The following is a 1,153,433-nucleotide window of genomic DNA, read 5'->3' as shown; positions in this document are numbered from 1 at the left end:
CTTTGTCCTTTCTGGTTCCAAGAAGAAATTTGAAACCTGAACAAACCTCTAATCATTAAAGAATTTAAAATGGTAATTAAATTTCTCCTTTTATAAAAGAAAACAAGAGGTTTTCACTTGGTAATTAAATCTCTTCTTTTAAAATGGGAAATAATATGAAATATATTCATTTTTTACCAAACCTACAAGAAAGACAATTTCTATCCCAAATGATTTCAGAGACTAGAAGAAGGGAAAGCACAGATGGAAACTTTTGTGGTGCTTATCTTTGATATTGTGTGTTTATATCATAATCAGAGTTTAAGAAACTAGACTCTTTTTTCTTATGAGAATACATGGGAAAATCCAAAATGTTGGGATTTTTTGTCAGTGTTGAATTTTTTGAAGTTGATAACTGTACTGTGGTTATATAAAGGTGTCCTTATTCATAGGGAATACACACTGAAGTATTCATGGACAGAGGAGCATAATGTATACAACTTATTCTCAATGGTTGGAATAAAACATTCTATTCTCTCACATGCACAAAAGAGAAAGAATGATAAAACAAATGTGGCAAAATGTTAACATTTAGTGAATCTGGGTGAAGGGAATATGGTAGTTTTTTGTACTGTTCTTCCCATTTTTTTCCATACATTTGAAATATTTCAAAGTGACAAGTATAATACATGCTAGGATATTTATTATAATAGTAGGGTATCCCTATAATAAATATAATAAATAAATAAATAAATAGATATGCAAAGATAGTTCAAGAACAGAAAATCTATCAAAGGGATTAAGCAAATTAAAAGTTTAAAGATGACCCAAATGAGTCTCTAAATAGTTTCATAAAAATCATTCTATATTGTATTCTACATTCATGTGTAATAAAAATAGAAACACCCTAGACCAGGAACAAAAGTGAACATAACTAATCTGGTAAAAGGTATTTACCAACAGTCGCAGCAAATATACTCAGTGATGACACTTTAGAAATGGCATCCTTAAAGACAGGTACAAGGGCAGAATTTCTCCCATCTCCATTTTCAGTCAATCTCATATTAGTGATCTTAGGCCAATGCAATAAAATTGGACATAAAAATAAAGAGGTATAAGGATTGAAAGGGAGAGATAAAATTGTGAGTGTTTACAAATGATATGATTGTCTCAGGATGAAATCCAAGAGAATCAATGGGTAAACTATTCACAACAGCCATAAAATTTATGATTACCTGGAAATGAACCAAGGAAAAACTTGCAAAAATTATATGATGAAAATAAAATTTTATTAAAAGACTTGAAGAGGCCTTGAATAAATAGAGTGAGACTTATTTTTTTATACTTGGGAAGACTTACTATGGTAAATATTTTGGCTCTTCCAGGTAATTTATAGCATGGATGCAATCATAATAAAAATTCAACAGAGTTTTTAAGGAGCTTGTCAAACTGACCCTAAAGTTTACATGGTAGAGTAAAAGCACAGGGATAGCCAAAACAATTCCAAACAAGTAAAACAGAAAAGACTTCTGCTGCGAAGCACCAGGTTATAAAAAATATAGATGCAAATTAAAGGAGTATGGTATTGGTCTGGGAGTGAACAAATTGAGTAAGAAAACCTAGTAGAGTGCATCCATCCACATATGAAAACTGGTACAAAATTAATACAGTTTTATGATCAATAGGGGGATCAATGATACAGGGAACAATTGGCATTCCATATTGGAAAAAAAATCAAACAAAGTCTCTACTTAAACCTTTCACAAAAATAAATTCCAGATGGATTAACGACTTAAATGTGGAAAATACAACTTTAAAAATGTGTTTATAAAATTGGAGATTGTCCTATTTTTAATCAAGATGACACCAGAGACAGTTTATGCTAACTGATGCTTCTATCTGGAGCTCACGCACCATCTGTACAGCAGGCACATCAATTGCATGAACTGAAGAGTTGACCCTCAGTGGTTCTCTCTCCTTACCCCAGCTTTGGGCACAGGGAATCATGGCTGCTCTTCAGGCCTGGGTAAGAAGCATTATTCCTTAGACAGCCCCTATCAGATTCACCCAAAGCATTCCTTCCTCCTGTCACCTTGTATAGGAGGCCGACTCTGAGCCTTATTTTTCCTGTTTGTAAAATTGGATACTGTAGTACCTGCTTTATTCGTTGTTATAGGTTTAAATGTGAAAAAGCATGCAAAGCTTTTAGAACAGTGCCCAGCATAAAAAAGATGCTCAGTAATTATTAGCCGTAAGTATCAGAATTATCAAAGGGAACATATTTATTAAGTGGGAAAGACAGGATTTAAAAGCTGGTCAGTCTGATTCCAAAGTCTGTGATCTTTTAATGAATGTCACCGAGATCAAGCGAAAGGATATAGGATAATTTGGGAGATGTTTGTCCAGGCTGTGGAATTTGGGGTCTGCATCCTCCTTGTTCTAGAGTTTGATAGGTCATTTTTCTTTCTCCTCTTGGCCTCCCCTGTAGGTTCCAGCATTGCTGACAATTGCCTAATTTCCAATACTCATTCTTTCTCCCAACACTTTAAAATTGTAAAACAAAACATGCATTAGGAAAAGCACATAAAATAAGAGTAAGATTTAATGAACAATTACAAAGCAAACACATGTTCAACCGCCACAGAGGCCATGTTCTTTTTTTAATATGTCTTATCAAGGCCCACACCACTTCCTTAGTGACAAGTCATGGCTTCTTTTTTGTTGGTCCTTGAGTAAACGGATGTCTCCCTTTGGGGAGATATGCCAGCCCGTGAGGGAAAAATGTGAGAAACATCTTGGTCTTCAATCTGACACTGTCACAAATCATTTCTTGGGAGGGGAGGTTTCGAATGCTCCTGCCGCCATTGAATTTTCTTGGGGTCTACTTCTGGTTCAGACATTTGCTGCTGTTGCCCCAGATCCCAGCTCTCCCCATCCATGAGTTCTCTAACTTTTCTTTGTACTGTTTTTTTCTGAGGGCAACCACCTTTCTCAGTCTCTCCAGAATTGCTAAGAAGAATCCAACCTGCACAAATGGCAAAATTCGAGCCAAGGGAATTCAAGCCTTCTGGTAAAAGAAGGAGGTGGACACCCAGCCTCTCCCTTGAAGTGCATTGCTGCTCTTAGACCAACAGGGATGACTGGACATGCTGCCCCTCCCATGTTTTTATTCCTTTCTCAGCTTCTCCTTGCCCTGTCTCCACAAGTGATTTTTTTTCTTTTAAATTTTTATTTTTTTCTTTTATTTTTCTTTAGAGATGGGGTCTCGCTATTTTGCCCAGGCTGGTCTTGAAATCCTGGGCTCAAACGATCCTCCCGCCTTGGCCTCCCAAAGTGCTAGGATTACAGACACCAGAATAGAGATATAATTGCCTCCATTTTCTATGGGAAAATCTTAAGGCACACTCTAGGTTTGCAAATCATGCTAATTTCTTTCCTTTCCAGCATGCACCAATTTATAACTTGTATGTCTTATTTTGTAGGGGATGACCTTGGTTAGCTGTCTAATTGAGGAAGACCTTAAACATAAATGCACATAGAGGCATCACTGATTGATAATTTGATTTATGTTCATGGGAGGAAAAACAACATCAAACAAGAGAGCTATGGTTAGGTGCTTATTGTTTATTGATGCTAAGTCTCTTTCTATGTCTTTTAAAACAAGCAATGAGGCTGAATTTTCAGAGAATGCAGATACCTAACAATTGGCCTAAGGGTTGTCCTGCCTAATTTGGTAAAAAAGTGGCAGACAACTGTACATTATTTAGATTTACCAGATGAACATATAAAAAAAAACAAGTAGAAATACTGGAAATAAATGATTATCGAAATAAAAATTCATTACTTACTAGATAGAACTAGCATTCGACCCAGCAATCTCATTACTGGGTATATACCCAAAGGAATAGAAATTGTTCTACCACGAAGACACATGCGTGCATATATTCATTGCAGCAGTATTCAAAATAGCAAAGACATGGAATTAATCTAGATGCCCATCAATGGTGGACTGGATAAAGAAACTGTGATACATAAACACCATGGAATACTATGCAGGCATAAGAAAGAATGAAATAATGTTCTTTGTAGCAACATGGATGGAGCTGGAGGCCATTATCCTAAGTGAATTAAAGCAGCAACAGAAAAACCAAAAACAGAGTATCACATCATCTCACTTATAAGTGTGAGCTAAACACTGAATACATGTGGACACAAAGAAGAGAACAATAGGCATTGGGGCTTACTTGAGAGTGAAGGGTTGGAGGAGGGTTAGGACTGAAAGAGTAACTATTGGGTATTATGCTGATTACCTGGGTGACAAAGTTATCTGTACACCAAATATTAACATGCAATTTACCCATGTTAACAAGCTGCACATGTACCCTTGAACCTAAAATAAAAGTTGGAAAAACATTAGATAAAATAGAGTTTGGACTGGATGCAGCTGAAAGAAAACTTGGTGAATTTTTAGCCAGTACTGAGAAATTCACCCAGAGCCCAGCACAGAAAGATGAAGAGAAAAATATAAGAGAAAGGCAAAACAACGATAATAAAAATAGAAGGTCTAGTAAATACCCAGTGGAAGTTCCAGAAAGAGAGTGGAGAGAATGGCACAGAAGTAATATTCAAAGAGATAAAGGAAGGACTTTTTCTTTTAGAATTAAATTAAGACATGCATCTTCAGACTAAAAGTGCATATTTGGAGTAAAGCAGAATAAATAAAAGGCAAACATGACTCGGCAAGATTTCTGACAATAGTTACTAGTTCATGCTTTTATATGAAGCAAATGGACCAGGAGCCAACTAAACATGAAAACCAAGCCTCATAATGGCCACTGATTGCTCATGTCGATCCCCACGTCCTGCTGCACCTATATAAAGTGAATTCTTGAAAAGGTGCAGATGCCCTTCCTTCCCCAACAAAAGGGCATCCTCTGCAATACTCCTCTGAGTTGTAGCCATGGAAGGTGACAGGCAAAGGAGAGGCTCCCAGACAGCAGAACTGGATTCTTCAGATTTATTGAGTAAGGAAATCACTCCAACATTAGGTAGGAAGTCCTCACATCCCTGTCTTACAGGATATACAATCCGTATTACGGGCCAGTGACAATTTGTATATATCTTCCTATGTTTCCCTTTTGCAAATAGGACTTTTTATTGCAGTCATTCCGCCCTCAATCTACCATTCTATATTGGGTGCATTTGAAGTGGTTAAATTTACTTAAGCTTATTAAACTTAATCTGTGAAGACTATAAATTTAACTGACAGAACTGCTTTCACCCACATTGCAGAACTGGAGATGAATATAGTACCCAGAGAGACATTTTGTTGTCTTTCTTTGGGAGAGAGGTTGAGTGCATTTTATGTAGATGTTGGTTTAGAAAGTATTTGAAAAAATTTACAGTTATGTAGATTTCAGTAACCAAAAGGGGTATACTTTAGAGAACACTCACTGCTGTTTTTACCACTGAGCATCCTTTCACCCTTCTGCTGGTAGCTATATCCTAATTTACCCCAGGAGAATCATTCCCTCTCCCACTCTGAAAATTCCACTGGATTTGGGGAGTTCACATGGTGATGAGTATTGTGGCCTTGGCTTAAACCAATCGGTACATCCCAGTTCCCTAGTCCCAATCATTGGTTTAAAGATTTAATTCTAGCCACTCCTAGTTAGTTGAGTTGCCCAGAAAAAGCCCTTACTAGACATGAATTTGGGAAGATGGGAGGAGATGCCACAGCCATATTATAAATGCTAAGAGGGAGCCTGACTAAGAATGAAGCCAACATGAAGAGAAGTGTCTTGGAGAGAATCTTGTGGGAGCTATATTTTGAGCCCTTGCTCAAATTGCACCTGAAAACAGCACCTATTCTCCTTGGTTTATTCAGCACTCTCACTTCTTGCATCTTTAAGATCATTTTTTAACTTTCCGCCGAAGGATTATCTGGACAGTGCTACTATCCCAGGCATCTCCAACTCTGGGTTTAGGACTAAAGAAGTCTTGGAGGGACCATAATGAAGCAGTATGTGGCTGAATTCTGAAGACTTGGGTTTGAATTTTACTATACCTCTGACTTGCTGTGTCATCTTGGGCAAATGGGCTTACCCTCTGAGGTTCCATTTCCTTTTCTTTAAAATGGGATATAAAAGTGCTTGGTCCACTGTGAAGTTCGGGGTCATGCATGGTGTCTATTCCTAGGCTTTTTCTTCAGGAAGGTTGGCTCTCTGGGTCCTGAGAGTCCTCTATAAGGTAAAAACCCAGCTAGAATCTAAGACTTGGGGCCTCTAAAGAGCATCTGTTCCAATGCACTGATCTTACAAATAGGGAAACTGAGGCCCAGAGAAAGGAAGGTTCTACATCAAATTGGACAGAGCTGGGATTCCAGCCCAGTGTCCTGAGTCCAGTATCATCGTCATGCCTCTCTAGCTGACCACAGTGCCCCGGAGGCCAGAAGTGATGCTATCAAGTGTGAGTCTTTCACGGTCTTTCTGGCACTCTGCTCTGTTTGGGCCACAGAGGTGTCCTCATAGTGGTTCTCTCCACTGACCCCAGGCTTGGACACCAAACTCTCCCATAGTAATGATCAACCAGGCATCGTCTGCCATGTCCATCCAAGACCCTACCATCTCCTGATCTGCAACAGGAACGTTTCTCTGAGACTCACTTTTTCTCATCTGTAAACTGACTTGACGTTAGTATCTACCAAGTTTTGTGTGACGCTTAAATGTAATAAAACATGCTAAACCAAAGGAGATGGATTCTAGTGATTTGGGGACATCTTTTCCCAAGCTGCTTATAGCTCTGTTCCACAGTTTAATAATCCAGTTTTTCTTTTCCCGGTTTTCTTCCATGGGTAGTCATGATGGCAGTTTCTTAATGCCAAGCACTGTTTTTCTTTTTGTTTTACCAGGTCCCTAAAGCATTTCCTCATGACATACCACAGACTTTGCTTCTTTAACCTTAGGTTAACTGGATCCCTTCCTCTAGAGAGACAGACATACAGTTTTTGAAGGAATAAAGTGCAGAGCCCTGATCTGTACACCAACCATCTCTTGCAAGCTAATAAGTAGGAAGACACCTGAGATCCACCGTTGTTGGTTAATTTCTCCTGCTAATTCTTTGATGGTGGTTGTTTTTCACCCTTGCCCAGATTCTGCTTTACTGCCCTTCACCCATTCACTTGTGGGCCTAAAAGGACTATGATGAGCAGTAGGGGAGGAAGTACAAACATTGCAGAATTCAAACTTTCTTGGGTGGGAAAATGATAAGGAGTGGCTAAGCCATCTGTTTCTCTGAAAGGTCTAGGGAGATCCAGTTGCCACGTACACCACCTGTGGATGACACCTCCAGAGGTGATTTAAATGACCCCACCTCCCTTGCAGTCATCTCTTTCTCATCTACTCTTCCTGTCTCAGCTCAGGGTTTTTTTTTTCCCCAATACTCTCCCCACCACACCTACTACGTCTCCATACTCCCTGGCTCTGCGTCTCCATTTCCATTTGGTCATTATTGAACGTTTTATGTATTTTGTTTAAGACAATATTTTAAGCTAAGTTATAAAGGCAACTATGAAAGTCAGAAAATTGGCTGAGGCTCTTGGGGTGAGCTCATGGCCTCACAGGAAGCAGGATGAAGCTGTTTCTTAGAGTCACAGTTACCGTCTTGGGACAGGGAGAGGAACTGAGGCCCAGGGAAAGGTAGTTGCTGCCTTATTCACACAGGAATGAGCTGTGAAAACCTGGTTGTCTGCCAGATTCTGAAAGAGTTTTTTGTTCTGTGTTGTTTTTTGGTTTTGAGACTTGGAAACATAGTGAATTTTAGGTAAGAACACAGTGACTTTTAGTTAAGGGTGAAGCTGGCATCTGCTATCAGAATGGGGCGACCTGAAACACATTCTCCCTTAGACCTGAGCAACGGGGCTCCTTCCCTGCACCTCACACTTCAGGGCGCTCTGTGCCTTGGGGCGTCTTCCTCAAAATTGTCTATGTTCCCCTGGAGTGCCTGAAGCCAGCCAGGATCAATGGTGCCATGGGGCAGAGAATCCCAGCTTGGACTGAGAACTGCATGGGTTCTAGTCCAAGGGGGTGCTTCTCACTCTGTACTCCTTCCCCCATTGCTAGAATCTAGGGCAGTCATCCTGCCGCCTTGGATGGCTCCTGGCAGGAGCCTGTGGCTGCTCCTGTCTCTTCCTCAGGGCTTTCCAGGCCATCTCTGTGCAACTCCAAAGGGGCTTTTCAGTTGATGTCTCTTTTTTTTTTTTTTTTGCCTCTGATTGACCTATGCTCTCTCGGGTCAGTGTTGAGCCATAATGGATTAGGCAGAGACATTTCTTGTGCAAATGAGATGCTCCTCTCACTTCAACCCTGAGCCCCTCCAGGGCTGGCTACATAATTTACAAAACTCAATACAAAGTGAAAATGTGGAGCTGCTTGTTCAAAAGCAGGAAAAAAAGTGTTAACGGTACTAAAATTAATTTTTTAACTTTCTTTGGCAGTTTCTCTCTAGATCTGCCATGGTGTTAAAAAAATTATTTACTGTTGCTCCTCCACAAGTATGTGGATACTCACAGGGGGAGTGCAGACTCCCAGAGGTGCGCAGGGTCCCTGTCCCGCTACTTGGTGCGTGCAGGACCCACCAGCTGCCAGGGTCCCCCTGTCACCAGCACCCTGGTAGTCAGGGACAAGCAGCCACACTAACAACATTTGAGACAGTAATTGGAAGCCAGTATTCAGAGAAGGCATAAAGGATGATGCAGCCTCACAAGTAATGATGTAACCAACTTTAATAAATGGCACTGGGAAGTGCAGAGGCAAGCAGGTTCCATCAGCCAGGGTTTTCCAGAGAAACAGAACCAATAGTTGATTATCTGGCTATCTATCTATCTATCTATCTATCTATCTATCTATATCTATCTGTCAGTTAAGATCTGTCTATCTATCTACCTACCTACCAATAGGCCCAATCAGGTCTATTTTGTCAAGAAATAAGACCATGTTTTGTCAAACATTTAATGGGACAGAGCCAGATGGGTCCAGACCCAAGGACTAAGCTATTTAGTTAAAGACTGACAGCTCCCTGTGTGCTTAATGTGTGCAGGGACACGCCGGTAATAAAAACAATGTGTAATGTACTGAGGGGACCAGACAGTTTGCTGAGTGCTTTCCAAATACTCCTCACAACAACTGTACGACTCCAGAGGCAGCAACACTCTCATTTTTCAGTGGAGGTAGCTGAAGTTCAAAGAGGTTCAGTGATTTGCTTCCAACCTGTAAGTCTGACTTTGAAGTTCAGGTTCTTAACAACCATGTGGTGTCGACTCCGTGTGCGTGCTCTTTTCTGTAGCCCTAGGCCTAGTGCAATACCTGACATGTGGTAAGAAATGTTAAACAACTTTTGTGTGAATGGATTGTATAAATGAATGAAGGAATCTATAGGATTTAGGTAGAAGGCAATAAAGGGTGTGTGAAATAGATTTTTTTTTTTTGAGACAGAGTGTCACTCTTGTAGCCCAGTGGCATGATCTCGGCTAACTGCAACTCTGCCTCCCAGGTTGAAGTGATTCTCCTGCTTCAGCCTCCTGAGTATTACAGGCACACACTACCATGCCCGGCTAATTTTTGTATTTTTAGTAGAGATGGGATTTCACCATGTTGGCCAGGCTGGTCTCAAACTCCTGACCTCAAGTGATCCACCCACCTCAGTCTCCCAAAGTTCTGGGATCACAGGAGTGAGCCACCACTCCCAGCCTTGAGATAGATTGAATGAGTCAATCTCAGGTTAAGATTTGGTTAGGAGTGGAAGTGTCCTCCACCAGACAGGTTCTGGGGATCAGCATGTGAGTAACCTGTTTTAGAAAAGCTGGATCTTGTGTGTGTCATTAATCCGCTATGCAGCTTTGGGCCTGGATCTTCTTCTAAGGGATTCAGTCTCTTTTATGCAAGCTGTGGGTTTGGTCTAGGGGTTAGCATTTTCTGTAAAGGACCAGACGATAAGTATTTTAGGCTGTGCAGTAAATATTTTAGGTCCCTGTTGCCATTGTAGTGGAAAGATAGCCTTAGACAATACATAAATTAATGGATGTGTGGCTATGTGCCAATAAAACTTTATGAAAACAGGTAACTAGGTGGATTTGGTCCAAGGACTGTAGTTTGCTGATCTAGAAAACCCTTGAAGTCCTCTTTTTAGTCTTAACATTCTATGATGTAAAGATTTAGAACCAATTATGTCAAAGATAATAATGATTATATACTATTATCTTCTTATGACACCCATGGAAGACATTGCTAATTGGGCACAGGGCTCTTTTCTGATGAGAAAGGAGCTGGCTCTAATCAGTCAATCACAGATTGAGCAATCAGTCAATCACAGATTTAAAAAAAATCTTAAGCTGTAGCATTTTCCTTTTATTTATTTTTTTTTTTTTGAGACAGAGTCTCACTTTGTTGCCTAGGCTAGAATGCAATGGTACAATCTCAGCTCACTGCAACCTCTACCTCCAGGGTTCAAGTGATTCTCCTGCCTCAGCCTCCTGAGTAGCTGGGATTACAGGTGTGTGCCACCATGCCTGGCTAATTTTTGTATTTTTAGTGGAGATAGGGTTTCACCATGTTGGCCAGGCTGCTCTTGAACTCCTGACCTCAAGTGATCCGCCCACCTTGGTTTCCCAAAGTGCTAGGATTACAGGCATAAGCCACCGTGCCCAGCCCCTTTTCATTCTTTAAGAAATAAATATTTAGAAAACTCCAGATAATTTCTTGAGTGTGGCACTGAGGAAAATAGGAACAAACAGAGAGAGAGAGAGAGAGAGAGAGAACAGGAACTCTGTGAGAGAAATCAAATTATCCCCTGGGTGGTGGAAGTGAGAACAAAAATCTTGACCTGAGAGTGTCATTACCCATTGGTGGAAATCATATCCTCCATTTCTTTCTTACCTACCCTACTAAGTACTCCAACTAGGAGTGAATGCACCTGGCTCATATTAGTTACCTTGTGCATATTAATTTTCTTCCTTTTCTTTTTCCACCAAAATTTGACTGATGATTGATTGATTATCTCCAAGTCTTCTGATCCACCAAAATTTAAACCATGGAGTGACTTTTGTATAAAGGGATCTGCTGCCAGTTGCCTGTTTGGTTGTGGAATACTTAAATACTTCATGTGGGGCCATCGCTACTTGATAATGAGTGGGTCTTTCATGTCTGTGGAAAGTTCCACAAACCTTCACCTTAGGAATGAATGGGAGAATTCCAAGCATGAAGATAATGAGTCAAGAGCTTGGAGTTTGTAGCCAGATGCGCTTTGGTTGAATTTTATTTTATTTTATTTTTTTAAGACAGGGTATCGCTCTGTCCCCCAAGCTGGAATGCAGTGGCACAATCATGGCTCACTGCAGCCTCAAACTCCTGGGCTAAAGTGATCCTCCTGGCTCAGCCTCCCAAGTAGCTGGGACTACAGGCATATGTACGTCATCATGCCTGGCTAATTTTTTACATTTTTTTGTAGAGATGGGGTCTCAATGTGTGGCCAGGGCTGGTCTCAAACTCCTACTCTCAAGGAATCCATGCACCTCAGCCTCCTGGGCAGCTGAGACAGCAAGTGTGCGACCCTACACTCAGCTATGGGTTGAATTTTAGAGATAATGATCACTCTCTTTATAATTAGAAGCAATCTATGCGGACTGGGTAGCATATAGAATGGGTTTAATTTTTTGCTGTCATGTGAGATCTGTAAGGGATTTTGGGGAATTTTAGGAAGCAATCCTCTAAGATCTCAAATTATCTCACAGCTAAATGTCGATTACAGTGACTGATGAGCTGCTTTCCCCCTTTATCTCAGATTCATTTCAATTCTCTTTAGTGGGAAGGGATACTATTCATTTGTTCTTTTCATTGAGTCCCTTCATGCCCTTAATTTCATAACCCTCTGAGAAGGGCTGACTTGTTAGTATCATTTCATTTCACAGCTGAGACAACTGAGCTCCGAAGAGATTTGCTGAGAGCAGAGCTCTTCTTCAGCTTTCATTTGTGAGTGCTTTTCCTGTGTCAGGCACAGAACAGGCACTGGGGATATAACGGTGTAAATATTTCAGGGAACTAAGTATCAGTTGGTTGAACGAGCTGAACTTTTGAGAAAGAAACTGCATTGAGTAATCAGCAGAGTTTCACAATGCCTGAGAGTCCAGTAACATGAGAATCAGAATTAGTAATGTGAGAATAGGATGTATTGCACAAAGTCTCAGCGGGGAGTCTGTGTCTGGTTTTAGTTCCAGGTCCGGGTAGCACCTTTGCAATTGACCACTTCTTCCCTCTCTCCACCTATAAGGCTAATGGCCTGGGATCTTGTGATGTTTAGGGCTCAGATGGACAGTGAGATGGCCTCTTTAATCAACCAACCTGCCAGGCCAATCTCTTCCCTTTCTTTTCTGATAGTTGCTGTGTTGGCCTCATAGCCTTACCTGGCATAGGAAAGATAAACAATCTCCTTGGTGTCAGGATTTCTGGTCTCTGGCTATGCTTCCTGCTTATGCAATAGTAGCTGGGAGAGGCCGAAAGAATTCTGGTGGGGCCACACCCACTGGTGAAAGAATAAATAGTGAGGTTTGGCATTGGCCATCAGAGTCACTCCTGCCTTCACCATGAAGTCCAGCGGCCTCTTCCCCTTCCTGGTGCTGTTTGCCCTGGGAACTCTGGCACCTTGGGCTGTGGAAGGCTCTGGAAAGTGTAAGTTGGAGTCACTCTGGTCTAATCTGGGCTGCAGGGTCAGAGGTGGGGTCTCCTTGTGGTGTGGGTGTGTCCCCTTCTGTAGGCTCTGATCCCTCAGCTTAGTTTCAGGAGACCTCCCTGAGGGTGGAATACATGTCTGACTGAGCTCCAAGGTTTGTGTGACAGTTTGAGCTTCTGGAAATGCTTCCTCTATGCAGCCATGCTGTCAGCCCAGGTCCCACTCTCTCTCTCTCTCTCTCTCTCTCTCTCTCTATCTCTCATACTCTGCCTTCTTCTTCACCTGTCTGCGACTCTCAAATCATTAGTTTCTGACTCTGCTTCCTTGTGTCTTTGCTTCTGCTATTTTGTCTCTGTGCTTCTGCCTTGGGCTTTAGCTCTCAACTTCTCTCACACTGGTTCTATTTATCTTTGTTTATCTCTCTCCATCTCCATCACTCCCAGCCTTCCTCTCTGCCTTTGTGTAGCCTTGTTTTGCTCTTGGGTGGGAGGTCTTGACTAGAAGCCTGCTGCCCTTTTCTTGGGTGTGAAACGTCCCCTGTCCATTTGTCTAATTTAATCAAGCCCATCAATCCACCTGGAGATCAGGCAGGCATGACCCTTTGGGCTTTGTGGACAGCTACTGAGGTAAGGGTCTCTCCCCCTCAAAAGTGGTGCTTTGTTCAGGAGGCATGATGGGTCCTCAGTGCCCAGCCTCCTCCTGACCTCTTGACTTTCTCTTCAAAAGCCTTCAAAGCTGGAGTCTGTCCTCCTAAGAAATCTGCCCAGTGCCTTAGATACAAGAAACCTGAGTGCCAGAGTGACTGGCAGTGTCCAGGGAAGAAGAGATGTTGTCCTGACACTTGTGGCATCAAATGCCTGGATCCTGTTGACACCCCAAACCCGAGTAAGCAGGTCGGGGAACTGGGTAGAGAGGAGTGAGCCTGGGGACACAGCATTAGGGGGATGGGACTGGGTGATGGGTCCTGCCAGGCCTCCTTGTCAATCAGTCAGTGAGTCACACTGCCCTAAGCAGGAAGGTAGCCAGCAGCTGGTGAAGCAGCGGGCATTTAGATAGCCAGGTAGTTGGAAGCCTCCCACCTAGTCAGCACTGGGCGGCTGGCCACCTGCATCAATGGGGGGCCTGAAGTTCTAGGAGAGCCAGGTGCTATGTTTGGGGGGTGCCTTAGGGAGAAGGTGGTGGTGATAGAGGTGGGGAGGGGATGATCCCCCCTACTGAAGCTGGAGCAGGGGCTCACTGTAAAAAGTGGGGATGGGAGGGGTTGTGTAAAGTACAAGGCCTCTGACCAGTAGCCTCACTCTCACCCAGCAAGGAGGAAGCCTGGGAAGTGCCCAGTGACTTATGGCCAATGTTTGATGCTTAACCCCCCCAATTTCTGTGAGATGGATGGCCAGTGCAAGCGTGACTTGAAGTGTTGCATGGGCATGTGTGGGAAATCCTGTGTTTCCCCTGTGAAAGGTAAGCAGGGGGTGAGCGCACACTGAGCTCCCTCCAGCCCTCTCAGCCTCAACCCTCTGGAGGCCCAGGCATATGGGCAGGGGGACTCCTGAACCCTACTCCAAGCACAGCCTCTGTCTGACTCCCTTGTCCTTCAAGAGAACTGTTCTCCAGGTCTCAGGGCCAGGATTTCCATAGGATCGCCTGTGGCTTTGATTCTATTCTAGTGTCTCTGGGTGGGGGTCCTGGGCAAGTGTCTTTCTGAGTCTCAGTTTCTTTATCGGTAAAATGTACATAATGAGATTGAAAGTGCTCTGCAAAGCACTATGTGCACTAAGAATTTATTATTCAGGTTGTTTCCATCATGTTTTCTGAGGTGAAATCACAAAGGATCAGTGGAGTTTGAGGATTATCTAGTTCAATGCTTTGAGTTTAGAGTTTTACGGTGAAAACGAGACTTGTCTCCTGACACTAAGTCTCTCTCAACTATAGCGCTATCTTGCTATTTTCTCTATCTCAGAAGGATCCTTGGGCAGGAGGAAGGATGTGGATATGATTTGGCTGGTTTCTATGCTGAAGCTCTTATCTGATTTTCTCTCACAGCTTGATTCCTGCCATATGGAGGAGGCTCTGGAGTCCTGCTCTGTGTGGTCCAGGTCCTTTCCACCCCCAGACTTGGCTCCACCACTGATATCCTCCTTTGGGGAAAGGCTTGGCACACGGCAGGCTTTCAAGAAGTGCCAGTTGATCAATGAATAAATAAACGAGCCTATTTCTCTTTGTACATCCTGCTTCTGTGATTCGTTGGGGGTATGAGTGGGGTGGGAAGCTATGAGGGAAGATCTAGATATGAGGCCTCCTTCCTATGGATACGTAGTGGGAGGAAGAGGCTTAGGGACTGGGGGGACTTGAATTTATATCATGAGTCTGAAAGTGCTGACTCTGTGATTTGGGACAAGTGATTTTATCTCCTAAATTTCAATGGGATTAGGGATGTACAATAACATGAAGAATCAGAAACCTCAATTTTACTGCCTCTGGCAGGATTGTCAACTGCAGGTGAAAAACTTTCCTGAGACGAGTTTATGCATAAGAGATCCTGCCAACAGTTAAGCTATTTTAATCCAGGGGGTTTTCATCTAAAGCCATACAGAACTACTGGGGCAGAATCCTGTGTTCACCTCTGTATGTGTTACGATATATATATTGGTTTTCACACTTGATGTGTTGTAGGTCTGTCTGTTGTCTAATCCAACCAACACTCTCTGGACACTTAGAAAAATTAAGATTATCTGCAACTCACAGCAAATGGAGTCCTCAAAAAGACTAACCATGTTACGTCAGTGCCCACTCTCGATTATTTTGAAAGACTTGGAATGCCCCAAACCTCACTGGACCATTCTGCTACATACTTTTCTCACCTCCAGCAAGGGTTATTCCAGACTGAGGAACCTAGGCTCAGGGAAATATGCTACTAGGAGTGTGCCCCAAGTAACACCTTGCAGGGGGAGGAGACCTAGCCTTGAAATGAGATAAACTCCTGGGTTACATACAGAACACATGCTGAAAAAGTGACAGTACTATTTTGTTTCTACTCTTCTTCTCCAATTTTTGGATAATGATAAACTTTTATAATCTTCCTTAGGTCAGGTTTTCTGGAAAACAGTCCCAGAGGCAAGTGTTTGTGCACAGGGGGTTTGCTGGGGAGTGTCCTGGGGAGTGACACCTGTGACAGGGAAAAGAAAGCAGGGCTGACAGGCAAAAAAAAGCAAAAATAGACAAGTGGGACTACCTCAAACTAAAAAGCTTGCAAAGCTAAAGACACAGCCACCACTATCAGTCTCTGCATCTTGATGGTAGTGGTCCCCTGGGCCCAGCTGCTTTCCCTTTATCTCTTGGTCTTGTGTCTTTATTACAATCTCTTGTCTCTGCACACAGGGAGAACACCCACTAAGCCCAGTAGGGCTGTATAGAAATGCTACTGATTTTTGTATGTTGATACTGTATCCTGCATATTTACTGAGTTCATTGATTTGTTCTAAGAGTTTATTTGCGGAGTCTAAAGGTTCTTCTGTAGATATAATTATGTTATCTGCAAAGAAGGATAATTAGACTTCTTCTTTTCCAATTTGAAAGGCTTTTATTTCTTTCTCTTTCCTAATTGCTCTATGACTTCTAATATTAAGTTGAATAAGAGCAGTGAAAGTTGGCATGCTTTTCTTGTTCCAGTTCAGTATGATGTTAGCTGTGGGTTTGTCTATATGGCCTTTATTGGGTTGAGATACTTTTCTTCTATACCTACTTTATTGAGAGTCCTTATCATGAAGGGATATTGAATTTTACCAAATTATTTTCTGCATCTATTGAGATAATCATATGGATTTTTTGTCCTTCATTCTGTTGATGTGATGTATCACGTTTATTTGAAACATTCATAAATGATTTATATATGTTGAAACACATTCTTCATCCCTGGAATAAATCCTACTTGATTATAGTGTATTATCTTTTTAATGTCTTGTTGGGTTCAGTTTGCTAGTATTTTACTGAGGATTTTTGTATCTATGTTCATCAGGAATATTGGCCTGTAGTTTTTTGGTGTGTGTGTGCATGTGTGTGTCCACGTGCCCTTATTTAGTTTTGGTATCAGGGTAATGTTGGACTCATAGAATGAGTTTGGGAGAATTTTCTCCTTTCTCCTCCTTAATTTTTTGGAATAGTTTAAAGAAGAACTGATGTTAACTCTTCTTTAAAAGTTTGGTAGAACTCAGCAGTAAAGTCTTCCATTCCTGGGATTTTGTTGTTGTTGTTGTTAGGAAGCTTTTTATTACTGATTCAATCTCATTACTCATTATTGATCTGCTCATGGTTTCTAAATTTTTTTCTGGTTCAATCTTTATAGGTTATATATTTCTAAGAATTTATCAGTTTCCTCTAGGTTTTCCAATTTGTTAGCTTATAGTTGCTCATAATAGTCTCTAAGAATCCTTTGTATTTCTGTGTCATCAGTGGTAATGCCTGCTTTTTCATTTCTGATTTTATTTGAGTCTTCTCTCTTTTTTTCCCTAGGTGGTCTAGTTTATGGTTTGCCAGTTTTGTGTATCTTTTCAGAAATCCAACTTTTTGTTTTGTTGATCTTTTGTAATTTTTAGTCTCTCTCTTGTGTATTTCTGCTCTGATCTTTATTATTTCTTTCCTTCTACTAATTTTGGGTTTGGCTTGTTTGTGCTTTTCCAGTTCCTTGAGATGCATCATTAGGTTGTTTATTTGAAACCTTTCTAGTTTTTTAATGTAGACATTTATTGCTATAAACTCGCCTCTTAATACTGCTTTTGCTGGGTCTCATAGGTTTTGGTATGTTGTGTTTATATTTTTGATTATTTCAAGGAATTTTGAAATTGTATTCTTAATTTCTTTCTTCACCCATTATCATTCAGGTGCATGTTGTTTAATTTCCATGTATTTGTATACTTTTAAATGTTCCTATTGTTATTGCTTTCTAGTTTTATTCCATTATGGTCAGATAAAATACTTGGTATGATTTTGATTTGTTAAAATTCTTGAGACTTGTTTTGTACCCTATGGCTAACTTTTGACATTGTTACTTGTGCTGATGGAATATGTATTCTGCAGTTATTTGGTGAAATGTGCTGTAAATGTCTGTTAGGTCTGCTTAGTCTATGATGCAGTTTATATCTGATATTTCTTTGTTGATTTTCTGTTAAAATAATCTTTCCAATGCTGACAGTAGGGTGTTGAAGTCCCTAACTATTATTGTATTGGGGTCTATATATTCCTTAATATCTAATAATATTTACTTTATATATCTGGACGCTCCACTGTTGAGTGCATACATATTTACAATTGTTATATTCTTTTACTAAATTAGTCCCTTTATAATTATATAATGTTATTCCTTGTCTCTTTTTTCCAGTTTCTAATTTGAAGTCTGTTTTGTCTGATATAAATATAGCTACTCCTGCTTGCTTTTGATTTGTTTTCATGGAATATTTTTCCTTCTCTTTACTTTCACCCTATGTATGTCTTTACAGGTGAGGTTAGTTTCCACTATATAGTTGGGTCTTGCTTTTTAATCCTTTTAGCCAGTCTATATTTTTAAAATGGGGAATTTAATCTGTTTATATTCAGGGTTATTACTGACAGGTGAGTACTTACTCCTATCATTTGATTGATTGTTTCCTGGTTGTTTTTGTATATCCTTTGCTCTTTACTTCCCTTCTTATTGTTTATTTTTGTGGTTGGGTGGTTTTCTGTAATAATAAGGTTTGATTCCTTTCTCTTTCTTCCTTGTGTTTTGGTTCTATCAGTGAGTTTTATAGTTTCAAATGCTTTCATGATGGTGTCAATTCATGGTGCACCATGGGACTGAAATTTAAGTTTTATAATGAATGCTTTTTTCCTTAATTCCTGCTTTTATGTCTTCATGACTGTGTAAAAACTTCATTAGTTGATGGAGTCAAAAGACTAACTTGAAGTCATTTTGGAATGTGAATCTGGGCCAGATAAACCTTCATGTCCTCTCTACACTATTCTAAAAATGGATGTTCCTCCTGCTTGCTTGGTAGCTAAAAACATATCTGACTTCAGCAATAGTAAGAAGTAGATTTATTAATGCACACAGAAGAATTGGGACCTGATGTGGGAGGCAGAGAGATGATGAGGGAAAGCTCTCTGGAGTAGCTGCTCTATTTACCAACACCGACCTTTCTTTCTAGCACAAACTTGGGGCTACCTCCACACGTTGAGTGTTTTCCCTGTGTAAATCTGCTGTTTTCTTCTAACTCTGAATTGGCATGTCCTCACTGAGTTTCAGTCCAAATTTACAAAAACAAAATCCCTCCCAACTGATTTAATATGCCTACACTCATATTTTCAAGTGCCTGCACTCATATTTAAAGTGTCTGTACTTTAAATATTTAAAGTGTCTGCACTCATATTTTCAAGATGTTTGTTTGCAGCCCCACACACTGACCGTTCTGTTTCCAAACTAATTTGATATGCACTGCAATTCTGTGATACCGAAACATGAGAAGGATATTACATGAAAGGAAAACAATTTTCCAGTCTTGCTATAAACATAAAGGCAAAAATCCTAAACAAAACTTTACACAGGGAATTTGGTCATATATAAAAATGATGATACATCATACACAAGTAAGGTTTTATGTCAACAATTTATGATTGGTGTAACATTTAAAAGTAAATCAATGGGATACTTCTCATTAATGGAGTACAGGGGAAAATGTTATGATTATCTTCGTATTGGCTATAGAATGTGTGAAAGAGTCACTTATCTCTTCATGATAAATGAGAAAATAATGACAGAACATTAGAAGTTCACTTATTTGATAGCAAGCCTATACAAAAACCATACAGCAGAGGGAACTACTTTCACAACGGTGGAGTAAAATCTGCTCCTTCATAAAAGCAGGGAGAATAAGTTTAAGAATCCATTATTCAAAATTCTTAGGGCCAGAAATTTTTCAAATTTTGGATATTTTCACATTTTGTAATCTTTGCATATAAATAATGAGATATCTTAGGGATGAGAGGCAAGTGTAAACATTAAATTTATCTGTGTTTCACATATACCTTATACACATAGACTGAAGGTAATTTTATGCAATATTTTTACCGGTTTCCTGCATGAAACAAAGTTTGTATACATTGAAACATCAGAAAGAAAGTTGTCCCTATCTCAGCCGCCCATGTGGACAATCTGTGATTGTTTAGTATCACCATTGTATCTGACTTGAATTTATATGCTACCAATAAGCAATCATTTTATTAGACTTATTCACCCATAAATATTTAACAATAAGAATACGACATACCATTAATACTGTGAAAATAATGTGTTCAGGGTAACTAAGCAGCACAGTAGCATCACCAAAATACCTGCCCCAGCTGTTAAACAACAGCAAGAAGCAACAGCAGCAGGATTTCAGTCTCCATCTACGATGCTGTGTTTTGATTAAAAGATTATTGGTCACTGTATTTTATTTTTGTAGGTGAAAAGAGACATCACAAGCAATTGAGGGACCAGGAAGTGGATCCTCTAGAGATGAGGAGGCATTCTGCTGGATGACTTTTAAAAATGTTTTCTCCAGAGTCATCTCTCTCATTAACAATGTTTTTTGTCTTAGAAATTTCTTGTTGATTTTTAAACTTATATGATTTCTTGTTTTGGTATGAATACAGGCTGCTTCAGTCCTTCAATAAGCCCATCACACTTTTTCACCATGTCATCTATCAGCACTTTTTCTGCAGTGTTACGAACATCAGCTTCATCACTGTCAGCCTGCGTTTTGCCTGCAACCCATCAAATGAGGTCAGGAGTGGAGTTTTCCACTTTTGGCTTCATGTTGGTGCTCAAAACTTTTAGGATGTTGGAGCATTTCAGATTTCAGATTTCTGGGTAGAGATGCTCAACCTGTACTCACATATATTTTCAATATCACCTTTTTTTCCCCAGAATTTTGGAATTCAGCCAAAGGTTTGTCACAATCCAAGGAGTGGCATCATTAAGAATCATCAAGAAAAACAAGAAAACTTTAGCAAGAACAGAAAGTTTAGTGGCAGTATAACTTTTCCATTCCCATCTTTGTGCCCAGCTGTGTGGTAGCCTGAAAGCCACCAGGTTTGCTCCACAGTGGCTGTGAAAACCAGCAGCCCAGCAGCCCCTGCACGGGAGGATTTCCTTTCTGCTTTCGAAAGCTCTGTCTCCGGAAAACTGTCACTATTTCACTTGTATGTCAGCTCTCTAAAAAGGCACCCTTTTCATAGCATGTATTTACCTCGTCTAACTCAGAGTGCGCTCTATGTGGACAGTGCTATTTCTGGGGCAATTTTTTGTCATCACAGCTACTTCCGACGGTGAGGTCAATTGGAGCTAACAAGAGGCTGACCAAAAAACAAAAAAGGAAAAGGTAGGAAAGATTTCCAGGTGCTTAAAGAAAATCTCTGTCACATCTGTGGGACTTTAGAATACCACACACCTGCACAGAATTGTGTGTTTGCCCCAGGGCTGTGTACATGCTAAGGAAAGACCTCGGATGACCCTAATTGTTCACCTCTGGCTGAATTAAAGTCTCTATGTGAACAGGAGGTGAAATACAACATAAAGTTGCAAGTTTCCCAGTGGAATGTTGACAGTGTATCTCAATGGATACACATGCAGCCCCTTGGAAAAGTCCAGGTGATTTATTGGTTTAGTATTTAAGATCATTTCTGTCCAATCATGAGCTGACCTCTAAGCTAATGGAACAGCGTCTTTAGTGGCTACACATGACACACGATACAGACTTTAGCAAATTAGTCCAGGAAAGTTACTAAGGAAGTAATCAACAGCAAAGACTGTGCAAACAAACCCTGGGGAGAGAATCTGATTTCCAAACTGGCCACATTATATTATGTAAAAAGTCCAATTTCATTAAAGAATTACGAGACATGCAAAGAAACAAAAAATATTGCCCATACAGAGAAGGGAAGGGAAACAATGAACAGAGATGATCCTTTAGGAGCTCAGATGATGGATTAGTAGACAAAGACATCAGCTATTATAAATACACTGAAATAACTAACGGAAACTTTGGACGAAAGACTAAAGGAATGTATGAGAATAATGTCTTACAACATAGAAAGAATTAAAGATAAGTAATGAAGTTGTAAAGTACAACCAATGAAATAGAAATTCAAAACAGGGGTTCACCAGAAGACAGAAACAGAAGAAAGGATCGGCTAACTTAATTACAGGTCATTTGAGATTATACACTCTAAGGAACAATAAAGAAAATAATTAAGAAAAATGAATAGAGCCTCAGAGACCTGAAGAACACAATCTAGTGTAAAAACATATGCATAATGGGAATCTCAGGAGAGAGAAGAAAGAGAAAGGCGCAGAAAGAATATATGAAGATAGAATGACGAAGAAAATTTTTATTTTGATTAAAAACATTAATCTCTACATCTAAGAAGCTCAAAGAACACTAAGTAGGAAAATCTCTAAGAGATCCACACCTAGATCGAAATATTAGTGACAAAGGCAAGGAGAAAATTTTGAAAGCAAGGTACAAGCCACTTATCATGAGCAGTTAATAAACTAAACAGTAATTTTTCATTAAAATCATGAAAGCCAGAAGGTAGTGAGATAACACATTAACAATGGCAGAAGAAAAACCTATCAACCAAGGATTCTGTATCTTAGTATGTCTATTCTTCAGAAGTCAGGGAAAAATTAAGGCATTCCTGGATATACAAAAACTGGAAGAGTTCATCACCATCAACCTGCCTGCAAGAAATACTGACATGATGATATATGTATATACACGCATATATATACATGTATATATATATATACACACATACATACACAGAAAATCCTTAAGAATCCCTCAAAATATTATTAGAGCTAATAAATGACCTCAGCAAGGTCCAGGACATAATGTCAAAATACAACACTCTATGGTTTTAAGAATAAAATTTCATTTACAATAGCATAAAAAGAATAGGATAATTAGGGATTCATTTAACCAAAAAATGGAGAAACTTTTATATTGAAAATGGAAAATTATTTTTCAAGGAAATAAAAGAAGACCCCCAAAATAGAAAGCTATACTGTGTTCATGGATTGGAAAACTCGATGTTGCCAAGCTGGTAATTCTTCACAAATTGATCTATAAATTCGGTGCAATCCCTAGAAAATTTCAGGTGAATTTTTGTTGAAATAGATCAGTGAATCCCAAAATTTGTACACAAATGCAAGGGACCCAGAATAGCCAAAACAGTCTTAAAAAAAAGGGCAGAATTGGAGGACTCACATTTTTTTATTTCAACGTGTACTACAAATCTACAATTTCAAGATGTTGTGTTACTAGCATAAGGATAAACACAATATATCAAAGGAATAGAATTGAGAATCCATAAATAAGCCATTACATTTTAAACTGTCTTATTTTCAACAAAGATACAAAAACTATCCAGTGGGGATAGAGTAGTCTTTTCAACAAATAATGGGGAAAAACTGGATATGCACCTGCAAAAAATATACATGGACTCTTACATCACACCAAGTACAAAAATGGGCTCCAAATAAAACAAGACCTAAATATATGAACTAAAATTACAAAACTCTTTGAGGAAAACATAAATGTATATCTTCGTGATCTGGTAATCAGCATCAATTTCTTAGATATGCTACCAAAAGCACAAGCAACAAAAGGAATAATAGATCCAAAAATAGATTAAAGTTAAAAACTTTGGTGAGTCAAAGGGCACTAATAAGAAATGAAAAGATAACCCACAGACATGGGAGAAAATATTTGCAAATTTTATATCTGATAAGGGCCTAGTATTCAAAATACAAAAAGAACTCCTAAAATCAACCATAAAAGACAAAAACCATGATTAAAAACTGGGCATCAGATTTTAACTGACATTTCTCCAAAAGAAAATGTACAAATGGCCAATAAGCATGTAAAATGATGGTGATATCATCAGACCTCAGGAAAATGCAAATCAGAACCACAACGAGAAGCCACTTCACATGTACTATGATAGCTATAATCTTAAAAAAAAAACCTAAAATAACAAGTGTTAGTGAGGATGTGGAGAATCTGGAACATTCATACATTGCTGGTGGGAACATAAAATGGTACATCCTCTGTGGAAAACAGTCTGGCAGTTCCTTGAAGAGTTAAACATAGAGTTATCATGTGACTCATCAGTTCCACTTTAAGAATTATACTCAAGGTAATTGAAAACATTTTAACACAAAATTTGCACATAAATGTTCATAGTAGGATTAATAATAGTACATACAAACTAGAAACATCCAAGTGTTCACCAATGGATAAATGGATAAACAAAATGTGATGTATCCATTCAGTGAAATATTATTCATAAATAAAAAGTAAAAAAAAAAGATCCACCCTACAACATGGATGAGCTTTGAAAACATAATTCTGCATGAAAGAAGTTAGATGCAATGAGCCACATATTATATACTTTAATTAATATAAAGTGTCCAGAATAGGTCAATTCATAAAAAGCAGGTTAGTGGTTGCCAAGGGAGAAGTAAAGGTGGGAAGAAGGATTGAATGCCATCAGGTATAGGGGTTCTTCATGGGAGTAATGAAGTTGTTCCGGAATTAACAAGTGGTGAGGGTTGCACAAGCTTATCAAAATACTGAAAACCACTATATTGTACACCTTAAAAGGTGCATGTCATGGTTTGTAAATTGTATCTCAATAAGAAAGTAGCACAAATAATTAACTGAATAACTAAACAAATATAAGTTAAACACACTTGCTTTGATTCCTGGACTGGGAGACTAGATTACCACTTCTGATTCTGTAAGTGAAGTTTGTTGGCATACAACCACATCCATTGGTAAGAATGATCTTTGACTGCCTTTGTCCTATAGTGGTACAGACAAGGAGTTGCAATAAAGATCTTAAGGCATATAAAACCTACAATATTCATTTCCTGGCTCTTTGCTGAAGTTTGTTGACTCCTATGTTAAAGCAATAAAATTTTTAATGAAAAACCTTTCCAAAAAGTACACTGCTGGTCCAGGTGGCTTCACAGGTAAATGCTATTAAACATCTACAAATTATACATTCTACAAAAATGTTTTAAGACAAGAGAAGCAGAGAAAACACTTCCCAACTTCTTTTATGAGCCTAAGATAACTGTGATACTAAAACCTGGGAAGAACATTATAAAAAAGTTTACTTACAGTCTAACATCCTTCATAGACATAGGCATAAATATCTCTAACCAAGTAGTCATAAATTCAGTCCAAAAATATGTTAAATAGATTATACATTAAGATCAAATGAGACACACATTCAGGATATGTTTTGTATTAAAATTAGTCAGTGTAATTCACTATATGATCATCTCAACAGAGAAAGTATTTGACAAATCCAACACCCATTTATTATAAAACTTCTCCACCTGCAAGGAAGAGAAGCTCTCCCTCTCAATATGATAAAGGGCACTATATTCAACTTAAAGCATATCTTAGTGGTGTACCGAAGTGGAAGGAGGTTATTGGAAGGAGTTCACCCCAGTTGTAAGCAATAAATAGGTCCCCCGATTGTAGAGAATTTAAGAATAATAATAAAAGTGGCTTAAAAAGCTGTACTGTATATTATCACTATGTGCTGGCAATTTTAAACAGAGTCAGAGATAAACACTCCCTCCTCCTCAGATGAACCACTCCCACTGCCACAATCCTTGGTATGCCACTGATAAACATAATCTCTAATGGTAAAATATTGGATGTTTTCTCCTTAAGGTTAGGAGAAAGCAAGGATGTCTGTCTTCACCATTTCTACTTAACATTGAGAGCTTGGCCAGTGTTTTTATTTATTTTTATTTTTTTTCTTGAGATGGAATTTCACTCTTGTCACCCAGGCTGGAGTGCAATGATGCAATCCCAGCTCACTGCAACCTCCACCTCCCAGGTACAAGTGATTCTCTTGCCTCGGCCTCCCGAGTAGCTGGGATTACGGGTGCCCTCCACCATGCCCAGCTAATTTTTGTATTTTTAGTAGAGACAGGGTTTCACTATGTTGGTCAGGCTAGTCTTGAACTCCTGATCTCAGGGTGATCCACCCTCCTCAGCCTCCCAAAGTTCTGGAATTACAGGCGTGAGCCACTGTGCCTGGCAAAAAAAAAAAAGTATTATAGTCTTTACATTCTTTTGTAAGAATTAAACCTTGGGATTCAAAATAGAAACATTGCTGGTTAGAAGGAATTCACTGTGGTAAAGTCTAAAGCAAAGACCAGAAAATGCTGACATGTAGAGCCAAAAATTAAGGTCAATGTGTTCAGAGAATGAATCAGGAGCACTAAGGAAAAAGCAGTCACCATCTAATCATGTTGCTTGTACCTGTTGCCACATGAGGAGTATATGCTTATCATTCTGTATGCTACTAATAGTGAGTCATTCTTGCAAATAAAATTAATTTTAATAGACGTACAAGTGAATATATATATAAATCCTATGAGTGGTGTTTCAGGAAATAACAAGTTTGGAAGCAAATAAGTTCTGAAATTGGCAATTTTGGTTTACAGTTCTGTATAGAACTGTTAACTTTGCTAAGGAGATCCGAAATTTTAATTGTTCACCTGCTAATAACTAGCATATTTCTGAGAGTATGAATATTCACAACCTACAGTTCTTTGTAAATGTGATAAACTCAATGTTTCTTAACCATCAAACCATGTCTATAATAATGAGTAAGCAGTGTGAAGAATGTTGGATAAACTTTAAGAACAACTTTAATTTAAAGAATTCCTGGGAATTCTGAAATCTTTTTCTTAAATCTTGAATATAAATATCTGTTGGTAACTTGAAAGCACTAGAAGAAAATATCTACAATGGCAATAAAAAATTATGAGTATCATAACTACACTACCATGTAGCACATATAATATTAATTCACTTCTACTGTCACTTCTTTCTATTTGAACTAGGTCACTTTAATTATATAGTGAACTTTATTGGGGCTTTTAAAAGCGGCTTGTTTATAGAATTTGTGCCAATGCTCATGTTAAGTTGAGATTTTAACCAAGAATGGTAATTTTAAATTGTTATCATCACTGATAATTTGTGGGATTGAACTTCAGTCCAGAATATTATATACATTGTTAAAAAGAAATGATCTTATTAGGAAGGGGGTTAAGAAGCATTGTATATCAAGAGTGGGCATGGTGGCTCATGCCTGCAGTACCAGCACTTTGGGAGGCTAAGATGGGCGAATCACTTGAGGTCAGGGGTTCGAGACCAGCCTGGCCAACATGGTGAAACCCCGTCTCTACTAAAAATACAAAAAGTAGCTGGGTATGGTGGCACACACCTGTAATCTCACCTAATTGGGAGGCTGAGGCAGAAGAATCACTTGAGCCTGGGAGGTGGAGGTTGCAGGCGCTTCAGCCTGGGTGACACAGTGAGGGAGATTCCATCTCAAAAAAAAAAAAGCATTGCATATCAAAATAATACATACTTAAGAGAAAATCAATGAACTTAGAAGCAGCAACACTGTAGAATACATGTTTGTAAGAACAAAAGAAGAAATAAAGGGAAGACAAACCTTGTGGGAATATATTACAGACCACCCAACTGGTATGGTAATGAATGATACCTTCTGAAGGCAGTTTATAAAAATAATATAAAGGCAGGATAAAATAATAAGCAGTTGCTTTTATCTGAAAATTATTTCATTTATGTTATGTCTTACAGTGCCTGAGTGCATTTATAACAATAAATGCTTCTTAATTGAGAAAAAACAGGCAAGTCTTAAATTGGTAGATGTCAGCATAATGATTGCCCCTGAAGGGTTGGAATTAAATTTGAATGCGTCATAGACAACTTTCAAGGTTGATGAGAATGTTCTATATCTCCATATGATTTTGTGTAACTACACATATGTATTTGCCAAATCTCATTCAAATAAATACATTAGATCTGTGCTTTTCTTTGTATATATTTTACCTCAATATTAAGATATAATAAAAGATTGTTTTATTATTATTATTACCAAATTTGTTGTCATGCTGGAACTTTTTATTGAGCACTGGGGCTGAGATAATCTCACTCAATATCTCTGAAAATCTATATGACATGGTTATTATTATTCCCACATTAAGACGCAGGAGCTCTGGCCAGGCGTGAGGGCTCATGCCTGTAATCCCAGCACTCTGGGAGGCCGAGACAGGCGGATTCCTTGAGTTCAGGAGTTCAAGACCATCCTGGGCAGCATAGTGAAACCCCATCTCTACTACAAATACAAAAAATTAGCTGGCCGTGGTGGCATGCACCTGTAATCCCAGCTACTCAGGGGGCTGAGGTGGGAAAATCAGTTCAATGCTGCAGTGAGCCAAGATCACACCACTGCACTCCAGCCTGGGTGACAGAGTGAGAAAAAAGAAAAAAGAAAAGGAAAGAAAAAGATGCAGAAGTTCAGCATCAGAGACCTTGCTGCTCAAGACTATGTAAGTGGTGAAAACCAAGGTTCATGCTAATTGTACATTTATGTATAGTACTGTTAACTTTGCTAGGAGATCCAAAATTTTAATTGTTCACCTGCTAATAACCAGCATATTCTTGAGTGTATTCTCCCAGAGCATTTATGGCTCTGGCTCTTTTGCTTGTTGGCATGTCAATTTAGATACCCTTCCTGACTCCATACCATTACCAGTGTGTCAAGAACACTGTTGAATGTATCTCTGGCCACACATAAAAGTGAGGATCTTGTCACCAGACTCTAGCAGGGAATTATAGCTTCCCTGATGCTAAGGCCCCTAAGCCCACCATGGTCTCTCCTCTTCAATTGCTGGGCTGGAAAAATAAGGCAGGTGGCTGAGCACAGGGCATCCGTGCTCTAGGGAACAGTGCAGTGGAGACAGGTTCTCATGCCACTGTGATGATGTCTGTTACCACACACCTACAGGCAAAATTTAGATCTGATAGAGAAGATCCTTCCTTCCTTCCTTCCTTCCTTCTTCTTTCTTTCTCTCTCACTCTTTCCTTCCTCCTCTCTTCCTTTCTTCTTTGTTTCCTTCCTTCTTCCTTTCTTCCTTCTTTCTTCCTTTTTTCTTTCTTCTTTCTTTCTTCCTTCCTTTCTCTCCTTTCTTGATTTTATCTTTCCTTCTTTCTTCTTTTTAAATGAACTCCCAGAATGTTGGGCTAGCACGCATGATCAGAATTACTACACCAAATTTTCTATGTGCAGATGAGGAACTTAAGCTTGGAGAGAAAACAGATTTAATTGAAGATGCACAGGTTCTTATGGCAGAGCTGGAATTAAAATCCAGATCTCCTATCCCCAGTCCAAAGGTTTTCTATTCTCCCATTCTGGCTTCTTCTCCTAGAGGTTTATCCTTCCCTGGAAACTTTCTTAGGAGAGGGGAAGAAGACAGTATAGGCAGCAGAGCTTCCATTTTAAGACTTCCCAACCCCCAAAACTCTTTTAGACCATCCTCTGGTATGTCTATTCACAGATTGTTTTACCCAGTCATGCTTACTGAAATTGTAGAGAGTTGCCACATCAATCGCTGGTACAAGATCTTAAGATCTTAATGGATACTGTAGGAGGAGCACAGTCCTTGAACCAAGTGACGGGGTGGGCTGCTGTGGATTTGTGGAATTGATGGCACCAGTAGATTAGGGACTAACAATCTCTCAGAAATACCAGAGAAATGTATTGCAACAGGCCCTAGGAAACCCCCTGATATATCAAGGTACAGAAAGGTCAAAGGTCACCAATCAGATTCAGTCCAAAAAATACCAGACATACATATAATAGTCAAACTATAAAAGATCAAAGACAAAGAAAGGATCCTGAAAGCAGCAAGAGAAAAGAAGCAAATAACATATAAGGGAGTTCCAATATACCTACATACAAACTTCTCAACAGGAACCTTAAAGGCCAGAAGGAGAGTGGCATGAGATATTCAAAGTGATGGAGAAAAAAAAAAAACCTGTTATCCATGGATACTGTACCCAGAAAAGTTGTCTTTCAGAAATGAAGGAGAAATACTTTCCTAGACAATCAAAAGCTGAAGAACTTCATCACTAACAGGCGTATCTTACAACAGTGATCCTAAACCTTTTGGCACCAGGGACTGATTTCGTGGAAGACAATTTTTCCATGGATAGGGGCAGGGAGGGAGGGGGTGGTGGGGCGGGGCAGTGGGGGCCATAGGGAGCATGCAACCTAGATCCCTTGCATGCACAGTTCACAATAAGGTTCCTGCTCCTATGAGAAACTAATGCCACCCCTGATCTGACAGGAGGCAGAGCTCAGGTGGTAACGCTCACTCACTCTCTGCTCACCTCCTGCTATGTGGGCTGAGTGGGGGTGGGGGGGCGGGGCGGATGGGGAACCCTCTCTTACAAGAAAAGCTAAAGAAAGTTCTAAGATGAAAGAAAGAGTACTCATGTGTAACAATAAAAAAATTAAAAGTATAGAACTCATTAGTGGAAGTAATTACATAAATTCAGAATGCTCTAATACTATAATGGTGGTATGCAAATCATATCTTTAGTATGAAGGTTAAGAATAAAAATTATTTTAAAAAAGACTCCAATAATTCAGGATGGGATATGCAGTATAAAGAAATTTAGCTCAGTGATGTCACCAAGACGACTGACTATAGAAGACAGGCACTCATTCTCCCCACAAGAAAGTACCAAAGCAATGAATAAACTGATGAAACTCGATTAGAGAGTCCAAGGAAGAGTATTCGAATATAGCAGGGGAGTGGAGATGCACCTGTGGGGATTGGAAGTCTAGGAGGGCAGCATGGATGCATCCAGCATCTGCCGCCCTGTCTTCCACACCTGGATCCGATCTATCTGGAGTCAGGAGGACATCCTATTGTGGGGAAAAGGTAAGCAAAAGAACCGCACTAGTCTCCACTACCACCACAAACACCTAAAATCCTTACTACGGAGAATCCTGCAGTACTCACACACAAGCCCTGAGCCGTTTGAAACGCTGCTAGGAATTCATGCAGGTGCATTGCTTTGAACTGAAAGCACAAGGGGTGCACTCCTCACAGTCCACCTACCCACTGTCAGCCAAGATGCTGCAGCAGGGTGCCATCTTGAGACCAGAGCCACCTGTGGAGTGCGCCCTCCTGTGGAGCCCAGTAGCCACTGCACTTTTCCCTCAACGGGGCTTGGTCTTCATTCCACCAGGCGCACACCAGTGGCTGAATGCCATAATCCCAGCAGCATCAAGTGTGGATACAGGACTGGCTGTGACTCTGGTCCTGTAGAACAAACAACCCCCGCTGCCCTCACTTCCGCCTGGAGGAATGGCATGACAGTCCCGCACAGGGTAAACCTGCCCTTGAACCAGTCAAACTGCTGCACACCCTCCTCTGAGTGAAAGTGGTGCTCAGGCCTCTGAGAAGTTGACACATTCCAAGGCCTGAGAAGCAGGTACACATCCATGTCTAGGGATTAGAAACATTTCCATGGTGCCCCACCCACTCAGACAAGCCCCTGGCCTACCCAATGGCCCTGCACCCACAATCAGGGCCTGAGATACAGACCTGTGGGCTGCCCCTGGCAGACATGCCCTAGGCTGCATGAGCAGCTGTGCAGCCATGCCCTGGGACTGAGAAACAACACCACAGGCTTCCTCACCAGGGGAAGCCTTCAGGCGGGCTGAGCAGCCATTAATTCACATCCTGGGGCTGAGAAACAGAAAGCCCCAGCAGACATGCACTGAGTCCAGCCAAGCAGCCTTGCACCTGTAATCCAGGCTTGAGAAGCAGCCCTGTGGTCAACCCCTGGCAGAAATGCCCCCAGGAGGGTCAATCAGCTGTGTGCCCTGCATCCTAGACCTGAGAAGCAGCCCTGTGGGGCCACCTCCAGCAGACAGACCCCCAAGTCCAGCTGGGCAGCCTTGTGCTTGCATTCCAGGACAGAGAAGCAGTCTTTCAGGTTGCCCCCAGCCGACATACACCCAGGTCAGCCAAGCAGCTGTGTGACCACATCCTGGGCCTGAGAAACAGCCTCATGGGCTACCCCTGGCAGGAACACTCCCAGGCTGGCCACGCAGCCATGTACCAAACAAAAATTCTAGAGTTGAAGAATTCAATGAATAAAATAAAAAAATACAACTGTGAACTTTAACAACAGAGTAGAAATAATTTCTACACTAGAGGACAGGATACTTGAAATAATATCAGCAGACAAAAAGATAAAAAAGAATAAAAATAAATGAAGAAAGCCTACAGGATTCTGGGGACACCATTTGTTCAAAATTAAGTGAACCAGTATTCACATTACGGGCATTCCAGAAGAAAAGAGAATGGAAAATGTATAAATAACATGTTAAAAATAGCTGAAAACTTCCCAAGTATTGGCAGTGAGATGGACATACAGGTCCAGGAAGCTCAAAACACCCCATTTAGGTTCAACCCAAACAGGTCCTTTCTGAGGCACGCTATTGTCAAATTGTCAAAAGTCACAGACAAAGAAAGAATTCTTAAAACAAGAAGAGAAAAGCATCATGTCACATATAATGAAATCCTCATCAGACTAACAGAGGATTTCTTAGCAAAAACCTTATAGTCCAGAAGAGAATGGAATAATATATTCAAATTACTAAAAGAAAAAAAAAAAACTAGTGGACAAGAATACCCAGCAAAATTATCTTTCAGAAATGAAAGAGAAATAAAATTCTTCATAGATAAGCAATAACTAAGGGGATTCATCACCACTAGACTGGCTTTACAAAATATTTTCAAGAGAGTCATGTCTGGAAGTGAGAAGACAACTGCCACCATCATGAAAGTTTAAGAAACTCTAAAACTCACTGGCAGAGCCGATACACAAAGGAGGAAGAGAAAAGAATCAAGAATTGTCACCACAGAAAACAACCCAGCCCAAAACTTACAATAAGATAGGAAGTAAGGAACAAAAGATATATGAAACAATCAGAAAACAATCAATAAAATAACAGGTTTAAGCCCTCACCTTTCAACAACAGCCCCGAATATAAATGGATTAAATTCACCATTTAAAATATGTAGACTGGCTGAATGGGTAAAACACCTAAACTCAACTGTGTCCTGCCCACGAGAACTCACATCACCTGTAAAGACATATATGGGGTTGAATTGAAGGTATGGAAAAGATATTCCATGCAAACAGAAACCAAAAGCAAGAAGGAGTAGCTATACTAATATCAGACAAAATAGACTTCAAGTCAAAATCTGGAAAAAGGGACAAATAAGAACATTATGTAATAGTAAAGGGACTAATTCAGCAAGAGAACATAATAATTATAAATATATATGCACCCAACACTGGAGCATCTGGATATATAAGGTGAACATTATTAGAGCTGAAGGGAGAGATAGACTCTAATGCAATAATACGTGGGGATTTTAACACCCTACTCTCAGTATTGGAAAGATAATCAAGATGGAAAATTAACCCAGAAGCATCAAGTTTAAACTGTACTATAGATCAAATGAACTTAACAGACATTTGCAAAACATTTTACCCAGCAGCTATGGAATGCACTTTTGTTGTATCTGCACATGAAACATTCTCCAGGATTGACCAAGTGCTAAAATACAAAAGAAGTCTCAAAAAATTTTAAAAAATCAAAATCATATCAAGTATCTTATATGACCACAAGGAAATAAAACTAGACATCAATAACAACAGGAACATTCAAAACTATACAAAATATATGGAAATTAAACGACATGCTTCTGAATGACCAGTGGATGAAAAAAGAAATTAAGAATAAAATTAAAAATTCCTTGAAACAATCAAAAGTAGAAATACAAAAAAACGAAACTTATGGAGCATGGCAAAAATAGTATTAAGAGGCAAGTTAATAGCAATAAGCCCCTACATAAAAAAACTGGAAAGATATCAAATAAGTAACCTAACAATGCATCTCAAAAAACTAGAAAAGCAAGAACAAGCCAAACCCAAATTAGTAGAAGTGTTACATGATCTTTGGGGTGTTCATTTTCTTCCCAGAAACCTCTGTGGCTGGTGGCACCTTTGCCTGAGTTCCTGTTTTGCATCCAGAAAGAATAAGGTACACAGACAAGTGAAGGGTGAAGACGATGAAGAAGAGCTTTATTTAGTGTTAGAAGAGCTCAGAGGAGACCTGTAGTGGGTAGTTACTCTCTGTAGGCAGATCATCCCTTGAGTATTCAGCTCTCAACAGAGAGGGGGCCCTGGAGAGGGTGGCTCCTCTCTGCAGGCAGGGTGTTCGGATGTCTGCTGGTCTTTGAAGCTCTCGCAGAGGGTAGCTTCTCTCTTCGAAGCTCTTGCAGAGAGGGTAGCTCCTCTCTGATGTGAAAGATAGAGAGATGATGAGGAAAAAGGACATGTTTTTTTTCTTCCCTAATAGATGTTACTAACAAATGAACATTGTAGTTAGATTCTATTAGAAACCTCATAGAGTAAGATACCCATTTGATTTAAATGACAACATTTATCATATACCTAAATTTTTATCTCTTGAAACTATGCAATGATGATAAAATTATTAGATGTCAGTTTAAAACATGCTTGGGAAAAAGTAGTTTTTCAAAATTGTTAAGATACTTGTTAGAGATAAATAAAATTTTGGAAAATTACTTTCCCAGACCTCTGCAACATTTGTGGGAGTTAAGGAAGAATGAAGCACAGAGTTATAAATTTGGAAAATTCATGGCTAATTACACTTCATTATTAGGTAGACCTAGGGCCCAACCCTCAAGCAAAGACTCAAGGGATGTAGGCTGAACCACAAGGATTTTGTTCTCCTAATTTAGGGTGGCTCAATTTTTAGGAATGAAAGTACCTAGAACTAAAGTACATCTTGCTCAGTTTCCGACCCTAAGTTCCAAATCCAATCGCAGATCATATTACTTCAACACTTGGAAAGGCCACCAGCAGTAGTACCAGAAAAACTGAAGCAAAAATGGCTTGCTCTTCCATTACAGGATTAATCGGCATGCCATTCATAGGATGCAAACCCAGAGAATTTAACTCCAAAATGCACCTGGAATCTGACCAACAGAGAATCTGAGCGTCAGGAGATATTGAAAGAGACAAATATATCAGAAAAACACAAGTGCAGGAATTGATGAAACTAAATGTGAAACAGTAACTCTGTCCATTTTACAGTTCCTAAGGGATTATGCAACATGGCTGAGTAGAGAGGGAGAGCAAGAGATCAATCCAGCAGACTTAGATTTTCATAGAGTTTTAAATATACAACGCTTTATTTCTTCGTCTTGTTATCATAGTAAGAAGCATTTGACTCTTGCTAAAAGGAAGTCCTGGGCCTGAGCGATCATGGACAACATTGGAGACCAGTTATCCCAGACTGAGCCTGTAGCACTTGTGTCTCCTCAGTCCTGGTTAAGAAGGGCTTTCCACCTTGGGAGAGAACAGGAAACCAGAGATATAGGAAGATGCAAAATGTACAGGGCACATGGTTTTGTGTCCCGGGGGCATTGAGGCGTGATTCCTGTTAGGTATTCTCCTCACAAGAACACTGGCAGGTGCTGCCAAAGAGTCAGGGACTGGGGATCAGGGACTCTAGGCAAGCCATCCTAAGGAATTGTGAAATTATAAACTTACTTCACGATGTAAATGTAAAGAGGAAAATGTTTCATGATTGTAAACTGTAAGTAAAAGGATTTGAAAATAAATAATAAAATCCAGTAACTATTGAGTACCTTAGAGATAATCTTGTTGAAATGTCGACATTATAGAGAGTTATAGAGAGGAGAAGAGTGATGCCCATTATGTGAAGTGGAAGGTGCATATCTGAGCAAAGAGGTCTGTTGAGCCTCCTCCTTCACTTTAGAGAGGCAAATGCGTGGACCGACCCAATTTAAAAGCCCTGCTCACAACGGTTGCTAAACGCATGGGCAGTTCTCAGCTCTCTCTAAGACAAATGCTTCTGAGGGAAGGAGTTAGGGGCAGCAAGGAGAACAGCAGATCTGGGGCTCCTCACCTCAATCCAAAGTCCACCAGGGCTCCATACACTGATGCCGACAGTTGTAGTAGCAACACTTCTTGACCCCCTGCAACTCTTATTGCGCCAGCGCATAGGTAAGAGAGTGAAAGGGCAGTCAAGATCAAACTCTGGGCAATATCCATGTTTCCGTGCAGCTGGAAAAAACGCCATAGGTCAGGAGGCTGAGGCAGGAGAATCGCTTAAATCCAGGAGGCGGAGGATGCAGTGAGCCGAGATCGCGTCACTGCACTCCAGCCTGGGTGACAGAACGAGACTCCAAAAAAAAAAAAAAAAAAAAAAGCCATAGGAAGAGTGGGCACCAATGTGTGATTTCCAGGCCAGGTCACCCCATGGACTCCTCAGAGGAAACGTTCCCAACCCCAGCCACACCCAGGGTCGCCAGGCCCTACCTGCACTCCTCAAGACTCCAGGCTGGGTCATGCAGAGGCAAAGGAGGATGATCACAGAGAGTAGAAAGAAGCCGCTCAGCTTCATAATGCAAGAAAACGGTGTGGGGGCACCTGGAGGCTGGACCTGTCTATGTCAGCTTTGGCGGGGCCCCATCAACAGATGGCGTTTTGACTCCCGGGGCTGGAGGTCAGAGGTGCCTCCGCTTAACCCGGAAGCACCATCTGTTTCCTTTCACCTCCAGGAAGAGACAACGTGAAACAACTGGAATGTAACTTCTGAGAGCCCTCATGGACTGCCTCCTTTCAGGGTGTTACAGAACTCTTCATCATTTTTACTTCATCCAGCAGATTTTGAGGCAATAGGACGCCATTGTCTGGATCCTCTTATGTATTCTCCAAAGAACACTGGCATGTGCTATCCAGGAATCAAGGACGGGGATCAGGGATTCTAGGCAAGCCATCCTAAGGAAGTGTGAAATTATATAAACACTCACAATGTAAATATGAAGAGGAAAGTGTTTCATTATTATAAGCTGTAGAAAATAGGAATAAAAAATAATAAAAACCCGGTAACTGTTGAGGATCTTAATGAATCTTGCTGAAATATCCTCTTTACAGAGAGGAGAAGGGTGAAGTCCGTTGTGTGAAATGGAAGGTGCATAATCTAAGCAAGGAGGTCTTGCTTCATTGTCCAGAGGCAGATCTATGGGTCGACCCAATTTAAAACCTCTGATCACAACGATTTTCTAGGGGAACAGGCAGTTCTCAACTCCTTCTAAGACAATGCTTCTGCAGGAAGGTTTCACGGGCAGCAGATCTGGGGCTCCTAACCTCAATCCAAAATCCAGCAGGACTCCATACACTAATGCCGACGTTCGTAGTAGCAACACCATTTGACCCCTTTGCAAATTTTATCCTGCCAGCACATGGGTAACAGGATGAAAGGGCAGGCAACAGAAAACTCTGGGCAACATCCAGGTTTCTGTGCAGCTGGAGAAAAATGCCACAGGGTGAGTCGGGGACACCAAGTGACTTCCAGGCATGAGGGCCAGGTCGTCGCATGGACTCCTCAGAGGAAATGCTCTCCAACTCCAGCCACACTACGCGTCGCCACGCCCTACCCGCCACTTTTCAGGGCTCCAGGCTGGGCCATGTGGAGGAGGCAAAGGGGGACGGTCACAGTGAGTTGAGAGAGGCTGCTTAGCTTCATAATGCAAGAAAAGGGATTGGGCGCACCTGGAGGCTGGACCTGTCTATGTCAGCTCTAGCGGGGCCCCACCAGCAGGTGGTGCTGTGGCTCCGGGGGCTGGAGATCAGAGGTGCCTCAACTTGACCCGGAAGCACCAGCTGTTTTCTTTCACTTCCAGGAAGCAACCACGTGAAACAAGTTCTGGGGTGTAATTTTTCAGAGCCCCCATGGATTTTCCTTTTTTCGGGGTGTTGCAGAACTCTCCTGGCTCTTCCTAATTCTTACTTTATACTGTGGAATTTTTAGGTAATAGGAGGGCATTGTTTTTCCCAGGGACTGCATCAGGACTGACCAATTTCCCTCTTCCCACTGTGTATCCAGAACATTTGAAACCAACTCCTCACAGCCATGTTCAGATAAGGGTGCATTTGAAGTGTTTACTTTTACTACATTAACATTGAAACACACACAGACAGAAAGTAAGAGCCAGATATTGATCTATTAGCAAGATAATTTCTAGATTTATGAAAAATCTAGTTCCTTGTGCACCACAGGCTTTAAGTTTAATTCGTGAAAAAATTTTCTCATTTAATTCATGTCTTAATGTCTTCATGACTGTGTAAAAACTTCACTAGTTGATAAAGTCAAAAGGCCAACTTATGGCTTACAAGACTTAAGATCATTGGTGTCCATTCATTATCTGACTAGTAAGCAAACGAAACAGGGAATTTAGTGGCTGCACACGATGCGTAACACAGACTTTACAAAATTAGTCCAGGAACGTTACTAAGCAAGTATTCAGCAATAAAAACCACACAAACAAATGCTAAAGATAGATTCTGATTTCCAAAGCTGCCAAATTATATTATGTGGAAAGTACAATTTTATTTAAAAATTATGAGATGTTTAAAGAAACATGAAATACTGCCCATACACAGAAAAGAGGAGAAACAATAAATAGAAATGATCCTTTAGGAATCCCAGACAATAGCCTAGTGGACAAAGATATCAGTTATTATACTCGAAGAACTAAAGGAAATCATGGGCAAAAAGATTAACAGAAAGTATAAAAATCAGTTTCACATCATAAAAAAAATTCATGATGAATGATGAGGTTGTAAAGTAAAATCGCTGATATAGAAAGTCACAAGAGGGTCTTACCAGCAGATAGGAATAGACAGAAGAGAGGAACAACTACTATAATTATAGGTCAATTGAGATTATACACTCTGAGGAACGATAAAGAAAGAGACCTGTGTAATACAATCTAATGGAAAAACATGTGCATAATGGAAATCTCAGAAGAAAGGAGAGAGAAAGAAAGAGGCAGACAGATATTTGAAGATGTAATGGCTGAAAACATTTGATTTTGCTTTAAAACACAAATCTCCATGTATAAAAATCTCAATGAACACTAAGAAAAAACTCTAAGAGATCCACACCTAGACAATTTATAATGGAAATATCAATGACAAAGACAAAAATAAATTCTTTTTTCTTTGAAACAGTCTCATCCTGTCGCTCAGGCTGGAGTGCAATGGCACAATCTTGGCTCACTGCAACCTCCGCCTCCTGGGTTCAAGCGATTCTCCTGTCCCAGCTTCTCGAGTAGCTGGGATTACAGGTGCACACCACCACGCCCAGCTAATTTTTTGTATCTTTAATAGAGATGGGGTTTCACCATGTTGGCCAGGCTGGTCTCGAACTCCTGACCTCATGATCTGCCCACCTCAGCCTCCCAAAGTGCTGGGATTATAGCCATGAGCCACCGCGCTTGGCCGAGAAATTCTTGAAAGCAGCAAGAGATAAATAACTCAAAATGACTAATAAATAAGCTTAACAGCTGATTTATCATTAGAACCATGCAAGCCAGAAGATAGTGAGAGAACATATTAAAAGTGGTGAAAGAAATATCGGTCTACCAAGAATTCTATATCTTGGCAAAGCTATCCTTCACAAGTTAGGGAAAAATTAAGGTACTCCCAGATATATGAATACTTCATGTTTTTCACCATTAGATTTCCCATACATGAAATACTGACATGATGGCATATGTAGAAAACTTTTAAGAATCCACATAACTCCAAAATATTATTAGAGCTAATAAACAACTCATCAAGGTGCAGGACAAAATATCAACCTATACCTTTCAATTGCATCATGAAAAAAATCCATTTACAATAGCATTGAAAAGAATGAAATACACAGGAATTTATTTAAGAAAATAATGGCAAGACATGTACATTTGTTGAAAACAACAAATCATGATGAAAGAAATTAAAGAAGACATAAAAATAGAGAGCCATTCCATGTTTGTGGATTGAAGACTCAATATTCTTAGGCAGGCAATTTTCCATATTTTATCTAAAAACTAAATGGAATTCCTATAAAGTTACAGATGACTTTTTGTAGAAATTGACATGTTAATCCTAAAGTTCATGTGTAAATGCATAGGACCCAGAATAGCAACCACAATCTTGAAAAAGTGCAAATATAGAAGACTCACACTTCCATATTTCAACACTTACGGCAAAGCTACAGTGTCAAGACAGTGTGGTACTAGCATAAGCATAGACATATATATCAAAGGAATAGAATTGGGAGTCCAAAAATCAACCATTACATTGTCAATTCACTTATCTTCGACAAGGGTAGAAAAACTATTCAGTAGAAAAAGTCATCTTTTCAGCAAATCATACTGGGAAAACTGGATATCCACATGCAAAATAATATAGTTAGAACCTTATAGCACACCAGAATCAAAAATTCCACTTCCATAATTATACCGAAGAGAACTGAAAATGTATTCACGCAAATATTTGCCCATGAATGCCCATAGCAGCATTATTAATAACTAATAAAAACGAGCATCTGCGAAAAAGGAATCTGGATCTGCACCTTGAGTGGAATGCGAATATTAATCAAGTTGGACCATAAACCTTAGTATAGATGCTAAACCTATGCAGCTTCTAGGGAAGGACATCACAGACAGAACATTTCTGCAGCCTTGGAGAAGGCAAAAGTTCTTAGATACAATAATATTCATATGAAAAGGAAAATGAATATGTTTGATTTCATCACATGTTAAAACTTTAGCTCTTCCAAATACATCATCATTAAGAAACAAAACAAAACAAAACAAGCCACACCCTGGGAGAAAATTCTACTTCTAGGTATTTACCACAGATATTTAAAAATATATATTACTGTGCCTTGTACAAGAACTTATGTGATATCCTAATTCACAATGACCCAAACTGGGAACACCAAATGTTTATCAGCAGATAAATAGAAGAACAAATGTGGAGACTCAAACAATGGAATACTATTCAGCAATAAAATGAATGAACTGCTGATACATACAAAACAGAATGAATCTCAAAAACACTGAATAACAGCGATACACAAAAGGTAATGTTATTCCATAAATTCATTATATAAGGATTAAAAACAGGTGAGTTATGAGTTTCTAGAAGTCAATATATTATTTGCCCCTGAAGAACTGGGACTGAATTTGAAAGGAGCATAAAGCAAGATGAATGTTCCATATGTTCATCTAGGCGTTGTGCAATCATATGTATGTGTTTGTCAAATCTCATTCAAGCAAATGCATAAGATCTGTGCTTTTCTTTATATGTATTTTACCCCCCTTTCAAAGAAGGCATAATAAAAAATTATTTTATTATTATTACTTCCAAATTTGTTGTCCTGGCACTTTTTTTTTTTGAGCACTGGGGTTGAGATCATCCCACTCAATATCTCTAAGCACGTCTATGAGATGGTTATTATTATCCCTACATTAAGGTGAAGGAACTCTGCATCAGAGACCCCACTTTCCAAGACTATGCAAGCGGTGGGATACACATTTCAAGCTAATTATACCACAGCACACAGCATTTATGACTCTGGCTGTCTCGGTTATTTGCATGTTAATTTAGGTTTCCTTCCCTGCACAATCAGCAACATGTCAGGGAAACTGTTGAATGTATGTCTCTCCACATATAGAGAAGAGAGTCTGTTCAGCAGACTGTAGCAGGTAATTCTAGCTTCCCTGATGCTAAGGCCCCTAAGCCCATCACAGCCTCTCCTCTTTAACTGCTGGGCTGGTAAAATAAGGCAGGTGGCTGATCACAGGGCCTCTGTGTTCTTGGGAAGGATGCAGTGAAGAGAGACAGGATTCTCATAACACTATGACCAAGTCTTTTATCACACACCTACAAGCAATATCAGACCTCATAGAGAAGATTCTTTCTTTCTTTCTTTCTTTTTCTTTCTTTCTTTCATTCATTCTTTCTTTCTTTCTCTTTCTTTTTCTTTCTTTTCTTTCTTTCTTCTTTCTCTCTCTCTCTTTTCTTTCTTTCTTTCCTTCCTTTCTTTTTCCTTCATTCCTTTTTCCTTCCTTCCATCTCTTTCTCTTTCTTTTCTTTTCTTTCTTTCTTTTTCTTTCTTTCTTTCTCTTTCTTTGCTTTCTTTCTCTCTCTTTGTCTTCTCTCTTTCTCTCTTCTCCCTCTCCCTCCCTCCCTCTCTCTTTCTTTCTTTTTAAGGAAGCTCTACAATATTTAGTCAGCATGTACTATGAAGTTAACTGTGTCAAAGTTTTTCATGGGCAGATGTGGGACTTAAGCTTGCAGGAAAGAAAAGATTTAATTAAAGATATACTAGTTCTTAAAAAAGAGCTAGAATGGAATCCAGATCTCTTATTCCTAGACTAGTGATTTTTCTTACTCCTCTATGTTGGCTTCTTCTCCTGGATGTTTGGCTTTCCCTGGAATCATCCTTAGAATAGAGGGTGAAAGGGCATAAAAGGAGTAGAATTTCTATTATTAACACACCACCTGCCCCAAGACTCTGGCCTGGTCGTCTGGTCTTTCCATCCACAGATAACATTTTTAAATCCACTCACTCTTGCTGAAGTGGTGGAGACTTGACATATCACTCTTCGGTGTAATTGCATCTAAATGTATGCTGTAGGAGTAGGACAGTTCTTAAGCTAAGTGAAGAGATATGCTGCTGTGGACTTGGGGAATACTCATGGCACTAGTAGATCAGGGACTTTCCTAGGGCTTGCTGCAATACATTTTCTCTGTTCTTTCTGGGGGACTGTTAGATCCTGGGGTCCTATTAGTACAGAGGTCACGAGAGACTTTAGGGTTGGCATCAGGAAGTAGATGTGTGCCTGGCAGAGTAATAGCATCTTGTTTTTAGTGTTGGATTTCTATCAATACATCTAGAAATGTGGCTTTGATTGCTATTCTCCCTAATGCTTCAAAAATGTCCCATTCTTTTCTTCCAAAACCATTTTTATCAGAAATGCCCTCAGCCCCTTGAGCCACTAGGAATTCAGAGATCACTGGAGCCAAAAGCAGATAAAGCAGAAAATGATCCCTTTATTGGAAGTTTGAAGGGGCTCCGGGTTTAGAAAGCCTAATGCAAGGAAGCATGGGAAGGTGATGTCATCCATGGACCAAGGATCTGGGACCACATGGGAGTCTGCAGCTCAGAAACATCAAAGACTTCACTGAGGTCGGGTGACACCTAGGGAGAAAAAAGACAACCAGATATGTGAGGATAGTGGAGAGTGGGGGTGAGGATGGGAGAGCTGGGACCCCTGTCCCCTTTAGCGTCAACTGCACCAGCCCCCTGATCATTAGGACACCAGGTCACTAGTTATAAGCTGGGACCATTGTTTCTGCTGCTTACCCTCTCTTCAGGTACAGTGTTACTTATTGCAAAGGGGCATGGAAGAACCATTTCCCCAATCCAGATTAAAAATTTCCTCTCCTGACATTGCAAGTGTGCAATTAGCACCTGAGATCTCTCAGCATCTCCTGCACCTCCCTTTCCACTTCCTTTTTCACAATCTGAACAGGAATCCTTCTATCTACTCATATCTTTCCTATATTCAGAGAGAGTGGACTGCTAGTCTTTGGGCTTGTGGTCTCTGAAGGAGCACAGATGAACTCTAACAGGGATGAAAGAACATTTATGTACGTGCAGAAAGAAAATATTAACTGCTGTAATATTTCATACTATATGAGAACGAATTTGAGGTTTACTAATCTAAAGTATAAGAATTGACAAGAGTATACCATAAACTCATAAATATGCATATATAGTCAGTGCATGTTCAAAAAAATCTTTAGCAGGTAGGCATGTATAAAAATATTATTGAAGAATACTCAATTAAGAATAGGAATTCTAGGACCCAGTGATAGTCCAAGCATCCTTCCCTGCCGCTACCAGGTCCTCTACTCGCCAGGAAATGGTGTTCATCTTCCCACCACTTGTAATATAGCACTTCTATTGATGTGAACAATGGTTATCCGTCCTACCATGTTCCTGGAGAGTCCCCAACTTTGGGACAGGTACCTCTCCTATTTGGTAAGAAAAGCAAACTTACCTTGCTATTGGTCCAGCTTTTCAAGTGGTTGCTAAGCAATAGGACTATGTAGATATTGGATTTCTGTCTTCATTATATTGTTGTGTCAAATGATCATCTTGGGCAACCTCGTGCTCAGTAATTACAATATTACGTGACTCACTGGATTCCTGTTTGTATCTGCCTTTTTGTTCATGACTGAGTAGGTCTTGTTCGCTATCTGCAGATTGACCAGACTTTCCTTTTGCATTTTGGCCAGACCATTGATCTTGATTAGGATTTGGTGTCTGGATTTGAGACTTGTCTTCTACTAGCTTTTCAGTTTGGAAAGAAATACTGCTTTGGGATACATCTTTCTGCGAGCTCTTTCCTCCATAGTTGAGTCGTCTTTCTTCTGTACTTGAAGATTGGTATGACATTTTATTTTCCTTACGGCCATGCTCTTGATCTTGACTAGGAATTGTTACCTGGTTTTGAGACTTGCCATGTATTTTCTCTTCAGTTTGGATAGAAATACTGCCTTTGGATACACCTTTCTGTACGTCCTTTTCTCCACTGTTGAGATGTCTTTCTTCTGTACTCGAAGATTGCTATGATATTTTATTTTCCTTACGGCCATATTCTTGAGCTTGACTAGGAATTCTTACCTGGTTTTGAGACTTGCCATGTATTTGCTCTTCAGTTTGGATCGAAATACTGCCTTTGGATACACCTTTCTGGATGCCCTTTTCTCCACAGTTGAGATGTCTTTCTTCTGTACTTGAAGATTGGTATGACATTTTATTTTCCTTATGGCCATGCTCTTGATCTTGACTATGAATTGTTACCTGGTTTTGAGACTTGCCATGTATTTTCTCTTCAGTTTGGATAGAAATGCTGCCTTTGGATACATCTTTCTGTACACTCTTTTCTCCATGGTTAAGTTGTCTTTCTTCTGTACGTGAAGACTGGTATGATATTTTATGTGCCTTCTGGCCATGCTCTTGATCTTGATTGAGATTTTTTGTCTGGTGTTGATTCTTGTTATATACTAGGAGCTCATCTTGGGTAGTAAAAATGTCTTTGGGTCCATGTTGGAGTCTGTCTTGATGTGCAGGATGGAGTGAAGTTTGTAGTTTACCTGAATGTTCCTCTCTCACGTCAACCACATTTTGGTAATGCCCTTTATTTTGATGAGAATTTTTAGTCTCAAGTTGTTGTTTGTTAACTACTAGTTCTTCAGTTTGGAGAACATAACTGCTTTGGGATCCACCTTGTGTTCTACCTTTTTGTGCACCAGAGGCTGAAGCTTGCTCTTTACTTAGTCCGTGAACCCATAGCCTTTTTTCTGTGTTTGAATATTGACTGGATAATCCCTTTCCAGATGGGCTATTCCCCTGATCTTGAGAAGGATTTTGTGTCCCACAATGAGCTTGGCCTCCTTTATGATGTATAACTATCATGTGAAAATGACCTTCTGATTTATCATGGTCTCTGCCTTCTTGTTTATAATTGAGCAGTTGTTGACTTCCATCTAGGTGTTGTTTTGATTTTGTCACCTTATGTAGGGCATTCAAATCATATTGTTGACTTTTTCGGGTCTGGTCATGATCATTGATGTCTACATGATATGTGTGTTGAATAGAAAAACTGCCTTTGGATTTAGTATGTTGTTGGTCTTTTTGTCCAAAGTAGTGCTGGCCCTTTTGTCCATGTGGAAATTGGGAAGATCCACTTGGTAATTGGCCTTTTGATCCATCTGGTAATTGATAATAGAAATGTATGCATTCATTATCTCCAAAGCTCTCTTGAAACTCTTACCTCCCACCTTTTCCCAACAAATTTCTGGTATTTCTGAAAGCCTACGGCGTTGGGTGGAGAAAAATCATTTCTCATCAAGGAGAAGAATCTGTGCCTGAACAGGTTACTGTTTGCACCCTGAATATCCTTAGAGGCCATTCTTTTTGAGTCGCTTTCCCCAAGGCTTACCCTCTCCACTCACCTTTTTGTCCCATCACAGCTGCTTGCTTCTCCAAGATAAGGAGCAGGGAAAGGACAAAGAGGATGATGGACTTCATCTTGCTTGAAAAATCTTGTCTGAGAGCTGAGCGGATCTCTTCATTTATATGTTCCTTGAGTGGGTGTGCTATGGGTGGAGCTGAAATGTCAAAAGGCACTGCCCTTTCATAGCTTATTAGTAAATGCCAACTTCCTCACCCCTGCTCAGTGGGGGATAATGTCAAAGTCCCCAGGGACTTAGCATGGGGACATAATGTCAAAGGCAATTTTTTTTACTTCCAGAATCCCCAGCAAAATTTTATCGGTCTTTGTATATCATCATGCCAGATCGCTTGCATTATACAGAAGAAATTCAGTCTGGAGTAGAAAGGAGACTAGCTTCAGGTTACAAAAGTAATTGGTGGCTGACAATGCCTTCATATTCTAAATGCGAGTTTCCTTTCTGATGCAATAACTTAAATATTAAATTTTAGGTATAACTCTATCCTTTGTCTTGGTTTAAAGTAATCCTGAGACACATTCTGTTTTACTTGAGAAGGAGCAGTCATAGACGTAGAATGATACAGAAGAGAAAGAAACTTTATGTAAGCCAAAGAAAAAAATTTCAACAAATAAATGAGGCATACCAATGTCAAATGTATCTGTGAAGTTCATCACAATAAAGACTAACGTGTCAAAAACTTTCTAATGTTACTCACTGCTAGTAATGTTAACGAGAGATGAATACAGTTGTGTTGGGTTGTCAGTTGAAGGATGGAGTCCAGCTGAAACCATCTCAAGAAGTCTGATTTCATGGTGGAATGAGAGGTGCGGCTGCATCTGGAGGGTGAGGTAAGCTCCAGAGATTTTTTGAAAGGATGAGAAAAATTTAACATATTTTTATGATGCTAGGAACAACTGTTGGAAAAAGAAGTAAGAATGTTGGTTTCCAAATTGGATTATTTGATGATATTTACCTAAACAAAAATGTATTTACCAAAATACATTTTTTAAATAAAAGCATTTCATACTTCTGTAATAAACTGCTGAACCCTCCAACAGGCTGTGAGAAATATTTGCCAACTTCAATTCATTAAATAATGTATTGAGAGTGGACCTAAAGCTAAAATTTTTACCTTGGGTGGAAGCATAGGGTTTTTTTGCTTTTGTTGTGTTGTGTTGTGTTGTTTTGTTTTGTTTTGTTGCAATTGTGAAAACTTCTTGAAAAATCCGAGGAAGGTTTTTTGTTTGTTTTGTTTTTTTGTTTTCTGTTGTTGTTTTTTTTTGAGACAGAGTCTCGCTCTGTCACCCAGGCTGGAGTGCAGTGGCACCATCTCAGCTCACTGCAAGCTCTGCCTCCCAGATTCATGCCGTTCTCCTGCCTCAGTCTCCCAAGTAGCTGGGACTACAGGTGCCCGCCACCACGCCCAGCTAATTTTTTGTATTTTTAGTAGAGACGGGGTTTCACCGTGTTAGCCAGGATGGTCTCGATCTCCTGACCTTGTGATCCGCCCGCCTCAGCCTCCCAAACTGCTGGGATTACAGGCATGAGCCACTGCACCCAGCCAGTTTCTTTACTTTGACTGAAAAAGTCCTTGTTATGAGCAGACAACAGGAGAAGCAGCAACATTTGAACAGTGACCCTGTATGCATTCAGAACACTGTGGAGGGTAGTTCTGGAGAAAGGAAGGCTTGGAAACTTATTTTCAATTATTCTCTCTTAAAATCCTAACCTTCCAGTAAGCAATGCTATATGGAAGGGGAGAGGGGAAAGGCCAACCATAGGAAAAAATGCTACTTATGCCATCAAACTTGAAGCATGTGAGCTATGTGGTTTCTCTATAAGCCATTCTGAGATCTTACCAGTTTTATCTGTTTGCCCTAAGGGCAGTAAGTATTTCCTTATGGCAGGGACCCCAAAATAAAAGAGTAAAGTTTTCCTGAACACAAATTTATTGCTGTACCTGCTAATCACTATAATCTTCCTTATACTTCCCTTAAGGAAATACCAGGAACTGTTCTGTTCCAAGATTACCGGAACAAACAAGAGTCTGAAATATTAATCTTACTTATGGATCAAGAACAAAACTTCCAACTAATCTAGTGTCCAAAAGATACAGATAAAACAAAGATGTACAAGATTTGCAAAAACAAAGCAGGAAAATGCAAACTAGGCACAACATGTGATTATGATACTCATATCATGATTGGATTTAATGAAATTTGAAAAAAAAGCATTTCAAAATTAAAAATAAATCTATTGATAAAGATGAAAGACGAAATTGGTAATTTGGAAAGCATAAACATGGTATAGTGCTGCATACATCTTAGATATGGTATCATGATTGGGAAAATATCAAATGATAAAAAATAAACAAGGAAAAAATAGTAGAATATTTTAAAGTTCACCAAGTAGGAGACAGGCCACTGAGCTTGACACAGCTTATATGCCCCTGTGGCAGCACAGTGGCTATGTGTCCACACTGAGTACCTGAGAAATAGCCCTGTAACACCCTCTCCCTCCAGAGACACATCCATGGCCTGCTCAGTGGCCCTATACTCCCAATAAGAGCTTGAGAAACAGACTCACAGGCTCCCCTGCTGGGCTTGACACCACGCTGGCCCAGCTGCCGAGAGCCCATTTCCCAAACCTGAGAAACAGCCCATGGGCCACCCCTGGTGGGCATACCCAAGCCAGCCAAGTAGCTATGTGGTCATGTCCCAGGTCTGAGAAACAGTCCCACAGATTGCCTCTGGTGGTCACACCTGAAGGACAACCAAGAAGCTCCATGCCTGCACCCTAGGCCTACAGAACATCTTCTTGGGCCACCCCTTACAGAAATGCTCAAAGCCTAGCCACTCAGCCATGCAGCTGTGTCAAGTGCCTGAGAAAAAGCCCTCTTTCCTCTCTCATTCCCTTCCTCTCGTAGGCCATCCAAGCAGCCTTACACCCACATCTTGGGCCTGAGAAAAAGCCCAGTAGACTGACCCTGGCAGACATGTCTTCAGACCAGTTGAGCAGCTGTACTTCCACGTCCTGAAACCAAGAAACAGCTTCACAGGCCACCCCTAGCCTGTAGTCACACTCACTGACTGAACAAACATGTGCCCATGCTTCCAGCCAGGATAACAGCACCCTGGCCCCAATACCATTGAGTCATACCTTAATTGAATTACCTACCACGTGGACGCACATACCCCTGACCTGAGAATGAGCGCTGGAACCACAGCACTGGCAAAGCCATGCCACTGTAGCAGCACACTCTCTCAACTAGGGCGCTGAGAAACTCTCAAGTGCCACAAGTGTGGATCATAGGTGAAGAAACTCTATGGAAACAATACTGCTACATACACCTACAGCAAAAACCAACAAACCCAAATGAACTAACACCTAAAGACCCATTCATAAAAATAAGTTTTCGCTTATGAAATCTACTCCATAAAATTGGAAGAGGCAACTTTTCCATCAGACACATAAAATAATAGCAGAAAACTTCTTGCATCTTGGGAGAGAGATAGAAATCCAGGTCCAGGAAGCTATAAGAACCCTAAATAAATTCTACCTAAACGGGTTCTCTCCAAGGCACATTTTAATTGCATTGCTAAAAGTCAAAGACAAAGAAAGATTTTTAAAAGCAGCAAGAGAAAAATGTCAAGTCACATATAAGGTAACCCCCATCTGACTAAGAGAATTTCTCAGGAGAAACCTTACAGGCCAGGAAAGAATGGCATAATATATTCAAATTACTAAAAGAGAAAACTGTCAGCTAAGAACATTACACTCAGCAAAGCTATCCTTCAGAAATGAAGGAGAAATAAAATCGTTCAGAGAGAATAAAAATTAAGAGAGGAGGGTGGCAGAACAAGATGGTGGAATAGAAGGCTCCAATGATCCCCCCTGCCCCCACCAAGGTCACCAATTTGACAAGTATCTGCAGAGAAAGATCACCTTTATAAGAACCAAAAAATCAGGTGAGCACTCACAGTAACTGATTTTAACTTTATATCACTGAAAGAGGCGCTGAAGGGGTAGGAAAAACACTTGTATCACTGATGCCACCCCTCCTTCATCTCGCGGTTGCAGGTGTGGGGCACAGAGCATTTCTGTGCACGGGGTGAGAGAAAGCACAGCAATTATCAGTTAAAAAGTGGCGGGAATGAAGTTAAAGTATAGAGTCTTTATTAGTTTTCTTTCTCTTGTTTGTTTACGGAAGCAGTGTTAAGTTGTTGTCAGTTTAAATAATGGGTTATAAGATAGTATTTGTGAAGTGTGAGTCTTCCAACTGTGTTCCTCTTAGTCAAGATTGTATGGCTATTTGGGATCCCTTGACATTCCAAATGGACGTTAGAACCCACTTTTCCATTTCTACAAGAAAGCCATAAAATTTTTGATAAGAATTGCATTGATTCGGGCTGGGCATGGTGGCTGTAATCCTAGCACTTTGGGAGGCCAAGACAGGTGGATTGCCTGAGCTCAGAAGTTCAAGACCAGCTTGGGCAACACGGTGAAACCCCGTCTCTAGTAAAATACAAAAAATTAGCCAGGTATGACAGCGTGCACCTGTAATCCCAGCTACTCAGGAGGCTGAGACAGGAGAATCGCTTGAGCCTGGGAGGCAGAGGTTGCAGCGAGCTGAGATCGTGCCACTGCACTCCAGCCTGGGCGACAGAGTGAGACTCCATCTCAAAAAAAAAAAAAAAAAGAAAGAGAGAATTGCAGTGATTTGATTATCACTTTGGGTAGTGTGCCATCTTAACAATATTAAGTCCTCCATTTCACAAATAAAGGATCTACATCCATTTATTTAGGTCTTTACTTTCTTGGGGAAGTGTTTTGTAGCCTTTAGTGTATAAGACTTACATGTCATGGGTAATTTATATTTCTAAGCATTTTGTTTTTTATGACATTCTAAACAGAATTGTTTACTGAATTTTAATTTTGAATTTTTCATCATCAATGTATAGAAATATGACCAATTGTTATCTTTTAATCATGTATTCAGCAACACTGGGGATTTCATTTATTAGGTCTCATGGTTTCTTAGTTGATGCTTTGGAATTTTTTGCATATGTATTGTCTGCTAATGAAGGTAGTTTTCCCTGTTCCTTTATTTTTTTAATTTAATTTTTTATAAGTTATTGGGGTACATGAGTAAGGTATTTGGTTACATGAGTAAGTTCTTTAGTGGAGATTTGTAAGAACCTGGTGCACCCATCACCTAAGCAGTATACACTGCACCATATTTGTTGTCTTTTATCTTTTATCCCCCGCCCCCCTCCCACTCTTCCCCCCAAGTCCCCAAAGTCCACTTTATCATTCTTATTCCTTTGCCTCCTCATAGGTTAGCTCCCACATATCAGTGAGAACATATGATGTTTAACTTTCCATTCCTGAGTTACTTCACTTGGAATAATCATCTCTAATCTCATCCAGGTCGTTGCAAATGCTGTTAATTCATTCCTTTTTATGACTGAGTAGTATTCCACCATATATACATATATGGGCATCATGGTGAGAGAGAGATGTATATACATATATATATATAACAGGTTCTCTCCAAGGCACATTTTAATTGCATTGCTGAAAGTCAAAGACAAAGAAAGATTATATATATATATATATATATATAAAACACTGATATATATATATAAAACATATATATATATAACTCATATATATATATATATCAGAGTTTCTTTATCTACTCATTGATTGATAGGCATTTGGATTGGTTCCAGGATTTTGCTATTGTGAATTGTGCTGCTATAAACATGCATGTGCAAGTATCTTTTTTGAATAATGACTTCTTTTCCTCCGGGTAGTTACCCAATAGTGGGATTGCTGGATCATACGGTACTTCTACTTTTAGTTCTTTAAGGAATCTCCACACCGTTTTCCATAGCAGCTGTACTAGTTTACATTCCCACCAGCAGTGTAGAAGTGTTCCCTGATTGCCGCATCCGCAGCAACATCTACGGTTTTTCGATTCTTTGAATATGGCCATTCTTATAGGAGTAAGGTGGTATTGCATTGTGGTTTTGATTTGCATTTCCCTGATCATTAGTGATGTTGAGCATTTTTTCGTATGTTTGTTGGCCATTTGTATATCTTTTTTTTTTTTTTTTTTTTTTTTTGAGACGGAGTCTTTGTCTTTCACCCAGGCTGGAGTGCAGTGGCGCGATCTCGGCTCACTTCAAGCTCCGCCTCCCGGGTTCACGCCATTCTCCTGCCTCAGCACTCCCCCCCGCCCCCCGACCAGCTGGGACTACAGGCGCCTGCCACAGCGCCCGGCTAATTTTTTGTATTTTTAGTAGAGACGGGGTTTCACCGTGTTAGTCAGGATGGTCTCGATCTCCTGACCTCGTGATGCGCCCCCCCTCGGCCTCCCAAAGTGCTGGGATTACAGGCATGAGCCACCGCGCCCAGCCTGTATATCTTCTTTTAAGGATTGTCTGTTCATATCCTTAGCCCACTTTTTGATGGGATTGATCGTTTTTTCTTACTGATTTGTTTGAGTTCGTTGTAAATTCTGGATATTAGTCCTTTGTCAGATGTATAGAATGTGAAGATTTTCTCCCACTCTGTGGGTTGTCCATTTACTCTACTGACTTCCTTTTGCTGTGCAAAAGCCCTTTAGTTTAATTAGGTCCCAGCTATTTATCTTTGTTTTAATTGCAATTGCTTTTTGCCTTTTGGTCATGAAATCCTTGCCTAAGCCAATGTCTAGAAGGATTTTTCCAATGTTATCTTCTAGAATTTTTATAGTTTCAGGTATTAGGTTTAAGTCTTTAATCTATCTTGAGTTGATTTTTGTGTAAAGTGTGAGATGAGGATCCAGTTTCATTCTCCCACATGTGGGTAGCCAATTATCCCAGCACCATTTGTTGAAAAGGGAATCCTTTTCCCCACTTTATGTTTTTGTTTGCTTTGCCAAAGATCTGTTGGCTATAAGTATTTGGGTTTATTTCTGGGTTCTCTATTCTGTTCCATTGGTCTATGTGCCTATTTTTATACCAGTGCCACGCTATTTTGGTGACTATGGCCTTAGAGTATAGTTTGAAATCAGGTAGTGTGATGCCTCCAGATTTGTTCTTTTTGCTTAGTCTTGCTTTGGCTATGTGGGCTCTTTTTTAGTTCCATATGAATTTTAGAATTGCTTTTCCTAAATCTGTGAAGAATGATGGTGGCATTTTGATGGGGATTGCTTTGAATTTGTAGATTGCTTTTGGCAGTATGGTCATTTTCACAATATTGATTCTACTCATCCATGAGCATGTATCATGACATCAGCTGGTATACTCCAAGAACTAAAGGAAATCATGGAGAAAAAGACTAAAGAAAAGTATGAAAATCATGTCTCACAATATTGAAATAATTCAAGATAAGCGATGAAGTTGTAAAGTACAATCGTGTCTCACAATATTGAAATAATTCAAGATAAGCGATGAAGTTGTAAAGTACAATTGCTGAAATAGAAATTCACCAGAGGGGCTCACCAGCAGGTAGGAATGGACAGAAGAAAAACCCAACATAATTATAGGTCAATCGAGATTATACACTCTGAGAAACAGTAAAAAAAAAAAAAAAAGAATGAAAAAAATGAATACAGCTTCAAAGACCTATGGAGCATAATCTAGTGTAAAAACATATGCATAATGGGAATTTCCGAAGACAGAATGAGGCAGAGGGTATTTGAAGATATAATGGCTAAAAACATTTTGATTTTGCTTAACAATATTAATCTCCACATCTAAGAACCTGTTGCTGGTGGGACTATAAAATGGTAGAGTCATTGTAAAAACAGTGTGTCAGTTTCTTCAAGAGTTAAACAGTGTTGCCATGTGACCCAAAAATTCCACTTCCATGATTATACCAAAGAGAATTGAAAATGTATTCACACAAAAATTTGCACATGAATGTCCATAGCAGCATTATTAATAATTAGTAAAAACAAGAGCATCTTGGAAGAAAGGAACCTTGATCTGTACCTTGCATGGAATGCACATATTAATCAATTTGAACCATAAACCTTAACATAGATGCTAAACTTATGCTGCTTCTAGGGAAAGATATCACAAACAGAACATTTTTGCAGCCTTGGAGAAGGCCAAAGTTCTTAGACACAATAATATTCAATTTAAAAGGGAAAATAGATATATTTGATTCTGTCACACTTTAAAACTTCTACTCTTCTGAATACACCATCATTAAGAAAATGAAAAAAAAAAAAACCCAAGCCACACACTGGGAGAAAATTTCACTCCTGGGTATTTACCACGGATAATTAAAAATATATGTTATTGTGCCTTGTACAGGGATTTATGTGATATCTTAATTCACAATCGCTCAGTTGGGAACACCAAATGTTCATCTATCAGCAGATAAATGGAAGAACAAATATGGAGACTCAAACAATGTAATATTATTCAACAATAAAATAACTGCTGATACATACAAAGACAATGAATCTCAAACATTGAATAACAGTCGGACACAAAAGGTAATGTTATTATATGATTTCATTATGTAAGGATTAAAAACAAGCAAGTTATTAGTTTCTATGTCAGTATAACATTTGCCCCTGAAGGGCTTGGAGTGAATTTGAAAGGGTCATAAGGCAAGATTAATGTTCTATATGCTCATCTAGGTGTTGTGCAACCACATGTATGTGTTTGTCAATCTCATTCAAACAGATATAAGATCTGTGCATTTCTTTGTATGAATTTTACCTCTATTTCAAAGAACATATAATAAAAGATTGTTTTATTATTATTATTTCCAAATTTGTTGTCATTCTGGCACTTTTCCCTGAGCACTTGGGCTGTGATCATCTCACTCAATACATCTAAGCATCTTTATGAGATCGTTATTATATCCCCTCATTAAGAGGCAGGAGGTCAGTATCAGAGATCCTGTGGCCCAAGACTATGCAAGTGGTGGGAACCAAAGTTCGTGCTAATTGTACCACAGCACACAGCATTTATGACTCTGGCTCTTTTGCTTGTTTGCATGTCAATTTATGTTTCCCTCTCCCATGCAATCAGCAACATGTCAGGGAAACTGTGTAATGTATTTCTGTCCATACATAGAGGAGAGAATCTGTTCAGCAGACTGTAGCAGGTAATTCTAGCTTCTCTGATGCTAAGGCTCCTAAGCCCATCATAACCTCTCCTTTCTAACTGCTGGGCTGGGAAAATAGAGCAGGTGGCTGAGCACAAGGTCTCTATTCTCTTGGGAAGGTAGCAGTGAAGAGAGACAGAGTTCTCATGCCACTATGACAAAGTCTCTAATCACACACCTACAGGCAACATGAAGACATTAAGACCTGATGGAGATTTCCCTTTCTTTCTTTCTCTTTCTTCCTTTTTCCCTCTTTCTTTCTTTCTCTTTCTTTCTTCTTCCTTCCTTCCCTCCCTCCATTCTTTCTTTCTTTCTCTCTCTCTCTCTTTCTTTCTTCTCTCTCCTTCCTTCCTTTGTTCCCTCCTTCCTTCCCTCCCTCCCTCCCTTCTTCTCTTTCTTCCTTTCTTTCTTTCTCTTTCTTTCCTTGCTTCTTTCTTTTCTTGCTTCTTTCTTTGCTTGCTTCTTTCTTTCTTCTTTCTTCCTTCCTTTCTTTCTTTCCTTCTTTCTTTCTTCTCTCTCCTTCCTTCCTTCCTTTGTTTCTTCCTTCCCTCCCTCCCTTCCTCTCTTTCTTCCTTCCTTCCTTTCTTTTCTTTCTTTCTTTCTTTTTCTTTCTTTGCTTGCTTCTTTATTTGCTTGCTTCTTTCTTTCTTTCTCTCTTTCTCTCTTTCTTTCTCTCTCCCCTTCCTTCCCTCCCTCCCTTCCTCTCTTTCTTTCTTCCTTCCTTTCTTTTCTTTCTTTCTTTCTTTCTTTTTCTTTCTTTGCTTGCTTCTTTATTTGCTTGCTTCTTTCTTTCTCTCTTTCTCTCTTTCTTTCTCTCTCCCCTTCCTTCCCTCCCTCCCTTCCTCCCCTCCTCCCTTCCCTCCCACTCTCTCTCCCTCTCTCCTTCTCTCTCTCTCTTTCACTCTTTTTCCCTTTTCCCCTTCCTTCCTTCCTTCCTTTCTTTCTTTCTTCCTTTCTTTTCTTTCTTTCTTTCTGTCTTTCTTTTTCTTTCTTTCTATTTCTTCCATCAGGAAACAATACTTTTATTGTACCTATGAGGCAAAGAAAACAACAACAAATGCTTTGCTGGAGTCATACAGCCAAAGAAATAGAACTAAAAGGAGAATTTATGGTAAGCAATTGCTAATTCTCTACAATTTCTTCCTCACCAAGCTATTGTAGCACAGGGGCCATTCAGCTGTGTATGCATGTGCTGCATGTGTGTGAGAAGTGGAGATGGGTACCTGTGGGCCCACAGCACAACCACATACATATTTATTGGCTGATCTATACTAATTCTTAGCAATGACATACTTGGTAGATTTTACGACTTCATAATACACACATAACCGGCTGCCTGGCTGTGGTGATGGACAAACATAACTACACCTACTCTTTTGGCTCTTTTGATGAAGCTGACCTACTGACTTTCAAGCTGTTGGCTAGCTTAGGGAATGATTTGCTTCTCCTGGAAGACGTCATGACTCTTAATAAACTTATGGCTCCTTGGTTGTTGGTATGTGGGGCCCAGGCTAACCCAACTCTGGGCCTATATGATCCATGGTTTTGAGGGTGGACAACAGTACCAATCTCTACTCCGAGTAGGCCTGTGTCATTCTGAAGCATTCATGTCCATCTGACCTATTCTGGCCCTACCAAATTTACTGCAGCATTAGACACCATCTTTAAGGTCTTATTGACCTCCTTTCTTTCTTTTTCCTTCCTTCCTTCCTTCCTTCCCTCCTTCCTTCCCTCCTTCCCTCCCTCTTTCCTTTCCTTTCCTTTCTGTCTCTCTCTCTCTCCTTTCTTTCTTTCTTCTCTTTCTCTCTCTCTCTCTTTCTTTCTTTCTTCTTTCTTTCTTTTGAATGTCTACAATTTTGAGTCAGTATGTACTAAGAAGATTGCTGTGTCAAACTTTTCCATGTTGCAGATGTGGGACTTAAGCTTGCAGGGAAGAACAGATTTAGGTAAAGATATACAGGTTATTATGGCAGAATTGGAACTACAATCCAAATCTCTTATTCTTAGGCTTGTGATTTTCTCACTCCCCTATGTTGGCCTCTTCTCCTGAAGGTTTAGCTTTCTCTGGAAACTTTTTTAAAATAGAGGGGGAAAAGGCAGTATAGGCAGCAGTATTTCCATTATGAAGACACCACCTGCCTCAAGATTCCTTTGACTGGTCCTCTGGTCTTTCCATCCACAGGTGACATTTTAACCCACTTGCTGTTACTGAAGTTGTGCAGATTTAACATATCACCTTTGGTGTAATTGCATCTCAATGGATACTGTAGGAGTAAGACATTCTTAAGCTAATTGAAGGGATGTGCTACTGTGGAATTGATCACCAGCAGATCAGGGACTTTCCCAGGGCCTGTTGCAATACATTTTCTCTTGTCTTTCTGGGATATTTTTAGTTCCTGGGGTCTTATTAGTACCAGGGTCATGAAAGCCTTTAGTGTTGGCCTCAGGTGGTAGACATGTGACTGGTAGACTAACAGCACCCTATTTTTAGTGTTGGTTTCTATCAATATATCTTGAAATGTGGCTTTGATTACTATTCTCCCTAGTGCTTCAAAAATATCCCTTTATTTTCTTTCAAAACCACTTATATTAGAAATGCCCTCAACCCCTTGAGCCACTAGGAATCCAGAGAAAACAGGAGTCAAAAGCAGATGAAGCAGAAAATGATCTCTTTATTGGAAGTTTGAAGGCGCTTCAGGTTAAGAAAGCCTAATTCAAGGAAGCATGGGCAGGTGGTGTCATCCATGGACCAAGAATCTGAAACTACACGGGAGTCTGCATCTCAGAAACATCACAGAATTCACTGAGGTCAACTGACACCTAGAGAGAAAGAAGAGAATCAGTGATGTGAGTATAGTAAAAAGTGAAGGGTGGGGATGGTAGCTGGGCCCCCTGTCCCCTTCAGCTCCAACTGTACCAGCCCTCTACTACTAGGATACCAGGCCACTAGTTGCCAGCTGGGGCCACTGTTTCTACTGCTTGCCCTCTCTTCAAGTGCAGTGTTACTTACTGCAAAGAGGCAGGGAAGCACCATTACCCCTCTCAGGGCTTCAGTTTTCTTCTCCTGATGTTGTAAACACCCAATTGGCCCATGAGATCCCTCACCATCTCTTGTGTCTCCCTTTCCATCTTCTCTTTCACAACATGAACAAGGATCTTTCTACATATCTCTTTCCTGTATTCTGAGAGGGAGGACTGATAGTCTTTGGGCTTGTGGTCTCTGAAGGAGCATAGATGAACCCTAACAGGGATGCAAGAACATTCACTGGTGTGCAGAAAGAAAACATTAACGGCTGTAATCCTTTATACTATATAGGAAAGAAATTGAGGTTTACTAATCTAAAGTATAAGAACTGACAAGAGTATACCATAAACTTATAAATATGCATATGTAGTCAGTACATGTTCAAAAAAACCTTTAGCAGGTAGGCATATACAAAAAAATATTGTTGAAGAATATTCAATTAAGGATAGGAATTCTAGGACCTCATGATAGGCCAAACATCCTTCTGTGCCACTACCAGACCCTCTCCTCACCAGGGAATGGGGAGGCTCATCTTCCTACCACTTGTTATACAGCACTTCTATTGGTGCGAACAATGGTTATCAATCCCATAAAAGTCCTGGAGAGTCCCCAACAATTCTAAACAATGAGAGAGATATCTCCCCTATTTGCTAAAAAAAAATTACCTTGATATTGGTCCATCCTTTCACATGGTTACTGAATGGTAGGTTTATGTAAATAATGGGTTTCGGTCGTTGCTAAGATGCTGTGCCAAATGATGATCACTGTCATCTTCCTCCTCTATAATTACAATATCCAATCCCCCATGAGATCCATGTTGGTGTCTGCCTTTTTGTTCACGACTGAGTAGGTCTTGTTCTCTATTTGTAGATTGGCCAGACTCTCCTTTTGCATTTTCACCATGCCATGGCTCTTGCTTAGGATTTGGTGCCTGGATTTGAGACTTGCCTGCTACTAGCTTTTCAGTTTGGCTATAAATACTGCTTTGGGATACATCTTTCTGCACACCATTTTCTCCATAGTGGAGTCGTCTTTCCTCTGTACTTGAAGATTGGTATGATGTTTTATTTGCCTTTTGGCTATGCTCTTGCTCTTGACTGGGAATTGTTATCTGTTTTTGAGACTTGCCATATGCTTTCTCTTCAGTTTGGCTATAAATACTGCTTTGGGATACAACTTTCTGCACACCATTTTCTCCATAGTGGAGTCGTCTTTCCTCTGTACTTGAAGATTGGTATGATGTTTTATTTGCCTTTTGGCTATGCTCTTGCTCTTGACTGGGAATTGTTATCTGTTTTTGAGACTTGCCATGTGCTTTCTCTTCAGTTTGGCTATAAATACTGCTTTGGGATACATCTTTCTGCACACCATTTTCTCCATAGTGGAGTCGTCTTTCCTCTGTACTTGAAGATTGGTATGATGTTTTATTTGCCTTTTGGCTATGCTCTTGCTCTTGACTGGGAGTTGTTATCTGTTTTTGAGACTTGCCATGTGCTTTCTCTTCAGTTTGGCTATAAATACTGCTTTGGGATACATCTTTCTGCACACCATTTTCTCCATAGTGGAGTCGTCTTTCCTCTGTACTTGAAGATTGGTATGATGTTTTATTTGCCTTTTGGCTATGCTCTTGCTCTTGACTGGGAATTGTTATCTGTTTTTGAGACTTGCCATGTGCTTTCTCTTCAGTTTGGCTATAAATACTGCTTTGGGATACATCTTTCTGCACACCATTTTCTCCATAGTGGAGTCGTCTTTCCTCTGTACTTGAAGATTGGTATGATGTTTTATTTGCCTTTTGGCTATGCTCTTGCTCTTGACTGGGAGTTGTTATCTGTTTTTGAGACTTGCCATGTGCTTTCTCTTCAGTTTGGCTATAAATACTGCTTTGGGATACATCTTTCTGCACACCATTTTCTCCATAGTGGAGTCGTCTTTCTTCTGTACTTGAAGATTGGTATGATGTTTTATTTGCCTTTCGGCCATGCTGTTGATCTTGATTGAGATTTTTTGTCTGGTGCTGATTCTTGTTATATACTAGGAGCTCATCTTGGGTAGAAAAAATGTCTTTGGATCCATGTTGGAGTTTGTCTTGGTGCGCAGGACAGAGTGAGGTTTGTACTTTACTTGAATGTTCCTCTCTCACTTCAACCACATTTTGGTAATGCCCTTTATTTTGATGAGAATTTTTAGTCTCACGTTGTTGTTTGTTAGCTACTAGCTCTTCAGTTTGGAGAACATAACTGCTTTGGGATCCGCCTTGTTTTCTACCTTTTTGTGCACCAGAGACGGAAGTTTGTTCTTTACTTAGTCCATGAACCCACAGCCTTTCTTCTGTGTTTGAATATTGACTGGATATTCCCTTTCCAGATGGGCTATTCCCCTGATCTTGAGAAGGATTTTGTGTCCAACGATGAGCTTTGCCTCCTTTATGGTGTATAACTACCCTGTGAAAATGACCTTTTGATTTATCATGGTCTCTGCCTTCTTGTTTATTATGGAGCAGTTGTTGACTTCCACCTAGATGTCGTTCTGATTTTGTCGTCTTATGTAGGGCATTCAAATCATATTGCTGACTTTTTCGGGTCTGGTCATGATCATTGGCATCTACATGATATGTGTATTGAATAGAAAAACTGCCTTTGGATTCAGTTTGTTGCTTGCCTTTTTGTCCAGAATAGTGCTGGCCCTTTTGTCCATGTGGAAATTGGGAAGATTCACTTGGTAATCGGCCTTTTGATCCACCTGGTAATTGATAATAAGAATGTATGAATTCATTATCTCCAAAGCTCCCTTACAACTCTTACCCCCCACTTTTCCCCCAACAAATTATTGATATTTCTAGAAAAGCTGAAGCTTTGGGTGGAGAAAATCAATTCTCTTCAAAGAGAAGAATCTGTGCCTAAACAGGTTACTGTTTGCACCCCAAATAATCTTAGATTATTAGCTGTCTGAGCAGCTTTCCCCAAGGCTTACCCTCTCCACTCACCTTTTTGTCCCATCACAGCTGCTTGCTTCTCCAAGATGAGGAGCAGGGAAAGTACAAAGATGATGTTGGGCTTCATCTTGCTTGGAAAACCTTGTCTGAGAGCTGAGCGGACCTTGTAATTTATATCTTCCTTGAGTAAGTGTGCCATGGGTGGAGCTTAAATTACAAAAGGCACTGACTTTTCTTAGCTTATCAGTAAATGCCAACTTCCTCACCCCTGCTGAGTGTGGGACAAAGTCAATGTCCCCAGCAACATAATGTCAAAGGCATTTTCTTTCTTCTGGCAGCCCCAGCAAATTTTTATCAGTCCTTTTAGATCATCATGCCAGATCACTTTAATTTTACAGAATTATAGACAAAAGTAGGAAAGAGACTGGCTTCGGGCTACAAAAGCAATTGGTTTCTGAGAATGCCTTTATATTCTAAATGTGAGTTTCCCTTCATGATGCAACAATTTAAATACTCTATTTTAGATAGAACTCCATACTTCCTTTTGTTTTAAAAATGATCTTGAGACACGTTCTATTTTACCTAAGAATGAGCAATCGTAGAAGTCCAATGATATAGAAGATAATGAAACATTATGGAATCCAAAGAAAGAAATTTTAAACAAGTAAATAGGGCACACCAATGTCAAATATGTCTGTCAAGTTCAACACAATAAAGACTGACATGTATCCAAAGTTTTTCTTAGTTGTTGCTAGTAACTTTAATGAGAGATGAATACAATTGTATTGGGTTGTCAGTTGAAGGATGGAGACCGGCTGCAACCTTCTCAGGAAGTCTGAATTCATGGTGGAGTGAGAGCTGAGGCTGTATCTGGAGGGTGAGGTAAGTTCCAGATGTGTTTTCAAAGGATGAAAGAATTTTAATATGTTTTCATGGTGATAGGAACAACTGTTGGGAAAAAAGTAAAAATGCTGGTTTCTAGATTGGGTTCTTTTCATGAAATCTACCTAAACAGCAGAATTTTCTTTTTAATTAAGAGAAGTCTCTACTTCAGTAGTAAACAGCTGAATCCCCAAACAGGCTGTGAGAAATATTTGCCACCATCAATGAATTGAATAATGTATTGTGAGTGGACATGAAGCTAAAATTCCCACCTTTGGTAGAAGCACAGATTTTTCCAATTGTGATGACATCCTGAAAAGTCTAAAGAAACTTTCTTTACTTTGAGTCATAAAGACTTCGTTATCAGCAGACCACAGGAGAAGAAGAAAGCATCCCAACAGTGTCCCTGTGTACATTCAGAACACCTTGGAGGGTAGTGCTGGGGAAAGGATAGCTTGAAAACTTATTTTCAATTATTCTGTCTTAGAATCTTAACCTTCCTGTAGGCAATGCTCTATGGAAGGGGAAAAGAGAAAGGCCAACCACAGAAAAAAAGTGCTAGGCTATCAAACATAAATCATGTGAGCTGCATGGTTTCTCTATGAGCCACTCTGAGATCTTACCAAATTTATCTGTTTGCCTCAAAGGCAGTAAGTAGTTCCTTATTGCAGAAACCCCAACAGAGTAAGGTGATATTGTTCTGAACTAAAATTGATTACTGTGTCTGCTAACCACTGTAATCTTCCTCACACTTCCCTTAAGAAAATACCAGAAACTGTTCTGTTCCAAACTTACTGATACAAAATAGAGTCTGAAATATTAATCTTACTTATGGATCAAGAACAAAACTTTCATCTCATCTAGTGTCCAAAAGATGCAGATAAAACAAAAGGGCACAATATTTGCAAAAACAAACCAGGAAAATGCAATCCAAGCAAAACATGTGATTACTATATTCATATTAGAATTGAATTCAATGAAATGTGGAAAAAAACATTTCCAAATGATAAAGGAATGTATTGATAAAGTTGAAATCAGAAATCAGTGATTTGGAAAGCATAAAAATGGTATGGTGATGCATACATCTTAGATATGGAATTATGATGGGGGAAAAGATTAAGTGATCAAATGATTTGTCCTGTTGGACAAATAAAAAATGCAAAAATATTAAAATGCACTAAATTGGCACAAAAATCTGAAAGTTTTATACTCATAGGAAAAGAAGAAAACAGGAGGACTTAAATGTATTTTGCTCAATTCTATGGGAAATCACTTTACAACTTAGAAAAGATTCAAATATAGTTATTTTTGGGGAATGGGCAGAAAAACCTGGCAGAGTAGGACTCCCCAGAGATTATACCCTCCAAAACGTTGAATTTAATAATTATCCACATATGATAATAGTTTCTCAAAAGCTAAACAGGCCAGATGAGATATTACAGAACCTGATTATAGTATAATAATTAAAAATACACATTGAAGAGGGCACGAAAGACAATTTTGTTTCCTGTATCACCCCTAACCCAATCAAAGGCAGCACAGTGCAGAGAGAGCTACTTTCTTTTGGGAGGAAGGGAATGAAGTAAGGCTTGGACTTTTTCACAGAACAAAATACTAGTCTATAATAGTAAAATTCAGCACTGGGAGGACACCCATAGTGACCCTGCTTGAATACCTGTGGCCTAAGCAGCAAGACCTGCCCCAGCAGCAGAGAGGAACACATAGTTTCTGTGAGATAGACTTGCGTTCTTACCTGTACCACTGGCAGCCAACTACAGCAGCCTTGGGTTATGAATAACCAACATACGTAGGCAGGTATCAGTGAGGAGGAGTTGGGAATGCATTCCATCATTGTGCCAGCCTCTGCAGCCATGGGTTACAGCCTGGTGCAGAACTGGCCATGGTGGTCCTGGGTTTATGACATCTCCTTGTGCTGCAATGACTGAAACAGTCACAGGCTTACAAACCCAGAACAGATGATCTGCCTAGAATTTCCAGACAGAGTTGAGGGACATTCTCAGACAAAGCCAAACTGGAGTAAGTACCTACCTTAAATTCAATATCTGCATTCAAGTACCTACCTGCAATTCAATAAGTACCTACTTCTTCAATGTGCAGACATCAATGCACAATCACAAGGATCAAGAACAATCGGGGAAAACTGATGACACCAAATTAACAAAATAAGGTACCAAATGAACAAAATAAGATACCATTGATTGGCCCCAAAGACATGGAGATGTATGACCTGCCTGAAAGAGAATTTAAAATGGCTGTTCTAAGGAAGCTCAAAGAACTTTAATAAAATACAGATAAATAATTAAATGAAATGATGAAAACAATAAGTGACCAGAAAGAGAGATGTAACAAAGGGTAAAAATGATAACAAAATATCTAATGTTAATATAGGAGCTGAAGAATGCAATGAATAAAATGAAAAGTGTGAAAAGTGCAATAGAGTGCATTAACACCAGAAATGATCAAGCAGAAGGAATAATCTGTGAGCTTGAATACAGGTTATTTGACAATATATACTCAGAAAAGGAAAAAAGAAAAAAGAATAGAATGAAGGAAACTTATGAGATGTATGGAATAGCATTAAGTGAGCAAAGGGACAATTTACTGGCATTTAAGAGAAGTTAGAGAAAGATAAATGGAAAAGTAAAGAAAGCTTATTAAATAAGTAATAACAGAAAACTTTCCAAATCTGAGGAGTTCATATATATGTGTATATATATATATATCTACACACACACACACACACATATATACACCCATATATATACATATACATATATACATATATATTATATATATATGTATGTGTGTATTATATATATATATATGTAGTCAAAGTGCAGGATGGTCAACAGTCACCAATCACATTCAATTCAAAAAAGACTAGACATATAATAATTAAACTGTGAAAGATCAAAGACAAATAAATGATACTGAAGCAGCAAAAGAAAAGAAGCAAATAAAATGCAAAACAGTTCCAATACACTTCACATCAGACCTTTTTTTTCTTTTTCAACTGTTATTTTACATTCAGGGGCCAAGTGTGCAAGTTTGTTACCTGGGTATATTGCATGATGCTGAAGCTCGGGGTATGAATTTTCCTGTCATTCTGATACTGAGTATAATACCCAACATTTAGTTTTTCAACCCTTGTCCCCTTCCCTCCCTCCTTCTCTCCTCTAGTAGTCTTCAGTGTGTATTATTTCCATCTTTATGTTCATGAGTATCTGACATTTAGCTCCCCTCTATAACTGAGAACATGTGGTATATAGTTTTCTCTTCCTGCATTAATCTACTTAGGATAATGGCCTCCCACTGCATCCATGTTGCTGCAAATGCATGATTTTATTTATTTTTTATGACTGTGTAGTATTCCATGGTGTATATACACCATATTTTCTTTATCCAATCCACCATTGATGGGCACCTAAGTCGGTTCCATGTTTTTGCTAGTATGAATAGTGCTGCAATCAAATCATATTTCTCAAAGGGAACATTAAAGATCAGAGGAGAGTGGAATAATATTATCAAAGTAATGAAAAAAAAGAAAACCATCCAAGCATACTATACTCAGCAAAACTGTTCTTCAGAAATGACAGAGAAGTGAAAACTTTCCTAGACATACAAAGGTGAGGAAGTATGTCACCATCAGACCTATTTTACAAGAAATGCTAAAGGAGTTCTTCAAGGTGAAAGAAAAGGATGCTAATGAGTAATACAAAATAATCAAGTGTAGAACTCACTAATAAAATTAATTACACAGTCAAAATTCAGAATACTGTGATACTATAATGGTGATGTATAAATCACTTCTATCTTTAGTATGAAGGCTAGAAGATAAAACTTGAAACTAATAATAACTACAATAAATTGTTAATGTATATGGCACATAAAAGCTGTTAATTGTGACATGAAAATATCAAAATGCGGGGAGGGAAGTGGTGGTAAGGTGTAGTTTTATGTTTTGTAATCAAACAAATTATTATCAGGTTAAAATCACTTGTGATAGCTACAGGATTTTTTTTAAAGGCCTCACGTTAGCCACAAAGACAACATTTTTAATAGACGCCCTAAAAATAAAAAATAAGTATCAAAATATACGACTAGAGAAACTAACTTAATCATAGTGGAAGGCAATAAGAAAGAAAGAAAGAAAGAAAGAATCACCAAAGCAACTAGAAAACAATGAAAAAGTGGCAGTAGTAAGTCCTTACCTATGAATAATTATCTTGAAGGTAAATAAATTCACTAATTAAATGCCTAGAGTGGATGAATGGGAAAAAAATAAGATACATCAATAGGCTTCCTAAAAGAGGCAACCATACTGGTAATTACACACATAGACTGAACGATAATGAATGGAAAAAACATTCCACACAAGTGGAAACCAAAAGAGAGCAGGAGTAGCAACACTTATATCAGATCAAATAGACTTTAAGTCAAAAATGTAAAAAGACATAAAGAAGATCATTATATAATGCTAAAGAGGTCAATTCAGCAAGATAATACAGAAATCGTAAGTACGTATGCACCCCAAATCCAAGCACCTAAAGATATAAAGCAAATATTCTGAAGAGAGATCACTGCATACAATAATAGTAGGTGTTTTAGGGCATTTAGCATTACTATAAAACAATACCTGAGACTAGAGAATGTATACAGAAAAGAGGTTTGTTTGGCTCAAAGTTCTGCAGGCTAAGATGCCTGGTGCCAGCATCTGCTCAGTTTCTGGTGATGCCACAGAAAGTATTTAATCGTGATGGAAGGGAATGGGAGCCAGTGTATCACATGGTGAGAGAGGGAGAAAGAAAGATGCCAGGGTCTTTTAAACAAGCAGTCTTCATGTGAACTAAGAGAGTGAAAACTCACTCATTACTGCGGGGATAGCACCAGGCCATTCATGAGGGATCTAGCCCTATAACCCAAACACCTCACACTAGGCTGCACTTCCAACACTGATGGTCACATTTTAACATGAGATTTGGAGGGGACGGATATCTAAACTATATCATTAGAGGATTTCAAAACCCTGTAATAGCAATGGACAGATCACCCAGACAGAAAATCTACAAAGACATATGAGATATAAGCTGCACTCTAGACTAAATAGACTTTAAGGGCGTATACAGAAAAGTTTATTAAACAACTCCAGAACACATGTTCTTCTCAACTGCACAAGAAATATTCTCCAAAATAGATTATTATATGTTAGGCCACAAAACAAGTCTTAACATTTTTATGAAGATTGAAACCATATCAAGTATCTTTTCTGACCACATTACTATCAAACTAGAAATTAATAAAAGAAGGAACTTCGGAAAATACACAAATACATGGAAATTAAACTACATGCTCCTGAACAACCAACTGGTCAAAGAAGAAATTAAAAAGGAAATAAAAATTTCTTCGAGACAAGCTAAAGTAGAAACACAATGTATCAAAAGCTATGAGATACAGTAAAAATAGTTCTAAGACAGAAAGTTACAGCAATAAATGCCTACACAAAAAAGAAAAAAAATCTCAAATAAACAACCTAATGTGGCACCACAAATAATAAGAAAAAGAAAAGAGAAAATTAATTGTAATAATACTAGAAGGAAAGAAATCATACGGATATAGTAGAAATAATAAAAATGGAGACTAGAAACACAATACAAAAGATCAATAAAACAAAGAGTTGGTTTTTGGAAATGACAAACAGAATCACCAAACTTTTAGCTAGACTAAGTAAAACAAAAAAAAGAAGACTCAATTAAATAAAATCAGAGATGAAAAAGGAGACATTACAACTGATACCACAGAAATGCAAAGATCGTTAGAGACTCATGAACAACTATATACTAACAATTAGATAACCTAGAAGAAACTGATAAATTCCTAGACCCCTGTAAGCTATCAAGATTTAACTATGAAGAAATAGAAAATTTGGCAGTCAGCAAGATGGATAACTAGAGACCCATGGTGCTCATCCCCACCAGAATAAAGGGTCAAGGTAACAAACAGCTAAGATTTGGTTGGAGTGTCAAAGGGAGAGTGCTGGAGTGCGTGGGGGAGTGGAGATTAACCGTGGTGATTAGAAGTTCAGGAGGGCAGTGCAGAGGCATCTGGTTTTTGCAGTCTTGTCTCCCTCCACTCGGATCAGATCTGTCTGAAGCCAAGAGGGTCTTCCTGTTGCAGGGAAAATGTAAGGAGAAGGTCCCCACCAGTCACCTTGTGACTGCAAACATGTACTGTCCTTACAAGAGGAGAATCCCACAGTCCTTTAAAGTCCTGAGCCCAGTTTGGAGAGCTGCTGGGAATTCACACAGCTGTATTGCCCTGCATTAGGGGCACAAGGTGTGCACTACCCACATCCCACTCACCCACTTGGGCCAAGCTGCCGCAGCACGGTCCCATCTTGACAACAGAGCCCCTTCTGGAGTGTAGCCTCCTCTGGAACTTCTGACAACCACACTTCTCCAGCATTTGGGCTCCATCTTCATTACACCAAGGCCACATAGTGGCTGAACTCCACAACCCCAGCTGTGCAGAGTTCGAGCCCAGGATTGGCTGTGACTCTATTCTGGCACAGCAGGGAAACCAACTCATGCCACTGCATTTCAGCTGGGGAATAATTGTCCAGTCATACCAAGTAAGCCTGTCCTTGAACTAGCCAAACTGCCACATACCCTCTACTAAGCAGGAGGGGCCCCTGAGCTCCAAGCAGCTGATATGGTCCTCCCTCAATACCTGAGAAACAGCCCTGCAGCACCCTTGCCCTCCACAGATACATCCAGGGCTTGCCCAGTGACCCGATCTTTTAAATAAGGGCCTGAGAAACAGTCCCACAAGCTACCCTTAGTGGGCATGACCCCAGACTGTCCAAGTAGCAAAGAGTCCATGTCCCAAACTTGAGAAACAGCCAATGGCCACCCCTGGTGGACATGCCCAGGCCAGCCAAGCAGCTATGGGCCTTTGTCTCACCACTGAGAAAGAACTCCACAGTCTGCCTTGGTGGGCATGCCCCAAGGCCTAACAAGAAGCCCCATGCTTGGACCTTGGGACAACAAAACCACTTCTTGTGTCACCCCTCACAGAAATGCCCAAAGACTAGCCAAGCAGCCATGCAGCTGTGTCAAAGGCCAAAGAGGCAGCCCTGTTCCCTTCTCCAGCAGACATGCCACTAGGCTACCCAAGTAGCCTTGTACCCATGTCTTAGGCCTGAGAAACAGCCCAGTGGGCTGCTCCTGACAGACGTGACCTCAGGCTATCTGAGCAGCTGTGCATCCATGTCCTGAGACTGAGAAACAGCTACATATGCCACTCCTGGCAGGCATGCCTCAGGCTGCCCCAGCAAACATATACCCATGTTCCCTGTCGGTATCATGGCACCCTGGTTCCAATGCCAGTGAGCCAGACCACAACTGGGTGATCCACCAACTGCATGCACACAACCCTGACCTGAGAAATAACCCTGCAAGCTCACCCCTAAAAATGTCATGCCACTATAGCAGCAAACTCTTTTAGAGTAGGGCACTGAGAATTCTCAAATGCTCCTCTGGATCTAGCTGCCCAGTGAAGTTGCCACACTCCAGGCCAGTACTGGGGAATGTCTGCAAGAGATCTGGTGATGTGGCCTGTCCTCAAGTCTCCCAGCAGTGGGTAGCCGCACCAGTCATGGGGGTAGCAGGGGAGTGATGCAGACTCTGTTAGATTCCTTGGTTATTGATAGCCTTAGTGTGTTGGTTTTCTTGAACACTGGTTATAGTAGCACTGAACTGGTCACTTGGACAGAATCAGTACCTCCTGGTTAGTCAGAGGGGTACAGGCAGTGGTGATAGCTGAGATTCCTCAGCCATTTTCTCCTTCCTAGGTGCAGTGTTATTCTACCGGGAGATGCTATGATGGACTGTGTTGGTTGGCCTCCAGCCCGGAGGTGGTGCTTGCAAAAAAGCACCAGCTATGGTAGTAGCAGTGGGATTTTTGCTTGCTTTAGATTGCCCTCTGGTTTCTCAGGCAATAGTTGGGGCCATAGAGCTTCCAAGAGTTTCTGTTTTTTGTGTTAAGCTACCAGGGCAGGTGGCAGAACAAAGCCAGGTGGGGGCTGGGTCAGGCAGGTTTGCACTCTGAGTCTTCCAATTCAGAGAAAGCAGCAGCCCCTGTGGGTGCTGGGGGACAGGAACAGTTCTCAGGCCACTGGGTTGATGTTCCAGAGGGGACTGTTGCAGAATGGCTGTAATTTCAGAGTCAAAAAACAACAGATGCTGTAGGCTGTGGAGAAAAGAGAATGCTTATATCTTCTTTCCCCTTTGGTTAGTTGGTATGTAAATTAATTCAGCCCCACTGTGGAGAGCACTTTGGAGATTTCTCAGAGAACTTAAAACAGAGCCACCATTTGACCCAGCAATTCCACTACTGGGTATATCCCAAAAGGAAAATAAATCACTCTACAAAAAGGACACCTGCACTCATGTTCATTGCTTTGCTATGCACAATAGCAAAGATATGGAATCAACCTAGGTGCCCATAAATGGTGGATTAGATAAAGAAAATATGACATGTATATACCATAGAATACTACATAGCCTTAAAAAGAATGAAATCCTGTCTTTTGCAGGAACATGGATGCAGCTGGAGGTCATTATCCTAAGCAAATTAATGCAGGAACAGAAAATCAAATACCACATGTTCTCACTTATAAGTGGGAGCTAAACATTGAACACACACTGACATAAACACGGGAACAACAGACACTGCAGACTACTAGAAGGAAGAGAGAGGGAAGTGGGCATGCGTTGAGAAACTATCTATTGGATACTACGCTCACTACCTGGGTGATGGGATCTATACCCCAAACCTTAGCATCACACAATATGCCCATGTAACAAACCTGAACATGTACCCCCTGTATCTAAAATAAAATTTGAAAAAAATTTAAAACTATACAAAAATGTTTAAATTGTGAGGCAAAACCAGCCATAGATAAAGAAAAAGTAATGAACAGAAAATGGAAAACATTAATAAACATATATCAGATAAAGGGTGAATTTCATAGCATATTGAAAAAATTTCTTCACTGTGATAAAGAACAGCACATCATCTAATAAAGAGTGTAAGATATGAGCTCCATCAGGTATTTAGAGAAATTATAATACAAACAGTTAATGCATGTATGAAAACAATTATAGCTTCATTCATAGTTCAAGGACTGCAAGTTAAATAAAGTATAATTTGTCTTTTCACTTATGAGGCTGATTACCCAGTAATGATTCTGGGCAAGTTCCTTCTATCTCCAGCCTCAGTTCTAGATATTGTAAGATGAGAAAATGGGACTATGTAGTCTCTTGAAATCTTTGCTGTGGCAAGGACTAGCAGATTAAGCAAAGCCCTCTGCCTGGTGAAGAGAGAATTTGCAAGAGCACAACACAAAGCACATGAGGTTGGGATCACTGTGCATAGAGACACCAAAGGAGTACAGAAAACCTCATGATAACCAATGACTTTCTTCACAGAATTGGAAAAAACTACTTTAAAGTTCATATGGAACCAAAAAAGAGCCTGCATCGCCAAGTCAATCCTAAGCCAAAAGAACAAAGCTGGAGGCATCATGCTACCTGACTTCAAACTATACTACAAGGCTACAGTAACCAAAACAGCATGGTACTGGTACCAAAACAGAGATATAGATCAATGGAACAGAACAGAGCCCTCAGAAATAACACCACATATCTACAACTATCTGATCTTTGACAAACCTGAGAAAAACAAGCAATGGGGAAAGGATTCCCTATTTAATAAATGGTGCTGGGAAAACTGGCTAGCCATATGTAGAAAGCTGAAACTGGATCTTTTCCTTACACCTTATACAAAAATTAATTCAAGATGGATTGAAGACTTAAACGTTAGACATAAAACCATAAAAACCCTAGAAGGAAACCTAGGCATTACCATTCAGGACATAGGCATGGGCAAGGACTTCATGTCTAAAACACCAAAAGCAATGGCAACAAAAGACAAAATTGACAAATGGGATCTAATTAAACTAAAGAGCTTCTGCACAGCAAAAGAAACTACCATCAGAGTGAACAGGCAACCTACAAAATGGGAGAAAATTTTCGCAACCTACTCATCTGACAAAGGGCTAATATCTAGAATCTACAATGAACTCAAACAAATTTACAAGAAAAAAAAACCCCATCAAAAAGTGGGTGAAGGACATGAACAGACACTTCTCAAAAGAAGACATTTATGCAGCCAAAAAACACATGAAAAAATGCTCACCATCACTGGCCATCAGAGAAATGCAAATCAAAACCACAACGAGATACCATCTCACACCGGTTAGAATGGCAATCATTAAAAAGTCAGGAAACAACAGGTTCTGGAGAGGATGTGGAGAAACAGGAACACTTTTACACTGTTGGTGGGACTGTAAACTAGTTCAACCATTGTGGAAGTCAGTGTGGCGATTCCTCAGGGATCTAGAACTGGAAATACCATTTGACCCAGCCATCCCATTACTGGATATATACCCAAAGGACTATAAATCATGCTGCTATAAAGACACATGCACATGTATGTTTATTGTGGCACTATTCACAGTAGCAAAGACTTGGAACCAACCCAAATGTCCAACAATGATAGACTGGATTAAGAAAATGTGGCACATATACACCATGGAATGCTATGCAGCCATAAAAAATGATGAGTTCATGTCCTTTGTAGGGACATGGATGAAATTGGAAATCATAATTCTCAGTAAATTATCACAAGAACAAAAAACCAAACACCGCATATTCTCACTCAGAGGTGGGAATTGAACAATGAGAACACATGGACACAGGAAGGGGAACATGACACTCTGGGGACTGTTGTGGGGTGGGGGGAGTGGGGAGGGATAGCATTAGGAGATATACCTAATGCTAAATGACGAGTTAATGGGTGCAGCACACCAGAATGGCACATGTATACATATGTAACTAACCTGCACATTGTGCACATGTACCCGAAAACTTAAAGTATAATAATAATAAAATAAAATAATTAAAAAAAGAAAACCTCATGATAATGGTTGATTTGATATTCTGTAATGAGTGTTTATTCATCTTCATTATGTTTTATAATGGTTTCGCAAATGGAAGTTTCTTTAATCTTCATGGTCCTCTCATATCTATGGTTTATTTGTTTGCTGGTTGGTTTGTCAAACAAATAGTTTGTATTTGATTACAAATTATCTCCCAATCCTATGGAGTTTATTCATTTATTTATTCATCCGAGTATGTGAAATTTTCACATGGCTCCCCAGTCAGATCTGTGCATAAAGGTACATTCAGAGAAGAATCAGATATCCATCTCCATTCTCTCTTTCCTTTCTACCAATTCCTGACCACACAGGTGACCACTCTCATTGGTCTCTGGGTTTTTCCTTTCTTTTTTCTTTTTTCCTGCAATGAGTAGGTAAATGGATATTTTCTTATTTTGTATTCATTGTTATAAGATACTTTAAATTTATCATTCCACAATGTATTTATAATTAACATACATCAGTTCATGGACATCTTCCATGTTCCTTTGAATAGCTACACAGTACTTCATTTTATAGTTGTACTATCATTTATACAACCACTCTTTTCTGTATGGGTATTTTGGTTGTTCCCAACATTTTGCGGTCATAAATAATGCTGAAATCAATATGTTTACTGTAATTCCACACTTTGACTTATATTGTTCTGTTGGTCTGGAATTTCTATTATAACCCTACCCCTCTCACCCAGCGTCAGGCCAAACTGATGGAACAATGGTTTTATGAGCAAGACGCTTGCATCTTCCTGTCTTAGTCTACATCCTATGGAAAGAAAAATGACTTGAAATCAGGACTGATTTTTTTCATTTTCAGCTTTACTCCTCAATCCTAAGCAATATTCCCCTTTGTTAGATGAGGGCAGTTTTCTATACGTCAGCAGGTATTTCGACTCCAAATTCAATGGAAGATTATGACTCAGGACATTTATTACAATCTGGAAAGAATTCAGGGCCTGGCTTGGCCTGACTCCTGGACACTCTGTGATCCTAGGGACAGACACAAATGGCTGGCTAGAACTGAGTCTGCAAGGCCCTGGAGAGCGGCTCCAATGTACCTGAGGTCATCTGTGACGTTCACTGCTCTATCCCTGGAGTGCATCCGGAGCCTGGAGAGATGCTATCTGGGCTCCTTGGTTCAGTAAAGCTGTGTTGCCAGAGGACTCCAGGTATTTGTTGGAGGGTGGTATCAGTTGAGTTGTGCCTAAAATAATACTTTCTGGCTTCTCTACTCACAAATCTCATAGGATACTGCAGCTGCTTTCTCTCGGTAATTTAAAACAGTTTTTGTGGTCCCAGAACCCTTCATCTTTCTTTCCCTTCTTCATCTGTCCTCAACAAAGAATCCATAGTTGCCTGAATGAGGCATAAGTGTCTGTATAATCAAGGAATATCATAGTCATGAATGCACAGAGGGCCCACTAACCTCAAAGCCCTTCTTATTTTTTTTTGTTTATTATTTTATTTTTTTTTCTAGCAGGTATTCTGAGCATCAGAAGCAGACAGTGATTGTCCAAGATCCTACAGAAAGTTGGTAGCACAGATGGGGCTACATAGAATATAATCTTCGAGAAGAAAATACAAAGTGTTCCTTGCTCCAGGACTCAAGATGTAATGAGTGTGGGTGTTGTAGACATTTCTTGGCTTCTAAGCATAAGAATGTCATTCCTATTTTGGGGGAATTAACCACATAAGCCCTGAAATCCAGAGGCTCTGCCACTTTTTATAACAGAATAGGAAAGTCTGGACACTTGTTTTCCCTGCCTCCACTGAGAGACAACCTTATGTGAGTACATGCCGTGTTCAGATCATCAGATGCACAAACTCTGGGCTGCACTTGGGAGCTAGTGATAGTAGGAGGTGAAGATTCATTTCTGGAGCAGTTACAGCAATGGCAGCTGTATTTGACTTCTCAGAAGAGAAATGGAAATGATGGCCCATGCATTGAAGAGCATCTGGCTTTGGCATATTGGCTGAGAGATGTGTAACCTCCATCTACTCTGAGGTAGCACCAATGAGCTCCACAAAGGCCAATATCTGACTAATTTTGACTGTGATTCTGCATTCAATGACTTCTTTGTTTTTGCCTTTTCTTTTAACTTGAATTTCTAGGTTTCTTAGTGGTTTTGTGAACCAGTCAGATACTTGTATTTTCACAGAGCCAAATAGACTTCTTTGAAATTAAGAAGAAAATAATTGGGCAAGTCTTGCTAGGGAATGGTGTGAAGAGTTCCTTGGATTACTCCAAACCAACAACCACAGCTGGTGAAAGTTATTTTTATTTTATTTCTTTTAGATTTTATTTTTATTGTACATATTTAAGGTATGCAACATGATGTTTTGATATACATATACATAGTTAAATGATTACTGCAGTCAAGCCAACTGCCATATCCATTGTGTGATATAGTTATCTTTCTGTTATTGTGAGAGAAGCACATAAATACTGTCTTAGCCAGTTTCCAGTAGATGATACTAAGAGTTGAGTGACCTGGTGGCTTCTCCTCTGGAATAGCAGTGTAAGGAGATCCATGGAAATACCCTCAAACCAAACAATCATACTTGATAAAAGTTATTTTTTAAAACAGCCACTTGAAGTCTTTGGGAATTGTCTTAAGTGCATACATTTATTTTTAAAACTCTACTAAACCTTGAAAGAACACAGAGTGTCTACAGCATTTGAGTCATAACCCACTCTATACTTTCTGTATCCTAGCTCAATATGAGGGAAGCTTCACTCAGGGCACATCTAGCCAAGAAATGGGAGAGTCTCTTTCCTCTCACTTCCCTTTAAAGGGTTATGATATCTCACCAGAGGCAAAAGGTTGCCAGCATCTCTCAAACCCATTCCAAGGTTGTATTGCAGAGATTCCAGGTGAGTGTGATGAAGAGGTACAGAGCTCCATTCTTCCACCCAACACTACTTGTAGTGGAGAGGTTCTATCCCAGGCATTGTAGGTCAAGAACGCTGAGACCCCCATAGCCCTCGGCACAGCTCATTTGCCAGGCAGAATTTTCATGCCAGTGAATGCCTGCCAACAACATCAGAGGATGTTCTGGCTCATGGTCAGAGCCCAGCTGGTAAAGCAGGGCTGTCACTCTGAGAAAAGTGAACCACTCTTTCCAAAACAGCTCCTTAGAAGGAACTCAGTGATTTTCCAAAAGTGAGAGGCAGGCTATAAGAATAGAGAGCTCCAAAGTCCTCCCTAAGGAACTGACAGTATTAGGAACAGAGTATAAGGAATATCCAGCCTAACGGCGCTCTTAAAAACTATGGAGACCGGGCGTGGTGGCTCACGCCTGTAATCCCAGCACTTTGGGAGGCCAAGGCAGGCGGATCACGAGGTCAAGAGATCAAGACCATCCTGGCTAACATGGTGAAACCCTGTCTCTATTAAAAATATAAAAATTAGCTGGGCATGGTGGCATGCAACTGTAGTCCCAGCTACTCAGGAGGCTGACGCAGAAGAATCACTTGAACCCAGGAGGCAGAGGTTGCAGTGAGCCAAGATTGCGCCACTGCACTCCAGCCTGGCGACAGAGCGAGATCCTGTCTCAAAAAAAAAAAAAAAAAAAATGGAGATTTTAGTGGGTTTTAGTGATAAACAATGAAGAGTAAGTTGGAAGCCCATGAGATAAAAATCCAATGATTAATGAAATTGAACATACCAACTGATAAAGTAAGCATTTGAGGTTTTCCAGGAAAATATTGATGATAAATTGTCATGGGAGAGTTACCCATGACACATTTTAACTCCACCAAAATTATCACAAAAATATGTCAACATAATTAGAACATACATTAATGGTGAGAAAATGCACACATCTCAATGGAATAAAAGATAAACTCAATGCCTTTGAGAATTTTACAAATGATAAGGGCAGAATTCCACATCACTTAAGAAATGTTAGTAATTCAGCAAATGATGTTTAGACTGATTACTGGCAATTCAAGGAGTAAATACTGGATTTCCACTCCACCCATTATTTCAAAGTACGTTTTAGGTGGTCAAGGATTTAAACATAAAGATCGAACTATAAAAGTATTCAAAGTAAACATGAGACAAGTTTTGTAGAATATTTACATGTGAATGATTTTCTGAAGTAAATTAATATCATTAACTACAAGCGAATAAAAAGTTTTACAGGGAAAATCATGCATACAGTAAGAAAACAGAAATTTTTAAAATGTATAAACACATATGGTGGGAATAGAGATATTCTATAATATATTGAAAGAATTTTTAAAACACAATAAGGAAAATAGATCTTCTCATAGAAAAATAAACATAGACCATGAACATGTGGTTTATTAAAAAGTAATGCAAGTAGCTACTACATATTTGAAAATAAATAAAACTACCCCCATAATTAAATAAAACCACACCAAGTTAAAACAAACACATGAGTCTTTTGTTGTCATTCCTATGAGATGGTCTTCCAAATTTGGGGCAAATTTCATTTGCCAGCGGTCTGTGTCTCAATTATTGTAAAAGGAGTAGCTCGGTCTCTTAGGACTCTTCCTGCTGTGAGAAAGATTCCAAGAATCTTACTAAAGTTTCTTCCAAGTGAGCTGTGAATGTGCAGTAGAATAGCAGAAAGCTCGTGCAGTGGGCACACCGCAAGTGAGAACACCAAGGTGATGCGGAAGACCTGGATGGTGGCAGAATTAGCATATTGTGGAGGGTTACTTTATAGTTGAGTTGCTGACTTCTTTGGGGTCTCCTCAAATCTATATTTTTCTTTGATTCCACACTTTGGCTTGGATTATTCTATTTTCCTGGAATTCCTATTGTCACTGTGCTTTTTGGGAAATTAACCCCTCAACTAATCTTTTTTGAAAGGCTAATGAATCCTCCTGCTTTTTCAACATTCTACCAAAGGGAATGACATCATATTAGAACAGATAGTTCCCAGCCCCAGCTCTGCCCCTGATTTCTAGATTAAACTTTGATGGATCCCTGGATTCCGGTTTTCCCATCCACAAGATGGGGGGTTTTGTCTGGATATTTCAAAGGGAGTTTCCAACTTCAAATTCAAGAAAAGTTGGAATCTGTTACAAGCTGAGAAGCACCTGGTACTTGTGCATGATGCTTATCACTCTGGACTCCAAAAGACAGACACACATGGCTAGCTAGAACAGAGTGTCCCCATCCCAGGAGGTACTGGACAAGGAAGGCCTAAGAAGGTTGTTCAAAAATTATCATTAGTGATCCCCGCTTTCAACCCCCATGGAGCACACACAGCCTGCAAATATGTTATCAGTGTTTCCAGTCTCAGCAAAAACTGTTTTGTTAGAGAACATTATGCCTCTAGGAGGAACATGGTAGCAGTGGAGCTATCCCAGAATAACCATATCTTTTCTGACTGCAATGCAAATTCTGAGCATTGATTTACCATTTTAGAGTCTCTGTGTAATTTCAGTAATATCATGCAGCCCCTGAACTTCTCATCTTTCTCATAATTCTTGATCTCCCCTCATGATTACAGAATTGTAAATGCCTTTTCAAGGAAGTAAGTGGATTAGAGAATCCAGGCAAGAGGCGGTGAAGTCCCTACTATTGCCAATCTCCATTTCCTTTTTACAGTTGATTAAAACTGTAGGTCATAAGCTGAGGCTAGAACACAGAGTGAAGGAAAGGAGGGGCATAGTAGGTGCTCCAGTGCTCACAATCGGATGAGAATGGTTGTGTGGGCAACTTTCCTGTCTTAGCCTCTAAGCCTACAAACACCATTCCCAGCAGAAGCTGCAAAGTCCACATGCCTGTTTCTCTGACTTCTTGGCAGCCTCCACATGTGCATATGCACCGGTTCACACAGTCAGAGGTATACACTGCAATGGACTGAGAATTGGTGATAGAAAAAAGCAGACATGGAGGTGGTAGGAAGTGAGAGTTTACTCCGGCAGCAGTGGCATAAATGGCTACAGCATCTATTTCCAGGGAGGAGAGTGGAAGTGGTGTCCAATTTGGCAATGTTGGTGGCCAGACATGGTGTTGCCATGCCTGGAGGCAGCAGTGGTATGCTCTGTTGTGATTGGAGAGAAAAAGACTGTGGGACCAGTATTGTTGAGGAATGAGCGTGCCCATAAAAACACTAAACAGTAGGCTGGGAGGATAAGGTATCATCTAGTGTGGAGAAGCTGAAGATGCAGCCTGTGATTAAAATATAGGCAGAAAAATGGGTCAGGCCCATTAAAGGTGACCTTGTGAAATAAATTACTGCCATTGAAGAAACTGATTAAAAAAAGATATCTGGCCTTCTGCCCAATAAGAAAAGGCACATTCTTAGGAATATTTCCATGGTGATTAGGGAGTGTCCCTTCCATTTCCAGAGGTGAACAATTATGCTGTTCACTTTATACCTGCCAATGTGTAAGTTTCAAGGGGAGTTTGGAACCCTAGGAAGATCCACGGTATGGGAGATGTGTCCATGCTTTTGACTGTCCACTATGTGGAACTCCCTTGTTATGTTGTGGGATCTCCCTATTTAAGGCCATCTTTGAGACTTGCTGAGTGACAGAGCTGGGTTCCTACTGCAAAAACAGAACAAAACAGGGGGCACTTTCCTTCACCCTTGAGGCCTAGGGCTGCACAAACATGCTCAGCAAATGTAATGCTCCCATATGTCACCTTGGATCTCCATTGAGTGACTCAAAGAAGCAAGGATGAAGGGGCATTCTTTCCCAGAACAAAGTAGTATTGTTGTCCACAGCAATACCCAATTCCAGAGTCATGGGTGGCAGTGATGAGTGTCCAGGACTGCAGCAGCTGTGTACACATCACACAATTGTTGAGAAGTGGTTCTGGCTGTTGTCATGCTACCTAGACACTCATATCTTACTATGGTCCTGATCCTGAATCTTCAGGCTTCTCAGAAATCTGTGAGCTGTGTTTTGCAGGTTGGGATATCCAACAAGCTCAGGGTTCTCAGGGGCTGAGACAGAGTTAAGAATGCAAGTTGCCTTGTGAGGTCACACCTGTGAAAGTAAAGGTGAGGAAGCAGGATTAGGCAAAGGATGCTATTGCCAAACTGTCCTGACGACATCTCTGTCAGCCCAACAGGAAGCTCTGGAGCAAGAGCAAGAATTTTTTATAAGAGAAGTTCAACATTGGGCATGAAGGGTAGAATCTCATACTACAGCCTTACTTTGCCTTTGGCTGGAGGGCCCTGGTTCTGTGTGATCTCAGCTCAAAAACTGAGGTTGTGCCTGAGGTCGAGCAGTGGCTGGCAGCAATTAGCTAACCACACTCCATGCAGCTGGGCAACAAGGTGCTCCTTGAAGGGGGATCCAAGCAGTACCTCTGTCAGCCACAGTGCACCCCTGGCACTGCTGGGATCCGGGCTCCACACACTTTGGGAAGCTTCTCCCAGGCTCTGATGGGCTCTCCCTCTGAGATAAACCATAAGAAGGTGGAAGGGAAGGGGGTACACAACAGCTGTGGCCTCTGCAGTTGTTGTGTGGGTGGCAGCTGGTTCTCATCATCACCCTCCTGTATTCTCATTTTAAAGTCTCCCACCTTCAGCTACGATCACTGCTGATGTCAGTGGCTTACCTGGTGGTAGGACTCACATTCTCGTTCCTGGGTGTAACTATGCCCTACTCAGGACAGGGTATCCTGCTAAAAATTTAGAATAAATCTCTTCTTTTGACTAAGCAGACATGCTACTTAGAGAGTCTGCCCTTTAATTATTATGATGTTTGTCTGGAGCCCTGCTTAGTAAAGCTAAAACATTATTCACCATGATCCTTGAAATCCACAGCCCCTGCTGTATGTTAGGGAAGATACAGAATAGGAGCCCTTACCCAATGCCCAGACAGATGACAACCAGTGGCCTTGTCCCTTGCTCAGCCTCCTCATCCTCAGGAACTTGGGGGTCAGCACAGCAGCCAGGAGGTGAGAAAGGAACCTGGTCTACAAAGGAGTCTCAGGGCTTTCTTTTTTCCCTCTTTTGGTGGTGATTCCCTCCATTATACTTGATTTTATTTAGCTGTTCTTCACTCCTTTTCATCTTGACTATAGCAGCAAATGGTTCACCTATTTTGTAATTTTTTCAAAAACAACATTTAAATCTATTAATTAGAGCTACTGTTTGTCTCTTCTTGACCTCAAAAATTTGCTTTTATCTTTATTATTGCTTTTTTTTGGCCTTATTCTCTCTTTTTCTTCTTTTGTTGAAAATTTGATTTATTTACACTTCTTATTTCATTTTTGTTGATATAAGTATTTAAGGCCTGGGTGTGTCCTCTGTATCCTTGTTTACTTTTTTGTCCACTTGGTTTGTCTTGTACCAATACAGTGTGTTCAATTCTCCTACTGTTACTGTGTTTTTATCTATATCTCCTTGGTGTATCTCATATTTTCTTCTTTATAAAGTGTTTTCTGTGCTATATAGTGCTTACATACTTATAACTAATATCTTTACTGAGAATTGTGGCTTTTAATGTTCAAAAGTGTCCTTGTTACTGTTTCAGCAACAAAACAAGTTATAACCAATGTATGTAATAAATATCTATGAATCCACACTGATATAAATAAACAATTGAGTAAGTAAATAAATGAGGGATAATAAACAATTATCTGACATCAATAATTATAATTATCTATCATTTTTATAGAATAATTCCAACCAATTTATTTAGATACTTCCCCTTTAAGGAATATCTTACATATGGTTGTGCAGTGACTTCCTTTCAAAGAGTATAGTATGCAAGGATAGGGGGAAAAGTTGACTTTTCAGTGTAGAAACTTGACGAACACTGCCTCAGACTGGTCATCTAGGTCAACATCATCAATAGTAAATCGTGTTGAAGTCAGTACCCTGGATATTACATGATAAGAAGGGCACTTTACCTCTGATGTTTTCCTCCAAAAAACCACAACCCCAGTATGAGAAAAACATCAGACAAATCTCAGTTGAGGGACATTCTATAAAATACTTGAGCAGTACTCCTCAAAACTGTCAAGGTCTTCAAAAACAAGGAAAATGTGTGCAACTGTCACAACCAAGAGGAGCCTAAGAAGACATGACCACTAATTATAATCCACATTGTCCTGGATGGGCTCCTGAAACAAAAAGAACCTTGGTAACAGCAAAGGCAATATGAACAAAGTCTGGACTTTAGTTAATAATGTATCAATACTGGTTCATTCCTTGTGACAAATGCACCCTAGTAAAGTGTTAACAGCAGCAAGGACTGCACACCAGCACACAGAAAGTCTAGCAAATGCTCTGAGCCTCCAGGACTCTTTCTCTGCATTTTCATATGTGGACATCCTCCTGGGAATGAGTTTGTTTCAATCATAGGCTCTCCTATTCTTTACACACATATTTCTGGACCCCACTGTTTCCTTTGAAAAGGGCAGAGGCAGAAGTTCAAGAGAGCTCTCCATTGAAAATCAGATGTTCTTTCTGTATAATTTGAAGTTTTTACTGTTCTCTGACTTCAGATTTTGTTGAAGAAATGATGTTTCTGAGGTTTTCTCATTCTTCTGTGTAATGATATGGCTTTATAAGAATACCTTGGGAGATTTACATTCACAAGGACACCATAACTCTAGCTACTCTCAAAGTCTGGCGAATTTTTATTTTTCTGGTAAAATACCCAACTGGAGAATATTTTTGTAAGAATATTTAAAATTTTTGACTTTATAGAAATTGAAAAACTTTGTAAGGTTAAAATACATAATCTAGCTAAAAAAATGGTTAACAACCAACCAGAAAAAAATTTTTAAATGTATGAGAGCAAGAGTTGGGTTTTCTTTGTATAAGAATCACTCTTACAAATCGCTTGAAATATTATGGACACCTAGTAGAAAAAAGAGCAAAGGGTATGAAAAGACAGTACACAGGGAAAAATAACGTTAACACATGAATCAATATGAAAAGTGTACCGCCTTGTTCATCACTAAACACAAGTTAAAAATTATCATGTTATCATTTCATTTCCTGTATCACAAATTTAGGCAAATTATTTCCCATCTCTAAACATGCTCAGTAGACACAATGCTCCCACCTGGAATTTTAGATCTCCCTGGAGTGACTCAAAGCAGCAACTATGATCGGATACTCTTCTCCAGCATGAGGCAATGTTTTAGTCAGCAACGAACCGCATATGTGATGGTGCTCTCATAAAACTATAATGGAGCTGAAAAATTCCTATCACTTAGTAATGTCATAGCTGTGGTAATGTCACAGTACAAGGCACTACTCACATGTTTGAGGTGATGCTGGAGTAAACAAGTGTACTCCACTGCCAGTCATATAAACATATAGCATGCAATCATGCACAGTACATAATACTTCAGAATGATAGTAAACGACTATGTTACTATAATTACTATACTATACTTTTTATCATTATTATAGTGTCCATCCTCTACTTATTAAAAAATAAGTCAACTGCAAAACAGTCCCAGGCAGTTTCTTCAGTCTGTATTCCAGAGGAAGTCATTGTTATAACCGGAGGTGACAACTCTATGTGTGTTATTGCTCCCGAAGACCTTCCAGTGTGGCAAGATGTAGAGGTGGAAGACAGTGATATTGATGATCCTGGCAAGATGTAGAGGTGGAAAACAGTGATATTGACGATTCTGGCAAGATGTAGAGGTGGAAGACAGTGATAGTGATGATCCTGACCCTGTACAGGCCTAGGCTATTATGTGTTTGTGTTTTAGTTTTTTTTGTATTTTTTTTTTTTTTTTGGAGGTGGAGTCTTGCTCTGTCGCCCAGGCTGGAGTGCAGTGGCAGGATCTGGGCTCACTGCAAGTTCCACCTCCCAGGTTCATGCCATTCTCCTGCCTCAGCCTCCTGAGTAGCTGGGACTACAGGCGCCCACCATCACGCCCGGCAAATTTTTTGTATTTTTTAGTAGAGACGGGGTTTCACCGTGTTAGCCAGGATGGTCTCGACCTCCTGAACTCGTGATCCACCTGCCTCACCCTCCCAAAGTGCTGGGATTACAGGCATAAGCCACCACGTCTGGCCAAAAAAAAAGTTTTAAAAGGAAAAAATAATAATTTAAAAGGAAGAAAGCCTATAGAATAAGGATATTTTAAAAAATATTTTTGGGTAGCTGTACAATGTTTGTGTTTTAAGCTAAATTTTACTACTAAAGAGTGAAAAAATTAAAAATAAAAAAGTGTATAAAGATTTTATACTAAGTTAAGGTTAACTTATTATTGCAGAAAGAAAACTTTTAAATAAATTTTGTGTAGTCTAAGTGTATAATGTTTACATCTACAGTAATGGACAGCAATGTCCTAGTTCTTGACATTCACTTACCATTCACTTAATGATTCACAAGACCAATCAACTTTCAGACCTTCAAGCTGCATTCATGGTAAGTCCTCTATACAGGTATGCTATTTTTAAATATTTTATACCATATTTTTACTGTACCTTTTCTACATTTAGATATGTTTAGATACACAAGTACTTACCATTGAGTTGCAATTGACTACACTGTTCAGTACAATAACATAGTGTACAGGTTTGTAGCCTAGGAACAATAGGCTATACCATATTGCCTAGCTGTGTAGTAAGCTATACATCTAGGTTCCTGTAAGTCCACCCTATGATGCTCTTGCAAGGTGCAAGATACAAGAACATCATAGAGTGGACCACCAAGACTCCAGTTGTCCTAAAAGTCTGGTGAGGTTTTTGTTTTTTTCTTTGGTTTTTTTTTTTTTTTTGTAAAATGCTGGTTTGAGGAATTCCTGAGAATGATAAAAATTTGACTTTATAAAAATTGATAATATTTGGAAGGGAAAATATGATACAAGCAAAGGAAAAGAATACAATCATGCATTGCATAACTAAGCCACAAAATCACCTAACAACCCATTTCTGAGACCATATCACTTGTCACTAAGTGACCCATGACTGTAGTTAACAACTCACCAGAAAAATATTTGTTAATGTATAAAAGCAAATAGTGAATCGTATTTAAATAATAAGCACTCCTACAAATAGATTGAAATAATCTGGACAATCCAATAAGAAAGGAAGCAAAGGGTATTAAAAAGCAGTCACTGGGGAAAGGTTAACATCTGAATCAATATGAAACCTCTACCGTCTCACTGAAAACTAAATACAAATTCAGAATTCATCATGTTTCCTTTGCATTTTTTTTTTTTTTCTTTTTGAGATGGAGTCTCGCTCTGTCACCAGGCTGGAATACGGTGGCGCGATCTCAGCTCACTGCAACCTCCGCCTCCCCGGTTCAAGCAATTCTCCTGCCTCAACCTCCTGAGTAGTTGGGATTACAGGCACCTGCAACCATGCCTGGCTAATTTTTCTATTTTTAGTAGAGACAGGGTTTCACCATGTTGGCCAGGATGGTCTCAAACTCCCGACCTCAAGTAATCCGTCCACCTTGGCCTCCCAAAGTGCTGGGATTACAGGCATGAGCCACCACGCCTGGCCTTCCATGGCTTTTTTTTTTTTTTTTTTTTTTTGGTATCACAGTGGATTTGCTAAAAACTAGGCGAATTCTTTCCTATCTCTGGAATTCAGTTCTAACAAACGTAAAAATGAATGAGGTAGAAAGATTGTCTCTAAAACTCCTACAGCCCTTTCCACAATGAAAGAGGCTAAAAGATACTATAAAGCTATTTTATTGAAACGTGTGAGATAAGAATAAAAAATACAGAAAGTTAAGATAATTAAAATGAGAGAATAAGGGGGCGCTGAAAATTCCACTGAGAATAGCTGACTTGTCACAGAGTTGTAGAAAATTATCTCAGCCAGATTGCTTCCATCTGCAGTGTCTTCTCTTTGTTTTTGCTTTCACACATTACCTTATGCTGTTCCATCACCCTAGGCTGTCAGGCTCAATCCAATGGACGACCTTTCATGGCCCAGATCAAGTGGATCCATCAAAGTGACCTTATTAGGAAGTTAGTGCTACATCTTAGTTCTAGGCCCAGCAAGGCTACGGAGCACTCTGTGACTGAAAGACCTTCATTCTCCTCTCTGGGACTCAGTTTTCTCCTCCTTAATGTGAGAAGGTGGTTCGTGATAATGTCAAGGGATACTTCCTGTTCTAAATTGGATGGAAGGCTGTGTAATCAGGGGACATGCTAAGAGCTGATAAACACTGGGTGCCTGTTTTTACCTCCTAGGGCTGACACCTGCTCACCCTTGAGATGGCTGACCCACATGACTGGTTGGAGGAGAGTCTCTCTGTCTCAGTTCTAGACAGGGCATGAGAAGTGGCTTGAGTTTTCCTGAAGCTGACCGGTGGCTGCTCTATCGTTCCGTCTTGGGAATCACCGTAAAGCCTCAGGGATGAGCAGAGGGCTGCTGGCCTCAGACAAGAAGCCAGAACCCTGCTGGGTTTTGGATTATTGGATCCAGATGGTGGAAACAAAGGGAGGAGAGCAGAGAATATATGTCTTCTCTTGTAATTGAAAACTTGATGTCTGCTAAGCTCATTAAGCCACTGTGACTCACTCAAATGGCATTTTAGAGGACTTAAATGTGCCAGGTGGACCCCAAATCCAGTCATTTTTCCCCTTCTTATGACTTCCTCCCAAAAGTTACCCACATAGTCAAATTTCTCCTTAGAAAGCTCTCAGTCAGGGGTGTCCAATCTTTTTTTTTTTTTTTTTTTTTTTTTTGAGCTGGAGTCTTGCTCTGTCGCCCAGGCAGGAGTGCAGTGGTGCAATCTTGGCTCACTGCAAACTCCGCCTCCTGGGTTCACGCCATTCTCCTGCCTCAGCCTCCCAAGCAGCTGGGACTACAGGCGCCCGCCACCACGCCCGGCTAATTTTTTGTATTTTTAGTAGAGACGGGGTTTCACTGTGTTAGCCAGGATGGTCTCGATCTCCTGACCTCATGATCGGCCAGCCTTGGCCTCCCAAAGTGCTGGGATTACAGGCGTGAGCCACTGCGCCTGGCCTGGGGTGTCCAATCTTTTGGCCTCCCTGGCCCACATTGGAAGAATTATCTTTGGCCACACATAAAATACACTAACACTAACGATAGCTGATGAGCTAAAAAAAATCACAAAGAAACTCATTTATGAATTTGTGTTGGGCCATATTCAAAGCCATCCTGGGCCACATGCAGCCTGCAGGCCACAAGTTGGACAAGCTTGCTCTAGGTAGTTTGGAGGCTCTGTTAGAGGGGCTCAAAAACTCCACGTGCTTAGGCCTTCTCTTTTCCAGATGGTGTTACTGAGGTTAGTGAGAACAGGGAACTTATCCAGGTCTGTTAGGAGTAAGACTTAGGTCTGGGAGGTGACACAGTACTACCTGTTCCTGAATTCCAGAAGGGAATCGGAGGACAGAGGGTACCTGGAAGGGACTTGAAGCTGGATAAGTTAACATGGGTAGAAAGACTCCTTTCTCTGCCCAGTTACACAGCCTCCTAGGTGGGCAGGACCAAGCTTAGATGTTGCAAAAAAAAAAAAAGATACTGGGTCCAAAGTCGCATCTCCCAAATTGGGCCCTCATCATGCTGTGAATTCCTTATTTCTATTAATTAATAATTTCCTTTGAAATTCTAAACAATTGGAAAACAATGAAAGACTCCAAGTATTAGGAGACAAATACTGAGGCATCAATTGGAATTATAGAAATTACATTTGAAACAATTTGATCAAGTCAGCTATTTTCAGACAATTGTACAACGAACCCATGTCTGGGAATCAGAGAACCAGTTCTTTTCTGGGTTTGACTTACTGAGTGAAATTAGGAAATGCATTTCTCCCTTCAGGGGTCTGTGCAATCGTGATAAAGTAAGGAGGGAAATGACATCTCCCCACAGTCATTTTGTTGTCCCTTATGCCATTCAAGATTTGTTAATCAGGTGTCAATATCTCTAGGGAGGCCATGCAGGGGCAGCAAAGTGAAACATGTTGGGGCCTTGTACCTCTCTTTGAGGTCTTGGGTCTCCAAGCCCTTGTCTGGTTCCGGCACTCCTTGGACAAGGCTGTCTTCCCTAGTAACAGCACCTCTCATTGCTTGGGAAGTTAGGAGAACTGGTATCCCATATCTGCTTTTGAAATCTGGTTTGAGTCTAGAGGACACATCCAATGCATGGATCACACCCAGAATTATTGCAGAGGGAAGCAATGAAATGGAAGCAAGAAAAATAGCTTCTTTCCAACTCACACAAAACATTACTCACACTTTCTTTTTTCTTGATCTCCTTCAAGTGCATTAATAATTTTTCTCCAACTTCTTTCAGAGAGTAGTTTCCAGGAGATTTTTTTGGGGTAGTTGAAGACAATAGAAGGCAGAAGAGGAAGAATAAGTAACTTCCACAATCTCCTCCCCAAGAGGTATAAAATAACACCACCACCAAGAAATTTCTAAACAAAACCACAGCCTCAACATAACTTGAAAACAAAGAATGCCAAAAATACAAAATACCTGTCAGTGAAAAGGGAGCAAACAACAAATCCCAGGGCTGGAACTCACACTCTCCTGCTGTTTCCAGCCCCACTGTAAAACTTAAAGCTTTGCAAAATCGACCAAAAAAACTGCTGAGGAAGGAATGACATAACCAAGATGGTGAAATAGAAGGCACCTGCTCATGTCCCACCAGAATGACAAGAATTCTACACTCATCCACAGTCCAAAGTCTCTCTGTGGGAGCCTCTGGATCTGGATTCAGGGGGAAGTTTGTGAAACTCTTGTGGAGCCCAAGACCTTGGAGGGTCATATTGAGAGTGCAGACCAACACCCACGTGGCGGATCCACTGAGCTGGCTCCAGAGTTCAATCCCAGAAATGGCCCATTCAGGGGTTTGGTTACATTTGGCCTTGACCCTGCAATCAAACCCATCTGCTGTGGGGTCCAGAATGAATCATACACACTAGGGCTTTGGCAGAAAGGCCCTTCTGCTCACTGACTGGGCAGTGAATCTGAAAGTTGCCTTGTGATTCAGCTCTAGCCTCCATCAGCTGAGGTCCCAGCTCAGAGCTGCTCACACAACAACCCAGAGAGAGACTCACACATATCTCATAGCCTAAGATCCTAAGCCTCCCTGACAGGCTTGCCAACCTCTGTTGCACAGCAGGTCGAGATGGGATCCAGTCTCAGCTCTGACACTTCCTGCTGTAATTGAACTATCCTTTCGGTGCTGAGACTTGCAGGGAGATATGTACTTGTCTTGGCCAACAAGATGGACTCTCCAGCCTCCATCCCACAGCAGATCCCAAGGGGGGGCCATTCCCAGCTTCAGCTCCTTCTGCTGGAATCAGGAAACTATTACGTCTCCGCAGGAACTTGCTGGAAGATGTGCACTCCTTCTAAGCCAATGAGATCGGGATCTCCAGCCACTGCGCCACAGCGGATCCTGAGGGGCCCAGTATCAGCTCCACCCTCTCCTACTGCAGTCAGAGGACTATTCCAAATGGCAGGGTCTTCCTGGGAGATGTGTCCCTGCCTGATTGAACATGAAAGGAATTACAGTCTCTGTTCCACAGCAAATCCTGGATGGAAGATACCACTGGTTTCTGTGAGATCTTGAGTTGCTCAGCTACCTTGCTAGGCATGGACTGTCATCCTGGCCTGCTTCCTGAGTGAAAAGAAAGTGTCTTTTTGGAACCTTTCAATTTTTCTCTCTCAGTGGCTTAATCTTTGCCTGAATTCAGACCAGAGTTAGTTCTTTTGTTTTTGTAAATAGTGAACCTACCGTCTGAATCTTGTTTCTTAAAAAATTCAAGTTTTCTTCATTGTTTTGGAACTTGACATTGATCTTTACCTGAATTAGATATAATGAGGCCTGATTCTGGGTTTTGTTTTGTTTTCTATTGATTTCTCAACCTGACTATTCTTCTAATAAAAACAACATATTGATTATTGTTACTTTGCAAAACTTTTTTTTAAGTCTAGGAGGTTCCAGAGCCCTAGGGTTAATCTTCATTTGTAAACATCTACGCCTATTCACAAGAATTTATGCTTCCCCATAAACTTAAGTATGGTTTCAAGTTCCCTTAACCTCCATAACCACACCATATTAAAAATGGATTTTGGGTATAATACACCTTAGGGATAAATTAAATAAATATTAAATATTGAGTAAATAGTGACATCTTCACCACATAGTCTTCATGTATTGTGATATGTGCATATTCATGTATTGTGAGTATGTGTATATTCAAGCATTTTTATATGCCTCTGAAAAGTTACATAGATTTCTTTTCTAAAGCTCTGCATCTCTCTTGTTTATTTATAGCAATGGTGTGATTTTGTTGATATTAATAATAGAAAGTGCAGCATGTCTAACTGATTGTTGCTAGCATATAATAAAAATATCATTTGCTATCACTTACTAACCTTGTGGCTTTTAATGGTTATTTAATCTCTCTTAGCTTCAATCTTTTTACAAAATTAGAAAATAAAATATGTGTAATGGCCATCTGAAAGGGACTTATGAAAAATAAGTGACAATACATGTAATCTACTAGGTATAGGAAATAGAGTAAATATTAAAAAACAGAAACCATTATTTCCTCCAATGATGTATTTTGTATTTGTCAAGTCAGAAGTTTGGGTACTGTTGTCACCTGTACTCCAAGACACCCTAGTGTCAAAGCCCTACAGTTGTTCGGACTAGCCCCTGAACAATAGGGAAAAATCATGGCTCAGATGCTCGTGGATGGGGCAAAGTGGTGCAGGGATCCACATTGTCTCACCCCAAGCCTCTGCTCCCCATGTCATCTCAGAGCAAGAACCCAATACACAAAGAAGAGCTGTTTCATATCCCAGAGTGGCAGGATTAGACCTTCCTTTGCAGAATAATTATACCTTACCCCCTCAACTGAAATAGACCTCTGAGGCCTGGAAGGGGGACATACATTTGCCAGAGGTCACCCAATACGTGGGGAGGCAAAGCCAGTGCTCAGATCACCTGACTGTCAAGCCTGTGCTTATTCCCCTTCACCCAGGCTGCTCCCCTCCTGGGGGTTGTGGCCTTCTCTGAGAGTTTCCTTGTGCAATTGCAGTGGGAAGAGTGGGTCAACAGGAGAGCCATGAGGTTGCTCATATTCCTGCCCCTTTCTCCACTACTCAAGTCTGCCCTGCCCCTAACATGTATGTCTCCAGAGAATGCTATTCACCCAAACCTCTGACACCATAGTATGAAGGACTTAGTGTATCTCGCCTCCTCATTCACATCTTAAAACAGAAATCTGGAAGAGAATATTGCTTAACCTAACGGAATGCTACATCATGGAGGAATCTCAGGCATAAACCAGTGAAATTCTAAAGAGCAGGAATTTCGCAGCATCTGTAACATCATCCTTTCTATGTGGTGTTGAAAAGATATAGATTCCTGGGAAACATTAATGAGAAGGAAGTGGGGAGCTGTAGTTGCAGCCATAAGGGTTGGCTGGTCACACTGGCAAGGCCGACAGTAGCCAGGTCAGGACTGATGGTGGATTGGAAAAAAAAGACCTGCTTATGGTTTATGTAATGTTTATTTATTTTTTGTGTTTTGTGTTTTTCCTGGTCCTTGGCCAAAGGCAAGATTTCCATGTTTCCATTTCCTGGTGAAAAGGAGCTGGCAGCACTGGGGCTGATTATTGGATTTGTAATATGAAGCCCTAGCAATGGGCCTCCTGTTTCCTCCCCCCGCCCTGCTCTCTTTCACCGTGGGACCCTTTCCCCTCTTCACTGGAGAGAAGAAGTCCCAATTCTGCATCCATTTCCCCAAAGCATCCAGGAGCCCAGAAGTCATAGGAACCAGAAACAAGTGGAGCAGAAGGAACTCTTTATTGGAAAGTGGATGAGAGAGGCAGCTCCAAGCTTGGGAATCCTGAATGGGAGGAAGAATGGACAGTGTGGGAAGGGGAAGGGCAGCAGGGACTTAGGACCAGATGGGGCCTGTAGCTCTGGGGATGGCACAGGTGCAGCAAGGACAGGCTCCATCTGTGGAAGAGAAGAGTATCAGAGGTGAGAGTCAGCACATCAAAGCACTCAGAGGCAGTGAGGAAGACAGATCATCCTTCTAGGCACTCTGGTTATAGCCTCTCAGACCCCTCAGTCTCCCAGTCTTTCTGTCACCTCCCACAACCTCCCTCCCACCAACCTGGGATGCTTCCCCACCGCTCAGCCTTCTTTTGTGTCTTCAGGGGTCTCCTCTTTCTCCAGCTAGTGCTCACCTCACTGGGGAACGAAACAGGCCATCCCGCAAGAGCCTTCACAGCACTTCTTGATTCCTGGGCAGTCAGTATCTTTCAAGCAGCGGTTAGGGGGATTCAACATGGCGCACCGGATCAAGATAATGGGGCAGGAGCCAGGCTTAGTGGAGACTGGACCTTTGACTGGCTCTTGCGCTTTGACTTTATCTTGACCTTTAACTGAAACTTGTCCTTTAACGGGATCTTGTCCATTGAATGGAACACGGCCTTTGACAGTGTCTTGACCTTTAACAGGAACTGTTAAAAGAAGAAACAAGCCCACATTTATACCCAGTAAGCCCCTGCTTCAGCTGCCATGTCTTTCCTCTGGGTCCATCCACTGCTTACTGCAGCATCCTCAAACCATGACCTGAGTAGGGAAGGTACACCTGGGGGAGCTACACTCTTGGAAGGCTCTTCCTTTTTTGGGGGGGTCTACAGGACCAGAGTTCCCTTGAGTATTTGTTTCTTCCCCCTTCCTCCACTCCAAGTCTCTCAGGAGCAGTGGTCAGACTGGGGTGACACCCAGCAGTGAAGAGGACACATTGTCATTTGTTAGGAAGCGCATTGGAGTAGGAAAGAACCCTGAGCCACATACTAGGAGACTTGAGCCCCATCCTGGCTCTGGGAATTACCTTGGCAATTGCTCACTCATTTCTACATTTTGGTTCCCTCCTTATAAAATGGGGGTCCTCAAACAACATGATTCCTGAAGGCTTGTTGTTTCTTAACCTCCTTTTAGAGTACTGATTACTCCAGTGCTTTTATGGGGCAGAGAAACAGGGGACTGTGTCCACACCCAAGGTTTAAAATCCTGGAGTTCATTATTTTATTGCACATTCTGCACAGGTATTGACATCTGAGGCCAAGGCCACATACCAACATTATTTCCACAAACAGTCCTGATATCTCAGTCACTGAGGTGGAAAGCACGTGGAGTCCACCAGCCAAAGTCCTATTTTTTCTGAATATGATGGCAAAGAACAGAAAGCTGAAATCTGGGCTCCAGTGCTGCCTACTGCTTCAGAAGTGCTCCCTGTCCTGGCCCAGGGTGTCCCAGAGGGTCTCCCCTTAGTCCAACCCAGCCCAGCAGGTCACCTGTTCACTCACCTCCCGTGACAGCTGCCTCTAGAACCAGCGTCCCAGCGATGAGGAACACCACCACGATCAAGAAGCTGCTGGCCCTCATGGTGTCAGGAAGGTGTTTGGCTAAGAGCTAAGGCCATACCAATCTTTATGCAGTCCAGCTTGGCCTGGCTCCAGGGGCGGGTCTGTGGTATTTACAAAGGATAATTCCTTAGCTGTATTGGGAAATATCCACCCCATTCTGGGAGGGACCTGGGGGCTTTCCCTCAGGATTATTCACAGGAAGAACTAATGGACATTACATCACATCATCTCTGATTGTCCCAAGAGTTTTCCTACTTTCTCACAGAGTAGAAGTGCTGGCTCACTTATTAGGTAACATTACAATGAAATTCTTCATGTTTTGAAATACAGTGAGACCCAAGAAGAGAAAGGAATCACCGAAGGTTATTCAGCAAGTCACTGGTAGATCCAGTCTTGATTACAAAACCAAGGTGTTTCCCCATTATGCTCTGGTGCTACAAACCCCACCCAGATCTACTTTATCATTTTACCACTCCCAGCATCAAACTGGGCGTTTCCTTCCTTCTTCCCTGGTCCTGCAAAAAACTCTGTAAGACAAATTTGCCTTGAATACGTAATGACTAATTGTTGCACTTTGCTGTTTCAGAGACGGCCTTTCAGATGCATCAAGAAAGTAACTGGAAGGTGGAATTCTAGGTCTGAAGAGGGATGATGCCCTTGAAATCACAGTGGTAGGGAGAAAATAATCAGAAAATAGTAGAAAACATGTATCATGTATACATTGGACATCTACAGTGTGTGTGTCCAGCATGCCTCCCCACTTCTTTGAACAGCACCCTGTTTCTTGTGAAGAATTGTTGTCTCTTTGAACCATCAACTTGTGAGTCTAATGGGGACTGCTAATCATGAAAGCCTGACCCCTGACCACAGGTAGGTGTGTGTGTGTGTGTGTGTGTGTGTGTGTTGTGTGTGAGACTTGGTCTGGTCTATTAACATATTTTATTTGAATGAGTAATGAAAGGGGAAAAAGGGGGTTCCTTCTTCTGGAAAAGGTGATATATATGAACCAGGGAATTCCAGAAGTGGTTACCTAAGTCTGGGGGTGGAGATCAATTGTCTGAGAAAAACGACCCTAATACACTGAGACAAGGAGAGAAGTGATGGTGAGAGAAGATTCAGATGACACAGCCAGGCTTCCCTCCTTTACCTTGAGAGCAGTTCTTCACACACCCTTCTCATGGTTGGGTTATGAGGCAATAAATCAGCCCTCTGCTTCAGCTAGTCTGACTTACTATTCTGTCATTGTTACCAAAAGTTCTGAGTAATAGAAATGAATATCCTGAAGTTGGGTATTGTCAGGGACAGAATCTGAGTTAAGAAAGTCACTGAGTTGAGGTGGAGTTAAGGCAGGGAAGGTAACAAACTAATTATTGGACAGTAATTCAGCTGGTGAAATCCCCACCCCTTGTCGATTTAGACTGACCACATGCCCACCAAGCCTGAAACTGAGGGAGACATAAACGAATGTCAGACTGTTGAAGCCTTTGGCTACCTTACACAAAAGCTCATTGTACAATAAGCCATACAAACAAATAAAAAGCTCACAGAAAATACCTATATTCTTTAAAGAATAGCATTAAAATGAGCTGCCAGGTAAAGGAGGAGAATATTTGCTATATCTATGCTCCATGCCTCTCCTCAATTGCTTCATTCTCCTTCCTCCCCAGAGATAACTGCTTCCTAAGATTTTATGGTAATTAGCCCTTGCTTTCCTTTATAGTTATGCCACTTCTGTCTGTATTCTGAAATATATATTCAGTTTAGTATACTTTTTCAATTTGTATGTAAATGAAATCTAAGGTATAGTGTTCATATGTCCTGCTTATGTTGCTCAACATTGTATTTTTGAGAGTCATCCATTTTGAAGCCTACACCTGTAGTTCATCATTTTCACTGCTGTACAGTATTCTATTATATGAAAAATACCAAAAATGTTATATATTCATTCTACTGTCAATATACATTGGATATTTCTAGGTTTTAGCTATTATAGTGTTGCTATGAATATTCTTGTACGTATCTCTTGCAGAACATAGGTATGCATTTATTTTGGATATATGGTTAGGAATGGAATTGCTGGATCACAGAGTACAGATCACAGAGTATAGATACATCCAGCTGTCATAAATACTGCAATCAATTTTCCAACATCATTGTACCAATTCACACTGCTATCAGCAATGTGTGAGCATTCCATTTGCTCCATAATCTCACCAATGCTTGATATGATTTGCCTTTTCATTAGCCATTCAGGTGGACATCTTGTGGGATTTCCTGTGATTTGAATTTACACTTTCCTAATAACTGGCGAAGCTGACCCATTTTTAATATTCCTTTTTTTTTTTTTTTGAGATGGAATTTCGCTCTTGTCGCCCAGGCTGGAGTTCAATGGCACAATCTCAGCTCACTGCAACCTCCACCTCCCAGGTTCAAGTGATTCTCTTGCCTCAGCCTCCCAAGTAGCTGGGATTACAGGCACATGCCACCATGCCCAGCTAATTTTTATATTTTGCAGTTTCACCATGTTGGTCAGGCTTGTCTCGAACTCCTGACCTCAGATGATCCACCTGCCTTGGCCTCCCAAAGTACTAGGATTACAGACATGAGCCACTGCACCCGGCCCATTTTTAATATTTCTATTATCCATTTGGCTATCCTGTTTATTGAATATTGATATTGATATTGAATATCCTGGATATTCAAGTATCTTACCTTTTATTTATTTATTTATTTAATTTCAACTTTTATTTTAGATTTGAATGGGTTGTTTATCTTTTCTTATTGCTTTGTAGTAGAAAAGAAACTTTTATGCATTACTAATAAGAGTCTATATTGGTGAAACTTATTTGAAAACAGTTTGACATCAGCTAGTAAAATTGAATGTGTACACAATCTATAATTCAGCAATTGCACTCCTAAAGATTTAATTAAGGAAAATATTTCCACATGTTTACCAAGAAACATGCACAATAATGTTCATAAAAGTACTGTTTTTAACAACAACATACTGGAAACAGTCCATATTACCAATACTAAAATACTGGATAAATACGTCATGACATATTAATGCATAAATACGTCATGACATATTAATGCAAAGAAGTATTATACAATTGTGAAAATAACTGAATTACAGCCATGCACAATATGACTATAATTAAAATAATGTTGAATAAACAACACAAGTCCACAGTGACAATATTTAGAATTACCTACTTGTCATAAAACTCAAAATGAAGGAAAACTTGGAAATATATTGCCTAGGCATATTTACATATGAAGCAAATCTCAAAAAGGGATACATAAAAAATGAAAAAACTATAAAAATGACATACAAGATAGTGGCTAACTCTGGAAATGAGAGAAGAAAACATTCTGGATGGGTGAGAAGGACACGGGTTGATTTAAGTTGTTGGTTATTAGTAATGTTCTAGTTCTTTGATTGCTTGGAGAGAGAGAGAGAGAAAGCTGCAGAGCGAATCATTTATAGACTACCTTAGCTTTCAATAAACCCACATTGCTACCCTCGTAAGTTGTTTCCAATATTTTGCCATTACAAACTATACCACATGTGGCCTTTCTTAGCTTTCTTTCTTGTGAACCAGATTCCCAGAAGTATATTTGCTTATACAAAGGTGAAATGCATTTGAAATTTTGATAATATTGCCATATTTCCCTTGATAGGGGTTGTACCATATTGTAATCCCACCAGTAGTGGATAAACTTGCCTGCTGTTTCCATCAAGCCTCATGAACAGACTGTGTGTCTAATTTTGGGGTTTTATTTTTAACTTTTATTTTAGTTTCAGGGGTACATGTGCAGGTTTGTTGTGTAGGTAAATTTCATGTCATGGGGGGGTTCATGTGCAGAAGTATTTCATCACCAGGTAATCAGCATAGTACTCGATTTGTTTTTTGATCCTCACCCTCCTCCCATTCTCTACCCTCAAGTAGGCCCTGATGTCCATTGTTCCCTTCTTTGTGTCCATATGTACTCAATGTTCAGTTTTCATTTATACGTGAGAAAATGTGGTATTTGCTCTTCTGTTCTTGTGTTAGTTTGCTTAGGATAATGGCCTCCAGCTCCATCCATGTTGCTGCAAAGGACATGATCTTGTTCTTTTTTATGACTCATACTATTCTATGGTGTTTACATACCACATTTTCTTTATCCAGTCTATCATTGATGAGCAATTAGGTTGATTCTATGTCTTTGATATTGTGAATAGTGCTGTGATGCACATACTACATGGATGTGTCTTTATGATAGAATGATTTATATTCCTTTGGGTATATAACCATTAATGGAATATCTTGGGTTGAATGGTAATTCTGTTTTAAGTTCTTTGAGAAATTGCCATACTGCTTTCCATGCTGGCTGAACTAATTTACATTCCTACCAGCAGTGTATAAATGTTCCCTTTTCTCTACAACCTTGACAGCATATGTTATGTTATAACGACTGGTGTGAGATGCTATCTCAATTGCTGTTTGGATTTTCATTTCTCTAATGATCTGTGATGTTGAGCATTTTTTCATTTGTTTGTTGGCCACACGTATGTTTTCTTTTGAGAAGTTTCTGTTCATTTCCTTTGCCCACTTTCTAATGGGGTTGTCTGTTTTTTGCTTGTTAACTGGTTTAAGTTCCTTATAGAGTCTGGATATTAGACCTTTATTGGACACATAGCTCACAAATATTTTCTTCTATTCTGTAGGTTGTTGGTTTACTGTGCTGATAGTTTCTTTTGCTGTGTGGAAGCTTTTTAGTTTAACTAGGTCCTATTTGTCAAGTTTTGTTTTTGTTGCTATTGCTTTTGGCATCTTCATCATGAAATATTTACCAAGTTCTACATCCAGAATCATATTTCCTAGGTTACCTTGCAGGGTTTTATAGTTTTATGTTTTACATTTAAGTCTTTAATACATCTTGAGTAGATTTTTGTATATGGTTTAAGGAAGGGGTACAATTTCAATCTTCTGCATATGGCTAGCCAGTTATTCCAGAATCATTTATTTAATAGGAAGTCCCTTCCCCCATTGTTTCTTTTTTTGTTGATTTTGTTGAAGATTAGATAGTTGTAGGTTTGCAGCATTAATTATTTCTGGGCTCTGTAATGTTCCATTGTTCTAGGTATCTGTTTTTGTACCAGTACCATGCAGTTTTGGTTACTGCAGCCTTGAAGTATAGTTTGCAGTCAAGCAATGTGTCGCCTCCCACTTTGTTCTTTTTGCTTAGGATTGACTCAGCTATTCAGGCTCTTTTTTGGTTCCATATAAATTTTAAAATAGTTTTTTCTACTTTTGTGAAGAATGTCATTGGTAGTTTCATAGGAATAGAATTGAATCTGTAAATTGTTTTGGGTAGTATGGCCATTTTAACAATATTGATTCTTCCTAACCATGAGCATAGGAATGTTTTTCCATTTATTTGTGTCATCTCTTATTTCTTTGAGTAGTGGTTTGTAATTCTTGTTGTAGAGATGTTTCACTTCCTGGGTTAGCTATATTCCTAGGAATTTTTTTCTTATTTGGCTATTGTTAATGAGATTGCATTTCTGATTTATTTCAGCTTAGATTTGTTGGTATATAGGAATGCTGCTGACTTTTGTGCATTAATTTTGTATCCTGAAACTTTTCTGAAGTGGTTTATCAGATCAAGAAGCTTTTAGACAGAAACTATGGGGTTTTCTAGGTATAGAATCATATTGCCTGCAAACAGGGATAGTTTAACTTCCTCTCTTCCTATTTGGAAACTTCTTATTTCTTTCTCTTTCCTGATTCCTCTAGCTAGGACTTCCAGTGCTATGTTGAATAGGAGAGGTGAGAGAGGGAATCCTTGTCTTGTTCTGTTATTCAAGGGAAATGCTTCCAGCTTTTGCCCATTTACTATTATCTTGGCTGTAGGATTTTCAGAAATGACTCATTACTTTCAAGTATGTTCCTTCAATGCCTAGTTTGTGGAGGGCTTTTAACATGAAGGAACACTGAACATTATCAAAACCTTTTTCTGCATCTGTTGTGATAATCACATTTTTGTTTTTAGTTCTGTGTATGTAGTGAATCACAATTATTAATTCACAAGTGTTGAACCAACCTTGCATCCCAAAGTTAAAGCCTACTTGATCATGGTGGATTCGCTTCTTGATGTGTTGTTGGATTTGATTTGCTAGTAATTTTTTAAGGAGTTTTGCATCAGTGTTTGCCAAGGACAATGGCCTGAAGTTTTTTTTGTTGTTGTGTCTCTGCCAGGTTTTGGTACCAGGATGATGCTTAATAGAATGAGTTGGGGAGGAGTCCCTCCTCTCCAGTTTTTTGGAATAGTTTCAGTAGGAGCAATATGAGCTTTTCTTTATACATGTTATAAATTTGACTGTGAATTGTTTGGTCCTGAGCTTTTTCTTGTTGGTAGGCTTTTTTTTTGAAGTTAATAGCCTTTTAATTTTTTTATGTATATATTTTTATTATACTTTAAGTTCTAGGGTACATGTACACAACATGCAGGTTTGTTACATATGTATACATGTGCCATGCTGGTGTGCTGCACCCATTAACTCGTCATTTACATTATGTATATCTCCTAATGCTATCCCTCCCCACTCCCCATGACAGGCCCTGGTGTGTGATGTTTCCCTTCCTGTGTCCAAGTGTTCTCATTGTTCAATTCCCACCTATGAGCGAGAACATGCGGTGTTTGGTTTTTTGTCCTTGTGATAGTTTGCTGAGAATTATGGTTTCCAGCTTCATCCTTGTCCCTACAAAGGACACGAACTCCTCCTTTTTTATGGCTGCATAGTATTCCATGATGTATATGTGCCACGTTTTCTTAATCCAGTCTATCATTGATGGAATTTTGGGTTGGTTCCAAGTCTTTGCTATTGTGAATAGTGCTGCAATAAACATACGTGTGCATGTGTCTTTATAGCCGCATGATTTATAATCCTTTGGGTATATACCCAGTAATGGGATGGCTGGGTCAAATAGTATTTCTAGTTCTAGATCCTTGAGGAATCGCCACACTGTCTTCCACAATGGTTGAACTAGTTTACAGTCCCACCAACAGTGTAAAAGTGTTCCTATTTCTCCACATCATCTCCAGTACCTGTTGTTTCCTGACTTTTTAATGATCACCATTCTAACCGGTGTGAGATGGTATCTCATTGAGGTTTTGATTTGCATTTCTCTGATGGCCAGTGATGATCAGCATTTTTTCATGTGTCTGTTGGCTGCATAAATGTCTTCTTTTTAGAAATGTCTGTTCATATCCTTTGCCCACTTTTTGATGGGGTTGTTTGTTTTTTTCTTGTAAATTTGTTTGAGTTCTTTGTAGATTCTGGATATTAGCCCTTTGTCAGATGAGTAGATTGCAAAAATTTTCTCCCATTTTGTAGGTTGCCTGTTCACTCTGTTCACTCTGTTGGTAGTTTCTCTTGCTGTGCAGCAGCTCTTTAGTTTAATTAGATCCCATTTGTCAATTTTGGCTTTTGTTGCCATTGCTTTTGGGATTCAATTTCTTTCTGATTGAATCTTGAGGTTGTATAATTCTAGAATATTATCCATTTCCTTTAGGTTTTCTAATTTGTCTGCAGAGTGTTCCAAGTAGTCTCTGAGAGTTGTTTGTATTTCTGTGGGATTAGTGATAACATCCCCTTTGTGATTTCTGGTTGTGTTTACCTGGATCTTCTCTCTTTTTTTCTTTATCCCCCTAGCTAATAATATATCAATCTTCTTTATTCTTTTAAGGAAACAGCTTCTGGATTCATTGATTTTTTGCGTGTTTTTTTGTGTCTCAATTTCCTTCAGTTCAGCTCTTACTTTTGTTACTTCTTGTCTTCTGCTAGATTTGGTGTTGGTTTACTCTGGTTTCTCTAGTTCCTCTAGTTGTAATCTTAAGTTGTTAATTTGAGATCTTTCTAACTTTTTAATGTGGGCATTTACTGTTATAAACTTTTCTCTTACTGCTTTGGCTATGTCCCACAGATTCTGGTATGCTGTATTTTTTTTTTCATTAGTTTCAAAGAATTTCTTGATTTCTGCCTTAATTTCATTATTTACTGAGACGTCATTAAGAAGCTGGTTGTTTAATTTCCGTGTAATTGCATGGCTTTGAGCAATTTTCTTTGCATTGATTTCTATTTTTATTGTGCTGTGGTCCAAGAGTGTGGTTGGTATGAATGTGGTGTTTTTGAATTTGCTGAGGATTATTTTATGTCAAATTGTGAGGTCAATTTTAGAGTATGTGGCACATGCAAATGAGAAGAGTGAATATTATGTTGGTTTTGGGTGGGGAGTTCTGTAGATATCTGTTAGGTCCATTTGGTTCAGTGTTGAGTTCAGGTCCCAAATATCTTTGTTATTTTCTGCCTCAAAGATCTGTCTAATTCTGTCAATGGGGTTTTAAAGTCTCCCACTATTATTGTGTGGTTATCTAAGTTTCTTCATAGGTCTTTAGGAGCTTGACTTAAGAATCTGGGTGCTCCTGTGCTAGATGCATATATATTTAAGATAGCTAGGTCTTCATGCTGAACTAAGCCTTTCACCATTCTCTAATGCCCTTCTTCGTGTGTGTGTGTGTGTTTAATCTCTATTGGTTTAAAGTCTGTTTTGCCTGAAATTAGAATAGGAACACCTGGCTTTTTCTGTGTTGTGTCTGTTTGGTAGATTTTTCTGCATCCCTTTACTTTGAGCCTATAGGTGTCATAGCATGTGAGATGGACTCTTGAAGACAGCATACAGTTGGGTCTTGACTCTCTATCCAACTTACCACTCTGTGCCTTTTAATTGGGACATTTAGCCTTTTTACATTCAAGGTTAATATAGATAGGTGTGGTTTTGATCCTGTCATTGTATTGTTACCTGGTTAATACAAAATTTGGTTGTGTGGTTGCTTTATAGTGTCAATGGTTTATGTACTTAAGTGTGTTTTTTTAGTGGCTGGTAATGGTCTTTCCTTTCCATATTTAGCACTCCCTTTAGGGCCTTTTGTAAGGCAGGTCTGGTGGTAATGAATTCTCTTTGCAATTCCTTCCTTGAAAAAGATTGTATTTCTCCTTGACTTATGAAGCTTAGTTTGGCTGGATATTAAATTCTCGGTTGGAATTTCTTTTCTTTAAAAATGCTGAATATAGGCCCCCAATTTCTCCTGGCTTGTATGGTTTCTGCTGACAGGTTTGTCATTAGCCTGATGGGCTTCCCTTTGTAGGTGACCTGCCTCTTCTTTCTAGCTGCCCTTAACATTTTTTGTTTTATTTTGACCTTGGAGAATCTGATGATTATGCATCTTGGGTTTGGTCATCTAGTATGATATTTTGCAGGGGTTCTCTGCATGTCCTGAATTTGAATCTTGGCCTCTCTAGTGAGGCTGGGCAAATTTTCCTGGGTAATATTCTCAAATATGTTTTCCAAGTTCCTCACTTTCTCTCCCTCCTTTCGGGAACACCAGTGAGTCACAGATTTGGTCTCTTTACATATTCCCATATTTCTTGGAGGTTTTCCTCATTCTTCATAATCGTTTTTGCTTTATTTTTGTCTGACTGAGTTATTTTGAAGAACCAAAATAGCTTTGAGGTCTTAAGCTCTGAGATTCTTTCCTCATCTTGGTTGATTCTGCTGTTAATACTTGCAATTGTATTCTGAAAACCTTGAAGTCAGATTTTCAGTTCTATCAGATCAGTTTTGTTCTTTCTTGAAATGGCCACTATATCTTTATTCCCGGTATCATTTTATTGTATTCCTAAGATTTCATGGAATGGGTTTTTACTTTCTCCTGAATCTCAATCATCTTCATTCCTATCCATATTCTGAATTCTATTTCTGCCATTTCAGCCATTTCAGCCTGGTTAAGAACCATTTCTGGAAAACTAATATGGTCATTTGGAGGTAAAAACACACTGCCACCTTTTGAGTTGCCAGAGTTCTTGCATTGGTTCTTTCTCATCTTTGCAGGCAATGTTCCTTCAACATTTGAAGTTGCTGTCCTTTGGATGAGTTGTTTTTTGTTTTGTTTGCTTTTATCTTCTTTGATGCCCTTGGGTGGTTGATTTTGCTATAAGTTGAGTTCAGTCAACTGGGTTCATTTCTGGAATGATTTTAAGGTCCAAGGCTCAGTTCAGGACCCCTGGACTGCATGCTCTAACTCTGGAGTGGGGGTGGTAACAGGCCCCTGGCTTTATTCTTGGGCCCCTCAAAGTTAGAGACCTGCTGCTCTGGATTGCTGAGGTGTTCCCAGTCCTCTGGCCATAACATTCCAATGTGTGGTACTGGCCAAAGCACTTCATTGAGCAGTGGCAGTGGGATTCATGCTCACTCACACATTAGTATAACCTTCTATATGTTTTTATTGTCACATCATGTACCCATTAATGAGCTTTATAATAATATTCTCATGCATTTGCCTTTAAATCTTATAGAAAAGTGGGAAGTTACAAGTAATTCATAATGTTGGCTTCTATATTTACCTATGTAGTTACTTTTACCAGTGTTCTTTCTTTCTTTGTATGACTTTGAATAGTGTCTAGTTTCTTTTCATTTCAGCCTGAAGAACTCCCTTTAGCATTTCTTATAGAGTAAATCTCCTAACTACAAACTCTCACTTTTTTATACTAGGAATGTCTTCATTTCTCCTTCATTTTTGAAGGATAATTATGCTACATACAGAATTCTTGGCTGATAGGTTTTTTTTTTCAGCACTTTGAAAATGTTTTCTCATTGCCTTCTGACAAACATGGTTTCTGGTAAGAAATCTGAAGCTAATATCTTAAGAATCTATTGTATGCAGTGAGTTACTTCTCTCTTGCTGCTTTATGGCTTCTCCCTTTGTCTTTGAGTTTCAACAATTGGATATAACATGCATAAATGTAGGTTTCTTTAAGTTTATCCTGCTTGGAGTTCTTTGAGATTCGTGGAAATATAGAGTCACATATATCATCAAGAATGTGGCTATTGCCATTATTACTTCAAATATTTTTTCTTCCCCTTTGTTTTTTTCTTGTTCTGGGACTTCCATTATGCCTATGTAGGTAAGCTTGATGATGTCCCACAGTATTCTCAGGCATGTTCTTTTTTCTTCCTTTTTCCTTTGTTCTACAGATGGGATCATTTCAAAAGACATATCTTGAAGTTTACTGATACTTTCTCTTGCCTTCCCAAATATTTTGAATCTCGTTAGTACATTTTTTCTTTCTCTTGTGCTTAGAGTTTCACAATGATTAGCCATTAAGCTTTTAAAACAAACTTCCTTACAAAGTTTTTCTCAAGACCAGAGAAGAAGGAAAGAAAAGCCCAGTTTGATACTGGGAGGAGTAAAATGATAGGGTAGATCTGGGTGGGGTTTGTAGGATGAGAGCATAATAGGGAAACACCCTGGCTTTATAATCAAGACTGGATTTCCCAGTGAGTAGCTGAATGACCTTGGGTAACTCTCTTCTATTCTTGGGTCTCGGAGTGTTTCAAAATATTAAGAATTTGATTGCAATGTTGCCTGAGAAGTGAGCCAGCACTTCTTCTCTGCAAGAAAGTAGAAAAGCTCTTGGGGGAATCAGTGGTGATGTGATGTAATGTAATGTCTGTCGCTTATCCCCGTGAATAATTTTTGGGTAAAGATTCCAGGGCCCTCCATAAAGGGGTGGATATTTCCTGATAGAGCTAAGGCTATGTCTTGTTCCTTGTAAATACCAGACCCACCCCTGGAGCCAGGCCAAGCTGGGACTGCATAAAGACAGATTTGGTCTCAGCTCTTTGTCAAGCACCTTACTGACAATATGAAAGCCAGCAGCTTCTTGGTCCCAATGGTGGTCCTCATCCTTAGGACACTGGCAGTAGAGGCAGCTGTAATGGGAGATGAGTGAACAGATGTCCTGATGGGACTGGGTTGGACAAACAATAGTCTCTCTGGAGTCTCCCGGGTCAAGACAGGTGGCACTTCTGGAGCAATAGGCAGCACTGGAGCCCACACCTTAGCTTTCTGGCCTTTGCCATCATATCCAGAAAAACATGAGATCTACTGGCCAATGTCCTGTTTTCAGAGGTACATTAAAAATGCTTGAATAAACACGTATGATGATCCTAAGTAGTAAGACTTTACACAGTCAAGATGTCAATAATTACACAGAAATTAAACAACTTGCTCCTGAATGAAAAAAGCTATAGTTTTATAGTTTCAGGTCTTACATTTAGGTTTGTAATACATTTAAAATTGATGCTTGTATAAGGGGTGAGATAAGAGTCCGTTTTCACTCTTCTCTATGTAGATATTCCATTTTCCCAACATTAAGTGAGAAATTTAAAAATTCTTTGAAATTGATGAAAATAGACAAAAACAACATTATTAAAATAATTTGGGATGCAGCTAAAGCAGTGTTAAGAGGAAAGTTTATAGCACTGAAGACCTAAACCAAAAGGATAGAAAGATCTCAAATTAACAATATAACATCACACTGAGAGAAACTTGGAAAACAAGAGCAAACCAAACCCAAAGCTAGCAGAAGAAAAGAAATAACTAAAATAAGTAGATCTGAATAAAATTAGGATGTAAAAAGTCATACAAAAGCCAACAAAGCCAAAAGTTGGTTCTTTGAAAGAATAAACTAGATTGATAGACCATTAGCTAGATTACAAAGACAAAAAGAGAATATCCAAATAAACACAATCAGAAATAATAAAGATGATATTAAAACTGATCCCACGAGAATAGAAAATATCCTCAAAGACTGTTATAAACATATGCAAATAAATTAGAGAATCTAGAGAAAATGGATACATTTCTGGAAACAAATGACCTCCCAAGATTGAATAAGGAAGAAAGTGAAAACTTAAATAGACCAAAGACTAGTTCTGAAATTGAATCAGTAATTTTTTTAAAAACCCTACCTACAAATGAAAGCCCTAGACCAGGTGGATTCACAGCCAAATTCTAACAAAAATACAAAGAAGAGGTCCTACCAATCCTAGTGAAACTATTCCAAAAAAATCTAGGACAACTCTTCCCTAACTCTTTCTATGAAGCCAGCATCATTCTGATCCCAAAATCTGGCAGAGACATGTAGAAAAAGAAAACTTCCAGCCAGTATTCCTGATGAACATATACCCAAAAATCCTCAATATAATTACTAGCAAACTGAATCCACCAGCCCATCAAAAAGTTAAGTCTTGACTTAGAGCAGTAGCTCATACCTGTAATTTCAGCCCTTTGGTAGGCCAAGGCAGTGGTCATTGGCCAGGTTGGGGGATGGGGTCTCACAGTTAGAGAGCAGCCTGGGCAACATATCAAGACCCTCTGTCTACTAATTTTTTTTTTTTTTTTTACTTAGCTAGACATTATCCCAGCTACTAGGGAGGCTGAGGCAGGAGAATCCCTCAGGCCCAGGGGTCAAGACTGCAGTGAGCTGTGAGCATGCCACTTCACTCCAGCATAGGCAATGGAGTGACAGAGTGAGAGCTTTTCTCTAAAAACAAACCCTTTGTGTATCTTTGTCTTCATTGTCTGTGTTTTTGGCATCATATTCAATACATCTCCATTCAGATCAATGTCATGGAGTTTTTCTTTTGCAGTATTTGTCCCTTCTCATAGTTTTATAGTTTCAGGTCTTACATTTAGGTTTGTAATACATTTAAAATTGATGCTTGTGTAAGGGGTGAGATAAGAGTCCATTTTCACTCTTCTGTATGTAGATATTCCATTTTCCCAACACCATTTATTGAAGAGACTCCCATTTCTTCATTGTGTCTTATTGGTACCTTTGTCAGAAATCAATTTACTGTAGATATGTGGGGTTATTCCTCATGCTATTTCATTAGCCAAAATGTCTGTTTTTAATGCTAATACTATGATGTTTTGATTACTATAGCTGTGCAATATATTTTGAAATCTGGCAGTGTGATGCCTCCTGCTTTGTTCTTCTTGTTCAGGATTCTTTTGGTTATTGGGGGGCTCCTTTAGTTCCATTCACACTTTAAGATCGTATTTTCTATTTTGGTAAAGAATGACATGAATTTTGATAGGGATAGCAGTGAATCTGTAGATCATTTTAAGTATGAACATTTTAACACTATTAATTATTTTGATTAATGAATATGGTATATGTTTCCATATACTTGTGTCATCTTCAGTTTTTTTAATCAATGTTTTCTAGTTTTCAATATACAGATATTTTATTTCTTGTTAAATTTACTCCTAAGTATTTATGCTATTATAAATGGGATTGTTTTTTAAATTTCTTTTTCAGACAATTTTAAACATTGAACTGTGTTTAGACACACTACTGAATTTTGTAAGTTGATTTTGTATCCTGCAACATTACTGGATTTATTTATCAGTTCCAACTGATTTTTGTAGTATTTTTGGATTTTTTATATATAAGATAATGACATCAGCAAACAGAGACTATTTCACTTCATCCTTTCCTATTTGGATGCCTTTTATTTTTTCTGGTCCCTAATTTCTCTGACTAGGACTTCCAATACTATGTTGACAAGTGGTGGGAGAGTGCATTCTTGTCTTGTTCCTGATCTTAGTGGAAAAGCCTTTCACCATCTTGATTTTAGTTCTGGCTTGTCATGTATGGCCTTTATTGCATTGAGGAACATTTCTTCTATACCTCATTTCTTGCAAGTTTTTATAATAAAAAGATGTTACCTTCAGTCTATAAGTCTTCCTTAAGGTAAAATAAGTCTTTTGTAGGCAACATAGAATTGAGTCTTTGTTTCATCTATTCATACACTCTATGACTTTTAATTGGATAATTTTATTCATTTACACTTAAAGTAATTATTGATAGGTAAAGGGTTACTATTGCCATTTTGTTAATTGTCTTCTGGTTCAATTGTAGATCCTTCGTTCCTTTCTTCCTCTTTTGTTTTCTTCCTTTGTGGTTTGATGACTTTCTCTAGTGGTATTCTTTGGATCTTTTCTTTTTTATTTATTTTACAGCTATTATAAGGTGTGGCTTGGGGTTGCCCTGATGTTTGCATAAGACATACTTATTACAGCCTATTTTAAATTGATAACAACTTTATTTTGATAACACATACAACCTCTAGTTTTTGCTCCCTCTCTTCCCATGTTTATATTTTTGAAGTCACAATTTATATCTTTTTATAATTTTGTATCCCTCAACAAATTATAGTACCTCTATTTGTTTTTAATATATTTTCTTTTTAATCTTTGTACTGGAGGTATAAATGATTTGCCCACCACCATTATAGTATTAAAGTGTTTACAATTTGACAGTGTGCTTACTTTTACCAATGAGTTTTATATTTTCATTTTATTTCATGAATCTTATCAGCATCCTTTTTGTTCAGCTTGAAAACTCTCTTCAGCATGTTTTGTAAGATAGGTCTTCTGGGTACTGTATTCTTGGTTGGCAATTTTGTCTTTCAGGACCTTGAATAAGTTATTCTACTTCTTTTGGCCTGCAAGTTTTCTGCTGAGAAATCTGCTGTTAGTCTATGAGGGTTCCCTTATACATGATGATTTGTATTTCTTTTGCTGCTTTAAACGTTCCATTTCTGTCTTAAACTTTTAACAATATGATTATAATGCTTCCTGGTTTGAGTCTCCTTGAATTCATCTTAGTTGGTGTCATTTAGGCTTACTACTAGGATCAGGCTTTTTTTTCCCTTTGGCTTATGAAGTTTTGCCATCATTTCTTCAGATATGTTTTCTGTTCCCTTTTCTCCTTCCTCTACTTCTGACATGCCAATAATGCATAGGCTTTTCCCTCTTGGTAGTGTCCTGGAAGTCACTTAGGCCACCTTCACCCTTTTTCACTCTTGCTTTTGTTTTCTTGTTTTTTGTTTTTTTCTCCTTAGATTGGATGATTTCCAGTGGCCTGTATTCTAATTCACCAGTTTTTCCTTCTCCTTGATTTAGTCTGCTATTGAACCTCTCTATTGAATATTTCAGTTCAGTTATAGTATTCTTCAGATCCATGATTTCTGTTTGCTACTTTTTTATACTATCTCTTTGTTGAAATTCTGAGTTTCTTCTTGCATTCCTCTTCTGACCTCACTGAGCATCTTTTATAATCATTATTTTTAATTCTCTTTTGGGTAAATAACATATCCCCATTTCATTTGGGCTGGCTTCCTGATTTTGTTCGGTTTATTTATTTGTTTTGTTTTGTTCTTATATATTCCCATGTTTCTTTGTCTTTCTTGACTCTTTATGTTGATTTCTGCATATTAGATAAGACAACTACAACTTCCAGTCCTGTCAAACTGTGATTTTGTAGGAAAAAAATTCCACCAATCCACCTGGTCAGAGATTTTAAGATGCTTCTCAAATATTTGTGTTTTTTCAGACTGCTGGCTCTGTTTTTGATGTCTCCATAGAGCTTAGGATGTGCCTCCTCCTATCTGTACCCAGAGACTGCTAAGGTAGAAGCCTGACTCTCTAAATGTAACTGAAAGGATTGGGATGATGAATGTGTGTTCCAGTTTCATCTATCTTCACGCTGAAGCTGAGCATGGGCATTATGGTCCAAAACTCTTTGCAGTAAGCCAGGGAGATAATCTGTGGCAAATGCTGTGCTCATGTTCAGGCTGCACCCTCTGATCGTGGGAAATGCTGTGCTCACACTGATGCTGCACCCTCTGATCATAACACCCTCTGCTATAGACAGATAGCTTCTGGAATGAAATTGTTGTAAAACCACTTCTTTGTTTCTGTAGTTTAGGGCAGCTCAGGAATACAAAGCCCCATTGACTCTCACAGCTAAGTTGTTAAAGAGATAGTCCATTTGGTGAGAGCTATAAAACTTGCAGTACTTGGTCCATAGCCAAACTCCTTCCAGGAAGAATGAGTAAGCCTAGATTTATCATTGGGCAAGCTGGATGGAAGTCTCAAGAAGTGCCAAACCCTTGCTCTGGCTGTCAGAGGGCTCTTCTTTTTTTACCCCATTAACTCCCAAATGCAAGTTCATTAATAGCTAGGCCATCACTTAGCCACTGGAAGAGTGTGCTGTAAGCCCTTTCTGGAGAGAAAATAAGAGCTGCACATTCTTGCTCCTTTTCTGTACTTCTTCAAGGGGGAGTAGCCCCTGGAATTTGTTGCACTCCCATTTAAAACCAACTTTTTTGTTCCATGATCTAGAAAGACTAGAATATGCTTGTCCCCCTGTTCACAGAGCTAAGAAGTTTAAGAAGGAGTCCTTCAGAAGGTAGCTGTCTGACTTGGGGCAACTGATACATGGCATAAACACTTTCTGGGGAAAAATGGGACAGGGTTTTTCTATACCTCTTCTCCTTACTCTTCCTGGGCGATGTAACCCCAGATGTGCTCACATGCCCATATAAAACTGTCACTTTTTTAAACTGTGGTTGGAAGAGACATGCATTCCAGTCTCCTCTACTCCCAGAACTAGGAGGGTTAGTTCCCTCAGGCGGAAATTGTAAAAGTTGGGGCACTTGATGTGTGAAATGTGTGAACAAATTCCTTCCAGGTGGAATTAATAGACTTAATTATCACTGCAGTGAGCTGGAGAAGAAAGCTTGAAAAGTGGCTATCTACTTCTCAGGTTAACACTTGTCTGCCTCTTTAACTCCCCAATGCAAGTTAGTTAGAAGCCAGGCCACTAAGTAGCCACTGGAAGAGTGTGTCATAAACCCCTTCCAAGGAAAAAAGAAAAAGAAGCTGCATTTTTATTGTTGTTATTGTTGTTTGCCTTTTTTCTTCCTTTCTTTCTTATTTGTTTTATTTGATCAATTCTGCCTTTGACATTCTTAATTGTATCTTTTTCATTTTATTCATTGCATTTTTCAGGTCTAATATTCTGTTTGATCTTCAAAAATTATATTCAATCTCTCTGTTAACATTTTCTCATACATTTCTGAATTGATTCTGTATTAGTCTGTTCTCACACTGCTATAAAGGACTGCCAATGACTGGGGAATTTATAAAGAAAGCGATTTAATTGACTCACCATTTTGCATGACTGGGGAGGCCTCAGGAAACTTACAATCATTGTGGAAGGGGAAGTAAACATGTCCTTCCCCTTCCACAGGAAGGGGAAGTGCCAAAAAAAGGATGGCACTTCTGTTGGCACGAAGGAGAAGTGCCAAACAAAAGGGGGAAAAGTCCCTTATGAAACCATCAGATCTCATGAGAAGTCACTCACTATCATGAGACCAGCCTGGAAGTAACCACCCCCGTGATCCAATTACCTCCCACTGGGTCCCTCCCTTGACACATGGAGATTATGGGAACTACAATTCAAGATGAGATTTGGGTGGGGACACAGCCAAACCATAGCATTCTGCCCCGGCCCCTCCCAAATCTCATGTCCTCACATTTCAAAACACAATTATGCCATTCCAGTAGTCCCCCAACATCTTGATTTATTCTAGCATTAACCCAAAAGTCCAAGTCCGAAGTTTCATCTGAGACAAATTAAGTCCTTTCCACCTATCAGCCTGTAAAATCAAAAGCAACTTAGTTACTTCCTAGATACAATGGGGGTACAGGTATTGGGTAAATACACCCATTGGAAATGGGATGAGTTGGCCAAAACAAAGGGGCTACAGGCTCCATGCAAGTCCAAGATCCAATGAGGCAGTAATTAAATCTTCAAATTCCAAAATAATCTCTTTTGACTCCATGTCTCACATCCAGGTCACGCTGATGCAAAAGGTGAGCTCCACAGCCTTGGGCAGCTCTGTCCCTGTGGCTTTGCAGGGTACAGCCCCCCTCCAGGCTTCTTTCATGGGCTGGCATTGTCTGTGGCTTTTCCAGGTGCACAGTGCAAGCTGTCAGTGGATCTACCATTCTGGGGTCTGCAGGATGGTGGCCCTCTTCTCACAGCTCCATTAGGCAGTGACCCAGTGGGGACTCTGTGTGGGGACTCTGATCCCATATTTCCCTTCCACACTGCCCTAGCAGAGGTTCTCCATGATGGCCCTGCTCCTGAAGCAAACTTCTGCCTGGACATCCAGACATTTCCATACATCCTCTGAAATCTAGGCAAGGGTTCCCAAATCTCAATTCTTGAGTTCTGTGCACCCACAGGCTCAACACCACAAGGAAGCTCCCCAGGCTTGGAGCTTGCACCCTCTGAAGCCATGGCCTGAGCTGTATCTTGGCCCCTTTTAGCCATGGCCAGGATGCAGGGCACCAAGTCCCAAGACTGCACAAAGCAGCAAGCCCTGGACCCAGCCTATAAAACCACTTTTTCCTCCTAGGCTTCCAGGCCTGTGATGGGAGGGGCTGCTGTGAAATCCTCTGACATGCCCTGGAGACATTTTCCCCAGTGTCTGGGCAATTAACATTTGGCTTCTCATTACTTACACAAATTTCTGCAGTAGCTTCAATTTCTCCACCAAAAATGGGTTTTTCTTTCCTAGCACATCGTCAGGGTGAAAATTTTCTGAACTTTTATTCTCTGCTTCCCTTTTAAATATAAGTTCCAATTCCAAGCCATATCTTTGTTAATACATAAAACTGAATGCTTTTAACAACACCAAGTCACATCTTGAATGCTTTGTGGTTAGAAATTTCTTCTGCCAGATACCCTAAATCATCCCTCTCAAGTTCAAAGTTCACACAGATCTCTAGGTCAGGGGCAAAATGTCAACAGTCTCTTTGCTAAAACATAGCAAGAGTCACCTTTCTTCCAGTTTCCAACAAGTTCTTCATCTCCATCTGAGACCACCTCAGCCTGGACTTCATCGTCCATATCACTGTCAGCATTTTGGTCAAAGCCATTCAACAAGTCTCTAGGAAGTTCCAAACTTTCCCACATCTTCCTGTCTTCTTCTGAGCCCTCCAAACTGTTCCAATCTCTGCCTGTTACCCCATTCCAAAGTCACTTCCATATTTTGGGGTATCTTTACAGCAGCATCTGACTACTTGGTAACAATGTACTGTATTAGGCCATTCTCATGCTGCTATAAGGGACTGCCTGAGACTGGGTAACTTATAAAGGAAAGAGATTTAAATGACTCACAGTTCCACATGGCTGGGGAGGCCTCAGGAAACTTACAATCATGGTGGAAGGGGAAGCAAACATGTCCTAATTCACATGATGGCAGGAAGGAGAAGTGCTGAGCAAAAGCAGGGAAAGCCCCTTATAAAACAATCAGATCTCATGAGAACTCACTCACTATCATGAGAACAGCATGGAGGTAACTGTCCCCATGATTCAATTACCTCCCGGTGGATCACTTCCACTACACATGGGGATTATGGGAACAACCATTCAAGATGAGATTTCAGTGGGGACACAGCCAAAGTATATCAGATACTCTGTAGGGTTTTTTTTTGAAATTTGTGGAGCTTCCTTAAAACAGCTATTTTGAATTCTTCGTTTGAGAAATCACACATCTCCATCACTTAAGGGTCAGTCTTTGGCATCTTATTTTGTCATATTCGGTCAGGTTATATTTCCCTGAATGCTCTTGATGCTTGTGGATGTGCAACAATGTCTACACATTTAAAGATTAGATATTCATTTTAATCTTCACAGTCTGGCTTTGTTTGCTCTTATTCTTATTCAGAGGGCCTTCCAGAGATTCCAGACAGACCGCTTAATGAGTTTCCTGTATCTGAGACCATTGCAATTGTCTCAACACTAGAGGACACTCTGAGCCCAGGCTTGCTGTAAGTCTTGCAAGGCTCTGAAGTTAACGCAGATTTCTAGTTTAAATGGACCTGCAGAAGACCCAAGGAGGGTACTGGGGACATGTGGGAATGCTAGTGAGAAATCATAGTCCAAAATTGTTGCTATGTCTCAGATGGATGAAATTTTTTGCAGGTCTCTACATAGGCAGATGGGTTCCCAACTGCAGTGAGAGTGGCTAGAGTTGAGACTGGGCTCACTTGGGATCTACTGTGGCAAGAAGTCCATTCATGGGACAGAGACTGGCATGCCTGTCATGTTGGCTCAGGCAGAAGCACATTTTCAGGGAGGACTCTGAACAAGTGGCATAGTTCCCCAATTGCAGCAGGGTTGGCTGGAACTGAAACTGGGCCCTCTCATGATCTGCTGTGGGGGAGAGAATGGAGTGTCCATCTCATTGGCTCAAATAGGCACACATCTTTCAGAAGATTTTAGCACATGTGGTAGTTCCTCAATTGCAGTCAGAAGGGGAGCTGAGACTGGGCCCCCTCACAATATGCTGTGGGGCAGAGGCTGAAAACCTGGTCTCATTGGTTTACAGGTAAGCACGTCTCCCAGCAAGTTCCTGCACAGACAAGAGAGTTCCAATTTCAGCAGGAAGGACAAAAGCTGCAACTGGAATCCCCTCAGGATCTGCTGTGGGATGGAAGCTGAAGAGCCAGTCTTTTGGGTCCAGGCCAGTACATGTCTTCCAGCAGATCTCAGCACTGACAGGATAGTTCCCCAACTATGGCAAGATGGGCTGGAGCTTAGAGCAGATCCCATCTAGACCTGCTGTGGGACAAAGGATGGCATGCCTATCCGGGAGGCTCAGACTACTGGCCTGTGAGATATGTATGGGTCTCCCTGTGAGTTGTGTAAGCAGCTCTAAGCTGGGACTTTAGTTGATGGGGGCTGGACAAAGCCACAGGGCAACTTTCAGGTTCACTATCCAGACAATGTCAGTGTGCAGAGCAGCCTTTCTGCCAAGTGTGTGTAATTCCTTCTGGACCCCTTGGCAGATGGTTTTGGTTGCAGGCTAAAGTCAACATGGTACAGTAGCCAAACCCTGGGAGGACTGGTCCATTTCCAGGATTGAACTCGCAAGCAGGTTCAGCAGATCAGCCACCTGGGTGTCTGTCTGCACTCTCAAAATAATCCTCTAAGGGCTTGAGCTCCACTGGCATTTCACAAATTCCTCCCTGGATCCAGAGGCTCCCTCAGAGAGACTTTAAACTGTGAATGGTGTAGAATTCTTATGGTTGTGGTGGGACATGACTGGGTGACCTTCTATTTCACCATCTTGGTGATGTCACTCCTTCCTCAGCAGTGGTGTGTGTGTGTGTGTGTGTGTGTGTGTGTGTGTGTGTGTTTTGGTCAATTTTGCAAAGCTTTAAGCTTTATGGTGGGGCTGGAAAGGGCAGGTAAGTGTGAGTCCCCAGCACTGGGATTTGTTGTTTGTTCCCTTTTCACTGACAGGTATTTTGTATTTTTGGCATTCTTTGTTTTCAAGTTATGTTGAGGGTGAGGTTTGCTTAGGAATTTCTTAATGATAGAGCTATTTTATACCACTTGAGGAGGAGATTGTGGAAGTTATTCATTCCTCCTCTTCTGCCTTCTATTGTCTTCAACTACACCAAAGATCCCCTAGACACTGCTCACTGAAAGAACTTGGAGAAAAATTATTAATGCACTTGATGGAGATCAACTCAGAAAAAAGAAACTGGGAGTCATGTGTTGGGCGAGTTGAAAGGATGCTAATTTTCTTGCTGCCATTTCTTTGCTTCCCTCTGCAATAATTCTGAATGTGATCCATGCATTGGATGTGTCCTCCAGACACAAATCAGGTTTCAAAGGCACATATGGGGTACCAGTTCTCCCAACTTCCCAAGCAATGAGAGGTGCTGTTACTAGGGAAGACAGCCTTGTCCAAGGAGTGCTGGAACCAGACAAGGGCTTGGAGACCCAGGACTTCAAAGAGAGGTATGAGGCCCCAACATGTTTCACTTTGCTGCCCCTGCATGGCCTCCCTAGAAATATTGACACTTGATTAACAAAACAATTCTTGAAGGGCAAAAGGAAGAAATAAAATCGCTGTAGAGAGATGTATTTTCCCTCTTTGCTTTATCTTGATTGCACGGACCCCTGAAGAAAGGAATGCCTTTCCTAATTTCACTCAGTAAGTCAAGCCCAGAATACAACTGGCTCCCTGATTCCCAGACATGGGTTCATTGTACCATTATATGAAAAGAGCTGACTTGATCAAATTGTTTCAAATGTAATTATGATTCCAACTTATGTCTGAAGATGTCTCCTGATATTTGGAGCTTGTCATTATTTCCAATTAATTTGAATTTCAAAGGAAATTATTAATTGAAAGGAAAAAATTCACAGCATGATCAGGGTCTATTTTGGAGAGATAAAATTTTGGAACACGTGTCCTTTGGTTTTAGGCCTATCAAGACGTGGTCCTCCCCACCTAGAAGACTGTGTAACTGGGTGGAGAAGAGAGTCTGTTTACCCACATTCACTTATCCAGCTTCATCCTCCTTCTAGGCACCATTTATTCTCTGATTCCTTTCTGGAATTCAGGAACTGACAAGTACTGTGCCATCTTCCAGACCTAAGTCCTACTCCTAACGGACATCAACAAATCCCTTGTTCTCACTAATCTCAGTAGCACCACCTGGAAAAGTAAAGGCCTGAGCATGTGGAGGTTTCTGAGTCCCTCTAACAGAGTCTCCAAACTACCTAGAGGTTTCTGAGGGCACATCTGAATATGTGGGTAGGAAGTTAGAAGAAGGGGGAAAATGACTGGATTTGGGGTCTGCCTTGCACATTTAGGTTACCTAAAACACCATTCAAACCACTCACAGTGGCTTCATGAGTACAGCAAATGTGAAGTTTTCAGTTATAGGAGGAGACACATATTCTCTATCCTACTCCTCTTGCTCCCACCACCTAGATCCAACAATGCAACATCCACCAGGACCCTGATTTCCTTCTGAGCCCAAGAGCCCGTGCTAATCCCTGAGGTTCCATGATCATCCTTGAGGAGTAATAATAGAGCAGCTACTGGACTCCTTAAGGAAAACTCAAGCCACTTCTTATGCCCTGTCTGGAACTGGGACAGAGAGACTCTCTTTCATCCAGTCATATGAGCCAACCTTCTCAGGGTAAGCAGGTGCCAGCACTAGGAGGTAAAAACGGGAACCCACTGTTTATCACTTCTTAGTATGTCCCTTAATCACACAGCCTTCCATCCAATTTAGAACAGGAAGTAACCCTCAGTGTTTGAGCTCAGATCACGTAGAACCAGGGGCCCCAGCTAAAGGTAGAATAAGGCTGTGGTACAAGGGTCTACCTTTCCTGCTCAATATTGGACTCCTCTAATGGAAAATTCTTGCTCCAGAGCTCCCTGATGGGTTGCCAGAGATGTTGTCAGGTCAGGTTGGCAATGGCATCCTCTGCCAGTCCTTTTTCCTTTCCTTTACTGTAACAGGTGTTACCCCACAAGGCAACTTGCCCTCTTAGCTCTGTCTCGGCTCCTGCTTTCTGGATAACCCAATCTGTAAACGCGGCTTACAGAATTTTGAGAAGACGGAAGATTCAGACTCAGAGGCAATGTAAGAAGTAAGAGTATCCAGGCAGCATGATCACAGCCAGAACCACCCCTCAACAACTGTGTGACATGGGTCCTACTGCTGCAATCCTGGACACTCATCACTGTCACCCATGACCCTGAAATCAGGTGTCACTGTGAACAACAAAACTACCTTGTGCTAAGAAAGAATGCCCCTTTATCGTTGCTGCTTTTAGTCTCTTAGTTCTCATTGCTCCAGGTAGAAGCATCATTTGCTGAGTATATCAGCACAGCCCTAGGTCTAATGGGTAAAGAAAAGTGACTCTCTGGTCTGTTTCATTCCTGCAACAAGAGGCCAATTCTGTCACTCACCAAGTCTCAAATATGGTGCGAATAGGGAGGTGCCACAATGTAACAAAGGACTGCCACATTTGGAGCAGTCAAAAGCATACAAATCGCTCTTACACTGGATTTTCATAGGGTTCCAAACTCCCCATCAAACTCCAGGCACTCCTTACGTTAGCAGGTGCAACAGAAACAGCAAAAATGTTGCCACTTCTGAAAGTAGAAGGCTACACTCTACAATCACCTTGAAAATATCCCTAAAATGTGTTTTCTCTTATTGAGCTAGACAGCAAGATACCCCTTTATGAGTTTCTCCGCCAGCAATAATTTATTTCACAAGATCACCTTTAATTGGCCTGACCTGTTTTTCTATCCATATTTTAATCACAGGCTGCATTCTCAGCTTCTCCACACTAGATAATACTTTGTCCTCTCAGCCTAGTGCTTAGTGATTTTATGGGCACACATACCTCAACAATACCAGTCCCACAGCCTTTTTCTCTCCAATCACAAGAGAGCACACCACTGCTGCCTCCAGGCATGGTGACACCACATCTGCCCACCAACATTGCCAAATTGGACACCTCTTCCACTTGTCTTCCTGGAAGTAGATACCCAGCCACTGATGCCACTGCTACCAGAGTAAACACTTCCTGCCATCTCCATATCCGCTTCTTTCTCTATCCCAGTCCTCAGTCCATCACAGAGTGTGTTCTTCTGACTGTATGAACCAGTGCACATGTGGAGGCTTCCAAGAAGGCAGGGAAGTAGGCATGTGGACTTTGCAACTTCTGGGAATGGTGCTCGTATGCTTAGAAACCAAGACATGAAGTTGTCCACACGACTGTTCTCATCTCATTGTGAGCACCAGAGCAGCTACTGTTCCCTGCTCTCCTCCACTCTGTGTTCTAGCCCCAGCTTGTGGCCTACATTTTACCCAGCTGTATAAGCGAAGTGGAGATTGGAGACAGTAGACTCTCTAGGGCTTTTTGGCTGGATTCTCTAAACTACCTACTGCCTTGTAGTATCTCTGAGTGTAATGGTGAGGTAAGATCAAAAATGATGGGAAAGATGAGAAGTTTGGGGCTGCATGATGATACTGAAGTTACCCAGAGGTGCTAGTATGGTAATTCACTACTTGGAATTTGCATTGCAGACAGAAAACACATGGTTATTCAGGGACAGCCTTCTGCAACCACGCTCCTCCTAGAAACAGTTTCGCTAGCAAAGGAGTTTTTGCTGAGACTAAAAACTCTGCTATCATATTTGCAGGCTCTGTGTGCTCCACAGGGGTTGAGTAGAGAGAATCACTGATGACAATTTTGGGACAGTCTTCTTAGGATCTCCTTGTCCAGTACATGCTGGGATGGAGAGACTCGGTTCTAGCCAGCCATGTATGTGTCTCCTGGAGTCCAGAATCACAAGGATCACGCACAAGCATCATGTGCTTCTTGGCTTATAATAGATCCCTGAGCCACAACCTTCTGTTGAATTTGAAGTTGGAAGTCCTCTTTGAAATAATCTAGATAAACACCCTCATCATGAAGATGGGAAAACTGGAGTCCAGGAGAGCCAACAAGCTTACTCTAGAAGTCAGGAGCAGAGTTGGGGCTGGGAACTACCTGTCTTAATATGTCATTTCTCTTTGCTAGGATGTTGACCAAGGAAGGAAGATTTGGTAGCCTTTCAAGAAAGATTTGTGATGAACTCATTTTGCCAAGACAGAAAGCAAAGTAATAGCAGGAATCAGAGTAATGGGATGACTGAGACAAGGTGTGCAATCAAAGAAAAACATAGATTTGGGGACACCATGAAGATGAAAGGAACGTGATTATAAAGTGACATGCTGGCCAGGCGCAGTGGCTCATGCCTGTAATCCCAGCACTTTGGGGGACCAAGGCAGGTGGATCACCTGAGGTCAGGAGTTTGAGACCAGCCTAACCAATATGGCAAAACCCCATCTCTACTAAAAATACAAAAATTAGCCAGGCATGGTGGCATGTGCCTGTAGTCCAAGCTACTTGGGATGCTGAGACAGGAGAATTGCTTGAACCCGGGAGGTGGAGGTTGCAGTGAGCTGAGATCGCACCACTGCACTCCAGCCTGAGCAACAGAGTGAGACTCTGTCTCAAAAAAAGTGAAAATAAAAATAAAAAATAAAGTGACATGCCACAAAATGTCAAGTCTGCCAGCATCGTCTTCTGCATCACCTTGGCATCCTCACTTACAGTGATTCCACTGCACACATTTTCTGCTCCTCTATGGCAAATTCACTCTTCCCCTGGCAGAGACCTTGGCTTAGATCCCTGAAATCTTTCTCATAGTAAGAAAGGTCTTAAGAGATCAAGTTATTCATTTCACAATAACTGAGACACAGACTACTGGCAAATGAAATTTGCCCAAAATAAGCAGTAAAAAGACCATCCCATAGGAACAAAAAAATGACTCGTGTGTTTGTTTTAAATAACATTTATTTAATTTTGGTTGAAGTTGTATTTATTTTCATACATCTGTTATCTACTTACATTGCTTTTTCCATAAATCATATATACGTGGTTCATGCTCATTTTTCTATTGGATCATCTGTTTTCTTTTATGTTATAAACGTTCTTTCAATGTAAGTAATATAGATTATATTTATTCCCATCACATGATTGTACTCATATTTTTGAATTTCTAATTGCTTATATTACAATATGTTAGATTTTTCCCAACAAAATTTTTTTATTTGCATATGGTTAACAATACCAATTTGCTCCAGAAAGTCATTCCCATATCAACATTTTACAAAACTCCACTCGTGTTCTTTGAATACTTTTATAGTTCAATCTTTATATTTAAATTCTTGACCATCTGAAACATACTTTGAGATAATGTGTAAGATACAAATCCAGTATTTCCCCTGAATTGCTGGTAATCTGTCTTAATATCATTTACTGACTTACCTAACATTTCTTGGATAATGCAGGATTCTGCCTTTATTGTCTGCTAGATTTTCGAAGGCATCAAGTTTCTTTTTTTTCCACTGATACGTGTGTGTACTTCCATCATTAATACCATATGTTCTAATTACATTGACATGTTATTATGACAAAATTGGTAGCATTAAAATGTGTCATGGGTAACTCCCTTTTTCATGACAATTTACCCTCAATATATTTCTGGAAATTCTCAAATGCTACTTTATCAGGTGGTATGTTCAGTTTCCTTAATCATTAGATTTTCTGCCGTGGAGCTGCCAACCTCCTCTTCATGGTTTACCACTAAAATTCCCATTGTTTTCAAGAACACCATTAGTCTAGACATTCCTCACACTCTGTTCCAAGATAATAGTCAGTTTCTTTGGGAGGACTTTGGAGCCCTCTGTTCTTATAGCTTAGGTTTCACCATTGGAGAATCAGTGAGCTTTTTCTATGGAGCTTTTTTTGGAAATAGTGGCCCACTTCCCTCAGGGTGGCAGCCTTGTTTTATCAACATGGTTCTGGGCATAAGCAGTAGCCTCTGATGTTGTTGGCATGCATTCCCTAACTTGAAAACTCTACCCTACTAATTAGCTATGCCAGGGGGTATGGGGTCACAATATTCTTTACCTCCAATGCCTGGGGTACACCCTCTACAATACAAGTGGTATTGGGTGGAAGAATGGAGCCTCATACCTCTTGGTCACACACACCTGCAATACAACCTCTACAACATCACCTGGGAGGGAGGTTAGGCGATGCCTGCAGCCTTTTCTTCTTAGAGAGACATCATAATCTTTGACAGGGAGGTGGGAGAAAAGGGATTTTCCCTGTTCTTGGCTATACATGCCCCAAGTGCAACTTCCCTCATGCTGAGCTGGGAGGTAGAAGGTACATAGTGGGTTATGGCTCAAATGGCATGGACACTCTGTATTCTTTCAAGGTTTAGTAGAGTTTTAAAAATAAATGTATGCATGTAGGACAATTCCCAGATGGTTGTTCGGTTAAAGAGTATCTCCACAGAGCTCCTCACACTGCTATTGCAGAGCAGAAGTCACTGGGTTACTTGATTATTGTCTACTGGAAATTCGGTAAGAGAGTAGATTTTATGTGGTCTTCCCAAAACAAGAAAACTATGTGGGATGATGAATATGTTAATTGGCTTGACTATAGTAATTAACTATGTATATGTATATCAAAACATCATGTTGTATACCTTAAATGTGTACAATAAAAATAAAATCTTAAAAAAATTTTTAAATAACTTTCACCAGCTGTGATTGTTGGTTTAGAGTAATTCATGGAGCTCTCCACACATCTATTCCCTAACAAGAGTCACCCAGTCATTCACTTCTTAATTACAAAGAAGTCAGTCTTGGCTCAGTTAAAATTAAATGGATCGCAAAACCATTAGGGAATCTATAAACCCAAGTTATAAGAAAAGGAAAAAGCAAGCAAGGCTATGAATGCAGAATCACAGTCAAAATCAGCCAGAAACTGGCCTTAGTGGAGCTCATTGGTGATACCTGAAAGCAGGTGGAGGTTACATGTCTCACAGCCAATGTCTCTACCATCATTTCCATTTCTCTTCTGAAAAGTCAAATACAGCTGCCATTGCTATAAATATCCCAGGAATAAATGTTCACATCCTATTATCATTAGCTCCCAAGTCCAGTTTAGAGTTTGTGCATCATATGACATTAACCCAGCATGTGCTCATATGAGGTTGTCTCTCGGTGGAGACAGAGAAAACAAGCATCCAGATTTTCCCGCTCTGTTATAAAAAGTGGCACAGCCTCTGGCTTCCAGGGCTTATATGGTAGTTAATTTCCCCAAAATAGGAATGAAATTATTACACTTAGAAGCCAAGAATGAAACTTGTTTACAATAGCCACCTTCATTACATCTTGGGTCCCAGGGAAAGAAAAACTTTGTGTTTTCCTTCCACAGATTTTGCTGTAGCCCTATCTGTGCTACCAACCTGATATAGGATTTTGGACAGTCTCTGTCCATTTCTAAAGCTGAAATTACCTTCTGGGGGGAAAAAAAAACAACAGAAAAATAAGGGATTTGAGATTCGTAGGGCCCTCTGAGCAATCCTGACTGTGTTACTTCTTGATTGTACGGAGAGGGATGGCCCCATTCGGGCAACCTTGGCTTCTTTGTTGGGGAGAAATGAAAAAAAGGAAACAAAGATAAAGGTTTCTATTTTTAAAAAAAATGTTAGAAATTACCCAGAAAAGGCAGCTGCGATGTTCAGTGTGACTTGTAAGTAGAGAAGTCAGAAAGTGTGGTTTTAGGCACAACTCAACTGACACCACCCTCCTCCACTGGAGACCTAGAGACCTCAGCACTACAAAGTTTTTCTGTGATAAGGAGCCCAGATAGCATCTCTCCAGGCTCTGGGTACATTTCAGGGGTAGAGCAGTGAACATCACTGATGACCTCAGGCACACTGGAGCCACTTGCAGACTCTGTTCTAGCCAGCCATGTGTGTCTGACCCCAGGAATGCAGAGTGCCTAGGGGCCAGATAGGCTCCAGGTTCTTTCCCGCTTGTAACAGATGCCCTGAGCCACAACCTCCCATTAAATTTAGAATGAAATCCCTGCTGACATATCCTAGAAAACCGCCCTCCTCATACAGATGGGAAAATTATTTTGGAGTCCAGAACAGAGCTTGGAATTGAAAAGATCTGTGATGATTTCAAATCATTTTTCTTTCCACAGGTTGTCAACCAAGACAGGAGAATACAGAGGTCTTTCACAAAAGATATTCATCGACCAGCTTAGGTTGTCCCTGGTTGAAAGAGTTACAGTAGGAATGCCAGACCAATAAGACAATCCAAGCCCCAATGGGGAAAATTAAAGTAAATGTATTAATTGCAGCATTGTTTGTAACTGCAAAGTATTGAAAACAGCCCACACGCCTATACAGTGGAGAGTCATTGAGTAAATGGTGTTAATAGTACACCTATGCAACAAAGTATTATGCAGCTGTTCAGAGGAATGGTGAAGATGGCTATAAACTGAGGTATGATTTCCAGATACATTATAAAGTGAAAGTGTCTTTAATAAATAAAGCAAAAGAAGAAAATATTCATTTTTCTACTCAATGCAGGAAAAAAGAAACACACAAAGGAAAAAACCAAGAGACCATGAGAGTGATCACCTACAGGGTGTTGTCAGGAATGGTGTAGAAAGGAGAGAGAGAATGGAGATGGATACCTGATTCTTCTCTGAATATACCTTTATGCTGACTCTGGAACCATGTTGGAAGTTTCACATACCCAAACAAATAATTAAGTGAATACATTCCATGGATCAGGGGAAAATTTATAATTGAGCACAAACTGTTTATATGTTTTTAAAAACGAAAACAAGCAGAAGGTTGGAGACAGAGAAAGGCGGCCAAATAGAAGCCTCCATGGATCATCCCCCCTATAGGAACACCGAATATAACAACTACTTACACAAAAAGAATACCTTCATAAAAAACAGAAAATCAGGTGAGTAATCTCAATACCTGGATCTAACTTCATATCGCTGAAAGAGACACTGTAGCGGATATGAAAGAGTCTTGAATTGCTGACACCAACCCCCTCCCCATCCCCCGGCAGAGGCTGCATGGCACAGAGAGAAAATACGTGCACTGGGAGAGGGAGAGCTCAGTGCTTGTGGGACTCTGCATTGGAACTCAGTGCTGTCAACACCAGAAATAACTCAGCCGATGCCCACGGAGGGCGCATTTAGATGACCCTTAGCCAGAGGACAATCACCCATTCCAGCAGTTGGAACTTGAGTTTTGGCAAGCCTCGCCACTGCAGGCTAAAGTGCTATGGGCTACTAAATAAACTTGAAAGGCCGTCTAGGCCACAAGGACTACAACTCCTGGACAAATTCTAGTGCTGTGCTGGGCTCAGAGGCCAGTGGACATGGGGTGCATGTGACCTAGTGAGGCACCAGCCTGGGCAGCTGAAGGAGTGCTTGCATCACCCTCCCTCAACCCCAGGCAGTGCAGCACACAGCTCTGAAAGAGATCCCTTTCTTCTGCTTGACAAGAGGAGAGGGACGAGTTAAGAGGACTTTGTCTTGCAACTTGGGTGCCAGCTCAGCCACAGTAGTATAGGGCACCAGGCAGAATTGTGAGGTCCCTGTGGCAGGCCCTAGCTCCTGTATGATATACAAAATCAATGTACAAAAGTTAGTAGCATTTCTGTATGCCAACAATGTCCAACCTGAGTGCCAAACTACGAATGCAATCCCATTCACAATTGCCACAAAAATAAAATAAAATACCTAGGAATACAACTAACCAGAAAGGTAAAACATCTCTACTACAATTATGACAAAACACTGCTGAACGAAATCAGAGTTTACACAAACAGATGGAAAAACATTTCATACTCATGGAAAGAAAGAATCAATATTGTTAAAATGGCCATAATGCCCAAAGCAATTTACAGATTCAATGCTATTTCTATGAAACTACTGTGATGGTTAATACATAGTGTCAACTTGATTGGATTGAAGGATGCAAAGTATTGATCCTGGGTGTGTCTTTGAGGGTGTTGCCAAAGGAGATTAACATTCGATTAACATTTGAGTCAGTGGGCTAGGAAAGGCAGACCCACCCTTAATCTGGGTGGGCACTAACTAATCAGCTGCCTGTGTGGCTGTAATATAAAGCAGGCAGAAAAATGTGAAAAGACTAGACTGGCCTAGTCTCCCAGCCTACATCTTTCTCCCATGCTGGATGCTTCCTGCCTTTGAACATCAGACTCCAAGTTCTTTAGTTTTGGGACTTGGACTGGCTCTCCTTGCTCCTTAGCTCGCAGATGGCCTATTGTGGGACCTTGCAATCATGTGAGTTACTCCATATATATATATATATACACATACATACCTCCTATTAGTTATGTCCCTCTAGAGAACCCTGACTAATACAGATTTTGGTACCAAGAGTGGTTCTAGAGGAACAGAATATTAAAAATGGAGTTCTTTCATTGGTTTGGGGTTTCTGGAGTTTGCTGCTTAATATGATTAGAACAAAAAATTCTAAGGACTCTAGTTCTAATAGTAGTATGGAGAACACTGATAGTCCTTGGCATTAACTGTTTAGAGAGTTATGCAAAATAAGCACATTCGACACTCCTGATTCACTGCTTGTGAGAGGCAAGGAGTTTAGTGACTCTATACATAATACCTTTGACCATATGTGGAGAACCAAGGAACATAATGAAGCTGGTTGGTTGAAGTTCAGTGGACGAAGTGATGAAAGAAAATGATGAACTCAGGGATTCTATCTCCCGGCTTCAGAAGCAGATACTGAGTCTCAAATCTGCTAAGATTGCCCTGACTGAGAGTCTTATCTCCTTTAGAGAAAGAGCTGAAATTGTGGAAAAACAGACACAAGCTCTTATCATGTGAGTGGCTGACCTGCAACAAAAGGTGCATGCACAGCCTCGCCAGGTGTCATTGATTGGAAAAGAATGGGACCCTGCAACTTGGAATGGGGACATGTGGGAGGACCCTGATGAAGCTGAGGACACTGAGTTTGTAAACTCTGATGAACCTTTTTTGCCAGAAGAAACAGCTTCCTCATCCCCAGTAGTGGCAACATCACCTCGCTGACCTGTGCTGCCATCAGCCTTTCCACCTTTGTCTGGGGAGATAAACCCTGTGCTGCCTGAGACAACAGTGATGGCCTCCCCTGAGGCAGTTGCCAGGCAAGATAATGTTGATTCTCCTCAGGAGCCACCTCCAACACCCCTGTTTGCTTCTAGAACTATAAGTAGACTAAAGTCCCAGCAGGCCCCTAGAGGTGAGGTTGAGAGTGTGACCCATGAGGAGATGCACTACACTTGAAAAGAATTGCTTGAGTTTTCTCATTTATATAAGCAGAAATCTGGAGAACAGGCATGGACATGGATATTAGGGGTGTGGGATAATGGTGGAAGGAACATAGAGTTGGATCAGGCTGAATTTCTTTATTTAGGCCCACTAAGTAGGGACTCTGCATTTAATGTTGCAACTCAGGGAGTTTTAAAAGGTTCTAATAGTTTATTTGCTTGTTTAGCTGAAATATGGATTAAAAGATGGCCCACTGTGAGTGAGCTGGAAATGCCTGATCTCCCTTGGCTTAATGTAGAGGAAGGGATCCAAAGGCTTAGGGAGATTGGGATGCTGGAGCGAATTAGTCACTTTAGACCTACTCATCCCAGCTGGGAGGGTCCAGAAGATACACCCTTGACCAATGCCTTGTGAAATCGATTTGTGAGGTCAGCACCCTCATCTTTAAAGAGCCCTGTAATTGCTCTTTTCTGTATGTCAGATCTAACAGTGGGAACCGCAGTCACTTAACTACAAAACTTAAATACAATGGGAATAACTGAAGCCCGAGGTGGCCCGAGCCAAGTGGCAGCACTCAACTGTCAAAGGCAAGGTGGGTGTAGCTACCATAATGGAAAGCAGAGGCAAAGCAGCAATCAGTCTGACTCATGTAGAGCTCTGGCACTGGCTAATTAATCGTAGTGTTCCTAAAAAGTGAAATTGATAGGAGGCCTACTGCATTCCTATTTAATTTATACAAGCATAAAACTTCTAGGTCGAATGGACAAAAGACTAATTTGAATTATAAAAGCAGAGAATCATGGCCCCTCAATCAATTTCCAGACTTGAACCAGTTTACAGACCCAGAACCCCTTGAATGAAGGGGAGGCCAGGGCCCCTTGAGGAAAGACCCCACTACCCTATGACCAATTTATGCAGTGAATCTTTTTCCCATCCTTTCCCAAGGAGACCTCCGGCTTTTTACCAGGGGAACTGTGTACTGGGGAAAGGGAAATGATCAGACATTTCAGGGACTACTGGACACTGGCTCTGAGCTGACGTTGATTCCAGGGGACCCAAAACATCATTGTGGTCCTCCAGGACCAAAAGTAAGGGCTTATGGAGATCAGGTAATTAACGGAGTTTTAGCTCAGGTCCAACTTATAGTGGGTCCAGTGGGCCCCTGGACTCATCCTGTGGTCATTTCCCCAGTGCCAGAATGCGTAATTAGCATAGCCATACTTAACAGCTGGCAGAACCCCCACATTGGCTCCCTGACTGGTAGGGTGAGGGCTATTATGGTGGGAAAGGCCAGTGGAAGCCATTAGAGCTACCTCTACCTAGGAAAATGGTAAATCAAAAACAATACCACATCCCTGGAGGGATTACCGAGATTAGCGCCACTTTCAAGGACTTGAAAGACCCAAGAGTGGTGATTCTCTCTACGTCCCCGATCAACTCTCCCACTTGGCCTGTGCAGAACACAGATGGATCTTAAAGACTGACAGTGGATTATCATAAGCTTAACCAAGTGGTGACTCCAATTGCAGCTGCTGTACCAGATGTGGTTTCATTGCTTGAGCAAATTAACACATTTCCTGGTACCTGGTGTACAGCCATTGACTTGGCAAATACCTTTTCCTCCATTCCTGTCCATAAGGCCCACCAGAAGCAATTTGCCTTCAGCTGGCAAGGCCAGCAATATACCTTTACTGTCCTACCTCAAAGATATATCAACTTTCCGGCTTTGTGTCATAAAACAGCAAAAAGATACACAGCTAGGAGGTAACCACAGATTGCACTAGAAATAGAGGAAAGGATGATGATGATGATGTTGATGATAGACAGATGATAGATAGATAGATAGATAGATAGATAGATAGATAGATAGAACACCTGCTTCAGAGAGCTTTTTCCTCAGTATTTCTCTACCTTCCACATCAGGTACCAATTTTCCTGTGTGCACTCATAACCCATTTATCACCATTACTGATAGCTATGTTCTCAGCCACCAAGTGAGTAGGTACATTACACACTTTTACAGGAGTGCAGAGAGGCAGAACGGTTATTTAGCCTAGGGGTCACATTACAAAATAACCTAGTTAGACTTTTAATTTTATCAACAAATAAAGTTTTTGCAGAGTCATGGCAACATAAAGACAGGAGTTAAAGGAGCAAACACTAATATCGCAACTGAAACTTATTTCTCTGTAGTTCATAATGCATTTATATTTTCTATGAATCTAGAAATTATCTTACTGATAGCACAATATCTAGCTTTGTGTGTGTTTCAACTTCGATGTGGTACCCCAAACGCACCCATATGTGAACACCGCTGGGAGGGGTGGGTTTCAATTGTTCTGGATACACACTGGGACGAGGGGAGTTGGTCAGACCTGATACAAGCCTGGGGAAAGACAATGCCCTCCTATTGCCTCAAAAGCTGCTGGATAAAGTCAGAATAAGGAAGAGCCAGGGCAGCCCAGCAACACCCTGAAGAAAGGCAGTCCACGAGGGCTCTCATAAATTATACCGCACAAATTGTTTCACGTTATCTCTTCCTGGAGGTGAAAGGAAACAGCTGATGGTTCCGGGTCAAGTTGAGGCACCTCTGACCTCCAGCCCCCAGAGCCACAGCGCCGCCTGCTGGTGGAGCCCCGCCAGAACTGACATAGACTCGTCCAGCCTCCAGGTGCACCCACGCCCTTTTCTTGCACCAAGAAGCTGAGCAGCCTCTCTCTACTCTCTGTGACCGTCCTCTTTGGCCTTCGCATGGTTCAGCCTGGAATCCTGAAGAGTGTGAATGAGTAAGGCGTGACAATCCTGGGTGTGGGTGGGGTTAGGGAACATTTCCTCTGAGGAATCCGTGGAACGAGCTGGCCCTGATACCTGGAAGTGACTTATGGTTGCCCTCGACTCACCCTGTGGCATCTTTCTCCAGCTGCACCGAAACCTGGATATTGCCCAGAGTTTACTCTATCCTGCCCTTTCACCCTCTTACCTGTGTGCTGGCACTATAAAGCCTGCCTGGGGATCGAGAAGTATTGCTTCTTCAACTGTCAACATCAGTGTACAGAGCCCTGGTGGACTTTGGATTGAGGTAAGGAGCCCCAGATCTGCCCTTCTCGGCTGCGCCTGAAACCTTCCTGCAGAAGCATTCATCTTAGAAGGAGTTGATAACTGCCCATGCCCCTGGAAATCATTGAGATCAGATCTTTCAAGTTGGGTTGGCCCACAGATCTGCCTCGGAACAGTGAAGGGTGTGGCTCAATAGACCTCCTTGCTCAGAATATGCACTGTCCATTTCACATAAGGGGCATCACCCTTCTCCTCTGTATGAAGGGGACATTTGGACAAGATAATCTCTAAGTTGCTCAAGGGTTATTGAATTTTTATTGTTATTATTTTAGTTTTTCACGATACCTTTCACAGCACCTTTCTCTTCATATTTAAATTGTAAGGTCAGGGATTATAAATTCATTATTCCTTAGGATGGCTTGCCTAGAGTCCCTGATCCCCAGTCCCTGATTCTGGGGCAGCATATCTCAGTTTTTTGTGAAGGAGAGTACTTAGCAGGATTTCTGCCACAGTGCCCCGGGACACAAATTCATGTCTCCTGCAATGCCATGTCACCTGGCATTGACAAAGTACCAGCCAAGCTGAACCTTCTCTGAACCTTTGCACCTTCCTACATCCCTGATTCTCTCTTCTCTCTCGAGGTGGAAACTCCTTAGCCAAGCCTGAGGAGACGCTGGTGCTACAGGCTCTGATTTGGATAACTGGTCTCCAATTTGTCCATGATCTTCCCAGGCCCAAGATGTCATTTCAGAGTTAAATGCTTGTTAATATGACAAGAAGACAAAGAGATAAAGCATTGTATATTTAAAACCACAGAAAAATCTGTAAGACTGCTGGATCTCCTCTCTCTCTCTGTCTCTCTCTCCATCCTTTATGGCTTTTCCCTTAGGATCTGAAAAAAGGATATGATTAATATTTCACATTTAGTTAAGGACCACAAAGGTAGTAGAAGTCTGGACAAGTCTTCCAAAATTTTATTTGTAACTATTATAAACAAATTTTGAAAAGCCAATTATTCCCTAGCATGCTTTAAGTTGACATCTAACATTTTTATCATAATTGCATAATAGTTACAAAGAATAAACTTTTAAGAATATGATGAATATTGTCATTTCATTTAAAAAGCAATCTTAATCTTTTTAATGTTTCTAAAGGAATTTAATCATCTTGACTTGATAGTAATAACTATTAAGGGAAAAAAAAGCATGTTCTTTTCTCCCATCTTCTTCCTCTTCTTCTCCCTTTTTTCAACATTTCCTGAACTATTCAAACCAAAACTATAGGTGAGTAGGTTTGTTCAGGACTCACTCTGAAAAGCAGATACCTAGACAGGATTAGATAATCAAGAGTGTGTGTCAGGGAAAATGCCTGTGAGGGGCAAAGGGAGGTAGCCAAAGTGGCAAGGAGAGCATGAGACCATGATGCAGGGCTGCCTGCTCTGAGGGAGGAGAGAAGGAAGGAGGAAGAGTCTCAGAATGAATTACAACATTGGTAAAGTGCCAGTCAGGCTGAAAGACAAGGCTTGAACTGAAGTCACCTATCAGAAGAGACCCAGGTCTCAGAATGAGCCTGCCTTAGTGTTTGGGCCTCACTCAGTCATTGGCTGGGAGTAACCTGATGGAAGCATCCATGACTTCTGCACAGACATAGTGGCAGATGCAGAGGACAGTAGCTGGGGGCATCCATCAGTTGCATACCCTGAAGCAGCAGGAGATCTAAGCAGTGCATTTCCATGCTCACCACTGTCCTCTACCTTGTGTTGCACAGTTACTTCTCCAGGTATGGTGATGAAGGCTAGTTATCCCAGCTACTTGGGAGGCTGACGTGGGAGGATGGCTTGAGCCTGGAAGGCAGAGGTTGCAGTAAGGGGAGACCGCACCTCTGCATTCCAGCCTGGGCGACAGAGCTAGACCCTGTCGCAAAAAAAAAAAAAAAAAAAAAAAAAAAAAAAAAAAAAAAGAAAAGAAAGAAAGAAAAAAAGAAAAAAGAAAGCTGGTTAATGTCAACTTGTTGAGTTTTTCATCTTGGCTGTCAGGGTCTAATCTATCATAGATGCTTCCCAGCAGGTGTTAATATGTAATACACAGGTCTTCACAGTAAATGTCCCCTCACATTTTGGTCCTCTTTCCCTACCACAGACATCCTTGCTACTGATTTTCTAGTCCTTTGCCTTCCAAGCTCCTTTTTAAAAAATTGGGTTTTAATATTATTTAGGTATTTAATATTATTTAGGTATGACAAAGCGAACATATCAGGAGATTACTGCCTTTTAAAAGAGAAAGAGTTTGTTATACTCACATATCTCAAAGGAGAGCCACACCTTGCCATGGGAAGGGTAGGGCAGGGGGGCACATAGAAAGCACCTTTTTCAGTCAAGAGATAGAGGGAGTGAGGAAGAAATGTGGGCAAACCTTTTCTGTGGTTCCTGCAAGAAGGAGCAGGTGAGGTAGGGTAAGTGTCTCAAGATTGGCCAGTTTGAATAATTTCAGTGATCTCTGAGGCAAAAGTACTGTCCCTAGCTGTCTCTGAGCCAGTACCATGATGTTCCCTATGGCCCCAAACCCTAGTAGACCCAGGGTCCAGCCTATCTCAGTAGACCGCAGCACTAGACTGGCCCCCAGAGACTCAGGCTCCAGGCTAGCCCCTATGGCCAGGACCCAGGACAACCCTTGTGAACCTAGCCTCCAGGCCAGCACCCACACACCCAGCCCCCAAGGTCAGCCCCAGTAAACTCAGGCTCCAGGCAGGTCCCCACAGACCCGGGCTCTAAGCCAGCACACATGTCTCCAGGAAACTGGCCAGCATCTGCAATGCCAGGATCCAGACAAGCCCCCGCAGACCCAGGAACTACAACTGCCACAACATGAGGCCAAACCCAGACTCTAGACCAGACTCTGTGTTCTCAGAGTCCAGAAGACAAAGGGTCCAGGATTGCTCTAACAGACCCAGGATCCAGGCCCATCCCAGTAGACCCAAATACCAGGCCAGTTCCCCATGCACTGAGGATCCAGTACCATCCCTGAAGACCCAGGCTCAAGGTCAGACACCATGGACCCGGACCCAGGCCCGACCCCTTGGACTAAGGCTACAGTCCTGCTCCAGTAGACCCACGTTTCAGGCTCATCTCAGTACTTGGCCAGCCCTTTCAGACTGAGGCTCAAGGGCCACCCCAAGAGCAAGCCAGCCCCCATGGACCCAGGCTTCAGGCTAGCTCCTGTGAATACAGATTCCAGGCCCAACCCCACCCAGGTAACACGTCCACCCACCTGCTGACCCAGGCACCAGGCTAGGTTGCCCAAGCACTCAAGCCTGCCCAAAGACCACACTCAATGGTCTCCCCAGAATCTCTGGACAGATTGACTGGGGAAGGGCTCTCCCAGACAAAGTCAGTCTGAAAAGCCTGGAATAAGTCCCTACTTCTTCAAATGCACAGATAGTAACATAAGGGAACAAGAAACATGAAAAATTAAAGAGATATAATGCCACCAACAGAACACAATAATCTCCTAATAACTGACCTCAAAGAAGTGGAGAAATATAATACTGTCTGACAAGGGATTCAAACTAATTATTCTTAGGAAGCTTGATTAACTTCAAAAAATAATACTAGTACAGAGAAATAATTCATGAAATCAGAAAAAGTAAATAAGAAATTTAATAGAGAGAGTAAAGCCATATTTTAAAAGATCGAACAGACATTCTGCAGCTGAAAAATGCAATGAATGAAATTAAAAATTCAATAAAGAGCATCAGCAGCAGAATTGATGAAGCAGAAGAAAGAACCTGTAAACTCAAAGAAAAGTTATTTTAGAATATACACTCAAATGAGAAAAAAGAAAAAAAATGAAGAGTAGTGAAGAAAGATTATGAAATATCTAGGACAGCATCAAAAGAGCAAATATTCGAGTTATGGGATTTTAAGAAGAAGAGACAAAAAGGGGTAGAAAGCTTATTTAAATAAATAATAGCAGAAAATTTTCCAAATCTGGGAAAGGACATAAATATATAGGTATAGGAAGGTCAAAGGCTTTCAATAAAATTTAAACCAAACAACACTACACCAAGATAGATTACAATCAGTCTGTCAAAAATCAAAAGCAGAGAGAGGATCCTAAAAGCAGCAAGCAAAAGCACTTCACATAAGGGAATTCCAATAAGGCTAACAGTGAACTTTGCAGCAGAAACTTTAAAGACCAGGAAACTGGAATGATATATTCACAGTGCTGAAGGAAAAAAAGTAACTGTCCTTCAGGAATGAAAGAGAAACTAAAGTTGTCCAGATAAACAAAAGCTGGAGGACTTTATTGTCAAGAGACTAGTATTACAAAAAATGCTAAAGGAAGTTCATCAAGCAGAAAGAAAAAGATTTTAATAAGTAAGATGAAAACATACGAAAGTATAAAACTCACTAATAAAAGTAAGTACATAGTCAAATTCAGAATACTCTAATACTATAACGGTGGCGTGTAAATCAAATATTTTTAGTATTAAGGGTAAAACACAAAACTATTAAAAATAATAAAAGCTACAATAACTTGTCAAAGAGCACACAATATAAAAAGATGTAAGTTGTAACATTAAAAATTTTTAATGTGGGAGCCAGGGACAGTAGCTCATGCCTATAATCCCAGCTACTCAGGAGACTGAAGCAGGAAAATCACTTGAGCCCAGGACTTTGAGACAAGCCTGGGCAATGTAGCAAGACCTCATCTCTTAAAAAGCTGGGACAGGGTGGAATCAAAGTGTAGAGTTTTCATATGATCAAAGTTAAGTTATCGGTTTGAAGAAGACACAGTAAATACAAATATTATTTTATGTTTATGGATTAAAGAATTTATATTGTTAAAATGTCCACACTACTCAAAGCAATCTACAGATTCAATGAAATGCCTATCAGAATTCCAAGGATATTTTCATAGAACTAGAAATAAAAGGCCCTAAAATTTACAGGGAACCACAAAAGACCCTTCGTTAAAGACTGCTTTAACAAAGCAATCTTGCGCAAAAGTGACAATTTTTTTTATCAGGAGGCATCACACTACCTGATTTCAAAATACACTACAAAGCCATAGTAATCAAAATAAGATGGTACTGGCATAAAAATAGACACATAGGCCAATAGAACAAAATAGACATCCCAGAAATAAATCCATGCATTTACAGTCAACTGAGTTTTGACAAAGATGCCAAAAATACACAATGGGGAAGAGACAGTCTCTTCAGTAATAGTGTTGGCAAAGCTGGATATCCATATGCAGAAGACTAAAATTGGACCCTTATCACACACCACATGTAAAAATCAACAAAGTGGGTTGAAGACTTAAAGACTTGAAACTGTAAAGCTACTAGAAAAAAATATAGTGGGAAAGGTCCATGGCATTGGTCTGGGCAATTATATTTTGGATATGGCCCCAAAAATATAGGCAATAAGAGCAAAAATAGACAAATGAAATTACATCAAACTAACAAGCTTCTGCACAAAAAAGGAAACAACAGATTGAAGAGACAACTTATGAAGTGGGAGAAATTATTTGCAAACCATGCATCTGATAGGGGATTAATATCTAAAATATATAAGAAACTCAGACAACTCAATAGAAAAAATATAACCCACTTAAGCAGTGAACAAAGAATCTGAATAGATATTTTCAATAGAATACATACAAATAACCCATAAGTATATTTGAAAACGATCAGCATCACTGATCATCAGAGAATGCAAACAAACCGCAATGATATTGTTTGATACCTGTTAGAATGGCTACTATATAAAAGACAAAAGATAAATGCTGGCAAGGATGTGGAGAAAAGGGGAGCCTTTGCACACTACTGGTGGGAATGTAAATTTGTACAGTCGTTATGGAAAATACTATGGAAGTTCTTCAAATAATTAAAAATAGAACTAAAATATAATCCAGCAATCCCACTACTAGTTACATATCCAAAGGAACTAAAATCAGTATTTTGAAGAGATATCTGCACTTCCATGTTCATTGCAGTATTTTTCACAATAGCTAAAATATGGAATCAACGTAAGCATGCAAAAATGGATGAATAGATCAAGAGAATGTGGATGAATAGATCAAGAGAATGTATATATACACAATGAAATACTCTTTAGCCTTAAAAAAAGAACAAAACTTTGTCATTTGTTACAAATGGATAAACCTGGATGGCATTATGTTAAATGAAATAAGCTAGGCACAGAAAGACACATTCTGCATGATCTCACTTATATGTGGAATCTAAAAAGTTGAACTCATAAAAGAAGAAAATAGATTGTGATTAGCAAGGGCTGGGGGCAAGGGGAGTGTGGGGAGATGTTGGTCAAAGAATACAAAATTTCAGTTAGATAGGAAGAATAAATTCAAGATATCAATTGTACAGCATGATGAATATGGTTAATAACAATATTGTGTACTTTTGAAAACTGCTAAGATAGTAGATTTTAAGTATTCTCATTATGATGGTAAAACTTGAGTTGGGGCTATTAGATGACAAGAATGTATCAGTGTTAATTTCCTGATGTTCATGGTTGTATTGTGGTCACAACAGAGGATATCTTTGAGGGAAATACACATTAAGGTATCAGGAGTGATGGAAAATAATTTTGACAATTTTCTCTCGACTAAAGAAAATCACAGATACATACGTCATTACAAACTGTGGCAAATTTGAGTACAAATATAAATAAACTATGCATAAAACTATCTGCTCTGAGAAAAATTAAAAGGGAGGGTGAAAAAGACTTCTTTGATGTAGCACCATGGAAGCTGAGACTTGAAGAATATGAAAAACTTAGCCAAGTTGTGGTCAAAGAGCAAGAGGTGAAGAAGAAGACATGTTCCAGCAAAGGGACCTGTATTTACAGAAGCCTTGAGATGGAATAGAATATGATAAAGTCAAACAGCAAACACTCAAGAACTAATATGTGTTTTATGTGATCATTCTGGAGAATGTGTGGTTTGTCAGTGGGAAGACGAGTTATCAAGTTATTTCTGTGACCCAGATAAGAAATACTGCAATAGCTTGGATTAGGACAGAGAGTCCCAACCTTGGCACTATTGACATTGGGGATGGACAATTTTTTTGTTGTGGGAGGCTGTCTGGTACGTTCTGGGATGTTTACCAACATCCTTGATCGCTCCCATGTTTACTGCAGTATTATTCACAATGGCCAGGAGGTGGAAACAAACTAAAAGTTTATTGACAGGTGAATGCGGTAAAGAAAATGTGGTATTTACATATCATGGAATTTGAATAGCCAAAAAAGAGGGAAATCTTTTCATTATGCTACAACGTGGATGAACCTTGAAGACACTATGCTAAGCAAAATAAGCCAGTCACAGAAGGACAACTATTTCACAGTTCCACTTTTATAATCTTACGTGAGTTGTCTAAAGTAGTCAAACTTATTTAAGCAAAAAGTATGATGGTGGTTTCCAAGGGTTTCAGGAAGGGGGAAATGGGGGGTTGCTGTTCAATGGGTAAAGTTTCAGTTATGCAAGATGAAAAAGTTCTAGAGATCTGCTGTACAACATAGTGCCTAGAGTTAATATGGTACTACACACTTAAAAAGGTGTTACGAGGGTAGATCTCATGCTAAGTGTTCTTACCACAAGAAAATAATTTTTTTAAATCCAAATTTAAATTTTCAGAAATTTAAGAAAATTATATAATACACAATTTAGAATACAAATGTAAGAACATTAATAATACATAAGAATGTTATTTAGAAACATGGAGATAAATATTAGAAACAGCTAGAAGAGCTAAAAGTGTTTACCTCTGGTATCAGGACCTCTGGGTATCAGGAATCAAGGTAAATAGGAGCAATGTAGGAGATTCCCATTGTAAACCTGGTTTTACACTTTACATTTTATACTGTGTACATGTATTATTGTGATAATACTTTAAATAGAATTTCATATCTTTAAAACTAGGGAAAAAGTAGCTAAAGAATAGGCATAACTTCTTCCTGGTTGATCTTCCTTTAAGGAAGCATTTGCACCTTTGTCTGGCTCAGTGGAAGGTGGAGAAGGGGTTCAGATGATCATTTCCTGATTTTTAGGCATTAAATATTTTGGGATCCCACAATTTCTAACAAGGGCATTAATTCAGCTTATACTATTCAGTCAGGCACACTGTCAGGGCAAAGATTACTGTGATGTCACCTCTCATTAATAGAAAGATATACACACACACAGACACACACACACACACACACACCCACGAGTCTCTCCTGCTGAAGCAAGTGCTTTAACAAGCAGAATATGTTCATACATGGTAGATAAATAAGGAATTAAATCACTAACATGTAAAATTGGGTTAATACAGTTTTTCATAAGGTGACTATGCCTTGTCCTGTCATATAAAACAAATCGAATGCAAAAATATTGAACATGGTATCTCTTGAGTGACACACAAAATAACAAACACTTCATCTTCTCCCTCTTATCTCAGTTTACCTATAGTCATTGCCCTACCAAGTGCGTGATGTGCTGTTATCCTGAGTTCTATCCTCTTCTTGATAGAAGTATTTAATACTGTGTTCAATGTCCTGGAAACAAGAATCTGAAACATGATTTTAAAAGAAATGCCTGAAGGCCAGGCATTATGGCTCATGCCTGTATTCCCAGCACTTTGGGAGGCTGACACGGGTGGATCACCTGAGATCAGGAGTTTGAGAGCAGACTAGCCAAGATGGTGAAACCCCATCTCTACTAAAAATACAAAAGTTAGCCAGCTTGTAGCCCCAGCTACTTGGGAGCTTGAGGCAGGAGAATCTCTTGAACCCAGGAAGCAGAGGTTGCAGTGAGCAGAGATTGCACCACTGCACTCCAGCCTGGGTGACAAAGGGAGACTCCATCTAAAAAAATAAATTAATAAAAATGTAAAAATAAATAAATAAAAGAAATGTCTTAAATACTGAGAAGTTTGAAATAATAAAATATTTTTGAATAAATGAGAGCATATGCTATTCACCACAGCAATAAGCTAAATGTTGCACTCCATCAGAGATGAGACCGCTAGTGAGCCTAACACATCAGTTACTATCAGCTTCAAGTGATATTGATAAACAATTATAGTGGATTAAAGGTCAAGTTTTTTTGTTTTGTTTTGTTTTTTGTTTTTTTGAGACAAAGTCTCGCTCTGTTGTCCAGGCTGGAGTGCAGTGGTGTGATCTTAGCTCGCTGCAACCTCTGCCTCCTGGATTCAAATGATTCTCATGCCTCAGCCTCCCGAGTAGCTGGGATTACAGGCATGTACTACCACACCCAGCTAATTTTTGTATTTTCAGTGGAGACAGTGTTTCACCATGTTGGCTGGCTTGTCTTGAACTCCTGACCTCAAGTGATCCGCCCGGCTTGGCCTCCCAAAGTTCTGGGAGTACAGGCGTGAGCCACCACGCCCAGCCAAAGATCAAGATTTTAATGTCAAGAGCATCAGGATAGAACTTTGCAGTTATCCAGTTTCATTTAGAGTTATACAGCTTCCTTACAAAAGGGAGGAACTGGCAAATCAACGAAGCGGATTGCTGTTTTAAGCCAGTACAGAAGTAAAAGATTGATGACAATGACCCTCCAGGATAACAACATTTAGTCCCAAGAATGATGATGTCCTTCATTCCACCTTTTGTACATACCTCAAAAGCCACAGTATTTCACCATACCCACTTACCAAGCAAACTCCCCATCTTTTGTCAAAGTAAAGTGCTACATTTACTACATAATTTCTTTATTAGGAACTGAAGATGTTTAACACTGTGGTCATGTTTTTATTGGGTGTGGGTTCTGTTTGTTTGATGTATTACTTATGAGACTGCACAAATATTGAATGTTCTACTTCAACTCTATTTTTTCCAGAAGCCCTATTATTTGTAGTGAGCAAAACTCTGTAACCTAATGATTTTCAGGAATATATATTCCACGTTTATGAGAAATATATCTTCCCTTTCATTCCCTGTCTGTTTTAGGCTCCGCCATTTTGGTTCAAGGCTTTCCACTTTCTTGAAGCACATAAATAAATGATGCCCAAAAAAGACAATGAATGTGAAATCTGTTTAATGTAATTCACAAAATAACAGATTGAAGAGACAATCCATATATTTATTTCAATTGATGAAGAAAAGGCATTTGATAAAAATTCAACATCCTTTCATGAGAAAAACTCTTAGCTAACTAGAATTAAAAGGGAACTTTATTAACCTGATTCAGCAGAACATGGGATGAATTCCACAAGGTCACATGGCATGGGCTAAGGAATGCCTTTATTGGGTGAAACCAGTGAGCCAAGGATCAGCACTCCTAAGCATGGGATACTCCCAGCAGACACTCCCATCATTACTCACTTCAGCCTACATTGAGGTGTTCTGAGGCCATGCACAGCTATTAGTCAGTGAGGCAGGACAGCAGCGTTTCTCAACATCAATACTATTGGCACTTGGAGACAGATCATTGTTTGTTGTGAAAAGCTGTCTTGTGCATTGTCAGATATTTAGCAGCAACCTCAGCCTCTAGACACTGGATGTCAGAAGCACATCTGCCCCAGTTGTGACAATCAAATATGTCTCCAGACATTGCCAAAGTCCCCTGGGGACAAAATAACCACCTTTTGAGAAGGTAGTTTACTACTACAAAACAGGAACATTGTCCCCTGCAATTTTACCTTCTTATAATATGAATATGAGAAGTTCCTTATGGGGCTTGCTTCCTAAACAGTCTAGGTTTCTAGGAAACCTAAATGTAAGCCTAAATGTATTTATATATATACATATATAAACATATTTTTGCTATGTATATATGTATATATATATGTAAACATATTTTTGCTATTGAGTTGCAGTTCTTTATATATTTTGAAAATTAACCCCTTATCTGATAGGTAGTTTGCAAATATTTTTCCCATCTCACAGGTTGCCTTTATTACTAAATATTTTACATGTTATTGCTTTTAACGTATTACATTTTTCTAACCAATATTTCTAGTGTATAGAAATGCAGTTGACTTTTAAATATTGATTTTTGTGTCAGCTAATCTTGAAAAATTGTAGTTTCTTTTGTGTTTTTATTAGACTATTGTATCATTTGCAAACAATGGCTTTTCTTTTCTCCCATTCTAATACATATTTCTTTTCTTTTTCATTATATATATGTGTGTGTACATATGCATATATATATATACACACATAAATATAAAGACCCAATTAAAAGTGAATAAGACTTAAACAGACATTTCTCCAAAGAAGATATACAAATGGCCAACAGGTATGTGAAAAGACGCTCAACATGTCTAATCATCAGGAAAATGAAAATCAAACCATAAGATCACCTCACACCTGTTAGGATGACCATTATTTTAAAAAGAAAAGAAAAAGAAAACAAGTACCGGTGAGAATGTGGAGAAATTGGAACCTTGTGCACTGTCAGTGAGAATTTAAAGGAGTATAGCCCCTACGGAAAACAGTATGGAAGTTCTTCAAAAAATTAAAAATAGAACTACCACATGATCCAGCAATCCCCCTTCTGGGTATTTATCCAAAAGAATTTAAATCAGGATCCCAAAGAGATATTCACACCTGCAAGCTCATTGCTGCAATATTCACAATAGCTAAGAAATGGAAACCTAAATGTGCATTGATCCATTGACAGATAAGTGGGGGAAGGAAAAAAGATTATATATATATACGTATATATATATATACATATATATATACACATATATATACATATATATATATACATATATATATATATACATATATATGCATACCATGGAATATTATTCAGCCATAAAAAAGAAGAAAATTCTATCTCATGCTACAGCATGGGTGAACCTCAAGGACATTATGCTAAGCAAAATAAGCTAGTCATAAAAGGACAAATATTGCATGATTCCACTTTTATGAGGTGTCTAAAGTAGTCACGTATAGAAGCAGAAAACAGAATGGTGGTTCCAAGAGTCTGGGGGAGGGAAAATGGGGAGTTGCTATTCAGTGGGTTTCAGTCACACAAGATGAAAAAGTTCTAGAGCCCTAATGTATGACATTGTGCCCACAATTAACAATAGTGTAGTATGCACTTAAAAATATGTTAAGAGGTCATGTCTCATAGTATATATTTCTTAACACAATTTTTAAAAAAAACACAGTGTTGAGCAAAGCATGCAAAATACAAAAGAATACTTAGGCCATAATTATGCTTACATGAAATGTCAACATGTATCACTAAGCAAGCCATAGCAAGAGAGCAAAACTTTAAAGGAAAACATGAGGATGATTAACAGAAAGTTCAAGATAGTGGTTACTTCTGAAGTAGGGATGGTAATGTCCTATTCTAAATTGACAGGTTCATAGGTGTTTATTATTCTTTTTCAAAAGGTATAGAAGGTTGATTACATTCTTTCATATGTAGGATTTATTTTACAATACTTTTTTTAAAGAAGTATCATCAACAGTCAATTACAAATGACATTTTGGGGAGAACTGGAGAAACAAATATGAACTGGCTATGAGATGACATGCAGAAACTATTAATTATCTTAGATATGATAATGGCTTTGTGATTATATTGAAGAATATCCTTATTCTTAGAATTTGCATGCTGATGTATTTAGGAAATAGGAACATAATGTATTCAATTTCATTTCAAATATTTCAACAAATGTAGCTATAGGTATTCTAAAATATCCCAAAATATTAATAATTGTTAAATCCAGTTGTAGGTATACAAGTATCATTGTTCTGTTATTTCAATTTTTCTGTATGTTTAAAAAGTTCATAATAAAAAGGTGGAGGAGGAAATAGCCAATACATTCCAACAATCTAGTATTTGTTTATGAACTTCCCAGACTCCATCCCTGGTATCCAAATGATCTGAGTCCAATGATATGACTGGTGAGATTGTAACCAAAGATTCACCATCTAATAAGGAGTTGGCTCACTTCCAGGAATGGAGGTATCCTCCCTGCCTCCACTTAACCCCAACTCAGTCCCTTCCACACTTCAGGATGTGGAACACCCCAAATCCAAATCTTTGCATTACTCAGGGGTCCTGTTAGTAAATGACAGAAATCCAATTCAGACCAGCTTAGGCAGAAAGGTGAATGTATTGGGTGGTAACATAACCCTGGGTATGAGTGGGGCTGATCTCAGGAAAAAGTTTAGTGAAGGACTAGATATCCTCTAAATTACTCCCTGTCCATCTCTCATCTCTTTTTATCAGCATCTTAGATTTATCTTCTCAGAATTTCTCTCTCACTAGGGCCAGGACCAAATTTCTGGAGTTTCTGGGCTTATATCTACAACTTTTCCAACAGGAAGGATTTTCCTCTCTTTAGTACTCATTCAAAGAAAGGACTCCAAAAGCCTGGTCTCAGACACACACACACACACACGCACACACACACACACACACAGACACGCACACACGTCCATGTCTTCTTCCAAATCCAGGAATTTGGGGGATGCAGGGGCAGAGGAGGGAAAACAAATCCTATGAAGATGATACAGTATAATTATTATGCTCATTGTATGAATGAGGAAACGGAGGCTTAGAAAGGTGAAGCTGCTTTCAAAGTCACACAGCTGGTGACAGGTCCAAAATCTGCTTTCCTCCAGGCCATATGAGATTGGCGGGGGGCAGGAGCACATGGTGCTGGAGCGCAAGGCTGAGAGTGAATGTTCAGGACAGACATTTTAAGCACTGCCATTCAGATTCTTCCTTGGGGTGAGGTGAGAACTGAGAACAAGTCCGGGGCAGCACAGGAAGGAGGGAAGATTTTGGTCCCAGGTGAATCAGGCATGAAGAGGGACTGATAGAGAACATGGTGGAGTTGAGGAAGTCTGGCCCTGCCACTGCCTCGTGTGTGAACTTGAGTAATTTCATGCCCTTTCTGTGCTTCTTTTCCTCCTTCCATAAGATAGTTTGGCCCTGGTGGCGCCTAATGGTCAATCAGGTGTCCATTTCTTCTCCTCGTGTGAAGAACGAGGGTCGCTCTTGGATTTCTTCATCTATTCCAGTGCAGAGCCTTAGGGAAAGCCCCAAGTCCCTCCTCAAAAGGGGCCATTTCCAAATAGAGCTGGGAAGTGCAGCCTCCCTTGCCATTTTGAGCCTTCAGCTCCACCCACTGGCATGCCCAGCAGGAACACTATAAAGCCAGGCTCAGCCCAGCTCCCAGCCAAGCACCTGCCTGGCAACATGGGGTCCAGCAGCTTCTTGGTCCTCATGGTGTCTCTCACTCTTGTGACCCTGGTGGCTGTGGAAGGAGTTAAAGAGGGTGAGCAGACATGGTGGAGCTGGGTGGGGCTGGGCTGGGGAGAGGTCCTGAGGGGCCCTCTGGGGCTGGAGTTCTCATATCACCTTGTGGCTTCCTCCACTAGATATAGAGAAAGCAGGGGTTTGCCCAGCTGACAACGTACGCTGCTTTAAGTCCGATCCTCCCCAGTGTCACACAGACCAGGACTGTCTGGGGGAAAGGAAGTGTTGTTACCTGCACTGTGGCTTCAAGTGTGTGATTCCTGTGAAGGAACTGGAAGAAGGTAAGGAGACCTGCCTCCCAGGGCTGGGGCTGTCCCTTCCCTGACTCCATCTGACCCATGAAAGTTCGGAGGAATTAGTCCCTTTAGCTGGTGTGGGGAGGGATGGCTAAAGCTGGCAGGGCCCTCAGAGACCACCTAGTCTGAACATCTCCATTGTCCAAAGGAGGAAACAAGGATGAAGACGTGTCAAGGCCATACCCAGAGCCAGGATGGGAGGCCAAGTGTCCAGGCTCCTCCTCTACCAGGTGTCCTCAGAAATGAAGCTGGGTCCTTTCTACCTCTGGGGGTCACTCTCACTTGGCACCTGCCCCTGAGGGTCCTGAGACTTGGAATATGGAAGAAGCAATACCCAACCCCACCAAAGAAAACCTGAGCTTGAAGTCCTTTTCCCCAAAAAGAGGGAAGAGTCACAAAAAGTCCAGACCCCAGGGACTGTACTTTCCCTCTCTACCTGGTGCTCCTCCCTAATGCTCATGAATGGACCCCTCATGAATGAAATCAGTGCCCTTATAAGAGACCCCAAAGAGCTGCCTTGCCCTTCTGCAATGTGTGATCACAGCTAGAAGGCGCTGTCAGAGATGAGAAACTGGTCCTTACCAGATGCTGAATTTGCTGGTGCCTTGATCTTGGACTTCCCAGCCTCTAGAACTGTAAGAAATAAATATTTGCTGTTTATAATCCACCCAGTCTATGGTAATTTGTTATAGCAGCGCAAACCAGCTAAGACAACCTAATAGTAAAAAAAAAAAAATCCTATTCAACATTATCAAAGTGAATAAAATATAAAATACCTACAAATAAATCTAGAGATGTACAGAAATTTTCTGAAAGAAAACCCTAAAACTTTATTAAATGACATTTTAAAAGATCTGGAAAAATAGACTAAACTTTTCTACAGAATAAATAAATAAATGTTTTTTAAAAGATATGCTCTTCCCCAAGCAGGAAGCCTCCTCAAAGTGTTCATCTTGGTCAGCATAATTTATACCTGAAATATAATTAAAATTAAAACCCACTGGGTTTTGCAAACCCTAATGAAATAATTGATTCTGGCGATGATCATCCATGGCTTCTGAATATTTACAGGGCGCCATTTCATCACCCTGTGGTATATTTACAGTTTGTAAGAGGGAAAACACAAGTTTACCGCTTGAGGATTCAGGTACACACCAAAAACACATTAATCTGTCTCCACAATGCTAAAAATGGGTAAAGCAGACCTCCGTTCCTCCTGAGGTGATGCAACACAAAACACACAGCATCATTCAAGAAGGGCTCCTGCCAAGATAGTTGAGCATGAACCTCACCAAGCCTCTACAGCTAGCGTTCATCTATGGGAAACGTGAAGGACAAAGAAGATGAAAGACATCACAGGGAAGCAACATAGGACATTCTAAAGAACAATTTGTCTGTTTTGTTCAACAAGTCAATAGCATGAAGAAGAAGAAGGAGGGAGGAAAGCAGAATAAAAAAGAGTTGGAGAGATGTTCTAGATTAAAAGAAACTTCAGATACATTACAGCCAATGCAATATGTGCACCAACAACCATACAGTCACTTTTGCGACAATAAGAAAAACAAGATGCAAATAGAATATTAGATGATGTTAAGAAACTGCAGTTAATTTTCTTAGGTGTGACAGTAGTATTGTCATTATGTGAGAAAGTGTCCTTAGTTTTTAGAGATGCACATTGAAGTATTTAAAGGTAAAGTATAAGATAGGTTGGATTTACTTTAAAATACTTCAGCTAAAAAAGGGGTGGGGATATGCATGAAGGAATTCTTGTAAAATGGTTCATTGTTGAATCTGGATGATGGGTATGTAGGCTCCATAAAAGTATTTGCTATTCTTTTGTGCATTTTTGAAAACTTTTTATGATAAAAACAAGAGTTTGTTTTTGCAGCTTAACAAAATGATCATTAGGTTCACATGGAACAATAAAATACTTGTAACCTGGAAAATTGAAAATGTAGACTAATGAAGGGTAATGGATACCACCAGTCACTAAAACATATCATGGAGCTACAACAATTACAGCCACAATACAAGCATACTTGTTTTATTGTGCTTTGCAGACATTGCATTTTTTACAAATTGGAGGTTTGTGGCAACCCTGCACCAAGCAAGTACATTGGCCACATGTTTCTAACAGCATGTGCTCGCTATGTGTCTTTGTATCACATTTTGGCAATATTCACAATATTTCAATTTTTTTCATTATTATTACATCTGTTATGTTGTTCTGTGATCAGCGATCTTTGATGATACTATTCTAATTGTCTCAGGGTGCCATAAACTGTGCCCACGTAAGACAGTGAATTTGATCGATAAATGTCGCATATGTTCTGATTTCTCCCCCAAACGGCCATTCTCTGTTTCTCTCCCTTGGAACACAACAATGCTGAAATGAGGCCAATTAATCATCTTACAGTGGCCTTTAAGTGTTCAAGTGAAAGGAAGAGTCATGTCTCTCACTTTAAATCAAAAAAAGCTAGAAATGATTAACCTTAATGAGGAAGGCATGTTTGAAAACCAAGAAAGGTCCAAAGCTAGGCCTCTTTTACCAGTTAGCCAAGTTGTGAATGCAAAGGAAAAGTTATTGAAGGCAATTAAAACAGCTACTCCAGCAAACACACAAATGGTGAGTGAAACAGACTTATTGTTAATATGGAGAAAATGTTAGTGGTTTGGATAAAAAAATCAAAACAGCCACAGCATCCCCTTAGCCAAAGCCTAATCCAGAGCAAGGCCCTAACATTTTTCAATTCTATGAAAGCTGAGAGGTGAGGAAGCTGCGTAAGAAAAGTTTGAAGTTAGCAGACGTCGGTTCACAAGATTTAAGGAAAGAAGCCATCTCCATAACATAAAAGTGTAAAGTAAAGCAGCAAGTGCTGATGGAGAAGCCTCAGCAAGTTCTCCAGAATATCTACGCAAGATAATTGATGAAGGTGGCTATGCTACACAACAGATTTTCAATGTAGATCAAACAGTCTTTTATCAGAAGAAGAGGCCATTTAGGATTTTCATAGCTAGAGAGAAGTCAATGCTTGGCTTCAAAGCTTCAAAGGACAGACTGACTCTCTTATTAGGGACTAGTGTAGTTGGTGACTTTAAGTTAAAGCCAATGCTCATTTACTATTCCAAAAATCCTAGAGCCTTTAGGAATTATGCTAAATCTATTCTGCCTGTGCTCTATAAGTGGAACAACACAGCCCGGATGACAGCACATCCATTTACGGCATAGTTTACTGAATATTTTAAGCCCACTGTTAAGACCTACTGCTCACACACAAAAAAAAAAATTTTCTACTTTCCTTTTGTAATATTTCTACTTACTGACAATGCATTTGATAGCCCAAGAGCTCTGACAGAGATGTACAAGACAATTAATATTTTCATGCCTGCTAACACAACATCTATTCTGCAAATCGAGTAGTTTTAACTTTCAAGTTTTATTATTTAAGAAATACATCTCATAAGGCTATAGCTGCCACAGATGGTGATTCTTCTGATGGATCTGGGCAAAGTAAACTGAAAACCTTCTGGAAAGGGCTCACAGTCTAACTGCTATTAAGAACATTCATGATTCATGGGAGTAGGTCAAAATATCAACATGAATAGGAGTATGGAAGAAGTTGATTTCAACCCTCATGAATGACTTTGAGGGGATCAAGACTTCAGTTGAGGAAGTCATCACTGCACATGTGGTGGAAATAGCAAAAGAACTAGAATTAGAAGTGGAGCCTGAAGATGTGACTGAATTGCTACAATCTTATGATAAAATTTGAATGGATGAGGTGTTGCCTCTTACGGATGGGCAAAGAAAGTAGTTTTGAGAGACAGAATCTACCCCTAGTAAAGATGCTGTGAACATTGCTGAAATGACAAAACCAAGAATTTAAAGTATTATGTAAACTTAGTCGATAACACAGCAGGGTTTGAGAGAATTGATTCCAACTATTTGTTGTTGTTGTTGTTTTCAGAGACAGGGTCTTGCTCTGTTGCCCAGACTGGAGTGCAGTGGCATGATCATAGCTTACTGTAACATTGAACTCTTGAGCTCAAACAATCCTCTTATCTCAGCCTTCCGAGGGGGTAGGACTATAGGCATGCACCACCATCCAGCTAATTTTTTAATTTTTTGTAAAGGTAGAGCCTCACTGTATTGCCCAGGCTGGTCTCAAACTCTTGGGCTCAAGTGATACTCCTGCCTTGGCTTCCCAAAGCTCTGGGATTATAGGCATGAGCCACTGCACCATGCCATGACTCTGATTTTGAAAGAGGATGTACAGTGTATAAAATATTATCAAACAGCATTGCATGTTTGATAGTATTTCACAATATGTGACAGAGAAATCTTTCACAATATACCTTTGTATCACACCTGCACATGTACCCCCTAATTCTAAAATGAAAGTTGAAAAAAAGGAAGAGTCCATGGATGCAGCAAACTTCATAGTTGTCTGATTTTTAAAAATTGCCACAGTCAACCTATCCTTCAGAAACCACTACCCTGATCATTCAGCAGCCTCAACATCAAGGTAAGACCCTCCACCAGCAGAAAGATGATGACTCACTGAAGGCTTACATGATTGTTAACATATTTTAGCAATAAAGTATTTTTAAATTAAGGTACATACTTATTTTAGACAAATGCTATTTTGCACTTAATAGACTACACTATAGTGCAAACATAACTTTTAGATACACTGGGAAACCAAAAAATCCACATGGCTCACTTTAATCCCAGCATTTTGGGAGGCCAAGGTGGGAGAATCACTTGAGTCCAGGAGTTAGAGACCAGCCTGGGCAACATAGGAAGACCTGCCCCCCGCCCCCCGCCCACATCTCTACAAAAAATAAAAACTAGCCAAATATTATTGCAATATTCTCTTTATTTCAGTGGTCAGGAACTGAACCCACAATACATGCTCGTCTGTGCTGGCATAAGAATAAACAGTCAAAAGAAAAGAACGGGCAAGGCACGGTGGCTCACGTCTGTAATCCCAGCACTTTGTGAGGCTGAAGCGGGCAGATCACAACGTCAGGAGATTGAGAGGAGCTTGACCAACATGGTGAAACCCTGTCTCTACTAAAAATACAAAAATTAGCTGGGTGTAGTGGCATGTGCCTGTAATCCTAGCTACTCAGGAGGCTGAGGCAGGAGAATTGCTTGAACCTGAGAGGTGGAGGTTGCAGTGAGTCAAGATCATGCCACTGCACTCCAACCTGGGTGACAGAGCAAGACTCCATCTCAAAAAAAAAAAAAAAAAAAAAAAAGAAAAGAAAAAAAATGAAAACCCATAAACAGCCCCTGTTACATATAAGACTTAAGTTATTGATAAAGTTTTAATTCTTAATCAATGGCAAAAGTTTAAATTATTCACTAAATGATCATAGGACAATTGCTTAATTACTTACAAAAAAAGATATTTCCTATTTCACGCTCTATACCAAGATAAACTTCAGCTAGATTAAAGAATTATCATGTCTTTCAAAAATCACAAAATAATAACAAGTAAATAGAGTGAATATTTATCTGACATCAGAGTCAAAAAGCCTTTTTAGCATAAAAATAAAAGGAGAAAATATGAATGAAAAGATTGAATTGATTACCCCAAAATTTAATCCTTTGGTACTAAGCAAAAATGAGGAAAGAAATATTTGCAATATAGCATTAAAGCATTTATCAAGCTTATCTCATTCAGTTCTCAGAACCATCCTATAAAACATATATGATTATCTCTATCTCTACTGGTGTACAAAAATAAACAGGGGTTTTACAAAATTAATGTCAAACAGATAGAGCCTATGGCACCAAGATTCAAAACTAGGTCTGCCTAACTCCAATATACATCTGTTCACTACTGCCCCTTGTGTATGACAGGTTAATAGATTCCTAATATATAAACAGCTCTTAAAACTCAAAAATAAAAGGACCCCCAATAAAAATGAGCAAAATACAAAAACAGGCAATTCACAGAGAAAGGATACAGTCAGTATGCGAATATGAAGAAATGCTCACCATCATGGGTATTAAGAGGAAGAGGAAGACAAATTAAAATGAAATATTGTTTTCCGTTAGCAAAGATTTTATTTACTTTTTTTTTTAATATCCTGTATGTAGTAAGAATATCCACTAAGGATCTTTGGCTGTGAGCAACAGCATCTGAGCTTTGGACTGTTCTGTTTAGAGAACTGGCTTATCTGTTCAAGACTCTAATGAAGGCGTGGGCAAGTTAGGGGTGGAGAAGAGTGCAGTGGGTGTAACCTGGATCGAGTGCCCTCAGCTTTGATAGGAGAAGTACCTGCTGATTGGCAACCAACCAGAATGACAGCAGTCAGGAGGCAATGGTTCCACCAAAGGAAGAGACGCTGGGCAGACAAAACAATAGAGGTCTATTGCAGGGCAGGTGGAGGCTCTTGTACACTCACTTACTTCCTTTCTGAAATTTAATTTGACCAGATATATCCAACGCCTGGAAACATGACCGTGCCTTTTGACCTAGCATTTCTAACTTTGACAAATTTACTTTAAGAAAACAGTCAGAGATGTGACTCCAAAATGTACACAAAAAAGATGGTTATCACAGCTTTATTTATGAAAGTGGAAAATTGGAAACCTCCATGTTTCATAATAGGATACTGATTATGTATGTTTTGGCATATCTTTTTTCCCTAAAAACTTTACTGAAGTGATGTTTTGACATATAGATCTAACAAAACAGCATGTAGCCATCAGAAAACATGATGTTTAGAGAACATTTCACAGCACAGGAAAATGTCTACAAAATAATTTTAATTTAAAAAGCATTGGCATGGTGGCTCACGCCTGTAATCCCAACACTTTGGGAGGCCGAGGCAGGTGGATCACCTGAGTTCAGGAGTTTAAGACCAGCCTGACCAACATGGTGAAACCCCGTCTCTACTAAAAATACAAAAAATTAGCCAGGCATGGTGGCGGGCGCCTGTGGTCCCAGCTACATGGGAGGCTGAGGCAGAGAATTGCTAGAACCCAGGAGACGGAGGTTGCAATGAGCAGAGATTGCCCCATTGCACTCCAGCCTGGATGACAGAGGAAGACTCCGTCTCAAAAAAAAAAAAAGAGCATTTCATGGCTGAGCACAGTGGCTCACCCCTGTAATCCCAGCACTTTGGGAGGCCAAGGTGGGAGAATCACTTGAGTCCTAGAGTTAGAGACCAGCCTAGGCAACATAGGAAGACCCCCCATCTCTACAAAAAATAAAAACTAGCCAAATATTGGGGCACATGCCTATAGTCCCAGGTACTCAGGAGGCTGAGGCAGGAGGACTACTTGGGTCCATGAGGTCAAGGGTTCAGTGAGCCATGATGGCACTGTGCACTCCAGCCTGGGTGACATAGCGACATTCTGTCAAAGACGGAGAGAGAAAGAGAAAGAGAGAGAGGAAAGAAGAAGGAGAAGGAGAGAAAGAAAGAAGAAAGAGAGAGAGAGAGAAAGAAAGAAAGAGAAAGGAAAGAAAAGAAAGAGAGGAAAGAAGGAAAAGAAAGAAGAAAGAAATAAAGAAAAAAGGAAAGAAAGAAGAAAGAAAGAAAGAAAAGAAAAGAAAAAAGAAAGAGGGAGGGGGGGCGGAGGGAGGGAGGAAGGAAGGGCTCATATATTTGTCCTCCAAAATAAAGCTTCCAAGGAGGTGCCAGCATTCCAAAAGTAACATCAGATCATAGAAGACAGAGCCTCTCCTATCTTGATAGCTTAGAAGACAGCACGAGAGATTCACATTAAACCCAAGGAAGAACTTCCTGCTGCCAGGGCTGTCCTGGATTGGAATGGGTAAGTGAGACAAGCCCTGTAATATCACCCTCCTTTCTCAGGATCAGATGAGGTATTGACCTGCTTTTAAAACCCAGGAACTGAATGAGGGTGATGGGGAGGCCACAGTGGGAAGTCCCAGCTTAGTCAGGAATTAGCTGCGTGTCCTTGGGCCAGTCCCCTCTCATCTCTATCTCACAGTTTCCTCGTCTTTCAAATGGGAAGGCTGAAAGAATGTACTTCGATGGAGTTTCTGTTTAGGATGTCCCTTAGGATGCCAAGTCTTAGCTCCATCTCTTCTACCAAATGCAGGAGGCAACATCAGAGATACGAAATCTAAGGTGGGGGTCCCTGGATGAGATGACATGTTTTTGCTCAGGATCGCTTAGGGCCAGAGAAGAGGTTCCAGTGGCCACGTATCTGCTGTGACCAGCAAACTTAGCCAAGCCAAAAGCCATGCTCCCCCACCCTCAACAGCCAAGCCAGCCCCAGGAAGAGGGCAGTTCTACCAGAAGCCACTGGTGATCTCACCAAAGGCGGGGTGGTCTTTCTCCCATCCACAGGACCCAAGAGGAGAGGCCAGGGCTGGCCTCACTCATTATGCCAACCTGGGCCAGCCTTCTTTGGCTGCAAGCTCTGGCCTAACCCTAATGCCTTCTCCCTTCCTAGGCATCCAGAACTCTGCAAACCCCCACTCCTTTGCTATTCAAAACTGACCTCTACCCGCTGCCTAGACATCGCTGGGGCTTCAACATATTTGAGAGCCAGGAAAGCAAGCATCTGACTCAACAACCTTCACCCTGTATACAGATGAAAAAACTGAAGCCCAGAGAGACAAGACTTGCCCAAGATCACAGCCCAAGTCACGGATACAGGCAAGACTGGATCTGAGTCCCCCACATGCAGGATGTGCCGCCACCCTATCTTCAGCTATTGTGACAGCATCCCTTGCACTGAGTCCTCGGGCCCTCAGGGGGTGGGGCCAAGATGAAGCAGGCACAGTGTCACTCCACACCCCCTCTCTTCCCTCTCCTCACTAAGGTTCTCTGGCTTCCCTGAGGCTGCAGGTGTTAATCTGGGGGGCCCTGGGCCCTAAGCCGGCAGCAGAAATATGAGGACCCAGAGCCTTCTCCTCCTGGGGGCCCTCCTGGCTGTGGGGAGTCAGCTGCCTGCTGTCTTTGGCAGGAAGAAGGGAGGTGAGTGCGGGAAATCCCTCTGCTCGGGGGACCAGATTGTCTCTACTTCTCTAGGGAGAGTAAGGGTTTGGGGGAAGGCAGGTAATGCCCTGTGGGGTGTGTGTGCGCGTGTGTGTGTGCGTGCGTGCGTGTGTGTATGTGTGGATGCCTGATTCTTAGTGCTTTCAGAAGCCTGTGTTTATATGTGTGTACATTTGTGCCTGTCCACCTGCCTGTGTTGGTATCTGTAAGTGTCTTTTCTGCCAGTTTCTCGGTGCTTGTCTGTGCCTGTCTATATGTCAGGGGGTGGCAGGGCGGGGAATGCATGTGCCTGTGTCTGTGTAGACACGTGTCTTTGCGTCTGCTTGTCTGTGCAAAGCTCTGTCTGCACACGTACACTTAGGAATGGCTGCATGCATGTGTCTGAGCTTGGTGCCTGTCCATGTGTGTCTCTGTGCCTTCAGGTGTGGGGAGGGACCCTGTCTGTGCCTGCTGGGCTGTGGTGTGACTGGGTCAGTGGGTCCACCACCCCATCTGTGGAAGGGACTTGGGAATTGAGGAGAGGGTGTGGCTTCCGGGATCTGGGTTTTGTGGGGAGGAAGCTCTGTCTCTAACTCTCATCGCCCCCAACCTCCTGTCCCCATTCCCACCCCTGACAAGGCTGGGGCTGGCCTGCTGACAGGTGAGGGAGGGCTGCTGAGTGACTAGACAGGTGACTCCTGATCTGGGTGAGGCCTCCACCTGCGTCCTTTTCTGGGGCTGGAACACTCCAACCTACATTCACCTGTGCAACCCTTGCCCTGCCTTAAAGAAAGGGGACAGTAATGGGGACAGGCTGAGGAAGGAAGTACACTGGTGAGCTCCAAGGCTGGACCCTGTGTTGGCTGTGATTCATGCACCATCATCACGTAACTCCTCGACATGGTGCTGTGAGGACAGGACTATTTGCATCCCCATTTTGCAGATGAGGAAAATTGAGGCTTAGTGGGGAACCACTTAACAAGGTCAAAGACTGACTCTGAGTTAGTGCCAAATGTGGCATTTGAATGCAAGTATTTGAAATCAGAAAGATTCACCTTACCAACTATTACAGCAAAAACCCAGGACTGTACAGGACAATGCACCCCCAACATAGGAAGGAGCTGAGAGAACAAAGAATGACTTAGACAAGGCCAGATTGGCAAGTGCATGAGTTTATTAGGACTTCCAGGCAGGACACTCCTGGAAGGCAACAGGACAGGTCTGGAGACTTACTCCTTGTAAAATGAGGTCCCATGCCTCTCTCTCAGGAGTAAATGGTGTCTCGAGGAATAAGGGCCTGGCACACAGTAAGCACAGCATAAGTGGGTGATTTGGGGGAGTCATTGTGTTCCCAGGGAGCACACCCCGATATTCAGCCCAGCTGCTCAGAGGCAAAGAGCTGGCACAGCAGAAACCGAGCCTGCGCAGGGCCACTCTGCATGGGCAGGTGTGACAAGCTTGTCTCTCCCCCAGTTCACCACACCTTGTCCCCCACTGGTTTCTCTCCTGTGAGACATTGCCGAGCTGTTGGTAGAATTTCAGACAATGGAGGAAGGTGACGAAGCCAAGGGAAAGGAAGTCTCAGTTTGTTGCCTGTGGAAGCCCAGCCGCCTCTGTTTATAAGAGCTCCCCATTCTGCCCCCTTCTCACTCAAACGTCTGGGTGTCTCTGATACAAAGAGCCTGGCATAGTCCCTGATAAACAGCAAGTGCCTAATTAAATGCTGTCAGTGGTTATGTGGTATTGGGAAGATATATGTGTCTGTGTAGCTCTGTGCATATGATTCTGTATATATGACTGTGTATGCTTATGTATGTCTCTCTGTTCACATACATATGCTATATATTTATATATTTATATACATAACTGTGTGTGTCTGAGTGTCTATCTGTGTGTATATATCTATGTGGGTAGGCATGTGTAAATGACAGTGATTATGTTCCAGCTCATATGTACATACATGACTGCCTGTTTATATATGTGTTTATAAATATATTGCATATATATAACTATCTGATATATGTCCATATGTATATATGTGTGTATTAAGTTGAACCATGTAAAATTGCTACTTTTGCAGATAAAACAGTTGACTATCTGCAGTTTCCTACTGTTAAGCCTGTAGCTAATTGTGTGTCTAGATCTAAATGTGCTTGTGTATTTGACTATGTGTGTATCGTCTGTGTGTACAAGTGTATATATTTAACCATGTTTGGATACGATTCTTTTGCTCTCTAAGTCTACACACCCATGGCACATGCATCCGGATGACCATCTGTGTGTGTGACTGTCTCGATGTACACATCTGTGAGTGGAGAACCTGGTTTGGAGGGACTGTTAGGAAAGGCAGGCAAACAGAGTGAGTGTGACCACCCAGAGCCTCTCACGCCGGCTCTGCACACGCCAGGCTTTTATCCCCACCTCCACATTGCAGCTATCGCAGTTCTTCCACTGGAAATGCCAGCTGTCATGCCCTATCCCTATCTGTCCATTCCCCAAGGCCAGCCCCAGGCCCCTCGCCACAGAAGCTCTCCCTGCCTGACCCACCCGGCTCCACCGGCTTTGAGTGCAGGCAGCTCCGTTTGGCCCACCCTTTGAGGCCTGCGCACCTTTGACTTGGACTTGTGAATTCAGGGCTAAACCTTGGACCTCAGACAGTTTCCCAGGAGCCCTCCCATCACCCCCACCACCCCAAACCCACACTTTTTCCCCCTCCCCACGCCAAGCCTCTCTTTCTCCAGCAGGGGGCAGCAATTTAGTTTAAACCAACCCGATGTGACAGCTGAAGTTGACTTAGCGCACGTAGGATGTGAGCAAGGTGCCTACTTATGTGTGCAGCCAGCACCCAGGCAGGGGGCTGAGGGGGAGGGGCGGACACAGAGGTAAAGTCACCGAACCAGATCCAGCTGCCCCTCGGAACTCTTGAACATTTTCTCTGATGCTGGATTGAATTGAAGACCTGGGACCTGCTCCATCCCTACGGCTCAAAGACAGCTCAGGGTGGAGACTCACAGAGGTCAGAGGGAGCCGGGCCCTGGGAGTCCTAAGCCCAGCCCATGTGGGTCTGGACAAGTCACTGCCCTTTTCAGGCCTTGATTTCCTCCTCTACATGGAGGAGGATACTGATTTCCAGCTTTGTGCATGAAATGTGAACATGGCCCAAAATCCCAGCAAGAAGAATGTTAGGTAAGCTCTGGGACAGAACACTCTATACCATTCAGAGGAATGCCTCAGAGACAGAGTTAACGCCTGATCCTCGAAACCATGCCATTTGCAACAGTGATGAACGCAACAGTGCAGAAGACGTGGCCAGCTGTGGCTGTGACAGTGCACCAGGCTGGCCACTGCTAACGCACGTGCAATGCTGGGCCTCACTTCAAAACCCTTTCTTTCCAAGTCACTGAGCCCTACTGCTGTGCGCCAAGGGCTGTGATATGGACCAACGGTGAGCAAAGCTGGCAGGGTGTCTACTCTCCTCACCTCCAGCCAAGTGAGAGACACAGACAAACAGATGCAGCGTCACAAACTCTGGAGGAAAGAAATGGGTGTGTGTGTGGGGGCGGGGGGGCGCTGACCTAGTTAATGTGGGGTCAGAGAAGTAGGGTCTTCTGAGGATGTGATGTTTCTGCTGAGTCCTAATGAGCTGACCAGGCGCATGGAGTACAGGAGAAGTGCACTAGGCAAAGGATGCGGCCCGAGCAAGAGCCCTGCAGAGAGAGCTGGCTTGGAGCAGATCAGGAGGCACTGAGTGGGAGGGCAGTAGAGGATGGGGCTAGAGAGATGGGCAGGGCCCAGACCAGGCATGGCCTTATTGGCCACAGTGGAGATGTTGGGCTTCATTTTCCCCTGTCATTTGTGCCATCTGAGTCTCAAACTAGCCCAGCTTCCCATTTCACAGCCAGAAAACTGAGGCTTGGAGTCATTATAAACAAACAAACAAACAAAAATAACAACTAGCCAAAAGACAGGCAAAAAGCAAGGGATGGAGAATTCAGTCTTGTCATTCCCAGGTCAGCGCTTATTACATAACCGTGAGCTTCCTCCAGCTGCAATATTAGGAGATTCTCTTACAGAGAAATCGGGGGGCTGCCCGCCAGATGATGGGCCCTGCCTCCTATCGGTGCCTGACCAGTGCGTGGAAGACAGCCAGTGTCCCTTGACCAGGAAGTGCTGCTACAGAGCTTGCTTCCGCCAGTGCGTCCCCAGGGTCTCTGGTAAATGCCTCCCCTCCACCTTGCTGACCATCCAAGCCCCAAGCTTCAGGGCCAGTGGGCAAGGACGGAGCTCACCCAGTTCCCTGTGTTGCAGTGAAGCTGGGCAGCTGCCCAGAGGACCAACTGCGCTGCCTCAGCCCCATGAACCACCTGTGTCACAAGGACTCAGACTGCTCGGGCAAAAAGCGATGCTGCCACAGTGCCTGCGGGCGGGATTGCAGGGATCCTGCCAGAGGTACGGCTCCTGGGTGCCCAGGGCAGGTGCCTTCCCTCTCCGAGCCCAGCTCTAATACTTTCTTCATTGCTACAAGCTTAACAGGATGCCTCCCCAGAAGTCAGGACCTCCCATGGCCAGGATTAGGAAACTGGATAGGGGTTGGAGGAGTCCTGCTAGGATGACAGAGAACCCGGGAGTCCTTGGTTCTCTTCTTGAGCTTGCTGTGGCACCTGGATGACAGCCCTAAACTGCTCCGGGCTTCTGTTTGCCCTTTTGAAGGGGGCGGAGGAATCCTGCCTTGGTGGCAACCAGAGCTGAGCTGGTGGGGCATGGATGGGAGACCAAGGCCAGAAACCAGAGCCCTATTATGGGAAGGAATTAACCCTTTCTTTCTCCCTCCTCAGGCTAATTCTGATTTAGGATCTGTGGCTCTGCACCTAGGCTGGGGACCAACGGAAAGAGTTCATGATGGGAGGCCTGGGGCCCTGCCCGCTGGACAGCACTACCTCTACCAGCGGTGGTTCCAGCCTTCTGATAATCACTGGCCTGCTGACACTTCCCTGCAACCCATCCACCCCTGATTTCTCCTCCTGGGAGTCAAAGTCCATAGCCTGAGCTCGGAGGAAGACCTCTGTATCACCCTAGTACCCTGCACCACTGCCATACGAGCTTCCCACCCTTCCTAACGCTTTCACACCAATCCATACATGCTGCTTCCTCCACCAAAAATGCCCAATTCAGGCAGACCCTGACCTCTCCCTCAGGCAGCCCAACCATCCAGAATGAATATTCTTGCAGAGTTTTCCAAACATCAGTCATTCAACTCTTTCATGATTTTCACCATACCTACAAAATAGCACCATGATAGGTTGCACGCTGCCTGTACCACCATTTACTTAATGTTTTCTTTAAATGGCTCACTTTTGTATATAAATAAATTCATTTCAAAAGAAAATTGATATCACTACTATAAATGAGATAAATGAGATCAATTGCCACAAATGGAATTATGAAAACAAATGCAATGGAAACAGCTCAGTTCCATTAAAGTAAATCATGTCAGATTAAATGATATTAAATAGTGTTATTAAACTCTAGCTAGCTACAGCCACCTGCCAAGACTGAGCCTGAAGCCTGTACTCACTCTATGTTTTTGGTTTTTTGTTTTTTGAGACAGAGTCTCATCCTGTTGCCCAGGCTGGAGTGCAGTGGCACGATCTTGGTTCACTGCAACCTCCGTCTCCCGGGTTCAAGCGATTCTTCTGCCTCAGCCTCCCAAGTAGTTGAGACTATAGGTGCCCACCACCATGCCTGGCTAATTTTTGTATTTTTAGTAGAGACAGGTTTTCACCATGTTGGCCAGGCTGGTCTCAAGCTACTGGCCTCAAGTGATCCACCTGCCTCAGCCTCCCAAAGTGCTGGGATTACATATGTGAGCCACCGTGCACGGCCAGTCTATGTTTTAATCAATGAAGATTTAAAGGGTTAAAGATGCAAACATCGGCCGGGCACGGTGGCTCACGCCTGTAATCCCAGCACTTTGGGAGGCCGAGGCAGGCGGATCACGAGGTCAGGAGATGGAGACCATCCTGGCTAACACGGTGAAACCCTGTCTCTACTAAAAATACAAAAAATTAATTGGGCGTGATGGCGGGCGCCTGTAGTCCCAGCTACTCGGGAGGCTAAGGCAGGAGAACGTCGTGAACCCGGGAGGTGGAGCTTGCAGTGAGCGGAGATTGCACCATTGCACCCCAGCCTGGGTGACACAGCGAGACTCCGTCTCAAAAAAAAAATAAAAATAAAAATAATAAATAAATAAATAAATAAATAAATAAAAGATGCAAATGTCTAAGCTGAGACTTTCTCCCTGAGGTAATCAGAAGAATTGAGAAGGGAATGACTTTCTCCCTCCAGGAGTCCATGTTATGTGACACTGCATCCAGGTACATACTAAGATCACTTCAAATTGCCCAAAATTTGGGGAAATGTTGCTCAAGTCATCGGGATGTCATTATTGTGATGGCTCTCTCTCCACCTCACTCACCTCAGTTTCTCCTGGGTCCAGTATGCAGTCAGGGTTTAACAAGTGTTTCTTGCGGGGAGAAGGGGTCAATGAGGGAATGACAGTCATCCCAAGGGACATCCCTGGACCCAGACAGCTGGATTCCTGACTCTCCCACTTTCCTCCCAGGAAGGAGGTGGCAAATTCCCTGCTCTAGCTGCTGGGCCTCTTGTGTCCAGCACAAGACTGAGGGACTGGGCGGTCCACTGTGGAGGTACACTTGGGAATCCTTGGTCTTCTTTCCCTGTTCTCTTGACCTTGCAGTATGATGACAGGTCATCCTTCTGCACTCTGGGCTTCTGTTTGCCCCATCGGAAGATGGAAGGGATTCTACTTCCTCACCCTCCTTGTTCTTACCATGGGATTCAAATGCTTGAACGGTTGACTCAAAAGTACCAAATGCTAACTACATGGATATAGACTGAGGTCTTGGAGAGGGGAAGGAGAACTATCTGGGAGTCACTGACTCTGAGCAACCTTGGATATTTCTGTTCCTCTTTCTGGGCCTCAGTTTCCCCATATACATATAGCTTCAGATAGTTAACACAGATAATATTGTAGATTGGATTATTTGCCTACGATTGTCCCTTTCCCCTCCCCACCCCATGCTTACAGTGGCTTCCCTCAGGGAGAGTGTACATCCTGCCCCAGTGACTTGGGCTGGGCGAGGAGACCTGTTTTAGCTAATGGGATGTGGGTGGCAGTGACAGTGTAGCCTGTTTAAAGACAAAACACCACCATTCTTTTTTTTTTTTTTTTTGAGATGGAGTTTCGCTCTTGTTGCCCAGGCTAGAGTGCAGTGGCACGATCTTGGCTCACTGCACCCTCCACCTCCCGAGTTCAAGTGATCCTCCTGCCTCAGCCTCCCAAGTAGCTGGGATTACAGGCACCTGCTACCACACCCTGCTAATTTTTATATTTTTAGTAGAGATGGGGTTTCACCACGTTGGCCAGACTGGTCTTGAACTCCTGACCTCAGGCAATCTGCCTGCCTCAGCCTCCCAAAGTGCTGGGATTACAGGTGTGAGCCACCTCACCTGACCTCCACCTTTCTTAGAGCTTCTGCCCTCTGCCATGAGAAGAGCTTGCCCGGAGCCACTTGTCTTGCTGGAGAGACACCTGGGGCAAGCCTGAAGCTGAGCCAGACCAGCCAAGCCTCAAACTTGCCAAAGAGAAATAAATATTTGTGGTAAGAAGTCACAGAGATTCAAGGGTTGTTTGTCACAGATTTATCACAGTAAGAGCTTGACTAATTCAGATTCTGGTTATTAGTCTGTAATGAATATCTACTGTGGATCTCCCACTTTTAAACATCATTTCATTCATCCAACCCATAACCCTGAGAAAGGCTATTCCCATTTGACAGTGAAGAAATAGTGGTTATGAGATAAGTGACTTGCCCAAGACCCCCAGCTGAGAAATGATGTAGCCAGGATTAAACCATACCATATTCCTCCCTTGAAAGTAATAAAGGCAGCAACAGCTAACAATTACAGATCATGTGCCATGGACGAGGTATCATTTTAATCACTTTACACGTATAATCTTGTATAATCTCATGAAATCCTCGTATCCTTATCTGGTAGGCTTCGTTACTTTTCCCCATTTCACACATGAGGAAACTGAAGCACAAAGAGGTTAATTTGGCCAAAGTTGTCCAACTTGTAAGTACTAGAGCTGGGATTCAACCCCAAGCAGTCTAACCATAAACTTTACATCCCTATTGACTACTCTGATTAATTACAATCGGTCTTTGAAGATTCCTCCCACTTAAGATTCCTCCCATCTGAAGATTCAGTGTCCACATCTGAAAAATGAAGATCACAAAGACCCAAGAAGGTTAAGTGACCAGACTTAATTCTAGACAACTGGAACCCAAGCCTGTTGATACACAGCTTATTGCCCTAGGTTTCTTTCCTCAAAGGCATCAGGAGGAAAATTAGGGGGTCACAGCAGGAAGCTCCCAGTTAAGCCAGTTAAGACTTGGCTGCCAAGAGCCCTATGACTATCCTGGAGCTCTGAGTTCTGAGCTAGGTCCTTGGAATGGCAAGAGGTGACAGGTCACAGACCATGGCTTCTCTGGCTATAGGTAGCAGCATCTACACAGCCCATTCTAGATTCCCTGCTCAGCTTCCTGGCTAACTCACTCCCTGTTCCAGCAGTTCTGTGAGCTGGTCTATGCAGTGCCATCTCTGAGTTTAGCTCCAACCCAGTCAGCTCTATCTGTACTGCCTGTCTCCTCTGCCTTTCTGGAAAGTCTCCTAGGAGGCTGGTTCCTTTTGCAGACTCTAACCTTGCTTTCCTCCCTCACTTATTCAATAAATGTTTGCTGAGCACTTAATATAGGCTCTAGGCTGTGCTTCGCAGAACTCATGCACTAGTGGATGAGACAAAGCCCTAGCTAGAGAGTTGCATGACATATACCAGACTAGAGAGGCCTGGGAGGCTATGGGAGGCCAGGAGAGACCTAACTCAGCCTAGAAACCAGGCAAGTCTTCCTGAAGATGATATCCAGGTCAAGACCTTGAGTTTTAGCAGGAGCTAGCCAAGTAGAACACTTCTAATTATCCATTCTCCCCTTCTTCCTTACCAATAGCAGTGTCCCTGGTTAGAAATATTTGCCCCACCCCACCCCCAGGCTCTTGGAGTGCCAGTGACATTCCATATTTTGTCCTGGGTGGTAGTTACAATGGATACATATATTTATTTTAAAAAAAATCATTCAGCTGTTGTGCACTTTACCATGGGAACAGTATATTTCAATTTTAAAGGTAAATTAAAATTTTAAAAATATGTTTCCTCTCCAGGCTCCCTTGCACCAAACAATGATCACGTGACCCAAGACTGGCCAATCAGAAGTAAGAAAAATCTACTAGGAGGGGCTACATGGCAAGCTATAGTTTTCCTAACTAAGGAGATAGACTTGGCCTTTTGTCTGTCATCCATTTACCCTGTGTCCTTCCTGGAACATGGCTGCTGCCACTAGAACAGCCATCTGGTGTCCTTGAGGATTGTCTTAGTTGGGTTCCCCCAGAATAAATCTTGAGATGAAGAATCATATGACAGTGATGCTTTGGAAATGTTTCCAGGAAAAATGGCTATAGGAGTACAGAAGTTCACCAGGAAGAGAAGAAGCCAGTGAGGATGTGAAATCCAGTGAAGTCCCACAGGGCAGTTCTAGAAACAAGAAATGTTTCTATAAATGGAGCACATACATTCTCAGGTACTTCAGGTTCTCCCTGTGTGGAGCCATAGCAGGCTCTGGCAGCCTCAGGAAAGCCCCAGATACCAGCTGTCAGGAGGAAAAACATACCAGGAGCCTGTGTGCACAAAAGCGGTAAAGGATCCCAGAGGAGCTGTGGGCACGAATGAGTCACATAAGAATGGTGGAGGAGGAAGTGACAAGGAGCCTGGGTCTTCAGGGCTATTCATGAGCAGCTGTACCTACCCTGGCCTGCCAAAAAAAAAAAAAGTAAACTCTTCTCTAGTGAAGTCACTGTAATTCTGTTTCTGTTCCCGCAGCTAAGTTAAATTCTAACTGATATGCAGGGTAAAGAAAGGGCAGGAGGAGTTGTTCATGGAGAGGGAACCGCATGTGCTGGTCCTCATCTCAATCCTGAAAGGTAGGTGTTGTTCCCATTTTACAGATGAGGAAGATAAGGATCCAAGAGAAGTGCTTGGCCCAAGGTCACACATCAGTTTAGTGGCAAAGGCAGGATTCGAACCCAGTGTATTCATTATCTATTGCTGTGTAACAAGGTTTCACAAATGCAGCAGCTTAAAGCAACACCCATGTATTATCTCACAGTTTCTATGGGTCAAGAACCCGGGCACAGTTTAACTGGGTCTTCTGCTTCAGTTTCTCTGCTTCACGAGACTGCACTCGAGGGGTCGGCCATGGTGGGAGTCTCATCTGAGCCTCAATTAGAGAAGGATCCACTTTCAAATTCACAGGGTTGTTGGCAGAATGTCAGTTCCTTGAGGACTAATGAACTGAATACCACAGCTCCTGGCTGGTTGTTGGCTGGAAGTCACCCTCATTTTCTTACCTTTCCCGCCTGGCAACTTGCTTCATCAAAGCCAGCTGGAAGTCACAACCTTAAGTAACCTAATCAGAGAAGTGACATCCCATCACTTTTGCCATATTCTGTTCATTAGAAGCAGCTCAGTAAGGCCTGTCCACACACAAGGGGAGGGGATTGCACAAGGGCATGAACACCAGGAGGCCGACATCACTGGGAGACATCTTAGAAGATGCCCGTCACATCCAGGTCTACTTAATTCCAAAATTTTCTGTATTTTCTGCAAAATCAAGCTTACTCTGAAGGTAAAACCCCATGGATTCCAATGACTAAACCTGGTCAGGGACTGAGGGAGAATTTGGGGGACAGACCATCCATGGTACATGAAGGACAGGGATGCCCCGTCCTTCCCACCCATAAGGCCCACCTTCCCACTCTTGTGGCTCACAGATTCCACCAAAACTTCATTTACCTCTCACTGTGTAATCTGGGGATGAAACCAGATCCTGGTTTCATTCTCTTCTGCCTTTGGGAAATAGGTCTGTCTTTTCTCTCAATTTTGGAAACCGTCTCTGCAGCTCCAGGGAAAACTCCTGAGTCCTGAGGGGTAGCGAAGGCTGCAGACAAACTCTTAGGCCAGGAAACAGAAGACCTGCTTCTCGGCAAATCTGCCTCAGTTTCCCTGTTGGTCAAATGAGGGAATTGGGCAAGATGCTCACTAAGCAGCTTCCTGCTCTAACTTCTTCTTTCAAGGGAAAAACTAAAGTGGCACAGCCTAGGGCTGTGCTGTCTAATATGGCAGCCACGAGCCATGTGTGGCTACTGAGCACATAAAATGTGACTAGTCCAAACTGAGATATGCTATAGATAAATCTCAAAAAATCTCTCTCAAAAAATAAAAAATAAAATAAATTAGTACACTAGATTTATATATGGGAGGCAGAATTCAGATGACCCCTCCTCAATGATCCTCATCCCTGTATAATCTCCTCCTCTTTAAGTGTAGGTGGAACCCGTGAATGTATATTATATGGCAGAAGGGAGAGTGCCCTGGGTGGGCCTGGACTAATCAGGTGAGAGTTTTAAAGTCAGAGATTTTTCTCTGGCTGGTTACAGGAGAGGAATTCAGCACTCTGATGTCCCTGAAAGAAAGCAAGCATTCATGCTATGAACTGCCTATGGGGCAGCTTCTAGAATCTGAGATTGATCCCTCGGAGACAGCTAACAGGAAAAGAGAGACCTCAGTCCTATAACCACAAGGAAGTGAATTCTGCCAACAATCTGTGAGCTTGGAAGAAAACTCTGAAGCTCACATGAGAACCTCAACCCTGGCCAACACCTTGGCTTCAACCTGGTGAGACCCTGAGGGTCCAGCCAGGCCATGCCCAGACTTCTGACCTACAGAAACCATGAGATCATAAATTTGTATTGTTTTAAGCTACTAAATTGTGGTAATTTGTTATGTAGCAATAAGAAAAATTAGTACTGGATTTTAGAGACTTAGTACAAAAAAAAGAAAATGTAAAATATCTCAATAATTTCTTTACTGATTCCAATGTTGAAATCATAATATTTTAGATTTAATAAAAGATATCACTAAAAATGCAGTTGATCCTGAAACAACACAAGTTTGAACTGCTAGTGTCCACTTACATGCAGATTTTTTTCCAATAAATACATTGGAAAATTTTGGGAGATTTGTGACAATTTGAAAAAACTTACAGATGAACCATGTAGACTAGAAATATCAAAAGCCTTAAGAATAAGTTAGATATGTCGTGAATGCCTAAGATATATGTAGATACTATTTATGTGTTAATCGACTGTTTATATTATTGGTAAGGTTTCTGGCGAACAGTAAGTTATTACTAGTTAAGTTTCAGGGGAGTCAAAAGTTATATTCTAATTTTCTAGGCATGGAGGAGTGGTTTCCCTAACCCCCACTGTTTAAGGGGTAACTGTAATTTCGCCTGTTTTTTACTTCTTTAAAATGTTGCAATCAGAAATGTAAAAGGACATATGTAGGCCGGACGCGGTGGCTCATGCCTGTAATCTCAGCATTTTGTGAGGCCAAGGCAGGTGGATCATTTGAGGCCAGGAGTTCAAGACCAGCCTGGCCAACATGGTGAAACCCCTTCTCTACTAAAAATACAAAAATTAACTGGGCATGGTGGTGCATGCCTGTAATCCCAGCTACTTGGGAGGCTGAGGCAGGAGAATCGCTTGAACCCAGGAGGCGGAGGTTGCAGTGAGCCAAGATTGTGCCACTGCACTCCAGCCTGCAACAGAGTGAGTGAGACTCTATCTCAAAAAATCAAAAATAAAATAAAATAAAATTATATATGTGGCTCACATTATAGGTGTTGGACTGTGCTGGCCTAGAGGACTCAGAAGTCAGCCATGGGACCTCCGGCAAGTCACCACACCTCTCAAAGCAGTTCTTATCTGTGAGATAGGAATAATAGTAGCACTTACCCCACAGATAAATTTGCAGTTTGAGTGAGATTGAGGTCTGTGCTTGACCCAAGGTAAGTACTCAATAAATGTTGGCAATTATCATTATTATTAATAACAATATGTGCAAAGGCTCATATCCAGGCCCTAGTCTCCAGTAGCCTCTCCCCAACCAGGCACACAGCAGCCACACAACAGGTACATGTGTGGGGATTTCACAACCTCTACAAAGCTCTTTGGCACATGTTCTTTGCCCTCACAACCCACTTGGCAGGTGGGAATCAGGAACCCGTGGGCAGGTAAGGACACTGCGCCTCAGGGGTAAAATGATCGTTTCAAGCTTCACAACTCACCTAGGAAGAACCTGGGGCTCCAAGGGAGATGAGGCCACCTTCTACAGCTCCCTAACTTAGATGCCCACGGTCTGAGAAAATGACTGGAGCTCACCCCTAAAATGGGGGACATAAGATCCTGGCCCTGTCAAGTGTGTGTGCCAGGAATAACTGAGATCAATCACTTGCAGCAGCTGAAGTACCCTGGCACATACTAAACACTCAATTAAGTAAATCATGATTACTGTTGTTCCTTTGCCAGAGAAGCTTCTGCTGAAATCCCTCTCTAGGGGGAATCCTCACGCCCTAAATGACCCCTCCTTCCCGGCCCCGTAACTCCGGAGGATGCCCCTGCAGGTAAGCCCAGTCTCCAGACACCACCACCCCCCAGCCGAGTCAGGAATAGAAACCGCCGCCTCCGGCCGCCAGCGGCCTCACTCCCTCCTCCGGCAGCGATCGATGCGGCCTTCAGCCGCGGGGGAATAGGCAAGGAAGAAGGAAGGAGAGGGCAGCGGGGCCGCCTGCAGCAGGAGGCTCGGCGGGGCCGGCGGGGCAGAGGCGAGACCGAGTATAGCCAGCGGCTCCCAGCCTCGGTGGCTTTGGGACAGACACGCGAGGCGCCCGGGAGGTGCCACCACAGGTAAGGGGCCTCCTTTGGGGAGGGACGTGGCTCCGGGACGGTCCCGGGCAGCCAGAGTGGGAGGCGGGGCGGCCTGGGGCTCCTGGTGCTCTTACCCCCTCTAAGAGACCCCCCCACCCCCCGCCAAGGAGGGAGCAGTGTGGGGTGGCCGCGCTTTGGAGACCCTGGCTGGTACAGTTTGCTCATCTGTAAAATGGGATTAGAAAACCTCCCTGGCAGGGTTGGTGTAGGGATTAAACCGAGTGAGGTGTGCATGGAGCCCAGAGGAGTGACTAGCAGATAGGAGGTGCTCAAAATAAGTGTGTGGAGAGAGAATGAAATAAAAAAACCTGGTCTCCAACCTTAACTGTGCCATGGACTAACTGGGTGATTTTGAACAAGTCACTTGGTCTTTCTTACTGATATTCAGGTTCTTGTCAGAAAATGTTTGTTGAATTAATTGTCCCGTTTCATAGAGCAGGAAAGTGAGTTCCTGATGGATGAAGGGATTTGCCCAATATTATGCTTCTAATGGGTGATGGAACTGGATTAGAAATTTCATTTTTTGATGCCAAATGCAGGTGGAGATCCAAGTGGAGGTGGGAGCGGAGCTACATCACACGTTTATTGTGCATTGATTATGTGCCAGGGACCATGCTGCCGATAAACACCTTGCATCATTTAATTCTCTGAGCCTCTCCTGGAAAGTATGATGCTACCCGGTTCCACAGACAGGGAAACAAGCCCAGAGAGGGCGACGAATGCACTCAAGGTCAGCAGCTAGTAAGTGGCAGACTCAGGTCTGACCACAGGGAAGTACACAGGATTAACATTTATTGAGCATCTACTGTTTTCCCAGGGCTTTGACATATACCACAATAATGATTCATCCAAAGCAACATTATCCCCATTCTAGAGGTAAAAGAGCTAAAGCCCAGAGTGGGAAGGAGACTGGCCTGAGGTCACACAAGTGATAGAGCTAAGGGTGGAACCCCAAATCCATTTAATGCCAAGCCCAGGTGCTTTACACACACTTAATCCCTAGTCTAGGCATTACTGAACCCACAGTGCAAATGAGATTGCCAGTGGTGAGGAGGTGTCACTAGCCCCCAATTCCAGCAGAGTCAGGAGTCAGTGGGTAGTGGAAAACCTAAATCCTTCCTGAGTATCCACTAAGGCTGAGCACTTTCTGTAATCTACCTTAATCCTCCAGCCATCCCTGGAGGTAGGTGCTATTATCTACGTTGTGCAGGAAATTGAGACCTGGAGGACAAATAGCTTCCTCAAGGCCCCAGGTGCGTCAGGGGTGGAGATAAACCCAGGTTTGCCTGACTCCAGAAGATAGTGACACCAGTGAATAATTTATTAAATTCCTTCTGTGAGCCAAGCCCAAGAAAGATACTAGGTCATTTAATCTTCATAACCACACTTTGAGGTGAATATTTTTATTTCCATTTCACAGAGGCTCAGAGAGGTGATGTTACTTGCCTAAGGTGACACAAGAGAGCCAAGGTTCAAGGTCAGGTCTGGCTGACTCTACAGATGCTTTACATAATCTAAAGCAGGAGCTCTCAAACTTGACTATGTATCCGAATCACTTTCCAATCTTGTTAGAACACAAAGTGCTAGACCCCACCCTTAGAGTTCCCGATTCAGTAAATCGATGGCCGGCTGAGAATTTGCATCTTTGACAAATTCCCAGGTGATGCTGATGCTGCTGGTCCGGGGAACACACTATGAGAACCTCCGGTCTAAAGTGGTGCTCCCAACACCCCTAGGAGGTAAGTGTTACTATCCTCATTTTGCAGAAGAAACAGGTTCAGAGGGCTGGCGGGCCCAAGATCCCACAGTAGACCTTTGGTGTAAATAAATCCAAGTTTGTCCTGGAAAAGGAGACATCCTATGTGAGCACCCACTAGGTGCCAGGACATCCTGCGATTCCATCGCTTTCATATCCTTCCAGGTAGATCTCACCATTTACTTTCCAAAGGAGAAAAATGAAATGGGGGTGGGGTGGGTCAGTGATTTGGCCAAAGTCAAATGATGGGGATGAAGGATAGTCAAAGCCAGGCCTGACTCTGAGTCCAGAGGGCACCTGACATCTACTGAGCGCCTCCTGCATACCAGATGCTTCACACAGAGCCTCCAACACCCCTTGGCTGGTTGGATGGAGGAGGGGATTTTAACCTGGTCTTCCAGGAAGGCAAGCCCGGGAACTCCTCAGCGCGCCCTTCTGGTGTCCGCAGGGAGGAGCACTGAAACCTTTGTGAGCGAGTTCCCGGGCCCCGACACCGGGATCCGCTGGCGGCGAAGCGACGAGGCGCTGCGCGTGAACGTGGGTGGCGTGCGGCGGCAGCTGAGCGCGCGCGCCCTGGCGCGCTTCCCGGGCACGCGGCTGGGCCGCCTGCAGGCCGCGGCGTCGGAGGAGCAGGCGCGGCGCCTGTGCGACGACTACGACGAGGCGGCGCGCGAATTCTACTTCGACCGGCACCCGGGCTTCTTCCTGAGCCTGCTGCACTTCTACCGCACTGGCCACCTGCACGTGCTCGACGAGCTGTGCGTCTTCGCCTTTGGCCAGGAGGCCGACTACTGGGGCCTAGGCGAGAACGCGCTTGCCGCGTGCTGCCGCGCGCGCTACCTGGAGAGGCGGCTGACCCAGCCGCACGCCTGGGACGAGGACAGCGACACGCCGAGCAGCGTGGACCCGTGCCCCGACGAGATCTCCGACGTGCAGCGAGAACTGGCGCGCTATGGCGCGGCGCGCTGTGGCCGCCTGCGCCGCCGCCTCTGGCTGACCATGGAGAACCCGGGCTACTCGCTGCCGAGCAAGCTCTTCAGCTGCGTCTCCATCAGCGTGGTGCTCGCCTCCATCGCCGCCATGTGCATCCACAGCCTGCCCGAGTACCAGGCCCGCGAGGCGGCGGCCGCCGTGGCTGCGGTGGCCGCGGGCCGCAGCCCGGAAGGCGTGCGCGACGACCCGGTGCTGCGACGCCTCGAGTACTTCTGCATCGCCTGGTTCAGCTTCGAGGTGTCGTCGCGCCTCCTGCTGGCGCCCAGTACGCGCAACTTCTTCTGCCACCCGCTCAACCTCATCGACATTGTGTCTGTGCTGCCCTTCTATCTCACGCTGCTGGCTGGTGTGGCACTGGGCGACCAGGGCGGCAAGGAGTTCGGCCACCTGGGCAAGGTGGTGCAGGTGTTCCGCCTCATGCGCATCTTCCGCGTACTCAAGTTGGCGCGCCATTCCACCGGGCTGCGCTCGCTGGGAGCCACGCTCAAGGTACGGCCTCTGAGGCCAGGTTGGAGCTGGGGTGGGCGGGTGTAGCCATCCGGCAGGTTAGCAGGTGAACTTACAAGCCTGCCGAGTCCAGGCTTAACGTTCAACTGAGATGCCGTCCTTTGTGCCAGGCACGGGGCTGCACACCAGGTGTACGTTTCACATGCAGTGTGACTATCCCAACAGCCCTGTGAAGAAGGGCTTACCGTTATCTCTTTTTCCTGGGGAGAAAACTGGGGCATAGCTTTGCTTGTCTTTCTTTTTCAAAATGAAGAAAAAAGACAAAGATCACTTTTGATATATCTATCAAACATCAAATTATATATATCACAAAGATGCGCAAAGCAGGATGCTAACTGGCTTTCTGCTAGAGCCTTTCTTCTGGCACTATCAGGGGCCTCTGATAATCATAGGTCACTCTTAATAGGTAAAGTCCAGGAATAGCCCCAGGAGCTAACACTTACTGAGCACTAAATCTGTGCCAATTTCACATCCATTATCAATTTAGTCCTTAGGAGAACTTCCTCAGGAAGATGCTATTATTTATTCTCTTCCCGTAGATGAAGAAGCTGAGGTTGGAGGGTTGGCTCTGTAAAGCCTGGTTGCAGTTTACTGAGCATCCTCCTTGTGCCAGGTGCTGCATTGTGGGTGAATCACTGCCCTGGCAAGCTTGCACTCAAGGGGGGTGAAATTAGCCTGGTTTGAAGAGGGAGGCAAGGCGAACGGCGTGTGCCGAGGCCTGGAGAGAGAACAGGATGAATGCTGGGAGGAGGACATGGAGGGAAGGAGATTCCCAGAGATGAAATTGAAGAGGCGAGCGGGGCAGGGCACCGAAGGGTCATGAAGTCTTGGCACATGATTTTGGACTTGGTCCCGAGGGTATAGGAGAGCTCGTGAGAGGTTTAAACAGAGGTAAGGGTTATTGTCACTGCTTTGCAGAGGTGGAAACTGAGGCTCCCAGAGGTGACAGTGCTTGTTGGAGGTTCCTCAATAAGCAGTAGAACCCAGAGAAGAACCCAGCTGTGCCTGGCTCCAGCACCTCATGTTCTTTCTCCTAAAGCTCCATGCGACCCTGCTGATAATCCCCAGACAATGCTAAAAGAAAGATCCCTTCCACCCATGGCTTAGTAAAGCCTCTTGTATGCCCTCAGGATACTGGGTGCTGGCAGATGACCTAGGCAGAATCCTAGGGCAGTGGGCAGGTATAAGGAATTACATTCACCAGACCCCCTGAGCTCAGCATCTCCCCAGGGAAGATCCCTGTGCCCCAGAACGCTGCCCTGTCCCCTCCATGCAGAGAGCCAGGGCCTGACACTACTAGCTTTGTCTTCAGTAGGGGAGAAGAGTATTACTAATCAGGGCTGCCAGGGTCTAAGATGCAGGTGTAATATACTCCAGAGGAGAGCCTTGCTACTCAAAGTGAGGCCCCTGACCACCAGCAGCTTTCTCATCACTTGGAAGCTTTCTAGACATGTAGATTCTCTGGCTCTACCCAAGACTATGCGATTGCATTCTGCCAAGACCCCTGCATGATTCCTGCACGCATTAAAGTTGGAGAGACTCTGCTCTAGACTAGGGGTTCTCAGCCTTGCATTACTGACATTTGGGACCAGGTAATTCTTTGATGTGGGAGCTGCCCTGTACATTTTAGGATGTTTAGCAGCATCCCTGGCCTTTACCCACTAGAGGACAGTAGCACACCTGTCCCAGTTGCAACAACCAAAAATGTCTCTAGACATTCCCAAATGTCCCTTGCGGGGTGGAGGCGGGGAGGTGGTGGGCAAAACCATCCTGTTTGAGAATCACTGCCCTAGAGCTTGGCCTCAGGGACAAAGCAAACATACACAGCCATAGGAAAGTGAATTCTGTGGGTGGTCCAGGGGACTTATGTCCTCTCAGCTTCCTGGAGGAGCAAAAAATATTTTTATACTTTTCAGACCAGTCAAAAGTACATGAAACCAACTCTTTGCATTGTGGAATATAAACTATGGTTCTCTTGGTTCTGCAACAGTGTAAAAATCACAAGCTCTTCATTCCCTGGCTGTGGTGCCACCAGTAACCCCGGAGTCAGAAAAAACAGCTGTAGCCTAGCAGATACCTTGGACAATAGAACTCAGGCCTGTGCTCAATACCAGGGGGTTTTGCTGCCAACTGTAGTTGAAAGGTCTTAGTTTAAAGTCAGGGGACCTGGGCCTTAGCACCAGCTCTATCTTGCTGACTTTGGACCTGTCCTTTAGACTCTCTGGGCCTCAGTTTCCCCATATGCCTAATACCAGGACTGTAAGCCCATCCACTCTGACTTGGCTTTCTACATTCTCTTTCAGCACAGCTACCGTGAGGTGGGCATCTTGCTGCTGTACCTGGCTGTGGGTGTGTCAGTGTTCTCTGGTGTGGCCTACACAGCTGAAAAGGAGGAGGACGTGGGCTTTAACACCATCCCAGCCTGCTGGTGGTGGGGCACAGTGAGCATGACCACCGTGGGCTATGGGGATGTGGTGCCAGTGACGGTGGCTGGCAAGCTGGCAGCCTCAGGCTGCATCCTAGGGGGCATCCTGGTGGTAGCACTCCCCATCACCATCATCTTCAACAAGTTCTCCCACTTCTACCGGCGCCAGAAGGCTCTGGAGGCAGCCGTGCGCAACAGCAACCACCGAGAGTTTGAGGACTTGCTGAGCAGCGTTGATGGGGTGTCGGAGGCATCTCTGGAGACATCCCGAGAAACCTCTCAGGAGGGACGGTCTGCAGATCTAGAGAGCCAGGCCCCCAGTGAGCCTCCACACCCTCAGATGTATTAAAACCAGGGATCCGTGACCCCCTGCCATGCCCCTACAGTCAGCTGAGACAGTAGAGATTCCTCACCTGCTAAAGTTCTTCATGGTAGTGAGCCTCCCAGGATCACTCATGCTGTCCTGAGAAATGAGATTCAAAAGCTGCAGTCCTTCCTCTAAAGGCCCAGGACAGGACAGTGCTACCCTAGATTCTGTGAGATTCTGCAAGCAACTCAGAAAGCTTTATAAACCTGCCTCCAAGCCATTCATGAAGCAGGCATGAGCCAGAGGGAGGAAGTTGAAAGGATGCTAATGATTCCTGAGCCCCTCCTGTACATGAGCCAGGTCATGTTTGGCCTTGTGTTGGAGAAAGAGAATTATCCCCACTTCACAGATGAGGAAACCAAGGCTGAGATGAGCGATGCCTCTCCCAGATGTCACAATTAGAAGTGGCAGAGTCAGGTTTGGAATCTGGGCTTGTTGGTGGGCCTGGAGCAATGCTCCATCAACTCCATCTTTCTTCTGCCCTCATGAAGTTTGCATGTGTTTTTGGGTGATTCATGGATCCCCAGAGTTGATCCACAAGATAAGAAATCCCTTTCAGAGCCAGGGAAGGGTTCAGACAGGAGATTTGGATATAGGAGCTCTGGATCTCAGCTGTGGTTCCTTTCTAGGAGCATCCAACAGGAGTCCTGGAGGGAAGGAGGATGAGTCCTGGGAGGAAGTACCATGGCATTGTACTTGCCTCTTTAGCTGGTATGCAAGATTTGCTAAGCAATAATCTTCTGACCTTCCTCCCAGGGCTGATGTGAGAGAAAGAAAATATGAAGGGCCCCTGACCTGAGATCTAGACAACCTAGCTGTGCCAAGACCTGCTGTGTAAAGTGGTTCAATCCCTGCCCCCAAGTCCAGATTCCAGCCCCTCTGTCAAATGGTCAGAATCTGTGACCCAGAGGGCAATGAAAGCCAAGGAGAGCAGAGGGGTCTCTAACTTAAAGCCAGCTCAGCTCTGAAATGTTCAGAGGGCTGACATATATGAATACTGGCTTCTAAGACCCTCCCCCAACAGTCTGACCTTGGCAGTTCCTTTCTGCCCATCACACAGACGTCCAGCCCTACCTTGTCCAGCCCTACCTAGAGTACCCATCCAGGCCCATGTGTGAGAGTCCTCTCCCTTCTGGCCAGCTCCAGCCCCCTCACTCTTGCTGGGGGCATATCTCTTATACCCACCTGCTGAATCTTCTCTTCACTTGCTGAGAAAAGCAGAGGAGGGGATCCAGTAGCCCTTTCCACATACTGTGGCTACAGCACCCAGCACTGTGCTGTTGTTGTCTGACTGTGGCTATCTCTGTCCCATCACCCTGAGCCTCAAGATGGAAGACATTGTCTGCTTGAACTCTGGGCTTGGTGTAGAGTAGGTGTTTGGTAAATGTTGAATAGATCAACCAATTCCTACAGCCCACTGGGTGCCAAGCTCAGAGGGGAAAAAAAGATAGCCAGAGGGAGACCTGGCCCTCAAAAAGGTGTGAACAAGACTGAAAAGGAGGTCCGTTCAGCTCCGCCTGCCCTGTCCCTGCTTGGTTCTTGAAGTTTTTACAATATATTCCTTGTAGGTTCTTCACTCACTCACTCAACAAATACCCATTGGAAGAGTCTTAAACTGGGGCTTCATGTGTGGCCTGCAGTCATGTTTCGGCTTAGTCCAACAGTGTTTTTATTATATTTTAAGAATCTGAATGCCTTTGCGTGAGGCATGCACTCTCAGGTTCCCCATAGTGTCTCCCCCGCTGCCACCCACAAACAGACACACATGCCGTTGTGTTATGCCCAGCCACTCTGATATACTGGCTTCTGACTTGTGGGCTGCTTACTAGTCTCAAGAGATACAGTGGTGGAAAAATATATCCCTATACTCATGAAGCTTACCGACTAGTAGGAAGATAGACTCTAATGCAATAATCACATAAATATAGCAAGCTCTACTAAGTACAGGTGTGTATAATGTATCAGGGACCATGGCCCGAGAAAGTGAGAAGGCTTTCCTGAGCAAGTGACAATCTAACCTGCCATCCAAAGGATAAATTGCTAATTAAGCAAATGAGGTTCCAGGGGGGAGTACTCCAAGCAGAGAGAATGGCATGTGTGAAGGTGTGTGTCATACACAGGGCCTAGTACATAGTGGGCCCCCTACATACGCATGGATTCTGGGTCTCCAGATTGGAACAGAGGATGGAGCTAAGCAGGAAAGGGCCTCCCTTGAATTCACCACACACATACCAGCCCTTCTGCACACTCTGCTCCTTACATCTAGGCCCAGCTGAACCCAGGTTAGGGGCAGATCAGAAGGGCTGCGTGTAGCACCCTTATGGTCTTGCAGAATACACCAAGAAACCCGATGGCTTCCGTATTTTCTGACCCTACAAACAGGTCCCTAATACTGGTGTGGAGAAAGCTCAAGAGAGAATCATCTGGCCTGAGCCTACCATGAGGCTGTTTGTGGTCCTGGCAGAAAAGCAACAACTCGCTCCCCTTCCCATGTATCAGTGAAAACCATTATGCAAATAAAGAGCTGGGCCCCAGGACGTGTTTCTGCTTGTATGGAGATGGCTCCCTGACATGCTGTCTGAGTGATTGGAGAGGGTGGGCAATATGTGGAATGACTTGGAATCCACATTCTCAGGCTCCAGTCCTGGATTTGGCACAAACTTTGTCTGTGGTTGTGCCAGCCAGAACAGGTTGCAAGTGACAGGAATTCAGTTGGAACAAACTTGGTCAAAAAGGGTAATTTATAAAATAATTAAAGTGATGAATGACTGTTAACAATTAGAGTTTGGGGGTATAAGCAACAGAAACTGACATCAAGCAAAAAATGAATTTATTGGAAGATATATTAGTTTCCAGCAGCTGCTGTAACAAATTCAGACAAACTTGATGGCTTAAAACAGTAGAAATGTATTCTCTGACAGTTCTGGAGGCCAGAAATCCAAAATCAAGATGTCAGCAGGGCCACCCTCCCTCTGGAGACTCCAGGGGGAAACCCTCTCCTTTTCTCTTCTAGTTTGTGGTGGCTGCCACCATTCTTGGCTTTCCTTGGCTGTGGCTGCATCACTCAAGTCTCTGCCTCTGATCTCACTTCAGTGTCTGTGTATGTCAAGTCTTCCAGTGCCTCTGTCTTACAAGGACACTTTTGATGACATTTAGGCCCACCAGGATAATCCAAGATGACCTCATCTCAGGATCCTTAACTTAACCACATTTGCAAAAAGACCCTTTCCCAAATAAGGTAACAGTTACGGGTTCCAGAGATTAAAATATGGACAGATGTTTGGGGCCACCATCTGGCCCACTACAGAAGGGTATCTGTGAAATTCACCCGACCAAAGGAAGAGCTGACTGATGAGGCCTCAGGAAATACAGGAATGAGGGGAGCTCTAGGGACCTCAGTAGCAAGACTCATGAACCTTCTGTTTAAGACACTGCCACCCACATGATCTGCCTCCAGTCAACTTCCTTCCCTGTATCATCCTGCTCACAGTTCCAATCCCAGGAGAGAGTCTGATTTCACTTGAGTCATATGCCTCTCTCTTGGGAGGGATGGAGGGCAAGGTACCGTATTAGTATTTGCGGCAGTTGGAGGAAAGGTACTTACCCAAATAAAAGACCACCTATTGTCACCAAAAGAAAGGCAAAAGTTATTGATAAGCAAAAATAGCATACCATACACTCCCATCCTTTTCCCATACACACGATTTATGCATGTTTCTAACATAAGGAAACTCTCTTATATATAACCAACATATACCGATCTCCCCAAAGGAAAGACACCCTATGGGGCATATCCTGTTCATGAATCCAGCTATAAGTTCATTCTTCCACTGGTACCACTAATTCTGTCTCAATATCCTGTAATATAAGGAATAAATGGTAAATGTAACTGCCACCAGCATACCCTATATGATACTAGAGGAAAGGAAAAGAAAAACACAGCAAGGAGGAAAAGAGGCCATTGCTATGTCTTCATTTCTGTAATGGTCATAAGGCTGCTGCTGGCATTTATAACATCCCTTCTCTGTGAGCCATGTCATGCCCCCTGCCTTTGGCCAGCACTTTAGTTGGTTGGGATTCTTTTTTTGATGGGGTAACCTAAACCTTTATTCCTAGCGAATCTGAGCACTTGTTAGTCCTGCTGGCATGTGAAGATTCCCCAAGGAATTCCATGGAGTTACTTGCATTCCTTTCTGCCTACTTTGTGTAGCAGTAACCATATTTCCCCTTGACAGGGTGGTTGATTACCCTAATCAAGACTGTAACTCCCTTTATACACACATAGGGAAAAGAAAAGCTCCGAAAGTCCAGGTGACAGGCTCAGTCTCCGATTCAGGGTATTCTTCCTTGAGTACCAAAGAAGTATTCTTCCCTTGGGTACCAAAATCTCTTAAGTCAGCAGAGCTCAGAGTCATAGGGATAGGAAGCAATAGATTTGCAAGTGGGTCATTGGGTTTAATCAGAAAACATGCAACTTGATTGAAAGCAAACTTCTCATGCAATCAACTTACATCATTAGGGTCTACGTGAGCCAAATCCCATGTACCCATGGATACACTTGATGATGGAGTCCTTACTAGGCATGCTTGACTTTCTATCTGGATGGATGATATCATAGTTTGTCACGTTGGGTCATAAGATTACCTGATATCCCATAGTTAGACCTTCATTCACCATCAAAGCCCAGTAGCAAGCCAGGATCTGATAGCAGTAGAACCAACAAAATCCAAATTAACACTGTACTTCTTTTGTGGTGATAGAAGTACTACACATATGTCCAGCGTACTGGACACTCTAAGAAACTTCACTGAGATGCACTGGATTTATCTCCCACCTTGTAAAAGGTGTGTCTTACCTACAGAGCTGAAGTGTCTGCTCCTTTGTGCTCTCCAGGCCCTGTTAATGTGATTTAGTCAACTGATTTAGTCAAAATTAGTTTGCTGTCTTTTAGAATACGGATATTCGGGGAATCAAGGCCTTCCTGTTACAGAGCTGGAGAACAGAGGTATGCCTGAGTTAGAACAGTAAATGAAAACTCTTATCCCTTCTAGGTAATAGCAAAATGCTTCCAGTGGCTTCTGTTCTTCAGAGTAGAGAGTGAAACTAGTAGATGCATGACTCCAGGGACTGCAATGATGAGCATATATCTAACACAACAGTTAAAAATGGAATTATCAGCTGACTAAAGTAATCCACTGTCATTTTCCAAGACCCATCTAATTTTGCACCTACCAGAGGAAATTAATGGTGTTTTGATTGGAGTCATCAGCCTGCAAGGTCTTTGGTAGAAACACTAATCTCTGCAGCCTCCCCTAAAGATATGTTACTATCGTTGACTTTTCTATTTTGAAACAGTTGTTCAGTTGTATTCTATTGGCCTTTTATATCACAATGGCCCTCACTTCATGGGTCAGAGAGCCAATATGGGGATCTTTTCCAACTATCTCTCCGAAACTGCTGATATAGAATAGTTTTGGAATTCCATTAGGCCTCCAGTGGCATGGACAAAAGCCAAAACACTTTTTCACATGATAGATGGACCTACAGTGGTACTCTTGAACCCAAGAAACTGGTATTAGCTCGAAGTCTTCATCAAGGTTCCCTGAATGGTGTATTTCCCTTTCCCCAGTATCCATTTACCTTGGGAAATGGCCACAGATCCTTTTGGAGAAGGCAAGAGAAATATTCACATTACACTCATGCAGTATAGCAGAGTCCTTCCTCAAAGGCGAGTAGCATATCCTTCAATCAAAGGGCTTTAGATCAATAAATGCAAGCCCAGTGTTACACAGTGGCTCAAGTCGTGACTTTTTTTTTTTTTTTTTTTGCCAGAACTAGAGGGTGTTTTTGGTTTTCATTTTGCTTTGTTTCTTATGTTTTGCTGGTTAAACAAATCAAGTAAGACTTTAGTGGGTTGCCTTTAACTTTTTAGGGCCCTACACTGTGGCAGTCTGCCACGGTTACTACTTGAGACCATCATTACGACAGCTTACTACTGTTACTGCCTGAGACCATCATTACAAGACTGAATGAAGGGACGAACATAGAAATGAAAACTTAAGACAAAAGAAACTATTTTAAAGGAAGGGGCCGGGGAAGAAGAAGAGAGCTCCCCGCTTCTAGTGAGCAAAGGCAGCCCCCGAGCTTCCACAGTCCTTCCTATTTATTGGGTAACAAGAGCAGGGAGGAGGAGGTAATGATTGGTCAGCTGCTTAACTGATCACAGGTTCATATTGTTACTAACAGGCTTCAGATGTACCTAATCACAAGAAACACTATGCTTGGGACGTGACTGCCCTCAGCATTCCTGCCGGGTGGCAGATGCAGTTCGTCGGTTTGCCAACATTCTGCATTTATGAGAAACAGTTTGCTGCTTACTCATATAGCCTCCAGTAGTATATGGAGTTGATCACGACCCTCATCATTTCGGCCTGTAACACTACACCATGAGTTCTTGCCTCATACAGAGCCTACTGAATATTCCAGTGATCACTCCCACTTCATTTCTGAGGATGAAGTGCCAACGCCTGGCCTCCCACATCTCTGCATTCTTCTTCCCCTCTGAATCAGGCAACCTATTTCAAATTGCAGCCCCTCCACCCAGCATTCTTGACTTTCCTCAAAGCAAGGGTAAAGTGTGAGGGCTACAGTTAGAGGTATTTGTGGAAAGGAGGCACAAAATAGATCCAATCCAGCCTCCTGTCTTTCAGAAATCTTTGAATCTCTTCCTCTACATGATGCCAAGGGATTTGGGGCCCTTAAGTTCCATTTCACGTGGGCCAGCATTTGTTTTAAGTTTGCATTAGCCAACTCATCGCATTGTTAGAGCCTTGCCAGCTCCTGGAGCTAGCACAGAGAATGCCAAATAATCCCTGGCAAGTGAAACCATATCAAGAAGATCAGCCTGAGCCAAGATTACATTCCCCCTTCCTTGAAAAAGCACCACAAAAATCCATTTCCACAGATACTTCCCCAAATTTTTGATGGTGTCAGTTAACAAGTTTCTTCAATTCTGTATGGGTCCAGGATTTTTACCTACTGTGTCTACTTGTCATGCTCTAGGCCAAACTGATCCCCACCTTCCAGCTAAGTAGCCTTGAGGGATGGGGCAAGCAGGAAATTGTGAGCTTTCTCCTGTAAGAAAAGGTGTGAATTGTTTGCACCCAGTGTTTTAGAGAGCTTTCAGTTTTCTCCCACATCCTCTCATATGATCATTCCACTTGTCATAATCCCACTGCCGATTAATGCCTAACTTCACAAAGTGCAGCAGGGCTGTGAATTCAGCAGCCTGCATCATCAATTGCCAACTTTGGTATTTGGAGAACTAGGCCCTACTGCAAGTCATAAGAGAGTCTTTTACCGTAGTCATAGAAATGCTGTCCGTTCATTCTGTTTATGAATTTTTTTTATGTTAAAAAAAAGGCATTGGGGCTTCCTTTGTTGACTCTCCCTTTATATTAATCTATGTGGTTAGAAACAAAATACTCTATCACACAGCCTGAACATACCTCACTTCCTTAAAATTAACTGTGACACATGTTATCCCTTCTCTGAGAGCCTCCTCAGTGGTCAGATGCTATGAAGTAATGTAAGACATAGGTCTTTACCATTGCAGACCATTGCTGGCTTCCCAGACTAGAGCATGAGCAACAACCTCATTGTATTTTGCCCCATCACAGTCTTAGGAAATATCCCACATTTCCTAGAGGATATGGTGTCTACAACTCAACTCTAGTTCCAATTTCTGTATCAGTTAGGAATTTTTGGTTGCAAACAACAGAATCCAACTCTGGAAAACTTAAGCCAAAAAAGGACTGCATTGGAAAGGTACTGGATAGGATCAAAGTCAAATTAAACAACAAGGCTTTGAGAAAGACAGCAATTCGAGCAACATAGGGATTGAGGTAGGTAAAACTCATAAATCACCTCTTTGGGGCACTACAATTAAAATAGCTTAGTGACAACTGCCTCCATTGTATAAATCACTCTGCTCAAGCTAAAAAATTCCCTGAAGATTGAGTCTAACTAGACTGGTTTGGGTCATATGCTCATCACATGATTTCGGGGTGAGATGGGAGGAACTATCACAGACAGTCCCACCAGGACATAGATGGCAGAGGGGTAGCTCCCTGAAGGAAGATGAGGGTCCTTTCATTAAAATGAGGGGAAAGGATCCAGGGGAGACAAAACCAACACATATCTTTTACAATACCACTGAGTGAGAATGGCAGCCAGGCAGCTTGGTTTCAGCAACGACGAAATCAAGAATGAGAGAGAGAGACAGAGAAACAGATAGACAGAGGGAGAGATTGGTTTCTGCATCACATGGTAGATAACAGGGTTACCAACATCTCCCAGTTTGGTATCTTGTAGCGCCTCCACTAGAGAACTTCCCATTTCCAGTTTGAAAAATCTGATTGGCCCAGAGATTGGTCACCTTGGGTGAGATGACTGGATCACTCAACTGTGGCGAAGGGGTTGGATCATGTGAACCTATGGCTGGGGTAGGAGTCAAGCAGTTCCCAGAAGAGGGAGTACAGGACGGATCTCACAGTAATCCCTTGCAGTCTTGCTCTCTTGGTCTTCAGTTTCAACTTCTGTAAAATGGAAGGATAATGTCCAGAGATGTTAGGGAGCAACTGGGGGCATGTGGGACAGCTCAGCACATCTGGGCTCTGAGATGTGATGTGCTTGTTGTTAATGATAAACAAACTGAGTTTCCCCCTCTTTGCAGTGACCTCAAGGTGGCGACTTCCCTTGTGAGTGAGACATAATATTCCTTAGGGATTATCAGATTGAAGATCTGCCCCCTCTCCAGCCCCATTTTACAGATCAGAAAAGAGAGACCCAGAAGTCCAAGGTCACACAAGAAGCAAATCCCATTCCTCAATCCCTTTGAGTGAGAAGAGCTGTTCAGCTCAAATAAGGGCCAAGCAGGGTGTTTACACTGGGACATCAGAGTGGAAGACTCCAGTTGACTTATACGGTACTCTTTGAAGCCCCCAAGAGTGAAGATAGCCTAGCAAATAATAGTCATCCTCCACATATCCTTGTCACTGTAATTTGCAAAGTGGTTTCACATACATTATCTCATATACTTCTCACAACAACCCCACAAGACAACAGCAACAACAATAAAATAGTAGTATCACCACTGAACAGATGAAAAAACCAAGATCCATGGTCAGACAGTTAAAAAGTAGCAGATCAGGGATTCAAACTCAGGCTTTTTAGTACCAGATTGTACTCACTCAGCACCACTTCCCACTATTATCACTTTGTCTGGTAAACTTAACTCCCCAGGCACCACTGAAGGAAGTGGCTTTGAAGTGTGCGTCCTATAATGAGTTTCTTCTATCTGAAGGCTCTGGAAACAGCCCTGAGGTGCTGGCTGGGATGGTCCTCAATACCAGACCTCATACTTCAGGCCAGTCCGGCCCTGCCAGTGTGGAAAGAATTCTCCAGGAAGTTAGTAAGTTGAGAAGATAATCTTCTAAGACAGGAGTCTTTGAGAAGGAAGGGGAGGGGGTGGCACAGGGAGTGTCTTTCAGAATCCTGTCTGCTAGAAAGGAAGAGAAGGACAAGGGCAGTTGTAGACTGGTATTTAACCTTGCTCAGAAGGGCAGAGTTCAGAACCCTCAAGAAATTCACTCATTCAAGAGGAAGAATTGCACACACCTTGGTTTTTGAAGTCACATCTGGGTTCAAATATTGGCCCTGCCACTCATCAGTGTGTGACCTTAGATTGGACCTGTTGACCTCTACGGCGTATTATTATCAGGACCAACCCCCAACTGGTATCCAACCCCCACCCCACCTCCCCGCCATCTTTTCCTACATACCTAGATCAATAAGGAATCTTTCAGGTACAAGTGAAAGAGACCCAACAAAGTGACTTAAGTACAGGTGGATCCAGAGGTTCCACTGAAGTCATCATGTCATTTTTCCCTGCTTCTCTCTCTGCTCTGTGTTTCTGTGTTGACTTCAGACAGTGAGTTATTTACAATATTTGAATAAAATGGGAGAATATGAGGGATGCCAGGCAGTGCAGAGGAAAGAATGTGGTTAAGTCCAGAAAGTTGGGCTTGAATCTGCTTCTTATGAGGTGTGTGATCTTGCTTGGGTTTCTTTGTCTCTCTGAGCCTGTTTCTTCACTTATCTTGGTTTAATAACACCTACACCTCAGAGTGTTCTGGTCAAGTTCAAGTAAGATAATATATATGAAAATGCCTGGCACAAGGTTAAATATTAAAGAAGCCCAAAAAATGCAAAGCAAGGAAATAGAGCTCAGCAGCCTCTACCAGGGCTCTTGTTTTCCTCTGGAGGGCAAAGCAACTCCAAGCAGAGGGCACTGGGAAAGGAAGGGGTTTGCTTATCTAGAGATCACAAACTGGACTCACACTTGAGGCAATAGTTGGGGTCCTGGAGTGAACACTGGAGTCAAGAAGCCTAAGTTTGAATCCAGACTTGACACTGCCAAGTCTTGGGCCTCTGTTGGATCATTCATCAGAACAAGATGCTGGCTAGGATAAATGCTCATGGGCTAAGAGTAACCACCCCTTACATCTGCAGAGGCCTAGGTAGTTTCCAAGGGGCCTTCCCATCCATGGTCTTGGAAGCTTCTAAAAGAGCCCAGTGGAGTAGAAGGCAAAAAGTCTTGTTTATTCAAGTATAAAATACATATGGGAAAAAAAAAAAAGCACAGATCCTAAGAGTTCACATTGATAAATTTTCTCATCATGAACACACTTGTGTAACAAGCACTCAAAGAATTAGAACCTGAGTAGCACTGTAGTCCCTCCTCATACTCACATCCAGTCACTACCCCACAACCAACAAAGGCAATCGTTGCCCTGACTTTTAACATCATAGAGTAGGTTTCCTTGGTTCTGAACTGTATATAAAAAGAATTGCACAGTATGTACTACTTTGTGTCTGGATTTTTTATTGTGGCAAAATACATATAGAATTTACCATTTCAACCATTTTTAAGTGTAAAGTTCTGTGGCATTAAGTACACTCACATTGTTGTGTAAGAACATCTGTCTCCAGAGCTTTTTCATCTTCCTCAACTGAAACTCTGTGCCCATTAAACACTAACTCCCCATCCCTCTCTCCCTCCCTCTGCCAACCACCATTCTACTTTGTCTCTATGAAGAGACCTTGCTACTCTAGGTACCTTATGTAAGTCCAATCATGTATTTGTCCTTTTGTGACTGGTTTATTTCACTTAGCATAATGTCCTCAAGGTTCATCCATGTTGCAGCATGTGTCAGAATTTCCTCCTCCTGAAGGCTGAATAATATTTCATTGTATGTGTAGGCCCTATTTTGTTTATTCATTCATCCATCGATGGATGTGTCTAGCTTCATTTAAATGTTTGAGAGATACAGCCATATTGTTGCATGTAGTGAGAGACTGAATGTACAAATGGACAATCCCAGAATATATATATAAATAGAACTTTGACCCACAACTTGCAGTAACTTGCCCGGGAAACCAACCCCATATCTACAATAAACAGCCCAGGTTGCCAGCCTGCTATAAGTCAGACTTGCAGGAAGACAGATTGCTATCTCCAGTGGCAATCCAGGAAGCTAAACAATAACTTCTGTAACAATCAAGCCAAAATGGTCAGGACTTGATTCATAACTGACAGCTTCCCCAATTTTTGTCCCCACTTCCAACTTAGGATCAAACAGAGAAACCAAATATGCACCCCTAAATCAATCACATAGGATGTCCTGCTTCAAGTTAGCCCACCTACAGCTTTCCCATGCCAACAGCTTCCAACAGGCCATCCCTGAAGCCTTCCTTTTTTTTCTACTGTAGAGCTTTCCCATTCCTTTGCCTGCCTTTGAGTCTCTGCCAAAATGCAAGTAACAGTGGCTGACTTCTTTGCTGTAGCAAGCTCACAATACCCTTTTGCTTATTTCCACAGTAGCTATAGGTAGCTCATTCTCATTGTTGTATAGTATTCCACTATGTGAATCTACGTAATTTATTTATGCTGCCACTGGGCATCCAGATGGTTTCCAGTTTGGCAAAATTATAAATAATGCCATTATGAATGTTCTAGTACATGTCTTGTGGTAAAAAAGCATACACACTTCTGTTGAGAAAATACCTAGGGAAGGAATGCCAAGTCATGGGTATATTCACCAGTACTCGAGTTCCAGTTGCTCCACATTGTCACCAATACCTAGCATTTCTATTTCTTCCATTTTAGTTATTATGGTGGGTACACGGTAGTAATGCATTAAGGTTTTAATCTGTGCAGTTGTCCCTTGGTATCTGTGGTGAATTGGTTCCAGGAACTCTGATGGATACCAAAATCTGCATGCAGATGCTCAAGTCCTTGATATGAAATGTCCTATTATTTGCATATAACCTATGCACATCCTCCTGTATAATTTAAATCATTTCTAGATTACTTATACCTAATATAATGCTACACAAAATGCCTAATGTAAATGCTATGCAAATTACTGTTATACTGTATTGTTTAAGGAAGAAAGACAGACACAATTTTTTTTTCTTTTCTGAGATGGAGTCTCGCTCTGTCACCCAGGCTGGAGTGCAGTGGCACAATCTCGGCTCACTGCAACCTCTGCTTCCTGGGTTCAAGCGATTCTCCTGCCTTGGCCTCCCGAGTAGCTGGGATTACAGGCCTGCCACCATGCCCGGCTAATTTTTGTATTTTTAGTAGAGACAGGGTCTCACCATGTTGGCCAAGCTGGCCTTGAACTCCTGACCTCAAGTGAGTTCTTGGCCTCCCAAAGTGAGATTACAGGCGTGAGCCACTGTGCTGGGCCATTTTTTTTTTCTAATATTTTTGATCCATGGTTGGTTGATGTAGAACCCATGGATACGGAGGGCTGACTGTATTTTCCTGATGACTAAAATTGAGCACTATTTCATGAAGGCATAGTTTCAAAATGCATAAATCTATCATGCCAGTTCCTTGCTTAAAACCCTTTGACGGCTCTCCATCTCATCAGGAATAACACCCAAACCCCTTCCCATGGACCACAAGGCCCTGAACATTCTTGCCTTCACCCACCTTGTACACACTGTTCCAGCCATGGAAGAATCCTTCCATTCTTCCAACAAGCCAAACTTTTGTTTTTATCTCAGGGTCTTTGTTCTTGCTGTCCCCTCAGCCTGGCTGGTTCCTTCTTGTCATGCAGGTCTCATTATAAACATCGTTTCTCCAGAAGCATCGTTTATCATTCTATATAAAGCCATCTCTCCCTACACATACACAGATGTGCATGCACACACATGCACATGTTACTCTCAATCCCATTACCCTGTTCTTTTCTTTTTGCTGTACTTCATCATTCTCTGAAATTACCATGTGTTTACATGTTACATAGACTTTCTGTGAAAACAACAGCTACAGATCTAAAGCAATCTTGAGTGAGTGACTCAAAAATCACAAGCATCGCTGTCATTGATGATGTGGTTTTCTGAAATGGAGAACAACTCTTAGTAAAGGTCCAAACAAAACAAACTACAAGTGTCTCTCCATTCTTCATAGTTCATTCTTAAAAAAAACAAAACAGTAAAACCATATAAAAAGTACTTTGTGTTTACATGTAAATGAACTTTGGTTTAGTATCACATGTTTATAAACAAAATTTTCACCAAAATTAATAACCAGTGGAACATCTGAATGTTGTGTTGGACACCGGACAGATGTTTGTTATGCAGGACTGTCCCAGAATGCACTGCAGAGCATCTAGCAAACCTGCCCCTGCCCATTAAATGCTGGTAAGGCTCCTCAATCACTATCACCACAAAAACACTCTCATACATTTCCAAAACACCCCCTGGTGGGCAGTACTGCACACTGTAAAAGTCCGTATGTCTATAGAAAGGGTACACTGTCATTTACCTAAGAGTGTGTGTGAGAAGACAAATGAAGTCATCTAAACGGCTCTGCATTGTGCCTGGCAGATAATAAGTGCTTAATAAATATACACTTACTTCATCCCTCCTTCTTTCCTTCATCTGGCCACAGGTTCTCAGTGTGATCAATAAGGATCTGTCATCAACCCTGGCTACAGGAAGGAAGGTACACTAAATATTTCAAGGAGTGAGGTGAGTAAGTTGGGGAACAATAAACACACTTATCACCCCACTCCAAGAAAGGCCCACAGAATAACATGACAGTTATATACACAGACTGTGGAACTATTCTATTAAATACTGTAGAGCAATTTCACTCAAGAGAACTACACTTACTTTTCAATGTAACTCTATTCCCTCTCTGCCGTGGGGTCAACTTTTAAGGCTGAAAAAAAAACCTAGGGTCAGGCTGGAGAACTATTCCTGGATAAGAATGGGCCACACCAGGGCAGGAACCTGCTGTTCCACCTCTGAATGCTGGGCCACGTCTGGCCTGGCTTCATGCAGCAGCAGATGAGGATGAAGGATTCCAAGGTGATCATCTCACACTAGAGGCTTTATACAGGCGGGCTCTTCTGTCCAGGATGTCTTCTCTCCCTCACTTCCTACTCTTTATCTCTTTATTAATCTAGCCATCTCTTCTTCATTTTTAAAGTTTCAAGGTATATTGTCTCCTTTAGAAGAGTTTCCTTGGACATCCCAGCAGAACCGTCACTCCCTCTTCTGTGTATCCACAGGCCCTGTACCTTCTTCTACCATGGTATGTTCAATGTTGTGTGTTTTTGTGCTTGGATAACTCCCCAAATGCCCTGCAAAAACTGTGTCTGGTTCATCTTTATTATATTCCTGATAACTAGCTCAGTACCCTGGCACATAATAGAAGCCCAATAAAAGTTTACCAACCTCTCCCCAGCTTTGGATCTTAGAATAAACACACCACTGAGTCAATGTCACAAAGATTGTTCACAACACCATTATCCAGGGTATATATGGAGGTTCTCGTTAATAAGGGTTTGTGGTCCAAAGGACAGTTTATTTAAAACAAACGTGATGAGGTATAGGAAGAAGAAAAGAAGGAGAACAATTCTAACATAAAAACACAGGAAGCATCTCAAACTTAAAAAAGCAAAAAGGAGTGGGGGCAATGGAGGAAGCTATGTCTCATACAAACTGCTGACCTCAATTGATTACTTACATCCAAACCTTACAAAATAGCATTTCAAGTCAGCACTTAAGCCAGTGTTATTAGATTTTCTTACAAAAAGTTAAAGCTACAAACTTCACATTTTTAAACTGTACATAGCAACAGCATTTAAGCTTTTTTTTTTTCCAAGTTGGTCCGAGTGCAAGCTGGTAAAAGAGATTTTTTTTCCAAACACAAACAAGAACATGTATTCCAAAGACAATGAATATAATACTGATAAAAACACAAACATAGTGCTTAAGAAAAGATGGGATGAGGTGGAGATGTAGATTGGGCAGGAACAATTTTCTAGTAAATAAGGAGCTGCAATCTTTAGAGGCAACATGGTATGCTAGAAAGGACACTGGAATAAGAATCAGAAGACCTGGATCTGAATCCTGGCTCTGCCATATTCTAGCCACATGACCTTGAATAATAGACTTTACTTCTCTGAGCCTCAATTTTCACATCTGTAAAATGAGGATAATAATACCTGTATCTCCCAGCACTATTAAGTTTCTATAGATATAGGGCTATTCAGATTATCTACTTCTTCTTTTTTTTTGAGACAGGGTCTCATTCTGTCACCCAGGCTAGAGTGCAGTGGTGAGACCATGGCTCACTGCAGCCTTGACCTCCCTGGGCTCAGGTGATCCTCCCACTTCAGCCTCCTGACAAGCTGGGATTACAGGTGTGCACCACCATGCCCGACTAATTTTTTTTTTTTTTTGATGTTTTGTAGAGATGGGATTTTGCCATGTTGCTCAGGCTGGTATCTATTTCTTCTTGAATGAATTTTGGTACTTTTTATTTTTCAAGGAATTTGTTTATGATGTTGAAGTTGTTAAATTTATTAGCATAAAATTATTCATAATATTCTATTGGCTTTTTAATACCCATAGGATGTATCACGATGTCGCTTCTCTCCTTCCTGATATTGAAAAGACTTACTAAGTTTTAAATGGTATAAATTTCTGGCATCTGGCAGGTGCTAAATAAATGTTTCCTGGATCGAAATCTACAGTCTCAAGGAGTCAAGGCTACAATTCTTAAGTTGCTTCAGATGACTGGTTCTATCTATTTATCAATACATCTATCGATCCACTCATCCACTCATCCATGCATCCTCCCACCCTTCCTCTTCCCCGTCAAACATTCATCCATCCAATTGGTGGCTTGGGGAAAGGGACAAAAAGGGGAAAAAAAAAAAAAGGAACGTGCTTCAAAATTACTGATGGAGCAATTAAAACAGTCTTAAAGAATTCTGAGATTTTTGGCCAGGCAAGGTGGCTCACACCTGTAATCCCAGCACTTTGGGAGGCCGAGGCGGGTGGATCACAAGGTCAGGAGTTCAAGACCCACCTGGCTAATATGGTGAAACCCTGTCTCTACTAAAAATACAAAAATTAGCCGGGCGTGGTGGCGCAGCGCCTGTAGTGGCAGCTACCTGGGAGGCTGAGGCAGGAGAATTGCTTGAACCTGGGAGGCGGAGGTTGCAGTGAGCCGAGATGGCGCCACTGCACTCCAGCCTGGGCGGCAGAGTGAGACTCCGTCTCAAAAAAAAAAAAAACAAACAAACAAAAAAAGAATTCTGAGATTTTTTTTTTTAAAGACAGAATCAGGTCATTGTTTCTTGAAGGCAGAGAACAAGCGAGGACGTCAAATTTCTCTGGAAGCTCGAGTTCCAAATGCTCAAGCAATGACGGAAGCCCAAGGCTCATTGAAAGCAAGCTGATATATCTTAAATTTAGTATTCAACAACAACAACAACAACAAAAACTAGGACTTGCTCCTTTGCCTTTCTGTCACTAGAAAACAAATATACCTTGTCAGGAAATTTCTCTGATCCAAAACAAATTGACTTCTGGCCAAAAGGCTCCATCAAGCTAGACTGGTAAGCAATAGACTTTGTTGGATCAGCAAGCTGGGTGCACATATGCCTGAAACAAAACAAACTCCAGATCAAAGTTCATGACCCAAGAATAGTTATGGGGGAAAACTGAACTTTCTTTTATTTGGATCTAGCTTAGGAAGGGAGAAAATGGGCTTTCTCCTCCTCTCTGGCCAAGTGCAAAGTTCTTTGTTTAAAAAAGAAAGAGAGGCCAGGAGCGGTGGCTCATGCCTGTAATCCCAGCAGTGTGGGAGGCTGAGGCGGGTGGATCACCTGAGGTCAGGAGTTCAAGACCAGCCTGACTGACATGGTGAAACCCCGTCTCTACTACAAATACAAAAAAATAATCTGGGCATGGTGGCATATGCTGTAATCCCAGCAGAAGAATCGCTTGAACCCAGGAGGCGGAGGTTGCAGTGAGCCAAGATCGTGCCATTGTACTCCAGCCTGGGCGACAAGAGCAAAAATCCATCTCAAAAAATAAAAAGAAAAAAGAAAGAGAGAGAGAGACAGAACTATTAATTCGCACAGCAAATGGTGCAGGGGTGTGCATCCTGGATGCTTTGGTTTTTAAAACTTACTTGGCTATCAGACTTAACTACTAATTCAGCTGTCTTTCCAACCTAAAAATGCCAGTTCGAGTTATTTAGTCTATGCAAGAAAAGGTGGTCACTTCATTTTAAACAGGCTTGTGACTTTCCTTTTTTGTGTAAATATTGAACCCCTATAGTGATGCTATGAATCCTGATTCTATCATTTACTAGCTGCATGACCTTGGGAAGGAATCTTTCTCTCTGAACTTATTTCTTCAACTACAAAATGGAGATAAAGTAGTTAAGTCACAGGGTTATTGTGAAGTTTAGAGCCTACCCAGCTCAGTGCCTGATATATAATAGGTGCTCAACAAATGGTAGCTGTCATTTATTATTCCAGCAAGATCCTCAAATTGTCCTCTGTTTTCTGTATCCGTCACATAGCTATTTCAGTGGCCAAGCCCTGAAGACTAACAACTGCCTCTTGCATTTTTTAAAAACTTGCTTTAATTGCAAATAACACAATCTGGCCACAGAAGAGGCACATTCCCTGCCTTTCCATTGATTCCCAGGTTTCAGGAGCAAAAGCAATTATGGAGTCAAATTACAGTATCCTGAGGTGCAACCCAGTCATGGCTCCCCATCTGAGGGAAAGAGGTAAAGTTGCAGGAAGATGGCTCTATGCTGTCTTTTGCAAAGCCCTCTGATCTGCTTCAGGCCCGAAACCTGCCTCCATGGGTGCTTGTCTGCTATATCTGGTAGATGTTGCGGAGCTCAAGGACTCACTGAAACTGAATGATCTGGCTCGTCCAGGGAATCTCTTTACAGCCAGGTCATCTACTGAAGAGCCAAGGCAAGAGCAAGTTTCTGTTAGCAAGGTTCCCTGGAACAATTAACCAAGACTGACACAGGTCTCTTCCCCCAAAGAAGGGGCTGCATGGTTCGGTGGCCTGGGAGTGAGGACCCTGAATTCTAGTCTCAGCTCTTAACGCTAACTTGCTTTGTGATTTTGGCCATTCCCCTCTCTACACCTCAGTTTTCCGATCATCCGTACAAGAGGGTCAGACCAGATGATCTCTATAGTCCCTTCCAGCTCTGACATTCTGTGTGTTCAGATTGAGCCTCCTGGAGAACAAATCTTAGTCTAATTTTCATTTATCCTTTCCAGGCTGCTTAGCAGTAAAAGAGAAAAGAAAACAGTCACATATTTGAATGTGGGTCACAAAAGCAATCCCCTCTACCCCTGTGTGTAAGGAATGTGGAGCAAAATGCCACGTGTATGATTTTTACATGAACAATGAGAGCTTCAAAAACGCTTTTCCTTTGTGGACTGAACACAGTCCCGTGTTTGCTGAGAGTTCCTGGTAGACCTATCCCCTCAGTGGATCATGTCTCCTCTTAAGGCACTGGGCAGTATCTGTGCTGTGACTTTAGGCAGTTGAGAGAGTGGAGATGGATGAAAGGCATTGAAAGAGCAAAGGCCAATTTGCAAAGAGGGTGCCAGGCTTCTCCTGGGACTCAAAGAGTAAACATAAACTCTCAAAGCTTTCCCTTGGACATCACCAATAGCTCCAGAAGCCAGTGATGACCACACAAGGCTGAAACCACGGTACAAGAACTGTCCCAAACCTAATTTTTAAATGCAGCCCTGCAAAGGGGGAGGTTGGCTCCTGGGATTCAGTGACCCCCTAACAGCCTCCCGGTGTCCTCTGCCCTCATGTTCCACAGTACCATAATCTTACAGAAAAGAGGCAAACCGTTTAAAACTGTACCTGTACAGAGATGCCACCACACTGCGTGGGGAATCTATTTATAATTTATATATATATATGCATATTTATATATTTTTAAAAGTCTTCCAGAAAGAACAATTGAAAGCTATTGGGAGAAGAAAAACAGACAATGTAAAACTTTCCCAGCTATCACTCAACTAGGAGTCTCTGTTCCTGGGGTTTAAAACTCTGAGTTAAAAGCGCCAATATAAATCCTTTGAGATAATATACCTGACCAATGTACATACACACATCAAGATGGCACACTGACTGTCAAGAGAGCCCTTCCCACTGGCGCACATTCCTGAGTTCACAAAGGTGCTGTGGAGAGACGACAGAGCAGAAGTGCTGGCTAACAAACATGAGGCAAGCCATCCAGAATTCACCCAAAGCCTGGGTGGAGCTGGGGCCCTCACAGCCTGGCCTTGCTCAGAAGTTTTGTTGCCGTCTCTTCTTAGCCTCAATGGCATCCAGGATGGGCTGCCGCTTGGACTGGTACTTCTGCCGGATCTCTTCAATCTCCTGCTCCATCATGGGGTCCAGGGCCAAGAGCCTCTTCTGAAGGTCCTCCACTGTCCAACTCTTAAGCTAGAAGAGAAGTGGAAGGTATAGTCACGACAAAGCTTAAGTCAGTGGCAGAACAGTGCAGAAGCCCAGCCTTCCCAGGCACCCAGAGGGAAGGGAGACAGGAGGAAGACACTGTGGTCAGATCACAGGTTGGGTGGTGGTGGTTGGAAAGTGACAATTCATTCCAAAGAATGGCATACCTTGAAGCTTGTCTGAGATAATTTATCCCTGGGAGAGATCTAAGTGCTAACCGCTTTGATTTAATGTGCCTTGACCAAGAACTTAGTGAATAATACTCACCTCCCCTATCTTTTAAGTTAATTAAATATAGATTCATTGTTAGGGCATTAAAATAACAGTAACTTGCTGTATGTGAAATAATGGTTGCCTCCCCGTTCTTGTTCTGTCCACAAGATAAGCATCTATCTGGACAGTGCCTTTCCCACTTTCAGGATACGACACCATGGAGGATAGATGCTGATGAGGCGCAGATGCCATCCCCTAACCCTGCCTTCCCACACCCCCAATGTCTTGGCACTGCCCTATTATCATCACCAGCATTTACTTGAGGCTACTATATACCAGGTAACAGTCTAAGCCCCTTGGGAATACAGACGCAACCCTTGGCAGGGGTTGGGGTAAGGGTGGGTAGTTAGAAAAACCTCAAACTTCTGAGATTAAGTTTCTATCATCCAGAGAAAAACAATGAGTTGATATATAAATTAATAATAATGGCTGGCATTTAGTGTTTTCTATGCACCAGACACTGAGTGCTTTACATATATGGATTCCTTTAATCCTCAGAGCAACCCATGCTACAAGGACATTATTATCCCTATGTTACAGATGAACAGCCCAAGGAGGAGGGTAGCTAAGTAACCTGCCCAATGTCTCCCAACTAGTAAGTGGCAGAGTCAAGACTCAAACCCAGGCAGCGTGGCTCTAGAGTCTATGCTCTTAACCAGTGTTGCAGAACAGAAGACTAGCAAAGCACAGGTTTTAGAAGTAACTCAACCTTTGTTTAAAATGTGGTTCTGCCTGTTGCAGATACCATGAGACTCTGTCAAGTTACCAATCTCTCCAGGCCTTCCCCATCTACAGAAGTCAGACAGCAGTGTCTCATCACGTGTATTATAAGAATTAAATAAGATCACGGCTGTAAAGTTCTCAGCACAGTACCTGCTGCGCTGTGTGTGTAAAGATGGCAATGGGTGTTATAAGCCTCTCTCTTCACAAAAGCCCAGGGGTGCACCAGTGTTCAACCTGTGTCTGCAGCTGTGGGGCAAGGGACTCTGCTGCCATGTGTGGAGTGTTCAGTGATTCCAAGCCTGGCCAATATTGGCTGTCAGGGGTGGGAATGAATGCTGACATTATCCACAGTGGGTGGTGGTACTTTATTCTGTGTGCTCACAACCAGTTTAATAGGTACAGTGTTTCAAGAACTCAAAGTCTTACAAGAGGTCTGTTGTGCCCACATTTAGAAAATCATGATCCTCGGCCCCTTCCTGAGGTCTCCACAGGAAAGTAGTATAGGAGCTGGGTGAAGGGCCCTCTGTCTGTCTACCCTTCCTTGAGTGGGTGGGGTGAGAGCAAGTGTGAAGTGCTACAGTGGCCTCCCTAGAAATGGCCTGTCACCACAGGAATTTTCCTTGGCCTGCTTCAGGGAGGGTGTCTGAGAAGTGAGAAAACCCTAATAGTTCAAGACGAAAGGTTCTTTGTAATGTGAGAATGGAAGACTTGAGAGTGTGGGTAAATGCTGGAAAGTCGGGCTGAAAAAAAAAATGCATCTTTCCAGCCTGTGGTTTTATACTACCTTAGAGGTTGGTGTTCTTGGCCCAAGGACACCCCTAATAGCAATGCCTGCCTAGTCTTTGGCATTTTCAATTCCTTCTGCAAAGAGAGAATTCCCCAAGCCTACTACTGAATGTAACTGGTAGTTAAGAATGTAATCTTTGGGATCACAGGTCCTAAATCTGTACTGGCTATGTAACCTTAAACAGTAATTTCACCTCTTGAGCCTCAGTTTCCTCCTTTGGAAAACAGACAATACTATTTCGTTCCTCCACCCTGGGGCGGTACTAAGACTTACATGAGATAATGGTCTGATGGTCTTAGCTCAGAACTTCATATAGTATGTGTTGGGCAGATAGTAAATATTCCACAAATGGATGTTATCACTGTTGTTATTGTTGCTATTGTTATTCTTATTATTATTGTACATATGATTGGTAAGTCTCTAATTAATCTTCCATAAATAAGCTGTTTCTGTAACCTCTAATTCAAGCTAGAATCAAACATGTGAAAAAGAAAATATTCTACTCTATTTCGTGCTAATGCCTAAGGGCTGGTACATAATACCTGTTAACTTATGTACAGTTTAACAAAATATTTTTCACCCATCCATTTATAAATACTCATTGAACACCTACTATGGGTCAGGTGCTATTCGAGGCACATAGGCTACTTTAATGAAAACAAACAAACAAACAAACAAAAATCAGTGCCCTTGTGAAGCTTACATTTTAATGAAGCAAGGAAAATAGCAATAAACAGTAAATTAGCAAATTATTTTTATATTAGAAGGTGCTCTGGAAAAAAGAAAATAAAAAATAGTGTGAAAGAAGGGGAGCTGGGAATTAGGAGGGTAGACTTGCTTTTCATCTAGCCACTAGGATGAAGAATAAATTGCAAAATGAAGACATATTAAGTTAGTGGAGCTGCACTGACTTTGCAACTTATTCTGCAACTTTGGGCAAGCCCGTTCTCCTCCTTAGACCTTAATTTCCCCATTTGTAAGAGAGGGCTGACTAGAGGATCTCAGAAGTCTTTCCAGACTCAATGTTTCTCAGTGTATGACCTATGGATCACCTGTATCAGAATCACTTGCTAAAAACACAGATTCCTGAGCCCCAATCCAAAGCTACTTAATAAGACTCCCTGGGAGGTGAGGTATAGGATTTTGCATTTTGAAGAAGGTATTCACGCTGGGCATGGTGGCTCATGCCTGAATCCCAGCACTCTGGGAGACCAAGGTGGGAGGATTGCTTGAGCCCAGGAACTCCAGACCAGCCTGGGCAAATAGTGAGATCCCATCTCTATGGGGGAAAAAAAATTAGCCAGGTGTGGTGGTGCACACCTATAGTCCCAGATACTTAGGATGCTGAGATGGGAGGATTGCTTGAGCCCACTCCAAGGCTGCAGTGAGCTGTGACTGAGCCACTGCACTCCAGCCTGGGCAACAGAGCAAGACCTTGTCTCAAAAATAAATAAATAATAATAAAAATAAACTAAAATAAGCTATACAGGTATTTCTTATAAATCCTCAAGTTTGATAAACATGATTCTGTATCTTCCTTATTTTTCTGTTAGTAAAATTCTCACAAAGTATTGCTGCCTGTCTCTAGCCTAAAGCTTCTCCTGGGTTTTCAATTTCTAGGCAGTTTTGTTGCCCTTGATTCTAATCTGGAGGCAACAAGCACCCTTGCCTTATCTCAGCCACCTTCAGACTAATTTATGGCTGTCCTAAGAACTTTGGGGCTTAAGTTACATCTGACCTATTACAACACAGTCAGCCAGGCACTGCTGATGACTCAGTCATATCATCCAGATATGGATTTTTCAGAAAAACAAGCTCAGACAATAGTTTCATGGCGCCAAGTGTAGCATTTCACCTTCCTGGTCCTTGGTGGCATAAATACATTTCAAATGAATATCTTGCAGTAAAATAACTGTGATTCTACAGTTTTGCTACAGCCAGAATCTTGAAGCAGCAAATTCTCAATCCAGCCATGTAAGTAGCTTGAGCTGTTTTCATGAGGTATGGGAAATATCACCCATTCAGTACCTCATCTATCCCATAGGATGGGAAATAGCACCCATTCAGTACCTCATCTATCCCATAGGATGTGAATATCCTCTCTATTCTGTGATACCCATACTCCATACTCGCACATCCAGATCAGCTCCCACTGGATATTTCAGTCCCTGATTATCTCGTGGAAAATCTGTGATATGGTTTGGCTGTGTCCCCACCCAAATCTCATCTTGAATGGTAGCTCCCACAATTCCAACATGTTATGGGAGGGATCCAGTGGGAAGTAATTAAATCTTGGTTAATTAAATAGCATGGTCAGGTCTTTCCCATGCTATTCTAATGATAGTAAGCCTGATGAGATCTGATTTTTTTTTTTTTTTTTTTTTTTGAGACGGAGTCTGGCTCTGTCCCCCAGGCAAGTGCAGCAGCAAGATCTCAGCTTACTGCAACCTCCGCCTCCTGGGTTCAAGCGATTCTCCTGCCTCAGCCTTCCAAGTAGCTGGGATTACAGGCGCCTGCCACCTGCGCTCGGCTAGATTTTTGTATTTTTAGTAGAGACAGGGTTTCGCCATGTTGGCCAGGCTGGTCTCAAACTCCTGACCTCAGGTGATCTGCCCACCTTGGCCTCCCAAAGTGCTGGGATTACAGGTGTGAGCCACCACGCTAATAGAATCTGCAGCTTAACACATCCAAAGCAAAACTCTTGAGTCACATCCCTTCCTCATCCCCAAATCTTGTCTCCTTACTCCCCAGTCTTCCCCATCTCAGGAATGGTATCATCATCCTTCCATTTGCTCAAAATCATCCCTGATCCTTCCTTTTCCCTCACCCCCGCCTCCTGCCAACATCCAATCCTTTAGCAGTCCTATCAATTTTGTCCCTGAAATATTGGCATAACTCAAACCCAACCACTTTTTTCCGTCTCCATCTACCTTGGTCCAGGCTACCATCATCTCACAGCAACAAACATAATTAAAAATACAGAAATGAATCCAATCACCTCACCCTTAGGTTTCTTTCCTATTGCACTGAGAATAAAATCCAACTCATCAGTGGCTACATGGGCCTCATATGGCTGGCCCCTGCCTCCCCTCCAACTTCATAATCTATTACTCTCTCTTTTGCTCAGGACCCTACAGCTACACTTTATTTCAGATCCTCAAACAGGCCATACTTTTTCCAGCCTCAGTGGCCTACAGAGTTAATGAATCTTCTGCCTGCATGGTTCATGCCCTGTTCTTCCTTATCCTACAGGTTTTAGTTTAGATGTCAACTCCTCAGAGGATGCAGGCAAGCCTTTTCTGACCATCTTATCTAGAAAGACTGCCTCCTCTCCATTATCCTCTATCTCAGCCTCTTGTTTTCTTCAAAACAATCATGTACCTTGTAATTATTTTTATTTATTTTCTTTTACTTGTCTCTCTTACTAGGATATAAGTTATGTAAGGGATTGACCTTGTCTTGTTTACTATGCTAAACGTAATACTGGTTGAAGAAATGAATAAATTATCCTTCATTTCTAGTCAACTAAGAACAAAAGCCACTGAAACCAATGAAGCAAGCTTACATGGGGCATCATCATATGCAACAAGGTTCTGGATGGGTGCTGAGAAGAGTCAGTGTAAAATAAGAAGTGAGTTCTGCCCTCAAGGAGCTTTTAAATTTAAAAGTAATTCCCCTCAACATTCTTTTGAAATCAAAGGAAATCTCTGTTCACTTAATGAGAATGTCTGTGTTTTGTACTGTCTGATAAGAAGCAGGGCTCCAGTCCTGGCTCAGTTATCTCTAAAGGCATGTCCATTTAAACTGTTTATTCAAACAAAAAAGAACTTCTGTTATAAGAAATACACTTTGGAAAGAATGAGATCATCAAAAGAATAAGAGACACCATCCTGCTGGACAAGACAAAATAAAGGCCAACCCTAGAGCCACAGGCTTGCTACTGAAGGTGGGTTTTGCTGAAGAGATCAGACCAAGTATAAGGATTTCTGAGTCTCTTTCTGGGAGAGATCACAGTGGAAGGAGAAACTAAAATAAGCCTCTTAATCATGGTTATTTAGAATTTCCTTGCCATAATAAGGCTAAGCAACACATCAGTCTTGGGTAAAGGAATAGGACGGGCTCCGAGCCTGACAGTACTAATGTCTTGTGGGAACTCACTCACTCACTATTGTCTAACACCTAGACTTCCCTCACCATCGCCTTTACCCAGTGTGATGAGGTCTGATGTCTGCCAAAGGATGTCTGAATAAGTAAAAGCTACAACATTTGTGCAGATGAGATTTCTCTTAAAAGATGTGATCTCTGGAAATGTGTTGTATCTTAAAGTAGACATATTTTTTTAGTTTAAAGTTCAGCCTCACTCTGTTAGCAGGATACAAATGCTGTCTTACTGTTGGATTCTACACATAGATATGGAAGAAGTATGTTAATTACTTCACCATTTCCATCTGTTAAATGCTGAACTGAACATTTTATCTGCACTATTTTATTTAATCCATCTGTAAGGTAGGTATCATCATTATCCTCCTTTTAGAGATGAGGTCACTGAGGATAAGAGTGGGAAAATAATTTAAGTGATACAATAAGGAATTAGAAGAGACAACAAGCAATTGGAAGAAACATGAAGGGTTTCTGGAAATGGGAGTGTGTTTGTGAAAAATGTGGAAGACTGGAAGAATTACGAACTTAGCTGATATTAGATACATCAGATGGCCCTCACATTCAGAAATGCCACTAGTGGTAACGGGTGACTTTAGGCAAGTTACTTGTCCTCTCTGAGATTCCGTTTTCTCATCTGTAAAATGGGTATGCTGTCTACTTTGCTGCTTCTGTTCACATAAAAATACCAAGTGCCTACTACACACATGGTGCTGCTGCTGATGTGCAGTGACTCCAGGGTGCTGAATATGATTCAAATCAAATCAACCAATTTTATTGGCAGCTACACTAGGCCAGGAACACTGCTGGGCAACATGAATATAAAGGGCAATACACCTGTCAGAGAAGCAGCTCAGGTTAGGGGCAAGAGCACTGGTGTTAAGTCAGATGGACCGGGTTCCATACGAGTTCTGCCCTTGGTAGTTGGATGCCTTTGCATAAATCATCTAATATGTGCCTCAATTTTCTCATTTTTCAATGGAGGACATTATTCGTTCTACAACAGCAGTTGTGAGGTTTGGAGGTATTGGTAAGGTATATAACATAATGTCATGCATCCACCAGAAAGAAAGTGGGTAAGTGAGGGCTACCACCTTATATCCTTTTTTGGGAAATGGAGGAAGTATGTAATGTAAATAATAGCTGCTGTTGCTCTAAGATGAGCTCACAACACGGTACAGGACACATACCACATACACAGAGGCACCTCTATTGAACTCTATGTGAGAAACCCTAAATCATGCCCACCTGGTTTATTTCCTCTGGGCCAGGTCACTGCAAAGTCCTGATTCCCAGCATCACTATGAATAACGAAGGCTGATGGGAACTGATTTCTTCGTAAATCACCTTAGCAACTCTGACATTCTGAATCATACCATTTTTCAAAGTCGGCTGCATAATTGGCCCAGAGTCCCACTGGGAAGCTCCAGCTAATACTTCATCACAGAGATAATTCAAAGGAATTACACTGACAATTAGCCCATCTTGAATCAGCAGAGTTAAGCTACACTAAACACATGAGAATGTATAGTAGAGCTTCCTCTTCCCTTGTCAACCAGCCCCATAGGGAACACATATGGGTCTGGCCCATATCCAAAGTACAGGGTTTAGGCCTATTTCAAAGTTCTGCTCCTCTGCCACTACAAACTCTCACCTCAAAAGTCTATTGTCCCTAAAAACCATCAAAGAGAGACCTGCCAGAGCTTTTAAGGACAAGTTTCAATTCCATATGTATCATATATGAACACTCACAATTCTTCCTCCAGTGTCACGAACAGGATTTCTCAAACACATCATCCCTTCTGGATGGGCGAGTCAGACTGATCCTGTCTCAGGTGATGTTTTATTGTGACCAAGAATGAGGAAAGAACACACCTTTGGAATTTAGCAAGATGACAGGGAAGCTCGATAGAAGCTAAAAAGTTGAATGAAGCCACCATCATACCATCCCATACCACAACACTGGCCACTAGAAAGTCCGGAAAAGTGCAACAAAAAAAATGTACAAAGGCATCTAGAGCACTAATTTAGTACCGAGGATACTTACTCTTTCTTGATGCGAGTATGTTACTATTTAGGAATGGATTCTAGTTTAGGTAGAGGTGACTCTAATAAGATGAGATTCTCAGGTAATGCAGTAATCTCTCATCAGATGACAGAAAGCCAAGCAGAAAAATCAAAGAAGATGACAATCAAATCATAACTTGTGTGGATTAAGTAAGTACCACACCATTAGTTTCAAAAGACCTTGCTCCTTAAATAAGCTTTGTGGAAATTTTAATAAGAGACTTTCTCTGACTCAAATTATGGTCATGCCAAATTATTTTTCCATCAGTCCCCTATAAAGTCTTCCTAATTCTTCTCCAATAAGGAGGGAAAGCAGCAAAACCATGACGAGTTAACAATTGCCTCAATCCCATTTTAGCTTTATAATTAATCAACACTTGCAGTTCTCATTATCAAAATTCCAAACAAAGAAAACTTGACCACATATATAAAAAATATTTACCAAGAAGACTGGAATGAAATGCAGATCATAAGCCTGGGTGAATCAAAGAAATCTGGCTTCAAGTAGGCATGGTGATGTAATGACAAGACCTCTGACACGGATCTCTTAGAAGACTGGGTTCAAATAACCCAAAGACTTTGTCCACAGAGCCTAGAGAGGAGACTCAATACATCGTGCGTGTACACACGTGTATGTATAAAGAATATGATTTAATAAATGGCAAACACAAAAAACAAGTTTTCTTCTTTAAATAACATTTTATAAAATATGAAGTACTTGCATACTGTTAGTTTTTTGTGATTACAGTAGTCCCCCCTATCCACAGGGGATACATTCCAGTGGATGTCCAAAACCACAGATGTATATATTTTGGTACTATCTAGCTAGATATCTGTATGTGTGTGTGTGTGTGTGTGTAGATATATAATGTGTATATATATATATGTACATAATGTGTATATATATATACACATACACAATTTTTTTCCTATACATATATACCTATGATAAAGTTTAATTTTTAAATTAGGCACGGTAAGAGATAAACAAGGAAGCATTTTACAGTTTCTCTTTGGCAAATCCAAATTGCCAGCATCACAACTCTTATGCTTTGGGGCCATTATTAAGTAAAATAAGGGTTACTCATATAAACTAAAGGAACTAGAGAAAGAAAAGCAAACCAACCCCAAAGCTAACAAAAATAAATAACCAAAATCAAAGCTGAACTGAAGGAAACTGAGATGTGAAAAAACATGCAAAAGACCAATGAATCCAGGAATTGGTTTTCTGAAAAAATAAATAAATAAATAAATAATAAGATAGATGGACCACTAGCTAGACTAATAAAAAAAAGAGAGAAGAGCCAAATAAACAAAATCAGAAATGACAAAGAGGACATTACCACTGACCTCACAGAAATACAAAAAATTCCCAGAACCTACTATGAACACCTCTATACTCACAAGCTACAAAATGTAGAACCAGGACCAGATGGATTCACAGCTGAATTCTATCAGATGTATAAGGAAGAGTTGGTACCAATCCTACTGAAACTATTCCAGAAAACTGAGGAGGAGGGGCTCCTCCCTAACCTATTCTATGAGGCGTCCATCTATGTCTATCATCCAGACACCAAAACCTGATAGAGATACAACAACAACCACCACCAAAAAACAAAAACAAAAAAACTTCAGGCCATTTTTCTCGAGGAACATGGATGTGAAAATCCTCAACAAAATACTAGCAAATTGAATCCAGCGGCACATAAAAAGGTTAATCCACCACTATCAAGTAGTCTTTATCCCTGAGATGCAAGATTGGTTCAACATACACAAATCAATAAATGTGATTCATCATATAAACAGAACTAAAAACAAAAACCACATGATTACCTCAGATGCAGAAAAGGCTTTTGATGCAATTCAACATCTCTTCATGTTAAAAAAAAAAAAAAAACCTCAACAAACTAGTAACTGAAGAAACATACTTCAAAATAGTAATACCCATTTACTAAAAACCCACAGCAAACATCATACTAAATGGGCAAAAGTTGGAAGCATTCCCTCTGAAAACCAGAACAAGTCAAGGATGCCCTTTCTCACCACTCCTATTCAACAGTACTGGAAGTCCTCCCAGAGCAATGAGACAAAAGAAAGAAATAAAGGACATCCAAACAGGAAGAAGGGAAGTCAAACTATCTGTTTGCAGACAATATAATTCTATACATAGAAAACCCTATAGACTCTGCCCAAAAGCTCCTTGATCTGATAAACCACTTCAGCAAAGTTTCAGTATATAAAATCAATGTACAAAAATATAATAAGTAGCATTGTTATATACCAATGTCCAAACTGAGAACCAAATCAATAACGCAGTCCCATTCACAATAGCCACAAAAAAATAAAATACCAGGGAAATAAAAGATATGTGAATAGAATACAGCTAACCAGGGAAGTGAAAGATCTCTACTTAAAGAATTATAAAACAGTGCTCAAAGAAATCAAAGATGACACCAACAAATGAAAAAACATTCCATGTTCATAGATGGGAAGAATCATTGTTAACATGGCTATACTGCCCAAAGCAATTTACAGATTCAATGCTATTCCTATCAAATTACTAATGACATTCTTCACAGAATTAGAAAAAAAGTTTAAAAATTCATACAGAATTTTTAAAAAGCCCAAAACACCAAGGCAACCCTAAGCAAAAAAAAAAAAAAAAAACAAAGCTGCAGGTTTGAAGTTGGTTTAACCAAATTCAAACTAGGCTACAAGGCTACAGTAACCAAACCAGCATGGCACTGGTACAAAAACAGACATACAGATCAGTGGGACAGAACAGAAAGCCTAGAAATAAGGCTGCATACCTACAACAAACTGATCGTCGACAAAGCTGACAAAAACAAGCAATGGGGAAAGGAATCCCTATTCAATAAATGGTCCTGGGATAATTGGCTAGCCATATGCAGAAGATTAAAACTGGACCCCCCCCTTGGCCGGGCGCGGTGGCTCACGCCTGTAATCCCAGCACTTTGGGAGGCTGAGGTGGGCAGATCACGAGGTCAAGAGATCGAGACCATCCTGGCTAACACAGTGAAATCCCGTCTCTACTAAAACATACAAAACATTAGCCGGGCATAGTGGCGGGCGCCTGTATTCCCAGCTACTCGGGAGGCTGAGGCAGAAGAATGGCGTGAACCCGGGAGGTGGAGCTTGCAGTGAGCCGAGATCACACCACTGCACTCCAGCCTGGGTGACAGAGCGAGACTCCGTCTCAAAAATAAATAAATAAATAAATAAAAACATTGGACCCCCCCCCTTCCTTATACCATACACAAAAATCAAGTTGAGATAAATTAAAGACTTAAAAGTAAAATCTAAAACTATAAAAACCATGGAAGATAACCTAGGAAATACCACTCTGGACATAGGACCTGGCAAAGATTTCATGATGAAGACACCAAAAGCAACTGCAACAAAAACAAAAATCAACAAATGAGACCAAATTAAACTAAAGAGCTTCTGCACAGCAAGAGGTAAACTATCAAGGGAGTAAACAGACAACTTACAGAATGGGAGGAAATATTTGCAAACTATGCATCCAACAAAGATCTAATATCCAGAATCCACAAGGAACTTAAACGAATTTATAAGCAAAAAACAAACCTTCCTGTTAAAAAGTGGGCAGAGGACATGAACAGACACTTTTCAAAAGAAGATGTACATGTGGCCAACAAGCATATTCAAAAGTGCTCAACATCATTAATCATTAGAAAAATGCAAATGAAAACCACAATGAGGCCAGGTGCAGTGGCTCACACCTGTAATCACAGTTTGGGAGGCTGAGGTGGGCGGATCACTTGAGCCTAGCAGTTTGAGACCAGCCTGGGAAACATGGTGAAACCCCATCTCTACAAAAAAATACAAAAACAATTAGCCAGGTGTAGTGGCACATTCCTGTAGTCCCAGCTACTCAGGAGGCTGAGATGGGTGGATCAACTGAGCCCAGGAGGTCGAGGCTGCAGTGAGCCATGATCACACCACTGCACTCCAGCCTGAGTGACACAGGCAAGACCCTGTGTCCAAAAAAAAAAAAAAAAAAAAAAAGGCCGGGTGCGGTGGCTCACACCTGTAATCCCAGCACTTTGGGAGGCCGAGGCGGGCAGATCACGAGGTCAGGAGATTGAGACCGTTCTGGCTAACATGGTGAAACCCCGTCTCTACTAAAAATACAAAAAAAAAAAAAAAAAAAAAAATTAGCCGGGCGTGGTGGTGGGCGCCTGTAGTCCCAGCTACTTGGGAGGCTGAGGCCGGGGAATCGCGTGAACCTGGGAGGCGGAGCTTGCAGTGAGCCAAGATCGCACCACTGCACTCCAGCCTGGGCGACAAAGCGAGACTCCGTCTCAAAACAAAATAAAAAAAACCCCACAGTAAGATTATCGTCTCACATCAGTCAGAATTTTTTGCTATTACTAAAAAGTCAAAAAATAACAGATGCTGGTGAGGTTGTGGAGAAAAGAGAATGCTTACACACTGCTGGTGGGAATGTAAATTAGTTCAGCTATTGCAGAAAGCAGTGTGGTGATTCCTCAAAGAACTTAAAACAGCATTACCATTTGGCCCAGCAATCCCATTGCTGGGTATATGCCTAAAGGAATATAAATCATGAAGACACATGCACAATTATGTTCATCACAGCACTATTGACAATAGCAAAGACATGGCATTAACCTAAATGCTCATCAACGGTAGACTGGATAAAGAAAATATGGTCCATATACACCATGGAATGCTGTGTAGCCATCAAAAAGAACAAGATCATGTCCTCTGCAGCAACATGGATGGAGTTGGAGGCCATTATCTTAAGCAAACTAACACAGGAACAGAAAAACAAATACTGAGGCCAGGCACAGTGGCTCACACCTGTAATCCCAGCACTTTGGGAAGCCAAGGTGGGAGGATCATTTGAGGTCAGGAATTTGAGACCAGGGTGGCCAACATGATGAAACCCTGTTTCTACTAAAAATACAAAAATTAGCTGGGTGTGGTGGCACAAGCCTGTAATCCCAGCTACTTAGGAGGCTGAAGCAGGAGAATTGCTTGAACTCAAGAGACGGGGGTTGCAGTGAGCTGAGATCGCCCCACTGCACTCCAGTGTGGACGACAGACAGAGCAAGACTCCAACTCAAAAAAAAAAAAGAAGAAGAAGAAGAAAAGAAAAGAAAAGAAAAACAAATACTGCGTGTTCTCACTTATCTAAACAACAAAAACATGAGTACATACAGGTGAACAATAGACATTGAGGATTACTGGAGGGTGGAGAGTGGGAGAAGGGAAAAGATCAATAAATCACCTATTGGGTACTATGCTAATTACTTGGTGATGAAATAATCTACATCAAACCTCAGAGACATGCAGTTTACCTATGTAAAAAACTGCACATGTACCCCTGAACCTAAAAGTAAAAAAAATAAATAAATTTCCATACTAAAATAAAACAAAAGGGTTAAACACAAGCACTGTAATACCAATACCACAACAGTTTTTATGATAACCATGATGCCTACTAAGTGACAAATGGGTGCAACCGAGTGGATATGCTGAACAGAGCGATGATTCATGTCCCAGGCAGGATGGAGCAGGATGGCACAAGGTTTCATCATACTACTCAGGATATGCATAATTTAAAATTCATGAGTTATTTCTGGAATTTTCTATTTAATATTCAGTGGTTGTGGGTAACTGAAGCCATGGAAAGCAAAACCATAGTTAAGGTTTGGGAGCTACTGTAATTAAAAAACATTCTTAAATTTACAGGACAAAATTCTTAAAGTAGTATTTTGCATGCTTAGAATTTATTCCAACTCTATTCTGGCATGAGCTTTTACAACTTGCTCTGGAATTCACAAGGCATCTGTTTTGTTTTTGTTCTGTGAGTTTTAGAACAGCCTTTGACCAAAGGTAATACAGTTTTGACCAAACACAGATTTTTTTCCCTATCATTTTGACCTTGACTCTCCACAGCAAGAACCCATCAGAAACTTTCCTATCCCCCAAGGTTTACTTGCTGATATCTAGCATTACATCTTTTTAAAAATGTAGCCAGTACCCACTCTGTGTCAGAACCCATGTAAGGATAGAGGAGTATGGGTGATTAAGAGTGGGTATGGGACAAAAAAAGTATATGGCATGCTCCCTTCACGCTAGTTGTGGAGAGAAAAGAGGTAGGGAAGTCATGAAAACAAGCTACAGTCTGGGGTATTAGTGAGGGCTAATGATCACTAACATTAATTAGAGATACTTTTAATTGAGTTCTATGTGCTGGACATTGTGCTCAGCACCTTACATGCATTATCTCGAGTAATCCTCACAACAGTCCAAGAAATAAGTACTCTTACCCCTCATCTTACAGACACAGACACTGGAGGCTTAGAGAGATATAGGCATTTGCCTCTGGTCCCAGAGGTTGTAAGTGGTTGAATTAGGATAGGAACCTTAGCGTGTCTGACTGTAAAGCCTGGCCAACTGTGTGTCAGGGCAACATGTGCTATAGGAATTGACAGATGGAAGAATCCCTGTGGTCAGAGTCTATGGGAAAAATAACTTTATCTCGTCACACATTTATAGTGCAGAGAAGAGGGGGTCATTCTAAATCAGGGAAAGGTCTGAATTTTAACTTTTAAAAATGAAATGCAAGTTTGGTTATATCAAGTAACACATTTGAGATACAGAGAACTAATCAAATTAGGTTAAATAAACAAAAAGACTTATGAGCTCATTAGTCAGAAATACTAACAACAACTCCCAATTCCTTCAGGTGCCATGCTTTTTTACACCTCCAAGCTTCTGCTGGATCTAATTCTGTCTTCTGCTTAGGGGGCTGCCCATTCAACCTTCCAGCTCAGCACAAGCTCCAACTCCTCTCTCAATCCTGTATCTTTTTCTTTTACTAAAGTAGGACCTATTTGAGATTAAAGACTATATCTAATATATTTTCAGAGAGCAGGCCAGCAAAAAATAATTCTTAATAAATATTTAATAAAGAAATAGATCCTTAATCTTTAAGCCTTTGTTTGAAAATGATACTGACTTTTTACTGGGTTCTCTCAAGCATTTCAGCTTTGAAAGTATGTAATCAATACATAAGCCTAAGAGGATAATTTAAGTTCATTAAATAAAGTTGTATCAATTACTCAAAATTGATCCATGCATACCAAAATCAAAATAAGCAACTAATTCAGTATCCTACTTGCAATAAAATTACAAGGAAAAAAATGAAAAAAATTCTCTAGTCCTGGTTGCTTATGATTGCTCTTTAAGAAAAATTCTATTTTAAGAGTATATTATATTCCCCCTTATCTGTAGTTTCAGTTACCCACAGTCAACCAAAGTCTGAAAATATTAAATGGAAACTTCCAGAAATAATCAATTCCTAAGTTTTAACTGTGTGCCATTCTGAGACGCATGATGAAATCCTGCGCTGTCCTGCTCTATCCCGCTTGGGATGTGAATCATCCCTTTGTCCAGCATAACCATGCTATACACACTATCCACCCCTCAGTCACTCAGTAGTCACCCTGGTTATCAAATGGACTGTTGTAGAACTGGTATCACAGTATTTGTGTTCAGGGAACCCTTATTTCACTTAATAATAGACCCAAAATGCAAGAGTAGTGATGCTGGCAATTCACATATGCCGAAGAGAAACCATGATGTGCTTCCTTTAAGTGAAAAGATGAACACTGTTGGCTAACAACAAAAAATCATACACTAAGGCTGCTAAGATTACAGTAAGAATGAATCTTCTACCCATGATACTGTGAAGAAGGAAAAAGAAATACATGCTAGTTTTGCTGTCATACCTCAAGAAGCAAAAGTTTCAACCACAGTTGTGTGATAAGCGCTTGGTTAAGATAGAAAAGGGATTAAATTTGTGGGTGAAAGACATGAACAGAAACGTTCTGACTGATGGCAATGGGGTTCAGTACTATCTACGGTTTCAGGTGTCCAGTGGGGGTCTTGGAACATATTCCCCCATTGACAAGGGGGACACTGTAGTTTTAAATTGGTGTATAAATTTCACACTTAAGGAAGCCAATCTGTGAGAGAAACACTTTCAGGAAGTTAGTAAACACCCATTACACCTCCTAGAATAACTGTAAATGTCTACAGAAGGTAGAGTACAAGAATGCGAGGCTCTTGATGTTTGAAAGCACTAAAGGGAGGCATCAAAAATAACCTCATTCTTGTAGGAATATTAATCTTTCAGAAGGTATGAAAACCTAAAACACCAACTGCACCGAGCTACTGTTTTAATGCAGCTTAATAATTCAGGAAAAGAGCTAGCTAATCACATAAGAAACCCTGCGAGCTATGTCTCTGTATGCTTTCTTGGGCTGGAAATTTCCGAGATAGCAAAAAGGCCAAGCTGCTTCTCTCTCTTCCTGCCAAATAAAAAAAGCCCAAAGAATCCCCAGCAAAATTTGAAAGTTAAATGCAAATTGATCTCACTTTATTTAATAGATGCAGTCTTAAAAGGCATCTTCAGACTAAATAGGATCCAATTTTAAACACATAAAAGAAAAAAGAATGCTTACAGAAAACTTGTCAAGAACACAAATAGAAATTCCCTAAGTAAGCTACTTTGCAGGTCGAAGTTTTAAAATTGGGGATTTCTTAGCGTGGAAAAGATTGCAAGTACATAGCACTCAGTTTCTGGAAAGTATATAACACTCTGTAAGCCTTACTGCTGGGTACTCCCATGTAATGAAGGGTGAGAGATTCACAACCTAAATACCCAAAAAAGAAATACCCTCTCAAGCAATCCTTTGAAAGAAAAAAAAAAAAATCTGCAACAAAAGCAGACAAGAATTCCACAAAGCATGTCAGAATCTTTTTATAATGGCCATAAAGTCTTAGGACTTGAACTCTCTACAGTGTCAAAAACATAAAATAGGTCTAGATAGGGGTAGGGGTGTGTGTGTGTGTGCGTGTGACCTTCAAACTGCTAAATATAAGTTTTTATCATTTGTTCATTTTTCTGGTTGAAGACTCTAAAAAAGATAGGTATGTTTAATCCTTATTCTGTAAAAGCATTAGTATGTATATAGCCTAAATATTTTAGGATAGTCCTTTATTCTTTTCGGCAACTGTTTAATTGGTATAATCAAATGTGAATTAATTTATGCCATGGTAATACTTCTCAAATGTGTATAAATTCCTAAACCAGAAAAAAATTTTGTAAAGACCATGTGTCCTAGTTTTTCATTTTGAAAGGTTTAAACACCATATTCCTAGCAGTAAGCTTGTCTAGGCTCAGAGTTAAAAACACAGCTTCTCTGGTATAAAACCATTCTTTAAAATGTGCTTCCTAAATGTTTTCTATAATGAGCAAACATCTTGAACAAAGAAAGTGCTTCCAATCTGGGGTCTGACTTACAACTTGGAATCTATGATTCCAATGACTGGGAGAGGGGAGAATAGTGACAATATCATGATTAGTATATAACACAGGTCCCATGGGAAGGTATAGTTCTATTTGTCTATAAACATATCTTTGTTACTTAAAACTAGGTAAGTTCTAATTTTCATAAACTCTTTTCCCCTCATGAAGGGTCTGATTGTTAATAACACAAGCATATAGTTATTACTGCTCTTGACTTGATAGCACTTCTTTTTAAAAGAATAGGGAGAGTGTGTTACCTCTAAGATCCAAGTGCACCCTTCTAGATGCACTCTGTGATAATCATTTCTCTGAAGAACGTGTGCTGTGAAGTTTTCTCAGTAGAGCACTGGGAGGAAGAGGCTGTCCTAAGTGTCCAGCATGGGAGTTGGCAATGTGGGTGTGAGGACCATCGACACTGTGGCCCAGCGACAGCCTAGAACGTGCTCTTTCTGTGACCTTGCAGACTTAGCCTATCCTAACGTTTTGGGAGCTCAGCAGACATGGCCACTAAAGCCTCCACATGGCTCTTGTGTTCTAAAGGCCTCCTGGCCCAGCCAGGGCCCACACCCTGCTACCCACTGGATGGCCAGTAACCCACTGGATGGCCTGCTCTCTGCCGGCACTCCAGAAGGTAAACGACGGCTTGCCCAGAGACTTTGGATCAGCTCCAGTCTTGTCAAACCAGCAAACTCCTCTGTGATTCCATGGGCTGAACCACATCTTCTCCAATGAGGTCTCAAGCCCTGGCAGTTTGTCCTTCCTTGGATATACGCCCTCAGCCTTAGGGAACCCTACAGAGTTTCTTCATATCTGATAGTTACTCTTTTATCATAGGTAATACTTATTATATTAAATTTCCCCTCTTTAATCTACTGTGTGGTTTCTATCTACTCTCTGAACCCAGACCGCTACAGGCAGGAAGGGTGCAAGTGAATACACATGAGCTCATGTTTGCCCACTAATGGAAGAACTTTCAAAATGATAAAACCTAAATAAATATTTGTATTTGAAAAATGCCAAGATACTTTCCAATCCAGAAGAGTCTGGATGATATTTACAGTCCAAATGCAGAATTAAAATACTCTCATTTTCTCCCACTGAAAATAAAGTAGTAGTGAACAGATAAATTCTGGTAATATCCATACAATGGAAACTACTCAGCAATAAAAAGGAACAAACTCCAGACATATGCAACAAATGAACAAATCTCAAAACAGTATGCTAAGTGAATGAGGCCAAACACAAAAGGCTATATACTGCACAATTCCATTCATCTGACATCCTAGAAAAGACAAAACTTTAGGGACAAAACACAGGGCATAAGGGAACTTGATGGGATATGAGAAATGTTCTATAGCTTGATTATGGTGGTATTTATACAACTGTATATTTCTATTAAAACTCATCCAACTGTACACTTAAAAGGAGCATGTTCTATAGCATATAAATTAAACCTCAACAAATCTGACTTTACAAAAATATTACATAGCAAAAAATTGTGGCAGGTAGTTGAAATAGTATTTAAAGGAAATTTTACAGCCTTAAATATATGTTAGAAAAGAAAGATAATTGGGCCCGGCGCGGTGGCTCACGCCTGTAATCCCAACACTTTAACAGGCCGAGGCAGGCAGATCATGAGGTCAGGAGTTCCAGACCAGCCTGGCCAACATGGTGAAACCCCATCTCTCCTAAAAATACAAAAATTAGCCAGGCATGGTGGTGTGCACCTCTAGTCCCAGCTACTCGGGAGGCTGAGACAGGAGAATTGCTTGAACCTGGGAGGCGAAGATTGCAGTGAGCCAAGATCATGCCATTGCACTCCAGCCTGGGCAACAGTGCAAGACTCCGTCTCGGGGAAAAAGAAAAGAAAAAAAAAAGAAAGAAAGAAAGAAAGAAAGAAAGAAAGAAAGAAAGAAAGAAAGAAAGAAAGAGAAAGAAAAGAAAGATAATTAAAAATTAGTAAGCTGAATTGTCCAAGTGAAGAAAAGAAAAATAAACCCATAGAAAGCAGAAAGAAGAAAATGATGTAAGAACATAAATTAATGAATTCAAAAGTTAATGTGCAGTAGCAAAGATCAACAAAACCAAAAGCTGGTTTAGGCTTAAAAAAAAAAATTACACTTCGATAAGACTGATCCCCACCCCCCGCAAAAAAAAGAAGAAACAAATAACAGGAATGAAAAGCAAGCTATAAATACAGATACTGCAAATTTTAAAATCTGAAACTTGATGCCAATAAATTTTTAAATGTGCATGAAATTAAGATGTCTTGGGAAGTGGCAGAGACCTACATCTGGAGTGAAACCAAACAAAACTGACCACTAAGAAATCTAGACCACAAGGACAAAGTGGAATGAGTAGATTGTTAAAAACACATACTCAAATGACAGAGCCACAGAGGATGAAACCATCTCTGAAAATAGAGACAACCATGATATTTCTGAATATACATGTTTTCCCTAAAGGCAGGAAAATGAGAAAAAAAAAGTTAACGCCCAACCTCCAGTTCTGACAACATGGCAGAGTAACAAGGTCACTCCTGAAACCTCCCCATGTAAGAGAAGCAGGGATATCCAGGGGCCAGAGAAATTGTGTACATGCCCATCCCCACCCCTTCTTTTGATGCTTATATTGCTATTCTTGGTAAATCAGGTGAAAATGAATACCAAGGGTAGTCCTATGGAGAGAAGAAATCACAAGGACAGGTGGGAGAGAAGGTTAAGCTCTGCCTGTATTGCCTTAATGAGAGGGCAGATTCAGGGACCTTGTTGTACAGTGATTACAGGAATAGTAACAATAGCAATAATAAAAGCCAGAATTTTTTAAGCATTAACTGTTCATTATTAGCAGCCATACATTAAGTATTTTATATGTATTAATCTCATTTGCTCTTCATTAAATCTTACAGCTATAATTATTAACCCAGTGCTACAGATGGGGAATTTGAGGTTTGAAGAATTATATAATCCATTGAGGTTAACACAGCCCGCAAGTGGTTGAAATCAAAATTGAATCAGGTTCTGTCTGACTCTGGGGTCTGTACTTTTTCCTTTTTTTAAAAAAAAGAAAAAAGAAAAAAAAAAAAAGATAGGGTGTCCCACTGTTGCCCAGGCTAGAGTGCAGTGGTGCAATCATAGCTTACTGCAGCCTCAAACTCCTGGGTTCAAGTGATCCTCCTGCCTCAGCCTCTTGAGTAGCAGGACTACAGGTGGGCACCATCATACCTGGCTAATTTTTTAATTTTTTGTAGAGACAAGGTCTAGCTATGTTGCTCAGGCTGGTCTCGAACTCCTGGGCTCGAGGGATCCTCCCGCTTTGGCCTCTCAAAGTGCTAGGATTACAGGTGTCAGCCCCACACCTGGCCAGGAGTCTGCACTTTTAATGAAATGTCACCCAACATCTACTACTATTGGCTAAGTGCTTTCACACTCATTTTCTCAGCTAAACAGAGAGAGAGAATGAAGCACGGACAGCAGTGAAGCCTATATGCTGGGCAGCATTAGCATACAGAGAAGCCATGATTTAGTCACTTGCCTTGGTAACAATGAACTGGCAAATTTTCCTGAACCCAAGTTACCATAGTACTAAGTAGTTAGGGGAAAGAGACGGTGGCTTTCTCTATCTGCAAAACGGAAAATCCAGACAATCCCAACTAACTTTTGCTAAAGTTCCTGTGAGAAGTAATCAAAATTTCATGGATAGAAGCTCCCTGGGGACAAATTTTGGCTGAATAAAAACCAAAAAAAAACTACTATCTTTATACACAGCTTTGAGCAATGATTTGAACTACTTCCAACTTGTGGAATTCCCTCTTCTCAGAAATGACTGCAGGTAGTCAAGCAAATGTGAGATGATGCCTCTTGTTGGAAATATAGCAAGAGCTGGAAAATATGTCCTTTAAGACCCTTTTCAATCCTGAAAGTTTATCATTCTCTGATACAGTGTTGGAACAGATGACTGAGAGAGACAATGGCTTCTAGGAATGCAAGACATGCCCATCTGTCACCTGTGCTTACAGTGAAGCCACACAGAAGTAACCATGGAACAGTCCTTCCTAGGGCCTAAGGTGCTAGGATACTTATTGCAGTTCTTAGGCTCCATTTCTGAGCCAGTCTGGACTCAGCTCTTTTTCTCACCATGTAGTTGAGATTAAAATCATCCTGTAGTTTAGTATCAGAGAATAAAAGGCCACAAGAATGAACGCTAAAGAAGAAGCCTGCCAAGCAGCCATAGATCAAGCAGTCTCCGAACCAAACAAAGGAAATGAAAAACAGTCTCAGGCTCACACAGGCTGATACTGTTTTAAGCAACCTCTTGAGGTCAAAAACCACAGGCATTTAAGTCCTGCTCTCAAAGCCATTTCAATAACTGAGTTAAAAACCCAGCTCAAATCAGCTAGCACGATCCACCAGCAGAACCAGGCTACTGTGGTTCTGAGACAAAGATGACATTCATTTACCATGTGGTTTCTCAGAAAGCGTATCTACACAGCAGGTTTCCCTGGCAATTTTGGATACATATGTCTTTTCCAGACTGCTGTTCTTGGCTAGTTTTCTGAAAGAAAAGAGCACAAAATCTCATTATATTCCAAAGCACAAATAAATTCAGTCTCAACATACTTTAAACCAAGCTTTACAGGAAAAATAAGAAGTTGAAACAAAAATAGTGTACCCTGTCAAGAACAATTTAGGATAGTCTTCTCACCAGAAACTGCTCGGCAGGACTACTTCAGTAAAAGGCCATTAACAGGCAGTGGTGTTGACCTTGGCTAGCTACTGGGCATTCACATGGCACTGCCGGGTCAGAAACCTAAACACCAATCATAGTCTCCATTCATCTTTCTTCTAGCACAGGAGAAAAGAAACTCATCAGAAAAAGTTTAAAAAGCAGAGCATGGAGATTGTCCAGAAAGGTGGTGGCAAGAGTCTGAGAGCGCAGGTGCTGATGGTTAAAACCCCAGTTTAATTCACACACTCAACAGGCAAAAAAACGCAACAACAAAAACAATCACAAAGACTCAATCCCCAAACCTCCCGTTGACAAGAAAAAAGCCTGGCTTAATATATTAGAACGACCTGAAAACAACCCAACTCCAACCAAAAAAGCCCCAAATGTTAAATGCCAAGTAAAAAGAGGATGATTAAATCAATCAAAAGAATATAATGTGATAGGCTACTATGTGACCCTTAAAAATGATTTCACAAGTGTTTTTAATGATATGAGAAAATGTTTAAGATATGTTAAGTGAAAGAAATCAAGATTTATTATGCATGCAGAATGATCTCAGCTGTGTAAAATAATATCTAAGTATTAAAAAACTGGAAGGAAATGTTAAAATGTAATTATTATTGCTGGGGGGGTGGAAGAGTTCTAAGAGACATTTTCTTGTTTAAGCTTTTCTTCAGTCTCTAAACTTTCTATAATGAGTGTGTTTTTACAACTAGAAGGTTAAAAAAATAGCATTGTAACATTATAGAAGAGCAAACCAACACCAAAAAAGAAGAAAATAATAACATTTATTAAGTGCTTATTGCAGGCCAGCAGTAAGGACCATTGTCCTAAAGGTACTTTACGTGCATTACAGGTTTAGTATCCCTTATCCAAGATGCCTGGGACCAGAAGTGTTTTGGATTTTGGATTTTCGGATTTGGGATTATGCAACCTGCATCTCATTTGATACTCACAACAGCCCTATGAAAGAGGTATGACTTTACCATGTTTGACAGATAAGACAATCAAGGGTTAGACAGGTGACATAATAGGTGGAGAAGATAGGCTATGAGCCCTAACAGAATAACTCCAGTGGTTTTAGCCACTATATGCCTCTCAACCACAATGGCATAATCTGTCTCCCTGCCTGCAAGCCTGACCTAAACATAAGCCTCAATGACAAAATCTACTTTAAAAGGCACTATAATAATTTAGGATAGTGTGACTGCCAAGGTACTAAGATACTCAGATAAATATTCAAAAGGGGAACTAAAACACCTCTAATGAAGCTATAAAAAGAATCTATGTGATAGAGCAATGCATCGCTGCAGTTGAAAACATACCAGCACAACAAATCAACCCACAGCTAAATCCCACTCTACAAGAGAAGCTAGTAATAACTGTCAAAGAAAGACCCCTGGTAACCACTTATTGAACTACCATGAAAAAAAGAACTCACTAAAAGATACAATAACAATGAGCTAGACAGTAAGGATTTGAATTTGTCTCCCAAAAAGCCCCCCAGCAACAAGAGGCCTGGACCATCAGAGGCTAGAGAAAAGAAAGAAACTAAAGAGAAAAATAAAAAGCATTGTACTTGATGCCAAATTATATAAAATACAACCAGCACAGAAGGACCCCCTTACTTTTCTTTCAGTCTAGCACTAAAGGCCTTTTGGTTAGAAACAATCAATTTTGCTTGGCAAAAAAAGGATCAAGACATAGAAGTACTTTGGATCAAATTCTGTAGAATCAGCCTATTTGAGATGCATTAAGGTTAATGCCAAAACCAATATGGTGTTCTGTTCACAGTTTCTTTCTAGAGGTTTTAAAAGCCGAAAAACATTAAAACTCAGAGTTTGAAGTGGAAACTTTCTATCTGTAAAAACAAGCCACTTTTAGGTACTATAAGCTATTAAGATTTGGTAATTCTAAATTAATTATGCATTTTTTAAATCCTTGGTTGTTAGAAAAATATAAAGCTCGATTGCTACCTTACTCTTAACACCAAGACAAATACATGATAGATTAAATATTGAGAAAGAAAAAATAATAAAACATTCTAAAACAAAGTAAGGGTTAATATTTTTGTAATCTTAGAATGTGAAAAACTTTTCCAAACATGACATAAAATTCCAGAAACCACAAGAAAAAGCTAATAAATCAAAATATATAAAAATTTAAATGTCTGAAGTTAGATACCATATACAAAGCTTTAAAAGATATTCTAGCAGAATATCTTTACCACATATGTTAAAAGGTTCATAACCTGACTTGATAGCTGAAGAAGTCTTTAAAATCAATAAAGAAAATAAGAATTCCATGGAAAATTCAGTAAATAATATAAAGTGACAATTCACATACCAAAAACGATAGGGAAATTTAACAATATGTATCAAAATTTCAAATTTATGAACAGTTTGACCCAATAATTCTACTGCAGGAATTAATTCTAAGGGCGTACCATGCAAAGATGTTATTAAAGCAATATTTATTAATATTAAAAAGCTGAAGGCTACCTAAATGACCATCAACTGGAGACTGGTTAAATCAGAGATCACAAACACAAATGTTTTGAGAGACTGGCAAAGACAACAGAAATAAACTCAACAGTCTGGTCATAAAACAAAAACAGGAAGTGGTGGGGTCTGTGAAGAGCTGGAGAACTCGGACCCATTTCAGTAGCTCAAAGTATAAAAATTACATGTGCCACAGGCCAAACTGGCTCCCCCTTCCCCAGTCCCCACACACCCCCAGAGTGAGACGTGTAATCTGTAGCCATGGGACGAGCACTGCTGACTGTTCTCTCTGCAGCCAGCCTAGGAAGATCCCCTTACTCTGAATGCTCGTCTGTTCTATCACATTTGAGTAGATACAAAAGAGCTCATTGATGTGGCCAAACGGATTCTCAGGATTAACAAAACCTTAAAGGTCATCTAGTCTAACTTGAAGCTTTCCTTGAGGCTGCAGTCATTCAGACGTTTAGGCCCAGGTGAACAGTGTAGAGAGGGGAGGGGAAGGAAGTGAAAAGTGATGGAGTACAAAGCCAGAAGTCAGGGAATGAGGACTACACTTGGCTTTCCTGTGGGATTTTCATTTTCCACAACAACAAAATTGAGATGGGAGGAGAAGTGGTGAGAATTCTTAAAAAGCTGAAATCCTGTGCATCACATATTTTCTGTATCACTGTACGTAAAACTCTATTAACCGAATACCAGGAACTCAAGCATTATTCTAATATGAAGTGCTGAATTCATAGTACCATTGTTAAACATCCGTTTAGCAATGAACTCTGGGCAGCTGTTACCCTCACTGACCAAGCTGGCATAGGGAAGAGTTCCACAGATAATGTGACAGATTGTATATGATATTTTTACTGCAAGATCTTAATTCATCCCAGGAACTGTTTTAAAAGAATAGTTGTAGTTTATAATTGCAGTCTCAGCAGCACTTCCAAAAGTGGAAAACCTCCACTTGAAATTGGAATGGAACATTTCTTCCCAATGTGTGAAAATAACTTTATGCTTGGTCCTGCATATCTAGGAATAAGAGCACTTGGGAGGGGGTAGAAAATTTCCTGACTTTACCTCATTTTTAATAGCACTACATTAAGATTTATTAAACTAGATGCATCCATGTCTAAAGAACAGTTTTTGCTGTGTATTTTCTCCTAAGTAAAGGGCAAATGGAAGTGACTAGTGGGTCTATAAAGTAGATTCAAGTTTGCTCTCCCTCCAGCTGCTGGCCACCCTCTGATCCAATGCTCTGCAATGTGAACTCTGCTAAATGAAAGGGTACACTCGGCAACTGATGGATCCCATACAGCTCTCTGTCTCTCTCTGTCTCTTTCATACATACGCACATACATTTACTTGAGCTATTTTACATTAACAAATGTACCATCAGGATAAAACTGTTTTGAAAAAAAAAAACATCAACGTGGGAACTGTCCAGGACCTATAGCCTCCAGGCAGGCACAGAAGGGAAGCAATCAGAGAAAACACAAAAGGTCTATCAGTGTTTTAGTGAGTATCCTTGATATTTAAACCCTAGGAACAAGAAAGTCATAACAGAATTAATCTCACCCTAGGAACAAGAAAGTCATAACAGAATTAAGCTCATCTTAGGTATAAAATAAATATCATGGCTGGGCACGGTGGCTCATGCCTGTAATTCCAGCACTTTGGGAGGCCGAGGCGGATGGATCACCTGAGGTCAGGAGTTCAAGGCCAGCCTGGCCAACATGGCGAAACCCCGTCTCTACTAAAAATACAAAAATTAGCCAGGCATGGTGGCGGGAGGCTGAGGCAAGAGAACCACTTGAACGCAGGAGGCAGAGGTTGCAGTGAGCCAAGACCATGCCACTGCACTCCAGACTGGGCAACAGAGCAAGACTCCGTCTCAAAAAAAAAAAATCACAAAGCAAACAATGTGTGAACTAGCAGGGCCTGCAACAAAAGTGTGAAATAAGTGTGGGTCTTCCTCTTACCTTCCTTTTTTAGGGCAGCCCACCTCGGTATCTTTCCCTTTTCCAGTAGTTCATCCATGTCTCCCACCCTAAGTGTTACACATGTAAATAAAATTTACTGAATGCCTACTCTGTGTCAGATACTCTGCTAAGCACTTTAAAAGCATTTTTAAATTAATCTTCTCAATAACTCAGAAGTAAATATGATTAGTATCTTCATTCTAGGTTGGGTGACAAGCCTAGAATTACTGGTCCCGTAAATAATGAAACCAGCAATGGATCCAAGTCTATCTGCTCTTGGTCGGTATATCAGACTGCCTTCTATGCTCATGTTGGCGTCCTGGGTGTCCTAAGCATTTCTCTGCTTTTAAAAGAACAGGAAAAGAACCTTATATATACTGAGCATCTTTTACACACTTTACACAAGCTCTTTATTTTAGGCTCACATGATCCCTATGAGAGAGACGCATTAGCTGCATTTTTTAAATTGGCAAACAAAGACCAAAAGAGTTTGAGGGCTCTTGAAGGCTTAATCTTACCTTTAGCAGACAAAGAAACAGAGTCCCAGAAAGGTTAGGTGGCTTACTTAAGGACACAAAGCTAGTTACAGTCAGAGCTGAGACCTGATTCCCAACCCACTGCTCTTCTTCACTATAAATAAGCCATCACTCTAAAAGGAACCCACATATTAATAATAGATTAGGAATGCCAGGCACTTTGCTAAATGCTTTATGCTTTATCCAACTCGATCAAGGGAATTCCCAACACTGTATTTCCAATCAATGTTTTTTACTACAGTTTTACCAAAGAAGCAGGGAAGAAATCTAAATTCCACATCTATGAAATTATAGTCCAATTAACATATTCCTATACACATAGATGAATGGATATTACAAAAAGAAAATCTGAAGAAATTTAAAAAGTCTTCCAAAGAGTGCACAATGGGCTCAAATAACATAATCAAATAACACATTCTGAGCACCTGCATGCTATGGCAATTCGCTAAGGGCTGCACACGTTAGAGAAAGAAAAGATGCAGCATCTGAATTAGATGAATGTTTACCATTGGCACATATATAACCATTCTCACACAAACAAACGTGTGTTATTCTGAGAAAAATAATGGTCTATCATTTATTAATCATGCACCAAGGGTGGGACAGGTCACCTAGCATCTCTTGTCACCTAGCGCCTCAAAGCCTCTCTGTCAAATAAGTGGGAATAAGATCTATAAGATCTACCACGTGAGGATATTATGAAAAGAAGATGGGATAAAACATTTACAGGGACCTAACACACAACAAGCATTCAATAATTGCTATTTTCATCATTTCCTTGTCAAATTCCACAATGTAGTTAGTCTTAAGAGACCAAGTGTCTCTGCCAATAAAATTTAAAAAGATAATGAGCAACCAATATGAAGATTACTAAAAATATTCATTATCTAACACTGGAGTAAGAAAAGCAAATTAGGCTGGGCGTGGTGGCTCACACCTGTAATCCCAGCACTTTGGGAGGCTGAGGCGGGCAGATCACGAGGTCAGGAGTTCAAGACCAGCCTGGCTAACATGGTGAAGCCCTGTCTCTACTAAAAATACAAAAATTAGCCAGATGTGGTGGCAGGTGCCTGTAATCCCAGCTACTCGGGAGGCTGAGGCAGGAGAATTGCTTGAATCCAGGAGGCGGAGGTTGCAGTGAGCCGAGATCATGCCACTGCACTCTAGCCTAGGAGACAGAGCAATGCTTCATCTCGGAAAATAAATAAATAAATAAATTTAAAAAAAAGAAAAGCAAATTAGCAGAAAAGCCCATACTGATTAGATAATAGATAACAAAGTAGAAGAGAAGAAAAATTCAGGAACAAGTGCCTGAATGAGACTGACAAGCACACTGTGACAGAGATATAATCAGAAAATATATCAAATATTTCCTGTATCCATTAAGATTCCTCCACAATAGATACCTTTGTTTTCAGAGGTTATATTTGCTTTTTTTTTTCCTTTTAGTTTTGAGATAGGGTCTCATTCTGTTACCCAGGCTACAGTGCAGTGCCAGTCATGGCTTGCTGCAGCCTCGACTTCCTGGGCTCAAACGATCCTTCTGCCTCAGCCTCCTGAGTAGCTGGGACTACAGGTATGCACCACCACACTTAGCCAATTTTTTTTTTTTTTTTTTTTTTTTGTAGATACAGGGTATTGCTATGTAGCCCAAGCTAGTCATGAACTCCTGACCTCAAGCAATCCTCCTGCCTTGGCCTCCCAAAGGGCTGGGATTGCACCCGGCGAAAACCAAAAATGTTCTTAAAATAATAATGCCTTTTTAGTTAGAATGACATTTTCTGGCTAGGTGCGGTGGCTCACGCCTATAATCCCAGCACTTTGGGAGGCTGAGGCAGGCGGATCACCTGAGGTCAGGAGTTTGTGACTGGCCTGGCCAACATGGTGAAACCCCATCTGTACTAAAAATACAAAAATTAGCCAGGCATGGTGGCATGCACCTGTAATCTCAGCTACTCAGGAGGCTGAGGCAGGAGAATCATTTGAACCCGGGAGGCAGAGGTTGCAGTGAGCCGAGATTGGGCCACTGCACTCCAGCCTGGGCGACAGAGCAAGACTCCTTCTCAAAAAAACAAACAAACAAACAAAAAGACATTTTCTGACAATAGCAAAATTACTGTACAACCCATAATTAGAAAGTAAATAAGAAAGAAGAGCAAAAGAAAGTACAAATTAAATTGCTCCAATAAGAATTGTTTGCATAAACAATTAATGAAATACAAAGCTTGTCAATCTGCATTGTGTTCTCAATAAGCATGAAAAAAACACTGTGAGTTAATAATAAATACTCCTCTAATGTCACAAAATTCCCAGGAAGATGCAATAAACCTGAAATCATTCTTCCTGGTTACTGTAGTCCCTATCACATGTTATTTGAAATAAAATTCTTTTTCCTGGTTTATAACATTGGGTATTTAATATGTAAGCATAGTTTTTGTTTTTGTTTTCATGTGACAAAACACACACACTTATGAATTAACGCAGACAGGAAGCCACTTAGGGGTTTGGGTTCCAGACCTGACTCTGGCACCAAGTAGGAAAGATGCCTTTGTAAAATGTCTCTGGGCTCCAGTTCCTCAAACTATAAGAGGATAAGAAACCCCACCCTGCTACCTCACAGAAACACTGTAAGCATTGCCTAACAAAAGAACAAACTATGAATGCATCTTTAACTATATTAAATGCTACCTAGATCTAAAGTGATAATGTTACTATCATCAGCAAACGGAGTCATACCAGAAATCCAGGCTTAACTGCTCCTTTGTCTTCCTCACTTCTGAATTATTTGTCATCATTCAAAGAGCTAATTTTTTATAATAGTAAAATAAAATGTGAAATAAAAATAAGTGATAATACTTAATACATATTGAACCAAAAATAAACATCAACGGCCTTATAATTCTTGGCTAATAAAATTCTACCAAAGTTTTGAAAGTAAACTTAGTTCAAATAACCCAATGTATATTTCATTTGATCCTTTCTCCAACTCTGTGGGAAAAGCAGGATAGGTACTATTATGTTTAATTTTTACAGACCACAAACTAAAATTCAAAGAGGAGGGTGGCTCACCCAAGGTCCCAGCTAAAGCCTGGGCCATTCACCCTTCTTCTTATGTAATGTAATGTTCATTCTAGTGGTCTGTGTTACAAGTTTTCCCTATTTTCAAAGAAACTCACTTCACACAATGTCAAATTTCTAAAGTGATTCAGTAACTTTTTTCTTTTTTTTTGAGACACGATCTTGCTCTGTTGCCCAGACTGGAGTGCAGTGGCACAATCACAGCTCACTGCAAACCATATACTCCCGGGTTCAAGCAAGCCTCCCACCTCAACCACCTGAGTAGCTGGGACCACAGGCACATGCCACCCTATTTGGCTAACTTTTTAAAATGTGCTTTTAATTTTTTGTAGAGATGGGGTCTCACTATGTTGCCCAGACTGGCCTTGAACTCCTGGGCTCAAGCGATCCTGCGACCTCAGCCTCCTAAAAAGCTGGGATTATAGGCATGAGCCACTGGTTCGGTAATTTTATCATTCACCCGGCCTGGTTCAATAATTTTATCATTCATTTTACATAGCCAGCAAGCTCTGCCTTAAGCAAATGCCACACAGGAGACTGTGCACTCAAGAAGTGAAAGGGCGGCATCTATTGGTAGAAGTGTGTTACTGTAAGGGAAGTAGTTTCAGAGCTTCAAGATTTGAAAATTTCCGTTAACCTCAACAGTTCATGATTTGAGAGGTGGGTAGAAAGAAACACTGTTATTATTGTATAGAGATGTAAGGAAAAGAAAGGAAGAAAGCATTAGGAAGTTCTAAAACTGATACCTATGATCACTTTGGTAATCAATTTCCAAGCAGTAATACTTTTAATTCCTTTGTTTTAGAGTAGTTTTAGATCAGTCCCTCTGGGAGCAAGTATTCTTTGGGAATGTATCTCTGGTTTTATAACAGAAGGCAATGGCAAATCACTGGGGGAAAAGTTTAGGTAATGAAATTTACTCCATGGACAATGTTTCAAGAAAGGAGGGGAAAGTGGAAGGAGGGAGGAGAAGCTGACATTTATGAAGTGACTACAGGTGAAGTATCCCTTAACCAAAATGTTTGGGACCAGAAGTGTTTTAAACTTTGGATTTTGGAGGATTTTGAAATATTTGCATTATACTTACCTGTTGACCATCTCTAATCCAAAAATGTGAAATTTGAAATGCTCCCATGAGCACTTTCTTTGACTGTTCAAAAGTTTCAAATTTTAGAGCATTTCAGGATTCCAGGTTTGGGATACTCAATCTGTATTATATTGCAGGCACCTGATGTGCATTACTCCATTTAACTCTCATATAGGTTCAAAATGTATCCTATGGGTTCTAGTATTACTTCATTTTACAAATGAGGACAATGAAGCTCAGAGAGGAGAGGTAAGTGGCCCACAGCTACTCAGCAAATGGTGAAGTCAGGATTTGAACCCTGAAATCCTGATTCCAATGATCTTAACTACCAAACCTACTGCTTCTTCACTAAAAGAACAGTCACTTTGGTACACTTGGTACACTTTGGTACACAACTGCAACTTTATCAAGCCTTCTAAACAAATGTAAAATCTTTGCTATTGTGAATAGTGCTGTAATAACCAACCTAAATGTTCATCAATGATAGACTGGATAAAGAACATGTGGTATATATACACCATGGAATACTATGCAGCCATAAAAAGGAACGAGATCATGTCCTTCGCAGGGATATGGATGGAGCTGGAGGTGATTATCCTTAGCAAACTAACACTGAACAGAAAACCAAATGCTGCATGTTCTCACTTATAAGTGGGAGCTGAATGATAAGAACACATGGACACATGGTGGGGAACAACACACAATGGGGCCTGTCAGAGGGTGGGGGCTTAGGAGGAGGGAGAGCAAGAGGAAGAATAGCTAATGGATGCTGGGCTTAATACCTAAGTGATGGCATGATCTGTGCCGTAAACCAACATGGCACACATTTACCTATGTAACAAACCTGCACATCCTGCACATGTGCCACTGAACTTAAAAGTTGGAAATTTTTAAAAAAGAAAAGTAAAATCTAACATTTTCAGTCAAAAAATCTGGATGTATAGAACAACCAATACCCTGAGTTGTGTTTTTTTCTCAGTAGCAGTACAATAAATTACCATCAATCAGCCTTCTCCTCCCTACACTGTCCATTAGAAATCTCAGTAATATCAGCATCAAACTCCAACAGAGAAATGAAGAAAGGAAATGAAACATGCTTTCCATTCCAGCATTACTGGTGCTTGGAGTAGGTGTGTTATCAAAGACAAAAGATGCTAATTGCATTGTATTTCATTTGAGTAGTGGAGGATCCAGATTTGTATTAGGTAAAAGTGGTCCTGTTGGGAGAGGGAAATGACACCAGCAACACACCTTAGATAATGAGAAAAGTTCTGCATCATGTTTTTTCTTTCAGAGGCACTGGGCTACATAAGCAAATATCACTTTCAAGAGCTCTAATAGAGACCCTTTCTTTGGATGGAGTGGGAAAACTTGCATAAATCTCCTTTGTCTTCTCAACATTTCATGTCCCAGGAATAAGGATTACTGAATTTGTCAAGAGTTCGCGTGAGAAAAAAAACAGGAGGTAAAGCTGAAAAGAAAGACTGAAGAAAATATCTTTAACAGCTCAAAAGAAGAAGAGTGAAAAATATATGTCTAAGTGAATGAGATCATAATTCAAAGGCGTGGCTATAGATCCAGGAATAAGAAAAATACATTCATCTCAGCTGAAAACTAAAAACTGTGCTTTCTAGAGTAATAGCTAATTTACATTTTAAATTTCAGCCACTGAAACCTTCTTGATGAATAATAAACAACACTGAAGTTACAGTTGTTTTTCTTTTTCTTTTCTGACTTCAAATTATAGAAAAATTAAAGTAACTGAACCAAATCTGGCTTTGGTTGTAATGAGATTCAAACTTTAAAAACTTCAGGTTCTGATTACAGCAATTAGCAATTCCAGGCCTCCAGGTTGTTAACACCTGGCAACACTTTAATACCTGCGGCAGGCTAACAAACAATGTTTGCCAGGAGATTGATTACTCACTCTTCCTGTGACATGTGATGTTATGACTAGAGTCTTAGGGGCTGCTTTATACAAACAGCACTAAAATGTGGCAGAGGGAGACCTCTGAATAAATCCACTCCTTGCTGTTTAAAAAAAAAAAAAAAGCTAAACACGCTTAAAACATGTAACTTGCTTCTCAAAACTGACAAAGCGTGAACCTAAAAAACCAAAACAATCATAAAAAATTGCATTCCCTATTTATGAATAGGTTTATGAAGCAATCAACTTAAAAACTGTTGCAAACAACCTAAATGTGTATCAACAGAGGACTGGCAGAATAAACTACAATACATCCTCACAATAGAATACTAAGCATAGGAAAAAAGAATGAGGACTATCTCTACGTACGGCTATCGAGTAATTTCTAGGATATATAATTAACAAAAAACAAACAGAGAAAAGTATGGATAGGACACTACTGTTATCTCAGAATGGTAGTACAAACATACATGTATTTGTCTGTGCGTGCAGGCATGCATGCATGCATGTGTCTTGTGTATATCTCCCAAACATTAAAAAAAGGAGGAAACAGAGGAGATAGGAATAGAAACTAAATCTGAACAACTTTGTTTTGTAGACTTGCCCCTTGGAACCATAGAGTTTATATAATTATAAAGCAAAACAATAAAAAGCAATACCTCAAACAAAAAACAAAATGAAACAAAAAAACCTATCGGCCAATTGAGTTTGTGGCATAACCACATAGAAATTATTCCCAGTAGCTTTAACATATAATAATTTGATTGTACATCTATATGGGATGTCCCTAAGGACAACAAGCTCCAACACAAATCTTTAACTGTTTTCAGTATTGTTGTCAGAAGTACTGGTATTATTATTCTGAGGCTGACATTTATTGTGAATTGAAAAACAAATGAGTAATTATATTAGAATTGCCGGGAAGATATTTGGCATGGGGGAAAGGATTACAGATGTGGGATGAAAGTGGTTAAGTAAAAAACTAGTAGTACTCAATCTACACTGGAAATAGCATAAGAATGCATGAGTTTGTAATAAACACATTTCCTGGATTCATACATTGAAAAGGCTTAGAAAAAAATGACCTAACTGCAATAAGCACAACTTGCACCCAGATTGTGGTCTCTAATTACCATTTCCCATTTTAAAAACCTGAGTTCCTTAAAAAAAAAATGTCTGTTTCCAGGTTTGGAGCAAGACATGGACAAGATGAGCCTGGAACATCTCACATCTCATCATACTAGAAAGCAAGGATGCTCTCACAAACTACCAGGGAGTATATAAAGCATACCTCAATAAAACATTTAAAAGTAACTACTGGGGTTATATCAAGATGGAACTATTTGAACATAAGAAATAGTTGAAAGGATTGAAACAGATCAAATATTTTTAAATCCACGAATTTATGACACAAAAAAAATCACTGGTTATATCTTTGGAGAGTGCTAGGGAACCAATACATTATTTTGAAAATTATAATAAAAATTAAAAAATCAAGTGCATATTCTGTCTTTTCTGTATACATTGTACCTGAGATTATCTAAATAATGAAATGCTTCTTTACTTCAATTGGTAAATGGAGAAGAAATGATCAAATGTCACCACTTTGTAACCTCTAATGAAATGGCATCCAGACAATGACCTTCACTGGTTTCTAACAACGGAAAAAGAGAGATAACCATATATCCAGATATTATGAACCTTCTGATGGAAGTATACATACCACCTATGAAATACCCTTGCCAAAAAAAAAAAAATCGAACCTGATTCTGATCAAGCTTCTAGATCAGCAATTCTCAAAGTCTGGCTTGCAGACCCCTGGAAGATCCCTGACACACTCTTAGGGGACTCTATAAGACCAAACTATTTTCATATTAATCTTAAGACACTATTTGACTTTTCTACTGTGTTGACATCTGTACTGATTACACAAAAGCAGTGGGGGCTAAAACTGTTAGCCTCAGTACAAATCAAAAAGTGGCACCAAATAGTGTCAGCAGTTATTGCATTCTTTACAGTCACTGGCTACAGTTTTTAAAAAACCCTTAAGAATGTCCTTGATGAAGTAGTAAAAAAGTTCGTGTCTTTTTAATAGTATCTATGATGAAATGGGAAGTCCGCATATAGCACTTCTGTTGTAACTGAAATACAATGGTCATTTTGAAGCAAAGCACTTGTGCAATTGAGCTGCAAGCTCAACCAGCTGCTTTTCCCACCATTTTACATGAAAAATGACAAACTGTGAGTATTCAGACTTGGGTATCTGGCAGACATTTTCTCAGAAATGAAAAAAGTGAGTCTGTCACTCAAAGGAAAACAACTAAGAGTGTTGTAGCTGATGATAAAATTCAAACCTTCAAATGAAAATTAGTATTCTGGAAAACTTGAATCTACCACTGTGAGCTTGACAACTTCCCTACACTTAGCTACTCTTCTGATGAGACTGGTCATAACTTCAAGGAATGTGGTTTTTTTTTATATTGTTTAATGAAATGTGCCAACATTTAGAAGATCCATGTAACTGAATGAACCAACATCTTCCAAATGCCCAGTGCGTGATGTTACAAAATCACGTGTGAGTAAAAGTTCCACTCAAAATTTTAAAACATCAATGAATTTTAATATACAGAGTAAGAAAATTTCATGAATTTAGTTTTATATTCTACATTGCAACTAACCTATAAGAAACCACTACTTGTTGAGTTTTGGTATAGGGTCAAAGAAGACTATCCACAGTTATCTTAAACAGCTATTACAATAGTTCTGTCTTTTTCAACTATACCTCTTTTTGCTAGGCTAGACTTTCTTCCTATACTTCAAACAAAACAATGTATTACAACAGACTGAATGCAAAACAGATAGGATCATCTATCTGTCTAAGCCAAAAAATTTGAAAAATGTAAACAATGCTATTTTTCTTACTCATTTGTTTTTGTTTTGGGAAAATGGTCATTTTTCATTGAAAAAACTACATTAATGTATAATTAGCTTTTTTTTTAAGTAAATAAATTCTTTAAAAATTTTTTGAGTTTTAATTTCTAATTCAGTAAATATTAGTATAAACGAAAGCCCTCTGGGGTCCTCAATAATGTTTATAAGTATGAAGCGGTCCTGAGGACCTCTGTTCTAGATAAAACTACCAATTTATAAGAAACTCAGGGAACATATTAAATAAGACCACTTAGATGCAATCAGCAATATCCCAAATGAAGGTTGAAACTATATGGGATAACAACTGGGTTTCTCTAACAGTATCTCAGAGTACATGAGTAGGGGTAGCAGAAAGGAAGGGCTTTAAGTTAAAAGTGGCTTAAGAGACATATCAACCAACTTCCTATAAATCGCATTTGGATCCTAATTCAAACAAGCTAAAAAATATATATAAATCCAGGAGACTAAACAGTAACAAGGCATTTTTTGGCATTAAGGAAATTTATTACTCCTGATTTGTAAAAGTATGATAAAGGTATTATAATTATATTTTTTAAAAGGTCAATAATATTTTATAAATACATATGAAATATTTAGAAATGAGATATGCCTGGGATTTGCTTCAAAACAATCAAGCAGTGTGGGTGAATAGTGGAGGTGAAGGATTAAATAAAACAAGAATAGTTGACTTGATGATTGTTGTAACTGAGTAATGGGACATTAAATTTTACCTTACCATTAAAGGCTGGTAAATTTAAGAATATGCACTAACTTTCAGACTCACTTTGAAATAAATGAACAATAATTTCACAAAATGTTTTGGGAGAGTTATTTTTGTCTCTGTGAAATGGCAGATAAAGTTTCAAACTGTAGATAACTGAGTTCCCAGGAAACATCAAGATGCATTCTTGACAGTATTGACTTAAGCGTAGGCAAATAAAGCATTTCTTCTACCATATCAATCATGATTTCTAATTATAAATAAGGTAGTAATAATTCTTGCCTCCCAGCAAGTGTCTGATTTCTAACATGTGCAGCCAAAAGCAAAAAGTACAACCTAATAATAAATGAGTAACTGACTATGTTCTGACAATTCAGTAAAGCTTCTTTGTAAAAACCCAAAGAAATCTCAACTTACAATCAGATTTGGAGCCCTGATCTAGGAGAGAATGGTTAAGATAAAGTTTCATGGAATCATAGGTTGTTATCGGCCTCCTGGGAAAAACTCAGGGCTAAAATTTATCCTTCCTTACCACAAAAAGCCAACTGAATGGCTTATAACTATCCAGGGAATTCAAACAAGGAATTCAAACAATCAATTTTGTTCAAGTTCTGTTACTTTTATCAAATTAATTTTGAATTAACAGTTTGGTGGTTTTATATCCTGATGGACCCATTATCACACAACTTCAGATGGATATTAGCTCTCTGCGCTGCATTAGGACTCTATTTTTAATTTCTCTGATATACCAAGGAAAAAATCTAAAAGAGTACTAAATATTTCCAGCAAAAAAGGGTACATTGGGCATTAATTTACTTCACCTGAAGTTCTCTCCTTCGCTCCCTTCCTCCCCTTTTGCACACATCCACACTGGTAATGCTCCAGCTCAATTACTCAGTACTTCCTGGACCCATGCCACACTCCTTAGTATCTCCACAGACACACTTCATCTTTCAAAACACACTTCCAATGACACTTATTGGTGCCTTCCTTGGGGTTCCTGCTCTCTCTTTTGGGCTCCTACAGCCCCTTCTTTATGTACTTTATGGATAGAACTTACCAGAATAGCCTAGAAAAATGCCACCCAGTACAGATAGTTAAGAGGATGGGCTCTGGAGCCAAACTGCTTTGGTTAAAATCCTCACCGTGCCACTAACTGTCTGTATAACTGTAGTCAACCACCTCCCTTTTAGTCTCAGGGTTTTCTTTTAATTGACAAATACAGTTTGTACATATTTATTGTATACAACATGATGTTTTGAAATACAGTAGTCCCTCCCTTATCCACAGGAGATACATTCTGAAAACCCCAGTGGATGCCTGAAACTGTGGATGTTAACGAACCCTATACATTCAGCTTTTTCCCATACGTAAATACCTATAATGAAGTTTAATTTATAAAGTTGTTACAGTTAAGAATTTATCAATAACTAATAATAAAATAGAACAATTACAACAACAATTCACGGATGGAAGATTCACATTTGTTCACAATTTCATGGATGGATGATTCGTTCTTACCATAGATCTTAGCAACCTCAGCATATGGTTTTTCCCCCCTTATTTTTGGTCAAGAACTTTCACCTCTTCTCTTAAAAGAAGCACTTTACATCTTCTCTTTGGCAAGCTGGAATTGCCAGCATCGCTACTCTCGCACGCTGGGGACATTATTAAGCAAAATAAGGGTTCCCTGAACACAAGCACTGTTATACCTCAAAAGGTGATCTGATAACCAAATTGGCTCCTAAGTGACTAGGAGTGGGTACCGTGTACTGCACAGATATGCTGGACAAAGGGATGATTCATGTCCCAGGCGGGATGATGCGCCATGGCACAAGATTGCATCATGTTACTCAGAATGGCATGCTACTTAAAACTTAGAAACTGTTTATTTCTAGAAGTTTCCATTTAATATTTTCAGACTGCAGTGGGTAACTGAAACCTCATAAAATGAACCTCATAAGGATATACTGTATGTACATACATTGTGAAATGGCTCAATCGAGCTAATTTACATGTGTGCTACCTCACATACTTACAATTTCTTTGTGGTGAGAACACTTAATTAAAATCTACTCTCTCAGTGATTTTCAAAATACAATACATTGTTTATTAACTAGTTACCATGTTGTACAATAGATCTCTTGAACTTATTCTTCCTATTAAGCCTCAGTTTTTTTACCCCTAAAATGGCAATAACAACATTCCTACCTCATGGGATGGTTCTGAGAGCGAGGTAACATATGTAATGCCTGGCACATAGTAAATTTTCAATAAATGTAAGCTATCATTAGTATAATGTATCAAAATCATTTGATTATTTTCTGCTACATCATAAACTCTCTAAGTGTAATGACTATATTTGAGTTTAATTCAACTAGTAGTTGAATAAAATAATGAATGAATTCAGACACTATGTCTGAGTTTAATTTGATATGGTGTGCTAACTCTAAGCTGGGCAATTGCTAGGTGTTAGGAATACAAAGACGGGTAAGATAAAGTGAAGGCTGTAAAAGATCTCGCAGTCTTATCTATTCACACATAGTACACACAGAGAACCTCAATAAATATAGATTGAATTAATATGTGAGGGCCAGTTACTATCAACTCTTTTTATAGAAGAAGTCATAAGAAATCTGAAAGCAACTTCATTTGAATAAATAGGAAATTTACTCTAAAACCTAAGGATACTGAAAGCTAATAATCAACAATACTTGCAAAGCTGATAACTGACTGAAAAGTATTGTGGTTCTCTTAATCTGTATATATATAACCTGGTTAACTTTATTTAGACTAAAACCAGGAAAAAATCTCAATTGAAAGTTTAAAAATGTATCTCGCTCTATTTATTTCTTTTAAGTTAAGCAAGTAATATATTGATATAGTAATATATTCTCTCTCTGTGTAAAGACAGCTAAAACTAAAGTTCCACAGGTAATGACTTTCAAGTTATTTTTAGATCCTGTCTTTTTTTATCTATGCAGCTGTATGTGTGCATATACATAGAAATGGTAGCATGATTTGTGTTTTATTAAATTTACACAAATTTTACAGTTTGCATTATTTTGTATTTTATCATTATGTAATACACTCATATATAATGTAAACTATGCATCCAACAAAGGTGTATATATTTTTAAAAATTTATCTATATTATATATACACACACACATATACATACATAGGTATGTTTCTTAATCCTACTCTTTAACATTGATCTTTTGTTGTTGTTGTTGTTTTAAGACATGGGGTCTCACTCTGTCACTCAGGGTAGTATACAGTGGTGCAATCCTAGCTCACTGCAGCTTCGAACTCCTGGGCTCAAGAGATCCTCCCACCTCAGCCTCTCAAGTAGCTGAGATTATAGGCATATACCACCAAGCCCAGCTAATTTTTTTTTCTTTTTTTTTTTGTAGAGATGGGGATCTCACTATGATACTTAGGCTGATCTCAAATTCCTGGGTTCAAGTGATCCTCCCGCCTTAGCCTCCCAAAGTGCTGGGATTACAGGGTGAACCACCACACCTGGCCTATGTTCTATTCTTATGCCAATATCACAGTGCTTTCATTATTGTGGTTTTGTGGTATGTTTTGGTCTCTGAAAGAATAAGATCAACCTTGTTCTTCTTGTTCAAAAGTATCTTGCATATTTTTATGCATTTACACTTCCACATGGGAAGTAAATATGGCATAATGTTTAAACATCTATTTATCTAAGTTTTCAAATTTAATAATATAAAGTTATAAATAATAATCTCTGATCACACTGCCATATTCTGTTTCTAGTAACTGTCTCTCGCCTTTCCCCTACTGCAGTTTATTGGTACACTCTTCCTTTTTAACTTGATCAAATCTACCAAATATCAGGTCCTTTCAAATATCTTGCTGTTGGTTTTTACCAATCAACTTTTTGGTTTGTTTTCTATTTTCATTAAATTCTGCTTTTATCTTTATCCTATTTTTAACTTATTTATAATTTTTCTGGTATTCTAAAAAGAAAATTCATTTAAGGCTATAAATCTTCTTCTAAGTGCCATTGTTTACTGCCTCCCACAAGTTCTGAATTACAGGGATTTGAATTTTGTATCATTCTTATTATTCATTTCTAAATTGTTTATAATTTATATTTTATTTTATCTTTAAAGTAAGATTTAGGAATATATTTTTACATCTCCAGGTGGGATAAAGTGGCTTTGACTACTTTCTTAATGTTAATTTCTAATTTTATTGCATTATAGTCAGGTAATGTGGCCTGATTTCTTTTTTAACCCTTTCAAACATTGGCTGGGCATGGTGGCTCACACCTGTAATCCCAGCACTTTGAAAGGCCGAGGTGGGTAGATCACCCAAAGTCAGGAGATCGAGACCAGCCTGGCCAACATGGTAAAACCCCATCTCTACTAAAAATACAAAAATTAGCCAGGTGTAGTAGCAGGTGCCTGTAATCTCAGCTATTCAGGAGGCTGAGGCAGGAGAATCACTTGAACCCAGGAGGCAGAGATTGCAGTGAGTTGAGATCACGCCACTGCATTACTCCAGCCTGGGCAACAGAGCAAGACTCTGTCTCAAAACAAAAAACAAAAAAACATAGTAACTCAAAGTTGACAAACACAAGCAATGGAGAAAGGACTCCTTATTCAATAAATGATCCTGAGATAACTGGCTAGCCATATGCAAAAGACTGAAACTGGACCCCCCTCCTTAAACCGTATACAAAAATCAACTCAAAATGAATTAAAGACTTAAATGTAAAACCTAAAACTATAAAAACCCTAGAAGATAACCTAGAAAACACCATTCTGGATATAGGACCTGGCAGAAGATTTCATGATGAAGGCAACAAAAGCAATTGTAACAGAAATTAAAATTGGCAAATAGGTTCTAATTAAACTAAAGAGCTTCTGAACAGCAAAATAAACTTTCAACAGAGTGAACAGACAACCTACAAAATGGGAGAAAATTTCTGCAAACTAGGCATCCAAGAAAGATCTAATATTCAGAATCTGTAAGGAACTTAAACAAATTAACAAGTAAAAAGCAAACGACCTCATTAAAAATGGGGAAAGGACATGAACACACACTTCTCAAAAGAAGACATACACATGGTCAATAAGCATGTGAAAAAAATACTCAACATCACTAACCATTAGAAAAATGCAAATCAAAACCACAATGAGATACTATCTCATATCAGTCAGAATGGCTATTATTAGAAAATCAAAAATAACAGATGCTGGCGAGGTTGCAGAGAAATGGGATTACTTATACACTGCTGGTGGGAATGTAAATTAGTTCAATCATGGTGGAAAGCTGTGTGTCGATTTCTCAAAGAACTTAAAAGAGAATTACCGTTCAACCTAGCAGTCCCATTATTGAGTATATACCCAAAGGCACAGAAATTGTTCTACCATAAAGACACATGCATGCGTTGTGTTTGCTGCAGTACTATTCACAATAGCAAAAACATGAAATTAACCTAAATGCCCATCAATGACAGAATGGATAAAGAAAATGTGGTACATGTTGACATGGTATACTACACAGCCACAGAAACGAGCAAGATCACATCCTTTGCAGCAACATGGATGAGCTGGAGGCCATTATCCCAAGCAAACTAACACAAGGACAGAAAACCAAATACAGCATGTTCTCACTTGTAAGTAGGAGCTCAACACTGAGTACACATGGACACAAAGAACAGAACAATAGAAATCAGGGCTTCCTTGAGGGCAGAGGGTGGGAGGCGGGTGAGGATCGAAAAACTACCTATGGGGTACTATGCTTATTACCTGGGTGATGAAATAATCTGTACACCAAACCCCCATGACACACAATTCACCTGTGTAACAAACCTGCACATGTACCCCTGAACCTGAAATAAAGGTAAAAAAAAGAATAAAATAGTTGTTTTATGAATATTCCATGTTTTTAAAGTTACATATATATTAGAAATTTTGTCTATATTCTGTTTTATCAATGTTGTTAATTGCGTTAGTTTTTTGTCTAACTGAAATGTCAATTTTGGAGAGAAGAATATTTAAGTCTTCTTGATTAACTTCTTGAAACTATAATTGCAGTATTCTCATTGCTCCTTCTATTTCTATCAGTTTGGGATAAATATGTATGTTTCATATAGGTGCATGACTTACATCTTCTAGATGAAGTATACCTTTTAACAGTATAAAACATATCCTTCCCAGGTAACATTCTTTTGTCTTAAATTCTATTTCATCTGATTTTTTTTTTTTTTTTGAGATGAAGTCTCGCTGTGTCACCCAGGCTGGAGTGCAGTGGCACGATCTCGGCTCACTGCAACCTCCGCCTCCTGGGTTCAAGCAATTCTTCTGCCTCAGCCCCCTGAGTAGCTGGGACTACAGGTGCATCTGCCACCATGCCCAACTAATTTTTTGTACTTTTAGTAGGGATGGGGTTTCACCATGTTGGCCAGGCTGGTCTCAAACTCCTGACCTCACGTGGTCCGCCTGCCTCGGCCTCCCAAAGTGCTGGGATTACAGGCATGAGCCACCATGCTTGGCCTCATTTGATATCAATATTGTTTCACCTACTTTCTTTTAGTGAGTATTTGCCTAGTGTATCTTTTTCCATTCCTCTGTTTTAAACTTTTCGGTTGTATTTTCTTTTCGTTACATCTCTTATAAACAGCATTTAGCCGGAATTTGACTGTTATTTTTATCCAGACTCTTTCTCTTCTAATAGGAGATTTTAGTGCACTCACATTTACTGTGATTACTGATGCATTTACATTTAAACTGCTATCCCATGTGTCACTCGGCTCCAGCCACAATGGACTCCTTTCCTTCCTTACACATAGTCTATGTCTTGTCTCACAGTCTCTGTACTTGTTTCCCCTACCTTCCTGTGACTTGCTTCCCCTCTTCACTGATGTCTCAGCTGAATGTCCTGTCTCTCCACAGGCCTTTTCTCACAATATCTCTTAACTGTGCTTTAAAAAAAAAAAAAAAATTCGCTATTATTACCTGAACTGATACCTACTAGGGTACTGGCTTAATGTCTATTTCCTTCACTGTAAACTCCATGAGAACATGGGCCTGGTCTGTTTTGTTCACCACTGTTGGCACTTGAGCCATCTTTTTTTTATTTTTGTAATAGAGATGGGGTCTCACTATGTGCCAAGCTGGTCTCGAACTCCTGAGCTCAAGCAAACCTTCCACCTCAGCCTCCCAAAGTGCTGGGATTACAGGTATGAGCCACTGCACCCAGCCTGGGTCATCTTAAACTAAAATATTACAGTGTGTTTTTGGAAGATTCATGAGCCAAATTGGATTTAAGTTTACAGCTGTTTGTGGCTTTATGAATGGCAAAATGGGAAGGTCTGAATTCTCACAAAATATTACATTTTTTTCCAAAAAAGTGATCTGCTAATAGAATATGAAATATCAATTTTAGAGACTATTGCATTTTTAAGCACCTTTTATATTTTAATCACTATGTATCTTAAACATTATTAGAAATTTTTGGAGGGGTTTCTCAACTTGGCAAACAGGCAATTCACTTTTAGAAATGAGACAAATATTCAGTTTCAGATGAAAATATGAAGTTTTTGTCAGTATAAAATTCGGCTACTCCTGATTAAATTACTTCCTATTTGCCATTTTGGGCAAAAAGGTCATTGGAAAGCAGCAATTCTCTTCATAGGAGGAAACAGAATTATCTTTTTTCATAATTAAATACTATCTGCCTAGAAATCAGAAAGTCTGTAAGAGATTGTGAAGGAGGCTGGGCCCGGTGGCTCACGCCTGTACTCCCAGCACTTTGGGAGGCCAAAGAGAGTGGATCACAAGGTCAGGTGTTCAAGATCAGCCTGGCCAAGATGGTGAAACCCTGTCTCTACTAAAAATACAAAAATTAGCTGGGTGTGGTGGCAGGCACCTATAATCCCAGATACTCAGGAGGCTGAGGCAGAGAAGTGCTTGAACCCGGGCGGCGGAGGTTGCAGTGAGCTGAGATCATGTCACCACTGCACTCCAGCCTGGGCAACAGAGTGAGACTCCATCTCGAAAAAAAAAAAAAGCAACTATGAGGGAAACATGTTAGCAAGTCTGACACATATCCTTCGTTAAGCTTTCAGGAGATTATTCAGAACTTTCTTCACTCAAAGGACTAGCTCTTTATTTGCCAGATGTCACTTACAAACATACATTTTCCATATTTTATGTGCTTCTTTGGTACCTCCAGTAAGAGTATAGGAGACTCAAAAGGGGAATAACAAGGAAATTTAAAAATCAGACAATGTTAATAAAATAGAAATACATCCTTATCTCTGAATTTCTATAGTATCTAATAGAAAAGAAAACAAGAAATGTATATGAAGATATACTACTCTAAAAACCTTTTAGAGCAACTTTAGTGGGTAAGAGTCACCAGGAGGACAGGTTAAAACACCAATCAATGGGTGCTGTCCCCAGATATTCCTATTCAGTCTGCCTGGGGTAAGGCCTGAATAACTGCCTTTCTAACAGTCTCTAGGTGATGCTAACACTGCTGGTCTGGGACCACTTTGAGAACCACTGTTCTAGACTATTATTTCAAATGCTTGCTTTAGGATCAAGGTAAAAGCTATGTAACAAGAATATCAACTATGAAGACAGTTTTCATTTGATCTTTGTTGGGAGAGCAGCTCATGTTATCTCTCATCTCAATTTTATTGCTTAGTTTGAAATTTTTTTGTAAGAGACTTTTATTAAGTAAATTATCTTAACATTCTGAAGGTACAAATAGAGTAGAATGTCATATATCAGAATAGGCTGGCTCAAGCATATATAAATCCAAACAATTTAGTGCAAGAGTCCCAATATCAAATGCCCCTAAGTGTCAGACAGGTCAGACAGTTAATACAAATGAGTGAAGTAGGTCAAATAGTGTGAAGAATTAGAGAGGTCATAGCTAAAGAGGGCAGCTGCCACTCAGCTCCAGACAACCATTAACCAATAATGTAGGTCTACTGTAGCCAGATCTTTCACATTTTCAAAATAAGCTGGAGATCCAACATTTTGTGTAAAATCTCATAAGTTTTTAACATAAGCAACTAATTTTAAAAAATTAAAAATTTAAACACCGTATAGGACACACAGAAAGGTCTGTGAGCTGGTTGCTGCCAGTTTATGACCTCAGATTTAGAAGAAAGTCTCAGGAGTAATACAAGTCATGCAATGTGCTAACCTGGTCACTGTGCACCATGGGCCCACTCCCCCTAGAAGTCATCTACTTCCAAAATAAAAAGTACTCTCTCTAAAGACCTCCTAAAGCTCCTCCGTATAAGTAGCTTGCCCACCAAAACAAGTTTCCTGCCAATGATCTTAGTATGAGAAAACTGTGGCAAAGAGAAATAAATTCTTTACACATTGAAACTACTGATCCAAGAATAATGATTAGAATGAAAGTTGGGCAAAAGGCCTGAATAGACATTTCTCAAAAGACATACAAATGGGCAACAGGCATATGAAAAAATCTCAATATCACTAATCATTAGGAAAATGCAAATTGAAACCACAAAGAGCCGGTACAGTGGCTCATATCTGTAATCCTAGCATTCTGGGAGGCCCGGGCAGGAGGATTATTTGAGGCCCGGTGTTCCAGATGAGCTGGGGCAACATTTCCAGACCTCATCTTTGGAAAAAATTTAAAAATTAGCCAGGCGTGGTGATCCATACCTGTAGTCCTAGGTACTCAGAAGGCTGAGGTGGGAGGATTACTACAGGCCAGGAGTTTGAAGCTGTAGTGAGCTATGATCGGACCACTGCACTCCAGCCTGGGAGAATAAGCAAGACCCTGTCTCTTAAAAAAAAAAAAAAAAAAAAAAAAAAAAAAAGAGAGAGAGATATCATCTCACCCTAGTTAGAATGGCTATTATCAATAAGACAGGAAATAACAAATGCTGGTGAAGATGTGGAGAAAGGGGAATGTTCATACACCATTGGTAGGAATTTAAAGTAATAAAACGATTATAAAAAACAGTATAGAGGTTCCTTAAAAAATTAAAATAGGTCTACTATATGATCCAGCAATCCCACTGCTGGGCATATATCCAAAAGAAAGGAAATCAATGTATCAACAAGATATCTAAACTCTCCTATTTATTGCAACACTATTCACAATAGCCAAGATATGGAATCAACCTAAGTGTCCATCAATGGATAAATGGATAAAGAAGATGTGGTATACACACAATGGAATATTATCCGCCAGAAAAGAGAAAGAAATGTTGTCGCTTCTTTTATTGCAACATGGATATTACTGGAGGTCATTATGTTAGCTACAATAAGACAGAGACAGAAAGACAAATATTACATGTTCTCACTCATGTGGGAGCTAAAAAAGTGGATCCTATGGAAACAGAGTGTAGAATGACGGTTAGCAGTGGCTGGGAAAGAGGTGAAAGAGGGATGAAGAGAAGTTGGTTAAGGGGTACAAAAATATGTCAGAGAGAAGGAATAAGTTCTCGTATTCGATAGTACAGTAGGAAAATTATAGTTAATAATTTATTGTATACTTCAAAACGGCTGAAGATTTATAATGTTCCCAACACAAAGAAAAACGTCTGAGGTAATAGATATCCCAATTACTCTGATTTGATCACTACACATTATGAACAGGTACTAAAATATTACATGTATCCTAAAAATATCATAAACAATATTTTTTAAAATTAAAAAGGATTAAAGTGACTGGGTTTTCAAAATTGCTAACTTCTTTTTTTTTTTTTTTTTTTTTTTTTTGAGACGGAGTTTCACTCTTGTTGCCCAGGCTGGAGTGCAATGGCATGATCTCGGCTCACCACAACCTCCACCTCCTGGGTTCAAGCGATTCTCCTGCCTCAGCCTCCCGAGTAGCTGGGATTACAGGCATGCACCACCATACTGGCTGATTTTTTTGTATTGTTAGTAGAGACGGGGTTTCTCTGTGTTGGTCAGGCTAGCCTCGAACTCCTGACCTAAGGTGATCGACCGGCCTTGGCCTCCCAAAGTGCTGGGATTACAGGCGTGAGCCACCACGCCTAGCCAAAATCGCTAACTTCTAAAACATTTAAAAACAAGGAAACTAAGCTTAGAAGTACTACAGATTTGAGGATTCTCAAGCATTCTATCACAATAATGATGTGATTTGGCACCCAGTAGTTAAACATCTTTGCCTGAAGACTGGCTAAACTGAGAAATCAGTCCTTATACACATGTTGAAGACAACTATATAGGCAACATGGAACAGACGCACAATAATTCAAATTTCGTAAGTCTACTATGATTAGCAGTGGCAGCTTCTGAAGCTGAACCCTGATTCAGTGGAACAGATGGGTGCCAAAGGCCTAGAAGAGGAGAATAGTAGCAGATGTGCCCCATAATTTGCCACCTTTGAATAGTAAATAAAAACACTGCACCTGTGTTCAGAAACGCTACAGTTCTCCTATAATGTATTAATATAGCAACTAGAATAATACCTTTTAAATATAAATAAGGTCAAGTCATCCCTTCCAATGGTCTTTCATTCCACTCAAGAGTAAAAGCTAAAGTCCTTTTTATTACACAAAAAGCCCTGCATTATCTCGCTCTCCATTATATCTCTGATATCATTTCCTGCTGCACATCCTATTGATGCCATTCCAAAACAGACTGTTTCTTCGTTGTTCTGTAAACACACCAGCCAAGTCCCTGCCTCAGGATCTTTGCATCTGCTATTCCTGCTGCCTAAAAATCTCTCCTCTAGATATTCACATAGTTCACATCCTCATCTTCTTACCAATGAGAACTTCCTTGACTACTCTTATTTTTAAAAAACTATGCACACACACACACACACACACACACACTCTTTCTGTCTCCTAACCTCCCTTTTGCTTTATATTTTTTACAATAGTTGCTACCATTTAACACACTAAATACTTATTTTCCTTCGCCTAGAATGAAAATTCCATCATCGCCTAGAATGAAAATTCCCTCATGGAGGGATGGGTTTTTGGCTGTTCTGTTAATGACCACATCCCTAGAATAGTGTCAAACGCATGACATTCAAAAAAAAAAAAAAAAACACTGGATAAGTAAGTAAATGAACAAACAGGTAATAAAACAAATGAACCTGGGTTCTATCATGGGTTCAGTGACTAATCAGTTAATTTACCTCAGATGAGTTATTCTGGTCCTTAAAGGATCTCTACCATTAGTTGTATAAACTGTGATATTCCTGCCATTTTATAAAAGTAGAAATTAAGTTATGGAAGAATGGTGTCATTTCCTCTAGCCCAGTGAGTAGTATAGTGGAAAGCCAGAACTAGACAGGCCTACCAGAATTCAAGCCCAATGCCCAATCTAAGTTCTTTTATAAACAACAGAATTATGACAGATGGAGAATCAAACTTCAGAATTTTAGAATGTAAAAATAAAAAGCTACTGAAGAGAAAAATCTTTTCTAGTAATAGTCAAGAAGAAAATGCAGACTCCTTAGCTTACTTTTTCCCAAAATTTTTATTGCTCTACTCCTTAAATGCCTATGAACATTAATAAGTGTCTATGGTTGAGGGAAAATGTTCCACAGTAGAGAAAGGAAAACACATCCAGTTTTTCATATGAAACTGGAATAATTATACATTCGTCCTCTGAAAAAAACTGAGAATAATCCTTTCAGCAGGGTTAAAATTAGGAGAATAGTTAGCAAAACAACAAGGACACCACAAAACAGTGTCAATTGCCCTCCAATCTAATTCTTAAATATAAAATCAAAACCCCAAATAAACTATTAAAGACAGTTGCAATTTCATTTGATGATTGAATACTTCTCTCACCATGAACAATTTCTAACTGGACAAAAATAAAAACTGAATATGGACTTCGAAAGCAAAAAAGATGCCACTAATCAGGGACCAGAGAACTGCTCAAACATCAGTCAAAATACTGTCCTTCAGCTCAGTAGACACTGTCAGGGATGGTTTAGGAGACTCAAAATGCACAAGAAAATGCTTGGGCACTAATATGTGATATTTCAAATAACTTCCCCTGAAGACATAACCATTTACTTCCAACACTACTTACAAACTCGTAGTCTCCGTCCTGTGGTATTTTCCAATCTGAAGAATTTTTCAGTGGACCAGGTACACTCTTGCCAAAGCTGTTGATCTGGGTTTCCTTTTCTTTTTGTTCAAAATATTCAAGAAAGGATGGTTTCGCAGGCTGCATGGTCTCATCCCTTCCTGAAAACAAAGAAAAATGAAAAATGAAAAGAAACATTCTAAATTTTAGGTAAGTTTAATAAATAGACATATCTCCAGATGGGCTACAATATCTGGATCAGTGGATATTTCTGTTAGATAAAGGACTCCTTCAAGAATCTAGTGAAACTACAAAAAATGCACAAATCTTTGCCCAAAAAATTCTCATGGAATTCCAGAGGAGTTAAGATTTCCCCTAAAATACATTCAGAAATTTCCCTGGGGTCCCTTTTTCTAAATGGAAAGATTTGGGTGATGCAATGATTCTGATAATCTGCAAATAATACATTTGGAGTCTCCTATAGCAAACAGCTCCTATAATATTTAGAATGAGACAGAAGCAAGCAAAAATATTTAGCATCTATCACATACAATATTCTCTATAGGCATTTAAGTAGGAAGAGGGGATGATACAGTAGGGTGACTTTCTTTGATAATCTCATAATCTAACTGGAATAATGAGAAAAACATACATGAAAAAGAAAACATAAATAAATCACAATTCATCCACTCTATGAAATATTATGTAACTTTAAAAATACTATCTACATATGGCTTACAATAAACTTACGGGAAAAAATAGGATACAGTATTATATATACAGTATGATTTTGACTCTATAAAATCATACATATAGGAAAAAAAAAAAAACTAGGGGAAAATACCCAAAATGTTAACAGGGTTTATCTCTGGTAGTAGGACTATTGGTGATTTTATTTACTTCTCATGAACATTTTTTAAAGAAGTTAGTACTGGGTCGGGCGCGGTGGCTCACGCCTGTAATCCCAGCACTTTGGGAGGCTGAGGTGGGCAGATCACGAGGCCAGGAGATCGAGACCATCCTGGCTAATACGATGAAACCCCATCTCTATTAAAAATACAAAAAATTAGCCGGGCGTGGTGGCGGGCGCCTGTAGTCCCAACTACTTGGGAGGCTGAGGCAGGAGAATGGTGTGAACCCGGGAGGCAGAGCTTGCAGTTAGCTGAGATCGCGCCACTGCACTCCAGCCTGGGTGACAGAGCGAGACTCTGTCTCAAAAAAAAAAAAAAAAAAAGAAGTTAGTATTGAACAGGTATAAAATAAATAGAATTGATTAAAAGAATTATATGTGCCCAGTTCTTGCATGCTGTGTGGTCAGGGAAGACTGGTAAAAGGGGACTTAGATGGGGCCTCAAACCATCCTGGAGAAAAGCATCAGCAGTTACATAGTAGCAGTAACCGTTAAGAGAGCAGAATACAGCAGCTATTAGTTATTAGTAACAAGAGCAGAAAGAATAATTTTACCTGGCATGATTTAAAAATCAAACTAGCTGAATGTACCTGTTTCAAAGGTTGAAGTACCTTTGTGCCTCTGATTAGTATTCTAATACAGGGAAATACAGGAAGTATTTTTCATTGCTTTCCATGAACATAGGGGTTTATACGGCCCTTTCCTACAGTAATCAGGAAAAACAACCAGAAGGTTCAGCACCTTAAGAAGTAGATGAGAAGGTATCTAGAAGATAAAGAACAGCAAGTGTTTCTCTCCAGGCACCCTTGGTCTATGCAATCTTACTTATTTCATGACACTTCCTAGTCCAGTTTCAGGCCAGCCGCCCTACCTCTCAGAACATTAGTCATTTTTCTCACTATCACCATTGCTAAGCTCAACAGCAGCCAATCCTGTATCTGCCCATATCCACACACTGCCAATGGTTTCCTACTACACTGTTTTCTCCTCACTAATTAAGAATTAAATACATTATTTGCTAGGACCAATCAGCAAGTATATGGTGCTTTGTTTTGTGTGCTCTAGGTATGATGTTAGAGCCGTGATCATGCAACTGCACTCCAGCCTGGGAGACAGAGTGAGACACGGTCTCAAGAAATAAAAAGGAAAAATCAGTCTTTGACCACTTTATTGTGGTAACAAAAAAGAGCAACTCCTTTGTAGGAAATACAAACAAAAGAGGGTATCTTCTTTCTTAGGAAATACACACTTAAAATTTGAGAGTAAGCTGCATATATCACGCACCAACCTCCCTTGTCTCATTATTTCTGTCATTCACGTCTGTTTATCCATCCATCCATTCATTTTTATATATGCACAGATAAATGACTAAATTGAGTTCATCAATAAAAATGGCGACTTCTGGACAGAAATAACAGGTAATTTAAAACTTTTTCTCCAATGGAATTTACAAAAACCATAAGGGTGTCATTCTTTTTTAAAATGTATTATATCCAACAATAAAACAATATATTTCTATGGTTCTTCATTAATTACTTTCAGTTGCAATACAGGTGGACTTAAGAAATTGAATCTTTAAACCAAGGATGATGAAACACTAAAGATAACATTTCTGTGGTCTAATTCTAAACCATGTCATAAAAATCAAAGAAATGTCTGTTAAGTGAGAATATAATTATTTGTCTAATTTCTGTCACTGTTCAGATGAAAAAGTGAGAACATCTGCTTGCCTCATATTTGAGTTCTTCTTTCTTACCAACCCACTTAAAAATTTCTAATTTTTGGAGTTAAAACACCAACTGTTCTTTGTCTCTTTCAACAATGAAAATCCACAAATAAGAAAGTCTATCTAAAATGTATTTGCTTTTATCTTCTGATATCAATACCAGGGACCTGATTATACCTGACATTTATTAGAATTCGAAGTTCCAAAAACTAAAGTGAAATAAAAAGAGAAGTTTTTTTTATCTAACCACATATTCAGATATAAGCTGTAAGTAAAATGCACACATGTATTAAAAATTTAATTATAGCAAAATGATTAGTTAAAATGTTACATTTATCAGATTGCCAAAAAGCTAAAGTTGATTTTGGAGACAGAAGAACGGAAAAATTCCTCTCCTCAAATTTTATGTTATGTATATTTTACCACAATAAAAAAAAATGGAAAGTAATCCCTATCCTGCAGTTCAAAGATTTAGATTCTGGTTCTGACTACATGATCTTGGTAAAACCACAGGTTCCCAATCTGCAAAAAGAAGACACAGGGCCAGATTATATCTAATGTTCCCTGCAGCTTTGAAAAATTCCGTGATTTTATGACTTGGCAGTAGCATATGAAAACATATTTATGCTCAGTTATTAATAACTATTCAAAAGAAGAAGTTCTTATCTCTAGTAGGATTATGATACTGGGTGCCTCTCATCTAAAACATGCTACAACTAGATGTGTACAGGCATAAAGCAAAGACCAAAGTGAAAAATAGTTAAGACTCAAGAAATATTTTAGTGACAAGAGTATCTCTGATTCTTTGGATTTTTTGTTGTTGGTGGTTTAACAGATGGAAGAGGTAACTCAAACTGTAATAAAGATATCGTCTAGAGATGCAGATGAAATATTTTATGGAACTAAAGTGAAAAACTGAATGAACTGACTGATAGGGGAAGCCACCTTAACTGGCAAGAAACAGCAGACATTCAAAAATAATTAGCTGATCCTTGTATTTAGTGATTCCAGAAAATAAATGCCTCCACCATAATGGTTCTTTCTTCATGTGTGAGAGTGCTTTACTGACATGTTAAGTTTATATGAAGAAGACAGCAGTATTCCTATTGTGAATAACACTGTCATTACATTGCAGCACCTGTACTAAGTCTGATTTTATAGACTGATAATAATTCTCAGTAAACAGATTTGCATTCCTATCACAATTAGTATCTAAGATAAATTGTTTTTAAAAATGGCCACAACAATTTCCTCTTGGTATCTTCATCCTTACCTTACTCCCTCTCACAATGACTCTGGGCCTGGCTATCTAACCTGCTTTGGGCATTGAGACAATAGCAAATGTACAGCAAGAAGAGACTTAAAAATTCTTGTGTAGGCTGGGCATGGTGGCTCATGCTTGTAATCCCACAACTTTGGAGGCCAAGGTGGGTAGACTGCTTGAGCCCAGGAGTTCGAGACCAGCCTGGGCAACATAGCAAGACACCTGGTCTCTACAAATAATAATTTTTTAAAAAAATTAGCTGGGTGTGGTGGCACGCACCTGTGGTCTCAAATATTTGGGAGGCTGAGGCAGGAGGATCACCTGAGCCCAGGAGGTCAAGGCTGAAGTGATATGATCACACAACTGTACTCCAGCCTGGGTAACAGAGCAAGACCCTGTCTCAAAAAAAAAAAAAAAAGTCTTGTATATTTTACTATAATATAAATAAACCTGATTGAGCCTGCTAGATGGTGAAATACTACGTGGAGAGGCCCAAGTCAACAAATGTCTCAACAAATAAATCAGCCATCCCCAGCTGTTATTGCACCAGCTGACCACAGAGCAGAGCTAACCAGCTCAGACCAGAATTGCCTGCCTACCTGAGTCCAACCTAACTGCCAACTTACAGAATCATGAATCAAGTTAAATAAAATGGCTATTTTAAACCACTAAATTTTAGGGTGGTTTACAATGCAGCAAAAGCTAACTGACACAGTTTCAGTATCTCTATCTCACATAAACATAAACATAAACATACACATACACACACACACACACACACACACACACACACGCTTAAACATACACCCCTAAATCTGGAAAAAAGAGTTCTATTCTTTGGAAACTTAGGTTCAAATTTAACTAACATTCACTAAATACCTTCTACATTTCAGGCTTTCTACTAGGTGCTTTCACATAATGGTCTCATCCAAACTGCACATCCAAACTGCATGACCACCATATAAAGTAGAGGGGGAAAAGCCTTACACTTAATAGGCATCTATCAAGTGCCAGAAAATGTACTATATCACTTAATCCTCAAAGAGTCTTTTGAGATATGTGTTATTTATTATGCCCCTTTTACAAGTGAGAAATTTGCAGATTTCTAAGCTAGTAACCAACAAGGATGGGACTTGAATGCCAAATGTCAGGTTTAAGTTTAGTGAGCTACATCTCATATTGTACAGTCTCTAAAATCAAAATGAAGATTCTTGACATGTTAGAACTGCCATTAAACTAAGTGCAGAAAGAGTGGGGAAATGTAATTTTCCCAGTAACCTTATCTTTGAACTTTTCTTTCAGCACCCGTTAGCTAGATAGATGATCAAGTGTGCTGGACAGCAGCTTGTCAGGTTGAAAAGCGTAAGAGAATCATTCCAAGCTGATTAAAGGCCATGCTGTCCCCCAGGGCTTCAGCTAGCTTGTGGGTTTTTTGCTTTAACTTGAGCTAGCATATTTTTTCAGATGTATCCCAAGAAATAAAGATGTTCAGCTGAATGATAATACAAGAAACCTAAAACCGTAGAAAGAATGGACTGAAGAGAGAAATCAAGCCTTGAAAATACCACATCTTGCTCTGATTCTTTTATCTGATGCCGGAAATGCATGAATTCCTATGCTAAGACTGGCCTATTTTTCTTTGTAAGCAGCATTTGTCAAGCTAAATGAACAATCTGTCTAAGCCTACAGACAAAGCAGTGAATTCATAAGCAACTGTATCTTCCATTTATTTTTCTTTGAAAAATGCTACGTAAAAGCAGAAGGAATCAACAACCCAAATGTCTATCAGCTGATGAACAGATAAACAAAATGCAGTGTATCCATACAGTGGAATATTATTCAGCAACAAAAAGAAATAGTGATACATGCTATAACATGGATAAACCTCAAAAACATTATGCAAAATGAAAGATGCCATTCTCAAAAGGCCACATGTTATATGATTCCATTTACATAAACTGTCCAAAATAGGCAAATCTATAGAGACAGAAAGTAGATTAATGGTTGCCTGGGGGTGAGAGGCAAATGAGAAGTGACTGCTAACAGGATTAGAGTTTTTTCAGGGGATGATAAAAATGTCTTGAATTCAATAGTGCTTAAAGTTGCAACACCTTGTTAATATCCTTAAAAAAACACTGAATTCTATGCTTTAAAATGGCAAATTTTATGACATATAAATTATATCTCAATTTAAAAATAGTGGCCAGGCATGGTGGCTCATGCCTGTAATTCCAGCACTTCAGGTGGCCAAGGCAGGAGGATGGCTTGAGGCCACGAGTTCGAGACTAGCCTGAGCAACATAGTGAGACCCTGTCTCTACAAAAAAAATTTTTTTTAAATTAGCTGGGCATAGTGGTGCACACCTGTAGTCCCAACTATTCAGGAGGCTAAGGCAGAAGGATCACTTGAGCCCAGTTCAAGACTGCAGTAAGCTATGATCATGCCACTGCACTTTAGCCTGGGCAACAGACCAAGATCCTGTCTCCAAATTAAAAAAAAAAAAAAAAGTAGAACTTTAAAAATTAGATTGTGGTGATGGTTGCACAACTCTGTGAATAAACTAAAAACCATTAAACTGTACACTTTAAATGAATAAATTGTATGGTGTGTAAATTATATGTCAGTAACTCAATTTTTTTTAAGCAGCAAGACACCTTTCCTTTACTATTTGCTCTTATTTCTGGATTCATATGAACTACAACATAATGTCTGGGTAGTCATAACTGGGAAGGACCTTGACCAAAGACTGAAGCCCACTGTTCCATTGGAATGACCATCTACTAGACCTTAAACTTCATGACCTTCAATTTCAAACCTTCATTTTCCAGACTGTCACTAAGTAAACCAATGTGGTCAACCTACTGTTTCCTTAATTCCTACAATGACTCTTTTCTACTTAAATCGTAATTAATTCTGTGCAAACCAGAGAACTGGGCAGAGCCTGATTTTTTTTCTCTGTTTCATGCATGAATGTTTGCAGGGAAAACAACAACAACAACAACTCTGGTAATCCAGCAAATGTTTTCCTCCGGCTTGGAATAATATGCCTTAATGTGCAATTCTTATCACAGGGTTTGTTTTTTTCTAACATTTGTTATGAGTGTGTGGTTTTGGGTTTTGTTTTTGTTACCAGGCACCTAAGTGCTTTACATGTATCAGCTCATTTAATTACACTGGTTACTATCCAAGTAGCTGTGTATGGCCATAAATATTCCTTTGAATGTCCTTTGAAACCACTAAGAATTGCTGGAATCATAAGTTATAAGGTTCCCTGAAGCCCAGAATAACTCTTCCAGTTAAGCAGTTTCAGTAACTGCCTCTATATGAATGGACTTAATTTCTGGGCAATGGTGCTCTAGCTGTTTTAATTCTGGTGAACTGAAATATATCAATTCAAAGAGAGCTAAATCCAAAATTCAAAGGGTTACTAACTAGAGCAATAGTGGCAGCACATCTAAAAAGATAAAAAATGTTCACAGGTGAGAATGGTCCACATCTTGGTTCTTGCAAGAATTTCCTAATTGGTCTCACCTTTTACAGTCTTTTGAAACTCCATTTTATCACTTTCCTAGTCAAAGTGTCTTCAGATACCCTATTAACAAGAGAATCAGGTTCAAACTCCTTACTTTCGAATTCAAAGTCTTCCAAAATCCAGTCAACACCCACATCTGCTTCAGCCAACCTGAATAATGAAAACACATTTCTACCTTTCTGACTTTGCACCTGCCTGTAACATCCTTCCCCAGCCTTCCTGCATATCCGAGTCATTGCCTTCCTTTTCACAAATCCTTTAACGCTTTCCTGTACCACTTACCTAGCATTTGTCTTAGTGTATCATTACCTTCATATGTAGAAGTCCTTTCTCCTACGTCGCATCATTATCAAATACTACTATTTGAAGTGCCTAGAGTAATGCTCTATACACATAAGGAATTAGAACAATTAGAACAGTACACATGCCATAAGTATTAGATAATGATAATGACAAATGTCATCTTCCCCTTTTAATATATAAGTTACTGAAAGCAGTGAATGCCTCATTTGGTTTTCATACTCTACATGTTAATGACACATAGTGACTATTTAATAAATTCTTCTTGGTTGGTATTATTCATTATAAACAAATACTGATTCCAAATTGATATTTATAGAGCATAAACATTTGAAAAGAATCATCTGCTTTTTCTTTATAGATACACTTAAATTGATATTTAAAAATGTATCTCCATTTTCTTGCTGAACAAAAGAAGGTCAGAACAGCAAGCTTAGAGCAACAGAGAAATAATATATTCCACTAACTGATGAAGAAAGATTTATCTGCCTCTTAGGCTTAAGGACCAAAGTATATTGTTTGTGATTCACTTTCCTATGTTCTTCATTACCATTATGCTACTGCCCTCTCTTGAAAAATGTATTTCCCTCATGGCTGTTCTTGGCTCTCCTTTTACCAATATAACTATACTGGAGTAGCTATCTTTCAAAATATATAGGCCTTGAGCCCTTCACCCAAGTTATACTGAGATCTGGTACTTTCATATCCTAAAATGTGGTCTGGCAGGGTGTTCTGAATGAATTTTCAGGCATCAGGAGTCTGTGCTTTTTGGCTCATTCCAAAAGAATCAAGAATGCTAATGGTTTCCAAAGATAAAAGGGGGCCCAACATCTGGATACAATAAGAAAAACTGCACAAACAATTAGGATTTAATCTCCACTCTGGCAGGACAACCTTGAATTATTTTTGAAAGTGTGAGGAAAACCTAAGTACCAAGATGTCTGCTCTTCTATTGTAAATCTCACCCACGAGGGAGCTACTGATAAAATGCACAGTGAACCACAGTGGTTATCTTTCGGGGGTGGAAAAAAAATCCAGTCGGTAATAAATTCCACTGTATTAAGATAAGAGGCTGAAACTTTACAAAAGAAGGCTCATGTGTATCTAAAGTCTGGCCCTCTTAAAAATCCGTCATCTTGTATTCTGGGCTATTTAATAGATTCTCAAAACATGTATCATCTTATTGCCAAGGAATTTAAAACACAGACACACACAGACACAAACCACACAGAGCCTCCCTTTCTCTTCTTGGCACAATGGTAAAATGTTACTGAAACTGACAAGTGACCTTCCCTTAGCTCAACCATGTTCATGCCAGCACTCAGGCATTCCTGGGGTGGCACCTACAAAACACCATCAATACCAAGAGTAAAAACTAAAAGTTAGTAAAAAGTTAGTATCAAGAGAAAAGGAATTAGGAAGAAGAAAATTAGCACTGTTGAAGAAATGTTTACGTCCAATGAAAAAAACACTCTCATACATTAAAAGACTTACTATAATACCTACCATTTTTGAGCATTTACACATTAAATATTTTACACATACAATCTCATATCATCTTGACAAAACTACAAAATAGGAACTTTGGTGCCCCATTTTTTCAGACAAGGAAACTGAGGATCAAAAAAGAAAGAACCTGACCAAGGTGACGTAGTCTGTAAGACCCTGAGCAAAGTTTCAAGCCAAAGACTGATGCTAAAAATCAATGTTCACTCCACTACAGCTTTGTCCTTCTCTTGCCCTTACTCAGAGATAGGGTTCCAACAAAATCAAATGTTTTCAGCTTTAGTTTTGGGGTGCATAACTGGACTAATGCTGTCTGAAACTCTCATGTGATGCTGACTGTGAGTGGCAAGCATACACCAACACAATACTCTGATGATAGATGTTTAAATCCTGAAGGGATCAGAAATTGGACAGTAAGGCTACTGTGGTAAAAGAAGTGTTAAAATACTTGCAGTACTTTATGTCCTAATTACTGTACTTGCAAATGCCATAATCTGAGTCAGAGAGAATAAGACAGATAACACACAAGGGAGACAATGTTCTAACAACCCCTTTCAAACTGCAGATGGAAAGAAAATAGGCTCTGAGTCAAGAATTCCTATCTTATGCAGCTCTGAAATCAGTATCTGATGGACGGTGTTGAAGTAAAATCATTTTGACAACAGCCTAGCCTTTCACTTGATTTCAACATGAGGAAACTCACAGCAACAATAGGTGCCTTCATGAAACTTAGGACTTTCTGAGGAACTATAAACACATAATGTTTTTACCACAAAATACTATCTCAGTAATTTAACTAAAACATGTCTCTTAGTTGCCCTAACTTAATTATGTCATTATGCTTTAAAATTCTGTTTCAAAGAGATTAATGTGGCTGTTGCTCTGGGAGAAAAATTAGAATCTTATGCACTAAGTACAAGTTTTAAAGAGGAATCATCTCACTCCCTTCAATTCACTGAATCTAATTTGAAGGCTTGGTCAGGGGAAACATTCTTTCAATTAGTAGTCCAAGTTCTGCCTCCCATTGACCTATTAAGCCTGGAGATGAGGAGGGGTGACCAGGGCTATGCATCTCCTGGGAATGTGGTAAGGACAAGAAAACCATGACATTATCGCCAATGAATCCTGAGAGGAAGAACCGCCGCATGTCAAATCTTTAGTGGATGAGTACATGTTACTGCAAGTGGCCATCCTTTGGCTTGTCATTTCCTCATGAGGGGCAAAAGCATTTAACTGCTAAACTACAAATCTGTGCAAATCAAGTTACTTCAGTTGCTCCAAAATGTTTTTGTTATCTTTGCCTCTAAAAAAAAAAATATTTTTTGCTTTCAAAGATATACTTTTTAAATATTTAATAATGTTGTGAAAGCTTGGATTCTTTCTACGTCAAGTATAAAATTAATCCTTTCCATTTTATTTTATTTTGAGACAGTCTTGCTCTGTCACCCAGGCTGGAGTGTAGTGGTACGATCTTGGCCCACTGCAATCTCCGCCTCCCGGGTTCAAGAGATTCTCCTTCCCCAGCTTCCTTAGTAGCTGGGATTACAGGCACGCCCCACTACGCCCAGCTGATTTTTTGTATTTTTACTAGAGATGGGGTTTCGCCATGCTGGTCAGGCTGGTCTCGAACTCCTGACCTCAAGTGATCCACCCACCTCGGCCTCCCAAAGTGCTGAGATTACAGGCATGAGCCACCACATCCTGGACCGTTTTCATTTTAGCTCTAAATATTAACACCCTATTTCATAATGATCAAATAAAACAGAAGAAATTCTTCTCCTTTAAAAAAATGGTTGCTTGAAAACGGATAATGGTGAAACTATTCTTCTGCATATTAAGATAAAAGAAAGAGAAAATATATAATTTAATATAAAACAGAGAAAATATGCAAAAAATTCCATCATTTTCACAGTACTACCAATTGTATTCAGTGCCACCAATATATTACTTTGGATGACATATGTGAGTAATACCAAAATTAACAAAACCCACAACCACACAGTGACAATTTTAACAATTTAACAATTTTAACAAATCTCCTTCAGAAGCTAAAAGATCAAGTATCAAAAATTGGTAAAGATAGACAAATGAAAGACAATTAGCAACTGATTGCTAATTACATAGATTCCTGCACCAAACAATTAGAAAATACATTATTTTTAAGACACACAAAGCACATTTAATGAAAATTAATAACATGTTAGGCCACAATGTCTCAAAAAATAACAAAGAATTGATAGAAGAGACCACACTCTTCAACCACAATTCTATAAATTAAAAATTTTAAATAAGCAGTTTTTAAAAATCATACATTTGCTATTAAAAAACACTTCCGAATAACTCATGGGTTAAAAAATAAATGTGTATAGCACAAGCACTACACACTGGAAAAAAATATTTACAATATACCACATATGAAAATGTATGGAATACAGCTAAAACAGAACTAAGAGAAAAAGTTACAATGTTGATTAAATGTATTAGTAAGCAAGAAAATTAAAAAGCTAACTATTCAAATTAAAAAAAGACAAAACAACATCAATTAAAGAACTTTTTTTTAAAATAAAACCTCTTAAACTAAAAATAGACCAAAACTTATTTAGCCTGTTAAGGGGTATCGACCAAATTCTGCTGCAAAATCAGACTCCATGGTAAAAAATCCCAAGAATTTTCTTTAAAGTGAGCAACAAGACAAGAATGTCCACTACCAGCTCTACTATGCAACACTGTATTGGAGGTCTTAATAAGAAAAAAAACCTTGGCCAGGCTTGGTGGTTCACACCTATAATCCCAGTACTTTGGGAGGTTGAGGAAGGAGGATTACCTGCACCGAGGAGTTCCAGACCAGCCTGGGCAACACAGGGAGATCCCATCTCTACAAAAAAAAAAAAAATCACAGGTGTGGTGGCACATGCCTGTGGTCCCAGCTACTCAGGTGGCTGAGGCAGGAGGATTGCTTGGCCCCAGGAATTCAAGGCTGCAGTGAGCTAGGATCGTGCCACTGCATTCCAGAGTGAGATAGTGCCTCAAAAAAAAAAAAAAAAAAGAAGAAGAAGAAGATTATATATAAAGATCAAAAGGAAAAACTATAATCATAATTCATAGACAATAAGACTGTCTCCATTTTTTTAAAAAGGCAATCTCCAGAAAACCTGTTACAATGAATAAAACAGTCTATAAATATCTACAGTAGTTGTCTATAGAAGAAAAATGTTAGAAACAAAAGTTTTTTAAACTATGCCATTTGTAATAGCAACAAATAAGTATCTAAAAATAGATTTAACAAAAAGCTCTAAAACATCTTTGTCGGTACAATTATAAAATTATCTAAGAATATAAAAGATAGACCAAACAGATTGAAAGATAAACCATGTTCATGCATAGAAAGAATTAACACAGAGATGGCAATTCTGCCTAATTAATCTGTGTATCCAATGCAATTAAGTCAAAATTCCAGTAGTATTTTATAAAATTTGATATACTGATCCTAAAATTTATATGGGAGAGGCCGGGTGCAGTGGCTCACGCCTGTAATCCCAGCACTTTGGGAGGCCGAGGCGGATGGATCACGAGGTCAGGAGATCGAGACCATCCTGGCCAACACGGTGAAACCCTATCTCTACTAAAATACAAAACATTAGCTGGGGGTGGTGGTGTGTGCCTGTAGTCCCAGTTACTTGGGAAGTTGAGACAGGGGAATTGCTTGAACCCAGGAGGCAGAGGTTGCAGTGAGCTGAGATCACGCCACTGCACTCTAGCCTGGTGACAGAGCAAGACTCCATCTCAAAAAAAAAAAAAAAAAATTTGTATCGGAGAAGAGTGATATAAATTTCAAGAAGTAATCTGTGATGAAAAGAAAAATAAGGGGATGGGAAATCTATTGCAGACAAATGGTCAAAGAAGGACTGAGAAGGTGACAGGATCAAAGACCTGGATAGAGGGAGGAAGCAAGTCTTTCAGATGGAAAAATAAAACAGACTACTAGAGCTCATATTGTAAACAAAAACAAATTCCTGATCTATATCAGGAATATATATATTTTTACTGTTATTTACTGTAACATAAGCCTTAGTCCTGGCTCCCAACAACTTGACTTAAAATATATATATATATATATATATATATATATATATGTGTGTGTGTGTGTGTGTGTGTGTGTGTGTGTGTGTGTGTTCTACACAAGAACTTTCAAGTCAGTTCTACACAAGAATTATTAGGTTTTTTAAAAAATTTATTCAGTTATTCACGTAAGGCCATTTTAGCTGATTACAGTTTAAAAACTATATGCATGGTACCATGCTACAGAAAAAGAACACCAATTGTGTCAAGTCCACTGAGAAATCTGGGAAGGGAGAGAAAAAGTGACTATTTTGAGATGTTTTGGCTGACTTCTTATTTGAACTTTGCCAAGTATGAGGTATCCAATCTCCCAACTAAATAAAATAAAGACATTGCCCTAGTGTCACTGCGGTTACTTAAAATACACTTAAGAATGAATAAATAATGGTCTTGTTCTAGCATAAAGCCTACCTTTATATAAAGGGGATTTGTGAACTCAAATGGGAACACGATTATAACCCATTAACTTAATACAGAGCTCCCTCTGCTGGCCCAGAGAATGCACAATGATCCTAACACTGACACAGACCCTCTCATGTCACTTCAATAATGTGTCCTGCTGTTTGGGGAGGTAAACAAGGTTATTCTAGAGCCCTTATTCAAAAACAAAAACAACAACAGAAACAAGAACATCTAGACAAATAGAAGAAGCCTTCCAAAATCCCCAATCTAATATTTTATCCAGACAGAGGTTTTCAAAGTAACGTGGACCATGGTTTGCCTCTTTCGTTCTCACATGTATGCTTGAGGCCACTTAAAGTCAATCAAATCCCACCTTAATCCCTTCCCTCCAACTGCAGTCTGACTCCTTCCTATAGATTCAGATACATACATCCAAAACAAATTCCCTCAGAGGTAACAATATCATTAGCTTATCAGAGGCATGCCCCCTTTGAAAACCATCTGTCCTTTCCTTCTGGAAATACTGAGGACATATGTAGAGTAACTGGTTATCAAAACAGCCAGCAAGGAGAAGTACATTACTACAAGCTGAGACTCACCAACACATGATCTGCAACATAAGCCTTAGTCCCAGCTCCCAACACTTGATAAAGGGGCTCTGCTAGAAGTAGTATAATCTAATGATTCAGAACATAACCACTGAAATCAAACATATCTGGGTTCAAATCTTGGCTTTTCTATTACTCATTATATAATCACAAGTACGTTACTTAATCTCTGCAATTGGGTTTCAATTGCTATTAAACAGGGAGTGGTTCTATTTACCACACAGCATGGTTGTAATGATCAAAATATGTGAAATGCTTAAAGGATAAATCACAGTGTGTGGTATATATTAAGTGCCTAATCACTAATAATTATTATTAGCAGTTATAACATCTATCCTATTGAGTATAACACATAAGTTACATATAATAAACAATTGGGAGGCCGGGCACGGTGGCTCACGCCTGTAATCCCAGCACTTTGGGAGGCAGAGGCAGGCGGATCACAAGGTCAGGAGTTGGAGACCAGCCTGCCCAATATGGTGAAACCCCATCTCTACTAAAAACATAAAAATTAGCTGGGTGTGGTGGCATGCACCTGTAATCCCAATCTCAGGAGGCTGAGACAGGAGAATTGCTTGAACCCAGGAGGCAGGGGTTGCAATAAGCCGAGATCGCACCACTGCACTCCAGCCTGGGCAACAGAGCAAGACTCCGTTTCAGAAAAAAATAAATAAACAAATAAATAATTGGGAAGTCCTAGCCAGAACAACCAGGCAAAAGAAAGAAAGAAAATGCACTCAAATAGGAAAAGAAGTCAAACTATCTCTCTTTACTGACAATATGATTCTATACCTAGAAAATCCTAAAGACTCTGTCAAAAGGCTACTAGAATTGATAAGCACATTTAGTAAAGTTTCAGGATAAAAAAATGTACAAAAATCAGTAGCATTTCTATACACAAACAATGGCGAGGCTGAGAGTGAAATCAAGAACACAATCCTACTTACAACGGCCACAAAGAAAATGAAATACCTAAGAATACAGGTAACCAAGGAAGTGAAGGATCTCTAGGAGAACTACAAAACACTGCTGAAAGAAATCAGAGACAACACAAATAAATGGAAAAACATTGTATGCTCATGGATAGGAAGAATCAATATAATTAAAATGCGTATACTGTCCGAAGCAATTTACAGATTCCATACTACTCCTATAAAATTGCCAATGACATTCTTCACGGAACTAGAAAAAACTATTCTAAAATTTATATGGAACCAAAAAGAGCCCAAATAGCCAAAGCAATCCTAAGCAAAAAGAACAAAGCCAGAGGCAGTGCACTACCTGACTTCAAACTATAAGACTATAGTAAACAGAATGCTGTTCTTGTACTGGTACAACAACAGACACATAGACCAATGGAACAGAATAGGAAACTCAGAAATAAAGCTGCACACCTACAACCATCTGATCTTCGACAAGGCCAACAAAAACAAGCAATGGGTAAAGGACACCCTATTTAATAAATGGTACTGGGATAACTGACTAGCCATATTAAGAAGATTGAAAGTGGATCCTTATCTTTCACCATATATAAAAATTAAGTGAAGATGGATTAACGATTTAAATGTAAGACCTCAAACTATAAAAATCCAAAAAGAAAACCTAGGTGATACCCTTCACAGCGTTGGCCTTGGCAAAAAGTTTTTGGCCAAGTCCTCAAAAGGAATGGCAACAAAAGCAAAAATTGACAAGTGGGACCTAATTAAACTAAAGAGCTTCTGCACAACAGCAAAAGAAACTGTCAACAGTGTAAACAACCTACAGAAAGGGAGAAAATATTCACAAACTATACATTCAACAAAGGTCTAATATCCAGAATCTATAAAAAAAAAAAAACTTACACAAATCAACAAGCAAAAAACAATTCCATTAAAAAATGGGCAAAGGACATGAACAGACACTTCTCAAAAGAAGACATACAAGTGGCCAACAAATACATGAAAAAATGTTCAGCAGCACTAATCATCAGAGAAATCCAAATCCAAACCACAATGAGATATCTCATACCAGTAAGAATGGCTATTACTAAAAAAAAAGGTCAGAAAACAACAGATGCTGGTGAGGCTATGGAGAAAAGGGAATGGTTATATACTGTTGGTAGGAATGTAAGTTAGTTCAGCCACTGTAAAAAGCAGTTTGCTAATTTCTCAAAGAACTTAAAACACCAATCCCATTACTGGCTATGTACCCAAAGGAAAATAAATCATTCTACCAAAAATGCACATGCATTCATACGATGAGTTTACCACCACACTATTCACAATAGCGAAGATACGGAATCAACCTAGGTGCCCATCAATAGTGGACTGGATAAAGAAAATATGATACATATACGCCATGGAATACTACGCAACCATCCGTGTAAGCAGACATAAAAAAAGAATGCAATTAGGCCAGGCACAGTGGCTAACGCCTATAATCCCAGCACTTTGGGAGGCCATGGCGGGTAGATCATTTGAGGTCAGGAGTTCGAGACCAGCCTGGACGACATGGTGAAACCCTGTCTCTACTAAAAATACAAAAATTAGCCTGGTGTGGTGGTACATGCCTGTAATCCCAGCTACTCAGGAGGCTGAGGCAGAAGAATTGCTTGAACCTGGGAGGCAGAGGTTGCAGTGAGTCGAGGTCGTGCCAACGCACTCCAGCCTGGGCAACAGAGCAAGACTCCGTTAAAAAAATGCAATTATGTCCTTTGCAGCAACATGGATGGAGCTGGAGGCCATAATTCTAAGCAAACTAACACAAAAACAGAAAACCAAATACTGCATGTGTTCACTTAGTGGGAGCTAAACACTGAGCACACATGGATATAAACATGAGAATAACAGACATTGCAGACTACTAGAGGTGAGAGGGAGAAAGGGGACCATGGGTCGAAAAACTAGCTACTGGGTACTATGCTCATTACCTGGGTATAATATATTTATGCATCAAACCTGCACAATGTACCCCCTGTATGTAAAATAAAAGTTGAAATTTTTTAAATAAATAAATGAATAAATAATTGTTTCGAACAAACAAAAGCCATCCCTGGATTCTCAGTGAAAGACAGCACCAGAATCACCATAACTATGATGAGTTTTCTATTATGGATCTAACGCCTATGAATATAATAGGCAACCAAAACAAATCAGAAGCTCTGTGGAATGAAGAGAGCATAGACTCTGAAGTGCTTTCTTTTTTTTGTTTGTTTGTTTTTTGAGATGGAGTCTTGCTCTGTCACCCGGGCTGGAGTGCAGTGGCGCGATTTCGGCTCACTGCAACCTCCACCTCCTGGGTTCAAGCTATTCTCCTGCCTCAGCCTTCCGAGTAGCTGGGACTACAGGCGCCCGCCACCATGCCCAGCTAATTTTTGTATTCTTAGTAGAGATGGGGTTTCACCATATTGGCCAGGCTGGTCTTGATCTTCTGACCTTGTGATCTGCCCGCCATGGCCTCCCAAAGTGCTGGGATTACAGGCGTGAGCTACTGCGTCCAGCCAACTCTGAAGTGCTTTCAATTTCCAGCTCCACCACTTACTAGCCATGTGACCATGAACAAGTAACAATCTCAATCTCTCTGAACCTGTTCCTTTATAGAGAAAGTGGAGAAACATCATCTCTGTAGACAGTTAAGATAACGGAATGAGCTGAAGTGCTAAGGCCTCCCCTCCTGTTATAAACAAACAGAAACTCAAGACTTAAAAAACAAACAAACAAACAAACAAAAAACAACCCATAGCGCTCAGAACCAGAAAACGAAAACTTCCAGATGCCAAAAGCGGGAAAGAAACCCACAGCACTGAGCCGAGTGGCCTAATGGGAAAACCAAATCACAAGGACTTTAGCTTTAAGGCAGATGTGCAAATAGCAATCAGGATAAGGCAGAAGGCAAGACATACCTGTAAAGGGGGAAGCCAGAACTCGATTCCCAGCATAAAGATAGGAGCCAGGACAATACTGCCCAGAAGCTTAAGAAGATGGCTTAGAAATGGCTTCTGCTTCGGTAGGTAAGAGGTGGAAAAAATCAACTTCTAGAAATACAATTCCCTTGGCTGTACCACAAGTACAATGTGGAACTGAGAAATATTCTAAAGACTGCTCTAGAAAGAAATACCCCATAGGGCCCTAGGGATGCCTGTACAACCCAAGGAATACAAAGGACCTCCAAGCAAGATAATTCTCACCAAACATAAGCTCAAAAACAAAATTTACAAAGTGTAAGAAGAAATGTAACAATATGAGAGATAACAAACACAATAAACAGAAAAATTAGACCCAAAAAACACAAAATAATAGCAGGATCTGAAAGTTTTTTTTTTAAAGGGAAATTGAAATGTTCAAAGAGATAAACAGAAAAAAATCTGTAAGACAAGCCCGGAGCAGTGGTATGCACCTGTAGTCCCAGCTGCTTGGGAGACTGAGGTAGGAGGATGACGAGCCCAGGAGTTCAAGACCTGCCTGGACAACATAGCAAGACCACATTTCTGGGAATAAATAAATAAATAAATAAATAAATAAATAAATCCAAAACAAAATGAAACAAAAATAAAATAAAAAAGGAGAAAAAGAAATCCTAGAAAAATTAATAATAATAGAGAAACCAAAGAGAATTTTCTAAAACTGAATAAAGTCCTGGGTCCTTAGATTGAAAAGTACAGAGCCAGAAGAAGCAGAATTAGAAGGAAAAAAAAAAATCCAACATAGAGACAATAAGTTAAAACAGAAAATATTCAGGAAAATGAAAAAAAGAGAAAAAAGTAAATCATCTACAAAAGAACAATATTGACAACAGAATTTCCATCACCATCAACAGATACCAGAAAATATCAAAATGATCTCTTCAAAGTACAAAGAGAAAATATAAGAGTCAACTTAGAAATCCATGCCTCAGTAAACTATCTTCAAAAAAGAGAAAAAAATTAAGACTTTTATTAACCATACAAATTATAAAAGTTTGCTACCCATTACACCCTACTAAAAGGAGAAGAAAAATGAGCCCATAAGATAAAGTATAAGCTTAAAGAAGCAAAGGTAAGCAAACATATTAGTAGCTCACTATGTTCATAAATTGTATTGACTCTAAATAATGATTATAGTAGCTAACTTTTTTTTTTTTTTTTTTTGAGACGGAGTCTCGCTCTGTTGCCCAGGCTGGAGTGCAGTGGCGCAATCTCGGTTCACTGCAACCTCCGCCTCCCAGGTTCACGCCATTCTCCTGCCTTAGCCTCCCGAGTAGCTGGGACTATAGGAGCCCGCCACCATGCCCGGCTAATATTTTGTATTTTGTTTAGTAGAGACGGGATTTCACCATGTTAGCCAGGATGGTCTCGATCTCCTGACCTCGTGATCCGCCTGCCTCGGCCTCCCAAAGTGCTGGGATTACAGGCGTGAGCCACAGCGCCCAGCTGCTAATGTTTTTTAAAAACCTGGTGAACCAAAGCAATAGACAACAATAACAAAATATGAGAGAGGCAGTTTGAAAAAAAGGCAAAGTGTCTTAAATCCTTTTTCTTATTCAGGAAGAGGAGAGAGATACTGATTAACTTTGAAATTTATTAGGAAAGTAGAAATTTAAGTAAGCATATACTTATGCATACACTTTGCCAGTTGGTAGAAGAGAGTGGGGAGAGGGGATTAAGGTAAGGGAAAGGAAGTGATGGCGGTGAGGACTCAATCAATCCAACAGAAGGAAAGAAAGGAGGCTGGGCGCGGTGGCTTATGCCTGTAATCCCAGCACTTTGGGAGGCCAAGGTGGGCGGATTACAAGGTCAAGAGTTTGAGACCAGCCTGACCAATATAGTGAAACCCCGTCTCTACTAAAAATACAAAAAAAAGTTAGCTGAGTATAGTGGCATGCACCTGTAATCCCAGCTACTTGGGAGGCTGGGGCAGGAGAATCGCTTGAACCCGGGAGGCGGAGGTTGCAGTGAGCCAAGATCGCACCACTGCATTCCAGCCTGGGCAACAGGGCAAGACTCCGTCTCAAAAAAAAAAAAGAAAAAAGAAAAAAAAGAAAGGAGAAAAAAAGGATTTCATGACAAAAATATCAAAAGCAATTGCAACAAAAGCAAAAATTGACAAATGGAATCTAATTAAACTAAAGAGTCTCTGCACAGCAAAAGAAACTATCATCAGAGTGAACGGACAACCTACAGAATGGGAGAAAACTTTTGCAATCTACCCATCTGACAAAGGTCTAATATCCAGAATCTACAGGGAACTTACACAAATTTACAAGAAAAAAAAAAAAACATGAAAAATTAGGCAAAGGACATGAACAGGCATTTCTTAAAAGATTATTTATTTTTATTTTTATTTTTAAGGCTAGTCAAGTGAAACAGTGGGAGTGGAGAAAAACAAAGAAAAAATTGGTTGTGGCCGGGCGCAGTGGCTCACGACTTTTAATCCCAGCACTCGGGGAGGCCAAGATGGGGAAATCACTTGAGGTCAAGAGTTCAAGACCAGCCTGGCCAACATGGTGAAACCCCATCTCTACTAAAAATACAAAAATTAGCCAGGCATGGTGGCACACGCCTGGGCGAAAGAGCAAGACTCCGTCTCAAAAAAAAAGAAAAAACTGGTTGTGATCAATTAGTTGTAAACACCACTGCACTCGGACTAACCAACAGTTATCATTTTTTTAAAGACATTTTTAGAGGCCGGGAACAGTTACTCAACCTGTAATCCCAACACTTTGGGAGGCTGAAGCGGGCAGATCATGTGAGATCAGGAGTTTGAGACCAGCCTGGCCAACATGGTGAAACCCCACCTGTATTAAAAATACAAAAAAGGTAGCCAGGTGTGGCAGCACACGCCTGTAGTCGCAGCTACTCGGGAGGCTGAGACAGGAGAATCACTTGAACCCGGGAGGTGGAGGTTGATGTGAGCCAAGATCGCACCACTGCACTCCAAGCCTGGGCGACAAAGTAAGACTCCGTCTCCAAAAAAAAAAAAAAAATTTAGAGACGTTTTAGGTTCACAGCAAAACTGACAGGAAGGAAAGGAGGGTTCCCATATCCCATATACTCCCTGCTATACATGCATAGTCTCCCTTAACATTTATAATTTTAATTTCCAAGGATAAACATTTCATAGAGGTTCAAATAAGGAACTAAATGAAAGTCTATCCATTTTCACAAATTTTAGCCTCTAGAAATTTCAGTTCTGCAAGTCATGAATTACACAATTTTTATAAATGTGTTGACTATTAGAGGAATAAGGGACAATGAAAATAAACAAATTTAGTAATAATTTAATTTTACTGATTAGGGCACTGAGACCCATAGGAGGAAAGTGAATTATCTAACACCACATAGATCAGTATCTGAGCCCAGGCTTGTACCTGGTCCAATATTAAATATTAAATCAGGCCAGGAGAGGTGGCTCACACCTCTAATTCCAGCACTTTGGGAGGCCAAGGCAGGATGATCACTTAAGACCAGGAGCCCAAAACCAGCCTGGGCATCATAGCAAGACCCTGTCTCTACAAAAAATTTAAAAATTAGCTGGGCACACCTATACATACTCCCAGCTACTTGGGAGACTGAGGTGGGAGGATAGCTTGAGCCCAGAAGATCAAGGTTACAGTGAGCTGATCATACCTACTGTACGCTAACCTGGGCAAGAACAAGACCCTATCTGTTAAAAAAAAATAACTTAAATAAATAAATACTTAAAATCAATTATAAAGAAATGGTATGATGACTCAGATTTACTTTGAATTAATTCATTTTACTATTTTCTAGAGTTATTATCAGAAAAAAAAAAAATCTTGCCCAAAATACCACTGATGTCATAGCATGTCCTATAAATCAGGACTTTGAAGCCTGCATTACCTTAAGAATCTTTTTTACCCCTTACTCCTCTCACTGCTTTTTATGGCCTTAAAAATGAATACTTTTACAAAGTATTTACTAATTGCTTTTTGGTGAGGTGGGGCTGAAATAAGACGGGCAGTGAGTTGATCATTGCTGAAGCTGAGCGATATAGGTCTATAGGGGTCATTATATTATTCTGTGTAATTGTATGTATGTTTTAATTTTCCATAATGATAAATTTAAGTAACTCCTAAAACAATAAGGAATTTTTAAAAATCTCAAAATAAGTGGCAAATCTGTCAAATCTGTAATCCAAAAGGGAGAATTACAAAATCTGCAACAGACTGTCTGTGAACAAATTGTATTTAATGTTACTCAGACTGTGACTGCTTAGGTTTTTAAACAGTTCTCTTCATGATTATAATAAAAGATGCATGTTTCTCATTAGACATGCTAAAACTATCCAAGTTCAGAAACTGAAAAGAATAAACAACTCATTGAATTAGCATTTGAATTATGAAAATCACATTTGGAAAAAAATTAATTCTTTAAATAAAAATGGGCACAATTTCCCTAACACGTGCATGTACAACACATACTAACAGGTTGGCCTAGTTGTATTACACAGCGATTATAATCATCTACATAATTAAACCCCTTAAGACAAGTAGACAATTTAGTACTCAGAGTCAATGAAAAGAACTAGAGGTCAGTAGCTCATTACTGCAAAATGAACATTACTAACAAATCATACTGGCTACTTTTAAAACAGGAGGGGAGGAGAAGGGCAATCTAGTACATGGCATTTAGTTGATAATTTGTACATCATCAAACATGGGATTTCTACAGTGCCTTAATCTTGAGTTTAGGGGATGAAACATAAAGCACCACGAGCACTGAATGACACAAGAATTTCACTCTAAGATAGGAGCTGAACACAAGATGTTAGGCCTAGTCACAGGCAAAAAAGGATCAGCCAGATACGGAGAGAAGCAGAGATGAGTTTAAACTAGAAGAAACTGGATAGAACTTTTCAACTTGTACAGTCATCTTTCATTGACTGACAGTATTGGTAAACTTGGGTTAGACCCAAACGGTCATGAAAATAAACTGAAGATGTATGTACAGTAAATAACTCAGAATGTCATTACACCTTCACAGGAATTATGCATCAAACAATGCATGTGCTTGCCTCCAAAGATCAAGGTAAGGAAGGAAAATAATGACAACATTCAATGAGAAAATGGCTGCTCTGGTTCAAAAGCAAAATTCTTTCTCACTGTTGATGCTTTCTTGACTTTGACTCCACAGGCCAGCTTTCCCCCTCACCAAACCTCCTGACCCATCGCAAACTTCCAGGTTTTCTACTCCTTTGGTTGTGACAAAAGAAAGAACCCAAGGCTAAGCCTGCATGAACCATGAGAATCTGTCTTCTCTGAAATATGTATGCTTGGTCTAAGAAGTCAGTGAATTTACTCAGAGCCTTACTTTTCATAGTTCCTTCCTCTTCCTCATCCTCTGCATTGATCACCATGGTGCCCAGTTGTGATGGCAACGTGTCATCGTGCTCAATCATAGTATTGGCTCCATCAGTCATGGTGCTGGCTACTCGGACAGTGCCCATCTCATCACCCACTGCTCGAACCATCGTGCCAGAATCCATTTCATCCTCTTCCTGTAAAAGGATACAATCTCAAATTGGGGCTAATTTGACAAAAGACTTTGAGTTTTCTGAATAACTACTACTTGTCTTAGTGAAAATATTTCGAGATTTAACACTTATTCAGGTCCTAAACTCACCTTCCAGAAATGAAAGCGCTGTTACTTAAGCAAAGAAGACAAATTTATCCATGTGATAATAAGCAGTGTATCTAACCCTAAAGGAATTCTTCCTCTACTCTTCTTAACAGAGTTTTGCGACATAGATCTAAGAAACTCATGTGAACATCTTTGGAATCTCAGGGTTGTGAGGAAGTCTATAAATGTAAAAGCTACATGTTAAGTATGGATCCCAGATTCCCCAAAAGGATATGAAAAGCCAAGTCCCAGACCTGAGCATTCTCTCTCTAAAATAAAAAGTTAAATTGAGTAAAAGATAGAGGGGCAAAGAGTAAAATTTAAAAGTGTTTTAGGAAGCACTGGGAGAAGAATAAGCACAGATACAACAACCCTCTAGCATGCGTTGATCCAGGTTAGGACATAGTTATGCTGGAAGCATCTCCAGCTCCAAGTTGATCCAATACCTCCTACTCATCTTACCTGGTTTGGCAATCATAAAATAACAAGCATCAATGTCTGAGGCCCACAGCAATGGCTGCCACTCACTGAGTTTTCTTCATCGTCCTGGTCCACTTCCCGCTGCTGGGATTCCTGGCGTTTCAGTTTCACATCCATGGCTTCATTAATTAAGTCTCGCAGTATTGACACTCCTTTGGCACTCCTGACAAATGGGTGCTAAAAGAACAAAGTAGAAAATACTGGAGACAGTTTATATGGTGACAGTGCCAAAACAGTACCTGGAACACAGTAGGTACTGGATAACATGTGTTGAATCAATCAATGAATCTGATCTTTCTCTTTGTGCTTCGGACAACAGCTAAACCACACACCCTTTATAACTCTGAGTAGAGCAAATTCAGTCTTTGCCTATCTTTTTCAGCCTGGCTGAAACGCCTATGCCATTTCTCTCTGTCAAATCTAGCGATTCTCAATAGGGAGTATCATCTCCTGGAGGAACTTGTGTAAACATGTTGGGAACATGTTATAGCTGCCACAATGTTTGGTGAGCACAAATGGCATGGGACATTAGCAATTTTGCAAAGTACAGAACTGTCCTGTACGACCATGAACTGTGGCAGATTCTGCACATTTTTCAAATGTCTCAGGGTGTGTATACACCTTAGTAGATAATACTAAAAAAATGTTTTCAAGAGATATGCAAAAAGGCCAGTGATTTGGGAGGTGATTTTAGAGAGGGGAACTTAATGGAATAAAGAAATTATTTAGAAATCACTGAAAAATCTACTCATCTGACTTGTTCTTTCTATGGTAGCATTTCCAACTACACATTTAGGTAAAAAGGATTTTAGTGCAAAAATGCAGTTGCTGCAGACATACTAAAACTGATCATATATATGTAACAGATTTTGACCCAAATATTATTCAATCACCAAAGATACTTGAAACAAAGGGGTATTGCTGAATTTCATTACTAAAATTTGCTTTATAAGTTTTTAATATTAATACCATCATATGTTTTTATTGTTTGTATTTGTAGCACGTGATAAGAAATCTATGCTGTGAAAGTTACATATGGAAATTCTTTTTGGGGAATTGCCTGTTGTCTTCCAAACTTACTCCAATATTGTCCCCATTGTTTCTTGGCAATCCATTCTCTGTTCTCCATCACCCATCAAAGGATACAAGTTCCAAGTAAGAACTCCAGAGATGGACAGTATACCTCAAAATGTGGTCAGAATGCAACACAGGAGATACATTTCCATAACATTTTGTCACTACCCCATCCAGGTAGAAAAAGAATTTGGCAATCCACTTAGAAATAAGACCCAGCTCATTTGCAATAATATCATATTGCCTTGTTCTTTCCACTTAGAAAATCTGTAATATCATATCCCACCTTCTGTAATAAGAGACAAATAAATCTGGCCTGTTATTATTTAACATCAGTTTCATGCTAGTGTCCACTCATTCTTTTTACTGTATTTCTTAAATGGCGTAGTTTCTGATTTTCTTTTCCTTTTCTTTTTCTTTGTTTTTTTTTTTGAGATGGAGTCTTGCTCTGTTGCCCAGGCTGGAGTGCAGTGGCACAATCTCAGCTCACTGTAACCTCTGCCTCCCGGATTCAAGTGCTTCTCCTGCCTCAGCCTCCTGCTGGGATTACAGGCATGCGCCACCACGCCCAGCTAATTTTTGTATTGTTTTAGTAGAGATGGGGATTCACCATGTTGGCCAGGCTGGTCTCGAACTCCCGACCTCAAGTGATCCGCCTGCCTCAGCCTCCCAAAGTGCTGGGATTACAGGCATGAGCCACTGCACCTGGCTAGTTTCTGATTTTCCTACAGCTCTTAAATCTAAACTCATTCATGATGCCAGGCACAGGTATCTATTTCATTATGTCTGCAAACTGGGTCAGGCTGAAGTAACTGCACGTTGAAAGCCATATTATTTCATTATAAATTATCTTTATTTTTCTCCATCACATCATAGACAATATTGATTCTTTTTAAATTATGGGCATAAAAAGGTTTTATTATATGTGAGTTTCATTGCAGAAAAGTAATGAGAGTTTTTAAATATATACATTGGTTATAAAAAGGGGGCACTGGGTCTGAAATGACTGCAAACGGTTGGCCTAGCCCAATTATAATAGCTAATATTTATCACGTTCATACCATACTGTCTTCAATACATGTGAACACTGTTCAAAGTAACACACATTATATCATTTAATCATCACAACACATGAGGCAGGTACTGTATCCCCATTTCACAGATCACAAAACTAAAAGAACAGAGAGATTAAGTTACTTGCCCAAGATCACAAAGCTAGTATATTGGGAGCCAGGATTCAAACCTGGGCAATCTGACCAGGATCCAAGCTCCTAACCACTAAGCATACTGCCTGCCACATGCCACCTGTCCTTCAAGGACCAGGCCTAGAAGCTACCTCCTCCAGGAAAACACTTTTTGCATCTCCAGTCCAAAGAGGCCTTCTCCCACCCTGAACTACAACAGTACCCACCACTGCTCTTAATTCTTTGTCAGACTCGGGTAGACTTGATGGTACCCCTGCTTTGGAATAAAAAAGGCTCAAGTTCTAATACTGACTGTGCTACTTACCAGCTGAGTGACCCGAAATGAGTAAACCTCCCTAAGTTTCCATTTTTTATCTATAAAACTGAAATAATACCCACCCTTCACAGGGTCTATGTGATGATTAAATGGCACATATGCAAAGTATGTGGCGGACAGCAGGTACTCACTAAATGTCAGTTCCCTTTCTCTAATCCCATACTGCCCTGTATTTTCTTACATTATTGTCTTGTTCGATGATTTAACATTCTTTTCTACTCAAATAGATTCAAACCTCCCTAGAGGTAGAGAATGTCTTAAACTTCTTTTACTTTGTTTTTCAAGATAGCGTCTCACTCTATTGCTCAGGCTGGAATGTAGCAGCACAATCATGCCTCACTGCGGCCTCAACCTCCTGGGATCAAGAGATTCTCCCACCTCCCACCTCAGCCTTCCAGGTAGCTGGAACTACAGGCATGCGCCACCACATCTGGCTAATTTTTTGCATTCTTTTTGTAGAGACATGGTTTCACCATGCTGGCTGGCCTCAAACTCCTGGGCTCAAGCAATATACCTGCCTCAGCCTCCCAAAGTGCTATGATTACAGGCGTGAGCCACTGCACCCAGCCTGCCTTATACTTCTTTACTATCTCCACGTAGGTGACCTCATGGCATCTTTTGGTCAGCATGTAAATGAAATGGAGCGAGATGGCATCACAGGGTGATTCATACCTGCAGGAGCTGAGTGGCTGTGGCCCTCTGCTCAGGGCTCTTTACAAGACACTGTTTCACAAAATCTGTAAAGTTATCTGACCATAGCTCTGGTTTTCGGAATGTGGGAGGAGGATTTGTAGGAATCATGAAGATTGCCTGGTTAGAACAAACAAACAAACAAAAAGATCTGGTAAAATAAAAGTAATGCTCCAATAAAAAATACATCTGGAATTACATTTGAAGCTTGGTAAATGATTTTTCACTTACCCACTGAGAAGCTCACCCAAATTCCAACAAAAGTCTAAGCATCTGATGGTTAAAGAACCTGACATATCTCCCTCTCTCCTTTTCCCTCTCTCATATATGGGTCTTGTTTCCTAAACCTCACAACATCAATCAAGCTTTTTTATTATTATTATTTTGGTAACCACAGTACATTGCCTTTCAAAGTAGAAAGGCGAGACCTAAGAGTATCTACATCCTAAAGATAACCTTGACCCCATAGTTGTCAAGTTTCCCTGCCTCTTAAAAGTTATTACCACCCCCAGATGTCAGCAGCAACTACACAATAAGGTCATCAACCAGAAGTCCCAAAAATCACAATGGGGTCATTAACTTCCAAAGTAAGCTAAATCAACGCATGTGTGAGGGGGAAAAATTAAAAATTGGCCCACTACGTTGCAGTTACATTCTACTATGTCCAAAAATAAGACTATTATTTATTAAATTTCCAATTTTAAAAAAGCCATGTTTTTTGAAAAGTAAAACACTATACAAATAAGCAGCTTAAATTATATTCTTTAAATCTAAAATTGTAACTAGTAAATCTCCTCACTCCTTCTCCCAAAAAAGAGGGAGGACTTACCTTGGGAACATGAATTTGTGTAAGTCTTTTAATAGGAGAATTAATTAATCAGAGAAGAGGAAGAGCTGTGGTAAGGAAGGATGGAGAGGACCACAGAGCCCCTGAGGAAGGCAGGGTTGGCGGGGGGGTGTATTACAACAGTGCTGTGATGAAGGGTTCTGGGACAGTTAAGCCTGGGAACTGCTTAGGGTGTGAGCACTGGAAGAGCTTCACTGGAGATGCATTCTATGGGCCCTTAACATTCTAGAAGGAGATAGGGGTTGGAGAGTACACAGCCTCCAGATGAAGAGGATCTGGGGATCTACAAACCAAAACTTACAAATTCAAACACCTATAGGGACCAGGCAGAAGAAAGACAAAAAATGAACAAGGCTGGGTTTCAGTGACATGAGTTCAAAAATACAGTTTGCTTTCTTCTTAACACTATTATAAGAAAAACATTAGAGAAATACTGTAATAAGTGGCAGCTAATACTTGGTGACACAACAGGGAATCATGGAGACTGATAAAGTAGAAAGTTCATACTCTGTATAAAGGAGACAACCACTACTCAGCTCTAGTGAATGTTGACATGTTAAAATGTGGTTGTCTAAACTATTCAAAATGAGTGAGTGACAGACAGAGAGAGAGAGTAGCACAAATCAAACCAAGCATTTCTATGGCCTATGTCCTGCCAGAGGGCTATCAATACACAACCTCTGGAATGGAGAGGGGTGGAACACACTTAAATTAATTAATGACTACAACTAGAGTCCGTAGAGGTGTATCATCTATAGCGACACTTACAAATTTACACATAATTCATTTATTGTTTGCAACTTAAACAAGTAAGCCATTGAACTTTTTTTTTTTTTTTTTGAGATGGAGTCTCACTCTCTCTCCCAGGCTAGAGTACAGTGTCACGATCTCAGCTCACTGCAACCTCTGCCTCCGGAGTTCAAGCGATTCTCATGCCTCAGTCTCCCAAGCAGCTGGGATTACAGGCGCACGCCACCACACCCAGCTAATTTTTGTATTTTTAGTAGAGACAAGGTTTCACCATGTTGGCCAGGTTGGTCTCGAACTCCTGACCTCTGGTGATCCATCCACCTCAGCCTCCCAAAGTGCTGGGATTACAGGTGTGAGCCACAACACCTGGCTTGAACTTCACTTTTTAATGATGATCAGTAACTAACCACCGCACTGGCTTTCTGTCCACTTTCTTACCCTCATTGGATGGATATCAGCATAAGGGGGCTTTCCTTCAGCCATTTCTATGGCAGTTATTCCCAGGGACCAGATGTCTGCTACACAGTTGTATCCAATTTCCTGAATCACTTCTGGAGCCATCCAAAATGGTGTTCCTATCACTGTATTCCTCTTGGCCATGGTATCCTAAAATAGAAAGGGAGAGAGACTGACACTAAGCTTAAAACTACTGAGATGTCCACAGAGGAAGTCTACAGAAAAAAAAAGAAGAAAAAAAAAAAAAAACTACTGAGAAAAAGAGGCTTTTCCAACAATAAAAAAATGCCTTGTACTTGAAATACATATAAAAACCATACTCTGAGCATGATCAAGCAGGCATAGAAGAAATTCAAATGACAAAGAAACACAAAAAGATTCTCAATCAATTATTAAAAAAACTAAAATGACTGACAAAAAATTTTAAATTAATAATTAATGCTGATAATAGCATAGAAAATCAGGCACCGAAATAAAATGTTACTGTAGTATAAATTGGTACATTTTAGTACATAAGTTGGCAATATTTATTCAACTTTTAAATATTCATATCCTTTGATCCAAATCTATTTCTTGAAATCTATCTTATGTTCAAGTATCTCAAACGATATGCACAAAGACTGTAGAAATGTCTGTAATGGGGGAGATGAGGAGGAAAAGGAAACAACTCAAATGATCATCAAAAGATAGTAAGTTAAATATAATAAATAACCATATACTGAAACACCATATTAAAAAGAAAAAAAATGAAGATATATACCTTTTCCTAGCATGAAAAAAATGCACAACATACATTACAAAGCAAAAAAAAGTTGTACAATTATATATAATATAGCCCTGTTTTTGTAAAAGGAAAATACATATAATAATGATGATCATAACAATAATAAAACAATAAACAATAATATGAAACGTTGTTATATCATAGCACAAAAAATCTGGAGTAATACACACCAAACCATTAATTATATCTAGTAGGCAGAATCACTAAAGATTTTTACTGTCTATCCTGTATACATCTGTAACATTCTGAAGGTTTATATGAGCATACATGTGCAATAAAAAAATTTTAAACTTGATATATAAAAAATAATATACAAAATATCTTAGTTTATGGGCTAAAGAAGAATATGTGGATATGGTACACATTACAGCAAATAACCACTTGCATACTTTCTCAGGATGGCATGGCCCTACTGAAAGAGAACCTCCCTACAGTTCCTATGCTTTAGCAAAAGAAGGATTTTTTTTTTTTTTTTTTTTTTTTGAGAAAGAGTTTTGATCTTCTGCCCAGGCTGGAGTGAAGAGGCACAATCTTGGCTCACTGCAACCTCCGGCCCTGGGGTTCAAGCGACTCTCCTGACTGAGTCTCCCAAGTAGCTTGGATTACAGGCGCCCACCATCATGCCCGACTAATTTTTGTATTTTTAGTAGAGACAAGGTCTCGCCACATTGGCCAGGCTGGTCTCGAACTCCTGACCTCAGGTGATCCACCTGCCTCGGCCTCCCGAAGTGCTGGGGTTACAGGCATGAGCCACAATGCCCAGCAAAAGAAGAATTTTTAAACAGAACTAAATACGAAAAAGGACTTCCGATCATCATCACTGATATTCCTTCTGAAATGCCTGTGATTTAGGCAATGCCAGTCAGAAGCAAATGACAGGTCATTTAAATCAATCTCATTGTCAGTCCCATGTAAAAAACTAACACAGGAACTAACTTACTGCTTAGTCATTTCCTTAGCTCTGAAACTTCAAATTTGCAAGGGTGTTTTCAAATGGTGCTAGTCAAAATTGTTTTCACTGGATTATTTCAATTAGAAATGGTTACTTGGATAGCTAGAAAGTTTTTGAAAATTAATAAGAGCAATGAGTGTACACTAACCCCACTTAGATTTGTATTATAAAGTTATATTAGTAAAATAGCATAGCAATAAAAAAATAAAGTCCAGAAGTTCACTATGGCATATGTGTATATGTATGTGTGTGTGTGTACATATATATCATATATATGTATATATAATAACCTGTTATATATACCACATATACATATGATTTATGATTAAAATGTCATTTAAAATCAGCAAGCAAAGAATAGATTATGAAAAAAAAAAGCACTGGGAATCTAGTCATTTGTAGAACTCTACACTTAAATGCCTACCTTATACTTTCACCAAAATAAGTTCAAATAAGTTGAAATTTTAAACATAAAAAACAAAGCCCAACGAATACTTTAAAGAAGTACATTAGACAGTCAGGCACGGTGGCTCATGCCTATAATCCCAGCACTTTGGGAGGCAGAGGTGGGCAGATTGCCTGAGCTCAGGAGTTCGAAACCAGCCTGGGAAACATAGCGAAATCCCGTCTCTACTAAAAGTACAAAAAATTAGCCGGGTGTGGTAGCAGGTACCTGTAATCCCAGCTACTCGGGAGGCTGAAGCACAAGAATCACTTGAACCTGGGAGGCGAAGGTTACAGTGAGCCAAGATTGCGCTACTGTCCTCTAGCCTAGGTGACAGAGCGAGACTGTCTCAAAAAAAAAAAACAAAAAAAAACAAAAAACAGTACATTAGCCAGGCATGGTGGCACATGCCTGTAGTCCTAGCTACTTGGGAGGCTAAGAGCCCAGAAGTTCAAGATTACAGTGAACTATGATCATGCCACTGCACTCCAGCCTGAGCAACAGAGCAGGTGTGCTGGCTTATACCTCTAATCCCAATACTTTGGGAGGCAGAGGCAGGAGTTCCGGACCAGCCTGGGTAAAATAGGGAGAGCCTATCTCTATAAAAAATGTTAAAATTTTAACTGGGCGAAGTGGCACACACCTGTAGTCCTAGCTACTTGGGAGCCTGAAGCAAGAGGATTGCTTGAGCCCAGGAGTTTGACACCACAATGAGCCATGATCATGCCACTATACTCCAGCCTGGGTGCCAGGGCAAGACCTTGTCTCAAATAAAATAAAATAAAATAAAATAATAAAAAATAAAAAAACATAGATTAACCATTCTATAATGTTAAGGAGAAAAGGATTTTTTAAGCATGACATCAAAGACAGAAACCATAAGATAAAAGGTAGATGGATTTTTCTATATAAAATTTGGAAACTTATGTAGTATTTTTTTAAAAAGCCATAATCAAAATTAAAAGACAACTAGTAAACTAGAAGATATTTCAGCATATACAAAATAGGAGTAACAATTTTAACATAAATTTTTTTAGTTTATCTTTTTTAATAAGATTTATTTAAAAGATGCAACACTCAGCCAGGCACAATGGCTCAAACCTGTAATCCCAGCACTTTGGCACGCCAAGTGGGGCAGATTGCTTGAGCTCAGGAGTTTGAGACCAGCCTGGTCAACATGGTGAAACTATGTCTCTACAAAAACTACTAAAAATTAGCTGGGGGTGGTGGTGTGCGTCTGTAGTCCCAGCTACCCAAGAGGCCAAAGTGGGGGGATCACCTAAGCCTGGTGGTTGAGGCTGCAGTGAGCCGTGATTGTGCCACTGCACTCCAGGCTGGGTGACAGAGCAAGACCCTGTCTCCCAAAAACAAAAAAAAAGTACAACATTCAATTAGGAAAACTGACACACACAAAAATGAACATTTACAAACGAATTTTTATAAATGGCCAATAATTAAATGCAAAAATATGTGAACTGCTTTGAGAAATAGCAGGGAAGATACAAGTTACTGCCCATTCAGCATTAGCAAATATGAGGGGAAAAGAGCACATTTATATACTGAAGTTGGAAACTGAAACTGTTCACTTCTAGAAGAAATTCAGCACTATGCATCAAAAGCACTTTGCCAATATACATTCACATATTTTCTGACCCAGATTCCAACGTAAATAAATTATCCTAAGATTTACTCAAGGAAATGCTGAAAAATTTAGTTGCAAGAATGTTAATCACAGAGTTTATGTTTATAGTGGTGGGAAAACTCTAAGCAACCTTAATGGGCACCCAACATCCAACTGTAGGGAAAGAGTTAAATAAATCATGCTATATCCATACAATGAAATACCCATGTTGCCACCAGAAATAATATTACAGAGTCTTGGGTAAAGATGGCAGCTTGAGCAAATACATTTTACTTTCACTATCTCTCAAAACTCACTCAAAAAGATACTAAAAGGATTGTTTTTTAAGAATAAATCTACAAGAATAAAAAAACAAAGGGGAAAATAACTACAGCCACAAAATTTTAAAAGCTGGAGAGCAGATGGCCCAATAGTAACTAACTGAACAGACTATCAGATGGAATCCTCAGTCAGTCGCCAGGAAAACTAGGAAACAACCTGATTTTAACACCAACCCCTCCAAAAGACTTAGAAATTGGTGGCATCAGGCAGAGAAAAGAGGGGTGAAAACGGACATCCAAATAGGAAGCCTGGGTTGAAAGAGTTAAGAAGCAGCTAAGCACCCTAAACCTTCCTCTCCCATCAAGCAACTAGTGGGCTTCCCTCGCCCCACCCTGGCATTAGACTGGAGGTGTACTCTCTGGGGAGTGAAACCAAGGATCTCTAGACTATAGAGAGTGTGGGTAGTGTTGTGAATCAGGAACATTAAATGAGCATTAACATGTTAACAATCCCCACTGCCACCACCACCACCACTTCCCAGAAAGCTGCCAACAAGGCCTACAGCCTCTAGACAAGAGACCGGAGAGGGGCTAAACTTAGTAGTACTGGAGGTGTCACAACCAAACAGCCAAGTCAGATCATCTTGTACTACAGTTTCAGTTTATTTTAGTGAAGGAAAAAAAATCTCATTTTTTTTAACAAAACAACATACATGTTCACAGTTAATTTAAAAAAAAAAAGTCCAGCAAGGTGCCAGGACACAAGATAATATACAAAAATCAATTGTATGTTACACTAGCAATGAACAATCTGAAAATAAGGCAAATCCATTTAAAATAGCATCAAAAAGTACAAACTACTTAGGAATGAATTTAACCAAATACATGCAAAACTTGTACACTGCAAATTATAAAACATTGCTAAAAGAATTAAAGAAAATCTAAATAAATGGAAAGACAGCTTATGTTCATAGATCGGAAGACAATATTGCCAAAATGGCAGTATTTTCAAGCTGATTTACGATTCAAAATAATGTCTACCAAAATCCCAACGGCCTTTTCTGCAGAAATTGACAAGCTGATCCTAAAATTTATGTGGAAATACAAGGGACCCAGAATAGCCAAAACAATCTTGAAATAGAAGGACAAAGTTGGAACACTCACACTTAACCAACTTCAAAAATTACTTCAAACTTACGGTAATCAAGACAGCATAGAACTGGTGCAAGGACAGACATATAGGTCAATGGAATAGAATTGAAGGCATAGAAATAAACTCATACATTTCAACAAAGAAAAAACAGTCTTTTCAACAAATGTTGGAACAACTACATATCAACATATAAAAGAATGAAATTGGATGCCTATCTCACACCATGAAAACTAACTCAAAACAGATTACAGATCTAAACATAAGAGCTAGAACCATTAAACACTTCAAAGAAATCATAGGAGTAAATCTCCATGACCCTGCATTAGCTAATGATTTCTTAGATGTGACACCAGAAGCACAAGCAACAAAAGAAAAAAGAAACTGGACATGACCAAAATTTAAAAATTTTGTATTTCAAAGGACACCTTCAAGACAACCCACAGAATGAGAGAAAATATTTGCAAATCATGTACATAAGAGACTTATATCTAAAATATATAAAGAACTCTTAATTCAACAATAACAAGGTAAATAACCCAATTAAAAATGGGCAAAAGATTTAAATAGACATTTTCCCAAAGATACACGAATGTCCAATAAGCAGAAAAAATGACAGACGACATCACTAGTCATTAGTAAAATGCAAATCAAGACCACAAAGAGATACTGCCTCATACTCACTAGGATGGTTATAATCAAAAACACAAAAAAGAAAATGTTGGCGAGGATGCAGAGAAGTTGGAATTCTCATACATCAGCAGGGAACACAAAATGGTGAGCCACTTTGGAAAACAGTTTGGCAGTTCCTTAAAAAATTAAACACAGAGTTACCATGTGACCCAGCAACTCTGTGTATCACATGAAAACAACGGTTCACATAAAAACCTGTACACAAATTTCACAGTAGCATTATTCCTAACAGCCAAAAAGCAGAAACAATCTAAATATTCAACTAATGAATAAGTAAACAAAATGTGTTACAGCCACAATGGAATATTACTGAGCAATAAAAAGGAATGAAGAATTGATGCATGTTACAACATGGATGAACTCAAAAACATTATGTTAAACAAAAGAAGCCAGAAACAAAAGGGCACATTATGTATGATTCTATTTATATGAAATATTCAGAATATGCAAATCTATAGTGACAGAAAGTAGATTAGTGGTTGTCAAGGGCTGGGAGGAGAATGGGGACTAACAGCTAAAGGGTACAGTTTATTTTGAGGATGATGAAAATGTTCCGGAATTAGACATTGGCAATAGTTGCACAATTTTGTGAATATACTAAACACTGAATTGTACATATTAAAGGGGAGAAAAATTCTGCCAAGGCAGGCATTATAGCAATAAGAACACTGTAAGTCATTATTGGGTAATCAATCAATTACTAAAATTACTAAATGGAATGGATACATATATATATATATATATATACACACACACACATATATATACACACACACATACATACATACACATTTTTTTTTTTGAGATGGGGTCTCACTCTGTTGCCCAGGCTGGAGTGCAGAGTGCAATGGCGCAATCTCCCAGGTTCAGCCTCCTAAGTAGCTGAGATTACAGGCGTGCGCTACCATGTCCGGCTAATGTTTGTATTTTTAGTGGAGACGGGGTTTCACCATGTTGGCCAGGCTGGTCTCGAACTCCTTACCTCAAGTGATCCTCCCACCTTAGCCTCCCAAAGTGCTGGGATTACAGGCATAAGCCACTGCACCCGACCAATATTATATTATTTTATAGACCATCAGAGGGTGTATTTTTTCAATTTGGTTTCCTGACTAAGACTGTGGTTTAGGTAATATTGTCTGGTACTGTTTACTTTTGTGTTAACAACAAAACCTTTTGGAGAGCCCACAAATCATGATACTGAATAAGGTTCTGATTTATTTTAAACATCAAAGCAATTTCTGTGCTGTTACAATACCTGAGGCTCCCTAACATGTCCCAGGCAGACTTATAATAAAAAAATAAAAATAATAAAAAAAAAACCGTACATAACACCAGTTCTAAACACACACTATATATATTCATTCTACCACCCAAGAAAACCACTTGATATGTAATATTTTTGCAAATTTTAGAGTATACCTGCCTAAAACTATTTCTATTTTTCTATATATACTTTCATATATACTTATGTAGAATCAAATAATTCTAGACTTCCTATTTTGAAAACAAGTTTTTTTTTTTTCTTTTTTCACTTCCATGCACTAGTTAGGCAGGAGAAGAATCAAGAGACTGTATCCTGGACTCAAACGAACAGAGTGTTTTCAGCACAGTAACTGCCAAGTACTACCTGGAAGTTGAATGAGATGATGTTATGTCTTAGTCAAGGAAAGCAGTTTGGACTTAATTTTTCTTCCTCTTAATTTTTCTTCCTTTTATAAATATGTTGATGTAGTGCACTAGAGTAATCTATCATTTCTTGCTTTACTTTTCATCTTTATAAAAGTTGAACAAAGTTAAGCTATGTGACCTGAACCCCAGGAAAAGATCTAAAATAACCCACTAACTAGCTCTTTTGTAACCTATTGGCAGATTCTGTGATTTTTTACTAATACAATTAAGTCAAGTATTATATTTTAAAAATAGGTAAATAAAAGGAACTGCTTCTCAGGACAGAAATGAAAATTATCAATACAAGTAATATTTTTACTTACTGTAAGTTGACCTGCTACCCCAAAATCTGCAAGTTTTGCATGTCCTTCTGTATTTAGCAAAATATTTCCTGCCTTGATATCTCGGTGTATTTTTCTCATAAAATGAAGGTATTCAAGTCCCTTAAGAGTTGACTGTAATATTGTAGCTATTTCATCTTCTGTTAACTGAAAAAAGAATAAGAAGTTCAAATTCTATCAGTTTATATCAGCGCATTAGAAAAAGGAGAAAAAATCAGATCCAAACCTTTCTTTAATATAAACAGATCTTATTCAACCTGTGAACAGCATTTGACTGCTTATACCATAGATACACTGACCACTCCCAAGGCTATATTTCCATACCAGATCTCCCCTCAATCAGATTTATGTATCTCCAACTAGAATACCTAGCCAGCATCATAAGCATAACATGTCAAAATCAAACTCTATGTCTATCACCTTACCCCTCTCCCTCTGATCCTTCCAACCTACTCCACTTCTCCCACAGTCCTCCCTCTCTCAGTAAAAGGAAACTTTATTCTTTCAGTTGCTCTGGTCAAAAACCTTGAAGTCATCCTTGACTTTTCTCTATCTTCAAAACACTGTATATCCAAATACACCCTCTGTAATCACCATGGTCCAAGTCACCATCGTGTCCTGACTGCACTATTCTCATAATCTCCTGACTGGCTTCTTTGCTTCTGCTCTTGACACTCTACAATGTATTTTCCACACAGAAGCTATAATTAAAATGTAAGCCAGAGTCAAAACCTACCAATGTCTTCCTAACCCACTTAAAATAAAAGTCAGTCCTTACCAAGGCTTTACATGATCTGCCTCTCAGCTACCTCTTTAACTTCATCTTTTACCACTTTCTACCTTGCTCAATCTGTTTCAACAAGGGCTTGCTTCCTTGCTGTTCCTCAAACACTCTAAGCACACTCCCCTTTCTGGGACTTTTCAACTGCCTATTCTCTTCATCCTGATGTCTATCCAGTATGCTTCCTCAGTTTGTAATCTGCCCAAATATCACCTCCTCAGAAAATGGAGAGGGCTTTCTTACTCCATTTCTAGCTCATACTCTATTCCCTTAAATTACCTTGTCACTGCAGTATACTACCATCTGACATATTACCCATTATTTATCTATGTATGTGATATCATCCCTGTTAGAAACACAAGCTCCTAAAAATGTCTGATTTGTTTACTTTTGTTTCCCTAATACCAATAAAGCCACCTGGCACACAGTAGGCACTGAAAAAAATATCTGTTGAACGATGATAAATAAATGAAAGTGAGAATGCTAGAAACTAGTATAGAATATCTGATCTGGCCAATATAGACTTTCTGCAGACCCGACACCAGTCCTAAACAAACTCAATCTATCAACAAACTGTTACATAGTTCCCCTTCTGACAAACACCTCAGATGTGAAATGGAGTGTGCTCTGGTGCAAAAACTGTAGGATTTGGGACTAGGAAGACGTAGCTTTTACTCTTGGCTCTACTTTCATGTGACTTAAGCAAGTTACTGACCTTCTCTTATTCTCTTAGCCTGTTTCCCAATCTATAAAATAGGAATATAACTTTTAAGAGTGTCATGAAAATCAATTAATATGTCATAATTTAACACCTTTGATATTATCAATCAATATTTAATAAGCACCAGGTCCTATGCTAATAATATGAAAAAAAGTCAAGCACAGTGGCACATGCCTGTAATCTCAGCACTTTGGGAGGCTGAGGCGGACAGATCACTTGAGGCCAGGAGTTCAAGACCAGCCTGGCCAACATGGCAAAACCCTGTCTCTACTAAAAATACAAAAATTAGCTGGGTGTGGTGGCAGGCACCTGTAATCCAGCTACTCAGGAGGCTGAAGCAGGAGAATCACTTGAACCCGGGAGGCGGAGGTTGCAGTGAGCTGAGATTGTGTGCACTCCAGCCTGAGTGACACAGCCAGACTCTGTCTCAAAAATAAATAAATAAATAAATAAAGGCTAACCGTTACTAAGTGTTTAATCCATGCTAAGCACTATGTAATCTCATTTCATCCTTATAACAACTAAATGAGGTAGAGGAACTATTATTATCATCATCATTTTATACATAATGAAGCTGAGGCACAGACAAGTTAAGTCATTTATGCCAAAGGTCAGAGAGAAATGATAAAGCTTTCACTAAAGTCCAGGCAAACACTACTGGCAAGGTAGTAGGCTAGAGTCTGGGGTACCTTCTATAGTGGAAGAGAACAAAGCTCATGACTTGACTTACCACCTCTTTATTCTAACCAGTTAAGTTAATCAGTTGAAGTAGCACTGCCTAATAGAAATATAATGGGAGCCACAAATATAATTTTTAATTTTCTAGTAGCCACATTGAAAAAGGAAACAAGCAGACGCAGTGGCTGGTGCTGTAATCCCAGCTACTCAGGAGGCTGAGGCAGGAGGATCACTTGAGCCCAGTAGTTCCAACATACAGTGACCTATGATCACACCACTGCACTCTAGCCTGGGCAACAGAGCAAGACTCTATCTTTGAAAAAAAAAAAAAAAAGAAAGAATTAATTTTGATAATCTGCTTTACTTAACCATATTTATCCAAAATATTATCACTCCACCATGTCATCAATATGAAAAAATCAAAGATTTTTGTTTACAATTTTTATGGCAATAATTCTTCAAACTCTGGTGTATAATTTATATTTACAGCATATCTCAGTTCAGACTAGCCACATTTTAAGTCCTTAATAACCACATGCGGCTAGTGGATATCATGGTGGACAGGGCAGAGTTATAACATTTGGCAAAATAACGTGTAGTAATTAAAAATCAGCACTTAGGCCGGGAACGGTGGCTCATGCCTGTAATCCCAGCACTTTGGGAGGCCGAGGCAGGCAGATCGCGAGGTCAGGAAATCGAGACCATCCTGGCTAACACGGTGAAACCACGTCTCTACTAAAAATACATAAAAAATTAGCCAGGCGTGGTGGTGGGCGCCTGTACTAGGGAGTACAGCTACCAGGGAGGCTAAGGCAGGAAAATGGCATGAACCTGGGAGGCGGAGCTTGCACTGAGCCGAGATCACACCACTGCACTCCAGCCTGGGCAACAGAGCGAGGAGACTCTGTCTCAAAAAAAAAAAAAAAAACCAACAACAACAACAAAAAACCAGCACTTAGTAATTAAGTTAAAATTTACTTAAATATATTAACCTACTATTACAATGGCAAAAAAAAAAAACCAAAAGTGCCATCAAAATTAATTTTGGACTAGTTTAAAATACCTGAAATAAATTGACTTAATGCTGCATATAAGAAGCCCTGAAATCCAATGTTTAATTCAATAAATTATTCCAGTTTTGGAACTTCTTTACATATATCTTATGTTAGGATACTATTCCTAAAGAACTTGCTATTTGATTAAGCAAACACACTAATTCTGAATAATGTAAATTAAGAAGATAGTATATGAATAATCCAAAAGTTATAACTCAGTTTTAAAATACCCTCACCTTATAATTTGTGTAGCACCTCACAATTTACAAAGTACTTTTACATATTTAAATTAATTTTCCCAACTTTGCAAATATGGAATACAGATATTATTATTCTTATTTTTCTTATTAAGACAAAAAAACCACAGGCTAAGATTTTCTCTGCTTCTCCACTTATCCACCCACAATCTACCCAGAAGTCAGTTATCTTTTTTATTTTTTGAAACAGAGTCTTGCTCTGCTGCCCAGGCTGCAGTGCAGTGGCGCAATCACAGCTTACAGCAGCCTTAACCTCCTGGACTCAAGCAATCCTCCCACTTCAACCCCCATCACACCCCAAAAGTTAGCTGGGACTACAGGCGCATGACACCACACTTGACTAATTTTGTTTTTCTTTTTTCTTTTGTAGAGACGAGGTCTCACTATGTTGCCCAGGCTGGCCCTGAACTCCTAGACTGAAGCAATCCTCCGCCTCAGCCTCCCCAAGTGCTGGGATTACAGGCATGAGGTACCACACCCAGCCCCAGAGTTATCTTTCTAAAACATACATCAGATGGCTCGCTCACTTGCTTAGAATCCAGCAATGGTTTCCTATAATACCTGGAATAAAATTCAAACTCATTCCCATGACCTGCAATATCTAATACAATCTAGCCCTGCCCACCTGCCAAACCTCATCTCCTACAGCTTCTCCTTTGCCTATTCCCTTCTAGTCATGGTAGCCCTTCTATCACTCAGACATGCCAAACTCATTCCAGCCTCAAGGTCTTTGCACTGGTTACTGCCCACCCACAATGTTCCTTCAGGACTCTTAGCTCTTTTTCGTCATTTGAGTCTTCCTGTAAACGTCACCACTTCTGAGTGACCTTCCTCAACTATCTACTCTAAAATAGCCCACCAGTCTCCACAACTTTACCATCACTTCATTCTCATTCATTTTCCTCATAGTATATATCATTATTATATCTTTTCTATTAATAGTTACCATTAATTTGCTTTTGTTGCCCTATTCCGAAGTACACTACCATGACAGCAGAGTTGTCATCTGTTTTATTTACTATTAGATCCTTCAGGCCTAAAACAGTGTTCAAGAAATATTTACTGAATGAATACATAAAGAGATTAAGTAACTGAACCAGAACTAGAACCCATGACTCCTAGGTCTTATACTGTAACCACAGTATCAGCAAATAATCTTTCATAAGGGGATTATTCTCTGATTAACAGGAAATACAGGAATTTAATTTGTGAACACAATAGGTAGAAGCAGAAACCCAAATCCAAATCCAAATTTAAACATTTAAAATTCATTCTATAACTAAGATCTAACAGTCATTTTCTTCCCAGTAAGAAATAACCAAAGCATGGTAAAAATCACTGGACTAAATTGGTGTCAAAACTGCCACATTGCCAGGCATGGGGGGGTCATACTTGTAATCCCAGCACTTTGGGAGGCTGAGGTGGGAAAATTGCTTGAGGCCAGGAGTTCAAAACCAGCCTGGGCAACATAGTGAGACCCCGTCTCCCCCCCCCCAAAAAAATTAAAAAACAGAACAAAACATTAGCTGGGCATGGTGGTACATGCCTGTAGTCCCAGCTACTCAGGAGCCTGAAGTGAGAGGATCACTGAAGCCCAGGAGGTAGAGCTATGACTGTAGTGAGCTATGACTGTGCCACTACACTCCAGCCTGGGTGACAGGGGACTCTGGTCTCTTGAAAAAAAAAAAAAAAAAAAAAGCTGTCACTCTTAGGAGACATAAAAGAATAAAGACGGAAAATAACCATGGAAAAGGGGAAATCTGACAGTCGTCTCTCTAGTAGGAGAATGCCCTGAAAAAGAGGCAGAGAAAAGAAGATGGCATAAGAAACTAGCTCAGTTGCATTGTTCTAGAAGGTAAACCTACCGTTTTATTTCGTAATCGAATGATATCAGATACAGAACCAGCCCCACAGTACTCCATAACGATCCATAAGTCTGTGTTCTTAAAATAACTGCCATAATATTTGACTACATGAGGGCTAGAGAGAGAGAGACAATACAAATTAATAAAATGGCCTTCAAATATCTCTTAATTCATGCTAGCAAGTATATACAAATTAATTCCTCATCTGGAAAGATCAATTATTCATAGTTAAGGATAAAATGGACAACCTCCTGATAAGAATGCAAAATGGTATAGCTTTTCTGGAGGGTAATAAATCACGAAAGTATAAAAAACTTGGTGGGTTCTTTAACCAGCATTTCTATGTCTACAATTTATCCTCAAAAAAGAATTATAAATGTTCAAAAAGTAACAGTTACCATCATAGCACTATTGACAAAAGTGGAAATTTAGATATCATCTAAATGTCCATCCAACATTAGGGAGTTTATTTAAGAAATAATGATACAGGGCCAGGTGCAGTGGCTCACACCTGTAATCCCAACACTTTGGGAGGCCGATGCGGGCGGATTGCCTGAGCTCAGGAGTTCGTGACCAGCCTGGACAAGATGGTGAAACCCTGTCTCTACTAAAATACAAAAAATTAGCCAGCCGTGGCAGTGTGCACCTGTAGTCCCTGCTACTCGGGAGGCTGAGGCAGGAAAATTGTTTGAACCCAGGAGGTGGAGGTTGCAGCGAGCCGAGATCATGCCACTGCACTCCAGCCTGGGCGACAGAGCAAGACTCCATCTCAAAAAAAACAAAGAATGCTATAGCCGTATAATAAAATATCATGAATCCATGAAAAATGTTATAGACTATGTGATAACATGAGAAGATATTGTGTTTACACAAACAAACAAACAAAAAAGCAGGCTACAAAACAGTAATTACTGTAAAACTCCAAAGTGATTTGGAAGAATATGTGTATCAAGCAGTATTTAAGAATGATGATTTCAGCCAGGCGCAGTGGCTCACATCTGTAATCCCAGCACTTTGGGAGGCCGAGGCGGGCGGATCCCGAGGTCAGGAGATCGAGACCATCCTGGCTAACATGGTGAAACCCCGTCTCTACTAAAAATACAAAAAAATTAGCCTGGCGTGGTGGCAGGCCCTGTAGTCCCAACTACTCAGGAGGCTGAGGCAGGAGAATGGCATGAACCCAGGAGCCGGAGCTTGCAGTGAGTCGAGATCGCGCCACTGCACTCCAGCCTGGGCAACAGAGTGAGGAGACTCCGTCTCAAAAAAAAGAAAAAATGATGATTTCTCCAAAGGGAAAAGTGATTTTCTTTTCTTTTCATTTGAATTTTTCTAAGAAGTCATATGTACTTTGTAATAAAAACATAGACACACTACAATCTATTATAAAGAAAAAATGTTCAGGATCAAACCTGGAATTTTAGGTCTCAAGCTGGAAGAGAGATACCAAACAAGAAATTTCAGAGAAAAATCAAATATCCTATTAAAATAAAATAATGTGCCCTCTGAGAGCTGCCAGCTTTAACTGGCTAGATTGTTATCATGGCCAAATGAAGTTTCCTAACAACTGATGTTAAAACCAAATTGGCTTCATTAACTCAGAACTCTTAGAATTTCCTCTTCAAACCTTGGGAAACATGCCAGTGACAAGGACAGCAAAACACACACACACATTAAATATTAATGAAAAAAGTGTCTAAGGTAAATATCAACACATTTACTCTCCTTGTAATACAGTACTGACAGGAGTTAAATACTGTAGGCCATTACTATCAAGTATTTACTACTGGAATATGTTCTCTATAGACTTGCACTGTTGGCTAGATTCTCCTCTACATATATATATACTTAGCCTGTCCAATTAGTCTATAAACTCCCAAAGCACAAGGACTCTGCTCTGTATTTCACTGTATTTCTTACAGTGCTTAGCACAGAGTAGACGCTTAAAAATATCTCTTCTTTAATTAAAGACATTTCCATACTCTGTTTGGAACACAGCTCCCGCACAGTCTATCGAAAGTGACAAAGTCCCAATTTGCCAAATGGAAAGAACTTCCAAAATGTATCTGAAAAAGGAGCAAATGGAAAACTGCCACCTTCATCTGGTCAATCCAATCAAGAAAAATGGGGATTTTATCTAGTAGACAGTAATCACAAAAATAGAAGGGAAAAAAAAAGGAGGGAGAGAAAAAAGAAAGGACTACATTCCCAAGTCTGTGAGACTGAAAGGCTTCTGGACTAATTTTTTGGTAGGTAGCCCCACCTAAACCCTAATGTAGAAGTTTTGCAAACAGCAGGTACTAAGTTGATCTGCTGACCAAAAAGCCTTCAGAAGAATGAATGCAGCTTCAACTGAGAGAATTTCTCACCCATCTTCAGCTCCCTAGAGCTGGCATTGCCCCTAACTTTGTGTTTGTCTCTAATCTAAATAGTGCTGGGGAAGCCTGCTCTATCAGTGACCAACCCATGTTGTCATGGAATTTCAGAGCAAACCACGTGGTTTTCTGTGGTTGTCTTTTGGTCTGACTTCCTGCTTACAACATTTGACAAATCTTAGTTCCTCAAAAATAAATACGTAGGTACTCTCAGCTAGAATAATTTTTTTAATGTGAAGGAACAAACAGTAGTATATACATAACTACTCTTTTTTTTATAGATTTACCTGATATTCTAAGGTTTCTAGAACTAAAAAACATTTGAATTATCTGTTCTTGGCTATCTCTGCAGAAATGTTTTCTCAATAGGAAGTAAAAAAGATCATTATCACACACACACAAAAAAGCAAGCACCACCTTCTGCCTCTTCTTCCTAGTTTCTAAAAGGGCTCACTGAAGAAAAGAAAAAAGCCAGGCATGGTGGCTCACTCCTGTAATCCCAGTACTTTGGGATTTGGCCGAGGCAGGCAGATCATTTATGGTCAGGAATTTGAGACCAGCCTGACGAATATGGTGAAATTCCATCTCTACTAAAAATACAAAAATATTAGCTGGGCGTAGTGGCACATGCCTGTAGTCCCAGCTACTCGGGAGGCTGAGGCACAAGAATCACTTGAACCTGGGAGGTGGAGGTTGCAATGAGCCGAGATTGCACCACTGCACCCCAGCCTGGGCGACAGAGCGAGACTTTGTCTCAGAAAAAAAAAAAAGAAAAATTGAAAAAAAAAAAAAAAACACCATGCATAAAAATTACGGAGGTTTAGCTACAAAAACAACCATTATCATCATATTTTTTTCTGAAAAGAAAATGCACAGTGATTCCATCGAATTCTCCCTTCTGCAAAATATCTAAGTAAATGTGTCTCTAGGTATCAAACTACACAATCATAGCTAATTCAAAACCACATTCTCCCCAAAGGAAGCCCACATGCCTTTACCTGTCACATTGCTGCATTATAGAGATTTCTTTGATTATCTCCTGGAGGTCTGATTCCACAGGAACTTGCTTAATAGCAACAATCTGGCCGGTCTCTTTATGAATAGCTTTGTATACGCTGCCATAGGACCTATACATTTGGGAGAAGAAGAACATTTATAAAGTCAAAGCAAGCCAAGATATAAGAAGTGGTAAAACACAAGCAACTGATAGTTCTAACATATATCCCTAAGTGCCTAATACATATACACTTGCAAAACTAAGATAGCTAAAATACTTTTGGGGAAAAAACTGCCATGAGAACTACAACAAAATGGCATCTTGAAAGCTTCACATTCAAAACTGTAATGAATGTATTCTTATGAGATGGTAATATAGTAGCTGCCATGCACTGCATGCCTGCTATCTGCTAGAGACTGTACACCATCTCAATTCATTCCTACAAAAAATGAAGATGAGACGATTATCCCTATTTTACAGGTAAATGTAAAAAGGTTCAAAGGGGTTAATGATTTGCCCAAGGTCACATAAGTTATCAGTCCAGGATTTGAAACCAGTTGTGTTATCAGTCCAGGATTTGAACCCGGGTGTGTCTGAAAACAAAGCTTACGTTGTCTCCCCATCTATACTGGGGTACAATATGGAAGTGGCAGTCTTTGTTTTATTGTATTCACTCTAGTACCACAAGATCTTTCTGTCCTTGCTCCTCTTACTTACAATAATACTTAAAATATTATGGAAACTAATTAAAATCTAAGCCTGTTTAATATTAGTATCAGGTAAACACAGCACACACACTCTTTGCTTCCTACTCCATCTTCCCTTAACAGCTTAATATCAAAATAAAGTTTGTGTATCTAGTCAATTTGGAGGCTACAGATCCACTAGATTTTGAAAGTAAAGAAGCTGGATTTGAGTCCTACCAACACTACATTTAGCTATCATTTACACCTTATTAACCTTGTTGTACCTGAATTTTCTCATCTGTAAAATGACAATAAACAAACTACCTTACAAGATGTGATGGTATCTCATTTGTGATGGTCAAATGAGATACCATCATCACTTTATACAGATAACATTTTCATTGGAATCCTGGGCAGCTGTCAGTGAAATAATACTGAGTAAACTGTCTTTCATATTTCCCAACACATCTGTATCTTCACACTGTCTTGGTGAAAAAAAAAATCAAAATAACAGTGCCACCTACTATGTCAAAGTAGAATACTCTAACTGCCAAATAGATGCTCATGAACTGTTTCAATGTGAAAGTAACATAAAACTTTTTAAGTCTATGCAGAGCACATAAAAATATTTCCATTCCATTAGAAGCTGTCATACTTGCAAAACTAGCATAATGATCCTTAAATATTACACCAAATACTTTTTGCCAGAGAGAGGCAACTGTTGAGCATGTGTCCCTTCTTCCTTGCTAAAATAACTTCCTAATTTGTTACAGTGGTGATGTGCTTCATCCCAGGAGATATACCATGGTAGTCCAAGCCACTCACAGAATTCCTATTCCCTTCTGCCAGTGACTGAACTAGTGGCAAACATGTCGCCCAGTTCTGGCCACTGAAATTTGAAGATAATTCTGCTGAAAGGTTTCTGGGAAAGACTTTCTTCCCTGGTAGGAGACAAGCACACAAGAAGGCCCATTTCCACCTGCCACTTCCCTTCTTTCTTTGGTTACTGCCATGTGAGGGATGATGCTTGAAACTAATGCAGCCATTTGAGACTATGAGAATTACCCAGATGTCAAACCATTGTCAAGCCAATTAATGGCTTCTCGAATCTCACACCCCCAGATGTATTATTTAGTTCTTAATGTCTTTATTGGTTAGCCACTGTTTGTTGGGTATTGTTACTTCCATCCAAAGGCATTCTTGATAAATTAGCTCCTGTATGTCTGAAACTGTCTTTATTTCACCTCCACTCTAGAATGATAGTTTGGTTGGATACCGGATTGACAACAGCTTTCCCTCAGCACTGTTGTTGCAGTGTTCCAACATCGACTGTGGCTGAGAAGTCAGCTTTCATCAGATTATCATTTTCCATGGGTAATCTCCCCATAGTTTTTAAGGTTTCCTTCGTCCTTAACAGTCTACTATTCTACTGTAATGTAACTAGGAGTTGATCTGGCACTTCATAAACTTCTTCAATCTGAGGGCTCGTGTCTTTCCTCAAGAATGAAAAACTCTCAGGATTATTATGTGATTATTTCCTCTATCACTTCTAGGATCTTCTTTTAGAATTCCTACCGAAACTGTATTAGACCTCCTCAATCTATGTTGTCTTCCTGGTTTCCAACACTGTATTTCTGCATGTTGTGATCAGTCTCATTTCTATCTTTCAATTCACAAATTCTCCTTTCAGTTTGTCTAGTTTACTGTTTATCCAATTTATTGGGCTTTTAAAACTTCAATTGTTGTAGTTTTCATTGTCAAGATTCCCAACTTTTTATCTGCCTTTGGGCAAATATGTTAATAATCATGTTAATAATCTGATGTCCTTTTTAAAATGTTATCTCCTCCTTGATCTTTTTGAAAATTGTAATTATATTAAATTGTTTTTGAGATTGCTCCATTATTTCTTTTTCCTTCAGTGTGAATTCTCCCATTCTGCTGATTATCTCATGGCAGTAGATTTCCTTGCATGGATTTCATTTTCTCTTGAATGATTTTCCTCTATACCACACTCACTGTCGATGATTTCATGGTTTTCTCAGTACAGTAGTCTGGGATACACAACTTAAACCAGGTCTTATATTCAGAGTTTGGGGTTTTTGCCCTTCAAGATACCATACTTAAATACAATCCAAGCTCAGTTCCTATTATCGAACCAGTATATCCATTTTTTCCCTAGGCCACAGGCAAATGACACTTTCTGGTTGTGGTCAGGCAAATTCATTTCAGCTTTAGTTCACAGATGGAGAGCCGAGTTCCAGCCCCCAACTTCATGCAGGAAGCTCAAATGCAATCTCCTGACAAGGGTAAGGCATGCTTTAGTCTCCGCTGATTATTTAGATTTCTTTCCTATCCCTTGTCCATAGCTGTCTATATATCCTTATATTTAAAATAATTTTCACTCATTATTCTTATATATTAGAAAGTTCTCTTCATACACTCACTCAGCAATCTTGACCAGAACACTCTTCATACCTCCCTATGCATCCTGATAGCAAGGAAAACTCCGATAGCTCACATGAAATTAAGATTCCTGATTCCATATACTGCATTTACAGTAATCTGAAGGCAGGGATAGGGGGTGGTTAGAAGATTTCAGCAATCATACTCACAAGCAAGTCCCTTAAAACTTGATTCCCTACAACAAAATGAGATTATTCAATGAATTACAACTGACAGCAGAGAATGGAGAAGTAGGTGTTTTACATAAGCCATGCAAGGCAAGGATCTATGTAGAAAAATGGAAATACCACAGTATCTGAGGCCAAATTAATCAGATACAAGTCTTAACAATAGCACTCATTTTTTATGAAACTATGGGCAAGATGCTTTTGTTATCATTCTATGATAAAAATTCAAATGAGTCAATGTGTACAACTTTAAGTAGAAGAAAAAAGGTGCTAGGCTCCACTTGAAAACACTTCCCAAGTGCTCTCCACTCATCCTGGTCTGGAGCTTTGGCTCTACTCTGCCACAGATCCATATGATCCTCATAACACAGAATGATTGCAGCCTCCAGAATCCAACAGTTTTTTTAGCCATAGCTCATTTCACAAGATACAAGTCAGTGAGAGTTCACAAACCATTCATCCTCCCGAACAATTTAAGAATAGCATTGGCCAGGTGTGGCGGCTCACATCTGTAATTCCAGCACTTTGGGAGGCTGAGGCAGGCAGATCACAAGATCACGAGATCAAGACCATCCTGGCCAATACGGTGAAACCCCATCTCTACTAAAATACAAAAAATAAGTCGGGCGTGGTGGTGTGTGCCTATAGTCCCAGCTACTCAGGAGGCTGAGGCAGGGGAATCGCTTGAACCTGGGAGGCGGAGGTTGCAGTGAGCCGAGATTGTGACATTGCACTCCAGCCTGGTGACAGAGCAAGACTTAATCTCAAAAAAAAAGAATAGCATTGTGTCACACGTTTGGAAAAGAAGTGCAGTGAAGGTCTTCCTTCAAAATATTCCTAGTTAAATGAGGCTTGCTTAGGTTCATTCAGTCAGAATAACAGAAATCCAAGAAATACCAGAAATCTGGTATTATTTAGAAGAACAATAAGGTGATAGTATGGGAAGAAAGATCTGAAGCTTTGTTTTCTCCCTGGTGATATCTTCATAGGGAAATTTCCACATTCCTTGCAGAAGACATCCATAGATCTAAAACGCAATTTGTCCAGGTGCAGTGGCTCACGTCTCTAATCCTAGCACTTTGGGAGGCTGAGGCAGGAGGATCACTTAAGGCCAAGAGTTCAAGACCAGCCTGGGCAACACAGTGAGACCTCGTCTCTACAAAAATAAATAAACAAATAAATAAAATACAATTTAAAAAATCATAATTAGCTTATTTTTTGTTTACATTATATTTCTGATATATTCTCTGTCTATAGTCTTCCTTTGACATTCCACAAACCCAATCAGCTCAAATAGAGCTACCTATAACAACACCTAAAAATACTTTAAGACTTGACATGATGAGGTCTTGAAAATGCTTCAGTTGATACATTTAAAATAGAATAGCAATAGTTGCCACTTACTGAACATTTATTATTGTGATAAGCACTATACTTTACCCCAATTACCTCAGGTAATAACACAACTCTATGAATTGATATATTATTATCCCAACTTTACAGATGAGGATTGTGAGCCTCCAAAATAGTAAGCAATTTGCTTAAGCCCACTTGTCTATTATGACCAGTAAACAGTAGAGCGAGGATTTTAACTCAGGTCAGCCTCACATTGTAGTAGTAAGAGCAAACTGTATTAGAAATGAGAGAAATAAGTTACATAGTCAATTATGCCTATCAGTCTTGACCTTATTCTAAGTACAACTTAAGAGCATTGTTAGATTAAAGGTCACAGCCTTGCTGCCTTAGGGAAAATAGCAAGGATGGCAAGCTAAAGCTGAAAATGGCAGGCAACAGATGTAGAGGGACTGTCATTTCCCCATACCTTTAATGATGCCAGTCAACTGGCAGTCTTCAGATTCATCTTGGACTTGTCTTTTCACAGCACAGCTGGTGTGTCATTTTTACTTCCCTTCTCTGCTTGATTTCTTGCTGGATTCCGAAGAGTATTTTTCCAACTTACAAAAAGACGATGACTAATGTTTTTTACAAGGAGGTAAATCATAAAAAAACCATTTCATGTAATCCAGGATTGGGTTTAACGTTGTAAATCTGTCTCCTAACATAAAAAATACTAAACCCAAAAAATAATCTAATGACATAAAGGAAATGATTTTAAAGAGCATATAGTCATCAGTCGGTAGTTGTTTTTACAAGTTAGTATGTCAGGTCTTCCCTTGATCCAGAAATACTCCCAAGGGATTAAAAATACAGACACACACACACACACAAACACGAGTGCGCGCTCGCACACACATAGGCTGTCTCTGAAAGACACACAAGAAGCCGCTACCCTTGGTGATTCTGGGTGGCTAAGAGACAGAGAGAGGTAGGAGGCAGTTGTTTTTTTTTTTTTTATTGTATGAGTCTTAATATTTTTTTAAATTTTGAATCATATGATTGTATCGCCTATTCAAAAATTAACAAGAAAAACTTAAGAAATGGTGTCATTAACATTTTAATTTCCTGGTCATTACAGAAGAAGGAATAAATACACAGGATTGAATTAAAATGATATATAAAAGTATAAAAATTATGTAAACTTAATTGTATCATGAAAGTCAATGATGGTCACTGCACATTACTAATATCATTTCATCAGTATTTTATAAACGCATTAACAAATCTGTGTTTCAGGAAATCCACTGGCTCCCAACCCAGGATTGGGGATCTCCTAAGTAGCTGTGAAGGTGGTGATAGTGCTTAATTTATTTACTATATTTCACAAAGGTGCAAATATTAAAATACTAAATTACATTGATTTTCATTGAAACAGTTATTGCATACCAATCAGAAATTATGAACAGCAAATTAAAAAGTTTCTTATAGAATTATAATCTAATTAGTGCTATCTGTTAAGTAGATAAAATCATACAGATCCTACAAAAGAGAAAACAATAGATATTCTTCGTGTTAAAAAGACCAGGAATCACTAAATCTGTCTATAATAGGGATTGGAGTAAAGCGAAGAAGGACATCACAAGCTGTAAATTTACCTTCCACCCCACCTAGAACAATGCTGAAAGGTTCATATCCTTCTGCTTCTTCTGGGGCAGGAAAAAGACTGGGACCCAATGACCTACCTATAGTTTCTTTACACTCACCCTTCTCCAAGTTTCTCTAAGACATCAAATACTTCTTCTGGTTGTTTGGTTAAACTATCTTCATCCAACTTTTTCAGCTGCCTGTGAATAAAGAAATATAAACACAAAATACATTTTATTTGCTAGCAACTAGAACATAAAATATATATTTTTTTTATAATTAGCATCTCAGGAACTTCTCTATACAGACTTCACTAGTTAAGACTGTTTTAAGAAACAGGGTTTCTTGGGAGGCCGATACAGGCAGATCACGAGATCAGGAGATCGAGACCATCCTGGCTAACATGGTGAAACCCCGTCTCTACTAAAAATACAAAAAAATTAGCTGGGCGTGGTAACGCACGCCTGTAATCCCAGCTACTCAGGACGCTGAAGCATAAGAATGGCGTGAACCCAGGAGGCAGAGTTTGCAGTGAACCGAAATTGCGCCACTACGCTCAAGCTTGGGTGACAGAGAGAGACTGTCTCAAAAAAAAAAAAAAAAAAAAAAGTCATGTGGCTGAAATGCTGTAGATTCAAGCATTCGATGTATCCTTCAAAATCTATTTAAATCTTGAGATTTCATGAATTAAAATGATGTAATTATCTCTTCAGAAAAGGTGTTTAATGTAAGGTAACTATGAATTGAAACATAACTATGAATTGGACTGCAGACTAAGGAAGACACGGGAAACCTTTGCTCTTCCATTAGCAAGTTTTTTGTAAGTTTGTCAAAACACATAAATTCTGTAGGTATCACAGAAACAGAAAGTGGAAAGTGTACATTTAGATATGATCAAAAGTGAAAAATCACTAGGCAGCTGTGAGTTTCAGATATTCTCACAAAGACCTTCCTATGAGTAGATACATACCTTTGACTAGTCCCAAAAATCAAAGGTACTTGGCTGCTCACAATTTCCAGATAATTCAGATTTCTGACTATGCTAGACAATCATAACAAACATGGGAGGTTATAAATTAACATTTTTTTAAAACTCTGAGATCTCTGAAAATTACTAATGAGCTTAAAGAAGGAACTTGCCAAGGAATGTGTGTGTGTGTGTGTGTGTGTGTGTGTGTGTGTGTGTGTGTGTAGTCTACACAATGGCTTCCTGAAACTACAAAGAACAACAAAGAATAGAGAGCTGAGGAAACGGTGAAATATGGAAGTAGTCACACTGGAGACTTCTTTGTAGAAAAAAAAAGGTTTAGACTAGCTGGATAATATCAATTATTACAACAAAAGACTTAAATACACACACATACACACACACACACACACACACACAAATGTGTACCTTCCTAAATACAACAGATTAAAATTAGAAGACAAAAATAAAACAAACCAACAAAAACCCTGACCACATCAAGTGTATCTACCAATAAACACTGATCTCAAAAGGACAATCTTATAGTTTATGAATATCAAGGACTATATACTAGAGAAATGGAGAACTGCTCCAAGTCAAAACTGCCTTAACTTGATATCAACAGAACAAAATGATCACAGTGACCTTTGAAAATCAAAAGGTCCTAAAAATTAAATACCAATGACATCATAAAAACTCCTACCTTCAAAATGAAAAGGGATGAAGCGAAACTCCTCTTAAACTTCAGAACTGAAACTTCTATAAACTCAGAAGTCAGAATGAACATCTCATATGCCAGGGTTTTTTTGGTAAAGTCCTGAATTGTAATTGTATAAACATTGGACAATACCTCACTTCTCAAGTATAATCAAAGTTGTATAAACAGCTTATACAAAGGAAGATCAAGTATGTTTCTTTGAAGTGTTGACTCTCTGTGGTTTACAAAATGCAAAAGTCACTATTTCAACTACTTCAGGGACCACAGCGTAACAAAGGAAATTGCCACTGCCTTGAGATAGACAGCTGCAAACCTCTGATAATACTTTGACAAACTTTTTTTTTCTTTTTTTTTAATTATTATTATACTTTAAGTTTTAGGGTACATGTGCACAATGTGCAGGTTAGTTACATATGTATACATGTGCCATGCTGGTGTGCTGCACCCATTAACTCGTCATTTAGCATATGACGGCTCGAATACATCTTTGAAACAATCTAAGTGCTTTTTTGTTTGTTTTTGATCCGGGGCTATTAAAAACAACTTGAACTTAAGGCGCTATTACATCTCTGGTGCCTGATAACCAAGAGGTGGTCAAAATATATTTGTGAAATGGATTCACAAATGTAATGATGGGAATCACGAATTTCATCAGCAATCTTTGAATTATCACAATAAAACAGAATTTCACCTAAGAAGTATTACTGAATTATCAACATTTCTATAAAAATATTTTGATAAGTCATTCATAATAATATTTTATACCATGACTCTTCACAGAAAAAACACTATTACCAAAACAGCCTGACTCTGATAATACAGTTCTCTTATCTGGGACTTCCCAGGTTCCAGACGGTTTCAGCACTTGCTCATAAATGAACAAGCCTGATCAACAGAGCATCCATGGACCAAATACTGGTGGATGCTCCTCTCCTAAGTCAGATGGCCATGTGGATGGCCAGCATCCCAGGAATGCACTCTACGCCTTCCACTATACCATTAATCTAATGGCAACTCATTTTTTAAAATTATTAACTCCTATATGAGACACCAATCTGTCATCATTCACTTAATCACATACACACACAAATGTCAAACTCACGAACACAAAGGGCATTTCCTGCACTGGGGTTATTGGAAACACATGCCATCTGAATTTCTGAAAAGACACCTGTATCTTTCCAAACACAAGTAATGGTGTCTATGAAGTAGTCACTTACAGGTCTGGCTAATTCTCAAAGCTTTCTCCCATTTCAGAACTCCCATAAAGTTCATTTTATGTGTAACTATTTCTTTTTCCACACAGAATTTGATATGGATTACAACAACTATACATGATAAATGGACAAAATCTTACATAATAAAACTGTGTCCCCAGCTTACTCCAATTCATATGCTGAAGTCCTAATACCCACCACCTAAGAATGTGACTGTATTTGGAGACAAGGCCTTTAAAGAGGTAATTAAGATAAAATGAGGTCATATGGGCATGCCCTAATCCAGTATGACTGGTGTCCTTATAAGAGGAGATTAGGACACTGACAGGTACAGAGGGAAGAACATGGAGACACAGGGAGATGGCCATCTACGAGTCAAGCAAAGGCGTCAAAAGAAACAACTCTGACAATGCCTTGATTTCAGATCTCTAGCCTTCAGAACAGTGAGAGAATAAATTTACGTTGCTTAAACCACCCACTCCATGACACTTTGTCTTGTCCTGATAAACTGATACACGTGATAATAAAATTGATCTGCTTCAAATTAGGCAATCTACTAGTTACAATGAGCAGGGAATCACCAGCCACTTCAGAACCCAGTCCTGCAATGCTCTTCTCTTGTGCTTTTAATACATTTTTTAAAATCCAAAAGGTACAGGAATGAGCATGCCAAGAAACTTTAGTCCTTTGCTCAAGATTATGTAAGACAAGGCAAAGGGGGAAACAAAACTCAGATTCCTAATCCTCTTTTCAATTAAACCAAGGCCTCAGAGAAAGAAACCAAGAAGAAAGAATGAACATAGTTCAGAAAGAAACATAACTAGTGTGCATTCATAATTGGATCACTATGGTACTATAGTAAATATCTGCTAACATACACAGAGACCTGTGAAACAGGGGTACTTTTAGAGAGGCATCAGAGTGAGGCAGTTAAGAGCATGGCCGGGCCCGGTGGCTCACGCCTGTAATCCCACCACTTTGAGAGGCCAAGGTGGGCGGATCACGAGGTCAGGAGATAGAGACCATCCTGGCTAACACGGTGAAACCCCGTCTCTACTAAAACTACAAAAAATTAGCCAGGCGTGGTGGCACGCACCTGTGGTCCCAGTTACACAGGAGGCTGAGGCAGGAGAATCGCTTGAACCCAGAAGGCGGAGGTAGCAGTGAGCCGAGATTGCGCCACTGCACTTCAGACTGGGCGACAGAGTGAGACTCCGTCTCAAAAAAAAAAAAAAAAAAAAAAAAAAAAAAAAAAAAGAACACGGACTTTGGACCAGACCCCATGGACATTAAAATCCTAGCTCTGTCTCTTACTTGCTATGACTTCTCCCAGCAAATCACTACCCTCTGTATCTCAGTTTTATCATCTGTAAAACAGACATATAGGGATATCTACCACACAGGATTGTTGTGAGGTTCAAATGAGTTCAAATGAGGTTTTTATGGTTCAAAGATGGTCAAATATCAGCAATTTCATATGCTTCAGCAGGAGACATGGAAAGCACTTAGAACAGTGCCTGGCACCCGGTAAGTGCAATATGAGTGTAATAATCATTACTATTACAGTCTCAGCACACTACGCTAGGGTGAATCCAAAGCCCATCCCAACCACCTATTTGCCTTCTGCAATGTTTGTGCACCTCAAACATCCCCAAGCTCAAACAACCCCTAAGAGTGCTGCCCAGGCAGTCAATCCCTTCTCTTCACCTCTTGGTTGCCCTGCACTTCCACACCCTGAACACTTCCTTCTTTAGAGCTCATTCTGCTGCAGGAAGTCAGACGTCTCTGTGAAATAGAAGTAACCACACTGAACCTCAGAGAAGCATGACTCCTTCGGTCTCTAGTCCCTACTTTTCTCCAGATGTGGCAGAGTGGCAAAAGACCCGGGATGTCCGCAAGGGAAATCCAGGAGTTGAGATTTTCTAGGATCAGCCACCATCCTGATCTTGAACTAAAGCAATTCCAGGTACCACTAGGATCTGGTGCTGATATTCACAAAACAACTGAGGCCTGAAAAGGGCACAGTCTGGCAGGGTTCAGTGACCCGGAGTAAAGAAGGAAACACGTTTCCCAACTACTCTGGACCTCAGTCTCCCCATCTCGAAAATATCCTCTTATTTCCTTACCTACCTCCCAATGTCAGGTTCTGAAGAGCTGAGGAGGATGTGAAGACCATTAGGAAGACACTGAACATCAGTAATAAAAGATGCCATCCTACAGTGGGGACACCACCAACAGCATCCTCTGAAATGCTACCCTCCACCATCCCCTCCCTTGCTAGACCCTCAACCTTTCCTCGCATGCTTTCAGCCTTAGGCGCAAAGCTTTTCCCCTCCACAGATCCCCCCACCGCACCCCTCAAGTGGGACTTCAGACCCTTAGAAAGTCCACCCGGCCTTCCTCTTGGCCAGTTCTCGATCCACCCCCTTAAAGAGATCCCTCACAGATTCTCACCCTGCTTCAGCATTCGCCCCCACCTCCGTGAGTCCCTGCTTGGATAGCGTTCCCCCGAGTGGCCCGGCCTCAGCAGGTACTCTCCCTAACTTGTCCCCACGTTCCTCAGCACAGTCTCACCACAGCGAGTGCTCCCTCTAACCGGTCCCAAGTCTAACCTCCTTAGCAGATGCTCCCCTCAGCCGGACCCTCACCCACCAGACGTCCCCCCCCTCACTCAGCAGGTGCCCCATCGGCTGGGTCGCTTCGCTCCGGGAACTCCCACACAGGTGTCTCCCCTCAACCAGTTCCCGCCTTTTCTTCCCCTGACCCCACGCCCGTCCTCTTAGCCAGTGGCCCCTCACCGGCGCGGCGGGTTCCTCAGCTGTACCGTCTCCATGGCGCTGCCGGCAGCCGCCCAGACCCGCTCACTGCTCCATCCTCCCGCGGACCTCCTGAGCCCGCCCCGCAGACCCTCCCACACTTCCGCTTTCCGCCCCTACCGGAAGCGGAGCGCGGCGCGGGAGCGGGGCGGAGCCACGGTCCTGATCACGTGGTTCGGGCGTGAGTCTTGTGGCGCGGTGGGGCGCGGACCCGGAACCGCCAAGTGGTGAAGGCGCCTCCAGGCGGTACCCGCTGGTCTCTAGAGTGTCAGCGGCGCTGTCTTTCTGCGATACCGGAGCGCACAAAATACTCGGTCCCCAGGCCGAGAACGCACCTCTACCTGGGTCCGGGGTCCCATTTCACACACTGAGATGCGTGAAGCGCCTCCTTTAGAAGAGCTGACAATTCTTAGCAAACCAAGTTTTGCGTGATTTTGGCGAGGCGGCGCTGCCCCAGGAACGCCTGGAGGTATTTGTGGTTTTCTGCCGCTTACCTGGTTGAACTCTGGTCCCAACGGGCCCCCTGCACATTTTCTCCTAGAATGCTACAGAGCATCAACGCGCAAATTGCCCCACTGTCTTTCTTAAAGGCCTCCCCTTTAAGTCAGTTTGCAGACATAAAAATAAGCAACATTAATTAAGCATTTGCCGTGTACTTGTCTTCATATATTATCTCATTTAATCCCCTGTGTCAAGCCGATAAGGTCATCCCTGTTTTTATTTAATGATTTAACACAGTCCCTAAACGTTTTCAGTGCTTTACCTCATTTAATACTCCTAACAACCTAGACGATATTATTATTATTCCTACTTCATAAGGCCAGAGAGGTGAAGTATCTAGCCCAAGTTCACATAGCTTAGAGTATAGGTTTGGGGATTTAAATCCAGGTTGGTCTGATTTCAGGGCCTGCACCACCAAACTGGACAGCCATGGGTGTGTAACCTCTTTTGGGGCCTGAGAAACAGACCTTTCTCTCCACTCAGAGCTCCGGCTTCAGCTATTGTGCTTCCGAATGCCACTACCATCAATGAGTATTAGGAAAATGGCAGATTCTACCCAATTGACCCATGGGGAAAGTTATAGGAGAAAACTTAACCAGAGCAACCTCTCACTGTTTTTAATTGCCTTGGTTTTCCCAAGGATATGCCATCTACAGAACTTAACACCTGAGCACCCACCCTTCAGGGCCACCCATGGGCCCAAAACGGGATAAAGGAGCCATTCCCTGACATGGGAGGAAAACATTTGCTGAGAAGCTACGGTGTGCCAGACACAATCTTGGACTTTCACTTAATCCTCAAAACAGCCCTAGGAAGAAGTACCTACCGTTAACAGATAAGAAAGCTGAGACCCACGGTTTACACAGCTAAGGAGAGCAAAGGTTTTAACCCAGGACTGTCCTGACTCCACAACATCAAAGTTGTTTTGTTTTTGGTGTTTTGTAGAAATAGGATCTCCCTATTATTACCCAGGCTGGTCTCAAACTCCTGGGCTGCAGCAGTCCTCCCACCTCAGCCTCCCAGAGTGCTGGGATTACAGGCAAGAGCCACCACACCTGGCTGATGAATAGGAATTGGGTAAACATTTTTGAAAATTAAATACCAAATTACCATTACACAATGCCAAACAGACCTCCTTTGTCCCCTTCCCAGGATTTTTCCAGAAGATGGACTCACATTATGATGGCCCCCTTTTTCCGCAGAATGTTCCCAATGAAAATTTCTGAAATGATGGGAATGTTCTAAATATGTGCCGTCCGAAATAGTAACCATTAGCCACATATGGCTATTGAGCACTTTAAATGTGGCTAGCATAACTGAAAGGCCACATTTTTATTTAAATTTAAATTTAAATAGCAAACCGTGGCTAATCATAATAATAGCTTAAGAGAGAAATGGTGAGCAGGGTTACTGGGAGAGGTATTCTCCTATAAGCTCTGGATATACAGTTGACCTGTGAACAACAAGGGTTTGAACTGCACGGGTCCACTAATGCAACCCTTGTTTTGTTTTGTTTTGTTTTCAATAAATACAGTCAGCCCTCCCTATCAGAGGGTTCCACATCCACAATGAAACATGGTTGCAAAATACAGTATGGGATGTGAAACCTGTGTATAGGGTGGGCTGACTTTTCGTTTCCATAGGTTCTTCAGGGTCAACTATAGTACATGAGTATACTCACATTTTAGTATCCTAATAGATCCTCGAACCAACACCTGGCGGAAAATGGGGAACAATTGCATAACAGTATTCAAGGGACTGGGTATGATGGCTTGCACCTGTAATCCCAGCACTTTTGGAGGCCAAGGCAGAACAGGAGTTCGAGACCAGCCTGGGCAATATGGTGAAACCCCTTTTCTACAAAAAACTTAGCCAAGCATGGCATATTTGTGTAATGCCATTTGCATGACCCACATGGTCACCCTGGACCCCGTGGATCAGGCCCTGCCTGGTGCCACCACCGCCACTTCTGTGCCAGGCCCCCAGTGTGATGCAAGTTGCATGATGCTCTTTGCTGTAGTGCCTTTTAATGGCATAGCTTTGGCAGGTTTGGAGATGTTCAGAATAGGCAAATCCTGTGGTGGATTTGTGGTTGTCTAAGGCCCTGGTGGAAGGGAGCATAGGTGAATTGGAGGGGATGATTAAAAGGTGTGAGATTTCATTTTGGGGTGATGAAAATGTTCTAAAATTGGTTGTGGTAATGGTTATACAACTCTGAATATACTAAAAGGCATTGAATTGTACACTTTCAATATGTGAGTTATATCTCAATAAAGCTATTTTACAAAAAAAAAGACACCTCTTCCCAGAAGACTTCTCTGTTCCCTTGTCCTTCCCCTGACCCTCTCATCTGTCCCTCCTTCAAATTATTTCAGTACTGTTTTTATCAGTCCTGGCATTTATAGGAAGCACTGCAGGAAGGGATTTCCAGGTATTGACTGCTGTGTAAGAAACCACCCCAAATTTATAGGCATAGAACAACAGTCTTTTTTTCTTCTCAGAAATCTACAATTTGAGCATGGCTCAGCAGGAAGGCTCATCTCTGCTTATGGTGTCAATCAGGATCAATCAGCCCTGTCCAAAAGGCATTTCACACAGCTGACAGGTTGGTGCTAGCTGTTGGCTGGAAGCTCACTTGGGTCTGAAGGCTAGGGGCGTCTCCATTTTTCTTGAGCTTCCTCACAAAATAAAGCCTGGGTTCTAAAGCGTGTTCCCGAGGGAGAGCCAAGTGGGATGCTGCAGTGCCTTTTAGTGGAAGATACTTAATGTCATTACCACTGTGGAGGGGGGCCACAAAGGCCCACCCAGTTTCAAGGAGAAGGGATGTAGACTCCACCTCCTTATAGGGCAGTGGCAAGGGTCTGGAAGAGCTTGGGGAACCAGAAATATTATTGGGGCCATTTTTGGAAAATAAAATTTGCCACAGCTACACTTATCCGATAAACCACTCAGGAAATATTCAGCTGCAAGCAAGTGAAAACATCTAAATGTTGGCTTAAAGCACCATGGCATTTACTGTTTGTTTTGAGACAGAGTCTCGCCGTATTGCCCAGGATGGACTGCAGCAGGATGGAACCCAGTGATCTGGGTTCACTGGATTCAAGCAATTCTCCTGCCTCAGCCTCCTGAGTAGCTGGGATTTACAGGCGCATGCCACCACGCCCAGCTACTGTTTGTATTTTTAGTAGAGATGGGGTTTCACCATGTTGGCCAGGTTGGTCTCGAACTCCTGACTTCAAGTGATCCGCCCACCTCGGCCTCCCAAAGAGCTGGGATTACAGCTGTGAGCCACCACACCTTGCCTTTATTGTTTATTAATAAGCTAATAAGTCAGCAGTTGATTCAATGACTCAGCAATATCTATTTCATTTTTTCCTCTCCCATCCTACTCAGCATGTTGGCTTTTCATACTTGTGTTTATTGCCTCACGGTTGCAAAATGACTGCCACACCTCCAGGTATCATATCCTTAACCCAGCACTACCCAAAGCAGAAAAAGAGCAAGAATGGCTACTTGACCCAGTACCTCTCTGTTATGGGGAGGGAAACCTTTCCCATAAACACCCAGCAGACTCTTTTTTTTTTTTTTTTTTTTTTTTTGAGACAGAGTGTTGCTCTGTCGCCCAGGCTGGAGTGCAGCAGTGCAATCTCAGCTCACTGCAACCTCCACCTCCCGGGTTCAAGCTATTCTCCTGCCTCAGCCTCCTGAGTAGCTGGGACTACAGGTGCGTGCCACCACCCCAGCTAATTTTTTGTATTATTAGTAGAGATGGGGTTTCACTGTGTTAGCCAGGATGGTCTCGATTTCCTGCCTTGTGATCCACCCGCCTCGGCCTCCCAAAGTGCTAGGACTACAGATGTGAGCCACCGCGACCAGCCTCAGACTCCCTTTTATCTCATTGCCCAGATCAGCATCACATGTGCATCCCTTGATGAATCACTGGCAAGAGAAAATGACATTTTTCTAACTGGCTTAGAGCAATCCTGATTCACTTCCCCAGGCTGGGAGAGTCTCAGGCAAAATTCAGGCTCCTGGAAGCAAAGATGGAAGTCACTGAGTAGCCAGCCAGCAGCATGGGCCTCATCTGGTTTTCCCACCACAGTCGGTGTTCATCCTTGGTGGGGGCAGAGGGCAAGGGGAAGCATTTCGGATGGAACAGCCATCCAGCCCTCAGAAAGCTTATAGTCTGGTGGAGTTAAGTGTATGCAGATCATTATAACTGAATTCCTGAAGGTAGAGACTAGATCTTTATCAATCAATGACTTTTATTGGATGCCAGACCCTATTAGGGTCTTGGATAAACAAAGATAAAAAGGACCCACTTCCTGCCATTAAAGACCTCGCAGTGTTTAAGGAAAACTACAAACTGGCAATCAAAGGGTGACTAATGCAAAGTTAGGGATAAAGCTAGAGACCAATAGGGAGCAAAGGGAGCATAGTCGGGGGTGGGGAGGGGGCTGGAAGCAGGAAAGGCTTTCAGAGAAGATGATGTTTGAATGGAATGTTATAAGTTAATTCAGGATTAGGCAGGAGAAAAAGTATTTAGAAAAAAAAATCCAGGAGAAGGAGATAACAAGCAAAGGCTAGGAAGCAAGAATTTAGTGTGTGTAGATAGCAATGCGTGGGACATAGAGTCGTCAGATGAGGCTGGAGATAAATTGAAGTCACACTCTGTGAAAGATCTTCATCCATTCTGAAAGCTGATCATACGAATTGGGTCACTCTTGTCATATCCAACTAAGACAGAATTGAAAAGCCAGGGGAACAAATACTCAGGGCATATAACATTGCTCCAAAAAAGTAATTTTTTGCAAGCCTGGCTGCTAAAACTGCCTGCTGTAACCTAAAACCAGTTTTATCTAATAGCTACTGAAACAGCCTGCTACAATTCTGAGTTTTATCCACCACTATCACTTACCAATCAAAGCTTGCCAGCCCCCCAAGAAGCTGATAAACCCCCACTTTACTAGTGCCTGTAAACTTCCTTGAAGAGCAATATGTAACATTTCTGTTTTATAAAAATCTCCAAACCTTCTCTTTGTTCTTCTGACATACCAAAGACAACCTGGTCTGTGTGTAAGCCCTGAATTGCAATTCTTGATTCCCAAATAAAATATTTAAACTTTAGAGATTCATCTCTATATGTTGACTTTGACACCATCAATCCACCTGTGCATTAATTTATTAAATAAATATCTATAGAGCACTAGGTACCAGGTACTTTCTAGCCTTGGAACCTTTGCACTTACCATCCCTCTGGCTGGAACAGCATTCCCTAAATCTTGTCTGGTCTCAGCTCAACTATTACCCCCTGAGAAAGGCCTTCCTTCATCCCTTTATTTAAAATAGCCCACACGTGGTCACTTTCCATTGCATTATCCTGTTTTGTTTTCCTTACACATGAAATTGTTTTCCTAATCACATGAAATTAGAGTCTTCGTTTGCTTATCAGTTAATTGCCTGTGGGGACCCCACTAGGACATAATCTCCCTGATAGCGGGGCCAGCCTCCTTCCCTGCGTCATCCACGGCGTTCTAGCAACTCAGGGAGCCCAGAGCATGCTGCCGCCCCGCGTGCAAGGGAGCCTAAGTTCCAAACCGAGCACGCGCAGAGGGCGGGACGCTCCGGGCCTCCAGGTCTCGCAGGCCCCGCCCCCGACCCGCCCCCTCGCCGCGGGTTCGCTGTTGGGCGGAGATATTCGCCGCCGGCGCTTGCGCCCGGACGGTGTGCCGCACCACACGGGGGAGGAAGGAAGGAGCTCCCAACTCGCCGGCCTGGCCACGGGATGGCCCCCAAATTCCCAGACTCTGTGGAGGAGCTCCGCGCCGCCGGCAATGAGAGTTTCCGCAACGGCCAGTACGCCGAGGCCTCCGCGCTCTACGGCCGCGCGCTGCGGGTGCTGCAGGCGCAAGGTACGACCCCGGCCCCCATCTCACCTCCGGGCCTGCTCCTCCAACCCCCGCAACCACCGCCCGGGCCTCGCGCGGCGGCCAGCAGTCCTGCTAGGCCCTCCCACCCTTCCAGCCCCTTCCGCCTCCGGCATCCTACCAGAAACTTCCTCTGCCCTTTCTTTCCACCTGCTTGTTAACCGCCCTGTCGGCCCCCATCCTAAGTTATTTAGGCCTCGTTCTGAGCCCTGAGAAGAAAACTAAACCCTCCTGCCCCGCAGCAATTCATTTTTCAGTTAGTATTTGTTGAGTAGCTGTTATATACCGCCTGTGTAACAAGACACAAAAAGTCCCTTCTCTCAAGGACAGCGCATTCTTGGGGCGGTGGGGAGGGCGTGAGTCTTAAGCGAGTCAGTAAGTAAACGAGACCTGTGGGATAATCAGGGTTAGGAAGAAGACAAATAGGGTGATGTGATAGAGTTGACTGGAGTGGGAGATCAAGGGCAACATCTGTAAAGAAGTGATATTTGAGGTGATGTCTAAATGATGAGAAGCCAAGCGCACAAGGTTTTCGGTCCTGAAGTGAACTGCAATGAGAAAGGCCCCCCCTCCAAGACGATATAAACATGGTGTGTTTCAGGGGTCAAAGCATAGTGAGCCAGGGCAGGGAATAGGAAGACATGAGGTCAGTTAGGAAGGCAGACCCTTATTTATTGTGGAGGTGTTGTAAACTCTGCTAAGGAGTTCGGATTTCATGCCAAACTGGAAGCTTGGCATGAAAGCTGCTGGATGGGAAGCTACTGGAGAGTTTGAAACAGAAGAATAGCATATTCTTACCAGTTCTCCCAGCGTCCAGCTTTCGTCAGCATACCGCAGACCTTTGCCCAAAGCCCCTTCTCCAGGGTGACTTAATCAGAAACCCTCATTGGTTAAAGCCTTGACTTTTGAAAGGAGCCTTGGATCCTGGTTTCTGTGAGTCACCGTTCAGTACCTATTTCCCTTTGCCGCCTTCCTTTTTTTCCTTTTCTTGGCTAGCATCTGTTGAGTGCTTTACCATGTGCTAGACATTTTAGACACGATCTCCTTTGATCTTTATTATGGCCCTGTGGATAAAATGCTTAGAAAGGAGGAGTCCAAGAGAGTTAAATTGGCTCCCTCGGGGTTACACAGTGAAGACATGGAAGAGCCACGATTTGAATATGGATCTGTTTGATTTTGATGCTAAGTCCAAATTTTTAATCATTTTGCTAGACCTCTCCTCACATCCTCTCCAGATTTCATTCTTTTTTTTTTTTTTTTGTCTGCACTTTTTGCAGTTTCAAGCCACTCCTTTGCCCCCTTCTTTGTTCTAGAAAACTCTCCTTTAGGCCCACTTCCTCATGGCAGCCTTACTTGATGAAGTTGCTGAGGAAGCTGAGGTATTGATGTTGCTGCCATTTTCATTCATCTCACCCCAGCTGGTCTGGAAAAGCTTGTACATTTGTATGGGTTAATTCTGGGTCCATAGAAAAGCTAGCCTGGTATCTAGATTTAGCAAGGAGCGGAGTTTGGTTCTGCTGCTGCTACAGATTTCCTAGGTAATTTTGGGCAAGTCTCTTGATTTATCTGATCAGTCTTCTTGATCACGAAGAGAGCTCAGGGAACAGGCTAACACAATGAACCCTTCCAGCAAGTCTATGAAGTGATATCCTCATGTGGTAGGTGGGCACGCATGATCAGAGGGATGGAGTGACTTGTCAGGATTGCAGGGTGAATGCCCTTTCCACCGCACCACTGCTGTTTCTGAGCAACCGTACTCTGGTGACTCAAGATGGATTACAGGTTTTGGGTACTTAGCTCCTTAAGGGCAAGGATGTATTTTACTAGTCTTTGTACTTTCCGTCTCTAGGCCTGGCAAAACAAGAGGGGAAAACGCTTGTTATTGTTGGTATTGAATGAAAGATATCAAATATCAACATGGCAACAGGATACTTAGTGAAAAAAATAAGTTGCAGAAGGATAGGCAATATGATGCCTCTTAGGAAATGTTTTAATAGACATAAAATGGTATCTTTCCTGTTCTCACACACACACACACACACACACACATATATAAATGTAGAACATGCTTGAAAATGTTACATACCAACTTCAGGATTGTACTGGCCTCTGTGAGTCTGGGGAGGGAGCACAGGGATAAGGATGGGGATGGCTGGAGTTTTAGCTTATCAAAAAAATTTTTAAGGGCTGGGTGCTATGGCTCATGCCTATAATCCCAACACTTTGGGAGGCCAAAGCAGGAGGATCACTTGAGGCTAGGCATTCAAGCCCAACCTGGGCAACACAGTGGGACTCTGTCTCTACAAAAACTTTAAAAATTAACTGGGCTTGGTGGTACACACCTGTAGTCCTATCTGCTTGGTAGGCTGAGCTGGGAAGATCACTTGAGCCCAAGAGTTTGAGGCTGCAGTGAGCTATGATTGTGCCACTACACTCCAGCCTGGGCAACAGAGGGAGACCCTGTCTCTAAAAATTAAAAAAGTTGGGAACTAATATAACATGTGCTAAATCTTGTGGTGGATTCTGAGATAATGGTTTTCTGTATGTTTCAAAATTTTCAAAAAGAGACCCTGTTTTCAATTCTTTTTAAAATTATGGCCCACACTAGTGGGTATGAAGTGGTTGAAAATTATCTTTAAAAATAAAGATCATTGTTGGTTGGGCACGGTGGCTCACGTCTGTAATCCCAGTACTTTGGGAGGCCGAGGCAGGCGGATTGCCTGAGGTCAGGAGTTCAAGACCAGCTTGGCCAACATGGTGAAACCCTGTCTCTACCAGGCGTGGTGGCGAGTGCCTGTAATCCCAGCTACTCAGGAGGCTGAGGCTGAGGCAGGAGAATTGCTTGAACCCAGGAGGTGAAGTTGCAGTGAGCGGAGATCGCTCCACTGCACTCCAGCCTGGGCAACAGAGCAGGACTCTGTCTCAAAAAAAAATACATAAATAAAGATCATTGTGGCCACAGTGAAGGACTTGAGCCTCTGCGATTCCTGAGGGTAAGGACTGCCTTAGAAGAATGTCTAATAATTCTCCCCATGGGGTAGCTTAAGGCTTTTTCCTGATTAAGTTCTCTGTACTCCCATCACACCCAGCTCAATTATCATTTCCCTGACAAAGTCCTTTCTGGCTTGACCAGGTAAAACTAGTCTCATGTCTTTCATGGGTGTTTTGTGCCCCTACAACTTTTGGTCAATCCATTTATCATGCGTTTATCATCTTGTTCCCTCCCTCCCTCCCTTTCTTTTTTCTTTTTTTCTTTCTTTCTTGGATTTAAATGCTTTTTGTAATAAAATACACACCTATCCATCCACTTACCCACCCAAACCCAAGTAGTTACAGCATGGATTTCTTTGAGGCAGAAGCTAGCTATTTCATGTTTATCTTTTGTCTGTTATCAAGTTCAGTGCTGGAATGAGTGAATGAGGAAATACTTGGTTCCCTTTGAATGGCAAAAAGCGCAGTGTCCTTCTGTCACATAAGAATGACAAACACACCAGCCCAGCGGACCAACAAGCCTGAACAGGTTATAGTTATCTCTACCGCCTTAACACAAAGCCCAAAGAGCTCTGAGTTTGAAATGTATCCTAATGCCCTGAGGCACCCATTTTCCAAACTGATCATCTTCCCACTCTACCTGGGCAGGTTCTTCAGACCCAGAAGAAGAAAGTGTTCTCTACTCCAACCGAGCAGCATGTCACTTGAAGGATGGAAACTGCAGAGACTGCATCAAAGATTGCACTTCGTAAGTGGCCAAGGGTAATTTTGGGATGCCTGAGGGTCTCAGAAGAGGAGGCTGGGTTAATCTGGCTTGTTTCTTCTTTGGAAGGATCCCATCAATTACATCTGGGACAGATATTAAGAAAGTGTCACTGAGTTTCACCAGGTCACTGAGAATGGGAGTCTCTATTTGGTCCTTATGGCCTGTGACTTGCATCTTTGGAGTCTTGGCTCTGCTGCCGAAAAAGGAGTGGGATGGGCAGTTAGAAGCAGGCCGTGAAGTCTTTGTGCAATTTGAAACCTGGGAATAAGGTGGAGTGGCAGACCAGTAACTGGCTTGCCCAGGTGCTTTTCTGGGATGGGAGTATGTGAGGGGAAGGGAGCGAAGGAAAGAAGGAGGAATAGAGGTTAATAGATTGTCTCAGAAGGAGAAAGGAAAAAAATGGTATTCATGAATGACCAGTTTTAGAGGACACTGAACAATGTTTCATATCTCTTTTTCTTCAAGCCAGTCTAATATTCTTTTATCATCATTAAACTCTCACATTTACCTGAAATGTGTTCTCAGATCTGATGTCCTCTGACATTGCTTTAGATTCATGCCCTGGTGATAGCCAGGAGAGCAGGAGGGGTGTGAGCATACTCACAGAGCCTGTGCTGAATTAATTTGTGCCATGCCTTGTGCCAGATTTCCCTCTTTGAGTGTTCACAGCCAATCTGTGGGGTACGGTTACCATGTGTCCCAGGCCAGAACTTGGTTGCTGAGGGTTGGGGCAGTAAAGTGATTTACCTGGGTCACATAGTTAGCAGCAGAGGTGGAATTCAGACACCACCCCATCTGACTCCAAAGCTTGTTTGTTATTCCCACTAGACCACAACTGTAAAAAAACATAATAGCATGAAAGCCATGAGGCTTTTGTTCTTGATTTTGGGGGAACTGAAACTATGAAAATTGATGCATGTGCACACACATTTAACAAAATTCATGTTTCTCTGCCTTCTTTCTCCTCCTCACTTCAGTCTACGTTGAAAAATCCCTGTTCTGAGGTTTGGCGTTTTTAGCCATGTCTCTCAGCCAGAAATTACTTCCTGTACGCTGAGTGCTCCAGATAACCCTGCCTGGAAGAAACTGTAGGGAAACCCTGGTGGCTCAGCAGCCAGCCAGTTGACATTTTTGCCTCCTATTCTAGAGCACTGGCCTTGGTTCCCTTCAGCATTAAGCCCCTGCTGCGGCGAGCATCTGCTTATGAGGCTCTGGAGAAGTACCCTATGGCCTATGTTGACTATAAGACTGTGCTGCAGATTGATGATAATGTGACGTCAGCCGTAGAAGGCATCAACAGGTGAGCTCCATTGCCAGCAGGTGGTCTCCACGGCAACTCCCTGTCCTTCTTGATTGGCTGCGGGCCATTGCCTTGTCTGTCTTCTGAGGGGATCCCTTTGGCTACACTTAGAAAACTCCCGATGGGCATGTAGGGGAAGCTGAGAAAGGAAAATCTGCTTTTTTATTTAGCAGGTTTTCAGGGAGTCAATTACTAAGATTGATTGATTGATATTTGCCTACATGTGCCTCACAGTATCTATGTACACAGTAATATTTATTGTACACTTTAAGGTGTTGTGCCCGGTTCAGTGGGGGATACCAAAATGAGAAAGAGATACAGACCCCACTTACCTTCAAAGCGCTAACGCTAATTGGAAGAATAAGACACAAGCCCAAGCAGCTATGACAAGCCTAAAAGGATATGGTTTGTGGACATGGTTCAGTATATTGCACTGTGCCAATCCAAGAGGTTCCCCAGGTGCAATTCCTTTCTGGTCTCTGAGCAGTTATTGGCTTTTATCTCATGGATATTGTCATTTGTATAACTGATCATGTTTCCCCTCTGCGTGTGCGGCTAGAAAGCCAAACACTGCACTAATAGCAAACCCTTAACAGGGACTTCATGGTATGTATTTAGTGCTTTATTTCTGGCTTGACTTGTCTGCCAGCATTCTTTGTTTTCTCTTTGCCTCCTTTTTAATTTATCTGATTCCACAAAATCTACCAATTATGTGACAGACTTTGCTCTAGGACCTGGGCTGATGACTGAGACATACCTCTTCCTGCCGTCATAGAGGTCCCGGTCTCAAGGAAGACACCAGTCAGTAATAGGCAAGCACAATACAACATGATAAGCGCCATGGTAGGAGGCAGCACAGGGGGCTCTGAGGCCAGAAAGGAGCCACCTAGCTAGCTGAGAGGGAGAGGGGGAGGCCAGAGAGAGCTTTTCAGAGGAGGTGAGCTAAGAATGAGAGATATGGGGTAGGGGGTTAGCCAGAAGACAGAGCAGCGTGTGCAAAGGTGAGCAAGTGTGACAGATCACAGGAATTGTAAGAAGTCGGTTTCACATGGTGCTGCAGGCAGGAGCTCAGCTTGGGACAGGTTGGTGAGGCCAAGTCACACAAGACCCAGGGTTCAGGGCTTGGACTTAATCCTGAGCAAGTCAGCCTTTATGAAAAGGTCTTTAGCAGTGGAGCAACATGAGCAGATTTGTATTTTAGAGAAAAGCTCTTTGCTGCCATGTTGAGGGATGATATGAAGGGCAACAGAATAGAAAGGAGTCATGCAGCAATCCAGGGGAGAGGGTGGAGAGAAAACAATGGGACCAGTCAGGGGACATGTAGGAAGTATATCAACAAGCTTTAGTGGTTGCGGGGTATCGAGAAGGGAGGAATAGAAGAAGACACTCAGATTATTGACATTCAGTCGGAGGTGACTGTGGGACATAAGACTAGAGATCTAAGTAAGACGGTTGGGTATTTACATGGAACAAAGGAAGAAAATACAGGCCAGACATAAGGATTTGAGGGTCATCAGCGCAGAGGTGGATTAGGGCTGTGAGAAAGAAAAAGAACATCACAGCTAGTGTGAAGAGGATGGAGCTTTGAGAAACTCCAGCATTTGAGGGACTTACAGAGGAACAGCAGCTGGAGAGGTGAGAGGAAACAGGGCATTGATGTCCCAAGGGAAGGAGTATTTCAAGAAAGATGGAGACATCATTAGTGTCAGGTGTTCCAAGGAGCTTACATTAAAGGTTTGGCAATGAAGTCACCGGTGGCTCTGATGGAAGCTGGTCAGTGGGATCAGGAGCCAGAGGGCAATGCTTTCAGAAAGTCAGGCTTGAAGAGAAGCTGGGGAGTATACCTGTGATGGCAAGGGGTGTCCAGTATGGTTTTATTAGGTGAGGAAAGAGTTAAAGGGACTTAAATGCTGACGGTTGGAGTTAGTAGAGAGGAAGGATGAAGATGTGGGAGAGGGAGGTGCTGCCTGGGTGTGGTCCCTGAAAGAGGCAAGAGGAGATGGGATCCAGAGCTTAGGTGGGTGGATTGGTCCCATTGTCTCTTCTGTTGTGACAGGAGAGAAATAGGAAGGATTGGGCACCCAGGCAGGTAGGTTTGTATTTGGGGTATGAGGAAGTTTGCTCTAAAAAAGGGGAAGGGCCAGGGAACAGGTTTGAGGAGAGCAGAGGTTTGAAATAGCTTGGCCGCCAGGAAAACAGCCTAGCCAGAGACATCTTGGAATTTGTAGTGATATAGTCTGTGGATTTTATTCTTGTAATATAGGAAACGTGGTTGTAGGAGCAGAAAAAGTACACAGTTAGCATTATTCACTCATTCAACACGTAACTGATTGGGCCTTGGTGGTTGCTAGGTGACATACCAGGTGCTGGAGATCAGTTGACAGAATGAACTTGGTCTCTGGGTGGCATTTTAAGCTGAAATCTAAAGAATAAGTTGGAGTTAGCCGGGCCTGGAAGGTGGCAATCTTTTTCCAAAATGAAAATGGTTGTTCTGGGTAGAGGAAAAAGCATGTGCAAAGTCTTGAACAGAAGGATCAGAAGAGAATGTGGCTCACAGTGAAGGGGGACAGGAAGGGGTGGGGACCAGATCTCACATGCCACATTAGCCTAGGGAATTGGGAACCCCTGAGGAGTTGTAAGATTTGAGAATGACATAAGCTTTGCATTTTTTAAAAAGCCTGAGCATTAAACAAATGTCAGGTGCTTGCATGGTTGTGTACGTGATTCATTGATAAAATATGAAACAAAATGTATGATTCTTTCTTGGAGAAACTATAGTCTTTTTGGATCATGGTTTAAGTATCCTTAACAAGCAACAGATCACCACTTTAAAGGTAACATAGTTTGACCAAGCTCAAGGAATGTCATGGGGACTGATCTGAGATGGTGTTTATGGGTTCCTGTATTGCACGTGTTGGAGGAGCTAAAGAGGTGGTTCCGACCAGGGGGAGGGTGGCAGCTCTGGCTCTTCTGAAAAGGCCTACCTCCCATGGGTGTGTGAAAGGAGAAATATCTTCTTGACCCAGCTGGAAACCTCTCTGCAATCCTGCCTTCTTTTCCAGAATGACCAGAGCTCTCATGGACTCGCTTGGGCCTGAGTGGCGCCTGAAGCTGCCCTCAATCCCCTTGGTGCCTGTTTCAGCTCAGAAGAGGTGGAATTCCTTGCCTTCGGAGAACCACAAAGAGATGGCTAAAAGCAAATCCAAAGAAACCACAGCTACAAAGAACAGAGGTGAGCTGTGACTCCCTGCCCAGAGTCTTGCAATCTCCCACTATCCATTTTCTTTAGAGTAGTCCTGCAAAAATTGGCATTGTTTAGCTGAGTTATAAAAATAATCTTAGGAACAAAGTATAAAACAAAATACAAGTCTTCACCTCTTAGAGATTGTTTTCTCAGCTGTATAGTGAGGGTGATGATAAAGTCTTCCTCACAACCATGAGGACTGAATGACATAAGACATGTAAAACTCCCAGCCTGGCACATAGGCATGCAGTGTGAGTTCCCTTCTCTTTCCTCTGGTAGCACTTGGGATGTAGTACTTAGGATGTTTTTGGTTGCAAAAACAGAAAGCTCAACATGGTAAACATAGTATAGGGAATTTATTGGCTCATAAAACTGAAAAATCCAGAGAGAATTCAGGCAAGGTTTGCTCCAGCAGCTCAGTATATTAACAGACTAACTCCATTTTTCTGTACTTATCACAGCTTTATTTTCTGTTGTGCGTCAGCTTTGTCTTTGGCAAGCTTCCCTCCTAGTAGCAAAATAGCTGTAGCAGTTCCCGGCCTCACATCCATACCCCATGCCTAATGACCCAGAGAAAGAAAGTCTTTCTCTGATAGCTCACTAGGAAAAGATAGGATTTTTTTCCCCCAAAAAACTCTAGCTCACATATTTTCTCAATCGTTTTCTCAATCTATTCTGGTCTTCATGGTCACAGGCCATTCCCTGAAGTACACACCATAACCGGCGGATGAGATTTTGTGATTAGGTCACCCTGAGGCACCTGCCCCACCTCCAGAACTAGAGGGTGATGCTTCCCAGGAGCATGTACACTGTGTGAATCCCTGGAGAAGCATGAAGAAGAGAAAGGAGATCCAAGCAGCCAAAAACAGGAGATTCCTCACCTCAACTGTATGAAATGAAGAGGCCATTTGTCAGGCACTAGGAAGCTCTTTTAATGCTCCAGGGGAATGGTCCCAGCCCAGCAAGCTAGGGATTCAGGCTAGAGGTGCAGAAGGGATCAGAGGTGGAGCCCTGCCATGTGTAAGTGACCTATAGGTTTTAGGGGAGGACAAGAGTTACTCACCTTCTACAGGAGAACGCCTCTCTGGTCATGGGTAGCATTCACTCTGGTTTGTGGGAGCCTGGTAAGTGTTCCCCACTCTTCTCTAGGATGAAAATGTGCGGTGCTAATGAACCTGATGGCATCAGTGCACCTACCATTGATTTCATTCTTTCAATGAGTGCACCTACCATTGATTTCATTCTTTCAATGAGTGCACCTACCATTGATTTCATTCTTTCAGGGTCACTGAGCCATGTGTTCCAAGCCATGTGTATGCTAAGCAGTGTGACACAGAGGACAGTCTTGGCCCTCAGGGAACTCTCCCTCAGTTGAGGGACTGAGACATGTAAACAGTGTCTTAAAACACAAGGAGGAGGAACATGTGCTTTAGAGTCTTAGTGTTTGAGGATTTCAGGATAGAAACTGACTTAAGTGCATGAGGGAGTCAGGGAAAGACTCAGAAGGGGTGGCAATGGAGGTGGAGCCTTGAGCTGGACCTTGAAGAAGGTCATCAGGTGGGAAGGAAGGAGAATCCTTGGCAGAGACAGTGGAGAGAGTTGGAGAATGAAAGCGCATGGGGGGAACAGTAGGAATAAGGATGACTGCAGAGTGGTGTGTTGCAGGGTGCCAGTGAAGCTGAAGCCCTACTTCGAGAGAAACCTGTGTGCATGTGCACAGGGAGATGTACCCACAAATGTTCGTAGAAGACTGTAATAGCAAAAAAACAACTGGAGATAACCCAGATCTCCATAAATGGGAGAATGGACAATTCAGCTTTGGTATTGCAGCAATGAAAATGAAGGAGCTGCAGGTCTGTGCATCTCAGGAATATAACATTAAGGGGAAAAAGAAAAACCAAGTCATAAAAGAATACACAGACTTATTCTTCTGTATGAAGTTCAAAAACAAAGTAAACAGCAAATGATCTGTGGGTACTGTTGTATATAGTTATACTGTTTAAAAAGGTGGGGAAGAAGCACAGAATTGGGGATAATAGTTTCCTCCAGCAGTGGATTGAATTGAGGAAGGTCCCCCAGGACTTCAAAGGTCCTAGTTATGTTCTTTTTCTTAAACCAGGCAATGAATTCAGGGTGTAAACCTATAATCTTACCCTGGTCATAAATATTTAGTATTTTATAAAGATAGTTTTAAAAAATTTTGAAAAGCAGATGATATGGAGCAGAGGCTGGAATAATTAATTGGGGCCAAGCAGTGAAGGGCCTGAACACCAAGTTGAGCAGCTTGGATTTCACCATGTTCCCTCTGCTTCCTCTCCTTGAAGGCTGGAGCAGAGCTGCATGTGTTAGATGAGGGAGGATACTCACAGGCTCAGCCCAAACCAGAAATGAGGAATAGCAGGCTCTTCTCCCCTTTTCTCATAGCCCAGAAGCTATACCTTTTCTTTACCAGATATTTGTTTATTAGTATTTATTTACTTATTGTCCTGCTTTAAGTTTATAGTGTGTTCCGTACTTTCTTACATACTCTCAGATTTGACCCTGAAAATAGCCATCTGTGGAATTAGTATTGCCCTATTTTATTGGTGAGGAAATTGAGGTCCAAAAGTTAGGTAGGTCACACAAGATCTTCCAGCTACCAAGAGGCAGTGCCAAGGCTAGAACCTGGGTTGCTTTTTATCATTTATATATTTTTATGTGCATGCAAAAATGTTTTTATATCAGGATTCCCCAACTTCTTGATGAAAAACTGTTGAATTGCCCAGAAGCTATTAATTGGGGGAAGTCATTAATCAGGAAGGATGATTTACAACAGGGGAGGAAATCTCTGGGAGAGAGGATTGTAGTCAGTTTGGAAGGGACGATGCTGAAGAGACCTCACTGATCTCAGTTGGGTGCTGCTCCATGGTTTTTTTCCTCTTCTGAATTTGTATCTAGTGCCTTCTGCTGGGGATGTGGAGAAAGCCAGAGTTCTGAAGGAAGAAGGCAATGAGCTTGTAAAGAAGGGAAACCATAAGAAAGCTATTGAGAAGTACAGTGAAAGCCTCTTGTGTAGTAACCTGGAATCTGCCACGTACAGCAACAGGTATCTCCTATACAGCTGCTGGCCTGGGGCATTTCAGGACATTTGTTCCATAGTCTTCTCTTGGACTGCAATGGGCCCTTCATCCCTAGCATTTAGTCAAGTATGTTATGGCTGAAAACATGCATCCACGTTGTGAGCTAGCCATGACCAGTGGCATTCATTCTCTCAAAAGGGTAGAAACTGAGGGATGCCAAATGGTAGCCTGGGCTTTGTTGGCCCCCGTCCCCAGAATTTTCATAAGCATGCAATGTAACTAAAAGCAGTGTGCCTGCTCTGCAAACACAACCCTAACACAAGTCTCTTAGCCTGTCCACCCCACCACGCTACGCTGCTCCCTACCCTTCTCCAAGACCCTCCTGTTAGAAATTCTGGCACCATTTCTGTCTGAGAGTACTGGCCCAGAAGCCAAAATGTGAAGTAACCATTGCCTGGCATGACAGCAGGAAGGATGGGTACAGTCTAGCCTGAAAGGTTAGACTTGTGGGCCTGTAGAAAGTCCTGCACCAGGAGCTGCCGTCAGTGACCACTGACTGAGAACCTGGGAGCCAGGGTGCGGTCCCTTCACTGTGTAGGAGTGACTGTTCTCCAACAATGCTCGTATAGGTGGTCTTTCTGTTTTAGTGTTTAGAAAATTGAGGCTCAGAGAAGGAAGGGTTTTGCCTTAAACTCAGCCAGCCAGTAAATGTTGGCACAAGAATTGGAATCTGACTTCAACAAGATCTTCCTGTTACTTTTACTCTCAGAAGCTTGAAACATTCAGCAAGAGACCATATCAAAACCAAATGCTTAGTATAAAACATTATAAAATGTTAGAAATCTGTTTATCCTTCCCTACCAGCATACACATATCACTCTCTAGTTCAAAAATCTTGGATCTAATATAGACACATTGTTCCTTATTCCAAACTCTTGAGATAAAATGTGTTTTCCAGCCACGGTGGCTCAATGCCTGTAATCCCAACACTTTGGGAGGCTGAGGCTCCGGGAGGATCACTTGAGGTCAGGAGTTTGAGACCAGCCTGGCCAACACGGCAAAACCCCATCTCTACTAAAAATACAAAAAATCAGCTGGGCGCTGTGGCACATGCCTGTGATCTCAGCTACTCAGGAGGCTGAGGCAGGAGAATCACTTGAACCCAGGAGGCAGAGGTTACAGTGAGCCAAGATTGTGCCACTGCACTCCAGCCTGGGTGACAGAGCGAGACTCTGTCACAAAAAAAAAAGTGTTTTCCATTTTAGTGAGGTAATATGGTCTGAATTATGTAACACCCCAGCAGTGTCTGGGGCAGCTTGCAGAAGTTAATTATTAGTATTTCTGCCAGTGAAACTTGAAAATTTCATGTTCACATGGGGTGGAATAGAGAAACTAAATAGCTTCATGTCAGTTCAGATCAGGTTTTGCTGCCCAATGAGTTGGAAAGATAACTTGTAGTTTTAAAGCTTATATTTTGGAATTTTGCACCTGTGGTTTTATGTGGTTTTATTGCTGATTGGACCAGAGGGGCCTCAATTTGCCAGGCTAATTTGAAAAAGAAGCCTGCAGCCTATTTGTTCCATATTTGTGTGGCATCTTCTAACTCCTCTATCTCTGGGCCCTCTTTCACACTGCTTACCTTATGCTGCTGGACACCTCCATTAACTCATTTTTCTGGATCATTACCGTATTTGGAGCTGTGTTTTGTCTTGTTTAGATACTGTTCTTCATGCAGGTGTCTGTGCCACACTGTTTTAATTACTTTTGCTTTATAATATCTTATAGGGCTGGTCTTTTCTTCATTCTTCTTAATCAGAGCATTCCTAGTATTTTCCCATGTTTGTTCTTCTAGCTAAAGCTTCGGATCATTTTGGCAAATTCCAAAAAATGTCTTGTTGGACAGCTTTTGGTTGTGATTGCATTGGATTTATAATTTAATCTAGAGGACTAATGACAAAACTGAATTTTCAGCCATTGTGGCTAACATTTTATCATGTCCTGGAACGTCTTGGACATAGTCTAATGCTCCACCTCATGTACGCCCATCTGAATGACACAATGCCCAGGCTTTGGCTTACTTTGGCTCCCTTTGTGCAGGTGACATCTGAGTGCATAGCACCTACAACTTGCCAGCCCTGAAACAGCTGTCATAAGAATCTCACTTGTACTCACAGCAGTTCTTCAGCTTAGATCATTGTCCTGTGTTACCTAATCAGGCTCAGAAAGATGAATTAATGACCACAAAGTTAAACAACTAGTACATGGTGGCTGAGATTTAAGCCAGATCTTTGTGACTCCAAAGCTTATTTCCCTTTCACTCACTTGTGTTATTTCCCAACCCCTTTGTAATTAAAACCCTTCTGACTGGATACAGTCACTTCATTTACCAAAAGTCAAGGGGGGTTATTTTATTGCCTGAAGTTATGCATTTTGTTCATCTTAAATATAGTCTTTAGAAGTCTCACATGACCCTATTAATCACCACATTTCTATTCTGAAGTCACGATACACTGTGGTTCCTCTGCTTCCCAGACACTTGGCTATTTCTTTAAATTGCCAAGCCCATTGGGAGGAAACTTTAGTTTCCTTAGAATTCCTCTGTGTTTAGAGGTGGCTCATGCCTGTAATCCCAGCACTTTGGGAGGCCGAGGTGGGCAGATTGCTTGAGGTCAGGAGTTTGAGACCAGGCTGGCCAACATGGTGAAACCCCATCTCTACCAAAAAATACAAAAGTTAGCTGGGCATGGTGGCATGCACCTGTAATCCCAGCTACTCGGGAGGCTGAAGTGGGAGAATTGCTTGAACCCAGGAGGCGGAGGTTGCAGTGAGCTGTTATCATGCCACTGCACTCCAGCCTGGGTGACAGAGTGAGACCCTGTCTCCAAAAAAAAAAGGAATTCTTCTGTGTTCAAAGTTTAAAACGGGCTACTATTCTAAAACTTGGTGATTTACAACAACCATTTTATTTTGCTTGTAATTTGTGGAGTCAGGAATTAGGGAAGGGCAGTTCTCATTTGGGGTCTCTCATGCAGGGTCAGCAAGATGGTAGCTGGGGCTGGAATCCTCTAAAGCCTTCTTCCTCGAATGTCTGGCAGCTGGGCTGCCTGACTTAAATGGCTGGGTGATGGAACTGCTAGAGCAAGCTGGCACCTCTTTCCACTTTCTTAGCAGCCTTTTCATGTGTGCTGGTGTGAGCTTCCTGAGAGCGTGGTGGCCTCAGAGTAGTTGGCTTCTTCCCTGTCAGTTCAAGGCTCCAAGAGCGAGTGTTTCCAGAGACCAAGGTGGAAGCTGCAAGGCCTATTATGACCTAACCTTGGAAGTCACATCGTGTCCCTTCCTCTGTTGGTCAGAGCAGTCACAGAGCCTGCCTGAATTCAAAGAGAGAGAGCAGATACACCTCCGCCTCTCAGTGGAGGATTGCCAAAGAATTTGTGCCTGTCTTTTAAGTTGTTACAAGGAGAAGATTTTTCTCTCCGTTAATTTATGAATTCCATGCAATCACAAAGGACTAGTAGAATTTTCTTTAAATTCATGATAAGTCAGAAAAAAATGAGAACAACGACATGAGAGAATCTGGTGTATAATAAAGTCTGGGGCAAAGAGAGATTATTTAATAAGAGGTGTTGGGTTGGCCAGGTTAGAGTTAAACTTGAATCCTACCTTACTTCTTATTTTAAAGTAAGTTCTGAGTGGATCACAGTTTGGAATGTAAAAAGCGAAACCATTAAGTTCTAGAAGAACACATGGATTAACTGTCTTGCAGTGGGGAAGATAGTGAAGGGAAAAAAATGTTACAGAAGTCGTTAAAGTTAGAGAAGTTTGATTTCAAAAGATTAAAAACCCTTATTAAAGATGTTCAGCTTTACCCACAACTAAGCAACTAAGGCAGTGAGATAGTGTTTTATTCCATATTGGCATACATTAAAATTTAAGACCCAAAGTTGGTACAGTTGTAGGAAAATAGGCTCTGTCAATAACTATTCAGCTTTTTTGGAAAGCATTTTGGCAGTAACAATCAGATTTTATTTCTTTTTTTGTTTTGTTTTGTTTAAGAGATGGGGTCTTCCTATGTTGCCCAGGCTGGTCTCAAACTCCTGGGCTCAAGTGACCTTCCCACCTTGGCCTCCCAAAGTGCTGGGATTATAAGCATGAGCCACTGCACCTGGCCAGTCAGGTTTTAAAATGCATGTATCTTTGGATACAGCAGTCCCTTGCACAAGGATGTTCATCATGGCATCACTTATTTACAAACTGGAAACAATGAAAAATACCTTTTGATAGGAAATTGGTAAGATAAATTATGCTACATCCAACTTAGTGAATACCCTGCACCCACTGAAAACAGTGAGGTGGAACAGATGAACTTATGTAATGAGCGCCCAGACATCTGACTGTTTTGTTTTTAGTGACTGTCTTTGGAGAGAAGGACTAGGTCTGAATGAGGAAGATATATACACACATGCACTTTTTTGAACCCACAGATGCAGAATATATTGTATGGATGCACATAACTTTTTTCCAACATTTTATTATGAAAATGTTCAAAATATAGGAAAGTTGAAAGATTTGTACATTGAACACCCATATACCTACCATCTAAATTCTACAATTAGTATTATTACATTGCCTTATCACTATTTAGCCATCTGTTGGTCTGTATTATTGTGTTTGATGCACTTAAAAGTAAATTGCAAACGTCTTTACATTTCACCCCATGTCAGCATTATATCATTAGAGTTCAGTAGTTGTTGGGTTTTTTTTTCCCCCTTAAAGTAGATAATTTTTTAATCTGTCAAGGGAAAAGTTTCAGGAAACCTTTTCTTTGCTTGAAAGAGCTCAGTATAGGAGAGTGCAGTACAGCATGATAGAACTAGATGAGATCAGGATCTGGAGTCCCATGAACGAACCCCCGCCTATTTGAATCCTGGATCTGCCCCTTAATACTGGCGGTACCTGGCCCAAGTTCCTTTACCCTTCTGAGCCAGCATGTTTCATCCATGAAAAGGGCTAGGATTGTTGTGAGGATTTAAGAAGACATAAAGTAACCAGCACAGAGTAGGTGTTCAGCAAATTGGAGATCACTTCTCAAACTACTGCGTGGCATGTGGGTGGCCCATAAGACGTGACTGAAACCTCTGAAATGGTCTTTCCCTTCAGAGCGCTCTGCTATTTGGTCCTGAAGCAGTACACAGAAGCAGTGAAGGACTGCACAGAAGCCCTCAAGCTGGATGGAAAGAACGTGAAGGCATTCTACAGACGGGCTCAAGCCCACAAAGCACTCAAGGTAAAAAAAAAATCCTGGCCAAAAGCTCCCAACATAGCTACAGAGATTTATGCCAGTGTCACCATTTACAGGGTGTAGCCAAGCTGAGACAATATCTGCAGCTTTTCCTTCTCATCCTGGGCCCAGGATAACTCAGAGCAGGCCTGTGGGCTGGGGTTTGAAAACACTTTGCTGCCTCAGCAGCTATCCCCACCCCAGTCCGGGAACCTTCCCCCACACTCCTGTCTTTTCTTCTATTAGGACTATAAATCCAGCTTTGCAGACATCAGCAACCTCCTACAGATTGAGCCTAGGAATGGTCCTGCACAGAAGTTGCGGCAGGAAGTGAAGCAGAACCTACACTAAAAACCCAACAGGGCAACTGGAACCCCTGCCTGACCTTACCCAGAGAAGCCATGGGCCACCTGCTCTGTGCCCGCTCCTGAAACCCAGCATGCCCCAAGTGAGCTCTGAAGCCCCCTCCTCAATCCCTTGATGGCCTCCAACCCTGTAAGAGGCTTTGCTTGTTCAAATTAAGCTCAGTGTAGTCAAACACAGACATGGTTGTTGCACCAGAAAGGTCCCCACTAGAGCTGAGCGTGAAGCTGAAGCTCTGTCCCTATTCCCCCGGCCCAGCTAGCTGATCACACCAACAGATCCTCATCAGCAAAGCATTTGGCTTTGTCCTGCCCAAGTGGGCTGCAGACTGAGTGCTGCCCTTGTAGCTTCCCCAGACCCCAACTCACTGCAGTTCATCTGAACAACCTGAGCTCCTGGGCCGGGGTGGAAGGAGGGGGATAAACCTAAGGCCCTGATCCAAAGCAGCCTGTTGAGCTGGTTCTCCAGGGCTGCAGTCTCTCCAGGTGTACAGCTGCTGTCCCTGCCCTGTCCTGTCCTTGCACAGTCTCCTGTGTCTGAGCCCCAGTGCCTTCTGTTCGGGCCCTCCTTTGGTGGGAAGGCAGAGCCCTGACCCTTGAATGGCTGTCCTTGACTCTGTGCTGCTGCCTTCTGCAGAGAGGCACCTAAGCTGTTTAAAGAGCCCAGTGATTGTAGCCGCTCCTCCTAGAGGTGGGAGGGGGCGAGAGGCCTCCTTGGTCAGTGTCCATGCTTTCTGGGCAGGGACTTGGCTTTTTGTTCCAACAGTGGCCTTCTCCGGGCTTCATAGTTCTTTGTAATATGTTGAAGTTAATTTGAATTGACTGATTTTGTTGAACTGTGTGTTTTAAGCTGTTGCATTAAAAAGCTTTCTTCTACATCAATATCTGCTGTGCTTTCATTTATGCCTTTTCAGCTTTGCACCTGGAACTCTGTAGTAATAATAAAAGTTATTGCTTATTGGGCATTCATTCATTTGTTGAACAAATTTATTGACATGTCTGCATGGGCCAGGCACTGTGAATAGTGCTAGGGAGATAGATAGATAGATAGCAGTGAATAGACACAGCCCCTGCTCTCGGAGGGCTGGTAGTCCAGTGGGAAGGCAAGAAGTTAATCAGACAACCACACACATGTAAAATTGCAGCTTGCCTGAGTGTTGTGAAGCAGTCGTCAGTGATTTCCCTGCCTAAAAGGGGAAATTTGATGCAGTGGAGGGAAGGGGGTCCCTGAGTAAGTAAAGCTTGAATTGAGTTCCAAACGGGGAGGTTAACTAGTGAAGAGGGGAGGGAAACACCGTGGACAGAACGGCATGTAAGGCCCTCATTGGGAGCACGGCCAGTGAGTACAGGGACCTAAAAGGGCTGATGAAATTCACAAAACATGGTATGGGGTGAGGCTGGAGAGTGCTCTAGGATCTAGCTAGAATCAAGGGCTGCCTCCCTTTCCTGGGCTGGTTTTCACCTAATGGAAGTAGAGTTTTAGGATTCCACAGAGCAGAGTAGACAAAGGGGTCTGATCATCCCTTGGCTCCCATCACATAGTGCTAGGCAGCACTCGGCGTTAAGCACACCACCTCTGAGCTCTCTTAAGGATGAGTCTGTTGTCTGAGCCATCACAGACATCCAGGCTGAAGCAGAGTTAGAGTCAGACAAACCCCATCGGCACAGTCAAGGGACAGTTTCAAAGTGGGGCACCGTACCCCTTTTATTGCCTCATAAGCAGGCAGGACTGATGTGAGGCAGGTTTCGTGACATCCAGTCACAACTGATTTACAGCATTCTGAGCTCTAGAAGGCAAGCAAGTTGATTTGCTAGTGAAGACACAGAGGGTGGGGCCGGCACAACCCGAAGAGACTACTCATTTTGTACTTCAAAAATGTCTGAAGAACACAACATAAGCTTCCTCATCCCCATCACTCATCTTTGAAATTTAACATCATTCAGTCTTTTCCAGAGATGCTTTGAGGAATAAAACTTCTGCTTCTCATAGGTTAATGTTTCTAGGAGAGGGACACACAGCTGTCAATGTGACTGTCTTAATGGTCGTGATGGAATTCTACCCCGACTCCCAGAGAAGGTAAAACACCGTTACGTGGGAATGACAGGGCAAAGAGCAGATCATGCAGGGTCTCCTAGGCTGTGTAAAGTAGTCCTTATTCTAATGATGGGAAGCTACTGCAGGATTTATGCAAGGATGAGACATCAGAGAGGCATTTTGAAAGAAGCCTTAGGACTGCACGGTGGAGGACAGACTGCGGGAGGGCCAGGGTAAATGCAGTTAACTGGCAGAAGGCAGTGAGCGCAGGGGTTGAGCTTAGCTCAAATTAGTGGATTTATTCCACTAGGTAGTGGTAGTGGATTTGGATCTGGTAGGAGGTCATGTTGGTGGATTTTCTCTGGAAGATGGGAGGAGAGAAAGTGGTGTGGCAGCAGGGCTGGGGAAACCCTCTGATTTTGGCTTTTGCAACAGAATGGTGGGGCCATTTATGGAGACAGAACACTGGAAGAGAGAATCAGAGAATAAGACTGGGCACGGTGGCTCATGCCTGTAAACCCCACCCGAGGCGGGTGGATCACCTGAGGTCAGGAGTTCGAGATCAGCCTGACCAATATGGTGAAACCTCATCTCTACTAAAAATACAAAAATTAGCTGGGTGTGGTGGAGTGCACCTGTAGTCCCAGCTACTCTGGAGGCTGAGGCAGAACTGCTTGAACCCAGGAGGTGGAGGTTGCAGTGAGCAGAGGTCACGTCACTGCACTCCAGCCTGGGTGACAGAGTGAGACTCCATCTCAAAAAAAAAAAAAAAAAAAAAAAAGAACCAAGGAATGAAAAAGAAAGAAACTTAGTTAAATCATAAGCTTGATTTTAGACATGAGTGTACCAAGATAACGAGGAGCTGATGGCAGGTAGGCGGTGGAATGTGAGAGAGGTGACTCAGGTGCTCTTAAGAATTGACTGGGCTGAAGAAAAAAACAGGGAGTCATCCTCGACTGGGTACAAATGGAAGATGCGCTTGTAAATTAGATAGCTCAGGAGAACATGGCATGAGAAACGGAGAGGGCCCAGGACTGAGAGTAAAGAAATGCCAGCAGTCAGGATTTGGGGAGAAGACGATGGAGCTGCACAGGGAACAGATTAAAAGCAGCCAAAGAAGTGGGCAGGACATGGCGAAGACAGGTTGGAGGTCTGTGGAGCGGAGAACAGGAAGAGTGAGTTGCTGAGAGTGGCAGAGCAGCCTTGAGGACTCGGTCAGATTTGTTGCTGGTGAATTTTTAGCAGAACCCAGTCTGCTTGGGCCATAGTAGCCACTTTCACTGGGTGGCTCCGGTACACGAGAGGGCAAAGACCTGGACTGTACGTCCCAGATGGGAGGTGAGCACTAACTGACACAAAGAAGCTTTTCGAGAGACTTCCCCATAAGGGGAGGAAAATCCTGACCTGGGAAGGTACCCTAAAACGTTCCTACAAGGGTTAATTATGTTACACAACCCCTTAGCCAGCCGAGAAGCAGCTGGGTGTTTGCCCTGCAGGGTGCCCAAGCCAGGGGCTGCATGCACATCAGATGGGGGCCCCTGTAGCTCTGGTCCATTGTGTGATATCCATGTCATCATCCACTGTACTGTTGATGGGTCAGTTCCTGACACTTCTCCTGCTCTTGTGTATATGCCCTCTGTGTACTTCAGCACTCCTTTAGGGTTTCTGTTTCTTAGAGCCTGAGCCCCACCCCAGTCATGTCTACCGTTTGCTCTGTCCCCACCTCCCTCAGACACAAAAGGGCCTCCTGGGAGGCAAGGCAGATTTTGCAGCACTTTTAATACACAAAGCAAAAGGTAATAGGCTGGATGGGTGACCAACCTTCATTCACATACAGAGCCCAAGTATAGATACAGACTAATTGGGAAATAAGTTAGAGTTTGCAGGGCCTTAGGGCTGAGAGCCAGAAACACTGTCCTTTTGGCAGCCATGGAAGCGAGGATTTCCTTTTCTGAGGATAAAAAGGTAAAAATAAGTGTTTTTAAAGTATGGCAGACACCCAGTCTTCAATAAAGAAGGTGGTTACATCCTGGCCAGGCCTTCAGGCAGGCAGAATGGAGCCAGGCAGGGCCCTGGGAAAGCCCAAACTATTCTGCATGAAGCCAGGCAGGGCAGCTGGCAAGAGGGCACCTCCTTCACCCTCCACCACCCCCCATTCCGATCACAGTTAATCATCTCCTCTGATTCTCACAACTTCCTCCAAACTCTTTGGTGCTTCAGAGAAAGCCAGGAACACGGCGCAATTCTCAGTGTTTGTGAAAGTCAGTCCCTGCCTATTTCCTTACAGCTTCTCCCGGGCTCAGCTGCTTCTGTCACCATTCCACCCACCTGGTTTCAGTGCATGTACGCCTTCGGCTGCTCCATAGCCTGGTGTGCCTGCAGCACGGCCACTGCCTCGTCTATCTGTGAGACATGAGTGGCGGGGGGGGCTTAGTTCAGCTATCTTAGCAGGTCACAGAAGAGCCTTGACCTCCCCCTCGCTCAGCATCCTGGATACAGGATCCTCCTCCATCCACAGGGTTTCTGTGGAACCCTCCCATCCACCACTGCTTGCAAGATCCCATGGCCCTGTCTGTCACCTTTGACACAGAGGTACATTGCTGGACAGCTGGAAAAATCTTAACCCTTACACTGAGTCACAACACACTTCCTTGTACCAAAAGACCTACCTACAGAACAACACAGAATTAGTCTATGGAAGGGCTGAAGTAGCAAACCCTTACCTAAGGCCCCTTCCACTCTTAAGATTCAGCAGGCCTTCAGGTATCAGCAAGAAGAAACACTTTATCTGGCCAAACAGCTATCCACTGGCTCCACTAGGAGAGCCCTTGTCGTTAGCTCTCCTCCTGCCCCCTCGGGCTCCCTGCTGCCCAGGCTCCTGCTTACCTTGGCATGGAGGGATTCTGGAGACTCCAGCATGAGCAACAGCTCCGAGTTGTCAATCTCCAGCAGCATGCCCGTGATCTTGCCAGCCAGCTGGGTGTGGACATCATGGATAAGGGGGTAGAGACGCTCCCCTGTGTGGAACACCTTCTAATGGCTTGTGCACGGCCTAGCTCACACCCCAGCATCCCAGGGCTCGTATGGAGTGGAGCACTGAGGACATCTGGGTTCTTCTCCCAGAACTGCTCCTTCTAGGCTATGACATTTAACACTTGATCTTCTAACATCAGGTACTTTTAATGACTGGGCCTGGTATTGGTGGTCAGCCCATCTCAGCAATGTGTCCAGGGCCCAGCCAGGACTGGGTGCCTTAAGTCGGGGCGGAAAGGGTCTTCCCATGAAGAAAGTGAAAATGTTTACAGAGAACTACTAACAAAGACTTCTACTTCCATTAAGCTCATTCAAAATGTTTCTGGGTGAGGCCAGGCATGGTGGCTCACACCTGTAATCACAGTACTTTGGGAGGCTGAGGTGGGTGGATCACCTGAGATCAGGAGTTTGAAACCAGCCTGGCCAACATGGTGAAACCCCATCTCTACTAAAAATACAAAACTTAGCTGTTCATGGTGGCATGTGCCTGTAAACCCAGCTACTCAGAAGGCTAAGGCAGGAGAATCACTTGAACACGGGAGGTGGAGGTTGCAGTGAGCCAAAATCGTGCCACTGCACTCCAGCCGGGGCAGCAGAGCAAGACTCCATCTCAGGGAAAAAAAAAAAATTTCGGGGTGAGGGGAAGGGGTAATGTGGCAAAACCCTAAGTAAGCTGAGGAAACAATGGGGCAGTGGTAATGGGGGCCTTCAGTAAAGGGTCTGGAGGTCTTGGGGGCCATGCAGTAAAGAACCTGCCAACCAGGAACAAGCTTGTGTTCACTTAGTGGCATTTTTATCAGGGCCTGCCATGGACACTAGGGGTGAAGATGAATTGCACAAGGAATCCAGAATCTATGGGAAACATCGTGTATTTACCAAACGCACAGATTCCCCACCTGCCTGCATTGAGCACTGGAAACTGGTGAACAGCAGCTTCCTCCCGTTCAGGAGAGGTGTGAGGAACTTTAACCCCCACCTACAAGCCATTTCTCAGCAGAAACCCAAGACCATACCCCTACTCCTCCCTTTGTCCCCTGATCTCCCCACATCTGGACTGTCTCCCAACCTCAAAGTCACAGGACAGCAGCAGTGGAAGAAAGCTCAGGACCATCCAGTCTGACCAGGGTTTTAAGACAAGATAACAGGTGCCTAGAGAATAGAGCCAGCTTGGCCACGGTCACCCAGTAGGGGGGTCGGTGACAAAGCTGGAATTTGACCTCACGTTGGACCACCACGTGAGGTGTTTCCCAGCAGGCTAGCCAGCTCGCAGCCCTCCTCTTCTTGCTCCAGAGTAGGAGAACCAGCCACTCACCAATCATCTGCTTTTGCTCATGCAGGGGCGCCGCAGCCAGCATGGACGCCGTCAGGGGCTCCTGTCCTGGGATGTGCACAGCCGGCTCCTGGACCTGCATGGTGCCGGGGACACATCCCTTAATCACCATGGACAGGCATGTCCTCAAAATACTTACCCTGGCAAGTGAGCAGAAGGCCAGGGAGGCACTGGAGGAGGGGAACAGAGGGCAAGGTCTGGATGATCAAGTGGGGTGGAGAGTCCCCAACAAGGGCAAAGTGGATTAGAAGACAAAGTCATGCCTCTAGCTTAGACGTTTCCTGTAGTGCTATGAACTTACAAAGGTCCCTGATGAACATTGATAAAGGAAAGCCCTGTGTTACCAATAACTTTGTGCCAAATAAAGCACTTTTTATCAAGTAGATTTATGGACATGTCCCCGGCACACCTCTCACCCTTTCACATCTTGGTAATTTTAAAACATTTTGGCCAGGTGTGGTGGCTCACACCTATAATCCTAGAACTTTGGAAGGCCAAAGTGGGAGGATCGCTTGAGGCCAGGAGTTTGAGATCAGCCTTGGCAACAGCAACATAATGAGACCCCTGTCTCTACAAAAAAATACACAAAATTAACCAGGCATGGTGTCACATGCCTGTACTTGGAGGCTGAGGTGGGAGGATCACTTGAGCCTAGGAGTTCAAGGCTGCAGTGAGCTATGATCACACCACTGCACTCTAACCTGGGTGCTGTCAAAAAAAAGACCCTGTCCAAAAAAAAAAAAATAGACATTTTTGCTGTTTAAAGACTGTTCTCATTCATTTTGCAGGAAATAGTTCAAAAGAGACACATTGAAATTCTACACAGGATATGATAATGCTGAATTTTAGGCCTTTTTTAGGGGAGGGAGATAAATACAGTCTTTGATTACAGTAAGTATTTTCTGTTTTGAAGATTAAGTACATCCCTTCAATAATCAGCATATTCTTAGAATACCTTTCCTTGGTGTTCATCACAAATACTAAGGATATCCAAATTAATTTTGGTAATAACCGAAGCAAAACAAATTGTAAATAAAACGTAATGCTGGCCCTCTTTCCCCTTCTCGCAGTAAGGGTGATCTCTTATTGATTGTACACATTAATAAATGAAACTTTACAAGCCAAGAAAAGAAAAAAAGCCAAGGCCCAACACCTTAGCTAAGGTTCTGAGCCAGGCGGCCAGGAGCCCAGGCTAAGAGCAGGCAGCTGGGCTGGCCTTACCCGATAGGTGCTATGTGCTGCTGAGGAACATTTGCACGGCAGGAGCGGCCGGCCTGGTGTACAGCATCCTACCCCACTGGGTCCTGTGGTCTGAGTACCAATGTTGGCTGCAAAACAAAACAAAACAAAACAAAAAAAGCAGAGTTCAAATAGCTGCTATCCAAAAACAAAACAAAACAAAACAAAACAAAACAAAACCAAAACAGAAAATAACAAGCGTTGACAAGAATGTAAAGAAATTAGAAGACTGTGCACTGTTGGTAGGAATGTAAAATGATGTAGCCACTACAGAAAAACAGTATAGGGCTTTCTCAAAAAGTTAAACAGAATTACCATATCATCCATCAATTTTACCTCTGGGTATATACCCAAAAGAATTGAAAGCAGGGTTTCAAAGAGCTATTTGTACAAACATTTTCTTTCTTTTTTTTTTTTTTTTCCTGAGACGGAGTCTTGCTCTGTCACCCAGGCAGTAGTGCAGTGGTGTTATCTCGGCTCACTGCAACCTCCCCCTCCTGGGTTCAATCAATTCTCTTGTCTCAGCCTACCAAGTAGCTGGGATTACAAGCACATGCCACCACGTCCGGCTAATTTTTGTATTTTTAGTAGAGACAGGGTTTCACCATGTTGGTCAGGCTGGTTTCGAACTCCTGACCTCATGACCCACCCGCCTCAGCCTCCCAAAGTGCTGGGATTACAGGCGTAAGCCATCACGCCCAGCCTGCACAACCATTTTCACAGCAGCATTATTCACAATACCCAAAGGGTAGAAAAGTGTCCATTGATAGATGAATGAATAAGTAAAAATGAGGTCTATACATACAATGGAATATTATTTAGCCTTAATAAGGAGATTCTGACACACGCTACAACATAGATACATCCTGAGACATGTAAAGTAAAAAAACTAGCCACAAAAAGACAAATACTCTACGATTCTACTTACATGAGGTACCAAGCAAGAACAGTCAAATTCACAGAGACAAAGTAGAATGGCAGTTGCCAAGGGCTAGCGGGAGGAGGAACGAGAAGTTATGGTTTGATGGGTACAGAATTTCGGCTCTACAAGCTGAACAGAGTTCTGGAGAGTGGATGGTGGTGACAGTGCACAACAGTGTGAATATACTTAATGCCATTGATCTGTACACTGAAAAATAGTTAAGTGGTAAATTTTGTTATGTGTATTTTAAGCAGGGGTGTCAGGGCCTGGCAGCAACCTAAGGCCAGAGACTGAGTATGCCTCGTTCACGCAGAACCTCCAGTGCTGAGCCTGGGGCCCCAGCACACTGTGGATGTGAGAACATTTGCAGAATGAAAGAACAGATGTGCTTGCTGTACAGCCAAAATCTACACCCTTGTTTATAGTCACTGCAATACTTACCAGGCTTTAGGCCTGTGCTAAGCCCTTTCATGCATGATCTCATTGATCCTCAACAACAAGCCGGGCATGGTGGCTCATGCCTGTAATCCCAGCGCTTTGGGAGGCCGAGGCTGGTGGATCACCTAAGGTCAGGAGTTCGAGACCAGCCTGGCCAACATGGTGAAACCCTGTCCCTACTAAAAATACAAAAATTAGCCAAGTATGGTGGCACATGCCTGTAATCCCAGCTACTCGGGAGGCTGAGGCAGGAGAATCGCTTAGAACCCCGGAGGCAGAGGTTGCAGTGAGCCGAGATCACACCATTACACTCCAGCCTGGGCGACAGAGCGAGACTCGATCTCAAAAAAAAAAAAAAAAAAAAAATTAAGGCTGGGCACAGTGGCTCATGCCTGTAATCTCACCACTTTGGGAGGCTGAGGTGGGCAGATCACCTGAGATCAGGAGTTCAAGACCAACCTGACCAACATGGAGAAACCCCGTCTCTACTAAAAACACAAAATTACCCAGGCATGGTGGTGCATGCCTACAATCCCAGCTACTTGGGAAGCTGAGGCAGGACAATCGCTTGAACCTGGGAGGCGGAGGTTGCAGTGAGCAGAGATCATGCCATTGCACTCCAGCCTGGGCAACAAGAATGAAACTGCCTCAAAAAGAAAAAACAAAACATTTAAATTCTCTACAATAAAATGGGGGTACTATTTTTGTCCCCATTTTAAAGATTAGATGACAGATATAGTAGTCAGCAAGGGCCTCAGAGTCAGTTGGTCCCAGGAACTGGAGGCCAAGCTAACCACCACGCTACAGTCTCCAAAGTCGGCTTTGCTCACCGAGAGGGCGTATGGCAAGGTCACCATGGAGGCTGGTCCTGACTCCTAGTGCCAACTTTGCCCCACCCCCATTCCCCTTGGCTCTACCCACACTCACCTACTCTCTGGGTATGAGGCACCGTGCGTGGCACCTGGGTGGAGGCCTGCCTGACACTGCTGATGTGGGCCGGGGGGCGCCGAGGCACAACTGGTGGCCGGACCATTGAGGCACCTGGAGGGTAGGCAGCTTGTGGTGCAGACACCACAGAGAGAGAAAAGTTGGATGGAGTGGTGGGAATAATCAGGGTGGCACACTGTGCCTAGAAGCTTCCAGGGCCACCAAGAGAATGGGAAGGGAAACTACAACATTCACAACAGAAATAGGAGTCAATTCACTTAGACCCAGAACTCCAGAAAGGGGGAGTGTAGGAATCTACAATTTCAAAGCCAGCTCGTGTCTACCTAGAGCCCCAAACTGCATAAGCACCAGGATTGTACACCTTAGTCCCTCAAGATAGTTTCAAGTGAGCGTGCAATTCACTCTTACAGAGGAGGGCCTTTGGTCAACAATATAGCCAGAGGAATTTCACCTTCTCAGCTTTGCAAGAATTTTCAGAGTCACAAATCAGAGGCATCTTTGGTGATGACTGCTGGTGGCTAGCTGCGTGTCTTCCATTGGCTCACCACTGTGCTTGGTACTTTACACACATCTCATTCAGGCCCATGCTCAGAAGAGGAAACTGAGGCTCAGAGAAGTGAAGTCACCCACCTTGGGAAGTGGCAGAGCCAGGTTTCATCCCTGTGTTATGACTGCCTCACGGGGCCCACACCAATAGGCCAGTCTGAGAGTGGAAGGGGCTGGGTCACTCACAGGAAGGTCTAGGTGGCTGGGACGTCCACCTGGGGGCAGGCTGGGTGGGTGTCACTGGGCCACAGCCATAGTATGCAGCCTGGGCTGGAGGCTGCATGGGAAAAGAAGACCCAGACTGAGGGGCTTGGCGGCAGGGTAGGTGAGAAGCTACACCTCCTCAGGGACACCATGGCAGGAACTCCACTGGCTCCTGCAGGGACTGGTGAGTCAAGACCCACAAGGCTGTAATGAAAGCTCCTTCCTCCCATCTCAGGATGTCCATTAGCCCTGAATCCTGCAGGGCAAAGATCTTAGATTTCAATCTTGGCTCCCTGTCAGCTAACCCAATGACCTGGATAAAAAGGGTGACATCTTACTCCAACTTGTGCAGCTTAAGCAACTGCTAAAAGGAGAGGAATGTTCTTACCGTGGTGGCCTTTAATGGGTGACATCTTTCTACTTCCTGTAAGTCCCACGAGGTCCTTTCCCAAACCATGCTCCTCAGAACATTAACATCCAGGGGAGATGTTAACAGGCATCCCACAAAAAAATGACCATCTAAGCTGGGGAAATGCTGGATAATCTGTGCCTGTTTTGGAGAATCTCAGTAGATATTGGCATCTTAGGGTAGAATAGTGTAGACAGTAAAGAAATTTAGGGCCGATCATGGTGGCTCACGCCTGTAATCCCAGCACTTTGGGAGGTCAAGGAGGGCACATCACTTGAGGTCAGGAGTTCAAGACCAGCCTGGCCAACATGGTGAAACCCCGTCTCTACTAAAAATACAAAAAATTAGCTGAGTGTGGTGGCACGCACCTGTAATCCCAGGTACCCGGGAGGCTGAGGCACAAGAATCACTTGAACCCAGGAGGAAGAGTTTGCAGTGAGCCAAGATGGTGTCACTGCACTCCATTCTGGGCAACAGAGCAAGACTCTGTCTCCAAAAAAAGAAAAATTTAATTTTTAAAAAAATGTAGGGCGGGGGACGGTGGCTTACTCCTGTAATGCCAGCACTTTGGGAGGCCAAGGCAGGAGAATTGCTTGAGCCCAGGAGTTTGAGACCAGCCTGGGCAACATGGCGAGACCCCTTCTTTAAAATAAACAAAAAAATTAGCTGGGCATGGTGGCACACACCTGTAGTCCCACCTACTCAGGAGGCTACAGTGGGAGGATCACTCAAGCCCAGGAATTCAAGGCTGCAGTGAGCCATGATCATGCCATTGCTCTCCAGCCTGGGTGACATGGAGACCCCGTGAAGGAAGGGAGGAAGGGAGGGAAGAAGGGAGGAAGGAAGGAAGGAGCCATGATCATGCCATTGTTCACCAGCCTGGGTGACATGGAGACCCCGTGAAGGAAGGGAGGAAGGGAGGAAGGGAGGGAAGAAGGGAGGAAAGAAGGAAGGAGCCATGATCACGCCATTGCTCACCAGCCTGGGTGACATGGAGACCCCACGAAAGAAGGAAGGAAGGAAGGAACGAAGGGAAGGAAGGGAAGGAAGGGAAGGAAGGGAAGGAAGGGAAGGGGAGGGAAGGGAGGGAAGGGAGGGAAGGGAGGGAAGGGTGGGAAGGGAGGGAAGGGAGGGAAGGGAGGGAAGGGAGGGAAGGGAGGGAAGGGAGGGAAGGGAAGGAAGGGAGGGAAGGGAGGGAAGGGAGGGAAGGGAGGGAAGGGAAGGAAGGGAAGGAAGGGAAGGAAGGGAAGGAAGGGAAGGAAGGGAAGGAAGGGAAGGAAGGGAAGGAAGGGAAGGAAGGGAAGGAAGGAAGGGAAGGAAGGGAAGGAAGGGAAGGAAGGGAGGAAGGAAGGAAGGAAAAATGTAGGTCTTGCTTAACACAGCATTTCCCAAACTTGCTGGATCATTAAGAGTCTTTTTCAGCACAAAATTCACGAGCTTCTCTCACTGGGAAATGCCATTTGACTAACACTATCTCTCCCTTTTATAGAAAGGGAAACAAAGACTTCCTAATGAGTCCTCGGCAGAAGCAAGTTAGAAACCTCCATTTCCCTAGAACTCTAGTCTTCATGCTCTGCCTTGCTGGGGCAGGGGGGAAGGCTGTGGTGGGAGTTGCGGGCAGGCGGTCACCTGGGGCATGGCAGGCAGGAAGTAGCTGGAGGGCTGCTGAAAGGAGCCCAGGAGGGGGTTGCTCAGGGTCCGCATGGTGGAGAGGCGCTGCATGTACTGGTTGGTCAAGATGGCCTTCCGCTCCTCTTTGCGCTGGGCCAGTGCCACGTAGAGTGGCTTGGTGCCCACGATGCGCCCGTTCATCTCTGTCACGGCCTTTGTCGCCTCTTCTGGGGAGGAAAAACACACAAAGCCAAACCCCTTGCTGTGGCCACCCTCTGTCATCACCTAAAAGCAAGACAAGACAAGAGCTGCTGGGGTGGGGAAGGAAGGCTCCTGGGGCTGCGCTGCCTCCCTCCTCCCCATGGGCTAAGCCCAGCACTGGGCAGGCCCACGAGAAAGCTGTGATGGAGGGATGTAGCGTGCACCCCTGTTTACTAAGCTGTGTTCGAGGGATGTAGTGTGCACCCCCGTTTAGTGAGCTGTGATGGAGGGATGTAGTGTGCACCCCCATTTACTGAGGAGTGATGGAGGGATGTAGCGTGCACCCTGTTTACTGAGCTGTTTGAGGGATGCAGCACGCACCCCCATCTATGAGGCCTGCTGCATGCCAGATACTTTACATGTCTTCACACCTCACATGTACAACCTCCCGATGCGGGAGGCATCGCGGCTCCCACTTTACAGCCGGGATAAGAGAGACTCGAAAGAGTGACTTGTCTGGGGTCACTCAGCCTGTGGTTCATATGTTAGCCAGGACTCAACCCAACACATTGTTCTGGTAAGCTTCTATTGCCTCTGCTAAGTACCAAGCCAAGTTCTTTAGGAATTTGGGGAAGAGGTTCTTAGCCTTTTTGTTAAAATAACCTTTTTACTTTGGAGTAACTTTAGATTTACAGAAAAAGTTACAAAAACAGTACAGAGGGTTGCTATATATCTTTTTTTTTTTTTTTTTTTTTTTTTGAGACGTAGTTTCACTCTATCACCCAGGCTGGAATGAAGTGGCACGATCTCGGCTAACTGCAACCTCAGCCTCCCGGGTTCAAGCAATTCTCCTGCCTTAGCCTCCTGGGTAGATGGGACTACAGGCGTGTGCCACCATACCTGGCTAATTTTTGTATTTTCAGTAGAGAGAGGGTTTCACCATGTTGGCCAGGCTGGTCTCAAACTCCTGACCTCAAGTGATCTGTCTGCCTCAGCCTCCCAAAGTGCTGGGATTACAGGCGTGAGCCACCATGCCTGGCCTGCTGTATATCTTTCACCCAGTTTCCCCCAATGTGAACATGGTACATTTTTCAAAACTACAAACTTAACACTGGTGCAATGCTATTAACTATTTTATACCATTAGCTCCTATTAACTACAATGCTATTAACTGAACTCCAGACTTCACTGGAATTTCACTCTTTTTTCCCCTAATATTCTTTTTCTCTTCCAGGATCCAACCCACATGGCATTTAGGGTTTGTCTTTTTGTTTATTTGTTTGTTTTTTAAAGAGATGGGGTCTCACTCTGTCATCCAGGCTGGAGTGCAGTGGTATGATCATAGCTCACTGCAGCCTCAAACTCCCGGGCTCCAGGGATCCTCCTGCCTCAGCCTCTCAAGTAGTTAGGGCTATAGGTACATGCCACCACACCCAGCTAATTTTTTTTTTTAAGTTTGTAGAGATCAGCAATCACTATGTTGCCCAGGCTGGTCTCAAGAGATCCTCCTGCCTAGGTCTCCCAAGGTGCAGGGATTACAGGCAGGAGCCACCACACCTGGCCCTGGGTTTTTAACCTTTTTTTAGGGTGAAGACACCGGCCTGGCTCATACAGCCCATAAGGACTAGAGTTATTTTTAAAATCTTCTTTTTTTCCTTTTCTTTCTTTTTTTTTTTTTTTTTTTTTTTTTGAGTCAGGATCTCACTCTGTCACTCAGGCTGGAGTGCAGTGGTGCAATCTCAGCTCAACTGCACCCTCAACCTCCCAGCCTCAAGTGATCCTCTCAACTCAGTCTCCCCAGTAGCTGGGACTGCAGACAAGCACCACCATGCCTAATTTTGTTCATTTTTTGTAAAGATGAGGTCTCATCCTGTTGCCCAGGCTGGGCTTGTACTCCTGGTGAGCCCATGCTCTTAATCAGTAATTTTGAAACTGTACTCTGCTACCCTTCAGTAGAGGGGTCTTAACCTGAGAGTCCATGGATCCCCCTCAGGTAGGTCATGGATACAATTTAGGGGGAAATTGCATGGATTGGGGAAAAAGTGACATCTTTATTTTCATATTAGCATTTCCTTCTATTATGAATATGGGCAACAACAAAAAAATCCTGGCAGTATTAGCCATGAATTTGTCATGAAGAAAAAGAAAATATTTTCATATCACATTAATTATTGCTAATCTCAGCCAAGCGCAATGGCTTATGCCTGTAATCCCAGCACTTTGGGAGGCCAAGGTGGGCAGATCACCTGAGGTCAGGAGTTCAAGACCAGCCTGGCCAACATGGTGAAACCCCATCTCTACTAAAAATATACAAAAATTAGCTGGTTATGGTGGCGGGTGCCTGTAATCTCAGCTTCCCAGGAGGTTGAGGCAGAACCCAGGTTCTTGAACCTGGGAGGCAGAGGTTGTAGTGAGCCAAGATCATGCCACTGCGCTCCAGTCTGGGCGACAGAGTGGGACTTCGTCTCAAAAAAATAAAAATAAAAATAATAAAAGAAGCACATACTGCTTTCGCTTTAGTATTTTGACCATTATATTTTTCAGTATAATTTCTTTGTACACCTAAGAATCTTATTTTACGCATTTAAAAATATTCTTAGGACCAGGTTTGGTGGCTCACGCCTATTTTTGGGAAGCTGAGGCAGAAGAATTGCTTGAGCCCAGGGGTTTGAGACCAGCCTGGGCAATATAAAAAATAATTAGCCAGGCATAGTGGTGCTCCTATAGTCTCAGCTACTTGGGAGGCTGAGACAGGAGATCACTTGAGGCCAGGAGTTGGAGGCTGCAGTGTGCTGTGATGGCACCACTGCATTCCAGCCTGGGCGATAGAGCGAGACTCTGTCTCAAAAAAGTTTTTAAAAAATATTCTTAGAAGGGTTCCACAGGCTTCATCAGATAGCCAAAGGGCCGGGCACAGTGGCTCACGCCTGTAATCCTAGCACTTTGGGAGGCTGAGGCAGGTGGATCACCTGAGGTCAGGAGTTCGAGACCAGCCTGGCCAAAATAGTGAAACCCCGTCTCTACTAAAAATACAAAAAATTAGCTGGGCATGGTGAGAGGCGCCTATAATCCCAGCTACTCAGGAGGCTGAAGCAGGAGAATCACTTGAACCCAGGAGGCAAAGGTTACAGTGAGCTAAGACTGCACCATTGCACTCCAGCCTGGGCAACAAGAGCAAAACTCCATCTCAAAAAATATATATATATATTGTTAAGAACTTCTGGCAATCGGTAGTTAATAATGATAAAATTTAGCAAAGCTAACACTTATGCAGAGCTTACCATGAACTTGATAGTGGTATAAGTATTTATATCCATTAATTCCTTTAATTTTCATAATTATTTTTATATAAAACAAAATATAGGCCAGATGCAGTGGCTCATGCCTATAATCCCAGCACTTTGGGAGGCTGAGGTAGGAGGACTGCTTGAGCCCAGGAGTTCAAGACAAGCCTGGACAACACAGCAAGACTCCCCATTTCTACCAAAAAAAAATTTTTTTTTAAATCAGCTGGGCATGGTGGCACATGCCTGTGGTCCCAGCTACTTAGGAGGCTCAGGTGGGAGGATCACTTGAGCCCAGGAGGTTGAGGTTGTGGCGTGCCATGATCACATCATGGCCCTCCAGCCTGGGCAACAGAATAAGAACCTGCCTCTAATAAAAAATAATAATAAACCAAAATATATAAAATTGCATAACATAGGCCAGGCGCAGTGGTTCACGCCTATAATCTCAGCACTTTGGGAGGCCAAGGCGGGCAGATCACCTGAGGTCAAGAGTTCAAGACCATCCTGGTTAACATGGTGAAACCTCGTCTTTACTAAAAATACAAACATTAGTAGGGCTTGGTGGCAGGCGCCTGTAATCCCAGCTACTCAGAAGGCTGAGGCAGGAGAATTGCTTGAACCTGGGAGGCAGAAGTTGTAGTGAGCCAAGATCGTGCCATTGCACTCCAGCCTGGGCGACAAGAAGGAAACTCTATCTCAAAATAAATAAATAATTGTATAATATATATATATGTAGGCTGGGCGTGGTGGCTCATGCTTGTAATTGCAGCACTTCGGGAGGCTGAGGTGGGCAGATCACTAGGTCAGGAGTTTGAGACCAGCCTGGCCAACACAGTGAAACCCCGTCTCTACTAAAAATACAAAAATTAGCTGGGCATGGTGGCAGGTGCCTGTAATCCCAGCTACTCAGCAGGCTGAGGGAGAAGAATCACTTGAACCCGGGAGGTGGAGGCTGTAGTGAGCCAAGATGGCGCCACTGCACTCTAGCCTGGGCAACAGAGCTAGACTCCATCACAAAAAAAAAATAGATATATTTATAATCCCCATTTTATACCGTTTGTCCTGTTAAAAAGATGGTCACCCCAGGTGTGCCTTAACTCTAAGCAATCCAAATTTACACATTTCCTTTGTTCGAGGAGTCCTCAAGAAGGTCCATCTCCTGAAGCTGTATGCAAGGTGTATGATGAATCATTACGACAATCACTATTTCACTACTTATCAAACGCAGACGCTGTACATGCAGCCTTTTTAGTAGTTCTCAGGACACCTGGAGAGGTGAGCAATGTTGCTCCCACTTTATAGGTTGAGTAAACAAGGTCCGAAAAGCAAAGCCACTTGCCTCAGATTCTACAGCTAGGTAATGGTAGGACTGGGGTTTACATTTAAACCTGATTAACTTTAAAATTCCAGCTTTCAACCATGTTTCTACATCAAATGTGTATGCATTTGCTTGGAAAGAGGACCTATAGCTTTTTATGATGTGTAATCAAATTTACTGATGCCTAATTTACATGTGCCACAGCCCTCTCTCGCATTTTTCAAAAGGATCTTAACCTAAAAGACAACCTTTTTTCCTCCAAACACAAGGCTCCCTGAGGGATGTTTACAACTGGACTCAACAGCCAAAAGAGAACTTCTAGACCACTTCCTCAGAACCCAACATCACATCATTCAGGCGGGTCCCCCCATCCTGTCACTCACACTGATCTCTTTGGAAAATTCCTCATTCCCACTCCAGCTCCCTACCTCCTCACAGCCAAGTCAAACACTGCTGCTACTGCCACTTCTTCCAGGCAGCCTTCCCTTCTGTTCCACTGAACTCCTGTAGCTTTGCCTCCCATACTGCCCCCCATCTTATAATCCATTTGAGTTAGTGACGGGCTGACTTCCTCACTAGACTATAAGCTACTTGAAAGCAAGGATCACATCTGATTTGCTCCTGTTTCCCACAGAGCCTGGTAAAACAGCAGGTATTTAAGTACAGAATGAAGAAACACTGGATCATCATCTTAAAAACCATCTGGGCGCTTTTTTTTTTTTTTTTTTTTGAGACGGAGTCTCTCTGTTGCTCAGGCTGGAGTGCAGTGGCACAATCTTGGCTCACTGCAAGCTCCGCCTCCTGGGTTCATGCCATTCTCCTGCCTCAGCCTCCGGAATAGCTGGGACTATAGGCACGTGCCATCATGCCCAGCTAATTTTTTGTATTTTTAGTAGAGATGGGGTTTCACCGTGTTAGCGAGGATGGTCTCGATCTCCTGACCTCATGATCTGCCCGCCTCAGCCTCCCAAAGTGCTGGCATTACAGGCATGAGCCATATTGCCCAGCCTCTGGGAGCTTTAAAAAAAAAATAAAAAGCCCAGGCCCTACCCCGGGGATCCACATTCTATGCCTGACTGAGGTGTGTGTATTTAAGAATTGCCCAGGGGGTTGTAATGAGAAGCCAGGGTCGGAAAGCCATCCAGTGAGCCCAGTGTCCTTATCTATAAGACAACATCTGCTAAAGCTCATAGAGCTGCTGATGGGCCAGTTGCCACATCTCAGGGGCCTAACAGGGTTGGGCACACAATTGGTGCTCCAGAAATAGGGAAGAACAAATGAAGAATGACGAAGTCCAGCCCTCTCACTTTCCAGATGGGAAAACGGAGGCCCAGGAGGGTAATGTCACTGGCAGAGGCCAGACAACAAAAGTCAATGGAAATACTAAGATATGAATTTCTGGAATCTGGCATACAGTAGGCAGTAAATAAATGCCAAGGTGACAGTGAGCCCCAAGTCCAGCTGTGTGACTGGGACTATATTTCTACCCTCTTCCCCTCCAGCCCAGACAAGGCTGCAGATGGCTACAAGCTCCAACGGGGTCAGCAGAGCCCCAGAAGGGGTAGCCGGCACCAACCCCCTGAAGGCTGCTGGGCGAGAGGGTGGAGGGGTGGGGTTGTGGGGGACGGTGGTGAGAGGATGGAGGGGAACGCTGTCCCCCGGAGGTGCCCCCAGTCCTCACCTTCGCACTGGTAATTACTCCATAGGGAGAGAACTCTTTCCTCAGTTTGTCGTCATCAATGGAGTCGTCCAGGTTCTTCACATACAAGTTCACACCCTGGGATGGAAGGGAAACTGCTGGATGTCCCCTTCTCCTCCAAGCCCCAACTGCCTTGGGGAGATCAGGGGACTGACGCAGGTACAAGGGGCATGGGGAGCCCCACCAGCCCAGCCTCCTGCTCCCCGTCTCCCTCAGCACCCAGGTACCCCCATCCCTCAGCGTGCCCATCACATGCAAGCTGTAGCCCCCACATCCCAAATTCCCCTGCAGTTCTCACACATCTGCACTGGTCCCAGCCTCACCACAGCTATTCCCCATTTCACAGATGGGGCCCACGAGGATGTCCCAGGTCCCGTGGCAGGCTGAGGTGCAGAGCATGCCCAAGCCAAGCTCTCCAGATGGTGGATGTCGGGCAGCAGGAGTCAGAGCTCCTCCCTGGCCGGCCCATGACCAGAACCCTAACACAGGCGAGCTGCCCCTCCATCCCCTGCCAGCCCAGGAACCTCGGGCACTTACTCATGTTGGTGCCAGGTGCCACTCTAAGTTTTCCTATACATTTTGATTTTTTTTTAAGACTTTTTTTTTTTTTTTTGAGATGGATTTTTGCTCTTGTTGCCTAGGCTGGAGTGCAATGGTGCAATCTTGGCTCAGTGCAACCTCTGCCTCGTGGGTTCAAGTGATTCTCCTGCCTCAGCCTCCCAAGTAGCTGGGATTACAGGCATGTGCAACCAGACCCAGCTAACTTTGTATTTTTTAGCAGAGACGGGTTTCTCCTTTCTCCATGTTGGTCAGGCCAGTCTTGAACTCCTGACCTCAGGTGATCTGCCCACCTTGGCCTCCCAAAGTGCTGGGATTACAGGCACGAGCCACCACGACAGGCCACGTTTTGATTTTTAATCCTCACAACAACCCTGCGTGAAGAAAACTTTTATCCTTGTTTTACAGACAAAACTGAAACACAGAGAGGCTAAATAAGTTGCCCCAGATCATACAGTAGCTAAGTGGCAAAGACAGGACAACCCAGGCAGACTAACTTCAGAGTCTGTGCATCTCACTGTTGAGTGACAGTTGCCTCTAGCACCTTGACTTTTCTCCTTCCAGACCTCCCAAACACAACAGTGTATGAATGTACAAGAGAACAGAGACCGCACAATTGTACAGCATAGCATCCTGCTCTTGCAGATTACGTGATGAGTATTTTGTTCTGCAGGTATGAAAGCCCCTGGACACGCTGTATGTACATAAGAGGATGTATGTGTTTCTCAGCCTCAGATCTAGTGACATTTTGTGCCAGACAGTTCCTTGCTGTGGCATTGTCCTGGGCACTGTAGGATGCCTGCCAGCATCCCTGGCCTCTACCCTGTGGATGACAGTAGCACCCCACCACCCACACGACAATGAAAATTCTAGACATTGCCAAATGTCCCCCAGGAGGCAAAACTGCTCCTCACTGAGAACTACTGAGTATGTGTGCGTGTTTTGTGTGGATATGTATATTTATATGCCCCTCTCCATGAAGGATCTAGAAATTTTATGAAAAATCTTAGAGGGGGCCAGGCGTGGTGGCTCATGCCTGTAATCCCAGAACTTTGGGAGGCCAAAGCGGGCAGATCAACTAAGGTCAGGAGTTCGAGACCAGCCTGACCAATATGATGAACTCCACCTCTATTAAAAATACAAAAATGAGGCCAGGCGCAGTGGCTCACACCTGTAATCCCAGCACTTTGGGAGGCTGAGGCGGGCGGATCACAAGGTCAGGAGTTCAAGACCAGCCTGGGCAACATGGTGAAACCCTGTCTCTACTAAAAATACAAAAATTTGCCGGGCATGGTGGCACGCACCTGTAATCCCAGCTACTTGGGAGGCTGAGACTTTCTTGAACCCAGGAGTGAGAGGTTGCAGTGAACCAAGATTGTGCCACTGCACTCCAGCCTGGGCGACAAGAGCAATACTCTGTCTCAAAAAATAAATAAATAAATAAAATCTTAGAGGGGTTCACTTCCCAATGAAGTTTTAAATTGCACTGATCCACAATATTCACTTTAATTATTAACTCCACATAATTCAAAGGCTGTCCAACATTCCAACTTTTGGATGTAACATATTTGGCCTGATTATTCTCAACCAGGAGTAGGATTTCCTATAGGGGCATCTGGCAATATGCGGGGTACTTTGGTTGTCTGAGACTAGAGGATGCAACTGGGATTGAGTGGGCTGGGTGGGATGCTAACCAGTCCCACGTGAAGGATTATTCTAACCAAAAGGTCCCCAGCACCCCTACTAACCCCTGTGATGGTTGGACAGTTGGGTTGTGCGCAGTTTCTCACTGTTATACATTAGGCAGTGGGGGCCATCCCATGCTCATTCAATTCCCGCCTTGAGCCAAGTGCCCAGAAGTAGGATCACTAGAAGAAACAGTCACCACTCAGGGCCCCCGACACACAGCTGCTCTCACACAGAAGTGGCTGCCACCAGGAAGCCTGACCTCACCTGGTAACGCCTCAGCCGGTCCTGCTTCATCTGCTCAAACCTGCGCTTCAGTTCATTCTGCCGCTCCACGCGCTTTTGGGCCCGGCCCGCGTACAGCAGCCGCCCGCTCACCTCCTTCCCGTTCATATGGACCACGGCCTGGGGAAAGGAGGAGGGAACATGCTTGGTAACCACTCAGATGTGGCCCTGGCCCAGGCTCATCTTCTGGATCTAGAGGGGCCACCTGCAAACCAGGCTGGCCACACTAGCTGAGAATAATCAGTACCAGGGCAAAGGCCATTTAAGTATACCCACTTTGGCTCATGCCTGTAATCCCAGCACTTTGGGAGGCCGAGGGGGACGGATCATCTGAGGTCAGGAGTTCGAGACCAGCCTGACCAACATGGAGAAACCCCGTCTCTACTAAAAATACAAAATTAGCCAGGCATGGAAGCACATGCCTGTAATCCCAGCTACTCGGGAGGCTGAGGCAGGAGAATCGCTTGAACCTGGGAGGTGGAGGTTGCGGTGAGCTGAGATCACGCCATTGCACTCCAGCCTGGGCAACAAGAGTGAAACTCCATCTCAAAAAAAAAAAAAAAAAAATCGGACTGGGGCTGTATTTTAAGAAACAAAATTGATGGCCAGGCGCAGTGGCTCACACCTGGTAATCACAGCACTTTGGGAGGCCAAGGCGGTTGGATCACTTGAGGTCAGGAGTTCGAAACCAGCCTGGCCAACTTGGTGAAACCCCATCTCTACTAAAAATACAAAAATTAGCCAGGCATGGTGGCAGGTGCCTGTAATCCCAGCTACTTAGGAGGCTGAGGTGGGAGAATCCCTTGAAACTGGGAGGTGGAGGTTGCAGTGAGCTGAGATCACGCCACTGCACTACAGCCTCGACGACAGAGAGACTCCATCTTAATAAAATAAAAATAAAAATAAAATTGAGATTTGCAAATTTTCCCATATTTAAAATGTAAATATGGCCGGGCATGGTGGCTCACGCCTGTAATCCTAGCACTTTGGGAGGCCAAGGCGGGTGGATCACTTGAGGTCACGAGTTCGATACCAGCCTGGCCAACATGGTGAAACCCCTTCTCTACTAAAAACACAAAAATTAGCCGGGCATGGTGGCGGGCGCCTGTAGTCCCAGCTACTCGGGAGGTTGAGGCAGGAGAATTACTTGAACCCAGGAGGCGGAGGTTGCAATGAGCCGAGATCACGTCACTGCATTCCATCCTGGGTGACAGAGTGAGACTCTGTCTCAAAAATAAATAAATAAAAATAAAATAAAATGTAAATATTTATATATTCCCATATTTTAAATGCGTATTACTAAGTGAAAGAAGCCAGTCTAGGTGACATAGTCTCTGTCCCAGAAAAGGCAAAACTATGGAGCCAGTAAAAAGATCATTGGTTGCCAGGGGTTAAGGGGCATGGAGGAATGAACACATGGAGCACAGGGGATGTTTAGGGCACTGAAAGTAGTCTGCATGATACCATAATAGTGGATACATGTCATTATGCATTTGTCCAAACCCCTAGACTCTACACCAAAAGTAAATCCTAATGTAAACTTGGGACTGTGTGTGTTAATGATGTGTCAAAGTAAGTGAATCACTTGTAACAGACGTAACCCTTGGGAGCAGGACATTGATAATGGCAGAGGCTGTTCCTGTGTGGGGGAATGGGGTATACAGAAAACCTCCATACCTTCCACTAAACGTTGCTCTGAACTTAAAACTACACTAAAAAAAGAACTTAAAGAACTTAAAAAAATTTAGGTTCTAACTGCAACTACACATGGATAATTTGAACAAAGTAGCAAGCATAATTCTCTCATAATGGCATGACAGCATCATCAACATCCTTACTTTGAGTTGGATTTCAAGGCACAAAATAATCCTCTTTGCTAACTGTGAGAGCCTTTTTGTGTGTGAAGATGGCATCTCGCCGTTTTGCCCAGCTGGTCTCGAACTGAACTCAAGCAGTCTTCCCACCCAGCCTCCCCAAGTGCTGGGATTACAAGCATGAGCCATCACATCTGGAGAGTTTTTAAAAAATTAGAGACAGGGTCTTGCTATGTTGCCCAGGCTGGACTCAAACCACTGGGCTCAAGGGGTCCTCCTGCCTCAGCCTCCCACGTAGGCTGAGACTACAGGTGCACACCACCACATCTGGTGGAAACTGATTTAAGTGGTCAGTTCATGAGTAAATATTTTTATATAATAATGACTTCTGCATCCCTACCTAAATATTCAGCTCTGCGGACATCAGGGCTTAGAAGTGACCAAAGAATGAAGCCCTTGGCCTTTGACCACAGAAGGAAGGGCTTTGCCTGCACACAGGACTCTCCCACCCTCTTGGCTTAGGCCGGGGAGGGACTTTCTTCCCCTCCACAGGCAGCTGGGACCCTCTTCTTAGTCCCAGCTCGGTCCCCCTGCTGCAGAACAGAGCCATGGGAAGGCTCCTACCTTCTGGGCTTCCTCATGCTTCTCAAAGTTGACAAAGCCAAAGCACCGCGAGTGGCCGCTGTTGTCCCTCATCACCTTCACACTCAGCATTTTCCCTGCAAAGGACCAACCTGGCTCAAAGGGGAGTCTGGGAAGTCCTCAGGAAACCCCAGGAGAGCCCCTCCTCCCTACCAGACTTTGGAAAGGAAGAGGAAAAACAGTGATCCCCCCGCTCCCTTGGGGACACACCCACCAAACTGGGAGAAGAGCTCCTGCAGGCCTTGCTCGTCCACATCCACCGGGAGGTTCTTCACGTAGATGTTGGTGAACTCCAGGGCCCGCGCCCCCAGCTCTGCCTCCCGCTCCCGTCGAGACTTGAAGTGGCCCACAAAGCTGTGGACATGACACACTGGCTCATGGCTGTGGACAGCTACCAGCCATCAGCCACCCACATGCCAACTCCCGCTCAACTGCTGCCCTTCTCCAGGCTTACATATCCCTCATCAGGAAACTGGGCAGGACAATACTCCTTAGAACATCCCCAAGGCCCGGCTACCTCCAACAGCCAAGATATTATATTATGTTCCAGAGCTTGTCCCCAGCAGAAGGTTAAGAAGATTTCATTCTTGTGACAAATGCACACATAACTACTATTATATACCAGGCAGCTGAGAGCATAGAAGAATGAGCCTGGGAGTCAGACAGACAAGGGCTTGAATCCTCGCTCTGCAGTTGCCTAGCTGTGTGACCCTGGGCAAGCTACTTAACCTCTCTGAGCCTCAGAGTTCATTGCTGTAAAATTGGGACTCAAATTCTCATCATGGGGCTTTGCTTATTAACATGTATTGGGTGCACTGGGGAAGCAGGGGTAAGTGAATTAGACGCAGTCAATGCTAGTGTTGCTATGGGGGGCATTGACTAAAATCACTTAAATACAAGATTAATTTTATTTTTATTTATTATGTTTTTGACACTGAGTTTCGCTCTATCGCCCAGGCTGGAGTACAGTGGTGCCATCTCAGCTCACTGCAAGCTCCACCTCCTGGGTTCAAGTGATTCTCCTGCTTCACTCAGCCTTCCAAGTAGCTGGGATTACAGGTATGTGCCACCACGCATGGCTAATTCTTGTATTTTTGGTAGAGATGGAGTTTCACCATGTTGGCCAGGCTAGTCTCAAACTCCTGACCTCAGATGATTGACCCACCTCTGCCTCCCAAAGTGCTGGGGTTACAGGTGTGAGCCACCACACCCAGTCACAAGATTAATTTTAAAAGTTCATTTCCAAGTTCATGTAAACACATCTAGGAAAGTATCCCAGATTAAAAAAATAATAATAAATTCTGATGGTATCTATAGCACGTTTAGCACAAACAAAGTTGTACCAGGCACCAAAATTTGAAGAAAACTGAGTGGCAAAGGTGAACTTGAGTAAATTGGAGCTAACAAAGAGCATTCTTCTGAGAACTGGGAAAAGCCCACCAAGATTTGTTTGACAGGTTGATTGGACCCTCCCCTGAGTAACCCTGGACAAAATGACTCTCAGTGCATCCCCCAGCTCAAAGCCACCTTCTCTCCATGGCCCTGACCATGGGGGCTGGCCCCTCAGATGAACAAAATCAAAATTCTGGGCAGGGAACAGCCAGAGGCAGATTCTCTCTATTATCTGCCTCTCAGTTTTCCCATCTGTGTAGTGGGGATGATATCGAAGTTAACAGTATGATGAGGGCAGTCTTAGCATATGCCTACTTTTCTTTCTGCCAATATCTCATGAAACACAAAAGGTTTAAAGAAAAAGTCAGGAGCAGTAGCTCATGCCTGTAATCCCAGCATTTTAACACTCTAGGAGGCTGAGGCAGGAGGATCACTTGAACCCAAGAGTTCAAGACCAGCCTGGGCAACAAAGTGAGACCCCATCTCTACAAAAAAAAAAAAAAAATCAAAAAATTAGCCAGGTATGGTGGCATGTGGTCACCTGTGGTCCCAGCTACAAAGGAGGTTGAGACAGGAGGATTACTTGAGCCAAGGAGGTCAAGGCTGCAGTGAGCTGTGTTCATGCCACTGCATTCCAGCCTGGGCTACATAGCAAGGCCCTGTCACACACACATACACCCCATACTGAGAAGGCTGGAAAACAGATGAAAACACTGAGTCCATTGATGATATGACCATTAGCCAGTCCCTCTAGAGTTTTAAAATCACCACTTCCTTTACCATACTCTAATGCAGATCATCAGCTCCATCTTTATGTGAGGAAAGAGTCCCTGAGAGGTTGAGCAGCTGCTCCGGGCTCACACTTCTAGGAGGGCTGCCTGCCGCTCAAGTGCCTGGTGCCCATTAGCAGCTTGAGGGTAGCATCGATTCCTAGTCGGTGGTGCCATGCTTCTGTCCCTGCAGCCTCCGCCCCTCCCTCGGGCCCAGCCACTCACACTTTGCGGTCATTCAGCAGCATCCCATTCATGGTGTTGATGGCCTGCTGTGCGGCCTCATGGGTCTCAAAATGGACAAAGCCGAAACCCCGGGAGCCATGCTCGTCACACGCCACCTGGGCCACAGGGAGGAAGGACAGGAAGAGTACTGACAGAGGGTTCAGGTAGAAAGGAATGGCAAAGGTGATCATGACCAGTCTCTGCATGCCTGCTGTGCAAGGAAAAGGCAATCCTGCATGTTAAGGATGGGGTATGGAAGCTCAAAGAGTGCCACCACTCAAGTTAACGGATTAAGGAAGGCTGGGTGCAGTGGCTCATGCCTGTAATCCCAGCACTTTGGGAGGCCGAGGTGGGCATGTCACTTGAGGTCAGGAGTTCGAGACCAGCCTGGACAACATGGTGCAACCCTGTCTCTATTAAAAATACAAAAAATTAGCCAGATGTGGTGGTGGGTGCCTGTAATCCCAGCTACTCAGGAGGCTGAGGCAGGGGAATTGCTTGAACCCAGGAGGCGGAGGTTGCGGTGAGCTGATATTGCACCACTGAACTCCATCCTGGGTGACAGAGTGAGACTCTGTGTCAAAAAAATAAAAACAGAAAAGAAAAAACAGATTTAAGAGGGAGAACGAAATGAACACAGGTTTCATCTATACTGCATACTGGCTTTTAATTGTCTTCCTAAGGCAATGGGCAAAAGGGTTAAATTCAAACCCCCATATCTGCATCCTTGTTTCTATCAGCAAACTAGAAACAACCGGGGTATTCATCAAGGGGGAGCCTCAATTGTACACCAGTCTACTGTATGTGCACAGTTGAAGAGAATGTGGTAGGTTACATGGCCTGACAGTCTTGTTAAGTGAAAAAAAAAATCCATTCAGGCTAAAGTAGGCATCTACACATTGGAAATTTTGAAAAAGACGCATAAAATGTATTCATATTACTTTTGGGGACTAGGGCTGAAAGAAATGGAGTCTTGTTTTTCACTTTCTTCCCTTCCACATTGTTTAAACTTTGCCAATACATGAATTACTGCAACAACAGACTCATTTCAATTTTTTTTTTTTTTTTTTTTTTTTTTGAGATAGAGTTTCACTCTTGTTGCCCAGGCTGGAGTGCAATGGCACAATCTTGGCTCCCTGCAACCCCCGCCTCCCAGGTTCAAGTGATTCTCCTGCCTCAGACTCCCGAGTAGCTGAGATTACAGGTGCATGCCACCATGCCTGGCTAGTTTTTTGTATTTTTAGTAGAGATGGAGTTTCACCATGTTGGCTAGGCTGGTCCTGGACTCCTGACCTCAGGTGATCCACCCACCTGGGCCTCCCAAAGTGCTGGGATTAGGAGCATGAGCCACTGCACCCCGCCTCAATTTTTTTAAAGATGCACAATATCCTATTCCCATTCTGTAATCCTCCTGACTCAGGCCAGCAGGACAGAACTTGAGAACAAGGAAAGACCTTCTAGTTCACATAGCCCCCATCCCTCTTGTTGAACTCGCAGAAAGACCACTAACCCCCCACTTCAAGGTGACTGTGGCTCCACTCATCCCTGTGGCTGCAGGCTCAGCTCAGCTAGTGGCATTTTCTGCCTGGATGACAAGCACTGCCTCCCAGCCTAGCTTGCACACTACCACTGTGATGCTCTTTCTAAAATGTAATTCTGACCACATCCCTTCAATCTCTAGTAGCTTCTATCCACAGAACTATATCAACTTGGCATTTGAGGCTCCCCAGTGGGTGCTGCACAACAGATCTTGCTTCCAAACCCATGCCTTGCACATACCCCTCCACCTCTCATCCTGAAACAGGGTCCTTCCACTTTCAACTCAAGCCTCAGCTTGGCCATTCGGATTTAACCACGTTGATTGGGTCCCCACTATGGGTCAAAAACCTGCTAAGGGCATTACATACTTCCCTTGTTATCTATGCCAGTCATAAGAGAATCCTTCCAGTCATTTCTTAACCTCTGAGCCCCAGAGGGAAAATGAGAATAAATGACTTGTCCAAGGTCAGCCAACAGAAGTAATTCTTTGATTGTTACAGTTATCACTTAGAAGCTTAACAGTATGCCAGGTACCCTTTTAAGGAGTATACATGTATGCAGAAAACCTAACACACAGAAAGTACATGATAAATCTGCCATTATTATTGTGAAGAACTTAATACACAGTTAAGAGTCTTTCTTCCTTTGATCCTCAAAGACAGGAAACAGCCCCGTCTCTCTGTCACAGATAACCCTTAGTGCATTACTACATCTCCTCAAGTCTACCTGCTCCTCTGAGCCACAGGGATAGCCTCTTATTGACTGGGAATTTGAGAGCCCTCGTTGAGAACTTAAGGATTATGCTTGGCACACAGTAGCACTTGATAAAAGTTCTGACATGCCAGGTGCAGTGGCTCACACCTGTAATCCCAGCACTTTGGGAGACTGAGGCGGGCGGATCACAAGGTCAGGAGATCGAGACCATCCTGGCTAACACGGTGAAACCCCGTCTCTACTAAAAATACAAAAAAAATTAGCTGGGCGTGGTGGCGGGCACCTGTAGTCCCAGCTACTCAGGAGGCTGAGGCAGGAGAATGGCGTGAACCTGGGAGGAGGAGGTTGCAGTGAGCTGAGATCGCGCCACTGCACTCCAGCCTGGGCAACAGAGTGAGACTCCATCTCAAAAAAAAAAAAAAAAAAAAAAGTTCTGACACATAGGCTACAAAAACTATCCCCATCCTCCCTAGAATAGCAGACACTCCAAAGGCTACAGGGTAACTGATCAACTATCCTTATAAAATCTAGAGACAGAACACCCAGGTTTAAGCCCTCTGTTCCAGACATATTGACCTGCTATATGGCTGCTGATCCTCAACATCCTCATATAAAAAGTCAGAAAAATAATCAGAATCCTTCTCAAATGACATACCTCCACTGGCTCAACATATATTTATTGAGCACCTAATATGTGTCACATCTTATTCTAAGTATTGGGATACAATAATGACTAAGAACAAGATCACTGATGGAACTTACATCTAATGTAAGACAATCTTAAAAACAAGATTTAATAACTTAATTGCCTTGATGGCCCCAATTAATGGCCTTGCTGTAGCCACACCCTTCATCCTATAATTTCTACTGCCCTCTCACTCTGAATGTGGGCTGGTCTTGTGACTTGCTTTGGTCAATAGAATGCAGTCAAAGAGGCCAGGTGCGGTGGCTCATGGCTCCCAGCACTTTGGGAGGTCAGGAGTTCGAGACCAGCCTGGCCAACATGGTGAAACCCACCCTGTCTCCACTAAAAATACAAAAATTATCCAGGCATGGTGGCTCGCACCTGTAATCCCAGCTACTCGGGAGGCTGAGGCAGGAGAATCGTTTGAACTCAGGAGGCTTGAACCCAGGAAGTTGCAGTAAGCTGAGATCATGCCACTGTACTCCAGCCTGGGCAACAGAGTGAGACTGCATCTCAATTAAAAAAAAAAACATAGTGGAAGTGATGGTTCCAGTTCTGCATTTAGTTCTCAAGAGGCCTGGTGTGCTTCCACTCTTGTCTTCTGAGCCCCTGCCATTGCCATGAGAATACCATGAGAATAGCCTGAACTAGCCTACTGGAGGACAAAAGGCCATAGGGAGGAAAGCCGAGATGTTCCAGCTGACAGCCAGTCGCTCCCTCATATACCCAGTGAGAGCTCCCACTCAGCTTTCAGTGGGCATAGGAGGGAACCCAGCCAAGACCAGAAGAACTGCCCAGCTGAACTTTGCCCATTGCCAACTGTGGAATTATTAGCTAAATAAATGATTGTTGTTGACGGTCACTAAATTTGAAGGTGGTTACACAGCGAGAGCTGACTGATACACAGGTAATGTCTGATCATTTACGGAAGATGAAACTGAAAGAACGGCTGTCATTCAGGTGCTTGCTGCACCTGAAACTTGACTGAAAGGACCTTGTAAACTGTAAAGTGAGGTGTTGCTTGTCACCCCTCTACCAGGCAGGTAGTTGACACCGATCTACCCAAAGACGTACACCCTTCATCCTCTACCTTGCAAGAGAGGATGTTCCCAAAGGTGGAGAAGGTATCATATAAAGCCTTGTTGTCAATGGAGTCCTCCAGGTTCTTGATGAAGATGTTGCCCACACCTGACTTGCGAAGTCCTGGGTCTCGCTGGGACCACATGATGCGAATAGGCTGGCCTTTGAGCATCTCAAAGTTCATTGTGTCCAGTGCCCGCTCCGCTGGACAGAAGGAAGAGGAGAGAAATTAGCAAGTTAAGGGAATTTTCTTACCTTGATCACCTACCCCTCGAGGTGCTTAACTGGGAGCCAATAAAGAGAAAGTCATTGTCTGGGTCCCAGACAATAAGCCAAGATAAGAGCCCAAATAACCGAGATAAGAGCCCAAAGGCTCAGGAAGGATAAGCTGAGAATTAGTGTGTATGGTGCTCCCCCAACCTTCCAGTTATGATCTCATTCAACCAACTCCCTGCAGCCACATGAGCATGGATTCCTGCCCCTCATTTTACAGATGGGAAAACTGAGAATAAGAAACATGAAAGGTCTGTGGCAGTGTCAGGTCTATTCTGGATTCTAAAGTACACTGAGTGGATAACAATGTCCATATGACAAGGGGTGGCAGCACTTTGAGGAAATTAAAACTCAGAGGTGCTGCAGGGCAGAGCTGAGGTTAGATCTCAAGCAGTCCGGCTCTGGGGAAAGTGGACATTACCTCTCTGAGCCTGTTCCTCACCTGTAAAGGGGGAATGATGATAATATTACCTACTTTTCCACACCTAACAAAGGGAGCTACTACCAACTACCAGGTTGTTGGAGGGACTGAAAAATAAAGAAGGTATGTAAAAGTGCCTTGTTTGTAACTTTGTGCCTGACACAAAATAATGTCTCAAAACAGCAGCCGATGCCCAGCCTCCGGCCACTGCTGCAGCCTGTGTCCCTCCTGGGTGATACACGTGACCTGTTTCAGGGAGTCTGCTAGTGCAGAGACATGGAAGGGGGCTGTGGGGAACACAGTGGAGCAAGTTTCAGGAAGCCCGGATTCTCCACCTAGTCTTATCATAAATACCTGGGGCAAAACCCTTCTCTCTGCAGCACGGTTTCCATCTGTGAGGTGGGACAAAAAGGCCGAGTCCCACTTCATTCACAGGGCTTGGAGGAAGATGGGAAGAGGCAGGAGGTGGAGCAAAGCAGAACAAAGAGAAAAGTGCCCAGGAATCCAGCTCAGTAAGGGGCGGGGAACAGGCCCGGCGGAACAACCCCTTCCCTAGCAAACCACCCACTCAGGCAACCACCCGGTCCACCCAGGCGACCTGGCGCAAGGGATCCCTCTAGTGGACTCCGGCCATTTTTTGGGTGAGTTTCTGGAGTCTTACGTCAGAATGTTAAAGCCACTATTTTCGTTGTTGTTTCTTTTTTGTTTGTTGTTTTGTTTTGTGTTGAGATGGAGTCTCGCTCTGTTGCCCGGGCTGGAGTGCAATGGCGCAGTCTCGGCTCACTGCAACCTCTGCCTCCCGGATTCAAGCGATTCTCGTGCCTCAGCCTCCCCAGCAGTTGGGATTACAGGCGTCCGCCATCATGCCCAGCTATTTTTTGTATTTTTAGTAGAGAAAGGGTTTCGCTATGTTGGCCAGGCTGGTCTCGAACTCCTGACCTCAAGTGATCTGCCCACCTCGGCCTCCTAAGGTGCTGGGATTACAGGCGTGAGCCACTGCGCCTGGCCTTATTTATTTATTTATTTATTTATTTTAGGTTACCACTTAAGAGCGTTTACGAGGTAACAAGCAGTGACCATACTTTATGCATAGACAGCAGTTCTCCATTCTTTATGTTATCGGAGAATACGCCTTAGCCCCATTTTGCGGATGAAAAGGTGCAGAAGGTGAAGGCTTGCCCAAGCTCACTCATCCTCTCCACTCTCAACAGAAGTGCAGGCAAACTCATCGGACAAGCTCTAATCAATGCTATCAGCTCTGAGAAAGCGGCCTTGCGGCCTGGAGGCAGCGGTTTTTCAGAGCCCGTGCAGGTAGAGGCGCCCAGTGTGGATCTCACGTTGCGCTGGGAAAGGCCTGAGCCCAAGGCTGGGTTCTCCTGCCTCCCGCGCTCACCAGCTGTGTTGCCTTGGGCATCATCCTCACCAGGTGCTTTGAATCTCTCATCCTCACAAGCACTCTATAAGGCAGCTAGGACCCCCATTTTCCAGACACGCAGCTGAAGCTCAGAATGGTCGAGTAACGTGCCCAGAGTCACACAGCTGCTGGGCTTCTATCCCTGGTCCGCCTGACCCCCCCCCCCCCCCCCACAAAGCCTGTATCTGTTTTCACTCGACCCTAATCTCTCTCCTCTGTAGAGGAATAGCAGTAAACCACACTAATTACCAATTCCCGTCTCAGGGGCCAGGCCTCTGCCAACGACCTGTTATCTTTGAGCCTCAGTTTCCCCGGCTGCAAAGTGTAAGATGAAAGCGCAAGCGGCCCAGTTCCGGCTTCTGTCTGTCCGCCTGCTTCTGTCTGTCCGTCGGTCCTTCCCCTCCCGCCCCATCCCCGGGGCTCACCGTCCGCAGGCTGCTGGAAGTTGATGTAGGCGTAGCCCAGCGAGCGCCGGGTGGCTACATCGCGGCACACGCGGATGGACAGGATGGGGCCGGCGGGAGAGAACTTCTCATAGAGCATGGCCTCGGTCACGTCGGGGTGCAGATCGCCCACGTAAAGCGAGGCAAGCGGGTAGCCAGAACCGCTGGCGTTCATGGTGGGCAGGGGGCCGGGGCTGCGGGGCAAGCAGGAGCCGGGTCACCCAGCGGCCCCGCGCTCCCCCGGGCGGAAGCCCTCCTTCCTGGGCGCGGGCCCGCCCCTTCCCTTTACCGCCCCCGCGTCCCTGCGCACCAATCGTGGGCGCGCTCGGACGCCCCTCCCCCGGGATCCCTCCTGGGCCCACACCCCACCTGCGAGCACTTGGGGATCTAAAAGCTACAGGTGGGGACACCTCTGATCCCGCCCTGGGAGGCGGAAAAAGCCTTCAACCTGGCCTTGAGCAGGGCTGCCGGGACTTGAGTGGAGCTCTCAAAACCCCCAGCTCTTTTGAAAGGGCCGAGGACTGGGACGGAAAGGACGCAGGGGATTGAGTTCTAACCCCGCAACAGATGATCACCTTTCTGAACCCGTTTCCCTTCTCTGTAAAATGGGAATGATTCCCTCCTGACAAGAATGAAAGGAGACCCAAACCGCGCTTTTTGCGTTTCACACACAAACGGAATTCCGAACAGGCCACTGTTTCAAAGCTTGTGTAGAGAATTTTACCCTGCTCCATTGAAGATGTCTTCCTCCAGAGAGCCTGATCCAGTCCCACCGTTTCACACCAAGGATGGAAATGGCTTTGAGACGTGAGAACTGGAGACCACTAAGGCCTTTCTTGGTACTGGCTCATATTACCAAGACCCCTTTTCCTGGGATATTCCCTGTCCCTCTGCTAAGCCATTACACATCCATTACACCAGGGAGGTTCACTGAGTTACTTGTGGCTCAGCCTAAATGCGGACAATTGGGAACTAATAGCAGAGCAAGACCTAAACAGAGCAAGACTGTGAATCTGAGCTTGCAGCGTCAATCTGTGGTATAGGGACATTAAAAACAACACAAAAACAAAACAACTACTCCACTGAGCACCAATACTTCACTTTTCCTCTGATAGGACTTTCCTGGTCTCACTGATCCAACAGAGCAGGTAGGCCCCCACTGACTTTTGGTTGAGTGTGGCTTCAACAGGTGGAACAGCTCCTAAACTAGGGACAGAAGGTGCCCATCTGGCTGTCCAGCCTCAGAGTAGCAAGGAAGCACTAATTGTAATCTTGGGCTAAAAAAGACCCCTCTATCCTGATTTTTTTCTCTCCTTGTGGTAATGTGGATGTTTTCAGAAGGGGCAAATCCTGTGAGGAACCAGCTCTGCAGGCCACCATACAGTGTGAGGACAGGTGAGACGCCAGCTTGGTGATGACCAAGCCTTATGCAACCATAGGTTACCTATTTCACTGGCTTGGTTGTATCTCAGGGTTAAAAAATGGGGAAGGGATGGTGGGCTTGAATACAATGCAAAATAACTGTCCATACCAAACCTTAGAAGTCACTAAAGAGGACCTAATACCTGCATGGTTTGTTGTGGAAGGTAGAGAGGTATCAAGTAACGGGTGGAAAGAGGCTGTTTAATTAATGGTAATTTCTTCCCCTGGATAACACCTTGATTTCTGGTCCTAAATAATGAAATAAAACTGCCTATTTTTAAAGAAAACAGTTAAAAATAAGTGTGATCAGAATAGTTAGCTAGGTCTGGTAGCAACAGAGATGGTGGTGACACATCAATTCACAGGCAACTAACTGATAAAATTTTTATTTCACTTTTGAATTTTTACACTTTTCCTGATTATTCTGTGTAAGGTGAAACTAGAACTGTTTAAAAGACATACACAAATCTAGTACATCAATAACCGGGGATTTTTCTTTTTTGCTATACTATTTTCACAACCACGGGTGTGCTTGCTAGGCAATATAACCATCACAGAAGCAAACGTTAGGCAGAATACTGGTAAGAAAAAACAAAGCAAGAAAAGAGCTACCAGATATACAGACAGGCTTGGTTCCACATTCACTACTGCATTTTCAAGCGCCAAGTATTAACTGCACATTTTTGTTCAGCTAGAAAGGAGGGATTTTTTTTTGTTTTTTTCTTTTTTTTTTTTTGGTTTGTTTTAAATCAGTGCATAAATTTTTCTTTTCTCATTTCAGCAGATGGACAAACAGATGGACTCTACAGCTAAGTGGAATATCAAAGGTAGAGGGGTGATTCTGTGAGACTGATAGGCCTGACTATTCTCAATTCTCCCCACTGCAGTGTTCACGCAACTTCCCTGAATATAGGGTCTCCTTAAACACATCTGAGCGCTGAGCTGGATGAGTGCACTTGGGAGACCTGGTGACAGGCACAAAAAGCATGATCAGGGCTAGCCTCAATACAGGGAGAAATCATGGATATTTAAAAATACTTTTTTGATTCAGATTCCGGTATGACTGAAGAGCAACACCGTGTTGAGAACTGGAGGAAGACAGGGTTCTGGTGCCAGAAGCTCTTCTCCAATCTTTAAAGCCAGGCTTGCTCACCAAGGTGCTCAGTAATGTCTCTCACCCCTGCCCATATATAGCATTAAAAAGTGAACAAAAGACAGATAAAGATAGAATTCAAAAAGGAAAAAAAGTAAGGAAGCAGAGGGACAGAAACTTAGAAGAGAAAACCAAGGTCAACAGTCAAAAAGGATGGTGGGAAAGAATGTTTAGATTTCAAAATTTAAAAGCCCCGAGCTAGGAAGAACCTGAAAACTGAGTACTCCTCAAGTGAAAGGCCATCTCTACAGAACATCATTCCTTTTTTTGTTTTTTGTTTTCTTTTTTGGAGATGAGGTCTCGCTATGTTGCCCAGGCTGGAGTGCAGTTATTCACAGGTGCAACCACAGGGCACTGCAGCCTTAAACTCCTGGGCTCAAGCGATCCTCCTGCCTCAGCCTCCCAAATAGTTGGGACTAGATGCACGCACCACCACGCCTGACTCAGGACATTATTCTTAAAGGTATTATCCAGGAAACAGATAAGGTCATTCATAAAACACACGGCTTTTTTTCTTTAGCTCAGTGTTAACAATGAAAATAGATTCCACTATTGAAGCACAAGTTGCAAATTGGTAACATAGTGAACATATTGCTGTAGGAAAGGGGGTTCAGTCTGGTGTGTTATATGAGCACTTGAACTTTTCAAGGTGTCATAAGCCAGTTATCTGCCACAAAGAATTTCCATTTCAGGATTCGAGTTTCCTCAGAGGAAGATACTGTGGACATTTGTGGTCATGAACTTTTAAGTGGCAACAGCCCAAACAGGTCAAGTGTCTTTAAGTCCCGAACAACGGCAGCATTACTGTGAATTACCATTCAACTCAAATGCCAAATGATGTGTGTCTCACTCCAAGTTCCAGCATCACAATATAATCTCTATAACTTTCTGTACAACTTTACAATGGAATTGTATTTCAATGATTATTTTGATATCAGATTAAACCTTCCAAAAAGTTACACATAATTCAGGTCTATTTTTTCTACCAGTAAGAGTTCTGCTAAATTACAAAACCCCATAATCACAGTGTTCAGTTTTTAAAAAATTAAACACACAGTAATCCTGTCAATGTTAATCAAAATCAAAACTTCGGAATGCCGTGGCATTTATGTGACCAATCTGAGTTTTAGATACAAATACCAGCTGTTTATCCCATGAACCATTTTTCCTAGGCTGAGGCTGTGAAAAATCGAAAGTCGACGTACGATTCTCTTTTTTTTTTTTTTTTTTTATCGCACAAGGGATATATGTTGAGGGTACAGAGTGACACTGAACAGATCACAAAGCACGAGAAACATTAGTTCTCTCCCTCCCCAGCGTCTCCTTCGTCTCCCTGGTTTTCCGATGTCCACAGCTGCAAGAGAAAGAAAGTATAATCAAAGCAGGGCGACTAAAAGTTCCCTAGGTAAGTGGCCCAGTATGTATAATCTTATCTCACTCAACAGTTTAAAATTATTCCTGTGTCACTGCAGACAGGGATGACTGCAAAGGTCAAAACTTCAGCAGTCATTTATAACAAATTTAACAACTTAAAACTGTAACTACATGTAACGGTACAAATCCCCTCTTGAAGATAACAGTGAATTATTAAGTAGGTGAATAGGAAAGAGACTATAAACCCTGTGGAAGTAGTACTTACAGTGAGATTGTCCCTAAGTAACTGCATGATCAGAGTGCTGTCTTTATAAGACTCTTCATTCAGTGTATCCAATTCAGCAATTGCTTCATCAAATGCCTAAAACAAAGAGCCTTTAGCAAAGAATTCACAAGTTCTCTGGAGCTAGTTTAGCCCACTTTTTTTCCCGCTAGGTGAATATAACTTATCTTCTTGTACAGTACTTTGGGGGAACCTAGGCTATTATTACCCTGTCTGTTAGCTGTTTCCAGCAGAAGTATAAGGCATATTTACAAAGCACCAACCAACAATGACAGAAACTCCAAGGTAAGAACTTTGCTGTACCTAATAACTAAGCAGTATTACTGCTAACCCTAGCACAGTCATTCTGGGCAAACGCGTGTGATTTTTTAATTACCAAAGACTTTTCTAGCAATCTTCTATTTAAAATTATTTATTTATTTAAACTAAAACTCAAAATGTCTGGATACAAGGGATAAAGTGAAACTCACATCACTAAATCTGATTTAAGTGACGGAACTTTAAGGCACCTTTCCCGAATAAAAATGTTTTTAAAAAGTTGTGTGCATGTTGAGGGACTACAAAAAATATGTAGAGAAGGCCAAAGGAAGAATATGGAAGGTAATCCAACACACAACAAGAATGTGCTATGTATTTCTTTTATACAACTATAACCTCAAATCTTGGCATGAGAATGACAATGTATAACCAAGGCCCAAAGCTTGGTAAGAAACAACTAACTACATTCACCTGGAACTTTCTACAACCACCCGCAAAAAACAGTAATCAAACAAAGTCAGCAGAAGGTATTGAGAATGAATTTAAAAAGTAACAGATCTGTATTTATCTCATAAAAGATACGCTCCCACCCCCAGAAAATCTTTCAAAAAAAGTCCAAGACAATGAGTATGTTCAGGAATAAAATGAAGTTAATAACACAAGCACTGTTTTGCTATGGTTAGATATCACAAAGGGTCTTTCTCACCGTTTTTGCCAGGCTACAGGCCTTTTCAGGAGAGTTTAGAATCTCATAGTAAAAGACTGAGAAATTTAGTGCCAGACCAAGACGAATTGGGTGTGTAGGCTGCATTTCTTTCTTACTAATTTCAAATGCTTCCTGGTAAGCCTGCTGGGAGTTCGACACAGTGGCTGTAACATAAAGATGAAAATATTAAAGGCTCGGTTCTTTCATAGGTATCACACATTGGACCAACTATCAAATTATTTTCTCAGTCCCAAATTGGGCAGGAGCAATGACCTATCAAATGAAGTGTCAGTGTCTCTGCCATTCAATTATACATTTGTTAGATATTTATTCTAAACCAAGCTGTATATTAAATGCTTTGGGGGAAAACAATTATGACAAAGTCTACTAAAGCAGTTAAATACAGCTATAACCTTTAACAATATAGAATGTGAAAAACCATACATTCTAGTGCAAAGATCACAGGCTTTAGAGTCGATAGATCCAAACTTTAATTCCCAACTCTTACTCCCTAGGTCTATGGCTTGGGGCAAGTAGAAACCTCCATAAACCTCAGTTTATATGAAAAATGGGCAGCCTGCCACCTAACTCGTAAGGCTGTGTGAAGAGTAAGTGAGACTCGGAAGTACTTGGCACAGAAGCACTTAATAAAGTGTGGTTAAGATTATCACCATCACGGTAATACATGTGATAAAAGCAATGCATCACTAGGGTAGTTTCGTACCACCAAGTATAAAAAGTTCACTGCTAAAAAGAGAGCTAACAAATAATACTCAAGATAAGATCTTTTTAAATACACTGCGCACCAGGTTTGTAATGCCCTCCATACTTCCCTGTCAGATAAATTTTTATTTGCCCGCCCATGACCCCGTTCGTCACAATGCTGTGGTCTTTTAAATTCTTAGTACTGTGACATTGGTGTCTATGGCGAACAGACAAAGCAATAATCGTTAAAAAGTCCCTGTGAAAGAAGACTGGCTCCATTACTGGTCGAATTTCTTTTTAAAGATATTACTTACTTTGTTTGTTGTCTCCAGATGCCACTTCAGAAAGATACCTAAAATAATCTCCTTTCATTTTCAAGTAGAACACCTTACTTTCTGGTTGTGTAGCATTGGGAATAAGATATTTGTCCAACAGCTCCTAAAAAATGAACATTGTTAAGAATTTAGAATTATTCACGAGATGTTAAAACTATGTTTGAGATTCAAGATATACACTACTGCTTCTAAATAATTTTTTGGAAGATTAAAAAAACACCAATTTTTCATCCAAGCTACTAAATGTTGTTTAGCCCAGGTCATAACAGCAGATGCCTGTATTCTTCTGTTAAAAATCACTTTGACCATCCATAGGGGATAATTAAAGTATAGCCATACAATGAAATGCTTTGTAGGCCTTTAAAATGATGCAGAGCTAAACAGATAATGGAAAGGCTCTCAAAAGAAATCTGAGTGAAAAAAAGCAGATTATAAATACCACAAGAATCCTATTTTAACATTAAGATGCATATGTGTACATGCTCACAAATATATAAGGGAAAAGCCTGGAAGGAGTATGTTAATAATGGTTCTCTGGGTGGTAAGATTAGAAGTGATTTTTACTTTCTTATTTATATTCTTCTGACTTGTTCCCCCCACCATTTTTAAACCCACAAACTGGTATTACTTCTATAATTAAAGGGGAAAAAATATCTTTCCTTAGGAGGAAAAAGGTGATAATAGAGCAAAACTGCCAAGAACTAAGTTTAAAGTCAATCTGACCTGGGTAGAAATCCCTCTTCTGCCACTTATCTGTATGACTCTGGACAAATTACCTAATCACCTTGAGCCTCACTTTCCTCAGCTATACGAAGGGTCATCTTCTAGGGTATAGCCATCTTCTAGGGTAGTTATAATGATAAATAAGTTGACATACATAAAGCGCTTAACACGTTGCCTGGCACGTAGTAAGCACTCAAAGAGTAGCTAATACTATTAATAATAAATTCCTTTAAACATTTATGCTTACAACAAAAGTAGTTCTGAAGGAGTCCAAGCTTCGTATACAGAGCAATATTTTCGAAGAGTTGTTTTAGAATGTGGCATCCTGAAAAACTGGTTAAGAGGCAGTAAGTACCAAGCTCTTCTTCACATTCTTTCAGATGCTCTTAAAAGTTGGTCTACATTTCATGAATTATGGAACTTTCTTGCCCTTGGAATGCATGACATACTTCATCTGAATACCAGATGTACCTAACATTCAGGAATTAGTGCACCATTAACAAACCCCCAAATTACCAACAGGCAACAAATTTAGTCATGACACTCTTACGCCATGAGTCTAATAAAAAGAGAAGCTCAATGCAAAGCTTAGTTATAAGGGGATTTAATCAACCAAAGTGAGAAGATGCAGGGGGCGGCAGTCGTTTTAATATTCTTTGTAGACAGACAGTGTGTAACTCCTAATAGGTTAGGGATAAGGGGTGCTGCCTGACGGCTGACAAGCTTTATACTGGTTTTCAAAAGAAAGGAGTCATGGGCAGTAATTTAGAAAGGCAGCCAGCAGGGAAGGTGGTAGGTCCCCAAGTGTGAATTCCTTTTCCCTTCAAAGCAGCCCTCGCTGAGTTCATTTTTACCTGATTTCACCTGGAAGAAAAAGAAAGTTCCCAATGGCTCAGGATGTGCGGGAAAGACAATATGATTATGATTTGTTTTGGAGTACGTACCCCTCCCATTCAATCCCAAGTGGCGGCCAGAGGGAATCAATCGTCTGACTAAGGGTTTATGTAAAATACAGGAGAGGAGAATGACCAAAACACTTTGAATTTGGCTCTGGAATGCATGCCGAACTTGATGGATGTGCCTAACTTTCAGACCAAAGCAGGACTTTACAGTGTGAAGGCATGACTGGGGAGAGGCTGAAAGGCAGCTCAGCTTTTTCATCTCCCTCCCCTACTGGCGATGACATCACTACTCTGACTAATATACACAATAGCCTATCTGTAGCTGTATCTATTAAAATCCTGTCTATCTGGCCTCAATTTTAAAAGATGGAGGGAGGCTGAAAAAATGTCCCTGTTTTTCACAGGTCTTTTTGATAGGAGAGGAAAGTATCTCAGAAGTGATGTACAACCTCTGATCAGGCAATAGGTGACACAAATTATATCATATGCTTAAAAATTAGTTGTAAATACCTGGCAGCTTTCCAGTATATTCAGACACCTCTCTCTCATAAGCTGTTTTGAGAGTCTGCATTTATACATTAAATTAATACTATTTAGAAACCACTGTTCAAAACAGAAGCACTGGCCTCTTACCAGAACATCATTGCAGATGTCCTGCAGTTCTGCCTCTATCTTCTCACGGTACTCTTTGCCCATCTGCTGCTTCTTCTCATTCCTCTCTGTTTTCTGCTCAATGCTGGAGATGACACGCCAGGAAGAGCGGCGGGCGCCTACCACATTCTTGTAGGCAACAGAGAGCAGATTTCTCTCTTCGTTGGAGAGTTCATGCCCCTGTTCTGTGACTGCCTTCATGGCTGCAGCCATATCATCATAGCGCTCAGCCTGCTCAGCGAGTTTGGCTTTCTGTACCAGCTCACTTTTATCCATTGTCATTCCCTAGAACAAGAGCAAGAGAAAAAGAAAGAGCAAATGTCAGGTTTCGGGGCCTAGGAAACATGTGTGAATCTTCTTCCAACCCATCTGGAAAGCAGCATACTAAATGTGAAACATCTCATTCCAAATGCCATCAACAATATTGATGATATATCAAACACCTCTAGGGTTAAGTACTTTGCTAAGGCCTTTATATTATTTTGGTCAAATAATCTTCCCAACAGTCCCAGAGTAGATATGTTCATAACTACTCTGTTCACAACTTTCCCCTTCTTATGGGTGAAGAAATGGAGGGTCAGGGAAGGCAAGTGATATGCCCAGAGCAACATGCAAATAGATGGTGGAGAGCCAGAACTCCAGCTCACATCTATCTGGCTCTAGAGCTTTTGTTTTCTTCCATTAGCCTAATTCACCTGCCTGGTACATACAGACTGCTTAATAACTATTTCTTTAGAAGTTTATGCTTACTAGCCGGGTGCAGTGGCTCACACCTGTAATCCCAGCACTCTGGGAGGCCGAGCAGGGCAATTCACGAGGTCAGGAGTTCGAGACCAGCCTGACCAACACGGTGAAACCCCATCTCTACCAAAAATACAAAAATTAGCCAGGCGTGGTGGCAGGCATTTGTAATCCCAGCTACTTGGGAGGCTGAGGCAGGAGGATCGCTTGAAACCAAAAGGCAGAGGTTGCACTGGGCCGAGATCACGCCACTGGACTCCAGCCTGGGCAACAGAGTGAGACTCCATCTCAAAAAAAAAGTTTATGCTTACTATATATATGTCCTTGACTTCTCTCAGTAATTGTCTTGTTTGTTTTAATGACCTTAATCCAACTGTATCCTATAATACAGGAAGTCCTCTCTTCACTGTCCTGTAAGCAACTCTGGTTTTGACTAAACCTGTTTTTTCCATAGTACAGGAAAGAGTAAGTATGATGTTTGTTTCAACCAATCCTGAAGCAAAAGATATGATTTTAAATGATCTATTTGGCTGCACCCATCAAGCAGTAGATAACTGAAGGATGGGAAAGATTATATCACATCTTCTGTAATCTGCTAACTTTGTTACTAGGACACACTGCACAGGAAGAACATAAACTAAGGGCAGTCAGACTTGGGCTCTCTCTGGCACTAGCTCTGCTACTTACTTACAAGTGGCATGACCTTGGTTAAATCACTTAACCTGAGAGCTTCGGTCTCTACTGGGCAATAAGAACACTACCCAGGGCTGGATGTGGTGACTCACGCCTAGGATCCCAAGAGTTCAAGATTATCCTGGCAAATCAGTCTCTAACGTAGTAAGACTTCATCTCTACAAAAGAAGAAAAAATTGGCTGGGTGTGGTGGTGTGCACCTGTAGTCCCAGCTACTCAGGAGGCTGAGGTGGGAGGATCACTTGAGCCCAGAGTTCCAGGATGCAGTGAGCCGTGACTGTGCCATTACATTCCAGCCTGGGCAACCAAGTGAGACCCCTGTCTCTAAAAAAAAAAGAAAGAACACTACCAACTCTTTTAGTGGGCCTGTTATGAGGAACAAAAGACCTGATACATGTGAAGGCACCTTAAAAAGTATAAAGCATTATATAAAAATATCAGGCACTAATTTTGTATATGGTATAGGTTGCAAGAGAAAGGGGTGTATAACAAGATGTACAGCAACATAACTTGAAACCATAACTGAATTCATCTGAACCATAACTGAGTTCATTTAAAGTTTTTCTGAAATAGACAAAAATCCTAGTGACTTCAGTTTATCAATTTATCAAATCCATATGCCAATCAGTGAATATCTCTTATCAACTCACCACAGTCAGTTCCCCACTGCAATAATCACCATTTACAGAGTGCGGTAATTTTAATAAGTAATTTTTGGATAAAATAATTGAAAAGTTATTTACTAAACAAGAAGTTAATTTTATGTACTGTTGGTTTAAATATTGATATATCAATCTGTGCCACACAGTATAAAAATACGCTAATATCCTGAGCTATAAAAACATGAAATGCTACTTTAAACAGTAGTAGTAATGTCAGGTTTTTTTGTGTGCTTTCTTTGTCTGTTTGAGACAGAGTCTCACTCTGTCACCCAGGCTGAAGTACAGTGGTGGGATCTCGGTTCACTGCAACCTCCACCTCCAGGGTTCAAGTGATTCTCCTGCCTTAGCCTCCCAGGTAGCTGGGATTACAGGCGCGTGCCACCATGCAAAGCTAACTTTTGTATTTTTAGTAGAGATGGGATTTTGCCATTTTTGGCCAGGCTGGTCTTGAACTCCTAACCTCAGGTGATCTGCCCGCCTTGGCCTCCCAAAGTGCTGGGACTTACAGGCGTGACCCACTGCGCCTAGCCAATGCCAGTATTTTTAAAACAAATTCTTTCATTACTACATACATGGTATCACAATTTAAGGCTCTGAAAATGATTATTTGTTTGGAGACGGAGTCTCATTCTGTCACCCAGGCTGGAGTGCAGTGACGCAACCTCGGCTCACTGCAACCTCTGCCTCCTGGGTTCAAGCGATTCTCCTCAGCCATCCGAGTAGCTGGGACTGCAGGCATGCACCACCACACTCGGCTGATTTTGTATTTTTAGTAGAGGTGGGGTTTCACTACATTGCTCAGGCTGGTCTTGAACACCTGACCTCAGGTGATCTGCCTGCCTCGGCCTCCCAAAGTGCTGGAATTACAGGTGTGAGCCACCACGCCTGGCCTCTTTGCTATTTTTAAATTAACCATTTTCTGCTGGGCGCAGTGGCTCATGCCTGTAATCCCAGCACTTTGGGAGGCCGAGGCAGGTGAATCACGAGGTCAGGAGATCGAGACCATCCTGGCTAACACGGTGAAACCCCGTCTCTACTAAAAAAACAAAAAATTAGCTGGGCACGGTGGCACGTGCCTATAGTCCCAGCTACTGGGGAGGCTGAGCAAGAGAATCGCTTGAACCCGGAAGACGGAGGTTGCAGTGAGCAGAGATCGCGCCACTGCACTCTGGCCTGGGCAACAGAGCAAGATTCCATCTCAAAAAAAAAAAAAGGAAAAAAAAACCCAAGAAAGTATGACCTCCACTCACAAAATGGTTTTGCCTCAAAAGTCATTTCTGTATTTTCAAGAGAGAAATTCTACACACAGGGCCTTATCACCTAAAAATGTTTTAGGGAGCACAATAAGATATACTCAAAATCTAGGTGATTCAGAAAGAATTGATTCTCCAGTTCATAACTATAATTTTTCTTCCTACTGCTCATTATCTAAATCACATGCAGAGCTGTGTCTTATATAAGGCTCACTAATTGTAAGCTTACACTCAGTGAGGCAAGTCTCACTTTGATCCATCTGACATCTTCACTCACAACACTAGAATAAAACTAAGGCAGAGAGAGTAATCCTCAAGAAACATTCCATTTGTTCCCTTCTATTTCCCAGAACCCCCACAGCAGTCAGAAGAGGCCACATGGTAGTTCTGTCCAATGAAAGATAAGTAGAAATGATGCTACTTCCAGGCTAACACTGTGAATATCCTACGTGTGCCTCCCCAGGCTCTCTTCCCTCACAGCAGCCACTGAGAAGGCCATGTATTCTAGGTGGTACAGTCATGCAACTGTAGAGTTTTTGTCAGCCTGAGTCCCCGGGTGACTGTATAGTGCAAGACTCCTGCAGACCTGCATTGGACACGCAGGGTGAAAACAAAAGAAACTTTTGCTGGGTTAAAACATTGAGATGCTGGAGCTGTTGGTTACCACAAGACAACCTGTTCTACTCTAATACAAGTACATCAAAAATACTCTACCATCTTAAAAGTATATATAGTTGGCCCTCCATATCTGCAGGTTCCAGATACACAGATTCAACCAACCATGGTGGAAAATAAAGAAGGAAAAAAACAAAATAAACAAGTATCTTCAGATTTTGGTATCCCCAGGTGTCCTGGAACCAACACCCCCTGGATACCAAAGGATGACCACTGTCTTCATATATCTAACTTTCTTGACCATAAGGTCTTTGAGATCAGGACAATAAATATCTTCATCATTAAATAACCCTACTTCATGGTTCCTAAAAGTGCCAGGTACACCAGAAAGAAGCCAACTTTCAATGACCCAACAACCTTTAGAAAAGTTCCAGTCTGTAGACTAATTCAAAGTTAGAAGTCACTTAGAGGCCCACTTCAAAGTTCATAGAACAGTACCTATGCAACTCTACCTGTGGATTACTCCAAATCATAAAGTACTGGCCAAAAGCCAATTCAGAGCTAAGCCATCCCATGTGGTATCATAATGGAGTAATAAAGGATTGCCGTTGCTAAATAATGCCATCAACCTCTTCAGCTCTACTAGGCCCCAAAATTAAGCTATCCCCCTTTTACTTCTCTCCTTCTCAAGGATTAAAAGTTAAATCATACTACTCCAAAGAATCTGGACTATTCAGTGGGACCTCCCAAATATGCCTTCCTATTTCCCAAAATAAAATGTACCCTTTCTGTTTGGGGTCAGCTATTTTAAGCTTCTCCGAGATTACTGCAAGATTTCTTAGAGATTGAGAACCATCATGGCAAGATAAGGACTGAATGCACACCTTTTTAAAATCTGTATCCATTTATCTGTTTCAAATATTTTTAATTATACACATACAGAAACAACTTACAACAAACAAAATCCATAGCTAAAGGTCCTGATGGCTACTGCTTACATAACTTTTGACTTATATAACATGGATTTTGAAGCAACTAGACCAATTTCAACAGGAAATGGGTTACACAACACCCAGCAGTTTGGAGGAAGGCAGCAAAGGAGAAATGAAATTGTTCCTATTTCTACATCTACAATAAATCTCCCATCCAAAATCTTGCCCTAGTGGCAATGCTTTCAGTCACTCATTATCTACAGCCCCCTCCATGCCTTTGCTGTAAGACCCATTTTCCTATAACCCTGCTCAAGTCACTTTCTGCTCAAAATTCTTTAAAGTTCCCTGATGCCAAAAGCAGAGTCAGATTTCCTCCCCTATCAGTGAAAGCTTGCCAACCTATCTTCCAGACCCCCACATCATGCCTTCCACATCATATGTGCTTCTGCCATAAAATGGTTTTCTTACATACAAAGTATGCTTTTCTATCTTTGCTCACCAAGCCACTCCCTCTACCTGGAATGGCTTTTCCCAAATTTACTCTGCATACAAGATTCTTCACAGTGTGGCTCAGATACCATCCCTTCCATGAAGCCTTTCTTAAGCTGTTTAAGCCATAGCCATAGCCACATGTGGCTATTCACTTAAAATGTGGCTAGTGCCACATATTGAAATCATATTTTGTTCATAATGGGTTAAGTAAAAACAAATAGAATCAATTTCACTTTAAAAAAAATTTTAAATGCAGCTACCAGAAAAATTTAAATTACATGTGGCTTATATTCTATTCCTACGGGACAGCATTGCTCTAATGAATATATTCTCACAAAGCATTTCGCTGATACCTGTCAATGTCTTACCACGTTTCTTCAGTACTAAAATTACTTACGTAGTGTCTCCTATTTCCCTTCCTACACCATAAGCTCCTTTGGACATATCTCCCACAGCATCCTGTACATAATTGGTAGGAACAAATATCTGCTGAATGAACAAACTGATCCTGAAATGTAAGCATAAAACTGCAGAGTTGGTAGAGTTCTCCCTTTTCTCAAATAATTCAAAGCACCTATTAGCCTCACAAGCATATTAAATCTTCATTACATTTGTACCTAGTTTCTTGAATTTCTGTGCCCTCTGAAATTCAAAGAGTAATTTACTCTTCCAGTCAGGCATGGCAGATCAATCTATAATCCCAGTGCTTTTGGAGGCCAAAGCTGGAGCATCGCTTGAGACCAGGAGTTCAAGACCAGCCTGGGAAACATAGTAAGACCTTGTCTCTACAAAAAATAAAATATTAGCCAGGTGTGGTGGCTCATGCCTGTGGTCCCAACTACTTGGGAGGCTGAGATGGGAGGATCGCTTGAGGCTAGGAGGCCAGGGATGCACTGAGCCATGACTGCATCACTGCACTCCAGCCTGGGTGACAGACACCCTGTCTCAAAACAAACAAAAAGTTACTCTTCCTAAATTACCTCTAGTCTTGCCTTTGTCCTTACTCAGTAACTTCCAATGACTCCCTTTTGGCTACTCCATCAAATTTAAGCTCTACCTGGCTTTCAAATTCCTGATAAATTGTCTCCTCTTTACTTGTTTGGCTTTCTCATCCACTGTTCTCCAACATGTACCTTGCTCTCAGGCTGGCCAGCACCACATGCCCTATAAACACAATGCTTAAACGTGTCTGAAACTTCTTTTGTAGTTCCCTTCATCTAGAGTGCTCTCCTATTTACTGCCTGCCTATCTGAACCCCATCCATTCTTCTAGGGCTACAAACCCTTCCCTGACTGCCCTAGCCCTCACTGATTTACCTTGCCTATGACTCTGAATATACTTATAGCCTATTACATGGTCTAGGACTTCTTTATGCCATTCTGTGATACAGATGAGTACTGTACCACTTGCAGCTTCACGTGTGTGCCCTCAAAGGAAAGCTTCATGTTTGTTTCACATTTAATGCTTATAACTGTGCTAAGCACAAAACTCATATGCAAATGAATATCAAGTTTTTCTACAAATCATTATTGGGAGAGCACAAGGAACACAGAGTACCTATATGTAGTATAGTCGGAAGGCAGCAGGACTGTGTGTCACAGCGCAATGTGCCACTATACAGCCATGTGAGCATGTTAAATTTCAGCCTTCCAATCCATAAAATGAAGATGGCATCTACCTCAGTAGAGTTGCTGTGAAGATGAGGCGCAGGAAATTAAAGAATACTAAATGTGGAAATCTTCCTTGAAAAATGCATAGTGCAAAATCAAACTGAAGTACTATTATTCTTCTCCACGACTATTACACTGTAGCAGCCCATAAAACCATAAGCTTGAATTTTCTTTTTAAATATACAATTTTGTGAGAAGGAAAAGCAAAAGTCTAGATTAATCTTGTACAGATAGTTAGTATGTTATGTTAAAATGGACATATATGTTAAATGTAACTGAAGTTTATCCATTAGTTTCTAATTGAATTTTCTAGTGATATGCCATGATGGTTTTTAATCAAGACCTACTGTTGTTCCAAGACTTTGAATGAGGTTCCCACTAAAAAAAAAGTCAGCAAGATACTCTTTATTTGTCTCCTAAAAAGTTTTTGAAAGACTATAGTCTCATCATCAGGCCTGGCACCACTGCAGAAGCATCAAGATACTGGCGCAGGCAAACTCATTAGAGGCCACAAAAGGCCCAACCCTGCAGTAAGCCAAGAGATTTTCCTTGTGCTGGGCATATTTCAGGAAGAGACTGACGTGCTTGAGAACAGGAGCTCTCCAGCACACCTATATGATGATGATGGCTGTCAATCTGTTCTAAGCCACTGGATGCAGCAAGTCAGGACTGGGAAGCATTTGTTGATAAACGCAGAGATTGCTTAGTGAAAAAATGGAAGCAAATCTAAATATCCAACAATATGGGAATGGTTTAAAAAATAAGGAGACTGGCCAGGTGCACTGGCTTACATGTGTAATCCCAGCACTTTGGGAGGCCAAGGCAGGCAGATCACCTGAAGTCAGGAGTTCGAGACCAGCCTGGCCAATGTGGTGAAACCTCGTTTCTACTAAAAATACAAAAAAATTAGCCGGGGTGGTGTATGACTGTAATCCCAGCTACTCGGGAGGCTGAGGCAGGAGAATCACTTGAACCCAGGAGGTGGAGGTTGCAGTGAGCCGAAACTGCGCCACTACACTCCAGCCTGGGCGACAAGAGCGAAACTCCGTCTCAAAAAAAAAAAAAAAAAAAAAAAAAGGCAGGGGAGGGAAGGAGATAGATGGTACAAGATTACGTGGCCATCAAAAGAAGAGATTTAATGTCATGAAAAGATTTATTTAAGAGCAATGGGGGCTGGAGGGACGAGGCTGCACAATATTTTATTTCTGTAAAATATCCCCTAAAGAACAAACAAACCCGAACAGAAAGGTTACACCAAATGGTTAACACTCGTTCTGTCTCTGGGTAATAACATTATTATATCCTCATTTTCCTATCTTTTTAAATTTTCTTCAAGTATGTATTACTTTTTTAAAAATTGGGTACTATTTCTTTTTTTAAGAAAAAAAGTGTTTTTCTGTTTAAAGAGAAACCACTAGTGCAGATAAACAGCTATGAAAAATAATTCTAAAGGTACTCACAAAATAGGATTTTCTTCAAAGAAACAAAATCCTAAATCAGATAATAAATGCTGAAAATAGAGGATCTAGGAAACAGCCTAGCCCCTCTATCTCAATTCCTTCCCCAAGGGACATCTTTCTAGTCAGGGTCAAAATACTGAGAAGTTATTTCCCAGTGGCTAGAGCAGATATCCTAGGAGAAGAATCAAAAAAGAAAGAAAGAAAAGAAAAAGAAGACTACCTATTGCTAATCCATTTTTTTTTAAATAAAGGCAGTGCAAAGACAGAAAGGGTTGAAAATGACAGCTGTGGCCTTTAGAAGCACTGGCTTTCAGCTATGTTTTGTTTTCAAGGCAAAGAACATGCTCGATGCGAAAATAATAAGCTTTGAATTTAATAATTTGTTAGAAATTTCAGATGAAGACTCCATTATTATATGTCAGGAATTACCCAAGCTCTATACATATAAAATATACGGTGGGGTCTGCTTTTAGCAAGCCTTACATATACATCTGAGCTTCTAAAGAGAAAGTAGGTGATTTTTCTACATTTCCACATTATAACTTATCTGAATCTGTTTTCTCAGTGTTAAAAAGAGACATTAATAGCTATCAAATAAGATAATGAACATAAAATGCCCATATAGTGCTGGTTAGAGTAAAGGCTCATAAGCCATTCTTATTTTTTATTCTTAAGCTACCTCACAAAAATGTAACACATATAATCCAATGTGTGTTGAAATAACTAACAAAATGAAAAACTACCAAATTTCTAAGAACTCTTTGGATTATTCATTGAGAGGAATTTAAAAGAAAGCAGTGTAGTCCTCCCCTCAGAGAGCTTAAACTCTAGTGGTAGAAACACAAGAAAAGAGCACATGTATATCTATTACACATCAATTAAAAAAAAAAACAGCACACGTTTAAGGGTTACAATGCCTCTCCTTAGAAAGCCAACCAGACAGAACTAGAGGAAACAGGTTTAAAGGTAGCTAGGTCGTGACTTAAAAAGAGATGTTATTAATAAAGTGCATGTATGTTTTTCTAGATGAGATAAAAATCAAAGGCCAAAGCAGATAAAGAAATGAGAATAAGGAAGAAAACTGACAAGAAAATCTGAAAAATCTAGGCTCGAATGTTTCAATGGGGTAAGGAACTGATCACATATTCTGAACAGCATTCACAGATATACCATTCCAGATAGAGCATCCACAGCACTGTAAAGCAGAAGTTTTAGTTCTGGAGTCTCTCTGCTGAAGAAAAATCAGATGCCAAGCTACTGCAGAAGGGACTGAGAAAGTCAGTGGGACCAGGTGGTTAGTGGGTGTTACCCAGAAAAAGTTAAACACTCCTGGCTCTCAGAGAAAACTACTCACTAAAAAACACCCACTATAAAACTGTCTGTGTGCCATTCTACATATAAAATTTAGAGTCCTGTAATAAATTTAATTCCATTCAAACATTTGCAGGTTCTTTGTTAGGAAACAAAACACAGCATATCTGTAATACAAAGTCATTAGCACTATGTCCAGTGAACACTGAATTTGGAGAGAAACTGCATTTCTATTATTTCAAAATCCCTTCCCTCTTTCACATCAGTTGTTGCATATCATTGCTAATTATGTCCAATTAGCCATGATTAAACTTACTGAGGGTGTTAAGTGACAGGCGCAAGGTTACACATGTGACTTAATGGTAGATATGACAATAAATTGACTTCTTGGCTTAAGTAATCAATCCAAAAGACACTATGTTAATTCTGATCCATAAAGACAGCCCAATTGGTTGACCTTATGAATAATTTCTACAGTTTGGGGCCCACTGACATAATGAAGCCTATCAGTCTGATTTACCAGTACCGCACACCAAGTCCACAGGCTATGTGACCTCTGTGAATTTGTTTTCTCATCCATAATACAGGCAAATCTGGGCTGGGCGTGGTGGCTCACGCCTGTAATCCCAGCACTCTGGGAGGCCGAGGAGGGTGATCACTTGAGGTCAGGAGTTCAAGACCAGCCTGGCCAACATGGTGAAACCCCGTCTCTACTAAATATATAAAAAAATTAGCCGGGTATAGTGGCAGGCGCCTGTAATCCCAGCTAATTGGGAGGCTGAGGCAGCCTGAAGGCAGAGGCTGCAGCGAGCTGAGATCACGCCACTGCACTCCAGCCTAGGCGACAGAGCAAGACTCTGTGAAGAAAAAAAAAAAAACATAGGCAAATCTACTTACTAGGGTTCCTGTAAGGAGTAAACCTGTTTATGATATAAAACAGTAAGCACTCAAATAAATGGCAACCACAGTACATTCCACACAAAACTTAAAAAACCAATGGTCAGCCAGTGAAGGGAAACTTACTATGTACCTCATTTATTTTACACGTACTCTGCTTTAAAGACTTTTAAAAGAAAGGCACATAACAATTTCCCTATGCTTATTTCTAAAATGGCCCTTATCACAGTTTACTGCAATGCAAGTGTCTCTGCTGGCTCCCACACCGGACTGTGAGCTTAAAGTAGGAATCCGGCCAGGCATGGTGGCTCACGCCTGTAATCCCAGCACTTTGGGAGGCCGAGGCAGGTGGATCACAAGGTCAGGAGTTCAAGACCAGCCTGGCCAAGATGGTGAAACCCTGTCTCTACTAAAAATACAAAAATTAGCTGGGCGCAGTGGCAGGCGCCTGTAATCCCAGCTACTCAGGAGGCTGAGGCAGGAGAATTGCTTGAACCCGGGCTTCAGAGGTTGCAGTGAGCCAAGATCGTGCCACTGCACTCCGGCCTGGGCGACAGAGTGAGACTCCATCTCACCAAAAAAAAAAAAAAGGTAGGAATCCAGACTTGTATCTTTGGACACCCAATGTGGAGCACAAGGCCTAGCACACTGAATGACTGCTTGATCAACTGATGCATTCTTAAAAAGTGAAAAAGCAATTATTTCCTACGTGGACAGAGGAAGGTAGCACACATCTGACCTATAAAATACAGACTGTTTTTATAGTCTTAGACTACTTTTTGAAAAAAGCCAGCCAGCTCTCATCAGGAGCAACACTATACATTTTGACTAATATTTTTCAGCTACCAATCATTGTATTTATAGATTCAAACTGACTTTCAACAAGCCTTTGGATTACTTTCTGTCCATCTCCTCCATTCAGAAGTCCAATCAGTTCGCTATACAAAAAGTTCACTATACAGAAACCCAAACCAGCTAACTCGTTTAGTAAATAACAAAAATATCCATCCATCATTTATGGCCTGCAAAGCACTCAGGGATTCCTAGAAACGCATTTGATCCTAAGTATCCTATGAGGCAGGTGACATTGTCCCATTTTATAAATGCAAAGAGTTAACTCATTCAGGGTCACACAGCTATATATGGCAGATCTGGGATCTAAACCAACATTAATTTTAAAATTAATGCTCTTTCCTTTATGTAACCCTATCTCCTAAAGATCAATTATGAACTCCAATGCTCACTTAAGGAAAAGAGAGAATTGTCAACTTTTAAAAGAACTATACAAGGTTGTTACAGTGAAATTTTAAAACTGGCCTATTAAGCTAATGTATCTAGCTTTAAAAATAAAAACAAAATCAAGGAGTTAAAAACAGCATAAAAACATGCCAAAGACTCACCAAAATGTCAAACAAATTTTAAAGGAAAGCTCTTAGCTGAGGGCAAATAATAATAATAGACAGGACTCATATCTACTTTATTGTAGCCTTCAATCTTCTTGTCCTGGTCAAGGCCATTCAGAAATAACTTCCTGTTGGTTCTCTTAGGGAAAACAATAAAATAAACTAACCAGTACGGGAAAAACTTACATAATAAAGAACTGGCCAGAATTAAAAAAAAAAAAAAGTTAACTAACCTACAATCTGCTAGGAATGACTTGAGGCCACTGATCATTTACATCTCATTACAAGTATCAGATACATATAACCACACCTCTATTAGAAAATCTTTTAGTAGAGAAAGCAGTAAGATGATTGGCCTTCAGCACACATATCATGAGACAGAAAGCACTTTTAGTCTGTTTCCTCAAGTATTCCCCTTAGAAAAATTCCCTCAGAATCCAGCTCCAACCGTTAGTTTCTCCATCATGCAATACAGATGACTGCTAAGATCATATTCACATAGAGATCAAAAGGATTCTAAAGCTTAAAGGTTGCTATTACGGTTAAATTTCTTGCCCCTTAACTAGTGAATTGTCATCTTTCCCTAGAAAAATGTAGAAACAAGGAACTTAAAAGTATCTCTACAAGGAAATTTTAGTTCATTCTCTAAGGTACCAGCATTTAAAGGAAAACTCAGTTTGTTGACACCGAAAGAGCAGGTAGCACAACAGGATGTTTTAATTTAGAAGTTTCTCTCTATTTACGTAGATATATTTCCTCATTTCCTCCCTGCCAACAAAATGAGAAAAATCTGAACATCTACTGATGAAGTCGTAAGATAAACAAAAATTAATGGTCACAATCAAATTCTATTAGATGAAGAACCTAAAATTCTATGACAAAGTAACTGATGACTTTCTCCCTAGTATGAAGCAAGTACTAGAAAAACTGGATTGTTCACAAGCTTGCTTCCTGATGCATGCTAGCAATTATCATCCCTACAGGCCAGAATGGGTATATGCTCCACAATAAATTGTCCTGTATCTATCCTCAAAAATAGCTAATATTCCCATTCAAACGTTTACTTTATTAGGATTGGTGTAAAGAAAAATTAAGGACTAAATGGTGTTCACATAAAACATATACATGTGCTGTCTCTACCACATGTAGAAATCTGTAATATCATTCCTCAGAACCAGATCACCTGGTTTCATTCCTGGTTCTGGCACTTACCTTGCACTGTGTGTGAGACCTCGGGAAAATTATCCTTCTCAGTGCCTTAGTTTCCCCATCTGTAAAATGGGGCTAACAGTCTTACTTTTCATTGGTTGTTATGAAGGCTGAGCTAATATGCTTAAAGTGCTTAAAAGAAAGCTTAGCACACAGTAAGTACTGTAAGTGGTAACTATTATTATAGACTAATTGTCTGATACCACCTCATCAGTTGGTGAATAAATCACAAATGGATGGATTCTATATAAATGTCCATGAATAGCATATATGCTATGTCTAATCTATACACGTGTATATTCATGCAGATGGTCAATAACATCTATTGAACCCCAACTATATCCCAGATGCTTATTTTCATTATTGAGCTTGTCGCAACAAAAATATATCAAAAGCTGCATTACCATTTGTGCTATATAGATGAGAAAATGATTCAGAAAGACTGGATTTGCCTACATGCAAAATAAAGTCCTATAATAATATACCATTTTTTGAAAGCAACATGTGTACAAAGCAGGGTTTAGTGTCATCAGATGTTAACTGGAGAGAAAAAGCCATTAATAGTGAACTCTGATTAAAAAACAAACCAAAAGCTTATATTTAACAATTTACAGTTTATAAAAAAGGCTTAATGATAACCCTGGAAATAAGAAAACCAAGAACCAGAGATTAACATGCTGAAGATTCAGAAAGCTAGAAAATATTGCAGGCAAGATTTCAACCAAATTTACCTGACTCCAAGTCCAGTGCTCTTCCTGCTTCTCTATCCACAGCCGAATGGGCAAAATGCACTTTTTGTAGCGGCCCAAATCTCTGGAGACTCTGCCTAGAGAACCAGCATCATGGGAATTTGCTCAGCCTGGTTTTACAGAGGCTGCCTCCCTGATCTATAGCGCTCCAATTCTAAAATGGCTTCAATATAACAAGCACTGCAAGATGTGAAACGTACAAAAGATTATACGGTAGGAGTCATACTCCAGGGGCTGGCAATCCATCAATATTTGCTACTGATGAATGAGGATATTCCGTTTGAAAAAAACTAGGTGTTATAGTCTAGGCCAAATCACCTCGTTTCTCATAAAGACTTCATCTGCAAGATAGGTGAATGGTTTCTTATCTCATTGGAAGGACAGGCCAGGAAAATAATTCTGCAGTTGCTACAGGATTATTAGCCTTCCATTTTGAAAGCCACACTTAAATTTCTAACTTAGGTCCAATAAGATTGACAGGTTTTACACTCACACACTGTGTGTTGCCAAGGACAGGGATCCAAGAAAAATGAGGGCTCAAACAAATGAGATATCCCTAAGTAAGAAATAGGGTACACTGGAAGCAGTCAAGAAGAAATTCACCAAGAACAAATACTTATACACATTTCCAAATGAAAATGCAAAAGCTGCAGTGTCCAGGTCTACAAACTGCATCTGTGTCTGGCTTCACATGAACTGACAGAATGAGAAATGCAGACAATTTTCATATTCTTGTAAGTGCTTCACCTTTCTCTTTTGGTTCCCGAGGCTGATTTTATGTTCATAGCATCGTCTTGCCAAATTTCATCTCCCACACAGGGCAAGCAAAATCAGGACCTGATGCTATCTAGCCTTACCAAAGAGAAATGCAATGAAGGCAACGACAAGAAACATGTATTTTACAGAAAGGTTGGCAAATTGCTTACCAAGGCTGCCACCTCTGAAAACCCCATTATATGGGAGTTCTCCATTTGCGGCAAAGATGCACTCACCTTCCCACCTCTTCTTCCCTCCGCTCCCCACCCCCCGACCAGGAAGCCACCGGGCAAATTTCAGACCGAAAAACGTGCTAACACACAATATGGGGGAATTTGGGGTAAAGACACAAAAGAATCTGGCATTAAATGACGGTAAATACTGTGGGAAAATACTCCGATTCTCACCCCCTGATATTTTTTCCTGGGGATCCGGCCTGACTCAGTAACCGGCTCCAACAAACAGATTTTCTTGATTCAAACCCAATTCCCTTCCTAGGGAATCTTGGGTCCTGCCAGGCTCCATAACCAGTGAAGGATGATGAAATGGTTTTACTGCAAAATGGGAGGGGGTTCCCCCACTGCTGTCTCCCAAGGTTAAACCCCTTACTCATCCAGGAGGAGCCAAACACGGGGACTGGGGCTAGAAAACTCATCTGCGTTTGATTAAATTTTAATTTCTGGAAACCAGAAAGCACGGAGCAGAGGTGACAGGGCTGAAGGGGACGTTCTTGCCGACCAAGACGCAGGGAGGGGTCGCGTGGGGACCGAAGCAGATAGTGAGGGAGGGTCCGGGATCCCCGGCTCCGCTGTCCCTTACGGCACAGTACGGAGTTGCACCCCGCCCGGCCGGCAGGACCTCAGGCGGCCCGAGCCTCTCCAAGAGGTAAAGGGCCCGGCCCCGGAAACAGGGAGGGGCCGCTGCGAGGTCTGGCCTCGCCGCCGGCGGCCGCGCGGAGCGAAAGAGGCAGCGCGCCGCCACCCCCCGGGGCCCACCCACTGGGCCGCCGTCGTCGCAGCAGCCAGAGAGGGGCTTCGAGTTTGGGCCCCCGGGGGCCCCGGTCGGACCCCGCGCCGCACTCACCGTGGGAAGGCTGCAGGGAACAAAGACCCTTCCGAGCGAAGCTCCGAGCGAGATGACCTCTTCCTTCCTAAGCCCACTACTCAGGCGGCGGCAGCGGTGCCTGCAGTGGCTGCAGCAGCGGCGGCGGCGGCGACTACCCCGGCTCCGGAATCGGCGGCGGCGGTGGCGGCAGCTCCACTTCCGCTCCGATCGGCACTTCCGCTCCGGTCCTGGCCGCGCCCCGCCCCAAACCGTGTTCTCATTGGGCAAGCGAGGCACGGGGTTGCCACGGCCCCACGGGAGGGGCGCAGACGGAAGGGAGGAGGAAGAAGAGCGAAGGGCAGGGTTGCAGGGGCCGGGGCAGGGCGGATGGCCGGGGGAGGGACCCAGGAGGAGGTGGGCGGAGAAGAAGGAAATGGGGCGGGGGAGCGGGAAAAGGAGGTGGGAGGAGAGAGGGCGGAGCTAGGGGTGGTCAAGATACGGGCTGTGTGGGAATAAGGAGGACTAGGAGTGTGGTCTGGATGGGGATTGCCCTTTCTGCTGGGACTGGAAACGCGCCAGGGCCAGGCCCGGAGATTCGAGGTTTAGCAGTTCCCCCTCCACCCCGAAAGTAATCCTCACTGGGTCGGAGGCCGATGTCAGTCCTCTTACTGTGTGCTTTGGTAATACTGGAGCCAGGGAAGAACAGAAATTGCTCATCCCTCAATGTTCATTTAATCCTTTCAATCCTTCAGGGTACTTACCTTTTACTTCTTTGGTAGACTGAAGAGGCCACGTGAAGTGCCAGGAATCCAACGCACAAACGTCTTTTTAAAAAACCTGTGTAGGGCCGAGCGCAGTGGTTCGCGCCTGTAATCTCAGCACTTTGGGAAGCTGAGGTGAGAGGATTGCTTGATGCCGGGAGTTGTAGGCTGCAGTGAGCTATGGTCATGCCACTGCACTCCAACCTGGGAGACAGAGTGAGACCCTGTCTCCAAAAAAAACCCACAAAAATCTGTGTACATGATTTCTTCTTTAAGATGCCCCCTCGTTGAGGAAGTTCAGGGAAGGAAACAGGCCTCCATGGCTCCCCTCCCCTCCATGACTGCTCTCACAATTACCAACATTCTACTCCTCTCAAGGTAGTTGATTTTGTTTTGTTTTGTTTTGTTTTCTGTTTTTGAGACAGAGTCTCTTTCTGTCGCCCAGGCAGTGTCACAATCTTGGCTCACTGCAATCTCTGCCTTCCAGGTTCAAGCAATTCTCCTGCCTCAGCCTCCTGAGTAGCTGGGATAACAGGTGCATGCCACCACTCTCGGCTAGTTTTTGTATTTTAAGTAGACACGGGGCTTCGCCATATTGGCCGGGCTGGTCTCAAACTCCTAACCTCAGGTGATCCACCCGCCACAGCCTCCCAAAGTGCTGGGATTACAGACATGAACCACCTCGCCCGGCTTCAAGGTAGTTGATTTTTAAACTCAGTCCTTCAAAATGCCTCTCGCCTTCCCTCTCTCCTGTTCATTTATTCTTTCAACAAATGTTGAACAGGCTTTTTGCTTAGTGCTGGAGACACAGCGATGAACAAGGCAGATGGGGCCCTGCTGTCTTGGAGTTTGCAGTCGGGTAGGAGAAAAAGCCAAGTAAATAGGCCTTTGCCGCCTTGCCTTTACCCTTACTTAGCTAAATGACAGACTTCTAATTCACCGTTTTGCTCTCAGCCTCGCCCGTCAACTGCCAAGTGATCTTTTAAAAATACCATTCTAATCGTGTCCTGTTCTTGCTTAAATTATTTAGTGTGCACTCAGACCTAGATGACAATATATAAGTTCCTTGAGTGTGACAATCAGGGTTCTCCAAAAGCTGCCCTTATCCTTTAGCTGCTATTTCTCCCCCATCGTAAATACCCCAATTCAATTGGATGATTCCTTACCCTCCCAATATGCCATCTCCAGTATTTCTAAGCAGTTTGACTTAGTTGCCAACACTTTTTTAAACTGAAAAGTTTCTGTGTGAACAGAAATCTGCCTCTCTGCCTTGTCTGGTAACACTGTGTCCACATTTCTGTGTGGCAACAATTGGCTGAAGCCAAGGAGTGGCTGCCTGTTCTAGACTGGGTATGGACTTTCCCAAATGCCAGGGACCCTTCTCGACCTGAGTCTGCTTTTGTCACTTATGTTATCTGTCATGTAGGCATGTGTGCCAGTGACCCCTGTACTGTGCCACCTTTTAAGTTGAACAAGATTGAGAACGTGTTGTGTAATGTAAACAGCATGGTTTTGGGTCAAAACCATTGGATTTGAATCCTGGAGAGGTTAGTGCAAAAACTTCCCCATGAGGATTGTCTTTGGCAGACCCTAGACCAGTAATCTAGAGACTACTCAGGCTAAGTAACCTTTAATGTCACAAGACTGTGCCTTATGCCATCATCCAGAAAATAGCCTAATGGACCAGAGGGCTAATAATGATTATACCACAAATGACATCAACAGTGCATTGAGGGAACAGAAGTGCCCTTTGTCAGGCATTCCTAGGTGCCTGTTAAAGGGTTGCATGGATTAGCTTATTTCACCATCTCTGCATTCTAGGCCAAGCGTCAGCAAACCACAGCTATGAACTGACAGCGATACAGATAAATGTTAAAATACAATGTGATAGGTGCAACCATAGAAATAAATATATGTGCAGGGTATTATGGGAGCTTGGGAGAAGAGCACCTAACCCATCTTGGGAATATGATGGGAGAGCAGGAAAGATTTCCTTAAAGAAGTGATACTTGAGCCTTATATATTGCAGTGGATCTTTTTTCAAATTATAGACTTAATTTTTAAAAATGTTTTTGTAGAGACAGGGTCTCATTATGTTGCCCAGGCTGGGCTCAAACTCCTGGCCTCAAGTGATCCTCCTGCCATGGCCTCCCAAAGTGCTGGGATTACAGGTGTGAGCCACTGTGCCTGGCCAATAGACTTAATTTTTTAGAACAGTTTTAGGTTTACAGAAAAATTGACCAGATATTACAGAGTTCCCACATTCCCTGTCCCTCCTCCACACAATTTCCCCTATTATTAACATCTTGTATTAGAGTGGTACATTTGTTGCAACTGATGAGCCAGTATTAATACATCATTATTAACTAAAGTCCGTAGTTTACATTGGGGTTCATTCTTTATGTTGTACATAGTTCTATAGGTTTTGACACATGCATAATGTCATGTATATAAATAAAAGTTTTAGTGTCCTAAAAATCTTTGCTTCAACTCTTCATCCCTCACTCCCTCCCCTCACCCCAACCTTTGGCAACCGCAGACCTTTTACACTATAGTTTTACCTTTTCTAGAACGTCATATAGTTGCATCATACAATATGTTGCTCGCTTTCTTTCTTTCTTTCTTTCCTTCTTCTTTTTTTTTTTTTTTTTTTGACAGGGTCTCACTCTGTCACCCAGGCTGGAGTGCAGTAGTGCAATCACAGCTCACTGCAGCCTCGACCTCCTGGGTTCAAGTGATTCTCCCACCTCAGCCTCCCTAGTAGCTGGGACTACAGGCGTGTGCCACCACACCCAGCTAATTTTTGTATTTTTTATAGAGATGGGGTTTTGCCATGTTGCCCAGGCTGGTCTTGAACACCCAGGCTCAAGCAATCCTCTTGCCTTGGCCTCCCAAAGTGCTGGGTAATAAAGTGTGAGCCATTGTACCCAGCACATATGTCGCCTTTTCTGACTGGATTGTTTTATTAAGTAATGTGATTTAAGTTTCCTTCATGTCTTTTTATGATTTAATAACTTATTTCTTTTGATTGCTTAAAAAATCCCCTTGTATGAATCTACCATATTGTGTTTATGCATGAACCTATTCTTTTTTTTTTTCCAGACAGAGTCTCACTCTGTTGCTCAGGCTGGAGTGCAGTGGCATGATCTCAGCTCACTGCAACCTCCGCCTCCCAGGTTCAAGTGAGTCTTGCCTCAGCCTGTCAAGTAGCTGAGATTATAGGTGTGTGCCACCATGCCTAGCTAATTTTTTATTTTTAATAGAGACAGGGTTTTGCCATGTTGGCCAGGCTGGTCTCGAACTCCTGACCTTAGGTGGTCTGCCTGTCTCGGCCTCCCAAAGTGCTGGGATTACGGGTGTGAGCCACCACACCTGGCCCATTAACCTATTCTTAAGGATTGACTTGTATCCTCCAGAAAGATATGCTGAAGCTTTCACTCTTGGAATCTGTGTATGTGACCTTATTTGGAAAAGGGCTTTTGCAGTATAATCAATTAAAATGAGGTCATTCGAGTGGGTCCTAATCCAACGTGGCTGGTGCCCTAAAGAAGGAGGAAAATGCCATCTGAAGACAGGACACACATGGGAAACAACACATGACAATGGAGGCCGAGACTGGAGTGATGAGCTGTGAGCCAGGGAACACTAAGGATTGCTGGGCAGCACCAGAAGCCAGGAAGAGGCATGGAAGGATTCTACCCAGAGTCTCAAAGGGAGCAAGACTCTGCTGTCACACTGATTTTAGACTTCTAGCCTCCAGAATGGTGAGAGAATATGTTTTTGTGGTTTTAAGCCACCCAGTTTGTGGCCCTTTGTTATGGCAGGCTTAGGGAACTAATAGACCTACTGAGAGCTATCTTGATCCAGCTGTTGACAATTATGAAGAAAACCATGATAAACATCTGTGTGCAGGTTTTTGTGTGGGCATAAGTTTTCAACTTGTTTGAGTAAATACCTAAGAGTGTGACTGTTAGATTATACGTTAAGACAATGTTTAGCTTTGTTAGAAACTAGTAAACTGGCCAGGTGTGGTGGCGCGTGCCTGTAGTCCCAGCTACTCAGGAGGCTGAGGCAGGAGGATCGCTTGAGGCCAGGAGTTCTGGGCTGCAGTGCACTATGTTGCCTGGGCGTCTGCGCTAAGTTCAGCATCAATATGATGACCTCCCGGGAGCAGGGAACCACCAGATTGCCTAAGAAGGGGTAAACTGGCCAAGGTTGGAAACAGAGCAGGTCAAAACTCCCATGCTGATCAGTAGTGGGATGGTGCCTGTGAATAGCCACTGTACTCCAGCCTGGGCAACACAGTAAGACCCCATCCCTAAAAAAACATTAAAAATAAAAATAGGCTGCCGGGCACGGTGGCTCACGCCTGTAATCCCAGCACTTTGGGAGGCCGAGGCAGGTGGATCACGAGGTCAAAAGATCGAGAACATCCTGGCCAACATGGTGAAACCCCATCTCTACTAAAAATACAAAAATTTGCTGGGTGTGGTGGCGCATGCCTGTAGTCCCAGCTACTTGGGAGGCTGAGGCAAGAGAATCACTCGAACCCGGGAGGCAGAGGTTGAAGTGAGCCAAGAATGTGCCACTGCACTCCAGCCTGGCGACAGAGTGAGACTCCATCTCAGGGGGAAAAACAAAAAAAAAAGCCAGGCACAGTGGTTCATGCCTGTAATCCCAGCACTTCAGGAGGCTGAGATCAGTGGATCACCTGAGATCAGGAGTTCAAGACAAGCCTGGCCAACATAGTAAATGAAACCCTGTCTCCACTAAAAAAAAAAAACAAACAAACAAAAAACAAAAAAAATACAAAAATTAGCCATGCTTGGTGGCGGGTGCCTGTAATCCCAGCTATTTGGCAGTCTGAGGCAGGAGAATTGCTTGAACCTGGGAGGCAAAGGTTACAGTGAGCCAAGATCGTGCCACTGCACTCCAGCCTGGACAACAAACAGAGTGAGACTCTATCTCATAAATAAATAAATAAATAAATAAATAAATAAATAAATTAAATTAAATAAATAAAAAAAAGAAAAATAAAGAAACTACCAAATTGTTTTCCAAAGGAGCTGTACTATTTTGTATTTCCACCAACAGTAACAGCTCCGGTTGCTCCATATTCATGCCAGCATCTGATATAGTGAGAGTTTTTTCTTGTTGTTTGTGTTTTTGTTTTTCTGAATTTAACCAGTTGAATAGGTGTATAATGGTATCTCATTGTTCTAGTTTGCAATTCCCTCATGACATACAATGTTGAGCATCTTTTCATGTGCTTATTTGCCACCTGTATATTTTCCTTGGTTAGGTGTATGTTCAGATTTTTTCACTCATTTTAATTGGATTATTTGCTTTTTTATCACTGAATTTTAAGAATTCTTTGTATATTTTGCATACTCGTCCTTTACGTGATATGTGCTTTGCAAAGATTTTTTTTTCTTGTCTGTAGCTTGTCTTTTATCCTCTCGACAGTGACTTTGCACTAATTTTGATGAAGTCTAACTTACCAATTTTTCTTTCATGGATCATGTTTTTTATGTTATACCTGTTGAGCTAAAGAAAGAAACTCAGGCCAAATTAATATAGAGTTTATTTGGACCAAAGTTGAGGACTGCAGCCAGGGAAGCAATAGGAAGTGCCCCACAGAACAAAAGAGAGGCTCAAGTTTTTAAAGAAAAAAGAACAAATTAGGAGACAGCGTGATGCAGCCAGGCACAGTGGCTCAGCCTGTAATCCCAGCACTTTGGGAGGCCAAGGAGGGCAGATCACCTGAGGTCAGGAGTTCGAGACCAGCCTGGTCAACATGGTGAAACCCTATCTCTACTAAAAATACAAAAACTAGATGGGTGTGGTGGCATGCACCTATAATCCCAGCTCCTTGGGAGGCTGAGGCAGGAGAATCACTTGAACCCAGGAGGTGGAGGTTGCAGTGAGCCAAGATCGCGCCATTGCACTCCAGCCTGGGCGACAGAGTAAGATTCCGTCTCCAAAAAAAAAAAAAAAAAAAGGGAGAGAGGGTGATTACAAAAGTTGTTTTTAATGAATTGTCATTGGTTTACAGAGATAACATTGATTAGTGATTGGCTATATACATTGTTGAACTATAGAGCTGTACTATAGAGCATGCATTATGGTGTTCAGCATGGGGTGTTTTAGGTTAATTCATAGCTCTTGGTGGCAATAGTCAGTCTATAATTCATTTAACAGGCATCTTCGAAATGATTACTTACCTCCAGGTGGGAGGAGACATGAGTGCTGTCACATTTCAATGCCTCTCTGGGCCTGATAAAGGAGCTCACATTCTTCAGATAAAAAGAGTCTTTTCTTTCTCATATCTAAACATTCATTGCCAAACCCAAGGTCCCCTAAATTTTCTTCTATGTTATCGTTTAGAAGTTTTGTAGTTTTGCCTTTTTGAGTTAAATTTTGTGAAAGTTATCAGTATCTACATTCATTTTTGTGTGTGCGGACGTCCTGTTGTTCCACCACCATTTGTTGAAAAGGCTATCCTTTCTCCATTGCATTGCTTTTGCTTCTTTTTAAAGATCAGTTCACTATTTGTGTGGGTCTATTTCTAAATTCTCTATTCTGTTCCATTGATTTATTTGTCTGTTCTTTTGCCAAGACCACACTGCCTTGATTACTATAGTTTTGTTGTAAGTCTTGAAGTGAGGTAGTGTCAGTCCTCCAACTTTGTTCTTCCTCAGCATTGTGTTGGTTGTTCTGGTTCTTTTGCATTTCTGTATACATTTTAGAATAAATGTGTCGACATCCACAAAATTGCTCATTGGGATTTTTATTGGGATCGTGTTGAATCTATAGATTAAATAGGGAAGAACTGATATATTAACAGTATTGAGTCTTTTATCCATGAACATGGAATATCTATCCATTTATTTAGGTTTTCTTTAGTTTCTTCCACCAGAGTTTGATAGTTTTGCTCACATAGACTTGTACATATTTTGTTAGATTTATACTTATTTTTGTGCTAATGTAAATGGCATTGTGTTTTAAATTTCAAATCCGGCAAGTTAATTGCTGGTATGTAGGAAAGCAATTCACTGTGTATAATAACCTTTTATCCTGAAACCTTGCTATTATTTCTTACTAGTTCCAGGAGTTTTTGCCAATTTTTGGGGATTTTTCATATAGATAATCATGTCTGTGAACAAAGATGGTTTTGTTTCTTCCTTCTGAATCTGTATACCTTTTATTTTATTTTCTTATCTTATTATATTAGCTAGGACTTTTGTACAGTATTGAACTGGAGTGGTGAAACGGGACAGGCTTGCCTTGTTCTAGATCTTAGGAGAAAGCATCTAATTTCTTACCATTGAGAATGCTGTTCATTGCAGTGTTTTTGTAGATATTCTTTATGAAGTTTAAAAAGTTATCTTTCTATTCCTAGTTTGTGGAGAGTTTTTATAATGAATGGGTGTTAGATTTTGTCAGATGCTTGTTCTGCATTTGTTGATGTGATCACATGATTTTTTTCCTTTGGTCTGTTGTTGTGATAGATTATACTCATTGATTTTGAAATATTAAACTAGCCTTTTTATACCTGGAACAAATCCCACTTCATCATGGTGCACAGTTTATTTTTTACATTCTTGGATTTGATTTGCCAATAATTTGTTGAGGATTTTTGTATCTGCGTTCATGACAGAATCTGGTCTCTAATTTTCCTTTCTTTAATGTCTTTGCGTAGATTTGGTATCAGGGTAATGCTGGTTTCCTGAAGTGGGATAGAAAACATTCACTCTGCTTTTATCTTCAGATAATTGGTATCATTTATTTCTTAAAAATTTTGTATAATTCGCCCAGTGAAACCATCTTTGTCTGGCATTTTCTAATGTGAAAGTTTATTGCATATTGATTCACTTTCTTTAATAGGTCTAGGCCTATTCAGATTATGTTTTTCTCCTCTTGTGAATTTTGGTAATTTGTATCTTTCAAGGAATTGATCCATTTTATCCATGGTGTTAAATTTGTGGCCACAGAATTATTTCTATTTCTTTTTTATCCTTTTAATGTTCATGAGATCAGTAGTGATGGCTTTTTTTTTTTTTTTTTAGATGGAGTCTCGCTCTGTCGCCAGGCTGGAGTGCAGTGGCACAATCTTGGCTCACTGCAACCTTCGCATCCCAGGTTCAAGCAATTCTCCTGCCTCAGCCTCCCAAGTAGCTGGGATTACAGGCATGTGCCACCACACCTGGCTAATTTGTGTATTTTTAGAGATGGGGTTTCACCATGTTGGCCAGGATGGTCTTGATCTCCTGATCTCATGATCCACCTGCCTCGGCCTCCCAAAGTCCTGGGATTACAGGCATGAGCTACTGCGCCCGGCCTTGGCCTTTCTTTTATTTATATTAATTAATTTATATCTTCTTTCCTTATTTCTTCATTAGCCTGGCCAAAGATTTATCAACTTCACTGATCTTTCAAAGAACCAGCTTGTGGTCTTCTCAATTTTTCCTATTATTTTCCAGTTTTTAGTTTCACTGATTTCTGTTTGAATTTTTATTTCTTTTTCTTTTCTTCTGCTTGCTTTAGGTTTATACTGCTCTCCTTTCTTGGGTTCCTAAGGTGGAAGTTTAGATTAATGATATCAGGTCTTTCTTCTTTTTTAATACATACATTCATTGCAATACATTTGCCTCTAAGAACTGCTTTCCTTACATCGCCCAAATTTTGATTTTCATTTAATTCAAAATGTTTTTTAACTTATCTTGAGACTTCTGTGGCCAATGTGTTATTTACTAGCATTTCATTTCCAAAATTTTAGGATTTTCCAGCTTTCTCTTATTTCTAGTTTAATTCTCTGGTGTTATACTTTGTATGATTGCTAGTCTTTTACATTTGTTAAGATATGTTTTATGGTCCAAAATGTAGTCTATCTTGGTTAATGTTTCATAGGAGCTTGAGAAGAATATGTATTCTGCTGTTTGGGGATAAAGTAGTCTATAAATGTCAATTAGATCCAGTTGATTCATGGTACTGCACATCTATATTCTCACTAATTTTTTCTGCCTACTGGATTTGTCAATTAGTGCTAGAGGTATGTTGAAGTCTTCAACTATAATAATGGATTTGCCTGGCTGGGTGCGGTGGCTCACGCCTCTAATCCTGGCACTCTGGGAGGCCGAGGTGGGCAGATCACAAGACCAGGAGATCGAGACCATCCTGGCTAACACGGTGAAACCCCATCTCTACTAAAAATACAAAAATTAGCCGGGCGTGGTGGCGGGCATCTGTAGTCCCAGCTGCTCTGGAGGCTGAGACAGGAGAATGGCATGAACCTGGGGAGGTGGAGCTTGCAGTGAGCCGAGTTCACGCCACTGCACTCCAGCCTGGGCGACAGAGCCGGACTCTGTCTCAAAGATAATAATAATAATAATAATAATAATAATAATAATGATAATAGTGGATTTTCCTATTTCTCCTTGCAGTTCTATATGTTTTGCCTGACATATTTTGATGGTCTGTTGTTGTAAGGCACATACACATTAAGGATTGTTGGGTCTTCATGGAGATCTCACCCTTAATCATTATGTAATGCTCATCTTTATCCCTGACATTTCCCTTATTCTGAAGTCCGCTTTGGCTAAAATTAATAGAGCTATGCCCGGCTAATTTTGTGTTTTTAGTAGAGATGGGGTTTCACCATGTAGGCCAGGCTGGTCTCAAACTCCTGACTTCAGGTGATCCACCCGCCTCAGCCTCCCAAAGTGCTGGGATTACAGGCATGAGCCACTGCACCCGGCCTGTTGTCTACTTTTTCCATTAGAGACCTTAGCACACTAATCACAGTAATTTTAAATTTCTGATCCAATAATTCCAAAATTTCTGCCACTGGCTTTGTCTCTTCATACTGTGTTTTTTCTTGCTGTTAATGTGTCATAAATTTTGTTGACAGTCAGGCATGATGTATCAGGTAATAGTAACGGAGGTAAATTGGGCTTTAGTGGTTTTTTGTCTGTCTAGGAGTTAGGTTGTGTTTACTGTTTGCTGTAGCTGTAAGTGTCAGAGACTTCAATTTCCTCAAATGTTCTTGTTTTTGTCTCCCTTGGTGTCTTGCAGTTTCTCTGGAAACTTAGTAATTCTGGTTTGTGTCTTGCAGCTCTTTCAGTTGTAATCCACTGTTTTTACATGGAGCTCTGTTGCTGTGGTGGTGAGGTATTGGTGAGGGGAAAGCTTAATCTTATAATTAAATCTCCATTTTTGGTTATTTATTTCTTTCTTTCTTTATTTTGAGACGGAGTCTCGCTCTGTTGCCAGGCTGGAGTGCAGTGGCACGATCTCAGCTCACTGCAACTTCCACCTCCCGGGTTCAAGTGATTCTCCTGCCTCAGCCTCCCGACTAGCTGGGACTATAGGCACATGCCACCATGTCCAGCTAATTTTTGTATTTTTAGTAGAGATGGGGTTTCACCATGTTGGCCAGGATGGTCTCGATCTCTTGACCTTGTGATCTGCCTGCCTTGTCCTCCCAAAGTGTTGGGATTACAGGCGTGAGCCACCACTGCCAGCTTTTGGTTTTTTTTTTAACGGGCCTGAGTCCCTGGGCTATAACCTCCAAAAGAATTTCTTTGCTTTTTTTTTTTCTCCCCCTACATGAGATGGGAAAGCTAAAGGAGGCTGTAGTTGTCTAATTGCCCTTCCTCTAGGCTAGTAAGATGCTGGTAAAGTAGTATCCATTGAGGGCAGGCCTTTGCTACAGAGAACAGAGCACTCTGGGCTTATTTCCACATGGTTTATTTACCCTACTCCTCTCCGAAGTGTGAGGGGATTTTGTTCAGATCTTCACTGTGAGAAACTGGTGGGACTCTGGGAGGCCAAACTCACAAAAATGTACCTCTGCCCCCTAGCCCCCCAAGAACGGGCACCTGCGTTTTTTAAACCCTCAAGCTAGTCCACAGTCAGCCTCCAGCAATTCATAATTACTGTTTAAATGTTCCCACCAGTTATTGTTTCCAGCTGCTTCTGCTCCTGGTAAACTGTGATTCTGTGTATTCCCCTGTCTGGTTTTCAGGCTGGCCGTGTACCCTATGACCTCAATTTTCTGAGGATCACTTGAGCCCAAGAGTTCGAGGTTGCAGTGGGCTATGGATCATGCCACTGCACTCTAGCCTGGGTGACAGACCAAGACCTTGCCTCAAAAAAATAAAAATCTATTTTAAAAAAGTACTGTATTTCACAGATTCAAAGATATACATATTCTCATATTTTAACATATCTGAAATCATGTGTTTTACCATCAGTGGCATGTCACAGTTTAATTGGCAGCATCCCTCCTCCCACCCACATCCTTAGAAATACATGAAACTATATATATATATATATACAAAACATCTTATAAAATCAAGAACATCTCAGAGCAATGCAATGTAAATTCTTATTTTTGTCTAGGTAACACTATGCATAATTGCAAAAGCCAGGTAATTTTGTTTTCATTATGAAAAAGGGCACTCCCCCACCCATCATCCTTTTGCTAACCTCTCCCAAGAGGTGGTGATTTCAACTCATTTAGCTGTTCCTTCTGCTATGTGCCTCCATATTTCTAAATAACATAAACAGCTGTTTCTTTGTTTATTTCTTAAAAAAAAAAAAATGACAATTGGGACCACAGGAGGCTGAGGCAGGAGAACCGCTTGAACCCAGGAGGCAGAGGTTGCTGTGAGCCAAGGTCATGCCATGGCACTCCAGCCTGGACCACAAGAGCAAAACTCTGTCTCAAAAAAAAAAAAGAAAAAAAAGCCCCACAATTCCTTCTTAAATTCTCAATTTTGGATAAGTTTCTATTGACTTCCTACTATGGACCAATCGATTTTGCTCTCTAAAATCACTTTACACATATACCACTGCAGTATTCTTTCAGTTTGTTTATATATTCCTTGGAATTTTTTTCCCCTGGAGTTAACAATTGCTTTAAAATTAGATTTTATTCTTACTTAAGACTAAACCTGCACATAGTTGAATAGTTGATAGAGGAAAATAGTTCTTCAAGACCTGCTATATGTGTGTGTTTTAAAAGTCTCTCTTTTTTTTTTTTCGTGATGGAGTTTTGCTCTTGTTACCCAGGCTGGAGTGCAATGGTGTGATCTCGGCTCACTGCAACCTCCGCCTCCCAGGTTCAAGTGATTCTTCTGCCTCAGCCTCCTGAGTAGCTGGGATTACAGGCACCCGCCATCATGCCTGGCTAATTTTGTATGTTTAGTAGAGACGGGGTTTCTCCATGTTGGTCAGGCTGGTCTCGAACTCCTGACCTCAGATGATCTGCCCACCTTGGCCTCCCAAAGTGCTGGGATTACAGGTGTGAGCCACCGCGCCCGGCCTTAAAAGTCTTTAACACCTTTCCCTATATCCTGCTTCTATGAGCAACCACCTTTTGCTACCAAAATTATGCACTTAATTTGTAATTCCCTAATTTTCTTACTTTTAGCAATATCTATTGGGTAATTTTTATGGAATATAAAGACTGTCTCTTTCTCATACACCCTATGCAGCATCTTCTCCAAATCCTCCAAATCCCACAGGTAAATGTCATGTTCTGTCCCTCCCTATGCATCCTTTTTTTCTTTCTTTTCCTTTTTTTTTTTTTTTTGTTTTTGTTTTTGTTTTTGAGACAGGGTCTCTGTCACCTATGCTGAAGTGCAGTGTGGCATGATCTCAGCTCATGCAGCCTCAACCTCCTGGTCTCAATCAATCCTCCCACCTCAGCCCCCCTGTAACTGGGACTACAGGTGTGCACCACTGTGTCCGGCTAATTTTTGTAGTAACGGGGTTTCACCATGTTGCCCAGGCTGGTCTTGAACTACTGGGCTCAAGTGATCCACCTGCCCAGCCTCCCAAAGTGCTGGGATTATAGGCGTGAGCCACTGCTCCAGGTCCCCATGCATCATGTCAAAATGATTATATCATAATTTTAGTTAAATTTGTATTCAGTGTTTACAGTTTTGTGACCATAAATACACTATTGTCAGCCTTGCCCAGCTGTATTCCATGATGGCTTTCCCTTTATTATACAACTTCTTGTTTTCCCTAATATTAACAAAGTTTTTGTTTCTTGTTTGTTTGCCAAGTTTTCTATATTCTGGTTGCTAATGATTGTTCTCTATTGCTGCTGTAACAAATTACTACAAATTTAGTAGCTTAAACAGAACCCACTTCTTATCTCACAATTCTGTAGGTAAGAAGACTGAGTATAGTGTGTGTCTGCTGGGATCCTCCACTTAGAGTCTCACAAAGCAAAAATTAAGTTGTCAGCTGGGCTGCATTCCTTTCTGAAGGTCATGGAGCTGAATCTACCTTCAAGCTCATGGAAGTTATTGCTCAGATTTCATTTCTTTCTTTCTTTTTTTTTTTTTTTTTTTGAGATGGAGTCTCGCTCTGTCGCCCAGGTTGGAGTGCAGTGCAGCGATCTCAGCTTACTGTAACCTCCGCCTCCTGGGCTCAAGTGATTCTCCTGCCTCAGCCTCCTGGGTAGATGGGACTACAGGCATGTGCCACCACACCAGGCTAATTTTTGTACTTTTAGTAGAGAAGGGGTTTTGCCACGTTGCCCAGGCTGGTCTCGAACTCCCGAGGTCAGATAATCTGCCTGCCTTGGCCTCCCAAAGTGCTAGGATTACAGACGTGAGCCACCGTGCACGGCCCTTCATGTTGTTTTAAAATGTGACACCATCCCTCCAATGTCCTGTAAACTGGTAGTTCAATCTAGAAGCCTGATTAGATTTCAGTTCAGTTTTTGGCAATCATATTTTATAGACAGGACTTGTATTTTCTATGGCGTCATCTCAGGAGGCACATAACGTCTAATTGTTCCTCAATGATCTCTCCCAATCTGAAAATATACTTTCTTCAGTTCTGGAATAATTTTCATGAATTATTTCTTTGAATATTTTCTTTCTTCCTCTCCCCATTTTCTATATCTTCACTTTCCAGAACTCTAATTTTTCAGGTGTTTGACCTCTTGAAATGGCTTTCTAATTTTACTGTTTTTTTTCTTTTTCTTTCCAATTTTTCATCTTTTTGTCTTTGTGTCTCTTTTCTGAATATTATCTTCCAACCTGTACTAAGTCATGCCTCTGTGCAGGAGATAGGAACAGAAACCACTCTAGGTATTGTAGGCAGAAAGGGATTGACTATAGGGAATTAGGTGGTTACAAATTCATGAGAAGAGCAGGAGTTGCAGAAGTCCAGGAGGCTTTTGTTTCAAAGTCACCATAGATGTGATTGAGACGCCAGAGGTGCTGCTGCTACTCTTGCTCTGGTCACTGTAACTATCTGACACACATGAAGCTGGGGACTAGGCAGTGGATCAGGGAGTCTAGCCACTTTGATTTTGCTCAAAAGTAAACTTCAAAGATAAAGAGGGCTGTTGTTTGGCTTGAATGAGAAGTTGAAATTGCAAGGCAGTCTATGATATTTCAAGGTCTTTGCTATACATGCAACCAATTTTGGCTTTTCATTTTAATGGAACAAGGGCTGAGATCCTAACTCAGAGAGGTCTATAGGTTTAATCAGAAATAGAGCTCCTCAGTGGCTCATGCCTGTAATCCCAGCGCTTTGGGAGGCCGAGGTGGGTGGATCATCTGAGGTCAGGAGTTTGAGATCAGCCTGGCCAACATGGTGAAACCCCGTCTCTACTAAAATACAAAAATTAGCTGGGCATGGTGGCCGGTGCCTGTAATCCCAGCTAGTCAGGAGGCTGAGGCAGGAGAATGGCTTGAACCCGGGAGGCGGAGGTTGCAGTGAGCCAAGATTATGCCATTGCACTCCAGCCTGGGCAACAGAGCGAGACTCGGTCTAAAAAAAAAAAGATATTTTTTGGCATTTAATTTTAAGTAGGGAAATACCTGCTGTATTCATTTTTAAATAATGTATATTTATTACATAGTAATGTGTGGATATATTTTTATTGTAAGAAAACTAAAATATTAAAGATTAAAAACTAAAATTCCCTATGATTGCCACCTCCCAATGCCATTTCTCCTCCCCAGAAGTAACCACATATCAGTTATATATAGCAACATGTATTATCAGTGATGGTAGGTTAGGTTATGCTACAATAACAACATCCTCAAAGTCTCAGTGTCTTATATTAATAAAAGTTTATGTCTTTTGTTTGTTTGTTTTTTTGTTGAGACAGGGTCTCACTCTGTCTCCCAGGCTGTAGTGCAGTGGCATGATCATGGCTCACCGTAGCCTCGACCTCCTGGGCTCAGGTGATCCTCTCATCTCAGCCTCCCAAGTAGCTGGGACTACAGATGTGTGCCACAAGGCCGAGCTAATTTTTTGTGGTTTTTGTGGAGATGGGGTTTTACCATGTTGCTCAGGCTGGTCTCGAACTCCCCAGCTCAAGCAATCCATCTGCCTCAGCCTCCCAGAGTGCTGGGGTTACAGGCGTGAGCCACTGCGCCCAGCCTAAAAATTTATATCTTAATTGCATGTTTGTGATGGGTTGAATTCAGCTGTATCTCTGGACACAGCTGGAAGAAGCAGCTGGAACATGCTGATCTCATGGAATAAGGAAAAGAGAGAATGGGGGAGCCTCTTAAAGCTTCTGCTTGGATGTCTCACATGTCACTTCCACTCAAATTCCCTTGGCCAAAGCAAATCATATGGCTATGCCTGACTTATGTGGGGTGGGGATGTAGAATCCTTCCATAGGGCGAGTCAGTAAAATTCCATCCTTTTATAGTGTATGTAAAACTCTAGAAATAGATATAATTTTTATATAGTTTATTAGGGTACTGAATCTTACTTTCTTCATGCAAAAATATGTCTTAGAGGTCTTTCCGTATTATACAAATAGATCCATCTCTTTTTAATTTAATTTTTTAATTTTTTTAACCCCAGGGCAGAAGGCACCATCTCCTTTTTATTTTATTTTTATTTTTATTTTTGAGATGGAGTCTCACTCTGTTGCCCAGGCTGGAGTGTAGTGGCACGATCTCGGCTCACTGCAACCTCCGACTCCCGGGTTCAAGTGATTCTCCTGCCTCAGCCTCCCAAGTAGCTGGGATTACAGGCGCCCACCACCACGCCTGGCTTTTTTTTTTTTTTTTTTTTGTATTTTTAGTAGATATGGGGTTTCATCATGTTGGCCAGGCTGGTTTCAAATGCCTGACCTCAAGTGATCCCCCTGCCTCGGACTCCCAAAGGGTTAGGATTACAGGCATGAGCCACTGTGCCTGGCCAATTCTTCCATTTCTTATTTGAGAATGTCAAAGAATGCATCTCCAATCAGCCAGTGGAATATTGCATTTTATTTATTTGTTAATGGCTTGCAACCCATAAAATAATCCATACATTATATCAACATGAATGACCCAAATGTATTGGTTATTGCAGCTGGATGGCATGCACAGCCTAGGTCACAGGTGGATGGAAAACAGACAAAACCATTTTTACTCTCTAAATTCCTCCTCCACTACCCCATCACTGATGTTGTCTCCCTCCCAGCCATCTCCCTTATTTGAGGAGCAATGCATGAGGAATAGGTAGTGGGCGCTGCAGTGCATACTGTGGTATGCCACCCAGACCCCCATCCCCAGGATGGGGCATTTATTCCCCCAGCTGCTGGGAGCATTGGCTGCTGGCAGCTCTCAGCTGAGTCCCTATGACTGTTCGAGGTGGACATTCCAAGGTCCTGTCCTCTTGCCATCCCAGCTCTATATTCCCCATGGCATTAGCCAAGGCCTCTGCTGAGGTTGCACTACAGTTTGACTTTTCCTTTCCACAGATGTAATCCCGACAGCACTCTGCAATAGACTTCCTGACTTCAAATCTCCATGTTGGAGTCTGATTCCTCGGGACCTGACTCACAACAGCCCAGCACAGGCTCTGAAGTCAGACAGAACTGGGTTTCAGTCTTATCCCAAACACCAACTAGATATGTAATCCTAGAGATGATAAGTCCACTATACACCTTGTATGCCTCGGGTTTTTAATATCAACTGAATGTTGATAGTTTCTTGGAAACTGCAACTTTAAGTGAAATGATGTATGATGAAATCATTTTTTCCCTCATAATCATAATGGAAGGACATTACTTGAGGACGTGCTGCACATCATTTTGCTTAAAGTCGCAGTTTCCAAGAACCCATCGAAGAAGTTAAGTGAGGACTTACTATATACACTTCTTGCAGTTACTGTGAGGATGAAATAACACATGTAAAACACTGAGCACAGTATCTGGTGCGTACTAGGTGCTCAAAACAAGTGCTAGCATGTTAGTAGTACTATTACATTAAAATGATAATCTTGGTAGAGTAATTAGATGATCCAGGACAGAGGAGATGGAGAGATTTTGCTAAAATTCATTCTCTCTTTTCCCCTCCTTGCCTGCATTTCCAGTGCCCTCACGCCCCGCTGAAACAGAAATAGACCTGTTGTGCTAACTTATTTCCGGAAGATGGCGCCAGCAGATAACGCTGCAGACGAGTCCCTTTGGTTTTCTTTTTCTTTTTCTTTTTCTTTTTTTTTTGAGATGGAGTCTCGCTCTGTCGCCCAGGCTGGAGTGCAATGGCACGATCTCGGCTCACTGCCACCTCCGTCTCCCAGGTTTGAGGGATTCTCCTGCCTCAGCCCCCCAAGTAGCTGGGATTACAGTCATGTGCCACCACGCCTGGCTCATTTTTGTATTTTTAATAGGGGGTGGGGGGGCGGTTTCACCATGTTGGCCAGGCTGGTCTTGAACTCCTGGCCTCAAGTGATCCGCCTACCTCGGCCTCCCAAAGTGCTGGGATTACAGGTGTGAGCCACTACGCCTGGCCAGGAACAATTTTCACTATTCACAGATTACATATCAATTTCACATGTGTTATCTCATTTGATTCTCCTTCACCAACCATTTACCAAATGCTGATTATTCCATCTTTACTGTTTTATCCCTTCGCCAACAAATGCTTACTGAGCACTTACTCTAACCAAAGAGCATCTTTAAATGCCTTCTCAAACGCAATGACTAAGAAACAAAAAAGGAAATAGAATTCTAAGCCTCTGCTGGAGAGCTGGACTTTCCAGAGATGAATAAGACAAGTTCCAGCCACTGATTGCTTTCTGGTTCTGGGTTGATGTCAACTTGTGCTCTGGAAGGAGGCTGCTTTCATAAAGCAGAAGAAGCTTAATTCAAGTGAAACTGAGTCAGAAAGAAAGCAATTCCTCTGCAGGAGCAGCTAGGGTGCATCTCAGAGACTGTCTGCAGTACTTCCCAAGGGCTATTGATCTGAGAGCAGAGCATTCGGTCCTTGGACTGGTGAAAATTGCTGAGCAGGCAAAAGAAGAATAAAACCCGTAAAGGGAATGGAGAAAAGATGTTGAAGGGCTTCCGGGTAGGGAAGGTTAGCTGGACTGCATTCAGGAGCTCCAGACAGAAGTGACTCTGCAGTTCCTTGAGCTTCGCAGGCAGGCCTGCAAGCAAACCTGGAAACCACGAGACCAGGGCCTGGCGATCCATTTCTTTGGTGGGGACAGAGGTGCTCACCCTCAGCCTTCTCATGCTCACTCCAGAACTGTGACGGGGTGAGCTCACCTGACAATCACCTCAGCAGTGCAATTTTAGGGGTGTCAAGAAGGGCTCCTTCTATGGCTGAAATCTCTTTCAACAGTTACTGGTTGCCCCAAATGCCACCACTGGTGTCCTTTATTTCTTTTCTTTTTTTTTTTTTTTTTTTTTTTTGAGGCAGGGTCCCACTCTGTCATCTAGACTGGAGTGCAGTGGCGCGATCTGGGCTCACTGCAACCTCTGCCTCCTGGGTTCAATCAATTCTCCAGCATCAGCCTCCTGAGTAGCTGGGACCACAGGTGCATGCCACCGTGCCAGGCTAAGTTTTATGTATTTTTGTAGAGATGAGACTTCACCATGTTGGCCAGACTGGTCTCGAACTCCTGACCTCAAATGATCCTCCCATCTCAGCCTCCCAAAGTGCTGAGATTACAGGCATGAGCCACTGTGCACGGCCCATTAGTGTCCTTTAATATGAATATTGCAAGAGTTAAAAACAGGACTTCTATAAAGAAATGTATAATTATATTGGCTTGGAGAAAATTCTGCAAGTGTACACATCAGTTGTTAACAGGGGTTATCGTGAGCCAGAAAGTGTGGAGTAAGTAAGGGAGATTAATGGAGGTCAGAAAAGGAAGAAGAAAAGGATAGATAAGAAAAAAAATCACACTTAAAAAGGGTGCTCTTGATTAAAAGAATGTGTATTATTTGTTATGATTTATGAAAAAGGTTACTTCTATTGCCCATACGCGTTAAGACAGGCATGAAAGATGCCCAGTAAAATGTTAACAGTAGTTATTATATGCTGATGAGATTTCAAAGAATGTTACTTTCTTCCTTATAACTTTATATATTTAAATTTTTATAGGGAGCATTTAAATCAGGAAAGTGGGAAAAAGCAAAATTAAGAACATTATTGCAAGCCAAATGAGAAAAGCAATAACAAAAAAATAACAAAAGTAAAACAAAATTTGAGCCATTCAAATTCTAACTTCTCTATTCCGTGGCTGTGGGACTCTAAAGAAATTACTTAACTTCTTTGATCCTCAGTTTCTTCCTCTTTAATTTTTAATTTATTTTATGAGATGGTGTATTAGGGTTCTCTAGAGGGACAGAACTAATAGGATAGATGTATATATGTAAGGGAGTTTATTATGGAATATTGACTCACACGAGTTTTGTTGAATGCATATGGAGTAGATTATAGAATCACAGGGGAACCAAACTCAGAGGTTGAGAAGCCAGGCATGGTGTCTCCATTCACATCAACAGAATTGGCCTGGGGACACTATTGGCCCTCTGGTTCCAGACAGCCAGTGCTGCCCGTAACCCCACTTGATTGTCATCTCTGGAACTGGATCTTACTCTCTCATCACACCTGCCAGAGAACAGTCTCTACATGAGTTTGAAAATCGAAGTCCATGGCAGATGCACCTGATGGGCAACGCCTAAGTCACAACACTGATGTCCTCCATGCAAGGAGGACATGGCATTTTCTGCTTCCTCTGTGGAATTGAACTCTGGGTTCCAAGGAGTTGAATGAAGTAGGTAATTCCCTTACACACAGAAAGTGGGTTCAGATGTAAAATTGTGAACTCTCAGTACTCAAGTTTCCCTGTCTGCAAAATGGAAATTATATTAGTACCTTTCTTAAAATATTATTCACAGGATTAAAAGAATTAATACATGTAAAATTCTTAGAATTATGTCATCCACATAATGATTTCATGAATACTAGATCTGATTTTTCAGTTATATGAACCTTTTGGCTTAAACCATTTGAGAGTTGGTTGTTACTTTTTTTCTACTTGCAACTTACAGTCCTGACTAATATGAAGACTAATGATACACAGGGTTGTAAAGCTGGAGTGAGGAAATCTATGTAAAGTTCTTGGTACATGGTGACATGGCTTGGCTGTGTCCCCACCCAAATCTCATCTTGAATTGTAGCTCCCGTAATTCCCACATGTTGTGGGAGGGACCCAGTGGGAAGTAATTGAATCATGGGGTTGGTTTTTTCCATGCTGTTCTCATGATAGTGAATAAGTCTCATGAGATCTGATGGTTTTATAAAGGGGAGTTCCCTGCACATGCCCTCTTGACTGCTACCATGTAAGACGTGACTTTGCTGCTCCTCATTTACCTTCTGCCATGATTGTGAGGCCTCCCTAGCCATGTGGAACTGTGAGTCAATTAAACCTCTTCCCTTTATAAATTATCCAGACTCTGGCATGTCTTTATTAGCATTGTGAGAACAAACTGATATACATGGGAAACTCTCAGTAAATAATATTAATATCTACTTATTACTGACATTAATACTGTCACTACTAATTAATGGTTTTTATGATCTCTTATGTAACTGCTAACATCAAAGTTTTGCAAGAGGTACCTAAAAGGGCAATCTAAGGAGGGGTTTTGAGTATTTAGGGTTTACAAGAGGTACCAGGACATCAAAGAGAAAGAACACTGAGGAAGGAAAATAGGCTTATAGGTGAACTCAGAAAATCGTTGTTGAATTGTTGTGGAATCAGAAGGACCAGAGGGAGACCTTGGAGTGTATGCAGGAGGATATCTTTATTGAGTGCACTCAGACCCAGCCGACTTAACATCCAAAGACTGGGCCAAGAACAAAGACAGCACTTGGCTTTTATGCACACTTAAAAAAGGGGTGGGCTAGCTTGAAGCAGGCTTACAGCGGTGTGAAAGCAGGGATACAGAGGCAGGACAAAGACCGTTAATCAAATTGTAACAGGTTCATAACTCAGGGTTACACATGACCGTTGCTATGCAACCCAGATGTCCATTATCTAGGTTTGCCTAGTGCCTAGCATGGCTTATTCCATGGCCCGCACTATGGCGCCCAGGTGGCCTGCTCAGACAGCTTGTGACCTTCACACCACTGCTTAGATAAAACAGAATACTTGAAGTCACCAGTTACAGAGAACAAGAATCTATAAACTCTTACCATAAAACAAAGGAAAATTTGTTTTTCTTCTCCCTGTGTTGAGGGAGTGCTGGGAGAGTCTCCAGAGCACATTCCTTTGTGTCCTGCCTTCTTAGATAGTATTATCAAGACTTTCCCTGGGTCTGGGCTATGCCCGTTGCTGCCTCTGGGACACGTCAGCCTAATACAGGAAAGCTTATTTCTCTTTTTAATTTTATTTTTCTTACTTTCTTTAATTTCCTGCCTTAGAATGGATGATGAAGAAGATGAAAGAATTTATAAAGAGGCTCTCTCTTCTTCTAGTAGCAAGAGTTATATTCATTACAAGAGACCTACTCTGAGCTATGCACTGTGCTGGCTGTTGGAGCTACAGAGATGTTACGAAGCTCTGTATCTTTTTTCTTTTTTTTTTTTTTTTTTTTGATACAGGGTCTGGCTGTATCACCCAGGCTGGATGCAGAGGAGCGATCATGACTCACTGCAACCTCAACCTCCCTTACTCAAGCAATCCTCCTACCTCACCCTCCCAGGTAGCTGGGACCACAGGTGGGTGCCATGCCCAGCTAATTTTTTTTATTTTGTTTTTATTTTTGGTAGAGATGAGGTCTCACTATGTTGCCCAGGGTGGTGTCGAACTCCTGGGCTCAAGTGATCTTCCACCTCAGTCTTTCTAAGTTCTGGGATTATAGGTGTGAGGCACTACACTTAGCCTGTATATGTTTTCAAGAAGTTTTCAGCCTGGTGCAAGGGTTGAAAGCCCAGGTACTTATGGGTTCCAGTCTGGTAACATAAACAAGGGAAGTGAGCCAGGTGTGAGGAAGGAACATGAGTAAAAGAAATACTTCACTTTCTTATAATCCACTGTAAGAAAGAAATATTTTGCAAGAATAATGACAAATGGTTCCTGACATAAGGCTTTAATGTCAGGGAGACAGTAGGGCGTGGTAGGGACTGTGAAGAAATGGAAAAGGCATGTGTATCCAAAAGGGACCGCTGCTGGGAGGGCTGGACCCATGTTGCTGGATTTCCAGTTTATTGAGAGAAGCCAAAAATCTGGATTTTAATGTGAAATCTCTTAATTTTTAGTTCCTGGAGATGAACGCAAACAGCTCAAAAACACCATGTGGCCCCAAATGGAGCAGGCTAAAAAAAGCAGGATTCTGTCTGAATGCCAGACCTGAGCCTGAGGGTCCAGTATATGTTCTGCAGTCCACTGGGAGGGACAGATGGGTGTAGGGGCAATTGAGATGCAGCTTGGTAAGTGCAAAGACAGAAAGATGTGGTGTGATGTACACAGAAGAAGAGCTGGAGGGTTTTTGAGGAGGAGGCCTAGAGGAGGACTCAGGTAGGTCAAGAACAGTGCCTGAGTTAGCACTGGGGTCGGGCAGTGTAGTCAGAGGAACAGCATAGGGGAGTGCAGTGGGTCAGGACCCAGTGGGCTGGCAAAGCTCAGATGGGGGTGAGGAACCGGATCTGAGCTGGGGAGGCGGGCAGGGCCGCATGGAGCACAGCCTTGACAGAATTGTCAGTCGTTTATAAACTGTGATTTTCCTAATTGTAATTTCTGCTCCTTTTGATGGAAAACTAGAGGTTGTTTCTGTGCCCCCAAACCAAACACTTCCTGTAATAAAAAGAAGCCCTTTCAGCTATTGAAGTTGGCAACAGCCCTCCCCCCTCCCTCCTTTCCTCCCCCTCACTCCCCCTCATCTGTATCACATTCTCACTCCCATGATATTCAAGAAAATAAATACTTTTGACCTTTGTCAGAACACCTTGGACTTGCCAGCACAAAAAGAAACAATTTGCACAGGAGGAAATGTTTTCATTCTTCCCAAATTGCTCCCTTTTCTCCATGTCCAAAGCCAAATGTAGTCGATGATTCAGAGGTGGCAGGGGTGTCCAGCAGGGCCCTGGGCTGGGTGTCAGGAGCCAGTTCTAGTCCTGGGTTTGCAGACTGATTCCTTGTGTTGCTGTGGATAAGACTGGGCCCCATGTGCTCGATGGCCGAGAAAGCAGTAGGTTGGATGGTCTCCAAGAATCTGAGGTCTCTGCTCTTCCATCGGGACTTGGATCTGGACCTAACGTCAGTTTGGGCCTTGTCCCTCTAGCCAGCACATCTAGCCATGTGCCAGCTGCTCTGCCAAACTCTAGCCATGCATAATTTCCCTTAATCCTCAGACAAGTCCAGGAAGTGGAGAGTGTCACCCTACCTTCCCACCTTATAGAAGAGGAGGCTGAAGTTCAGGGAAGTTAAGCAATGGCAATTTTTTTTTTGAGATGGAATCTTGCTCTGTCACCCAGTCTGGAGTGCAATGGCGTGGTCTTGGCCCACTGCAATCTTCGCCTCCTGGATTCAAGCAATTCTCCTGCCTCAGCCTTCCGAGTAGCTGGAATTACAGGCGCCTGCCACCACACCCAGCTAATTTTTGTATTTTTAATAAAGATGGGTTTCACCATGTTGGTTAGGCTGGTCTCGAACTCCTGACCTCAAGTGATCCGCCGGCCTTGGCCTCCCAAAGTGCTGGGATTACAGGTGTGAGCCAATGCGCCTGGCAATTTGCCCAATGTAAAAGCTTATATGTATGACCTCAGACTACACTATTTGAGGTCAGGCGCGGTAGCTCACTCCCATAATCCCAGCACTTTGGGAGGCCGAGGCAGAGGTCAGGAGTTTGAGACCAGCCTGACCAACATGTCGAAACCTCGTCTCTACTAAAAATACAAAATTAGCTGGGTGTGGTGGTGCATTCCTGTAAGCCCAGCTCCTGGGGAGGCTGAGGCAGGAAAATTGCTTGAGCCTGGGAGGTGGAGGTTGCAGTGAGCTGAGATCGTGCCACTGCACTCCAGCCTGGGCAAGAGAGTGAGACTGTCTCAAAAATAAATAAATAAATAAATAAATAAATAAATAGAGACCACATTATTTTCTAACTTCAGTACCACTCCCTGGAGATCACCTCTTTTAATCATTTTGATTTTCTCCCTAAATATAAACAACAGTGCCACGGTCTGAATGTTTGTGTCTCCTTAAAATCCATATGTTGAAATCCTAGCCTCCAAGGTGATGGTATTAGAAGGTGAGGCTTTTGGGAGGTGATAATGGGATCAGTGGCTTTATAAAAGAGGCCTGAGTGAGACCTCTTGACCTTTCACCATGTGAAGATGTAGTAAGAAGGTGCTGTCTACGAACCAGAAAGAGACCCTCACCACACACCGAATCGGCAAGCATCTTGATCTTGGACTTCTCAGCCTCCAGAACTGTGAGAAATAAATTTCTATTGTTTAGAAGCCACCCAGTTTATGATATTTTGTTATAGCAGCCTGTCTTAGTCTATCTGTGTTGCTATAAAAGAATACTCGGAGCTGGGTTTATTTTGGCTCATGGTTCTGCAGGCTGCCCAAGAAGCATGGCACCAGTAACTGTTTCTGGTGAGGTCTTCAGGCTGCTTCCACTCATGGCAGAGGGCAAAGGGGAGCTGGTGTGTGCAGAGATCATATGGAGAAAAATGAACCAAGAGAGGGGGAGGTTCACAGGCTGTTTTTAACAACCAGGGAACTAATAGAGCAAGAACGCCCTCATTATCAATCACTAGGACAACACCAAGCCATTCATGAGAGATCCTACCCATAACCCAAACAACTTCCATTAGCATCCCTCCAACACTGGGGATTACATTTCAGCCTGAGATTTGGAGGAGTCAAAGAAACCATGTCCAAACTATAGCACAGCGTGAACAGACTAGGATGAATGGCTGGGCAAATGGACCATTCCCTGCAGTCTACTTGCAATCTCTGCTTTCTCCACCTCCAGTTGTTTGACATTTATATGCTTATTTGCAGTTCTCTCATTTCTCCTCATAAATTCAATTAATATAACTCCTATTTTCTTATTTCGTCACATGGACAACACCTCTTAACATCCTGCTTTCTGGCCGCGCGTCTTGGCTCACCCCTGTAATCCCAGCACTTTGGGAGGCTGAGGCGGGTGGATCACTTGAGGTCAGGGGTTTGAGACCAGCCTGGCCAACATGGTGAAACCCTGTCTCTACTAAAAATACAAAAAATTAGCCAGGTGTGGTGGGGCAGGCCTATAGTCCCAGCTACTTGGGACGCTGAGGCAGGAGGATCGCCTGAACCCGGGAGGCAGAAGTTGCAGTGAGCCGAGATCGCGCCACTGCACTCCAGCCTGGGCGACAGAACGAGACCCTGTCTCAAAACAAACAAACAAACAAATAAATTAAAAAAATAAAATCCTGTTTTCTAAGATGGTTTACTTTTCTCTCCATCTTTCTTCTCTGCTTCCCGTTTCCATTTTTTTGTCAGCCTCACTTTTGTTTATAAATTGTCATTTTTTAATGGGGACGAGACCTCAAAGGTTTCTCCCTACCCAGTTCTCATTTCCTTTGGATATACTGAGAATTACATTTCTCCACCCTTTTTAGTTGAGTGTAACCATGTGACTAGTTATGGCCAATGAGTTGTGAGAGAAAGTGATCTTTGTTACTTCTGGGCTGGAGCATTTGATAGCTGGTGTGAGCACCACCACCACACACACACACATACACACACACACACATTTCCTTCTCCCCTGGTGTCATACCTTACAGCATTCCCTATGGTAGAGCCTCTGAGCCATCCTCAGGAGAACAGAGCCCCCTGCCACTGTATTGTCAATGTGTAGTATGTCAAAGATATAAATCTTTGTTGTCTTAAGCCTCTGACAGTTTGGATTTATTTACTACAATAGCATAATAAATAAAGTTTATGGAACTCAACCAAGCATTATCCAAGTATCTTCTGACTGATATAGTTAACATTATATTCTGTCCTACAACTATAACCAAGACTTTAGTGTTTTCTTCTTACTTTAAATAAACAGACTACAAAAACCCAAACTTCCTGTGTCCTGGCAAGTCTGAAAATGCCTTTATTTTGCCCTCACATTTGATTATGTTTGGCTGAGAATAGAATTCCAGCTTAAAAATCTCTTCCAAAACTTTCAAGATAATGCACTATTGATGTCTGGCTTTTGACTTCTGATGAGAAATCTGATACTGGTCTGATTCTCTTTCCTTCATAGATGAATATTTTTTAAACATCAGTGGAAAACTTTTAGAATCTTTATAATAGATTATGTTTGACAGAACCTCTTTTTCCTCATATTTTCTCTGTCTTTTCCATTTTTGTTTATTATTTAAGTATTTATTTTTTAGAGACAAGGTCTCACTTTGTTGCCCAGGCTGGAGTGCAGTGGTGCCATCATAGCTCACTGAAGCCTTGAACTCCTGGGTTTAACCGATCCTCCTGCCTCAGCCTCCCAAGTAGCTGGGATTACAGGCGTGCAGCGCCACACCCAGCTAATTTCATTTCTGTCTTTTTTTTTTTTTTTTTTTGAGATGGAGTTTCGCTCTTGTTGCCCAGGCCTGAGTGCAGTGGCGCGATCTCAGCTCACTGCAACCTCTGCCTCCCGGGTTCAAGCAATTCTCCTGCCTCAACCTCCCGAGTAGCTGGGATTACAGGCATGCACCACCACACCCAGCTAATTTTATATTTTTAGTAGAGACGGTGTTTCTCCATGTTGGTCAGGCTGGTCTCAAACTCCCTACCTCAGGTGATCTGCCCGTCTCAGCCTCCCAAAGTGCTGGGATTACAGGCATGAGCCACCGGCCTGGCTCATTTCTGTCTTTTTCTCATACACTCAGATAAACACCACCCATGTCCAGAAACACATTAATACCAACAACTGGTTGGCCCCCTGTGCTTCTTCCCAGTCACTACACATTCCTTCTCTCCAAAGATTACTGAGTCTTGTTTTAACACTGTCAATTAGTTTCACCTGTTTTTAAAACTTTATATAAATGGAATCATATAGCAAGTCATTTATCCTCTTGAGGCCCCAGTTTCAGCAGCTGTAAATTGGGAGCAAAAATATAGCTGAAAGTTCATGGCAGATTGTAGGTGCTTAGTACATGTTTATTAACTGTGTATAGCTCATAGTACCCTCAAATCACTTTCACGTATTTATTTTACTTCTGGCGGATTTGTGGCATAAAAATGGAGAATATAATAACTATCAGAGAACCTATAGTCATAGGATCTGATATGGGGCAGATTGGGAGATAGAGAAACATTTTCTCCAGACATTGTATTTGACAAGATCAATTCTGCCAATTCACAAGCAGCTCCCTAGGAATCTTATGGGGGTGGTGAACGTTGTGGAGCCATCCCCACCGTGAGCCTTACCCAGGAAACACTTGTGCACAGAATGATGGCTAAAGCCCGACTGCCTGGGTTCTAAACATGGCTCTGCCACCTTCTCTCTGTGGGACCTCAATGCAATTTACTTATTCACTCGAAGTCTCAGTTTTCATGTCTATGATAGGGGGACAATAACGTTACTGAAACAAACTAGGTTGGTTTGCCCCTGCACAACGGGAAGCCAAACTCTGAAGCACCGGGTTTTTGCAGTGAGAAAGGTTTATTGTGAGCCAAGTGACAAGGAGACAGGAGGAAATGCTCAAATCTGTCTCCCTGAGTTGGGAGCTGGATTGGGTTTTATAAGCATAGGGTAAAGAGAAGTGATCTGATTGGATCTTGCAATGAGGTGATGCAGTGAGGCCCAATCTGACTGGATCCTGTCGTGGGGTGATGCCAGAGCACAATCTGATTGGATCCTGCATTCTACCTCAGAGCTGCTTCCTCTTCCTCTTCCCATTCCCCCTCCCCCTCCCCTTCTCCTCCTCCTCCTCCTCTTCCTCCTCCTCCTTCTTCTTCTTCTTCTCCTTCCTCTTCTTCTTCTTCTTCCTCTTCTTCTCCTCTTCCTCTTCCTTCTTCTTCTTCTTCTTCCTCTTCTTCTTCTTCTTCTTCTTCCTCTTCTTCTCCTCCTCCTCCTCCTCCTCTTCCTCTTCCTTCTTCTTCTTCAAAATTTTTTTTGGTAGAGATGAAGTCTTATTCTATTGCCCAGGCTGGTCAAGAACTCCCGAGCTTCTTAATTCAGTCACTGTTCCTTGGTCCCAGGGCTTATGGTCCCCCTGTGGTTGCACGTTTGGTTCATCTGGGCATGCTCAGGTTATGTGACCTTCAACCTGGAAATCCATGGTAACAGAAAAACAATTCCCAACTTCGTTACATAAAAGTTAAACCACATTCCTCTAGTGCAGCTACAATAATATCTACCTTAGTGTTGTTAAAAGGATTAAGAGATAAGATGCAAATAAAGTGCTTAGAACAGTGCTGACATGTAAATATTCAATAAATATTAGCTAATATTCATTCCAAGCTGACGAGGAGGCTGGAAATAAAAAATTTCAGCAGGTATTAATGGGAACAGGGAATTTCTCCTAACAGCATATTTATTAATAATAATTGGAAGAGTAAAAATGCTAGATAGCTGATTCTTTTTCCTTGGTTTCTTTCACCAACTTTTCTATTTCCAAACAGTCCTTGTTTTTTAATGAAATTATGATGATGATAGTAAACGGTCTGTTTTTTTTCCCTGTCCTTATCTGACCATGTTGGGTCAACCTCATTCCACTTATTCCTTTCTCCTTCTTTTTTCTTCTTTTCTCCCCACTCCTTCCCATCTCCTCCTTCCATATTTTTTGGGTCAAGTTTCTTCAGGTATAATGTACATGAAGTAAATTCATCCTTTTAAATAAACAGTTTTATGAGTTTTGATTAACATATGCAGTTTTGATAAACACATCTGCTCCACAATGAAGATATAGAACAGCCCCTATCACTCCAAAAGATTCCCAACTCTTTTTTTCCCAAACGCTTTTAAGAATTTCTTTTTATTACTTGTTTTCAATGACTTTAATTATATATGCGTTGGCGTACTTTTCTTTATGCTTTTTTCCACTTGGAGTTCTTTCAGGTTCTTGGATTTGTGGGTTTATATTTTTCATCAAAATTGGGAAAATTTCAGCCATTATTTCTTAAAATATTTTTGTGGTCCCTTCCCTTTCTCTCTTCTACTTTTTTGGGACCTTTGGATTACATGTATTTTACGCCACTTGATATCATCCCATAGATGACTGATGCTCTTTCATCTTTTCCTTTTTTTTTCTCTGTGCTTCATTTTAGATCTCTTCTATTACTATGCCTTGAAGTTTTTAATCTTTTATTTGGCAGTGTCTAATCTTCTGTTAATCTTATCTAGTGTATCTTTCTTTTCAGGTCTTGTATTTTTCATCTCTACAAATTTCATTTTGTTCTGTTTTATCTTCCATGTCTTTCCTCACTATGTTGATGGTTTCCTCTACATAATTTTGTATAAGAAGCCTATTTGTAATAGCTGCGTTAACACCCTTGTTGGCTAATTCCATCATTTCTGTGATTTCTGGTTCTATTTGTGTTAATTGATAGTAAAAATTTTCACGCCTGATAATGTTTTATAGGATGCTAAATGTTTGTGGGGTTTTCTTGAGACAAGTCTCACTCTGTTGCCCAGGCTGGAGTGCATTGGCACAATCTCGGCTCACTGCAACCTCTGCCTCCTGGATTCAAGCGATTCTCCTGCCTCAGCCTCCCAAGTAGCTGGGATTACAGGTGCCCACCACCATGCCCAGGTATTTCTTTTGTATTTTTAGTAGAGAGGAGATTTCACTATGTTGGCCAGGCTGGTCTCAAACTCCTGGTCTCAAGTGATCCGCCTGCCTCGGCCTCCCAAAGTGCTGGAATTACAGGCTTGAGCCATCATGCCCGCCCAAGAATGCAAATGTTTGAGTCAGCTCAGGCTGCTATAACAAAATGTGATACTGCATATAGCTTAAAGAACAGACATTTATTTCTCACCATTTTAGAGCCTGGGAAGTCTACAATCAGGTGCCAGAATGGTTAGGTTCTGGTGAGAGCCTTCTTCCTGTCTTGCGGGTGGCTGCCTTTCTGTTGTATCCTCACATGGTGGCGGGCAGGGGTTGGGGGTAGAGAGAGAGAGAGAGAAAGAAAGATCTCATGCTTCTTCTTGTAAGGGCACTAATCCTATCATGAGGTCTCTGCCCTCATGACTCAGTTACCCCCCAAAGACACCATCTCCAATTACCATCACATTGGTTTCAACATATGAATTTGAGGGAGAACAGTTCATTGAATAGCACTGGATATTGTAAATTTTGTAATTGGGTGCTGGATTTTATTGTGTTTCTTTAAGTAGTATTGAACTTTGTTTTGGGACACTGTTAAATTACATGGGATCATCTAGGTTCATTTTAGCCTTGCTTTTAAGATTTTCAGAGGCAGGTTCTGAATAGCCTTTGGTCTAGGGCTAATTTAGCCTCATGACTGAGATGAGTCTCCTTATGAGGGCTCTGCTTGATGCCTGATATATTAAGAAGTGTCTGCGTTTTAACTATTGGAATCACAAACAATTTCTCACCTTATATGAGCTCTTTAGCCTACTGCTTTCCAGCAGTTCCCCCCCCGGCCTTGGGTACTTTTTCTCACATATGTGTAAACCAGTACACAGCCAAAGACTCAAGAGGGCCCCTTGGAGATCTCTGAGGTTGAGAACTCTGGACTCCTCTTCAACACTCTTACCTGTAAATTCTAGCCACTTTGGCCATTCTGCTTGAGTTTCCCTTCTATGAGCTGCATTGTGAAAACTGTCTCCACACAGGAAGGGGTGATCTTAAGGCTCATCTCATTTTTTTTCTCTCGGGAATCATAGTCTTCATTGTCTGTTGTCCAGTATATGGAAAGCATTGTTTCATATCATTTTGCCTGTTTTCCTAATTGTTTAAGGGAGGATCAATCTGGTCTCTATTATTCTATCATTACTGACAGCAGAAGTCTTTGCCCAACACTTTGAGAAAAAAATTATACATCTGGAAGATCTGAAAGTCTGAAAAACACTGCTATAGACCTGTTAACTCTCTTCAAAACCATCCCGGGAAAAAAATCCTTTATAATGTAGGATTTGACCAATCTAGATCAAAATTGCACAATTTCCCCTCCTTGAAATTAAGGACCAAGAAGGGTGGGGAAAGGAGAGAGAAAAAGGAGAAAGGAAACATGAAGGTGTTCTCTCCTTGCTATGGTTTGAGTGTGTGTGTCTCCCCTGAATTTATAAGTTGGAACCTAAGACCTGTTGTGATAGTATGAAGAGGTGGGGACTTTAGGAGGTGATTAAGACATAAGGGATATACCTTCATGAATGGGCTTAGTGCCCTTATAAAAGAACTAGCTAGGCCCTTTTAGACCTTCCATCTCTTCTGTCACGTGAGGACACAGTATTCATCCTTTTTTGCCCCCTTCCACCATGTGAAGATGCAGCAAGAAGATGCTATCATGAGGCCGGAAGCAGTGGCTCACACCTGTAATCCCAGCACTTTGGGAGGCTGAAGCAGGCGGATCACTTGAGGCCAGGAGTTCGAGACCAGTCTGGCCAACACAGCAAAGCCCCATCTCTACTAAAAATACAAAAATTAGCCAAGTGTGATGGCCTCTGCCTGTAATCCTAGCTACTTGAGAGGCTATGTCATGAGAATCACTTGAACCTGGGAGGCGGAGGTTGCAGTGAGCTGAGATCATGCCACTGCACTCCAGCCTGGGCAATAGGGTGAGAGTCCATCTCAAGCAACAAAGAAGGTGCCATCATGAGAGCAGAGAGCAGCCCTTACCAGATGCCAAATTTGCTAGTATCTGTATCTTGATCTTGGACTTCCCAGCCTCCAGAACTGTGAAAAAATAAATTTATCTTCTTTATAAATTACCCAGTCTCAGCTATTTTTCTATAGCAGCACCAATGAACTTGGATACCCCCCAGCACCAAGAAATTCATTCTGCCTGATTTGGAGGCAGCATAATTGTTGACAGCACAGGCACAGGTGCTAACTGCCTGGGTTCAAGTCCCAGCTCTGCCATTTATAAGCTTTCCTTGGGCTGGTTACTTGACCACTCTGTGCTTCAACCTCCTCATTTGTAGAATATGATGATGGCACTATTAGTGCCTACCTCTTAGGTACTAATATTAGGTACCTTCTTAGGGTTGTTATGAGAGTTAAATAAATTAATGTTTTTTTGTTTGTTTGTTTTTGAGACGGAGTCCCGTACTGTCATCCAGGCTGGAGTGCAGTGGTGTGATCTCGGCCCACTGCAACCTCTGTGTCCTGGGTTCAAGCGATTCTCCTGCTTCAGCCTCCCAAGTAGCTGGGATTACAGGCACACACCACCAGGCCCAGCTAATTTTTTTTCTATTTTTAGTAGCGACGGGGTTTCACCATGTTGGCTAGGCTGGTCTCAAATTCCTGACCTCATGTAATCCACCTTCCTTGGCCTCCCAAAGTGCTGGGATTACAGGTGTGAGCCACCATGCTTGGCCAGTAAATTAATGTTTATAAAATACTAAGGACAGTGAATGGTACATAGCAAGCACTATGTAAGTGCTTGATTAAAAGTATGCATTTTTTTTCATTAAAGAAGTAATACATATTTAGTGCAGATATAGAAGTTCACCAGGGTGGAGAAGTGTGGCCTGCTGAAGCTGTCTGTCTTCCAAGATACCTCTTAGGTTGGATTTCCTTAATACAGCATATTTGCTCAAGCTTAGCTCTCAATCTTGCAGGTGTGGGAGAAACAAAGCTTGCCATGGTGGCTGGATCAGATTTATCAAAGGCAACTTCCATCTCTATAGTACCAACCACTGGGAGGCCCCAGCACGACTGTGTATTCAGCAATGCTCTCTGCCCAGTGAAAAATTTACACCTTCTTTATTGGGCAAAAATAACCACACAAAACTGGTCGCCTCTGCTTTCTACAACTCAAGTGGCCATGTAAAGTTTTCTTTAACAAACATGTTTTATAACAACTAGTTAAACAGTTACGAGTTTTATGGTTTAAAGATTGTATTTACAATCTGTGTAGTCCTACAGCAGTATCTCTCAGAAAGCCACGTGTCTTCTCATTAAATATTGCTGAACATGAGGAAAAATGAACAACTGTAATATAATCAGGAAAAATTTATATATATATATTATTTCTTACTTTTTAAAAATTATGGTAAAATACTCATAACATAAAACTTACCATCTTAACAATTTTCAAATGTACAGTTCAGTGGTATTAACTGCATTCGTACTATTGCGCCATCGCCACCATCCATCCAAAAACCTCTTTTAGTCTTGCAAAACTGAAACTCTGTACTTATTTAACAATATCTCCCCATTCTTCCCTCCACCCAGCCCCTGGCAACCCCCATTATACTTTCTGTCTCTGTGAATTTGACTAATCTAGGTACCTCATATAAGTGGAATCATAAGGTATTTGTCTTTTTGTGACTGGCTTATTTCACTTAGCATTGTGTCTGCAAGGTTCACCTACGTTGTAGCATGGGTCAGAATTTGCTTCCTTTCTAAGACTGAAGAATGTTCCATTGTATGCATGTATCACACTCTGTTCATTCATTTATTCATCAATGGACACTTGGGTTGCTTCCACTTTTGGCTATTATGAATAATGTTGCTGTGAATATTGGTGTACACATATCTCTTTAAAACTCTGTTTTCAATTCTTTTGAATATATACCCAGAAGGCAAATGGCTGCATCATATGGTAATTCTGTTTTTTTAATTTTTTGAGGAACTGCCATTCTATTTTCCATAGTGGCCGCATCATTTCACATTCCCAAAAACAGTGCCCAAGGGATCCAATTTCTCTACATCCTATACAACACTTGTTTTTTTTTTTTTTTTTGACTTATTGATAGTAGCCATCCTAAAGAGTGTGAGATGATATCTCATTGTGGTTTGATTTGCATTTCCCTCATGATTCCTTTCTTTTTTAAGAAACAAATAAGAAATAGCTTACATACAGTTATAAGATAAAGTGCCATATCTTACCAGCATGGCAGAATGAAATAGTACACATGCATATACCTGTGAAACCACCACCAGATTAAAATATAGAACATTCCCAGCATCCAGAAGGCTCCCTCATTCCCCTCCCAGTCAGTAAGCTCTAAGATAGCCACTCTTCTGGGGCATGTATAGTTTTCATCTATCCTGTGGCTTTTGCCCCACCAGACCAATTTCCAACAACGCCCTTGGCATATTGTTCTATTACAGTCACAGCAATGTTAACATTCTACATAACCTTCTCTTGCTTATCTTGCTGAGAGGGCAATTTCAGTGCAGTATTTAAAATTCTCCAGGTACTTATGTCCTCCAAATGATTTCCCCTCTCTTTACAAGTCTTCTTATCAAATTCAATTGTGACTTCACACTTCTGTAACCAAGATTTGTTTGATTCTACACAAGTTTAGCAGCTGATGTCTTCCCTCAGAAGTGGAATTACATTTACCAAGCTCATGAGACTGAGATGGAAAATCGGAATGTCAATGTATTCATTGATAACATGAAATATAATTGTTAAGCAGACTGACATCTACTCAGCAAAACCAGCACATTCTTTCCTGAAGGCAGATCCAAGTGAAAAGCCAAATTATACAGAGGGTGGCTTGGTGAGCATTTAATCATTCAACATGATCTACTAAAAGACAATTACATGTCAGGGACTGTGCTGGACACTAGGTGGAGAATAGTGAATAAGAAAGACAGGGCTCTGTGCTTGTGGATCCTAAAGTGTAGGAAAAAGACAAGTCCTGAACATATAATAAGACTTGTAGGTTAAAGAAAAAAAAAAAAGACTGTGTATCTTAGACTCTGCTTCCTCCCTAGATCCACTAAAATAACAGTACAGGGATTTTTTTAAAAGGCAGTACATTCAGACAGGGGTCAGCAAACTGTGGTCCGCAGGCCAGATCCAGCCTGTTGGATCTGGCTAAGAATACGGTCCACATATTGTCTGTGGCTGTTTTCATACTACAATGACAGAGTGGAGTGGATGCAATGGAGACCATATGGCATCCAAAGCCAGGAATGTTTACTACGTGGCTACTGAGAAAATTTGCCAATCCCGGTTCTTGAGCAGCACTGTTCAATGGAACTTTCTGCAGTGATGGAAATGTTCTGCACTGTCTGATGCGGTAGCCAGCCACTACCTTTGCGTGGCTATAGAGCACTTGAAACGTGACTAGTGCAATTGAGAAGCTGAAAGTTTATTTTATTTTAATTACATTTATTTATTTATTTATTTATTTATTTCTGAGACAGAGTCTTGCTCTGTCACCCAGGCTGGAGTGCCAGTGGCATGATCTTGGCTCACTGCAACCTCTGCCTCCTGTGCTCAAGCAATTCCCCTGCCTCAGCCTCCCGAGTGGCAGGGATTACAGGCACTTGCCACCACACCTGGCTAATTTTTGTATTTTTAGTAGAGATGGGGTTTCACCATATTGGCTAGGCTGGTCTCAAACTCCTGACCTCAAGTGATCCACCTACCTTGGCCTCCCAAAGTGCTGGGATCACAGGTATAAAATAGGCCTGGCCTATTTTAATTAAATTTAAATAGCCACATGCGACTAGAGGGTACTCTATTGGATAGCAAGCTGCAGACTACAAGACAAGGGGTATCTGGCTTGAGAGACACCAAGCATAGTGAAAGATAGGGTCTTCGGACTGAAAGCAGAAGGATTAAGTGAAAGTTCACATAAGGAAGGTTGAGATGCTCTGCCCAGTTGCTTCTCGGGCTTCTTTCCCAGCCTACACTCTAGAATGCTGACTCTGAGCAAATAATGCTGATCCTAAACAAATAATGAGACTTCTAGGTTGAAAAAAAAGACTATTAGCAGGTATGGTGGTACGTGCCTGTAGTCCCAGCACCTCAGGAGGCTGAGGTGGGAGGATTGCTTGAATCTGGGAGGTCAAGGCTGCAGTGAGCCGTGATCACTGCACTCCAGCCTGGGTGACAGAGTGAGACCACGTCTCAAAGAAAAAAAGAAAGAAAAGAAAAACTGCACTGCCCAGGACTATACTCTCTAAGGGAGGATTATCCTCTCCTAAAAAGAAGCTAGAAGAGTCTTTTCTGGAGAATTTGACCAGTTCAGAAGGAAAGATGTAAAGATCCTGATACTGATGACTAATGAATAGTCATCAAAGCTCATAGTTAATAAGCCCTCCTCACATGCACATAGCTTCCAATAACTTTTAGTCTAAGTCTCATCCTTCAATATAAGCAAACTGTCAAGGAGCATCATAGGTTTTTATTATTTTTTTACTTAGGCTAATACAATGTAAAGAATAGTAGATTTGAGGAAAGTCTGTAATAAATAAGAAAGAGACCAAACAGATAAACAGACTTCGGCAAAGACATATGGAAACCTGTTTTATTAAATTAGGACATCCATGAAGTTGGATTATGAGAAAAATTGTCTTTATTTTCACAAAGTTCAGCTCAAACTTAGCATTTTCTTCAATTATGAAAATAAACAAGAGACTGTAGTAGTATTCGTGTTCCTGTGACTTCATCAGCAATAGAAATCAGGTATTTTCCCCATCACATTGCTGTTGTTGAAATTATTTCAAAATATCACTTATGTTCATCACAACTTTGAAATCATGGTCATTATTAGACATGTTCCAAATCTTGTAAAAGCACATACGTTATTCTATGACTGATTTACTTTTTAAATATTTTGATAAATGTACTTTAACACGAATGATTTCTTTTATAATCCTATATATATAATTTTATTAATAAAAAAATTATGCTGAGAAGGCATCCTTGAGCTCCACCAGACTGCAAAGAACTTCATGTCACAAGAAGGGTTAAGAGCATCTATAATAATGTTATCTTTAGGACTATAAGTGGATGGGGGAAATGTAGATAATAATCATCAAGCACTATGTGCCAGATTTTAAAATTCACAATTCTGAGAGGTAGGCATTATTATTATTATTATTATTATTATTTTCTTAGTTTTCATTAGAATTTTGGAATGCTTGTGTTATCATTTCAATGGGATATTTGGAGAGAGAAGAGATGAACTGATGTGCTTAATCAGTCCTCTCAACCCATAAGTCCAGCTTCCTTTTGTGAAAATAGTATGTGTACATCATAAGCAAGTTAGAGAAGTGCGATAAGGACAGCAAAAATCACCCTTAACACCCCTACCGGTTTGGTGAACATCGTTCCAGACAGCAATCTATGCATATAGACAGAACTTTACACACCTAACTTATATAAAGATAAATGTACATGGGGACTTCAAAGAGTTTGGGGCAAAGTGAAATTAAAGATAAAAACAGAAAACATAAACTTTATTTCTCAACATAAGTTCTGTCAAGTTCAAGACACTTTTGTAAGTGATGATACTAGCCATTCAGTCCATCCCTAAAAAACTGAGGCCTGGGGATTTAGCCATGCCAATGTCATCTTTTTTTACATTATTAACTAAAGAAAAATGGGTGTCCTTTAAAGATATTTTGAGATTAGGAAACAAAAAAGACGTCAGAAGGAACTGAATCAGGACTGTAAGGTGGATGCCTAATGATTTCCCATTGAAACTTTTGCAAAATTGACCTTGTTTGATGAGAGGAATGAACAGGAACATTGTCATGGTGGAGAAGGACTCTCTGGTGAGCTTTCCTGGGCTTTGTTTTGCTAAAGCTTTGGCTAACTTTCTCAAAATACTCTCATAATAAGCAGATGTTATTATCCTTTGGCTCTCTAGAAAGTCAGCAAGTAAAATGATCATCCCCCCAAAAACAGTTGCCATGATCTTTGCTCTTGACCAGCCTGCTTTTGCATTGACTGAACCAATTCCATCTCTTGGTAGCCATTGCTTTGATTGTGCTTTGTCTTCAGGATTATACTAGTAAATGTTTCATCCCTGTTACAGTTCTGTGGAGAATGCTTCAGGATTTTGATCTCATTTGTTTAAAATTTCTGTTCTTGTCTGCAGCTGATCTGGGTGCAAGACTTTTGGCACCCATCAAGTGTAAAGTTAACTTTAATTTTTCAGTTAAAAAAGGAGCAAAATAGGCCAGGCATGGTGGCTCACACCTGTAATCCCAGCACTTTGGGAGGCCGAGGCGGGCGAATCACGAGGTCAGGAGATCGAGACCATCCTGGCTAACGCGGTGAAACCCTGTCTCTACTAAAAATACAACAACAACAACAACAAAATTAGCTGGGCATGGTGGCGGGTGCCTGTAGTCCCAGCTACTCAGGAGGCTGAGGCAGGAGAATGGCGTGAACCCAGGAGGCGGAGCTTGCAGTGAGCCAAGATTGCACCACTGCACTCCAGCCTGGGCAACAGAGCGAGACTCCATATCAAAAAAAAAAAAAAAAAAAAAAAAAGGAGCAAAATAAATGGACATAAATTGTCCCTGAGGAAGCCCAGACATTGGATTTACTAGCCAAAGACTTTAAATCAGCTACGTTCAATATGCTGAAAGAACTAAAGGAAATCTTGAACAAAAAACTCAAGGAAATCAGGAAAACAATGTATGGCGCTACATAGACATTCTGGAGCTGAGAAGTATAATAACGAAAATGAAAAATCTATTCCCTGGGCCTCATCCAGCCTAATTACATCAAAATCTTTGGAGGTGGTACTCCAACATCAGTATTTTACAAAGCTCTGTCAAGGTTGAAAACCTTTGTCCCAGGGATTCTGGTTTAGGAGGTCCAGGGCTGTGAATGGCAACCACAGAGGCACATTAGCATCACCTGGAGAGCCTTAAAAAATGCTGATGTTCAGAACACTCTTCAGACCAATTCAATGAGAATCTTTGAGGGTAGGCACTGGGTATTGGTGTTTTAATCAAGCTTCCCTTACAATTTTTTTTTTTTCTGAGACACAGTCTGGCTCTGTCACCCAGGCTGGGGTGCAGTGGCATGATCTTGGCTCACACTACAGCCTCTGCTTCCTGGGCTCTAGCCATCTTCCCACCTCAGCCTCCTGAGTAGCTAGGACTACAGGCGTGCACCACTATACCTGGCTAATTTTTTGTATTTTTTTGTGGAGACGGGGTTTCACCATGTTGCCCAGGCTGGTCTTGAACGCCTGAGTTCAAGCCATCTGCCTGCCTTGGCCTCCCAAAGTCCTGGGGTTACAGGCCTGAGCCACTGTGCCTGGCCTTCCCTTAAAAGTTTCATGACCAGCCAAGGCTAGAAACTTGGAGAATCTCTTGCTGGTCCAGTCCTTCATATCTCCGAAAGCCTTCTTCAATTGAAATGCCAAGAGTCCCAGTATCTAATGTAGATACATTAATAACATTTGCTTATTCTCAAGTCCATTGATGAGAATATTGAGATTGGATTAAGTTATTATTGATTTCAGACTAAAAAATTATGGAGTGCCTGCTGGATGCCAGACCCTGGGAATGCAGCAGTGTACAAAACAGACACAGCCCCTGCTCTCATGAAGCATTTGTTCTAGCACAAAAAATTTACATAATTATGACAAGCAGTAAGAGAAGAGACAAGAGAATGGGGGTTGGGGCATGAGAACTGCTATTTTGGATAGGGTGGTCAGGGTATCGCTGAGTAGCTGACATTTGAGAAGAGGTCTGAAGGAAATGAGAGTAGTCCAGTACTGTGGGATACCTAAGGGAAGAGCTGTTGATCTTAGCAAAAGTATTTGAAATGCTCTTGTGGTTTGTTTTTTGTTTGTTTGTGTGTTTTTTGAGATGGAGTCTCGCTCTTTTGCCAGGCTGGGATGCAATAGCGTGATCTTGGCTCACCGCAACATCTGCCTCCTGGGTTCAAGCGATTCTCCTGCCTCAGCCTCCCGAGTAGCTGGGATTACAGACACCTGCCATCATGCCTGGCTAATTTTGTATTTTTATTAGATATGGCGTTTCTCCATGTTGGTCAAGCTAGCCTCGAATTCCCCACCTCAGGTGATCCACCCACCTTGGCCTCCCAAATTGCTGAGATTATAGGCGTGAGCCACTGCGCCCAGCTGAAATGCTCTTGGTTTAAGGATGACAATCTCACTCTCACAGTAGCCAATGTCTTCCTTTCATTGTGGGTACCTCTGTCTCTCTCTCTCTGTTTTTGTTTTTGTTTTTGTTTTTGGTTTTTGTTGTTTTTTTGTTTTTTGAGACAAGGTCTTGCTCAATTACCCAGGCTGGAGTGCAGTGCTGCAATTATAGTTCACTGCAGGCTTGACCTCCCAGGCTCAAGTAATCCTCCCACCCCAGCCTCCCGAGTAGCTGGGACTACAAGCGCACATCACCATGCCTGGCTATTTTTTAAAGTTTTCTGTGGAGACAGGTCTACCTATGTTGCCCAGGCTGGTCTCAAGCTCTAGAGTTCAAGTGAACCTCCCATCTTAGCCTCCCACAGTGCTGGGATTACAGGTGTGAGCCACCGTGCCTGGCTTTGGGTACATCTCTTATCTGAGTCCGACTAACCTGGTTCCTCTGCTTTCCACTACCTGTGTGAACTTTGGGCAAGCCACATCATCCCTAAGAGTCTTCATGTCTTCAACTGTAAACTGCACATAGCAGTCATAACCATACCTACCTCACAGTAGGGTTGCTGAGAAGGGAAAACAAGCTAGGGAAGTGTAGTGCAATGATTAACAATGAGAGTGCTTGGGTCAGCACTCATTCAAAGTGCTGGGGTCAGCCTGCATTTGAAGTCTGGCTCTACCGTTTTCTAGCCATATAACCTGTGGCAAATTATTTAGCCTCTCTGGGTCTTTGGCTTGTGTGGTAGGCACAATCATGGCCTCCCAAAAATGCCCATGTCCTAAAACCACACCTATGAATATGTTAGGTTACATGGCAAAAGGGAATTGAAGCTGCAGATGGAATTAAGACTGCTAATCTGCCGGGCGTGGTGGCTCACGCCTGTAATCCCAGTGCTTTGGGAGGTTGAGGCAGGAGGATCGCTTGAGCCCAGGAGTTCCAGACCAGCCTGGGAAACATGGCAAAAGCCCATCTCTACCAAAAAAAAAAAAAAAAAAATTAGCTGGGCATAGTAGCACCCACTTGTAGTCCCAGCTACTTGGGAGGCTGAGGTGGGAGGCTTGCTTGAGTCCTACAGGCAGACGGAGGTTGCAGTGAGCCAAGATCGCGCCATTGTACCCCACCCTGGGTGACAAAGCCAAACCCTGTCTCAAAAAACAAAAACAAAAACAAAACCCTCCTAATTGCCTGACTTTAAGGCAGGGAGAGTATTCTGTGTTACTCTCTGGGTGGACCCAGTGTAATCACGAAGGTCTTTAAAGTGGAAGAGGGAGGCAGGAGAGGACATTCAGAGGGAAGAAGATGTGACTACAGAAGAACAGCTGGAGTGATAAGAAAGACTTGATCATTGTTGCTGGGTAGATGAACAAGGTCACTAGCCAAGGAATGCAGGTAGTCCCGGGAAGGAACGCAGCCCAAGGTGCCCATGTAGACTTGTAACCAGCAGAACTGTAAGATGACACATTTGCACTGTTTAAGCCACTAAGTTTGTGGCAATTTGTTGTAGCAGCAATAGGAAACTAACATGGCTTGTCAATTGAAAATGGGCAAAATGATAGTATTGGTGATAGCTGTTGTGACACCTCAGTTCTTATCTTCTTAGTTTAAAATAATTTAATCAGCCGGGTGTAGTGGCTCACACGGGAGGCCGAGGCAGGTGGATCACTTGAGGTCAGGAGTTTGAGATCAGCCTGGCCAACACAGTGAAACCCTGTCTCTACTAAAAATACAAAAATAGCTGGGCATGGTGGCCTGAAATCCCAGCTACTTGGGAGGCTGAGGCAGGAGAATTGCTTGAACCCAGGAGGCAGAGGTTGCAGTGAGCCAAGATCGCACCACTGCACTCCAGCCTGGATGACAGAGCGAGACTCCATCTCAAAAAATATTAATAATAAAATAAAATAATTTAACCCATTTTCCGTTTGCCCTGAAAATACTTGTGCAGCTGCAGCATTTACCCTGAGATAACTCTCGGGCAGACATCATTCTACAGCATTCTCTTTTTAGTAGTGGTATTTCCATTTACAAAATATAGTGATTCTCAATCACTGAAAATGTCAAATCCTAGAAAACATAGCATTCCTATGCATGATGTTAATTCTGTGGTGAATTTATGGCACCAAAATGGTCTGACAAGGAGGTGACAATGTTTTCAACATTCCACAACGATACTGTTATTGAGGTAGACCACAGAAATGGAAATAAAACTAAGAGGCCATGTGTCATTGTGGAATATAACGAGAATATGGGAACAGTGGACTCAGTTGATCAGATGCTCTCTTCTTATCCAACTGAGCACAAAAGGCACAAGGTTTGGTATAAGAAACTCTGTCGCCACCTTCTAAACATGGCAGTGCTGAACTCCTACATCCTGCTCGAGAAGGACAATCCTGAGGACACGATTAGCCATGTAAATTTCAGACTGACACTGATAGGAAGAATGCTGGAAAAGCACCCCAAGCCAGGGTGGTAACGTCTTTGAGGTCGTCCGTGCTCTGATGATGTCACACCTCTTCACCTGTCTGGAAGACACCTCCCCAGGAGCATACCACCTACATCAGGGAAACAGAATCCAATTGGTGGCTGCAAAGTTTGCTGCTCACACAACAGGAATGGCAAGAAGATCTGACGAGAAAGGCGAAATTTTTGTGTGGAATGTGATGTTCTGCTTTGTGTTGTTCCGGGCTTTGCAATTCACCACATGAAAAAAAAATTAAATACTGATCATCATATACATTTCTGTTACATTAGGATTAGAGACAAGTTCTGTTTAGAAATAAATAACTCCGGGCATGGTGGCTCATGCCTGTATTCCCAGCACTTTGGGACACTGAGGCCGGTGGATCACTTGAGGCCAGGATTTCGAAACCAGACTGGCCAACATGGTGAAACCCCATCTCTACTAAAAATACAAAATTAGCCAGGTGTGGTGGTGGGCACCTGTAATTCCAGCTAGTCGGGAAGCTGAAGCAGGAGAATCACTTGAACCCGGGAGGCAGAGGTTGCAGAGAGCTGAGATCACAACACCGCATTCCAGCCTGACAGGTGACAGAGCAAGACCTTGTCTCAGAAAAGAAAAGAAAAAAAAAGAAAGAAAAAAGAAATAAATAACTCCAAGAAGAGATTTTATATTTTATTTTCACATTGAAAATCAGTCAAATTTGCTTCAGCCTCAAAGAGCATGATAATGTAAAGTTAAATGAGTGCTGGCAGCCAGCTGCACTTTTTTTTTTTTCCTAAATGGCAGTGGGTTAAACAAGAGACACACAGCAAAGGAGATGCAGCACAGAGCAATTTATTGCAAAGGAGAAAGAATATTCTGAAAGTTAGGTACAGAATAGACAGTCCACCCTGAGGGATGATTCCGCACGGGGAAACTTCCTTTATGGGAGTCTTACCTAAGGGGATAGGAAGAGGTGTTACTAGCAAGCATGTTTTGGATGGTCCTCTGGGTGAACATGTGCGGTAGCACATGCTTGTTCATGCACTGCATGTCTCAGTAGCATCTTAAATCTCCACCCAGGGGTGTGTTTTTTACTATTATAATGAGCAAGGGTCAGTCTGAGGACAGGTAAAATCAAAATGCACATACTCTTCATAGGAGAAATTCCCTACTGGAGATAGCTTTGCTTGCATGAGCTGGACTACAATGCAAATGCTGGGGCTTACTGTGTTGACAGTCACAGTCACAGCCACGGTTCCTGTGGCCTGCGGACATGTTACTTCCTTGCCTATCTATCCCGCCTCAGTATGTATTTCCTAGGTTTGTCTAGAGGGTTATATGAATTCACAGCAATTCCAGGTGCATATAAGTTGTGGTAGCTAAACTAGTGGTCTACCAAAGATGTCCACATCCCAATCTCCAGAACCTGTGAATGTTACCTTACATGGCAAAAAGGATCTAGTAGGTGTGATTCAATTAAGGATTTTGAGATGGGGGCATTATCCTGGTGGACTCAATATAATTGAAAATGGAAGAGGGAGGTAGGAGGGTTAGAATTTGAGGAGACATGACAATGAAAGCAGAGGCGAGGGTGTTTGTGTGTGGTGGGGAGAGATTGATTTGAACATGCTACACTGCCAGCTTTGAAGACGAAAGAAGGGGCCACAAGCCAAGGAATGCAGGTGCCTTTAGAATCTGAAAAAAGCAAGGGAACGAGCTCACTAAACACAGCCCTGCTGACACAGTGATCTCAGGAATTCTGACCTCCAGAACTGTAAGAGAATAAATTTGTGTTTTTGGCTGGGTGTGGTGGCTCACTCCTGTAATCCCAGCAGTTTTAGAGGTCGAGGTGGGAGGATGGCTTGAGCTCAGGAGTTCAAAACCAGCCTGGGAAACATGTACACCCTATCTCTGAAAAAAAAATTTTTTTATTAGCTGGATATGGTGGTGCATGCCTGTAATTCCAGCTACTCAGGAGGCCAAGACAGGAGGCTCACTTGAGCCTGAGAGTTCGAGGCTGCAGTGAGCTATGAACATGCCACTGAATTCTAGCCTGGGCAACAGAGTGACACCCTGTCTCTGAAAAAAAAAAAAAAAAAGATGTGTTTTTAAGCCACTAAGTTTGTGGGATTTTGTTATAGCAGCCACAGGAAACTAACAGAGTGTTCCATGAATGTTAGCTACTGCCATTAGGTAGACGCTTTAGCGTGATGTCAGGCACACGGCTGGTGCACTTAGTAAATGACAGTAACAATGAGTAGAATTCACCAGGAGGGGCACACCAGGATGCCTCTACCTTTTCTGCTTGACTTTTGGCATCTTCAGTGTCTGAAATTTGAGGTTTGTGTTTTTAAATAAAATTCTAAATCAGCGACTTTGTTCTACCATTCAGGCCTGATTTCACACTTTAATGAATGTTCATCATTTTGTTACAGAGACAGGCAGTGATGATAGGGAACACCCCTCAGAGTGGAAGTCAGATAGCCTGGGCCCGGTCGCAGCTCTGCCTCTATCTGGCTGTGTGACTTAGGTCATCTTGCTTCCCCTCTCTGGGTTCATTTTCACCATTTAGAAAAGGAGGGAATTAATGTAATAATAACGACCATTTTTGGGATAGCTACGATATGCAATGTATACCTGAAGTTTTTTTGAGCCTCACAAAACATGTGCAAAGTATTACCCCCATTTTAGAGAGGTTAAGTGATTCACCCAAGGTCAGAGCATTGGTATTTGGCAGAGCTTGGATTTGAAATCAGAGCTGTTTGACTCTTTTTTGGTGAACCCCTTTACCTTTCCCACGTTTCTCTGACCTCAATGCCACCTTTAAAGGACAGCTTTGGCCAGGCTCAGTGGCTCATGCCTGTAATTCCAGCAATTTGGGATGCTGAAGCGGGCAGATCACCTGAGGTCAGGAGTTCAAGACCGGCCTGGCCAACATAATGAAACCCTGTCTCTACTAAAAATACAAAAATTAGCCAGGCATGGTGGCACATGTCTATAATCCCTGCTACTCAGGAGGCTGAGGCATGAGAATCGCTTGAACCCAGGAGGCGGAAGTTGCAGTGAGCCGAGATCGTGCCACTGCATTCCAGCCTGGGTGACAGAGTGAGACTCCATCTCTAAATAAATAAATAAAGGATAGATTCATGTGGCTCCTGGTTTTCTCTGTAGGTTACCATGAGAACGAGGGCGGGGCTGCGAACAGCCCTAAGACCTTCCTCCAGCCCTCTGCCTTTCCACATGGGGACCCTGAAAATGGGTCCAGTTTGTGTGCTCCTGAGAACCTATGACTAAGCCCCTTGGAGGCCTCCCTCGATCATGACCCATTTCCCATCTTACCTTTTGTGACAGACACTATTAGTTACTTAACCAATGCCTTTACTCCCTTTCTTACTTAGTAACAGAATCCCAGTTTTGTTTGAATGACAATATGCCCAGTTAAAAATACCCTTGCAGCTGGTCCTCTGACCCAGTTCTGACCAATGAGATGTACAGGAAAATCTAGATGAGGCTTCCTTGGAATCTCTTGTCTTCCTCATACAAAGGGGTAGGGAAAACTCATCAGGAACATGCCTTCTCTTCTTTGCTTTTGCTTTTATTCCTACCTGGAATGTAGGTGAGACTTCTGGAAGTGGGGCAGCCATCTTGTGACTATGAGGGTGAGAGCCAGCTGCTAAGGATAGCAGATCAGGAAGATAAAAAGAGCTTCAATCCTTAAGGATTTCTCTGAGCCTCTATACCCGCCTGGACTGCCTACCACTGGACTTCTTGTTGGGTGAGGGGAAGAAAATGGTATCTGGTCAGACTTGTTACATAAAACTCAATGTAATTTTGACTGACAAGTTCCCCAAGACAAGTCTCTTGTCTGTCCTGTAGCCCTGATATGTGGTGTTAATAAGCATCTGTGGTGACCCAAAAATAGACTTGGGGATGGAGAGATTGGCTGTGGCTCTGATTCTGAACTTGCTGATCCATCACCTGTTCCATTTGTGCTCTGAACAAGAGTACTGTTAATTACCAGTCCCCTCCGCCAGCCAGAGCACAGGGGGCTGTGTCTGTGTGCTCTCAGAGAAGTTCAAATATAGCTCAGGCTCCTCCACTGCTTTTGCTGAGTGTGCAGCATCTGCAAGTCTGGCAGCCCCGGTGCAGAGCAGGGAAGCTTTTCCTGGAAGGCTAGGTCTGAACAAGGGGCCAGAAGCCAGGGATGTCGGCAGGCCTGGCTCAAGTAAACAAGATTTCTTTCCTGGGAGGTGGGTGCAATACTTTCTAGTCAGTAGATCACAAAACCTGCTTTGGGTCAAATTAAGACCTAGAGGGTGAAGGGACAATGTGTTAGTTTCATTCTTTGGTTATATGCAACAGAAGTGAACTCTGTATAACTGGATAAAAAAAGTGTATTGGAAAAATATGGGATGGCTTACAGAATCATAGGCAGAGCTGAAAAATCAACTTGAGAGCGAAAAGAGTCATACTTCCAGGAGGTCTTGACAGCAGAAAGCAGCATTGGAATGACATATTTGGGTTATGAACCCGTTCTTCAGTTGAAGGAGGACAGGATGCCTTTACTGGAGTTTTTCTAGATGATCTTGGAGACTGGAAGAGTGGTTTACCAGAAGTAATGGAGGTTTCTAGTACCCAAAGAATGGTGAAAAGATGTTGGGCACTACAAATTTTTAAAAAATGTTCACTGAAGATAACATAGAATTGGTCAGGGGCATGGGTTTGGGGATCAGTCTGATCTTACTTAAAATCTTAGCTCTGCCCTTTACTGTTTGTCCTCAGTTAAGTCAATTAACCTCAGTTTCCTCACTTGTGTGTGATGAGAATGAGACATGTTTAAACCCACTAGAATGTCAGCTGTATAAGAGCAGGGATTTGTGGGTTCCTTCCTTCCACTCTTATACCCCCAGCACCTAGACGAGTGCATGGCTCATCACTGATATTAATTGAATGGATGAATAAGCTTTACATTTGTCCCAGAATATTTCTTAGGTAGAAAGCTATTTTGTTGAAAATATAACAAGGTAGGTGCTTGGAGTGAAATGTGAGCATTGCTCCTGCCTCACTGCTTCACTCTGGGGAGGGCGAAGGAGATTCGGGCAGACATTGAGAGAGAGGAACAGATGCACACGCTATAGTCTCTCTACCTGATGCACCCCCAGCAGCATGCCGGCCCGCTTACTCACAAGCACGGTCCCTGTGCCCTCATACTCACAAGCTTTAGCTGAAAACAACTAGCCCTCATTGATGCAGGATGAATCCATCCCAGAAGTCTTCACGACTTCCGGGCACAATGTTGGCGGGTTACACTCTGCTCATAGGTTTAATGTGTTGAGAAGTCTGAAGTCAACACGCTCCTGTGTTTCACAGTGAACCATGACATCATGGCAAGTAGAATAAATTGCAGCCCCAGGGAATGCAAGCATTGTTAAAAAATGTACACACAACAGGACTTAACTGGTGGAATGAATGCACGTCAATTCTTCAGTCATGTTTTCATCTACCGGTCTTGACAAGATGAAATTCTAAGTCTTTTCACTCCCCAGGGCCATTGTAGAAATACAAAGCGTAAAAGAAAGAGACAAACCTTGAAGAAATAGGGATGCTGGTACCCGTGATCTTTAGCCCCTCCAATAACCAGCATCTCTGCCAAGGAATTTTGGTACCCATAATCGCTAGCCCCTCCAATAATCGTCACACTCACAACCACCATCGCACATCACTACCACCACCACCAAGCCCCATGTTGCTGGCAGTGGCAGCAACAACAGTAACAGCACCAGCTGAAGGTGAACCGCTTCTCCACCTTATCATTTCACCATAAAAATCAGCAGTCACATGGTTACCACTAGATAGTAAATGATACTGGGGCCCCGCCCATGTGCCCACATTGGTTTCAAGTTACAGAAACCAAATTTGAACTAGCTTTAATAAAAAGGAGTTCCTCTTTGCTAAAATCCATCCTTAGGAGGGATTGGGAGCTGGCCTTAGGGCTAACTGGAAAAAGGAATGCAAAACTAAGCAGTTTCTCTCTCTCCCCTCCTTCTTTTTCCCTCCCCTCTCTCGCCACCTCTTTCTTTGTTTCTCCCTGCATCCTACGGTCTTGTCAACAGCAGGGATAGCGGAAGGCTGTTCCAGCTACCCCAAGCCCTTTCCCCCATCTGATTGCAGAGAACAGCTGTCCAAATCATTCAGAGGGTAGTAGGATCTTGACCTGGGGATTCATGGATCTCTCTGATCCATGAGACAGAGATTGTGAAGAATTTGAAAAATCTTGTGGATCGGAATAGTCTCAGAAGCTCATCTTCTTTCCTCATAATTGGGATTCCTGTACGTGTCTGCGGCCCTTCCTGGGAAGCAGGTGGTGTAAAGTGTGTGTATGTGGGGGGTGGGGGGAAGAGTGTGGCTTTAGTGTCACAGAGATCTAGATTCAAACAGTAGCTTTCCTGTGCCTGCCTGGTACATTGCCTGATAGACATTTGATGGTTAACTGGCCGAGTGGCTTTAGACAAGTTACTTCACTTCTCTGAGTCTCCATTTCCCCATAAAATGGAGATGACCAGCATACTTAGCAGGCAGGGTTGGGATGATTTAGTCAAGCACTTGGAACATACCTGGTGCTTAATTAACATTAGTTCCCATGCCCACTCGCTTTTGCAACAGAATCAGCTCTCTGCTGTTATGCTATTTCCAACTTGGCCAGTGGGGTAACCCCCACTCTCAACTAGGGCTATAGGCTAAAGGGAAATGTATCAATATTAAGAAATATTTGTATGAGGCCCTCACTCTTTGCTCTGCTAGCAGTTACATAATCTCAAAGTCATCTCCATTTTTCCCTGCCACCCTGGCTGGCCTCCAGGCAATTAAACATTGATGTCGTAGCTATACTTATCTTCTCTTCCCTCTTTCAGCCAAGCCTTGGACATCAATCCTGTCTTTCAAATGAAAAATTTAACCCTTACATTTGTGGAGTTCTTCAGCATATGTAGCACTTCCAAGTTCCCTTTTTTGACATACTCATTATAAGGAATTAAAGCAATATAAAAAAGTACAAAGAATAAAGTGAAAAAGTCAAATGATCAAGGTCAACATCACCAGTGAGAGGTCATGTAGAGATCACGTGCCCTTTCATGTAATGAATGGGATGACAAGACATCACTTCTGTGATTTTTCTTCCCCAAAGCCTAAAACCTCAGTCAAATCATGAGAAAACACCAGACAAGCCAAAATTGAGAAACATTCTGAAAGTATATGACCACCACTTTTCAAAAGTGTCAAGGCTATGAAAGGAAAGGAAAAACCAAGCAACTGTCATAGGCCAGAGGAGACGAAGGAGATGTGATATCTAAACACAATGTGGTATTCTGGTTTGGAAAGTGGAACATAAAAAGGACATCAGTGGAAAAATTAGAAAATCTGAATGAAGTATGTATTCTGGTTAACAGCATCATATTATAATAATTACCAAGTTAATGTCTTACTTTTTATACAGGTAGCATGATTGCATAAGATGTTGACATTAGAGGAAGTTGAGTGAGGAGGAAATCAGAACTTTCTGTCCCATCTTTACAACTTTTCTGTAAATCTACAATCCAAAATTAAAAGTTTAAAAACAAAAATAAAAAGCCGGAAATGAGCATAATTCAAATGAGGTGAACATCACTCCAAACATCTTTCAATGCATCTATACAGATAGGTAATCAGAAATAATTTCTAAAAATTATTTCATATTATAATACTCTTCTTAAGTTTTGAAGGGTATTTCACTTATTTTACTTGAATTTATTGGAATTTTAGAAACAAATGTAAAGAAAGAATTTATGAACTTTAGATAACAATTTCTCCACCAAAAGAAATATATGAGCCCCTTAAAGATCCCTCCTGAAAACATTAAGAGGTTGCAGACATTGTTGTTTTTAGCCTTATATATCAATTTTAGATGGTGACTACATGCAATAAAACACTGGCACTGTTATACTCTTTCCATCTTTTCTCCCCAAACTTCCCATTTTATGTTGTTATTTTTACTGTGTTGTTATTTTTACTTTAATTGAGTGAATCAGTTAAAGACTGCCGGGCATGGTGGCTCACGCCTGTAATCCCAGCACTTTGGGAGGCCAAGGTGAGCAGATCACCTGAGGTCAGGAGTTTGAGACCAGCCTGGCTAACATGGTGAAAGCCCATTTCTACTAAAAATACAAAAAATTAGTGCGTACCTGTAATCCCCGCTACTCAGGAGGCTGAGGCAGGAGAATTGCTTGAATCCGGGAGGCATAGGTTGCAGTGAGCTGAGATTGCACCATTGCACTCCAGCTTGGGCAACAACAGCGAAACTCCATCTAAAAAAAAAAAAAAAAAAGATTGCTTTTAGCCATGAATTACAGAAAGCCTGAGTAGCCAGTGTCTTAAATAAACAAGTAGTGAAGAGTTAGGCAGTTGCCGTCACCATTTCACTGCTTCAAGGATGTCAGGGTTGAAGGGTCTGTGTAATTCTCTTGGGATTTTCCTTTTGATTGCAAAACAGCTGCTAAAGCTCCAGCCATCATGTTCTTATTCCACCCAGGAAAAAGGAGAGAATGACTAAATCAGAAAAGGAAAGTTTTCTGCGAATTCCTAGTCTGCATTTCATTGACCGTAACTGTGTTATATGCCACCCCTAGCTGCAACAGAAGCTAGGAAATGAGGAATTTTTTTTTTTAACTAGGCACATTTGATGGCCTCAATCAAATTAGTATTTCTTAGTAAGGAAGATGGAAATAACTGATAATTCTCAGTTATTTTTCTTCATTTTATATTTAAGCCTGTTTAGTATTTACCAGCAATTTTATATACCAAAGATTTTTAAAATATAATTTTTTTAGATCCACTAAAAACATTTAGTGAAATTTTTTATATCCACTGGATTTTAATTTTTTAGCTCCATCTTTATTTTGATCCATGTCTTGGTTAGCAAGATTTTATTGTCAGGAGTAAGCTGAAGCTGGGATCTTGAGAAACACCCACAGTAACCCACCTTGCTCTTCTCTAATATCTCCACTGCCCTGGAAATTAGACTTGAAATGGAAAGAAAGAATCAAGGTGGCCCAAACCTAGCTCCCTTGCCCAGGCAGAAGCTGCCCCTTTAAAAGAGAGAGGAGGCAGAGATGGCTCACTGCTGCCAGAAAAAGGCTTCTGATTGACAGCCAGTGTGCTCCCTGGAGACCTGATGTCATCACCAGTGAGCAACAAGGCATCCAACCGGCAGCTGAACAATGAATTGTTGCTGTGACCAGGATGGCTCCGTGGCCAGGATGGCTACATGCAGCCTTTGCCCAGCTGAATTTTAAAGTCGGAGGAACTTATCTTAAGGGTGTTGCTTCTAGTTCATCTAAGGCTACTCAGGGATTCTCACTCGCATATCCTCCAAACAGGCTGGCCACTGGACTTCACCATTCTCAGTATCCTTGGAACCACTGTGTTGTACCTGCAAGACTAGACTCAGGTTGGTGCCCAGCACTGGAGTCCTTGAAAAGCTCTGCCACCTCCAGGGTTCTAGGTCTGGACTACAGCCTGGCCGTCATGTGCATGTTCTCCCCCAGCCCCCAAGAATAAGATAATACAGGCTCATTGGAAGGGTGGGAAATGCAGGGGAAGGAAAGCACAGAAGGCTGGGCATGGTGGTACATGCCTGTAATCCTAGCTACTCAGGAGGCTGAGGCGGGAGGATTGCTTGAGCCCAGGAGTTCGAGTCCAGCCTAGGCAACATAGCAAGGCCCCATCTCTAAAGAAAACCCCCAAAACAAAAAAATGGAAAATAAAAAAAGCCCACACATACACAGAATAGTATAAAGAATAAAATGAAAATTATGCTTAGCAACAATCACTGCTAACATTGTTGTTTTTTTGTTTTTGTTTTTCTGGCCAGGGCTTTTTCTATGCATTTATGTATTTTTAAAGTGAGATATAACTTACATAAACTTGTATAAAGCACACAAATGTTAACTGCACTACTGGCTGAATTTTTATGTATGTAAACATCCATGCAACCCAGCAGGCTTCCCAGTCGACAACCCCTTTCCCCTCCAACCTTGATCATTACACCCTGGTCTTTCCTATTTTTAAACTTCATAAAAATGGTACATATGCATTTTAAAAATTAAAATGGGACATAACTTATACATTATTTTACCCATTTGATATATCATGAACATTTCCTGGTGTCGTTGTTTTAGAACTTATTTTTAATGACTATGTATTTTATCATATGATCCTACATGATTTATTTAATGTTCCCTAATTCTTGCACATTTAGCTTATTTCAGAATTTTTGCCATTTTAAACAGTACTATGTAGAGCATCTTTTTTACACTTAGTGTTCCAGAGGATAGGATAACAAGGTGGTTCAGAGAATGGGTTTTGGAGTTAAAGAGATCAGGATTTGAGCATCCTGTCACTTACTAGCTACTTGAACTTAATCAACTTACACCACCTCCTTGGGACTCAGTTTCCCCACCTAAAAATGGACTTGACAATACTCCTCACATTGCATGTTGCTATAAGGGCTAAATGAGTTAAGTGTAAGTGCTTAGCATACTGTCTGCACAGAGTGAACACACTGTAAATGTTAAGCTGCTATTATTCATCTTTGTATTCACTTCTAATTATTTCCTTAGGAGAAATCCCTAGAAGTAGAATTGCTGGATCAAAAAGAGTGCTTGTCTTTAGAATTTTTAAATACAGTTTGCCAAATTGCCCTCCAGAAAAGCCGTGCCAGCTCACACAACTACCAGCTGTGCTTGAGAATACCCTTTCACCACTCCCTCAACAATGAGTATCGGAAGGAAGGAGGGAAGGAGGGAAGGAGGGAAGGAAGCAAGGAAGGAAGGAAGGAAGGAAGGAGGGAGGGAAGGAAATGAGGGAGGGAGGAAGGGAGGGAGGAAGGGAGGGAGGAAAGGAAGGAAGGAAAAGAAAAAAGAAACTTTGCCAATCAGACAAGGAAAAAAAATATCCTTTGTTGTTTTATTTTCTAAAGAGGCTGAACACTTCTTTTTTTCATATGGGCTATTTGTTTTTCTTCATTTGGAAATTTGCCTAGACAGATCTTTTACTGTTTTTTCTGTTGGGATGTGGGCTGGTGTTTCAATAACTGGACCACTACCCAATTCAAGAAGTCTGTTCCACAGTTCCTGTGACAGGGCTCTGACCTTGGTCCCTGCCCCAAGTTGTCACCTTGGTGTCTACCTGATTTTATGGCTCATCTAGGTTTGGGCTTCTGCCAAGACCCCTTGCCAACCTGAGATATGCAGATGCCCAGAGCAACTAAGAAATCAGTGTCACTTTTTCCTTTAAATAAACATTTGCTCAACATTTGTTCAGAAGAGAAGCTGGATCATGCATGAAGGAACAACTGGGAAGGAAGATCTCTTGTGACAATACTTTGCATCATCTATTACAAGCAATTCAGCTCTGGCCCCAAACTTGCATTACTGGCTTAAAGAAACTACAGTCCTGTAGTAAAGCATAGCTGTCTTCCTAGAAGGCAGTTTAACATCATCTTCCCTTCTCCAACACTCCAAGTATTTATTTTAAAAGTATACTTAACCCCTGAACAACACAGGTTTGAACTGTGTAGGTCTATTTATGTGCAGATTTTTTTCAATAAATATATTGAAATGTTTTTGAAGATTTGTGACAATTTGAAAAAACCTGCAGATGAAACATACCCTAGAAATATCAAAAAAAGAAAAAGGAAATATGTCATCAACGTATGAAAATATGCAAATACTTACCTATTGTTATCATTTACCACCATAAAATATATACACATCTATTATAAAAAGTTAAAATTCATCAAAACTTACACAAACAGATGGTGCATTGGTGCCAATCACAGTTAAGAGAAATGTGAACAAATGTGAAGATGCAGTATTAACTCATAATTGCATAAAATTAACTATAGTTAAAAAAAATAGCCAAGTGTAGTGACATATGACTATCATCCTAGCTACTCAGGAGGCAGAGATGGGAGGATCACTAGAGCCCAGGAATTCAAGGCTGCAGTGAACTATGACCACACCACTGCACTCCAGCCTGTGCAACAGAGCAAGACCCTGTCTTGAAAAAAGCACAAACAAACAAACAAAAAACCATAGCACATACGGTACTACTGTAATAATTTCATAGCCACCTCCTGTTGCTATTGCTGTGAGCGCAAGGGTTGCAAGTTTCCACTTAAGATGCTGTGTGCTGCTAATCATCTCTTCATGAGCAGTTCATCTCTCCAGTAAATTGCCTGTGGCAGTAAAAAGTGATCTCACAAAGTTCTTAGGTATTTTTCGCTGTGTTTAGTGCAATGCCATAAACCTTGAATGACATCATGGGACCCATAACAAGTGCTACCAGTAATGCAGGAAGTACTCCCGAGAAGTGGAGAAAAATTGTGATATTATAAGAAAGAGTGGAATTGCTTGATATGTATCATAGGTTGAGGTCTGCAGCTGAGGTTGCTTGCCTTTTCAGGCAGACAATTCTTCTTGTAAATCAATAACATAAACTTATGGTTTCAATAAGTACAGTATGGTAAATATATTTTGTCTCTCTTATGGTTTTCTTTTCTCTCTTTTTTTTTTTTTGAGTCAGGGTTTCACTCTGTTGTCTAGACAGGAGTGCAGTGGTGTGATCTCTGCTCACTGCATCCTTGACCTCCCTGGGTTCAAGCAATCCTCCCACCTCAGCCTCCTATGTAGCTGGGACTACAGGCACCCACCATCATGCTCAGCCAAGTTTTTGTATTTTTTTTTATACAGACAGGGTTTTGTCATGTTGCCCAGGCTGGTTTCAAGCTCCTGGACTCAAGGGATCGGTCTGCCTCAGCCTCCCAAAGTGCTGGGATTGCAGGCATGAGCCTTGGCGCCCAGCTCATTTTCTTCTCTCTAGCTTACTGTAAGAATACAGTATGTGATACATATAACATATGAAATATGTGTTAATTGACTGTTTATGTTCTCAGTAAGGCTTCTGGTCAGCAGTAGGCTATTGGTAGTTAAGTTTAGGGGGAGTTAACTTATCCTCGGGTTTTTGACTGCACAGGGGTTGGTGCCCCTAACCCTGACAAAGTACAAGAGTCAACTATATCACCTTCAAATACATATAGTCATAGCCTTGAGAATAAGTCAGGTTAATATAATTTTCTCCATGTCATTTTATTTCTAAAATTCTTTTGGAGTCCCCAACATGCTTTAACAACTTCTATAGGTGCCCATCTGACTAGTGCCTTACTGGTTCTGTTTGGTTTGTGTAGGGTCTGGATTTCTGGGTTCATCTCTTACCAAAGAGGTGATCCAGGAGGCAGTGTCATGAAGGGAATGGTATTGAAAACTTGGCTGAGAGCCAGGCACTGTGGCTCACGTGTGTAATTCCAGCACTTTGGAAGGCTTAGGCAGGAGGATCACTTCAGCCCAGGAGTTCGAGACCAGCCACAGTAACATAATGAGACCCTCTCTCTAAAAAAAAAAAAAAAAAATGTAAGTCAATTATCTAGGAGTGATGGCTCATGCCTATAGTCCCAGCTACTCGGGAGGCTGAGGTGGGAGAATCCTTTGAGTCATCCAGGAATTAAAGGCTGCAGTGAGCTGTGATCACACGACTGCACTCCAGCTTGGGCAACAGAGCAAGATCCTGAGTTCTAAAAAAATAATAATAATTTGCTTGGCATGGTGGTTCACGCCCCAGCACTTTGGGAGGCTGAGGCAGGCGGATCACTTGAGGTCAGGAGTTCAAGACCAGCCTGGTCAACACAGTGAAACCCCCATCTCTACTAAAAAAATAAACAAACCAAAAAAAACAGACAAACAAACAAAAAAATAATAAAACTTGGCTGTTTGGGAAGAAGATACTATTCCCTCCTATGAAATTGGAGACTATCTTTTTAAAGGAGAAAAAAAGAAGATTAAGAAAATGAATTATCTAGAATTAACCAAACATGTTAGAGAAGACCTATCAAAGGAGATAAAAGAAGACCTGGGTAAATGAAGAAATGTACTGTTTGTAGACGGTAAGAAATAGCTGTGTAATGGTGTCAATTCATGTAATTATTACCAAATATTTGGGGGAGAGGAATTAGAGAAGCAAATTATAAAGTTTGCATGGAAGAATAAAGTTCCATGAATAGCTAAAAGAACTATTTTCAAAATTAAGAGCAGAGATGGGGATCACCCTACCAGATGTGGACTAGTGGGACAAAAGAGAAGAATCCAGAAACAGAACTGTGTATGTGGATGTTTGGTATGTGATAGAATTGACAACAGAAATCAGTAAGGAAAAGATGGATTATTTTAATGGTGTTGGGGAAAATATCTGGTTGTATGGAAAAAATAAAAATAGATCCTATCTCACAGCATGTAAAACAAACTTCAGCTAGTTTAAGAAGCTAAAACGTTTATAGGCAAATCTTTATGACACTGGGTTAGGGAAACATTTCTTAAGTAAGAAACAAAAAGTCCAAACCATAAAGTAATTGGTGGTTTTCTGCTCTATAAATGACAACACAGACAAAGCTAACAAATGATCAACAGACTGGGAAAAGTATTTACAGTATATTTTCAATAACAATAAAAGGATTTAAAATCTAAATTATATAAGAAACTCAGCGGTAAATCAGCAAGAAGAAACCTGGCAACCCAATACAAAAAATAGGCAAACTCACTCTCTGAGAAACTCAATTAGTGAATAAACATATAAAGAGAAGCTCAACTTATTAGCATCAAAGAAAGAAAAATTAAAATAAAAATGACATGCTGCTTTATACACATCAGACTGGCAAAAAGAAAAAAATATAAAATCAGGTGTTGGTTAGGGTGTAGGGCAATGATAACCTGTCTTGTAAATTAGTGTATCTACCCTAAAGAGTAATTTTAAAGCATTTAGTGAAACCAAATATATTTTAATCCATCGTTTTTCAAATTGTGGGCCATGACCCATTACTATGTTGTAAAATCAATTTGTGAGTTGTAATTGACATTTTAAAAAGGAAGTTGAATGAAATAGAATAAAACACATCAGAATACATTTCTAGTAATAAAGATAAGGTCTATTTCATGAAACTTTTGTTTTAACTTGTGTATGTGGAGATTGTGATGTAAAATGTGCTTATTATCATAGGTCACAATAAAAAAAGTTTGAAAAATAATGTTAACCTGCCAACCAGCAAACCACTTCTGCATAGAAACCCTAGTAAAGATATAGGGATGAAGATGTTCATTAACTCATTGTTTATAATAGCACAAGGATAGCAACAAGTTACATTAGTCTGAAAACAAATTTTAAAAATGAATATAAAATTTAACAGTAGTTAAAATGAATAGAGTTATATAATTTAATGCAAATCTCCAAAACAGTCTTGATCGAAGTAGAAGAATCACTTGAACCCAGGAGGTGGAGTTTGCGATGAGATCACGCCATTGCACTCCAGCCTGGGCAACAAGAGCAAAACTCCATTTCCAAAAAAAAAAAAAAAAAAGAAAGAAAGAAATTATGGTATTGCTGATGGCAGACCATGAAAAACAGAATCACAAAGAAAATTGCTAGTTTTAGAGAATGAGGATGGGAAATAATGTCATATGCTCCTGGAGAGTGAATGTCATATGCTCCTGGAGAGTGAAGATTGGTACAATGTCATTAGAGGAAATTTGCCAAAACTTATTAAAAGCCTTCAAACCATGCAACATTTTGACCCAGCAGTTGTCCTGCTAGTGAAGTCATGGATGTGTTCAGCAATCTAATTGCAAAAGTATTTCTTTAAACTTTAACATGACAGCAAAAACTGGTAACAATTTAAATGTCCAACATTAGAAATTAGTTAAATTATGTCAGCTGTTGTTCAGAAACATAAAACGATGAGATGGAGGTATTTTTATTGCTGTGAGAAGATGTTTATGATAGAAAGCTAAGTGGAAAAATAAACAAAACACAGGCCATAAAAGCACTTATAGTATAATACCATTAGAAATATTCGTATATCATATATGGTCAAAAAAACACATCAGGTTTAAAAGTGGTTATTTCTGGGTGGTATGATTATGTGATTTTCAATTTTTTTCTTTGTGATTATTTTAATTTTTTCCCTAACTTTCCTAAAATGTGCAAAAATTATTTTTGTAATAAAATTAGTTTATTTTGATTTGCAAATTGGGCATCTGGGCAGCTGTCCAGATGATTTTTCAAATGGATGGAACTAGGCTAAGAAAAGAGAACCAGGCACAAAACCAACAGGGTGGGCAAGAAGGTTGGAAACAGGGAGAGTGAGAAGCAAGGCCTAGAGAACAGATGGCCTGTAATGGTGACTTATACGGGCTCTGCAGTTTGGGGCATGGCCAGGAGGGAGCAGTTAAAATTGGAGAGTCCTGTCCCTGTCCCCAGACCAGAGGCTAGAGCCCTACTTCCTTTAGGCAGCTTGCCCAGTGGCCTGGACTCCAACATCTCCAGGCCTTAATTTCCCATCATTCTCCTGTTTGTTGGGCTTGGAGTGAAGATCCCCTCACGTAGGGATACTGAGCTCTGTCTACAAGGAAACCTGAGCTACTGTCCACCTCAGCTGGGGGCAGCCAGAATGAAATAGGGGAGGGTTCCTTGAGGGTCAGGTGTAGGAAGCTGAGCAATAGCCTCAAGACATCAGGGTCCATAAATGAGCCGTGCAAATAATCAGGACTCAGTGATATAGTTTGGCTGTGTCCCCACCCAAATCTCATCTTGAATTGTAGCTCCCATAATTCCCATATGTTGTGGGAGGGACCCAGTGAGAGATAATTGAATCATGGGGGCAGTTTCCCCCATGCTGTTCTCATGGTAGTGAATAAGTCTCACAAGATCTGATGGTTTAATAAGAGATTTCCTTTTTTGCTTGGCTCTCATATTCTCTCTTGCCTGCCACCATGTAAGACATGCCTTTCACCTTACGCCACAATTATGAGGCCTCCCCAGCCACGTGGAACTGTGAGTCTATTAAACCTCCTTTTCTTCATAAATTACCCAGTCCAGGCTGGGTGCAGTGGCTCATGCCTGTAATGCCAGTACTTTGGGAGGCTGAGGCAGGCAGATTACTTGAGGCCAGGAGTTCGAGTCCAGCCTGGCCAGTATGACGAAACCCTGTCTCTACTAAAAATGCAAAAATTAGCTGGGTGTAGTGGTGCGAACCTGTAATCCCAGCTACTCAGGAGACTGAGGCAGGAGAATAGCTTGAATCTGGGAGGTGGAGGTTGCAGTGAGCCAATATTGTGCCACCACTGCACTCCAGCCTGCGACACAGTGAGGCTCCATCTCAAAAAATATATATATTAATAATAAATAAATTACCCAGTCTCTGGTATGTCGTTATCAGTAGCATGAAAACGGACTAATATACCCAGAGAAGCAATAGTTTGGAAAGGGTGTTTTAGTATTAGTAATCCTGAGTATCAAATGGCCATAGACTTAAATGGCTTAAAACACACCCACACGTTGATTATCTCACAGTTTCTGTGGATCAGAACTATGGGCAGACTTAGCTGGGCACTCTACTTTCGGATCTCTCACGAGGCTGCAATCAATGCATCAGTCAGGGCTTGGGTCTCAATCTGAAGGCTCGATGAGGGAAGCATCTGCTTCCAAGCTCACACAGTTGTTGGCAACAGTTGGTTCCTTAGAGGCCTTTGAACTAAGGGTCTTACTTCCTAGCTGGCTGCTCACCAGAGATTGCCATTGGTCCTCCGCAGAACAGCTACTTGCTTCATCAAATCATGCAAGCTAGGAAGGCAATAGAGAGTTGCCAAGGTGAGAAGGCAATAAAGAGAGGAGTTAGCAATGTGGAAGTCACCATCTTATGTAGAGTCTAATCATGGAAGTGACATCCCATCACTTTTGCCATATTTTATGGGTAAGAAGCAAGTTTCAGGTCCTACCTACATTCAAGGGGAGGGAATGACCCAGGTACACCAACTCCAGGAGGTAAGGATCACCTTAGAGTCAGCCACCACAAAGGGCAACGTAGAGAAGGGCAAGCTGAAGGCAGATGGTCTTAGACTACAGGGTGGGAGAGGGACTGCTGGTGATAGGAGGGACAGCCATCCTGGTTTTTCCAGGACTGACCCAGTTACAGCAGTAAAAGTACATCCCAGGAAACCCCTCAGTCCTGGGGAAACCACAACAATTTGGTCATCCTGCCTAGTGGGACGTGAGATGATTTTCTATAGTGTAACACTAAATACCATACCAGAGAAACTCTCAATTTGGTGCTAGTATGTTTTTTGCCCCCTTGGCACATGAAGTAGGAGCCGGGTGCTAGTATGCCTTGTCACTTCTCTAAGACTGTCAATCAGACTTAAGCCTCCTACAGGCCACCGCATCTTTCTATAATTTAATAATTGTTTCAGTGTTGTATTTATTTATTTGGTTACATTCTATTTGTTGCAAGTGATACTTGTCCTTCATTTATAGTAGTGATATAAAATTTTCATTTCAAATGTATCTGAACAAAAAGCAAACCAATTTAAGGAACAGTAACAAAATAATAATATTTATGGCATATGAATATTGCACAAATTGATGGCCAGGCATGGTGGCTTAAGCCTATAATCCCAGCACTTTACGAGGCTGAGGCAGGCAGGTTGCTTGTGCCCAGGAGTTGGAGACTAGCCTGGGCAACATGGCGAAACCCCATCTCTACAAAAAATTAAAAAATTAGCTGGGCATGGCGGTATGTGCCTGTAGTCCCAGCTACTCACAAGGAGGAGGAGGATAACTTGGGCCCAGGATGTCAAGGCTGCAGTGAGCCAAGATCACGCCACTGCACTCTAGCCTGGGTGACAGAGTGAGACCCTGTCTCCAAAAAAGAAAAAAAAAAAAAGAATATTGCACAAATCAAGAAGGACTATATCATTTTTCCACTCCTTTCCATCATTACTCTCTAACTTCTTGTATTCCCACCTGCCGTTCAGTCATCTACACTCACTGCCCTGGCCTGCTTTCCAATTCTCTGACATATGAGGGGCACTCCCACACCTCAGGGCCTTTGAACGTGTTGTTCCCTTTGCCTGTAATACTCTTTCTCCAGACATCTGCAGGAATCCTCCCCCATTGAGGTCTTTACTTGAATGTCACCATCTCATGACGCCTTTCTTGGCCATCCTGCACAGCATTATAGACACCTCCCAATTTTCCTCTACTTTATATACTTTTCCCAACAGCGCTTACATCTAAAACACTGTAATTTCTACTTGTTTCTCTTCTTAACCCATTTATGCCGGAGGTTGCAATTTTTTTTGTGTGTGAAAAATCAGATCTTGGTGATGACCTTGAGCAGTAGGATATAAATAACTCCCACAAGCTTAGCGTTCCAATAATGGAACACTAGGCATAAATGGATTGTCTGTTTATCCTTACTAGGTAAGGATGCTTCATGAGGGCAGACATTTCTGTCTGTTTGGGTATTTTCTGAGTTCCTGGGCCTAGAACCATGCCTGGCTCAGAGATGCTCACTAACTATTACTATTGGCCAGGCGCAGTGACTCACACCTGTAATCCCAGCACTGTGGGAGCTCGAGGTGGGTGGATCACATGAGGCCTGGAGTTCAAGACCAGCCTGGCCAACATAGTGAAACCCCACCTCTATTAAAAATACAAAAATTAGCTGGGTGTGATGGCAGGTGCCTGTAATCCCAGCTACTTGTGAGGCTGAGGCAGGACAATCACTTGAACCTGGGAGGTGGAGGCTGCAGTGAGCCAAGATTGTGCCACTGCACTGCAGCCTGGGTGACAGAATGAGACTCTGTCTCAAAAAAAAAAAAAATACTATCCATGGGCTCCATGGTGTGTGTCAGCCTGATTTAGAGGCACAAGGCTGGAGAGATGCCACCACTACCTCACCTTTCTGCCCTATGTGTTTCGTCCACGATCCACAGCCTGCCCTACATTTCTTCCTAATGCCTGCTACTTTCTTCTCCAAATCAGAATCAAAGATGCCTGCCATGAAAATCTATACGCAGGGGTTGCTTGGAAAAGCTCTGGCTGGGTGTGGGGTTATTTGGTTTCAAGAAACAAAACGAGGAGGGGGTTTTATTGAAGGAATGCAGGAGAATGTCAAAGAGGTCATGGGCCAGAAGATAGTCAGGTGAGCAGGTGGGTCTAGTCATTAGGAGGCTTTTGGTGACAAAAAGCATTTAACAGATGTGTGCCTCTATGCCTGGCTAATTAAAAAAAGAAATTTGTAGCCCAGGAGTGGTGGCTTATGCCTGTAATCCTAGCACTTTGGGAGGCTGAGGCAGGTGGATAATTCAAGGTCAGGGGTTCAAGACCAGCCTGGCCAACTTGGCGAAACCCCATCCTGTCTCTACTAAAAATACAAAAATTAGCTGGGTGTGGTGACTCACACCTGTAGTCCCAGCTACTTGGGTGGCTGAAGCAGGAGGATCGCTTGAGCCCAGGAGGCAGATGTTGCAGTGAGCCGAGATTGTGCCACTGCACACCAGCCTGGGCAACAGAGCAAGACTGTCAAAAACAACAACAACAAAAAACAAAACAAAAAAACCTGCCTCTTTTGTAAAGCTGGGGAATCTGAGGCCTAAGTTGACACTAAAGCCAGCATTAAAGATAGGTACCTGGCACAGCAAGGAGATTGAGCCCACTCGCTTGGTATTAAGTTGGGATGGGTCTGTGGGAGTGGAGACAGAGAAACGTGGAGGAATATCCAGGTTTTTCTACTGGGGACAATTCCATGTGGAGGTGATCGCAGTAACATAATTTATGCAGCATCAAAAGCTCTCTTTATGCACACCTTCCCTGAATCTTAAAGGCTTGTCACAGTACCTGGAGGGAATGTACCCCTCCTGGAAAAGATATTGCAAATGAAGCCCAGTTGAATTCCAAGAGGCCCCTGTCCCAAAATCCTTCCCACCCATTAGCCTTTCCTGACCATCCCAGAGGTTTAGTCTTTATTAATCAATTATAATATTCATGGGTGATTTGGATGGGGCCACACATTAACCTATGATTCCATATGAATTCATTTAATTAATTAATTAATTTATTTAGAGACAGTCTTGCTCTGTCACCCAGGCTGGAGTGCAGTGCCACGATCTCGGCTCACTGCAACCTCCGCCTCCCAGGTTCAAGTGATTCTTGTGTCTCAGCCGCTCACATGGCTGGAATTACAGGCATGTGACACCACGCCCAGCTAATTTTTGTATTTTTAGTAGAGACAGGGTTTCACCATGTTGGCCAGGCTGCTCCTGAACTCCTGGCCTCATGTGATCCACCTGCCTTGGCCTCTCAAAGTGCTGGGATTATAGGCGTGAGCCACTGCACCCGCGTGATTCCATATGAATTCAGTAGCAAGGATAAGGTTTTATGCTTATCGATTCCTAGGTCAGAGCACGTGGCCCTCCCAGGGCAGAAGAGCTGTTGGGTACAGATTGGGAGATGAGTGGGAAAGGTCCTTAAACTAGGGCTACTTCTGAGGGGCCAGGTCCAAGTAAGACTCTGGATGATGATGATGGCTGCCATTTGTTGAGATGTTACTATGTGCTATGTACAATTTTAATGCTTTATATACTTTATCTCCCAATTACTCTATGAAGTATATTATTTTCTCTGTTTTATAGATGACCAAATTAAAGCTCAGAGAGGTGAAGTGGTTTGCCCAATGGTACACAGCTAGTGACTTTCAGAGGTCAGATTTGAACTCATGACTATCTAACTTAAGTTAAATGGGTCAGAGTTGGGAGGGCTTTCAGCATTCATCCTATCCCATCCCCCTTCTGACATGTGGGGAAGCTGAGGCCCAGAGGGAGAGAGTGGCTTCCCCAAGATCACAGTATAAACCTGTGGCAGAGCAGATTTTAATCTTGCACTAGGTTTCTAGACTCCAGCCATCTCCTTCCGGGCTGGGTGGCATCAAAGGACAGGTTTAGATGTCAGGGTTGCTTGGTCGGGGGGAGGAGGAGTGCAATAGAAAAAGGTTGTGGTTCCTGGAAAGACGAATCCACCTTTTCCACCCAACCGGAGCCTCCCTTGGCTCAGGAGAGAAAGTGACCAGCTTGGGAAATGGCAGGTGGTTATTTTGGGCAGCCTAGCCTACTTTCTCATTCCCAGGAGACTGGTGGCAAAGCGTGCTCCCACCCTGAGGGTGGTCCCAAGGGGGATTCTGGACCTAATCCATGTTACTGAAGTCATAGATAACAGGAAGCTTGTAGGTAACCCTGGCCCAAGTAACACATTTACACTGTAATTATTTACTAACTATGGATACTAACTCCTTTTTTAGGTGAAAAAATGTACTTAAAATTATCTTATTCCAAACAATACATGCTCATGGTAAAAAAAAAAAATTCATATGCTAGAGAAGGGCATAAAGCAAAAGACACTGACTACTACCTGGAAGTTATCAGCCTTATGTACCTAAGGAAATCACCATTAATAGCTTCCTGTGTATGGCTCCTGAAATCTGTGTGCCCATTCAAAGATTTATATTTAAATACCTACATACATATGTATTTTGGACACAGATGGGAGTGCACTATACATACTGTTCAGACATCGCTTTCTTATTTCATTATATATCTAGGCTATCTGTCCCAAACCCATCTACCTCGTTCATTTTAATGACTACAGAATTTCCCTATATGGATGTATCATAGTTTATTTGATGAGTACCTGGCTTATTTTCAATCCCTTGCTATTATAAACAATGCTACAAAACATTCTTTATATATTATCTTCCTGCATATGTGCAAGTATATATGTAAAATGTAGAATAAATTCCTAGAAGTGGAATTGCTCTGTTCAAATGGTGAATTGCTAAGTTATGGTTTGTGAATTTAAATATTTTGATAGATACTAACAAATTATCTCCAAAATTTTAATCAGTTAATATATACTCCCATTAACAATGTGTGACTGTGTCTATTTCTCCACTCCCTTCCCCATACAGTTTATTTTCAAGCAATTTCTTTGTGAGACTGATGGGTAAATAATTTGTTTTAATTGACATTCTGTTAATAGTGAGAAATACTGAATAACTTTTTGCTTTTAGATGTCATTTGTATTTTTTTTTTCCTGTGAATTGCCTGTTAAGAGCCTTTCTCCATTTCCTACAGGAGTGATGGCCTTTTTTGTACTGTTTGTAAGTGCTCTTTATATATGAAGGGAATCCAACTTTTTTTGGCCTTTAAAAGAACTTACTGGGCCAGGCATGGTGGCTCATGCCTGTAATCCCAGCACCTTGGGAGGCCAAGGCTGGCGGATCATGAGGTCAAGAGATCGAGACCATCCTGGCCAACATGGTGAAAACCCGTCTCTACTAAAAATACAAAAATTTTCTGGGTGTGGTGGCACGCACCTGTAGTCCCAGCTACTCAGGAGGCTGAGGCAGCAGAACCGCTTGAACCAGGGAGGCAGCGGTTGCAGTGAGCCAAGATCACGTCACTGCACTCCAGGCTGGCATTAGAGCAAGACACCGTCTAAAAAAAAACAAAACAAAACAAAAAAAAAAACAAAAAAAACCAACCAAACAAAAAAACTTACTGTAGTTTTAGAATGTTTTGGGATTTGATAGGGCTCCTGATCACTCATTATCCTTCCCCGCTTTCCTCAACTGCACATTTTCCCAGCAATTTTCCATGTGAGCTATATAATTAGCTTGCCTAGTTCCAAAGGTCCTTTTCCAGACTTTTCCATTATTTCTAAAACTTTTTTACATCCATTATCCCCTTTAGCTTTGAAACCACTGAGTGAGGTCTGCGGGCTTATTTTCCGAATGAGGAAACTGAGACTCAAATGGGATGTGGCTTGGCATTGCATAAGTTCACACAGGGGGTTCCTGATGACCAGAATCCACCCCCTACTTTGAGGCCCCTGCCTCTTCCTCCATTTTGTGAGCATGCATATATGAGCATTGGAGGATGAGTGTGTTTAGGAGTGTGTGAATGTGTGTATGAGTGTGTATGAGTACATGTGTGTGTTGGATGAAGGTGGCCTGAGGAGAGTGGCAGTCCTTGCTACAGGGCTCTTACAGCTTTGTAAATTGGGGCAGCCCAAATCAGGTCTGCAAGAAAGCCCGACTTCATTCTGATCTCTTCCTGTCTCCAACCATCTCCCTCCCTCTCTCCTGTTTCTGCCTCTGACTCTTCCATTCCCTGTCTCTTTGTGTCTCTCTGTTAGTGTTCCATGTCTCTTTCTTAGTTTCTGTCTCTTTCTACCCTTTCTCTCCTTCTTTCTCTGTCTCTGTCTGTCTCTTGTCCACAGTAGTGGCTTATGGAGGTGGACATCACACCCCCTACCTAGTTCTCTTTTTTCTTTTTCTTTTAAAAATAAGGCCAGGCCCCTCACTAAATAGTAAGTGAGAGACAAATGGTGGAGAAGTGAAGAAGCTCTGCTCCATGGCTTCCCGATAGGTGCGTCCCCAGAGAGAGAACAAGGACTAGAAATGACAGGAAAGCCTGTCAGTGCTGGGGGTCTGGCTTTGGCCTGTCAGTGCCAGCGGGTCTGGCTTTGGCCTGAAGTGCCAGGGGGTCTGGCTTTGTCTCAGCTCTGCCTGACCCTCTTGATGACCCAGGACAGGCCTCTGCCATTTTAAGGCTTTGGAATGTCCCCTGACCTGCTACATAACTGCACAGCTCCTTGCAGGTTCAGAAGTGCAGATGCCCCCAGAATCTCTGTAAGAAGGTGGGGCAAGAGTGCTCTACCCACTCTATGGGTTCAGACAGGGCATAGGCTTTGTCCCAGGTCACACAAGAAGGTGAGGCAGAGGCACTTAATGGCCTCTGCTATGGATAGGGCCTCACCAGCTTCTAGCTCAGGGGTGGCCCTTAGTAAAGTGCTAATGAGAATTTGCTGAATCACAGTGACCACAATGATGTGACAATAATCGTTAATATAGTGAGCACCTACTATGTGTTAGGCAACACGTTAAGTATTTTATATGTGGTATCCCACTTCCATTTCTACCCCATATCCCCAGCCCTATCAGGTAGCTACATTATCATCTCCATTTTATAGATGAGAAAACTCACGCCTAAGAGAAATAACTACATAGTTACTAAATGCCAGTGAAATCAAGAGGGAGGGAGGGAGAAAGGGAGGGAGGGAGGGAGAGATGGATGGATGGATGGATGGATGGATGGATGGATAGATGGATGGATGGGTAGATGAAAGAATAAATTAATGGTTAGGTAAGTAGTTAGGGGATTTGGAGTTTATAACAGATTTTAATATCTCTATCCCTATTAGCTCTAAGGCATGTGTTAGCCACTTAAAGACTGAGATTAATCCAAGAAAATATGAGTCCCCTCTCAAGCTACCAGTCAACATGGACAAGTTCACACAAAGCAACATTCACACACTGTCAGGGATGCATTCACACTGACCAGGATGCAAAGAGACACACACAAGCGTAGGCATTACAGAAACCTTACACCGACACTCGAATACGGCTAACTCAACTCAGTTACACATAGACACCAATACACTTAGAGATAAGGCAAACACACAGAAGGACACACCATCAACAGAAGACACAAACACATCACAGAACCACATGGAAACGGGAATACATAGATCATGTGCACACAGAGACAGGCACTGTCTTTCTCTGTCTTTGTGTGTGTCTGTTTGTGTCTTTCACCCACATACATACCCACATATCAGTACATGCAAAGACCAGGATACATATCACATTCGAAACTAGACTGGACACATTTAACATGAGGACATGCACCTTGAAAGGATGTATTCAGAAACAAGGTTATTGCCTCAAAGACAATGACACAGATATGCAGAAATGCTTATCTATCAGAGGCATGCACATTAGCAGGGGAGTTTTACACACACACATGCACACACACACATACATACACACACACAGAGCAGGCAGAACACAGACAAGATTGGTCTTTCTCTCTTGGACAAAACTGCAAATAGGACCCCCTAGAGGTTTAACTAACTACATTCCAGCCACTTGTCGCTTCTCTAGCTGAAAGCCACTCAGCTGGGTCTTGCAAAATATGTAAAATTTAAGGGGCACTCCCCTGAAGGCTTCAGCTTAGGGAAAGGTGCCTGAAGAGGAGGGCTCCATCTGTATGTGCTGTTTCTCTTGATGCTCAGAGCTTGGCAGTGTCTTTGTTCCTCCTTTTCCTTCCCAACCCTCACCCCATCCAGTCTGTCACCAAGTCCTGCTCAAGCGATCTCTGGAACTTTCAGGCCCAGCCCTCTCCTTAGCCGAGGCCTTGTTACCTCCCATCCATGTCTCAGCCTCCCCCAGCCATGGCCTCCTATCTGGCTGTAGGATCCTTTGTCACTCAGACTCCTCCACTTCACCTTTCCACCGGGACATCCTTTCTCAGCCATCTTCCTTTGCTAGGAGGCAAAAAAAACAAGCAATGGATTTTTGGTTCAAATCAGGACTTACCTGAAGAGAAGGGGCAAGGCACTCTCTGAATTCACTCAAATCCATCCCTCTCAGAGTAGCCCCGTAGTTATTTTATTTTATTTTATTTTTTTGGAGATAGAGTCTTGCTCTATCCCTCAGGCTGGAGTGCAGTGGCGCAATCTCGGCTCACTGCAACTTCTGCCTCCCGGGTTCAAGTGCTTCTCCTGCCTCAGCTCCCCCGAGGAGCTGGGATTACAGGCACCTGCCACCATGCCCAGCTAATTTTTGTAATTTTCGTATAGACAGGGTTTCTCCATGTTGGCCAAGCTGGTCTCAAACTCCTGACCTCAGGTGACCCACCCGCCTTGGCTTCTCAAAGTGTTGGGATTACAGGCATGAGCCACTGCGCCTGGCCCCAGAATTATTTTAAAATGCAAATCTGAGGGCAGCGATTTGGTTTAGTTACCGATATAAATAAGTAAAATGTGTTCTAAGAACAAGTTTGACCAAGAACAGGACCAAGAAGAGTCCAGGCACATAGGAAGTGCCATTTTGAAGCATCCTCAGGGAAGCTTTCTTCCATCTCCTCATGCTGGGTCAGATTCTCCACCCACTTGAAGCTGCACACACATGTACACAAATGCACTGCAACGTATATGCATGCTGGGCTGGGCACGGGGGCGCATGCCTGTAATCCTACCCACTTCGGGAGGTCAAGGCAGGAGGACTGCTTGAGGCTAGGAGTTTAAGACCAGCCTGGGCAACATAGCAAGACCCCATCTCACCCTATCTCACTCAAACACACACACACACACACACACACACACACATTATATAGATATATATCTTTTATGGCACTTATCACAATTTCAATTAAAATTATTATTATGCAACTATTAGATAAGGTAGTAATTAAATAATTTAAATAATTATTAGCATAATTATTTGTTTAATGTTACCAAACTATAAACTCCATGAAGGCAGAGACCAGGTCTGTTTTATTCATCCCTGTATTTGTAGAGCTGGGTACAATAGTGAGCACTTGGAATTTACATTCAATAAATTTATCTATCAAGTACCTATTACATGCGATGCACTCTGTATATGTCCAATCTCCAATCTTCATCACGATTGTGCAAAGAGGTGTTAATTATTCTCTCCCTTTTTTTTTTTTTTTTTTTTTGGAGACAGAGTCTCGCTCCGTCACCCAGGCTAAAATGCAGTGGTGTGCTCTCTGCTCACTGCAACCTCTACCTCCCAGATTCAAGCAATTCTTGTGCCTCAGCTTTCCAGGTAGCTGGGGTTACAGGCGTGCGCCACCATGCCCGGGTAATTTTTTTAATTTTTAGTAGAGACAGGGTTTTGCCACGTTGGCCAGGCTGGTCTCGAATTCCTGACCTCAAGTAATCCTCCTGCCTCAGCCTCCCAAAGTATTGGAATTACAGGGGTGAGCCACCGCGCCCAGCCTATTACTCTCATTTTTTTATGAGAACCTTGAGGGAACATACCCAAGGTCACATAAATAAAATAAGGACAGGCGTTTAAACCCAAGTCAGGCAATGCTTCTTCCACTCCACTCCACTGAGCTGCCTGGTTCTTGGCATCCTCCATCTCACTGGACTGTGAACTCCAACCTGGAAGTTCATCTCTGATTTCCCATCCCTTCCTTCTCTGGATCCACATCCACCACTTCCCTCATTCATTTTCTTAAGCATCCCTCTCCACCCCCCAAACTTGTTCTTAGAATGCATTATTCATACCCAGGTGTAAGTGGCTGACCACTTAAATTTCCCATGGGGAAACATTACATATTTACAAAGGGTAAATGATTTAAGTGTACAGGCCCAAACCCTATGGATGGAATTTTAGGCATGAGCTAACCAAGAAAGGAGAAATCACACCAAGAAGTCCAGGCACATAGGAGGTGCTATTTTCAGCTCCAACATCACATCCTCAGGGAAGCCTTCTTCGATCTCCTTATGTTGGGTTAGATTCCCCACCCACTTTTTTTTTTTTTTTTTGAGATGGAGTTTTTGCTCTGTTGCCCAGGCTGGAGTGCAGTGGCGAGATCTCAGCTCACTGCAACCTCCACCTCCTGGGTTCAAGCAATTCTCCTGCCTCAGCCTCCCAAGTAGCTGGGATTACAGGTTCCTTCTACCACGCCTGGCTAATTTTTGTATTTTTAGTAGAGATGAGGTTTTGGCATGTTGGCCAGGTTGGTCTCGAACTCCTGACCTCAGGTGATCCACCCGCCTTGGCCTCCCAAAGTGCTAGGATTACTGGCATGAGCCACTGCACCTGGCCCCCACCCACCATTTTTGACAAGAGGCCTACTCACTGTGACCTTGAGTAAGTCCATTCCCCTTCGTAAGCCTCAGTTCTTTATCTGTAAGATGGGGAGAGGATGCAAAGGATACCTATCTCCTTCCTATGGCTGGTGTGAGAATTTATTCATTCAATCAACAACTATTTACAGAACACGAACTTTTTGCCAGGCATCTTTCTGGGCTCTGGGAAGGGGAAAAAGAGACAATAAACAAATAAACAAGAATAAAAATGTGTGTGTTGTGTATGTGTGTGTGTATATATATATGCAAATACATACACATATACATGCATATACACATGTATGTGTGTTTGCACATATATACACACATATACACATGTACATAAATATGTGTGTGTCTGTATATATACATGTAACCTCCCACATATATATGAAACATGTCAGATGGTGATGAGGGCTACAGAGAAAAATAAAGCAGGGTAGAGAGGATCTGGCATTTCAGGGAGGAGTTTTTGCTACTTCATAAAGAGTGGTGAGGGAAGACTTCAGAGGGAAAGTGACATTTGAGCAGAGATCTGGGAGTGAGCTACACAGCCCTGTGCAAGGGAGAGGGCTTCAGGCAGAGGGAACAGCAGTACAGAGGTTCTGAAGCCGAGTGAGCCACCGGGGTGTCCTGGGTATGAGGACAGAGGGGTGGCAGAGCCAAAGAAATTAGGACCTTGTAGAACATGGGCTTTGACTGTGAGATGGGAGGGTTTGGGGCAGAGAAGTGGTCAGTTTCTGGTTACATTTTGTGTATAGAAATGACAGGAGTTGCTGATGGATTGAATGTGGTGTGTGTGAGACTGGAGTCAAGTATCCAACATTTCTGATCCAAACAAGTGGAAAAATGGAGCTGCCATTGACCAAGATGGGGATGATTATACCAGCACTCTTAACCATGACACCAGGCTGCCTCAAAGTCTAGATCTGGTCCCTGGGAAGGGGCTAGGGCTCAGGAGCACCTGCCGAAGGCCAGCACTGTGCTAGGTGTTTTGCACACTGTGATGGGCAGATGTGTCAGAATAACTCCAGTGATCCTTGCCCTTATGTAATACCTTGTGTGATCCCGCCCTTGTGTGAGCATGGGTGGAAACTGCGACCCTGATCAGGAATCGCTACCGGGATTATATTACATTATATGTCAAAGGGACATCATGCGAGTGGACCTGATCTAATCACACGAGACCTTTAAAAGCAGAATCTCTCAGGCCAGTAAGCAGAAGCCAAAGTAGAAAGATTCTACTGAAGGATGAGAAGGGCTTGACATCCTGAAACTGGCCTTGAAGGTGGAAGGGGCCATGTGAAAGGACCAGAAAGCCACTTCTAGGAGCTGAGGTTGACTTCTGGCTGACAGCCAGCAAGGAAACAGGAACCTCAGTCCTGCAACCACAAGGAACTGAATCCTGCCAACAACCTGAATGATCTTGGAAGCGGATTCTTCTCCAGAGCCTGCAGAGAAGAGCCCAGTCTGGCCAATACTTTGTGAGGCCCTAAGCAGAGAACCCAGCTCAGGCTGCCCAGACTTGTGACCTACAGGATTGTAAATCACTAGATTGGTGTTTTTAAGCCACTTCATTTGTTATGCAGCAATAGAAAACAAACACCTGTGTTATCTTACAGGCAGTTCACAACCATCCAAAATGGAAGGCTCCTGTCCCCATTGTACAGATGAGGAACAGGACCCATGGGATAAAGAGTTTTGCCATAGGCCACCCAGAAAGACAGCACCACAGCTGAGATTCAAACTCTGGGCTGTCTCTTTCTGAGGCCTGAACTGTTTCCATGTCGCCAGATGGCTTCATAAAGAGGTGTGCGAGCAGCTGAGAAGGTTGTTTGACATCTGGGGCCTGATTAGGTGGGCAGGGACCCTCACGTCCCAGGTCACATGCAGGGAATGGAACACGGGTTTCCGATTCGCTCGTCTCTGTCCTGGGGCTGTGAGTGTCTGAGCCCGTGTGTGTCTGAGGACTGCGGGTCGCCGAGGGTGACAATGGGAGAGTCTGTGAGTGTGAGCCTGCCAAGTGTGTCTCAGTGTACCTGAGTCTGAGGGTGTCAGTCAATCCGTCGGGATGCACCCACACTGGGAGGGATGGAGTCTGTGTGGCTGTGTCTTGGTGTGTGTGTGCTACTCTAGTGTGTCTGAGGGTGAAGGTGTGTGCATCTGGCCGTGTCAGTCAGAGTGTTTGACAGTGCTGAGATGATCACAGGGGGAGGCGACACAGAGTGTGTGCTGGGTCTGGGCTTGTGTGTTCATCTGAGTGTATGAATGTGTGTATGAATTCTGGGGTGTCTTTGGTAAGTGTGAATGCATGAGACTGTGTATGCCTACCTGAACTTCGTGGGGTTTTGTGGCATCTGAGAGTCTCCCCGTGAGGGAGGCCGGGCACCAGGGATGTCCTGCCTACCTCCCTGAGTGTGTTTGCAGGTCTCTGCGTGAGTCTGCGTGTGTCCGTGGACGTGTCTGCCCCGCATCTGTGAGGGGGTGGGTCTGTGGGTGTATCTGTCCGGGTGTCTGCGGGGCATGTTGCAGAGTGAATGTGTAGGTGTGGGTGCCTGTTTGAGCTTCTCTGTGGGTGCAGGTGTGAAGCCGAGGGTCTCTGTGTGGGAGCCCGAGTGCCGACCCGCCTGGGCGGGACCCTTTGAGCGCATCCCCTCCGAGCGCGCCAGTGTCTCTGGGAGAGGCCTGTCTGGGTGAGGGACTGGACGCCGGCCTCTCCGCAAGTCGGCCGGCTGAGGGTGGGGGCCGAGGCGGGGTCGGGAACAGCCCTCGGACCAGGGCCCAGACAACCTCGCCCGGCGCCTGCCTCCCCGCGCGCACCTGCCGGGCCCGGGGGCTGCTAGAAGAGGCCGCAGCCCGCGCCCTCCGGGCTCCCACGCCCCGCCGCGGCGCCCCCTCCCCCGGCGGCACGGATTGGCTGCGGCGCCGCTCCAAGCCCGCCTCGCGCGGCCGGCGGGGGGCGCCGCGGGCCAGAGCGCGCTGCGCCGCCACCGCCACCGCCGCCGCCGCCACCGCCGCCACAGCCGCCGCCGCCGGCAGCACAGCGCGCCTCGGGCTCCGCGCGCCGCCAGCTCCTGGCCCGCCCGCCGGCCCCGCCGCGCCCGCCAGCCCCGCAGCGGAGCCTCGGCCCGGCCGCGGGCCGCCGCCACCACGCCGCGCGCCGTACTCCGCGTCAAGAATGGGGCGGCCAAGCTGCCCAAGCCGCCCGCCGCCGCCGCCGCCGCCGCGGCCGAGGCGCCCGGCGCCGGCGCGGGCATGGAGCGCTCGCAGAGCCGCCTCAGTCTGTCCGCCTCCTTCGAGGCGCTCGCCATCTACTTCCCGTGCATGAACTCCTTCGACGACGAGGACGCAGGTAAGCGCGCGGCCCGCCCCCCAGACCCCCGGGGTGTCCCGGGATCCAGGTCCGGTAGCCCCCTCCCCGACCCGTGCGCCCTCCTCCCCACCCCCAATCCCCTGGGAAGGCGCCCCCAGGGTCTCCTTCCGCACCCACGGGACCCCAGGGTCTCCAGGATGCGCTACCTTCTGGCCTTCTCCCCCAGGGACCCCGAGATCGTCTGCATTCACCTTTCCCGCAGGTGGGCCCTTTGGGTCGCCAGGACCCATCTCCCTCCTCACCCGCGCCTATCGGAGGCCCCTTGCCTCGTCCCTGGAGCCGACCTGCCACCCTCCCTGAGTCTCCTGAATGTGCCCACTCTTCAAGCCCTGGGCTTTGGCCGTCCCACCCCTGGGGCTCCGACTCGCCCCCCGCCATTGGAGGTGGCGCGCAGACCTTACCTCTCCATCTTTGTCTTGGCCACATCCAGAGGATCCCTGCCCAAGACCCCTGCCCGGCGCCTGAGGCCTTGAGCGTCCCCAGTTATCTCTCCTCTCCTTCCCTCATGGGCTGGGGCTCCAGACTCCTGCTTCTTATACGCCTGGGGCAGACGGAGGGGAACCGGCCAGGTGACGGCCTTTCCTCCCCTCTCTTCCCGGAGAGAGGTGTAGGGCGGCGCCAACTCTACACTTGTCCGCCCGCTGGTGTGTGCCCCTGACCTCAGGTGCTCTTGTCCCTGGAGTCGCCTTTCTTGGTGGGTTGAAGCCGGCCACCAGCCAGCGGCTTGAACCTCCTCCTCCCAGGCCTGCGCACAACCTCAGCCAGAGCGAGGGGTGGGGAGCTGTAGGGAAACCTACTCTTTAGGGCCCTGGGACCCGGCAGAAGGAACATGAGAGCTCCGGATTTGGTTCTGGGGTGAGGAAAGGAATCCACCAACAGGTGGGGTAGCTAGAGGGCTTGGGTGAGAGTTCCCCAAAGAATGCCAGATTGGGAATCGGAATCAGGTTCCAGTCTTCATTGTCTACTTCTTAGCTGTGACCTTGGGCAAGTCATGCCACCTCTGAGCCTGGATTTCCTCATCTCTGAAATGGGGATCATCGTATCGATGCAAAGCTCTGTATGGTGTGAGGGTGGAGTTCAGTGTTTTATAAGCTGAAAATCCGAGAGTCTTTGAATTCATTGGGGGAACAAAACAGAGGAGTGTATGTGCTGGAGGAGTGTATGTGCTTGAGGAGCAAAATGGTTTCATGGGCACTTTCAAGTCTCTGAGGAAAACATGGACTATCTCTCCCGAAGTGCATATATGCACCATCCACAAAATGTAGCCTACGGTTTTAGGAAGTTCCTGGGCCCAGGTTTAGACTTAGTCTTTGGGGACCCTTGTCTGATCAACCTGGCCACCAAGGTTCCATCATGGGATGAAGTGGTGGGCATGTCTTCCTGCCCTTTCTCCAGAAGAATTTGTTGACTGGTGAATGAATGGGGATAGGTGAGGCAGATCCCCAATAGACCTGTCTTTCTATTGACCTGGAGGTGGGGATGAGGGTAAGGGTAAAGATGATTACTGCAGAGACATTTTACCATTTTTATAATCACCATTTTACAGAAAAAAACAACTGAGGCTCAGAGGTTTAACTTCTGCCTTGATGTAGCTGAGGGAGGTTGTATTATTATTCTGGACAAGGCAAGGTGGGAAGAAGTAGGGGGCTCCCCAACACAGTAGAGTGGTCAGCAGTCCACTTGGATCTCAAGAGCCAGGCTGGGCGGGAGCATGGGTTTGTAGGAGCATCAGAGGCAGGAGCGGTTTAGTTTTTCTTCAAAGTCATGCTCTGTGTCATGGGTCAAACACCTTGGTTATTGCAGGCTGCAGGCAACTTGCTCTGGTTTCACTTAAGTCAGAACAGATAACTTCAAGTAGTATTAATGATATTTTTAAAGGTCCACTCACGTTTGTTTTTTCCAGCAGGCTTCTTGAAATTCTTTAGTATTTCACTTGGAAGAGACCTAGAAATCATCTTGTCTATCCCCTTTTTGCCCGCAAATGGATGGGGGTGTGTGTGTATTTGTGTGAGTGTTTGTGTGTGTGTGACTGAAGCCCTGGAATGGGTGTGTGTGTGTGTGTGTCTGTGTGTATATATATATATACACATATATATGCCAAGGTCATCTAGTGAGGCAGCCACAGAGCTGAGACTAAAATCAGGTTTATGGTTCTCTTTCCATTAAACCAGTAGCCCTCCCTCTGAAAGAGGATTTTTAAGAAATCCAGACCTTACTGTGTAGAAAATGTTTCCCAGGTGAGGAGGCCTGGGGGTGCGGCTGGCGACCAAGAGTTTGGTTTGGGCATCTTGTGCTCACTGTCTGTTCTTGAGGGATGCTTCAAATTTGGGAGGGGGAGGGAGAAAGTCAACTTTCATTTCCGGAAGAATAATGAATGTCTGGTGAAAGTCGGAAGTAGGCAGCGTTGTCTTGGTGCTTAATTTCTCTTGTTCTCCTTAAAGTCATTAATTTTCTCCTAAAAGAAGCCTTTTTGGATTTATTCTTTTAGAACAGCACTGCGCTGAACTGATTTCTAAAAGCAATGGAATGGTCTCTCCCATACTGGACACAGGCGTGGCTCCACCTGCCTCTTCTCCCCTCCCTCCCCTGGCCTTCTTAATACCTGTCTGTCTCTGCTGGCTCCGTCTCAGAAGTGTGTCCCTGACAGGCCTCCGGCTCATCTAGGAGCCTCCCCTTTGTTGCTGCTTCCAACTCATGTTGAAATGCATCTTTTTCCAACTAGACTGAGCCAGAGCCATCTTCAGAGTTTAGTTGCCATCCTTTTGCTAGTTTCCTGAGAAATGGTGTGAGAAGGAGCCTTTTTCTCATTAGCCTTAACTGGGGCAGAGCACATTCCTGATTTGGACTTGGGATCCTTGGCCATTGGGGTGGGCACAGGAAGCTGAGCCTTCTTCACACCTCTTTCTAGCCCCCCATGGGCCCAGGATGCTGGTCATTACTGGTTCCCAGAATTCCTCTCAAGGGGCATCTTCCCTCGTGCACTTTGAACTTACTTCTTGAGATGCTCCTTTTGCCCTCTTTCACAAGGATGCTGGGGCTTTAGGGAAACATGTGCTTGGAGGCGTTTTTTTGTGTGTGTGTTTTGTTGCCCAGCCTTGTTGGCACTGGGTTTGTAATCAGGGAGGAGTTAGACACGTGGCCTCGGTTTCGTATCTGTAAGGAAGAAGAAAAATAATAACATGGACTGCATAGGGTTAACATTTTACAAATGATTACCTTTGTGCGAGACATATTCCCAGGCATTTTAAAAATATTAACTCATTCCTCATAGCAAGCCTATAAAACTGCTATCCTGTTAACATCCCCATTTTCAGATGAGAAAACTGAGGCACAGACATATTAATTCATTCAAGGTCACTCAGCCAGGAAGTGAGGGAATGAAGCCTTGAACTTGGGCAATCTGACCTAAGCATCTATGCTTTTAATCAACCATTATGCTGTTTGTGCTGTGCAGAAGTCTTAGTACAGTACCTGGCATGAGGTAGGCTCTCACTACATGTTAGCTGTTATCTATCTTATTACTGAGAAACAGTTGTTTCTGAACATGACTGTAGAAAAGAATCTGTGGGTTTGGGGAGGGGAGAAGGCTGATTCTCAAAATGCTAGCTTTATAATTTTAATAGGCTAATCTTATTGCATCGTTATAGTTATTAAGGTAGAGCTGGGCCCTCCTTCTTTGAAGTGGCTTAAACATAGGGCTTTGGGAGACTCGCCTGCCAGTCAAGAGGGTGGGGAGGATTTCAGCCACTGGTTCCCTGCTCTTCCTGACCACTTCATTTGCACCAATCACATCTACAGTCCCAGCCCTGACACTCTGCCTTGGGGCCTAGCTGGGGAGCTGGGGTGTCTCTAGTTTCCAACAGATGCCAAAGGGGGTTGTTACATCAGGGTCTGGAATTCAGCCTGGTGTTCTTGAGCCTGCCCAAGTGGTTTCAGCGTCCAGTTCTCCCCCTCCCGCCTGGGAGAAGGGCGGAGAAGCTGGAGCAGCCAGCTCTGATTTGCCCATAGGATGGAAGCTTCGATCCAGCGCAGGGAGGAGGTTGCCATGGCAACACCAGCCAGCTACCGGTCCCTCTCCTAGCGGTTTGGGCCACATCTCTGGGCTGGAAAGCCCTTCCTGGCACCACCCTCTTCCGCTCAGACCAAATCTGTTGGGCTGGGGGCAGGGTGGGATAGTGGATGGGATCCAAAAACTAGTACCACAGCACCCCGCTCCCCATTTTTGGACAGAGGGGAAATGTAGGGGGTGGTCTGAGTACTTCTGGGTGATGAGGCGGCGATACCCATATCCTGCCAGACAGATCCTGGCAGGGAGAATCAGAGTTCCGATTTCTCTCCACACCCCCAGGCACCTGGAATGACCTCACTGGAGTTCTCCCCCTCCCCCTTTATTCCATTTGGCAGAGTTTTCTTTCCCAGACCAAGTGCTAACTTTTGTCCTTGAAATTTGACCTGAGCTTTTTCTGGGAAACAAAATGTCCTGCTGTCTCACCCCTTCCCTCTAAGATGGTGGGAATGAATCCTTCAGCCCTAGAAGGAGGCTGGCAGGGTGGATGAGGGAGGAGGCCTTAAAATATCCTTCATGGTCAGGACCACGTGGAGGCATGAAGTTGCGGCTTTGAAGCCTCCACTCCCACCCTCACCCTCCAGGGCAGGACACTTCCTCTCTCACTTCTTCCTGACCACACCCCCCTTCCCATTTTCTTAATGTTTTCAGAGCTGGGCAGAACTCTTGTAGATTTGGATAAGTGAAGCATGATGGAGAATTGAACCAGTTGTTCCCATAGTTCAAGTAGAGGGGTGGGGTGAGAGTGTGGACGCAAACCACTTTATTTATTTATTTACTTTGAGGCAGGGTCTCCCTCTGTCGCCCAAGGTGGGGTGCAGTGGTGCGATCTCAGTTCGCTGCAATCTCTGCCTCCCAGGCTCAAGTGATCTTCTCACTTCAGCCTCCCAAGTGGCTGGGACTACAGTCATGCACCACCACCAGATGCAGATGGGGTTTCACTATGTCACCCAGACTGGTCTCAAACTCCTGAACTCAACGATCCTCCCGTCTTGGACTCCCAAAGTGCTAAGATTACAGGCATGCGCCACCATGCCCAGCCCAAACCACTTTATTTTAATCAAATTATCCTGAAAGAATGATCTTAGAAAATCAGGTGCATGAGGATTCACGCCTTACCCCATCGTACAGATCACTGGTCTGCAGGTCTGCTCTGGTGCAATCAGTGCTCTTTCCTTATCTTCTGTCTCCCTTAGGCACCCCCTTCCCCATCCCCAAGCCCCTAGACTCCTGGCTCCAGCTTCCTCGGTTTGCAGCTGCCATAGGCCCACCTAGTTCTGTTTGGTGGGAAGGGGGAGAGAGGTCCATCTACCTTGTTTCCCTTTCAGGATGTGGCTCTGCATCCCTCCCCACTCCCTGCTAGAACCAGAGGCAGAGCAAGTTCCAACTGAAGGCTGAGTGGGGGTGAAGGGAGAGATGCGGAGGAGAGCGAGAATGGAAGGAAGCCTTCACCCTCAGCCGACCCTCTTGTCTGTCTGAGGGACTTTTTTCTACTTTGCCTCCTCTGTGTCTTTTCTTTATGGCCGTAGCAACCATCATTTCATCATGTCTTTTAAAAATTGCTGGAAAGGTGCCACTTTTGGTGAATGTGCTCAAAAGGGTGCAGTATCTCCCCCACTATAAACCTTCCCCCATTCTGCATTCCTCGTCAGTTCCACTGCCTTTTTGTATTGGAAAGATAACTGGGCTTGGATTTGAATCCGCTCTGGCTCTGACCTCAAGCAAGTCTCTTAACCTTCCTGAGCCTCATCTGGAAAAAAAGGGTTAATTATTTTTGTTCAAGCATCTCTCAGGATTATAAAAATAAAATGATTGATGGGCTTGCTTGGCCATGCTCATTGCTTTCTGTGATCGCACTGAATTCTATGGCAACCTGAAGGGGTAGCTGCTGTTGCAGATGTACCCATTTTGCAGATGAGGAAAGCCAGGCAGCTTAGAGCAGTTGAATTCATGACTCTCTCAGGTTATAGGGTGGTGATTCAAACCCAGGTGTGTTTGACTGTAGGCCATCTTCTGCTTCTGGGCATGAAATGAGATCCTGGGTGGGACAGGACTATGTAAGCTCCTGGGGCTGTGCTTGTGCTGTCAGAACAGCAGGTGACAAAGGCCTGGGTGTGATGTGCCCCACCAGGGTCCACCAGCCCGCTACAATCCACCCACCCATTGGAGTGCCTTCCCTGCCACTGGTTCCTGGTTGATCCCTATCACAGTTGGCCCTCAGCTGCCGTGGCTGCCTGGCCTCCTTGAAGAATCCAGTTGTCTGCCCTGGCCCTGGGGGCCAAGCCATCACCTGCCTCTCCAGACTGATGTAGGCCAGTGCTGGATTATATTTAACGCTGTGCTATTTCCACTTGACAGCTCCAGAGCGCCGTCCCCCCTCCCCTTTTTTCCTTCCTCCCCCCTCCCCTTCTGATTCACTCGGAAACTGAGGAGGCTGATGTCAGCGCCTTATTCTTAGCCCCCGTAATTGTAACTGCATTTAGCAGTGCGCACTTCATTAACAGTTTCTGCGACGGGGGAGTGAGATGACTGTGTGGCTGGGCAGGGATGTGGATGGGGGTGGCGAGAGGGCAGCTGCTGCCAGGACCCTGGCCAGCTGCCTTCTCTGGATGGACCAGCTGGGCTGCTTCCAGGTCTGGCTTTCCAAGACTGGAAGTCTTGGAAGGACCCTTGGAGAGCATCTAGCCCATTTCCTCATTAAGCAAGTAGGGAAACAGGCTCAAAGAGGTGAAGTGGCTTGCCAAGGTCACATATTAAGGATCCAGAGCTCTGACCTCTGAGTCCAGGTTTTCTTTTCTGGTATTTGTTCATTCAGTTAGTAGTTAATGAGCTGCTCAGTGTTAATGTTCTAGGTGCTAGGGTGCTAGGGATATATCAAGGAACAAGTCAGACATGGTTTCTGCTCTCAGGGAGTTATATTCTGGGGTGGGGGAAACAGACAATAAATAGGTAACCAATTCAATAAAGAATTTCAGGTTCTGCTAAGTGGAATGAAAATGGAACGATGATGGGCTAGGAGATAATGTTAAGTAAGGTAGTCAGGGAAGGCTAAGGAGGTGATATCTGAGATAAAGCCTAACTGACAAAGAGCCAGCAATGGGAATATGAGGAGGAAGAGTGTTCCAGGCAGAGGGAATAGCTGTGCAAAGGCCCTGAGGTCAGTGCGAGTTTGAGTTTTAGGGAATAGAAAGCAGACCAGTGTGGCTAGAGATGACAGACCAGTGTGGTTAGAGAGACAAGATCAGAGAAGGGGGCAAATTATCTCAGCCTTGTAGAGGATAAAGATTATCCAGTGCGGGAACTGAGGTCCGAAGAAGGAAAAGAAAAGGCCCCCAGCTGGGTGAAGTTAGAGAGAGGCCAAGAACTCATGCCCCCTGAATCCCTGTTTTTTATGTTCCTTAGGTGCAGATGGCTGTGCCTTTACATGCATAACACAGCTTCCTTTCACGCTGTAGCTGGAAGGCACTGTGGAGTCCAGGCTGGGTTCTTTCTGCTCACCCTGCCTGCCTCCACCCCTCTTCGAATCTCACCTGACCCAGACTGATGATGTAGGTGTGAGAGACCCTGGGGAACTTCCATGGACGGACAGAAAGAACATAGCTTTGGAATCCGGCAGATCTGAATTTTCATCTTGACTGCCACTTCTAAATTGTATGACTGTAGGCAAGTTGCTTCAACCCTCTGGGGTTCAATGTCCGCATCTGTAAAATGGGGCATAATAATAGCAAACACTCAAGAGGGTTATAGTAAGGAGTAAATGACATCATGCACACAACACACCTAACCCAGAGCTGGACGTATGGAATAAGGTGTCCTTTGCTATGAGGATTAATGGATGAGAGTGCGTGTTTAACCCTCGGCACATAGTAGGTTCCCAGTCATTGGTAGCAGCTGCAGTTGTCACAGTGGCTGTTGTCAGTTTAAATGGGTTAGAGCAGGGCCGCCAAACTTGAGTGAGCCTCAGAATCCTCTGGAGGGCTTCTTAATGCAGACTGCTGGGCCCACCCAGAGTCTTTTATTTAGTTTGGGGGCAGGAGGGACTTGAGGATTTCATTGCTAACAAGTTCCCACGTGATGCAGATTCGGATGGTACTGATCCAGGGACCCTACCTTGAGAACCACTGGGTTGGAGGAAAAGGCTGGAGAGAACTGAAGGGGTCTTGCCAACGTGGGATATCTCCTGGCTCCTGATGTCTTAGATGCTGGGACATTGGGTACCAAATTCAGTCCTGGGTATGGTCTTCAGGCCCTCTTGTTTCTGTCACAGAGTCTATGATCCAAATGAGTCTCAGCTGCTGCCTGCGTTGTGCCAGGTTTAACACGTAGGCCCTCATAAAGCCTCTAGGAAGTCATTTGTACAAAGGATAAGTGAGTCAAAATGAGCAATGCATCAGGCCATGAGACCATTGCATGGGATATTGGACCCAGACAGCTCTGGGAATTCTGAGGATTCAGGTCTAGCTCCTTTTTCGTCCAGAGAGAACAGGACATGGTCCCTTTTCTGCACTGGGAAAAGGGAGGGCTATGTGTTAAAACCAGGAAGTTCATTTGAGGACAAACCTCTACGGGGAAGAAGTAAATCAAAGGAATCATGGATGTAAAGGGGGCAAAGTGCTGGGAAATGCTACCGGGGGAGTTTACTGAGTCAGTTTATTCAGATGTTTCTAAGAAAGGGGTCGCTGATAATTTTCTAGGGAAGATTGGGGTCTAGCTCAGGTTGGAGGCAGGGGACCAACCTTGATGTGATGAGATTCTCACCCAGCCCCATACAACTCAGAATCTGAAGACAAAGGCACTTAAAAATAGTTTCCGGGTGGGACTTGTCCTAAACTGATGGGAAATACCCTCTGTGAGGGGTGGCTTGGGATAGTAAAAATGAGCGGACTTGGGAGGCCCAAAGACCTGGGTTTGCATCTCTGGCCCTTTCTAGCTGTGCATCATGACTGTGGTATGTAACTGATCTAGGCCTCAGCCTGTCCTTTGCAAAATGGAATTAGAGATACCTTGTGAGAATTCCAGAGGATGTATGTACAACACATAGAAGACATCCAAGCTATGGAAGCTGCTGCCTTTCCTTTTCCTGTAGACTTCATAAAAATGATGTGATGTGCACATCTGGGTGGAGGAAGGGTGGGATGGGGCAGCACACAGCTGGCGTCAGGCCTCCTTGCTCTGGTCTAGGTATGTGGTGTTTACTGTGTGCACAGTGGAGCCTGAAAGGCTGCATGAGGAGTGAAGAGAGAAGGACTTTGTTCATCGCCGAGTCTCAGTGTCTCCTACACCCACTTTTTGACTCTTTGGGCCTCAGTATCCCTGCCTGCAGAGTGAGAGTCTGGTGGGCTTGGTTTAGATATACCCAGAGTCTCCCAGAGAAGGTAGGACACTTGTACAGGCCCTCCAGTTCCTCCTTTGTCTCCCCCTGGCTCTGCGGTAGCCCCTACATGGTTATTTTTCATCCCCAGAGCGCCCCCTCCTGCCAGTTTCTCTCTAGCTGATCTTTGCTTGATTGGTCTTGGATAATTTTTAAAGTATTTTTTTGGATTAGGTAATATATGCAGATGCTACAACATTTTAAACACAAATAAAATATCCGGGGGAAGTGTCCTGGGCACCCCTGTCTTCTGATCCTCATGTCCCATCCCCGGTACAAGCACTGTTATCAGCTTTTATAATGCTTTATGCTGTTATTACTGCTGATAACGTAGATACATCGTAAAAAAGCCGAACAGCACCAGAGGACATCCAAAGAAATGGCATCTCCCTCCTACTCAGCTATCCAGTCCCACTCCCACAAGCCACCATCACACTCTTTCAGGCTACCAGTTTTTTCTTATTTTCCTGTTTTTGAATTCTTATTAAGCACTTATGGTGGTGCCCATCCCTGTGCCAGGCACTGTGAGAGTTCCAGAGAAGTTGGGTTGCACTAGGCAGTATAGCATGGTGAAAGTAACGAGCTCCACAGCCAGATAACCTGGATTTGAATCTTGGCTCTGCCGCTTATTGGCTGTGTGACTCTGAGCAAGTCACTTAACCTCCCTGAGCCTGTTTCCTCATCTGCAAAACGGGCTTATCATAGCCCCTTCCTGCCTCGAAGGTGTCAAGAGGATTAGATGAATAAATATTGGTAGAGAGCCTGGTACACAGTGAAAGTGTCTTAAGAGTGTTAGCTGTCATTATTTTAGTTGAAAGTCCCTCTGAGGTCATCTACTGTGGCTATCTTAGTTGAGGCCCAGAGAGCAATCTCAATTGGCCTGAAGCCTCACAGGAGGTCTGTGGCAATGATGTTTCTGGATACACAGCTCAGGATCTCTCCCTGTCGCCTGAGGCACCCCAAGTAGCCATCATGGACCCTGCGGCACCTGAGGCCTCAAGTCTGCTCCCTTTATCTCCAGCACTCAGTGTCCCTAGTGAATGCCACCTGGAGTCACCCTGAGAGTGGGTGGAAAGATATGTCACTAATTGGGCCCTCTAATGAAAATTAATTAGTTCCTCAGCAAATGTCTTGAGCAGCATCTTTCATCAGCCTGGGCCCAACACCAAGACTGGACCAGGTGCCTCCGGGGCCCATCCAAGCCCCGGCCGAGCCACCCCCGAGCCATCTGGCCTCAGGAAACTACCATTTGTGCCCAGCTTCTACTGGGCATGCTAAGTCCTCGCAGAGGGACCCCCAAACTGGGCAGCTGGGCCCTGAGGAGAGTCAGGTGTGTGGCTCTAGCAAGGGATAATTTTTTTTTTTTTCTGAGATGGAGTCTCGCTCTGTTGCCCAGTCTAGAGTGCAGTGGCATGATCTCAGGTGACTGTAACCTCTGCCTCCTGGGTTCATGTGATTCTCCTGCCTCAGCCTCCTGAGTGGCTGGGACTACAGGCGCGTGCCACCATGCCCAGCTAATTTTTATATTTTTAGTAGAGATGGAGTTTCACCATATTGGCCAGGCTGGTCTCGAACTCCTGACCTCAGGTGATCTGCCCACCTCAGCCTCCCAAAGGGCGGGGATTACAGGCATGAGCCACCACACCCGGCTCAAGGGAGAATTTAACATGTACCTTCTTCTCTGGACTTTCCCCAGAAGTCACTTGATTTTGTAACGAATACAGAAAATCAGGAGAACTCTTCACTCCTGTTTCCACTGTCTTAGCCTGAGACGTGGATTTTTGTGCAAGTGCTCTGTGGGAGTGCTCGCAGGTGAAACCTGCAAGAGAGGGAGAGGGAGACGCAGCATGGGGCAGGAGAAGAAGCAGCCAGACATGGGCACTTGGCTGCAGGCTAACTTCAGCCAGATCCTGGGGAGCTCTGGAGAATGGATGGCATGGCAGGGTTGACTAGGCTTCGGTACTCCTATAGCAGGGTAGTCCCCCGAGGGCATAACTGTTGGGGCAAGGCAGCTCCTATGAGCTAAGGGCAGTTGTCCGAAGATGGGGCAGCTGTGAGCCGGCACCAGCAGATACTCATGGCAGCTGAGTGATGGGGGACCTGCTTAGCATGGGGGATCTGGCCAAGATACCAGTGGGGTCCACTCACCCACTGTCTGGGAACCCCTGACTACAGAGTGGGGAGAGTGGGTGTGCTCAGCTCTGTGCTGAGCAATGTCCAACCCTCGTTTCAGGTCACCCTCCACAAGGTGGGCATAGTCATTACATTCGGCCATATGGAGAAATTGAGCATCTGGATGGACTTCTGACTTGGCCAAGGTCACACAGCTAGTGAGGGGCAGAACAGGACTTCAAACCCAGGCCTATTCCAACACTTGTGTTCTTTCCAGCATTCTGTACTGTATTTAATGTTTTTCATGAATATATACATGTATCTCATGCTTCTTTGTGGGCCTCTTTCCAAGTCCCTCTTTGGAGGGTGCCTGTCCTGACTTTCTACTTTGCACCTTGCAGACATGAAGTCTTTTGTGTCTGACAAAGGATTTTAATATATTTGAGCCTGCCTGATCCTCATGAAAAGTTGGCCGTGTATCCAGAGAGGAGGGCAGAGGCCCTAATAGGTGGCCTGAGGTGAAAGCAGAAGGGGTAGTTGATTTGTCGTGGGATGAGCCCTGGATTTGTCATAAAGAAACCTGGGTTTGAGATCTCATTTCTGCCAGTTTGCCAACTGACCCTGGGCAAGTCATTCCCCTCTTTGAACTTTGATTTCCTCATTAGATGAACAGGTTCACAGCTATAAGCAGGAGGTAACCTACAGGTGGTTTAGTGATACTGCACATATCAAAGACACATGGCAAGGCTCTGACTGGGGAGTGCGGGAAGGGTCTCAAACCAAGGCTGACCTCTGCCTTTGCTGAGGAGACAATGTGTGTGCAGGGAACAGCTTTAAATTAGGGCTCGTCTGTAAAATGGGCATGATGACACTTGCCCTGCTCTCCTAGTTTAGGTTTTCCCAGAACAGAGCCTGACACAAGGAATCAAGTACAAGTATTAGGGCAAACCACCTGAAACTGCCATTTTATTAGTGGAAGCAGTCTAATAGAATTTTGTATGCTTCATATGGTTCACAAAGGTGATGGATGAAACCCCAGGATGGGAGTGAGAAAGTGAGGCAGAGAAAGAAGTCAGGAGACTGTGTATTATCAGGCAGGTTAACCCAAGCAAGGGCAACTGGAGTTTAGTCTTGCTGGGGACTTCTGGGGAGACAGTGTAGCACAGAACTCAGCAAGCTGCTTCTGTAAAGGGCCAGACAGTAGATATTTTAGTCTTTGCAGGATTACAGTCTCTGTTGTAACTGCTCAATCATGAAGTTGTAGTGAGAAAGCAGCCCCAGACAATATGTAAATGAAAGGGCGAGCTGTGTTCTAATAAAACTTTATTTACAAAAATAGGCAGCAAGATGGATTTAGTCCGAGGCCCATAGTTTGCAGACTCCTGGGGTAGAACGCGCGCTTTAGTTACCCCACCCAGGAAAGAGGGAGCTCAGGTATTTATACAGCAGTTCCCATCAGTCATTGGTTAAGAGCTGCTAGGGAAGATCAGAGAGTTGGTTATTGCCTGTTTATTTCCAGCCTGCCATGGGTGGTAGCCCTCAGGCAGAGAAATGCAGGTGCTGGCAATAGGAGACTGGGCCAGGACAAGGGGTTAGGACATGAGGAATGACAGCATTGCTCACTCCAGCTCAGGGGAATGGCTTGTTTGACTATTTGGAGAATGTACTAGAAAGGCACAGGATGAACACAGGAAACAAGTGTTGTATAGAGCCAGATTAGTTGACTTCATATTTCCAGCTCTTCCAAGCATTTGTTCCTTCCAGGCAAAACCCAGCTTCTTCATATTTGACAGTCTTGTTTGAGTTTTCTCCCTCCATGCCTCACTTAGGCCATTTCCTCAGCTGGGGTGCCTGATGTCTCCTTCTCCAGGGCTCCAGGGTCACCTCCTCCAGGAAGCACACCCTTCTTCTCTAGGGTGGAGGTGACCATTCCTGGGAGCCCCTGTGGTACTTTGCTTTTCTCCTTCTCCAGTGCTTGCACAGTCTGGCTTTTCACTTTTTCACTGTCACACTGTGAGCCCCTGCAGGGCAGGGACTGTGTGATTCCCATCTGCATCCCACCAATGGACACTGACTTGGGAAAGGCAGAGTTGAATCCCAAGCCCCTCCCTTCCTCCCCTTCTCTCTCCTCTCCTTCCTCCCCACTCTGTTTCCTTCTTTCTTCTCCAGTAGTTGCTCATGGCCAAGCCGTGTTCTGGTGACCTAAGGCAAGTCCAGTCTTTGTTGTCATGGAATTACATTCTGGTTCCTGGGGTGAGGGGGGTTGTTGGACATTACACAGCTTGAAGAAGCAACTAATAATCCGATCATGGCTGTGATAAAGAGTCATATAAGACAAGTACAGGGTGCTGGGAAAGGCCATAGCAGGGAGAACTGACATGTTGGGTGGGGGGCACAGGGAGGGGGACAGCTCAGCAGAGACCTGAGGTGTGAGTAGCATTGGCCAAGTGAAGGCACGGCAGGGGAGGGGAGGGGGTGAGACAGGATGCTGTGAACACAGACTTGATAGTGATGGGAAGGGGGATGGAATCCTGGACTCTCTGGCTGTCTCTCCCGCTCCCGCTCCCCTCTCCCCACAGATGGAAATAACTATAATTGCTTCTGCATGACAGAATTATGGATAGTTTTTGCTTTCTAGTTTGTGCTTTTTTTGTATTTTCCAGATTTTCTACAATGGGCATATCATGGTAAAAATTAAGGGCTTCAGAGTCTGGAGACCACACTCTGCCTAGCTGCTGCGTGACCTGTTCCACATTATTTTTCACTTGGTGGTGCTTCTGTTTCTCTCTGTGTAAAAGGCCGATAAAGATAATTACCATGGCTCACATGGCACCCCTTGCATTCTGACACTTCACTTCCATTCACTCATTCGAGCCCCAAAACTACTCTGTGAGGTTGTTTTGGGGGCTATCCCTATTTTTTTTTTTGGAGATGGAGTCTCGCTCTGTCTCCCAGGCTGGAGTGCAGTGGCACGATCTTGGCTCACTTCAAGCTCTGCCTCCCAGGTTCACTCCATTCTCCTGCCTCAGCCTCCCAAGTAGCTGGGACTGCAGGCGCCCGCCATCACACCTGGCTAATATTTTGTTTTAGTAGAGATGGGGTTTCACTGTGTTAGCCAGGATGGTCTCGATCTCCTGACTTCATGATCCGCCTGCCTCAGCCTCCCAAAGTGCTGGGATTACAGGCGTGAGCCACTGTGCCTGGCTGGCTATCCCTGTTTTATAGATGAGGAAACTGAGGCACAGAAACATTAGGTAAGTTGCCCAAGATCACACAGGGTCCAAGGCAGAATTCAAGTCCAGCTCTTTGGGCTCTGGAGCTTCGCCACTTGGCTCCATTGCCTACCTTACAGGGTAGGGGTGAGAGGACACCTGTGAAGCCCTTAGTACAGTGCGTGGTACATAATTAGTGCTCAATAAATGTTAGCTGTTGTTAGTATTAGCCGTTGTGCAGGGGCCCTGAGGCAGGAGTAGGCCATGGTCTTTTGAAAGCCCAGGGAAAGGGGTATGTTGTTGGGAGGTAGCAGAACTGGATGATACTAGGCCTTTAAAGTTGAGGCTCTTGGGCTTGAGCTTAAGATCAGTTGGAACCCCTCTTGGGTTTTTAGCAGGGATGTGACAAACTCAGATTTAGGGTTTGCCAATCTTTAAATACCTCTCTGGCCGCAGGCAAGGAGTGAAGCCAAGAGACCCAGAGATGGCTCCCTTTGGTTATAGTGGCTCTCCCCAGACAGATCTGACCATCTATCCCTAGTTCTCAGGCCAGGATAGTGATATCTCCTGGTGTCTGGGCTGGCCACGTGGGCCAGTGCGCAAGAGACAAAAAAAGTCAGCAGTGTGTCACCAGGCTGGTCTGGTGATGCCGGGAGGCTGGGAAGTGCCGGTTTGAAGGCAGGAACAAATTACTCTCCTGGAGACAAGGCCAGGCCAGTTCCTGCCGTGTTACATTATTAAATTTGTAATCTTCATTCTAATACTTTCCAGCAGTGTATAAGAACCAAATTTAAAATGCCGGCTTTATATTTCTGGAACGAAGCTCTTTGTCAAGAACTCTTGAAGCCCATAATTTCTCTCCAGAGGTAAATGTCTAAGTCTTTAAAAAATTAAAATAAAAAAATACAGGAAAACCGCTCTTTAGTTAAGGCTAAGTTTGAATGGTTGACGAACTCAACCCTGGTCAGGAATTGGGAGTGGGGTCTGAATGTCTCCAGCCCCAGAAAAGGCCCAGGCTGGGATGGGGCCTACAGATACGACTCCTCAATCTGAGCCTTGCTGGGGAAGAAAGCGAGAGAAGCTTCATGCCTACCTCAACCCCAAGTGGTTGGTACGTCTGTTGATTTGGGAAAGGCTTTGGTAAAAATTGGAGACCACAGTTCCCAAAGGAATCACCCCTTATAAACCTCTTGTGAGTTTTCTCATGACCCATTTGGTGAATATCAGACCTGGCTGGCGGTAGAATTGGGTACTGTCTCATTCCTGCCTTTATTTTTAGAGACAGGGTCTCACTCTGTCACCCAGGCTTGGAGTGCACTGGCTCAGTCATGGCCCACTGAAGCTGCAAACTCTTGGGCTCAAGTGATCCTCCTGCCTCAGCGTCCCAAAAAGCTGGGACTACAGGTACATGCCAGCCTGCCCAGCTAATTTTATTTTTTTGTAGAGACAGAATCTTGCTATGTTGCCCAGGCTGGTCTTGAACTCTTGGGCTGAAGCAATCCTCTCACCTTGGTCTCCCAATACACTGGGATTACAAGCATGAGCCACCATGCCCAGCCTTCATTTCTACCTTTAGACCTGGGCAAGGAGGGCCCTGATCTCGGGTTGCCAGCATTACTGGAATGTTCTCTGACCCTCCTCCAGTCAGGCCTCTGGCTTCACTCTTATTACCCACCTGAACTCCTCCTTCTAGGCCTGTTCTAGACATGGGGACCCTGAAATTCCCTGCCCAAATGGCCCTGAGTCAGCTTTCAGGGTCTGTCTCAACCCCTTCCCTGGCTTCATTCTCCTGAGGATGGATGCATCCATCGGTAGTATCCTGAGGGTGGCCCTGAAGGTGCTGTTTGTGGAGGCGACAGCCGGCACAGATGTGCAGAGTGAGCCCTCTGGATATGGGAGCAGAGGGAGAAAGGGTGGACCATGGCTGAGGGCTGGCTCCCTCCCCCTCCGCATTCATCTGTGGCACTTGGAGGATTCTAAATTTGAGCTGTCCTGGCCTTGAAGGTCATTATGAAGACATATTTGTCAGAATGAAAGGATAGAACATATTTTATTTAATAGCCTGATTTATAACTTTTACATATTTAGAATAAGTATGAAGTCCTCCATTTGTACTCCTGCCCTGGGCCGCACAATCTTGGAGGGGCCTTTGTGTTATCCTTAGAACTGAGAGTGAGCACAGCCCAGGGTGGCCCTTCCCCTCGTGGTCCCATAATGAGGGCCTGGTCCAGACACAGCGCTTATATGGCATCCTTATGCAAGTTAGAGGAAGGCACTTCTCTCCCTACCCCCATCCTGGTGGTTGAATTTTAAAAACGCTGCCTCCTCTAGGAGGATGAATCAGAACAAGGTTCCCCTTTCTCCAGTGCCAGCAGGGTGCACGGCTGGGCAAGGGAAAACAGGCTGTACCTCTGCTTGTGCCCCTTCTCAGTCGGGCATTTTTGTGCAGGGAGCACTCTGTCCGGGAGTTCTTCTGACCCCACAGACCCGAACCAGACCTGAAAGGAAAGTGCTGAAACTGGTTTCTGGAGATAGCCACCAAGTCATTTTACATTTTTAATGATCATTCTCATTATGATAGTAATATTTATTATTTCATATATGCCAGGTATTCTGAATACTTTACCTGGATAATCTTACTGAAATGTCACACTATGAGGGGTATACCATTGTCATACCCATTGTGCAGATGAGGAAACTAAAGCTCAGAAAGGACAGGCCCATCTTTGGCCCAGGGCCATTCAATAATAAGTTCAGGCCGGGCACGGTGGCTCATGCCTGCAATCCCAGCACTTTGGGAGGCTGAGGTGGGTGGATCTCCTAAGGTCAAGAGTTCAAGACCAGCCTGACCAACATGGAGAAACCCCGTCTCTACTAAAAATACAAAATTAGCTGTGCATGGTGGCACATGCCTGTAATCCCAGCTACTCAGGAGGCTGAGGCAGGAGAATCACTTGAATCTAGGAGGTGGAGGTTGCAGTGAGCCGAGATCACACCACTGTACTCCAGCCTGGGCAACAAGAGCGAAACTCCGTCTCAAAAAAAAAAAAAAATTATAATAATAAATTCAAACACTGACCTGCCTGACACTCGAGTCTGTGAGCCCACCCACTGCTCGGCACTGCCCTGGATCATATTTTACAGCATTCTTTATGCAGTCAACAGATATCACTGGCCCACTCCAGTGTGCTGGGCACTGAAGTTATGGTGCTAAATAGGACCAGGACTTTCTCAGCCCAGGAGAAAAGACAAGCAGAGCAGATAATGGTGATTCCATTTAGCAGAGAGTGCTGAGTCCCACCTTGAAGGGTGAGAGGCTGATTACCAGGCTGGATGTGGGGAAGGTGCCCCAGATCACTGGGGTCCTGTGTGATTAGGAAGAAGGTTCCTGGGGTTTATTTACGTCTCAGTGGGGCAAAGCAGGTACATTAGGAAGTGGACACAGGGAAGAAATGGAGCTAGGAAAGGGGGTGGGTGGGACCACGATCAGCTCCTTCTTGGAGATCTGAGTTATAGCATCATCGTCAGGCCTCTGGGGCCTCTGCTTAGAGGAGCAGGACTTAACATCCACCCCCTACCACCATCCTTTTCAAAGTCAGAAAACTGATCAAGAGGAGAAGGAGTCATTTGTGCATTTTCAGGCAGGTCGAGTTGGAACTCAGGCCTCTCAGCCCTCCTCAGCCAGCCATGATCCAGTCCCTTCTCAGGGCTCCTTCCACACCCGGGAGTGGGAGAGTCGCCATTTATGGTTTTAATTTTTAAAAACGGTATCATGCTTTCACGAGTTACAAATGCTTGTCCAGTTATACTAGCTGGCATTTCCTGAGCACATGCCACATTCCAGATGCCGTGCTAGGATTTCACATATGTTACCTTATACAATCCTTGGAGCAAACCTCTAAGAAAGGTTCTGTCGCTATTCCCACTTTACAGATGAAGAAATTAGGTAATTCCCCCAAGGTCAGACAGCTAGCAAGTGGCAGAGCTGGTTTCCTTGAGTCTAACATCCTCATAACACCGTATATGCTATGTGCACCCATGGTGACAATTTTGGGAAAATGCAGAGAAAGCACACCAAAAGAAAATTAAAATGTCTCAAATTCTATAATCCAAAAGTAGAATGCTTCACCACTAGGGCTATTTCTCTCTAGGGGGTGTGTGCGCGTGCGCGTGCACACACACAACACATATTTAAACCAAAGCAGGGTCATGCTGTAATACTAGTTTGTAAGCTGAAGCTACCATTTAAAAATCACCTTAAAAGGACCTTCACAGGCCAGTCTCCACAGGGATACTCTGATTTCTAGGATCAGGTCTAGAACTGCGTGCAACTCTTCTGTCAACAGACTTGGCAAGGCAGACCTAGGGACAGCACGAGGCAGCCCACCCTAATAGGCATGGTTCATTTTTGTCCCTGCTTTCTGCTCCCATTCTTATAGAAAATAAATAAATAAATTTGAAAACTGACAGACCTCCCCAGGATTTTATTCTATGCCTGGCCCTGCATTTAAATGCAAGAAGCAGAAGGCTTGTGAGCTATAAATAGCCCAGGCCTCTTCTGAACAGTGGCGGGGAGAATTTGTAGGTTCTGTCTCCTTCCAACCTGGTGACCTGGATTACTTCCTTCCTGCAGCGGCTGCTTTCTTCACTGCCTCCTCTGTCCATCCTTCATGGAGCAGAGCAAGTCCTCTCTGCAGATGTTTAGTGAGCACCTGCACTGGGCCAGGCCCTAGGTGCTGGGCACAAGGACTTGAGTGAGACACTAGCATTGTCACAGCCTGGAGTGGCAGCAGGTAAACATAGACGCGGACATTCACAAGTGAGAATCATATCTGTTGTGGGACCCCAAGGAGAGGTCCCCAGCTCTGGGAATCAGGGGAGGCTTCCTGGAAGAGAGGATGCTGGAGTTGAAAAATGGAAGGAGGATAGAGGAGCCTGGGGAGGAGGTAGCCTGGGAGGAGGGGTCTATGGGACCACGGATGTCATGCTTGGCACAGTGCCTGGCCAGAGAATGCCTTCATTATTATTGGGCAAATCATATGTTTTTTAACAGTGTGTCCTGAGTTCCTTTAGTGGCTCCGTGGCCTGTAATCCAGTGATCTTGGGTAAGAAGGACAGTCAGCATTTTACTAGTCCATGACTCTCAACCTGCGCTGCATGTGCCTTTCGTCAGCAGCCAGGATCCTGATCCCCAACCCAGACCACTCAATTAAAAATCAGGCGTGCAGCCTGGACTCTGTTGCTTCACAAGCTCCCAGGCGATTCTGATGTTCAACCACATTTGGGATTCTCTGTGTTGATCCAGTGTCCCACCTGGGAACCACAGCTCAGTTCCCATCCCAGTCTCCCTGCTGGGTAGGAGTTTATTCTCCCTTGGGTGCCTCTAGCAACAGGAAAGAGAGCTCACAATCTCCCCATTCTGTTGACAGGCAGCTCAACAGTGGAAAATCCTTCTTCTCCCTGGGCCCATTAATCTTCACATGTTGGGCTGGGCACAGTGGCTCATCTCATGACTGTAATCCCGGCACTTTGGAAAGCTGAGGTGGCAGGAGGATTGCTTGAGGCCAGGAGTTCCAGCCCAGGCTGGGCAACATAGCAAGACCCCCATCTCTATAATAAATAAAACTCAGCCAGATGTGGTGGCGTGTGCTTATAGTCCTAGCTGCTCAGGAGGCTGACGTACGACGATTGCTGAGCCCAGAAGTTTAAGGTTAAAGTGAGCTGCGATTGTGTCATAGCACTCCAACCTGGACAACAGCAAGGCCCTATCTCTCAAAAAAATAAGAAATTCTCATATTGTGATGACGGGCGGATCACGAGGCCAGGAGATTGAGACCATCCTGGCTAACATGGTGAAACCCTGTCTCTACTAAAAATACAAAAAATTAGCTGGGTGTGGTGGCAGGTGCCTGCCGTCCCAGCTACTCAGGAGGCGGAAGCAGGAGAATGGCATGAACTGGGAGGCGGAGCTTGCAGTGAGCCGAGATCGTGCCACTGCACTCCAGCCTGGGTGACAGAGAGAGACTCCGTCTCAAAAAAATAATAATAATAAAAAGAAATTCTCATACTGTGATGATACTGGTAAGTAACATTTGTACAGACCTTTGTTGTACTCAAAATACTCTCTTGATTTGGGAGGTAAAAAATATAGAGATTTTAAATTCAGACAGACCCGGATTTAAACCACCCTCTCCCTTTTTTTCTTCTACCCTGTTAGCTGTGTCTTTAAACACATGACATAACCTCGCTGTGTCTCGGTGTCCTCATTTGTAAATAGAGACAATAACAGTGCTTACCCCTCAGGTTATTGGAAGGCTTATGACATTAAGTGTGGTTGGGTGCAGTGCAGCCGTAAGGCATTCACTTCATAGTAATTTATTATTATTACTGTTCTGTAAGACATTTTCATGGTAAATTCAACATCCAAGACATTTTTATTGAGTGCTTAATACATGCCCAGCCCTGCTCCAGTTTTGATGGAGTACATTGTGAAAAAGTTATTACTAAATGGCAGTCACTGTTATCAGCATCATCAGTATCATTTTTTTTAAGTGGGTAGTAAAATCACCCACTTAAAAAATTATTTTTAGAGACAGGGTCTTTCTCTGTCACCCAGATTTTAGTGCAGTGGTGTGATCATAGCTCACTGCAGCCTTGAATTCCTGGGCTCAAACCTCAGCCTCCCAAGTAGCTTGTACAACAGGCACAGGCCGCCTTGACTGGCTAGTTTTCAAAATTTTTTGAGAGACAGGGTCTCGCTATGTTGCCCAGGCTGATCTCGAACTCCTGGGCTGAAATGATCCTCCTGCTTTGGCCTCCTAAACTGCTGGGATTATAAGTATGGACCACTGCACCCACCTCCTGTCTCCTCTTCATGGTCAACTTCATTTATCAAGCAAATCTAATTTCTAGCAGCCCCTGACAGTGGAAAAACTAAAATTGGGAGTCAAGAGACCAAGTTCTAGCCCAGCGCTGCCCAATAGACATTTCTGCAATGATGAAAATGTTCTGTGCCTGCACTGTGCGATACTGTAGCCACTAGTCACAGGTGGCTACTCAGCACTTGAAGTGTGATCCCTGCAACTGAGGACTGAATTCTTAATTTTTTTTTAAAGTTTAAGTGTTCACATGTGGCTAATGGCTACTCCGGATGTGCTGAGCTGTGAGACCTTGAGCAAGTTTCTTCCCCTGTCTGGGAAGATGAAGAAATGCCATTGGAGAAGCCAGAAGAGAATGTCTGGAATAGAGACTGAGGTCTGGAGCCAACTAGATCTGTGGTTAATTTCAGTTCTGCCAGATACCACCTCTGTGAGCCTGGGCAAGTTACTTAAACTTTGTGTGTCTCAGTTTCCTAGTTTGTAAAGGGATCCTAATTATAATCACCTCACAGGACTAAAATGAGGTTTAAATGAGATACGATTCTACAAGTGCCTTATTCCCAATAGGCTCTTGACAAATTGTATGGAAGTGGTTTTAGCTGGTATTGCAGACACTTGTGTTCCCCTATTGCATCTTTGGAAAACTCTGAAAATTCTTGTTTTTGTTATAAATGCTTATAAAATGCTTACTTTTAGGGCTGGAGTTTATAACCTTGAACCTCTTGAAATTATGTTCAAGTTGTATCATTGTGCATCTCTATTTTTTTTTTTTTTCCTGGAGAAAACCAAAACTTTTCTCTGGGGAAAAGCAGCTCCCAGCAGATTTTCAAAGGAGTCCAAAAGATTTAGGAACTCTGGGAGGGGAGGAAACTGGTGTTCATGGTGCCTGTGGAACAGGACAGGGTGTGATCAACAAGCCAGTGGACTTTGGCTCCAGGCGGCCGGTGTTCCCGTCCCAGCCCTGCCACCTCCAGGCTGCGTAAATTTTGTTGAACCTCAGCTTCCCTATCTATAAAATGGGTATAATATAAGACATATTTCACAGATTGTTGTGGGGATTAGATAAACAAATCCATGTTAATTGAGTAGCATAGCACCTGTCACCCGTGCCCAATGAATGCTAGCTGCTTTTATCATCACATCGTTATTGTCATTATCATCATCGCCACCATCTCTTCCATCAATTGTATGCCAGCTTGGTGTGAGGTGTGTCAGTTTTTCAGTCTGCCCTCTCCTCCTGCCCCATCATCTCAAACCTCATCTCACACCACTCCCCCTTGCTCTGTCTGCTCCAGCCACTCTCGTCTCCTTCGAACATACCAGACATGTCTGCCACGGGCCTTTACGTTTCTGTTCCCTGTGTTGGGAATGCTTTCTCTGATCACTCTGTTTCAGAGAGAAACTCCTATCCCTGCCCTCATTGCCTTCTAGCATCCTCTCTATCTTTCTGTATTTGTCTGGCTTGATGTTTGCTTGCCTCTCCTAGCATGGAGATTCAGGAGGACAGTTTGTTTTTCCTTGTCTTGTTTCCTGCTCTAGGTCCAGTGCCTAGAACAGTGTTGGACATGTAGAAAGTGCTCAAAAAAAAATACTTTGTGAGTGAATGAGTGAATGAATGAATGAATCTCATCTAGTCTAAGACAGGCTCCTGTAGGGCTCTCAAACTTCACATGATGTCTCTTGTGTAATATTTTCAATCAACAAATAATCTCTGAACCCTCCTTTCTGCCAGCTTAGGCCTTAGGTTCCAGGGATAGAAAGATGAGTGAGAGAATTCCAGTTCTTGAGCAATGTACAGGCACGTGGGGTGACCATGGTACAGTTCTCTTCTAAGCACTTAGACTATAGTTGTAACTACAGAATTATGCTGCCGTCCTGTTTGCTGTCTGTCTTCCACCCTAGACTAGAAGAGCTCAGTGGGTGAGGACCCCCATCTGTCTTGTTCAATGCTGCATCCTCGGCACTAGTATGAAGGCTGGCACATATATGTAAATGGGGTGCATGAATGAACAAATACAGGGTGCAGCAGGATAGGGACTAGCAGAGAGGTCTGTGGGTGTACCAAGGAGGGGTGACTGGCCCTGCCTGGGGAAGGATGGGATGGGGCTGTGAGAGATTCACACGGGAGGTGAGGAACCTTCTGTCCCTTGCCTCGACTCTCACTTGGCCAACCATGGAGCAGTTTGGGAATGATGGTGGGGGTGTGGTTCCCCTCCCTCAGAGGCTGGGTGGCCCTTCCATATTTCAGCTTCTGCCTGAGCTGTCCTTGGAGTTAAAAATAGGGAAGGATGGGAGCACAAGGACATGCTGTCCTCTGCCACTGAGCAGGGATTCTGCTACCTCTTCTCAAAGGGGGCTGTAGGGCAGCAGGTTTGAGAAGCCAGAAGCTTAAAGAATTATCCCTTCCTGCCCCCTTGAGGACAGGCACAGACTTCTCTTTGCTCAGTGTGGCATGACTCTGAATGAGCTGTGTGGAATGTCACAGCTGGAAGGGCTCTCTGGGGTAGGCGGACATCTGGCAGGAAGCCCATCACCCTCCAGGCCTGGGATCTTGGCAGACAACACCAATCAATCAAGGCCCCCTTTCCTGGGACCATGGCAGGCATCACCAATCAATCATGGCATCCTTTTCTGCCAAGTCCAGGCACAGTCTAAGAATTCTTAGCACAGGGTATTTCAGGCAACAGCTACCAGAGTTGGCAAAAAAAAAAAAAAAAGAAAACCTATGTATCATCCCCAATCTAGTCCACTTCTCTCATGGTGGGAAAACTGAAGCTCAAGAGAGGAGCAGAAAGTTGTCTGATGTCACACCGGAAGTCAGTAGTGGAGCTGGGACAAGACCCAGGAGTTCTCACTCCCTGCCAAGGCTTTTTCTTTTTCTATCCCCTGTTGCATCCTCTTTTCTGCAGGAACTAAGATTTGCAGGTTTGTGTATGCGAAAGAATGGCTTTTAGGCTAGGCATGGTAGGTAGTTCATGCTAGTAATCCGAGCTCTTTGGAAGGCCAAGGCAGGAGGATCCCTTGAGCCCAGGAGTTGGAGACCAGCTTGGGCAACATGGCGAGACCCTGTCTCTACAAAAAATAAAGTAATTATCCAGGCTTGGTGGTGTGTAGTACCGGCTGAGATGGGAGGATCACTTGAGCCTGGGAAGTCAAGGCTGCAGTGAGCTGTGATTGTGCCACTGCACTCCAGCCTGGGTGACAGCCTGTCTCTTAAAAAAGAAAAAAAAAAAAAAAAAAAAAAAGAAGAAGAATGGCTTTTAATCCAGGGATTGCAGGCTCCCAAACTTTATGCAACATACTGTGTGTATGTGCTGGCAGGTCCTTTTCTAAGAGAGAGTAGCTTTTATCCACTCCCAAGAGGCTCCTTGAACAATGAAGGAGGCAGAGAAATCAGAAAAGAGTGAATGGAATGGGCTAGAATCTTGCTACTCAATGTGTGGGCCACAGACCAGCAGCATTGACCTCACCTAGGAGTTGTGAGAAGTGCTGAATCTCAGGCCCCACCTGAGACCTGCTGAATTAGAATCTGCATTTTAACAAGATTCCTGTGTGATCCATTTGCACATTAAAGTTGAGAAGCCATGAGCTGGAATTCCTTCAGCCTTTGGTGTCTGTGTGGAGGACCTGCTGAGTGCCAGCCAGTGTCCCTGCCCTCATTTGAGAGAGAGAAAAGCAACCAAGGGAGGTGCCTTAGCCAAGGTGGGGCCCAGCTTCTCTGCAACTCTGCTAAGGCCAAATCAAGGAAGAGATTTGTTTAAACTGCTTCAAGATAAAGGATAGCACTGCTCATCCAAGGAGTAGGAGACCCAGCGTGCATTAAGCATGTATGTGGGAGGTTCTTGAGAAGCCTTAGTGGACACTGGGTTAGCTGCTATCCTGCAGAACAGTCTGGAGAGAGACGGATTTTAAGCAGTTGTGGGACGTGGATGAGCCAAGCTGGAGCAACAGGGGATGTGCTGCCTAAGGCCAACATCACTACAGCCTCAGTGCTGAGAACAGCTAGTCCAAGGTGGGTTTGCTCTGGTGAGTGCTGGTGCCAGGTGGTTTCAGGTGGTCTTAACTAAGCCTTGCTAGCTCTAGTCTTGCAGGCTCTGGAGGAAGCTGGCCATCTGTTGATTGAGGAAGGTGGTGATGGGGAGCCTGAGGCTTGCCCTGGTGGGACTGGAAGGAAGGAATTCCCTCATTTCCAACCCCACTCCATCCCCTACATCCCTGCTCCCCATGTACCCACTGCATGTTTTCATCCGTGGGCCTTTGTGGGGATACATGTGCACATGTGTTATCTGAAGATGACATCCGAGGGGACAGACTGTACAAGTTGGCCTTGTCTGGCCTTTGCAGCAGGTTTTCCACACTGCTTCTGGCTTAGGGGGAGCCTCCCTGCCTGTGGGCTCCTTGACCCTCTTGGGGTCAGTGTAGAATAGGGTTAACAGCCTGGCCTGGGAGATGAGATGAAGTGGAAGGAGATTTATATAAGCTTTATTGAGATATAATTCATATACCATACAGTTTACTAGTTTAAAGTGAACAATTCAGTGGGTTTTAATATTTAATTTATTCACAGAGTTGTGCAACCATCACCACAGTCAATTGTAGAATATTATCGTCAACCCTATACCCATGAGCATTCACATCCCATTTGCCCCTCCCTCTGGTCCTTGGCAACCACTAGTCTGCTTTCTAGTTCTATGGATTTACCTATCTTGGACATTTCAAATACGTAGAGTCATAGAAGAGATGATCTTTTATGACCAGCTTCTTTCACTTGCATAATGTCAAGGTTCATATATGTTGAAGCATATATAGGTAATGCTTTGGGTTTTTTTTGTTTGTTTGTTTGTTTGTTTGTTTGTTTTTTTGAGACAGGGTCTCCCTGTCAACCAGGCTGGAGTGCAGTGGCGCCATCTCAGCTCACTGCCACCTCAGCCTCCTGGGTTCAAGTGATTCTCCTGCCTCAGCCTCCTGAGTAGCTGGGATTACAGACAAACACCACCACAGCCCAGCTAATTTTTGTATTTTTATTAGAGACAGTGTTTCACCATATTGGTCAGGGTGGTCTCAAACTCCCGACCTCAGGTGATCCACCCACCTTGGCCTCCCAAAGTGCTGGGATTACAGGCGTGAGCCACCATGCCCGGCCCAGTACTGCATGCTTTTTATGGCTGAATAATACTTTATTGCATGGATATACCACAGTTTGTTCATTCATCCATGGATGGACATTCAGGCTGTGTCCACTTTTTGACTGTTACAGTTAATGCTACTCTGAACATTTGTGTTCAGCTTTGTTTGGATGGAGCGGATTTGTTTTGCATTCTTCCTCTCCAACCTTTACTTGCTGTGGGACCTTGGGCAAACTGCTTCAGTTCTCAGAGCCTCAGTTTTCTGAGAGTTTCTGAGAATCAGGGACACTACTCTCTATCTCAGAGTATTGTTTGTAATAGTAGCTGCAATTTACTGAGTGCCTGTATCTTACTGTGACAGTCGTTGTGCACATGTTATATCATTGAGTTCAGTCCCACAAGGGGTATGAGAGATTTATTTCACAGTTAACATGGATCTGTGCTATCATGGGCTAATATGCTACCTTGTTGGAACAAACCATTTGGTGTCTTGAGGAGTTCTCTTTCCAGTGTTTGTGGAGAGGAGGGAGCTTCCTTGCCTCCCCTACACGTTTGGCAGCATCTGTCTGTTAGAGGCCATATTTCTTTCCCTTCCTTTTCTTTTAAAAGTTTTGAAATACACATAGAGAAAAGTGCAGCAGCTGGAAGAATTCCCTCATGGTTCCATCATTCCTCTGCCATGAGACCAGCTTGTCCCAGATAGGGCCTGCCCCTTCACCCCGGGTCCCAGATGAGTTCGTGGGATAGAACCATAGCTAACTCGTAAAATATGTTAAGTATGGCTGGGCATGGTGGTTCATGCCTGTAATCCCAGCACTTTTGGGAGGCTGAGGCAGGCAGATCATTTGAGGTTAGGAGTTTGAGACCAAACTGTCCAACATGGTGAAACCCCATCTCTACTAAAAATACAAAAAGGAAAAAAAAAAATTAGCCAGGCATGGTGGTGCATGCATGTAACCCCAGCTACTTGGGAGGCTAAGGCAGGAGAATCACTTGAACCTGGGAGATGGGTTGCAGTGAGCCAAGGTTGTGCCACTGCACTCCAGTATAGGCCACAGAGCAAAAGTCCATCTCAGAAAAATAAGGTATGTTAAGTATGAACAAGAACTTTGTTCTGTAAGCCACTGAAATTTGGGGGTAACTGGTTATTGCAGCATAACCTAGTAAGAGCTTACTAGTACATTTAATCCTTACAACAATAGGTGGAGTGGATTCTATCACTTTTCCTGTTTTGCAGGGGAACTTAGACTCAGATTAGTTCAGTAAGTTTATTTAGTTTACTCAGAAAGTGGCAGAGGCATGCTTCAAGTCCCAAACTCAGTTTTTCTGGCTCCAGAGCCTGTTCTCCTAAGAAGACGGAAGTACGTGGGCTGTATTTGGTGAATGATGAGTAATTCCGTGTGGATAGAACACCTGGTATGTGCATCATGGCAGACTTGTAGTATAGGTTTGGGGCAAATCCTGGAAGTCTTGAATGCTGTGTGGATTGTGTAGCTTCCCAGTGCCATATGGGGCCATAGACTCTACCTTTTGCCCACAACCCAGTTCCTTCCAAGGCTTGTTTAGCTTGTCCCAAATGCTGATGGAAATAGCTTCCTGAGGAAAAACAGCTTTTTGTGGGACTGTGAATTGTCTTCCTTCCAATGATTGCGGAAATGCCTCTTCTTTAGAAAGTCTTTCCACATTGGCTCGAGGAGAGTAAATGACTTTCCCCTGACCACCCCTGCTCAGCATAGGACCTCCCCAACCCCAAATGCATTTACTCTGCATCTGGAACTTTTTGCCTTCAGTTTTCATTTGGTTCCACATTTTCCCCTTCACTCTATCCCCATGTTTTTATTTGTCAGTATAACCTTCAGTTGTACTGGAAGGTAGTGCTCGCATGTACAATGAAATCTTCTGATTTTATTTGCAATCAAGTATAATTCAGCATTGAATCAATTCTGCTTACAACCCAGACCGTGCCTCTAACTCCAGTGCTGCATTAATTACCCTTCCCCTCAGCTCCCATAATACTCTGTGTATATCTCTGCCCTTACATTATGCTACGTTGTAATTATTGCACAATTGCCCCTTTACTTGCCTATCTATTCTGGTAGACTGGGAGTTTCAGCAAGGTCTGGGTTTAATTCATCTATGTTATGAGTCTACCACACAGGATCTGGCCCTGAATAGGCAATTAGTAAAGAGTGTGTTGAATGAATAATAATTACTTATCTGTTTCATGTCCCCTCCACACTCTACTACCTGTAAGTTTCTTAAGGTCAAAGACTGTATCTTATTCAAATCCCCAGAGACAAGAACAGCATGGCATAGGAAATGAACTCAATAAATGTATATTTTGTTGGATAAGTGAGAGTAACGTTTCCTTCCAGGGGCATAACCCTTTAGAGTTACAAAGCACATTCCATATTTATTACCCAGTTGATTCTCACAAAATCTTTCCCCTCCCTCTCTAGGGTTCTCAAATCCTTATCATGTGCCTTTTGCCCCTCTTGCTTTCACTCACTTCATCTCTGTGTCTTTATGATCTCTCCTCTTTCCTCTTCAAATCCTCTTGGAAAAAGGTCTGAGGCACTTATCCCTCCCTCCAGTGTAGAGCAGCGTAAAGGGCAAAAATTGCACTCTGGCCTGCGTTGAACCAGGATCACATCCCACATGCCAGCTTTGTAATTATGGGCAGGTTCATTAACCCCTGAGCTTCAGCTTTCCCTTCTGAAAATGAAGACAATACTTACCTTCACTGGTGGTTGTGAAGATTACATGAAATGATGAGTGCTGAGCACCTCTCATAGGCTCTGGTTCAACTCGATAAATGGAAATTCCTGTCTTTATGTGGAAAGATGATTCTTTGAGGGTGGAATTTCAGGCACCAGCAAGCCAGTGGGAAGGAATTGTGGTTTGAAAACAACCACAGATAGGGATGCTTCGTAGTTCTAAAATCTCCCTTGTGAGCCCCACCTCTGCCCTAGGCAGGCCCAGTCCTCTATGCTCAGTCAGCACCACGGACAGTTCCTGCACACGCCAGTTCTTTGCTGTGGACTTAATCGCATTTTAGAGGCCTTCAGTTGCAAGTCACAACTTTATATACCACCAAGGGAGCTAAAACATGTCAGAATTTAACTCTGACATGCCACTGGTTGCCATTCACATCTTAATTTTGGAGATGTTGAAAAAATGCTTGTCTTAGAATCGATGAAATAATGAGTTTACTAGAGGTGGTATCAGTGAGCAGTTGACCATTGACCTTTAGAGAGGTTAATAATAATAGCCAGTATTTATTGAATGTCAACTGTATTACAGGCCTTTTCCCCTCCTTCCTGTCCTGTTCTGGGTGCTGTTTGCCCTCTATACACATTCTCTTAACAAAGATTACATTTGGGGAATATAAATGTGAGCCAGATATACAGTAAATCAACAGGCTTTCCACTATCTTTTTCCTCAAAATCTTCCAATCTTTAGCCTCACTTCTTCAGAACATTGCTTCCTGCTGAATGGTAGTCTAACGTGTTAACCTTTCCAGTTCACACCGTGGTTAATCCACCTAAAAGGCATTTCAAATGCATACCCTGTAACCCAGCAGCTGCACTCCTAGGTATGTGCCCTGAAGAACTGCACAGAAATGGTCACCAAAAGACACATACAAGAATGTTTTTGGCAGAGCTATTTGTAATATCTCATTACTGGAGGCTACCCACCCAGATGCTCATCAGCAATAGAATAGATGAAAATTATTTTGATATATTCACACAATGTACTACAATAAGTCATGAGAATGAATGAACTGCAATGAAACAATCAACATGGATGAACCCCACAAACGTCGTGTTGGGTAAAAGAAGGCAGATGCTAAAGAATATACACTAGGTGATTTTATGTAGTGAAAACTACAAAATAAGCAAAACCAGTCTGTGCTGTTAGAAGTTAGGGTAATGCTACTTTTGGTGGAAAGTAACTGGAAGTGGCATGTGGGCCTTCTGTAGGGCACTGGTAATGTTCTGCTTCTTGATCTGGGTGCTGGTTCCGTAGAACTTTGTAATAGTCATCAAGGTATACACTTACAACTGTGCGATATATAATTGTACAGTTTTCTTTATGTATATTATCCTGCAACAAACAGTTGTTTTAAAAAGCACCTTTCTCCAGAAGATAAGAGAATGCTAAGACTTTTGTATGCAGGATTATGGGTAAGAAATTTCAGGGGCAGCTGGTCACATGGAAGATTTGGAATAATTCATTGTGAATAGAATGTAGAGAACACTAGGGAAATGTAAATGTAAATTGGGACCAGGTCAGAAAGACAGTGTGTGTTAGATTGGAATTTATTCTGCAAGCAATGGGGTGCCATTGAAGGGTTTTAATCAAAGGGATGGTGTGTTCAGGATTGAGATTTGGGAAGCTCAGGCAGGCCACTGAGTAGAGAAGAAACTGGCAGAAGAGGACACTCTGGTGGTGTGGACACCAGTTAGCATAGAGGAGGAAACTGAGCCACAGAGAGGTTGAGTAATTTTCTCAAAATCACACAACTAATAGAGTGACTGGGGCCAGGTTTACAACCCAGGCATTCAGGCTCCATTGTCCATGCTTTTAACCATTAGGCCATGCTGCCTCCTGAAGATGCTCTAGAAATAGTGAAAGGCTGTTGACTGAAAAGGAGCAGGGAGGTTAGCAATTAGGAGAGCAGAATTTATTTTTCCTGAAACAGGTTCTCTGTCACCCAGGCTGTAGTGCAGCAACGTGATCATAGCTCACTGCAGCCTCAAACTCCTGGGCTCAAGCAATCCTCCCACCACAGCCTCCTGAGTAGCTGGGACTACAGTGTGGGCTAGTAATTTTCCAATTTTTTATAGAGGCAGGGTCTCACTATGTTGCCCAGGCTGGTCTTGAACTCCTGGGCTCAAGCAGTCCTCCCATCTTGGCCTCCCAAAGTGTTGGGATTACAGCCATGAGCCACTGTACCCAGCCTGAATTCTAATACCAACATGGCCTTTAACTCCTGCCCCTCTTTGGGCCTCAGTTGCCCTCTGTACAATAAAGGCATTGATCTGGATGATCCCTAAGTTCCCTCCAGATGAAACCATCTCTTATTTTAAGGTAGGGCAGATTCCTATAGCTCCAGGGAGAAGGGAAAGGTTAGGGCCCTCACAGAAGTAATCAGGGTTGTGCTTCCTCCACCCATCCTTGGAGACACAGCCAGAGGCAACATCAGTGCTCTGGAGGCCTGAGTATCTGCAGATGGCTCTCAGCCCTTGATTTTCAGATGGACTTCAAGACCTGGACAAGGGAGGCATGTGAGGCCCAAGTCACTGGGAATAACTAGGCCAGGGAGAGGCTGACCATGGAGGAAGAAGAGGCAGCAGTCTCCAGGGTATTTATCTCAGAGATACAGGAAGAGTAGTGGCTGTGGGAAGGGGAAGCAGTGAGCCAGGGGCCTTGGTGCCTTTCGCATCCTGGTTTAAAATAACCCAGTCACCCAGAGCTCTTGTGTCTGGGGGAACTTCACAGGCTGCTCTATGGACTTGGAGTGGACACTCACACTGACCAGGATGTGGTTAGTGGTTTTAGAGCCTGGGGACCTGGAACAGGTCATGGAGCCTCTCTTGGCTTGAGGCTTTTCATCTGGAAGTCAAAGCTGATAATGCCCATCTTCAATAAAATGTCAAAGTGGGGACTGGTTGAGTTCTCTCCTTCTCCCTCCCCCCAACACATCCCTGAGGTCTCGTGGTTAAGAGTATATGATGATCTGTTTTCACACAGACTTGGTTTCAAGCCTAGCTCTGTCTTATCTGGTATAACCTTGGACAAGTTGCTGAACTGCTCTGAGCCTGTTTCCTTATTGTAAAATTAGGATAATAATACTTGTCTTTCAGTGTTATGGTGGGGTTAAATTATATATGTGTATATAATTTGTACATGGTACAGGGTAAATGCTAAAAACAATAGAATCTGTTTTCATAATTTATCATCGTTTTATTATCCTGTTCCTTATGAATACTTGCTTTTGGGAGAACGTACATTAAACACATTCATATTCAAGTATAAACAGCAGAGTGACATCTACTTGTTTTCTTTACCAGAGAGAATTTCCATTTTTCTTGGGGACACATCCTAAAGCCAATTCAATTTAACACACTTTCAGTGGGGATGGGCAGTGTGGGCGCTATCCCTGGTGCTGAATGGAAGTAAATGACGAATGAGCTCACGCTGTAAACACTGACATCGACTAGGTGGATGAGAACTGTGTTTCAAGGTGCCGTGGAATAGTTACCCCAAGAGAAGTGAAGATTGAAGTGCCCCGGCACTCAAGGAGTCTGATGAGGGACGTCTTTGTGGAAGACATGGCATTTGAGTTCTGGGGTGGAGCTTGGAGAGTTTACTTTAGGGTGCATTTAAAACATGGCTTTGGAGCCAGAATAGCCTGGGTTTGAAGTCCAGCTCCACCATTAGTAGTCGTGCATGTCCTTGGGAAAGTTACTTAACCTTCTCGATCCTCATTTTCTTTCTCTGTAAAGGGGGGCAGTAGCTATCTCATGGTTTATTGTGAGAATTAAGTGGGAGATACCTTTGTAAAACGCTTGGCATGGCATCTAGCACAATGGTAATAACCATATTAATAATAGTCAACTTTGTTGAGGGCTGACCGTGTGTCCCAGCCCACCTAGGCCATCCTGAGGGTTATATGTTATTACATTTTTACATTGCTTGCTTGTTAACATTTAGCGCTCACATAGCCCTGAGATTCTGGTGCTTTTATCCCTATTATATGATGAAGAAACTGAAGTACAGAGTGCCTGATAAGTTATAGGTGTTATTTAAAGCTAAACTCTGGAGGATGGTTAGAAATTTGATAAGGAGGAAAGGAGAGGAGTGAGAACCAGGATGAGGAAGTTATTGAGGATGTACAGTATTTCTCAGGATGGAGCACTGAGGTGTCTGACTGGGCTAGGATATAGAGACTGCGAGGGAGACCAGTAGCTGATGGGGAGGGAGTCAGAAAATGGAGAGTCTTGGATGCCTGGGTGCAAAAACTGAACCTAATTCAGCAGGCAGTGAAGAAACATTCTAAGGTTTTTGTTTTTGTTTTTGTTTTTGTTTTGAGATAGGATTTTACTCTGTTACCCAGGCTGGAGTGCAACCAGCCTCAACCTCCCAAGCTCAAGCGATCCTCCTACCTCAGCCTCTCTAGTAGCTGAGACTACAGGTGCCCACCACCATGCCCGGCTAATTTTTGTATTTTTTCTTTGTAGAGGTGGGGTTTCGCTATGTTGCCCAGGCTGGTCTGAAACTCCTCGGCTCAAGTGATCCACCTGCCTGGGTCTTTCAAAGTGCTGGGATTACGGGCATGAGCCACCACGCCTGGCTAAGGTTTTAAATAAGATGGTGGCGTGACTGAAGCTGTGATTTATTTATGAATTTGTTTGTATTCACTTTCATTTGCATTATAGAATTAATTAAAATTCAAATGACATAGAAGCATACAAAAGAGAAATAAATTTCCTTCCCAATGTGCTGGTTGGGTGTAAATGGGTACAACTACAGTTATGATGCGGGAGCCCACCTGTGTGAAGATTTTTGAACTTTGACTTGCTTAGGGTGCCAGCCTGTCTTAGGTCAGGTGTCCCCAAACCAGACCCTGAGATGAGATTCGTGTGGAGGCAGTAATGAAGGAAGTGCCCCCAGAACAGACCCAGGGAAGCAGAACAAGACAGGGCAGGAGGCACGCAATGGTGTGCTCTCAGGCAGGTCCCGAAAGGGTGGCCCCAGCCCCGCTGTGGGGTTACTCTGGGGGCTGCGTGAAGCCTCAGAGTTGTTCTGACCCAGGGCAGAGGAGGTGAGGGTTCATCCTCCCATTTCATTTAGTCTTTGATGAAGGGGCAGGGCAAGGGCAGGTTAAGGGTCATACATTTCCAGACACTTCTAGCTCTGCCTGTGTGGGGGCAACATGGGCTCAGTAGCCCAAAGAAAGACACCCCCACACCCCACCCCAGAAAAAGGTGCCAGGTACTGGCTGTGGGAAGCCACAGCACATAGCATGCTACAGTGGGGAGGGGCTCACAGAAGTGGTAAAAAGGGGGTCTTGGAGGAGGATCACATTGTTCACTACAGTGGGTCAAGTGAGGGTCTATTTCTGGGTCCTGATGGATGACAAGCAGAGGCTGTTCATTTCTACCTGGCTCCCGTCAGTGTGTTTTATCAGCAGGTGCAGCACTTAGAAGCGTGTTTAACATCTTCTCAGGCGCTTCCACCTCACAAAAGGGTGTTCAATAGATGTCTGTTGAGAGAATGAAAGGGCCATGCTTCAGGGCCCGGGAGCTGGGTTGAGACCTGGTGGTGAGCAGTCACTAGAGAATGGTTTAGTAAGCCGCCCTGATGGATCGATGGGCTGGAGCCACACTGAGAGATCAGAGAGGGTGTGGTGGGTGACTTGGTGGCCAGAGGCTGTTCTCCGAGGAAGTTAGTTGGTGAAAGAGGTGGGAGAACTAGAAAGGGCCCGAGGATGGAGAGGCAGCAGACGCAAGGCCCAGAGAGGACAAATGGGGGAGGAGGTCATGGTGAGTGATGGAGATGGATCAGCCACAGCCAGGAGAAGGACGGCCCCTTCCTTTCAGAGAGGAGGGGAGGGCCAGGCAGGGTGAAAGGTCAGGATGGTGACTATTAGTCAGGGTTCTCTGGAAGGACAGAACTAATAGGATAGATGTATATATAACGGAGAGTTTATTAAGGAGTGTTGATTCACACGATTACAAGGCAAGGTCCCACAATAGGCAGTCTGCAAGCTGAGGAGCAAGGAAGCCAGTCTGAGTCCCAAAGCTGAAGAACTTGGAGCCCAGTGTTTGAGAGCAGGAAGCATCCAGCATGGGAGGAAGATGCACGCTGGGAGGCTAAGCCAGTCTAGTCTTTCCACATTCTGCCTGCTTTTATTCTGGCCATGCTGGCAGCCGATTAGATGATGCCACCCAGGTTGAGGGTGGGTCTGCCTTTCCCAGCCCACTGACTCAAATGTTAATCTCCTTTGGCAACACCCTCACAGAGACACCCAGGAGTGATACTTTGCATCCTTCAATCCAATCGAGTTGACACTCGCTATTAACAATCACAGTGACATTTGGAAGTGAGGAAGAGCAGAACAAAGGGAACACATCTCAGCCACGTGGGATGGATGGATCTTGGTGGGGGTAGTTGGGAAAGCACTGGAACAGTCACTTTGGGGGCCATGGCCCAGTTAGCAAGAGAGGATGCACAGGAGGGGTAGGTGGTAGAGGTTGGATGGTGGACATTGCTGTGGTTGGGTCCAGTCGTGGTCCCCAGCTTGGGGAAGGTGGTGTGTCAAGGGAAAAAAATGAGTCTACAAGGGTGTCAGCAAGACAGTTGGCGAGGGCAGGTGTGGGGGCATTGGAAGGTCTTTCTCCCTCTGCAGTGATTTGGCTTTTTATGTTTGGCACCTACTTTGTGCCCGCACTGTGGGAAACGTCTGTCATTTAACCCTCTCAACAGCTCCGTGGGAAGATGCCGTCCAGCTTGCCCCGGGTCTCCATACCTGGGCCTTCTGACTGCAAAGGCATGCTCACCTGTGTGGGGAGCCAGGGCTGCTGGGAGGCAGATCCTAGGGCCTGGTTGGGAACTGCTTTGAGGGCTGTAGGATGCCACACAGATGCAAGGCACAGCTCTGGGGGACTGAGTTGTTTGTCATGCTCTGCTCCTCCCTCTTCCGGGAGAAATGTGTCAGACCCAGGTAGGTGGAGATGGATCCGGGGTGGGGGCACCTGAACAGCGCTCAGCAGAGAGGGAGGGAGCCGAGGCAGGTGTGTGCTGCCTGCCTGCAGGGTGCCCAGTCATGGGTCTGTATCCCTAGTGTGGGGTGTGGGGGGGTGTTTGTTCCTGCACGTCTGACAGGGACATATGTACAGTGCTGTGTGTGTGTGTGTGTGTACAGGGACATCTCTGTCTGAGTCTGTTTCTGAATGTGCATGTGAGTGGTTCTTTCTTTCTCTGTGTCACTGTACCTGCTGTACACAGAGAAATAACAGAAACAGTGGAGATAGAGGGTCGGGGGAGTCTGCAGATGCAAGCTAGGGAAAGAACAGATGATGGAATGGAGTAGAAACACAGATATAGGGGCACACACGCTCTCCCACGTGTTCAGAAACACGCAGGGAAGATGTGTATACACCTACCCACTTAGCCTCAAACACACAGAGCGACAGGCATGTGGAGACCCCTGGGAGCACACTCAGACCTGCATTAACACACTGTCTTTGCATGCATCTTACTGTGTGTGTGTGTTGCTGTGTTTTTCTGAGTGTGGGTGTCTGTGTGTCTGAATAACAAAGACACATGTGGGAGACAGAAATACGAGGCTACACGTTCTGAGAAACAGAGTGTTTGTATCTATGCATGCATGTGTGTGTGTACACGTGTGTGTGATTCTTAGAGGCAGGGAGGAAGGAGAGACCATCCTGGAGCTGGGAGGAGGAGGGAGGCCAGGAGAAGGCCGGCGGGAGCTGTCCTGGCTTGCCCTGCTCCTGTACGCAGGCCCAGCTCTCTTGTCCTCTGGCAGGAGGAGGATGACTGGGTGTGATTGGGGCTGCTTGTCCCCAGTGGGTCAATCAGCAAGCATTGAAGGATCCTCTTGGGAATCAGCCCATGTCTGGACTTTGTGGGACCATGAAAAAGATCCCACTAATGATCTACCCCACCTCTAGCAAGCCTACAGTCCCTTGAATCACTAGGCCATGGAGCAGGGAGCAGACACCCTCCCGGGGCTGTGTCCTGGCTCCCCACCTTACTAGCTCTATGGGCGTGGACAAGTCCTGACCTCTCCGTGCCTCCTGTTTTGGGTACTGGATGGGGGTGAACAGCAGCATCCACCTTATGGTTGGTTGTGAGGATTAAGGCTGCTCTCAAGGCAGCCACAGTTATTAGTTGAGCTCTACAATGGTCTAGACCCTGTTCTTGGTGCTGAGGCTTCAAGAGTGAACAAAATTCCCTGTCCTCATGGAGTTTATGGTCTTCGCAGAGGAAGCTGGCCAAAACACCAATATTGTTTAACGCATTTGGGTGGTAAGTGTTAGGAGGAAAACCAAAGCAGGAGTCAGGGCAGAGAGGGGCAGGGGGTGGGAGAAGGCTGCTGTCTTGGAGGGGCCAGGAGAGGTCAAGAAAGATCTTGGATAAGATGATGTTTGACCACAGAATGGAAGGAGGAGTGGGCGGCTGATGGGGGCCATTTAGCCTCATAAGAGCCTGTTATTCTCCCACTTGACAGTTGTGCAAATAGAGGCACACAGAGGCTGAGTAATTTGCCTTAAGTCTCCCAGCCACTGAGATAGATATCCAGGATTTGAACCCATGCCATCTGGTTTCAGTGCGAGTAGTCCTCAATCAAGGGTGATTTTTGCTGCCTAGGGGCTATTTGGCAATGTCTGGAGATATTTTTTATTGCTGCAACTGGACTGCAGCGGGGTGGGGTGAGGGTTGCTATTAGTATCTAGTGGGCAAAGGCCAGGGATACTGTTAGACATTCTGTGATGCCCAGGGCAGCCCCTACTGCAAAGCAATATGCCATCCACACAGCCAGTCTGCTGAGGTCAAGAAACCCTGGTCAAAATCCATGCAAAGCACTTGACACAGTAGGACACATAGTAGGTGCTCAATAAATAGTAGCTGAAGAGGAGGAAGAGAAATGATTTGGAGAAGATTTCAGGGGAGAAATGAATTCAAGGGGGAGAAAAAGCACATGTAAATGAATCTATCGTTTAACAGAACTCATGCAATACTGTTTGTTGGTGGAGTGGTTACTGGTGAGGCCAGGAGTCTGAGGAGGTTGATGGGCTGAGGGTGGAGGCTGAAGCTGGACAGCCCCCAGCTGCTGAAACACTGCTAACCAGATGACTCTTCTCTCTGTCCCCCTCCCACCTGTGTCTCTCTCCCCATCTCTCTTGGCCGCTTTGCCCAGAAGGGGACAGCCGGAGGCTGAAGGGGGCCATCCAGAGGAGCACGGAGACGGGCCTGGCAGTGGAGATGCCCAGCCGGACGCTGCGCCAGGCCAGCCACGAGTCCATTGAGGACAGCATGAACAGCTATGGCTCAGAGGGCAAGTAAGTGTGGGGCCACCAGCCCTCCTGGCTCTTGCAGTCTTTTGTGGTGGGGCACGGGAGGGACTGAGCAACCCCTCTGGGAGCCCTAGGGCAGCTCCAGGCTGTGGAAGCGCCAGCTCAGGGCTCCAGGTTCATCCCCCATCTTCAGAAGGGAGGCAGTGTAACAGCAAAGCCCCGAGGGAGAGCGAGCCCCGCTGCTTGGATTCGAATCCTGGCTCCACCCCTTTCCTGCTGTGTGACCTTGGGCAAGGTCTCTAAGCCACACTTTCCTCATCTGTAAAATGGGATTAACAGCATCAGCTTCATAGGGGTGTTATGAGGATTAGACGTTTACAATCCATATAATGCAGGGGTGATATTTATACACAGCATAAAGCAGTATTTGGCACTAAGTGCTGTATATTAGTGCTGCTTAAGAAATAAAGGAGGGGTAGAAAGGGGTTTTATTATCATCATTATTTCCTCTTTACTTTTTTAGTTTCCTAAATCCCATTGGTTTTGAAAAATGTATACTACTGCTTTATAAAGGCATTTCTTGAGCATCAGCTCACTAGACAGTAGTGTGGCCGGCTCCTTGCCAGCGTTTCCCTCTGTGGGCTCCGCGTCAGAATCACGGGAACACGTTACCAGTGCAGCTTGCAGGACCCCACATCCAGGCTGCTGAATTAGTCTCTGGGAGTGTGGCCTGAGAACTCCACTGTTAAAAAGCTTTTACCCTAGAGCAACTCACCTAGACTGGGGGTTTCTCATTTTCACAGACCCCTTTAAGAATTTCAGGAAAGCATTGGGCCCAGTTTCCCCCAATACACACAGCCCTCAGTGCATGTACACCCTCATTCTCCCACACACAGTCCTGCGAACATGCTTTTCTCATAACTATAGGGGTTATCAGAGTCCCCTAAAACCATCCATGGATCCCTAGATCAAAGAAACTTTGATCCAAAGCAACTTCCTTATCATACAGATGACCAGGGCACTCAGAGAGGTTAAAGAGCTCACTCTGCATCATGAAGCGTGTTACCAGGTCTGGAACCCAGGAGTCTTGACTCCCAGCCAGGGGTTATTTCCCAGCACTGCATTGCTTCATGGTCCTAGCTATCGTCTAAAGTCAGGGAAGTGGGGTGGGATATCATGATTCTTGTGCACATGGGAAGACTGAGGCTTAGAAAAGTTAAATTCCACAACTGTCCAGAAAAGTAGCCACTAGAAGCATGTGGCTAATTAAATAAGATGAAACTTTCTGTTCTTCTGTTGCACTAGCCATATTTCAAGTGCTCGCTAGCAACTTGTGGCTAGCGACAACCATATTGGGTGGTGCAGAAAATAGAACATTTCCATCATCATAGAAAATTCGTTTGAACAGTACTGGCTAAGTGACTTGTGCAAGGACAGACACACAGCCACTGAGAGGTGGGGCTGGGGCTTGGCCTCCACTTTTGCTTCCCTTCATTCTGGCCCTGCCCCTCAGCTGGGGGCTTCTGCTGGCTAAAAGCCTTCCCCACCCCCAGCCCCTCCTAAACTGGGCATCTTCAGCCTCGTGAATGGCCTTGCCTTAGCAGATGCTGCTGTTCCACCCACCTCCTAGCGAGACTTTCCCGTGGGCGAGAACAGGAGGAGGACAGCGGAAGGGAGAGGAGGAGGAGGAGGAGGAAGGGAGCCAGTGTTTTCTTTAACCTGAGAAACATGGCAAGGCAGCAGAACTTGGAGGAAGATATTCTCAGCATCTGGGGAGCAGTGGGGCCCTGCTGACAGGTGTGAGTCTCAGGGAGTCAGGAAGCTCAGGTCCTAATCCTGGCTCTGCCACTCATGCCCCTGGGTGGGCTTGAGCACATCAGTGGGCCTCTCTCATGTTTGAGGCCAGTAAACATCTGTCAGCCTCACAGGCAGGTCTGGAGGACTAGATTGTGGGAAGGGCAACGTGCTTCAGTGAGCAGCAGCAGAGAAGTCAAACCTGCATTTCCGTTTTATAGAAGAGGAGATGAAGGCTCAGAAAGGCCACATGACCAAGGGGAGCATTATCAGAGTGTGTTATGAGGAAGAAACGAGGTGATGCCTGCAGGTGATAGGTGTTTGGAACATGGCTCTTGTTACTGTTTGCTGTAATGGGTTTTAAGGGACCAGAGAGTCTAATTACAGACAGGTTCAAAGCCAGGACTCAAAAACGAGACTGCCCTGGTATGTGGTTCATTTCAGCTTCTTAGTAGCTGTGTGGCTTTGAGGAAGTTACTTCACCTCTCTGAGCCCAGTTTCTTCATCTATAGAAAGGGGACAGTAACAGTGCAGACACTTACAGAGTTGTGAGGGTTCAATATGTTAATACATGTAAAAGAACTTAGCACAGTGACCAGCTCTGTAATTGTTAGCTATTATTGTTTGTTGTTCATTAAGCCACTGTTTGTTGGCTATTTTGCTGTTTTGGTCAGTTGCATTCTAACGGATATAGTGAGCCACCCCAAATACAGTTGTGTCTATAAAGTGCTTAGCACAGAGTAAGCACTGAGTAAGTGTTGGCTGTGAGGATTACGATTACTAAAAGGCTTGAGGTGGGTGTTCTGAGCCCAACTGAGGAGGTATCAGGTGGGTTGGAGGGTGACGGGTCCAGCAGCAGGGGACAGTCTTGGCCTCCTGAAAAGAGCTGAGTGTTGATGGATCCCAGCCAGGTGAGGCGCTGCCACCTGCCCAACACCTGGGCAAGGTAGGGACACAGAAGGAATGGGTGGGGACATTGAGCTGTGGTCAGACTCCTTGTTCTGCAGGCATTTTGGGCACTGGTTTGGCCCAAATGCCGGGCTCTGAAACAGGAAGGGACTGTTCTCCCTTCTCCCCACCCCTTGGGCTTCTGCCAGCCCAGCTGAGGCTTACAGGGAGCCAGCCCCACTTGAGCACCCCCGCAAGCCTGCAGCCCCTGGCACCGCTGGGTCTGTCTGACTGCGCTGGATCACCAGGTGTATGTATTCCTGCAGGTAGGCACAGGATTTTCATTTCAGCAGATGTGATTGAGCACTTAGAATGTGCCAGGCAGTTGGGTCAGGCACCTCAGATACCTTGTCCTCCATGAGCTTCCACTCTTGGGCACTGACTAAGCAACTAGCAGTGGGGGGAGAGCTGCAAAGGACAGGTATAGAAAACTTGGGAAATGTTGTGTTCCCAGCAAGGTGTCAGGGATGGGGAAGGGGTGCCTGTGGGTTGGGTCGCCCTGTCAGTGAGGATGCCTTGAGTCCCGGGTTATGTAATACCAATGGACAATGGCTTCAGCCCTTGCTATTCAAAGTGTGATCCACAGCCCAGAAACACTGGCATGGGAGCTTGTTAAATATGCAGAATCTCAGCCTCTACCCCAGACCCACTGAATCAGAATCTGTATTTTAATGAGACCCCCAGCTGGTTTGTATGCACATTAAGGTAGAGAAGCCCCGGCTTAATGGTAATAATGGCCGTGGCTAACTCTTGCAGAGAACACTTACTATGTGCAGACACTGTGCTGTGCTTTTACTTATATTGACTCATTTAATTGTCACAACAACCTGACAATGGGACTGTTAATATTCCCATTTTACAGATGAGGAAATGGAAGCTCAGAGAGGGTAAATAAGTTGCCCCACGTCACACAGCCAGTCAGTGGCTGAGCTGGGATTCAAATCCGGGCATTGGGTATCTGCCCTTAATGTTTACACTCTTTTTCTCTTTAATGGTGCATTTATCAAGTTTTTTGGAAGTAGAGGCTTCCAGGATGGTTTGGTAGTTCAAGGATGCCATCAAGGACCCAGAGCCCCTCTCTCTCTTTCCACACCATGGGCCTCATGCTGGGCCAGTTGTGGTTGATCCCCTGGGGCTGGGGAAGGGCTTTCTTTCCTTGAGCCTGTTTCTGCCTGATCAGAAATTGGAGCTCTGTGGGTTAAGGATGCAGAGTCAACCAGCCATGCCACCAGGCCAGGCCCATCTCACCCAGGAAAAGGGCAGGAGCTGGAGCTCAAGCCCTCTGAGATGGGGCCGTGAGAACAGAACCTTCCAGACATACCATACTCCCCACCTGCCCTAATCCTGAGATACTCCCTATTGACGTGTGTTCTAGTTTGGGTTTTCCCAGAACCAGACCTGAGACATGGGTTCAAGTGCAAGTGATTCACCTGGGAGGTGATTCTAGAAAATAATAGCAGAAGAGCATGTGGGAAAGAGGTGATGCACCCAATAAAGCATGCTTTAAGAAGCCAGCTTTCCTGGTGGGCAACCAGAGCCAATCCTGATGGGGAACTCTCGGAACCCATGTGAAACATGCACCTGGGAGTTATCTCCTCAGGAAGTGAGGGAGCTGAGGTATTTATATTCCAGCTCTTAACCAGTTACTGAGCAGTGGCTGCTCCCTGTTAACTCTGGCTCTTCCTGTGGTAACATAGGCTCTTGAGGCTAGAGAAGCTCTTCAGGGGCCAGAGAAGCCTGGGCAAAGGCATGCAGACTCTGGCGGTTAGAAGTCAGCAAGCACTGACATAATAAGGGGTGGGGGGATGGCCCAGCAGAGCCTGCTACACTGCCTGGGTGCACAGGGCTACCATCTCCCCAGCTGCCCTCTCCAATCCATAATCCATTCCCAATCCATAATCATGCTGTGCCATTTTATTCTTAATGATCTCTTGAATCCATCCATTCCTCCCCATTTCCATCTCCTGGTCAAGGCCATACATCGCTCTTGCCTGGACACCTACAGGTCTCCTTTTTGGTTGAACACCACAGTTTGCCACCCAGCACTTATTCTTCTGACTTTTCCCAGCCTCTCCCAGTCCCCATCCATGTGGGGACTCCACCACCCTGAACCTTTACCCTTCACTTTTCTCACCTCCAGGTCTTTGCATCCATTGCACCCTCTACCTGGCACTTCCTTCTCTACCCCTGCTCCCCCTTCACCCTCTGACTCATTCCTTCTCCAGACCTCAGCTGAGAACTGGCACAAAGGCTGTATCTCATGTGCCAACACCGGTAATTGATAGTGGTTCCCTGGAGTGCTGTGTTGAGAAGGATTCTGGAGCCAAGTCCAGGCTTGGCAGGAGAGCTGAGGTTGATTAGCAATGTCTGTCCTGGGCGTGGGCAGAAGTGGAATGGAACGGGTAGGGCCTACCGTTCCTCTGGCTGTATCAGCAGCTCTCACAGTCCCCTGTCCCTCCCCCACCACAGTGCCCTCCACTCTCTATCTTGTCACATGTGTGTCTGTCTGTCCCACTAGACACTGAGTTCAATGCCTGTCTAGCTGGCCCACAGTTGGTGCTCTGCACATTCTGATGAATAATGGGTGGGTGTGTGTGAGCAGAAGCATGCATACATTTCACTCCTTCCCGCCCCTTCAGCACACAGAATCCAGGGCCTTGGCATCCTCTCTGTTGACCCAGAAGCGCTCCAGGCTGGCTCCCAGCACCCACCTGCTTCTTCCCTCTGTTCTTTGTTGTCCCGAGATGTCTGGGTCATCAGCATCCAGGTCTCTGAGTGTCTGGGTCACTGTGTCCACAGCCCAGGGAAGCAGAGTGTAAGGCAGTGGCAGGGCCACTGAACCCGGGCTCAGGGTCACGGTTCTACCAAGGCTGTTTCCTAATCACCAAAGGCTCAAGAGCCTGGGTGGGTGGTCAGAACCCCCTTTTCTTCCCCACCTCTACTATTTAGCAGCATTCCCGTGCCGAAAGGACAAAGCAGAGCTGGATGCATCTGTGGCTAGGAGACAGGGATTTGTTTTGTTTTGTTTTGTTTTATAAGCACTAGTATTTCTTGAGCATTTGAGTATGCCAGACTCTGTTCTAAGGCGTTTATCTCATTTAATACTTACAACAGCACTGGGATTATCCTATTGTTCTTTATTCCTGTTTTCCTGGGAAGCAAACCAAGGCTCTGAGAAGTGAAGAATGTGCCTCCACGACTAGTGAGTGGTGGAGTCAGGATTCAGTTCCAGGCCTGCCTGACCCCGTAGCTTTGACCTGCAAATCCCTGTGCTCTGCTCTGGGCAAGGCTGAGGTCCCCTCAGGGCAAATAGAGACAGTATAACGCAGTGCTTAGGAGGGTGAATCCTGGAGCCAGACTCTCCAGGTTCAAGTCCTAGGTCTGCCACTCCTAGCAGAGTGATTTTGGTTCAATTACTTAACAATTCTGTGCCTCAGTTTCCCATTTTATAAAATGGGTATTAATTACAAATACCTAGCTTTTATAGAGTTGTTAAGAGGATTAAATGGATCAACATTGATAAATAGTACTATCAGTGCTTGGCTCAAGATGAGTTTTTGACAAATAAAAAAATAAATCCTTGGCTTTGCACCCATGAGCCACACACAGTCTCATAGAGGTGGTCAGGCTTGGAAATACCTTGAATGGTTGAGAAGCCGGGGTCAGGATTGTATGATATGGTATATCCTGGCACAGGGCAATTCTGCTACGGTGCTTGTTTTGAAAACGGGAATTTGTTCCAACATGATTCAAGTATTAGGGAACAATTTGAGCATAACATAAATTTTGCATTTGTTCAGGTGCAATTTCATCCACGAGGAGCACTGGGTGAATGAAGAAAACTGCACCCACATAAGAATACACAAAACACATGTGCCTCAGACATCCACGGCACCCTCAGTTTACTATTATAAGCCACACCCGTCCACACCTGGTGGTACAACTTTCCATTGACTTCAGTTTTTCCCTCACAATCACTCACAGGCTGCACCTCTTCCGACATCCACTTCCACAAGCAAACTGCAGGTCATTTTCAAGGTCAAATGCCATTTTTATTGTAGTATTTATGCATTTCTAAAGCATTTAACATATTTAAAACCATGCTTTCATTTTTACTGCATTCTTGCCTTTTTCTTTTTTTTGATGTGACACTGACCCCATTTTCCCATAAGCTCTGTGATTTTTATAGCAAGATTTTGCGTTGCACAGTAATTTTTAGAAATGTATATTTCATGTTACAGCAGAATTGACTGTATTGTAGGCTTGGTGAGTTTGTGGGAGGATGGATGGATGGATGAATGGATGGACGGATGGATGGATAAATGGATGGATGGGTGGATGGATAAATGGATGGATGGATGGATGGGTGGATGGATGGATGGATAAATGGACGGATGGATAAATGGATGGATGGATGGATGGATGGATAAATGGATGGACGGATGGATGGATGGGTGGATGGATGGATGGATGGATGGATAAATGGATGGATGGATGGATGGATGGGTGGATGGATGGATGGATGGATAAATGGATGGATGGATGGATGGATGGATGGATAAATGGATGGATAAATGGATGGATGGATAAATGGATGGATGGATGGATGGATGGATAAATGGATGGACGGATGGATGGGTGGATGGATGGATGGATGGATAAATGGATGGATGGATGGATAAATGGATGGATGGATGGATAAATGGATGGATGGATAAATGGATGGATGGATAAATGGATGGATGGATGAAGTGATAGGTGGATGGATGGATGGATAAATTGATGGATGGATGGATGGATGGATGGATGGATGGATGGATGAGCATGTAGTGAATGGATGGACAGGGAACCCATAAACGCCTAAACCTTTGAGAATCACATAACCTATAATCACCACAAGGGCTGTGCAACCTTTTAATTTCTGATGCTGTTGAGACGAGTGATCCATCTGGAAAAGAGAATGGAGTCAAACCCCTGCGTGAGCCAGTTACTTCTTTCACCATCAAGAACACAGAAAATCCAGGGGCCAAACCAAGCTCAGAGGTTAATAATAAAAGACCAATGGGTTTCAGCTCCACAAACAAAAGTAATAGGATTTGAAATGCAGGGAATCTCATTTCACCATTAACACAAAATAAAAGGCCAGCAGAACATGGGTTGTAATCCTGTTACAGGGCTTTGCGCCTGTCCAAGTGGCACACGTCCCTGGAAGGGACCTGCTGCTGCAGTACTCCCCAGAATGGCTTGGGCTTATTCTCAGGCATCCAGATGCTGTACTTACTAACAGGTCTAGAATCTGAAATGCCATGAAAATGCCAAGAATGTGGCAAGGAGGCTCTCCCAGGCCAGGCAGCAGGCCCAGCAGGCCATGGTATCTCACCCTTTGATTCACTCAGCAGGTCGTCTGTGCTAAGCACCTTACCTACACTAGCTCTCTGACTCTTCCCCAACAACTCAGCAAGGTAATTACTATTTATTCCCATTTTCTACATGAGGAAACTGCAGCTCAGAGAGGTTAAGACACTTGCCACAGGTTGTACAGTACTGGCATCCAGGGTCTGCGTTATGCCAAATCCAGTCTTCACTCCATCCTTTATTTTCCCAGTGTAAGTCCTGCTGTAGGGTTTGGCAGTGAACATCTATTGAGCTCCTGTTGCATACAAGGACTTGTCAAAGTTGTAGCACATATGCAGCACTTAATGCAATAAGCTCTTTTATACCCCTGTGCTCATGGATGCCGTAAGCAGAAATTTTGAAAAACATTTGAAACTGAGACAGCACAGGCACTGGCCAACAAAAAGGCCAGACACTGTCCATGAGGCAGTGTGATTTCATTTGCAGATAAGAACACTGAAATGCAGAGACAATAACAACTTGTCAGAGGTCACACAGCAAGCAGTTGGCTAGTGAGGTGTAGAGGCAGATTTGATTTTGCGGCCTCTGCCTTCTTGTGTACTCCAGGGAAGACCCGCAGTTGGATTTCTGGCCTAGTAGGGCCCAGCCACCACTTTATTCCTCCTTCCTCCAGCCCCCAGGAGGACGTGATAACCTATTCAGGGTTTCTGGGGCGTCAGCCGGGTTCCTTGGCAGCTAGCAAGGCTCCCTGGGATAGGAAATCAGGCAGCCGCCCAGATATTATAAACAATTACCGCTAATTACCAGGCCTGCCAGTTCCCCATTGTCTGCTCACAATCCCACCAGGAACTGAGAAGCAGACAATGATGACGTTGGAGGAAACTTTCAATTTCAGGCTGCAGAGGGCCTCCCTCTGCCTGGGAGGCTGCGCTCCTTCCATGCCTGGAATCCGTGAGACCCCCACCATTTCTCAGGCTTTTGGAGCCCAGACACTCCTTACAAAATGGAGGCTGGCCCCCTAGATGGCTGGGAGGGTAGGGTGGAAAAGAGACCCAGGGGCATGGAGGAAAGGCCACGTCACCAGTGTGAAAGAGGTCAGGGGTCCCCAACCCCAGGGGCCTCCCCCAGGGGTACTGGTCCCTGGCCTCTTAGGAACCAGGCTGCAGAGCAGGTGAGCGGTGGGTGAGCGAGCGTTACCGCCTGAGCTGTGCCTCCTGTCAGATCAGTGATGACATTAGATTCTCATAGGAGCATGAACCCTGCTGTGAACTGTGCATGAGAGGGATCTAGGTTGCAAGCTCCTTGTGAGAATCTAACTAATGCCTGATGATCTGAGGTGGAGCAGTTTCATCCCAAAACCATCCCCCACTCCCTGCCCCAGACCATGGAAAAATTGTCTTCCACAAAACTGGTCCCTGGTGCTAAAAAGGTTAGGGACCCCTGGTCTAGACCATAGCCTCTGCTGTTAATTAAGGGTCTTTGGTTTTGCAAGAATAGTGGGTACACCTTTCAGTCCCCAGACACTTACGTGACTTTATTTTTTCATACTTTCTGTCTATAAAAAAACCATTGTTGCATAATTGTTAAGATAATAGACTTGGAAGCCTCACTCTCTGGGTTCAGATACCACTCAGCTTCTGTCTTGGTTTGGCTTCTTCCAGAGCAGACCCTGATTCAAAGATTCAAGTGGAAACTGGTTATTTGGCAGGCCATCCCAGGAAACCCGAGTGTGGGAGCTGCAAGGAATGAGATGGGAAGGGAGGGGAGCTAATAACGGATGCGTCATCAAGCCTGCTACCACTAAGGGCAGCTGGAGCTCAGGCCCACTGGGGAGCCTTGGGAGGCTGGGTGAACATTCACCTGCATTATCCCCCCTGCAGACTCCCAGTTTGTCACTGGGTGGGGGCTGCTTCTGAGGCATGAACCCTCAGGTGCTTCCAGCCTGCCCTGTGCCACAGGCTGAATTTGCTTCCCCAGCAAAATTCAGAATTCTCACAGCCAGAAAATAAGCCCTCAGACCTAGTGGCAGGTGTGAGAGCAGGTAGCCTCGGAGTATAGAGGTGAGTGCTGAGGGATAGGGTGGGGCCATGCAGTACCTGTGTCATTTGGGTAGGTTTCTTAACTCTCCAGCTCATCTATAAAATGGGCCCAGTAATAGTATTGACCTCATGGGGTTGTTGTGAGGCTGAAATGAATTAATAAGTATAGAGCACTTTGACATTTGTGGCATTTAGTGAGCACTGGGAGTTCGCTGTTGCTAATCTCTGTATCAAGTCCCGCTGTGTCCTCTGTTTGCTGGAAACTTAGGCCCACTTGGTTCAGGATTTTCCCAAATGTTATGCCTGTGTCCTGGGGAAGTTTATGTGGAGAGAATCTGTGTAAATTTCTAGAACAGGCCCAGGGTAACTATCAAAGTATTGAATAAGAAGCACAAGTCACAGCTACTGATCACACTATTTTGTATTGCCGCCCACATCCCCCCCTGCCCACATTAATTCTCTACTTATTTATTCCTAAGATTTATCATTTACCACCTTCTAACATACTGTAATGTTTATGATATTAATTGTGTGTAATATGTCACTAGAATCTAAGCACCTGAAGGGCAGAAATCACTGTTCACTAACATATTCCAAGTGTCCAGAATAGTGCCTGGACACAATAGAGTGCATAGTATGTGCTCAGTAAACATTTGTTGGTTGAATGAATGGATCAAATGGACGCCGGCCATAACACCTGGTGTACCAGCTGAATGTCAGTGAGGGCTCGTGTCCAGTAGCATTGGCTGCTATTATTGTGGTGCTCAGACACTGGGGACAGAGTGTGTGGTCCGCAATCATCATCCATCATCCTGGTGTCTCCTGGAACGTGATCTTACTGTCTGCTCCTTGGTCATTGTTTCCCATTGGTCTCAGCTACTTCTCTTTGCCCAGACCACCAGGCCTCTATGGATCTGCCCTTCTCTCCAGTGCACCTGGATCATATGTTCCTCTCTAGGGTACGGAGGGATGTACAGAGAGCCTCAGAGATCTCCCAGGGGGTTACTTGACAAGAAGCCCAAACAGCCATTTCTGTAAAGTGTTCTGCCCTTTTCTTAGCTCCACCCAATAAGAAGAGTAGGTGCAAGTCTCCTCTGCTTTCAGATCCCCCCAGCCTATCTGGAGTTTTCTGTCATCCCCCAGCACTCACCAGCTGCAGACTACAGACCGTCCTCAAGGATCCTGCAGCATCTCAGCTCTGTTCCCTCCTTGCCTGACTTCCTCTGCTCTCCCAGGCTGAGGGTTTGTCTGTTTCGGGGCAGGATAGCCTAGTTTTGTACCTATTCTTTCAAGTCTGTTTCTTGGATTTGGAAGTGAAAAGTCAAGAGCCCAAGTCTCTTGCTCTCTACCTCCTGCTGGGTCATTCCTTCTCTGAGGCAGCCGACATAGGACACCCTGGCTACTGTCTGAATGGAGAAAGCAGGCCAGGGGTAGTAGGAAATCAGGAAAAGGGAAAGCACTCAGGCTGAATATTCTGCCATTAACTCTGCAGATAACTTAAGTAAAAACAGAACACTGGGAGACCTCAAATGGTTCAGGGAAGAATCGGGCAGCCAAGACTGGGTAGCTAGTAGAGTTTATGGGTTTTGCCTGAGGGCAGGCCATTTATATGGCTCAGTTCTTGTGACTTTTAGTCTCCAGGATTCTCTTTTTTATTTCCCAGAGAGAGGTTTTGATTGGCCTGGCTTGGGTTAAGCCTCTAACTCTGTATGCCTCATCTCTGGCCAGGGAATAGGGTCACCCTTTTGCTGGGCAAATGTGTTTCTTATTTAAAAGATGGTGATAAAGATCAAAAGCCAACCTCTTGGGCTAGGCGTGGTGGCTCACCCCTGTAATCCCAGCACTTTGGGAGGTCGAGGTGGGTGGATCACGTGAGGCCAGTGGTTGGAGACCAGCCTGGCCAATGTGATGAAACTCTGTCTCTACTAAAAAACACAAAAATTGGCCGGGCGTGGTGGTACACGTCTGTATTCCCAGCTACTTGGGAGGCTGAGGCATGAGAATTGCTTAAACGCTTAAACCCAGGAGTTCGAAGCTGCAATGAGCCAAGACTGTGCCACTGCACTCCAGACTGGGCAACAGAGGGAAACTCTGTCTCAAAAAAAAACAAAAACCAGAACAACAACAACAAAAACTTCCTGTGGTTGTGGTGAAGATCAGATGAGAAAATGGGTTGCAAGTGCTTTGGTGCTCAGGATAACAGGGGCACATCAGGCATGGTACTTAGTGCCTCATCGCACTTAATACAACAGACTTAGGAGATGGGAACATTATTATTCCCATTTCACAGATGGGAAAGAGATACTTAGAGAAGTGAAGGGAGTGGGGAGAACTGACTAAAGCTGTCTTAGGCAAAATAATAAAATTATCTTTGTTGTTGCTGTTGATATTGACTTAACGTAACCAAAAGATGAAGTAGCTTGCTTCAGGCAGAGCTTGATCCAGGAGCTCACACAATGCTATCATTTTGATGGTTTCATTCTCGGGATCCAGATGGTAGCTACATAGCACCAGAAGCTCCAGTCCTGCATCTCAGGCTCAAGTCTGGTGGGAAAGAGAGCGTCTCAGTCCCCATAGTTCAAACAAAGCTTCCAGGCCTGATTCTTGTTGGCTGAACTGGGCTACATGCCTGTCTCTGAGCTGATCACTGGCCGAGGGGAAGGGATGCCCTGATTGGCCAGGCTGAGCTGGAGGCCCAGTCTCAGGAGCTGTTCCCTCCACCCCACTGTGATCATGTGCCATGGGGAGGGGGTTCCGTAAAGAAAATTTGAGATCTTGTTACCAGAGGAAGGGGAAGTGGATATTAGGTAGCCAAGCAGTCGCAAGAAATGCACCCCTCAGAGTCTAGAGCCGTTTGCAGTGCAGCTCACACTTTCACGTGCAAGGGCATCATCTGGGGCTCGCATTAAAATTCAGATTCTGATTCAGCAGCTGGGGGTGGAGTGGGCTGCAGTTCTATGTATCTAATTAGTTCCCAGGTGATGCTGATGCTGCTGGTCTCTGAACCACACTTTGAGTATCAAGGCACTAAACCACATGAGCCAGATACTGGGTAAACCTTATCTCCATCCCAAGAGGGAAGTTTCAGCATATCCATTGCATGGAGGTTGACTGCTTGAGTCCAGAGTTGTTGGTAAACCACTGGGAATGTGTGCTTTGTCTCACCTTTTCCTCTTGCAGCCTTAACTATGGAGGAGTTTGCCTGGCGTCGGACGCCCAGTTCAGTGACTTCCTGGGAAGCATGGGGCCGGCACAGTTTGTGGGCCGCCAGACCCTGGCCACCACACCCATGGGTGAGTGCCCCAAGGCTGGTTTCAAATGGACTAGGGGAAGTGGGTGTCACACCAGAAGCTCAGCGTCTCTCCCTCCTTCCCCTTTGCCTGTTGATCCATCCTCTGCGCATGCTGCCTAGAGCCCAGGGCACACTCTCAAGCCCTCAGCAGAGCCTAGGCACTTGGTGGGAGTTGGTTCTGGTCTTATTCTGGGCTGGGAGCAGGGGAAGGGGGTTTCAGCCCTAAGTAAAGGAGAAGAGCTGAGTCCCAGCTTGAGCTTCTGAACCATTTCCCAGTCTCATCTCTTGGTGCCTCTTCCAGGGGATGTGGAGATCGGTCTGCAGGAGCGGAACGGTCAGCTGGAGGTGGACATTATCCAGGCTCGGGGACTGACAGCCAAGCCAGGCTCCAAGACACTGCCAGGTCTGGGGCCTACCTTCCCCTGCAAGGTGGGGGTGGAGGTCAGGGAGGATATCCTGATGGGTACTGAGGGCCTTGAAGAGAGAAAATTGGGCCCAACTGTGGGGACCCCCTGTCCCAACTCTGATGTCTTATGTGGAACTGGTAGTTTAGGGTTTGTTTGAAGAGCCAGTTGAGATTGTCTGTTGACCTTGTTCCTCTCCTCCACTGGACTGAGCTCCTGGAAGGCAGGGACCATCTTTCCAGCTTATCATTATACCCCAGTGCCTAGCAGGGTTCTTGGCATGCAGTAGGTGCTCAGGCTTGGTGAGTGAGGGGGTCAGCAGATAGATGCATAAGCCAGGGAGGGGGTGGGCACATTATGGACTGAGAGAGGAAACAGGTGAGCACAGAGTGAGCAAAGGAAGGGTGGAGACAGTGAGGACCACCAGAGGAGGTGGGGCAGGCTGCACCCAAGCCCAGCTGTACCTGCTGCCCCCAAATGCCCACCCCCCATGTGTCCTGGTACGTCCTCCCCAGACCCCATGGGGGCACACCTATCTCCAGCAGAGGGTGGGCAGCCTCCCTCTGTTGCACCCTTTGCCCACCATTTGAGGGCCAAACTAGAACTCACCCCTGCTGGCCTCTATCCCCAGCGGCCTACATCAAGGCCTACCTGCTAGAGAATGGCATCTGCATTGCCAAGAAGAAGACCAAAGTCGCTCGCAAGTCGCTGGACCCACTGTATAACCAGGTGCTGCTGTTTCCTGAGAGTCCCCAGGGCAAAGTCCTCCAGGTGAGGGGCATTGACGCGCTCACGTGTGTGTGTGTGCACGAGCACACATGCACAGTACCAGAATGAGAGGAGGGCGCGGTGCCCTGGCGGGGGGTGTCCCTGGAGGGCCTCGCCTGGAGGAAATAGGCGAGGCCCTCAGTTCACTGTGGCTGAACTGAGCTCCACAACTTACTGCACAACTTTGAACAAGTTCCCTTCTGACCCTCAGTTCCTTCATCTGTAAAGCGGGGACCCTAATAGTACCTACCTGATAACATTCTGGTGCCAGTGGAATGTGTGCTGTGTGCAGGAAAAGTATTTGCAGTTTTGCCTACAGCAAGTGTTCTACCCATTACCATCGTCACCGTCACCATTACCATCAACAGCCTCTGGAGGCCAGGGGCTTGGTGTGGTGCCCAGTGATAAGAAAGGCCTGTTGAGGAATTGCAGTTTTAAGGAGGTAGAAATCACAGGACCGAGCTGGATTGGGCATGGGGCGACCCAGGTTCTGCTTCTGGGCCTGTGAGTGGCACTGGCAGGATTTGAACCACTGTGTCTCTTGCCCCACAGGTGATCGTGTGGGGGAACTACGGGCGGATGGAGCGGAAGCAGTTCATGGGTGTGGCTCGCGTGCTGCTGGAGGAGCTGGACTTGACCACCCTGGCCGTGGGCTGGTACAAGCTCTTCCCCACCTCCTCCATGGTGGACCCAGCCACAGGCCCCCTGCTCCGGCAGGCATCCCAGTTGTCCCTCGAGAGCACCGTGGGGCCCTGCGGAGAGCGATCTTAGTGCTGGAATGGGGAGGGGCTCCCCAAGATGGCCTGGAGACCACCCAGCCCTGACCTGGGACCCCAGGCCCAGGGGCACATTGAACAGGAGGACGGGGCTCTCCCCCACAGTGGGGAAGCAGAACGGGGAGACCTGCCCCCCTTGGGCCCCTCCTCACCCCTTCTTTGCCTCCTACCCCCTGAGACCTCCCCTCTCCCAACGGGATTGGCTACACTTTTGACTTGGCCGGTTCTTGACCTGGTGGATGTGGTGCAGTCCAGAGAAAGGAAAGATTGAGGTGGCAGAGCAGACCACTCTCCCTTCCCAAACTCTGTCCAACTTCTCCCCCTTTTTGCCTCCTCGGAAGCTCGCTGCCCAGAGCCATGTCCAGAACCCAGCCGGCCATCTCCATGGTGCCAATTACCAGCAAGTGTCTTTCCTGCGGCACCGGGTTCAGGCAGCTACTCCTGCCCCAGAGATGAAGGGGCAGCTTTGCAAGGATCCGGAGCCAGCTCCCAGGGGCCCAGAGCCCCCCACTTGAAGAGGAGCTTGAGCTTCCCTCTGCCTGCCCGTGGAAGGAGCTTTGCCGCAGCCTGTCCGAGTCCATCCGTCCGTCCCCTCCTGCCTGCCCCTCTTCTGGTGGCTCTAGGAATTGGGGTTCAGCAGGGACCAAAGGAAAGGAGGAGGTGCCGGGGGCCTGGCACAGACCCCTAGGTGCCTCGCTCCATGGGATTGCAACAAGCTAGTTTAGGAACCGCTGGCGGACTAGGAAGAATGTTGTCGTCTGTGTTCTGGTGGAGGAGCTGTGGAACCTGAGTTTCCAGAACCCCAACCCTAGAGAGCATTTGGGGGTGCTGTATTGGAGGGGGAGGCTAAGGAAAGTTGGGATTGGGACTGGTGGTGCCAAGATAAGGGTTTCTCAAATTGGAGAACCCCTCCTTGTTGCATGAGGTCAATGGTCATCTTGTCTACCCCCCCTGCCTCCAGGCCAGGGGGCTGGGGAGGCAAATAGAGCCCCCCTATTTTAGTCTTTTTAAAAAAAACATCCTATACTAAGGGCAGAACCCACTGCCCCGGCCTCAATTACCTTGGCTGAAGGAAAGATGGCGGTAGGAGAGAAAAGTGAAGAGGCGTGAGTGTAAGAACTGGGAGATTCCTTTTCCAGCAGGCCTGGGTAGCTGCCTTCCCAGCCCAGCCCTCCCTGGGGCCTGCGGGAGCCCTTTTGCATGCAAGGGAGGATGGAGGCTGGCCCCTCTTTATAGAAGCACATTTCTGCCACCTCCCCTGGGAGGCACCCAGAAGCCTGCCACTCTTTACCTAGTCCCTGCTGTGTAGGGCGTAGTCCAGGTTAGCTAGGTAGAGTTAGTGCTCCAAGCCCTGGGGCCTGTTCTTAGCTCATGCGTAGTCCTTACAGAGTCCCAGGACCGGGGGTGGAGAGGAGCCTCAAGTACATTCCAGGAGACCACTGTCTCCTCGCTGGCCTGGGCCTAGATGGGGCAGCCTGGCTCACAGGAGGCCAGCCCCTCCTCCTCCGCCCCCTTCCTTCCCTTGTCCCCGTAGGGTTATAGCTGGAGCTGCCTGTTATACTCGGCTGTTCTGATTTATTATTCTTGGTACTGACTTTCTTTATGAGGGACTCCTAAGGGTTGTAGGACCTTGGCAGAGGGGGCCTGGTCTCCATTAGAGGGTGTTGTTTTCTCCTGAGGACACCCAGGCTGCCTTTGGTCCCACCCTGTTCCTGGTCCCGGTCCCGGTCCCAGTCCCACCAGGCAACTCCTTCCACCCGGAAATTCTTCCCTTCCCTTAGCCTGTGGAAGCCCTGGGTATTCTTTAAAGTTCTGGTCAATGTATATCACCTCCACAGAGCTGCTTACCCTGCACTGGGAAGGGGAGATGGAGACGCCCCCTTTACCCAGGAGGTCTTCAGAGTTTCCTGGGACCTCGGTGGGTGGAATCCCAAGGCTGGGGGCGGAAGGAGCAGGGCTCTGGAGGGATTCGCATTCAAGGCACAGAATTGGCCCCTTGCCTGTTTGTTTTTCTAACCAGTGTGATTTCTCTGCTGTTCGTTTATTACTTACCATTGGAATATTTTGAGCCAGGAGAGCGCCTTCTCTCTCCAGCCATCACCGCTGTGGTTGTTCAGGGGTAGCTTTTCAAAAACAGGGCAGAGCCTGGCTGTCCCAACCAGAGGGAGCAGGGGCTTGGCCCTGACAGCCTGAGCCCTTCCCCTGGTGTCTGCACAGCCTTTATAAAGAGAGAGAGAGCTCCGAAGCAATAACAACACCTGGGGGTGGTCAGTGAGGGCCCCCTCAATGATTTTCTTGTTTGTTCTGTGAAATCCCGCTCACCTCCTGGAGGGGTGGAGCAGCTGGGGGCTGGAGCCCTGTTTCTTTGTGTCATCGTGAGCATGTGCCCCTTCCCAGGGGCTGTGACCATTGGGTGTGGGAACTACGGTCTGTCCTCACCAAGGGATGGGGGTTTGGGGAGGGGAGTGACATTTTCATCATTAGCTTCGGAGAAGCTTCAAGCCCATCCTGTCCCCGCTATTGCCTGGCCCCTTGCTGACTCAGGCTGCACTGTTTGAAGAGGAGCAGAGAGGCTGGCACTAGGGGCCACTAGGGGGCTGGGGTCTCCAGGGGATGACTGTTTTCAATCTCTGGGCCAAGATCACATGCAGGATACCACGGGAAGGAGCCATCTCCACTCTCCTTCTCCAGAACCCCCTTTGCATAGCAAAGGGGAAGGGCCTTTGGGACCATTAGTCCATTTCCATTTTACAGACAAGGAAATCAAGACCCAGCTTGGGGGAAAAGCCACCCCTGGAGTCACCTGTGTGTTCAGTGGCACCCCCAGCCTGGGTCCCCTCCTCCCAATAGAGGCTGAGCCGGAGCCAGGGCAGTATGAGGTGGGGCTGCCACTGCCCATACCTCCTCCTCCCTTCTTTCTTTGAAGCCTAATGGCCCCCAAAAGATGGGCAGGACAAGCTGTAGCCCATCTGAGAGGTTGGGAAACTGAGGCCCAGAAACAGGAAGTGACTCACACAAGACCCCTCAGCAAGGGCGCAAAGGGGGAAGAACTAGGGGCTCCATTGTTCTTCAGGCGACAGGAGACCGTTGCTCCAGTGCATGTCTGCTGGGACAAGGATTCCTGGCCTCGAAGCCCTGGGCTGCACAGCCCTACTGGGCTCCATCTCTATAAAACAGTGACTTCTCTGGGCCTGGGTCTGGGGGAGAGGGTTGCCAGGGAGACTCAGCTCTCCTGGGGGGCTGGCCCAGCTGACTGAGGGTACACAGGATTGGGTCTAGACCTTGATGCCTGGGTGGAGGGCCCTTGTAAGGGGCCATAGCCTCTTCAGAACCAACTGGAGGGAGAGTTAGGAAACACCAGCTCCTGCCTGGGGCAGTGAGGGAATGGGAGCAGCTGTGGGCGCCTCATTTCAGGCAAGTCCTCCCCAAACCTTCAGATGCAGTGAGACCTGGCCTTCCTGTTGTGCTTTTCAGACTTTGTTTTCAGAATGCTTTTACCTCGAGTGTGCCCTTCGGCCCTCACAAGAGCCCCTGGGGAGTAGGTGGTGGCCTGTGCCGTCATCCCCATTTCAAAGCAGGGAGCTGAGGTCCTGGGAGGGGAAAGTGCTCGCCTGAGGTCCCACTGTGTTAGTGGGTGGGCAGGACTGGAACTCGGTTCTCCAACAGCCCAGAGCTCACTCTTTTACACCCAGAGGTGGAGCAGGTGGCTTAGGGGGTGGTTATGTACTTCACAAGCCAATTCCCTTCAGCCAGGAGCTCCTGGGTGCATTTCCGTGTCAGAAACAGTACCGAGTCCCACCCCCTCTGGAGGCACAGCTGTTGCGTCAGGCAAGGTCACCTGCATTTATTTATTGAGCAGCAGCGCTGTCAGGCCCAGGGACCGAGCCCCTCTCCCTGTTCCCCTATGGTGTCTCCGAGGCCCTCTGGGAGGGCCCCACATCTGGAGCAGCACCTCAGAGTGGACAGAAAGCATTAGCGTCCACAAGCTCACCCGACGCCGAGCCTGTGATGTGGGCTGATGGTGCCCGTCTAACCCAGCGCTTCAGGGAGGTCAGAATGGAGCCGAGCCCAGGGCTGTGGGCATCACCTCTGGAGCCCTTTCACTTTATGACTGCTTCCTGGACGGGTGGTGGGAAGGCAGGAGCCCGGGTCCTTAGGCTGGGGGCCTCTCTCCATCCACCTACCTTTCCCTCATTCCCTCTCTTGGAGCAGGAGCCGCCCAGGCCTTTAGGGAGGGAGGGTTTCTGGGGCCCTTGGGTTGGAGTGGGGTCGCGTTGCATTGTGTTCATGACCATGTAGCTCATGTTGAAATTAAAGTTTTTGGCTTTTCTAACCTGGCTCGTTCATGCTTTGTGTTGAGACAGCCCTATCTGGGAAGCCAGGGGAAATGGCTGAGTGCCACGGGGTGCCAGGATGCCACACCTCGGGCTTTGTCTCTGCCCCCTTATGGTGCAGGGGCCTGTTCCAGAAAGTCCTGCCAGAGATGCGTAAGAGGGAGCAGGGTTCTGGATGAACCCTGTCATTCTACAGATGTGGAAACTGAGGCCCTGGGAGAGGATGCGATTCTCCAAGGTCATATTGCTGGTGATTGACAGGACCCGGAAGAGAGCTCGTCCCATGGCATTCTGCTGTGTCCAAGTGGCCCCAGTGACATGGTGGGTGGGTGACAGCAAGGCCTCCCTCATCCTGAAGTGGGGCTGGCCAGGGACAAAGAGCATCAGCCATCTGGGGGAAAGAGGCCATCATTCACACATGGGCTGATTCCACTCTATACACTGGGCAGAGAATGAGATCGTTTAGCACAGAGATTGACCCCCTTGTCCACACTGGACTGTACACGGTCCCATTTGGTCCACCTTTGTTCCCCATGCTTCTCGTAGTGTGAGCATCTGACCTCACTAATTGCAGCAAAGATTCCAGTGTTGAAAGTTGCACATTTCAACCGTTACTCAGAAAACCAGCCTCTTCACAACAGAAAAGTTGCTCTGGAGGGTCGGCTCTGAGGTGGACCTGTGCAGAGCCTCTCCTAAGTGCTGATGTGGCCACGCCCTCATACAATTTGGACTACAAGGAATTTGCTCCTACAGGGTGACCCTGGAGCCTGGTTTGTGCTTATGGTGTGACTGTAATATGTTTTTGGAAAGGAGGGAGGGGACTTAGCCACAGACAGTAATGAGAAACTGCTCGTGGCAGAAGACCGCCTAGGGGCCCGTCATCCGTCTCCAATCCCTGGGGAGGGTGTCCTGATAGCTGAAGCCAGACCCTCCCATTCCAGATTCGACCCTGGCCTGGGTGGGGTTGTCAGATGGACTTCCGCCGGGCCCCAAGCCTGGGAGCCTGCCCGCCACGCACGACCCCCGGGCTTGAGGGGGGCGAGAAGCCCAGGTTGTCGCGGGCGCACCTCTCCAGCTTGTGCACGTGGCAGGAGACAGAGGCGGAGCCCACGGAGCGGGCCAGGCGGTGGGGCAGCCAGAGGCCACGGCTCTCGGGCGCCCCCGGGCGGCACGGGCTGGGGGGGCGGGCAGCGCGCTCGGGCCAGTCGGCGCTGGCAGCGAGGAAGCGCAGGACCACCAGGTTGAGGAAGGCGCCAATGACCGTGAGCCCCAGGAGGATGTAGAGGAAGCTGAAGGCCACGTAGGGGAGCTTCTTCTGCAGCGCCTCGCCGCTCTGCAGTGCCACGAAGTCGCCGAAGCCGATGGTGGTGAGGGTGATGAAGCAGTAGTAGTAGGCGTGGAAGAAGGTCCAGCCCTCGAAGTGCGAGAAGGCGACGGCCCCGAGGGCCAGGGTGGCGGCACACGCCAGCAGCCCGGCCACCACCAGGTTCTCCGTGGACACGCACGTCCACCGCAGGCACAGGCAGCGCTTGGCCGCCAACAGGAGGCGCCGCACCACCGCGTTCAGCCGTTCGCCCAGGCTCTGGAAAGTGACCAGCGTCAGCGGGATGCCCAGGAGCGCATAGAACATGCAGAAGACCTTGCCGGAGTCCGTACCCGGTGCGGCGTGGCCATACCCTATGCAGGGAGAGCGGAGGGGAGGGCTGTGAGCGCCCAGCTCCAGCTGACAACAGTCCCGCCCGCAGCCTGCCTGCCCGGCGTGTCCCTCCCCGTCCCCGGGGCTGGAAGGGCATCTCCAAATACTAGTCCTAACTAGGTAATTCATCACCCCAAACTGCAGACAACCCAAGTGTCCCTCGACTGGGGAATGCCTGTGGGGCATCCAAACACTGCAATTTTTTTCAGCAACTGAATGAACTCCTGTAACTTGCGGCAACCAAGGATGGATCTCAAATGTCTAAGCTGAGTAGAGGAAGACGAGCTCGAAAGCCTACAGACCGCATGGTTCCCTATAAATGACATTCTGGAAATGACAAAACTGTGGCGACAGAGAACAGATCTGTGGTTGGTTGCCAGTAGCTGGGGTTGGGGGCAGGCTTAACTACAGAAGGCATGGTAGAATTTTGGGGGTTGATGGCAATGTTCCGTCTTGACCGTGGCTGCAGTTACATGGCAGGTATTCATCTGTCAGGAGTGTACACAGGAAAATGGTGAGTTCTACTGTATGTAAATTATGCCTTGATGAAAAAAAAGCAAAACTTTCCCCACTTTCCAGCTACACCCCGAGCTGCTTCCCCAGTCAGCATGTCCTCTCCACATGCCTTTTCTCCTGACTACCTCCCCCTCCACTGCTCAGCCTGCCCGCACTGAACACCTTTTGGTTCTGATTGTCTGGCGTGGCGATTCTTACTGGGTCCCTTCAACTACTATAGGGAATCTAAACACGACTGGGCAATCTTGAGTCCTGGAACACCGCGCCATTGCAGGGGAATGAATGGGTATCTCATTGTGTGTCTTTTCCTGGAAAGAGGAGCAGTTGCTTTCATGGTATTCTCAAAGGAGCCTGTACCCCAGGAAGAGTCAGGAGGCCAAGAAGAATGTGCCTCCTCTAACAGATTGGCCCTACCTGCCAAAAAGTAAAAACTACAAATCCTTTGACCAAGGTAGTTCCGCAGTTAGGAAGTTAGCCCTTCAATATACACACATGAGCAAAAATATGTGTGCACTTGGGTCGTCATTGCAGCATTGTCAGTCATAGTGAAAATGAGAAACAATGTAAGTGTCCATCCAAAGGGGCCTGGTTAAATAAATTATAGTGCCATCCAAACCATGGGATACTACAGAGTAGCAGTTCTCAATCGAGGGTGGTTTTGCCTTTGAGGGGACACTTGGCAACATCTGGAGACATTCTGGTTGTCACAAATGGGGGTGAGGAGTGGGGATGGCTGTGTGCTACTGGCATCTAGAGAGTAGAGGCCAGGGACACTGCTAAACATCTTGCAGTGCACAGGACAGTCCCCACAGCCCCAAATGTCAGTAGTTCCAAGGCTGAGAAACTCTATAAACAAGATGACGCAGCTCTTTAGAGACTGACATAAAAACATCAACATATATTCTATAAGTGAAAAAAAGTAAGAGACAAAACTGTGTGTATAATGTCTATACAATGTGTGTGTGTGTTAAAGGAATATATAGGCAGAGAATATATCCAGAAGGACATACAAGAAACTGGCAACTGTATTTGACCCAGGAAGAGGAATTTATGAGCTGAGAGACAGGGTGGGAGGGAGAATTCCTTTTCATTCCATACCCTTTTGTGCCCTGTGAAGTGTGTACTGTGTGCATATATAACTTATTCAGAATATCAGCACTACATACATTTAAAGGCCTGTGGCTCCGCTTCCACATTTCTGTTGCATAGCCCTATCACTTTGCCTCTCTGTTACTTTTGGGAGAAAGGGGGTCTGCTCATCACTAGACTTTGAGCTCTTTGAGGGCAGGGACGATGGTGGTGTAGTCCCCATCACCAAGGTCCTGCACAGAGCCTGATGTAGACCAGAAGCTCAATGAAAGTTTATTGAATCAAACCAAGCTGAAGGGGGTGCTGGTGAGAAACAGAAGAGTCTCTTTAGGAATAAAAGGCTTCCAGCTGTTTGGGACTGTGCCAGGTTTTGGCAGAGAGTGAAATGAATAATGATAATAACTAATAATGACAGTAACTAACCCATGTATGTACTCTGCATGGATTATCAGATTTAACCCTCCCAATGACTATATGACATGTTGTTATTCCCATTTTATAGATAAGAAAACTAGGTTCAGAGGGACAAAACTGCCCAAAGGCCACAGGCCTGAGCTATTAACCAGCACCCTCCACAGGCCTGAGCTATTAACCAGCACCCTCCATGGGCCTGAACTATTAACCAGCACCCTCCACGGGCCTGAGCTATTAACCAGCACCCTCCACAGGCCTGAGCTATTAACCAGCACCCTCCATTGCTTCAGTGCCTCTCTCCCATCCAAGCAAAGCCCAAATTCCTGGGGCCTGGCACCTGGCTCTCTGCAAGGCTGGCTTAAGCGGACTAGACCACAGAGGGTGGTGGTGCCCCCAAGTGGCCAGAAAAGGCAAAATTCCTCCTGTTTCCACTTGAGTCTCTTACATCAGCCTCCGTACCTCAGAGGTAAAGAACCAGGGTAAGAGGCCAAAACCACATGGCAAGCCTCCAAAGAATGTAGATAAAGGCAGAGAGAACAAGTTGATGGCATCCCAGACCAGTGGGCACGGTAACCAGGAGGGTCTCAGGTGTACCAAGATAGGAAGCAGGGGTGTCCATGTGGACAGGAGGGGGCAAAAAGAGCTGAATAAGAGCTGGAGCCACATTGGCAAATAATGAATTATTACAAATGAATAGTGCCTACTTGGCTTCAGGCACTGTGCCAAGCATGTCACATGCTTGACCTCACTGAAACCTGGCAGTCACCCAGTGAGGTAGGAACAATTGCATTTTGCCTTTGGGGAAACCAGGGCTTGGACAGGTGGAATCAATTGCCAGAGAAGGCAGGTGGCAATAGAGATGAGAACAGAACTCCAGTCTATGCGATTCCAGAACTCATACTTTTAACTCCACTGCAAAAACCACAGCTCATATTCACTTGCAAGAGCATTATGGGGAAACTTTCTCCAAGGCACTGGCTTTCGGACTGGTGATCCAAGCCCCGGGGGGGGGGTGCCGGGACGTTCACAGCTGGAGCCTGGGGAGTGGCCGGCACCAAGCCTGGAGCCCTGCAGAGCCCACTTCTCTCCTTCCTGTTCCCCCAGGCTTAGGCTCAGCAGGTACCAGCCAGATGGTAGTCATGGCAACAGCTGGTGGTCCAGATGCTCCAAAGGAACTGCTCTGCATCCCTGAGGGCAGAGTCCAGAGCCTGTGGTTATCAGTCATTCCTTTAACAAGTATTTATTGATCATCTACTGCATGCTAGGCACGGGTCATACAGCAGTCCCTAAGACAGACTGGGTCCCCATTCTCATGGGGTAACAATAACAATTGCAATAATTAAAAAATGATCTTTTCTTTGTAGTGCTCTGTATGTGTCATGTTTTAGCACAGGCCTTGTCTGTGCATAGTCTGTCTCCTGAATAATAATTCTCACCACAGCCCTGAGATAAGGCCGATTAGCGATACTATTTTACAGAAGAGAAAACTCTGGCTCAGAGAGGTTGAGCAACTCGTCTAAGGTCACACAGCAAGTGTGAGGCAACCAGGCAAGGAAAAGCAAATCCAGCCACTTGGTCTCCCAGCCCCGCTTCATCTATCTCCAAGCCCCTTGGACGTTTTCTGAGCACTCCTGGGTCAGCCTTTTGGCAAACTCGATTTACTGATTCCTCCCGTCCCTGCCTGCGTGGGCTGACAGCTCCATTCAGCAGAGGGGGGCAAAGGAGACCAGGGAGACAAGGGAGGCGAAGGAGACGAGGGAGGCGAAGGAGATGAGGGAGGCTCGGTGAGCCGAAATGACCCGTCCAAAGTAGCTCAGCTGGGCGGGGGCAGAGGTGGGACCGAAAGCCAGAGGCGCCCCGGGACAGCTGGGGCTGGAGCGGGCGCGGAGGGAGGCTCCGGGCGGCTCACCGATGGTAGTGATGACGGTGATGGCGAAGTAGAAGGAGCCGGGGAACTTCCACTGGCGGCCGGCGCGGTGGGGCTCAGCCTGGCGCGCCAGGCGCTCCAGCTCGCGGTAGTCCTCGGCCGAGAAGCCGAACTTCCTCCGGAGAGCGCCCCGCTTCTGGACCAGCAGTCGCCGGCGGCCGCTTTCCGCCTCGGACTCGAGCGCGTCGAAGACAGCAGCGCCCACCAGCAGGTAACACAGGGTGCACAGGACCAGCCCGGCCGCGCGCACGCTCGGCCTCCGCATGGCGCCCCGGCCCCGGTACCCGCCGCGGTCCCAACCTGCTCCGTGTGCCCGGACCGCGCGCTCCGCCCCCTCCAACCCCGGCCCCACGCGGCAGGGTTGTGACGGGCGAGGCGGGGCGACTGCCGGGAACCTGGAGGCTGGGATCGCCACGGGTGGGGGCCGGAAGAGCCGCTCCCCTGTCCGCCTCCCACTCGCCTGCCCGGGGTTCATGTGTCTGTGAATAGTGAGATCTGAAGCAAAGGCCCAAACCCCGGGCCTGCAGAAGTCCTGTTCCCGCCACTAACTCATGTTGTGACCTCGTGCCAGTCTTCCTTCCTTCCCTCCTTCCTTCCTTCCTTGCTTTCTTCCTTTCTCCCTCCCTCCCCTCCCCCCTCCCCTCCCTTCCTCCCTTCCTTTCATTCCTTCCTTCCTCCCTTCCTCCCTCCCTCCCTCCTTTCCTTCCTTCCTTCCTCCCTTCCTTTCATTCCTTTCCCCATCCCTCCCTCCCTTCCTCCCTCCCTCCCTTCTTCCCTCCCATCCTTCCTCCCTCCCTCCCTTCCTCCCTCCTTCCCTTCCTTCCTCCCTTCCTTTCTTCTTCCCTTCCTTCTGTCCTTCCTTCCTCCCTCCCTCCCTTCCCTCCCTTCCTCCCTTCCTCCCTTCATCTCTTCTTCCCTTCCTTCTCTCCTTCCTTCCTTCCTTCTTTCATTCAGTCAGTCAATCCTCTGACAAATATTTACCAAGCACCTACTGGTGCAAACAACATTCCTGTTGTAAGTAAAAGTGATATCCTAGTGAGGAGGGCCAGCTAACAAACAAGAAACTAATTTAAGACAAGAGTGAGAAAGAAGGAAAAGGGATAGTTTCTTGGGGAAGGTGAACCCCACCATCTAAGGTGGTGCTTAAAACAGAACTGAGCATGACTTGGCAGCCAGAATAGCAGAGGAGCCAGTGTCGCTGGAGCCCAGAGAACTGGGGGGCAGATACTTTGGGGGAGCAGAAGGAAGGCAAAGGGGCAAGTTCACACAGGGTCTTACAAGCCCTTATGTGGGTTTATTGAAAGCCATGGAAAGGCTGTATTACAAACACAGGCAAACAAACACACACGCAACACCACCACGATGATCTGATTCATATTTTTTAAAGAGCCCCTGGCTGTCATGGGGAAAAGGGATGGTGGCTAGGAGTGGAGGCCAGTTCGAAGGCTAGTGTAGTCCAAATGTGTGAAGATGGAGAGAAATGAGGGGATCCGGGATGCACCAGGGAGGTGGAGTTGGGCGCCCAGCTGGCCACATTGCCCAGCCTTTCTTGCACTTAGCAGGGTCTATGTGACCAAGCTTTAGCTCATGGAACATGGGCAGAAGTGACATATGCCACTTCCAGGCCTGGCCCATAAAACCTTGCCCTACACGTGCTCCATCTCTTTCCCCCACCAGACGGCTGAATGCAGAGAGCTAAAGTCTTTAGAAGAGAGGGAGCCCACAAGGTGGGAAAAACCTGGGGCTGAATGACACATTGCAAGGTCGTCCCCCAACCCCCAATCAGGAGCCCCAGTTTTGAGCTTCTGTTGTATTAAGTCGCTGACGTATGTTAAGCCCCTGAGGCCCAGCCTGCCGCCTAGGCCCTCCAGGTCCCAGAGGAGGACATACTTCCATATGGAAGCCTCTAGAAAGGAACTCAGTCCTGCCAATACCTTGATTTGAGCCCAGTGAGACCTGTGTAGCCCTCCACCCTACAGAACTAGAAGATAATACATTTGCCTTAAGCCACTAAGTTTGTAATAACTTACTGCAGTGGCAACAGGGAACTAATACAGTGGGTGTGAGGATTAAATGAACCAGTAGATGTGGAGCCGGAGAGCTGAGCTTGGCCCTGAGGATTTGTCTAGAAGTGTGAGCCACTGTTACAGATATCACAAGTGAGCAGATGCCCGGGCCTGTAGGGATGTCCAACCTAGTGCCTGTCCGACTCAGTTCCCAGGCAGAATTGGGCCCCAGTACCTGGTAGAGAGGGCCTGGACCCCTTCTTCTCCCGAGAAGCAGGATGAAGCTCAGTGGGCCGGAAGCAGCGTGCTGGTGCCACTACCTCAGCCTGATTTTTAGCAACAGCATCAGTAAGTTTAATATTCCGATTTCTGCTCAGACTTCAGAGGAGCAGAAACCTGGGCTGAAGTCTCAGAGTCGGAGTGAGTGGGACTCCAAGGACCCACAGCCCAACAAGAGCCCGAAAAGAGTTTGTGGAGACAGTGGGATGTGGGGAATGGCCTGATCTTAGGGGAAGGGCAGGGCCCACTCAGGGGAGAGTTAATGAGGGCATGGTTGTGGACACAGCTGGAGTCAATAAGACCTGGGTTTGAATTCCAGCTCCTCCACTTCCTAGCTGGGTGTATTAGTCTGTTGTCACACCGCCATGAAGAACTACCTGAGACTGGGTAATTTATGAAGGAAAGAGGTTTCATTGACTCACAGTTCCACATGCCTGAGGAGGCCTCAGGAAACTTACAATCATGGCAGAGACCAAAGGGAAGCAAGCTATGTCTTACATAGCAGCGGGAGAGAGAGAGAGGAGGGGGACTGCCAAACACTTTTAAACCATCAGATCTCGTGAGAACTCACTCACCATCACCAGAACAGCATGGGGAAAACTGCCTCCATAAGTCAATCACTTCCTACCAAGTCCTTCCTTCAACATGCAGGGATTACAATTGGAGATGCAATTTGGGTGGAAACACAGAGCCAAACCATACCACTAGGTGTCCATAAACAGAACACTTGTACTTCCCTGTGCCTTGGTTTTCTCATCTGAGAAACGGGGGTAGTAATGACCCTCACCCCATAGGACCATGTAGAGGATTATAGAAGCTGTTTTGTGTCACTATCCAGGTGCCCCTTAGCCAGTAGCTGCTTCTCCTCCTTTTTCACAACTGTCTGTGTGCAGATGCCGAAAATTCTTTTTCCAGAAGCAGGGGCAGGGCCAAACACTCTGCCTGTGCGAGGCATAATCACAGACATCACTCACAGGACTCTCACCTTACAGCCCAGGACACAGAGGCACTTAACCTGCCAAGAGATACTTAACCTGCCAAGTCCTCCCAGCCAGGCTGTGGCTGAGCCAGGATTGAACTCAGGGCTGTCTGGTTCCCCAGGTCATGATCCTTGTCAGGCCAGATGCTGCTGGCTTTATCCCCCTCCCATCGCCTCTCTGGCTCTCACTTGCCTTGTCTCCGGGATGGGGCCGAGGATCCGTGGCTGGCTTTGCTTGCCCACTGTTGTGAGGGCCCCATGATGCGCAGCTGAGAGGCGCTTGGTCAGGTGTGCCCACTGGGGGTGGATGTTACTGGGGCCATGGGGGAGCTGTCTGGCTCCGTCAGGCAGATGACTCTGCCCTGTGCTTGGCATTTTTGGTTCAGTGGCTCTATTTTAAGCCAGAGGAGGTTAGACTTTGTGTATGTGTGTTTCTTAGGTTGGAAAGCTGTCAGCTGAGCAGTCACCAAAAACAGCAACACCCGAGGCACCTCCCCCTTCAGCTTACCTCCCTCTGCCTCCTCCCCTCCTTCCTCCTTTGGAGACCTGAGGGAACCCAGTGATTTTCCTCTGTCCCATCGCCCCAGAGGCACACCCGCGTCCCTCAGCGGGGCCTTGGATTTTCTTCTTTCAGAGCTCCAAGGTTGTCAGCTTTGAGGATGACAAAAAAGGCAATCCCAGTCCCAGGCTGGGTGCTGGGCATGCTTCTAAGCACTTAGGAGTCTAGATCCTTCCGAAGGCTTTGTGAGCCAGGCAAGCCATTCCCATCTCAGGGAGAGGAAACTGATGCTCAGAAGGAGAGAGAGAGACTCACCTAAGGCCACACAGGGTAGGGCAGTGGCAAAGAAGAACATGGGTGTTAGAGTTAGCCAGACCTTGGTTGTGTCTTGGGCAAGTAACTTCACCTCTCTGAGCCTCAGTTTCCTTGTCTGTGACCTGGGGCTAGGAATGTCTGCCTGACAGTGTTCCCATGAGGATTAAATGGAGTGTATGAAGAACTGCTCAGCACAGAGTATGCCCAGCAAATGTTAGTACTGTCCTCCACCCAATTAATTTCTTCTTTGCCCTTTTCCACACTGCCTATTCCCCAGGGCTACTGGGATCTTAAGGGATTGATTTTTAATAGTTAGACTATAGCCCAGTAATTTTCCAGAAAGCCAGAAGACCTGGCACGTTCCCTAATAACATCTCTCTCTTGTCTCTCTCCTGAAAGAATGGATTATTTTAACCTCAGGGGACAGTAGGTGCCAGCTCCTTAGAGGTGGCCGCTGTGGCTTTTCTGTAGCCTGACTGTCATTTAGGGATCTGGGTTACAAGAAATTAAAAGCTGTCTCTTGCTAATTTAAGCAACGTTACTGGTAGGAGTTTGGGGTCTCTCATAATTTTCTGGGCACTGAAAGACAAAACATACGGTTTGGGGGACCCAGAGAGATGGAATCTTGAGTATCACCAGAAAAACACATAGCCACACCCAGTGGGGGAAACCACTGCTCCCAGGCCGATGAGGATATTATTTGGGGGACAAATGACAACTGTCTGAACAAGACTCTGTCTCTGATGGGTTTTAGGCAGGGCTGCTCAGAGAGGTCCTAACATGTGTTTGTGACCATTTCCTTGGAGCCATTGAGAGTTTGTTCTTCAGCCTCATGAGGATCCATATCTCTGAGTTAATGGAGTTATTAAAACCCTTACTCTGGGCCGAGTGTGGTGGCTCATGCCTGTAATCCCAGCACTTTGGGAGGCTGAGGTGGGTAGATCACTTGAACCCAGGAACTCAAGACCAGCTTGGGTCACATGACGAAACCTTGTCTCTACAAAAAATACAAAAAAATTAGCTGGCATGGTGGTGCACGCCTGTAGTCCCAGCTACTCGGGAGGCTGAGGTGGGAGGATTACTTGAGCCTGGGAGGTCGAGGCTTCAGTGAGCCATGATCACACCACTTGAGCCTGGGGAGGTCGGTCCATCAGCCACTGCACTTCAGCCTGGGTGACAGTGTGAGACCCTGCCTCAACAAACAGAAACAAAACAAAAAAACCTTTACTGTGGTTTGTTTTAGATTTGAAAATCTAAGTGATAGGAGTATAGAGGTTTGCTAAACCATTCTCTCTACTTTCATGTGTATTTGAGAATTTTCACAATAAAACACTTTTTTTTTTTTTTTTGAGATGGAGTTTTGTTCTTGTTGCCCAGGCTGGAGTGCAATGGCACGATCTCGGCTCACTGTAACCCTGCCTCCTGGATTCAAGCGATTCTCCTGCCTCAGCCTCCTGAGTAGCTGGGACTACAGCCACACACCACCATGCACAGCTAATTTTTTTTGTATTGTGAGTAGAGATGGGGTTTCACCATGTTGGCCAGGCTGATCTCAAAAACCTGACTTCAGGTGATCCACCCTCCTTGGCCTCCCAAAGTGCTGGGATTACAGGTGTGAGCCACTGTGCCTGGCCAATAAAACACTTTTTAAAAGAACATTTTATCTCTGTCCATCCCACCCTATTTTTTCCCCTGCTGTTTATTTGGTCTGAGTGGAAGGTGACTCTGAGAGTTACAGTAAATGAGAACATTGATTGAGTAGTTAGTATGATCCAAGCACAAAGCAGGCCTCACTTCATTTAATCCTCAGAACAACAGTAGGCATTGTTAATTCCACCCTATAGATGGGGAAATTGAGGCTCAGAAGTATGCAGAGATTTTTTTCAAAGTCACAATTCCAAGGAGAGGGGGAACCAGCTGCTGAGCTCTTGCTCTTGACAGCAGCCCTTCCCTGCCAGTGAGGAGCTTAGCATGGCACTGTTACAGGTGGCAGTTGCTGCCATATGGCAATTTGAGCCCAGTTGCTACAGACAGAGGCCTGTCCCTTTTCCTCCTGCCAAGGACCACCCCTCCCTTTCCCAGTCAGCATAATATGTTGGAATCAAGAGCTGTCTGTCTGAATCAACGGGGGCAGGACTTGCATTTCACAAGACATCATGGGCTAGAAAGAGTCAAGGCAAAGAAAGAGCCTGAGACGTGAAGAAATACATGTGCTAATGTTAGTGTAACACAGAGCTTCCCTACCCAATGCCTTAGCCAGTAACCATATGTGGCCATTTATAGTTAAATTAATTAAAATTGAATTAAGTTGAAATTTCAAGCCAGGTGCCATGGTGTGAGCCTATTGTCCCAGATACTTGACAGTCTGAGGCAGGAGGATTGCTTGATTCAAATACAGGCTGTCTGGTTCCAGAAACCTGCCCTTAACATTTATTCATAATCTTCGCTTTATATAGGCTAAGGAGGCTTTTGAGGGAAGGACAGCTGGTATAATGTCCTGAAGAAAGTCCTGCAGGGGCTGGGCACAGTGGCTCATACCTGTAATTCCTCTCAAAGTGCTGGGATTGCAGGCATGAGCCACCGTCCCTGGCCAATTCTGGTTTCTTTAAAGTGGGGCAAGGACCTGCAGACATTTGTATGGCAACTGGAGTGCAGAATCCCTCTAGATTCTTGTGGGTTTTTTTTTCTAGATGTTTTGTAGTTGTTTCTTCCACACCTAATTTGACAGTATTCTTTTTAGCAACCAGTCTTCATTCAGTTTTCAGAAAAACAAATCTCTTCCTTTTGCACTCATATTTCATCAGTTTATGGAATATCTAATTCAGTTACATTGTTACAATATTAAGTGTGCTTTGTGCAAACTGATTTGGGAACAGACCCAGCAGACTGTTGGCAAGCATGCTGTTCTACGGCCAAGAGCCAAAGGTGACCAGGGGCCTAGGGAATGGCTTACTAGCCATAAGCATTCAGTATGCCTGGGGCAGTAGCGTTGCATTCAGAGAGCATGGAGAGCGCTGGTTAGCCTGGCAAGCTGGTTAAACAGATTAGTAAAGAAGACTTTGTGCACTAACTCTGGAAAAGACTCCATAGTGTGGAATTGTCTCTGGAAGACATGTGCCCCACTGGAGACTACATTTCCCAGCATCCTTGGCATCTAGGTGTGACCATGTGACTAGTCTCCACCAATGGAATGTGAGCAGGAGTGGTGAGTGTCACTTCCAGGCAGGGCCTCGAGGAAGTAGGTGAGCTTCTCCATCCCTGTCTGTCTAGATGCAGAGAACCCAAAGCCCTGCAGGATGGCAAAGCTGCAACATGGAAGTCACCCGGATCACCACGTAAAGGAAATCTCTCCAACCAGGAACAAATACCTGCCTTGCAATATTAGGTAAGAGATAAACTGCTATTGTGTTAAGCCACTAGATCTTGGGGGCTGTTCGCTATAGCAACTAGCATTACCCTCTTTAATACACTTCCCATATAAGGCTGTCATGAGGATTAAGTTAAATGACACACATGTAAGAGACTCTTAAATGGGACTTTTCCTATTGTCTCAGATTTACAGCTAAAGCCCCAAAACCAAGGACGGACAAGAGGTGTCAAATACCACCATATCATGCCTGCAGGACCTTTTTTTTTTTTGGAGACAGGGGTCTCACTCTGTCACCCACACTGGAGTGCAATGGTGCGATCTTGGCTCTGCAACCTCTGCCTCCTGGGCTCAAGCTATCCTCCCACCTCAGCCCCCCAAGTAGCTGGGACTACAGGCACAAGCCACCATGCCTGGCTAATTTTTGTATTGTTTGTAGAGATGGGGTTTCGCCATGTTGCCCAGGCTGGTCTCGAACTCCTAAGCTCAAGCAATCCAACCGCCTCAGCCTCCCAAAGTGCTGGAATTACAGGCGTGAGTCACTGTGCCCACCCCCTGCAGGACTTTCTTCAGGACGTGGAAGAGGCCATTGCTAGGCTCTCTCTGGTCCTCCAAAGGCCAGAGCCCACATTCCAGTTTGGGACATGGCTGCTTTCCATACTAGGATGGGATAATTTTTTAAATCCCTGGGCTGGGAGACAGGAGGCCTGGTTCTCAAATGGACTCTGCCCCAGACTTGCTAAATGACCATAGGAAAAACACTATTCTACATGGACCCCATTGTGGCCCACCTATACATGGCGGAGGAGTAGGCAAGAGAAACACAGAAACACCCTCTAAGTGCTTTGCTGAGGGCCCATTAACCTCAGGAAACAGAGCCCTGAAGATGTTGTGAGTCCTCTTCTCTCAGGGCCACGGAACCTTCCCCCCACCTCCTCTCCCACTGCCAAGCTTGATCCCCAGGGCTCTGAGCCACACATTCCAAGGTAGAGCTTGAGCCACACGAGTCCCCATAACCTTCATTTGCACCCTTCTTTACCTGCACGGTGTGAATGTTCACCTAGAGCCAGGAAAACAGCACAAGAGGTACCCACCAATGAGTAGTGGGTGTCTGGGCTGTTTCCAGACACCATGGCAACTACATTTCAGAGCTGGGCCTGTGTTCAAGGGACTCAGGCAAGTAGTTGAGATGATAATAATGTTAATGTTTGAAAAGATTGTGGCATAGTGGAATATTCTCCACCTTCCAGTTCCTTCCTAGGGCTTGGTGCATGTGCATATCTCCTTCCGGAATCCTGGTCAATACTAAGGTAAGATGAAAAAACTGTGGGTTTGGGATAAGCAGGAAAAAAGAAGCAAACTCTCTTAGTGGCGGAACTTACTGAAGTTAAGCTTCGAGTCTGTATTGGTCAGGACTCTTGGTTGCAAGTGACAGAATCCCAACTCTGTTAGTGTGGTTAAAGGTTAAGCTGCTGTAACAAAGATGCCCAGCAGTGCAATGACTTAAAGAAGACAAAAGTTTACTTCTTTTTCAACTGCGCTGCCAAGTTGTCAAGGCAGCTATGATCCAGGGGGCCACTCAGAGACCCAGGTTTCTTCATAGTGCACTCCATCATTCCTTAGGACAGTGGTTTCCAGGGTGGTCCTTGGACTGGCAGCTTCAACAGCACCTGGGAACTTGTTAGAAATGTCAGTTCTCCAGCCCTATCCTGGGCCTAGCGAATCAGGAACTTTAGTTGTGGGGCCCAGCCATCTGTGTCTTTACAGGCCCTCCAAGTGATTCTGCAAGTTTGAGAATCACTGCACTGCCCCAGGATACTATTCCTGTCTGCACAGTGGAAGCTGGGCACAGAGGGTTGCAGCCAATGGGAAGGGGAAAGAACTCGAAGCAGGCACACAAACTTGTAATGCTCAGGTCAGGAAGTGGCATATGTCACTTCCCTTCATATTTTATTGGTAAAGATTGAGTCACATGGCCACACCTAGCTGCAAAGGAGACTGGGAAATGTAGTCTAGGCATGTGCTCAGATAGAAGGGAAATCATCTGAGTAGGAGAAAGAGGCAGTGGAAAGCTCTGTGAACTCAGCATTCTGGTCACTGGGACAGTATAAAATTTGAGATCATTTGTTTCATGACTGAACCATGACTATCTGTCCCATGGTAAAATTCCTATACTAGAGAAAGAAGGTAGTTTATCCACATTCTTGTCTAACACTGACATTTAACATTTCTTTATTGTGAAATATTTAAGACATTGTGGCAAAGACTGATGGATGTTTGTGATAGCACATGAAATGTAGATAGACTACATTTCCCAGCCTCCCTTGCAGTTGGGTGTGCCATGTGACTGAGTTTTAACCAATGAGACAAGAGCAGAAGTTCTGTGTGCAACTTCCTGGCTCCGGCTCTCCATGAATTGATTGTCTGGGCTTCCTCCCTGACCTAGTCAGGCCTTACTGGATGCAGATGATTGGGAGAAGGAGAGAGGAAGGAGGAGCCCTAGACGAAGGATCCTGAGTCCCTGGATCACCATGTGGGGGAGCCCACCAAGCAGAAGCACCCATAGGGAATGTTACGTAACACACATAGACTTTGTGCTTTGGCTAGTAAGCATTTTGGCAGTGACGTTCCAATGGCGCTGGTGGTAGTGGAAGTGGATGCAGGTGATAAAGGGGTACATTGTCTGTACAGAATTTTAAAACAATAATGAAAAGGTCTAAAAGTCAATCTGCTTTTTATTATCACCACATGCCAGCAATTGTAAACATTGCCAATGTTAAAATATTCCTTCTCACCAGGGAGAAAACTCCCACTGTTAGAAGCATTTGAACCAGAGTGATTCCATCTTGAATAGGGGCTGGGTAAAATGAGGCTGAGACCTGCTGGGCTTCATTCTCAGATGGTTAAGGCATTCTAAGTCACAGGATGAGATAGGACGTTGGCACAAGATACAAGTCATAAAGACCTTGCTGATAAAACAGGTTGCAATAAAGAAGCCGGCTAAAACCCACCAAAATCAAAATGGCCTCGAGAGTGACCGCTGGTCGTCCTCACTGCTAGACTCTCACCAGCGCCATGAGAGTTTACAAATGCCATGGCAACGTCAGGAAGTTACCCTATATGGTCTAAAAAGGGGAGGCATTAATAATCTATCCCTTGTTGAGCATATCATCAAGAAATAACCATAAAAATAGGCAACCAGCAGCCCTCGGGGCTGCTCTGTCTATGGAGCATTATTCCTTTGCTTTCTTAATAAATTCACTTTCACTTTATGGACTCGCCTTGAGTTCTTTCTTACGCGAGTTCCAAGATCCAGATCCCTCTCTTGGGGTCTGGATTGGGACCCCCTTCCTGTAACACCACCACCTCCCCTGGTCCCTTGGTATGCCACTGGATTTCGGGTTTATTTATTACTGGGATCTGGTTTACCCTAGCTAATAAAGACAGGCATAAAGGTATAAATAGCAATGACGAACATCCATATGTACAACATGTTTTTTAAGGAAAAAAACATTACAAATATGACTGTTGACATGAACATTTAAAATAAATTTAGATTTATTCTGGCAACTGCAGTCTGATACTTAAGCAATCTTCCTGACGTGGGGAAAAGACTCAGGGAGACTTTGCATTCCACAGATGCCACATCAGCCATCTGGAGTAGGCAGCGCAGCACCAGTTTCTGCCACCAGGTTCTGATTTAGCCGACTTCTTGATTGCAACCTGTCTTACCACAAGGTCTTTATGATCTGTATCTTGTGCTGACCTCCTATCTCATCCTGTGACTTAGAATCCTGTGACTTAGAGTAGCCATTCTTTATTCCTTTACTTTCTTAATAAACTCACTTTCACTTTATGGACTCACCCTGAGTTATTTCTTGTGCGAGCTCCAAGAACCCTCTCTTGGGGTCTGGATTGAGACCTGATCCAGAACATAAAGATCATCAGCCATCTGGAGTAAGCGGTGATACCACCAGGTTCTCAAACTCTGGGTTTTAGTCAGATGGCCACAGAGCAGGGGTCAAGAGAGGAAGGCAGGGGAGTGGGACTGCAGTGAGATGTCTCAGAGACTGAGAGAGGCAGGGGGGTTAGTGGACCTGGAGGGTGTGTCCTTGAGGTGAGTGGTGGTGAGGGGGTTGAGAGGGTAGAGGGAGTCAAGTCAGTCACCTGTGTCCCAACCCTGCTGGCTTCAGGGCAGGGGAGAAGCTGCTGAAGAGGTTCACGTTAGGTTATTGGCCATCCAACAGAGACTGGATGAAAAGACCTGGCCCAGCGAAGACGTTAAAACCTTTTTCATGAAAGCCAGTGGTGAGGGGGCATTGGGCAGTGGAGGTGTGACCAGAAAGGGGTCCTGATCCAGACCCCAAGAGAGTGTTCTTGGATCTCCTGCAAGAAAGAATTTAAGGCAAGTCCACAAAGAGAAAGCAAGTTTATTAAGAAAGTAAAGGAATAAAGAATGGCTACTCCATAGACAGAAGAGCCCTCAGGGCTGCTGGTTGCCCATTTTTAAGGTTATTTCTTGATGACATGCTAAACAAGAGGTGGATTATTCATGTGTCCCCTTTTTAGACCATAGAGTGTAACTTCCTGACATTGGCATGGCATTTGTAAACTCTCATGGCGCTGGTAGGAGTGCGGCAGTGAGGACGACCAGAGGTCACTCTCGTCGCCATCTTGGTTTGGGTGGGTTTTGGCCAGCTTCTGCAGCCTGTTTTATCAACAAGGTCTTTATGACCTGTATCTTGTGCCGACCTCCCATCTCATCCTGTGACTTAGAATGCCTCATTGTCTGGCAATGCAGCCCAGTAGGACTCAGCCTTATTTTACCCAGCCCCTACTCAAAATGGAGTTGCTCTGGTCTAACGCCTCTGACAAAGGGGCCATAGATAAGGACCAGGCCAGTGTGATGGGGCCACTTGCAACCAAGTTTGTCAGCCAACCTGGAGGTGACGAAGAGGACTTGGCCCCTACTTCTGCCCTTGGGTTCTCCCTGATGTCATAATTCATGTCAGTGGAAGTGAAAAAAGATGAATTCTTGAGAATCAGATGGCTGAGAATGCACCTCAGACCCTAGACCACATTTTAGCCATGGAGAGGCAGGTGGCCTTTTCGTTAGCACATGACACATGGTGGCCATTGGTCGCCTCCCCTTTCCTAGGCAGAAAGTCGAGGGGTACCTCTCAGGGAGGCTGTTGGAGTTGCCCCTTGAAGACAGCCTCCTCCTGGCAGGTGGCCTCTCGGCTGTTCATGCATGGAAATGCCACAAGGAGGCAGCAGCACATCACTGCTGTCCTCCCCCGAGCTGGAGCTGTGTCTGATTTTAACGAGATGGGAGGTTTGTTAAAATAGATTTCTGGGCCCTACTCCCAGAGCTTCTGTAGGTCTGGGATGGGGCATTTCTAACAAGTCTCCAGGTGATGGCTGCTGCCTCTGGTCAGGTACAATGGATCTATCTGTTAGAAGTCAGGATAGTGATTATCTTGTGGGTAGTGAAGAGAGGGAGTCCAAGGTGGATTTTGGAGGTGCAGGCAATGCATGGTCCTGCTGTTGACCCAGGTACTGATTGCATGGGTGTGCTCATTTGTGAAAACTGGACTAACTGAACACTTTTATTTGTATACTTGTTTTTTTTTTTTTTGTTTTGTTTTTTCTGAGACAGGGTCTCACTCTTGTCACCCAGGCTAGATGCAGCGATGCAATCTCGGCTCACTGCAACCTCCGCCTCCTGGGAGGCCATCCTCCCACCTCAGCCTCCAGTGTAGCTTGGACTACGGGCATGTGCCACCATGCCCGGCTTTGGTATTTTTTGTAGAGGGGGTTTCACTACGTTACCCAGGCTGGTCTCGAGCTCCTGAGCTCACGCGATCCACCCGCCTCAACCTCCCAAAGTACTGGGATTACAGGCATGAGCCACCGTGCCTGGCCTTGTATACTTTTTATACTTCATTAAAAATTCAAGAAAGAAGAAAAAGAAAGGCAAGGAAAAGAGAAACAAAATGGAAAGAGAGGAGGAGAGAGGATGAGAGAGAGAGAGACAGAAGAGAGAAACGGTGAGAGAGAGAAACATAGAGAGATAGAAGAGAGAGAGAGAAACAGAGAGAGAGAGAGAGAGGCTGGGCCAGCTGCTGGTTCAGCTGGTTCTGACTTCCCATCCTGGATGGTGAGTGGTGATTCTATTCTTCAAGCCTCAGCTTCTCATCTGTAAAATGCAGATCACAGCAACCACCTCATTTTCAATAAGAGAAGGTATAGAAAGTGTGAAAGGAAAATGAAAACCCCAATTCACTCTGCCAAAAGGAAAAAACTAAGCTGAAAGTTGAGTCATGCAACAAGCTGCCTTTCCTTTGTTCCTAAGCAGAGAGCCACAGATAAAAGGCCAGGTATCTCCACGAGTAGCCACTCTGTGTTCACCTTATCTTATGTAAAGTTACAGAGCGTGAGACGAATACATGATTGAATACATAATTTCCCTACCTGCTCTTTTTCTCTTGCAATATGTGGATTTCCAGACCCTCCTTCTTTCCCCTCCAGCCTGCTTTCCCCTTTAAATACTGAAGCCCTCAAAGTCATCTTTAGAGAAAGGCACAGACCTCTCTACTGGGCATGTCCTTAACCTTGGAAAAATAAATGTCTAAACTGATTGAGACCTGTCTCAGACACTTTCTGGTTTACAAAAGCATCAAGAACACAGTAGCTGCTCAATAAGCAGTGAGACTGTAAGCTTCTCCCCTTAAGTGTGTGGGCTCCCCTGGGCGCCGTCGTTGTTCCTGGATCCCAGAGCAGGGCGTGGGAGGGCCTGGCTGTCTATGTTTGCTAGATTCATTTTAATTGTAACTAGTTAGGATGGGGAGGACCACGGGTGTCCTGGCAGACAGGAGGACCTCCTGGGGCCTGTTGATGCCCTTCACTAGGGAAACTTCTTCCTTACGGCTCTCGGCTGGAGGAGGATGGTGTGCCAAGGGCCCCAGGAACAGGCCCTGTGCCAGGTCCTTCAGCCACAGCTGGTAGCGGAGGCCTCTCCAGAAAGCATTCTGCCCCGGGACACTCAGCTTGCCCCGCAGACCCAGGCCAGCACTGAGGAAGTGAGTGCAGAAGCTTCCCATGGAGGAATGGCCAGGCCTGGGCACCTGTGGCCGTGAGAGCTTCAGAGAGGGTAAACCTGGTTTGCCCCTGTGACTTTGCCCCCGACACATGTTTCCTCTTCTCCACAAACAAGAGGATTCCCAGTCTTTGCCTTCACAATACTTGCCAAGAATTGCAGGCAGGATGATAATAATAGCTTCAGTTGAAGAACATGGAGGAATTACCTTCCTAATACTCACAATACCCCTGCGGAGTGGATACTCACTATTTTTTTTTTTTTTGGCAGAGTCTTGCTCTGTTGCCGAGACTGGGGTGCAGTGGCATGATCTTGGCTCACTGCAACCTCCACCTCCTGGGTTCAAGTGATTCTCATGCCTCAGCCTTCCAAGTAGCTGGGATTACAGGTGCGTGCCACCACGCCTGGCTAATTTTTGTATTTTTAGTAGAGATGGGGTTTCACCTTGTTGGCCAGGCTGGTCTCGAACTCCTGACCTCAGGTGATCCGCCCGCCTCGGCCTCCCAAAGTGCTGGGATTACAGGCGTGCTTGCCACTGCACACAGCCGGGTACTCACTTTATACAGCCATCCTGTGGGGTGGGCACTACTATTTATTCCCATTTTACAGATCAAAAAACTAAAGCACCAAGAGTTAAGATAACGGTTGCTAAAATTTATTTTATTTTATTTTATTTTATTTTGTTGCAGACTACCACAATTACTACTTGAGACTGTCACTATGACAGTTATTACTGTTACTACTTGAGACCGTCATTACAGCAGTTACTACTGTTACTGCCTGAGACTTCATTACAGGACTGAACGAGGGGATGAATTTAGAAATGAAAACTTAAGACAAAAGAAACTGTTGTAAAGGAAAGGGCCAGGGGAAGAAGAAGAGAACTCCCTGCTTCTAGTGAGCAAAGGCAGCCCCTGAGCTTCCACAGCCCTTCCTATTTATTGGGTAGAATGAGCAGGGAGGAGGAGGTAATGACTGGTTAGCTGGTTGATTGATCACAGATTCATATTGTTACTAACAGGCTTCAATTATGCCTAATCACAAGAAACACTATGCTTGGAGCGTGACTGCCCTCAGCATTCCTTCTGGATGGCAGAAACAGTTTGTCAGTTTGCCAACATTCTGCATTTATGAGAAATAGTCTGCTGCTTACTCATATAGCTTCCAGTGGTATACTGAGTTGATCATGACCCTCAATCTTTCGGCCTCCAATATTTATTTATTTATTTATTTATTTATTTATTTATTTATTTAATGAGACAGAGTCTTGCTCTGTCCACCAGGCTGGAGTGCAGTGGTGCGATCTCGGCTCACTACAACCTCTGTCTCCCCGGTTCAAGCAATTCTCGTGCCTCAGCCTCCTGAGTAGCTGGGATTACAGGTGTGTGCTATCACACCCAGTTAATTTTTGTATTTTTAGTAGAGACGGGGTTTTGATGTGTTGGCCAGGCTGGTCTCGAACTCCTGACCTCAAGTGATCTGCCCGTCTTGGCCTCCCAAAGTGCTGGGATTACAGGTGTGAGCCACTGCACCCGGCCCTAAGTTTTTTTGTAAATCACGTAACACTTTCAACAATCCTCTGTGTTGAGTATTGCCATTATCCCCATTTTAAAGAAGGGGAAACTGAGGCACAAGGAGGTTAAGTACTTTGCCTAAGATGACAGCACTAGGAAATAGCAGAGCCAGGATGCACACCTGGGCAGGTTGGCTGAGCCTACTCACTCTACCACTGCACAGTGGCGGCTCAGCTGTGAGGTCATGGGCCTGAGTCCCAGCTCCATGACTCCAGGGCAACTTGTTAATCACTCTGGGTCTCAGTTTACTCATCTCTAAACAGGGAGTATTAGTGGCACTTTCCTTTAGGAATGTCCCAAGGATGACGTGCAGTGGTGTGGACAGAGTGCTTGGCAGAGAGAGCCTTATGTATGGGAGTCCCTCGGTGCACATTCCTCATTCTTGTCCGTGTTCTCCCTGTTTTGGGGAATGTTATCAGAATTTTGCCTGGAAATGTGTTTAGGGTTTATCCTTGCAGAACCAGACCCATGGAAATTCTCAATCTGTGAGAGACCAACAACCATTCTCAAGAGTCAGATAAACTCAGGTTAGACTAGCATCCCACCCCAGCTGTAGACCAGCTTTTAGACAGCTCACTTTCCCGGGTGTTTCCTTATCCCTGAGCTGGAGTTAGTTATATTTGCCATGCAGGGGCTCTGTGAAGGTTACATGGCTCAAACTCAGCATGTGATTCTCAAACTAAGGTTTCTGGAGGGGGTGATACCTGAGATAAGTGTTGGGGGCTGGGCAGCATGGGCCTCTGTGACCAGCAACCGTACCTGGGGTGGGTAATTTACAAACACTGTGTCTGGGAATTGCCCTCATTCTCAGAACCCTCCTGCCCTTCCTTGTCCTGCATCTCCCAGGCTCCCCTTTCTTCCACCTTCCCAGCAGGTTTGACTCATGGGAGGCATAACTGGAAACTGGGGGATAGCAGCAGGCAGAAGCCAGGGCAGGTCTCCCCACCTCCATCTACTGTCTGTTAGGTCTACGAGGCTGTGTCTCCTTAGCGGCTGCAGCTCCCAGCAGACAGCCTTGCCAGGTCCTCATCCTCTGCCTGCTGGTGCCAGCTCTGGGCTCTGCCCTCCCTCTGCCCCTCCACCCCGAGAGCTGGTCTGGTGTTGAATTTCTCCTCTTGCATCACACGGTCCCCTACTTGGCCTCTCAGATGGGTGACTAAGTCCTCTCATTAAATTTCTTTTATTTTATTATGTTGAGTGAAAGACGTCATTCATTATAGAGTACCTGCTGTATGGTTGTATTAATGAGAAGTTCAAGAACACGAAAGCTCACCTATGGTGATAGAAATCAGAGCAGTGGTTGCCTTGGGGAGCAGAGGGATAACTGGGAGGGAGTCAGAGGGAACTCCCTGAGATGATGAAAATGTTTTATACCTTGATTGAGGAGTTGGTTACATGAGCGTGTACGTTTATGAAGACTCGTTAAACCATATGCTTAAAATCTGTATATTTAACTATGGGTAAATTATACCTTAATAAAATTAGTTTAATAAGAAGAAATCCCTGTTTAAATACCAAGAGTGTTTTCTAATTTCCTGCTTGGATCCTAATGGAAATACAGTTTTACTTTTTAAACAAACACAGGTAGACCATGGAGGAAAATGTAAAATTTATGTATTTGGTGTTGGGTGTTTTGTTTTTGTTTTTGTTTTTTGTTTTGTTTTGTTTGTAAACAATAAAACATGAGACTTCGAACAATTTCACCCTTGGGTTAGTTGATTTCAGGCTATGCTCCCCAGTCCCTGGGAGGCAGCCTTCATTCTCCCTGCTCTTCTCTGGTCAAAAACGCTGGGAAGCACTGGTCTGTATAAAGTGCTAGTGCCTAGCACATAGCAGGCGCTCAAGAAATGTTAATTATTGGCTGGGTGCAGTAGCTCACGCCTGTAATCCCAGCACTTTGGGAGGCCGAGGCGGCGGGCGGATCACTTGAGGTCAGGAGTTCGAGACCAGCCTGACCAACATGGCTAAACCCCATCTCTACTAAAAATATATTTAAAAAAAAAAAAAAAGCCGAGCATGGTGGCATGTGCCTATAATCCCAGCTACTCAGGAATCTTGAGGCAGGAGAATCACTTGAACCTGGGAGGCTGCAGTGAGTCGAGATCGTGCTATTGTACTCCAGCTCCAGCCTGGGCAACAAGAGCAAAACTCCATCTCAAAAAAAAAATAAATAAATAAGTTAATTATTATTAATACGAATTGGGTTTCTTGGATCACTCGAAGGCCTGTCTTCTGGCTTTCTTTAAGACCATGTGATTTCACCTTGTGAGGTTCACAGAGAACTCCGCCCCTGAATTCTGCCCCGGATAATGGGAGGGCTTTCTCAGAAAACACAGGCCTGACACACAAGATCACGCATAGGCTTGTATTCAGGAACAATTTTACAAACTCCAGAAAAGGCAGCAGGAGATCCAGAATCTCTGTGTGCCTTCTCTTCATCCTACCCCCAGAAAAATGGCCAGTCCAGCCCAGTACCTGCTGCAGCCTCAATATTAAGGGAATGCTTGTCCCATCTCTTGCCCAGGGGAAGTCGGAGAGAAAGCTCGCCTGTGTGCATGTTTGATATAGGCTGTGTGTGTAGGCAGGGAGTGGGCTAGAGGACCCTGGACACCTTGGCCAGCCTCCTAGGCAGTGAGTTAGAGGAAAGGGGACTAGGTCTTGCACCTCTGCTGTACCTCAGGATCCAGACAGACCAGGCAGCGTGTTAATATTGGTGTTCTGCATGGTGGACCCAAGCTAAAGTGTTGCCTGCAGCCAAGGGCCTGGGCACGGACCATCTTCCATCAGCCCAGGGCCCAGGCACACGGCCACCAGCTGGGGATGGTGGACACCGTGTCCCCATTCCCAGCCCGGCTCTAGAAGGCACTGTTTTGTGGACTGCGACCCCTGGAGGGTGGGCAGGGCCTGGACAGGCACAGGCGGCGCTGGGTCTCCAGTCGGCAGAAGCGGTTCTGGTTGGACACCCGGGTGGCCATGCCCAGCCCACAGGTGGTCGAGCAGGATCCCCAGGCCGTGCTCCATTCTGGGCAGGGGACACCAGGGGGCAGGGAAGAGACAAGGCCAGAAAACTGGGGTCCTAGGGGGGAAAGAACAAGAGTTAGCACTGAGCAGCCAGGGCTCAGCAGCTCAATCAACCCACCTACCAGCGGCCACGGCAATCTTGGTCAAATGGCTCAGCCTCTCTGCATCTCAGTTTCTTGTTATGTAAATTTCTTAACAGTGGATGGCATTGAATAAAATAATGGGCATGAAGTGCCTAGCACAGTACCTGGTACTTGTAAGATTTCTATAAATATTAGTTGTTTGGCAACCAGAGTGTGCTGGTCACGATGGTCCCTCAGTGAACCATGGTTTTCTCGTCTCTTTGGATAAACAGCATTTTACAGGCAGGGGGTGCCCAGCCTGTGTGGAGTGGTGCTTTGGCCCGGTGGCAAGGATGCTAAAGATTCCAGGATTCTTGTGCCAGGAACAAGATGGCAGGTTCACCATGGTCTAGCTTTTTCTCTGCTCCAAGCCTCCCTCTGTGAGTATTTTGGTGTCCTTCCTTCTAGTCTTACACTAGAAGTCCTCAACTAGGGTAATTTTGCCTCCCAGGAAAGGTTTGGCAACATCTGGAGACAGTTTTGGTCATCACAACTGGGGGGATGCTGCTGGTATCTAGTGAGTAGAAGTCAGGGATGCTGCTAAGCACCCCGCAGTGCACAGGAAAAGCCCCCCAACAAATAATTACTTGCCCCAATTGTCACTAGTGCTGAGGTTGAGAAACCCTGATTTCTACCCACATGTGTGTGCTGTGTATGCATGTGTATGAGTAGATATACCCGTATACGTGCATAGGGACACACTTAGTTGAGATCGAGTTGGAAATACACCTTCTTATCCTGCTTTTATCCATAAGGTGAACTCACTGGTGTTTTCCTATGTATTTAAATGGATATATCATATTCCATCACAGGGATAATAACGGCTACCTCTGATATAGTACCATGTGCCAGGCACTGCTACAGCTGCTTGACTTGAACAAACTCAAGTAGTTCTCACAACGCTATGAAGTGGATGCTCTTATTGTCCCCATTTTACAGCTGGAGAAACTGAGACACAGAGAAGTTAAGCAACTTTCTCAGAGTCACACAGCAAAAAGGGGATGGCGGGGCTGTTGCAGATGCCGTGCACCTGACCCATAACACGTGACTACCTCTTGTGGGTGGCAGCAGCATTTATGAAATCAATCCTCCTCTTTTCAGTTGCCTTTTTTAGAAAGTCACATTCATGTGATAATTTTCAAAAAGCAACACAGCAACAACAAAAATCTCTAAAATTGAAGATTTATAGTGGGACGGTGGGAGGTAACTGTCTTTTCTCCATCTCTAGCCCACCCCCGGCCCACATTCCAGAGCAGCCACTTTGCCTCGTTCAGTTTTGAGTTCCTTTTTTAGTAAGCCCAAATAATAATAAATTACTAAATATATTAATATGTATCAATATATTATAAATACGGTAATATTATATATTCTAAGAGCTTAGCTCTATTATATCTCTGAAATGTGAGAATTTGGTTCACATACCCTAACCCACCTTTCCTCTCCCGGCTCTGTCACCCAGTTTTTATTTTTAATTATTTATGGTTTTAAATTACACATCTCAAAGGCAGTGGCTTTTTGTTTATTGGTTTTAAAGAGGGAGGCCTGGTGACCCTCCACTCCTCTTTCTTTTTTCCTCTTTTTGAGATGAAGTTTCGCGCTTGTCGGCCAGGCTGGAGTGCAGTGGTGTGATCTGGGCTCACTGCAACCTCTGCCTCCCGGGTTCAAGCGATTCTCCTGCCTCAGCCTCCCAAGTAGCTGGGACTACGGTGCCCACCACCATGCTAGGCTAATTTTTGAATTTTTAGTAGAGACGGGGTTTTCCCATGTTAGCCAGGCTGGTTTCGAACTCCTAACCTCAGGTGATCCGCCCGTCTTGGCCTCCCAACGTACTGGGATTACAGGGGTGAACCACAGAGCCCGGCCCTCCACTCCTCTTTCTTATCTCCCTCCTCAGCCTCCGCCCCTCCCAGCTTCTGATGTGTCGCTGGGTCCTGGTACCCAGGAAGCCGCGCCCCACCCCACCCCCCAGGTGGCCCTTGGCGCCTCCAGGCAGTCCCGCCCTGACCTGGACCACCGCTGCGCTCACCTTGGGCTGGAAGGGGCTGGGTCCCCAGTCCCCCTCCTTGGCCGCACACCCACTCAGGGCAGCACTTGCCCAGGACCTCGACCCTCCTGGGGTGGGGGCAGTCCCAGCTGGGCAGCCGCACGTCCTCGCTGCACAGCGGCACGCAGGTGAAGCCGCCGTCCTCGCAGCGGCAGCGGATGCTGCAGTGGGGCTGGAAGGTCTCCCCCTCCCGATACAGGCGGCCGTTCACCTCACAGCTGCTGTCGTCCTCTGCCACTGCGGAGGAAAAACCGCACCCCCATCGGTGACCCGCAAAGCGGCACAGCCCTCTCTGCAGAGCTGCCCAGATCCCGCTGCCTGAGGCAGTGGCCTCACAGTAGCTGGGCCCTGCCCAGGACTCCAGCCCAGGATATGCACTTCTCCCCAGCCCTCCACCAGCCTGCTGGGGCACCCTGGATCCCGGCACAGGGATTGCAAGAAGACAGGCCTGGATTGACCCCCCAAACTCTGCCCTTTCTTAGCTGTGAACCTGGGCCAAGTGATTTCACTTCTTCTTGCCTCAGTTTCCACATTTGCAAGCTGGGATATAATGGTACTTATTTTCCAGGGTGGTAGAGACTACTCGGAATGATAGGCGTAATGATCACAACATAAAAGAGACCTTCCATAGGTCCTAGCTACTCTGTTATTATCATTAGTATAGTTACTATATATTAATAACGTTTAAGTATTCTATACACACTGAGATTTCATGCAACAAAGTCGTTGTCCACTTGTGCTGTAGTCATCACTGTCAGGTCAGGGCTTAACTTGCTGGCTATGTGTCTTTGAGTAAGTTACTTAACTTCTCTGAGTGGCCTGAACGACAGCAATGATGAGCTCAGTAATTGTACCTTCAGGTTCCATGGGATGACATGTCTGTACCCGCTAGCACACAGTGCTAGGCATGGCCTAGGTGCTCAGGGAACACTCTTTCAATGAAGCCCTCAAGATATGGGCGTTATTGCCACTTCCTCCACTGGACATGAACTCCTTGAGGGCTGGGGTGGCCAGTGTGCGTCTCTGCACCCTCCGGTGGGCTCAGAGCCTAGGTGCGACACACAGCACTGCAGGAATGCCCCCTGAGTGAATAGCTGGCATAAGCCTTGGCACATGAGAGACCCTGATAAAATAGCCCTACTCCTTATCATTCCAGAGGTATTTACTGTTTCCCGCCTGTGTGCCAACCACTGTGCTCCCAGACAGAAAGAGGACAGTTCCTGCCTCGAGGGACTCATGGGCTTGGGAAAGGGGGACGGGTGTGAGGGCATCATCTCCAAGACAGAATGAAGTAAGAGCACTGGAGAAGTGTGTGAGCTGCTCAGGAAGTGAGACGGGAAACAGCGTGTGTGTGAGACCTGGGTGGCCACTGAGCTACGTCTGGGGAAAGGACTCATTAGCAAACAGGTTCTCCCAGATCTTCTGAGAAAACCTTCCAGTAGGTCTGTACACACGCAGGGGTTTCAGAACCAAAACCACACATACTTAGGTTCCAACTCTGGCTCCCACTTGTGGGGCCTGGGGCAAGTTATTTTGCCTCTCTGAGCCTTGGTACCCGGCTCACAGGGCTGCTGGGGGATTAGATGAGCTAGGGGACTTACAGCATTTTGCCCCAAGCCTGGCACATAGCAGATGCTCAATAAACGGGAGTGGGTTATGCTTCCACGTAGCATCTGCTATGTGCCAGGCTTGGGGCAAAATGCTGTAAGTCCTCTAGCTCACCTAATCCTCCAGCAGGGAAGGCCTTGCTGAGAAATAATGCTGGTAGAGGGAAGAGCCAGTGCAAAGGCCCTGAGGCAGGAGTGTGCCTGGGGTATTTAAGGAACAGCAAGGGGCCAATGTGGCTGGAGCAGAGAGCAGGAGGAGATGAGGTCAGAGAGGAAGCATGAACAAGATCCTGTGGGGCCTTGTAGGCCACTGTGGGGACTTTGGCTTTTCCTCTGAGATGGGAAGCCACCAGAAGGCTTGGGGCAGAGGAGGGAGGTGATCTGGCTTATGACTTCCCAGGAGCTCTCTGACTGCTGTGTTGTGAATAGACCAGGGGCAAGGACAGAAGGAGGGAGATGATTATGGGGCTACTGCAAAATCCAGGCCAATGATGACGGGGCTCAGACCAGAAGGGATGGGAGTGTCGGATGCTGGAAATACACGATGAATTTGCTGGTGGGTGGTATGTGGGAGGTGAGAAAAGAGAGATGTCTAGGCCGGCTGTGGTGGCTCATACCTATAATCCCAGCACTTAGGGAGGCCGAGGCGGGTGGATCACTTGAGGTCAGGAGTTCCAGACCAGCCTGGCCAACATGGTGAAACCCCGTCTCTACTGAAATACTAAAATACAAAAATTAGCGAGGCATGGTGGTGTGTGTCTGTAATCCCAGCTACTTGGGAGGCTGAGGCGTGAGAATCGCTTGAACGCAAGAGATGGGGTTTACAGTGAGCTGAGATCCTGCCACTGCACACCAGCCTGGGTGAAAGAGTGAGACTCCATCTCAAAAAAAAAAAAAAAAAAAGAGAGAGAGAGAGAGAGACCTCTAGAACGACTCCCAGGTCTTGAGTCTGAGCCATGAGAAGGATGGAGGTGCTCTCAACAGACTGGGGAGGCCATTCTGGGGGGCGGAAGATCAGGATCCCGGCACTGGATGCGCTGTTACCACGATGGTGAATCTGCAGCACATCTCACAGCTCAGAGTTGGCCCTTAGAGAAGAGCGTTCAACGAGTAAGTGATAGGAGAGGTTTTTGGCAGCATGTTCCCTGCAAAGCCCTAGACTGAGCCTTTGTGATGTCTTAGCTGGACTCTTTGGGGTTCACCAGTTCCTGGCCTCTAAATTCAGTTTTAATCATTAAACACTGTTGAGCACCCATCATGTTGACAGACCAAGGTGGGAAGTTGCAGGAAGGACCAGGGACCCAAGTACACCTTTGGCCTGCAGGTGTTTGAAGTCTGAATTAAGATGGAATAAGAAAAATCCCTTAATACAGTTATTAACAATCACAGCCTATGTACTAATCAACTGCTGCATGTCAGGCAGTTGAGCAATGGAGCTTGTGGAGCCAGCTCCCTGAGTTCAAATCTCAGCTCTGCCGCTTATGAGCTGTGTGACCTTGGGCGAATTGCTTAGCCTCTCTGTACCCCTTTTTTCCATTTATAAGAGAAGGGTACCTACCTCATGTGGTTGTGAGATTAAATGAGTTTATATTTGTGAAACCCTCAGTGTCTTACACATGGTAAGGGCTGTGCAAGTGTAAAATAAACTCTGTGGGTGCTGTTTACACGTGTCACAGCAAATGTAAATAACAGCTTTGTAAGCGAAGTGTTACTTATCTCAATTGTTCTTCAGATACATTTCATAAGCAATCATCCCTCAGTCTGTGTAACGAATCACCCTCCTTATCCTTACAATACTTGTAAATAAAGCATTTCACATGGAGTTATTACTTTTTTTTTTTTTTTTTTGGAGATAGGGTTTGGTCTGTTGCCCGGGCTGGAATGTAGTGGCGCAACCACGGCTCACTGCAGCCTCAAACACCCAGGCTCAAGCGAGCCTCTCACCTCAGCCTCTCAAGTAGCTGGGACCACAGGCATGTGCCACCACACCCAGCTAATTTTTTTTTTTTTTTTTTTTTTTTTTTTTGATGGAGAGAGGATCTTACTATGTTGCCAAGGCTGGACTAGAACTCCTGGGCTCAAGTGGTCGTCCCGCCTCAGTCTCCCAAACTGATAGGATTATAGGCATGAGCCACTGTGCCTGGCCTGTTGTTTTTTAACAAGGCTTTTCCTACAGATGAATTCATTATCAATGATTCATGAGCTTCTCTCTCTCTCTCTTTCGTTCTTATTTTTATAAAAGTGTGACATGCACATAGATGAAAGAGGTAAATTGTTCTACAAGGCTTATTATTAAAAAAGAAAAAAGAAGAACAATCTCTTGCCTCTTTGCATTTCTCTAAAGTGATGGTTCCCAACTGGAGATTTTGCCCCCTGGGGAAATTTGGCACTGTCTGAAGACAGACTGTCATGACTTGGGGGATGGGGCGTGCTGCTGGCATACAGTGGGTGGAGTTCAGGGATGCTGCTAGAAGTCTTACCATGCACAGGACAGCCCTCCCACAACAACTAATTCTCTGGCACCCAGTCACTGGAGCCAGCTTGCAAAGCCCTGCCCCAAAGCATCAGAGAATACCAAGGCCTAGAAGAGTGGTGAGGAATGTCACATGCTCGGGTGACTGCTGAATACATGGCAAACCCAGGATCCCAGCAGTGCTCCGAGGGCCCCCACTATGGGAGAAGACAGAATAAAATATTCCTTAGAGCCCGTTGGATCTGGTCCCGTGCCGTGTGACATGAAGCATGTCCCTTAATGCTGGTGAACCTGTTTCCTCCTTCATAAAATAGGTCTGAAAGTACTTCCCATCATAGGGTTATTGTGAGGATGATGTGACTTGTGTAGTAAGTGCTTAGCACAGTTCTGGACACATGTTATGCCCTAAAAGGTTGCACTTTTATTTTCCCCAAAGTGTTGTAAGGATCCTGAGAAGGGAGTGGTGGCATCTGGTTTGAAGAATCTGGGAGGGCTTCTCAGGGGAGAAGCTGTTTGAACTTGGCTTTGAAAGTTGGCAATGATTTGGACAGGTAGGGATGGGGAAAGGTTATTGGGGTAGTGAGATGGTTTAAGCAGAGGCCAAGAAGGGAGAGGAGGGAGTGGGGAGTGGGCTTTGGGACACCAAGTTCAGCTGGAATGGACGGGATACCTGAAGTGAGCACCCAAGGAGGTACAGAGAGGAGGGCTGCACTTTGATCCAGGACACCACGGCCTTGACCTCCCGCTCACACCCACCCCCACTCAGTCCTGCAAACCTGCTTACAGAGGCACAGGGCCCCCCGGCCACCGGGTCCTGCCCCGGGCTGGCAGACCAGGCCCTGGCTGGCGTCGCAGACGTGGAGTTGGTCGCAGGGCTCCCCCAGCCGCCGTGCACATACCCGGCAGCAGCCACAGCCATCCAACACCAGGGGTACTCCCAGCGGGCATCGGGGAGGTGGCCAGGGGCAGGTACATGGTGTCGGGCACAGCTGGGTACGCACCTGAAGAGACAGAGACCTCACTCAGCCACGGGCTTTCGAGGTGGACAGTGAGACCCTCACAACCAGCCACTTCTCTGCCAGGCTGGGTAGTGTGGTGTCCACACCTTAGCCTCAGAGCCATGCAGACCTGGCCTCAAAGGCCAGTAGTCCCACAACATGCCCTAAGAGGCAGTATGGCATGTAGTTATGGGCAAGGACTCTGGACTAGAGTTCCAGTTCTTTATTTTTTATTTTTATTTTTGGAGTCAGAGTCTGGCTCTGTTGCCCAGGCTGGAGTGCAGTGGCGCGATCCCAGCCTCACTGCAACCTCCGCCTCCTGGGTTCAAGCGACTCTCGTGCCTCAGCCTCCCGAGTAGCTGGGACTACAGGCGCCCACCACCATGCCTGGCAATTTTTGTATTTTTAATAGAGATGGGGTTTCACCATGTTACCCAGGCTGGTCTTGAAATCCTGAGCTCAGGCAATCCGCCCGCCTCGGCCTCCCAAAGTGCTGGGATTATAGGCATGAGCCACTGCACCTGGCTAGACTTCCAGTTCTAATTCTGCCCCTTATTAGCTGAGTGACCTTGAGGAAGTTACTTAAGCTCTCTGAGCCTCAGTTTCCTCAAAGTATCTAACTCAGAGGATTGCTCTGAGGAGTACATGAAATGCTGCACAGCAAACCCTCAGCACAGGGCCTGGCATGCAGTAGGCGCTCACTGCACTTAGCTTTGATGATCCTTGTTGTTAATGGTGGCAGAGGGCTCAGCCCCAGCCCTCTGGGAGCTTACAGAAGGGCAAAAGCAACAAGTCAAGGATGAAAATGGTAGGGTCTGGTACATTTTCCAGCCTACGGATACTTATCTTAGGACTGAATAAATCGAACCATATCATGGATGTTTTTGGCCTTTCGATCCATTCAGCATGTGTCCCAGCTCTGGAGGTACATCACATCAGCCAGGAGACTTGGGAAAATACAGACCCCCAACCCACTCTGGGGCTTACAAAATCAGAAGTCCCAGAGTCAGGGACCTGGAATCTTTATTTTTAACAAGCTGTCCAGTGGCTTCTGAAGCTCAGCTAGGTTTTCAGCACCTCTGCCCCAGTCTAACCTCCTCCCCCTGCCAGGTACGGATGGGGAAACTGAGCTCCAGAGAGGGACAGGGACTTAGCACACGTCAGTGTGTTCGATTCAGGGCTGGGGGCGTCCCCGGTCCTGCTTCCCAAGTGAGGACTCAGGGACACGGGATGGGGGTAGACTGTGTCCGTAAGCCAGGGACCCACTCCCCAGTGACAGGATCAGGGTATCAGCCCATGTGGCCTGCCTGACCCTCGCCACCCACATCAGAGAAACAACCAAACCATACAGCAGGTGCCGTGAGCTCCCTGTCTGCCCATTTGAAGGTGGGGACCAAGAAGGAAGTATAATTCAAGATGCTTCCAGTGGCCCCATCTTTGGGGGGCCAAGTTTGAGTTTAGTAGGATCCTTAGGGGATGAGGGTTTCATCTAGAGGAAGGGAGGCTTGCAGTTTATAATGATGGAATTAATGACCTCATATCTCCTGTGCAGCCCCAAAGCAGGCAATGACCCCTTTGCTCTGCCTCACCCTCTGCCCCGCCCAGTGCCCCCGCTACCTACAATCCTGCAAACCTGCTTTCAGTTCCCGGCAACTCCCACGCCAGCCACTAGGAGCCATTGCAAACTGGCTGACCAGCCTCTGATGGGGGCCACAAAGTAGGAGGTGATCACAGCCCCCACTGAGACAGCACTGAGTAGCAGATGGACACACGGAGCTAGGTGTCTGGCTGCCTCACAAGGGAGTGGGTCCCATCGCTGCAGGCTGTTCAGATTCTAGAGACGATGGCCTAGCCTCGCCCCTCAAGGTGTGGTCTGAACTAGCAGCAGCAGCGTCATCTGGGAGCTTGTCAGAGAGGCAGCATCTGGAGCCCCTCTATAAATCCGAAGCTGAATTTTTATATAATAAATCCGAATCTGCATTTTCTTTTCTTTTTCTTTTCTTTTTTTTTTTGAGATGGAGTCTTGCTCTGTCACCTAGGCTGGAGTGCAGTGGCACGATCTCGACTCACTGCAACCTTCGCCTCCCAGGTTCAAGCAATTCTTGGGAGGCCTCAGCCTCCCAAGTAGCTAGGATTACAGGTGCATGCCACCATGCCCAGCTAATTTTTTGTATTTTTAGTAGAGATGGGGTTTCACCATGCTGGCCAGGCTGGTCTCAAACTCCTGACCTCATGATCCACCCACCTCGGCCTCCCAAAGTGCTGGGATTACAGGCATGAGCCACCACGCCCAGCCCGAATCTGCATTTTCATAAATCCACAGGTGATTCACATAGAAACTGTCTGGGCATTTGGGTTCCCTTCTAAGTCAGAGGTTCAGCTCCCTTGGCTTGTGGGCAATGGAGGGAGGACTGTCAGAAGTGACTCTCAGGTCCCTCCCACCTGAAAACAGGAGTGCCAGGAAATAGACCAGCAGCTGTGCACCTTGGCTCCCACTGTGGACCCCTCTACTGGCCATGCTTGTCAGGGGGCAGGACTCTGTAGGCCCCGATACCCAGGAGAGGCTATTAATGATATCAACTATTCTAGTGTACGATTATCTCATGTGATAACATATGTATGTCATGTGCCAAGTGCTGTTGTCTCATTTACCCCTCCAATGTGAGGTGCCATCATTATGCCCATTTTAAAGATGAGAAAACTGGAGCTCAAAGCGTGTAGTAACACAGCCAGTAAGAGACAGAATCAGGATTGACATCCAAGTTCAAGTTGACATCCAAGGCCCAAACTCAAGTTGTCCCATTGTGCCTCAGTTTCCCCAGGGCCTTGCTGTGATATCTGGTGGGGGGGGGGCAAGGCTCATGATATCTTGGGCAGGAGCACTGGGCATGGAGTTTTTTGGGCAAGAGTTGAGATTCAAGTTCTGCCAGTGACTTGCTACGTGACTGAACACGTGGACAAACGGCTTTGGAAGGTGGAGGTGAAGCTCAGTTTTCTCCTCTGTAAATTGGAGTAGAGACAACCTGTTTCTGAGTGATGATGGAGATTAAATGAGGTTCTGGCCAGTCCTTGATCGATGTGATTTTGCTTGTGTCCAAGTGTCTGCCTCCTGCCCCGGTCCACAGCCAGGAGCCCCGGAGCCAACGGCCAGCCTGGAAGACTTAGAGTTCTCCCTCTGAGGGTTGCTGCGGCTTTCCATGTCGTGGTGACTAAGTCCCTGTGTTTCTGTGCAGTCCCTGCTTCCTGGGACCAGGGAAGAATGGTCCCGTAAGTCTCACCCTAATGGCAAGTCTAGGACAGCTTTACTTTGTTCTCGTATAATCCTGGGCCCCTTCTCCCTCCTAGAGCCCCAAGTCCCCTATTCCAACTACCCAAGCCACCCACACTGGCATCATGTCCTACCCATCCCCTTTGGAAGAACAAACAGCAGGACAGGATGCCAGCGTGGTTCTCAGGCTTCCCAGGCATGAAGACTTGGAGCCTGAGGGAGAGAAGCTCCTGCCCGTGCTCCTCAAAGGAGCATGAAAATACAGTGAGATCGTGGCTTGTGGTGGGGCCGATTCCATGGCTCTGGGAACTCAGCATTTGCCGAGGGGATGACAAGGCTTAGCAGCTGTGGCCTTGGTCCAGTTTGGGCTTGGGGAGGCACAGACTGGAGTGCTTCTCCCCCTACATCCATGTCATTCTGGGCTCCACCATGGCTCTCCTCTATTGCTCTGACCTTTCTTTGCTGTGTGGCTTTGGGCAAGTTGCTTACCCTTTCTGAGCCTCACTTGACTGAAAACTGGGGTTGCAAGTTGCTTACCCTTTCTGAGCCTCACTTAACTGAAAATTCCTTATGGGATTGTTGTGCATGTTAGACAAGGTAGATGTCCCACAGGCTCTTTGGTGAATGTCCCATGCAGCATTTGGGGATAAGGCCATTACTCCACAGAGGTGTCTCCTGTCCCCCTCTAGCTAGGGCGGGCGGGTCACTCACTGCCTAAGAGTCCAACAGCATTGATACCCTTGCAGAATGAACCTTCCAATCAGCTAGGCATCCATCCAAATGCTGGCTCAGAGTTAGGCCGAGCATGTCATGTCTTGCGTGCCCCCATTCATAATGAGGATACATTAAAGTCCTCTTGAATTTGCCTGGTAAGTTTGATGAATGATCATGAATGGTCTTCACAGAGGCCTCACAAACTGTATACCCTTCACCTGGGAAGATGCTGAGGCCCAGAGAAGGCAAGACACATATCTGAGGTCACACAGCAGGGCTGGCCGGAGGCAGCTCTGAGTTCCAGGGAGAGAAGCCCTGCTTAGGCATGGGGGCCAGACTGTGCCCAATGTGGGGCCCTGGAGGAATTCTGCCAAGGGGGTCCTTGGCTGTGATTTTACATCCCCACCCCCTCCACACCCAAATAGTCAGCAGTGCATTCCAGGGCCCGGGCCTCCTTACCTTTGAGAGGAGGCAGAGGAGGGAGAAGGCCAGGAGGTGGGTCTTCGGTGTGCCTCTCATGTCCCCTGCAGAGCCAGCTTTGAGCCTGGGAGGCGGACCTGTGAGTCTTTATGTTCCGGCAGCTGTGAGGTCACTCCCAGGCACACACAGGCACACGCACGCGCACGCGCGTGCACACACACACACACACACACTAGCTTTTTCATTCCTTGCTTCGCTTCCCATCCTCATGGCTCAAATGATGAGCCCATTTACCTGAAGGTGAAACTGTGAAGGCCACCAAGGGGGTGCCTGTCCGTGTGTGTGTGTGTGTGTGTGTATGTGTGTGTGTGTGCGTGTGTGTGTGTGTGAAAGCCTCAGCCAGTGCCAGCACCAAGAGCCTGTGACAGCTTGCAGGGGCCTCTCCAGCTCCTTCCAGCCCAAGAGGGTCCTAGCCCTGCTGTAGTTGTGAAGCCCTATTCCAGACCCCCTGTCCGAACCCCAGCGGGGCTGCAGATACCGGAAGCATTCAGTAAACACCCCCTTTGCAGAGCTGACCCAAGGTCTCCTAAGCTCCGTGGCCCTGACTCTGGGTAGCCGCGGCCCAGCCTGCGGTTTCTGGCAGGCAGATTGGCAGCCACCCAGAGGTGGGTGTGACCCAGAGCAAAACTTCCCTGGGCGGCCTGTTTGCTCTTGGCAATAAGGGGCCTCCCTTGGCCTGCCTCCCGGCTCTGGAAGGGGGCCCGTGGTGGGCGAGTCCGGGCAGGCTGGACCTACTATGTGCCAGCGCTTGCTGGGCACCGCTAGATGATGGGGTCAAGCCAAATCCATTTGGTTTCATTTGGCCGCCTCTGAGTTCGCCTCTGCAGGAGCTGGGGGCACAATACTGACCTGAGGACAAGGCCCAGAGAGGGAGAAAACAGAGGGAAAACAGGTGGAAGTTCAGGAATACCAGGCAAGGTCCCTTGCTCAGACCAAGAGTGAGGGACACTTTCTGATGGAGGTGCCATTTCAGAAAGCCAAGAAAAGAGAGGGTGAGAGAGGGCAGAGTGTTCCAGGCCAAGGGAACAGTACGTACCAACGCCTAGATGTCGGACATAGTATGATAGCCTGCTTATTCTGGGAGCCAAAGCGCCTGGTATGAGCGGAGCCTTCTGTGCAACGGGAAATGGTGATGTCTGTGAAGGGTGAGACACACAAGTTCACATCACCAAGATTTGGGGACATCTACTATGTGCCAGCCATGGGGGCGGGGGACGGAAAGACATGGGCTTTGTTTGTAGAATTTGGCAAAGATAAAAGAGGTGATGTCAAGGGCTGTCTGGGGCCCCCATTACCTCCACCAGTAGTAGTCCAAACCTCAAAGTGATCTAGCTGGATAGCAGAGGTTCCAGAATGGGCGATTGGTGAGGAAGAAGTGTGACTTGATATAGTGGCAAGACGGGGATTGTGAGCATGGAGGAGATTCCCCACGGGTGCTGTCCCATCGGAAGAGGCAATGGAAACGGAAGGTGAAGATGAAAATGTGGGATTTGATTATTTATGGCAGGAAGAGGTGGCCAGGGTGGAGATGGGGGTCTGGAAACTTGGAGGAAAAGAAACAGAAGGGATCTTTTAAATTTTGTTTTATTTTTTGGGATTCTTGTGGAAATGCTAATGTTTTAGTCAGAAGCATGCCTAGAATAATTTACATCCACAGTGGATCATTTTTAACACCCCTCTTCCTTCATAGTACAAAATTATTTTCAGTAATAATCATGAAACAAAACAAATATTTTTCATGTATGAATTAAAATTTGCACTTACCAAACAAAATCATTACCATTCACAGTTCACACTGTTTTACTCTTTTAAAAACTGTAAATACAAATCAAAACTCCAAGTAGTTTCGTAAAATGACAAAATTGAAATACTCTTATCGTCATCTTTCCCATCACTCTGCGTTCATAGTTGATTTCACTCTACTGTTTAAACGCAGAAATACAGCTGGGCCGGTGGCTCACGTCTGTAATTTGGGAGGCCAAAGTGGGAGAACCACCTGAGGTCAGGAGTTCAAGGCCAGCCTGGCCAACATGGTGAAACCCGTCCCTACTAAAAAAAAAAATACAAAAATTAGCCGGACGTGGTGGGTGCACACCTATAGTCCCAAGTACTCAGGAGGCTGAGGCAGGAGAATTGCTTGAACCCGGGAGGTGGAGGTGGCAGTGAACCGACATCTTGCCGCTGCACTCCAGCCTGGGCGACAGAGAGAGACTCTGTCACACACACAAAATAATAATAAAAATAAATGCAGAAATATGAATGCTGGACGGTGGAGACAGGAATGCATTCAAAGCAAGCTTGGAAGATTCCAGAGTTGCGAGGAGCTTACTCTCAACTGATGTTTGTTCCTGAGACCACATGCTCTGGGGGCAACTATAGGATTCTTAAAGTTCTCCAAGTCAAGTTGACTTCCATGTAGAATATGTTTATTAAAGGATAAGAATAAAAATGTGCTGATTTGAAGCTTTACATATACATTATTAAACCTCAACAGTTACTGCACCAATTGTTAGAACTTAGATCAATAAAGGATATTTTCAGGACAAAGTATTTTACCACTGAAATTATTTAGATCTGCCATTGCACAGTGATCATAAAAGCAGACTGACTTCTCATCAGTTTTATTTTATCTTTAAATTCTGTAGGCCCCCCACCCCTTATTGCCTGCATCCAGGGAAGGTCACTCCGACCTTCCTGTCCTCCCTAGGCCACTGATATTAATAAAAATAAAAGCAATTGTGTATAGCACCCAGCAAGATCCAGCCCTTGTGCTAAGCACTGTTTATAAAAAGCAGCATTTCTAATCCTCATGATCCACATCTCAATTGAAAAAAGTGAGGTTCAGAAAGGTTAAGTAACTTGCCTAAAGCTACACAGCTAGAAAACAGAGCCAGGTTTTCAGTGCAGGTCCATATGACTCCAACACCCAAGTTTCAGTTTTTGATGCTGTTTATTTCTGCTACTGTCCATAGAGCTCTCTGTGATAATGTTTTTTAAGTTGAGAGGTAATGTATATACAGAAAAGTGCTTAAAGTGCACTAATATGAAGTGTAGAGTTTGACAACTCTCCTTCTTTCTTTCTTTCTTCCTTTCTTCCTTCCTTCCTTCCTTTCTTTCTTTCTTTCTTTCTTTCTTTCTTTCTTTCTTTCCTTTCTTTCTTTCTTTCTTTCTTTCTTTTTTTTGAGACAGAGTATCACTCTGTCTCCCAGGCTAGAGTGCAATGGCATGAACATGGCTCACTGCAGCCTCAGCCTCCTGGGTTCAAGGGATCCTCCCTCTTCAACCTTCTGAGTAGCTGGTGGCATGAGGCAGCATGTTTGGCTAATTTTGACTCTTGACATATGTATATACATGACTGTATATACCCATGTGATAATCACCCAGGTCAAGCTACACTTCCAGAAGGTTCCTTATGCCCCTTCCAAGACTCTACCCTCTGTCCCCCAGGTACCCACTATTCTGACCTCTGTGGCCACTGATTAGTTGTTCCTGAGAGGAACAGTTTTAAGCCACTTCTATCCCTGAGGCAAGAAGGAAGACGGGAGAAATGAGGAGGTGTGAGGAAGAGAGTTGGAGGGAGACATGCTGGTCCCAGCCATGTCCATAGCAGAGGAAGGAGACCTTGACGATGAGGAGGTGAGGTGGGCCATGGGTGCCACGTATGGTGAAGAAGGCAGGGCCATACGGGGCAGGGAGGTGGCAAGAACGAGGCAGAGTGCTATGCCCACCTAGGGCCCTCTGAGTCAGAGCATGGATTTTTCTTGGAACTTTTTCTCTCTGATAACTGAGGATGGGAAAATGTGGGCAGTAGGGGCCCTGGGGCCTGGCCAGATCAGGAAGCAGGCGTCATCATCAAGGGTGTTTGGTGATGAAGTGTGAGGGATGGAGCTTGCACACACAGTTCAGCATGAGTGGGTGTGGCAGGAGCGGTGGGAGCTGCCACTTTGCTGATTGGTTTGCTGCGGTTCAGCCCTCCCTTCAAACTGTCCAATTTTGGCACCAGAGGGATATAAGCATCCAGGGAACCCATGAGTCTTTTGGCTGCAGCCACAGCCCCCACACAAGGGCCCAGGGTGAGTGTGGCTGTCCTTTGCTTTCCCAGGAGGAAACACAAGCTCAGAAGTCAACAGGTCCGAGCTTCAAATCCCGGCTCCCGCTACCGACTTACAGGGCTGGGACCAGGGTGAGGTGACAGAGGCATGTCGGGTGTAACATTTAGGGAGGCTCTCATTCTCAGCTGCTGACCTTGCACTTGCACAACCCCAAGAGTGAGCACCTCGTTCAGAATGAGGTACCCAGGTCACACAGGAGTTCATGGTAGGAACTCAGTCAATGTTGGTTGATGGCTAAATGACAATTTCCGTAAGACTGTGCTGAGATCACAAACTAATGCCCACATCTCAGTGGCTTAACCCAGTGAAGCTAATTTCTTGCTCGTGAATGGTCCAAAGTGGGCCGGGCACATCCTGTAGCTCCTCCCTACTCAAGTGTGTGGTCCAAGGACCGATGGCATCAGCATCAGCTGGTTGCATGTTGGAAATGCAGACTCCCAGACCCCACTATCAGGATCTGCATTTTAATAAGACCCCCAGGTGATTTGCATGCACATTACAGTTTGTGAATCCCTGTTCTAGACCGGTGGCCTCCAAGGTCACCTTGGCAGGAAAAAAGAGGGATGGAGAAGCCACATCATCACTTCTACTCACATCTTATTAGTCAGAGCTAGCCACATGGCCCCAACTTAACTGCAAGGAAGGCGGGGAAATACCATCATTCCATGTGTATCAATGAAGGAGAACCAGAGTGAGGGACATCTAGGTAATATTCTTTGCCGCAGGTACCTTGGCATCTGGGACACACACTTTTGCTTCTCTGGGTCTCAGTTTCTCCATCTGTTAAAAAAAATAAAAATAAAAGCAGCCTGCATGCTCTTCCAGGCCTGGGCCAGGCTGAACATTTTTAGCGTCTAAGAAATGCATCTGGCCGTGCGCGGTGGCTCACGCCTGTCATCCCAGCACTTTGGGAGGCCGAGGCAGGCGGATCACTTGAGGTCAGGAGTTCGTGACCAGCCTGGACAACATGGCAAAACCTTGTCTCTACTAAAAATACAAAAATTAGCTGGGCGTGGTGGCCCGTATCTGTAATCTCAGCTACTCAGGAGGCTGAGGCAGGAGAATTGCTTGAAACCGGGAGGCAGAGGATGCGGTGAGCCCAGATCGCGCCACTGTACTCCAGCCTGGGCCACAGAGTGAGACTCCATCTCAAAAAAAAAAAAAAAATGCATCTGAAAAGTGAAACTTACGAAACATCACCATCAAGGTACAGCATATGGAAGCCACAAGTAAATATCTGCGGTTGAAAGCCCTTTGCAGTTTGTCAGCTCCCAAGGTGTGTGCCCGCTTTCCCGCTTACGGCCTCTACCCCATGCCAAGTCCCAAGCCGACGCTGGGGAGGTGGAGCTCACAGGTGTGACATTAGGTAGTGGGGACAGAGAAATCCAAAACAGATCTTGACCCCAGCAGGGCTGGAAGTGAGGAGGGGCAGTGCTGTAGTGGCTGGATGTACCAGGGTGTGAGGGGACACCTGTACCATGGGAAGGTCAACAGTCAGGTGAAAATCCCAACTCCGCTGCTAATTTGCTTTGTGGCTGTGTGTAAATTCCCTCACTTCTCTGGACCTCAGTGCCCCAGTTTCGTGTTTTGGAGACTGAGATCTGTGACAGAGCCTGATCAATGCGCATTCCAATATCCTTCTTCCCTCCTCCCTCAGTCACCAAACGCTGATTTTTTGTTTGGGGTGGCGATGCACTCAGCTTTGCAGGAGGCAGGGCCACGGGATAGGTTCCAGCACGGAGATACAAGCAGGAGTGTTGTGTGCCGATTCTGGAAAGGCTCCTTAAAAGGAAGGGCTTCCCTTTGGTGACTCCACCACCACTCATTGCTCCCTCCTGCTTCCAGTCAGTAATACGGACGTGATGGTGGAGTTCTGCAGCCATCTTGGACCATGAGGGTACCCTGAGGATGGACTTCGTGTGCAGAAGAGGGCGAAGGAGAAATAAAGGAACTCAGATCCCTGATGACACCCAGAGCTGCCAAATGCACCCTACATGTAGATTTCATTCATGTGATTAGAAACATAATAATGTGTGTGTGTGTGTGTGTGTGTGGTGTGTAGAGACATAATGTTTTATATATATACGCTATTTTTATACTTATGTATATATATACCTTTATTTATTTATTTATTTTGAGACAGAATCTCGCTCTGTTGCCTAGGCTCGAGTGCAGTGGCGCAATTACGGCTCACTGCAGCCTCCACCTCCTGGAATCAAGCAGTTCTCCCACCTTAGCCCCCTTAGTAGCTGGGACTACAGGTGTGTGCCACCATGCCCGGTTAAATGTTTTTTAAAAAAATTTTGGCAATATGTTGCCCAGGCTGGTCTTGAACTCCTGAGCTTAAGCAATCCTCCCACCTCGGCCTCCCAAAGTGCTGGGATTACAGGCGTGAGCCACCATAGCCAGCTGTGCTTTTAAAATGTGTGCATGTGTGTATATCTATATGTATATATATTTTATATATAATATATTTATATGTATATATTATTTTAAAACCTTTCTATTTAAGTCAAAATTATGTTGTGTTTTTCTGGTTAGTTATTGCTGATGTAAAAGTGTCATTGATTTTTGTTGCTGACTGTGTATCTGGCAACCTTGCTGAACTCTCTTATTTGTTCTAATATTTTGTCAGTTTATTTGGTTGGTTTTTCAAGGTAGATGATCACACCATCTACAAACAATGACGGTTTTATCTCTTCCCTTCCAATAATTACACCTCTTATTTTCTTTCCTTGTAGCTCAGCCCAGCTCTCCAGCTCTATGTATTAAACAGTAGCAGTAATAACTAGCATTCTTGCCTTGTTCCTCACCTTAAAAGGCATGTATTATATAAAAATTTTCTCCACTAGCAATATTTTCTGTAGGTTTTTGGTATTAAAAATCCCTACTAAATTAAGGAACTTCTCTCATGCTCCTAGTTTGCTAAGAATTTTTAAAAATCATAAATACATAAAGACCTTATCAAAACCTTTTTCTGCATCAGCTGACATCGTTGGATTTTTCCTTTTGATTGAATGATGTAGTGAGTTACACTGGTGGATTTTCAGATGTGGATACTTTTCTGGGATAAACCCTTCCTGACGGTGATGTAGTATCATTATTTTAACTCTGCTAGACTCAGTCAGGAAAGATTTTGTTTAGTGTGTTCCTATCCATATTCATAAGTGAAATGGACCTATACTTTCCTTTGTGGTATTGTCTTATCTGGCCTTTATAATCAAGACAACACTTTTAAAATAAGCTAGGTTGGTTTTTTTTTCTTTTGTTTTCTTTTTAAGCAACTTGCATATGATAGGAATTAATTGTTTCTAAAAAGTTTCTGCAGGCTGGGCACGGTGGCTCACACCTGTAATCCCAGCACTTTGGGAGGCCTAGATAGGTGGATCGTTTGAGTCCAGGAGTTTAAGACCAGCCTGGGCAACATAGCAAAACCCCATCTCTACTAAAAATACAAAAATTAGCTGGGTGTGGTGGTGCATGCCTGTAGTTCCAGCTACGTGAGGGGCTGAGGCAGGAGGATACCTGAGCCTTGGGAAGCAGAGGTTGCAGTGAGCCAGGATTGGGCCACTACACCCTAGCCCGGGAGACAGAATGAGACCTTGTCTCAAAAAAAAAAAAAAAAAAAAAGGTTCAGCAGTACTTACCCATGAGAACATCTAGGCTGATTTTTAGGGGAGTGGGAGGGCTTTGACACCATTACAGTTTCTGTAATACTGATTGACCTATTGAAATTCTCTATTTCTTCTTGGGCCAATCTTTTGACATTTTATACCTTTCTATTAATTTCTCCATTTCCCAGAATTTTCAAATTTGTAAGCATCATAAATACAAAAGGACCTTATCAAAAAATTTTTCCACATCAATTGACATCGTAGATTTTCCTTTGGATCTAATGATGTAGTGAATTACACTGGTGGATTTTCTGGAATGTTTTTCCGGGATAAACGCTTCCTGATGGTGATGTGGTGTCATTATTTTAACTCTGCTGAATTCAGTCAGCAAATATTTTTTTAGTGTTTTTCTATCTATATATTCATAAGTGAAATGGGCCTATAATTTTCTTTTTTGTATTGTTCATAACAGCTCTTAAATTAACTTCAAATTCCTTGGTCAACGTTGTTCCCCCTTTTTACTTGGCATTTGATTTTACTCCCTTGCCTCATACTTCTTTCATCCTGATCAATGTCATCAGGATTCTCTACCTCATGTTGATTTCATCCTAGACATGGCTTCTGGTTCTGTTCGTCTTCTGCAGTCTTCCTTTGTTCTCCAATTCATTGATTTGTTCCCAGAAGCTTTTCTGTTAAACGCAGCTGAGCCTTTCTTTGGCTCTTAATGACTCTGAGTAGTTCCATGTCTTCAGCGAGGTTACATACTTCATGGAAGCCTCATAGAAGGCCCAGCAAATAGCCCTGGCTCGCCCGAGGCTGGGCTGCTGCCCCTAGACTTGAGGTTCCATTTCTCCAAGGCTGGCTAGCCCACGCTGCCCCTGCCTTTGCCATGGTGGGAGGGGTGAAGAGGAAAGTGCTGAGTGCTGCCTGCTCAGCTGGCTTGCAAATGTCCAGCCCCCAGGCACCTCCCTATGACCTCTTCTCACCACATATTCCCTGGTTTGGGCAGGAATTCAGAGGTCTGCTCCTGGCCCTGAGCTCCCAGGTGCCATGCAATGGCTCCCCTGGGGCAGCTGTGGGGCTTGAACAGTTTAATGCTTGGCTCCAGTCTGAGCTGGCAAGGATGAGCGTGCAGGGACTAATACGGTCCTCACTAAGGCTAGGATGGAATGTGCAGCTCACAGCACACACATGTGACTGCCTCCTCTGCACACGGCAGCACACACCAGTCCCAGCCAGGCTTCCTGACAGTGAAGTGGTCCTCATTTGCTGGGAGAGGGTGTTGTCATAGGGATCATGCCAGGCATGCAGCTAGTGAGGCATAGACCAGCCTGCTGGGGAGCTGGAGGAGGTCATATGGAGGATGGAAATAGCTTTTAAATTAACATGAAAGCTTATGCACAGGCCTAGCATGCCCGGGAACAGGCACTGAGCCTGGCACTTTAGGCGCTAGATACATACTTGCTGTATGAACGAATAAACGAATTGAAAGACCCAAGCTCTTATCCCAGCTCTATTGCTGTGTGTCCTTAAGCAAGTTTCTTGGCCTTGCTCAGCCTCAGTTTCTTCATCTGCAAAAATGGTAGAGGGGTGAATCCCATCATTTTTACACCTTCCTGGCTCTAGGGGTGTATGTTTCTATGCTTGAAAGCATTTATGGGGCGGCAGCTCTGACCTGAAGAGAGGCAGGGAGGGAGGGCCTCAGGAATGCAGAATCCCTGAATGTCAGAGACAGGGTGATTCCTATAGGCTCTGGTGTCAGATGAGTTACCAGAGTTCAGGAGACCCCACTGAGTTGGAACCAGTTGGTCAGAAGGGAGCAGGCACCAGGGCAGGGGTGGCTTTGTTCTTGACCAAATATCTCTTGGAGTAGGAAGACAACAGGTTAGGTTATTCCCTTCCCATCCAAGAGCACCTTCATCAGTCAGGATATCCAGGCTCCAGGGACTTAGCCCTCACTGTCTGAGTCCCTACAGATGCCATTGTCTGCCTGATTTATTCATCCATCTGCCCATCGACCCACCTGTCCATCAATCCACCTGTCCATCAATCCATCTGTCCATCCATCCATCCTTCCATGTTTGTCGGTCCATTTGTCCATTCATCTACCATTTGGTCACTCATTCCATCCATCCATCAATCCATCCATCCATGTATCTATTCTTCCATCCAACCATTCATTCATTCATCCATCCATCCACTTATGCATTCATTCAGCAAACACCGAATGTAATAGGTCATTCCCTACTATTAAGAATAAAAACTAAGGTCTCTGTCCACAATGAGCTCACAGACTAGAGGGCAATATAGAGACAAGCAAAGAGATGATTCCAGCACAGTAAGTGGGAGATACTAGGTACTGAGGGTGAAGAGATGGAGGACCTAACCCAGCCTGGGAGGTGGAGGAGGTGGTTTTGAAAGGCTTCCTGGAGAAGGTGACACCTGAGATGAGTCTTGGAGCAAGATTAGGAGTTGTCCAGGTGAAGAGGAAAATAAAACAGAGCAGCAGGAGAGTACAAAGGCCTGGAGGTGGCCTGACAGCAGGAGCTATTTGGGGAGCTGCAAGTAGCTGAGCCTGGATGAAACCATGAGAGCCAGTTGGAGGTGGGGTGGGATGAAGCTGAGAGGCTCTGTGTAGTTGGGGAGGACATTTGCAACTGGAGGTAGGAATGGGGACTGAGGCCTTGGGCACATCCGAGAACTATTTGGAGAGGTAGAAAGCCTCTGGGTCAGGCATGGGAACTCCAGGTTCCTTCCTCCCTTCTACCCCTGAGGGATGTTAGGCAACTCACCTGGCCTCTCTGGGACTCAGTTTCCCAGCTGTGACGTGACAGGTTGCCCTTTTAGCCTCTTGGGACTCTTCCAGCTCTGAGGGAGCTCCTGAGTCACATGTGGTCAACAAAACCAATGCCCACGTGAACATCTGGTCTGGCCTTAGGAGGGAGTTAATTGTTCCCAGTCTCTATGTGTGTTAGGGGGAGCGTGGGGGGAGGCCTTGGTCAGGGGGACCTTGGTTAGGAGCCACCCCCGAGGGGCTCCCAGTCATGGGATGACAGGACATGCTGAGAAGGGAGTGAGTCACTGGTCAGTCATCAGCTTGGGCCCCAGGGTCTCGGGGGGGCAGGGGAGCCCCATTCCCTGCTCATCATAGAGCCTCCTTCTCAAGATGGCTGACCCTTTGTTAGAGCAAAACCCCATGCTACACTCTAATAATTAAAACAGGCCCAAGGACAGTGGTTTGGGATGAAGCAAATGGTGAGATCCCTCACCCAGAGCAGCCCCCAAGGCCCCACCGAGGAGCCCCTCCAAGTCTAAGAGTCCAAACACCCGAGTCCCTCAGCAGGAGTGACAGGCCCAGAGTCAGTAGGGACTGACTGGAGCTCACACAGCACGTTCATTCGCTTCTCTCCTCTCCTGGCTCTGACACTGCCCTTCCCCGCTCCTGAAGGATGGAAGATAAAGCCAGGCTCCTCCACCATCCCCTGCTCTTTGCAGAGCCTCCCTTCCCTCGAGGAGGTCAAGTGTCTGGTGCCAGGTGGCTCCTCTCAGCTCAAGCACATGGTGGCTCCTTGGCAGCACCATAGGAGACACAGCTGAACCATGCTCTGCCCCGGGCATGACCCCTGCAGAATTTGCCTCCATCTCTGGGTCCTTTTCAATGGGAAGAGTGAGAGGCTAGGATAACTAGCATGGCGCAGGGCTTATGATGTGTCACGTGTATATGCAATCCTCACAGAAACCCCCTAAAGGAGGCATCATTATTATCCTCATTATACAGGTGGGGAGACTGAGGAACCAAGAAGTTGAGTGACTTGCCCAAGGTCACATAGCCAGTAGGAAGCAGAGCTGGGATTTGAACCCAGGTGGCTGGCCCTTGAGTCCCTGCTCTCACTCATTGTGCTATATTGCCTTTTAAAAGATGACCCAAAAGCACCTGCTAGTTCCTGCTGCCTGGCATCTGGACAGGAAGATAGAGGTGATTCAAGGGAAAGGGGGAGAAGCTCTGCTCATTTACTCACTATGTGACCTTGGGCCAGCCACTTCCTCTCTCTAAGCCTCAGTTTCCAAGGTTTGTTGTGAGAATTAAAGGGCTGGGGCAGTGACATTCAGGAGATGGTAGCAGTGATCGTAGTTAGTATTCCTTCAGTACTCACCCCTGCCCCACGGCCCCCTGCAGACACTCTCTTTGGGTGGGGAAGAGGTGGCAGCTGTAATGGAGACCTTTTCTTCCATCTCTGAGCTACCCAGGTGTGTCCCCAGGAGAAGTTTCCCCTCAGATCCCCGGAAAGGACCAGCAGGGGAAAGTCTAGCCACACCCTATCTCTTGGGCGCAGCCCCTGCTCCATGCTCAGATCCCGAGACCTGGTCCCCTTACGGGCCAGTTCACTATCAGGGACCGGCGTGGGCATATGGGCTGCCCAGGCGGCAGCTAGGGGCATCTAGACCAGCTTCCAGAAGCCCGGGGTGGAGGGCACGTGGGACAGGAAGACCCCAGTGCCCCACCCCACCAGCCCCATCAGCTCCCCTAGCCCCAGAGAAAACACTTCATTACTGGAAGCCCAGCCAGGCAGAGGGGGTGGAAGTAGCCTTGTTGAAAGAAACCGCACAAGGTCAGCCAAACCTCAGCCCCTCTTGGCCAGCAACCCACAGACCAACCACGTGGGGCTGGCTCTCCGGGTGTTTACGGAAACACTGGCCCTGAGGTCAGCCCAGCTGCTGGGCTGGGATCCCCTGGGACACCCCCAGGCCTCAAAGTGCCAGCTTGGCAGGAGTCTTCAGAGGCTGCAGCTGGGGCCTTATTTGCCTCCACAGTCCACCTGGGAAGTGGAGCGCAGAGAAGCCTGGTGGGCAGTGGAGATGGGCCAGGTCTTCAGGCTTCCCTGGACAGCTGCTTGAGCTGGGACCAGGGGCCAGACCCTTTCCAGACACCCCTGGGAAAGTGACATCATCTCGGGAGAGGGACATAGAAAGTGGCCTGTGGAGGCAGATGGCCTGGGTTTGAATTCTGGCTGTGGCCCTCGCAGGCTCTGTAACTCTGAGCAGTTTACTTAGCTTTTCTGTGCCTCAGTTTCCCCATCTGTGAAATGGGAATGGTGATAAGAGTACATACTTCACAGAGGTGTTGACATAATTAAATGATTTTAGTAAGTGATCTAAATAAGTGATCACTGGCTGGGCGCAGTGGCTCACGCCTGTAATCCTGGCACTTTGGGAGGCCAAGGCGGGCAGATCACTTGAGGTCAGGAGTTCGAGATCAGCCTGGTGAACATGGCGAAACCTCATCTCTTAATACAAAAATTGGCCGGGCGTGGTGGCACATGCCTGTAATCCCAGCTACTTGGGAGGCTGAGGCAGGAAAATCGCTTGAACCTGGGAGGAAGAGGCTGCAGCGAACCAAGATTGTGCCACTGTACTCCAGCCTGGAGAGCGAGACTCCATCTCAAAATAAATAAATAAATAAATAAATAAATAATAAATAAACAAAATTTAAAAATAAATGAGAATTTAATAGATGATCTAAGTGGTGTGCTTAGAACAGTCCTTGTCACAAACTAAGTGCTACCCTTAGTGCCGCCACATCCTACCTAGTGGCCTCCCTCCTCTGAGATCCTCCTGCTCTGTTCAGGTTGGACCGCGTGCTCCTCTGAACTCCCAAGTGTTTGTTATGGAAATCTCTTCCACTTAAACGTTTGCTGAGCATTCCGACCATGAATAATGAGGAACTGAGGTTACAGAGACAAATCCAGTTTAGATCCTGCTCCAGGGAGCTTCAAAGCTAAGGCAAGGATGGGAGGTGAGGCCTGTGCGCTTGGGCAGGGTGACTATAATCCCTAATTATAGTCTCCATGGTAACGAACTGGGGTAACTAATTGGCTGTCCAATGTCTGTGTTTGTGGGAGCAGGGGCTACATGGTCCCTCCACTGCTCCGTCCTGGAGACCAGCTCAGAGACTGGCACCAAGTTGCTAATGACCGCCTGGCACTAGAAGGACTACATGAACACCCGATGCGCTTGGAGCCCTGGCCAAGCTGCCCACACTGAGCCCGTGGTTTCCTTCACCCTCAGCACCTTAATGGAGTAGGGCGTATCATTCTATGTTCAGAGAAGCAAACTGAGGCTCAGAGACGCCAGCCCAATGTCCCACAGCTGGCGGGAGATACAGCTGAGGCTGAACCCACATCCAAGTTCAAAGCCTGCATTTTTAGCTACTCAGCCATACATGATCTTCCTGCAATGTCAATGTAGTATCAAATTACACAGCAACCCTCAGCCTGGGAGTTCAGAGGAGCACCCAGCCTGACCCAGGAGGATCCAGAGGAGGGGAGGGAGGACTTTCCAGGCAGAGGGATCCACTTGCAGAAAGGCGGGGCTGGGCCGTGCGCTGCTCCCAGCGACCTGTGTGTGGAATAGCAACAACTGTGGTGTGCAGGTCTGGGGTGTGTGAATTTTGGGGGCAACGGGTGGTGGGGTTGAGGAATATCTGCAAACAGCCTTGAATACCGGGGCAGGGTTTTAGACTATCCTGTGGGGTAGGAGTCCCCAGAGAGTTCCAAGCAGGGCCTGCATGTGGCCAGGATGGAAGATGAATTACAAAGAAAGGAGTAAGAGGCTGGGAGAAAACCTATTTGCTCAAATAACAAGGCTCAGTATCATTACCATGGAGGAGCTGTCTCCCCTAAATCAAAACTTGCCTGCCTGGAGTTCCACTTCATTTAAAACAATGTGTGCATGTATTGGGGGTCCCAGAGCCTGGGCATGGAGCAGCTAGGCTTCAAGTCCTTGGAGCCCCGAAATATGCCTTCCTTCCCACCCCAGCCCCAGCGTCTTCAATGCCTTCCTCTGGGGTTAACCCCATTGTGGCCACAGTGGCTGCCAGCAGGGAGGAGGCACAGAGGTGGTAGGAACAGGGCTGAGGGGCACACAGGACCCTCAGCAGCCAGCTTCACCCCCCAGCTTATCCAGGATTCAGACAAGTCCAAGTTCAGATCTTGGATCTGCCATAGACGTGAGATGCGACCCTGGCCGGGTGCCTTGAGGTCTTGACACCTGAGCTACCACACTGGTCACATAAAGACAATAATCAATGCAAGGGCAGCGTGAGGACTGTGGAGACCCTGGGCGGCAGGCGTGCAGCGCGGCGCCACCCCTGCTCTGGTACAGTGTGAGTGCTCAACGCTGTTGTTATTACTATAACCTACAGCAGAAGCCGCCGTCTGGTCTGGGAAGGACTTGGAAACGCCCTGCTGTGGCCTAGAGATGCACAGAGAGCATCTGTCCCTCTGCCCAGGGCCTGACTTAGCTCAGGGAGGCCAGTTTCCCCCAGTGAGCAATGGGGCCCCTGCTTGGAGCCATCTGCGTGTACCCTGCAGGGCAGAAGCTGGTGAAGAGTGGAAGAGGCAGTGTTCTGGGTTCCATCTCGTGGGTTTTGGGGATTAAGCCATCTTGATTCTACCCTCAGCTCCATCCTTTTCTAACAATGCATCCTTGGGCAAGTTACTCAATTTTTAAGTGCCTCCATTTCCTCATTTGAAAAATGGGTATAATCATAGTCCCTACCTCATAGGATCATTGTAAAGATGAGATGAGATCCAGCATGTAAATGCTTAGCCCAGGGCTTGGCACATGGTGAGCACTTGGTAAATATTAGCAATCATTGTTTCCAGGCTGTCGACACAGAGGAGGAGACATGGGACAAGGAACCAGTAAATAATGGGAATCAAACCATGCTAAGAGGGGATAAATAATAAAAAGGCTATAATATGTACAAGTGGAGGGAGAGACGAAGGCCATGGCAAGAGGTCCAAGGCAGGGCCACTGCTGGGAAACAGGCCCAGCCAACCTCAGAAAGGCAGTCAATAAAAATAATAGGAACAGGCTGGGTGCAGTGGTTCACGCCTGTAATCCTAGCCCAGCACTTTGGGAGGCCTAGGCAGGCGGATTACTTGAAATTAGGAGTTCTAGATCAGCCTGGCCAACATGGCGAAACCCCGTCTCTACTAAAAATACAAAAATTGGCCAGGTGCGGTGGCTCACGCCTGTAATCCCAGCACTTTAGGAGGCCGAGGTGGGCGGATCACGAGGTCAGGAGATCGAGACCATCCTGGCTAACACGGTGAAACCCTGTCTCTACTAAAAATACAAAAAAATTAGCCAGGTGTGGTGGTGGGCGCCTGTAGTCCCAGCTACTCAGGAGGCTGAGGCAGGAGAATGGCGTGAACCCGGGAGGCGGAATTTGCAGTGAGCCGAGATCACACCACTGCAGTCCAGCCTGGGTGACAGAGCGAGACTCCATCTCAAAAAAAAAAAAAAAAAAAAAAAATTAGCCAGGCATGATGGTGCACACCTGCAATCCAGCTACTCAGGAGGCTGAGGCGGGGCAATCACTTGAACCCGGAAGGCAGAAGTTGCAGTGAGCCAAGATCGTGCTACTGCACTCCAGCCTGGGTGACACAGCGAGACTCTCTCTCAAAAAAAAAAAAAAAAAAAAGAACAATAACAGAATTTTCCCCACAAGTGAGCACTAAGGGCATGCTACGTGCTGTGCTAATATGCTTTGTATACAATATCTCATTTCCTTCCCACGACAACCCTGGGAGGCAGGGCTGGGGCCAGGTTGAGGCAGCAAGGTGACCAGGGTGCAAATCTACCGAGGCCCTCACCCCGGGGCCTGAGCAAGTGCAGGGTTGGTGCCTCAGAACAAGCACCTCCCTAAATGTTATGCCTTGAGCACCTGGCTGGCTTCACCCTAGTCCCAGCCCTGCTGAGAGGTTGGTATAATATTTAGTCCCATTAGATAGATGTGAAAACCAAAGTTCCCCCACATGAGGCACCTGTCCAGTGAATGTCACATAGCTGGGGAGGAAGAGGCAGACCCCAGGATTTTGAAGCCTAGAGTTATTTTTACTCTGAGGAGTTGCCTCCCAGCCTGGACATGGAAGGTTCCAGTCCACCTCCCAGTGGTCCAATAACTGGAAGAGCTGCTTAGAACCACCCTCTTCTGGCTGGCCTGGGTGGCTGGGAGAGCTGGCCTCCTGGGTGGAGGTCTGGAGATTCCTCTCCACATTCCTAGGGGTTAAATCTGGGGACCCGGGTTCCCAGCATCAGCCATCACGTTCCCCAGAAGGAATCTCTATTCATAACAAACCCTAAAGGTCACTCGTCTGGGAAGGAGTCTTCTGTCTCCACCCCAGGGCAGGACAGAAGGCCCCAGGCTTTGTGAGATCATCAGGTCCCCAGAGGAAGATCACCTGCTTTTGGCCAGCCTGTGAGCCCCTCTTCTTCCTCTGGGTCTCCTCTGTAGATGATATCTAAAGAGGATGAATAAACATCCCAGTTGGAGATGAACGGCCATTGCCCGCAGGGAGCAATTGTGCGCTAAATGCATGGGCTCTGAACTCAGCCCGCCTGAGCTCAAATCCCCCTTTCATCACCTGCCAACCATGTGGCCTTGGGGAAGTTACTTTTCCTCTCTGTGCCTTAGTTTCCTCTTCTGTAAAATGGGGGACAATAACACCTACTGCACAGGGTTGTCATGAGGACTTAATGCCATCTACTCACTCAGCAACTATTTGCTGAAGGCCTATCAACTTCCAGGCAGTGAGTAATATGGCAGTGAATACAACAGACAAAACTCCTTACCTTCATTTTTTTTTTTTTTTTTTTTTTTGAGACGGAGTCTCGCTCTGTCGCCCAGGCTGGAATGCAGTGGCGCCATCTCGGCTCACCACAGGCTCTACCTCCTGGGTTCATGCCATTCTCCTGCCTCAGCCTCCCAAGTAGCTGGGACTGTAGGCACCCGCCACCACGCCCAGCTAATTTTTTGTATTTTTAGTAGAGACAGGGTTTCACCATGTTAGCCAAAATGGTCTTGATCTCCTGATCTCGTGATCCGCCCACCTCGGCCTCCCAAAGTGCTGGGATTATAGGCATGAGACACCGCGCCCGGCCATCTTCAATTTTTTAAAAGGAAATATAGTGAAGAATATTATATACTTCAGAAAATGCCAGCACCAAAAAACATGATGCAAATACAGTAGAATGTTAACAGTTGGAAATCTAGATGATGGGTAAGCGGTAAATGGGTCTTCATGATAGGTTTTCTGTATGTTTGAAATTTTTTATAAATAAAAGGGAAAAGAAAAAAGAGGGAGAGAGAGAGAGAGGAATATCTGCCATTTTGAAACTTACAATCAAGTGAGGAAATAGACAATAAACACATAAGTATAGCTGGACGTGGTGGCACGTGCCTGTAGTCCCAGCTATTCGGGAGGCTGAGGCAGGAGAATCGCTTTAACCTGGGAGGTGGAGGTTGCAGTGAGCTGAGATCGTGCCACTGCACTCCAGCCTGGGCGACAGAGTGAGACTCCATCTCAAGAAAAAAAAAATGAAAACTTGTGGTGTGTCAATTGATGTTAAGAAGAGGAATAGAGAATGGCCAGGGTGGTAGAGGAAGTTCCTTTTAAGTCAGGCAGTCAGGGAAGGCCTCCCTGGGAAAGTGACAGGGAAAGTGACATCAGACAGGAGAGCCTAGTTCTCCCAGCTTCCAGGCCTAGGTGCTCCCAGTGTCCATGTACAACCTTCTGCCCAGGAAAAGAGTCGTCGTCAAAGCCCAGGACCCAAGCCTCTTGAGACTGTGGGATCTTGAATTATGTGCAGCAGATATTCTCAGTCTGAAATTCAGATGGGCTGGAAATGTAATCTATTTTAAATTCATTCTCATTTCAATGCTCCATTCCATATGTGGGCAGAAAATTCATCTTATTCAATTGGGATTTTTTTCCCCAACCCCATCACTTTCCCAGCTCCATTCATTTTTTCCCCCCAATTGTGTCTAGGCGTGAGGTTGTCTCTGGCCCTCTTGGCCATTTTATCTCTTGAGATCCTCCCTGCTCTCTGCTTCTGAATTCTTCAAAGCTCTCTGGGGCCCACTGACCAACAAAATCCAAAATATGCTCACTCATAGCTTTTTCTCTGACCTCCTTCCCAGCCTTCTTAGATGGGAGGAAGGAGGGAGGGGAGGGGAGAGCTGTGCATCAGTCAGGGTAGGGTGAGTTCTGCTACAGTAACAGCAACGCTCAAGTCCTGTTTCTCAGTGGCTCCTGATGCACATCCCCTGCTGGGCAGCTGCTGCGCTGCTCTGTGTCTCCTTGCTCCTGGATCCCAGCTGATAGAACAACCACCATTTCAACTGTTGCACAGCACAGGGCAAGAGAAAGCATCAAGCCACAGACTGGCTCCTAAAGTCTCCCCCAGGAAGTGGCACACTTCACTTCTGCACACATTTCATTGGCCAAAGCTTGTTACTTGGCTGTACCTAACTTCAAGCAGAGGAGGGAGTTCAAGTGGAAATCCTACTATGGACCTGTGCTGTGGTCTGAATGTGTTCCCCAAAGTTCAGATGTTGAGACCTAATCCCCACAGTGATAGCCTTAAGAGGTGGGGCCTTTGGAAGTTGATTAGGTCAGGAGGGCTCCACCCATGAATGGGATTAGTGTTCTTGTAAAAGAGGCTTGAGGGAGCCCATCTGTCCCTTCTGCCATGTGAGGACACACAGAAGTCACTATCTATAAGAAACAGGCTCCCACCAGACACTGAGTCTGCTGGAGCCTTGATCTTGAATTTCCCAACCTCCAGAACTGTGAGCAATGAATTTCTGTTGTTTATAAATTACCCAGTCTAAGATGTTTTGTTGTAGCAGCCTGAACAGACTAAGGCACCCTAAAAGGAAAAGAAACAGAGTATTTGTGGACAGTCCCTAAAGACAGTCACAGAAAGTGAGAGCCTCTTTCAGATTCATTAGGTGTTCAAGATGCCCAAGTCCCTTAGGAATGTTCTTTCCTGGGAGGAAGGGGTGTTTTTGAAACCCAGAAATGTATTCTCTGCTTTTACTAACACATCTGTTTCCTGAGTCAGTAGATGTTCTGCAGTCTAACTGCCTAAATAGGGAACAAAAAATCCAAGGAGAAAACTCGTGCAGCCTTAGATTCCTGGATTTTGAGTATCATGTAATCTTAGACTGGAATCTGAGAAAATGGGACCTGAGAATCTTGCAACCACAGATTTCAAACCTGAAAGGTCTTTGAATCTAATTTCACTTTCTATGCAGTAACTGTCTTAATAATCTTCCTTGCAGGTGGCCACCAGACTTTCTCTGCTTGTATCCTCCCAGGACCACAGAACTCATCGCATCCCAAGGCAGCCTATTCCATCATGGATGAGCTCAAAGTGTTTGAAAGTTCTGCTTTATCAAGTGAGCCAAACTTCCTCCCTCAGGACCATCCACTCCAGGGCCCAGTTATTCTACTGGAGGAGTGAGGGTAAAGCCATCACCAGGACAACCTTGGTGACAGGCTGGACTGGCAGCCAGCTTTTGGGGATGACTTCAGGGAACCCTGAATAGCCATGGGAACCAAATGTGTTACTCCTCTGATGCCTATAATTCCACTATAATAGTCTGGTGGGCTTCTGTTAGGGAGGCTTATACATGGTGGAAAGAATAAAGGCTTGGACTCAGCCTAGGTTCAAATACTGCATCTTGACCTGGCCTGTAGGCAAGTCTTTTCACTTCTCTGAGTTTTGGCTTTCTCATTTGTCCAATAGGAATAACAATAATGATAATAATAATACCTCCCATGCAGGATTGCTAGTATGTTCAATGGGATAATATATCTAAACACCTCACACAATGCCTGGCACATAGCAGGTGCTCAATTAGGTCTGTATTAAAATCCAGGCTCTGTCTGTTATTATTTATATGTCCTTGGACTTCATTTCCTTGAACCCTAGACTCCCCATCTCTAAGGTGGGGTTGATATTACTCACATCCCACCAGGTTCTGGTCAGAATCTTTTAAGTGTTTATTTACAGATAATGTGCCAAGTTCTTTATCTGAATTGGACATTTAATCCTTTACTCTGTGGGTAGAATATTTATAATCACCCCAATGTTTTCAACGGGGAAACTAGGGCTCAGTGAGGTTGATTGACTTTGCCCAAGGTCACATCTGGTGAGGTGGCAGACTCAAGATTTGAGTCCAGGCATTTTGCTCCCGTGTATACATTATGTGTACAAAGGACCTGGCACAAAGCAGCTGCTCATTTTGTGCTTGAACTGCTGCTCTGTCCCCAACTCCCCCAAAAAAGCACAACATCCAGAGTAGGCCAAAGCTATGTTACTTGGCTCTACCTAACTTCAAGCAGAGGAGGGGTTTCAAGGGAACCAAGTATTTGTAGTGCAAAGCCACTGAGGTTTTGGAGTTATTCGTTGTGGCAGCTGGCATGGCTTAACCTTGTCCTCTTAGCTGTTTTCAGCATTTGCACCTGAGTGTCAATCAGTTATGAGGTTTTAGGCTGCAAGTAATAGAATACCCTATTACTCCTGAATTCAATAATAGGTGCCTTCGCAGTCAAGAAATCTGGAGGTTACGTGGCTCCAGGTTTGGTTCATTCAGAGGTTCAATGATGTCATCTAAGACTCGCATTTTGGCTTCAGCACCCTCAGTATATTGGCTGTAGCCCTGAGGCTTGGCCCGTCATGCTCTCAACATGGCTGCCAAAGTTCCAGACATCACATCCTCATGCAACCACTTAAAGGGAAAGAATAGGGGACCTTCCCCACATCCCTTTTTATATAATAATTGAGGCCAGCCCTTCTCAAACCTCCTGTCCCAGCATACTTTCTTTATGTTTTATTGGCCAGAACTGGGTCATGTTCTTGTGGAAGACTACCAAGGCTCACCAATAGCCATCTTCTTCTTCCTGGGCACACATGTGGGATACATTTCCCAGCCTTCTTTGCAGTTAGATGTGGTCATGTGACTGAGGTCTGGCCAATGGGATGTAAGCAAAAATAATTGTACTGATTTCAGGTCTGGCTTATAAAAATCTTCTACCCACAATCTTTCTGCCATCTGCCTGCTGAATGGAGAGGACTCTGAGAATGAGGAAAGCCACAAATAGGAAAAGTCTCAATCCCTATATGACCTGCAGAAAACAGATCCCTCCTGTCAAGACTTATTGCAGTTTGATGTGAGAAAGAACCAAGCATTTATAATGCAAAGCCACTGAGGTTTTGGAGTTATTTGTTACAGCCGTCAACATGGCTAAACCCAAGGCATAGATGGACGGAGCTCAGGGAGACAGCTGCCTTCCTCACATGCTGGGGCTAAGAGGGGTGCCAGCAGGGAGGAGAAGGGCTTCTGTAGATGTCCAAATCTGACCCAGACCAGCTTCCACCACTGTCTAGTTGTGTGACTCTGGGCAAGTGCATGACCCTTTCTGAGCCTCCTTAAATAGTTACGTGAGGCAGTGGGACTGGAGGCTCTCACCCTAAGTGCCCATATGATTATGACATTCACTGACTCCTTCCTCACAGCAGCCAGTGGCCAAAGAGAAAGGGTGTGGCTCCCTTAGGGGCTCCGGGTCAGGGTCACTGCTCTGTGTGGAATCTGGGCTCTGCTGCCCAGAACGGCCCTCCTGATGTCTGGAATTCCACCATGAGTGACTCATGCCTTTGGGAAGCCACTGCCCTGACCCCACTGAGTAATAACAATAACAGCCCCTCGTGGCTTTTTCTTTGCTGAGAGTTTCATAGTCCATGGTCTAATCTGGTCCCCAGCACACGGCTGTGAGTAGGCAGTGAAGGTGGAGAGAGTTAGAATTGCCATACACGATACAGGAAGCAATGTGCCCACAGCTACACAGCAAGTTAGTGGCCAAGCCTAGAGTCCTGGACTGTGGCTTTTTCCCCAAAAACCCTTTGCTTGAAAAGGCTGCCTCTGATATTCGTGTGTCCATGTTCATAGCAGATTATTCACAATAGCCAAAAGGTGAAAGGCACTCAAGTGTCCATTGATAGATTAGTGGATAAGCAAAATATAGTGTATCCACACAATGGAAGATTTTCAGCCTTAAAAAAGGAAGGCAATTCTGATACATGCTACAACAGGGATGAAGCTTGAGGACATTATGCTAAGTGAAATAAATCAGTCACAGAAAGATGCATACTGTGTGATTCCATTTATAGGAGGTATCTGTCAAAAGTAGTCCAATTCATAGAGACAGAAAGTGGAATTGCCAGGGGCTGGGGAGGGGGAAATGAGAAGTTTCCTTAATGGGTTTAGAATTTCAGTTTTGCAAGATGACGAGTTCTGTGGAAGGATGGTGATAGAAACTCAATAATGTGAATGTACTTAAAGCCATGCATTGTACATTTAAAATTGCTTAGATGGTAAATTTTATGTTCGGTGTGTTTTGCCAAAATGTAAAAGTTAAAAAAAAAAAAAGCTCTCCTAAGAGGTAGATGCTAAGTTCTAATATTTTTCAGGACATATAAATTAGTTTACCATGATTTGTATCAGTCAGGATAGGCTAGGTCATGCTGCTGTAACAAACAGCTCCAAATTCTGACTCTAGATTAGACTGCCCTTACACTAACTCTGTTCCTCCTGGAACATTCTTCTTTGCCATCCTAAACCTCTCCCTACTCTGCCTGTACCCCAAACCTGGAATAAGGCAATAGAATCAGACATACTCAAACTTGTCTGGCTGTGTGACTGTGGGCAAACCAGTTAACCTCTCTGGGCCTCAGTTTACTCATCTGAAAAATGGGGACAATAAATGAACCTTGAGAAGAGAATTCAAGGAGTATGGAAACATTTAGCATGATCTAGGGCATAGTGTCAGGCTGTGGGTATATTTAAACCTCATGCAGAGCTTGGCACCCAGGCAGGAATGGGGTAGGCTTCAGTCTCCTGCCAGTCAGGCCCTCAGCCTGAACAATCTCGAGAACACCTTCTTCCAGCCAGCCTTGCGTCAGGGCCGGGGAATGGGTGGGACAGGAGCCAGAGGCTGCAGAGGCAGCCGTCTAGCGCCTGGGATACTTTTCTCCCCAATAATCTGTTTTCAATCTTTCATTATTATATTTTTTTCTTTTTTGAAACCCATCCTGCCAAGCAACAGGCATGCAAGTGTAGTCAACTCCCAGCCCAGCCTACATCAAAGTCTTTGCGAATTTCTGCTTTGAATCATGGGGTAGGGGACCCTGCCTTATATCACATGTGTCCAGCCTCCACACCTTTGCAAGTGTGCTGTTTCCACACCCTGCCATGCCCCATGCCCTCTGTCTTTCCAGATTCTGTTCACCATCTGTCAAGGCTTGGCCACAGGGCTCTCCCCTGCCAACAGCTCTCTGATGTCTCTCCCTCCCTTGTTAACACAACCCCTACAGCCTCACCAGATCTGGGGACATGTATTGAATTCTCATCTTCTTTATTTAACACCTTTGAGGGCAGGGACAGCATCATCCACTTTGTCTGATGACTTTCATGAATCGATAAAGTGTTTTTTATCACCACCATACCAATGGCAGGAGAGATGATGAGGATGTTTATCCCCATTTTACAGATGAGAACATGGAGGTCATGAGACCGGAAGTGATAGTCACCCAGTTGGGGAATCAGGCCCTCTATCCCGACGCCCTCGCTCTCTCTAATCTACCCTGCTGGGCTAAGCACACAGTAGGTGTGTGCCTAAATGTGCATGAGTAGGGGGCTGGGCAAAGGCTGGGGACTGGCAAGCTCTTCCCTGAACTCATTTCCTCTTCTGCCTGGACAAGCAGTGAGTCTACATTTCCAACCTTCCTTGCGAGGAAAACAAAGTCTTCCAGTGGACTGATTATGAAAGTGGGCCAGATTCTGCACCACTATCTGTTTCCACACCCCTTTGCAATGTGACTTTGCCTTCGTTCTCTCCAATGTGGGTTGGCTTTGGGACTCTCTTTGGTCCATTGAATGTGGTGGAAGTGACCTTGTGCTAGTTCTGAGCCTGAGCCTCAAAAAGAATGCAGTCCTTGCAGACTCTCTCTCTCTCTCTCCCACCCTCTGCTCCCCACCTTCCCCCACCCCCCTGAACCTGACCCACCCCCGCCAGCCTCCTCCACCATGAGACAAGCCAAGGCCAGCCCACTGGAGAATGGGACCAACTCTTTTTTTTGAGACGAAGTCTCACTCACTTTGTCAGCCAGGCTGGAGTACAGTGGGGCAATCTCTGCTCGTTGCAACCTCTGCCTCCCAGGTTCAAGCGATTCTTCTGCTCCAGCCTCCCAAGTAGCTGGGACTACAGGCACACACCACCATGCCTGGATAATTTTTGTATTTTTAGTAGACAGGTTTTGCCATGTTGGCCAGGCTGGTCTCGAACTCCTGACCTCAAGTGATCCACCTGTCTCGGGCTCCCAAAGTGTGCCTGGCCCCAATTCTTACATAAGACAGTTCTACCATTACTTTAAGTCACAAACATGGTCTCAACTCAAATTTAAAATGTCCAGTCAAGCTATTAATCCAAATTCCCAATTGGATCTGGGTTTAAACCTTCTCCCCTTGCCCAGCTGGGGCCTGTCCTGGGGAGGCAGTTTGGGGGGCTCCTTCTGTAGACCTCCTCCCCTCCCCCACAAGTGGGGGCTGTGGAGATAGTAAGGGGAGGGGAAGGGTCTCACTTGAGCTGCCGCCATCCTGCTGGCTTCCAGCTGACAGTGTCACAGATGTCCCACAGATGGCCATTGCTGCAGGGCTCCCTCACTCTTGACCCTGGGGGGGATGCACTTCTCCTTCTGGAGGTCCCTTGCAAGTCCTTCCTTGGCCCTCAGGAATCCAACATCCAACTCCAGCTTCTTGCTGCTAAGACCACTCCACCCTCCAGGAGGCACTAGGGAACAAGACCGAAGCAGAACCCTGCAAGCTACCCCCACCCCAGCCCACAACGAATCCCCAAACCCTTCCATGTCCCCTGCCTGGCATCTGGAGGGGCAGAAGTGGCCCCCTCTGGGTGAGGTCTCATAGCTGGAGCTGCCGCTCCTCCTGCAACACCTCCTCCCCAAACCCCAAGCCCTTTATTTTCCCACAGTCAGTGAGGGAGTGAAGGCTGAGGAGACAGATCCTCGGCCACCTTCTTTGTAAATCCGTCGGACCTGATGATCCAGTCTAGAATTTCACATCTTTCCTATCCTGGGGTCTTCTGTTGAATATTTTGATATATTTCAACAGAAGGAAACAGGACTTATATACTGTTCTTGCTCTGGATTTTATTACCTTTGTATCTTAAATATTTTCTCACCTTTCCTTATAGATACCTCACTTAAAAAATTTTAATTGCAGCAAAATATACATAACATAAAATTTAGCTAATTAGGAAGGGCACAGTGGCTCACGCCTGTAATCCCAGCACTTTGGGAGGCTGAGGCAGGTAGATCACGAGGTCAGGAGATCGAGACCATCCTGGCTAACACGGTGAAACTCCGTCTCTACTAAAAATACAAAAAATTAGCTGGGCGTGGTGGCGGGTGCCTGTAGTCCCAGCTACTAGGGAGGCTGAGGCAGGAGAATGGCATGAACCCAGGAGGTGGAGCTTGCAGTGAGCCGAGATCACGTCACTACACTCCAGCCTGGGTGACAGAGCGAGACTTCATCTCAAAAAAAAAAAAAAAAACAAAAATTAGCTAATTAATCATTTGAAGTGTACAGTTTTGTGGCATTAAATATAGTCACATTGTTCTGCAACCATCACCACCAAACCTCTCCAAAATGTTATCTTGCAAAACTGAAACTCTGTACCCATTAAACACTAACATCCTATTCCCCCTCCTCCCAGCTCCTGGAATTGCCATTCTACTTTCTGTCCCTATGAATTGGGCTACTTTTTAATTTTTTTTTTGAGACGGATCTCACTCTGTCGCCTAGGCTGGAGTGCAGTGGCGCAATCTCGGCTCACTGCAACCTCCGCCTCCCGGGTTCAAGCGATTCTCCTGCCTCAGCCTCCCCAGTAGCTGGGATTATAAGCACATACCACCACGCCTGGCTAACTTTTGTATTTTTAGTTAAGATGGGGTTTCACCATGTTGGCCAGGCTGGTCTCGAACTCCTGACCTCAGGTGGTCTGCCCACCTTGGCCTCTCAAAGTGCTGGGATTATAGGCGTAAGCCACCGCATCCAGCCTACTTTAGACACATACTTTGTCTAAGTGGAATAATACAGTATTTGTGGCTTCTTGTCTGGCTCATCTCATTTAGCATAGTGTCCTCAAGGGTCATCCACGCTGTAGCATCTATCAGAATTTCCTTCCTCCCTAAGGCTGAATAATATTCCATTTACATATAGACCACACTTTGTTTATTCATTCGTCCATTGTTGGATACTTGGATTGCTTCCACCTTTGACTATTGTGAATAGTGCTGCTACAATCACGGGTGTACACATATCTGTTCAAGACCCTGCTTTTCAGTTATTTTGGGCGCATACCCACAAGCAGAATGACTGGATCATAAGGTAATTTTATTTTACATTTTTTGAGGAACTGCTGTACAGTTTTCCGTAGCTGTTATACCATTTTACATTCCTACCAACAGGGCACAATGGTTCCAATTTCTTCACATCCTCACCAACACTTATTTTCATTTTTTAAAAATAGTAGTCATCCTAATAGGTGTGAGATGGCATGTTTCCAATCTTTTGCTGATAAAAACGGCAGTGGATAATCTTGTACACACCTCATTTCACACATATGAAAATATATCTGTCGTTTAATTCCTAAGAGTGGAATTGCTGGATCAAAGCATCTTTTGGAATTTCTTATGGAAGTCTAACTTATACACAAAATTGCACACAAATCCCAAGTGCTTAGCTTGATGAATTTTCACAGAGTGACCACGCTCCTGAAGATGGTGTCCAGAACATTGTCAGCCCCAGAGAAGCCCCCAGATGGCCCCCAAAGAGCAGCCATCATCCTGACTTCTAACATCATAAATTAGTTTTGCCTCTTGTGAACTTTTTGTGAGTGGAATCATACAATATGTATTATTTTGTGTGTGGCTTCTTTTGCTCGACACATATGTGTGCAAGTTCCATCTACACTGCTGTGTGTAGTTGTTCATTCATTTTCATTCTCACTGGAGTATTGCATTGTATGAAGATACCACAATTTATCCGTTCTGCTGTCGATGAGCATTTGGGTAGTTCCTGGTTTACGGATATTTCAAATTATGTGGCTATGGAGATCACTGGCATAGTCCTGTCCAATAAAATATGATAGACACAGAAGAACTGAAAATATGAGTCAAACAGATATTTGTACCAAAATGTTCACAGCAGCACTATTCACCATAGCCAAAAGGTGGCAACAACCAAAATGCCCATCAGTGAATGAATGGATAAACAAAATGTGGTATATCCTTACAGTGGAACATTATTCAGTCTTAAAAAAGGAAGGAAGTTCTGACATATGCTACAACATGCATGAACCTTGAAGACACTATACTGAGTGAAATAAGCCAGGAACCAAGGACAAATTGTGCATGATTTCTCCCGTATGAGGCAACCTAGAATAGTCCAGTTCACAGAGACAGAAAGTAGAACAGTGGCTGCCAGGGGCTGGGAGAAGAGGAGCAAGCAGAGTTGTTGTTTTATAGAGGCAGAGTGTCAGTTTGGGAAGATGAAAACGCTCTGGGGGTAGATGATGGTGATGGTTGCGCAACAATAGGAATGTACTTAACACAGCTGAACTTTTGGACCCTTAAAAATGGTCCAAATGGTAAATGTTATGCATATCTTACCACAATAAAAAGGTAAAAATATATAATATGATCCACAATGCAAGCCATGTATATTTCTAGCAGCCACATTCAAAAAAGAAAAACAAATAGGTAAAAGTAATTTAAAAAATTACTTAACCCAGGCCAGGTACAGTGGCTCATGCTTGTAATCCCAGCATTTTGTGAGGCTGAGGTGGGCAGATCACTTGAGGTCAGGAGTTTGAGACCAGCCTGGACAACATGGTGAAACCCCATCTCTACTAAACATACAAAAAAAAATTAACTACGGGTGGTAGCAGGTGCCTGTAGTCCCAGCTACTCAGGAGGCTGAGGCAGGAGAGTCACTTGAATCCGGGAGGCAGAGGTTGCAGTGAGCCAAGATCATGCCACTGCACTCCAGCCTGGGCGACATAGTGAGACTCCGTCTCAAAAAAATAAAAAACAAAAATAAAAATTACTTAATCCAATCTATCCAAAATATTATTGCGACACATCATCAATATTAGCAAGTTATTAAGGAGTCATTTTGCATTTTTGTTAGTATACAAAATCCCATATATATTTCACACTTGCAGCACATCTCAATTTGACCAGCCATATTTCTTTCTTTTTTCTGAGACTGTCTCGCTCTGCTGCTCAGGCCGGAGTGCAGTAGCACGATCTTGGCTTACTGCAGCCTCCGCCCCTGGGTTCAAGCAATTGTTGTGCCTCAGCCTCCCAAGTAGCTGGAACTACAGGTACGTGCCACCACGCCTGGCTGATTTTTGTATTTTTAGTAGAGACGGGGTTTTGCCATGTCAGCCAGGCTTGGATCAGCCATATTTCAAGGACTCAGCAGCCACATGTGGTGGGTGGCTCCACATCAGATCATGCAGGTCTAGTTCAAGTCTTTTGATGAATGTGTCATGCATACCTGTTAGATATGTGCATTTTTAATTTTGATAGATGTTACCAGATTAGCTTCTATAGGTGTTAAACCAAGTTTTCTTTTCTGGTTTTTTTTTTTTTTTTTTTTTTTGGTTTGTTTGTAGATGGAGTCTCACTCTGTTGCCCAGGATGGAGTGCAATGGCGAGATCTCAGCTCACTGCAAGCTCCGCCTCCTGGGTTCAAGTGATTCTCCTGCCTCAGCCTCCCGAGTAGCTGGGACTACTGGCGTGTGCCACCACACCCAGCTAATGTTTGTATTTTTAGTAGAGACAGGGTTTCGCCATATTGGCCAGGCTGGTCTTGAACTCCCGACCTCAGGTGATCCGCCCTCCTCGGCCTCCCAAAGTGCTGGGATTACAGGTGTGAGCTATCGCACCTGGCCAAAACCAAGTTTTAATCCCACCAACAATGTAAGAAGGAGTGTGTCTCCATATCCCCACCTGCATAAGTTTGCCAGTTTGATAGCAAAACAGTGCCTGCTCAGGTGGTGTGGGTTTAACACATGCTTCTCTTCCTAGGAGTGAAAATGAGGATCTTTTTATATGTTAAAATGCCGCTGCGCTTTCCTTTCTGTGAACCATTGGCTCACCAATTTGAGGGCTATTTTATACTTCTCTCACCCCTCTCCCCGTTCTCCAGGCCCCACCAGAGTTGGGACTAAATGAGGGCTCAAAGCCAGATATTTCAGAATCGTGCTGTTGTCATGCTGGCAAATTCTGAGTTCTGGGAAGCAGGGCTTATCCTTGAGGGCACACCGCCCCCTGCTGGCCAAGATGGGTTTTTCCTCCCCAGCTTAGACCAGGAGAGGAGGCAGGACGGCTGGCGACTGAGGGGGGCTGCCTCTGGAGTCTGGGTTTGATCTCACGTATACCATTGACTCCTATGTGACCTCAGGTAAGCAACTTCACCTCTCTGGGCTTTCTACTTCCTCACTTATAAAATCGAAATAATAGCCATTCTTCTCACTCTCGGCGTTGTTGGAGGAATAATCCGGTGATCGGGCTTGAAGGTGCTTCACAGAGTGTGGCAAAAAACAAGTGCTAACTAAACAGTGGCTGGGATTCTTGACATTCAGAAAGACCCAGTGGAGAGAGAGAAAGGATGACGGGAGCTTAGCAAAAGAAGCAGCTGGTGCAGCTGGAATTTCATAGGTCCACTTCTGCCTAGCCAACTTCTAAACCTGTTTTCTCTTGGCTCCCTCACTTTCCAGCCAGAGGCTCAGTCATACTGCAATGCTGAGAACTCCCTGCCTAAGCCAGACAGGGCCTTGACCTTTCCCCCACGTTGGGCTGGGCACACTAGAGTGCTGAGCAAATCCACACTCAGCACCTCCCCTCCCCACCCCACACACACATACAAAAAGCCACACATGCAAAGCATTTGGATATCTTCTTCCAGGGAGCTTATAGACACCCCAGCAGAGGCTTCTGTGATCACACTGGCTGAGCACCAGCTCTCTGTGTGGTGCTTGTTGAGGGGAGTTTTATCTGAGCCACTCTGGCCCCCCCGCTGTAGGGCCCTGTCCTCTTATCTGACATTCAACTCTTGCCTAATTGACAATTACACTCATATCCTTCCTCTGCTCTGCAACCTTCCATGGCTCCCCAGTGCCTGCCACGTAAGGCCAGATTCCTCACCCTGGCATTCAAGGCCACTCATGGCCTTGGATGGTCTGTGTGTGGAGGGGCCCACTAGGCTACATGAGGAACGCTCTCTCAAATCCTGCCCTTCCTTCAAGATTGAACTAAATGCCACTTCCTTCCTTCCTTCATTTCTCTACCCATTCATTCAACATGATTTATTAAACACAAAATGTATTTATTAGCAAATATTTATTACCTATTATGTGAAGACATTATTCTAGGCAGTGGAGAGAGATAGCGGTCTCAGCCAATTGCAACTGAAATGTGTTAGTTTTGCAAATGTGAAACATATGCCCATGTGAATGCGTTGGAAAGTTCCTCCACGGCCCTGGGAGAGGACATGCAAGTCAGGAGCCCTGATGCGTCACCGGCCTCACAGTAAATTCAACTCTGTGCCCAAGAATGCAGGGCTGTCTCCTGGTCCAGGATCATGGTCTCTTCCTCCTCTGATCTCCAAGGACTTGCACTCTCGGCTCTGCCACTGACCAGCTTTGTGACTTTGGGAAGTCATTTTTCTAAGTCTCAGATTATGTATGTAAATGGATATATAGGAAGTGATTCCTACCTTGAGAGAGGAATTAAATGTTAATTAAATTGCTTAAAGGGGTTACATTAGATTAGGTGTAAAAACGTCTGCACGTGGTAAGTGCTCATTGAGCGGCAGCCGTTATTATTATTACTATTAGCCGCAGCTGACTTGGGCAACACCTGCTACCTGCTTCCGGATGGATCCAGAGGTTTGCTTTCTTTGCCCACTGGAGGGCAGCAGAAAGCAGAAACCTGCCTTCCAGAGCTTTTCACCCCGGCTAACACCTAACACTGGCCTCTCAAGAGGCAGGAGGAAGGGTAAGGGGTTTCTGGGCTCAAAAGTGAGGCTGGCCAGTGAAAAGCCCTGTTCATTTTCTGTGTCTCTAGGACTGGATGCTAGTGGCTGGGGTAGACTCCCTAAACAGCTCCAATCAATGGAAAGGCAGCCAGGTCATCCAGCCCACAGCCCCAGTGTCCATCCCTGGATGCATCCCATAGTCCTGGACAGGATGGGCAGGAGTTCTGGCCTCTGGAGCTGCTCTTCGCATTTCTGTCTGTGTGACCTTGGGCAAGTGCCTTGACCTCTCTGTGCCTCCATTTCTTTTTCCGTAAAATGGAAATATTGCTGTTTCCCCCAAAAGGAAAAGCTTCCATATATGCAGAGGGATGGCCATTCTTGCGTTGCTTTGCATCAGGTAAATCTGTTACATTGTAATTAGCTTTTTTCTTCTGATCACAAATACAATGCATTAATTGTTTTGAATATTTTGAGTGCCCTACAGCAGGTCAACCCCTGTATGAGCTGATGAAATTGGCAAAAATGAAGCTAGTCGTTGTGTTGGGGTGGTGGGATTCTGGATGACAGAGTTCCCCCCTCAGCAACCGCCACCCCATTCTCCAAACTTTCTATGTTATTGCATCGCCTTTACAATGGTAGAAAAGAGAGACCAGGAGGCATGCTAACTGAGCACCTACTATGTGTGAGATGTTTCCATTTATCCTTTCCCTAATTCTGCAGGCTCCACACAGGCAAGCCCATGTCTGTGTTGCTTGCTGCTGTTTTCCCAGTGCCCAGCACCGTACCTGGCATGTCGTAGGTCCTCAAAACATACTTGTTTAGCGGTCAAAGAAATGATTTGTGCAAAGTTTACAAATGAGGAAATTGAGGTTCAAAGAGGTTATGTGACTTGCTCAATGTCACCTAGCTAGTGGGACGCAGGACCAGGATCACTGGACTTCAGGTCCTGAGGAAGGTCTTTCTACTCATGCCTGTCCCTCTGCCTCCTCACATTCCGACACCCTCTTTGTAAAGCTGTCTTATTTTACAGGCATCTGATCAGGCGGCCTGCAAGAAGAGTGCGCGCCCTTAGCCAGTATGGCCACGCTTCCTCCCTTAGGGGCTGCTGGGTGTGCCCCTCATCTTCTCAACCCCCTGGGGACCCCTGGAGGATCTGGAGCACACCCTCCAGCTGGGGGATTTGCCCAGCAGGTGAGGCCCCTTAGTCGCTGTAGCCCATTTGGAAGTTTGGCAGGTGGGTTTCTAGTGCAAGGCCACCTCTGCCCTCTGAGCTCAGAGCCACCTATTTCTGCCCCACCCAGTCCTGCACACACCTGGTAGCAGGTGCAGGGAGGAGGCAAACGCCGGACTTTGCCCCTTTGTCTTGCACCCCTTTTCCCATATTCAGGCAGATGTGTGTCCAAAAGTGTTTGACCTCTGCTGTGTGCATATGGGAATATGCACATGTATACATGCATGTCCCCATGCACATACCTGTGGACATGGGCAGCCCTGTGTGTGAGCACACATGTGTGTCTGAGTGTGGCTTGTGCGATCCTCCATGTGCCCGTGGGTGCAGACGTGAATCCGAGTGTGAACGTGAGCTTATATGTAGCTCTGCATGTGTGTGGGTAATGCTGAAGGATAGACCACCAAGCAGAAGGGCATCTCCTTGCCCCGCCTCAGTTTCCTCGTCTGTAAAATGGGGACAACAATGGCACCTAACAGGTGGAACCGGCAAGGCACACAGTAAGTGTCATGATAGTAGCCCTTTTTATTAAACTTCTCGGGGATGTGTGCGGATTCCACAAAATAAGAACGCGGAAAGGGACTGGTTCAAGAAATGTTTCTCCCATCATTCTTTCATCCTTAGGTCCGGAAGTGTTTCTTCTGTTCTCTTGGTTTTATCACTGCAAAGGTAATATAACAACAGTGGAGGAAGTTTGAGAAGAAAACATGTGGAAGGGGAGATACCTGTCCCGCAAAACCCCACCACTCCCAACACAAGAAGGAATTTCATTTTTGCTTGTTCTTTTCCTGACTTTGTCCATGAGCCAGCATGGAGCTTGGCACACAGCGCCGAGCTCGAAAAAAATATTTGGATGTTTTAACAAATATATATTAGCTAAAATGACTACACTGAGTATTTTTCCATCCTGCATTTATTCACACATCATGGACATTTTCCATATGATAGCTGGTCTTTATAGTTATTATAATTATTATTATTATTTTGAGATGGAGTCTGACTCTCTCGCCTGGGCCGGAGTGCAGTGGCTCAATCTCGGCTCACTGCAACCTCCGCCTCCCAGGTTTAAGCGATTGTCCTGCCTAAGCCTTCTGAGTAGCTGGGATTACAGGCATGCACCACCACGACAGGGTAATTTTTGTATTTTTAATAGAGTTTTCACCATGTTGGCCAGGCTGGTCTTGAACTCCTGACCTCCAGTGATCTGCCCACCTTCGCTTCCCAAAGTGCTGAGATTACAGGCATGAGCCACCACGCCCAGCCCAGTCTTTATAATTATTAAAGATAATAGGCCAGGCGCGGTGGCTCACGCCTGTAATCCCAGCACTTTGGGAGGCCGAGGTGGGCAGATCATGAGGTCAGGAGATGGAGGCCATCCTGGCCACATTTCACAATGTGGCCTAGTGTTTCCACATTGTGAAACCCCATCTCTACTAAAAATACAAAAATTAGCTGGGAGTGGTGGTATGTTCCTATAGTCCCAGCTACTTGGGAGGCTGAGGGAGGAGAATCACTTGAACCCGGGAGGCGGAGGTTGCAGTGAGCTGAGATCATGCCACTGCACTCCAGCCTGTGGACAAAGTAAGACTCTATCTCAAAAAAAAAAAAAAAAAAAATTAGGAACTACCTACTGCTATAGACGAGTCACTTGTATTAAGAAATGTTATGTCGCAGTAATGAACATCTTTTTCCATCTAGAATTTTTTTTTCTTTCTTTGGGACAGGTTAGTGTTTCCACACTGGGAATAGGGTGTCCCAGAATTTATAAAGGGGATTCCACTGAAAAAAACCAGAAACATTAACCATCAAGGCCATGCAAATCAAAGCCACAATGAGATCCCACTACACACCCCCACGAGGATGGCTACAATAAAAAAGACAAATAATAACAAGTGTTGGTAAGGAATCAGAGAAATCAGAACTCTCATACATTGCTGACAGGGATGAAAAGAGTGAACAAAGCCAGTCATAAAAGACCACAGGCCTGGACGCACTGGCTCATGCCTGTAATCCCAGCACTTTGGGAGGCCAAGGTGGGAGGATCACTTGAGCCCAGGAGTTCTAGACTAGCCTGGGCAACATAGGGAGAACCCATCTCTACAAACAATTTTTTAAAAATTTGCTGGGCATGGCGGTGCACTGTGGTCCCAGCTACTTGGGAGGCTGAGCAGGGAGGGTCATGTGAGCCCTGGAGTTCGAGGCTGCAGTGAGCTGTGATTGCACTGTTGCACTCCAGCCTGGGCAAGAGAAGGAGACCCTGTCTCAAAAGAAAAAAAAAAGACCCCAGGTTGCATGACTTCTTTTCTATGAAACATCTAGAAAAAGCAAATCCATAGAGACAGAAAGTAATTGGCAGTTACCTAGGGCCAGAGGGGGGTCGGCTGCAGGACTGACTGCTGATAGGTACAGGGTTTCTGTGGGGGATAATGAAAAAGTGCCAAAATTGATTGTGACAAATATATAAAAAACTATTGAATTGTATACTTTATCTGTTGTTGTTGTTTTTGAGACAGAGTCTTGCTCTGTTGCCCAGGCTAGAGTTTAGTGGCATGACCTTGGCTCACTGCAACCTCCATCTCCCAGGTTCAAGCGATCCTCCTGCCGCAGTCTCCCGAGTAGCTGGGATTACAGGCGCCCACCACCATGCCCAGCTAATTTGTGTATTTTTTGTACAGATGGGGTTTCACCATGTTGGCCAGGCTGGTCTCGAACTCCTGACCTCAAGTGATCTGCCCGCCTCGGCCTCCCAAAGTGCCAGGATTACAGGCATGAGCCACCACACCCTGCCTGAATTGTACACTTTAAATGGGTGAATTGTATGGCATGTGAATTTTATCTCAATAAAGCTGTTATAATCATCTATTTTTTAAAAAAGGATGGAGACCCAAGATGACAATAAAAATGCACGCCGTCATTTACTGGGAGCAGGGACTATTGCCAGGACTCATTAATCTCATGTATCTTTCACAATAACCCTATTGGCTTATTTTCCCCATTTTACAGATAAGGACGCTGAGATTCAGAATGACTAAGTAACTGGCCCAACGGCACTTAGTTTTTTAGCGGTAGAGGTGTGATTTGAACCCAAGCTCATGCTCAATTTGAAGTACTTTTGTTGCCTCTTTAGAAGGCACCAGGAGCTAATGCACCAGGCCGACAGGACAGACAGGGGCCCAGGATCGGGGCCTCCTCTCTCCCCTGCCATTATCTGGCCTGGGCAGCCACAGCTCATGATCAGGGCTCTCTATCTCTCCCTCAGGCCTTCTCCCTGCATCTCCCTGTGTATGGCCCCTCCAGTAGAAACCCAGTGGAGGCTGATCTGGCAAACAGATCTGACTCAGCCCTCTCCAAGGCAGCTCTCAATCCTGTCCACCAAGTAGCCTCCGAGACTTCCCAACTTTACCGCACAGAAATAATAATACATGTGCACAAAGATGCACAGACAAAGATGTTCAACATAGCATTGTTTCTAAGAGGGAAAAACTAGAAAGAACCTAAATGTCCGACACTGGAGGACCAGTTATTCCACGACGTAATGCGCAGCCCTTAAAAATCCTATAGCAGAAGGATCCTTTCTGACATAGAAAAATGTTCACAGTATATCAAGTGAGAAAAGCAGAGCCCTCCTAGCCGCTGCTGCCTGCCCCCCAGGCCAACCCCTGCTTGCATCTACAATCCAGCCACATTAACCCTCTTCTGGTCCCCCAGATGCTCCAGGCTTGCTCTTCTCAGGCGTTTGCAGTTGCTTCTTCCTCTGCCTGGAATCCACTTCCCATCCCATCCCTTGTCATTCTCTTTCAAGCTGGCTAACTCTGCTGCAGCCTTCAGGTCTCAGCTGAGCTCTCTCTTCCCCTGGGAAGGACCCTTGGGCCCTCAGGATGGGGCAGGGTCCCTCCTCTGTGCTCTCACGGCCCTGTGGGTCACCCATCATGGCCCCCATCACCCTCTCTGTGACTGGCCATTTAAATGTCTGCTGCCTGCATTTGACGCCAGAAGACAAGTCCAGACCTGTCTAACTGGCCTGACACTGCTTTCTTAGTGTCTTATCTCAGAGGAGGCCTCTTCCAGTGACTTCTGTGGCAACTGGAGCAAAAGCCAGACTCCTTTTCATGTTCTCCAAGGCCTTGCTTGGTCTGGCCAGTGCCACATGTTTTCCAACATGCCAAATGCATGCCTGCCTCAGGACCTATGCATTTGCTGTTTCTTCTGCCTGGAATAAATGAAAAATAAATAAATACTTTTTTTTTTTTTTTTTTGGAGATGGAGTCCTTTCTGTTGTGCAGGCTGGAGAGTAGTGGCACGACCTTGGCTCACTGCAACCTCTGCCTCCCGGGTTCAAGTGATCCTCCCACCTCAGCCTCCCAAGTAGCTGGGACTACAGGCATGCGCCACCATGCTCAGCTAATTTTTTTTTGTATTTTTATTAGAGATGGGATTTTGCCATGTTGCCCAGGCTGGTCTCAAACTCCTGGCCTCAAGTGATCCGCCTGCCTCAGTCTCCCAAAGTGCTAAAATTACAGGCATGAGCCACAGTGCCCAGCCATAAATACAATAATTTTTTTTTTTAAAGAAAATTTAGGCCGGGCGTGGTGGCTCACGCCTGTAATCCCAGCACTTTGGGAGGCCAAGGCGGGTGGATCACGAGGTCAGGAGATCAAGACCATCCTGGCTAACATGGTGAAACCCCGTCTCTACTAAAAATACAAAAAATTAGCCAGGCATGGTGGCGGGCGCCTGTAGTCCCAGCTACTTGGGAGGCTGAAGCAGGAGAATGGCATGAACCCAGGAGGTGGAGCTTGCAGCGAGCTGAGATCGTGCCACTGCACTCCAGCCTGGGTGACAGAGTGAGCATCTCAAAAAAGAAAAAAGAAAATTTAGTGCTTTGTTGATTTAAATAAAATTATCCTTGGTATTTTAGTGAGGAAATACATCAAAGCATGACTTTACCTATCTCAAAAGCAGATATTGTTATGTGCTATTAGGATATCTGGACACCCTGCCACCATAGGCGTTTGCCCTTGCAGGCATTACTAAATCGCTTCCTTCACCCAAAACATATCATGGCCATGAGTTGTGACTGCCAATGAATGTGCCTTGCTAGTTTGAAGATGCAGTTGATTTTATTATTTTATTATTTTATTTTATTTTTTGAGACAGAGTGTCACACTGTCACCCAAGCTGGAGTGCAGTGACACGATCTCAGCTCACTGCAAATTCTGCCTCCCGGGCTCAAGCAATTCTCCTGCCTCAGCCTCTCAAGTAGCTGGGATTACAGGTGCCCACCATCATGCCCAACTAATTGTTGTACTTTTAATAGAGATGGGGTTTCTCCATGTTGGCCAGGCTGGCTTTGAACTCCTGACCTCAGATGATCCGCCCGCCTCAGCCTCCCAAAGTGCTGGGATTACAGGCATGAGCCACTGTGCCCAGCCAAAATTGATTTTAAAATGGTGTCACGCTGACTCTGTTATGCTCCTGTTTCCCTAACAGTGTCACCATGGACCCAGCCTCTTGCCATCTTTGCACTCTGCCAATCTCAGTGTGTTGGCAAAGTGAGTTTAAAATTGTAGTCATTCATCTAGCCAAAGTGATGATTCAAATATTTCAAAAAGCAAACCTTTACTCTTTCATAGAGAGGAGACTGAATTTTCCAAACAATCAAAATGTCACGCGCATCTGTGTGAAGAGACCACCAAACAGGCTTTGTGTGAGCAACAAGGCTGTTTATTTCACCTGGGTGCAGGCGGGCTGAGTCCGAAAAGAGAGTCAGCAAAGGGTGGTGGGATTATCATTAGTTCTTACAGGTTTTGGGATAGGCGGTGGAGTTAGGAGCAATGTTTTGCAGGCAGGGGTTGGATCTCACAAAGTACATTCTCAAGGGTGGGGAGAATTACAAAGAACCTTCTTAAGGGTCGGGGGGTTACAAAGAACCTTCTTAAGGGTGGGGGAGATTATAAAATACATTGATCAGTTAGGGTGGGGCAGAAACAAATCACAATGGTGGAAAGTCATCAGTTAAGGCTATTTTCACTTCTTTTGTGGATCTTCAGTTGCTTCAGGCCATCTGGATGTATACAGGCAGGTCACAGGGGATATGATGGCTTAGCTTGGGCTCAGAGGCCTGACATTCCTGTCTTCTTATATTAATAAGAAAAGCAAAACAAAATAGCGGTGAAGTGTTGGAGTGGCAAAAAATTTTGGGGCTGGTATGGAGAGATAATGGGCAATGTTTCTCAGGGCTGCTTCGAGTGGGATTGGGGCAGCATGGGAACCTACAGTGGGAGAGATTCAACTGAAGAAAGATTTTGGGGTAAGGGGTGGTATTGTGGGGTTGTTAGAAGGAGCATTTGTCATACAGAATTATTGGTGATGGCCTGGATGCAGTTTTGTGTGAATTGAGAAACTAAAGGAAAGACACAAGGTCTGAATAAAAGGAGAGAAATAGGTATTAAAGGACTAAGAAGTGGGAGGACCCAGGACATCCAATTAGAGAGTGCCCAAGGCGGTTCAGCGTAATTACTTGCTTGGTTGTTGAGTTTTTGGGCTGTATCCTTGGCAGAGTCCTCCTTTTTAAGTTGGAGGCTGAGCTTTGTGAGGTGTGTTTTGAAAAGACCATTAGTCCGTTCTATCTTTCCTGAAGATTGAGGACGGTAAGGGGTATGAAGATTCTACTGAATACCAAGAGCCTGAGAAACTGCTTGGGTGATTTGACTAATAAAGGCCAGTCCGTTATCAGACTGTATAGAGATGGGAAGGCCAAACTGAGGAATTATGTCTGACAGAAGGGAAGAAATGACCATGACGGCCTTCTCAGACCCTGTGGGAAAGGCCTCTACCCATCCAGTGAAAGTGTCTACCTAGACCAAGAGGTATTTTAGTTTCCTGACTCGGGACATGTGAGTAAAGTCAATTTGCCAGTCCTGGGCAGGGGCAAATCCCCGAGCTGGATGTGTAGGGAAGGGAGGGGGCCTGAACAATCCCTGAGGACTAGCAGAATAGCAGATGGAACACTGAGAAGTGATTTCCTTGAGGATAGATTTCCACGATGGAAAGGAAATGAGAGGTTCTAAGAGGAAATGAGAGGTTCTAAGAGTTGGGCTAGCGGCTTGTAACCTACATGGAAGAGGTTATGAAATGATGACAGAATAGAATGGGCCTGTGAGGCTGGAAGGAGATATTTTTCTTGGTCCAAGAACCATTTGCCTTGTGTGGGAAGATATTGATAGGTGGAAGTTTCAGCAGGAGAGTAGGTGGGAGTGACCCATGAGGAGGAGAAAAACTGGCTGTGAGGGACAGAAGTTGGAATGCTAGCTCTTTCTTTAGCTACCTTATCAGCATAAGCGTTGCCCCGAACGATGGGATCTGATGCCTTTTGGTGGCCCTTGCAGTGTATGACTCCAGTTTCCTTTGGAAGTAAAGCGGCCTTGAGAAGAGTTTTTATTAAAGAGGCAATAATGATGGAGGACCCTTGCGTAGTGAGGAAACCTCTTTCAGCCCATATAACACCATGGTGGTGCAGGATATGGAAGGCATATTTAGAGTCAGTATAAATATTGATGCGTAGTTCCTTTGCAAGAGTGAGGGCTCGAGTTAAGGCAATGAGTTCAGCTTGCTGAGAGGTAGTGGAGGTGGGCAGAGTGGTAGCCTCAATGATAGATGTGGAAGATACTATAGCATAGCCTGCCTTTGCTGGTGTGTGGCGATTAGGCCTAGTGGAACTGCCATCAATATACCCGGTGTGATCAGGGTGAGGAACAGGAAAGAAGGAAATGTGGGGAAATAGAGTGAATGTCAGGTGTATCATAGAGATACAGTCATGGGGGTCACGTGTGGTATCAGGAATAATGTGGGAGGCTGGATTGAAGTCCGGGCCAGGAACAATGGTAACTGTGGGAGACTCAACAAAGAGTGAGTACAGCTGAAGGAGCTGGGGAGCAGAAAGTATATGTGTCAGGTGTGAGGAAGAAAATAGATTTTGGAAGTTAAAAGAACTGTAGAGAGTGAGTTGAGCATAGTTTGTGATTTTGAGGGCCTCCAAAAGTATTAGGGCAGCAGCGGCCACCGCATGGAGACATGATAGCCAGCCTAAAACAGTAAGGTCAAGTTGTTTGGACAAAAAGGCTATAGGGTGCGGTCCCAGTCCTTGTGTACGAATTCCAACTGCACAGCCCTACACTTCGGCTGCGTGTAATGGTAATGAAAAGGGTTGAGATGAGCCAGGGAGAGCTAGTGTGGGAGCAGTCTCTAAAACTGTCTTCAAGGAACAGAAAGAGGAGTGGGGAAAGGATTGAGAATCTATGGAGTCAGCTAGGTTTCCTTTTGTGAGTTTATACAACGGTTTTGTTAGGATGGCAAAACCAGGTATCCAAAGACAAAAGTATCCAACCATGCCCAGGAAGTAAAGGAGTTGTTGTTTTGTAGAAGGGGCTGGGGTTTGAGAGATCAGTCGGACACGATCCGCAGGGAGAGCGCATGTGTTGTTATGAAGAATTATGCTGAGGTAGGTAATGGATGGAGAAGAAATTTGAGCTTTGGACGGGGATACGCAATATCCCTTGGAGAATAAATGTTGAAGGAGCAGGAGGGTGTCTTGTTGAGAAGATTCAAAGGAGGGGCTACAAAGTAGAAGGTCATCAATATATTGAATAAGGCAAGAAGCAGAGGGGTGGAAAGAAAGTAAATCATGAGAAAGAGCTTGGCTGAAGTAATGAGGGCTGGCCCTGAAGCCTTGCAGCAGTACAGCCCAGGTAAGCTGCTGGGACTGATGGGTGTCAGGATCGGTCCAGGTAAAAGCAAAGAGAGGCTGGGACAAGGGGTGTAGGAGAATAGTGAAAAAAAGCATCTTTAAGATCAAGAATGGAATAGTGAGTTGTGGAGGAAGATATTGAGGACAAAAGAGTGTATGGGTTGGGCACCACAGGGTGGATAGGCAAAACAATTTGGTTGATAAGGCACAGATCCTGAACTAACCTGTAAGACTTGTCCGGTTTTTGAACAGGTAAAATGGGAGAATTGTAAGGAGAGTTTATAGGTTTTAGAAGCCCATGCTGTAGCAGGCAAGTGATAACAGGATTTAATCCCCTTAAAGCCTGTTGTGGGATGTGATACTGGCATTGAGTGGGGTAAGCGTGATTAGGTTTTAATGGGATAGTAATGGGCATGTGATTGGTTGCCAGGGAGGGAGTGGAGGTGTCCCATATTTGTGGGTTAAGGTCGGGGGATATGAGAGGAAGACGCAAAGGAGGCTTTGGGTTGGGAAGAAGGGGGCAATGAGATGTGGCTGTAGTACAGGAATAATCAGGGAAGCAGATAATTTGGTTAAAATGTCTCAGCCTAATAAGGAAGCTGGGCAGGTGGGGATAACTGAAAAAGAGTGCATAAAAGAACGTTGTCCAAGTTGGCACCAGAGTGGGGGAATTTTAAGGGGTTTTGAAGCTTGGCCGTCAATTCCCACAACAGTTATGGGGGCGAGGGAAACAGGCCCTTGAAAAGAAGGTAATGTGGAGTGGGTAGCCCCCATATCGATTAAACGGGATGTTTAAACTCCACTGTAAGAGTTACCCGAAGCTCAGCGTCTGTGATGGTCCAGGAGGCTTCTGAGGCGATCAGGCTACGTCAGTCTTCAGCTGCTAAGCCGAGGAGATCTGGGAAGGAGTCGGCCAAGGAACATAGGGTTTGGGCTCCAGGGGCTTTAGGAGTGGTGGCGATGGGAGTTGGACAGTCCGACCTCCAGTGGGGGCCCGCACAAACAGGGCACAGCTTAGGAGGAATCCCGGGCTGCAGGCATTCTGAGGCCTAGTGGCCAGGCTTTTAGCATTTGAAGCAAGGTCCACGAGGATGTTTTGAAGGAGCCACTGGGAGCTGTGGCTTGGATGTTCTGAAGTTCTTGTATGCTGGAGACGTGGTTGTGGGTTGTCTTACAGCAGAGGCAAGCAGCTGTAACTCAGAAATGCGTTGCTGTCTAGCTACCTCCTCTGTATTATTGTACACCTTGAAGGGGAGGTTGATTAATTCGTGTTGTGGGGCTTGAGGGCCGGATTCCAATTTTTAAAGCTTTTTTCTAATGTCAGGAGCTGGGTGATAAAATGCATATTAAGAATAAGGTGGCCTTCTAGCCTCTCTGGGTCTAGGGCGGTAAAGTGTGTAAGGGTTGCTGCTAAGCAGGCCATGAACTGGGCTGGGTTTTCTTCTTTACCTTGGGTAGTTTCTCTAAGTTTGTCATAATTAACAGCTTTGTAAGCTGCCTTTTTAAGCCCTTCAATTAGGCAGGAAACCATGTAATCTCGCCTAGCTGTACCTGGGGAATCTGCCTGATAGTTCCATTGGGGGTCCTCTCGGGGAACTGCTCTACTGCCTTCCTGGAGGTCAGGTTCATGAAGCTGGCGGTTATCAGCGTGAGACTGGGCTAGAGAAAAAACTCTTTCCCGTTCATCTGGGGAGAGGGTAGAAGTCAGGATGACATTTCAGTCACTCCAGGTTAAATTGTAGGACAGAGTTAGATATCGGGATTCCTGTATATATTTAGTGGGGTCTGATGAGAAAGAGCCTAAATGCTGGCTGATTTGGGAAAGGTCTGATAGAGAAAAAGGCACATGTACCCTGACTATGCCTTCAGCTCCAGCCACCTCTCTAAGAGGAAATTGTTGGGCAGGTGGGGGAGAGCTAGCCGCAGAACGAAACTGAAAACCAGACTGGGTGTGGGGAGGGCGGGTAATAGAAGGGTTATAGGGTGTGGGAGCAGAGGCTGAAGAAGAGTTGGAGCCTGATTCAGCCTGGTGGGGAGCGAGCTGAGAAGGAGCAGTCTGGGAAGAAGGTGAGAGGTCAGACGGTTCAGTAGAACAGGAAGATTCACAAGACTCAGCGACGCTTGGGGTTGGGACTGAAGGGACAGGTGGGAGGGAAAGAAGGAGGATTTGGGAGGAGTCGCATTGGGAACAGAGACTAGGGAGGGAACGAAGTGTGAAAAATGCCTGGACGTAAGACACCTCAGACCATTTGCCCATTTTTCGACAAAAATTATCTAGGTCTCATAGGACGGAGAAATCAAAAGTGCCATTTTCTGGCCATTTAGAACCATTGTTAGTTTGTATTGGGGCCAAGTGGTGTTGCAGAAGAAAATAAGATGCTTAGATTTTAGGTCAGGTGAGAGTTGAAGAGGTTTTAAGTTCTTGAGAACATAGGCTAAGGGAGAAGAAGGAGGAATGGAGGGTGGAAGGTTGCCCATAGTGAAGGAGGCAAGTTTAAAGAGAAGGGTAGAGATATGGAGAAGGGGGTGGGGAGCAGCCCTGGGCTGCAATGTGGGTGAGCAGCCAAAGCAGGCATCCCCGCAATTGACTTGCCACCAAGGGAATGTGGGTGAATGACCAAACCAGGCGTCCCTGCGGTGATCGGACACCAATGGAATGTGGGTGAATAATCAGGCTGGCGTCCCCGCAGTGATTAAATGGCAAGGGAAGACTGTCTTCCTGAGTCTGTGACCGGCGCTGGAGTTTTGGGTTCACGGATAAAATGTGTCTCCTTTGTCTCTACTAGAGAGGAAAAAGAACTGGAATTGGAAGGACAGGGAGATTGAAGGGTAGCAAGAGAGGCTGGAGAAGAGAGTGAAAAGACCACTTACCCAATTTGAAATTGGTGAGATGTTCCTTGGGCTGGTTGATCTGAGGACCCGAGGTTGTAAGTGGATCTCTTCACGGAGTGAGGGTGAGGACAGGGGACTGGTCTCCCGAAGGAGTCCCTCTGACCCGGGCCTTCAGCACCAAATGTCACACGCATCTGTGTGAAGAGACCACCAAACAGGCTTTGTGTGAGCAACAAGACTGTTTATTTCACCTGGATGCAGGCGGGCTGAGTCCGAAAAGAGAGTCAGCAAAGGGTGGTGGGATTATCATTAGTTCTTACAGGTTTTGGGATAGGCAGTGGAGTTAGGAGCAATGTTTTGTGGGCAGTGGGTGGATCTCACAAAGTACATTCTCAAGGGTGGGGAGAATTACAAAGAACTTTCTTAAGGGTGGGGGAGATTACAAAGAACTTTCTTAAGTGGGGGGAGATTACAAAGTACATTGATCAGTTAGGGTGGGGCAGAAACAAATCACAATGGTGAAAGGTCATCAGTTAAGGCTATTTTCACTTCTTTTGTGGATCTTCAGTTGCTTCAGGCCATCTGGATGTATACATGCAGGTCACAGGGGATATGACGGCTTAGCTTGGGCTCAGAGGCCTGACACAAAAGACCTGAAAAAGACAACTTGAGACCAACAGAATGTCTCTCCCTCTCCCCCGTTTCTTTTCTCTTTTTTTTTTTTTTTTTAGCAGCAGTTTACTCAAAAGGTAAACAAAAAAATCTTTTGCTATCTCTTATTAATACTATATGAGGCAGGGTGCGGTGGCTCCCGCTTGCAATCCCAGCACTTTGGAAGGCCAAGGCAGGCGGATCACCCTGAGATCAGGAGTTCAAGACTAGCCTGGTTAACATGGCAAAACCTTTTCTCTACTCAAAATACAAAAATTAGCCTGGCATGGAGGCGCATGCCAATAATCCCAGCCACTCAGGAGGCTGAGGCAGGAGAATCACTTGAATCCAGGAGGTGGAGGTCGCAGTGAGCCGAGATCACGCCACTGCACTCCAGCCTGGGTGACAGAACGAGACTCCATCTCAAAAAAAAAAAAAAAAAAAAAGAACAAAAAAAAAACTATGTGACTATCTAGTTCAAAATAGAAAAATGATTCTACTTTTGCATCAATGCATTATAAATATAAAGCCTAATTTTAATAAAACCTTATAAATCATCTAATCTCAATCAGCTTTGACCACACGAGATAATATTTCTATAAACCTTTTATAACTTCTTACAATTTTTCCATTCCTCTTTCTTATCCCAACTTTCTATATCCATTCAGTTAATCTATTTTATTCTTTCCTTCTTTTATCCCAATTTCATACAGCCTTTAAATAACCTCTAAACTAGGCAAAACCACTTTCTCTTTAACAAAAACCACATGCTATGTCTTTCTTATAATCTTCCTTCCTAAAAAGATGTCTTACTTTCCTTACATATTCTGAATACAGAATTGTCTTCCTTCTGGTCTCTAGTGTTAGTTACCATATATTAGTCAGAATTTTAAATCTTAGTAATCTTAATTTATACTGAAAATCTAAGAAGTAATTTTTTTTTTTTTTAGAGTCTCACTCTGTCACCCAGGCTGCAGTGCAGTGGCGCGATCTCAGCTCACTGCAACCTCCACCTCCCAGGTTCAAGTGATTCTTCTGCCTCAGCCTCCCAAGTAGCTGGGACTACAGGCACACACCACCACGCCTGGCTAATTTTTTGTATTTTTAGTAGAGACAGTGTTTCACCATGTTGGCCAGTCTGGTCTCAAACTCCTAACCTCAGGTGATCTGCCCACCTCAGCCTCCCAGAGTGCTAGGATTACAGGTGTGAGCCACCGCCCAGCCAGAAGTATTTTGTCACTATGTACTAACAATTGATTAATACACATTTTATAATATTTGGAAACACAGGCTTTCTAATGGAACAATTTTTCAGTGTGGAATAGGATACTTTTACTAGCGGATCTTAATATCTCTTTTTTTTTTTTTGAGACAGGGTCTTGCTCTGTTGCCCAAGCTGGAATATAGTGGTGTGATTATAGCTCACTGCAGCCTCAAACTCCTAGGCTTGAGTGATCGATCCTCCTGCCTCAGCCTCTTGAGTAGTTAGGACTAACAAGCATGCAACACCACTCCTGGCTAACTTTAAAATTTTTATTTTGTAGAGACAAGGTCTCACTATGTTGCCCTGGCTGGTCTCTAACTCCTGGCCTCAAGCAGTCCTCTTATCTCAGCTTTCCAAAGTGCTGGGATTACAGGTATGAGCCACCACACCCAGCCCCTAAATATCTTTTGTTTCTCTGAAATAAGAAACCAAAAGTATATGAGCTTAAACTTACATGTAGTAATTAATGTCTTAGCATTATATCTTATTTGGAAATGATCTAGATCTTCAATAAATATTCATAGTTTAATTTAGCTTGGCAAAACTCTAAAGGCATAGTTACCAAAAACATTTGAAAAACTTTTTCCCTTTTGTGGCCATCGCCAAAGCAGGAGTAGCCAAAATGAAGTTTGATCCCTTTGTGACTTATTTTTTTTTCATTTTTTTGTTTGTTTGTTTTTGAGACAGAGTCTTGCTCTGTTGCCCAAGCTGGAGTTCAGTGGCACAATCTCGGCTCACTGCAGCCTCCCACCTCCTGGATTCAAGCGATTCTCCTGCCTCAGCCTCCAAAGTAGCTGGGCTTACAGGCGTGTACCACCATGCCCAGCTAATTTTTGCATTTTCAGTAGAGACTGGGTTTCACCGTGTTGGCCAGGCTGCTCTCGAATTCCTGACCTCAGCTTCCCAGTGTTGGGATTACAGGTGTGAGCCATCACACCTGGCCTTAATTAATTTTATTAAATAACATTTTTTTTAATGGAACACTTCAGAATTTACATTTCATCCTTGCACAGGTGACATGCTACTAATCTTCTCTCTATCATTCCAATTTCATTTTATTTATTTATTTATTTATTTGTTTATTTATTTATTTTGAGACAGAGTCTCTCTCTGTCACCCAGGCTGGAGTGCAGTGGTGCAGTCTTGGCTCACTGCAACGTCCACCTCCCAGATTCAAGCAATTCCCCTGCCTCAGCCTCCCAAGTAGCCAGGATTACAGGCATGTGCCACCACGCCCAGCTAATTTTTGTATGTTTAGTATAGATGGGGTTTCACCATGTTGGCCAGGCTGGTCTCGAACTCCTGACCTCAGGTGATCCACCCGCCTCAGACTCCCAAAATGCTGGAATTACAGGCGTGAGTCACTGCACCCGGCCTTCATTCCAATTTTAGTATATGTGCTGCGAAGCGAGTACCTCACTGAATTTTAGACAAGGTAGGAAATTTACATTTCAAAGCACAGAGAAGAAATTTAAGCTTTCCAGAAAGCCGCTTAAGTTTTACATTTTTTTTTTCCTTCAGCAAAAAATCACACCAACAAGAAAGGAAGCGAACAGAGAGAGGGACTCACCATATAATTAAAAGAGGGGTTTCAGTCACCTGAAAAAAAATTCCCCAAAACAAGATCCAAAATAGAAGAAGCAGAAAGGCTCTATTTTAAAAATTATAGTCTTAATACCTGCTTTTAATTAAGTTGACTTTGAACTACAGAGCTCTTAAGAAAATCTTTTTATCAGGTTTTAGCCAGATAAATTAACACACATTCTCGATTTTGTTTTTGTTTTTGGCTTCTCCTCTCTGAAATTTACATTAAGAAGAGTTTTGGAGGAGGGGCATATTTGTTTATAAGAGGTCTAGGGTAATCACTCTTTTAAGCTGTTTGTCTTTGAAATGTTTTAATTAAATGTGTCCTTTCTTTCTGAATATGTGGTTTCATTAAGCTTAGGAGAGAAGGCTAAACAAAATAAAAATTCCTATCGTAGTCTAAATAGAAACCAAAATTTTAAATCAAAGGTATACCTGCACAAGTTACTCAAAACCAACATAAATAGGTGTGCATGAGACCAACAGCAGGTGCTCATACAGCACCCAGCACGGAGCCCAGTACACAGTAAGCACTCAGTGCTGGCTAGCTGTTCTCATTATCATCATCATCATTGTCATCCTCATATATGTATGAGTGGCTGATCAATCTCTGAGATCATGGATGAGGAAGACTTTGGAAGTCAAGACATAAAAGGAAACTTTGAAGAAGGTCAGGTTATCCCAGGCCAGGGCAAGATACTAGAGCTGCATTGTAGCACTGCAGAGCTATAATAAAATGGGAAGCAGCAGCCCATGATTTCTGGGGGTGCTGGGGAAGATGAGGACCCAAGGGGAAACCACCGACAGCTAGTGATCAGCTTGACTAAAGAACTTCCCACAACCAGAGTTTTGACCCAAGATAGTACAGGATTTGGAGGAGGGGTGAATTCCTCATCCCAGGAAATGTACAGAGCCAAGGCTCAGTGGACAGCTGTCATCAGGAAGAGGATTCCTGCACTGGTGACAGGTTGAAGGAAATGACTTATTAGGTCCTTTATTTGGTCTTGATCTCTCTGAATAAGGGTCCCAAGATTCCCTCCCCTGTTGTGGCCACATAGTCAGCAACAGTTCATAACATAATAAGTTATTAAACATGTTAAGTTACATGTAACATAATAAATATATTTATTTACATAATAGCATTACATTTTTGTTCATAATTACATAAATTAAAATTTACATTTACATTCATATTTTCATCATTATGATACATATCTATAATTATTTCATTCCTACATTGTGTTTGTATACTTTTACGTTAACCTCTTCTTGTGACATTGATTTTGTAATGTCATTTTCTTTAGAGAGAATAAGAAGATATTTTAGTCTTTTCTCTAGCACAGTTGACTAATTTTTTTTTCTTTTTTTCTTTTTTTTTTTGAGACAGAGTCTTGCTCTGTCGCCCAGGCTGGAGTGTTGTGGTGCAATCTAGGCTCACTGCAAACTCCACCTCCTGGGTTCAAGCGATTCTCCTGCCTCAGCCTCCTGAGTAGCTAGGACTACAGGCGCGCCTGGCGAATTTTTGTAATTTTAGGAGAGACAGGGTTTCACCATGTTGGCCAAGCTGGTCTCAAACTCCTGGTCTCAAATGATCCACCCACCTTCGCCTCTCAAAGTGCTGGGATTACAGGTGTGAGCCACCGTGCCCGGCCCCCATTTTTTTTTTTTAAGGCAGGGTCTTGCTCCATTGCCCAGGCAGGCGTGCAGTTGTCTGATCTTTGTACACTGCAGCCTCAAACTCTTGGGCTCAAAGGATCTCCCCGTCTCAGCCTCCCAAGTAATCAGGACTACAGGCATGTGTCTCCACATGCAACTAATACTTTAAGATTTTGTAGAGATGGAGTCTCACTATGTTGCCCAGATTGGTCTTGAACTCCTGGCCTCAAGCCACCCTCCCACCTTGGCCTCCCAAAATACGGGGATTACAGGCATGAGCCACTGTGCCTGGCCCCAAATTTTTTATGGTCGATAAAGTTTCTTTCAGCTTTGCAACTTATTACTGGTACAGTAGCCCCCTCTTCTGCAAGGTTTTGCTTCCTGAGGTTTCAGTTGCCCATGGACAACCACAGTCTGACAATATTAAATGAAAAATTCCAGAAATCAACAATTCATTAAGTTCTACATTGCATGCTGTTCCGAGTAGCGTAATGAAATTTGGTGCTGCCCCACTCTACCCCACCCTGTCCCACCAGGGGTGTGAATTGCCCCTTTGTCCAGCATCTTCACTACCTGCCCATTCGTCAACTTAGTAGTTGTCTTGGCTATTGGATCAAAAAAAACATAGTCTAAATAGGATTCCGTACTATCCGCGGTTTCAGGCACCCACTGAGGGTCTTGAAATGTATCCCTCGAGGATAAGGGGGGACTACTGGAAGGTCATAAAATTCTAGGATTGTTGTCAAATTTGGAAGAACCTCTATCAAGCTTCTTTCATATCGGAGCTGTAAGATTTCCGGACTTATTATGTTTCCTTGATGACTAATCTTAACATTTTTTTTGAATTGATGCTTTCTATTACATCCTTTTTGTAGTGGTGTATTTTGACTTTTGTTATTTTCATCAATGTCAGTATTCCGTGACAACTTCTCCTTAGCTAGATCTTCCAAAATGCCAGAAGCACTGGGGCAATACCCAAAAGGAGGGGAAGTATGACAGAGAGGGAAGTTGGAGTGAGAAGGGCAGCAGTCTTAATAAATTACAGTTAAAACATCTTACATTGGCAAATTCTACTAAAGCATGTGATCCTGAGTGTGCATTACTTGGCCCCTCCCAGGCCCCTGGAAGGCCCCTGGGCAAGTGAGGGGCTCTAAGGCTTAAGCTGTGATTTTCACAGTAAGTTTGCTAAATCCATTTCTGCCTTTCCCCAGCGTGATGGGGAGATTTTGTCCACCTCCACTTAAGCGTTGTTTTTTACAGGAAGCCTCCAGAATAAGCTAGTTGCCCCTACCCCCACCCCATTATGTGCGTCATGAGGCTGGAGGTCATGACTATCTGGTTCCTTCTGTATCCTAAGTAGACTGAAGAGTGCCTGGTACATAGTAGAATCTTAGGCTCAGGGCTGAGGTGAGCTGCCAGGGTCATGCAGATAGGAACTGCCAGAGCTCGGGATCAGCCAGAATGAATGAGTGAAAGAACGAATGAATGCCAGCTTCCCAGACTCAGTCAGGGAAACCTTATTTCTTTCTTTTTTTTTTTTGAGACAGAGTCTCCTTCTGTCACCCAGGCTAGACTGCAGTGTGCGATCTCAGTTGACTGCAACCTCCGCCTTCTGGGTTCAAGCGATTCTGCTGCCTCAGCCTCCCAAATAGCTGGGACTACAGGCGCACTTCACCACTCCTGGCTAATTTTTGTATTTTGAGTAGAGATGGGATTTCACCATGTTGGCCAGGCTGGTCTGGAACTCCTGACCTCAAGTGATCCTCCTGCCTCGGCCTCCCAAAGTACTTGGATTACAGGCATGAGCCACCGTGCCTGACCAGAAACCTCATTTCTTACCAGAACCCTTGATGGCCTGCTTCCCATCCTCCATCCTGGAAGACTGATCTGAAACCCCAGGAGGAGGTCCTCTGAGCCCTGAGGCAGAGATATCTCACCTGGAAGATGGGTCTAATGACTGCACCCCACACACACCAGAGAGGACTGCAGATAGTGCGGGGTGAGAGGAAGATCTCTGGCCCTGGAGACAGCATCATCAAGCGGTAGCTTCATCTTTGGGAGCTGGGGCCTCTGCAGGAGCTTTACCCTCCTCTCTCCATGCTGAGCCTGTCTCAACCCCCTAACCTGCACCCCAGTCTTTTGGGGTCACCTCAAGGCTTTGGCTGATGCTTCTTTGCTGACGTCAACCAAGATGATGGACCCATTTGTCCTCATAAAGTAACTCTTGAACATACATGCACTTCTCCCTCCCTCCTCTTGCTTTGAAGGGTGGGTGGGCACCTGCCACCATGGGCAGGGTGAGGGCCAGCCCCATACCCCCGATGTCAGAAGGCAGCTGCCCCTGGCCTGTGGGTTTCTCTCAGAGGGGCCAGGTCTTCCTCACCACGTGTCCCCAGCACCTAGCCTGGGGCCCAGCCCAGGGTCACACTCAGTAAATACTGGCTGAGAATTAAGGGGGAACTTTCTCGTTCCCCTCCAACACTTTTCTTTTCTTTTTTTTGAGACAGAGTCTCACTCTGTCGCCCAGGCTGGAGTGCTGTGGTGCGATCTCGGCTCACTGCAACCTCCACCTCCCAGATTCAAGTGATTCTCCTGCTTCAGCCTCCTGAATAGTTGGGATTACAGGTGCCCGTCACCACGTCTGGCTAATTTTTGTATATTTAGTAGAGACGGGGTTTTGCATGTTGACCAGGCTGGTCTCGAACTTTTGACCTCAAGTGATCCACCCGCCTTGGCCTCCCAAAGTGCTGGAATTACAGGCATGAGCCACCGCACCCGGCACCAACGCTTTTCTGCAAGTGCTAGTGTCTGCCATAGAGACATCTGTGCACGCCCAGGGGCGGCTGAGGGGCCATAAGCCTCCTTTGACTCCATTATCTTGCCTGTGCAGGCCAGACGATTGCCTGAACCCACAACAGCTTCGCCAGAAGAGGGGCTTACTCATCACTTCCACACAACCTGTTCCCCTCCCCCACTGGGACCAGCTGGGGTTGAGGGGGTGAGGGTCAGGCTGGGAAAGGCTCCTGGAGATTGCATTTGCAACCTACCCCTCCCCTGCCAACCTCTATTACCACACTGAGAGGAACAGGGAGACATCACTAAATTGAGGACCTAGGTAGAGGGAGAAGAAGAGAGTGTCCTGTCAGCCTTCAAAGGTTATTCAGAGCTCTTGGTGCAGGAAGGCCCTGCTAGAAAACTCCAAGAGTCCAGGAGGGCCTTGGGCATAAAAGCTCAGAGTTGTCCTCAAGAAGCAACTGCATGGCAGTTATATCAGATGCACATTCAACAATAATAATAGCAAACCCTTACACAGATCTACAAGCCCTTATCCACACTTCAGAGATCCCAGTGTTTCTGAACAAAATAATGTACGTGTAACACCAAAACTCATTGGGTAGCCAAAACCTAACCTGAACAGATGTATGAATACTCGTATATTGTTTTCTGCAGAAATATTAATGTGTTTCGTTATGGGATGCTAAGCCAGATCCCACTACCCACTAGTGTGTTATATAAGTCATGTGCTTTCCAAAACCCCAAAACTCCCTAAATTCCAAAATGCATCAGGACCCTGAGACACTGGAGTTTCAGTTAAGGAGTTGTGACCTGTGTAGCTTCCTCCATGACAGGCACTGTTCTAACTGCTCTCCATAATATTAACTCATTCAATCCTTACAATGACCTGACAGAGTAGAACTTACTATTATTCTTCCAATTTTATAGATAAGGAAACTGAGGCAGAGAGAGGTAAAGTGACTTGCCCAAACACATACAGCTAATGAATGCTGGAACTGAAGCTTCCAGAGCCTAGTTCCAGAGCCCACTCTCCGAACAAGTCTACCATCTATTTCCCTTAAAAGGGCTGGTGAGGCCGGGCGCAGTGGCTCACACCTGTAATCCCCAGCACTTTGGAAGGCTGAGGTGGGTGGATCACCTGAGGTCAGAAGTTTGAGACCACCCTGCCAACATGGTGAAACCCCATCTCTACTAAAAATACAAAAATTAGGTGGGTGTGGTGGCGGGCACCTGTAATCTCAGCTACTTGGGAGGCTGAGGCAGGAGAACTGCTGGAACCCAGGAGGCGGAGGTTGCAGTGAGCCGAATCCGTGTCATTGCACTCCAGCCCAGGCCGACAACAGCAAGAATCCGTACAAAAAAAAAGGCTGGTGAGAGGGGCGTGGAGGTTGAGGGGTGTGGTAAACAGTAGGAGATAACGATTTTATGTTGTGTGTGTGCTATGGTTTGGATGTGGTTTGTCTCCTCCAAAATGCATGTAGAAACTTGGTCCCCAATGTAATGGTATTGGGAGGTGGGGCCTTTAAGAGGGGATTAGGTCATTAGGAGGGATTAATGCCTTTCTCACAGGAGTGGGTTAATTCTCACAGGAGTGGGTGAGTTATTGAGAGCAGTTCATTACAAAAGTGAGTTTGGCTTCCTCGGCTTTCTCTTGCTTCCTCGGCTTTCTCTTGCTTCCTCTCACCCTACGATGCATTCTGCTGTGTTACAACACAGCACGAGGCCCTCACCAGAAGCTGACCAGATCCAGCCACCCTGTCTTGGACTTCCCAGCCTCCAGAACTGTAAAAAACAAACCCCTTTTCTTTGTCAATTACCCAGTCCCATGGGTTCTATGACAGCAACAGAAAGTGGACAAATTGTGTAACATGCACATGTCCAGGAGGGTGTGTGAGAGGTAATCCTGTTGTTACAGTTGTTCTGTAGGGTGACCAACAATTGGGAATTTCCCTGGGACTGTTTTGGTTTTAGCACTGAAAACTCTGTATTTCAATAAACTACTCAGACCTGGTAAACCAGGATGGTTGGTCACCCTAGTTCTTGGCCTCTTTTCCTATGAGCAACATGAGGCTCATGACCCACTGAGGAAGATTCTAGGATTTGAAGATGCACTTTGTCTACATAACACAGCTTCTCAACCCAAACCAGGATCTCCAGCAGGCACTTACTCAAGACATGGGGAAGAAGCCCCGGAGAAAATGCTGGCTGTATCAGATTCAGCGAGGGACGATGCCTCTGTCTCCACCTGGCATCTTCCTAAGAGGTTTTCAAGGACCAATGTGACTCTATCAGGCTTTCACCTTGAGTGTTGATGCTGGCCTCCATTGTAAATACAGTGGGAATACACTTGATATTCTAATTTAGAAATGCCTGACTCTCATCACCAGCTTTGAATTTTAACTCCTCAAAGTCCAAAGTGATTTCTTAGGAATGACCCACACCATGAGCTCATATCTATCTTCCTGAGGCCTGCCCAGACCTGTCGAAGTAGAGAGAAGACAAGGCCCCTGCTTTTGAGAAGCAGGTATGGGCTATGGAGGCAGGACAGAACTATGCCCCAGGTTCAGAGAGTGGGGAAGAGAGTCCTGTGTGCTGAGGGCTCCCATGGACTCCTGGAGCAGGATAAGGAAGGAATGGGGGGAGGATGGGGATACCATACAATCCTCCTGAGGGCTGAGGATTCCCCCAGTCAAGAACTGAGGCTGGAGACTGCTGTTTAAACATGGCAGGTTGAACACACTTATTTCTCTCCATTGTTCTCTGAAATTCCAAGAAAATGACACAGGGATTTTTTTTTTTTTTAAATGCACATCTATCTACGGGGACAAAGAAAACGTATGAGGAAGAAAATAGCAGATGAGAAGAATCAACCAAATTCCGGAAGCTGGAAGGCAGATGGTGAGTGGGGACTGACAAGAAACCCAGGAAGTTGAAACCTGGCTGCTCACGGGGAGCCTTTAGGACAAAGCAAATTGCAGAATCTCAGGCTCAGGGATTGGAGGGACCAGAAATCTCTGAAGACCAAGTGGTGTCAGGTAGGGCAGAAGACAGAAGGGTGGGTTGGTTATCAATCTGGGAGACAATTGGATGTCCAGGCCTCCTACCCCAGCTGGCACAGGCAAGATGTGACCCCACCCCACAATAACACAAGGCCCACCCACTGGATAGGCTGGATGAAAAGAATAATCTGAGATGATGTTTGCTATGGTTTGAATGTGGTTCCCCAACAAGCGTGTGTTAGAAACTTAATCCCCAATGCAACAGTGTTGGCAGGTGGGGCCTCATGGGAGGTGTTTAGGTCATGGGGGCTCCACACTCATGGGTGGATTAATGCTGAGTATAAAAAGGCTTGAGGCCATGAGATCAATCTCTTGCTCCCTCTCTTACCCTCTCGGACTCTCTCATCTTCTACCATGGAATGATGCAGCAAGAAGGCCCTTGAATGATGCCAGCACCTTGATATTGGACTTTCCAGCCTCCAGAACCATGAGCCAATACATTTCTGTTCCATAAAAATTACCCAGTTCCAGGTATTCTGCTATAGCAGCACAAAATGGACTAAAACAATGTTGGCACAAGACTCAGTGCTGGGCCTGGCATGCAACAGGTCCTTGGTAAGTTGTCACTATGATTATACTCAGGCCTCTTTCTTGCTCTCTTATTTTCTTCTCCTGGTCAGAAAGAGGCTTAAAGACATATGATATGGACAGCAGAATCTGGCTTCCTGGTAACACTCTTTCCACCTATCCATGTACCCTCCTCACCTACCAGACTATTTGATGTGGCAGAAATGAGCAGCCTTCTAGATCTACTATCCTCTAATTTTTTTTTTCCCCCAAGATGGAGTCTTGCTCTGTTACCCAGGCTGGAATGCAGTGGCACGATCATGGCTCACTGCAACCTCTGCCTCCCAGGTACAAGCAATTCTCCTGCCTCAGCCTCCCAATTAGCTGGGATTACAGGTGTGCACCACCGTGCCCAGCTAATTTTTGTATTTTTAGTAGAAACGGGGTTTCACCATGTTCGTGAGGCTGGTCTCGAACTCCTGACCTTGTGATTGAACACCTCAACCTCCTAAAGTGTTGGGATTACAGGCATGAGCCACTGCAATGGGCCTACTATCCTCTTCTTTAGTAACAGAATCTCCTTTTTTTTAGCTGGGTACCTTGCCTTACAGGTATAAGACATTTCCTAGTTTCCTTTGCGATTAGATGTGGCCATGTGACTATATAAGCAGAATTTGTTGTGAGGAAAACCAGGTATCTAGATCTTTAAAAGACAGAAGTGGCCAGGCGTGGTGGCAGGCGCCTGTAGTCCCAGCTACTTGGGAGGCTGAGGCAGGAGAATGGCATGAGCCCCGGAGGCGGAGCTTGCAGTGAGCCAAGATAGTGCCACTGCAGTCCAGCCTGGGCAAAAGAGTGAGAATCTGTCTCAAGAAAAAAAAAAAGAGAGACAAGCACTAGCTGCTGCATCCTTTCCTCAGCCCTGCTCTCTGGACTGCAGATGTGAAGGCTGGTGCCCCAGCAGCCATACTGCACAATGAAGATAGGGGCTGGATGCTAGGGATGGCAGAGCAGAGGGATAGAAGGAGGCATCTTCACAGAGTTGTCACATCAGTGGCATTGCCTGCCTCTGGCCTTTTTACACAACAGAGAAATAAACTTCCATCTTTTTTCAGCCACTATTATTTGGGGGTTTTCTGTTGTGTGCAACTGATCCTAATCCTGTCTGATAAATGTGAGTGAAAGGGCAACCTGTCCCTTGTCCTCTTTCTTATTCAGAGATCTTAGAAGATCAGAATCAGCAGGGACCTTGGCTGTGTGGGGCAAAATCTGGCCCACAGATGTTTTCTTTGGCTTATACAAAGTTTTAAACATTAGGACACATTTGAATACAGTTTAAACATTAAAAGATGGGTCTCCGGCTTTTTTGGATGATTGGAGGATCTGGCAACACTGGATTTATGTTTCAGCACAGCAGCATCTTGACGAGGCATTCGCTCTCTCCTTTCCACAATCCCCACCTCTCCCATTGTGTGAGGATGTTCTTCTCCTCCTATGAGCGAGGCGTGTCTATGGTTTATCCTATTAATTAGTATGTATATGTTATCCCCACTACACAGATGAGAAAATCAAGGCTCAAAACAACTTTCCCAAAGCCACAGAACTGTAAGTGGTGGAGCTGAGGCTCCTGATCATATACATTTTGATCATGATTTTTATTTATTTATTTGAGACAGAGTCTCCCTCTGTGGGCCAGAGGGATTTTCGTGCCTCAGCCTCCCGAGTAGCTGGGATTACGGGTGCATGCCACCATGCCCGGCTAATTTTTGTATTTTTAGTAGAGAAGGGGTTTCACCACATTGGCCAGGCTGGTCTCAAACTCCTGACCTCAGGTGATCCGCCCGCCTCGGCCTCCCAAAGTCCTGGGATGACAGGTGTGAGCCACTGCACCTGGCCTGGAATAGATCTTGAACTAGATTTTTCAGGAGGGCTACATTGGAGGTAGAGAGACATTCTCAAACATACACAATCTCTGTTGTCTTCTCACAGGAGTGGCGTGCTGTGTGGATAATGAATATTGGGGAAGGCATCTCTCTCCAGCCCCTCTCAAGCTTTCTGTAGTCACTGGTCCACTCTGTATTGCTATGAAGAAGCTCAAGACTAGCCTGTATCACTCGGGGTCCTGGCAGGAACCAGGTGCCACACTCAAACTGAGTAATTGAAGAGGGTTTAATATGGGAGTTATTTACAAAGGTGTGGGCTGGTGTAGCTGCCCATATGCCCTCGAAATCACCTCTACATGGCAATAGCTACTTACTGCTAACAGAGTCTCTCTCTCTCATTGCTGCAAATATTTTCTAGCCATGCAAGAAACTCAGCCAGTCATGTTGAACAAACTAAGAGTGCCAGAAAGTTAATGTCCTGGAAGCATTGCCAGAGGGGAGGGGGCAGTTAGATTCCCCAGCTTCCTCGCTCCTCAGCTGGGTTAAGCCTGCAACATATTCATCATCTCCCAGAGTGCTGCCCAGGGATAGAGCTCCAGGTGCTCAGTGTGGTGACCTGCTCATGTCAGCTTCTTCCCCTTTCCTGTCTTGTTTCGCACCCACATCCTTCCCATGTTTCCTCTTCCCAAATAAACTACTTGCATTGAAATCTTTGTCTCAGGCTCTGCTTCTGGGGAAACCTGAACCTAGAGAGGAGAGTTTAAGGAAAGCAACAAAGGGTGGTGTGGGACTCTGGTAACAAAGGGAACCACTGCCTTTCAAGAAAACGGCAGGAGGCCGGGCACGGTAGCTCATGCCTGTAACCCCAACATTTTGGGAGGCCAAGGTGGGTGGATTATTTGAGGTCAGGAGTTCAAGACCAGCCTGGCCAACATGGTAAAATCAAGTTTCTACTAAAAATACAAAAATTAGCCGGGCATAGTGGTGGGTGCCTGTAATCCCAGCTACTCCAGAGGCTGAGGCATGAGAATTGCTTAAGCCCAGGAGGTGGAGGTTGCAGTGAGCTGAGATTGCACCACTGCACTCCAGCCTGGGCGACAGAGTGAGACTCTGTCTCAAAATCAATCAATCAATCAATAGGCAAGAGGGAATCTGGAATGGGGAGGGTATGGAGAGGTGGGCCAGGAGGACTGACAGGAGATGTGGCCTTGGTAGAAAGACACAGTCAGCCCAGTAACTGTGCACCGAGGGAAAGGGGGAATGAATATCCTGACCTCTCTCCTCTCATCTGCTGTTCTCCTGCTGGTGCTCCCTGTTGACAAAACCCAACCAGAGCCAGAGGGCAGGAGAGCCCATTGGTGTCACCCACAGCAGCATGGCTGCCGGACACAGAGGAGCAGAGCAGCGTGCAGAAGGGTGGAGAGTGCACCTGCAGGGGCAAACAGAAGAACTGCAGCACGCAGCCTGGCCCTTTGGATCTGACCCATTTGGAATGCAGAATTTTGATAGTCTAGGATCTGGGTAAAGGGTTTTCCAGGTGTCAGGATGGAAGCGACTAAGGTGCAGAGGCTGGAGGGCTGGGGCAGGTAGAAGCAAGCATTCCTGTTACCTACTGCTGTGTGACAATCTCCCCCTAAAACACAATGGCTTAAAATAACATCCATTTCATTACATATCTCAATACTGTAGGTCAGGAATTTGGGCTGGGCTTACTTGGGTAATTCTTCTGTCCCACATGGCATTGACCGAAGCCTGGTTTTCAGTGGGCAGCTGGGCTGGATGGCCCAACACAGCTTTGCTAACATGATTGCTGTCTTCGTAGGGATGGTGGAAGCCTGGGCTCAGTGGGACTGTCAACTGGAATGGCCATATGTGGACTCTCTTAGCATGATGGTCTCTTCTAGAAGCTTGGGTTCCCAGAGAGAATGTTCAAGAGGCCCCAAAGGACACCACAAAGCTTCTTTATGACCAAGGCTCGGAAATCCAGGAAGCTTGCTCCCATCACGCTCTATTACTCCAACAAGTCACTCAGGCCAGCCCAGGTCCAAGAGGAGGAAACCTAGACTCCATCTTGCAATGTGAAGAACTGCAAATAATTTGTGTCACCCTTAAGCAACCAGCAACTCATCTAGGTTGATTGTCATTTCAGCAATGTGGTGGGAAGTGGTGGGACTGATGTTGAAGAGGGACTTGAATGTCATGAGAGGCTGGGGAGGTAATAAGGTGGGGAGTGAAGTTTCTCGAGTCAGATTCAAATTTAAACCCCAGTTTTGCCACTTACAACCCATGAGCCAAGCAGGCTGTCTCTCTATCTGAACCTCAGTGTCCTCATCTGTAAAATGAGGAGAACACCTCCTACATCTGAGGATGACTGTAAAGATGAAATGGGATGGGTGCTTATAAAGTGCTTCCCAGTGTACCTGGCTCCAAACCTGTCTCAGTAAATGGCAGCCCCTATTATTGAACCCGAGTAACACAGAGAGCCAAGAAAGGATCTTACAAAAAACTCCCCTGGCTTTGACAATGTATGAGACCCACTGATAGGGTTTGGCTTTGTGTCCTCACACAAATCTCATCTAGTAGCTCCCATAATTCCTACATGTTGTGGGAGAGACTCGGCGGGAGATAATTGAATCATGGGGGATGGTCTTTCCCATGCTGTTCTTGTGATAGTAAATAAGTCTCACAAGATCTGGTGGTTTTAAAAATGGGAGTTTCCCTGCAGGAGCTCGCTCTCTGTCTACTGCCATCCATGTAAGACGTGACTTGCTCCTCCTTTGCCTTCCGCCATGATTGCAAGGCCTCCCCACCATTGTGGAACTGTAAGTCTATTAAAGCCTCTTTCTTTTGTAAATTACCCAGTCTCAGGTATGTCTTTTTTTTTTTCTTCATGAGATGGAGTTTCGCTCTTGTTGCCCAGGCTGGAATGCAATGGTGTAATCTTGGCTCACCACAACCTCCGCCTCCCAGGTTCAAGTGATTCTCCTGCCTCAGCCTCCCAAGTAGCTGGGATTACAGTCATACACCACCACGCCTGGCTAATTTTGTATTTTTTTTTTTTTTTAGTAGAGATGGGGTTTCACCATGTTGGTCAGGCTGGTCTCAAAAACTCCCGACCTCAGGTGATCCTCCTGCCTTGGCCTCCCAAAGTCCTGGGATTACAGGCATGAACCACTGCGCCCAGGCTCGGGTATGTCTTCATCAGCAGCATGAAAATAATGGACTAATACAGCCACCCTCTCCCTCACTCCCACATACAACCAAACCCCAAATCCAGCTGATTTTACACCCAAAATGCAGCTTGAATATGAGTTTCTCCGCTTCCCCCACTGATATCACTATGCCCTACCCAGACCATGGCAGTTGCCTCCTTCCTGGTATCCTGTCCTCCCTCACCCCCGCTGGCCCCCTGTAATGCCCTCCCCTCACAGCAGGGAGCCCAGGCTTCTCAAAGTGCCCTGTGGGTGCGAACCACCTGGGGGTCCTGTTTGTATAAAATACAGATTCTACTTCAGTAGGTCTGGGATGGGGTCTGAAAGTCTGCATTTGTAGTCAGCTCCCAGGTGATGTGGGTGCTGATGATTCCTGGATCACACTTTCAGTAGCTGGAGAATATTTTTTCCAAATAAAAGGGTGATTTTGTCTCGCCTCCACTTAAAACACTCCACTGACTTCCTAGCAATCCCACACCATCGCTGGGTCCCACATCCCTGGCAGGATTCAGCTCCCATCAGACCTTCTAGCCCCTTGCTCTCCATTCTCCCACTCTCTCTTTCCCCCTTGTTTATGGGTTTGTTAATTTATTTATGATGAAATGAAGCTACCATCCACCCCAGTACTGGAACATTATCAATAACCTGTGTGTGGCCAGGCGTGGTGGCTCATGCCTGTAATCACGCCTTGGGAGGCCGAGATGGGTGGATCATGTGAGGTCAGGTGTTCGAGACCAGCCTGGCCAACATGGTGAAACCCCGTCTCTACTAAAAATCCAAAACTTAGCAGGGCACGGTGCCACGCGCCTGTAATCCCAGCTACTCGGGACGCTGAGGCAGAGAACTGCTTAAAATCCAGGAGGTGGAGGTTGCAGTGAGCCGAGATTTCGCCACTGCACTCCAGCCTGGGCGACAGAGCAAGAGTCTATCTCAAAAAAACAAAAACAAAAACAAAAAAACAAAAAACAAAAATTAGCCAGGCGTGGTTGTGGGCGCCTATAATCCCAGCTACTCGGGAGGCTGAGACAGGAAAATCGCTTGAAACGCTGGGGGTGCGGGGGGGCGGGGGGGAGGAGGCGGGCCAGAGGGGCAGAGGTTGCAGTGAGCCCAGATCGCGCCACTTCACTGCAGCCTCCGCGAAAGAGCGAAACTCCGTCTCAGTAAATAAATAAATAAATAAATAAATAACCTGTACCCGCGTGTTATTTCCCTCCGTCCTTACCTCCTCCCTGCTCCTTCCCTTTCACCTGAGATAACCACTCTTCTCGTATCTATGCTCATCTTTCCCTTGCTTTACATTTTTTCCACCGATGCATGTGTCTAAACATACATACTTTTGGTTTTGCTTTCACACATTCTAAAAGTTGCACCATTGTGTGCAGTTTTCCGCAACTTAGTTTTTTTCACTCAACATTGTTTCTGAGACATTGTTTCTGTTGTTGTCTGGCTGAAGTTCATTCCGTTTCACTGCTGTCTAACGTTTCATGGTGTGAATATTCCGGTTTATTTGCCCACTCGCCCGTGGAGGGGCATTTGAGGGTGTTTCCAATGTTCCTGTTATTCGGAATAGCGCTGGTGTGAACATTCTGCACAGGTCTGTGGCTGCACCTGGGCGGGTTTCTTAAAGGTGAATGCCCAGGAGGGGACTGTCTGTGTTCTCCCTCCCTCAGAGCTCCAGCCTTCCTCGCCTCCTTTCACTCCCAGCTCCCTGGAGTCTCTCACGTAGAATGTCCTCTCCACCCCCACCCACCCCTGATGAACTCCTGCAGGTTCTGCAGGCCACGGCTGGCCCCCCTCGAAAGTTCCTTAACTATACAATTATGGTGTGTGTTTCTGCGACGAGCGTCCGTCTATCCGGTGGAAGGCACGCCGCTCGAGGCTTGCGATGCTCCCGGGGTCCCCGCTTCTAGCTTGGGCCTGGCGCACAGCAGCGCCCAGACTGCAGGGGGACGCTTGAAAGTTGCTGGAGGAGCCGGGGGGAAGGCAGCGCCCAGCGAGGCGGCTGGAGCGCGCGCCCACAGGTGGGTCCGGTCGGGCGCCGCGGGGCCGTAGTTTTCGGGTCGACGGGCGAGGACGCCGGGTCCAGAATTCCAGGAAATGCGCGACCCAGGCCGGCGGGCGGGGCGGGGGCTCCGGCGAGAGGGCGGGCCCCGGGAACGGCGGCGGGCGGGGCGGGAGGCGGGGCCCGGCCCCGTTAAGAAGAGCGTGGCCGGCCGCGGCCACCGCTGGCCCCAGGGAAAGCCGAGCGGCCACCGAGCCGGCAGAGACCCACCGAGCGGCGGCGGAGGGAGCAGCGCCGGGGCGCACGAGGGCACCATGGCCCAGACGCCCGCCTTCGACAAGCCCAAAGTGAGCGCGCGCGGGGGCTCCGGGGACGGGGGTCCAGCGCCTGGGCGGCCCGAGGGACTTAGCGGGGCCCAGCCTGGGGCGTCCAAACCCTGGGAACGAACGGGGGCTCCTGCAGGCGAGTTCTTCCTTCGGCTAAGGCCGTGGCTTGCTTGCGGGCTAATCAGGGACAATGGGGCAGAGAAGGTCCAGAACCCGGAGGCCTCCAGAGTCTGCTTCTGCCCCTGACTTGACCCCTCTGGGTCTCAGTTTCGCTGTCTGTCAAGTGGGCATCCTAGCACCGTTGAGCGCTGTGTGGGCCTGGGCAGGGACTTGAGGTCTCTGAAGCTCAGCTGTATGATCAGGCCCGATGTCTACGCCGGATAGGCACCTAGTGCTGTGCCCGGCGCCTACTGAGTGCTCAGTGAATGGAAGCAGCTTTGTACGCCAGCGTTATGGTGGTGAGCGCCAAGGAGCTCAGGTTTGTGGATGCGCCCCGGGGAAGAACCGTGAGCCCTGCCAGAAAGGGGAGGGAGGGGAGCAGAGCACCCCCCTTCCCCCGCACGGGAAGAACAGGAGCTAGGTAGACCCTGGGTTTGGGGCCCTAGCAGGGTTCACTCGAGGCCAAGCCATGGCCACTGGCCCCAGGGGAGAATCCCCTTGTTTCTCCGCCCACCAGCTGTGGCGTCTTGGGACTGTTGGGGTCAGGGAGGGTCCGGACCCCCTTGGCCTGTCTCAGAGTCCGAGAGGAGGGGCCCAGGAGTCTGCCAAGCAGGGTGAGTCAGCCAGTAGGGTGTGAGAGTGGTTGGGGAAGGAGTCAGCTGCAGTCAGCCTCAACTTACCCTTCTAAGAAATAGGTGTGAGTGGCCCAGGAGGTTGGCTCACGCCTGTAATCCCAGCACTTTGTGAGGCTGAGGCGGGAGGATCATTTGAGTCCAGGAGTTTGAGACTAGCCTGGACAACAAAACTAGACCCCATCTCTCCAAAAAATAAAAAAAGTTAGGGGAAGTGTGTGTGGTGGTGCACTCCCGTAGTCCCAGCTACTTAGGAGGCTGAGGCAGGAGGATCGCTTGAGCCCAGGAGGTTGAGGCTGCAGTGAGCTGTGATGGTGCCACTGCACTTCAGCATGGGAGACAGAGCAAGACCCTGTCTCAAAAAAAAAAGAAGAAAAAGAAAAGAAAAGAAATAGGTGTGAATGATGATGACAGCTATCACAAAAGTGCCGGTGAGAATCTAGTGAGTGTGCATGTGTCAGTGAGGGGGACAGGCTGTGGAGAGCCCACCTACCTTCTGAGGAGGGTGAGGCCTGGCCCCCACTACTGATGCCCCCAGCCCAGGGAAAATGCTCAGCTACTCCCTGTCAGAAGCTGGAAGCACTGAGGTGCTGTACAAGCTCTTCTACCCCCACCCCTGCCTCCTTCACGTCTTACTGGAGCTGGGGCCCATGATTGGCGCCTCCCCTTTGCAGTCTTTTTGTTAAATGCTCTGGGCTCCCTCTGCCCTTGGGCTGGGGACCCACTGTACCCTGATGTGAATCCTATGGCAGTAGCAAAGCTCTTTGATTGGCGGGATGCAGTGGCTCACGCCTGTAATCCCAGCACTTTGGGAGGCGAAGGTGGGCGGATCATGAGGCCAGGAGTTCGAGACCAGCCTGGCCAACATGGCAAAACCCCATTTCTACTAAAAATACAAAAAATTAGCTGGGCATGGTGGCGGGCGCCTGTAGTCCCAGCTACGCAGAAGGCTGAGGCAGGAGAATGGCATGAACCCGGGAGGTGGAGCTTGCAGTGAGCCGAGATCTCGCCATTGCACTCCAGCCTGGGTGACAGAGTGAGACTCTGTCTCAAAAAAAAAAAAAAAAAAAAAAAAAAGCTCCTTGATTGCGAACGTGTTGGGAGTTATGGAGAGAACAGCAGGGCCCACTTCTAGAGCACTTGTTGCAGACACCCATTGGATCCTTGCAGTTCTTCTGTAACAGCCCATCAAGGGAGGGGCTCATATTATTATCCCCATTTTTTGGCTTTGCCCAGTCCTCCCATCTGATTCAAGCTGGCAGATCATTTTCCCTATTGGGACCTCAGTGTCCACACCTGGAGGATGGAACATCAGCTGCTTATGTGGGTGTCCCGTGTCCTGAGTCCCAAGGCCACAAGGTGATGCTTGAGAGTGAAGGTAGAATGTTACCTGCCATGTGTTTGAGGCGTGACAAATCTTGTATGATTGTGAGGAGGAACTTGCGTGAGCTGGCAGGAGAAGTGGGAAGCAGTGTGAATCTCAGAGCCACTGTGACCAGAGCCAGCTCCCTGCCCTCTTGTGGGAGGGACAGATGACAGTTATAATTATTAGCATTACTAGCTGCAGCTAACGGAGTGTTGATGTTTCTGTGCCAGGCACCGTTCTAAACACATTATCTGCATTTTTTATTTAATCCAGGCACAGAGAGGTTAACTAGGCCCAAGATCACACAGCTAGGAAATGTCCAATCTGGGGTTTGAGTCCAAGGGAGGCTGGCTTCGAAATCCCATGCCTCTAACCATCTTTCCTAAACTACCTCTGCAGAAGCCTTTGGGGATAGAGGTGCCAGTGCCCCAGGTGCAAACCTCCTGAGACAGGAGCCTTTGCTGTGTCCTTCAGCTTCTCATACCTGCCACCAGCTGAGGCCTGGGACCTGGTCAGCTAGAAGAAAGCAGAGCAGGGCAGCGCTTTTCAAACTGAACTCAAGTGGCCTGACTTTTAATGTTCACACTGTGATTCTGTGTGGCTCGGGGTGGGGCCTGCGATGCTGCACTGCTGACCAGCTCCCAGGAAATGCTAATGTCAACGATCCAGGAACACACTTTGCTTAGCAAGGCTCTAGGCAGCTGCCTTCTGTTGTGCCGGACCCCTATTGACTCCAGTGGACATAGCACCAGGTTCAAGAGGCTACCTTCTTTGGAAGAGGTAGCAAACAAGATACGGGGTTTTACTGGGGGCTTAGACACAGGGAAGAGAGTCCAGTGGCGGCAGGCTGAGCAGAAGAACCGCAACCACTTGCAAATCATGCAGTTTATGTAGCATTTTCATGTAACACCTTCTCCCAACCACCTCCACCTAGTAACCTTCATTTAACCCAAAACAAAGGGCCTCGGTCCCTATACCCCTGTATGGTCAGTGTCCCGTGGGAATGGGGTGGGGCTCAGATGTTCCTCATAGATAATGACTGGATCTCCAGGTTGGCCACTCTTGGATTCCTTCGCTCAGAACTCTGAACACCCATTCAAGTGTGCCTGCCATGCAGGGTCATCGTCAGGGGATGCCCAAGTCAAGTTTGCCCTGTCGGGTGTGCCTCCCATACCCCCACCTGGTTTGACTGAGCACCTGCTGGGCACTGGAGGAAGTGGAAAGGGGGGTTGGAGGGGTGGCCCTTATCAGCCTATGTTCACAGGTGGCACCAGGCACTCAGGCATTCTGCATCCTGGAGGCCAGTGCTGATCACATGCCTGTTACAATAATCATAACAATAGCTGTCCTTGAAGTAGTCCTGGGTACCAGGTGCCTTCAGTGACTTTTTCTTTTTTGCCAGAATCTCACTCTGTCGCCCAAGCTGGAGTGCAGTGGCAAGATTTTGGGTCACTGCAACCTCTGCCTCCTGGGTTCATGCGATCCTCCTGCCTCAGCCTCCCAAGTAGCTGGGACTACAGGCGTGTGCCGCAGTCTCACTCTGTTGCCCAGGCTGGAGTGCAGTGGTGTGATCCTGGCTCACTACAACCTCCACCTCCCGAGTTCAAGCCATTCTTCTGCCTCAGCCTCCGGAGTAGCTGGGATTACAGGCGTCCGCCACCATGCCTGGCTAATTTTTGTATTTTTAGTAGAGACAGGGTTTCACCACTTTAGCCAGCTGGTCTCGAACTCCTGATCTCAGGTGATCCTCCCACCTTGGCTTCCCAAAGTGCTGGGATTACAGGTGTGAGCCACTGTACCCGGCCAGTGACTTTTATCTCACGGAATCCTCTGGACGACTTGACAAGGCATGGGTCTTCATCCCCATTTACAGATGAAGAAACTGAAGCTTAGGGAGTGGAGGGACTTGCCAGGGCTACACAGAATCTGAGAGCCTTGAAGCTGTAGACTGGCAAGTAAACCGGTACAGGCTGGGACAGCAGTTTCTTTCTTTTTTTCTTTTTTTAGACAGAGTTTCGCTCTTGTTGCCCAGGCTGGAGTGCAATGGCACGACCTCGGCTCACTGCAACCTACGCCTCCCAGGTTCAAGTGATTCTTCTGCCTCAGCCTCCCAAGTAGCTGGCATGCACCACCATGCCCGGCTAATTTTTTGTATTTTTAGTAGAGACGGGGTTTCTCCTTGTTGGCCAGGCTGGTCTCGAACTCCCGACTTCAGGTGATCCGCCCACCTCGGCCTCCCAAAGTGCTGGGATTACAGGCATGAGCCACCGCACCCGGCCAAGAGACAGCAGTTTCTAAACTGTCCCTCTCTGATGCAGAGGGGAATTGGGGCTAAATCAGCAATGTGCCTTTTCTGTCTCATATTTGAATGTCTACTCTGCACGAGGCACTGTCCTGCTTTGCATACAGTGACTCATTTAATGTTTATGTCAGCCCTCTGAGGAAGGTCCTGTCCTATTATTAACTTCACTTATTATGAGGAAACTGAGACTCAGAGAGGGGAGGGAACTTGCCAAAGTCACACAGCCGGCAGGCAGCAGAGCTAGACTTGAACCCAGATCTGCCTGCACTCAAGTAGAAGCTGTTCATTGCTTTGCTCATTTGCCAATCCCACTTTATGCAAAAAAGAGGGGGCAGTGTGGGGGGAAGAGTTAGAATCAGGGTGGCAGGGTGGGCCAGTGCATTAGCCCTGGGCTTCAGATGTACTGGGGTTGAATTCCTGCCTGCTGCTTAGCAGCTAGGGTACCTCAGGTAGACAACTCCTGAAACTCAGCTTCCCCCTCTGTAAAATGGGGTGACAAAACCAAGATCTTGGGGTTCTTGGGGAAACTGACATGCTGATTGGTTTTTGTACAGTGCCTGGCTGGTAACAGCAGGCCCTCCGGGGTGCATTTCCTTCCTGGGGACTGGAGTGGGGGTTGCAGTAGACTCTGGGAGGCCTCTCCAGCTGCAGAATCTCCCTCCTCCCTCCTCCTTTTTGTCTTCCTGACACAAAACCCACCAGCTGCACTTCTTTGGGCTTGCAGTGGCTTTCAGTTACCAGAGCCACCTGTTAAAACAAAAATGTCCCTAGGAAGAGCCTGCCTTACCCATTTTGACTCACATGGCAGTTGGTGGGGGAGGGGAACAAAGGAGACTGAGTTTCATCGAAGCCTTTTGCTTCAGAGGAGGAAGGGAGGATCAGAGAGAGGAAGCGGTCTGTGTTCACACAGGGAGGCAGGGGAGGCCAGGCAGCTTCCCAATCCTGCATTCAACCTCAGGGTGGGCTTTACCTGGGTGGCTGGGGGCCCTGTGATCCAGGAGAGACTTGTCCACCTGCTCAGGTGTCTTGAAGGGGTCCCTATGGTACCCCCTGGGGTGGGGCAAGGTAGTAGGACCATGGTCTGGCTGGGGAGGTGGAGAGGAGCAGGCTGGGTGCAGAATGAGGTTGGAATCTGTATTTACCCAAGGTGTTGGGGGTAGGCTTGCCCTCAGCCCTTAGTGTTCTCAGGCCCCTGAGCAGTTGTGGGGGATAACCTCTGCACTCCTAGTGACCAGGGAGCTAGAACAGCAAGGAATTTGAACTTGGACACCAGCTGGGGTCAGGCTGTCTGGGTCTGAGTCCTGATTTCCCACTTTCCAGTTAGAGGAGCTCGAATGAGTCATTTAACTTCACGGTGCCTCAGTTTCCCCTCTCTAAAATAAGAATTATACCCATACCCACCTCTCAAACACCAAGTGCAGGCCTGGCTCAGAGCAGGTGCTGCAGCAATAGCTGCCATTGGTCAGCATCATCGTCATGGTTGGTAATGGTCCTGCTTCGACTTTTGAGACAGAGTCTCACTCTGTCGCCCAGGCTGGAGTGCAGTGGTGCAATCTCGGCTCACTACAACCTCTGCCTCCCGGGTTCAAGCGATTCTTCTGCCTCAGTCTCCCAAGTAGTTGGGATTACAGGTGTGCGCCACCATACCTGGCTAATTTTTGTGTTTTTAGTAGAGACCGGGTTTCACCATGTTGGCCATAACAATGGCTGTCCTTGAAGTAGTCCTGGGTACCAGGTGCCTTCAATGACTTTTTTTTGAGCTGGAGTCTTCCTCTGTCGCCCAAGCTGGAGTGCAGTGGCACGATTTTGGCTCACTGCAACCTCTGCCTCCTGGGTTCATGCGATCCTCCTGCCTCAGCCTCCCAAGTAGCTGGGACTTGGGATCCACTTGCCCTCGCTGGTCCTCCCTTCCACCTCTGTGAAGAGGAGGTCTCAAACTCCTGGCCTCAAGTGATCCACCCGCCTCAGCCTCCCAAAGTGCTGGGATTTCAAGAGTGAGCCACTGCGCCTGGCCCCTGTTTAGATGTTAGCATCAGTGACCCAGCACCTTGCTATGTGGCATGAAGGGAGCGTGCTGCTAGACCTCCGGGTTTAGAGTCAAATAGCTTCCTGGCTGTGGTGTGCATTAGACTTTCTAACTCAAGGTCCTCCCACTCTCTGAGCCTCAGTCTTGTTGCCTTTAAAACGAGTTTAAGTGTGCTGAGTCCCTATGCTGTGGCTCCACAGGAATTTCCCCAGGTGGAAGACACATCTTGCCTTCTGTGAAACCTCTCAGCAGCAGAGCTGTCAGGCCCCATCAGCAGGAGACACTGTGGGGACTGCTCAGTCCCTTCCACTGTGTACCTCGGAGCTGGCGGAGCCTAGACGAGGCTGAGCATAGAGGGCTTCCTGGAGGAAGTGGAGCTGAAACAGTTTCTCAGCCCAGGGCTGCTCTGTCTCCTGGCCTCACACTAAAAGTCAGCTGAGAGGCCATAGTGGCATAAGTCACTGACCCTGGCACTGCCCAGCTCATCACCAAAAGCAGGGCTAGGGAGGGAGGGGACATTCGGTTGGCAGTGGGCACCTGTGGCTCATCTGGGTTCTGGCCACGGTGCTCAGGTTCTGTGAGCTGAACAGGCAGCCCTGGCTCCTCTGCCCCCGTGTGGGTTCTGCCAGGTCCCATGAGGGCAGGTCAGCCCCTTCCTTGTTGCAGGGAGAGCACCCAGCATTGCTGACATGGGACAGGTAGACGAGGAAATAACGGTGTGGTCATTGAACACAGAGAGCACTAGGTGCTGTGCGAGGTGCTGAGGACATGACATGATGACACAGACAAGGTCCCCCCTCTCAGCAAATGGCTCATGAGGGAGACAGACATGTTACATACATGAACCCAAAAAGTCAGACGAAAACAAAACAGAGCGATGTGTTTGGGAGGCAAACCCAACTGCTGGAGGGCGAGCAGGGCTGTCTACCTCCAAGGTAAACCCAGTCAGATTAGTTGTCCCCAAGGCTCACCAGGGAGAACTAATCTGACTAGGTTTGCCTTGGAGGTAGACGGCCCTGCTCGCCCTCCAGCAGTTGGGAACGTGGAAACATGAGTCAGATCTGGGAGTATCTGTCCCAGGAGTCCAAGACCTGGGTCCTCATGGTAGCTCTGCCACCGACACACTGAGTGACCTTGGGTAAGTGAACCCACCACCCTGGACCTCTCTGGCACGCATCTCTTGAGAGCAGGGACTTAGTGCATTTCCCGAGGGCCTCCACGGTGCCCGGCACATAGTGGGGCTTAGTAAATATTTGTTGGTAACTGAGGATGCTTCCTGTTCACATCAGCGCTGGGAGGATTTCCTGCTGTTCAGACAAATGCTGGGCTGGCTGTGAGTCAGCCTTGCAGAGAGCAAAGGCAGTGGGAAGGGGCGTGAGATTCCCCTCTGGAGAGGTCAGGAGGCCAGGCACTGTCTCGACATGAGTGCCAGGGAGGGGGTGTGGCCTGTGGGCAGGGCTTGGGCTGAGGCAGAGGGACTTGAGTTCCACCCTAGCTCTACCACCATCAATTTTGTGTAACTCTGGACAGGCCACTGAACTTCTCCGGGCTTAGCCTGGCAAGTCCATTTCCCCATCTGTAACATGGGCCGATATGTACATTGCCTAGGGATTAAGATGAAATGAGATAAAGGGTCTGAAAACAGTAGGTAGCTGCTTTATTATTATTATTATTTCTGTATTATTGATGTCTGAGGCTAGGCCCAGAGGCAGTACAGTAGAGTGGTTAGGAGCTCAAGAATCAGACTAGGGTTCAAATTCTGACTCCATCACTGACTGTTTTGGGGTACCTTCTTTGAACCTCAGTTTCTTCATCAGTAAAATGGGAGTGAAGTCTCTACCTTGCTGGTTGTAAGGATGAAATAAGATAATGCATATAGATGGTCTAGCACATAGTAGATACTCAAAAGTTTGAGGCCACTGCTGACCCTTTTCCCTGAAAGGAGACAGGAGAGCGGGGTCGCCACCCCCTTGTCATTGTCATCTGGAATAGGCTGACAGACTTCCCATGGTGTGTTGCAGTTTTCTAGAAAATTCAGTAGGAGGCCTGCCTGAGCTTGAGCCACCTGTGGAGGTGGCTTCCTGCCTCTGCTCCACACCTGAAACACGTCTGGGCCTCTTCTCAGGCAGCCGTGAGAAGAGATGAGTGCTACTGGTCATGGTGGGCAGCTGGCTCTGCTTTCCCCCTTCCCAGAGGCGCTCCTGCCTCCTGCCCGGCTCCCTGAACCCCTAGCTCCTGCACCCCGGCACCGTCTGGCTCCTGCTCCGCTGAGCACCCACTGTCTCTGACGCTGCCTTGAGTACTTCCCGCATGTTATTCAAATCCCAATCAGATCTTCCCTCCCGCAGTAGCTGGTCTTCTGTTCTGGCTTCCTGCCATCCTGTCCTCCACACAGCAGCCGGGAAAGGTTTTTTTAAAGGGGACTCTCCGATTTAACACACTTGGGTGGAAAACCCTTTGCTTCGGCCTCTGCAATCTCCCTGCCCCCTCTCCACTTTGCCCTGGCCTCATTTCTCACCACTAACCTCCTCACTCTGCACTCTGGCCAACTCCCCGCCTGCTTCCTGATTCAGACACTAAGCACACGCAGCTCCCCTGCCTGAAGCCATTCTCCCTCTCCTTCTTTCTTCTCCCTGGCGAACTCCCCCTTTAAGTGATCTTTTCCCAGCACACTTTCTAAATTGCCCCCACCCCAGTGTGATTTTTCTTTATCTCATAGCACTTGGTCTGCTTCTTATCACAGTTTGCAAGGCTGAGTTCAGAAAGGTGTGTTTGCTCATTCTGAGGCAGGAGAGGCTACCTTGTGCTGCTGTGGTAACAAACAGCCCCCAGGTCTGAGGGGTCTGCAGAGACCCAGGTTGACCTCATACTGCTTGTCCCTCCAGGGCCTCCAGTGAGGTTTCGGCTCCTTGGATCACTCAGGGCCCCAGGCAGATGGGAAGATTCCACTCTGAACATTGCCAATTGTTGTGCCAGACTAAAGCAGAGCTGGGAGGTGGGCTCTTGAATTGGCATTTAAATACTTTTGCCAGGCAGGGTAAGGCCGCTCATGCCTGTAATCCTAACACTTTGGGAGGCCTAGGTGGGTGGATCACCTGAGGTCAGGAGTTCAAAACCAGCCTGGCCAACATGGTGAAACCCTGTCTCTACTAAAAGTACAAAAATTAGCCGGGCATGGTGGTGGGCGCCTGTAATCCCAGCTACTTGGGAGGCTGAGGCACGAGAATCCCTTGAACCTGGGAGGCAGAGGCTGCGATGAGCTGAGATCTTGCCACTGCACTCCAGCCTGGGCAACAGAGCCAGACTCCATCTCAAAAAAAAAAAAAAAAAAAAAAAAACAGGTAAATAAATGAATAAATACTTTAGCCAGAAGTAGCGATGCAGACCTCCCCTACCAGTCCCACCCACAAGGGGACGTGACTACCGCCCCCATTCACTGCCTGATCCTCCTGTTCTCAGGGGCTCCAAGGCCAGGCCTGGTTTGACCTTCTGACTTTCTGACTTCCTCCTACCTTCCCAGTAACCTCATGCAACTCCTTTCACTCAGCCTCAATCATCCCCATGGGTGTTTAAACTTGCCCAAGACATGCCCCTTTGAAAAAGCCTGCCATTCTCTTGACCCACATGCACGTCCTGCCCCCTCCAAGGCTGCTAGTTCCTTTAGGGGCAAAATTGTGAAAGAGTAGTCTAAACCTTCTTCCTCTTCTTACCTCCACTTCTTTCTTACCTTATTCCCATGCGGATTCTACCCTCACTCAGGCCTCTAGAACGGTTCCTCTACGGCAGTGGTTCCCAATCTTGACTACGTGTTTTTTAAAAAAAAGTCCTCCACCTGGGCCTGCCACCAAGGATTTTTCTTTAATTGACCTCAGATGGGGTTGAGGCCTTGGGAACTGGCCAGAACTTCCCGTGCTCCTAATTCGCAGCCGGGGTTAAGAACTACTCCTCTGAAGCCCCCAGTGCCTGCGCTTTTAGCCCGACGGACAAGTTTCTGCCCTTCCATCCTGTGACCTCCAGCAGGGCCTGACCATGTGAGTTTTCTGTGGCTGCCGTGACAAGTTGCCACACCCTGCATGGCTTCAACCAACAGAAACGTGTGCCCTGGCAGTTCTGGGGCCCAGAAGTCCAACATCAAGATATCATCAGAGCCACATGCCCACTGAAGGCTCTCGGGGGAATCCATTCCTTGCCTCTTCTGGTTGCTGGTGGCTCCAGGCATTCCTTGGCTTATGGCCGCATCATTCCAGTCTCTGCCTCTGAGGTCACGTTGCTGCTTCCTCTTGTGTGTGTTTCTCTTAAAACTCTCTGCTTCTGTCTTATAAGGATACCTGTGATTGCATCTAGGGCCCAACCAGATAATCCAGGATAAACTCTTCCTGTCAAGACATTTAATAATCACACTTTGCCATATAAGGTAATTTTTTTTTTCTTTTTTGAGGTGGAGTTTTGCACTTTCACCCAGGCTGGAGTAAAGTGATTTAATCTCGGCTCACTGGAATCTCTGCCCCCAGGTTCAAGCAATTCTCCTGCCTCAGCCTCCTGAGTAGCTGGGATTATAGGTACCCGCCACCATGCCCAGCTAACTTTTATATTTTTAGTAGACATGGGGTTTCACCATGTTGGCCAGGCTGGTCTCGAACTCCTGACCTCAGGTGATCCACCCGCCATAAGGTAATATTTTTTTTTTGAGAGGGAGTATTGCTCTGTTGCCCAGGCTGGAGTGCTAGTGGCTCAATCTCGGCTCACTGCAACCTCCGCCTCCCAGGTTCAGATGATTCTCCTACCTCAGTCTCCTGAGTAGCTGGGACTACAGGTGCATGCCACCATGCCTGGCTGATTTTTGTATTTTTAATAGAGAGGGGATTTCACCATGTTGGCCAGGCTGGTGTTGAACTCCTAACCTCGACTGATCCACCCACCTCAGCCTCCCAAAGTGTTGGGATTACAGGCATGAGCCACCACGCCCGACCCATATAAGGTAATCTTTACAGGTTCTGGGGATTAGGATTAGCATGTAGACAGCTTTGTGGAGGCCACCATTCAGCCCACTATGCTAACCCTGTGAACCGTTGCTTGCTTCTCCTTGACATCTGACGGCCTGGCCTTCTGCATACCACACACCCTCCCACCTCTCTGGCCACAGTTCTGTAGGCTCAGCCTCCTCCGTAAGGCCATTAAGTGCTTGTGCTGGTCAAAGCTTCATCCTAGGCCTTTTCCTTACCTCCCTTGATATTTTCTCCCTAGGCGAGCTCCTTCAAGCCCACAGCTTCTGTGTTTACCCACACTCCTACCTACATTCCCAGCTTGGGCTTCTCAGGCCAGCTCTAGACTCTTGTATCCCACTGGGTTCTTCCACTTACCTTTGGATATCTCAAAGGCATCTCCAGTTGGCTGGGCACGATGGTTCACACCTGTAACCCCAGCACTTTGGGAGGCCGAGGTGGGCAGATCACTTGAGGTCAGGAGTTCAAGACCAGCCTGGCCAATATGGTGAAACCCCATCTCTACTAAAAATACAAAAATTAGCTGGGCATGGTGGTGGGTGCCTGCAGTCCCAACTACTCGGGAGGCTGAGGCAGGAGAATCGCTTGAACCCGGGAGGTGGAGGTTGCCGTGAGCCGAGCTGGAGCCACTGCACTCCAGCCCGGGCAACAGAGCGAAACTCCGTCTTAAAAAAACAAAAGGCGTCTCTAGTGTAACATAACTAAGACCAAACCAATCATGCCTCCCTCCCCCGCATCCTCCCTCCTGGAGGGAGCTCCAGGACTTGGTCTTCTCTTCCAGAGTTCTCTGTCTCAAACTGCGGGAATTGCTCCCCACCCAGGCCTAACCTGAAGTGTGAGCCTTGGCATCTCTTTCTATCCACCTGTTTTTCCTCTATGCACCTCACAACCCTGGTCCAAGCCACCGTCATCTTTCAAATGGCTGCAGTAGCCTCTAACTGGCCTTGGAGGAGCCGTCCTCTTTCTCTAACCAGCCGCCAACCCTGCAATGGCCTCTGTGTGCTTTCCAGATAAAGCCTGACTCCTCGTGGCCCGCACAGCCCTGCCTGGGTGGTCCTATCCTGCAGCCTCTCCAGTACCATGAACCCTCCCTTCTCTGAACCTCTATTTAATCCGTTTCATACACCCCGTTTTCTCCTGCCATAGGGCCTTGCACATGCTTTTCCTTCTGCCTGGAATTTTCTTCCTGCCTCCCTCCGCACCCCTGCCTTGTGTTGTGGGTTCCTCGCTATCCTCTAGCTTTTCGCTCAGGCTCATTGTTGGCCCTCTAGATGTATTCACTTCTCTTGTTTGTTACCCTCTGTCATAGGACTGTGTTTGTACTTCCCAAGGAGTCGTCTTGGTTTGTGACTGTACATTTTCCCATGTGACATTTGCTTAATGCCTCTCCCACTCTGGGGCCTGTACAAGCTCCAGGAACAGGACTTGGACCCTCCTGTTTAACTCTACAATCTAGCATCCAGCAGGAGCGCAGGCCTTCGTTGACTTTTATTTTATTTTTATTTTTTATTTTTGAGATGGAGTTTCGCTCTTGTCGCCCAGGCTGGAGTGCAGTGGCGTAATCTCGGCTCACTGCAGCCTCTGCCTCCCGGGTTCAGGTGATTCTCCTGTCTCAGCCTCCCAAGTAGCTGGGATTACAGGTGCGCGCCACCACGCCTGGCTAATTTTTTGCATTTTTAGTAGAGATGGGGTTTCACCATGTTGGCCAGGCTGGTCTCAAACTCCTGGCCTCAGGTGATCCACCCACCTCGGCCTCCCAAAGTGGCTGAATTACAGGCGTGAGCCCCCATGCCCAGCCTTCATTGACTTTTAGTTGACAACTATTTAGCATTTGCTATGTGCCAAGAACTCCCTGCCTACTAATGCAGTTAACCCTCATGAAGCCTAGAAGGAAGGACTGCCATTCTCCCCACTTAACAGATGAGAATGCCGAGGCACAGGAAGTGAAGTGACTTTCTCAGGGTCAAGCAGGGAGTGAGTGGAGGAGCCGAGATTCCAGCTCTAACCGCATGATGCTCTATACAGTGTGACTCCGGCTCTCTGGCGGGGCACTCTCCATAGCCCTGTGAGGGTTAAGGATAGAAAACAGAGGCTCAGAGAGGTGAGGTCCCTTGCCTGAGGTCACACAGCTGGTTGGCCGTTCCCTGGGCTATAAGCTTCGGTATTCCCAATGCTGAGCATATTTTGAGAACCCGAGAAACAGACGTTTGGCTGGGTGGGAACTGAACTCATTTTGTCAGGGAATTCAACAACTAAGTTGGCCCTGAGACTGGGTGTGAAGACCGCTCTGTCCCCTGCCAGCTGGATGACCTCAGGAGAGATCTGATGACTCTGAGGTCCTGCTGATAGGACCTCTGGTGTCTCTGTTCCCTGCTGGCCTCCCCTGGGCCTGGGTTGGGTTTCCTCTGCAGGAGGCAGCTCATGTATGTGCTCCTAGACGCCCTTGGGCCAGCAGCTCCTTGGCTGTTCCTCCCTGAGCCAGGGCAGCCAACTTTCTTATCCAGCTCTCCATGCTCCCCACCCCAGCATGAGATGTCAGCTGAGAGTTTTCTGGATCTCCCCTGGCTGGGGGGAAAGCTTCCATCATTTGGAACAGGAACAGCAGGAACAGCAAAGTCCCTTTCCCCACCGTCTTCCACTGCCTGCTGTGCTTCTCCTAACAGCTCATGGTAAACACCCTGACTGAGCGGCAGGGGCTGTTTCCTTTGGGCTATCCATGTCCACCTACACTGCCCTTTTTAATCCTTACAATTTTTCTTGGACAGGGGAGCATAATATTCCATTGTTTTTCAGTTGAGGAAACTAAGGCTCAGAGAGGTCAAGTGTCTTGTCTGAGGTCACACAGCAGAACTGGGAGTCAAGCCAGATGGGCTGCCTCCAAGGATCCTACTCTTAAACTCTAGAGTACCAGAAAGATCTTCCGTTGCCTAATATTGATTCCTGATAGGCTATGCTTGAGTAGCATCTGCTTTTGAAAATGGAGCCTGGGTCGTTTGCGGTGGCACATACCTGTAATCCCAGCACTTTGGGAGGCTGAGGTGGGTGGATCACCTGAGGTCAGGAGTTTGAGACTAGCCTGAGCAACATGGTGAAACCCCGTCTCTACTAAAAATACAAAAATTAACTGGGCGTGGTGGCACCTGCCTATAGTCCCAGCTACTCCAGAGGCTGAGGCACAAGAATTGCTTGAACCCAGGAGGTGGAGGTTGCAGTGAGAGGAGATCACGTCACTGCACTCCAGCCTGGGAGACAGAGCAAGACTCCATCCGTCTCAAAAAAAGAAAACGAAAATGGATCCTGAATTTTGAAATATGCTGTGACTCTTCCCTAGTTTGGGACATCTGGGTCAATCCCTTTTGTTAAAGTAGTTTATTTAGTTGGCTGAGAGCGGGAGCTGCCTACGTGACCTGGAGCACAAGCTTTGGAATTGGGCTTGGGTTAGAATTCCGCCTCTGCCACTCACCAGCTGCGATTAAGAACAAAGATACTGGGTTGGGCTTCTGCCTCTATTACTTGCAATCTGTGTGGCCTTGGATGAGATATTTAACCCCTCCGAACTTCAGTGTCCTCAATTGTGAAAGAGATCGAGATAACAGCTGAACCCACATCCCAGGAGCGGATTAAATGAGATAGTGCAGTACAGAGTTTACCGAAGTATATGGGGTCAGCAGCCAGCCAGTAAAATGGTGGCTAATGGTTATCATGATTAATGTTAACATTAAGCTCTGAAAGGTCCTTCGTGAACTCATAGGTATTTGTTCTCTCTCTCCCTCTCTCTCTCTTCCCCCTGCCCCCTTGCAGGTAGAACTGCATGTCCACCTAGACGGATCCATCAAGCCTGAAACCATCTTATACTATGGCAGGTAAGTCCATACAGAAGAGCCCTCTCTCCCTGGGATTTGAGTGGGGTCCCCAGCTCCACCCAGAGGCCCCTGGGGAATTCCAGGGTCACTGTTCCTTCCTGTCTCCCTGTGGGAATCAAGCCAGCTCCAGGCCAGAAGTGGGACTGTGAGGACATGGAGGCCTCAGCACTGAGCTGGAGACCCGCAGACCAACTCCTGAGCTTTCTGGGCCTCTGAGTCTTGTCCTCCTGGTGTCAGGTGAGCCAGGCCTGAACCTGCTCTCCCCACCCACCAACATACGTGCATGAAGGTAGTTCCCAGGGCTGAATCCGTCTTTTTTTTTTTCTTTTGAGATAGAGTCTTGCTCTGTCGCCCAGGCTGGAGTGCAGTGGCACGATCTCGGCTCACTGCAACCTCCACCTCCTGGGTTCAAGTGATTCTCCTGCCTCAGCCTCCTGAGTAGCTGGGATTACAAGCACATGCCACCACATCCAGCTAATTTTTGTATTTTTAGCGGAGATGGGGTTTCACCATGTTGGCCAGGCTGGTCTCGAACTCCTGACCTCAAGTGATCCACCCAGCTTGGCCTCCCACAGTGCTGGGATTACAGGCATGAGCCACTGTGCCTGGCTTCTGTCTTTTGACTTAACTGAGAGCCTATATATAGCAGGTGATGTGCTCACATGAGATGCCAGTACAATTTCTTGAGCATCTCCTAGAGCTGGGCTGGGCTTTATCAGCTCATTGAATTCCTCCACGCTTGGAAGAGAAGGATATGCTCTCTGCATTTTACTGAGGAGGGAATGGGCTCAGCCAAGACAGTTGTCCAAGGTCACACAAATTAATAGCAGATCAAGAGTTGAACCCAAGGCTGTCTGACCCCTAAGGCTTTACTACATCATCAGGGTCATAACCTGCTAGGAGTCACGGAAAAGTGGCTCCCCAGCTCTGGGCCTAAATCTCTGCATCTTCCAAGTGAGAACACACTTCCTGCCTCAGCTCTCAGAGATGCTAGGGGGCCAGAGGGTCCCCCTGTTCCCCAGCGAGGAAGGTTCTTCCCTTCCTACCCAGACCTCAAGGGCTCACAGCAGCTCCTCTCTTAGGACCAGCTTTTAAGGGCAGGGACTTTAAAGGCCAGTGGATCTGGATTCAAATTTGGACATATTATCTCCTGTCTGCGAACTTGGTCTCTATCAACTGAGGCTAAGAACAGGCCCTCCCTAGAGAGATGACCTAGGAGCTAGGGGCTCCTTGTCCACCCAGCCCTGCCCCAGCAGACCTGTGTTCCTAGGATGTTTGCACAACACTCATTTTGTTTGGAGCTGAAAGAACTCAGCCTCTCCCTCACAGTTTTGAAATTCAGCTCGGGACCCAAATTTGAACATTTCTGCTCCATAAGCCAGAATCCTGTTATTCAGAGGCCTGCCCTCATGGAGAGAATGAGGGATCCCGGGGGGTTGCCCCCAACTCTCGGGAGCATCTCCACCAACTCCCTGAGAGATTTCTGGTAAGTCCACTATTCTCTATCTTTTCGCACTTCCAGGGACCTTTTTCTGCCCCAGGAAGCTGCCATTGATTTAATTCCTATTTAACTGCAAGGCATAAGCACATTAGCATCTCCTGTGTGCCAAACACTTCTTTAAGTGCGTTACCCGGGTTAAGTTATTGAAGCCTCACAACAGTTTGTAAGATAGGAACTCTATTGCCGTCATTTACAGATGAGGAGACTGAGCCGTGGTAGGTGGAGTAAGGTGCCCAGTAAGCACAGGGCGGAGGTTTGAACCCAGATAGTCTGCCCCCGAGTCCATGGCCCTGGCCATTACCCCCTGTCAGTTAGAGGTTTTGGTAAAGTGACGCCCGTAAAATGCTTAGTTCAGGGCCTAGCACACATTAATGTGCTCCATAAATGTCACTTAATGATAATATTCTTATTAATTAGAGCTTATATCTCTAAGTGGGGTGAAACCTCTTGGCTTATCTCTGCCTGGCCTTTGCCCATGTCAAGCCGACAACTTGCCACAAGGCCCCTAATGAGGTCGTTCAGTGGGGCACCAAGATGAGATCGAACCCAGGCACTCATTAAGGGGTCACGGAGGGCTCATCAGCTGCAGCCAGGGGCTGGGAGCGCCGGGTGGGGCTAAGAGAAAGGGGAAAGGAGCTGCCGGGAGGGGCACTGGTCTGATCGTCCATTCCTCACACCACCTCTGGGCCTTGGAGATGGCGTGCGGCAGGTGCCAGCTGGAGCTTGGCCTGAAGTCAGCAGGCAGGGGACTGGGGAATTTGTCACACTCAGATATGGGTGTCTGTAAATGCACACAAATATGGGCTAAGAATGGAAGGAGGAGGGGAGCCCCTGGCCTGAGCCCCGCTAGGCCCAATTCAGTGGCCCTTTTTCCAGCTCTGGGACTCAGGCCTGCTTCATTAACTGTCCTCACCCATTTCTCCTTCCTCCAGTTCCCAGGATTCTGGCCTTTTCAGGGGCCTCTCCAACCTCTTTCTCAGTCTTGTTTATAACCCTGTCAACTATTTCTACAGAGATTCTGAAACTGGCTGCTCTTTCCTCCAATCACTGCCCTGGTCTGGGCCACTACTGCCCCTCCCTGGTGCTGTGGCCTCCTGATTGGTCTCAGCCATCTACTCTGGCCTTCCTCTCTACGGGCCCTGCAGTGCTGTAGTTGGAGCAAGAGCCTTAACCCATGGTCTTCCCAGCTCATTCCCCAGCTTCCCCATCTCACTCAGAGTCAAAGCCAAAGTCCACACATGGGCCTTAAAGTTCTGCAAAGCCTGCATTGCCTCTCTGACCTCTCTAAGGCTCCTTGCTTAGTCCACACTGGATGTTTTTCAAACATGCCAGACCTAGGAAACAGAGTCTGGGTTACTTGCCCAAGGTCACACAGCCTTTAAGTCACAGAGCTGGGATTCAAACCCAGACCACTGGGCTTCAGGGTCTGCTCTTTCTCATGACACACAAAATTTCATTTCTTCCTCTGTGCACCCCTACATGGAAAATATTATGTTTTACTGACAAGGGCACCAAGGGTCTTAGAGGGGAGAGCTCCTGCCTGGGATGATGTGGTAAATAGGGGTGGGAGATGGACTTGACCTGCAACCCCTGAGCTCATCCTCCCTCCCTCCCTGGGCTCCTGATGGTGGGCTTCTTGTGGCTGTGTTGCCCACCAAGGCCGGAAGAGGACCAGACAGTACCCCAGCACAGCAGCTGTGGCTGACCAGGGAGTAGGGATCATCTAAGAACAAAGCGTGCATGGTGGCTCACGCCTGTAATCCCAGCACTTTGGGAGGCCAAGGCGGGTGGATCACCTGAGGTCAGGAGTTCAAGACCAGCGTGGCCAACATGGGGAAACCCCGTGTCTACTAAACATACAAAAAATTAGCCAGGCGTGGTGGTGGGCATCTATAATCCCAGCTACTTGAGAGGCTGAGGCAGGAGAATCGCTTGAACCAGGGAGGTGAAGGTTGCAGTGAGTCGAGGTCATGCCATTGTACTCCAACCTGGGCAACAAGAGCAAGACTCTGTCTCAAAAAAACAAAACAAAAGAAAAAACAGAGCGTGGCCCTATGAGGAGCCTTGGCTTGTGTGGGTGGCCAGGGACAGCAAGAGGTGCCAGGGCCCTAGGAACAGCTCTTTCCTGCTTCAACTTTGGGCTCCAGATGGGCGCTTTCCAGCTCAGTCTGAGCAGCTTCTGGAAGCCGTGTCCCGTGGGAGACACTGGGAGTCCCCTGTGCTCTTTGTCTCCTGTCGGGCCCCCACATTAGCTCTCTGGCCTCAGCTCTGGCTTCCCTCCAATTTGTTTCCCACGCAGCAGCCAGAGGAGATTTTAAAAAGGTAAATTATTTCATGCTAGTCCCCTGCTTGAAATCCTACAGTGCCTTCCCAGTGCTTTCAGCCAAAGCCCCAGTCCCTTCCTAAGCCCAGCCTGGCCCTGCCCTCCCTGGTGCATCATCTGCACAAACGCCTGCTCTCTGACCTCCAGTCACCCTGCACTTCCAATGCCCGCTGCTTCCTGCCTGCAGCTTTAGTACAGACCCCTCCCCTGCCCAGAACTGCCCCCACCCCAAGGCTTCTGCTGAAATGTCACCTCCTCAGAGAGGCCTTCCCTGGCTGCTCTGTCTAAACTGTGTGTTGAGAAGTTCCTTCTTGATGGTTGTTGAGGAGGGAGGCTGGAGAAGAAGAATCAAAGAGGAGAAATAGAAAGCAAAATAATTTGTTCTTGGGGACCGGCTGGTGCTGGGCACGGGGAGGCGCCCGTCTCTGGCGTGGGCAGCTGGGTAGATGGAGGAGCCGTATTTGGAAATGTGGAACCCAGGAAGGGAGTGATCTAGAGGAAGGGGAAAGGTGGCACGACATGCCTGCCTCTCAACAGGCAGCCAGACACATGGGTCTGTCTTGGTCACTGCTATCTGCCCAGTGCCCAGCACATCACAGGCCCTCAGTGGTGGTGTGTGGGCATAGAGAATTAGAAGCTGTGGACCTCTGGATCCGGAGCTGAAAACCACCAAAGGAGATGAGTTGGCCTGGCCAGGTGTGTAAAAGGCAGAGTCTGAGAGAGAACGACCAGAGGGCAGAGCCCCCACAGGTGGAGTCCTGGGGGCTGGAGGGAGACCATTAGGAGAATCGCACATGGCTGGTGCAGCAGGTCCCAGGCAAAGGTGGCCACTGGGTTTGGCAATATGGGAGCCAGAGCCCTAGTGTCATCTCCCTGCCTTCTACCCAGCAGTTCCCAGAGCGATATCCCCAACAGTGTTTGACAACTGGTACAGGCTCTTCAGGGGCCACAGTTACTGGGCAAGGCCTTGTGAGGGTGACTTTGGGGCAGCTGGCCAGCAGTGGGAGGGGAAGCAGTCTCAGGGGAACCCGAGGCACTGAGCTCCGACCTCCAGGTGCCAGTGCTGCACCAGGGCACGGTTCCCCTGCAGGCTCTTACAGGGATTAGGGGCTGGTAAGGAGCAGTGATTAGGGGCTGACTAGCAGGCTGGTGGGCACCAGCGTGACCCCTTGGTGGTACCCTCTGGGCACTCATGGGGACTGGGGCTAACAGATGGGGAAGGGAGCACATTCAGGGGGCTTAGGAAACATATTTATGTAGGGAAGCATTTTAATATTTTAATAACAGAAGCTATTAAAGGACTTACAAACTTACTTACAAACACTAAAACACTATTTGGTCAAACTTCTGTTTCTTTGGCACTTTCCTCCTTTTTACTTTTTTTTTTTTTTTTGAGACAGGGTCTCGCTCTGTCACCCAAGCTGGAGTGCAGTGGTGCAATCTTGGCCCGCAGTAGCCTTGACTTCCAGGCTCAGGTGGTCCTCCCACCTTAGCCTCCCAAGTAGCTGGGACTACAGGTGCACGCCACCACGCCTGGTGAATTTTTGTTTTGAAGGGGTTTCACCGTGTTGCCCAGGCTGGTTTCAAACTCCTGGGCTTAAGTGATCCGCTAGCCTTGGCTTCCCAAAGTACTGTGATTACAGGTATGAGCCACTGCACCCGGCCTCCTATTTTTCTGTTTCTGCTTTGTGGATAATTGGATGCTTGGACCTCCTGATTTAATCTTCTAATTTCCTTAACTGTTTACTCCTATTTTTCATCATCTTGTCTTTTTGTTCTACTTTGTGGAGGATTTCTTCACTTTTAGCTTCCAGTTCTTTTCTTACATCGTGACAGTTGCTGCCGCATTCTCTTGTAAATTTCCAAGGGCTCGTTCTTGGGTTCTGAATGTTCCCTCCTTTCAAGGATGTTGTGTCTTCTCATCTCTTTGAGGATATTCATGTCTTTTTTGTTTTGGTTCTTAGGTTTTCATCTGTTCTCTGTGCTGTTTCCTCGGAGTGCTTTTGTCTATTCTCTTGTTTTGTCCCTCGTGTTAGAAGCATTTCTTTTTTTTTTTTTTTTTTTTTTTTTGTGATACAGAGTCTCGCTCTGTCACCAGGCTGGAGTGCAGTAGCATGATCTCGGCTCACCACAGCCTCTGACTCCCTGGTTCAAGCGATTCTCCTGCCTCAGCCTCCTGAGTAGCTGGAATTACAGGCACACACCACCACACCCAACTAATTTTTGTATTTTTAGTAGAGACGGGGTTTCACCATGTTGGCCAGGATAGTCTCAATCTCCTGACCTCATGATACTCCCACCTTGGCCTGGGAGGCCAAAGTGCTGGGATTACAGGCGTGAGCCACCGTGCCCAGCCTAGAAGCATTTCTTAATGTCTGGTGTTCTCTGGCTGTCCGTTTTATCTTAAAAAAAAAAAAAAAAGGGGGAAACTGAGGCTCGAGGTGACTTTGTGAGCTGGAGCAGAGCCGGGATGGGATGAGGAGGCAGGAGCATGTGCAGAAGAGAGGGAGCCCCCCTGAGCTCGCACCCTGCTTCCCGTGGCTAGGAGGGGAGGCCGAGATGCTTGGGGAGAAATGGAGGCTCCAAGCCAGAGGGGCTGTTTCCAGCACGCTCTTACTGAGCGCTGCTGTAGTCCAGCCTGGTGTGGCGGCTGTGGGCAGGGAGGGGAGAGAGGTCTGAGCTGGCTGGCGGCCCACTGGGCCCCTCCCCTGAGCCTCCACCGGCCCTCTCCCAGTGCGCTGGGCTGGGCAAGCCTCTGATGTGCCAGCCAGATGGAGGGTGAAGTCCTGACGCCTGCCCCTACCCTGGGAATTGTGATGCTGCAGTTACTGCCCCTGATAACCCCCGACTGGGCATAGGACCAGCTGGCTGAGCCAGCTCCTGGGGCTGAGGAGGAAGCCATGAGCTTGACCTGGCACTTTCCTTGTCTCCAAGCATCAGTCAACCAAGGATATGGAGGGGGTGTGTGCATGGGTGCACACATACACACACACACACACGACTTCAACCTGTTTATCCCCCTTGAGATTTGCTGACTTGTGCATTGGGGGTAGAAGGTGCTGGAAAAATTCCGGTCCTGGTTCTCAGTTTCCCCATCTGTCCAGTGGGAGCAGCTGGACTGAGAGACGCCCATGTCTCCTGCTGTGGTCCTGCAAGGAGGCTGGCGCTCCTGAGTCTGCTCCACCCTGGCCTGTCAGGCCTGCCTGGATCCTGCCCCAGGTTGGTCCACCACTCACTGTTTTGCTTCCAGGAGGAGAGGGATCGCCCTCCCAGCTAACACAGCAGGGGGGCTGCTGAACGTCATTGGCATGGACAAGCCGCTCACCCTTCCAGACTTCCTGGCCAAGTTTGACTACTACATGCCTGCTATCGCGTGAGTTGCCCCCAACCCGCAGGTCCTGGGGCAGCATCGATCCCTATGACTAGGACCAGGCCTGTCCCTCAGCCTGTGGGGGCCAGAGAAGTTGCTCTGAAACCACAGCTGTCTTTCTCACCATTGTGTACACTTAGTGAGTCTCTCCAGTGCCTTTAGGCCTCAGTTTTCCCTTCTGAGATGTGGGTGTGATGGACTGAAATTGCTTCAACTTCTACAGAGAAATGGCAGAATATGGGAGCTAAGAACACAGGGTCAGAGGCAGTGCAGAGCTTGAACCCGGGCCATCTATCTCCTAGTTCAGGGCTTCGTGTTGTGAGGGGAGGAGAGGCCTGAATATAGGGTGGGGGCGGGGAGATGTGGGGAAGATTCTCCCAAAGGCTTTTTCTTTTTCTTGTCTTGAGTCGCTAGGGAACAGCACTAGGTACCGAAAAGGCCCAGAAGGGGTACGGGTGAGTGCTAGAGAGAAATTTCCATGACTGCTTTATTTATTTATTTATTTATTTATTGAGACAGAGTCTCACTCTGTTGCCCAGGCTGAAGTGCAGTGGTGCGATCTCAGCTCACTGCAACCTCCACCTCCCAGTTTAAGGGATTCTCCTGCTTTAGCCTCCCAAGTAGCTGGGATCACAGGCACCCACCATCACACCCAACTAATGGTTTTGTATTTTTAGTAGAGATGGGGTTTTACTATGTTTGCCAGGCTGGTCTCGAATTCCTGACCTCAGGTGATCTGCCCGCCTCGGCCTCCCAAAGTGCTGGGATTACAGGCGTGAGCCACTGCGCCCGGCCTCCATCCTCATCCTCGAGATGCAAGAACTTCTGGTGACCCCTTCTCCTGAGAGTGGCCTGATCTCCCCTGGGCAGGGCACTTTCTTCCCACGCTGGGCTCTCCCAGCACTTGTGTGCCTTCCCTCACACATTCTAGTAATCACTTCATTTTCACTCTTCATGGTGGAAACTTCCAGCTAAGCACAGTCCACCATTACGTGATCAACACAGTGGCCCTGGCAGGCCAATTTGTGCCTTGCTTCTGGAATAAACATGCCGTAATAACAACGAAAATGTTTTGAGCATTTGTCCGCTCTGCTCCAAGCACTGACCCGGGTGGGGTTTATGAAGTTTGACTCATTTGTCCCCGCAATAACTCCTTGACCTAGGTGTCAGAGGGTGACTAACCAGGGGTCACACAGCAGATAAGTGTGGGCACAAGGATCCAAGTCCATGACTGTATCCCACGTGTCTCCCACATCCAGGCATCCCTCTGGACTTGTCCAGCTGTGTCCTTTTCTCTCATTTCTCTTCCCTGCCAGCCTTAACTCCATCACCAACAAATATTGGGCTACTCTGTCCTAGGCATGGTCCTCAGCTGAGAGGTCACAGCCATCACAAGACAGAGGGATCCTTGCCACATGGAGACTGCATTCTAGTAGGGAATACAGCAAACTGGCTGATAAGCCATATGACACGCAATGTTGAGTAGTGATAAGGACCTGGGAGAAAAAGAAAGCCCAGGAGAATGGTGGAGGGGCCGTTTTAAGATAAGGCGGTCTGGGCCAGGTGCAGTGGCTCACTCCTGTAACCCCAGCACTTTAGGAGGCTGAGGTGGGCGGATCATGAGGTCAGGAGATCGAGACCATCCTGGCTAACACAGTGAAACGCTGTCTCTACTAAAAATACAAAAAATTAGCCGGGCGTGGTGGCACGCGCCTGTAATCCCAGCTACTCAGGAGGCTGAGGCAGAAGAATCACTTGAACCCAGGAGGCAGAGGCTGCAGTGAGCTGAGATGGCGCCACTGCACTCCAGCCTGGGCGACAGAGCAAGATTCTGTCTCAAAAAAAAAAAAAAAAAAAGATAAGGTGGTCAGGGAAGGCCTCTCTGAGGAGGTGAAGCTTCAGCTGGCTCTAAACCAGGGGAGCAGGAGAGACGCAGTGTAGGACAGTATCGGGGAAGAGCAGGCCTGTGTCTTCACCGGTGGCCTCAGGGAATGAGGGAGAAGGAAGATGCTGGGGAGGCTGGCAAGGCCTGGAGGATGCAGGCCTTGTGGGCAGGACCTGGGAGTTGAGATGTCACTCTCCGTGGCAGGAAGCTACTGGGGCTTCGAGGGGAGAAGTGATATGCTTTGATTTACCTTCTTAAAAGATTGCCCCAACTGCTGGGTGGAGAACAGGATGACAGGGGCAAGCATGGAGACAGGGAGGCCAGTTAGAGATGGCGTGATTCAGGCCAGGATGGAGGGGTGAGAACTGGCATGCAGTTCCAAAGTAGAGCTGATAGGACTTGCCCAGTGTCTGGGATCTTATCCAGTGGATGCCCAGAGCTTGGGTCTGGGGGATGAAGTGGGTTTAATCTGCCAAGGGTTGGGGATGTCATTTGCTCCTGGAGCTCCCAAGGGACTTGGGGAAGGTTGTTCCCAACCCCTTTCTTCCCTTCCCAGGGGCTGCCGGGAGGCTATCAAAAGGATCGCCTATGAGTTTGTAGAGATGAAGGCCAAAGAGGGCGTGGTGTATGTGGAGGTGCGGTACAGTCCGCACCTGCTGGCCAACTCCAAAGTGGAGCCAATCCCCTGGAACCAGACTGAGTGAGTGATGGGCCTGGAAGGGGCCATGCTGAGGGTGTGGCTGGGAGGCTCAGCTCTGAGACTGGAAGGGCGAACTGCTGGGAATCCCTGACCCAAGCAAGACCTTGTTCTTGCCCCCAGTCTGGTCCATGGCCTCAGAAAGATGGGTTTAACTCTGTCACAAGAGACGTGGTTCCCATCCTCCCTTTGCCGTTATGTTCTTACCTTGGGCACAAGTGTTTGGCTGTGTCTTGCTCTGGCCACAGGCCTGCTGTCCAGGAATGTTAACCTGCTTAGCCACCCAGGATTTCTGAGGGGTCTCCCTTGTCACTGATGCTGATCAGATCTCTAAAGGCCCTAAAGGTCCTGCTCTAACTTCATAACTCAAGTGAGTCTGGCCCATTTCTAGCCCCCTGCCTGGGCCCCCATGGATCTCTAAGTGGTATCACAAAACCACCCTGCCCCATTTTCTGAGCCATGATTCTGATACATATAGAATGTGAACATCATGGCAGGCCCAAGCTTAGCAATGCTGTCCATCTGGGGGTGGGAGGGCCGTGTTGACACCCCACACCTCCCACTAAGATCTAGGAGCACCCAGCTGCTTTAAGAGCCAGAGGGACATGCTAGGGCCTGGGGGCATCTCTGCCAGTCTTTCCTCTGAGGCAGTGGGTCAGTGGGGGAGGAGGGTCCTCCCCAAAGCCTCCTCTTCCTCCTCTGTCCCAGTCCCAGAGCTGCCCTTTAGGCCTTCCTTTTGCCTCAGGCCCATCCCTACTCCTCTCCTCACACAGAGGGGACCTCACCCCAGACGAGGTGGTGGCCCTAGTGGGCCAGGGCCTGCAGGAGGGGGAGCGAGACTTCGGGGTCAAGGCCCGGTCCATCCTGTGCTGCATGCGCCACCAGCCCAGTGAGTAGGATCACCGCCCTGCCCAGGGCCGCCCGTCTCACCCTGGCCCTGACCTCCTGGCCTAGCAGTGGGGCTGTACCTGATCTCCCCTGTGCCCCACAGCCCCATGGTGTCCCCTTGAGCCCACTGGCAGGAACTTGGGGCTTCCTGAAACAACTGGAGACCTCCTAGGCAGGCTCAGAACTTCTGGAGACGTTCTCCCCAGGGACGCCATGCCTTTATAGCCACCCTGCAGGAAGCTCAACACCAAATAGGAACGTAACTATTGAAAAAAAAATCTAGGCTAGATTCTGATCAGCCCATAGTCCTCCCTCGAGACCCAGTGGACGAGGCCCCATCCTGTCTGGGCCTGAATAGGTCTGATTTCCAGGATTTCTGAGGGGTCTCCCTTGTCACTGACGCAGATCAGATCTCTAGAGTTTGTGCCTCATGGTGCACAGCCTCACTGTGTGATATTGGGCAGGTCACACTGCTGCTCTGGTTATGCACCAAGACACCTCAGTTGTGCACTGTCACAAGGAGATGATCACACTTACTTCATTCCTCTACCCTCAGGATTAGTAAGAACCAAAGAGCTACCTGCACGCATTTCCTCTAATCCTCGCAGCAGCCTGCAAAGCAGAACTACCATTGCTTAGTCCCATTTGATAGATGAGGAAACTGAGGTGGAGTGAGGTGCAGCCTCTTGCAAGGCACAAACCCTGGATTTGTATCCAGGGACATCTAGTTCCAAAGCCTGTGTTCATTCATTCTTTCTTAAACACTTCAGAATAACTTTATTGGTTAAGAGTACCTAATACATTAGCGAGATACTTCCCAATACTAGTGTGAGTTCTATTTTAGATGACGTGTTAAACGGTCCTCCGTTTCCTCATCTGCACATGGGAATAAGCCTACCATGAGTGTTGTTGGAAACACCAGGTGAGAGAAGGGTCCGTGTCATTTACTGAGCTCAGGCCCTGTCCTTGGTGCTTTACACACATGGCCTCGGCAAAGCCTGGCCATGACCCTGTGCAATAGCTGGCAGGGTTCTTTCTGAAAAGGGCGGAAACTGAGGCCATAAGCAGAGCAGTTTTCCGTAGGCCATGTGGTTAGGACATAGCAGTTAGGATTTGAAGACACTGAGCCCTGTTTTGTGCTGGCCTCCCATGGGGGGTTTGGGTGGGACAGCAGGCAGGTAGGCTGGGAGGTCTCTCCATGGTGCTGGTGACAGAGCCTGGGTGGGCATCTCACCCACAGACTGGTCCCCCGAGGTGGTGGAGCTGTGTAAGAAGTACCAGCAGCAGACCGTGGTGGCCATTGACCTGGCTGGAGATGAGACCATCCCAGGAAGCAGCCTCTTGCCTGGACATGTCCAGGCCTACCAGGTGGGTCGTGTGAGAAGGAATGGAGAGGCTGGCCCTGGGTGAGCTTGTCTCCCACCCATAGTTGGGAGAAATCACAAGAACCAGGGACCATGGTGTCTCCTGAGTTCTGAAGTGTGTCTTTGTTGGGTCTTAAGGCTTGGAACTGGAAATCCCCTGGGCCAGGCGTGGTGGTTCATGCCTGTAATCCCAGCACTTTGGGAGGCGAGGCAGGAGGATTGCTTGAGCCCAGGAGTTTGAGACCAGCCAGGGCAACATAGTGAGATCCATCTCTGCAAATACAAAAAAAGTAGTCAGGCATGGTGGTGCATGCCCGTAGTCCCAGCTACTTGGGAGGCTGAGGTGGGAGAATTGCTTGAGTCCTGGAAGTCAAAGCTGCAGTGAGCTGTGATAATGCCACTGCACTCCAGCCTGGGTGACAGAGGGAGACCCTGTCTCAAAAAAAAAAAAAGAAAAAAAGAAAGAAGAAAGAGAAAAGAAAGAGAAAGAAAGAAAGAGAGGAAGGAAGGAAGGAAGGAAAAAGAGGAAGGGAGGGAGGGAGGAAGGAAGGAAAGAAGGAAGGAAGGGAGAGAGAAAGAAAAGCCTCCACTTGGTGTTGGGAGTCCTGTGCTGAGCCTGCTTCTGGCTGTGATTTGCTGTGTGAACCTGGGCAACACTGTGTCTTCTCTGGGCCTCTGTTTCTTCTATTGGGATGACTGAGTTGGAGCCGACATCTCAAAAGTCGCTTCCAGCGTGGTGATGAATGGGCCTCCTGTGGAGGGTGCAGCACGGTGGAGAAGTCAGGGCTCTGGAGTCCCACTGCCCGGGCTCAGAGCTTGGTTCCACACTTCCTGTCTGACCTTGGTCACATTACTTGAGTCCCCTGAGCTTCAGTCCTTCATCGTAAAATGGGTGGGATAATAGTTGTGAATATTAGATAATGTATACAAGTCACTTCATATACTACCTGACACATGGTAACTGGCTAATGAGTGACAGCCACCACTTAGATAAGGACTTGGAGGGTAAAAGACCAGGTTTCCCCATGCTGTTGAAGCAGGCAGCATGACTGGGATGGTTCAATCTCCACAGCGTGGTCAAGGCAGGGCCTGCCGGGGCCCTCCCACTAGGGCACCCATGACCTGGCTCTCCCCCTTCCAGGAGGCTGTGAAGAGCGGCATTCACCGTACTGTCCACGCCGGGGAGGTGGGCTCGGCCGAAGTAGTAAAAGAGGTGAGGGCCTGGGCTGGCCATGGGGTCCCTCCTCACTGCCTCCTCCCATACTTGGCTCTATTCTGCTTCTCTACAGGCTGTGGACATACTCAAGACAGAGCGGCTGGGACACGGCTACCACACCCTGGAAGACCAGGCCCTTTATGACAGAGTGCGGCAGGAAAACATGCACTTCGAGGTAAGCGGGCCAGGGAGTGGGGAGGAACCATCCCCGGCTGTCCCAACTTCCTGTATAGAGAGGCAGAAAGCAGGGCGGGTCCCAGGAACTCGAGGGGTGGCCCCAGGCCCAGACATGGGGGGAGGAATCAGCATGGCCTGGGGCCATCCCTGCCAGCCACACACCTGCTCTTCCAGATCTGCCCCTGGTCCAGCTACCTCACTGGTGCCTGGAAGCCGGACACGGAGCATGCAGTTGTTCGGTGAGCTCTGTTCCCCTGGGCCTGTTCAATTTTGTTCCAGGAAGGCCAAAGAGGGAAGAAACTTTAGGGATTGGGCATCAGCCCATGCTGGGTCTTTTAGATATGAAATCTCTTCGACACCCTGGGAAGCAGGCATTGCCATCCTCATCTTACAAATGAGGAATCCGAGGCCCAGATGTGCTGTGGCTTGACTGGGATTACCCAGCTGCTAACCAGCAGAGCTGGGGCCCTACAGCTCATCAGCTGGAGCAGAACGCTCCATTACTCTGAGGGAAGCTTCCACACTTCCAATTCTCCCAACTCTGCCTCCTGGGCATCGCATAGGAAGCAGGAGTCCCTCTGGCCAGCATGTTCTCTGTTCCTGACACCTGGCCCTTGGGACCCCTGGGCATTCCCCTGAGCACCATCTTGAAGCTTTCCACTGGAGGGTCTGTTCCACCCTGCCTGGCTCCCATCCTGGAGTCTAACCAGGGTCAAGGCCCTCCTTCCGTCCTGTCGCCAAGCCATAGGAGCAGTATCAGGCCTTAGGAAAAAGCCGCCTTCCCCAAGACAAGGACAGCAAGAACTCAGGGTGACCATGGTCAGGCCAGCACTTATCCATCTGCCAGGCATATGAGAAGGGGAGGGGCTTGGGCTCTGATGTTCTGATGACAAGGAGGTCTTGGGGCTTGCCTTAAGGACACGTGGCACCTGTGGAGGTTCTTGGAGGCATGTGGGTATACCATGGGCTGGAAAAAGATCCAGGAGTCATCTGCACAGATATGGTGGCTGAAGGAGAAGCAGTGACCCCAGGAGGTGGTGGAGCAAGAGGGCCTAGGATAGAACCCAGAAGGACAATGGTATTTAAGGGACCAGCAAAAGAGACAAGTAGGAGGAAAGTCAAAAGTGTGGTGTCGCAGAAATCCAGGGAAAAGGTTTCAAGAAACAGTCAACAGTGTGAAATTCTGCTATGCAAGTCGATTATGGTCAGAGCTAGGAAAGATCCATTAGATACAAGATGGTGGTCAGGGATCGTGCCAAGAACAGCTTCCATGGTATGCTGGAATAGCCAGCTCCCAGTGGGACTGAGGAACAAGCAGGGTAGGGTGCAGAGGGGAAGGCTGGAGAGGGTGGCAGCTGGAGGGGGATGTTGCTTTCTTGGCTCCCACCCCCACGCCCCCACCGGCTGCCATTCTGCCTGGTTCCCATGTCTGGCCCCTCTGCTGCCTTTGCCCAGCTCTGGTCTTCAGGATGGGTTGGATTCTGGAGTTTCTGGTTACATAGACTTGAACAAGTCACCTAAGTTCTGAATTTATTTCCCCCTCTGCACAAGGATCAGATCTTTGAGATCTGTTTGAGGCTGCTGTGAGGATCAAAGGCGGGTGAACGTCAGTGTGTTCTGACTATTTATGTAAGAGTAAAAGGAGGCTGGTTCTCTCCTCCTCCCCCTTCTGCAGGCTCAAAAATGACCAGGCTAACTACTCGCTCAACACAGATGACCCGCTCATCTTCAAGTCCACCCTGGACACTGATTACCAGATGACCAAACGGGACATGGGCTTTACTGAAGAGGAGTTTAAAAGGCTGGTGAGTGGGTGTGAGCCATACTGGCCTTGACTCGGGTTTGGGAGTATGGTATCTACAGGTCCAGTCCGGGGCCTGGAATCTTTGGAGAGAGGGAGTGAGTCTGCCTCAACAGTCCAAGACAAGCCCAACCTAGACACTTTCCACAGAGAAGACATCTTTGTGTTGACGTCCTGACCTAGGACCAGGTTTTTGATCCTTTGCTTGGGTTGAGTGCCTTTAAAGAATCCAGTGAAAGCTGTCAACCCTCTCCCCAGAAAGGTGTGTGCAGCAGCTATGAAGTCTTGCACACTCTCTTCAGGTTGTTCTTAAATCCCAGGCTGAATAAGTCCATTCCTGCAGGTGTCTGCAAGGTGTCTCTGGCCCCCTACATGCCACCCTGTCTCTCAAAGGTTTCTCCAACTTCCTTCTCACAGCCCTTTATCATGTAATGACACATTAAGAACACGACCTCATGGTCTCTACTCTGGCACTTGCTGCCGTCTGACAGTGGACAAATCCTTCCCCCTCTAAGCGTATCTGCCCATGTTCAGTGAAGAGGATGGACTATCACTACATTGCTAAGAGCTGCCTTCTTTGTTCTCTGGTTCCATGTTGTCTGCCATTCTGGCCTTTCCAGAACATCAATGCGGCCAAATCTAGTTTCCTCCCAGAAGATGAGAAGAGGGAGCTTCTCGACCTGCTCTATAAAGCCTATGGGATGCCACCTTCAGCCTCTGCAGGTAGGTTCCTGTCAGGGCTTCTGGGCAGTTGCCCTGTCCTGGCCCCAGTGTGGCTTTCTGTGGGACTTCTAGCAAGATGCCCTTCCATTCTTGGGCAGCGCCATGAATGTGTGATGACTCCCTGGTTTCTGGGCCCTGGCTGGGAGCAGCGTCTCATTAGATCGGTTTGTTTTCTATAAAAGTTCTTGAGAGGCTGTTCTAAGGGGAGACTTTCTGAAGCCCAGTCCCAAAGGTCTGGGCAGTTGGGGACACCTCCATGGCTGCCCAAAGCCAAGGGCAGGGAGTGGGGCCCAGGCCTGTTCTGCTCCTTTCTTCCTATGTGGTCTTGGCAAGGCATCTTCTTGCCATCATAGGAAGGAGTTCCTTTCTGGTTCTGGTGTTCTATGATTTTTACAACATCCTGGGTACTACAAGTTGCCTGATCTTTCTGCTTCTCTGAACCAACGAGCAGGGCAGAACCTCTGAAGACGCCACTCCTCCAAGCCTTCGCCCTGTGGAGTCACCCCAACTCTGTGGGGCTGAGCAACATTTTTACATTTATTGCTTCCAAGAAGACCATGATCTCAATAGTCAGTTACTGATGCTCCTGAACCCTATGTGTCCATTTCTGCACACACGTATACCTCGGCATGGCCGCGTCACTTCTCTGATTATGTGCCCTGGCCAGGGGCCAGCACCCTTGCACATGGGCATGGTTGAATCTGAAACCCTCCTTCTGTGGCAACTTGTACTGAAAATCTGGTGCTCAATAAAGAAGCCCATGGCTGGTGGCATGCAGCAGGTGGCATGTAATTTGGTGGTCTTGGGCGGGCCGATGTGGGCAGGATGAGCATGGAGGGAGCTGGGTCAGCCTGCTCAGCAGCAGGGCCTGAGCCTAGGGGTGGCTGTGAATGCCAGGCCAGAGATCCCAATGCTGTGGGCCAAGAGGGGTCCAGAGGCTGTCCTCCTTCCAGAAGAAATAAGGCTTCTCTGGTTGTTGCTCAAACATTCCCTGAACTCTCAGCCCCTCCTAACTCTAGGTTTTAAGGAGTAAAGCTTCCTTTTGGGTTCCTGAAGCTGGCAGTTGGGGTGAGAGCAGATGAGATGGAAGAGGGCTCATCAGACACTGGCCTTGGAGGGTGCTGGCCTCTGCAGAACGCCAGCATCTTCTCAGAATCGTATGTTCTAGAGGCCTGGGGCAAGTCCGGCTAATTGTGGACTTGGGGAAAATAAGGCCCAACCCCTGTTTTTGCAAGGTTAAGGAGAAATAATCTTAAACCAGTCACACAAATCATCGGCATTTATTTCCTGGGTCCTAGGTGTCACTTATCCTGGTGGACAGGGCAGAGGTGGTCAGATCGTTTTGAGCCAAAATCCCTTCCCTAAAAATGGATCTGTGGAGCTCCATGAGGGAACCTCAGAGATGCACAATGACAGTTTAGCTAAAATGGCTTAAAAAATGTGAATTGATTGTCAGCTCTCTCCATATCTGCTGAAAAAAGGTTTAAAATTTTTAAAAAGTTTAAAAGTGTTTTCTAAAAAAGGGACAAGCAGGTCTGGACCCAGAAGATTGGGCTGGAGAGGAGGTGTTGGTGTTGGGACAGGGTCCCTGCCCGGGCCGCTCGTGAGAGGAGCGTTCCTGTGTGGGCTGCTCACTGTAGGGCAGGCCCCGCCCAAGTCCCGGCGCCAGCTCAATAAATAACATCTTGTGGTTACAGTGTCTTGAAAGTGTACCTGGGCACGGTGCGAAGGTGGTGGGAATGTGAAGCCTGTGGGTGTGGGCAGAGGGCTTTCCCGGAGTGGAGGCCACAGAGGCCTCTGGGGAGCCTTCTCAGTCTGGCCTGGTTTATCTGGGACATGGAGCTCAGAGAAGAGGCTGCTGGGCCAGTGCCAGGGTTCCCCCTCTGGGAGGGGACAGAAGGTCTCTCGTCCAGCCTTCTTGGACAAGGTCAGATTCAAGACGAGGTGGTCCCATCGCTGCTCTGGGGCTGGTTGCCAGCTTCCTTGTCTGGGGCGCTTCCCTCCACCTGTCCTTCTGGAGAGGAGAGAAAGAGGTTTTTCTTGGGCACATATACTCAAAGCACAGAAGGAGGTGTGAAAGGGCCCAGCCAAACTGATAGCAGTGGATATGCCCTGGGGAGCAAGACGAGCTGGACTGAGGTGGTGGTGGCCTATGGACTTTAGCCTGGTCTGTAACATCTTTTTACATGGAAATGCACATAGTGTTAGTATAATTAAGAGTCAATTAAGGGCCACTATGGATGGGTGCTTAAAGCATCAAGTGAAGGGCTCTTGAAGGTTGCTTTGTTTGTGCAGGTTCCCCAGAGGGAGAGGCCAGATGTTAAGTCCCCAGTGTGTCACAGGTGCTCAGCAAATGGCAGCTGTTCTGTTTGTTTGTTTTTTTTTAATTTTTGTATTTTTAGTAGAGACGGGGTTTCACCATGTTGGCCAGACTGGTCTCAAACTCCTGACCTCAGGTGATCTGCCTGCCTCAGCCTCCCAAAGTGCTGGGATTATAGGTGTGAGCCACCGTGCCCGGCCAATGTTCTTCTAAGAGAGTAAAGAGCACTGAACCAGGCCAGCTCAGGGAGCGCCAGGGTGTGGCCTGCATCAGGGTCTGTGGGGGCCAACCGTGCATCATGGGGTGTGTGTTGTACCTCCTTCTCAAATCCATCCTGTCAGACATCTTGGTGGGGTGAGGGGCAGCAGCAGGCTCACAGAGATGGAGCACCTCACCCAGGGGAGTCACGATACAAGCCAAGTCTCCTCACTTTCAGCTTCCCTTGAGCCCCCCTGTGCAAGGTGGGACAGGCAGCTCCTGCCACCCACTGGACCAGCAGTGCAGGGTGAGGGGAGTGCCAAACTCACACCCAGGCCCCAGTCTCCATGCTTTCCTCCTCAGGCTGCATGATAAACAGGTGTCTTTTCATAAGGTGCACCACGTGGGGCCTGGCATGTGGGCAGAGCTCAATAGGTGGTACATTCTTAAACCCCAGTGACACTGTGCAATGTTACTAGGTGCCCTACAAGCTCACTGAGGGCCTGAGTTCAAATCCAGCCCAACCAGACCACACCTTTTTATCCTTCAGGCTAAGCCCTTCACAGAACCAGGAGAATCACCACCCTATAGCAAGCTCCAGGGTCTGCAGATGGATGGGCACTTTCTCGTGCAACGCACACGGTAACATGGAGGTGTAACTAGGGTCATGATATGCACGAGAAAACCGAGGCCCAGCGAGGTGAGCTGATTTGCCTGGATCAAGGGTGGAGAGCCCTGCCTGCCACCAAGGCTAGTACCCCTTCTACCAAATTTAACCTCCTCCAATAAGCAGCATTCCTGAAGGTTTATAGAGGCCTGACATCAGCACTGCCTCACTGTGCCCCTGCGGCAAGCTAGGAAGTGGGTGGTAGCTCGGGACCCTATTCTGAGCCCGCTGCCTGGAAAGCCTGCTTTTATTCCCAGCGGGGTGGCGCCTGGAACTCTGTACTCCCCCTGCCTTGGGGAGTCGCTGGAGTGGGCGTGGCCCGCAGCCCCGCCTGTGAAACGGAACTGCTCCCTGCGGGCTTCCTGGAAGGCTCCTTGGCCAGTCACTCTTGCCTGGACGCCACCGTGAGTGTTTCCTTTCCTTCAGTGAGCACTGTTCTTTCCTCAGGCCCCCTTTTTAAATGTCAGTCACCCTGGCAGGTGAATGTCATGTAGCCAGAGGACCCATACTTTAGGGAATCTGAGTCAGGGAAAACAGGTGTTAGGAGGGCCTGGGCACATGGGCCAGCAGCTACAACTGCTGAGAGAGAGAGAGACAGAACAGAGCTCACCAGAGCTGAGGGTGAGGACACAGAAGCCTTGAGAGAGAGCCCACGGCAGCGTGCCCAGTGTGGCAGCTGGACATGCTGGTCATTCAGTCAGTCAATGAACAGCCATTGACTCGGTACCTCCATCATGTGCCAAACACCACCAGGCACCGAGGGCACAAGACACAGAGCCTGTGCTGGAGAAGCTCAGTCTAGAGCAGGGCCATTATGCTCAGTGGGTTCATGGAGGCAGCAGGGAGAAGAGGTGCCTCCCCGGTCTGGGAGGGGTACTGCGGTCAGGGAAGGCTTCTCAGCTGAGCAGATGCCTGGGTCTCTAAGAATGAAGAGAACCCAGCCAGGCAAGGGGAGGGAGGGGAGAAGCAAACAGAGGTGCAGCATGTGAAGGCCCACAGGGACTTCTGAGCGATCAAAGTACTTGACTATGGCTGGCGAGAGGATGAGAGTTGACACTGGAGAGGCGAGCAGGGTGAGCCTGTGGAGGTTCTGCCTGGGCCACGTGACAGAGGAGAATGAACAGATTATGGGACAGGGAAGGCTTTTGGGGTGGGGTTCCGTCGACAGGGTGCCGGGGGCTCTCTCTCAAGCCGGCCAGATTCTATGTTAACTCCCTGGGTGGCCCAGAGCAAGTCCTCCAACTTCTCTGGGCCCCAGTTCGTCCATCTGTAACATGAGAGGGCTGGGTCCAAGCCCCGGCAAAGTCTTCTCTGTTCTGTACTTTTGATTCACTTCTGGCCAGTGAGGGGCAAGAAGACTAGGGCTACCCAGGGAGGGGCAGGGCTGTGGCCCTCCGGACAGCCCACGGGGAGACAGATGCAGCCTGACGGCTGTGCTGTGAGCAGCACACACGGCCTCTGTGGCGCTGTGAGAGCAGGAGGGAAAGGCCTCAGCCGTGCAGGGGTCAGGGAAGCTTCCCAAGGAAATTCCCAGGCTGACTGTGGACTTGAGCCAAGGGGTTCTCTGGGGGAATGGAGGGGGTGGGGGTGTTCCAGCCAGTACTTGGGTGGGTGGACGCTGTTTCCTTTTGTCATTCGGTCTGTGGTTACCAAGCACCTGCTGTGTGCCAAACAGAACGCAAGGCCTCTGCCCTCCCGGCGCTCACATTTAGACCCCTGAGACTTTGTCAGAGAGTGATGAGGGTCATGTGATTGGGGAAGGCTGATCTAGCAGTCAGAGAAGGCCCCTTGGAGAGGCTTGACTGAGAAACAGACCAAAGGTAGATGTAGCTGGAGGGTGTCAGGGAGAGGAGTGGCACCGGGTGAGACTTGGGCAGGGCCCGGCCTACAGCAGGACTGCCCCAGGGCCATGTGACAAGCTTAGCTTCACTCAGTGAAGCCACTGGGGGATTTTTTTTTTTTTGGCAGAAGCATGATGGACAGAATGGTTTAAACGGGGTCTGCTGGCTGCTGCATAGAGCTGAACAGGAAGGGCGGAGATGGGTGTAGGGAGCGCAGGGAAGCCGGCCGCTATAGTCAGCCAGGTGTGAGCTGTGAGTGGCCAGAGCCAGGTACAGCTGTGGGGATAGCGAGAAGTGGAGGGACCTGGGCTAGGGGGCAGGGGGACAGGAAGAGTCCCGGATGCCTGTCCAGAAGAGTCCTTGGGGCCTGAGACTCAAACATCTTCCAACCTAGAGATTGCTGGACTCTGCCACTGACCATGGGGCAGGCCTGACTTAAATGTGGTTTCTTCTCTAAGAAAGTATGGGCAGTCTAGGACTTGGAGGCCAGCCGGGGCCCGGCAGAGGGCCTCTGGCATGCAGTAGTGCCAAGGACCTGCTGGCTCTAACCTGCCCCCTCGAGTGCCAGCTCGCCCATGTCTCCAGCCAGCTTCCTCACGCTCACAGCCTCTGAGTCTCCCTGGATGTCAGGGACTGCATTCCGACGGCCTGTCCGGTCACAGGAGATGAAGTCCGAGTAGGAGGACTCGACCTCCATCATGCCTGTCGCATCGCTCCTCAGGCCTGTGGGGACAGAAGGCAAGGGGGCAGAGGTAAGTCTAGATGCATTCTGCAGAGAGGACAGCTCCAGTTCCCCAGCACAGTGGCTTCTGTCAAAATGACAGTTATTGCCTCTTATTGAAAACAAAGCAAAAAGCACAGAAAAGTACAAAGAACAAAACAAGTCACTCATAATTCCACACCCAGACAACCACCATCAACATTTTAAAGAACATGGGCTCAGACTTTTCTTTAAATAAAATTATTGACAAACATGTACACACATTTATTAATACCATGCACCAGGCACTGGCACAGATACCACCATGAACAAACTGGCCATGGTCCCTGGCCTCACAGAGCTTACCATCTACTACAGGTGGCATAAAGTCGCCTCGTACCTAAGTCATGGCCTTGGTGCTCAAGGCTTCAAGGGAGAATGAAGGGTGCTGGAGTGATCACTGGGACCTGATCAAGGCTGGGGGTCACAAAGTGACATTTTAGCTGAGAACCAAGGAGGACGAGGCGTCATGCAGATGAAGAGTGAGGGAAGAGCACTACAGAGAGGGGAACGGCATGTGTGAAGGCTCTGAGGGAGGGAGGCATGAGGGCTTGGAAGGACAGAAAGAGCCAGCAGGCGGGAGCATGGCAGAAGAGGGACAATGACACCAAGGACACTGCTGAGGTAGGCAGGAGCCAGACCACATCTGGAACTTGGTTCCTGAGGGGCTTTAGGCAAGGCCATGAAGTAGCAGCCGTGCATTTTCAAAGCTGACTCTGGCGGCCGGGCACAGCAGTGCTGGGAAGGGGCAAGTTAGGAGGCTCCTGTGAAGTTCAGGTGCCAAGATGGTGGGTGGAGGAGGGGGCAGTGGGAAGGATTCTAGATATAACTTGGAAATCGAACCAACAAGAAGTAGTGTTGGATTGACAGGTAATTTAGGTTTCTGGTGTGAATAAGTAGGTGGACAGAAGTGTGGTTTGCTGACATATGGAAGAACAAAGGAGGAATATTTGAGGGCATAAAGTCCTATTTGGCCTATTCGGTAACTTTGAGATGCCTGTGAGCCCTCCAAGAGGAGAGGTAGGCTAGGTACATGGAACTAGGAGGCTGGAGCTCAGAAGAGAGGTGGAGTGGGGAGGAAAGATATGAAATTAGTAGTTCTAGATCAAGACCATCCTGGCTAACACAGTGAAACCCCATCTCTGCTAAAAATACAAAAAAATTAGCCGGGTGTGGTGGCGGGCGCCTGTAGTTCCAGCTACTCAGGAGGCTGAGGCAGGAGAATGGCATGAACCCGGGAGGCAGAACTTGCAGTGAGCCGAGATTGTGCCACTGCACTCCAGCCTGGGCGACAAAGCGAGACTCCATCTCGAAAAAAAGAAAAAAGAAATTAGTAGTTCTTACTACAGAGATAGCAGTTAACAGCCCTGGTGCTTGGTAACACAGTCTAGAGAAAGGAGAGAAGAGTGCCACATATATAAAGAAGAGCCACATACATTTAGAAATGATTTGGGACCATACCTTATGTTGTGTTTTGTAGCCTACTCTTTGGGACGCTTTAGAACATGTCACTAAGGCTCCCTCCACATGAATTTTGTGCCAGCATGCTTGGATGGGCCATGATTTACTCTAGGATGAGGCCTCCAGAAATGAACACAGAGGTACTTCCCTGTTTTCCACCGCCACACAGAGCACTGGGCCTTTATGAAAGTCTCTGTGCCCATCCCTAATTATTTCCTGACAGTATATCCCTAGAAGTAGAACTGCTGGGCTAAAGGGAAGGGTGAAATAATTTTTAGATTTTTGACACATTTCCCAGTTGCCTTCCCAAATGGCACAGTGGTATTCGTGATGACAAAAAATTGGCAGAAAGACTTATAAAGTCAATACTGTTTTTATTTATATTCCCACCAGTAGCACAGAAGATTGTCCATTTATGTACTCTTGGCAACAAGAAGTACTGCTACTATATTAACAAAAGGTTAATTTGCGAAGGGGATACTAGTATCTCTCATTGAGCACCTATGGTTTTCTGAAGGCAATTAGATAGCAGTCATTGCACGGACTCTGGCTACCTCGCAGACCTGAATTAGTAAGTGGGAGGGGTGGTCTAAGCACTGGCCTGACTTTAGGAGTTCATAGTCCAGTGGGGTGGGACCATGGGCCCACCCAGCAAATCCTAGTTCTAGACCCACTCAGGCAAATGCCCAATGTTTTCTATAGTGTGAGGATGTTTACTGCACCTGGTCAGTAATAGCAGCCTATAGGAAACCACCCAAATGTCCACCAGGAGGTTAGGCATCGCGTGAATTATGAAGTATTTATAAAAAAGAAATGTGCCATACAGCCACTATGGAAAACAGTATGGAGGGTTCCTGAGAAAATTAAAAACAGTACCATATGACCCAACAATCCCACTACTAGGTATATATCCAAAGAACTGACATTGGTATGTCAAGAAGACATCTGACCTCCTATGTTTACTGCAGCACTATTTATAATAGCCAAGATATGGAATCAACCCAAATGTCCAACATGATTGAATGGATACAGAAACTGTATATATTCACAAAGGAATACTATTCAGCCATAAAAAAGAATGAAATCTTGTTATTTGGGACAACACGGATAAACCTGGAGGACATAATGTTAAGTGAAATAAGCCAGACACAGAAACACAAATACTGCATGATTTTATGCATACATGGAATCTTAAAAAAAAAAATTTGTTATTGGCTAGGCACAGTGGCTCACGCCTGTAATCCCAGCACTTTGGGAGGCCGAGGCGGGTGGATCACTAGGTCAGGAGATTGAGACCATCCTGGCTAACATGGTGAAACCCCGTCTCTACTAAAAAAACAAACAAAAAATTAGCCAGGCGTAGTGGCAGGCGCCTGTAGTCCCAGCTACTCGGGAGGCTGAGGCAGGAGAATGGTGTGAACCCAGGAGGCGGAGCTTGCAGTGAGCCGAGATCATGACACTGCACTCTAGCCTAGGCGACAGAGCAAAACTCTGTCAAAAAAAAAAAAAAAGTTGATATAGAAGGAGAGAATACAACAGTGGTTACCAGAGACTGGGGAGGGGAGAGGAGAGGAAAGGATGGAAAGCTGGTCAATGGGTACATAGTTACAATTAGATAGGAGCAGTAAGTTCCTGTTCTATTGTACAGTATGGTGATGGTTAACAATAAGGCATTCTAGGCCGGGTGCGGTGGCTCATGCCTATAATCCCAGCACTTTGGGAGGCCGAGGCGGGTAGTTCACCTGAGGTCAGAAGTTCGAGACTGGGCTGGCCAACATGGTGAAACGTCGCCTCTACTAAAAATACAAAATTAGTCCGGTGTGGCAGCACACGCCTGTAGTCCCAGTTACTCTGGAGGCTGAGACAGGAGAATCGCTTGAACCCATGAGGCGGAGATTGCCGTGAGCTGAGATCACGCCACTGCACTCCACCCTGGGCAACACAGAGCGAGACTTCGTCTCAAAAAAAAAAAAAAAAAAAAAAAGGGCATTCTATATTACAAAATAACTAGAGAAGCTTTTGAATATTCTCATCACAAAGAAAGAAATGCATGAGATGATGGATATGCTAACTGCCCTGATCTGATTATTATACAACATATATGTATCAAAACATCAAGTTGCACCCCACAAATATATACAATGACATGTCAGTAAAAAAAAAAATAATAAAGAAATGTGCCAGATGGGCCTGTACTGACATAGGACAATGTCTGAGATCAACTGGCAACTGAAAAACAGAGGATGCAAAACAACACCTCAAATAAAACCCAGTTCCTGTGGGGAAAGATAGCAGACATATGAAAAAAAAATCTGAAAAAACATCTATCAACCCTGTCAACTGTGGTTCTTTGTGATTAAGGGGAACTTTCGTTTTCTAAGTCTATATTTTTTCAATGGTTGAAGTTTTTATAAACCCAAATTATTGTGCAATGCTTTTAGAAGGTAGCTGACATTGGCAGAAGTGCCCAGAAGGCACCCAGGGTGGGGTTGAGCCAGTAAGTGCTGCAGGTGTGTGTGTGTGTGTGTGTGTGTGTGTGTGTGAGAGAGAGAGAGAGAGAGAGAGGAGGGAGAGAGAGAGAGAGAAGAGAGAGAGAGAAAGAGAGAGAGAGACAGAGAAAGAGAGAGACAGAGAAGAGGATCAGTATGGAGGGCAAGGCCCACATCCCCCCACAACACCTAGCTCAGAAGAAACACCTAAAGAATGAATTAGGGGCCCTCAAAGATCAGACAGGTGAGACAGGGAGGTGTCCTATGGTAGAAAGAGCAAAGAATGAGACACGTGACCTTAAACCCAAGCTCTGCCACCTAACCCTGGGCAAGACCCTGCCTTTCTTGGGGCCTTCATTTCCCCTGTGTAAAATAGAGGAGGGCCAGGACACTGTCCACGGCAATTCCCCCCGGCTACAGCAGATGGCGCACCCTACCTATCTTCCTAGCAGCCTTGCGCGCTGCCCTAGTCACGCTCTGGCTCCTCCTTGGCTAAAAGAATTCCCGGAAGTTCCAGAGGTGGCTCCTTCTACAGGTCACGGAGGTTCACTCCTGCCCTCTGCCTCTGGGGAAACCGCTCAATGCTTCAGGACAGGAAAATGGCTTATGATAATAACAGTAATAACAGAGGATAAAAATGATGCTGACAATTCCTACGATAAGGAAAGGTACCATGGCCCAGGTGCCTGTGTTTTCACACACATCACGCACTCAGTGGCCACAGCTGCCCTCTGAGGTGAGTGAGGCCGGTTTACAGCCACGGCTCAGAAGGGCCTCAGCCCCACCTGAAACCCGCTGCTCTGGAAAATGACAAACCCCGAGCAGGCCACACTGGCTCCCGGAGCCTCTGAGTCCTCGGCTCTTCCTCAGTTAGAATGTCAGCTCCACGGGAACAGGAATTTGGTCTGGATTTTTCCCATGTCCAGCTGAAACCTAATCCTGGCAGCTGAGCCAACAGGTTCTGGCCGCTGCATTCCCTGATTCTCATCCAGCACCTGGTAAAGAGCAGGCGCTCCATGCACACTCGCTGGATTTCACCCTCGGGCCTCTGAAGGAGAGGGAGTTTGTGTCTATCCCTCTTCTCCCCTGCTGCCCGCCTGTCCTCTGTGGGGAGGAGCAGCAGTTCCTTCTTGGGACTGTTGAGAAGGGCCTCCGTGCACCGTGGAGTGCTGTGCAGGTGTTCCTGTCCTAGGACCTGACACCATGGGGTGGAATTACAGGCTCCATCTGAAAGGCCAGCTTCATGCTGGAACGTCTCCTGGGGCTTTGATCTCACAATGCCATCTGATGTTACAAGCTGCCCAGTGCAGGCCACTGGCCCTCGGGACACAGAGACAGCAAATGCCACACTCAAAGACCAATCCTAGAAAACATCAACTGGGCCAACATGCTCTGGCTACCATATCCCCTCAGGGAACAGCAACTCCAAAGACGGCTCTGGGGAGCTCTCCAATCGAAAGCAGAAACACATCGTTTCATTTTTCTCCCATATTTATATTCGTCACTCACCCTCTCCTCTTTACAGTCAACAGCAAATGGGGAAATAAAGAATCCTCAGAGTTGGAAATCCTGTCAGAAAATGGTCATTCTCAAACCCTGTTAATGAGAGTGTAAACTTCCAAGACCTCCTTGGGCAGTGACTTGACAGTGTGTATCCAGAAACCTCAACTTTTTCCATATCTTTTAGCTACTAAATCAGTTTATAATAATCTATTCTAAGAAAATAATCCAAGATCTACATGAAGATAAAATGTACAAAGATGTTCATCATAGTATTATTATTATTTTTTTTTTTTGAGACAGGGTCTTGCTGTGTCACACAGGCTGGAGTGCAGTGGTACAATCATGGCTCACTGTAGCCTCAACTTCCTGGGCTCAAGCAATCCTGTTGCCTCAGCCTCCTGAGTAGCTGGGACTATTCCATGTCTGGCTCATTTTTTTTCAGGGATGGGAATCTCATTATGTTAACCAAGGTGGTCTCAAACTCGTGGTCTCAAACTCCTGGGCTCAAGTTATCCTCCTGCCTCGGACTTCCAAAGTGTTGGGATTACAGGCCTAAGCCACTGCGCCTGGCCCACAGTATTATTTATAATAGCAGGAAACTAAAGACACCAAAATGAGTTCCTAAATGGATGTGTCACATGTCCGAAACGGACAATGGAGAATTATTAATATATACATACTTAACTAATTTCTATCTAAATGAAATACCATTCAGGCATTAAAATGATGTTTGTGAATATTTTTTAAAGACATGGCAAAATGTTCACATATAGTTAAATGAAAAAGAATACCAGTGATATAATTACATACATTAATATTTTTATAAGTGATTTTAAAATGTTATATTTCCTTTTTATAGTGAACACATTCACTTCATCTTAAAATTACTTAATTTTAGATTATGTGTGCATGTAGTCTAAAACTCAAAAGGTCCAAAAGGACAGAGATAAAGAGCTTAGTCTCCTTCCCATCCGATCCAGACACCCTCCCCAAGGCAAGCACGTTTTGGTGTCCTTCCAGACAAAATTTATGCAATATATATGTTCCCCCTTTTTCTCCTTCCCTTCCTTTTTCCTTTATTTAAAACAAAATTTTGGCCGGGCATGGTGGCTCACGCCTGTAATCCCAGAACTTTGGGAGGCCGAGGGGGCGGGTGGATCACGAGGTCAAGAGATCGAGACCATCCTGGCCAACGTGGCGAAACCCCGTCTCTACTAAAAATGCAAAAAATTAGCTGGGCGTGGTAGTGGGCGCCTGTAGTCCCAGCTACTCGGGAGGCTGAGGCAGGAGAATGGCGTGAACCCAGGAGGTGGAGCTTGCAGTGAGCCGAGATCGTGCCACTGCACTCCAGCCTGGGTGACAGAGCGAGACTCCGTCTCAAAAAAAAAAAAAAAAAATTTATTTTCCATCTTGCCTTTTTTTCATTTAAAAATGTGTCTTGGCTTTGGGAGGCTGAGGTGGGTGGATCACTTGAGGTCAGGAGTTCAAGACTAGCCTGGCCAACATGGTGAAACCCCATCTCTACTAAAAATACAAAAATTAGCTGGGTGTGGTGGTGCGTGCCTGTAGTCCCAGCTACTCAGGAGGCTGAGGCAGGAGAATTGCTCAAACCCGAGAGGCAGAGGCTGCAGTGAGCCGGGATTGCGCCACTGCACTCCAGCCTGGGTGACAAAGTGAGACTCTATTTCAAAAAAAATATATATATATATACACACACATACACACACACACACACACACACACACACACCCCTTGGAAACAACTGTAGATCACTCTGAAGCCACTGCAGCACTGATTACATCAACACACTGAAAACAAACCCAAAGTAATAACTAAATTGTTCCTTTTATTGTCTGCATGATACTCTGTCGTCTCACTGTTGTAGATTGATTTAATTACTTCCCTATTGATGGACCTGAGGATTGTTTCCATAAAAGTGGAATTGCCACCTCAAAGGATCTGTGACTTTTTTATTATAACAGGTATTGCCAAATTCTCCCCACAGAAGTTAGTTCCTGTCTCTCAGTCCGTTTTTGTGCTGCTACAACAAAATATCTGAGTCTCAGTAATTTCTAAAGAACAGAAATTTATTTCACACAGTTCTGGAGGCTGGGAAGTCCAAGATCAAGGCACCAGCCTGTGGTGAGGCCTGCTCTCTGCTTCCAAGAGGGCACCTTGAACACTGTGTTCTCACAGAGCAAATGGGAGAAAGGCAAAAAGGGGCAAACTCACTCCCTCAAGCCCATTTATTTATTTATTTGACGGAGTCTCGTTCTGTCGCCCATGCTGGAATGCAGTGGCATGGTCTCGGCTCACTGCAACCTCCTCCTCCCGGATTCAAGTGATTCTCCTGCCTCAGCCTCCCAAGTAGCTGGGCTTACAGGTGTGCACCACCACGCCCAGCTAATTTTTATATTTTTGGGAGAGATGAGGTTTCACCATGTTGGCCAGGCTGGTCTTGAACTCCTGACCTCGGGTGATCCAGCCGCCTCAGCCTCCCAAAGTGCTGAGATTACAAGCGTGAACCACCATGCCTGGCCTCAAGCCCTTTTATAAAAGGTGCCTAATCCCATTCACAAGGAAGGAGCCCTCATGACCTAATCACCTCTTAAAGGCCCTACCTCTTAATATTATCACATTGGTATTTTGGAGGGAACACATTCAAACCATAGCAATCCCCAGTAGGTATATCAGGTGAGCACTTTCCTTCACCACAGTCTTCTTAATGCTGTTTTGTTCCTAATCTAAAAGGTGGTTTTAAAACCAGTGCCTGATTGTTTTAGTTCCTACTGCTCCTAGGAGTGACCCTGAGCATCTTCCCACTTGCATCTCCTTTTCTGTTTACTGTTTCTTCAAATTCTTTTGCCCATTTCTAATGGATTTTAGGTCTTTTTCTTATTGATTTGTAGGAGTTCTTAATATATTAAGGCAATTAGTCTTTTGTCTAATTAGGAGTTACTAGTATTTTTTACTTGTCATTTGTACTTTGACTTTATTTTCGGCACTTCTCCCCACATACGTATTTTTTATATTCATTAGTAAAATTTATCTTTATTTTATTTTATGGTTTCTGGGCTTTGTAACATAATTAGAAATGTCTTCCCCACTCTAAGATTAGTAAAGGAATCCCTTTGTTTATTTCTGGTACTTTGTTTTTTGAGACAGGGTCTGGAGTCACCCAGGCTGGAGTGCAGTGGTGCCAGCCTAGCTCACAGCAACCTTGAACTCCTGGGCTCGAGAGATCCTCCTAGCTTAGCTTCCTGAGTAGCTGGGACTACAGGTGCATGCTAATGTGCCCAGCTAATTCTTTTTTTTTAAGAGATGGGGTCTCACTATGTTGCCCAGGCTGGTTTTGAACTCCTGGGCTCAAGTGATACTCCTGCCTGAGCCTCCCAAACTGCTGGGATTACAGGTGTGAGCCACCACGCCTGGCCTCTCTAGTACTTTTATGGCTTCCCTTTTCACATTTAAATCTTTGATCTAGAATTTATCTGTAATAAGGTATGAATTAGCGAGCCAGCCACCTTAATTTTTTCTACCTATCTGAAATCATTTGTGGAGTAATCCATCATTTCCTCATTGATGTAAAAAGCTATCATTGTTACATACAAAACTGTGTACTGGGGTCTGTTTCTGAATCTTTTTTTTTTTTTTTTTTTTTTGAGATGGAGTCTCGCTCTGTTGCCCAGGCTGGAGTGCAGTGGTGCGATCTGGGCTCACTGCAAGCTCCGCCTCCTGGGTTCACGCCATTCTCCTGCCTCAGCCTCCTGAGTAGCTGGGACTCAGGCTCCTGCTACCACACCCGGCTAATTTTTTGTATTTTGTTCAGTAGAGACGGGGTTTCACCGTGTCAGCCAGGATGGTCTCATTCTCCTGACCTCGTGATCCGCCCGTCTCGGCCTCCCAAAGTGCTGGGATTACAGGCGTGAGCCACCGCACCTGGCCTGTTTCTGAATCTTTTAATCCTTCCAGCTGATCTGTCTACTCATGTACTAGTATCATGTTGGAGGATGGTTTTCTTCTCATAGCTCAAATCTTTTTTGACTTTAGATTTTTTTTTTCTGGCTGTTTTTGCTGGTCTATGTTTTCTTATAAACTTAATAGTCATTTAACTTGTCCCCCAATTTATCTTGTATTTATCAGGACTGCATTAAATATACATAGTAATATCTGGTACCTGAATGTAGATAGAAATCACATTTTTATGATATTGAGTCTTCTTTCTTTCACAATTCCTCTCCCACAAGGTCAGGCACTCAGACTTCCCTTTTGTTCCTCTGTGTACTCCAAAGGGCTGGCCCAGCGCCTGGCATAGGCTGGTGCTTGACTTTACTTACGGAATGAATGATGAATTATTGCATGAGTTCTACTTCTGATATGCAAGGTAATTGCCTTCCACACATTCTCTCATGTAACCCTAAACACAACGAGTAGGCACGATTCTAATCCTCATTTTAGAAATGAGGAAACTAAGGCTCAGGCAGTAAAGCAACTGCCTTCAACTTCTTAGAATGCTCTTTTACATTCTCCTAGTCCAACACCTTGACTACTTGTATATCTCCTTAATTCCATCCTTTACTCTCTTCTAATGTTTCTCTAATTGTTCTACACGTCTCGTTCTCTCTCATGACATCATCTTCCATTCATTTCAATGTCGATCCCCTCATTGCTGAGCTGCAGACATCTAGATGAATCCTCCCGGAGGATATCAACAAAATTATGCTCTCCCTCCTCCAGGACTCTCTCTCATTCATTCCCTTAGTCAGGAGCCACCTCCACAATCAATTATGCAAGTCAAAAACCTATTACCCGTAACTCATGCCTGACTTCTTCCTCTCTTTAAGAAGGCATCCTGCACCTTAAAGCTCAATTACCCAGGTTCAATTATTTTCTCTCTTCAGGTCCATCTTCCCATTTTCTCCACGCAGTAATCATGGCCTCAGTTACGCTTCATCATCTCTATCCAGTCTATTACAACCTTCCCCAACTGGCTTTTCTGCCCCCAGTCTTCTCACTTATTCCTCACCACCCCCACCCCCAATTCATCCTCAAGCCCTCTGTCCTCTACTTCAAGAGGGACATTCCCCAACATCAGTTGGCTCATCCTCATGCTCAGTTCAGAAACCTTCAATGATTAAAAAGAATCAGGCCAATCCATTTATGTATATTGACATGGAAGGATGTTCTCAATATATGATTACTAATATGCCCTAACACATGGGTCTACAGTCTTTTCTCTCCTGAGTTCTAAACCTTTACTTCCAACAGCCCATGACCTATCTCCAGCAGGGAGACGGCTTTGATTCATTCAGGACCATCACAGGGCAAATACCTGTTCAATTAATGAAAAGTTGTTGTAGAATCTAACCGAAAGACATCCCAGAGCTCATCTAGACAAGCCTCTCATCAACAGCTGTGGAAACGGAGGCTCAGAAAGGGCAAGGGACTTGCCCAGGGTTCTTGATCTAGCGGTCCTAACTCCCGGTCCAGAGCTCTTTTCCCCACATCACACTGCCCCCTTGGGAGTCCCTGATGACATTACAAATCTCTGAGGGGAATGGGTGGCAGGGTAGAAGGCATCTAGGGTGCTCGTCCAGCCCAGCTTTGTTGTTTACCAGCTGTGAGGCCGTGCACAACTCCCCTCACCTCAGCAAAGCGGGGCTAACAGTCACACCCTGCAGCTCAGGGGGCTGTTATGAAGATTCAATAAGATGATGATGCAAAAAGTGTAGTAAGTGATGGGGAATGTAAGTGGAATGCAATTAATAAATGATTAGGATGGTTCATCTGGGGGCTGAGTTAGTAAAACCTGCCTTTGGACATTTCATTCAGCTCCTTTGTTTTTACTCTGTTTAACGGTGCTACAGAAGATTAAAACTTCCTTCTTTGGTGCTTTATGGTGTTGTGTGGTAAGAATATAAATTCCCCAGAAGTGGTGACCCTGGCTGGTGTGTTTACTGTTACGTCCAGAAGGCCCTGCACATACTTGAAGCTCAATGAATAGTTGATGAACAAGTGAATAATAGAAGATGTTCTAGATTACAGGGAAAGAAGAGCAAAGAAGGTGCAGCCCTGCATCATAACAGTGGCTGAAGATCTGGTTCAATTCCCGCGCAATAGGGTGACCCTTGATGAGTCCCCTTCTCTCTCTCAGCTTCCTTTCCCACCATCTAAATAATGAAGTTTGAAATATGATCTCCAAGTCTTCCAGTCTTTTTTTTTTTTTTTTTTGAGATGGAGTCTTACTCTGTCGCCCAGGTTGGAGCGCAGTGGCATGATCTCCGCTCACTGCAACCTCCACCTCCCCGGTTCAAGTGCTTTTCCTGCCTCAGCCTCCCAAGTAGCTGGGATTACAGGCATGAACCAACATACCCGGCTAATTTTTTTTTTTTTTGTATTTTTAATAGAGATGGGGTTTCACCATGTTGGCCAGGTTAATCTTGAACTCCTGACCTCAAGTGATCCACCTGCCTCGGCCTCCCAAAGTGCTGGGATTACAGGCATGAGCCACCGCACCTGGCCTCCAAGTCTTCCAGTCTTGATATTTCATTTATTCATTCAATGTACTGAGCAACTTCTATATGCCAGGCACTGTGCCGGGCATAGGGTATATGCTGGAAACTAAAAAAGATATTTATAATGTGTAAAGAGAAAAAGGCACTGCACAAGTAAATGAATCTTATCACAGATTATGGTATGTGCTATGGGAGAAGAGGAGAGGGTTCTCTGCATGTGGATCATTCAGTTAATGGCTGTATGATCAGGAAAGGCCTCTCTGAGGAGGTGGTTTTTGCTGAAATCTACAGAAAAGTTGGATAGAGAGGGACCCAGAGAGCCAACAGGCAATTTGAGTCTAAAAACAATCTAGAATCTCCTAGCTCAGCCTAAGCCCTACCGGGTGCTAAAGAATGAAGCTCTTTCTTTTCCTCATCCTCAGGAGGTTTTGGTATCTTGTGGGATCTGGATGATTGCCAAACATGTGATTGACCTTGAATGCCCAGGACAAAGGGTGAAGCCCTTATACTCTGTCCCCAGACCTTTTGGGGCCCTGGGGTCAGAGGTTACAGTGCCTGCAGGTACCTGCTCTGGGCATTTCCCCACAGGAAGCCACTTCTCCCGTGGGTTTCTAATACTCCCCCCAGCTTTGTAAACTGAAGAGGCCCCAGGCTCTGCCAAGAGCTACATGGTCTGTTCCAAGTCTGCAGCTATTAGTCCTCATTGCTCAGGCAGATTCCATTACAAGCTCCAAATTGTTTTCCAAATATACTAGAAAGGTCATTTCCTGTTTTTTTTCTTTTTCAAAAATTCAATATTTGCAGAAACCATACAAAAAGCAAACAGACTTTTGCAGAAGACATGAAGCACAGAAGTGGGACCTGGTCTTATAGGAGAAGTTTTATCAGGGGTGGGCAAAATGCTCTCTAAGGCTTCTCTGAGGGACAAAAGGGCCGTGGAAACAGAAATGCCAGGGCCTACTGAACAGGCATTCATCAAATTTCAAGGGTAGCGGCTTCTCTCTGTGATGGAAAGCCAGAAAAGAGAGGCACTGAGGCCAACAGAAAACTCAGAGCCCCAAAATGAGAACATTCCAAGAACCTGGGAAAAGGGAGGGCTGCCGGTTCTATCCATGTGTGGCCTGCCTGGGGCTGGCTGCAAAGCCCTACCCAGCGCCTTGGGGCACATCCAGCACAAGGTCACCAGAGAGAAGCCTGTCGCCTGCCTGGGCAGTGCCCGTTGCCATTCAAAGAGTGGCCCTGGGTGAGGCTTTGTTTGGAGGCAGAGAGGCTGGGCCTTGGCCTCTGCACCTGCCAGGCCTAGACCCAAGCAGGCCTGGATGCAGGCAGTGATAGGAAGGGAAGGTCAAGATGCTCAAGTCAGACAAGGTCCTGAGTGACTTCTACGGTGCCTATCCCCAGGGACACCTTTCTGTCCTCCTCTTCCAACTCATTTCTTCCCGGACCATTCTCTTCATGGGACTTCCAGACACCACACCCTTTGGGCCTCCCTCCAACCAGTCTGCACAGGCACCTGCTACTGCCGGGACCTTTGTGTTAGGACGCCAGTCTCTTCTGTTTGCTCCTGAGGGGCTCTTATCCTTTCTCGAAATAATCTATGTTGGTGACCTTCAAAGAGCTGCAACCCTCTCTTAAGAGTTCTAGATTTGTGACTCAGCCTATTGAGCGTGTCATTTGGCTATCCCACCAGCACTGCAAGCTTCAGACGTCAAGTCACCAGCCTGCTCGCCATGGCCTTCCCAACTGAGCAAGGGCACCACCATCTGCTCAGCTGGAAACCCGAGACCATCCCTGACCTCGCTTCTTCTTCACCACCCATGGACAATTCTTTACCAAGTCCTGTCATTTCTTTTTTTTTTTTTTTTTTTTTTTTATGTTTTTGTAGAGACAGGGTCTTACGATGCTGCCCAGCCTAGTCTTAAATTCCTGGCCTCAAGCAATCCTCCCACCTTGGCCTCCCAAAGAGCTGGGATTACAGGCATGAGCAACAGTGCCCAGCCTGGTCCTTTTGCTTCTACCTGCAAAACAGAGCTTGAATCTGCTGACCTCTCTCCTCCACATGCACCACCCAGGCTCCGGGATGTCTCACCAGGACTCTCAGCAGAGATCCTGACCAGAGTCCTGTGTCTCTCTCACCCCTAGCCCAGGGTCTATTTTTTATATGGCAGGCAGGGTAACGTTCTCAAAATGGAAATTGGATCACTGGAATTTCCCTGCTTCGTTCAACCTCTGATGCTTTTCTATTTCACATCTAGTGAAATCCACTCTCCTGATGCCAGTCCCTGAAGCCCTGCATTGACCTGGCCCTGCCTGCCTCTGCAGATGAGCCTTTGTCTCATTTCTGCTCTCTTCTTGGTCCATTTTGCTCTGGTCACACTGGGCCTCTCTTTAAATCCTCAAACCTCATTTAATTCCTGACCTCAAAGCCTTTACTAGACTATTTCCTCTGTGTACAACATTCTCTGTAACCCTGCTCCCTATAGAGCCTCCTAAGTGGATAAATGGATTCCTGGCCTTGGTTTTTCAAATGTTCTTGCTCTAGGACCTGACATGGGGCTCCTGTAGGGCACAAAGCCTCCTGAGTTCCTCTGCCCCCAACTATTGCATGTCAGGAAAGCCCTGGCAGAGCTGCCAGGAGGGTAATGTGGTGTGGTGGACGCCACGAGGACTTCAGAGTCTCAGCTGCTGTCCCTACAGTGGCACATGATGCTGGGCACCTCACCTGACTGCAGACACCCCCTCTATAAAATGGGAGGGCTCACACTTGTCTTAAAAAGTGGCTGTGGGGATTAATTGGAGCCAACAGTTATACAGTTTTTTTGTTTTTTGTTTTTTGTTTTTTTGAGACAGAATCTCGCTCTGTCACTAGGCTGGAGTGCAGCAGCACGATCTTGGCTCACTGCAACCTCTGCCTCCCAGGTTCAAGCGATTCTCCTGCCTCAGCCTCCCAAGTAGCTGGGACTATAGGCGTGCGCCACCATGCCCAGCTAATTTTTGTACTTTTAGTAGAGACAGGGTTTCACCATGTTGGCCAGGATGGTCTCGATCTCTTGACCTCGTGATCCGCCCGCCTCAGCCTCCTAAAGTGCTGGGACTGCAGGCTTGAGCCACGGTGCCTGGCCTGTTATACAGTTCTTTCTTACTGCACGCCAGACTGTGCTAAGCATCTTACAAGCATTTAATTTTATAGCAACTCTATGACAGAAAGTATCATTATCCCATAGTACAAAAGAGGCAGCTGAAACTCAGCAAGGTTAGGGAGCTTGGAGCCAGATGGAGCCTGTGCTATTAGGCTATAAAGCAGGGGAGTGAATTAGTATTATGCCTGGCATGTAGTATGAAAAGTACCCATTCCCTTTTCTGACCTTCTTTTTCCCCTGCCCCCAGCTTCATAATAAGGCATTTCTTAAGGAAGGGCAAGAAAGTAAGCAAGTCCCTGGAAAACATTCTACAAGGCTGTCTAAAACATACACCCAGATGCATTTTACCCATGCTTAAGCAACATCCTGTTTTGGATATTCAGCTGGATACAAACCTTCAGAATCTTTTCAGTGATGTTGGGTTGACTCTCTTGATTCTACCACCACATTCTACTCTTTGGTATCTAACTTCACAGCAAGAGTAAAAATAATTATTTTGGGGTATGAATTTTTTAAAACTCTTACCTCCTCAGCAGCTATATCCTACTGGCAGGGCGGTGTTACTACTTCACATAGGGCCAGGGCTAGGGACTGGAATTGTGACACAAACTCTCTTCAACCCATGGAAGTCTGTGCTTCCACGGAGGTCTCTAGAAAGCTACAGAACAGTCCAGCTGTATCACTGCTTGGTGGCCGGGCATGCTGGGTCCTCCCCAGGCCTCCTGCTGTGTCTGTATTATCAAACTTGCTGAGGCTCAGCTACACAGCAAGGTTCCCAGAGAGTGGCAGTCTCTATCTTACTGTGAGGGGACAGGAAGGAAGGGAAAGTGAGATCACTTCCTGGCAGGCCTGCCAAAGGCCTAGGGGCTGGGTCACACTCCAGGTCTGCCCATGCCAGGCTGGGCACCTCTGGACAAGGCTCTTCCTCTCAAACCTCGGGACTCTCAAGTGTGGAATGAAGGGGGAAACTGGGTATCTCTGTGGTGGTTCTGAAACATGTCTGCAAATTATCTGACATTCCTCCTCTCGGGAGGTAGAGTTTAATTTCAATGTCCCCGAATGAGCTGGCCTTAATGACCTCTAACAAATAGAATGCAACAAAAATGATTTTGTGTCACCTCCAAGATGAGGCTATAAAGGGTTATACAGCTTTCACCTAGCTCTCTCTGGGGAAACCTGCCTCTAGAGCATTGAGCTGCATATGGGAAATCTGAGGTGGCCATGCTGTGAGGAAGCCCAAACAGGCCCTATGAAGTAACCACAGGGGAGAGGTCCTGAGACGGCCAGGAAAGAGCAGCAGCCGGCCAGCCTCCAGCGGTGCTGGCCCCAAGCTGCTCCAGTTCCAGCCACCATCTAACTGCAACTGCATAAAAGATCCAAGCCAGAACTGCCCAGCCAAGCTGTTCCCAAATTCCTGACCCACAGAAACCATGAGATATAAGAAACTATTGCTGTTGCTTTAAACCACTGAGTAACAGGGGTGATGGATTATGCAGAAGTGGATAACTGAAGCAATCTCTAATGTTACTTCTAGCTCTGGGGTAAGGGAGTTAAGAATCTTCTAGCTCTGAAGGAAGGGCAGGAAAGCAAGGAAGTCCTTGGAAAACTGCCCCTCCTTTCACAGGAGGATGGAGACTGCCACTCTCTGAGAACCTTGCTGTGTAGCTGAGCCTCGGCAAGTTTAGATCATACATCCACAGCAGGAGGCCCGGGGAGGACCCAGAATGCCCAGCCACCAAGCAGTGATCCAGATGGACTGTTCTGCTGCTTTCCAGAGACCTTCATGGAAGCACAGACTTTCATGGGTTGAAGACAGTTTGTGTCAATTCTAGTTCCTCTAATTCTATAAAATGCATCTCCAAAATACACTGTGGAGAATGAAAAGAAGCAAGATATTATCTCTATAGTATTCATCCATTCCTTCAGAAAAATTTCACTGATCCCTCAGTGTATACTAGGCTTGGGACTAGATGCCACAGATACAAAAACAGTAAGATACCATTGTGCCCCTGAGGGAAGTCCATGGTCTAGTTAGGGAGCTCAGTTCATAAACCCGTAATTCTTAACCAGTGGTAGTAGGGGGGCAAAAATCACAATTAACAGAATCACTAGAGGATAGTTTCTCATAGTAATTCTAATAAAGCCAGGTGGGGGGATCTGGTGGGGGATTATTATTATTCTAATAATGCCGGGTGGGGGGACCTGGTGGGGAATTATTATTCTAATAATGCTGGGTGGAGCGACTGAGGGTGTGCTCTCTAGCTAATGATCACTGTCCTCATCAGCTGCTGTTACTGATGGTTGGGTATCACAGCCCACACACATGATGAGAGAGAGGAGTTTAGAAACCACTTCTGCATATACATCTAAGTATGCGAGGCAGAGGGCACAGCATGCAAGAGGCAAGGGGAGCCTGCTGCCCAGAAAGACTAATAAGAGGCCGTGGGGCTGGGGAGCGGTGAATGGGAGAGGAGGTGAGTGGAATGACAGTCACTGGGGCCTTTCAGGGTCTTGAGGGGCAAAGAGCAGACTTTAAATTTTGCTCTGACTTTGATTTTACCCTTAATATGTGACTGCTTCCCTTCCATGCCAATATTCAGAGGCTTCTCACTAGTGTAGGGTGAGTGAAGCCCTTCAGACAGTGAGGGAGTCTCTTCACACACTGCTCAGACACTGCACTGTGTGTCCACGGCCACTGCCAGCAGTGGCTGGGGCTCTGCCGTCTCCAGCTGCAGGAGGGATGTCCTTCCATCCTTCCTGCCTCCTGAGAGAAGTAGGGTTCCGAACCCAGAACTTGCTACATAGGTAAATACCGGTTGAACAACAGCCTCCCTTGGAACCTGGAAGAGCAACATGTTTGCAAGCCAGGGACCATCACTACTTGAGCAGAGTGTAGATGTCATCCGTACCTCTGGCCCACATTAACATCATTTACTCAAGGTTCCTAAGCCCTTGGTTGTTCAGTATTCCAGCCCTCCCCCCACACCTCCAGATACTGAGTCTTCATGGGAATGCCAGCCCCCTGTAAACAGTCCTGTGTAACTCCTGGCAGCCTGGGGCATAGGCCCTTTAGCCTGAGTCCCTCTTCCTCTTCCCTGACCCACCAGAAGAGATGAAGTTTCCTTGCCTGCCACCTGCAGCACCTTGACTTCTTCCTAATAATGACTGCAGTCGAAATTCATTCAACAGTCATTCAACAAATACACACAGAAATGTCCCGTGAGCCAGGCATGATGCTGATACATTTGTTCATTATCTGCCATTCCAACTGATTCCAAGAGGGTAGGTACCCTGCCTTTCTTGTTTGTCACTGTATCTTTGAAATATAGCACAGCTCCTGACATATAGATTTTAATCACTCAGTGACTAAATAACCATCTGATTCCTGGCTCCTGACCAAATAAATAATAACAATGATAAGAGTAAAACAAAACAAAAATGTGTTTAAAATTAATTTATTTAAAATTTAATAAAATAAAAAATTGGCTACCACTTATGGGGTGAATATACTATGTTCAAACATGTTGACATGTTTGGGGTGCTGGGCATGCATTTTCGTGGCTGTACTTGGGGCATCCACAGGACAGTTGTACTTTTATAGCACCAGGGGCACCAGGCGCAGTGGTTCACACCTGTAATCCCAGCACTTTGGGAGGCCAAGGCGGGTGGATCACGAGGTCAGGAGTTCGAGACCAGCTTTACCAACATGGTAAAACCCCATCCCTACTAAAAATACAAAAATTAGCCAGGCATGGTGGTGCATGCCTGTGATACCAGCTACTCAGGAGGCTGAGACAGAAGAATTGCTTGAACCCAGGAGGCGGAGGTTGCAGTGAGCCAAGATCATGCCACTGCACCCCTGCCTGGGCAACACAGCGAAACTCCATCTCAAAAAAATAAATAAATAAATAAAAGTACTTGGGGCATCCCAAAGGACAGCTGTACATTTATAGTTATAATTGTGAACTTCAGCAATATTTGATACTGTATCCCAGTTCATGCCTAAGCAGAAACACTAGAGGCCTGGTGTGCTCTCTCAAGATTCTGGCATCTGAGAGGCTGGTGGCCAAGGGAGCACAGTGGCCCACAACACTTTGGGTTCTCTCTAGACCAGTGTTCTTAAACTTTAAGGGTCACAGACACATTTGAGAGTTTGAGGGAAGCTACAGATACTTTGCCCAGAAAAGTATATATTCTCTGCGTGTGTGTGTAACCATACCTATGATCACAGGGGGCTCTTAACCCATAAGCCCCTGGCTAAAAACTCCAGCTCTAGACATCACATAACCCTGCATTCTTAAGGTTTGGAGGCTCTGGACCTCGACTCTCCCAGCACAGCTGGAACAGAAGCCTTCCTAAAATGGCCTTGGCCAGAAAAAGAGTCCTGGGAGCCGACTGCTGCATCCTAGTCACTGCAAACATCTGCACCCAGGGGATTCCCAGGGGCCCTGAGTCAGAACAGGTCACAAGATGGGTGGCTTGGAAAGTTGCTATGGCAAGGCCCTGGAGCCTTGCTGATAAGCAGCCAAATAGTTCCAACCTCAAGGCAGCTTCCCTCCAGATGAGACCCTTGCTATGACAACAGTGAAAAGGACTCTTAAGAGAGGTGCTGGAGGCAGAGTAGAGGCCAAAAGAGGGAATTCAAAGGAGCTGGAAATCCCCCAGACTCCCAGGACTACTAGGACCTGGAGAAATAAAGGCTGGATTTTCTGCCCCCATTGCAAGGAGACAGAGCTGAAGAGGGGTGAGGGGTGGGAATGGGGGAGGCAAGTAAGCTTAAGCTATGGGTCAGAGCCTGTATGAATCGGGGCTCCACCAACTGCTAGCTGCATGATGCTGAGCAAATCACTTAACATCTCTGAGCCTCAGTTTCTTCTTTTGTAAAACAGAGATATCAACCCCCAACCCTTAGGGTTGTTGTGAAATTAAAGGAAATTCATGCATAATTTTTTTGAGTCCTTTCCTCCTAGGAACCTGAAAAGGTAAGGAATGAAGGAAGTACAGGATGATAGTTGAGAGCTCACTCTAGTCTCAGATGAAATCTGTGAGGCAAAATTCCTGACCTCTCTGAACCTCAGGTTCTTCATCTGTGAAACAGGGACAATGATACTTTACTTGTAAGGTTCTACTGGGATTGGAAATAATGGATGTATAATGCCTGGCTCACATGACAAGATGCTCAATAAAGGGTGGTGGTTACTATTATCAGAAAAGCAAAGCTAAATTAAAGAAGTCGTTTTGGTGTAGCTGAAAAAATAGAAGATGTGGAGCTAAAAAAAGCTCAAGTGAAATCTTAGTTATGCAACTTTCCAGCTCTGGTACATTGGCCAAATGATGTAATCTCCAAAAGCCTCAGTTTCCTCCTTGGTAAAACACGGATAATAACAGAAACTACCTAATTAGACACTGGATGTAAAGGTTTAGCCCAGCGTTGGCACAAGAGCACTCATCCATATGCTATAAACCATACTCTTTGAGCTTACACAACAGCTCAGGGTATGACTGATGGCTTCCTGTGACCTGGGCAGATTCTTTAAAATTTTTTCAGTTTTATTAAGGTATGAATGACAAATAAAAATGTTATATATTCACACTGTGACATGATTATCACAATCAAGCTAATTAACATATCCACCACCTCACACAGTTACTTTTTGTGACGAGAATACTTAAGATCTACTCTCTTAGCAAATTTCAAGTATACAATACCGTATTATTAACTGTAATTACCATGCTGTACATTAGGTCGCCAAAATTTATTCATCTTATAACTGCAAGTTTGTAACCTTTGATCAACATCTCTCCATTTCCCCAACAACCCTTCTACTCTCTCTGGAAACCACCCTTCTACTCTCTCTTAGTTCAACTCTTTTAGATTCCACATATAACTGAGATCCTGTAGTATTTGTCTTTCTGTGTCTGCCCTATTTCACTTAGCACAATGTCCTCCAGGTTCAACCATGTTTTTGCAAATGTCAGGATTTTCTTTTTTAAGGCTGAGTAATAGTCGTGTGTGTGTGTGTGTGTTGATTACTATAGCATTATAATTTTTTTTCTTTTTTGAGACATGATCTCACTCTGTCAGCCAGGCTGGAGTACAGTGGCATGATTACGGCTCATTGCAGCCTTGATGCGATGCCTGGGCTCAAGTGATCCTCCCACCTTGGCCTCCTGAGTAGCTGGGACTACAGGTGCACGCCACCATGCCCAGCTACTTTTTGGATTTTTTTTTTTTCTTTTATAGAAACAGGGTTTCACTATGTTGCCCAGGTTGGTCTCGAACTCCCGCCTCAGCCTCCCAAAGTGCTGGAATTACAGGTGTGAGTCACCATGTCCAGCCTATAATATTTGAAATCAGGTTGTGTGATGCCTCCAACTTAGATCTTCTTGCTCAAGATTGCCTTAGTAATTTGGGGTCTTTCATGGTTTCATAGGAATTTTAGGATTATTTGTTCTATTTCTGTAAGCAATGCCACTGGAATTTTGATAGGAATGGAATTAATTCTGTAGATCGCTTTGGGTAGTATGGACATTTTGACAATATTGATTCTACTGGGCAGATTCTTTAAATGGCTTGGTATGGACACAGCCTCAACTCTTTCCAGAACAGGCTGAACTGCCTGTTCAGCCGGGCAGGATTCTCACTTTTTACTCTCTCCACTGGCTTCAGAGGCTCCTCTCAAAGGAGTTTTCCTCATGGCCAGGAGACAGGGAGTGACTTCAGTGTCCACGGTAAACCAGATTAGGGGGTGGCCTTCTGGCAGAAGGAGTAACTATGTGCTTCCCTGGATGCACGGCCTGCCCTCCTTGCTGAGGTGCAAAGGAAAGCAGCCTGGGAGATGAGCAGGCACACTCCTAGCTGCCAAGCAGTTTGCCCATATGGTGGGAAGGCAGCTGCCCTGTTTAATGCACCTGGGGAAAAGGACTGATTGAGAGAAGTGCTAAATGGGCATGCTGGCCCCAGGATTCAGTTCTGGACCACGTTTTGGTTATCTGAGGGCTCTGTACAGGATTTTCAAGGTTTGTAAGAGAACAACTGTCCCTTGATTCCTCTGTGTCCTCTGCACTGTCTGAAAGGTCTGAAGGAGCACCAGCAGAATGGCAGATGCTACGCGCAGAAGTCAGAGAGCACGAACTCCAGACTCCGGCCCTTCTCCTTCTTTCTAATTGTGTCACTACCAGCAAGCAGTTCCACCTCTTTGAGTCTCGGTTTCCTCATCTATCAAATGGAGATAATATATATGTACTTCATAAGATCAAACTAAATGAGGCTGAGAAGGATGTAAGTGCTTATCACATCTGGCACATGGCTTAAATAATAGTTCTAGCAGCTCTGCCCAAGCACTCTTTTGTCTGTGGGTGGTGCCAAGCACACACCTGGCCTTCAGTCAGTGTTTGCTCCCTCCCCTCTGTAGACCGGTCCTTCTTGGCTGCAGGGAGAGGGAGCTGTGAGACTGATCCTGAGGCTAGGGCTTCTTCACTGCTCTCATCCCAGGCGATAAGCTGCAGCGACAGGATGCACTTAATGTGCGCTTGAGGATTTCAACAAATCCTTACATGGCAAACGAAACAGAGAGATTTCTCTGGAAGCCCTAGCTGGGCATGTAAAATATCCATGATATTTTAAGATATCATGATGATATCTCATGAGATGAGAGAAAAGAAGAGTAATACTTATTATCTTCATTTAATAGATAAGGAAGCTGAAGCTCATAGGTGTGAAGTGACTTGTCCAAGGCAACCTGTACGCTCTGCTTTACACTGGGTGCCCCCACCCACCCACCCAGCACCACTTCCTCTTTTCTCCCCAAGGAGTCTATCTTATCTCAGACTTCGGGCTCTGTCCTTTGCCTTCTTGAAGTTCCAAGGGAAGGAGGAGCACAGGCGCTAAGAAGAGAGGTGATGAGAGTGGGCCAGGCAGAGTGCGGAACTCTCTCAGTCCCTTAGAACTCTCTCAGTCCCTTACCCAAACTGAAGCTAGACAGTCTCCTTCCTAAGCCTGACTCACAACTCTCCCCTGCTTAAAACCCTCCAGTGACTTTCCATTCAGAGCCATCAGGATAAAGTTCAGATTCATTCACGGACACCTCCAGACTCAACTCCAGCCAGGGAACCCCCTCTGCACTGTGTTTGGCCCATGGAATTTCCATGGAGTGCTGCGCCCCCCGAGCCTCCAGGCCTTCGCTGTGCTGCTCCGCAAGCCCCCAGCCTGTCCCCGCCCACTCTTCTCCAAGTCATCTCCTGCATACCTTTCAAGCCGCAGCACCCTCTGCCCACTAGCCCTCTGGACCTACCGCAGACTACTGCTACTAGTCTACTGTCAGCCAGACCCACAAGCTTCCTGAGGGCAAGGACTGTGCCACTTTTGCTTTGTTATCTGGTGTCCAATTTATAGAAGATGCTCCATAAATACCTGCTAAATTAATGCAAAAATGAAAAAAACTTTTCCTGGCTGAGGCAGGAGTCTAAACTGAGCTGCACCAGACACAGCTGCAGTGTGCCCCCTACAGTGCTGAAGAGAGAGAAAATCACAAGACCTTCTCTCTCCCATGCAGCTTTCAGTCCTCACACCATCCTTAGCTTATGGACAGATGCACAGTGGATTCGGCAAGCTCTTCAGAGCGATGCGCTCATCCCCAGGCTCTTTAGCCTCTTTGTGAAAATTCCAGCTATGGAGAAGGTTCAGGTGGGTGTAGGCCAATCTAGAATAGCCTTCAACTCTGATACCTTAACAACCACATCCATGGATGCTGATGGATGCCTGGTGGGTGAAAAGATCTCTGTGGACCCGGTACTTCCAACTTGACAATTCAAAGAAATTCACCAGATTTGTTGATAAATACTGCTGCTTTAGGTAAAAAGTCGATTATTATGTTACCCTGAGTTTAAAATTATTAACTTATGCCAGACACATTTAGATATCATAAACTATGGACACTGGACCCAAGGTGGCCATACTGCCAGGTGGGCCACTTGTGCTCTTTGAATGGCAATTTGTTCTCAGCTGGAGGGACTGCATCTTCATCCCTTCTCACCAGACTACCGGGCCGAACCCATTTCTTTGGGTTGGGTTTTGCTGGCTTTTGCTCCTCTACTACAGCATTAAAATGAAAATTCCCATAATGTGCCCTGGTCTTTGTGAAAACAGCTTTACAGCAAACACTTGGTGGAGAGGAAAGCTGGCACCAGGCCCAATGTTGCTAATAACTCCTGTGTATGATTCCACCTGCTTAAGCTTAAGTACATGGCCGGGAAACCCATCCCCTCTTAAGCCACCAAAGGTAAATTGTCTTTCTGATGCTATTAAAAAAAAAACTGCCTGAAAACAGAATCTTGACTGTGAAATTGCAGCATGCTGTTATGTATATAACTTCTGAAAAGAGCCATCCTGCCTTTTCTTCATAAGGTCAAAATCTCCCACTAATTTAGTTTGGAACTTACGTATTTTCTTCCTTCAACCAGAAATAAAGATATTCAGGCAAAAATGTGTGCTGCTCTGGCAGTAGAGTATGAACAGTGCCACTACCTACCTGGTTTAATTTCTTTTTCCTGCTTGCATCTCTTCAGATTTTCCACTGTTGACTAATCAGTACGGGAATTCTAAGGAACCAGAAGGAAAACAAAAATTAGAGCCAGACATACTCTGGGATTATAAATTGAAACAATCTTTTGGGAAGACAAGTTGACAATATCTATTAACTTGTTAAATGTACATACATATCCTTTGGGGTCAAATTCCTAGACACGTCACATTCCTGAAATGTCCAGGAATTTATACTACAGATATATTTACCTAAGTAAAAAGATACTCAGTGAAATACTGTATAGTAGCAAAACCAAGGGGCGAAAACAACTTAAATGTCTATTAATAGAAAAATAGTTAAATTATGGTGTATCAATATCATGAGAAACTATACAGCAACTTCAAAGAATGAAGGAGATTTCATTGTACTGATGTGGAAAAAAGTACATGCTTGATTGTTAAAAAGCATATTGTAAAATTGCATATATTATCATTTTTTAATTAAAAAAAGAACTTTACATTTTCTTTTTAATTTTAAGAGACCAGGTCTCACTCTGTCCCCAGGCTGGAGTGTACTGGTGCAATCATAGCTCAATGTAGCCTCAAACTCCTGGCCTCAAGCAATCATCCACTCTCAGCCACCTGACTAGCTGAGATTACAGGTGTGAACTACTGTGTCCTGCTCAAATGTGAACATGATTATTTATGTTTAGAAAAAAAAAAAGTACAGCATTTGTGTACGTGCACATTTTTAAAAAGTATACATACTTTACACTTTAAACAATTTTCAGTATATATAGAAAAGGGCAAACTGTAATCAATGGTTCCCCCTGGGAAACTTCTCTCTTTTGAAAAAAATTATTCTCTTTTGAGAAATTGTGAGAAAAGAAATGAAAGACTTTCACTTTGTACATTATCTATTTCTGTTTTGATTGAAAACTTTTAAAGAGGCATGTATAACTTTCACATTCATTACACATGCTATGCAAAAAATTCTATATCTAGCTAACATATCAAGTGTGAGGGCAAAAGATATTTTCAAACAAAGACTGGGCAAGTTTACCATTCACAGACCCCAAGAATATTCTCCAATAGAAAGGAAACTGAATACAGAAAATAAGTGAGATTTTTAGAATCAATAATGAGCAAAGGAAGGAATAATCCAGCACCCTTCTTTACTCCCTCTCCCTCCTTTACTCTTGGTATAAGTGACTCCGTTTCTTTTTTTTTTTTGAAAGTCTCACTCTGTCACCCAGGCTGGAGTGCAATGGCACAATCTCAGCTCACTGCAACCTCTGCCTCCCAAGTTTAAGCAATTCTTCCGCCTCAGCCTCCCAAGTAGCTGGGACTACAGGTGCGCGCCAACGCGCCCGGCTAATTTTTGTATTTTTTTAGTACAGACGGGGTTTCGCCATGTTGGCCAGGCTGATCTTGAAATCCTGACCTCAGGTGATCCACTCGCCTTGGCCTCCCAAAGTGTTGGGATTACAGGCATGAGCCACCGCGCCCAGCCCTCTTCTCAGTTTCAATACCACCTTTTCAAGGAAGACCCCAGCCACACTCTCCTCTTTCACTCCCCCTGCTTATTGACTTCTTAACGCCACCATTTGTGCTTGTAAACTTCATGCAGGTAAAGGCCATGCCTGTTATTTTAACATCATCCACCTATCACCTTGCCCAGTGCCTGGCAGATATTAGGTTCTCAACAAATATTGGCTAAATACATGAAAAATTTATTGAAGGCTCAGCTCAAATGCTACTGCTCCTCCAATCTCTTAGGCTTTCTACAGGACTCTGTCCCCATCTTGGGGCACATTTTCACAATGTGTTCATGTTATCTGAGTCTTTTTTTCCTATCCGGCCGTGAGCAACCTCAAAGTCTTATTTACCTTGACATTCCCCACCGCACCTTGCATAATGCCTAACACATAAAGGGTTCTTAGCAGTAGATGAATCTACGCACACGTCCAGGAAAGTATAAATGATGGCCGCAGGCTCTAACCAATTGCAGATAGTAGTGATTGGAGCCCAGAACACAAGCACCTTTGAGATATGCAAACAAACATGAGACTTTGCCCAGGGAGAAATTAAAATTAGAGCTAAACTTGAAATACAGCGGTATGTGGGTGGGGGGATTGGGAGACAGGCCCTTATTCAAAAACAGAGAAGTGAAATCACTGAGTGATGATTTATTTTAAGTGTGTTTTTCTGTACTATCTAGCTTTTCTTCCCTTGAACATATTCTAATTTTGCAATCAGAAAAAAAAAATCCACAATAAATGTTATAAAAACAAACCAACGGAAAATCAGTGGTGATTTTAGACTACAAAAGTCACCTGTCCCTCTGTTTCCTTACTACAACTTTGGACTTCAGATTCAGGGTCCTCTCAGGTGGGGCCCATACATTTTGTAAGGAAGTGTTCTTTCCACCCCTCTGAAGCCATGGGGGATAGGAAGGTGCCAGAAATGAGTGCTTCAGCAGGGGCAGCTCTCAGTTGCTCCCTAATGCAAATGCTGGCAAAGCTCCCAGAGCCAGGAATTGTAGGGAGACAGCAGAAGGAATCAACCCAGTGCAAGATCAGGACCTCCACAATATGCTGATCCAGTGTCTGGTGTTTTGTAGCACTTGTGCATATTTCTTTCGCAGTACTTTTCACATGCCATTAAAATTATTCACTCCTCTGTCTATCTTCCCTTGTTGCACAGAGAATTCCACAAGACCAGAGGCAGTGTCTTTACCCTGGTCCTCTAGTCCAGTGCTTAGTACTAACAGGTCCTCAATGTACATTTATGGAATGTTAAAGACTACACTGATAAAGTACTAAAACAGTAACTGACCTAGGTTCCTGGGACATAGTAAGAATACACCAAATACTTTCTTCGGTGCCATGAAGGGCCATTATTCAGTTCTGAAGAGTCAAGCTAAAGCCTGTAATTTCTTGAAACATTAAAGAGACTTCTTTTAGGAAATGCAGCTTCCTCCAGTAAGAGCGGATACATTATGTGTTCTAATCTGCAATTCATAATCAGTCAGCATAGGAGCCCACAGCAACTTCCAAAGAAACCACTCTTTGAAGGAGCAGTACTCCAAGTTTTCCTAAGACATTTCTGAAGGATTTCCAGGAGGTAGTGAGCTCAGCCTAGGGTCATGATTAATACCTGTTTCTCAGAACTTTAGATTTTCCACCTCAGTCTCCACTTAGGAATTGCTTCTGGCCCCTCGTGAAAGCATTTGGCAGAGTGAATTGGGCTAGTTCAGCTTCTTGTCTGTCACAGCCAGCACCTGTTACCAGCTTCTTCCTTAAGTGGCTGGGCTAGGGTCCTCTGGTCCCAAGAGAATAGCACCCACTTCTGCTTTTGGCCTCAGCACTGGCTGGCTGATTTGAGGTTCAGCATCACTTGACTGGGTGACAGGAAATAATGCTGAGGCTTGGTTTGACATGGCAGCTCCAGGGTTCATCACAGGGGTTTCAAAATGATGAGTTCAAAGATAACTTCTGGTTCCTCATGCAAATGCCATCCTATGTCTGAGGGGGCAGATGCCTGTGTACATTGGCTGACATTCTCTTTCTGGAAATTGAGAGCAGCTAATCCTAAGCATGTATTTTTGTACTAACTAAGTGCTTTATGAGCCCTATCTCATTTCATCCGCATGGCACCCCTTTGAGGTCAGTATGACTGTGACCCCCCACTTGACAGAAAGAGAAGTAGGTTCTATAAGGTGAGGTGATCAGTCCAGGATCTCCCAGCTAGGAGGCGGTGAAAGCAGAGCTCTTACCTGCTATCCCTTTCCAATTTCTCACTGAACTCGAGAGCTCTCACCTGCTGTCCCTTTCCAATTTCTCACTGAACTCGAGAGCTCTCACCTGCTATCTCTTTCCAATTTGTCACTGAACTCTAGAGCTCTTACCTGCTATTCCTTTCCAATTTCTCACTGAACTCGAGAGCTCTTACCTGCTACCCCTTTCCAATTTCTCACTGCCCTCTAGATTGTCTAAATCGAAAGAAACGGTGGACACCAACCAGATGCAGGGCTGCAAATTCCCACAGGGGCCAGGGGCCAGGCAGGAGACTAGAGGGCACAAGTGATGGTGCAGGGGAATGCGCAAATGGTAATGAACTGGAGAACACACCTGCCTAAAGGCATTCAAATTAAAACCAAAACACCACTCTGACTTCTGACTAGAGTTCACTTGTCATCATTTAACAGATAGAGCAACTGAGATCCAGGGAGGTGATATGAAAAAGGCACTGCAGTATGGTGAAATATTCAAGGGCTTCGGGGACAACCAGTTCTCATTGGGAACTCAAGCTCTAGCCCCTGCCAGCTGTGAGACTCTGGGCAATCCACTGCACCTCTCTGTGCCTTTCTTAGGTGTAAAATGGAGATGATCTCTGTCTCACATCATTGCTGTGAAGGTTAAGAGAAGTCAGCATATGCAAGATGCCCAGCCCTGTGTGTGATATTTATTTCAGGAAGATACCAAAGCCAAATGAGATCTCTGGACACATCTTTTCCACAACCTACCTCCACTCCCAAGATGCCCTAAACTCACTGCCGGGAGTGACTGAGGTGGGAGAGATCAGCAAACACACACTGATAACAGCAGCAACTTTGACACACAAAACAAGAACTGAAAGCCACCCTCATCTGGTACATGAAGGCCTACCTAGTTGAGGAGTGTGAGGCATTCCACATTTCCACTCTCCACTTCCTGGCAGGGACCACAAAGTCTAGGTACCTTCCTTCCAGAACATCACCTCCTCACCACCACCTTAGGAAAAAGGATGCCTTTTTTGATTACCCCAAATCTCAAGATCCCAGCGGGGCTGGGATGAAGCAGAGGATGCCCTGGCCTTCCCACTGCCCATGCCCATGGGTGGGTCCATGGCAGCAACAGTCCACCTTCATGGGATGAAATGCTGGGGAAGACTGCAGCTTTAGAAGTGCCAAGAGACCCCATCTCTACTAAAAATACAAAAATTAGCTGGGCGTGGTGGCAGGCGCCTGTAATCCCAGCTATTCGAGGGGCTGAGGCAGGAGAATCCCTTGAACAAAAACGGGAGGTGGAAGCTGCAGTGAGCCAAGATTGCACCACTGCACTCCAGCCTGGGAGACAGAGTGAGACTCCGTCTCAAAAAAAAAAAAAAAAAAAGAAGTGCCAAGGGCCTTTGAGAACCCTCTTATTAACTAGGACCTTAATTCAAACAAATAGTTTCTAAATACCACAACTTCCTGAGGATTAGGGTCTCTGATGCCCTTAAAGAAAACAAAACAAACAAACAAAAACAAAACAAAACAAAGCAAAAACCTTAATTTGTCAAGACCCGGCACCTTGGAAACTCAAAATTCAAGATCTGACGTCTTTTGCTTTTTTTTTTTTTTTTTTTGCACTCTGGCTGTGGCTATCCTTCCCTTGTGGCAGGAGAGGGTGGCTCTATGTTAAATGATGAAAGAGGGGCAAATAGAGGGATTTTCCCCCTTCTTCTCCCTCTTTCTTGCCAAATGAGGAACTAGGATGGCGGGCTTTAAGTTTAAATTAAGTTGTGTCTCCTTTGTACCTATGTGCCAGGCTTTCTACTAGGCAGTGGGGCATAGTGATGGGCTAGACAGACACGCAGAGAAGGTGCAGATGGTCTAGTGGAGACATGGGGAATTGAAGTTATGCCAGTAATTATGTAAATACAGTTTAGTTCAGGATAATATGAAAACATATAAGTAGATGGTTGTCCTCAGTCAATGGGGTTAGGGAATAATACTGACCATCTAGTGCTCTGTAAAGGGTTGAGCATAACATAGTGCCTAGTGCTTAAGAGATACTCAATAATGCCAATTCCTTCTTTCCTCTCTCCCCAAGTGTACGTGCTAGTGTATGCGTGTGCACATACAGTTACCACTGAGACTTTTTCTTTCTCTTTCTTCAAGAACGCCTAATCTGAAAAAGACCCATAAAAACTCAGAAGTAACTTAATGTTGCCTGTTTTATGTCTTCTTTTAACTGTCCTACAGGCACCCGTTTTTAGCTACTCTGGGAAACTGAAAACCTAGGGTACTTTGCTCCTAAAGCCATAAGGGCCCAATACAAAGGGAAAAGAAATATGGACAGTTCATTTCATACTGAATTTGGAAATACAGAGATCATCTAGTTTTGTCCCCTCATTAGGTACAAATAAAGAAACAAGACCCAGAGAGTGTGAAACACTTGCCCAAGGTGACAGTTTCCTTGGGTGACCCTTCTAATATATGGTAGCTTTTTGTTAAAGCTGAAATCTTCCCGTTAGCTGTAACTTTTCAAATATACTTAACCTGCTAAGAGGGGACACCTCCCCTGTTAGCACACTGCAAGCCATCTCAAGCCACCTAGGAATCCTCAGTTCAGGGACCCACCAAGTAAGGGACCTGGGTACAGCAAGGGCCCCCTCTTTCCCTCTCTACAGAGTAGCTTGCTTAGTTTCAAACCCTGAAAACAGATACCAACAAATAAAATGCCTAAAGGCTTACATGTCCTGTTTATATTCCAGGCATAAACAGCAAATTTTTAAAAGGAAGCAATAAAAAGATCGCAAACCCAAGGTTAAAGATTTCCAACCCCTTTCCATCTTGGAGTTTTCCACACAGCTGCTGCAGCACTGGGTTTATATGTGGTAAATTCATGGAGTCTGACCATATCTGTAACTGAAATTTAACACAACAACCATGTTCCTGAGGGGGAAGATAATAGGGAATTTTCACTACTTTTGGAGACTTTTCTTTCTAGAATGTTTAAAAATTATTATACCACCTTTGTAATCAGAAAAAAAGAAAGGGTTTTACAAACACGAATTTCTTAGGGAAGATTTATTTCTTCACCTATATTTGGAGCAAGGAGCTGCTTTTAAAGCTCTGAATACTCTGTCAAAGTTCTTTGAGTAAAAATGAAACAGCATCTGAATGGAGCCCATTTGTGAGACTGGAGGCTCCGACTAGCCTTAGGCAGTTTCAGACAAGGCCATAATTTTCAGAGCAAGCTCACATATATCATTATATAAAAATAGACATTTTGTGGCCAACAGGCTGGAAAGCAAGCTCTCCAGAGAGCTCTGCCTCCAAGCTCTGCTTCTCCCTGGGGGTGTTGGGCAGGGGAGGAGAGTAAAGTTCTACTTACAAGACCAAAGTTTCCTCAAAATCCAGTGGTCCTCAGTCAGAAGCGGAGGCAGAATTTAAGAAACCAGGATTCAAGGTTAGCAGTCCAGACCTGTGGTGCAGGCAGGATTCTCACTTTACCCTCCTCTCTGTCTCTTCCCCGTGTCTCCTAAATGAAAAGCACTTTGAGGTTTTAGTGGGTGTTTCCCATGTCTCGGGCCAAGTAAGTCCCCATTTGTTGTAATCCAATGCTCAGCCTGATGATGTCAACCACACAACTCACTCACTCAGTTTCCACCTCTCTGTCCACGGGAGAGATCCATTTCCTTTGGACAATGAGCCAGGGGGCTGTAACTGCATCCCAGGCCACCATGCTTGCCTAATATCCTTCCTTCAATTTTCAACCCTGCAGCTTTAGTGACAAAAGGCTTCCTATCCACTCACTGAGCCAGGGTTCCTGGGTAAATTCCTTTGCTTCTTAGTGGGTTGTCTGCTTTCCTGTGTGTTTAATTCCTTTCTTTGGTATATAATATACTAGTTAGGGTGGAGATCTTCACCCCACCCCACACCCATCTCTTTCTTCCTGCCCAATTTTCCAAGTTGTTTCATTTCTCCCAGGTCTCCTAGGTACCTGCTGGGCACAGTACATGAGTTTGTCCTTCATGTAGGGGAGGTGATGTGTGCCCCCGGGGAAGGCTTGGAAACAGCACTGGTCTGTCCCCTGGGAAACTGGGTTCCAGTCTTGGTCAGGCCTTCAACTGAATGAATGACCTCAAGCAAGTCACATCCCTCTCTGGACCTCAGTTTCCCTATCAACAAAATGCTGGCTTTGGTGCTTTCCACTTCTGAGATTCAATGAGTAAAAATCAGTGACTGGGGAACTTATAAACAAATGCATTATAGAGCATTTTACTACAAGCTACCCAACTACATGCTTGAGGGAAGGAAGAACCCTGGAGAAGTCAGAGGCCACTGCCCAAGATGCCAGGCTCAGCTGGGCACCTTTAACCCCCTTTATGAAGGAGATGAACAGATTCTCTGGGAGTAAAACCAAAAGAATTCACTGAACAAGTCCTTAGGGACATGAAAAGCAGCAGCATAAACTACAAGATAAGACAAACAAGTAACAGGCTATAAGTGTCCTTAGGGACCAACATGGAACAGCAGTGGTTACGAGAGATCATTTCTTGCATTTGGAGAGTGCTTGATGGTAAAGACAAAGAACATCTCTCTACTTTCGTGTACAATGGGAAGCGAGTGACATGCATAGTGGTTAGGAACATCATTTGGGAGCCACAGATGTGGATCTGAGTCCTGTCTGACTTAATTTCTCTGAACTTCAGCTTTTTTAACTGTCAAGTGGGATACTAGTGCCTCTGTTTTAGGATTGTGAGAATTAAAAAACACATGTAAGGAAACAAAGTATTTGGTACATACTAAGTATTGAATAAATGTTTGCTCTCGTTGTACATAATCTCATTTGATTCTCATAACATCCTTAGGAGAATTAGATAAGTGCTATGAGGCTACATTATTAATCTCTCCTTCCTGGATAAGAAGACATATACAGAGAAGTTAGGTGACATGCCCAAGGTCACACAGCTCAAAACGAAAGGGACAGAATTAGAAATGAAGCCTCAACTCCTAACTAGGTCAGCACACATGCCACACACATGCCAATGCCAATGCCATTTCTCAAAGTGGTTGCCGCAGCCAGCCTGGGAAAGGAAACACTCAGGCCACTAGGTCAGAGAGGCTGCTTTCCTTGCTTTGCTACCCAAATCCTGTGTGGCCTGAAGCAAGACTGGGCTTCAACTAACTCTCTCAAAAGGAGCAGATCTGATCTGTTTCAATGCCACTTTGATGGTGATGGGAAGGTAGGACCGGAGCTTTACTGGGAAAGCGGCTCTCTATAGGTAAGGAAGAGGCTGTGGTAATTTGTGGTTTAACAAGAATTTTTATTAGTTCTCAGAAAACACAGATGCTTATCAGAAAACATCCAAGAAAACAGGCTACATTAGGAGGGAGTTTGTCAATCTGAAGGCTTTTCAATAATGTGACATAGGACTGCTGTGGAATAAAAACCACACCAGCCTGGCCGGGCGCGGTGGCTCACACCTGTAATCCTAGCACTTTGGGAGGCCGAGGTGGGTGGATTGCCTGAGCTCAGGAGTTTGAGACCAGCTTGGGCAACACGGTGAAACTCCATCTCTACTAAAATACAAAAAAAATTAGTCAGGCGTGGTGGCGTGTTCCTGTAGTCCCAGCTACTTGGGAGGCTGAGGCAGAAGAATTGCTTGAACCCAGGAGATGGAGGTTGCAGTGAGCCGAGATTGCACCACTGCACTCCAGCTTGGGCGACAGTGAGACTCCGTCTTTAAAAAAAAAAACAAAAAACAAAAAACAAAAACACCAGCCTGGTAACCCACAGAGAGCAGCCGTTCACAGCTCAGAGAGATGTGGGCTTCCTTCTGGTCCCTAGACCTTCTTGCTGTGCCTTGGTTTCCCAGTGTAAAATGAGAAGAATAACAGCCTTACTCTCCAAGGTTCTTGTGTGGGTTATGTGCCTGGCACATACTATACATTGAAAAATATTTGAATACTTCTTGTCTAATTCTGACCATTTCATCATCCTTTGCCCTAATGGTGATGTGACAATGAAAGAAAGTCAGAGATTGGTCGGGAAGTCAAAAGGGTCCTGTATTTCTCCAGAATGTCACGATGAGTAACGAACAAAAGCCCACCCAGAGCTGTCAGGCCTGTTCTCAGCAGCAACACTCAGTTTGGAGGGACTGGAGGTCGGGGCTATTGTTTGGCTGAGCCTTTATTCTAGAAGACTGAGTAGGCGTCAGGAAATGAGGCTGGGCTCTTGAAGATGGGTGCTTTGAATCATGTTTTGTTACTTGAACAAAAATAATAGTAAGGAGCCCATTCATAAAAACAACATCATTTTCTTCAACAACATGTACTCTGTATCACTTCCCTTGTGAACGGAATAATTCTACGTCTGTGACAGAATCCCGGAAGACAGAACCATAGCAACACTGGCACATTCATTTCTTCTTATAACTGACAATACTGGACACACTTATGTGGGCTGGGGCCAAGCTGTGCACTGAGCACTCTATAAACACCACTTCATGTCATCCTCACAATAATCGGGTGCAGGAGACATTATTAATATTCACATCTTACAGCTGTAGCAACAGATGCATGGTGAGCCAACCAACCTGCTCAAAGGCTCACGGGAGCAAGGGGCAGAGCCTGCACTCTAACTAGGGACCATGTGGTGCCAGTCCTGAATCCACAACCCCCTTGCACTACCACCTCTTAAAGGGCTTCCCTTCAGGAAACTTGGCTGTTTTTCACAGACAGCAGTATCAGCTCCATTTGAGGATGAAGGAAACTTTGGCTGTTTAATTCCACCCTTTACCCCCAGTTTAGAAGGGGTCTCTCCTTCCTCTGAATTTCCTTAGTATGCTCTGTTTCTCTCTTAAGAAACATACCCTTTTCTCTGTTGACACATATTTAGTTGGGGGCAGGTCTTTTTTCTCTGCCAGAATCCTAACTTTTTAAGGAAAAGATCTGTGTCTAATTTAGCAGCATTTTGTACATATTATGAGATACTTATTAAAATAAGGAAATCCATAAACAAACCCCAAAACTATTATTGGATATTTACCATATGCCAGGTAATATTCTGTTTATTTTATTTATTTATGTTGTAGAGACGGGGGTCTCACCATACGCCCAGGCTGGTTTTGAACTCCTGATCTCAAGTGATCTGCCTGCCTTGGCCTCCCAAAGTGTTGGGATTACAGGTGTGAGCCACCGTGCCTGGTCGTATTCTAACTGCTTTATATAAATTACCTCATTTAACCCCATAAGGATCTCTATGAGGTAGGTATAATTATTATCCCTGCTTGACACATGAGAAAATCACAGGCACAGATTGATTAATTTGTTAGGCAGTGTTAGTCCGTTTGCATTGCTATAAAGGAATACCTGAGGCTGAATAATTTATGATGAAAAGAGGTTTATTTGGCTCACAGTTCTGCAGACTGTATAAGAAGCATGGCACCAGCATCTGCTTCTGGTGAGGCCTTAGGAAGCTTTTAGACATGGTAGAGGGAAAGGAGAGCCAGAATGTTGCATGGCAAGATGGAGAGCAAGTGTGAGAGGGAGAAGTGCCAGGTTCTTTTTAAACAACCAGGGCCAGGTACGGTGGCTGACGCCTGTAATCCCAGCACTTTGGGAGGCCAAGGCAGGCAGATCACCTGAGGTCAGGAGTTCAAGACAGCCTGGCCAACATGGTGAAACACCGTCTCTACTAAAAATACAAAAATTAGCTGGGCATGGTGGTGCACACATTAGTCCCTTGCATTTTTTTTTTTTTTTTTTTTTTTTTTTTTGAGATGGAGTCTCAGGCTGGAGTACAGTGGTGCAATCTCGGCTCACTGCAAGCTCCGCCTCCCAGGTTCACGCCATTCTCCTGCCTCAGCCTCCCGAGTAACTGGGACTACAGGCGCCCACCACCATGCCCGGCTAATTTTTTTGTATGCTTAGTAGAGATGGGGTTTCACCGTGTTAACCAGGATGGTCTCGATCTCCCGACCTCGTGATCCACCCACCTTGGCCTCCCAAAGTGCTGGGATTACAGGAATGAGCCACCATGCCCGGCCAAAATAATTTTTTTTAATTAAAAAATAACCAGTTCTCACTTGAACTAACCGAACAAGAACTCACTCATTACAGCAGGGAGGGGATCACGCCATTCATGAGAGATCTGTACCCATAACCCACACACCTCCCACCAGGGCCCACTTCCAACACTGGGGTTCACATTTCAACATGACATCCAACAGCTATCCACCAATATAGTTAGACATCCAAACTATATCAGCTAGCAACTGACGGATATCTATTGAAGGAGTATATGAATAAAGAAATTCTGGCCACCACTACCCACTTTCTAGTCCACACAGCTGCTGTACAGTGCAATCGCTCATCACCCATCAAAGGCAGGTTTCAGCTGTCATACCATTTCCAACTCACTTATTCACTGTGCCATGCAGTTAGAAGGTCCATGCTTTTTCTAGACAATTAACTGAGAAGTATATTGATTGAGATTTGTGAATAAAAGTAGATTTTGTTTTCTTCCAATTATAATCATAATTGCTTATTGTAAAAAGATAAGAAAATACAGAAGAACAGGAAAAAAGAAAGGAGAACAATACATCGTCTCACCACAATCCTGGTGTAAGGCCCCAGAGAAGGAACCACACTTACACTTAAAACAATGTTCTTGGTCAAGCGCGGTGGCTGACGCTTGTAATCCCAGCACTTTGGGAGGCTGAGGCGAGCAGGTCACTTGAGGTCAGGAGTTCGAGACCAGCCTGGCCAACATGGTGAAACCCTGTCTCTACTAAAAAAAACACAAAAAAATTAGCTGGGCATGGTGGTGCACACCTGTAGTCCCAGCTACTCAGGAGGCTCCCAGCTACTCGGGAGGCTGAGGCAGGAGAATTGCTTGAACCTGGGAGGCAGAGGTTGCAGTGAGCTGAGATCATGCCACAGCATTCCAGCCTGGGTGACAGAATGATAATCTGTCTCAAAAAAAAAACCACACACACATACACACAATGTTTTGAAATCAGAAACTTAAGTCATTTTTGGGGGATGGGGAATCAAACCCACGAAAGATGACTAAGACATTGCTCAACGTATTTTTTTGGTTTTGGAGTACACGTGGCTGCTTTTTCTTCAGGGTTCGATGTCCTGAGGATCCACTTTGTGGTCCCCTTTGGACTGCTGATTTGGTGTGTCTGAAGGAGAGCCAGAAGGAGAAGAGAAGCCTGACCCCAGTGATTATGTGGCTAGAAACTGGATAGGTTCGCAGGATATCACATTCTCCCCTCCCTGCCTTTTTTCAAACCACTTCCCACCAGCTTGAGATAAGTTTCCAACTACAGCTGTTTTGGGAGAGATGGACCTTCACTTAAACAGTGACCTTAACTTTAAACAGTCTTGGACTCATTGATTTTTGCAGCTGAAAGGAGCATGTGGTCTCCTCATTTTAGGGGTAAGGAATGCCAGATCCAGAGAAGGCAAGGGACTATCCTGAGGTAGTACAGCCTGGTGCTCCAACAGGAGAAGGTTTGAGGCTCTCACTTGCTACTCTCTATTGGTCTCAGACTCTCACTTGCTACTGCACTTTGACATACAAATTTGAAGGGCTCTTCCCTCTTATTTTGGTTAACTCCTACTCAGCCATCAGATTTCAGATTAAATGTCACTTCCCTAGGGCGCCCTTTTCTCTGAGCCACGTTAGCTCCCCCTGCTGTACTGGTCTCATGGTACTCCTATGTCTCTTCTTATAACCCTTAACATATTTATAAGTACACGTTCCATGTGTTTCCCCACCAGACTGTAAGCTCCACAAGGTCAACAGTATGTCTCCCTGGTTCACTGAACACATCTATCCCAAGTGCCTAGAAGAGTGCCTGGCATAAAATAGGAAACTCAATAAATATTTTCTAAACACACACACACACACACACACACACACACACACACACTCTACTTAGTCCAGTCTATGGTAAAACATTAACATACTTTTTGTAAAAAGCACCACGTCTTCTGAACTACAAATTGGGCCTTTTTGCTGAAGGAAGGATCATTAGAGAACAAGGGATTTCATTTCAAATAATTTCCGGAAGAGAGAAAAAGTTCAGAGAGGTATGACAACAGAAGCTGAAGTTTGGAGCACAAGGACAAGAAAGCACCATTGGAAATGAGAGAGACAAGGAATGGTGTGGGACCCCAGGGAGGCTCTGAACCTGAAGACAGCAGGCGTCGAGAAGATTCAGAAGGGCCAAAAAATTAAGGGATCCACTGAAGGTCCTGTGCCAGCCAGCTCCTCTATCCCATACCTGCAGCACACAGAGGGCCCAAAAGCTCTGCAGAACCACAGCCAAAGACAGGAGGCCTCTTTAAATAAATTGAATGAACTGCCTAGGATTGATCGAGGGCTTCTAGTAAGAGACTGGCCTCCTTATGCTAACATGTGAAGGGCCCTCAGTCTAACTGCTGCTCCTGCTCATGTGCCCTAAAGCATCTTCCACTTAGTACCTTAGTACCCTTCCAGTACCCAGCAGCTTCCCAGGCAGGGCAGAGGCCTATGGGACAAACAGATGAACTGAGACCTATCCCCTTAAAGAAGTCTTTTATTATTGATTGTGAATGGCCAAATAAAGCATGACAGGATGTCTGATCAAAACCAGCTGCATGACAGGAGTTTGAGACCAGCCTGGCCAACATGGCAAAACCCCATCTCTACTAAAAATACAAAAATTGGCTGGGCGTGGTGGCAGGTGCCTGTAATCTCAGCTACTCCGGAGGCAGAGGCAGGAGCATCGTTTGAACCCAGGATGCAGAAGTTGCAGTGAGCTGAGATCATGCCATTGCACTCCAGCATGGGTGACGGCCAGCCTCCGTCTCAAAAATAAAAATACAAAAATTAGCCAGGCATGGTGGCGCATGCCTGTAATCCCAGCTACTTGGGAGGCTGAGGCAGGAGAACTACTTGAACCTTGGGAGGTGGAGGTTGCAGTGAGCTGAGATGGTGCCACTGCACTCTAGCCTGGGCAACAGAGCGAGACTGTCTCAAAAACAAACAAAAAACTGATGAGTCAAGAAAAAGCAGTATGGTAATGTGAGGTCCTTGTTTGGATCTGACTAGAACTAAAAAAATAACTTATGAGTTAAATGGAGACCACTGCTAATAATAAAGGATTATTAATTATTTTATGTGTGATAGTGTGGTTATATTTTTAAAAGGAGTCCTTATTCTCTTAAAAGTACATGCTAGGCTGGGCACGGTAGCTCACGCCTGTAATCTCAACACTTTGGGAGGCCAAGGCAGGTAGATCACCTGAGGTCAGGAGTTCGAGACCAGCCTAATATGGTGAAACCCTGTCTCTACTAAAAATAAAAAAATTAGCTGGGCATGGTGGCGTGTGCCTGTAGTCCCACCTGCCTGGGAGGCTGAGACAGGAGAACTGCTTGAACCAGGGAGGTGGAGGTAGCAGTGAGCCAAGATTGTACCACTGCACTCCAGCCTGGGTGACAGGCGACATTGCAAAAACAAAAACAAAAACAAAAAAAAATGCTGAAGTAATTACTGATAAAATGATGTCTAGAATTTACTCCAAAATAATCTAGTGGCAGGGGAAAATGGCTACCAGCATAGATGAAACAAGACTGGTCATGGGTTTTTGATTTTTGAAGCCGGGTAATGGGTGGTACATGAGGATTCATTATACTATTCTTTCTAGTTTTGTACATGTTTCAAAATTTCTGTAATACAATTAAAAAAAACCATATCTCGATAAGCATATTATTTAGATATAGAGAGATAAATGCTAGATCAAATGCCTAAAAGGATCAAAAGTATATGCCCTTGGGAGCAGGATAGGAGAAAGGGTAAAGAAAGGGTGGGGGCAGGGAACAGATGGTTTTTATTACAAATCTTTTATGATATTTGACCTTAAAAAGACTAAGGCAAACTATGTGCATGTACCTTTCTGACAAAAACAAAATTCATTTAAAAAAGGAAATGGGAGTAACATTATTTAGAGAAATAGAAGTAACCACCAAAAGAAGTAAAAGCAGAAAAATAAAATGGCTGCCTCAGGGTGAGGGGTAAGCAGGAGACAGATGCCTTTCTAGACTCAGAGATTTTTTAAAAAGTCATATTCATGTATTACTTGGATTTTTTAAAGTTAGCTATTATTATCAGTTGCTACTATCAGTTACTAGCAGGGCCTTTTGCTAATCTCTACATCTATAAACTGAATACTTCCTTAGGTTTAGAATCCTAAATCACCCAGAGTGAATATATCCACATTAAGTGTAATAATAACAATTATTGCTATTAAACTATTGTTTGCCATTTGTCAGTGCTTTACATATGTTATTTCTAATCCTTCTAACACTCCTGCCAGGCAAGTATAGATGTTCCCATTTTACAGATGAAAAGGTTGAGGCTGAGAGACATTAGCCACTTGCTTGAGGTCACAGTGTGGGCGAGGCCTGTGAGACTCAAACACCAAGCTCCTTCCATTACCCTACTTCTCCTTTGCATTCCATTTGTTCGGTATAGTCCAGAAAGTACCTTTACATAAATTTTCTCATCAACCCCAAGAAACAGGAGGGACATGACTATCTTTACTTGACAAATGAAGAAATCAAAGCTAGGAAAAGTTACGTAACTTGCGCAAGAATCCAGGCTCCTGATCCTTAATCTAGTACTCCTTCTACCATTCCTTATGTCCTCTCAACAACAAAATGTTAAATTAGTCATAATCTCCTCATAGGCATTTGACATAAGAGTCACTGCACATGAATGCAGCAATGCAGCTAAAGCAGGAATTTTAAAAAGAGAGAGAGGGGGAGACATTTTTTCCAAAGGAAATATACTAATAAACCATGGACTGTCCTCAGTTGCTCTAATGACAGCATGTTGCTGGAGTCCTCAAAGGGACTCTTGAAATGTCAGCAGCCTGCCTGCCTGGCACAGAGCAGATGAGTTGCTGGCACAGGCAGCCTGCAGCAGTTCTGACAACCAGTGCCACTCTACTTAGTTCCAAAGAAAGAAATGAGCCATGCGTGCCTCTGCCCTGAAAAAAGAACTTCTGTGCTTCCTAAATCTACTTCAGTCAACAGCCATGGGGCCCCAGGGCTTTTTAATAGTTGCCAGGAATCTTCTTAGATCAGCGCTACTCATCAGAGCAGAGGCAAGTTTATGAAACTGTACATCAGGTTGCATAGGGGTGGGAGCCAAACGTGGGATAACTAAAGAGGGTGAACATGTGACCCTTGGTCATCTCAAGTCAGGGTAGCTGAAGCTCTCCCCACAAGAGAAGCAGCCCAAAATTTGGGCACAAGAGCCTTGAGCTTGGTGTGAGATGCTCCTCAGTCTGTGCTGGCATCTGAACAATGGCCAAGCAGCAGTTAGGGAGAAGAGGCTGTTTACTTGAGTTCAAACTATTTATAGCCCAGCAATCTGCACATATTTGGATGACAAATCTCTGGGCTTCAAGTAAGTGGTGCTTTGCTCCTGGACAATTTCATCAAACACACTCCCTCCTCCCCACGCCACCCCCAGTCCCCCTCACTAACACATGTTGCCCTCAGGATGTTTTATTTAAGTTGCTGAATTTTAAAAGATTATAAAAAGAAACCACATTTTAAGAGCAAGTGACTTTTAATCCATTTATTTCCAAGTTTGAACTACATATTTTCTTTAAGGCTTGAATCAGAAATTGAATTATAATACATATATATTCTATAAAAATATATATTTGCCCCATACATGAACAAAACAGTAACTGAATGATGTCTATAATTTAACACGTATATTGACCTGGCGTGGTGGCTCACGCCTGTAATCCCAGCATTTTGGGAGTCTGAGGTGGGTGGATCACTTGAGGTCAGGAGTTGGAGACCAGCCTGACCAACATGGTGAAACACCGTGTCTACTAAAAACACAAAAAAATTAGCTGGGTGTGGTGGTGGGCACCTGTAATCCCGGCTACTGGGGAGGCTGAGGCAGGAGAATTGCTTGAACCTGGGAGGCAGAGGTTGTAATGAGCTGAGATTGTGCCACTGCACCCCAGCCTGGGCAACAGAGCGAGACTCGGTCTCAAAACAAACAAACAAAAACATGTATATTGTCGTAAAGATGCTGAGGCCTGCTCAAGCCCTACAAAGAGAACGTTTCTACGATGATTAAAGGCTTTCAGAACAGATCCACAATGTGTAATCATATACACGTTACAAACAAGAGGTGTTATTACCTATGGAAGCAATGGTAGTGTACAGTGTTCACCAATGCCCATTGCCCCCATTGCATGCCATACAGGAAAAAGGCTCAACTGTAACAAACATATGTGCAGAGCCTTCTGCACAGTTTTAACTCACAGAATGTGTTACAGCCTTAACAATGAATTTGTTTGGAAAAACCAGTCTACCCTAAAAGCTGCCTTGTTTTTATAGCAAAAGCATTGCTGTTCTGAATCTTGCATCTCCCCTGACCCAGGCACTGCCTAATTCTAAAGAAGAAAAAGTGCTTGTTCGTTAACATGCATGTTGGCAGCTTCCAGTCCTACAATGTAGGCAGGATGTGGTGTAAAGAAAAAGGCCAGTAAAGTGAAGACAAAGGTTTATAGTATAATGGATGATGGTAGACAATTAACACAGGGAGAGGAAATAGAAGAGATTCCTAAAAGGGACTTACACATTTTCTTATCTTTTCCCTCTGCCAGTAAAGCTCATTAGAAGGTCCCTAAGACAATCTTTGAACAACCCCACTTTTTTTTAACATTAGGAAAAAAGTTCTGGTCATGGTAAAGAAAAAGAGGCATGTCTATACATAGAATGCAAATTATTTAAAAATTTTTTCAGGTCATTTTGTCATTATTATTATTATTATTATTATTATTATTTGAGTCTCTCTATCGCATAGGCTGTAGTGAGAGCACGATCTCAGCTCACTGCAACCTCCGCCTCCTGGGTTTAAGCAATTCTCCTGCCTCAGCCTCCCAAGTAGCTGGGATTACAGGCCTGCACCACCACATCCGGTTAATTTTTGTATTTTTAGTATAGATGGGGTTTCACCATGTTGGCCAGGCTGGTCTCGAACTCCTGGCTTCAAGTGATCCACTCGCCTCGGCCTCCCAAAGTGCTGGAATTACAGGCGTGAGCCACGGTGCCTGGCCTAATGCATGTAATGTTTGATCCCATGTTTTTATTTCTAGGAATTTTTGAATTATAAAACTATCCTTATCACTGAGACCTTAGCTGAGATGTCACTTCTTCAGAAAAACTTTCCCAAGCCACCCAACCTAAAATAACCACCCATCTACCTATCATGTCACTTTCTGTTAAGCGTCCATACAGCACCACTTTTTTTGTTGTTCATTCATTTCTTTACTGCCTTTCACTGCTGCCTCCTCCTGTCCCACATTAAAATATCAGTTCTATGAGATGAGGGGCCTGGTCTGTCTTGGACACCATTCTTCCTAGGTGCTGCACACTAGCCAGGGACATTGCAGCAGCATCTCATTTAATCTTCACAGCCATATGAGGTTTCTGTTATCCTTCCATTTTAGAGATAGGTAAACTGATGTACAGTTTCATTTTAGTGAGTGGCCAGTAAGTGGCAGTCAGAATCTAAATACTGGTATGTATGACGACAAAGTCCACACTCTAAACTACCTCCCTCAAGATGATACAAAAGTTTAAATAGTTTAAATGTGCACACTTTTTAAACCAAACCATCCTAGTTGTGGAAATGTATTAAATGGAGATGATCACACAAGAACACATAATTAGATACATCTTATTTATTGCATACAACTTATCATAGGAAATACTGGAAATGTTTAGGCAAGTCACCAGTTAGCCATAAGGTTCAAGTTTACGTTTTGGTAAACAAGGGCCCCCATCTCAGACACTATGAGGATTTAATGAGACTATCCATAGTACCTGGCTCACAGTCCATGTTTTGTTGTTACTGATATATTTATTGATTCATTCGAGACAGGGTCTTGCACTGTAACTCAGGCAGGAGTGCAGTGATATCATCATAGCTCGCTGTAACCTCAAACTCCTAGTCTCAAGTGATTCTCCCACAACTCAGCCTCTGGAATAACTAGGACTACAGGCATGCACCACCATTCCTGGCTAATTTTTTTCATTTTCTGTGGAGACAGGGTCTCACTATGTCGCCAGGCTGGTCTCAAACTTCTGGTCTCAAGTAATCCTCATGCCTTGGCCTCCCACAGTGCTGGGATTACAGGCGTGAGCCACTGAGCCCAGCCTACATTTAAATCTCTAAAAGGATATACAATACACCAAATTGTATATCTCTGGACAGCAGGATTACACGGGGAGTGTGCGATATGGCAAGGCTCACACCTATAATCCCAGCTACTTGGGAGGCTGAAGCAGGAGAATCTCTTGAACTCGGGAGGCCGAGGTTGCAGTGAGCCGAGATCGCGCCACTGCACTGCAGCCTGGGCAACAAGAGTAAAACTCCACCTCAAAAAAAAAAAATAAATAAAATGACAAAATAAAATAACAAAAAAAATAAAAATTACATGTTTATGTATATTTTATTTACAGTTTTGGAAGTAACCACCACAATTACAAAAAAGCATTAAAGTAAAAAACAAACCGCTTTCAGAAGGCCTGGCTAAAGCGAGTGGGGATTTTTTTTACTTTCATCGCTATATCTTTCTGTTCTGAATGTTTATTTTTGTGTCTATGTATTAGTTTTATAATTTTTGTTAAATTGGCCAAAGAAGGAAGGTTGGTGGAACTGTGTGATCACTAACCACAATAAATAATAATGGACTGAATAATGTAAATATAAATTTCAGGAGAGAGAAAATTTAGTCTTAGCTTGACTGGAATAGGTATTCTACTAGACATGTGCCTTATCAAAGATTTCTTTTAAATGATATTTCTCAGTGCTGCAGAGATATGAGAAAATGTAGGTGAAAATGGAAAACGGTACAACATTCCTAAAGGGCAATTTGACGATATGTGCTGAAATCCTTAAAAATGTAGGGGGCACATGGGACCTCTCTGTACTTGCTGTGCAGTTTCACTGGGAACCTACAACTGGTCTAAAAAATAAAGTTTCTTAATTAAAAAATGTAAATGCTCTCTGACCCACTCATCTTACATCTAAGAATCTATCCAAAAGAAACCACTATAGATGTGTGTGCAAAGACTTGACTTAAAGTTGTTCACTTCAGCACTGTTCAGAAAACTGTAAAACTGAAAATCCTTAAAGTCCACTATTAGGCAGTGGTTAAATAAACTTTGGTAAATCTACAGAATGGAATATTACACAGTCACAATAAATGATACTATCGAAGAATATCTGATGACATTAAAAAAATAGTCACGTAAGAGCCAGGTGCAGTGGCTCACGCCTGTAATCCCAGCAATTTGGGAGGCCAAGGCAGGTGGATCACGAGGTCAGGAGTTCAAGACCAGCCTGGCCAAGATGGTGAAACGCCGTCTCTACTAAAATTACAAAAATTAGCCAGGCGCGGTGGCAGGTGCCTGTAATCTCAGCTACTCGTGAGGCTGAGGCAGGAGAATCACTTGAAACCGGGCGGCAGAGGTTGTGCCACTGTACTCCAGCCCAGGCGACAGAGTAAGACTTTGTCTCAAAAAAAAAAAAGTCTCACTTTAATGTTAAGGTGAGCCCCTATATATAGAAGGGGCTCATGTCTGTAAAACGGAAAGTAGAAAAAAATGGAAGAAACTATTAATCAGTAGCATATCAGGATGATGACACTGTGGGTAATTTTTATTTTCTTATTGGTATTTAAAATTTTTTCTATAAAATAGTATTTTACACTAAAATATAGCATTACTTCTACAAAAAGAAAAAATACGAAAAGTTATTTTTAAGTTCCTTTGGACAATACATACCAAGTGCTACAAAATGTGCATACACTGACTTATAAATGAGAGAGACATTTATATCAGAGTTATTTATTTGTTTATTTTCAGACAGGGTCTCATTCTGTCACCCAGGCTCAAGTGCAGTGGCATGATCATGGTGCAGCCTCGACCTCCCGGACTCAGGTGATCCTCCCACTTCATTTCCTTGAATAGCTGGGACTACAGGCATGCGCCACCATGCCTAGCTCATTTTGTATTTTTTTTGTGAGACGGGGGTTCACCATGTTGCCCAGGCTGATCTCAAACACCTGGGCTCAGGCGATCTGCCAGCCTCAGCCTCCCAAAGTGCTGGGATTACAGGCAGAGTTATTTATAATAGTGAAATAATAGAAATAATCAAAATATCAAACACTTTGTCTGGCCATTAAAAATGGTGAAGAGAGACATAAGCCACACTCTGTCAGCCGGGAACAGTCTCAGTCTCTAGGGCCCTGCTCCTGTTCTTAATCCTGGGCCTGGCCCAGAAGGTGTGCTGCCCAGCCTGTGCCCGGCACTGGAAGGTGCACAAGAAACACAAGCTGGACAACCTCAATGAGGAGTAGCTAGAAAAGCCATTGAAGGTGCACTGAAAGTGGGAAGAAACGAGCTCTAAGCTCTGTTCAGGGACCTCAGCCTTGAGTTACGCCACCTGATGATAGGAATGGCCAAGATGAATATGAGGATAAAGGAAAAGGAGAAGGAAAGGAGCAAAGTAGATAGCTGAAGAAAAGGAAAATAAAATAGGAGAAGAAAAATTAGGAGTTTTAGAACAGCGAGATGAAAATGAAGCAGGATTCCAAAAGGTAGAAATGCCCTGAGCAGCCTCTGAGCTCCTGAGCCAGGAGAGCCCTCCTTCAAGGAGCTTTGGTGAGACAATCACTGAGACTGAGTTCTTATGGGGCTGACCTTGCAGGATATCTGGTAGCCAGACCCTAGGGTCACAGGTGCTGCACAATGGCAGGAATAGGGTTTTCTCTAGGGAAGTCTCATGGTGTAGTTAGATGGCTTTCCCCAGCCTGCATTTCATTTGCTGCTTAACTGCCATCTAGGTAGCACTAGGATCTGTTATCTGGCCCTCTATAAGATTCTGTAAGATCCCTACTTTTTTTTAAGAAATGCTTTTCTGCTTAAACCAGCTGGAGTAGACACTTATTGTTAGTAGCACCTGAGAATCCTGACAGATTGAGTAATGGAAACCAGAAGGGAATGCAGACAAAACTCCTAAGGAAATGAAACAGATCTTGGATAATTCATGAATGGAACATGCCTATTCATGTACCTATGGGTTACAACTGATTTGTGGAACATGAAATCAATTTAGTAGACTGGGACTAGCATATTTTTATTTTTATTTATTTATTTAGAGACAGTCTTGGTCTGTCACCCAGGCTGAAGTACAGTAGTACAATCTTGGCTCACTGTAACCTCTACCTTCTGGGTTCAAGCAATTCTCCTGCCAAAGCCTCCTGAGTAGCTGGGATTACAAGTGTGCACCACCACATCCAGCTAATTTTTGTAGTTTTAGTAGAGACGGGATTTCGCCATGTTGGCCAGGCTGGTCTCGAACCCCTGGCCTTAAGTGATCTGCCTGCCTCGGCCTCCCAAAGTGCTGGAATTACAGGCATGAGCCACCATGCCCAGCTGGGACTAGCATACTTTTCAAAACATGAAACGGTATGGAATAGAATGAAAAGAAGAAAATGTTTCATTTACATATAATATATGATATGCATGCATGAGTCATAATATAAATTGTGCATCTTATTTTCAAAGTCAAAAAGTTTGAAAGAAACTGATTTACCTCACCTGCTGGACTTAAAAGGCAGAGAGAATTTAATAAGCATTACAACAGGGGCTAGTAAACTTTTTCTGCTTTTTCTGTAAGTGGATAGACAGTAAGTACTTCAGGCTTTGTGGTCTCTGTGGTAACTACTCAACTCTGCCACTATAGTGCAAAAGCAGCCACACACAATGTGTAAACAAAATGAACATAGCTGTATTCCAATAAAACTAATTATTTACAAAAACAAGTGGCAGGCTGGATTTTGCCTGCAGGCCATAGTTTCCCAATCTCTGTCTTAGAGAATGAGATGCGGGTAGTTAGTGGCATGCAATGTTGTAAGAGTTTTAAAATAATCACCTATTGGCTGGGTGTGGTGGCTCACGCCTGTAATCCCAGTGCTTTGGGAGGCAAAGGTGGGCAGATCACCTGAGGTCAGGAGTTCGAGACCAGCCTAGCCAACATGGTGAAACCCCATCTCTACAAAAATACAAAAATTAGCCGAGCATGAAGGCGGGTGCCTATAATCCCAGCTACGCGAGAGGCTGAGGAGGGAGAATTGCTTGAACCTGGGAGGCGGAGGTTGTAGTGAGCCGAGATCGTGCCACTGCACTCCAGCCTGGGCGACAGAGCAAGACTCTGTCTCTAAATAAATAATAAAATAATCACCTATGATTGCCTGAGGTAAAGTCCATATTAAAGTCAGGGCTATTTCAAACCCAGTAGTAGTTGCTATAGACCAATGAAGGGCATGAAGGATATAAAGATTATGAATGGGCTAACTGCATCTAACTGCACTAGAAAACGTAAAGAAAATTATAAGCCCATGTTCTAGGACTGTTATGGGACAGTTTCTGATGTCCAGTATCTGACGTTACCAGTGCTGGTAAAGGCAGCAGTGGTGTTTTCTCTAGAAGAGTCCCCCTTAGTGGGGTTTACCATTTCTCATGGAAATATTGTCTGTGATTGCTTCACTTTCATCTGTGTAACATCCAAGCACAGATGTTAAAACTACCTTTCTGCTTATGCCAACTACAGTGAATTTTGTTGTTTGCTACTAAGAATCCTGACCAATACATGCCCCCAATGACACTTCTATAATAGTTCACAGCACTGTACATTATAACTACTTGTTATATTCTATCTCCCTTAGTAGATGGAAAATTTTATATTTTATTCAACTCTATAGTCCCAGCACTAGCAGACGGCCTGACAAACAGAAGGCGCTTAATAAATGAACATAAGTAAACATTAGAAAAAAACCCACTAACACACAAAACCTATTGCTTTAGTTAGAATGGTGAGAAAGGTAATTTTTAAGTGATGCTTTAAAATATTTTCATAAGCGCCCAGGTCAAAGTTGGTATCATTTATCCAAGAACAAGTAGCATAGTAGTATTCGTATCAAGGTCAACACGTCCTAATGAAGAAAAAGAATTGCTGATTTTCTTTACTTTTATTAATGATTTTTACTGGTTGTTCAAAGGACTTATCTTAGACTAAGCCTCAAAGGTCTGAGAGGTTTATACATGTCTGGAACAATGATAGGAATGTGAAATTATGATCATGAAGGTCTGTTTTCTCCTATATTCACAGCCTATCTTATAATATAATAAATGAATGGAGTGTTATAGAAAGTTACAGAAAGACCACTGCCTGAGATGGACTTGGGATCAAACAACAAAACAAGAAAGGAGAGCCCTCCAAAACTGATCCTAGAAATAATGGCTAAAGCCAGGAACACCTGTAGTCCCAGATACTCAAGAGGCTGAGGCAGGAGGCTTGAGCCCAGGAGCTCTGATTCTCGCTGTGGAAAACACAGCAAGACCCCATCTCTAAAAAAAATAATAATAACAACGGCTAGAATTCACAGTAACTCAACACTATATCACAATTTAGAGAGAGCTTATACATAAAATGAAGCTGTGTCCTTTCATGACATCAGAAAAAAAAACCACTAAAATAGTACAAAAACGAGATCAAAATCATAACATGTCATGAGGCCAGTGATACCACGGTAGCAGAAAGTCTTAGGAAATGAGAAGGAACAGTGAAAAAGGATTCAGTTTAAAACCATTTTTCCCACCTGCTGTAGAGGAGAGGCAGTTTTGACTTCAGATGCTCATTCCAATTCCTTTGGGTGAAAAGAGAGTAATTCCTCACAATCCCATACCCTAAGAGATGATCAAGATACTTTACCAGAGCCCCCTTCTCCACAGTCAAAATTAATCTCTCCATCTGACTGAGAAAAGCGAGCTTAATAAGTAGTCTTATACCTCACCCCAAAAATAGCTCCTGGAGGATCCACAAATCTAAATGTAAAAATATGAAACCATAAAAGCACTGGAAAAATACATGGCATATTTTATGACCTCACAATGGAGAAGGTATTTCCAAGTACTATAATATAAAATCCAGAAGTCATTAAAGGAAATATTAATAAATTTGACTATGTATAAAAATATTCTGCATGGCAAAAAGCATGATCAGCAAAATAAAAATCAAATGTCAGGCTAGAAGAAATTATATTTCCTATCAATATAAATAGCTTATTTCCTTAACCCATAAAGAGATTTTAGAAACTGGTAAAACAGACAGCCAGGTGCAGTGGCTCATGCCTGTAATCCCAGCACTTTGGGAGGCTGAGGTGGAAGGATCACGTGAGTCCAGGAGTTTTAGACCAGTCTGGGCAACACAGTAAGACCTCATCTCTACAAAAAAATACAAAAATTAGCAAGGTGTGGTGGCATGTGCCTGTAGTCACAGCCACTCAGGAGGCTGCGGTAGGAGGATCGCTTGAGCCCAGGAGGCTGAGGCTACAATGAGCTATGATTATGCCACTGTACTCTAGCCTGGGCAAGAGAGCAAGATCCTGTCTCAGAAAAAAGAAAAACAAGAAATTGACACGACAAAGATCAACAAGCCAAGGGCTTGATTCCAAGCCCTCCTATGAGTCTTCCCAGCTGGGAACCTAGACAAAAACAGAAACAGCCGGGCGCGGTGGCTCACGCCTGTAATCCCAGCACTTTGGGAGGCCGAGGCGGGCGGATCACGAGGTCAGGAGATCGAGACCATCCTGGCTAACACGGTGAAACCCCGTCTCTACTAAAAATACAAAAAATTAGCCGGGCGTGGTAGCGGGCGCCTGTAGTCCCAGCTACTCGGGAGGCTGAGGCAGGAGAATGGCGTGAACCCGGGAGGCGGAGCTTGCAGTGAGCCGAGATCGCGCCACTGCACTCCAGCCTGGGCGACAGAGCGAGACTCCGTTTCAAAAAAAAAAAAAAAAAAAAAAAAAACAGAAACAAACCATCCTCGTTGTGCCCAGTCCAAACTTCCGACCCACAGCATCTCTGGAAAAAAAAAAATCAGTTGTTCTAAGCCACAAAACTTTGGTAGTTTGTTATACTACAATAATAAGTAAAATATTGGATTGTGCTCTGCTAATATATAGTTGGGAATTTTTCATAGTAAAATGTAGAAATTTTCCTGAGTAAAAGGGCTTATGATTTTTCCTTTCTCATAATGTCACTGTCAGGTTTTTTGTTTTGCTAATCTCTTTCTATTCTCAGGAAGCATTTGTGTAATATTAATTCTTTCTCTTAAGTGCTTGGTAGACTCCTAGTGATGGGCTAGTAGTCTTCTTTAAGGGAAGAGTTTAACTGCTGATTCCATTTGGTTTTTGTTTTTTTTTAAATGGAGTCTCATTCTTTCAACCAGACTGGAGTGCAATGGCACGATCTCCACTCACTGCAACCTCCGCCTCCTGGGTTCAAGCGATTCTCCTGCTTCAGTCTCCCAAGAAGCTGGCACAGGCCACCACGCCCAGCTAATTTTTGTATTTTTAGTAGAGATGGGGTTTCGCCATGTTGGCCAGACTGGTCTCGAACTTCTGACCTTAGGTGATCCTCCCGCCTTGGCCTCCCAAAGTGCTGGGATTACAGGCGTGAGCCACCATGCCCAGATGACTCCATTTTTATTATATTACTAATAAATTTATCCATTCATCTAAATTTTCAAAATTTTGGTTTAAAATTATTCATAGTATTCATAGTATCATTATTTTGTTAATGAGTATACTATCTCCCTTTTTCACTCTTTTTTTTTAAGCACTCTTTTTTTTTTTTTTTTTTTTTTTTTGAGACAGGGTCTCACTGTGTCCCCTAGGCTGGAGTGCAGTGGCACGATCTAGGCTCACTGCAGCCTCCCCCTCCAGGACTCAAGCCATCCTCCCACCTCAGCATCCTGAGTGGCTGGGACTACAGGCACACACCACCACACCTGGCTAATTTTTGTAGAGATGGCGTTTGGCCATGTTGCCCAGGCTGGTCTCAAACTCCGGAGCTCAAGTGATTTGCCCGCCTCGGTCCCCCAAAGTACTGGGATTAAAGGCTGGGCCCAGCCCCATCTTTTTCATTCTTGATTTTGGTTATTTGTGCTCCTTTCTTTATTTCTGTCTTCCTTTTCTTGATCAACCTAATCAGAGTATTATCATTTTTATTAATCTTTTCTAAGAATCATACTTTGGCTTCATTGATTTTCCCTGCTATACATTTGCTTTATACTTCATTAACTTCTACTCTTTTCATTCTTTCTTTCCCTTTATTTTCTTTCTTTTAGAGACAGGGTAGGTGGGGTCTCACTATGCTGCCCAGGCTGGCCTCCAACTCAAGCAATCTTCCCATTGCAGCCTTCCAAGCAGCTTGGACTACAGGCATGCACCACCATGCCTAGCTTCTCTTTACCTTCTTCAGAATTATTTTGCTGTGTTTTCTCTGACTTACAAAATGTGATCTGACTTACAAGATGGATGCTTGCTCAGTTTTTAGCTTTTAGCTTTTCTTTAAGGCTATACACTTTTGAATCTGCAAATTCATCTTTCTGCAGTTCTAGAAAATGATCATCAATTATCTCTTCAAATATTGCTTCTGCACCATTCTTGCTCCACTCATTTTGTAATTCTAATTAAATGTATATTAAAGCTGGGCGCAGTCTCACCTATTTACCTGAGGTGGGAGGATCACTTGAGGCCAGAAGTTTGAGGTCACAGTGTGCCATGATCTCACCTGGGAATAGCCACTGCACTTCAGCCTGGACACTGCAGCAAGAAAAAACTTGAAAAAAAAAATTTTTTTTAATGTATATTAGAACTTGTCACTGGATCGTTTTAATTCTCTAATCATCTTTTCTATATTTTACATTTTTTAAATCTCTTGAAGGTTTATTCTGGAGAATTTTCTTCTATTCTATCTTCTAGTTCACTAGTTCTCTCTTGCTAGGTAATCTACTTTAAATTCATCCACTGCATTCTTGTTTTTGATTATTATATGTTTTGGTTCTAGAACGTCTATTTGGATTTTTTCAAATCTGCTGTCACTTTTGACAGTGTCTACTTACTGACTTTTTTTTTTTGAGACGGAGTCTCGCACTGTCACCCAGGCTGGAATACACTGGTGCGATCTCGGCTCACTGCAACTTCTGCCTCCCGGGTTCAAGCGATTCTCCTGCCTCAGCCTCTCAAGTAGCTGAGATTACAGGCGCCCGCCACCACATCCAGCTAATTTTTTGTATTTTTAGTAGAGATGGGGTTTCACTATGTTGGTCAGGCTGGTCTTGAATTCCTGACCTGGTGATCCAACTGCCTAGGCCTCCCAAAGTGCTGGGATTACAGGCGTGAGCCATCACACCCGGCCCATTGTGACGTTTTTATCTTGGCTTCTATTTCTTTTTGAATAGTAAATACAGTGTTTTATATTCTGCATCTGAAATTCCAGTATCTCATGGCTTTGATACTTTTGTTGTATACGGCTTTTGCTAATTCTTTTCATGGTATCTTATTTCTTTGTGAACCTGGTTTTAATCCCATGTGCTAGTGATTACATAAAAAATTATTTAGAGGACTATTTTGATGTCCGGGATGATAACATCTTCCTCGAGAGAAAATTTGCATTTGCTTCTGCCAGCTGCCTGATGGCATTATTACTTGAGAACCATAATGATGAAAGATCTTGGTCTACATTCCCTACACCTAGAAGCTTGGTGGCAAGGCTATTGTGAGGGCTGGCTTAGTTCAAGTTCCCTCTTATGCCCTTAGGGGTTCCATTCAAACTAGAAAAGTGGTTTATCTGATTCCCCATCCTTGACGGACAACAAGCTAAGAATTCTGTCCTCATATATGAAGCCACCAAAAATACAGCTTAACCTAAAAAATGCTTTCTCGGGATCAGCAAATGCTTCCAGAACAAAAATGGCTTTGGTAGCTATGCTTACCTGATAAATAATGAAACTCTATACCTCAGAAACTTGGACTTCCCTTTTCACCTGGTGTGACACTTTGTGGCTTTTGCTGAATATATGGCCATAAATAACTTTGTATCTTGTAAGTTAAAAGCCAGTTCACTTTGTAGATGGGAGTGTAAACCAGTGAAAGCTTCTAGGCATGAATTACAATATACATCACAACGGTATTTATTTATTTATTTATTTATTTAGAGACAAGGTCTGGCTCTATCACCTAGGCTCCTGTGCAGTGGCACAATCTCTGGTCACTGCAACCTCCGCCTCCCCAGCTCAAACCATCCTCCCACCTCAGCCTCCTGAGTAGCTGGAACTACAGGTGTGCAACACCATGCCCAGCTAATTTTCTTTTTTCTTTCCTTCTTTCTTTTTTTTTTTTTTTGTGTTTTTTTCATATTTTCTTCTTCGGGTTTTGCCCATGAAAAAAATGTTGCCCAGGCTGGTCTCGAACTCGTGAGCTCAAGTGATCCGCCCACCTCAGCCTCTCAGTTTTGGAATTACAGGCATGAGCCACCATGCCCGGCGCTACATCAAAATGTTAAATATACATACTCTCTGATCCAGCACAGTCTTCTTGAAATTAATCTCACAGATATACTTACAAAAATGCACAAAGACATAAATAATTTTCTTTGCAGCAGTGGTTTTTGCTAGTAAAAAATTGAATATGACAATATGAATATTCACCAAGAAGTGGCTAGTTATTAATACATAAATTATGGCATGTTTATACAATAGAATACCAATGTAATGGAAATGTATCATTTTTTAAGTTTTCCAACATCCAGTCACTTCTTTCTATTTGGGGGTACTTCCCCATTGTGCATAGTCTCACTGGGACTCTGAACCTTAAAAAATGACACTATGACAAAGGAACAGTTGGAATTTATTCCTGACAGTGTCCAAGGGCAGTGATGGCAACATACTGGCCTGGCTGCTTCAGCTAAAACAGGATGATGATTCCCTGGCCTGCCTTGGTTCTGATAATTTGGAAGCCTTGTCTGACACCCCTTCTGTACATTCCCTGCTTCTGTTACTCAAAGCCAAAAGGTTTGTAAGTGATACAACCATGAAGTCATTTAAAAGAATAAAATGTATCTATGTGAACAATAGCAGTAGAATAGTTTGTATAATATGATCTCATTTATAGATTTTTTAAGCAACCAATAGATTTTATATTTATGTTTGGACATGCATAATTTCTGGAAGAATTATCCAGGAAATTGTTAAGAATGGTTTACTTCTATGAAATGAGAATGGAGATTTAGGGGAAAGGGGAGAAGAAATCTTACTTAAATATTCTGTACCTTTTAAAAACTTTAATTATTTTTTAAAAGTTTATTTTAAGAAGAAAAACAGGCAGATGAGATGGACTGCTCTGAAGCTGAGACAAACTGAAATCTTTAGGTGCTTATACATACTGAGGGCCATTCAAAGCCAAAGCCCCCTGTCATTCTTTAGGTGATAAGTGATAAGGAATGACATGTGCAAAGAAGGGTTTAGGCATAACTTCAGCAGAAGGAGCTTTATTAGCTGGGCACAGTGGCGCGCATTTATAGTCCCAGCTACTTGGGAGACTGAGGCAGGAGCATCACTTGAGCTGTGGAGGTGGAGGCTGCAGTGAGCTGTCATCATGCCACTGCACTCCAGCCTGGGCAACAGGGCAAGACCCTGTAAGAAAGAAAGAAAGAAAATGAAAAGGAAGGAAGGGAAGGAAGGGAAAGAAGGGAAGAAAGAAAGAGAAGAGAGAGAAAAAGAGAAAGAAAGAAAGAGAGGAAGGAAGGAAGGAGAAAGAAAAAAAGAAAGAATGAAAAAGAAAGAACGAGAAAGAAAGAAAGAAAGAAAAAAAGAAAGAAAAATGTGAGGTTGGACTGGAGTGTTGGCAGTAGGAATGGAATAGAAGGGAATAGTCCAAAAGATAAGATGATTTTCTCTCTCTTACAATTATTTGTTACCCAAATACTTACTATTTTAGAGTGTCAAGCACAGGACAAAAGATATCTGAACTTTACCAAAATCAACCAATCGATCAATCATATAGTCCACATATCAAGTCTCAGTTCTCCTACCCACAAAATGGAGAGAATAAAATGCCTAACTCATAGGATTATTATAAGGGTTAAAGGAAGCTATGTATGTAAAACATATGAAGTGTTCCATAAATGTTAACTACCAGTACTACTAATATTACTATTACTACCACAATGATGAGGACAATTTAAAAAGCAACCTCTCCGTATATTAGAATAGGACTCAAGTATATCTAAATAGCATACCTTTCAGAAACACATTTACAGTATGGAAAGGGATGGCATAGAGTACATATTCATTGTCCTTTTTAAAAATATTATAGTCATTTAAAGACAGAAAGTTTTATTACTAATGACTAGTGATTTTATGGGGGTTATCTTACAGAAAGCTAGTCAACTTTGGAGAAATAGTGAGGTTCCTAGTCCCTCTGCTATGCAAAGGCTGCCTCCTGAGTTCTCAGACATGGAAAAGCCTTAGGAATCCAAAAGAGCACCAAGTCTCATGTTTGTACCATATACTCCACCACAGCTTTTTTTTTTTTTTTTTTTTTTTTTTGAGATGGAGTCTTGCTCTGCCACCCAGGCTGGAGTGCAGTGGCGTGATCTTCACTCACTGCAAGCTCCACCTCCCAGGTTCACGCCATTCTCCTGCCTCAGCCTCCTGAGCAGCTGGGACTACAGGTGCCCGCCACCACGGCTGGCTAATTTTTTTTTTTTTTTTAGTAGAGACAGTGTTTCATTGTGTTAGCCAGGATGGTCTCAATCTCCTGACCTTGTGATCCACCCACCTCAGCCTCCCAAAGTGTTGGGATTACAGGCGTAAGCCACCGCACCTGGCCTTTTTTTTTTTTTTTTTGTCACCTGTCACCTGTCACCCAGCTGGAGTGCAGTGGTGCGATCTCGGCTCACAGCAACCTCTGCCTCCCAGGTTCACGCAATTCCCCTGCAGCAACCTCCCGAGTAGCTGGGACTACAGGCGCTCGCCACCACGCCAGCTAATTTTTGTCTTTTTAGCGGAGACAAGGTTCCACCATGTTGGCCAGGCTGGTCTCCAACTCCTGACCTTGTCAAGTGATCCACCTTCCTTTGCCTCCCGAAGTGCTGGGATTACAGGGGTGAGCCACCGCGCCCAGCCCACCACAGTTCTTAGAGACCAAGGAATAAGGGTATAGTTTTTTTAAAAACATTTACTGTTCAGGAAAGGCTGAAAAATAGTACAAAGAAATGAAAAGTACAAGTCCCTCTCATTAAGTATAGATTACTCTAAATACACTGAAAATCCCAATAAAATCATTTATTTATATACGACCTTAATAGAATAGATAGATGCATGGCCCCCTTTTTAATTTTAATTAAGTACTCATATTGCAAGATGCATAAAACCCCCAGCAGTTTATTTTAAAACTGCAAACAATCCTGGAAGGCTTGAATAATGAGCTTGACAAATTGGAGACTTTTATTCCACTATCATAAAAATAATGAGTGGGGCTTTTTGAAAAGCATGGCATATTCCAAAGGTTTAGAAGAAAGAAAATCTTATGAAGGAGACTTAAACCTATATATCTAGTATTATTTTTACATACCAATTTGAGAAAACTAATAAAGCCAACAAATATCTATCAACCCTCTACTCTGCCGTAAATAAAAAAGAAAAAAAGAAATGTTTCACTTGGAATCCAAATTTAGTACAGATCTTCATTAACTTACTACTATTGGCCAGGCGCGGTGGCTCATGCCTGTAATCCCAGCACTTTGAGAGGACAAGGGGGGCAGATCACCTGAGGTCAGGAGTTCAAGACCAGCGTGGCCAACATGGTGAAACCCCGTCTCTACTAAAAATACAAAAATTAGCCAGGCATGGTGGCACACGCTTGTAATCCCAGCTACTCAGAAGGCTGAGACAGGAGAATCACTTGAACCCAGGAGGCAGAGGTTGCAGTGAGCCGAGATCGCGCCACTGCATTCCAGCCTGGGTGACAGAACCAGACTCCATCTCAAAAAACAAACAAACAAACAAAAATCTTACTACTAATATTAGCCAAAAGACACTATTATGGCTAATAATTAAGTTTTGGTTGTAACATATGTGGGATAATGTGATATATAAGCCAAACACACTTTTTTTAAGCTCAGAGATTCAGCTAAATGAGAACAGAAAATAAAAAGATTATTTTAGGTAATAAATGATGTAGTTGTTCACAGTAATAAAGCAGCAATAAACTTTAAATTAGGTCTCTAGGCTGGGTGTGGTGGCTCATGCCTGTAATCCCAGCACTTTGGGAGGCCAAGGCGGGTGAATCATGAGGTCAGGAGATCGAGACCATCCTGGCTAACAGGGTGAAACCCTGCCTCTACTAAAAATACAAAAATTAGCCAGGCATGGTGGCACGCACCTGTAGTCCCAGCTACTCGGGAGGCTGAGGCAGGAGAATCGCCTGAACCTGGGAGGCAGAAGTTGCCGTGAGCAGAGATCACGCCATTGCACAATCCAGCCTGGGTGACACAGCGAGACTCCGTCTCAAAAAAATAAAATAAAATAAAATAAATAAAGTAGGTCTCTAATATTCCTCCCAACTCTTGGGTTTTATGACCTTATCACACAAGTATTTTCTTGTTAAAAAACATGAGGTTCCCTAGCAAGTGGACAAAAAATAAATATACATATATGTGGAACAATAAAATAATCTATACACATATACACACACAAAATGAGTGGGAGTACTAAGATGAAAGAAATATTTTCAGAGTATGAACAGGATGCTTTTCAGATGAAATCCTCAAGTATCAACAAAGAACTGTGGGTGAGCTTAAATCATGTGGGCCTAAACTACTCTGTAACTTATCTAAAACCAACAGGATGGTATCTCTGAATTTAGACACAGAAAGATACATGGTAGTTTGGATATTTAGAAGGATTTAGTTTAAAGCCAATGTTTACAAGAATATTTATAAACTTACATAAAACCTATAGAGTTTGGCAAGCTTTGGAGAGACAAACAAACAATTCTGGTCAGAAATGAACTTCCTGTAAAAAGATTTCAGTGTTTTGACAGTACACTGTTAAGCACTATTCCTTATAGTTTTTGTAAAAGGAATAAAACAAAGGTAGAGAATACACACATCTCTCAATACATCTTCATGTTTGTTTACTTGTTTGTTTTCAATTGAAATTAAAACATTTCTTAATTTCTAATACTGACGATAATTCTATCGATAGTATCTTTTCTTTTTTCTTTAAGAATAACATCAACAAAAATAATAATGACAACATCAACAAAAATAGCACAGTAACATGTTAAATGATTTCTGGCAGTCTGTCAAAAATACAGATATTAAAATAGGACACTTAAATGATATTAACCTTCAACAAATCTGTAAAACCCAAAACCGTAACAATTTTTAATACCCTACTCTCAGAAAAGAAAAAATGTCACATTACTGTAGAACAAAAGTAAATCAATAAGATGATTATTTTCCTGTATCTTATCGAGTTGGGGGAAATCCTGTCTCTGTAGGTGCCCCCACGCCCCCTGCCCTTTTCAGAAGACTTTCTTCAAACTGCAGGTAGCCTGGAAGTCTTTCCAGAAAATCTTTGAAAAAACACAGTCTGTTGTCTTCTGCATAGACACTTTGGATCTTACAAAGCACTTAGAGGTTTGTCCTCTGCTAAAAACAAGTTAGGAAAACCAAGAATCTGTTTTTTGCCCCCAAGCTGGAAGCTCCTGCCCACCAGCAAACTACTGCCTATTCCAGCTCTGTCCCCACTGGTACTTGCCACCCCCTCACCCCCTCACCCCCTCACCCTTGTCCCAGTTCTTAGCTAGCAATTAGCATCAAGTCTGGACCCTGCTCAAAAACCCATCCTTCCCCTTGCTCTGACTATCAAGTTAAAAGTCCCTACTCAAAATGGGGTGTTGGTTACATAGGTATATGCATTTGTCATGAGCATTTCACCATATGTTAAATTTATTTGGATTAAAAAATTTTTTAGGCCTTGCACAGTGGCTCACACTTATAATCCTAGCACTTTGGGAGGCTGAGGTGGGTGAATCACTTGAGGCCGGAGATCGAGACCAGCCTGACCAACATGGTGAAACCCTGTCTCTACTAAAAATACAAAAAAAAATTAGCCAGGCGTGGTGGTGTGTGCCTGTAATCCCAGGTACTGGGAAGGCTGAGGCACGAGAATTGCTTGAGCCCGCGAGGCAGAGGTTGCAGTGAACTGAGATTGAGATCATATCACAGCACTCCAGCCTGGGCGACAGAGCAAGATTCTGTCTCAAAAAAAAAAAAAAAATTTTTTTTTTTAAATTAATAAACTGGTCTACAATGCTCTGCTGTCACTGTTAGCTTCTCTGAATTTATTTTGTGCCAAACTTCCCTCTCACTGTCCTTTGGTCACTTTTTTCAGCTTCTCCAAGGGCAAGCTCTTCTCTCGACCCCAAGACTCATAGCTCATTTCAGCATGTAATACTCTTCAGCCAACCCCACATTCCCCTAACTAACCCTTTTCTCCTAGTTAATGTCTACTCACCCCACCAGACTCAGCTTGGGTGCCTTTTCCTCCAAGGAGCCTTCCTTCCTCCCCTCACCCGTGTGCACAGGAACATGTTCACATACGCAGGCCAAGGCATCTCTCTGTTCCCTTAGCATTTACTATAAACGAGCATTAGAGTATAAGGTCCATGACAGCAGGCACTATGTTTTTATTAGTCACTGTCATAACCCTAGCACCAAGTATATCACAGATGATCAGTAAATATTCATTTAATGAATGTTAAATGAAGGCACAAAGATATCAGTCATTCTGATCTATAAAGCTTCCTTCACCATTTTGCTGATCTAATGTACTGTCTGGACTCTGTGTTATCTGAAATCCATCTGTGAAGCTACCACAGCTCTGACTCTAATACTGCTTGGGTTTCCTATCTCAGAAGAGGAAACTTTCCAGGTTCAACTTAAGGCAACCATTTTCAAAGAGCAAAATGTGTTTACTCTTAACATGTACACTTCAGGCACTTGTCTAACCTCTCAGCCAACAGAAGTGGTTTGTCTAGACAAGGGTTTATGTGAGATATTCACTACATGGCGTTGGTCATACTGGCACTCCGAGGCAGCATAAACTTTAGCCTTTCCTGGGATGGAATTAATGACCTGACACCTTCAAGCTTTCAACTTTGGAAAATCACAAAAAAGTAAGTCAACTGATTCCCTAAAAATTCTCTCTCTTGCAAGGTTGTTATGAGGCGGTGGGAAGAAAAATGAGAAAGATGAGTCAGTGTGAGTCAGTGTTAAGAAAAAAGCTCTGCTTCTGGTAAACAGTTTGCTCTTTTACTGACAGGACTAGGATTACCCGACTCCCACTTCTAAAAATACACAAATAACAGGTGGTATACATTATATAAGTGGTTCCAAAACACAGACTCAGATCATTGACTCTAAAAAGGGAACAGTTAATCAGCAATGAGCCAGACCTTCCCCAGAGCCTGCTTCTCGGAGAAGCCCCCAGACTAAGTAAGCATTTCCCTAAAGACAATTAAGATCCTAAATGCTTCCACTGCCCACTCAAGTGACCTAAAGGAATGACTGAACCTCCCTTACAATAACAACTACTTCATGAGCACCTACTACGTGCCAATAACTCTGCTAGGCTTCATACAATTCATCTTTAAACTTTACAACAATCCTGTAAGATGGTTGTTATTATCCATGTTTTACAGATAAGGAACCTGGCGCACAGGGGTTGGGTTAGATTTATATACAGTTGCATAGTGGCAGCACCAGATTTGATTCGAAAGTGCCTGCTTGTCTCCTTTCATTCCAAACTGAATTCAGAAATACATATGAATTACCCTGAGCAAGGCAATGCATCAGGTACTGCAGGGGATACAAGCTAGAAAAGGCTACTCCAATTATCAAGAAAGCAAAATTGGAAGTAAATGAGACTATGTAGGAGAGCTTCATCTCTCTATTTCCAAGATCCCAAACAAGGCCCACCACACATAAGTTGCCCAGGAAATTACTACTGAAACATATGTGGAAGAAAAGGGAAACACACAATCAAATGTAACACAGGCAGTCTGTGCTTAGTGTCACAAGACAGAATGTGCTGTGATGATTTAGATTGTATCCTGATGGACGGCTTTGAGAAATACGCGCGAACAACGTGGCATTTGAGATAAGTCTGACAAACAGACTGACAGACAACAGAGAAAAGTAAAGAGATCAATGGAATATGTCAGGGGTAGTAACAGTTGAGACAAACCCTTTGGTACCTCTAGCAGCACAGGGAGAAATAAAGCTAGAAGAAACAGATTCTACATTGTGTTGGCCCTGAGTCTGCTTCAAGTCCCTTTTTATATAGAAAAGCATAGCAATTACGAATATTTCCTAGCCGATTCAAATACACGGGGAGACACTCTTAATGGTTAAATAAATAAAAATCTGCTGTATAACCTTTTGTGGAACAAAGTGGTGGTGGTAGAATACAACAGAATAAATGAATATTTGTTTACAAATCTAGAGCATATGTGGTTGTAGAACTAAAGGAGAATTACAGATAAGTTCTACCACCTTTATTACCTCAACTCTGAATCATGATGATAAGGATTCTGTGACAGCACATTTTATTTTAATTTAACCTATAGCTCCTTCAGCAGAAGACCAGTCAAGTCAATGACACTCAACAGGCACAGCTGGCTAGAGGACTTTCTGGAAACGGAGGGGATGGGAGGCATTTTTTGGTTGACACAACAGTCAATTGTCTCCTCATTCAAATGGGCATTTAGTAGGTAGAGACCAAGATGTTAAACATCCAGCAAATTGAGGGGCTGTCTTATAGAAACAAAAATTGTCCCTTTACTCTGCTTGATTTTTAAATATCAAGATACTCATGTAAAGCTCTTTACAGTTATCTGAACCTAGAACTCCACTCCTTTTTGTCTGTAACAAAGTACTTTTGCTTGATTTTAGAGGCGATGTATTTTCCAAGAATGCATTTACCAAGTAAAAGGAAAATGTTGGGCCGGGCGTGGTGGCTCACGCCTGTAATCCCAGCACTTTGGGAGGCCGAGGTGGGCAGATCACAAGGTCAGGAGATCAAGACTATCCTGGCTAACGCGGTGAAACCCCGTCTCTACTAAAAATACAAAAAAATTAGCCAGGCGTGGCGGCGTGTGCCTGTAGTCCCAGCTGCTGGGGAGGCTGAGGCAGGAGAGTGGTGTGAACCCGGGAGGCGAAGCTTGCAGTGAGCATCACTGCACTCCAGCCTGGGCGACAGAAAAAAAAAAAAACAGGAAAATGTTGCTTTGTTTTGTATTTAAGGAGTGAATTATAATGTCCATAATATATTTTCAAATAGTTCAGCAAAAAATTGAAATACACACATGCAGATAAACTATATGCAGCAAAATGTTAACAATTGTTTGGGCTAGGTTTTTGATACAGGTGCTCATTGTACTCTTGTTAATTTTTTTCCACATTTGAAATTTTTCATAATAAAAAGCTAGAGGGGAAATCTGGCCCTCATTAAGTGAGAGGTCATAATAGAGGTTAAGACCACTGACTCTAGAGCTCTTGGACCTTAGGCAGGTTACTGTCCCTCTCTCTGCCTCAGTTTCTCCATCTGTAACATAAGGATAATAATAGTACCTATTTCATGGAGCAGTTGTAAGGATTAGATGACTTAACAAAATGAAAGTTGTGGCTGGGCACAGTGGCCAAAGCTTTAGCACAAAAACGCCTGGGAAAGCTTCACCAGAGTCCTTCTCCACCATGACAACACTCCTCCTGCTCATTCCTTTTATCAAACAAGGGCAATTTTTGCGAGATTTCAATGGGAAATCACTGTGCACAGAAATCATTATGCATCCACCTTACAGTCCTGATTTGGCTCTTTCTGACTTCTTTTTGTTTCCTAATCTTAAGAAATCTTTAAAGGGAACCCATTTTTTTTTCAGTTAATAATGTAAAAAAGACTGCATTAATATGGCTAAATTTCCAGAACCCTCAGTTCTTTAGGGACGGGCTAAATGGCCGGTATCATCACTACAATATTGCCTTGAACTTGATGGAGTTTATATTGAGGAATAAAGTTTATATTTTTCATTTTTATCTTTTAATTCAATTTTTTCCATGAATTTTTTGAAGTCCCCTTTTATGTATCTAACAACGCTTGTGTGAGAATTAAATGAGATAATATATATAAACACACAGCACAATGGTAAGCACATACTAGATGCTCACTACATATTTAAATGAAAGAATAAAACTGGTCCTAAAGATTCAATACATAAAAAAACTAAGGTATACCTCAGGTGCTACATAAAATTCCCCCAGGTCCTTCAGAAGTTAAAATTAGCTCCAAATTCCATTTTTAAATGATTAACAAGGAAGATCAAAGAGTACATTTAGATCTCTTCCTAACTCCCTTTTCACTGAAAGAGATATAATATTATCAAAGAAAAGTAAAGAATTCCTATAATTACAAAAATCCAAAACTTTTCTGTCACTTTCTCAAATGGAAGTTTGTTTTCTTTTGAGAAAAGATCTCATGCTGTTACCCAGGCTGGGGTGCAGTGGGGCAAACAGCTCACTGCAGCTTCTACCTCCCGGGCTCAAGCCATCTTCGCACCTCAGCCTCCCAAGTAGCTGAGACTACAAGCATGTGATACCATGTCAGCTATTTTTTTCCATTTTTCGTAGAGATGGGGTTTTACTTTGTTGCCCAGGCTGGTCTTGAACTCCTGGGCTCAAGTGATCCTCCTGCCTTGGCCTCCCAAAGTGCTGCGATTATAGGTGTGAGCCACAGCGTCAAGCCTTAAATGGAAGTTTAAATTAGAAGTAACACATCTTCTAGTACAACACTGGCTGGATGACTACTGGAGATGATTTGTGCGGGAGCTTTTGAAAAGAAACATCAACAAAGTATACCGAAATCTCCAGAAAAATAATCCAGAAAAAAAGACTGTGTAATAAAACATTTACACAGAACAGTATATGGGGAAAAAAACGAACAGTTCATATGTCACTGGGACCAAATGATAGCTTCAGGATATTGCTCATTTTGAGATAAAACTGTATCTTGTACGTGTTTTTTTGTTATCTGGGCATAGAGTGGGGGTTTAGTTTGTTTGAATAAGTAAGTCTATAAAAGTACAAGATGCTATAAATCACAAATACTAAGAATGCCAAAAGTTTAGTATCTGAAAAAGCAAAAATCAAACTTTTAAAAAGTCAAATCCAAAAGGCAAGTGGTAGTTTTAAAAGTTTTAAAACTTCCTGAGAATTTAAGTCTGCAGCATTGACTTTCTGATCTGGGTTTATATAACTCTCATACCCAGGGGATGTGACAGCTGATTTTCTTGTCCAAACAAACACTGCAGAAAATTATTAAAACCATCAGGGATATTTCATTTCTCTTCCCACAGTATCTAATTATTATCTCAGACAGATATGTGTGTGTGTGTGTGTGTGTGTGTGTGTGTGTGTGTGTGTGGTGGGAGGAGTGGCTGGATGAATGTCCTACATAATTAGAATTCTTTATAGTACTAAGGAGAAGGCAAAGTGTTTTGAAGTCTTAAAAGAAAACTGATTTTCTAGAGAAATTCTGGCTTTAGGAAAGTAGCTAAGTGATGTGTGGATGACAGAGCTATCTTTAATTAGGAGTTGAGCAAATCGTTATAAGCAAAATCTAGACAAATAAAGATGCTGTTTATATTTCAAAGACGGGGAAACAGACTCTGCTACAAAACTTGTCCAACACAAATCCCCAGCAAATATTTTTATCCCTTTATCAACTTGGTTGATAAGTATTTCATTTTCAGTGCATATATGGACAAGCTACATAAAGTAAAATTGTTTTCATTATTTAAAAAACATTTTGCAAATGGAAACAAAGCTTATTGTCCTGTAATGTTTATTTGCTAGGCTGACAAATGACTCTGCCACGAATATTATGAAGTCTCAGAATGAGAATACACAGAAGGAATTGGCTTGACTCCCGAAAAAACCTCCAGAAACATGGTCCCTCCCTCCAGACTAGAAAACCACTCTGGAAAATTGTGATTAATGTTAATTAACCCAGAACATATTTACATATATTATTCCACTGCCTGTGTGGGATAAGATGCTACCTTTTTTGGGTTTTTTTGTTTTTCTAGACAGTCTTGCTCTATCATCCAGGCTGGAGTGCAGTTGTGCGATCTCGGCTCACTGCAACCTCCACCTCCCAAGTTCAAGTAATTCTCCTGCCCCAGCATCCTGAGTAGCTGGGATTACAGGTGCACAACACCACACCCGGCTAATTTTTTGTATTTTTAGTAGAGACGAGGTTTCACCATGTTGGCCAGGCTGATCTCGAACTCCTGATCTCCAGTGATCCGCCTGTCTCAGCCTCCCAAAGTGCTGGAATTACAAGTCATGAGCCACCATGCCCAGCCTATTTTTAATGGGGAACAGGGTTCTCCATTAAAACCAACACCATGTTGGTTAGGCTGGTCTCAAATTCCTGAATTGAAGTGATCCGCCCACCTTGGCCTCCCAAACTGCTGGGATTACAGGAATGAGCAACCGCGCCCCGCCAATGCTATGTTTAAGATGTTATTACTATTCCCATTTTTTCCGACGAAGAAACTGCAGCTCAGAAAGGTCGGTGTCCAAAGTCACCAAGTTAGTAAGTGCCACAGCTCCCACATTCAGCTCCCACAAACTACGCAGGAGTGATAGTAATGGTGGTGGGAGCACTTAGGCTGTACTCACCATGTGTGAAGCATTGTTCTTCCCACTTTCCTATGTCAACTCAAGTGATCCTCAAGACAACCCCTATGAGGCAGGTCTGTATTTGGGCCACCAGCCTCCTCTTTCTCTACCCTGCTCACCACACATGGCCTGCTTCTCTCCCCACAAAATCAAAATCAGCATCCTGATGTCATCATATTCTCTCTACCCTTATCCTAAATCAAAATTTGCTCTAAAATGCTGGTAATTGTTGAAGCTTGATTATAGATAATGGAGGTTTCTTTATACTATTCTCTCTACTTTTGCTTATATTTGAAATTACCTTATAAACATTTAACATTTTTTGCTCCAACATGGAATGTAAGCTATTGAAAAGGCTACAAGACTAGCTCCACTGACAATGAATTCAAAGGAAGTGTTACTGAAGATGTCTATGCAATAATAGAAGACAGTGACATTGATTCATTCTCTCATTCCATGAACATAAATTGAGCACCCATTGTATGTTAGGATGTACAGAGGTCCAAGGAAGGACTCCTGTCCTCAACAAGCTAAGAGTTTAGTAGCAGACACAAAATAAACACAAAGGTAATTATGGAGGAGGACTATTTATGAGAAATGTTATAAAAAGAAAAGTTTGAAGTGCTATGTGATTTGGAAAAAGAAATAACATCAGGACAAATTCCATTACATTGAACTCCCTGAGACATTCCAAACTTCACATTATTTAAAATCAGTGAGGGGCCTGGGTGCAGTGGCTCATATCTGTAATCCCAGCACTTTGGGACGCTGAGACGGGTGGATCACCTGAGGTCAGGAGTTCGAGACCAACCTGGTCAACATGGTGAAACCCCGTTTCTACTGAAAATACAAAAATTAGCCGGGCGTGGTGGTGCATGCCTGTAGCCCCAGCTACCCGGGGGGCTGAGGCAGGAGAATCGCCTGAACTGGGAAGGTAGAGGCTACAGTGATCCAAGATTGTACCATTGCACTCCAGCATAAGCAACAAAGTAAGACTCTGTCTCAAAAAAAAAAAAAAAAAAAAAAAAGAACTCAAAAAAACAAAAAATATACTAGAGAAGATGTCTCTGGAAAGAAGTTCACCAGGGCACAATTTATAATGACCAACAATAAGGCCTGGTGATATTCATTTCAATTGATACACAGTAACCCATACATAACAACTTAAGAAACAAAGTAGAAGTTCTCTCCTTGATGGAATCAGAACTAATAATGGTATAACTCATTTTTTAAAAAATACAGTTAAAGAGAGGAATCATTAAAAATGCATGTTTATTTTCCAAATACTTGCTAAGGGATGAAAGCCTCTCCTCTCCTCTCTCCTCTCCTTCTCTTCTCTGAGACAGGGTCTCTCCCTGTCACCTATGCTGGACTGCAATGGCATGATCATGGCTCACTGCAGCCTCAACCTCCCTGGGCTCAGGTGATTCTCCCACCTCAGCCTCCGAGTAGTTGGGAGTACAGGCATGCACCACCACAACCTGCTAATTTTTGTATTTTTTGTAGAGACAGGGTTTTGCTGTATTTCCCAGGCTTGTGTCTCGAACTCCTGGACTCAAGTAATCCACCTGCCTCAGCCTCCCAAAGTGCTGGGATTATAGACATGAGCCACTGTGCCCAGTGAAGGCCTTTTCTTGAGAGTAAGTTCAAGCAATTAAAGTTTCTGCGTGAACTACACTCATGATGTACATCTATGATTTTCAGTTTTTACTGGAATGATACTTGTGAAGTGTTCTGAAGGCAGAAACATATATGTATATATATGTTTTGGAGACAGGGTCTTACTCTGTCTCCCAGGCTGGAGTAAGTACAGTGGCGTGATCATAGTTCACTGTAACTTCAAACTCCTGGGCTTAAGTGATCCTCCCACTTCAGCCTCCCAAGTAGCTAGGACTACAGGGACACACCACCACATCTGGCTAATTTTCTTTTTGTAGAGACGGGGTCTCACTGTTGCCCATATTGGTCTCAAACTCCTGGCCTCAAGTAATCTTCCTGCCTCAGCCTCCCAGTGCTAGGATTACAGGTGAGAGCTACCCTACCTATCAGAATCTCCATATTTTTATAATTTTTTTCTTCAATCTTTTCAGAGGTCTCTTCCACCCCTAATTTGACAAAAATATTTTTTCTTAGCCATTTACCTTTATCAGGTAAGCACATTCAACTTATTTTTCATAAAAGCAGTATCTTTTTCCTTTTTCCCTTTACATTTCATTGGTTAACATAATATTTAATTATTTTGTAATCACAATAATAAAACTAAACAGGCTGGGGAACAAACCCAGTTGATTCTTATTGATTGTCACTGTTAGCAACACATTATGAACAAATATTTATAATGCAGGCCGGGCATTGCAGGCGCAGTGGCTCACACCTGTAACCCCAGCACTTTGGGAGGCCAAGGTGGGTGGATCACCTGAGGTCAGGAGTTCGAGACTGGCCTGGCCAACATGGCAAAACCCTGTCTCTACTAAAAATACAAAAATTAGCTGGGCATGGTGGGGCATGCCTGTAATCCTAGCTACTCCAGAAGCTGAGGCAGGGGAATTGCTTGAACCCAGGAGGTGGAGGTTGTAGTGAACCAAGATTGTGCCACCGTACTCCAGCTCAGGCCACAGAGCAAGATTCCATCTCAAAAAAAAAAAAAAAAAAAAAAAAGAAAGAAGGAAGGAAAGAAAGAAAGAAAAGAAAAGAAAAGAAAGAGGAAAGTCAATGTAAAAACTGCAATTTTCTCCAAATACAGGGTATAGCTGACATTGTTGGCCGCCTCCTGTGGTGGGCACTGCCCACTTCCAGGCTTGTATCTATTTCTCATTCTTCCACAGCTGCAGAATCCCTCTGTTTTGGGGAATGGCAATGTGTACAGCTAAGAAACTGCATTTACCAGCCTTCTTCACAAGTAAGAATGGACAATGAGATGTAAACTGAACATGGTGGTTGGGACTTAGGGTACTTTAAAGGGTGTCCTCTGCCCTCCCCTTTCCTACTTCTTCCTGCCTCAAAGACCGTTTGGCTAGAGAGCCAGAGCCAACACGTGCGACCACTTGGTGACTGCAAGCTGTGTGATAAGCATGGTGAAACAGAAAGAGAGAAAGATCTAGGCTGCCTGGTGGCACTGTGGAACTGCCATGCCAGGAACAGACTATCTACTTTGGACTTAATATTTTTTGAGAGAAAAATAACCTGTCTTCTTTAAAGCACTGTTATCAGCAGCCAACACAATTCCTCTTCGACCAATCTACTCAGCGTCCATTCACCTACTCATAGAAAAAAAAAATTTTCCTAACAGAAACACAATTCTGTTTCTGAATGGTCTAGAGATAATTTCATCCCTCTTGTAAATGGCTTGTTCAAGAACCAGGCCTAAGCCCATCAGGGCATCACATTGCCCTACTAACAGAAATTGGCTCAGGAATGAGCATATGACCCAGTCCAGGCCAATGAGATTCTAGGGTAGTTCTCTGGAGGCTTCTGAGAAAAATTCTCACTCTAAGGAACAATCTTTCTTTTTTTTTTTTTTGAGGCGGAGTTTTGCTCTTGTTGCCCAGGTCGGAGTGCAGTGGTGTGACCTCAGCTCACTGCAACCTCCACCTCCCAGGTTCAAGCGATTCTCCTGCCTCAGCCTCCCGAGTAGCTGGGACTACAGGCGTCTACCATCACACACGGCTAATTTTTTGTATTTTTAGTAGAGACGGGGTTTCACCATGTTGGCCAGGCTGGTCTCGAATTCCTGACCTCAGGTGATCCACCCGCCTCGGCTTTCCACAGTGCTGGGATTACAGGTATTTTACAGGTGTAAGCCACCGCGCCCAGCCAAGACAATCTTTCTATTCCTTAGGTGGGTGCCATACATAAATCTGGGGCCTAGGCCTACTGCAGCTATTTTGCTGCTAGCCTGAGGAAGAAGCCAATACTCTAGGGAGGGCACAACCAAGAAAATCTTAGGGAAAGAAGCCTGTGACAGTAGATTAAGTGAACCTTGAAGTCTGTCCAGGACAAGTTTGGCTGTATCAGCCAAAACATATACACGTTGCAGAGGTCATCTCAGAAGCAATGGAGTAGGTGCTGAGAGTTATGCAAATATTTTGAGAAGGCCAAAGTAAGTCAGGTCTTCCCAGTGGGCATGCAAGACAGGGCACGCGGTCTTCAAAATATTTCTGTGCCCTTTCTGTACGAGGCCTGATAAAGAACTTACTATAGAGTAAGTTTGCAAATATTGAGTTATTTTAGAAGTGCTTTTTGAACAGGTTTTTGCAAAAAAAAAAAAGTTGACTGTATAAGTGTGCACGTATCAAAGGCTTTATAGTAATAAACATAACAGCTGACATTTACATGTTAAGTTCTATCTGCCAAGACTGTGCTGAGCCCTTCATTTCATGCAATCCTCACAAGAAACAAGGAACTCTCATAATATCCACTTTACAAGTGAGGAAGCTCTGAAGCTTAGAAAGGTTAAGTATATTGTGCAGTAAGTAGAAAGTGCCTGGGCCAAGATGTGAATTCATGTCCAAAGGACTCCAGGGCCTCATTCCTAACCACAACTTTGTACTGCTTCCTTATGAATACATAAAAGCACAGCGACCATTTCTCTGAGAGTGCACTTCTTCAAAATACTCTGTTCTCCTAACCCTCCTAAGTATACTATACTTATCACACCACAAGTCCCAATTTTTTGATTTATAAAATATAGCTGCCGGGCACAGTGGCTCACGCCTGTAATCCCAGCACTTTGGGAGGGTGAGGTGGGCCTATCACTTGAGGTCAGGAGTTCGAGACCAGTCTGGCCAACGTGGTGAAACCCTGTCTCTACTAAAAATACAAAAATTAGCTGGGTATTGTGGCGCATGCCTGTAGTCCCAGATACTGGGGAGGCTGAGGCAGGAGAATCGCTTGAACCCAGGAGGCGGAGGCTGAGGCTGCAGTGAGCCAAGATTATGCCACTGCACTCCAGCCTGGGAGACAGAGCTAGACTCCATCTCGAAAAAAATATTATAAAAGAAATTTAAAAAAAATATGGCCACTATATTTAATATGTACCATATATAACATGCAGAGATCATCAAAAACCAATGAAAGTTAAGCCTTATGCACATAAGAAAACAATAGAATTATGTTATGCTTAACTGACACTGAAAATCAAGATTAAACCATCAGCTTTTTCTTTTTTTTTTTAAGTTTCATTCTGGTGATTAGCAGAAACACGGAGTAGGTAGGTTTGCAAAATCAGGACTGGGAGAAAGGAAGATAACTCACATTCATTAAGCCCCTTCGAGTGGCCAAGCTTTATAACAATTAACTCTCACACGACTTCATGAGACATTTTACAGATAAGGGAACCTAGACTCAGAGACCTTGCCCAAGGTTACCCTGATCTCCCTGAAACCCAAGTTCTTGTTCTTCTCATCATACAACTCTGCATTCCTATGAGTTCTAGCAATTTCTAAGGATTGGCTAACAGAGAACAATGACCCTGAGGCCACAGGAAAGCTCCGTAAGTTATTAGCCTCCCCGGAAATATCATTTTCATTTTCAGTTGCTTTCAATCTTGGTGTCTTTGGCTTTAATAAATTACAAATAAGAAAATAAGCTATACTTGGCCGGGAGTGGTGGCTTATGCCTATAATCCCAGCACTTTGGGAAGCCGAGGGGGGGTGGATCATTTGAGGTCAAGAGTTCAAGACCAGCCTGACCAACATGGTGAAACTCTGTCTCTACTAAAAATGCAAAAATTAGCCGGGCATGGTGGCACACCTCTGTAGTCCCAGCTACTCGGGAGGCTGAGGCAGGAGAATCGCTTGAACCTGGGAAGCGAGGCTGCAGTGAGCCGTGATCCATTGCACTCCAGCCTGAGCAACAAGAGCAAAACCCCGTCTCAAAAAAAAAAAAAAAAAAAAAGAACCTAAAGAACCTACACTTAAAAATCTAATGCTTCAAATTTTACTTAAAAACTACAAGAAAACAGGTATTATGTTTTATATAAGCCAATTAAAAATAATACATATTTTCTTAGGTAGCAAAATATAATCAATAAGCAGCAGAATGTTAAGTTTTGGTACAAATATTCAAATAAAAACACAGTCTACCAGCCAGGCCAACATACAGAGATCCCGTATCCATAAAAAATTTTAAAATTAGCTGGATGTGGTGGCACACACCTGTAGTCCCAGCTACTCAAGAGGCTGAGGTGAGAGGATCACTTGAGTCCCAGAGTTCGAAGTGGCAATGAACTATGGTTGCACCACAGTAACTCCAGCCTGGGTGACAGAATGAGACCCAGTCTCAAAAACAAAACAAAACAAAAAAACCCACAGTCTAGTCTTAAAAGCACACAGCTGATGGAGAATCACTTAAAAAATAAATCAAAGTCTGTATTTCCTAGTCCTTCATTGCCGATGTCACTAAATATCCCACTGCTCATGTCCTAAGCCTATCCTGATTAGAAAGGGCAGGAATAAAATGAGGGCTACTCTTGCTACCATCATATGCATAGGAGGTCTGGCTCCCTCCACTGAATTCCCATGCCTAGAAGCCAACCAAACGGCTGAGTCAGTTTCTCCACCCACTCATTCCTGCCTGGTCCTAACTTCCTTCCCCTCTCCAACCAACTAATACTGACGAGGCCCTACATTCCTTTAATGGTTCCAGTGCTGGTTAGAATCATTTACTCTACCTCAAGTATAACCAGAGAATCAAAAACATCAGTACGGCCAGGCGCAGTGGCTCATGCCTGTAATCCCAGTACTTGGGGAGGCCGAGGCAGGTGGATCACCTGAGGTCAAGAGTTCAAGATCAGCCTGGCCAACATGGTGAAATCCTGTCTCTATGAAAAATATTTTTAAAAATTAGCCGGGTATGGTGGTGGGCAGCTGTAATCCCAGCTACTCAGGAGGCTGAGGCAGGAGAATCTTTGAACCCACGAGGTAGAGGTTGCAGTGAGTTGACATCATGCCATTGCATTCCAGCCTGGGAAACTGGAGTTTTGTTTGAGACTCCATCTCAAACAAAAACAAAAACAAAAAAAACAAAACAAAAACATCAGTACATGTGAAAACCCCTGGAAGGTTTTTCACATAACTCATGTATCCAGTTCAATTTGACCAGGGGATTAATTTGGTCATTGGGATAACGTAATTAATTTTGGTTAATTGGTAGTCACCCAAGAAAGCCTTTAAAGGAAGTTCTAAAATGAATCAATATATTGCATAATTTTATAAATGGATCAATATACTGTATTATTTTATAAGTAGCATGCTTGAACATAAATGAATCCTTGACTGAGAAACTTGCTATAGCACAGGTTGGTTGTTTAAATACTGGAAAAACTGGGCCAGGCACAGTGGCTCATGCCTGTAATCCCAGCACTTTGGGAGGCCGAGGCGGGCGGATCATTGGGGTCAGGAGCTCGAGACCAGCCTGGCCAACATGGTGAAACCCCGTCTCTACTAAAAAAAATACAAAAATTAGCCAGGTGTGGTGGCGTGCATAATTCCAGCTACTCAGAAGGCTGAGGCAGGAGAATGGTCTGAACCCAGGAGGCAGACGATGCAGTGAGCCAAGATCGTACCACTGCACTCCAGCCTGGGTACCAGAGCGAAACTCCATTAAAAAAAAAAATGCTGGAAACTTTACCCCAAATATTCCTCAACCTGCATTAGCAGGCTACAATGTAGGTTGAGGAATAGCAGTTTATAAAACACTAATACAGGCAGCCCTTCCACTGTGTGGTTTTGCAAATACATAAGGCCAACCCAGGAAAGCAATGTTGGGAGCAGTTAGTGCTGGACAGAGCATATAGGTTCTGGCTCTTTTTTATTACTATATTAAGCTGAGCTACTAAATGAGGAATTTTTTTTTCCACCTACCAGAGTGGAGCATAGATGACAGTGTGTAAAGGCTTCCTTTAATTAGGAGATAGTGGGATTAAACACAGCATGTGACTTGGTATCAGAAAATGTGAATTCATTTTGCAACCCCTAATATAATAAAATAATGGATCTAGACAATGATCATTAGCAGCTGCTAAAGCCATTCTGTGAAAGACTGATGGGAGACTTATAATAGATGGATCATGCTATCAACACCTGAACCCAATGATCAATCTTAATATCATGCAAAGAGAGCTGACTAGACCTTACTGCCTCCTGACATGATGCAATAGCATGCGCACAGCATCACCTATAAAGTACAATGGACAAAAAAAATCAAAGGAATAAACATATTAAATGAATGCTGGCCAGGCGCGGTGGCTCACGCCTGTAATCCCAACACTTTAGGAGGCTGAGGCAGGTTGATCACTGGAGGTCAGGAGTTCAAGACCAGCCTGGCCAACATGGTGAAACCCCATCTCTACTAAAAATACGAAAATTAGCCGGGCGTGGTGGCATGCGCCTGTAGTCCCAGCTACTCAGGAGGCTGAGGCAGGAGAATAGCTTGAACCCTGGAGGTGGACGTTGCAGTGAGCCAAGATCACACCACTGCACTCCAGCAGCCTGGGCAACAGAACGAGACTCCATCTAAGAAAAGTAAATAAATAAATAAATAGATGTAATCAGTCAAATGCAGAATATGAGAAGTTGTATAGGGCAAATGATATGACTTTTTTAAACAAATAAATGGCAAAGGGGGAAAAAAGAAGAGGAGAAATGGCTATAGATTAAGAAGATTTTAAACAGGGGTATCCATTCTTTTGGCTTCCCTGGGCCACATTGGAAGAAGAAAAAAAATCACACACACAAAAAAATCTCATAATGTTTTAAGAAAGTTTACAAATTTGAGGCCGGGCATGGTGGCTCATGCCTGTAATCCCAGCACTTTGGGAGGCCGAGGCAGGTGGATCACCTGAGGTCAGAAGTTCAACACCAGCCTGGTCAACATGGTGAAACCCTGTTACTACTAAATATACAAAAATTAGCCGGGCGTGGTGGCGGGCGCCTGTAATCCCAGCTACTCAGGAGACTGAGGCAGAAGAATCGCTTGAACATGGGAGGCAAGGTTGCAGTGAGCCGAGATCACGCCACTGCGCTCCAGCCTGGGCAACAAGAGCAAAACTTCATTCAAAAAAAAAAAAAAGAAAGAAAGAAAGTTTACAAATTTGTGTTGGGCCTCATTCAAAGCTGTCCTGGGCTGCATATGGCCCACAGGCTGCGGATTGGACAAGCTTGATTTAAGAGATCATCAATCAGGTCTAATACAGGCACCTTGTTTGGATCCCAGTGAACACAGACCAACTGTAAAAAGACATTTATGAAAGTTGGGCAGGCCGGGCATGATGGCTCACGCCTGTAGTAATCCCAACACTTTGGGAGGCTGAGGTGGGCGGGCGGATCACCTGAGGTCAGGAGTTCGAGACCAGCCCGGCCAAAATAGTGAAACCCTGTCTCTACTAAAAATACAAAAATTAGTGGGGTATGGTGGTACGTGCCTGTAATCTCAGCTTCTCAGGAGGCTGAAGCAGGATAATTGCTTGAACCCAGGAGGCAGAGGTTGCAGTGAGTGAGTGGAGATCACGCCACTGCATTCCAGCCTGGGCAAAAGAGTGAGGCTCTGTGTCAAAAAAAAAAAAAAAAAAAAAAAAAAAAAGCTGGGTACACTGACACACATCTGTATTTCCAGATACTGATGAGGCTGAGGTAGGAGGATCACTTGAACCTAGGAGTTCAAGTACAGCATGAGCAACATAGCGAGACTCCATCTTGAAAAAAACATTTTTTTAGAAAGACATTTATAAAATTGTTGAGGAAACTGAATACCAAATGGATATTATGTAATATTTAGGACTGACTACTGTTTATTTCCTTAGGTGTAATAATGGAACTGTGACTACAGGGGGGAAAGGAGGAGGAAAAAATCCTTCTCTCTTAGATGTGTATATTGAAGTACAGTATTCATGGATGAAATATGATGACTAGGATTTGCTTTATGATAATTTAAGGTGGGATGGAAGTAGGCAGTATAGATAAAAGTGACCATATGTTGGCAATTGCTAAAGCTCAGTATATTAGGTGTCTTTTATTATCTTTTCTACTTTTCTATGTTTAAACTTTTCCATAATAAAAGGCTAAAATATAAGAAGAAAATAAAACCTGGATTCAAACTCCAGGACTTATTAGATATAGTATCTGAGAGGGATCTGTCACATCCTCCGATCTTCAATTTTCTCATTTGAAAATGGGAATGATAATCCCTACCCCACAGAATTGTTAGGAGGACTAAAATGATATCATGGATTTACATCTTTTGGAAATCCAGCTCTTCTAAACTGCAGAGCTATTTACAAATGTTAGCACAACAGTTAGCTCCCTCTGTCTGTAATGCTCTGGAAGTAGACAGAGACTACAGGTTTGTGGGAGTGGAGCTAAGTGACGGGCTGAATCCATCTGGACCCTCCAAATTTTCATTTTGTAAGAGTTCCTTAATATGACACTGTATACCTTATATTGTCCTTTTTCTCTCAAAAGGAGGCTGTCAGAATTGAGTAAAATGTGAAAATTTTTAAATTTTTAAATTTTAACAGAATTGTGACATACTCTACCTTGAATTATTTTTGTTTCATTTATTTTCCCAATTATTCATATTTCTCCTACTAAAGTCAGAAAGTATATTTACAGGATGGCTGGGTGCAGTGGCTCACACCTATAATCCCAGCACTTTGGGAGGCCAAGATGGGTGGATCATCTGAGTTCAGGAGTTTGAGACCAGCCTGGCCAATATGGTGAAATCCTGTCTCTACTAAAAATGAAAAAAAAAAATAGCCGGTGTGGTGGTGTGTGCCTGTAATCCCAGCTACTTGGGAGGCTGAGGCAGGAGAATCACTTGAACCTCAAAGGCGAAGGGTGCAGTGAGCCAAAATCGCACCACTGCACTCCAGCCTGAGGGACAGAGTGAGACTCTGTCTCAAAAAAAAAAAAAGTAAGTATATTTACAGGAGACTGTGTTATTGAGATAAAACTGAACACAGGCAGGGCACGGTGGCTCACGCCTGTAATCCCAGCACTTTGGGAGGCCGAGGCAGGCAGATCACTTGAGGTCAGGAGTCAAGACCAGCCTGGCCAACATGGTGAAACCCCATTTCTATAAAAATACAAAAATGCCAGGAGCAGTGGCTCACACCTGTAATCACAGCACTTTGGGAGGCCAAGGCGAGTGGATCACCTGAGGTTGGGAGTTCAAGACCAGCCTGACCAACATGGAGAACGCTGTCTCTACTAAAAATACAAAATTAGCCGGGCGTGGTGGCGCATGCCTGTAATCCCAGCTACTCAGGAGGCTGAGGCATGAGAATCGCTTGAACCCAGGAGGCGGCGGTTGCGGTGAGCCAAGATCGTACCATTGTACTCCAGCCTGGGCGATAAGAGTGAAACTCCATCTCAAAAAAAATAATAATAATACAAAAATTAGCCGGGCATAATGGCAAGTGCTTGTAATCCCAGCTACTTGGGAGGCTGAGGCAGGAGAATTGCTTGAACCTGGGAGGCGGAGGCTGCAGTGAACTGAGATGGTGCCATTGCACTCCAGCCTGGGCAACAGAGCGAGACTCCGTCTCAAAAAACACACACAAAAAAACAAAAAACAAAAAAACAAAAAAAAACACACACTAAAACATTGTTTAAAATATTCCAGGTGCTTTTAGAATAATAGATATGTGTACTTCAGTACTAAAGGTTCATCTCAAATAAAAGGAAATTAACAGAAGTTCAAGTATAAGCAACACAAAGGGATACCTGGCACTATCTGCCTTCAGTTTAAAGAATGGTTGGAAAGAGCCAGTGTAATCTCTCTATGTGCAAATCAGATCAAGTCATTTCACTTCCTTTCAATGGTTTCTCTCCACCTTCTAGAAGTCCAAACTGCTAAACAAAGGCTTGGGTGGCTCTCCAGCCTTATTTCCTCCCTCCTCCCCTAGTCAAAGCCCCACCAGGACTGATGCCCCTTCCCACCAGAGGCCAGGAAAGCTTCATCTTCCACTCCTCTCTCCCTTACCTCTTGTTGGTCAAGTCCTGTTGATTCTCCTTCTGAAATGTCTCTCAAATCTGCCCTCTCCTTTCCCTTTCCGCCGCCACTGCCCTTTTTTACCCTTATTTCCCCAGCCTCCTAAAGAAGATACTTCCTGATTTTTTTTCTGATTATGAAGGCAATTCATGCTCATAAAAAAGGAAAATTAGGGCAATGAGGAACAGAATAAAAGTTTCCCCATGATCTCAAACAGCTTACCTTTCTAGTACACTTACATTTCACTGCAGTATTATTCACAATAGCCAAAAGATGGAAGCAACTCAAAGTGACCATCGATGAATGGATAAACAAAGTGTGGTATAAACATGCAATGGAATATTATTCAGCCTTACAAAAAGAATGAAATTCTGACACATGCTACACAACAAGGATGAACCTTGAGGACACTATGCTAGTGAAATAAGCCCGTCACAGAAAGACAAATAATGCAAGATTCCACTAACACGATGTATCCAGAGTAACCAAACACATAGAAAACAAAAGTAGAATGGGTGCTGCCAAGGGCTGGTGGGGAGGCGGAAATGGGGAGCTAAACCTATTAAAGGTATAGTTTGGCTTTTGCACTTTTGCAAGATGAAAAAGTCATGCAGATTGGTTGCACAGCATGAATACACTTAATACTACAAAACTGTAAACTTAAAAATCGTTAAGATGGTAAATTTTATCACAATTAAAGATTTAACATTTTTAAAAAGAACTAGTATTTCCAGACATTTTTATTATAAACATGTATACATTTAAGAAAACAGTAACATACTGTACCGTAATCTGCTTCTTACACCTAACCATATAATGTAAACATCTTTCTAATATATATAGCTCCCACCTAACTGTCCTTTTTTTTGAGATGGAGTTTTGCTCTTGTCACCCAGGCTGGAGTGCAATGGTACAATCTCAGCTCACTGCAACCTCTGCCTCCCAGGTTGAAGAGAATCTCCTGCCTCAGTTTCCCGAGTAGCTGGGACTACAGGCGTGCACCACTACACCCAGCTAATTTTTGTATTTTTAGCAGAGATGGGGTTTCACCATGTTGACCAGGCTAGTCTCAAACTCCTCACCTCAGATAATCTGCCCGCCTTGGCCTCCCAAAGTGCTGGGATTACAGGCGTAAGCCACCGTGCCAGGCCAATTTTTCAATTTTATAAAAACATGATAGTCAATATCTCATGATGTCTTATGATAGACACCTGTTTTTTTTTTAACCTACCCCTTCTCCAGTATCAATACTCTGATGTTCCCATGGGAAAACTACTTTACCTTACTCATCCTGTCCTCCCATCCCCATGCCCAGCCAACTCTTACTCTGTGTGGCTAAGCTGGGTACATGTATTTTTAAGTTTATTTCTAAGTATTTATTTTTCATGTTGCTATTGTCAGTTCTCCTACAATTACATTTTCTATTTTTGTTTGCATAAAGCTATTGCTTTTTGTCTATCTTATAACTGCTGTTCACTTAGCCTTATTATATCTAAGTATTTTTAGTTTAATTCTCTTGAATTTTCTCAGCAGACAATCATATCACAGGTAGAGATTTATATCATCCAGGTAGTGGTTAAGAGTAAAAGCTCTGGGTTCAGGTAAACCTAGATTCAAATACTGTGTGACCCTGAGTGAGCATGTTACCTCAGTTTCTTTATCCATAAATTTGCAATTATTAGAGGGCCTATCTCACAGGGTTGTTGTAAACATCACATTATTCATTAAGAACGGTGCATGAGGCCGGACGCAGTGGCTCATGCCTGTAATCCTAGCACCTTGGCAGGCCGATGCGGGTGGATTACTTGAGGTCTGGAGTTCGAGACCAGCCTGGTCAACATGGCAAAACCTCATCTCTACTAAAAATACAAAAATTAGCTGAGTGTGGTGGCTCGCACCTGTATTCCCAGCTACTTGGGGGGCTGAGGCAGGTGGATCGCTTGAGCACAGGAGGCAGAGGCTGCAGTGAGCCAAGATTGCACCACTACACTCCAGCATGGGCGACAGAGTGATACCCTGTCCCAAAAAAAAAAAAAAAAAGAACGGTGCATGAAAAGTACTTAACACAATACTAGTTCAATAAATGCCTGCTATCTGCCGACAATGAAAATTGTGACTTTCCTTCCACACTTATACCTTTATTTATTTTTGTTGCATTACACTGGTGCACTCCTTTCAGGAATAACCTGGCTTCCCACGTCTCCAAAAAGTAACAGGCATCAGACTCCTATTGAAGGATCTGTACTGTGGAGCTCCTCCACTCCCACCTTCTCAGGAAAGTTATACTATCAATTCTCCCTTTCATATCCTGTGTCTTCTCAGCCTTTCTCTCTCCACTGGCTCTTTGCCAACAGCATTTAATCTCTCTCATGCTCAAAAAAACTTCACCTATTCCCCAATCGCTCCTCAGCCTTCTCTCTACCTCCCTTCGCAGCCAAACTTCTCTGAGCTGCCTACACTTTGTCTTTCTCACATCCCACTCTTAACTCATCCCACTGATATATTATATTGAACCTTTGAAAGCTGCTGATATTATAGATTCCGCCCCAACCATTTCACCAAATCTGCTCAATGAGGTCCCAACCGACCTCCATATTTATTTACCCAAAAGGACACATTTTAATTTTTAACTTGTATTACTCGACATCTCAGCAACATCTACAAAGGCCAACCAACCTCTTCCTTTGGCCTTCATTACTATACTTTGCCGGTTTCTCTCCTGTTCCTGTTTCTCTAGCCATTTCTTTTAGTGTAGACTAAGTGCATGGCTCATTCTTCCAAGAGTATGCAATGCAGTAGCCCTGAATAATCTCAGCCTTTTTTTTTTTTGTCAACCTCTCTGGATGGATCTCTTTCAATATTGATCTTTAAGTTCCAGTTGTAGTGGACTGCTTTTGGCTCCATGAATGTACTTTTGAAAATGCTTGGAACATCCCCACGATAGCTAACTCAGACTACACCCTCCATACATTTTATCAAAACCCTACCTGAATCTCCAAACTATGCTAGATTGATCTTAACATGCGTCCCTTTTCACAATTCTCATCACAATTATAATCACTTGTTTGATGAATATTTTCTCCACCAATCTGTGATCTCCTTGAGGGCAGGGACCTGCTTCCTTACTACCTACACAGTGCCTTGCACATAGAAGAAGATGCTCATTAAATATTTTTTTAATTAGCCAGGTGCAGTGGTGTGCACCTGCAGTCCCAGCTGCTTGGGAGGCTGAGACAGGAGGATCACTTGAGCCCAGGAATCTGAGACCAGCCTGGGCAACATAGTGAGACCTCATCTCAACAATAAATACATACACGCACACACTGTCACACACACACGTATATATGAATCACCACAAATGAATGCCTGCAAAGTGAAAAACAGATGGGAGGAATGATAAGACCAAGAGAGAAACACAAAAAACTGATCTTTCTGAAACTATACCTCTGATCAAAGACACACACCTCCGGCTTAAAACCCTTTGATGGCTTCCCACTGCCCCCAACACAAAGCCCAAACTCCTCCACACTTACAGTCTTTCAGGAGGAGCACCTGCTTGTCTCTCAAACACCATCTAGCCAGACCCCCTCCAACTCTCATAATCTGCTCTCCAGCTAGCCTGAAATCCTTGCAGATTCCCAAGAAGTCTGCACTCTCTCCCCAAGGCTTTTCTCTACCTACTTTCTCTACCTGCTTTATCTACCCACAGCAAGGTACACTCCACCAGCCTCATCTTCTGGCCAACATAAAGACAGCCTTCATGTCTCATTTTGGAAGTCACCTTCTTTTGGCATCTCTCCCTGATCATCCACACTAACCTCACCTCCAGAAATCCAGCTTAACTGTTTTCTCTGTGCATTCACAGCCCCTCTGTATGTCCAAAATCATAACCGGAATCACTGTGAATTCTTGTTTACGAGTCTGTCTCCTCCGGAAAACTGTGGAGTTCCCTCAGGACACGATGTCTCTCGTTCACTTTTTTACCCTGGCTATCAGCCCGGGCCGTGGCTCACAATAAATGCTCAGTGATGGTCCTCCTTGTAGTAGTAGTAATAATAAAAGCTCCCATGTATTGAGGGCTTACCTCCACGAATTTTAAATATAAATTTACCTTGTAATAACGTCATCAGACAGGTGCTACCATGATTCCCATTTTGCAGACGATAAAACTGACGCACAAAGAAGTCAATCCTCTCTGGTCCCAGAAGAGTCACACACACAAATAAATTTTCTGCACAGTTTTGAGTTATTTTCTGGCCCCCAAACAAGAAGGGATTTTTTTTTTAAGAAACTTTCGAATGAGGTCGACCAATGGCTACAAATATAATAAACAGCCGAAAACGGACTCTCCCTGAACGCGGGGCGGGGTCAAAGGGCGCCGGGGGCGCCGTCCCCGGCGCGGCTGAGGGACAAAGATCGGGCCGCAGCCTCCCTCCCCGGGGTCCCCGGCGGCTCAGCCCCTCGCCCCCTGCGACGTGTCGACGCCAGGCCCGGAGCGTTGGGGCCGCAACCGGCCGCCCGGCTCCTGCTCACCTGCGGTCTCGCCGCCTCTCCGTGCCTGGGCCGCCGGTCCGCAGCGCCTCCCCGGGGCAGCCTAGCGCCCGCAGCCCGCAACCCGCAGCGCGCAACCCGCAGCGGAGCCCGTTGCCTTGGCGACCTGGGCTGCCGAACTCCCGCGGCACTCGCGCTACGGCGGCTCGGATGGGACCAGGACGGTTCGCGTCCCCTTCCGCAGCCGCGGAGGGGGCAGAGGAGGGACGAGGTGGGAGTCGAGGGCTGGGCTGCGAAGGAGGGATCCGGGTTGGAACTTGGCCCGGGGAAGATACGGAAAGGGGGACAGTGAGGCCAGGGGGAGGTCTTGGGCCGCGGGTGCTGCTTGTGCCTCAGTTTATCTCTCTGTAACCTCAAATGGGGACCGTGCGAGGAGGAGACAGGGCCTCAGGTGGTGGCTTGGTAGACTGGGTTTTTGTTATTTTGTTTTTGTTTTTGTTTTGAGACAGAATCTCACTCTGTCGCCCAGGCTGGAGTGCAGTGGCGCAATCTCGGCTCACTGCAACCTCTGCCCCCTGGGTTTGAGCGATTCTCATGCCTCAGCCTCCCGAGTAGCTGGGATTACAGGAAGGTGCCACCAGCCTGGCTAATTTTTGTATTTTTAGTAGAGACGAGGTTTCGCCATGTTGACCAGGCTGGTCTCGAACTCCGACCTCAGCTGATCCATCCGCCTGGGCCTACCAGCATGGTGGGATTTCAGGCGTGAGCCACCACTCCCTGCCAAGACTGGGAATATTTAAAGACAAGAAAACTGATGTGGGAGGGGTGGCAGATTCCTCTCTTTTATAGTCTCTGAAGGGGTGGTGTGGCAAAGAGTGAATAAATTGGTTTCTTTGATGGAGAATTAGATCACCAGATTTAATTTCAATATGAGGAATAATTTATTTTTCCTTGTGTCTAGCAACTACACTTCTTGGAATAACTCTGCAGATATGCTGAAACCTGAGCACAGAGGATATATTCATTAATTCATTTTTGTAAAAGCAAAAGGGTTGCGACCAGTCTAAATATCTATCAGGGGCTGGGCGCAATGGCTCACACCTGTCATCCTGAAACCGCCTTTGCAAAAAATCATAACTGAGATATCAGACCTAACTGACCCCATCTTCCTTCTAACCTCTAAAGTGTCCTGTTCATTCCTGGGTATAGGCTAAACCAGTTTTTTTTGTTTTTCTGTTTTTTGTTTTTTTTTTTGAGACGGAGTTTCACTCTTGTTGCCCAGGCTGGAGTGCAATGGCGCCAACTTGGCTCACCACAATGTCCGCCTCCTGAGTTCAAGTGATTCTCCTGCCTCAGCCTCCTGAGTAGCTGGGATTACAGGCATGCACCACCACGCCCAGCTAATTTTTTGTATTTTTAGTAGAGACAGGGTTTCTCCATGTTGGTCAGGTGATCCTCCCGCCTCGGCCTCCCAAAGTGCTGGGATTGTAGGTGTGAGCCACCATGCCAAGCCAGGCCAAACTAGCCTTGGGAAGGAATTTAGTGTATCATTTAAATAATAGCCCTTTCCAGAAAGCTAAACTGTTCTTGTAAAACAAATGAAAGGCCACAGGCCACCAGCCACCAAGCCAAGATGAGAAGGGCTGGAGTTCTAAATAGTACCCACCATTATTCTTATTCTAGAGGTCATAAGATTTTTTTGTTTTGTTTTTTTGAGACAGAGTCTTGCTCTGTCACCCAGGCTGGAGTGCAGTGGCACAATCTTGGCTTATTGCAACCTCTGCCTCACAGGTTCAAGCAATTATCATGCCTCAGCCTCCACAGTAGCTGGGATTACAGGGACCTGCCACCACGCCAGCTAATTTTTGTATTTTTAGTAGAGACGGGGTTTTGCCATGTTGGCCAGGCTGGTCTTGAACTCCTGACCTCAAGTGATCTGCCTGCCTCAGCTTCCCAAAGTGCTGGGATCACAGACGTGAGCCACTGTGCCTGGCCCCCAATTACTCTTGTGGTAAAATCGCTATTGTGAACCTAAGATCAGCCTTTTGAGATGTCTTTTCAGGTTTTTGCATTTCTAACAACCAGATGGCCCCACTGGACCTGCCAACCAGTTCTGTGGCCCTCATCCAGGAACTGACTCAGCAGAAGAGAACAGCTTTGACTCCCTGCAATTTCTGGTTTTTTTGTTTGTTTGTTTTGTTTTTTTGAGAAGGAATCTCGCTCTGTCACCCAGGCTGGAGTGCGTGGCGCGATCTTGGCTCACTGCAAGCTCCACCTCCTGGGGTCACGCCATTCTCCTGCCTCAGCCTCCCGAGTAGCTGGGACTACAGGCACCCGCCACCACACCCGGCTAGTTTTTTTGTATTTTTAGTAGAGATGAGGTTTCACCGTGTTAGCCAGGATGGTCTCCATCTCCTGACCTCGTGATCCACCCGCCTCGGCCTCCCAAAGTGCTGGGATTACAGGCATGAGCCACCGCGCCCAGCGACTCTCTGCAATTTCATCCTCCAGCCAAGCAATCAGCACTCCCAATTCATTGGCCCCCTACCCACCAAATTATCCTTAAAAACTCTGATCCTTGAGTTTTCGGGGAGGATGATTTGAGTAATAACAAAACTCTGGGCTCCCGCACAGCAGGCTTTGTGTGAATTACTTTCTCTGTCGCAATTCCCCCTTCTTGATTAATCAGCTCTGTCTAGGCAGCGTGCAAGGTGAACCCCTTGGGCAGTCCAGCACTTTGGTAGGCTGAGGCAGGCAGATTGCTTGAGCCCAGGAGTTCAAGACCAGCCTGGGCAACATAGTGAGACCTCACCTCTACAAAAAATAAAAAAATTAGCCAGGTGTGGTGGTGTGCACCTGTAGTCCCAGCTACTCAGGAGGCTGAGGTGGGAGGATCCCTTGAGCCCGACAGGCGGAGGTTGCAGTCAGCAGAGACTGTGCCATTGCACTCCAGCCTGAGTGACAGAGGGACACCCTGTCTCAAAAAAAAAAAAAAAAAAGCCAGCCACGGTGGCTCACGCCTGTAATCCCAGCACTTTGGGAGGCCGAGGCAGGCGGATCATGAGGTCAGGAGACCAAGACCGTCCTGGCCAACGTGGTGAAACACCATCTCTACTAAAAATACAAAAATTAGCCAGACGTGGCAGCGCACTCCTGTAGTCCCAGCTACTTGGGAGGCTGAGGCAGGAGAATTGCTTAAACCCGAGAGGCAGAGGCTGCAGTGAACGGAGATCACGCCCCTGCACCCCAGCCTGGACGACAGAGCGAGACTCTGTCTCAAACGAAAAAAAAAGTCTATCCTTAGGGAACTGAGGAAATAAATTATGATACATCCATAAAATAAAATAGATTACCGTAGCAAGAATTAAGAGGGACCAAGGTAGATATAGACGTAGATACAGTTTAGATACAGAGCTGTCTTCAAGCTGTGTAACCAGCCAGGGGGTTTACCTCGCCTGCTACCTAGACAGAGCTGACTTATCAAGACAGGGGAGTTGCAACAGAGAAAGAGTAATTCACACAGAGCCGGCTGTGTGGGAGACCGGAGCTTTATTATTACTCAAATCAGTCTCCCTGAGCATTTGGGGATCAGAGTTTTTTGTTTGTTTGTTTGTTTTGAGACGGAGTCTGTTGCCCAGGCTGGAGTGCAATGGCACAATCTCCACTCCCTGCAGCCTCTGCCTCCCCAGTTCAAGTGATTCTCCTGCCTCAGTCTCCAGAGTAGCTGGGACTACAAGGCATGCGCCACCATGCCTGGCTAATTTTTTGTATTTTTTTTAGTACAGACAGGGGTGTCACCATATTGGCCAGGCTGGACTAGAACTCCTGGCCTCAAGTGATCCACCCGCCTCAGCCTCCCAAGGTACCAGGATTACAGGCATGAGCCACCGCTCCAGGCTGGGGATCAGAGTTTTTAAGGTTAACTTGGTGGGTGGGGGGAAGCCAGTGAGCAAGGAGTGCTGATTGGTCAGGTAGGAGATGAAATCATGGGAAGCTGAAGCTGTCCTCTTGCACTGAGTTCCTGGGTGCGGGCCACAAGATCAGATGAGCCACTTTATCAATCTGTGTGGTGCCAGCTGATCCATCAAGTTCAGGGTCTGAAAAATATCTCAAGCGCTGATCTTAGCAGAAGTTCAGGGAGGGTCAGAATCTTGTAGCCTCCAGCTGCATGACTCCTAAACCATAATTTCTAATCTTGTGGCTAATTTGTTAGTCCTACAAAGGCAGTCTAGTACCCAGACAAGAGGAAGGTTTGTTTTGGGAAGGGGCTGTTATCATCTTTGTTTTAAACTATAAACTAAGTTCCTCCCAAAGTTAGTTCAGCCTACACCCAGGAAGGAACAAGGACAGGTTAAAGGTTAGAACGAAGATGAAGTTAGATCTTTTTCACTGTCTCCGTCATAATTTTGCAAAGGCAGTTTCAGCTATGTATACGGCAATAGTCTCCGAACTAGTCCCGCCATTGCTTCTACTATAACCCTCAACCCTAACCCATCCCTGCTCCAGTCTTTATTCCAACCAGCAGCCAGAATGATCCTTTTGAAAGGTAAACACGGCCGGGCGCAGTGGCTCATGCCTGTAATCCCAACACTTTGGGAGGCCAAGGCACGTGGATCACGAGGTCAAGAGTACAAGACCATCCTGGCCAACATAGTGAAACCATGTCTCTACTAAAAATACAAAAATTAGCTGGGCGTGGTGGCGTGCGCCTGTAGTCCAGCTACTCGGGAGGCTGAGGCAGGAGAATTGCTTGAACCTAGGAGGCCGAGGTTGCAGTGAGCCGAGATCACGCCACTGCACTCCAGCCTGGTGAAAGAGTGAGACTCCGTCTCAAAACAATAAATAAAATAAAATGTAAACACAATTGGCGCGGTGGCTGAAGGCTTTTTTTTGAAACTCCAGCTTAAAAAAAAAAAGTAAGCATGACCATGTCCCTCACCTGCTCAAAAGCTTTCAACTGTTTCCCCATTACATTTAGAATAAGATGTAGAGTTGTTGTCACCATCAACAAGGCTGGAAGTGAACTGCCCCCTGAATACTTGTCCAACCTCATCTCTCACCATTTTCCCTCTCAGCTGTCACCATTGGAGGGTGTCCAGGTTCTTGGCATCTTGAACAAAGAATTGGACACAACACACAAAGCAAGAAGGAATGAAGGAATTTATTGAAAATGAAAGTACGGGCTGGGCGTGGTGGTTCACGCCTGTAATCCCAGCACTTTGGGAGGCCGAGGCGCGCGGATCACGAGGTCAGGAGTTCGAGACCAGCCTGGCCAACATGGTGAAACCCCGTCTCCACTAAAAATACAAAAAGTAGCTGGGCATGGTGGTGCACACCTGTAATCCTAGCTACTCAGGAGGCTGAGGCAGGAGAATTGCTTGAACCTGGGAGGTGGAGGTTGCAGTGAGCCGAGTTTGAGCCACTGTACTCCAGCCCGGGCCACAGAGCAAGACTCCATCTCACCAATTCACTCCGCAGTGTGGGAGGGGGCCCAAGCATAGGAGCTCAAGGGCCCCTGTTACAGAATTTTTGGGAGTTTAAATACCCTCTACTTGGGACACGCCCTATGTAAATGAAAAGGATGAAGTAAAGTTACAAAGTCATTTACTTGGCCTACACCCTATGGAGAGGATATTTCCTGTCATAGCTGAAGTGTGAATCAGCCTTTTGTTCCCCGCCTCCAGACTCTGTTTTCCTGCCTTAAAGCATGCTTTCATCTCAGGGCATTTTCTCCTGCTCTTCCTCCAGGTATCTTTATGGCTTGCTTCCTCGGTTCCCTCATGTCTGTGCTCCAGTGTCAAGCCCTCTAAAAGACCTGCCCAGACTACTCTTGAAAATAGTAGGGCCGGGCGCAGTGGCTCGTTCCTGTAATCCCAGCACTTTGGGAGGCCTAGGTGCGCGGATCACTTGAGGTCAGGTGTTCAAGACCAGCCTGGCTAACATGGCGAAACCCTGTCTCTACTAAAAATACAAAAATTGGCCAGGTATGGTGGTATGTGCCTGTAATTCCAGCTACTGGGGAGGCTGAAGCATGAGTATTGCTTCAACCCAAGAGGCTGAGGTTGCAGCGAGGTGAGATCATGCCACTGCACTCCAGCCTGGGTGACGGAGTGAGACCCTGTCTCAAAAAAATAAAATAAAATAAAATAAAGAAAAGAAAATAATGGACCCCCACCAACTCTGTATTCTCCTTTCTCTTTTTTCACAGCTCTTGTCAGTGTCTGAGTGTTATATTATATACGTGTGTGTTTGTTGCTTGTCTTTTTTCCCTACAGCATAAGGTCTTTTAAGGGTGGGCACTTTGTTTTGTTCTGTACTATTTTCTTATCACTGGCAACAGTGCCTGACACATAGTAATAGCATGGTAAATATTTATCGAATGAACTAATAAGTTAAGTGAAAAAAAAGCGGCGGGTGGATCACCTGAGGTCAGGAGTTCAAGACGAGCCTGGCCAACATGGTGAAACCCTGTCTCTACTATAAATACAAAAAAAAATTAGCCAGGCATGGTGGTGGGCACCTGTAATCCTAGCTACTCAGGAGGCTGAGGCAGGAGAATCGCTTGAACTCAGGAGGCGGACGTTGCAGTGAGCCGAGATTGTGCCACTGCACTCCAGCCTGGGCGACAGAGCGAGACTCTGTCTCAAAAAAAAAAAAAAAAAAAAAAGTGCCATAATGCTGGCATATGCATATTCCTGTAGGAACTCTGAAAGGAGATCTGGGAGATGGGGGTGGGGGAAGGGTGGGAAGGACACTTCATTTTCACCATGTGCTCCTTTATGCAGTATGTTATAACCAAGTACATGTGTTATCTTTTCAACAACATACGGGGGGAAATAACCTAGGTTTTTTCACTCGCGTCCGTGTGAAGAGACCACCAAACAGGCTTTGTGTGAGCAACAGGGCTGTTTATTTCACCTGGGTGCAGGCGGGCTGAGTCCGAAAAGAGAGTCAGCGAAGGGAGATAGGGGTGGGGCCGTTTTATAGGATTTGGGTAGGTAAAGGAAAGTTACAGTCAAAGAGGGTTTTTCTCTGATGGTCAGGGGCGGGGGTCACAAGGTGCTCAGTGGGGGAGCTTTTGAGCCAGGATGAGCCAGGAGAAGGAATTTCACAAGGTAATGTCATCAGTTAAGGCAGGAACAGGGCATTTTCACTTCTTTCATGGTGGAATGTCATCAGTTAAGGCAGGAACAGGCCATCTGGATGTGTATGTGAAGGTCACGGGGGTATGATGGCTTAGCTTGGGCTCAGAGGCCTGACAGGTTTGACAATGGATGTGTAAAGATGGGAGGAGCTGCCTTGGGTGGCAGTGAGCCCCCTACCCTAGAAGAGATGTTGCTGAGGGGTTTCTGCCTGAGGCGGGAAATTGGAGTAGATGATCACAAAGATCTGCTCTCCTCGCTTTGGCCAAGTAGAAGTGACACACTCAACCAGTTAGGGCCAGAAACACTAAGAGATGGGTGGGATCCTACATGTGGGAGGACAAATGCTTACAGGTAAGAAAATGAAAAACTGTTCAGCTGACAGCTAGACCTAATGTTTCTAACTGAACAAAAACAGTGATCACAGAATATAAACAAAGATCAGACAAGACCACCATGTAGTTGGATCAAGATACAGACAAAGCCACTCTGGTACCGCAAATAGGACTCAACATCTTCCAATTCTGACTAATATGAGTGGATTTTGCTTCTTTTTTTGTAACCGAGCGAATTATAGAGAAACGCCACACTCTGAGACGAATTCAGGAGTCCTTTATTAGCCGGCAACTGAGAGATGGCTAGTGCTTAAAATTCTCTCGGCCCCGAAGAAGGGGCTAGATTTTCTTTTATACTTTGGTTTAGAAAGGGGAAGGGGAGCCTAGCTGAGGCAATCTTACAGAAGTAAAACAGGCAAAAAAGTTAAAAAGACAAATGGTTACAGGAAAACAAACAGTTCCAGGTGCAGGGGCTTTAAATCCATCACAAGGTGATAGATGTGGGGGCTTTGGGTACCATCAGCCGGACAAAAATGCAGGGGCTTAGGGTACTATCAACCGGGTGAATTCCTGGAAACTGCAGCTATCGCTTGCCACAGTATCTTATCAGTTAATTGCATTCTTTGATGTGCTGGGAGTCAGCTTGCACAAGTTAAATCCTTGAGGAAGTGGGATGGGTAAGGAGCGGCAAGTGAAGGAGCCAAAATGGAGTTTGTCTGTCTCCCTCAGCTAAGGGAGAGTCAATTCAGGTTAAGACAAGGTAGGGTATCACACTTTTCCAAGGACTAATCTAGCCTTGTTTTAATCCTTCTTCCTTCTGGATAAAAATTTGTAAGATACCTAATCACTGAATTGCCTCTACTCCTTGACTGTGTCCAATCCAAAACTGTTCTCCTCCTCCTTAAACTCTCCTTAGATTTAGTTACCCAGCATAAACCCAAATCCTAAAATAAGTTCTCCCCAGTCACCTCTTACCAAGACACCTTATATTTTCTCTGGTATGTGTTCTCCCTTTCTGAACAAGCTAAATAAACCTAATTCTTTTTGACTACAGGTATGTTTCTGGTAGAATTCGATCTGTAAAATTTATCACAGTCTTAGCTCTCTTAAGTCCAGACCAGCAATACTCAGACAGGAAGAAGCAAGAATGTTAAGGACTACCTGGAAAGTTCAGTGGTCCTGAAGCAACTTGACTTGAGCTGGTATTTGTGTATGTGTGGTGAGGAGAGGGATCTGGGAAAAGAGAGGTAGGAATTATTAAATGTGAGTAGTTCTCTTTCTTCTTTCATCAGCCCTTTTCATGGCCTTGGGCAAACTTTGAGCCTCATTCCAGTTCTGTAAAAGATGAATTTGGAATACATTTTCAAGGAATCCAGGAAATAACAACCCCAAATATGCCACACTGGTATGATGATTGCTTGGGGAACAGCACATGGAGAGAGGGGCTTTTCATGAATTTCCCTTATCAAACTAAAGGCTGACAATCCAGAAGGAATTCAATTATGAATCCCCTTCCAGAGAGTTTTATCTATCAGGGAAGATTAACACACCACAGGAGAAGAGATTGAAGTGTGACACCTTGTTGTCCAGACATCATCGTTTGCCACATTCCACCTAAACTATTATATGTGTAAGTAAAAAGTGTTTTCATTTTCTTCTTTAAGTGAACTCTCAAATTTGACATGTATTTTGAAAGGAATATTTACATCACTGCTTAAATGGGAAATCAGCATTGCTCGGAAGAAATGAAAAGGTTATTGCTAACACACACCTCAAAACAAAACAATATTTTAAAACTGCAGGCATGGTTGCCTGTTTGAGAGATCTGGAAAATGAAGGCTTTACTCTGTTAGAAAGGGAGATAAATACTAGAAAAATGTTAAATACCATACTGGCCTCAAACAACTAGCCTGTTGGTTTGAAATGGGACGTTCTCACTCTGCTGTTTAATATCGCTTAATGTCCTTCATGCACCCTTAGAGCCATTCATTTTTCCCAAAGGGGGTGCATCCCACATTTTAGGATACGATTTCCATCGTTTCTAGGTTAATTTGGACTCATCCTTTAGTTCGCAGATTAAAAAATAAATCCTTCAGAGAAGCCTTCCAAGACTACTGCCCAGCTAAATTACTTTCCCCTTACAATAGGAGGCACTAAATACACCTTTATTGAAAGCCTATTCCCCCATACTACTTCATCGTATTCATTACATTGGGGCACGGTGCATTTATGTTGTCAGATCTCCTATTAACTAGAGAATAAATTCTGAGCGTACTGTGCCTCTCTGTACACTTCTGTAACCTCCAGATCTTTGCACAATGAATACAAATGATGTAAGGACACCTTCACAGTTCCTGCAACCCCAGGATGGTTTAGCCCCGCCTTCCCCCTCAGCCAATGACAGGCGCCCCCCTCTGCCGCTCCGGTCGCGGACGGTGGGCGGGGCCACGCCGTGACGCATCCGTGCGTTTGTGGAAGGCTGCGTTTCCGGCCTGAGAAACCGTCGTGTTCCTGGGGAGTCACCTCAGCTGGCAGTTACCACCGTGTTAGAAAGCAGCCTCAGGACCGGCCACCTCCATCACTGGCGTCACCATGGGGGCTGTGCTGGGTGTCTTCTCCCTCGCCAGCTGGGTGAGTTCGGGGTCCCGAGTCCTCGCCGGACCTGCGGTTTGCGGGGAAAGGCCTCGAGCCCAGAGCTGCACGGGCCTTGGCTCCAGAGGCTCTCGGGATGTCAGGAGGCCCTGGGCTACAGAGGGTCTCCGGGGCCCCAGACGCAAATCCGCGATACCCTCAGGTCCAGCTTAGGCGGCTCGCCCTCCGGGTTCCTCGGGGAACGGAAGAGGCTAGGCCGCCATTGTTTACAATTCGGATGGCTCCGCCCTGCGAGGCTTCCTGACTAGGTTCCTCTGGAGCTGGAGAGGGACCAAGGAATGACAGCTCCCAGCGAGGGGCTCCAGTTCCTCCCGAAGCACCTCTTAAGGTGCCATCATTTAGTTCTAGGTGGCTCAAGTAATATTTTTATCCCCTAGCACGGGATTTGCCAAAACTACAGAGTGTGTGGCAAAGCTGGGGTTTTAGCGGAGGCTTGTCTGCAGTTCAGGTGCAAGGGAAAGAAGCCCTTGTGGATTGTTATTCAAAATTGGAAACCAGGGCCTGAATATTTTGGGACTGCTATAAGTCATTTATCCGAGGATAATCACCCCAGCATTCCTCTCTTCGAGAACGATTGTGACAGTGAAGTGAAGGTTTAATCGCCTTGTAAACTGTAAACATTTTAAAGAGAAAATTATAGGGCCTATAAAAGAATATGCTGAGTTCCCTCATTTACCCACTTCAGAGGAGCGTGATTCCTTGATTCCTCATTCTCCAGCTGATGTAATTGACCAAGTGTGTAGAAAAAGCACACTCAGTTTCTCCTGCTGTACTCACAACACACTTTTGACACCTGATGTGTGGTGTTTGGGGATTTTCCCCCAAACATCAGGCAAACAGTCAGGTCTGCAGGGGATGCCAGCTTGGTGCCCTACAAGTCAATTCCGAAGCTCTCTACTTGGAGATAGCATCAAATCACACAAGTGGAGGGCTCAGTCTCACAAGACTGTGCCCACTTTCTGTGCCAATGGCAAGCCTCAGGTTGTTTTACCTGTGCTTCTGACCGGCCACCTATAAATCAAAGTTCCCGTGACCTCCCTCCTTGGCTTTGATTAATTTGGTCACAAAACTCAAGGAAACATGTTTACTGGTTTATTATAAAAGTATTTTATTTTGTGTATTTATGTATTTTTAATTTTAGATTCAGAGGGTACATATGCAGTTTTGTTACATGGGTATATTGCCTTATCGTGAGGTTTGGGTTTCTAATGATTCCGTTGCCCAAACAGTGAACACAGTATCCAACAGGTAGTTTTTCAACCCCTATCCCCCCCGCGTCCTTCCCCACTCTTGGACTCTCCAGTGTTGTTGCCATCTTCGTGTCTGTGTTCCCAGTGTTTAGCTCCCACTTGTAAGCGAGAATATGCTGTATTTGGTTTTCTGTTTCTGTATTAATTCACTTGGGATAGTGGCCTCCAGCTGCATCTTTGTTGCTGCAAAGGACATGATTTTCTTCTTTTTTTATGGCTACTATTAATATATTTTTAAAGATACAGATGAAGTGATATGTAAGACAAGGTGTAGAGGGAACGGGTCTGGAGCTTCCATGCTCTGTCTGGGGCAGTGGCGCCATCTCGGCTGTCTTCAACCTCCAAGGGATTCTCATGTTTCAGCCTCCCGGAGTAGCTGGGATTATAGTGTATGCCACCACGCCCAGCTAATTTTTGTATTTTCAGTAAAGACGGGATTTCGCCATGTTGGCCAGGCTGGTCTCGAACTCCTGGGGTGTGAGCCACCATGCCCAGCCAAAAGTTCTTCTGAACTTTGTCCTTTTGGGCTTTTATGCATGCTTCATTATGTAGTCAGCATTCATTAAATCATTGGCTTTTGGTTACTGACCTAACCTTCAGCCCCTCCTTGGAGGGTCAGGGGTGAGACTGAAAAGTCCCAACCTCCTCCTATGACCCTCACCCATCATGAAGCCACCTAGGGGCTGCCAGTCACCAGCCATCTCATTAGCATACAAAAAGACGCTGGTTATTCCAAGGATTTTAGAAATTGTATGCCAGGAAATGGGAACCAAACATACATATATTTGACAGTATTACACCAAGGATTCTGTTTCAGCTCTTTCTACTATTTTTCTTTTTTTTTTGGAGGGGGACAGAGTTTTGCTCTGTCACCCAGGCTGGAGTGCAGTGGCTCAGTCATAGCTCACTGCAGCCTTGAACTCCTGGATTCAAGTGATCCTCCCACCTCAGCCTTGCCAGTACAGGTGTGTGACACCATGCCTGGCTTCATTCCACTATTTCTTAGGAACAGAATGTATTTTAAGGTTGTTGGTCCTAAATCAAAAGAGTGTTCCATTTTTAAGGGCTTTCTTGAGAGCAGTGGTTTTCTAATTATTCTGACCTTGACCTAAAGAAAGATTGTACATAGTTGATCTGTGATCTGATGCACCCATATAGAGACAAAGTTTTATGAAATAATCGTTTACTGTACAATTTTTCTTTTATCTTCTATCACATTAGAAAATCCTGGTGAGTTGAAGGCCAGGCATGGTGGCTCACGCCAGGATGGTCTCAATGTCCTGACCTCGTGATCCGCCGGCCTCCCAGAGTGCTTGGATTACAGGTGTGAGCCACCGCGTCTGGCCCGGCTTTTACTCTTAAGTTATATGGGAATCTATTACAGAGTTTGAAAAAAGGAGTGATGTGATCTGGGCCTGTGTTTTAATGAGGTGGATTCTGGTTGCTGTGTGGAGAATAGATGGTAGAAAAGTAAAGGTAAAGCAGTGTAGGCTGGGAAGAATCTTCCTCCAGCCTTTTGGGTTCTGTTTCTGGGGGCTTGTGAATGAAACTGACAAAACAGGTTATTTAGAGGAACAAGAGTTTCTGCATGCAAGACATGTACACACAGGAGTGCTCAGTAATAGTAACTCAAAGGGGGCGGTTAGAACTTGAGGCTTTTTTTTTTTTTTTTTTTTCCTTTTTGAGAAAACAAGTTCCACTCTTGTTGCCCAGGCTGGAGTGCAATGGTGGGATCTTGGCTCACTGCAATCTCCACCTCCCAGGTTCAAGCGATTCTCCTGCCTCAGCCTCCCAAGTAGCTGGGATTACAGGCATGTGCCACCACGCCTGGCTAATTTTGTATTTTTAGTAGAGATGGGGTTTCTCCATGTTGGTCAGGCCGGTCTTGAACTCCCAACCTCAGGTGATCTGCCCGCCTCAGCTTCCCAAAGTGCTGGGATTACAGGTGTGAGCCACTGCACCCAGCCAAGGCTTTCTAATTTAGTAGGAAAAAGGAAGCTGGGACAAAGGCTTCTATGAGAAGAACAAATAGCTTTCTTTAGGAAAGACAAGTTTGTTTTTAGGGGAATAAATAGGAAATACGTTTGTGGTAGTACTTGTTTATGCAGGTATGGCAGGTCTTTCCAGCTTCTTCATGATCTTAAAACTGCCCTGGAGAGGGACTTTATGGCAGCCTCATTTCCCAGAAGTTGCTGCTTTTAGTCAGATAAGAGAAGCTCCCAGAAGGCTTTTTTTTTTTTCCTCTGTGTCTGTTGAAGCTCAGATGCCTTCAGCTTAAAAGCTTAAAATAATCTTTATAACAATTCAGGGCTTCTTTTTTTGAGGCTAATTTTGCATTTTTAGTAGAGACAGGATTTCACTGTGTTGGCCTGGCGGGTCTTGAACTCTTGACCTCAGATGATCTGCCTGCCTTGGCTTCCCAAAGTGCTGGGATTACAGGCGTGAGCCACTGTGCCGGCCAACTCAGAGCTTCTGAATGGGTCGCTACAGCTGTGAGATGGGAACTTTTGCACTTAATCCAGATAAGAGATGATAGTTGTGGCTTGGACAAAGGTGATAGCTAAGGATACTGTGAAAATGGTCAGATTCTAGATATATTTTAAGGGTAGAGCTGATGTACTGACAGATTGGATGAGGATTTTGGGAAAAGGGAAGGCATTCGGGATGACTCCAGGTTTTGGGCCCAAGCAACAGGAAGAATAGAGTTGTCATTTACTGAAATAGAAAAATGACATAACATATAGTAGGACAGATTTGTCCCACAGATATTTACTGAGTACCTGCTCTGTAAAGATACAAAAGATATAACATTGTAAAGATAGTCTCCCCTTCGAGATATTTACATTCTTAAGACAACTATAGGTAAGTAAGTTTATTAGTTTGCCAGGGCTTTATAACAAAGTACCACAGACCGAGTGGCTTAAACCCAGTGATTTCTTATCTCTGAATTCTAGATGCTGGAAGTCTGGGATGAATGTGTCAGCAGGGTTGGTTCCTTCTAAGGGTGGTGAGAGAGAATCTGTATCATGCCTCTCCCCTGGCTTTTTTTTTTTTTTTTTGGTTTGCTGGCAGTCTTTGATGTTCCTTGGCTTATAGATCTCTGCCTTCACATGGCATGTGGAATTCTCCCTGTGTTGTAAGCCTTTGTCCAAGTTTCCCCTTTTTATAAGGACACAGTTATATTGGATTAGCTGCTCACTCTACTCCATATAATCTCATCTTAACTTACTACATCTGCAGTGACCAAGTAAGGATACATTCTGAGGAATTGGGCATTAGGACTTCAACATAAGAATTTGTGGAGGACATGCCTCTGCAGTGTTTGGCCTATACTGTAGTTAAGAATTGGAGACTGAGACTGGCTGGTCAATTTCCCATTGCTATTGCAATTACAAATAATAATGGCTACCACGATATATTGAGCCTGATATATGTCAGGCATTATACTAGGTTCTTTATATTCCTGACATCATCTCATTCTTTGCTCAATCACCCTGTTCGAGTAGGTGGTATTATGCTCATTTTTACAGATGAGAAAACTGAACTTTTTTAGAATGTTAGCACCCTGCTGCAAACCACACAAAATTATCATAAAGTGCACACAAGATACCATCTATAAAAAAATGAAGATTATTCCTGGGACCATATTTTAAGACCAGAGTTATCCATTGTTTACTTCTGCTAATTCTGAATTAGCCTGTCCTTGTAATATGACTTGATAATGTCACCCCTCAGAGCAATTTCAAGCAGTTTCCTAATCAAGCATAATGACTCAAATTATATCCTCTCTTAGCTGGGCATGGTGATGCTTGCTTGTACTCAGGAGGCTGAGGCCAGAGGATCGCTTGAGCCCAGGAGTTCGATGCTGCAGTGAGCTATGATCACACAACTGTGCTCCAGCTTGGGCAAAAGAGTGACGCCTTGTCTCTTTAAAACAAAACAAAACAAAGGCCGAGTGCATTGGCTCATGCATGTAATCCCAGCACTTTGGGAGGCGGAGGCGGGCAGATCACTTGAGGTCAGGAGTTCAAGACCAGCCTGGCCAACATGGTGAAACCCTGTCTTTACACAAAAATTAGCTGAGCATGGTGGCACGTGTCTGTAATCCCTGTAATCCCAGCTACTTGGGAGGCTGAGGTAGAATTGCTTGATCCCAGGAGGGTGAGGTTGCAGTGAGCCAAGATGGCTTTACTGCACTCCAGCCTGGGAGACAGAGTGAGACCCTGTCTTAAAAAAAAAAAGAAAAGAAAAAAAGAAATAAAATTATATCTTCTTTCATGTAGTGTGGTCATTAACAGATTTTAGCAGACTAAAGATCTAGGTTACTCTTTTTTTTTGAGACGGAGTCTCAGTCTGTCGCCCAGGCTGGAGTGCAGTGGCACAATCTTGGCTCACTGCAACCTTGGCCACCCGGGTTCAAGCAGTTCTCCTGCCTCAGCCTCCTGAGTAGCTGGGATTACAGGTGCCTGCCACTGCACCCGGCTAATTTTTGTATTTTTAGTAGAGATGGGGTTTCACCGTCTTGGCCAGGCTGGTCTTGAACTCCTGACCTTGTGGTCCACCTGCCTTGGCCTCCCAAAGTGCTGGGATTATAGGCGTGAGCCACCACGCCCGGCCCTAGGTTACTCTTTAAAAAAAAGGAGGTAAAGTTGACATAAAATTAACCATTTCAAAATGTTTGGTGGGCCGGGTGCAGTATCTCACGCCTGTAATCCAGCACTTTGGGTGGCCAGTGTGGGTGGATTGCCTGAGCTCAGGAATTCAAGACCAGCCTGGGCAACATGACAAAACCCTGTCTCTACTAAAAAATACAAAAAAAATCAGCTGGGGGTGGCATTGCACACCTGTAGTCCCAGCTACTTGGGAGGCTAAAGCACAAGAATTGCTTGGACTCAGGAGGTGGAGGTTGCCATGAGCCGAGATTGTGCCACTGCACTCCAGCCTGGGCAACAGAGTGAGACTGTCTCAAAAAAAAAAAAAAAAAAAAAAAAAAAGCGTATAGTGGCATTTAGTACATTCACAATGTTTTGCTGCCATCACATCTGTCTAGTTCATCGCCCTAAAGGGAAACCCCCTTACCCATTAAACCATCACTCCCATTTCCCTTCCCTTCAACCCCTAATCTTCTGTCTCTAGATTCACTTATTCTGGATATTTTATTATATAAATGCACTAATACAGTATGTGACCTTTCATGTCTGGCTTTTTAAATAACTTTGCATGATGTTTTCAGGGTTCACCTGTGTTCTATCATGTATGTATCTATTATGTCTGAATAAGCCATTGTATAGATAGACCAAGGCTCACTCTGTTGCCCAGGCTGGAGTGCAGTGGCATGATTTCAGCTCAATGCAACCTCCACCTCCCGGGTTCAAGCAATTCTCTGCCTCAGCCTCCTGAGTAGTTGGGGCCACAGGCATGAGCCACCACGCCTGGATAATTTTTGTATTTTTAGTAGAGATGGGGTTTCATCATGTTGGCCAGGCTGGTCTTGAACTCCTGACCTCAGGTGATCTGCCCACCTCAGCCTCCCAAAGTGCTGGGATTACAGGTGTGAGCTGCCGCACCCAGCCAGATATACCATATTTTTGCTTAGGCCATATTTACTTATCAATTAATGGACAGTGGGTTGTTTCCACATTTTGGTGATTGTAAATAGTGGTGCTGTGAATATTCGTGTACAAGCTTTTGTTTTAATAGCTGTTTCAAGCAAAACAGCTATTGGGGTCGGGTATATACTTTCTGGGTCATATGGTCATTCTGTGTTTAACTTTCTGAGGAACCTGGTTCCTCTTGAATTGAGCTAAATGGCCCTTGCTGTTATTATTTGTCAGAGGGTTTCCATGTAGTGTTGCTTTATTTTTTTATTTTATTTTATTTTATTTTATTTTATTTTATTTTATTTTATTTTTTTGAGTTGGAGTCTCGCTCTGTAGCCCAGGCTGGAGTGCAGTGGCGCAATCTCAGCTCACTGTGAGCTCCGACTCCCGGGTTCGTGCCATTCTCCTGCCTCAGCCTCCTGAGTAGCTGGGACTACAGGCGCCCGCCACGACACCCGGCTAATTTTTTCTGTATTTTTAGTAGAGACAGGGTTTCGCCGTGTTAGCCAGGATGGTCTCGATCTCCTGACCTCGTGATCCACCCGCCTCGGACTCCCAAAGTGCTGGGATAACAGGCGTGAGCCACCACGCCCGGCATGTTGCTTTATGTTGTAGTGTCAGCTTTGGTAACTTGGATTCGCAGTAAGCAGCAAGTGGAGTTAGGTTTATATTTTTCTCATATTTTAAAACAAATGATGCTCTCAGAATATAATTAACATTTATTGAACTGTTAATGCATTTTAGGTAGTGTTGAGTGCTCATTTAATACAGCAGAGTCTGAGGGAGGAAAATTCCATTATTGAGCTCATTTTACAAATGGTCAAATGGGGTTAGAGTACGTAACTTGCTGGGGTAAAAAGTGGCAGAAATAATATTTACTCCAGAGCCCGTACTTTTAACCACTTCCTCCCAGCCATGATTCTCTGAGTTAAAACTATAAAGCCTGATTTGCCTCGCTTTCTCTTCTGTGACATCTGTGTCATAAAGGAGTATACTGAAGGCGGTCTCAGGTGACCATGGTGTGCTCATTCCAGGTTCCATGCCTCTGCAGCGGTGCCTCATGTTTGCTGTGTAGTTGCTGTCCTAACAGTAAGAATTCCACAGTGACTCGCCTCATTTATGCTTTCATTCTCCTCCTGAGCACTGTCGTATCCTATATCATGCAGAGAAAAGAGATGGAAACTTACTTGAAGAAGGTAAGAAGTAACAGTGCCCTTAAGGTATTGGTTATTTTTATTTTTATATTCTGCAAAATTCTAGTTTTATTTCTTCATTGTAAATCAAGTTGGTTGTAATTTGGAGATTTTTTACTTATATGGGGGTGTGGTCAAAACACAGAAATATGAGGACATCAGTCCTTTTCCGGAAATACAGAATGAACATCTGGGCTCCAGTCGAACAACTGAGAGAAAACATTAAAAGGGTGGCTCCAAAACATTTTCTTTCCTTATGTGTTAAAGGTCGAAGCATCTAAACTGGACTAGTTCTTCACCTTTGGAAGGACTCAGTCGTAGCTGGAAAATCTCACAGGAAAGTGGCACACAGCCTCTTCATCCTAAAAGGGCAAAGAAGAGAGAGCATATTTTTTTGAAATGAAGACTCACTCTGTTGCCCAGGCTGGAGTGCAGTGACATGATCTTGGCTCACTGCAACCTCCGCCTCCCTGGTTCAAGCAATTCTCCTGCCTCAGCCTCCCAAGTAGCTGGGATTATAAGCATGCACCACCATGCCCGGGTAATTTTTTGTATTTTTAGTAGAGACAGGGTTTCCACCATGCTGGCCAGGGTGGTCTTGAACTCCTGACCTCGTGATCCACCCACCTCGGTCCCCCAAAATACTGGGATTACAGATGTGAGCCACCGTGCCCAGCCGAGAGAGCATTTTTATTTTTAAAATGCATGTTATTTATACTGTTTGGTAACAAGATTGTAAATGAATCGGAAGACAAAGAGAAAAATTCCATAGTCAGTCTTGCAGTTGTTGAAGTAGTTAATTTTCTAAATCCAGGCTTTCCTGCAGTGGGTTAGAGTGTCTGTCTAAATGTAGATATTCTCGTAACATTGAAATTGCTTTTTTCCAGATTCCTGGATTTTGTGAAGGGGGATTTAAAATCCATGAGGCTGATATAAATGCAGATAAAGATTGTGATGTGCTGGTTGGTTATAAAGCTGTGTATCGGATCAGCTTTGCCATGGCCATCTTTTTCTTTGTCTTTTCTCTGCTTATGTTCAAAGTAAAAACAAGTAAAGATCTCCGAGCGGCAGTACACAATGGGTATGTTAGATTTATGATTAACTGGTTACATTATGGTGGGGCTCTTCCTTCCCTTCAGCAGTTAATATTGCCATTCTGATGAAATCAATGGAATATGTAAATGAGTGGCTCAGATGCATTTCTGGTCTATTATGCATGTGAAATTGTTTTAATGTCATTTTCAATTAGATTGCTGTAACATGGAGGGGATAGGGGGTCTTGTCTTTTTATTTTCTTCTATTAAATTCCTTTGCTTCGTGTTCTTAGATTTTTATTGAACACCTGTTAAATAGTTGAAGCACTATGCTAGATACTACGTACACACACACTTTTTTCCTTCTCTTGTCTAAAGATAAACATGTACCTGATAAATTTAAACAGTGTACAAAAAGTCAGTGAATATATATGTGCTACTGATTTACATATTCTATTGCTTCTGACTCCTGACCACCTTTTACCTATGTTTCTAATTCTCTCCCTTTTTTTGTTTTGTTTTGTTTTGTTTTTGGAGATGGAGTTTCACTCTTGTCACCCAGGCTGGAGTGTAATGGCGTGATCTCGGCTCACTGCAACCTCCCCCTCCTGGGTTTAAGTGATTCTCCTGCCTCAGCCTCCCTAGTAGCTGGCATTATAGGCACCTGCCACCATGCCTGGCTAATTTTTGTATTTTTAGTAGAGATGGGGTTTCACCGTGTTGGCCAGGCTGGTCTAGAACTTGTGACCTCAGGTGGTCCGCCCGCCTTTGCCTCCTGAAGTGCTGGGCTTACAGGCGTGAGCCACTGTGCCCAGCCGTATTTCTAATTCTCAAAGACTGAATGGCGTTTTATAAACTTGATGTGTATTATAATCCCCTTTTTACAGATGTAGTAACTGAACTGCAGAGAGGTTAATAAATTGCCTGAGACCTGTTAACCAGTTGGAGGTTGGAGCTAAGATTGAAACTTAGGTCTGTCCAGCTCCAAAGCCTGGTTCTTTCCATTCTGCCATACAAGGCAGTCATTAAAGATCATGAACTGAAAATCAGGTGCCAGTGATGAGCTGTGTCATTGTGGGCAAGGTATCTGTGCCCTGTGTTGTAAATATTTGTGATTACTTTTCATCCAGACCTTACAGTTAATGGCTCTGTGTGTACCTAACACTGTTATTTTAGAACTCCCAGAATGCTAGAAAAATGCCTACCTTTAAGTGCTAAAAGTAGGGATACTCTAAATTTTCAGTTTTCTCTGGTAATAAATGTGAGTGATTTATCCTCTAGGCTAATGTTGTCCTTTAATTGTGTGAAATATTAAATGAATTAGCCTATTAAATGAATAGTCAAATGAAGAAAATAGTCCAGACAATCATGTTGGGAAAAAAGCTATTAAGCTATTATTTTTGCATTTCAGAAGTGAATTTTTCTCAGTGTAAGGGTGAAACTTAGCATTTCATAAATGCATTTTTATATTTTAATAGGTTTTGGTTCTTCAAAATTGCTGCCCTTATTGGAATCATGGTTGGATCTTTCTACATCCCTGGGGGCTATTTCAGCTCAGGTAGGGTTCACCATTGAGGGGGTTAATTTTAAACTATATAAACTCTATAGATGATTGAGTTAAAGCTACATTTTAGGCCGGGTGCAGTGGCTCACACCTGTAAGCTCAGCACTTTGGGAGGCCAAGACGGGCGGATCACCTGAGATCAGGAGTTTGAGACCAACCTGGCCAATTTGGTGAAGCCCTGTCTCTACTAAAAATACAAAAATTAGCCAGGCGTGGTGGTGCACGCCTGTGATTCCAGGTACTCAGAAGGCTGAGGCAGCAAAATTGCTTGAACCTGGGAGGCAGAGGTTGCAGTGTGCCAAGATCGTGCCACTGCACTCCAGCCTGGGCGAAAGATCAAGACTCTGTCTCAAAAAACAAAACAAAACAAAACTACCTTTTAATTACTGTTTTTGTAGAACTGACAAGTAAATGAGATGGTATCCAATTAATATGACTTAGTACCTGCAACTCAATATATATATATATTTTTTAGACAGAGTCTCACTCTGTCTCCCAGGCTGGAGTGCCGTGGCACGATCTCGGCTCACTGCAACCTCCACCTCCCGGATTCAAGCAGTTCTCTGCGTCAGTCTCCCGAGTAGCTGGGATTACAGGCGCCCACTACCACGCCCAGCTAATTTTTGTATTTTAGGCAAAGACGGGGTTTTACCATCTTGGCCAGGCTGGTCTTGAACTCTTGACCTCATGATCCACCTGCCTCAGCCTCCTGAAGTGCTGGGATTACAGGTGTGAGCCACCACGCCTGGCTGCAACTCATTATTAATACGTGGATTTAGGTCAGGAGGCATTCACTGCACCTCTCAGATTTTCTGGAACCATATGTTAATCTTTTGGCAGTATCTTAATAGTTTGTGTTCTCACTTGATGGAATACAAAGCTAATCAGAGAGCCTGTCAAAATAAGGACTTAAAACTCTTGTGCTCCCCTATCTCTGTCTTAACCTACTTCCTAAGCATGGCATCAGGTGACATCTTTAGATTTCTACTGTGATCTTCCTGCCTCTAGAAGAAAAGACTTATAGTATCATTTGGAACTCAGGTCCCAGGCTTCCCTTGGCACAAGGTAAAACATATTTTAAAAGGTCTGAAACCCAGTAGAAAGCTTTTAAGAATGCCTTTGAGTTTGGAATCTTGCTGTACTGCTGGAGACAGAATGTCTTTACCACCTCTGTCTTGTTTTAATTGAAATCCGTTCAGAATGTTGGATCTTCTGAAATGTTACTCTATGGTAGAGAATAACTTTGTTCTCTTGGTTCTTGTAGTCTGGTTTGTTGTTGGCATGATAGGGGCCGCCCTCTTCATCCTCATTCAGCTGGTGCTGCTGGTAGATTTTGCTCATTCTTGGAATGAATCATGGGTAAATCGAATGGAAGAAGGAAACCCAAGGTTGTGGTATGCTGGTAGGTATCTCTACTCACCTATGTTAGCCATACTGCTACATTAAGCATGGTGTACAATAACAATCATCTTTATAGTCCCAGCAGCTATAGTCCTCTGGGACAGAAGTCCAAGGTGGGAGAATGGCTTGAATCCAGGAGTTCAAGACCAGTCTAGGCAGCATATTGAGACTCCATCTTTACATTAGAAAAAAAAAAATTGCCAGGCATGGTGGCATATACCTATAGTCCTAGCTACTCAGCACGCTAAGGCAGGAGAATCTCTGGAATCCAGGAGTTCAAGGCTGCAGTAAGCTATCATCATGCCACTGTACTGCAGCCTGGGTGACAGAGCAAGACCCTGTCTCTAAAAATAATAATAACATTAAATAAAAGGAAAAAAAATCTACAGTTTCCTGAATTTGGCTCTGAATTATATGCATCACTGGAAGAGAGTAGCACAGATAATATAAATTGTTGGATTTTCCCAATTTATGTATTTTGAGAGTCATAATGTAATTACATGTGTTTAGATAAGGAAAAACAGTTATATTTAGTGACTTAGTTCTGGTTTTGATAACCTTGTTTCCATGGAGAGGAAACTCAGATGGGTTCAACATATGGGACAGCTGCCCACCTACTTTAGGCAGATAGGAGTGAGTAGTCCTTATGGCCTTATTCAGAGAGGGACCCCATACCTGCTATGAAAAACTTTCTGGTGGGAAAGGGGCACTTACAATTTCTAGAGTGATAATAGGAGTTAACAGTAGCTTGCGAATATATTTTGGCTATGTTAGAGCACTTACTACTTCATAATATACATTTGCACACATTTCTGATTATTTCCTTAGGACAAATTCCCAGAAATAGAAGAGTCAAAGTGTATGAATATTTTAAAATGCTTTCAGTACATACTATTGAATTGCGCAGTTTTATTTTCATTTGATTTAGTTTTTTAAAATATTTACATATGTTTTTAAAAATACTATGTTTACCATAAAGACAAATGATAGAACTTTATAAAGACTAAAACATGCAAATCTCCACCTATCTGCAACCCATTTTCCTTTCCAGATGTAGCCACTCTTTTGAACCTTTATGTATTTATGCATTCACCTTGCTTTTGTATTTAAATGTAAACAGGATTGTACTGTATATTGTTCCATGACTTGCTCTTTTCACTTCCTACATGATGAATATCCTTCCTTACCAGTGAGTGTAGGTATGTCTTACTCATTTAACCTGCATTCAAGCTCCTGGCATGGAGTTTACTGTAAGCTGCATGGTATTCCATTCCATACAATTCCATGGCATTCCATAGCAGAGTATACCATAATTCATTTAACCTTTACCCTAGTGTTGGTCATTTAAATTGTTTGTAATGACAATTTTATTTTTATCTATTTTTTTCTTTTTTTTTTTTTTGAAATTGGGTCTCACTCTCTCACCCAGGCTGGAGTACTGTGGCACAATCATGGCTCACTGCAACCTCTGCCTTCCTGGCTCAAGCTATCCACCTCAGCCTCCCAAGTAGCTGGGACTACAGGTGCACACCACCACACCCACACTACCACGCCTACACCACCACGACCGGCGAATTTTTGTGTTTTTTGTAGAGACAAGATTTCGCCATGTTGCCGGAACTCCTGGACTCAATCGATCCACCTGCCTTGCCCTCCCAAAGTGTTAGGATTGCAGGCGTGAGCCACCACACCCGGCTGTTATTTTCTTTAATTCATTTTGGATCATACAACTCTAGAAGAATTTATTGAGTTGCAAATTGGTCATACTTTACAGTAACTAAGTGTAGAAAAATCTTGTATATTCAGATGTGAAAACATTAAGAAGTGTGCTAGTAACTTAATATACATCATTTAATTTTAGACATGCAAAATTCATTGAGATAAGTAGAAACTAGTTTTCTTACATCTGGGCTTTGGCTTGAATACAAGTTAGCTGAGCTCATCATTCTTGCAGTTGGTCTGAGTGTACTGTATGTGCTGTTTCATGTTTTCTAATTTTCAGAGCTACACAGCTAATTGTTTTGTTTGTTGTTTGAGATGGGGTTTTGTTCTGTTGTCCAGGCTGGAGTGCAGTGGCACCATCTCGGCTCACTGCAACCTCTATGTCTTGGGCTCAAGCAATCCCCCTGCCTCAGCTTCCCAAGTAGCTGAGGCTACAGCCTCATGCCACCATGCCTGGCTGATTTTTGTATTTTTTGTAGGGACAGGGTTTGGTCATGTTGCCTGGGCTGGTCTGGAACTCAGGCTCAAGCAGTCCAGCCACCTTGGCCTCCCAAAGTGCTGGGATTACAGGCATGAGCCACCATGTTCAGCCAACACAGCTAATTGTTGATTTTTAGTGTGAATGGAAAGGACCAAGGACCATTACTTTAGATATTAAAAAATAGCAAATGAGCCACTTTTCCAGTTCAGGGATGTAGTCTTATTGTTTGTGATGGGAAATGGGTTTAGATAGCCAGTGGCTGCAGGGGAAAAAACTGTCATAAAAAGATACCAGTGTGTGTATTCTGTTTTCCTCTAACACCATCCTGGCATGGAGCTTGCTGTGAACTGGGTCATTTTGAGGGTAAAGGAATCATTTAGGTTCCTAAGAAAAGCTCACAATACACATTAATTAACGTATAGGTAGCAGTAAACTCTAGCTGGAATGATCAAATGTCTGGTAATCAACCCATGAAATCAAATCAGGTAATTCAGGAAGTGAATTCAGTTGCTTGGTGGATTTTGGAATTTAGCATCAAGCCAATTGAATACAGTCTTGATACTTTAACCTTGAGACCTCTGTAATTTTACTGTAAATTACCGCAGAAAAGTGAAATAATGTCTCTTCATTTTTATATGGAGTGGAAGAAAATTGGCCTTCATTATTAGTTTATTATAGTTGTGGTCATTCATATTGGTTTCCCTTTCTCCAGCTTTACTGTCTTTCACAAGTGCCTTTTATATCCTGTCAATCATCTGTGTCGGGCTGCTCTATACATATTACACCAAACCAGATGGCTGCACAGAAAACAAGTTCTTCATCAGTATTAACCTGATCCTTTGCGTTGTGGCTTCTATTATATCGATCCACCCAAAAATTCAGGTATGATTGTTTACTACTTCTTTCTCCTGTGAAAGGTTTTTAATTCTAAGCTTAAAATCTAGGTACCCTTTCTTATGAATTTATGTCTAAGTTTATCCACTTGAACATTTTTCCATATTATAAAGTCTTCATAATTCTATTTCATGCCTATATCATAATTAAATGAATTTCACTATCATTAAAAAAAAAACCCAGGTAACTTGAAAATTTATAGTGCTTTTTTTTTTGGAGATGGAGTCTCGCTCTGTCAACCAGGCTGGAGTGCAGTGGCACAATCTCGGCTCACTGCAACCTCTGCCTCCTGGGTTCAAGCAATTCTCTGCCTCAGCCTCCCGAGTAGCTGGGATCACAGGCAGCCACCACCGGGCCTGGCCAATTTTTGTATTTTTGGTAGAGATAGGGTTTCACCATCTTGGCCAGGCTGAACTCTTGACCTCGTGATCTACCCGCCTCGGCCTCCCAAGGTGCTGGGATTACAGGCGTGAGCCACCACGCCTGGCCGGGAATGAGTCTTTTTTTTTTTTGTGAGACAAAGTCTCACTCTTGTCCCCTAGGCTGGAGTGCGATAGTGCAATCTCAGCTCACTACAACGTCCACCTCCTGGGTTCAAGTGATTCTCCTGCCTTGGCCAGGTGCCTGCCACCATGCCCGGCTAATTTTTGTATTTTTAGTTGAGACGGGGTTTCACCATGTTGGCAAGGCTGGTCTCGAACTCCTGACCTCAGGTGATCCACCCATCTCAGCCTCCCAAAGTGCTGGTTTTACAGTTGTGAGCCACCGCATGTGGCTGGGAATGATTCTTATGAGTCATTAGCCAAGATATTTTAGGGGAATTAAACTGTGAAAAATAATTGATTTTAATATTTCAAAACAAAACTCATGCTCTTGAGTTCTAAATACCATAGTTTAGGCTGGGTGTGGTGGCTTAACGCCTGTAATCCCAGCACTTTGGGAGGCCAAGGCGGGTGGATCACTTGAGGTCAGGAGTTCAAGACCAGCCTGACCAACATGGTGAAACGTCATCTCTACTAAAAATACAAAATTAGCTAGGCGTGGGGGCGCACACCTGTAATCCCAGCTACTTGGCAGGCTGAGGGGCAGGAGAATAGCCTGAACCCTGGAGGCGGAGGTAGCAGTGAGCTGAGATCGCGCCATTGCACTCCAGCCTGAGCAATAAGAGCGAAACTCCAGCTGGGCGCGATGGCTCATGCCTGTAATCCCAGCACTTTGGGAGGCCAAGGCGGGCAGATCACCTGAGGTCAGGAGTTCAAGACCAGCCTGGCCAACATGACAAAACCCCATCTCTACTAAAAGTACAAAAATTAGCCGGGTGTGGTGGCGGGCACCTGTAATCCCAGCTACTCAGGAGGCTGAGGCAAGGAGAAACTTGAACCCAGGAGGAGGTTGCAGTGAGCTGAGATCGCACCACTGCACTCCAGCCTGGGTGACAAAAGTGAGACTCTGTCTCAGAAAAAAAAAAAAAAAAAAAAAATGTTTAAAAAAATTCATGGAGTTATAGATATGAAATATGAAAATTCTATCTAGACATCACGTTTCCTTTTAAAAGTGAGAAAACAGACGTCTCAAAGAAGTGATAGGCCTCTCCCAGCTACTAATTAGTTGCAGAGCTGATCTTAGATCTTTTCACTACACCAAGGGAGTGGAAAATCAAAGTCCTTGTGTGATGCACAGGAATTTCTAGGATCGTGAAATGCCTTGAGAACCAGTAGTACTTGCTTCGTCTTTCTGGGTTCTTTTGCAAGCTAACTGAACTGAAAGGTTACTTGTCACCTTTCAACTCCCGAGAAGAACCCGAAAGTTCTCAGTTACTGATAGTTGAATTAACCCCAGAGAAGTGCATTGCATTTTGGAAAGTCAGCCCTTGGCAGTCCCTGTGCCACTGTTTTCCTTTTGATTCCATAGGAACACCAGCCTCGCTCCGGCCTCTTGCAGTCCTCCCTCATCACCCTCTACACTATGTACCTCACCTGGTCAGCCATGTCCAATGAACCTGGTAAGGGAATGTCAATAACACATTCATTTGATAAAAAGAAAGTAGGAAATCAGCCTTTACATAGGTGGTACAAAAACTAGAGCTAGAGCAAATGTGAAACAAGCAAACAAAACTTAAACGTACAGTGTTCACTGTAGGTTTGTAGGTATTTACCTTTCACATTTTAGTCCCCACATCTCTTGATAGCTATTTATAACTGACAGTCTAAAGGGTCAGAGTCCTTTAGATGGTCTAGGCTTTACCTAACCTAGGCTGAGTCAAACTAGTTAAGAGCCGTGGTCAAGGGCTTTGGCCCTTTGTTGTGACTGAATTTTAGTTTGATGTCACAGGCTGTAGAAGAAACAGCTGTAGGAAATCTCCTTTTGTAGTTATTATAGGATTGTTTCTCAGTGGGATATTCTGTGGGCTTCTTTTAAAGGAAAATAATGCAGACCCCTCCTCCACCAATGATAACTTACATTTTGTTCTTAAGTAACTATGTAAAAACCAAAATAGAGATAAACTTCTGTGCTTAAAACCTTGGCACTTAAAGAATTAAAAAGATTTGTCAGTCAAACTACAAAACCAATAAAATCAATAATGATATTTATGAAATTTGACAGATTCTGTTGTTCTTTTCTTTTTTTTCCTAATTCTAAGTCATTGATTGTGACCAAATGTGTTACTGACTGCTAAGTTTCAGATTTTTTAAGTAAAGCATTCCCATGTTTCACATCATGACTGAATGATATGTAGGGAACTCCTCAAGTTCTTTCTTGGAACAAGATGAGCTATAACCAAGGATAATACAAATTTTCTCATTTTCAGATCGTTCCTGCAACCCCAACCTGATGAGCTTTATTACACGCATAACTGCACCAACCCTCGCTCCTGGAAATTCAACTGCTGTGGTCCCTACCCCTACTCCACTATCAAAGAGTGGGTCTTTACTGGATTCAGATAATTTTATTGGACTGTTTGTCTTTGTTCTCTGCCTTTTGTATTCTAGGTAAGTTAAAAGGTACTTAGAACAAGATTTTCATGGAGGTTGATAATAAAGTGAAGAAGCTGTTTTGCTTTCAAAAAGCAGCATGGGAAATTTAAAAACTTCACTCTCTTTAATGAAAAGTTCTTTACTTGCTTCAGTTACAGAGCTGTGTACATATATATTTTTTTGAGACAGTGTCTTGCTCTGTCACCTAGGCTGGAGTGCAGTGGCAGGATCTCAGCTCACTGCAATCTCCACCTCCTGGGTTCAAGCAATTCTTCTGCCTCAGGCTCCCAAGTAGCTGGGATTACAGGCACCTGCCACTATGCCTGGCTAATCTTTGTATTTTTAGTAGAGACAGCGTTTCACCATGTTGGCTAGGCTGGTCTCGAACTCCTGACCTCAGGTGATCCTCCTGTCTCGGCCTCCCAAAGTGCTGGGATTACAGGTGTGAGCCACCATGCCCAGCCTGTAGTAAGTTTTGAAATTAGGAAGTATGAGTCCTCCAAATTTGTTCTTTTTCAAAATTGTTTTGGCAGTTATGGGTCCTTTGCATTCCCATGTGAATTTCAGGATCAGCTTGTCAATTTCTGCAAAACAATATGTAGTTGGGATTTTTATAGGGATTGAGTTGAATCTCTATAGACCAAATTGGGGAGTATTGTCATCTCAGCAATATTAAGGCTTCCAGTCTGTGACCATGAAGATACCTTACTGAAGTCTTCTTTACTTAAACCATTTATTTAGGTCTTTAATTTCTTTCAGTGGTTTATAGTTAGTTATTAGTATACAAATCTTAAACTTATTTTGTTTTTAAGCGTTTTATTCTAAATACAATTCTAAGTATTTTATTCTTTTCGATGGTATTATAAATGAATGTATGTTTTCTTAGCTTAACTTTTGGGTTGTTTATTGCTAGTGTATAGAGATATGATTGGTGACCAGGCACGGTGGCTCATGCCTGTATTCCCCACACGTTAGGAGGCTGAGGTGGGAGGATCGCTTGCATCCAGGAGTTTGAGACCAGCCAGAGCAAGATAGTAAGAGCCCGTCTCTATAAAAATTAGCCAGGTGTGGTGGTGCAATCTGTAGTCCCAGCTACTTGGGGAGGTGGGAGGACCAATTGAGCCCAGGAGGTCAAGGCTGCAGTGAGCTGTGATTGTACTACTACAGTCCACCTGGGTGACAGAGTAAGACCTCATCTCAAAAAGAAAGAAATACAATTGATTTTTGTGGGGTTTTTTTTGTTTTGTTTTTTTAAAGAGAAGAAGTCTTGCTCTGTCATCCAGGCTGGAATGCAGTGGTGTGATCATAGCTCACTACAGCCTCAAGCTCCTGGTTTCAAGTGATCCTCCCACCTCAGCCTCCTGAGTAGCTGAAACTACAGGCACACACCATCATGCCCAGCTAATTTTTAATCTTTTTAGGAACAGTCTTGCTGTGTTGCACTGGCCAGTCTCGAGCTCCTGTCCTCTAGCGATCCTCCCACCTTAGCCTCTCAAGTAGTTGGGATTATAGGCATGAGCCACCACACCCAGTCCTGATTTCTGTATATTGATCTTGTATCCTGCAACTTTGGTGAACTTATTTATTGGTTCTAATAGTTTGCATGTGTATGTATTCCATAGGATTTCCTATAAACAAGATGAAGTCATCTACAGATAGAGATAGTTTTACTTCTTTTCTAGTCTGGATACCATTTATCTCTTCTATTTGCTCTGGCTAGAATTTTACTACATTGTTGGATAGAAATGGTGAGAGTAGGATCCTTGTCTTGTTCCTGATCTCAGGGGGAAAGTTTTTAGTCTTTCACTGTTAAGTATGATGTTAGCTCTGGGTTTTTTATTTGTTCCTTTTGTCAGCCTGAGGAAGTTCTACTTTGACTGTTTTTGTCATGGAAAGGTATTGGATTTGTGAGATGTTTTTTCTGTGTCTGTTGAAACGAGCATGTAATTTTTGTCCTTTTTTTGTATTTACATTTTTATTCAGTCATTTAACAAACTTTTAGTGAACATCTGTAGTGCTAGAATTACATAGACTAAGGTCACTGTTAAAGCATTCTTTGAATAGCAAGGAAGACAGGAGTGATACGTGCAGTGGCAGAAGGAAGCCTAGGAAGCTGTGGGAAGTCGGAGGAGTGTCTTGTAACCTAGCCAGTGAGGGGTGATGTCAGGGAAGGCCTTCCAGAGGACATGACAGCAAGTCAGAGAAGTGAAGGATGAGTAAGTTAGTTGGAAGGAGGTTGGCACGTGGTACATTCCAATCATAGAAGCGGCACTTGTGAAGTCACGGAAACAGACACAGAGAGCATAGTGTGTTTTATGAAACTCCTAAGCAATTAAGCCATCACATCAAGTAGTAACTGATGACAGTGACGTCAGTCTTATGTTGACAGGCAGCAGTTCAGAACTTTAAGCAGGATCTTCAGAAAGCTTTCAGTCTCCAAAGTAGGAACAGCTCAGCAGTAAGTGTCTTGTATATAGGCCAGTGGCAGCAGTTCATTGTCATGGCCCCTTTCTGATTTGTCTTCCTTGGGATCACTTTCCAGCATCCGCACTTCCACTAATAGCCAAGTAGACAAGCTGACCCTGTCAGGGAGTGACAGCGTCATCCTTGGTGATACAACTACCAGTGGTGCCAGTGATGAAGAAGATGGACAGCCTCGGCGGGCTGTGGACAACGAGAAAGAGGGAGTGCAGTATAGCTACTCCTTATTCCACCTCATGCTCTGCTTGGCTTCCTTGTACATCATGATGACCCTGACCAGCTGGTACAGGTAGGAGACACAGACAAAACAGACGGAAGACCATAAAACCCTTGGATGGCCTATAAAATCTCGTTCATTGTCCTGACCTCAGAACCCTTGCTCTTACCCATATAATGAAGTTGGGTTAAATACTCTTGACTTTATCCCCTCTAGCATTTAAAACCCATTGGAATTCTTTGCAATGCAAATCATTGGGAGCTCTTACAGAGTTGAGTTAATTGAGAGAGAAAATCATGACATAAAGCAATCTGACCCATCTTTGTTCACTAATTTTCTGTGTATAGAGATGGCCATGTCAGAGCATTCTTGTTCACGTAATAATGTACTAAGGAAGGAAAGTTTCAGGGAGGCTATCTCAATCTAGACCTTTGCCAGTAACTAGGAACATTTAAAGAACTTTGCCCTGATAGGGTCTTTCATGCTGGCAAGAAGAAAAGTCATTTGAGAGGCAGAGTCAATGAGCTCTTTAGTTCTTGGTCATAAGAATTAAAAATAGCAGCTTCCTCTGGTCCCCTACAACCCTACTGGGGGGTAGTGCCAGCCAAGTTTCACTGGAGAATTTCTTGGCCTTGGCTGGGGGGCTGCAGGAGGCTGATAGAAGTCAGGTAGACCAGGCTCTTCTACCTGACTCTCTCTTGTTTTCTTAGCCCTGATGCAAAGTTTCAGAGCATGACCAGCAAGTGGCCAGCTGTGTGGGTCAAGATCAGCTCCAGCTGGGTCTGCCTCCTGCTTTACGTCTGGACCCTTGTGGCTCCACTTGTCCTCACCAGTCGGGACTTCAGCTGAACCTCTGAGTGCCAAGGACACCACTGAAACTCACAAAGGTCTCCTTCACCGAAAACCCATATACCTTTTAAGTTTGTTTCAACTAAAATATTAAGTGAATGCTTTGCAAGTTTGACTGTATCCAGGTTTATATCAGAAGGTGAGATTGAATAATGCTTGATGCAGAATCGAAACTTCTCATTTATCTGTATATTATGTTTACTTCTAAGGATATAGCACAAAGGGAACATTTTTTGTTTAAAGTGAACTACAGCTGTGCTGTGAAGAGAGTTCTTTATAAAGCCTGTAGGTTCTTTTAACTTTGGTTTAAAATGTAAGATAGGAAAATGTTGGATATTTGAGGCCATGCTTAATATATTTATATTGCAGTATCCTTTAAAAGCAAAAAAAAAAAAAGCATTTATATTACAGTTTTCCTCTATGAAAGTCCTTACTTATATGATACAAGCACTGTGTTTTGTGCTTAAACTCTTCAGCGGGGTAGCATCAAAGTTCTTGGGGAAGGATCGTGTATGTGGGTCCCTTCCCTAGAAGAATGGTTGCTGATATGGCTACTGCTTCTACATCTTGAGTTTTTTAATTTACTTTTGTTACACTGTAGCATTGATACTGCTTGATTCAAGTCTGGTGCTTTGCCAGATGTATTAATTTCCATAAATGCTTTGTGAGTTTGGTTAAAATGAAGATTCACTTGGGAAAACACTGCAGCTTTAGTCTGTGTTACTATCTTGTTGTGAGTATGTAAAAGTAAAATGCATGTGAATTTATCATATTTGCACTATGAAGGTATTTGGTTAAAATACAAAGACTTTTAAGATTTTAAGGCCCTTTCTTCTAACAGCTTTTATAGTTAGCAGCCATTCTTTATTTTCTGGATAGCCAGGTTTTATCAAGCTTCTAGTCAGGATGCTCTTATTCCTTCTAAAAATTACGGTCTGACTAGTGAGCAAAGTCTTGAATTTATTCAAAAGTCCTAAATATCTTCTCTAGGTAAGACACTTGGTAGATGAGAGACGGAAGGCATCGTCAAGAAACATTTTCATGAGAGGTGGTGTGCAAAAAGGTAGAATAAAAGAGTTCTTTCAACGAAGATTTACTGTCTATTCTGTACTAGACCCTGTAGGTTTTGGGGTACAGTGTTAAACATGATAGAGGCTCTGCCATCTTGGACTTTAATAGCTTAGAGAAGAGAGCAAATGAGCTGACAGGTGGTTATAATGTGAATTAGTGCTGTGGTTTAGGAATTGGAGAGAACTCAAAGGAGAGGTATTTGGTGTAATGGTAGGCTTTCTGGAGAAAATGATATTTAAGCCGAGAACTCTTAGAAGTTAGCTAAGAGAGAGATGGGAAAATGAGACGACATTGCTGGAATAGATAAAACTGCATGTTAAAGGCAGGAAGATGGGAAAAAAAAGTTCAGTAAAGCTGGAATGGGGAAATGTAGTCAGGGACTGAATTTTAAAGGGCTTTATCAACCTCAGTAAAGAGTTTGAACCTTATGTTGAGGGTGGCTGAAAACATATTCATAGTGTCATGAACAAATTTTATCTTCAGTCACTTGGGCTGATACATAGAGAATGGATTTAGAGAGATGAGACCAGGTGCAGTCCATATGAGATGTGAAATAGAGAAGTGGAATCGTAGGGATGGGGAGAAATTGACAGGTGAGGGCTACTTAGCAATTAGAATTTTTTTTTTCAATTTTAATTTTTTTTTTTGAGACGGATTCTTGCTCTGTCGCCCAGGCTGGAGTGCAGTGGTGCGATCTCCGCTCACTGCAGGCTCCGCCTCCCGGGTTCACGCCATTCTCCCGCCTCAGCCTCCCGAGTAGCTGGGACTACAGGCACCCACCACCACGCCTGGCTAATTTTTTTTGTATTTTTAGTAGAGACGGGGTTTCACCATGTTAGCCAGGATGGTCTCGATCTCCTGACCTCGTGATCCACCCGCCGCGGCCTCCCAAAGTTCTAGGATTACTGGCATGAGCCACTGTGCCTAGCCAGCAATTAGAATTTTAACACTGGCAGTTATGAATAATATGAAGGAGAGGTAGATTTCTGAGTGATTCTGGTTTAACCAGCTGGGTGGATGGTGGTTCCGCTTATTCAGGTGGCAAACAGGAAAAACATGTTTGAAGAAGAATGGAGGTAGGTGGTCTCTTAAGAATGGTTAAGAGGCTTGGGAGTCAGACTGCTTGGGTTTGCATCCCAGCTTTGCCGTTTTCTGGCTATCAAACTTGTCAGCTATTATTTGTTGAGTACGTACTATTTGATTTATGACCACGGGCAGCTGAGCCTCAGTGTTGGTGCCTAATGTACAAGATTGTTAAAGAATAAACTTATTTTGCAAAGTGTAACCCATTTTTAGCACTGACATAGCACTGACAGTAGCTGCTGATTTCATTATGGGCTAAAATAAGACAATATTCAAAGGTCAGAGATATTTAGCCAGAATCTGATGGAGGCTGGATTTCAGATTTTGTTACAGAATTAGACAGAGGAACACAGAGGGGACAGGCTCATTTAGGGTGGAGGTGTGGGGTAGGGAAGCAGGACTTGATATAAATTATTGGAGTCATTGTCTTTTAAACCAGTGGTTTATGTCAGGGTATAGCGTTTCAAGGGATTTGAGGGTCAGATGGGGAAATGTAGCCCCTTATTTTGCCAGTGTGAAGCGGATACCCTGCTTTTCTTTACAGTAGCGGAGTCAGCTTAAGAGCTTTAAAGGTCCTAAACTTCAAAAACATTACAGTGCCCCATCCTCCGCCTTAATGTAATTCAAAATACAAACAATACTAAACTGTAAAATAAATGTAACAAAGTCCAATAAAGTTTTTATTTTTTTCTCATGATGATAACTGATATTAATTTGAAGTAACAAATGCTCTTTAAAAGTCGGGAGGCAGTGTCCCTGCTTTGCTTGGTCCTACCTTAAGAAGTAGTGAAGTCTGCCTCTTAGTAGGAAACCCAGTAGTCTAATCAAGACTCACGTGAATTATACATGTGAATGCTGAATTATATACAAGCATGAGTAAGACAGCATTCTGAATAAGGCCAGGATCATCATTTAAAGCAGGGGAGTATTTTGAGTCATCAGATCTCAGGGTGGCGTCTCATTCCAGATGAGTACCTTTATGTTTCATCACTATGAAAGGGCTTGCCTAGCCTTGGGGAATGTGGGTTGGGGCCCTGGCTTTCAGATCAGGGACATGCTCTAGGAACTCATCAAAGGCAATAGCAGTGGCTGCCACTTTTACCTCGTTAAAGCTGGGAGAAAGCTTCTAGGTCCATGCTGGACTCCTTTACTTTCTAGGTTGGTCTTGTGGGGTATCTGGTTGGGAAGTAAAACTTTCTCTTGGTAATCAAAGAGACTGCCTGCCAAAGAGTAGCCATGGACCTGGTTCTCAGTATAGAGGTTTTGTTCTTTTTCTTTTTGGCTAGCCAAGTGAGGAATGGAGAAGGAACAAAGAAATCTGTAACTGGTTCTTTTTTCTTTTTTTAGACAGAGTTTTGCTCTGTTGCCCAGGCTGGAGTGCAGTGGTGCCATCTTGGCTCACTGCAACCTCCACCTCCCATGTTCAAGCAATTCTCCTGCCTCAGTCTCCTGAGTAGCTGGGACTACAGGTGCGCGCCACCACACCTGGCTAATTTTTGTGTTTTTAGTAGAGATGGGATTTCACCATGTTGGCCAGGCTGGTCTCGAACTCCTGGCCTCAGGTGATCCACCTGCCTCAGCCTCCCAAAGTGTTGGGATTACAGGCGGGAGCCACTGCACCTGGCTGTTTTCTTTTTACACATTCAGGCTAAAGCGACTATTCACATAATGAGTTGTACATTTGATCTGTGCAGATTGATAACAGATAGTAGGCTTATGCTTATTAATGGAAGCTGCTGTTCATCTCTTTACTCCTGTTGTGTTGGTCTGTCCGTCCTGTTACCTAGGCACCCAACTCAGTGATGTCCTAATTACTGCTGGATGACTCAAGCCACACCATGCCTATGTTCTCAGGTGAAGAAGAATAATAGAAACCACATAGATGGGTAGGTGTACCAAGCATTAAACAGACAGTATCCACATGCCTGTAAGGTGGTGATTATTTCCCTCCCTCCTTCCTTTTACGTATCAGTTTGAGGCTTAGAGAAGTTCGTGACTTGCCTATGGTTACTCAGTAAGAGGTGAAACAGAGAAACCCAGGGCTTGGCTTAAGAGTTCTTTTTTTCAATTAGACCTCAGTGTCTCTTGGCCCATAAGAATATAAGAGACAGGATTTATTAGAGACATGTAGGGGAGTCATCTGGCTCACTAATGACTCATCACCAACTCACCAGATCTACCATGGGAACCTAGTTTTTGTCTACTCTCAGGCACAGAGTGTTTGCTCCTCTACCCATCACTGACAAAGACAAGTTAGTAGTCACCTGAAGGCAGTGACTCATGTCTTTTACTAGGTCAGCTATCCCTAGTGGCTGGCACCTACTCAGGAAAAAGCATGAATATTAGGTTAAAAACGTTTTCCCCAGAAGAGTGGTACCCTAAAGGGTCTTATTACTTACCCTTTAAATGCGATAATGTGAAACTTTATTGCCATTGAGTGTATGGGTACCAAACCACTACTGTGTAAGGAGGGGGCAGGGGGCATCAAGAAAATACTGACTCATGGAAAAGGGCCTCATAAGACTGCTGTGAGAGAAAAGGATTTTAACAGTTAGCTTCATTTTTCTATACGTGAGAAACAGACTGAACTTAAGTTCCAGAATTTCCTCAGGAAAGGCTGACCTGAAGGGGTGGTTATGCTGCAATATAAGTACTTAACCTGTTGCATCATCAAAAGTGTACCTCCTGTGTTAGAGTATTTCTCGCCTGACTCATCAAGTCACCAGATCTACCATGGGGACCTAGTTTTTGTCTACTCTGGGGCACAGAGTACCAAATAAACAGGGGACATAGAAACAGCTTAGCAGGCCTGGGACCAGAGTTGGGCAAGCCGTGCTCCAGTTACCCCTCAAGGAGTCTGGGCTTACTTCTGGAATAAAATGTTGTTACAACTTGGGTTTCGGAGAGGTTAACAACCACTGCTTGTATTTTCAAGAAGCCAGGAAAAAAGTCAATTTCTGGTACTTTCTTACTCTATGAAAGAGTCCTGCCTTCTTTCTCTCTTCTATCTGGGGACTGGTTATTTGTCTCCAGCCATCAGGAGAAAACAGTGGGCTTGTCATACTTCCTGGGTTTGAATCCCATCCTTAGTATTTGGCTAGTTGTGTGTCACTGGGCAAGCTACATTTTGCCAACAGGAACAGTAATGCAGCTTCATTAAGGGTAGCTGAAGGTTAAAATACATTATTTATGAGTGTCCTTAACACATGTGTGCCCAGCCCACATGCGCACATTGAGGAAATGGCTGGCTATCGCTGGAAAGACTCAAGGCCAGTCCAAGAAGTATAGCTGGGCCTCAAGAATGTAAAAATTTGCATATCACCTCTACTGCTCTGTGTAGCTAGCTGCATTCTCCTCTCCATACTGCAGCAGTCTAATTGTGTATGATCTTCGGAGGCAGCCAGCGCATCTACAGAATGCACTGTCCTATCACAGTGCCCCCCCACCCCCCGCCACCTGCAGAGGAGGCGGTCTACCCGGGCTGTGAATAATGAACCTTGGAACCTTTATCCAAACTGTCATCATCACAAAAGAACCCCACGCACATTTTTCAGAGATTTTTATTGTTTCAGACTGAGTCATGCATACTAAAATTACATATTTTCACCACTTTGACTTAGAAAATGCACTAGAAAAATAAACTTTGGTCAAAACAAACACTGAAGTACATGAATCCACCATGTATCCCTATACTCAAAGCCAAACTGAATTTCAGTTTGAAGCAAGGAATGTGACCAGTGGCTGAAACAGTGCCCCAAGCTGGTCAGAAAATTAGCTCACCTCCCACTCCATCAGAGGCTCTTGGTCAGAGAGGTTTCAAGTATTTCACTTGTAACAGGTTCCTACCTGATATGCCAAGAAGCCGAGGCATAGCTACAAGAATCCACAGCAGCAGCATCTCACTGCCTCACTAAACCTGCTGCCCAGTGAGATGAAAAGAAAAACAGCCCCATGAAACAGGAATTTCATCACTATCATCTCCATCCACAAATCACATTGATCCTTTGCATGAAGCAAGCTCCTGTTGACTGTGATGATGTTTGTTACTAGCATTTTAAGCAAACCATTTCTCTAAGTCAGGAGAGCAGAAGAATTAATTTATTTATTTGACACAGAATATTGCTTTGTCACCCAGGCTGGAGTGCAGTGGCATAGTCTTGGCTTACTGCAACCGCTGCCTCCCGGGTTCAAGCGATTCTCCTGCCTCAGCCTCCCAAGTAGCTGGGATTACAGGCACGCACCACCACACCCAGCTAATTTTTGTACTTTTTAGTAGAGATGGGGTTTCACCATGTTGGCCAGGCTGGTCTCAAACTCCTGACCTCAAATGATCCGCCCCCCTTCAGCCTCCCAAAGTTCTGGGATTACAGGGCATGAGCTACTGCACCTGGCCAAGAGCAGAAGACTTTAGATTTACAAAATTAACAGATCCCAATACAGAGAGGTGTTACCAGAACTGACATCTTTCCTGAACAGTAGGCATGTTTCTGTTCGGTATAGCCACACTTCTCATGGCCACAGGAGATACAGTGTATAGTATATAGTATATAATTGGTTTAGCTAACATTTTACTCCCTAAATTAAAGGAGGCTTCAAAGGAAAACCTTAAATGTTGGCAACTTTAAAATGGTAAAACTTTCTAAAAGTATTATAATCGCCACAGCAGTATTCTAGCCGTTTGCTACCCAAATGAAAAAAATCCCATGATTGATCTGAGAGTCAAATGCTATTTAAAGAAATTGCCCACCCAGGGAGAATTCTGTGAAAGGCTCAATATAAAGGAATTCAGAGAAAAGCCTCTTATTGTCTTATTTCGGGAAAAATGGTGTTTTGTAACCTGATTTTTAAATTTTTATTTTTATTTTTGAGATGGAGTTTCACTCGTCACCCAGGCTGGAGTGCAATGGCACGATGTCGGCTCACTGCAACCTCCGCCACCTGGGTTTAAGTGATTCTCCTGCCTCAGCTTCCCAAGTAGCTGGGATTACAGGCACCCACCACCATGCCCAGCCAATTTTTTGTATTTTTAGTAGAGACGGGGTTTCACCATGTTGGCCAGGCTGGTCTCAAACTCCTGACTTCAGGTGATACATCCACCTCAGCCGCCCAAAGTGTTGGGATTACAGGTGTGAGCCACCGCTCCCGGCCTTGTAACCTGACTTACAGACCTCCTAAGATAAGTGACTCCTTGTGAAACCAGGATGAAATATGAAAGATCAAAAGCTACTTTTGCCTTAATTTTTGCAGCAGCAATAGAATAAAAAAGAAAATGCAAGGAAAAAAATTAAAAAATAAAGCGACCTTTGCCAAGAGCAAGTTAGAAATTCAAGACATGAAGCCAGGGTGGCACTTTTGGCTGTTTTTGTAGATTTCATCCAGTCTCTCCCTCATGAAGGCAGAACAGGGGAAGAGGCACAGTTTTCCAGAATTCCATGTTGGGATATGGGGGAAGAAGAGGAAGAAAATTCCCATATTCTGAAATGTATAGATTTGGAAGCTTTTAGGTACCAATTCATTCAGACCTAAATTTACTAAATAACAAGCCAATTGAGGGGGGAAAAAAGGAAAAAAACTTCCAAAAAGAGAGAGTACAGTGTCTCTGTGGCAGTGAAGCCAACTAGATACCAGGAATAAAGTTTGGAGTATAGATCTCTATCACAGAATCACTCAGGGTTGTGAAGCCAGCTCATCAAAGGCCACGTAGTAAGGTAAAGGTGGAGCCCGCGTCTCCTAATTTACTGTCCCATTTCCTTCCGACACCACACTACCTTGAATTTAGGGAAAAGTTAATTTCCAAGTGTTTGTGCAATGGTCCAGAACTTCTCCCTGAAGGAACATACTCCCAGTTCTTGAGGTTCATGGGTTTGCCTCACCAGTGCGCTCCCCAGTGCTGAGTAAGGCTCACTGTGCTCCCTGGCTGGTCATTCCCCACCCTGCTGAGACAGCCTGACACAAACACCCTGGTGAAGCCACAAGGAGACCACCTTGATTTTCACGCAGGGAGGTCTTGGTTTCACAGCTTGGTTCAAGTTTCCTGAGGTGTCAAAACTATCTGATACCTCTTCGGAGCCAAAACAAAGCAAGCAGCTCCTGGAGGCAGATAAACTTAGGCTCCAACTCCTTCTAGAAGCTGAGTGAAACCACTCCTTCCTTGTCCAACTGGAAAAACCTAAGAAATAGGCCTCTCCAGGTCCCTTCTGGTCTTTGAGATAATTCTCTAGGAGAGCTGTGGCCATGCCTGCATTAAAACAAATGCGACTGGCCAGGAATGCAGTGTAGAATTGAAACATCAGGGCTGAGTGATTCATTCCTCTTTACCCAGTTTTTGTTTTGTTTTGTTTATCTGTCATCCCTCTTGGGGAAGCCTCCACCCAGTTCTCCCATCCAGGCCAGTGGGTTCTGAACCCCCTCCTTCCCTCCTTCAGCCATCCCACTTGCCCTGCTTGGGCCTTTTCAGCAGTGCAGGTCACATCATCATCAGATGGAACCAGAAGCAGCCAGGAGTGCTTTTTGGCACTTCCAGCTCAGCCAGTACCCTAGAGGATCCAGGGTTACTATCCATGGTGAAAAGCACTTTCTCTAGAATTGGTATTAATGAGGTTAAGTAACTTAATTTCCACCAACAACTTATCCAGACATTTAAAAAGGCAATAGAGATAAACAGCTTAGTAACAACAGACTGGCCTTCAAATTTCAGAGTATTGTTTTCTCCCTAACTGAGCTGTCTGCTTGACTGGTTAGTCTAATAAATGCACGGAGAAGGTGCACACACAACACAGTACTTTTCACTATTTAACACCATGATCATGTGGAATACATTAGAAAGGAAATAGGTCAAAAACCATCATGTGAACCGTCTAATTTGATGTTTGGGCTAAGGCTAAAATCTTCACAGGGAGGTTCTAAAGTGCTGAAATGCAGAACATTCAGGCTGACTGGTTCACCCACACCAGAGAGAGAAACTCAAGTGGGGCTGGGAGGGCAGGGGGGCCCAGAAGTGACCCAGCAATAACCTGCCCTTGTGTTCATTTCCAGAGACCAAAAAAAAAAAATTTTTTTTTTTTTTTTTTTTTTTTTTTTTTTGAGGCAGAGTCTTGCTCTGTCGCCCAGGCTGGAGTGCAGTGGTGTGATCTTGGCTCACTGCCACTTCTGCCTTCTGGGTTCAGGCGATTCTTCTGCCTCAGCCTCCCGAGTAGCTGGGACTACAGGAGCCCACCACCACGCCCAGCTAATTTTTGTATTTTTAGTAGAGATGGGGTTTCACCATCTTGGCCAGGCGTGTCTCGAACTCCTGACCTTGTGATCCGCACACCTTGGCCTCCCAAAGTGCTGGGATTACAGGCATGAACCACCACGCCCGGCCCAGAGTCCAAAATTAAAGAATCTCAAGTAATTAACTACTGTAGCCAGGTTTACAATATAGTACCAGAGTCTCAGGGATGGAAGGAATTCATCATACAAGATCCTGGTCACCTTAACCTGGCCTCACAAAAGCCATCTTTTCAAAATTGAACCATCACTATAAAAAGAAAATTGGTGTCAGTGAGTCCCAGGAATACACATAATAGTTTCTTTAAAGGCAGGGCTAATTGGTGACACATCTCTCTTGGAAAGACACATGTACCACAAACAAAAACAGGATCCAACCACTTGTATCAAGATAGTTATCTTTCTAGGCAGAAAATCTAACATTCAGTAACTAAACCAAATCCCAGAGCCTCAGCAGCCAAAATGGCCCTAGCTGACATTTCATCCAGCCTCATTTTATAGAGGAGAAAGTAGAGGCCCATATCTTGTCCATAGTTGCACACCTGGGATCCAGGCCAGAATTCTTATAGCTACACGGGCCTGGGATCCAGCATCTTAGGTTGAGTAAAATCATTTCCTGCTAGGTCCCTGATTCTATTGAGAACCAGGGCTAAGGCTTTATGGATTTGGGAAAACTTAAGTTTCTATTGCAGACTTCAACCAGTGGGTCCCAGAGGTGCTTTGAAGTCTCCGGCTTCCACATTTGACCACAAAGTGCTGCTTATGTCCTGATGCTTACATGATTCAGTTAAGGTGCTTTCCAAACCCGGTGACAACAGCTGGGGCCTTCATCTCCAGTAAGTTTCCTGATGAGCAGCAGAGGTCTATACTTAGGGTTCCTGTGAAAAACACAAACTCCCAGTCTCACATTTGGTCACACTGAAGGTTTGGCCAAATTATTTCATACAAGTAGTTCTCACTGGCCAAACAGGTGGTTTTTCTCCTGGAAAAGTGGGATCAAAGTGACTTTGGTCCTGATTGTTCTTGCTTCCAAGATGTGTAAGAACCAGATCACCACCCCCCAACCAAAAAGCAAAACAAAACAGATATAGCCTCCAGATTAATAGTTGCAGACTGGGATTCCAAATGTTTAAGAATCAGTGGGGACATTTTCCATGTCTTCCATGGAGTAATTCAAGTAACCAAAGGCTTACCCCAAAATGGGCTCACGCTCATATCTCAGGCTGTTCCTTCATCCTGCAGTTTAATTACAAGGAGCAAGACTGAATCCATGGACCCTTAAATTCTCCTTGTGCCTCTCCAAAGAAAAGAAGGAAAAGAATTAAAGATGGTGACCCTGGGGGACGGGCTAGTAGCAGGAGTACAGCTGTGACTTCACAGCTCGCAAGGAGTCGTCACACTGTGCATCTGAGGTCAGGCCCTCAGGCAGCAGCGTCTGGCCCAGGATGCTGTCACAGGCAGGAACAGGTTGGCAGAACTCTTTCACAAAATCGTCTTCTGAAGCCAGCAGTACCGCGTTCCAGGTGGCAGTGTCCAGCTCCCCAGCCGTGCCCCCATACTCCTTGGGGAGGATGCTGCTTGGAAGGTTTGTGTGGAGAGAGTTCAAGTCAGACCCATGGAGGAAGAACTAAAAGGGAATGAAATGAAAACACACATGTCCTTAGGTTAATCAGGAATGCAGAAATCTCCTCCATGGTAGGTGCTCAAATAAATATCTGTTGAATGAAGAAAGGAAATGTTAATGGCAACTCTACCCTTACTTTTTCAGCCCAGAAAGCCTGGAGTATCCTTAATTCTCTTTTCCTTATACCATACGTCCTGTTGGCTGGAGCTTCAGAATATATCCAGGATCCAGCCGCCTCACCACCACACTATTCAGTTAATGGCAGCAGCCACATCACTTCTCCCTGGATTCCTCCAGTGGCCTCCTATCTGGTCTCCCTGCTCCCACTCTTGTCCCTCTGCAATCTAAGTTCTTTTCAGTGAAACTCATATCACAGTCGTGCCTCTATGTACAGCCTTCCAGCACTCCCACCTCAGACTCTGAGGCCCATCATAATCTAGCCTCATTACTTCTCTGAGTGCTCCTCTCACCACCTGCCCCTCCAGTCTTGACCCAGCTGCGCCAGCCTGGCTGCTCTCCCAGCATGCCGGGCAGGCTCCCACGTCAGGGTCGTGTCCTTGCTGGCCTCCCAGATACCTAGATGGCTCACTCTCTCACTTCTTAAGTCTTTGCTCAAATGTCAGCTTCTCAAGGCTGCCATCTCTAACCACTCAGTTGAATACCGCAACCCTTCCCACCTCACACATGCTATCCTTTTCTCTGCTTTATTTTTCTCTGTAGCACTTACCACATTCTAATACTAGATAACATAATTCACTGTGGCTCCCTTTAGAATATAATTTTCCTAGGGGCAGGGGTTTTGGTCTGTTTTGTTCATCTAGAACATGCTTATACATAGAGTTGATCAATAGATATTTCTGAATAAAGGAACCTATGAAGGAACAAACGAAGAACATTGTGGGCCCCAAATCAGCGCATTTCACAGATGTGAAAGACCTGTCCAAAGGCTGCTTTGGTGAAAGTTCCAAACAGAATCTTTAGGGACCCACATGGGTTCACACACAGTCAGGGAAGCCACTAAGTTAGTGGTCTGCAAATCTAGCTGTGCATCAGAATTTCCTAAGGGGATTTTAAAGCACAGATCCCTGAGCTGATGAATCAAAATCTTCAGGGAAAGAGCCTAGGAATCTGGAGCTGGATTTCAAGCTCCTTACCTTGAAATTTTCTATCTATATATGTTACTTCTTTGAAAAAGCAAGGGCCCAGTGTGGTGGCTCACGCCTGTAATCCCAGCACTTTCGGAGGCCAAGGCGGGTGGATCACCTGAGATCAGGAGTTTGAGACCAGCCTGGCCAACATGGTAAAAGCCTATCTCTACTAAAAATACAAAAATTAGCTGTGCGTGGTGGCACGTGCCTGTAATCCCAGCTACTCGGGAGGCTGAGGCAGGAGAACTGCTTGAACCCAGGAGGTAGAGGTTGCAGTGAGCTGAGATCACACCACTGCACTCCAGCCTGGGTGACAGAGCAAGACTCCGTCTCAAAAAAAGAAAAAGCAAGTAAAATTCAGGGCCCAGTCTTTGCAGTGATCTTCCTAGGCCTCGGGAAGGAGAAAAATACCACCCATCCCATTTCAATCAGTGGGACTGGGAAAGGCTGAAGAGGGAATTGGCTCTTCTGGGTCAGAAAGGAAGACAAAGTGCTATTTATCCCTTCTTAAATAAGAGGTAAGCTAAAAACTCACATAGCTCGTAAACCTTGAATTGCTCCACAAACTATACAGCGGGACAACATATTAGGCAAATGGAAAGGCTTAAGTAGCATTTTTAAACCCCACAGTTCTAATGGCCATAACTTAAAAAAAATTTATTTTAGAGACAGTGTTCTGCTCTGTTACCCAGGCTGGAACACAGTGGCAAGACCATAGCCCATTGTCCAAGCCCATGGCAGCCTTGAATTCCTGAGCTCAAGCAGTCCTCCCACCTCAGCCTCCTGAGTAGTGGAGACTACAGACATGTGCCACCACACCCACCTAATTTTTTTTTTTTTGAGACAGTCTCACTGTTGCCCAAGCTGGAGTGCAGCAGCATGATCTTGGCTCACTGCAACCTCCGCCTCCCGGATTCAAGTGATTCTCCTGCCTCAGCCTCCCAAGTAGCTGCAATTACAGGCATGTGCCACCATGCCTGGCTAATTTTTTGTATTTTTAGTAGAGTCGGGGTTTCACCATGTTGGCCAGGCTGGTCTCGAACTCCTGACCTCAAGTGATCCATCCTCCTCGGCCTCCGAAAGTGCTGGGATTACAGGCGTGAGCCACTGTGCCCCAGGCACACCCACCTAATTTAAAAAATTTTTTTAGAGATGAGTCTTGCTATACTGCCCAGGGAGGCTCTTATGATAAAAATCCTGGTTCTGTTCTCTCTACTGGCAAATATTAAATTCTTGTTCATTTACTCTTCCATCTTCCCCTCACAAAAGGGACTGTTCATTTTTTTTATCTGTAACTCTGTACTTTTCCAAATTAGTTGTTCCAGGGCAAAAATAATAAACAAGTACCAGATGTCACAAATAAATCAACGGAGGGAAAGAAAAATCTGAAGTCAATAGGATCATCACTTACTCTGTTTGCTATTTTCTCCTTTAGAAATGGTTTTATGATGGCAAAAATGCCTTTAAATATTCGAGGTTCATTCACAACATGGACTGCTTTTATCCGAATGGGGAAACCATCCTGTGTGGGAAAGGCAAAGGGGTTTAGAACATCTGGAGAATCTTTCTACACCTTCCTCCTCCCAGTTAAATCTTCACTTTCAGCCCCAACATCAGTCTGATCTGATCCTTATGGCCTCCTCAATGACAGTCCACGTGGGGCCTAACTAGAAAGACGGACCTCAGGGAAAGTCTTTCCTGGGACCCAAAACTGGGTTAGAAGAGAGGCAAACAGAGGCTGGGCGCGGTGGCTCATGCCTGTAATCCCAGCACTTTGGGAGGCCAAGGTGGGCGGATCACTTGAGGTCAGGAGTTCGAGACCAGCCTGGCCAACATGGTGAAATCCCATCTCCATTAAAAATACAAAAATTAGCTGGGCATGGTGGCACGTGTCTATAATCCCAGCTACTTGGGAGGCTGAGGCTGGAGAATTGCTTGAACCCTGGAGGCGGAGGTTGCAGTGAGCCAAAATCGTGTCACTGTACTCCAGCCTGGATGACAGCCTGGAGTCCATCTCAAAAAAAAAAGAGGCAAACATATGAAGAGCTGCTGCTCTTACAGCAGAAAACAGTCTGAGTCTACAGGGACAGATCTGGCAAATACCAGACCTTCTAGATCAGTGTTGCCCAAAGTATATTTCTCAGGCTATTAGAGGTTATATAAAACAGGGCTCCACAGCAGGCAAATGAGTTTGAGAAACGTAGTCCACTAAGCATAATCAAGTGAGTTTCCTTAACTACAGTCCTGTTCAGAGCCTTTAACATGTAAATTCTTACAGTGAAATTCACAAGAAAGGGACATGCTATACAGCATTTCCCAAACTTACTTAATTTTTTCTCCTCTCCAGATGATCTTACGGTACTAACACTGATCCACACTCTTGATCCTGACACTTGAATCTACAAGGTATTCAGGAGGAGGCATCAAAAGGAGTGCCAGCGATGGAAAGCCAGGGTTGGCTCAAAGCCAGAATCCAAATGTTTGATAATGTCCAAATGTGCACTGATTTATTTAAATAATAAACCTGGTGCACCACAGGGGCGGAAACATTTGTGGAATCAGTGAGAAGAGCTACTATACCACCGGTGCCCCATAGTTTACAAAGGAAAACACCCCACGTGGTGGGTCAGAATGAACAAGTAATCAAAACCTGTCACAGCTGTGACAGGCTGTATTTTCTCTAGGTCTCCATCTCCCCATCTATCAAAAAGGAAAAATAGTTTTTGCCTTGCCTATCTCAGAGGATTTGCTGAGGGACTGAATAGGCCCTGATGACTGTAAAAGCACTGTGCAAGCTGTTAAACACGGTGCAGATATGGAGGGAGCACCACAGTCCCCAGTGACTCATGTTCTGAAACACAGAACATGAGGTGTGAAGCATCTGACCAAAATACAGCCCAACAGAACACCATATCCCTCAGGTCCACAGAGGGCAGGAGGGGCTCCAGCACCTTACACAGAAGCATAATTTCTTAGGTTTTTTTGTTTGTTTGTTTGTTTTCTGAGACAGAGTTTTGCTGTTCTCACCCAGGCTGGAGTGCAATGGCGCCATCTCGGCTCACTGCAACCTCCGCCTTCCGGGTTCAAATGATTTTCCTGCCTCAGCCTCCCAAGTAGCTGGGATTACAGGCGCCGACCACCATGCCCAGCTAATTTTTGTATTTTTGGTAGAGATGGGGTTTTACCATGTTGGCCAGGCTGGTCTCAAACGCCTGACCTCAAGTGATCCACCTGCCTCGGCTTCCCAAAGAATTGGATTACAGGCGTGAGCCACCGCGCCCAGCCAGTTTTGTTTGTTAGGAGAATTCTTCCTCTGCCTTCCAGACCAAGAAAAGGCAAAAAGCAGTTCCCTAGTTTTTTGGACTCTTGCCTTATTGAAGTACCTACTCCAGAGAGTACTTGAGAGACTGATGAGAACAAGTGGTAAATAGGACTTTTAAATTTCTTCCCATAATGCTTTTGTGTTTTTCAGATTGCAGGTGTGGGATGTGCAGTTTGTGTATCATGTGAGACCCACAGTAAATGGACAGGCCCTGGGGAAAGCCAGAGCCACCACGAAACAGGCAGGACAGATAGGGGTCTTACCTGGAGGATGCCAATCACCTTTTTGGCTATAAAAGGGCCAAAGTGAGATGCTTTTGATAAACTCACTCCTTTGTAGTCTGCAAGAATTACAATTCCATTCACCTGGGTTTCTTCAGACTGAATGAGTTTTTCTAAGGTCAAGTATATGGCTCGGATGTTTTCAGTAATTGGATAGTTGCTCGGTATCCATCTGTCTAAGGTGATAAGAGATTGACAGTATGTTACAGAAGTTAATATAAATAAGTGGTCAAACAAAGATTTATCTCCCTTCTATCACTGTTGTTTCAAAACGGAAAACAAAGATGTTCTAGTAGCCATGACTCTTATTTAGGTTAGTAAATAGAATAATAAGCAGCAGCTGGTTTCTTAACACCAAACAGCAGCACATTTTGTGATGGAAATACAATTGAGTGTTGAGGTTAAGAGCATGAGCTCTGGCTGGGCACAGTGGCTCATGCCTGTAATCCCAGTACTTTGGAAGGCCGAGGTGGGAGGAATTAAGCATAAGCCCAGGAATTCAAGACCAGCCCAGGCAACATGGCGAAACCCCATGTCTACAAAATATACAAACACTAGCCAGGTGTGGTGGGGTGTGGCTGTAGTCCCACTACTTGGGAGACTGAGGTGGGAGGATCTCTTGAGCTCAGGAGGTTGAGGCTGCAGTGATCATGCCACTGTACTCCAGCCTGGGTGACAGGGTGAGACCCTGTCTCAAAAATATTTAAAAAAGTATGCACTCTGAAGTCAGACACACCTGAGGTTTGAATGTTACTAGCTATGTGACCTTGGGCAAGTTACTATAATACCTCACTCTGAGCCCCGATGTCCTCATAAGTAGAATAGGGTGATAATGCCTACCTTCATGGACATCTGTGCTTTCTGCCATCATGTATTTCCCCTTATCTTCATAGCACTAACCTGATTTTCCTTAGGGAACCACCTCCTCCCACTCTAGCCATGCAGTTTGGATAGAACTGACTTGACTCCTGACTCCAGAGGTGAGCAAGTGACTGGGGATTGATTGGCCAATCTGACAGCACATCCTTCTGGCCACAGTGTGTGATCCAAGCCAGGTCAAGCAGAGTCAAGGAGACTCAATTCTAGGACCCCTGGCCCTTTGGAAAGAGTTCTGTCTTCCCTCTTGTAGTTTTGAGGCGGTGAGTCTGAGATTCACGGGCCCCATGAGGCAAGAGAGCTGGCCTGGGAGTGAAGCCCCTGTTGAGGACAGCAGTGGTGGGGACAGCTTTCCAGTGCCAGAGTTTGGGCCCCTGAATGGAAATACGGCTAGACCTCAGTTATCTGAGCAACTGAGTTTTTTTTGTTTGTTTCAGCTAATGGGAGTTGGGTTTCTGTCACTTGCCACACAAAGACTGAGTTTTGGCCAGATGTGGTGGCTCACGCCTGGAATCCCAACACTTTGGGAGGCCAAGGTGGGTGGATCATTGGAGGTCAGGAGTTCAAGACCAGCCTGGCCAACATGGTGAAACCCTGTCTTTACTGAAAATACAAAAATTAGCTGGGCATGGTGGTGCACACCTGTAGTCTCAGCTACTTGGGAGGCTGAGGCAGGAGAATCACTTGAACCCAGGAGGCAGAGGTTACAGTGAGCCGAGATCGTGCCACTGCACTCCAACCTGGGCAACAGAGCGAGACTCTGTCTCAAAAAAAAAGCTGAGTCTTGACTCATACACGACCTTGACGGGGGTATTGTAAGGATGGAACATAGTGCTATGTTCCCCTCCTCTTTCCAAGGTGGATACTTTTTTAATACACCCCATGTATTTAATGATTCTTTCCTCTCTTTGGGGAAAAAAAAATGAGAATGCCCACTTTTTACTGTTAACCACTGTTCTCAAGAAAATCCCAGCAAAATCTATGTGCCTCTTTCTTAAAAGATAAAACTTCCCATTTGCCAACAATGGGATGTGTGATGTGTGCAAAAATTTTTTTTTTTTTTTTTTTTTGAGACAGAGTCTCGCTCTGTCACACAGGCTGGAGTGCAGTGGCGTGATCTCGGCTCATTGCAACCTCTGCCTCCTGGGTTCAAGCGATTCTCCTGCCTCAGCCTCCGGGGTAGTTGGGATTACAGGCATGTGCCACCATGCCCAGCTAATTTTTGTATTTTCAGTAGAGATGGGGGGTGGGGGGTGGGGGTTGGGGGGAGGCGGGGGCGGTTTACTGTGTTGGCTAGGCTGGTCTCGAACTCCTGACCTCATGATCCACCTGCCTTAGCCTCTCAAAGTGCTGGGATTACAGGCATGAGCCACCGCACCTGACCTGATATGTGCAAAATTCTCGTGAAAGATCTTTGTCCCCAAATTGTGCCAGCTTGCTGTCTAACATTGCTGCCAATTAACCCTGCCTCTATGTAACTGGATATCATCCCTTTCAATCACATGTCTCAAAAGAGCTTTAACGAAGGCAAAGCTGATACCCAATTGAGAAGAAACGTTTCTGTGTATGCCTCTTCCTAAAACGCTGGGTCAGTGGAAAGGGGTCCAGATCTGCTCCAGACATATGGGGAAAAAATTCATCTCCCAAGCAAAGGGTTGAAACTACACAAGCAAAGGTGCAATCAGTGTTGTAATATCTGACTGTTGTAATATTCTTATGAGTTGAGTACAGAGGAGCAGCAGAAAAACCTGCTGACTGGTTTCTAGGTCTCCTGGTGCCCTAAAATCTGCACTGCATTGCTTATTTTAAAATAAACACCACTAATTTTGGCAAGTACCTAAAATGGCAGGTAAGCCATTAACAGTGGTCTTGGTACATACATAGTAAAGTCTGAAGAGAATGGTTTAGCCTCCAAAGAGAGTTTGGGGAATGAGTAAAGGCGGAGGAAAGTGCATGGAGGTGTCCACTCCCCATCAAACTTCCCTTCAAGAGGGCGTTTATATGAATGAGCAAAAGAGGGCTATTAGTGTGTTCTCATCCCTGGCTTACTTGGGGAGAACACTGCATCTTACTTTCCATTTTTCTCTCAGCTCTGGTCTGATGGAAAATGTTGAGGCTAGGAATGGAGTAGAACATTCCAAAGTTTATAACGCTTTTGGTGTCATGGAAGAGAACAGGCCTAAGAATCAGAAATCTTGAATTCTGGCAGCCCCTGGTCATTGTGTTGAAATGCTCCCCAAAGAGCATTTTTTTTTTTTTCATTTTTTGTAGAGACAAGGTCTCACTATGTTGCCCAGGCTGGTCTCTAACTCCTGGCCTCAAGCAATCCTTCTCCCTCACCCTCCCAAAGTGCGGGGATTATAGGTATGAGCTGCTGCGCCTGGCAGGGGAGTATTTCTAAATGCTCTTTTAGTGGCAGAGAGCCCCCATTCATAAACCACCATGACAAAGAAATGTAAGGTATCCTCATCACTGCCATGAAATGCTAAGATCAAAAAACAAATCCAAAGTGAATCCTGTTAGTGGCTTCACAAAATAGAGGAAAGGAAGGAAAGGTTGGAGGAGGCACAGAGGAGGCACCTTTCCAGGTGTCTGCCCAGTCTGCACCCTTGCACTGATACCTGTACCTCAACCTATTCACAAAGAGGGCTCAGAGAGGGCCCTGGCAGTCATGCTTGTATCCTATGGCCAGGGGCAGATTCTTAGGCCCCACCAGATGCTCCCCACTAGAAACTGGGAATCTGCATTGAGGAACTTAATTTGGTGGTCAGGCAAACCTGAGAGCTGAGAGGGTGCCAGATTTAACTATGTGCACAGGAGCGGGACAGCCATACACAGAAAAAGTGTGAAGAAGATATGCAAAAGGCAGAAATGTGTGGCTGAAGGACACACAGACTGTCAGGCAGAGACAGGGAGAACGGCTGTCTTGGCTCCTGGTGGCATTCTGGTTCTTGGTTCTAGGCCCTAGTAAGAGCTGCCACGCCTTCAGCTCTCTGGTTCTGGGAGGGACTCCTGTCTCCTTCGACTAAATCCTCCCTTTTTTCTGAAGTTGGTTTGAGTAGGTTTGTGTTATCTGCAATCAAAAGAGCCTTGACTATAACAAAGGAGGGGTAAAAAAGGGACCTGGAAAGGAGGACAGGGTGCTGAATGGACACACTGCAGAAGGACTGGACACACACACCCCACAACAGTCTAGGGAGATACCTGGGCGGATGCAGACGACATGGCAGCCCCTGGGGTCAGTGTGGGGCAGCACGGTGAGGAACCCGGAAGCAAGGACATCTTTTAAGGCTGATGGCTTCAAGTTATTGAAGACTTCGGGCCAGCTTCTTCTACAGCTGTGGTAGTTGACGAGGAGCTGCAGGGCCCGGTCGTAATCAAACTTGCGGGCTCGGAGGAAGCGCAGCAGGAAGGCATCGTCGAGGGATGTGCTCAGGTTCGGGTACTCCTTCCGCACCATGTCACGAAGGGCCTGCACATCTCGAAGTCTCCATTCCGGCTTTTCCTGCAGCTCTTCCCGGGCTTTGGTGACCAGGTCTTCTGTCAGCGAGCACACATAGCCCGGAGGCTCAGGTGGTGGTGGCAGCTCATTTTCAGAGAGTGAGGCCACAGAAGGGCTGGTTCTCAGAGAGTCACTTTCTTCGGACATTAGCTACCAAGGTCCCTGCCAACAGAGAAGCCCTAAGCAAAGTTAACAAGTGCTTATTTCAAATCCTAGGGCAGTACAGTGTAGGGGACAGGAACACTTCTGTAAAAACCGAGTAACCTCAGGGCAGTGTTTCTCAACTGGGGGCAATGAACTGGATCTAAACCATACACGCAAGTCTGACCCCAGGCCGGCTGCCGTTAGTCCCCAGGGAGGCAGGCAGCAGCTACAGCAGACTATACACTCCCTAATAAACACCAGGGCCTTCCTTATAAATGTATTAATAGGTGCTCGACCTTATTCATCATTAAATAAATGTGAATTAAAACAACTGTAATGTATGTGCTGTAATCCCAGCACTTTGGGAGGTTGGGGCAGGCGGATCACCTGACCAGCCTGGCCAACATGGTGAAACCCCATCTCTACTAAAAATACAAAAATTAGGTAGGTGTGGTGAGTGCCTGTAATCTCAGCTACTTGGGAGACTAAGGCAGGATAATTGCTTGAACCCGGGACGTGGAGGTTGCAGCGAGCCGAGATCGCGCTGCTGCACTCCAGCCACAGCAAGACTCTGTCTCAAAAAAAAAAAAGAAAAAAAAACAACAACTCAGATTCAGATTGGCAAAAATAAACGTACTCTAATATGCTTGCTGCTGCTGGGAGTATAAATTGACAGCCTCTTTGGAGGGCATTTGTCAATATCTTCAGAATGTAAACCTACATGCCCTTTGGGTCAGCAATTCCATTTCTAGGACATATACTTGTATATATATGCAAAATATGCACATGGCCTTCACAAGTATTGATTATAATGATAAAAGATTGGAAACATCTTAACTGCCTATCAGGGGAGACTGGTTAAGTAATATTACCATATTAATGGGGTACTAGTCAGTCATGAAAAGGAATTAGGGGGCCGGGCGTGGTGGCTCACGACTGTAATCCCAGCATTTTGGGAGGCCGAGGCAGGCGACTCATGAGGTCAGGCGATCGAGACCATCCTCGCTAACACGGTGAAACCCCATCTCTACTAAAAATACAAAAAATTAGCCGGGCGTGGTGGCAGGTGCCTGTAGTCCCAGCTACTAGGGAGGCTGAGGCAGGAGAATGGCGTGAACCCGGGAGGCAGAGCTTGCAATGAGCCGAGATCATGACTGCACTCCCACCTGGGTGACAGAGCAAGACTCCCTCTCAAAACAAACAAACAAACAAAAAAAAACGAAAAGTAGGCAGATCTTTATGAATTGACATATTAAAAAAGCAAGTTGCAGAATAGTGTACAGAAAATCACGTTTTTAAACTATACACATACACTTGTGAATGCACACAAAACTTCTGGAAGGAGATATAAGAAACTTACCAATGGTTATCTCTTGGGAACAGAACTAGACAAGTGAAGATTTAAGATGAGAAAGAGGATTTTTACTATACTGTTTGAATTTTTTACTACATACCCATGTAACTTATCGTGGCAGTCAGGAATATGTGCCGGTCAGATCTGCTGGGAAAACGTAATTGATAAAGGGCCCCAGTGGCTGTCCCTCTAGATCCACTATCCAGGGGAAGCCAGAACTTTCCACAGCCCTTCTGTGGCCTCACTGTTCCTAGCCAATGATTTAGTGAGACATAGGGCTCCTCTAACAGGCAGCGTTTGCTTGAGGGCCTGGCCAAACCTTTGTTGGGACTGCCCTGCAGTCAGAGACTTGCTGCCCAAACCTCCTTCACAGGAGCTGATCTGCATCACTGCCAGTGGCTCTTCCTGACTTCTCCAGCTCCCTTCCCAGGTGCTGTCCTTCGCAAGGGTTGCCTCTACATTTCTAGCACGTCTAACCTCATCCTAGTGTCTGCTTCTTAGAGGACCCGAACTCATGCACTTTTTTGTTTGAGAGAGAGACAGGGTCTTGCTCTGTCACCCAGGCTGAAGTGCAGTGGCGCAATCATAGCTCTCTGCAACCTCGAACTCCCAAGTTCAAGCAATCCTCCTGCCTTAGCCTCCCAGGTAGCTGGGACTATAGGCACACACCACGCCTGGCTACTTTTTAAATTTTTTCTTGGGCTGTGTGTGGTGGCTCACGCCTGTAATCCCAACACTTTGGTAGGCTGAAGTGGATGGATCACCTGAGGTCAGGAGTTCGAGACCAGCCTGGCCAAAATGGTGAAACCCTGTCTCTACTAAAAATACAAAAATTAGCCAGGCATGGTGGTGCGGGCCTGTAGTGCCAGCTACTTGGGAGGTTGAAGCAGGATAATCGCTTGAAACCAGGAAGCGGAGGTTGCAGTGAGCCAAGATCATGTCACTGCACTCCAGCTTGGGCGACAGGGCGAGACTCTATCTCAGATAAATAAATAAATAAATAAATAAATAAATAAATAAATAAAAATATATTTTAAAAGGACCAATCTGCTGTCTTGAGAATGGACTCTAAGGGAGTGAGGACTGAAGCAGACCATTTAGAGGCTATTGCAATAATCCAGCTGAGAGATGCTGGTGGCCTGGAGTAGGTAGCCTTCACTGACCCCCAGCCAGGTTAGGTGCCTCCCCCGCACTTCTCCCACCCTGTTGCAATTGTCTGTTGGCAATTTGTGAGCAACATCCAAGTTTGTCTTGTTCATCACCTGAAACCCAGCGCCTAACATGGTGTTAGACACATAATCTGCACTCCATAAATATTTGTTGAATGACTTTAGTCTGGTTGGCACAGGTATGCTAAGTGAGGAATGGAACAACTATGGCTTTGTTTCTATGGAAGTAACCAAGAGATGCCTGCAATCCCATCAAACATCAGTGTTCACAAGGTACAAGCCTCACCTCAAAGCCCCTCTCCAGCCTCATTTTCCATCGCACCCCACCTTGATGCACATTAAATGCCAGTCAAAACAAACTAATAACCCATCATCCTTGGAATAACTCGTGCACTTCTGATACACTCTGCCTGGAATTTCCTCTTCTAATTTGTTCCTAACTTGACAGCTCAGGCTCAGCTGCCATGTCACCACCTCAGTGAATCCTTCCCAAACTCCCTGAGGGTGATTCCCTCCAGTTTTCCACAGAACTGGGTTCCTATTTCTTTTTTAGAAATTACAGTCCAATGCTATGGGCATTTATCTAGAGTCAGTTTCACCACGCACTCATTTATCAAATAATTACCGATCACCTACCATATATGTCAGGCACTGTGCTCACAGGCACTGGGAACACAGACGCAAACAATACAATTCCTTGCCTAATAAAGCTTACATTATAGTGGAATGAAGAGAATGCATACTTGAGCACTTTACCATGTATCAAGCATTGCTAAGCCCTTTACCCATTTCCTCATTTAATCTTCACGTTATTTGGTGAGAGCGCTATTACTGTTGCCATTTTACAAAGGAGGACAAAAAGGACTGTCCCCTAGAATCTAAGTTCCACCAGGACAGAGGGCTTGTCTGCCATGTCCACTGCCACCCCCAGTGCCGGGCACATGGCAGTGGTCTGTACACATCAGCGGAGGATATAGGTTAAGCGATTCGCCCAAGGGGGCACACCCGGTGAGGCAGAGCAAGGATGCGTCTAGCCCCACCCTGGGCTTCTAATCTGTACCCTCCACCTGGAGCTTCATGTTGACTCTCCAGGGACTCAGCAGTGCCGAGCGCTCAGCAGGACTCAGTCACAGGCTGGTGAATGAGCTGACAGGCGGACATATGAGTGAGATGCAGACACCATTGGTAACGGTGAAGCCAAAGATCTCCCCCACCTGGAGCCCATCCTTTCTGGAGCATCACTTTCCTTTCCACCCCTTCCTCTCAACAAGGAGAGGTCAGGAAGCCATCTCTCCTAGAGCCCCCGAGACCCCATATCCCGTGGACAACCTTCCGAGGCCCCCACTTCCGGCTGTCACCCCCTCCCCAGGTGTCCCCATTTCCTGGGGTCTCTCGCTCCTCTGGTCCCCACTTCCGGTTATCCTTCCCTCTCAGGGGTCCCTCTCCTCAGCTCCCAGGGCACACGGATGGGCTCGCGGGCACTCACCGGCCCGACTACGGGCGGAGCGCGGGTCAATCGGCGGCGGGAGCCTCGTCCGGCAGCGCACGCAGAACCGACCCGCACTCCCTGCCCGGCCTGCCCGGCCCCTCGCGCCGGAAGTGACGATCCAGGGCGTGGGAGGCGGGGCTCCGCCTAGGAGCGCGCATGTGCGACGCCTCCCCGCGGCGTTGGTGTTCAGTCCCCACCTGGCTGCCGGAGCTCCGAGCTGCGGACCTGGAGTAGCTGGGAGGAGCTGGGGCACCAGCCGCTTGTCAAACCCGGCTTATAGATGGGGAAACTGAGGCTCAGAGAAGGAAGGAAAGAAGCTGCCATTTTCCAAGAACATGCTAACATGTACCTGTTGTTTAACATCCATGATCTTATTAACTCCTCATATTTATGCAATTCCCCTATTTCAGGAAAGGGAAACTGGCAATCAAGGCAGTAAAGGGCTTCAAACCCGGACCTCAGGATTAGCATTCTAGACTTCCCCCCACTATGGCTGCTATCAGGACTAGCTGCTCCAAAAGGGGAGACTCCAAACCAGGGGACATCTGTCTGTCATTAACTGAGTGACCTGGAGCAAGTCCCCATTCCTTCTTGTGCTTCCGTTTCCTTACCTGAAACCTGATTCTTGCTCTGGAGCCTGATTCAATAATTACTTTTTTCCTGCTTTGGGGTTCATTACGTTCCCTCCAGACAAAGGCTTTACTAACTCCCACCCCAGTCCATTAAGATCCGCCCGCAAGTATTTTGTGCAACTGCAACTTTGAGGCAAATCTCCTAGGTCCCTCTGAGGCAGAGGACCACCTCTGGTGGTCCAGGAGAACTCTGAGCCCAAAGAAACGACCTTAAACAGTCTTTTCGTTTTCCTACCCCAGGGGCAAGAGGAGTCCCAAGAAGATGGGAAGTGACCCATGAGGGCCACAAGAACGTGGCAGTTTCTGCCAGATTGAGGGGCAGGGGGCAGCAGTATGGAGGGGACCTGGGAATCATGAGTTTTGACTCCTGCTCTCAGTTTCATCACTTCTAAGATTGACAGACAAAATATATAACATTCACTACAGTTTGAATTTCAGATAAACATTTAAGCATGTTCCTTTCCAAACACACACACACATACACACAGATAAGTGTGTCTTATGCAACATTTGGGACACATTTATACTTTAAAAATTGTTGTTTATAGGAAATTCAAATATGACTACTGGGCATCCTGGATTTTGTTTTGTTTGCTAAATCTATGTATTATTTTCCTGTTACTGTTACAAGGAATTACTGCAAACTTCATGGATTGAAACAACACAGATATATTCTCTTGCAGTTCTCTAGGTCAAAAGTCTAAAATCAAGGTGTTGGCAAGGCTGCATTCTTTTGGGGATTTCGAGGAAGCATCAGTTCCTTTCCTTTTACAGTTTGTAGAGGCCACCTGCATTCCTTAGCTTATGGCCCCTTCTTCAAATCACCTCAACCTCTGGCTTCTGTTGTCACATCTACTACTGACTGATCCTGCTTCCCTCTTCTTATAAGGACTCTTGGGATTACATTGGGCTCAGCCAGATAATCCAGAATAATCTTACCATCTCAAGATCCTTACATTAATCACATCTGTGAAATCTTTTAAAACGTAAGGTAAGGCCGGGTGCAGTGGCTCACGCCTGGAATCCCAGCACTTTGGGAGGCTGAAGCAGGTGGATCACTTGAGATCAGGACTATGATGAGACCACCCCAGCCAACATGGTGAAACCCTGTCTCTACTAAAAATACAAAAATTAGTTGGGCGTGGTGGCACACGCCTGTAATCCGAGGCCCCCACTTCCGGCTGTCACACCCAACTATGTGGGAGCCTGAGGCAGGAGAATCACTTGAACCCAGGAGGCAGAGGTTGCAGTGAGCCGAGATCATGCCACTGCCCTCCAGCCTGGGCGACAGAGCGAGACTCTGTCTCAAAAAGAAAACCCCCCAAAACAGCCGGATGTGGTGGCTCATGCCTATAATCTCAGCACTTTGAGAAGCCAAGGCAGGTGGATCACCTGAGTTCAGGAGTTCGAGACCAGCCTGGCCAACCTGGTGAAACCCTGTCTCTACTAAAAATACAAAAATTAGCCAGGCCTGTAATCCCAGCCACCTGGGAGGCTGCCTGGGCTCAAGCCATTCTCCTGCGCCCTGCCAAATGGCAGCTCTTGTGGCAAAGGGTGAGGGATGACCCTGTCCTAACCAGGCTGTCCTAGGTATTGGAATAAATTCACCCCTCTCCTTAACCCAAACCTAGGACCTACTACTGGTACCTGGAGCCCAGATGGCAATCCTAGATGTTGCCAGCAGGAGAAGAACTTGGTCTCAAGGGCAGGGCAGGGAGAGGATTTAGAGATGCCCCAGAAATCCCTGCCTCTTCCCTCATTTCTTGTTCCTCTTGGTATTACATTTTAGAGAACCAGATTATATCAGGATTAGAACATCTCCGATAAACAATGACAACAAAAAGAGTTTCTGCTTTTTGAATTATATATACCAGGCACTGTGCTTGTATGATCTTAATTTCACCTTACAATGACCCTGTGAACAGCAAGCTAGGATTGTCCCATTTACAGAAGAGGAAACTAAAATCCAGAAAGAGGCCAGGCTTGGTGGCTCATGCCTGTAATCTCAGCAATTTGGGACGCCAAAGTGGTGGATCACTTGAGGTCAGGAGTTTGAGACCAGCCTGGCGTGTCTACTAAAAATACAAACATTAACCAGGCATGGTGGCAGGCGCCTGTAATCCCAGCTACTCTGGGAGGCTGAGGCAGGAGAATCACCTGAACCCGGGAGGTGGAGGTTGCAGTCAGTCAAGATTGTGCCATTGCACTCCAGGCCGGGCAACAGAGCGAGACTCCATCTCAAAAAATAATAATAAAATAAAATAATGTAAAATATTCAGAAAGAGAAAGTCTCCTAAGGGCTCAAGATATGAAAGAGAGAGCTAGGTATCAATTCAAGCCTGTATGACACCATGGTCCCAAATTTACTTTGTCCTAAAGGTCATGTAGCCCTGTCTCTGTTTCTACAGGTTGGGAAAAAGGATCAGAGAAGGACAAAAAATTGCCCAAAGTCACATGATGACTAAGTGTTTGAGCTGGTATTTGATGTCTGTCTTCTCTGCCTTGGACACTCAGAATTTATGGAGTCTGAACAACCTCTTGAAAAGACTCATTTCCTTATGTATAAAATGGGGATATGGCCCTTGTTTAGAGGGGATCCTTGGGAGGATGTCATAGAACGGCATGTGCAGGTCGAGCACGGTGGCTCACATCTGTAACCCCAGCACTGTGGGAGGCTGAGGCGGGCGGATCACTTGAGGCTAGGAGTTTGAGACCAGCCTGGCCAACAGGGTGAAACCCTGTCTCTACTAAAAACACAAAAAAACTAGCTGGGTGTGGTGGCACACGCCTGTAATCCCAGCTACTCAGGAGGCTGAGGCAGGAGAATCGCTTGTACCGGGGGGCAGAGGTTGCAGTAAGCCGAGATCATGCCACTGCACTCCAGCCCGGGCAACAGAGTGAGACTCTGTCTCAAAAAAAAAAAAGAATGGCATGTGCAGAGTTCTGGCACATTGTATCATGAAATGTCTGTTTATCGGTGATGATCACCCACTCTCAAGCAGAAAGATCACCAGGGGGCGGCTTGCCCTGTGTCTTGGTTTGGAAGGTTTCAAACATCTTGCTCTCCTCGTTTCATCCAGCCTCTGAAGAAAAAATCTTGACATTGCATTGCATACATGCTGGAGGAGGCTAGACATGCCTGAGCTGTCTCTGTTCAGGGCCTGTGATTCTGAGCTCAGAAAATCTCCTAGGACCAGCCTTAGTATTGATTCTAAGGTAAGGCTTATTTAGTTTTGTTTATTTTCTTTTTATTTTTTTTTTGAGACGGAGTCCCACTCTGTCACCCGGGCTGGAGTGCAGTGGCACAATCTCGACTCTCTGCAACCTGTACCCCCTGGGTTCCAGCGATTCTCCTGCCTCAGCTTCCCTAGTAGCTGGGGCTACAGGTGTGTACCACTACGCCCGGCTAATTTTTGTATTTTTAGTAGAGACGGGTTTCACCATGTTGGCCAGGCTAGTCTCAAACTCCTGACCTCAGATGATCTGCCTGCCTCAGCCTCCCAAAGTGCTGGGATTACAGGAGTGAGCCACCGTGCCCTGCCTGGTAAGGCTTATTTAGGATGGCACCACAGTATAGGGCATAATTTCTCAACATTAGCACTATTGACATTTGGAGCTGGAAAAGTCTTTGTTTCGGGGGCATGGGAGAGATGTTGTCCTGTAGGATGTTTAATGTCATTCCTAGGCTTTACCCACTAGATGACAGTAGCACTCCACATTCACAGTGATAAAAACCAAAGGTATCTCCAGACATTGCCAAATACCAGCTGGGAGACAAAGCTGCTCTGAATTAAGAACTAGTGTGGGAGAAAGAATGTTAGGTTCTGGTCAGACAGACCTGAGTCTAAAGCCTGTGTCACTTACCAGCTGTGTAACAATGGAACAGTTATCTGTCTCTCCAACCCTTGGTTTCATCAACCATAAAATCCTATACTAACTGCTACCAGTCACTGAATGCTTTCATTGGTACAGTGATAAGCTCTTTGCATGGATAGTTTCATTTGATTGTCAATAACAGAATCATGGGACCAGGCACGGTGGCTCACGCCTGTAATGCCAGCACTTTGGGAGGCTGAGGCGGGCGGATCACCTGAGGTCCGGAGTTCGAGACCAGCCTGACCAACATGGAGAAACTCCGTCTCTACTAAAATACAAAAATTAGCCAGGTATGATGGTGGGTGCCTGTAATCCCAGCTACTGGGGAGGCTGGGACAGGAGAATGTGTTGAACACGGTAGACGGTGGTTGCAGTGAGCCAAGATCATGCCACTGCCTGGGCGGCTGAGCGAGACTCCATCTCAACAAAAAATAAATAAATAAAAATAAAAAGTGGACTCAACTAAACAATAACATCTAGGAATGCACACTCAGATGATTAAGTCATGAAGAAATGCAAGGAAGTAATTAATAGTCGGATTAGTGATTATTTTGGGGGGATGGGCTGTGATTGGTATGGAGTACCTGGTGAGGTGGGGAGGGGAACCCTGAGGTGGCTGAAAAAATTCTGTTTTTTGACCGGGGTGGTGGTTACAGGGTGTTTGCCTTGATATAACTCACTAAGCTACAATTTTTTTTTTTTTTGAGATAGTGTCTCACTTTGTTGCCTGGGGTGGAGTACAGTAGTGTGATCTCAGCTCACTGTGGCCTCAGACCTCCCTAGACTCAAGTAATCCTCCTGCTTCAGCCTCCTGAGTAACTGGGGCTACAGGTACGTGCCACCATGCCTGGCTAATTTATGTATTTTTCGTAGAGATGGCATTTCAGGTTTTGCCATGTTCCCCAGGTTGGTCTCAAACTCCTGAGCTCAAGCGATCTACTCACCTCGGCTTCTCAAAGTGGTGGGATTACAGGTGTAAGCCACTGCACCTGGCTGCTACAAATTTAATTTGTGTGGTTCTCTGCAACTGTTTTGCTCTATAATATAAAGGTTTTAAAAAATGAGGACAGCAGTACTTACTTCACACTATGTGTGTGTGCATATGTGTGTTTACATGTACATATACATGTATCTAAATGTATGGTTTCTGTTAGCACCAGGTATATAGGTAGATGCTCACTAAATATGACTTCCATGTGAATTTTGTTCAAAACACTGACCCGTGTGATTTCAGCACCATTACCGACATTACTAACTTGTGTGGCTAATTAAAAATAGTTCATGCTTCCCAACTGGGGCAGAGACTGGAAAAATAAAACAAAATAAAAAATCGTTAATGGTTATTAGGTGATACTATGTGCCAGGCACTGTTTCCAGTGCAACTAATCTAATTGAATCCTTATAACTGTATTATGATTATTCCCATTTTACAGAGAAGAAAACTGAGGCTTAGAGAGATTCCCTGTGGCCACACAGGAGGTGGCAGGGCAGCCTGTTTTGTTTTGTATTATTTTGTTTTGAGGCAGCGTCTCACTCTGTGGCCCAGGCTGGAGTGCAGTGGCACAATCTTTGCTCACTGCAACCTCTGCCTCCTGGGTTCAGGCTATTCTCCTGCCTCAGTCTCCCGAGTAGCTGGGATTACAGGGATATGCCACCACGCCCAGCTAATTTTATTTGCATTTTTAGTAGAGATGGGGTTTTGCCATATTGGCCAGGTTTGTCTCGAATTCCTGGCCTCAAGTGAGCCACCCGCCTTGGCCTCCCAAAGTGCTAGGATTACAGGCATGAGCCACCGCACCTGGCCAGTAGCCTGGTTTGGAACCCAGGCAGTCTGGCTTTCAGCTCTGCCCTCTCATCCACCGTAGCATATGTACCATACTGTTTTTTACTTGGTGTCTAGTGCCCCTGTTTGCAATAATAACTCCCCCTTATGGAGTGCCTGCTAATATGTGTGCCATTCTTTGACATTCACTACCCGAATCTCACATCAACCCTGGAAGGTGAAGGTACTTGTTAGTCTGCATTTGGTGGCTAGGAAAACTAGAACTCAGAGAGCTGAAAAACTTGCTCAAAGTAACAGAGTAAGTAAATGGCAGTAGGTGATGGAGGAGGAGTTTGAATTGGGGACGGGGAGGGTTCATACTCTGACCCTTGGGATTCTAAAGAACAAAGTGTCCTATACTCTTAAACAGATGCTCATCTGATGGGTCTGACCCAGTTTGAGGTCATGCGTTGCCCAACCAGTGGTCCGGAGCCTGGCTTGGCTTGAGAAGTGTCCAGACGCAGGCTGGGGGAAGTCAGAGGCTTGGCAAACACCAGACATGTTTGACCCCAATCAGAGGGTCGTGCAAAGCTTGTGACCCCCTGGGCCTGGGGTTCCCTAAGGAGCAAGAGACTCCTGTTTCTCCATGTGCCAGCCTTGTGCTCACAAGCTGCAGAATCAGGTCCTAGAACGAAGCTGGCCACCTCTCGGGACAGGGTAAAGAGATGCCCATGGGTTGGCTGTGCAGATTTCCCAGAAGTGGGAAGAACCTGGCTGTGTTTTTGTGGTCACACATTGATTTCCCAACCTGAGTCAGCATGGCTGCTTGGAGGTACAGTATGTCCCCTCTGTTCCCAGGGGCCCTGGATCCCAGCCTGGCTGAAGCATTTCCAAAACAGGGCCTGGAATAGTGAGGGAAATGGAAGGGGTGGAGATCCCAAATCCCCTCCGTCAGTACCAGCCACCCACCACTGTATTAATAACGCCCAGCATGGACTGAGTTCTTACCAGGTGCCGGGTCCCGTGCTAAGCATGTCGTATGTATTCACTTAACTAACCTTACAGAGATGCAGTGGAGTAGAGGCTCTTCCATTTAACGAAGGAGTAAACAGACTCAGAGAAGCCACATCACTTGTAAATGGTCCCACGTAGATGGAATTTGCAGGTCTGTGATTGTGGAATTCTGGAGTGTTAGCTCCGCAAATTCACTACTTCACTCAGCCCTCACCACAAACCCCCACCCAGTAAGGTGCTACCACCCGCAGTAAGGATATGAAAAAACTGAGGCTGGGGGTGGTGGACATGACTTGTAAGATGTTTCTAGAAAGCTCTGCTGTGATAACCAGTAACTGTTTTTTAAAAGCCCAGTCCAACTCTCTGGGCTCGGACCTAGTTCGCGGTGACATGGCCAAACCTACCAAGAAAGTCGGGATCGTCGGTAAATATGGGACCCGCTATGGGGCCTCCCTCTGGAAAATGGTGAAGAAAGTTGAAATCAGCCAGCACGCCAAGTACACTTGCTCTTTCTGTGGCAAAACCAAGATGAAGAGATGAGCTGCGGGGATCTGGCACTGTGGTCCCTGCATGAAGACGGTGGCTGGCGGTGCCTGGACATACAATACCACCTCCGCTATCATGGTAAAGTCGCCATCAGAAGCCTGAAGGAGTTGAAAGACCAGTGGACGCTCCTCTACTCTTTGAGACATCACTGGCCTGTAATAAATGGGTTAATTTACGTAACAAGAACAACAAAAAAGAGCCCAGTCCAAACCCACAGCTGCTAAAATTTGGCCATGGCTACCCAAAACCCCCACATTTACTATTACCCCTATACCCACCACATTCTCCTAGGATGGGAAGAGGAAGCAAAGAGTTCTTTGGTGACCATCTCCCTGGAAGGGTGGAATGGGGTCATGGGGGCTCTTCCGTGAGAGGGGCCACTATATGTAGAGATTAATGTGTGGCCATTATGAGGGGGCCCAGTGGTCTCGTGGGCATGGACATCTAGAGGCTGAGAGAAACGGGCTGCCTGGCTGAATCGGTGAAGGAGCCAGTGTGGGCGTGCTAAGGTAAGCCACATTCCCAGGACTTTCAGAGCACAGGCTGCTGGCTGGAGTGTTTCCCATGGGCCAGTGTTGGCAGAGAGCACCTACAAGGGGTCCTCTTGGGTCCTGTCCCCTAGAGCCTCCTGGAGGGGCAGAGGTGTGGCAGCAGCAAGAAGCTTGAGTTGGATGTTGGGTTCCTAAGGGCTGATGAAGGACTTGCAAGGGACCCCTATGAGGAGAGGTACATCCCCCAAGGTTAAGAGTGAGAGGGCCCCTGTGACAGTGGCCATCTCCATGGAGCCCACGACAGAAAGGGGCAGCTTGAAGCCAGCCAGGATGGTGGCAGCTCAAGGGAGACCCTTCCTCTCCCCTTGCCATCTCCAACACCCCCCACTGTACCCCACGGGTGGGTGAGGGAAGGAGAGATAGAGAAGGAGCCACCCACACCGCCTCCCTGAAGCAGGCCTGAGGGTGAGGGGAGAAGGTTTAAACCCAAATCAAATTGGGAATTTTGGTTAGAAGCTTGACTGGACATTCTCATTTCTAAATTGAGGTTGTGTTTGTGACCTAAAGTGACCATAGAATTGCCTGTTTCCTCAGAACAAGCAGAAGAATAATGGGGAGATTTCACCCAGTGGCAGGGAAAATGTTTCTCCACCAAATCTTAGAAAGGACACTGGGAGATACAAATTAAGGTATGCTTTGATTATGTCACAGGCTGGGTTTGTTCAACATGCTGGTCTCAGTGAGAAGGAGGATTCTCCAAAACAAGTCTAGGAAGCGAATGTTCCAGAATGTTCTAGAACTTGATTCATTAGGCAGGCAAGAAGTGTGCCTCTGGGAACCTCTTGAGCCCTTCATGGGCTAGCACACCAACATCATCCCCCCAGATGCTTCAGTTGTTGGCTTCTAATGGCTTACTATTTCCATTTCTACAGAGAACTGCCATCTCAGGAATCACCTCACCCTGGAGTTTATTCCCCTCACCCACAGGGTGGCTGGTAGCCAACAGCTGACTCGTACAGAGGTACACAAAGCCAGCCTTTTTGCTAGACTTTACCTGAGACCACATCTTTTCTTGTTTCCCTCCCTGTCTTGCTTCCCTTCATCCCTTACACGTTCTTTCCTTTATAAATCACACAGTACCTAATCTTTGCTTCAGGCTCTGTGTCTGAGGAGCTGAAAATGATTCTGGGCATCAGGAGGTGCTTTTGTGACTGGGCTCTTTCACTAGGTCTGAGCTAGGTAATCCATTAGCGAAACTTCTAGATCCTAAATCAAACTACATAGATTCAAATCACAGCACCATTACTTCACTGCTGTGTGACCTTGGCCAGTGACTAGTTACTACATCCCAGTTTTCTCATCTGTCATACAGAAGGCAAACACTGACCCACCTCACAGGGCTTTGCAAGGATTCAACATACAAAAGCACCTAGGATAGTGCCTGGCACAATCGATGGTGCCATTGTTATTCCTCCAGGCTAACAGCACTGACTAAGTGCAAAGGAAGTGGCTTTTTGCCATCTAGTTGAGGATGCTGTATCCTGGGGTAAGTGGCCAGATCATAGGATGGCTGTGGTTCAATTGTAATAAAATAATCACCCTTGGCCAGGCTGGTGGCTCACACCTGTAATCCAGCATTTTGGGAGGCTGAAGCAGGTGGATCACCTGACATCAGGAGTTCGAGACCAGCCTGGCTAACATGGTGAAACCTTGTCTCCACTAAAAATACAAAAATTAGCCAGGCATGGTGGTGCGTGCCTGTAATCCCAGCTACTCGGGAGGCTGAGGCAGGAGAATCACTTGAACCTGGGAGGCGGAGGTTGCAGTGAGCTGAGATTGCAACACTGCACGAGACTCCATCTCAAAAACAACAACAACAAAAACCCACCGCTTATGGAACCCCTACTATGTCCCAGTCCCTGTTCTATGTGCTGCGTATGTGCTTATATGCTAGTTCACTCTGTCTTCACTACCTTTCAAAACTGATGTAATTATCTCCTTTTTTATTTGAGATGCAGTCTCGCTCTGTTGCCAGGCTGGAGTACAGTGGCACGATCTTGACTCACTGCAACCTCCGCCTCCTGGGTTCATGCGATTCTCCTGCCTCAGCCTCCCGAGTAGCTGGGACTACAGGTGCACGCCACCATGCCCAGCTAATTTTTGTATTTTCAGTAGAGATGGGGTTTCACCATGTTGGCCAGGATGGTCTCGATCTCTTGACCTCATGATCTGCCTGCCTCAGCCTCCTAAAGTGCTGGGATTACAGGCATGAGCCACCGCACCCGGCCAATTATCTCCATTTTACACATGAAAACACTGAGGTCCAGACAGTCTAAGAAACCATCTATTAGATCCACAGGTTAAAAAAAATGAGTGCATCTAAAATGACTCTAATTAAAAAGGCCAGACTGGGAAGTAGTTTGCAGTTTCTTAAAAAGTTAAACACACGCTTATGTGACCAGCAATTGTATTCCTGCGTAATGAAAGCATTTGTCCTCTCAAAGACGTGTACATGAGTGTTCATAGCAGTTTTATTTGTAATAGGCAAAAACTGGGGGAAACAATGACATGCCCAGGGGCATGGGTGAAGAAACTGTGGCTTCTGTATCTTTCTTTGTTGTTTGTTTGAGACAAAGTGGAGTGCAGTGGTGCGATCACGGCTCACTGCAGCTCGACCTTAGGGCTCAAGCGATTCTCCCACCTCAACCTCCTGAGTAGCTGAGACTGCAGACAGGCACATGCCACCATGCCTGGCTAATTTTTTGGTGTTTAGTAGAGACACGGTTTCGCTATGTGGCCCAGGCTGGTCTCAAACTCCTGGGCTCAAGTGATCTGCTCGTCTCAGCCTCCCAAAGTGTTGGGATTACAGGTGTGAGCCACCGTGCTTCACCTGTGAGATCTATTAGCTTGGTGCAAAAGTAATTGCGGTTTTTGCCATTAAAAGTAATGGCAAAATGGCCGGGCATGGTGATTCATGCCTGAATGAGAGAAGTCAGACAGAAAGAGTACATATTTGCGGGGTGCAGCGGCTCATGCCTGTAATCCTAGCACTTTGAGAGGCTGAGGTGGGCGGATCACCTGAAGCCAGGAGTTCGAGACTACTAAAAATACAAAAAAAAAAAAAAAAAAAAAAATTAGCCAGGTATGGTAGCGCACGCCTGTGATCCCAGCTACTAGGGAGGCTGAGGCAGGAGAATTGCTTGAACCCCCGGGGGGCAGAGGTTTCAGTGACCCGAGATTTCACCACTGCACTCCAGCCTGGGCAACAGAGAGGCTCTGTCTCAAAAAAAAAAAAAAAAAAAAATTAAGACAGAGTACATATAGCATGATTTCATTTCTATAAAATCCCAGAAAATGTAAAGCCATCTATAGTGAAAGAAAGCAACCTATATTGGTGATGGTTACCTGGGAATGGGGTGGTGGGATGAATGGGGGATGACTTATAAACGAGCATGAAGCTTTTGGAAGCAATGGAAACACTTGGCATCTTGATTGTGGTGATGGTTCCTTGGGTATGTACATATGTTGAAACTCATCAGATTATTCAATTTAAGTATGTTTAGTTTATTGAACATCATTATATCTCAACAATGCTGCTTATTTTTTATTTTTATTTTTGAGACTGAGTCTCACTTTGTCACCCAGGCACGTTCTTGGCTCACTGCAACCTCCACCTTCTGGGTTCAAATGATTCTCCTGCCTCAGCCTCCCGAGTAGCTGGGATTACAGGTGTGCATCACCACGCCCGGCTAATTTTTGTATTTTTAGTAGAGATGGGGTTTCACCATGTTGGCCAGTCTGGTCTCGAACTCCTGACCTCAGGTGACCCGCCTGCCTTGGCCTCCCAAAGTGTTGGAATTACAGACGTGAACCACTGTGTCTGGCGATAATGCTGATTTTTTTTTTTAAACTAGAGTGGCACAATGAAGATTTGAACCCACGTATGTCTCACTGGACATATGCCCAGGAACTGGTAAGTTATAAAAAGACCTTCTTTATTGGCTGGAGACATAGAATTAGTCCAAACGGTGTCACCTCCAGGAAGCCTTACTGTCACTTCCATGGAGGACAGTGGCTGGGCCCACACCACCCTCCTGCCTGTCTTCGGCCTTTGCCAGTGGATCCTTTTCCCAATTTGAAGACTCCCCTGACATCCTCCTCCATGTTGTCCTCCAAATGTGCTGGCTGAGAGCCCAGCGCCTGAATCAGAGGGACCTGGGTTTGAATCCCACCTCTGCCATTGAACACCAGCTGTCTGACCTTGACTGTGTTCCTTCGCTTCTCTGGGCTTCAGATTCCCCATCTGAATAATAATAGAAGCTACCTTGGGATTGCCTCAAGGATCAAATGCGAGAGAGTTCACCTTAAACAATGAGTGGAGGGCCTGGTGTGTAATAAAGCACTCAATAAATGTTAACTATTATTGATCTTCACCTGGGCAGTGGCTGCTGACTGTTTAAGTTTCTCAGCCTTTGAATCAGTTGCTTCCGACCCAGCTCTATTTATTGACATGGAAAGATGCCCAAAGCGTACTGCTGAAGGGAAAAAAGCAGGCTACAAAAGAATATATGCCTCACAGGCCATTTTAAAGATCAAAGCTAACAATGGACATCTAGCTTCTAGTAGGGTACCTGGGACACAGGAAGCTGTCACTGAAAGCTAGCTGTGACTATTAGTAATATGAAAGCATTTTTGTAGTCCGTATGATGACACATTCAAATATTATGTGAGTTCCTGTGAAACGAGATGATATTTGCAATGTGCTTGCATCAAAGGGAGGTAGAGCTGCGTGTTCCCTTCTGCCTTCCTTCTGACACATTTCAGGGAGTGATCATGGGCAGGGCTTGAGTTGGCCTTGGGACCCATTGATTTGATGTGAATTTTGCTACTTTTTTTTTTTTTAAGAGACGGAGTCTCACAGTTTGGACTGCAGTGGCTATTCACAGGCGTGATCCCACCACTGATCAGGGCGTGAGATTTGACCTGCTCTGTTTCCAGCCTGGGCCAGTTCACCTCTCCTTAGGCAACCTGGTGTTTCTTTGCTCCCAGGAGGTCATGTTTTGGTCCTTTTTTATATGGCACTGGAATGAAAGAAAATAAAAACATTGCCCTTTGGCATTGAGACTACAAACTTGGGTTTAGGGTGCTCTTTGTAAGAACTGAGGTACTATAACAAATTAAACACTCGAGGGCGCTCCAGTCTATCAGCAATAGAGAGAAATACAAAAAGCCATGATAATAACGATGCTGTATGAATGCTGCTGTTACATTTAACAATGCTGTTTACATTTAACATTGAGTTCTTACTATGAGACCCTAAAATGTAGCAAGAGAGTCACAAACTTTATCACATTTTAACCTTGCAAACATCCCATCAGTTAGGGAATATTATCAAAGATTTTATAATAGGGCATATCGCTCTGTGGGATTTAAAAAATTTGTGTATTATATATATACATATATATATATGTATATATATAATTTTTTTTGAGACAGGGTCTCACTCTGTCGCCCAGGCTGGAGTGCAGTGGCACAATTGTGGCTCACAGTAGCCGAGATCTCCTGGGCTCAAGCAATCCTCCTGCCTCAGCCTTCCAAGAAGCTGGGACTACAGGTATGCACAACCATACCTGGCTGATTTTTTAATTTTTCTGTAGAGACAGGGTCTTGCCATATTGCCCAAGCTGGCCTTTGACCTCCCAAAGTACTGGGATTACAGACATGAGCCACTGCAACTGGCCTAAAAATATTTTTTTATGGAGTTGTAATTCACAAGTGTTGTAAAAGGTAAAAACATTAAGTGTACAGCTTGGTGAATTGTTACATGTGTATACACACAGGTAACCTCCATCCAGATCAAGATGTAAAGCTTTTCTAATATCCTTTCTACTCACTCCTACTCCCACCCAAGGAAACCATGCTCCTGATTCTATTACCATTTATTCGTTTTGCTTATTTCTGAACTTCACATAAATGGAATCATACATATGCAAACTTTAGGGTTGCCATAAAAATTCAGGATGTCATTTTTTTTTTTTGAGATGGAGTCTTGCCCTTTCACCCAGGCTGGAGTGCAATGACATGATCTCAGCTCACTGCAATCTCCACCTCCCAGGTTCAAGTGATTCTCCTGTCTCAGCCTCCCAAGTAGCTGGGATTACAAGCACGTGCCACCATGCCTGGCTAATTTTTTTTTTTTTTTGTATCTTTAGTAGAGACAGGGTTTCACCATGTTGGCCAGGCTGGTCTCAAACTCCTGACCTCATGATCCTCCCGTCTTGGCCTCCCAAAGTGCTGGGATTACAGGCATGAGCCACCGCACCTGGCCTCAATGTGCTCTTCTTAATCACTGTATAGTATTCTTTTTCTTTGTCTTTTTTTTAGAGATGGGGGTCTTGGTATATTGCCCAAGCTGGTCTCAAACTCCTGAGCTCAAGTAATTCACCTGCTTCAGCCTTCCAAAGTGTTGGGATTACAGGCATGAACCACGGTTCCCAGCCCATGAGCCACTCAATTGCTCTATAGTATTCTATTGTACAAATGTACCACCATGTACTTATTCCTTCTACTGTCGGTGGCCAAGGGTGGGTTATCTTAGAAAAGCAGTGTAGAGTGGTGGTAAGTGAATGCACTGTGGTATCAGAGGCCTGGGGGATTTGTCTCTTAGCTCCACCTCTTACTTGTGACCTTAGCCAAGTTACTTAATCTCCTTATGCCTCAGCTAACTCCACATTAATATGGACTAATAATAGTACCTCAAATGCTGTTGTATGGTTTAAAGGAGATATTCCATATAAACCACCTCAAATTAGTCCCAGCACAGAGTTAACTCAGTACATGTTATCTGTGTCATACCCATGAAACCTAGGAGAAGACTGAAGTTCAGAGGCTTGAAGATACTTGCTCAAAGTCACACACCCAGTATGTAACAGATCCCTTTGTCATGGATATTGACTAAATTAGAGTCATTCATTCATTCAACATTTTTTTTTGCACATCTATTATGTGCCAAGCACTCTTTTAGGACCTGAAACAGCCAGAAAGTTTCTACCAATATGAAACGTACATTCTTTTTATTTTTTTGAGATAGGGTCTCACTCTGTTGCCCAGGCTGCAGTGCAGTGGCACAATCTTGGCTCACTGCAACCTCTACCTCCCAGGGCTCAAGCGATCCTCCCACCTCAGCCTCCCAATTAGTTGGGACTACAGCTGCACGTTGCAACACCTTAGGGAGGTCTCACTAAGTTGCCCAGGCTGGTCTCAAACTCCTGGGCTCAAGTGATCCTCCTGCCTTGGCCTCCCAAAGTGCTGGGATTACAGGTGTGAGCCACTGTCTCCAGCCTAAATCAAATTCTTACTTATAGAAAGAAGCTTATAGACATGGCAAGGTGCCTGGAATATCTTGTTTAGTGTGTATATGTGTGTATATATATATGTATATATGTGTGTATACACACACACACACATATATATGTATATATACATATATATGTGTATATACATATATAAAATCAGGTCCTAAGACCATAAGCAGATGTGGTATGTCTGCATGGAGCCCCGTCTGGGGATACACTGAACAACCCTTTAAATAGCACTTATTCTGTGTTGCGTGCTGTGCTAAGCACTCCACAAATGGTTAGCTTGTTTCATGCTCCTAACATTTAATACCCTATGTGTGACAGGTGCTGCCATTATACAGTTTTGCAGGTAAAGAAATAGGCAGCGGAGAGGCTACACTCTAGCATGGTTAGGTTGCAAGCCAGCACGTGGCCCTGGGCACTTTGGTCTGAGTCTGTGCTCTTGACTGCTTAGCTCTGCTACCTCTGCTAAGAGCATTTCTCTCTGGGTAGTAAAATTTCCACATTTTGAACTTTCTTATTTGTACTTCTCTTTATTGGTTGAGCTTTTGTGATAAGTAGGTTCCGTTTTCATTTAAAAAATTACTGGAGTTCTAATATGGGTTTTTGATGTCTTTAAGAATTAACTATGAACGCCTGCAGGGAAGGCTAGAATCCTAAGAGGGAGTCATTTTGCCAAAGGGTCAAACCACTCCAGTCTCTTTTTGTGGCAATGAGATTACTGTCCTTGGTGTTGAGGACCCAGGGGCCAGCCCTGACTTCCTCCCACCCACTGTGATCCTGGGCAAGTCCCTGGTGTCCCTGTCACTACCTTCCAACAGCGAGGCACCTGGCATGGAGTGGCCCTTAATAAATATCCATTGGATAGAGGAAGAATGAACCACTGTCTCCTCTGGGCCTTGCTCCACCTCCACCACCACCAAAATCTGCTCCCTGCCTATCCTTGGGGCCTTGAGAATTAACGAATGAATGAAGTCACTGTAAAGTGCTCATTATTTACAGGTTTTTATATTTATTTATTTTGAGACAGAGTCTCACTCTGTGGCCCAGGCTGGAGTGCAATGGCACGATCTTGGTTCACTGCAACCTCCACCTCCCAGGTTCAAGTGATTCTCCTGCCTCAGCCTCCTGAGTAGCTGGGATTACAGGCACCCGCCACCATGCCCAGCTAATTTTTGTATTTTTAGTAGAGATGGGGTTTCACCATGTCGGTCAGGCTGGTCTTGAACCCTTGACCTCAAGCGATCCGCCCACCTTGGCCTCCCAAAGTGCTGGGATTGCAGGTGTGAGCCACCACACCTGGCCTTGTTTGTAGGTTTTTAGAAAGGCAAACAGCAAGCAACATCAGACCCAACCAGACGGATAACGAATGGTGACCCCCCCCAGGCTAGGGGAGTGTCCTTCCAAGCGTCCCTGAAACCAATGTGCAGGCCGCATCAGAGACAGGCCCAGGCCTCCCAGCAGCAAGGGCTGCTGGGAGTTTCCTGCCGGTGACCACCCCCACCTCGTGACCCGGCTCCTATCACCCCAGCCTCAGAAAGGCTGGGCCGCAGGGCCATAAATGCCTGCTATCATCAGTCCGTATCTCTAGAGCTGGGCTGTTTGCCAGGAGCCCTGCAATTATTTTTATTACATACAAGTCCTATAATTAATTTTTATCACTGTTTTCTCACAGCCACCTTGCAAGGAGGGCTAGTTTTGCTCTCTTTTGGTTTGGAGTTGGGGGAACTGGAACCCAGGCCTTGAAGGGGTTTCATGGAATTTCCTGGCTTTGCCCAAAGCTCTAGAAAGGGTTAGGGTTTGAATTCATAGACCGTGCTGGGGTCCGAGCAGAGAGTTGGCAGCAAGGTGGGGTGGGTGGTGGAGAATAGCCATTCAGAGTAGACGAAAGCCCTGAGGCTTGGCTGCTGCTTAGCTGTGTGACCTTAGGCAAGTCACTCAAACTCTCTGTGCCTTAGGTCCTTTTGTTTTGTTTTGTTTTGTTTTTGAGACGGAGTTTCACTCTTGTTGCCCAGGCAGGAATGCAATGGTGCGATCTCGGCTCACCGCAACCTCCCGGGTTCAAGCGATTCTCCTACCTCAGCTTCCTGAGTAGCTGGGATTATAGGCATGCACCACTACACCCAGCTAATTTTGTATTTTTAGTAGAAATGGGGTTTCTCCATGTTTGTCAGGCTGGTCTCTAACTCCTGACCTCAGGTGATCTGCCCGCCTAGGCCTCCCAAAGTGCTGGGATTATAGGTGTGAGCTACCGCGCCCGGCTCCCCCCACCGTTTTTTTTTTTTTTTTAAGATACATGGTCTTGATCTGTTGCCCAGGCTGAAGTGCAGTGGCCTGATCATAGCTCACTGCAGCCTTGAGCTCCTGGGCTCAAGTGTTCCTCTCGCCTCAACTTCCTGAGCAGCTAGGACTACAGGCAGGCATCACCGAGCCCAGCTAATTCGAAAAATCTTTTTCGGTAGAGATGGGGGTTTTACTATGTTGCCCAGGCTGGTCTTGAACTCCTGGCCACAAGCAATCCTCCCATCTCGGCCTCCCAAAATTCTGAGATTAATAGGCATGAACCACTGTTCCTGGCTGTGCCTTAGGAAGGAATAACAGTACTCACCTCATCAGTTAGTACACATGAGTGCTCAGTAACTGAGGTTCTATTGACTCTTGAGTCGGAAACTGGATTCATCCAGGACCTGTCCCACTGGATGACTTGGTCATGCCCCTTGCCATCTCTGAGCCTCAGATGCCTCATCTGTAAAATGGACATCATCTTGCCTGCCGCACCCCCTGGTCTCTCATCTCTAGTCGCATCGGTCTTCACAGCTTCCAACTGCCCCCAGCTTTGCCTTGTTAACTCCCAATTATCCACTCAGATGTTCTTCCTTCTCTCCCTCCCTTCTTCTCTTCACTCATTTAATAAATATTTTGTGACACCTGCTATGTGCCAGGTGATGGATAAGACAGGCAAAATCATTGTCTTCATGAAGGGGAGATAGACAATAAACTAAAAAAAGAAAAAAAGGGCCGGGCACAGTGTCTCACGTCCATAATCCCAGCATTTTGGGAGGCCAAGGCAGGCAGATCACCTGAGGTCAGGAGTTCAAGACCAGCCTGGCCAACATGGTGAAATCCCGTCTCTACTAAAAATACAAAAAAATAGACAGGCATGGTGGTGGGTGCCCATAATGCCAGCTACTTGGGAGGCTGAGGCAGGAGAATAGCTTGAACCCAGGAGGCAGAGGTTGCATTGAGCCGAGATCTTGCCATGCACTCCAGCCTGGGTGACAGAGCCAGATTCCATCTCAAAAAAAAAAAAAAAAAAGAAAAAAGAAAAAAGAAAGAAAACCCCAAATAAACAAGGGAATTGCAGACTGTAATCAGCATTTCCTAAGGGGAAGTTATAGTACCCTAAGAGGAAGTAACTGGGAAGGTTCCTTCCTAGAAAGGCCTCTCCAAGGAGACACTTTTGTTTTTTCATTTTGTTTTTTGTTTTTTGTTCTTTTTGAAACAGGGTCTGGCTCTGTTGTCCAGGCTGGAGTTCAGTGGTGAGCGCAGCCCTGACAATTGTATTCTTTTCACCTATTCAGCAAAGGGTTGTCAGATGCTTCCCATACTTGGAATGGATTATTTCCTCATTTGTTTTCCCTTCTATCCAAACACAATCCTGCTTTGTCCAGAGAAATATTTCCAAAGTAATGGTTTCTGTGTATGTGTTTCAAAAAATTTTACATAAATTTTGAAGTATAACACACATACGGCTTGGCATGATGGCTAATGCCTGTAATCCTAACACTTTGGGATGCTGAGTCGGGAGGATCACTAGAGCCCAGGAGTTGGAGGCTAGCTTGGGCAACATAGCAAACCCCCTGCCTCTACAAATAATAATAATAAATTAGCCAGGCATGGTGGCACGTGCCTGTATGTAGTCCCAGCTACTCGGGAGGCTGAGGTGGGAGGATTGCCTGAGCCTCAGAAGGTGGAGGCTGCAGTGAGCTGTGATGGTGCCACTGCACTCCAGCCTGGGTGACAAATATTTCAACTCAAAAGAAAACAAAAACCAAAAAACAGACATCAAAAAATACACAAACTCAAGTGTGCAGCTCAATGAATCATCACAAACAGAACCCCCATGCCACTGGGACCCAGATGAAGAAATGGAACCCGGCCAGGCTCCCAGAAGTCTTCCCTTTGCCCCTCCCAATCACTCACTAGCACCCCTCTCCAGGGTAACCACAAGCCTGACTCCTGACACCAGAGATGAATCTTGTCTGTTGTTAAACATTAAAGAAACGGAATAACACAGGATGTAGTCTTTTGTGTCTGGCTTATGTTTGTGAGATTCATCCATATTTTTCATAGCTAGAGTTTATTCTTATTACTGTATAGTGTTCTTCCATTGAATGAATATGCCACAGTTTCAAATAGTTTTTTGTTTTATTTTGTTTTTTAAGACAGAGTCTTGCTCTGTCGCCCAGGCTGGAGTGCAGTGGTGCAATCTCGGCTCACTGCAACCTCCATCTCCCGGGTTCAAGCAATTCTCTACCTCAGACTCCCGACTAGCTGGGGTTACAGATGCCCGCCACCACGCCTGGCTAATTTTTGTATTTTTAATAGAGACGGGGTTTCACCATCTTGGCCAGACCTCATGATCCACCTGCCTCAGCCTCCCAAAGTGCTGGGATTACAGTCATGAGCCACCGCACCTGGCCAGTGTTGTTGTGGTTGTTGTTTTTAACAGCTTTCCTGATAATCTGAGCATACATTCAATTCGGGCAGGGCAGCGGTGGAAGGAGAGCAGGAACTGGGTTTGACCCACAGGCACGTTTTGTTTCACACACCTTGTGTTTTTGTATTGTTGTCATTGAATTAGTTGCTGATGAAGATGGATGTTTGTCTCCTCCTGAAGGATCTGCCATTGCTGGTCCCCAATTCCAAGTGCCTGGAGTTGAGTCCTGGCTGCATCTTCTCAGCTCATGCATTCTATTCCCGTTTGCCACAGTCTCCACCACTCCCTGTTGCCCTAAAACCACTCACGGACATCACCCACCTGGCCCTGTAAACATTTGAGTCTTCCATTCTAGCTTTAATTCAGCAGAGGTGGCCAAAAATGCTTTATTCTAAGGTCTGCACAACAATGGGCTAATCAAGCAACTCAAGTTAGTTTATACGTGGCCTCCATAGTGTTAAACTTTGGGATGCATATTTCAGTGTTCAAAAATGTATTGTCATTATTACTATTTCAAAAATGTTTTAAAATATATTTCCATTATTATTATTATCATCATCATTATTGATATTATTACTGTCTCCAAAGACGTTTTAAAAATATATTTGCCTGGCGTGGTGGCTCACGCCTGTAATCCCAGCACTTTGGGAGGCCGAGGTAGGCAGATCACTTGAAGTCAGGAGTTTGAGACCAGCCTGGCCAAAATGGTGAAACTCCGTCTCTACTAAAAATACAAAAATTAGCTGCGCATAGTGGTGCATGCTTGTAATCCCAGCTACTTGGGAGGAGGCTGAGGCTAAAGAATCGCTTGAGGCCGGGAGGTAGAGGTTGCAGTGAGCTAAGATCATGTCACTGCACTCCAGCCTGGGTGACAGAGCGAGACTTCCTCTCAAAAAATAAAAAATAAAAATATATTCAAATATATAGTACGGGTCAAATTAAATATGGCAACTCTGGACCCAGATGGCCTGGAATCAAATCCTGGCTTTACTACTCAGGAGTTGTGTGAACTCAGGCAATTACAGAAACTTTCTGTGCGATTGTATAAAGAGAGATGTTAATATTTACCTTGCTGGGTTCTTATAAAGATTAAATGAGCTAATACTTGTGAAGTCAGTGCCTGGCACAAAATAAGTATTCAACATATATTGTTTGTTTGTTTACTTATTTATTTATTTATGTTGAGATGGAGTCTCGCTCTGTTGCCCAGGCTGGAGTGCAGTGGCACGATCTTGGCTCACTGCAACCTCTGCCTGCCGGGTTGAAGCGATTCTCCTGCCTCAGCCTCCCAAGTAGGTAGAATTACAGGCATCTGCCACCACTCCCAGCTAATTTTTGTGTTTTTAGTAGAGACGGGGTTTCGCCATGTTGGCCAGGCTGGTCTCATACTCCTGACCTCAAGTGATTCGCCCGAGTCAGCCTCCCTAAGTGCTGGGATTACAGGCGTGAGCCACTGTGTCGGGCAGCTAGCTATTTATTCTCTTTAAAATTAGTATGGGCAAGCTGATCATTTGACCTGCTGGGGTCACCAGCCATCCTAATCTGCTGAGACTGAGGGAGAGTTTCAGGACACAGGACTTTCAGAGCTAAAACTAGACAAGTCCTGGGCAAAAGAGGATGAGTTGGTCACCCTAGCCCTGCCTAACGGTAATATTTCACTCCAGTTTAACAGACTGACCTTTTACTTTTATTAAATTACAGGTTTAATGTTGAAAATGATATTTGCACTACGTATTGTAGAACCCCTCTCAAGCATCCCTATGATATAATTTCTGCAAAACACTAATCTTGCTTACATTTTCCTCACGTTACAGATTGGGAAAGTGAGGCCCAGGGGTGCAAACCAGTCCAATATTAGCGGCAGAACTCTTCCCTAGACCCGTCTTGAAGCTGCTGCCCCATCATTTCCTCCAGGTAGCTGGTGGATACTGTTTATCTGGTGCTCACTACGCACTAGGTAACACTGTAAGTGATTTTCATTAAATTTAATCTCATTCAATCTTAGGAGGTGGGTTCTACCATTATAACCATTTTAGAGACGGGGTGCTCATAGTTGTCTTCTGTCCCACTCACCCACCCATACCCCTGGGACTAGAATTCATTCATTTGGTACATCTTTGCCTGATTGTGGTTTCCTTGGAACTTTTGTTACAGGGAAACTCACCAGGGTTTCCTGGGTCTTGTTTAGCCATTGAGCCTAAACTTCTGTCTGTTTTAAGACTTTAAGACTTTTTTTGGGGGGGGTGGGGGGGACAGAGTCTTGCTCTGTCACCCAGGTTGGAGTGCAGTGGCGCAATCTCAGCCCACTGCAACCTCCACCTCCCAGATTCAAGCAGTTCTCCCTGCCTCAGCCTCCCGAGTAGTGGCTTGGGATTACAGGTGCTCACCACCATGCCCAGATAATTTTTTTTTTTTTTTTGGTATTTTTGGTAGAGACAGGGTTTCACCATGTTGGCCAGTCTGGTTTCAAACTCCTGACCTCAGGTGATCCGCCCACCTTGGACTCCCAAAATGCTGGGATTACAGGCGTGAGCCACTGCGCCTGGCCTTGTTTTAAGATATTTTTAAAGGACCTTTTGTTTCAATTGGCAAATGTCTGCTGCTCTCCTACTACTGGGGCTATGTGGTGACTGACAAAGAGACTTTGCCCTCAAGGACTCGAGGCTGCTGGGGAACCCCGCTCACCAGGGTCTCTCTCCACTGCACTATGGCCAGCTTGAGGGCAAGGATGGGGTCTTTTCATCTCTGTGTCACTAAGAGGAGATCAACAGCAAGTGTGGAAACTGGCAGATCACACCACAAAGCAGAGAGGCCAGCAGGAGTCCAGGATCCCAGCCATGAACTGTCGGGCTTCAGGCAGGGAGCAGTGGGAGACCCAAAGTCTCCGTGCTATTGATATTTGGGGCTGGCTAATTCTGTTGTGGGGGATGTCCTGTGCGGAGCAGGATGGTTAGCACTATCTGTTGCCTCTGCCAGTAGCATCTTCTCTACCAGTCATGACAACCTAAAGTGTCTCCAGACATCACCGAATGTCCCCTGGGGGCAAAGTTACCCCAGATTGTGAACCACTGGCTTAACTGAAGCAAACTTAATGAAGGAAGTGTTTGCAGAGGTGAGGCATGCAGGGACTGGCAACAGTGGGGAGCTGTTAGCACCCCAAGGCCAAAGAGGTGAGAGAGAGAATGGTGTTACTTGACCCAGAGATAGCTGGAGCCATATAAGTGAGGCTAAGACAGGAGTTAAGACCATGGAGAAATTCAGCCACTGCCAAAATTAAGGCAAAACAGGGAGGGAGCTGGGGGTGGCATAAACATGCCCAGTTCTCCCTCATCCTGCCCTTTTATCTCTGCCGATTCCTCCCCTTGGCTGAATGTATTGTGATGTCAGAAGGCACAGGTGCCTCCAGGCCACAGAGCAGGACAGACAGGGTTGGAGATTGGACCACTTGTGTGTGGATGAGGTGGGTAAGCGGAGAAGAACCATCACAGGGAGGCAGGAACAGGCCCCAGAAGACAGGACATTTGTGTACTTCTTGGAGGACGTGTACTTCTCCAGTTGGAGAAAGCTGGGAAAGCGTATCTCACCAGCAGGAAGAGCAGGCATGAAGCCATGGAGCTCTGAGACAGCCTGGCTCCCTGCATTGTTTATTTAATTGTGATTGTTTGTTTGATTGATTCTGCTCTGTGTGCATGTGGTGAAAGTAAAACATTTCAAAAGGTACAAAAGGGCATAAAATGAGAAGTACGTCTTCCTCCCACCCCGACCCCAGCTACCCAGCCCCCCAACACCCACCCCGAAAGCCATCTCACTCTCCCGTCTCTCATCGCCTTCTGGAAATAGTTGGTGCACATGCTAGCTTGTGTCACTTAAACTCCTAATTTGATTTAATTTCACAGGTGTTTGCAGAGCCCCTACTGTGTGCAAAGAAATGAACTGAGCTCTCTGGCCTCACACCCTAAGCCCAACCCTGATCCACTAAGCACTGGCAGCTTCAGGCCCACCACTGCTGGCCTCCCATCTCTTTCTCCAAGCAACGGGTAAGCCTGTCACAGTTATGTTGTTCAATTTATTTTATTTTATTTTATTTTATTTTTTGAGGTGGAGTCTTGCTCTGTCACCCAGGCTGGAGTGCAGTGTAGCTATCTCAGCTCACTGCAACCTCTGCCTCCCGGGTTCAAGCGATTCTCCCACTGCAGCCTCCCGAATAGCTGGGATTACAGGCACCCGCCACTAAGCCCTGCTAATTTTTGTGTTTTTAGTAGAGATGGGGTTTGACCATGTTGGCCAGGCTGGTCTTAAACTCCTGGCCTCAAGTCATCCACCTGTCTCGGTCTCCCAAAGTGCTGGGATTAGAGGTGTGAGCCACCATGCCCGGCTTCAATGGATGTTTTGTGGATTGAACTGAATTAAAACTGAACCATCGGTGAGAAGCAAATTATAATGCAGGAGACACATAAACCTTCGGTGTGGTTCAGGAGACCATGTGTTTTGGGGAGAGGAGTGAGGGTTCTGTCTCCAAAGACTTGCTCTTGCTGGAGCCAATGGACAGTTAGTTGTCTAAGAAGGGAATGCCTATAGTGTGACCTAGAGGGGGCGCTAGAGTGTGAGCAGGCTGGGACTTGATCTGGCTTTGTGGGACTTGATCTGGCTTAGATCAGTCCAGGGAAGATCAGATCTTGCCTGGCTACCCCCAGCTGGTGTCTGTAGCCCTTGGGGGAGTTTAAGACCAGGAAAGGGGAGTTTCTGGCCAGCTGCAGAAATGGGGAATTCCACAAACAACATGTAAACTTGTCAGTGCCTGGAAGCAAACAACCAAATCTGGGTATCAGATGCCCAGGCAGAAGCCGGGAGGCCAGAGCAGCCCAGGTCTCCAGGAGCAGACAACGACCAGGCTCTTCCTTGCCTGCCCTGCTCTTCCCTGCTGATGTCTTGTTCTCTCAACACCCGGCTCTTTCCTGACAGTGCCTGTGTGTTGAGCACTTCCGGACAAACACACCTGCCATGATGGACCACATTTCTGTGCAGATGCTGAGTACACACCGTCTCCCACTCCCACGGCTGCTTTGCAAGGACAGTGTTAATGATCCTCACTTTGTAAACAAGGAAAACTGAAGCTCAGAAAGGAGGGATGGAGGGCGGTAAGGTTGGGCATCCTACACGTATGGTGATATTGAACATTTTGTGTTGAAGAATGATGAGTGTTGAACACAGAATCAGAGAATTTTACTTTATTTTATTTTTTGAGAAGGAGTCTCAATCTGTCACCCAGGCTGGAGTGCAGTGGCGCGATCTCGGCTCAGGGCAACTTCCACCTCCTGGGTTCAAGGGATCCTCCTGCCTCAGCCTCCTGAGTTGCAGGGATCACAGGCGTGCACTACCAGGCCCGGCTAATTGTTTTGTGTTTTTAGTGGAGACGGGGTTTCACAATGTTGGCCAGGCTGGTCTCAAACTCCTGACCTCAAGTGATCTGCCCACCTTGGCCTCGCAAAGTACTGGGATTACAGGCGTGAGCCACTGTGCCTGGCCAAGAATTTTAGAATCATAAAATCTAGGAGTCCTGGGCTCCCAGGTTACCAGTATAACCCACACTGCCACCAACTCCCTGTCCATTCCCCACACTGTAAATGAAATGTTTCTCTGGGGCCCACCTCCCATTCACTCAGGCCTCTTCTCTCACCTGGGATCTTGTTCCAGACTTGTCTCTTGTCTCTCCTTCCAAACCCGTACACAGGAGCCAGAGGCATCTTTCCAAACTACCAAGCAGATTGTGCCACTCTGCTGCCCCTTAAAACCCTTCCCTGGCTCCCCTTTGCCCTCAGGATAAAGTTCAAACTCCTTGACATGGTTTACTAGGTTCTCAGTCATCTGGCCACAGTCTGGCCACTCTGCCTTCTACCGCCCCCCACTCCCAACTCTATACCAACCCATACAGAACTCGTTTTGCTTCACCAGATGTGCTGGATGCTGGCTCTCTCCCCCGACCCCTGGACCTTTGCACTGGCTGTTCCTGCTACCTGGAACACAGTCTACAACACCACCTCCTTCTCTGGTTGAAGTCCTCTCTCTTCCTGTTTGCTCTGAGGACAGTTTCTGCTCACATCCCTCCTGAATATCTGGGTTGGTGTTCCTTCATTTACCACAGTCCCCACCCCAGCTGCTGTGCTTACCCATGTGACAGAGATCACTACATCATGTGTGCCCGTGTGTTTGCCTGTGTCCCCATCCACTCATGAGCCACAGGAGGGCAGATATCGGGATCATCTTTTCTCTACTGAATCCCTAGCACCCAGCACTGTGCCTGGCAGAGAAGAGTTGTTCAGCCAAGATATATGTTGATAAATGAATCATAAGATGTTAGAATCACAAGCTTTTAGAGCCATGGACTTGGTGAAACAGAAGCCTAAAGTCTCAGAATTATATAATCCTAGACTTAGCATTAATTATACACAGAAACTGAGAATCTCCGAATCTTAGGTTCTCAAGGTTGAAAGAATTCTTACATAGGCATCTTGTCCAAGGACTATCAGTGGATTAGGAAAGTTTTAATTGTGCCCTTCTATATTATTTAATGTATATTTTTACGTTTATTTATATAAAAACTATAATACATTTGTCTTTCAAACATTTATTTTATTTTAATAAAAGTTTAGTTGGCGCCTAATGAGTGAGAATGCACTCACCGCAGCGGCCCCAAACATTTATTTTTATAATGTGTCCTTCTATATTTATTAAGCACTTATTTATTAACCAATATTAATTAGCCTATTTATTCTGTGACCAGACACTGTGCTAGGCAACTATGTGAGTCATCTATGGCTGCATAACTAATTACTAATTACCTTAATTTTAAAACAACAAACATGTATTATATCATAGTTTCTGTGTGGTAGGACTTCAGAAATGGCTTGGCTGGATGGTTCTGGCTTAGATCTCTCATGAGGTTGTAGTCAAAATACCAGCTGGGACAGTGATCCCCTGAAAGCTTGACTGGGGCTTGAGAATCCACTTTCAATTTGGCTCACTTGCATGGCTGGCAGTTGGCAGGAGGCCTCAATTCCTCCCATGTGGACCTTGCCATAGGATTGCTTGAGTGTCCTTACAGCATGGCTGCTGGCATCCCCAGAGCAAGGGATTCAAGGTGGCAAGATGAAATCCACAATGCCTCTTATCATCTAGCCTCAAAAGTCACACTCCGTCTTTTTCACAATATCCTAGTGATTACACAGACAACGCTATTCAGTTTGGGAGGGGAGTAAATAATGGTGGGAATACCAGGAAATGGGGATCACTGGGGGACATCTTAGAGGCTGGCTGCCACAGCAGCATTGAATGAGACTAGAGTCTCTGCTCTTATGGAGTTAACAGTCTAGGGAGGGAAGGATAGAGGAAGACAATCAAACAAGACAATTAGTTAGAGCTGGAGTAAGCAAACTACATTCATAGGCCAAATCCAGCCTACTGCCTACTTTTGTAAATAAAGTTCATTGAACTCAGCCACACCCATTCACTTACATATTGCTTATGGCTGTTTTACGCTGTAAGAGCAGACTTAAGTAGTTGCAGCACGGACTGTGTATCCTGCAAAGCCTCATGTATTTAGCCAAGTGATCAGGGAAGGCCTCTCCAAGAGGCAACGTTTGAGTAGGGACCTGAATGTTTAGAAGCAAGTGGCCATGAGAAGAGCTGAGGACAGAATGTTCCAGATAAAGGGAACATTAGGGTAAAGGCTGTGAAATGGGAACAGCTTTAGTGTGTTGAGGAAAAGGGAGGAGCCCAAGGGGGCTGGAATGGAGTGACCATGGGGAGATGATCTCAGAGGCGTGATCAGTAACCAGGTTCTGTAGGACCTTAGGGCCCTGGTGAAGAATTTAAAATTGTTCCAAGAATGATGGGAAGCCATTGGAGGGTTTTAAGCAGAGAGAGGTAGGATCTGCTGGGGATGGTAGAGATGCCTGGTGTAGTTTGGCCCCATTCTTTGAGCAAGATGGTGCCTCTACTGGCCCCCTAAAGTGCAGCTGTCCTGGAACCTGTTAGTGTTGACAAGACTCAGGTGAAGACCTTTGGCATCATCCCATAATTACATGTTCAGGTCTTACCAATCCTTCTGACCTGGAAGTCCTTTCTTTTGACTCACTCTGAGTCCCTTGCTGTCCCTTGCCAGCCTGCCTCTTCTGGATCTAAGAAATCTGTGAAGTTGGAAAGAACACTGCATTTTGAGCCCTGGGTTCCAGACCGTGCCCTTCCCTGACTTGCCTGCAACAGTCCAGCAGCCTCTCTGTGTCTCAGTTTCCTTGTCTGTAAAATGAAGGGAGAGTCCAGTCTGCCTGGCCCAAGACCAGGTGATTAAATGTCCTAGGAAGAGCATGAAGGGCGTGTGGCAGCATGGGTTGGGATGGACTTGGCCAGACTGGGGTTGCTGAGGTGAGCAGTGGGAAGTAGGGGTGGTTGGTACATTGGGAAGAAGGCTTCCGGCTAACCCTCCTCAGCTTGAGTTTTTAGTTTTTTTTCTTGAGATGGAGTCTTGCTCTGCCTCCCAGGCTGTAGTGCAGTGGCGTGATCTTGGCTCACTGCAACCTCCGCCTTAGCCTCCGGTTCAAGTGATCCTCCTGCCTTAGCCTCTGGAATAGCTGGGATTACAGGTGCCCGCCACCCCATGCCTGGCTAATTTTTACATTTTTAGTAGAGACAGGGTTTCACCATGTTGGCCAGGCTGGTCTTGAACTCCTGACCTCAGGTGATTCGCTCGCCTCGGCCTCCCAGAATGGTGCGATTACAGGTGTGAGCCACCATGCTGGCCTGAGTTTTGAACAATAGGAGAGCTCACTGCCTCCCAGAGGCCCTTGGGATGGCGGAGTTGGAGTTGTCCAGCTGGGACCAAGACCTCTGAGGGAGGAAGAGCCAGGGGGCTAATCCACATCCAAGTCATCCTCAGATGTTAGGAAGAGCACAGTATCTGTTGTCAGAGAGAGCCCTGGCACCATCACTGATTTGCCCTGTGGCCTCTGTGTCCTCAGTTTTCTCATCTGTGAAATGAGATAACCTGACCGGAGATGCTTCTGCTGTAAGCAGCACTAGCATTTTATGTACCACTTAGAAAAGACACTGCCAATTAATTGTGACAATGCCTCCTTATCACTTAGAATTTTTATTTTCTATTTATTAAAAGGCTCTTTGAGACTTAGACATAGTTTTTGAAATTATATATTGGCAGGGCACTGCAGCTTACACCTGTAATCCCAGCACTTTTGGAGACCGAGGCGGGAGGAGGTCAGGAATTTGAGACCAGCCTGGCCAACATGGTGAAAACCCATCTCTACTGAAAATACAAAACTTAGCCGGGTGTGGTGGCGGGCACCTTTTATCCCAGCTACTCGGGAGGCTGAGGCAGGAGAATCGCTGGAACCTGGGAGGTGGAGGCTGCAGTGAGCCAAGATCTTGCCACTGCACTCCAGCCTGGGTGACAGAGTGGAACTCTATCTAAAAAAAAAAAATTGCCAGGCATGGTGGCTCATATCTGTAATTCCAGCACTTTGGGAGGCCGAGGTGGGCAGATCACTTCAGGTCAGGAGTTTGAGACCAGCCTGGTCAACATGGTGAAACCCCATCTTCATTAAAAATACAAAAATTAGCCAGGTGTGGTGGTGCGCACTTGTAGTTCCAGCTACTGGGGAGGCTGAGGCAGGAGAATTGCTTGAACCGGGAAGGTGGAGGTTGCAGTGAGCCGAGATCACACTATTACACTCCAGCCTGGGCGACAGGGCAAGATTCTGTCTCAAGAAAATAAAAAATCATATATCACCCTTGTGCACACACAAAAAGGAAAATCTGGGTAAGATAGATTAGGTAAGGAGTTTCAAAATCTCATAGCATCCAGCCCACTGAGGTCACTTTTCTGCCCAGAATCTTCATTGTCTATATTTTTCCATGCAATATCATCTTCCATCCCATTAAATGCTTTGTTCATACAGCATTTCTTTTTTTTTTTTCTTTTTTTCTTTTTTTTTTTTTTTTTTGAGACGGAGTCTCACTCTGTTTCCCAGGCTGGAGTGCAGTGGTGTGATCTCGGCTCACTGCAAGCTCTGCCTCCTGGGTTCACACCATTCTCCTGCCTCAGCCTCCCGAGTAGCTGGGACTACGGGCGCCTGCCACCATGCTCGGATAATTTTTTGTATTTTTAGTAGAGACGAGGTTTCACCGTGTTAGCCAGGATGGTCTCGATCTCCTGACCTCATGATCCACCCACCTTGGCCTCCCAAAGTACTGGGATTACAGGCGTGAGCCACCACACCCGGCCCATGCAGCATTTCTTGAAAGAACACTCCACTATTGTCTCCTGGATTTCCTCCCAACCCACTTCCTCCTATTCTGCAGGTTTTGCCCCAGGTGCTTTCTTGATCTTATCAGAAGGTGTTAATGGAAGGTTTTGGGAAACAAGCAGGACCCTGGTCCCTTCCTCAAATGGTCCTTAAGTCATTTTTGATGAAATACAAAGGGGGTGCAGTTGTCCAGTTAGGCCACTGGAAATAATGACCAGAACCAACTAGGTCAGGGCTACCACCTGATCAAACCCTTAGCAATTGTGGGACGCCATTGATTTAAAGATGCATCCTGATTTCAGAGATACCATAATGTGAAAAAAGGCATGTCATAGAATGTTTAAAAACATTGCAATAAGGCTAGACGCAGTGGCTCACACCTGCAGTCCCAGCACTTTGCAAACTGAAGTGGGGGGACCAGTTGAACCCAGGAGTTTGAGATCAGCCTGGGCAACATAGTGAGACCCTAAGTCTCCAAAAAATTTAAAAATTTGCCAAGCATGGTGGCATGTGTCTGTAGTCTCAGCTACTTAGGAGGGTGAGGCAGGAGGATCACTTGAGCCCAGGGGATCGAGGTTGCCGTGGGCCATGATTGAGCCACTGCACCCCAACCTGGGTGACAAAGCAAGATCTGTCTCAAAAAGAAAAAAACTCACAGGGTTTTATGTGAGGATGAAATGAGGTAAATGAATGATGGTCCCTGACCACAGGCCCCAGAATGCTCGGCTCAGCACGGCCCCTCCCTTGGCATTGCTCAACTCTCCCCTGACTCCTCTCAGCCCAGGCTATTGCCCTCCCTTGCAGGGCCAGCTCAAGTTTATAACGACAATCGCTGCCCCTTGCAGACGTGATCTCAAAGCCATAAAGGCTTTTACAGTTTCACTCTCCCCCCTAGATAAGACTGGGGAGCCCTTCCCAAGGCCAGGGAGCAATCTCAGAGCCACAGGGGGAGGGGCTGGGCGTTGCACAAGTTGGGAAATGGAACAAGTTTTATGGCCCCAACTTCGCTAAAAATATCACGTTCTCAGATCCTTGGCTGGAATCTGCTAGTGAAACCTCAGCACCTGCAGTGGTATTCACTCATTCATTCTTCCACTCATTTGATACAAAGGGAAGAGTGTGCAGGACACACCAGCATGGATATTCTCACTTCACCACTATTATGCTGTGTGTGGACCCAGGGCAAACCACTTTCCTCTCATCTGTATAGCAGGGCTAGTCCATTTCACCTCCCCAGCAATCTCAGTAAGGTGAGTGGGTAAGACCAGTATGTCAGCACACTTAGCACCTAGTAGGTCTGCAACAAATTTGCTTGAATCCCTTTCGTTCACCAACTATATTCATCTTTTTTGTTTTTATTTTTTACAACAGGGTCTCACTCTGTTTCCCAGGCTGGAGTGCAGTGACACAATTACGGTCACTGCAGCCTCGAACTCCTGGATTCAAGCAATCTTCCTGCCTCAGCCTCCCAAGTAGCTGGGGCTACAGGCACACACCACCATGCCTGGTTAATTTTTTTTATATTTGCAGACATTGGGGGGGGGGGTCTCACTAAGTTGCCCTGGTGGGTCTTGAACTCCTAGGGACCTGAGGATTGCTCCAAGCAATCCTCCCACCTCAGCCTTCCAAAGAGCTGGGATTACGGGCGTGAGCCACCATGCCCGGCCTCTATTCACCTCACTTGTTCTTTGCAGCTTTCCCTTTCCCCCTCTCCAACCTCCATGGTGGTGCAACCTAGAGTGAAGTCCTCACCTATTTTCTGTTTCCTCTCTTCACTCTTCAATAAGCCCAAGCAACTATTGGCTTTTCATTTCTTTCATTTGTTAAATTAAGGTATAATTTTCTTTCTTTTTTTTTTGAGATGGAGTCTCACTCCTGTTGCACAGGCTGAAGTGTAGTGGTGCCATCTCGGCTTACTGCAACCTCTCCACCTCCCGGGTTCAAGCGATTCTCCTTCCTCAGCTTCCCGAATAGCTGGGATTACAGGTGTGCGCCACCATGCCCAGCTAATTTTTGTATTTTTAGTAGAGATGGGCTTTTGCCATATTGGCTAGGCTGGTCTCGAACTCCTGACCTCAGGTGATCCGCCTGTCTTGGCCTCCCAAAGTGCTAGGATTACAGGCGTGTGCCACCGCACCTGGCCAAATTAAGGTATAATTTCCATAGACTAAGATTTGCCCTTTTTAGTGTATGCTTTTGCACGTTTTGGCACATTTATGCAGTCATGTCACCACCATCACAATCAAGATTTTCTCAGAGCATTCCCATCACTCCAAACCCCCTCCCCTGTGTCCCTTGGTATTCAAACCCCTACCCCAGCCCTTGCCCCTGGCAGCCACATATCTGTGTCTATGGTTTTGCCTTCTCCAGAACATCACAGAGATGGAATCATATAGTATGTAGTCTTCTGAGCCTGGCTTCTTTCACCTAGTGTTATGAGTTTGAGTTCCATGGTTTTCTTTTTTTTCTTTTTTGAGACTAAGTCTCCCTCTGTCGCCTAGCCTGGAGTGCGGTGGCTCGATCTTAGCTCACTGCAACCTCCGCCTCCAGGGTTCAAGCAATTCTTCTGCTTCAGCCTCCTGAGTAGCTGGGATTACAGGCATGTGCCACCACACCCAGCTTATTTTTGTGTTTTTAATAGAGATGGGGTTTCACCATGTTGGCCAGGCTGGTCTTGACCTGTTGACCTCAAATGATCCGCCCCCTCCTCCGCCTCCCGAAGTGCTGGGAATAGAGCCACCGCGACTGGCCCCATGTTGTTTGTATCAGTAGTTCGCTTCTTTTTATTGCTGAGCAATCTTCCTATTGACTTTTTTTTCTTCAATAGAGACAGGGTCTTGCTCTATCATCTAGGCTAAAGTGCAGTGGTTTGATCATGGCTCACTGCAACCTCAAACTTTTGGGCTTAAACAATTCTCCTGCCTCAGCCTCCAGAGGAGCTGGGACTACAGGCATGTGCCAGCACACCTACCTTCTTTTTTTTTTTTTTTAATTTTTTGTAGAGACGGGGGTTTTGCTGTGTTGCCGATGCTGGTCTCGAACTCCGGGCCTCAAGAGATTCTCCCTTTTTCGCCTCCCAAAGCTCTGGGATTACAGGAGTGAGCACCATGCTCAGCCCAGTTGATTATTAAACTTCTCATCTATGCTTATGACTTAGACTCTTTATCTCTAGCCCCAACTTTTCCCCAAGCTCTAGACTCATACATCCAATGAGTCCCTGGATGTTTAATTGGGATGTCAAACAGCACATCCAAAACCAAGCTCTTTGTTTTCTAACCCAAATTTGCAGCTCCTCCAGTCTTCCTCTGTCAACAGACAGCACCACCTGGCCACAGTTACTTTTCTTCACATACCTTAGTAAGTTCTTGGCTGTTCTACTTCCAGAACACTCCACTCTGACCACCTCTCACCACCACCACCTGTATTCATTTTCTATTGCTGCATAACAAATTGCCACAAATGCAGATGCTTAAAACACTGCCCATTTGTCAGCTAGGCACAGTGGCTCACGCCTGTAATCCCAGCACTTTGGGAGGCCGAGGTGGGCAGATTACCTGAGGTCAAGAGTTCGAGACCAGCCTGGCCAACACAGTGAAACCCCATCTCTATTAAAAATACAAAATTAGCTGGGCGGGGTGGTGCATGCCTGTAATCCCAGCTACTTGGGAGGCTGAGGCAGGAGAATCACTTGAACCTGGGAGGTGGAGGTTGCAGTGAACCGAGATCACATCATTGCCCTCCAGCCTGGGCAAAAAGAGCGAAACTCTGTTTCCAAAGAAAAGAAAAGAAAAGAAAACACTGCCCATCTGTGATCTCACAGGTCTATAGTCCAGCAGTCCAGATGTGGTGTGATTGGGTTCCCTGCTCGGGTTCTTAAACGACTGGGCTGTGTACCTGCCTGAGGGCTCTAGGAAAGGATCCAAGCTCATTCATGTTGTTGCCTGCATTCAGTTCCTCATGGTCATTGGACTGTTACCCTGTCACCATTTTCTTGCTGGTTGTCAGCCAGGGGCCTCTCAGTTTCTAGAGGCCACTTGCATCCCTTGCCAAGTGGCCCCCTTGTCTTCAAAGCCAGCAACAGAGACTCTCCCTTATGTGGAATCACATTTCTAATTTCTCACGTTTCTAATTCTCACGTTTCTAATTTCATAGAAAGAGTTCAGCTCCCTTTATGGCCTCACCTGATTAGGCCAGGCCCACCAAAGAATATCTCTCTATCAAAAAGTCAGCTGGTTTGGGACTTAAATTACATCTGCAAAATCTCTTCACAGGAACACCTAGATTCATGTCTAATTGGATAACTGAAAGAAGGTGTGTATGCACCAAAGGCAGGCGTCTTGGAGGGCATTTAAAAAATTCTGCCCACTCCACAACCCTAGTCCATGCTGCCATCATCTTTCACCTGGACCACTGCCCAGGCCACCTGTGGGCATCTCTGCTTCCACTGTTTTCCCACATAGTCCATTATCTATACAGCAGAGAGTGGCCTTTTAAGAACATCAAGCAGATCATATCACTTCTCTATTCAAAAATGAAGAGCTTCCCACTATACCAACAAGAAAATCCAGAATCTTTCTCATGGCCTAGAAGGCTACCTCTGGTCTCACCCCTGCCTACCTCTCAGACTCAGAAAAATGTTCAACAGATAGACACTCAATAAATATTTGTTGAATGAACGAATGAATGAATGAATGAATGAATGAAAGTCTCTTGGATTGGTGCTTTTCTCTACTCCACTGCCACCATCTTGTTATAGACATTACTACCTCTCACCTGATCCAGTGCACTTGTGTCTTCATTGGTCTCCCAGCTTACAGTTGCACCTCTTTGTCTGCCACAAAGCAGCCAGGGTGTTGTTTTAAAGATACAGATCTGGCCAGATGCAGTGGCTCACACCTGTAATTCCAACACTTTGTGAGGCCGAGGCGGGCGGACTGCTTGAGCTCAGGAGTTCAAGACAAGCCTCGACAGCATGGCAAGACCCCGTCTCTACTAAAAATACAAAAAAATAGTTGTTGGTGCCTGTGGTCCCAGCTATTCAGGAAGCTGAGGTAGGAGGATCACTTGAGCCCAGGGGGCAGAGGTTGCAGTGAGCTGTGATTGCGCCACTGCACTCCAGCCTGGGTGACAGAGGGAGACCCTGTCTCAAAAAAAAAATATATATATATATACACACACATATATGTATAAATATATATATACATATGTATAAGTATATAAACATACATACACACATATGTATATAAGTATGTAAACATACATATGCACATATGTATATATGTATGTAAACATACATACGCACATATGTATATATGTATGTAAACATACATATATAATATATAATATAAATATATAAGATATAAACATATATAATATAAATATATAAGATATAAACATATATAATATATAAATATATTATATATAAATATATAATATATAAATATATAATATATATAATATATAAATATATAATATATAAATATATAAATATATAATATATAAATATATAAAATATATATAAAATATATAATATATAAATATATAAAAATATATAATATATAAATATATTATATATATAATATATAAATATATAATATATAATATATAAATATATTATATATATAATATATAATATATAAATATATAATATATAATATATAATATATAAATATATAATATATAATATATAAATATATAATATATAATATATAAATATATAATATATAATATATAAATATATAATATATAATATATAATATATAAATATATAATATATAATATATAAATATAATATATAAATATATAATATATAATATAATACATAATATATAATATATAATATATAATATATTATATATTATATATTATATATTATTTATATAATATATAATATATAATATATTATATATTATATTATATTATATTATATATAATATGTTATATAATATATTATATTGTACAATATATAATATATTATATATTGTATAATATATAATATATTGTATAATATATAATATATGTAAATATATGTATCTTTATATACATATATACAGATCTGCCTACAACCTTCACTGCTCTCAAACCTCCAGTGGGCCGGGCGTGGCGGCTCATGCCTGTAATCCTAGCATATTGGGAGGCCAAGGCGGGTGGATCACTTGAGGTCAGGGGTTCGAAACCAGCCTGGCCAACATGGCGAAACCCCATCTCTATTAAAAATACAAAAATTATCTGGGTGTGGTTGCGTGCTCCTGTAATCTCAGCTACTTGGGAGGCTGAGGCAGGAGACTTGCTAGAACCTGGGAGACAGAGATTGCAGCGAGCCAAGATCGCGCCATTGCACTGCAGCCTGGGTGACAGAGTGAGAACCCCTCTCAAAAAACAAACAGAAACCTCTAGTGGCTTCCTTTTCCCCGGAAGAAATTCCATACTCCTCTGTCCAGTATTTGAGGTCTCCACCACTTGTGTGCGGACCAGCTGTCCTAGTGAGTGAGCTTCCAGAAGTGGATGAGGGCTTCCAGTGGAACTGGGGGAAGTTTTAGAAACATACTGGAAGGTATTAAGTGATATTGTCCCCAAAGTCTGTCCTTTACAGGCCTTTTCTGAAAGCTTTAAGGAGAAAGTCTCCATTGGGTACGTGTATGCCCGTAACATCTCTGTAATATTTGTCAGTTTTCCTTTTTAATACGAAAACAAGAGCAGAGCTTTCCCTGGGGCGATTCCACCTGGCTGCAGCTGAAAAACATTGTTTTCTTTTCACTAATTTTGCAGTCACCTCTTATTTACGGCAAATGATGCTGGTTTCCTATTTATGTCACTGACCTGAAGTTTAAAGGGAATCATGATGAACTGATTTAATGAAAAATAAGTAATGGAAGTTACAGCGGTCCTTGGGCATGGAGAGGTCAAGGTGGCCTGTGCACGAAGGTTGGAAAATGCCAGCCCTCGTCTTGCCCCCATGCACAGAGTTCCCGCTGCCTCCTCCCACTTGCTGCTCAGTCCTCAGCCTTGAGCGCACTTCTGTCTTGCCTCATTATTGCCGCTGAATCGTCCTTCAAAGCATACACCACTCCCCAAGTGCAGTCACCTCTCCCTCCCTACCACCTCACCAGCTGTCACGTTCACCCCTTTGGCTCTTAACTGCTTCTAATTTTCCCCTGTCCGTATGAAAACTGAAAGCTCTGGGAGGGAGGCGCCTCATGCTATTGCTTCTCCATAATCCCAGGGTGCCCGGCACAGGGCTCTGCCCATCAACATTTGTCATGAGATGAGCTTTCCACCATTCACACTACTTCTGTGCCCACCACGCAGTGACGGAGTCACCAGTGTCTTCCTCGAGGCCTCATGTTGGCCCCTGGAGTCAGACAATGAGCATCAGATCAGCGGCCACACCAGGTATGGAGTGGTGAGCAGCTGTGTGTGGACCTTGGGCAAGTCCCTTCCTCTCTCCTCCTGAGCCTGTTTCCTCTTTGTTGTTGTTGTTGTTGTTGTTGTGGCAGGGTCTCACGTTTTTGCCCACGCTGGAGTGCAGTGGCATGATCTCGGCTCACTGGAACCTCTGTCTCCCGGGTTCAAGCGATTCTGCCGCCTCAGCCTCCCGAGTAGTCAGGACTACTGGCACATGCCACCACGCCCGGCTATTTTTTTTTTTTTTTTTGTATTTTTAATGGAGATGAGGTTTCACCACGTTGGCCAGGCTGGTCTCAAACTCTTGACCTCAGGTGATCCACCTGCCTCAGCCTCCCAAAGTGCTGAGATTACAGGCGTGATCCACCATGACCGGCCTTGTTTCCTCATTTGTGAAACAGAACCACAAGAATGACAGCCTCAGAGGTTGTTGTGGGAATTAAATTATGTCCAGCCATGTTTGGCAAAGAGGAAGAGCCCAGTAAATGTCCTTGGCATCATGATTTGGTGTCTAACTCCACCATTGTCAAACAGCTGCCTGGGATCCTGTGATTCAGGCCTCTGAGATCACATCCTGGAATTTACATATGATACGTGGATTTGAGAAGTGTAGATCAAAGGTTATCTGGGTTCCACAAATGAGGAAGTAGGACGATTTCACCAATTTGGGATGACAGGCCATTCACACTGCTTGAAACTTTCTTTGGGTCTTCAAGCAGCCTGTCACCCAGGGTCCCTTCTACTTCTGGTCCCCACTCTGAGCAATGATGGAATGATGGAATAAGAAGCTTCTAGTAGCATGGCTTGGGGAAACAACTTTTCAGAGGCGCTAAAAAGAAGTCAGCCTGGGCAACATAGCAAGACCTCATCTTTACTAAAAATAAAAGAAAAAAATAGCCAGGTGTGCTGGCACACTGTACCCCAACTACTCAAAAGGCTGAGGCAGGAGGATTGCTTGAACTCTGGAGGCAGAGGTTGCAGAGAGCTATGATGGCACCACTACACTCCAGCCTGGGTGACAGAGTGAGACCCTGACTAAAAAAAAAAAAAAAAAAAATGAGGAGCCTTAGAAATTCCAGTTTTTTTCCATTGTTTTGTAGCAGAGAAAGAGGTTTAATTGTAGGGCCACCAAACAAAGATGTAAGAGGAAACCTCAAATCTGTCTCCCCGAGAAGCTTGAGAATTGAGAATTCCTTTTTTTTTTTTTTTTTGAGATGGAGTCTCGCTCTGTCACCCAGGCTGGAGTGCAGTGGCATGATCTCGGCTCACTGCAGCCTCCGCCTCCTGGGTTCAAGCAACTCTCCTGGCTCAGCCTCCCGAGTAGCTGGGATTACAGGTGTGCACCACTGTGCCCGGCTAATTTTTGTATTTTTAGTAGAGATGGGGTTTCACCATGTTGGCCAGGCTAGTCTTGAACTCCTAATCTCAGGTGATCCGCCCACCTTGGCCTCCCAAAGTGCTGGGATTACAGGGGTGAACCACCGTGCTCAGCCAAGAATTCCCATTTCTTAATCAGGCTACTTGGGTGGTGGAAGCATGGGCTCAGGTCTCGGCTGGGGTCTCTAGCTGTGTGACCTTGGACAAGTTTCTTCACCTTTCTGAACCTCAGTTTCATCATCTCTAAAATGGGAATTTTACTGTCTGTCACCTGAGCTGATGCTGTTTAGCAACTGAAGTAGAAACCAAACCTAAAGCTCCGGCTGCCTGCGCTGAGATTTGAGATTAACCAGGGCAAAGGGCTGATGAGGTGGAGGATCCAAGGGTAGAGGAATTTATGGCAGCCAAGGGTTTATGGTTTTGATATGGGTTTATTAAGCACAATTTAGGACTGAAATAGTCTCCTCTGGCCCCCACCCCCCCCATGTCCCCGATGGCGGCAGCATGAACAAGGCCTCCGTTGCAACGTTATCGAAAACATTTCCTGGTGCTGACTAGTGGAGGGAAGGCACAGGGGAAGGCGGGAGCGGCCCTAGGGATCAGGTAGACAGCGAATGGGTGCTCTGAAGCCTGGAGAGTTTAATGGTTAACCTCTCGCTAAAAAGGGGCGCATGAAGAGTTCACTTGTACTCCTCATGTAACGGGAGCTCTCACAGTTACTGTGATCTCATTCCATTGAATCCTGACATCTGCCCTGGAGGGAGATATCATTCCCACTTTACAGATGAGGCTCGGAGTGGTGGAGTGACCTGCCCATGGTTACAATGATCAGCAAAACGTGTGCTTCCCAGACCAGAAATTTTGTCCCCTCCCTTAAGGAAGAGGTGAAAGGATCACCCTGCTTTACCCTCATCCCCAAGGAGGATGTCCCCATATGTAGGCATCCCATGGTCCAGCCATTGCCGAATGCTGTGGTGTGCTGGTGAATGTTAACAACGGGCTCTCCGGAACAAAAGCCCTGATTTGTAGAGTTTGCTAGTCCTTGTGGTGTAAACACTCCAGCAGTAACCAATTTCAAGCTATCAGTGTGGCACTGGCAAACATGGAGTTGGGAAGAGAAGCTAACAGTCAGTTCTCACAAGCCAGCTCCAGCACAACCCCGAGTGAATGGAACGCTGTGGTCTGTGGTGGCCGAGACACAAGGCCACCCTCCTATAATAATTTAGCCTTGGAGAGAAGCCCAGTGGCTACAGATCTGGCTGGAGATTCTCAAGTGCATCTCTTGCTTTTATTCTTTTTACTTATTATTTATGTTTTGAGACAGGGTCTTGTTCTTTCATCCAGGCTGTAGTGCAGTGTTGCATTCATAGCTCACTGCATCCTCGAACTCCTGGGCTGAAGCAATCTTCCCACCTCAGCCTTCAGAGTAGCTGGTACTATAGGCACACACCACTATACCTGGCTAATTTTTAAATTTTTTGTAGAGATGGGGTCTCCTTATATTGCTCTGGCTGGTCTCGAACTCCTGAGTTCAAGTGATCCTCCCGCCTCAGCCTCCCAAAGTGCTGGGATTACAGAGGCGAGCCACTGTGCACAGCCCTGTTCTAGAAAAAAAAACAAAAAACAAAACAAAACAAAACAAAAAAAAACACTTGCTTTTATGAAATGTCCCCACAGCTACTCATCTTCCATTGCTGGCAGATTGAGATGACCCAGCAAAAGGCTCTGTCTTGAACCTTGGTGGAGGATGACAGACCCTTGGACCCTCTTGCCATTCTTCCAGATCTTGCCATTGCACTCTCCCCTCATCATTCCCCTCTTCAAGAAGGGGGATCAACTTTCACTCTCTCGATATACTAAGTACTTGGAATCAAGAGACCAGGGTTAGATGTCCACCTCTGCCTTCCAAGAGAAGTCACTTCCCCCAAGCCTCAGTCTCCTCATCTGGAAAGTGGGAGTAATCATGTCTAACTGCTTACCTCTTGATGTGAAGACTGAAAAATTATAATGGATACAAAAACATTCTGCACATCACAAAGAACTATAAAACTATTCTCATTCTTCCTTTAAAAAAATTTTTTTTAACCCCCAAGTAGAACCAGAAGATTCAGTCTTATTTCTGATACCTGAAAGAAAAGATACTTATCCAAGGACTTAGAAAACATATGCGCCATTTATTTTGTTTTATAAACTTTTGTTAAAACACAGAAGAGTAAGAAATGTTTTTTGTTTCTTTGCCCCATCAGGCGGCAGTGATGGGGGCTCAGGGATCAGCGCAGGACCTAATGACATTCACAGCCACAGAAAGATGTGGGTCGCTCTGATGGGACCCAGCCCGCTTTGATAATTGCTTGATGTAAATTTCACAATTCATCTTAATCAGGGCAGATCACAGAAAAATTTGGCAAAAGTAATTGGCTTGTTAATGACAAGAAATAGAAGAGCGTTCATTTCTGACCCTCTCCTCTCCTCTGTCCACTCTCAGGAGAGCCATGCGGATTTTTAGAAGCTCCTGAGACCTGCCTGAAGATCAGGGTGTCTTGGTGGGGAAATTGTGCCCACGCTTGTCCCCCCAGCAACCCTCTGTCAGTCCATCAGATTTTATGTTTTAGGACCACAACTCAAGTAGCCAAAAAAAAAAAAAGAGAGCGAGAGATTTTCTAATATCATGTCAGCTTAGAGTCAAAAAAGTAAACTTTGTTTTGTGTTTCTCACATTACAATAAAGTTATTAAGGTGGAATGGGTTTCTCCTCCAGAAAGGGGTAGATTCCCAGCAGAGAACTGACCCCCTGCTCCAACAGATTGTTCCCATGAAGGGCCACTGTTGCCCACAGCACTCCATGGGACATTCTTATCTCAACCTTTCTCCCAAGACAGAGGTCTGAGCAACGCTGGAGGGAGGAGGTGGAGGAACACAGCGGGAATGACCACAATGCCCAGAAATGGTTCCAGCCTCCCTGCCTTACCGCAGACCAGGCTGAGCTGTCTGGCAGGGATTTCAGGGGCACTTGAGTGAGGTGGTGGGGTAAGGCTTGGGAGCTCTGAGCAGGGTGCAGTCTCCACTGGGATTGGGGGCTTGGCTGGGACTGCCGTAGGGATGTGGTGATTCCTCCCTGACACATTGCCCCAGTACTTCTCCACGCCTCTTTCTCATAAAAAACAATCACTAATGGTGGGATTTCTGGGCACTGGGGCACTGCCTCCAACCACTCAGAGGGGTCAGTGTTGAGCAGGGGGCAGGAGTCGGTCCAACAGTTTCCCTCCTACCTAATCACACCTCCAGCCCCATAACACATCCCTTTTGTTCACACTGGTCAGTGGCATTTTCCAGAATGTCCTCAAAGCCACTAAGATTCCACATGGATGACATGCTGGTCGCTCCATCCTGGGGTCTAATGCTTCCAGAATGCACCTTGAGTGACGGTCTCTGGAGCAGCCCTCAAACCCAGGCCTGCTTAGCCCTCCCCTGCCCCCACACTGTGCACACTGTCCCACCCCCATGCCAACAGGCCAGATGAGCCTGACTTCCAGGAAACAGACCCCTGCCACCCCTCCCCTAGACTTGGGGAGTGAAGAGAGAAAAGCTGTCAAGAGTCATGAATTCTCCTTAATATTTATCAGCAAACAGGATGCTCGACCCTAAGTGAATTTTAGTGCAGCCTCAGGCCAATCTTGGTCCTGGGAGTGGGCAGGGTTCCCAGAAGAACGTGTCTGGTTTCTGAGGCTGTAGAAGGGAGCCGGAAGCCCCTCAACTTGATCACGGTGAGAACACAGGGAGCCTTTGGAGAAGCTATTCAGCCACTGTAGTTAAGAGCTCCTGTTCTGATCCAGGGAGACCTGGGTTCAAGTCCTGACTCAGCCACTTCCTAGTTGTGTGAGTTTCAGAAAAAGAATCACTTCACCTCTTAGAACGCAATTTCAGCGTCTGTAACAATCTCTAGGTTAGGAGGGAGTGGGGCGGGTGAGGGCGGGGAGGGAGGAGGAGAATAAAAAACAAAAACAATCTCTAGGTTAATAGGGAGGAAGGGAGGATTAAATGAGATGATGCATGTCAGATGCCTTAAGACAGTGCCTGGGAGTAAGGAAGAGCTTGAGACAGGGCCTGGGAGATTCTTCCTCCTGGATGTCACTCTGATGTGAAGGTTTACCCATCTTGTCCTCTCCAGCCCCAAGCCTCATTACTCTCACCCGCATTATATCATCCACCCCACCTGACCTCCCAGCTTCCAGCCTCCCATCCTCTGCAGAACTGCTGTGTTCATTTTCTGGAAGCCCAGCTCCCTGCATACTCCTTGAAGCTGATCAGGACCTCAGCCTGGTGTTCCAGACCCTATGCTCTCCAGCAGGCCCTCTCTCTCTTCATCTTCCCTCTCCCACACCATTCTTCCTCAATTCTTGCTAGATTCTTACTACCACGAGGCCTTGGCTCAGGCTGTTCTTTGGAATGTCCCATCTCACCTGCTCTACCAGCCAGAATTCTACCCTTTCTCAAAGGCCTGGTGGATGGTCTGCCTCTTTCTGATGCTTTTCCTCTCCACTCCAAGTTCCTGTTGCAGTCGCCAACCTGGGTTTGTTTTCTCTGGTTGAAGGCCTTCAGGGATCCTCACCCAAGTACCCACCCAAGTCCCTGAAGAAGGAGGATGCGGTTGGGTTGGAGGAGAAAGGCGTCTTCCCTCACCACAGCCTTCTAGACCCTGCCTGGTGCCTGGTCCCAGTCAGTGCTTACAACATGTTCCCAGAATGACTGGGGGAATCGTTTCCGAGGCCTCCTTGGCCTCTGGAGAGGTGGTGTTGGAGAAGATGGGATGGCTGAGCAAGGTGACAGCAGAGAGAGGCAGCAGAGGTGGGGGCAGCAGCAGAAGGAGGAGCAAGGTGCCCCAAGTGCCACAATTGGACCCAGCCTCACAGGGCTCTGTCTGGACACAGGGCTCTGTCTGGACACCATGACCGGGGCTAGGAGAGAAGAAGCACCAGGCTAGGGAAGAAGGGAGCTGGGTTTAAGTAAGGCCTCAAGTCATCTCCAGACGGCTGTCCTTTGGGGTGAAGTCGGGGGTTGGACATGGATGAAGGTGAAGGTGAAGGCAGTGCCTTCAACATGAGAAAAGTTGTCCAAGGCAGTAGAGGTCTCCCCAAGTCAAAGTCTCGTTATCCAGAGCAGGGCGTCAAGGGTGGCAGTGGGATGTGGCCCTTAGGCCATGTTCTCGGGCCTTCATCCTTCCCATTCCTGCTCTGGGACTGGTCCTGGCATCACGTCTTCCTTTGCCGTGACCACGTGATCACCAGGTGCTCTCTTAGGGGGCTGGGGGGAGCCAGTGGAGCCCCCAAGCCCCAGCGGCTTGCTAGATAACTTCCTGCTTGGTGATGGTCGGCTGGGGGATGGCAGAGAGGGGCTTGACGATTGTGGCGACGGCTCCCGGCAGGAGCTTATAGGGCTCAGACCCTGAGCCACCTGGCGGTGAGGGCTGTGGGGTCTCAGGGGTGGCTGGAAGGACAAACAGACAGACAGGGGCTGCTCAAAATTCCAGCCTTTGTGGGAGTAAATGAAGAGCCCCAGGAAAGTTCTCCCCTCCCACCCTGCCCCACCTTGACTTAATTTCTTCCTCTATAGAATGAGAGAATTAATTAAACCAGATAATCCCTAAGGTCTTTTATTGCTCAACCTTCTGTGAGTCCCAGCTCATAAAGCCTAAGTTTTATGAGGTCTGGAAGGTCCTACCACCCATCTCCTCCATCATTTATTTGATATGCAGACTTGGACTGCTTCTCCCAAACCAAAGCCCAGGCCTGGCTGTCCCCAGCGGCAATGGGATGGGTGACAGGGATATTCTTTCCTGGGAGAAGGAGCAGCAGTTGATGAAACCCCGGGCCAGCTGGCTCAAAAAATACCATTTCTTGGATATTTAGGAGATGAGTAATAGAAACTAATTGGCCTCACTCTCATGGCAGGTTTGGAAAGCAAATTTGACCCAATCGGCCATCTTTGTTCAATGGAAAACTTTCCCTGAGAACAATGTCAGTAAAATATCATCTTATCTCAGTGGATCACTTCATCCCATTGATAATCTTATCCTTTGAAGAGCTTTGCCCAATGACAAGTTTATACTTTGGAGGTTTCAGAGGATGGTCTAGCCCAGCAGACATCCTGACCCAATGGGTAGTCTCATCTAATTGTCTAATGGATAGCCTTACCCAACTGAGCAGCCGTACTTCAATGACCACTTTTACCTAATGAACAATGTCAACTAATGGAATTCTCACCCAAGAACATCTTCACCCAATGGGTTACCTCATCCAGTGGATTGCCTCATCCCAACAATGGCTTCATTCAGTAAAGGCTGTCAGTCACCTTACTGAATAAACAGCCTCAACAAATGGACAATCTTGCCCTTTATTCCCTACCCTGGAACCCAGAAAACTGTTGCATTCTGGTTCTACCTTCTAGACTCCACCTTCTCCTGCCTCCTCTCTTAAGCCCCATCCTCACCCTTTGCAAGGTAAAACCCCAGAGTTTGCCCACCTGCCTGTCCCCTGGGTCGGGGCCACTCACACATCTGTCCGTTGCTGAGGTGAGTGGGCATTGTGTTGGCAACGATGACGTTGGTTCCCATGTGTTCCTGCATCAGGTGAGGGTGCAGGGGGTGGTGGGCATGGGGTGCATCGCTGGAGGACCCTGCAGGTAGAGAAGGTCGATCAGGATGGAGAGTCTGGGATGCAGACCTCAGGCCTTGGGACGCCATCTTCCTCAGGCATGGCCAATCAACCAGCCCATCCAATATTGGCAGTGCCTGTTGGGTACCTATTCCTGGGTTAGTAAACTAGGGTGTACCATTCCCATCTATAGACTTCATGAGGGTGTTAAGAGGACCCCAAAAAACCAAGAGAACAAAAGTGAGTTGAAAGGAACAAGGTGCATATAACGAAGCTCTGAGATCACGTAAATGTTCTAATGAGTAGTGTATTGGTCACATAGTAACATAATGGATGTAATCAATGGCTCTCAAAGCTCCTTGGAGTGCAAGTCCTTCAACCATTTGGTCCCGCCTCACCTTTCAGCCTCATCCCCCACATCTCTGCTGCAGCCAACTGACCTACTTATAGCATCTATGTGTCCCCTGTGTTTTCCTATCTCTATGCTTCTGCTCACGTTGTTGCTTCTGTCAGAGATGATTTTTCCACCCCAAACCCGTTCCATGTCCATAAGCCCAAATCCCAGCTCATATATTTCCTCTCTTTAGAAGCCTCTCCTGATTCTCCTTCCTTGGATTTCTCATAGTAATTTGTCTGTAACACAACTTTTAGGAACAACCACTTCTTCTGTCTATGAGCATTACAATTTCAGAGGTATTTTTCTTCTTTCTTTGAGGGCCTAGCAGATTGTCTGGAGCACAGTAACCGCTTCAAACATATGTCAGGGAGTAAAAATACCACATGGGATATGGTTTAATAATAGCCTATGGTGAGTAATATGACGATGATGGAATTTCAACGCTTGCAAGAGATCTCTACAGTACATCTATTTCAGTGATAAATAACAATTGTTGATAATTAACAATTATCACGTGCCAGGTACTGTTGTATAGCACTTTCCATGTTTCACATAATTTAATCCTCACAGCAATCCTATAGGATGGATACTATTATTAGCCCATTCTACAGATGAGACAACTGAGCCCACAGAGCTCTTAATTATTTGGTAACAGACCACAGGCTCCTGATCCTGATCTCAATGACACCTGATTCATAATAACCCCATGTTCACAGGGTCAAAGTGAGAATGAAATGAGCTATCACATAACAGCGATTCCCAACTGGGGATGATTTTGGCCCATCAGGAGACATTTGACAATATCTGAAGACATTTTTGGTTGTCACCACTGGAGAAGTGCTACTGGCACCTTATGGGTACAGGACAGAGATGCAGCTGAACAATGTACAGGACAGCCCCGCACAACAAAGAATTGTCCAGTTCCAAGTATCAATAGTACCAATGCTGAGAAACCTCACCCTCGCCTCGTCATCTTCAGTCACTGAAACACCTCCAAAATCTCGAATTCAACATCCCCACTTTGACTTCACCTCATGTCCTTCCAGCTCCCGTAATCTAATACCATCGCTGCAAAAATTCTTCAGCCCTACTGAGACTGTCAATTCACTGACACTCTCTTTTCACTATCACGCCATCCTTTTGTTGTTGTTGTTGAGACAGAGCCTTGTTCTGTCGCCCACGCTGGAGTGCAATGTCATGATCTCAGCTCACTTCAACCTCCATCTCCCGGGTTCAAGTGATTGTCCTGCCTCAGCCTCCCGAGTAGCTGGGATTACAGGTGCATGCCACCATGTCTGGATAATTTTTTTTGTATTTTTAGTAGAGATGGTGTTTTGCTGTGTTGCCAGGTTGGTCTTGAACTCCTAGCCTCAAGTGATCCACCCGCCTCGGCCTCCCAAAGTGCTAGGATTACAGGTGTGAGCCACCGTGCCCGGCCTCTATCTTTATTTCTCTTTGAGTGCAGCCCAGACTCCATGACCTATCATTCTAATCACTCCTTTGCAGTCATCCTAACTCCTTCATAATCCCCTTCATAGTCAAACCATTTCAAAGGGTTATCTACTCTATCTGCACCTTCCCACTCACTCTCTTTGGAGCACTCTCCAATCTGGTTTCCATTCTCCCAGCTCTCTGACACTGCTTTCAACACAATTGCCAAGAGCCTCCAGCTGTCAATCCAATGGACCCTTTCCTCTCTCTTCACCTCTCCTTTCCTCCCCGCTTCTTTCCGTCTCTCTGTAGAGTTTAACACCATTAAACACTCTGTCCTTCAAACACGCTCTTCTCTTGGATTCTGGAATTGCCCTGGTTTTCTCCTACCCCTCTGGCCAGTCTTCTTCCCTTCCCTCCATGGCTCCATGTTCCCCCTGATTCCACAGAGCTGCCTTTAATCTTGTGCTTGAGCAACAGACTCATACATTCAACTGCCTCCTTGATAACTTGCATTTGTAATAGACATCTCATGCTTAATGAAAGTCCACAATGAGGCTGGGCATGGTGGCTCACACCTGTAATCCCAGCACTTTGAGAGGCCAAGTCGGAAGGATTGCTTAAGGCTAGGAGTTCAAGACCAGCCTGGGCAACATAGTGAGACCTTGTCTCTATAAAAAATAAGAATGAAAAATTAGCTGGGTGTGGTGGCACGCACCTGTAGTCCCAGCTACTTGAAAGGCTGGGGTAGGAGGATCTCTTGAGCCTGGAAGGTTGAGGCTACAGTGAACTATGATTGTGCCACTGCACTCCAGCCTGGGTGGCAGAGAGAGATCTCGTCTCAAAAAAAAAAAAAAAAAAAGGAAAAAAGAAAAGAGGGTCCACAATGGATCTCTGAGGTCACCCCTCACTACCACCCCCAGACCCAGTGTCTTGTTGTTTATTCTCTCCTCCTCATCTCAGTAAATTACTCCATCGTCATTTCTGCTACTCAAAGCAAAAATGTAGACTTTGTCCTTGACTCTTCCTCTTTCTCTCACTCCCTACGTCTGATCAATCAGCAAATCCTGTGGGTGTGGGCTCTTCCTCCAAATAGATGATCAGGTTTATCTTCACTGCTCCATTGCCATGGTCCAAGCCTCCATCATCCATCACATGATTGGAGACAGTGACATTCTCAGGAATCTGCAATTCACTCTCTACCCAACAGAGTGGTTTGTTTGAAGCATTAGTCTGGGATGGGTGTGGCGGCTCACACCTGTCATTCCAGCACTTTGGGAGACGGAGGTGGGTGATCACTTGAGGTCAGGAGTTTGAGACCATCTTGGCCAATAGGGTGAAACCCTGTCTTTACTAAAAATATAAAAAAATGAGCAGGGCGTGGTGGCGGGCGCCTGTAATCCCAGCTACTCAGGAGGCTGTGGCAGGAGAATTGCTTGAACTCGGGAGGTGGAGGTTGCAGTCAGCCAAGATTGTGCCACTGCACTCCAGCCTGGATGATTGAGGGAGACTTTGTCTCAAAGAATAAAAATACTTAGTCTGGTTTTCACTCTCCTTACAATAGTTGCAATGAGAATAAAATCCAAATTTCTGAAAAGGCTGACAAAGCCATATGTTTATGATTTGGTTTCTGCCCAATCTCCATCTTCACCTCCTACACGTCCTCCATCTCACAACCTTGCCCTTCTTTCTCAAACACAACACTCTCTCCTATCCGCGGCGCTTGAAGTAGTTTCTTCTTCTTGGAATATTCCTCTCTTGTCTTTTAAGCCTTCCATTTCCTTTCAGCCATTAGGGTCTTAGCACAAGAGTCACCACTTCAGAGAAGTCTCCTGTGGCCTCCCCTATCTAAAGAGGATTCCTTTTCAGTTAAACTCTATCATGTTACCTGTTTATTTCAAAATCATAAAATGTGAGGCTTTATATACACATGCACGCACATACGGGCATATACACAGATATCCACGCATCCATACATACTCACACACACACAGCCTCCCCGAGGGCAAAGATCTTGTTCTTTGCTGAATTGCCAGCACTTAGAACAGTGACTGGCACGTGCTAGGCTCTCGGTGCCTGAACAAATAGACCATTGCCTTGTTCCCATTTTTCTGGTGAGGAAATTGAGGCACAGACAGGTTAAGCAACTTGCCCAAAGCCGCACAGTGGGGAAGCCAAGGAGCTGAGGGGTGAGCTCACTGTGTGAGGCCTGTCTCCTGGGGAGTCCCCGCTCCAACCCCGCCCCTCCTGGGCTTGGCACGGACCTCCCAGCAGCATTTCCTGCAACAGGTTGTCAATCTTGGCCATGCCGAAGAGCTTGATGAACTGGATCTGCTCGATCATCTGCCAGGTGATGCTCTGCAAGGTGGGCAGCAGCAGCAGCAGCTCTCCAAAGCGGCCGCGCGAGTCATACTGGCGGTCGTTGATGTAGTCCTCCAAGCTCACCTGCACCTGGGAACGCAGCCGCTTGATCTTCCCTGGATCGCTCAGCCCCTTGGCATCTACAATGGAAGAGGGTGGGCAAGGGAGGGCAGCAGGGTCCAGCTGGAGCATCTGGGGAGTCAAGACCCAGGTGTCCCCTGACTTGTGTCACACAAGGAGTCTTCAGCAGTGTGGGCACAAGGATTCAGGGACCTCAACAACCAGGGTACGCCAGCATGAATTATGATTTCCTAGACACAGGCAGAAAAAGATTTCTGCCACATTTCCTAAGGCACTAAACCAGAAGAGAGGGGAATAGGAGATGGAGGGCGGGACTTGAGGAATGCATCCAATAAGCACCTAGCAACCACCTCATCTTACACACGGGGAAACCCAGACACGGTGCAAAGATAGGACTTGTCCTGGGTCGCACAGCCAGTTGTTGGCAGAGCCACAATGGGAACTTGGGGTTTTGGGCCACAGTTGAGGTCCCCTCATCCAGACCTCAGCAGTTGCTGCTTCTACTGTGTTAGAATAGGCTCCCCTTCCCTGGTTCCTGCTTCCTATCACCTTAGGGACTCAGGTTAGGTTTCACCTCCTCCAGGAAGTCTGCCTTCTACCCTCCTATATCTGTATCCTGTGTCCCTCCTGTTTCCAAATCTCTGTGGCCCCTCCATCACTGCTGACCACACAGGATGTAATTGTTGTGCCATTCAACTGTGAGTTCGGCAGGGGCACGCGTATGTCTTATTTGCCATTTTTATTTTATTTTATTTTATTTTATTTTATTTTATTTTATTTTATTTTATTTTATTTTATTTTATTTTGAGACTGAGTCTCCCTCTGACCCCCAGCCTGGAGTGCAGTGGCGTGATCTCGGCTCACCGCAACCTCTGCCTCCTGGGTTCAAGCGATTCTCCTGCCTCAGCCTCCCGAGTAGCTGGGATTACAGGCACACACCACCACACCCAGCTAATTTTTGTATTTTAGTAGAGACGGGGTTTCACCATGCTGGTCAGGCTCGTCTCAAACTTCTGACCTCAAGTAATCTGCCTGCCTCAGCCTCCCAAAATGTTGGGATTACAGGCGTGAGCCACTGCACCCGGCCTTTACCTTTTCAAACCCACCACCTAGCACCATGCATAGTCAATATTTATTGAATAGGGCCAGGCATGGTGGCTCATGCCTGTAAGCCCAGCACTGTCAGAGGCCGAGGCAGGTGGGAGGATCACTTGAGGTCAGGAGTTTGAGACCAGCCTGGCCAATATGGTGAAACCCCATCTCTACTGATAATACAAAAATTCACCTGGCGTGGTGACACATGCCTGTAATCCCAGCTACTCAGTAGGTGAGGCGGGAAAATCGCTTGAAACTGGGAGGCAGAGGTCGCAGCGAGCCGAGATGGTGCCACTGCACTCCAGCCTGGGTGACAGACTATATATATATATATTTAAAAATATATATATTTATATATAAATATATATTTATTGATAACTATATGTATATTTTTTGTTAGATGGCTGGATGAATGAATGAAAAAAAAAATCAGTGAATAAATTCTAGATCCTTAGCCTAGAAAGGAACTTAAGCGGTCATACAATATTTAATCTCAACCTTCATGGAGGTAATGCATTTATTTCCTCTTTCATGGACAAAGGAAGTGGCAGAAAGAACATTCACCCACATTTCTAGTGGGCTGTCTCCACTGAATCATGCTTATTCATTAGTTCATTTAGGCCACACATGTTTATTGAGCACCTCCTGCATGCCAGGCCTTGAACTAGGTCCCCCACCCCTTCAAATTGCTGGAGGCTGCTGCCTCTGACTCAGCATCAGTGATCCTGCCCATTTTGCAGAACAATTCTGCCAGTCCAGCCTCGTGCTGAGCACTACAGAGGATACAGGCTGGGCCAGGCTGTGGAGGGAACTAGAACTAGAAATCTCACCCTCTGGGATGTGTGGGATAGCAGGTGGTAGGTAAGAATGTGGGCTTGAGAGAGAGAGAAATTGGGATTGACAGGTGGTCTGAAGTTCAAATCCAAGCTCTGCCATTTTCCGGTTGTGTGACCTTGGGCAAGTTAATCATGCCTCAGTTTCCTTATCTGTGAAATGGAGATAATAATAATTCCTACTTCATAGGTACCATGTTGGTAAGTAAGACAATCCACATAAAGTGTTTAAAAACAGCTCTTTAGGGAGCATTCGATACATGGGGCTCATCTTCCACTTCATCACTCTCTCTATATATAATATATATCACTATATATGTATAAAATATATATCACTATATATAATATATATTATATATAATATATCACTATACACTATATATCACTATATATTATATATTATATATTATATATTATATATCACTATATATTATATATAATATATATTATATATCACTATATATTATATATAATACATATTATATATTATATATAATATATATTATATCACTATATATTATATATAATATATATTATATATCACTATATTAAATATAATATATATCACTATATTATATATTATATATATAATTATATACTATATTATATATAATACATAATATATATTATATAATATATAAAATATATATATTATATAATATATAAAATATATATATTATATAATATATAAAATATATATATTATATATATACACACATATATGTATTTTTTTGAGATGAAGTTTTGCTCTTGTTGCCCAGGCTGGAGTGCAATGGCATGATCTTGGCTCACTGCAACCCCCGCCTCCTGGGTTCAAGCGATTCTCCTGCCTCAGCCTCTTGAGTAGCTGGGATTACAGGCACGGACCACCACACACAACTGATTTTTGTATTTTTAGTAGAGACGGGGTTTCACCATGTTGGCCAGGCTGGTCTTGAACTCCTGACGTCAAGTAATCTGCCTGCCTCAGTCTCCCAAAGTGCTGGGATTACAGGCGTGAGCCACCACACCCAGCCTTTTCATTACTCTTATTACTAGAGGTAATCTATTTGCAGCGTGAAGGACAGTGCCTGGCACACAGTAGGTCCCCTCTAACATGTAAGCAGGGAAGGCAAGCAAGCCTCCGGAGTTCAGGCACCTTTGACGCTGGGAAACAAAAGCAAGTTTTTTACAAAGACTGATGACAAATGCATTCTGTATAAATGCAGGTGCAAAAGTCAGTGGACAGAATGGGGAGAGGAGAGCCAAGAGCCACAGGAGAGGGTAGGAATGCTTTTTCTTCATCCTGCAATGTGAAGGGTTGGGAGATACCGTCTACAGTTGATAGAACAAGAAAGGAAAGACAAAAGCACATAACTTGCAACAGAGACAGAAAAATAGCAATAAAAATATATTGGGAAAAATGGGGAAGAAAAGATGGGAATGGTGATGGAGAAAAGCAAAATCCTCTGCCATCCTAGGAGGAACATTATGATCCAAAATGGATGCATCAACAAATATAAGGCTTTGTCTTTCATTTAGAATTGTTGAGGAAACTGCCAGAAGAAACAATTAAAATAATCAGACATGCTTCTCTTGGGGAGTAGACTTAGAGCTGGAAAAGTAGGATGGGGAGAAGTATTTGCATTTTAAGTATGTGTAGACTTATTTATTTATTTTTTATTATTTTTTAGATGAGGTCTTGCTTTGTCACCCAGACTGGAGTGCAGTGGTGCAATCACATCTCACAGCAGCCTCTACCTCCTGGGCTCAAGAGATCCTCCCACCTTGGCCTCCCGAGTAGCTGGGACTGCAGGTGCTCACCTTGGCCTCCCGAGTAGCTGGGACTGCAGGTGCTCACCACTATCCCTGGCTAATTTTTTTTAGTTTCTATAGAGACGAGGTCTTGTTATGTTGGCCAGGCTGGCCTCGAACTCCTGGCCTGAAGTGATCCTCCTGCCTCTGCCTCCCAAAGTGCTGGGATTACAGATGTGAGCCACCACATCCGGTTCTAGATATTATTTTGATAAATTTTTTTGAGGAAAAGAAGCAAATATGAAAGAAAAGAGGAAGATGGGAAGTAAAGAGAAAGAAGGATGGAGGGAAGAGGTAAAAGAAGGGAAAGCCCAGGCCTTTGGAGTCAGGGTGCCCTGTCAAGTCATATCCCCCCTTTGTTTTTGTTTTTTTGAGATGGAGTCTCACTCTGTCACCCAGGCTGGAATGCAGTGGCGCGATCTTGGCTCACTGCAACCTCCGCCTCCCAGGTTCAAGCAATTCTCCTGCCTCAGCCTCCCGAATAGCTGGGATTACAGGCATGCACCACCATGCCTGGCTAATTTTTGTATTTTTAGTAGAGATGGGGTTTCGCCAGGTTAGCCAGGCTCATCTTGAACCCCTGACCTCAGGTGATCTGCCCGCCTCAGCTTCCCAAAGTGCTGGGATTACAGGTGTGAGCCACTGCGCCCAGCCATATCCTCCCTTCAAATCTTGACTTGCCTCATCTGTTAAATGAAAACAGCCTCTCCTGGCTGTCGTTAACATGAGATGAGGTTGTGAACTCAGTGTACATAACCCAATAGGAGAAGTCTGGCAGAGCGTTCTGGAGAGAGAGTCAGGGATGGCTTAGGAGGTGTTCACTGTACCTGGGTCAAAGAAGATGATGGCTTTGAGGTAGGCATACTCATTGTCATCGATCTGCAGCTCCTGGAAGGGCAGCACCAGCTCGTCAAGGATGCGTATGGACACCCGGCTCATCTCCGCCAGCTCCGGGCAGTGCCGAGGGACAATGTAGTCATTGCCTGGAAGGGTTGGGAGGGAGGGAGGATGGGAAGTCACCTTGGGTTGACCCCTCTCCTCTAGTTTTGGCTTTTAAGTTGGCAAGATATCTGGTGCCTGTGGGAGGAGGACCTGCAGGGATGGTCACTCCCATTTCACAGGTAAGGAAGCTGAGGCCCAGATTCAGAAGATAAGCTGCCTTGAGTCATCCGGCTGAGCTTGGAACTTGGCTTTCTAGGACCTCTTTCACATGACCCAAGCTCCATTTACCAACATGACTCACAAGATCGATGACATTCAAAGGCCACCTGATAGGCACCAAAGCATCAAGGTTAAAGGACCAGATTCTGGAACTGCACTGCCCTGCTTAAATGGCTCTGCCCCTGATAGCTGGTTATAGTTGGATAAGTTACTTAACCTCTCTGTGCCTCAGTTTTCTTATCTGTAAGATGAGGATTAATAATCGAGCTTCCCTCATAGCATTGTTGTATTAAAATAGGTAGTGTTTGCAAAGCAGTGAGCACAGTCCCTGGCACACAGTGTGTGCTGTACAAGCGTTTAAAATAATAAATATGCCATGAAGGCACAGGTGACACGGGCTGGGGCTTTGTGCCATTCTTAACCACCTCTTGCTCCTACTCCAGAAAGAACATCAGAATGCACAGGTAGGCCAGGCGCGGTGGCTCACACCTGTAATCCCAGCACTCTGGGAGACTGAGGCAGGTGGATCATTTGAGGCCAGGAGTTTGAGACCAGCCTGGTCAACATGGTGAAACCCTGTCTCTACTAAAAATACAAAAATTAGCTGGGTGTGGTAGTGCACGCCTGTGGTCCTAGCAACTCTGGAGGGTGAGGCAGGAGAATTGCTTGAACGTGGCGGGTGGAGGCTGAAGTGAGCCGAGATCACATCATTGCACTCCAGCCTGAGTGACAGAGCAAGACTCTGTCAAAAGAAAAAAGGATGCACAGGTAATTCCAGGGATAACCCTGACTGTGCTCTGACTTCAATGCTGGGAATTTGGTGCCTTGCATCCACATTTCCTTGCATCTGAGTGGGGTACCCAGTTGAAAACTGAGTCCTGGAGCCCTCCAATGCAAGCCTGAGGACAGGGCCACTCCTGACTAGCCTCCCTCACCCTTGCATGCCACCATATGAATCTCCTTGCCTGGGTGAGTGCCATGCTAGGCATGCCCTCCCTGGAGCACTGGCCAGGGCAGGCAGCCGCCTCACCTAGGAGCAGCACGTCCTTGAACACCATGGATCGCTTGGTGGCTCCGAGCAGCAGGTGCTCGCCAGCATGGGCTCTGAGCAGGGCCACCTGAAAGAGAGAAGGAAGAGTGTTTGCCATCTGTACCCTTGGGAGGGCTGCCCGTAGCCAACTCAGCGACGCTGGGCAAGTCAGCTTAATGCTCCCCTCTGCCTCTACCTGCCTGAACCGTGACATGGGCATCATAAAACTACTACCCATAAAACTAGAAACCTGGAAGGGGAAAGAACATGTGCTCAGAGCTGAGAGACCTCGCGCTGACTCTGCGCTTGAACTGCTGTGTCCTTGGGCAAGAAACTGCTTCGTGCTGGGCCTCTTCTGTGTGCCTGATGAAACTGTAAGCAACATTCTGTGTGCTTTTTTTTTCTTTTTTGAGATTCTCAAAAAGGTCTATGATCCCAAAAAGTTCCAAAACTGTGGGTCCCAAATTCCCACCCATGGACCAGCTATGGAGAATTATGAAGCGTGCTTTGTAAAAATACAGATTCTATTTTTTTTTTTTTTTTTTGAGACAGAGTCTCACTCTGTCACCCGGGCTGGAGTGCAGTGGCATGATCTCGGCTCACTGCAGCTTCCGCCTCCCAGGTTCAAGTGATTCTCGTGCCTCAGCCTCCAGAGTAGCTGAGACTACAGGCGTGCACCACCATGCCTGGCTAATTTTATTTTTAGTAGAGACGGTATTTCACCATATTGGCCAGGCTGATCTCGAACTCCTGACCTCAGGTGATCAGCCCAACTCAGCCTCCCAAAGTGCTGAGATTACAGGTGTGAACCACTGCGCCCAGCCTGAAAATACAGATTCTTAGGCCCTGAGATTCTGATCCTGATTCTGTATGTTTAGGGTGGGCCCAGGGATCTGTGTTTAAAAAGCTCCACAGTTGACTCTGAAGTGCAATTCTGTTTGGGAAATCACTGGTCTGGCAGATCCCTCCAGGGATCGACATTGCAGGACTCCAGGATTCTGAGAGGGCATTACAAGAACTTGGATGTGGATGTTAGGTCTCAGGGCTGGTCCTTCTCAGAGCAAATATATGAGCACTGGCCCCTGGCAGAGAATCAGCTTGATGAAACCCTTCTCTGCAGGGAGTACAAGGCAAGACTTCTAAGACTGGAGTCATAGGTAGAGGCCCAGCAAGCTCACAGAAGGACATAGCCAGCCCACTGAGAGCCATCTGCTTTAGTGCTTGCCTGAGGACCAAAGGATGGCTTGAAACAAAACAGCACCAGGCTGGTAGCCTCAAGGATCTCATCTTCTCATCTTCAAGGTTGGGTTAGGGATTTTGGAGGTTCCATAGCAAGCCAAACTAGAAGGTTAAAATGCCTTTGTTTGTTCATTAATTTGATTCTTCATTCTTTCAGTTATCAAATCCTAAATGCCTACTAAATGCCAGATACTTTTTAAGACAATGGAGGCACAATGTTTAAAAACGAGAGACAAGGTCTCTAATCTCATCGAACTAACATTTATAGGAGAGAGGATGAACAGATAGTAGAGAACAAATAAGTACACAGGACACAGGGTGATCACAGCATAAAGGAAAGAAGGAAGGAGAAAAGGTGGGAGGAAGGGAAGAAGGGAGGGAGGGGAGTGGAAAGGATGGTGAGAGCAATGGGGCAAGAATGGCTATGTTAGATGGGGAGGTCAGAGAAGGCCTCTAAGGAGGTGAAATTGTTGTTAGAGGAAAAAAGACATTTGCCTGAAGATATTTGGCACAAAATAAGCCTTCAATAAATATTTGAATGAATGAAGGAAGGAAGGAAAGGGGAAATGAATGAATGAATGAGCAAACATCTTGACTTCCTCTCTAGCTCTAGCTGCTCCTGGGCAGCCACTTGTCCTTGCCCCTTCTATTCCCCATGGATAGAAACTTGTGAGGAAAACAGAAAAAGAGGAAACTGCCTGGGAGGGAAAATCCACTTTCCATGACCAGTATGGAGGGAGGCCGAGGATGCTGATTGCCTCCTGCGCACCGGGCACCGTGCAAGTCTTTCATCAGTCACTCCAGTGGCCTTCACATCGCGAAGCAGAAGACCTGGATTTGAATCCCAGTTCTGTGGCTAACTTGCTCTGTGACTTCAGGCAAATTTCTGTCTCTCTCTAAGCCCCAATCTCTTTCTGCAGTTGTATCCAGGCCCAAGAAGCACACCAACTGGGAATCTAGTTTCTGGGGCAATGTCAACAAAATTGGGAAGCCCTTTGGAGGACAATGCCCCCGACTTTCCCAGGGATGCCCCACCTGCATTGGGCAAGCTGGGCTCCTCATACACCAGGAATGGGGAGCTGGGAACCCTTCTGATCCCAGGTTCAACCCCCTGATATGGCAGCTGTTCTGGGGGGTGGGCCGGGAGGTCGGGGTGGTGTGTTAATGATTGTCCTGTGTTATTGGCCACCCATCATTGCTCTCTGAGAATGCTCTGAGCCCCAGCCAGGGAGGTTTGGGTGGGAAATCGAGGTTAACAATTGCTCAGGTTGGGGGTATCTTGTTGCCCTGCTAAGCCCCTGGGAAGGAACAGGAGGGATTAAACATTAATGTAGAGACTCCAGCAGAGGGGACTGGGGCCAGAGCACAAGGAACAGGGGAGAGGGTAGGGGCGGATTGTCCAAGATCCTTGCCCTGTCGACTCTGCTAATGGAAGGAGGAACCATGGAAGAGGGCCCCGGGTCCAGCCCCTGTATGAGGCTGGGGACAAGCCAAACCAGCTTTTTCACAGTGTCTCAATGTGCAGTATTAATAGGTGTTCCAGGAGAATCTTGCCAAAGGAGTTTGAGAAGCCTTGGCCTCTGCAAAGTCAAACAACTGCCTGGACGAGACTTCTCAGAAGCTTTCACAGATTCACATGCATTGTCAGTGTCTTATGCAAAGGTGTGAAACAGGTAAGCGAATGCACCAGAGTCTGTCTCCAAAGCTGAGGAGGTGGCCCAGCCCAGCTCCTCTTCCCCAGACGGGTAACATCTCTTTGGAGGCCCAGGGGTACTCTGGGCAGGAGCTTCATAGGTGGCATCTCCGAAATTCATCTGTCCTCAGACACACGCCACCTTCCTTCAACCCTTTCTTCCCCCTAGGGACATTTCAGTATTCCAAAAAAATGTACGGTGGGAAATATGATGCTCAGCTCAATTGTTTTGGTGGGAAACACGATGCTGAGTTCAATTGTTTTGGTGGGAAACAAGGAAGAAACTAATGTTTAGGGAGACCAGCTCTGGTCTGGCCACTGTGCAGCTTGCCCCATCACCTGATTTTTGTACTTTTCAGACACCAATGTCCTCAATCCTCCCAACCACACTCTAAAGTGGATATTATCATTTCCACTTTACAGATAAGAGAACACTGAGGCTCAGAGAGAGGAACTCATTTGCCCAGGATTAGGCAGACAACCAGTCTTAGAGCCATAGCTTAAGCCAAAATCTCCTGATCCCTGTCCTAGGGTCCCTGTCAACATCCCCCTGGGAGAGCCTCAGGTACAATGGTCAGGAGCTTGGACTTTGGAGCTTCCTGCCAGGTTCTAATCCCAGCTATGCTGGATAGTAGCTATGTGACCTTAAGCAGGTTACTTAACCTCTCTGTGCCCCAATCTCCTCACCTATGAGATGGCAGTAATAATAGTACCTTAGTACCTACCTCATAGAGTTGTTGGAGGAGCTAACTGAGTTAATATTTGTAAGGTGATTTAAAGTTTCAGACACGTATGTGCACTACATATTTTGTTAAATAAAATAAAATCAAGCCAGTCCACTGCTATATCCCAGGTGGGCCAGCAGCCCCCTGGTTGCCCTGCCCACTGCCCACTACTGCCCACCATCCACGCCCATCCTCACCTGGTCGTCCAGGGGGAGCTCGCAGAAAGCCGGGATGTACTTGGCCCACTCAACGAGAACCAGCAGCTGCTCCTTCATGGACTCACACACATCTGCGATGCTGGCAATCTTCTTCGCCCGAATGTCACCGTTGATCCCGGAGACAGGGGAGGTGATCTTCGAGAGATACAGGGAAGAAAATGCTGGAGATGTCCGGGCCCTCCTGCACTCTCTGTCCCCTGCACAGAGCCCCCTCCCTGGAATCAGATGTGGGGAGGGGGCTGGATAGTGGGTGCCCTCCAGCTCTGAAGGAAGCTCAGGGGAAAAACGGAGGGAGGGAGGAGGCAGGGATGAGGGAGAAGGGCTCCCTCTGGGCCTTCACCTGTTACCTGCCCCCTGCCCCCTCCTCTGTCAGCTTTAGAGCCCCAAGGAGTCTGTCAGCCTTAGAGGAGAAGCAGGGCAAAAAATCATCATCCTTTTCTGACAATGAGGCAATCATGGCTCAGAGAGGTGCTGTGACTTGCCCAAGGTCACTGAGCAAGGGAAGGGCTGGGCCTTACTTTGCCACCTCTCTCCACTGAGCCACTGCTCTGTTCTCTCGGAGCTGAGCTGACTGCAGGCCCTCAGTGAAGGTGAAGACTCTGCTTGGCCTGTGGGATGCAGGCAGTAGGATGAATTAGAAAGTGCCCCAGGGCGCCAGGTTCGATTTCTGCCCTTGCTGCAAACTGGGCCATGTGAAACCGGACTCAGTGTCCCTTCTGTAATATCTGAGGCCCCTCCCATCAGCTGCTCCAGGGCCTGGCTGGGGAGAATGGAGGTGGAGGAGGTGAGCTCCTCTGTAGTGTGGGGGATCCCTGGGTGGGTGGCAGGATCACCCCGGTACCTGTCGGGACAGGACCTCCGCCTGCAGGAGCGCGTTGATGGAGGGCAGGCTGCTGTCCTCATAGCTTGACCTTCGAGTGCTGATCCGGTCCCGCTCATTTTGGACAGCTGTGAGGAGGCACAGAGAGGTGAGGAGGGAGAGCAGGGATGGAGTGGGGGGTGGGGGTGTCTGTGACTGATGAGGAGTGGGAGCAGGAGGTGGGGGGTGTCCAGAGAACAGGCCCACATCAGCATGTGGAATGATGGGAGATGGCCTCTAACTCAGCTGGTGGAAGAACTTTCCACATATCACAACTGCCCCCAACACAATGGAGAGGCTATAGGAGTGATCCACCCATCAGCAGGGGCGTGCAAGACAGTGAAGACTCGGCTATAGGCTTAAAATGGGTCTTGAGCATTGAGGAGGGGATCTGACTAGATTAAAGATGTTCAAGCTCTGGTTTACAAAAGGGTCCCTTTCTTTCCAAATGAAAGTGAGTAAAGCAAGCAAAACAAATTACTCTGGGTGACAAGGAGATGGCCTGGGGATTCCTGAACAAGGGGATCTGGGGGCTCCAACTGCCTTGATGGTTTTGTCCATCAGCAGGAGCTGCATGTACTCTAGACTAACCTCAGCATCAGCAAGGCCAGGCGCTGTCTCCCTCCCTCCCACTGCTGCTCTGTTCCAGGCACTGAGGGATCTGGAGCCTGCGCCCACCGGGGCCCCAGGCTCCACTGCCCGCTCCCATCTGGGTCAGTCCTGGCCTGAGATAGAAGATGATCCTTCCACCATCCCGACAGTGGATGGGATAGCCCTTGGAGTCCAAGAGGCCTCACTGTGGAATGAGGCTTGGCTGATTGGGAAAGGAGGGAGGATGAAGCTGCACCAGACCCGGCTTCCTGTCTGGAACCTGCCACTCTGTGTGCCGGTGGCAATCGCAGCCTCTCTCTGGGGCTCAGTTTCCCTACCCGTAGGCATTTCCCTGCCAGCCGGCTCCCTGCACTCTTTCTCGTCTCAGGGACTGGCATCAAGCCTGGCCACCTTCCTTGGCTTCCCCTCACACCCCAGTGCTGTCGTGATCCTGACAAACAGACCCGCTGCTCCCTCCCTGCTCCCAGGCCCGCTGTCTCTCCTGGATTAGATCAGCCTCCTCCTGGGCTCCGCTTCTGCCTTGCGCCTGCAGTCTGTGTTCCTCTCAGAGACAGAGGGATCCGTTCAAGTCATGTCCCCTGCTGCTCAAAACCAGTGCCTTCCAACCTCACAAGTCCCCAGGGCCCTTCCTCTCCTCTCGGATCGCACCTTTTACCGGCTTCCCCCTACACGCTCTGTCCGTGAAAACCCGCCTCCCCACCTGGACGCATCCGCACACTTGTAGGCTGCTGTGGTCACTGCCTGGGGTTCCCTTTCCTGCACAGCGCAGCAGCATCTTCATTTCACTCCTGCCTCTGCACAAATGTCGCCTTTCAGACACCCTCTCCAGCCACCCTGTGTAACACAACATGACCCCCACCCTGGCCCTGCCCCCCATGCTTTATTTTTCTTCAAGGCACTTATTGTAGAATTATTTGTTACTTCCTTTACTATCTGTCTCTCTCTGAGAAGGAAAGCTTCAGAAGGCCAAAACTCCATCCCTCTAGTTCACTGCTGTAGTCCCAGCCACCAGAACAGAGCCTGGTTCACAGTAGGTACTCAATAAATATTTGTGCAGTGAGAGAACGAAGGCATTGGAGGAGACAAGCTCTAATTCTTTTTCTTTTTTTTTTTCGAGATGGGGTCTCATTTTGTTGCCCAGGCTGGACTGCAGTGGCGCAATCATAGCTCACTGCAGCCTCAACCTCCTGGGCTCAAGCGATCCTCCTGCCTCAGCCTCCCTAATAGCTGGGATTATAGGCATGTGCCACCACATCTGGCTAAATTTTTTTTTTTTTTGAGAGACGGGGTCTCATTAGGTTGCCCAGGCTGGTCTCGAAAACCTGGCTTTAAGTGATCCACTCAGCCTCACAAAATGCTGGGATTACAGGTGCGAGGCACCACACCTGGTCATAAACGCTAATTCTTATAAGAACCCTATTTCTCCAGGGAACATTGACACCCCAGCTATTCAACTTTCTCTTGATGTTGACACATTGTTAAAATCAGAGAATAAAAGTCAAATCCTTTGCACTTGAGCCCGGGAGTCAGTGGATAGAACAGAAGTCCAGAGGCAAGCAACCTCCTCTCAGACCACCACGTGGACAGGGCCAGCTCAGAGCACGGCTTCTCTGACCGGGCCGTCCGCCCCACCCGCCCACACCCCTCCCACGGCAGCCTCCTGCCAGCACCCGCACCCACCCATCAGGGCGCCGAGTGGCCGGCGGGCGGAATGAAAGGGCTGCTGTCAGCAGCTGCGGATAGGGCTCCTCAAGGTTAGGCGGGCGTTATCAGTGCCCGGCGCGAGCTCAGTCACGGAATGATGTTTTCCAAATGTTTGCTCAGTATTAGCAGGGTCGGGGACCTAATGTAACTTCTATTGAATATTAACCGACCTGGGCAGAGGCGGAGAGGTGATGAGCCTGTCTTCCCAGGGAACTCCTGGGTAGGGGGCTGTGGGGAGCAGGGCAGGGGCTTCCGAGGAAGGTCCCATCAGATGGCCCCTGGCCCATCACCTACGCTCACCTCCTGCAACTCTGGGTCCGCTTTCTGGGCTGGGTTTTTGATGCCAAGAGCCGGATATTTGTCCTGGGCCTGACAGCTTAGGCCAAAGCAGGTGTCTGTCTCCCTGGCTTTGGGTTACAGGAAAGAATTCTTGACCTGCTGTTAGCCCATTGACCCCCAGGGTTCTCCCTGGATTCTTTGTCCTTCCAGGGAGCCCCTTCCAGCCACGGTGGACTATCCTGTGGCAGAGACTCATAGGCCCATGAGACCTGAAGCCCCTCTCTGTGGTCGAGAGAAAGTTTCAGCCATCTAGATCAAGAAATGTGCCTCCCAAGCTGATCACTGCAAGTTTCACTCCAGGGAGCTTGGTGTCTGCTCAGCTCTGGGGAGCCTGAGTTCTAGACCTGACTCCACCCCTGACCCGTCACATCACCTCTCTAGCCTCAGTGTCCTCTTATGTAAAGTGGGGAGCAGGTAGATTTGATGACCTCTTATAGACTCAGCTGGTCTTGAAATCCTACCTTTCCAGCTCACATTTTCTGGTTCTCAGGGACTATTTTAGGGTTTCAGTCCTCAAATTCTCCTAAGGTCATCAAGAAAAAGAAATAAAAACTTGTCCCAACTCTCCTGGCCAGTGAGACTTCCACCGAGACTTTCTTTTGGCTTTGGGAGCTTCCCAGCAGGCTGAGGAGGGGTGGTGGGGCCTAGAAGACAGGCACAGCTAGGAATACCCTCATTTCCTATGGCTTGACCACAGTGGCAACTGAACACTTTGTCACTCTGGCCCGTTCTCAAAACAACCAAGCGACTGCATGTGTCATGATCTTCCAGGTAACCCAGGCATGTAAACAAACACTAGCATCGACTAACCCATGCTCACTCGCCATCAGCCAACTCTCCTATCCTCCGGGCAGCATGTCCGTTTCCCTGGGCCAGGAAGCAAGCAGCTATTTTCAAGGCTGAGCTAAGGCTGAATGGTCTGGGGCTCTCATCCCCCTTCCAGGAGCCTAGTAAGGGGTTTGCTGGCTTTGCAGCAGCTCAAGAGAGGGCCAGGGGCCGGGCGCGGTGGCTCATGCCTATAATCCCAGCACTTTGGGAGGCCAAGGCGGATCGCCTGAGGTCAGGGGTTCCAGACCAGCCTGGCCAATATGGTGAAACCCTGTCTCTACTAAAAATACAAAATTAGCCAGGTGTGGTGGCACATGCCTGTAATCCCAGCTACTTGGGAGGCTGAGGCAGGAGAATCACTCAAACCCAGGAGGTGGAGGTTGCAGTGAGCCGAGATAGTGCCATTGCACTCCAGCCTGGGCAACAAGAGCGAAATTCCATCTAAAAAAAAAAAAAAGAAGGGACCAGGGAACAAACACACCCATCCTAGTGGGCAGTGTGACTTGTGCAGGTAGGTCAGGGAGGGAGGCGCGAGACTCATAGGGCTGAAGGGTTCATTATCCAATGTCCTCATTTTATAGATGGGAAAACTAGAGCCCAGAAGAGACAGAAATGTCCCTAAATTACACAAGTGAAGATGACTCTGGATGTCTAATAAAAGACATTTATAACAACTGACCACATGCAGGACCAGGCCACACGCAGTGGAGGTGGGTAGCCATCCACTCAGGAGGGCTGCCAACCCCTCTCCCATCTGCCTGTCACAGACCTGAACTTTCACTGTGAGAGAGCTGTTCTCTCAAACACAGTGCCCTCTGGATGACACCTATGAGGAATCATAGTGCCTAAAATCTTAGGCTTTTGGGATAATGGAATCACTGACTAATACAACCACAGAAATGTTGGAACCTTAGACTGTAGTTCTCAATCTTTTTCTTGCCTCCAACTGTTCACATATGCATCAGGTTCCCATTCATAATCTTTCCCAGTCCACAAAATGGAAGTTGAAGTGGATGAGACAGGCTTAACCCCATTGAAAACTGGGTTTGGGAGAGGAGGGAGTATTTGCAGCTTAAAAAGCCCCTCTTGCCCTTGGAGAACCACTGATGTCTAGATGTTAGAATTGCAGCGTTCAGAGCAGGCCTTGGGGACCACCCACTCCTGCATCGGGATCAGCAAGCCCAGATTTTCCAAGACAGCTCATGAGCTCAGACTAAGGTCCCGTAAGGATGAGACGTAGAAGATATTTCCAAGGGAGGGGGCAGAGAAAACAGGGGGCCAGGAGCAGATACAGGGGAAAGAGCATCTACCAAAGCCTCCCCTCCCCTCCTTCTCAGTGGGCCCTGGAGCAAGCTGGGTCCTACGTTCCTGCTTCTGGGGTGTGCTGGGGTGATGGGGGTGAGGGGTGTTTGTACCGAACTAGCAGGACTAGACCAAGGTTTGGCTGGTACGGCACAACTGTGGGCTAGAAGGGAAGGTCTGGGACTAGTAGCAGAGCTGGGAAAGGTTGAGTTTAGAGGAGCAGGAAATGAAGAGATTTGAAAATGAACTCAAGTTACTTTTTTATTTTTTGAGAGAGAGTCTCGCTGTCTTGCCCAGTCTGGAGTGCAGTGGCATGATCTCAGCTCACTGCAACCGCCTCCTCCTGGGTTCAAGCAATTCTCCTGCCTCAGCCTTCCGAGTAGCTGGGACTACAGGCATGCACCACCACGCCCAACTAATTTTTTTGTATTTTTAGTAGAGACGGGGTTTTACCATGTTGGTCAGGATGGTCTCGAGCTCTTGAACTCAAATGATTTGCCTGCCTCGGCCTCCCAAAGTGCTGGGATTACAGGCATGATTCACTGCACCTGGCCTCAAGTTACTTTAAAGCAGTTAAAAGATTTTTGCTTCCCTTGCTTGGGCTGAAAACAATTTTAAATGTCCCTGGTATCTGGAGAGCATAAAATAATAGACAGTGCTGAAGTGTGGTCCAAATAGCAGAAGCTCTGGGACTTCAGATCTTCCAAGGATCAGTTGTGGGGCCCTAGGCAAGTTGCTTAACCATTGTGGGCCTCAGTTCCTTCATCCACAAAAAGAGAGGAATTGTAATAGGTTCAATGGGCTGGGCTCATTTCATTTTCACAACATTTTCCCATATAGGGTTGTCATGAAAATGAAATGAACCCAACCTATTGAAGTGTGGAAAAAGCACAGCCCAGTGACTGATACCTGCTGGTAGCAGGAAGCCTGGCAAGACCTTAATAAATGTTGTGCTCTGGTCTTCTCCTCCTTTGTCCAGGATGGGTCTGGGGTCTTGTTCCCATTTTCTAGAATGTGAAGACTTTGGAGATCACATGATACCCGCGAATGAATACTAAGGGAACTGGGGCATTTGTCCCTGGGACCGGAAGCTCAGGCATCGGGCTCCTCTGGCTGTCCCTTTTGTAAAGTTGGGATAGTGAGTACTCAGATGTTTGCAATATCATTCTCTATGCTTGTCCTAATGTTCGAAATATTATATTAAACACACACACACACACACAACGTGGCTGCTTTGTGGTGGCGCAGACAGGCAGGCAGGGGTGGTGGTTGCTGGGAGCCTGAGGAGCCAAGAGTGGGAGCTTATCTCTCTGAATCTTTCTCAAGACCAAGCCCAGCCGCTCCCTATGGTCAGATTTCCAGGCCCTCCCTCTTCTCAGCCATTAGCCAGTCACCCTGGGGCCTGCCACTGAGTCATAAAGTGTGGCTACAGTTGTAAATGACTGTCGGGGAGCTGTGGGTGCAGGTGGGGCAGTGGTGGTGGGGCGGGGAGGGCCGAGGCTCACCTTCCTTCTTCATGCCAGCCCGGAAGCATTTCTTGAGCCTGCAGTAGCGGCACTGGTTCCTCTTGTCTTTGTCCACCACGCACTGCCGGCTAAATCTGGGGAGGGCTTTGGATGGTTGGATGGAGAAGACACAACTTCCTCCTCTTAGGACAGAACTAGGGCCCTGGCTATCCAGTTGACCCCCCAACCTCAGTGCTCTCATCTCTTCATCCCGGGAGTTCTCTCTTGAACCCACCAGGAGCTGGAAAGGTGCTATGAACTCTCTAAGAGCCCAGTCCTGTCCTGCTAAACATGGGGAAACTGAGGCTCAGAGAGGCAACATGTGGTCCTGGGTCGCTCTGCTGGTTGGTGTTAGAGCTGAGTTGGGAACCTCGACCTCTCGAGTACCAGAGCCCTGCTATTTCCACCACATCCTATAAAAGCTCAGAACCCATAGCAGGCTCCTGGTTTTGGCTCAGAGTTAATACTTGGTTCACATAAGCCTCTCTCTGGAGGGGGATAGGACGTAGAGGCAGTGCCACACCGTGGTGATGGGTGGGGCCCTGAGTGTTAACCCTGGCTCTGCCAGTGATTCAAGCTGGTTGACCTTGGGCAAATGCCTAGCCCTCCAAGCCACAGCTTCCTCCTCTATAAAATGGGAATAACAAAAGTAACCATCTCACAGGGGTGTTGACAGGTGAAATGAAGTCATGCGCCGATGGGGCACAGTCTTTGTACATGACAAGTGCTCGCAATTGACAGCTGCTATGATTTTATTATTGTCGTTACCCAGAACAGGAGATGCTTTCGAAAGAGGGCTCTCCAAGGCCTTGGGAAGACTTTGGGGTTGGTGGAAGCCCTTGAGGTAGGTGGAATGGCCTGGGGTCAATCTCCTATTTGTCCCAAAAAAAGCACCAGACTGGAAGACGGGCTTATCTACTGAGGCTTCAGGAGAGGCCTCATGGAATGGGAAAAAGAACAATGGGCTCAAGTGGATGGGTAAATACACACAAAGACTTAGTATTGTGCCTGGCACATGATAAGAGCTCAATAAACGGCAGCCAGTAGCTTGATGATCAGTAAATGTGGTTCCTAGAATAGATGCTCTTCTTGGATTCACAAAGTCTTTTACAAAACCAGAAGAGCCTTGAAGGCCCTGAAGGGCAGCTGTCTCTGGGACCTACCCACTCAGGGAGAAGACAGACCTTGGGGCCATGAGCCCAAGTGTGCCCATTTCCCAGCTGAAGAAATTGAGGCTCCTCACCTGCAGGAGTACATGTGGTTCTTCCGCACGCTCCTCCGGAAGAAGCCCTTGCAGCCGTCACAGCTCGAGGCACCGTAGTGTTTGCCTGTGGCCCGGTCCCCGCAGATGGCACACAGGGCGCTGACACCCAGGCTGTTGGGTGCGTTGAGGTTGGTGCCTTCTGATGGGGACGTGTCTGCGCCAGGAGAGAAGGGAGTGAGGCTTCAGGAAGAACAGAATGTCAGGCATCTAAGGGAGCCTTGCAGGGTTCTCTCCAGGGCTTCGGCCTCAGCCAGATCTGGGGGCTGTTCCCACTCCATCACCTCCCCACTCAGTGACCTCCTGACTTTTTGGAGCTTCAGTTTCACATCTGTAAACTGGGGCTGGTTGTGACTTCACAGACTTGTTTCTGAGGGTCTGCGTCTCCCTGCGGTGGAGGCCACGAGCCCCAGCTTTCTCTAGGAAGGCATGAAAACCTGGCCCCCTTCTGGGGTGGGAGCCGGCCTCTTCTGGGCCTCATTTTCTCTAACCATAAAAGGGAGCAGTTTGACTGGTCTGTTTCCAAATTTAAAAAATTTAAAAAATTTAAAAAAATTGTTTCCAAATTTAAAAAAATAGCAGCAGCTGAACCCCCTTTATTTGTCAGCAAATCTTTCAGCAAAGATAGACCCCTTTGAAGAAGATGACAAATGCAATGGGTCAGCCCCTGGGAAAATGCAAGCGTGTGTGCCACACAGTCCACACACATGCACACACGCTATGCACAAGCACACACGCGCACCACACAGTCCACACACACGCACCACACAGTCCACACACATGCACACACACACGCACCACACAGTCCACACACACCACAGTCCACACACACCACACAGTCCACACACAAGCACACACACACCTTACACACCACAGTCCACACACACCACAGTCCACACACACGCACACACGCCACACACAGGCACACACACGCACCACACACACCACAGTCCACACACACCAAGCAGTCACACACATGCGCACACACACACCACACAGTCACGCACACACACACCACAGTCCACACACACCGCACAGACACACGCACACACACGTGTGCACACACACACCACACAATCCACAGTCCACACACAAGCGCACACACACGCACCACACAGTCCACACACATGCACACACACCACACACAAGCACACACACGCACCACACACACCAGTCCACACACACCACACAATCCACACACATGCACACACACACCACACAGTCACACACACACACCACAGTCCACACACACACAGTCCACACACAAGCACACACACACACGTGCACACACACTACAGTCCACACATGCACACACACACACCACACGGTCCACACATGCACACACACCAAATATAAGCACACACGCACCACACAGCCCACACGTGCACACACACACACCACACAGTCACACACACGCACATACATGCACACATGCACACACACCACAGAGTCCACACACACGCACACACACACAGACCACACAGTCCACACACGTACACACGCCAAACATAAGCGCACACGCACCACACAGCCCACACGTGCACAGACACACTCCACACAGTCACACACACGCACACACACACCACACAGTCCACACACACACGCACGCACACACCCACATCACACAGTCCACGCACACACAGCAGTCCATACAGGCACACACAGACACACCACAGTCACACACACGCACACACACATACACACACAGTCTGAACATGAACACATGCACAGTCCACACATACACACACACACAATTCACACACACGCACACATACACACACAACAAACACACACATATATACACACGTGTACACATACGGTACACACACATGAACACAGAGTCCACACATAAGCACACACACGCTCCACACACATGCACACGTGCACACACATACACACAGTCCACACATGCACACACAGTCCACATACATTGCACACACTTGCACACAGTCCACAGACATGCATACATACAAACACATCAACACACACATATACAAATGTGTGCACACATACAGTCCACACATATACATACACATACACACAGTCCACACACACATGCTCACATGCACAAACATACACACACACACAGACACACACACACACACGTGTATTCATAGAAATCCTGAATCCAACCTTGGATTCCTCAGGGGCATCCAGTTAAGACCCAGAGAGGGCCATGCACTATAGGTAACAGCACAGCCTCTGAAGTCCTTCTGCCCAGGGTTCAATTCCAGCTTGCCCACTTTTTAGCCCACTTTTGACTGTGTTCGTTTACTTCTCTATGCTTTTGTTTCCTCACTTGTAAAATGGGGAACGTGATATTCCCCTAGGTTCGTTATGGGGATTCAGTGAATTCTCATATGTGTATGTGAAGTGCTTGGCACATAGTAAGCACTATATCAGTGTTCATGAAATAAAAACTTTTCCGCGTAGGAAAACTCTCGGAGCAGAGGACTTCCAGGCTCCTTGCACAGGCAGACACTGCCGCATCTCATTTCTGCCATCGCGGACTCCCAGGTGTCCCCAGGAGTGCAGCCCCCTCCACTTGGTGAATTATTCCTGGAGATGGGGATAATTGTTAAGCCACGTGGGTGCCCTTTCTCCCTCGGCCTCTCCTCCCCCAACCCCCGGGGAGAGCTGACCCCCACAGCTCCTGGCCATTCAGCAGGAGGCTGGGGAAGTAGCTCCCACCTCTGAGGCAGGATGGGCTGGGGGCTGTCAGCTCTATCATCTCCCCTCTGAGGTCAGCCGAGCACCTCTATTCCACAGGTGAGGACACTGAGGCTTAGCGAGGACAAGTGGCTTCCTGGTGTCATCGCACTGCTTCCTGTGAAGCAGAGCCATAGATTTACGGTCCAGGCTTGCTGGGCTACTCCAGCCAGTGCCACACATGTTGAGGTGTCTGCTGGGGCCTCTAATGAACAAGGAGCCACCCAGGGCTGTTGCTCCATTGGGGTGGGGAGTGGACGGGGGAGAAATATCCTTGGAGCCTTTGAGACACCAGCCCAGGATGTACTCGAAACACTTCAGAGGACAACTTCACATAACCCCAATTCAGACCACTTCAAACTCCAGTGAGGAATGTGGGGACCCTGCTTACAGATGCTCAGAGCCCTTGAGATGACCCCTGTTGGGGCCAGGCCCTTTACCAGGGCTAAGCACCCAGGCACCTCATCTTTTTTATCCTCTGGCCAGCCCTGGGAGGCAGACACTATTATTTATTCCCATTTTATAGGTGAGGAAACTGAGGCTCAGAGAGGAAATTGCCTTGCCACGTTCACACAGGTTGGAAGGATCTATGCTGGATTTGAGCCCAGATCTTTCTGGTTCCAGAGCTGGAGGTGGTCTTGTCTTTGGGACTCCCAGTTCAGGGGCTTGGCCTCTGCCTCAGGAGCACACAGTTCCTGGGCTTGGAAAAAGTGATGGGGGCGGGGAGCAGCCCAGGGCAGGGCAGTGGTCCTCGTGGGGCCACACAACACTCCACCTAGTGCAGCAGCAACTTGTTTGCTATCTCTGGTGTGTTTTTGCCTTGCGCTCCTGGCGTGGTCCTCAGACAGGCCTAAAAGCCGGCCAGCCAGCAGGCCTGGGGGAATGAAGCCTGTTTTGTAGAAGATACAGAAGCCAGGAGAGGGGAGGTGACATGCCCAAAGTCACACAGTGACTGGACGGCAGGGGCAGGCGAGCACCTGCTGATCTGACAACAGGCAGTGCCCAGCAGCTGCCTCCTTGCCCTAGCTGAGCTGACCACAAGATTCCAGACCTCAGCTGGAGCTGCAGCCTCATACTGGCTGGGTGGCTCCAAGACACAGAAGGAAGCAGGGTGGCAGGCTGACCTCAGCCAGCTGCCTGCCCCCTCTCCTCTGAGGCTGGCCTGGGACCGATGGGGCTCTTCCCTCCAGGAGGGGTTTCCGGGCCTCCTCTTTTCCCCTACCTCCCTGTGGAGAACTGTCCACCCCTCCAGATATGCTCCAGTGATGTCGGAGGGGATGCCTCAATCTGGAGAGACGCAGCGGCAACAAAATCTGCTCAGAGACAAACGGACATGTTGCTGATATGAATCTCACTTGGTGAGTGGCAACAACAGAGTCCTGCATTTGGGTCTGTGCAGTCCTGCACACCAGAGACCGCTGACCCCCGCCCGCAGCACAGGGAACTGCATATATACACAGCAGGTACAAATATGGGCACACGACAAAACGCCCATACAGGATAAAGATGCAGGAAGAACAGGGCACTCCAACAGGTCCGCATGCACAAACACATGTGCTCTATGACCCGCACACACAGCACACATGTACAAACATCCACAGACACACGTACACACACATACACACTTACATACATAAGCAAGATCAACACGGGCACCTCCTAAGACACAAACACAGACCCACTCAATGAATACAAAGGAAAATAGACCCAGAACTCACACACAGAGACAAATGAACACACATATGCAAATGGGTTCCTGAAGGCATCACCCCACCCATACAACCTACATGGAAACTCACTATCACACACGAACGCACACACAACACACACAGTGCTGACTTGGCTTCGTAGTTAGCAAAACTTCCCTGAGAGCTCCATTTTCCCTAAGTGCCAATTTCCCTAGGAAAGTCCCAAAGACACCGAGAAATGCAGTTATGTCTCCAACCACCATCTCCAGGGATACAACATCCCTTGCCGTCTCTCTGAACCTAGGCCCAAGGGGTTCACGAAGGGGCCGTGCTGGGCTGAATCGCTGGAGCTGGGCACCAAGGGGGAGCTCACCATCACGTCACTGCGCCAAGCGCCAAGCAGAGCCACTGTGAGGCAGTGAGGACTGGAAGGGCCTGGGAGGAATAGCAGGGATCGACTTTTGCTGGAAATTGGCCCTTGCAGGCCTCCCTTCACCCGGAATGCCTGTGATCACTGTGCCTGGGCACATGGGCTTCACTTGGCAACACCCGTGCTGGCCTGTAGGACCAACCTACCATTTTGTATCATTCTCCTCCCACCCCAAAGTTGAGTGCCAAAGATCTGCTCCTGGACCCAGGCACACCTGCCCCCACTGGCACACCTGGGCACATCTGCCCCCACCTACCATTGCCCATCGTCAACACCTGCACATTCTCAAATTCCAGGGTGGTGTAGGCTGGGTCCAGTGCAGCACTGTAGTCGGCCATGTCCATGTCGACGAGGGTTTTGGAGAGTCGCATTCTCCCTGCCTCCACGCCGCGGCCACCTGCCCTGCCCTGGGCGCCCACCCAGAAGGCCCCCGCCCTCCGCCCTCCCACTGCCTCCTCCCAGTGCCCTCTCTGCCTTCCTTTCAAACCGTCCTCTGGGAAGATCTGCTGGGAGTCTTGGCCTAGCCTCTGTGAAGGGGTGGAGGCTCTGCCGGGGAGGGGTGGGGGTTAATGGTTAATCGGTCCCCCGCCGGTGGATGGGCTGGGCGGGGCTGCAGGGATTTGGCTGTTTGTTGGTTTCTGGCTGACACCCGGGGTGCTAATTACAACTGCTGGGGCCCTAACTCACCGATGTTCAGTTATCAATTGTACAAGGCAGGCATCATGACTCACGGGCACTCATTTGACCCTTGACTCACCCACCCCTCCAAGCCATTGTCACCCCAAGTCAGGCATTCTAACTGATACTATCAGGCACTGACAGCCTACCTCCGAGATCCCCTAATTCAATAACTTCCCAAATCATTGACTTCTACCCTCAATGCTTTTGCAGAGATAAGGCTGCCCCATGGCCCATGATTTAGAAACCTAAATCCCAGGCCCCAGATGCCAATCTTCTGGATCCTTGTTCTGGGAGCTCCCTTCCAGTTCCCCCGCAGTTTCCCGGTTCCCCTGGGAGCAGAATGGACTGGAAATTTGGGAGGGCCAGATTCACCTCCAATTCCCCGCTCCTGCTCCCTGTGATCCCACCCTGCCCCTCACCGTCTCCCACAGCTCCCAGCGTTTCTGGCCCAGGCTGGCTCCATCTCGGATTTTCCCATCACATTCTCCTGTTTCCCTCACCCCCACCCCCTCCCAGAGCAGGCAGAGACCTGGATTTACATTCAGGCACCTACCGTCTACTAACTGGGACCTTGGGTAAATGATTCTCCTCTCCGAGCCTCAGTTTCCTTTTCTGTAAAATGTACAATCAACTTCAAAGGGTGGTTTGAGAAGGAAATGAGATGGCATAAATCAAGCACCAAGTGGGGCCTGGTAGACGTCCATCCTCTTCCTCCTCCTTCTCCCTGTTTCGTATCCCCCTTGCCATCCCCCTGTTTCTCTCCACCTGTCTCGTACCTTCAGAGTGGGCTTTGTGGGGGTATCGCCAGTGCAGTCACAGGCAACCCAACCCTTAGAAAGTCCTGGTTCCTGGTTCAGTGCTCTGCTGTGGTTGTCCTAAAATTCATCATGACTTTTGAACAAGGGATTGTGCATTTTTGTTTTGGACGGGGCCCTGAAAATTACACAGCTGGTCCTGGCTGCCTGAAGCTCATGGTGCACTCTGTTCTTCTCACTCCCTCCAGCCCTCATTGCCTTCTGTGCAGACATTTTCAAGGGCTGCCAATCAATCTGGGGAAGTAAAGTCTTGATGTAGAAGGCAGAGAGTGAGAGCAGAGGAAGAAAAGCCTGAGACTTGGGAGGCCTGGGAGCCTGTCCTCCACTGCTGGCTGGAAGGGCAGGTTGGAGGGCCTCGGTGACACCTGTGAGCAAGAGTGGGCGAATTAGTGGGAGCACCAATTAATGAGTGAGTGTGTGGGGGAATTGATGAGTGGGTGAATTAGGAGTGAGTGAATTAGAGACAGGGTGAATTAATGAGTGAGTTGAGTGAATGCATGAATTGAGTGAGTGAATGAACGAATGAGAGGGTAAATTACTGAGTAAGTGAGCAAATGGGTGGGTGAATTAATGAGTGAATGGGTGGGTGAATTAATGAGTGAGTGAATGAGTGAATGTGTGGGTGAATTAATGAGTGAGCAAATCGGGAGTCAGGGCATGTGTGTTTGAGTGGTATGAGGAGGCATCTTCATGTTCTTCCCACTGCTAGAAGCCCTTTCTCTGCCCTGCTTAGCTTTATTCTGTCCACTTGATCTGACCTCTGAAGCTGAGATGACTGGGGAATGCTATTGCCTGCAGGGAAAGGGGAGAGGGAGCAACTGTTGTGGAGGACAAGAGAGGTTAGATTTGGTGTCAGGAGACCTGGGTTTAGGAACTAGCTCAGTCACTATTCCGATAACTTTATTTACATCGTCTCTTCTCAGGGCTTCAATTTCTCCCTCTGTAAAACGGAAAGATGATCCTGGCTCAGTTTTCTGTTAGCCAGGACAAGACTCTGAGGGAGGGAGCAAGAGGCAGCCCCCTGCAACCCACACTTTGAGATTTGATAAGGGGCTGAAAGAGACCAAATACTGGCGGGTTCCTCCCATGCCTACCTCAGGAGTATCTGGTCTGGCTCTGCCGGCCTTGGGGGCAGTGCAGAGGTGGGAAGAAACAGAAGATCTGACCAAGGGGTAAACACAGAAGAGATGTGGAGGGCAGCTCCGGGAGGAGCCTCCAAGGGCTGAGCCCAGGCCTCTGCCACCTGCCTGGCACCTATGGCAGGCCACAGGCACAGCTACTCCCCACACAACCCAGCAATACATGGCCTCTTCCACTCTGAGGCACAGTTCCACATTGCTTAACGGGGAATGTGATCAATCTCATGTCAGAATTTCATTGGCAACAAAAATAACAATGCATTTTTCCACAGATGACATCTTAGATTCAATTAAATGAGGTCTACGATCAACCAAGATCAACCACACCATGCCACAGCCATGACCCGTTATATCCAAGAGCTACTAGGTGGACAGCCTGCAAATGAAGAGCTATTAGATACACGAATCACGACATACCTGACTTACCAAATGCACAATCTGCATGACTGCCTAGGAGGCACATTCTAGATTCACATCCCACCACATTATAACCTACCCCATAAGTAAATCTATCCACTCATCACTGTAAATTGCATAATCTATTACATACATGATTCATTCCACCCTTAGCCAACGCCAAACAATATCTTCTAGATACACATTCCTCATATAAATGACGCACCACCTATAAGATCTGCTGGCTCTGTGACCTCAGGCAAGCTATTATTTCTTTTGTTCTTGTTGTTCATTGTTACTACATAGTTTATTTAAACCAAGCTATGATAATACAGCTGCCCAGAATCTTTGTGGATTACAGATGCAAAGTAACTGGAGACGTGTCCTTGCACCTACAGTTCAGTAATAGACAGACAAGTTTGTTACATTTACTAAGTACAGAGAACTGAATACACATGACATTGTACATCCATCTTTTTGCTTTGTATTTCCATTTTAAACATATGTATGTTACAACTTTACATTTTAAATATGACTCCATGTATTTTGTGACAATGGCTAAGAACGCAATGATCCCATGCCCCTGAAATAAGCACACTTTGGTCTGCAATGCAGAATGTTTTCACTGGGGTACCAAACAAACCCTTAACACATAACAGACAAAAACTCCTTAAAAATCAGATTTAATACAATGTTCTTCATGTTAGATAAGGAGAAAGAATGGGAAGTGGAAAAGGAAGACATTGGGGTACTTTAAATGTACAGTGTCTTGAGACCTTGAAAGTTTCAGGCCGGGCACAGGGGCTCACACCTGTAATCCTAGCATCTTGGGAGGCCGAGGCAGGCAGATCACCTGAGGTCAGGAGTTCAAGACCAGCCTGGCCAACATGGAGAAACCCTGTCTCTATTAAAAATACAAAAATCAAAAATTAGCTAGGCATGGTGGCATGCCCCTGCAGTCCAGGCTACTTGGGAGGCTGAGGCAGGAGAATCGCTTGAACCTGGGAGGTGGAAGCTGCAGTGAGCCGAGATTGTGCCACTGCACCTGGGTGACAGAGCAAGACTCTGTCTAAAAAAAAAAAAGAATGTTTTCTTCAGGGGATGAAGAGACGTTGGTTCATGGGTACAAAAATAAGTGAGATAGAAGGAATAAGATCTAGTTCTTAGAGCACAGTAGAGCGATTATACTTAACAATCATTTACTTTATATTTCAAAATAGCCAGAAGAGAAGATCTGAAATGTACCCAACACAAAGAAATGATAAATGTTTGAGGTGATGGATATCTAAATACTTTGCATGGTATGCATGTATCAAAATACATGTGCTCCATATATATATACAATTATTATGTATCAATTATAAAAAGTTTCATTTCCTTCCTCCAAGGGAATTTTTTTTTAACTAGTGGAAAAAAGAAAGCAACTTCATAACGCCCTCCAATGAGGAAGAACGTTATCCTGACAATGCTTAGGTGCTTTCATATGAGCACATAATAAATACAGGAAGTCACAGAGCAAATGTCACAGTATTGGTTTGGTTTTTATTTCTATGCTTATAAAAATATTAAGCTTCTTTCTGTGGACTGAGTGGGTGTTAGCCTGTGGGTATTGGTCTCTGGTGCCTGTATACCAGTGACTATTTATATTCCAAGCCCAGGGCCAGCTGTCTGCACACGGCAAGTTTTTATTTCGAAGCCTTGGTTACTCCTTCTGTACAAGGGGTCTAACTTGTCGTTTGTCGTGAAGATTAAATGAGGGAGTAGATAAGCTTCTTAGCCTCTCTTCCCCCGACCTCTCTTTAGGGGAATAAACCACAGACCTTGTGGGTCAGATAGATCTGGGTTAAAATCCAGGCAGTGCCAATGTACCAAACTCTGTGACCTCAACTTCTACTTTTCTCAGCCTTAGTTTCAGCATCAGAAAAATTGGGTTGATACCTTCTTTGTAGGGATGGTTCAAGCATTAAATGACCACGTGTAGGCATACAGTACAATAGTAGCAATTACTGTCATTGGTCATTGATTCCATGACACACTGGCCACATAATCAGTTGGAATCAGGACCCCTGCTCAGGACAGCTCCAGGTACCACACACCCAGCCATGAACAAGCACTAGCCTCAATGCCATCAATTTAGCAGCTGTTCTTTACCTCTGCTCACCTGCTGTCAGGCCCCAGCTCAAGAGGCAGCAGATTCCAGGGGATAGCAGAGGACCTCAGAGCCCACAGAGGGACCCAGTTGAGATGGGAAGGGATTGCCCTGGGCAACCTGCAGTCGGGGAGGCATGTGTAGGGAGCTTGTGCCTCTGCTGTGGACGGTGGTAAGGGAGCTGCCACTACGAACCACATTGTTTCTCTTTTACATTATAATAAGGTCTAATGTTTACAGAGAAATTTTGTGCTAGCCCTGGTGCTAAAAACCTTCTAGCCTTCTCATATTATCTGCCTGTTGAGATAGGGGCTATTGTCATCCCCATTTTAAAGATGATGAAATTGAGGCTCAGAGAGGTGAAGTGACTTGCCCAAAGCCACACAGCTCGTAAGGGAGGGGCTGTTGTTTGAACCCGAGTCTGCCTCCAGAGCTTGAGGGCTTCACCCCTCTACGCACTGCCTGGATCATGACTCCTGGAATCCCTGAAAGGACTTCGGAATTCTAAGGCACTGGAGCTGGTGGTTTCGCTGCCTCAGTCTTGCAGGGGAACTCAAGGACCCGAGAAGTAAAGCACCTTATCCCGGGGTATAGGCAGGTGCAGGGGCATCCTCCACACGCCTGGCCACCCCAGGGCTGCCTGGCATCTTCACTTCCCCTTGGCGCTCACCACACCATTATCTCCTGTCTTTTCTTCCCCACCCACCACTCCGGGAGCGGTGCAGAGAAAACTGGGACTTATCAAGACAAAGAACAAAAGTCGTGGAGGAAAGAAGCCAAGAGCCATCTCTACTCTGGGGTAGGGCCCTTCAGTTTTGCCCCTTTGAAATTTCAAATTCCAGTTTGTGGACAAAGTCCTAACTATCTCACAATATAGGTCCCCAACCACTGACCAAACTCCAGTCCAGGCAGCCACCAGCTGGCCTGGTCTTGCTGCTTCCTTTAGCGGCTTCCAAGGTCCAGGGACAGGGGGTCTGGGCCACCAAGAGGCTCTGCTAGGCTGTCCCTGCAGCCACAGCCACCCCACTGGATCCCTGCCTCCCATCTGAGAGGATAGCCCTCTTCCTGGAGCTGGGATCTGACACTTGCTGATACCAACGGCAGATACCAGGTAGGTCCCCTCCCTTTCTCTTCCTTGAGCTCCTAAAATGCCACTCATACCACCCTCTGCACTCGGCAAAGGCCACTGTGGCTTAATCAAATCAGGCACCCACAAAGCTTCAAGACTGGAAAAGATGCCTTGGCTAACCCACCCATTTAGTGGACGGAAACACTGAGGCCGTCAGGGGAGTGGCAGCTGGCCACAGACTGAACCGTAGACTTGGGGCCCAGACCTGGGGCCCCTCACGGAGCCTCAGAGGGTGAAAGGGACTTGCTCAAGTCCACGCAGCGGTGGTGGGTGAGCTTTGTCTTAACAACGAGCACTTTCTACTTCATCACAGACCATGAGTGGCATTGTGTTTGTTCACCTGATGATGGGTGGCCACTGGCTTGTTCACCCGATGATGGGTGGCCACTGGCTTGTCACAGGAGTATTTCCGAGAGGAAGATGAGGGAGCTTGGGGCTGAAGGCCAGTGGGTTTGGAAGGAAGCAACATTCATGTGGTTAACTGATAACTGGGCCCCATCCCTGGGCCTCCTTCCTCCCTCCCTGTCCTTAGCCTGATTAAGACCAACTTACCCAGCTGCTAATCATTGCTGAGCCTGTTGATTTTGCCTTAAAAAATTAACTGGGCATGAGTTTGCGGTTTTCCTCACCCCTAACCCTGAAAAGGCCTGGGTGGGCAGGAGGCCTCCAGGGTTATGCAAGAGGCCGCTGGCCTCCCAACGCATAGCCCACGGCCACCTCGGCTGCTCTCCAAAGAAGAGGCTTTGCTCAAGAGTCAACAGTCTGCTTGTTCCCCCCGTGCTGGGTCCTGAGCAAATTTGCTCTGTTACCAAAGAGAGATAAAAGCAGCTGGGGGAGAGCTTTCCAATCAGGGATGGGAAGCGGCAGCTTTGAGCTTGGGGTTCTAGAACTCTGCAGTGTCAGAGCCAGGAGAATCTTTAGGAGGATGTGGGCTTGGGTTTTTCAAGCTGGGTTCCGAGGCTCCCAGGAGCCAAGGGTATGCATCCACAGGCCCAGCTTCAACCGGCGACTCCCTTTTACATGTAATCTTAATATTTTATTTGAGGGTTGGAAAACCACTGATCCAGCCCCATCCCCTCATTGCACAGATGGGGAGATGGAGATCAGAGGGAGAAGTGACTTGTCCAAGGACAGAAGGTCACCTCGGGTATTCAGGGGCTCCAGCCAGCATGGGAATGAATGGTGGGCTCTCTGTGGACCCGGGCAATGTCTTGAAAGACATTGGTGAACAAGACGGCTCTGCAAACGCCTTGCCATGCCGTTCTCCCCCTCCTCCCAGGGCTGGCTGGAAGCAGAGAGGTGCCTGAGAGCCATTGGAAGACCCAAGTCAGGGGAATGCACCTGGCTGTGTGTCCCATGGGCCCTGTGAGGATATGACCAGCAGCCAGGCACTGCAAACTGGAGACTACGTTATAATCCATCTCAGCCACGTCCTGTCTCTGGAGGCATCAGCACTTTGGGAGGCTGAGATGGGAGGATTACTTGAGCCCAAGAGTTTGAGACCAGCCTGGGCAACATAGTGAGACCCTGCGTCTATTTTTTAAAAAGATTTTTTAAAATTAAAGACAGATGCCCTGTCCCTATCACAAAAAAAGATGCAGAGCCCTGCCCTGACTCTCTCCACCTCTCTGAGCCTCAGTTTCTTCACCTGTATATTGGGAATTATAATACTTAACTTCCAGGGTTATCATGAAAATGAAATGGAGCAAAATATACACATTGATCATCATGGCCACTGGATATGCAGCTGTTTTAGGAGCTTTGCATGTGTTACTTCCTTGATCCTCCCAGCCACTCTGGGAGGTAGGCAATGTTTTCACCATCATTTTACACACCAGAGGCACAGGGAGGTTGAGCCATATACCCATGCTCACACAGCTGATGAGAAACAAGAAGTAGAATTGGAACTTGGGCAGTCTGTCTCCAGAGTCTGTGCCTCTAACTCCAGGGCTACCCTTCCCTTCCAGGGATGCCAGTGAGAGATGGCCAGGAGAAGGGCAGAGAGCAGGGCACTGTGGGAGATGCTGACTGTAAGGCTCCGGAGGTAGGGCAGAGAGTATGGTCTGGAGAATGATCAGGAAGGAAGCCAGGAGGACTTGGGTCTGTGTGGGTGGAGCCTCTCTGCAGGCTGCCTCCTGCCAGGTGGCTTATGACATCTGGGCTGAGGGTGTTGCTGTCCTCCTGTTTATGTTCATCCCTCCTGTTTATGTTCCTGAATTTATCTGCAGGGGTGACCTTGGGAATTAGATGCGGCCTTCCCGGCCCTTGTGGGGCCTGAAGGCTGATGGGAGCCCCTGCCTGACCCAGACTCTGGTTTGGGGAGTGAGGGCTGAGCCCACATCCCAGAAGCCACCCTTGGTCTCCCCATACTCTTGTTCTGAGGGGCCCCAGGGATTTGCCAGGTCACTAAGGTGAAGTGTTTGGAAGTCCTGAGGCTCAGACCAGAGTTACTGCCCTGTACAGTTGTGCAGGTTGCTCACTGCACAAAGGTTCTCCAGCCAAGAGGGCAGGTAGGGATGGAAACCCAGCCCTTGTTCCACTTGCCAAGTGAAGTGCCCATGGAGCTCTGCCTGCCCAGAGTGGGGTGCCTTTTTCTTATTTTCCCTAGGGCTTCATGTGAGCTGCTGGGTGTCCTGCCCCAGCTCTGGTTCCAGCCACTGTGTGTCCTTGGGCAAGGTCATTTCCCTCCCTGGCCTTGGTTTCCCATTGGAGAAGTTTTGTCTAACAAAGCAGAGACTCATCTCTGAAGATGAAATAGAATCATCTGAAACCTTTAAAATATACAGATGTTAGCCGAACATGGTGACTTACACCTGTAATCCTAGCACTTTGGGAGGCTGAGATGGGAGGTTTACTTGAGCCCAGGAGTTTGAGACCAGCCTGGGCAACATAGTGAGACCCTGTGTCTATTTTTTAAAAAGATTTTTTAAAATTAAAGACAGATGCCCAGTCCCTATCACAGATCAATGATCAAATCTTGGGGTAGGGGTGGGGAGGTGCCAGGCGTCTATATTTTTGTGCAGCCAATATTGAGACCCACTGTAGGGGGGCTTCAAATTTGAAGCTGGAAAGCCTTCGATGGCATCAAGTTCTATCACTTACTACAACTTACTAGTCAAAACCTCAGCGAGGTTCAGTTTTCCCATCTGTAAAGAGGGAATGATGATCGTTTCCTCACAAAATCAAAATGCCAATTAAATTAGATAATGTTCAGACAGTGCTTGGCACCATGTTCCCCAGGTAGGGAGCTCCTGATTCTTGCTACCAAGACTATTATTGTTGTTATGGGCAATTTGACGTTGACAAAATAAAGGGCCTTTCTAGGTCAAGGATTCGGTGACTTGAAGACAGGCCTCCTCTGTTCCTTTGAGTCAATTTCTAGTACCTGGGCCTAAATCTTGACTGCACACCGGTCATACTATTGAGGTATGTGTTATTATTATTATTTAATATTTTACTTAATTTGTGAACATCTTTACATTTAGTTTTGAATTGGTGCTACATTCGCATGGTTCAGAATCAAAACATAAAAGGTGTAAATTGAGAAGTCTTGCTTCCAGCTGTCTCCTGTTCACCTGTTCTCCTTGACTTCCTCACTATGGGGGACCACATCCCTTACAGATGTATCTGCCAAGGTTTCTTTATACAGACCAGACAGCACTTAAGATCATACATGAGTAGCCTCTGCTCTTACACTGTTCTGTATCTTGTTTGGTTCATTTAATATCACAACCTGGAGATGTTTCCATAGCAGCTGAGAGCGAGCTTTGAGGATGGAAGCGTTATCGTCTCCCATCACAGGTGAGGAAACTGAGGCTCAGAGAAGAAACATCATTTTCCCAGTGAGCCAAGGCAATGGTGTTAGAACTATCTCTACCTGGCTCCAGAGCTGGTGTTTATGCCCCTGCACCGATACGGCCTTCCATGAAGCCCGGCCCAGAAAGCTTTGGAGTCTGGTTACATCTCTCCCACGCAGGCCTGGCCTTCTCAGGACAAGAGGTGAGGAGGGGGGCTGTCGGGGTCCTCACTGTGTCTGGACTCAGAAATCCCAAGGAGAGGATGAAGTGTAGAACAAAGAATGTCCCAAGTCATCCAGATAGGGACCCAGTAGGAAGGTGTCCCCTGGATGGAACAGTGGGGGCCCGGTGGCTGTGCCCGTCAGCACTGGAGAACCTGCCAGGAACTCTCTGCCAGCCTCAGGTGGTGCGGGTGGCAGGGGAAGTCAGGAGGAGGATGAGAGGCAGGGAGGGAAGCATGGCCGATGAGACAAGCTCTGGGTGAGGGGATGGAGGGGACCCCATGCCTGGAGCTCAGGAAGGAGGATTTGGAGTTCAAGGCAGAAGTGGCAATGAGATTTTAACCGATTGTTTTCTGCTCAGGGAACTTCAAGGTTCCCTCTGGATTCTTGACCTGCTTCCGTTTGCTGACTCACTGGCTTTGGGCAAGTCATTTTCCCTCTCCATGCCTCAGTTTCCCCAACTGCAAAATGAGAGAGATAAGAGATCTGGTCTTTAGGCAGCCTTGGATTACCCCTAATACTCTACGGGGCTCCTCTCACCTTGTTGAGGTCGTCTGGGTTCTCCTTCTCTGATCGGAACGTCATTCACCCATCAGGGCCCTGGACGTTCCTGGGTTAGGGGATGAGGGTACAAATCCTCCACACTGCTCCCAGTCTGGAATCCTCCCCCTTGGTTCTGTGTCTCTCTCTTACCATCCCATCCTTCCTTCCAGGCAGATGTGGAGTCAGGACCATACCTGGTGGGTCCTGGGGGAAGCCCTGGCCCCAGTCCGACATCCTCCTCCTGCTGCTATGGGGTCCCGCACAGTGCACAACCTCTTCATCCTTGAGGGAGCTCCTGCTGGCCCCCCTCAGCACCCCAGACCCTGCGAGGGCCGCTGGGCAGAGTTAATCCCTTAATACTGGTCACAATGAGATTTCAGGGATGGTGGGAGGCGGTCTCCATGGAAACTGCAGACCTGTCCAGGATCCATACAAGGAATTAGCCCCAGGGCTCTGCAAGGGGCTCCTAGAGAGCCAACCCCAATAGGAATGGGAGACACAGTGGTCTGGACTCCTGGGTCCTGCTCTGGCCCCCCTGTTGTCTCTCTGGAGGGCTTGGAGAAAACCATAACTCTTGCATTGCTTCAGTATTCTGCTCAACTGGACAGAGCCATATTCACAGGGAGAGCCCTATCACCTTTCTGAGCGTGTTTCTCCATCCCCCTGTTGGCACTGTAATCCTTAACCCAGTGGCTTTCCTAGAAGAGTGCAGGCTTCAGAGTCTGCCAGACCTGAGCTTGAAGCTCAGCTTTTCCCTCCACGACTGTAAACTTAGCCAAGGCATTTCACTTCTCTGAGCCTCAGCTTCCTCATCTGTATGATGGGCACAATAATAGCAACATGGCATCCCTCTTGTGCTGGCTGGTGGGTAGTAACATCCAGTGAATGTGAGTCTCCTTCTCACCTTTTCCTGACTGCCACGCCCACACTGCACATTTGCCCTCCCCAGCCCCCTGCAGCTTCCAGAACCCCGTGGTCTCAAGCAGAGAGCTGTCGCACTTCCTTCTTTGCCTTCTCATCCTCCAAGTCCCATCTTAGTCATCTTCCTCTGGGAAACAGAACGCCAGGGTCCTCCTCTGTCCCCCCATAGCCCCCAAAGCTTTACATCATCATAGTTTAGTCAGATGGTAGTTAGACTGGTTGTCTGCCTCCTCCACTGGACTGTGTCCCGTCTACCGTTGTATTCCCAGGACCCACTTGATATAAATAGGCTGGATGAATAACTGAGTGAATGAAGGATGGAAATCGTCCATCGAAACATTCAACATTTATTCAGCACCTTCTGCGTGCATCGTTGTGGGTGGTGGAGATGCAGCAGGGAAGACCATGGGCAAAATATCCCCCTCAGAGGGGTGCAGATGAGCAAATAAAAATACAGGATGCCCAGTCAAATGTGAATTTAAGATACACAAGGAATACTTTGTTAGTATGAGTGTGTCCCAAATAATGCATGGGACCTGCTTATACTTTTAAAATGTGGTGTTCATCTCACACTCATATGAAACTGGGTGTCCTGTGTTGTGTCGGGCAACCCTACACCCTCCCTCACAGAGCTTGCGTTTTGGTGGAGAGGCGGGTTGCAGACACAAGCAAGTAAATAAATGAAAAACGAAATCAATTACAAACAGTGGTTAAGTGCAGTGAAGACGCACAGCGCGATGTGATAGCACCTGGGGATGGGCAGGACGATCCCCTGAGCTAGTGGCCTTTGCCTGCACAGGTCATTTTAGCTCCAATGAGATGCCACTTTGCAAAAGTTCTTTGAGGATCTTAAAGGGCACGGTGGAGGCTGCTAAACCTGAGAGAAGGACTCTGAGGAGGGCAAGGGGCGCACCTGAGGGAGTGGGGCTGCTAAGTCTCACTTGATAGACTCCACAGTTTTGCAACTTGGATCTGGGCCTTCACAAACCTTCGCGAACCCGCAGCCCCACCCCTCGGGTCAGCCAATGTCTTCTGTGGGGCTGGGAGCCAGGGGAAGAGGCCAAAGGAACTGTGCAGAGAAGCGTGGCCACCCGGGCCGCAGCTGGGAGCCCTGACACCCTTTGCCGCCCCACCTCATCCCGCGGTTGCCCCAGGGCGCAGGGCAGGGCAGGCACCGCGCTGGGCCGGAGGGCGTCCCGGAGGAGGCGGCCAAGACTCTCCGCAGTGCTGCGCTTTGCGCTTCCTGGGCTCCTCCTCGTGGCCAACGCAGGAACTGGTGTTCAGAAACTTAAATAGCCTTAGGGACTTCACCAATCACAGCAATCCCGCCAATCACAGGCCCAGACGCACTATGTCTCTCCAAATCCAGAGGAGGCCTGCTCGATTCGATCACCAATCACAGCTCGTTGGATTTAGTTACCTAGAAGAACATCTCCCCATCACACACCAGCACATGGCCACGGCAGCAATCAGAACGTAAGATTTTAAAACCAGTTCCCAGGGTAGCAGCTGCTGCCCTTCCACCACCTACTAAACTTCTGTTCCCAGAACCTTGTTCCAATGTACAGGGGGGGTCTTTGAGGAAGGTTCCAGGCTTTGTGCTGCTTCCATGTGGAAGCAGATGTTAGCATGTATGGGGCATGTATAATGATATTACTATCATTAAATGTCATCCCCATTATGAAAATTAAGATAGGCAGGGCGTGATGGTGCATGCCTGTAACTCCAGCTTTAGGTGGCCAAGGTGGGAGGATCGCTGGATCCCAGGAGTTGGAGGCTGCAGTGAGCCACGATCGCGCCACTGCACTCCAGCCTGGGTGATAGAGTGAGACTCTGTCTCAATTTTTTAAAAAAATTAATGTGTGGATATAGGAGTGTGGAAAAATTATAACCTTTGGGTTAGACACACCTGGGGCCCATATACTATCTTTGTGAAGTAGGACGACTCACCTCCCCTTCCTCAGTCGTCAAAAGAGAATGATAGTCATATCTACATGTCATATATCATCACCCACCTTCTCTCAATTATTCAAGCCAACATCTTGCAAGTCACAATCTTTGTGTTGTGTTTCTCATGCCTTCCAGTTCATCAGAAAATCCAGTTCTTGCCACCCTCCAAACAGAATCTAGATTTTTCATCTTTCCATCTCCACCCCAGCCAACCTTATGCATCATCTCTGGAGGTCTGCAAAAGTCTTTTCACTTCTTCCCTTTTTTTTTTTTTTTAACCTGCCAGGGTTGCGGAGGGGATCTCCCCCCTCTCCACCCCCCGCCTCCCCCCCGCCTGCCTCCGCCCCACCCCTTCACTGTTTCTCCTGTGGCTTCCCTACCCCCTACTCTTCACTCAGGGGCCAAGGGTGATCTTGTACAAATGTACATTGGCTCAGATCCTCTTCTACTTAAATTTTTATGACTTCCTATGCATTTATAACAAAACTCATACAACTCCCACTTAACACTGTGAGGCCATGCACGCCCTTGTTTTTTTATCTCTCCTTGTCCAACCTCATTTCATTCCTCTTGCCCCCACCCCTATCAGCAGCAGGCATACTAGCCATTTTAAAGTTTTTCTTTCCTGTCTTGGGGGCCTTTGCACATACTTTCCCCTCTGCCTGGAACACTTTTTTTTTTTTTTTTTTTTTTAAGATGAAGTTTCGCTCTTGTCACTCAGGCTGGAGAGCAATGACACGATCTCGGCTTGCTGCAACCTCCGCCTCCCAGGTTCAAGCAATTCTCCTGCCTCAGCCTCCTGAGTAGCTGGGATCCACGCCCAGCTAATTTTTAAATTTTTAGTAGAGACGGGGTTTCGCCATGTTGGCAAGGCTGATCTCAAACTCCTGACCTCAGGCGATCCACCCACCTCGGCCTCCCAAAGTGCTGGGATTACAGGCATGAGCCACCACACCCGGCCTGGAATACATTTTAGTAAGTGTTTAATGGATATTTGTTGGATGAATGACTGAAAAGGTCTTTCAAGAGGAACTGATAGTGATGTAAACTTCAAGTGCTCGGTGCATAACAGGTATTCAATGAAAAGGATTCTATGCATATAGTAGAAATTTTGGAAAATAAAATAAAAATTGAAGATTTAAAAATCATATGTGCTCCAACATTTAGAAAAGTTCAAGCTCTTAATGGCTAACCAGGGTTTCTTGACCTAAGCACTAATGACATTTGGGCTAGAGAATTCTTTGTCGTGGGGACTGTCCTGTACATTGTCCCTGGCAGCATGTCTGGCCTCTAGCCACTAGATGTCAGCAGCACTTTTCCCTACCCTCAAGGTGTGATAACCAAAACTATCTCCAGACATTTATAAATGTCCCTTGGGGGTTGAAATTGTCTCCACTGAGAACCACTGTGCTGGGCTTCTACCCCTACAAGAAATTTTCTCTCAGTCATTCAATGCTTCTCAAATCTTGGTGTCCATAAGAATCATCTGGGGCCATTATTAAAAATTCAGATGCCGGCTGGGCGAGGTGGCTTACACCTGTAACCCCAGCACTTCGGGAGGCCGAGGCAGGTGGACCACTTGAGTTCAGGAGTTCGAGACCAGCCTGCCAAACATGGCGACACCTCGTCTCTACTAAAAATACAAAATTAGCCGAGCGTGGTAGCACATGCCTGTAATCCCAGCTACTTGGGAGGCTGAGACAGGATAATCACTTAAACCCATGAGGCAGAGGTTGTGGTGAGCCGGGATCGTGCCATTGCACTCCAGCCTGGTTAACAAGAGCAAAACTCTGTCTCAAAAAAAAAAAAAAAAAAAAAATCAGATGGTGGCTGGGCACGGTGGCTCACGCCTGTAATCCCAGCACTTTGGGAGGCGGGTGGATCACCTGAGTTCAGCAGTTCAAGACCAGCCTGGCCAACATGGTGAAACCCTGTCTCTACTAAAAAAAAAAAAATTAGCCAGGCGCGATGGTGCATGCCTGTAATCCCAGCTACTCGGGAGGCTGAAGCAGGAGAATCGCTTGAACCTGGGAGGTGGAGGTTCCAGTGAGTGAAGATCGTGCCACTGCACTCCAGCCTGGGCGCCAGAGCGAGACCCTGCCTTAAAAAAAACAACAAAAAAAATCAGATGCCTGGGGTCCTACCTCCAGGTGCCAGGACCAACAGTGGGCCTAGTCATCAGATTAAAAAAAAGAAAATATTTAATAAATAGAGGTGGGGCATGGTGGCTCATGCCTATAATCCCAACACTTTGGGAGGCCAAGGCAGGCGGATCACTGGAGACTAAGAATTCAAGACCAGCCTGGCCAACATGGTGAAACCTTGTCTCTACTAAAAGTACAAAAACTAGCTGGGTGTGGTGGTGCATGCCTGTAATTTCAGCTACTTGGGAGGCCAGGGCAGGAGAATTGCTTGAACCTGGGAGGCGGAGGTTGCAGTGAGAAGAGATCAGGCCACTACACTCCAGCCTGGGCGACAGAGTGAGAGTCCATAAATTAATAAACAAACAAACAAATTAATTAATTAAAAAATAGAGACGTGGGGAGGTGTCTTGCTACGTTGTCCAGGCTGGTCTTGAACCTCAGCCTCAAGCAAATCAGCCTCCCAAAGTGCTGGGATTAAAGGCAGGAGCCACAGAGCACCTGGCCCAAGTGTTTAATGAGCTTCTGGGCACTTCTGATACCAGGTGCCCTCAGACCGCACTTTGAAAACTCCTCGAGGAGGCCTCTCAATCACCTGATCACCAAGCCCTGTGTGAGGCTCCCTACCCACCTGGACCCTCTCCTTGAATTCCTCTCCTTTCCAGTTATTACCCTTCCCTAGATAGCAAGTGGTGACAGAACCAAACCCTAGCTCAGCCAAAGCCCAAATTGCCTCATCTCCCTCAGGGAATAGGCAAACAAACAAACAAACAAACAAACAAAACAGATCACAGAGTTCAGCTGAAACCACTTAGGAAATATCAGCATCCCCACCTCCCCACCCAAAAGGACTCCTGAGTTGCAGCCTGAGAGATGTGTCTGCTCATCAGAATAATGTTGTCAGACTGTGTTCTTTCTGGGGGATCATCACACTCCCTTTTCTGGAAACAAATGTTGGCCACTTGGTGGGATGGGCCATCATGATCTACGTCAGACAAATTCAGTGAGTCATGACTCAGCCTATCTCTCTAGACCCATCTTTTATGCCCCCTTACTTATAGTCTCTCTGAGGGCTGTTCTCAACTATTCTATTTCTCTCCTTTCCGGCACATGATGGGATTACATTTTCTTGCTTCCTTTGAAGTGAGATGTGACCATGTGACTTGTTTCAGGTAACGAGATGTGAGCAGAAACAACCTGTGTCACACCTGGGCAGAAGCTTTAAAGGCCAGTGCTGCCCTTGTTGGGGAAGCAAGTATAGATATGAATCGTTCCACAACGCGGAGCGCCCCCTGCCGACCCATGCTGGGCGTGTACTATAGGTGAGCAATTAACTTTGCTGTTCAAACCATTGAGACTTAGGGGTTTTTTTTGTGGTTGCAAGCTAACTTCACTTCACTTGACTGAACACAGTCTTTCCAAAGTTTCACTAATTAATGACCATTATGATTTTTTCATATCTGTAACATTTTTCTTACATCAACTCACTTCTTTTTACTTCAATTTATTTTAGAAAGAAATATTATTACTACCAAATGAAACAGTATCATAAGTAGAAAGCAATGAGAAAATAAACAGAATGAAAGAAATCCTGATATCAAATCCTGACTTAATACTATTTGCCTTTCAAAGCCTCTGGACCTTTGGTCTTTCTTTATTTAAAAAAAAAAAAAAAAGGAGCCAGGGGCCAGGCGTGATGGCTCACACCTGTAATCCCAGGAATTTGGGAGGCCGAGGTGGGCAGATCACCTGAGGTCAGGAGTTCGAGACCAGCCTGACCAATATGAGGAAACCCCATCTCTACTAAAAATACAAAAATTAGCCGGGTGTGGTGGCATGTGCCTGTAATCCCAGCTACTCAGGAGGCTGAGACAGGAGAATTGCTTGAACCTGGGAGGCGGAGGTTGCAGTGAGCCGAGATCGCTCCATTGCACTCCAGCCTGGGCAACAAGAGTGAAACTCCATCTTAAAAAAAATGGGAGCCAGGTGCGTTGGCTCATGCCTGTAATCCCAGCACTTTGGGGGGCTGAGGTGGGCAGATCACTTGAGGTCAGGAGTTCAAGACCACCCTAGCCAACATGGTGATATCCTGTCTCTACTTAAACTACAAAAATTAGCTGGGCATGATGGCATGTGCCTGTAATATCCCAGCTACTTGGGAGGCTGAGGCAGGAGAATCACTTGAACCCAGGAGGCGGAGGTTGCAGTGAGCTGAGATTGTACCACTGCACTCCAGCCTGGGGGAGAGAGTTGAGACTACGTATTAAAAAAAAAAAAAAAAGAGGTCCCCAAGAGTACTTCTCAATCTTTTGGATCCCCAAAGCTGTCTAAGATTGTCAGAATATTTGAAGGCAGCACAGTATTGAGGCTGAGTGTACCAATTCTGGAACTTGACATCCTGGGCTTAAATTCTGGTTCAGTCATGGACTAGCTGTGTGACCCTGGACAAGTTACTGAACTGCTCTGTGACTGTTTTCTTATTTGCAAAATAGTGACCATAATGATGTGTATGGCATTAGGTCGTGATGGGGATTATTTGTGTTAATGTATAAAAACGGCTTAGAAGTGTGCCTGGCACTTAGTGAGTGCTATGGAGGCATTACCTATAAAATGATGGCAGGACCCAGATCCAAATAGATTTGGTGAATTATTGTTTGTTTTTTTTTTGAGACAGGGTCTCTGTCACTCAGGCTGGAGTGCAGTGGCGCCATCACAGCTCACTGCAGCCTCCAAGTCTCCAGGCTCAGATGATCCTCCTACCTCAGCCTCCAGAGTAGCTGGGACTACATGTGTGGACCACCACCCCTGGCTAATTTTTCTATATTTTGTAGATATGGGATTTCACCATGTTGCCCAGGCTGGTCTGGAACTCTTCGGTTCAAGCAATCTGCCCCTCCTTAGTCTTCAAAGTGTTGGGATTACAGACGTGAGTCACCCCACCCAGCCTGGAGAAATGTTTGAACTCCATGGAGATAAGTAAAAAATCCTCTGCATTGGTTAAAAATAAAACACCTGGATGATTTATTTATTTAGTGTAGATGGGAAAAACTACCTTAGCAGAAAGTGACATAGCAAAATTCTAGAGGTTTTACTTGGTGGCAGCTGCCCAAACCTCTAACCCAGTCGTATGTATCATTAGAGAGAATGTAGTTCCCAGGTCAGAGGAGCTAAGAGGTCCTTGGCATTCTACTCCTAAGGAGCATATATGGACAATTGTGTTTAGTTTTCATTTTAATATGAATACTTAAAATTTTCCTAGGATGGCAGAGGATGAGAAAGCTATGCCCCTTAGGCCGAGTGCAGCGGCATGGCTCATGCCTGTAATCCTGGTGCTTTGGGAGGCCAAGGCGGGCGGATCACGAGGTCAAGAGATCGAGATCATGTTGGCCAACATGTTGAAACTCCATCTCTACTAAAAATACAAAAATTAGCCGGGCGTAGTGGTACGCACCTGTAGTCCCAGCTACTTGGGAGGCTGAGGCAGGAGAATTGCTTGAACCTGGGAGGCGGAGGGTGCAGTGAGCCGAGATCTCGCCACTGCACTCTAGCCCGGCAGCAGAGCGAGAGTTCGTCTCAAAAAGAAAGAAAGAAAGAAAGAAAGAAAGAAAGAAAGAAAGAAAGAAAGAAAGAAAGCTATGCCCCTTGAAGAATAATCAAAGATCCAAAAGAGTTCTGGGCTGGGTATTGGAGAAGAGGAGAGAGAGGTCGTGTAGCAGAGTGGTCAGGGCCATTGCCTTTGAAATATCAGTGGTGCCATTTACATAGCTGTTGGACCTTGCTAAAATCATAAGCTCTTCAAGCCTTATTTGCTTCATCTATAAAATAGGAATCAATGATAGGACCTTTTCATAGATTGCTTTGTGGAGTAAATGTGTTAAACCTTATAAACCTGGCAGGTAGCTGCCCAGCATACAGTTGTGTTATTTACTCAATTCAAAGTACTTTCCTGCCGGGTGCGGTGGCTCAGGCCTGTAATCCCAGCACTTTGGGAGGCTGAGGTGGGTGGATCACTTGAGGTCAGGAGTTCCAGACCAGCCTGACCAACATGGTGAAACCCTGTCTCTACTAAAAACACAAAAATTAGCCGGGCGTGGTGGCAGGCACCTGTAATCCCAGCTACTTGGGAGGCTGAGGCACAAGAATCACTTGAACCTGGGAGGCAGAGGTTGCAATGAGCTGAGATCGTGCCGCTGCACGCCATCCTGGGTGATAGATTGAGACTCAGTCTCAAACAAAAGGCAACAAAGTACTTTCCTTTGGAAAAGAGTGCCCACTGGCTGGGTGTAGTGGCTCACGCCTGTAATCTCAGCACTTGTGGGGCTGAGGCAGGCAGATCAGTTGAAGCCAGGAGTTTGAGACCAGTTTCACCTGGCCAACATGGTGAAACCCCATCTCTACTAAAAATACAACAATAAGCCAGATGTGGTGTGATGTGCCTGTAGTCCCAGCTACTCAGGAGAGTGAGACAGGAGAATCATTTGAACCCTGGAGTTGGAGGTTGCAGTGAGCAGAGATCGTGCCACTGCACTCCAGTCTGGGTGACAGAATAAATCTCTGTCTCAAAAAAAAAAAAAAAAGCTCTCACTGATTCCTACACCTTCAGAGAATGAACCAGGACCAAAATGTGGATGCTACAGGGAGGAAACTTGAGGCTCAAAATGGAGATCTTTCTATAAAATACAATTGTTCTACCACAGGAAAAGCTGCTTTATTAAGTAGTGAGTATTCCGTCATTGGAAGTATTAAGCCCAAGCTAAATGGTCAACTGTCAGGGAAGGATGGTGAGAGGATTCCAGTGGGTTAGAGGTCAAATCAAAGAGCGTCTACCAGGTGCAAAAGTCTTAATTAACAAGTACTATCAAAACCAAATTCATGTTTGGGAAACTGTATATCCACATGCAAAAGAATGAAATCAGACTCTTTCCTTACACCATATACGAAAATTAACTAAAAATGAGTTTGACGGAAAAGTATAAAACCTTTGGAATAAAACATAAGGGAAAAGCTTCATGATATTAGATTTGGTGATGATTTCTTGGATATGACACCAAAAGCACAGGAAATTTTTAAAAATTAGATAAATTGGACTACGTCAAAATTAGAAAAATTTGTGCACCAAAGGACACTTGACTGAGTGAAAAAGCAACTTACAGAATGGGAGAAAATATTTGCCAATCATATATCTGATAAGGGGTTAATGTCCAAAATATATAAAGAACTCTTACAACTCAATAACAACAACCAAAAACTTTAAAAATGGACAAAGAGGCCAGGTGTAGTGGCTCAAGCCTGTAATCTCACCACTTTGTGAGGCAGAGGCAGGAGGATTGCTTGAGCTCAGGAGTTTAAGACCAGCCTGGGCAACATAGTGAAACTTTGTCTCTACAAAAAAATTTAAAAATTAGCCAGGCATGCTGCACACCTGTAGTCCCAGCTTACTTGGGAGGCCGAGGTGGGAGGATCACTTGAGTCAAGGAGTTTGAGGCTGTGGTGAGCCACGATCCTGCTGCTGCACTCTTGCCCGGGTGACAGAGCAAGACCTGTCTCAAGAAAACAAAAAAATTGGCAAAGGACTTGAATAGGCATTTCTCCAAGGAAGATATACAAATAACCATTAAGCACATAAAAAGATACTTAACATCACTAATCATTAGGGAAGTGCAAATCAAAACTGCAATAAGAGGCTGGGCACAGTGGCTCATGCCTGTAATCCCAGCAGTTTGGGAGGCCAGGGCAAGTGGATCACTTGAGGTCAGGAGTTTGAGACCAGCCTGGCCAACATGGCAAAATCCCAACTCTACTAAACAATATAAAAATTATCTGGGTGTGGGCCAGGCACAGTGGCTCATGCCTGTAATCCCAGCACTTTGGGAGGCCAAGGTGGGCGGATCACGAGGTCAGGAGTTCGAGACCAGCCTGGCCAGCATGGGGAAACCCCATCTCTACTAAAAATACAAAAATTAGCCGGGCATGGTGGCATGCATCTGTAATCCCAGCTACTCAGGAGGCTGAGGTAGGAGAATCGCTTGAACCTGGGAGGCAGAGGTTGCAGTGAGCCAAGATTGCGCCACTGCACCCCAGTCTGGGCCACACAGTGAGACTCTGTCTCAAAAAAAAAAAAAAAAAAAAAAAGAAAAGAAAGAAATTATCCGGGTGTGATGGCACATGCCTGTAATCTCAGCTACCTGGGAGGCTGAAGCAGGAGAATAGCTTGAACCCTGGAGGAGAAGTTTGCAGTGAGCTGAGACTGCACTACTGCACTCCAGCCTGGGCGACAGAGCAAGACTATGTCTCCAAAAAAAACCAAGACAAACAAACAAAACACACAATAAGAGACCACCTCACACCCGTTAGGATGGATATTATAAAACAACAACAAAACGGACAATAGTAAGTGTTGGTGAAGATGTGGAGAAATTGTAACCCTTTTATGTTCCTATCACTGCTGGTGGGAACATAAAATAGTGCAGCTTCTGTGGCAAGCAGTATGGCGGCTTCCTAAAAAATGAAAAATAGAACTATCATATGATCCAGCAATTGTACTCCCGAGTATATACCCAAAAGAACCAAAAGTAGCATCTGGAAGAGAGATTTGTATACTCAAGTTCATAGCAGCATTATTCATAATAACCAAAAGGTAGAGGCAACCCAAGTGTCAATCAATGGATGAATGGATCAATAAAATGTGGTATATGCATACAATGGAATATTATTCAGCCTTAAAAAGGTTGGAAATTCTGACACATGCTACAACATGGATGGATCCTGAGGGCATTATGCTAGGGGAAAAGCTAGTCACAAAGAACAAATACTGTATGATTCCACTAGCCTACAGGAAAGTAGTCAAATTCACAGAGACAGAAAGTAGAAGGGGTTTGCCAGGGCCTGGGAAGAAAGGGGAACTATTTTCTTTTTTTTCTTTCCTTTTCTTTTTTTTTTTTTTTTTTTTTGAGATGGGGTCCCTCTCTGTGGCCCAGGCTGGAGTGCAGTGGCGCGATCTCGGCTCACTGCAACCTCCACCTCCCGGGTTCAAGCGCGTCTCCTGCCTCAGCCTCCTGAGTACCTGGGATTACAGGCACACACCACCACGCCCGGCTAATTTTTTTGTATTTTTAGTATTTATTTTGTATTTTTAGTAGAGACGAGGTTTCTCCATGTTGGCCTCCCAAGGGGAGCTATTTTCTAATGGGTACAGCTTCAGTGTGGGAACATGAAAAAAGTTCAGGTGATGGACGGTGTTGATGGTTGTGTTACAATGTGAATATATTTAATGTCTCCGAACTGTACATTTAAAAATGGTCGGCTGGGCGTGGTGGCTCACACCTGTAATCCCAGCACTTTGGGAGGCTGAGGTGGGTGGATCACCTTTGGTCAGGTGTTCAAGACCAGCCTGGGCAACATAGTGAAACCCTGTCTCTACTAAAAATACAAAAATCAGTTGGGTGCGGCAGTGCATGCCTGTAACCCCAGCTACTCGGGAGGCTGAGGCAGAAAAATCACTTGAACCTGGGAGGTGGAGGTTGTAGTGAGCCGAGATCGCGCCACTGCACTCCAGCCGGGCGACAGAGTAAGACTCTGTCTCAAAAAAAAAAAAAAAAAAAATACGTGCATAAAAGATGTTTCTAAGAGTGCTAAAAAATGCCTACAAATTGATAAGGAAAGGTAAATAATACAATAGATAAATGGTCAAATGATACAAACAAGCACACTCATAATGGAGGAAACTCAAATGGCAAAAGAGCCTCTCCCTCTCTAGTAATAGAGGAAATGTAAATTTGAAAGTGAAGCATAATTTTGCATAATTTTACATTCAGTATCTTACAAAATCAAGTGCTGGTGAGGTTGTAGAGCAACCAAAACTCTGTAACTATTGTTGGAAGTGGAAGTTGGCATTCAAGAATGAGCAATTTAGCAACATCTCTTAAAAGTGTTGATATCCACTGTCTAAGATACAGAAATTCCATCTCTACATGTTACCTAGAGAAACTCTCATCCACAGGTATAAGAATAGTCTTTGGAGCATCATCTGAGATAGTGAGCCAAGATCGTGCAACTGCACTCCAGCCTGAGTAACAGAGTGAGACTCCATCTCAAAACAAACAAATAAACAAAACAGAATAAATATACTCAGGATATTTACAGACACTTTTATTTTATTTTTTGTTATTTCAACTTTGTTTTTTACCTGCCTCCCAGGTTTAAGCGATTCTCATGCCTCAGCCTCCCAAGTGGCTGGGATTACAGGTGCCCACCACCAGGCCTGGTTAATTTTTAAATTTTCAATAGAGATAGGGTTTCACCATGTTGGCCAGGCTTGTCTCGAACTCCTGATCTCAAGTGATCCACCCGCCTCGGCCTCCCAAAGTGCTTGGATTACAGGCATGAGCTACCGCGCCCGGCTGCATGTGTTTTTAAACATTGCCTGGCCCGTTATTTCAACTTTTATTTTCGAATCAGGAGGTACACGTATAGGTTTGTTACAAAGGTATATTGCATGATGCTGGGGTTTCCAGTATGAATGAATTCATCACCCAGGTAATGAGCATGGTACCCAATAGGTAGTTTTTCAACATTTGCCCCCTCCCTCCCTAACCCCTTTGGTTTCCCCAGTGCCTATTGTTCCCATCTTTATGTCCATGTGTACCCAAGGTTTAGCCCCCACGTATAGGTGAGAACATATGTTATTTGGTTTTCTGTTTCTGCATTAGTTTGCTTCGGATAATGGTTTCCAGCCATATCCGTGTTGCTGCAGAGGACATGATTTCATTCTTTTTTATGACTATATAGTACTTCATGGATACACAGCATTTTATCTATTTTCTTTCTTTTTTATTTTATTTTTTGATAGAGACAGGGTTTCACCATGTTGCCCAGGCTGGCTCTTGAACTCCTGGGCTCAAGTGATCTACTTGCCTCGGCCTCCCAAAGTGTTGGAATTACAGGTGTGAGCCACTGCACCCAGCCTACACAGCATTTTAAATGAGTGGTCTGGTGCAACTTGTATCATCATGAAAAGATCCAGAGACCTATTATGAGGAGTAATAAAAGGAAGTTGCTGCAGGATATGTACAGTATGTCATTTAAATAAATTTTCCAGATAAGCAAAATATTTTACTTTGCTTATATAGCCACGTATGGTAGAACTGTGAAAATGTGTCTGGTAATGACACATTACCAGATAAATACCAAATACACATGATAAATACCAAATGGTGACCATGATCACCACTGATAAGGGTGGCAGGGTGATGGGATCAGGAAGACAAGGGGCTTCAACTCTAAGTGTAATGTTTAATTTGTCATTAAAACAAACAACAAACAAACAACATCCAAAGAAAACATGGTCATGTAGTAAGATTTGACAAAATTGAGTGGTGGATACATAAATGTTCATAATATTATTCTCTATACTTCTCTGCATATTTGTAATATTTCTTACTTTAAAAAAAGGAGAAATGAGATTATAAAAAAAAGTCAACCATCTTCCTACATACCGGTGACAGACAATTTGGTAGTATAATTTTAAAAATCATACAATTTGCACAATGACAACAATTTGCACAATGACAAGCCACCGTGGATAAAAATCTAGAAATCTCTATATATATATTTTTCTTTGAGACAGAGTCTCAGTCTGTTGCCCAGGCTGGAGTGCAGTGGCATGATCTTGGCTCACTGCAACCTCCGCCTCCCGGGTTGAAGCAATTCTCCTGCCTCAGCCTCCTGAGTAGCTAGGATTACAGGTGCATGCCACCACGCCCGGCTAATTACCATGCCCGGCTAATTTTTTTTGTATTTTTAGTAGAGACAGAGTTTCATCATGTTGGTCTGGCTGATCTCAAACTCCTAACCTCGTGATCTGCCTGCCTCAACCTCCCAAAGTGCTGGGATTACAGGCATGAGCCACCATGCCCGGCCCTAGAATCCTATTTTTTAAAAGCAACTAGGAGTATATCTAAGATATAGCATTTCTCTGTCTGAGAGCAGGGAGAGCTTGCATAGGTGTCAATGTCCTTCAAGGGACTCTTGAAACTAATTCAGGGCCCTATACACTGCAGGCATTTCTTGGAGTGGCCAAGGTATTGTCATGTGTTAAGAATTCTGAGAAGTTCTCGGATAATGAAATTTGTGCAGCTTTCTTTAATTCAGCAGTTTTCAAACATCTAACAATAGAATCCTTCTTGTCTGAGGGGCCTTGCCTTAGGAAAGGCTGCCCTAACAACCTCAAAGTTCCCTTCCAACACCCACAGTCCACCATTCTAGTCTTGGCTCTGCCACTAACTTACTGTATGACTTTGGCCGAATCACCTTTCCTCTTGGGGTCTCAGTTTGTTAAGTTATTAACACCCTGGGTGACAGAGCAAGACCCTGTCTCAAAAAAAAAAAACAAAAAAATTTCCCTGGCAAAAAATTTATGACTAAATCCTCCAAAGCAATCGCAACAAAACCAAAAATTGACAAGTGACACCTAATTAAACTAAAGAGCCTCTACACAGCAAAAGAAACTATCAACAGAGTAAACAGGCAACCTACAGAATGGGAGAAAATATTTGCGAACTCTGCATCCAACAAAGGTCTACAAGGAACTTAACAATTCTACATGGAACTAGAACCTACAAGGAACTTAAACAATTCAACAAGCAAAAAACAAAGAACCCCAACAAAAAGTGGATAGAGCACATGAACAGACACTTCTCAAAAGAAGATGTACAAGCGGCCAACAAAGATGAAAAAATGTTCAACATCACTAATCATCAGAAAAATGCAAATGAAATCGTGAGATACCATCTCACACTAGTCAAAATGATTATTAAGTTTCTTTTTTTGTCCCCACCCTTGATATCTGAAGAATGGCTGTCATTAAAAAGTCAAAAAAATAACAGATGTTGGCAAGGCTGTGGAAAAAAGGGAACACTTATACACTGTTGGTGGGAATGTAAATTAGTTCAGCCTCTGTGGAAAGCTATTTGGAGATTTCTCAAAGAACTTAAAACAGAACCACCATTCAATTTAGCAATTTCATGATTTGGTATATAACCAAAGGAAAATGAATTCTTCTACCAAAAAGACACATGCACTTATATGTTCTACACAGCACTATTCACAATAGAAAGACATCAGCCAAGCACAGTGGCTCATGCCTGTAATCCCAGCACTTTGGGAGGCCGAGGCGGGCGGATCACCTGAGGTCAGGAGTTCGAGACCAACCTGGCTAACATGGTGAAACCCCGTCTCTACTAAAAATACAAAAATTAGCCAGGCATGGTGGCACATGCCTGTAATCCCAGCTACTTGGGAGGCTGAGACAGGAGAATGGCTTGAACCTGGGAGGCAGAGGTTGCAGTGAGCTGAGATTGCGCCACTGCACTCCAGCCTGGGTGACAGAGTGAGACTCCATCTCAAACAAAACAAAACAATAGAAAGACATGGAATCAACCTAAGTGCCCATCAGCAGTGGAATGGATAATGAAAATGTGGTACATATACACTATGGAATACTATGCAGCCATAAAAGAGAACAAAACCTCAACCAAGTTCAAGGACAGTGTCAAAAAAATAAAAAAGAGAACAAAGTCGTGTCCTTTGCCACACCAGGAATGGAGCTGGAGGACATCATCCTAAGTGAATCAACACAGAAACAAAAAGACAAATACTGCATGTTCTCACTTGTAAAAGGAGGCTAAACATTGGGTACACGTGGACATCAAGAGAGGAACAATAGACGCTGCGGACTTCTAGAGGAAGGGCAAGGGCTAAAAAACTGCCTGTTGGGTACTATGCTCACTACTTGGGTGATGAGCTCAATCATAGCCTAAACTTCAGTGTCACACAATATACCCATGTAACAAACCTGTACATGTACCCCCTGAATCTAAAATAAAAGTTTAATTAAGGCCTGGTGCAGTGGCTCACACCTGTAATCCCAGCAGTTTGGGAGGCTGAGGTAGGTGGATCAGCAGAGGTCAGGAGTTCGAGACCAGCCTGGCCAACATGGTGAAACCCCACCTCTACTAAAAATACAAAAAGAAGCCAGGCATGGTGGTGCGTGCCTGTAGTTCCAGCTACTCAGGAGGCTGAGGCAGGAGAATTGCTTGAACCCAGGAGGCGGAGGTTGCAGTGAGCTGAGATCATGCCATTATTCTAGCCTGGGCAATGGAGCAAGACTGTCTCTAAAAAAACTAAAAAGTTTAATTAAAAAAAAAAGGGTGTGTATAGTTTGATCTCTTACCTTTTCCCAGCCGTAACACCTCATGTTGGACCCCACGTTTAGGGGTTTATTAGGGGCTTTTTAGGGGTTTGGTTTTATTTCTCCTCCCCCAGTTAACTGTTTCTTACTTAACTAAAGCAGGTTCATGGTAGAGGAATTACAAAAATGCAGAGAAGGATGATTTAAAAAGAATTAAACTAGGCTGGGTGTGGTGGCTAACACCTGTAATCCCAGTGCTTTGGGAGGCTGAGTTGGAAGGATCATTTCAGGCTAGGAGTTTGAGACCAGCCTGGGCAACACAGTAAGACCCCATCTCTACAGAAAATTTTAAAACTTAAAAAAATTAAAAAGTAAACGTTAGACAGGCATGGTGGTGTGTGTCTGTAGTCCCAGCTACTTGTGAGGCTTAGGCGAGAGGATGGCTTGAGCCCAGGAATTTGAGGCTGTAGTGGGTTTTGACTATGCCACTGCACTCCAGCCCGGGTGACACAGCAAAACCCTATCTCTTAAAAACAAATCAGATTTACTCCAAATGCCACTTTGGGCTCTTTATGATGACAGCTGACATTTATAGAGCCTTCATGTGCAAAGCGCAGTGCTAGGATATCTCGTTTAACTTCTCGTTGAAGTGGAAGTCAAGTCTATTCTTATCCTTATTTTACAGATGAGGAGACTGAGGATCAGAGAGATAAAGTCACCTGTCCAAGTTCATACTGTGGATGTAGCTCTAACCCAAGCCCTCCTGACTGCAGCACAAATTCTCAGCCACTACCCTATTAGCCCCTTCATTTGAAGCTGTCTTCATCATTGCCAAGATTCCTTTTCCTCCCGGCCCCCTAAGTCTTCAGGATTCCCTCATCTCATCTCCCCAGAGAAGCCATGACACAATCTTCTCCAAAAACAAAGTCAGCGCTTTCACTGTAGATGGACCTGTGTTCTTCCCCAAAACTCAGTCCACCTCATCTCCAGAAAAACTATATGACTTGCCCTGGAGAAGAGGGGGAAAAAAAAACTTCTTCCCACCAACTCCACCTCCCAAATTACTGGATTTGGGGTAAATTTACAGGCTGGAGACAGAAGAATGGATGTGTATTTAGCTTTCAAATTGACTATTGTTTTATGTGAATGTCTGATAAAGAAAACACAATGGCTGCCAGATGGGGGCTGGGAGTGAGATTTCTCATGTGGAGAATTCTAGAAGACATGCCTGGAGTTCTGGAGCCTGGATCCTCTGGACAGACAGGTGGCCAGGCAACCAGGGTGGAGGCACCAAAGATAACTGTGGGGTGGGGAGAAGACACCAGCGCAAGAGATTTGACTGGGATTGGTCTACGCAAGAATGGAAAATGGAGGCAGAATGAGTTAGCAGCAAGCACACGTACGCTGCTATAGAATCTGAGGGACCCGGCCAGTGCTGGCCAATAGAAATAGAATGTGAGCCACAGACATAATTTAAACTTTTCTTGTAGTCACTTAAAAACATGGTAAATCTATGAAATAGAAGATTGCTCGTGCAAATAAATGAACTCCGCTTTGGTCTCAGTGATCAGGGGTCCCACTCTCAAGTGCCCTCAATACCCAGAGAAGTAACTGAAATAAATGGAACAGATAGGTTGTGAGCAAAGTTCACACGTTCCTCTAAGAAAAACAATACAGCAAACATGGTGATTTATGTTCATTAATAAGTTTCCGTATGGGGACACTAAGGAATAGTGGGGACTATGGCAAATTAGAGGAAGCATGAGAATCTAAAGTGGCTCCAGGAGACTGTTGTCTCATAGGTATCAGTGTTGCTAGACCTTCACTTTTTTTAAAGGAGGTGAAAGTTGGGATTTTCTTTAATTTATTTTTTTGACAGGGTCTTGCTCTGTCACCCAGGCTGGGGGGCAGTGGCGATCTTGGTTTACGGCAATCTCCACCTCCTGGGTTCAAGAGATTCTCCTGCCCCAGCCTCCTAAGTAGCTGGGATTACAGGCATGCTCCAGCATGCCTGGCTAATTTTTGCATTTTTAGTAGAGATGGGATTTCCCACTGTTGGCCAAGCTGATCTCGAATTCCTGACCTCAAGTGATCTGCCCACCTCCGCCTCCCAAAGTGCTGGGATTACAGGTGTGAGCCACCGGGCCCAGCCTCTAATTTTTGTATTTTTTGTAGAGATAGAATCTTGCTGTGTTCAAGACCAGCCTGGCCAACATGGTGAAACCCCGTCTCTACTAAAAATACAAAAATTAGCTGGGCAGTAGCGGCACGTGCCTGTAATCCCAGCTACTCCAGAGGCTGAGGCAGGAGAATTACTTGAACCTGGGAGGCGGAGATTGCAGTGAGCCCAGATCGAACCATTGCATTCCAGCCTGGGCGACAAGATTGAGACTCCATCTCAAAAACAAAAAGCAACAACAAAAAAAAATTGTTTGAAAGCCACTAATCTGCCCATAGCCTCTAACTTACAAGTAAGGAAGCTAAGGCCTACAAATGGCAAGTACCTGAGATCCTGTGTGTGTCAGGGCTAGAGCTGGGACCACAACCTGCTCCCAGCGCTGAGCCCTGCAGGCAGCTGGGTTTGCCTGGGAAGCTGCCCAGGGGAGCACCCAGGCCTCCCTCCAGTTTCTCTGGCTCTGCCCAGGGTAGGGCCGCCTGCTCTCTCCCTGTCTCCCCACCTCCTCCGCCCTTCCTCATGCCTGTTTGGACAACTTTCTGACCTGCTCCTTCACAAACTCAGCTGGAGGTATGGCTGCCTCCACTGCTTGTCCCAGAGAATACAGAGGCGTTGGCAGTTTGGCGGCCCAGGCTCAGCCAGGCCCATGGCAGACAGTCGTCAAACAGTGGCTGTCTGGGGAGAGAGAGGTCTGTTTACCCAGGGCAAGGCCCAGGCAGAGGCTGCCGTTTCCTCCCTCCACTACTGGCCCGTCCAGCTGCTCACCCTACTGACTCAGCTGTCCCCATCTGTATTTGCTCATTCCGCAAATACTTATGGGGCGCCTACTGTGTGCCAAGCACTGTTCTACATGCTGGGGATACAGCAGGGGACAAGACAGCCTAACTCCCTGCTGTCATGGAACTTCTGTGAAGGAGACAGATGATAAACAGATCAAGGAATACGTAATTTCAGCGCTGTAGAGGATAATGGAATTGCTATCAAGGGATGGAGGTGGGGCAGGCTTAGATTTGGGTGTTCAAGGGAGGCTGCTCTGAGTGGAGGACATTTGAACTAAGGCCCTGACAATGAGAAGAAATCAGCTATGCAAAGATCTGGGGAAGAGGCATTCCTGGCAGAGAGAACAGCAAGTACAAAGGCCCAATGGCAGGAGTGTGCTTGGCGTGATTGAAGGATTGTCAAAAGGCCAGTGTGGCTGGGCGTTGTGGCTCACGCCTGTAATCCCAGCACTTCGGGAGGCCGAGGCGGGCAGGTCACAAGGTTAGGAGATCGAGACCATCCTGGCTAACACGGTGAAACCCCGTCTCTACTAAAAATACAAAAAATTAGCCGGGCGCAGTGGCGGGCGCCTGCAGTCCCAGCTACTTGTGGGGGCTGAGGCGGGAGAATGGCGTGAACCCAGGAGGCGGAGCTTGCAGTGAGCCGAGATCGCGCCACCGCACTCCAGCCTGGGTGAAAGAGTGAGACTCCGTCTCAAAACAAACAAACAAACAAACAAAAAAAACAAAAGTCCAGTGTGGCTGACTGCCGTGACCAAAGGGAGAAAGACGAGAGACCATCAGACAAGAGTCAGAGCCTGTGAGAGCCTTTTGGTCAAAGAAAAGAGCCCAGGGCCGGGCGCTGTGGCTCACGGGAGGCCAAGGTGGACAAATCGCTTGAGGTCAGGAGTTTGAGACCAGCCTGGCAACATGGTAAAACCCTGACTCTATTAAAAATACAAAAATTGCTGGGCATGGTGACACGCGCCTGTAATCCCAGCTTCTTGGGAGGCGGAGGTTGCAGTGAGCCAAGATCGTGCCACTGCACTCTAGCCTGGGTGACAGAGTGAGACTCCAACTCAGAAAAACAAAAGAAAGAAAGAAAGAAAAAGAGCTCAGGTTGTATTTGAAGGGCGATAGAAAGCTGTTGGAGGAGTTTCAGCTGGGATGTGAAACATGGCTGTACTCTGACCTTCTCTAACTCTGCCCCATTCCCTTCATGACTTCCTGTCCCAACTGTTTCCAGGTACATTTGAGATTGTTTGAAATAGCGTTTAAATATTTTCTTTTCCTTTTAAATTTTCATTTATTTATTTATTTTCCTTTCTCTTTTTTTGAGGCAGGGTCTCAGTCTATCATCCAAGCTGGAGTGCAGTGGCATGATGTTTGTTCACTACAGCCTCGACCTCCTGGGTTCAAACGATCCCCCCACTCATCCTCCCAAAATGCCGGGATTACAGCATTTTGAGCCACTGTGGCCGGCCCAGTTTTTTTTTTTTTTTTTTTTTTTTTTGAGATGGAGTTTTGCTCTTGTTGCCCAGGCTGGAATGCAATGGCGTGATCTCAGCTCACTGCAACCTCCACCTCCCACATTCAAGAGATTCTCCTGCCTCAGCCTCCACAGTAGCAGGGATTACAGGTGCCCGCCACTATGCCCGGCTAATTTTTTTGGTATTATTAGTAGAGACAGGGTTTCACCATGTTGGCCAGGCTGGTCTCGAACTCCTGACCTTGTGATCTGCCCGCCTCGGCCTCCCAAAGTGCTGGGATTACAGGCGTGAGCCACCGTGCCCAGCCTCTTGGTTGTATTTCTAAACATCATGGTTATACTGACTTCTCAAGAAATCAAGACTTCTTGATTTTTTAGTTATAGACGTAATGTGTTAACTTGCTAGTAAGAAAGATCCTATACAACTATATCCCAATTTGGAGATAAATCAATATTTTAAATTGCATAACCACATTACTATTATGGCTATTACTCACAGCTGACTTTGTCTGTATGTGAACCAAGGTCTTTCCATGCACTGTTTCAATTAATCTTCACTGTAACATGGTAATGTAGCTTTGGTCAATATCATTAACAATACATACTAACATTTTACATTCAAGGAACTTTTTGCAGTTTGCAGGACACTCTTGCCTCTATCCCCTTGAGCAGCAGAGCTACCCTGAGGGGTAAATAGAACTAGCATTATTAACCCCATTTTCAGAGGAGGATGTGGATCCCAGAATGATACAGAAAATTCTACCCATCCCAGTAGGGCCCAGTGGTTCAAATAAAACCCATCTTCCTGGCAGGGCCCGGTGGCTCACACTTATAATCCCAGCACTTTGGGAGGCCGAGGCAGGTGGATCACTTGAGGTCATGAGTTCGACACCAGCCTGGCCAACATGGCAAAATCCCATCTCTACTAAAAATATAAAAATTAGCTGGGTGTGGTAATGCAAACCTGTAATCCCAGCCACTCAGGAAGCTGAGGCACGAGAATTGTTTGAACCTAGGAGGTGGAGGTTGTGATGAGCCAAGATGGTACCACCGCACTCCAGCCTGGGCCACAGAGTGAGACCCTGTCTCAAAAAAAAAAAAAAAAAAAATATATATATATATATATATGTATACACACACACACATATATGTATACACACACACACATATATGTATACACACACACACACACATATATATATATTTATGTCTCAAAAAAAAAAGCCCATCTTCCATCTAGGGAGGAAGGAGTGGGGGACCCCGGACAACTGCGTGAAGGAGAGGTAAACTCTCCTCTCGTGTTTTGGGTTGATAAGCTGGTATTGCCTTTTCTAATACAATCCTTGATGTTGAATTCTAGCTCCGCCTCTCATGCGCTGCATGGTTTTGAGTAAGCTATTTAGTCTCTCTGAGACTTTGTTTTCTCAGAAATGGGTATGATGACAGTACCTACCTCAATAGACGGTTGTGAGGATTAAAGGAGTAATTTATTTATTTATTTATTTTCTCACTTTGTAGCTCAGGCTGGTCTTGAACTCCTAACCTTAAGTGAGCCTCTTGCCTCAGCCTCCCAAAATGCTGGGATTTAAGTGTGCACCACCATGTCTGGCCAAGGAGTTAATTTTTTTTTTTTTTTTTTTGAGATGGAGTGTTGCTCTGTTACCAGGCTGGAGTGCAGTGGTGCGATCTTGGCTCACTGCAACCTCCGCCTCCTGGGTTCAAGCGATTCTCCTGTCTCAGCCTCCTGAGTAGCTGGGACTACAGCCATGTGCCACACCCAGCTAATTTTTGTAATTTTAGTAAAGACGGCATTTCACCGTGTTGGCCAGGATGGTCTCAATCTCTTGACCTCATGATCTGCCTGCCTCGGCCTCTCAAAGTGCTGGGATTACAGGTATTAGCCACCGTGCCTGGCCAAGAAGTTAATTTTTTTTTTTCTTTTTGAGACAGAGTTTCGCTTTTGTTGCCCAGGCTGGAGTGCAATGGCGCGATCTCGGCTCACCGCAACCTCCGCCTCCTGGGTTCAAGTGATTCTCCTGCCTCAGCCTCCCGAGTAGCTGGGATTACAGGCAAGCACCACCACTCCTGGCTAATTTTGTATTTTTGGTAGAGATGTGGTTTCTCCACGTTGGTCAGGCTGGTCTTGAACTCCTGACCTCAGGTTATCCACCCACCTTGGCCTCCAAAAGTGCTGGGATTACAGGCGTGAGCCACCGCACCCGGCCAGGAGTTAATTTTTATAAAGTGCTTAGAATAGTACCTGGGCCATGCTGTTATACAAGGATGAAAAACAACCTAGTGCTAGAAAACAAATGAGCCGGGTCCCAGATCTGGGCCTTCCGATGCCAGGTTTAGTGTGTGGCCCCCAAGCCCTAGACACTTGTATTTCTCTTCATACAATTGTTACCACATCTGCCTTTTACCTGTACTTTATTTATCTATAATTGTTTACTTGATGTTTTCCTTTCTTTTGAAAATATACATTAATTCTTAAAAGGTATTTTATATTAATGCTTTAATATGCTATGTATAAATTTTTCTAACATACAATAAATGCACAAAGATTTAAAAGTGTTTGTGGACTACCTACAATTGGCCCCTGTACTTTGTGGGTTCACCTAATACAAAGTATGCTGTTTTTTTTTTGTTTTTTTCTTTTTGACACAGGATCTTGCTCTGTTGCCCAGGTTGGAGTACAGTGGCGTGATCTTGGCTCACTGCAATCTCCACCTCCTGGTTTTAAGAGATTCTCCTGCCTCAGCCTCCTGAGTAGCTGGGATTACAGGTGCGCGCCACCATGCCCGGCTAATTTTTGAATTTTTAGTAGAGATGGGATTTCACCATGTTGGCCAGGCTGGTCTTGAACTCCTGACCTCAAGTGATCCGCCCACCTCGGGCTCCCAAAGTACTAGGATTACAGGCGTGTGCCACTGCGCTCGGCCAATAGGGACATTGTGAGAATTAGGAGTTAATATGTGTAAAACCCTAGTAAGTACTCTATAAATTTTTGCTATTATCACAACATCAAGCACAAATCCATAAATATACATAAATAAAACAAAAGTTTCAAAAACATACATATCTTACTCTTACTACATGAAATGCTCTATGATATTTTCTATTTTATTTTATTTCATTCTTTTGTTAAAATGTGAAATTTCATAAAGCGATACATTGATGATTTGTGCCTTTTTCTGTTTTGAATGTTATACTTCAGTAAAAATATTTTTTAAGTCCAGGTGTGGTGGCAATTTTTCTGCCTTGACCTCCCAAAGCACTAGGATTACGCTCTGTCACCCAGGCTGGAGTGTGGTGTTGTAATCTCGGCTCACAGCAACCTTCACCTCTTGGGCTCAAGCAATCCTCTTGCCTCAGCCTCCCGAGTAGGTGGGACTACAGGCGTGTACCACCAGGCCCAGCTAATTTTTGTGTTTTTTGTAGAGGTGGGTTTTTGCCATATTGCCCAGGCTGGTCTTGAACTCCTGGGGTCAAGTGATTCACCCACCTCAGCCTCCCAAAGTGCTGGGATTACAGGCATGAGCCACGGCGTCCGGCCAAATCTTACTTTAGTTATAACTTATTGTTTTAGTCTACTTATAGGTCTAGTAAATTTTAAGAATTTCATTTTCTCCAATATTTTACTTTGAAAAATTTCAAACTTTAAAGTTTGAAAGACTAGTATAGTGAGCACTGATGTATCCCTTTGCCTAAATTCACCAACTGGTTGCATTCTGTCACATTTGCTTTATTGCTATCTCTGTATCTATCTATGCACTTTTTTATTGAAACATTTTATGTAAAAAAATTGTAAAGTCCAGGTGCAGTAGCTCACACCTGTAATCCCGGCATTTTGGGAGGCTGATGCAGGAAGATTGAGGACAGGAGTAGGAAACCAGCCTGTGCAACACAGCAAGACCTGTCACTACAAAAAAATAAAAATAAAAAATTAGCTGGGCATGGTGGCATGCACCTGTGGTCCCAGCTACTTGGGAGGCTTAGATGGAAGGATTGCTTGAGCTTGGGAGGTTGAGGCTGCAGTGAACCATGATTGTGGCTCACTGTAGCCCACATGACAGAGCAAGACCCTGTTTCAAAAACAACAACAAAACAAAAACAAACCAAAAAAAAAAAGATACTTTTTAAAATTTTATATTTACACTTGTTATACATATTTAACGTGTGTGTGTGGAGGGACGTGTGAGCATGACCCTACTGCACAGACGATCAACTGTGTACCAACTAATTCACGCTCCCCTTTACAAACTTTACAGCTAGTCCCGCCCCGCTAGGGACCACATCTTCCAGACCCCCTTGCATTTGGCAAGGGCCATGTGACTAGTTCTCACCAATGGAATGTGAGTAGAAGTGAAAGTGTCTTTCTGGGCTAGGGTGACCTTCGGGGTCCCTGGATGACTATGCCACAGAGGTCAATAAACTTCTAACTTAAAGTCTGCATTTGCTTGTTACATAAGCTATATTGTCTGAACTAATATAATCCCAATAAATTGAAGGACCGGCTGGGCACGGTGGCTCACACCTGTAACCCCAGCACTTTGGGAGGTCGAGGCAGGTGGGTCATGAGGTCAGGAGTTCAAGACCAGCCTGGCCAAGATGGTGAAAGTCCGTCTCTAGTAAAAATACAAAAAGTAGCTGGGTGCGGTGGCAGGCACCTGTAATCCCAGCTACTCAGGAAGCTGAGGCAGAGAATTGCTTGAACCCAGGAGGCGGAGGTTGCAGTGAGCCAAGATCGTGCCGCTGCACTCCAGCCTGGGTGACAGAGCAAGACTCCATCTAGAAAAAAAAAGAAAAAAAAATTGCATGACCTATTCCTGGGTTAAGATTGCAGTTTGAAACACACTGGTGTGGTCTTCTGATTTTCCAAATATTTTTGAACTGTGGAGACCCTCCATTAAATATTTCATTTAAAAGTCAAAACAGAGTGCCGGGTGCAGTGGCATGAGCAGGTAATCCCAGGGGCTGGGAGGCTGAGGCGGGAGGATTGCTTGAGCCCAGGAGTTTCAGGCTAGCCTGGGCAACATAGCGAGACCCCTGTCTCTAAAATAAAATAAAAAGAAATACACAAAAGTCAAAAAGAAGTGTCTCTGATGGAGCCAGAGGTTGAAGGGTGGGGAGAGGCTAAGCCCTAGTCCATTTGAACACGTCCCTACCCACATTACCCTCAAAGGGAACCCTGCAGCGTCTTTCCTGACTCTTAGGACCCAGGGAATACTGTGTGACAATGGCTGAGCCAGATGGTTGTCATACCTCCATTTCTCAAAAGAGGAAATGGAGGCTGGGTGCTGTGGCTTACACCTGTAATCCCAGCACTTTGGGAGGCCGAGGTGGGAGGATCACAAGAGGCCAGGAGTCCAGCCTGGCCAACATGGTGAAACCCATCTCTACCAAGACTACAAAAATTTGTCAGGTGTGGTGGCACACACGTGCAATCCCAGCTACTTGGGAGGCTGAGGCATGAGAATTGCTTGAACCCAGGAGGTGGAGGTTACAGTGAGCAGAGATAGAGCCACTGGGTGACATTGAGACTCTGTCTCAAAAAAAAAAAAAAAAAAAAAAAGAGTAGATGGAGAAATAGCAGGAGAAGGACTTGAGTGAGGTCACAAACAGCTACCCAGGGCCAGGGCCAGAGCCATCTCCCAGGTCTCTGATGAGGATAGGTCTGTCCCCTCCCTTTCTATGCCTCTCATCTGCCTCCTCCTCTGTGAAGGAGCCACACAGGCCCCCATCTATGAACCAGCACCCCCAAGAGGAGACCCTGGGCATCCCAGGGCCCCAGAAGGCTTGCAACAAAGCCTTGTCCTTACTCTCCAGCCAGAGACAGTTGCATCCTGGGACCAGTTATCTATTCCTTACTCATCTCTGTTGTTTCTACAACAGCCAAAATGATGCTAACACCTAGTAAGCATCCAGTCCTTTGCATATAGTAGATGCACACACTATAGGTATAATAATAATAATCGTTCAAATTCACATAGCACTTTCTATGTGCTAGACACTCAGCACTTTACAAATATTGACTTTATTTCTCACAACAACCCTGTGAAGTAAATGGTATTATCATCAACCCCATTTGACAGATGAGGAAACTGAGGCAAAAAAGATTGAGTCGGCCGGGCACAGCGGCTCAGGCCTGTAATCCCAGCACTTTGGGAGGCCGAGGCGGGCAGATCACTTGAGGTCAGGAGTTCAAAACTAGCCTGGCGAACATGGTGAAACCCCATCTCTACTAAAAATACAAAAAATTAGCCAGGCATGGTGGCAGGCGCTTGTAACCCCAGCTACAATCCCAGCTACTCAGGAGGCTGAGGCAGGAGAATTGTTTGAACCCAGGAGGCAGAGGTTGCAGTGAGTCAGGATCATATCATTGCACTCCAGCCTGGGCAGCAGAGCAAGACTCCATCTCAAAAAAAAAAAAAAAAAGAGAATTGAGTCATTCACTCAAGGTCACACAGCTAGTAGGTGGTAGAAGGTGGTAACCTCCTTGGATGCTATTATGACATAATAGCTGAAAGAATGAAGATTTGGTGTCAGACTAGATTTTAATCACCTATTTGCAAGGCGATGCAGGGAAACGTGACTTAACAACTCTGAATCTCAATTTCTTTGTTTATAAAATGGAGATAATATTTCCTACTTGGATGGGTTATTGCAAGGCTTAAAAGGGAGAAAACATATCAAATAGCCAACATCTTGCCCATTACATAAAAGGGGCTTAAATGAAAACAAATTCCTTTCGTTATCATTGACCCATCCTTATGCTACAAGCATATGAGTCAGGAAAAATGGAAGGCACAATTCCTTCACTTAAGCATCTCAGCATGCTTTTTTTTTTTTTTTAAGACAAGTTTCCCTCTGTTGCCCAGGTTGGAGTGCAGTGGTACAACCTCGGCTCACTGCAACCTCCACCACCTGCGTTCAAGTGATTCTCCTGCCTCAGCCTCCCGAGTAGCTGGGATTACAGGCGCCTGGCACCACGTCCAGCTAATTTTTGTATGCTTAGTAGAGACAGGGTTTCACCATGTTGACTAGGCTGGTCTCGAACTCCTGACCTCAAGTGATCCACCCGCCTTAGCCTCCCAAAGTGCTGGGATTACAGGTGTGTAATCCACAATAAGCCACCATGCCCAGCCTCAGCATGCTTTTAAGAATAAGATTAATCAATCATGAAACAACCAGACAAGTCTCAAGATACTTTCAGTAAAGGATGGAATTAATTGCAGTCAAATATAAGTAAAATCAGAGCAGTGTGTGGCCAGGCTCCAGGCCTTTTCATATGCTGTTCCCTCAGCTGGGAACACTCTTCCCCACCATCTCTTCTCCCGGCTGACTCCTGCTAAACCGAGGTTCCAGCTTAGATATCAGTCTACTCCTCCAAGGTCAAGAAGTCTGTGACCCCTTCCCCTTCTCCTAAGTCCCTCTGTATCCCACAGTGCCTTTGCTGTCCTTATCATGGCACTCTGTCTTTGGTTGCTGCTGGCTTGTCTGTCCTCCTGCCAAACTGAGCACAGTTTAAGATCTGAAGCAAAGTTGTTTTTTTGTTGTTTTTTTGGTTTTGTTTTGTTTTGGTTTGGTTTTGAGACAGAGTCTGACTCTTGTCGCCAGGCTAGAGTGCAGTGGCGTGATCTTGGCTCACTGCAACCTCTGCCTCTACCTGGTCTCTAACTCCTGACCTCAGGTGATCCACCCACCTTGGCCTCCCAAAGTGCTGGGATTACAGGCATGAGCCACCACATGAAGCAAAGTTTTATCCTCCTGTGTTTCCCCAGTGCCTTACAAAATGTCTTAAATACCATAAGCCTCCAGTGGAAGATTGTTGAAGAAATGAACAAATGAACAATGAATTAATGAATACGGGAAGCTTCTGGGTTGAGGCAAGATGCACTCTGGATATTTAGTTCCTCTGTTTACTAAATGGGAAAAAGTAAGGCAATGGTTTCCATACCTCAACTGAACTGCATACCCTAAATCACACAAGGAGCTCAAAAAATTACAGATTCTTGGAACTCACCCCAGGAGACTGATTCACTGGGTCTGGAGTGGAGCCCCAAAATTGTTTAAAAAAGTTTCCAATGTGCAACCAGGTTTGTGAATCATAGGGGCTGAAGACTGAATTGACGTAGGATGGGAAGGTGATGTGGGAGGGGAGATAGGGGAAGGGCTGGAGAGGGGCCATATTTTGAGAATGAAGGGTGGGAACAGCCATAGCCTGATATTGGACACAGTCCCATAGCCAGCCAGCATCTGGGGTCCTACTCGATTTTGGGCCTATCCACCCTTCACAAGGACACGGCATGTTTGTTATAGCTTCTATTACCTTTTCTCTTTCATTAGCTCATGGAATCTTCACAACAACCAAGGCTCATTTGATGGGTGAAGAAACTGAGGACCAGAGAAGTGAAGCAAAGCACCATCATCATAGAGCTTCAAGGGGCAGAGCCACATCACCAAACTGTCTCCGACAATGGCCTCTGATCTGTCCTCAAGCTGATGCTATTGGTCAAAGGGACTAGGCCTACATAGCTAGGAAAAATTAGGCTCACCTGGCACTTAAAAACAGATATACAGTATTGCCCTGATGGAAGATTGTTGACATCCCCTATCTCTTCACTTGTCCTGTCTAGAGCACTTGAAGATGCTGCTATTCCAGGCTACCTCAGCCCACCCCTTCTTATCCATCCATTCATCCATCTTTTCATCAACCCACTCATCACATCATTTGTCCATCCATCCTTCCCCTAACCACCTACCCATCTATCCAGCTACTTATTCATCCATTTATCACATGCACCTACATATCTTTCCATCCATCTACTTACCCATCCATGCATCATCCTCCACACCCAACCATCCACCCATAACATCTTTTTATTAATCCATCCACCCATCTATCCACCCAGCCATCTCCCCAGTTACTCATTCATTTGTCTCATCCATCCAGCTATTTCTCCCTCTATTCCATTCATGCATCCCTCCACCCATCTATCACATCCATTCATCACATCACATTCATTCATCAGTCCATTCACCTATCCACCCACCTAAACATACATTCATTCATCCATCCATCTTCCCATTCATTCATCCACTTAATTAATCTTCAATCAAGGTCTACATGGGATCAGGCCCTGTGGAAGGCTGGACTATAACAAAAAGAATGAGATAGATACAGACCTTTCCTTCAAGGAGATTCGAGGTACTTACAGAAATGAGCAACTACCAAAGAAGCAAAATAAATAACCAAGGGAAACTTGTTAAAGGGAAAATAAGGGTAGAAAAGTAATAAGGCCAGGAGTCAGGTTAGCACACAGATATGCATGCTTAGCATCTCATCCTCAGAGTTACTCAGGGTAGTACCAGATTGGCACTGAGCAAGATCCTGGCACTCAAAGCAGAACAACACAAGAGTCACAGTCTACTCTACTCCATTGTGGTAGACACTCCCCAGAACTACCTTGTTCTCCTATAACACAGTGGGGTTATATGTGCCCCAGGGTACATTTGGCTTTCTGGAGACATTTTTTCTTTGGCAAAACTGATGGGAAGAGATGTTACCGGCATCTGGGGAGTAAAGGCCAGGGATGCTGCTTAACATCCTACAGCGCACAGGACAGCCCCTCACCACAGAGAATCTTCCAGGCCAGAAAGTTAACAGTGCTGAGGCTGAGAAACTCATTTATACCAGAGCCTCAGTTCTGTTTGGAGCAGGAGTGTGCCACACCCCAAGAGAAAAATCACTGGTCTAGGTCCATCTTGGCTTTCCCATCTCTTTCCACTACATACTTGTCTTCCCAGCTTTCCTTGAACTAGGGGAGTCTGCCAGGAGGTTTCTGGGGAAGTTTTGCTTTTGGATAAAAGAAACAAGGGCACTGAGGAAAACCTCTTCTCCTCCTGCCTCCAGCTTCAGACACGTAAGTGCAGACATGATAGCTGAAGCTGGGACAGCCAGTTTGGGTTATAATGGGGCAAATACAAGGACCAAAGACAACGCAGTGAGGAGGGCAGAGAGGAAGGAAGGGAAGAGAGTGGGATCTGGCTGACATTGATGATCATCGTTGTAGCGCTGTTTTAAGCCCATCATTTCACTCATCCAACAAATGCTTATTGAGCATTTCTTCTGTGCCAGTCACCATGTGAGACATTGTGAGACAAACAAGGCTGAACAAACTACCCAGGTCCCAGAACTCACGGAGTTTATAGTCTGGTGGGGCAGCCAGACACCACAATTCACACCAGCAACTATCTGATCAGAGCGATGACGAGAACTGCAAAGCCAAATCCAGTGTGCCGTGGAAGCACCGGAAGTCCAGGGAGGGCCAAGTCCACCCAGCATCACCACACCAAAGAGCAGCTCTTTAGAGTCCTGCTAAAGCTCAAAAACATGAAACCACAACGAGGATTTCTTGCGTGCTTGCTCTGGACCCAGCACTGTTCTAAGCACTCATGGATCCTTCCATTTGATCCTCACAACAGCCATGTCTTCCTCTGCCTCTAACTGAGGCTCTGCTACGTGCCATGTCCCTGACCCACCAATGCACCTCTACTACAGTCATCTTAGGAGATGATTAATGTTATCCCCATTAGAGAACCCCAGAAGAAGATTTTTTGTTTGTTTTTTGTTTTTTTGTTTTGTTTTGTTTTTTTGAGATAGAGTCTTGTTCTGCTGCCCAAGCTGGAGTGGCAGTGGCATGATCTCAGCTTAATGCAACCTCTACCTCCCAGGTTCAAGTGAGTCTCATGCCTCAGCCTCCCAAGTAGCTGGAATTACAGGCGTGTGCCATCATGCCTGGCTAATTTTTGTATTTTTAGTAGAGACGGGGTTTTGCCATGTTGGCCAGGCTGGTCTCGAACTCCTAATCTCAAGTTATCTGCCCGCCTCAGCCTCCCAAAGTGCTGGGATTACAGGCATGAGCCACTGCACCCAGCCTGGGAGAGGGGTTTTGTTTCCTCAGAGCACTTGTTTCTTTTCTCAGAAAGCAAATTTTTCTTTTCTTTCTTTCTTTTTTTTTCTGGAGCCTTCCAGCAGACTTCAGTAGCTCATTTTACAGATAAAACATGTGAAGCTCAGAGAGGGGTAATGATTTGACTCACAAGACCACACAGTTTTTTGTTTTGTTTTTTTTTAAAATAAGGTAGATCTAGGATGCTAACCCAGGTGTATTTTATCAAAAATATCAAATCAGGGTCTTTCAGCCACTCTCACACACATACACATAGGCACACATCCACTGCAGTGAATGTTCCACTGCCCCAGGACAAAAGTGCTCATTTTTTGTGGATGTACTGCAAGGTCACTGGAGTTCTCCTTTCTCTGTCCAGCCATATCTGTGGCCTAGAGCAGAGGGCCAGCAACAGCTGGATTGTGTCAAGTCTCGAGTCAGATGACATTTTGTTTGTTTGTGTTTTTTTTTTTTAATCTTGAACCTTAGTTTTTTCTTCTGTCCTTGGAGATTACAATATTATTTATCTCAGACAGCCGTTTGGAAAATGAAACAGCTGTCTGAGAGATAATAGTAGAACATTCACTAACCCATTCATCCATCCATTCACCCACCTACCTGTCGATAGAAGCAACCATTCTAATAATTGCTGAATGTTTGCTATATAATGAGTATGACACAGGAGCAGAGATGAAGAGACATGAGGACATCCTACAAGGTGCAGAGACGTGGGAGACAGTGAAAGGCTGTCAGGTTATATTATTGTATCATCCTTTAAGAGACACTGTGGGGCCTTCTGTTCACCCCTAGCTTAGCCTTATGACCTGGGCTGTCCTTCCCCAGAAGCTGTCTGGCCCCTTTGAGAGACAATGTCTTCCCCTAGCCACAGGTTCAACCAAGTCATCCATTGGCATCTATACTCCAGGTCTTAAAATTGTGGATTAAGGGTGGCCTCACCCTTAATCTCCTCTATGCTATCTCCTCTAATCTCCCCGCTCTCTGGGAGATAGGTCCTGTTGTTATCTTCATTTTACAGATGAGGAAATAGGTTCAGAGAGGGGAAATGTCTTGCCCAAGGTCACACAGCTGGTGTGTGGGATGGGTTCCCAGGCTGTTGGTTTCTTCAGCCTCTGCCATTTCCAGTGCATCACATATTCCTGTTTGATGGGGGTCAAAGCAAAGAAGATTCTCCCTGACTAGAGTCAGGAGATCAGGCCCTGATTCTGTCATTCCCTGGCCCTCTGTCCTCAGCAATTGATGACATAAATGTTGATTGTGTCTTTGCAATGCACGTGGTATCAAGGGCTTTACACCCTTGTTCCCCACGGCATCCACCATGATCTTAAGACACATCCTAGTCCTGTCTCCACTTCAGAAAGAAAGCAAGAGGCACGTGAATGTTGAGCCGTGTGACAGAGTCACAACTAGACCCCGAGGTCTACTGGATTCCAGAGACCAAGTTCTGTGCGGGTGTGTAATTTGAACAGGTTTATAAAAGGCACCCAACTTTTAAAAAATCCAAAATGTGTCCCCAAAAGATAAAACAAACATTCTCTTGAATTTCCCTCCTCAGAAACAAACCTGTCACCAATTTTATTGTGTCATTCCATGAATTTTCTATGCGTGGAATGTACACGTATACGCGTGTGTACATATATACATCTATATCCGTTTCGCTATCAGCAACTACACAGTTCTTCAGTGTACCGTTTTCACTTAATTTAACTGAGAGGTTCTTCCCTGTCACACACAGATGTGCGTTGTTTCCTTGAACAATGGGATAGCATTCCACTGTAAAGACGTCTCACGCTTTATTTACCCGTCTTCCCTCTGCTGAGGGACATTGGGTTGCTTCCAATGTGGGGGTCACCCTAAGGAGTGAGCCTGAGCCTTTCACTCTCAGTAACACATGCTTTCTAGCCCTGCATCTGAGTTTCACACGTCCGCACAAGATATTCTCATTTTCCAACGCTCCACCCTGCGCGGCGCTTTCTACCTCCTCCCCATTATCCAGAGCCAACGGGAGCGACAGAGCTGCCCGGTCCCACGCCCAGCTTGATAATGCACCAGCAACGTGACCTAGGCCCAGCAAGCCTCTCTTGGTGGACCTCAATTTGCCCCGCATCGAAACAGGACGGTGCTTCCAAGCCCCACCCTCTGTGGGGTTTTGGAAAGACCCCTGAGATGCATTCCCAGGAAGGCCTCTGGACAGACAAAATGAGCCAAGCCTCTGCCCCAGGGCTTCTCGGCCCCTCCCAGCACTTCTCGCACCAAGCAGGCCATGCCCCGGCTTGGGAGCTTAGGGAAGCAGTCACATTGCCTCCGTGGGGCTTCCTGCCCTTCCAGAGGAGCTCCAGGAGTCGCTTTGGGCCCGTAAGAAACACACGGGGAGGTGTCCCATGGCCTCCCAAAGCTGACCGCAGTCCCGCCCTGTCCAGTCTTCCCCCAGCCCCACTTACCGTAAGAACTCTCCACTGGAGCCCCGAGGGGCGCGTTCACGCTGACCATGGCCAAGCCCACCCAGCCGGAGAGCTGGGGGCATGGAGGAGCAGGGGCCCGCTCACAGCAGCAGCACAGCCACCAGGAGCCCGTCCACCAGGAAGGCGGTGAGTGCGGCCAGCTGCCACCGCCCGGTTATCTTATTGATTCTTCTAATCACCCAAGGTGGGTGGATACGTTAAAGAGTAACCAGTCACTTAGGGAACCTGCGGCTGGGGACTGTTGCTGTCTCCATGGCAATGGCGACCTGGCCAGACCTGAGGTCCACTCGGGTCCTAGTCCTGCACTCTGGGGTTAGGGGAACCCAGAGCCAGGTGTATGGGGACATCAGTCCCCCAATTTGAGGACAGGGCTGGAGCAGAAGGGGCTGGAGAGGTGAGAGTCCAACCTGGGTTGGGTTTTATGGCTCCAAACTATGGGTGTGTCACCATGCAGGAAGTAGTGGGAAAACCGAGGGAGGGGCAGAGGAAAAAAGGAGGGTGGAGAACTGTGTTTAGTGAGTGCCTACTGGATGCTGGGAGTTGCATACAGGCGTTACCATATTTAAATTAAACCTTGAGATGAAGAGACTGAAGGACAGAGAGAAATTGCATGCCTGGAGTCTCACTGCTAGTACATAGAGGTGTTATCTTCCTTTCATCTAACATATTTATTGAGCACCTACTATGTACCAGGCCTTGTGCTAGACTCTGGGGATATGGAAATGAGCAAAGTAGATGTACCCCCGAAACTTGTGGACTAATGGAGGAGACGGACCTTAATCAGATCGTCATTCAAAGATACTATTACAAACTGGTGGGTGATATGAGGGGTGGAGAAACATGGGGCTGCCTCCAGGCCAATGGGACAAAGTCATCCTGTCTGGCGTCTCCTCTGGTCTCCTTCCCCATTCTAAATTCAACCTGCTGCTGAAACTTGCACACCCTGTTTTAGCTCCCTGGCATGTTAGACACCTGCCACCTAGCTTTTTTTTGGAACAGCCCCGTTTCTTTTGTCTCAGTTTTGGATCTCACCACCTGCTTGGGGATTCTGAAATCAAGGTCATGCATCCTGTTAGAGAGAGCTGAAATGAGAACAGTGAAACAAATTCTGGACTCAGAAAAATCAGAAAACTCCAGCTCTATTATTTTCTTGCTGTATGTTTTTTAGTAAATTATTTCATTTCCTTATAGGAATACCTAGCTCATAGTTTGCCCTGCTTCTAAAATAGCTAATTGATAATATTCCTCTTCTCTTCCCATAGTCTCTTTTTTCAGCTTTATCAATCACCTCAGAGGGACCTTCAGCCCCTACGGATGGGCATGGGTTGCATTAAAATGTCCTTTCTTTTGTAAAACAACAGTGATAACAAACGTTAGATTTTGGGGCCGGGTGCAGTGGCTCACGCCTGTAACCCCAGCATTTTGGGAGGCTGAGGCGCGCCGATCACGAGGTCAGGAGTTTGAGGCCAGCCTGACCAACATGGTGAAACCCCGTCTCTACTAAAAATAAAAAAATTAGCCGGGCATGGTAGCAAACGGGAGGCTGAGGCAAGAGAATCGTTTGAACCAGGGGGACAGAGGTTGCAGTGAGCCAAGATCGCACCACTGCACTCCAGCCTGGGCAACAGAGAGAGACTCCATCTCAAAATAAATAAATAAATAACTGTTCGATTTTTTTTTTAAAAAAGTATTAATATTCTTGGTCGGGTGTAGTGGCTCATGCCTGTAATCCCAGCAGTTTGGGAGGCTGAGGCAGGTGGATCACTTGAGGTCAGGAGTTTGAGACCAGGCTGGCCAACACGGTGTAATCCCATCTCTACTAAAAATACAAAAATTAGCTGGGTGTGGCAGCGAGCACCTGTAATCTCAGCTACTCGGGAGGCTGAAGGAGGAGAATCGTTTCAACCTAGGAGGCAAATGTTGCAGTGAGCCGAGATTGCACTACTGCACTGCAGCCTCGGCGACAGAGCCAGACTCCATCTCAGAAAAAAAAAAAAGTATTAATATTTTTATATGGGGGTGGGGGAGGTTTGCTAACCCTATGTCAATTTCCCAAAATGTTCTGGAGATTTAAGTGGTACGTGACCCCCTGCATGAAGTGGCATCATGAGGTCACGTAACTAGGAAGGAGCCAACACAGAACTGGAATTCAGCATCATCTGACCCCAAAGCCCGTGCTATTTCAACAGGTCTCACATTGCCTTCCTGAGCACCAGGATAATGAGGATGACAACTACTGGCATTTATGAACTCTTTAGTTTGTCAGCATTGTATATTCTTAACGTCATTGAATTGTCACTGTCAATATTCCCATTTTACAGATGTAAAAACTGGGATTCAAGAAGTTTCATTAAATCTGTTCTTTTTTTTTTTTTTTTCTGAGACAGAGTTTTGCTCTTGTTGTCCAGGCTGGAGTGCAATGGCGCCATCTCGGCTCACTTTAACCTCCGCCTCCTGGGTTCAAGCGATTCTCCTTCCTCAGCCTCCCAAGTAGCTGGGATTACAGGCACACAGCACCACGCCTGGCTAATTTTGTATTTTTAGTAGAGACGGGGTTTCACCATGTTGGTCAGGCTGGTCTGGAACTCCTGAACTCAGGTGATCCACCTTCCTTGGCCTCCCAAAGTGCTGGGATTACAGGTATGAGCCACTGTGCCAGGGAAGAGACAAGCAAAAAGTGCCACTGTAAGGTGGGAATTCCACGTGATCTCTTCGGTTTTCCATTTCTGATACTGCCTTCGAGAGCCCATTCCAAAAAATAAAGTAGGAAAGATATAGTCTAAGAACAATGAACTCACAACAGTGTCCTTAATTCTCTTTTTTTTTTTTTTTGAGACACAGACTTGCTGTGTCACCCAGGCTGGAGTGCAGTGGTGCAGTCTTGGCTCACTGCAACCTTCACTTCCTGGGTTCAAGCAATTCTGGTGTCTCAGCCTCCTGAGTAGCTGGGATTACAGGCGTGCCCCACCATGCTTGGCTAATTTTTGTAATTTTAGTAGAGACAGGGTTTCACTGTGTTGCCCAGACTGGTCTTGAACTCCTGGCCTCAAGCTATCTGCCGCCTTGGCCTCCCAAAGTGCTGGGATTACAGGCATGAGCCACCATGCCCGACCTCTTAATTCTCTTATTTCACTCATTTCCAGCATTTAGAAGCTAGTACTCACCCCATGCCTCATTTATCTCATCTGTAAAGTGGAGCAATAGTATACGTGCATGCACTTGTGCATTGATCTAGCCTTCTGCAGAGCGGGGCCCAAAGCGCTGTTAGTTCCTTCCCCTGGTCTTCCAGTTGAGCTGGTTTTCCTCTCACCCATCTTCCCCCACCCAGTTCCCATTCCTTGTGTTTTGACCCTCTTGGGAGCCAAGAGAGGGAGGGACCAGAAAGAGCCACTACACTGGATCTCAAAAGACTTTATTGGGGGTGGAATGGGAGGGGGTGACATGCACAGGATGAGAAAATTCATTCCATCCAGGACAACGTAGGGACTCCATGGAAAAGGGCCTGTTTTCCATCCCGGGTCTTCAAAGGAAGAGCTCTCCAGCCAGGCAGGGAGTGGGCCCCAGCTGCAGGGCAAGGTCTGAGGGAGGAGATTTTACTATCTCTGGAGACAAAAGGACTTTTGTGTGCTATGATCCCTGGGTGGGATGGTGGGGGGAGAGGGGAAATGGTTTATTGGAATGAGAGTAAGATTATATGGGAGAAAAAGAATCAGAGATGCAGAGACCAAAACAAAAACAGGCAGAGATAGAACGGACAGTAGACAAAAGAGAGAGAGACCGAGGCAGAGATAGAGAAAAAAAGGCCCAGAGAGAGTCCCCTCAGGCCAATTTTGGTTTTCACTTCTCAGTTCTGAGAGCCGAGGAAGCAGGAAGGAGCTGTGAGAGACTGAGCTCTAACCTTGGCCATCAAAGACAAGCTGTGCAGCTCTGGGTAAGTTACACCCTGCTCTGAGCCTCAGTGTACCCATCTGTAAAAAGGGGGGCCTGGACTCTGTCATGGCTCCAGTACCATGCAGTGGGGGTGGGGGGCGGATGTCCACAAGCCAATTTCAATGTTTTTCAAAATCATGGGCCTGAAATGTGCCCAACTCAGGGAGCGAATCACAAGTCCTCAAAGGCTGCCCAGAAACTGGTTGACTGTTATGAGACGAATGAAAGCGGGTTTCCTTTCTTTCTTTCTTTCTTTTTTTTTTTTTTTTTAGAGACAGAGTCTCACTCTGTCCTCAGGCTGGAATGCAGTGGCTGGATCTCTGCTCACTGCAACCTCCGCCTCCCAGGTTCAAGCGATTCTCCTGCCTCAGCCTCCCGAGCAGCTGCGATTATAGGTGCGAGCCACCACTCCTGGCTAATTTTTGTATTTTTAGTAGAGACAGAGTTTCACCATGTTGGCCAGGCTGGTCTCGAACTGTTGACCTCAGGTGATCCACCTGCCTCAGCCTCCCAAAGTGCTGGGATTACCGGTGTGAGCCGCCGCACCCAGTGGAATTCCTTTCATTGGATGGACAAAGTCATTTGGGTTTGACAAAGCCTGAGAGTTACAAAACCGAGGTGCCAGGTTTTTTATTTGTTTGTTTGTTTGTTTCTAAATAGAGATGGGGTATCGCCAGGCTTTCCAGGCTGTTCTCCAACTCCAGGACTCAAGTGATTCTCCCACCTCAGCCTCCCAAAATACTGGGATTATAGGTGTGAGCCATTATGCCTGGTCCCAAGGTGCCAGTTCTATGCCTTCCAGCCTTGGTTCTCTGAGAACTGAATTAGTGAAAGATGCAGGGCTCTTTCCCAGAGGCCCAAGAAAAGAAAGATGCAACAAGGAAAGAAGGAAGGCAAGGAGGTCATTTTCTTTTGACCCATGTTGGACATTTAAGAAGGGGATCTAGGAGGGAAAATTCAATAGGGGGTGATTCTAACTCATATCCTTTAAAGAAACAATTATTTCTCCACCCAGTTTTTTGAGGGCAGGACATGGAGGGTCAGGCCCAGCTGGAGGCGCACCAAAGCCCAGAGAAAATTCAGAACCACGTGAGCTTGTTGGATTTCAGCCCCTTGAAGCACATGTTGCTATTGCAGCTGCCTTGATAACTGGGGGGACAGGAGGAGCACGGCTTTCCCATCTTGTACGGGGACTCGCCAATCCAGTTGCCCCTGGAAGAGAAAAGGACCCAGGGAGACAGAGGAGCATTAGGTGAGTAACCTTCACACAGATGTCCAGATCTCAGCGCTGCCACTGACCAGCCCTGGGGACCTGGGGCAAGTCACATCTGCAAGCCTTGGTTTCTTTTTTTTCTTTTCTTTCTTTCTTTATTTATTTATTTTGTTTTGCTCTGTCACCCATAGCTCATTGCAGCCTTGACGTCCTGGGCTCAAGCAATCCTCCCAACTCAGTCTTCTGAGTAGCTAAGACTACAGGCACATGCTACCATGCCCAGCTAATTTTTTACTTATTTGCAGAGGTGGGGGGCGGTCTCCCTATACTGCTCAGGCTGGTCTCAAACTTCTGGACTCAAGCAGTCCTCCTGCCTCAGCCTCCCAAAGTGCTGAGATTACAGTCATGAGCCACTGTGCCCAACCTGTAAGCCTTGGTTTCTCCTGTAAAACCAAGAGAAGAGCCTCCTCTCTGTCTAAGGAATTCAGCAAAGATCACATGTATGTACGCACCTAGCACTGTGCCTAGTTAATTAGTGGCTCCCTTGTAAGGGTTGATTTTCTTATTCTTTTTGTTTGTTTTGTTCTGAGAGGGAGTCTCGCTCTGTCACGCAGTCTGGAATGCAATGGTGCGATCTTGGCTCACTGCAGCCTCCGCCTCCTGGGTTCAAGCAATTCTCGTGCCTCAGCCTCCTGAGTAGCTGGGATTATAGGCATGTGCCACCACACCTGGCTAATTTTTGTATTTTTAGTACAGACAGGGTTTCACCATGTTGGCCAGGCTGGTCTCGAACTCCTGACCTCAAGTGATCTGCCCACCTTGGCCTCCCAAAGTGCTGGAATTACAGATGTGAGCCACCGCGCCCAGCCTTTTTCTCCCTCTTTCTCCTTTCAAAGCCTAAAATTGTTCCTCCAGCTCTTGCTCATGGCTGCCTAATAATCTCACCACTGGCCTGTGGCATTCTTTGCCAAGCCCCAGTGCCTTGTTTTCTCACCTTAAATGAACACACCTTTGAGCAGAAATATAATCTTTTTTCTCCAAACGTGATTGTTGAGTGACCATGAGTGAAATCAGCTGAAGTGCTCAGAAAAATACTCACTTCTGGTTTCCTAACAGGACTCATTCAATCATTTAGTCATTCAACAAACACTTCTGGGTCACCTATTGAACATCAGGATTTGTGCCGGCTGCTGTCAGTCCACAGTTCTCAAAAGGTGCTCTCAGAAGTTTGGGGGCAGGGAGAGTGGGTGGTGGTGATACCTGGGATGACATGGAGTTCTTTTTTTGTTTAATTTAACCACTTAGAAAAAAGTTCTGCTTAAAAAAACAAAGGATTGCAATCACTATAGTAGAAGGATATAGAAATGAAAACGGTCGATTTCCCACGCCCGAGTTTATAACTTAGTTCTAGTCATGGCCACCATTTATTTAGCATGTACTATGGGCAAGGCACCACAGAGGCCTATTTGTTTTATTTATTTTATTTTATTTTATTTTATTTTATTTTACTTTGAGATAGAGTCTCACATTGTCGCCCAGGCTAGAGTGCAGTGGCATGATCTCAGGTCACTGCAGACTCCGCCTCCCGGGTTCAAGCGATTCTCCTGCCTCAGGGACGCACCGCCATGCCCGACTAATTTTTGTGCTTTTAGTAGAGATGGGATTTCACTATGTTGGCCAGGCTGGTCTCGACCTCCTGACCTCAGGTGATCCACTTGCCTCGGCCTCCCAGAGTGCTGGGATTACAGGCGTGAGCCACCACGCCTGGCCTCACGTTATATTTTAATCCTTAAATTCTGGAGCAGGTAGCATTAACCTTAAAGGGGCTGGGCTTGGTGGCTCGTGCCTGTAGTCCCAGCACTTTGGGAGACTGAGGTGGGCAGATTGCTTGAGCCCAGGAGTTCCAGACTAGCCTGGGCAACATGGCGAGACCCCCGTCTCTACAAAAAACAAAAACAAAAAACAAAACATAAGCCAGGTGTGGTGGTGAACACCTGTAGTCCCAGCTACTGGGGAGGCTGAGGTGTGAGGATTGCTCGAACCAGGAACGTGGAGGTTGCAGAGCTGAGATTCTGCCACTGCACTCCAGCCTGGGTGACAGAGCTGGACAGAAGAAAAGAAAGGAAAGGAAAGGAAAGGAGAAAGGAAAAAGGAGAAAGGGGAAAAGGGAAAGGAAAAAGGGAAAAGGAAAGGGGAAGGAAAGAAAGGAAGGGGAAGGGGAAGGCCGAAGCCTGTCAAGATAAAAAGATGTATTCAAATGCTTAGTAGATGCATTGCAGAGGGGAATCAAACCTAGGCCTGGTAATAACAATAGTAACCAATCTGTATTCCCCACTTATGAGCCTGGGGGCATTACCTGTGTTATCTCACTCAATTCCCTCAATTCCAAGATTGGGTATTATTTTATTCCCATTTTGCAGATGAAGAAACAGGAATAGAGAAGTTAAGTAAGATCACACATTTGAACCCTGGTAGTCTTGGCCCCAGAGGCTAAAAATCTTAACAACTATACTGATAACACTCAATGCTTCAAACATTTGATATGTCAACAAACAAACTAGAAAACTTGAGCCTGGGAGGTTGAGGCTGCAGTGAGCTGTGGCCATGCCACTGTACTTCCGAGCCTAGGTAACACAGCAAGACCCTGCCTCCAAAAAAAAAAAAAAAAAAAATTAGACGCTATTTGTAATGAAATTTGGTTTCTTGTATTTTTCTGTGTCTGATAAAGCTGGGCTGTAATGTGACACATTGTCAATAGATGCCATTTCTAACAAATAACAAGTATCCTGTTTTGAGAATTTGTTTCAGGCTACTAATGACTTCAAGAACATCAGAATAATACAATAGAAAGAATTTGGAATTTGGAATCAAAAGACTGATTCTTCTGAACCAGCTCTACTACTTGTTGGCTTTGTGACATTTGGTAAATTACTCAACCTGCCTGAGCCTCAATTTCTTAATTTGTAAAAAGAATGTCCTCCTAGGGTTCCCCCCTTTTTCCTTCTTTCTTTCATCTCTTCAATGAGATAGTGTGAAAGTAGTTTGTAAATGATTAAAGGCTACGTGACAGTAAAATGAGGTTATTATATAATTTTGGAATTCTAGGGCAGGCACGGTGGGTGGCTCACACCTATAATCCCAGCACTTTGGGAGTCCAAGTAGGGAGATTGCTTGAGGCCAGGAGTTCAAGACCAGCCTAGGCAACATAATGAGCCCCCCATCTCTACAAAAATGTTAAAAATTAGCCAGGTGTAATGGTGCATGCCTGTACTTCCAGCTACTCAGGAGGGTGAGGCGGGAGGATTGCTTGAACCCTGGAGTTTGAGGCTGCAGTGAGCTATGATCTGGCTATTGCACTCCAGCCTGGGCAACAGAGCAAGACCTCGTCCCCCCCCAAAAAAAAAGAAAAAAGAAAAAAAGAAATTCTAAATATCATGTTTACTTAGAATTTGTTCTTGTTTTGTTTTTGTTGTTGTTGTTGTTTGAGACGGAGTCTTGCTCTGTTGCCCAGGCTGGAATGCAGTGGTGTGATCTCAGCTCGCTGCAACCTCCACTTCTGAGGCTCAAGCGATTCTCCTGCCTCAGCCTCCCAAGTAGCTGGGATTACAGGCACGTGCCACCATGCCCAGCTAATTTTGGTATTTTTGGTAGACACGAGGTTTTGCCATGTTGGCCAGGCTGGTCTCAAACTCCTAACCTCAGGTGATTCACCCACCTCAGCTCCCCAAAGTGCTGGGATTGCAGGTGTAAGACACTGCGCCTGGCCTGTTCTTGTTTTTCTATGAGAATCTGGAACGTCTGCAAGTTTCATTACGCTTGCTCCCTGTTTCCAAGAGGCTTGTATGCAGGCATCTCCTAAACTCTCCCACCCAGCAAACTGGAGAAGCTAAGCACACTCATTCCTCCTTCCTTTTCTTTGGGATCTGCCTGCCTGCAGGGAGCATGTGTTCTTGGCTGTATTTTTCTTGTCGTGAGCTTAGAGGGCTGGCACTGTACTTGTAAGAAGGGGCCTTTGGCTATCCAGTGTTACCTGCCACTGGATGTGTAGGTCTAATTCAGTAGTGAGATATTTGTAAGCCTAGTTGGCTGGTGTATCGGCAGATCTAAGCCACATTCTCCACTACTGACTTCAGCAACACTGTCTTTCCACCTGTGTCAATCCTGTCTATTTCCCAGTGATTCTCAAACTTGGGTAAAGGAAAAGGATTATTGGGCTGGGTAGGGTGGCTCACGCCTGTAATCCCAGCACTTTGGGAGACCTTGGAAGGAGGACTGCTTGAGCCTAGGAGTTCAAGACCAGCCTGGGCAACATAGTGAGACCCCGTCTCTACAAAAAATTAGCGAGGCATGGTGGCATTCACCTGTAGTCCCAGCTACTTGAGAGGCTGAAGTGAGGAGGGTTACTTGAGCCCAGCCAGTCGAGGCTGTAGTGAGCTGTGATTGTGCCACTGTACTCCAGCCTGGGCAACAGAGGGAGACCTTGTCTCAAAAAAAGAAGAGAAAATAGGCCAGGCGCAGTGGCTCACTCCTGTAATCCCAGCACTTTGGGAGGCCGATGCGGGCAGATCACCTGAGGTTAGGGGTTTGAGACCAGTCTGGCCAATATGGCGAAACCTTGTCTCTAGTAAAAATACAACAATTAGCTGGGCGTGGTGGCAGACGCCTGTAATCCCAGCTACTCGGGAGGCTGAGGCAGGAAAATTGCTTGAACCTGGGAAGTGGAGGCTGCAGCGAGCTGAGATCATGCCACTGCATTCCAGCCTGGCTGAGAGAGCAAGGCCTCTTCTCAAAAAAAAAAAAAAAAAAAAAGAAGAAAGAAAGAAAGAAAAAATGGATTATTAATTGACTTTTTTTTTTTGAGACAGTTTCTCACTCATGAGTGAGCATGATAATGGCTCACTGCAGCCTCAACCTCCTGGGCTCAAGTGACCCTCCCTCCTCACCCCTCCCCCAGTATCTAGGACTACAGATGATCACCATGGCACTCAGCTAATTTTTTTTTTTTTAAGAGTTGGGGTCTTGCTTTGTTCCCCAGGCTGATCTTGAACTCCTGGGCTCAAGGGATCTGCCCACCTTGGCTTCCCAAAGTGCTGGGATTTCAGGCATGAGCCACCATGCTCGGCCTTAGTAAACTCTTAAAACTACCCAAATTATATGGTATTGAGGGCACTTAGAATGAAGAAGGGATATGGAGCGTATCTTTCTTTGAATTCTCAGGACCCACCCGCCGGCCCCAGGGCCCTCTTTGCCTTGGTGCAGGCACTTACTTAATGGCATAGTTGCAGACCAGGTATGCCGCCCGATGCCAGGTGTTGCCCCAGACACTGATGCTACTACAGGTGTGGATGGCGCAGCCCAGCCGATTGGAGGATGCCCACACCATCTGGTGAAGGACAGAGACAGAGGGGGCTATGAGAAGGGCTCAGTGGGACCCAGGCTCCCTGGGGTTGTACAGTTGCATTAGGTGAGGTCTTCCTGGGAGAGATAGTCTGCCTGTTCCAAGGTGTTGGGGGAGGAAACGGAGGCATTTATATTGTAACATGATGTTTCTCAATCTTTTCTTTTTATTACAACCAACAGTAAGGAATAATTTTTATATTGTTACAGGTGTACAAACAGACACACACATACACACAATTTGAACAAGAGTTTTACAAATCACTAGCCTTATCATGTTACCATGTGTGATATATTTTCTTTCTTTCATTTCATACTGCACTCAGTCAAGTGCAGTCGCGAGAAGGAAGTTGGATCTGTAACCGACTGTAAACAATCAATTGAGAGAACTCACTACCTTCAGACTAGCCAATATATTTTCTTTTTTTTTTTTTTTGACAGTCACTAATGTTTTTATTTATTTATTTATTTGGAGACAGAGTCTCGCGGTCTCCCAGGCTAGAGTGCAGCGGTGGTATCTTGGCTCACTGCAACCTCTGCCTCCCAGGTTCAAGTGATTCTCCTGCCTCAGCCTCCCGAGTAGCTGGGATTACAGGCAACCACCAGCACACCTAGCTAATTTTTTGGATTTTTAGTAGAGATGGGGTTTCATCATGTTGGCCAGGCTGGTCTTGAACTCCTGACCTCAGGTGATCTGCCCACTTTGGCCTCCCAAAGTGCTACGATTACAGGCATGAGCCACTGCACCTGGCCAGCCAATATATTTTCTATACTTTTCTATTCATTTCCTTTTTAAATTATTATTATTTTTAGAGAGGTGGGTCTCACTGTCACACAGGCTGGAGTGCAGTGGTGGGATCATAGCTCACCACAACCTCAACCTCCTGGGCTCAAGCAATCCTCCTGCCTCAGCCTCCCAAGTAGCTGGGACTAAAGGTGTGCACCACCAAGCTTCACTTTTTTTCTTTTTGAGACGGAGTCTCGTTCTGTTGCCCAGGCTGGAGTGCAGTAGTGCAATCTCGGCTCACTGCAACCTCTGCCTCCTGGGTTCAAGTGATTGTCCTGCCTCAGCCTCCCGAGTAGCTGAGATTATAGGCACATGCCACCACGCCTGGCTAATTTTTTGTATTTTCAGTAGAGACGGGGTCTCACCGTGTTAGCCAGGATGGTCTTGATCTCCTGATCTCGTGATCCACCCCCTTGGCCTCCCAAAGTGCTGGGATTACAGGCGTGAGCCACCTTGCGTGGCCACGCCTCACTATTTTTAAAAAGGTTTTTAGAAATGAGGTCTTTCTATGTTGCCTAGGCTGGTCTCAAACTCCTGTGTTCAGGAAATCCTGCCATCTCAGCCTCTCAAGTTACTGAGATTACAAGCGTGAGCCACTGCACCCAGTCATTTTCTTTCTTTATATATATATAACTTTTAATTTTTTGCGGGGGGGACAGAGTTTCGCTTGAACCTGGGAGGTAGAGGTTACAGTGAGCCGAGATCTCACCACTACACTCCAGCCTCGGCAACAGAGTGAGACTCTGTCTCAAAAAACAAACAAACAAAAAACAAAAACAAAAAAGATTCACCTCAATTCATTGTGCACACAACTTTCCAGGAATATGCTTCTTTGGTGAAAAGAAGCTCATAACGGTCTTTGTTTGCATTCTTATTTCTGCTCCACACATTCCTTTTCTTCTAAGGCGCCAGGATGTGTTATCCCAGGGGCCCTCAGCCCTGACGGAGGAGTACCTGGGTATAATGGGAGCAGGTGGGGCCATCGCAGCGCCAGGGGCAGTGTGGGTTACAGTCCCTTGGGGCCGGAAACAAGTAATGCCGCTTCTCCTCAGACCAGGACTTCATGAGATCCACTACGGACCGGTACCTGGGGAGGCGGGGGACACGGAAGAAGCTGGGTGAGAGGATGGAAAAGTGGCTCGGCCGCCAACTTGCTGGTGACCTTGGGTGATCACTTTGCTTCCTTTCCCCCATCTCAGTTTCCTATCTGTGAGCATGAGGGCAGTGGCCCTGCCTCACAGGCATGTTCTGAACCCATGTGAAGTGCCTCCCTGTACCTGGCAAGTGGTAAGTCCTCAAAAAAGGATAGGTGTTACTGTTATACAGAGGGCCGGGCAGGAGGTGCATCTCAGACGGGGGAGCTTGCATTTTTAGGAAAGGAAGGGCTCCTCGGATGATCTCCTAGGCCTCTGAGATGTGAGGAGAAGGCAGATACTGGTGTGTCACCCAGAGATAACCTCTGCAGTCTGAAAAGCCATCTGGGAGGACCTGAGGGCTTTTTCTTTTTTTTGAGATGGAGTCTCGCTCTGTTGCCCAGGCTGGAGTGCAGCAGTGTGATCTCAGCTCACTACAGCTTCTGCCTTCTGGGTTCAAGAAATTCTTGTGCCTCAGCCTCCCAAGTAGCTGGGACTGCAGGTATGCACCTGCATACGCCTGGCTAATTTTTGTATTTTTAGTACAGACGAGGTTTCACTATGTTGGCCAGGCTGGTCTCGAACTCCTGACCTCAGGTGATCCGCTCGCTTCTGCCTCCCAAAGTGCTGGGATTACAAGCATGAGCCACCGCACCCGGCCTCTGAGGGCTTTTTCTATTACACATATTTGACAGGGGCACAAATATATAAAAATATACATGAATGACTAAAGAGGGAGAAAATCTGGAAGAATGCACATTCATAATTTACGACAGCACAGCTTCGTGTCTAACACTGCTTTCTTTCTCTCTGTGAGCCTCTCAAATGGTGGCCATGGGTAGGGGTGGAGTCTGGCAGGAAGAGTTCAGCGGCAGGGGAGAGGGAAAGTGAAATGGAGGCAGGACTGAATCACCCGATGTCTGCTCTGTAGGGCTCTGAGTGACCATTCACGACTCTCAGAGGCTGGTGCTGGTTGTGACCAGTGAAGGACATGAAAAAACGCAGACAGGGCCCTGAATTTCCACTGAGCTCACTTGAAGGGACTGGCCTTAATTCTTTCCCACTCTCCCCGGGGTGATGGCAGGATGGCGAGGATGGGAAGGTAGTTGTTTTTCTAACATCCTTATTTGGCAAAATAAAAATCTGACAATTGTGTGGCAGTCTCACAGATTTCTTTTTGCAATTTTATAGGCCTGTGAAATCCACAAGTCTGGAAAGAACTGAGCTAGGCTAACAACTTTGTTTTACAAACAGGGACACCAAGGTTTAGAAAGTGGAAATAACTTCCCAAGGCTACCCAGATCAGAAGGTCCCCGGAATCTGACTTGAGAGTCAGAATGGCGGTGAGAAGGTCAGGCCAGAAGGGTGGGTTTGCCATTCTCAGACTTATCTTTATTTTATTTTATCCCCTTATCTTTATTTTATTTTATTGACATTATTATTTTTGAGACACAGTCTCACTCTGTCACTCAGGCTAGAGTGCAGTGGCGCAATCTCAGCTCACCACAACCTCCACCTCCCGGGTTCAAGTGATTCTCCTGCCTCAGCCTCCCGAGTACTTGGGATTACAGGCATGCGCCACCACACTGGGCTAATTTTTGTATTTTTGGTAGAGACGGGGTTTCACCATGCTGTCCAGACTGGTCTTGAACTACTGACCTGAAGTGATCTGCCCACCTCAGCCTCCCAAAGTGCTGGGATTACAGGTGTGAGCCACCGTGCCCAGCCCCCTTATCCTATTTTCTGAGTCTTCCAATCCCTCCTCACTTTCCACCACAATCTGTGCACTTGTTTGTTCTCAAACCAAACAAGACTTGCCTCAATTCAATGTATACACAACTTTGTTAGGGTTTTGCCTGCCCCTTCTAACTAGAATGCAGGCTCCCTGCAGGTGGAGAGCTTGTCTGCCTTGCTCGCCACTGTATCCCAGTGTCAAGTGCAGCACCTGGTACAGAGTAAGTGTTCAATGAGTATTTGTTGAATGACTGAGTGAAGGAAGGGCAGAGGGTCACTCACTGGCCAGAATGGATGGAGAGGTTCTGGCCCACGTATCTCATCAGCTGTGAAGGCCCATGTGCCCAGATGCACTGGGTGGCCCAGGCTTCGGCAGCCCTGGCCAGCCGCTTGTCCCAGACCTGGGGAAAGAAAGGCAATGAAATTCCCCAGGGGAATAGCCACCATCGTCACAACTGTGTCCAGAGATGCACATTTACCTGGTGCCGTTTCTACCCCATCTCCCTGGAACCCTGCAACAAACCCACGTGACAAAGTAGAAGACTGAGGCTCAGCTCGCTGATGACTTGAAGGGCAACCATGAGTCCATACCAGAGCTGGGGTCCACACCCAGATCTCTTGACTCTGAGCTTGGGCTCTGCTCTGAGCAGGTCCCAGGGTGTTCGTACAGGAGTTCTCAGCAGTCCCTAGAAGTGACTGAACCCAGAAGGATGAGAAAATAACTAATTCTTAAATTGTACTTACAGTATTTTCTTTTTCTTTCTTTTTTTCTTTTCTTTTCTTTTTTGAGACAGGATCTCACTCTGTCACCCAAGCTGGAGTGCAGTGGTGCGATCGCAGCTCACTGCAACCTCTGCCTCCTGGTGCAGTGGGAGGTGGTGAGGTGGGAGGCGATCCTCCCACCTCAGCCTCCTGAGTAGCTGGGACTGCAGGCGCATGCCACCACACCTGGCTAATTTTTGTAGAGACAGGGTTTTGCCACGTTGCCCAGGCTAGTCTCCAACTCCTGGCCTCAAACAATTCACCTGCCTCAGCATCCCAAAGTGCTGGGATTACAGGGCACTTCGGGAGGCTGAAGCAGGTGGATCGCACCCGGCCTTGTAGTATTTTCTAAATGTGTTTATTTTAACATTAAAAATGTTTAAGTCAAAAGCTTTTTTAAATCGTGAAAATATGCATAATTTTAATATGTAAGATATCCGCCTGGGCACAGTGGCTCACGCCTGTAATCTCAGCACTTTTGGGAGGCTGAGGCAGGCAGATCACTTGAGGTCAGGAGTTCGAGACCATCCTGGCCAACATGGAGAAACCCCCTCTCTACTAAAAATACAAAAATTAGGCCGGGCATGATGGCTCACATCTGTAATCCCAGCACTTTGGGAGGCCGAGGTGGGCAGATCACCTGAGGTCAGGAGTTCGAGACTAACCTGGCCAACCTGGTGAAACCCTGTCTCTACTAAAAATATAAAAATTAGCCGGGTGTGGTGGCGGGCACCTATAATCCCAGCTATTCGGGAGGCTGAGGCAGGAGAATCGCTTGAACCTGGGAGACCGAGGTTGCAGTGAGCTGAGTCCATATCATTGTACTCCATCCTGGGCAACAACAGTGAAACTCTGTCTTCAAAAATAATAATGATAATACAAAAATTAGTCAGGCATGGTGGTGTGTACCTGTGGTCCCAGCTACTTGGGAGGCTGAGGCACGAGAATTGCTTGAACTCAGGAGGCAGAGGTTGTAGTGAGCCGAGATCGTGCCACTGCACTCCAGCTTGGGCAACAGAGGGAGATTCCGTGTCAACAACAACAAAAATAGATAACCAAGGAGGAACAGTAGAAAGTCTCATCTCTCTCCTATACTTCTCCCCCAACCCCACCACCCTGCACACCGTCCCAAGAGGCAGTCACCACTGCTTCTTGTGTCCTCTGTATACAGGTATATATTCTATACCTGTACAAGCAGCTCTCTATATATACACACACACACAGACACACACACACACACACATATATATATATATATAGGCAAATGGCAGCATATTCTATTCTGCACCTTGCTCTTTTGTCTTAGTGATTATTCCCCATCACTACATGGTGAATGCCCTCCTCATCCTCCTTAACAGTTTTGTAATTTTCCAATGTATGAATTCTCAAAGTTTTATAACCAGAAAATATGTCATTAAAATACTAGTTCCCTTCCATCTCTGACTTCCTGGGATTCTCTGAGATAGGATTTGTTCATTCATCAAATATCAAACAACATCTCTAGGCACTGAGGACTCAGGGTAGCAAGGCAACAAGGCCTTCAACAAGTCATTGATTATTACAGTCCTGGTCGGTGTGAGAGTGAGAAATGGGAGCCAAACTTTCTTGTGGCAGTGAGAGAAGGGCTGCTAGGGCAAAGGCTGTTGAGTTGGACAGCCTGTTCTGTGAGTAGAAGTCAGCTAGGGAGGGAGAAATGGGGCATCCAAAGAGGGGTCCAGGTATCTACCAGGGTTGTCTGGCCCAATCTTTTTTTTTTTTTTTTTTTTTTTTAGATAGAGTTTCACTCTTGTCATCCAGGCTGGCAGGATCTCGGCTCACTGCAACCTCGGCCTCCCAGGTTCAAGCGATTCTCCTGCCTCCACCTCTCAAGTAGCTTGGGATTACAGGCGCTCATCACCACACCTAGCTAATTTTTGTATTTTTAGTACAGACTGGGTTTCACCATGTTGGCCAGGCTGGTCTGGAACTCCTGACCTCAGGTGATTCACCCACCTCGGCCTCCCAAAGTGCTGGGATTACTGGCGTGAGCCACTGCTCCCGGCTCTCTGGCTCAGTCTTTTAGGGAGAGCAGACGAATGCTTCCCTCATGCTACAAAGGGGTAAAGTGAGGGAAGGAGCAGGCTAAACATCAAACCTACATGTTCAGGCCCTCCCTGGAGTCCCTGGTGAGATATTGAACCCTCTCTGCTCCATGCCGCCTGCAATCATTAAACACCTGTTGGGGCAGGTGCCACACACACACACAACAGGTGCTCAATAAATGTGCCATTTGTTTGAAAAATGGAGGGCATTCTAGGTGCTAACGAATGAATGAACAAGTCAATGACTCCCCTGCACTCTAGCTGCCTGCCGTCCCGGCTCCTATTCCCGCCCCTCCCAACACTGTATTGCCTCCTCACGTTATCTTATATACATTAATATCTTGTTGTTCCTGCTTGTTTTCTCTTATTCCCACTAAAATGTCACCTTCATGAAGGAAGGGGCCTTGTCCATTCTGTTACCAGCAGTATCCACAAGGCTTAGCACGGTGCCTGGCTGCAAGTGTACTCCAAGTATAAGTCAATGGATACGATGAAAAAGTTAAGTTTTCAGGCTATCGAGTGGCATGTGTTGGTCTTTCAGGGGGCAGACTGGCAAACTCTTTCCCTAAAGACATCTCTGGGTGGGCTGGAAACCCATCCCTCTAGGCTGGTTTTGGACAGTGGCCCTGGGGGAGGAGCTGTAAGCAAAAGGTTGGTGCCCTCCTTTGACTTCTTGGGGGCTGGAGTGAGAGCCACCAGCCCTGCCTCTTTGAGGGGAGACATCCCAGCTTCCTCTGCTGGTCAGCTGCTGGTTTTCCTCAGCCTGAGATTCCCCAGTACCTGTCCCCACTGCTCCAAGCCTGCCTCCAGGGGCTTGTGGAGGATGCTGTGGGTGTGTCAGTCAAGACCTTAGGGTAAAGAGACAATAGCATAGAAAGCACCAGCCACGCACCCCATGCAGGTCCCCAGTGTGGGGAGTCAAAATTCTTGGGTAGGGGATTGTGATGGTTACCGTTGTGATGGTGCCAGGTGGCAGCAGGCAGACCTGGATTGAAATCCTGGCTGGGTGACCTCGGGCAAATTAATTCTCTGAGTCTCAGTTTCTTCCTCTGGAAAATGGAGATGATACTCACGTGCAGTGCCTGGCGCACAGTGGCGCTCCTTACATAGTAGTCCCATGCCTGACTCACTGGAACAGCTGTGCAACCTTCTTGGTTTCCTCATCTGTAAAATGGGCAGATTAACTCCTGCCCTTTCCACAGGTCGACACCCAGATACTGGCTAGTGGGGCCAGGCAGGCAAGTGGTCCAGCTCTTCAAAGCCAGTCATTCTAGGCCAAGATGAGTCCGGCTGCGTTTGCCGGAAGGGACACTGCGGGGGGTGGGGGGCAGGTACGGGGACTCACCATGTATTCCATGTTGGCGGCAGGTGGGTACACGCTGGCCCGGATGTGGTTGTGATAATCCAGTAAGGCATTCATGTCTCTCACAGAGATGTGGCGCTTCCGGCGGTACCTGGGCACCTCCAGGCCACTCAGGAGCCGCACAGCCGTGCTCTCAGGCTGGGCCGGGGCTGGGGTAGCATTAGGCATTATCAAGGCGTTCACTGCCTGGCCAGCCCAGAAGAGCAGGCCTGCCAGGCCCACGGTGCTGGGCAGCAGGGGCATAGCTGGATGGAGGAGTCACAGCTCTGCCTTGTGCAATCAGAGCCAGCTGCCTGGAAGGGGCAGGCACGAGAGCACCAGACCCTGAGCGTTCTCCAACAGTGCCGACCCAGAGGATGCTGCCTCCTGGGAACTTGGCAAAGACCTCCAGATGCAGCTCTGGTCCAGATGCCCAGCACCCCTTCCTTTCCACCCCAGGGGACTGAGTGGGTTGGGCAAGGGGAAGAAATGCCCAGACAGTGGCTAATCCAGACATGGCCCTGGGGTGAGATGGCGCCACCACTTCAAAGCCAGTGCTCTGTCCCTCCAGCCCAGGAGACAGACAGCAGCCCTCTCCAGTCTAGACATCCTCTTCACCAATCCTGCTGGAGCGGGCTCAGTCAATGCCCTCGGAGGGCAGGGCCCACCTTACCCCAAGGCATATTGCAGGGTCCTTTTGTCCCTGCTTTGCTGCAATTTAGGAATTGAGAATGAGACACAGAGAAAACCCAATGGCAGAGAATGAAAGAGGCAGAGAAAAAAGAGAGCCCAAAAAGGGGACAGAAAAAAAGAGTTACAGAGAAAAAAGAATGAGAAATAGAAAGGTAAAGAGATAAGAGAGAATGAGAGAGAGGCAACAATGTGGCTGGGGGAGGACAGAAATAGACAGAGAGAGGGGCACAAACAGAAGAAAGAGCAAGAAATCGACTTAGAGAAGAGACAGAGAAGCATGAGAGACCAGGCAGGAGGCTCCAACGGTGCGTACCCAGGACGGGCAGCCCAAGCGGTGGCAGGCGGCAGCCCAGGAGGCCGGGGACCTCCGCAGACACCCTGGCCCACCTGGCGGCGCAGCGACTTTAACGGTCCCCTGGTGCTGTTGGCATCTGACGTCCCTGGCCCCACAGCCCCCTCCCCTTCCAGCCAGGCCAGACTCCTGCAGGGAGGCTCCGCCTGCTGCTTGATGGGCTTTTCTCTCCCGCCCCTCTCTCTCTGCTTTCACCTGAAGCATGTAGGGCTGGGCTGGGCGAATGGTCAGGGTAGTGATGTGGCAACAGGGCAGGGATTCCAGGAAAAAATACTCATCTCCTATGGGAGATCCCAGACCCCGAGGCTTCTCTCTGCCTTCCACATCCTGACATATTAAGGCCACCTTGCATCTGGAGAGTATTTCCTGACTGTTTTCCCTATAACACCCTCCAGCCTTGGAGTAGACAGTTAATATGGCCCATCTAGTGAGCCCCTGCTATGTGCCAGGCCCAGGGCTGAGTGCTTTACACACAAGCCCAGCCAACCTTCAGAAGCAGGTACTATAGCTCCCCATTTCATAGATGAGGAAACTGAGCCCCAGAGAGGAGAAAGAACAAGCCCAAAGTCAAGCCAGCCAGTCTGCAATCATGCCAGGATTTAAGTCCAGATCTGACCCCAGGCCTGGTTAGTATCTAAAAGGATGCCTTTTCCTTTTCCTTTCCTTTTTTTTTTCTTTCTGTTTTTTGTCTCACTTTGTCGCCCAGGCTGGAGTGCAGTGGCGCAATCTCGGCTCACTGCAACCTCGATTCTCCTGCCTCAGCCTCCTAAGTAGCTGGGGCTACAGGTGCACACCACCACACCTGGCTAAGTTTTGTATTTTTTAGTAGGGATGGGGTTTCACCATATTGGACAGGCTGTCTTTCTTTTTTTTTCTTTTGAGACAGAGTCTCGCTCTGTCGTCCAGGCTGGAGTGCAGTGGCACAATCTCGGCTCACTGCAACCTCCACCTCCCAGGCTCAGGTGATCCTCCCATCTCAGCCTCCTGAATAGCTGGGGCCACGGGCACGCACCACCATACTTGGCTAATTTTTTTGTATCAGCCAAAGATGCCATTTTCTAACCAAACCAAATATAGATGCATAAGGAAAAAAGCCTAGGGTGATGTTCGTTATGATGCCACTCAAACACAGCCTATTCATTAGCAAATGAATTAAGCCCACAAATCTGGGTTCAAATTTCCCTTATCCCACCCCCTCACTAACTAGGTGTTGGGCACGTTACTCAACCATTGTGTGCCTCATCTGTAAAATGGGAGAAATAGCGGTGCCTACCTTGTAGCATTGCTGCGAAGACGAAATGAGTGAACATTTGTGGAGCCTTAGTACAGTGGCTGGCACACTGTGTGCACTCTAGGAATGTGTGTGTGAATGTGTTTGTGTGTACGTGTGTACTTGTGAGAGTATGTATGCACTTGTGTATGTGTGTGCAAGTATACTTACGTGTGTGTGTTTGAGTGTTCTTGAGTCAAATGTGTCCCCAGGTGAATGTATGAGTATGTAGATAATGGACGTGTGTGCGTGTGTGTGTGTGTGTGTTTAAAGTCTCAGACTCTGAGTTGCTGAAGTCCTAGGTTAAGAAAGAGTTCAATTTTCTCCTCTTTCGTTACTTGTATTCCCCAAAAATAACATGCATTACTTTTGTAATAGAAGGGGATAGACTTACAACAGAAAGGTGTTATATAAAAAACACAGGTGAAGAATTTGCAATCCTCAGACTACTCTTCTAGCAAGCTCTGAGGATTCCCAGGCTGAACCTAGTCTCGGGGCAGCAGGCCAAACCCTGGGCCAGCTGGCGAAGCAGGGCTGGGGGCTGGGACTGGGCTACTCCAGACGGGTCCTCTCCAGACATGTGGAATTCCCACCACAGGCAGCCCAGACAGTGCGGCTGCCAAAGCACACACCTTCCTGCTGGAGCAGTGACCTTCCTGCTGGATGCTGGGGAAGGTGGGGAGGGCAGAGCAGTGAGGGGTGAGGGCTGCGACCCCTGACCCCTATGGGGGCTCTCCCACTATGCCAGAAGGACAAGAGAGACTCGTTCGATCTAGCCCCGTCTCTGCCTCCAGTGTGCTGGGTGTCTTAAAGCAAGTTCTTATCCTTCTTTGGGCCTTGGATGCCCCACCGAAGAAACTGAACTGAAATTGCTGCCCCCACTGAAGAAGGCTGTTCCCAGTTTCTCTTTGATAGGTTCCCAATTCTGGCTCTTCGGACAACAACAGGTGGGATCTTCGATACACCAGGACAAATTCTGCAGCCCAGGGAAGGCAGACACAAACAGCCATGGCACTTAGGAACCCAGGAGTGTCAACAAGTAAGCCCGGCTCTCTCAGAACGCATAGCACAAGCCACTCCTATGTAACTGGCACTTTGCACTGGCTCAGAACTTCACATCCTCAATTCACTTGGGCCTCACAGCTCCCTTTGGGGTAGTGACTCCACCCATTGTATAGATGAAGGAACCGAGGCACACGTGAGCCTCAGTGACTTGTCCTAGGGATGGAGACTGTTTGTGTGGTAACCTGGGTCCTGGCAGTGAACGTCCTTGCACATGTGCAGAAGGCGCAGGCATCTGCTGTACACACAACACATGTATGTGCACACACACACACGTTTGTGCACACACTCATATAAGCACATCCCCTCCCACAAATCACAGAGAGCTCGTCCCCGCCAGGCCCTCATATCCTCTCCATTGTACACCACAGGTGTCCTGTATAAATATACAGAAACCCACAGGTTACACACTTAAGCATGTCTACTACATATAAGCTGATGGTATTAGCTACTTTCTCATAAGTGGCCAGCACTGTTTTAAGCACATTACATGGGCAATCTCATTTAATCTTCAGAATAACCCTATTATTATCATCATCCACATTTTTATATACATGAAGAAACTAAGGCACAAAGAGGTGGGTCATTTGCCCCGGGTCACACATCCTGTGGGTGGGAGAGGTGGGACAGGCACCCCCATACTGCCTCTCCACAGTGTTGAGAGACAGACATCGAGGAAGACCCCACAGTCCAGCCACACAGACAAGACCACCATCGCCTACTCCACACACTCATGCATCCACAGAAACACAGAAACTCACTCTGGTAGCAAACACACAGCCACATCCCAGTCAGACCCTCTCTGCTGCCTCCATTGAAGAAAGCTGGTCCCAGTTGCATTTTGGCAGGTTTTCAATGGGTAAAATATTAGGGGTGGGGTCAGGAAATAATCAGGGGTGACCCAACTTATTTTTATTTATTTATTTTTATTTTATTTTATTTTGTGACAGAGTTTCACTCTTGTTGCCTAGGCTGGAGTGCCGTGGCACAATCTCATCTCACTGAAACTTCTGCCTCCCAGGTTCAAGCAATTCTCCTTCCTCAGCTCCCAAGTAGCTGGGATTACAGGCACCCACAACCGTGGCCTGGCTAATTTTTGTATTTTTAGTAGAGATGGGGTTTCATCATGTTGGCCAGGCTGGTCTCAAACTCCCTCCCAAAGTGTTGGAATTACAGGTGTGAGCCACTGCGCCTGGCCTATTGGTATTTTTATTTTAGTTTTGAGACAGGGTCTTGCTCTGTTGGCCAGGCTGGGGTGCAGTGGCGCGATTATGACTGAGTGCAGCCTCGATCTCCCAGGTTCAAATGATCCTGTTGCCTCAGCTTCCCCGAGCAGCTGGGACTATAGGCACGTGCTACCACGCGGCTGATTTTTAAAATGTTTAGTGGAGACAAGGTCTCACTATGTTGACTAGGCTGGTCTGGAACTCCTAAGCTCAAGCAATCCTCTTACCTTGGCCTCCCGAAGTTCTGGGATTACCTGTGTAGGCCACTGCACTTGGGCCAGCTCAAGTTAATGCCCTGGACATTTATCTCGCGTTAGGGTAAGAACGTCTTTCTCACCCTTGGATTTGACCAACTGGATTCAGCTACTGCTCCATCCTCACCCCTACTGGAATTCTCTCTGGGCTTGGACAAGCAAAGAGAACATTCTTCCAGAAAGTAGTAGTATTTGAGACAGTGCAGCTTGGTGGGTGATAGGGCAGGCTCTGCATCCAGATAGCCTGGGTTCATGGATCAATTCCATGGCTTTTTAGCTGTGTGACCATCAGCAATTTACTTAACCCTTCTGTGACTCAGTTTCCTCATCTATAAGATGCAGCTATCTCATAGCATGGCTGTGAGGATTAAATGAGTTAGTACATCTTAAGACACTTGACACAATGCCTGGCACAGAGCAAACAGTCAATAAATAATGAATAATAATAGCTAATAACAATAACAGTCAACATTTCTGTAGCACATACCAGATGCCAGACACTAAATGTCTTAGGGACATGACTTCAGGTAAGCCTCATTCCAGTTTCACGGGTTGGGTTTCAGGATCTCCATTCTATAGACAAGGAAGTGGAAACTCAGAGAAGTTAAGTAACTTGCTCAAGTTCACACAGCTAGTTCCAGTGGAAACTAGATTCCAAGGCCAGGTCTCTCTGACTCTTACCCAGTGTTCTTTTCACCCAGTCAAGTTGTTTTTGGCTGGGTGCGGTAGCTCACGCCTGTAATCCAAGCATTTTGGGAGGCTGAGGCAGGTGGATCACCTGAGGCCAGGAGTTCAAGACCAGCCTGACCAACATGGCGAAACCCCATCTCTACCAAAAAATACAAGAAATTAGCTGGGCATGGTGGCGCACATCTGTAGTCCCAGCTACTCGGGAGGCTGAGGCACGAGAATTGCTTGAACCCAGGAGGCGGAGATTGCAATGAGCCGAGATTGTGCCACTGCACACCAGCCTGGGTAACAGAGCAAGACTCTGTCTCAAAACAAACAAAGAAAAAAGTTGTTTTTGAGAAGAGACTGTGGGGCAAGAGCCTGGTGCTTGAGAGAGGAGACTGAGAAAGCAGGAAGGCCCTTAGAGATGATCTAGGTCATGTACCCATTTGTCAGTTGAGGAAAGAGGTTCAGAGAGGTTAAGTGATTTGTCCAAAGTCACACAGGAACAGGTAGACTCAGGACTGCAACCCAGATCTATGTTACTCCAAATCCAAGCAGGAGGAGGGAGGAAGCCGGAGAGAAGGGTGTGTGAGTGGAAAAGAGCAGCGAGGATCCAGGCTCTGAGGAAACTCTTTTTTTTTTTTTTTTTTTTGAGACAGAGTTTCGCTTTTGTTGCCCAGGCTGGAGTGCAATGGTGCGATCTCGGCTCACCACAACCTCCGCCTCACGGGTTCAAGCAATTCTCCTGCCTCAGCCTCCCGAGCAGCTGAGATTACAGGCATGCGCCCCACACCCGGGTAATTTTTTGTATTTTTAGTAGAGACAGGGTTTCTCCATGTTGGTCAGCTTGGTCTTGAACTCCTGACCTCAGGTGATCCACCTGCCTCGGGCTCCCAAAGTGCTGGGATTACAGGCATGAGCCAACATGCCCAGCCCTGCGGAAACTCTTAAAATTCAATGCCCCAGGTTCTTCAAAAGACAAACTGTAAGGAAACAAAGGGGATGGGAGGCAAATTACTATAGACTTAAAGGCTATACATTTGGGTGTAAAACTGTAAAGAAACAAAGAAATACTCTAAAGGCAGGCTGGGGTGGGGCATTTAAGGAATATATATATATATATATAAAATTTTTTGAGATGGAGTTTTGCTCTTTCTGCCCAGGCTGGAGTGCAATGGCACTATCTCGGCTCACTGCAACCTCCTCTTCCCAGGTTCAAGCGATTCTTCTGCCTCAGCCTCCTGAGTAGCTGGGGTTACAGGTGCCCGCCACCATGCTCAGCTAATTTTTTGTATTTTTAGTAGAGACAGGGTTTCACCATGTCGGCCAGGCTGGTCTCAAACTCCTGAGCTCCTGTGACCCACCCACCTCGGCACCCATCCCAGCACCTATCCTCCCAAAGTGCTGGGATTACAGGCGTGAGCCACTGCGCCCGGCAGGGCTTCTATTTCTTGATCTGGCCTGTGGTTACAAGCTGTTTACCTCATAATAACCTAGTAGGTTCCTTGTTTGTTTTATGTGACTTTCAATATTTGTGTTTTAATTAAAAATAAAAAGTTTTTTATTTTTTTAAAGAAAATAGCAACAGTAGCAATTTATACAGTGACACCTTCCATCTGTTACCCCTTAACCAAGCAGGAGAAATTTAACCTCCTTTTAACAGTTGAGGACACGGAGGTTCAAAGACAGAGGCAACTTGCCCAAAGTTATACAACAAATAAATCCCGGAGCTGGGACTCGACCCCCAGAGCTTGATGAGTCTCCACAGCATAGCAGTGGTTGGGCTGCTGAGTCCCTGACCCAGCAAGGCGGGGTTGGAGAGGCCTCACAACAGATTCTGAGAAACCGACTTGGGGAATAAATCACACACAGAAGCATCTCTGAGCTCCAGGCTCTGTCTTCTGCTCTCTGCACTCAGAAAGCAGTGCCCCTCTTCTGCAGATCACCCCAAGGGAGGCAGGACCGTCTAATAAGCATGGACCAGAGCTGTGGATTCCGATAACTCTTGAGTGACCTGGAACAAGTCATGGGCCTTCTCTGAGCATTTGCTCATCTGTAAAATGGGAACAATTAATAGGTGCTGGCCAGGCATGGTGGCTTACACCTATAATCCCAGCACTTTGGGAGGCCGAGGCGGGAGGATCACTTGAGCCTAAGAGATTGAGAGCAGCCTGGGCAACATTGTGAGACTCTATCTTAAAAAAAAAAAAAAGTACAAAAATTAGTCAGGCCTCGTGGTATGTGCCCATAGTTCCAGCTACTCAGGAGGCTGAAGAGGGAGGATTGCTTGAGCCCAGGAGGTTGAGGGTACAGTGAGCTGTGATCATGCCACTGCACTCCAGCCTGGGTAACAGAGAGAGGCCTGTCTCTAATAAATAAATAAATAAATAAACAGGTGCTAGCTGATTCAGCTATTAGGAGAAATTCAGTGAGATATGGAAAGTTTTTAGCACACAAAGCAAACTTAGTTCAATATCAGCTATTAACCTCCCCAAAGAGAAATGCTGTGTGATTCCATTGACAAGATACTCAAGAACAGGCAAACCTAACTTAGGGTAATGGAAGTCAGAACAGTGGCTGCTTTTGCAAGGAGTTGGGGGTTACTGGCTCAGAGGAGGCATGAGGGAGTTCCTACAGGGGTGTTTTACATGTTTTATATCTGTTTTTTTTTTTGTTTTTTTTTTTAAGAGACGGGATTTTGCCATGTTGCCCAGGCTGGTATCTAACTCCTAGGCTCGAGCAATCCTCCTGCTTTGGCTTCCCAAAGTGCTGCGATTACAAGCATGAGCCACTGCTCTTAGCCGTTTGTTCAATTTAAAAGAGCACTTTCAACAGGTATAAAAGTAAAATTATATAGAAGAAAAAACACACACACCAACAGAAATATCCTGTTCTTGTCCCCCCAACACATACTTCCTACCCAATACACATAAATACCCTCCGCAATATAACCACTAGCCCCCCAACACTACACACATTCCTAATGACCTTGACACCAACGCAAATAGAAGCTACCTTCCAATAAAGCAGACACACCTACACTCCACCTCAACCTCATCTATCTTTAAATAGAGATGCTTTTCCACTCTGGGTACATGGAAACATACCCTACCTGCAAACACACAGACACACACACAAACCAAACCCATGGACTGAATGGACTGAATAGGCAGATTCTTGAGCCAAACAGACATAGGTGGGATCTTGGCCCCACCTCTTCCTTACCATAGGACCCAGAGCCAGTCATATCAACTCACGAGCCTCAGTTTCTTCATCTGTAAAATGGACCCAATAAGATCTTCCCTTACAAAATAAAATAAAGTAAAATAAAATAGGAAGAGTATAAATAAGCTCTTCGAAGGAAGGAACTGTGTCTAATTTGTATCGTCACTGACTCATGTCATCATTTTGGTAAACCTATGTGTTGTCAGTTTACTCCAGATTAATCTATGATTCGATACAATCCCAATCAAAATTCCAACAAGGTTTCTAGAGGAAGCTGGAGGGCTGATTCTAACCTTCCTGTAGAAGAACTACGGTTCAAGGATTTTCAAAACACTTCGTTCATGACAATGTGAGTAACAGGTGACGACTAAGCAGAAAACAGAAAAATAAGTGGAGGTCAGATGAAGAAAACCGGAAGCTGGAATGTGGAGGAGGGGGGAAGATGGCAGAGCAAGGAGAGGGAACCACTGGGTCCACCCTCTGAGGCTAGAGGGAATCAGGTTCATTTTAAAAACTGAAGAAGGGCCCGGTGTGGTGGCTCACGCCTGTAATCCCAGCACTTTAAGAGGCCGAGGCAGGTGGATCACCTGGCAACCAGCCAGCCTGGGCAACATGGTGAAACCCCATCTCTACAGAAAATACAAAAATTAGCCAGGCATGGTGGTGCCTGCACCTGTAATCCCAGCTACCTGGGAGGCTGAGGCAGGAGAATCGCTTGAATCCAGGAGGCGGAGGCTGCAGTGAGCCGAGATGGCACCACTGCATTCCAGCCTGGGTGATCGAGTGAGACTCTGTGTCCAAAAAAAAAAAAAAGAACTGAAGACTGTCAGCACTTTGGGAAGCCAAGGTGTGCGGATTGCCTGAGCTCAGGAGTTCAAGACCAGCCTGGCCAACATAGGGAAACCCTGTCTCTACTAAAAATACAAAAAAATTAGCCAGGAGTGGTGGTGCGCACCTGTGATTCCCAGCTACTCAGGAGTCTGAGGCACGAGTACGGCTTGAACCTGGGAGGCAGAGGCTGCAGTGAGCTGAGATCACCCCACTGCACTCCAGCCTGGGCAATAGGGCAAGATCCTGTCTCAAAACGAAAACAAAAACAAACAAAAAAGCCCCTAAAACAAAAAAGAACAACAAAAAAGAACTGAAGAAGGTCAGGTTAGGGAGGACCTAGAGGGTCAAGAGTGTAAGAGGTGGATGGAGACATGGGCTCAGAGGTAAACAGAGGCCAGTTTTTGCAGGGCTGGAGGCCTTGCCCTGTGCTGGGTCCTGGAGCCCTATGGGGCTTGGGGGACGGGGGTGGGAAGGAGGTAGGGAGAGCCTAGCCCTTCAGGGAAGGGGGGCCCCTCATCCCAGTCCATCTTCCTAGGACTGATTTCCCATGGACCCCCAGAACGCAGAACCGAAGAGGGCCCCTGAGCTGCCCCTCCTCATCCTTGCCCTCCCATTAAGTAAGGGGTTATCAAGGGCTGACTTAGGGAGTCCCTCACCCTCCTGGGTGCTGGAAAGGACTAGCGCCCTTTGAAAAGGTGGGGAGGAGGTTCCTGGAAGGTGGAGCTGGCAAGGCCACGCGGACCGGGACCACCTTCAGAGGCAGAGCTGCCTCCACACCCGGTGCCAGGGGGTTGGGGTTGGCAGCGGGGAGGGCGAGGGCTGGCCTAGCGCGCTTAACCCCAGGGGGCGCCCCCAGCTCCTATGCCGCGCGGGGCCCCGCAGTCCCGGGGTCAAGGCCGTGCCCTGGGGGGCTGGCGACCGGAGGACTGAGAAATCCTCGTCCCGGGACAGCTGCACAGCCAGGCGTGCCCTCGGAATTTGCTGTGTCGCCGGCCCGCGCAGCTGGAGCGGAAAAAGCTCGGCGTCAGCGCCCCTCCCCCCATCCCGCCCCCCCGCCCCCGCGCCTTGCCACCGGCCCGCGGGCGCCCCACATTCCTGAGCGGGCCGGGAGTTAGGGCCCCGCGGCCGTGTCCTGGCGCCAGACCCTAAGAATTCAACAGGGCAAGGGCGGGAAGGGACTTGTGAGACACTTAGGGCCTCCTTGCTCTTCTGTGGCCTCAAAACTGAGCCAGCCTTCCCATCTGTTAAATGGGGATGGTGACACTGCCTGACCTATCTCTCAGGCTACTAGGAGCAGCTAAAGATATCCTTTTTATTTTATTTTATCTTATTTTATTTTATTTGTTTTGTTTTGTATCAGGATCTCTCTCACCTTGTAACGCAGGCTGGAGGGCAGTGGCACAGGCCTGCTCACTGCAGCCTGGAACGCCTGCGATCCTTCTGCCTCAGCCTCCTCAATATCTGGGACTACAGCCACACCACCACTTCGGGCTAATTTTTAAAAATTTACTTTTTGTTGAGACAAGGGTCTCACTATGTTGCCCAGGCTGGTCTGAACTCCTGAGCTCAAGTCATCCTGCCTCAGCCTCTGAAAGTGTTGGGATTACAGGTGTGAGCCACCATGCCCAGCCTATTTTATTTTATTTTAAAAATTTATTTATTTATTTTTTGTCATTTTATTTTATTTTTTGTTTTTTTGAGACAGAGTCTTGCTCTGTTGCACAGGCTGGATTGCAGAGGTGCAATCTCCACTGACTTCAGCCTCTGCCACCCCCAGGTTCAAGTGATTCTCCTGCCTTAGCCTCCCAAGTAGCTGGGATTACAGGCAGCTGCCACCACGCCCGGCTAATTTTTGTATTTTTAGTAGAGACGAGGTTTCACCATGTTGGCCAGGCTGGTCTCAAACTCCTGGCCTCGAGTGATTCACCCGCCTTGGCTTCCCAAAGTGCTGGGATTATAGGCGTGAACCACTGTGCCCAGCCAAAAATGTATTTATTTTTGAGACAGAGTCTTATTCTGTTACCCAGGCAGGAGTGCAGTGGTGCCATCACGGCTCACTGCAGCCTGGAACCCCTGGTCTCAAGCCATCCTTCCACCTGTCTCCTGAGTAGCTGGGACTACAAGTGCATGCCACCATGCCTGGCTAATTTTTGTATTTTTTGGTAGAGACGAGGTTTTGTATGTTGCCCAGGCTGGTCTTGAACGTCTGGACTCAAGCAATCCGCCCGTCTCGGCCTCCCAAAGTGCTGGATTACAGGCCTGAGCCACCTCACTCTGTTGCCCAGGCTAGAGTGCAGTGGCGTGATAACAGCTCACTGCAGCCTCAAGCTCTGGGGCTCAAGAGATCCTCCTGCCTCAACCTCCCAAGTAGCTGGGATTACAGGAGTGCATCACCATGCCCAGCTTGTTTTTTATTTTATTTTATTTTTGAGACAGAGTCTTACTCTGTTGCCCAGGCTGGAGTGCAGTGGCATGATCTTGGCTCACTGCAACTTCTGCCTCTGAGGTTCAATCAATTCTCGTGCCTCAGCCTCCCGAGTAGCTGGGATTACAGGCGCACACCACCACACCTGGCTAATTTTTGTATTTTTAGTAGAGACTGGGTTTTTCCAAGTTGGCCAGGCTGGTCTCAAACTCCTGACTTCAAGACATCCATCTGCCTCGGCCTCCCAAAATATTGGGATTACAGGCTTGAGCCACTGCACCCGGCTGAGCCCAGCTAATTAAAAAAATTTTTTTTTGTAGAGATAGGGTCTCTCTGTTGCCCAGGCTGGTCTGGAACTCCTGGGCTCAAGTGATCCTCCCACCTCAGCCTCCCAAAGTGCTGGGTTATAAGCATAAGCCACCTTGCCTGACCTACCGTTGGTCTTTCAGGTAACAAAAGCTTCCCTCTCCTCCCTGGCCATGACCTGTCTAAGATAGGAGGTACTGGAGTCTGCAGGAGACAGTGACCAGAGGAGGAAGCTGGAGGGTCTTCAAGACTGCCAGGGATGTGTAGGGTCCCAGGAACCCCCCTGCCACTCAGCCTGCAACTGAGTAAAGCCGCCAGCCCTGCTCACCCTGTGCCCCAGATGGGCCCAGGTGATGGGTAGCCTGGGCTTGTGTGTGTTTCAGGGAACAGTCAGTGGAGACAAGCCCTTCCCAGTTGGGCAGTCAGGCAGCCTGGCCTCTGGCAGACACCAGCTGTGCTCAGCTGCCTCACCCCAGGGAGTGGCTAGTCGTCCCTTCCTGGCAGAAGGAGAGGTGGCTAGAGGTTAGTAATGGGGGAGGCATTGCAGAGGAGAGCTCAGAAGGAAGGAGCTGGTGCTGGAGATGAATCCTCCTGTTCACTGGCCAGTAGCTGTGGACAAAGAGGGCCTCCCACTGGGAGAATTACTGGGCTGCTGCCCCTGACTCCCAACCCAGAGTGAATTATTTCATGCACACCAGCCAACACAAGGGCACCTGCTGGTTGCTTTTCCTGGAATGACTGCTTCCCACTGTTCCTCTGGCCAATCCTTCAGATCTCGACTTAGATAGAAATCATCCCTTCCAAGAACTCTTCCCTGACCCCAAGCACCCTCTACTTAAACCATTGTCATTTTATCACAGCATCTTTCAGACTTGATAGACCAGAAAATCCCTTTCACACAGATGAATAATCTTGGGAACTCCTTAAGATTAAAACAATGATAATTTCTTTTTTTTTTCTTTGCATCACTCCAAAATAATATCTTTTTTTTTTTTTTTTTTTTTTGAGACGGAGTCTCACTCTGTTGCCCAGGCTGGAGTGCAGTGTCACGATCTCGGATCACTGCAAGCTCTGCCTCCTGGGTTCACGCCATTCTCCTGCCTCAGCCTCCCAAGTAGCTGGGACTACAGGCACCCGCCACCACACCTGGCTAATTTTTTGTATTTTTAGTAGAGACGGGGTTTCACTGTGTTAGCCAGGATGGTCTCGATCTCCTGACCTCGTGATCCACCCGCCTCGGCCTCCCAAAGTGCTGGGATTACAGGCGTGAGCCACCACACCTGGCTCAAAATAATAATTTCATAATTTTTATTATTTTCCATTGTTTCTCTTCTGGTTGTAAAGAAGCAATTTAAATTTAAAAATGATTTCCTGGCCGGGCGCGGTAGCTCACGCCTGTAATCCCAGCACTTTGGGAGGCTGAGGCAGGTGGATCACGAGGTCAGGAGATCGAGACCATCCTGGCTAACACAGTGAAACCCCGTCTCTACTAAAAATACAAAAAATTAGCCAGGTGTGGTGGCAGACGCCTGTAGTCCCAGCTACTTGGGAGGCTGAGGCAGGAGAATGGCGTGAACCCGGGAGGCAGAGCTTGCAGTGAGCCGAAATTGCGCCACTGCACTCCAGCCTGGGCAACAGAGCAAGACTCCATCTCAAAAAAGAAAAAATGGTTTCCTTTAGATCACTGTGTTAATAATGATTGTTTAATTTATTCAACCACAAACTTCTAGAACACAGTTCTAGACACTTGGGATGCATGAATGAGCAAGACAGATAAAGTTACCTACCCTCTGGAGCTGACATTCCAGGGGAGACAGAAAATAAACACACAAATAAGTAAATTATAAAGTATATTTTAAATGGAATCTTTGATGGATACTCCTAACCCATAAAGACCTCCTACATTTTGCCATTTAACCAAGTGACACAAGCCTATTTATTTATTTATGTGTTTATTTATGTATTTTAGAGACAGGGTCTTGCCCCGTTGCCCAGGCAGGAGTTCAGTGGTGAAATCATAGCTCCCTGTAACCAACTTACTTGATTTTTTATTCTTGAGACAAGAGTCTCGGTCTGTCACCCAGCCTGGAGTGCAGTGGTGCAATCTCAGCTCACTGCAAACTCTGCCTCCCAGGTTCAAGTGATTCTCGTGCCTCAGCCTCCCAAGTAGCTGGGACTACAGGCACACGCCACCACGCCCAGCTAATTTTTGTATTTTTAGTAGAGATCGGGTTTCACTATGTTGGCCAGGCTGGTCTCGGACTCCTGACCTCAAGTGATCTGCCCACCTCAGCCTCCCAAAGTGCTGGGATTACAGGCGTGAGCCACTTTGCTTGGCCACCAATTTACTTTAAAATGGAAATAAACGCTCTCATTTTTTAGTATTCTACCCCAGCAGAATTTAATCCCCTTATGAATCACTGGCATTTTAACTTAATATGGTTATAAAGAACAATTTTTTTTTTTGAGACAGGGTCTCACTTTGTCATCCATGCGAGAGTTCAGTGGCACAATCACAGCTCACTGCAGCCTCAACTGCCCAGGCTCAAGTGATCCTCCGGCCTCAGCCTCCCAAATGGCTAGGCATATGACACCACTTTGACAAATTTTTTTGTTGTTGTTGTCTTGTTTTGTTTTGTTTTTGAGGCAAAATCTTGCTTTGTCGCCCAGGCTGGAGTACAGTGGTGCGATCTCAGCTCACTGAAACCTCTGCCTCCCAGGTTCAAGGGATTCTTGTGCCTCAGCCTCCCGAGTAGCTGGGCCTATAGGCGTGCCCCACCACGCCCAGCTAATTTTTGTATTTTTAGTGGAGATGGGGTTTCACCATGTTGGCCATGCTGGTCTCAAACTCCTGACCCCAAGTGATCTGCTGCCTCGGCCTCCCAAAGTGTTGGTGTTACAGGTATGAGCTACTGAACCTGGCCTAATTTTTGTTTGTTTGTTTGTTTTAAGAGATGAGGTCTAGCTGTGTTGCCCAGGCTGGTCTCGAATTCCCAGGCTTAAGCAATCCTCCCACTTTGGCCTCCCAAAGTACTGGGGTTACTGGTGTGAGCCACCACACCCAGCCCAAAAATTCTTTATGATATACTCCTTTGGGTTAAGGGAAAAAAAGAGAAAAATTCTTTATGAGAAGCATTTTAAACTTAAATTTCCTTTTACTTTAATCTTTATATATACACATACTAATTAATATATAATATATAATCATATATTAATAATACATAATAATATATATATATAAAAATGTCCAACCTGGCCAAAGCACAATCATAACCTCAGATGATTTTCGTGTAACAATTCCACAAATTTAGTGATTTTATGTTTTTCAAAAACTCAAACTGCCATCAAAATAAAAAGACAAGTAAAAGTGATTTTTTAAAAACTCAAAAAGTTGTATTTGCCTAAGAGAGACTCAGAGACTACTCTTGCCAAAACAGTGACATATATATGGAGTTTGAAATTACAGTTGGCAATAAGAAAATGTTGCTTTTTTGAGGCAGATGTATTTTGGGTTATAGTTCATTTCCACAGTAAACGTGAAGCCATGTGCTTCTGCAAAATCCAACTCTAAGAAGCCTAAAATATAAAATTCTGAGCAAAGACCAAAATTCTGATTATTTGATTTTTAAAATTTAAAATTTATAAGGTGAATTTTTAGAGATTTAAAGTGCTGCTGATATTTATTTTATTAAATTTTTCTCAGCCAGGTGCAGTGGCTTGTGCCTGTAGTCCCAATATTTTGGGAGGCTGGGCAAGAGGATTGCTTGAGCCTAGGAGTTCCAGACCAGCCTGGACAACATAGTGAGACCTTGTCTCTACAAAAAAAAAAAAAAAAAAAAAAAAAAGCTTTAAAAATTAGCCAAGCATGGTGGCACACGGTGGTGGGAGGATCATTTGAGCCCAGGAGGTGGAGGTTTCAGGAAGCCAAGATCTCACCACTGCACTCCAGCCTGGGTGACAGAGCAAGACCCTGTCTCAAAACAAACAAACAAAAAAACCACAAAAACAAAAAAAAGATTTTTCTGTTTATGAATATCTGCAACTCACTCTTCTTTAGTGAATGTGACTCACCACTATCGCAAACTTAAATTTTTACTTGCATGTTACATATGGTGATATTCTAATTCTATCATTCCTTCTTCATTTATTGAGATATTCCTTTTTTTTTCTTTGTTTTTTTTCCCGACGGAGTCTTGCTCTGTCACCCAGGCTGGAGTGCAGTGGCTCTAACTTGGCTCACTGCAACCTCTGCCTCCGAGGTTCAAGTGATTCTCCTGCCTCAGCCTCCCAAGTAGCTGGAATTACAGGCACGTGCCACCAGGCTTGGCTGATTTTTGTATTCTTAGTAGAGATGGGGTTTCACCATGTTGGCCAGGCTGATCTTGAACTCTTGACCTTGTGATCCACCTGCCTCCGCCCCCCAAAGTGCTGGGATACAGGTGTGAGCCACCATGCCCAGCCATTTATTGAGATATTTCTATAAAAAGAAGCTCACCTACTGTTTGGCTGCTCAGTGGTTCAGTTCACATAGGAAAGACAGAAAAAAATTACTTGATTCTTTACTTTTGTTTACTAGTTTTCAAAATAATGAGTTGGTTCCTCTGAAAGTGGGCATTAGTTTTTAAAGTACCATTATGAACCCATGGATTTAAACCTATTTGTGTCTTTCCATTCATTGCAGTTATTATTTATGCTCAAGTTGCCCATCTTTGGCCTGTGGGAGGGTTTTCTATTGATTCCTGTGTTCTCCTGACCTTAGCAGTTTTAGAGAGCTTATGGCAACTGTTAAAATAAAAACTTTAGGCAAAATAAATTTAACAGGCTTTCTTTGAGCAAAGAATGCTTCATGAAATGGGCAGCACTCAAAACTGGAAGAGGTTCAGAGAGCTTCACTCTACTAGCTGTGTGAGCAGCAAGCTTTTACAGGCTGACCACAGAAGCAAAAAAAAGCAGAAATCACCTAATTGGCTACAACTAGGCATTTGTCTTATTTGGGTATGGTGTGATGGGAAGACCCTAGTTACACAACCAATCAGCTGGTTGGCTGTTTGTGATTGACTGAGGCTGTTTTGTTTTATTGTGGTTTTATGTCAGTTACAAGAAATGCCTCCCAGTTTTGGTTTGTTTACATAAGAGCTCTAGGCACAGAGACAACCTCAGCCTAATGACCTCCTTATTTGCTTTAACATTTCCTTGCTTTTGGTTGACAAGATGATCCAGCCTCATGTTGAATATTCTGCCTCAAACCTGGGAAACTATGTTCCTAAAGGGTGAAAAATCTGCGGTTATTAAAGAAACTCACCTATCTAAGACATTAGAAGTCCCAACATCTAGCCCAATGCTTGGTGCAGAGTAAGTAGCTAATAAATGTTAGTTGATTGAATAACTTAATGATTATCACTTTCACTAGATTTTAAGTTCCTTGAGGTCAGAGACCATGTACTTCTTTTTTTAAAAAAAAAGTTTATTGTAAATTGACAAATTATAGTTGTATATATTTATGGGATACAAAGTGGTGTTATGATTTATGAATACAGTATGGAATAATTAAATCAAGCTAATTTACATATTCATTATCTCAAATACTTATCATCTTTCATAGCAAGAACATTTGAAATTTACTTTTAATGATTTTGAAATGTACAGTACACTATTATGCACTATATTCACCATGCCATGCAATAGCCCTCAAAAAAAATCAACTCATTCCTTCTGTCTATCTAAGGCTTTGTACCCTTTTACCATCATCTCCTCATTCCCGCTTCACCCCCTAGCCTTTGGTAACCGTAATTCTGTTCTTTGCTTCTATGTGTTCGATTGTTTTATTGTTTTATTTTTTATTTTTTTGGAGGCGGAGTCTCGCTCTGTCGCCCAGGCTGGAGTGCAGTGGCACAATCTCGGCTCACTTCACCCTCCACCTCCCCGGTTCAGGTTCAAGCAATTCTCCTGCCTCAGCCTCCTGAGTAGCTGGGATTACAGGCGCCTACCACCACGCCGGGCTAATTTTTGTATTTTTAGTAGAGACAGGGTTTCACCATGTTGGTCAGGCTGGTCTTGAACTCCTGACCTTGGGTGATCCGCCTGCCTCGGCCTCCCAAAGTGTTGGGATTACAGGCGTGAGCCACCATGCCCGGCCGTGTTGGATTGTTTTAGATTCCACATATAAGTATTGTCTTTGTCCACAAGGTATGTGTCTTTGTGTCTTTGTGTGGCGCAGTCTCAGCTCACTGCAACCTCCACCTCCCGGGTTCAAGTGATTCTCCTGCCTCAGCCTGCTGAGTAGCTGGGACTACAGGCGTGTGCGACCACACCCAGCTCATTTTTGTATTTTTAGTAGAGTCAGGTTTTACCATGTTGGCCAGGCTGGTCTCGATCTCCGGACCTCAGGTGATCCTCTCGCCTCCGCCTCTCAAAGTGCTGGGATTACAGGCGTGAGCCACCACGTCCAGCCATAAAACTATTTCTATATTCCTATTAGCATATATATTTGCTTATACACTATATAAATTTTTATGTGTGTACTAGGCCACAACCAGTGATTTGTTGATAAAAGTTTAACTATTGGCCGAGCGCGGTGGCTCACGCCTATAATCCCAGCACTTTGGGAGGCTGAGGCGGGCAGATCACGAGGTCAGGAGATCGAGACCATCCTGGCTAACACGGTGAAACCCCGTCTCTACTAAAAATACAAAAAATCAGCCGGGAGTGGTGGCAGGCGCCTGTAGTCCCAGCTGCTCAGAGGCTGAGGCAGGAGAATGGCGTGAACCCGGGAGGCGGAGCTTGCAGAGAGCCGAGATCGCCGCCACTGTACTCCAGCCTGGGCGACAGAGGGAGACTCTGTCTCAAAAAAAAAAAAAAAAAAAAAAAAAAAGTTTAACTATTAAGGCCAGGCGTGGTGGCTCACACCTGCCAACATGGTAAAACCCCATCCGTACTAAAAATACAAAAATTATCCAGGTGTGGTGGTGCATGTCTGTAATCCCAGCTACTTAGGAGGCTGAGGCAGGAGAATCGCTTGAACCTGGGAGGTGGAGGTTGCGGTGAGCCGAGATCATGCCACTGCGCTCCAGCCTGGGAGACAAAGCAAGACCCTGTCTCAAAAAAATAAAAAATAAAAAAGGTTTACTATTGGCTCTCTAGGGAAACATGTATAAGCATATACCTACCTATGTTTATTATAAATGTTTCTTAATGTGTAGCACATTATTTACAAATAATAAAATATATGGCCAGGCTTGGTGGCTTACACCTGTAATCCCAGCAATTTAGGAGGTTGAGATGTGCAGATTGCTTGAGCCCAGGAGTTTGAGACCAGCCTGGGCAACATGGCAAAACCACATCTGTACCAAAAAATGTACAAAAATTAGCCAGAGGTGATGGCTGATTTAGTCCGCCTGTAGTCCCAGCTACTCAGGATGCTGAGGTGGGAGGATCACTTGAGCCCAGGAGATTAAGGCTGCAGTGAGCCATAATCACACCACTGCACTCCAGCCTGGGCAACAGAGTGAGAACTTGTCTCAAAAAAAAAAAAAAAAAAAGAAAGAAAGAAAGAAAAGAAATATATAAATACTCTTTGTTATAACTATAGCTAATTGATTCTCACAGAATGCTTTTATTGATTTTAGTTGGATTCTTGTAACCATAGGCAACCTGTGGTTTCAATTCAACCATGTTTTGACAAATGGAGTTGACTCTCAATGTAGACAAACCAAATAAATCCCTGATTTGTAGCACCTGCCAATTTCCATAGTGTAAATACTCCCCCTGTGGCTGATTTCAAGCTCTCAATGTGACATCACTGAATAGATTTGGGAAGAGTTGTGCAGGAGCTTACCATACAGGAACAATAGATGTAAGTTACCCCAAGAGCATAGATAATAATAAAACATAGTAAAATAATTAGTAACTAATGAGTTTTGAGTATTTTCAGTTTGTTTTTTTATATATGTAACTTTTTTTTTTTTGAGAGAGGATTTTGCTCTGTTACTCAGGCTAGAGAGCAGTGGCATGATCACAGCTTACTGCAGCCTCAGTCTCCTGGGCTCAAGCCATCCTCCCACCTCAGCCTCCTGAGTAGCTGGGGCTGCAGGCACACACCACCATGTTTGGCTAATTTTCGTATTTTTTGTAGAGATGGGATCTCCCTATGTTACCCAGGCTGGTCTGGAACTCCTGGGCTTAAGCGATTCACCTGTCTTGGCCTCCCAAAGTGCTGGGATTACAGGGGTGAGCCAACAGGCCCAGGCCCTATAATGCAGTTCTTAATATGGCTGTGTTTGACAATCACCCCGCAAAAGTTCTGAAAATTTAATCATCAGCTCTTGCAGGCTGGTATGAGTTGACTACAGCATATCATTTCACTCAGAACATAAATATGTATTTCCCAATACTGATTCAATTTTTTTTAAATACAAAAACTTCTCTAGAGACCTGCAACAATTTTTTCAGGCTGAGTTTAACCCAGTCTTCAAAAATCTCCAGCCATGGTGGCCAAGCGTGGTGGCTCATGCCTGTAATCCCAGCACTTTGGATGCTGAGGCAGGAGGATTGCTTGAGGCCAGGAGTTCAAGGCTACAGTGAGCTATGATAGCACCACTGCCCTCCAGCCTGGGAGTGCAGAGCAAGATCCTGTCTCAAAAAAAAAAAAAAAAAAAAGAAAAAGAAAAAGAAAAAAAGAAAAGGGAAAATGGAAGGAAGGAAGGAAGGGAGGGAAAGAAAACTCTCCAGGAATGAAACTGCAGTTTCAAAGGAAACAAACCCATTTCCTTTCTCAAAAATACAAATCCTGAACCTTTCAGAAGGTACTCTTTGGACAGTCCCTCGGGGTGATATTTAGTGTTTATATTCACTGAGCAGTCTTTCCCTCCTTCTTGGGTTGGGGGACGTATCTGGATTTTCTTTGGAGGAACCACACAGCTAATAAGGAGGAGAACCGGCACTCAAACCCAGCATCCCTGCTCTTAATTCTTATGCTGTTTGCTAAGGAAAGCCACAGTAATTGAGCACCTGACAAACTCAAGGAGACAGAGATGGTATCAGATACTATTTACAAGCTGCCTTCATAAATAACACCTTTCTGGCTATGTAGTTTTTATTCCCAATCATGAAATGCCAAATTGGTATAATTATCACTATATTTTATTTTTTAAACCAAGCATTCTGAAGGCCTGGAAGCATCTTGCTATATAAGAACTCTAATCAGATAAATGCAGTTTACAGATATGAAGGTCATCTTAAGATGGTTTTAAGGAATTATTATTTTCATTAATTTGTTGATTCTCTGCATGAGACTATAAACATTAGTCCATTGTAGGCATAAATCAGGCTAACATTTCCCAGTGTGGTAGCTGTCCTTGGTATAGAGACACAAAATTATTTTGGGCAGCTAGTGATGATGAATATTTCGATAGAAATTTTTCTTTGGGCCGGCTGTGGTGGCTCATGCCTGTAATCCCAGCACTTTGAGAGGCAGAGGCAGGAAGATCACTTGAGGCTAGGAGTTGGAGACCAGCCTGGTCAACATGGCGAAACCCTGTCTCTGCTAAAAATACAAAAAAAGTAGCCAGGTGTGGTGGCATGTGCCTGTAGTCCCAGCTGCTTGGGAGGGTGAGGCAGGAGACTACCTTGAACCCGGGAGGCAGAGGTTACAGTGAGCCAAGATCAAAATAGCTTGGCCTCCCAAAGTGCTGGGATTACAGGCGTGAGCCACCACGTCTGGCCTAAAATTCCCATCTCTTGATATGACTATATATGTGTGTATTGGCTGGGTTTGTGGCTTTTGGAATAAACTTCTGTTGTTTAAAACGAGTTTAGGGTTGGGCACGGTGGCTCGCGCCTGTAATCCTAGCACTTTGGGAGGCCAAGGCAGGAGGATCACTGGAGCCCAGGAGTTCGAGATCAACCTGGGCAACATAGTGAGACCCCATCTCTATTTAAAACTAAAGAAAAAAAAAGGAATAAAAATAAACTGAGTTTATAGTAATTTATTAGAGCTGCCACAGGAAACTAACATTGGGGTAAGGGAATGAGTCCAAGGTTGGGAACTGAAATAGACACCCAGCCCTAACCAGGGGTGAGGGGTTAGCTTTGTGATAAACTGAGCAACTGAGTCTCCAACAACTTCATGTGATCTCCCCATTAACCCCCAGCATCCAGCATTTTCATCCAACAGGCATAGATAGCTGTTTTGTGTTTCTTTGTGTGCTTTTTAAGACGGTCTCGCTCCGTGGCCCAGGCTGGAGTGCAATGGGACCATCACAGCTCACTGCAACCTCAAATTCCTGGGCTCAAGCAATCCTCCCACCTCAGCCTCCTGAGTAGCTGGGACCACAGGCCTGAGCCACCAAGTCAGCTAGTTTTTAAAATTATTTCTTATAGATACTGAGTTTCACTGTGTTGCCCAGGTGAAAATAAGTTTAGAAATTTAAACTTTAAATGTAATAATTGCACCAGGTGAGATGGCTCACTCCTGTAATCTCAGCACTTTGGGAGGTGAAGGCTGGCAGATCACTTGAGGTCAAGATTTGGAGAGGTCAGATCACTTGAGGTCAGGAGTTGGTCAGCCTGGCCGACATGGTGAAACCCCATCTCTACTAAAAATACAAAAATTAGCTGGGTGTGGTGGTGCATGCCTGTAATCCCAGCTACTCCGGAGGCTGAGGCAGGAGAATCGCTTGAACCTGGGAGGCAGAGGCCTGCAGTGAGCTGAGATCGCGCCACTGCATTCCAGCCTGGGCAACAGAGCGAGACTATGTCTCTAAATAAATTAATTATATTAATTAATTAATTTAATAACTGCAGAGCGTGGTGGCTCACACTTGTAATTGCAGCATTTTAGGAAGCCGAGGCAGGAGGATCGCTTGAGCCCAGGAGTTTGAGACCAGCCTCGACAACGAAGCAAAACCCTGTCTCTACAGAAATAAAAATAAAAAAAATTAGCCAGGTGTGGTGGTGCCCGCCTGTGGTCTCAGCTACTCGGGAGGCTGAGGTGGGAGTATTGCTTGAGACCAGAAATTTGAGGTTGCTGTGAGCTGCGACGGTGCCATTGCACTCCAGCCTGGGCGACAGAGAGGGACCCCCCTCTCTAACTAATAAACAAATAAATACAATAATTATTCCTAAGGAAACTTCATCTCATGTCCTGTGCCAACGTAATGAACCCCTGAGCTCATAAACTAGCTTTTGGGAAAGGTTGATCTCCTCTTGTCTCTCGCATTTTACAGATGAGAAAACTAAGGCTCAGATGGCAGAGGTGTCTCCGAGGCTCCAAGAAAGATCAAATGATGCTGTGACTACTGCTCCAATTCTCCAGGGCTACATTTATCCTCTTCCAGCCTCCAGCAAATACTTTCACAAGCGCTTTTTCCCAGACCAGAGCAAGACGCAGAGGCTCGGGGAGAGGGGGCGGCCAGGAGAGCGCAGAGGAGACGAGCGAGTTCAGGGACCGGCACGCGCCAGAGGCAGCAGCGGCCACGAGGGGGAGCGAGCGGGCTCCGGAGCCCAAGCACGCCTCAAGCTGTGGGACTCGCGGGCAGTGCGCATGCGCTCGAAGGGAGGTGGAGGCGCAGGTCCGGGCGAAGGGCGATACGGTGGCCGAGAGGGCACGGAGAGGAAGACGGTGGCTGACGAGATCCGGCATGGAGCATCTGGAGCGCTGCGAGTGGTTGTTGCGGGGGACGCTGGTGCGGGCGGCCGTGCGGCGCTACCTGCCCTGGGCCCTGGTGGCCTCCATGCTGGCGGGCTCCCTCCTCAAGGAGTTGTCCCCGTTGCCCGAGAGCTACCTCAGCAACAAGCGCAACGTCCTCAACGTGTGAGTGCACCCCGGTCCTCCGCTGTCCCCGCCCGAGCCGGCCCGCTGTCGCCTCGCCCAGAGAAGCCGGTGCTAGCTGCCGTGGTGGACGAGTCATTGGAGGGGAGACCCTCCTCCTAGCCGTGACAGCAGCATCTGCACGCGTGTCACGCCTGGGAGGCCCCGGGGTAGCTGGTGTCACTAGCAGTTCGTGTTTGCAGACCCACTTTGGGCAGCATGAGCTTGACTGGGCAGGTGGTGACAAGCGGGGTCGTGTGTGTCTCTGTATATGTAGGGGTGTGGAATGGGGTGGGGATGAACCAGCCCATGTCACCACTCCCCCGCCTCCCCTTGGAGTTAGGAGCTGACCCCTGCCCTGTTTGGGAGATGCCATCTCACCTCTGTCCTGCCTGCCTGTGGCAGACCCCGCGCAGACCCCACCCTGCGTCAGATCAGATCCCTCCAGCGCGTGACAGAATCCCTTTACGACCTGTGGAAGAGCCTCGCCCCAGCCTGTGACAGGCAGAGCCCCCGCCTGTGAGATACTCACAGAGGGCTGGAACCCCCTAGTCTGTGCCCTTTCCCCTGGATCTCCTTGGATCATCTCAGCCACTCAGAATGCATGGCAGTGGCCCAGAAAAGCAATCCCAGCTGGGCGCTTTGAGACATCTCCTTAACTCCACCCATCCACTCCTTTGCTTGCTTGCTTTTTTCAAAACTCCCGGTTAGTAAGTTTATTGCACAAAAACTCTGTTGCGGCCATAAAGGGAAACTCTGAAAGATAAAACTGCTCCCTTGATGTGAGCCTAAGTGTTTTCCAGAATAAGTGTCTCTGGCGTGTCCTGAAAGTCAGCCCAACTTTGGTTATCTGCTTAAAACCCTGGTTCCTTTCACAGGCAGCTTCCTCAAATGCCTGACGGGTCTTGGCTCTGGCAAGATCTTCCTTATCAGTCCCAGTGAAGATTTTAGTGACAGGCCTGGGGGTGGTGCCTGAGAATCCATTGGAACCTAGAAAAAAGTCCTTCTGTCCTTGGTCCACCTTCCTTCGTCACCCACCCTGAGAGGCTGGGCTAAGAATAGATCATGAGAGTGGTAGTGGCCCCAAGTCTCTGTCCTGGGTTTAGGTCAGCCACCTTTCGTGAACACTGGGGAGGCGGACAAGGCAGCTGCTGCTTCCTCTGGCCTAGGTGAGCTGGGAGCCAAGTGGCCTGGCTGACAACACACCCCTGTTGTTTGAAGGTAGCCATGGATACTGGAGTTTTGTTCCAAGCCTCTGTGCTGATTAATGAGAGGGAACTAGTGAATCCTGGGATATAGAAGGGACCTTAAAAATCATTTGGTCCTCTCAGCTCTGTTTGATAGCTGAAGAAACTGAGGCCTGGAAAGGTAGGAGGTATAGTAAGTTAAGTAAGAGTGAAGATTTGAACCCCGGTCTTTTGGCTTAAAGTAAGACCTTGTTGCAAGACTGTTTCTGCCGTTAGGAAAGAACCAGGCTGGGCGCAGTGGCTCATACCTGTAATCCAGGCACTTTGGGAGGCCAAGGCAGGTGGATCACTTGAGGTCTGGAGTTCAAGACCAGCCTGGCCAACGTGGTGAAACCCCATCTCTACTAAGAATACAAAAATTAGCCTGGCGTGGTGGTGCGTGCCTGTAATTCCAACTACTGAGGAGGCTGAGGCAAGAGAATCACTTGAACCTGGGAGGCGGAGGTTGCAGTGAGCTGAGATCATGCCACTGCATTCCAGCCTGGATGGCAGAGTGAGACTTCGTCTCAAAATAAATAAATAAATAAAAATAAAAATACAAAAATTAGCCGAGTGTGGTGGTAGGTGCCTGTAATCCCAGCTACTCCAGAGGCTGAGGCAGGAGAATTGCTTGAACCCGGGAGGCGGAGGTTGCAGTGAGCCAAGATCGTGCCACTGCACTCCTGGGTAATAAGAGTGAAAACTCTGTCTCAAAAAAAAAAAAAATCATTTGGTCCCCCCAGCTCTGTTTAATAGCTGAAGAAACTGAGGGCTAGAGAGGTAGGAGGTATAATAAGTTAAGTCAGAGTCAAGAGTTGAACCCGTGTCTTTGGCTTAAAGTAAAGCTCATTGTTGTAAGACTGTTTCTGCCATTAGGAAAGAACCAGGCCAGGTGCATGGCTCATACCTATAATCCCAGCACTTTGGGAGGCTGAGGCAGGATAATTGCTTGAGGCCTGGAGTTCAAGACCAGTGTGGGCAACATAGCAAGGCCCCATCTCCACAAAAATAATAATTAAAAAAAATTAGCCAGGCACATTGGTACACACCTGTAATCCCAGCTATTTGTGAGGCTGAGGCAGGAGGATTGCTTGAGCCCAGGAGTTTGAGGCTGCAGTGAGGTGTGATTGTGCCACTGCATGCAAGCCTGGGGGACAGAGTGAGATCCTGTCTCAGAAAAATAAAAATAAAAAATAAAAAACCACATATGGTATGGGAGAAACAGCATGAGTCTGGGGGCTATCCAAACCGTGGTTTAATCTGTGCATGCTGGTTGTGTAGTGTGATCCTGGCAAGGTACTGAACTTTTCTGAGCCTTAGATTTCTTGTCTATAAAATGGAACAATGGCACCTTCCTCCCAGGGTAAATGTGAGTGCTCTATGGGAAAGTGAATGTGTGTGAAAGCTCCTGGCATTTGGTAAATGCTCAGTTATTATTATTTATTTATATTATTTTCCTAAGTAAATAACATAGTGCTTAAGACGACAGATCCTGGATTTGAATCCTGGCTCCTCCACTTCTGGCCTCCACTTTTGGTGTGGCACTTCCCTCTGTCTCAGTTTTCTTCTCTGTTAAAGGCAGATATTAACAGTACTTAACTCATAGAGTTGTTTTTTTACGTTTGTTTTGTTTTGTTTTTGAGATGGAGTCTCGCTCTGTCGCCCAAGCTGGAGTGCAGTGGCACAATCTCGGCTCACTGCAAGCTCCGCCTCCCGGGTTCACGCCATTCTCCTGCCTCAGCCTCCCGAGTAGCTGGGACTACAGGCGCCCGCCACCACGCCTGGCTAATTTTTTGTATTTTTAGTAGAGACAGGGTTTCACCATGTTAGCCAGGATGGTCTCGATCTCCTGACCTCGTGATCTGCCCACCTCGGCCTCCCAAACTGCTGGGATTACAGGTGTGAGCCACCGCACCCGGCCAACTCATAGAGTTGTTAATGGATTACCTGGTTAATACATTTAAAGTACTTACACAGGGGTGGGGTAGGGGAGGAGGGGAGGGCTGGGCACAGTGGCTCATGCCTGTAATCCCAGGACTTTGGGAGGCCAAGGTGGCCGGAGCATTTGAGGCCAGGAGTTCGAGACCAGCCTGGCCAACATGGTAAAACCCCCTCTCTACTAAAAATACAAAAATTAGCCAGGCGGGGTGATGTGCACCTGTAATCCCAGCTACTTGGGAGGCTGAGGCAGGAGGATTGCTTGAACCCGGGAGGCGGAGGTTGCAGTGAGCTGAGATTGCGCCACTGCACTCCAGCCCGAGTGACAGAGTGAGACTCTGTCTCAAAAATAAATAAATAAATAAATAAATAAATAAAGTACTTAGTAAGTGAAGTATATGGTAAGTACTTAAAACATGATAGTTGCTATGAGCTGTAGGTTTGATCAGTTTTCTCATTTTCCCTCCCCTGACAGTGTAGAGACCTGAGTCCTGACATGGTGTCCTCTCCACCGTGTTCCCTCTCTTCACTTCCACTTTCCTCCTCTGTCAGGTATTTTGTCAAAGTGGCCTGGGCCTGGACGTTCTGTCTCCTCCTGCCTTTCATTGCCCTCACCAACTACCATCTGACCGGCAAGGCTGGCTTGGTCCTGCGGCGGCTGAGCACCCTGCTTGTGGGCACGGCCATCTGGTACATCTGCACCTCCATCTTCTCCAACATCGAACACTACACGGGCAGCTGCTACCAGTCCCCAGCCCTGGAGGGGGTCAGAAAGGAACACCAGAGCAAGCAGCAGTGCCACCAGGAAGGGGGCTTTTGGCATGGCTTTGACATCTCAGGTCACTCCTTCCTGCTGACCTTCTGCGCCCTCATGATTGTAGAAGAGATGTCTGTGCTGCATGAGGTGAAGACGGACCGAAGCCACTGCCTCCACACCGCCATCACCACCCTGGTTGTGGCCCTGGGCATTCTGACTTTCATCTGGGTGTTGATGTTTCTGTGCACAGCTGTTTATTTCCACAACTTGTCCCAGAAGGTGTTTGGCACCTTGTTTGGTTTGCTGAGCTGGTACGGGACATACGGGTTTTGGTATCCGAAAGCCTTTTCCCCAGGACTTCCTCCCCAGAGCTGTAGTTTGAATTTGAAGCAAGATAGTTACAAGAAATAAAAGAGTAACAGAGGGGGGACAGAAGGACAATGGCTAATCTATTTTTCAAATATATATTTTACTTAGTTATTTGGCTAAATTATTGATCCTACTTCAGAGGGAAAGTGTACCAGGCAGTTTTGGTGGGTGGTGCTGAAGTCTGGGGAGTGAGTTTAGTCTTCAGACTATTCTTGGCGACATCACCAGTGTTGCAAGCACCACCATTCCCAGTTAGGCACTTTTTGTCCCTGGTAAGACTTGACCTTTATCTGGAACACTCCTTTTGTCCCTAGAGTGGGGACCTAAGGCTCAGCAAAAGGGCAGAATCAGGAAAGCCTTTATGGTGTGGCTAAAGGAGTGGCCAGAGCCTTGGGACTCCTTTGCTGCCTTCTCCCTGGTTCCAGTTGTCTTTAGATTTTCACGGCTCTTACTGCTGTTACTTAACAGTATTTTCCAGCCAGGCATGGTGGTTCACACCTCTAATCCCTGCACTTTGGGAGGCCGAGGCAGGCGGATCACCTGAGATCGGGAGTTTGAGACCAGCCTGTCCAACATGGCGAACCTCGTCTCTTCTAAAAATACAAAAATTAGCTGGGTGTGGTGGCACATGCATGTAATCCCAGCTACTCAGGAGGCTGAGGCAGGAGAATTGCTTGGACCTAGGAGGTGGAGGTTGCAGTGAGCCGAGATCACACTACTGCACTCCAGCCTGGGTGGCAGAGCAGACTCCATCTCAAAAAAAGAAAAAACAAAACAAAACAAAACAGTATTTCCCACTGGTCAGTTTTGCATAGGCATCTATTTCAGGCAGGGTTTTTTTCTTTTTTTCGAGATGGAGTTTTGCTCTTGTTGCCCAGGCTGGGGTGCAATGGCCCGATCTCGGCTCACCGCAACCTCCACCTCCCAGGTTCAAGCGATTCTCCTGCCTCAGCCTCCCGAGTAGCTGGGATTACAGGCATGCATCACCACGCCAGGCTAATTTTGTATTTTTAGTAGAGATGGGGTTTCTCCATGTTGGTCAGGCTGGTCTCAAACTCCTGACCGCAGGTGATCCGCCTGCCTCGGCCTCCCAAAGTGCTGGGATTACAGGCATGAGCCACCGCGCCCAGCAGAGGCAGGGTTCTTTATAAAAACACCCTGATGCCTGAAGGACACTCTCTGGTTGTAATATTTGTTTCATCCATGAAGTGTTTAAATATTGCAACTGACTTGTGATTAGCCGCCAAAACAGGCCCTTTTAGATGCAGTGCCTCTCCGACCAAGTATTGGACGATTCATACGTAATGGACTATGATCATTTTCTGTCCATGTTTTCTATTACTATATGCTGGTTTTTTTGGAGCAATAAGATTACTTTTTTTCTGTCCTATTTTGAGCGAATCCTTTACAGTTTTTGATAAGAACTATGACATTTGTTCTTTGTTGATAAAACTCCTGAAAATAACTCACAAGGCCAGTGCTGCACTCTGGCACATGTAGGTTGTTTTGAGGGTTTGTTGGTTGGTTGGTTGGCTGGTTGATTGGTTGGTTGGTTTAGAACACTAATGTACTTGTTATGAACCAAACTCTGGGCTTACAGTCTTAAATTCCACCTCATGGGGCTGTTTTCTCTGTTAGCAATGAAACCTGGGCCAGGTGTAGTGGCTCACACCTATAATCCTGGCACTTTGGGAGGCTGAGGTGGGAGGATTACTGGAGCCCAGGAGTTTGAGACCAGCCTGGGCAACATAGTGAGACCCTGGTTTCTATAAATAAATAAGATAATCAAACCAGAAAGCAGACATTTTAGTAACAACCTGTTGAATTTTAAGGTGAATCAAGGTAATTTTGCAGAATGCGTTCTTGCACCGAAATGTCCCTGACCACATATCAGTGGTATAGACTGAACAGTGTGCTTCAGGGTCATGTGCTGAGTGCACTGATCACTCTGCTGTGGCCCAGGGCATCTGTACCTTTTGGACAAGATTATGATCATTCAGAAGTGAAGTAAAATGCCTCCCTCTGATGGCAAAAAGCCAACCTGTTTGCAAAATCACCCTTATTGAAGGGTGGCATGGCTGTGGTCCCTCCGTCCTGTTACTTTCATCACCAACCAAACTAAACCAAACCATACCTGGGCCTGTTCAGCTGGACTTGAAATCAGTTTCCTTTTTCTCTCCCCTTTGCAGCACTTTTCAGTTTCCAGCTTTGTCATTCTGTGGCCTTTGCTGTGACAATGCTGGGAAGGGTTAGAAATCCTGTCACCTCCATCCACAAAGGCACAGTTCCACGCCCTGTGATAAGATATCCCCTCTTCTCTCCCAGACTGTCTCCTTAAGCCTTTCAAACTGAGCCCCTTGCTGTTGGGGTAATCACCCTTAAGGCCGCCTTGATGCCCCTCTCTCCAATCAAGTCCAATAGTAGCATTAACTGAGAAGCACTACCCCTGACTGGCTTCACTGAAGCTTAAGTGGATGAGGATGAATCTTCGGTGTAAAATCTTTTACTATAAGGATATATTTTAAATATTTCATATCCCATCAAGTTGGAGGTTAATTTTATCCATCACAATGAGTCATGATTTGTTGCACCCAAAAGGAGCAGAAACACAGGTGATGAGATATGGGAGGTGGCACCATGGTGCTTTGGAGGCGTTGGTAAGATGTGACCCTCTGTTGCCTATGCCCATAAACCAGTGGTGGGAGTGGCCATGGAGTAGATGGCAGGGGCTTGTTGAAGGGATTGAAAGCTCTCCTAGGCTAGGCATGGTGGCTCACACCTGTAATCCTAGCACTTTGGGAGGCCGAGATGGGAGGATCACTTGAGGTTGGGCCAGCCTAGCCAACATGATAAAACCCCGTCTCGACTAAAAATACAAAAATTAGCCAGGTGTGGTGGTACACGCCTGTAATCCCAGCTACTCCGGAGGCTGGGGCAGGAGAATCGCTTGAACCCAGGAGGCAGAGGTTGCAGTGAGCTAGGATCACGCCACTGCACTCCAGCCTGAGCGACAGAGTGAGACTCTGTCTCAAAAAAAAAAAAGGCTCTCCAAAGTGTCATGTTCAGCACCAAAAGGGAATAGGCACAGGGTGACCCCAGAAGTTCATTTGTGACACTTAAATCTCCAGATATTTATCCCACGTGGGTCTGATGCGGGCTCAGCACTAAATTAACTGTATGTGGAAAGTGTCAATTGCAGAGCCTTCTGTATCGATGAGGCTTCCGCCACTTGTCCATGCTTAGCCCCCTTGCCTCTTCCTTGGGAGCATGCTTTCTATTCCTATGTGAAACAGTCTGACATAAGTGAAAGGATTTGGGCTCAAGCAAACATGAGATGTGGGTTCATATCTTGGCACCACTCCTGATAGCTGTGTGATCATGGCAAACCTTGTTTTCATCGTCTGTCAGGTGGAGATGAAGAGAAATGGTGCATGTAAAGTGCTCAGCATCTGTGCTTAGCAGGCCATAGTCTCCCTGCCTCCTTTTTCTTGAGTAAGCCTTTAGAACTTTCTGACTCCTCTAGAGAAGGCAGAGAAACGAATATATTTTGGGTGCCATTTGGAGTCTGGGTCTTTTGTTAAAATTGTCCTGTATTATGTTGAAAAGTGTCGGTTACCCCCAGGCTCTGGGGGCATCTGTGATCATAGAATACTGCCATGCTTATTTTGCCTTTCTATGTTGAGATTAATTCACTGACGCCTCATTTTCCACGTGCATCTGTCATAGTCTGGGTACCAGATTGTATTTAGAGAATGGCTCTTGCCACTGTTATGTACACACAGATCGTGTGTGTAAACAAGCAAATTAAAGTAAACTGAGATAATGAAATCCCATATTTCAGCATTTTGTGTGTTCTTTTCTAATACTCTTAAGGAAGTGCAGAGCCCAGTAAACAGCGCACTTTGTGAAAGTAGGTAATTCTTTCTCAATTTAACTTGTCATATACAGGTTATTTTATGGCTAGAGTTGCTCCTGTTTTTCCCCGTATGTCTTGTAATATAAATGCATGTTCAGACATGTATTTCTTAGCTTGACTTACTCCTTCCCTGTGTGCCACCTTCATGTCTTACAGTCCTGAGGTCAGGATCAGCCAGACTTGGGAGCAGTTCTCTTGGTAAAAAGTGAAGTAGGCCTCACAGAAGCAACACTGAAGAGCACTTTCAAAGTTTACTCAGATGAGGTCACCTTTGCAAGTGCTTTGTAGCCCTGGAGGCCTGTACACATGTGAGAGCTTCTTGTGCCTCTTAGTGCCCACTCGTTTGTCAGCCTGACCTGCTTGGCACGTCCAGGAAGTGTCTGTTGAAAGCTCCGTGGCTCCAGGATCAGAATCCCCTCCTGTTGCAGAACTTCCCTGTTCAGATTCCTTTGGCAGCAACAAACCCTTCTTGGGCTCACACTGTGAGCTGGGAGCTGGGGTGGAATGATAAACTCCCCTCCTCTTGGAGATTGTGGTTCAAAGTCCATCCTTTTGTAGCTTAAGCTGTGTGCTGGTGTTGCAAAGATGAATTTGGTCCATCTCTGCCTTGGAAGAGTTTTCACTCTCATGGAGAAGAACCAATCCTGCCATAAAGGGTTCTGAGTGCTGGGGCAAGGTCAGGGCCAAGAACATAAAGCAGGGAACAACCAGAGGCCCTGGAGAGTCAGGGAATATTTTCAAAGAAGGCAGCAATTCTTTGGGTTTTGATGGATGAGGAGGAGTTCAAGCAGTTAGGCAGAGAAGGGAATCCAAGGCAGTGGGGACAGCACACACAAAGGCTCATAGATATGTTACCATGATTTTTATGCGGACATCCATTTTCAAGAAGCCTCACTTTCCTGTCATTTTTAAAAGCAACTGAGATTGGAAGAAAGTTAGCCTTAAAGGACTGTGAGTGGAGATCATAGATACTCCCTGCTGTAACATAAAGAGCACTCAGTGCTGTGGTTTGAATATATTTTCCAAAGTTCATGTCTTGGAAACTTAATCCCCAGTGCAACAGCATTGAGGTGGGACCATTAAGAGGTAATCAGGTTATGAGGCCTCTGGCCTCATGAATGGGTTAATGCCAGTATTTGGGGAGTGGGTTTGTTACCATGAGAGGAGCATCTTTATAAAGGATGAGTTTGTCCCCTAGCCCCCAAAATCTTTAGCCCTTTTGCCTTCCACTATAGGATGATGTAGCAAGAAGGCCCTAGCCAGATGCCAGCCCTTTGATCTTGGACTTCCCAGCCTCCAGAACTGTAAGAAGTCACTGTTCTTTATAAGTTACCCAGTCTGTGGTCTTGTGTTATAGCAGCACAAAATGGACTAAGATGCTCAGCTGGAAGTTAGAGCACCTGGCTTTGAGCTGGGTTCTGCTGCTGGTTTTTCCACTCTTTTGTGTGACCTTGAACTAGTCACTCAACATCTCTGGGTTTCAATTTCCTCCTGTAATAAACGATGGGGGTGGACTGGATAATCTCACCAACTCTTTGAATCTTTTCTACTGTTTCTCTGTTCTGCTTGATGAAAAGTTCTTCCCAAGCTGACTATGGCTTTTATTTTTGGAAACAACATGAAAAGAAACTCCCACTCAGAGCTGTTGTGGCAGCTGGTTTCTTGGTGAATGATGGGGGAAGCAGACCTCTGGGTGGACTTTGTTGCAGCCCTGCCTCCTTTTTCTCTACATCAACACACAAATGTAGTTCAGGCCTGGTTGCACATGTTCACATAGGTTTAATGGACATGGGGAGCTGGACCTAATTCCCAGAGGAATAAACTGCAGAGGTCTTATTTATTTGTAATATTTATTTATTTATTTGAGACACAGTCTTGTCTTACCCAAGCTAGAGTGCAGTTGCTAGTGTCGGGTCACTGCAACCTCCACCTTCTGGCTTCAAGCAGTGCTCATGCCTCAGCCTCCCACGTAGCTGGGATTACAGGCGTGCACCACCATGCCTGGCTAATTTTTGTATTTTTAGTAGAGACGGGATTTCACCATGTTGGCCAGGCTGGTCTCGAACCCCTGACCTCAGGTGATCCACCCACCTTGGCCTCCCAAAGTGCTGGGATTACAGCAGTGCGCTACTGTGCCTGGCCAGGTCTTTTAAAAAGTCTCAAAAATAAAAACATTTTTGAGAGCTGTCAAGAAGGTAGGTTCTGTTAGGAGAAATCCTTTACAGTTTAAATACCTTTAGAAACTGTCCCAGAAACCTCGAATACAGTCTCTGGGGAGTTTTAAAGTTGAACACACACAGTACCGAAAACAGGGATTCTCATACCTTAGGAGAAGGGGAGGTAAGCTGGTCGCACCTGTTTAGATAGCAACCTAGCGTGTCCGTAATTGGTGGGTTCTTGGTCTCGCTGACTTCAAGAATGAAGCCGTGGACCCTCGCGGTGAGTGTTACAGCTCTTAAGGTGGTGCGTCTGGAGTTTGTTCCTTCTGATGTTCAGATATGTTCGGAGTTTCTTCCTTCTGGTGGGTTCGTGATGTCTCTGGCTCAGGAGTGAAGCTGCAGACCTTCGCGGTGAGTGTTACAACTCTTAAGGCGGCTTGTCTGGAGTTGTTCGTTCCTCCTGGTGAGCTTGTGGTCTCGCTGGCTTCAGGAGTGAAGCTGCAGACTTTCGGGGTGAGTGTTACAGCTCATAAAAGCAGTGTGGACCCAAAGAGTGAGTAGCAGCAAGATTTATTGCAGAGTGACAGAACAAAGCTTCCGCAGTGTGGAAGGGGACCCGAGCGGGTTGCCACTGCTGGATCGGGCAGCCTGCTTTTATTCTCTTATCTGGCCCCACCCACATCCTGCTGATGGGTAGAGCCTAGTGGTCTGTTTTGACAGGGCGCTGATTGGTGCGTTTACAATCCCTGAGCTAGACCCAAAGGTTCTCCACGTCCCCACCAGATTAGTTAGATACAGAGTATCGACACAAAGGTTCTCCAAGGCCCCACCAGAGTAGCTAGATACAGAGTGTCGATTGGTGCGTTCACAAACCCTGAGCTAGACACAGGGTGCTGATTGGTGTGTTTACACACCTTGAGCTAGATACAGAGTGCCGATTGGTGTATTTACAATCCCTGAGCTAGACATAAAGGTTCTCCACGTCCCCACCAGACTCAGGAGCCCAGGTGGCTTTACCCAGTGGATCCCGCACCGGGGCTGCAGGTGGAGCTGCCTGCCAGTCCCACGCCATGCGCCCGCACTCCTCAGCCCTTGGGTGGTCGATGGGACTGGGCGCCGTGGAGCAGGGGGCGGCGCTCATCGGGGAGGCTCGGGCCGCACAGGAGCCCATGGAGGAGGTGGGAGGCTCAGGCATGGCAGGGCTGCAGGTCCCGAGCCCTGCTCCGCGGGAAGGCAGCTAAGGCCCGGTGAGAAATCGAGCGCAGCGCCGGTGGGCTGGCACTGCTGGGGGACCCAGTACACCCTCCGCAGCCGCTGGCCTGGGTGCTAAGCCCCTCATTGCCCGGGTCCGGCAGGGCCGGCCGGCTGTTCTGAGTGCGGGGCCCGCCAAGCCTACGCCCTCCCGGAACTCCAGCTAGCCCGCAAGCGCCGCGCGCAGCCCAGGTTCCCGCTCGCGCCTCTCGGTCCACACCTCCCTGCAAGCTGAGGGAGCCGGCTCCGGCCTTGGCCAGCCCAGAAAGGTGCTCCCACAGTGCAGCGGTGGGCTGAAGGGCTCCTCAAGTGCCGCCAAAGTGGGAGCCCAGGCAGAGGAGGCGCCGAGAGCGAGCAAGGGCTGTGAGGACTGCCAGCACGCTGTCACCTCTCACTAGTAGTAGGCCAGGCGCGGTGGCTCATGCCTGTAATCCCAGCACTTTGGGAGGCCGAGGTGGGCAGATCACCTGAGATCAGGAGTTTGAGACCAGCCTGGCCAATATGGTGAAGCCCTGTCTCTACTAAAAATACAAAAATTAGCCGGGCGTGGTGCCGTGCGCCTGTAATCCCAACTACTTGGGAGGCTGAGGCAGGAGAATCACTTGAACCCAGGAGGCAGAGGTGGCAGTGAGCCGAGATCGTGCCGCTGCACTCCAGCCTGAGAAATAGAGTGAGACTCCCTCTCAAAAACAAAACGAAACAAACCAAAAAACACTTAAAATATGTAGACCCAGTGATTTCAATCTAGGGATTTGGGCTTTAGAAATGCTTCAAGAAGTGAGCAAAGCTAAGGACAAAGGTTTCATTACAGCTGTCTGTAATAGTGAAAGATTATCAAGAACCTAAATGCCCATCGGTTATAGCAACTCCATTTTAGTGATAAATGCAGTCACTGCAAAGAATAAGTGATCTCACCACCACAAAGAAGGCGAGGAGGAATAAAAAGAATAAGTGGTATATGTCTAGTGTAGAACCTGGAGGTAGAAAGCCGCAGGCTCATGTTGGCTATAACTCAACAGCCGTGTGTCCTTGACCAAGTCAATGTCTCTGAGCATCAGTTTCTGAAGCATGTGGTGGGGTTAACAGTGCCTCAACTTACTCAGCATTCACTGCCCCAACAGCTGAGGAGCACCAGGTATACCAGGCTCAGTACTAGGCACAGGGGATGCACCATTAACTCAGAGAGACACAGACCTGCCCTCAGCAGGTCTACAGTCTAGCTGGGCATAGACAGTGAAAGGAGAGTCCCCAAAGTGTGCTGAGGGTCAAAAGCAGGGTGTTTTCCGAATCTACCCTGACACTGTCACCAGCTCAGGCAGAGATGGTTTATATAAAGCATTTAGAAAAGCAAAGGAATGGAGAGATTATCATGGACTGCGTTAGTTTAAATCCTTACTCTGTCACACTCTGGCTGTTCCTTAACAAGTTCCTTGACCTCTCTGGGCCACAGTTTCCTCATCTGTAAAGTGGGTATAAGAACTTACCTTAAAGGGTTGTGAGAACTAAATGAATTAACACTTGTACTCAGAACAGGAACTAGTGAGGCCGGGCATGGTGGCTCATGCCTGTAATCCCAGCACTTTTGGAGGCTGAGGTGGGCGGATCATTTGAGGTCAGGAGTTTGAGACCAGCCTGGCCAACATGGAGAAACCCCATTTTTACTAAAAATACAAAAAAAAAAAAAAAATAGCCGGGCGTGGTGGTGGGTGCCTTTAGTCTCAGCTACTTAGCAGGCTGAGGCAGGAGAATCACTTGAACCCAGGAGGCAGAGGTTACAGTGAGCCAAGATTACACCAGTGCACTCCAGCCTGGGCAACAGGGTGAGACTCGGTCTCAAAAAATAAATAAATAAAATAAAATAAAAAGAACAGGAACTAGTGCGTGGGAGGTACTATATAAATGTCTTTCAAGTGCACAGTAAATCTCTGATGTGCCAGCAGAACCATAAGTTACTTTAAAATCAGGGGGAAAAAAACCCATGCATGTGACTTTTAAATTTTTATTGACTCATGGGTCGTCAAAATATACCATCAGGGTAGGCTCAGTGGCTCATGCCTGTAATCCCAGCACTTTGGGAGGTCAAGGAGGGCGGATTGCTTGAGCTCAGGAGTTTGAGACCAACCTGGGCAACATGGCAAAACCCTGTCTCTACTAAAAAAAAAAAAAAAAAATTAGCCAGACATGGTGGTATGCGCCTGTGGTCCCAGTTACTCAGGAGACTGCAGTGGGAAAATCACTTGATCCTGGGGAGTGGAGGTTGCAGGGAGCCAAGACTGCACCATTGCACTCCAGCCTGGGTGACAGAGCGAGACCGTGTCTCAAAAAAAGAAAAAAGTGCAGTTAGTGAATGTGGAAGGCCGGATCCCCGTGCTCCAGCATGGGAATGGAGTCTCCGAGACTCTGCAATCTGGTTTCAGGGTTCACTAGGGGATGAGGGAGAATAAGAACTGTTTTTTAGGAGAGCTGTAAAAAGAAAGGGCACATTGTGTCTGTGGTGTCCTTTTGGCTAAGGTTAAGTAGGTCCCCATCTTATTTGAGGTGCTATCTGCCCAAAGGTGAGCTAAGGGCTGCCTGGCACTAGTTCCTGGGCTGCTTAGTTTTGGGGACCAGGCTGGGGGCCTTCTCACTGAGCCCTGCCACTTGCCATGTCTTCTCTGTCAGGGTGTGGCTGCCCAGGGCATGTGCATCTGGGGTGTGGGAGTGCCTAGGAGGTAGGTGGGTGGGAGCCTGGGAGCCACCTCTGGTTAGCCTGTTAATTTCTAAAGTTATTGGGGGTCGGGTGCTGTGGCTCACACCTGTAATCCCAGCATTTTGGGAGGTTGAGGTGGGCGGATCACTTGAGGGCAGGAGTTCAAGACCAGCCTGGCCAACATGGTGAAACCCCATCTCTACTAAAAATACAAAAATTAGCCAGGCACAGTGGTACCTGCCTGTAATCCCAGCTACTCAGGAGGCTGAGGCAGGAGAATCGCTTGAACCCGGGAGACAGAGGTTGCAGTGACCAGAAATGGCACCACTGCACTGTAGCCTGGGCAACAGAGTGAGACTCCATCTCAAAAAAAAAAAGAAAAAGAAAAAGTTATTGGGGCCCTGCCCTAACAAGCTGCTGTAGTTAATTTCCCACCCTCCACTCCTCTCAGCCCTTCCTGCCTTCTGCCTGCATTTCCTGATCATGCTCCATCTGCCAGGCACACCCCCCGCCGTGCTGATGGGAGTGGTATGGGGTGAATGGATGGGGACATAAGTGGAGTCTCTTCTGGAGTTATTAGAAGCACTCGACCTGGAGCCAAGCAGACCACGTTCCAGATCTGCCAATCAGCTCCTCAGCTGTATGATCTTGGGCAAATCACTTAGTTTTTCTGAGCTGGTTACTCAGCTACGAAGTGAGGATTATACTTTCTGCCACACTAGTCTTTAATTGTCTTTTTTATTTTATTTATTTATTTTTTTGAGACGGAGTTTTGCTCTTGTTGCCCAGGCTAGAGTGCAACGGCGTGATCTTGGCTCACCACAACCTCTGCCTCCTGGGTTCAAGCAGTTCTGCCTCAGCCTCCTGAGTAGCTGGGATTATAGGCATGCACCACTACGCCCGAGTAATTTTGTATTTTTAGTACAGACAGGGTTTCTCCATTTTGGTCGGGCTGATCTCAAACTCCCGACCTCAGGTGATCTGCCCGCCTCGGCCTCCCAAAGTGCTGCGATTACAGGCGTGAGCCACCGTGCCCGGCCATCTTTAATTGCCTTAATGAAGTCACGGGTTGGAAAATATAAGTTTTAAAATGTCAGGCACCTATGGGGGCTACGTAATATTATATTTTTGCCTAAGGATGTCTCTCTCAGAAGCCTGGGCACTATAGTTCCTAAATATCCCCCAACAACCCTGAAATGACTTAGTATCATCAATATAATAATAAAGCAACCATGAATAACATTAATAACAAGCATTTGTTCCTCATTTTTTTATTTAGGGTCTGACATTTTTACTGTATTTTCTCACCTGTAGTTACCAACAACCTACACCATAGAGAAAATAGCAAAGGCTTTGGCTCCTAACACATCTGATGCTTCATATCCCAGCTCTGCCATTGTATTAGAGATTGCTGTAATAATGAAACCGCCTTTGCAAAATTATAGTAGGAAATTATGACAGTGAAAGAAATCAGACCTAACCGACTCCATCTTGCATCTAACCTTTAAGCTGTCCTTGTTCATTCCTGGGTATAGGCCAAACTAACTTTGGAAAGGAACTCAGTTCATGGTTTGACTCGGAAACAAAATTGATAATAGCCGTTTCCCAAAAAGACCCTCTTCTTGCCTGAGGGCCAGTCTGCCTTTGCAGGACTAACAAATTAGCTACAAGATTAGAAATTACACTTCAGGGGTCATGCAGTCCCTGGCTCCAAGAATCTGAACACCCCCAAATTGCTCCTGGGGATAACAACACTGCTGTAAAACCTAAGATCAGTGCTTGAGATATTTTGCAAATCCTGCACTCCATGGATCAGCTGACACTAACCAGACCGGTAATTGGGCTCAACCAGTTCTGCCATTCAACCCAGGAACAGAAGACAGCAAGAAAACCTTACTTCAACCCCCTATGATTCCATCTCCAACCTGACCCATCAGCACTCCCCACTTCCCAAGCCCCTGCCCGCCAAATTATTTTTATTTTTCTTATTTATTTTTTACTTTATTTTTTTGAGATGGAATCTCACTCTGTCACTCAGGCTGGAGTGCAACAGTGTGACCTCAGCTCACTGCAACCTCCGCCTCCTGGGTTCAAGCGACTCTCCTCTCTCAGCCTCCCATGTAGCTGGGACTATAGGCACGTGCCACCACACCCAGCTAATTTTTGTATTTTTAGTAGAGATGGGGTTTCACTATGTTGGCCAGGCTGGTCTCGAACTCCTGACCTCAAGGTGATCCACCCGCCTCGGCCTCCCAAAGTGCTAGGATTATAGATATGAGCCACTGCACCCAGCAACCCAAATTATTTTTAAAAACTCTGATCCCTGAATACTTGGAGAGACTGATTTGAGCAATAATAAAACTTCGGTCTCCTGCACAGCTGGCTCTAGGTGAATTACCCTCTCTTCATTGCATTTCTTCTGTCTTGATACATTGGGTGTGTCTAGGTAGTGGGTAAGGTGAACCCATTGGGTGGTTACAATAATGCTTTACAACAAGCCACCTCCAAACTCACGGGCTTACAAATGCTCACAGATCAACTGCAGCTCTGCTGGTATGGGCTGGCCTCAGCTGGTGAGTTCCGCATCAGGCTGCCCGTTGGCTACACTTGGCTCCAGGCCACAGCTGGGCTCTGCTGTTCCACTTGTTTCATTCTGGTGTCCAGGCTTAAAGGGCAGCAACTATATGGGGGCATGCTCTTCTCATCAAGACCACTGAGGCACCCAAACATTGGCCAAACCATACAGCACATTTAAAGCCTCTGCTCGGCTGGGCGCGCTGGCTCATGCCTGTAATCCCAGCACTTTGGGAGGCCAAGGTGGGCAGAGCACCTGAGGCCAGGAGTTTGAAACCAGCCTGGTCAACATTGGTGAAACCCCGTCTCTACTAAAAATACAAAAAATTAGCTAGTCATGGTGGTGTGTGCCTGTAATCCCAGCTACTGGGGAGGCTGAGGTAGGAGAGTCACTTGAACCCAAGAGACAGAGGCTGCAGTGAGCCAAGATCGTGCCACCGCATTCCAGCCTGGGCAACAAGAGCAAAACTCCATCTCAATACATACATACATAAATAAATAAAATAAGGCCTCTGCTCCTGACACATCCTTCCTCTAACCTTCTGTGGGCGCATCAATGGGGCAGGGAATAAACTCTACCGACAGTGGGAGGTCCTGCACAGTTTCATGTCAAAGGCCAGGAATGTACAATCCAACTGGGGAAGATGAATAGTCTAATCTACTGCCTTTACCTTCAGTACTTGAACTCTCTTGAGCCTCAGTTTTCTCATCCATGAAACATAAAAACTGCACTTCTCAGGGTTAGAAATAATTTATGTAAATTTCAGAGTGCATAGTTAGTAGTCAATGAATGGAAGCTATTATTATCAGCTCCATTTCAGAGATGAGAAAACTAAGGCCTTTAGGTAATGTAGGTTGCTAGAAAGGAACCAAACAGGTTTTTGGAGATAAGCTGATGTGATCTAGGCAATTGAGTCTGTGACTTTGGCAGTGAGGAACCAATGAGCTAAAGAAAATATGCCCTTTAGAAGCCCTTACTGTCCTCCCCAGCAGGAATCCTGTAATGATGGAGAGACCTTTCTTAACAGTCTAAACTTTGGGGACACCTACTACCACAGTCCTGGCAGTGTTGTCCATCAGACTACTGAACTCTGATAGCCACCGTCGTCTTCATTTCTGAAGCACCTGATGGCAACTCATAGAAGGCTGGGCAGCTGACGGATTTCTGGGTAAATGCCTATGTATTGACACTTCCTGTCTCCCACTCTGGATTTTCTCCATGATGTTCTGAGAGACAGAATGGGACCAGGAGCCAGGCATGGTGGTGCACGCCTGTAGTTCCAGCAACTCAGGAGGCTGAGATGGGAGGATCACTTGAGCCCAGGAGTTTGAGGCTGCAGTGAGCTATGATCTCACCACTGCACTCCAGCCTGGGCAACAACAGAGTGAGACTCTGTCTCTAAAAATAAAAATAAAAATAAAAATAAAAATAATGGGACCAGGGAAAGGACTCCTAGGGCTCTAGTCCTCTTACAGTGGGATCCTGACCAAACCAGACATCACCCCATGCAGGGCCTTGGTGTCCCATATGTAGAACAGGTGGGTGAGGGGTTTCCAATGTCTTCCAGCCCATACCGAGTCTGCCATTTTCTTTCTTTCTCCTCCTCTCCTCTCCTCTTTTCTCTCTCTCTCCCCTTCCCTCCTTCCTTTCTTCCTTCCTTCCTCCCTCCCTTCTCTCTCTCTGTTTCTCTCTTTCTCCTTCCTTCCTTCCTTCCTTCCTCCCTCTCTCTCTTTCTTTCTTTCAAGACAAAGTCTGCCTCTTGTTGCCCAGGCTGGAGTGCAGTGGCGCAATCTCGGCTCACTGCAACCTCCGCCTCCCAGTTCAAGCAATTCTCCTGCTTCAGCCTCCCCCTAGTAGCTGGGATTACAGGCGGGCACCACCATGCCTGGCTAACTTTTGTATTTTTAGTAGAGACAGGGTTTTACTATGTTGGCCAGGTTGGTCTCAAACTCCTGACCTCAGGTGATCCACCCATCTTGGCCTCCCAACGTGCTGGGATTACAGGTGTGAGCCACCGCGCCCAGCCAGAGTCTGCCATTTTCTCCAGCAGTCTACCTGATCTTCTTCTCATTCACAGTTATTCCTTATGCCAGAGGCTGCTAGCTGTCCAGGAAAATCTGTTCTCTTCTTCCTTAGCAATAGACTACCCATCCAGAGACTACATTTCCCAGCCTCCTTTGCAGCTGGGTGAGGCCCTCCATTCTTACCATTGGAATGTGAGCGGAAGTGATATGTTGCTCTTTCAAGTCTAGGCCTTAAACTATTGGGCATATGTTCCTCCATCCTCTCTTTCCTGATCTATCACATAAAACCCGGCTTCTCATGGTCGAGTTTTGACCATGCAGATGAAGACAATGCACTGGAAGGTGGAGTAACAGGCAGCAAACAGACACCGGCCAGTCTGCACCACTGAGCTTGTTAATGGGAGATAACTGAACTTCCCCTACCCCTTTTAAAGATTTTAGTGATGGGGTTTCACTTTGTTTTCCAGGCCGGATTTGAACTCCTGGGCTTAAGCGATCCTCCTGCCTCAGCCTCCCCAAGATAACTGAACTTTTACTCTTTTTTTTTTTTTTTGAGATGGAGTCTTGCTCTGTTGCCCAAGCTGGAGTACAGTGGCGCCATCTCAGCTCACTGCAACCTCCGCCTCCCAGGTTCAAGCAGTTCTTCTGCCTCAGCCTCCTGAGTAGCTGGGATTACAGGTGACTCCCACCATGCCCGGCTAATTGTTGTATTTTTAGTAGAGACAGGGTTTCACCATGTTGGCTGGTCTCAACTCCTGACCTCATGATCTGCCTATCTCAGCCTCCCAAAGTGCTAAGATTACAGGTGCGAGCCACCATACCTGAACTTTTACGCTCTTAAGCTCCAGGTGTTTCTTCCCTCTTGTTAAAACAGCTCAGCGTTCACCCTAATGATTCTGCACTTCCCAGCCACTGTATTCCATCTCCTTTATTCCCACTTCTCCAAGCTGGGGTTCCTCATTCTCTTCATGCAGATATCCTTAGAAAAGCTACTGTGTGTTGGCCATTTATTGGAGACAGCTCATTTGGGCAACAGTCTTTCCACAGATTCTAGGAAGAGTTGCCAGCTCTTCTAACAACTGAAGACCCTCCCTGTCTCCAAACCGAGATGGGAGTTTCTCTGTCTTTGCTGTGGGCAGTCATCCCCAAATCTCAGCAGACTCTTCCTGCTGATCAGTCTTTCACTTATTGTTCTGGCCAAAATTGCTTTCCATCCTGCTTCCAGAGTTCCCCTTACCTTCAAGCAATATTGCTCTCTTCTTCAGCCCCAAAGCTGGAGGCTCCCTGGGGGTGGGGACTGGGTCCTATTTAATGACTCTGGCCCAGGGTAGGTGCTTCCGGAGTGTTTGTAAATGGATTCTCCTCCTTGTCCTCCTGCTAGGGATCCCGAGCCCAGGGCAACACTAATCTGCTTCTGCTCCAGCAGACAGAAGAGGCTGACTGGAAGCATCCTCCCAGCTCTAATCCTTGGGCCCCCCCAAACAGGCATCTGTGCTTTCTCCCTGGAAGTGAAATGGTCAAAACACCTGTCAGAGAGTCAAGAGAGCTGTGCTCAGATCTGACTCCACCCTGACTTTGCGTGCAACCTTGGGTGAGCTACTTAATCTCTCTGAGCCTCAACTTCTTCATCTGAACAAGGAGTATGTGTAACACTCTGTGCCCTTTCTGCATCTTAGGGTGGTCTTAAGGGTCAAATGTTTGTGATGGTACTTGAAAGCACCACGATAATTGCTTTAGCATGGTTTCCTCAGAAACAGACTCTGAGATGAGATTTACATTTAGAAGGTTTATTGGGAAGTGCTCTTGGAAACATCACCTGCAAGGGAGTGAGACAAGCAGGGAAGGGCAGAGAGAGAAGTTGAACTATGATGCCGTTGTTCCAGAACCTTAGCTGATCCTGTGGAGAGTTGTGGGTCTCGGATGGCCCTTCAGAGATGTCCTAAATTGAAGTAAGGAGGGTCAGACCTTTCTATCTCTGTACCTACCAGTCGTTGGATGTAAGCTACCCTTAGGGAACTGGAGTAACCTTGAATGAGACAGCTCCCTTCAGCTGAGGCAGTGCCCCAAGAGGGACTCAGCTGTGAGCCATTAACAGCCAATCCTCCCAGCCACTGGGGGAGCAAGGGTGGCAGTCCCAGTACCTATTACAACAACAATATAAATAACCCATGCAACTGTAATAATAACTGGAATAATAACATTCTATTGCAAATGTACAGCACTTGATTAATTTATAAAGTAATCTCACAATCATTATCTTAGTTCCTCAACATAATCTGCAGAGGTAAGTAGGGGGTGAATTTTTAACTTTGTATTTGAGGCGAGGGACCTGAAGTTCAGCAGGGTTAGTGTCCTGGGCGATGCCCATTGACTCTGACCTCCACCCTTCCCCTCCACGTGCTCCTCTGTATCCCCAGGATGGGAAGCCTGCATTGTGCATTTCTCATCCTGCTTTCCTCTGGGCTCTGCTAGTGGAAGACACTGGTGGAGATTGGGAGGTGGAGGAAACGAGGACATTTTTAATTTTTTCTCTGATTCTAGAAATGGGCTCTGACAGTGGCAGTGGGTGACTGAAGGTGACTATAGATGATCCTGGGCTCTAACAACATGAAAAGCATTTTAGCAATCAGCAGGAGTGGGGGTTTCTGGTTTTTTTTTTTTTTTTTCAGCAGCAGCAGTGAAGTAACATGAGCTTCAGTAGCGACAGCAGTGCCCCCAGTCATTCAGTAGCAATGGCAGGCTCATGGGCTCCATTCCATTATTCACATACAGTTTGGACCCCTGTGGGTAAAATCAGATGAATCTGCCAACCTTGAACCTCCAAATCAACCCAGGTCCTCTTTAACAGTGGAAGCAGCCCTCCTCCTCTTCTGAGAAGATCATTCTCTTGCTGGAAGACTCGTAATGACCTCATCCAAGACAGTTTCCTTGCAAGGGGGTGCCTCACCTCAAGGCCAACTCCAGCACCCTTCACTGCTTCCAGACCCATACACACCCCAGGAGAGCAAGTTCAAAGTCTGACCCAAAGACAGTCTATGATACCAAAGAATAAAAATGTTTTGTTGATGTATGTTGACAGAGACCTGGGGGAGTATGTGTGGCAATGGAACATAAAGATGCCAGACCAAGAAGAACAAACCATATTAGGCTGGGTTAAATTTATGGATATTCATGCATTTTCTGGAGAGTCTAGATTTAATATGTTATCTCAGCATTTGCAAGTGACTCTAATGGTTTCCTGGATTGACTGACTGAAACCTGGACTTAGTGGTGGTCTACATTCATTGAAGTTGAGATGCTAGAATTTCCCTAAGATACTATTAAGGGAGGAATTCGAAGTTTTAAGGAAATAGAAATGTTGGGATGGATTTACTATGTACGGTTTTTTAAAATATCATGGGGTGACATCTTTATTTTTTAATTTTAATTTTAATTTTTTTTGAGACAGGGTCTCACTATGTTGCGCAGGCTGATCTGAAACTCCTGGGCTCGATTGGTCCTCGCATCTCAGCCTCCCAAGTAGCTAGGATTACAGGTGCCCCACCACAGCCAGTTGTTATGTATGACTTGACCCTGACTCTATCACCTTAAATAACCCTATCATTTAAGTCCACCAGGGGTGCCCAGAGGACACTCCTTTCACTAAGTCACTGAGCAAGCACTGGCAGAGAAAGCACTAGTACCATTCAAAAGCCCTGGAGTACTTTCCTCTATAGCCTAGGTGTGACAGTGGGAAGTGCCGCCACTGAAATGGGTTTCCTGGTTTTGATGAGGAGTGGCAGAGTCTAAGTGGCAGCACTTACTGCCAGAGATGAGTTGGGTGCAAACTCCATCATAGCAGCAGAGCCATAGCAACCACTGGAATATTTTGACCCACGGGGACTTTTACTGGAGGTGAATTCATCATATTGTCCCTAGAAATCAAACATTTGAGCAGTTTAAGTCTTACTTGCTCTGTATAGTCAGAAAAACTTTGGGTCCAGTGAGCAGAGACCTAACTTTAAGTGGAGACATGGTTTGGCTGTGTCCCCACCATAATCTCATTTTGAATTCCCACGTGTTGTGGGAGGGACCCAGTGGGAGCTAATTGAATCATGGAAGCAGTTCCTTCCCATGCTGTTCTTGTGATAGTAAGTCTTACAAGATTTGATGGCTTTGAAAAACTGGAGTCTCCCTGCACAAGCTCTCTCTTTGCCTGCTGCCATCCATGTAAGACATGACTTGCTCCTCCTTGCCTTCCACCATGATTATGAGGTTTCTCCAGCCACGTGGAACTGTTAGTCCAATTAAATCTCTTTCCTTTGTAAATTGCCCAGTCTTGGCTATGTCTTTATCAGCAGTGTGAAAACAGACTAATAAAGTGGTGAAACAGGCTCACCATGCACTGGCTACCAACTTATCTGAGTCCGGTGGGACAGAACACTCATATTCACAAGTTACATGAAGCAGATTTATTACTTACAGATAGGCAGCAAAGGACAACAGAAGCCTGGTCCCCCAAGCCTCAGGAATGCTGCCCAAGGTGGATAATGCCTTGACTGTGTATGCCTCACTTGCACTGCAGCAGTGGGACCCTGGAAGTAGCTTGGCTTGGGTTTTATGACCGAGGGCAATGTGATCACTGGGCTAAAGCACTGAAGGACATCCTGTTCTGGGCGGGCTTTGGGGGGATTGGAACAGAGCCCAGGAAGTTCTGGCTAGTCCCTTCCTATGTCAAGATATTACATTCCAGCACATTCTACTGTTGTTTTAGAGAATTGTAAACAAGAAAGTGGGGAGAACTGGATCAGTCCAAGGACACCCAGAGAACTGTCCTGCAGAAGTAATCTCTTACCCAGTTCAGTGTCCTGGGGCCCATGAAATGTCGGGAAGGCTAGATCTCCTTGAGAAAAGTTCCTGTGACTGTCACAAGTATAAACTATTTTCCTTTAAGCTCTTCAGAGGAGCCTAACACTTACCTGAGTGTATCCCAGAGAAAAGGAAGAAATTTCAAGAAAGAGGGAAATACCCAGAGCTTTCAAGGTATATTCTACACTGGCTCTGATTTGAAGCTATTCCCTGGGGACCCAAAATGCTACTATAATCACAAGCAGGGCTTATTTCCAAACTCATTCTATGAGGTCAGTATTACCCTGATACCAAAACCAGACAAAGACACATTAAAAAAAAAGAAAGAAAACTACAGGTCAATATCCCTGATGAACATTGATGTAAAAATCCTCAACAAAATACTAGCAAAAAGAATCCAACAACACATTAAAAAGATCATTAATCATGACCAAGTGGGATTTATCCCAGGGATGCAAGGATGGTTCAGCATATGCAAATCAATCCGTGTGATACATTATATCAATAGAATGAAGGAGAAAAACCACATGATAATTTCAATTCGTGCTGAAAAAGCATTTGAAAAATTCAACAACCCTTCATGATAAAAAAAACTCAAAAAACAGGATAGAAGGAACATATCTCAAGACAATAAAAGCCATGTATGGCAGACGCACAGCCAGTATCATACTGAATGGGGAAAAACTGAAAGCCTTTCTTTTAAGATCTAGAACAAGACAAGGGTGCCCACTTTCACCACTGTTATACAACATAGTACTGGAAGTCCTAGCTAGAGCAATTAGACAAAAGAGAGACGTAATGAGCATCCACATTGGAAAGGAAGAAGTCAAATTATCCTTGTTTGCAGATAATATGACCTTATATTTGGAAAAAACAAAAGACTTCACCAAAAATCTATTAGAACTGATAAATTTAGAACTGATAAGTTGCAGGATGCAAAATCAACGTACAAAAATCAGTGGCATTTCTGTATGCCAACAGCAAACAATCTGCAAAAGAAATCAAGAAAATAATCTCATTTACAATAGCTACAAGTAAAATAAAATACCTAAAAATTAATTTAACCAAAGAAGTGAAAGATCTCTATAATGAAAACTACAAAACATTGATGTAAGAAGTTGAAGAGGACATACCAAAAAAAGGGAAAGATATTCCATGTTCATGGATTGGAAGAATTAGTACTGTTTAAATGTCCATACTACCCAAAGCAATCTACAGATTCAGTGCAATCCCTATCAAAATACCAATTACATTCTTCACAGAAATTTAAAAAATAATCCTAAAATTTATATAGAACCATGAAAGATCCAGAATAGCCAAAGCTAAAGAATAAAACTGGAGAAATCACATTACCTGGCTTGAAATTATACTGTAACCAAAACAGCATAGTACTGGCATAAAAACAGACAGATAGACCAATGGGAAAGAATAGAGAACCCAGAATTAAATCAGTACATCTACACTGAACTAATTTTCAACAAGGGTGTCAACACTAAAAGGCTGCGCATGGTGGCTCACGCCTGTAATCCCAAAATTTGGGGGAGCCAAGGCAGGAGGATTGCTTGAGTGTAGGAGTTTGAGACCAGCTGGGGCAACATAGTGAGACTTTGTCTCTACAAGCAAAATTTTAAAACAAAAATACTAAAGAGGCCAGGCACAGTGGCTCATGCCTGTAATCCTAGCACTTTGGGAGGATGAGGTGGGGAGATCACTTGAGGTCAGAAGTTCGAGACCAGCCTGGCCAAAGTGGTGAAACCCGTCTCTATTGAAAATACAAAAAATTAGCCAGGCGTGGTGGCACGTGCCTGTAGTCCCAGCTACTTGGGAGGCTGAGGCAGGAGAATCACTTGAACCTGGGAGGCAGAGTGAGCTGAGATCGTGTCACTGCACTCCAGCCTGGGTAACAAAGCGAGACTCCATCTCAAGCAAACAAAAAACTGAAGAGTATAATTGGATTGTTTGTAACACAAAGAAAGGATAAATTCTTGAGGCGATAGATACCCCATTTACCCTGTTATGATTATTATGCATTGTATTCCTGTATCAAAATGTCTCATGTACCCCATATATACCACAGAAATGTAAAAGTAAATAAATTAACAATTAATTTTTAATGAGGCTTATTGGGATTAGGTGATAAATGGAGTTTTGGTTTGAAAACATCTCATAGTGAGTGGACCAGTGGCTCTGTGGACCCATCTGTGATTTTTAACCCAGGTCCTGAATATGTTATTGGAACAAACAAATTTAACAGCTAGCGGAGCCTACACAGGACTCCTTGACCCATGGAATGAGGACTACTTAGGTAAAAGGTCCAAGAGAAAGCTCCCGGAACTTCACACCACCACCACCTCACACACTAGACTAGTAAACTAAAAGCAATACTGTAAAAGGGATGGGTCCAGAAGAAGGATAAGGTTTTACTGTGAACCCCCTCAGGTGGTAATTCAAACTGCAGTTTTTTCAGATGTGGTTTCTTTATTAATGCAAATCAACACAGTCTTTAGCACTTTGTATCCAGCTCTTGGTCTAGAAAACGTTTATTCTATATATCAAATTGATAAGAATCACCAAAAGTCATTTTTTTTTTTTTGAGATGGAGTTTTGCCCTGTCACTGAGGCTGGAGTGCAGTGGCGCAATCTCGGCTCACTGCAACCTCCAACTCCCGAGTTCAAGCAATTCTCCTGTCTCAGCCTCTCGAGCAGCTGGGATTAGAGGCACACGCCACCACACCCACCTAATTTTTGTGTTTTTAGTAGAGATGGAGTTTTACCATATTTGTCAGGCTGGTCTTGAACTCCTGACCTCAGGTGATCCACCCGCCTCGGCTTCCCAAAGTGCTGGGATTACAGGTGTGAGCCACCATGCCCAGCCTCATTTGCCTTAATTGGCAGGGCAGTAGCATATCACTTTCTTCCATGGGACTATGTCAGCTTTTCTTTTTCTGTCATAATCTAGTGTGTAGAGACCTTGATTATCTTGATTATCTGTAACAAAACATTGATCCGCTACATTGATGACATCATGCTGTAACTAATGAGCAGGATGCATCAAGTACACCAGATGATTCACTAAGACCCAGGCATGCCAGAGGGTGGTATGTAAACCCCATGAACATTCAGAGTTCTGGAAACCTGGTAAAGTTTTTAGCAACCCAGGGATCTAGGAAATGTCAGGATATCCCCTCCAAGTGAAAGATAAGTTGCTGCACCTCCTACTAAGAAAAAGGCACAGTTGGTGGCCCTCTTTGGATTTGGGAGGCAACATACACCCATTTGTTTTTATTTTTGTCTTTGTTTTTGATGGGGGTCTCACTAAATTGCCCAGTCTGGTCTCAAACTCCTGAGCTCAAGTGATCCTCCTGCCTCAGCCTCTCAAGTAGCTGGGATTACAGGCATGTGCCACTGTACCTGGCAATACATCCATTTGTGTACACTGCTCCAAACCATTTACTGAGTAACCCATAAGACTGCCAGTTTTGAATGGATCCCAAAGCAAATTCAGGCTACAGTATAAGATGCTCTGCGAGTTCAGCCTTATGACCCAGCAGATCCAGTGGTATTTAAATCACCTATGACATAGGCATCCAGTATGGAGCTTCCAGCAAGCCCTAATAGGAAAATCGCGGTGCACATCCCTAGGGTTTGGGACAAAGTCATGTCCTCTTCTGCAAACAATAATGGTCCTTTTGAGAAATAACATCTGGCTTTCTACTGGGCCCTGGTAGAGACTACACGCCTGACCAGGAGACACCAGGTGACTATGCAACCTGATCTCCCCATCATGAACTTGGTATCATCTGATCCATCAAGCCATAAAGCTAGGCATATACAGCAGCATCATTCTATCATCAAGAGAAAGTGATATCGCTCAGACGATGGCATCTGTTTCACCACATTGCTGCCTCTTCCTCAGTCAACACCAGAGGCCTCTTGGCAAATGCCCTATAATCAGTTGATGGAGGAAGAAAAAGACTCAGGCCTGGCACCACCTGGAAGTGGATGGTTGCAGCACTACAGGAATTCCCCGAAAGACATTGCAGAAGGCAAATCCTCGCAGTGAACAGAATTTCAAGCAGTATGTCTGCTTGTCTGCCTTATCAAGATAGAGACAGAAGTCCAGGAATACAAATCTGTACATATTCATGGGACGGATGGTTTGGCTGGATGCTTATGAACATGGAAAGAAGACTGGAAGATTGGTAACCAGGAGCTCTGTGGGAGAAGGAATGTGGATGGGCCCCTAACAGTGGACACAGAATGGGAGGATATTTGTGTCCTATGCACATGTTCCCTCAAACAGTACCCACTGCAGAGGAAACCATTTTTCAAGAAACCAATGGACAAGATGCCTTGTTCTGTAGCTGTCTGTCATTCTCTTTCCCCAGCCACTCCAGTGCTTGCTCAATAGGCTGATGTACAAAAGGGCCATGGTAATTGAGCTAGAGGTTATAGATGGATACAACAACACGGACTTCCTCTGATTAAGACTGATTTAGTGAATGCCACTACAGAGTGCCCCGTGTGCACAGTTCCTAATATGACGCCATTCGCCATAGGAACCAGCTATCTGAGGGCAGATAGATCACATTGAACCCCTTCCATCACAGAGGAAGCAGCAGTTTGCACTCACTTATTCTCTGTATGGGTTTGCCTTCTCCGACCACTATATCCATGGACTTATGAATGCCTTGGTTCCAGTGTTGGTATTGCACATAACATTGCTTCTGACCAAAGAGTTGATATTATCGCAAAAGAAATTCAGCAATGTGGTTATACCCATGGGATATTGTGGCCTTACCATGTACTCTCTTATCTAGAAGAAAGTACTCTCTTATCTAGAAGCAGCTGGTCTTATCGAACACTGAAATGGTCTCTTGAAGACTGGTACAGTGGCAGCCAGGAGACACTGCAATGTGGAGTGCTGTCCTACAGGATACAGTATGTACTTTGAACCAACCACAGTGCTGTTTCTCCCACTGCCAGAGAACACGGGTCTAACAATGCCAAGGTGGAAGTGGAAGTGACTCTCACTATTATACAAATAACTCATTCATAAAACTGTTGCTTCCCATCCCTGACACTGTGGATTTTGATAGCTTAGAAATTATAGCTCCTACGGGAGGAGTACATCTATTGAGGAATAATTCAATGGTTCAATTAAGTTAGAAGTTGAGACTGCCACTTGGCCATTTTGAGCTCCTCATACCCTTGAAACTACAGGCAAAGTAGTGTGTTTCTCTACAGGCTGGGGTAATTGAGCTGATTACCAGGGCTAAACTGGGTTGCTCCTGCACAACGATAGCATGGAAGAATAGGGGATTGTCTGCAGTGCCCCATAATACTTCCACATCCAATAGTAATGGAAGACCATAGCAATCTAAGGACCACCAGAGTCTGAGTCATGTCACCAGGTTAAATATGCTAACTAACTGAGGTGCTGGCTGAGGGCAAAGAGAACCTAGAATAGCTAGTGAAAAAAGAGAAACTGTAAATATCAACAGTGGCCTTGGAATCAATTACAGAAATGAGACCTATAGCAGTTCTGAGTATTTTCTTTGCTTGGGGGGTGTGTGTGTGTGTGTGTGTGTAATTGAATATAAGGAATGCTAGTGACAGTCAAATTTATGTTTTCATCTGAATATTATAGTAGATTGAGGTATGGGTGTGATCTCTAGAGCTAGAGGAGGAATGAGAAGAGAATCCACCATTATCCAGAGTGATGTTACTGACCGATGGGGCTTTGTGAGTCTCATTTTTGGAGAGAGGTTTAACACGTCCTCATTGCAGGAGGCAGTAAATCCTGTGAGGATTGAGTATTATATTGTTGTTCTTGAGTGGAAGTTGAATGAAGAATGGGGAGAGTCTGTGTGGATGTTTGATTTTTTTTTTTTTTTTTTTTTTTTTTTTTTTGAGATGGAGTCTTGCTCTGTTGCTAGGCTGGAATGCAGTGGTGCCATTTTGGCTTACTGCAACCTCTGCCTCCTGGGTTCAAGCGATTCTTGTGCCTCAGCCTCCTGAGTAGCTGGGATTACTGGCATGCGCCACCACACCCAGCTAATTTTTGTATTCTTTGTAGAGACGAGGTTTCACCATGTTGGCCAGGCTGGTCTTGAACTCCTGACCTCGTGATCCACCCGCCTTGGCCTCCCAAAGTGCTGGGATCACAGGCGTGAGCCCACACCCAGCCTGTGTGAATGTTTGATTAGCCAAGGGGATGGATGGTGCCAGACAGTGTTCATGGTCTCTAAGTTCCACCTTTGCCCTGTCTTGGCCCTGGATGACTAAGCTTTCTTTTTACCTTGATGAAAAAAGATGTGCGAATTCTTAATACTTTTTTTTTTGCAAAATAAGTAAAACCATGCCTTATATTCTATACATTATACTCCTGATTTAATGTTCTTTGGGCATTTTAAATACATTTTTCCCTCTGGGAAATTGGGGTGGGGGGCATGTGCCCTGGGTGCCCCCTGAGGTCCATATATAGGTTTATTTTATTTTATTTTCTAGAGATGGGGTCTTGCTATATTGCCCAGGCTTGTCTTGAACTCCTGGCCTGGAGGAATTCTCCCACCTTGGCCTCCCAAAACACTGGGATTATAAATATGAGTCACTACACCTGGCCCTTGCACAGGTTAATGAGAACAAAGGGTTGTAAACATGCCCTGTAACCTGTAAAGGGCTGAGCCTAAATGAGCTGGGTTGATGTTAAGGTCAGAGCCCTGGAAAGTCAATCTGGAAGCCAGCCCCAGACCCAGCAACTTGAGACAGGGAGTCAACTCTTGCTTGCTCTTGTGAAGAACTGAGACTGAAACCTCACATCTCTACCTTCTGGCTCCAGCGCTTGGCAATGAGAACTAGATGGACAGCACAGGTTTAGAAATGAAAAGCAACTGTTCCTCCTGGATGCTTTATTGGGGCTTTTGGTGGTTTCTATGCATGAGCAGCAGTGACACCAAGACCCTTTCCCAACATGCAAAAGGCACAGGAAAGTGAGACCCGACTGGGGTGGGTGGCATGGATGCAGAGACTTCCCCCCTCCCCCGGCTCCATGGCACCGTGTAGTACAGGGACAGCCCCGGGAGTGACAGGAAGGGGGGGATATTGAAGGAGATGGCTTGGACAGAGGCTAGGAGGGGGACCTAGGTTTGTCCACCTCCAGATCCGCCCCTGCACTTGGGCTGGACTGACCTTCTGAGAGAGGGTCAACATGGCTTTTACTGAAAGTCCCACCTCACAGGGTAGAAAAACTCAAGGTAGGAAGAGGATGATGGCTGCTGCCTTCAGAGATTTCTACTAAGGCCAAACCCAACACATGGACCAAATCAGAAGGACAATGAGAGGGTGTGCTCATGGTATCTGTCCCCACTGCAGCCTGGTTTTTGGGTGCCACTGCCTTGGCTCAAGCTAGTCCATGTCCAGGAGAAGCGTGAAGCCCCTTCTGATCTTCAGGGACCTCCCATGGGGTCTCCGGTTATCCAGCCCCATTCAGAGTTACCGGTTAGAGGAGTTGAGTCTTGATGTTGGCTTTGTCCTGTGGAAGAGCTCCCTGGGCAAGAGGGAAGGGGAGGCGAGGGGTCAGGCCCTCTGAGTCCCCAGCACCTCCCAGAATCTGGGCCCTGGTGGACGAAACATCCTGGGACTCACCTCAGATCCTAACCAGTCTCCACAGTTCCATCTTGAGACCTTGAATCGATAGAAAAGGCATTCGTGTTTTGTTTCTGTTTTTTGTTTTTTCTCTCTCTCTCTCTCGCTTCCTCTGTCTCTTTTAGTAGAGCCGTGGCCTTGAGTCACAGCATTGGCAACGTCTACTTCTAAACTACGGAATGTTTTCACACTGACGATATTATTACTCAGAACGAAGGGCGGGGAGGGCTGTCCAAGTGTTCATGAGACAGTGAGTTACTGAGAGCTCACGGGGAATCACACAGCACAGAGACACCGACAGTCAGACACCAAGCCCCAGGCCTGGCCCTAGATGTATTTTTTCTTGAGGTACCAGTAGGCAAAGTAGCCCATCCCACCCAGGGAGCCCATGAGGAAGGACGCCCCGAAGAAGGATGGGGGTTTCCTCTTGACCAGCCGGAAAGCATTGGGGATGACGGCCGACAGCAGGGTGGTGTGGATGTCACCCAGGACTTTCCGGAAGGCAAAGCGTCTCTGGACCCTCTCAAAGAAGGACTGCAGGTTGGGCCGGCTGCCATCTTCCCAGTATTTCTTGGACAGTCCCAGGAACTTGAGGCGGTGCAGGGTGGCTCCCAGGAGGACATCAGCGAGGGTGAAGGCACAGCCACAGAGCCACAGCTCGCATTTCTGCCCTAGAGTGGAAGAAAGAGGAGGCAAGGGGATCAACCTCCCCTAACACACACACTCGCTTCTCTCCATGAGCTCCACTGGCTTCTGCATGCCTGCCCCAGTATTTCCTGAGGGTTACTCATTCCTGTACAACTTCAGTGATTTTTGCCATATCCTCATGCTACTTCTATTATTTTTTTTTTTGTTTAAATCGACTGTTTTTCTTTTTTTTTATTCTTTTGTTTTCTTATCCTCATTTTACAGCTGATACATCAGCTGACTTTTAAAGTGCAAATACGTGGCCAGGCATGGTGGTTCACACCTGTAATCCCAGCACTTTGGGAGGCCAAGGTGAGCAGATCATTTGAGGTCAGGAGTTCAAGACCAGCCTGGCCACTATGGTGAAACCCCATCTCTACTAAAAATATAAAAATTAGCTGGGTGTGGTGGTGCACACCTGTAATCCCAGCTACTCAGGAGGCTGAAGCAGGAGAATTGCCTCAACCTGGGAGATGGAGGCTGCAGTGAGCCAAGACACTGCCACTGCACTCTAGCCTAGGTGACAGAGTGAGACGCTGTCTCAAATAAATAAATAAATAAAGTGCAAATATGTGTCATGAAACTCCAGACACATATACAACTACTCCTTTGACAGTTCCACTTGGTGTCTGCTCTGCATTTCAAACTCAAAATGGAAGTCCCCCCAGAGCCACCATGCTCATTCCCATCTCAGTAATGGAACTTCCACCCTTGCAGTTGCTGTGCCCAAAAGCCTCAGAACCACCATTAATTCTCTTTATTTTATTTATTTATTTTTTTGAGATGGAGTCTCACTCTGTTGCCCAGGCTGGAGTGCAGTGGCACAATCTCAGCTCGCTGCAACCTCTACCTCCCAGGTTCAAGTAATTCTCCTGCTTCAGCCTCCCTAATAGCTGGGATTACAGGTGTGCACCACCATGCCCAGCTAATTTTTGTATTTTTAGTAGAAACAGGGTTTCACAATGTTGGCCAGGCTGGTCTTGAACTCCTGACCTCAGGTGATCCGCCCACCTCGGCCTCCCAAAGTGCTGGGATTACAGGCATAAGCCACTGCACCCGGCCCCACCATGAATTCTGTCTTACCCCCACATACAATTTGTCAGCAATTTCCATCAGCATTATCTTCAGATAACTTCGGATATCTTCCAGAATCTGATACTGCCTCTACTTGTACCGTCCTTGTCCAAACAACCGTTATCTTCTAAGTTATCACAATGTCCTTTTAAAAGGTCTCCCTGTTTCTGCCCTTGTCCCCTAGAGTCTATTCTTAGCACAGCAGCCAAAGTGGTCATGTTAAAGTTTAAATGTCGGAGAATGTCACTTCTCCCTTCTCAGAATCCTCTAATGATGATGCACTGTTGTGGCCAGAGTAAAAGCGGAAACCCTCCCAAGCCCTGTAAGGCCCTGTGTGATCCAGCCCCCAGGTACCTTTCAGACCTCAGAGTCTGCTTCTCTCCCGCTTTCTCACTCTTCTCCAGCCACATTGGACTCCTGCAACTCCTCACATCAGGGACATTCCTACCACAGGGCCTTTGCCCTTGCTGTTCCCCCTGCCTCAGTCTTCTCCTGCACAGCCTCAGAGCTCATTCCTCTGCCTCCTTCACATCTTTGCTCACATGCCATTTTCTCCTGGGCCTCCCAGACTGCCAATTTAAAACGGAAGTTTTGGCTGGGCGCCGTGGCTCACGCCTGTAATCCCAGCACTTTGGGAGGCCGGGGTGGCTCTATTAAAAATACAAAAATTAGCCAGGCATGGTGGCGGTTACCTGTAATCCCAGCTTCTCAGGAGGCTGAGGCACGAGAATTGCTTGAACCCGGGAGGCGGAAGTTGCAGTGAGCCAAGATTGTGCCACTGCACTCCACCCTGGGCAACAAGAGCGAAACCCCATCTCGAAATAAATAAATAAATAAATAAAAATTAAAAAAATAAAATGGAAGTTTTAAATGGAAATTATAAATTGGTGGTCTGTGAAGCCCAGGAGAAGCTGGCATGTGAGCAAAGATGCAAAGGAGGTGGAGGAAGACCTTACCCAGCAGTCACTCTCCCCTCTCCTGCTTTGTTTTCCTTCATAGAACACAGCGCCACATTGCACCATCTACTTGACATTCTCATTTTGTTTATTGTCTGTTGTCCTCTACTAGAGTGGAAACTCCACGAGGGCAGGGATTTTGGTCTGTCTTGTCTGTGGCTGTATCCTCTGCATTTAGAACTGTGCCTGGCATACAATAGGTGCTCAATACATTTTTACTGAATGATTGATAAATGAAAAAATAAACTATCATTAACAGTAGTATTAAATGATTCACTATAAACTATCTGCAATGGTAAAAGTAAACATAACAAAAACAAAACAAATGCAATTAAATTCCAGCTGGATACTACTGCCCGTCAAAGTATCTGCTCCCAAGACTGGCTTCTTTTTTTCTTCCCTCCCTCCCTGCTTGCTTGCTTGCTTGCTTGCTTGCTTGCTTTCTTCCTTCCTTTCTTTCTTTCTTTCTTTTTTTTTCTTTCCCTTTCTTTCTTTTCTTTCCCTTCCTTCCTTCCTTCCTTTTCTTTCCTTCTTTCTTTCTTTCTTTTTGACAAAGTCTCACTCTGTCACCCAGGCTGCAGTGCAGTGGCGCAATCTTGGCTCACTGCAACCTCCACCTCCAGGGTTCAAACAATTCTTCTGCCTCAGCCTTCCAAGTAGCTGGGACTACAGGTATGCACCATCATGCCTGGCAATTTTTTTTTTTGGTATTTTTACTAGAGATGGGGTTTTGCCACGTTGGCCAGGCTGGTCTTGAAATCCTGACCTTAGACGATCCACCTGCCTCAGCATCCCAAAGTGCTGGGATTACAGGTGTGAGCCACCACACCTGGCCTCATTTTGATTTTAAGAAAGGGGCAGATGTTAAACACATATTATAAAGGGGTTAACCACTAACATCTTACTAATACTCTTTCTTTGATGTAATCAAAAGAGAATAACTCACACAACGTGGTTTTACATTATTTATCACCATGTTTTTGTGTCATCTAAATTTAGCTTGACTATTGCATTTGGGATTAAGAAAGAAAAAATTAGCCTGCATTTTTAGAAAACACTTGTTTGTGCAATATTTTCTCCTAGTTGTTTTGACCTGAAATTCTGGAGCATCTTTGGTCTCTTACATCTCCTCTTTGCTCAAAAATCTTTAATTCTCCCCACTGACTACACCTTAATGTCCAAGTTCCTGTGCCTAGACGTTAAGCCCTTTCAAGAGTGAGTTTAGCTTTAATATGTCTCTAATCTTGACTCCTCATGAATTGCCCATTGGTCCACTGTCTTCCCCAACAAGCTGCCACTTCAGCCTCCGGGCCTTTGTCTCTGCTGTACCCCATGCCCGGAATGCTCTCCCCTCTCCCTTCCCTTCCTGTGATGGCTGCTTTCCTGGGAGGCTTGCCCCCGCACCTTTGAACAGGTTGTTCCTTTCAGTTCAGGAATTCCATGAGTCCAGTGCTCCCTACCGTCAAAACCTGAGCCCCCTCCTTCTGCTCTGCATCTTCTTGGTCACGGATTCATTCATTTAGCAAGTGGTTACCTGGCAGTATGTGCTGGGCATGAAGACACGACACAATACAACGTCTCCCCTCAAGAGGCTCATAGTCACAGGGAAAGGGGTAAAGTGTAATGAAGGCTCTCATCAGAAGGTTATCCTTGAATAGGTAATCTTCAAGGCACCTGATGAGGCTGGGTGCAGTGGCTCACATCTCTCTCCCTTACTTTAGGAGGCTAAGGCAGGAGGATTGCTTGAGCACAGGAGTTTGAGACCAGCCTGGGCAACATGGTGAGACCCTCCTCTCTACAGAAAAATTTAAAAATAGCTGAATCGGTAGCATGTGCGCCTGTGGTCCCAGCTACTAGGGAGGCTGAGGCAGGAGGATGGCTTGAGCCCGGAAGGTCGAGGTTGCAGTGAGCCTTTTTCACACCACCGCACTCCAGCCTGGGTGACAGAGAAACCCTGTCTCAAAAACTAACAAACAAACAAACAAACAAAGAAGACACCTGATGGGCCCCCGAGGGGAGATAATGAGTTGGGAGTTAGTGATGCAGGTTCCAGGCTCAGAGAAGCACCATCAATGTGGAAGTGGTATTTAAAGCCAGGAGAGTGGACAGTATCAATGTAGCCAGACTTGGAAATAGGGCAAGGGACTGAACCCAGGGTCCCTCTGCAAACTTTAAATATTGACACCAAGAGAAACCAGCAAAGATGATAAGAAGGAGCCGCCTTTCAGGTAGGAGAAGAACCAGGAGAGTGTGGTGTCCAGCAAGTCAACTTAGGACAGGGTTCCGAAGAGGAGACAGTGCTCAGCTGTGTTCACATGCTGTGTTGAGCTCAAATAGGAGGCCTGAGAACTGGTGACTGCGTTTACCGACTGGCGACCCTGGCAAGAGCAGCTGGAGTAGAATGCTGACTTAAAAGCTGGTTTGGAGGGAGTTCAAAGAGAAAGGGAGGAGAGGAATTGGAGATGGTGAACAAAGATCATTCTGCCACAGAATTTTGCTAGAATGGGGAGGATGGGCCAGTAGTGAGAGACAAGTCAAGAGCATTTTCATAAGTTGGGAGGAATAAAATAGCATGTGTTTGTGGATGATGCCGCAGAGAAGGGAAAGATTCTATGGGGAAGAGTGGATAGAATTACGGATGTGGTGTTCTTACAGGGATGAGAGTGGATGGGATCTGGTGCACTAGGGAAGGGATTGGTTTTAAAGGACAATCCCTTCCATCCTTGGACAAGGACAAGAACAGTCCATCCTTGGTAACAAGAGGGCATATGTACTACCGTATTTCATCAAATCTAAGTTACTATTAAATATAAGACACTTATCCAAAAGTAAGAAAGGAGAATTAAACTATTGACTGGAATAAACATTCCAGTTTCAGAGATGCTAAGATGTGGTCTAACAAAGATGCATCTTAGAATTGATGATATACAGTGGGTGGGTCGTTGTGGGGATCAGAGCTGTGAAGATCTCTTTCTAATGCTTTGATTTTCTGTGATATATTGCCATTACTTTTAATGGCCAAAACCACAATTATTTTTGCACTAACCTAAAGTGATCAGTTCTGAGTGAGGATGTGGGGGAGGTGGCTGGAGGGCGGAGGAGGAAGGAGAAGGCATAAAGGAGTCATCTAGAGAGTGAAGAGGGGAGGCTTGGGGCAGCATTGAGGTCACCTAAGGCTTGCAGTCGTGAATACAAAGTGAGTCCTGCCAGCATCCTGTGTGTTTCTCCAGCCACATATAGCTTCACAGGTGAAGGCGCTGAGTAGGTGGAGAGCTGGGTTCAACAAGGTTTGAGGTTTTGCAAAGCAAGTATGGAGGGCCAGGGAGTTGAATGTGCAGGCACGAAAGTTCTCCTAATGATGAACCAGGGAATCACCACTAGGTACGGAGGGAGGTGCGATTGTGATGGGAGTGAGGGACAGTGAAAGGATCAAGTGACATAAGTCCCCAGCTGCAGACTGCATGATACCAGCAAGGGAGTGTGGGTAGACAGATCAGAGAACAGGCCCAGGGACTAGGTTTAGATACTGGGCAACATGGAGAAACCAACAAGGGACATGAGAAGAAGCAGCCCAAGAGATAGGAGGCGAACCAGGACAGTGTGGTATAATTCCCTGGATCTTCCAACAACTCTATAAAGGTGATGTTATTATCCCCACTTTACAGATGAGGCAATTGAGGCACAGAGAGGTTAAGTAACTTAGTGAAACCTCAGCTAATATGTGTCAGAGCAGAGCCTAGATTTGAACTTAGGCCATCTGGTTCCAGATTCTGTGGTTGCAACCACTCTATTAAGCTACTTATTTCCACATGCAAATGAGCATAGACACAGCAGGTATCTCCACGTCAACTCAGGCCCCTTTCAGTACGTGAGTTCTTTACTCAGGTCTGTGTGCAGATCTCTTCATGCGTCTGTATCCTGCATAGACTGCATGTTTGCCCCGTGTCTGCCTGCACAAATCCATGCAGCTGATTGTTTATATGCATGTGGATATTCACTCTCCTGGGCATCTGTGTCCACGTGGTGTGGGATTACCACACATGTGAGTGCAGTTTAAGCCCAGGCGAATCTGGATGTTTGCCTCAGACATGTTCACTATTATGTTCATGCCTATGTTTATGTTTGTAGGCAAATGCTGATGGCCTTCTATGCATGTCCATGTTTGTGTGTGCGCCTGGGCAGCAATCTGGTATCTGATCCCTTCCCTGTTCTCCTCTCTTCTCCTCTACTTGTGTGTTCTCTTTGCAAACCCCAGGCCTGGATGAGCCCCTTCTGCACTTCTCTGGGTCTGCCAGCTGGAGGCGATCTCACAATGAGGCCAACTGGTTACACTTTAATGTCAGGACCGCAAAGCCCAGGAGGGCACTCCGTGCTGCTCAGGGTACTATTATATTTCTTGAGTGCTTCCTGCTCCCTGTGGAGACAATTGCATCTTTTCATCCTCTCTTCTCACCCTTCTCACATCCTTTCCCCAGCTCCCTCTCAGCCAATGACATCACCTCATGGTTCGTTCAGAAGATAGCAGCTTTCAGAGATGAAAGCCCACACTCCCCACCTCAATGCTGCAAAACCGCTCCATACTGCTGATGCGGACCAATGCAGGGCGTGTCCTAACCCCACGGCCAAGCCCTCCATGTGCCCTTTGCACCTGCTCCATGCCACGTCTCCACATCTCTTCAGGTTGCCTTTCTAGGTGCTCCTCCCCCTTCTCCATGTTGTTCTGCACCCCAGGAAACTCACTTGCTGGCTCCACCCCCCGGGGCTCATGCCCTCTGGCTTCGGAAAGTTAGGCAAGTAGGAAGCAGGGGCGGGAGAGGAGGGAGAGCAACAGTGATGTTGGACTGACTTCCCTCAGCTCCTCTCTGCGAGTCATCACGGCTGGCAGTGACCACCTCTGTCCAGGTTCCTGAATCTGCTCTCATGACCCTGTGATCTCAAGACTTCAGGCCTGGGGTACTCCTCTCTGCCTTGGGATGTCCCTGCATCCTGCCTGTGGCTTGGTAAAGAGTCCCTTTATTGAACCGTCTTCCATTTCCCCTGTTTGAAGATGTCCTCTGTTTTCTACGGGGCCCCTGCCTGAACCACGCCCCTCCTGTCTTCGTGGCCTCTGCATCGCCGTCCTGAACCCCCGATTCCCCCTTTCTACTGCACTGTTTCCACCAGCATGAGAACACATTTGTACATCTCCTGTCCAAAAACAATTCCTCCTGTCACCCCACATCCTTCTTCAGCCACCACCACCTTCTTTGTTCACCTCTACCCTTCTCAAAAGAGGTATCTACACTCACCGCCTTCATTCCTCACCTCCCATGCACTCTTCAGTCCATTCCAATCTGACTTTTGCCCCAGGTTGCAGTGAAATGCTTCTGGCGAGGTCACCGCTGACATCCATGGTAGAAAGCCGAGGGCACACTTTCTTATCCTGGCTTGCTCAAGCTCCCAGCAGCACTGACACCATTCTGTCTCCTTAAAACCCAATCCTCCCACGGTTCCTCCTAACATGAGGGTCTTCCTACTTCACTGGCCACTCCTCAGTGGGCTTTGCTGACTCCTCTGCGCTGATACCCGCTTAGTGTGGGAGAACCTCTGCATAGATGTGGTAGTTACGTTTTTATTATTATCATTATTTGAGACAGGGTCTTATTCTGTCTCCCAGAAGACGACTCACTGCAGCCTCAACCTCCCAGGCTCAAGCAATCCTCCTGCCTCAGCCTCCTGAGTAGCTGGGTCTACAGGCATGTACTACCACATCCAGCTAATTTTTGTGCTTTCTTGTAGAGACAGAGTCTCACCATGTTGCCCAGACTGGTCTCGAACTCCTGGGGCTCAAGTGATTCTCCTGCCTCAGCCTCCCAACTAGCTGGAATTACAAGTGCACATGACCTTGCCTGGTCCAGGTGTGACAGTTTTAAAGTACACCTACAAATTACTTGATATACTCCTCCCTTCAGCGGAGCCCAATTCTCCTCCCCTTGAATAGTGGCTGTATTTCATGACTTCTAATGAATGATGGGGCAGAGTGACTTCCAGCAGTAGATCATAAAAGACATTGTGGCTTCTGCGTCTTCTCTTTCTCTGGAATAACTTGCTCAGGGAAAGCCAGCAGCCATGCTGTAAAGAAACCCAAGCAGCCTATTGAGAGGCCCACATGGTAAGGAACTAAAGTCTCCTGCCAACAGCCAGCAGGGGATAGAGGCCTCTAGCTAAGAACCACATGAATAAGGCAGCTTGGAAGTGGATCCTCCGGCCCCAGTCAAGCCTTCAAATCATTGCAGCCCCAGCTGACAGCTTGAAGGCAACCTGCATCAAGCAACCCTGACTCAGAGCTGTCCAGCTCAGCTGCTCCAGAACTCCAGATCCACAGAAAATGTGTGACATAATAAATGATTTTAAAATTTAAGACACTGAGGTTGACAGCAGTTTCTTATGCCACACAGATAACTAATACAGCAGGTCCTGATTCCTCTTTTTGCCTCTCTCTGCTCTCTTCCTCGATGAAAACATCCAATTCTATAGCTTTAAACACCGTGTATTGGCTGAGAACTCCTGAATCTCCAAATTCTGACCTCTCCTTTGAGAGTCAGGCTGGAATATCTAATGGCTTCTGTGACATTCTCTCTTGGGTGTCACAAACTTACTGTCTCCCAAACGCCCAGCCTGGAGTGCAGTGGCACAATCTTGGCTCACTGCAACCTCCGCCTCCCAGGTTCAAGCCATTCGCCTGCCTCAGCCTTCCAAATAGCTGGGATTACAGGCACGTGCCACCACGCCCGGCTAATTCTTTGTATTTTTAGTAGAGACAGGGTTTCACTGTGTTAGCCAGGATGGTCTTGATCTCCTGACCTCGTGATTCACCTGCCTCGGCCTCCCAAAGTGCTGGGATTACAGGTGTGAGCCACTGTGCCCAGCCCAGGAATGACTTTTGATTCTCTTTACCTCACTCCCAACCCTCATGTAAATTCCTGCTCATTTTATCTTCAAAATACCTCTCAAGCCCATTCACACCTCACCATATCCACTGCAACCATCTCAGTCCACGCCAACATCATCTCTCACCTGAGCTGCTGCACCGGCCTCCCCTCTGTCTCCCTTGAAATCCATTTTCACGCAGCAGTTGGAATTCTCTCAAATATAAAACCGGAACAACTCAGCCCCATGGAGACTGCAAACAGGGCCGTGAGTTCCTCCCATTCCTGTACACATGCCACTTTGCAATGTGTGCATCTTGATGGCTTTGCTCCTCCTGCCATCTAAGACTCATAGTTTTTTTTTTCTAAGACTGCAAACTCCGTGAGAGCAAGAATGACATCTGGATTTTGCTCATTAATTTATCCCTAGGACCTAGCATCTAGGAGATGTTCAATAAATATTTGAAAAAATGAATGAAAAAGAATGGTGATAATAATAATTTTTAGAACATTTCATCTTGAGCTGGGCACTGTGCAAAGTAATCAACATTTACTGTCTTAAATTTGCTGGCCGCAAATGCAGGAATGAGGTCAGCCGCTCCCCATGTGTGAGAGGCAAGCCGTCCCAGCTGAGCCCAGCCCATACTGCCAAGCCACATATCATGAACAAATGAAAGGCCCTTCTTTTATGTCACTCAGATTTGCAATGGTTTGTTATACAGCAGAAACTAACTGATACAATCCCCTCCTCAAAGCCCTCCAGGGACTTCCCATTGTACTTAGTATAAAATCCAAACTTGTAAATGTAGGCTCTGAGGCCCGTGATCTCACCTCACCCGCTCCAGCTCTCCCCTCATTCCCACCACTTTCCCGAGGACTCCCCACACAGCAGCCCATTCCTGAAGAGTTCCCAGTTCTCTCCCACTCCATGGCATCCCTCAGTCTGGGTCATATCTGCCCTGATTCTTCTCCAGGCTCCTTCTCATCCTTCAGGTCTCACTTTGAATATCACCTTCTCAGGGAAACTTTATCCACTTTATCCTGCTCATTTACTCTCAATCTTAACACTTATCGCTGTGTGCAATTCTGTGTTTACTTATGGGATTATTTGACTAATGTCTTTTTCCTCTGTAAGACTGCAAACTCCATGAAACCAAGAATGAGGTCTGAGTTTTACTCATTAGTTTATCCCTAGGACCTACCATCTAGTAGGTGTTCAATAAATATTTGAATACATGAATGAAAGAGAATGGTAATAATGATTATTTTTAGAACATTTTACCTTGAGCCAGGCACTGTGCAAAATACTCAACATTTACTATCTTAACAAATCTTCCACCAGCAACCCTGCTATGAGTTTGATTCTATTACTATCAACATTTTGCAGATGAGTTCAGAGAGATGAAGTGAGTTCCACAAGGTCACAGAGCTAGGAGGTGGTTGATCAGGAATCTGCATCAAAGCCATCTGGCTCTATGCAAGGGGTCTCAACTGTGACATTAAAATCCCTTCCAACACTGGGCTCTGCCCACGAGGGAAGAAATGGAAGGCATAAAAGTGTTTAACCCAGTCAGGTTCAGGGAACCTGGATGAGCAACAGAGGCCATGTGGGCCCAGCCAGTCAGACCTTTAAAATCCATAACCACTTCCCTGGGGCTTCTGCTACCTCTCCCAGCCCCAGAGGGATGCAAGGACTGTCGACACCTCTCCATCTTGAACAACCCCACTTATCTCACCATGGGACAGTGCAATGCTGTCTCCTCTCAGAAGACCTCAGGACAGCGGTCAGCAGTAGGGTCCCAGCCTAGGAATCCCACAAGGAATGCATGTCCGAGGCTGTTCTCCAGAACCATCCACCCCAGCCTCTGTCCAGTTCAGACCCTGGGTCTCTCTGGATCACAATGTATGTGAACACTTCTGTACTCTGTGCCGGACACTGTGCTAAGCCCCTTACATGCATTTGCTCATTGATCCTCGCAGCAGCCCTGGGACGTAGGCACTCATGTTATCACCCCCTGCCTTTTTTTTTTTTTTTCTCTTTGAGACAGAGTCTCGCTCTGGTGCCTAGGCTGGAGTGCAGTGGTACAATCTCAGCTCACTGCAACCTCTGCCTCCTGGGTTCAAGTGATTCTCCTGCCTCAGCCTCCCACATAACTGGGATTACAGGTGCCCACCACCATGCCCAGCTAATTTTTTGTATTTTTAGTAGAGATAGGGTTTCACCATGTTGGCCAGGCTGGTCTCGAACTCCTGACCTCAAGTAATCCACCTGCCTCAGCCTCCCAAAGTGTTGGGGTTACAGGCGTGAGCCACTGTGCCCAACCTATCACCCTTTTATAGAACAGGAAAGAGCCCAGAGCCAGTGCTTCCTCCTCTGTTAAACAGGATCCTCATCTGTTAAACAGGATCGCTGATATTACCCACCTCCTGGGGTTGTTATGGGGATTAAGTGAGTTGAAATCTGTGAAACACCTAGAACAGGGCCTGACACGCAGTAAGGTCTATTAAATATATAGATTTTTCTGGGCTGGACTGTGACCCTCACAAACTTCACATGTTGAAGCCTTAAGCTCTAGAGCAAGCTTGTCCAACCTGCAGCCCGCGGGCCACATGCAGCCCAGGATGGCTTTGAATGTGGCCCAAAACTAATTCATAAACTTCCTTAAAACATTCTGAGAATTTTTTGCGATGTTTTTTAAGCTCATCAGTTATCGTCAGTGTTAGCATATTTTATGTGTGGCCCAGGACAGTTACTCTTCTTCCAATGTGGCCCAAGGAAGCCAAAAGATTGGACACTCCTAAAATCTCAGAATGTGACTGTATTTGGAAACAGGGCTTTTAAAGAGATAATTACCTTAAAATGAAGAGCTTAAGGTGGGTCCTCATTCAATCAGACTAAAGTATTTATAGGAGGAAATTTGGACTCAAAGACACCAGGCATGTGCAGCACAGGGGAAGGGCCATGTAAGGACACGGCAAGAAGGCAGCCACTTACAAGCCAAGGAGAGAGGCCTCGAGAGAAACTCACCCCACAGGCACCTTGATCTGAGATGTCTAGCCTCCAGCTCTGTGCGACAATAGGTTTCTGCTGTTTAAGCCCCTCAGTCTGTAGTATTTTGTTATGGAAGTCCTAAGAAACTAATGCATAAGTGAATAACATATACTTGATGTCCAAGGTCACCCACCGAGAGCATGGCAGAGCTGGGACTCTGTCCCCCAAAGGCCCGTCTCTGAACTACCAAGCCTTTTGGCCCCTCAGAGCCATTAACTCTGCAACAGCTCCCCTTAGCTACCGTTAGGATAGAAACAGGAAAGTTCCTTTTTTTTTTTGGTTGGGGGGCAGGGGATGGAGTCTCTCTCTGTCCCCCAGGCTGGAGTGCAGTGGCGCAATCTGAGTTCACTGCAACCTCTGCCTCCCAGGTTCAAGTGATTCTCCTGCCTCAGCCTCTCGAGTAGCTGGGATTACAGGAACCCAGCATCCCGCCCAGCTAGTTTTTGTATTTTTAGTAGAGACAGGGTTTTGCCATGTTGTTAGGCTGGTCTCGAACTCCTGACCTCAGGTGATCCACCCGCCTCGGCCTCCCAAAGTGCTGGGATTACAGGCGTGAGCCATTGTGCCCAGCCAAAAGTTCCCCTTTGAGGTGCGTTATTTTTTTTACTCACTTAGTCATACCAGGCTTTGTTTCCAGAAACGATTTAAGGCAGCTGGCTTCAGTATGCATGATGATGTCTCTGTTCAGGACATAAGGTCTTGTGCTTGTGGCATCAGTTGTGAGATGCTGGAAACAACACTGGACCCATTGAGAGGGAACAAGTTCTGGCCCTAACCATGACATCTATGAGCTGCCTGACCTTGAGCAACTCACTTCATCTCTCTGAGCCTCAGTTTTCTCATCTGGAGAATGTGTGTCCCTTTAGCTGCCATATGTATTAAACTAGTAATGGGACAGGCAGTGTGCTGAGTATATTGAATTTTCACAAGAGTCCAGCAAGACAAGGTTAAGTTGTATTATTACCATCCCATCTTATAGATGAGGAAACTGAGGCTTCAATAGGGAAAGCAACTTGTCCAAGGTTACATATTTGAGGCAGCAAAGTTGGAACTCTATTTCAAGTTTTTCTTACTCTAACCCCATCTGTTTAGACCCTGGGCTCTACGGCCTTCCCATACACATAGCCATGCATGTGCAGGAGGCTGTTGCAAATGCACCATAAATTTGCATTGTTCAGGAGACAAGAATCATCACAGGTCTTAAACGGAGCAAGATGGGAAGCTCAGAATGAGATTTGAAGAAGGGCTGTGGCAAAGATGGTGTGCAACAGGCAAAATGGAGTGGATGGTGTAGGAAGGGTGCTCCAGGAGGGAGGGGCTGTGGGAGCAAAAGTGTGGAGGTAGAATGAAGCTGGCATGTCCAAGTCTAGAGGCCCAGCTGGGAGCAGGAAGAGTCAAGGTCAAGGAGAGTCTGGGTGAGCTTGGATGTCTGGCTGGAGCACGAAGGAGCTATAATGCATTCTTGGGCAGGGCAAGTGGGATGGTGTGGTGGGTAGTGGCCATCAAGTTGTGTAAGGGAGGTGACGGGGGAGCAACCGAGTATTCAGTATGCATGATGATGTCTCTGTTTGGGACATAAGGTCTTGTGCTTGTGGTATCAGTTGTGAGATGCTGGAAACAACACTGGACCCATCGAGAGGGAACAAGTTCTGGCCCTAACCATGACATCTATGAGCTGCCTCTTAACATCATCTTCACCTACCTTTATTAAACACCTACTGTGTGCTAAGCCCTGATCTAAGCACTCTACGTGTATTATTTCACACAATGTCTCAACAGCTCTTTGAGGCAGGTCCTACTATTATCCCCATTTTATAGATGGGAAACTGAATTTCAGAGAGGGGAGAACCTGACCACATTTACTAAGCTAGGAAGTGGCCAAGTTATGACTTGAACCTTAGTCTGACTCCATAGCCCATCCTCTTAACCACCTGGGAGGTCCTCTGAGACTTTTGCGGAAAAAAGAGGCTGAGACTGGGCAGGGGAAGAGTAGGCTGGGTGGGCTGCAGCCCCCACCTCCCCCAGGGCTGGCACCCACCCTCGTTCTCCAGCTTCCTCTTCTCCAGCTCCGCCTCAATCTGGTCCAGCACCATGGCCAGTTCCCCGAGGATCTTCTTCAGGTAGCTCACATCATCATGCTCCAAGATCTTGGCCTGGGGGCAGGACAGGGCCAAGAGAAGCTGAGTTGGCCTCAATAGAGCCAGGATGTTCAGGGATGGAAGGAGCTTTGCTGAACTTCTTCTGCAAACCCAGCCTCCAAATGCCCCCCAAGTGTATAGGATGCCCCCCCGTTATGAAGCACCCTCATCTGGTGCCTACAACAGTCCTGTGAGCTTGGCTGTCCTGCCTAGATCCCTAGTACATTCTTACACCCAGATGCTGGGAGGGCTGGCTGCTAGTGGCTCACAGCTGCCCCTTCTCTCAGCCAATAAGGAGCTGCATTGCCCACAAATACTTGGGAGGTTACCTGCCCGCACCCCTCCCTCCAACAATCTGTAGCCAATGTCCCACTGATATGAGGGGATAAAAGGCTGTCCCCTTACTTCAAGGTTGATCACCTTTGTGGTGCCATTTGTGCTCCAGAGCTTCCTGTGGAATCAATTGAGGCTTAGCAGCTTCCTCTTCCTTATCCCTCCCATCCCTCTGGGGTCCCCCTCAGAGCAATCCTTCAATACCTCCTTTCCCAAGAACCCCTGTTCAGTGCTCTGCATTTATTTTTATTTATTTATATATTTATTATAATTATGATTATTTGAGACAGAGTCTCACTCTGTTGCCCAGGCTAGAGTGTAGTGGCCCGATCTCAGCTCACTGCAACCTCCGCCTCCCAGGTTCAGGCAATTTCCTTGCCTCAGCCTCCCGAGTAACTGGGACTACAGGCATCCGCCATGATGCCCGGCTAATTTTTGTATTTTTAGTAGAGACGGGGTTTCACCATGTTGGCCAGGCTGGTCTCAAACTCCTGACCTCAAGTGATCCACTTGCCTCGGCCTCCCAAAGTGCTGGGATTACAGGAGTGAGCCACCATGCCTGGCCAATGCTCTGCTTTTAAAGACACCACCTAACACATGAGGAAACTGAGGCCCCAGGGCAGCAGTGGCTTACCCGAGGTCTAACAGCTAGTAAATGGCAGGGGACAGGATTGGAAAAGCAAGCCAGGGGCTTTTCCATTTCATATCATCAGCTGATCTTCTACTTAGTTTCTCCTATTGTTCATTTCCGTGGAAGAGCTCATAGGGAAGGGGACTCAGCAGGCCGGGAGGTACTCACCATGAGCTTCTTTTGTTTAGAAAGGTAGGGCTCGGAGAGCTGGGGCTCCTCTTCATGGTCCAGTTTCATGAGGTCCGTGGTGGCATTGGCTAAATGTCCTGGGGAGATAATAGGAAAGGTCCCATCCCTCTGATACCTTGGTTGCTCCCCCATCACCTCCCTTACACAACTTGAAGTAGGCCCCATCCAAACACTGGTCAGAAGAGTAATACTGTCGACAGCCAACACTTAGGGAGCACTGCAGGCTGTGCCGTAGTGATGGATGAGATGCCATCCTGCCCTGAGATCAGGCTGGTGGGAGAGATAGGCACATAAAGAAATCTCAGCCAATGGCTCACCCCTGTAATCCTAACACTTTGGGAGGCTGAGGTGAGAGGATCACTTGAGCCCAGGAGTTCAAGACCAGCTTGGGCAACATAGCAAGAACCCATCTTAAAAAAAAAAGTTAGCCAGGTGTAGTGGTGCACACCATAGTCCCAGCTACTCAGGAGGTTGAGGCAGGAGGATCGCTTGAGCCTGGGAGGTCGAGGCTGCAGTGAGCTATGATTGCACCACTGCACTCCAGCCTGGGCAACAGAGTGAGACCCTTACTCTAAAAAAATACAAAAATAAATAAATAATACACATCAGCAATATTATAAAATACACATTTTAAAAAAATAAAAATAAACTCTATGGTACAGCATGAGTAAACTGTAGGGAAGAGTGAACACAAGGCATAGGGACCCAGGGGCTGCCTGCCTGGGGCACAAGGGGCTGAGAGACCTCACGGAGGAGGAGACTGTACCCTTGAGGACGAGTAGTAGATGTCAGAAACCGATAGACCCAACCCTAGACCTGGTCATCTTCCCTGCCTCACTGCTTCTCCCCCTGCATTCTTCCCAAATTGCAGCATCCCCTCCCCAACACAAAGCCCAGCCAGATTCCTGGATTTGCCCTCAGCTCCTCCCACTACCTCACCCCACATCAAGTCATTCCCAGGTCCTGTTGATTCTTCCTCCTCCATCTTTCTCATATTTTCTCACATTTAACCTCCTCCATTTAACTGACTCTCTCTTAGTTCAGACCCCATTAATGTCTCACCTAGATGATTTCACCCACCCTCTGTCACCTCCCCTCTCTCCCTTACAAGCCCTTCTTCCCACCCCTACCAGAGATATCTTCTTCACACACTTGACCATGCCACTCTGTTTAAAACCCATCCCTGGCTCCTCACTGCCCTCGGATAACATCCTAGCTCCTCAACTTGCCTTCAAAGAGCCTTCAGGATCCACTTGCCCTCCCTCTCACCTACTCCATCTTTCACTGAGTTTTCCCAACTGTTCCTGTCCCAATATGTACATTTCAGCCACTGTACATGCTTGCTGTTCCCTGAATGTGCCAGACCACTCCACACCTCCAGGCTTCTGCTCATACTACTACTTCTTCCTAAAATAGCCTTATCCTCCTTTCCTGAAAGCCTCCTTCTAGATTCAGCTAAAGATTTCCTCCTCCGGGAAGCCCTTCCTGATCCTGTAGGAGGTCTGCCCGCTCAATGTCTTTGTTCCCCAGTTTACGCCCTACAGACTTCTGCCAGGGAACGCAAACACGCTAATCAGAGCTGCCATTCACAACTCCATTAACTTTGCTGTCTATATGAAAAGAGCCCTCCTGGGCTTGAGTCCACAACCTGCCTGCTTGCTGTACATGGAGATTTTGGTGCTAACGTAGTTATCACTGAATGTGTATGTCTCCCTCTAACACTTGAGCTTCTGGAGAGCAGTGGCTATGTCAGATTCATCTTTGTTCCCTTAAAACTCAACACAGGCCTGGCACAGAGCAGGAGCTCAGTGAGTGTTGAATGAATGAATGAATGAAATGAGTGAGTGACTTAGGTTGTTTAGCTTCTGTCATCTGAGATTTCACCACCTACTGCCCCATCTCCTGTCCTGACACAAATCCCAGTAAACGCACTCCCAGATCATTCAGCTTCAGGGCTATATTAAGTCTCATTGATGTTTTATGAATGTGAAGGTCAAGGACAGCATCTTCTTTCTTGCGTGTCACCCAGCGCTGCCCATGTGGTGGCTTCAGACTCTAGGAGGGCAGGCCACCCCAAGAGAAGACTTGAGACTGATTAAGGGGTCGCTGCAGGCTGGCTTCTACTCCTTCTGCACTCTGGGACCTCCCTCCTCTCATCCCCCAGCTGGGCTGGAGCCCTGAGATCCTCTCTGCCTCCTCAGAGAAAGATGGGGAGAGAGGGGGTGGGCTGGGTCTGCTCTGGACTCCCAGTGCCTTCTAGGCACCTTCAAATGGTCAGGGCAAGATTGAGGGAGAGTGCCCCTAATTCCCAGAAGCCTTTGGGGACTGCCTCCAGCCCTTGGCCAGGACCCTGCCTACCAACAGCCAGGGCCTACCCCGTTCATTCTTCCCTCAGAGGAGAGATCTTCGTAAAATGCAGATCTGACCACGTCACTTCCCATCACCGTTTCTCCACTGCTCTTTGGACAAAATCCAAATTCTGCCAGACCCTCCTCCCCAGACACACACCATGACCATTTCCACCCCACCTTGGGCTACACTTGCACCACACTGAGCTTCCTCCATTCCCCAAACACAATACACCCTGTCCTACTCCAGAACGTGAAATAATTCTCCCTCTTTCTCCCCTTCTACCTGCTACACATCCTCGGTCGCTGCTGCATTTTGGAAGGCTTCTGTGGCCCCGGAGGCTGGGGTGGACATCGTGTATGCCCAGAACCTCCCTGATCTCCTGCTCATAACACTCATGGGCACCAGATTAAACATGTTTAAACAAATTTATTTTTGAGCACGATATACATGTATATTGTTGAAATTCAAACAAGATTGAAGAATGTACTATAAAAGTAAATCTCTGTCCTCTGCAGCTGCAGTCTCTTAGTTCTGCTCCCCAAAGACACAAACTATTGGCAGCTTCTGTGTATCCTTCCAGAAATACTCCTTGCAGTGCAAGCACCTGTGTGTCCATTTAACCTCATTCTGAGTACTAATGAGAGCACACTAGATGTTTTTTTTTTTTTTTTGCCCTTCACTTTTTTCCACTCACTAATATATCTTGGAAGCATTCCATACACCTATTAATTTTTAAAAATATCTGCACAGTATTCCGTTGTATGGAAGTACCCATAACTTATTTACCCAGTTCCCAATTCATGACAGCTGGGTAATTTCCAGCGATATTCTTGCTCTTGCCAACTATGCTGCAGTGAATACCTTTGTTCATACTTCTTGGTGCATATGTTCAAGTGTAACTGCAGGGTAATCTCCAAGATGTGGGCTTTCTCATGTTTGACATAGAGTACCAGGCCGCCCTCCTGAGAGCGCATTCAAACTCACTTAGTTCTGCACTGTAATTGCCTGGTGACTTGTCTTTCCTTCCATGGAACTTGACCCTGGGATGGCAGAAGCTGTGTCTATTCCTGTTTGTCCCCAGTCCCCTGCCCAGGGCCTCATAAATGTTGTTGAGGGGGCTGTTGCTGGGAGCCGGATGTACAGGTAAATCCTGAGTCTTGGACACATATGGTGGCTCATGCCTATAATCCCAGCGCTTTGAGAGGCTGAGGCAGGCAGATCACCTGAGGTCAGGAGTTCAAGACCAGCCTGGGCAATATGGCAAAACCTCATCTCTACCAAAAATACAAAAAATTAGCCAGGCATGGCAGCATGTGCCTGGGGTCCCAGCTACTTGGGAGGCTGAGGTGGGAGAATCGCTTGAGACTGGGCAGAGGAGGTTGCAGTGAGTCAAGATTGCACCACTACACTCCAGCCTGGATGACAGAGGGAGACCCTGTCTCACACACACACACACAAAAAAATTCTGAGTCTTGTTCAATGACAATGGTTCTCAAGGGACAGGGTTGAGTTCTACAACCTAACACCGCCCCAACCCTGCCTTTGAACATTAGCCACGTTCCTTTGAGGGGGACGACATGACCATTCACTGAGCACCTATTATCTACTAAGAATCTTCAGGTGTCTTTTGGCTGTAGGACCCCATGGTGTTTGTTCAAAGCCTAGATCGTAGTCTGTAAACAGCTGCTGAGGGATTATCTGATTTAATCCAACACCCATTCACTGGGTGTCAGATACAAAAGGATGAAGTAGGCTGTGAGCATGTCCAGGCTGGCCATTAGGACAGGACATGCTCATGGGTAACCTTCAATCTGAGACCTCACTGGGGGCTTTGCCACATCTGGGTAGTCTTCCTTGGTAATCCTAACCCTGAGGTCACTCAGAGCCCTTGGCCACAAAGCACAGCCCTGACTGTCTAAGGCTGAAACTCGTGCGGGGAGAACAAACCTTGTGGGGACAGACAGCCCCATAGTCTCTGTATGGGGGGGGCAGGACAAGAGTAGGGGGCAGGGGAGGGGGATGGGAGCGAGACTGGCAGAGAGGGAGAGAGACATATTCTGTTAGAAACTGGGTGAATGAGATGGAAGGCCGGGAAGTCGGAGGTGAAGGGGATGGCAAGCAAGAGGAACAGAGAGAAAGAGCAAGAGAGAGAGAGAGAGACCAGCAGAGTGAGAAACCCACCCCGAGCACTCAGAGAGAGGCGGGGACAAATGGAGAATGCAAGAGGGAGAGAAGGAGGAGGAAGGGGAGGACAGAGAGAGGCCCAGGAGAGGGAGGACATCCTTTGGAAGAAAGGAGCGGCGCAAAGGGGGAAAGCAGAGGGGCTGTCTCGCCGCCCTGGCACTCACTGCGGATCTCGGCCGTGGCGTACTTGGGGATCATGGAGTCGGTGGTGAGCTCGGGATGCAGGATGCAGCCATGCGTGTAGGCATCCATGGGCAGCGCGTCCAGCAGCTCCCGGTACTGCAGCACCCGTGCGTGCTGCAGGCTGCCCACCTCGGGCATCAGGGCCACCACGTGCTCTGTGGGCACCACCAGGGGCTGGGCAGGGAAGCCAGAGGGGCACCTGCCCCGGCCACCTGCCCCCGGCATCCCTGAGCCCCAAGATGTCTCTGCCCAGAGGCCCTGGGCACCCCCATGCTCGGGCTTGGCTGCTGGCGGACAGGGGATTCTAGTGGTGGCCCGGCCATCTCTCCTCACTGGGCTCTGCCAAGCTGTCCCCGAGGGTTAGCTCCTCTCAGCTCCAGACTTGCTGCCAGGCGGGGTCCTAGGCCCAGTGTTGCGGGATTCAAGAGAAGCTGCAACCTGGGTGCTCAATGCTTGGGTCCCCTTGACTTTTAAATGTTGGCAACCAACTCACATTCTTTTAAAACAGTACATGTCTGGGCCCTGATGCCCTCCCAGTGGGTGTCTGAACCTATGCAATGGGCAGTAAGTTCCTGAGCCTGAGGAGGGCCTAAGAGGGGAGAGGACGGGGTCTCTGCGAGGTTCTGGGGTACCTGGACCCTCCTCTGCCTGTGGGGTTTTGGGGTGTTTGGGCTCTCCCCTGTCCATGGGGTTCTGGGGTATCTGGGCCCTCCCCTGTCTCAGGGTTCTGGGGTGTCTGGGCCCTCCCCTGTCTCGGGGTTCTGGGGTGTCTGGGCCGTCCCCTGTCTCAGGGTTCTGGGGTGTCTGGGTCCTCCCCTGTCTCAGGGTTCTGGGGCGTCTGGGAACATGTCTTCAGGTTCCTATGGGGTCCTAGGGAATCTATGTTCCAGAGGGAGCTGGGCCCTGTCCTTGCCCTGTAACCCCTGGGAGATCTGGACCCTGTCTGTGGGGACCTAGAGGGTGGTCTGGGGCCACTCATGCTGAAGGGGCCATGCCTGTGACTCCAGAGCTCGGGGGAAAGGGCTATAGCCCCACTGCTCCTGGTGGGGGGGTGTCTGGGTCATGCCCTTACAGTACCAGGGGAGGGGAGGTCTCTGTATGGATCAGTAGCTATGCCTGTGGCTCTGGGGCTCTGGGGGCATCTGAACCCTGCCTGTGGCTCTGTGGCTCCTTTTTGGGGAGACTGGGCCTTGCCCATGGCTCCAGTGAATTTCCCAGACTTCCCAAAGTTCTGGGACCCCGTCTGAGCCTGTGGGGGCCCCTGAGGATCTGTGGTATGGAGTGGGCCCCTGGGTGGGGAGGCAGCCGTACCTCCTGTGAAGGTGCGCTCCACATAGTCAATGATCTGGTCATAGTCACTGATGATGTTGTCGCGGTGGATGATGACGGGCACCTCCTCGCCCAGGTTGAGCCGCATGAACCACGGCTCCTTGTGCTCGCTCTGTGGCAGGCTCACGTCCCGCTCCTCGCACACCAGGCCCTTCTCGGCGATCACCAGCCGCACCTGCAGGCGCCAGGGTCAGAGCGGGGAAGGCGGGCGGACACAGGGGACACTCTGCCCAGGTGGGGCGGGGGTGTGCGGGGAGGGAGGTCAGAGGTCACACACAGGAGGGGACACGATTGCTTTCAGCCCATTCTTGGGCACCTGGGTTTGGGGGGATATCTCCCAGGGGCATGTGCCTGGTGGAGGGAGGAGCGCAGTTCTGCTTGGGGGACAAAGGGCAGTGCTGCCTGGTGGCTAAGGGGCTGGATTTGACAGCTGGACACATCTGGGATAGGATTCCTGGCTGTGTGAGTGTGGGCAGTCCTTAAACTTTCTGGGCCTCAGTTTTCTTATTTTAAAAATGATAGTATTAACAGTACCAACCCAGTGTCTGGGACAAATTATTGGCACTCAATTTGTGATCGTCGTTATCACAGTTGAGCACTCAGCCTGGCCCCTAGGAGTAGATCTGGCCAGGAAATTCACAGAAACTTTTTTTTTTTCCTTTTTTTTAAGACAGAGTCTCGCTCTATCGCCCAGGCTGGAGTGCAGTGGTGCAATCTCAGCTCTCTGCAACCTCTGCCTCCTGGACTCAAGCGATTCTCCTGCCTCAGCCTCCCGACTACAGGCTGTCACCACTACACCCAGCTAATTTTTGTATTTTTAGTAGAGACAGGGTTTTGCCATGTTGGTCAGGCTGGTCTTCAACTCCTGACCTCAGGTGCTCTGGCCACCTCGGCCTCCCAAACTGCTGGGATTACAGATGTTAGCCACCGTGCCTGGTCAGAAACTCTTATTATTATCATAATCAACAGCTAAATTTCTCAAATTATTTGGGGTACTAAGTGAGGGGAAAAGTAACTTGCCAACATTAGTCGAGCCCTTTATTTCCCCCAAACACCTCATCTGGTTGCCTGGTTGGAAACTCACAACAGCCCCTAGAGGAGGGTAGAACAGTATCTCCCTATTTTTCTTGATGAGAAAACTAAAGCCCAGAGATGGCAAGTAATCTACCCAAAGTCACACAGCAATTCAGCAGCAGACTTAAAACTGGAAGCAAGGTTCTTGACTCCCAAACCAGTGCTCTCTGCCCTGAGGGCTCCTTCCAGGGAGTTCTGGGCCTGCACCTTCCTGAGTCTTTCTTTATGTTTCTAGGGGCTCCCAGACACACATTTGAGCTGGTAGAAGCTGCCAGAGAGCCTTGAGGCTGGGGCATGCTCCTGACCCAGCCCAATATTTCTAAGCTAGAAGATGGTTAGAGATCACCTAGTCCTATTGCCCCCTGCCTGTGGACTGAGACTCAGAAGGAAGGATGGGCTTGTCCAAGATCCCCTGGCAAGATGGCAAGTGGCCCCATTCTTATGCTTCCCTCCCCACCTTCCACTCTGGTCCAGGGGAGAGGGAGGGTATCCCCAAAAGAGGAAAGGCCCATTCCCCTTGAGCATCAATGTCTCCACCCACAGCTGAGATGGTGGCTCCTGGGACAAGTTAAGCATCCAGAAGAGGCAATGCAGTGTCATGGGCAGAACCTGAACGGTGTTGTTTCAAATCCCAGCTTTACACTGATTTGCTGGATGACTTGGCTTTACAAGTAGCTTTACTTTTTTTTTTTTTTGAGACAGAGTCTCGCTCTGTTGCTCAGGCTGGAGTGCAGTGGTGCGATCTCGGCTCACTGCAACCTCCGCCTCCTGCGTTCAAGCGATTCTCCTACCTCAGCCTCCCGAGTAGCTGGGATTACAGGAGCATGCCACCACGCTTGGCTAATTTTTGTATTTTTAGTAGAGATGGGGTTTCACCATATTGGCTAGGCTGGTCTTGAACTCCTGACCTCAAGCGATCCACCTGTCTTGACCTCCCAAAGTGCTGAGATTATAGGCGTGAGCCACCATGCCTGGGCAGCTTTACTTCTTTGTGCCTCAGTTTCCCCTCTTATCCAGTGGGAGTCCTATAGTAATTGCCTCGGAGGCCCGCTGTGAGGATGAAATTCCTTAGTCCCTGTGGAATGGTGCCTGGAACACAGTAGGGGTAATGTGTCTTAGCTGCTGGTATGAGGGCAGGTTTTGGAGGCAGACAGACTTTGACTTAGAAGCCTAGCTCTACTGCTTATTTGCTGTGTGACCTTGAACAAGTCACTTGCTCTCTCTGATTTCTAGCTTCTGTGAAGTGAGGAATGCAAGTGTGAGGTTGAAATGGGCTGTTGTGGAGACAGCCCCAGCACAGAAGGTTAATACATGAGTTCTAGCATCACTTATTACACACACACACCACGCACACACCCTGGTGTGTCCTAGAGTACTTCATGCCCCACCCTCACAGTGAACATAAACACCTCCTCCTGTTTGGTGGATCATGGGAAGGGAAGGGTAACTTGCCCTGAAACACCCAACATTCATTCACAGACTTATTTGCTCCATTAGCCAAGAGCAGGTCCTATAGGTGGGGCGCATGGTGCAGGTAGAGACCCTGGGCTAGGAGGCAGGGACTCAAGTCCTCATCTTGGATCTGCCATAGCAATGCTGTGTGACCTTAGAGCTATCACTGCCCCTTTCTGAGCCTCCTTTTTCTCATCAGCAAAACAAGGGGGCTGGATTCAGTGTTCACAGAGTGCCCCGCATCCCTGCTGCAAGCTGACACTACTACATTCACAACCTTGCAGGAGGCAGGAGACAGGGCTGGCTCTGCTTCCCTCCTCGGCAGTGGGAGGGAGCTTCTCGTTCTGTCTGAGACAGGGGGAAAAACTGTTGCAGAGAGTGAGCAGCCTGGGGGCAGCATCTGTTTGGGTCTGAGTGTGTGAGTGCGTGTGTATGAGTGAGCAAATGTGTTTGCGTGTCTGCGTGTGTGTGAGTGTGGGTGTGCATGGAAGAGTGTATGAGTAAGTGTGAGTATTCAAGGACTGTGTGAGTGTGGATGTGAGAGTGCACATGTGTGCACATGTGAGTGTGTGCCGTGTGTGTTCCAGTGTCAGTGTGAGTGTGCATGCGTGGGAGCAGGTATGCATGTGTATATTTGAGCTCATGGCGGCCTGTGCCCTGGAGAAGCCCAGAGTAGTGGAGACTGGAGTTTGGCTGGAGCAGAAAGCCCCCTTCTCTTGTCTTTACCTGGCCCTCCAACCTCTAGGCCAAGCTGGGACCTCTGAATGGGTGGAAACAGAGTCCAAACCAGGCCTTTGCCCTTGGTAGGGCCAGACAGTTGGCCTTCCATCTTGGCAGGGCACCTGCCTCCAGGGGCCGCTCCCATGCTCTACCCTGGGTCTCCCATGAAAGTATCAGGGCTGCTATTTGGGGAGGGGACTATATCTTTAGAGGCATGATAATCCTGCTTGGAGCTGCTTTGGGGGTCACCCTGGCAGGCGGCCAAGGAGACTTTCACCTTTAGCTGAGCTACAGGCCAGAGCCATGTGTCACCCTGTGGAGGAGGGGGACCCAGAGAGGAAGCCAAGCCTAAGGGAAGGGCATTCAGCTACCAAGGCCATCTGCCATCTCTGCTCCCTGAAGGCTGGACCAGACCTAGGTGGTCACCACTTAGTGTGATCAGACATCAACCATCTCTAGGTAAACGAACTTCCCTGTTGGTGCCTGAAAATCACCCACGGTGCCGCATTGTCATGGGTCAGGCACTGCCTCTCCTCACCCAGGCCCTTGTTTATGTGATGGGCTGGGTTGGTGTCTGTGCCTAGTCATTTAGTTGCGGTGTGACTTTGTATAAAACACTTAGCATCTCTGACCTCAGTTTATTTCAAATTCTTTTTTTAAAAAAATTAGTAGGCCTTATTTTTAGAGCAGTTTTAGATTTACAGAGTCAAATGGCTTTTTAACATAACACCTTACAGCTTGCAAATCCATCACTTTTCACCACTTGTTTATTGAGTGCCTACTATGTGCCAGGTCTTGTTGGAAACTTAGCAGTGAACAAAACAATGATCCCTGCCCTCAGGGAACTGACATGTCCGTGGGGGCAGGCAGATGGTAAGCAATTTGGTCTGTCAAAAGACGGTGAATGCGTCCAAAAAAAGAGAAAATAGAGCAGGGAAGGGGAATTGGGGTACCATGGTGTCAGGGATAAAGGTAGCAATTTTAATTAAGGTGGTCTATTAGGGCAGGCCTCTCGAGAAGGTGGCCCTTGAGCAAAGGCTTGAAAGAAGTGAGGAAGTGGTCCACACAGGGACCTGGGGAAGAGAGCTTCAGTCAGAGGGAACAGCCAGTGCTAAGGCTCTAAGCATGTTGGACATACTCAAAAGACAGCAAGGAAGCCAGTGTGTCTGGAGCAGAGCAGTCAGGAATAGACGAGGAGGGTAGGAGCAGAAAGGGTTGTGCATAGGATTTTTTTTTTTTTTTTGAGACAGGGTCTCACTCAGTTGTCCAGGCTGGAGTTCAGTGGTGCAATCTCAGCTCACTGCAACCTCCATCTCCTGGATTCAATCGATTTTCCTGCCTCAGCCTCCCAAGTAGCTGGGACTACAGGCATGCACCACCATGCCTAGCTAACTTTTGTTTTTTGTTTGTTTGTTTGTTTGTTTTGAGCTGGAGTTTCGCTCTTGTTACCCAAGCTGGAGTGCAGTGGTGCAATCTCGGCTGACTGCAACCTCCGCCTCCCAGGTTCAAGCGATTCTCTTGTCTCAGCCTCCCGAGTAGCTGGGATCACAGGTGCACACCACCACGCCCAGCTAATTTTTGTATTTTTAGTAGAGACAGGATTTCACCATGTTGGTCAGGCTGGTCTCAACCTCCTAACTTCAGGTGATCCGCCTGCCTTGGCCTCCCAGTGCTGGGATTACAGGCACGAGCCACCACGCCCAGCCTGTATTTTTAGGAGAGACAGGGTTTCACCTGTTGGCCAGACTGGTCTCAAACTCCTGACCTCAGGTGATCCACCCACCTTGGCCTCCCACAGTGCTGGGATTACAGGTGTGAGCCACCACGCCTGGCCGGGTTGTGCACAGGATCTTTTAATCCACACTCCCAGGCCAAGGGGTCCATGAATTAATTCAGGGGCTCCTTGAACTAGGATGGGAAAATTACATGTTTATTTTCAGTAATCTCAAACTGACAGTTAGCATTTTCTTCAATTATGAATGTAGGCGATAAAGTAGGGTAGCGTTTAGCAGTGCCTGCAATATTGTCACCACTAGGAATCAGATATTTTCATCACTTCACAGTTGTTGCAGTTGTCTCAAAATATCATGCGCACTCATCACGACTCCAAAATGACAGTTGTTATGAGACCGGCCACCAGACCGTGTTATATAAGGGGTTAATAAAGAAACATAAATATTATTATATAACGCCGTACTTCAATACGATTGGTTTTCGTTCTAATCTAAAAATCCTATACATTTTATTTTATTCAATTAAAAACATTATTCTGAGAAGGGCCCATACGCTTCCCCCAACTTAGGTCTTGACTCAAGCAAGGTTAGGACCCTGCAGGAGGGCCTGAGGCCATTGAGAGGACTCTGGAGTTTTCCTGAGGGACCTGGGGAGCCACTGCAGGCTTCTGAGCAGAGAAGCAGGGAGATGCATCTCGTTGCTGCCCCCATCAGCTCTCCTCTCTGGGGCTCCTCTTAGGTGAAGGGAGGCGGTACACGGTCAAGTGCAGCATGGACAAGTTGGAGGGTCAGCCCTAAGGGTTTGAAAGGCAAGGGCAGGGTGGGAAAGAGAACTCATCCTTCACCCCCTTGCTTCTCTCCTGCCATGCCTGGGTGTCTGAACTGGCCTCTGGCAGGCCCCAGACTTGGGTCTCTTGCCCCTGGGATCTGAAGGCTGGGCCAGGGGCCCTCCAGAGGTACATCCAAGACAGGGCAGACCCTGAGAGGAGGCAGTAAGGGAACCATGAACCAGGCTTGCTGCAGGGAGCCAGAGACGACCCTCAGAGACTCACTCTGGTGGAAATAACAGCAGTAACAACAGCCAACTCTTATTATCACCTCCTCTGTGCCAGGCACTATTGTAGAGCTTTACATGCATTAGATCTTAATCCCTATGAATTCCAATGAAATTGGTACTAGTACCTCCCAGTACCCTCACTTTTAAGAAAAGGAAGCAGGCACAGAGATTGTAAGTAACTTGCCCAGTCACACAGCTAGGAAGTAGCAGTCTTGGTTTTTGAAAAGGGGCAGTTGTGAGGACAGATGGATGCCCCAAAGTCAAGGGGCACCGAGAGGTAGGGCAGTTCTTCCTGCCTGGTGAAGGAGGAGAGAGGCACGTTGTATCAAACATCTGGTTCATTTCCTTGCTGAGAAAACTGAGGACCAGAGAGGGTCAGGTCACACAGCCAGTTAGTGGGACTGGCAGCACTAGAACCTTGGTCTCCTGACTCTATGCTTTTTTGCCCCTCCTGGCCTCATTCTTCCCCACAAAGGAGGAGGAGGCTGGGGGCAGGAACAGCCTCAGAAGCATCCTAACATTGACCTTAGGCATTTAGAGCCTCCTTCAAACCCTGTGGCCCCAAACAATGACCTATGATAGTGCTTGAAAGCTCAGTCTTAACAGGCAATTGTTTAAGGCATTGTGCTAAGTGTGTGAACATGCATGATATCACTCAATCTCCTCAACCCTCTCCCCCAAATATATGAGAAAGCTGACTTAGACAGGCAAAGAAGACACTTGTACAAAGTCACATAGCTGGGAATGGCAGAGTTGGGGTTTGACTGCATGTCTGGCTGATTCCAAAATCCATGCCTTTATAACAGCACCCAGCACTTAACTGAGCACTTTCTATGTGCCACGTGCTATTCTAGGTGATTGACATGGATACATTTGCTGAATCCTTACAACGACCCTGTTGGGGAGGCACCATTAATATTCTCAATTTACAGGTGTGGATATAACTAGGGCATGAGAGGTTAAGCAGCTTGCACGGGATTACCCAGCTGGTCAGTGGTAGAGCTGAGATGGAAGCCCAGGCAGTCTGGTCATAGAGCCTGGGCCCTGGACCCACACACTGTCCTGTTGCCCTCTGGGTCTGGAATGATCTCCAAATGCCCAATGGAGCCACCATCACTCCTAGAGGTGGACTATTTTTTTCCATTCGTATTTCATGTGCCATTAAAGACAGGCTATTTAGATGCTTGACAATGGGGGACTGCCCTCTTTATATAATTAAGGCTCTTCAGGATTGGAGAGAAGGAAGAAAACTCATCTGCTAAGCTCCTACTACATGCCAGGAAGTTAGCATATGCCTATGTCTTCTAAAGGAATTCTGCAGGGTAGGATGTAAAATCCCCTTTTCCAGATAGGGACATTGAGGCACAGAGAGGTAAAGTGACTTGTCCAAGGTCACTCAGCCAGTAAGTAGCCAAGACGAGAATAGAACCCAGGACTATATGACTGCAGAGCCCATGCCCTTTCTGCCAAGCTACACTGCTTCTAGAATCTACCATGGGCCCCTGGGTAGGGGGAAGGCCCTGGTATGGGAGACAGAAGGATGCCCAGGTTAGCTTGGCCAGAGACTTGGTCAAAAGTGGGGCTGCAGCAGATGGTCTCATCCTGACTCAGGGGCCACCTCAGCCCTGAGCTCACGCTACATAGGAAATATTTCATGAGGCAAAGAACAGGAGGCTCCCTCATGATATGGTTGTGGGAGATGCCACCTCCCTGCCCCCTGTCTGGTCCCAGCCGCTGGGGCCCACTTCCTGAGGTTCTAGGGGGGAGGAGGTTCTAGACTCTGAAGGGCAGTCTGATTCATCTCCAAAGCCCCCATCCCCAGGCTCCTTGATTGAGACCTGGCACGTGCAAGCATGTGCAGAATTTGTGGATGACTCCAGTATGACCTTGATTAACTCTGGCCCCTCCTTTACCTAGTGCCTTAATAACATCATAACGGCGCTCCTGGTGGCTCACACCTGTAACACTAGCACTTTGGGAGGCCAAAGTGAGTGGATCACTTGAGATCAGGAGTTTGAGACAAGCCTGGCAAACATGGTGAAACCCTGTCTCTACCAAAAATATAAAAAAATTAGCCGGGTGTGGTGGCATATGCCTGTAGTCCCAGCTACTCAGGAGGCTGAGACAGGAGAATCACTTGAACCCAGGAGGCGGAAGTTGCAGTGAGCCAAAATCATGCCACTGCCCTCCAGCCTGGGCAACAGAGCAAGACTCTGTCTCAAAAAAAAAAATCATAACACTCATTATCAACAGAGTCTTGACCTCTCGCCAGGCACTGCCATCATCAGTACTTTTTGTGCATCATATCACATTTCACTCTCATAATAGCCCTCCGAGGAAGTTACTGCATTCACCCCATTTTACAGATTATAAAGCTGAGGCTTTGGACAGGCAAAGGGACCTGTCCACAGCTCCACAGTGAGTCAGTGGGCAATATGATTGGTGGACCAGCTTCATCAGCATCACCTGGTCGCTTGTTGGAAAGGCAGCATCTTGGACCCCATTCCAGACCCACTGAATCAGGATCCTTGGGGTAGAATCCAGCAGTCTGGGTTTTAACCAGGATCATCCAGGGATTCTAATGCACGCTCAAGTTTGAGTAGTCCCAGTCTATAACACTAAGTTCCTAAGTTATACCCCTTCTTCAACAACCACATCAGCAACCCTGAGAAGGGGTTGGGATTGGAAGTGGCTATTGTTGTATCACTATCCCGCTTTCCAGATGATGAAATGAGCCTGGACCAAGACTCAAATCTAAGTCTTTGAGTTCCAAGGCCCTTTCTCTTCATGGATTCTGTTTTTCCATCTGGAAAATGAACGAATGGAACAAAAGGATCTTCCAGGAAGAAGAGGAGTCAGAAGGTCAGGCAGTGGTGCCGCTTAGGCCCCTGCAGGACCTGCCTCTGGGCCCTGGCCATGGTGCTGAATCCGTGGCCCAGAGACGGGACAACCGCCCAGGGTGGGAGATTGCGCCCCTAGAGGCGCCCCTGTCTGAGGGGTGCAGTTCACAGCCTTACCCCCAGGAAGCGGGAACCCTGAGAATCCAGTTGGATTTCCAACTGCCCCTCAGGTCCCCTAGGTCCTAGAAGCATTTTAGGGGCTGGGGCCACTCTGTGCCTTTAAGAGCAAAACAGACCTGATGGGCTGAGCCGAGCTGGTGTGAGGGGATGGTTTAACTCCTTCCTTCTCAGCTCAAGACACGGACTGGGGGGTGGGCGACGACTGGGGACAGACCCTCCAAGCCCTAGCCAGAGGGCGGCCCGCAGACAGAGGGGCAGAGGAGCTGTGACCTGGGGGCCTGCAGTGTCCGGGACGGCAGCGTGCAGGGAGCGACTGAGAGGGGGCTACAGAGGCTGGACCCCAAGAAGCGCTTCTTCTCCCTCCCCGCAGCAGCAGCACCTCCCACCCCACCAAGCCGCCTTCCCAGCAGTGCCCATTCCCTTCCCTTCGCCTTTGTCTCTTTTCTCAGCCCCCCCACCCGCCCCGCACCCCAACAGACCGGCTGTTTCTGGGAGGGAAAGAGGCAGAATGGATGCTCCTAAAATTGAGAACTGTGTTCCTGGGGCCCAGACAGGGCCTGTCGCTTCCCAGGTGAGCAGCCCTGGAAGGAACCCTTGCGTCCCCCGACCTCCGGGACCCCCAAACCCCAGGTTCCCCCCTCCAGTCTTTCGCCGCCCTCAGATCCCTCAAGCCCTGGGGCTCCCCTCCCCAAGCTTCCTGGCCACCGGCGCAGGCGGCTCCCGGCCCGGCTCTACCTTCTGCGAGCTGAAGGACTGGGTCCAGTGGTACAGAACCAGGCTCTCCCTGGGCCAATGGGCGGGGCTGGCCGCCTCGGGAGCGTCGGGGGCCTCCGCTGGCTTGGCCGCATCGCTCTCCAGCGCGGAGATGGGCCACCAGCTGCAGTTGGTGGGGGTCAGATTGTTGGGGGTCGCCATGACAGCCCGGAATCAGAGGCAGGAAAGAAGGAGGCTCCGGCGCGGCGGCTCTCTCTCGCCCAGCATCACATGGCCTCGCCGAGCCTGCCCCTCTCCTCCCTCCCTCCCTGCTCCGTGAATGTCATTACTCACCGGGCAGTTGGGGGAGGGGGCGAGGGGATCCCGGGAGCTCCTTTCTCCTCCTCCCCCTGGCCCGCTCCAGAAAAGCCGCCAGCCCTCAGTGTCAGGCTCCCTGCAAGGGTGGAAGGAGCCCGAGGAAGTGGGTCGTGCCCCCCAAACAGCTCAGTGTATTGGGCCAGGCACCTGCCAAAGATTCCACCCTCATCAACGCTTTCCTGCCTCTCAGTCTTCTAAGGGGCAAATACTTCTTAACTGGGATTCTAGAGATCTATTCCTTTAGAAATTAGTGTCTGGAAATTACTTGTCTCGCTTTGAAGCTGTTATCTTCTAACTTTTCCCCTGAAGGGCCTCGAAGGGCAGAGGGAACAGACTATGATTTATTTAACAGACACTTACATAGCACTTACTGTATGCCCAGGCACTGTTCTAAGAGCTTTACAACTATCAGCCCATTTAGCTCTCACAATAGTCCTATTAGCTTCATTTTACAGAGAAGGAAACTGAGGCACAGAGAGGCTAAGTGACCTTGCCCAAGGTCATCGAGCTGGTAGGTGGTGGAGCTGATGTGAACACAGGCAGTCTGGCTCCAGAGTCTGTGCTCCTAGCCATAAGGTCATGATAATATGGTAAGAATATAAACAATGGCACAGCAACCATTTATCAACCTGAGCCCCTTACATGCATCATCTCATTTCATCAGCACAATAATCATTTTTCACGGATGAGGAAGGCGAGGCTCAGAAATGTCAAGTCATTTGTTCAAGGTTGCATCTTCTACCAAGGCACAACCAGATGAGCCCAAAGAAAGCCCATAATGCCTTTGCTGTCACAAAGTCTGCCCTAAACATTCATAAGAACTTCAGCAAAGTTCATTAATACACCTATACTTCCGTTACTATAAATACTGTGTTTTAATTTATTTACCATTGAGGAAATACAGAAGCAGACCCTGGGACAACAGATGCAAATAGATGTACTAGGAAGATAAGCTCAGTCCTCCCTCTCACCCCCGACCGCCCTCCCCCATCCATCATGCTGCTAAGGACTCCTGGGTACCTCATCCCCCAGGCTGTAAGCCTGGCTCATAAGGAACCGGTGAACCTCCTTCTACCAGATAACAGATGCTCTGTGGTCCCTGGGTTTCCCTTTTTGCCTTGGCTGCCACAAAGCCTGTAGCTACATTTTCTATCAAGTCTCAGTTGCTACATTAGCCTCCCTGGTTCAGCATACTTTTTTTGTCACTCTTGTGAAATTTTTGATGTTGTTCACTGTTCAATTTTGCAAAAAAGGGCATGGTATGTCTTGAAGGAAAATTCAATCCTGTATGCTCCCAGGGTCACAATCTTGTAGGTTTAACAAGTGCCATAGGTGATTCTCATGAGATGCAAGGTTGGTGATACTGTTTGCATCTGTGTCTCCACCAAATTTCATGTTGAAATGTAGTCCCCAGTGCTGGAGGTGGGGCCTGGTAGGAGGTGATTGGATCATGGGGGTGGAACCCTCTTGGCTTGGTGCCGTCCTTGCAATAGTCAGTGAGTTCTTGTGAGATCTGGTTGTTTAAAAGTATGTGGTCAGGAACAGATTAAGAAAGCAAAAATAAATAAATAAATAAATAAGTATGTGGCACATCTTCCCCTACTCTGTCTTGCTTCCTTTCTCACCATGTGATATGCTAGCTCCCCCTTTGCCTTCCACCGTGATTGGAAGCTTTCTGAGGCCTCACCAGAAGCCAAGCAGGTGCCAGTGCCATGCTTCCTGTACAGCCTGCAGAACCACGAGCCAATTAAACCTCTTTTCTTTATAAATTACCCAGTTAAACCTCTTTTCTTTATAAATTACCCAGTCTCGGGTATTTCTTTATCACAATGTGAGAATGGTCTAACACAGCTGGGAAACACTGAGCTAGAGGAAAGATCCCTGGATTGGAGGCAGTAAGATAGGGCTCCTGGCTGTGTGACTTCTCACAGGTACTTACCCTCCCTGAGATTCGGCTCATCATCTGTGAAATAGAGATGATGATAACTGCATGAGGCAGAGATGGATCACTGTCACCCAGAGATCTGTGTTCTCAGTCCATAGGACACAGTAGTTGCTGGAAAGTGGCTGCCACTCACCAGGGACTGCTCCACTTTGCATTGAGGTGAGGTGACCACATGACTGACTTGTGGCCAATGAATGTGGGCAGAAGTGAGGAATGCTGCTGCCCGTAAAATCCCCATGATTCTTCACTCTCTCTTCCCATCTGCCTATTGAATATCAATGCCTGGAGGAACTTGAAAGCCCCAAGGGAAGGTTGATAAAACCCCTTGTTCCTCCCCACACCTGCTGCCAGCTGGACTTTATATGAGTGAAAAATAAACTTCTATTGTTTGAAGCCACTGAGGTTTGTATCTGTTATAGCAGCAAGTGCTATGTTACTGAACATACTGCCTCTGGGAGTGTGGCAAAAATTAAATGCGCTAATGCAGAAGTTGCAAACTGACAATGTGTTGGCTTGGACCCACCCTGCAGATATGTTCTGTTATGCCTGACCCAGTGTTATTTTATTGACAAATTTTAAAATGAGCAATTTCACACAAACATCTGGATTTCCAGGTTCAAGAAAACCCAGAATAGCTGGCACCCAGGTTTGCATGCCAGCAGTTGGACCAGGAGTGCCCATCCTGTTGGATGGAAATTTGATGGCGGTGGAAAGTCTGGCCCCTATCAGTGTCTTGAAACTGGTGGCATTTAGGGAGCCTGACTCACAGCAGTCATGCTCAGATGTGTGTTCGTTCCCTCAACTAATATTAATTGTGGACCCACTGTGTGCCAGGCACCAGAGATACAGCAATAAGACAGACAGACAGACACTGGCCTGCTCTTCGGCTTGTTCACTTAGCAAGACATCTTGGAAAGAGTTTCCTATCAGCACAACAGGTCTACCCTATACTTTGTAGGACTCTGTACTACATGAATAGACCACAAAAAATTTACTTAACAACTTCTATTGATGGACATATATGTTGTTTCTAATCTTTTATAATAAAGATAAAGCTGCAGTGAATATCCTTATTTATATATATTTGCCCATATTTCTATATACTCTGTATGCTAAATTCCTAGAAGCGGAATTGCTGGATTGAAGGGCATGGCTTTGCCAAACACCACTTCAAAGAGGTTGTACCAAAGTGCCCATTTCCCTACACCCTTGCCAACGCAGCCTATTTTAAAACTTTTTCTTTGTGAATCTATGGGTAGAAAATGGTATGTCTTTAGTTAGCTTTTATTTTTTTCTTCTTATTACAAAACAATTTCAAACATATGAAATAACTCAATGAACATCCATATATCTATCACCTAGATATAAGCATTGTGAAAATTTTGCCATATGTGTTTAATTGGGGAGTGAAGTATTTTGAAATAAATTATAGGCATCATGATATGTCTCCAACTAAATACATCAGTAGTAGATATTTATAAAGTATCAACATAATTTGTATCTAACATAGGTCATTTTCTTACATAAAATACAATTTTCATATTAAGAAATTAGCAATATGAAGGCCAGGCATGGTGGCTCATGCCTGTAATCCCAGCACATTGGGAGGCCGAGGCAGGTGTATCACTTGAGTCCAAGAGTTTGAGGCCACCCTGGGTGACATGGTGAAGCCCTATCTCTACAAAAAATACAAAAATTAGCCAGGCATGGTAGCATGTGCCTGTAGTCCCAGCTACTCAGGAGGTTGAGGCGGGGGGAATCGTTTGAGCCTGGGAGATGGACGTTGTAGTGAGCTGAGATCATACCACTGCACTCCAGCCTGGGCAACAGAGTGAGACCCTGTCTCAAAAAATATATTTATATTCAAATTTCTCCAGTTTTGCCAGAAATGTCTTTACAGGTAGTTTCAACCAGGATCCAATCAAGGACCATGTAATGGATTTTGTTCCTGCAGTCTTAAGTCTATTTTAATCTAATATGGTCCTCACTCTTTTTTTTTTTTTTGACCCCCAATGGCATTGACTCATGAAGAGACTGGGCCAGTTGCTTTGGACAATGTTCCTCTCTGGGATCTGTCACGTTGCTTCACTGTGGTGTCCTTTAACTTCCTGTACTCTCTCCTACATTTCCCCAAAACTAGTATTTAGATCCAATGGATGGATTAGATTTAGGTGGAACATTCTGGGGATGAGAAAGTAATTATATTTCACGAGTGGTGCTATGTGCTCCATTTCACCTTACTTGATATCTAACTGTCCTACTACTAATAATGCCAAGCTTGATCATGGGGTTCAGGCGGTGACCACTCCTCTCTAGGTAAATATTCATTTCTCCTCTTCTGACCAGCACCTTGTGGGTGTCCAGTTCCTCATTCATTGATGGTCCTTGACTGAATCAGTTACTATCGTTAGAAAATGGTGATTTTCTAATTTTGTCCTTTTGTTTGCATTTGTCAGCTGGCATTCTTTATGTGAATTTCATTAATTATGAGTGAAGTTCACCATTCCTTTAACTGTTTAAAAACCAGGCTGGGTGTGGTGGCTCACACCTGTAATCCCAGCACTTCTGGAGGCCGAGGTGGGTGGATTCTTCGAGTCCAGGAGTTCAAGACCAGCCTGGGAAACATGGCAAAACCCCATCTCTAGTAAAAATACAAAATATTAGCCGGGTGTTGTGTCATGCACCTGTAGTCCCAGCTACTCAGGAGGCTGAGATGGGAGGATTGCAGTGAGCTGAGATCGCGCTACTGCACTCCAGCTTGGGCAACTGGAGTAAGACCCTGTCTCAAAACAAACAAACAAATAAAAGCCAACTTAACTTCTTTCCTAGTGAATCATCTGTGTTTCCATAGGGACCTGGACAATGATAGGACTGTGTGATACGTGCTGTGACTGGGATGGGAAAGGGGTGTGGTAGAGCCAGAAGGGGACATCTGGATCCCCCGTCTAAGCACTGGTGATGCCAGGGAAGGCTTTTCAGAGGCAATGGCTTTCAGTATGGGTTCCTGCCAAGCAGACCCTGAGACAAGTATTCAAGGGCACATAATTAACTTTGGAGAAAAAGGACATCCTGGGAGGCAAGTGGGGAAGACAGGAAAGACAGCCAAAGAAGGTGTATTGCCAATCAAGTTACTACTGTGGGTGACCAGGGCTTAATTCCAAAGGGAAATTCTGAGAGCTGCATGAAGTTCCTCAGCATTACCCTGCCCAAGGAGGGAGAGAGCTGGGGTATTTATACACCAGGTCCTGTCAATCTTTGTTTGAGGGCTGCTTCTTGAGAGAAGTTTAAATTCCCTGGCACTTCAGGCCTGCCCTGCAGTTGGCAGAGTGGGTCCCAGTGGCACAGAAAGCCCTCGGGCAATAAACATAGGTGTTGCCAGCTAGGGGTCAGCTGATGTGCATTGAGTGGGAAGAGTGGGGCATACAGGCAGTCATCATCAGCATCTGCTCAGGGACTTGAAGCAGAGGCTTGTGGGATGAGGGGGACATAGCCAGCTGGGGAGAAGAAGGTGGAAAGGATGCATGCTCCAGGTAGAGACACAGGCCCAGAGGTGGGACAAGAGTAGAGTGCTTGACGGGCTGATGCCCACTCATCTGCTGGAGGCAAAGTGGAGACGTGAGGCTGAATGGTACTGCCAGGCCACTTAGGCCACCGGCAGGAGTCATCACATTGTGCCGAGGGCACTGGGGAGTCCCTGAAGAGTGTTTTGTTTTGTTTTGTTTTTTGTTTTTTGTTTTGTTTTGTTTTTGAGATGGAGTCTCGCTCTGTCGCCCAGGCTGGAGTGCAATTGTGCCATCTCGATTCACTGCAACCTCCACCTCCTGGGTTCAAGCAATGCTCCTGCCTCAACCTACGAATAGCTGGGATTACAGGCGTGCTCCACCATGCCTGGCTAATTTTGTATTTTTAGTAGAGATGGGGTTTCACCATGTTGGCCAGGCTGGTCTTGAACTCCTGACCTCAGGTGATCCACCTGTCTCGGCCTCCCAAAGTGCTGGGATTACAGGTGTCAGCCACCATGCCCGGCCCCCTAGAGAGTTTTAAGTGGTGAAATTATTGTCCAGTTTGGGTGTCAGAAATCCGAAAAGGCCTGAAGTATGTATTCCTCACAGGGTCGGACTACTCCTCCCCTCCTTCCGTAAGTAATGGACTCAGCCACCAAGTGGTTGCCATTGAATGTGAACCCAGGGCACAATGAGATGGGGTGCCTGGGGAACATCTCACCCAGAGCTATACTGGCAGACTGTATACTAAAAATGTCTGATTACACATATGATCATATGTTATCATGACATAAAACAGCCAGGAGGATGTTCCATGTGCTCAATACCTCGCTAAGCACCACACTGTCATTATCTCAATGAGGTGGATACTGTTATCACCTTGATGTGGGGATGGATGGTTCAGTTGGCCCATTCTGGGATTTCCCAGCCAGTGTCTCTCCTCCCTGAACATGGCTAGGACACATGGCTGACTTCTGGCTCTCTGGGGCCGCCTTTCCAAGTTTTTTTTACTGACTGTCTCTGTCTCCTGTCTTTCTCCAGGCAGGGTTTAATACAAAGATCTCAGGGGTGTTTAGTGACTCACAGTCAATCCTCCAGTGGTGTCTTATCTCACACAGAGGAAAGCTGAAGTCCTAATGACTTAAAGGTGCTGCCCGATCTGGCCCCGTCTGGTCCTGATCTGGCCCCATCTGGTCCCCATCACACCTCCCCATCTCTTTCCCCCCTCCCTTGCCTGCTGCCCCAGCCCATTGGCCTCCTGACTCTTCCCTAGAGGCAGAGGGTGCCGCCCTGAACTTTGCTGAGGGTCTCTTCACTTGCTGTTCCCACTGCCTGCCATACTCTTCTTCTTTTTTTTTTCCCCAAGCTCTCTCCCTCACCACCTTCATATCTCTGCTCATGTGAATGCCACCTTAGAATTAGCTAAACCTTTCCTGACTGCCCATGTAAAAGAGGTAGCTACTCTGACCCAGCACTCCTTTATATGACTTTGTTTTTCTCCATAGCACTTACCAACAGGGGGTCTGCATGCAGGGTTTTTTTGTTTGTTTTTTTGTTTGTTTGTTTTGAGATGGAGCTTCACTCTTGTCACCCAGGCTGGAGCGCAATGGCTTGATATTGGCTCACTGCAACCTCCACCTCCCAGGAGCAAACGATTCTCCTGCCTCAGCCTCCCAAATAGCTGGGATTACAGGTGTGCGCCACCTCCCCTGGCTAATTTTGTATTTTTAGTAGAGATGGGGTTTCTCCATGTTGGTCAGGCTGGTCGCAAACTCCTGACCTCAAGGGACCCACCTGCCTCAGCCTCACAAAGTGCTGGGATTACAAATGTGAGCCACCACACCTGGCCTGCCATGCAGTTATTATTTATCTCTCTGATAGGGATATAAGCTCCATAAGAGTAAGGACTTGGTAATGTTCACCTCTGCCTTCAGCTCCCGGCCCAGAGCCTGACACAGAGTAGGTGTCCAGTATTAAATAAACAAGTCAATCAGTGAATGCCCCCTGGCCTGCCCCTGGTGATGACCTCTGCTCAGCCTGACGGAAGTTTGCCGTGACCCTAAAGTCTCCGTTCCACACTTTTACACAGTCTCTCAATTCTCTTTTCCAGAACACTAATTGCATTCACTGGGTGTCATTTTAATTCCGAGAGGTGACATTATTTCCAAGGTCTTGAAGGGCACTGCTGCTCCCCATCATTTTCCCTTCTGCCCCAAAACACTTCAAATCCTGCTTGGACTAAAAGAGTAGGGGAAGGGCTGACAGATTTGATACACAAAGCTTAAAAAATTTTGTACCACGAAAATTATAAAATAAAGTTAAAGGATAAGCAATAGACTGGGAGAAATATTCACAATTTACATAAAAATATGTATTAGTCCATTTCCATACTGCTATGAAGAAATACCTGAGACTGGATAATTTACAAAGAAAAAGAGGTTTAATGGCTGAGGAGGCCTCACAATCACGGTGGAAGGTGAAGGAGGAGCAAGGACATGTTTTACATGTACTCTCTTGGCAGCAGGCAAGAGAGTGTGTGCAGGGGAACTGCCCTTTATAAAACCATCAGATCTCATGAGCCTTATTCATTATCATGAGAACAGCACATGAAAACCCGCCCCCATGATTCAATGACCTCCCACCAGGTTCCTCCCACAACATGTAGGGATTATGGGAGCTACAATTCAAGAAGAGAGTTGGGTGGGGACACAGCCAAACCATATCAAGGCATAATATTCATCATATATAAAGAGCTCCTACAAATCAATAAGTAGTAATGAAAATTAGAAACAAGCAATTCATACTAAAATCTGCAGTGGACACTGTGGTTATCTGTCCAACATCTATTCTACATACATCTACCTCCCCTCACCCCACCCCATCATGTTGCTGCTTTGCTGCCAAGGGAGTGGGGTGGGGCTTACCTTGACTCCTGTCCCAGTGGTCAAAGCCAATCAGGTTAATCCCATCCTCCCTTGTTCCAGTGATTGTTTCTAATACGTGAGCCAGTCAGCCCAGAGCATTTTGCTGGTGGTCCTGTTAATGCAAAGCTCAGGTTTTTGTGCAGTGCTTGTGGGATGTGTCTGCTCTTTTTTTTTTTTTTTGAGACAGAGTCTCACTCTGTTGCCCAGGTTAGAGTGCAGAGGTGTGATCTTGACTCACTGCAACCTCCGCCTCCTGGGTTCAAGTGTTTCTCCTGCCTCAGTCTCCAAGTGTCTGGGATTACAGGCATGCACCACCACACCTGGCTAACTTTTGTATTTTTAGTAGAGACGGTGTTACACCATGTTGGCCAGGCTGGTTTTGAACTCCTGACCTCAGGTGATCTGCCCACCTTGGCCTCCCAAAGTGCTGGGATTACACGCATGAGCCACTGCGCCGGGCCATGGGATGTGGCTGCTAGACATCAGCCAGGAAGCCTGTAGCCTCCACTGTTCCCGGCAGCCATTCTTGAGGGGAACCAGACTTGAATGAAGCGGACACCAAGTGACAGGGTACTGAGGTGGAAGCAAATGGCCTCTGGATGAAATAACTGAGTTGCTATCTTAAGTAACCCTACCGCTCCAGCCTACTAAACTTGCCAATTATGAAAGTTAATAATTCCCTGACTGCAATTTTAAAGTCCAAAGTTATAAAATCAAAGGTTTTCTCTCTCTATCCCAACTACAAGTTACAAGTTTAAGACAAACTCATTTAGTGGCAACATCTGCACTGAACCGATATGAGACTATGATCTTTATTTATCTCTCTCTAAAGAAATATTAATGTATTTGATTATGAGGTGCTGCCCCAGCCCCCACTGGGAATTTCACATAATATATAGTATAGTACTACATTACCTTTCTAAAATCCCACAAAAGCCAAATTCAAAAATTCATTCCAGATAACAGATTGTGGATTTGCCTAGCCTCTCAGGAAGAAAATTTGGTGAAATTTAACAAAAATCTGTCAAATATACTTACCTTTTACGAATTTATCATATAGAAACCATTGGCTAGGTATACAAGGTTGTACAGATTTATAATAATCATAATAACAGCCATGAGGGTTTCAAGGTGTCAGACAGTGTACTAAGCACTTTATAGATGTTATCGTAATTGAGATAGATATTGTTATTATCCTCATAATATACATCGGGAAACTGACACTCATCTGGATATGAATGTTAGTAGCCTAAAGTCAAGAGCTAATGAACACTAAGTCCATAGAAAATGGACTTTGAAGTGTCCAGACAATAGGGGATTTGATTTAAAAATTAGAGTATATCTATAACATGGTTGGATGAATTGATTGATTGAGACAGGGTCTCACTCTGTTGCCCAGGCTGGAGTGCAGTGATGCAATCATGGCTCACTACAGCCTCGACCTCCACAAGCTCAGGTGATCCTCCTACTTCAGCCTCCTGAGTAGCTGGGACAACAGTCTTGTGCCACCATGCCCAGCTAACTTTTGTACTTTTCATAGAGATGGGGTTTCATCATGTTGCCCAGGCTGGTCTTGAACTCCTGAGCTCAAGCAATCTGCCCATCTAGGTGTCCCAAATTGTTGAGATTATAGGTGTGAGTCATCATGCCTGGCCATGGAATAATTTATATCCACTAAATATAAGGAAGGATTTCATGATACGTTTAAATTTTAAGAACAGGTATTGATTATGTAAGGTGTTTTAAAAATTCTATTTAGCTTAGGTTATTACAATCTTTAAAATGTAAAGAGGAAAAAAAAGCAGGTTACCAAAAAAAGTACGTACAATTCAATTTTTTAAGACATATAAATTATAGAAGGGCAGTCAATAAAAGTTTAATAGTAGTCATGTGGTTATATTGAGATTGGAGACAAGGGTAAGAAGAGATCATGAGTGGGCTTTTTTGTTGTTGTTTATTTTTCTTTCTTTTTTTTTTTTTGAATGGAGTCTTACTCTGTCACCCAGCCTGGAGTACAGTGGCACAATCTCGGCTCACTGCAACCTCCACCTCCTGGGTTCAAGCAATTCTCCTGCCTCAGTCTCCCAAGTAGCTGGGATTACAAGCACGTGTCACCACACCTGGCTAATTTTTGTATTTTTAGTAGAGACAGAGTTTCACCATGTTGGCCAGGCTGGTCTTGAACTCCTGACCTCAAATGACCCACCCTCCTTGGCCTCCCAAAGTGCTGGGATTACAGGCATGAGCCACTGCACCTGGCCTGTTGTTTATTTTTCTTAATTGGAGTTTCTGATTTTCCTTCTGTTATGGACTTAATTGTGCATCCGAAAATTGATATGATGAAGTAATCCCTAATGTGGTTATATATGAAAATAGGGCCTTTGAGGACATAATAAAGGTTAGATTAGGTCATAAGGGCAAAGCCCTAGTTCAACAAGACTCTTGTTCTTCTAAGAGGAAGAGACACAGGAGTGCTCACAGAAGAAAGGCCCTGTGAGGACACAGTGAGAAGGTTGCTGTCTGCAAGTCAGCAAGGGAGGCCTCAACAGAAACCAACCCGGCTGGCACCTTGATCTTGGACTTGCAGCTTCCACAACTATGAGAAAATTAGTTTCTGATTTTTTTTTTTTTTTTGGTCTACTTCTTTCATTTAGTTTCCGATGTGCAAGCCACCTGGGGTGTGATATTTTGTTATGGCAGCCCAAGCTGACTAATATGCCTATTGTAGACATGCATTATTCCATATATTTTTTTAATTTTTTAAATCAAAGTTGTTTAGGAAAAAAAAAGATATTGCTTGATTTCCCCGTGACCACTGAGGGCAAGCCAGTCCTGGTCCTCACATTGCAGGAAAAGGGAAGGGAATTCACATCTTCTGAGTGTCCTTCTGAGCTAGACCTGTTACCAAAATCTCATGGAAAGGGCATTAATGTCCACATTTGGCAGATGGAAACAGCAACTCAGAAAACAGTAAATGCTGACCAGGGCTGTGGCTCACACCTGTAATCCCAGCACTTTGGAAGGCCGAGGCGGGCGAATCACTGGAGGTCAGGAGGTCGAGGCCAGTCTGACCAACATGGTGAAACCCCGTCTCTACTAAAAATACAAAAATTAGCTGGGCATGGTTGTGGGTGCCTGTAATCCCAGCTACTTGGGAGGCTGAGGCAGAAGAATTGCTTGAACCTGGGAGGCAGAGGTTGCAGTGAGCTGAGATTGTGCCATTGCACTCCAGCCTGGGTGACAAGAGAGAAACTGAGTCTCAAAAAAAAAAGAGAGAGAGATAGAGAGAGAGAAAAGAGAGCGAGAAAGAAAGAGAGAGAGATGGAAAGAAAACAAGAAATGCCTGGCCCCAAATCCCCAGCTAGGAAGCAAGCATAGCTGGCGTTGGGACCCAGGTCTATCTGACCCCCAAATCCAGTTGAGCTTGTCCCATCTCTTACCTCTGCCTCCATATAGCGGATGCTGAAATGGCCACAGATATGGGTAGGGTCGGGGTGGGGAACATCTTTCAGCCCGTAAGGAGTACCCAGAAGATTTTGCTTCCAAATTCTGGGCAAGAATGGCTTTCCTGAGAGCAAGAAGTCACTTGAATTTTGCTGTGAAAAATCTTAACAGCTAATGCGTAACTTCTACATCTATTGCATCAGGGTTCACTGACTCGAGAAGCTGTAGGCATATGGGAGAAGTGTCATGAATGTGAGGCAAGCCAGGCATAAAGCAATGCTGTGTGGTGGAGACTGTGGCAAACTGGGGAGCACAAGTTCCGCTCAACAGGACAGCCGCTCCTCGTCCAGCCACTGGAATGCAAACCCAGGTGCCAGCGATTCTGGGTTTTCACGAACCTGGAAATCCAGACGTTTGTGTGAATTTGCTCATTTAAAAATGTATTAATTAATTCGGCTGGGTGCAGTGGCTCCCGCCTGTAATCCCAGCACTTTGGGAGACCAAGGAGGGTGGATCACCTGAGGTCAGGAGTTCGAGACAGGCCTGGCCAATATGACGAAGCCCCGTCTCTTAATACAAAATTAGCTGGGCATGGTGCTGTGCGGCTGTAATCCCAGCTACTAGGGAGGCTGAGGCAGGAGAATCGCTTTAACCTAGGAGGCAGAGGTTGCAGTGAGCCAAGATGGCGCCACTGCATTCCAGCCTGGGCAACAGAGCAAGACTCCATCTCAAAAAAAAAAAAAAAATTTATTGATAAATTTATATAAAAAAGAACACTGGGGCAGGCATAACAGAACATAGCTACAGGGTGGATCCAAGCCCACACATTGCCTGTTTGCAACCTCTGCATTAGAGCATTTAATTTTTGCCACACTCCCAGAGGCAGTATGTTTGGTAACATAGCACTCATTACTTTAACAGATACAAGTCTCAGTGGCTAAACACATGGACGTTTATTTTTCACTCATATAAAGTCCAGTTGGCAGCGGTGTGGGGAGGAACAAAGAGTTCTATCAACTTTCCCTTGGGGCTTTGAAGCTACCCCAGGCATTGATATCCAATGGGCAGATGGGCAGAGAGAGTGGAGGATCATGGGGGTTTTATGGGCAGCAGCATTCCTCACTTCTGCCCACATTCATTGGCCACAACTCAGTCATGTGGTTGCCCCACCTCAATGCAAAGTGGAGCTGGGAAATGCAGTCCCTGGTGAGTGGCAGCCTCTTTCCAACACCTACTGCATCCTATGGACTGAGAACACAGGTCTCTGGGGGCAGAGATCCATCTCTGCCTCACGCAGTTATTATCATCATCTCTATTTTACAGATGAAGACATGAATCTCAGAGAGGGTAAGTGACCTGTGAGAAGTCACACAGCCAGGAGCCCTGTCTTACTGACTCCAATCCAGGGATCTTTCCTCCATCTGTGTTTCTCAACCTTGCATCTCATGAGAATCACCTATGGCACTTGTTAAACATACAGGTTCCTGGTCCTCACCCCAGACTTTGAATCTGAATGTTCAGCGGAAGAACGTGGTAATCCTAGATGGTTCTTATATTAGGCTGTACACTGGTGGCTGAACCTTAGCACCATCTGGGTAGCTTTGTGAAACAAGAATCTCTTGGCCCTGACACCTAGCAATAGCAGTTGGTCTGGGGCAGGAGCCCTGACATGGACATTTTATAAAGCTCCCAGGTGATCCTGAAAACCACTGCTTCTGCTCCAAACCAAACTGGGCTGGTCATCAGTCTCACCCAGTAGAGATTTCAAGCTGAAGCAGTGAAAGAGAAGGTGGCGGGGAGTGGAGGGGTGTCAATCACTGATTTTTTACCCTGTGTGCACATTAGAACTAACTAAGGCCTTTTATAAAGTAGCAATGCCAGGAATCCAGCCCTAGAGATTCTGATTTAATTGGTTTATGGTATGGCCTGGGAATCCACATTTATTTATTTATTTATTTATTTATTTATTTATTATTTTTAAGATGGAGTCTCACTCTGTTGCCAAGACTGGAGTGCAGTGGCATGATCTTAGCTCACTGCAACCTCTGCCTCTCGGGTTTAAGTGATTCTCCTGCCTCAGCCTTCCCGAGTAGCTGGCTTATGCCTGCCACAACAACCAGTTAATTTTTGTATTTTTAGTAGAGACAGGGTTTCACCATGTTAGCCAGGTTGGTCTCAAACTCCTGACCTCAAGTGATCCACCCGCCTTGGCTTCCCAAAGTGTCGGGACTACAGGCGAGAGCCTGTAATAAAATAAATAAATAATGAATATGAATATAAATAAAATAAAATATAAATAAAAAATATAGAAATAAAAAATAAATAGGTGCACAGCCTATTTATTTATAAAATAAATTTATAAAAATAAATAAATTTATTTTAAAAATATAAATATAAAAAATATATAAATATAAATAAATAATTAGGCACCCAGCCTATTTACTTATTTTTGAGACGGAGTCTCGCTGTGTCGCCAGGCTGGAGTGCAGTGGCATGATCTTGGTTCTCTGCAACCTCTGCCTCCCGGGTTCAAGCGATTCTTCTCTCTCAGGCTCCCATGTAGCTGGGACTACAGGCACCCACCACCACGCCCAGCTAATTTTTGTATTTTTAGTAGCGATAGGGTTTCACCATGTTGGCCAGGCTAGTCTCGAACTCCTGACCTCAGGTCATTTGCCCGCCTCAGCCTCCCAAAGTGCTGGGATTATAGGCATGAGCCACCGTGCCCAGCCACTTTCCCTATTTTTAAAGCTCTCATAGAGGACTGTGATCCTCCCCTCTGCCCCAGGGTCTTGCTACTCAAAGCATAGTCTAAAGCATCAGCACAGCACTGGGAGCTTGTAAGAAATGCAGAGTCTCAGGCCCTACCCTAAGCCCACAGTTTAGCAGACTCCCAGGAGATTGGCATGCACTTTAATTGTGAGAAGCTCTGTTGTAAGGTGCACAGGCTCCTTTTGGGAGGACAGCCGATTAGGTCCTCCAATCAGGGCTGGCCCATCTTCTCATCCTTCCCCACCCAGCTCTTGAAGCTGCGAAAGTTTTTTCAGTGTCATCAGCATAGCTGGCCCCCAAGTGTCTGGCCCTTGCTGCCCCGTGCTGTGGCCATCTGCTCATGAATACCCTGTCAGAAGGTCTGGGCATGTGCAGTTTGGTGAATCAGCAGGGGTTTGCAGGCCCTTCCTGCCAGGGAAGGGCATCACAGACCCTCGGCATCCACTCAAGGAGCAGACCATGGGATTGCATGCTTCACCCAAGGAAGATCTAAAGGTCTTTAGATCTGCAGGTTGGAGAAAATGACAGACTTGTTCTGTGAGGTTCTGGGACCAATCAGAGGAAGTTATAGGGAGCGCTGTTGCAGTTCAATATAAGGAAAAGGTTCAAACAAGCAGGAAGGGGCTGAGGCAGAGGGCAGTGAACATCCTGTTTCTGAAAAGAACATGCAGGGGTCAAATGACCTTCTTTCAGGGAGAACCTGTGGGTTGGGTGTGAGCTTGGAGGGGGCCTCCACTCAGGGCTGGAACATGCAGCCTCCTCAAAGGCAGGGAGGCCGGGTCATGGCGCGAGAAGAGCATGGGGAGCGAGATGATTCGGGATTCCTCTGTGTTTCTCCCTGCCAACGTTGATTCATCAAACCGCGCCTATGCCCAGACCTCCTGACAGTTTCCATAATGAGAGAGCTGTGGCCAAGGTCATGGGGCATGAAGGCAGTTTGGTTAAACACAAACTGTCTGAGTGTGAAATAACTTCCATGTTGGTCTCTGCTAGTTTGTAAGCTTAGTAAGGTCAGTGGCGGCTACCTGTTGAGTCTGCAGCACCTGGCAGGGGGTCCGGCAGATAATATTCATAGCATCTGCCCAATAAATATTTGTTGACTTCAATATAATTGGTTGAAAATATTAGTCCCTTGTTTGTTTTTATTTTGAGACAGTCTCATTCTGTTGCCCGGGCTGGAGTGCAGCGGCGCGATCTCAGTTGACTGCAACCTCTGCCTCCTGGGTTCAAGTGATTCTCCCGCCTCAACCTCCCAAGTAGCTGGGACTACAGGTGCATGCCACCACACCTGACTAATTTTTGTATTTTTAGTAGAGACAGGGTTTCACCATGTTGGCCAGGCTGGTCTCGAACTCCTGACCTCAAGTGATCTGCCTGCCTCAGCCTCCCAAAGTGCTGGGATTACAGGCGTGAGCCACCACTCCCGGCCCCTTGTGTTTGTTTTTTTTTTTGAGACAGAGTTTCTCTCTTGTCACCCAGGCTGGAGTGCAATGCCGGGATCTCGGCTCACTAACCTTTGCCTCCTAGGTTCAAGCAACTCTCCTGCCATAGCCTCCCCAGTAGCTGGGATTACAGGCGTCCGCCACACCTGCCACATTTTTATATTTTTAATAGAGACAGGGTTTCACCGTGTTGGCCAGGCTGGTCTCGAACTCCTGACTTCAGGTGATCCGCCCACCTCAGCCTCCCGAAGTGCTGGGATTACAGGCATGAGCCACTGCACCCGGCCCCTTGCGTGTTTCTTATTGATAATTTTTATCACTGTAGGATAATTTGACATCCTTTCGTGCCCTTTTGAGCAGTTTTGTCAGCTGTTCAAATTTTATGGTTTTTTTTTCCTTGATTTCTCTTTATGCTCTAATTCTTCTCCACCCAACTTATATGTGCACTGCACTCGTTGTAACAGCAACACAACTAGAATATCCTAAAGGGCCCACAAAAGACGGTTTGTTAAATTAAGCTCAGTATATTAGTAAGGGACAACAGCAAATTGCAAAATAGCCCGTGTGGTCAGATCTCATTAAAGGTATTTTTGATATGTATGCAAAGAAAATACTTAAAACACTGGTTCTTGTTTCAATGAGTCAAGAACCTCTCTGTGAATTGAATGAGAGGTAGAAACTTGAACCCAAACACACAACTTTAGTGAATTCAGGGGCTCCCTTCCCCAAAAGCAGGCTACTAATCCGGGTTAAGAATCACATATCGACCAGGTGTTGTGACTCACGCCTGTAATTCCAGCACCTTGGGAGGCCGAGGCCAGCAGATCACTTGAGGTCAGGAGTTCGAGACCAACCTGGCCAACATGGTGACACTCCATTTCTACTAAAAATACAAAAAATTAGCCAGATATGGTCGGGGGCTCCTGTAATCCCAGCTACCCAGGAGGCTGAGGCAGGAGAATTGCTTGAACAGGGGAGGCGGCGGTTGCAGTGAGCCCAGATTTCACCACAGCACTCCAGCCTAGGCGACAGAGTGAGACTACATTTCAATAAAACAAACGGAAAAGAACCACGTATCTAGAAGGCTTCCACCAGGATGCCACGGCCTTTGGGTGGGTGGAATCATGGGTGTTCTTTAGGAGCTACTTTTTGCTTGGCTGTATTTCTTTTTTTTCCTTCCTATTCTGAGCATTGGTTACTTTTGAATAAGAGACAGGAGCTGGACTTACTCTAAACTCTACTTTAAATCTCTAGTTCATTTTAGCCAGCTTTCTCTAATTGGCAGTGTTTTTGAGGAAACTTCAGATGGAAAAAGGGTGAATGCTTCCAATAACCAGTTAATGAGGAAGCTGAGGCCCAAGAGGTCCAGTGATTTATCTGCCCAGGACGGGCAGCAGGGCAGGCTGAGAACTCAGGCCCATCTCCTTATGTCCTCTCCTCCCCTCCCGATTACTGCCATCTCTCCACGTCAGCAATGCTCAGGTGTCTCCGGCATTCATGGCCTCACAGCTTGGACACTCCATGACCCTGACATGACTGGTGTGGATTCTACAGAGTGGAGACGTTAGACCACGCCACCTCCACATACGCCTTTGCTTTACTGGAAAACCACACTGGGCTGCAGATCAAACACACAGAACTGCTGGCAGAAGTCCTGTGCCCGGCACCAGGGCCAGGAGCTGTCTGCCCACTCTGAACGTTGGCTATTGGAGGAGCCCACTCCACACGATTCACAAGGGCTGCAGGCAAGTCTACGCTACTTCTACCACGTGGGACATTTTCTTGGGACTATCCAAGTGATACCAACAAGTTCCCCATGGACACTTCGTCCAGGCTGACTCTGGCTGACTCTGCACCAAGTGGAAGGAGTGCGGTACTGCTCCAGGAGTCCTTGCCATGCCGGGTGGGGGGGTGGGGGGTGGGAGTGGGTGAGACTGGGCTCCACTCCATTTCCACTCTGACGGGACGTAGTGGAGATGAGGAGGGAATGTGAGCCCCACCAGAGCCTATGCCAGCAGCTCCAGCTCCAGCTCCGCAGCAGCACCAGGGGGCTTGGCTCAGCTCTGACAGCCCTGGAATTTCACTGGGCAAATAGATCTCAGGTTTCAAAGCTGGGAAATGAACGTGAGCATGAAATGTGCCCCTGGGCAGATGAGTCCATGGTGTATGTGCTGGGTTTCCCAGGGTCAGCCGCAAGGTACATTTTGTTTTGGAGGTCTGCTCAGTGGTAACGAGTCTCTCTGGGCCAAGGTGATTCTTGGAGATGGCCCCTGGGCCTGGGTGTCAACCAGGTGAAAATGGTTTGGAAGAGCAATAGAGGAATTCTGACGGCCAGAGGATGGGAGACTGGAACCTGAAGCACGGATGGATTCTCAAGGCCCGCACTGAGGACTTCTTTCTATACCTCATCAAGGAAAAACACGCAGGCACGTACACAATTAAGTCTTAGGAACACACTGCAACGTCAGTCAACAGTTAATGGTCCAAGAGGTAGAGACCTTTAAAAAAACCCCTTGATGGCGCCGAGTGCAGTGACTCACTCCTGTAATCCCAGCACTTTGGGAGGCTGAGGTGGGTGGATCACGAGGTCAGGAGTTCAAGACCAGCCTGGCCAACATGGTGAAACCCCATCTCTACTAAAAATACAAAAATTAGCCGGTCGTGGTGGTGGGTGCCTGTAGTCCCAGTTACTCGGAAGGCTGAGGCAGGAGAGTTGCTTGAACCCGGGAGGTAGATGTTGCAGTGAACCGAGATTGCGCCATTGCACCCCAGCACGAGCAACAGAGGGATACTCCGTCTCGAAAATAAATAAATAAATAAAAAATCCTTAATGGCCTTTCAAAAGAATTATAGAAATCATACATGTTCATTATATCAAATTCAAGTAATATATAAAGGAAGAAATAAAGATATCTCTATTATCCTGAAGAGGTATAGAATAAATTATCATTTTGCAAACTACCAGATTGGCAAGATTGAAAAGAATGACGCTGTCCCCCACTGGCAATCTTGGTGGAGGCCAGGGTTTCTCATCCTTGGAACTATTGACATAACTCTTTGTTGTGGGGGACTCTCCTGTTTATTGTAAGGTGTCAAGCAGCATCCCTGCCTTCCGTCCACTAGATATCAGTAGCATCTCCGTCACCATCCCCCAAGTTGTGACAGCCAAAAATATCTCCAGGCATTGCCAAATGTGCCCTCAGGGGCAGAACCTCAGAGGAAGAAGCATCTCTGGCTGAGAACCACCATAGGCCAATGGGTGCCCCAAACACCACTGGTGGGAGTGGAATCCAGGAATTCTGCCTGTTCATCAAATATTACAATCTGTGTTACCAGCAACTTCACTTCAAAATACATTTACAAGAGGACAAACTTGTTTGACAAGCATTTTAATGCAGCACCATTGGTAATATTTTAAACATTGGTAATAACCAGGCCAGGTGTGGTGGCTCACACCTGTAATCCCAGCACTTTGGGAGGCTGAAACAGGTGGATCACCTGAAGTCAGGGGTTTGAGACCAGCCTGGCCAACATGTTGAAAACCAATCTCTACTAAAAATACAAAAATTAGCCAGGTATGGTGGCGCATGCCTGTAATCCCAGCTACTCGGGAGGCTGAGGCAGGAGAATCACTTGAACCCAGGAGGCGGAAGTTGCAGTGAGTCGAGATTGCACCACTGCACTCCAGCCTGGGAGACAGTGAGACTCTGTCTCTAAATAAATAAATAAATAAAATAATAAAAATGGGTAATAACCCAAATTAAATAATACATTAAATATACATACCTGTAAAATGCCCAGACATTGAAAAGAGACATTGAAAAGAGTTTCTATGTCTGTCTTTTTTTTTTTTTTTTTCTAAGATGGAATTTCACTCTTGTTGCCCAGGCTGGAATGCAATGGTGAGATCTTGGCTCACTGCAACCTCCGCCTCCCGGATTCAAGTGATTCTCCTGCCTCAGCCTCCTGAGTAGCTGGGATTACAGGCGCGTGCCACCATGCCCGGCTAATTTTTGTATTTTTAGTAGAGACGGGATTTCACCATGTTGGCCAGGCTGGTCTCGAACTCCTGACCTCAGGTGATCCACCCGCCTCGGCCTCCCAAAGTGCTGGGATTACAGGTGTGAGCCACCGCGCCTGGCCATGTCTTTCTTTCTAGAATAGAAAAGTAGCTCTGATGTAGCAAGGTCTTAAAATCATGAGGAGGATAAATCAAGATGCAGTATAGAGGACATTTTTATAAAATTTAAAGAACTGTACGAACAAATGCACGTGCACATGTACTGAAAAAGTACACACAGAGAAATATGCATGGGTTTAGTTTATTTAAAGCCTGGAAGGAGGTGTACTAAACCACAAACAGCAGGCAGCTGTCTCTCTGCAGAGTAGAATGGAGGGGCGTGGGGGAGCACATGACAATTTTCGTTTCTACTTTAAGTATTTCAGCCCCATCCCATTAATGGATATATTATACTCAAAGGAAAAGAAATCGTTCTACCACAAAGACACACGCACCCACATGTTCACTGCAGTGCTATTCACAATAGCACAGACATGGAATCAACCCAGGTGTGGATCAACAGTGGATCTGATAAAGAAAATATGGTACATATACACCGTGGAATATTAGGCAGCCATATAAGAGAATGAAATCGTGTCTTTTGTAACAACGTGGATGTAGCTGGAGGCCATTATCCTAAGTGGATTAACATAGAAACAGAAAACAAAATCATACACCACATTCTTTTTATTTTTTTATTTTTATTTTTTTGAGATGGAGTCTCACTCTGTCACCCAGGCTGGAGTGCAGTGGTTACAATCTCAGCTCACTGCAACCTCCACCTCCCCGGTTCAGGCCATTCTCCTGTCTCAGCCTCCCGAGTAGCTAGGACTACAGGTGCCCACCACCACACCCGGCCAATTTTTTATGTTTTTAGTAGAGACAGGGTTTCACTGTGTTAGCCAAGATGGTCTCGATCTCTTGACCTCATGATCCACCCACCTCGGCCTCCCAAAGTGCTGGGCATGTTCTTACTTCTAAGTGGGAGCTAAACATTGAGTACACATGGTCATAAAAACGGGAACAGCAGACACTGGGGAACACAAGAATGGAGAGGGATGGGAGTAAGGGTTGAAACAACTACTTATCGGGCACTATGCTCACCACTGGGGTGACTAATTCATTCGTACTCCAAACCTCAGCAGCCCACACTATACCTATGCAACAAACCTGCACATGTACCCCAATTCTAAAATAAAGGTTAAAAAAGAAAAAAGATATTTCAGCATCACTTGTTTCATCTTACAAGGGCATTGTAAAATAATAAAGATAAAAGTTAAGAGATAGGAAAAGAAAAAAAAGGGAAAAAGAAAAAAACCCTCATTGGAGTCCTGTTCTGCCCACCCCTGGAGTTACTAAGTAAGCCCAACTTAAGGGGTCCCTTGAGCTCCAGACTGTAAAGCCCCCAAGGCAGCATCATCCACACCACCTTATCAGATCCTCAAAGCAATTCTTCTAAGTTGGTAGACCGGGGTAGTTATTTCCATTCTGCAAATGGGGAAACTGAGACTCAGAAAGTACAGTGACTTGCCCAAGGGCCCACAAGAAGTGGTGGCCCTGGAGAGATGAGAGGGAACCCAGTTCTCTGGAGTCCCAGGCTGCTGTTCCTTCTGCTGCAACTCCCCAAGTAACAGGAACAGGTGCAGCAATGGGCATTTACAATCAAGGGCCAAACATGCAACCCTGTTCAAGCTTGTGCCTCAACTCCTTCAATTCCTTGTCAGCTTTTATTCCTTCAAAGCTGGTATTTATCTTTCTAAAGTAATTTCCATCCTTCTGGCTCTTCTTTTCTGAAGGCAGCACGCTTTAGAAAGAGCAGGGCTTGAGATCTGACTGTCACTCACGAGCTCAAGTGGCTTCGCCTCTCTGGGCCTCATATGCAAAATGGAGATAAACATAGTAACTCCCAGAATCATTCTGAGGATCAAGGCAGTCATGTGTGAATGCATTTTGTAAAATACAGAGCACTGGGGAATACTGATTTTACTTTAACAAAACAAAACTCTAGCTCTCTTTCTGGGAGGTTAGGATACCAGCAGTAGGGTAACTTAAAGGGAGAGTACACTGAACGGGAATCTGAAGTTGAAACAGGCACAAGTATTGGCAATGTAAGTTGGGAAGGCCACACACAGATTTCAGATAATGGGTCAGTCCAGCTAAGCTCGTGCCTTTAATAGATTTCTTTAAAATCTATTACTGGGCTTTGGGACTGTGCTGTCACCAGGGAGGGAGGCCACATGCTAAACATCTTAAAGCAGGGGCAACAGAGAAACAGAAAAACCAGTGAATTGGCTAGGCAAGGTGGCTCACACCTGTAATCCCAACACTTTCGGAGGCCACGGCGGGTGGATCACTTGAGGTCAGAAGTTTGATACCAGCCTGGCCAACATGGTGAAACCCTGTCTCTACAAAAAATACAAAAAAGATTAGCTGGACGTGGTGGTGTGAGCCTGTAATTCCAGCTACTCAGGGCGCTGAGGCAGGAGACTCGCTTGAACCCTGGAGGCGGAGATTGCAGTGAGCCGAGATGGTGCCACTGCACTCCAGTTTGGGTGACACAGCAAGACTCCGTCTCAAAAAAAAAAAAAAAAATTTCCAGCACTGAAAATTATATTTCCACCCCCAGGAAAACAGACCAGGCAGGAAACAGGGTGAATATGTCCACTCAGGGTTTATGGGACTGTTAGCTAATTTAAGAACATTGTAACAGGCAGCATAGGTAGAAGCACCTTGAGCATGGGACCAACCCCCACCAACCCAAGGACATGTAGTAAAACCTGCCTTGTAAAGAAATAGCAACAAAGGTGGACTTTGAAAAAGCTCACGTCGCTGCCTGAAAGGGTGTGGTGAGGATGGCCCTAATACACACACTGCTGAGAGTAACGGTTGAGAACTTTCCTTTGAAGCAATTTATTAGTGTATTGCCGGAGACTTTAAACAGTTTATACCTTCCCACCCAGGAGTTCCAGGTGTAAAATTCTAAGAAAATAATCAGACAAGGATTTTTGGTTTAGAGTTTTTTATTACAACAAACACCCACACACACCCCTAATTGTCCAGAAACAGGTGAATGGTTAACTACAGAATAAGTTATGAATATATTTAAATGATGGACTATTATACAGTCATTAAAATAATGTTTTGAGGAATATTTTGTGACATAAAAATGCTAACAGTAAATTGAAGGAAAGCAGGATATAACACGTATGCCCAGTGTATGAGGCTGTTTGTGCACTGATATAAATAAATGCCTGAGTCTGTCTTTATAAAGAAAACAAGTTTAATTTGTTCTTGGTTCTGCAAGCTGTATAGGAAGTGGGGTGCTGGCATCTGCTTCTGGTGAGGCCATAGGGAATTTACAGTCATGGTGGAAGGCAAAGGGGAGCCTGTGTGTCACATGGCAAGAGCAGGAACAAGAGAGAGGGGAGGTGCCACACACCTTTAAACAATCAGATCTCCCATTAGCTCCCTCATCACCACAGGATGAGCCAAGCATGAGGAATATGCCCCCATGATCCAAACACCTCCCACCAGGCCCCACCTCCAACACTGGAGATTACAGTTCGACATGAGATTTGGAGGGGACAAACATCCAAGCCAGTTCACACAGTGTACCAGCAATTAAAATGCACACACTTAAAATACTAATGATAATAGCAGCAGTGGCTAATGTTGTTGGATGCTATATTAGTCTGTTTTGCGATGCTATAAAGGAATAGCTGAGACTGGGTAATGTACACAGAAAAGAAGTTTGCTTGGGTCACAGTTCTGCATGGCACCAGCAACTGCTTGGCTTCTAGTGAGTGTCTCAGGCTGCTTCCACTCATGGCAGGAGGTGAAGCAGAGCTGGCCTGCACAGATAACACGGCCAGAGAGGGAAGCAAGAGGGAGGAGGCAGGAGGTACCAGGCTCTTTCTAACAAATGGGCCTGGGGTGAACTCATTACCATGGGAGGGCACCATGCCATTCCTGAGGGATCCACCCCCATGACCCAAACACCTCCCATCAGGCCCCACCTCCAACACTGGGGGTCACAGTTTGACCTGAGATTTGGAGGGGACAAATATCTAAGCCATATCAGATGCTATGAGCCAGGCAGTGTTCTACCACATTAGTCATTTCATCCTCTCCTAGCCCTCTAAGGGAAGTTCTATGATTACTATCATCATCCCCATTTTTCAGAGGAGTAAACTGGGCACAGGGGCTTGGGCAGTGTGCCCAAGGCCACGCAGAGGGGTGGGCGTCTGAGGCAGGGCTTCTCAGAGGCAGTGTGGCTCCTAGGTGCTCCGCAACACCTTTACCAAATGCTGCCAGGGGACATCCTCAAGGACAGGGGCCAAGTCGAGTGCTTCTGAGGCAAAGGCCAGGCCCCTCAACTGAGTATCCCAAAGACAAGACCGCCTCCAGCTTGCAACCAGAAAGACCTGGGCTCAAATCCGGCATAGATCCTTCTGACCTGTGTGAAAGCAGCAAGCCATTTTCCTCTCTGAGCCTCAGTTTCCTCATCTGTAAAATGGAGATAAATAATAGTACCTGCCTCCCAGGGCTAACTAGGAGATAAAAATGATAAGGTGCCTGAGTCTTTATATTTTCTAAATTTTCTATAAAGGTATATTTTTCTTTTGTTAAAATTATTTTTTATTAAAAATAATATATTAACACATTAAAATATTTCCAAAGTTTGGGGGGGTATTAAATAACCCAGGAGCCAGACTGATGGGAGGAGATGAATCACATTCGATTTGATTCAATTAAACTGGAAGGGACTGGGGAAAGGCCAGGAGACCAGGCTTAGGGGGAAAGATAACCTGCTCAATTAGAAACACATCATGTTTCACCAGGTGTCAGAGGGATATCCACATAGGCGACTGAATAGGAAGACTGTGGACACAGAGGTGTGGCATCGAGGAGACACATGGGCTGCAGATATGAATGTGGTATCAGCGGCAGGCAGATGTGACCTGAAGCTATGGAAGACATTTACTGTTTCTGCCTGCCCTTTCCCTCTACCCCTTTTATGGGTGACAGCAGCCCACTTTTCCCTTTGGAGAAGTACCCCACCCCTTTCCACACAGTCTTGGTGAGACAATCAAAGTGTCCTGCCACCCAAGCAGTGGGCACATCTGCCAAGACAGGTGTAAAGGAGGATATTTCTTGAGATGAAACCAAATGCACTTCTGTTGTGGCTAATTCCTAATTCCTAGTTAGCCTGCAGCTCCCTCCAGCCACTGAATCAATGGGAGCCATTGCCTGGCTCTGTTTTAAATTAGATTTCTTGAGTCTGTGGACATTAGTGTTAAAATGTGACTTCGTTGAGGCAGAAACAGTTTTCCTAACTTCCAAAATCTTCCCTTTACAGAGCAAGAGGACAACTTGGGGATGAGAGGATAGAGATTTTCTATAGGCTATAGTGTGGAGATGACACAGTATAAGGTTCAGACAAGTTCCTGTACAGCAAGTGGGGCAAAAGCCTTCTGGTGCTGCCAAGGAAAAAAAAAAGCAGGACAAGAGTTCAGGTGCAAGTGTCTACCCTCCTCGAAGGAAAACTCCTATGTAGGACTAAGAAGCATCTGGACAGGTTTGGGGGACAGTAGGATCCCACTTTCCCAAGCACAGCCCAGGGAGAGATGCCCCCCACTGACCACGCGACAGCACTAAGCTGGCACCGAAGCTGTGGTAACAGCAGCCCGTTGTCCCCTTGACCTGTGGGTGCCATGTAGGTGGTAATCCAGATGTGTCCACATGTCCCAGTGATGTGCTAAGTGGACTGAGGGACAAAGAGAGGCCAGGTGACAAGCTGTGAGGGTTGTGGCACATGAGGACCTCATGGCTACAGACAGGCAATTTTCTAAGCAGGTCCGTGTACTGCTCAGGAACTAAATCAGGTTCACCCCATTTTGGTAGGTTCCACCATAATCCGTAATGCCCGGGGACAAATTCCAAGCGACCACGTGGGAGTGAAGACCAGCAACGGGCAGGGAATGGCATCTGAGCCATAAAGCTTACCCACTGCCCCCTTATACCCAGATGCCACGCCAGGAGGATGGGAGCACACAGGAGAGAGGAGGATCCTGAACATTGAATATCTGTGCAAAACAGAGCGCTGTAAACCAGAAGAGAAGGAAATATCCCCTCAAGTTGGGAGAATGGAAGTTTGAGATGAAAATGAGATTAGATGAAAATACAGGGCTGGGTGTGGTGGCTCGTGCCTGTAATCCTAGCACTTTGGGAGGTCCAGGCGGGCAGATCACTTGAGGTCAGGAGTTCGAGACCAGCCTGGCCAACATAGTAAAACACCCGTCTCTGCTAAAAATGCAAAAATTAGCCAGGAATGGTGGCGCATGCCTGCAGTCCCGGTTACTCGGGAGGCTGAGGCAGGAGGATAGCTTGAACCTGGGAGGTGGAAGTTACAGTGAGCCGAGATTGTGCCACTGCACTCCAGCCTGGGTGACAGAGCGAGATGCCATCTCAAAAAAAAAAAAAAAAGAAAGAAAAGAAAAGAAAAAGAAAAAATACAGAGGAAGTTACAGTTTTTGCCCCTGTGAGTAGGAGTGGGTCAAATATGACCCTGCCATGAAAGCCAATCAGTTTCTTTCCTGGGAATTTGAATCTTGTACGGAGAGATGTATCAGGAACAAAGATGTGTGGAACTGAATCACCTGGAGGCAATGCTCAGAGATTCCTGGCACCTGGGAAAGGCTCGGTCTGGCTCCCAGGCTGATAAGGCCTAGCTGTTTAGCTTTTCCTTTTGTTGAGTGAGCTTTCTGACATTCTTCTAGTGGATGCCTTTTTCACTCGAGCAAGTCAGATTTGTTTTCCATATTCTCCAACCCGGCATCATCCTGGAAGTGAATGTGAGATGAGAAGAGAGCCAAGGCATGGCCCCTGAGGGTCAGCAGACCAGTGAGAAAAGAGGAGCCTGCAGAGGAGATAGAAAAGGTGAGGCTGAGAGGGTGCCCCTGTGAGCAGTGGCCACAGGGGCTGAAAGGAGAGCGAGTGGAGGAGGCGGCTGTGTTCAGCGTCAGGCAGGGCTCAAAACTCAAGCAACATGAGAATGAGACTAGGGCCACTGGATTCAGCAACAAGGAGGTTATCCATGACCTTGGCAAGGAACATTTTGGTGGGATAGAAGTCTGGTTGCAGTAGATTGAAGAAAGGGTGGTGAGACAGAGACACACACACACAGAGAAGGGGGGTGGGTGGAGAGCGGAAGAAGTACAGCCACTGAGAGAGAGAGACAGAGAGAGACCGACCCAGAGAGAGAGAGAAGGGGGGTGGGTGGAGAGGGGAAGAAGTAGAGCCACTGGCTAAGGCTCCAACAGGGAGAAAAGGACAGGAGCTCTATGGGGAACCCGGGTAGAAGGGGGCTTTGTGGGTTTGGGGTTTGCTTTTTTTGTTTTTGTTTTTACTATGACAGAAGACATGATGTGTGTTTGCATATACAGAAGAAAGTGGGTTTCCTGAGAAGGGAGGAGAGCTGGGATTGGTTTTAGCTAGGAGGAGGGAAAGGAGAAAGGATGGCTATAGAGAGAGGCAAAGATAAGGGACGGAGAGCAAGATTTCATATCTATTGGTTTCTGAAAACACAGATGTACTTTTCTGGTGAAAACTTTTCTTCTCCCCCCTCAGGCAGAGTTAGATGCTCATGAATACATAAGCTGAAAATGAAATACTTTGAAAAATGATAGCTAGCTGAGTGTCAACACTTGAGGGGCAAGATTGGTTTTGAGCATATGGAGGGTAAAGAAAGAATTCTTGAGAGTTAGGCTGAGCCAGGAAACTGCAATACACTTTCCTGAACTGTGTTCAAATGTGGAGTAAGCTGAAGACTCTCACCAAGACACAGCTCAGTTCAAACTGAAAAACCAAACCCAGCTATTCTACAATTGGGCAGATATAACAATTTATGAATTCCTAAAGGCTTAGCTCAGCAGCTTTAGAGCAGGAACTCTAAACTTTGTTTTGTTTTGCACAGGTTATACACTGACATGATTCAAAAATCAAAACACAAGGTATACACTCAGAAGCCTGGCCCCTCCTGCTGGCCCCCAACCACTTCCTGAAACACTTCTCTTAGTTACTTGTCTAGCTTATCAGTTTTTCTTTATGAAGATAGAAGCAATACAAACATATGTTCTTAGCTGTACGTCGTGCTTTTTTTCACCTATATCTTAGAGATCTTTCCTCAGCACACACAGAGCTTCCTCAAACTTTTTCCCAGTTATATAGTATTTTGCTTTGTGGATGCACCAGTCCTGTACATACACTTCAGTTGTTTCTGATCTTTTGCTATTGCAGCCAATGTTGCAATGGATCATCTTTTACATAAATTATTACATATAGGTACAAATGTCATCTACAGGGTAGATTCTTAGACTTGTAATTTTGGTAGATATTGCCCAAATCAACAGGGCTGTCAATTTCACAATCCCACTGGTAATGTATTAAAAGGCCTGCTATTTATTCTCCCGACTCCCCCACCTCCAGCCCCATCCACAGGGCATGCTGTCAAGCTTTGGGATTTCTGCCAATCTGACAGGTTAAAAATGGTATCTCCGCATACTTTTTATAAGCACTTCTCTTTGAAGATTGAGACTGAGCATTTTTTCATAAGTTTAAGTGCTATTTGTATTTCTTTTGCTGTGAACCGTCTGCTCATGTCCTTTGCTCACTTTCTCTATTCGGCTGCTGCAGGAGAAGTCCTTAACCAGTGGTCTGTGGCTTTCTCGGAGGAAGGGAGGGAGGGCTGTCTTGTGACTCAGATAAGGTTAAGAATTGTAGGGAAAAAAACCGCTCACCCTAACCTGATGCCTATTTTGTGGTATACATAGAGCTGTTTAAGTTTTAAAAACTTTTAACTGAAGTTTAGTTATACGCACAGAAAAATGTACGTATACCACATTATAGCACACTCCTATAACCAACATCGGGTCAAAGAACAATATTACCAGCACCCCAAAAGCCCCTCTCAACACTCCCTTCCAATCCTTACCACATGGAGATTCTTTCTTCTGCAGCTTTATTTCTTGATTCTATTCTAAAGGCAAGTGATCCACAAATCCCGGGTCTTCCACAGTTTTGAAGCCACAGTGAACGGCTTCACCAACGGTAAGGAAAGAGGCCCTGCAGTCCTAGGGCTCCCTCTGCTGGTGATCAGCAGCTACCAGGAAAAGCTGCCCCTCCCCTCCTGGAGCTCTGAGGATTGACTGGAGTCTTGGAAATCAAATTGGTGCAGGCTTAATGGGAATCGGCACACAGGCGCATGGCTGAGGCATCAGAGTCCTCCTTTACTCTCCATCCTGTTAACATTTCGGGAAAGCAACTATCAAAACAATAGACCACAGTAGCTTGGGGGCTATGAAGAGAATGACAAGAAAGAGCGGCGAATTCCCGCTTCCCAACCCTTGCCTATTCCCCACCCACAAAAACAGGAGGCTGTTGTGAAAGGTCCTGCTGCTTGAATCAACTGTCAAAGGCATCAACAGTCCCCAGTCATGTTTCCAGAAAGCCAGTAGACAACTGGAATTATTTGCTGAGATGACTGACTGACTGATGGACTCACTGGCTCCTGTGGTAGGTACAGCTCCTCTTCTGGTGGACTGCATGCGAAGTCCCATGGGACAACGGGGTTGGGCCATTTAACCCACGCAGGGGAGCAGGGGTTGAGGGAGGGAAAGTCAACATAATAGGTTTTTCTTGCCCTCCAGAAATTTAGAATCTAGCAGGAGATACAAGAAATGTACAGGTAAAGGGCTGAAAATAAGTTCAGGAGGGACCTGAAGAAGCTCCAGGTGAAATGTTACTGTGGTCGTAGAGACAGGGAGAGGACCTGAGCTGACGAAGTGGACGGGTGGTAGACAGAGGAGCTGGAGGCTCTTCAGTTGTAGGGAGGGGCAAAAAACAGATGCCCAGAGAAGCCGACAGACCCCCAGTGGACTCTCATGGTAGAAGAAAGTGGGGAGGATCACCACCATTGAGGCAGGTCCTTAGGGTTGTGGCTCCAGGAACTCCATTTTGTCAGGGTACCCAGAGCCAAACAAATTCTGGGGGATGGACTATCTGTTGACTGAAGATCTGTAAGCCAGGTGCAGTGTATTCGTTTGCAGAAAGGACTATGTCCTTCCCACAACTGGAATGCTTGTGTTTGCCTTCCAGGGCTCCCTTGTTTCTTTCCTCCGATTATTTCCCACCCTCTCCTTAAGGGTCCTGACCTTTCCTGTGGCTTCAATGGCCACCTGTATGCAGACTCCACAGTCTTTATTTCCAGTCCCCACCTCCCATGTGAGCTTCAGAACCATATATCTGCATGCCTGCTAGACACCTCCACGCGGCTGCCCCACGGATCTCTCAGGTTCACTCTGTCCAAACTGAACTAATTTAGAGATATATCAGCACAGAGAGGCAGTGACAGCACAGACTCTACCAAGCTGCCTAGGTTCAAATTCTAGCTCCGCCACTTGTTAGCTGTGTGACCTTGGTGAGTTACTTAACTTCTCTTTGCTTCAGTTTCCTCATCTGGAAGATGAGTGTGATAATGGTAATCTCATAGAATTGTGGTGAGAACTAAAATGAGTCTTCTGATGCATAGGAAGAGCTATGAAAGTATTAGCCCTCATAGGCTGGGCATGGTAGCTCATGCCTGCAGTCCCAGCACTTTGGGAGGCTGAGGCAGGCAGATCACTTGAGGCCAGGAGTCCGAGAGCAGCCTGGCCAACATGGCAAAACGCTGTCTCCACAAACAAACAAACAAACAAACAAACAAACAAAAATTAGCCAGGCATGGTGGCACACGTGGGTGACTAAGGCAGGAGAATCACTTGAATTAGGGAAGCAGAGGTTGCAGTGAGCCAAGATTGCACCACTGCACCCCAGCCTGGGCAACAGAGCAAGACTCTGTCTCAGAAAAAAAAAAAAAAAAAAAGTAAAAAAAGAAAAAGAAAAGGAAAGAAATAAAAGAAAGTATTAGCTGTTACTATGATTCTCCATTTAAATATTCTTCCTCTGCTCACTGTCAGCTGGGTTCAACAGAGTTTACTTGAGATGGGCACCAATATCCATTCAGTTGCTCAAACTGGAAAGCAAAGTATCATTGTCAGCTTTCTCTCACTGCCCATCCTGTTCGTAGTCAATCTCTCCCCAAGGCCTGATCTACACAACTTTCCAATCGGCTCACTTGTTCTCCATACTTAGGGCCACCTGCCCCTTCGATCACCATCATCTCAGGCCTGGATCACCATGCCGGCTCACGCTGAAACCAGTCATCTTTCTAAAATAAATTTGGTCATTTCTTTCCATAGCTCCTACAGTTCTCAGAAGGAGAAACCTCAGGATAAGTCCCTTGCTGCAGCCTTTGGGACCTGATTCCTCCTTGCATCTGCACTTGAAACTTTTATGTTCAAAACCAAACCGTCCCACACTCCCCAAACCTAGTCTTCTTGGATTCCCTTCCTTAGTGAAGGGGGCCACCTACTGGCGCAGCTCAGGCCAGACATCTGCTCAGCAGGCCGCCGAGCCCTGCTGGTCTCACCATCCTTCAGCCATGGTTCCCATTCTGGTCTTCCCTCAGATTATTTCGAGTGTCTTCTAACTGGTCTCTCTTACATTCCCCACCCTCCCCATCTACTTTCTAAGAGTCTGCTGGAATGATATAAATTGCTACTAAAAATAGAAAAATTAGCAGAGCATGGTGGTGCTCGCCTGTAATCCCAGCTACTGAGGAGGCTGAGGCACGAGAATCAGTCGAACCTGGGGGCGGAGATTACAGTGAGCCAATATTGTGCCATTTCACTCCAGCCTGGGTGACAGAGCGAGACCTCAAAAAAAAAAAAAGGTTTCAATAGTTTCTGGCACACAACACTCAATGCCTTCCTTTAACAAGTAATTATTGAGAGCCAACTATGTGCCACATAGAGTTCAGGCCTTGGGGATACACTGTATTTTCATCAATTCTAAGACACCATCATTTTAAAGACTCACCACTTACTGTAGGAACAAGTAAGAAAGAAAAAAATACTACCAATTAAACCAGGACACACTGGCGATTATAAGACACATTCAGATTTTCTAACCGCTATTAATAAATTGTGGGAAAATGTGCATCTTTGATTAAAAAAAATAGTGACTAAAAAAAAAGACACAAAGTCCCTGTCCTCGCGTAGCTTCTATTCTAGTGAGGGGACCAAAAAATAACTATACATTGTCAGGTAGTGACAAGTGCTATGATAAAGCAGGGTAAAGGGATACACAGTGAAGGGGGTGCTGGGGAAGCCAAGGAAGACCCCCCTGGGGAGCTGATATGAGCAGAGACTTTGAATGACAAGATGAACTGTGAGTAAACAATGCTCCAGGAGGGGAAATACATACAAAAGACCTGAGAGGGAAATATGCCTGCTGGGTTCAAATATATGCAAAGAAAGAGTGGCTGGAACAGTCCTAGGCCCTGGGCAGCCAATTTCCTCAAACCCAGTGGTATTTTCCAGGTGAAAGCAGGTATCCCTGGTCTAGCTCGGTACATACAGGAGGTGAAGGTGGGGAGGCTAAGGAAAGCAGTGTAACTCAGCGATCAGCAGGGTGCTATAGTCAGACTGCCTAGATTGGAATCCCCGTTCTACCACTTACAAACGATGTAACCTTGGACAAGTTATCTAACTATTCTGAGCCTAGTTTCCTCAGCTGTAAAACAGACATCATAGAAGTACATTTCACAAATTGGTTATGAAGATTACATGAGCTAACATCTTGTAAATCAAGACAAATAATCATTATCACTATCTTCTATCCCAAAGTCATTTTAATTTTAATTTTAATTTTTTTTTTGAGACAAGGTCTTGCTCTGTAGCCCAGGCTGGAGTGCCGTGGCATGATCTCAGCTCACTGCAACCTCCACCTCCTGGGTTCAAGGGCTTCTCATGCCTCAGCCTCCAAGTAGCTAGGATTACAGGTGTGTGCCCACCACTCCCAGCTAATTTTTGTATATTTATTTATTTATTTTTCAGTAGAGATGGGGTTTCACCATGTTAGCCAGGCTGGTCTCGAACTCTTGACTTCAGGTGATCCACCTGCCTCAGCCTCCCAAAGTGTTGGGATTACAGGCGTGAGCCACCACGCCTGGCCTACCCTAAGTCATTTAAAAAAGTATATCGAGGTAAGAAATAAATTAATTTGAGTCTTAAAACATAAGAACAGAATATTTTCCAGATTACCAACTGGTAGGATGGCAGCCACATGGTTAGGCAAATAATTTTCTTCATTACTTTGGACTTGGCTTCTCCAAAGTTATTTTTTAAGAGAAACTATTATCTTCCTATATAAATTGTTCTTGCAGTATAAATTCATGGAATTAAGTCCCTCTTACTAAAGCATGTACAAGACACTTGTAGCAAGAAAGAAGCACTGTTAGAGGAATTTTACATCTACCACAGCTTTTTAATTAAATGGCATTACCATGTGCATTAATACAAAGTTGATTTCTTCAATGTAAAGTCCACACACAAATTCAGGTTTTTTTCCCATGGTTAAAAAGACTTGGAATTGCTGGTATAGGACACCGATCTGGCTTTTTGTTCACTCAGATCCATCCCATTTTGTAGCTTTTCTATCTCATTCCAAGTCATGATGTATCACACCGTGAGCCAGTCCTATGTATAATGACTTAAAACTTCAGGCCACGTCAGGTGTGTGAGTTAACAGGCTTCAGCATTCACAAGAGGTTCTCACCTTCCAAGTACTCCCCGAGTAATGAGTCACATTCTTGGAAAGCATCTAACTCTTTATGATGGAGATGTGCTTACATAAAATGAAATACTGTAACTTTTTAGTTTTTGGTATTTAATATAATTAGGGATGGGAAGCAGGTAAAATGAGAATTCACCAAAACTGTATTGAGCATCTACTAACCCCCAGGAAGTGTGCTAAGCCCTGGGAATTCAATCACGATCCAGACAATTCTTTCCCCTCAAGGATATATGAGATTTTTTTTTTTTTTTTGAGACAGTTTTGCTCTGTTGGCCCAGGCTGGAGTGCAGTGGTGCAATCTCGGCTCACTGCAACCTCCGCCTCCCGGCTTCAAGAGATTCTCCTGCCTCAGCCTCCCGGGTAGCTGGGATTATAGGTGCATGCGCCACCATGCCCAGCCAATTTTTCATATTTTTAGTAGAGACAGGGTTTCGCCATGTTGGCCAGGCTGGTCTCAAACTCCTGACCTCAAGTGATCCACCCGCCTCGGCCTCCCAAAGTGCTGGGATTATAGGCATGAGCTACCGTGCCAGGCCTTCTCAAGGATATATGAGATTTTATCTTAAGTTATATTTTGAAGTGGCAGCTTAAAAAGACATGTTTGGTTTTGATACATTTCACTTGGCAAGGTCTGAGAAAAAAAATACATCGTATTTCCCGCTTTTTCTTGTCCAAGAGATGTTGAGAAGGGCAGTTTAAATCCTGACTTACTAGCACTGTGAGACAGGACAAAGGCAGCTAGAACAAGTTATCTAATCTCTAACATAATCTAATGCTATCTAACTAGCATCATTAGGTTACAATGAACAGTTTTCTTTCAACCGGTCAGTTACTGAGCCTCTGGTATGAACGACGAGAATTTAAAATGTTTTATCCACGGCCAACTTCATGCTTCATGTTTAACAACGTTATACAATAAATTGTTAGATTTCATTTACAGACATAGGCCAGGCATTCCAAAGCCTGGCTGTAGTTAAGCTGGACACAGTTAAACCATCTTCGGCAGCCTATCTAGTTAGTTGACTACAACTAAGGTATTGGGGAATGACGGTGGATGGGGCCAGTTTTGCTTCAGGGAAAAACCCTCACTCTAGGGGTGGGCCACAATCAACGCCATCCAACTCTATTGCGCAAAATCATCTGTTCTCACGAAGCTTTGAGAAGTGCAGACGTGGAGCTGGAGATTGGCAGGCGAGGAGAGGCACAGCTAGATCAGCAGAACCAGTCCTGGTGATGGAGCGGGTGGCAGCTGTTGCACAGATCACCTTTTCCCGCCTACCATCTGAGCAACATTCAGAATCAGAAAAATGTAAAGAATCCTAAAATTCATCTCCTTTGGTGAACTGCCTAAATCTTTTTGCAAAATTTGGTGTGTAGGTGCATTTGTTTGGCAAGAGGATCTACAGTTCTTACCAGATTCTCAAAGGAGTCTACGCCTGAAAACACGAGATTCACCGATAAGGTTCAACTTCCTCACTTACTAGATGGAAAACTGAGAGGCCCAAAGGAGGAAAAGCAGTTGCCTCAAGACAAACAGCAGAGATATCAAAACCGAAGGCATTTCAATTCAATTCTAATTCTGGCTTCACACTATTGACCCTGGCCACGTCCAATACCTCTTCGCTTCTCTGCAGGACCTAAAAGATCACCAGGAGGCGAGGGCTGGTGTCCGAGTCCCGGAGAGGTCGCAGGCAGTCCAGATTCTAGCATCACAGAAACTCTGGCCAAGCGCTCAGCCGGGGACTGTCTGCCATAAAGACCCCCGCACCCTGTCCTCGCCCCCGCCCCGTGGAATTCTTCTGCATAGGTGACTCCACGTAGAGGACCAAGCGCAAGGAGATCCCGGGGCGGTGGAGGCAGAGGACTACTGTGAAGAATGACGCCTACTCACTCACCTAACAGAGAGGAGGAAGCAGGCACGCCCCAAAAGCGGGTCGGGAGCAAATCCACGCCACTGGGAGGAGGCAAACCGAAGAATAACAGGAAATTACGTAAGGCGCACGTGCTTCTGAGGGGGGCGGGTGCGGGGCGTTCGAGAGGCGCGGCCGCCGCCCTGCGTCTGCGCAGTCGTCGGCTGCCGCGCTGCCGAGTCACTGGGGTGGGAGGAGCATAAGCAGGGGGCGGGGTGCATGCCGGAGTGCGCAGGCGCAATGCGACTCCCGAGGCGCGGGCCGCCCCTTTGGCTGGTTTGGATCCGGGTCAGTTGGGCGCCGAGATTTGGGAGAGACGCTCTGAACTGACTGCACCGCATCACCGGAGCGTCCCAGCTGTGAGGAGGTAAGTGCCCTGACGTGACGGGGAGGGGCCGCAGCACTGCGTCTCAGCTTCCACTGCCGGTCTGGCCGCGGGCGGTTTTCCCCGGGCCCGCCCGCCTTGGGTCGCGTCGTCTCCCGACGCCTCCTGCCTGGGCCGGGCCTGGGCCTCTCCGCGCCCCCTTATCTGCCGCGGCCTGTGCCTGCTGGAGCTCCGAGCTCCACGCTCTCTCCTCTTCCCGCCTTCCCGTCCTCCCGCGGTCCCCCGCCCCGTCTCGCTCCTCCGCCGTCTCCCGCCCAGCGGCAGCTTCCCCTTTTCGCCCTCCTTGGCCGCCCTTTGCCCCTTCCAGTCCTTTCCCTCTCGCCTCGGAGCCCCATTCTCGTTGGCTACCTCTTCGGCCCCACTCCTTTCTTCTCCCGCATCCCTCGTGCCTCGCTCCGACTCCAGCCTCTCGTTCTGACCCCAGGAATCTCCCGAGGAGCGCAACTTTACAGCTGGAGACCCCGGGCGGGCAGTGCCCCTGGACAGCTCCCTGCTTGGCGTTGTCCCCACACTCCAAGCCCCGTCCTACCCCTCTGGGTTCTGACTAGGAATTTTCCTCCGTTCATGTTTAACCGCGACAGGCACAGACTCTGGGTGAAAAGAAAGAACTTTGTGCTTTGGCTGCAGCGCTGCGAGTATAAAGGGATGAGTGGGTTGCACGGAGAGGTGTGAATGTGCTTTTTGTCCTGGGGGCCGATTGTTTCCTCCCGGTCTAGTTTGCCTCTTAGAGTTGCTGGGCATGGTTTTCTTCCCCATACTCTACGCTTCCTGGTGGTCTGGGAGTTTCGAAATCTTTAATGTTGTGATGACAACGCTTACCCGCGCATCCCTTCTTGATCGTTCTTAGGTCGTCTCAGGGGCCTGGAAATGTAGACCTAGGCTTGGGATTCAAGGAGGTCTTGGTTAAAACGGCAAGATGTAAATAAGATTGTGACGCATCCATTTTGTTGAAAGAAAAAACCAGGAATTTGGCCTTTTGATGGAGGAACTTAGAAGAACTTTGTAATTTTTGTAAGGTTGTGGAAAATCCGAGGCAAAGTTAAATTGCCTGGTGTGATTTGACTTAAAGTAACTTCGAATAGGCTTTTTAAAGTTTCATCTCTTTGGAGATTGTTCAACTTCACGAGTTCACTGCAGTGAAAACGCCAAGACTGTCTCCCACAAATTTAATATTAATGAAGAAGGGCAAGCCAATTATATCTGTTGTCCGGAGTTAGTTGTACAGCCCTTTCTTTGAATGGGGATCTGGGGATGCAGAGGAGCCTAATGAGCCTTTTATAATTACAAACATGCTCTTCTCTAGCTCTTAAGGTTATGCCTAATGCTCACCTTTGTTCTTGGCTAAAATAACTGAGAAAAAAAGTGAGTAGTAAAAAAATGCTGGAAGTCTGAAAATGGTTTAGACAGAACTTCATTCCTGAAGTTTTAGTCTGTAGCCAGATTTTAATTCTGGCCTGTTTTGGTTTTTAGATGATAGATCTTTTAGTGTGTCAACAGGAATGTAAAGTTTGTATTAACATCTAGGGTGATCACCTGCCATGCTATTAAGTCAGCATGGTATAATTAAAAGTTACATATGTAGGTTCAGAGCCTCTTAGCACAGTGTTACATTGTAAGCTCTTGGAGGGCAGGAATGAGATTCTAGTCCTTACGGAAATGGAGTTTGGGCTTCTATCCCTAGCATTCATTCTAGTGCCATGCGCGTGGTAGGAATTCTGTAAATATTTGTGAAAGAAATGAATTTCTGCCTGTAGGGTTCAGCAGTGTATACTTAAATGTGATGTGTACGTAAATGCTGACTGATTTCCAGAGAGGGCTAAAGAGGACTTGGGGGGCGGTCTGCGGGTTGGGGAGATTGGCTCAGATGATTTATGAACTCGGTAAGGGCTGAACATTGACTAACGGATCATAAGGTAATTGAGGAACATTGTAAGTCAAACTTCAATTTAGTTCTACCAGCAGGAAGAATTTGTTTACAACCTGCAATAGTACTCTTTTAGATGATGTGAAGCTTTGAAAATATTGAAATAAGTGATTGCTCACCTCTCCCCCCAGGTATATAGGAATTGATTGTGTATTTGGGGGATCCTACCCTAAACTGAGAATTAGAGACTAGTGAAGCATGGGATTGTGTGGATAATGTTTCTTCATGTTTATGTACTTAAATAAACCAGCAAAATATACGTCGAGAATGTATTTAAATTATTTTTTTGTCCTAAGAAGTTGAGGTGCAGGCTGGCTGAATTTTTTTTTTTTTTTTTTTTTAGTAGCTGAATTCTTTTGAGACTGTTTTCAGTGTTCCCCAGAGAGCTCTGCCTAAAATACCTTAACTTCCGCAAATAAGTAAAGTGAAAAGTCCTGATTCCTTGCCTCTTTATTTTGCGCTGGTACTCCAATAATATAATGGTTACTTTATATCAAACATTATGACACCTTGACCTTTGGAATATTAGAGGTCTCACAATAACTTCGGAGCCACCTTGAGAAACGAGCAGATATGAATCAGAGAGGACCCAAGGGCCGGTGGAGAGGCGCTGCTCCCTCTGAGAATGCCCAAGAGTGGTGGGGGCGGGAGGGTGCGGGTAACGGCTTAGAAATAAAGAGGTGAAGTGAACCTTTTGCTTCAAATATTCTCTATTTCTATTTTTTTTTGTGGTACTTTTCTTCTGATTCTCACTGATATGTTCATAGATGCTGGTTTGCTTAATTTGTATTCAAAATTTGGTACTAATAACCCTGAGTGAAAAAATAATTTGGAGACTAGATTCAAGGGTTTATTAACAGACTTCTCTGTTGTGTTTCTTGTTGCTTTGGTTGGTTCTTCATCTACCTTTCTCTGTTTAAATATAAAAATCAGGTGGAAAATATGGAGGACTTTGATTAATCAAAATAGTTAAGAGATCATTTAGTGGTGCGTCTACACAATAGTCATTTCTGTTTTTTTTCTTTACTTTCAACCTTTCTTTAGGCTAAAGAGAAGTTTGTTTGTTCTCTTTTCTTTTTCCACTCGTGCACAATGAATTTTTTAGGGGGTTGCAAGTGTATAGTTCATTTATTTTCTTTCTTGTTTAACAATTAATTACACTATTCCAGGCTATGAAGAAAAACACAAATGGAAGTATCAACCTTACTGGTAGAGTGCATTTCTAATTCTGCTTTCACAGTGGTAACGTCTTGTTCTCTAAAACGTGTCTTCCTGTGAACATAGCTGTCTGGGTCAGGACTGCTCTAGAGAAATGCTATCATGTGTCATGAAAGTTATACTTAACTAGGGTTAGGCCAGACAAATACTCAGTGTCATTTTAAAGAATCAGAGTGCTATAATTTTAGCTATTCCCTTTTATTTCTGATGTCATTTTGTTCATAGGTTTCTAGACCAACTGGGGAGATTCCCGTTAAAAAGTATGTATACTGAAACATAGATTTTAGATCATCTAGTTTCCAAAATTGTCTAATAGGATTTTGGCATCAAGTATGTGAACAGTTTATATTCTGTCATAGTACATATCCATTTTTGGTATCATTTCATTTGTTTCCCTTTAAGAAATAAAACCTATAGTCTCCAGTTACCTACACTGAAACTTCCTTTTTGAAATAAAAATTTGCTTTTTTTTTCTAACAGTAATGGTAACAGGTATACTTTTGATCCCACCTGTTTTTACTTTGCTCACTTTATTTTCTTTTTTAGTGTAAACAGGAACATCGATAAGTAGTGTAAAAACTTGCACAATGAAATCCGAAGCCAAGGATGGAGAGGAGGAGAGTCTACAGACTGCTTTCAAAAAATTAAGAGTGGATGCATCAGGGTAATTAAATATGTAATATATTATTTGGAATTATTTGTTTACTCATTTTAAATAGTCCCTTTTCCCTAAAAAGCTCTTCCTCTTTTAATATTTCTCATTATTGAAAGAAGATATAAATGCTAATAGTGCGACATTCTTCCAGATTCTGCACAGTATTGTTTTAGTTTAAAAAGAAAACCCTTTGGTTAAATTTGAAAAGTAGCAGTTCATTTGCCCTCCCAGGTTGGGTGTTCTGGTTTTCGTTCACTTTGAGGAGGGCTCCCCCCGACTTCTTTTTAATCAAAGATTATCAAGCGGTGTCCCACTAGGGATTTTATCATACATCTCAAGGGAATCACAGTATTTTCCACTAAAAGTGGGTTGGCTCAGTGGAAATCTATGAAGACATTGTAGATTTCATGGTCTGTGATTGCTCAGTCTATCACTATGGAAACCTCTATTCAGTAGGGTTCTGTCACTGAGATCAATAACCTTGGACCCTTTGGCCAAACTAATTAGAGCACCTGCATACCAGCTGCTCTCTGAATGTTAGTATTTCACCCTTTGCAAAATGTTCTGTGTAAGACTCTTCTCACACCAATTCTTTCTCCCAGGCCAAAATAAATCAACATTTTTAATGGATATAAGAATTTCTTTTCATAAATGGAAACTAAACACTGGAAGCTCAGAGTAGAACACCCACAAGTAATAATCATCATCATTAAAGTTTATTATTCACTTCCTGTGCCCTCAACACTGGGTTAAGTACTTTGTGCACATTATTTAATCCTCACTACACCTTAGGACATGGGTACTACTGTCATTTCAGTTTACAGATGAGACTCACACAAATTAAATTACTTGCTAAAAGTCACATTGGTAGGACGTTGCAGAGCCAGGATTTGAACCTAGATAGCCTGTCTCCAGAACCTCTGCTCTTTTTTTTTTTTTTTTTTGAGATGGATTCTGGCCCTGTCGCCCAGGCTGGAGTGCAGTGGCGCAATCTCAGCTCACTGCAAGCTCCGCCTCCTGGGTTCACGCCATTCTCCTGCCTCAGCCTCCCGAGTAGCTGGGACTACAGGCGGCCACAACCACACCTGGCTGATTTTTTGTATTTTTAGTAGAGACGGGGTTTCACCGTGTTAGCCAGGATGGTCTTGATCTCCTGACCTGGTGATCCACCCACCTCGGCCTCCCAAAGTGCTGGGATTACAGGCGAGAGCCACTGCGTCCAGCCCAGAACCTCTGCTCTTAACCATCCTTTATGTGGTACCTTGAAGACAATAGGAAGAAATGCATGCAGTACCTAGCACAAAGTGAAAACTAGATGTTAGTTGTTGTTACAGCTACCTGCCTATTGCTAGTACTATTTTTGGGCTATCAAATGAGAAGATTTATGCTGATAGATTTGCACAGTAGATGTTATAGGTGCTCATATTTGCTTCCATGTTACTTCAAAAACATATCTTTCCTCCTGATGGTTTTCTAATATGGTCAACTTGCCAGTTCATATCAGTACTTTGATAAATTGTCTTGGGAAACAGAAGCAAAGCAGAGAAGCAGAGAGTTCCAGATTGTGGCTGCAGTGTATCCTTTGTGATTTCTTATATAGGAATAATTTTTTTAAATCAGGAAAATACTAGGAATGTGTACACACAATTATACATACAAATCTCTTAGTGTGTAATTTTGTATAAGTAACTCTTGATACACGGACTTCTTTCCTGATGTTTTAAGAAGTTGAAATGTAAAATAAAGCCAGGCCAGGCATGATGGCTCATGCTTGTAATTCCAGCACTTTGGGAGGCCAAGGTGAGCACATCACTTGAGCTCAGGAGTTTGAGACCAGCCTCGGCAACATGGTGAAACCCGTCTGCAAAAAAACAAAGAATTAGCTAGGCGTGGTGGTGTGTGCCTGTAGTCCCAGCTGCTCTGTAGGCTGAGGTAGGAGGATCACTTGAGCCCGGGAGCTGGACGTTGGAGTGAGCTGAGATCATGCCACTGCACTCCAGCCTGCGCAACAGAGCGAGACCCTGTCTCAAAAAAAAAAAAAAAAAAGTAAAATTAAGCCATTTTGGTATCCCTAAAAATTACTTGGAACATTATTTTAAAATTTTTCAAAATATATGGTCAAAAATTATGTATTTGTAAAACCACATGCTGCATGTTCTCACTTAGAAGTGGGGGCTAAACATTGAACACACGTGGACATGGGAACAATAGACACTGCTGACTACTGGCGTGGGGAGGGCAGGAGCGGAATGTGGGTGGAAAACCTACCTATAGGGTACTGTGTTCACTACCTGGGTCCAGTATACCCATGAACAATCCTGTGTATGTACCACCTGTATCTAAAGTAAAAGCTGAAATGAAAAAAATATATTTGTAGCATATATTCTGCCTTGAGTAAAATTATATTTGTAGCATATATTCTGCCTTGAGTAAAATTATAAGAAGGGAAGGAGAATATTTGAGAAAACGAAGTAAGAGAAGGGGTGAGTCATTAGCATGACTAAGCAGAAAAAGACTTGTGTAGTAGTGTATCATACATTCTAGTTGTTTTATATTGTTGCCAGTTTACAAATGGGATATCTGAGGATTGACTCATAAACTAACCAGGCCTTGCCAGGAATTTAGCATGATCCTGTTCAACAGGTTTTCCTTAGTGGTATTTGTCTTATTAGGACAAATCTGTATATATTTATTACAAAACAATATCCTATTTATCTGATTGTAACATAATACATGCTTATTATAGAAAAATTTACAAAAACAAAACAGGATAAAAACAGAAGTAAAAATCACAGTTTACCATAACCACTGTTAACATCTAGACCACTGGTTCATGATAGCCTATACTTATTTTACATAGTTGAGATCATAATATATGTATAGGTGTTTAACCATGCTGCTTTCTCCTTATAAGCATTCCCCCATATCATTAAAAGTTCTTTGTACACTTAATTTCTAATAATTTCCCAACATTTTACCATATAGATATGCCATAATTTAGAAATACAGTAATTTTTTTCTATTAGATATTTAGGTTATTCCCAGTTACTTTTTACTTTCAATTATGTTTTGTTGAACATCCTTTCATTTTAGTAGATTAATGTCGCTTTCTAAAGAATTTTTGTCAACACCATAGCATGTATAGTAGGAGAGGTGTGTGTGTGTGTGTGTGTGTGTTAAAAAAGTCTGGAAGGATTTCCACCAATGTTTGATGTTGGTAGTCTCTGGGTTGTGAGGTTATGGATGATTCTGTTTTTCTTGCTTTTAGATTTTTTCACGTTCTTTACTGGGAACCCATATTATCTGTATAATTTTAAACCGCAAAGATTTAACTGAGTAATATTTCAAGTTCATTAGTTGCAAAAGTTAGAATATTTTTCTAAAAGTTGCATAATATTTGAAAATGTATTCAGTGTTAAGTTAGATGGAGTCTCCTAAACTAAGTTTAGTTCCATGACTCTGGTTTGCCCGCATAAGATAAATGGTCAGTGTCATTAGCATTCTCTGGCCATAAGGCCTGATCTGCCCCAGGGAAACAGCCTGAAAGTCTATTTATATGCTGCTGCTGGGTACACTTACCAGTCATTCTTTGGCTTATGATTTTGCAGCCATGGGCTTTTAGGGATACTCTAGATTTGGTTTTGAAGGAAAATTTACATTAAAAGCTGAGCAATTTTTGAGAAACCCAAACTAGAAAAAAAAACGTATTGATAAAAGTTGTATTTGAGCTAGTGAGAACAATATGTTCTCCTCATTTTACAGTTTTTTGTAGCTGTAAACTTTGTTCTTGTCTTCAGGTCCGTAGCATCTCTGTCTGTTGGAGAAGGCACAGGTGTCAGAGCACCAGTCAGAACAGCAACAGATGATACCAAACCTAAAACCACATGTGCATCTAAAGACAGTTGGCATGGGTAAGAGCTTCTTATTGAGATGATTTTTATTCCAATATTATAATAGTATTGGATTTTCCTTTCTGAGTGTCCAGAAAAGAGTTAGGTTATGATATAGAACCTAAGACCCAATGATTAGATGAGGACCTATTCCTTCTTTTGCTGAATTTGCTGAGACTTTTTTTTGGCCTGGTCCATAGTCAATTTTTACAAATATTCTATGTCTGTTTGAGAAGATTGGGACTTCTCTAATTATTCTTGGGTTCTCTGTCCATTAAGTCAGGCTTTTAAATGTGTTATTGGAACCTTTTTTTCAATTTTTTGGTCAACTTGACTTAAAAATAATAGAGATGTATGTTGAAATCTACCCCATGGAAGTGTATTTGTCTATTTTCCCTTTAAATTCTATGTTTTTGCTTTATGTATCTTGAGGTTATTTTGTTGGATTTATATAGCATAGGTTTAGAATGTTTTCCTCCTGGTGAATTGAAACTTTTATTATGTAGTGACATTCTTAATCCCTCATAATGGCTTTTGTCTTAAAGTTTTCTTCTAGTTAGTGTTTCGCTTGTGTGTCTTTTTCTATTCTTTTTTTTTTTAAGACGGAGTCTTGTTCTTGCTGTGTCACACAGACTGGAGTGCAGTGTCACAATCTCAGCTCACTGCACCCTCCGCCTCCCCGGTTTAAGCAGTTCTGCCTTGGCCTCCCAGGTACCTGGGGTTACGCAGGTGCCCGCCACCATGCCCGGGTAATTTTAGTATTTTTAGTAGAGACAGAATTTCATCATGTTGGCCAAGCTGGTCTCAAACCCCTGACCTCAGGTGATCCACCCACCTCGGCTTCCCAAAGTGCTAGGATTACAGGTGTGAGCCACCACACCCAGCCTACTAGTCTTTCAAGCGTTCTGTGTTCTTGTATTTTAGCTGTGTTTCATATAAATAGCATATGACTAGGTTTTATTTTTTTCTGTTTTATTCAATGTGATCAGTTTGTTTTTAACTGCTGAGTTTAGTGCATTTACATTTATTTGATTATTGGTATCTTCAGAAGTGATTCTGTCATTTTACTTTATTTGTCCTGCTTTTTTCTATTTTTTTCCCACCTTACCTCTCCTCCTTTCCTTTCCAATTGCTTAAACACAATTGTTTTCAAGGATTTTGTTTGTTCTTTTCCTCTAGTGGTTTGGAAATGGCACACTTTGTTTCTATTCTTTCAGTAGTTGTTAGCCTTGATTTTACCATGCATGCTTTTAACAAAGACAAAAATTAATGGTATTTTAGCCCTTCTCCTTAGAAACCCTTTCCTCTGATCTCCTGACTTCCATGATATAGTTGCCCAATATTTTAGTCGTTACTTAATCTCACAGACTAGGTTTTATTATTATTATTTAAGCAGACAGTGTTTATTTAGATTTTTCTGTTTGTTTATAACTTCTTTCCTCACCATGCTTTCACCTCAGACCTCCCATATACAATCACTTACTTTTTTCCTAAAGTAGTTTCTTTAGTGAAGGTTTATTATTAGTAAATAGGACCTCTGCATTGTATAACTCCATATAAATACATTTGAAAGGGCCCCCGATGTTAAATACCATCATGTCCTATTGGTAAATAACAATCATCTGTATCCATGGGGGATCAATTCCAGGTCCTCCCCACTCACACGCCCCTCTCAATACCAAAATCTGAGGATGCTTATGTCTGTTAGACAGAATGGTATAGTGTTTGCATACAACCTATGCTCATTCTGCTGTATACTTTAAACCATCTCTAGAGTACTTATAATACCTACCACAATGCTTACACAGCACTTCACTCACACAGACTCAGCATAGTGCTTAGAGCACAGCAAATTCAAGGTTTGCTTTTTGGAACTTGGTGGAAGGGATATTTTCAGTCTGCTGCTGGTTGAATCCACAAGTGTAGAATCCATGGTTACAGAAGACTGACTGTACTTTGCTTTCATTTATCTGAAAATGTCTTTATTTCTTCCTTGGTTTTGAAAGATAGAGTTGATATAGTTGACATTATATTTCTAGATTGACAGTTATTTTCTCTTAGCACTTAAATTAGGTACAGTTCATTGTCTTCTGGTTTCGTTACATTGATATTGAAAAGCATACCTTCAATCCAATTGTTATTAATTTGGAAATAATCTTTCTAGTCTCTGGCTGCTTTTAAGATCTTCCTGTTGTCTTTGCTATTCTATAGTTTTGCTACAGAGTGTCTCTTATGTGGATTTCTTTTTATCCTGCTCCAGTGTATTTCCTGTGTTCATAGATTCTCTTATCAATTCAGAAAATTTCTTGGTCATTATGTCTATAAAAATCACTTGTCCTCTGTTCTCTGTATTCATTTCTTCAGAAATTCCAGACTTACTCTGTCATCTCTCTTAACTTTTACATTTTTTCCAAATCCTTGTCTCTGTACTGCCTTTTAGGTCAGAGGTTGGCAAACTTTTTTTGTAAAGCACCGTATGGTAAATTTTTTAGCCGTTGGAGGCCAAGAAGCAAAAATTCAAGGATATTAATAAGTTCTTAAATAAGAGAGAAAACTCCTACTCTACCCTGTTTGCCTGGGGTTGGCCGTCCTGGCTGGTGGACACATTTTGTCTTCAGTTGCTGAGACAGTCGCAGGATAGAGTGACTAGCCTGAAAGGAGAACCTTGTGGAATGGGTGGGTAGCAGGTAGTGCCAGGGTCAGTTCTACTTTCTGTCCCAGTGAGGCTCAGATCTCAGCATGCTCTTTTCTCCTTCAGAGATCCCAGCATTGGTTGGAGTCTTGAACTGAGATTCTGCCTCTCAATGATCAGCAGTTGCCAACAGTAGAGACCCAACATGTAGATGTTAGCTAGTGTGGGCGCTGGACAGTGGTGCAGCGTGTCTACTGGCCAGGAAGGCGGGCAGGGAGAATAGGGACAGGGGAGGATCCCCTAGCCTGGTCTGTGGCTCACAGTGCTAGCCCACTGGAGCAGTGTCCACAAGCTGTACAAAAACAGGCAGGGAGCCAGATCTGACCCACAGGCTGTAATTTGCTGGCCCCTGTTACAAATAATTCAGATTTATTTTCCAGTCAGTCATTCTTTCTTTAGCTGTGTGTACAAGTCCCCTCTTATCCATAGGGGATATGTTCCAAGAACCCCAGTGGACGCCTGAAACTGCAGACAATATCAAACCCATTTGCCATCAGTCAGAGCACGTTTTTGTTCATGTCTTCCACCCACACATTTAATGCCTTTTCCATCTTAACTAAGGACTTACATGCACTGTGGCTGTAACTTTCACATTTGAAGTGCAACAGCAAGTCTATCACAAATTTGTTTTTCCTTCTTCACAATTTTTCACATAGGAGATTGGTTCTTACCGTAGATCTTAGCAACCTCAGTATACGATTTATTTTTTTCCTTTCCTTGTTAAGTCAAGAACTTTCACCTTTTTACTTAAAGAAAGCTGTCTTAGTTCATTTTCTATTGCTGTAACTGAATACCTGAGACTGGGTAATTTTTAAAGAAACTTATTTCTTACATTTCGGGAGGCTGGGAAGTGTAAGAGCATGGCACCAGCATCTAGTGAGTGTATCATTGCTGCATCATAACATGGGGAAGGATATCACGTGGCAAGGGGGCTCGTGAGAAGTAGCCAAACCGGCTTTTATAACAGAGCCGTTCTTGTGATAACTATCCCTGTCCCTCAATAACCCTTTAATTCATTAATCTGTGGATGGATTAATCCATTCTTGAAGGCAGAGTCCTTTTGTGACCCAGTCACCCCCAAAGGTCTCAGCACTGATGCATTCGGGACCAAGTTGACAACACATGAACTTTTGGGTGACACATTCTAACCACAGCAGAAGCACTTCGTGGCTTTTCTTGGTATACCCAAACTGCTAGCATCACTACTGTTATACTGTGGGGCCATTGTTAAGTAAAATAAGAGTTACTTGAACACAAGCACTGCAGTACCATGGTAGTTGATCTAATAACCAAGATGGCTACTAAATGACTAATGGGTAGGTAGCATATACAGTGTGGATACCCTGGACGAAGGGATGATTCACATCCCAGGTGGGACGGAGCAGGATGGTGCAAGATTTCGTCATGCCACTCACAGTGGGGCGCAATGTAAAACTTATGAATTGTTTATTTCTGGAATTTTTTATTTAATATTTTCAGACCGTGGTTGACTGCAGGTAACTGAAACTGTAGAAAGCGAAACCATGGATAAGATGGGATTACTGTGTTCTGTTTAGCTTTTTAGTGTCTTGTTTGGTTCTTGTCTCTAATTCACTTAGCAGTTTTGAGTATCTTTTCTTTTCATTCAGTTCTTTATTTTATTTTATTTATTTATTTATTTTTGAGACGGAGTCTCGCTCTGTTGCCCAGGCTGGAGTACAGTGGCGTGATCTCAGCTCACTGCAAGCTCTGCCTCCCAGATTCACGCCATTCTCCTGCCTCAGCCTCCCAAGTATCTGGGACTACAGGCGCCCGCCACCACGCCCGGCTAATTTTTTGTATTTTTAGTAGAGACGGGGTTTCACCGCGTTAGCCAGGATGGTCTCAATCTCCTGACCTCGTGATCCACCTGCCTCGGCCTCCCAAAGTGCTGGGATTACAGGCATGAGCCACCGCGCCTGGCTATTTAAATATTTTATAGTTATCTTACATAGTGTGTCCAGTAATTCCCAGTATCTGAAAACCTCAGGGGTTGTAAATATTGTTAGTTTTTTGGTTTTGATTGATTGGCTGTTACCAATGATAGAAATGAATCAGAAATCTATTTAATAGTAATGGCATAATGGTCATTTGTAACGTTAGCCTCACAGTGGTTCTGAAGCTGCTATATTCAGGTTTAGGGCACAATATTTAGGCTTCACAGGATCGGTTTCAGTTGTCTGTTTGAGGTGCTTCCCTCAGACCCACTGGTCAAAGGCTCCCAAGCTTAGAGCTGGAACAGGGCAGGTGTTCTGTCCCAAATGTTTGGCCCAGGTGATTCAGTTAAAAAATACCATTGTCTCACCTCGTTCTATAGCTTGCTAATAAGATGATGTTGAAGTTTTTGAGACACAAAGACTTAGGCAGCGTGAAAATGGAGGAAGATGCATCTCTTGCAGGAAATTTATGAGCTTAGACTCATAAAGCTGAGGGAAGGTAAATTTCCTACTGTCATAAAGAATCTGTTTAGGACAGCTCCATATCCCAACATCTTCTTGTATATTTTTTTTCCTCTTTAGGTCTACAAGGAAGTCTTCACGAGGAGCAGTGAGAACTCAGCGTCGTCGACGTTCTAAGTCTCCTGTCCTTCATCCTCCAAAGTTTATACATTGCAGTACAATAGCATCTTCTTCCAGCAGTCAACTCAAGCACAAAAGCCAGACTGACTCACCTGATGGCAGCAGTGGGCTGGGAATTTCATCCCCTAAAGAGTTCAGTGCAGGAGAAAGCTCTACTTCTCTCGATGCTAATCACACAGGGGCAGTCGTTGAGCCTTTGAGAACTTCTGTTCCAAGGCTCCCATCAGAGAGTAAGAAGGAAGACTCCTCTGACGCTACCCAAGTCCCCCAAGCAAGTCTCAAAGCCAGTGATCTCTCTGACTTTCAATCAGTTTCCAAGCTAAACCAGGGCAAGCCATGCACATGCATAGGCAAGGAATGCCAGTGTAACAGATGGCATGATATGGAAGTGTATTCCTTTTCAGGCCTGCAGAGTGTCCCTCCCTTGGCTCCAGAACGAAGATCCACACTTGAGGACTACTCTCAGTCGCTGCACGCCAGAACTCTGTCTGGCTCTCCCCGATCCTGTTCTGAGCAAGCTCGAGTCTTCGTGGATGATGTGACCATTGAGGACCTGTCAGGCTACATGGAGTATTACTTGTATATTCCCAAGAAAATGTCCCACATGGCAGAAATGATGTACACCTGATAGCAAGAAGCTAATTCATATGCTTTAAACCAATGAAGGCTTGTCAAAGAGATTTAGTTAATGGCAGACCTTGTGGCCACTTTGTGTGAGAAGACATCTCTTTCTGCTCACTGTGCTTGCAATAAAAACTTTTCTTGGCATCTCAGTTAATCTTCATTCTTTAAACTTACTCTCTTGAGTTCTTACATACACTTCAAGGCGAGCAGATCAAAGAAAAATCCCCCTTATTTAGAAATGTTCCTGGGGGATGAAGAAACCATAATTACTTGAGACTGGCAGCGGTGGGTATATGGTAAAAGCCTTTGTAAAACAGTGCGTTTTTCAGATTTGTTTAAGGTTTGCTAGCCAAGGAAAGTAAAATGTGATTTTGTAACTGCACTAAACATTTGTCATGCTGTAGTTGCCAGCCTAGAATATTAGAAGTTACAAGACTGATTTAAACCGTCTCTGATTTAATGCAAGATATATTGTGTCTATAAAGGTTTCTCTTGTTATTGTTAAGCCAGAGATCTAAGGTTTAGATTCAATTTGAATAAACTAGCTGGCCTGCCCTCTATTGTTTGAGAGAGTTATTAACCATCACTAAATAAGCCCCTGCTGGTGCTATTCATCCTGAGACATGTTACATGCAGTTTCAAGTAAGCAGCTTGGAATGGGCTGCTTCAGTTGGAGGGAGGGGGTGTAATATTTGAAACGAGTGTGTGTCTTCACCATCTCCAGCATTTTAAATATATGGCGGTGTTTTTTTTTTTTGTTATCAGTTGTAATACAGGTCTCATACCTCAGTTTCAGATGTTATAGATGGTTACCTCTTTGAGCTGCCCTGTCACCCCAGCAACCCTAAAAGAGAATTTTGTACATTCTGTATCCCACAGATTTGGTCAACCATTTCAAAATTCCCTCCAGTTTGGTAAAAAAAAAAATCTGTCTTCGGTTTCAGCTGGAAGATGAATCCTTGTTTTTCAGGTGGCTCCAAAAAGAATGTTGCATGTGTTCAGACCATCCTAAGCAGAGCCACCAAATTTAGTGACAGTGTCTAGCCATGTTAGCAATAATGTTAACAGAAGCTTTTGTTTAAATTACAAAATACATTTATACTATTTACTAAAACTGCGCTGGCTGTGGTTGATTCATGATAATGGAATGTGGGCTTCAACAAATAGGTGATTTGTACTTGGGGGAGAGGGGAAGGGTGTTTACTAGAAAAACCCTAAGCTTAAGTAGTAGTGGGAGTCCTCTGCTGGTCATTGGTTTGGTGTGGATTTAGTGACATCTGAAGGCTGTGGTTAAAGCAAGGGAGCAAAATACCTTATCACAGCTCTAGAAGCTGTGACAGATATTTCCTAATAATGGTGACAGAAGGTACACTATTTAGTATATCTAAGGCAGAAATTCTCAAACTTTTGTAAGCACTTCCTTTACACTGACAAATTCAGGACCCAAAAGGTTTTGTTATAATCTCCAAAAGGATATAAATATTTACCATATTAGAAATTAAAACTAAGATATTTTTTAAATATTTAAAAACTCATTGCAAGCTAACAAAATTTTTGAATGAAAAATAGCTTTTCCAAAACAAAAAATAGAAGAGTGGCATTGTTCTACCTTTTTGCAAATCTTTTTTAATGTTTGGCCTAATTAGAAGACAGATTCTCATATGTTTCTGCATTCAGTCTCTGGGATATCGCATATTGTGTGGTCTCTGGCAAACTTTTGTACACTTGGGAGAATGAATGTGAAAAAGGCAACTACAGGTTGAATATTCCTTATATGAAGTGCTTGGGACCAGAAGTGTTTCGGATCTCAGATTTTTTTTAGATTTTGAAAGATTTGCATTACATGCTTATCAGTTCAGCTTCCATAATCCTAAAAGCCAAACTGCTCCAATGAGCATGTCCTTTGCTCCTCATGTCAGTGCTCAAAAAGTTCTGGATTTTGAAGCATTTCAGATTAGGGACCCTCAACCTGTAATGTTTTAGTACCATGTAAATAATTTTGACCTCAGATTTCCTAAAAGGGCCTCAGGGACTCCCAGGGATTCCCAGACCAAAATTTAAGCTTCTGGTTGTAAAGGTACCACCCCGCTTTCACCTCCACAACTAATGTTTTGGCTCACCTTTAAAAAAATTAAAACTGGGCCGGGCACGGTGGCTCACGCCTTTAATCCCAGCACTTTGAGAGGCTGAGGTGGGCGGAACACAAGGTCAGGAGATCGAGACCATCCTGGCTAACGCGGTGAAACCCCGTCTCTACTAAAAATACAAAAAATTAGCCGGGCGTGGTGGCCGGCGCCTGTAGTCCCAGCTGCTCAGAGGCTGAGGCAGGAGAATGGTGTGAACCCAGGAGGCGGAGCTTGCAGTGAGCCAAGATTGCGCCACTGCACTCCTGCCTGGGCAACAGAGCGAGACTCCGTCTCAAAAATAAAATAAAAGCTGTAGAGGAGTGGAGCTATTGTAATTAAGTAGTGAGCTATTCAAGTTCATGTTAAGTGGGCTTAACATGGGCTTAACACGTTCTTTGAATTAAGGCGAGTTCTTAAGCCTTTAAATCCCTTTTAGTTTGTTTTTCAAGCCAGCGCTCTGGTTATTTACTTAGTGCTGTATATTAGTGCAGCAGTCACCAAGAATGATGATACGTATTCTTTTCATAGGAAGGTGTTAGGAGGGTGTAAGTATTGAAAAGCGCAAAGTTCCAATGACCTAGTAACTCAAAATCCAACTTGCATGAAAGTTTAGGCATTCCAGATTTGTGGGAATAAGTTGTAAGTTATCTACATCTCAGCAAAATCTTCCTCAAAACATGAATCTTGAAGTTAAAAATTACTCTGCTCAGACCTAATTGGCCCAACTTTAACATTAGGGTCCCTCATTGGGATATTTGACTTTCTTTTGTGAATGTGATGTACCAAACTAATCTCCTTTCTCTGATACATCTAGGAAAATGGATTTGGTTTGTGGATTGAGGGATTAAGTCTCACTCTGATGTTCCAAAAAAGTAACATCCTGATTTCCACATGCCTTTATTTAACACGTTTTCATTGAACGTTCATTCATTCATTCAATAAATATCAAGTGCTTACAACACACCAGGGACACTGTACTAGATTCTGGGAATGGAACAGTAAGCAGAACAATATCCTTGTCCTCAGTAGAGAGAGGTGATGAACATGTAAGTTGTATGGAGAGAAAAAGAATTAGGAGATAGGAAGGGGTGGGCCAGGGATAGGGTTGCTATTTGGGGTGGGCAGAGAAGATGCTGTGACAAGGTGACATTTGAGCAGAGACCTGAAGGAAGTAAGACAGTGAGCCATGGGGGCATCTGAGGGAGGGGCATTCTTGGCAGAAGGAACCACAGGGATGTCAATGCAACTTGAGCAGGTGGGGTCAGAGAGAGATGAGTAGGGCCAGATCATGGAGGGCCTGGTAGGCTATTTTAAAGGTGTTGGCTCTTTGGCTCTTACTGTGAGAGATAGGGAGTCATTTGGGGAAGCAGAGGAGAGAGACATGACCAGACTTAACTTTTTTTTTTTTTTTTTTTTTTGAGACAGAGTCTTGCTCTGTCACCCAGGCTGGAGTGCAGTGGCACGATCTCAGCTCAGTGCAACCTCCACCTCCCGGGTTCAAGCAATTTTTGTGTCTCAGCCTCCCAGGTAGCTGGGATCACAGGTGTGCACCACCATGTCTGGCTAATTTTTTTGTATGTTTAGTAGGGACAGAGTTTTGCCACTTTGGCCAGTCTGGTCTCGAACTCCTGACCTCAGGCAGTCTGCCCACCTTGCCCTCCAAAAGTGCTGGGATTACAGGCATGAGCCACCATGCCCAGCTGAGACTTAACCTTTTGAAAGAGCACTGGCTACTATGTGCAGACTAAGGGAAGGCAAGGAGGACAGTTAGGAGGCTACTTCAGTGAGTCAGGCAATGGGTTTGGTGGCTTGGGCACTTGGCAGTGCAGGAGATAATACGTGTTCTGGAAGGTTTTTTTTGTTTTTGTTTTTGTTTTTGTTTTTTTTTAGACAGAGTCTCGCTCTGTTGCTCAGGCTGGAGTGCAGTGGCGCGATCTCAGCTCATTGCAGTCTCCACCTCCCTGTTCAAGCAATTCTCCTGCCTCAGCCTCCTGAGTAACTGGGACTACAGGTGCACGCCACCATGCCTGGCTAATTTTTGTATTTTTAGTAGAGATGGGGTTTCGCCATGTTGGCCAGGCTGGTCTCGAACTCCCGACCTCATGATCCACCTGCCTCTGCCTCCCAGAGTGTTGGGATTACAGGTGTGAGCCACCGTGCCCAGCCTGTTCTGGAATTATTTTAATCTAAATCCCTTCAGGGATTTGCCGATGGACTGGATTTAAGGTGTGAGAGAAAGACAGGAATTAAGGTTGACTCCAAAGGTTTTAATAAGTTTGGAGTCGGCTGGAGGGACAAATTTGCAAGTGGAAATTGAGAGTTTCATTTGTTCTTGTCAAATCTGAGATGCTCGTGAGATATTTAGAAATGTTGAGTAGGTGGCTGGATGTCTGACTGAAGATCAGGAGAGTGGTGCAGCCTGGGGATGCAGACTTCGAAGTCATCGGTAGAGGGAGGTTATGCAAAGCCATGTGACTAGAGACCTCCTCAGAAATGAATGTAGATAAAGAAGCCAGAGAATGAAGGTTTAGGACATTCCCAAGGTACAGAACTCAGGGGGATGAGGCGGAACCAGTAAGGCAGGAGCAGAACCGAGAGAGATTCTAGAAGTCAATTGAAAAAGGATTTCAGAAGGGGGTCATCAGCTGCTAGATGCTGGGAAGACCAGGAGCAGCCGCTATGTGCAGGCACTGGGTAGACACAGGTGAGCTGCAATATCTACTGTACAGCAGGTGCTCAGGTTTTTTAATAATTTAAGTTCTGAGGTACATGTTCAGGGCATACAGGTTTGTTACATAGGTAAGCATGTGCCGTGGTGGTTTGCTGCACCTATCAGCCCATCACCTAGGTATTAAGCCTGTTAAGCCCCATATGCGTTAGCGATTTATCCTGGTGCTCTCTCTCTTCCTGTTCCCCCACCCTACCCACAGGCCCCATTGTTCCCCTGTCTGTGTCCATGTGTTTCCATTGTTCAGCTCCCACTTATAAGTGAGAACGTGTTTGGTTTTCTGTTCCTGTGTTAGTTTGCTGAGAATAATGGCTTCCAGCTCCATCCGTGCCCCTGCGAAGGACATGATCTCATTCCTTTTTATGGCTGCGTAGTATTCCATGGTATATATGTACCACATTTTCTTTACCCAGTCTATCATTGATGGACATTTGGGTTGATTCACTGATCATTAGAGAAATGCAAATCAAAACCAGAATGAGAAACCACCTCATACCGGTCAAAATGGCAATTATTAAAAAGTCAAGAAACAAAAGATGCTGGTAAGGCTGTGGAGAAATGGGGATGCTTTTATATTTTTGGTGGGAATGTAAGTTACTTCAACCCTTGTGGAAGACATTATGGCGATTCCTCAAAGACCTAGAACCAGAAATACCATTTGACCCAGCAGTCGCATTACTGATTTATATTCCTTTGGGAATGGGTTTGGTGGCTTGGGCACTTGGCAGTGCCCAAGGAATATAAATTTATATTCCTTTGGGAATATAAATCATTCTATTATAAAGATACATGCACACCTATGTTCACTGCAGCACTATCCACTGTTTTTTGGAAAGAAGAAAATCCTTGCTTTAAACAACTCATAGTTTGGGGGAGGAGACAGCATGTGGGAAGGGCACTAGCTCAGCCAGGACACCTGCCTGGAAAGGCTTCCTGGACGGTGAGGCTCGCTCTGCTGAGCCTTCCATGGCTAAGAAGAACTCCAGTGGATTTCTGGGTGCAGTCCTTCTCCTTGTTCCGGATTTCCAGTTCTCTCCCTTTGAGGTTCCCAGAGAAGCAGTCAAGCTTGAGAAGTTGAGCAGGAAATAGAGGGAGAAAGTGACCAGGGAACAGAACTAGGGAGTGGGAAGAGATCTGAGATGAAGAGAGGGAATAGGCTAGCTACCGTTAAAACCAGTTTATAATTATTTCAAGTTTATTTTATTTTTTATTTTTATTTATTTTTGAGATGGAGTCTCACTCTCGCCCAGGCTGGAGTGCAGTGGCACAATCTCGGCTCACTGCAACCTCTGCCTCCTGGGTTCAAGTGATTCTCCTGCCTCAGCGCCCCCAATAGCTGGGATTACAGGCAGGTGCCACCACACCCGTCTAATTTTTGTATTTTTAGTAGAGACAGGGTTTCGCCATGTTGGCCAGGCTGGTCTCGAACCCCTGACCTCAGATAATCCGCCTACCTTGGCCTCTCAAAGTGCTAGGATTACAGGCGTGAGCCACCGTGCCCGGCCTATTTATTTTTAAATTATTTATTTATTTATTTATTTATTTTTTTGAGAGAGGATCTTGCTCCATCACTCAGGCTGGAGTGCAGTGGTGTGATCATGGCTCCCCGCAGCCTCGACCTCCCAGCCTTAAGCGATCCTCCTGCCTCAGCCTTCTGAGTAGCTGGGACCACAGGCATGCACCACCATGCCCGGCTAATATTTCAAGTTTAGTAAATTCCACTGGATTTGAAGAACTTGGTTTTTCTGAGGAAAGTCCGTTGTAATGCACATAACGCCACAAGAGGTCTCCCTTTCCCTGAAATGCACTGGTTTAAAAGGCGGGACAAATGGTAGCTTGTCAGAAAGCTCTGGGCAGGTAAGGCCAGTACCAAATTTGGCAAAGAATCTTACTTAAACTTTTACAAAGTCAAAGTATCCCTTTACCAGTAACTTCGTTTTGCAGTTTAAAACATGAGAATAAGGAGTGCTTCGATGTCAAGATATTTAATATTTAGGAGGGGTTCTCTCTTCCCTCTTTGAGGACTATTTTATTAAGCCTGAAAAGTAATTTAGTATGTAAGAGTAACTCTCATAAGAGCTAACACTGATTATATGTGTAATGTGTTCTGAGCCTTTTTACAGTATTAACTGTGTAATCCTCACCCAGTTAGATAAGGTAGATACTGTTATTCTTGATACCAATAATCCTCTGAGGTAGGGACTTTTACAGATGAATAATTTGCAGTTTAGAGAAATTAACAATTGGTCCAAGGTCACACAGCTTGTGAGGGGCAGGACTGGGATTTGAAGACATATCTAACTCCAAAACTACTGGATTCATGAATAAATGGATTCATGAATTTTTATGTTATTAAACAGTATCTTAATTTGAAATTTTACCTTGGTTTTGTTGTTGTTGTTGTTTTCTATCTATTTATTTATTTTTTGAAACAGGGTTGCCAGGCTGGAGTGCAGTGGCACAAATATGGCTCATTGCAGCCTCCAACTCCTTGACTCAGCGATCCTCCTTGCCTCAACTTCCCATGTAGCTGGGACCACAGATGTGTATCACCACACCTGGCTAATTTAAAAAAATTTTTTTTAATTGTAGAGGCGGGGTCTCGCTTTGTTGTCCAGGCTGGTCTCAAACACCTGGGCTCAAGCAATCCTCCAGACTTGGCCTCCCAAAGTGCTGGGATTACAGGTGTGAGCCACTATAACAGGCACTTACAGTGTTTTTAACCAGAGATTAAAATCAGATTCATCTGAGGAGCTTTTAAAAGAATTCGACTGCCCAAGTCTTCTCCCAGGACAATCTAATTCTGTAGGTCTCGGGTGGGGCTCTCAGATCTCTTTATGTTTTTAAGTTCTATAGGTGATTCTTATGTGTAGTAACCCTGGGTAGACAGCTACCCTAGGGAGCTGCTATGGATGAACAGTGGTTAAGTTCACATAGGTAGAACACCCTGCTAAGATGTAGCAATGGCTGCCTGGCATAAACATATGATTACGGTATTGAATCCGCAGCTCAAACTCCCCTAGCTTCCAGTTTGAGATGCTCTTCCCTTGACAGCAGAGCTAGAAAGAAGTTTGTGATTCTCTAAAGACCTAGTGAGAAGTGGTGAAAGCAGAACTCCCTGGGAGTAGCCCTGAGATGTTCTTAGAAGTGAATTGTGCAAGCAGGCTGTCAGTCAGCCTGGCCAGGGCTCACACCTAACCACCCAGAGGAAACAGTTTTTATCCACTACGTGCTCCCTGTCAGCTTGGCAAACAGATGGTGACAGTGAGCCCAAGAGGCTGGGTGCCTCTACCTGGTGGTGAAACGCAGATATAGAAGGGGCTCTTGAAGGTCAGCGGCTGTGACCAAGGATGGAACCAAGTCCTAAGAACAGGTAACCCACTGGAAGGAAAGCAGGGAACACTTTTTACCCACTCCCCAAACAGGAACAAGACTTCCGCAGTGACTTCACGTGGCCTAAGTTATCATGGGGTTTGGAAATGTCAGATAAGTTTAAAGTCAGATAATTGTCTAATGTTCTCTAGTACCTTTTGTGCTTAGTTCTCTCTTTCTCTTCTGTCCCCATCTTCACACACACACTCACACACACACAAACACACACTCACACATAGAAACACACACACTCTTACCACACACACACAAACACACACTCTTACCACACACTCACACATACAAACACACACTCTTACCACACACACACATACAAACACACACACCCTTACCACACACACACACACTCTCACACACACACTCTTACCACACACACATACACACACACACTCTCACAGACACACGTTCACACACACACACGTTCACACACACGCACAGACACACACAGATCTTCCTAGTCTTGGTGGCTCTTACCTTTCCCAGAATTCCTCTATACTCCCATTAACCTTGGGCTTAGCTGGGATTTACAATCATTAGCTCTGGCCACAGCTTCTTGCCATGGAGATTTATTTGTTCTTTTTACTGGAGTTTGGTGGGAACCTGAGTGGCTGGGAATCCACCCAGGCCCTTCTCTCCTGGCCCTGCCCCAAGAGCTTTCTGAAGTCTGGCCTCACAGGCTCCTAGGACACTAGAGCAAAAGACAGCTCAGAAAGGGAAATTTTAAAAAATCATGACCCTTGAGAATTTCTGAGAGGACCTCATTACAACACAACCCTGCGTTGACAGGAAGGGGACTCCTTTGACCCTCAGGGTCTGCTGGGTCTGCGGCAGGGGGCAGGGAGGGCGCCGAGGCATCAAGGGCTGGGGAGAGGAAGCTAGCGGGACGCCCAGTCTGTGTCTCAGGCAGAGAGGAGGGCAGGCTCCTCTCCCTTCTCTTTGCCCTTCAGGAGAAAGAGAAAGGGAATAGATGGTTGCTTCTTGCACCAAGTTCTCCCCGGCTTCCAGGGGTGGAGGGAGCTCAGGGTGGTGAGTGAGCACTGGACTGAGATTCTGTGTATCTTCCAGACTCTGTTTCCACAGCCTCCCCTCTCTTTCTGACTTCCCTCCTCTGCTTTCGGAAGCACATGTGAAACTGTCTCCATTCCTTTCTCTTTAGGTCACCGGATTCCTTGATGGGGCTGGCAGTGGTGCTGTAACCCCAGGTCCCCTTAGGGCATGTGAGTGGTGATGGGGCTGAGATCTGCCAACCTCCTCGCTCTGGGGGATTTTCAGTGTTCCAGGACTGGGTGTTCTGCTGGTCTCCCTCTCCCCTCCCTTCCCCGATTCCCCGGCGCCCTCCCTGCCCGCAGACCCAGGGGACTCTGAGAATGGAAGGGAGCTCTCATTCCCGGGAGGAAAAGATACCAGGTTCCCTGGGCTGCCTGCACTCAGTTCTCAGCCTCCTTCCTCATCCCTCCAGCCACTGCCCGGGTCTGCAGCACGGGCGCGATTTGAAATACCCCTCCTTCCCGCTTTGAAGAAGGCTGGGCTGGCTGGGGGTTATTTTGGGAGCAGCTTCTGAGATCCAATGGCCTTGTTAGGGCAACACTGACCTTTCCGTCCCAGAAGGAGGGCAGGATTGGAGAAGGGGGCGGGGCAGCGGCGGGGAGACCGACAGCCCCGCACACCCACTGGGGTGGAGAAGGGGGCCAGCGGGCTGCGGGAATTCAGCCTCCGGTGGGGGCTGCCACCGAGGGGAATTTCCCCTCTTTGAAAAGGCTGGGGACCCCTCCACCCCACCCTTTCACTGGGCTTCTTAAAGAGATCACACCGTTTTCCCTTGGACTTCTTGGAAGGCAGACTTGGGACGCTTTTTGGGGACTTTGAAACTTTCCTTCCTGCTTTCTTTGCAGCAGGCAGCCTTGCTCTGGCTGGTGGAGTCGGGGCTCCCGGGCATGGCACTGACTAGCCGACCCGGTGCTGACTTGGCGCTGGGGCTCTTTCAGCCTCTGCTGGCATCCTGCCTCCCCCCTCCTGGGGTGCAGTGGTGAGTCTGGGGGCCTGCCCCCGAGGGCACTGGAGGAGTGTTGCAGGCATCACCCACGCCCTCTGCACCCACGCTGGAGGACGGGGAGGTTGTCAGGGGCTATGATGAGATGAGTGGGGGCCGCTTCGACTTTGATGATGGAGGGGCGTACTGCGGGGGCTGGGAGGGGGGAAAGGCCCATGGGCACGGACTGTGCACAGGCCCCAAGGGCCAGGGCGAATACTCTGGCTCCTGGAACTTTGGCTTTGAGGTGGCAGGTGTCTATACCTGGCCCAGCGGAAACACCTTTGAGGGATACTGGAGCCAGGGCAAACGGCATGGGCTGGGCATAGAGACCAAGGGGCGCTGGCTCTACAAGGGCGAGTGGACACATGGCTTCAAGGGACGCTACGGAATCCGGCAGAGCTCAAGCAGCGGTGCCAAGTATGAGGGCACCTGGAACAATGGCCTGCAAGACGGCTATGGCACCGAGACCTATGCTGATGGAGGTGAGGCCAGCTGGGGGCCTGCAGAGGTGGGGTGGGGCCAGGGAGGGTGAGAAACCCTGGTGGAGGGTGGGAAAGGTGACCGGCAATTGGCACAGAATCAGATGGGCTAGGATGTGATTTGCTGTGTGGCTTTGGGCAAGCTGCTCTACCTTTCTAAGCTTCCATTTTCTTGTAGTAAAGATGGAGCTAATAAAGGGGTTATTGAGAGGATTAGTGGCAGTGCTTAGTACAAGGCCTGCCATATAAGTGCACACTCAACACACAATAAAATATAACTACTACCGTTAGCATGTTCGGTATGCCCCAACATAAACAGCTATGGAATATACTCTAGCAGAATTAGGGTCTAATCTTAACTTTGCCATGAAAATTAGTTTCAAGCAATAGATCATGAGGAGTATTCATCCACCCACCCATCCATCCATCCACCCATCCATCCACCCACCTGCCTGCCCATCCATCCATCTACCCACCCACCCATTCATGCTTCCACCCAACCATTCATCTACCCATCCAGCCATTCATACATCTACCTGCCCATCCACCCATCCATCTTTCCATCCATCCATCCATCCATCCATCCATCCATTCATCCATCCATGATCCATCCATGGATTCTTTTTTTTTTTTTTCCAAGACAAGTTCTCGTTCTGTTGCCCAGGCTGGAGTGTTGTGGCATGATCTCGGCTCTTTGCAGCCTCGACCTCCCAGGATCAAGTGGTCCACCAACCTCAGCTTCCCTAGTAATTGGGACTACAGGTGTGCACCACCATGCCTGGCTAATTTTTGTATTATTATTATTTTTTTTTTTTGTAGAGACAGGGCTTTTCCATATTGCCCAGACTGGTCTCAAACTTCTGAGCTCAAGCAATCTGCCTGTCTCGGCCTCCCAAATTGCTGGGATTACAGGTGTGGGACACTGTGCCTGGCCTACATTCCTTTTGTGTTTCCTTTTTAAAATTTTTTAAAGATAGGTCTTGCTTTGTTGCTCAGGCTGAAGTGCGGTGGCACAATCACAGCTCACTGCAACCTTGAACTCCTGGGCTCAAGCAATCCTCCCATCTTGGCCTCCTGAGTAGCTGGAACTACAAGGCACATGCCACCAAGCCTAGCTAATTAATTGTTTTTTCTTTTTTTGTAGAGATGGGGTCTTACTATGTAGCCCAGGCTGGTATCAAACTCCTGGGCTCAAGCAATTCTCGGACTCCGTGGCTCACGCCTGTAATCTCAGCACTTTGGGAAGCTGTGGTGGGAGGATCACTTGAGGCCAGGAGTTCAACACCAGCCTGGGCAATCTAGCAAGATCCCCACCTTTACAAAACGAAAAATCGAAAAACAAAGATAGGCATGCAGACAAACAGTTATACACATTATACACAAGTATGTACAGATACTGTTGCAGAAAGGAGAATTTAGATTTGAGGAGGTCAGGAAATACTTTAAATGGAGCTGACGCCTGAGCTTGGTCTCGACAGGAAAGTTACGTTTGTGAGGGTGGGCATGGGGCAGAGAGAGGAGTGAGGACAAAGGCTCAGAAGCATGAGCGTAGCAGTGGGTTAAAGAAACAGAGAGGAGTTTTCTGTGGCAAAACAGCCCTGTGGAGTGGCAGAGCAGATGTCATTACCAATCCACAGGGTGTAACATTGGACATATCACTTAGCTAAGCCAGTTTCCTCATCTGTGAAAAGGGACGCTTTAGAATATCAGTACTGCTCAAAATGTGGACGGTGGACGGGCAGCATCAGCACCATCGATCCACCAGTTAGAAATGCAAATTCAGTGGCCCACACAGACCTTCTCATCAGAATCTCTGAGTGTGTGTCCAAACACTGCTTTCACAAGTGTATCAGGCAATTTTTATAACATCAAAGTTTAACAAGTTGCTTTAAATTAGGGCCTAGCAAACCATAGGTCGTGGGCCGAACTAGCCTGCTGTCAGTTCTGCACAGCTTATAAGCTGAGAATGATGGAAAAGAAGAAGAAGAAGAAGACTTTTTGACATGTGAAATTATTTGAAAGCCCCTACGTAACATCCTCAATTTTGCTTCTTGTCCTGCAAAACCCAAAGTATTTACTATCTGACTTCTTTTGTTTGTTTGTTTTTTGAGACAGGGTCTTAATCTGTCGCCCAGGCTGGAGTGCAGTGGCACAATCTCAGCTCACTGCAAGCTCTGCCTTCCAGGTTCAAGTGATTCTCCTACATCAGCCTCCCGAGTAGCTGGGACAACAGGCACCCGCCACCTCACCCGGCTAATTTTTTTTTTTTAATTTTTTGGTAGAAATGGGATTTTGCCACGTTGGCCAGGCTGGTCTTGAACTCCTGACCTCAAGTGATCCACCTGCCTTGGACTCCCAAAGTGCTGGGATTACAGGTGTGAACCATCACACCCCGCCCTACCTGACTCTTTCCAGTGAAAGTTTGCTGGCTGCAGTTTTGAATCGTCATTCAAACTCTTTCTGATGAAGGATAATTCCATGGAGTCTTCCTAATGAGATGCATTGGAAAGAGGAACTGACACAGATAACTCAAAACTGGCTAATTTTTACAAATGACATTTGGCATCAGAAGGCATTCATAGGACATTATATTCGTCACTAGTGTCTCCTCTTTTTGACAGTGGCCAGGAAGTGTGGGACTGGGGCTGGGATCAGGGTAGCTGGGGCAGGAAAAGGCATCAGCTAGCCCAGGGAGCAAGGTTTGCTGAAGCCGAGGCCCCTGGGCATGTTGAGAGCAGCCTCAGATGCAGGATAGATTTGCATCTGAGCTGCCAGTTGGTAGGTGTCTGGGTGAGGGCCTGCCCTCGAGACCGTGTTTGGATGTTAACGAGGTTGCTGGAGTTTGTGCAGGTGCCTATGGCTGCTACCCAGCACTGGCTGGGGACTGAACAGCCCTGAGCACAGATTCTGGCTCCACAACTTGCTAGTTGGGTGACCTTGAACTGTTTTCTGAGCCTCTTGAATCTAGTGCAATTCAGTTCAGCAGATGTTTATGCCAGGCACAGTGCTAGGCACTGGAGACACAGCAGAAAGCAAGCCTCAGTTTCTCTGGCTAAAAATGGAGATAATCCTTGAGTGCTTATACAGCATCAGTTACCTATGCACAGTGGTGCACTGTAGGCATGCGTAGAATGTCCGTTCCCATCCCTCTTCTCTTCAAACCAAGGTGTGTGTATGTGTGTGTGCATGTGACTGTGTGTGCACGTGTCTGTGTGTGTGTGTATTTATGTATGCGTGTGTATGTGTGTGTTTTGGGTCTGGATGTGAGTCACAGGACACAAATCTCTGGGTCAAAATGAGCATAGGAAACCATAGGCCCATCTCCCAATGTGTCTAAAAGAGGAAAACCTATTCATTCATTCATTCATGCAACCAGTACTACTGAGCACCTGCTCTGTTCCAGGAACTGCTTTACAGCAAGTTTTAGGGTGGGGGCAGCGAGCAAGACAAGGTCCTCAAGGAGCTCCCTGTCCAGTGGAAAAACATAAACTAGAAAACAAACATACATGTAATCTCCAAAAGTTACAAGTGTTATGGAAAAAAACTAACAGAGGCGGAAGAGGAAGGTGTTCTTAGATGGAGTCGTCTTAGAAGGAGGATGGGGGAGCCTGTAGAGGAAGTAGGTCCCTCAGGCAGAGGGAATCCTGTTGCAAAGGCCCCGAGGCAGTGCTGGGCTTGGCAGGTTTGAAGAACAGCAAGAATGCCAGAGTGAGCGAGGGGTGCAGACATCTTGGCCTGGGCTGGATCACACAGGCTTTGCAGGCCCTGGATTTTATCCCAGGTGTGCCCAGGAGCTCTTCAGGCCAGGTGACCAGAAGCCCTGCTGCCTTGGTTTGTCAGAGCCCCAGACTTCTCCCAGATGAGATGACCCCACATCCAGGGGCCCTGGAAACCTCACAGATTCTCTTTCCCAAGCCACACACGAAGTGTAACTCTCCAAAATTAGACGTGGCCACTGCTTCGGAAAATCTCTTTAATCAACCTGTCATCAGTCCCCCGAGGGTTTGTTAAGGATCTGCACTCACCCTTTGCCCCGACGTGGGTATCACTGGGGGGAATGTGGACAAATAAGATCCTGTGATTAGGAACGGCTGGGAGTCAGGCAGCCCTGGGTCATTCCCCTGGCCCTGCCACATTATTTAAACTCACCAAACCTTAATTTCCTTGTCTATAAAATGGACCTATCCTAATCTCTCAAAAGATTTCTCCTGGGATGAATGAGTACTTAGTAAATGGTGGTTGCTCTTATTACTATTACCTATTATTAATTCATCCAGTAAATATTTATTTAGGGACTCCGATGCAGCTAGCACTACGCTACACCTGCGGCGTAGGAATAAGCAGAAGGGAAACGCTCCCTGTCTTCACAGCAAATCTAACAGGAAATTGTCCTGCTGTTCTGTGTTGGGTGCTAGGCAGGGACAGACAGGGGAGTAACAAAGCCAGAGTGGGCAGCTGACCAGACGCAGGCATTCAGGGAGGCTTCCTGAAGTCAGCTGCAAGCCAAGCCCCGACATATGTGCAGGAGTGAGCCAGGTGACGAGGGCGGAGGGAGACTCCAGGACGAGAGGACAGAGCGTGCAAAAGCTGGGAGGTCCAAAACTTGCCATCCAGCTAGGAGATAAAGCTGAAACTTGCATCTTATCCTCAAAGGTTCAGAAGTCTTCTCCACTGCCCTCCTTTTCTTGCAGTCAAATGCTACAAGGGAAACAGCAGTTTTCCAAACTGGAGAGGACAACGCATTAGTGGGTGGTGAAGTCAATTCAGCGGGTCAGGACCTGCATTTTTCAAAAGGAAAGAACAGAACAGAATAGAAAAGTATCGGAGTATTTCACAGAGAATAAGATAAAGTATTATTTTCTGAAAGATTTATTCAGTTGGCGAGATACACATACATATGCACACACACAATGTGTGAGAGTGTGTGTGTGTTTAAAAGTGTCTGCATGTATGTGTGTTTTGCATTGTAAAGTGTGTTTCTTACTGCAAGTCATGGTCCAAAAAGTTTGACACTCATTGTTCTAAGGTGACTTGACTTGGCGTCTTCTTCAAAGCCCTGTCATTCCCATCTCGCAGACCCCTCCCTGTCCTCTAGGCTTTCTCTTTGGTCTGAGGATAAGCTCTCCAGCTCTCGCATGGGAAGGGGAAGGTGGGGCTGGTGCAGGAGCTCTGGCCTCCCAAACCCTGTTGTAAGCTGCTTGGCACCCCTCCCCCTCCTATAGCCCTCATTCCGCCCCTGGCCATATATAGCAAAGCTGAAAACAGCTGCTGACTTAAAGCATCCGCACACGCCCCAGCCCTGAAAGAGTTATGTGCCTGTTGCGTGGCTGGCTGGCTGTTCCCACCGAGACACTCGCGGACTCTGGACCTCCTAGAGTCCTTAGTGCTTGTTATTTTCTGAGGTTCTTGGTCCTGGGGCCCCTGTGTCGGCCTCAGAGACCCATAAATACCCTGAAACTTCAGGCGTGATGTGAACATATGTGCAAGACTATCTGTGTTTTTCTGGGAGGCATTTTCTCACATAGTCTCAGATTCTCCAAGTCATCTCTGGCTCAAATAAGTTCCAGAACCACTGATGACTTTATTAATCCCACCCCAAAATGTGCACTGGAAGAATCAAGCCCAAAGTTGACTTTTTTCCATAAAGCTAATAAAAATAATAACAGTAAGGCCAAGGTGGGCAGATTGCTGGAGCCCAGGAGTTCAAGACCAGCCTGGGCAACATGGTGAAACCCCATCTCTACAAAAAAGAAAAATACAAAAATTAGCTGGACATGGTGGCACATGCCTATAGTCCCAACTACTTGAGAGGCTAAGGTGGGAGGATCGCTTGAGCCCGGGAGGTCGAGGCTGCAGTGAGCCATGATCACGCTACTGCACTCCAGGCTACGCAACAGAATGAGACACTGTGTCAAAAAAAAATAAAATAAATATAATAATAATAATGATAGTTAATATTTTCGGAGTGCTTACTAAGTCCCAGGCACCATTCCTAGCACTTGAGGTACTTGAGGTATGTTATGTTACTTATTTATTTATTTTTTGAGACGGAATTCCGCTCTTGTCACCCAGGCTGGGGTACAATGGCGCAATCTTGGCTCACTGTAACCTCTGCCTCCTGGATTCAAGCAATTCTCCTGCCTCAGCCTCCTCAGTAGCTGTGACTACAGGCATGTGCCACCATGCCCAGCTAACTTTTTGTTTTAGTAGAGATGGGATTTCACCATTTTGGCCAGGCTAGTCTCGAGCTCCTGACCTCAGGTGATCCCCCTGCCTTGGCCTCCCAAAGTGCTGGGATTACAGGGGTGAGCCACTGCACCCAGCCTGTTGTATTGTTTAAAACTTCACACAACAACCTCATGGAGAAGTAGTTACGGCTCCTGTTTTACATATGAGGAAACTGACATGGAGATCATGCAAGTACCTCACTCAAGGTCGTCTAGCTAATAAGAAGCAGAGATGCAATTTGATAATAATAAGTGATCATTAAACATTTTGTATTATAAATATTTTAAATAATAAATGGTAAACAATGATACAGACTAGGACATGCTTCATAATTCGTGAGACCCAGTGCAAAATGAAAATGTGGACCCCTTCTTTAAAATCATTAAGAATTTTAAGATGGGGACAACAGAGCATTAACCGAGGCGCAGGGCCCTTCTGAGTGCTGGGTCCTACGAGACTGCATGGTTCCAGCACCCATGAAGCTGGCCTTGACAATAGTAATAACTGTGCCTGGCTACTAGTTAATATGCCTTTACTACGTACCAGACTCCGGCTAAGAGTCTTATGGGCATTGTATCACTTGGGTTACCTCATAACCCTCTCATCTACTACCCTAGTGGCTTGTAAACTGTTATAATTGCAATCCCACTATAAGATATGTGTTTTATTCCTTCCCTGGCAGTGAATGCAAAAAAATATGTATTTTACATTGTAATTCTATACCTATACACATCTAAAAAGAATGTAAAATTGAAACAAACCGTCACGGAACAAGATTTCCCTTCCTAGGTGCAATGCTTGCTATTTTCTCTTTTATTCTATTTTGTTGAGAGAATTAAATGAGGCCCTGATCCATGTAAAGCTCTTAGAACAGGGTATGGCATGTGTTAGTGCTTTTATTACTACTACTACTATTATTATTGTTACATGCTGAAAAGTTGAGACTTTATGTTTAATTATGACGATTGGGTCAAAAACCCAAGCTTCTGCCCTCTGGATCCAGTTTTCTTTCTTCTGCTCAAAGCTTATGACTTAAGCTAATTTTAGTCCAATTGACTCTGAACACGGGAGTTACGTGATTTTGCCAGGCTGGAGGACTGAGCAGTAAGTACCTGGTATCACATTCTCTGGGCCTGTGATACATGTTCCTTGCAGAGATAAGCTTGAAGGAACTTAACTTCCATATTTATTTATTTATTTGCATAATAGAATATCTTTTCTGTTGATCAGTTTGTCTATCTTTATGCCAATGTCATGCTGCCTTGGTTACTGTAGCTTTATATTGTCATAAAATCAGAGTAAATTCTTCAACTTTGCTCTTCCTGTTCAAAATTGGATTATTCTGGATCATTTCCATTTTAAAATCAGCTTCTTCAGCCTGGGCAACAGAGTGAGACCCTGTCTCAAAAACAGAAACAAAACAAAACAAAACAAAACAAACAAAGAAAAGAAAACCAGCCTCTTGATTTCTGAAAAAGGCCTGCTGGGATTTTGATGAAGACTGTATTAAATCTATAGATCAGTTTGAGAGAATGGACATCTTATTAGCAGTGAGGCTTCCAACCCGTGAACATGGTATATATCCCTATTTGTTTAGGTTTTCTTTAATTTCACGCAGCAATGTTTTAGAGAATTCAATGTCTTACACATCTTTTGTTAATTTTATCCCTAGATATTTTATTTTCTGTGCTATTGTAAACGGCATTTAACATTTTACTTTTTCAATTGTTCACTGCTAGTTTATAGAAATACAACTATTTTTGTATATTGACTTTGAATTCTTTTACCTTGCTCAGTTAATTTCTTAGTTCTAGTGGATCTTTTTGTTTTTGTTTTTCAGGTGAAAAGGAATCTCTTTTAACTTAAAATAGTTTGACTGTTATTGAAAATCAAGTGTAGAGGCCCTGAGAGAATCTGATATTACTAAAGGAAGACATGTGATATTTAAGCATCTGAGACTTACAGTAGCCAGATCTGGGTTCAAATCCCAGCTGTGCCGGTTCTTAACCATATGAACCTGGGTGCACCATGTAACCTCCCTGAGCTTCTGTTTCCTTTTTTCCTTTAGGGATGTGTTAAAATCGCCCTCAGAATATGGTCGAGACAATGAAACAAGATAATGAAGCACTTAGCATCATGCCTGGCACATAGGAAATGCCAAAATATATATTCCCGTATTTCCTTCACATTCCAAAGGGTGAATTAATTCAGGATGGCCTGAACCATAGCTGTCACTGTCTTCGGGAGGATATTTGAGGACAAAAACGAGTTTTTGACTTTGGAACAGTAAATAAGACAAGACTTTGATTCGCTTAGTTCTGCCTTGAGTCCTGCCAGTGTAGATGGAATCCATGCCAGACATGATTCCATTTCGAATGTAGAATCAGCATAATTTAACCTCATCTTGGAAATCTCATGTCCCAGTTCACAGCCAGGCATCAGCGTGACAGTCAGCTGAGCTGCTGTCTTGGCAGCTTCTGGGCATTCTATGGAGACCCCAGGAGAGCACAGCAGACCCTAAGCAGGACAGAAAAGCGGACCGTATTAGTCTTTCCTGTCCACGGCCTTGTTTTCAGTGATTCATGTGCCCGATTGGCCAAATCTCTGCAGACGTGCCCCTGTCCAAGGCCAGGCTTCTGGGATTCATCGAGCTTGCTTGTTTCCAGGGCCTGCTAATTCCGTGCCCAGCAGCTGTTCCCCAGAGCAGGCCCTGCCCTCCACACCCTCATGAGGAATGCCGAGTCTCATTTTCTGAGGGCCCTGGTTGAAGGTGGGGTGTGGGGCGAGGGGGACAGGGTTGCTTCCTGCCATAGACTTCCTGCCTTGGAGGGTTATCCTTGTTCTCACCTATCCCCTCCCGAGCTGAAGCCACAGAGTAGGAGAGAAGTTAGGGCTGGCACACCTCCCTCCCGTGTAACTTTCACTCCCTGCTTAAAGGGAACTGATGAGAGTTGCCTGGCACAGATCTGTGCCTGGCAGAATCCACAGAGCAGCCCAGGTGTGCTAGGAACTCCAGAGTGACCCCTGCTCCAGGCCAGGAATGAGCACCTTGTGCCTGGAGGTCTTCCTGCCAATGCTGGCTGCCCATTGCTGTGGATGGGGTAGAGCTGGAGTCACACATGGAGGCTGGACAGCTGCATGCAGCCTGCAGGGGACACTCTGGATGGCATGCACCATGTTTTTATTATTTCTATTTTTAATTAAATTGGAATCCTTTATGGGTACTTTTTTTTCTTTTTTTTTTTTAACAGGGTCTTGCTCTGTCACCAAGGCTGGAGTGCAATGGTACAATCACGGCTCACTGCAGCCTCGACCTCCTGGGCTCAAGTGATCCTCCCACCCCAGCCTGCAAGTACCTAGGATTACAGGCACACATCACCATGCCTGGCTAATTTTTTTGTAGAGACGGGGTTTCTCCATGTTGCCCTGGCTGGTCTCAAACTTCTGAGCCCAAGCCATCCGCCTGCCTCAGCTTCCCAAATTGCTGGGATTACAGGCATGAGCCACTGTGCCCGGCCTATGGCTACCTTTTAACAAAGTGATCAAATTTAACATCATCAGTGACAGACAAACCTACAGTATGTACCCTTGATGGGATGTACAGAGAAGGCCAGCGCTTTAAGAGGCCAAGGCAGGAGGATTGCTTGAGCCCAGGAATTCAAGACCAGTCTGGGCAACATAGTGAGACCCTGTCTCTAAAAAAAAAAAAAAGACAGACAGGATCTGACCCATTTGATGAGATTCTTTTAGCTATTGTGTTGAGAAAAGGCTGTTTTGGGAAAATAGGTATTAGGTGAGGGGGAGGTGGCATGGAGACCTGCTAGTGAGTTTATTACAATTATTACTGGTGAGAAGATGGTGGTTTGCACCACTACCTTGTAGTAGCAGAGGTGGTGAGAAGACACATTTTGAAGCAAAACTTATAGACTGGATAGGATTGAGAGAAAGAGGAGTTAAAGATGGTCCCAAGGCTTTTGCCTGAACCATGGAAGGATGGCGTTGCCATGAACTGAGATGGGGTGAGGGTTTGAGGAGGGAAGGTCAGGAGTTCAGTACTGGACACCATGGGTGAGAGATGCCTGTTGGAAGTGTCCATGGGCATTGGGTTTCTGGGCAGGCCTGTGCACAGGTAGGTGGGTCTCCTTTTAGACCCTCTCCCCTTGACCTTTCTTGCCTTCTGCACACACAATCATTTCTGCTCTCCAAGGCCCTTAGGGTTGCTGAGCTGACCCAAGGCTTGGAAATGGGCCTTTTCCCCAGGCCACAGGCTCCAGGGCTGTCAGCACCCAGGAGATGCCTCCTGGTTAATCCCCTGCTTCTGGGGGTGAGCCACGGGGCATCATCTGGGGCAGCAGCCTCTGGATGTAGGGGTGGTGGAGCCTTGCGGGCTCAGGGACTTGTCATCCACCCGCTGCAACCTGACCCTGCTCCTGGGAGCTGGTCCCAAATGCCGCCAGCTCCTCCGCTTCGGCTTCGGGTTGTCTGTTGGTGATCCCAGGAAACCAGAGACTATGGAGATTTGATGGACAGCAGCATTTGGAAGCCATGGGAAGGGACTTTGGTGCCAGCCTTGCAGGCGAGCCAGAGAGCAAGGCCTTGGGATTGTTACGGGAAAAATGTAACGCAGTCTAAATGCTCACCGAAGGGACTGTTAAATTAATTTATGAGACCATGTGATGAAGTACAACAGGCCTTTAAAAAGACAGAGGTGGACCCACCTATATTCATACAGAAAGAAATCTAAGGCATTATAAGTGAACAAAAGCCATTTGGCAAATATTTATTGAGTGCCTGCTAGGTGCTAGGTAGTGTTCTCAGAGATGGGGTCAGTGGCAGACTGGTGAACAGCTAATCTTTTAGTCTATTTGTGATAAGTATACAGTTGCAAATTGGCAGAAAAAGGCCTGGAAGGATCTAAATCATTAACAGGAGTTACCCTAGGGAGACCGGACAAAGGTGTTTTCTTTTATATACTCTTCTCTTGTTTGGATTTTTTTTGCAATGAGCATATGACTTTTAAAATTTTGTTTTCTTTTTTTTAAATTTGAGACAGGGTCTCACTCTGTTACCCAGACTGGAGTGCAGGAGGGATCTTGGCCCACCGCAACCTCCACCCCTGCACGGGGCTCAAGCAATCCTCCCATGTCAGCCTCCTGAGTAGCTGGGACCACAGACGTGCACCACCACAACCGGCTACTTTTTTGTAGTTTCAGTAGAGACAGGGGTTGACCAGGTTGGTCTTGAACTCCTGAGCTCAAGAGATCCACCCACCTCAGCTTCCCAAAGTGCTGGGATTACAGCCATGAGCCACCACACCTGGCTTACTGCAACCTCCGCTTCTTGGGTTCAAGCGATTCTCCTGCCTCAGCCTCCCGAGTAGCTGGGATTACAGGCAAGCGCCACCACACCTGGCTAATTTTTGTATTTTTAGTAGAGACGGGGTTTCACCATGTTGGACAGGCTGGTCGCAAACTCCTGACCTCAAGTGATCTGCCTGCCTTGGCCTCCCAAAGTGCTGGGATTGCAGGCGTGAGCCACTGCACCTGGCCCAACTTTTGCAATTTTTAAAAAGTGCTTCCTCCATACAAACAGTATTTACATGTAGACGTAATAAGGAGCCCTCAGGATGCAAAAAGGGTTGGGGGTGGGGGTGTCTAAGCACAGTTTTCCAGAATGTAGCCTCAGAATCCTGGATGGCCTCCCTTTGTTTCTCCCCACTCTGGATACTCAGCTTTTCAATGCAAGGCAGCGTTGAAAGAGCAATTGAGGCAAGGGACCTGTTCTTCAGTCCCAGCTGAGCTACTCCTGGGCTGTGTGGCCTTGGGCAGGTCCCTCTACCTCTCTGAGCCTAAGCTTCCTTCCCCGTATAATGAAGGAATAAGACTACACTTACCCATGAAGGTAAGCAGATTTTCTCACGCACAACACTGGCTAATTGGGTGTGGCTACCTGTGGAAGTGGTGAGTGGGGACTGTAGGCTATAGTGCTACTCAGCCTCATGACCCATTAGCAATGTCAGTTGTGGACACAGGATGGGGAATAAGTGGCTATGTGATGGATTACTTATGGGCTTGGACTAGAAGATCTTATCATCGTCTGATGAATTGTTTGTTTGTTTGTTTTGAGACGGAGTCTCTCTCAGTCGCCCAGGCTGTAGTGCAGTGGTACGATCTCGGCTAACTGCAACCTCCGTCTCCTGGGTTCAAGCAATTCTCTGCCTCAGCCTCCTGAATAGCTGGGATTACAGGCATGCACCACCACGCCAGGCTAATTTTTGTGTTTTTAGTAGAGACAGGATTTTGCCATGTTGGCCAGGATGGTCTTGAACTCCTGACCTCGTGACCCACCCACCTTGGCCTCTCAAAGTGCTAGGATTACAGGTGTAAGCCACAGCACCCGGCCTTTGTTTGTTTGTTGTATGGATAAAATTAACTTATTAGGACAATGGTATTATAGTAGAGGAAGAGTTTAATAAATGTAGGGCTAGTCAAGTGGGAAGATGGGGGTTTATTATTTAAATTTATGTCTCTGAAAGTTTGGAAGGTAGCATTTTTTAAGGATAGTTTGGCGGGCAGGGGGCTAGGGAGAGGGAAATGTTGATTGGTTGGATTGGGGATGGAATTATAGGAAGTCGAAGCTGGCTTTTTTATACTGAGGCAGTTTCGGGGTGGGGGTTATAGGACTGGTTGAATTAGTTTTTTGCTATGAGTCACAGGTCTGGGTAGAATCGTCAGAATGTAAAAGTTCAAAAAATATTTTAAAGGCCAATTTTAGGTTTTGACAGTAGTGATGTTATCTATAGGAGTCGCTGGGAGGTTCTGTAACCTCTGGCTATATTTCTCTGGAGTCATAATTTTATAAAGGCAGTTTTGGTCTCTGAGTAAAGAGGGGGTTAGTTTCAGGAAAGGACTGTTAACTATTTTTGTCTTAAACTATTAACTCAATTTTTGAATAGTTAGTTTGGTCTATGTCCAGGCATGAATGAAGACAGTTAGCTTGTGAGGTTAGAAGTAAGATGGAGTCAGTTATATCGATTTTTTTTACTGTTAAATATTTTTATGTCAGATTTTTTTCACTGTCATAAGTTTTATAAAAGCGGTTTTAATCTCCAAGCTCCACTCCAGCTGTGACCTTCTCAGGATTGAAATATTCTCACTTGCACCACATTTGAGGTTGTCTATGGCTGTGTGGCACATTTGCAATAGAAACCTGAGAGCTCATATTAAATATGGGTTATTGAGCTGGGCTTGGTGGCTCCTGTCTGTGATTGCAACACTTTGGGAGGTTGAGACAGGAGGATTGCTTGAGTCCAGGAGTTCAAGAGCAGCCTGGGCAACATAGCGAGACCACATCTCTACAAAAAATAAAATTAGCCAGCGTGATGGCATGCACCTGTGGTCCCAGTTACTTGGGAGGCTGAGGTGGGAGGATCACTTTAGCCCAGGAGGTTGAGGCTGCAATGAGCTGTGATTGTGCCACTGCACTCCAGCTTGGATTACAGAGTGAGACTCTGTCTCAAAACGAAACAAAACAAAACAAAACAAAAAATATTTATATATACACACATACAGGTTACTAGAGCCAGCTCCTACTGGCTCATGAGAACTCAGGAACTTTGCAGTCATGGTGGGCGTATTTACACAGTGGAAACTGACTAATAGTACAAACTGAGGTTGGTTGGTTGGTTTGTCCTAAAGAGCTGGTTTGCTACTATATCCTGACTATTGTACTAATATGAAATGCCCCTTTTTCCTTCTCACCCCAATTTAGGGTGATCAGCCATCTCAATTTGCCTGAAACTGCCCGGTATTAGCACTGAAAGTTCCACATCCCAGGAAACCTCTCAGACATAGGCAAACTGGGATGACTGGTCACCCTACAGTCTTTTCCCATGAAGTGAAAGGAGCCAACCTTTGTTGAGAGCCTGAGATCTCTGCTAGATAAACCATGTAATACAGCAACCTTGCGAAGGAAACTTGCTATGCTCACTTTACTGAGAGGAGACAGACTCAAAGAGACCTTATTCAAAGCCTGTGCTTATTAATGCATTTGACAGTATCTGTTGAATGTCTTCCATGTGTGAGTCCCTGCATGGAGTGCTGGGGATGCTGTGGTGGGCGAGTCAGACCTGTCCCTGCCCCCAAGTGCATGTATCTTAACAGCAGAGACCGGCATCTAACAGTTACTTAAATACAAAATGTGATACATATTTTGAAGGAAAAATAGAAGAATTTATGAACTGATAACAGGGAAACCTGGTCTGGTCTGATAATCAGAGAAGGTGTCCTTGAGGAAGTGATGTTTGAGCTGAGATATGCAGGATGAATAGAGGTAAACTGGGTGACAGGGGAGGCCGCACAGGCAGGCAGAAGGGACAGCAAATGCAAAGGCTTGGAGGTGGGACCTGAGCATGCTGTGTTCCAGAAAAGGCTGGAGCACAGACTCAGAGAGAGAGAGTAGGGTGGACGAGGCTGGAGAGATTGGCAAAGCCCAGATCATGAGGGTTTTGTGGGTCACAGTGAGGAGCTTGAACTTCATCCTTCTAGTAGATTCTAGGCTACCCCTTCAGACACTCCTTAGGACCAGGGACACATTCCCCGAGCTGCCAGGAGTGTTAGCAGCTGACAGATCCTGGCTGGGTATTTCTCTCCAACAAAGGGAGCTGCCTCCTTCACATCTAATGACTGTAATGACCTGGCCCCCTTGCTTTGATTTTGGGCAACGCTGAAGGGCTATACCAGCTTAAATTCCCCTGGGATCAGTTGAATATTCTGTTGCAGATGTTCAGCTTCTTCCACTGCCAAATCCTGCTTCCTTCCTTACACGTGCTCTGCCTGAGAGCACTCCCCGCTAAATCTCCCACACATCATCTCAGCTTCAGAATGTTTTCCCTAGGGATCCTGACCTGAGACACTCCTCAAGGCACTGGGAAGTTACTGCAGGGTTTTAAGATGGGGAGTAACCTGCTGAGAGTTGCATCTTATGAAGAAGATGAGTGGCAGCAGCAAAGGGTCAACTGAAGTGGGGGGCAGGGAGGATACTACTGTCATCATCGAGGGAGAAAAGGATGTGGCTTGGACTAGACAGATAGGGTGGAGACCAAGAGAATTAAGGAGTATCGCAGTGCATCATCATGAGAGTCATTTAAATTCTTAGTTTCAGTTTTTCCAATTGTAACATCGAAATGATGATGCCTGTATCTGTTAGGATACTTTCTTATCTATTCATTTTAACAATATATTGAGCAAAATTAAAGAGATATTCACAGTCAGGTCTATCTGAAGACCATGTGATTTCCTTTATTCTTTGCTACCTCCAAAGATGTCTTAGCCCTGGCTTACTTTCTCTGGGATGCTGGGTCCATAGTCTTTATCAAGGTGGGTTAGAGCCAAGCTATGAGTCCCTTATAATCAGGAGCATCTGTGTGGTGTCTGTGGCATGGACATGTGTGCTGACCACAGTGAGCATTTCTGGTTCACCTGGTCTGATCTTGGTATGCTTGGACAAGAGCCATTAACCCCTGGACTCTCTGATGCTCACTCTGTATCTGCCATGCTCCATCTTAAACACTGTCTGAAATTTGTTGATGACACTTCTATGGGCCACCCAAAGATCTTATGCCAACATCTGGTACTATGTGAGAGGACTTGGAGAAGGATCAGCGATGGCTGGTAGACAAAACAGGCAAGATAAAGACAAGAGAGCTGCCATGGGAAGTAAGAAGTGATCAATGTCTTGGGCAATGAGAATTTGGAGGAAGGAAGGTGGTTCCCTGAAGGAGGTGGTTTGAAACTGGGCTATGAAGGATTTGGGAAGACGAGGCTGAGAAAGTGACTTGGAACCAGGTCATGAAGGAACTGGACTATCAGGTAAGGACTTCTATAGGCAATGGGGACTCTTAGAAAGGAGCTAGTCCTCGTTCCTTCTCTCCATCTCTGTTCAGTTCTCCAGTGTGTTAGTCTGCTTTCTGTTACTTATAACAGAATACCTGAAACTGTGTAGTTTATAAGAAACAAAATGTATTTCCTAGAGTTCTGGAGGCTAGGTAGTCCAAGGTCAAGGGGTCATATCAGGAGTGGCATTCTTACTGGTGGAGACTCTCTGCAGAGTCCCAAGGTGGCACAGGGTGTCATGTGATGAGAGGGCCGAGTGTGCTAGCTCAGATCTCTCTTCCTCTTCTTATAAAGCCACCAGCCCCACTCCCATAACCAATTAAACCATGAATCCATGAGTGGATTAATCACCTCTTAAAGGCCCCACCTCTCAATACTGCCACATTGGGGATTAAGTTTCAATTTGAGTTTTTTTAGGGGGACAAACATTAAACTGTAGCACCCAGGCACACTGATCTTCCAACCTCAGATAGTTCCCTAGAAATAGGAAGGTGTCACTGGCCAGATGGGGTGGTGTTCTCAGTGTCCATTCTGTATTTGGAGGCAGAATCCTGGTCTGGCCCATATGTCTCTTTGATGTCTCAAACTGGATTCTGGATCTCCCAGCTTTTCCTTGGTGTCTTAGTCAATTTTGTGTTGCTGTAAAAGAATACCTGAGGGCCAGGTGTGGTGGCTCATGCCTGTAATCCCAGCACTTTGGGAGGCCAAGGCAGGCGGATCATGAGGTCAGGAGTTCGAGACTAGCCTGGCCAATACAGTGAAAAACCCCGTCTCTACTAAAACTACAAAAAATTAGCTGGGCATGGTGGCAGGAACCTGTAGTCCCAGCTACTTGGGAGGCTGAGGCAGGAGAATTGCTTAAACCTGGGAGGCAGTGGTTGCAGTGAGCCAAGATCACACTACTGCACTCCAGCCTGGGCAACAGAGCAAGACTCTATCTCAAAAAAAAAAAAAAATACCCAAGGCCAGGTAATTTACAAAGAAAAAAGGTTTATTTGATTAACAATTCTGGTGGCTGGAAAGTTCAAGGTGGAGCATCTACCTCTGATAAGGGCCTCAGGCTGCTTCCACTCATGGCAGAAGGTGAAGGGGAGCTGGTGTGTGCAGAGATCACATGGCAAGAGTGGAAGCAAGAGTGAGAGTGAAAAGGTGCCAGGCTCTTTGTAACAACCAGCTCTTGTGGGAATTAACAGAGCAGAAACTCACTCACCCCCAAGGGAGGGCATTAATCTATTCATGAGGGATCTGCCCCCATGACCCAAACACCTCCCATTAGTCCCCACCTCCAACACTGAGGATAACATTTCAACATGAAGTTTGGAGGGGACAAACATCTGAACCATAGCACTTGCATTTCCGAAATGGTCACGCTTTCTTCAGAGCTGAGATTTGGGTGAGAATTTTGGAACTTTTAACTTGTAAGGGAAGTTCTCATATTCTTAGAGGTGAAAGCACTAGTCAGGACGCTTGGCTGTGATTGCCAACAACTGCCACATTGTGTTAATATGAGCAAGTCATTAAAATTCTTAGTTTCGGCTTTTCCAACTGTAAAATCAAAATGATGTTACCCGTATCCATTAAGATACTCTTTTGTCTGCAGGTCAAGGAAAACCCTAACTCCAAATGACTTAAACCAGAACTTTCTAATGGAAGTATAATATGAACTATGTATGTAATTTAAAAATTTTTAGTAGCCATATTTAAAAAGGTGAAATTAATTTTAATAATACATTTTATTTAACTCATTATCCACAATATTATCTTTTTTGTGTGTAAACAATATACAATCATTAATGAGATATTTTCCATTCTTTTTGTGTGAATTTTTAAAAATTCTGGAATATTCAAAATCTGAGTATTCCAGAGCACAAACATGCTTTCTTACAAACAACTGGACCCAGGCAGAAAATTGGAGCTGGTCTCATTTTCTCCCTGAGCTCTCTCTGTCTTCTGTGGCTCCTTTTCATCTTTCCAGTTAATCCTTTCTGGGCAAAGACTCTGACCTGTCAAAAATCTAGGGTTTATTGAACACTTACTATATCCTAGGCACTGAGCTAGCTGCCTCACACACAGTTTACTTAATCTTCAACCCACCCTCCCCACTCCCTGCCACTCAAGACCTGGGGCATCACCTCTCATCTGGACTGCTGCCATGGCTGCATTTATTTCTGTGATTGGTTAATTATATTTAGTCTATCCCTGGCACAAGACTCTGAGCCCCTTGCTGGCAGCGATCATGTCCACTTAGTTCATGGCTGTATCCCAGCACCTAGCTAGAAGAATGCATGGTCTTCATCTAGCTTGTCAAATGCAAAGGGTTGTATGAACAACCAGACGAAGAAGGTATCATGATTTCCATTTTACAGAATGACAAACTGAGGCTCCGCAGGCTTAAATAGTTTATGCATGTCTTAGAACTATTCAACGTCAGAGTTTAGACTTAAATCCCTGTTATTCTATACTCACCAGAAGAGCAACTGCAAGGAGAAAGCTATATTTAGGTTTTATTAATTTCGGGAGTCCTATCGGGGGGACAGGACCGTATTTTTGCCATGGTTATGGCCTTCACCAGCATTTTACATGTACACCAATAACTCCCAGGGCTTGAACTGCTGAATCTGGACCTGAACACCCTTGGCAGCCAGTGCTGTCCACTACTGAGCACCTACTGCATGCCGAGTCATGAGGGAAAAAAGATGGGTTTCCTGCTTCTCAAAGGACATAAGAGTGTCATTCAGGAAAAGACTTGAAAATTCATCGGATGCTTACCGAGGATTTCCTTGGGCCTGGGAACTGTGCTAGATGCCAGGATCTTAGCATCTTAGCAAGAATAAGGTAGACAAAGCTTCCTCCCTCTTGGAAGGCAAAGACAAGCAGGGAAGGCTTCTGGTGAACAAATGGTCATGATAATTATTCAATGGCACCTGTGGAAAGTGCTAAGAAAAATGGATGACATGATAACATGTGGCTGTTTCCAGCAGCACTCAGGGAATGGGGCTCAAGAAATCTTCCTGGATGAAATCACGTTTAAGCCAAAGCTAGAACTGTCAATAGAAGTTGGCCAGGGGAAGAGGGAAGAGAAGAGCATGTGAAGAAATGGGGAAAGCTTGTGCAAAGGCCCCAAGGTGGGAAGGCGAGTGTGAGTGGTGAGCAGTCCAAGACGAGGCAGGGGAGGTGGCAGGGGCGGCCCCTGCCAGGTTTTGTGGGCTGTTGGGGATCTCCCCCGTTTCCTTTGGGACAGTGGGAAGCCCTGCAGGGTTTACAAAGCTCAGTGAGGAGGCAGTCCAAAGGGTATCGGAGGAGGCCCTTCCTTCTGCAGACGGCCCCTCTCAGCCAGATGGCCATGGGCAGAGGCCTCCCTCTCTCCCTCTGTGGATGCATTCTTCCTGTCTCCAGGGAGAACTGTCCTGTCTTGGAGGGAGTTGGAGTGGGGGTGGCCTCAGGAGTTGGTTTTTCCCCTTCCCAGGGCCCTGTCACTCCCAGCCTCCCCTGGGTGTCTGTGCCTCTTGCCACTTGCTTGTAAGTTTCCTAATATAGCCTGACTGTTTCCTTCCCAACTGGTGGCCAAGAGCTGCTCTCCTGTTGCAATCTCAGTTTTTCTTGGGCTTAAAGGGACTACATCAGCCCATCTCATGCCAAACTGAAGCTAAAGGTAGGTTGGTTGATTTAATTTCATAAAGTTGTCCAACCCAGAGATTAGATGTCTTGTCTCTTTCTCCCAGTTTACCATCTTCTCTGCTCTCTGCCTGTTCACTTTTCCCTTTCATTTTTTTAAATTTCTTCTGAGAAGTAGAGGAGCATAGCCAGACATGGATGTGAGTTTGGCTCTGGCATATTTATTAGCTGTGTCATCTTGGATGAGTCCTTTGTCCTTGATGGGCCTTAGTTTTTTCTGATCTGTAAAACAGGAACCATAAAATACCTCCCCAGAGCTGTCACTTCCACAGAGCTGTTTGCAGATGGACAAAACAGAAAGAAGAGAATAAACAGTTATGGAATGCCTGCTGTTCATTCATGCATTCATTCATCCAACACATATTTACTGAGTACCTATTTGGCACAGTTCGAGGCACTGAGGATACCACAGTGAACAAAAAAAGAAAAGAATCCTTGCCCTTAAGGAGCTCGCATGCCAGTGAGGGGGGATGGTCAATAACACAAGAAAAAGCAAAATGTATGTTGCATTAGATATGCTCTAGGAAAAATAAAGCAAGGAAGGGAGGTAGAAGACCTTGGGCAGGGGTTGAATCTTAAATACGGTGGTCACGGGTGGCTTCGCTGAGAAGATGACATTTGAGTAAAGGCTTGAAGACGGCAAGAGGGTGAGCCATGTAGGTATCTGGAGGAAGGGCATTACAGGTAGAGGGAACAGCAATACCAAGGCCCTGAGGTGGTTCCATGGCCCCTGTGCAGCAGCAAAGCAGTCTTCGTGGCTAGAGTGCAGTGAGGGAAAGGGGAGGATGGGGGGAGAGGAGCACAGAGGAGTGAATGGAGATGAAGTCAGGTAGGGCCTGTGGGTCACTAAGGACTTCAGCTTTTCTTCTGAGTGAGAAGGGTCAGTGCAGTGTCGTGATCTGACTTAACGCATGTGAACAAAATCCCTCCGATTGCTGTGTTAGGGATGGATAGAGGGGCAAGAGTGGAATCAGGAGACCAGTATGGCAGTGACTATGAAAATCCAGGTGAGAGAGAACGGTGGCACAGACCACCATCTAGTCGAAGTGGAGGTGGTGAGAAGCGGCTGGATTCTGGATTCATTTGGAAAGTAGAGCTGATGACTTTCCTGATAGACATTTGCAGAATGCTATGCTGGGTTTTTTTTTTTTTTTCCTGAAAAGCTTCTTTGCAATTTATTTATTTACATTACAAAAATCAACTTTATCAAGGTGTAATTTTCATATGATAAAATGCATTTGAAATGTACAGGTGTGACAGATGTACACGCTTGTGTAAACCATCAGCACAATTAAAATGCAGAACATTTGGCTGGGCGCAGTAGCTCACGCCTGCAATCCCAACACTTTGGGAGGTGAGGTGGGTGGATCACCTGAGGTCAGGAGTTTGAGACCAGCCTGGCCAACATGATGAAACCCCATCTCTACTAAAAATGCAAAAATTAGCTGGCGGTGGTGGCACACACCTGTAATCCCAGCTACTCAGAAGGCTGAGGCAGGAGAATCACTTGAACCCAGGAGGCGGAGGTTGCAGCGAGCCAAGATTGCAACATTGCACTCCAGCCTGGGTGACAAGAGCAAAACTCCATCCCCCGACCTCCAAAAAAAAAAAAAAAAAAAAAAAAGATGCAGAACATTTCCATCAACTCAGAAAGTTTCCCTGTGCCCTTTTGCATTCTATTCCTTCCACACCCAGCCCCTGGCAACCACAGATCCACTTTCTGGCACTATAAGTTTGTTTGTTTGTTTGTTTGTTTGTTTGTTTGTTTGTTTTTTGAGGCTTTCATGTAACTGGAGTCACACAGCTTTCATCTCTAGCTTTGTTCACTTAGCATGTTTTGGAGACCCATTCATGTGTTGTGTGTAACAGCAGCCTGCTCTCTTTTCTTGCACTTTTCTAGCACTTCTCTTTTCTAGCACACTCTCTTTTCTAGCACTTCACTGTGTTAGTTTATCCATGTACCAGCTGACTGACATTTGAATTGTTTCCATTTTTTGTTGTCTCATTTTTAATCCTCAAAAGACCCCTGGAAAGTGGGTATTACTTTTCCATTTTCCAGACAAAAAAACTAAGATCAAAAGAAGGAACTTGCCCAAGGTTCCCCAGCTTAGATGATATTTGAAGCCAGGATGACTCCACATTCCATTCTGTCCTCAGCCTCCATCCAATGGGATCACATGTGAATGAGCTTGGGAAATGCGACCTGTTGGTTTCCCATCTATCCAACTTCCCATTTTTCATCAGCTATACCACATTCTCATTTCTCTGTTCATTGCACCTGTCATACAATCCCATTTTCCACTTCCTTAGCTTAAGTTGGATCTTAGTTCAAATCCCAGTTCTGCTCCTTTCTCACTGTGTGACTTTGGGCAAGTCACATAACTTCTCTGAACATCAATCTACCTATGAAATAGAGGTCATATTTGCATCTTCCTCTATGAGATCATGCCCAATGCTTTCTTCTCCATTTCTGTCTCTCTCCATTTCTCTTTAGCCCTTTTATTGCTGATATTCCATGATCCTTGGTTTTTTGAGGCTGGTCATTGAAGGGAACAGAGTCCAGGTGTCTCTCCCTCCTGGCTGTTCTTTCTTGCTGTCCAGAGGGGCTGGAAGCACTAGGGACCTTTTCCAACAGAATAAACAGGAATTGATGGTGGTGAAGCCCAAGGATCAGTTGTTTTCTTTTAAAGTTTCACTGGTGCTTCTAATGCACACCAGGATTAAGAGCCATGGGCTCGCAGCATACACTCTGGCATCAGACAGACTTAGGCTTGGATCCCATTTCCTTGGTCAAATTGCTTAACCTCTCAGATCACCAGCATCCTCCTGGAAATTCGCATTATCATGGGACTCACCTCACAGGACTGTTGAGAGGTTTAGTGAGCCCCTGGCATTGTACATGATCCTTAATGGGGGCTCTTCATGCAGAAGAGGCAGGGTGGGGTAGAAGTGGGATCCTGAGCTCAATGTGCTAGGAGGGACCAGGCAGTGTGGAAGCATCTAGATGTGCCCCCCTTCGCCTCCAAAGTTACAGTGCACCAATTCCTAGAAGCTCAGCATCTCAGAGTTAGATCAAGCCTTGGAGAGCTCTTCACCCAACACATCATTGACAGGCAGACAATGGAGGTGTTAAGAAAAGGAATTGCCAAGGTCACCCAATGAGATGGAATTTTTGAACAGGTTTAGTCAGTCAGCCATTTTGCAGATATTAACGGAGCACCTCTGTGTACCAGGCACTGTTCCAGGTTCTGGAATCCATCCAAGAACAAAATAGAAAAGATCCCTGCCCTCATGGAGCTTCCATTTTAGCAGAGGGAGAAAAGCAATTAATGTAATAAATAAGTCATATGGTATGTTAGAATGTGATATGTGCTATGGGAAAAATAAGGAAAAGTAGATAAGTGAGCAGGGTGGTGGTGCAGACAGATTGCAATTTTGGAAAAAATTTTGTGGGTTCATAATAGATGTATATATTAAATATTTATGGGGTATATGAGATGTTTTGATAAAGGCACGCAATGTGAAATAAGCAGATTGCAGTTTTAAACAGGGTGGTGTATTCATCAGCGTTCTCTAGAGGGACAGATCTAATAGGATGTGTGTGTGTATGTGTGTGTATATATATATATATATATGGAAGTTTATTAAGGAGTATTAACTCAGATGATCACAAGGTCCCACAATGGGCTGTCCACAAGCTGAGCAGCAAGGAAGCCAGTCCGAGTCCCAAAGCTGAAGAACTTGGAGTCCGATGTTCGAGGGCAGGAAGCATCCAGCAGCATCGGAGGAAGATGCAGGCTGGGAGGCTAAGCCAGTCTAGGCTTTTCACATTTTTCTGCCTGCTTTATATTTGCTGGCAGCTGCTTAGAAGGTGCCCATCCAGATTAAGGGTGAGTCCACCTTCCCCAGCCCACTGACTCAAATGTTAATCTCCTTTGGCAACACCCTCACAGATACACCCAGGATCGATACTTTGCATCCTTCAATCCAATCAAGTTAATACTCAGTATTAACCATCACAGGGGGTCAGAGTAGGTCTCACTGAGCAAAGACTTGAAGGATATCTGGAGGAAAAGGGTTCCAGGAAGAGAGAAGAGCAGTGCAACAGCAGGCCTGCTGGGGTGAGTTTAGGAGTCCCTTCCTTGGTTGTCTACTCAGCCATCTTGCTCCTGGACATTTATTAGCAGGAAGACCTTTTGGCTTTTGTTAACCAGGGAGAATGTATCAGCTTGTGTTTAAAACAAAGAAGCCTCAGAATTTCTGCCTTCGGTGCAGTGAACGTTATGTATCAGGTACCGTTCTACATGGTGGAGGTACAAAGATGAAGGCAGAGAACTGCCTTTCAGCAGCACTGCTGTGGGAAAGAAAGACCAGGACTGTGGCCCAGGTGTGTGTGTGGGGTGAGTGAGGGCAGATGTGAGCTGGAGGTGGCTGTGTACCATCTAAGGGAACACAAATTTCCAAGGTGACATCTGGAGCTACCGAGGGGAGAGGAAGGGGTTGGGGATATATTTGGGGGGGTCAGCAGGACATAAATGGCAGTTTAAAAACACTAGATGTGCAATCATCTAGAGAGAATAGGAGAAGGTTTTTGGATGAGCCCTGGGGAGAACTACATGTCAGGATGGGGGTGAAGGATGAAGTTATTTTGGCAGCTGTGTATCAGCTTGTCATACAACTCAGGTGACCTCACACGTGAGCACAACTTTGTAGAATCACAGTATCACACACATATCTTTGCTTTCAGAGTTTTTCGGAGACATTAACTCATTTAAACCTCAAAAAAACCCTAGGAGGTAAGAGGCAGTTATTATCTCTGGCAGATAAGGAAGCTAAGGTACAGGGAGGTTAAGTCAGTTGCCCAAGGTCACACAGCTAGTAAGGGCAGAGGCAGGATCTGGACCCAGGGAGCCTGGCTCTGGAGTTTGTGCTCTGAACCACTACTCTCTGCTGCCTCTCCACACACATAAGACTTGGATGGCTGCTAACATAAGGCATCTCAATCCCAGGAGCTCATGGACTTGTGTACATGCAGGGCCTAAGTTGCTGACACCTTGTACACACCACTAGCCTTCCTCCATATGGTTTCATACGGTCTCAGTGTCTCGGTTTCACTGATGCCCATCACCTCACACACTCAGCCTGGAGTGCTACATATTACTTTGTTCTTTGGCACTCTGATAGCCTTGCACACTCAGAACCTCATACACATCCATAATGTCAACTCCGTGAGATCTCAGGCACTCACCCCACTGTGCACACACTACCCTGCACACTCATGATTTGTGTGTGTGTGTGTATGTGTGACAGGGTCTCAGTCTGTAGCCCAGGCTGGAGTGCAGTGGCACAATCATGGCTCACTGCAGCCTCGACCTCCCGGGCTCAGGTGATCCTCCCACCTCAGCCTCTCTAGTAGCTGGGACCACAGGTGCATGCCACCATGCCTGACTAATTTTTTTGTAGAGAGAGGTTTCACCATGTTGCCCAGGTTGGTCTTGAACTCCTGAGCTCAAGCGATCCATCCGCCTTCACCTTCCAAAGTGCTGGGATTACAGGCGTGAGCCACCTGCCCCCACCTCATGATCTCATATAGTCAAAAGACACCGATATGCATGCCCACAAGTGTCTTGTACGCACGATCTTGCACAAATACACACACAAGCCCATGCTCTCCAACATTTGCACTACCATGCGAACTCACTAGCTTATCCGTTCACGACTTGTGACCTTGCCATGTTCCCACCAACGTATTCCTACCATCGTGCAAGCTCCTCCTGGCTCACCCACTCGGGTTATTGCACACTCGAGTAGACTCAAACACTCATAGCACTGTGCACCCTGACCCTCAGACGGCCTTGCGCCTCTCGGTCCCACCCCGCCTTGCCCACTCCCGCCCTTGCCCTCCCAGGCCACCGTGCACACGCGGGGACCCGTCGTGCCGCCTACTGACGCGCCCTCTCCTCGCCCGCAGGGACGTACCAAGGCCAGTTCACCAACGGCATGCGCCACGGCTACGGAGTGCGCCAGAGCGTGCCCTACGGGATGGCCGTGGTGGTGCGCTCGCCGCTGCGCACGTCGCTGTCGTCCCTGCGCAGCGAGCACAGCAACGGCACGGTGGCCCCGGACTCGCCCGCCTCGCCGGCCTCCGACGGCCCCGCGCTGCTCTCGCCCGCCATCCCGCGTGGCGGCTTCGCGCTCAGCCTCCTGGCCAATGCCGAGGCGGCCGCGCGGGCGCCCAAGGGCGGCGGCCTCTTCCAGCGGGGCGCGCTGCTGGGCAAGCTGCGGCGCGCAGAGTCGCGCACGTCCGTGGGTAGCCAGCGCAGCCGTGTCAGCTTCCTTAAGAGCGACCTCAGCTCGGGCGCCAGCGACGCCGCGTCCACCGCCAGCCTGGGAGAGGCCGCCGAGGGCGCCGACGAGGCCGCACCCTTCGAGGCCGATATCGACGCCACCACCACCGAGACCTACATGGGCGAGTGGAAGAACGACAAACGCTCGGGCTTCGGCGTGAGCGAACGCTCCAGTGGCCTCCGCTACGAGGGCGAGTGGCTGGACAACCTGCGCCACGGCTATGGCTGCACCACGCTGCCCGACGGCCACCGCGAGGAGGGCAAGTACCGCCACAATGTGCTGGTCAAGGACACCAAGCGCCGCATGCTGCAGCTCAAGAGCAACAAGGTCCGCCAGAAAGTGGAGCACAGTGTGGAGGGTGCCCAGCGCGCCGCTGCTATCGCGCGCCAGAAGGCCGAGATTGCCGCCTCCAGGTAGGACAGCGGTGGGGGTGGGAAGGGGTCGCCTCCCCTCGGAGAAAGGGGTCCTGGGGCAGGGCAACCTAGGAGGCCCTGTCTCCAAGCCTGATTCTGCTTCTTTTACCCCCATCACCTTCAGGGGTTAATTGGAGGCTCTTCGGGAGCTGGTGGCTCCTGTTCACTCACCCATCCATCTATCACTCAATTACACCCAGCCCCTCCACTGACTTAACCCTACCACTCACCCAACCTTTCTAATATCCACCTGAACAGCCATCTCTCCAGTCATCCACTCCATTCCCCTACCCATTCCACTTCCTGTTTACCCACCCAGTCATCCAGTCATCCATCTATCCACACAACCTCGCAGTCAACCACCCAAACATCCATCCAAATCCACCCAATTCCTTCATTGACTAACTTCTCTAACACTCACTGAACAACCCCTCCACCCACACACCCACCTCCAGTCCCACATCACACCTGAACATCCACCTGAACAACAGCCTAACATCTACCTGAACAACCACCCATTCACTCAAAGATTTACTTATCTATTCCATGCAACCTACCCAATTTTTCATCCTTTTACCTACTCAACCAGCTCATCACCCATCCATTCATCGACTCAACCACCCGTCCAACTACCCAGATGCCCATTCAAACATACAGATACCCTTTCAACCACTCACCCATCCCCTCACCCACCAATCACCTGCATTCACTCAGCTGCTTCCAGCTGCCCAGCCACCCATCTTAACATCCAGCCACGCATCCATTCACTCAAGTACTTCCATTTATCCACCCAGCGACACTTCTGTTCATTAAAACAACATCCACTCCCACCCACCCGCCTGGTCATCCAGCTACCCAGCCAGCCACCTCTATCACTCAACCAAACTTCTATTCATTCAACCTCCCCCACCTATCCATCTACCCATGCATCCATCCACCCTCCCATCTACTAAACACCCACCCTATCATCTACATTCAAACCCCTTTAAGTCTTCTCATTGTGCTTCAGATAAAGTTCTAATGTTGTCTCCAAACATTTATGGCACCTACTAGGTACAAGGCAATTTTAAGTGGTTCACAAATATGGACTCACTCAGTCCCTTTAACAACCTTATGATAGGTACTGTGTTTATTTCTGTTTTGCAGATGAGCTAAGTGAGGCTCAGAGAGATAAGGTGACTTGTCCAAAATCACTCAGTTAGTGAGTGGCCTTTTCTAATCAGGTTCCCACCCTCCTACCCAGCCTTATTTTTTGTCATTCTTTCCCTGAGCCTGGAGTTTTCTTCCCTCTGTGCTAGTTCTTCCTTCTTTAGTTCCTCCTGCCACAGAGCTTTTGTTCATACTGGTTCCTTTGCCACTCACTTAACCTCTACTCCTCCTTCAGGGCTCAGGTCAAGCCTGACTCCCTTAGAGAGCCGATGAGGTCCACCGGCAGCTGCCGTTCTGTCCTTAGAGCGCACCACAGATGCAGCTTTACATGACTTACATGATTTGTTTTTAACCCGCCACTTAAATAGGATTCTCTATGTGCCAGTCACTGTTCTGAGGTCTTTACCTATATTAACTCATTTACTCTTACAAGATCCTGAAAATGTAGATACTGTTCTTATTCTCATTTTGCAAATTTGGGGTGGGGTACAGCAGCAGTGGGGTACCCCTTTCAACCTTTTCAACCCAGCAAAAGTGGGGTACAGGAGCAGGGACAGCAGCAGTGTGGTCTGGCAGGAGGGTGGTAAAAGGCAATCGCCTGTCCTGGGGCTGTAGCAATCCTCCTGAGGATGTAAATGGCCTGGCAGGAGACTGGGCACATGGTCTTCAGAGTTAAGCAGGCCTAGGGCCAAATCCTGGCCTTGCCATTTTTTTAGCTCGTTGATGTGGGCAGATCAGTTGGCCTGTCTGTCAGTTTCTCCATCTGTGGCACCTCCATTTCTTAGTTGTATGTCCTTGGCCAGATCCATTTTCTTCTCTAATCTCAATGATCTCATCTATAAAGACAAGTTGGTCTAAGGGTTAGGAACGACAGTGCAGGTCAGGTGGCTCACAATCCTTTTGTGAGGTGAGTTCCCCAGGAAGCAGCCTTTGAGATGAAGATTAACATGCAGGAAATGTACAGGGAGCACTCTCTGGATCAACACTTGTGGGGAAGGGAAGAAGGCCGGACTGGGCGGTGGGAGACACTGGATTGCAATACAGTCTCAACAAAGCCTCAGCCAACCATAAGGGATGCTCAGCAGTGGAGATGACCTTCAAGGTCATCGCAAGTTGGGATGAGGGAGTTGGATCTTTTATACTCTCCTCATTTGTATGCAGGCTACCCTCCAGAAGCAGGCTTGACTAGGGCTGGACAGCTGTCTTCAGCCAAGGGCAATCCCTGGAGAGGGCTGACAGCTGGCAACTCTCTGAGTAGCTGGGAGTGGGAGAAATAAGTCCTTCAGTCCTGAAGGGGAATCTGGGTAGCCCATCAGAGTCACCACTACAGTGTCAGACACCAGACATGGCTTGATAAATATGACTAGTCATTGTCATCATACAATGAATTCATTTTACAGACATGGAAACTGAGGCCCAGGGAATGAATGTAACATGCCCAAGACTACCTGGCAAGCAAGTGGGAGAACCCAAGCATCAGCCTCTAGCTTTCTGATTCAAAAACTTTAACTAGCACATCTTGCTAATGCTAAACTTTGTAAACTTTACACTGCTATAAGTGTGTGAGCCGTTGGCATCACTAAAGGGGACAGAAGGTATGGGTGATTTTCTTAAAACATCTTGGTTAGAGGCAACTATAGTTTGAATGTTTATCCCCTCCAAAACTCGTGTTGAAATTTAATTGTCATTGTAACATTAAGACGTGGGAACTTTGGGAGGTGATTAGTTCTGAGACTAATCTTTGAGAGGTGATTAATCCTCATGGGTGGGATTAAATCCCTTATAAAATGGTGAGTTTGACCCCTTTTTGTCTCTTGGCACTCCCGCCTTCTGCTGTGTGAGGATCCAACCTTCCTCCCCTCTGGAGAATGTAGTGTGCAAGGTGCCATTTTGGAGGAAGACAATGGCCTCACCAGAGACTGAAGCCACTGGTGCCTTGACCTTGGACTTCCCCTACAAATGACCCGGTCCCAGGTATTCTGTTAAAGTGGCACAGATGGTCTAAGACAGGCAGGACCAGGCTTATGACCAGGTGCTCATATAATTTATTGTCTAAACCTGAACACTTCTGTGAGTAAAAGGGAGCACTTTTTAAAAATAAAACTTTTAGGTGGGAATAATTTTAGATTTACAGAAAAGTTCCAAAAAGAATACAAAGAGTTTCCATACACTCTACCCATTTTCCCCTATTGTTAACTTCTTACGTTATCATAATACATTTGTCAAGACCAACATGGCACATGACTCTTCACTGAACTCCAGACTTTATTTGCATTTCACTAGTTTTTCCATCAATGTCTTCTTCCTGCTTCAGGATTTCCTGAAGGATCATACACTGCATTTAGTTGTCAGGTCTCCTTGGTTCCCTTTGGTCTGTGATAGTTTCTGATTCTTTGCTTTTTTGTGTGTCCTTGACAGTTTTTTTTTTTTTTTTGAGGCAGGGTCTCACTGTGTTGCCCAGGCTGGAGTGCAGTGGTGCCATCTTGGCTCACTGCAACCTCCGCCTCCTGGATTCAAGTGATTCTTGTGCCTCAGTCACCAAAGTAGCTGGGACCACAGGTGTGCGCCACCACGCCTGGCTAATTTTTGTATTTTTAATAGAGATGGGGTTTTGCTATATTGGCCAGGCTATTCTCGAACTCCTGGACTCAAGTGATCCTCCTGCTTTGGTCTCCCAAAGTGCTCGTATTACAGGTGTGAGCCACCACGCCCAGCCCAACAGTTTTGAGGAGTACTGGTGAGAGAGTTTATAGAGTGTCCCTCAATTTGGGTTTGTCTGATATGTTTCTTATAAACTGAGGATGTTAACTTTGATCACTTGGCTAAGGTGGGTCAGCCAGGTTTCTCTGATGTACAGTTACTATTTCCTCTTTTCCCGCTCCATCCTTTGGAATTCAGACACTCAGTGCAGCCCACACTCAAGAGGGAGAAGGGTCTGGAATTCAGGCACACCTTTTGGAGGGGGGAATATCTACCTATATTATTTAAAATTCCTCTGTATGGAAGATTTGCTCCTTCTTCCAAAGGGAACATTTTAAATAATTACACTAAATATATCTGGTTATGACAAGTGTAAGCTCGGACTGTCCTGGACCACCCTGGGCCACTTAGGCAGAGCACAGCAGGAAGGAGCTTAGGTTCTTGATTCAGAAGACCATGAATTGGAACCCCAGCTCTTCTCCTGAAGAGCTGTGTGACCTTGCCCAAGTTGCTTCACCACTCTGACCCTGGGATCCTCTTTCCTCATAGGGTGGTTAGAAGGAGTATGCGAGCTAATGCCTGTAAAATGCCTGGCACAGGGCAGCCAGCATAAAGACAATCATTGCTATGATCTAACAACATTTGATTTTAAAGGTGAGGAAGTGGAAGTCTGGGGAGAAGGAGGGATGCCCCCTTATTTTCCTTGCCCTCCTGGTCCTTCCTGCCAATGCCTGTGCCCCTGCATGTGGAGGTTTCGAGCTCCCACCGAGAAGGCTGCCAGGCCCACAGCCGGGAAGTGAGCCTGGGGACTGAGAAGCTGGGATCCAGCCTCTTGCATGCGGTGCTGCTGTGGGATTGGATTCCTTGTGTGTCTGGGGCAGGAGTCCTGCGTGCCCATGGAGATGTTGCCATGGGTGGAGGTGGCTGCCTGGATGGGTTTCAAGCTCAGACTGAATTTCCAATTAAGGGAATTTTGGGGTCAGGAGGAAAAGCAGGATTGTGGCCATCTTCCTCAGGGACTCTCCCCATCCCTGGGGCTTCGTGAGTAATCTGGCTGTGGAGAGACAGAAAGCATCCCCGGCAGCCACAGCCTCTTCACACCCAGGCAGGCCCGGGCTTTCTCTCCATTGTGGCTTCCAGCTCCTCCCTCCGGGCTCATGTGGAACTTGTCAGCCCGGAGGCTACGATCAGGACATCTTTTCTAAGAGAAGGGAGAAAGATGAGACAGCTCTTCCCTGTAAAATGAGCTATGGATTGAAAAAGATTCTAGACCTGGGCTGTCCAGTATGGTAGCCACTTGCCATACATGGCTACTGGGCACTTGGAATGTGGCTGGTCCAAATGGAGATGCGCTGTAAATGTGAAACATCCTGGATTTCAAATACTTAGTATGAAAAGAATGTAAAGTAACCTATTAATCATTTTTAAAATATTGATTACATATTGAAATGGTTACATTTTAGATACATCAGCTTTGACAAAATACATTATTAAAATTAATTGCACTGTTTCTTTTTACTTTTTTGAATGTGGCCACTAGAACATTTAAAATTACAATGTGATACATATTATATTTATTGGACAGTGTTGCTGTAGACCCATTCAGGCCCTCAGAGTAGTCCCAACCCTGTCACTGAGCAGTTGGGGAGACTGAGGTGCAGAAAAGGATCTAGATATACTCATAGCCACAAAGCGATCGAGAGGGAACTAGATTTATGTCTTCTGATTTTGTAGCTAAGAACTCTTTTGTGATGCCTTTTAAGGTCATAGATACTGGATTGTGGAGGGAAGCTGGTATGTTTGGGGAGGTGCCTAAAGTTTTCAGGTTGTCATGCCAACACCCTGACAAATGCTTGTTTTCTGGAAGGAGCACAGTGAGTGTTAAGAGTCAGGCTTAGACTCAGCCGCTTGCTTGCTATATCTTTTCTTCCCTCCAGACCTCAAATTTCTAACTTCTAGAAGACGCACCTCAAAGAGTTTTCACAAGGTTGAAGCAGAGCCTCTATACGAAGGGTATATACACACACCACAGGGCTGACAAGCAGGAAGTAGTCTGTAGGCATCAGCTGCCATTGCTGTTGTCTAGTCTTCCTGCTGTTGTGCCCCCGTGGCAGAGGCAGGGCATGGCCCTGAGTTCTCAGTTGTCCTAGGGTGTGAGGTTTGGAGCATGTCAGGTTTTGTACCAGGGTGGCATCTGTCTGTCTTCTGTCCCCTCAGCCCCCCACCTCCATCTCCTCCCCATGCTGGCTCTGGAAACTCCGAAGCTGATCATAGCTTAGAGTTGGTTTTTTGAGTTGCTGGGAGCTGAATTTCTCTGGTGAGCAGGAACCTATGTGGTCCATGGGCAGTGGCATTGGATGGACCTAGGTTTGAATCTGGATTCAGCCTCTTATAAACTGTGTGACCTTAGGCAAGTTACCTCACCCCTCTGGGCTCACTTTCCTGTTTAATCAAATGGGAATTACATTACCTCCTCCCTGAAAGTAATGCTGCAGAGAGTAAAAGAAATAGCTCATGTAAAGGGCCGGTGCTTGGAAAGCATGCAAGGAGGTGTAAGCTGTTATGATCAATCCTGTATCATTCTGTACTAACCCAAGAATGAAATTGCCCCAAGGGAAGGCCCTGTCTTCTCTCTCAGTCCCTACAACTGTGCTTCCCAAATGTTCATCTTCTGCAGGCCCCAGTCCCAGTTTTTGTTACATTCACACACCATCTCTACTTACTGTCTTAATCTTCATCTTTGAATCAACTTACTTAAAAATATGTAAGTACATTTATTGAAAAGGAAGACTTTCTAATCCCTATTGAAAATGCGAAATCAATATCACAGCAAGTTCTGAAAACAGAACAATGCTATTCAAGTTCCATGTCAAACTATTGATGCCCAAAGGCACTGAGCCTAAAGTTTGTTTTCTTTTTGTTTAAAAGAGAAATCAGCAAGAGATTGACCGGTATGAAAGAGCCGTAGGCACCTACGGAGGCTTTTTCCTTAACTAATGAGCAAAATGGACTTGGTGTCACTTCAGGCTGTGATTCTGCACTGCCAACACTCATTTCCACACCATGGGGGACACAGGTCACCAGAGGGAAGAGGGCTTGACACTGGACTAGGTCTCAGGGAGGGTATTGGTAATTGCCCATCTTTGAGCCTGCTTATTTAATTTTTATTTAATATGCATTCATCTAGTTCTTATTTCTGGGAACCAGGCATGATTTTAAGTACCTACATGTATTAACCTTTTTTCCCCCTTTTTTGTGGAGAACAGGGTCTTGCTATATTGCCCAGGTGGGTCTCGAACTCCTGGGCTCAAGCTATCCTCCTGCCTTAGCCTCCCTAAGAGCTGGGATTACAGGTGTGAACTACCGTGCCCAGTGGGGATATATTAATTTACTTAATCCTCAAAACAACCCTGTGAGGAAGGTACTGTTATTCTCATTTTACAGATGAAAAAACTGAGGCACAGACAGGTTAAGTTTCTCAAACAGGTTGCACAGCTGAGTCATGGCAGAGCTGGGAGTTGAAGCCAGGTGACCTGATTCTAGAATGCTCTTAACCACGATCTGACCTTCGGTTGGTTTTCCTTCACAAACTTTAATAAGCACTTACCCTGTGCCAGGCTTGTGCCAGGGCGCTGGACACCCAGTGGTGAATCAGTGTGGGCAGCGTCCTCTGGAGACCCCCATGTTGAGGGCGAAGCCATGCAGGGATTGGACAGTTGGTGGTGGAGAGGAACGAAGGAGCTGAAATTGATGGGGTCCAACAGAAAGAGCAACTAGCTGTCCCAGAGGAGGTCTGGGAAAGCTGCCTGCAGGGGCCACCTCTGGTTGGGAGTCTGCCAGGTGGAAAAGAGAGAGAAAGGTCGTTCCAGGTAGAGGAACTAGCATGTGCAAAGACATGAAGGTAGGAATGTGCATGATGTATTTTGGGAGCAATGAGTCATCCAGAATACTGGAATGGGTGGGGAAAGATTAGAGATGAGGCCGAGAAGGCAGCCCAGGGCCAGGTTAGTACGGGCTTTGAATGCCTGGTGGAGTGAGAGTCTGACGTTACAAGCTAAAAGGTTCCAGGGGCCAGGCAGGCCGCAGGCTTGTGTCCTACTCACTAGAGGGTGGTGGGACCATGGGAACCAGGTCTCCCCGGTCTCTGCAAGCCCTCTTGGGGGAAGCTGCCCCTTCCTAGCTAATGGCTGCCCTGGAGAAACATGGATTTAATGTTAGCGCAACTCTTGATTTTTCTTTCTTTTTGTTTTTTTTTTTTTTTGAGACAGAGTCTTGCTCTGTCGCCCAGACTGGAGTGCAATGGCATGATCTCGGCTCGCTGCAACCTCCACCTCCCAGGTTCAAGCGATTCTCCTGCCTCAGCTTCCTAAGTAGCTGGGATTACAGGCATGTGCCACCACGCCCAGCCAATTTTTGTATTTTTAGTAGAGGAGGGGTTTGTCCATTTTGGCCAGGCTGGTCTCAAACCCCTGACCTCAGGTGATCCATGCGCTTCAACCTCCCACAGTGCTGGGATTACAGGCGTGAGCCACTGTGCCCAGCCAACTCTTGATTTTCCAAGATGAACTAGAGATTTGCATTTTGTTATAAAAATTTCCATTTTTTGACTTTTTATTATGGGAAAATATGAAACATATATATAAATAGAGAGAGTGATATAATGAACACGCATGTACCCATTAACTGGATTTAATAATTATTAGCAATTTTTCCATATTTACTTTATCTTTTTGTTTTGTTTTGTTTTTGAGGTAGGGTCTTGCTTTGTTGCCCAGGCTGGAGTGCAATGTTGTCATGTCAGCTCACTGCAGCCTCCACCACCCAGGCTCAAGTGATCCTCCCATCTCAGCCTCCCAAGTAGCTGGGGCTACAGGTGCATGCCACTACAACTGGCTAATTAAAAAAATATATATTTGTAGAGACGAGGTCTTGCTATGTTGCCCAGGCTAGTCTTGAACTCCTGGCCTCAAGTGATCCACCCACCTAGGCCTCCCAAAGTGCTGGGATTACAGGCATGAGCCACCACCCCGGCCTGTATTTGTCTTTTTGTTATTTATTGACTAGACTCTCAATTCTGTTCCAATGATCTATATACATCCGTCCTTATGCCAGAGGCTGGTCTTCATTACTGTAGCTTTGTACTAAGTTTTGAAGTTGGGAAATGTGAGTCTTCTAATTTTGTTCTTCTTTTTCAAGATTATCTTGGATATTTTGAGTTCCTTGCATTTCCATATGGATTTTAGCCTCAGCTTGTCAATTTCTGCAGGGGAAAAAAAGGCCGCTGGGATTTTGTTAAACCTGTAGGTCAACTGGGGGAATATTGTCCTTTTAACAATTTTAAGTCTTCCAATCCATGAACATGGAGCACCTTTCAATTTATTTAAGTCTTTAACTTTTTTCAATGATGCTTTATAGCTTTCAGTGTACAATTTTATACTTATTTTGCCAAATTTATTTCTAAATGTTTTATTCTTTTTGCTGCTACTTTAAGTAGAATTGTTTTTAAATTTTATTTTCAGGTTGGGAGCTGTGTCCTAAATCTCTTAGTCTAGAACCATCCTCCTCATTTTTTTTATGACATGACATCTTCTGGATTTGTCAGGCTGATTCCTTATGGTGCTGTTTAACTTGTTTCTCTCTTTCCTGTACTTCCTGTAAATTCTGTCTCAAATGGATTCAGATTAGATTTTTCTGGCATGAAAACTTAATAAATAGTTCTGTGTACTTCATATTGTATCACATCAGGGGGCATGTAATGTCCGGTTAGTATGAACTCTTCCAATTTTTTTTTTTTTTTTTTTTTTTTTGCTCTGTCGCCCAGGCTGGAGTGCAGTGGATGATCTCGGCTCACTGCAACCTCTGCCTCCCAGGTTCAAACAATTCTCATGCCTCAGCCTCCCCAGTAGTTGGAATTACAGGCATGTGCCGCCACTCCTAGCTAATTTTTGTATTTTTAGTAGAGATGGGGTTTCGCCATGTTGGCCAGACTGGTCTCAAACTCCTGACCTCGAGTGACCCACTGCTTCGGCCTCCCAAAGTGCTGGGATTACAGGCATGAGCCACTGTGCCCTGCACAAAATCTTCCAGTTCTTAAGTACTCTGTATAACAAATTGGAGGACTTAATTTAGGAGCAGGGGTTGGGGGGAAGAGGGCAGAAGGAGGTGGGGAAGAAGAGGGCAGGGTCACAGGCAGTGGGATGGAGCAGCAGGGAAATGGGGAGGGAGGCCTAGCACACCTGTCACTAAACCCCAAAGCTCTCACATCCAGGCAGGAAAACTCACCAACGTGTGGCTACACACATGCACATGCACACATACACACACACACGACAAATATTATGCAGGCGGAGAAATCATATATGTGTGCTATATGCTATCCTACCCCGCTTTGTGAGTGGGTAGCCACGAGAGCTGGGAGCGGCCTGCCCAAATGTGTATGACCACACCTGGACCATGGCTCTTGTAGTGAGAGTATGGCAAGGGCTAGGCTGTAGGCTGGGCATCAGTGAGGAGGCTGCTGCAGGGATCTGGGGAGATGGTGGAGACATGAAACATGGCAGAGCCACTGGGGTGGGAAGGGAGGGCCTGGTGGCACCATCAGGAGGCTGGGCTTGGGCTTCCAGAAGCCTGGGGCATGGTTAGTCAAATTGTCCTTCTTGTGTTTTTTTTTAATTGGAGGAGGGAGAATGTTTTTTTTTTGAGACGGAGTCTTGCTCTGTTGCCAGGCTGGAGTGCAGTGGCGCCATCTCAGCTCACTGCAAGCTCCGCCTACCAGGTTCACGCCATTCTCCTGCCTCAGCCTCCCGAGTAGCTGGGACTATGGGCGCTCACCACCACACCCAGCTAATTTTTTTTGTATTTTTTTAGTAGAGATGGGGTTTCACCATGTTAGCCAGGATGGTCTCGATCTCCTGACCTCATGATCCACCCACCTCGGCCTCCCAAAGTGCTGGGATTACAGGCGTGAGCCACCACGCCCAGCCGATTGTTGATTTTTTTAATTGGAGGAAGGAGAGTGTTGAGGTGGCAGTCTGCCCGGTGTTGAATCAGGGGGCTTGCAGGTGTTCAGAGATGCCCACCTTAGATTGTGGGGGAGAAGGGAGGGGAAATACCCAGAACCCACACACAGAGAAGGGCAGTAACGAACCTAAGGCCACACGGCAGCTCGGGTCGCCTTCGCCCAACACATTCCCCTTTCTGCATCCAGGACGTTGTCAGCAGGTGGGAAAGAAACGAAGAACCCTTTGTTTCCTTTCCTTGTTTCCTCACCACACTCGCTTTCCTCATCTATTAGGGGAAGGCCATTGTGTCAGAAACAGAGGCAGGCACGTAGAGCAGAAGGAGCACTGGAACAGGAGTCAGGAGACATGGGGGCTGACCCAGCCTCAGCATCCATTTCCAGTCCCACCACTCAGCCTCAGCTGTCTCGGGGAATCCCAGGAGATCTGGGATAATAATGGCCAATGCTATTGGATGACATTCATTGAGGACTTAATATGTGGTGGCCACTAAGTGCTCAGCTAAATTAACTCATCTAATTCTAACTTAGGCATACAGAGAGGTTTTTTTGTTTGCTTGTTTTTATTGTTGTCGTTGCTGTTATTTGAGAGAAGGTCTCACTCTGTCACCAAGGCTGGAGTGCAGTGGTGTGATCTTGGCTCACCGCAACCTCTGCCTCCCGGGCCCAAGCAATTCTCCTACCTCAGCCTCCCGAGTAGCTGGGATTACAGGTGCGCGCCACTACTGCTGGCTAATTTTTGTATTTTTAGTAGAAACAAGGTTTCACCATGTTGGCCAGGCTGGTCTTGAATTCCTGACCTCAAATGATCCACCCCCCTAGGCCTCCCAAAGTGCTGGAATTACAGGCATGAGCCACCATGCCCGGCCCTTGTGTTGTTTTTAACATGCCCTAAGTCACACAGCCAGTAAGTGACAGAGCTGAGATTCTGGACCCGAGTCTACGTTCTGAGCCACCACCCTGTGCTGCTACTTCAGATACGGTGAGTTTCTTTCTCTTTCCTTTCTTCTTTTCTTACATTGTTCTAAACAACATATCTGTCATTAAAATCCAAGGAAGATCTTACACACGCAAAATCCAAGGAAGGTCATACACGTACAAAATAAAAAAGTAATAAATCCCCTGTTCTACTTCCACCCTGGTTGCACCTCTGAAGTGACCGTTGTTTACAATTTGCTTATAGAATTCTTCTACTTACCTATTCTGGTTTTGTTCGTTTTTGTTTTTCATAACTAGGACTACCTACATAATGTTCTGGAACTTGCGTTTTTGATGTAATATGTTTTGAGATCTTTTTATGTTATGCACGTAGATTTATCTTCCTCCCTTTAGCAGCTGTATGCTAGTCCGTAGTGTGGAGGTACCATGATTCATTGAACCAGATCTCTTTTGATGGAGATTGAAAACATTTCATGTTTTCTTGATCACCAGTGAGGCCGCAGTGAACAGCCTTGGACCAATATCCTTGCTCACAGGGCTGATTAAAGGAATGGCCCAGCCAGGCAATGTATCCCATCAGGGACATTCAAGTAGCACTGGAATACATTGGGAATATAATGGCAATTCACGTGGGCCTTTGCAAGGGACTGACTCCTGACATTGACTGTCAAAATGTCAATTTGGTCAATTTGGTTCCTCTTGACAGGGTCCACAGTACCCCTGAGTGAATTCAGCAAAAATCCAGCCAACCCCATCTAGTGTCTCACCCCACCCCTCCAGTATATGTTCAACAAATATTTAAAGAATAATAATTGCAAAGGAGATGCAGATGACACTTTATGGGCTAAATTCCTAAAATTAGAATTTTGGGGTCAAAAAGAATGTGCATTTTAATTATTATCAGAACCCAAGTTAACGTCCAAAAGGGTTGCAGTTTATAACCCCCACAACAGTGTACATGAGCGCAGTCTTCCTCACAGCCTTGCTGCTGGCGCTATGTGCTATCAGTCTTTTGCATCTTTGCCAAACTCAAAAAATTTTGAAGAAAATCTGGTGTTCCGTGAACCCAGTGGCCACCTTCAACACTCCTCCAAACAACTGCCCATATCCACAGAGGCTATGTCTTCCTCAGTGTCTCTGGCTTACCTCCTGAGATGCCTGGATAGGTAGGAGGTTCCACTAAGAGAGACTGAATTCCCTGAGGATGGGCTTGAAGTGTTGGAAAGGCCCCCGACCCCGGACTCCTGCCCTTTACCACATCCCTCCTTTGTGAATTACCAGATGGACAAAGTCCCTTTGTGCCCAGAAACTGAGGTGCAGGAGTGAATGGAATTTCCTGAGTTGTCAGAGCCGGATTCTCGAGACATACATGAGGCAGCTGTGACTTCAAGGCTGAGTGGTCTGGGCAGAGAGGGGAGCTTGCCTGGGTCCCAGGCAGCAAGGAGATGTTAGAACAATGGTGACCATGTGGGCCAGGCACGGTGGCTCACGCCTGGAATCCCAGTACTCTGGGAGGCTGAGGAGGGCGGATCACAAGGTCAGGAGATCGAGACCATCCTGGCTAACACGGTGAAACCCTGTCTCTACTAAAAATACAAAAAATCAGCTGGGCGTGGCAGTGGGCGCCTGTAGTCCCAGCTGCTGGGGAGGCTGAGGCAGGAGAATGGCGTGAACCCGGGAGGCGGAGCTTGCAGTGAGCCGAGATGACACCACTGCACTGTAGCCTGGGCAACAGAGAGAGACTCCATCTCAAAAAAAAAAAAAATAAAAGAACAATGGTTACCATGCATTTTGGGGAGCCAGGCCTTCCAAGCTTGGAGTGTAGAGTACTAGAGAAAAGACCCAGCGTGCTCCCTTCAGTCTTCAGAAAAAGCTGGTCAGAGCTGGAAGGTGCCTTACGAAAGAGGAGGCCCAATGTGCTCATTTTACGGATGAAAAAACTGAGGCCTACCAAAGGGCAGAGACCCAGCTAGGGTTGTGCAGGGAGTCGGGGTCAGAGCAGAGAGGAGTGTGGCTGGAAGGCAGGGTGAGGGAGGCTCTTGTGAAGCCTCAGTTGGCTTCTGGGTCACAATTAATAAATCAAATGAAAGAGGACAGAACTCCACAAAGTGGAAAGGAATGTTTTTATCTCCTCCACCTCTATAAACGGTGCTTAGGGCCTAGCTCCAGAGTGTTTCCAGCTTTACTTTTTTTTTTTTTTTGAGATCGAGTTTCACTCTGTCGCTCAGGCTAGAGTGCAGTGGTGGAATCTCGACTTATTGCAGCCTCCTCCTCCCGCGTTCAAGCGATTCTCCTGCTGCAGCCTCCCGAGTAGCTGGGATTACAGGCACGCCACCACACCCAGCTAACTTTTGTATTTTTCGTAGAGACGGGGGTTTCACTACGTTGGCCAGGCTGGTCTCGGACTCTTGACCTCAGGTGATCCGCCCACCTCGGCCTCCCAAAGTGTTGGGATTACAGCCATGGGCCACCGCGCCTGGTCCAGCTTTACTTTTCAGCCCAAGTAGCAGAGCCAGAGAACATACAGGCCAGCAGCCTGCACCTTCGGGAGAAAAATCTCCCTCTCCCACAGATGCAAGTGTTTCCCCACAGTGAGACCAGTGCCTGGCCCTGCTCCTGGCTCTGAGCTGAGCCCCAGGGATTCGAATCAGTGCTGGAAGGGCCCAGACCAAGAGTGTTGATATAACAGTAAAAATGAGAATGCTAGTGGCTGCCCCAGGGTCAGTGAGTTCAGGCCAGGGTCAGGGCCTGGGCTCTAGTCCTGCACTCTCACTGGCCTCGTGGCTTTGGGCAAGTGGCTTTTCCCTAAGCTTCCTGTACCTCCATTTCTTCATCTCTAAGGTGGGGATCATGAGAGAACCTGCCCCGTGGGGCCTAGGAGAGGGTCATGTTGGTGTTGATAAATATGCAGTGCTGGGAGCAGTGCCTGGCATGGACAGGGCATCTCTCAGTGCCCCCTTCTCACCACTGCCTGCCAGCCTCTACACTGAGTTCCCTTCTATGTCTCATTTCATGTAAACCTCACGAAGGAGGTGCTACTTATTATATTAGCCCTTTTCACAGATGAGAAAACCAGTCCAAACTCACACGAGAACTGACACAGCTGGGCTTCCGATTCTCTGAGCCAGACTCCACCATCTTTACCACGGTGGGGAGGGAAAGTCTCTCAGCTGCTCCCAGGCTGACACTCCGTGCCTAGACCTCGGTGCCTGGCCATGCTTTCGAATGGTAGAGCGACTGAGAGTGCAGGCTGGGGAAGCTGAGGAATCGAGGCTCAGATCCTGCTCTGCTACTTGCCCACCAAGCGTCCTTGGTCTTCCCTAAGCCTCCCTTTCCTCGTCTGTAGAATGGGGACAGTAACAGACCTGTCCCCCCAAGGTTATGGTGAGGACAATACGAGGCAATATTTGTAGAGGGCTTCATGTGGCCGTGGCATTTGGTGGGTGCTTGGTAAGGAGGGACCGTGGGCAGTTTCATCATCGTTCTTACCCAGAGCCCGAGATGAGTAGAACGTGGTGAGGCCAGCTGTCTCCTTTAAGCTTCATCCTTCCCCAAATGCCGCTTCTCTCCTCTGGGTTTCCAAAGCCCAGTCCAACTTCCACTTGACTTCCTAAGTCCATACCAGTGAGTCCCTGCCATTGGGAGTGGAGTTAAAAATAAAGCCCGTCTTTAAATCCTTCAAGTAAACACCCAACTCTCTAAAAATAACCCCTTTGCAACAGGTCTTCACAGCCAGGCAGGGCTTGAGGGATGGAACTTGGCGAGGCTGGTTCCCGAAGCCAGGCGTGACCCAAGCCTTGCCTCCATGTCACCCCTCCTTGCCTCTCGAGCCTCTGGTTCTTTGGGGAGTCAAGCACCCCCTCTTTGTCTCCATCCCCTATTTGTCTCTCTCTCTTCACTACCACCAGCCCAGTGCCGGCCACCAGCTCCTCTCACTGCCCCTCTGCAAGGGTCCCTCACTGCTTTTCATGCCTCCTTCTGCCACATACTCTTCTCCACACAATAGCCAGCATGAGCTTTAAAAAATGTCAGCCTGCACGTGCCACGCTGCCATACAAAACTCTCATGGGGCCCTCAGTTAAGGTTCCTGCAAAAGCAGAGCCTGAGACAAGGATTCAGGTGCAGATAGTTTACTGGTAGGTGATGCCAGGAGTGAGGAGCTGAGAGGGCATGAGCGGGGAGCACGGGAAGGAAGAAGGACAGGCATTGCAGGTGTGTGTTATTGAGGCATCACTGCAGACCACGGGGACTGGATCCAGCTCAGACCTCAGTACCTGCAGCATTGTCCGTCTGAAGGATGGATGCGGGCTCCAGTGCCGCATTCACTGGGAGTTTCCCAAGCGGCAGAGGGTGAAGGGGCCTCCTGCAGCCTCAGAGCAGGCTCTGGGCAGGAATTGGACAGCTGTGCTTGCGTGGGACCCTGACAGTGCTGGGTAAGTCTGACCTTACATGGAGCTTGCCTCCACAGCTACGGGGGAAACCAGGGGTAGACACAGGAGCTGGGATGCAGGCACCAGGGGTGTTGCTTTCAGGAGAAATTCCAGATTCCTTCCTTTGGCCCCCAAGTCCCTTCCTGTCTGGCTCCATTTACCCCACTGGCCTCATCTCGTACCACTCTCCCCATCATCTGCCTTCAGCCATGTTTCCTTCAAAGGGCCGTTCTCTTTCCTGCCTGCAGTCCTTTGCACATGCTGTTCCATTTGTCCAAAATGCTTTTCCTTTACTCTCTCACGAACACCTACTCTTTTCATCTGGCTTCACTCAGCTTGACTGTTTCTTCCTCAGAGGAGCTCTGAGCTCCCTTCTAGTCTGGGTTTCCTGTTTTATGTGCCCCTGGCTCCCCAGTCCCAGGTGCCAGCACCTGGCCTAGCACCCAGCAGGTATGTGTGACCCAGGAAGCCTGGTTGACTGACTAATATCAGGCCTTAAACACCCTGTAATGGGAAGAACCCACAGCATGGGGCACCCTCCATGTTATTCATTTCAGCCTTGAAATACATACAACAAGGACTTATTGAGAGCCTGCTCTGTGCCAGGTAAAGTTTTAGGCTCTTGGGGAAGAAAACCTGAAGATCCAGCCTTCATGATGTTTGCCCTCCCGCTGGGGAGACAGACAGCACAACAGATGTACATAAAGACAGAGCCTGTGGTCGAGCAAGTTGCCTTTCAAAATATGTGGTCAGGGCTGGCCTCACTGAGGAAGGCCTCGTTGAAATTGAAGCAGAGACACGGAGCTGAAAGAGCTGGCCAGGGGGCTGCGTCAGGGGGAGCCGCCCGGGAGAGGGAGGGGCCAGGGAAGGCTCTGAGGTGGGCATGTGCTTGGCGTGCTCTGGGGACAGTGAGGAGCCCAGTGGGGCTGAAGTGGAGTGAGGGGGAGGACAGCAGTGCGAGAAAAGGCCGGAGAGAGCGTGGGGAGGCGGCGGGGATGGATGGCAATGTTGTACAATCTGGGAGCCACTAGCAACCTGTGGCTATTTAAGTTAACTGAAGTTAAAGAAAGGAAAAGTTTCCTTTCTCAGTCTCAGCAGCCACATATCAAGTGTTCGATAGCTGGGACAGCACAGATATAGAACATTTTCCTCATCCCTGAAAGTTCTATTGGGTGGTGCCTTCGGGGGCCTTGCAGGTCAGGGTAGGGCATACGCGCTTGCCCATACATAACGGGGCACGCATCCTGGGGGCCTTTCCTCACCTCCCAAAGTGGGTATGATTAAAGCATGCAAGGCCATTTGGTCCAACCCCAGCCAATGTCAGAATGCCTTTCCCATCGTCCTGCCAAGTGGTCATTCAGTCACTGCGTCTGTCTCTCCAGGCATGGGGAGCTCGCCATCTCTTGAGATGGTCCAGCCCAGCTTTTGATAGATTTGCCTTTTGGATTTGCTAAAACCAGAAGGACTTTCTGCTTCTCTGTAGTTTCTACCCATGGGTCCTGGTGCTATCCTTGAGGATTGTGTAGTTAGAACTGTGCTCAGCTGCAGGTAATAGAAGCTGCCTGTGGCTGGGCATGGTGGCTCCTGCCTGTAATCCCAGCTCTTTGGGAGGCAGAGGCAGGAGGATTGCTTGAGGCCAGGAGTTCGAGACCAGCCTGGGCAACACAGTGAGACCCTGTCTCTACAAAAATAAAAATAAAAAAATAAAAATATTAGCTAGGCGTGGTAGCATGCACCTGTAGTCCCAGCTACACAGGAGGATCCCTTGAGCCCAGGAGTTCAAGGCTTCAGTGAGCTATGATCACACCACTGCACTCCAGCCTGGGCAACAGAGCAAGACCCTTTCTCTTAAAAAAAAAAAAAAACTGCTTCTACTGCCTCACCCATTGGGCTTATTTTCTCACATGATGTGATCAGAGAGGCTGTGCTAGGCTGGATGGCAGCTCCATGATGCCCTCAGGGACCCGCCTCCATCTGCCTTTCCCTCCCTGTGTCCTTAGAGGGTGGCTTTTGTCCTCACACTCAGAAATAGCCACTGCACACCTAGCCTCACCTCTGCATTCCGGGCAGCGGGGGTCCAAATGCAACAGCTTCTCTCCATGCAGAAGTGAAGACTTTCCCCAGATATAGAGAATGGGAAGGTGAATATTTTTAGCCGGATGCGTTGCTTCCCTGAACAAATTAGGCTTCTGTTAGTGGGAAAGAGGGAGAGAATGGATATTTGGTGAGCAGCTAGCAATGTCTGTCTCAACATCCTTGCAGAGGTTTGAAGACTGTGACCTTAATATCCCGCGTCTTCCCTGGTCACCACATCTCTAGCCCCTTCACTGCACCTCTGTTTTCATGTCTCCTCCTTCTCCATATTTCAGATGGAGAGACAGAGGCACAAACATCATTCACGGTCAAGAGCACAGGCTTTGGGGTCAGATAACACTCGTTCCTTGGGCATGTCACTTTCCTGAGCCTCAGTTTCTCCAATGGTGGGAGGTGGTAGAAATTGATATAGTACTTACCACCGAGGGTAAAATGAGATATAACCTATGTCAAATACTGTACACCACAGTCATTCAATAGTGGCAGCTTAAAAAAATTATTCTACGATTACCCTTGCTTCAGTGATTCTTCTTGGTGTTATTGAAGGGTGAGATCTCGGTGGGGATCTCCCAGGTGTTTCCATAATCCCAGCGATCACCCCAGGGAGAACCTCTCTCCTTAGGCTGCTAGAGGACGTGTGCCATAGGACCAGACAGGAGGGAGGGGCAGCGGTGGGAATCCATTTTCAGAGCTACCTTTGGCCAAGCCGTATCCTTGTGGGGACCTGTTGCATTGCTGCTGAAGTGCTGTTCCCATCAGCCCTGGCTTCGTGTGGCCCTGTCTGGCAAGGGGGTGCTCCTACAAAGTCATGGCAGCGTGGTGCCAAAACCATCATCCCACAGGACCTGCTGTAGCTTTGCCAGAAGTCTGGCCCAAGGGGTGGAGGCCCCTGGAGCTCTGACCCACCACGTGGAGGGTGGGAAATGCCACAGAGCAGGTTCTCTAGAAGGGATTTGTCAGAAGCTAAACTGGGGTGCCCCCTGGGCTCAGGCCTGCACAGTTTCTCCCTGACCACCCAGCTGGGATGGATATAGAGACAGGTGTCATGTTGCAGAAAGCCTGCCCTAAGAGGCCCTACTGATGTTTTCCTTTATTAAAAAAAAAATCTCGGCCGGGCACAGTGGCTCATGCCTGTAATCCTAGCACTTTGGGAGGCCAAGGCGGGCAGATCACGAGGTCAGGAGATTGAGACCAGCCTGCCTAACATGGTGAAACCCCATCTCTACTAAAAATACAGAAAATTAGCTGGGCAAGGTGGCACGCGCCTGTAGTCCCAGCTACTCGGGAGGCTGAGGCAGGAGAATCACTTGAACCCAGGAGGCAAAGGTTGCAGTGAGCCGAGATTGCACCACTGCACTCCAGCCTGGGTGACAGAGTGAGACTCTGTATTAAAAAAAAAATCATACATTCATTTGGTTCAAAACCCAACAGTTAGAAAAGTATTACTATAAAGAGTCCATCTCCTTTTCCTGTCCCCATCTTGTTGCCACCTCCATAGGCAACTCTTGTTTGTAGTTTCTTTCCTTTCCTTCCAGTTACTTTCTATTAAGATGGAAAATATGAAATTGCTAATATTTGACCAGGTTTGGCCTATAAAATGGCAATTTCATACTGTTCAACCTAATATAAACAAATGCATAGATTCCTGTTCTTCTCTTTCTTACACAAAAAGTAGCATATTATACTGTAGCATATACATACTGTTTGGAATCTTGCTTTTTTTTCTTTGCTGTGTATATATTGGAGATCTATTCATGTTTTTCCAAATACAGAACTTGATCAGTTTCTAAATGCTTGTGTAGAATTCCATTATATAGCTGTGCCATAATTTACTGAATCAGGTCCCCGTTGTTGAACATGGATGTTTGGGTAGTTTCCAGATATTTGCTGTGTTAGATCAATATTTCCACCCATGGGTTGGTATATCTCTAGAATAAATTCCCCCAACTCGCAGTTGCTGGATCAAAGGCTCTCTGTGGTGGTTGTCCCATTTTATCTTCCCGTCCACATTGTTTTAGGATGGGAAGGCCTCTGCCACTGACTTGCTGAATGACCCCGGGCAAGTCCCTACCCCTCTGTGGTTCTCCATTTCCTGGAGCACTGAGCTCTCCTTGCCTTGTCCTTGGGGGGAAAAAAGCCGGCCCAGATTCACTTCCTTTCTTGGCCTTTCCCACGTCCCAGTCATGGGCAGCTATTGTTACTGTGGATCCTTTGGGAGATGACTTTAGCTCAGAGGGAGTCCAGGGCAACCCAGTGAGGTCAGCATGGAACAGCAAACAGGAGGATGAGGCAAGGCAAAGGCACAGCGGTGTGGCAGCTGGGGCAAGGCGGCGATTGCCAAATGCCAGTCACTGCCATACCTTCCTGAGCCGCGCCGTGTCCACACGCTGTCTGGATCCCCTTACTATTTAAAAAACATTTTAACTTTCTTAAATCTAAATTTATTCTTATAAAGAAACTTTAGATCATTACCATAAATAGAAATCTAGTATTAGATTAGAAAAAGTTAGCCAAAAAAAAAGAAAAAGAAGAAGAAAAAGAATACAGTGAAGCAAAATATCATTAAACCCCATCCCTCAGTTGCTTATTAAAATCTTGGCCAGGTGCAGTGGCTCATGCCTGTAATCCCAGCACTTTGAGGGGGCCAAGGCAGGAGAATTGCTTGAGGCCAGGAGTTTGAGACCAGCCTGGGCAATATGGTGAGAACCCATCTCTACAAAAAAATAAAAAAATTAGCTGGGTGTGGCAGTGCTCACCTGTAGTCCCAGGTGCTGTTCGGGAGACTGAGGCAGGAAGATAGCTTGAGCCCAGGAAGTTGAGGCTTCAGGGAGCCATGATCACACTACTGCATTCCAGCCTGGGAGAAAGAGCCAGACTCTGTCTAATAAAGCAAACAAACTCAGACTTAAGGCTGCTTGCTGCTGGGCTCTCAGTTAAAAAACAGCGTGTAAGAGAGGCATTAAAGTCCAGGCGCGGTGGCTCACGCCTGTAATCCCAGCACTTTGGGATTACACTTTGGGAGGCACTTTGGGAAGCCAAGGTGGGCAGATCACGAGGTCAGGAGTTCGAGACCAGCCTGGCCAACATGGTGAAACCCCGTCTCTACTAAAAATACAAAAATTGGCCGGGCGTGGTGGCGGGCACCTGTAATCCCCGCTACTCAGGAGGCTGAGGCAGAAGAATTGCTTGAGCCTGGGAGGCAGAGGTTGTAATAAGCCGAGATCGCACCACTGCACTCCAGCCTGGGTGATAGGGCAAGACTCCGTCTCAAAAAAAAAAAAAAAGTCTTTTTAAATTTTTTCTCTTTTTACAGATGCTCTTTCTACAGTGTTACTTAATGAATGGTCTGGTACCACCTATCATTCTTGGTCCTGCCAGTAGAAAGCATCCCATCCTTTAGAGACACTGGCCTGAAAGACAGATTTCTCCTCTCCCTCTTCCCAGTGTCAGAGAGAAGGAAAGCCAGTCTTTAGAAGGGCTTGTTCAAAATCCAATCTTTGAAAGGGCGGGATTCAAAGACTTAGCCCAGTTGTGACTGCTATGATGGGATAAGGCAACGGGGTTGGAACCTCCTCTGGACCTCCAGTACCTGGCACGGTGCCTGGGGCCAAATCCGATCTCTGGAAGTGTGTTTTGAACAAAGGGATGCAGTTGTCCAGAGGAAGGCTGGGTTCGGCCCCTCCTGGTGGCTTCTTCCTCCCCTGTCCTTGTGACAGCAGGGTCGCCAGCCCCCAGGAGCAAATGGCGCTGCCTGGAATTCCTTCCCAGAGCTCCTTATCAGTTTTTAGAGCAGCCTGGGGTGGGGTGCGAGTGGGTGTCAGTGACACTGGGATCTGCTCTGGGAAAAGCTGGAATGCCCCAGCCGAGCCCCACCTGGGGAGAGGCGGGAGGCGGGGGAGGCCGCTGGGCTGGGAGGACTCAGCTGTCACATTCCTCCGGCTCACAGAAAGCTCTCCTGGGCGCCTTGTCCTTATTTAGGCAGGAGATGTCTGCTGACTGGGGCCTTGTAAGATGCCATTGCAGGCCGGCTCCCGGGTGGGGTGGGGCGGGGCGGGGGCAGAGCACACCAAGAGCTAAGTCAGCAGGCTCCTGGGCAGGCGAGCCCCAGGGTGGGAGCCCAACCCTTGGGGAGAAAATCCGCTAAGTAGTGATAACAAAAAATAGCAGCTAACATTCATGGGGTACCTACTATGTGCTGGGCACAATGCTGAGCTGGTCTGTAAGTTCCAGAAGGCAAGTCTCTCCTGTTCACAATGGTACCCCAAGATTAGCCCAGGTTCTGGTACACATAATGTACATATATACTATATACTATATGCACATTCAGAATATCCAGAAGGGTTGCATCAGTCTGGGTTCTGGCAGGAAAGGGTCTATTAGGTGCTTAGTAAATCCTTGTCACAACTGAATGAATATACCCTTCACATGCCACAATTTACATAATCCTTACAAGAAGTAGCTACTAGTATAGCTAAGTGCTATTAGTAACCCATTTTACAGATGGGGAAACTGAGACTGGGAGAGGTTCCATGACTTGGCAAAGATCATGCAAGTTGGAAGTGAGGGAGCTGGGGTTTGAAACCAGGTTGTCTGACTCCAGTAGTAACTAATGCTTCCATCTTCTTATTTTGGTGTTAAGCCACAATAGAATTCCTGGCTTTCCTCTTCCCTGGCTGTGTGGATTGGACGGGTTATATATTCTTCTCACCTGCAAAGTGGGGATAGTGATATCTACTTTAGAGAATATTGTGAGAATTAATTAAGAAAACGCATGCAAGTGCCGGGCACCTAGTAGGTGCGCAGCAAGTATTGCCTATTCATAATGGTGATGTTGATGATGATGATGATGATGATGGCGATGAGTCCCAGGGGATTCAGCATCCTCTTGCTGGGTTGCACCCAGGGAGCAGAGTAGGCAAAGGGTGAGGCCATTTTCCAGCAGACTTCGTCCCCCTGCAGGAGCATGGTGACAGTCATGGCCCTCTGGAGAGGGTGGCAGGACCTTCATCCTGTCTGTGTTTCCTAAAGAGAAATATTCACTACTCCTAGGCCATCTGAGGCCGCCAGGTTCCCCAAGCAAGAGGCTGGAAGGGGTCTGGGGTCGGTTTTACCCTCTGTTCATCCATGGTACATGATCATGTTTTTATGTCAGCTCCATTGCCCAAGGCTTCCATGAGCACCTCCTGTGGACCCGGACTAACTTGCCATCCCTTGCTGTCTGTGTACAGGTTGTCTTGGGCAAGTTATTGAAATGCTCAGAGTACTGGTTTTCTCATGTGTACACTGAGGGTGATAATGATAGTATTTCTCTCATAAGGCTGCTGTTCAGTAAAGTGACATGATATGTACAAGCACTTACAATGGGTCTGTCATGTAGTACCTAACCCTTCCAATATGTCTATAACAGAGTAACGATCACAATGACTAACTCTCAATGATTGAAAATTGAAAATGATCACACAGACTTCTCTGGGCCACAGTTTCCCCTTCTTGTTGCTGTGTTGATCTTAAAGGAGATGAGATGATTTCTAAGGGTCTGTCCAGCTCTGTGAGTCTCACAGTCAAGTATATGTGATTCATATAACAAAACGTTTGTCCAGCACATTCCTGGTGAGCCTAAATATTTTCAGATAAATAGTCCTGCTCTGTGCCAGCCTCTGTCTGGTGACAGGCACACAGCAGCGAAGCTTCTGCCCCTTGTGGGACTCACAGACTAATCAGAGGAAGACAAAGTGACCTGGGAAGTGAAATGCAGGAGACGGTAGAGAGCTGGCAGTCAGGGTGAGCTACCCTGGGGAAGGGTCCTGAAGGATGAGTAGGAGTTCACCAGATAAAGAACCGAAAGATGGGGATGGAGACAAGAGTTCCCAGGAGAAGAAACTACCTATGTTTTCACCCCAGGCATAGAAACAATCGACAGGGCACATTTGAGGAACTGGAAGTTTCTGTCTGACTAGAAGGCTGAGTTTGGAGTCAGACCAGAGAGGTTGGCAGGAGCTAAGTCATGAAGTTACATGAAAGCATTTCCATGTCATCCTTCAGGCACTAGGAAAGGCACTGTGGGGTTTTAAGCAGAGGTTTAAGACCAAATTTTCTGGGGGTGGCCTCTGGGGAAGGTTTCTGGACTAGATGGGGCATAAGAAGGAACGTTTACATCCGGGGTTAGCATCTAGCTGGGCACCCCAGTAGGTATGGTCATGCCAATTGTTAAATATTGAAATAGTCTGTACTGGTTTGTCACTAGCAGCCTCCCTGAGCCCCCCAGGCATCCCCCCTACCCATCTTGGTATTCTGTCCACTTGGTCATTCCCAGCACCCAGCAGCTAATGGTTAGCCACCTGGCACAGGTGGTTTTATATATATATAAAAATATATATAGTATTTATATATATTTATAATAAACATATATTTATGTATATTTATAAATATTTTTATATATTTATAATAAATATATATTTTTATATATTTATAATAAATATATATTTTTATATATTTATTATAAATATATATTTTTATATATTTATTATAAATATATTTTTGTATATTTATAATAAATATATATTTTTATATATTTATAATAAATATATAAATATATATTTATAATAAATATATATTTATATATTTATTATAAATATATATTTATATATATTTATAAAAATATATATTAATTTATATATTTAAATAAATATATATTATTTATATATATAAATATGTATTTATTTATATATATTTATTATAAATATGTATTTATTATATATATTTATAAATAAATATATATTTATATATATTTATAATAAATATATATTTATATATATTTATAATAAATATATATTATTTATATATATTTAAATAATATATATTTATTATATATTTATAATAAATATATATTTATATATATTTATAATAAATATATATTTATATATATTTATAATAAATATATATTTATATATTATAATATATATTTATTTATATATATTTATAATAAGTATATATTTATTTATATCGCCCCCTGCCTACATCTCAGTCATGCCTTCCAGCTCTAAGAAGGCATTAGAGAGCATCAGATGGAACAGGACCAGCCTGGGAAACTTAGGTTTTTAACCCAGGCCTTTCCCTCTTCTTGCTTGATAGGCAGGAGATTAGACTTGAATCTCCCCTAGGGCCATCCTGCCCTGACATAGAAGGGGAATAGACACCCAGCCCTCTCTGGCCTCTTGCTGGGGCCCCCAGTCGGCTGGGCACACTGGAAGCCAGTGAGCAAAGGTGCTGGTGATGCGGCTTAGCACAACCTTTGGAATCAGGTAGACTGCCGTTCCATCCCAACCCAGAGCTTCCCTGCTGTGTGGCTGCCCCCAAAGGAGGCCTAGTTTCCTTATTCCGTGGACATAATAATACCTGCCCGCTAGGATTGTTGTAAGGAATAAATGAAACCATACTTCTAAAAGTTCTAGTACCAATAGATGTGAGATTTTAAAAATATTTATTTATTTTGGAGTGATTATAATTTATGCACATTCAGAATATCCAGAAGGATCGTATTAGTGTGGGTCCTGGCAGGAAAGGGTCTATTGCAAGGGTTTAATTGGGGAGAGTTTAATGAAGGTGCTGTTTGCAGAGATGTGGGCAGAAAAATTAACAAGGTATGTTAAGGCATCCAGGACCAGCAGCCATGGGAGCTGTTATACCCCAGGCCTGAAGGGGCAAGAGGTGGGGGACAGGGAAATGGTGTGATGACTGGAGCAGGGATGGGGACGGTGGGGGTGGGTGAGAGTTGCAGCTGTGGAGGGGGGTGGTGGGAGTGGGTGAGAGCTATAGCTGTGGAGGGGCCCGGTGGGGGTGGGTGAGACCTGCAGGCGTGGAGGGGGGCGGTGGGAGTGGGTGAGAGCTGCAGGTGTGGAGGGGGGTGGTGGGGGTGGGTGAGAGCTGCAGGTGTCGGGGGGACGGTGGGGGTGGGTGAGAGCTGCAGGTGTGGAGGGGGACGGTGGGGGTGGGTGAGAGCTGCAGGTGTGGAGGGGGACGGTGGGGGTGGGTGAGAGCTGCAGGTGTGGAGGGGGACGGTGGGGGTGGGTGAGAGCTGCAGGTGTGGAGGGGGGCGGTGGGGGTGGGGAGAGCTACAGGTGTGGAGGGGGGCGGTGGGGGTGGGTGAGAGCTGCAGCTGTGGAGGAGGGAGACAGGCAGGAAGAGGGAGAAGTGGAATAGATACCCAGCCCTCTCCGGCCTCTTGCTTGGGCCCCCAATTGACTGGGTGCACTGGAAGCCAGTGAACAAGGGTGCTAGTGATGCAGGCTGTAGAGATGATCTCCCTGGGTAGAGCTGGGTAAGGAATGGATGGGGTGGGGCAAGGGGGGGAGATGGGGCCAAAGGAAAATAACCAGCCCAAATGTCTCTGTGTGTGTGTGTGTGTGTGTGTGTGTGTGTGTGTGTGTCTGTCTGTCTTCCTCCCTTCCACCTCATTCGCAGTGGGCAACCTGTATTATAAGTTTCTTACCTATCTTTCCATAAATATTCTCTATATAGAAGAGCAAACAGGTTGTCTGTTTACACAAATGTTACATAGAATAGAAATTCTTTTACACCTTGCTACCTGATTTAACATATCTTGGAATTCACTCTTTGTCATACACAAAGATCAATCTTATTCCTAGGATTGGCTACATAATACTCCTTCAAATGGCTATGCCATAATTTAGTTAACCAGCTCTGTACTGCTGGACTTGGCTTTGTTTCCAATCTTTTGCTATTACAGTGTTACAGTAAATACCGTGGAGCTCACAGGCTAATCAGAGAAAGGCAAAGTCACCTGGCAGCTAAGTGCAAGAGATGGTAACAGCAGACAGCTGGCAGTTAGGGTAAGCTTTCCTGGGGTAGGGTCCTGTAGGATGAGTAGGAGTTCACCAGATAAAGAAGTGAATGATGGGTATGGGGACAAAAGTTTCCAGAAGTCATTTGGGACTTATACATGTGTCATTTTGTACAATTTGAGTATATCTGTTGATCACACTCCCAGAAGGGGAATCACTAGCACAAAAATATGTAGATGATGGATTTTTAAAGAAAAAAATGGTTGAACAATTAAATGATAAATGTCAGTATATGGAAACTGGAAAATTACTTAAGTGAATAAATTATAAAAGTATGGCTAACCCTTCTGTAGTGCTTACTCTGTGCAAGGCACTGTTCTTAGACCTTTGTGGCCATTAACTCATTTAATTTTCATTACCCTATGATGTAGGCACTATTATTATCCCCATTGTGTTAGTTACCCATCACCGCATAACAAATTATCCCCACACAGAGCAGCTTAAAACAACACACGTTTGTTGTCTTAACAGTTCTGCAGGTCGGGTATCAGGGTATGGTAGCTGAGTCCTCTGGCTCAGGGTCTCTCTCAGGCTGCAGTCCAGGTATTGGCCAGGGCTGTGGTCTCATCTGAAAGCTCCACCAGGGAAATATCCATTTCTCAAACACGTGGTATTGGTAGGATCCAGTTTCTTGCAGCCTATTAGACTGAGGGGCTCAATTCCTCTCCAACATGGCAGCTTGCTTCAGCAAAGCCAGCAAGAGACTCTGGTGGCAAGAGAGAAGTCACAGTCTAAACGAATCATGGAAGTGACATCCCATGACTTTTGCATATTCTGTTCTTTAGATGCATGTCTCTAGGTCCAGCCCACACTCAGGGGGAAGGGATTACGCTAGGATGGGAATACAAGAGCCATATGAGAAATCTGCCTGACATCTCTTACTTTGAAGAAGAGAAAACCAATGCACAGCGGGACTAATTGACTTGTCTAGGTGAAAGCTAGTAAGTCAGGGATTCACACCCACATAGCGTGACTTCAGATTCCATGCTATTAACCACCATGCCTCAAAAATGGAATCTTTATTGTGTTCACAGCCCTGATAAAAAATAGGTGTGTACACTGTGTTATAAATGGAGGCCCCCCCAAAAAACAAAAAAATAATAGGTGTGCACCTGGACAGACAAGGAAGGCTCAAAAGCTAAAATAGCTATTGCATTAGCAAAGTGACGTCAGCGCACTGTTGCTTTAATGTAATGGTTTTTATAGTTTGTAAAATTTTAAAATCAGGCATAGATTTTTTGAAAAGGAAGTTTCCCTGTGTGGTTTTGGAGTGCTCTGTCAACTCATGCAGTGAAAGCCTCTTTGCCAGCAGCTAGATCCAGGTTGAACTGCAGGGTCCACTACTCTGTTGGTTGGTGGAGGAGGAGCAAGGCCCGAGGTTCCCTCCCTGTCATTTCATTGGTTGCCAAAGTGCAGCCAGATCTCCGTCCTGCACAGTCAGCCAGGTGATGCCAGGCCCCAGAGAACCAGACGTTCTTGCAGATGTGAAGGATGTGGGGAACATGCTGGTAACTCAGGCCCAGGCCCAGGCCCTCTCAGACAGGCAGCAGGAATATCAGGAATATAAAACTCGGGGGCCTCTTGATATCCCTGGGGGACGAGGCTGTGCTGAGGCAACCACAGCTGCTGGGCCCTGTAGAAAGTGGGCAGGAGCTGAAGCGGTGCAGCAGATGCAGGGGTCAGCAAAGGCTTTTGTGCCAGGGAGTCCTGGGTTTGGGCTCAAGCCAGCTCTGGACTTACTAGCTATGAGCCAAGGGCAAATGATTTTCTGAGCCTGCGTTTCTTCTGCTGTAAAGTGCATCATCTTGAGGATGACATGAGATCACACAGGTTGTTTTGTTTTGTTTTGTTGCTGCAGTAACAAATTACTACAAACTCGGTGGCTTAAAACAATACAGATGTATTCTTTTACAGTTCTGGAGGTTGGAAGTCTAAAGTCAGATTTCCTTCTGGAGGCTCGAAGGGGAGGATCTTTGTGCTTGTCTTTTCAACCCCTAGTGGCCCCCTGCATTCCTGAGCTTATGGCACCTTCCTCTGTCTTCAGAACACATCACTCCCATCTCTGCTCCCATCATCACATTGGCTTCTCCTCTTCTGTTATCAAATCTCCCTCTTATAAGGACACCTGTGGTTACATTTAGGGCCTTCCTGTCTAATCCAGGATGATCTATCTCAAGATCCTTTATTTAATCACACCTGCAAAACCCTCTTTGCCATAGAAGGTAACATCCACGGGTTCCAGACACTAGGACCAAATATCTTTGGGGCCATTATTCACCGATGCCTTTGGCTGAGTGTCTGGCGCATAGTTAGCTCTCAGGAAGCAGCAACGCTTTTTTTTATTTTATTTTTTTTGAGACAGCCTGGCTCTGTTGCCCAGGCTAGAGTGCAGTGGCGCAATCTCGGCTCACTGCAACCTCTGCCTCCTGGATTCAAGCAATTCTCCTGTCTCAGCCTCTCTAGTAGCTAGGATTACAGATGCGCACCACTGCGCCCAGCTAATTTTTGTATTTTTAGTAGAGACGAAGTTTCACCATGTTGGCCAGGCCGGTCTTGAACTGCTGACCTCAAGTGATCCAGCTGCCTCTGCCTCCCAAAGTGCCGGGATTATAGGTGTGAGCCGCCGCGCCCGGCCGGTAAGCAGCAACACTTATTACTTTGCCCAGTCTTCTAGGCTGAGAGCTCACACACCCACTCCCTCACTAGAGGAGGCTTCACTCCAGCTGGAGGCTGGGGGATTTCAGTGGAGCTTCCAAGATGGAGAGCTTCTACATAGGGCCTGAGGGCTATCACAGCCCCCAACCTCAGAATCCCCAACACCACCCTTACTCCTCACCTCAACTAGAACAAATCTGCATCGAGCTTGCTGTGTGCCAGGCCCTGTTCCCAGTGCTTTCTGCTGGTCAGTTCTCTCCCTAATCCCCACAAGCTTATGAGATAGGGGCTCTTCATAACCTCGTTTTACAGATGGAAAAATCAAAGCACAGAGAATTTCAGTAAGTCACCCACAGTCATGCAGCTGTGTTCCTAACCAACTTGGAATATACCACCATGTTAACCGGGTACTGTGACATGCCCCTGTAATCTGAGTTATTTGGGAGGCTGAAGTGGGAGGATCACTTGAGCCCAGGAGTTCAAGGTTGCAGTGAGCTATGATTGCACCACTGCACCCAAGCCTGGGCAACAGAGCGAGACTCTATCTTTAAAAAAAAAAATGTTAAAAAGAAAAAGACAAAAATGTTAATAGCAATTTTTTATTTTAAAAAATGCTCGTTTTCCAAAATTTTCTTTGAGGAAGCCATTTTATTTTTATAGTGCAGACAATATGTCTTATATTAATATTTATAATATAAAAATAATAAAATACAAATTATGAACATGTCACCCACCCCATGGGCTTTCTCCTGCCCCATAGGCTTGTTCTGCACTCAAGACTTTTTACTTGGTCTTGTCTCTCTTAGAAGACTCTACAACCTTCAAGAGCAGGGGCCATGTCTGCCTTCGTTATTACTTTGATTATAACGAGAATGAGCAAATGATCTAACCTTCCTGTGCCTCAGTTTCCTCATCTGTAAAGTGGTGGTAGTACCTACCTCAGAGGGTGGGATGAGCCCTTAGGTTATTTCCCATTTTTTCTTATTAGAAACAGTGTTTGTAGAAGTAAGTAGAAGAACTAAAACCATAAAATTCTTAGATAAAAATATGAGTAAACTTTTTTGACCTTGGATTAGGCAAAACCTTCTTAGCTATGACAAAAGCACAAGTGACAAAAGATAGCTAAATTGGACTTCATTAAAATAAAATAACTTTTGTACTTCAAAGGAAGAAAGTGAAAAGACAGCCCAGAGAATGGGAAAACTATTTGTAAATCATATATATGATAAGTGACTTGCATAAGAATATATAAAGAAATTTTACAACTCAATAATAAGAAGGAAAAAATCCAATTAAAATCTGGCAACGGATCTGGATAGACATTTATCCTAAGAAGATATACAAGCAGCCATGAAGCACATAGATGCTCAACATCCATTAGCCATCAGGGAAATGCAAATCAAAACCACAATGACATGGCACTTCCCAAACCTCTAGTATGGCAACAATCAAAACGAAGGATGGGCCGGGCGCGGTGGCTCATGCCGGTAATCCCAGCACTTTGGGAGGCTGAGGCGGGTGGATCACGAGGTCAGGAGATGAGACCATCCTGGCTAACATGATGAAACCCCGTCTCTACTAAAAATACAAAAAAAATCAGCCAGGCGTGGTGTCGGGTGCCTGTAATCCCAGGTACTCGGGAGGCTGAGGCAGGAGAATCACTTGTACCCGGGAGGCAGAGGTTGCAGTGAGCCGAGATTGCGCCACTGCACTCCAGCCTGGGTGACAGAGCGAGACTCCGTTTCCAACAACAACAAAAAAGAAGGATGATATCAAGTATTAGGGAGGATGTGGAGAAACTGGAACTCTCGTGTATTACCAATGGAACATAATATGATAATATGGTACAGCCATCTCAAGACCAGTTTGGCAGATCCTCAAAAAGTTAAACGTAGAGTTACCACAGGACCCAGCAATTCTGCTCCTAGGTATATACTCAAGAGGAATAAAAACATGTCCACCCAGAAACCTGTACACAGATGTCCATAGCAGCATTATTCATAGTAACCAAAAAGTGGAAAGCACCCTAATGTCCATCAACTATTGAACAGGTAAACAAAATATGGTTTATCCACACAATGGAATATTAGTTAGCAATAAAAAGGAATGAAGTACTGATGCATGCTACAATGTGGGTGAACCCTGAAATGATGTTTAGATGACACATCCATATGTTGGCAAATGATAGAATTTTGGAAGTGAATGCTGGTCAGCATTGTTATAATAGTAACAGAAACAATAATGATAGCTAATATTTTGTTACGTGCTCAGTTCATGCTAAGCACGTTTATGCTATCTCATTTCAGACTCCCAGTAATTTTGTGAGATTATCCCCCATTTCAGAGTTGAAGAAACTGAGGCCAGAGAGCAAAGGTCAGATATCTAGATGATGGTGCTACAAATTGGGCTTGAGTTTGTGCCCTTAACCTGTCTTGTGAGGGGCTTCCCAGTAGGGCACTGCCTGCCTCATTGACCACTGTCCATGTCTCTAGCACCCAGTTCTGGGCTCCACATAGCAGGGGCTCAGCACACATTTGCCGAATGAGAATGAATGGAGTCCTGGGTGGGGAGAGGAAGGTCCCATGGGTCAGGGCTCCCTGACTGCACCTGCATCCTTGGGGGCGGAGGGGGCTTTCTCCTAGGGAGTTCTCTGGGCCAGTGACTGGACACCCAGCTGTGGTCCTTCCTCTAGATTAGCCTGACCATGGTTGTTCTGGGGTAGATGGTCATGACCAGCCAGAGCTGGGGATGAGGGGCTATTTTGGGAGAGGGTAGGGCACTGACATCGGAAGCATCCCCACCTCAGGAAGACGCTGGGCAGCACTTTCACTGTAATCACCTGAGCATCCTCCAGAGAGGCTGGCAGTGGCCTCAGCCAGGGACCCTGATTATCTGCCCCCATCATCCAAACCTACCATGGGATTCCTGGGCTGAAGGATTTTTAAAATTATTATTATACTAAAGTGAACAATTCAGTGGCATTTAGGACATTCAGGATTTCTGTTTCAGTCCCCTTCAAAACACTGTGCCCCCTCCCCCCTCCTTCCTTCCTTCCTTCCTCCCACCCTCCCTCCCTTCCTCCCACCCTCCCTCCCTCCCTTCCTTCCTCCCTCCCTCCCTCTTTCTTTTTCTTCTGATATAGGGTCTTGCTTTGTCACTCAGGCTGAAGTGCAGTGGCATAATCATAGCTCACTGCAGCCTTGACCTCCTGGGCTCAAGCGATCCTCCCACCTCAGCCTTCCAAGTAGCGGGGACCATTAGCCACCATGCCTGGCTAATGTTTTTATTTTTATTTTTTGTAGAGACGGGGTCTCACTGTGTTGCCCAGGCTAAAACTGCACTTCTCATTTTACGTAACAAGCCCTTAGGTAGCACTTCCTGTGTTCTGAGCCACGTGACTGTAACTAATTTACTCCTCACACCATTCCTTGGAGACGCGTGCCCTTATTATTCCCATTTTACGGATGAGGAGACTGGGCTTAAGGTGATGAGGAGCAGAGCCAGGGTCTGCACCCGGGCAATCTGGCCAGAGTTACCGCCTCTTTGCCACTCCACCATGTGGTTTATAGACTGCTCTGAGCCCCTGCTCATCCATGGACTTCCAGAAATGTTGCCTGATTGACCTGGCAGGGCTGCATTGGGCTGCGAGCTCCCCAGGCGGCTGCTGGGTCCTATTCATTTCCATCCTTGGCCCCAGCACATGACGGACCTGGCTCAGAAGTGGTACCAGGAAGGCAGCAGCTTGGTGTCATGGGTAAGAGCTTGGGCAGGTTCACTTTCTAGTGTGTGACCTTGAGAACGTGCCTCCAGCTCTCTGAGGCCGTATGTGTTTACACAGGAGGCCATGGCGTAAGGCTGGTCACACAGTGCTCAACAAATAACCAAGATTAATATTATTCATAATAATAGTAGAGGAGACATTCATTGAGTGAATACATTAGTACAGGGGTCGGCAGACTTTTGTAAAGGACAAGATGGTAAATATTGTGGTGTTTGTAGGTCATATGGTCTCTATGGCAACTACTCTAGACAATATGAATGAGCATAGTTGTGTTTCAACAAAATTTTGTTTACAGGGACACAGATATCTGGATTTCATATAATTTTCATGTGTCACAAAATGTTACGTTTTTTTTTTTTTTTTTTTTTTTGAGCCAGAGTCTCACTCTGTCACCCAGGCTGGAGTTGGAGTACAGTGGTGCAATCTTGGCTCACTGCAACCTCTGCCTCCCAGATTCAAGTGATTCTCTGCCTCAGCCTTCTAAGTAGCTGGGACTACAGGTGCGCACCACCGTGCCCAGCTGATTTTTGTATTTTTTGGTAGAGACAGGGTTTCGGCGTGTTGGCCAGGCTGGTCTTGATCTCCTAGTCTCAAGTGATCCACCTGCCTCAGCATCCCATAGTGCTGGGATTACATGCGTGAGCCACCATGCCTGGCCTTACTTTTGTTTTTTTTCTAACCATTCAAATATATAAAAACCATTCATGGGTGGTACAAAAGCTGGCAGCAGGCTGGGTTTAGCCTACCACTGTCATCTGCTGACCCGTGCCCTGGAATGTAACCTCTGCAAGGGATTTTTGTTTCCTTTCTTTCTTTTTTACTTTTTTTTTTTGTTTAAGATAGAGTTGGGATCTTGCTGCATTGCCCAGGCTGGTCTCAAACTCCTGGCCTCAAGTGATCCTCCTGCCTCAGCCTTCCAAAGTGCTGGGATTACCGGTGTGAGCCACTGTGCCTGACCATACAAGGGATTTTTGGATGTTCAGTTTGCCTCTGTGTCTTCAGTGCCCAGAAAAGTGCCTAGCACATAGTAGGCACTCCATAAAGTTGTATTAAATGAATGAACCAATACATACAGGTGGGTCTTAAACTGACTGTTTAAGGCCAGGATCACGGCAGGAGGGGAGAGAGCCTTCCAGGTGGGGGAACAGCCTAAGCAAAGGCCTAGAGTCAGGGCAAGTCCGGTGAGGGTCCCCCTTTGGCCCCATAAAGCCACCAATGCCTAGTGGAGACAACTGGGAAACAACCAAGCAGTTATGGGCCTGGGAGGAGAGATGGGGAAAGGAGGCCAGGGTGGGGGCAGGTGCTTTTAGAAGTTGCTCAATTGGGTGAGAGCCCTGCTCCTATCCCAGAAACACCAGCCTTATTTTTAACCCTGCTGACGAAAGTTAATCCGAACGAAATCAAGAAGAGTCTCCCTGTTCCTCCCCCGACCCCAGTGACTGCTCCCTTCCCCCAAGCAGGGTCAGAGCCATCCTCCAGACCCTCACCCAGAGGCATGGATCCAGAGATGGTGAGTGGTCAGCAGAGCAGGAATGCTTCCTGCATTTCCCCAGCAGGGCCTTGATTCAGGGAGGGACCCTGGTGCTAAAAGGAAAACATCCAAGGCTCCTAGGGGGTTGAGCAGTCTGGGAACAACTTCAAGATGGAGCTGACTTTTCTCTCTGCGGAACACGTGCTTCTCAAACTTAAGTCAGAATCTGGAATATAAAACACAGATTCCTAGGCTCGTTCCCTTCAAATTCCGATGAGTCGGTCTGGGCAGAGCCCGAGAATTTGTATATCTGAGCTTCCGGGTGATGAAGATACTGGGTGGGGGTCACGGACTGCATTAGGAGAGGCACTGGCCTAGAAGCAATAGCCTCCCAGCCACAGTCATTCCGCCTGCCCTTCACCCCGTGAGCTGCTGGTATACCCCATCCAGACTGCCTCGGGCAAGGGTCTGGAGAGCCTCGAAGGCCATACTACGTAGCTAGGGTTTTATTTTGAGCACAGTAGGAAGCCTTGCAAAGATTTGAAGCAAGGGGTGAGGCCATGGGTGTGTGGTTAAGCAAGCTCGCTGAGCCGCTGTGTGTAGGAGTAGCTGTAGGAGTGAGCCTGCAGGCAGGGGAGACACATGAGAGGGGGTGCAGGAGGAGTGGCAGAGGGTTCAAGAGTTATAAAGGGAGCCGGAGAGACCAGTGTTGGTGATTGATGGGCTGTGGATGTGGAAGGAGGTGGGGAGGGAGGGTGCTGAAGAACACCGGGATTCCTGGCCTGAAGCCTGGGATCAGAGATTGGGAGCATGGGACAGGGGAGAAGGGCTGATAGGATGCAGCGGGCCGGGTGGTTGGAGATGGACAGGGAGTATGCTTGCTTCCAGCACAGCAGCCCTCATTGCCCTGGGCTGTGTGGCCGCCTCTGTTCTGGCTGTGCACAGTGGGTCCCCCAGAATCTTCCAGGGCTGTGGGGAGAGGCTGCCTTTCCTGCCTGAGGAGTCCTCAACCCAGCTTCCAAAGGCACCAGAAAGTGGGCATCTTTCTGCTCCCATGACCAAAAAAAGGGCATTTTCTCAGTTTGAAGGCTTGCCCAGCCCTTTCCCTCCTCCTCCCTCCTGGGGTTTCACGTGCCCAGAGAAGTGGCTCTAAAAAGTTTAGAACTTTGTCTCACACATACTCACGTGTAGGCAAAAATAAGCCTGGGGATATGCATGTAGCACACTCAGTTTTGATGTACAGATGTCATTCTCCTCCTCCTCTTTCACCACCGCCACCAACACCCCATCATCATCATCATCAAGGCCAAACACTTTCACGCGTTGCCTCTCACTTAGTTTTCACGGCAACTTCAGGAGGGGAGAATTACTATCTCCACTTTACAGATGAAGAAACTGAGGCACAGAGAGGTAAAGCCATGCATGCACCCAAGGTCCTAGACTCCCAGTGGGGTGAGGTGAGTGAGTAAGTGAGGGATCCAAGTGCAGGGTCCAATCCAGGCTTTATTTAAAATTTTCTTCATAGGTTGTTCATCAAGGATTTATTTTTGCATTAATTTAGACTTTTAAAATATTGCATTAAAATGTGATTCCTCTTGATCACTGAGTTTTTTGGCAACCCCGTAAATTTTGCCCCTGAGGCGAGTGCCTCGGTCATCTCACTCTGTCCCCGGCCTTGGCAGAGCCCAGATTGGAATCCAGGGCTGTTAATTCTAAAACTGTGTGCTCTTAACTCTTCCCTAGGCTGTCTCCTTGCCCCTACATATGTGCACGCCTGCATGCATGCCTTCAGCCATGTATTCATTCATTCAGTAAGCATTACTATGGCAATATGGCATAGTGGAGAGGCAGGGGCTTGGACATCAGACAGCTCCAGGTTTGGAATCTTACTCTGCTGCTTGTTATTGAGTGGAAATTGAGCCTGTGGTTAGGATACAGACTCTAGATCCCAGAATGCTTTGGTTTGAATCCTTACTCTGGTACTTACTAGCTATGTAAGCTTGGGTAAATTCTTTTTTTCTTTTTGAGATGCAGTCTTGCTCAGTTGCCCAGGCTGGAGTGCAATGGTGTGATAATAGCTCACTGCAGCCTTGATCTCCTGGGCTCAAGCAATCCCCCCCACCTCAGCCTCCTGAGTAGCTGGGACTACAGGTGTGCGCCACCACACCTGGCTAATTTTTTTTTTTTTAATTGTTAGTAGAGACAAGGTCTTGCTATGTTGCTTAGGCTGGTCTTGAACTCCTGAGCTCACGTGATCTTCCTGCCTCAGCCTCCCAAAGTGCTGGGATTACAAGCACAAGCCACCATGCTGTCCTGGGTTCTTTAGGACACTCCTGTGCCTTGGATGTCTCCTCTGTAGAGAGGGATGATAGGAATAACATCTACCCTGTAGAGTTATTGGGGGGTTAAATAAGTTAATTTCTGTAAAGCCCTTGGCATATACTAAGTGCTTTGTAAATGTTAACTCCTATTTTGTTTCCTTGAGCAAGACACCTTTCTGAACCTCAGTTTCCCCACCTGTGAAGTAGGGACCGGTAAACACTACCTCACTACCTCACAGTTTTGAGGTTTGTAAGGGATAAAAGCCCTGGTGCATAGTAGAAGCTTAAGGGAATTTATCCCCCTTACCGTGCGCCCAGTTCTCTGCTGTAGACTGAGATAAAGACACACACACATCAGCTCTCCAAGGAATTAACTCATCTGTAGAGAGTGGACACTCTGACTTGGCTTTGCAGCTCCTCGAAGGCACAAAGCTCTTCCTCAGTCTCAGAGTCTTTGCACGTGCCCTTCTGTCTACCTGGCTCATTGGCCCGCCCACCTCTTAGGGGCCTAATGTATGTGTTTCTTCAAGTCTCAACTCAAATGTCAACTTCCTCAAGGAATCCTTTCCTGACCAGCCCACCTCCACCACCCATCAACATTAAGTCTTTCTGTCCTGCATTTTCATTGTATTCTCTACTCCTCCTTCACGGCATATTTCACAATTATAATTAGGTACTTTTTATTTAATTGCATTTTATTAAATAGTTTTTGTGTCTGTTTACTAGCCAGCTCCCTCATCTGACAGTAGCCTTTCTGGTCCACAGAGTCTCTGTCCTCAGTTCCTGGCCATGCTCAGCTCCTGGCACAGGCTCTGGCACATGCTCAGCTACTGGTATAGAGCAAGCTTGTCTAACCCTTGCCCATGGGCCCCATGCAGCCCAGGACGGCTTTGAATGCGGCCCAACACGAATTCGTAAACTCTCTTAAAATGTTATGGGATTTTTTTGTGTGTGATTTGTTTTTTTAAGCTTATCAGCTATCTTTAGTGTTAGTGTATTTTCTGTGTGGTCCATGAGAATTCTTCTTCCAATGTGGCCCATGGAAGCCAAAAGATTGGACACCACTGCCCTAGAGTTATGTTGCCTGGGTTCAAAATCCCAGTTCCTGCACTTCAGGACTCTGTGACCTTGGGCAAATTGCTTAACCTGTTTGCACTTCAGTTTTCTTTTCTGTAAAATAGGGATAATAATAACAGCACCAGCTTCCTAAGGCATTAGAATGAGCATATGAGATAATCTTCATAACTCCTTTAGAACCATGCCTGGCCCATTAGGAAACTGGACTGTTATTACTTTAGTAGGTACTTCTGTGAGTTAAGCTAGGCTGACAGCTGAAACAGACATCTCCCAAATCTCAGGTACTTAACACAATGAATGTTTAAGATTTGCTCCTGTCACGTGCAACTGTGGGGCTGTGGGAAGGGGCTTTGCTCCATGCAATCATTTATGGGCTCAGATTTCTTAACTTGGAGTCCACAGGAGGGTCTGTGGATAGATTTCAGGGGTCCATGAACTTGGATGGTGTAGGTTAGATTCCCTAGAAGTAGAGCCTGAAGTGGGGATTCTTGTGTAAGTGATTTACTGAGTGAGGCTTTCAGGAGAGAGAAGAATGAGACGCAGGATGGCGTAGGGAAGAAGATGAGCTAAGATGTGGTCTCAGCTGGAGACCTGCTTCAGCCAGTCCACCGGGGGCTCTGGAGCATGGATTGTACCTGCTGCAGCTGGAGTTCCTTCCTCTTGAGGCAAGAGGAGGCTGACCAGTACCAGTCATTGGTATGGGTTGCCTAGGTTTAGGGGTAGGCAGGGCAGGATTTTTTTGTTTTTTTTTTTGAGATGGAGTCTCACCCTGTTGCCCAGGCTGGAATGCACTGGCACAATCTCGGCTCACTGCAAGCCCCGCCTCCTGGGTTCATGCCATTCTCCTGCCTTAGCCTCCCGAGTACCTGGGACTACAGGCGCCCGCCACCAGGCCCGGCTAATTTTTTGTATTTTTTAGTAGAGACGGGGTTTCACCGTGTTAGCCAGGATGGTCTCCATCTCCTGACCTCGTGATCCGCCTGCCTTGGCCTCCCAAAGTGTTGGGATTACAGGCGTGAGCCACTGTGCCTGGCTGGCAGGGCAGTATTTTAACTTCTGGAACAAGGTGGCTTCTATGGGCTACAATTCTCTGGGGTAGTAAGGAGCCATTAGCAGCCAACACTCACATCAGCCGGGGGTAGGCACATTTGCCCAGTGAAGGGATCTGCATAGGGCACCAGAAGTACCCACTACAATGAGAAAAGCTACATCTGTATTTTTATCAACTCCAACTGAAATGTAGCCTTCTCTTCAATTATGGAAATAGGCAATAAACCATAATAGTAGTAGTAGCAGCTGTGACTTTGTCACCAATAGAAATCTCATATATTTTCATGTCATATTATATGTTGTAATTAGATATCCTTGAAATATCCTTTATGCTTATCTATACTTTAAAATTACAGTAGTTAACAGACCTGATATTTTGTTTAATGTGATTATAAAGATATAGATTATTATTTTACAAATGTGTTCTTTTAAATATTTTGGAAACAGTATGTCAAGTAACTGCATCCTTTTGTAATCCTATGTATATTATGCATTCAAAAACATTATTCTGAGAAGGGATCCATAGGCTTCACCACACTGCCAAAGGGATCTGTGACACAGAAGTTAAGTCCCTATTCTGGGGACTCAGCCTGCTCTGCATTCAACCAGCAATGCTGGGGAAAAAAGAGAGGGCACAGAAGTTTTTATGGGCCAAGCCTGGAAATAGCATACATGATGTCTTCCCATAATGCACTGGCCAGAACTCAGTCACCTGACCACACCTAACTGCAAGGGAGGTTGGGAAAGGTAGTCTATCTAAGTGCTCAGAAAGAAGAAGAAATGATCTGGAGAATGCATAGCAGTCTGGGCCATGAGGCTCAATAAATATTCATTGACTGCCTGCGTGAAAGAATGCTGTGTTTAGCATGTCTCTTTGTGGGTTGGGGAGAAGGGGCAGAAGGCTGGTTCTCTGGAAGGATCCTGAGTCTTCTGCCACATTGTCTCCATAGGACAAGCCACGCCAAGGCCAAAGCTGAGGCAGCGGAACAGGCCGCCCTGGCTGCCAACCAGGAGTCCAACATTGCTCGCACTTTGGCCAGGGAGCTGGCTCCGGACTTCTACCAGCCAGGTAGGGCCAGCCAGGGAAGGATGGGCAGGGTAGGGCTATCCCTAGGGTGGGCGCTTTTCTTTGCTTACTGGAATCTGAGATGCCCAAGTGGTTTCCTGGATGCCCGTGAGTCTCAGAAACTGGGGCATGGTGCAAATGTGGGATGGGATGATGCAGGGGTAGGTGGGGAGACACATCTCTGCCTTCATGCTGAGCTCGAGGGGAGGGCAGCAGAGTCACTCCAAGTGGTCTTTTCTCTCTGCTCTGAGCAGGGAAGACAGTTGGAGCTGGTGAAGCTTAGAGGGGAGAAGTCACTGGTGGATGAGAGGGAAAAATGGCTTCTTGCACTTGCCCAACAGTTTCAGTCAGGCATTGAGCACTGTCCATGTGTCAGGCACTGTGCCAGGCTCTGGGGTTACATAAGTGGATTCCAAAATCTAGGGGAGCAGAGAGTCACAAAAACAAGAGCTAGGGGTACCATAAAGAGACTCTGCATTCATTCAAACTCTGATTCCGCTGCTTCCCAGCTGTGAGACTTTGAGTGAGGTGTTTAACCTCTGTAAACCTCAGTTTCCTGATCTGTAAAATGGTAGTAAGAATGGTGCCTGCTTTTTTGTGCATGGATTAAATGCATGTAAGGTACATTCCCAGTCCTCAGTAAGCTCTCAGTGACTGTGGCTGTTGTTTCATGATTATGGTTTCATTTCACACAGCAGGATGAGCACTGTGCGGTTAGAATGGGAGAGGAGGGAGCTCACAGGAAGCAGTTAGGCAAGAGGAAGTGTTAGAGAAGGCTGCCCTCAGGAGAGGCCATTTGAGCTGAATCTTGCAGGCTGAACAAGAGTCTATCAAGTCAGTGGGTCTCAAATTTGACACAGATTGCTGGGTCCACCCCCAGAGTTTCTGATTCAGTAGGTCTCAGGTGGAGCCCATGAATGAATGTGCATTTCTAAGGATCAGGCGATGTGGATGCTGCTAGTCTGAGACCACACTTTGAGAGCTGCTGTACCAGATAGCGCTGGGTGGGATGAGTGGAGGAGGTGCAAAGGCACAGAAACTCGGACAGAGCAGCATGCCAGGAAGCCACATCACAAAGTAGGCTGTGGGTCCTGAGAATCGAGACTGCAGAGTAAGGAGGACCTCCCGGCCTTGGTAGAGATCTGGCACATGGATAGAGTGGTGGGAACCCCTGAGGGACAGAGATGGGGATTCTCTGCGATGAAGGTTTTGTTGTTTTGTTTTTTTGAGACGGAGTCTCGCTCTGTCACCAGGCTGGAGTGCAGTGGCGCGATCTCAGCTCACTGCAACTTTCGACTCCCTGGTTCAAGCAATTCTCCTGCCTCGGCCTCCTGAGTAGCTGGGATTACAGGCATGCGCCACCATGCCCAGCTAATTTTTGTATTTTTAGTAGAGACAGCATTTCACTATGTTGGCCAGGATCGTCTCGATCTCCTGACCTTGTGATCCGTGCGCCTCGGCCTCCCAAAGTGCTGGGATTACAGGCGTGAGCCACCGCGCCCAGCCATGAAGGGTTTTTAAGTTAATGACATGATCAGATGTGTGTTTTCTAAACGTGATCCTGGCTGCAGAAAGGAGGCCAAAGGAGGCCTGATGAAAAACCTAGGAGCGAAAACCTATGCCTGGGAGGATCCCTCACTTCTGGTCACAGCGCTCCCCCTGCTGGTCTATGCCGGTGCGGGGCCCTGAGCTCCGCCTTTGACATGCATTTTCTCAATCCTTCCATTCGTATTTATAAAATAGGTATGATCAGGCCCATGTTTCAGATAAGGGAATGGAAAGAGACGCGTGCCATAGTAAAGGGCATCGCCTCTGGAGCCAGACTGCTGGGTGCTAGTCCTGGCTCTGCCCTTGGACAGCTGTGTGTCTTTGGGCAAGTGATTTAACCTCTCAGAGCCTCCCTTTGAGGTTCACAGTAGCATCAACTTCATAGGGATACTACAGGGATTAGATGAGTTAATATTTGGAAAGTGCTTGGAACAGTGCCCGGCACTTGGTCAGTGCTATGTGAGTGCCGACTGAGCCCGTGAATGAGGCTCGAGAGGTGAAGTGGCTGGCCCAGGATCACCCAACAGTGGTGCGGGGTTCGAGCCCAGCCTCCCTGTGTTGCCCCTGGCAGGTCCGGAATATCAGAAGCGCCGGCTGCTGCAGGAGATCCTGGAGAACTCGGAGAGCCTGCTGGAGCCCCCCGACCGGGGCGCCGGCGCAGCGGGCCTCCCACAGCCGCCCCGCGAGAGCCCGCAGCTGCACGAGCGTGAGACCCCTCGGCCCGAGGGTGGCTCCCCGTCACCGGCCGGGACGCCCCCGCAGCCCAAGCGGCCCAGGCCCGGGGCGTCCAAGGACGGCCTGCTGAGCCCAGGCGCCTGGAACGGCGAGCCCAGCCGTGAGGGCAGCCGGCCAGTCACTCCGTCCGAGGGCGCGGGCCGCCGCAGCCCCGCGCGTCCAGCCACCGAGCGCATGGCCATCGAGGCTCTGCAGGCACCGCCTGCGCCGTCGCGGGAGCCGGAGGTGGCGCTTTACCAGGGCTACCACAGCTATGCAGTGCGCACCATGCCGCCCGAGCCCCCACCCTTTGAGGACCAGCCCGAGGTCTCCGGGTCCGAGTCCGCGCCCTCGTCCCCGGCCACCGCCCCGCTGCAGGCCCCCACGCTCCGAGGCCCCGAGCCTGCACGCGAGACCCCCGCCAAGCTGGAGCCCAAGCCCATCATCCCCAAAGCCGAGCCCAGGGCCAAGGCCCGCAAGACTGAGGCCCGAGGGCTGACCAAGGCGGGGGCCAAGAAGAAGGCGCGGAAGGAGGCCGCACTGGCGGCAGAGGCAGAGGTGGAGGTGGAAGAGGTGAGGCTGTCGGGCAAGGTGTGCCTAAGGTCGGGTTCCCTAGAGGTAGCAGGGCTTGAGGGAGGATTCAGGGGCAGGGGATTTGGGGGTTGCTGGGGTGCGAGAGACCGAAGCAGGATAGAGCAGGAGGAAATGCAGCAGGGCTGGGAATTAGGGGAGCATAGCCTTGGCTTGGTCCACAGAGGACGTTGGAGCGTAAATGGCCGCATGGAGTCCTCCTACCTTTGCACCTGGTATCCCATTGGCAGAGACAGTTCTCATGAGCAGGGGGCAGCTGGGAGCCTGAGCAGCTGGAGGGTGGGTCCATTTGCCCAGTCAGGGGGGTTGGGCTGGGCACCAGCAGCATCTGCTACAAGGTGTAGCAGTGAGGGCTTCATGGAGGTGGAAGAAGGGCCCAACAGGATTTGGGTTATAGACCTCCTGACTTATGGGAGGCAGGGAGCTAGGAACGGCGGCAACAAAGACTGAAGCTGGGCTTTGAGGGACTGAAGAATGCGTCCCAAGGGGAATTAGCAGGATGCCTGGGTTCCAGGCCTGATTCACACACTATATGACTTGGGGCATGATCTTGTCCCTCCCTGGGTCCTGAGGGATTTGGTTATTTCTAAGAGTCCTTCCAGCTGTGATGGTCTGCCATCCAGGTGACAGGATACAGCAGTGAACAAAGCCGGCAATGCTCTTAGGAAGGTCCATCCAGAAGTTCCTGCTCTGTCCAGCCTTGCTGTGACCTGGGTGGGGGGTGACTCAGAGGCCATGGGGACTCAGGCAGCCTCTCTCCACTGCTCCCAGGTCCCCAACACCATCCTCATCTGCATGGTGATCCTGCTGAACATCGGCCTGGCCATCCTCTTCGTTCACCTCCTGACCTGACCCTCGCCTACCAGGTGCAGCCAGCTGGCTGGAGGAGGGGTTGGGGGGCAGGAGCCCCTGGGGAGTTTTGAGCACCAGGGTGGTGGGAGGAGGGACCTACTCAGTACTTGGATGACAGTCCTGTGACTAATTGAGGCCCACCCACCTGCAGAAGCCAAGACCTAGAGTGTGATTTGATACCAGCACACACACACACACACACACACACACACACACACACACACACACACTTACTTCATTAGCTTAGTGTTTGCAGAGCACCTGCTCTCTGTCAGGTGAGCACTGAGGGCTTCATTCACTCATTCATTTGGCCAACATGTACTGCTCTGCTGGGAGCTGGGGATACAGCAGGGACTCACTCCTGCTCCAAGAATGGGGTGAACACAATGAAAGTAACCCTGAACTTAGAGCTCATTACAGAAAAGTCTTACCGTTCAAACACTGAGCACAACAGGTCTAGACTGAGCTCACCTGGGACGGTGGGACACTCATCTCCGTGCTCCCTTTCTCTCTTCCCCACTTCAGTCTTTAATCCCTTGGCACTCCCAGCCTGCTCCTGTTCCTCTGCGCATGGTTCCCTCTCAGTTTTCTCCCCATGATGGAGCTGGGGGCTGGGGTAAGTTCCCGTGAAGTGGAGTAGGCTGGGCTGGGCTGAAGGAGAGTGGCCCTCACTGCTCTCAAGGTGAAGCATCTACAAGACAAAATCTTCCCCCTGCTGGAACTAGCCTTCACAGCCTCAATCCCATGCTTGGCAATAATAACAGGGTTTCTGCCTTTTCCTCAGGCCCCCTTTTTTGATCCTAGCTTAGTTTGGGCTGGAGGTTCTTAATCAGCCCCAGGAAAGTCTATGCTGTCACCATGTAAACAGTCAGTGACAATACCAGCCTGGTAAGTGCTGCCGTAGGGGTGAACACTTGAGCTCTGCAGGTTCCATGTTTCAACAGGGGCTCTGGGAATGCTTCCTGCAGGCACTGATTCCTTTAATGACCTGAAGGGTGAAAAGGAGTGAACCAGATGACAGGGGGGGAGGAAGAGGGAAGAGATGAGTGCACCAGCCAAGGGAACAGCGTGTGTAAATAAACAGGCAGGCAGCCAGGGCCAGGAGAGGCCTCGGGGACCTGTTTGTGACCTGCCGAGTATCAGAATCAAGGGACAAGGCTGTCTGGGGGGGATGCAGAGGTGGGATCTTGCCCCAGAGAAGATGAGCCCCAAGGCTTGAGCCCTGCACCTGGCTTGGTGGTCCAGCCTCTGCCCTCCCTCCCTCGCCTGACCCTTTTGCTGTCTCTTTGCAGAGCCAGAAGTTCCTGCTGAGGACATGAGGACCCGTCTTTTTGCAGTGCCAGGCAGGGTGGCCAAAGAGGACTGGACTCTGGACCTGGAGCCCCGCGGTCCAGTTCACATTCACCCCACAAGAGTTTCAGGAGGCCTCCCACGGTGCCTGTGCTGGGTGGCGGTGGTGGTGCCAAGAGGAATGGAATGTCCTGGGCTCCTTCAGGAGCTCTCTACCTAGGGGCAAGGAGAGCCCAGAGAGAAGCGCCCTGGTCTCTTGAGCTTCCTGATCTGCTCCTGTCCCCCGCTCTCCTCCACTCCCTTGCCTTTCCCCAGGTTGTCCCCTCCCTGGGCTTTTGTGTGTTTTGGGAGACGTCACCTAACCAGGACATTGATATTCAATCCCATCCCCCTTCCTCCCACCCTGCCCCACTTTGATTTAATCCTTTGGCTGTGGGCTGAGGCCTCCCAGGGAAGCTGGGTGGGGTGGGTGCTGAGACCCCCTCAGACCAGCACAGAGACCTGTCCTTGTGCAGTCTGCACCCTGCACTCCCTCCCTTGCCTGTAGATGTTCTGGATGACAGTAGAGGAAATGGACAAGGTCAGTTTGAATATCCCAGAACACAGTGCTCTGTCTCCTCCCACCAGTCCAGTTAGCTTCCCTTCTGGACCAATAGACGAGGGGAGACCCCATGGATCCTCTGGCTGGGAAGCCACTGACCAGGTGGCCAGGGGGCAGGGTGGGAAGAGGGGTTAAGGTGCAGTGATGATGGCCTGTTTTGGAGTGTGTCTGAGACTGGGATTGCATTTGGGGTTTCCCGTGTGCTTGGGATGCTAGAGGGTCACCTGCAGGAGGCCTTTGGCCGGCGAGAGAAATCTCCTGTGATGCCCTGTGAAATGGCTTGTCTCCTCCCCCATCAGGGCCCACCGAAAGCTCAGGGGAGCACAGAAGCCCATGGAAGCCCAGGGAGATGTCCCTGGGGCAGACACTAAGGCAGGTGTTGAAGACAAGCTGCTTGTCAAGAAGCATTTCCTGGCAAGAGAGGGGCAAGTCTGGGGCTCCAGCTGGGTACAGCCTGGGTGCAGTTATAAGCCCCTTTGGCTTACTTGGTAGAAGATGGCTACTTGGATGTACCTCACTTAAAGATGTTTTGTACCACACTAGGTCTCTGGGCCTTTGTGCTTCCTGTGGGTGGGGTGAGGGCCAAAGGCTATGGTTTCCTGCCTCCAGGAGAATGGAGAGAAAGGGCTTCCAGGCCCCTCCAAGCCTGGGGAAGGACGTGGCATCCAAGCTGAGCCAGAGGGAACTGCTGCTGTCCTCCCTTCATTTCTGTGGACCTTGGAGGCTTTGGCTTTGTGGCAGGGCCTCCCCAGGCATCTCTGGGACCTAGGAGTTTGCTTCTGATAGGGTCAGCTTTCCCATTTCCCTTCAATGCTTGGGAACCTTCTCCCTTAGCTTCACACTTGCCGTTTCAAGCCCTGCTGGGACCTTGTGGCTTGGCTGGAATCCAGGACTGTATTTTCATGGAGAAGAACCTGCAGATTCTTCCATCCTCAGCTGGCCATGGCCCACAGCTCTGCATCTGCATCTGAGCTTCTCAAGACTCCTGGAGCATGAGGGGAATGGGGCGGGGCCACTGCTCAGTGCTGACGGGCTCCGTCTCGGAGATTCTTGTCCTGTTTTTTTTTTGTTTGTTTTTCTTTGGCTGGTGCTGGGGACAAGCCTGTGCCTGCCAAAGCTCCCAGGCCAAGTTTGGGGGCTGGTGTTTGGGGTTGGGGTTGGGGTTCAGGATGCTGCAGTCTGTGCAATAATAAACCCGCATCTGCTCACGGGCTCTGGCTGGGCTGCAATGTGCTTGTGGGTCCAGGATGAGGGGCTGGCTCAAGGAGGGTGGGTGGGAAGAGGCTGGGGGACGTGGGTCCTTCCCATCTGTGTCCTCGTTCTCACGATCCTTGAGGGGCAGCTGAAGGGCTTCAGTTTGAGTGGGGGCTGAAAGACCATAGAGCTTCTATAGTGGAGTTTCTAAAGCAAACTTCCAGAAACTTCTATGAGTAGCTGACAATAGAATCAAGAGCCTGCCCTTTGAGGTGGAGTCCCCCCAGCCTCCAATGCTAGCCCAGCCACTTTCTTCACTTCTCTGAGCCTCAGTTTTCTCATCTATAAAATGGGGATAATAACAGAGCCTACCTCCTGGTAGTGAGGATTACATTAGATGTTGAGGCTGTAGAAAGCAGTGGAGAAATGGAGACGAGTGTTGTTGTTATCATGCTATGGTGCTGTTAGCTCTGCTACAAGCCCTCTTGCGTTTTGGTAGAGGATCCCAGGGACCCCAAAGGGATGGAGGTGATTCAGATACCAGTTGTTTAGTCAGAATATCTCAATCAGTGGGGGAGCCTGAGGGGATCGCCACATTCCACAGAGGCTTAGAGC

General features: G+C 45.1%; 24 protein-coding genes, 6 long non-coding RNA genes and 3 pseudogenes across 111 annotated transcripts; 15 read left to right on the top strand and 18 right to left on the bottom strand.

The window, feature by feature from the left end:
• Positions 1–12,591: 12,591 nt before the first annotated feature.
• On the top strand, positions 12,592–14,921 carry SLPI (secretory leukocyte peptidase inhibitor). The gene is made up of 4 exons (NM_001135852.1): positions 12,592–12,698; positions 13,426–13,584; positions 14,008–14,157; positions 14,740–14,921. The coding sequence occupies exons 1-4, from the start codon at positions 12,614–12,616 to the stop codon at positions 14,742–14,744; spliced, it is 399 nt and encodes a 132-aa protein (NP_001129324.1). The 5' UTR covers positions 12,592–12,613; the 3' UTR covers positions 14,745–14,921.
• An 18,847-nt stretch (positions 14,922–33,768) lies between these two features.
• On the bottom strand, positions 33,769–36,260 carry LOC107970033 (uncharacterized). Its single transcript, XR_010154035.1, has 3 exons — positions 36,078–36,260; positions 35,665–35,822; positions 33,769–34,004 (listed from the first exon to the last, which is right to left on the bottom strand). It is a non-coding gene; the product is annotated as an uncharacterized LOC107970033 (long non-coding RNA).
• A 7,450-nt stretch (positions 36,261–43,710) lies between these two features.
• Positions 43,711–45,702, bottom strand: SEMG2 (semenogelin 2). Its single transcript, NM_001009138.1, is given in 2 exon segments — positions 43,711–45,383; positions 45,627–45,702. Coding segments are annotated over 2 exon segments (1,224 nt in total). The 3' UTR covers positions 43,711–44,235.
• An 11,693-nt stretch (positions 45,703–57,395) lies between these two features.
• SEMG1 (semenogelin 1) lies at positions 57,396–60,851 on the bottom strand. Of its 2 annotated transcripts, NM_001110538.1 has the most exon segments (3): positions 57,396–57,563; positions 58,434–60,510; positions 60,755–60,851. In NM_001110538.1, coding segments are annotated over 2 exon segments (2,109 nt in total). In that variant the 5' UTR covers positions 60,831–60,851; the 3' UTR covers positions 57,396–57,563; positions 58,434–58,477.
• Positions 60,852–76,955: 16,104 nt separating this feature from the next.
• On the bottom strand, positions 76,956–88,036 carry LOC134809193 (uncharacterized). Its single transcript, XR_010154292.1, has 4 exons — positions 87,784–88,036; positions 82,680–82,811; positions 80,469–80,700; positions 76,956–79,640 (listed from the first exon to the last, which is right to left on the bottom strand). It is a non-coding gene; the product is annotated as an uncharacterized LOC134809193 (long non-coding RNA).
• Positions 88,037–91,363: 3,327 nt separating this feature from the next.
• PI3 (peptidase inhibitor 3) lies at positions 91,364–93,056 on the bottom strand. The gene is given in 3 exon segments (NM_001135851.1): positions 91,364–91,548; positions 91,782–92,057; positions 92,910–93,056. Coding segments are annotated over 2 exon segments (354 nt in total). The 5' UTR covers positions 92,989–93,056; the 3' UTR covers positions 91,364–91,548; position 91,782.
• Positions 93,057–143,532: 50,476 nt separating this feature from the next.
• On the top strand, positions 143,533–144,571 carry WFDC12 (WAP four-disulfide core domain 12). The gene is given in 3 exon segments (NM_001135853.1): positions 143,533–143,628; positions 143,732–143,890; positions 144,054–144,571. Coding segments are annotated over 3 exon segments (336 nt in total). The 5' UTR covers positions 143,533–143,549; the 3' UTR covers positions 144,152–144,571.
• A 7,640-nt stretch (positions 144,572–152,211) lies between these two features.
• WFDC5 (WAP four-disulfide core domain 5) lies at positions 152,212–158,272 on the top strand. Of its 9 annotated transcripts, none has more exons than XM_063802493.1 (5): positions 152,651–152,875; positions 155,620–156,420; positions 156,949–157,089; positions 157,184–157,324; positions 157,711–158,252. In XM_063802493.1, exons 2-5 carry the CDS (start codon positions 156,387–156,389, stop codon positions 157,713–157,715), a joined length of 321 nt encoding a protein of 106 aa, XP_063658563.1. In that variant the 5' UTR covers positions 152,651–152,875; positions 155,620–156,386; the 3' UTR covers positions 157,716–158,252.
• An 8,337-nt stretch (positions 158,273–166,609) lies between these two features.
• Positions 166,610–175,422, top strand: KCNS1 (potassium voltage-gated channel modifier subfamily S member 1). 3 transcript variants are annotated; one of them, XM_054674280.2, is made up of 5 exons: positions 166,613–166,816; positions 167,377–167,567; positions 168,498–168,576; positions 169,042–170,075; positions 172,397–175,422. In XM_054674280.2, the coding sequence occupies exons 2-5, from the start codon at positions 167,505–167,507 to the stop codon at positions 172,865–172,867; spliced, it is 1,647 nt and encodes a 548-aa protein (XP_054530255.1). In that variant the 5' UTR covers positions 166,613–166,816; positions 167,377–167,504; the 3' UTR covers positions 172,868–175,422.
• Positions 175,423–187,805: 12,383 nt separating this feature from the next.
• Positions 187,806–301,310, bottom strand: STK4 (serine/threonine kinase 4). 6 transcript variants are annotated; one of them, XM_063802455.1, is made up of 13 exons: positions 301,148–301,267; positions 295,567–295,647; positions 294,288–294,438; positions 292,311–293,621; positions 289,151–289,279; positions 285,781–285,895; positions 280,406–280,570; positions 272,471–272,638; positions 270,418–270,555; positions 267,199–267,327; positions 266,362–266,548; positions 242,712–242,869; positions 192,182–192,766 (listed from the first exon to the last, which is right to left on the bottom strand). In XM_063802455.1, exons 4-13 carry the CDS (start codon positions 292,385–292,387, stop codon positions 192,608–192,610), a joined length of 1,425 nt encoding a protein of 474 aa, XP_063658525.1. In that variant the 5' UTR covers positions 292,388–293,621; positions 294,288–294,438; positions 295,567–295,647; positions 301,148–301,267; the 3' UTR covers positions 192,182–192,607.
• A 6,052-nt stretch (positions 301,311–307,362) lies between these two features.
• Positions 307,363–325,562, top strand: TOMM34 (translocase of outer mitochondrial membrane 34). The gene is given in 7 exon segments (NM_001246399.1): positions 307,363–307,578; positions 311,233–311,332; positions 312,498–312,650; positions 315,713–315,882; positions 318,832–318,979; positions 324,111–324,237; positions 324,478–325,562. Coding segments are annotated over 7 exon segments (930 nt in total). The 5' UTR covers positions 307,363–307,451; the 3' UTR covers positions 324,583–325,562.
• LOC134809175 (uncharacterized) lies at positions 311,363–315,772 on the bottom strand. The gene is made up of 3 exons (XR_010154248.1): positions 315,635–315,772; positions 315,011–315,072; positions 311,363–311,433 (listed from the first exon to the last, which is right to left on the bottom strand). It is a non-coding gene; the product is annotated as an uncharacterized LOC134809175 (long non-coding RNA).
• Positions 325,563–328,390: 2,828 nt separating the features above from the next.
• On the bottom strand, positions 328,391–358,041 carry PABPC1L (poly(A) binding protein cytoplasmic 1 like). Of its 14 annotated transcripts, none has more exons than XR_010154244.1 (15): positions 357,737–358,041; positions 355,214–355,407; positions 351,186–351,301; positions 349,013–349,152; positions 348,781–348,875; positions 346,325–346,462; positions 343,796–343,891; positions 337,327–337,535; positions 335,271–335,361; positions 334,518–334,646; positions 332,213–332,319; positions 330,974–331,067; positions 329,515–329,645; positions 328,957–329,031; positions 328,391–328,579 (listed from the first exon to the last, which is right to left on the bottom strand). XR_010154244.1 is itself a non-coding variant. In XM_054674444.2 (15 exons), exons 1-14 carry the CDS (start codon positions 357,927–357,929, stop codon positions 328,963–328,965), a joined length of 1,860 nt encoding a protein of 619 aa, XP_054530419.1. In that variant the 5' UTR covers positions 357,930–358,041; the 3' UTR covers positions 328,391–328,579; positions 328,957–328,962. The 14 variants fall into 14 exon arrangements, 2 of the variants coding, with proteins under 2 accessions (XP_054530419.1, XP_009435565.1); XM_054674444.2 differs by having other exon boundaries at positions 337,327–337,593; XR_010154238.1 differs by lacking the exon at positions 335,271–335,361 and having other exon boundaries at positions 337,327–337,593.
• Positions 358,042–359,546: 1,505 nt separating this feature from the next.
• YWHAB (tyrosine 3-monooxygenase/tryptophan 5-monooxygenase activation protein beta) lies at positions 359,547–382,329 on the bottom strand. Of its 2 annotated transcripts, XM_063802989.1 has the most exons (7): positions 382,193–382,329; positions 380,336–380,430; positions 366,249–366,551; positions 363,970–364,093; positions 362,951–363,114; positions 361,969–362,064; positions 359,547–361,683 (listed from the first exon to the last, which is right to left on the bottom strand). In XM_063802989.1, the coding sequence occupies exons 3-7, from the start codon at positions 366,546–366,548 to the stop codon at positions 361,627–361,629; spliced, it is 741 nt and encodes a 246-aa protein (XP_063659059.1). In that variant the 5' UTR covers positions 366,549–366,551; positions 380,336–380,430; positions 382,193–382,329; the 3' UTR covers positions 359,547–361,626. The 2 variants fall into 2 exon arrangements, with proteins under 2 accessions (XP_063659059.1, XP_003317000.1); XM_003316952.5 differs by lacking the exon at positions 380,336–380,430 and having other exon boundaries at positions 382,193–382,326.
• A 74,961-nt stretch (positions 382,330–457,290) lies between these two features.
• Positions 457,291–516,216, top strand: RIMS4 (regulating synaptic membrane exocytosis 4). 2 transcript variants are annotated; one of them, XM_016937978.3, is made up of 6 exons: positions 457,291–457,671; positions 496,414–496,552; positions 509,824–509,936; positions 510,237–510,338; positions 510,971–511,110; positions 511,660–516,216. In XM_016937978.3, exons 1-6 carry the CDS (start codon positions 457,575–457,577, stop codon positions 511,876–511,878), a joined length of 810 nt encoding a protein of 269 aa, XP_016793467.1. In that variant the 5' UTR covers positions 457,291–457,574; the 3' UTR covers positions 511,879–516,216. The 2 variants fall into 2 exon arrangements, with proteins under 2 accessions (XP_016793467.1, XP_016793466.1); XM_016937977.3 differs by having other exon boundaries at positions 496,411–496,552.
• Positions 515,713–522,450, bottom strand: KCNK15 (potassium two pore domain channel subfamily K member 15). Its single transcript, XM_001152552.7, has 2 exons — positions 521,842–522,450; positions 515,713–517,894 (listed from the first exon to the last, which is right to left on the bottom strand). Exons 1-2 carry the CDS (start codon positions 522,332–522,334, stop codon positions 517,185–517,187), a joined length of 1,203 nt encoding a protein of 400 aa, XP_001152552.3. The 5' UTR covers positions 522,335–522,450; the 3' UTR covers positions 515,713–517,184.
• A 6,557-nt stretch (positions 522,451–529,007) lies between these two features.
• Positions 529,008–614,838, top strand: LOC100612711 (uncharacterized). Of its 5 annotated transcripts, none has more exons than XR_010154237.1 (7): positions 529,008–529,322; positions 572,564–572,680; positions 599,409–599,501; positions 604,211–607,688; positions 607,995–608,062; positions 608,592–608,778; positions 612,433–614,838. It is a non-coding gene; the product is annotated as an uncharacterized LOC100612711 (long non-coding RNA). The 5 variants fall into 5 exon arrangements; XR_008541192.1 differs by lacking the exon at positions 612,433–614,838 and adding an exon at positions 610,717–611,319; XR_010154236.1 differs by lacking the exon at positions 612,433–614,838 and adding an exon at positions 610,717–611,319 and having other exon boundaries at positions 529,021–529,322; positions 604,211–604,367.
• Positions 539,575–540,701, bottom strand: LOC104003594 (uncharacterized; annotated as a pseudogene).
• On the bottom strand, positions 540,329–553,253 carry CCN5 (cellular communication network factor 5). The gene is made up of 5 exons (XM_009437287.4): positions 552,939–553,253; positions 552,684–552,768; positions 548,029–548,245; positions 543,147–543,401; positions 540,329–541,053 (listed from the first exon to the last, which is right to left on the bottom strand). The coding sequence occupies exons 2-5, from the start codon at positions 552,741–552,743 to the stop codon at positions 540,833–540,835; spliced, it is 753 nt and encodes a 250-aa protein (XP_009435562.1). The 5' UTR covers positions 552,744–552,768; positions 552,939–553,253; the 3' UTR covers positions 540,329–540,832.
• Positions 600,098–600,187, bottom strand: LOC112206555 (U6 spliceosomal RNA; annotated as a pseudogene).
• A 588-nt stretch (positions 614,839–615,426) lies between the features above and the next one.
• On the top strand, positions 615,427–648,223 carry ADA (adenosine deaminase). Of its 14 annotated transcripts, none has more exons than XM_063802984.1 (12): positions 615,427–615,843; positions 631,440–631,501; positions 638,576–638,698; positions 641,137–641,280; positions 642,051–642,166; positions 643,406–643,533; positions 644,671–644,742; positions 644,819–644,920; positions 645,097–645,161; positions 646,598–646,727; positions 647,344–647,446; positions 647,898–648,223. In XM_063802984.1, the coding sequence occupies exons 3-12, from the start codon at positions 638,634–638,636 to the stop codon at positions 647,909–647,911; spliced, it is 939 nt and encodes a 312-aa protein (XP_063659054.1). In that variant the 5' UTR covers positions 615,427–615,843; positions 631,440–631,501; positions 638,576–638,633; the 3' UTR covers positions 647,912–648,223. The 14 variants fall into 14 exon arrangements, with proteins under 14 accessions (XP_063659054.1, XP_063659053.1, XP_063659057.1 ...); XM_063802983.1 differs by having other exon boundaries at positions 647,800–648,223; XM_001144517.8 differs by lacking the exon at positions 615,427–615,843 and adding an exon at positions 615,993–616,171.
• Positions 648,224–648,707: 484 nt separating this feature from the next.
• Positions 648,708–737,046, bottom strand: PKIG (cAMP-dependent protein kinase inhibitor gamma). 6 transcript variants are annotated; one of them, XM_016937972.4, is made up of 6 exons: positions 736,896–737,013; positions 685,009–685,155; positions 682,534–682,638; positions 677,871–677,940; positions 653,022–653,195; positions 648,708–649,460 (listed from the first exon to the last, which is right to left on the bottom strand). In XM_016937972.4, exons 5-6 carry the CDS (start codon positions 653,170–653,172, stop codon positions 649,381–649,383), a joined length of 231 nt encoding a protein of 76 aa, XP_016793461.1. In that variant the 5' UTR covers positions 653,173–653,195; positions 677,871–677,940; positions 682,534–682,638; positions 685,009–685,155; positions 736,896–737,013; the 3' UTR covers positions 648,708–649,380. The 6 variants fall into 6 exon arrangements, with proteins under 6 accessions (XP_016793461.1, XP_016793457.1, XP_016793460.1 ...); XM_016937968.4 differs by lacking the exon at positions 682,534–682,638; XM_016937971.4 differs by lacking the exons at positions 682,534–682,638; positions 685,009–685,155 and having other exon boundaries at positions 736,896–737,046.
• Positions 737,047–746,739: 9,693 nt separating this feature from the next.
• On the top strand, positions 746,740–772,717 carry SERINC3 (serine incorporator 3). 3 transcript variants are annotated; one of them, NM_001280388.1, is given in 12 exon segments: positions 746,812–746,961; positions 754,867–755,028; positions 755,913–756,106; positions 757,538–757,617; positions 758,888–759,025; positions 761,940–762,109; positions 764,033–764,123; positions 764,931–765,111; positions 767,639–767,866; positions 768,505–768,681; positions 769,634–769,706; positions 772,585–772,717. In NM_001280388.1, coding segments are annotated over 10 exon segments (1,422 nt in total). In that variant the 5' UTR covers positions 746,812–746,922; the 3' UTR covers positions 768,644–768,681; positions 769,634–769,706; positions 772,585–772,717.
• A 1,624-nt stretch (positions 772,718–774,341) lies between these two features.
• On the bottom strand, positions 774,342–793,107 carry TTPAL (alpha tocopherol transfer protein like). 6 transcript variants are annotated; one of them, XM_001152483.7, is made up of 5 exons: positions 792,973–793,107; positions 788,522–788,981; positions 784,424–784,617; positions 782,250–782,360; positions 774,342–779,693 (listed from the first exon to the last, which is right to left on the bottom strand). In XM_001152483.7, the coding sequence occupies exons 2-5, from the start codon at positions 788,964–788,966 to the stop codon at positions 779,415–779,417; spliced, it is 1,029 nt and encodes a 342-aa protein (XP_001152483.1). In that variant the 5' UTR covers positions 788,967–788,981; positions 792,973–793,107; the 3' UTR covers positions 774,342–779,414. The 6 variants fall into 6 exon arrangements, with proteins under 6 accessions (XP_001152483.1, XP_003953797.1, XP_063659050.1 ...); XM_003953748.6 differs by having other exon boundaries at positions 784,526–784,617; positions 792,973–793,100; XM_063802980.1 differs by lacking the exon at positions 792,973–793,107 and adding an exon at positions 790,418–790,515.
• Positions 793,108–800,119: 7,012 nt separating this feature from the next.
• LOC741501 (large ribosomal subunit protein eL43-like) lies at positions 800,120–818,610 on the top strand (annotated as a pseudogene).
• A 16,015-nt stretch (positions 818,611–834,625) lies between these two features.
• Positions 834,626–912,564, bottom strand: HNF4A (hepatocyte nuclear factor 4 alpha). Of its 6 annotated transcripts, XM_016937954.4 has the most exons (11): positions 866,646–866,886; positions 865,520–865,610; positions 861,571–861,745; positions 860,328–860,422; positions 854,020–854,126; positions 853,158–853,313; positions 849,304–849,391; positions 847,940–848,095; positions 843,213–843,449; positions 838,990–839,142; positions 834,626–837,954 (listed from the first exon to the last, which is right to left on the bottom strand). In XM_016937954.4, exons 1-11 carry the CDS (start codon positions 866,784–866,786, stop codon positions 837,812–837,814), a joined length of 1,542 nt encoding a protein of 513 aa, XP_016793443.1. In that variant the 5' UTR covers positions 866,787–866,886; the 3' UTR covers positions 834,626–837,811. The 6 variants fall into 6 exon arrangements, with proteins under 6 accessions (XP_016793443.1, XP_024208027.1, XP_024208028.1 ...); XM_024352259.2 differs by lacking the exons at positions 865,520–865,610; positions 866,646–866,886 and adding an exon at positions 912,322–912,564; XM_024352260.2 differs by lacking the exons at positions 865,520–865,610; positions 866,646–866,886 and adding an exon at positions 912,322–912,517 and having other exon boundaries at positions 839,020–839,142.
• On the top strand, positions 872,137–896,027 carry LOC104003591 (uncharacterized). 4 transcript variants are annotated; one of them, XR_010154034.1, is made up of 6 exons: positions 872,137–872,706; positions 876,049–876,150; positions 876,464–876,723; positions 879,545–879,682; positions 883,470–883,619; positions 895,170–896,027. It is a non-coding gene; the product is annotated as an uncharacterized LOC104003591 (long non-coding RNA). The 4 variants fall into 4 exon arrangements; XR_001712252.4 differs by lacking the exon at positions 879,545–879,682 and having other exon boundaries at positions 872,147–872,706; XR_001712253.4 differs by lacking the exon at positions 879,545–879,682 and having other exon boundaries at positions 872,150–872,706; positions 876,526–876,723.
• A 13-nt stretch (positions 912,565–912,577) lies between the features above and the next one.
• On the top strand, positions 912,578–922,303 carry LOC107970030 (uncharacterized). The gene is made up of 4 exons (XR_001712251.3): positions 912,578–912,736; positions 916,191–916,273; positions 917,288–917,524; positions 920,294–922,303. It is a non-coding gene; the product is annotated as an uncharacterized LOC107970030 (long non-coding RNA).
• Positions 917,352–931,080, bottom strand: R3HDML (R3H domain containing like). The gene is made up of 5 exons (XM_525333.6): positions 930,725–931,080; positions 926,819–926,937; positions 924,624–924,756; positions 922,753–922,868; positions 917,352–917,484 (listed from the first exon to the last, which is right to left on the bottom strand). Exons 1-5 carry the CDS (start codon positions 930,983–930,985, stop codon positions 917,352–917,354), a joined length of 762 nt encoding a protein of 253 aa, XP_525333.1. The 5' UTR covers positions 930,986–931,080.
• A 23,504-nt stretch (positions 931,081–954,584) lies between these two features.
• On the top strand, positions 954,585–962,966 carry FITM2 (fat storage inducing transmembrane protein 2). Of its 2 annotated transcripts, none has more exons than XM_514663.9 (2): positions 954,585–954,846; positions 958,560–962,966. In XM_514663.9, exons 1-2 carry the CDS (start codon positions 954,674–954,676, stop codon positions 959,173–959,175), a joined length of 789 nt encoding a protein of 262 aa, XP_514663.2. In that variant the 5' UTR covers positions 954,585–954,673; the 3' UTR covers positions 959,176–962,966. The 2 variants fall into 2 exon arrangements, with proteins under 2 accessions (XP_514663.2, XP_054530321.1); XM_054674346.2 differs by lacking the exon at positions 954,585–954,846 and adding an exon at positions 956,088–956,211 and having other exon boundaries at positions 958,483–959,199.
• A 23,576-nt stretch (positions 962,967–986,542) lies between these two features.
• GDAP1L1 (ganglioside induced differentiation associated protein 1 like 1) lies at positions 986,543–1,054,219 on the bottom strand. Of its 5 annotated transcripts, XM_063802538.1 has the most exons (8): positions 1,054,105–1,054,192; positions 1,026,758–1,026,869; positions 1,018,362–1,018,461; positions 1,008,241–1,008,433; positions 1,006,911–1,007,084; positions 1,002,190–1,002,287; positions 1,000,958–1,001,072; positions 986,543–986,913 (listed from the first exon to the last, which is right to left on the bottom strand). In XM_063802538.1, exons 4-8 carry the CDS (start codon positions 1,008,344–1,008,346, stop codon positions 986,570–986,572), a joined length of 837 nt encoding a protein of 278 aa, XP_063658608.1. In that variant the 5' UTR covers positions 1,008,347–1,008,433; positions 1,018,362–1,018,461; positions 1,026,758–1,026,869; positions 1,054,105–1,054,192; the 3' UTR covers positions 986,543–986,569. The 5 variants fall into 5 exon arrangements, with proteins under 5 accessions (XP_063658608.1, XP_016793438.1, XP_063658609.1 ...); XM_016937949.3 differs by lacking the exon at positions 1,018,362–1,018,461 and having other exon boundaries at positions 1,054,105–1,054,219; XM_063802539.1 differs by lacking the exons at positions 1,018,362–1,018,461; positions 1,026,758–1,026,869 and having other exon boundaries at positions 1,054,105–1,054,202.
• On the top strand, positions 1,053,352–1,068,664 carry OSER1 (oxidative stress responsive serine rich 1). 8 transcript variants are annotated; one of them, XM_016937161.4, is made up of 5 exons: positions 1,054,510–1,055,170; positions 1,057,872–1,057,906; positions 1,058,193–1,058,310; positions 1,062,099–1,062,212; positions 1,067,421–1,068,664. In XM_016937161.4, the coding sequence occupies exons 3-5, from the start codon at positions 1,058,234–1,058,236 to the stop codon at positions 1,068,106–1,068,108; spliced, it is 879 nt and encodes a 292-aa protein (XP_016792650.1). In that variant the 5' UTR covers positions 1,054,510–1,055,170; positions 1,057,872–1,057,906; positions 1,058,193–1,058,233; the 3' UTR covers positions 1,068,109–1,068,664.
• A 9,336-nt stretch (positions 1,068,665–1,078,000) lies between these two features.
• On the top strand, positions 1,078,001–1,152,835 carry JPH2 (junctophilin 2). 2 transcript variants are annotated; one of them, XM_016937948.4, is made up of 6 exons: positions 1,078,001–1,078,862; positions 1,104,627–1,105,416; positions 1,145,913–1,146,031; positions 1,148,148–1,148,863; positions 1,149,653–1,149,747; positions 1,151,026–1,152,835. In XM_016937948.4, the coding sequence occupies exons 1-5, from the start codon at positions 1,078,484–1,078,486 to the stop codon at positions 1,149,731–1,149,733; spliced, it is 2,085 nt and encodes a 694-aa protein (XP_016793437.2). In that variant the 5' UTR covers positions 1,078,001–1,078,483; the 3' UTR covers positions 1,149,734–1,149,747; positions 1,151,026–1,152,835. The 2 variants fall into 2 exon arrangements, with proteins under 2 accessions (XP_016793437.2, XP_063658604.1); XM_063802534.1 differs by lacking the exon at positions 1,151,026–1,152,835 and adding an exon at positions 1,150,259–1,150,347.
• The last annotated feature ends 598 nt before the right edge of the window (positions 1,152,836–1,153,433 follow it).

The sequence above is a fragment of the Pan troglodytes genome, chromosome 21 (assembly GCF_028858775.2).
Source record: "Pan troglodytes isolate AG18354 chromosome 21, NHGRI_mPanTro3-v2.0_pri, whole genome shotgun sequence".
In the NCBI taxonomy this organism is placed as follows: domain Eukaryota; kingdom Metazoa; phylum Chordata; class Mammalia; order Primates; family Hominidae; genus Pan; species Pan troglodytes.
The sequence above is the reverse complement of the archived record's forward strand: the minus strand, read 5'-3'. Positions and strand labels throughout refer to the sequence as shown.

What these genes read in the sequence shown, in the direction of transcription:
- SLPI (NM_001135852.1), top strand. Translation starts at nt 12,614, where the DNA reads ATGAAGTCCAGCGGCCTCTTCCCCTTCCTGGTGCTGTTTGCCCTGGGA. An exon ending in TGTGGAAGGCTCTGGAAAGT is followed by an intron (nt 12,699 to 13,425) that starts GTAAGTTGGAGT and finishes TCTCTTCAAAAG; the next exon opens with CCTTCAAAGCTGGAGTCTGT. An exon ending in TGTTGACACCCCAAACCCGA is followed by an intron (nt 13,585 to 14,007) that starts GTAAGCAGGTCG and finishes ACTCTCACCCAG; the next exon opens with CAAGGAGGAAGCCTGGGAAG.
- SEMG1 (XM_054674270.1), bottom strand. Translation starts at nt 60,830, where the DNA reads ATGAAGCCCAACATCATCTTTGTACTTTCCCTGCTCCTCATCTTGGAG. An exon ending in AGCTGTGATGGGACAAAAAG is followed by an intron (nt 60,511 to 60,754) that starts GTGAGTGGAGAG and finishes ATCAATTACCAG; the next exon opens with GTGGATCAAAAGGCCGATTA.
- WFDC5 (XM_063802488.1), top strand. Translation starts at nt 156,858, where the DNA reads ATGGAGAATTCAGTCTTGTCATTCCCAGGTCAGCGCTTATTACATAAC. An exon ending in GTGCGTCCCCAGGGTCTCTG is followed by an intron (nt 157,090 to 157,183) that starts GTAAATGCCTCC and finishes CCTGTGTTGCAG; the next exon opens with TGAAGCTGGGCAGCTGCCCA.
- KCNS1 (XM_054674280.2), top strand. Translation starts at nt 167,505, where the DNA reads ATGATGCTACCCGGTTCCACAGACAGGGAAACAAGCCCAGAGAGGGCG. An exon ending in GCTCCCAACACCCCTAGGAG is followed by an intron (nt 168,577 to 169,041) that starts GTAAGTGTTACT and finishes TGGTGTCCGCAG; the next exon opens with GGAGGAGCACTGAAACCTTT. An exon ending in CGCTGGGAGCCACGCTCAAG is followed by an intron (nt 170,076 to 172,396) that starts GTACGGCCTCTG and finishes ATTCTCTTTCAG; the next exon opens with CACAGCTACCGTGAGGTGGG.
- STK4 (XM_063802455.1), bottom strand. Translation starts at nt 292,387, where the DNA reads ATGCAGTATATGGAATCAGGAATCTTAATTTCATGTGAGCTATCGGAG. An exon ending in CTATCAGGATGCATAGGGAG is followed by an intron (nt 289,280 to 292,310) that starts GTATGAAGAGTG and finishes CCAAATGTATAG; the next exon opens with GTCCTATGGCAGCGTATACA. An exon ending in CAGCCACTCAGCTCCTGCAG is followed by an intron (nt 267,328 to 270,417) that starts GTATGAATCACC and finishes TTGTTCTTTTAG; the next exon opens with CACCCATTTGTCAGGAGTGC.
- PABPC1L (XM_054674444.2), bottom strand. Translation starts at nt 357,929, where the DNA reads ATGAACGCCAGCGGTTCTGGCTACCCGCTTGCCTCGCTTTACGTGGGC. An exon ending in GCCTCATACCCAGAGAGTAG is followed by an intron (nt 332,320 to 334,517) that starts GTGAGTGTGGGT and finishes TTTGTTTTGCAG; the next exon opens with CCAACATTGGTACTCAGACC. An exon ending in CAGAATCCCTCCATGCCAAG is followed by an intron (nt 329,032 to 329,514) that starts GTAAGCAGGAGC and finishes CATGTCTCACAG; the next exon opens with ATAGACGAGGCAGTGGCCGT.
- YWHAB (XM_063802989.1), bottom strand. Translation starts at nt 366,548, where the DNA reads ATGACAATGGATAAAAGTGAGCTGGTACAGAAAGCCAAACTCGCTGAG. An exon ending in CCTGTAGCCTGGCAAAAACG is followed by an intron (nt 362,065 to 362,950) that starts GTGAGAAAGACC and finishes TCTTTGTTTTAG; the next exon opens with GCATTTGATGAAGCAATTGC. An exon ending in TACTTAGGGACAATCTCACT is followed by an intron (nt 361,684 to 361,968) that starts GTAAGTACTACT and finishes TTTCTCTTGCAG; the next exon opens with CTGTGGACATCGGAAAACCA.
- RIMS4 (XM_016937977.3), top strand. Translation starts at nt 457,575, where the DNA reads ATGGAGCGCTCGCAGAGCCGCCTCAGTCTGTCCGCCTCCTTCGAGGCG. An exon ending in CTTCGACGACGAGGACGCAG is followed by an intron (nt 457,672 to 496,410) that starts GTAAGCGCGCGG and finishes CGCTTTGCCCAG; the next exon opens with AAGGGGACAGCCGGAGGCTG. An exon ending in AGCTATGGCTCAGAGGGCAA is followed by an intron (nt 496,553 to 509,823) that starts GTAAGTGTGGGG and finishes TTCCTCTTGCAG; the next exon opens with CCTTAACTATGGAGGAGTTT.
- KCNK15 (XM_001152552.7), bottom strand. Translation starts at nt 522,334, where the DNA reads ATGAACCCCGGGCAGGCGAGTGGGAGGCGGACAGGGGAGCGGCTCTTC. An exon ending in CACCGTCATCACTACCATCG is followed by an intron (nt 517,895 to 521,841) that starts GTGAGCCGCCCG and finishes CTCCCTGCATAG; the next exon opens with GGTATGGCCACGCCGCACCG.
- CCN5 (XM_009437287.4), bottom strand. Translation starts at nt 552,743, where the DNA reads ATGAGAGGCACACCGAAGACCCACCTCCTGGCCTTCTCCCTCCTCTGC. An exon ending in TCCTCTGCCTCCTCTCAAAG is followed by an intron (nt 548,246 to 552,683) that starts GTAAGGAGGCCC and finishes CTGTCTCTTCAG; the next exon opens with GTGCGTACCCAGCTGTGCCC. An exon ending in CCGGGGGGCCCTGTGCCTCT is followed by an intron (nt 543,402 to 548,028) that starts GTAAGCAGGTTT and finishes TTTCCTCCGCAG; the next exon opens with TGGCAGAGGACGACAGCAGC.
- ADA (XM_054674348.2), top strand. Translation starts at nt 616,518, where the DNA reads ATGTCTACGCCGGATAGGCACCTAGTGCTGTGCCCGGCGCCTACTGAG. An exon ending in ACCATCTTATACTATGGCAG is followed by an intron (nt 631,502 to 638,575) that starts GTAAGTCCATAC and finishes TTTTGCTTCCAG; the next exon opens with GAGGAGAGGGATCGCCCTCC. An exon ending in AGGAAAACATGCACTTCGAG is followed by an intron (nt 644,921 to 645,096) that starts GTAAGCGGGCCA and finishes CTGCTCTTCCAG; the next exon opens with ATCTGCCCCTGGTCCAGCTA.
- PKIG (XM_016937971.4), bottom strand. Translation starts at nt 653,172, where the DNA reads ATGATGGAGGTCGAGTCCTCCTACTCGGACTTCATCTCCTGTGACCGG. An exon ending in GCTGGCACTCGAGGGGGCAG is followed by an intron (nt 649,461 to 653,021) that starts GTTAGAGCCAGC and finishes TCTCCTCTCCAG; the next exon opens with AAGGACAGGTGGAGGGAAGC.
- SERINC3 (XM_009437223.4), top strand. Translation starts at nt 746,923, where the DNA reads ATGGGGGCTGTGCTGGGTGTCTTCTCCCTCGCCAGCTGG. An exon ending in CTCTGCCTTTTGTATTCTAG is followed by an intron (nt 765,112 to 767,638) that starts GTAAGTTAAAAG and finishes ATCACTTTCCAG; the next exon opens with CATCCGCACTTCCACTAATA. An exon ending in ACCCTGACCAGCTGGTACAG is followed by an intron (nt 767,867 to 768,504) that starts GTAGGAGACACA and finishes TTGTTTTCTTAG; the next exon opens with CCCTGATGCAAAGTTTCAGA.
- TTPAL (XM_001152483.7), bottom strand. Translation starts at nt 788,966, where the DNA reads ATGTCCGAAGAAAGTGACTCTCTGAGAACCAGCCCTTCTGTGGCCTCA. An exon ending in TGTCGTCTGCATCCGCCCAG is followed by an intron (nt 784,618 to 788,521) that starts GTATCTCCCTAG and finishes TTATCACCTTAG; the next exon opens with ACAGATGGATACCGAGCAAC. An exon ending in AGGTGATTGGCATCCTCCAG is followed by an intron (nt 782,361 to 784,423) that starts GTAAGACCCCTA and finishes TTTCCCACACAG; the next exon opens with GATGGTTTCCCCATTCGGAT.
- HNF4A (XM_016937954.4), bottom strand. Translation starts at nt 866,786, where the DNA reads ATGCGACTCTCCAAAACCCTCGTCGACATGGACATGGCCGACTACAGT. An exon ending in GGGGGCAGATGTGCCCAGGT is followed by an intron (nt 865,611 to 866,645) that starts GTGCCAGTGGGG and finishes GTCTCTGAGCAG; the next exon opens with ATTTTGTTGCCGCTGCGTCT. An exon ending in AGCTCCCCCTGGACGACCAG is followed by an intron (nt 849,392 to 853,157) that starts GTGAGGATGGGC and finishes TCTCTCTTTCAG; the next exon opens with GTGGCCCTGCTCAGAGCCCA.
- R3HDML (XM_525333.6), bottom strand. Translation starts at nt 930,985, where the DNA reads ATGCCCCTGCTGCCCAGCACCGTGGGCCTGGCAGGCCTGCTCTTCTGG. An exon ending in CCTGCTCCCATTATACCCAG is followed by an intron (nt 922,869 to 924,623) that starts GTACTCCTCCGT and finishes GTCCTTCACCAG; the next exon opens with ATGGTGTGGGCATCCTCCAA. An exon ending in GTCTGCAACTATGCCATTAA is followed by an intron (nt 917,485 to 922,752) that starts GTAAGTGCCTGC and finishes TTTCTCTTCCAG; the next exon opens with GGGCAACTGGATTGGCGAGT.
- FITM2 (XM_514663.9), top strand. Translation starts at nt 954,674, where the DNA reads ATGGAGCATCTGGAGCGCTGCGAGTGGTTGTTGCGGGGGACGCTGGTG. An exon ending in AAGCGCAACGTCCTCAACGT is followed by an intron (nt 954,847 to 958,559) that starts GTGAGTGCACCC and finishes CTCCTCTGTCAG; the next exon opens with GTATTTTGTCAAAGTGGCCT.
- GDAP1L1 (XM_001151420.7), bottom strand. Translation starts at nt 1,018,229, where the DNA reads ATGGCGACCCCCAACAATCTGACCCCCACCAACTGCAGCTGGTGGCCC. An exon ending in GGAGCGCACCTTCACAGGAG is followed by an intron (nt 1,007,085 to 1,008,240) that starts GTACGGCTGCCT and finishes TGGTGCCCACAG; the next exon opens with AGCACGTGGTGGCCCTGATG. An exon ending in GAGGAAGCTGGAGAACGAGG is followed by an intron (nt 986,914 to 1,000,957) that starts GTGGGTGCCAGC and finishes CTTCCACTCTAG; the next exon opens with GGCAGAAATGCGAGCTGTGG.
- OSER1 (XM_009437201.5), top strand. Translation starts at nt 1,058,234, where the DNA reads ATGAAATCCGAAGCCAAGGATGGAGAGGAGGAGAGTCTACAGACTGCT. An exon ending in TTAAGAGTGGATGCATCAGG is followed by an intron (nt 1,058,311 to 1,062,098) that starts GTAATTAAATAT and finishes TCTTGTCTTCAG; the next exon opens with GTCCGTAGCATCTCTGTCTG. An exon ending in TCTAAAGACAGTTGGCATGG is followed by an intron (nt 1,062,213 to 1,067,420) that starts GTAAGAGCTTCT and finishes TTTCCTCTTTAG; the next exon opens with GTCTACAAGGAAGTCTTCAC.
- JPH2 (XM_016937948.4), top strand. Translation starts at nt 1,078,484, where the DNA reads ATGAGTGGGGGCCGCTTCGACTTTGATGATGGAGGGGCGTACTGCGGG. An exon ending in CGAGACCTATGCTGATGGAG is followed by an intron (nt 1,078,863 to 1,104,626) that starts GTGAGGCCAGCT and finishes CCTCGCCCGCAG; the next exon opens with GGACGTACCAAGGCCAGTTC. An exon ending in CAGAGGTGGAGGTGGAAGAG is followed by an intron (nt 1,148,864 to 1,149,652) that starts GTGAGGCTGTCG and finishes CACTGCTCCCAG; the next exon opens with GTCCCCAACACCATCCTCAT.